We start from the raw sequence: 1,153,433 nt of genomic DNA, 5'->3' as shown, positions 1-1,153,433 counted from the left end.
TTTATCATATCCTACATTTGCACACTTTAAAGACTTGTGAACTTATATTCTCTCAAAATAATTTTGCAGTTTTTCACAAACACAAAAGGGGAGATGTTTTTTAATGAAGAAATTGCATTCTTAATCTGTATGTGAACATGATAAATCTCCAGTTACAAATCAATTACTACCCACATTCACACTAATGAGGGTTATGTTAGGGACAAAGGAGAGTGTTAGAGAGTACCCAACAAAGGATAATAAGCCAGGGAAAATTTCTTAGAGGAAGTGAGGTCTCAGATGAGACCTGACAAAATGAGTGAGAGTTAGCTTTCCAAAGAGAGAAGGAGTTAATTTTATATTAGGGGACATCATTGAATGTTCCTAGGAATAGACAGTACTTAAGGTGTATGGATGTGAGAGCTGGATTGTGAAGAAAGCTGAGCGCCGAAGAATTGATGCTTTTGAACTGTGGTGTTGGAGAAGACTCTTGAGAATCCCTTGGACTGCAAGGAGATCCAACCAGTCCATTCTAAAGGAGATAACTCCTGGGTGTTCATTGGAAGGACTGATGTTAAAGCTGAAACTGCAATACTTTGGCCACCTCATGCTAAGAGTTGACTCATTGGAAAAGACCCTGATGCTGGGAGGGATTGGGGGCAGGAGGAGAAGGGGACGACAGAGGATGAGATGGCTGGATAGCATTACCGACTCAATGGACATGGGTTTGAGTGAACTCCGGGAGTTGGTGATGGACAGGGAGGCCTGGTGTGCTGTGATTCATGGGGTCGCAAAGAATCGGACATGACTGAGTGACTGAACTGAACTGAACTGAACTGAAGGATGGCTAGAGAGCCAAAGAGGACGTAAACAGCAGGAAATACCAGAATCTATCAAGGTGACCTTCGCATAGGTTCAAGGTAATATTGAGAAACATGTATGTGTGTGTGTGTGAGAGAGAGAGAGAAAACTGAAGAATTAGGCTTGCTGTTCCAGGAATGCACCCCAAAGGAACATACAATGTTTTTAGCTAAATGCCTCCTCATTGCCTTGGAGAGTCCAGCAGGACAATATACCCGCCAGTCCCTGGGGCTTTGCTGAGTCTATGGAACTACCCAGTGACCCTCTTCCTCCATCTCAATAGTCCATATTACATGTTTATAACCTCCCTGAAAACGTGGTGTCCTTGATCCCAGAGGGACACAAAAGGCAAGGTGGCAGCATTTGTTTTCTTATAAGCCATGCTGTGTGGGGCCACCCAAGACGGACGCGTCATGGTGGAGAGGTCTCACAGAATGTGGTCCACTGGAGAAGGGAATGGCAGACCACTTCAGTATTCTTGCCTTGAGAACCCCATGAACAGTATGAAAAGGCAAAATGATAGGATACTGAAAGAGGAACTCCCCAGGTCAGTAGGTGCCCAATATGTTACTGGAGATCAGTGGAGAAATAACTCCATAAAGAACGAAGGGATGGAGCCAAGGTGAAAACAACACCCAGTTGTGGATGGGACTGGTGATAGAAGGAAGGTTTGATGCTGTAAAGAGCAATATTGCCTAGGAACCTGGAATATTAGGTCCACGAATCAAGGCAAATTGGACGTGGTCAAACAGGAGATGGCAAGACTGAACATTGACATTTTAGGAATCAGCGAACTAAGATGGACTGGGATGGGGGAATTTAACTCAGATGACCATTATATCTACTACTGTGGGCAAGAATCCATTAGAAGAAGTGGAGTAGCCATCACAGTCAACAAAAGAGTCCGAAATGCAGTACTTGTATGCAATCTTAAAAATGACAGAATGATCTCTGTTCATTTCCAAGGCAAACCATTCAATATCACGGTAATCCAAGTCTATGCCCCGATCAGTAATACTGAATAACCTGAAGTTGAGCAGTTCTATGAAGACCTACAAGACCTTCTAGAACTAAAACCCCCAAAAGATGTCTTTTTCATTATAGGGGACTGGAATGCAAAAGTAGGAAATCAAGAAACACCTGGAGTAACAGGCAGATTTGGCCTTGGAGCACAGAATGAAGCAGGGCAAAGGCTAATATTTAGAGTTCTGCCAAGAGAATGTACTGGTCATAGCAAACACCCTCTTCCAACAACACAAGAGAAGACTCTACACATGGACATCACCAGATGGTCAACACTGAAATCAGATTGATTATATTCTTTGCAGCCAAAGATGGAGAAGCTCTATACAGTCAGCAAAAATAAGATGGGGAGCTGACTGTGGCTCAGATCATGAACTCCTTATTGCCAAATTCAGACTGAAATTGAAGAAAGTGGGGAAAACCACTAGACCATTCAGATATGACCTAATTCAAATCCCTTATGACTATACAGTGGAAGTGAGAAATAGATTTAAGGGACTAGATCTGATAGAGTGCCTGATGAACTATGGATGGAGGTTCATGACATTATACAGGAGACAGGAATCAAGACCATCCCCATGGAAAAGAAATACAAAAAAGCAAAATGGCTGTCTGAGGAGGCCTTAAAAATAGCTGTGAAAAGAAGAGAAGTGAAAAGCAATGGAGAAAAGGAAAGATACACCCATCTGAATGCAGAGTTCCAAAGAATAGCAAGGAGAGATAAGAAAGCCTTCCTCAGCGATCAATGCAAAGAAATAGAGGAAAACAACAGAATGGGAAAGACTAGAGATCTCTTCAAGAAAATTAGAGATACCAAGAGAACATTTCATGCAAAGATGGGTTCAATAAAGGACAGAAATGATATGGACCTAACAGAAGCAGAAGATATTAAGAAGAGATGGCAAGAATACACAGAAGAACTGTACAAAAAAGATCTTCATGACCCAGATAATCATGATGGTGTGATCACTCACACTAATTTAGAGCCAGACATCCTGGAATATGAAGTCAAGTGGGCCTTAGGAAGCATCACTACGAACAAAGCTAGTGGAGGTGATGGAATTCCAGTTGAGCTATTTCAAATCCTGAAAGATGATGCTGTGAAAATGCTGCAGTCAAAATGCCAGCAAATTTGGAAAACTCATCAGTGGCCACAGGACTGGAAAAGGTCAGTTTTCATTCCAATCCCAAAGAAAGGCAATGCCAAAGAATGCTCAAACTACTGCACAATTGCACTCATCTCACATGCTGGTAAAGTAATGCTCAAAATTCTCCTAGCCAGGCTTCAGCAATACGTGAACCGTGAACTTCCAGATGTTCAAGCTGGTTTTAGAAAATGCAGAGGAACCAGAGATCAAATTGCCAACATCCGCTGGATCATGTAAAAAGCAAGAGAGTTCCAGAAAAACATCTATTTATGCTTTATTGACTATGCCAAAGCCTTTGACTGTGTGGATCACAAGAAACTGTGGAAAATTCTTCAAGAGATGGGAATACCAGACCACCTGACCTGCCTCTTGAGAAACCTGTATGTAGGTCAGGAAGCAACAGTTAGAACTGGACATGGAACAACAGACTGGCTCCAAATAGGAAAAGGAGTCCGTCAAGGCTGTATATTGTCACCCTTCTTATTTAACTTATATGCAGGGTACGTCATGAGAAACACTGGGCTGGAAGAAGCACAAGCTGGAATCAAGATTAACAGAAGAAATATCAATAACCTCAGATATTCCACCCTTACGGCAGAAAGGGAAGAGGAGCTAAAAAGCCTCTTGATGAAAGTGAAAGAGGAGAGTGAAGAAGTTGGCCTAAAACTCAACATTCAGAAAACTAAGATCATGGCATCTTGTCCCATCCCTTCATGGCAAATTGATGGGGAAACAGTGGAAACAGTGACAGGCTTTATTTTCTTGGGCTCCAAGATCACTGCAGATGGTGACTGCAGCCATGAAATTAAAAGACTCTTGCTCCTTGGAAGGAAAGTTATGACCAACCTAGACAGCATATTAAAAAGCAGAGACATTACTTTGCCAACAAAGGTCTATCTAGCCAAGGCTATGGTTTTTCCAGTAGTCATGTATGGATGTGAGAATTGGACTATAAAAACCTGAGCGCCGAGGAATTGATGCTTTTGAACTGTGGTGTTGGAGAAGACTCTTGAGAGTCCCTTGGACTGCAAGGAGATCCAACCTGTCCATCTTAAAGGAGATCAGTCCTGGGTGTTCATTGGAAGGACTGATGTTGAACCTGAAACTCCAATACTTTGGCCACCTGATGTGAAGAGCGGACTCATTTGAAAGGACCCTGATGCTGGGAAAGATTGAGGGCAGGAGGAGAAGGGGACAACAAAGGATGAGATGGTTGGATGGCGTCACCGACTGAATGGACATGGGTTTGGATAGACTCTGGCAGTTGGTGTACGACAGGGAAGCCTGGCAAGCTGTGGTTCATGGGATCACAAGGAGTTGGACACGACTGAGTGACTGTACTGAACTGAAAATATGGATAAGACATCATATTGGGCAGTGTTGTTGTGAGGAGTAAAGAAAATGAGGTGTTTGCAAAGTTGCTAGCTCAGCCCTGGTATGTGTAAGTATTAAACAAGGTGACCCCCCCTACCCCAGCCCTACAAAACAGGGATGTTCCTCAAATTTTTATTAAAAAATTATATTTTTACAGTTTGTTAAGATGTTCACCAGTTACATAAACTTATTGAGAACTTTTTACAAAATTATTATGGAAAAATAAGCATATGGTAATGCAAATAGAAAAATAGAATGAATTTCATTTATCCATGATCTAACTTTGCAGTTATCAACTCAGTTCAATCTCATTACATCTACATAGCCAGCTATTCTCCCAAGTTTTCACTCTGAGACTAACTCAGAAATCTTATTATTTCATCTGCAAGTATTTCCATATCTATCTTTAAAAATAAGGACTCAAAAAATAGTCATCATACCACCATAATACCTTAAAATATTAACACTAATTCTTTCAGTTTGGTTCAGTTCAGTCACTTAGTCGTGTCTGACTCTTTGCGACCCCATGAATTGCAGAATGCCAGCCCTCTAGCATTATCAAATATCCAGTCAAGTTTAAATAGCCAAAACTCTCATAAATATATTTCACAGTTTGATTCAGGATCCAAATATATATTCTAAAAGAATAAATTAACATTTTGGTGCTAGCTATGTACTGAGACTGCTACAAATTCTGACTCTTATATATTGAATTTTTCAAAAGTACAGTAATAATATTTGTATCAGAATGAAATTTTGTGTTCAGTCATTTGGGCAGCATTTTTAAGTGTCTTTTCTTTGGTAATTCAATACCTTTTTTTTTTTTTTTTTCTAACTCACCTCTGCCACTAAATAAAGGTTTGACCTTGGGCCATTCACTCAACCTATCCAAATCTCAGTTTCTATAATTTTAAAAAGAAACTGTTGAACTAGGATTGATTATTCAGCATGCTTTTCTTCCAAGCCTGCCAGGTTGAAGGCAGGACAGCCCAGGGGGAGGAGAGTTCAGACATCCAGCAGATCTGGACTGGAGCCCTGCCACATACAGGCCATGTGAGCTGGGATAAGTTTAACCTCTCTCTGCCTCAGTTTCTAAATCTGTGAAGTACAGTTGATAGTTACCCAGACTAATGATGGAGTGGTATGGGGAAGGTGGATAAAATGAGAATTTAGGGGTACAGTGCTTGGCACAGAGTAACCCCACAATAAATAGTAAGTGTAGTTAGACTCTCAAGAGTTTGGGGCAGGGTTAAGAGGATGAGGCTGGAAGGAAAGGGAGTGGTTAGAGTGGTATTGTCTAATATAGTACCTATTGGCTACACAAGGCTATAAGCACTTGAAATGTGAGTAGGCCAAATTGAGATGTGTTATTAGTAAAATTCACCCTGGGATTTTAAGATGTACTATGAACAAGCAAGAAATACCACAATAATAACTTCTAATACTTACTATATGTTGAAATTTTATGTTGGATATATTGGGTTAAATAAAATATTATCAAAATTAGTTTTTCTTTCTTTACTTTTATGAAAGTGGTTCATAGAGAAATTTAGATGACATACATGTGGCTTGCAATATAAATATCTCTTTATAGATTATATATTACTTATTTATAGAAATTTATTGGACAGAATTAGGTTAATCAAATGACCCTCTCCCTTAAGCCCCCACAACTTGTTGATTCTATTTCTTCACTGGCCCTCACATTTGTCTTCTCCATCTCCACTGCTGGTCAAGAGTATTAAAAACCCCTTTATTTTATTCTTTGCATTTGTAATCAAGATATAATTGGCATATAACATTGTGTTAGTTTAAGGTGCACAGAAAGTTGATCTGATATGTTTATATACTGCAGTATGATTACCACCAGCACATTAGCTAACACCTCTATCATGTCACAAAGTTAGTATTTCTTTCAATGCTTTCCTTACTTAATAGCCGCTCTCCAGTCCACACTGTGCTCAGTTGCTAAGTCATGTCTGACTCTTTGTGACCCCATGGACTGTGTAGCCCACCAGGCACCTCTGTCCATGGGATTTCCCAAGCAAGAATACTGGAGTGGGTTGCCATTTCCAGTCTACTATTCTTAAATCTTTCACTTCAGAGACACTGGAAATTTTATCAAAGCATAAAATTCCCTTCATGATCTTTTTTTAAAATTTATTTATTTTAATTGGAGGCTAATTACTTTACAATATTGTAGTGGTTTTTGCCATACATTGACATGAATCAGCCATGGGTGTACATGTATTCTGCATCCTCTTTAAACTCTCTGACCACCTCTGCCCCCCACCACCCAGCACATCTTTGCAAGTACTTCTTTTGCCTTGAGCAGAACCCTGACCTCCACCCCAGCGTAATGGTTAAGAGTTAGCAAAACTTGAATCGCAGCTCTGCAATTTACTGACAAGCTTTGAAAAACTAACTAGACTTCTTTGAGCCTCATTGTTCTTCTCTCTAATAATAATAGACTTGGACTAAATGAATAGACTTATCTTTCTGAATTTGTAGGAGGATTAAATGAGATAATGCAGGCATGAGATAATCCATGTGTGCTGCTCAGTTGCTTCAGTCAGTTGCTTGTCCAGCTCTTTGCAACCTAATGGACTGTAGCCCACCTCTGTCCGTGGGATTCTCCAGGCAAGAATACTGGAGTGGGTTGCCATTCCCTCCTCCAGGGAATCTTCCCAACCCAGGAATCAAACCCCATGTCTTTTGCGTCTCCTGCATTGGCAGGTGGGTTCTTTACCACTAGCGCCACCTGGAAAGCTTGAGATAATGCATAGACGGTGCCAAGTACACAGTTTTTTTGTTTTTTGTTTTTTTTAAGTCCCTTAGTCGTGTCCGACTCTTTGAGACCCTGTGGACTGTATAGTCCATGGAATTCTCCAGACCAGAATACTGGAGTGGGTAGCCTTTCCCTTCTCCAAGGGATCTTCTCGAACCAGGGATCGAACCCAGGTCTCCCGCATTGCAGGCGGATTCTTTACCAGCTGAGTCACAAGGTAAGCCTGAGAATACTGGAGTGGGAGGCCTATCCCTTCTCCAGGGGGTCTTCTGGACCCAGGAATCGAACCAGGGTCTCCTACATTACAGGCGGATTTTTTACCAACTGAGCTATGAGGGAAGTACACAGTTAACCTATAGTGAATGTTAGTGTTGAATGTTTACCCCTGGAAAAATGTTCCTTGTCACCCCACCCTCCACAAACCCCTGTGTCTCCCTCGGATTTCCATAGCACTCTGTGTGTGTATGCGTGCTAAGTTGCTTCAGTTGTGTCAGACTCTTTGCAACACTTTAGACTGTAGCCTGTCAGCCGCCTCTGTCCATGGGATTCTCTAGGCAAGAATTCTGGAATGAGTTGGATGCCCTCCTCCAGGGGATCCTCCTGACCCAGGGGTTGAACTCAGATTTCCGGCATTCAGGTGGTTTCTTTACTGCTGAGCCACAAGGGAAACCCCATAGCGCTGTGTACACTCCTCAGTGCCAGCTTTTCTGTCTGTATTATAGCCATCCCCCAGTCTTGCCTCTAGATAAGTAGTCTTCAAAGCTTGGTCTTAGAAGCAGCACTGCTAGCATCCCCTGGAAACTTGTTAGAAATGCAAATTCCTGGAGCCCACCCTAGAACTACTGAATAAAAAAGTCTGGGGGTGGGGCCCAGAAATCTGTTTTAACAGGGCCTCAATGTGAGTTCTGATATTCATACATTTGATGAACACTGCTACACTGGGTATTTATGCCTGGGACCACATTCAATTCATCTTGCAATGCCACCCAGCCCAGTGACTATTTGTCAAATGAAAAAAATGGATGAATGAATCCTGATGACAGTGTGGGGCCATTGAAGGATAGCCAGTATAGGAATGTCATGGTCTGATTGCCTTTTAGAAAGTTACTTTTGTAGGCTGTATAGAGAAAAGATTATGGGCAGAAATTACTAGAGGCAACAGAATTTGTTTATAGGAAAATTATGATTTGAAAATCTAGATTTATTATGCAGGCAGGAAAAATAGTTATTTACAAAAAGAGTGCCTTGTTTTTCAGTATATTCCATACAAAACAGTTTTAAAATGTGTATTATACCATTCTATTGATAAGTAGTGTTTTGTAAATTTGTTGGGGAAAGTAGGTATATCTATATGTTATAAATTTGTCAATAAATGTGTTCTCTCACAAATTATGATTTCATTAAGAAGTAGTTCCAGATATCTTACACATTTTTAGCATTTGTGGGTTTTCAAAGTGTGAAGCACAATCCTCTGTTTGGATTATGAAAGCAAAATTCTATAGCAAATAAGTATATTTAAAAATTAAAATGTTACTTAAATTTCAGTATTAACATAGAAATAAGAAAAGTTTCATGTTTGACTATGTATTAGTATAGAGATTACATATTATTTCTTTTTTGGATGGAAATTGAGTAAACAATCATCTAGAAATATTTCAACTAGAGGTTATTAATGCTCAAATTAAAAGAAAAGCAAACTTATATTAATGTATAGAATAAAGAGCAAAGCAAATCCAAAGATATATGACCTTTCAGAAAATTCTAAGACTGCAGAAGCCCCAAAGTTGCTCCCTATCATAATACTCATATTCCATCAGCAGATCCTCATCCCAACAACTGGGCAGGAATTGATCCAACTTAAATGTGGGAATAGTATCTGGACCTTCAACTCAGGTGAAGCTTTCATATTTTCTCTTGACCTCTAAGTCATCTTCTCTACAAATGAGACAAAGTAGAGACATCCATCACTTTGCCAACAAGGGTCCATATAGTCAGAGATACGGTTTTCCCATTAATCATGTGCCAGTGTGAGAGCTAGACCATAAAGAAGGCTGAGCACCAAAGAACTGATGCTTTTGAACAGTGGTGCTGAAGAATACTCTTGAGAGTTCCTTGGTCTGCAAGAAGATCAAACCAGTCAATCCTAAAGGAAATCAGTCCTGAATATTCACTGGAAGGACTGATCCTGAAGCTCCAATACTTTACCCACCTGATGCAAAAAGCTCACTCATTAGAAAAGACCCTGATGCTGGGAAAGATTGAGGGCAAGAAGAGAAGAGGGCAAGAGAGGATGAAATGGTTGGATGGCATCACTGACTCAATGGACATAAGTTTGAGCAAACTCAAGGAGAAAGTGAAGGACAGGGAAGCCTGCTGAAGTCCATGGAGTCACAAAGTGTCACACATGACTTAGTGAATGAATACACACAAAAGAAGGGTCATGAAGGAAGAAAGAACAGGAGACAAAGAATGGGAAATATTGAAGAGCAAAGGGAGGTTGAGAACAATGGGCAGAAAGAGAAGGGATTTGATGAGCAAAGGGAAGTCTACAGGCAAAGGGTATGAGAGGCCAAGAATGACATGGGGTGGGGAGAGAGAGAGGTAGGGTTCTGAAGGTCTCAAAACCCTGGAGTCTCATATGAACCCTGGGTTTCATGTGGCCCTCTTAGGCCCAAGAAGTCACCTAGTTTTAGTAGTTGAAATAAGTGAGTTGTTAGTAAATCTATAAATTTAATCAATTCAGCCGGTTGGTTGTGATGGGCTCTATGCTACTCTCTCTTCTTGCCTCTACAGGAGGGCTCCTTCTGTACCCAGCCAATTAAAAGACTCGGTCAAGTTGGTGGATCGGTTATTCAGAGAAAAGAGCCATCCTAAAGTGTTAAAGTGTTGAGTAAACAAGATGACTTCTTAAAATATTCCAAAGGAAAAGAACACACCAAAAAAATCCCATATGAAATGCTAACATTTTTACTATATTCACAAGAATATATTTTAAAAGATCAATAATGAGGTCCTCTAAACATTTTCAATTGTTCATTGGCTTTTCAAATGTTTATTCATATGAGCTGCCTATTTATATACCTTGTCCCTTTTTCATTGGTTTGTCTGTCTCTTTTATATTCAAATGTGTTTAAATATTGCAGATATCAATCCTTTGCCCATGATATATGTTGCAAATGTTTTCTCCTGTTATAGTTCTTGACATTTAAACCTTAAATCCACCTGAAGTTTATTTTGGTGTTTCATACAAGACTGCAATCTAATGAGATTTTTTTTTTTTTTTAATCTAGAAGTTAGACAATTTTCACAACACTATTTGTTGAATAATCCATCTGTTCCTCATTCATCTGCAGTGCTTCCTTCTTAACTCTCACAGGTGGTAAAATCCTTCTCAGGACCATCTATTGTGTTTTAGCCAATTGCTCTGTAAATTCTAGCACAGGAATTTAACTATTGTTGTATAATTTTTTTGTTTATACTTTAAAAAATTTCTTAGCCTTTCTTGTATTTTCCTATCATGGCAGCTGAGATTTAGAATCATTTCATCAGGTAAAAACATAAATATTGACACATTATTGTAAAACATAAATTTTGTAAAATTTATGTAATTACGTAAAAACATAAATATTGTTGTGGTAGATGATGGATAGGTAGTGTGGGTTTATGTACTGCATTAATCCTTGGGGCAGATATGTACTACACCAGCTTCTCTAGTCGGCAACACTTCTATTGTGTAGTTTGAAGTCCTTCCACCCCATAGGTCTCCAGGCGAAACAAGGCTAGCCAATGTGATCTAGCAGTCATTCATTGTCTTTTGCTTGTCAGACTCCTTACCAACAACAATGTGAAAAGCCCAGGCTCTTGGAGCTCACCCCTGTGTTCTCTGCAGGTTGTTTGGCAGAACCTTCTCATATGTGCCATCCTTTTCTACACTGTGTACTACGTGGTTCTGGGCATGTGCTGTGTGATGCTCGGGTAAGTATAACGTCACCTTCAAACAATTCAAAAGTTCGGATCCAACACGAAAGAAGTTCACATAGAACACTCAACGTGTCTTTATAGAATAAAGGGTGCAGATTTTTTCCCATGGTATATTTTCTTCGTCTTTTTTTTAAAGTGAAAGTAAGCAAACGTGTCACCTTTGAAAATGATACAAGTAGCAATCATGAAATGAATAGAACCAGGCAGGATTGTTCCTCTTATGAGGATGATCATAGAAAGAAAGTGAAGTTATTACTCCCTGGGCTGGTGTTGCATCAGAGATCAGAGGGCATTTGAACTAGAAGGGAATTTAGATATAATCTACATCCAATTTAAATATTTTCTGTTACATACTGGAAATAATTTTAGACTGAGAGTCAGGAGATCTGCATTCCAGCCCAGGTTCTCACTAACTTCCTGAATCATCCTGACTAAGCCAGAGAGCTTCTCTTCCTTCAGTTATCTTCGTTTGTCAAGTGAAGGTAATAATCCAAAAGAGAGTTATCATGAGAACCAAGTAATACATGTATTTTTAAAGATATTTTTAAGTGTGAGGCTTTTTTTTTTTTAGGTAATTTTTCTTTGTCTTGTTACGGTTGGATTTTATCTTTACAGATTTGCTTGCCAATACATTGATTTCCTTGAAATACATTATGTATAGCTACAAAGGATTTCCTAGAAATTGATTGTTTATACAATTGAATTTTATTGTGTAAGCAGGGAATTGGGACTTTTCAATTTCAGTGTGCAAATCAATGCCCAGAAATGATTATATTGACTTTTGCAGTGGGAATGATGCTATAAAGCTTGCTTGCAGGCAAGCCCCCTGAGGAGGAGTCTGGTACGTTCACACACAGTTTCAGCTATTGCCTGGAACTTGAGGTGGTGAGGCAGTGCCTAGAGCACTGAAGGTCTTAGAATAGTCAGAGTTCTGTGAGCATGGGATTCCAAGGGTTTGTAATGTGAATCAAAGGTGAGGAATTTGAAGTAACTTAAAGCCCCAGGAGGCAGGTAATTGATTGACCAGTTGCACACAACTACAAACTTGGGCATGGTAGGAGATGCAGAGTTTATAGTCAGATTTAATTTTCTTTCTTTCTTTTTTTTTTTCATTTTAAATCATTTTACTTTTGTATTGATATACAGTTGGTTTACAGTGTTGTGTTAGTTTCTGGTGTATAACAAAGTGATTCAGATTTTTTTTCCCATATAGATAATTACAAGATATTGAATATAGTTCCCTGTGCTATACAGTAGGTCCTTGTTGTTTATTTTATATGTAGTAGCATGTATCTGTTAATCCCAAGCTCCTAATTTATCCCTCTCCAACCCTTTCCCCTTTAGTAACTGTAACTTTGTCTTCTATGTCTACTATGAAAATGTAGACTCATCTTATGTCTAATGTGAATGTAGACTCAGATTTTAGAACAGGAAGGGACCTCAGAGATTAATTGCTTCAATGTACAGGTAAGAAATGAAAGCTCAGAGAGGTTAAGCAACTGCCCAAGTTCACAGTTAACAGCATCATCAGAATTAGAGCTGGGCTCCGTTGCTTCCCAGCATATGCCCTCATCACAGTATGAGGTTTTGCACCCACATTTGATGGAAGGGACCTCCAAGACTACAGCTGAGACCTCAAATACAATGAAGTCCACTTGGAGAACAGACTTCATTGGACAAAGAAGACAGTGTGGATAAAGAATGTATTTGGCTTCCATTCAAGTCAACCAGTTTTCAAATGTGCCACAAAGTGATAAAAGCTGACTTGTCCTTGTATGGGAACACTTGAGGTGCAAAATGTTAATGTGCAACCTTATGAAGTACCTCCTCCAGAGTAAACTATTTTCATTTGTAACATCCTCAGGGTGTATGAGTTGGATGTCCTGGCACCATTTGATTTCAAAACAAATCCTTCATGGCTCAACACAAATTATAAAGGTAACTGGCTTTAGTTTCCAATCTTTGTTAATTAGTGAACTAAATGCCTCCAAAAATCAAAATAGTTTTTGTTTTAGAAAAATTTTAAAAATATCAAGCCTTCTTCTCAGCCATCTGTATCCTATATCTGACTCCCAAAATGTGGAAAAGTGCCATCAATTTTTTTTTAAATGACTATTGCTAAAAGATGGAATAGGATGAAATAAGAGGATAGTTTTCCTAAATGAATTTTTATTTTAGTGATATTATGGATAAAATTTTGTGCATTAAATATTTTTCAAAGAAAAGGCAGAAAAATGGCTTAATGGAATGATGTAGAAAGATATTTGTGACATATGAAATGGAAAATAAAGACTACAAAAGAGTTTTTATAGTATAATTATTCATTTTTGTAGAATAGAGTAAAATACATCATGTCAGTGGTAAGAAATCTGGAAAATTATGCAACAAACTGTTATCTCCCAGCTGGAATGACAGAGGACTTTCATTTTCTGCTTTGTACATTTCTGCTTAGTTTGATTTTTTTCCTTCCCAAAAATAGTGTATAACTTGTTGCAAAGGAAAAATGATAAGAAAGAATATAGTAGGCAAATTTTTTTATCTCTTTTAAACTTACTATTTTTGTTGAAATAATTATTCTTAACATTCTGTTAAATTTCTTCCCACATTAAAAAAAATGAATTGTGGATTCTTCAAACAATCCAGTTCTTTAGAAAACCACTGGACATCTTTTTTTGGAACGAATATGCAAATATACAAAAATTGCCTGAAGCCAAATGTGACTTGTATAGGAAACTTGGTCAGCTAGAACTACTGAATTTAAAAGATTCAGAACAGCCTCTTCAAATGGGTAACCTTTTTTCGTGCCATTATTGATTCAATTTGGGATAGACAAAGATATCTTAGGACAAGAAACTTTCATTCAAATGAGATACAAGTTCTAACATTCTATCTTAACTTCCACTTCACACATTTCCCTGTTGAAGATTGAATTAACTTTTTCTTCCAAGCTGACCCACAAATGATAAAGAAATAGTCACAAGCAAGAGTTATATATGGGTTGTGTGTTTGGGGTAGAGAAAGAGATTTAAAGTCCAACTGTTATTTAATTCTTGCGTTTGAGATGGTTAGTGATAGATAGGACAATGACACAGGCTTATTGGAGAAAGCTGTGTTTTGACATAGCAGAGATTAGTGAAAATCCTCAGAATGCCACGCACAGTCAACATTGTTCTCTCAAAAAACAACTAACATTTGTACAAAGATATCAATAAACCCTTAGCCTATTAGATCTTTAGTTTGGGGCTTGGAGAGATAAGTGTCATAACTCTTGAAAGTTATTGCTTTGAGAATCCAGACTTGTTTAATCTCAGAGATAAAATGTAAGAGTAATCTCAGAGCCTTGAGCATGTATTGAGGGTCAGGCTCTTGTCTGTTTCAACAGTTTTGTTACCTAGGAGATCAGGCTTAGCAAGGACACTGAAAAGTGTGAGCTCAATTGAGACATTTGACTACTAACATCTTTCCCTTGCATCATAGAGATTGGATTATAACTGTTTTCGTTTTAAAATAAAATCCTCTCAACAGTTTTTGAGATAGATATGATAGTAATCCATTTCCCAATTTATCAAGGAATAATTAGACTGACCTAGACGTTATAATCCTACTCAAGGTCATAGCACTCTTAAGCTATAAGGTGAGACTAGAACACTGGTATCCTGACTTCAAATTTTGTATGACTTCCTTTAAATCATGCTGTCTCATATCATAGACAAAGCACAATCCTCCTCTATCAATATATGTAAATACAGTTTGTTCAAGACTGAAATCACTGTCTCTAAGCAGCTGCAAGTTAACTTGTAAAATCTGTAAATACTGATAAAAGAAGCATTTCTTTTTCCTTATAGTAACATGGAGGCTCCGTGAGCCACTAGTGAAGGCAGAAATGGAGATGTGATGGGAAATCTAATGGCAATACGATACCACTGTATAGCTCCTTCTACAGCCTTGAATCCTGGAGATCAGGACTTGCTATAATTGTAATTCCATACAATAGAAAAGGAGCTAGTAGGAGTTCTCCATTCAATTTCAGAAATCTGTTGAGTTGAATGAAGTAGAATTGAAGAGGAATAAGTGTGAGGTCTTTTGAAAGGCTAGCACCTGAGACTTGCTTACTTATTTCATGTCTTGCTGACCCACTAGGCAAGGGCTGGCATGTCTGTTAATAAATTACTTCTGCACAATAACAGATCATGTGACTATTGTAATTTTAGCTTTGAAAGTAAAAAAAAGTAAAATAGCCTGACTGGACTGATCAATTCGTTAATTATTTATATGAGCATACCTATCATTTTCTGTGTTTTAAAAGAAAGGTAACTTTTATGGAAATTGATATCATTACAAAGGAACCTTGGTGGTATGTCACATGTATTTTCATTTTAAAGTTTGATGAATCTCATCTTTGGAACCACCACAATTTAAGATCTATATCAAGGAAAAAGGCAAAGGTTGACTCTTCACATATTCAAGGCTTTTAGAGATTTATGGTACTGACCTAGGAATAACTAGCTGTTTATGTATGTTCAGGGAAAGCACTCTGAAAAGGCATTCTGGAGTTAGAAATGTACCTCCATCCACACAAGTCATTTATGAGACATTCTTTCATCCATGGTTATCCATTATGTTTCCCAGATGACTATCTGAACATACCCTTTTATTACAAAGACACAAAGGAACTCATTTCCAAGTTAGGCAATAACTGGTACTAAAGAAACATTATTGTTCAATAAACTATTAACATTTTTTTTTTCTGAAAATCCAGAGCTGAATTTTTCATTAGTTTTTAATATATCTTCAAATGAGATTTGAAATCTAGTTACAGATTTGTTACATTGTAACTTTTCTTTATTGTATTTTACCTTCTAAAATGTTAAATATAAAGAATATAAAACAGAAATTATGTACTGTTATTTCTCTATAAGTCCAACAATTATTAAGAGATGGAATATTTTTAAAGTTCTTATTCAAATTTGAGGAATGTTAAGAGATGGAATGTTAAAAGTTTCTTACAAAAATTTTTTTTGCAGAATAAGTTGTGGTGGTCCTGTTACTCATTGTGTTTTAGAATTATTAATTGCTCTAATTCCCAATAATTCTATTCTTCCTTTTATTTGCAGTTCTTTTAGTCTCAACAGAAGTCACCTACTTTGTTTGTGGATTACTTTTCGTTCTGGTAGTGGAAGAGTGGGTTTGGGATTATGGTATTTCAGTAACTATCCTTCATGTTGCCATCACTTCAACTGGTAAGCAAACTAAAATAAAGGAAACAAAATGTATTCAATCTGGATATTGTACCTAAATCGATACATAAGAGTAAAACTTTGTTGTATGCATAGTGTCCTCTGATGGAGAAATAATAAAAACTGATGATAAAAGTTCTTCATCACCTCCCTCACTCCTTCTCCCCCATCAAGTTCCTCTACCATTTCCTCAGAGAGGTTTTGATTAGATACATTGTCCAATTCAAAACTGTATTGAAATGTTCAGTTCAGTTCAGTTGCTCAGTTGCTGGCACCGACTCTCTGCGACCCCATGAATTGCAGCACACTAGGCCTCCCTGTCCATCACCAGCTCCCGGAGTTCACTCAAACTCATATCCATCGAGTCGGTGATGCCATCCAGCCATCTCATCCTCTGTCGTCCCCTTCTTCTCCTGCCTTCAATCTTTCCCAGCATCAGAGTCTTTTCCAATGAGTCAACTCTTCGCATGAGGTGGCCAAAGTACTGGAGTTTTAGCTTCAGCATCAGTCCTTCCAATGAACACCCAGGACTGATCTCCTTTAGGATGGACTGGTTGGACTTCCTTGCAGTCCAGGGAACTCTCAAGAGTCTTCTCCAACACCACAGTTCAAAAGCATCAATTCTTCGGCACTCAGATTTCTTCACAGTCCAGCTCTCACATCCATACATGACCAGTGGAACAACCATAGCCTTGACTAGATGGACCTTTGTTGGCAAAGTAATATCTCTGCTTTTTAATATGCTATCTAGGTTGGTCATTGGAGAAGGCAATGGCACCCCACTCCAGTACTCTTGCCTGGAAAATCCCACTGACAGAGGAGGCTGGTAGGCTGCAGTCCATGGGGTCTCTGGGAGTCGGACACGACTGAGCGACATCACTTTCACTTTTCACTTTCATGCATTGGAGAAGGAAATGGCAAGCCACTCCAGTGTTCTTGCCTGGAGAATCCCAGGGATGGGGGAGCCTGGTGGGCTGCAGTCTATGGGGTCACACAGAGTCGGACACGACTGAAGCGACTTAGCAGCAGCAGCAGGTTGGTCATAACTTTCCTTCCAGGCAGTAAGTGTCTTTTAATTTTATGGCTGCAATCACCACCTGCAGTGATTTTGGAGCCCCCCAAAATGAAGTCTGACACTGTTTCCACTATTTCCCCATCTATCTGCCATGAAGTGATGGGACCAGATGCCATGATCTTAGTTTTCTGAATGTTGAGCTTTAAGCCAACTTTTCCACTCTCCTCTTTCACTTTCATCAAGAGGCTTTTTAGTTCCTCTTCACTTTCTGCCATAAGGGTGGTGTCATCTGCATATCTGAGGTTATTGATATTTCTCCTGGCAATCTTGATTCCAGCTTGTGCTTCTTCCAGCCCAGTATTTCTCATGATGTACTCTGCATATAAATTAAATAAGCGGGGTGACAATATACAGCCTTGACGAACTCCTTTTCCTATTTGGAACCAGTCTGTTGTTCCATGTCCAGTTCTAACTGTTGCTTCCTGACCTACATACAGGTTTCTCAAGAGGCAGGTCAGGTGGTCTGGTATTCCCATCTCTTTCAGAACTTTCCACAGTTTTTTGTGATCCACACAGTCAAAGGCTTTGGCTTAGTCAATAAAGCAGAAATAGATGTTTTTCTGGAACTCTCTCGCTTTTTCCATGATCCAGTGAATGTTGGCAATTTGATCTCTGGTTCCTCTGCCTTTTCTAAAACCAGCTTGAACATCTGGAAATTCACGGTTCACGTATTGCTGAAGCCTAGCTAGGAGAATTTTGAGCATTACCTTACTAGCGTGTGAGATGAGTGCAATTGTGCAGTAGTTTGAGCACTCTTTGGCATTGCCTTTCTTTGGGATTGGAATGAAAACTCCCCTTTTCCAGTCCTGTGGCCACTGCTGAGTTTTCCAAATTTGCTGGCATATTGAGTGCAGCACTTTCACAGCATCATCTTTTAGGATTTGAAATAGTTCAACTGGAATTCCATCACCTCCACCAGCTTTGTTTGTAGTGATGCTTTCTAAGGCCCACTTGACTTCACATTCCAGGATGTCTGGCTCTAGGTGAGGGATCACACCATCGTGATTATCTGGGTTGTGAAAATCTTTTTTGTACAGTTCTCCTGTGTATTTTTGCCACCTCTTCTTAATATCTTCTGCTTCTGTTAGGTTTGCACCGTTTCTGTCCTTTATCGAGCCCATCTTTGCATGAAATGTTCCTGTGGTATCTCTAATTTTCTTGAAGTGATCTCTAGTCTTTCCCATTCTGTTGTTTTCCTCTATTTCTTTGCATTGATCACTGGGGAAGGCTTTCTTATCTCTCCTTGCTATTCTTTAGAACTCTGCATTCAAATGGGTGTATCTTTACTTTTCTCGTTTGCTTTTCACTTCTCTTCTTTTCACAGCTATTTGTAAGGCCTCCTCAGACAGCCATTTGGCTTTTTTGCATTTCTTTTTCATGGGGATGGTCTTTATCCCTGTCTCCTGTGCAATGTCATGAACCTCCATCCATAGTTCATCAGACACTCTATCTATCAGATCTAGTCCCTTAAATCTACTTCTCACTTCCACTGTATAATCATAAGGGATTTGATTTAGGTCATATCTGAATGGTCTAGTGGTTTTCCCTACTTTCTGCACTTTAAGTTTGAATTTGGCAATAAGGAGTTCATGATCTGAGCCACAGTCAGCTCCCAGTCTTGTTTTTGCTGACTGTATAGAGCTTCTCCATCTTTGGCTGCAAAGAATATAATCAATCTGATTTCAGTGTTGACCATCTGGTGATGCCCATGTGTAGAGTCTTCTCTTGTGTTGTTGGAAGAGGGTATTGAAATGTAGCAGTTTCCTATTATCTCCCATTCAACTTTTTATCAGTTGCTCCCATTCAACTTGTTATCAGTTGTAAAGGGTTTGCCGCTGTTAGAATTCTTTCTCTCCAAATCCTTTCTTGAAGCAGATATTGGCCAAAGACTGGGAGCTAGGGCCTGAGGAAATCTGTACTTGCAGGCTTGCAAACTTCCTAATGATTATTTTAACAAAATTATGACTTCCCTTGTGGCTCAAGGATAAAGAATCTGCTTGCCAATGCAGGAGACACAGGTTCAGTCCCTAGGTAGGGAAGATCTCCTGGAGGAGGAAATGGCAACCTGCTCCAATATTCTTGCCTAGGAAATCCCAAGGGCATAGGAGCCTGGTGGGCTACAGCCCACGGGGTCTCAAGAGTCAAACACAACTTATCGACGAAACCACTACCACCATCAGGTTCTAAGACTAAAGGGTTTTTATTTCTACCTGTGAGCTTTGGAGTTTGAATAAAACAGATTCAAATTCCAGTCCTAACTTTCTGTCAGATGTTTGTCTGAGGCAAGATATAACATCATTTATATTGTTAGACATAATTGCCTCATCTACAAATAGGGTGGTATCTTGTGAAGCTTGTGTGAGAGAAGTCGTCTGACATGGTGTTTGGCCTATAATTACTGAGTAAAGGTAATTTTATCCATTCCTTCATCCATTTATTCAAGGTTTACTCTTCCCTTATAACTTTTTATTTCTTACTGCCTTCCATTATTAAAGAGAAACACATTAGTAAAAGCATGAGTGGTAATCAACCACAAGTTATAATTCAATGTTATTATTATTTATTAACTACTTATGTTTAGTTGCTCAGTCATGACTGACTCTTTGTGGTCCCATCAACTGTAGTCCACCAGGCTCTTCTGTCCATGGAATTTCCCAGGCAAGAATACTGGAGTGGGTTGCCATTTCCTTCTCCAAGTTATCTTCCTGGCCCAGGGATCAAACCCACGCATCCTTCATTGAAGGTGGATTATTTACCACTGAGCTACATAAATGATTCTCAACTCTAATTACATGAGAATAACCAGTTTTGATGTGAAGTTATCCTCACTGAAATCCCTCAAACTCTTGCCTAAATCCAGAAGAAAAGATGCACTGAAGGATGCTTGACTCCATGCTCCTGATTTAACTGGTCTTCATATTGAAGGAAGAGAGCACTGAAATTCCCACAGGTCCCAAGAGGACTTAGGAGTTAACTCTTGTTTTCTCTGGAAACCATGGGCTGTCCTCTTGCTGCAGGAAATTCTGTTTAACTACTATGTAACTGCTTAAATATCACTCATATTTTCAGTGCTCTGATCTATCGATGGGTATAATCAGTCTCCGACTTACGAACGCACAATTTCAAAATGAATTGCTATGTCTCAGCCTCAGTGCTATTAGAAAATGCCAGTACATCAATCTCCTAGCATCAGTTTCCTCAGATACAAACTCTTTTAGTAACTTGGAGGACCCGTGAAGCCCATCTCAAATTCTCTATTTTATTTTGGGGCTTAAGTATTCCTGGAAGACAGTCATAGGATATTTGCAATAAAGATTTTGGAGCATACGGTGGCTCAGTCTTCAGGGTCTCAGCCTTCAGACAATAGGTTTTCTGGATCCAGAAAAGTTACAAGTTAATCATCCAACACATGGCACATAGAAAACACTTTAAAAATATTGCTCAATAGATCTTTCAGCGGAAAGTCACCCAGAACTCCAGAGAGCCAGGCACTGAGGATTCAAAACAGTTTTAGGATCATTTCTGCTGCATATTACTTCAAGTCGACTGTATGAATTTGACCTGAGAATCTGACAGATCATGACATCATTCCTAGGAGAGGAGTTTCAAATACTTGACTTAACAAATGACCTTTTTAGACAATGACTTAAGTACCACTTTGGTGCTACTTGATTTCATGAATATAGACAAGATTTCTCTTTGTTATGAAGATATGATTTGACCAAACAAGTATTTCTTCATGATTGTATTTCAAAAATGAACAAGGCCTTTTTCTTTTCTATTGCAGTTATGCTGGAATTCCCCTTGACATCACATTGGTGGGCTGCTTTAGGTATATATATAGAGAGAGAGATTAGATATAGATATATATTATATACATATATATTATACATATATATGATACTTATTTAATATAAATATATATTTATAAATAAACTAGTGGCATAAAAATATTTTTATGGGGGTCAGATAATTGGACCAGAAGATTACTCAATGGTTTTATCATTCTAAAATTATAGAGGATAAAACATTGGATATATATTTGTGACATATTCTTTTAGTTATCTTTCTCCATGAATGATAATATAGTCTTTATAGTAGTACAGAAGAAGGAAAACTATTTTATCTCATTAATTTTTTTATCCACCAATTGAACAACTGAATTCATCAGTCACATATGTAGTAAGAAAATTAGCCAAGTAAAAGTAGACTTCTCTAAAGCTTTTTCTTTAAGCCAGACACTGGCCTCAAAATATTTTTAGATTTTCTCTTTTCAGTAAGCTTGGCAATAGTTGTTATCTAATTATTGTCATGTTTATCAATGAGAAATGGAAATGCAGCACTTTACCACATTCTTTCTCCTAAAGTTATCTACTTTTAGTACCAGTATTATTTATATTATTTACTAACCCTCTTCCCTCAAGTTTAATTCTCTGCTTACCTTGCATATCCATAATTCTCCAATATTGTTTAGTGCATACAGAAAACACTTGTAGAAAGTAGATGTTTTATTTTGCATAAACCTTCCCAAGATGTCAATTTTTAATAAATCAGAAAATATGATACCGAAAGAAATACTTTAATGAGCCCAAGTGGAAATCATCTTGTCTCTATGGAAAATAAGAACTTCTCTCTGGGGATTTTATTCACAATACTATAAAATTCATTGAGGCCTAGCCAACTTAGTCACATATCAAATGCAACCCTGATGACAAGGAAAGTCAACTTTGGCATAATGAAAGAACTAATAGAATTTGCTAAAATAATTGGGTAATGATTTCAGTTTCAATAATCAAGTTTGGATTCCTCAGAGGACAGTTGCCCAATGATGTCCAAGGTAGCCTTCTTTGGTTTTTCTTTGCATTAACAATTTAAAAGTAAGAGAATAGTGGCTAAACATCTTGGCAATTCTATCCTGTGGTCTCACACTGGATGTGTGTCTTTGTGTGGGGAAGTTGTGTGGTGCTGCCAGGCCTCTGATTCACAAAGGGCTCTTACCTCAGGGACTTTTACTTTTCATGGGAGTTATGGAGTTACTGCCTTGCAAGGAACAACAGATTTATGGAAGCCCTGTAAGGCTAGATTCATATTTTAAAACAAACAAGAATCATCAGGCCAATGAAATCAGAGCTAAAGGCATTTTCATAAAACCAAATAGCTCAGGTAAGTGGAATTCTTGTGTTCAAAATCTTTTCTATACTCAAAAATAGTTTCCACATTAGTAAGCACATTTTTCTTTTACAATTAGAGGGGGGAAATACCTTATAAAGAATATTTTAAAATAGCAACAACACAAACAAATTGCAGGTCACATGAACTAAAAGAATTGAGAACTGTAAATTCCTTGGCATGTGCTTTGACTCTGTTGTCTTTGAATTTCTGAGTTTTAAGAGCTCCTTACCATTAATTTGACAGAACCACGCACCTATTCCCTGAAGGAAGTTTTGAATTTCAATAATTTACCAGCGCAGAATACATACCTACTCTCTTTTAGCTGAATCTATAAACTCCTCTATTGCAAATGCTGTGTCAGTTTCAGGAACATTATTTTAGTCATGATGATTGTTCTTATTCATAATCTCACCAATGAATTATTCATTATTAGTAGTTAACCAAAACTTCCTTTCATTACTTGCAGGATTCGGCTTAATTTCAATGATATGTGGAGGCCAGACTTTAGCATACTGTTTGTTCAAAGATAATTTTATCTATCCAGATCTGGATGATTTCTAACAGAACAGCCAATTCTTTGTTATTACATACATGGTATCCAGGCTAGATTGTATTTTTTCTTCATACCTATATTCAAGGTTGAATTTATTCTAGATACTTTTTAACTGTAAAAAGACTAGATGCTTCTTAACTGTAAAAAGAAACAAGAGAAATTAATGGAGAGCAAAAGAATCCTAGTAAAGAATTCATGAGCAAAATATGCAAAGTCATAAATACAGTGTTTCCTAAAGTATATTCCATAGAACCCTAGTTCCAAACAATGTTAATGATGCCTTGTAAAGAAAAGTTGCATGTTTAAGTATTTTAGTAAAGCAGATTTATTTATTTTGGGCCTCTTAGACTCTTTAACATGCTATTGTGAACACAGTATCACTAAGTAGTAGTTGATAACCTCATGTGCTGTTTCTCAAACATATTCGACCAGAGACACAGTTGAGAAAATGCTGATATGTCATGTGGAAACTATAACACAGAAAAAGGCAGATTTGAAATTACTGCAAATCCCTGTAACCAGAATTAGATTTTTATTATTGTCCCACAGTATCTGTTAGAGTATTTCTTATGAGAATATTGCCTTTTAAAAAATGTTAGTGCCTACATCTTTCTTTAGATTATGGTGTTTTAACATAATACTTCTCAAAATGTAATGTGTATTTGAATCACCTGGAGATTTTGGTTTAGAAGGGCTGGAGTGGAGCATGAAATTCTGTATTCCTAACAATTACTGGGAAATGCCTGTGCTGCCGGTCCACGGACCCCACTTTAAGAAGTAAGGTCTCAGCGGTTTGAACGATGTATTTTTTAAGGTTGTCTAGCTCTGTACTGTCATCCTATGGTTTTTATATCATGGTTATTCAATAAATGCTTGTTGAATTGTATTAAAACTGAGCTGAGTTAAATTTATATATCTAAAATGTATATGTTTAAGACATTTATATGTCAAATATTTCCCACTTTTTAGTACAACTAAAGATGTCCATATACAAAAGAAATGCACAGCATGGTTACAGTTAAAATGTAAGCATGGTTACAATTAAAATGTAAGCATAGGGAAAATGATAGGAAAGTGACAACTCTCGTTGTCCCCCAACCCCCACCCCCAACACACACACTCCCACAAAGACATCTTGGGAAACAATTAGAAGCTATCTCTAGAATTTTTTCCGATGGATCTTTTTATCCTAAAAGTCTATTTCTTCCTTAAAGACACGCATTCAACCTCTAAGAAATGTCATGCTAATTGTATATATTCCAGATAACGTTCCAAAAACTGCTTTGTGTTGACCAGTCATTTGTTAAATAATTTAAGCTTCTTGTGCACATGTAAGTATGAAAATAATGATAGTATCCCTTTCTTCTGTCTCACATTTACTGACTCACACAAATTTTCGTTTTCCATCCATTATTCCCATTCTTCCTATTAATTTCCTTCAAAATGTTTGGTTATAGAAGTATCAAAATCTGTGACTCATTTAAATCAGTCAAGGGGCTGTAAATTTCATCCTTAAAGTAAGGTAGGATACAGTAGCTAGGAAAGGGTAAGCGTTATGATCTTTGATTCCTTGGTTAAAACCCCGCTGACAGCACAGAGAAAACTGTATTGTCAGTGATACATAAAACTGAATCTTGCTCTGTGAAAAATGCAAATATCGAACAAACCATAAATACACTGATGAAAAAGACTGCCCCTATATTAACTCACACTTGGAAGAAATTTACAGAAACATTAAAGCTGCCTAAGTAAATTTGATAATTAAAAAAGATTTGGTTGATTAAGTACTTTTTAATATAATGAGAATTGTTACACTAGTAAATTAGAATAAGAATCTCTCTAGACTCAGAGGACCTTAAAATCTTGTCATTCTGTAGTATAGCTTAATTAGCATGTTTATTTCTAGGATTAGGAACCCATCTGCTCAGGTAATTACCATTATGTTAATCTTTCTCTTTTTTTTTATCCTGATCACAAGTTTCTTCTTTTTTGGGTTTTCTTCTTTTACTCAGTAAAATAATTATTATTGTCTATTAGATGACACTACCAAATACACAAAAATTTTAAATACAATTGGGATGCATATTTTAGTTTAAAAATACTATACATCTGACATATCAACTATATATTCACTTTGGTTTTTATTGCTATATATATATATATAATTTAATTTTATATATTTTTTTTCTCAAAGGTCAAGAGTCATGCCCATTTAATTTACTTTTCTGGTATTCCATATAGAATCATAAGTTGGTAGAATCCTATCCTATATTTTGATGCATACTTTTCAGGCAAGATTGATACTATGTTCATAGTTCAAAGAATGATAATATTTTTGTATTATGTATAACCATTTCCTAAATATACTTTGAAGTTATACCCCACAGTGTTTTATTATAAATTAATTTTCACATTTTAAAATAACATTTTACTTAAAACAATTATTTCTTAAGTGAATGAACGTATCTTTACTTGTGTTGATTGTGATCCTAAAATATATATGAGGACTATTTTCACATTGTAGTCTAAAGATTAAACTTTCTATCTAAAATGTTATGGGTTTTGCTCAACTGATTTACCTTACTAGCTGAATTGATAAATTCGAAAGTTGTTTGGTATCCCTCTAAAGCTGCAGAGATCATCCTATAGAAGTGAGAAGATGTATACTTTGTGACAGAGGATTTTATAGCAAATCTTAAGGAAAAAATAAATGCACTTCCTAAAGTTTTTGCTTTATAAACTTTGTATACCTCAATCGCCAGGTAAAATAATATATAACAAAAGCATACATAGATCCTTTTAGTAAAAATTGTCAGGAAAAGGAGAAAATGCAACTTGGTTCACATGAAGATAATATGTTCTATAGATTTCTACTGCAGAAAAGGTCTCATAAAATATGTAAAAAATTTGAGAGTATTCCACGTTTTGAATAGAGGACAATAAAGTATGATGCCTCACTTACCTTAGCTCCTCCTTTTCAATTTGCCTTTATTCTTTCTAAATTTTCCCGATGGTTTAGTAAAATGGTCTCTAAGCAAATCATTTTTAAAAACAGAATTAATTACCATCTGACTTTCTTCTTGGTGAAGAATATTCACCCTGCCACATATGCTCAATACTTCAAACAGGAAGGAACTGAAAATATTATCCAATAACTTAAATGACAGCTGCACAAAATATCAGCTTATTAATCTAGCCCATATTCATGAAGCTGGTATCATATTTGATCATCACAATAATATATTTAACTGTGTTCTTAATGGCTGTATATATCTCTATAATATAAATACAATACAACTTATTTAGCCATTTCCTTTTAACTGATGCTTACATTTTGTATAATTTATTCTCATGTGAAGTAGATAGACATTAGACAGCTCCTCGAATTCTCAGATAAAATGGATCACCAGAAGTGAAATTATTAGACCATATGGCATGAATATCTTTTAATTATTGAAAAATATTTCTAAATTGCTATTTACAATGTTTGAACCAATGTGTTCACCCAACAAAAGTATGAGTACCAATTTTACCATACCCCTCTCACATTAAGAACTGTCATTTTTACACTATTAACATGCATCTAATAAAATGATAATTTTACAATGCATATCAACTCCTAGGCACTAGGGATGTGCAAGTATCACGTAGGTAAAGCATCATACCTGGTAGTTGTTAATCTTTAAACAGCTTTGTTGGGTAGATGGTAGGGCATTAAAGGAGAACTTTAAGCTATTTGAAGGCAGGGATATGGTTTTGTTCAATGCTATATAACCAGCTCCTAGAACAGTGTCTGGGTTGTGTCATGCATATCAGAGGCACAATTAAATGGGGAGGAAAAGCAAATACATTTTTTTCTTGCTTCAGAGCTGTTGGCTACTGCTGCTGCTGCTGCTAAGTCACTTCAGTCGTGTCCGACTCTGTGCAACCCCATAGACGGCAGCCCACCAGGCTCCCCCGTCCCTGGGATTCTCAAGGCAAGAACACTGGAGTGGGTTGACATTTCCTTCTCTAACGCATGAAAGTGAGAAATGAAAGTGAAGTCTCTCAGTCGTGTCCGACTCTGAGCGACCCCATGGACTGTAGCCTACCAGGCTCCTCCGTCCATGGGATTCTCCAGGCAAGAGTACTGGAGTGGGGGTGCCATTGCCTTCTCCACACTTTGTCTCTATACAACCTCTAAAAACACTGTATGTTCCCAGCAAATCAGATTCTGACTGCAGCTAATATATACTAGTAATATAAACAAAGTTCTTATCATTGGGACTTCCCTGATGATCCAGTGGTTAAGATTTTGCCTTCCAATGGAGGGAGGTGCAGGTTCGATCCCTGGTCAGGGAGCTGAGATCCCACATGCCTCAGGGCCAAAAAAGCAAAACATAAAATAGAACCAGTATTGTAGCAAATTCAATACAATCTTTAAAAATGGTCCATATTTAAAAAAAACTATTAAAATATAGTTATCATTGCCTGAAGGAATACCATTCTTTGTTTCCCAATTATGTCACTTCAGGGTATCACCTTAACCTATCCCAATGACTTTCCAAAATATTTACCTCACCAAAAGAAATCTAGTCTCTTCTCAGCACCAAATTTTGCTACTGAAATGGAAATTCTTTTTTTGTGTGTTCCGGAGTATCTCTATCCAACAGAACTTTCTGCAGGGTGGAAGTGTTCCATTTATCGGTACTGTCCTGTTCAGTAGCCACTAGCTACCTGTGCCTACTGTACTCTTGAAGGGTAGATACCATGACTGAGGAACTGAATTTTAATTTAATTTTAATTAGTTTAAATTTAAAACCAGTGGCTACTGTATTAGACAAGATGGGAGTATCTCCTCATTTATGAAGGAAAAAATGGTTTCACCTGCAGGTGTTTTAACTCAACCCATTAGGCTGAGTTTGAGGCTGAGTTACTTAGGGCAAAAAAGATCCATCTTTAAGGAAAGGGAAAAGTGCATAGAAAACCCAGAGATTGTTATGCCAGCTATGATGCATAAAGACCGTGTGTACATTGTCTAGTAATGTACAAGGTGGGGCTTCCCTTGTGGCTCAGCTGGTAAAGATCCACCTGCAATGTGAGAGACCTGGGCTCAATTCCTAGGTTGGGAAGATCCATTGGAGAAGGGAAAGGCTACCCATTCCAGTATTCTGGCCTGGAGAATTCCATGGATTGTACAGTCCATGGAATTAATTTAAGGGCTTCCCTGATATCTCAGTTGGTAAGGAATCCACCTGCAATGCAGGAGACCCCAGTTCAATTCCTGGGTCAGGAAGATGCCCTGGAGAAGGGATAGGCTGCCCACTACAGTATTTTTGGGTTTTCCTTGTGGCTCAGCTGGTAAAGAATCCACCTGCAATGCGGGAGACCTGGGTTTCATCTCTGGGTTGGGAAGATCTCCTGGAGAAGGGAAAGGCTACCTACTCCAGTATTTTGGCCTGGAGAATTCCATGGACTGTATAATCCATGGGGTCACAAAGAGTCGGACACAACTGAGCGACTCTCACTTTCACTTGTACAATGTGTTGGTATCTGGAGAAGGGAATGCAGCCCACTCCAGTATTCTTGCCTGGAGAATCCCATGGACAGAGGAGACTGGTGTGCTACAGACGGTGGTATCACAAAGAGTCTGACACAACTGAGCGACTAACAAATAACAAATAAGCTAATTGGCAAACACCGAGGCAACTAGTGGCATGACAGATTATATTGCAGATACTACATTTTGGGGACTTGTCAAAGGTGCTTTGAGATTAGAAAATTTCCAATTGAAAGTGCATATGACAATACTAAATGTTGTTAAGGATGAAGAGAAAAGAGATTGTTCAAACACTGCTGATAGGAATTCAGCAGGTACAGCCTCTTTGGAAGTATCTATGACGTATGCCTGTGGAAGATACAGGAGCCCCACATGTCAACTTCCACATGGGTACCCTAGAGAAACTCCTGCAGGAGGACAAAATGTGAACTGCAGCATTGTTTATAATAAGTTAAATTGGAGAAACATAAATGTCCATCAATGAGCATTGATTTTTTAAAAATTATTATTAGGTAAAATACTATGTAGCACTTTAAAGAAACTAATAGGAATTTAATAAGTGAACATGATAGATCTCAAAAATGTTTGTGAAAATAATAAAAGTACATGTTGATTCTCTTGTGTAGATTTTTAACGTGCACACAAATATTGCTGCATATTATGTATGGGTGCATATATATATGGCAGGAATGGTGCTGTGATTCATATCAAATTCTTGATACCAATTGCCTGGACATATGGTTATAGTGTCTAGAAGTGGAATACAAAGAGAAAGATCAGTTTAAGTGTTCAGCATGTTGATTTTGAGCCAAAGGCAGGATCTTCAAGTGGAAATATCCCTTTGGAAATCGGCTAACATGTTTGTGAAGCTAAAGTTAATGACTGATCAAACTATCATAATAAAAAGACAATTTGCAGATGTCTATCATAATGTGAGAACTTAAAGAAGTTATCAAGTCATTGAAGATTATAATTCTTAGGTTTTTCAGTTCCAAATGTAGAAAACATCATAATATAAATACGATAAATTATATATATTTTAAACATAAACATCATAATATAAATACGATAAATTATATATATTTTAAACATAGCTGAGATTTATTTTCTGAAATGTAATCATCATCACACAATTCTTTATTGCTGTGAAGATTAATGAGCTGTTGACTGATGTACTTTTTTCTATGAAGTCAGTCTCAAACACACTTCCAATTTTATAGGACATTTTTGTATAATAAGGAGTTGTAATAATTTTTAAACTCAGCTGTTTTTCATACTACTTATAAAATACAAACAATCTGATTTGGTAATTATATGGAAGTTGAACTCACTATGTCATTTTTCTTTTTACTGAGAAAGTGGTGCAAAGTTTTGATTTTGTCATTTGGACTGATAATGTAAATTCATTTCATAGTTATTTTTAAAAAGTTATTTATTTTCAATTGAAGGATAATTGCTTTACAGTATTGTGTTGTTTTCCACCAACCATCAACATGAATCAGCCATAGTTTTACCTTTACTAACTGATGTGTTTCCTACAAATGAGTCCTGCTAGTCACAAGGGAAATGGTCTCTGAGAAATACTGAACTAACACATAATGGATGCTCAAAAACAATTTTTTGAATTGAGTGAATGAATGGTCACTTGTATAAAACTACTAGAAAAATAAATCCAAGACCGTATTAATGGTAATTCAATTCTATAATATTTCTGTATGAATAACTGAGTATCAGTGGCGTTGTAGATGCTCAGTGAGTACTGAATGAATAAATGAATAGATACACTATGATTATAGTTTTCACAAAAGTTCAGTTAATGATTTTTTGCCTACTTCTTTACTACCAAATGAAGCACGTCAGATACATAAAGCACTATACAAATTATATCAGTGAGAACTTTTGATTGAAAATGACAGAAACTGATCTTAAGAATAAAGACATTTATTAATTTATGTGTTTGAAAAATCCAAGATAATGTGACTTCAAGTGAGATATGAAATGACAGCTCAAGATTTTGTTTGTTTCTTTCTATTTTCCAATCTGTCTCCTTGTTTAGGTTCATTCTTGGCAGGTCTCCCCTTAGGTGTTTCTTGTTTGATTGTTCATATTCCTTGTTAGATCCAGTGGGAAAGAACAAGGATGTTTCTTTCCCAGAAGCCTCCAGTCTTATTAGCTCACTCTGGGTCCTGAGCCAGTCACTGTGGCCAGGGCAATGGGATGCACTGATTGGCTAAAGGCAATCTGAGCACTTCCTGTCTAGAGGGTAGGAGGGTGGGAAGAGAGTGTCAGCTTCTCTTGAAACTCACAAGCTACCTGAAGGAAGCAGAACACAAGAATGAAATTCTGTCAGTAAGAAGTCAAGACTGCAAATGTGTACTCTACCTATTAAAAGGAGCCACCATTTGTACAGATAAAGAAAACATAAATGAAATAGTGAATGGACAATATGGTATACAAAACAACACTATACATTGGTAATAATTGTTTAATTATATAATACACAAAAATAATAGAGGAACAGAGAAAGTACAAAAGAAACAAAAATTTATTGTGGCTTTGTATCATCGGAAAATTCCCCAACTATTTAGCAACTGTTCCAGGTCCTATGCTGGGCTGTCTCACTTCTTATGAAGTCACTGCCCTCCCTGACCTTAAGATGCACATAACACCCATCTATATTCGCCAAAAAAATAAGATTAACAAGTAAACATGTCAACTGTGTGTCATGAATGTATATCACAAAATTAGTAAAATTTAAAATTGTAAGCTTTAAATCTTAACTTATGCTCTTTGCTTTATCTGGAATATTTACTTCAGCACATTTTCAGTAAAATCCTATTCCTTATTTGAAACTAAAGGATAATTTTTATGAAATCTTATGTATCTATCCTTTTCCCAATACAGGCTGATTTATTTACCCAATCTGCCCCACATTTTGTTTTTACCTGTGTGCTGTGCTTAGTCACTCAGTCCTGTCCAAGTCTTTGTGATCCCATGATCTGAAGCCCACCAGGCTCCTCTGTCCATGGGGTTTCTCCAGGCAAGACTACTGGAGTGGGTTGCCATGCCCTCCTCTAGGGGATCTTCCCAACCCAGGGATTGAACCCAGGTCTCCCCCATTGCAGGTGGATTCTTTACTGTCAGAGCCACCAGGGAAGCCCATGAATACTGGAGTGGGTAGTCTATCCCTTCTCCAGGGGATCTTCCTGACCCAGGAAACAAACCAGGGTCTCCTGCATTGCAAGAGGATTCTTTACCAGCTGAGCTACCAGGGAAGCCCTTGTTCTTATCTAAATTGTAATAATTAGCATATAACTAGGGATGTGCCATTTGTAAAGCATTTTCAAATCCATAAACTCAATTGATTGCACAACTTCCTGGGAAGGACATATTATAACTATTTCATTTTATGCTAGAGAGCTGAAAATCACTATCTAAGCTTCAGATATCACACGTCCCCAATGCTCCACTGTTAACATGTTACAGAGCACTGAAAATGAAGGAAAATATTGTAATAGTTTATGAAGCAAGCATAACAATAGTCTTGATAAAGACAGTACAAAAAGAGAAAATTGCAACCCAATGTCACTTATGAGTACTGATTCAAAGTTGTAAATATTAGCAAAAGCAATCTATTCCACTTTTTATAAAATACAGTATGACCAAGTAAGATTTATTTCCAGAATGCAAGGTTATTTCAAAAATAGAAAAATTCAGCTCCTTTGCCACCCCATCGACTGTAGCCCACCAGGCTCCTCTGCTTATAGGATATCCCAGGCAAGAATACTGGAGTGGGTTGCCATTTCCTATTCTGGGGGATCTTCCTGACCCAGGGATCAAATCCATGTCTCTTTCATCTCCTTCATTGGCAGGCAGATTCGTTACCACTGTGCTGCCTGGGAAGCCCTCATTACTATATTATGTCATGTTAGAAACTGTAAGGAGAAAAATTGTATACATGATTATCTCCATAAGTGCTGGAAAATGTCCTTGAAAAAGATCAGCATCCCTTCCTAATAAAAACACTTATGATTATAATAACTGGTACTTTCTTAACAAGACAATATTATGTTCCTTAGTTCTAAAGCCAATATCTTACTTAATGGCAAGGCACTAAAGCAAAGTCAACCATCATTTCCATTACCATCAACACTGTACTGGCAATGTCAACCAAGCAATTAAACAGAAGAAACTAGAGGCATAATCAGAGGAAAAGAATAAATAGAATTATCTCTAGGTGCAGATGTTATGATCTTATACCTGGAAAACCCTAGAGAATCAACAATAACTCAATCAGAGAAGTTACTATTGTAGCAGGCCATAAAACTAACATAGGAATTGATGGCAGTTACTTACAAAATGATAACAGAGAACACAATGGTATAGAAAACCCCATCTGTATTAGCAGCAAAGAAGATAAAGGCTTGGCCATAATGACCAAGTAGGGAGACCCTGAGCTCACCTCCTCCTCTCAGGCACACCAAAACTGCAACTATTTACAGAGTGACTATTGATGAGAACAACCTGAAGACTAGCAGAGAACGTCTTCTACAGCTAAAGATATAAAGAAGGAACTTCAATGACATGGGTATGAGGGGCAGAGACGTATACCAAGTCAAGACCCATATCCCCAGATGGCTGACCCAAAATGGAAGGATAATTACAATCGCAGAGTTTCTCCCCAAGGAACAAGGAGTCTTAGCCTCACATCAAGTTCCCCACCCTGGGAGTCCTGCACTGGAAAGGTGAACCCCCAGAACATTTGGCTTTGAAGGCCAGAGGGGCTTACTTTCAGGAGAACCAGAGAGGTGTAAGAAATGGAGACTCCACTTTTAAAGGACTCACACAATCATCTCACGCTTTCTAAGACCTAGGGCAGATGCGATAATTTAGGGGGAGGCTGGGTTAGACCCACTTGCTGATATTGGAGACCTTCTTGGAGAGGCCAGAGGCAACTGGAGCTCACCCTGGGGACAGAAACAATGGTGGCAGCCATTTTGGGGGAGCTTGTTCTGCTACAAGAACACTGATGCTGGTAAGCGTAATTTTGGAATCCTCCTTCTAGCTTATTAGCACCAGGTTCTGGCCCTGCCCACCAGCCAGTCAGCAGCAGTTTGGGAATGTGCCAGGCCAAGCAGCCAGCTGGACGGGGACACAGCCCACCTATCAGCAGACCAGCTGCCTATTATTTCCTGAGCCCACAACCATCCCAGGACATGCCCCCCCCCCCCAACCATAGGGCCCAGGACTCAGTCCCACTTACTTGTGGGCTGACATTAGCCCTGGGATCCTGCTGCCAGTGTTTGGGATCCAACCCTAGCCACAATCAGGCTGAAGCCAGCTCCTGGAATTCCAGAGCTTACAGCCAGAGACCCCAGGACTCAGATCCCCTCACCTGTAGGCTGACACTGGGCCTAGGACCCAGCTTCACCCAACAGTGCGTGGGCACCAGTTCTGGAGCCATAGAGACCCACAACCAGCCATTTTTCTATAAGTCTGATATGTCAAAATAGAGAAAAGTTATTTAAAAATAGAGAGAGAGAGATGGAGAATCAGAGGATTTAAGCGACTTTTCCAAAGTCATATGAAAGAGGCCAAGAAGCTGTCTAGGGCTCAAACTCCTGCTGTTTTCACCACACCTCCCTCTCCCTGTGACTGCATTTTGCATTCGCTGAGTTGGACAGGACTGAGTGACTTCACTTTCACTTTTCACTCTCATGCATTGGAGAAGGAAATGGCAACCCACTCCAGTGTTCTTGCCTGGAGAATCCCAGGGACGGGGGAGCCTGGTGGGCTGCCGTCTATGGGGTCACACAGAGTCAGACACGACTGAAGCGACTTAGCAGCAGCAGCAGCAGCAGTATGTTAGCAGAGGCAATGATTCCTAGAGAATTTGCTTGAACACTTGTATGAGTCATACTGGGATTCTAAGGTAAGCAGCACAGGAGCCAGTAGAGTGGCCTGCACGAGAGACACTGTCTTGGCAGCATGCCTTGGCCTCTAAGAACTTGTATAGCTGTCCAAGGTATGATGTCTATTAAGAACAATGGGCTTCCATGGTGGCTTAGATGGTAAAGAATCTGCCTACAGTGTAGGAGACCAGGGTTCAATCCCTGGGTCCAGAAGATCTCCTGGAGAAAGGAGTAGCTACCCACTCCTGTATTCTTGCCTGGAGAATTCTGTGAACAGAGGAGCATGGTAGACTACAGTCCATGGAATTGCAAAGAGTCAGACATGACTGAGTGACTTACAAGGAGCAGTTAGGACTGTCAGGCTTTTCTCTAAGAACTCTGATCTGCTAGATACAAGTTCCCACCTCTGATCAGGAGCAATAGCCACTCATGGTCATCATGGTGTCTGTGGCTTGATTAAAGAGGAGTCCCAGAAAATGGTTTGGGGTAGAATGACATGGTTCATTTTTAGGTCTGGAGGAATAGCAAAGACCGACAGGTTGGCAAGCAGTTCAGGCTAGGTCCCCATGCTATTTGGGAACTGGAATACAAATCAAGAACCCTAGGCTGGGGAAGGTGTCTCCCTTCTGTGCTTTCTGTATAATTTCTTATAACTGTACTTGTCACATTGTATCACAGGAGGCGATGAAGCTGCTTGTCATGAACACTAGATTCAAGCAACTTACAGGCAAAGTTTGTGTCATTCACTGGACAAAAATTTATTGAGACCTGTACTGTGCCAGGCATTGCTTTAGGTGTAGGAATAATACATCAGCGAACTGTTTTCAGACAAATATCTGCATCCTTATTAAATGTACTTTCAACCTCACCTATTTATCACCTAGACTAGTGCCTGGAACATAGTAAGTGTTGAGCAATAAACAAGATGTTCAGTTATAATGAACAGTTGTGGTGATTAGCACCATGGGCCTTTAAGGACCTGTGGATCTCAACTCAGACATCCTGGAAACCAGACATAGGTCAAAAGACTAATTCCAGTCCCCATTCTGGAGGTGACCCAGTTTCTGGGTCTGATATACTATACTTGTAACTGTCTCTGAATCTGGAAGCTGAGTGTCTAGAGGATGAAATTTTTACCACCAGTAATCAGGCAGAGTCCAAGAAAAAGGAATTGAGAGACAGTACTCAATACATAACAGGCTTGCTGTGGTTTACAGAATTGAGTGTGAGAAACAGTAGGGGGTTTTCAAAAACATGTAGTCAATCCTTTTCTGCTCCAGCCCCTCTCCATTACTTTCTTTTACTTTTCCTTGCAATAGTGACTGTGTTCATTTCAATCAAACCCACGACAGGGAACTCACAATTTACTAACAAGAGCATTCTATCCTGGGAAACTGTCATCATTAACAAGTTCTTCCTGAAGTCAAGCCAAACTTGATCTTTCTCTAGTTTCCTCATTGGTCCTGTTTCTGACATTTGAGACAACTTGAGATTTCTAATTGCTCTTTCTTATAATTTAGATATCAGAAAATCATTCTCTAATAGCTGAAGATGAGACTAAATTTTCTTGATGAAAACTTAAGTGCACCCATCCGTTCTCCTTTCCTTCTATTGCAATGCAGCAAGTTTTCTTTCCCACCTCTGCAGTTCATTCTTCCACTTATGCTCTGAATTTTACTCCTTCTCCCTGGGAATCAGTTCCCAGTTACTTTTCACCCTATTCAGGTCACACTTCTGCCCCCATCACACTCTTGAAACTATCCTAGAGAAACTTGAGCCCTCCTTCAGTGGAATACTCAAGAGACATTTTTAGCAATGATTTTATTTCAGCCCTCCACGGGGCATGGCCTGGCAGGGGCCCTACCAACCACTCCCTTATACTTGGCAGCCTTGCCTGTTCCTTCCCCAACAGTTCTTCATCAGTGTCATGGTGGGCACCTCTTCTGTTATTCCTTGAATAAGTACTGACTTCCTTGTGGTCCTGTCCTAAACGCTTATCCCACTCTACATTCTCTGCCTGGGGGATTTTGTTCACACACCTCACTGCTTTATACCTAAATATAAGCTAATAACCACAATGGTGTGATCACCCACCTAGAGCCAGACATCCTAGAATGCAAAGTCAAGTGGGCCTTAGGAAGCAATCACTATGTACAAAGTTCATGGAAGTGATGGAATTCCAGTTGAGCCATTTCAAATCCTAAAAGATGATGCTGTGCAACTGCTGCACTCAATATGCCAGCCAATTTGGAAAACTCAGCAGTGGCCACAGGACTGGAAAAGGTCAGTTTTCATTCCAATCCCAAAGAAAGACAATGCCAAAGAATGTTCAAAGTACAGCACAAATGCACTCACCTCCCATGCTAACAAAGTAATAATGCTCAAAATTCTCCTAGCCAGGCTTCAACAGTACATGAACTGTGAACTTCCAGATGTTCAAGCTGATTTTAGAAAAGGCAGAGGAACCAGAGATCAAATTGCCAACATCCGCTGGATCATCGAAAAAGCAAGAGAGTTCCAGAAAAACATCTATTTCTGCTTTATTGACTATGCCAAAGCCTTTGACTGTGTGGATCACAACAAACTGTGGAAAATTCTGGAAGAGATGGGACTACCAGACCACCTTACCTGCCTCCTGAGAAATCTGTATGTAGGTCAAGAAGCAATAGTTAGAATCGGACATGGAACAACAGACTGTTTCCAAATTGGGAAAGGAGTACATCAAGGCTATGTATTGTCACCCTGCTTATTTAACTTATATTCAGAGTACATCATATGAAATGCTGGGCTGGATGAAGCACAAGCTGGAATCAAGATGGCCAGGAGAAATATCAATAACCTCAGATACGCAGATGACACCACCCTTATGGCAGAAAGCGAAGAAGAACTAAAGAACCTCTTGATGAAAGTGAAAGAAGAGAGTGAAGAAGTTGGCTTAAAGCTCAACATTCAGAAAATGAAGATCATGGCATCTGGTCCCATCACTTAATGGAAAATAGATGGGGAAACAATGGAAACAGTGAGAGACTTTATTTTCTTGGGCTCAAAAATCACTGCAGATGGTGACTGCAGCCATGAAATTAAAAGATGCTTGCTCCTTGGAAGAAAAGCTATGTCCAACCTAGACAGCATATTAAAAAGCAGAGACATTACTTTGCCAACAAAGGTCCATATAGTCAAAGCTATGGTTTTTCCAGTAGTCATGTATGGATGTAAGAGTTGGACTGTAAAGAAAGCTGAGCACTGAAGAATTGATGCTTTTGAACTGTGGTGTTGGAGAAGACTAAGAGTCCGTTGGACTGCAAGGAGATCAAACTAGTCAATCCTAAAAGCAATCAGTCTTGAATATTCATTGGAAGGACTGATGCTAAAGCTGAAACTCCAATACTTTGGCCACCTCATGCGAAGAACTGACTCATTGGAAAAGACCCTGATGCTGAGAAAGGTTGAGGGCAGGAGGAGAAGGGGATGACAGAGGATAAGACGGCTGGATGGCATCACTGATTTGATGGACATAAGTTTGAACAAGCTCTGGGAGCTGGTGATGGACAGGGAAGCCTGGTGTGCTGCAGTCCATGGGGTCACAAAGAGTTGGATACGAGTGTGTGACTGAACTGACTGATAAACTAATAGATCATAAATCTCTATCTCTATTCCAGATCACTTTCTGGGGCTCCATAACTATTTATGCACCTATTTTTTAGACCTCTCCATGGGCTTCCAGGTGGCTCACCAATAAAGAATCCGCCTACCTAGCAGGAGATGCAGGACATACAGGTTCAATTCCTGGGTTGGGAAGATCTCCTGTAATAAGAAATGGCAACCAACTCCAGTATTCTTGCCTGAAAAAATTCCCATGGAATTTTTGATTGATTTCTGCAATAGCCTCCAGTGTAACTTCTCATTAGTCCTCCACTTTCTGTACAGAGCAGTTGTTCTAAATGTGAGTGGGGCTCCATTCCAGACCTACTGGGGTGTCTCTGGCTGGACAGGAGAATAAAGAGGAAATGCCTTGCAGGAATACCAAGACCCCTTAAGAACTTCAACCTCATTTCCTTCCATTTTTTCATTGTATTTTGTGCTTTATCCATGCTAGTTTCCCAAATATACCCTCATCTATCTCTACTAGGTCTTTAGAAATCACGTTCTTTCTACCAGAGTGACTGTCAACATGCCACACCTCTTATCTTTACCCCACTCCTTCTTAGGCAGCTGCGCAGGCTCATTCTTACTCTGCTTAATCTCAGCTTGGATGTTCCCTCAGGAAGATTTCTATTATGCCTTTATCAGACCACTGACAATATCCCTTCTGTGCATCCACACAGCTCCCTAGTCTTTTCCCATCAAAGCATTTGTCACATTCTATTGGAATTGGCTATTTTCCTTACTATCCTGTAGCCTGTGGAGGGTAGGAATAAGTCTGCCTAGTTTATTGCTGTGTCCTGGAGTCTAGTACAGTAGCGACCTTAAATAGATACCAATAATCACTTACTATTTGAAAAATACATTTTTAAAAATTTTTATTTTATTTTTAAACTTTACATAATTGTATTAGTTTTGCCAAATATCAAAATGAATCCGCCACAGGTATACATGTGTTCCCCATCCTGAACCCTCTTCCCTCCTCCCTCCCCATACCATCCCTCTGGGTTGTCCCAGTGCACTAGCCCCAAGCATCCAGTATCGTGCATCGAACCTGGACTGGCAAGATCCAATTTATGAACACATTCTCAAATCACAGAGGAAAGCTTATTTAGCTTTCTAAAGGAGTAGTTTTCAGTTTACTTCTTGGAACGCTGATGGTTCCACAAAGATGCTTTCAGGACTGACAGTGGGAGGACAGGGTGGGTCCTGGCTAGCTCCACTTTTTACTGCTTTGTGTACCAAAGGATTTTTGGCTTTCTAAAGCTGTGCTCTCATATATTCCAATACAGCGTATCTGCCCAAACAGCTGAATCCTCATTTGGGATATATGGTTGATGTATTAGTTTTCTCTTACTGCTGTAACAAATTACCACATACTTAGTTGTTTAAAACAACACAAATTCAGTATCTTGGTTCTGGAGGTGAGAAGTCTGAGACGAGTCTCACTGGACATCTCTGGGGGGAGGGCCTTGTCCAGTCTATCATAGGTGGACTTCCTCTAAACGGGTATGCACACATGCGTCTTCTGGATTGTAAATTGTTATGAAAGTCTTCATCTTTCAAAAATGATCAAAGAAAGTCATAGGCCCTGCTATAACATAAGTCACATCTCTAGTTAATTTAATTAAAAAAATCTATATATCAAATAACTTATATATATATATATATATATATATATTTTTTTTTTTTTTTCAGGACCATATCCAAATACATCCATACCACTAAAGTAAATTAGTGTAAACTTTTGGGAGGGTAATTTTGGCAAAATGTATCAAAGTGGAAAACACCTGCATGCTTCAACTGAGAAATTCTACTGTTATTCTACTTACTATTACAGACATAATAGTAGGATAAAAAACTGCAAAAGAAGATCAGTTTTATGACTCATAGTACATTTATATGATAAGACATGACACAGTTATTATAAAGACTGAGGGTGATAGATAGGTGTGCATAGAGAAAGACACACAAGATAAATTAAATGATGAAAGAGCAAAATGGGGTGCAAAGTCTGATATGCCTGTGTAGTTTCAGAAAGGACCGTATGTATGCTGGCTCCCAACCTAATTTGGGGGCAGAACACAAGAAAAACCATTAATAGAGGTCGGGGGTAGGGAATAACAGACACAAGAAAAGAAGGCTCTTCAATTTATGCTTCTCCACCATCTAAATTTTCTAAAGTGGGTATGTCCTGCTTTATTTTATAAAAGAAGGCCCTCTGTGTGCTCAGTCGTGTCTGATTCTTTGGGACCCCATAGACTGTAGTCCACCAGCCTCCCTGTCTATGGGATTCTCCAGGCAAGAGTACTGGAGTGAGTTGCTGTTTCCTTCTCCAATAAAAGAAAGTCAGAAGCAGTTAATAACAATAAATGAGAATAACAGTGGAATCAGTAATAATGTTGACAAACTTGCCCATGTACTTCACACAGTTATATGCACAGTACATAGATAATTTTATTCTCAGTATGCGACTTAAACCAGTGCTCTCAACCGTTGTCGCCATTTTCGCTTTCTTGCTTATATTTGTTCATGTTAAAATAAAAATCCTATGAAGTATTATCATATATGTTTTAATACAAGTAAAAACTTTCTCAAATGTCAAAACTTAAAGTATCCTTTCCTCTAACATGTTGGACATCTAAACAGAAGTCACTGTATCACAAAGACCCAGATTTTTGAGGCTTAATATGTTCAAAATGTGAAAAATAAGTGAAAATTTTTAATGAGAAGCATTACTCAAAATGATAGCTTGGATAAACACTTATAAGGAGGATAATATAAAAAAATAAATGAGGGGAGAAATGTAAACAGGAAGAACAGAAAAAGAATGAGAAGCAAATTTAAGATTGTACTAACACCAGTGATTTACAGCTTTAAGGAAATGCTTTATAAGAGTAATCTAGGCTATCATTTCTGACAGCTGTAATTTTTTTCCATTATATGCACTAAAGAAATAGTCTATTTCCATTACAGATAGAATGAGACTGAGGTATTTTTCAATGAGAAGATGATGCAGGTAAGTCACATAGAGCATCCTTTATTCAATTGCCTCCATACACTAGCACCATTATCATTTTTTAGGGAAAATAATAACAAATAAGCAACTCATCATCACTCTAGATTTTCATATAATCAAAAATAATTTGCTGAAACCTTTTCCAGGTGAAATTTTTAACTATCTCTGCCAGTTCTATACGATGTTTCATGAAGGTTTCAGTGTGAGCCAGTGACTTAGAGATCATTTTACTTACATGTGCCCTTCCTTTCTGATTTCTTCTACCACAGCTGAGTCTCTTAGGTTAATTTGGTTGCTTTGTTGCTTTCCAAACCATCCCAGTGGGGTTTTCAGGGTGGTTGTCAGGTAGTTCTCTGGAATCCCTTGGTTAAATTAAGTCTGCTGCTGCTGCTGTCGCTTCAGTCGTGTCTGACTCTGTGTGATCCCATAGACGGCAACCCACCAGGCTCCCCCGTCCCTGGGATTCTCCAGGCAAGAACACTGGAGTGGCTTACCATTTCCTTCTCCAATGCATGAAAGTGAAAAGTGAAAGTGAAGTCGCTCAGTCATGTCTGACCCTCAGCAACCCCACGGACTGCGACCTCCCAGGCTCCTCCATCTGTGGGATTTTCCAGGCAAGAGTACTGGAGTGAGGTGCCATTGCCTTCTCCAAAATTAAGTCTACAGGTGGTTAAGTTAATGGGTTCTGATTTAACAAGTTTTGACCAGTCTCAAGTCCATGGTTAATTACTAAATGGTCTGTGGGAAGAATACAAACGGAGACCCACATACCACATAAGCCAACACTTAAACAGTAAAATCTATCAAACTGTTATATAAAATGTTTACCCCCATCTTGACAAAGATATCTTAATAACAATAAAATTTGTACACACTGTGTAAAACAAGGTTTTATGTACCTGAAGAGAACAAGATTTCAAGAAAATGTGATTTTATTATTGTTGTACAAGTTCGGGTGATTTGTTGATTGAGGTGGTGATGTTTGAGTAAGTAATACAATGGAGACAGTCCATAATTATACATCATTGTATAATTATTCCATACAAGTTATTTCTCATGGCTTTATTTCAGGAAGCAAAATGCCAATTAGGTTGTTAAAATCAGGATTTTCTTATAATTTGTGTTCTATTAACAATAATGTCAAACTGAGTCACTGTAGGTCCTAAACTACTTTTAATTAGTGTAAATTTGGAGAAACTACCCAGCTGAAAAATAGCAAAACAGTTTATAAAATTTGCAATACACATACTTGGGAATGAAACAAAAATTACAAAATTTAAACATTATTAAAGAAAATTTTCGGAGAAGGCGATGGCACCCCACTCCAGTACTCTTGCCTGGAAAATCCCATGGATGGAGGAGGCTGGTAGGCTGCAGTCCATGGAGTCGTGAAGAGTCAGACACGACTGAGTGACTTCACTTTCACTTTTCACTTTCGTGCATTGGAGAAGGAAATGACAACCCACTCCAGTGTTCTTGCCTGGAGAATCCCAGGGACAGGGGAGCCTGGTGGGCTGTCGTCTGTGGGTTCACACAGAGTCGGACACGACAGAAGCGACTTAGCAGCAGCAAAGAAAATTTTATGAAATATTTTATTTTCATCATGTTACTTATGCAATAATATTCATCATCTCTTATAGTAATATTTTCATTAAATCTTCATTTATTGCTGGGATTTGATTTGTTTAAAGTGAATCTAATAAAATAATTTCATTTCATTTTCAGTGTTTTGGTCAGTAATTAAATCCTTATTTAATAAAATATTTATAATATCCTGTTTGTAAATTTTATGTGGGTTATGGCCAATAAAATCTCACTTTTATTATTTTGAGTTTTAAAAAACTTAAGCAAGTTGCCTCTTTGAACCTTTCCTATTTCTTGATGCTTTTCACCTTTTTCTCCCTAAGCTCTACTTTAGTATTTTCTATTTCCAGCATACTAGAAATATGAATTCATTCTCACTAACCTAAAGGACTAAGAAATAAAATGTCATTATATTCAAATTAAACTCAGTTTGACCTTTTTCATTAAAAGTGGAAATGAAAATTTTATCTACATATTTTCAAAAATGTTATGTTCTAAAATATTCAAAATGGTATATAAAGTAAAATACAATAAAAAATTATAATGATTGATTAAAATTTTAACATAAAATTATTTAAACTAGCCTGAAATTATTTACTTGGGGGCAAGTTAATAAAATCTCATTAAATACTTTCACAAAAACCAAACTATTTGCAATTGCAGATTTTAATGTTCATCTAGTCATTACAAAATTTAATTATTCTTTACTCATATTCTGTCTAGATTTATGTATATGGAGATATAGATATGTAAGCAAAAATATGTGAGGGTGATACTGACTGTTTAATACTACAAAATGCTCCCTGGGTGCCACATACAATAGTGAATGTAGAAGAAGAGGAGAGTGGGAACATGGATGCTTGATACCACTGGGAAGACAATTTCATTCTGCCAGAGTCTAATGCAATCATCTTATATGAGAGGAAGGATTTGACAATAGGTTAATTTGCTTTTTCTGTTTTCTACCTGCTTCCACATGGAGAATCCTCCCTGCACTCAGAAGCAGTGTCAGCGACACAACCCCCAAACCCTGACAGCATTCAGTGGCGGCCAGCATTTGTCTAGAGGAGACAGGGAGAGAAATGTGCAGTGTTTCTCCGAGGACGAAGTGTTACTTCCGAGAGCAGATGTTTAGGATTGTGGGTTCTGCCATATCAGCACCAAGCGCCATACAGATGGCAAGTTGATAGAACACTGGAGACCTACACGCTCGTTCACAGAAGTCTGTGATACTTGTGGCCCTCTGAAGTGCCAGGGCCAGGACAGGGGCCTTTCTGGCCCAAGTCCTGGGGGATGTCGGGACCCTGCCATCACTATCCCAAGGACTGCTGTCCCCAGAAATACGCCACTCATCACACAGAGTGTTTAGGACCAGAGATGATGACATGGGTAGCTCTTCCAAGTGAGAAGAGCTTGACTGGGTTTTTGTGTGAAATGGAAACCCACTCCAGTGTTCTTGCCTGGAGAATCCCAGGGACGGCAGAGCCTGGTGGGCTGCCGTCTATGGGGTCGCACAGAGTCGAACACGACTGAAGCGACTTAGCAGTAGCAGCAGCAGACAAACCAGAAACCTTGCTTTTTCTATTACAATAGCAGTCTGTCTGCCATTTCCTGCTGAGAGACCTCAGACAAGTTAATAATCCTCCAGGTCTTGGTTTCTTCAGCTATAACATGGGTTCAGTAAAACTACATCCTAGAGTTTTATGAAGATTAGATTAGTTGATGAATAATCAATTGCTTGTTGCCTGATTTTTTTGCTGTTGTTCTAAGTGGTTTGTGGCCCCATGGACTGTAGCCTACCAGGCTCCTCTGTCCATGGGATTTCCCAGGCAAGAATACTGGAGTGGGTTTCCATTTCCTACTCTGGAGATCTTCCCAACCCAGGGATTGAACCCACATCTCCTGTGTTTCCTGCACTGGCAGGCGGGTTCTTTACTGCTGAGCCTGCCTGATAAATACCTATTTTTCTTATTCCTGATATAAAATGTATCCCTCCACTCTCCACCCCACTGTTCAATTAATAGGCTCCATCAGCTCTCCCTGAAACACCCTCGGGTAAGAAAAACAGATGGGTTGTTCTCTAAAGAAAGAAATTTTATGCCCCCCAAAATCACTGTTTCTCCCAAACTCTGTAGGAAACAGTGACTGAACTGCCATTCTATGTAAATCCTAGAGAAACCCAGCTTTCCCTCCCTGCTTGCACCCACACTGCCCCCTCGCTGCTTGACAAACTCCTTCAGTTCTGTAGGTTTAAATTCCTGGACACAACCTGATCTAGGCCCTCAACTCTACCCAACAATCCAGTATTATCTCACGTGTTGGCCCAGTGACTATTTCAGGTCTTACCTGCCTCAGTCAAATCTTTCACATCTCCTCATTCTTAGCAGATAACTGTGCTTCTTATTTCACAGTGAAAATAAATTCATATGATAGGAATTCTCTCAACCAGCCTATAAAGTCAATTCCACCTTACCCATCAACATCACCACCTTCTCTCTTCCTAAGTTTATTCTCCTACTCTGCTCCTGACTACATTTCCCCCAATGTCTTGTAGATTCCCCATGATAAATTATTAGACTTTGCTACTTCAGTTTCTCTCTTTTCACTAGGTCCTTTTCATCAGTATTTAATTATACTCATGCCTCTCTTTTCTTAGAACAAAAACCTGAAAAGGGAAAAAGAAATGTTCCCTAAACCCATCCCCTGGTAATTTCTATGTGATCTCTCTCTTTCAACAAATTCTACTTTTGAATGAGTTGTCACCATTTATTAATTCAATTTCTCCAACTCCCACACATTCCCCTAAGCCATTTCCACAAAGTTTCACTTCCCCAAAACTGCTCTCACCAACATTTTCAAGGTCAGCCAGTTTTTCAAGGTGTTGATTGACCTTGGGCAACGTTTATATTGCTGACTCCTTTTTGCTTCTGGAAACACTGTCTTATGACTGCCATGGCTTTTCCTTTCCTTTTTTTTCCCCCCCTCTATCTACTCAACAGTTTCTTCTTTGTCTCTCCTGCCAGCTCCTCATCTACTCATAGGCTTGTAAGGCTTTCTCTATTGACCCCTCACACTCTCACACTCTCCCATGACAACCTTATCCATGTCCATTCACAAGACAGGACACTGTCAGGGCAACCCAGACCATCTTAGGAAGGGAAACTACTGGCTCACATAAGTGGGGAATTCAGAGAATGAAACTTGGCTCTGTCCAAGAAGGTGACTAATCATAGTAAGAATCTGTCCTGATTTACACAATGTTGTCTTCATCCACAGCCAGACTCCCTGAATAGACAAGAGAGCCACAGGCAGCTCCAGACTTTCCTGGCTCAGAAGTCTAGAAGGAAAGAAATTAATATTCATTTATATCCATTTCCACTTTTTCTAAAAGGGTTCTGATAAACTCACCTCAGTTTACATGCTCTTCCTGAACCAAAGCGCTGTGGCCATAGTGAAAGGCTACTTAGAGGGCCAGTCTGGGTCCTGACCTTGCAGTAGGAGTAGGGCAGAGTGAGTGCCAACCAACACACATGCGTATCCTCACAAGAACTCTGAGGAGGGGAAAGAGTTATTGGGCAAGAAAACACAATACATATCCATGGCCTTCTTTATCACTTTTTGTCAATTTTTTGTCTATTTCTAACTTAACTATGGGTCTTGAGCTCTAGAAGATCATATAAATAACTTTTCAGCCCTACCTCTTTTGGGGAAATGTATAGGGGCTTCCCTGGTGGCTTAGACAATAAAGAATCCACCTGCAGTGCAGGAGACCCAGGTTTGATCCCTGGGTTGGGAAGATCCCCTGGAGAAGGGAATAGTAACCCACTCCAGTATTCTTGCCTGGAGGATCCCATGGACAGAGGAGCCTGGTGAGCTACAGTCCAAAGGGTCATAAAGAGTTAGACATGACTGAGTGACTAAGCATGTACATAAGCAAATTAAATGAGACAATTCTAAAAATGAACTCAGGACTCCCTTGGCAGTCCAGCGGTTAAGACTTCATGCTTCCAATATAGGGGGCATGGGTTGGACACCCGGTTGGGAAACTAAGATCCCACATGCTATGCTGTTAAGTCGCTTCAGTCATGTCCGACTCTGTGTGACCCCATAGACGGCAGCCCACCAGGCTCCCCCGTCCCTGGGATTCTCCAGGCAAGAACACTGGAGTGGTGCCGGGGTCCAGCCCCGGCTGATCCAGGGTATTCGAAGGGGAGAGGGCTTCGGCGACTATTTAAATATTCATCAAAGATATAAAGAGTAATAGAATGAGGATAGCTCAGTAGGAAAATTCATTGGAGAAAAGAGGCTGAATAGCTTGGTTTACGCGGGAGACCAATAAAACTTCAAGACAAGAAGCTTGCACCACTTACGTAGGCCGCAGCCGTCCTTCCGTTCTCCCGAAGGAGAGGAGACACTGAGGCCTCCCCGGTTGGATCTTAGAAGCCCAAGCATAATTAGTAAGCATGGCGGGTTCCGCGCTCCAGATGGAGACTCAGCCAGAGTGAGAGAGAGAGCGACATGGGGAGACCAGTCTTTCGAGGAACTGATCCCAATTCTTTATTTTCCAGAGTCTGTTTTTATACACTGAGATGTTATACAAAAGTCACGCGGGGACAGCAGTCCTGACTTTTATTAAAGTCAGGTGCTTCATACGAAGGTATACAGAGGTCTTAAGGGTGTTACATCATCTTCTGGCCAGGTGGGGCCTGCTGACAATTTATGACCCTCTCCTTGTGACAGTGGTCAGTCAACCAGAACAATTTTTTCTCCAAGGGTGATTATTCTTAAAACAGCCACCCAAATAAAGTTACATTCCTATAGGGTGAGGGTGTAGGGGGTTTTAGTTAAGGAAAGAATTTACTTAGCCTAAGGTCTAACGTGATTTATATCAAAGGTTAATACTTATTTCTTCTATATATTCATTAATGTGTATAAGGGCAGGGGATGTGGAGACTTAGCAACAAACATTGGCTCAACAAATGAAAAACCCTTCACCAATACAATTTCTAATCAGCCCATTATACTTATACTAATAGTTTTCTAACTTTTCTAAGGAACCTGTTTTTAGAAGGTTTAAAGCATCTCGTGCCTCTCACGGTTGGGAGGCTGTGAGCAATCACATGTGGCTGGACAAGCCTGTCAGGCAGGCTAGAGAACCTTCAGAGGAGTTTGTAGGTTGAAACACTCCTATCACGCCCAGGAATTATTATTAACTGGAGCTCTAAGTTAACTCCTTCTCCGAAAGAGGTGGTGGGAGACAGCCCCCCGTAAAGTCAGAGGTGTAGGGGAGAGCACAAAGTAGTAAAGTAGGCAGGCTCTGGTTATGAGGGTAGATGCTCGAGAATTTCCAGGGGTACTCCTGAGGCTTGATCCCGCCTTTGCGTATGTCGAGGCTCCTTCCTCATGACCTTTGTCATGGGCGGAGTGCCTCACGCCGGCCCCCAACAGAGTGGGTTGCCATTTCCTTCTCCAGTGCATGAAAGTGAAAAGTGAAAGTGAAGTCGCTCAGTCGTGTCCGACTCCTAGCAACCCCATGGACTGCAGCCTACCAGGCTCCTCTGTCCATGGGATTTTCCAGGCAAGAGTACTGGAGTGGGGTGCCATTGCCTTCTCCGCACATGCCATGAAGCATGACCAATAAATAAAGTGAACTCAGTATTTTCTCCCCTAAAACTTGCTCCGCCCCCTTGATTCTCTCCTTCAGCAAATGGCACCACCATCTATCCACTAGCTTGAGCTAAATACCTAGTGATCATTCTGGATGCCTCATGCTCTCCAACTGGACATCTACATCTAAGTTATTTTCAGATCCTGTGACTTCATAGTTTATCTGTTGAAATCATATCAAAGCATCTTTTCTGATCACAATGCCAGAAATCAATTAAATATTTCCATCTGTCTAGTTCTTTTAATTTCCTCTACCATGATCCTAATTCAAGACATCATCATTTTTGCATAGACTTCAAAAAAGTTTTCTAAATGATATGCCATTGTTGCCTCCTTTTTATCTCTTCTTTTTAAATTAAAAAAAATGTTGAGGTTATACATGTATATAAAGTAGCAAAAGATTTCACAAAATTTGTTAAGAAAAACAACACCGGTCTCCTACTCATCCTTCCTTCATTTCCCTAGAGGGAGCAATCATCAGCAATTTTAGCTGATAATTTAGGTGCTTGTGCTGAGATGCTAGGTTGTGTCTGACTCTTTGGAACCCCACGGACTGTAGCCTGTGAGGCTTTCTGTCCATGGGATTCTTCAGTACTAGAGTGAGTTGCCATTTCCTCCTCCAGGGGGTCTTCCTGACCCAGGGTTTGAACCTGCATCACCTGCATTGGCAGGCAGATTCTTTACCACTGAGCCACCAGGGAAGCCCAGGTATTTAGCTAATAAATAATAAGCTGTATTATTATATTTTCTCAATTTTAAGCATTTTCTATTGACCTTCCACTAGGAAGGGTGAGGACTTAACTCCCTTTCCTTCTCTCTATGTGTGTGTGTGTGTCAACCATCCTTTTCCCAATAGAGTGGTATCATAATTTTGGCTTGATATGTTGGATTGGCATTCAATGTTATACCTTATTAAAACTATATAAAACTATTCACAGTTGAAGATATTAATGATAGACTTTTTTTCTTTCTTCCTATTTAATATATTTCTCTCCTAAGTGGCTTCTTGCTGTTTTTCTTTCTTTTTTTTTTTTTGTCTATATCTTTCATATTAGAGGGCCTTCTGAAATGCCTGTTAATATCTACTTGTCTGTGCATACTGTAGAGGGAGGGGTGATTGGAAGCTCTGGGTCCATGAGTAAGGTATGTTAACGGTGAGATTCATCACCAGGTGATCTAACTGGGCCAGTTAATTGTGGAACCTCTGATGTTGGTATTTCTAGGACTTTCCCTGGGCCTCAGAAATTTCCTAAAGAAAACCATTCCACTTTCCTGCCTTAGGAAGAAAGGAAATCGAGAAAAGAAGTCGAGCCAGAGCTGGGACTGGACCACTGCTAAATTCTGCATGGGCCTGAAGGTGATCCATTTAAGGCTGGGGTGGGTCAGAATCCCTGATCCAGATGACCACTCTGGGCGAACCCAAGATGGGGCTGGTGGCTTACGAGAGTGCTGATCTGGAGGTTGGGAGACTAAGGCTCCATCCAGTTTTGCTTGTGCCATGAAAGATGAGGATGGGGGTGGGGGGCACCTGTTCTTATTCGGTCCTATTCAAGTGATTGCAAGCCCTACCTTTTAAGGAAAGTTCCTAGGTTTTATACTAAATGATCTTCATTGGTTTTGAAAAATGGCTTTCAGAATCCTAGGAATGGAGAATAAAATCTGCAAGCTTCAGTACCCAGTCCGCTTACGTCTTCTAATTGGCCCATTTTTCAGAGGTCACACCTTCTTCCAGATTTCCATGCCTGGGTATGGGAACAAGCCTGCTGTCTTTTCCTGTGTGGGGAAGAAACAGTTGCCCAGCTATGTGGAACGTAGCAGTGCATTTGATGACTTCTTACACAGATGTTAGACTAGTCCTTCAGTTTACTGAATGAACAAATGCCAATTGTGGTTAAGGAAAGTATAATAGAGGGCTAGCCTGAACTTGGAGGAGTAACCCTAAGGAGAACATAATAAATCAATACAAGGTTATGACACAAAAATATAAAGGTGTGCCAAAGTTCTGAGTCCGGAGAGATGAAACTGATTGAGAAACACAGGGACAAAATTACAGGATGCATGGCAAGTTTGTTAGATGGGGAGACAGAATGTGTTGAAACTCAAGATGCAGAATGGGTTAGTTAAGTATTTGCATTCTGCTGCAAAAAGGGTCATACATCTAATTTGGATGGGTGTGTGATAGTTACAGATTGTGTCTATAGCTGGTTTTACATTTTGAGTTTTTAATAAATTATAGTACTAGATCATTTTTAGTTAAAATGTTACACTATTCATAGTTTTTTTTTGAAATGTGTATTTTTCTATTACAAACAAGAGGAACACATCTGGAAAGTATTTATGAAGGAAGATATGTGCTCCTGGAAACAGATACTAATAATGCATTTTAGTGAGAACTCAGGGACATCTGTATCTGAAATGACTCATGGGGCTTCCTTTCCTATATGTTACAACTCCACTGCAGATTCAAACCCCAGACAGGGAAAGGCTAGTTAGTGTGGATTTCAGTGCACACCTCAATAACTATAACAATGGCAGTAGTAGTAGTAGTATAGTAGGGCTTTCTAGGCAGCACTAGTGATAAAGAACTCGCCTGCCAATGCAGAAGAGGTAAGAGACACGGATTGGATCCCAGGGTCGGGACGATCCCCTGGAGAAGGGCATGGCAACCCACTCTAGTATTCATGCCTGGAGAATCCCATGGACAGAGGCACCTGGAGGTCTACAGTTCATGGGATCGCACAGAGTTGGACAGGACTGAAGCAACTTCGCACAGCACATAGTAGTAGCAATAGTGATAGTAATCATTTGAGTGCGTGTGTTCAGTTGTGTTAATAGTAATCATAATATGTACCCTACTGCTCCATACAAGGATTCACACCTAAAAAGGTAGCATCGATAAAATGTGTATGGGAAAACAAAGTGCTACAACTGTGTCTTCTTTTGGATGGGAATTCTCTTAATTCCTACTAGAAACTCAGAGCCATCTCAAGTCAGTGTTTCTGTGCTTTATTTGCAAGTCATATGCTAGGTCATAGTTCTCAAGGGCCTGAAGGAAATGTGCTCCAAATATCTTCGTGAAATCCATTCTCCTTCCCTGTTGTTACACATGAATTTAGATGGGAAGAAATGGTAACTTGAAGGACACTCTGGGGTACCAGAAAACTCTCAGCTGTGGGTGCAGGGCAATTCTGGACATAGGACCACAGGTCACCTCAGTTTGAGGACAATTTGTCTTTGGAATCATAACAATAAAGTATCAGTTGCTGTTATACTCTATTACTTTATCATGACTATCTAATGCCTGTTTACTGTTTAGCACATGATGCTTAATAGTTATCTCATTTCACCTACTTTAGAGAAGTGTATTTAAACATCTGTTAATGAATAGAGATATGTGCTAATCTTGTAAGTGTTCAATATATCAGTTATAATACATATCATTTCAGCCAAACAAAAATCATAGAAAAGAAATCAGATTACATATTTTTTTAAGAAAGGGAAAAGGCCAGGTCATGATAATAAGGGCCGGTAAACTATCTCCCTTTTTTACTTTAGCTTCAGTTGTTGTCATGTTTTTAAGTTCTACTCATTTAAAAGTTACACCAATTTTATTAATAAATGCCTTTATGACTGATGGCAATACAAATGGGTGCCATTTTTCTAACCATCAAGAAGGTAATATATAACAAGATCTTAAAAATACATTTATATCATCTCACCAAAGAATCCTACACCTGAATTATATATCTTTCTTTTATGTTCATAGAAGTGTTCAGTGGTATCCGTGTGTAAAAATCAGCAATGTATAATAAATGCATTAAAAACAAAATTCAGTAGAACCTAATTATTTTTATTAATAAAATTGATATAATAAATTGTACTCATTTAAAAATTACATCAATTTTATTAATAAAAATAATTAGGTTCTACTGAATTTTATGTTTTTAATGCATATAAATTTCTGATTTTTACACATAGACACCGCTGAACACTTCTAAGAAAATAGGAGAAAGACGTATAGTCAGGAGTAGCATTCTTTTGTCAGGTGATATAAATGTATTTTTAAGATCTTGTTACATATTACCGTCTTGATGGTTAGGAAAATGGCACCCATTTATATTACCATCAGCCATAAAAGCATTTACCCTTTTCCTTGCAGCCCTGCCAACACTGAGGTAAATCATTTTTATGTCTTTAAGAACTGATGAACAGCAAACATCCAGAACCATTAATTTTCATACTAGACCTTCAAATTTCTATGCCAGTTATCTTGTTAGAATTAAGATCTTGTAATGAAGGATTTTGCCTGAGAAGAATTCAAGTTATTTACACAATCATATTACTCTGACCATTTCTGTATTCAGTTTTCTTTAAAAGAAACCAGTTGCAAAAATCCTAGATTGCTACATTGTTTATTAACCTAGGGTTTTAGTCTTTTCACATGAACCATTTTTTGGCCATGTCGTATAATTTTGTCCTGATTTGAAGCTATTAAAATACCTTCAAAATTAATACCAAAATATTTTAAAAGAGTTTGTAAAGCTGTGGACAAATTAATGTGGTTTAATATCATCTTAAAAAAGAAAAGGTTTTCTGAAAATAGGACAGTAAATGAAAAGCTTTTCAATGCAAAATTACAGAAATTATAAATGAAAGACAGCAAACATCATTTTGATATACACAGCTACACTCACAAGAAAGTGGGGGAAGTCTCCAGAGGACAAAAGGAAAGAAAGGAAACTGAATGAAAAAAGAATGTCTTTCAAAGAGGGGTTTGTGAATCCTAATGAACCAGAGGCCTGGAAATTAACTGAGCGTAAATCCATGCTGAAATAGCATGTAGGGAATTGAGCCTACAAAAAGATAGGCAGTTAGAAATTATTTACACATATAGAAAAGGTAAACTAAAAGTTACCTGTCCCTAACATAGGAAGGTGACAAGGAAAACTTTTGGTCTCAACCAAGGCTTTTGTTGAAAAAAGTTAATAACTGTTGTAAATTTATGATCATAGACCTGATCACACAATTTTGAGGTTTGAATTGACATCATCATTGTAAGTCTGCGAACTCCATACCAGTAAATTAACATAAATATGGACCTGCTGCTGCTGCTGTTGCTAAGTCGCTTCAGTCGTGTCCGACTCTGTGCGACCCCATGGACGGCAGCCCACCAGGTTCTTCTATCCCTAGGATTCTCTAGGCAAGAATACTGGAGTGGGTTGCCATTTCCTTCTCCAATGCGTGAAAGTGAAAAATCCTAGGATACCTTAAATCAAATTACATAGGATTATCACACATAAATCCTGGGAAGATAAGCTCACATTCTAAAGTTCTAAGGCATACATGGAAAAAAATGTACCATGAAAAAGATCAGCAGAGAAAAAAAGGTATGGTTGGACCCTACCTCCAAGAACAAGATGATCAGACACAACAATAAAATAAACATGTTAAATAATTAAAGTATATAAACTAAACAAACAAGAACATAAGAAACATATGTTACTATGAAAATTGCCAAGCAAATTTTAAAAAGAAAAAAGAAATTTGTAGAAAAGAAATACATCCACTAGAATTTAAGTTACTGAATATGGTGGTTGGTGATTTAGTTGCTAAGTTGTGTCTGACTCTTTGTGACCCCATGGACTGTAGCCTGCTAGGCTCTTCTATCCATGGGGATTCTCCAGGCAAGAGTACTGGAGTAGATTGCCATTTCCTTCTCCAAAAGAAATATAGTCACTAGAATTTAACAATTATTGAATATGTTAAACTTAAGATTATATGAATATTGAAAGAGTGTTAATGAATTGGTAGATTTTACTGAGAAAACTATGGGCAATAAATAATGTGAAAAAGAAATGAACCGACATGAAGGATAGAATGAAAAGGTTCAACATAAGTGTAACTGGTACACCATGAGAAGACATTAGGAGAATAGAAGAGAGGCAAATTTTGTAAATGATATGAACATAGAAGAGGGCGTCCCAGGTGGCACTAGTGGTAAAGAACTGCCTTCCAATGCAAGAGCCACATAAGACGTGGGTTCGATCCCGAGATCAGGAAGATCCCTGGAGAAGGAAATGGAAACTTCAGTATTCTTGGCTGGAGAATACCATGAAGATCCTGGTGTGCTACAGTCCATGGGGTCACAAAGAGTTGGACATGACTGAAGCAACTGAGCATGCATCATAAGCATAGAACTCTTCAGAATTTAATAAAGTTAGGAATCTAAGATTCAAAGCTACATGCTTAAACTACTGAATCTCAGAAATAAAAAGGAGATATTAAGCAATGAGGCACAAAACAATACAGACTGATAAGTGGCATTTGTTGCTGCTGTTCAGTCGCTGTTATGTCCGACTCTTCGAGACCCCATGGACTGCAGCACTCCAGGTTTCCCCATACTTTACCATCTCTGGGAGTTTGCGCAAATTCACGTCCATTGAGTTGGTGATACCATGCAAGCATTTCATCCTCTGTCACCCCCTTCTCCTCCTGCCCTCAGTCTCTCCTAGCAGTGGGGTCTTTTCCAGTGCGTCGGCTCTTCACATCAGGTGGCCAAAGTATTGGAGCTTCCAATGAATATTCAGGGTTGATTTCCTTTAGGATTGACTGGTTAGATCTCCTTGCTGTCCAAGGGACTTTCAAGAGTCTTCTCCATCACCACAGTTCAAAAGCATCAATTCTTCAGTGCTCAGCCTTCTTTATGGTCCAACTCTCACCATAAATAGCATCAATAGCTGCGAGAAGACAATGAAATAATGTAGTTATAATATTCATAAGAAAATAACTGAGAGTCTAGATATTATATCCAGATAAGCTATCATTCAAATACGAGACCAACTTAAAGGGTTATTTGGATAACAATGAGTAAATTTAGTTAAATGTTGCTGAATGAACTATTAAGGGAAGTATCGCTATTTCAGGGAGAAGAGTAATTGCAGAAAGGAAGGAGAGGCAAGAAGGAAAAAAAACCATTTTACATATTGGTAAATCTTAAAAAAGTTGAATATAAAAAAGAATAAGAAATATGATGGCCAATTCATAGCTATAAAACCAAGGTGATATGAAAATACTGGGTAATATTAGCATGTAAGATAGGTGGATTGTTGTAGTTAGATCATTCTTCAGAAGGAGGAAAGAATAAGTTTTTAGAGTACTTTTAATATTTACTTTAAATTCACACAAGAAGTTCATTCTACTTACTGACAAACACATGGAGTCAAACTGCCATCAAGGTGGCATTTTCCACCCTGCCCCTCCTTTATAGTCCATCCTTTCCCATACTCCTAACCACGGGCAACCTCCGCTCTGTTCACCATCTCTGTAGTTTAGCCCCTTCCAGACTGCCATATAAATGGAATCACAGAGAAGGTACCCTATTTTATATGTAACATACAAAACAGATTCATCCACATTGTTGCACACATTACTATTCCAGTCTTTGATTCCTAAGTAGTAGTTTTGATAATTCCAACATCTGGTTGATTCAGGCTTGGCATCTGTTGATTAGCTTTTAAGTTGTGGTCATATTTTTCTGGTAATTTTTTGTAAATTCAAATGTACCATGGGCATTTTGAATATTATGTTGTGAGACTCTGGATCCTGTTAAAATCCCGTGGAGAATGTTGACTGATGTTAGCAATCAGTCACCATTCAGACTGAAAGTTCTATCTTGCAATCTGTGGGCTGTGGTTCCATCGTCAGCTCAGTTTTCAAAGCTCTGCTAAGCTGTGTGTGTCTGCCCTGCACATGCACCCTTTGTGTGCCAGTCTGGGAACTGGGTACTGTTTTATATCATAATTCAGTTCCCAAAACTTCTGCTGTGCTTCTTTTAGTCTGTTCTGTACATGCACAGGTCAGGTGTAAGCTTGATTTGCATCAGGTCACACATAATTTAGGAGTCCTCTTCTCCAGATCCCTCAGTTCAGGATTTCTCCCATTTTCTCAGGTTAAGGTCCTCTTCTCTCAGTTCCTTTCACCAGAAAAGATGGTTCTACCAGGCTCTACCATGACAATCACGTTTATTTTTTTGTCCTTCAATCTACTCTTGGAATTAAACATATTTCCTAATATTGACCTCTGTTAAATTCAGCATGTTAATATTTTCTTTTAATATTTTCTCTCTCATTACGCACACACAAATTGCTATGGATTGAAATTGCACCCTCAAAATTCATATGTGTAAGCATCAGCTCTCCTATGATGGTATTTGAAGACGAGGCCTTTGGAAGTAATTAGGTTTAGATGAGGTCATGAGGGTGGAGCCCTCATGATGAGATTAGTGCCCTTTATAAGAAGAGACACCAGAGAACTTGCTCCCTTTATGATGTGAGAATACAGTGAGAAGGGGGCTATCTGCAAACTAGGATGAGAGCCCTCACCAAGACCTGATCCCATTGACAGCCTGGTCTCTGCTCCCAGCCTCCTGTTGGTTAGGCCGTTCTGTCTATGATATTTTGGTATGGCAGCTTGAGCTGACTAATGTACACATCCTGTTGGTTCTGTTTCTATGGATACAGATGCCTTCGTTCTTTATCTCTGAAACAATTTAAATTACATTGACATTCTCGGTACTAGGAAAATTTGAAAAAAGTCATCCACAAAACAACTTTTTATTTGAGGTTTCTCTGATTGCTTCCTGTGTTTCTTATGAGGTTGCTCATCTGTTTAGGTTTTATATCTCTTCTGGGGTCAATCATTTTTAAATTTCTGTAAAATCATCTATTTTACTCAGTTTTTCAAATTTGTTTGCATAGTACCGTAAAACATACAGGCATGCCTGCTCAGTTGTGTCCGGCTCTTTGCAACACTACGGACTTGTAGCCCACCAGGCTCCTATATCCACAGAATTTTCCAGGCAACAATACTGGAGTGGGTTGCCACTTCCTCCTCCAGGAAATTTTCCTGATCCAGGGATCAAACCCGTGATATGTACTGTATTGTAAAATATTGTCATATAATATCTTATGCTTTCTTTTCAATTGTGGTTATTCCTGTCATTACTCTTCAGTGAGTGTGTCACACTGTGATTTCAACTTGCATCTCTGCTCCTGCTCTTCATATCTCTGGTTTATCCCAGATGACATTTTCAAACTTTAATGATATTACTGTCCTTCCTCCAAGGCTATTGGTATTCTGTTTGCTGTTGTTTAATAATTTTTGCCTTTTCAATTAAGTTTTGTACCTGTGCTCCTACCCCATATATTTCTTTAGAAATTTCCTTTACTTCATTTTTCTCTCCCCATTTTTTTCATGTATTTTCTTGTTTCTTGGCACATTAGCTACCAATGTGTTTATTAAAGGTGAATGATCATCTTTTTAGCAGCCTATATATCAATTTAATAAAACAAGGTAACTGAAACTGTGAGGGCTGACATTGATCCTCTATCTAAGCACTTAACATATTCAGATTAGTTAACACTATTTTATAGCTAATATTAATCAATGTTATTATTACAGAACATTCAACATATTCCTAAATAAAAGGTATTTAAAACTGAGTAAACATTTTAATTATCTCAGAATAGAGTATCTTAGTGTAGCAGAGACCGCTAACTTTCAGTATCTATTCTTCCTTGTTTTTGATAGTTAAAAATCCTGGCTAGTTCGCGGCTACATGTCCCACTTTACCTTGCAGAAAGCTGTGACTACATGACCATGTTCCAGTCAATGGGTCTCACTGCAAGCACAACCTCAACGCCATTTCCTTCAGAGGGAATCACCCTCTGCTTTCACTCTCTTCTCTGTGGGCTGGAACTGGGAGGTGCTGCCCAAGGCAAAATTGGCACAGAGCATCTTTACCAAAATTTTAAAACATGGCTGCTCCAGGAAAATAAAGATGTCCTTGCTTTGCCACTGGATTTGATAAAAAGCAGTCACTTTGGACAGATGATTCACACCTTTGGACAAACTCATGACCAAAACTGCAGTTTCTTCCTCTTGTCCCTAACCAATGCTAGAGGAGAATTTGGGCTAAATTTTTGCCAGTGAGCGGTCTTCTACTGTGGGGCAAGATGACATCCCAAGTAATGGCCAAGGGACAAGAAAGCAGAAACCTGAGCTCCTTTTCAAAAGACTTTATGAAGCAGAGCCCATCTCACAGGTGTAGCATGAGAAAGAAATTGATTTCTTTTTGGGGGTCTCATTGTTGTAGTAGCTAAGTCTATATTTTAACTATACTTTGATTTCTATCCTACACAAAGCATTGACTTGATACTTGATATTGACTAAATAAATTCATCTCTTTATTCAACTCCCAAACTCATTCAGTGCAGATATCTTCGACAGGAGATGAAATTCAGTTTTTAAGTCAGAATGTCACAGAAGTGGATCTTGTTGACGCATACTGAAGCACACAACTTCTGTATATATAAGTTGTTCTTATTTTTTCTATTTTACTAAAATCTGTGAAATGGGCATCTTTCAGCTTACTAGTCTATTTGCTTTTTTCCCTCAATATATTTCTGAGTAGAATATTCTTCCTCTCAAAAGAAGGGGGATTTTTTTTTTTTTTTAATCCTAGTGATTCATGGAGGATTTTGTCAGTCAACCTCAAGCAAACTTTCAAGGAACTAAAATAAGTTCATTTTTAGAAAATAGTGACTCTACAGATATCCAGTGTGTCTACTGCCACTAAGGTAATTTTCCTTCTTTGTGTAAATGATGACAATAACAGAAATAACTCCCTTCATGCCAAATAAACTTGGCATACCTAGGGCTTGTCAGACCAAGTGAGCCTTTCAGTGCAGGATGCAATATTTATGTAATGTAGTACCACATTTTGATAAATGTTTACTAAATACATAACATGTGCCAAAGTCTATGCCATGCATAAATATAAAGAGTTTCCTTACCTTTGAAACCCTTGCATATCATCTGCTAGTGGAAGAGACAAATGAGTCAAGAGATAATTTTAATATAAAGTAGTGATTTTGACAAAAACACAGTGCCAGTCAGTTATTAATGTATTGATTCTCAACTCCAAATCCATCGTTCTTTGCCTGTTTGTGATACTGAAATATTTCTTTCCAGATGGCATGATATTAAAGTTGGTCAACAGAGGGCGCTGGAGGGACACTGCAGGAGGTGGGGCTGCCTCTTCCCGGTTCCTGTGTGCCTTCTTTCTCCTGCAGTGTTGGGCTAACACGCAGGACATCCAGTGGAGTTCACCTTCAGTGACTTTCAGCAGCACTCCTGTAAAGTCTTTTCAGCCCCAATAGAATTTCCAGCAGTAATGGCAGCAGTACCTCCCAACGCAGTTTGTAGGTGAGTTCTGGAGTCATCCTAGCTGAGTTTACTGGCATCTCATCATCTCCAGGCAGCAGCTTCTGGAGTGTTCTATAGTCTCTCCAGCTACCTACACATCTGCAAGTTCATTTTACATCCTCACGGCTGGATTTAGCTGGGTTCTGTGGGTGCCCAGAGAGTTCAATACCTCTTGCTGATGACTTCCTGGCAATTTTCTGGTAAGTCCAGCCAGTGTCCAACTAGCTGCGCAGCCAGTTCAACAGCAGCTTCCCCAGGTAGCCTCCCAGCAGGTACCCCAGCAGGCAGTGTCCTACCAGCTAGCCTCAGCCTACTAGCATCACTGCAGAAGCCTTCTAGCTCGGGAGTCCCAGCCCCCACTGTTCATGACCTCAGCTTGCTGAGGATAGACCAGTGCTGGCCTGGGCACTCAGGAAACCTCTCCATTACCCACTGGGCAGCCATTACCTCACAGAGAAATGAGTCACAGTCTTGGGAAGAGTCTCCTTCCTTGGATACTTCTTCAGCCTTGGGGTATTCTTTAGAACTCTTGTGATCCCTTTTCACTAGTTTTCTCTGACAACAGTGAATAGTTCTTCATATTAAGCTTTCCCTTTACAAATTACTCTGGGGTTTCCATCTCCTTGCCGGGCTCTAACTTATAAACACTGTATTATATCTTACCCATAATTATTGACTCTAAATTAACAATGATACATAACAATTGTTGTTGATACTGAATAAATTCCATCTTTCCTGGAGAAATATCTGGCAGTCTATTTGTTTTAGGTCAACTCATCTTACCTAAAAATGAATGTTGAGGAAATCATGTATCAAGCAAGAGAAAATTATTTTCCCAGTCAAGAATTGAAGTACATTATAAATTTAACTCAAAAGTTTGATAATCCACTATTTGTGGGGCTTAAGTTTGAGGAAAATGGAGTGTTAAACAGCCAATGCTCAACACTGGACTCTGAAGTTATAGAATAGAACTTCTGTGTGGAAGTGCACAGGCCCACAGGAGTGAGACTAAGTTAATTCTTTTTAAAATTATTAAAAATTTAAAAAATATGAATCACGGAATAGCATATTTCCAAGAGCAAGTTCTCATGGAATTGAGGAGGGCATTATCCTTCTTATTTTATAAGGAGTTTATTGTTTAGTCGATAAGTTGTGTCTCTTTTGTGACCACATGGACTGTAGCCCGTCAGGCTCCTCTGTCCATGGGATTTCCCCGGAAAGAATACTGGATTGGCTTGCCATTTCCATATCCAAGGGATCTTCCCGACCCCAACCCAGGGATCAAACCTGCATCTCCTGCATTGGCAGGTGGATTCTTTACCATTAAGACACTGGGGAAGCCTGAGCTACCTGGGTAAGGAGTTACTAACACAAAAGTTTGAGGTCACACATTGTAGAATTCAGCTCAGTAACATGACAAATCTCCACATGGACTCTATAACAAGAAACATACAGTGAAACACAAAGATGAACCAATTCCTGCCTTTAAGGAGGTTATCATTCAGTAAGGAAGAGACTTTTGTATATGACATGGGCATCCCTGGTGGCTCAGACAGTAAAGGATCCACCTGCAATGCAGGAGACCTGGGTTCGATCCCTAGGTTGGGAAGATCCCCTGGAGGAGGGCATAGCAACCCACTCCAGTATTCTTCCCTGGAGAATCCCATGGGGTAGCAAAGAGTCAGACACAACCGAGCGACTAACCACAGCACAAGTATATGGCAAATAGAACTAAGGAGAAAGTGCAGGAGGAAGGCAGAGTGGACTGCGGGACAGCAAAGGATATGGTCAGAGCAAGCAGTCCAGCTCAGCCAGAATATAAAATGCATGGCTGAGTGTGACAGAAAGTACTCACAGGCTATGCTAAGACACTGAGTTAATTCTTAATCATTTTAACATTTTGAATAAGAAATTGAAACAAGCTTATTTCAGGAGGCTTTTGACCACAAGGAAACCCAATTTAAAGTGACTTTAGGGACTTCTCTGGTGTCCAGCAGTTAAGACATGGTACTTCCACTGCAGGAGGAAGGATTCGATTCCTGGTCGGGGAGCTAAGATCTCACATGCCACGTGTGGCAAAAAAAAATACTGTAGAAAAAAACTAAAAATAATTTTTTTAAATAATTAAAAACAATACAGTGAATTTAAACATATTTCACTAGCTCACATTCCAATAGGTGAGGTAAAGGTAGGCATTGGGTAAATAGGTCAGTTCAATGATCCTCACTAAAGACCCACGTTTTCCATCTCCACTCTTCACTTTGTACAGTGTTGCCTTCTTTACAACTCTGAGCTTCTCCAGGTGGAATCTTTCTGCTTCCTTTTAGGCTCCTCTATCTTAGCAAGGCTCAGGGTTCTGAAAGAGTGGTTGCAGTCTCCACTGGTGAAGATCTGATGAACTCTGACACCTGACAACATGGACTTCAAACCTGGTTCCACGTATAGTTCCATTTCTTGAGCTCTCAAAGCCTTGGTTTCATCATCAGAGATGATAATATTCTATCCATATCCATGATCAATTAATGTTTGTGCCTGTTTTCTTTTGTTCCTCAGCAAACATATTATTATACAATGTAAGTTCAAAATATAAAATTGTGGTAAGTACTATTAAAAGATGCTTCATGTGACAACGCAATGCGATCTTTGTCAAGAATTTAGCTGTGCCCGGAAGAGCATAAAGTGCCAAAGAAACGATGGCTATGATTTTGTCACCAAAACAAATTCTTGGCTCAGGTGTTTTGGATACCCCGGGTAACCTTTGAGAACCAGCTTTACTGAAATTAATGAATAGCAAAAATTTGTAGGAGATTAATATGGATGATGGTATAAGGACTCTTTGCTATGAAATAAAATGAGTGGGTCCAGAGGGCCCATGGTAAGAGAATAATTGCTTCCTCTTCTGTTTCTATTTGGGATCAAGAAGCAGGGATTTGTTGTTGTTCAGTCTCTCAGTCGTGTCCGATTCTTTGCAACCCCTTGGACTGCAGCACACCAGGCTCCCCTGTCCTTCATTATCTCCTGGAGTTTGCTCAAACTCATGTCCACTGAGTCAATGATGCCATCCAACCATCTCATCCTCTGTTGCCGCCTTCTCCACCTGCCCTCAATCTTTCCCAGCATCAGGGTATTTTCCAGTGAGTTGATTCTTTGCATCAGGTGGCCAAAGCAGGGATTAAATATACAACACTACCCTGATTATTTGTGTCTATCAGGTCTGCACAAAAAGTTCTGTGTCTTCCCTCCCAGTTATGAAATATTTGATTTGGTTACCCTGAAATTTTAAGAGCTCTTTCAAATCCTGAAAGATGATGCTGTGAAAGTGCTGCACTCAATATGCCAGCAAATTTGGAAAACTCAGCAGTGGCCACAGGACTGGAAAAGGTCAGTTTTCATTCCAATCCCAAAGAAAGGCAATGCCAAAGAATGCTCAAACTACCGCACAACTGCACTCATCTCACATGCTAGTAAAGTAATGCTCAAAATTCTCCAAGCCAGGCTTCAGCAATACAGGAACCGTGAACTTCCTGATGTTCAAGGGGTTTTAGAAAAGGCAGAGGAACCAGAAATCAAATTGCCAACATCTGGTGGATCATGGACAAAGCAAGAGAGTTCCAGAAAAACATCTATTTCTGCTTTATTGACTATGCCAAAGCCTTTGACTGTGTGGATCACAATGAACTGTAGAAAATTCTGAAAGAGATGGGAATACCAGACCACCTGATCTGCCTCTTGAGAAACCTGTATGCAGGTCAGGAAGCAACAGTTTGAACTGGACATGGAACAACAGACTGGTTCCAAAGAGGAAAAGGAGTACGTCAAGGCTCTATATTGTCACCCTGCTTATTTAACTTATATGCAGAGTACATCATGAGAAATGCTGGACTGGAAGAAGCACAAGCTGGAATCAAGATTGCTGGGAGAAATATCAATAACCTCAGATAAGCAGATGACACCACCCTTATGGCAGAAAGTGAAGAGGAACTAAAAAGCCTCTTGATGAAAGTGAAAGTGGAGAGTGAAAAAGTTGGCTTAAAGCTCAACATTCAGAAAACGAAGATCATGGCATCTGGTCCCATCACTTCATGGCAAATAGATGGGGAAACAGTGGAAACAGTGTCAGACTTTATTTTTGGGGGCTCCAAAATCACTGCAGATGGTGACTGCAGCCATGAAATTAAAAGCCGCTTACTCCTCGGAAGGTAAGTTATGACCAACCTAGATAGCATATTCAAAAGCAGAGACATTACTTTGCCAACAAAGGTCCGGCTAGTCAAGGCTATGGTTTTTCCTGTGAGAGTTGGACTGTGAAGAAGGCTGAGCACTGAAGAATTGATGCTTTTGAACTGTGGTGTTGGAGAAGACTCTTGAGAGTCCCTTGGACTGCAAGGAGATCCAACCAGTCCATTCTGAAGGAGATCAGCCCTGGGATTTCTTTGGAAGGAATGATGCTGAAGCTGAAACTCCAGAACTTTGGCCACCTGATGCGAAGAGTTGGCTCACTGGAAAAGACTCTGATGCTGGGAGGGATTGGGGGCAGGAGGAGAAGGGGACGACAGAGGATGAGATGGCTGGATGGCATCACTGACTCGATGGACGTGAATCTGAGTGAACTCTGGGAGTTGGTGATAGCCAGGGAGGTCTGGCGTGCTGCGATTCATGGGGTCACAAAGACGTCGGACACGACTGAGCGACTGAACTGAACTAGAATCACTTCTAGAAAATGTCCCTAAATTAACTCTACCAATTTTCTAATTGGTCACCACAATTACGACTCCCACCTGTGCCGTAATCTAAACTGAAAACAAGTGAAGACCAGTAATTGTGGAGATGTTTACAATTGTATAGATAGAAACAGCCAGTGCTGTCCTTAATCTTAAGGACTTCACAGCTGACGGTAGGTAGGGCCTGATTTAGTTAAAGACAATCCAGAAAGTGTGAGATAAAAATATGCTTTGGAGAGGTGGGAGTGGGGGAAGTAGAGGGTGGGGCATGAGGGGGCTGAGTGGGGGGTCAGGGGGTTGGAGGGGTGAAGGAGTTGGAGGTTTGGGGTGAGGGGGTTGAAGGGGTGAGGGGTTAGGACTCTAGAGTCCAACAGCACCTGAGTCTTAAAGGCAGTGTGGAAAGTAGTCAGAGAATGGAGGACTAGGAAAACAGAGGAAGAGAAGGAGAGAGAGAGATGGAGAAGAGAGACAGATATGGCAGGAGGGGTGGGGTGTGGGGGGAGGGGGTAGAATTTTCCTGACCTAAAGGACTGCATCAATAGGTCAAGTCTGCACCAAGGATTCAAGAAACATCTGAATCCCAGCTCAGCCCTATTCCCTGTCCAGACTCCCACAGGCCCAGCTTTCAGGTTTTAGCTCCACTTCAGCCATGAAATCCTCTTGGAGTCACTCTCCACCCTCCACTGGCTAGTCTACTAGCCAGAACTGATTGGCTAGTAATTTTTCAAAATTAAATAATGGTGTGATCTGCAAACATGGAGAGTCAATGTCCTTGATATCAATAGTATCAGAGAGAACATGCTCTGGATTTGACTCCTCTTGGCCTGAAAGAGAGGAAAATAGAACACCCAGCCACACAAAAGGAAAATCCTAGTTAAAGGCCAATTTGCTTATGCATTTGGACACTTATGACAAAAATTAATGTCATTGGGCTAAAAACGCAAAGCTGAGGTCGAGTTGGAATAAAAGTCACACCAAATTCAAGAACTTCAGCCTTCCTGAAAGTGCCATTTACAGAACTACCAAACCCGCAGTTCATTGTCACACACATGCATTAATGAGCATTTGCCAATCACCAAGCCCAGGTAAAAGGATTCACGAATAAGCAACATTCCCTGCTTTCACTGAGCTTGCCATCTGAAAGACTGAAATTTCAAAATGTTATAATACGTGTTAACATTTAAATTTAAAAACTGCACATTTATAAAACGCTTGTTTTTAAAGTAATTATCTGTAGGCAGATTTCACTTGTGTAGAGATTAATTCATAGCACAGCTGTCTAGATTTTCAAACATAGGCAATTCCACACCTAATCCTTGAGATAATCAGTGATTTGCTAGGATTAAAACCCCTTCACTTCCTAGACCACGTACTTGACCCCAGAGGCAACCTAACGTGCTGGAAGAGCGTGAAAGACTAAACATCACTGATAGCATCCAAACATCTCCATCAACCTACCAATCAAAAGTATGTGCTAAGTGCAGTGCAGTGTGTTCATCTGCCCACCCCAACCCCCTCCCTCCTACCTCCCATACCCCCAACCTACCTCCCTTCCCCCCAACGCCCCCCCCCCCTGGATTTGGCTCATTTTGGCAAAGAACATCTTAGGAGACCCTCCACTCCCTCCCTCCCACCCTCAATTTGGCTTATCTTGGCAAAGAACATTTTAGGAGGCCTCCCTCCCTTCCTCCCGTCTTTCTTTCTTTCTTTCAAAGGAGGATGGGGAGGAGTTCATCTCCCTATTCGAGAAATTACCTCCACTAAATCTCACTCTTGGCCCACCTCTTGGTTCTCAGATCAGGCAAAAAGTCACCGCGTGCAAGACCCTCGTCGGAGGCGAGCACGCTCCATAGATGGGGCCGCTCCGCCCTCGCAGCCGGCTTTGGCTCACACGGAGCTCGGAGAGGAGAAGGGCTCCTGCGGCAGCTGATCCTGGTTCCTGGAAAGCTGACCTTTCCTGCCCAGTAACGTGCGGCTGCCGGAGCCTCAGCTGCAGCCGCTCTGCGAGCCCCGCAGCGCAGTCTCGTGCTCCTTGTCCTCGCGCCCGCGCTTCAGCCCGAGGCTCGTAGCAGCTGCCGGGTGATCCAGCGGAAATGACAAGCCGCGGTTCCCGGTGACAGGAGAGTGCGAGCCGCTGCTCTTCCGAGCCAGAGACAGGAGGTGTGTCGGGGAAGCAGCGCCCTGAGAAGGTTCTCGCCGCGGCGGCTCAAGCTCGTCGCTGTCTCTTCACTTCCTGTCACTCGGGCGTTCCGCGCTCTTGACCTGGGAAAGATGGTTATAATAGTAACAAAACTGGTGCACTGCCTTCATCTCAGGTAAGGAGAGCGGCTTTGCGTGCTTTTCTCTGCTCTGTGCATGTGGTAACTCCGAAACCCACACTGGGAAAGGTCTTTTACCTGCTAAAGTTTGTTTTTTAACGAAGACTGAGAAAAAAGAGTTTTTGTGTGATTTTAAAAATCCTTTCGGGTTGAGGTTAAAAGTAAGCTTTAGTGTTTCTTTCTTGATCTCTGTTTTTCTTGACCCCGTCCCTGACCTGCTTGGTAAAATTTCAGCTTCTGTTTGCAAGATGAGGTTAAGGTACTGTTTTTTTTTTTCCTTTTTAAAGATTTCTGGGATATTCTAGGGGAGCTACTTTCCATATAGACAAACGGATATTTTAATTGGTAGTCTTTTCAGGATGGTTATGATTTCAATTACAGCTAAGAGAGGATAATTAATAATATTAAAGTTGAACATCAGTTTTGAGCAGCATTGAACTTAAGTTGCCTAGAGGACATGTGCATACTGTATGCAGTTACCTGGTTATTTGTGAAAACAAAACAAGTGGTGGGGGTTACTCTTGAGAAATAGGAGCCCACAGATTTAAAGAAAAAAAATTAGCACTCCTTCTGTCCTTTGGGTGTTGATCGAGAGAGCGTCTCCACAGCATTGTCAGTTCAAAACTAAAGAAACACTGTCAAAGTGTAGTTTTGTGGTTGCAAATTAACATTGTTGATGAAAACTGTGGAGTCAACATCTTTAGCTGACTCTTCATATAAAGAAAAAAATAGAGGAGGTTTTCAAATATAAACCAAGAGCATTCAAATAACTGTATTTGACTGCTACCAAACAAAAACCAACATGTAATATTAACTACAGTTTCAGTTACTATTAATTTGGTTGGAGGTTTTGCGAGAAAGCACTTTTCCTACTAAATCCCAAATTAGTAAGTGAGTAGGAGAAGGCAATGGCAACCCACTCCAGTACTCTTGCCTGGAAAATCCCATGGGCAGAGGAGCCTGGTAGGCTGCAGTCCTTGGGGTCGCGAAGAGTCGGGCATGACTGAACAACTTTATTTTCACTTTTTACTCTCATGCATTGGAGAAGGAAATGGCAACCCACTCCAGTGTTCTTGCCTGGAGAATCCCAGGGACGGGGGAGCCTGGTGGGCTGCCATCTATGGGGTCTCACAGTCAGACACGACTGAAGCAACTTAGCAGCAGCAGCTAGGTCTACAAGTATTGCTTAACACTTAGCAATTATAATCAAATGGGATAGAAAAATGTCTTCTTTATAGTCTAATATTAGGTTTCTTTGTTTCCTGCCTAATCGTATCTTTTTAAATAAGCCTTATTGATAATGGTTCATTTAAAATGGTAACTATGTGCTATTTCTCTGAGATATCCTTTGATGTCTTTTTCTTATCAAAACTAAAACCCTCAAATTACAAATCTTGCAGTAATAAAGAGGAAAAGACAAGTAAATGCTTAATATTGAGTAGTAAGTGCTTGACTGAAAAAAAAAGTCTCTGGATAGATTGTTGCTTATAAAGTCTTTTTTAATACAGTTCAGTGTTTGTGATGCGTTCTCTTGTGGACCCATTGAACTATGAACAAGTAAACAGACTCTAGGAAGAAAGAGTGAGGATTCAAGCTTGTGCAGAGCTAAAATGTTGTTGTGTTCAGTCATGTCTAACTCTTTGCTGCCCCCATGGACTCCCACCAGACTCCTTTGACCATGGAATTTTCCAAGCAAGCATGCTGGAGTGGGTTGCCACTTCCTACTCCAGGTATTCCTGAGCCAGGGATCAAACCCTCATCTCTTACGTCTCCTGCTTTGAAAGTGGATTCATTCCCCAAACTCCACCTGGGAAGCCCTAAATGTTTATTTCTATCTTATTCTGGAGGGATTGGAAGCCAGCTCCATTCACTCAAAAGACTTGGTTCTACAGAAGGAACAGAGTTCTTTAAAGTCTCATTATTAGTCTGGGAGCTGAGAGAAATCCATTCCTTCCTCCTGTTTTGATGTAAAGATCCCAGCTCCATACATTTTTAGCACCCCAAGTTGTGAGCTCTCAGCTGACCTGTTCCAAGACAAAAGCTACCTGGGAACACTAACGGTAATACTCTGATCTCTTATCTTTAGCTATTCATGTCAGCTGAGTTCGCAGATCCCCAGCCCAGGAGACCCTCAGTGGAATTAACTTAAGCATCATGTTTATAGCTCCCAAGGACCTATGGTTTTACTGAGGAAAAACTGTCTCTAAGGCCTGCCTCTGTTCTTGGTCTCTATCACTGGAATAGTTTCTGGGAGGTTCCCCCAACCCCCCATTATCAGCAATGATCATTCTGGTTCTAGTTAGGTATTAAGTTTGTTCTAATGCTAAGAACTCCAATCAGCAGTTGCCTGAATGATACCGTAACAATTGATTAATCTGAAGAAGAAAACAAAGTCATTCCATCATTTGGGTTTTGAGAGACAGACAGTTCTGTTTCTTTCTCTGCTGCTTTCTCCTCTTGTCCAATCAGGTGCAAAGTGAAGACGGTGCTGCAGCCTCTGTTGCTGTCCTGTCCCAGCCTTGCTGGTGTCTCTTCCACGTGAGATCGAAAAAATAAAATGTAATTTTTGGACTGCCTTACAGTGGTTGAAGACAATGCTTGAAATATAAATTTCATTTGCCCTTTTAACATTGAATAGTACTAGAACTTCAGTCCCAGTGTGTACGTTTTCCTTGTCTTTTCCTTTATTGAGGAAGAACTTTTATCTGCCCCTTTATTTCTACCTTGAATTTTGAGGTAGATTCAGCCTGGTGGGCTGCCGTCTATGGGGTCGCACAGAGTCAGACACAACTGAAGTGACTTAGCAGCAGCAACTTAGTGTTTGGGGCTTTCCCAGGTAGCTCAGTGGTAAAGAATCTGCCTGCTAAGCAGGACACTTGGGTTCAATTCCTGCATCGGGAAGATCCCCCGGAGAAGGAAATGGCCCCACTCCAGTATTCTTGCCTGGGAAATCCAATGGACAGAAGAGCCTGGTGGGCTACAGTCCATAGGGTCGCAAAATGTCAGACACAACTCCATGACTAAATAGCAGCAGCAACTACTGTTTAGGATTCGAACAAGGCTCAGCTGTGGTTACTGTTTCCCAAGTGGCTCAGTAGTGAAGAATGCTGCCAATGCAGGAGCCACAGGAGATGGGAGTTTGATCCCTGGGTCAGGAAGATGCACTGGAGGAGGAAATGATAACCCCCTCCAGTATTCTTGCCTGAGGAAGTCCCTTGGACAGAGCACTCTGGCAGGCTACAGTAGGTGGAGTTTCAGAGTCGGACACGACTGAGCATGCACACAGCTATTGTTTTGTTCATTCTTAAAACCTAGATCAGTATATGCTGCTACTGCTAAGTCGCTTCAGTCATGTCCAACTCTGTGTGACCCCAGAGATGCCAGCCCACCAGGTTCCCCCGTCCCTGGGATTCTCCAGGTGAGAACACTGGAGTGGGTTGCCATTTCCTTCTCCAATGCATTAAAGTGAAAAGTGAAAGTGAAGTCACTCAGTCATGTCCGACTCCTAGGGACCCCATGGACTGCAGGCCACCAGGCTCCTCCATCCATGGGATTTGCCAGGCAAGAGTACTAGAGTGGGTTGCCATTGCCTTCTCCAGATCAGTATATACCCCCAAGTATTTTTTTTATAGAGGGACTGCATGTATTTTAATAATATTATATGGAACATTTTCATCTATCCCTCATCAGATTTTTTTTGTAGCAGTCTGAAAAGAGCTAATCAACTATCTTGTACAGCCTGAAAGATGTTCATCCTTGTCCCTGGTTGCTTTTGATTTAATAAATGAATTTTCCTTTAATTAGGCTGACTCTTAGCTTTGGTTTTAACAACTTAAGGCAAGGAACATTGTACCTATACAGAACTAGAAATACTCAAACATTAACTGCAGTCTGGGCAAGAAGCCAGCAATATCAAACTAGTTCTAGGGTTGATATACTCGTGTCCAAAAAACCCAGGGAGTCTGTCATCTTCAAGGGCATAGTTAGTTTTTAGCCCAGCCAGCAATTTTCACCTTGTCATTTCTAGAAATTCAACCTGGGAATATAGATACATCCTAAGGCTTTAGGATAGTATTGTTTCTCTGTGACATTCTTCTCTGTGGAATAGTTCAGCAACGTGGGTGGGGGAGGTGGGGAGTAGGGAATGGGGAAGTGGAGGTCATGCTGATGTCTTTTGGAAGGTTCAAGCCTAGTTGGCATCTGAATATCTGTGTTTCTTGGAACAGATCATCAATTTTTCATTCCCTCCTCCTCCATCTTTTTTTTTTAAACTATTTTAAAAATGTACTTGTTTTTGGCTGTGCTGGGTCTTTCTTGTGTGCAGACTTTGTCCAGTTGTGGTGCATGGTCTTCTTATTGCAGTGGCTTCTCTTGCTGCGGCTTTAGGGCATGTGGGCTTCAGTAGTTGTGGTGTGAAGTTTAGTTGCTCTGCATGTGGAATCTTCCCGGACCAGGGACTGAACTGGTGTCCCTTGCATTGCAAAGCAGATTCTCAACCATTGGACCACCAGGGAAACCCACCTCCTTCTACATTTTTAAAGTTGCGTATATCATTATGTTTGAATATCTTGCTTATATCAATTTTAAAAGAGTTGTAAGCCATTGCAGAGTTAACCTGATGAATCTCTTAGAAACCTTCAATTCTAAAAAGTCACCTGGTAAAAGCATTCAAAAAAAGAGTCCAAACTAAATGCCCATTCTCTGCTTCTACTACCATTTATCACACAAATGGGCAGTGATGATGGCAGGGCATGCTGAGAAGAAAATGCACAGTCTTAATCACTTCCTCAGGCTCATTATAAACTTATTAAAAATATTAGTACTTGTTTGCATTGTATTTTCACACCAAGTGTTTTCATGTAGGTTCAGTTCAGTTCAGTCACTCAGTCGTGTCTGACTCTTTGAGACCCCATAAATCCCAGCACGCCAGGCCTCCTTGTCCATCACCAACTCCCAGAGTTCACTGAGACTCACATCCATTGAGCCGGTGATGCCATCCAGCCATCTCATCCTCTGTCATCCCCTTTTCCTCCTGCCCCAATCCCTCCCAGCATCAGAGTTTTTTCCAATGAGTCAACTCTTTGCATGAGGTGGCCAAAGTACTGGAGTTTCAGCTTCAGCATTAGTCCTTCCAAAGAACACCCAGGACTGATCTCCTTCAGAATGGACTGGTTGGATCTCCTTGCAGTCCAAGGGACTCTCAAGTCTTCTCCAACACCACAGTTCAAAAGCATCAATTCTTCGGCGCTCAGCCTTCTTCACAGTCCAACTCTCACATCCATACGTGACCACTGGAAAACCCATAGCCTTGACTAGCCGGACCTTTGTTGGCAAAGTAATGTCTCTGCTTTTGAATATGCTATCTAGGTTGGTCATAACTTTCCTTCCAAGGAGTAAGCGGCTTTTAATTTCATGGCTGCAGTCACCATCTGCAGTGATTTTGGAGCCCCCAAAAATAAAGTCTGACACTGTTTCCACTGTTTCCCCATCTATTTGCCATGAAGTGGTGGGACCAGATGCCATGATCTTCGTTTTCTGAATGTTGAGCTTTAAGCCAACTTTTTCACTCTCCTCTTTCACCTTCATCAAGAGGCTTTTGAGTTCCTCTTCACTTTCTGCCATAAGGGTGGTGTCATCTGAATATCTGAGGTTATTGATATTTCTCCTGGCCGTCTTGATTCCAACTTGTGCTTCTTCCAGTCCACCGTTTCTCATGATGTACTCTGCATATAAGTTAAATAAGCAGGGTGACAATATAGAGCCTTGACGTACTCCTTTTCCTATTTGGAACCAACATGCCAGCAAATTTGGAAAACTCAGCAGTGGCCACAGGACTGGAAAAGGTCAGTTTTCATTCCAGTCCCAAAGAAAGGCAATGCCAAAGAATGCTCAAACTACCACACAATTGCACTCATCTCACACGCTAGGAAAGTAATGCTCAAAATTCTCCAAGCCAGGCTTCAGCAATACGTGAACCGTGAACTTCCAGATGTTCAAGCTGGTTTTAGAAAAGGCAGAGGAACCAGAGATCAAATTGCCAACATCCGCTGGATCATCGAAAAAGCAAGAGAGTTCCAGAAAAACATCTATTTCTGCTTTATTGACTATGCCAAAGCCTTTGACTATGTGGATCACGATGAACTGTGGAAAATTCTGAAAGAGATGGGAACACCAGACCACCTGACCTGCCTCTTGAGAAACCTATATGCAGGTCAGGAGGCAACAGTTGGAACTGGACATGGAACAACAGACTGGTTCCAAATAGGAAAAGTCTGTATATTGTCATGTAGGTTACTGTATTAAATAAACATTTGATGCCTACACTTCCCTATCTTTCCCCAAATGCCTGAAATTCAGCATAGACCCAAGAGACTGAGCTTTATCTTTGTGTTCCAAGCTTGCTGGTCTAGCTGTCACTCCTGACACTGTCTGTTTGGTAGGAAGGGGAGAATCTCTTTGTGTTCTTTCTTTTCCATCTGATAGAAAGTAATGTCTATACAAGTTTGGAAAAGCCTCTCAGATCTTTCCCTCCCATCCATTCTGCTGGTTACTATTTTGGTTCAGTCAGTTCCTTCCATTTTTCACTGGCTCTGTTGAGCATTCTGTAGTACTCCACTCCTTGGTCTTCTGTTTGTGCTACAGCCAGAGTGATCTGTTTGGGCTCTCAAAAAATTTAGGTGCCTGACCACGGTGGTTTCCAGATGACATGATACAGTGCCACACATCCAGATCATCTGTGAATTTCTCAGACGTACAAGGTACATCTCAATTCGCCTTCATTTTCTAAATTTCTCTCCTTCCTTTTCTCGCTGTTTTACCCCATGATCTACCTGTGTTGATCTTTTGTTTCTTTAATATATTAATCTTGCGCCTGTATCTCCTGTGTCTTCTACTGTGATATCTTTCTCCATCTTCTCCAAATAGTGTATTTTATTCATTCCTGGAGATCCAGACCGAATTTGTCTGTTTCTTAGCTTCTCCTGAAACAACCTGATTAATATTAAAGCAGTTGCTTCCCTGGTGGGCTATAGTCCATGGGGTTGCAAAGAGTCAGATACGACTGAGTGACTAACATTTTCAATTTTTCTTTTTTTCTGTAGTCACTAAAATCATCGGTAGTTTATTCACTTCATGTTAATACTTAATATTGATTGTGTGCCTTTTGCTTGCCAGATACTGCATTTAGTTCCTGAAGATACAGGAATGAAAATACGCGGACTTGCTCTCTCCATGAATGTCTAGTGGCAAGACACCTCCAAAGTGAGAGACTCCACAGGGCCAAAGCAGGATGCTGTTTGGGGTCATTATTTACTATTGTTATTACAGAATTTGGTCCTTCTTTAGACTAGGCTTCTTTCTTCAGCCCTGTGGGTCCACTTAGGCAACTAGTCTACATAATCCTGAAACCGTAGGCCTAGGTCTGTGAATTAAAGGGCCAGAGAGTGTGACTTATTGGAATAGAACCATCATTATTGGAACAAAAATATAGTATCAGATGTCTAACTGGCATTTTTTACTTTTTAAGGTTGCTCAACCAATAGTCCTAACAGATCTCTTTTCTCATTCCCTGCATATATTGTTTTTATTTTATTTGTTTTAGATAGACTTCCTTTTAGAGTACTGTTGGGTTCATAGCAAAATTGAGATGATGATACAACCATTTATCACATACCTAGCCTTCCCCATTATCAACATCTTCCACCAGAATGATAACATTTGTTACAACTGATGAACCTACAGTGATACCTCATAATCACCCAGAGTTCATACTTTACAACAAAGTTCACTCTTGGTGTTATACTTTCTATGGGTTTGGATAAACGTATAATAACACACAGGCTTCCCAGATGGCTCGGTGGTAAAGAATCTGCTGTCAATTCAGGAGACATGGTTTGATTCCTGAGTCTAGAAGCTCCCCTGGAGAAGGAAATGGCAACCCACTGAGGTATTCTTGCCTGGAGAATTCTGTGGACAGAGGAGCCTGGTGGGCCACAATCCGTGGGGTCACAGAGTTGGACGTGACTTAGCGGCTGAGCACGCACAGCACATGATGACATGTATCTGTCATCGATATCATACGAGTATTTTCACTGCCCTAAAAGCACTCTGTGCTCTGCTTATTCATCCCTTTCTTCCCTTCCCTACCCCCAACCCCTGGGAACCACTGATGTTTTTATTGTTTGCAGAGTTTTGCCTTTTGCAGAATGTAATCGAGTTGGAATAACGCAGTATGTAGTCTATTCAGATTGGCTTCATTTAGTAACATGCATTTATTTTCCCATTGTCTTTTCATGACCTTCTAGCTCATTCTTTTTAGTGATGAATAATATTCCATTGTCTGTGGCTATACCACAGTGCATTCTTTCTAATTATTTTTGTTTTTTTCTTCTGTTGGACTTGGGTCTTTAGGGGGTCAAGGCTTTGTTTGGTTCCAGGCACATTTATAGTATGCACATAATTAATGGTTGTTGTGTGAATAAGTCATAGGTGAATATATGAGACATGTAATTTTTCTTTTTCTTGTAGTCTGTCCTTCACCTGGAAGCAGCTTCCAGACTGGATAAGTTTGTGCTTGTGGGAGAGTGTGCATTTTATTTTGGTTTTTCTCTATTAGCCTGCCATCACTTCTTAAACACAATGGTCAGTAAAGTACAGCTCTTGAGCTAAATCTGCCCTGATACTCATTTTCATAAATAAAGTTTTAATGGTACACAACCATGCCCATTCATTTGTGTAATGTGACTGGAAGACTTGAGTGATTGAGAGAGAGACCATATGATCACTTGTGCTAAATATTTACTTAGCCTTTACAGCAAAAGATTTCTGACCCCTGCTCTAAGTGGGGAAGAAGCTAGAGTCTGAGATCAGGGTGGCAGAAGTGATTGCTTGAGGGGACTTTTCCAAAGTATCAGCTGTTAGATCCTTCAGTTCAGTTCAGTTCAGTAGCTCAGTCATGTCTGATTCTTTGCAACCCCAGGGACTGCAGCATGCCAGGCCTCTCTGTCCATCACCAACTCCCAGAGTTTACTCAGATTCGTGTCCATTGAGTCGGTGATGCCATCCAACCATCTCATCCTCTGTCATCCCATTCTCCTCCTGCCCTCAATCTTTCCCAGCATCGGGGTCTTTTAAAATGAGTCAGTTCTTCACATCAGGTGACCAAAGTATTGGAGTTTCAGCTTCAACATCAGTCCTTCCAATGAATATTCAGGACTGGTTGGATCTGCTTGCAGTCCAAGGGATTCTCAAGAGTCTTCTCCAACACCACAGTTCAAAAGCATCAATTCTTCGCTGCTCAGCTTTCTTTATGGTCCAACTCTCACATCCATACATGACTACTGGAAAAACCATAGCCTTGACTAGAGGGACCTTTGTTGGCAAAGTAACATCTCTGCTTTTTAATATATTGTCTAGGGTGGTCATAACTTTTCTCCCAAGGAGTAAGCATCTTTTAATTTCATGGCTGCAATCACCATCTGCAGTGATTGTGGAGCCCCCAAAAATAAAGTCTGCCACTATTTCCACTGTTTCTCCACCTATTTGCCACGACGTGATGGGACCATGTTAGATACGTATATGGAATAATATGTTTCTGAGATTTATTTTGATTAGTGTTGCAGGTAGAAACCATAAAAACAGATCTGGTGAAAGATCTGGTAGCTTTGTTTTACTAATCACAAGACAGACGCTTTTGACCCAAGCTGATTTTAAAACTTTAACATGAATCAGAATCACCTGGAGGGCTTGTTCGAACGCAGAGTGTTTTCCCTCCCCTGAGTGAACTCCTAATTCAGTAGCCTTGGGTGATGCTCCAGAAGCTGCATTGAGACAGGTTCCTGGATGCTGCTGATGCTGTTGATCTGGGGACTACACTTTCAGACCCATTAGTTCAGAGCTGTGATTCTGAGCCTCAGTTGCATCTCAGAACCATCTAGGGAGTTTAAATTTTTTTTTTTTTTAAATAAAACATACTTGGCCTCACCCCAAACTTACAAATCAATCCCCAGAGTTTGTCTGTATTTTAAAAAGAGTAATTCTGAAGAATAATCATCTTGCTTTTAGAACTGTCATATGGGCTTTGCTGGCTAAGATGTACATGAGCTGTTTTGATGACAACAAACTTTGTTTACAGTAAATTCTAAAAAATTACATCCAGATATCATTCCTTTCTTAGTTTTAAGTAAAACTAAACTGGAATACTGTATGTATATTACATTTGTCAGTGGACTGCAGAAAAATTATAGTCTAAAAAGTGCACTCAATTCAGCAGAGTTCCTTTTTTCTTACTAACTTTGGGAAGTATTTGTAAATTTTGTTTTTTCACTGTGTAAAATTAGTTGCAATTCTATACTTGATAATTTCCCTTAAAATGAGTGAGGGTAACCAACAAGGACCCACTATGTAGCACAGGGAACTGTTCTCAATATTTTGTAATAACCTAGAAGGGAAAATCAGAGATACCAAAGAAAATCAGAGATACCAAAGGAACATTTCATGCAAAGATGAGCTCGATAAAGGACAGAAATGGTGTGGACCTAACAGAAGCAGAAGATATTAAGAAGAGATGGCAAGAATACACAGAAGAACTGTACAAAAAAGATCTCCACGACCCAGATAATCACGATGGTGTGATCACTGACCTAGAGCCAGACATCCTGGAATGTGAAGTCAAGTGGGCCTTAGAAAGCATCACTATGAACAAAGCTAGTGGAGGTGATGGAATTCCAGTTGAGCTATTCCAAATCCTGAAAGATGATGCTGTAAAAGTGCTGCACTCATATGCCAGCAAATTTGGAAAACTCAGCAGTGGCCACAGAACTGGAAAAGGTCAGTTTTCACTACAATCCCAAAGAAAGGCAATGCCAAAGAATGCTCAAACTACCACACAATTGCACTCATCTCACACGCTAGTAAAATAATGCCCCAAATTCTCCAAGCCAGGCTTCAACAATATGTGAACCATGAACTTCCTGATGTTCAAGCTGGTTTTAGAAAAGGCAGAGGAACCAGAGATCAAATTGCCAACATCCGCTGGATCATGGAAAAAGCAAGAGAGTTCCAGAAAAACATCTATTTCTGCTTTATCGACTATGCCAAAGCCTTTGACTGTGTGGATCACAATAAAATGTGGAAAATTCTGAAAGAGATGGGAATACCAGACCACCTGATCTGCCTCTTGAGAAATTTGTATGCAGGTCAGGAAGCAACAGTTAGAACTGGACATGGAACAACAGACTGGTTCCAAATAGGAAAAGGAGTACGTCAAGGCTGTATATTGTCACCCTGTTTATTTAACTTATATGCAGAGTACATCATGAGAAACGGTGGACTGGAAGAAACACAAGCTGGAATCAAGATTGCCGGGAGAAATATCAATCACCTCAGATATGCAGATGACACCACCCTTATGGCAGAAAGTGAAGAGGAACTAAAAAGCCTTTTGATGACAGTGAAAGTGGAGAGTGGAAAAGTTGGCTTAAAGCTCAACATTCAGAAAACGAAGATCATGGCATCCGGTCCCACCACTTCATGGCAAATAGATGGGGAAACAGTGAAAACAGTGTCAGACTTTATTTTTCTGGGCTCCAAAATCACTGCAGATGGTGACTGCAGCCATGAAATTAAAAGACGCTTACTCCTTAGAAGGAAAGTTATGACCAACCTAGATAGCATATTCAAAAGCAGAGACATTACTTTGCCAACAAAGGTCCGGCTAGTCAAGGCTATGGTTTTTCCAGTGGTCATGTATGGATGTGAGAGTTGGACTGTGAAGAAGGCTGAGCGCCGAAGAATTGATGCTTTTGAACTGTGGTGTTGGAGAAGACTCTTGAGAGTCCCTTGGACTGCAAGGAGATCCAACCAGTCCATTCTGAAGGAGATCAGCCCTGGGATTTCTTTGGAAGAAATGATGCTAAAGCTGAGACTCCAGTACTTTGGCCACCTCATGTGAAGAGTTGACTCATTGGAAAAGACTCTGATTCTGGGAGGGATTGGGGGCAGGAAGAGAAGGGGACGACAGAGGATGAGATGGCTGGATGGTATCACCAACTCCATGGACGTGAATCTGAGTGAACTCTGGGAGTTGGTGATGGACAGAGAGGCCTGGCATGCTGCGATTCATGGGGTCGCGAAGAGTCGGACACGACTGAGCGAGTGATCTGATCTGATAAGGGAAAAGAGTCTGAAAGAGTTTATCTGTATAGCTACTACCTGTCTGTCTATCTGAATCACTTTGCTGTACACCTGAAAGTAACACAACATTGTAAATTAGCTATACTTCAGTACTGGGTTGGAGAGTCATGAACAGCTCACATTCTGCCATCCTTCCATGGTTTCACTGTAGCAGGTTTAAATGTTCAAGTGCTTTCTAAAAATGGCTGGAAATAGCCCAAGAGGTCTTCTTTCTGGCTTTTCCTCCTCTCTTTTCAGAGAGAAAACATCCCTTACCATCTGGGTAGGTATATTTTTAAACAAAATAAAATCCTGTTGCTCTGTACATGCTTTTGTTTAGAGATTTTGTTTCCCCTCTACTGCCATTTCTGCATACTATATCGCTGTATTCATTTTAATTTCGTTGATTGCTATTTGTAATGTTCGGAAGCTGAGTATTATGTCAGAATACAAATAAGGCAAAACAACCATGAAATAGTAAATGTCTAAGAAACAATTATTTGGCACTTTGGCTGCTAATGTAGTTGCCTCAACAATCAGGAGCCACACAAAGAACTCCTAAGCCCTGTGTTTAGGAAGGGTGAGCATTACAGTCATGTTTTTGGTCTGCAGTTTAAAAAAATTTTTTCTTTGACCTTAAAAGGGTAGGAATAAATACAAAGATTTGAGTTTATGGATCCCCAAATTCATACAACAAAATAGCCATCAACTTCAACTACATAATTTTGCATATGGAATCATGATGATTACTAACATGAAGTGTCAGAATATGAGTTTGACAGATAGCTTTATAAAAATCATGTACTAACGTATAGAAGAACTAATTTGTTAAAGGAATTTGAATTTGAAGTCAGCTGTCTTGAGTGAAAATTCTCACTTTTTTTTTTTTTTTGCATTTCATTAGGAGATGGATGCGGAGAAGGCAATGGCACCCCACTCCAGTACTCTTGCCTGGAAAACCCCATGGATGGAGGAGCCTGGTAGGCTGCAGTCCACGGGGTCGCTAAGTCAGACATGACTGAGCAACTTCACTTTCACTTTTCACTTTCACGCACTGGAGAAGGCAGTGGCAACACACTCCAGTGTTCTTGCCTGGAGAATCCCAGGGACAGGGGAGCCTGGTGGGCTGTTGTCTGTGGGGTCGCACAGAGTCAGACACGACTGAAGTGACTTAGCAGCAGGAGATGGATGAGGAAGTACTTAGGAGCTATTGTGAGTTGCATAGAAATGAAGAACTTTTATACTTTCCTTTTCATGAAGCCATGGAAGTCACTTGCTTACGCCTAAGTCAGCTCTACAAAGGGGGCTTTTATTTGTAAGGACTCATAGTTACAGCTTCTAGAAGGCAGTAGCACCCAGGAAAACCCCAAAGTAATAAAAGATGTTAATCCATTACTCTGTGTTGTTCTTATTTGAGCATGATCATTGGAAGAGTCAGGGCTAGTTATTCAACTAGAAAAATTGATTGAAGTAGAGACTCTTTCTTAACTTTTTGAATTTCATTTTTCAAGTGGGAATGTTCTAGATTTCTCTTTTATACATAAGCAGGGCCAGTGTTGTGAGCATTTTTGTCTTGCTCATAGGAATGTTGTGTAGGTCAGTGGGTTTCCAAAATGAACATGCTTTGCCCACGCTCAGATGGGCCTTGTGCTGGTTTAATGCTCTGCCGTTACTGTCTTGAAGCGCTTAATAAATATTTTCTGAACAAGGGGCCCCGTGTTTTTATTTTGCACTGGATCCCATAACTAACACAGTCAGTCCTGGCAACAGGAATGGGATCTTATTCATCTTTTGTTTCCCTGCAAATTTTCAGCATTGAATGAATGAGTGCCTCCTTTATTCCGAGAACAAAACAAAATAGTTTTGTTGCTTCCTGCATTGCTGATAGGAATATGGTTTAGATGAATGGGTTCCCAAAGTGAATCTACTACAGATATGGTGAGGTGGATGGTTGAGTGGTGGGTAAAAGTGGCAGTGAATACAATTCTTTAAACTTTTAATGAACACAGATTCTCTTCATCTTCCTGGATCAAAATTCCCTGAGAATAAAGGCCAGGAATCTATGCCTTTAAAAAACTCCTCAGGTCCTCTCATACATGGCAAGGACTGCGATCTTATCTCAGGGAGCTCTGCAAGGCAAGGCCTGTAGGTCTGAATTTAACTGTGGATGTGAGTTTCTGGCTTGTCAAGACTGTCAAGAAAAAGACCTGTTTCAAGGACATCAAGTATAATTTGGAGGACAGTGGGGTTTAACCAGGCTAAGAATTAGCATAACACTCCCAAGCCCAAGATGATCCTGTGTGATAGCTATGGGGCTATCATTTGTCCCATCACTTATACACTCATTGGAAGGAGTATGAGAATCTATGAGGTTTATGCTCCCAAAGCATGAGGTGAAGGTTGGCATTACAAACCATGCTGTAGCATAAAGCACCAGCCTGCTACAGCCTGCTGGAAAGGTGAGATGTATTTCTAAGTAGTGGGCAGAGAGGTAAATAAGACTACTAACAGGGATAAAAATTATCCAGAAATAGAAAGTAATTTTTCAACTACCTGCATGATTTACTTTTATTACTTTTATTCAGTTCAGTTCAGTCACTAAGTTGTGTATGACTTTTTGCAGCCCCATGAACTGCAGCATGCCAGGCCTCCCTGGCCATCACCAACTCCTGGAGCCTACCCAAACTCATGTCCATTGAGTTGGTATGCTATTCAACCATCTCATCCTCTGTCATCCCCTTCTCCTCCTGCCCTTAATCTTTCCCAGCATCAGGGTCTTTTCAAATGAGTCAGCTCTTCGCATCAGGTGACCAAAGTATTGGAGTTTCAGCTTCGGCATCAGTCCTTCCAATGAACACCCAGGACTGATCTCCTTTAGGATGGACTGGTTGGATCTGCTTGCAGTCCAAGGGACTCTCAAGAGTCTTCTACAACACCACAGTTCAAAAGCATCAATTCTTCAGTGTTCAGTTTTCTTTATAGTCCAACTTTCAAATCCATACATGACCACTGGAAAAACCATAACCTTGACTAGACAGACCTTTGTTGACAAAGTAATGTCTCAGCTTTTTAATATGCTGTCTGCTGCTGCTGCTAAGTCACTTCACTTGTGCCCGACTCTGTGCGACCCCATAGATGGCAGCCCACCAGGCTCCCACATCCCTGGGAGTCTCCAGGCAAGAACACTGGAGTGGGTTGCCATTTCTTTCTCCAATGCATGAAAGTGAAAAGTGAAACTGAGGTCGCTGTCTAGGTTGGTCATAACTTTCCTTCCAAGGAGTAAGTGTCTTTTAATTTCATGGCTGCAGTCACCATCTGCAGTGATTTGGAGCCCCCCAAAATAAAGTCTGACACTGTTTCCACTGTTTCCCCATCTATTTCCCATGAAGTGGTGGGACCAGATGCCATGATCTTCGCTTTCTGAATGTTGAGCTTTAAGCCAACTTCTTCACTCTCCTCTTTCACTTTCATCAAGAGGCTTTTGAGTTCCTCTTCACTTTCTGTCATAAGGGTGGTGTCATCTGCATATCTGAGGTTATTGATATTTCTCCTGGCAATCTTGATTCCCACTTGTGCTTCATCCAGTCCAGCATTTCTCATGATGTACTCTGCATATAAGTTAAATAAGCAGGGTGACAATATACAGCCTTGACGTACTCCTTTTCCTATTTGGAACCAGTCTGTTGTTCCATGTCCAGTTCTAACTGTTGCTTCCTGACCTGCATATAGGTTTCTCAAGAGGCAGGTCAGGTGGTCTGGTTTTCCTATTTATTTTAGAATTTGCCACAGTTCATTGTGATCCACACAGTCAAAGGCTTTGGCTTAGTCAATAAAGCAGAAATCGATGTTTTTCTGGAACTCTCTTGCTTTTTCCATGATCCAGCAGATGTTGGCAATTTGATCTCTGGTTCCTCTGCCTTTTCTAAAACCAGCTTAAACATCAGGAAGTTCATGGTTCACATATTGCTGAAGCCTGGCTTGGAGAATTTTGGGCATTACTTTCCTAGCGTGTGAGATGAGTGCAATTGTCTGGCGGTTTGAGCATTCTTTGGCATTGCCTTTCTTTGGGATTGGAATGAAAACTGACCTTTTCCAGTCCTGTGGCCATTGCTGAGTTTTCCAAATTTGCTGGCCTGTTGAGTGCAGCACTTTCACGGCATCATCTTTTAGGATGTGAAATAGCTCAACTGGGGTTCCATCACCTCCACTAGCTTTGTTTGTACTGATTCTTCCTAAAGATCACTTGACTCACATTCTAGGTGAGTGATCACACCATCGTGATTATCTTGGTCATGAAGCTCTTTTTTGTACAATTCTTCTGTGTATTCTTGCCACCTCTTCTTAATATCTTCTGCTTCTGTCAGGTCCCTACCATTTCTGTCCTTTATTGAGCCCATCTTTGCATGAAATGTTCCCTTGGTACTTCTAATTTTCTTGAAGAGATTTCCAGTCTCTCCCATTCTATTGCTTTCCTCTATTTCTTTGCATTGATCTTATTACTTAGTAAATATATTTTCTCAGCATCTATTATGTGTCAGATACTATGTCAGGCACTAGGCTGCAGAGGTGACAAAAAGGGTTAATCCTTGATGTCCTGGAACCTGACTTCTGATGGAGTGAGAGAGACCTTTGCTAAACATGTCAGAGTTATGAGTGCTGTGAAGAGAATGTGATAGTGTGTGTGAATGGTTATGGACCCCACAGTGGGTGAGCAGGGATATCAACTTCTCTTCCTTCCATACCAAATGTAGTTGCTACGCTAATGTGTTAACTTGTCAAGAACTCGGTTCCCTTAGCCTTAGGAACCAAGGTGGAATTTGCCTTCTTGGCCAGGCCATTGAACAGTTCAGTTGTAGAGAATGATTTTGGAGCATTTAGAATGACTTTAGTGCTATTATGTCCGTACTATAATAGCAAGTAGCTCCTTTCCAGTTGTTGGATGTGTTAATTGAATGCTAACACTGAGAGGTTAAACTAACATTATTGTCTTCGTTTTCCTAATAAATACGTCCGGCTGGCTTGAGCAAGATAAAAACAAAATACTAAGCAGGTGATGTTTTTTGTCTGCTAATTCTTAGGTTGACTTTTGGCAGATTTCCCCCTTATTTTATATTTACTGAAATACAGAAATCAAGACTGGCTAATGAGTAAATGGTAAAAGTGATGACATTTTTAATGTTAAATATTTCATTATAATAAGCTAAGAGAAGAATGTGTAGAATTAAACAAGTGAGTTTTATAACGTATGGAGCATAGGGAAAGAAATCAGGCGGAATTGTTTTTATTGTCTAAACTAAAACAAATACTTCTATGAAAAAGGATTTTCCCAAAAGTTGGCATTTTTAGGCAATATGTATTAGAAACACTTAAAATACAGATGCTTTCCTAGTTCTTTCTGATTAAGAAAATCAACTGTTATATCTTTTTTGAAAATTTAGGTTTATTTAATTTATTTAAATATCAATTAGTAGTTCTATAAATGTTATTAGTACTTAGATCAAATAGATGACCTTTATTTTGCTTTAAACTACAGCTAATATTTAAACAGATAAATTATATAGTACTTGCTATTTGCCAAGTACATATATCAACACATTTAATCCCCACAAAAGAAAAACCCCAGTGAGATAGATATTATCATGATCCCTATATGACAGACATTGAAACTTCACAGAGAAGTCAAGTGGGAAGTCTGAGGTCCCTGGGCTCTGTGTGGAGAAGCTAGGGTTTGAGCCCTACCTACTGGGACTGGAGTCACTACTCTTACCCTTCACATGGTACACGCATCACAGGAGAGTTGCTAGTAAGTAGAAAGCAAGAGACTCCAGTTACTGTACAAATCTGTATTTGTTTGGCACAAATAGGTGCTGATCCAACCAAGAATTGTTGTTCAGTAGCTAAGTTGTGTCTGACTCTATGTGATCCCATGGACTGCAGCATTCCAGGCTTCCCTGTCCTACACCATCTCCTGGAGTTTGCTCAAATTCACATGCATTGAGTCGGTGATGCCATCGAACCATCTCATCCTCTGTTTCCCCTTTCTCCTCCTGCCTTCATCTTTCCCAGCATCAGGATCTTTTCCAATGATGTGTATGTCTGAGTTCTTTTTTGTCCACCTGAAACTATCATAACATTGTTGACTGGCTATCAGTTCAGTTCAGTTCAGTCGCTCGGTTGTGTCCGACTCTTTGAGACCCCATGAATTGCAGCATGCCAGGCCTCCCTGTCCATCACCAACTCCTGGAGTTCACTCAGACTCATGTCCATCAAGTCAGTGATGCCATCCAGCCATCTCATCCTCTGTCATCCCCTTCTCCTCCTGCCTTCAATCTTTCCCAGCATCAGAGTCTTTTCCAGTGAGTCAACTCTTCGCATGAGGTGGCCAAAGTACTGGAGTTTCAGCTTCAGCATCATTCCTTCCAAAGAAATCCCAGGGCTGATCTCCTTCAGAATGTACTGGTTGGATCTCCTTGCAGTCCAAGGGACTCTCAAGAGTCTTCTCCAACACCACAGTTCAAAGCATCAATTCTTCGGCACTCAGCCGCCTTCACAGTCCAACTCTCACATCCATACATGACCACAGGAAAAACCATAGTCTTGACTAGACAGACCTTTGTTGGTGAAGTAATGTCTCTGCTTTTGAATATGCTATCTAGGTTGGTCATAACTTTCCTTCCAAGGAGTAAGTGTCTTTTAATTTCATGGCTGCAGTCACCATCTGCAGTGATTTTGGAGCCCAGAAAAATAAAGTCTGACATTGTTTCCACTGTTTCCCCATCTATTTCCCATGAAGTGGTGGGACCGGATGCCATGATCTTTGTTTTCTGAATGTTGAGCTTTAAGCCAACTTTTTCACTCTCCTCTTTCACTTTCATCAAGAGGCTTTTTAGTTCCTCTTCACTTTCTGCCATAAGGGTGGTGTCATCTGCATATCTGAGGTGATTGATATTTCTCCCGGCAATCTTGATTCCAGCTTGTGTTTCTTCCAGTCCAGTGTTTCTCATGATGTACTCTGCATATAAGTTAAATAAGCAGGGTGACAATATACAGCCTTGACGAACTCCTTTTCCTATTTGGAACCAGTCTGTTGTTCCATGTCCAGTTTGAACTGTTGCTTCCTGACCTGCATACAGATTTCTCAAGAGGCAGATCAGGTGGTCTGGTATTCCCATCTCTTTCAGAATTTTCCACATTTTATTGTGATCCACACAGTCAAAGGCTTTGGCATAGTCAATAAAGCAGAAATCAATGTTTTTCTGGAACTCTCTTGCTTTTTCTATGATCCAGCAGATGTTGGCAATTTGATCTCTGGTTCCTCTGCCTTTTCTAAAACCAGCTTGAACATCAGAAAGTTCATGGTTCACATATTGCTGAAGCCTGGCTTGGAGAATTTTGAGCTCCAATACAAAATAATAAGTTTTAAAAACTGAGAGTGTTCAGATCAGGTGGTCTAAAATACTGAAAACTCTAGAACTTAAAACAAATATTTTCACTTCATGAATCTTGTTCGTAAATCTAGGGTAAATCTAGCATCAGGGTCTTTTCCAATGAGTCAGCTCTTCGCATCAGGTGGCCAAAGTATTGGAGCTGCAGTTTCAGCATCAGTCCTTCCAGTGAATATTCAGGACTGATTGCCTTTAGGATGGACTGGTTGGATCTCCTTGCAGTCAACCAAGTATTGGCTCCTGAGAATTCCATTGTATAAGAATGTTTAACACAGTATTAAAACTGGCTGCCATCAATTGACTGCTTACATGGATCATAAACAATAATAATGGGGACCTTACATATTTATTTTCCTAAAAAAAAAAAATAACATCCATCTGAGATACAGTGATGATGATACATATTATGATGCCCGTTTTATAGGTGATGGAACAGAGTCTGAGTGAAGTATGCAGAAAGAAAGAAAGAAAAGTGAAGTCACGTCCAACTCTTGGCGACCCCATGGACTGTAGCCCACCACGCTCCTCCGTCCATGGAATTTTCCAGGCAAAAGTACTGGAGTGGATTACCATTTCCTTCTCAAGGGGGTCTTCCTGACTCAGGAATCGAACCCAGGTCTCCCGCATTGTGGACAGATGTGGGCAGATCTGGGAGATGTGGGCAGATGTGGGCAGATCTGAGCCACCAGGGTAGCCCCGAGTGAAATACGTAACTTTCTCCAAATCACAGCTATTTGTCTGACTTTAAAGCCACTGTATACTTAAGTTTCTGTAATGAATATTGGGGATACCTTAGTTCTATGTCCTTAATACTGTTAGTAAATGATGATGATTATGAGCAGTAAGGGGCTTCCCTTGTGGCTCAGCTGGTAAAGTATTCACCTGCAGTGTGGGAGACCTGGGTTCGATCCCTGGGTTGGGAAGATCCCCTGGAGAAGGGAAAGGCCACCCACTCCAGTATACTGGCCTGGAGAATTTCATGAGCTGTATAGTCCGTGGGGTCACAAAGAGTCGGACACAACTGAGCAACTTTCACACATGAACAGTAAATAATGTCAGCAGGGTGTTATGGAGAACATCCCCCCCACTATTCCAGAATAATAGATAATCCCATATATAAGGAAATACATTAATTATCTGTGCTTCACCTGCCGAAAGTAGTGATTCTGCTTCATATGAAAAGTGAGGCCAGGCCTTTGGACTGGATGATCTCTTTCCAGAATAAGCCTTTCATCTTTCCAGCCAGGATACGAATTTAGCTAAATATTCCTTGAAGTAACACTAGATGGCGCATGAGAACAAAAGAGTTGGAAGCCATTTATAGGATGCATGAAACCCTTACTTTGAATTAGAATAGAATTTATTTTCTGAAGTGAATCATTGATTTCAGGCAACTGATACCTAACCTAAGGAACACTGGACTTGATATCCTGCTGATATAAAACTCTACCTTGTCTCCAATTTGGAGTAGAACCAGGATAAATCTAAGCGCAAAGCCAATTCTTTATTTTCAGCAGAACATTAACCAAACAGATGTCCTGGCATCATTTCTATAAAGTAATTCTGGCCCTACCACAGAAAAATTAAACTGAATATCTGAAAGAGATGATATAGCCATGGAATATTCCTAGGAGCTATATAAAATTAATTTCTATGCTTTCTTGGACATTGCAATATGTGTTATCAGTAATGTGTGTTTGTGACATTATTCAATGCACAAAAAAAAAATAGCCAAAAAGGGTGCACATTTATTTTTTAGAAGTATTTGTCTTTAGGTCATGAAACTTCCGTAGTTTGGGGCTCTATTAACTCTGTTTGTTTGTATCTTCAACTATTCAATTTTTTTTTTTTTTCATTTCTTTTTTGATCATCTGTGCTTTGAGGAATTACAGAGCCTAGTGAGACAGAGTAAAGCAAAAGGTAGAAAACAAAGGAAAGAAATTACAAGAGTGGAGATAAAGGATGAAGTATTCAGATGAGAAGCTCTAATGCAACCCAGGGCAATGTAAGTTAATATCATTTTCTGAACGTTTCTGAAAAATAATAAATAATGGTGGGTAGATTAGTTTAAGCCCTGTACTTTCAAATTAAAACCAAAAGTAAACAGGCCACGCTAGCCTATGTTAATGTTTAAAAACAGCTTTTCAGGAGAGAAGAAAAATAGCATTCTTAAGGAAATGCCTCATGAGTGTTTTGCTCTTCACAACTATATAAACTATTCGAAGCTAGCCAGTTGATGTAAAGACAGGTCACTTGTTTTGAAACAAGTCAAAGAGTTAGTTTATTGTGTGCTTACGGTGTGCTCAACATTCACTTGTTTGTGTTATCTCTTTTAATTTTCCCAACAGTTTTGTCAGGGAAAGGGTTCATTTATTACCCTTATTTTATGGATGAAAAAACTGAGACTTAAGGGAGTAAAGTAATAAGCTTAGGGTCCTGTGACTACTGATGGGAGGAGCCTGGTCTAATTCTTTGAACCGTGTTAGTATGGTCTTCCCTTGAGAAAAGTGTGGCATGAAAGCCAGACCTATGCCATATGGTGAATTCATTGAAATATTCTTTAGATATCTTCTCAGTGTTCTCTTCTTTCTCAGTCATACTCCAGGGTCCTCACCTGCTTGCCGCTCTTCCTCACCTCCCATCTCTTCCTCAGAGAGATTGAAGTAGCATGTCTGCCTGTGTGTGTGCTAAGTTGCTTCAGTCGTGTTCAGCTCTTTGCAACCCTATGGGCTGCAGCCCACCAGGTTCCTCTGTCCATGGGATTCTCCCAGCAAGAATACTGGAGTGGGTTGCCATGCCCTCATCCAGTGAATCTTTCTGACCTAGGGATTGAACCTGTGTCTCTTATGTCTCCTGCGTTGGCCAGCAGAGTCTTTACCACTCACGCCATCTGGTAAGTTACCATGAAAGTGACGTGAAAGTGTAAGTCACTCAGTGGTGTCTGACTCTTTGCCATCCCATGGACTGTAGCCTTCCAGGCTCCTCTGTCCATGGAATTTTCCAGGCAAGAACAGTGGAGTATGTTGCTAGTCCCCTCTCCAGGGAATATTCCTGACTCAGGAATTGAATCCAGGTCTCCAGCATTGCAGGCAGATTCTTTACCATCTGAGCCACTAGGGAAGCCATAGGTTACTTTAAAAAAAAAAAAAAAAAAAGCTGTTTCACCAGTGGTTGTGATCCCTTATAGGTAACATGATGCTTGAATTCAGATTCTACTGTTACTAAGCCAGATAGTGTGAAAAACAATTTTTTTTTTTTTTTATATTTAGTGGCTGCTTTCTTAGATTTAAACACAGTTCATTTTATTCAGCTCCACAGTTGTATACAACTCTCATGTATTGGCGATTAACTTAATCTTGATTAATTTTGAGAGGATGACAGAAATATAAAAAATCTCAGGAAGGAAAATATATTTTGCTTAGGCTCCCAGATCACCCATGGTATGGCAGCAGGGGCATGCCCACCAACATGCTAGACTTGTGTCTAAGAAAGTTATCCATGAAATTAAAGTTTTTTAGTAATTTAGGGGCTGAATGAGTAGAAAATTATAATGAAATATGTAATTTTGGCACAAGCTCAAAAGAGCCTCGGAGAACAGGATGTGGTTCATTGTATGCTAAATCTGCTTTGTGATGAGCTAGGTGAAATCGAGCAAGTCTCTTAACCTCTGTAGTCTCAGAACCTCATCTATAAGAGGTGAGGTGGGGGGTTTGATGTGCTTAATATTTTGCTAAGCTTTAACTGTCTAGGATTTTTTTTTTTTTAGGCTCCACACCTGAAGAGAGTAATCAAAAGTAGGGCATGCAATTTTAATCAAAGCCAAAAATTATTTCAGGACAGTGTTGTTATAATTAATATTCAAAAGTTCTTAGAGATCCTTAGATGAAAGCTCAAAAGGAAAGACGATCATGGCTTAACCAATTCAATGAGTAATTAATTGCAGATGACTAATGCTCTTCTTCGCCCTTCAGGGGCACAGGAATAGGATAAGCAATAAAAGTGACTCAAATTCTTCCTGGCATGCTGAAAAGAGCCGAAGGAAATTTCTGATGTGATTTAGCTTTCGTAGTCTTCTATCCTTGTTAATTATTGTGAAATAGAATCTGCTTAATATCTAACAGTCCTTCTAACCTCATTTGTAATTCTGAACAGTCTAATAACATCCTTTGTCAACAGTGTCAAATAACCACAAATTTCATTTCACAGAGAATTTGGTAGTACTCCATCTCTCCTACTTCCTCAGTTCTTTATTTATTGCGTCTGTATGATCTCACTTTTATGTGGAATCTAAAAAAGATGGAACTCATAGAAACAGACCATATTGGTGGTTGCTAGAGGCAAGGGAAATGGGTGAGGGGGGCTCAAAAGGTACACATTTCCGGGTATAAGTTTAAAAAGTCCTAGAGCTGTAGTGTGCAGCCTGATACTTAATACTGTATTGTATATCTTAAAGTTGCCAACACAGTAGGTCTTAAAGGTTCTCATCTTAAGAAAAAATTTAAAAAACTATAATAATGTGAGGCAGTGGATGCTATTCTTAACTAATTGTGGTGATCATTTACTGTGTGTGTGTGTATGTGTATATATATATCAAATAATTGTTGTATTCCTCTAATATAACACATGTCAGTTCCATCTCAATAAAATTGGGGAAGAATTAGCGCAAATGTTTGCTCAGTCTTATAACAATGTGATCTTCTCTTTCTAATGGAATGGTGTTGGATAATGACCAACTTCTTAGTGCCAGTAAAAGTTTAGAGAAGCATCGTCATAGACTGGGTGAGTGGGTCCAAAGTGGAAACTAGAATGAGAGGGGATAGTTAGACTGGAAGAGGTCTTAGAAGTTATTTGTTCATTCTTATTTCTTTTTATGTATAAGGAGACTAAGACCAGAGAAGTTAGGCATTTGTTTATGGTCACATGACAGGTTCGTGGTAGAGCCAGAACAACAGCCTGGGATTCCTGACACACAAGTTGATAGGTCCACTTCCACGCCATGGTGTCTGTCTTTGCAGTAACTAGATATAGAGAAGAAAATTGGAAAGCAGATCATTTGCAAACTAGGTGATATCATGTTTCATTACTGCTTTCCAAACCATGAGATTTAAAGATCTGGTTTTGTGCATCACAGTGTGTATAGCACCTGAATAATTATTGCTTTTAAGAGAAAAGATGTATGGAATTAACCATATTTTCTTCCTCATGAAAAAGAATTGTGTTTTTGGTTAGATTTAGAATACTTGATCTTAACATTAATATTAAATATAGTAATAACTTCTAGTGATGTATTTGTGTGGTGTATGTGTGTTTGTGTATAAGTGAAAGTGAAACCAAGTGAATAATTAAGACAGCATGAGGACAGCCATGAAGTGAGACAGGCTGGATCAGTGTCAGGACTCTTGCATAAGCCAGGGGCACCAGCGCTGAGAGGCACTCCCGATTTCTAACTCCAGGTGACTTTTGATAAAATGGAAAGTGGCTTCATTATAGTCTGGTATGAACTATAGGACTTCATGAGGAAGGTATCTTCTTGGTCACCATTCTTGAGTAGATGGAATGAGTTTTTGCAGTGGACTTGTAAGTTGGTGTCAGTCTGCAATAGTGTTAAGAATGCTCTGTTTTTATTTCTCAAATCATCCTGGGGACATTAATAGATAGACTGTTCTAGATCCCAACCAAGGTGACGGAACCACTGCAAGGTACACAAAATTTTATGGAATCCACTCTAAAGGTACATTTTAATTAACTGAGCTATTAGCAAAAATGGAGGGTTGGAAAGTTCATGTCGTTGTCTTGGACATGTTGTACCTGCTTTCACCTGGAATCCAGGGGGCTTTAGATGTGTCTGAATTCCAGTTTTACCACTTATTCTCCATATAGAAACACAGACAAGTTCAGTAACTCCTTTAGGCCTGAATTGCTCCTCCCTTGGAGCAGGAACTTGCAACCCACTCCAATATTCTTGCCTGGAGAATTTCATGGACAGAAGAGCCTGGTGGGCTACAGTCCATGGGGTGACAAAGAGTCAGACATGACTGAGCAATTAACACACACACACACACACACGAGTTAGATATTAGGTAAAGTACTTGAGGTACACCATAAATGTAAACCCATCTAATAAATAATTGAATTAGTAGAGAAGAAAGAATAGACTGTGTAGAGGGTGGCCTTTTTTCTTTTTTTTAGCAGTACTGAAATCTAAGGAATCAGATTTATTGGAAAAGGGAAAATGCTAGAAAAAAGTTTTCAAGAATATGTGACTGTTCACTTCTCAAGATCTTCAGAGAATTTGCTGGAACATAGTAAGAAGAGCTGGGTTCTTCACTTGTTCTTCAGTCATTCAGTCTTGTCCGACTCTTTGTGACCCCATAGACTGCAGCACACCAGGCTTCTCTGTCCTTCACCATCTCCCAGAGCTTGCTCAAGTACACTGAGTCGGTGATGCCATCCAACCATCTCATCCTCTGTCATCCCCTCCTCCTCCTGCCTTCAATCTTTCCCAACATCAGGGCCATTTCCCATGGGTCAGCTCTTTGCATCAGGTGTCCAAATTATTGGAGCTCAACACCAGCCCTTCCAATGAATATTCAGGGTTGATTTCCTTTAGGATGGACTGGTTGGATCTCCTTGCAGTCCAAGGGACTCTCAAGAGTCTTCTCCAACACCACAGTTCAAAAGCATCAACTCTTCAGCGCTCAGCTTTCATTATGGTCCAACTCTCACAGCCATACATGACTACTAGAATAACCATAGCTTTGACTAGATGCAAAGTAACATCTCTGCTTTTTAATATGCTGTCTAGGTTTGGCATAGCTTTTCTTCCAAGGAGCAAGTATCTTTTAATTTCATGGCTGTAATCACCATCTGCAGTGATTTTGGAGCCGAAGAAAATAAAGTCTGTCACTGTTTCCATTGTTTCCCCATCTATTTGCCATGAAGTGATTGGATCAGATGCCATGATCTTCATTTTTTGAATGTTGAGTTTTAAGCCAGTTTTTTTCACTCTCATCTTCACCTTCATCAAGAGGCTCTTCACTTTCTGCCGTAAGGGTGGTGTCATCTGCATATCTGAGGTTATTGGAATTTCTCCCAACAGTCTTGATTCCAGCTTCTGCTTCAATCCAGCCCAGCATTTTGCATGATGTACTCTACATAGAAGTTAAATAAGCAGGTGACAATATACACTGGAGAAGGATATGGCAAACCACTTCAGTATTCTTGCCTTGAGAACCCCATGAACAGTATGAAAAGGCCAAAAGATAGGACACTGAAAGATGAACTCCTTAGGTCAGTATGCACCCAATATGCTACTGGAGATCAGTGGAGAAATAACTCCAGAAAGAATGAAGAGATGGAGCTAAAGCAACAACAACACTCAGTTGTGGATGTGACTGGTGATGGAAGTAAAGTCTGATGCTGTAAAGAGCAATATTGCATAGGAACCTGGAATGTTAGGTCCATGAATCAAGGCAAATTGAAAGTGGTCAAACAGGAGATGGCAAGAGTGAACGTCGACATTTTAGGAATCAGCGAACTAAAATGGACTGGAATGGGAAAATTTAACTCAGATGACCATTATATCTACCACTGTGGGCAAGAATCCCTTAGAAGAAATGTAGTAGCCCTCAGAGTCAACAAAAAAGTCTGAAATGCAGTACTTGGATGCAATCCCAAAAGTGACAGAATGATCTGTTGTTTCCAAGGCAAGCCATTCAATATCACAGTAATCCAAGTGTATGCTCTGACCAGTAATGCTGAAAAAGCTGAAGTTGAATAGTTCTATGAAGACCTACCTAGAACTAACACCAAAAAAAGATGTCCTTTTCATCATAGGGGACTGTAATGCAAAATTGGAAGTCAAGAAACACCTGGAGTAACAGGCAAATTTGGCCTTGGTGTACAGAATGAAGCAGGGCAAAAGCTAACAGAATTTTGCCAAGTAAACACACTTGTCATAGCGAACACCCTCTTCCAACAACACAAGAGAAGACTCTACACTTGGACATCACCAGATAGTCAATACCAAAATCAGGTTGATTATGTTCTTTGCAGCCAAAGATGGAGAAGCTCTATACAGTCAGCAAAAACAAGACCAGAAGCTTCCTGGCACAGACCATGAACTCCTTATTGCCAAATTCAGCCTTAAATTGAAGAAAGTAAGAAAAACCACTAGACCATTCAGGTATGACCTAAATCAAATTCCTCATGATTATACAGTGGAAGTGAGAAATAGATTCAAGGAATTAAATCTGATAGACCGAGTGCCCGAAGAACTATGGATGGAGGTTTGTGACATTGTACAGGAGTCAGGGATCAAGACCATCCCCAAGAAAAAGAAATGCAAAAAAGCAAAATGGTTGTCTGAGGAAACCTTACAAATAGCTGTGAAAAGAAGTGAAAGGCAAAGGAGAAAAGGAAAGATATACCCATTTGAATGCAGAGTTCCAAAGAATAGCAAGTAGATAAGAAAGCTTTCCTCAGTGATCAATCCAAAGAAATAGAGGAAAACATTAGAATGGGAAAACTAGATATCTCTTCAAGAGAATTAGAGATACCAAGGGAACATTTCATACAAAGATAGGCTCAATAAAGGACGGAAATGGTATGGACCTAACAGAAGCAGAAGATATTAAGAAGAGGTAGCAAAAATACACAGAAAACTATACAAAAAAGATCTTAACAACCCAGATAATCACAATTGTGTGAACACTCACCCAGAGCCAGATATCCTGGAATGCAAAGTCAAGTGGGCCTTACGAAGCATCACTATGAACAAAGCTAGTGGAGGTGATGGAATTCCAGTTGAGCTATTTCAAATCCTGAAAGATGATGCTGTGAAAGTGCTGCACTCAATATGCCAGCAAATTTGGAAAACTCAGCAGGAGCCGCAGGACTGGAAAAAGTCAGTTTTCATTCCAATCCCAAAGAAAGGCAATGCCGAAGAATGTTCAAAGTACAGCACACTTGCACTCACCTTCCACGCTAGCAAAGTAATGCCCCAAATTCTCCAGGCCAGGCTTCAACAGTACATGAACCATGAAATTCCAGATGTTCAGGGTGGATTTAGAAAAGGCAGAGGAACCAGAGATCAAATTGCCAACATCCATTGAATCATCAAAAAAGCATGAGAGTTCCAGAAAAACATCTATTTCTGCTTTATTGACTATGACAAAACCTTTGTGTGTATCACAGCAAACTGTGGAAATTCTTAAAGAGATGGGAATACTAGATCACCTGACCTGTCTCCTGAGAAATCTGTATGTGGGTCAAGAAGCAACAGTTAGAACTGGACATGGGACAACAGACTGGTTCCATATCGGGGAAGGAGTACGTCAAGGCTGTATATTGTCACTCTGCTTATTTAACTTATATGTAGAATACATCATGTGAAATACTGAGCTGGATGAAGCACAAGCTGGAATCAAGATGGCTGGGAGAAATATCAATAACCTCATATATGCAGAAGACACCACACTTATGGCAGAATATGAAGAAGAACTAAAGAGCCTCTTGATGAAAGTCAAAGAGGAGAGTGAAAGAGTTGGCTTAAAGCTCAACAATCAGAAAACTAAGATCATGGCATCTGGTCCCATCACTTCATGGCAAATAGATGGGGAAACAGTGGCAACAGTGACAGACTTTATTTTGGGGGGATTTTGGACTTTATTTTTTGGGGCTCCAAAATCCCTGCAGATGGTGACTACAGCCATGAAATTAAAAGACACTTGCTCCTTGGAAGAAAAGTTATGAGAAACCTAGACAGCATATTAAAAAGCAGACACATTACTTGGCCAACAGAAGTCCATCTTGTCAAAGCTATGGTTTTTCCAGTAGTCATGTAGCGATGTGATAGTTGGACTAAAAAGAAAGTTGAGCACTGAAGAATTGATGCCTTTGAACTGTGGTGTTGGAGAAGACTTTTGAGAGTCCCTTGGACTGCAGGGAGATCCAACCAGTCCATCCTAAAGGAAATCAGTGCTGAATATTCATTGGAAGGACTGATGCTGAAGCTGAAACTCCAGTACTTTGGCCACCTGATGCAAAGAACTGACTCATTTGAAAAGACTCTGATGCTGGGAAAGATTGAAGGTAGGAGGAGAAGGGGACTCAGAGGATAAGATGGTTGGGTGGCATCACCAACTCGATGGGCATGAGTTTGAGTAAACTCCGGGAGTTGACAGGGAAGCCTGGTGTGCTGAAGTCCATGGGGTCGCAAAGTATCGAACACGACTGAGCAACTGAACTGAACTGACAATATAAAGCCTTAACATACTCCTTTCCCAATTTGAAACCAGTCTGTTTTTTCATGTCTGGTTTTAACTGTTGCTCCTTGACCTGCATACAGGTTTCTCAGGAGGCAGGTAAGGTGATCTGTTATTCCATCCTCTTGAAGAATTTTCCACACAGTCAAAGGCTTTTGCATAGTTGACAAAGCAGAAGTAGACGTTTCTCTGGTATTCTCTTGGTTTTTTTGTGATCCAGTGTATGTTGGCAGTTTGATCTCTGGTTTCAAGCTTAGTCACTCAGTTGTGTCTGACTATTTGTGACCCCTTGGGCTGCAACCTGCCAGGCTCCTCTGTTCATAGGATTCTCCAGGCAAGAATACTGGAGTGGATTGCCATTTCCTCCTCCAGGGGATCATCCTGACTCAGGGATCGAACCTGAGTTTCCTGTGTCTCCTGCATTGCAGGCAGATTCCTTGCCTACTGAGCCATCAGGGAAGTCTCAGGTTCCAGATCTTGTTGAAGTATTAGTTTGCAATATAGCAGAGTAATTATTTCTTTTTAAAGAATTTGTTCCCCATGAAGTTCTTCCTGTTAAGCAGTCTTCAAAAAAAAAAAAAAAAAAAATCAAGATTTCCTTAGGATTTTTTCCCTTGTACGGTTGAGACTATATCATTGTAATTTAAAGTCTCCTAACCCTTGCAATTAACATCTGATCTGATGCTCCCTATCTATTGCGAAGCCAAAGGCTAATTCATTGCACATACAAATAAACTATACCCTGTGACAAACACTGCTTGAATGAAGCACTGGCCCAGAGATAAGTATTGAAAGTCCTCCGGTAGGCAGACTGACTTGGAATTATAAGTAGACCTATGGGGTGCTGATATATAAAAAGTAATTCTAACTTTCTATTAAAATAATGCAAACAAATATGGAGAAGAAAATGTAGAGTGAAGGTCAAGTATTGCCAGCTGAGAGTTTAAGAGGTTTGAAATCAGCAGATCATTTGGCTCCTTGAAGAATGGAACTTTTGATTATAGAAATTGGGTGGGACATGGGTGGTTCATTGCAGTCTCTCCTCTCTGGTTAAGACCAGATCACCAAGGATCAGAAGTAATTTTCCTACTATGTGTAGTCATTGATTTTTCCTTAAAATTAGTCCCATGGTCTCTTTTTAATAGTAAAAAAAAAAAAAAAAAAAATCCAAAATGAAAAAAAAAAGTTGAATTTTTATAGTTATGTAAAATCCTGCTCACTGTAAAATACTCAAATATAAAAGAAACATATGAAAACTAAAATTGCTTCAAAATAACCACCACCGTTTTTTCAATGAGCATCCTTTCATGATTCTCTTTATCCATGATGTTATTTGCTGTGTAACTTTTTTTCTCAGGTACAGTCATTTCTTCCCTCACCTCTGCCCCAGGCCATAACTGCTTTCGAAACAAAATGACATGAAAACAGGAAACTCATATTTATAACCTGTGCACCTTTCCATGTCTGTCTTTGTGCTTATATATAAAAACATATGGGCATAAAGTATTTTGAGGTGTATTCTTTTATAAAAGATAAAAATCTTGTAATCCTAGAGCTAGAAACCTCTGTGGAGATAAGCATAAAATGCTAGATTTTTATACATTTCCTATTTGCACCCAGTTCAACAGCATTTTTCTTGGAAGGTTGCATTTATAAAATATTCCCAAGGCATTCCATTTAATTTTCATAGACACAATTCTTTTTGAACTCGTATTTTATTAGTTTGAATGGTACGTAATTAAATTACTTAATGAAGATAATAGGACCAATTAGACTGAATAGCTTCCTAATTCTTAGTAAACATATATAATTCAAATGGTGAGAGAAGAGCTCCCGTAGCCCAGACAGAAGCCTACAGGTTTCAAACACTCAGTTTTTACCAGTGGATTATATGCAGGGCTGGGAGAACTATTCTCCCAGCAAGTTTGATTTTTGCTGAATGGCACCCCACTCCAGTGCTCTTGCTTGGAAAATCCCATGGATGGAGGAGCCTGGTAGGCTGCAGTCCATGGGGTCGCAAAGAGTTGGACACGACTGAGCGACTTCACTTTCACTTTTCACTTTCATGCATTGGAGAAGAAAATGGCAACCCACTCCAGTGTTCTTGCCTGGAGAATCCCAGGGATGGCGGAGCCTGGCAGGCTGCCGTCTGTGGGGTCGCACAGAGTCGGACACGACTGAAGCGACTTAGCAGCAGCAGCATAGAGACCATACATTGCTGTTGTGTCTCCCTCCATCACCCTCACCCCTGTGATATTATCCAGAGATTGTTTTAAATTTGTGATTATATGAGCAAGGTTGGTTGAGAACAACCAAACACACTTACTTGGCATACTTTAAATAATATACAATGTTCTTTAAATAACATAATAATCTGATATCAGGAAGCAATTTCTCCTCACTTATGTTTTGATGATAAACTTTATTCAGTGGATCATATATTATAGCTCTGTTTAATCTCTTGCGTGCTTCATAATTTGCTAACAAGATCCAATCTTTACTTTGGTGTATGTCACTTTCTGAATCAGAGTCTGTATGATCTAGTCTGTGTCTTTGGATGTGGCAAATGGATCTCTTCTCCTACCTGCCAAATTACCTTGAAGCATTACTGTAGAGTAACTTCTTATTTTGTAGATTATCCAGTCTAGAAATTACAATCAGAGTGGCAGGCTTGGGGTGTCGATGTCCAAATTTAGGTCAGCTAGAAGGTAGACTGGTTGGTATCTAAATCTGGCATGTCAGAAGTCAAGTTTGGAGGAATTGGGCTGGGAAGAAGCTGGGACATTGTCAACTCCAAGAAATCAACAGAGCAGTGAGTCAGAAATTCGAGTTTAGTATCCTGTAGAAGGTAGTCATGGGCCCAAGCAGAGAAAACTGCCCAGTGAGAAGGCTGGAAGATCATTTTAATGAGTCCATGTGTCAGAATTTAAACACTCAACCTTAGTAGTAGACCAGGTTGCAGTGAAAGAATGACATTTTGTGCTTAATTCATTTGGGGGAAATTATGCCTTCATAATCAACAACAGGGCATGGCAAGTCATGCAGAATTGTTTAAATAGATTTTACTTTGTACTCCTGTCCTTAGTCATTTAGTTACCAGCAAAATTTATCTATTTGGTTCAAATCTTTAGAGGAGTAGGAAGCAAGAAACGGAAGTGAGAGGTGTATTGATGTTCAGTTAATGTCTGTGCGGCTCAGCTGTTTAGTAATTGCTCAGTGGGGTGAAGAAGCAGCAGCTGATGGCTGCTTGGCTCTACTCACTCACTCTAGATGAACTGGTTTCTTGTAATTTATGATCCTGGATTAACCATCTACAAAAAGTACAGGAAAAAAAAAAAAAAAAGATCCATTGACTTGCTGCAGCCTATAACAGATTGTGGTGTAAAGATTAAAAGTACAAAAATTCCAGGCCTTAGTTTCAATAAAAGCAAAGTGATAGAAAGTACTAAATTTATTGACTCTTGCCAGTAAATGGATAATACTTTTTTCTTTATATTTTCACATTTTATTAACAAAAAGAGCAGCTATTAGATATGAACAAAGAAAAAAATATAGGATGATGTTTTGTGTTTGTTTTAGAAAGTTATTAATGCTGTTTACCTGCTATGCTGTAACTGTTTCTAGAAATGTGTCTTTTCTATTTTAAATGAAAGTGTTAGTTGTTCAATCATGTCCAACTCTTTGCAACCCTGTGGACTGTAGCCTGCCAGGCTCCTCTGTCCATAGAATTCTCCAGGAAAGAATACTGGAGTGGGTTGCCATTCCCTTCTCCAGGGGATCGTCCATACCCAGGGATCAAACCGGGATCTCCCACATTGCAGGCAGATTCTTTACTGTTTGAGCCACCAGGGAAGCCCTTTTCTGTTTTAGATGTCAATATCTTCTTCATTAATTATTTTTCATCCTAGTTACATGTCACTTTATTTATAAAGGAAACCTGGAAAACCTTAGTTAAGTCCATTTAAAAAATGCTTTTTTAAAAAAAGGGTAACAAAATAAAAGTACCAGAATGTACTGATCTGTGTATTTTTAAGTCATGTGAATGATGGATCAAGTTTAAATGTAGTTGATTTTTCTGCATATCTTATAAATACTAGAGCTTTTGATTGAGGATCTAGAAAAAAAGAAGCAGCTTGCCTATAAAGTTACAACTACAGATTATTCTAAAACAAACCAGAGATATTGTCCCCTTTGAAGAAAATTTATGGGGAGTAAATGCCTTAGGGATCTGTTATTACAAGCATCTCTCATGGATCAAAGTCCTCCAGGAACCCCTCTACTGGGGTATCTTTTGGAATAGGCTTATGAGCCACATAAAAATCTTTCTCACAGACAGTTCTTATGTGGTATTTGAATGTTTTATTGTAAAACCAGTTAACTAACTTTATAGTCACTTGTGAACTGTAAGCTGTCCCTTGCAATTTAAGTGGTAATAATGGGGGTGTCATTTGCATCAATGCTTCTCTATTTTCTCTAATTAAGGGGCTCTTTGTGTTTTAATTTCATAATAAAAACGTGTCTTTTATAATTTTTTTCACTTGTTTACTTTTTTTTTTACTGTCAGTTTTCAGTTTCAGCTCAGCACATTTTAAAATTGCTGGTTTATTCAAGGAAATTGGTTAAAAAAGATTATAGTATTATATTATTCTACTATGCCCCCCAACCCCAGAAAAGAAAGAAAAAACCTTCTAAATATTTGTTTCCATTTGCTTTTTAAAATTGTGGCAAAATATGTATCAATTCAGTTCAATCGCTTAGTCATGTCCAACTCTTTGAGACCCCATGGACTGTAAAATTTATCATTTTAGTCATTTTTAAGTTTACAATTCAGGGACTTTAAATCTGTTTGTTTTTTCACCTGGTAACAAATGGAGAAATCTGGAGTCATTCAGAAATACACTTTTATTAATAATTCTAACACCACAAATTTGTGGATAAAATAAGAAAATGGGTATCTTAATTTAATGGCTTTTCTGTTTTGGTTCATCTTCCTGTTGTTGTTGAGTCGCTCAGTAGCATCCCACTCTTTGTGATCCTGTGAACTGTAGCCCAACAGGCTCCTCTGTCCATGGGATTTCTCAGGTAAGAATACTGGATAGGGGTGCCATTCCCTTCTCCAAGGGATTTTGCCCACCAAGGGATTGAACCTAGGCCTCCCGCGTTGCAGGCAGTTTCTTTACTATTGAGCCACCTTATTCATTCATTTCATCATTATTTGTTAAGACTCTCCCTTCCACCAGTCTACCTTCATAAAAGACCCAAAAGAAAAACCCTCTAGAGATCTCACTTAGACCTGTATGTAGGGAGCCACAGAAGAAGACAATTATAATATACTGAGGGAATGTCTAGAATGAAGAAGATTGGAATGTAAATGGAAGCCCTGGAGGCAGGTGTCCCCAAGTTTCTCCAGCAGAGCATGTTTTACTCAACATAAAGGATAGGTAGGCACTGACTACGTAAAGGATAACTAGGGAGGCCAAAGGACAGTGGGGTATTTATGCTGAGGAGATGGCATGTTCCAAGATGTGGAGCGTGTGAGCCACCAGGTGTCTGTGAGGATGGCGGTGCCCTTGCTGTGGTGGCAGACAGGTGTGTCTGTGGAAGAACGTAGAGGTGGGGTTATAGTGTTGATGGAGACCCTCCTGAAGGGCCCTGATCAGCTATCTTCTGGTGTTTCCAAAGACTGGTCTTATATTCAGTTTTTCTTAGTTGTTCCTTGAGCAGAGAGTGGGAGGAAAGGGAAATGAAAAACAAGGTTTTGTGTTTTCTGTGGTAAGACTTCTGAGAGAGTTACTTTACTGTGCAAAGTCTTATTTTCCTAGGGTGAGAAATGGCATGGCCTGTTTCCTGCATTGAGTTGGTGATGCCATCCAACCACCTTATCCTCTGTCGTCCCCTTCTCCTCCTGCCCTCAATCTTTCCCAGCATCAGGGTCTTCTCAAATGAGTGAGCTCTTCTCATCAGGTGGTCAAAGTATTGGAGTTTCAGCTTCAACATCAGTTCCACCAATGAACATCCAGACTGATCTCCTTTAGGATGGACTGGTTGGATCTCCTTGTAGTCCAAGGGACTCTCAAGAGTCTTCTCCAACACCACAGTTCAAAAGCATCAATTTTTTGGCACTCAGCTTCCTTTATAGTCCAACTCTCACATCCATACATGACCACTGGAAAAACCACAACCTTGACTAGATGGACCTTTGTTGGCAAAGTAATGTCTCTGCTTTTTAATATGCTATCTAGGTTAGTCATAACTTTCCTTCCAAGGAGTAAGCGTCTTTTAATTTCATGGCTACGATCATCATCTGCAGTGATTTTGGAGTCCAAAAAATTAAAGTCAGCCATTGTTTCTACTGTTTCCCCATCTATTTCCCATGAAGTGATGGGACTAGATGCCATGATCTTAGTTTTCTGAATGTTGAGCTTTAAGCCAACTTTTTCACTCTCCTCTTTCACTTTCATCAAGAGGCTCTTTAGTTCTTCACTTTCTGCCATAAGGGTGGTGTCATCTGCATATCTGAGGTTACTGATATTTCTCCCGGCCACCTTGATTCCAGCTTGTGCTTCATCCAGCCCAGCGTTTCTCATGATGTACTCTGCATAGAAGTTAAATAAACAGAGTGACAATATACAGCCTTGACATACTCCTTTTCCTATTTGGAACCAGTCTGTTGTTCCATGTCCAGTTCAAACTGTTGCTTCCTGACCTGCATATAGCTTTCTCAAGAGGCAGGTCAAGTAGTCAGGTATTCCCATCTCTTTCAGAATTTTCCTCAGTTTATTGTGATCCACACAGTCGAAGGCTTTGGCACAGTCAATAAAGCAGAAATAGATGGTTTTCTGGAACTCTCTTGTTTTTACCATGATCCAGCGGATGTTGGCAGTTTGATCTCTGGTTCCTCAGCCTTTTCTAAAACCAGCTTGAACATCAGGAAGTTCATGGTTCACATATTGCTGAAGCCTGGAGAATTTTGGAGAATTAGAGAATTGTGAACATTACTTTCCTAGCGTGTGAGATGAGTGCAATTGTGCAGTAGTTTGAGCATTCTTTGGCATTGCCTTTCTTTGGGATTGGAATGAAAACTGCCCTTTTCCAGTCCTGTGGCCACTGCTGAGTTTTCCAAATTTGCTGGCCTACTGAGTGCAGCACTTTCACAGCATCATCTTTCAGGATTTGAAATAGCTCAACTGGAATTCCACCACCTCCACTAGCTTTTTTTGTAGTTTCCTACATATACTGATAGAACAACTGACTTCTCCCCCACCCTTCAGTGGGAAATGTTGCTATAATCTGTAGCAACCCATTAGAATACTTTGTTATTTAAACTGAATCTGTTTCCACCTCACTTTCTCTGTAAGTCTATGGATCCTTTATGTGTGACCATTTCTAAAACCAGACTAAAATCAGGGACTGGTGCTGAAGCTGAAGCTTCAATACTTTGGCCATCTGATATGAAGAGCTGACTCATTGGAAAAACCCTGATGCTGGGAAAGATTGAGGGCAGGAGAAGAAGGTTGCAACAGAGGATGAAATGGTTGGATGGCATCACTGACTCAGTGGATGTAAGTTTGAGCAAACTCTGGGAGATAGTAAAGGACAGAGAAGCCTGGTGTGCTGCAGTTCATGGGGTCAGAAAGAGTCGGACAAGACTGAATGAGTAAGAAAATAAGGGATCCTCAAGGCTAAAGAGCCCCATAAGACTTACTTATGTTTTTAAATGTGATTGAAATGTAGTTTATAATTATTGCATAGATCCATATTCCTTTTATTTCTTGAACCATCAATAAAACATATCTCAGTTGAGTTTCTTGTTGTTCATTTTGTTTTTCAAATGAAAGATGAATTGATTAGAATGGAATATTTTCAATGTTAAAGGGATCCTGGAATTTATGTTTAGAAACTCCTTGTTAAAACTTGGACACAGCTCAATAATAGAACAAATAATTTATTTGGCCAATATAAAAAGAAAATATTCTCTGTGGTTGGATTATAGATAATTATTTTTTGTGCTTATTGGAGTTTCTGTCTTCTACAATGGACACTTACTGCATGTGTATTAATAAAGACATCTGCTAAGTCACTTCTGTCGTGTTCGATGGAACTCACCAGGTTCTTCTGTCCATGAGATTTCCCAGGCAAGAATACTGGGGTGGGTTCCCATTTCCTACTCCAGTGGATCTTCCTGTCTCAGGGATCAAACCTGTGTCTCTTAGTCTCCTGCACTGGCAAGCAGGTTCTTTACCACTAGCACCACTAGACATGAGACTGGGTAATAAAAACTGAAAGTCAACAAGTAGTGTTTCTGTTGGAGAAGGCAATGGCACCCACTCCAGTACTCTTGCCTGGCAAATCCCATGGAGGAGCCTGGTAGGCTACAGTCCATGGGGTCACAAAGAGTCGGACACAACTGAGCGACTTCCCTTTCACTTTTCACTTTCATGCATTGGAGAAGGAAATGGCAACCCACTCCAGTGTTCTTGCCTGGAGAATCCCAGGGACAGGGGAGCCTGGTGGTCACACAGAGTTGGACACGACTGAAGTGACTTAGCAGCAGCAGCAGTGTTTCTGTAAGGTTGCCATTCAAATTATGTCAATTAGCCATATAGTTTACTCTAGCCAAAAGAAGATTGCAATTGCAACATGTTATTCACTTTGCTCTTTATCTCAGTGTTTCATTTACTGCTTTATCTTCAGTACATGGCAGTAGACTGTTTAACTAAAATGCTGGTTTTTTTCCTTTAACTTTTTGAGGCATAATTGACCTATGGCAAAATGTAAACTTGTTAAGTTCACTGTTTGAATGTATACTCATGTATACACCTGTGTACCCATCAATCTGGATTAAGATAAACTATATACCCATCATCCCAGAAAGTTCTTCCGTGCTCTTTTTAGATCCTGCTCCCATAGTCCCAATATTCTGACTTCTATTACCATACATTATTTTTGTCTGTTTAAAATGAAATACATGTGTGCTTTTGTGTCTGGCTGATTTTTTGTATGTGATTTTTTTCATAATGTGTTTTTTTTTGAGATTCACCTGTATTGGCTCATGTATCAAAAGCTAATTTTTCTTTTTTTCTTAACTGTTGATTATGGAAATACCACACTTTGTCCATTTTTCTGTAAATGGGCATTTGATGGTTTCCAGGTTTTGGCTGATATAAATAAAATGAAGGGTCTCAGCTAGGTTTAGATTATTCAAGACAGAGTAAGGTAATAAAAAGGAAATATCAGAGGCAAAACTTTTCTCATTCACTCTGCTGATTTCTCAAGGACAAATATAATTTTAGAGGATAAAGTTTTTCAGATACAAAGTGAATTATATAGTCTCAACAAATATTTTTTGAGAAATTATTTTCATACTGCATGAAAGCTTTATACAAATTTATGTATAGTAATGTAGATACGGCTAGTATACCAAACACCCATAATGTAAAAGGCATGATGAATATGATAAGAGAAACATATTCCATTAAGGATTTAGAGAAGGAAAGAGTCATATTTCTTAACAAAATGGTTATATCATTTACTAAGACAGTAAAGTTCAGTGAAAATGCTCTTGGGGAATAGCAAGATGATTATTAATTTGTTATGAAATAGAGTGAGAAAGGGGCTTCCTTCATGGCTCAATGGTAAAGAATCTGCCTGCCAATGCAAGAAGTATAGGTTGAATTCCTGGGTTGGAAGACTCCATGGAGGAGAAAATGGCAACCCACTCCAGTGTTCTTGCCTGCAAAATCCTATGGACACAGGAGCCTGGTGGGCTACAGTCCATGGGGTCACAAAGATTTGGACACAACTTAGTGACTGAACAGTAACAACAGAATGAGAAAGAGCAAAAGTAACAAGGGGAGAAGAAAACATGAGAAGGAAACAGGAGATAGTAAGCTGGAAGTGAGAACAGCATCCTAGCACTTTCTGAAATGCAGGTGGATCTCTGATTTGACAGTCTGAAGCAGAGGTTCTTAGTATATGGTCCGGAAACATGAACACTTTAATGGGTGGAGTTTAGTGTGTCTTTGAACGTGGGCAGAAAAAAGTGACTAACTTATTTTCATTAATATCTCACTGAAATTGAATGATTCTTTTAATTAAGAATGTAGGCAATAAATTACAGTAGTGTTAGAAGAACCTGTTACTTTGTCACCAATAGATATGGAAGATATTTTCATATCATATAACCATTGTTGAAAATACTTGGGAAAGCTCTTTGTGCTAAACATTGCTTTTAAATTATGGAGGTTGTAGGAACCATCATTAGATACTGCTATTGAATGTACTGGTAAAGAAACAATTGTTAAAACATCACAATTGTTTGTAACATTTTGATAACTATATTTTGAAGAAGTTGATTTCCTTTGTTATCCTGTTTATTTTATGTATATTTTAAAATGTTATCCTAATACAATGTCCAGAGATTTTACCAGACTGACAAAGAAGTACAAGGGCACAAAGTTTAAGTCCCAGCCAGCCTTCCACTGTTGAGTATAAACTCAATTGAAATGTGTTCACAAGTGAAACAGGAGACATACAAGAATATTTGTAGGCCTTATTTGTATGGATAAAAATTGAAAACAGCCCTAACTTTTATTTATAGTAGAGTGGATAAATTATGTTTCTCCATAAAATGAAACACTACCTATCAATGAAAATGAATAAATTACACTTATCTGAACAATGTGGATGAAACTTGTGAGCATAAATTATAAGGAAAGAATGCTAGGCAGTAGAGAGTATGTATTATGTGAATTTATATTCACATAAAATTCAGAAATAAGGTAAAGCTGAGCCACAGTTTTAAGAATGTGTATTTAGGTGGTCATTCTACCCAAAAAAGCAATGAATTATCATTATATAGATTCAGGAAGTAGGGATTGGTGATTGAGAAGGAAAGGGTGCAAGATTTCTGAGGGCTAGCAGCATCCTGTTTCTTAACTGCTTACTTGAATGTTTGCACTGTGATAAATCATGTGCATGCTAAGTAACTTCAGTCATGTTTGATTCTTTGTGACCGCATGAACTGTAGACTGCCAGGCTTCTCTGTCCGTGGGATTCCTCAGGCAAGAGTACTGGAGTGGGTTGCCATTTCCTTCTCCAGGGGATCTTCCTGACCCAGGGATCAAACCTGAGTCCCTTATGTCTCTTGCATCGGCAGGTGGGTTTCTTAACACTAGCGCCACCTGTGCCATGCTTAGTCACTCAGTCATGTCTGACTATTTGCGACCCTATGGATTGTAGCCCACCAGGCTCTTCTGTCCATGGGGATTCTCCAGGCAAGAATACTGGAGTGGGTTGCCATGCCCTCCTCCAAGGGATCTTCCCAACCCAGGGATCAAACTGGGGTCTCATGCACTGCAGGCGGATTCTTTACCAGCTGAGTTACCCAGGACCCCAGGAAGCCCTAAATCGTAGAGGTATGGAGTTTTGTTTTGTATATTTTTCTTTGTGTGTGTTGTATTTGACTTGTTACAGGAACTGGAGTATTTAGTAGATATGATCAATTCATACTCTGTAAAGTCAACTGAAACTGTTTTACTGGCACATTTTTAGGGACCAGTGACACAGAAATAGGAAGTTCTTAAAAGTTTGTCTGATTAACACAATATCTCCTGGGCAGGCCAACATGACAAGCTAGGCCAAAAGGCTTGTCAACAAAAACAAGGGGTGCTGGAAGATGCATTAGGTTTGGTATGTCTCTTGCATGGAAAAGGACTAGCCAACCTCCATGACCCCACATGGTAAGACTCTTGGCCTCCTGAATATCATTTGGATAGAAATTGCCATTTCCTATGCATCTATCTGCTCCACCTGCTCTGCTCCAGCCTCTCTTCCCTCCCTCCTTTGATTCTTTAGATATGTTAATAGGATTATAAACTTGTCCCACTGGCAGGGTCCCGCTGTCTTGAGAGCTGATCTGTCCTTTCGGTTCCTGTGGATCGGCAGACTGAAGACTGCTTGTTGCTGTCATTTTTAGAAGTCCTTTGAGGCACTTTTCTGTAATCTCCACAGACTAACAGCATGGGCACATGGAGTTAAGATGTTGAAGGAATGCCCAATAAAGATAGATATCCAACAGGTAGCCAGAAATGCAAGGCTGGCATATTAAAAATGGAGAGAAACTGAGACTAGAAATCAAGACTGCACATCATCTCTATAGATGTGATGATTTAGTTTGTAGAGTGATGATTTAGTTTTTAGAGTAGAATGGCTGCAACATGGGTTTTCTATCAATGTCTATAACTTTGTAAAATCACAATCTTAGTTTTGTAGGAAAATAATTAAAATTGCCATCTAAAACTTCTTATGACAATGTTACCATGAAAATGTTTGTTGGCTGCAGATGTTTCAAAACACTGTTCATTCAGTTCACTTCAGTCGCTCAGTCGTGTCTGACTCTTTTCGATCCCATGAATTGCAGCACGCCAGGCCTCCCTGTCCATCACCAACTCCCAGAGTTCACTCAAACTCACATCCATCGAGTCGGTGATGCCCTCCAGCCATCTCATCCTCTGTCATCCCCTTCTCCTTCTGCTCCCAATCCCTCCCAGCATCAGGGTCTTTTCCAATGAGTCAACTCTTTGCATGAGGTGGCCACAGTATTGGAGTTTCAGCTTCAGCATCAGTCCTTCCAAAGAACACCCAGGATTGACTCCTTTAGAATGGACTGGTTGGATCTCCTTGCAGTCCAGGGGACTCTCAAGAGTCTTCTCCAACACCACATCACAATTCAAAAGCATCAATTCTTCAGTGCCCAGCTTTCTTCACAGTCCAATTCTCACATCCATACATGACCACTGTTCATTAGCACTGTTAAATTATAGTCTAAACCATTTCACATCACTAAAATTATTTTAGTGTTTAGAGGACTCAGAATTTGACTAGTTTTCTTTTGAAAGACACTGCCCTGAATATAGGTGGGAAAATAATCAAAGGTACACAAAGTATAATTTTAGAATTTTATTATAAAAGTTAAATTCTGAGTCTACTTTTGGCCCTATTCCACCATTAGGATTATATCAAAATACTGCTAAAATGTATATGTATTCAACACTGAATGAGTGAGTTTGAGATCTGTATTTTCATTCATATATTCTTTTCCTCTGCAAATCTCCATTTTAGTCTTGAACAATGCCAGAAAAATTCATGTATTACAGACCATAATTTTGAGATATATATTTTCATTCACATATTCTCTTTTTCTTCAAATCTCCATCTTATTCTTGAGCAGTGCCAAAATAATCCATGCATTATAGACAGTCAGTCTCTGAGTAATCACATTCATTCTAGTTCTGTCATCTGCTGCTGCTAAGTCACTTCAGTCGTGTCCGACTCTTTGTGACCCCATAGACAGCAGCCCACCAGGCTCCCCCATCCCTGGGATTCTCCAGGCAAGAACATTGGAGTGGGTTGCCATTTCCTTCTCCAGTGCATGAAAGTGAAAAGTGAAAGTGAAGTCGCTCAGCCATGTCCAACTCTTAGCAACCCCATGGACTGTAGCCTACCAGGCTCCTCCATCCGTGGGATTTGCCAGGCAAGAATACTGGAGTGGGGTGCCATTGCCTTCTCTGAGTTCTGTCATCTAGAGCAATGCAAAATTCATTCTCTGTTAAATAAACTTTCAAATATTTGAAATTATGTAATTTGAGCTATAAGCATATTTAGTGGTCCTCCCAACTCTTTTTGTACGTGACCGAAGAATGATGCACTGAGATGACATTTTACCTAAAGTCATATTCCCAGGTGGTGGCAGCAGTTGGTGTCAGAACCCTAGCCTATACAGTAGAGGCTGGGCTGCTTGCTGTCTCTTAAGTGGAAGCCATTGTAGCAGATTGAGTAAGATGTTAGGCTTTGGATGTAAGACAGACCTTCAGAATGGTTTTACCTACCCCATTTGTCAACTAATGATCCTCGGGGAGTATTTCCAATCTTTGTCTATAAAAGGTATTACTTACCTCATATGGTGGTAGGTAAAGATTAAATGAGATAATGCACATAAATTATTTAGCACAATGCCTGGTGTATAATACAGATCCAGTACATGCCATTATCATTTTTTAGTTTTATTGGGATGAAATTGACATATAGCATTGTGTAAACTTAAGGTTACAGCATAATGACTGCTATTATTATTTCCGAATGTTTTTGTCCTTCTGAGGACAAGCATCCCTATTTCCTTCTATTTTTTTCTCATATGATATATATTTTGGAGTTTCATACCATCCTGAATCTCTCTAGATGCACATTTTTCTTGAAATGTGATATTAGAGCTTAAAACAAATAGTTTATTTAGCTCAGGGACACAGCATGATGTATCTATCTTTAAGCTACTAGCAATGATTATAAAGTATTTTAGGACAATGAAAATTATAACTCACTTGTAAAATTCTCTGTGGATTCACCTACATTTCACAGTGTATGCTCTTCCTTTCTCCACTTACATTTTTCTTTTTCTTTTCAGAGCTCTCATAAAGGAAAACAGGCACATCATTCTATGGTAAAAAAAAAAAAAAGAAAGAAAGAAAGAAAGAAAGAAAAAAGCATTGTGCTATATAGGCATTAATGTCCTGATAAATGAAATAAAAAGAATCAAAGAAAAATTCTGTCAAATTTTTAGATCTACTCATGGGTGACTATTAGCCATGATTTTGTGTCTTTCTCATTCTGGACGGGCTGATTTCCAGGTCTGTTTATCTCATTATTCACACATAACTTAGTGTCAATATTTTATTTGATTTGTGGTAAATAGTAGTTGTATCTTCCAATTATAGCTGTTTGAGATGAATGTGAGATGTGGTTATTAAATAATAATGGTGATTCCTCCTAAAACTTCTAGGTAAAACTTCATCTGAGGATAATGATTTTGTGTCAGTGTTAATTCCACAGGGTGTACAGAGTGGATTCTAATTCTCATTTCTTTCCAGTTGGCTACAGAATGTAAAAGTGCCCTTTGAATTTCCCTCAGAAACTGATGATCATTCTAACTTGATGAACCGTGTGCATCCTATAGATGGAAGTTCACGAGCCTCCTCAGGGTATAGGGGCTGAGATGTCGAGTTAGTCACTCTCCTCACCTGCGGAATTGGTGTTTTGTGCCAGGCCTCTTTTGGAAGCTGAGCATCCAGCGTAAAAGAGGAGTTAGTTCACAGGTGGATGTGTCTGAAAGTAACTCAGAGCCTCCAAGCAGCCTCACTTGGAATAAGCCTGCTCTGTAGTCATCTCTGCTAAAGGTTCTGTTCCCAATAACCTGAACTTCAACTTCCTTAAGTGATATAGATGAGTATTTTTCATGCTTGTTGTATCATTTTTTGTTATTTTCAGAAGCAACATGATGGTAGTAGTTGAGAACTGTACTAATGGTTAGAGAACAGGTTCCACTTGTGGCTACTTGACTGTGCAACATCTGATAAGTTACCTGACCTTTCTGTTCCTTGTATAGCCTGGTCTTTATGCATCTGAGCTGTGGAGCCAAGCACGTGGATTTGAACACCACCAGTTCAGTCACTTAAGAGATCAGTGTGATTTTAGGCAAATTGTTTACCCTTGTGTATGTATAACAGGCAGATTTAGTGATCCTAGTTATCTCATACCATTATATGAAGATTAAGCACTTTACATATATTAACGAACTTAGAACAGTGTCTGGTACAAGGTTATCACTCAAACACCAGCCATTGTTCTTTTCAATGGTGGTGCCTCTTAGAGACCAGAGAAAGGGGCTCTGAGTATTGAGGCTTGCTTTTATGTTGGTGTCTGGCCAACTAGATTGTGAGCTTCTTGATACCAGGATCTGGCTGGTCTGTGCCACATGGGCATGCAGTACACCATGAAGAGATGGTGCGCTGGTGAGTGTTTCCTAAAGGACTGAAATTCGGTCGTGCTGGATCTTTGTTGTTGCGAGTGGGCTTTCTCTAGTTGCTGAAGCAGGGGCTACTCTTTGTTGTGGTGCACAGGCCTCTCATGTTGGCTTCTCTGGTTGCAGAGCATGGACCCCAGGGAGCATGGGCTTCACTAGCTGCGGCTCTAGAGCACAGGCTCAGTGGTTGTGGCGTACAGGCTTAGTTGTTCTGTGGCATGTGGGATCTTCCACTATCAGGGATTGAACCCATGTCTCCTACATTGGCAGGTGGATTCTTTGCCACTGAGCCACCAGAGAAGCCCTGAAATTTTACTGTAAATGCATTATTTTTTCTGATCACCTGAAATTGCTTTTATTGATGACTCTTACAGTATTCTCATTCTTGTTAATCATTGGTGCCCTTCCTGCCAAATTTATGTATTTATGTGTCTTGTCTCTGCTTAACTTGTGAACTGTCACGAAAGCTTTGTGACTCCCCGTGGTGAGTTGTAGCTCTGTTCTTAAGCCTCTTCTCTGCAGGGTAAGATTACTTGGAAAGGACTTCCCTGGTAGAACAGTCGATAAGACTCTACCTGTGAATGCAGGGGACATGGGTAATCCCTGGTCAGGGAAGATTCTACATGCTGCAGAGCAACTAAGCCTGTGCACCACAACTACTGAGCTTGTGCTCTGCAATGAAAGAAGCCACCACAATGAGAAGCCTGGGCACCACGATGAAGAGTAGCCCCTACTTGCCGCAATTAGAGAAAGCCGTGTGCAGCAGTGGAGACCCAGAATAACCAAAAATAAATAAATAAATAAAGATTGAGAGCTTCCCAGATGGTGTTAATGGTAAAGAACCCACCTGCCAATGCAGGAGACATAAGAGAGGGAGCTCAATTCCTGTGTCGGGAAGATCCCCTAGAGAAGGAAATGGCAACCCACTCCAGTATTCTTGTCTGAAGAATCCCATATGGAGCTTGGCAGGCTACAGTCCATGGGGTCGCAAAGAGTTGGATACGACTGAGAGCGACTGAACAGCAACAGGAAGATGAAACATAACAGGAGAACCGTTGAATTAAGATACCTATTTTCTTATTTTAACGAGTTGGACACTCCTGAAGCAACTTAGCACAAATAAAGATTATTCAGACACGGTTGAGAAGAATCATGGTTAATTAAAAGAATGTACATTGATGAAAAAAAGCTGATCTCTGGGTGAGCACTGGTTTTGAATTCATGGTGGCTTTTTGGTTGTGGAGCCTGAAGCCACTTAAAATGGTGTTATTCATACTTAGGCCAATCAATCATTTGGAGCTGATTACATGTAATAGTGTATCTGAAGACCTAACACAGTACCTGGAAAACAATAGAGACATTAAATACTCACTCTCTTCTGGTTTCGAAGATAATCTGATGTCACCCAAACTTGCTTTACTCATAATAGAGAATTCATTTGTTTCCATTTGTCCTGGGTTCCCAGGCTGCCTTTGCTGCAGAGAGAGGATTTTTGTCTTTTTAGCCAGCAGGTGGCAACCAAATTAAAGCTAAAAGTTCACCTCATTTTGATAACTGGTAAGAATATTGCCTCTCTGAATTAATGCTTGATGGAAGTGACTTGTGGATGGAAAACATTTGGCTCTGGAGTCACTCCTAGTGAAGGCATTTTTAACACGAGGCCCCAGACCTAGAAGAACCGTTTTCTTAAGGCTGCTTTTGATTTGAGTACCAAAGGACGATGGTCATCCATCTTCCCAGAGACTTGTCAGAGAAATCATTCTGATTTATGCAATATTGTGTTGAAAATAATCTATTCACTTGATTTGTCAGTTTAAAAAACAGAGTATAAAAGCGAAGTCATCAATTATAAAATAGAACAGCTGCAAAAATTCTATTTCATTTTATTTTTAATCTGGTTTTATGTGAATTTTGGAGGATTTGCCCATTGCGAATTTGTGTGATATATATATTTTTAAACAAAGCACAACTTTCGACTAAAAAGACATAAAAAGGTATAAGCAGGATAGAACCGTTGGTAAATCATATCTTTGCACCTTAGTTTGTTTTGTTTTACCTATAAAGCGTGAGTAAAATTGTCATCACATACTGTTGGAAGAATTAAAGTAGAGGATGTAGGAAAAACACTTAGTACCATTTATTATGCCATGCACCCTACTATCAGGAATTCCTTGGCACTTCGGTGGTTAGGACTTAGGGGTCCTGGTTTGATTCTTAGTCAGGGAACTAAGATCCTGCAAGCCACATGGCCAAAAAAAAAATTATGTAGATGATTTGTATCATTGTCACAGAATCACTAAAAGTAAGAGATCTGAGGCCCTGTGATCTAACTAACCTTTCCTTTGCTGGTGGTTGTGGTTTAGTCACTCAGTTGTGCCAGATTCTTTGTGACCCCATGGACTGCAATCTGCCAGGCTTCTCTGTCCATGGAATTTTTCAGGAAAGAATACTGAAGTGGGTTGTCATTTCCTTCTCTAAGGGATCTTCCAGACCCAGGGATTGAACCCGGGTCTCCTGCATTTCTGTATACGGTGAGGAAACCGAGCTATAGAAAAGGTACTGTGCACAAAGGCACAGTTAATTAAGCGTCAACATCTGTTCTGGAAACCAGATCTCCTGAAGCCACGGTTCTTTTCTGACACCAATACTGGGGTGAGTCATTAGCTCACTCCACCTGGACATGGATGCTGTGGAGCATGGCTGTCCATGCTAAGGGACAGCTATTTTTTTCTCAGGACTGTCAGCATGGTAGTGGGTGTGGCAGACCTGTCTTTAAGAGGCAGGGTCGAGATCAAAGCACTGTCATGTGATGCATGCCTCTGATATCCTTTGAGATAAAGTCTAAACAGTAAGATAAACCTCTACTACCAGCTTCCTTTTCCAAAGCAAGTTCCTGCTGTGTCCCCTTTCTCTCAACAGGAAGACCAGACCTACTGGCCATTGTCCTTGATCCATGTTCAGCATCCTGGGATTGTCAGGAATGGCTCAGTGTCACCACCGCCAGCTGTGTTCCAAGAGAAAGAATTCGCAACCCTCATGGCTAAAGCTGCTGATCTGTGGCTCCCCTTAAGGGTCTTCAGTTTCCTATGAAAGGCCTTTGAAGTGCTAGACAGAGGGGCAAACATCCCCCACCCTTATTTGGCTTGCTGCTTGCCACTCTTAGCCCTCTAGTATCTGTAGAGGTCAGGGATTTGGGGACACTGGGCCTTGAATCAGGTGGGAGCTGTTCCCATCATATCCATATAACCTGCCACTGTGGCAAATGTGGTCCATCACACTGTCAGGGACGTTCACAACGTGATGTGCCATAGACAGATCACGTTGCAGCCAGAGGGACCTCAAGTTCCCATGTGCTGTGCGGCCCGTCATTTTATAAATCAGAAAACCTAGCAGAACTTCACTGGGCCTGGCATCCCTCATGACTACAATGGCTTTCTTTTGTGCCAGTCCTTATACCTGGCAAAGATAATACTTTGGTCATCTTAATTCTACTTGGAAATGTTCAAAGCCCAACCAAAACTTAAATTATGGTGCTTTAAGGCTGGATGCAAGGGGTTTAAGTACTTTGCCATGAGCTAGTATGTATTCTATGAAAAGTGAAAGTGTTAAGTTACTCAGTCGCATCCAGCTCTTTGCGACCCTATGGACTGTAGCCCGCCAGGCTCCCCAGTCCATGGAATTCTCCAGGCAAAATACTGAAGTGGGTACATGTATATGTATGGCTGAATCCCTTCACTGTTGACCTGAAACTATCACAATGTTGTAAATTGGCTATGAAGTGAAGTGAAGTGACTCAGTCGTGTCCGACTCTTTGCAACCCCATGGACTGTAGCCCACCAGGCTCCTTGGTCCATGAGATTTTCCAGGCATGAATACTGGAGTGGGTTGCCATTCCCTTCTCCAGGGGATCTTCCCGACCCAGGTATCAAACCCAGGTCTCCCGCATTGTAATCAGACGCTTTACCGTCTGAGCTACCAGGGAAGCCCCCAAATTGGCTATACCCAATACAAAAGAAAAAACAAAAAAAGAATACTGGAACAGGTTGCCATTTCCTCCTCCAGGGGATCTTCCCAACCCAGGGATTGAACCTACATTCTCTTATGTCTCCTGCATTGTCAGGCAGGTTCTTTACCACTAGCACCACCTGGATCTTTATGTATCCTATGCTGGACTTATTTCTTCCTTTTCAGACACTTTTTCCCATTTCAGGGCTCTCCCTCATTCAAGTCTTTGTTAAATTGTCCTGAGACTATTCACATCAAAACTCACAACAGGACCACAGGGGAGCAAGTAAAAGAAAATCAGAAACCTGCAGGGATGTTACAGGTGTAAGTAGAAGAAAGATCTGAGTGGGTAGCATGCAGCTGGCTTCTCAGAGATGCTCAACTTACAATAGCAAGTGGACTGCTGGCCCTGGTCCTTATAGACCTGAGGAAAGGATCCTGACCATTGGAATGTTTTCAGGCCAGATTCATGAGGCACCAATGAATAAAGGATGTTTCTGGCTCTGGAATAATTTGAAGTAGCTAAGTTAATAACATCTCTAATGTCTAGGATTTATAAAGCAAAGGTCTTCTAAAATTAGATACTTGTAATTTATAATTAGGCTTAATTATAGTTGTTGATTAGTGATGCCAGTGGTAGTTTAATGCTGTGCTGTGGGGAGAATTACAGACTTTGTGCTCTTCTCTTGGTGCGTTTTTCTCATGCATATCCTGATGCTCCATAAAATAAAGGCAGGTTGAAAAATTGGTCAATTCTAGTGTGATAGTGATTCTGGTTTCTTTAGGAAAGGGGAGGTAAAAGAATAGAGTGAAAACGATATTTTTCCTTCCTATTTCAGAATGCATAGTTGACATTGCTTCTCAGGTGATATAGGGCTGTATTAACAATGACTGATTCAGTGGAGTAGCTTATTCTTACCACAATGTTTATCTTATCAGCCAAGAAACTAGTCTAGCAGAGATTCGAATCTACTGCATTTTTTGATTATGCTGTTCTTAGTGTGTTTACTGACCTACCCACCCTCACCTGTAGGGAAGGACTCTTGAAGCTTTCGCTTGTGTCCTTGGCCAGACCCAGTGGCTTTAACATGGATACTTCAGCATATTCAGTCAATAAATACTGAAGAGTGACTATGTCCAGACATTATATTCAGAGTATAGAGACCTTAAGGACCATATAATCCTACAAAGTCCTCGTGTGTGTGTGTGTGTGTGTGTGTGTGTGTGTGTGTGTGTGTTGGGAGTTGGGGGATGAATTATCAGAAATAACTTCAGTATAACAAGTTGAGATGTAGAATAGAGGACCAGGCCTGGGCTTTCCTGATGGCTCAGATGGTAAAGAATACGCCTACAGTGCGATAGGCCTGGGTTGGGAAGATGATGTGGAGGAGGCCATGGCAACCCAATCCAGTATGCTTGTCTGGAGAATCCCCATGGATAGAGGAGCCTGGTGGGCTATAGTCCATGGGGTTGCAAAGAGTCGGATACGACTGAGCAACTAACACTTTCATTTTCTACTTTTTCATATACTATGGGAACATGTTGTTGGTGGAGTGATCACACGTTGGCGTGTTCATACTTCAGTAATTCAGCCTTTCTTTAGAATGAATGTCCAAGGGAGATCTAAGTTAATGCCTAGAATATCATTGTGAGACATAAAGTCTCTCACTCTTTAAAGTGCTAGGCAAAGTACATGTCTTAGCAGTGTACTTTTAGCTAAAATGCCTGGAGGGTGGGGAGGGAAACAGCCTCACATCCCTCTTATCATGTGGCAGGATACAGAGAGAGAAAGAAAGTGAGCAAGTATGGCATATGCTTTGCTACACAGCTGACTGTGGTCAGCGGGGATTTACTTGTTGGCACCAAGTATTATCTTGGTGGAAGATTAAGTCACCTTTGGAACAATCCTTTATGAACCTAGAATTTGTTATAATGAGATTCCAGTGAGTTCAAGTTATAACTTGAACACATACAAGGGCTGAGAAATATTAGTAGCTTACCTTTTCCCTTGAAAGAATAAGACATGCTCACTACAGAAGTGTGCAGAGCATTTGTATGGTTAATTTATAGGAACATGGTGTTTCTCTGTCAAATGAAAATAAATGTGAAATTGTATGTTTAATCATAAAACATAATAGTGTTCAGAGGACTAGAGCTCTGGTACTGTGCTCAGCTGCTAGTAATTTTTGCTCCAAGTTTCCATTAAGGACACAACAGAGCTCAAACTGAACACAAATCTGCTTGAAATTGGAACTTCAAACTGCACCATAGTATTCCTTTTGGCAAATGGCATATGCAATATGCCTTAGTAAAAAGACTGTATGATTGATTTAAAGTCAGGAGATGTGAGTTCAAATGTGAGCCCTGGCGGTCCTCTTTCTTGTAAATTGCTTACTCTTTCTAACTAATCTTTCAGTTCCCTCATTTGTCAGAAAGAGACAAAGAAATGAGGATTGATTGAGAAGAAGTAAAATAGCACAGAGTAACATGTAATTGGCATCTACTAAATTCACTTATTTTTAATGGGGGAAACCTAAGAATTTGGGCCCAATAGCTTTTAGTAAGTTCTTTATTTCATTCTTATATATCAATTTATTACCATCAGCTACTATAGTGCCTGGCACTAGTAAGTGCAAGGCAAAAGTATTTGCCAAATGAATAAATTGATGAATGGCCAAGGAATTTATTCTCATAGAAAAATAAACCAACGAACTCACAATAATTATGCCATGAATGATATTTTCAGATCAAATCTGGTGACCTTCACATTAATTCAGGAAATGAACAGTTAAGAATTCCACAACTATCAAAAGGTATTTAGTTAGATTAAAAAGAAAACAAATCTTGCCATTTGCAACAGCATGGATGGACCTGGAAAGTATTATACTTAGTGAAATAAATCAGACAGAAAAAAATACTGTGTTATCATTTATATGTGAAATCTAAAAAAAGCTAAATACAGTGAAACAGAAATAGGCTACAGATACAGAGAACAAAATAGTGGGGCCAGAGGAGAGTGGGGATGGAGAGAAGGGTAAAATAGGTGAAGGGGATTAAGAGGAGAAAACTACTAGTTATAAAATAAGTGCATCAGCCATTAAAAAGAATACATTTGAATCAGTTCTAATGAGGTGGATGAAACTGGAGCCTATTATACAGAGTGAAGTAAGCCAGAAGGAAAAACATAAATACAGTATACTAACGCATATATATGGAATTTAGAAAGATGGTAACAATAACCCGGTGTACGAAACAGCAAAAGAGACACTGATGTATAGAACAGTCTTATGGACTCTGTGGGAGAGGGAGAGGGTGGGAAGATTTGGGAGAATGGCAATGAAACATGTAAAATATCATGTAGCAAACGAGTTGCCAGTCCAGGTTCCATGCATGATGCTGGATGCTTGGGGCTGGTGCACTGGGACGGCCCAGAGGGATGGTATGGGGAGGGAGGAGGGAGGAGGGTTCGGGATGGGGAACACATGTATACCTGTGGCAGATTCATTTTGATATTTGGCAAAACTAATACAATTATGTAAAGTTTAAAAATAAAATAAAATTAGAGAAAAAAATAAAAAAAATAAAATAATAAAATAAAATAAGTGCATCACAAGACTAATGTACAGCATAGGAAAAATAGCCAATATTTTATCATAACTTTGTGTAATTTATCAAAATGTTGGATCACTGTGTTATATACCTGAAACTAATGTTGTAAGTCAGCTCTACTTCAGTTAAAGGGAGCTAGGAATTTTCTTGTATTAATTAATTTAAAGCTTGCTTTATCAATTAATAGAACAGGTAATTTGCTTTGATGTTAAGAAAGGAATGACTGTATTTCTACCTGAAATCTTTTATTGTTCACTGATTGGTGCAAAGAACAGAAATCTGAAAGGAAGTACGCCATGTCCAGTTCCCAGGCGGTCCAGTGGTTAGGACTCCGTGCTTTTACTTTGGTGGCCCAGGTTCAATCTCTGGTCTGGGAACTAAGATTTGCAAGCTGCATGATGTGGCCAAAAAAAAATGAGTAAGCCTGTGTCTTTGCCAAGTTAGCCAGGGCACATCAGGTGGTTTCTAGGACTTGGTAGGAAGTGTATAGTCTTGTGTACTCCTAGAGAACATGGAATCTCATTCCAACAGGACTGGCTCATGACAATGCTGGGGTGTGCGGGTCAACCAAGAGATGATTCCAGGAGCCCAGAAACCAAGCCAAGAATGTGATGGGTGACATGTCACCAGGAGGTGACATGCAAAGTCTGGACAACTCTAGGCCGGGCAGGGGCAGGTTCCAGTTAAACTGTGCCCGCTTGTAAGGACTTCCGTGCTACTCTGAAAGGCCACAGCCTTCTTTTTAAAGGTGAAGAAGGATAAACAGATAACCAAATGAAGAAATCTAGAATAGGGACTTTCATCTTACAGATGGGAGCTTTGCATTTGAAGCCAGTCATTTCTAAGAGAGACAGGTAATTATGGGAAGAACTGAGTAGCAGTGCTTTGTGCCCTCTCTGCAGTCTTCCCTCATGCCCAGAGCACGCACTTGATTGATATTGTTGTTGTTAACATTGTTGTTTTCTAGTAACATGTTTGGCAGCTTGATTCTTGTTTTTTGATAACATGGTCTTGAGGGTTGAGGCAGTGCTAAATACACAGTAATTAAATGAATGTGTAATTTATTGACTGAATAAATGTATCAGTATCATGTATTGAGGGCTACCCTGGTGGCTCAGTGGTAAAGAATCCACCTACCACTGCAGGAGACAAGGGTTCGATCCTCGAATCAGGAAGATCCCCTGGAGAAGGAAATGGCAGCCTACTCCAGTATTCCTCCCTGGGAAATCCCATGGACAGAGGAGCCTGAAGGGCTATATAGTCCATGGGGGTCACAAATGGAGTCGGACACGACTTAGTGATTAAACAGCAATCATGTATTGAAGTTTTGAAATACTTGGCAAATCTTAACAGGAATCAAATTTCTGACTTTTTGGTGAAATTAAAAAATTGGTTCTACTTGGTCATCCTATTTCTGTATTTTCTCTAAGATGCATATTTGTTTCATTCACATTTGAATATCACTGAAACTCTGATGCAGCTTACAGTTGGTGCTTTCTGTAATATAAGCAGTATTTTTCTTTACTAATGGTTTGCAAATAATGAATGGCAAGTCTAAAACGGGATATGTTTCTTAGATTGGGTAAGCTATAAAAATAATATATAAGCTCACCTTGATAATGCATGTGTTGCCATGGGTATAGGATAGAATGATGGAAAGAGCATGGATTTTATATCAAAAGGATTTTATTGTGAATCCTGGTTCTGCCTTTTTTTGAAACTCTGAGCAAAGAGCTTGCCCTGTCATTAGTCTTTGAGCCACAGTGCTCTTATCTATGTGATGGGAATAAAGCATTCATATTAGGGATCTGTGCTAAATAGATAATTTAATTACCAAAATAAATTATTATTTTATAAATTTAAAATTATTAATAATAAAATAATTTATTTTGCTCATTTTAAAATTTATTAATAATAAATAATTTAATTAGCAAATTCAGCAAATTCCTCCTTTTTTCTCTCAGCCTCCTTCACCAGCTTATGTGTGCTTTAGACCAGCCCTGTCAGGTAGGAACATGTAACTTCCATTTTACTGGTTCAGAGAGACAGGCTTAGCAGCACAGGTGAGTTAAGAGAGAGACCTCCCTGGAGTGTTGATTTTCCCATCCCCCAGTGCTCCATTCGACTTCTCACAGGTATCTGTCGACTTTGGTGAGAGCTTAGCTAGTTTTTTGTGGATAAGTTTCCTTAGGCAGCCTGTGTAACAATTTTACACAATACCTTAACAACAATATCACACACTATATCCTTTCTGGAAAGGATTTTAGCTCTTGCCCTCATCCTGTAAACAAGGATGGGCCTCTATTTAAAGAGGAGGAAAGGGAAGAAGGAAAAGGATATTGTATCACCTGGCCTAGCAATTTCTGAGCCAGATGTTTTCCTCATCTCATTGTTCACCAGAAAATTGGTTCAAGATGGTATAAACCACATGTTCAAAAATACTGTGATTCATAAATCAATTCACACTATTCTTTTATTTGCATAGAGCAAACCCATGAGGTGAGACTAAAATTAAAGATCAGCACTAGGACCTTGGGGCTTAGTGCAAAACCCAAAACAACTTATCAGGATTCTACTGTGATAGACCAATAGACTAATAGCCAATGGATATTAGACCTTCAGGCCTTAAAGATCCAGGGTGGAATCACTGGTAGATGCTGTGGAAATTGCTTTTATGTTTTTTCAGTTTGGCCTGAAAATTTTCAATTATAAGGTTTTTTTTTTTTAATTTAGCCTCAGCATTTTTTTCTATTTGGTAATCACATTTTTTAAATTAAAGCTGCAAATGAATCAAATAACAAGGAAATTGACTTGGTTTAATAATAAAACTTTACCAAAATTAAATGAAAATGATGTGCTTTTCATTTGGAATGGCAATCAAGTTTCTGAGTGAGCCTAACCCACTTCAGCAAGGGCTAGCTCTGTGATTAGGGACGAAGCACTGATGCATGTTAAAGCGTTAGTGCCCCATAGATGGCAGATTAAGAGAAAAAATATTTGAAAGGGCCTAGCAAGTACCTGAAACTTGATAGTTGCTCAGAAAATTCACCTTTTCCATCTTTCTTCTTCATCTTTTAAGTTAGGCTGCAATGCAAGCAAGACTCTTTTTTAAAAAAATTCATTTTATTTTTTTGCTGCACTGCAGAGCATGTGGGATCTTAGTTCTCTGATCAAACCTGAGTCTCCTGTATTGGAAGCTGGGAGTCTTAACCCGTGGACCACCAGGGAAGTCCTATTCTCTTCCGTTTTAATCCGTCACTCTTGATTGAAAACTTGCATTGTCTGGGGACCTCTCTGGTGGCCCAGTGGATAAGATTCTGCCTGCCGATGCAGGGAACACTGGTTTGATCCCTGTTTCAGGAAGATTCCACATGCCGTGGGGCAAACCCTGTGCACCACCACTACTGAAGTCCACGCACCTAGAGCCCATACTCTACAACAGGAGAAGCCACCACGATGAGAAAGCCCACATGCAGCAATAAAGACCCATCGCACCCTAAAATAAATAGATAAAAATGAAAAACTCTCATTGTCTGAAATAGTTTTGAAGTTTAACAGATCTAAGTGGACTTCCAGGGTAAAAATGAAGCATCTTTAAGAAACGGGTAAATGCTCCTCCTCACCAATGAGGCAGGCACAAGAATAAACCCTTTGGGTGACCAGTTCTCTTGTGGGAGAGCTGGGTTGAGACCCAAAGCTTTTCCTCACCTACTAGTTGTCCCTGGGTGTTTCATAACCGTGTGTTGCATGAGGCCTTCCTGCTGTGGGGAAATGTCAGCTGTCCTCTAAAACAACTTTGTGTTTAACCATTTGTGTCTAAAATCTGATCTCCATTCGTCTAGGTTAGAACCCCTTTCTTTTCTGTTCCCATTTCCAAATATTTACCGGTTCCTAGAGTCTACTGCTGCCGTCTGTGCATTGCCCCTGATGTAGGTGGCATGGATTGAGAACGAACGTGAAGGACAGACAGGTCTGCCCCTGTTGTCATACTACTGCACTCTCCAAACTGATAAGCTCTACTGTAATGACCCACTGGATCTCTTTCCATCTTTTTCCTCTCATCATGCTATTTACAGCTATCATAACGTCCTTCATTCTAGTAGAGGTGATTATGTTATTCTTTCAATAACCTTTGATTATCCCCCATTGCCTATGGAATGTGGACTGTTTGCAAGGTACTGGAAGTCCCTAAACATCTGGTAGGCATTTATATACTTTTATGTTTAATCTTCCTCTCCTGTCTCCCTTTCCAGTGATGCTTTACAGTGATTTGGCTGTGAACACACCTTGACTTTGTATAAGCAGTTATCCAGAACCTTTGCCTTTGCTTCTTTTGTTCTCTTTCCTTGTAAAAAGCCATGCTTTGCCCACCCTAATTGGAGCCCTTATAGGCTGTTATGACTTGATGTATGTTAATAGCATTTTCTTTGATTGTAAAATAATCAATGTTTAAGGCAGAAAGCTTGGGGAAAGTACACGTGCACAGTAATGGTGCCTTCTTCCTCCCAACCTTAATGGATTTAGCATTTGGGTATACTTTTGTTTATTTTTTTATTTACTGTACAATGCTTGAAATTGTAAATACATACACATTTGTCCACCCTACCTAAAAGAGAAGTGGAACTGGGTTGGGTCTGACTCCTTTAGCTTATCTATCTGAAGGGGGCCAGTGGCTATGCAGTATAACGCTGCATGTGACTTCAGTGGTGAAACCATGGGCTGTTGGAGAACTATATTTCTTTTAGAGGCAGTCCCAGTAGTCTTCCTCAAAATGCTCCAGCAGGCCATTGCTGGTGTCTAGTAACTGTTCTTGGGACATTTGAGGAGTCTCTGTTGGGCTTGTTTTGTGCCTCTAGTTCATATCTGCTCTGGACTGACACCTTTGAAAAAGTCTTTTAACCTGTTTGATGATGCCTCTGGTTTCTTTTGACTACCTTGTAATATCTGAATGCTTACAATAGACTGTGTGGCTGTCTCTCTCGAAAGAAAAGCCCTAGAGGGTTCTGCCCATTTCACTTTGTTTTCTCTAAGTGATGTATTTACTTGTTCATCACAGCTTTATTTTGATGATCGTTGCAAGTATTACTTTTGAGAGGGGCAGACTGGCAGGAAGGAGAATTCTGATACATGTCTCAGTTTTGTTATAAAAAATAAAAAATTATAAATGTTATAAAAAATGTGGCTCTGCTGCCTTGATTTGAATACCTGATAACTACAGTAGTATAAATTTCCCAGAACATCACAGAGTGTGATTTAAATTCAAGACTTTGAAGGTTATATTCACTTTCTGGAAAAAAAAAATTAAAAATTAAGAGGACAAGGCAATGTGATATAAAGTGTGTTTGGAAACTGAAAGAATAATCTACTGTTGTCATACTCTCTGCTTTTCTTCTGTCATTCCTGCTTTTCTTTTGTCATGCCACTTTGTGATAAAAGCTGTTCTTTATGAATATATCTAGTTTACAGTGTTTGTGGATATTGGATGTATATGTAAAATGTATTGTGACATGCTTGGAAGGATGATGACTGGAATAAATTTTATTATATTTATTGTTACTTATTAATCTTTACCTGCAGGAATGTGACATATCTAATATTAAACACATAATTTCATTATTGGGAAAGAAAAAATATATATCTTACAGACTAAAGAAAAATGCAAAACTGAAATAGAGTTAGCAGGAAGATAGGTTGATAATGGAAAATAATGTATTTTTTCCTTTATGTAGTGTAATTCAAATTCTTTAACCCTTTGAATTGTAGAGAACCTTATGGATTTTGGGAAGGGTATGGAGGGGGAATAGAAATTTTAAAGACATTGTTTAGGAGTGATTCACAAGAACCAGATGTCCGTTCTTATAATCGACATTTTGATCCAGGAACTGTGTGTTGAGGCAATCCTTGAACCTGAGCAGCTTACACTGTAAGGAAGTACATATTCTGGAGGCAGGATATGGTGTTTTCCTCAACTGTTACGAGTCCTGACTCTGTAACCATCTGCCTGCCAGCTTTTGTCTAACCTTTTATTCCTTAGTAGCTGCTTCTGTAACGGAAGTAGTTTGGAATAGGTATAGTTAATCTCTGCTGCTGCTGCTGCTAAGTCGCTTCAGTCGTGTCCGACTCTGTGTGACCCCATAGACGGCAGCCCACCAGGCTCCCCCATCCCTGGGATTCTCCAGGCAAGAACACTGGAGAGGGTTGCCATTTCCTTCTCCAATGCATGAAAGTGAAAAGTGAAAGTGAAGTCACTCAGTTGTGCCCGACTCTTAGCCACCCCATGGACTGCAGCCTACCAGGCTCCTCCATCCATGGGATTTTCCAGGCAAAAGTACTGGAGTGGGTTGCCATTGCCTTCTCTATAGTTAACCTCTGGCCAACCTCAAAACAGACTCATTTTGAGTCTGCTTTAAAATTTCAGAAAGCCAAAATCCTCATGATTATAGCTATGTTCTTTGAGCCTTTGTAACAAGCCAGCTAGCCAAATTATTAAATAGAATGAAGGCAAATAGCTTTTTAAGATATCTTCAGAGCAATATTTCAGGAGCACAGACAATTTTAGGGCTAGGATATTATGTGAGGAAAACTTTCTCAATTAACATTTGGGTGGAAATCCTTTTTAGTAATGCGTAGAGCAATGGTTCTTCATCCTTTTTGGAAGCTTATTGAGAATTCTAATAGCATATGGGTGCTGGTTCAAAACAAAATTATTATAAACAATTATGCTAAAATTTTTTTAAATAATTTTTTATTTCATTGGACATGTATTCTTTCACAGTGAAATAAATTTCCAATGAAATAAGTAAATTATAACCAATGAAGAAAAGTCATAATGTCCAATAAAGCTTATATATTATACCATAATTTTGCAAAGACAGAATATTTCAATGATTATACATTATAGTAAATGTAAAACAAATCAAGTTAGTAGTTTATTTTTTTAAATAAAAGTATTGTCACCATAAAAAACTTATTTTAAGGTAGCTTTAAAAATGTTAAAATCTGTTTCTTAAAATTGAGGGAATATGGTATAAATGTTTTTTAAATAAAAAACTATGGCTCACTTATTTGAAAAAAACATTATTCCCTAAAAGCAAAAACAAAATCCCAACTGGTCAAACAATACAAAGCAAATTCTTCCCCAAATAAATTTTAATACAAAGACTGCTTTTCTACCAAGTAATGCATATATTTTTTTATATATAATTCCTTTGATTTTTATTTTGATAACAATTCCTGAAAACACTAGTTCTCAAAACCATGTAGTAGAAGTGTAGAAAATTTAAATTCATATGACTTGCTCTGCTGCACAGGCTTATGGCAAGACTGGCCCATCGAGAATCCTAGGAGACCTTCAGTTGAAGTCCTGTTAGGAAGTTAAGAGCTGTTACTCTCATTCATCTGAGTAGAAGCAAACTTGAAAAAGAGTTCTCCTGAGATGTTTGCTTGCTGGGAAATTGAGAGGTAGTTGTCTTTCTCTATATTAGCAATCAATTATGGCATTCAGAAATTTGTCTAGTATTTCAGTTTCTGACCTCTGTGAACATGATGGCTGCTGGGCCAAAGCAACTCTGCTTGTTCTACAACTTGAAAAGATTTACTCATTCAACTGACCAGAAATAATTACTTTTCAATGAGCTAAACTCCCTGATTAAATTCCTCTGTGAGATTATCTTGAAGGTTTCCCTTTTCTCTTTAAAAAATAGAACACAAAACAAAACAAATCTTCTCCATGAAATAGTCGAAACATAGCTGACATTCTTTAGAAAACTAATGAAGTCCTGTGTATCAAAGGGAAGCTAATATTTTTCTAATATTTATTGACACCGCCTTTTTGAAAAGTTAGTGGTCAGAGTCTGTGGTCTGATGATGTTGACAATTTGCATGGTTCTAGAATAGTTTTTGCTGCCAGTGTTTGTATGTGTAGAGAGCCCTGATCCATGATTACATATGAGTCTAATTTCTTCATACCAGAAAGCAAAACCAGAGGTATTGCCCTACATTCTAGGTGCTCCTTCTATAAGCTGATTAATAAGACTTATTTTCCCCCAGTAAAATTATTTTATACCATTTTGGAAACATTTCTTTCTTTCTTTCTTTTTGAACTTTTTATTTTGTACTGTGATATAGCCAGTTAACAATGTTATAATTTCAGGTGAACATTGAAGGGACTCAGCCGTACGTATACATATCCACTATTCCCAAACCCTCCTCTCATCCAGGCTGCCACGTAACATGGAGCAGAGTTCCGTGTGGTGTGCAATATGTCCTTGTTTGTTATACATTTTAAATACAGCAGTGTGTACATGACCATCCCCAATTCCCTAAATATCCCTTCCCCACTTAGTTCAGTTTCTAAGTCTGTGAGTCTCTTTCTATTTTGTAAGTAAGTTCGTTTGTGTCATTTCTTCTTAGATTCCACATAAAAGGGACGCCATACAATATTTCTCCTTATCTGTCTGATTTACTTCACTCAGCATGACAATCTGTAGATCCATCTGTGTTACTGCCGATGGCTTTATTTCTTTCTTTTGAATGGCTGCATAATATTCCATTGTATAAATATACTGCATCTTCTTTATCCATTCCTCTGTTGATAGACATTTAGGTTGTTCCCATGTCTTGGCTACTGTACACAGTGCTTCAATGAACATTGGGGTATCTGTATCCTTTTGGATCATGTTTTTCTCCAGATACATGCCCAGGAATGGGATTGCAGGGTCATATGATAGCTCTGTTTTTAGTTTTTTAAGGAACCTCTATACTGTTCTCCATAGTGGTTGCACCAGTTTACTTTCCCACCAACACTGCAGGAGGTTCCCTTCTCTTTGGAGACATTTCTAACCTTAGAGATTTCCCAAAGTGCTTATAAAATAGAAATTCTTCTTTGATAGTATCTTCACAGTTTTAGCAAGTATTTTGGCCAATAAAAATAGTATCACTACTCTAGGACCTCTCTAAAACTTTGATAAATAAAATGAAAACTTAGTTATTTTATTTAAAATAAAAACTAAGCTTTAATAGAACTATAGTGCTTTCCTTCAATATTCAGCTTTCCAAATCTTTCCCAATCATCATGGCTTCCTTTACTCGACAAGGAGATAAGCATTTACTTGACAAGGAGATAAACATTCTTTGCAGTCTACTTCAGAACGAGGCTTTTGTACTAGGACAAACCTAAGTACTGCTATACTTTTAGATATTTCAAGTTGAATCTTTGTTCATAAGCAAAATACTACTTTTCCAGAAAGTACCTACCTCCAAAATATACTTCAGTCTCCCTGACTTGGTGCTTTTAAATGCAAGTGTTTTGCAACACAGGTTCCAATGTATTTAGCAATGAAGAGAAAACCAGAGGAGAGTTTAAAATCAGTGCTTTTACTTATAGCAGGTAATTTCCAGTTTAGACTAGTTTTGGCAGGAGGTGGAGTTTGTGTCTTTGTTGCTGAATTCTGTCCAACTCTTTGCACTCCATGGACTGTAGCCTCCCAGGCTCCTCTGTCCATGCAATTTCCCAGGCAAGGATGCTAGAGTGGGTTGCCATTTCCTTCTTCAGGGACTCTTCCCAAATCAGGGATTGAACCCACATCTCCTACTTTGGCAGGAGGATTCTTTACCATTGAGCCACCTGGGAAGCCCTGGAGGTGGATTTACCATGAAACTAAGTGAAGTTAACCCACCAGTCTTGCTCTTGCTAAGCCCCTTCCAAAGCCCCATATCTAAGAAATTCTATATGTTTTAGAGTCCCTTGGACTGCAAGGAGATCCAACCAGTCCATCCTAAAGAAAATTGGTCCTAAATATTCATTGGAAGGACTCATGCCGAAGCTGAAACTCCAGTACTTTGACCACCTGATGTGAAGAACTGACTCATTTGAAAAGACCCTGATGCTGGGAAAGATTGAAGGCAGGAGGAGAAGGGGATGGCAAAGGATGAGATGGTTGGATAGCATCACTGACTCAATGGACATGAGTTTGAGTAAGCTCCAGGAGTTGGTGATCGACAGGGAGGCCTGGCATGCTGCATTCCATGGGGTTGCAAAGAGTCGGACATGACTGAGCAACTGAAGTGAACTTAGGGTCCATAAACCTAGATCTGTCTTTTCCTGGTGTTTTAAAAAACTTTTTTTTAATTAGAAGAAAAGGATGTTTATAATCATAATGGCCAGAGGACTTGCCCTTCAGTTCTATGAGCAGAAACAATTTTAGATATGATGACATAATAATGATGACCTTGTACAGTAGGATGTACACTATGCCACACTCCCCTAGTAATTTGACATAAAAGAAAAATTCCAGAAAAAAAAAAACAAAACAGGAAACAAAACTAATGTGTTTAAGGCTAACTGAATGTTCCTCTCCATAGCACTTCCTTTACATCAGTGTTTAGCACTTTAGATGTGCTATAGATTATTTTACCTCATTAATTATCCACATAGACTTTTTCATAAACAAAATAGTCAGTCACAGCAGAACAGCTGTGATCTTTATAATGTTTAAGAGCTCAGGTTCGATGGTTCTATAAACTCAGTCTTACATGTCCTGGTTCTGCCATCTACTAATGGAGTGACCTCACATTCTTCTTCTCAAAGTGGGAAGAATTCTAATGTTGATTTCTCAGACTTGTGCCAATTAAATGAGAGACTTATGTGTACACCATGTCTAGCAAAAAACAAGTGCTCAAACATGAGGTATTGTTATTTATTAAATGAGAGCTATGTGTACACCATGTTTAGCAAAAAACAAGTGCTCAAACATGAGGTATTGTTATTTATTGGTAGTAAACTATTTATCTTCTTGGTGTCCAAAGTCACTGGTGATGGTGACTGCAGCTATGAAATTGAAAGACGCTTGCTCCTTGGAAGAAAAGCTATGACAAACCTAGACGGCGTATTAAAAAGCAGAGACATCACTTTGCTAACAAAGGTCTGTATAGTCAAAGCTATGGTTTTTCCAGTAGTCATGTACGGATGTGCAAGTTGAACCTTAAAGAAGGCTGAGTGCCAAAAAACTGATGCTTTTCAACTGTGGTGCTGGAGAAGACTCAAGAGTCCCTTGGACTGCAAGGAGATCAAGCCAGTCAATCCTACAGGAAACCAACCCTGAATATTCATTGGAAGGACTGATGCTGAAACTCCAATACTCTGACCACCCGATGCGAAGAGCTGACTCACTGGAAAAGACCCTGATGCTAGGAGAGACTGAGGGCAGGACAAGGAGGAGGCGACAGAGGATGAGATGGCTGGATGGCATCACCCACTCAATGGACATGAATTTGAGCAAACTCCGGGAGATGGTGCAGGACAGGGAAGGCCAGGCGCGCTGCAGTCCATGGTGTCGCAGAGTCAGATACGACTTAGTGACTGAACAACAGCATCACTTATTGGTAGTAAGCTTTTAGCTGTAGGATTTTTTTCCAGGTGTTTATCAGGGAACCTAAAGTAGCCTCTGGCAAAAGCAGTTAGAAATCATCCCAGGCATGACTAGTATTTTTTCCCTGGAGGAATCCTTAAGAAAATACCTTTGAGAATATTGAGAACTTTTTAGAGCTGTCCAGAGAGAGAGAAAAGGCTTTTTCCTTGTTACTCCAATGACAGAATTAGTAATAATAAAGGCAGTTTTCAAGGGAGTAGGTTTCGATTCTGTGTGTGGAAAAATTTTCAATCACAGCTCGTCAGTGAGAACTGGCTCACTTGCAAACTCACAGAATTATTCATACAAAAGCTTGATAAGACATAAGGCGGGAGATATTCGAACACTCCCTCTTCATTAGTTAATTCTGTTGTAGGAATCTAGCTAGGTTTTATCACCTATGTAAAACTTTAACTTCAGTTGATGATTAAGTTATCCAAGTTCTTGTTATATTATTAGAAACTGAGTTTAGCTTTACCTATTGAAAGGTCAGTTTTCACATCACCCTGTGTTATTTATTGTTACTTATTGATAGTAAACTCTATTTTGGGGGGCTTCAAAATCACTGCAGATGGTGACTGCAGCCATGAAATTAAAAGACGCTTGCTCCTTGGAAGAAGAGCTGTGACAAACCTAGACAGTGTATTAAAAAGCAGAGACATCACTTTGCTAACAAAGGTCCGCATAGCCAAAGGTATGTTTTTTCCGATAATCATGTACGGATTTGAGAGTTAGACCATAAAGAAGGCTTCCAATTATCTTACAGTGTTTGTTTGAATATAAACATTCTCCTTAGTTAATTCCATTTAAAATGACAGAAACCAATTAAGGAAAAATTATATAAATATGTTGATCTGTTGCAGTTTTGGTACCTTGCAAATATAACTCCATACTATTAACGAGGCTCCTAAATCAGAATATGAAAACCTGTTAATAAATTCCTTGATACTACTAGCATTGAAGCTAAGAATTTTATTCATTATTTTTGAACATGACTGTCAAATTATCTCAGGCTGCAGTACTATCTCCACCCTATTTTTCACAACTGATTAGGGTACATAAATTACAGCTTCCTTTTTCCTCCATAAGTCATCTAGTACATCCCATTTGAAGGGAATGAATGAAATGAATGTTTCAACCATCTTGATGTTGTTAATTACTTTGTGAGATATTTCATGACAGGCAAGACTTTGGCATGCAATCAATAGCTTGGAATAGTAACATCTTCAAGGATGTTAGGTTCTTAGCATTTATTTAAAAGTGGTTAAAGAAGAGAGTAAAATAATACTTTTTTTTTTTTTCCTCCATAAAATGTGTCTCTATGAGGAAGGGTATGAGGGACAGACTAGCTAATTCTTGGTAGGCTTTTAGGTGTTAAAAAGCCTTTCAAGAGAGCATCTTGGTAGTAAGATTTGCTTCTGTGATGGTCATAAGAAAATTCTGAAAACTGTTCTTCATCTGTTTGAGCCTATATTTGAAGTTAAACACACCAGGGCACAAGCTGTCTCCCTATTACAGGAAACATTCTCAGATCAGTAACAACAGGACTTATTAGGAGGAAAAGAAAAGGAGTCCAGAAGATTTTCATGTACCTGAAAGTTCACTTAAGAGGATTCAAATTTTATGTACCCAAACTATGTAAATCAATTTGTACCACGTTTTATTTTATGCCTCACAAAAGTTAAGAAACTTGGCTACTGTGAACCCAAATGTTATTTTGGCTTGCTCAGTGGCAAAGAATCTGTCTCCAAGCAGGAGATACAGGAGATGAGAGTTTGATCCCTGAGTTGGAAAGATTGCCTGGATGAGGAAATGGCAACCCACTCCAGCCTTCTTGCCTGGAAAGTCCCATGGATAGAGGAGGCTGGCGGGTGATAGTCCATGGGGTGACAAAGAGTCAGTCTGGACTGGATGACTGAGCACACACATACCCTATGAACCCAAGTTTTATTTTGAGCTAGTAGTTATGTTTTGATTTACATATTGTGATTTGCTTGTTATTAAACAAATGGAGAGCCTATAATTAGATAAAGATATAGCTTAATCATCATTTTGGTTAAAACCAGACAAAAGGTCCCTTTATCATAAATGGTCTCATGAGAGTTGGTAGTGTTCAGGGCTCTCAGTGGGCATGTGTTACACTGACAGACTGAGGAGACAGTGAAAGAAGAAGGAAAAATAGAAAAATATGTTAAAAAAAAAAAAAGTCCAGGGAAGGATGGGAAAGAAAGGATGGAGTAATAGAAAAATAGAGAAGCAAACTTTCAAACTGTGGTACTGGAGAAGACTCCTGAGAAACCCTTGAACAGCAAGGAATCAAACCAGTCAATCCTAAAGGAAATCAACTGTGAATATTCATTAGAAAGAGTGATGCTGAAGTTCCAATACTCTGGCCACCTGATGGCAAGAGCCAACTCATTGGAAAAGACCCTGATGCTGGGAAAGATTGAAGGCGGGAGGAGAAGTAGGTAACAGAAGATGAAATGGTTGGTTGGTATCACCGACTCAACGGACATGAGTTTGAGCAAACTCTGGGAGATAGTGAAGGACAGGCAAGCCTAGTGTGCCTCAGTCCATGCTGGGGTTACAAAGAGTCGAACATAACTGAGAGACTGAACAATAGGAATGCATGTGTGCTAAGTCTCTTCAGTCATGTCCAACTCTTTGAGACCTTATGGACTGTAGTCCACTGGGCCCCTCTGTTCATGGGATTCTCCAGGGTTGCCGTGTCCTCCTCCAGGGGATCTTCTAGACCCAGGGATTGAACCCACATCTCTTATGTCTCCTGCATTGGGCAGGAGGGTTCTTTACCACTAGCACCATCTAGGAAGCCCTCTAGAATATATGGCCTACCAATAATGCATAAAGTAGGGATTCCTGGATTTTTCTTGCATCTCAGAGCAGCTACATAAGAAAGAAGGGTGAATGTGGAAACACTACTCATTTTTCCACGTAAAGAATTAAAAGGAACTCATACAATCAATTTCCCTTTTGCCTTCCTGTATTTTTCTTGCCTGAACTAGTAAACATTGCATCATAGGTTCATACCACTATGAGGATCATTTGTCTAATTTACCAATTTTAACAACAACAACAACAAAAACTAGTGTACTTTCTAAGGGCATACTGAATTCATTCAGTTCTTTACTGGTCAGCAGTCACTGCTGCTGCTGCTGCTGCTGCTAAGTCGCTTCAGTCGTGTCCGACTCTGTGTGACCCCGTAGACGGCAGCCCACCAAGCTCCCCTGTCCCTGGGATTCTCCAGGCAAGAACATTGGAGTGGGTTGCTACTTCCTGCTCCAATGCATGAAAGTGAAAAGTGAAAGTGAAGTCGCTCAGTCGTGTCCGACTCTTCGAGACCCCATGGACCGTGGCCCACCAGGCTCCTCCGTCCATGGGATTTTCCAAGCAAGAGTACTGGAGTGGGGTGCCATTGCCTTCTCCACGTCTTTCCATGGCTTCTGCCAGACACCACTCTCTCTGGTCCCACTGTCATTCCTTTCTGTCCTTCTATATCTAACTTAATCCTTCCACACAGTGGGTCTTTAGCAGTCACTAAAGACCCACTATGTGGAAGGATTAAGTTAGATATAGAAGGGACAGAAGGAATGACAGTGGGACCAGAGAGACTGGTGTCTAGCAGAAGCCATGGCAAGACTTGTGTGAGTAAAGGAGCAAGAACATACAGTACTCTTCTCAAAAGTTTGAAACTGGTTCTGGCAAACAGTGGTTCCAGTGGGGAACCAGTGGAAGTTTTAAAGTGTGGAGCAACATCATTAGGGCTTGTGCTTGGGTGTGATAATGATGTGCCAGATAATTCTGAGGAGGAAGCAAGACAATAGGTAGAGCCTATTGGAGGCATTTGTGCAAAGATTGACCAACTAGTTATGGAGAGAGGGGAGGGAGAAACCTATAATAAACTTTTTTTGGAAGACTTATAAGTGGGAGTTCACAGTAGTTACCAAAGAGGCTTTAAAAAATAATAAAAAAAAATTTGGTATTTTAAGATGTGTAAGTATGAATAAAGTACTTATTTCTCATGATCATTTTACATAATAAAAAGTATAAACAGTATTTTTATGGAATGATGAAACTGACAACTTATTTATAAGAAAGTTTGAATACAAATACTAATAGACATGAAAATGAACAACAAAAGCCACTTCAATTCAGGCTACTAGATATATAGAAGAGAATAGAATTTTTTTTTTAGAGGAGAAAGGACAGAAAAATCTTACATTTTTAATAACTTTTTCATTTGTTTCCTTATCTACAGGACAAAAACAGGATAGTGGTTAAAAAGAATGGATTTTAGCCTAGAATTCTGTGCAAATCTAGCTCTGGCATGGAACAATTGTTATCTTAGTTGTTGTATACTCGCTCAGTTGTGTCCAGCTCTTTGCCGCCCCATGGACCCCAGGCTCCTCTCTGTCCATGGAATTTCCCAGGCAAGAATACTGAGGTGGGTGCCATTTCTTTCTCTGGGGGATCTTCCTGACCCAGTGATTCTACTTGTGTCTCCTGCATTGGCAGGCAGATTCTTTACCACTGAGCCACCAGGGAAGCAGGGGCCAACTAGTGGAGAGCCAAGGTACTTAATCAGCCCTTCAGCCTCACTTTCCTGCAGATACCCGTGTTATAAGATGTGTATGTGTGTGAGAGAAAGAGGGGGAGGAGGGAGAGAGAGAATTTAACTGAATTGAATGAGATAGTACATGTACAACACCTGTCACAGAGAGCGCCTTGCATATATTAGGTGCTCAACAAATAATAAGTACTTTTTTTTTTAATTCTCAACAATGCCATTTAACACTTTTGGTAGATGCAGCTCTTTTTGGTACTGAAGGGTATTTTATTAAAAGCAAAAGGTAAGCTTGGCGTTACATTTTATGTGAAATAAGGTGACATTTCCGGTGCGAACATTTTTAACCAGACACAAGAGGTAGCCTCTCTTGTTTGCTGGGCAGGTTCATTGGGTTTTGCTATGGTTAATTTTAACGCTGACGTTCAGGGGTTAAGAAAAGCCCTTACTCGTGTTACATGAAGTAGCAGAAATTATCAGATGGAAACAGGAATTAAGAAAGGAAAAAAAAAAAAGGCTCTGCGGCAATTCATTGTTTCCTAACCAAGAAAACTTGTGCTTACAAAAATGAGAGGCGGCTACAACCTGGCAGTTTAATCGGATCAGAATAACTTAGGGGAGGGGGCAACAAGTAACCCCTACATCCCCACCCTTTAACCTAGGCCTTTCGGACTGGGTTGGTCCCGGGTTGGGACCATGGCTCTGAGTCTCTGGTCTCTCCATTGGAGAGGCGCGGTCCCGCGCCGAGAGGCCCCGCCCCTCCCGTGTGAATCGCCGACCTCGGTGGGCGGAGCCGGCGGATGCTAATGAGTCGAGTTGCCGGGCGAGCCAAGAACTTCATTCCCTCCTCTGTGTCAGGATCGCAGAAATTATGCCCCTTCTCTCACCATGAGCTGGCTCTCCAATTCCCAGGCAGTTGTGCTCACTGCCTACCACCCCAGCGGCAAGGACCAGGCCCTGGGGGGGAGCCATGGCAAGGGCGGGGAGGAAGCCGCCTCGAGGTAAGCCTGGGCACTCGAAAGCCAGAGAACAAAACAAAACGCTCTTACCTGCTCCTCAGGGAAGAAAGTGACAGGGAAGTTGGTGTGGGTAGAAAGTAAGCTACAGCCGCAGGTCGCGCCTAACCTCGTGCAGCAGCTGAAATGTTTGGGGCTTTCTGTACTTTACATCTCACCTAGTTTGAGTCGGAAACCGCCTCTACGATGACTGGTGAAGACGGATAGGAAGGAACTGGGGCGATGGCTGTCAGGCTTCTCGCTCAGCAGGTGCATTTGCAAATGCTGAAAGATCAAATAACTATATTTGAAACACTTCCTGTGAGATGGAATTCTTGAATGGGCCCAAGGCCCAGCCACTGAAACTGCTGCTTGGGAACAGTGCCAACAAGCAGGAGGGCTGTTCATTGTACAATCTGTTGTTGTTACAGTATGTTTTTTTCCCCCCTCTCTTTTGGCTGAAAGCAAACTTCTTAGGCAGAAAGCCCAAGACACTGGCCTGTGGCAGTATGTTTCTCATTCTTTGGTGTATGTAGATTTGTTGTTGTTGTTATTGGGGGGAGCTTTCAGAAAGGTTTATGTCAGGAAGTAGTACTCTGCTACCAGAGTGACCTGTGGTTAATGTTAACTCACTTTATAGGTAGAGGGGGCAAATATTCTATAGACCACTGAGGTGCAAAGAGTACCTTTCTCTCTGTGTACTTTGCTCTGTTTTTTCAAGTTTTTTTTTTTCCCCCTTACCTTTCCTTAATGACCTTCTCACTAGCTGAACATTTTTACCTCCGTATTAGATATAAATTGTAAATATTGGCCCAGAAGCTTGCAAACAGCAAATGCTAACCTAATAGGGTAGGACACTAATTATCAGTAAGCACATTTCCTCCTTGATGTTTAATGTGATAATAAAACCTTCTTTGTTCTTTTGTGACTTATGCTTAGGCCTTAAGCTGGAATAATGCCTTCTTTCATTTGTTTTAAAATCCCCAGATATGGGGGAGGGGAATAAAAATCAAAGGAATGGCTGTAATACTCTGCCTTAGATTCCCAGGCTGAAAAAATCCTAGAATTTTTCCTTACATAGCAACCACCATATGTATTCTGTTGAATTAATTCATTTCCAAAGATAAAAGGGATTTGCTGCTTGTACTTTGGGTGTGTTATTTTATTTTCTGTCTTTTTAAGTATTTTGTCTGAGAGCTCGTAACATGTTTTCAACCATTTTTTTTTTTTTTTTTGTAGTGCACTAAGGGAATAGTTACCTTTCAGCAGTAAGCAGACAGCAATGCCAACCCCTTATTGTCCATAACTTCGACTCCGCTTGACAGTCCAAATTGCCAGAATTGTGCAGACTTAGCACATTCTCCAGAGACTTTACTCTGGAATGGCCTGAGGATGTCAGCTGAATTTTGGATCCTGAGTGAAAAGAACCTTAGGGACATTGAGGCCTGACCTCTCACTTTTATTGCCTTGACTCAAACCCCAGGAATTAGGCTTTTTTGCAAGGTCTTTTCTAGGGCTTTGCGTATTGAGATACGGAGACTTTATCCTGTGTTTGGAGCTTAGCTGCCTGTTGTGGGTGACCTATACTCAAGTGACCTATACTTGAATGGGTTGTGGGACAAAAGAGAGGAAAGGATGGGTCATTCTCAGCCTTGTCACTCAGTTGTGTCCGAATTCTGAGACACCATGGACTGTAGCCTGCCAGGCTCCTCTGTCCATGGGATTCTCCAGGTAAGAATACTGGAGTGGGTTGCCATTTCCTTCTCCAGGGGATCTTCCCAACCCAAGGATGGAACCTGCAGCTCCTGCTTTGGTAGGTGGATTTTTTACCACTCAGCCACCAGGGAACCCCCCATTTTCAGCTTAGGTTAGAGCAAAGTCAAGAGGCTGCAGGGTGGGCAGCTGCTCAGAGTGACTGCCCTCCATGGGGTGGCAGCACCAGATCTGTTTTTCAGGTCCCCCCTCCCCACCACTGGCTGCCATATTGCTTGCCCATACTGGCGCCAGTTCCCACCACTGAATCAGAGTCCTCTGCTGGAGAAGATGGGAGCCTTTGTTTTAGGGCTGGGAGGAAAGGCGAGAAAAGGGACAGTCCTTTTTTGCTTTTACCCTTAAGCACATTAACTAATTTATCAGATAAGCTCAGTGTTTCTTTGGGAGGCACCTTCTTTAGTTTGGAAGGGTTGAGATATTGCAGTTGGGGTAGGTGGAGGGAGGAGGGATTTGAAGAAGGAATGGCATCAGGAGTGATCCCTTAAAGGTGATGGTGAGGGAGAGGCAGTACACGGGGCTTTGGGGCTGGGGTGCTCAGCTTGTACTTTAAGCATTGGCAAGCTGCCCCAAGGTGCAAGGTAGATGCCTATTTTAAAAAGCACTTCAAAAATCAAACCAAACCAAAATAAAGCAAAACCTCTGAAAAAGAGACAGAAGTTAGACTCTGTGTCCACCTATTTAACATTTGTTGAAGGCAGCACAGAAGTCTAATTTGGCTTTTTGTAAGACTTTGTCTCTTCTAAATAATATGCACTTTGATGAACTACTTATTCAAAAGTTCAATTAGATGAACTCATTATATGCCATTTGATAAGTATAGAGGATTATGTATATGATTTTGGATATTTATAGAAAGTGAGTTTTAGACCTATATTACCAAATCCTTTTTTTTTTTTTTCAATTGTTCTTTTAGTCTTTGGGAAAGCTGGAATAGTAAGGAGCTAATTTTGTAAGTTGTCTGTTAGTCTAAAATTCCCTCCATTCCATTCCATTATCCCTCTTTATCGGGACATAGTCATTGTTTATTTGATTAAGGAATTCTTGCTACTCTTTGTTTTTGCTGTGTGTGTGTGCTCAGTCCTGTCTGACTCTTTGCGACCCCATGGGCTGTAGTCTGCCAGACTCCTCTGTCCGTGGAATTTCCCAGACAAGAATACTGGAGTGGGTTGCCATTTCCTACTCCAGAGGATCTTCCCGACCCAGGGATCGAACCCACATCTCTTGTGTCTCCTGCATTGGCAGGTGATTCTTTACCGCTGCGCTACCTGAGAAGCCCAGTCCTGGTTAGTCTTTCAAATAGTTACAGAATCCTGCTTTCAAGTTTTTTTGTTATGTTTCTTCTTGAAAACATTAGGATTTGAAGAAATATGCTAATGCTAGTTCTGACTGAGTTGTACATAGTCAAATGTTTCCAGAGGAAACCACTTTTTATGAGTAGCTATATTTATAAGACTTTATTTACTTGTTAATTTTCAAGTAGGTTTTTTAATGTTTACTTTTGCAAAGCAGTTTTTCAAAAAATACTGCATTTTGGCTATCCTTACTATTCTGCCTTGACTTTCCTGTCATTTTAAGAAGAGCTGTTTGTTTTATTTGCTTCCTATCAGTTTTTGCTGATATTTGATAAATATTAACGTCAGTAGTATTTTTCTTCTTACTGAACCTCTGACTCTAGTTATCTAGTTATCATATGAGATATTTTTATGTCTTCCATGAGTACATATGTGGTGTTCATCATGAAAGATTTTGTTTTGCTGAAGCCATTTGCCACTGGTTTTGGGCAGAGGCAGAACCAGGAGGCACGAGGTCACAGTGACATAAACCCTGAAACTCTGGGTGTGGGGCCAGGCTGCATGGGGTCGAATCCCAATTCTGCCAGTCATTAGCAGCTTGGCCTTAGAAGGATTCTTTAACTGTCTTGTAAATTGAACTTCATGGTAGTACTCACTTCACAGGGAGGATTACGTGGGAAGATCTGTGTAAAGCCCATAGAACAGGGAAGAGTTTATGGCTAGCCTCTGCTTTTTTTCACAGTAGATACAGAAAAATAACTTATTGAGCTTTGTGGTGTACAATATATTCTTTTTCATTTCAGAAGTATTTTTACAAATAATATTTTGTCATGTGTTAAGAAACATGGCCATGATCCATATGCTTAACTAAAAATGACATAACCAGCAATTAATGATGTAAAAGTTCAGGCCTTGGAAGTTTAAAAGACCCTGGAGATGTCCTTTTGATCCAAAGCAACATTTACAATTTGAACTAGTGACAGCCACTTATAACAGGCCCTGCCTTGGGGCATTGATGGGCCATGCTGAGGTCTGCAAACATTGACTTTTATGGCAGGCTGGAATGTGGGTGGGTCCTCTTTTGGCAGCTGGACTAATTGCTGCCTCCATGCTTCTGTCCTCCTCCTTTAAGAATTACTGCTTCCGGTGTGCCAAATTAAAGAGGGCTGCCACCTTCTTATGTCTTTCAAGTTGAATTTGTAACATTAGAAAAAAAGTACGCTACCACAGATAGAGTTCTTTCCTTTTGAATTTATGTATTATTTGAAATTATATATTTTTGGTGACAGAAGGAATGGTGAAGAGTTTTTATAATGAAATTATGTAATATGAGGACCATTTTCCTTGACCTTGGAGTTTAAGGGTGATTTGTCTTTCTGATTTTGCAGGAGTTAGTGACCAAATGCATTTTTAACCTGCCCATACGGATAATTGTTTTCTAGATCAATCTAGTCCTCATTTCCTGGTGTAAGAGTGCTTTCTAAAAACTGATTTTCTTTACTGTGTCATTTAAAAGTCCTACTAGTAATTTTCTCTTGAGTTGTTAAAAGACACAGCCAGTATTCTAACTAGACAAGTCTTACCTTCATTTAGAATTGTGTGGTATTTGCCTTCTAACCATCCTCATCTGTGAGGTCTCTGATTTTTGTGGGCCTCTTTAAAATATCTTCATGGGACTTAATTAGGTATATGTCTTTTAAGTATAAGGATTTATAAATCTCAAGAACCCCACCTTTTTTTTTTTAAAAAAAAAAAAAAGCAAAACGAAAGGAACCTGCTGAAAACTTTCCTCAACTTCAATGGCACACTTAGGTTTTTCACTGTTTACCCTCATTTCTCTTCTGAGTGAGGCTAGTGCTTTGCAAGGTTTATGGTTGCTCTTTTAAGTTCTTAGTATTTGTCATGTTTTTGAGAGTGTTGTAGCAAAACAAACTCACAAAGACTGATGCATTTAACAGTGCTCGTGATGGCTTCTGGATTGCCTGGCAATTAGACCTAAAGAGTTTTTAATAATTGGCCCACCAAAATGAATTACTTTTTTCTCTTGTTTTAAAATTCCTCATTATCTGTACACCTGAGTATCATTTACAGCTTAGAAAAAGGACCCGGCATCCTAGAGGCCTAGGCTACACTTGTGCCAAGCAGAAGTTCCCAGTGTCCCATGGTTGTGGATCTGTAAGGTCTCACATTCTTTGGCAGCCTCTGCTCTCCTACATCTTGTCTGAATGCTACCCAGAAGTCCAGAGAAGCCTCTCTACTTGTTACCCCGTGGTGGCCCTGTGAGAAAGCTTGCAACAGCAGAAACTTGAGGCCTCCAGGCTGTGGCTTCGGTGGTGGTGCGGTGGAGGGTGGGCATGGGAAGGGTTAGCAGCGTGGCCTCCAAGCTTGGTTTGGGGAAGAAGGTGTCCTAGACCAGGTGTGATGCCAGTCCCTTCCTGAACTCTCCCCTCTGGGTGATTTCTTTCCTGACCTAAACCTTTCATTTCATACAAATACTCCAAGATAAAATGGCTTGTTGTCAAAGTTTTAGTCAGTACTGATATTTAATGTCTTTGTTTTACTTTTGATAAGAGGAGATAGAAAGTAAGAAGTTTTCTTACAGGAGGAGACTGGGCTTTCCCAGTCTATTCGGTGAAGAACCCACCCTCAATGCAGGAGATGCAGAAGACAATAGTTAGATCCCTGGGTTGGGAAGATCCCTGGAGGAGGAAATGGCAACTCACTGTCTTCTTGCTTGAAAACTCCCATAAGTAGAGGAGCCTAGCAGGCTATAGTCCATGGGGTCTTAAGAGAGTCCGAGGCGACTGAGCACAAAGCATAGATAGGGACAAGTCAAGGTGTTGGGTGGATTAGGGCAGAGGGAGCAGACGGGATGATGTGTGGATAATTCTGAAGACACATTGTTTTGACTTCTGCATTTGTTGCTGGGAGCTGGCCAAGTTTATCCCCTTTTTTGAAAGAAGTAAACAGAAACCATGGAGATCTGCATGGTCAGTTACTACATCTGGAGTCGTTACTCAAGTCCACCAAACATCTGAATTTTTGTGTTGGGAAAAAAAATGGTGACATGTCACCCCTTTGACACATGCTCTTTCGGTAGTCACTTTTGCAAAGAACACTTGTGTCTCCAGGGAAAATGAGGTTTATTGCAGGCATCTGGGTCATAAGGAAAAGACCATGTCGTCTTCCCTCAGGACTGGTCACATGATAAGTTGCTCTCTTTTGGGGACTCTATTCTTTTCTGTCCACTGGCTGTATAATCATATTTTGAGCTTGAGCTTGTCTCTTAATGGATGCCCCACTTGTGTAGCCCTCTAAGATCTTACACCTCATAGCATATGAGCTAATTTCAAATTTTTGAACAGGGATCAGTTTTGCCCAGTTAATTTTTTTGAGCTGTCTGGGGAAGCCCATGATTTGACCATCTGGGGTCTTTTTAGAGAAGCAGATTCTGTCAATGGGGCAGCTTCCCTCCAAAGATAACTTGGCATCTTTCGTAAGCTGTTTAGAATTTGATTTCATTCCTCGTCTATGAAATGAGTGTGTTAAAGTTCTGCTTCACAAGGTTAATTATAAAGATCAACTGTGTAGCTTTTGAAAGCATTCAAAAAAATGTACACATCAGGCATATAATTGCTGAATCATTTTCAATACTCTAACTTTTCCCAGGACAGTTCATTTAACCAGAATTGTCATACTGAACTTTTTGCTTTAATTTGCACTTTCCTTTTTTGCTGTGTATTAAATTAAAATGTACGTTCCTTGATTATGGAGGTCTTGCCTCATTTTGTCTCTTTACTTGGGTTTAGCAGAGGGCTTGACCTACTCTAGGCAGGTAATAAAAATTTGAATGAGTATAAGAGGGAGTAGGGTGTAGTGATTACATGCAAAGACTTTGAGACTAGACTGTCTCGGTCAGAGTCCTGGTTCTGTCATTTAATAGCTGTGTGATCTTGGGCAAGTTATTTAATGTCATAGAGCCTCAGTTTTTTCTTTTCCTTCTTCAAACTGGGCATGCTGCTGCTGCTAAGTTGCTTCAGTCGTGTCCGACTCTGTGTGACCCCATAGACCATCAGGCAGCCCACCAAGCTCCGCCGTCCCTGGGATTCTCCAGGCAAGAACACTGGAGTGGGTTGCCATTTCCTTCTCCAGTGCGTGAAAGTGAAGTCTCTCAGTCATATGCAACTCTTCGCAACCCCATGGACTGCAGCCTACCAGGCTCCTCCGTCCATGGGATTTTCCAGACAAGAGTACTGGAGTGGGGTGCCATCGCCTTCTCCAGCAAACTGGGCATATTAATACATAATTCAAGAGTTATGAGGTTTGAATGAGTTAGTATATGTAACATTCTTAAGAGTGTTTGTTCTAAAGCACAGTGACCGTCTGTGATGATACAGGGGACAGAGGAGCCTGGCAGCTACATCCTTGGGGTCGCAAAGAGTCAGACATGAGTGAAGGACTAACACTTTTACTTTCAGTCACAGATGTTGGTGAATTAATCTGGAAATACTGCTAGAAAGCATCGTTGAAGCTGAGTTGTAAGTGGTTTGGGAAAAGAATGTTTGCTTTAATACATATGCAGTATAATTTCTTAATTTGAGAAATAGTGTTTTGGAATAAGTTTAAGATATTTATAAAGATATCTCAAATTATATTAATTTTAAGAAATACTAAGAATACCTATCTTAAAAAAGGGCTTAATGGGTACTGAACCCTTGTTAGGCCCACTGTTTTAAACAACTTTCTGTAGTTTGGGTGGATATAAATTTCTAAATCATTTGTTACTCTTAATAATGTGGAAAATCATCTCATGTAGAGCAAGGAACAGTTATTTGCTGCTGCTGCTGCTAAGTCGCTTCAGTCGTGTCCGACTCTGTGCGACCCCATAGACGGCAGCCAACCAGGCTCCCCCGTCCCTGGGATTCTCCAGGCAAGAACACTGGAGTGGGTTGCCATTTCCTTCTCCAATGCATGAAAGTGAAAAGTGAAAGTGAAGTCGCTTAGTCCTGCCCAACTCCCAGCGACCCCATGGACTGCAGCCCACCAGGCTCCTCCGTCCATGGGATTTGCCAGGCAAGAGTACTGGAGTGGGGTGCCATTGCCTTCTCCAAAGACCAAACTGACTTTAGCTTATTTGAATACTTGTAGGTACAAGCCCCAATATATCACCATAGCTAAAATATTTGAAGACAGGATAATGTTTACACTTTTCCCCCTTAAAATGTACCTGTGTACTTTCTGAACAACTCTTGATCTTATAACCGAGCAGTGATATTTCATGGAGCAGAGCTAAAGTGAAGGTGTGATATCCGCAGCCACGATCCTCACACAGTTACCCCTGAGCTGCATCCCGTTTCCCATTTAATGCACACACTTAAAGACTATCTATTGATTTTTCTCTTCCTCTGTATCATACATAATACATTCCTTTAAATGCTTACTGTGCACTGGGCCTCGCCTAGGAAACTCTGTCCCCTTAGCCAGTTCTCCGCATATCCCTCTCATACCTGCCTTTCAAGTTGCTATTAACTTGGTAGCTCTTGCTTATGAGTGGCTTACCGAGTAGGCTGTTCTGCCTCCACCTCTAAGAGACTGGGGACTTTAGTGGTGGGATGGGGGAACCTGGAGGAAGGAAAGAGACGGAGCTGGAGAGAGGAGAGAGGTGTAATCCACTGAGTTATGCAGAAGCCATTTTCCATAGGCAGGAAAGTAGCATCACAGATGGTAATCAAATCCCACAGAGCTCCAGTTGTGCCATTTTCTGGCTTAATAGAGTTCTTTTCGCCAGTTGGAAAACTCTAAGCACCATATATTTGTGGCATTGTTGCTATGGGAGAATGTGTCCTGAGTTCCCAATAACATGTTTCAAACCTAAGTAAAATCTTCGAGTAAGTTGGGGATGATGTTCTTTGCTGCCTTTTAGGACCTCTGTTAGTTGAGACGTGAAAGAGATGTTTTTTTCTGCTGCCTTTAGTTTTGTCTTTCTCTAGTACACTCCAATACTCTTGCCTGGAAAATCCTATGGACGGAGGAACCTGGTGGGCTGCAGTCCATGGGGTTGCTAGGAGTCGGACACAACTGAGCAAATTCACTTTCACTTTTCACTTTCATGCACTGGAGAAGGAAATGGCAGCCCACTCCAGTGTTCTTGCCTGGAGAATCCCAGGGACGGCGGAGCCTGGTTGGCTGCCGTCTATGGGGTCACACAGAGTCAGACACGACTGAAGCGACTTAGCAGCAGCAGCAGCAGTACAGTGCACTTCTCAAGGCAAACGGGAGCGCTGCATACCCTGATGTGTCTTTCCACAGGTCCTCATCTTTCCACAGGTCCTGAACATGTGCCTGTCCTACATTAGGGAGCAGGCACTAGCCAAAATTTGTCATTTATTTGGAAGATTTAGAAATGTGGAAACTGATATATGTTGTGTCTCTAGTTGAATCAGATTACAACTGTAAAATGTAATTAACTTAAAATGGGAAATGCTTTAATAGCATGCTGCTGTGAAAGTGAAGCTGTGTAGAAAATTAATGGAATCCACACTAGCAAGAATTTTTCAAGTTCGGTGGTTTGGCTCTAGAGATCTGGTTTATCTCTGAATGCTAATGTCTCTCAGGTATCATCTATATATTTTGAAAAAATAGTAAGATTTATTGTTGATGAGCAGCATAAAACTGAAATCCTACCTAGAATAAGATTTGGATAATTCAGAAAGGCATTAAAAATATATAAATGTAGAATGTCTTAAAATTTTAATTATTCAAAAAATCTTAATATGTATTTTAATAAACAATTGTGAAGATCTTTGCTGAGTATATATAAGCCTAAAATAAAATGAATATAAGAATTCCTACTCTGAGGGAGCTTGCAATATACTTTGGACAGATTCTGAAACAACGTTTTCAGTATCATATTTAGGAAGCCATGTGTGGTTCTCTTTTTTGAAGTATAAAACTTCACAAAAATTTGTTATTGAGTAATTAAGATTTGGTTTGAGTAGGAAAAGGTGAGTTGGGAACTGAAAGTTGAAAGGAACTTTGTCTATTTATAGGTGGTATAGAAACATGTAACTCGATCAACTTATTCTATAATTAATGTTTAGACTAGAGTTACTAAGTGAGTGTCTTTTCATTTCTTTCCAAATAATGCTGTCAAAGCTATGGTCCATCATCTGATAGAAGTTATTTAGGTCACAGTAGAAGTAAGTTTGTATGATGTCTTTTTTTTTTTTTTTTTAAGTAAAGCATGGATTGTTAAAATGGGGATATATATGCTTTAATATCTCCAGGCTAAAATGTTTTTAATTATAGCATTTTTGAATCATTCTGGAATATAGTATAATTACATAATGTCATCAGACTGGATATATTTAGGTAAATGTATAAGTGTATTAATCCTTCATTGTTAGTTGCTCAGTCATGTCTGACTCTCTGCGACCCCATAGACTGTAGCCTGACAGGCTCCTCTATCCGTGGAATTTTCCAGGCAGGAATGGGTAGCCAGCCATTCCCTTATCCAGGGGATCTTCCTGACCCAGGGATTGAACCTGGGTCTCCTGTGTTGCAGGCAGATTCTTTACTGTCTGAACCATCAGGGAAGCCCTATTAATCCTTTGCTCCCCATTTTTTAGAAAAAGGTTTATATACTTAAGAATCAATAGTGCCTGGCAGATTATATAATAAGTGAAGCAGATGATTGGAAAATGCAGGCAGAAAAATGTATGTTTAATTAGAAAATGTTAGCTAGAATTTTAAAAATGCTGAGTAAGCCCCTTAAAATCCAGTCTGCAGTTTGGATCTGACCCAGGTACCGCTGTATGTGACCCCTATCCTGACGGTCAAGGTGGTGGTTTCAGTCGTCTGTTGCTTTGTAATATACTATCCAAAACTTAGTGACTTATCAGTTTTCTCTCTTGATTCTGGAGGATCACAATCAAGTTCTTTCTTGGGATCCATCAAGCAAGGTGGGCTGAGGCATGTGGGTCATCAGAGGCTTCTTTGTGCACAGCTTTGACCTGCACTGCTGGGTCTTCTTTCTCTTTTGCAGCTTCTCTGAATGGCTGGCTTGGACTTCCTCACTGCATGGCAGAATCAGAGGAGTCAGACTTCCCACACTCTTGTTGGCTTACCCCAGAATGAGCATTCTAACATGTCTTAGGTAGAACCTGCCAGGCTTCTTACGCCTAGCCTCAGAAGTTACTCAATGCCGCTAGCCCATATTCTGTGGGCCAATGAATCATAGCCCATCTGGAATTTAAGAGCATGGAGGAACAGGCTTCACCTCCTCTCAGTGAAGGAGAGGCTTACTCAGCTGGGTAACAAGGTCATCTTTGGCAATAAGTGGCTCAGTTATCATTCCAGTCTCTCTGCATCTCCTACCTGCCTTTTCTGGCCTTAGGCCAACTGCTCTTGTAGACAGAAACCTCTGTTCCCTGGAGCTTGACTTTATTTTCCACCAGTACGTGCACATCCTATGTACACTTACCATTCTGGCCTTGCTTTATTAGGTAAATTTATGTTGGAAAATTTTTTCTACGCATCAAGAGCATAAATGCCTTAAGCTTAGGCCTAATTTTTCTTTATCCTAAGCACTAGATGGATTCAGTACCCTGTATATCCTAGGAATTTAACTGTATTTGTGCATTGACTGATATTTTATATTTTGGAAAGACTGAGTATTATGTTTGCAAAAAATTTAATATAGAGACCTTTCTCCTTTCCACCAAAAAAAAAAAAAAAAGATTCTCAAAAACGTTTTTCACAAAAGGTTCTAAATTTGATTTTAGGCACAAGTGGATTTGAATTTGGAAAGAATAATCCTAAGAAATGAGATCTTCCTTGTGAAGAACATGTTCCCTCTATTTGATAGCAGCAGAGTTGCCAAAGGCCCTTGTTTGTTTATATCCAGTGATATTTACTCTAAGGGACTATTGGATACAGATGTAGTGTTTTGGAGTACATAATATTTTTGAGATCACATAGTACATATGGAAAACATCCCAGAAGCTGTATAAAAATTAATTGTCAGTATTTGAATTGCTTGCTTTTTCTCCTCCCAGAACATTAGTTAAATTTAGCAGTCGTCCAGTAATTCTTATCACTGCTTGTCAGAATACCTAAATAGCATCACTGTAGAATTTCCTTTCTTTCTTGTTCAGAAATGTTGCTTTACTATACTAATTATTACACCGTATGTGCCTCTCACCACACTTCCTTCAGTGTCTTAGTCGCTCAGTCATGTCTGACTCTGCGATCCCACAGACTGTAGCCCTCTAGGCTCCTCTGTCCATGGGATTCTCCAGGCAAGAATACTGGAGTGGGTTGCCACTTCCTTCTCCAAGGTGTCCTTCAAAGCAAAGAAGAAAATAAGTGGCTAGAACACCCTCTGAAATCTGGAGGGCAGAGGGTGTTTTTTCCTTATATAGGGGAAATTTTTTAAAACAGTCCTTGGAGATTAGAATATGTATGAAACTGAACTGAAACATTTGCTCAGTCATGTCCGACTCTTTGCAACCCTGTGGACTATAGCCACCAGGCTCCTCTGTCCATGAAATTCTGTAGGCAAGAATACTGGAGTGGGATCCTTCTCCAGGGATTGAACCTGAGTCTCCTGCATTGCAGGCAGATTCTTTACTGTCTGAGCCACCAAGGAAGCATTTTTTAAAAAATACTTTGTATCCCCAGCTTAGAGCTGCCACTGTTTTGTGAGAACTTGCTGCATACATTTTAGTTATTTGTCTATAGCAATGATGGTAATGTTTTATCAGCTCACTTAGTTCCTAAGATTTTAGGGTCATTGGAGAAATACATCATTTTTCCTGTCCCAATACCTGGAGATGGAAATGCCAACCCACTCCAGTAATCTTGCCTGGGAAATCCCATAGACTGAGGAGCCTGGCTACAGTCAGGAGTCCTCAGGCTACAGTCAGGAGTCCTCAGGCTACAGTCGATGGGGTTTCGAAGAATCAGATATGACTTAGTGGCTCAGCACGCATGCATACTATCAATTGGAATCATATCATCTCTGTTTTGCAGGCAAAGAAAAGAGACTAACCCCTTTTGAGCTTAGTTGGTAGCCTGAATCTTGGAAGCCAAGGCCAGGCTATGTGTCCTTAAAATGAAAGGCTTATTCTAATAGGTTTTTTATACATTTCAGGAAAAACCATTACTTTGTTAATTTGCTTAAAACAAAATTCCTTCAATAAATAAGTCAAAGTGATAGATTTCTTTTTTCCAAATTGCGTTGAATATTATCACTAGGTGTTCCGTTAAGAAAGAAGCAAGCATTTTGTGGTCTAATACTTAGGTGTAAGTCAAGTTTATGCAAGATGCCTTATAGCATATATTTTAGGTAGTATTGTGAATTTCTAAAAAACAAACAAAACTGGTAGCAAGAATCACATTCTAAATTTATTGCACTGAGGAGACTTCAAAAAAAAAAAAAAAAAAGCTGCTTGTTACCAATGTTCCAGGGAACACAATTAGTAAAATCCCCAAATATTATTGTTTCTTTATAAGTGGAAACATATTGAAAAATTGTATAGTTTAGAGTTAGGAACATATTTTGGGCTTTATTTGTTGTGGTGGTAGTATTGGTAGTAGTATAATGGATTTTTAAAAATTATCTTCTGTGGCCACTGTTTTATCAATAAAAGTATGCCCTTTTAAAGCTCCTCTTGGTGAACATATTTCCACAGTAAGAATGTTTATTGCTTTTTTAATACCCAAGCTTTATAGCAGGCACATCTTTTAATACAATATTTTTAGCTCGTGTTTTTCTAGGGAAAATTTATATGTATGCCTCCAAACCCAATAATGACATATTAAACCCAAATGTGGGGGAAATAGCTCAAGTTACATTTTTAGTATAACATGGATATCTGGAAAACCACACTCATTGTCAGCCAAGAGGTCATATGCCATGTCACCAGCTAGAAACAGCACTTAGTCTTACTAATAGTTTGGTCTTCAGTAAACAGCATTTTAGATTCAACGTGATAGTCTGTTAGTTATGTGTGGGAGTTTTGCTGTGTGTGGGTTGAGGGTCCGGGGTAGATGTGTTACACGTTTTCTCTATTTGAAAGAAGAGGACAATGTTAGTGGTTTTTTTTTTTTGTTTTTTTTTTTTAAGGTAAGGATTGCTGCCACTACTTTAGAGGGGTTAACAACCCAAGCACTCAGGTGATATCACTCCTAATTTACGCAAGGAGAAATAGAGGCAGGGAGCAGCAAACCTCACTTGAGGGCCCAGAGCCAAGTTTGGCAGGACTAGGGTTTGAACCCAGGCAATCTGCTGTCAGGGTCTTCACTGTGCTGTTCCTAGAAATGATTAGTTTCTAACTTTTGTAAACTGAATATGGCTTCTGGAAGTATATGCAAAGCAAGTTAATTACAACAGAACGTTTGGTTGTCTGGTGGTGTGTGTGTTTATAATAAAAACTCTTGTTCTCTTTGGTGTTAAGAGAAGCTTATGTGAATCTGAATTCTCAGCAATTCACTTGGTAGTAAAATAGGCACTTTGGAAGATAACCTGAGCTACTTTCAAAACCCCGTGATACCATTTACTGCAATGAAGTAGTAAATAGCTTTAGTAAATTCTACCATTTAAGCAAGTAGTTTTGTGTGGCCTTCCTTGAGGTGTCTCCTGGCCTCTTGTGGTCAGCTCTTCACGTAACTGGGACAAATTGTATCACAGAGGAAAAGAAAAACAAATATTTATTGAGTACACTCTGTGTTCAGAGCCCTTTAAAATGGACTTTATTTAATCTTCATAAATTGAGAATAACCGTACACATCCAAAGACAGAGAAAGTTCCCATAAATACATGAAATAACTGGTTTCAGATCGTACACCTTGTATATAGATCAGTTCTGATTGGAACCTTGGTCATTTTCATTCTACTAACTGATGTAGAATAAGGGCCATTATTGTTTTTCTCTCTTCCAAGCACATGTGTGTGAATGACACTGGAGACTCAATTCAAAGGGCAAGATGTCTTCTGTGGCAGACCCAGATCTGGGTCTTTCAGAGCAGCCGTCTGAGCGTACCATGCTGTGGTGGGGGCTGTGGGAGCCGTGGTGAAGTGAGGTTCCTGTAGGTAAAGTAGAGGAGAAAGCCCCAGGCAGGGGCCTCTCTTCTTTCTCCATCAGTAGGTCTTTGTAAACTGGAAACTGTCTTCAAAGGCATTGAAAATCTCCCCTAACCAGCATGATACACTAATACGATATGTATTTAAAATACTGCCATCATCACCACTGTCCTTGCCATTAGGTGGTTGTATTTTTCAATAAAGCTTCAATAATCAGTTTCCTTAGTCCTAGCAAAATAGGACAGTAAGACAACTGTGAAGCTATATCATCTCTGTCTTCCCCAGCCATCTAGTTGGTCTCAATACCCTTTCTATTGCCTGAGAACTTCCCTCTGAAATCCAAATGAACTGTTCTCTTCAGCTGTGAAAGTGTGGGCATGTCGCAGTTGCTACTGAGCATCTCCTTGTCACCTATTAAAGTCATCCAAACACTTCACAGGGATGTGAAAATCTTGGCCTACCACAGACCCGAAAATCTCAAAATAAAATGACCTATTTGGTGTGTCAAAAGCGCTTTTGATTAAATTACTGAAAATATTTAAGAAGGTGGTAAGTGAGGATGGGCTGACTGAACAGCATATACTTAGAATTATCTTCTAGCCATAGCGATTTTTCACAGCAAATATCAATAGATTTTCTTAGCTTATAACTACTTACCAAGTGATCAACTCTACCACAGATCTTTCTGGAGCTTCCTCACTTTTAGGCAAAGTAATTTGAAACTGGTCCGAAAGCCAGACGTTGGGGATTACCTTATTCTTGGTCCTAAACCTAGACCTGTCTTATAAATAGTTGAATTGCAGGCCAAGCTGTCCCTGTGTGACATGTTCCCGTAAATGTCCTGCTGCCACAAACTGCTAATCTTGGCCAAAATAGAATTCTCTGTCTGCCCAGAGCTGTCCTGCTTTCCGAGGATGCCATCCCTGTGCTGCTTTGCCACACAGGAAGGCGTGCAGACATCACCCAGAAAAATCTACTTGTCTCCCAAGATTCTCTGCCCTTTTAAGCTACTTGACTTGATATCCTTTCTCTGGACCCAGGCACGTGGTTTGCATGGAGCGATCTTCCCAAGCAGCCAAGTCTACAGTCCCAGTGCAGGAAGGACAAGGAGTGGGGAAGGAAGATATGAACCCTGTGCTGCCGGGTTACCCACGGGTGATGGGATGGTCTTGATAAAGGAGCCTGCTCAGGCAGGCTTAGCTCCATGGACAGTCTGCCTCTTTGGGGAGAAGGAAGGATGGGAGGACATGTTTTGCAAAAAATTAAATGTTTCACAATGTAAACGTTTAACAAAGAAGGCCCAGGCTTCGTCGTCTCAGGCCAGTGCTTCCATAGATCTCAGTCAAGGGAACGATGTGGTCCCTGGGCTTCAGGATCAAGAACAGAAAAATGGGCCTGGGCCTGGAGGAAGAGGAGAGCAGTGATGGAAGTAAGGGACAATTGGACAGTTGCTCCAGTCGCCTTACCGAGGTGTTGGCAATGTCAGTACGGAGGCAGCCTGGGGAAGCAAGGTGGCCTATTGTTGTTCAGTTGCTAAGTCAGGTCTGACTCTGTGTGACCCCATGAACTGCAGCACACCAGGCTTCCCTGTCCTTCACTATCTCCCGGAGTTTGCTCAAACTCATGTCTATTGAGTCAGTGATGCCATCCAACCATTTCATCCTCTGTCACCCCCTTTTCCTCTTGCCCTCAATTTTCCCCCAGCTCCAGGGTCTTTTCCAATGAGTCAAGAGCCCAGAAGGCACTGTGGGCCTTCTTCCTGTGACCAGGAGAGGAGCATGATCACTAGAGCTCCTGGACGTGGGAAGGTGTGTATGCAGTCTCTCAGCAGCCTTTTGGGAACCAGAGACCATTTCCTTGCACCGTTGTGATGGGGTAGTTCACATCCCCTCAATTATGCTTCCTGAGGAGGTGGCCAGGGAAGCACCTCTTCAGGCATACCTTTTATTTTTTAACTAATAGTACTGAAATTTTAAAATATCTCTAATAAAATTGTGTTCTGTGAAACCTTTGCCAGTGAATTTTAAAGCTTGGGGGAGAATTGGCATTTAGATTTCCACCTGAAATGCTGATAATCCAAGTATTTTGAAGACATGCTCGAAAGAATGAATTTCATTAGGAAGAACTAGCTTCCTAAGCAAAATGTGCAAGTGGACAAAATTCATTGCAGGTTAGATTGATCTTTCCATGGAGATGGCTGAAGCAAACAAAGGGTCTGCCCGACTCAGTGTCTTCTCCTCCCTCTCCCCACCCCATCCTTGACATCTTGCTCTTTAAAAGGAGCTCCTCAGGGTTCTAAGGGCCCCGTGTTGAAAAGGTGTGGTGGAAGACTGTGTCATCCTTTATTGAGGGCTGAGTGAGGGAAAGTTTTGGTGTATTTGTGTTGCAAGTGACCATTTCTGGGTTAGTCACTCCTTCATCCCTGCCCCACAGACCTGCTGCTTCTTCCCCCATCTCATTGTTATTAATGAACTAAATGAAGAATCGAACAACCTGTTAAATTGCGAGGATTTTGTGTGCTGCTATAACATGCCTTATGTTGCTCATCAAAGAACAGCTTAAATTGAGCCCCCATCTATAAATGACCAAGATATAATGCACTGTTAAACTGTCTTCATGTACCACTAGCATCTTTTTTTAATCACTCAAGTAGTTTGTATTGCATAAATGATGATCTATAGATTCCAGAATTATACTTGTGAGTAACGTAAACAACTATTTCTTTACTATCTGAATTGTCATCTTATTATATTTAGAACATAAATATTTTTATACTCAGACAATTTTATGTGTTGTATGTAATGACAGATGATTTGAGCTGAGGTTAAAATCTACCACTTTTGCTAAATCCATGTCATATATTTAAGAGTTTTCCATTTTAAGTATAGCATTTATAGTAATATATCTGATAAGCATGTATTCAGTTCAGCTGTGATTTTATGCATTTTTACATTGCATGTATAGGAAGGTAATATTAGTACTATATGAATTAGCCATTTGATTAATTTTTACTTAAAATGTCCATATAAATAATTCCATATACACATATGGGTTTACATGGGCAGGAAATTTGTGTTGGTTTTGTGATTAATAAAATGTTATTAATTTATCTCTTTAGCCAAAGCAATCTGGTATGTTTGCTTGTTATTAGCATTAGAGTAATAATTTAAATTTATGTAATTCTTTTAAAAACAAATTAACTAGGTCCCTTTTAAAATTGAATGGCAACTTGGCTTAAATGGTCAAACCTGTGTAGTTTCAGAATTCAGAATGAAGATTTGAAGGCTGGGATGACAGGAGTGAGCAAGGTAGAGAAATACTTGTTTTTCCAGCAATGCTGTTTTCTCAGATCCTCATGAAAAGCAAATGGAAAAATGTATGCTTTTTCCAAGCGATGAGAAAGAGAAATAGAAAAAGATTTATGTACATTCACACTTGCAATGATTTTTGAAGTTAATCCAAAAGGACATCTTAATGCAAAATCATATGCAAGTGGATTATCATTCCTATATCTTTCATGGAAAGTACTCTGGTGACGTTTTCAAATGCAAAAACAATAGCTGCACCTCTGTCCTTCCTGAGGGGTGCGAGTGGGGCGGCGGAGGTGGGACGGGGTGGGGAGTTCCCATCTACATCTGAGAGGAGAATTATTGCCTTTCACTGTCAGGTTTCTCCCAGTCTTTCGTGCTAGAGATAAATTTGTTCTTAAGCTGCTGATGAAGCCTCAGAGGCCTGGCTGGGGGGCCATCACTGGTGATAACACGCTATTAATTCCTCTAGAAATTTAAAATTAGCCCCCTTGGTTGTGTTTGTTCAATAAATTCCAGACAAAGAAGAGTAACAACAAAACATTTTTGGATGTTGAAGAATTAACTTAGAATCTTTCTCTTCTTGACCTTGTGACATTGAGATCCTTAGGAGATAGGAAGAAAATTGAGATTTTTATATTAGCCAGTACTCAGATGGAGCATACTTAGAATCAGTTTGCTGAGTCTCCAGAAGATGGAATTATTGTCACTAGTAGCAGCTCAATTTGTTTTTATTACCCAGTGTAGCAGCTGCCAGTGTTGAGACATCTTTAAAAACAAACACCAAAAAACTGTACTATGTAAACTCTGCTATGAAGTTTGTTGAACAGAAACTGTGTTCTCTCCTCTGCTGGGTAAACTGTACTATTCCGAGATAAACCCCTGTAAGGGGTTTTCAAGTTTCTGCTGAGGACACTGAGCTGTGTCACATGTTGCAGTCACTAGAGAAAGTTACAATCGCTTTAATATAGGTTAAAACAAATAAACGAACCAATAACCCTGCTCCGAATGTCTGCAGAGGAAGGACATCTTCTTTTTGACTAAGGATGGGAGAGCACTTCTTAGTCAAAGTGCTTAGTGAGGAGAGCACTCTGCTCACTCCCTGCAAGGAGCCAAGGGAACTCTGGGTAAGCCTCTGGCACTTGTCAACTTCCCTAACAAGGTTTCATCTTGTTGGAGTGATTGGATAGGATTCGGCTTTAGGGGAAGAAGGGAGATATATTTTGAGGAGAGGGAGGTTCAGATGGGGGTTGATTCTGTGAGGATTCTCATTTCGTTAAAGGACAGGCCGCTTGACGAGAGGCGGAAGGAAAGGCAAGAAGGGGAGGTTGAGGTCACTCTGTGGCAAGCTTTAAAGGTCAGCCTTGACTGAGGAGTTGGGAGTTCTTTCAGCTGCATGTAATCTGCCCCCTTTTCAGAATAGCTGACAGCTCCATCATAGACCCTTGGGTCCCCTGATTTGGGACTGGGGTGATGGAATAGTGCTGTGGGGAGAAGAGGGAGCTCTGGCTTAGGAGACAGCATGGTTTCGTATGTTGGACCCAAGGCTTACTAGTTATGTGACCTTAGGCAAGTTACTGAACCTTTCTGTGTTTCAGTGGTGGTATGAGGATTAAATGTGGTAAACCACGTAAAGCACACAGGAGCACTGCAAATAATTGGAAAAAAAAAAAAAAGTTTGGTTGCTACTGAACCTCTTATGCCATCTTAGACAGTCTCCTTCCCTTTCTGTCCCATTAGGAGCTTAGCTCTGACTCTTTGTGACCTCATGGACTGTAGCCCGCCGGGCTCCTCTGTCCATGGGATTCTCCAGGCAAGAACACTGGAGTGGGTTGCCATGCCCTCCTCCAGGGGATCTTCCCAACCCAGGGATCAAACCCAGGTCTCCCACATTGCAGGCGGATTCTTTACCATTGGGCCTCGAGGGAGGCCTGTGAATGAGTCCAGAGATAGACAAAGTACGATGAAGAGATGGGGAGATGGTCAACAGAGGTAAGGTGTAGGGAAGAGGAAAGTATGGGCTTTTGTGTGAAATATGAGTAATTACCTGTAGGTTTATTTCTATAGTGAAGTCTGACTTCCTCGAACAAAAGTTCTTGCCCATCTCTTTCCCATATTCAGAAAAGAGAAGGAAAGAAACAGGCTCAGGCTCTAGCTGCTTTGGTAGGCTTTGAGCCTGAGCTTGAGTGTCCCCATAAGTCCTACTTGGTCCCTGAGGAGAGGAAAGAAGTAACAGCTTATCAGCCCCAGGCAGTCAAAAAACACTGTGTGGGATAAGGTTCAGCTAATTATCTTCTCCGATGGCTCAGCAGTAAAGAATTCACCTACAATGCAGGAGACACAGGTTTGATCCTTGGGTCGGAAAGATCTCTTGGAGTTGGAAATGGCTACCCAGTCCAGTGTTCTTGCCTGCGAAATCCCCAGGTCAGAGGAACCTGGTGGGCTACAGTCCATGGGGTCACAAAGAGTCGGACGTGACTTAACAGCATTAAGTCATGTGACTAAACAACAGCAACAAGCTCTGTCAGTAGGTCTTCAGACCTCTAGTATTTTCAGAAATAACATTTGTGTTGTCTGTCGTTTGCAGTAACTTGGACCGTTGGAAACTGTGGTTGTTTCTGAGACCCATGAACCAGAATTGCGAGTCCTAAAGACACAATCGGAGAAGGCAATGGCACCCCACTCCAGTACTCTTGCCTGGAAAATCCCATGGACGGAGGAGCCTGGTGGGCTACAGTCCATGGGGTCGCAAAGAGTCAGACACGACTGAGCGACTTCACTTTCACTTTTCACTTTCATGCATTGGAGAAGGAAATGGCAACCCACTCCTTGCCTGGAGAATCCCAGGGACGGGTGAGCCTAGTGGGCTGGTGTCTCTGGGGTTGCACAGAGTCGGACATGACTGAAGCGCCTTAGCAGCAGCAGCAGCAAAGACACAATGTGTAGAAGCCAGGCTCTGACAAGAGCAGGGAATACCTGCCCAGTGCCTGCAGCTGATAGTCCTGAAGTGATGAGTCTCTGTGCTTATAAAGAATAGTTTTTTAGGGAGACAATTTAGTGAAAGTTGACATGGTGACTGCCTTGACTTCTGAGAGAAATGTAAATCTGGAGAAACCACAAGTCTGTATAAATACTTCTGTGGTTGCAATTCTGAGGACTGTGGAAACTCTTAGCCCGTTTCCAGGTGTTTGGTTTTCTTAATATCCTAGGAAAGAGACTCATCTTGGAAGACACTTAGCTCCCTGTGAGGAGCCAAGGGAACTCTGGGTAAGCCTTTGGCACTTGTCAACTTACCTAACAGGGAACCTTTGGCCTGGCATCTTATTGGCAGAGAAGCTACTGTCATTGGCCAGATTTGGAGATGGGGTGGGCTTTCTAGGGCTCCCTAATAATCATACATAGAGTGCTCAGGGAGCCTCATGTGAATGGCTGAGAAGAGATAAGCTCACTAAGACATGGACAAGCCAGCCTGCAGAGGGCAAGTGTAAATGACGGAGCCAACCACAAGTAGTGGGGTTGGCTCTGATGGGAGTTGGTATTTCAGTTTGTGCTTGCATTTAGTATACAAATGGACAGTCCTGCTGGGGAAGATTCATTATCTCGAGAGGTGACTTAAAGAAGTACTGAGTTGCATTCTCGGAGGCTGCATTGCTCCACAGGAGAGTTAGTTATTAGAGCTTTTTGCAAAAATATATTTACTTAATTTTTCTTTAGCACAGACTTCTTTTTTTAACAGTGAGCCAACTTGTTTCTTGATTTTGAAAGTTGTTGCCAACACACTGGATTATTGAGTAAAGATGTTTCCTTGGTTTCCTAGGAGAGGGATTGAGCAGGGCAGAGCATGACACAGAAGGAAAACATCCAGGCTTCTCAATTTTGGGGTGTTATTATTTTTGAGGAACTCTAGTATCCGCTCTGTTAATCTTTGAATGTAGGTCAGGAGGGAATAAGAGGAAGTGAGAAGGAAAAAAGCAACTTTGTATTTTTTAATATGGCAGAACGGTATCAAATGATCACCAGCATGATTAGCACAGTTTATGGTTGTGTTTAAGTATGGTGTTTGAGAAGGCTGAGCTTTTTCAACAGTATTTATTATAAATAAAAAAATAATAGTACCCTGTATTTGCCTAGTGCTGTTCTGCTGCTTTACAATATCCTATATGTGAATTTTAACTCCTCTAATACTTCACAAGGGATTGGGGGCAGGAGGAGAAGGGGACGACAGAGGATGAGATGGCTGGACGGCATCACTGACTTGATGGACGTGAGTCTGAGTGAACTCCGGGAGCTGGTGATGGACAGGGAGGCCTGGCGTGCTGCAATTCATGGGGTCGCAAAGAGTCGGACACAACTGAGTGAATGAACTGAACTGAACTGAACTGATACTTCACAATACTGAGGATAGGTATAATTTTGTTTCTATTTTATGATGGAAGAAACTGAGGCTCAGAAACATGCTCCAGATGACATGCTAGGAAGGCGCTAGAACAGAGCTGGGTGTCCAGAGTTTGTTCCCTTAGTGGCCGCCCTGTGTCCACTGTCCACAGCCTGAGTTAGAGAATGCAGACTGTTAGCTAGTTCCTTGCACATTGGATTTGTCCAGTTTACTTTGAAAGTAGCCATTCCACTTCTCTAAGACAATAAGGTACCTTATTTAATACTAGAAAATCTTCATATGTATATCCTCTATACTTTTAAGAAGTACTTTTTACAGACCTTAGTGAAAAATTCCTTGCAATAGTAGTTCCTGGCATTGGGAGGCTTTGGGTTGAATATTGGGCTGATATTTCTTGGCTTTCATGATTAACTTTAGCTGAAGTGAGACCAATCTTTGTGCTTCTGATACATGTTAAATGTGAATAGCCCCCAGATGGCAGACCAGGACGATGCATGTTGACTTCAATGGGTATGTGAACCCTAATTTGGAGTTCCCTTGGCGTGCTAAAGTCTCCGTAATTCTTAAAGTAGGTGGACGTTTTGTGTGTGTTGCCTGTGGGTTAATGAAGCCTGCAAACTAACACAGCATGCTAACATGCTCAATTATGAAATCCCCCAAATTTTACCAACAAAATAGCATTCTCCTTAGAGGAAATTTGAAAAAATAAATTAAGAGTGCAAAGAAGGAAATAAAGGTCACATCTACTACTACTCCAGAGCCAGCCACTATTGAAATCTACTTTCCCTCTATTTTTTCCCCCCCTTACACACACATTCCTAGACATGCTCTCTTACAGCAATAGTGTGGGTCATTAATGTGTTGTTATTCTCTGAGATAAAATTTAACCAAGGTGTGGAACACAGGATATTTTGCACATGCATTTTTTGCTGGAGAAGCCACAGCTATGTAACTATTTATAGTGTTTCTTAGCTATCTCATGCATCATTTCCTCTCTTACTTCCTCGGTGTCACTGGCAGTGCTACTGCTGGCCTGTCTGCTCTCCACTCGTGACATCTGAGTCATCGTTGACAGCGCTGTCCCCAGGCTTCCTCACGGAGTCTGTTACTGAGCTTGGTTATTTTTCTTCTCCTTGACATTTCTCAGATCTGTACTTTTTCAACTGCTGCCCTACCATCAGCCATCTCCTGCTATCCAGTGTCTGTTTCTGAGCCTTGAGCTTCTTCTGTGTTCAATCCACACTTTAAAAAGTAATTTTCTCTTAAGTGTTTTCTCAGCATCCTAATCTTAGCAGGACTCCCCCCATGGCGATACCACCTCTCTATGACCTTCTGGTTGTCTCTGCATTGGTTTCAGAGTCTCCATGCATCCTCTATCACCTCATCCACTTCATGCCAGGCAAAGACACACCTTAGGCCTTTCTTACTGCATTGTTCAAGGTGAACTGGTCTGGCCCTACTGAAAATTGTGAAGTAAGCAAAGTCTTTGCCATTTCCATCCTGTATCCTCCATAATATATATTTAACCACAAGGGTTCTTCTTCCCTCCTATTTGGCATTTGGAGTTCACACTTCCAGTCAGATGTGAAAGGATCTGAAAGGATCGCATATTGTTTTATGTGATCAAATGTCTTTAATGAGATAAAGTTGGTACAAGTAGATATAGTTTCTATTTTTTTTTAAATTGCTCTTAGTTGGCTAATAAAAAGTTACAACTCTGTATTGATACTCTCCACCCCAAATTAAAAAGAATTTTTTTCCCCTAATATGTAAGTCTGGGAATAACTACTTAAAGCTGTAGCAGTGAAAAAGAGAAGTAGCAGGAGGAGGAGAGATAAAGAATAGGACAGCCAGTAAGAGATAGTAATATTAGCAAGCTGTGTCCTTTGATAAGAGTGCATTATTATGAGTATGTTTTTCTTTGATAAAAATGTGTGCTAATTTAGGGAAAAAATACTTTCTTCTTTTGTTTTATTCTGTAGTCCCTTCTTCTTAGCTACAGATGGAAAGAATATTAACCATAATATTCTATGGTATTGTATCCGTCGTAGAATAATAAACGTGAAAGTACTGAGCCTGTTATTTTCTTTATCCTTGAATCTCAACATCTAGTTAGTGCCTGGCATGCTCTGCATAGTCAACAAATGATTGCTGATTAAACGATAGTGTTTAGGAACAGGATGGTCTTTTTTATATTTCTAGGGTTTTAGTTTATTTTTACCCAACAAAATGAAGAATTTGACTCTATAACAGCAGTATCAGAAATCCACATTTCAAAAACTATAGAAAATGGGATCCAGTTGTTCACGAGGATATTTCATTTGCAACCCATGTTGGTGACAGCACGGAGTAGATTCCTCTGGTGCTGATACTTGGCTTTAAAGACCTCTTCTTTTGCTTTGGGGACTGAGCTAAAAAAAGAGCTAGCCTGAGACCACATGAAATGTGCTTCAGTGGCCATGTCAGTATGCTGGCCTGGCAAGGAGAGCTTGCATGGGTGGTTTTATATTCCAAGGTGTGTGTTAGTCGCTCAGTCACGCCCAACTCATTGTGAGCCCATGGACTGTAGCCCTCCAGGCTCCTCTGTCCATTTGATTTTCCAGGCAAGAATAGTGGAGTTGGGTTGCCATTTGCTTCTCCAGGGTATGTTCCCAACCTACGGATCAAACCCAGTCTCCTGCATTGCAGGCAGATTCTTTACCATCTGAGCCACAGGGGAGCCCTTATATTCTAAAGGTGGAGCTATCTCTTCTGTGTCCTAGTATGACTTCATACTCATAGACACTAATCTTGTCCTTTCCTTGCTTCAGCCAAAATTGGGGTTGTAGAGAGACCAGAGGTCTCTTCAAGAAAATTAGAGATACCAAGGGAACATTTCATACCAAGATGGGCACAAGAAAGGACAGAAATGGTATGGACCTAACAGAAGCAGAAGATATTAAGAAGAGGTGGCAAGACTACACAGAAGAACTATACAAAAAACATCTCTATGACCCAGATAACCATGATGGTGTGATCACTCATCTAGAGCCAGCCATCCTGGAATGTAAAGTCAAGTGGGCCTTAGAAAGCATCACTATGAACAAAGCTAGTGGAGGTGGTGGAATTCCAGCTGAGCTATTTCAAATCCTAAAAGATGATGCTGTGCGAGTGCTGCACTCAATAGGCCAGCAAATTTGGAAAACTCAGCAGGAGCCACAGGATTGGAAAAGGTCAGTTTTTGTTCCAGTTTCAAAGAAAGGCAATGCCAAAGAATGTTCAAACTACTGCACAATTGCACTCATCTCACACACTAACATGGCACCCCACTCCGGTACTCTTGCCTGGAAAATCCCATGGATGGAGGAGCCTGGTAGGCTGCAGTCCATGGGATCATGAAGAGTCAGACATGACTGAGCGACTTCACTTTTCAGTTTCATGCATTGGAGAAGGAAATGGCAACCCACTCCAGTGTTCTTGCCTGGAGAATCCCAGGGATGGGGGAGCCTGGTGGGCTGCCATCTATGGGATCACACAGAGTCGGACACGACTGAAGTGACTTAGTGGCAGCAGCACACACTAGCAAAGTAATGCTCAAAATTCTCCAAGCCAGGCTTCAATAGTACATGAACCATGAACTTCCAGATTTTCAAGCTAGATTTAGAAAAGGCAGAGGAACCAGAGATCAAATTGCCGACATCTGCTGGATCATCAAAAAAGCAAGAGAGTTCCAGAAAAACATCTACTTCTGCTTTATTGGCTATGCCAAAGGCTTTGACTGTGTGGATCACAATAAACTGTGGCTAATTCTCAAAGAGATGGGACTACCAGACCACCTGACCTGCCTCCTGAGAAATCTGTTTGCAGGTTAAGAATCAACAGTTATAACTGGACATGGAACAACAGACTGGTTCCAAATCAGGAACGGAGTACGTCAAGGCTGTATATTGTCACCCTGCTTATTTAACTTATATGCAGAGTACATCATGTGAAATGCTGGGCTGGATGAAGCACAAGCTAGAATCAAGATTGCCGGGAGAAGTATCAATAATCTCAGATATGCAGATGACACCACCCTTTTGGCAGAAAGCAAAGAAGAACTAAAGAGCCTCTTGGTGAAATTGAAAGAGAGTGAAAAAGTTGGCTTAAAACTCAACACTCAAAAAACTAATATCATGGTATCCGGTTGCATCATGTCATGGCAAATAGATGGGAAACAATGGAAACAGTGACAGACTAATTTTTTGGGCTCCAAAATCACTGCAGATGGTGACTGCAGCCATGAAATTAAAAGATGCTTGCTCCTTGGAAGAAAAGTTATGACTAACCTAAGCAGCATATTAAAAAGCAGAGGCATTACTTGGCCAACAGAAGTCCATCTAGTCAAAGATACGGTTTTTCCAATGGTCATGTATGGGTGTGAGAGGTGGACTATTAAGAAAGCTGAGCACCGAAGAATTGATGCTTTTGAACTGTGGTGTTGGAGAAGACTCCTGAGAGTCCCTTGAACTGCAGGGAGATCCAACCAGTCCATCCTAAAGGAAATCAGTCCTGAATATTCATTGGAAGGACTGATGCTTGAAACTGAAAACTTCGATACTTTGGCCACCTGATACAAAGAACTGACTCATTGGAAAATATCCTGATGCTGGGAAAGATTGAAGGTGGGAGGAAAAGGGGACGAGAGAGGATGACATGGTTGGATGGCATTACCGACTCAGTGGACAAGAGTTTGAGTAAGCTCCCGGAGATGGACAGGGAAGCCTTGCGTGCTGCAGTCCGTGGGGTCACAAAGAGTCAGACACGACTGAGTGACTGAACTGAACTGAGGGAGGGGGTGATAGGACTTTTGTTCAGCAAGTATGATGGGGCTGAGGCAGTATCTGCTTTCAAATACCGAATCTTTAAAATATTCTATGATTGTATAATTATGATGCATTCTGTTGGTGGAATTGTTGGATTTTACATTGAATTGGTTAAAATCATTTCTACAGGAGAATACAGGTTTTTCACTAAAGTGGAAGGAGATTGTATGGTAAGACAGTGGAGAAGAAACAACAAGTGTATTATGTAGCTGTCTGGAATATTTAATACCAAAGGCAAGCCTTGAATGAGGAAGAGGAGATAATAGATTGCCTTTCCTATGGGCTTGCTTACCATGCTCTTGGAAAACAAGAAGGTGAAATTCAGTGTTTCATGTCTTTGGATTGTGCCACAGTGCTTGCCCTGCATCAGGCAGCTTTTGACTAATATCCTGTAGATTTTAGTTTGTTATTCATTTGCCATTTGCTTTCATGTTGTATTTTAAGCCAATGTGATAATGAAATGAATTGTTTTACTATATGTATATTTATTATATATTTTAAAATAATTTTATTTATATTTGGCTATGCTGGGTCTTTGTTGGTTTGTGGGCTTTTCTCAAGTTGGGTCGAGCGGGGGCCACTCTGTGGTAGTGTGTGGGGCTTCTCACTGTGGTGGCTTCTCTTGTTGCAGAGCATGAGCTCTAGGGGAAGAGGGCTTCAGTAAATACAGCTCATGGGCTCCACAATTGTGGCCCCAGGCTCTAGAGCACAGGCTCAATAGTTGTGGTGCACAGGCTTAGTTGCTCTGTGGCATGTGGGATGTTCTTAAATCAGGGATTGAACTTGTGTCTCCTACATTGGCAGGGGGATTCTTTACCACTGAGCTGCCAGGGAAATCCTGAATTGTTTTATTTATTCTGTTTATAAAAGCAAACAATGTTAATAGCTCAAATAAAATAGAAATATATTTGTAATGGCATCATAGCATATGAGGTGCTATTTTCATTCTTCCTTGAGAGGCTAAGAATTGTATTTATACACTTGTTTCAGGTCTGGAGTGAGAAGAAAGTAGATGGAGCTTGTATGTAAGCAGTTGTTGGTTTATTTAAATTTTCTGCATTAGGATGTTTTCATTTTTAGAGGATACCCCTACATATTAACAGTATTAAGAAATACATCTGAAGAAAACAACCCAAACAAAACAAAACAAAACAGAAAATACATTAAAAAAATACTTCCGAGTAAGAATTTCAGCTAAGGCTCACTGCTTAGTGGTTATGGAAAAGTAGACATTCTCCATATCAGGGTCACTAGAGAATGAGACAAGTCAGGATTTTGATTCTACTCAAATAGCTTGGTCAGGAAAGCAGTGACTTGGCTGAGCCTCAGTTATAGTAGCAATTGCTGAAGCTCAGAAGGCAGAATGGCTCCTCAGTGATTTGACTGGAAATCTTCAGTTTCTCTATATCATCCTTCTTATCCATGCAGTTTTGGTCTTAGATTTCTTAGCATCTCTAATCAAGACTTACTTTTGTAATTAGGGAAAAGTGAGTGAGTAGAGTGACCCCAGGGCTTCCCTGGTCGCTCAGTGGTAAAGAATCTGCCTTTCAGATTGGGAAGATCCCCTGGAGAAGGAAAGGGCGACCCACTGCAGTGTTCTTGCCTGGGAAATCCCATGGACAGAGGAGTCTGGCAGGCTATAGTCCATGGGGTCACAAAGAGTCAAACACAACTGAATGACTGAGTGTGCATGTACTCACGCACGCAGAGTGACCCCAGAGTAAATGTCATGTCACTTTTCCTGTTCTAGCAATCAGAGAGGTTCCAGCTCCAGAGTTCCACCAGACCAGGCTTTAGCTTTGCCCAGGTTTGCCCCTGGTCCTGAAGACTCCTGAGAACTGGTGCCATGTTGGCCTGGCTTACTGAACTTTTTTGAGCTCTTTCTTTGCAGATTCAGTATATTGAGAAGTCAAGTCAGGGTTCCAAAATGGGTAAGTGAAAATCACAGGAGTTGTTTTGTAAGGGTATTCGAGGTTATAGCTGAGGAGGCAGAAGAGAAAGGGAAAAAGCTAATATTATTTTCAATCTGCATGGTGCTTTCTAATCTCATTTAATTAAATTCTCACCGTAAACACATAAATGTAGCCGAGGAGTAAAGCACCTTACACTTAGGAATCTGTACAGAAGCAGGTCAGTTTGTCAGACAGATGTGTTTGGAGCAGATCTGTAAATGCTCTGGTTTAGTCGAGTTTCTCCTATTGTGCGTCGCTACTTTTAGGGTTTCTTGGTAGGTGTGGTACTTTGGTGATGGCTTCGAAAGGTTTAAGTCTTAATCGCTGGAACCTCTGAATCTTAATATGTGAATTCTATTTAGAAAAAGGGTCTTTGGAGATACAGTTAAGTGAAGGATCTTGGGATGGGAGTTTATCCCAGATTATTCAGTTGGGCCCCAAAGGCAATCATAATTGTCCTTATGAAAGAGGGAGATCACACCCCCCCACACCCAATTGAAAATGGAGGCAGAGATTGGAGTCAATGAGGTCATGAGCAAAAGATGCTTGTCCCAAGCTGGAAGAGCAGGGAATGGATCCCCCAGAGGTTCTGGTGGGAGTTTGTCTCCTTTGACACCTTGGCCCCAGCAATCCTGATTTTGAGTGCCTAGTCTGCAGAATTATGAGAGAGTAAATTGCTGTTACTTTATGCCACTTTATGTAGTAATTAGCAACCACGTGAAAGAGAAGAAATACAAGTAGAAAGCAACACGGTCAGGAATCTACCATCAGATTTAGTTTTTAGAAAGAATCCCCTTTTATTACTTAGGTATAATATACAATTTGAATGCAAACCTGGTCTAGTTGGTTTTAATCCTCAGCATCAGATTAACTCTGCAAAAGCAGTGCTCTAATTGTGTCGAGTTTGCTCATCCATGTTCCCAATGTGACTGCTGCTGCTAAGTCGCTTCAGTCGTGTCTGACTCTGTGTGACCCCATAGACGGCAGCCCACCAGGTTCCCATGCCCCTGGGATTCTCCAGGCAAGAACACTGGAGTGGGTTGCCATTTCCTTCTCCAATGCATGAAAGTGAAAAGTGAAAGTGAAGTCACTTAGTCGTGTCTGACTCTTAGCGACCCCATGGACTGCAGCCCACCAGGCTCCTCTGTCCATGGGATTTTCCAGGCAAGAACACTGGAGTGGGGTGCCATTGCCTTCTCCATCCCAATGTGACTATCAATTTGGAATTCTGTTTGGCTTGTTTATAATTGTTTCCACATTGCTTGGCACATAGTAGGTTCTTAGTAAATATTTTCCAGATGAGTACGTGCTTAAGCATGAGTATCTTTCTAATTAGGGCTCCAGTCTTCTTTTCCAGCTATATCCACCGCCCCACCCCGCCCCTCCTGCCTTCTCTCTTTCATATTATCTCTCTGTTTGTGTATCTATGTGTATTCCTGTTAGGCCAAAAAACAAACAAACAAAAAAACCCCAAGTTGGGAAGATACAAATAATGAATAGTAACTATAGTTTCCCTTATGAATAATAACTGTCCAGATGACAGATGGCACTGGAATAGACTGTATAATATTAATTGAAACGTTTTGTTACATCTTTAGGAAAGAGAGGTAAATTGGGACAAACCAAGTGTATATTAAGGATTTATTTTTTAAATGTACTTCATGTTTTTAGGATGAGTATAGATAAAACCCTAATGTATCCTATGCTTGCAGCATTCTTTAGAAGCAATGAATATTCAAAACGTTGTCAGTGAGGCACTGCTCTTTTAAAGATGATAAGATGGTTTTAAAATATTGAAAAATAAACATTGAAACAAAAAATTTGTAGTAAAACAATTATATCAAGCTGAAATTAAAAATTCACTTGGTGAATTCTGAAACATTGCCCATCATCTGAAAGTAGTTTTCTGCTTGTTAATTGTTGAATTTCGTACTTAGGGCAACATCCTAAGATAATCAAGTGAACTAGATGACTGATTTTGTTTCCTCAGCTTTTATACAAAAGAAGTTAAGTTCTTAGGACTGTTTTAAAATGGATAATGGATACACATAAATCTTACATCTGGATTCAAAGTTTTAATTTAAAAAAGTTTAAAATTCCAAACCTCAGGCTATATACCAAACTAATTAAATCTCAATTCCTGGATGGGTCATAGGCATCCATGTTTTTTTTTTTTTTTAAGTTCCCAGGTGATTCCAATGTGCAGACAAGTTTGAAAACCACTGTAATATACTATTATCACACCAAAGATAATTATAGTCTAGTATATGATCCATATTAAGGTTTTCACAGAGTTTCCCTGGCTAACTTTTATATCTTGTTTTATTTCTAAACTATGTATTTATTGGTTGTAATGTCTCTGCAAGGACAAGGATTTTTGCCTGTTCTGTTCACTGTATCCCCAGTGTCTAGAAGAGAGTCTGGGCCGAGTAGGTCATTGAGAAGTACTTGTAGGTTGTGTGAACTTAATCCATGGCTCCTGCATTTGGTGGGGGCAGGTGTGTTGGATATGACTGACTGATGTATGGCTTTGCTTGAACAAAAAAGAGTCACCCTGGATTTAGAAAAAGATTAATGGAGAACTACACCTTCCTAATCAATGATACATTTAGGTTCAAATATGTGCAGAGATGTAAAGTAAAATTTCATTATGTGATTTGTGTACACATTGCTCAGAGACCCAAAGGGGTTTACCTGTCTGGGTCCCTGAGCTTCAGTGGGACACAGTTTGAAAAAACCCCAATTTGATGGCGGCCCTCAGGATGAGTTCATACTCATATAGGCACATAATCACCTTTTTTTTTTTTTTTTGGTACCAATGGGTTTAATTATACTTTGTGAAAGCCTGAAGCAAACATGGATGGGTCCCTGGGCTTCAGTGGGACACAGTTTGAAAAAATGGCACTCAATACATAAGTTTCATTTATTTATTAATTTTTTCTCAGAAAAAACTTTTTAATATTTCACCATGAAAAATAACATTTTCTAGATTTTTTTGGTATGTGTGTGTGTGTTAGTTGCTCAGTCGTGACCAACTCTTTGCGACTCTGTGGACTGTAGACCACCAGTCTCCTCTGTCCATGGAATTCTCTAGGCAAAAATACTGGAGTGGGTTGCCATTCCTTTCCCCAGGGGATTTTCCTGACCTAGGGATTGAACCTGAGTCTCATGCATTGCAGGCAGATTCTAGGAGTTCATTTCTTGCTGAATATTAAAAAACATTGTGATTGTATGCCCAATTGTGTCAAAAGTTTTTGTACAATATATACAATGGAATATTAGCTGTGAGAAAGAATGAAACTGTGCCATTTACACAAGTTATATTTTTGACGTTTCAGCTATTCTGTCTTGCATCCCTCTTTCCTTTCACATATTAAGATTACTTAATAGCTTTGATGGTAGTAGTATTAATGTGTGGGGAAGTTTAAATTCTGGCTGATGATAAGAGTGGTAAAATTTGAGAGCCTAGGTTTTTGCAAGAATAAGGGAATCAGTGGTAACAAAATTCTGAGAAATATTTTAATCAGTGTTATTATGTCTGCCGTTGAATATTCCCCAAGCATCAACGTTCAATTTTAGGACAGCTCCAGGAGTTTAACAGATAGCACACCAAAGTCTCATCTAACCAAGAGGTAGAATCTAACTGGCTTGAAAATGGTGCCTTATTTCTTTCAGAGCCAGAATTCTAAGTTTTCATGCTTCGTGAAAGTAAGAGTTCTCAAGCTGCTTAAAACTAGCTACTCATAATCATCAGCAAGTATGGTTTTTATGAACAACAACAACAAAAATCTGTGAAGACTACGTCAACAAAAGTAATTTTTTATTTAAATTTGACCTTTGGCGCTAGGTCCCTGGCACTGTTTATTTGCAGTTTTAGATCAGGCCTTGTGATTTGCTTATTTAGGTTCAATAATATAAAAATTCAGTGGTGTTATTATCCCCAAATATCCTTTTTTCCTCTTTTTTTTTTTTTTTTTTGAAAAATGTATAAGCAACTCATTTTTTTTTTTTTTCAGATTAAATCACTGATTCTTAGGTCACTGTCAAGGATAATACTTTCCCCTTGTAATCACAGATTTTTGTGGTTGAGGAAATCCAAGTGTCCTTTGGTCTGAACTCTTTCTTTTACAGTGTGAGGAGATGGAAATCAGGAGAGGTAAACCCACAGCTAGTTGGTGATGGAACCAAGAACAGAGTCACTGAGGGGTGTTTAGTGGCTGTTGAAGGTTTCTCACATCCAGCTGGTGGTGGGAAGAACAGAGCCTGTGATCCCTGATGAACTTTGTTAAGGGCCTGCTGCAAGAGTATTATTGCAACAATCCAATGTTGAAGTTCTACGAAGTGCAGTATTTATATATGGCTGAGTAGAATGTTTTCATTCCATCTTCATGAACAAGGATGGAAAAGGGATGTTTTCAGCCTGAGTTCTAACTAGCGATGCTAAGGACATGGAAGCTCATAAACCATGCAGTGTGCGTGGCACTCACACCTTTCTTAGACAGTGAGTGGTTGGTTTTGGAGTGTGATGGCTTCAGGTAGCTGTGAAGATTCAGTGATTAATACCTTTAGCTGTATTTAAAGGATTACTGAGTGATGAAAATGCTAGTGGTGGTGTTTGACCTGTTGCCCCCTCTGTAGCCCTTGGGGGCATTTAACCTTTTAGGAGTGGTCAGAACACAAAAGCAGCAGTCCTTACCACTTTCTCTTGGAAGAAGACATTGACTTTGTTTGCCATAGATTTATTGCTTTCCCCTTTAACCCAGAACACTGACCAACTGCATCAGATGTGAAGAAGCTTGGCCACACCTGCTCTCCCCATTCTCTCCCACTTTTCTCGCCCATCTGCAGCGTCTTCTAGAAGATAGCCAGATAAGAATCAGAGTCGAGCACTTGATGTGCTAGGTCAAGAGCCCAAACCCAGCGACTCTAAGCAGGGTTTTTTCAGTGCATCGGCTTTACACTTTCTGCAGAAATAACAGCTGGCATTTAAAATGATCCCTGGCCACTTATTAGTCAGTCCTTCCACAGGACACAGTTGTGCCTTCAGTTGTCAGAGTGGGATGGAGTAGGGCGGGGTGAGGTGGCTCTTGGTTGAAGTTGGAGTGGGTGTTGGTCTGGAATTGAGGGCTGTTTGATTGGCAGCACAGGTAGGCGAGGGACAGAGGGAGGAGACTTGGTGACACACCTCATCCAAGGAGCAAGGGGTGGGGAAGAGCAATTAAGCCTCTGTTTCTTTTCTGAAATACCTTCTCATATCTCTTATGGCTGGGAACCAAGGCTATTTGCTTGGTCATAGATTCTTTTCTGAGAAGTAGGGCAGAAGGCAGGTGGCTATGCTGTAAGAGATGTTCCAGAGAGAAATACCAATCTTTTTAGATGTCTGTGTAAATACTTGTATGGATTTTCTAGATTATAGCACCAGATTGTGAAAGTCCCTCAGTCATGTCCCAGTCTTTGTGACCCCATGGAATTCTCCAGACCAGAGTACTGGAGTGGGTAGCCGCTCCCTTCTCCAGGGGATCTTCCCAACTCAGGGATCGAACCCAGGTGTCCCGCATTGCAGGCAGATTCTTCACCAGCTGAGCCACAAGGAAAGCCCTAGCACCAATATGGGTATGCCAAATCTCATACTATGAATAGTATTCTCGTAGTATTAATAGATATGGAAAGTGAGTTCCAGCGAATGTATCTGGTTAATGTTAAACTGAACTAACCTTCATCTTGTCACCCAGCCTCTTATCAAGAAGCAATAAAGTGAAGGCGTAAACTACCCGATTAAGCCGAAGCTGGCTTGTCCGGCATCCAGATCCAGCTCTCCAACCTATGATGTAACCTTGTCAAGTTACTTAACCACTCTGTCCCTCTGTTTCTCAACTGACAAATCAGTAGATAAAGTTGTTATGAGGAGTAAATGCAAAAGCACCTGTGCAAGTGTTATTTAAATGATATCCTGACTGATGGTGATGGCTCAGTGAGTACAAGCTACTGGTATCATTGTGATTGTTATTCTTTCTGGGCTATTTTACTCTTTTACTAGCATTTTGTCAACATTTTAAAAATGAAAGGTAGAAGCAACACCTTATGAAAATAAAACTACTTATAGATTCAGTTGGCCAAACAATATGTGATAGTGAGCTGATGTTATAAACAAAAGAAATTCATAGTTTGGCTCTTAGTGAAGTCGCTCAGTATTGTCTGACTCTTTGCGACTCCATGAACTGTAGCCTACCAGGTTCCTCCGTCCGTGGGATTTTCCAGGCAAGAATACTGGAGTGGGTTGCCATTGGCTCTTAGGTAATATATATAATGTTGTTGTTCAGTCACTAAGTTGTGTCTGACTCTTTGCAACCCCACTGACTGCAGCACACCAGGCTCCTCTGTCCTTCACTATCTCCCAGAGTTTGCTGAAATTCTTGTCCATGGGGTTGATGATGCCATCCAACCATCTCATCCTCTGCTGCCCTCTTCTCTTTTTTCCTTCAATCTCTCCCAGCATCAGGGTCTTTTCCAATGAGTCAGCTGTTTGCATTAAGTGGTCAAGTATTGGAGCTTCAGCATCAGTTCTTTCAGTGAATATTTAGGGTTGATTTCCTTTAGGATTGACTGGTTTGATCTCCTTGCTGTCCAAGGGACTCTCAAGAGCCTTTTCCAGCACCACAGTTCAAAAGCACCAGTTCTTTGGCATTAAGCCTTCTTTATGGTCCAACTCTCACATCCATACATGACCACTGGAAAAACCATGGCCTTAGCTATATAGACCTTTGTTGGCAAAGTGATGTCTTTCCTTTTTAATACTCTGTCTAGGTTTATCATAGTCTTCCCTCCAAGGAGCAGGTGTCTTTTAATTTTGTGGCTGAGTCACTGCTTGCAGTGATTTTGGAGCCCAAGAAAATAAAATCTGTCACTGCTTCCGCTTTTTCCCCTCCACTTGCCATGATGTGATGGGACCGGATGCCATGATCGTTGTTTTTGAATGTTGAATTTTAAGCCAACTTTTACACTTCCCTCTTTCACCCTCATCAAGAGGCTCTTTAGTTCCTCTCACTTTCTGCCATTAGGGTAGTATCATCTGCATAACTGAGGTTGTTGCTGTTTCTCTGGACTATCTTGATTCCAGCTTGTGCTTCATCCAGCCCGGCATTTCACATGATGTACTCTGCTTCTAAATTAAATAAACAGGATAAATACATATGTTTAAGGAAGCATATTTTCTTCATTTAGTCATGTTATAGAAAGATGTCAATATATTTTTTGTAATTTCCTAGGATCATAAATAGTAAAAACTTAAACAGATACTGTGTTTGCATTCTTTACTCCCTGATTCACACGGAAGAAAGTAGGCCAGAGATAGAAATGCCATCTTCAAGATTAGATAGTTAATTATGCAGGCAGGCAGGCAGTCTCTGCCCCCTCTCTTTTAAGTTACAGACATGTGTTACAGATCTTCTTGTGTGTCAGCTACCTAGCTAACATCTTACACTTGTTTCCTTCAATGTTGGATGGTTGTATTAATGAGAATTTTACTGAACAATTTTCATGGAGATAAAAATAGCTAATTGAAATTTTTAGATAGTTTATAAAATACTTAACTTATATCTCCTTAATGATGAAGGCGAGATTAAAAGCTTGAGGCAGAGTTGGGAACTAGCTAAAAACAGATTGATGACTAACAGCTTTCTCAAAGAGGAAGCTTTGTGTGTGTATGTGTGTGTGTGAAGTTACTCTATGGGACTAGAGAGTAAGAAAATGAAATATGAGCCAGTATTTTTGAAACCTTTCCCAATTTTGTCATTCAGTTGAGTGGCTTTGGGAGAATATCCACTTTTCTTTTCCACATTTTGATTGTGTTTAAAATAGAGCATAAAATAACTTCAAAGGAGAGAGTTTCTTCAGAGGATGGAAACATCAGATTTTCAAGGCTAGTGAAGTGCATTCAGTACAGTAATGTGTACCTGCGGGTGTGAAAGGAGGTGGTTCTTTTGGATATTGACTTTGGTCTCTTCAGATACCATTAAAAAGAGAGATAACATTAAAAAGAGTCAACTGGTGGTATATTAATGTAAAAGAAGCCGATGGTAAAAATAACCTTATGAAAAGAATAGAAATAATCTAATCTGGTGATTTAACACATTAGTCACCTCACAGTGGATTCATCACCTAAATGATTGAGGACTGAGAAATTGCAAGAAGACAGCATGAGCTTAAAGAGTATGTGAATCATTGCTGACTAATTAACAATAGTTGAGGCATGCAAGGCACTCTTTAGAAGTTTAGGAAATGATTTCAGACTGAATATTATAATTTTACTTTGTCCTTTTATATAGTCATAAAATAAAAACGAAAACCACTTGTGAAGTAAACCTGGTTTGAAACGGAAATAGGCTATAAAAGTTAAAAAGCTTCATTTGAGATGATTATTTTGTGGCCCCATTTAGGAATTTTTGGCAAGATTGTGTTGCCTAGAAAGCAAACTGGAGATGGTTATTAACTGAAATAAACCTGAAATGAACAAGCAAAATAGGAACTGAATATTTTTATTAAATTTCCATTTAGTGTGAAAATACATTGCAAATAAAACATTTCCATTTTTACGTACTGAATGAATGACAATATGAAGGATAGTAGAATTATCCTAACAAATATACAAAAGTGTCGGAGAAGGCAATGGCACCCCACTCCAGTACTCTTGCCTGGAAAATCCCATGGACGGAGGAGCCTGGTAGGCTGCAGACGATGGGGTCGCGAAGAGTCGGACACAACTGAGCGACTTCACCTTCACTTTTCACTTTCATACATTGGAGAGGGAAATGGCAACCCACTCCAGTGTTCTTGCCTGGAGAATTCCAGGGACGGGGAAGCCTGGTGGGCTGCCGTCTCTGGGGTCGAACAGAGTCGGACACGACTGAAGCGACTTAGCAGCAGCAGCATACAAAAGTGTGTTTTTTAAGAGGAGGTTTTTTTGTTTTTTCTTTTCTTTCTTTCTGGTTTTTTTTTTTTTTTAACAGATTTTTTGGAAACACCTGTAAATATTAGCAAATGAACTCACAGAGCAGCAAGGGGGAGACCTCAGTTGTAGCCTTGTTTGTAACGAGTTATATGCCCAGAGACTGTTTCTTTGCTTCCCTGAATCTCAGTTCCTTCATGTGTAAAGTAAAATGATTTGGCTAGGTCATCTAAAAATTGCTTTCATTTCTGTTTAATGATTTGAGAATTCAGAGATCAACATGGGCCAGGAACTTGAAAGCTTTGTTGAGGATTTTAACAGGAGCCAGATTTTGGAGGAAGGATAAAAATTACTTTTTTAAAATGAGGTCAGTCTGCTTGGACCTATAGCATGAACAGAGATCTCATTGGAAGGGGGCATCCTCATAATTTATTGTCCAATCATTATAAAAGCAGAATATGTGGATTGAATCAGGGATTGACTCAGCAGATTTGGAACAGCCATTGAAAGAACTTCTTAAGTAGCTGGAAGAAACTACATTGAATAGAATTATAATGAAATAACACAGGTCTGCTTAGATATGAAACTTAACACACCTACACTTCTGTGCAGCAAGGATTAAGTAAAAAGCTGACAGAGGGGCAGTAAACCAAGATTTAGCAGACGTATGATGGGCAGTGCCAAGGGAGCAGCGTGGGAAGCATTCTGGATGCTGAGAGAATGAGGTGTGGGGAGGGAGGGACTGGATAATGGGCTGGTTGGGAACTGGAAGGTCCCAAAGACAGTCAGGATGTTGGTTATGGTTCAAGAAGGGGAACCCAAAGCATGTTTCTTGTGATGTGAGTTATTAAGGCTCGGGCTGTTAATAGGGCTTGATGTGCAATGGGAACAAGTCAGCATACACGATTAGGGAAGAATACAGGAGGTGTGGGGTCAGCGTGACACAGGTGTTTCAGTTTTAAGGGGGATGATGATTGCAGAGGGCGGGACTGAAAAATCTGATCTAGGAGTAGGGATGGGGGCGGGGGGTGTGTGGATTATAAGTCTCATTCTGAAACCAGCTGTGTCACTGTCAGTAACCTGCTGGGAGTGTAATCACTTCACCTCTCAGGGCCTCTGTGTTCTCAAAGCCAGAATGAGGCGAACAGTGGAACTGTGTCAGTACTTCTCAGTGGGGGCAGTATTGCTCTCCAGAGGGCGTTCTGGAAATTCGTGGGAGTGTTTTATGTTATTTCATTGTTTGCCAGGTAGGTTCCAGTTGTGTCAGACATCCTGCAGTTTTAGGACAGTCCTGCCAAACAAAGAATTATGTGGTGTCCTTCGTGTCTTTAGAATGACCCAGTGGGCATTCCTGACGGATGTCATAGAAACGTCTCCTCTCTGCTTATCTTAACTCAAGCTTTTAATTCCATGTACCACCTGTCCCTTTGTTCTCTTGTTTTCGGTTTTTCTTACGAGGCATGTTTTCTGATCTTGTTTTTCTCCAAATCTAAAGTCACTTATTAGAAGTAACAAGTAGAAGTAAGCAGTTGACCACTTCCTTGTATCTTATAGTGTCTGAGCATTAATCCGCTTATTGAAATGCATAATTTTGAAAATTATTTTCCTTTGTTCCTCAATATTATGATAAAGGTCATAGGCAGACACACGCATCTTAAAATGGTGTAGAGATAAATGATCAGAATTTCACTTCAGGATAATTAGTGGTGGAGATGATAAAATATTAGGTTAAGGGCAGGTCTGTTAAGGTCAAGAACCGCTTCCCTAAATGATTCCCCAGGTTTTTCACTCCTGACATCTCTAAAATACAACAGCTCCACTTGAAGAGGTAGTTTTCTGAGGTGGGATGTGTTAAAAACTGACAGCATCAGGTTGGGAATCGGTGGAAATCAGCCACTTCTTGTGAATTGCATGAAAGCCCGAGAAGCTGAAATCTCCGAGGGAAAGGCCCATGATGGGTCCTTGCCGGGGAGTGTGGATGCAGGCAGACGGGAGGGTGTGCTGTCCATGAAGTCCGCAGAGGAGGGCAGCTGTGAGGAGGGCAGGGGCGATTACCACTGTTTTTTTGCAGCTGCATCTGGGTGATCCTCTTTTTGATGGAAAGTAGGTGGTAGCAGAGGCTTTTCAAACGATTTAGCTACCCACCAGTGTGTCCCTCTCTTCTGGAAGCTTATTTTGGTTTTAAATTATGACGCAGTGCCATCACCCATCATTTGTGTGAAAGTCCTCTCTCAGAGTACAAGAAAAAAGCGGTCCATGATATGTGACCTTTCTTTTTATTCCAATAGGCACACTGTTGCCCCTTCAGTTTCTAATTGGAGAGTAGTTTTATCTTCTACTTGTTAGTTTATCTAATATTTAAAGCATATTGAAAATATGAAAACTGAAGTGATTACAGCCACCTGCCATATGAAAAAGTGTGAATGTCAAAATAATAAGACATCCTTTTAAAATAGAATATGAGATTTGTTAGATGTGGTGGTGGTGGTGCTGGTAGTTTAGTTGCTAAGTCATGTCTGACTCTTTGAGACCCGAAGGAATGTAACCTGCCAGGCTCCTCTGTCCATGGCATTTCCCAGACAAGAATACTGGAGTGGGTTGCCATTTCCTTCTCCAATTTTAGGCTTACTTCCTATTTTGTTGTTGTTAAGTTGGTTTTTAGACCAGAAAAAGTTTGAACTTGACCTCCAATATTAATGCTCACTGTGATCACAAGTGAAATTCTGAGGGCATATTTTGGAGTTAAATCAAAGGGGACTTGTCATAAAAACTGTCTTTGTTTTGGTCTAGAAAATGGTGCTTTATTGGAGACATTATTGCTTGAGCTTCCCTGGTGGCTCAGATGGTAAAGAATCTGCCTGCCAATGCAGGAGAACCAGGTTCTATCCCTGGGTCAAGAAGATCCCTTGGAGAAGGGAATGGAAACCCATTCCAGTATTCTTGCCTAGAAAATTCCATTGGCAGAGGAGCCTGGCAGGCTGCAGTTCACAGGGTCGCAAAGAGTCAGACATGACTGAGTGACTTCCACACTTGATTATTGCTTCAGGAGAAAAATTAGACAAGTTTGAAAGAGGTTAAACCAAGTGAAAATCAAGTTGTATTTGGAGTTCATAATGGGGCTTGAGACCCTAAAATTTTAATGAGATGTTGAATACATTTGGCAAGACTTTTATAATATCTGTTGCCTCTAGAAAAGGTAGTTAATATCAAAAGGCACACATTAAAAAGCCTCATAAATCTCCTATAAAACCAGTGCCTGAAGATAGTTACGTTAACATTGGGTAAATATTACTTTGGTTTTTTCTCCCCGTTGCTGTTTATAAAATGCCGGTTAAACATAAAGATGAGTGGATGGAGCATTGAGTATCTGGAGAGGGAAGGACTGGGCCCTGCTCTCCAGGAGCCAACAGCTGATACTATAGCCCTGTGTGTGAGTGCTTTCTTTCTCTGGACTTGAGACATTCACAGTGTTGTTTTTGTTGTTCTTGATGGACTCATAATCCTCCTTTCTTGAATATCTACTATGGATTAATAGTATTTGGCCCTTTCTGTAAATTGTTTCCAGTCCTCGTAATAGCCCTGCAAGGTACGTGTTGTTATTTCATTTTACAGATATGGAAAGGGATGTTCAAAGAGATTAGGTAGTTTGGCTAAGGCTCCATGTGCAATGAGTGGCAGGGTTTAGACTCCAAAGCCTTCCTTTGTTCCGGAAGCTCTGGACTCTCAGGACAGGGATCCCATCAGAAGCAAGGATTGCATCATTTGCTGGTGGGCACTGGGGAGGGTCGGGAGGGCGTAAAGTTGGGGAGGACTATGCAGGAGAGGTTCTTGGGGCAGGAAAGGGACCTGGGTAGAGCTGGGCTTGGCAAGTCAATACTGTTTGCATAGGTTGGGTTCTTGATTACAGAAGTGGGCCTGAAGGAAATGGACTTGAGGCCTGATGGGGAAAGTAGCTGGGGCCAAGCTCCAAGTGTCTTGAATGGCAAACTGAAGGTCCTGGGGACCTAATGAACCAGGCCACTCTGGTACTGACTGACTTTATGGTTTACAAAGAGAGGTAACAGAGAATTTGGAGATGATGAAACTGGCTGGATTCACAGAACATTTTGCATATTTATTGGGGGAGTATTTGGATAAACTGATGATTGGGAACTAGTGTTTAAAGATGATGCTACATTTACACTGCACGCATGATCTGCATTGCAGTGATAACCTTCAACAGAAAAGGTGATTCTGAAATAAATGAGCACTGAAAACAGTGGGCTTGACATCATGTCCTGGCTTGGGAAGCATGATTCTCTCTGTTTCTAGGAAAAGACTTTGAATGTGGGAAAATGAATAGAAGCAAGACCAAATAACCTTGTCACATGATGACAATTCCATAAGGAAGGAAGGTAGTGACGAGGGAACTTTAAATATCTGTGGTATCTGCAAGTTGCAGACTTGCTTGAATACCCAGGGTGTGTTGGAAGCACATTGGAGAAGCGAGATGGGCACTATTTTGAGCCTCTTTTCTCGTATTTTGTTTTTTACTTCTTTTTGATAGATGTACATGCCCTTCCTTTTTCTTGATGAAAAAGATACCTCCAATGTTTCCTCCTCTGACTTTTCCATTGTTGCATTGTCTGACCATGCTCCTCTCCCTTCTTGTTTCCAACTCTTCCACACATGCACTTTTCTGACTGCCTGTTAACCTTCCTCCTCTTGGCCGAAAGCCCAGGTAGCATTATCAGCTCCCTGCTTTGCCAGGAGCCTGCTGGGAACCACTAAGGTTCTTGTCAGTTTCTCTTTGCCCTTCACATATGTATTGCCTTCTGGCTTGGCAGTTTCTGACTAGGGGATAATAGCCCTTAGCATAGACACTTTGGATCTCAGTAAATGTTTCCTGAAGGAGTTCATTACTCATTGGGAGAAGATAACTCTTCATGGGAGAACTTCCTCTTTAGGTATCTAATATATATATTATATGCCTGATAAATCTCTCAGTCACGTCTGACTCTTTGTGACCCCATGGACTGTAGCCCACGAGGGTTATCTGTCCATGGGATTCTTTGGGCAAGAATACCAGACTGGGTTGCCATTTCCTTCTCCAGATTTTATATATATATATTTCTTTTTCTGTAGATTTGGTAGATTCCTGACTCAAAATTGTAGGTTTATAATTAGTTTAAATTTACAAGTACTCTGTATAGTACTCTGTATGTCTTATTAAAGACATATTAAGACTTTTGTCTTAATATTAATTAAGACATATTAATGGCCTGTGTAGGAGTTGTAGTTCAAGTCTGTCTATCCCTGAGCAGTATTAAGAGATATCGCAGTTCTAAAAATGTCACCATGGTTTTCGACAACATTGAGCAATCGTGCCCTTAAGATGGGGATGTTATTCAAAGGTGGGGGGTGGGAACCTACTTTTTTTTTTTTTTTGGTAAATTTGGGGCAGTGTGGGATTCCCCAATTTTTGAAGTAGGATAGTGTTTCTTTTTTAATCTGAAAATGAGTAAAAATGATTATATAAAATAATTTGTACATGTTTCAATATTTTGTGAAATTTGTTGACACTGGTAACTGTCCCCATTTTATATGAGAGTCTGTATTTGTTTTTCTTAAGAAAGGCATATTTGTAGATGAATTAGATATTTGACCCCCAATATAAAAACTATGCATCATCCCAGCTTTAAAGGAAGAGGTATTAAGCATTGGCATAGAACAGGAAACAGGCTTCTAACAGGAGAGAAAAGGATGGTGCTCCCTGTCAAGAAGGAATTATAACCTCATTTGTGGGTTGAGATATACACACATAAAATGATTAGTGAACCAAGCAGGGTTATTTATAACCATATATACACTTGTTTTTAATCTGTAGCGTGTGTATGCTCCAAAGGATTTGTGTCTGTTTGTATATGAGTATGTATAGTTAGGGTGTGTAAATCAATTTGTAATGAGGTGCCTTGTAAGAGAATTAGCGGGAAAAGGGAGGAAGCAGGCTTTGGAGTTGGGGAGAAGATTTCCCAGTGCAGGGAGCCTCCAGGAGGGAAGAAGCATGAACAAACTGGTAGATGCTCCAAAGGATATTTGTACAGGCAACCCTCGAACAACATGGGTTTGAATTGGGTCCAGCCATGAAATTAAAAGACGCTTACTCCTTGGAAGGAAAGTTATGATCAACCTAGATAGCATATTCAAAAGCAGAGACATTACTTTGCCAACAAAGGTCCGTCTAGTCAAGGCTATGGTTTTTCCAGTAGTCATGTAAGGATGTGAGAGTTGGAATGTGAAGAAAGCTGAGCGCCGAAGAATTGATGCTTTTGAACTGTGGTGTTGGAGAAGACTCTTGAGAGTCCCTTGGACTGCAAGGAGATCCAACCAGTCCATTCTGAAGGAGATCAGCCCTGGGATTTCTTTGGAAGGAATAATGCTAAAGCTGAAACTCCAGTACTTTGGCCACCTCATGCAAAGAGTTGACTCATTGGAAAAGACTCTGATGCTGGGAGGGATTTGGGGCAGGAGGAGAAGGGGACGACAGAGGATGAGATGGCTGGATGGCATCACTGACTCGATGGACGTGAGTCTGAGTGAACTCTGGGAGTTGGTGATGGACAGGGAGGCCTGGCGTGCTGTGATTCATGGGGTCGCAAAGAGTCGGACACGACTGAGTGACTGAACTGAACTGAACTGATATATTTAATTCAATGGTAAATACTGCCCGGTCTGCAGTTGGTTGAATCTGAGGAAACAGATCCGTGGATACGGAGGAACCACAGATGTGGAGGGCTGACTATAAGTTAGATGCTGACCTTTTGTTGCACAGGGGTCGGAGGCTTGGCACCCCTAACCCCGCTGTAGTAATAGTGGGGCTGTAGTAAAACACCTGTCACTCTCGGCTGCTGGCATCTGAGCTCCTGTCTGGTTTGGGAAACTCTTTACTGCCTGAGCTTTGCTGGGGGACACAGCCCTCCTCCACTGAACAGTAGGGCAGTGCCTAGTGCTGCAGGGCTCGGTGCTGTGAGCTGTGTGGTCCGCTCCTGTGCAGTGTCCCTGGGCCACTCCGCAGCACGACTGGGGGCATTACACTCGGCTGTCAGACACTTCGGGAGCCACCCACTGGGTGACGTTTAATAACATTCTCTCCTGTGTAGTCAGAGCTGATGTATAATTTGCTATTGGAAGCCCTGATAGAAATACACACATATCATCAGGCACCTTTCTTTGTGCCAAGAGAATTTCAGGTGTTTTATGGACATTGGGGTCTCACACAACTCAGGATGGAGATTATGTTGGTCCCCAATTATAGCTGAAAAACTTGAGATTCAGAGAGGCTAAGTAACTTGACTAAGATCACACGGGCAATAAGCAGAGAGCTGGAGTGTGATCCAGGCTTTCCTACACAGAGACTGTGGTCTTAACTTCTGTGCTCTGGCTCCCACCCTCTGAGGAATGCAGATGATTACCATTAACTTCCTGTACAGATGGTTGGATGGCATCACCGACTCAATGGACATCAGTTCAGTTCAGTTCAGTCTCTCAGTCGTGTCCGACTCTTTGTGACCCTATGAATCGCAGCACGCCAGGCTTCACTGTCCATTACCAACTCCTGATGAGTTGGAGCAAACTTCGGGAGTTAGTGAAGGACGGGGAGGCCTGGTGTGCTGCAGTCCATGGGGTCACAATGAGTCGGACACTACTTAGCGACTGAACAAAAACAACAATATATTTTGGAGTACTTTGTTATGAAAAGATTTTCCTCAAAGCACAGTTGAGGAAGGGTTTGCCTGTCTTACCTGAGTATCAAAAATAGGATTTGACAGATATGGGTTGTCATTGGTTAGAATGCTGGATAGAGGTAAGGTTTTTCTCACCCCTGGTCTGCTTTGCTTTGAGATACTTGGGACTGATATCAAGGCAGACAGGAGATCCTGAAGACCATACACAAGTTTTTTAGGAGGGACATGGTGAGGGAGAGGGTAGGGAGGAAAGCAGCTTATCACAAAGATTCTGTCAGGAGTCCTGCTTGTCACATCATTTAATTTTTATGACACCTGGGTATTCTGCCTGGAGCAAACTATACCCAGGGGGCTACATGGCTAAACCATCCCTATTCCCCACTTCTTTGGGGAGTCTTGTCAGATCTTCTCCTCCCATCTGTAATCATTTGACCTCTCCTCCCTCATCCTCCTAACCCACTTAATTTATTTCCATAGCCCTTCGTATCACCTGATGGATTACACAAATTTTTATTTTCTCTCTCCTCAACATTAGAATGTAGGCTTCATGAGAACAGGGTCTTTGTTTTGCTAACTCGTGGATGTTCAGGATTTAGAAGGTACCTGAGAGTGTAAGTACATAGAAAGTACTCACACTGAGGCTCTCAGAGTTTTATGTAACTGGCCTAAAATTTCATGGAAATTGATGGAACCACATTTAAATTCTAGTCTATGTGACTTCTAAAATCCCTCCTTTGCTAAAGACCTTTGCTAATCTGGGAAAATTCCTGTATTTGTACATGATTGAGGAAAGAGACAGCACACAGGTTTTTTTAGTTAGCAAAAAAATCTTAAGTAGCCAGCCAGCTTCCCTGTTTTACAAATGAGGAAATGACTGTGATCCATTGAGAATAGGTGAAACGATCAAAGTAATTCCTATTTACTGATGGAGAAAGGACCAGAATCAGGATACCCAGTCTCCCAGTTCAGTCCTAGCCCTCTGTACCCTTCTGCAATCACTTTTTTCTTTATAAAGTGAGCCCGATTTTGATGCAGCATTCAGGTATCGGTCATAGGTGACGGGTGTGAAATCGTGGGTCCTGTTATTTTAATGCCATAATATTAATGCAGTAAAGCAGAGACTGCAAACCACATGCCCACAGGGACCAGCAGATAGCATAACAGTCAAGCTGCCGGTGGGAACTCTGGCAAACTGCCTGCCCAGAGAAACATGTTACAAGAGAAAAAGGTGGTAAACCAATCAAACTGTTTGAAATACCCTGCTGGCCAAACGAAACATTTCTGTCAGCCAGATCTTGCCTGCAGGCTTCCAGTTTGTGACTGCTAAAGTTTTAGTGTTAATAGCTCTTTTCTTTCCAAAGGAGTAAGTTTCAGTAAGTGGGGCTGTGTAGGAGAATATGCAAAGTGGTGTCACTGTGGTTTCTTGTTCTTTAGCCCAAGGATCAGTGGGTTGGGCTGTCAAAGTTCACAGAGGGAAAATAATTATCAATAAAAGGAGTATTTATTGCCCATCTTTATTACCCTGCTGATAAAGTTGAAGAGTAATGTGTTTTCTCTGTCATAATACCATCTGTCCTTATGCAAAGTACTTGGTTATGCTGTTTACTGACTGAGAATCAGGAAATCTTCTTGACGATTTGGCAGGACTGTGTACCTGTATTTACTGTACCTCTATGTCACTGGGCAAATCACCTGGTTTTCTACTCTGCTATATTCATGTTTGAATAAACAAGGGCTGGATTTTATAAGGCCTAGGGAAACAAAGAATTCTGAGGATTTCATGCAGGACTTAAACCCAGCTCTTTATCTTTGGCTCTAAAACAAACCAACAATGATGACAAAAAACCAGTGTTGTCAGAGAGAAGAGAGGCAGAGAAGACTTGGATGGTTTGTGTTTATCACTTATGTCTTTAAGCATGTTGATAATAGCTGGGGATTTGCTGCGGTCCCTCTCACGTGCCAGCTGGGAAGCTGAGGCAGGTTGAGAATGATTTGCTTAATGATCTGTAGGGTCATTTCTGCTCCAGACTCCATCGTAACTTGAATGACTATTTCTAAGGACAGGTTGCAAAGGCTTCTGCCGTGTAGAGCATGGATTCTGGAGCCACATGGAATAGATTGCATGCTGGCTTTCCTTCTCATTTTGATTTATTTCTTCAATCCTCAGTTTCCTCATCCTTAAAATGGGGATGATAATAATGGCAACTATCTCATAGTCTTGCTGTTGGGATCATTTTTCTGGCAAATTATTAAATACTCCTATTTTTTTTTCTCCTTTTATTTTTGTCGTGTAGCAACCATGTGGCATAGATAATGAAAATAAAATTTTATTAACATTTACATTTGAAACACAGCATATGAATTTCCCCCCTTTCCCAGCAGATTTAGGGCTTTTAAATTTCTTGGTAGGAACTGAGATGTGTTGGAATTAAAAACTGGCAAGGTTATTTGAACCTTGATGTGAGGGACAGTGTGGGTGTGAACTCTCAGTGTTTGATTCGTACCAACTGATTACAGCACAGAAGTAAGGACGGATGACTCTTGTGAGATGGGTGTGAGCTGTAGGACCCGATGTTAACAGAAGAGCTAACTTTTGGACATGTGGCTGGGTAGACGTGCCTGGAACCCCTTACACAGTGAAATGGAAAGCCCACTTGCACATGTGGATTTGGTATCCATCTCAAAGATCATCTGATGCCACTTTGCAGTGAAGGGAAGAGTGTATTACAGAAGATGATATTTCGGTAGCTTTCATGGGCTACTGTGAAGGGCCTCTGCACTGGGAGAACAAAGATGTCTCTCCAGATCCATACTGGAGTCTAATTAAGGCAGGAGGATGACAATAGACAAATTGCCTCCACTTGAAAAGGAGAGTGCGGGTTCACACTGAGTTTTTGTTCCAGGAGCCAAGAAGCAGGCGCTTCATACTGGGCTGCACTGGCTACTGAAGGAGCATCCAGTCCTTACCTTCTGCACTTTCATCTTCTGCCATATTTGTATTCAGATGCACAGTCTCCCACATAAAAGCCCAGCTTGTATTCCCAGCTTTGCTTCTGTGACCTGCAGTAAAACCAAATTTAAAAAGTATATATGGTAAGGCTTTTACATGGAATGGTAATTATGCACACTGATTTTTAATGGCTTGGCATCTAGCAAGACGCCTTCAGAGGGCCTTCTGCCTCAGGGAGCAGCAGTCTGCACGGGGCTCTCTCCTGGTTGCAGGCCTGGGTGTGCTGATCCTGTCTGTGGCAACAGTGGGCAGGGCAGTGACGTCAGCGTTGCCTGGGAAACAGAGTACACAGAAGATTCACTTGGTGGACTTGAAACCAGCTCTAAACAGCTGTTTGATTCCGAACGAAACTTCAGCAGAGTTGTTTGCTACATGAGCTGATGGGATGAGGTGGCGGGGATGGGCCGAGAGCGGGCAACAGAACATTCTTCATACTGTTGTCAGGGAGTCTTTGGAGGCAACAAATGAACCTCACCTCCCCACATAGCCAGTCGCAGCTGGAAATCTTGGAAGAGAGTATCTTGTTCTCAAGCCCCCATATTACGTAGCCGCGTGGTGCATAGAGGGCAGATGCCAGCCTGAGGTGAAGCCAACCTAGCATCCAGGCCTTCTGATTCTGCCCCAGGCTCTCGGTCCTTCTCCAGCAAGCAATGGCCCCAAAGGTTCCAGTGAATTCTCCCTCCACTCACATCACATTTGTTTTTCAACCAATTTGTTGCTCAACAAACATCTCTGAATATTAAGGAACATTAATGTGTGTGTATCTTAATCATAAATAGAAGTTCTTTATAGCTTGAATGCAGGTTCACCTTTGTGGTTCTTTCACTGTTTTAAAGTTTTGTTTCCTTTTTCTCTTCTTCCTCTTCTTCTTGTTCAGTTTTTATTTAATGTACTTAGCAAGAGAGAACCACTGTGTACCTACCTTCATGCTGATTCTTTAATTAGAAACATACAGTGCCCCCCTCACCACATGGGCTTGTCTATCCTGTTTAAAGTTCTTTGTTTTCAGGGAATAAGCTCTCTTGCACTCCTGTAGTTTTAACTCTCATCTATATGCTGATGACTTCTAAAATTATCCTGCCTTCAGTCAGTGCCTCTTTTAGGAGCTCCTAATCTAGATTTTCAAATCCTTGCAGCAATTCTTCTCTAATTTGAATGTCTGTAAAAGTCACCTGGGAATCTTGGTAAAATGCACACTGGGGTTCACACTGGGGTACGGTTTGAGATTGTGCTTTTCTGACAAACTTGATGCTAGTGCTGCTAGTCCTGGAAACACACTTCATACCCCAAGGGTCATTAATTTAAGGCACAGAGGTAAAGACAAATGGATCTTGGATAAGATGGGTATGAGCTGTAGGTATATGATGTCACCCAAGGGTCTCTAACTCAAATGTAGCAGGTCCAAAGTGAACCCATCACCTTCTCTGTCCAACCTGTTCCGTGTTCTACATTCTCACTCCCAGTTAACGACGTTATCTGTTTGCCTGGCCAAGAACACACTGGAATCATTTTGCTTTCTTCTGTGTCCACCATCCTGTTCATCTAACTGGTCACCAAGGTCATCTGAGTCTACCTGAGAGAAGCTTCCTGAATTTGGCCTTTCACTTTTGTTTCTAGCAGTGCTCTCTGGGTTCAGATCCTTATCTCTCAGAAATCCCCTTATTTCAGAGCATCACAGCTCCAGGCTGTCTCAATATTTTTCTTAAAAGTATGTTTCTTAAGCATTAATTTGGACTGACATTTGCTTGTTTAAAGACCTTCCTCTGTCACATTCCAGGTGTCTCAGTATGATAGTCAAGGTTCAGTACAGTTTGCCTGTGGCCCTTTCTCCCCGCCAATGCCTAACACCATCCCCTCGCCTCCCAACTGGTTCACTTCCCTGGAAGCCAGTATAGTCTGTCTATATCAATCCAGTCACAGTTCCCCAAGCTCACAGTGTGTCTTTGCTTTTATGGTGGCCACTGCCTTGAATGCCTTTCTCATCACGCTGTACCTAGCAGAATATTGCTCAGGCTGCACACTCCAGCTCATATCGCTCTTCTCTGAACTCCTTGACCAAGTCTCTTCCTTAAAGCTTGTGACTTCTGATCTCTGCTCCCATGGCAGTCACCACTTGCACTATTGTTTTGGAGTTCATTGCATGGGTCTTTGTTGCCTACCAAATTCTAGGCTTGCCTTGTCTGAAATACACCTACATCCCATCAGTTAGCATAGTGTGGAATAAAGTAGGTTTTCCCTAAGTGTTTGCTGAGTCATTGAAAAAGCAAATATTCTGTAGTCAGACAGACATGAAATTTTGCATGTTAGGAACAGAAGAAAATTATTTCACTTGTATATATTCAGGTGTATGAGGAAAACCTGCCTACCGCCTCATCCTTTCTGCAGCTGCGCTGTCCATACAATAGCCACCAGCTATCTGTGGTGACTGAGCACATGAAATGTGGTTGGTCCAAACTGTGCTGGGATACAGGCATAAGTTACAGGATTTTGAAGATTCAAAATGAGAAAATAAAAGCAAAAGATTTCATTAACAATGTTTATGTTAATTACACATTGCAGTAATACTTTGGGTATATTGGGCTAAAGTACACCATCAAAATTAATTTTATCTATTTGTTTTTTGTTTTTTAATGTGACCACTAAAATTTTTTAAATTACTACTGTGGCTTGCCTTTTATTTCAATTAGACAGCACTACTATAAAATAACAACTTATTGTCACATTCAGAACAACTCAGGTTTCCTGCCACTCCCTCCCTCTAATTGTGCTTTTTAATATTCTGTCAGGTATTTAATGTTTAGGGTTAAGTTTTCAATTATGAGTTGTTGATTTAAAAAAATTAAATCATTTATATGAAAATACTACCACTGAATTCAGTTTTCCCATTTGTAGTGTCTTTTGAGATGTGTCTTTTCACATTTTTTTTGAATTGAATTGAAAAGTGTCTTTTCAATTCTTAATGAACTACCAAACTAAATCTCAGTAACTTTACTATACGTCAGCTATCAAGAAAAACTCAGAATGTTTATTTCTTTATTTACCATGATATATGGAGTAGTAAGAAATAGAAAATTAGAAAGTTTACTATAAAATTTGTGCTGTAAATTTTAAATTTTAAATTAAAATCCACATCTTTAACCTATTTTGCTGGTTTAAAATCACATACATTCCTTACCATCATAAAAATCTTCTGCTTCATTATTCAGTGTTTAAACCTTAAGGATTCTATAAAAGATTTTTTTCTATTTACCTTGAGATGTCTAAAGCACTTGTTTTTCTAATTTTCTATAGCCATAGGATCCTTTTCCAGTACATTCTTAAATAGATTGCCAGGGAACTTATTTATCAAAGTTTCTGTAGTTGAGGGGGAGGAATAAGTGGGGAACACAGAGAGGTTCATTTCCATCACCTTATTTTCTCCTTCCTTAAAAAATGCAACTCTGGGAGTTCCCTGGTGACCTAGTGGTTAGGCTTTGGTGCTTTCACTTAGGTTCAATCCCTGGTCAGGGAATTGAGATCTCACAAATTGCTCAGTGTGGGTAGATGGGTTGTGGGGTGGGGGGAGCAACTGTAAGGCAAAGTGACTGGTTCAGACTTTATACATGAAAACATCAATGTGAACAGATTAGACTTATATAATTTTTAGATTTAGAAAAGACTTGAGGTATTCTTTATTTTTCTTTTTTTTTTTAAATTTATTTCTTGTTAATTGAAGGATAGAATTGAGGTATTCTTGTTGTAGGGTGAATTTTATGTCATGCTTGCTTATACAGTGAACGGTAAGGGCTGGAGAAAGGCTGATTTCTTCTGACTTCCAGTAGAATCTTTTTTCCCCATACACTTTCCTGTACTAATAGCCTTAAAAGTATTCTTTCCTGGGACATTAGTATGGACAAACAATGATGACAGTACTTGAGATGGGAGGATGGGGTAGTAAGCTGTTGGAGATAAAGTGAGGACATTTATACCATGACTTATAGAGTACTAGCCCAAAGTGAGGATGGGGTGACTGCTTAGGAGGTAGTCAGTAAAATGTCAGTCTCTCTTCCCTCTGTACTCACTCCATAGCTTCTTGCAATTCACTGATTAGGGTTGAAAATGGCACAATGAATTATGCAAAAGCTATTTCTGCAGCAGGAGCTGTCTTGCAGCCTAATGCACAGATGGAAAGATCCTCTTTTAATCATTGTTCCCACAACACTTGGAAGCTTTTTGAGGAATAAGCACTCAGAAGTGGAAGTGAATGGCCTTCAACAGTAAATGAGTTCCTTCTGCAGAGAGGAACTGAAATGTATTTATATGCAGATGGTTGCCCTGTGTTTGAATGCTCATCCATGTCATCTAAGATTCAAGCCAAACATCTCTTGAAATGCTTGGATTTGAGATGGTTCTACTGGAGGAATTACTTCTGCCCGGCTGGCCCAACATTATTATTTTTCTTCAGAAATGGCGACAAGTATTTAAATGCCAATTCATGAAGATATGCAAATTACATCTTTTTCTGATCTTTAGTTACTACTGAAGAGACTGAATTAGTTAGCATCTCCTTACTTTTATTAGCATAATATTAATGCAAATCATTAGCAAGGGCTTTTTAAGAAGGAAAGCAGAACCATCCATGGAAAGCAATTCAAAGCAGTGTTTATGTCCTCAGTTAGGAAGGAGAAACATTTATGACTACATTTCTTACTTTGGTATCTGTGCCAAGGACCACCCAACTGGGCCTTTTTTGGTACTTGCTTCTAAAATCAGCAACACCTTGGAGGTTTCGCTTGCAGATCAAGAATCAGTTGGGAAAAGGCCCAAAGGTTATATGCAGGTACAAAGGTTATATGCTGGTATCTGTATCATGATTCAGATACCACTAAGAATGTGATATCTAAGAGATTGCTTTTTAAAATATGGGAGGAAAAGGTAAATGAACGTTATGCATTGAACAATTCAAGGTATAGTAAAAGACGGTCTTAAAACTATTCCCAGCAAAGGGGTTAATATAAAGAGGACACTGATTAATTCTTTATTTGCTTGGAGGAAATGGGCTTAAATTGGAGGGAAGTAAAGTTGAATCAAATAACAGGAAGACACTGTTGGCTCTGGGGAGAGCTTTATAAAATTAGAATGAGGTAGAGCAAGAGCCTGGAATCTCCCTTCTTATTGCCTCTTGTTGGGATACAAGCATTTTGTATACTCCCCTGCATCTGTGTCTGCCTCTAACTGGACTGAGCTCTGCAGCACCTGCTGTCTGCACTGCTCATTTGCATGGAGTCAGTGTTCCCTGGACTATTATTTTCCTATGTGTTTTATCTATTCTAATATCATGTAAACTCTTAGGGATCAGAGGTGAGGTCCTGTACTACTTTGGACTTCAACTTGTATATATGCATGCCAAATTGCTTCAGTCGTGTCCAACTCTTTGTGACCCTATGGACTATAGCCCCCCAGGCTCCTCTGTGGAGGAGGGGTTCTTGTGGGGTTCTCTGTGCAAGAATACTGGAATGGGTTGCCATATCCTTCTCCAGGGGATCTTCCTGACCCAGGGATTGAGCCCATGTCTCTTATGTCTCCTACATTGGTAGGTGGGTTCTTTACCACTAGCACCACCTGGGAAACCCTCAACTTGTATAGTACCTTGCAGCTAATGAGGAGCCAGTGTTTGTTGAATGAATGTGTGAATAATCACAAGTTGGTTATTTGTTGGTATCAAGTGAGAACTCAAGTGCTATAGCATCATTCCACCAAAACATTGAAGTGTTAACCTAATTCCAATTCCACTGTTCTTTCCAGTGTCCACTTCATTACTGAATGGAAAATATAGTTAATTATGTAGATTAAGTAGGCTTCTCTGGTGGCACAGTGTTAAAGAACCCGCCTGCCAATATAGGAGACATTAGAGACTCGGGTTCGATCCCTGGGTGGGGAAGATTCCCTGAAGGAGGAAATGGCAACCCACTCTAGTATTCTTGCCTGGAAAATTCCATGGATAGAGGAGCATGGCAGGCTACAATTCACGAGGTTGCACGGAATTGGACCCAGCTAAAGTAACTTAGCAGGCACGCAATAGCATAATGAAGACCAAAGATTGAATATAGGCATTCTTCAGTGAAATTTTCTATTCACAAATCTATTGGATTAAGAAATTTACACTCCTGTATTAGATTGGTTGGCATATGCTTAGAGTTTCACAAGTATTTCTAGTAAGAGCTGTGTATTTAGTTTATAGAAGCATCTTCAGCAAATAACTTAAGTCCTTTATGAGGTGAGGACACTTAATAGTTGGCCCTCAAACATCTAAGTTGAAAAAGAACTAGAAAAATTCTGAGTCTTGGATGTTTACTGTGCAGTGTCTGATGGCCTAGATCTTTCTAACTTACTCTGACAAGATAGTAAAGGAAGTTTATCTTTGATCCCTGGCTACCATGACCTTGGTGCCCTGCATAAATACCACCTTCTGCCTTAGGGGCACGACATCCTTTTATCTTTTCCTTGTAGGACTTATTCAGATTCTGTTCTGTCTCAAGAGGCTCATTCTCTAGTCAGTCACCCTCTTGCTAATCTCTTCAGCAGTGTTGGCTTCCTGAAATGACAGTTCTTTCTTCCACCTCTCTTTCCTGGCAAGAAAGGGCATGGGTGGCACATCTGGCTAGGACGTGAATTCCTGGGAGCCTTGGCCTGTGCAGAATGTGGGATTCATTCGAGAGGGCAACTCAGCAGATGACCTTTGGGAAAGAGATATCACTCAGTCTGGATTATTTCTTTGTAGGGACTGGGCAGAAAGGAGAATCCATGTATGGAGTAGTGGGGTCAGCAGTAGAGAGCAAGAGGAATGGCAGTGGGAGACTGGAGTCCTTGAGCTGGACCTTGATTTATCATCAGCTTTTTATAGAATAGGACTTCCCTGGTGGCTCAGATGGTAAAGCGTCTGTCTACAATGGGGGAGATCTGGGTTCAATCCCTGGGTTGGGAAGATCCCCTGGAGAAGGAAATGTCAATCCACTCCAGTACTATTGCCTGGAAAACCCCATGGATAGAGGAGCCTGGTAGGCTACAGTCCATGGGGTCACAAAGAGTCGGACATGACTGAGCGACTTCACTTTCACTTTTTATAGAATGCCAGCAGCCTTGGCCATAGCTAGGGAGGGAACTCTTGTGAATTTCTTAGCTAGTTTCAAAGTCCCACAAGAAATGGCATTTTGGAACCAGATGCCATATTACTTTTGATGAAGTGGGAATATTGCTGCCCCATGTAAGTAACAGGTTGACAGTAGGCTTGCATAAGCATGATGATGAGCTGGAGACACTCAGACTTCCTAAGAGGACCAGGAGAGGAATTCAACCAGGACAGGTGCATAAACTTAAATCCAGCTTGGAGGATTTAATCCTCCCAGAATTTGATGTGGCAGAATTTGATTTGATTTAGTTTTCCCAGAATTTGATTTTACCAGAGCTCTGTGTGCCCATAACTGTGCTGGATGATATGGGAATTACATTAGTTAGGTTTTCGTTTTCTTTTTTTAATTTATTCATTTATTTTTGGCTGTGCTGGGTCTTTGTTGCTGCGTGTGGGTTTTCCCTAGTTGCCGTGAGCAGGGGCTGCTCTCTGGTTGTGGTGCATGGGCCTCTCATGCTGTGGTTTCTCTTGTTGCAGACCCAGGCTCTAGGGCGTGGGCTCAGTGGTTGTGGTACACGGGCTTCATTACCCAGCGCCATGTGGAATCTCCCTGATCAGGGGTTGAATCCACGTCCTCTGCATTGGTACGTGGATTCTTAACCAGTGGACCACCAGGGAAGTCCTAGTTATGCTTTCTTATTTGTAGTTTTTCTTTCCCTTCTTCAGTTCAGTTCAATTCAGTCGCTCAGTCGTGTCCGACTCTTTGCGACCCCATGAATCGCAGCATGCCAGGCCTCCCTGTCCATCACCAACTCCTGGAGTTCACTCAGACTCATGTCCATCGAGTCAGTGATGCTATCCAGCCATCTCATCCTCTGTCGTCCCCTTCTCCTCCTGCCCCCAATCCCTCCCAGCATCAGAGTCTTTTCCAATGAGTCAGCTCTTCACATGAGGTGGCCAAAGTACTGGAGTTTCAGCTTTAGCATCATTCCTTCCAAAGAAATCCCAGGGCTGATCTCCTTCAGAATGGACTGGTTCCCATAATTTTTCCCATAAATCCCTTGCCCATTCCTCAGGGTCAGCTTAGGTCTCTCTGTCTTTTGGACCTTGTTCCTGTCCTCTAAACAGAGCTCAGCGACGTTGACTAAAAACATTTGTTTTTGTGAGATTTTTGGTTTGTTCTGTTTTTTCCTTCAAAAATTAGGTTTAAAGCCCCCACCCCCAGGCAGCATTTTACTATTAGAAATTGCCTTTAGTTTCCATGTTTTATTTTATATTTCATGTCTTTTTGAGGCTACTTGCGTTCATATCTGTCTTATATTGACTCAGCTCAGATTCTGAAGCATACTAAGAAAAAAGTGGTCTCAGACAATCTCATTGAAAAAGGAAAAAAAAATCCTGTAATATTCAAATAGTCTACTTTGTAACTGACTTCTGAAAACATATAGTGGAAAATGTTACAGATGAATTATTTCTAAGCTTGGCTAAATTATTTTAAGAGCTGGAAATTATTTCTTCACCACCCCCTTCCATCTCCTCGGTACAGCTGACTTTTAGTACCTGGCTTATGAAAATACTTCCTGGCCTTCAGAACTTACCGGTGGAACATTATAGTCTTCGAAGGTCATTTGGAGCTATCCATAAAATTACACTTTGCAGGCTAAGTGAAGCAGCTTTTTTTTTCCTACCCAGGTATTTGCCACACAGTTACTGCTGTTTTAAATTGTTCTGCTATTACTACTCACCAGCATTACTTTGAAATGATGTAGAAATATGTGTCTTCTCCCTTTTTATTGTGAAACATAAACACAGACATCCTTCCACTTTGAACATTTTTTTCAGTGTTTGTCTATAGCAGTCCTTATGCTGACTGATGGAAGCTTGGTTTTATGCCACTGTGGCCCCACTGAGATAAATGATTTCCCAACCGTATTGTAACAAACAATCCCAAAGGACTGAAAAGAGTTTAATAATAGTGCCCCCATCTTTTCCACAGTATATGCCTGTGCATTTGGCTTTGATTATTATCAAAAGGGTTTTTTTTTTTTTTTAATCAAATCTTGCCTTATGTCCATTGGCATAGGAAAATTGATGTTAATACGTATATAAAGTCTTAAAGAAAGGCGAGAGAGTGGCCCATAGAAGTAAGTGAAACCATCGTCCAATAGTATTCTAAAGTATTAGTGTTCATAGTTTCGTGTTACATCAACAAATATTTTTTTAGCACCTATGTGATGGTGCGGGCTTCCCAGGTGGCTCATGGTAAAGAATCCACCTGCCAGTGAAGGAGATGCAGGTTTGATCCCAGGGTCAGGAAGACCCCCTGGAGAAGGAAATAGCAACCCACTCAGGTATTCTTGGAAAATACCATGGGCAGAAGAGCCTGGCGGGCTACAGTCGATGGGGTCACAAAAGAGTCAAACGTAACTAGGTGAGTAAAACGGCAACACTGTATGATGGTAGGCTTTATGAATCAATAGCAGCTTACTTTATGAATTGGAAAGAGAGATCAGAAAATTGTAATTTGTCAGTCTGTAGTCAGTCAATGCCCAGAATGAGTGTCCTGGCCAATAGTTAAACATCTATCCTGTATCCTAGATCTTGAAGTATATTAAGTTTTATATGTGAGAGAGTTGCACATTGGTGAAAATTTATCCATTTGCATTAATGTATTTTTAAGGCATGTGGTTAACTGTAATGTTGAGATCCTAAGGTAATGGAGGGCATGACAGGGGACTTTTGAATGAGGAGTTCAAGCATATTAGAGAAGATGGGAAGACTTTTGGCCTTTTACCTCTGAAAACATGTTGAGAACTTGATAGACTCCTCAGAAAGAAATAAGCACAGCTTTGAAACCCAAAAGGCAAAAATTTGATTTTTCAAGAGCAATAAAAAATAGGTATAAGCTTGATGACAGTTTTGGGTGCTGATTTGAAGCCTCATAACTTTTGTGAGAAAAGAATCAGGCATTAGACAGTTGTGAGAAAACCAGACTCCGGCTCAGGAAAGAGTAGCCTATGGAGCCTAGGGTCCTGTGTGAGTGGGCTTCAGGCAAATCTAGGAGGACTGTGGCGAACGGTGCTGGGGAGAGGGAGGGGTCCCAGGATGGGCTGTGGAGGTACCCTAAATTGTTGATCTGATTTGCAGAAATGGTTATTTGGGCAGAGGTTGAAGTGGAGGTGAGCGCATAGTGGCAGTTAGAGAGGAAGTGAAATTCTGAGGCAGGAAAGGGGAACCGCAGCAGGGCCTGGAGCGTGTTAGGGACGATGCTGAAGCAGAGGTCATGAACCAGAGGTCCTTTCTGAGAGCTGTCTGGGCTGCTGGTTCGGTGAGGAACTGGAAAACGCCACCTTTGCCTAGCATCAGTATCATTGCTAATCTCTCTGACAATGCAGACTTGAGCAGGCTGGTTGAACAGACATCTCTGATAAGGTGCCCAACACATTGCAGGCATTCAACAAATATTTTATTTGTTTTAGCAATTAAGTTGACAGGATGGAACCAGGGAATGTGTGCTTAAAAAACAGTATGCCAGTGCTTGTTTGTGACTTAATATTAAGTACAGTCTGATAGGAAAATAGCTGTTTTGTATGTTCCATATAAAGAAGCCTAATTTCAAATTAAGCACTCAAGAGTTATAGAGGCATAGAACAATCACCTATTAATTACCTTTTAGGGTTTCCTGATGACTAATTTTTTTTATTGTCTACTTTTCATGTACCTGTTTTATTCCTTTGTAGTTTTGTGCAATTAAATAAGAAACACCTTAGAAATTAAAAGGAGGATGTTGTTTCATAGGCAACGATAATTCAGTAATTAATAATCAAACAATTCCCAAGCATCTGCTATGGTAAATGGATGGCTAAACCCAGGGACACCCAGATGAAAAAACAACAGCAGCAAAAAAAAAAAAAACAAAAACAGAAAGAACTTTGTAGATACTTGCCCCAAGGAACACACAGTGTAGTGGTAGAAATACAAGTGTGGGTAACACAGTCTGAGTTGTGGTCAGGGCTGGGGGGAGACTGAAGGAGCAAGGAAATCTTTGCTCTTTCTTTATTCCAACCCCCATGGAGGAAGGTGCCAAGATATGACAGCTGGAAAACAGATCCAACTGGAGGGCCACCAAATGCTGAGTGGCTGCTGGTGTTGCACCTCCAGATGTTTCACAACTAACCAGAACAAGGAAAGGCCAGAGTTCTGGATTCAAGCTGTGTCAGGTGCGTCCCAGTGTCCAGTAGAGACACATCCTGGTGATGGAGAATTGAGATTGAGGGGAGTGCATATGCAAACTCAGTCCCGTGTGCTTTGAACCAGTCTTCTAAGATCTTGACATTTCACGTTAAAGTCCCACTTCAGATCTCTCTAACCTCGTCTTGGAAAATGACTTTGATTTTAAGATCCTTGGCTCCCATTTGGCTACTTTTTGAGTCGTGTCTCCAGTTGAGGAAGGAAAAACTGCCTCTTGAGAGAGATTGGGGGAGCTCAGAACAAAGAGGATCTCACATCTACTGAGAAGAAGCCCTCGAAAATAGGAAAGTCCTTTGCCTGGTGGTTGGTGTTATCCTGTGATTTCCCTTTTACATAACCTGTGCCTCTACTTAAAAGGGAAGGGAGTTTTTCCAGCTTACTCTGGTTGCCTCATGATGCTTCCACATGCCTTTCTGTGTTGTACCTTTCCTCCTTTCTTTCTACTAGACCTGGTGGTTGTGGCTGCCGCCTATAGCCTTTATTCTGTTAGTGATATTCACATATGGGTTGGTTCTACCACAGTGTTTTTGTAAAAGTGATAAAGCCAAGTTTTCAAAGCTTTCTCACAGCAACCTTACTAATGTGCTTCTCTTCCCAGCTTGACTTGGGCAGTGTTGGGTAAATGGTGCGTCATCAGTTCATTTGTGCATTGTTTTGCTGTGTGTCAAAGTTGGGTGGACGCTCTGTGATGACTATAGCAGTGTGCTATGCAGATGTTAAGTGATTTTTATTTTTTAAGAAAAAGCTGAAAGAAATAATGAGTAAATTTTATCTCCACCCCTCCACCCCATGGGCTTGCCTGATGGTTAAAAATCTGCCTGCAATGCAAAAGACCTGGATTCAATCCCTGGGTCAGGAAGATCCCCTGGAGAAGGGAATGGCAACCCACTCCAGTATTCTTGCCGGAGAACCCCATGGACAGAGTGGGTCCTACAGTCCATGGTGTCACAAAGAGTTGGACTCAACTGAGTGATTAACACTAGGATTAACACAACTACTACTGCTTCCCTCCCCCCACTCCCCCAAATGAAAGGGTTAAAATGTGCAAAGGATAAAAGTAAGCTTACTTGGATTGTGAAAATTAGTGTGTTTCTAAAACTGTAGCAGTTGGGTTGGGAAGAAGATGTAAGCAACTTTTCTCCTGCGCTCTGAAGGCTGCCTGGGAGTGGGGAAAGAAAGGCCAGAGAGGGATTGCTTCCTAATCAACTTCTTCCTGCCTTAAGGCATTGTCAGTGTTCTTTCTTCCTGGTGTCAGAGCCACTAATAATAATTACTGCTTTCAACTAAACAATAGTAGGCATTCAGTTCACAGGGAAAAAGAAATGACATGGGTCATTCATAGGCTGCAGTTCTTCCTAGTCACTCAAATTCAATGTAGTCTGATGGACAAGGCCATTATGGAGTATTAATAGCTTTACTATCTCAGATGGCAGTGATTACTTTAAAATCACTGATAAAATGAAAGAGAAAAATCTACACATCAGAAGCACTTTCCCTGCCCCCGCCCCCCGACCCAGCCTAGAGGTAATGTAGATCCAGAGTGAATGTTTAAAACATTTTAAACATCTTTGAAACAAAGTTTAAAAATATATATATATATTTGAAGTCGTGTCCTAGCATGGCATAAATCACATTTTAGAAAATGCATTGGAAAAGGTTTCTCATGCATTTGATGTTATGATGGTATGATTTGATTGTTAAATGTATTTTTCTCTAGATAAGTATAGTGGTCATTCAAAAACATTAATTATAGGCTGTGTCAACAAGATCACTTTTGGTTTTGCTATGTGCAAAACTCACAAAGACTGGAACGTTGGATGTGAAAAAAAGTAAATTCTACCCTTTCCAGTCTATTTGGTATAATGACTGCAGAAGAAATGAGGACACCAGTTTTGGTTCCACTATCACTTTGCTGAGATTTTGAAGAAGATTTAGCCCTGGCAACTCATTACCTCATCTAGAAAATGATGGGATAGGTACACTTCAATAAATATGGCTTTATCTAAAATATACTTGGTCGTTATGGTTGATAAGTCGTGATCTCAATAAGAACTTTTTTTTTGGCACCTTAAAAACAGAACAAAAACAAAACAAAACAAAAATAGCCTTATCCTCATATCTCTCAATCCAGTCCCTTCTTTTCCTGTTGGAAGTGAAAGTAGAATAAGAAGCATACAAGAGAGTATACTTCTTTTAGAAAGGATCTTGTAAGAATATAAAACCAAATCATAGCATCAAAGGACTTCAAGAAAGCAGACTTTGAGCCATAAAAATACTTCTAGAAGGAGCAGGATTGAGAGACAGACTGGATGTGAAGTTTAGCAGTATGACTGTTGATGGGGTGGAGTGTACAAAGTAGAGATTGGATCATGTAGTTAAATATGAGTGCAAAGAAGTGTCCTAGTTCTAAATAAATGCCTTGAGATGATTATAGGAAGAGGTACAGATGGCTAAGGAGCATTAAAGAAAATACCCATATTTCAAATACACTGGCCAAAAGGGGAAGCTTAGAGTTTCTACCCATTGTGCATGATGGATAAAAGTGGATGATGGAAGACACTGGTGAGGCAGGGGTTTTTAAATATGCTTTAATTTTTTGTCATTGTAGTATGAATTAAATATGGATATATCATTGGAATAAGTCCCAGTTTTGATGAAAGGCCGTAAAACTAAACTAAAATAAACAAAGAAGTAGGTCAGGAGTCACTAGGAAAGCATGTCTATTTCTTTCAGTAAGGCTTTCTGGAACATTGCCCACAGAATTGAAAAGTGCTTTCTCAGATCCATTAGGTGTTTTTGAGAAATCCTGGAGCAGCGGTTTTCAAAGTGTGGCCATGGAACCCGAGGCTCTTGAGACCCTTCAAAGGGTCTAGGGGATCAGAACTGTTTTCATAATAACCTAAGCTGTTAACTGGCCTTGTTCATTCTGATGCTCTCCTGAGAATACAGTGGTGTTTCCCAGAAACTACATGACTTAGAGTATCGCAAAAGAGTAGATGCAGAGGGAGATGGGAGAATCCATATGTCTTCTATTAAACTAAACATTAAAACAGTTTCAAAAATGTAAAACAGTGCTACTTATCTATTTTTTTAGAAAAAATATAGGGCTTCTCCCTACTTCTCCCCCAATGTTATTTATGATGTTTTCTTAAATAACATCTTAAATATTATTTCTTATTAAATTAGTATTTAAAGTTTTTTTAAGTTTTAAGATCTAATAGTGTACATATCAATGAATATAATATATCTCAAAAACTCTTTGGAAGCCCTTGAAAATTAGGAAGTGTGTAAAAGAATCCTGAGACCAGAGGTTAAAGAATGACCGTCCTTAGAGGATAAGCAATTTCTCTGAACCTTAGAAGAGGGCAAAGGTGACTTTATTAAACTGTGGGAGAGGCAGTTATCTGTAGTTAGCAGTTACACCAATGTTAGCAATGATACTAACTTGAGTGCCTTCTCCTTGGTTACCTCTAAGGTCGTTCCTCAGTAGAAATTCTTATTTGATGTTGTTTTGTTTAGTTGCTAGGTCATATCCAACGCATTTGTGACCCCGTGGACTGTAGCCTGCCAGGCTCCTCTGTCCATGGGATTTTCCAGGCAAGAAGGCTGGAATGGATTGCCATTTCCTTCTCCAGGGGATCTTTCCCATCCAGGAAGCGAACCCACATTGCCTGCATTGGCAGGCGGATTCTTTACTGCTGAGCCACCAGGGAAGCTCTTATTGGATGACTTCCAACAAAGTCGTCAAGGCTATTGGCATTCTTTCCATTTTATAGATAGCAGCAAGTTAGAATCAGAGGAGTGATTTCCTCCAGGGATCATGAAAGAAAGTTAAGTAAAGCTGGAATCATTTGGTGCTTAGGACTCCCAGTCCTGTATGTTTCCCCGTCAGTTCACTGACTGCAGTGGTACCAGGATGAATCATGAGTGTTCTTCTAGCGGACCACAGGGAAGTGCATGGTAAAGTCTGCCTCCTTCTGGAGGACAACTTCTGTCAAATCAGTTTAAGATTTCTACTACAAAATAAATAACAGGTATCGCTAATACCCTGAATGATGTCAGTACATTTGAAATTCACTCACCGAGTAGAAAAAAATAAGAAATTACAGAAAAATGGGAGAAAATACACCTAGGGAAAATACAAGGAAACAGATCCCCTATTTTTATCAACACAGCATGAGGACATGCTGCAAGAAGATAACACACCATGAAGGCCCGGGGGACAGAGGGGGCCTGTAAAGTTGAGTATTTGCTAGTATGTTAGTGCCCAGGGAAAAAGAGCCCAAGTGATAATACTGTGATGTAATGCCTTGTCCAGCAGACTAAGAAGCAGCTTCTTTTAGAGGAGTGGCTAGTTCTGTAGTTCTAGTTGTAAAAAGGTGAGAAGTGGGGGAGTTGGGGAAGAGTGTTCATGGGCTATTTAGCACTTGGGATTCTGGGTGGGAGTGAGGAAGAATGCAAAGAGAATTAGCATTGGCAGTGAGTCAGGTGGAGGTAATTGGTAGTTGCCTGTGGTGGGGCAAACTGTGTGTTTCTCTGATTTGAGCACCATGTGTTGGCTGGGATCTTTGGGAAATACAGAATATCTCTGCTCCATACTTCATTATGTCTAGCAGATGTTGCTTTTATGTGTTTGAGTTCAATTTGCAGAATGAACATGGTGTCATAAAAGCATACTCCTAAAAACAGAAGAGAGGAAACCAGTTAACTGGCCTGTTACCAGGACAGTTTTAAGAAGGGACAGGCTTTTAGCTGTGGCCTGTCTGAACTACAAAAGTGAGAATAATCTAAGAAGAAAACCAGTGACATGACATGTTTATTGATGTAAACTGTAAATAAAGAATGTTTGGTCACATTTTTAGAAAAAAATGTAAAATATTCAGCAGCTAATTAAGGAGGGGACTTACACTGGATGGTTGCCTTCTTCCTATACTCCATCCTCTAATATTTAAAAAAGAAATTGTTTTCTTGCAAAATTTGCCAGTGATCCAAAATAAAATAAAATAAAATAAAATCTTCCCTTTCCATGACTCAGTATCTTCAGGTTATTACAACAAACCTTTTCAGCTTTTGAATCTTAATAGAGTCAAAATATTGAGTTGGTTCATCAGCACTAAATGATTAGATTTTTGCTTTATGCATGTTTTAAAAGCAGGCCTTGATATAGAAGGTTTATTTACGTAACAGTGCTATTGCTCAATGCCCTTGCATTTTTCTGCACATGCTATCTTAATGGAAATTTACTGGAAAATTCTTGCCAGAATAAACACATTCTTTCAGGAGCAAAAGGCTTAATGTACTTTTCGTTCAACGGCACCTCTTTCCTGTGAGCAGATAAAACATATTATTTGGCATTAGTCATTATACTTCACACATTCCACAGTTCTCATCGTGGGGCTAAGGTTGTAGAAAATAGCAATATAGTAGACAACCTTAAAATGAGAGGTAAAACAAAAGCAAGGAAGGGTATCCATATATCTGACATGAAATCAAAAGTGAATTTGGCAGATACTCTATAAAATTAGTTTGAGCTAGTCCTGATAAAGCAGGATTAAGGATTATGAACCAAAGATCAGTTGAGCTGGTGATCACAGAAATAAAAAGTATAGTTTACTTTTCATTTCTAAGAGAAAGAGAGCATTTTCATTTGCATTTTAATTTAAGAATCAGAAGTGTAAACCCTAAATGGAGGACACTGATGGTATCATGGCCACTGGGTTAGAGAAGGGACCAGAGTGGGATATAAGGATGTAAACAGGAGCTGGGGCGGGGAGGGAGAAACTGTCTCTGAATTAAGGGCTGGGGAGGCAAACAGTGCACAATGGAGACTAGAGGAAAGAGATTCGCACAAACACGTCTAGACGTCCTCCTGTTGGCCCTCATCTAACACTGACCCCCCATCACCACCCCAGGACTGCTACTGGAGCGAGATGATAGGAATTGTTGCATTAATAAAATGTGTAATCAAGACAGAGAGAACCATTTTTACAGGGATAAAACTGGCCAATTAGCATATTACAGTTAAGTCAGTTATATTGCGTTTATTTGCAGCAATAGGTAATTAACTTCTTTGACTTTTTCTGAGAAGTCAGTTGGAATTAAACTACGGGGTAGATTCCACCAGAGTTTAGTGACCTTCTTCCTTATGCCATATTAAATCCTACTATTTTAAATAATTATAGGAGAGGCCAGTTTCAATGTGAAAATGTTCAAAGACAATTAAAGAATTTTGTTTTATTGCATTTCTTTTTATTTTCTCTATGTGCAGTAAGTAAACCAGTCTAGCAAGAGTGTATCACTTCCTAATGTCCTCTTGGGAGATTAAAAAAGCGATTTGAAATTAGAATAACAAAATACTCATTCACCAATTATTATCTCTACTCAAATTATAATTCTAAAAAATTATTGAATATAAAGGGGAAAAACATAGCTAAAAAATTTCCTCCTTGAAGTAATAAGGCTTTTCCTCTTCTATCTCAATATAAACAATCTTGAAACAATTCAGTATTTCTCTTCTATATGGGTTTTTATTATTAGGCCTTTTAATTCAATTTTCGTAGTAGGTAGGATATGATTTATAAATAAAAAATATAGTTGAAGTTATTAAAAAAACCCACCCTATTCATGTATCCTTTTATCATAAATTATAAGCTAAATGGTTTAAGAGGTAATTCTCAACGTATTCAAAATTGCCAATAAATGCATTTTACCACGTTTTAAAATATATGTAAGTAATAGGTACATTTATAAATGTAAAGATTAAATGTTGCTTTCTAAAATAGGATGTAACAGTAAACTTAATATATTATCCTTCTATTTATGTTTTGGTTCCAAAAAATGAAAATTCAAGTGGTACCTCATTCATTGTTTGCAGATATTTGCTATGTAAAGGTTGACTGAGTTTAATTTATAATTATCAATGATAAATATGAAATACTGTGTAAAATTCAATCCCAATTTTATTAACCTTTAATCAGTTGCTTTCTAAGAACAAATTTTCAGGTTTAAAGGAGCTTTAACATAATTTAAGTGAAATGGAAATGTAAAAATATTTATCACATAGCTATTTGTTCATTGTCAAAGTTTTCTGTAGAGGATAAAACTTTTCATTCTACAAACATGTTATAATCAGTAGCCTCTCAAGGCAAACAGTTTCAAAGCAAACATCTCTTTGGTTTTGTTAAGGAGAACTTGAGTTTCCAAGTTCTCCAGCTTAGTATTATGATATTGTAGAAATAATACTACTTCCTCATGTACTAAAATGAACCATGTTTTCTTTTGACTTTACAGTAGAAGATATGGCCAGTATACTATGAACCAGGAAGTCACCAAAGTTACAGAAAGACCTCCATTTGATCGATCAGGTTCCCAGGATTCTTTGGATGAACTATCTATGGAAGCTTATTGGACTGAACTAGAAAATATCAAGAAATCTCATGAAAACAGACAAGATGATCAAGAGGTGGTGGTTGTCAAAGAGCCTGATGGTAATGATGAAATTAATAAAACTTTTTCTTAGTTTATTTTGTATGTATTGATGGGAAATGAATACATAGGAAGAAAGAAATTAAAATGAGGAAAACCAGAAAAAAAAATGGTAGTTGCCTTTCAACTTAAAAATGACTTAATTGTGGCAGATTATAGATGCAGCCGCCAAATATAAATGATATAAGTAAATTCACTGAGTTTTGGATATGGCTAGACTCTTATTGGCTAAGCTGTATCATAGACTCTTAGGGCTGGATCTTTGAAATCATCTAACATCTCTTTAAATTCCATCTGTGGTATCCTAGCCCCGTGGTTGTTTGGCCTCAAGTGAGTAGAGATGCTAATGATGTTGGTGTTTTTCCATTGTTCAGCTTGAGCTGTTTTGATGTTCTTTATTTTATTGATTTACAATCTGTTCCACACTACCTTTGACTCACTATTGTCAGTCTACTTTCTGGAAGAGTAGAACAAACCTGCTCTGTTGTTTGTATGACAGCTTTTCAAATGATTGAGGATAGTTATCTTGTTACTAGACAAATAACTTTTTTCTAGAAGGAAAAAGATTCACATAAATCAGTCCTTGGTGGTGGATTGCAGACCTATCCTAGTCTTGGTTATCTTATCTTTCAAACTGTTGTCTTTTAGATTGGCAACAGTGCCAGCTAAGCTTAGGGTGGAGATTTTGACAGTGAAAGTGGAAGATGGTATTAGCATTTTTAGCCTCCCTATTTACTTCTCATATTTGGTTCATAATTGCTGTCATCTCTATCTGCGTTTCCCACAGTCCCCATTATTGTACTTGATATTCTGGCCCATTATTGTACTTGATATTCTGGAAGAAGCATGGAAAAATTTACTTTTTTCCCTCCTCTTAAATTTCATGCTTTTTAAAAAACAATCAACATTAAGTTCAAGTAGACACTAGGTTTCTCGTGTATAACTCTGGTATCTATTATATTAGCTTGCTTTCCATGCCTTGTGCTGACCATAAGTTTGTAAGTATATCTTTGGTGTACAGGCTGATACAGATTCCAAAAAAGAGCCACGGTCAGTACCTTGGGTACCACAGCTAGCAGTGACCTGTTTTTCAACAGAAGACTTCTTAATGATGCTAAATGACTTAGCATCAAGTTGTTTAGTACTAAAATCTGCATAGGTTTTTCTCCTTTGCTATAACATTGCTTGGAAAAAAAAAAAAAGCAACCATTAATACTTCAGATATGGAGATGACACCACCCTTATGGCAGAAAGTGAAGAGGAACTAAAAGGCCTCTTGATGAAAGTGAAAGTGGAGAGTGAAAAAGTTGGCTTAAAACTCAATATTCAGAAAACGAAGATCATGGCATCTGGTCCCATCACTTCATGGGAAATAGATGGGAAAACAGTGGAAACAGTGTCAGACTTTATTTTTCTGGGCTCCAGAATCACTGCAGATGGTGATTGCAGACATGAAATTAAAAGACACTTACTCCTTGGAAGGAAAGTTATGACCAACCTAGATAGCATATTCAAAAGCAGAGACATTACTTTGCCAACAAAGGTCCGTCTAGTCAAGGCTATGGTTTTTCCAGTAGTCATGTATGGATGTGAGAGTTGGACTGTAAAGAAAGCTGAGCGCCAAAGAATTGATACTTTTGAACTGTGGTATTGGAGAAGACTCTTGAGAGTCCCTTGGACTGCAAGGAGATCCAACCAGTCCATTCTAAAGGAGATCAGTCCTGGGTGTTCATTGGAAGGAATGATGCTAAAGCTGAAACTCCAGTACTTTGGCCACCTCATGCGAAGAGTTGACTCATTGGAAAAGACTCTGATTCTGGGAGGGATTGGGGGCAGGAGGAGAAGGGGGCAACAGAGGTTAAGATGGCTGGATGGCGTCACCGACTTGATGGATGTTAGTTTGAGTGAACTCCGGGAGTTGGTGATGGACAGGGAGGCCTGGCGTGCTGCTCTTCATGGGGTCAGAAAGAGTCAGACACGACTGAGCGGCTGATCTGAACTGAACACTTGAAAGAGGAAAGTTGGAGATTTTCCTTAATTTAACATTGATTTGTAAAAGAAAATGATAGCCAGCTCATCCTTTTATTTGGGTTCTCTTTCATTTTACTCTCATACTTTCTCACTTTACCAATCCAGTTGAGCTTATTTGGAATAATAGTATCTTTCAACCTTTCTGATCAATGTTTCAAGATGGCAGCAGCATACTGGTGGCCTGCTGAGTAAGGAGAAAGCATTCTGTGGAAAGAAGCACTCAAGCCTGGTACATAGCCATGTGTCAGCTATGTCATAACTCTTCAAGGCTAAAGTGGATTCATGAAATGTTGCTCATGATGTGATTATCAAGAATTGGGAGTGTTTCTACACACCCATCCCTTTTCTTTGACTTTAAATAGTTTGAATTTTACCTCTACTTTTTACTGGAACAAGCTGCTCTGTACTGTAATCTTGTTTACTTCCCTTATGGCAGTATCAGCTTTTTCTGACCATTTATACTGAATTCTACTTTAATATCTTTAATAATCATGGTGAGTTTTTATTTCAGTGAACAGTTTTTGTTGCCTGGCAGGCAGAATGCCCTGCACTGCCTTATGTTTCTTGAAGTCAAGGTTATTGATACTTTATTTCTGCCCTCATGGAGTCTAGATAGTAGAGAAGCTATAGACAAGCACACTGGTCAGTGCTCCGTCTTGTGCTGCGGGCTATAATGGAGCTCTGCAAAGTTCTTTGCATGTGACATGCTCACATTTGGTTATGAGGCAACCACGGCAGCTGTGCTTTAGTTTACAGATGAGAAAACAGAGTCAGCTTGAGGCTAAGTGACTTGACCAAAGTGACATGGCCATCAAGGTGCAGGAATGGAGTATGGACAGATCTTTTGTGTCCCAAGTCCTTGGTTTTCTGATGTCCACTATAAATGTGGAGCTTGGAGTAAATCTGTTCTAGTTGTCATTCAGTTTTTCTACAATCATCAATAAATTTTTTTTTGGCCATGCCTCACAGCAAGTGGGATCTTAGTTCCCTGACCAGGAACTGAACCCTCACCCTCTGCAGTAGGAGCCTAGACTATCGGGAAAGTCTTGAATTGTCAACAGATCTAACACAATATTTGCTTTACTATTTACTCCCTTACAGTGTTTTGAGTTGATTCAGTTGTGTAATTAGTTTCCTATAATCTACTTGGTTTTTTTCTGAAAACAGTTTGCTTTTTAAAAAAAATTTGTAAAGAAAGAAAAACAGGACTCTGGTATGCTGACTAGGGGGTTAAAAAATTAATTTGAAATTGATTAGTTCCTGATGTCCAGATGCTTTTTACTTCTTTGCCACACTGTCAGCTACAGAGAGCAGAGAAAATAAGCCTTTCCATCAATTAGGGTTGGACTCTGGGATAGTGCTGAATGTAAGCCAAGAAACAGGGCTTTAATGGCCATCCCCAGCATTGACTTCCTTCTATAACTTGATGGAAGTAAGTTATCTTTTCATTGCTTGCTCATCTCTGGAAAGGGAACAGTATTATCTTCCCCTAGTTAATCTGCAGGGAAGTTATAGAGGTTAATCACATGTGAAGTCATTTAAAAATTTTAATTGAGTATATATGAAATGGATCTAAAATTTGATATCTTTATGGCTGGAGTTTATGGCAGTGCTCCAAGTTTCAGATAATGATTCTTAGCACTGTGGTTGGGTTATGGTACAAGAGTTTTAGTAAGAGTTTTTAAAACAGTTTTTAAAAATGTGGAAGTTCTCATATTTTGTGATTTAAATACCATTTTTTCTCTACTGTCTCAGAAGGAGAATTGGAAGAAGAGTGGCTTAAGGAGGCCGGTTTGTCTAATCTCTTTGGAGAGACTGCTGGAGATCCCCAAGAGAGCATGGTGTTTTTATCAACACTGACCCGGACGCAGGCGGCAGCTGTTCAGAAACGAGTAGAGACTGTCTCCCAGACCTTGAGGAAAAAAAACAAACAGTACCAGGTTCCTGACGTCAGAGACATATTTGCTCAACAGACAGGGTCAAAAGAAAAGGAGGTAGGTTTTCTTTTTCAGTAACGTAGAGGAATAATGGCTTAGACTCAGCTGAACTCGTCCAGTTAAATTCATATCATTAAAAACTTAATGGGCATGTATATGTAAGGCCACCATAGCTTACTTGGTAAAGAATCCTCCTTCAATGCAGGAGACCCTGGTTCAATTCCTGGGTCGAGAAGATCCTCTGGAGAAAGGATAGGATACCCACTCCAGTATTCTTGGGCTTCCCTGGTGACTCAGCTGGTAAAGAATCTGCCTTCAATGCTGGAGACCTGGGTTTGATCCCTGGGTTGGGAAGATCCCCTGGAGAAGGGAAAGACTACCCACTCCAGTATTCTGGCCCGGAGAATTCCATGGACTATATAGTTGGTGGAGGTCGCACAGAGTTGGACACGACTGAGTGGAGAAGGCAATGGCACCCCACTCCAGTACTCTTGCCAGGAAAATCCCATGGACGGAGGAGCCTGGTGGGCTGCAGTCCATGGGGTCGCGAAGAATGGGACTCGACTGAGCGACTTCCCTTTCACTTTTCACTTTCATGCATTGGAGAAGGAAATGGCAACCCACTCCAGTGTTCTTGCCTGGAGAATCCCAGGGACAGGGGAGCCTGGTGGGCTGCCGTCTATGGGGTCGCACAGAGTCGGACATGACTGAAGCGACTTAGCAGCAGCAGCAGAGCGACTTTCACTTTTCATATGTAAGGCACTGAAGCTCCATGCTGGCCATGATCAAGAGGGATTCAATCCCTGTCCTTCTAGAAGTTACCTGCTGATGGGGCAGAAAATGAAACAAGCTAAAATTCTCTGTGGCAGTCCCTGCACTCAGTGTCCTTGGAGCTTTGGGAGTGCCCCAACCCCCTGGACAATGTGACTGCTAGTTGTTACAGTCAGAGGCAGGAGGTTCTTTTTTCCACATTTACTCTTGTAGGAAAATTTGCTTTTTTTTAAGACTCACGTGGGGATGAATGGAGGTGGAATGCAAGGAACCTAATTGCAGCTGAATTATAAAACAGGAACCCTGAACATGAAATAACTTCCCCTTTGTGTCTGGTGCCTAGCATGTAGAGGATTGGAATAGGTATTTGCCACGATGATGAATTTATTAGTGGAAGCTATTGGAGTCTGGTGGAGACTCGGGCTGATGGCTATTTAAGATAGCATGGTACCAGTCAGAGACCTGAATGGCCTAGAACAGTGCTACTCAGGATAGCCATTTGGTAGGTTGTTTGTGGAGTGCCCATGAGGACCTAAAGAGCTTGCCCAAAATGAAAATTAATATCTGCTCCCAGCAAGAAACAGTCATGCTACCAAGAGAAAAAAAAGGTCAGCTGAACTTAATGGTGTTCTTAGGGTCAAAGTTGGTTGACACATTGAACTGTTCTCAGATGACAGTTAGCATAGCTCTGGTCTAGAAGATCCAGTTGAGTGGATGAAGTAAGAGCAAATAGAACAGATCTTAAATGAGGATTGTAATGATGATAATAGCAATTATTATAGCAGTAGCCACCACCACTGAACACTGTGCTGACTACTTTCCATGCCTTATTTCATTTCATCCTTAGAGCTTGTCCTATGAGTGAGGTTTCATCATTTCTGTTCTACCGCCGAGGCTCATAGACTTTAAGTAACTTGCTCAATGGTCCCATAGATAGTAAACCCAAATTTGTCAGACTCTAAATATGTGCTTTTAACCACTGTACATCCTACTACATTTGGGTTTGCATCTATAATTCTGATATTAAGTAATCCCAGTAAATACATGAGATTGTATTTACACTATAATAAAGGGTAACAAAAATCTTTTTTAAAAATTTGGGAATAAGAAGACATATTTAAGGTATCTTTCTGTCATATAGAGGTTTTTTGGCTTTTTGTAAACATTTCATTCTTCTAAGAAATCCTGCATAGTTGCAGATTGCTACTCTGTTTGTATGGTCAATTGTAGATCAAATCCAGTCCATTTTATGGGAGTTTTGGGGTCACAGGATTGCTCCAGACAGATCTGTTGCTGCTGTGAGGCAGTTACACACTTGCGTGCCACCCATTCGTTATTTGGAAGGACTAGACTGCTTTTTTACAGCAGTAGAAAAATGAATAATAAGGAAATCCAGTATTATTGGCATTTCCTTCCCAATTAAAGAGCCCTCCCTGAGGGAGTTAAGAGGAAGCCAAAAGCGGGAGGGGACAGAGAACTGAGCCTCAGCAAACCATATTCTGTGGGATTCCTGCCAGTCTTGAAGAGGATGTTGCTTCTCAGTGCTAGAAGCAACATTTTTCAGCGAATCCTTGCTACTGTCTGAATCACATGGTTTGAATTCAAGGTAATTGGTGGATTGTATCGGCTGATGGAGTCAATAAGCGAGAAACAGCACAAGTAAATTAAAATAGTGTTAACTTACGCTTTCTGCCTTTAATTGAAATATGACCACCCGTTAGAAATATGTCTTCCAACCCTCAAGTAAACAGGGGCCAGCCATCTTTACATGCATTTCTTCTATTCTCTAGTAAATGCAGTATGCCCTCCATATCCCTGGCTTCTGCACCTGTGGATAGGGAGGGCTGACTGTGCTCTGCCATTCTTTATAAGGGACCGGAGCATCTCCAGTGTTGGTATTCATGGGGTGGGGGTGTCCTTTAACCAGTCTCCCACAGATACTGAGCGATGACTGTCCATATTCAGCTCTTCCATGTTAAATGCTTCCTCACGAAGCCCTTGCTGACACTAGGAAATAAAATACAGCAATGAATACCATCTGCACTGTCATCTTCAATTGCTTAGGAAAACAGTTTCAACCACATGCTCCAAATATGTGTTCATATGTAAGATTAGAGTTACTGTGCTCACTGTGCCATGGAGGCCCAGCCTTCTGCAGGCTGGGGGTGGAGGGAGGAAGGTGGTATTGCTCTGCCTGGGGGGACTTAGTATCTCTTTGTGACTGATACTCACTGTGTGCTACCCTGCATAATCCAAGGAGAGCACCTCCAGTGCCTGCCCTGCTGCTCTCCTCGCTCTTAGATTGCAGGTGGAGAGGGGAGTCCTTCTCTGCTAACAGTTGAGCCCCGACGTGTGGGGAGGGGAGGACAGAGGCTCCCTTCTTTTGTATTGAAATGAAAGTCCACTAGAATGAGTATTTTAAAAACAATTCATTCAGGTAGACCTTTCTGTATGATTGACCGAGGCTCCCCTTCCGGATTCCTCCTGGAGCCTTACTTGGAAAGGTGGGGGTACTGCCTGGACACACTGGTGAGAGGAGCCAGCTGCATTTTACTGTGTCCATAAGCCCTTGGAGGGCTTCATTTCTTTGGGTGTCACTGTCCCAACCCCTTGAAAGAGGAGTTCCTTTGACTACCTAAGCTCTTATTACCTGCTTGGCAAATTAGTTTTAATTTCTCTCACATTTATTACTAGCTTTTAAAAAAAGAAGTATTCTGTTTTCTACCTATATATAATTTTATTTTATAAACATGTCACTGAGAGAGAATTCACATACCATCTAGTTAACCCATTTAAAGTTTAAAATACAGAGGTTTTTAGTGTAGTCATGTATATGCAACCATCACCACAGTCATCTTAGCACATGTTCATCATCTCCAAAAGAAACCCCATACCCAGAGCAGTCATTCCTTGTTTTCCCCTCCTTACCCCTAGGCAACCACTAATCTTTGTCTCTGTGACTTGCCTGTTCTGAAGATTTCGTAGACGTGGAATCACACAGTATGTGGTCCTTGTGACTTTCACTTCATATCATGTTTACAAGGTTCATCCATGTTGTCCCATGTATCTGTACTTTCTTTACTTTTGTTTCTTTTCATTGTCAAATAACATTCCATTGTGTGGATGGCTCACATTTTATTTATCTACTCATTTGTTAATGGATATTAACTTTTTGAGATGTTATCTTAATGGTGTTCCTGATGGTAGGGATACTTGATATGGCCTGTATTTCCACAGAGCTTAGTAGTATGTCTTGTATGTTGTGGGTGATCATGTATTTGTTGGCTGGTTGCTTGTTAATTATAACCATAGTCCTTTTATTTCCGTGGTATAAGTCTGAATACATTTCTTGTGCTCTACAGGTTAGTAATAGAGTTATTTACAATACCATTTCTCTGGTTGTGAGTGGGAAATGACTAAATGGCCCATTTTCTATCTTTAGGCTCCAGATGGCACAGAATCACAATCAGTCGGAACAGATGAAAACAAATACCGAGGAAAAGATGGTAAGTTGGACCCGTTCTCTTGTATTTTCTCATTATTAGTATAACAAATAGATAAGACCATTTAAAACATTCATCTTCAATTCTAGTAAGCAAATTCAATTAAAATACTCTCATATCCAAGTAGATAATTACATAAGTCTGAGCATATAGTTGGCTTTTGAGTTTTTAAAAATACTTGTCTATATCTATTCTAACATCTCTATACATAGTTTTCTTGAATGCTTACCATGTGCCAGGTGCTATGCAGAGACATTTACCTAATTTAATATACTCATGAATGCTCTGTAGTAAATATTATTCTTAACCCATTCGACAGATCAGAGAAGTAAGGTTTTGAGATATAAAGTCACTTCCCCAAGGCCATACAGCTAGTAAGGGGAGCCAGTGAATTTGGAACTTGGTTTTCAAATCTTAAGTTCTTAGCTCATAAATGGATTGCTTTTAAGAAAGCTTAAAAAGACATTTTGAATTAAGATCTGGGGTTGGGGGCAGAAGTTGATTCTAATTCTCCATTTCATTGCTTTTTCTGTATGTTATTTCAGAAATGGATTAGAAATTCAAAGCATGGATGAAAACAAATAGTAAGGATTTATTAGTACTTACCAAGAAAGAATTTAAAGCTATTTCATGGATTTACAAAAAGGAAAAATGTTCTAAATTAAGGTCATAGGTTAATCCTTAATGTGTTGCTACTTAGATAATATAACAAAGGTGGTCAGTGGCTGCCTGCGTCCCAGTTGGGACTTTGCTTTTGTTTATGTTCTTAATACCCAGCACCTGGGGTGTTCATGGCATTATCAGTGTCATGTTTGGATTGGAAGTAGTGAAGGAAGAGTGTCAGGTAGACTGCGGAGGCCTGGGAAGTGTTCCCAACCTTTCTATAAAAATCAGAGTTTTGTCCAAAATTACTGTTGTTGTTCATTTGCCAAGTCATGTCCACCTCTTTGTGGCCCCATGGACTGCAGCACCCCAGGCTCCTCTGTCCTTCATTATCTCCCAGAGCTAGCTCAGATTTTTACCCATTGAGTCAGTGATGCTATCTAATCATCTTGTCCTCTGTTGCCTCCTTCTCCTCCTGCCTTCAATCTTTGCCAGCATCAGGGTCTTTTCCCATAAGTTGGCTCTTTACATCAGGTGGCCAGAGTATTGGAGCTTCAGCATCAGCCCTTCCAAAGAATATTCAGGGTTGATTTTCTTTAGGATTGACTGGTTTGATCTCCTTGCAGTCCAAGGGACTCTCAAGAGTCTTCTCCAGCACCATAGTTTGAAAGCATCAGTTCTTCGGCACGCAGCCTTCTCTATGATCCAACTCTCACATGTGCTCATGACTACCGGAAAAACCATAGCTTTGACTAGATGGACCTTTGTTGGCAAAGTGATGTCTCTGCTTTTTAATACACTGTCTAGGTTTGTCATAGCTCTCCTTCCAAAGAGCAAGCATCTTTTAATTTCATGGCTACAAAGTCACCATTTGCAGTGACTTTGGAGGCCAAGAAAAGAAAATTTGTCACTTTGGGACATTTTGGAGTCTTGGAGCATCTAATATCTTTATCTTTCCTTCCATGCTTTTATCTCAAAACTTCTCTCCTGTACCCCTGCCTTCAAATAGATACATACACATAATATGTGTGTGTGTGTGTGTGTATGTTCATATGTATATATGTGTGTGCATGTGTGTGTATAGACACATGAGTCTATATATTTATATTTGTATTCATAAAAGCACCTGCTTTTTACTATTCTGTGGAAATTTCTTCAGTTACATAAGTATATCAGATTAAAATGATTGGGTGTTTCCCCAGGCCTGTGTGCCTGCTGACACTGGAATGGCAGGCGTTGGAATAGCCCTTGCTGGCTGGGTAGAGAACTGGGTTGTCAAGAGAGACAGATGAACCTTTTGTGCCAGTGTCAATATGTTTTGGGCTTTGGAGAAGAGCGACTGGCAATTGCTAAATGAATACTGAGGAAAACATTGTCCTTTCTTGGTGTTTTCCTCCTTTGCTGGAGATGCTGATATAGCCTATGTAAACAGAAGTTCTGGAAGGCAGGCTCATTGTAGCAGCTTTTTCCAGCCTAGCTTGCGGCAGCCAAGTGGAATGTGACAAGCTTGCTGCCTGATTTACATCTGCTTTTGCTGGAATACTATGAAGTGGGCAGAGAGCCTCCAGTGAGAATAATAAGATAATGTGTATGACGCCATCCAAGTCACTGAGGATTTACTACTGCACCTGTTCTGGGCAATACCGTGCTCTTTTGCTAGCCAGTGAATTCCCCAGTGTTATGCAAATGTTGAAAGGTTCTGAATGAAATGCTCGGAAAATATTGTCTGGAGTTCAAAAGTGGAGCTCTTTCCACTTGAAATATGAAAGCCTGAGCTACATAGTCTATTTTAAATGTTTTCTCTACACTTGGGCTTTTATGCATGTTCTATAAAGTTACTTATTCTAAATGAAAATTATAACATTTTAATGTTGCCAGGGTTGTTGCATTTCAAATTCATTAATCTACTGCTAAGTATTAATCTTCTCACCAAATTGTACAGTATGTATTTGAAAGACCAATGTTCAATACATACATTTAGAAGTGTTAATAATGCCCATGAAAGTTAAAACTTTCATGTAATATATATTTTCTTTTTTTGAGTTCCATGGAGGAAGCAAAATTATTTTTTAAAATAAAGACGTGGATTATTTTGGACAGTTGAAAAACTTTGAGTTTTTGAAAATATTTGTAACTTGGTGCTATTGTCCACTTTAAAAACCAAAGGAGAAAATAGATTAAAACTGTATTATTTACACTTCAGGGCTTAAAGAGCCAAAAGGTTTATCTCAGCTTTCTCTATTAATGTTTCTCCTTGAGAAAGTGAAAGTGAAGTCACTCAGTCGTGTCCGACTCTTTGCAACCCCATGGACTGTAGCCTACCAGGCTCCTCCGTCCATGGGATTCTGCAGGCAAGAATACTGGAGTGGGTTGCCATTTCCTTCTCCAGGGGATCTTCCCGACCCAGGGATCAAACCCAGGTCTCCCACACTGCAGACAGATGCTTTACCCTCTGAGCCACCAGGGAGAGTAAATGATTAATTCATAAATACTTTTATTAGCGAATTAACCATCCATTTCTTAGATCATCCTGAAACTCTTTTTCTTGCTATCTGCCTTAACTGGAGTTATCATTTAATCCTTAATCCTTCTCTATATTGTACTTGTTGTTTTTGCTAATATTTGGAGGAAATTCATATGTTTTAAATGTATTCTAACTTAATTATAATTTTTCTCCTCAGTTTTGAGTTCAGCACAGAACATTTATTTGTGTGTGGTGGGGGAGGTTGTGTTTATTGTAGCTCTGATGTGGGGCTGTTAAGAACAGGGAGTCCATTTAAAATGCTTGTTCGTAAACACTCAGGTTTTGGAAAGGTAGCTTCTAATTTAAGAAAATGGCTAATCAGTTTTTTCCTCTCAGAATGGTTTCCTAGGAAACCAACATACATATTCACAGTAAAACATAAAGTAGTGTAAACCAGTGGGAAAATAAAACTCAAATTGTGCTTTGATATTTAATTTAATACTTTAAAAATTAATCAGAGGTCTAGTTATCCTTAGTTTTAAACAAAATTGTCACAGGCTGTTGAAAAAGCATAATGTAGCATAGTTAGGAACAGATAAATACAATCAGAGCTCCAAATTTACTCTTATTTTTAGACTTGACATAGGTCAGTTCTTTCTTTCTTTCTTAACTGTGAGATGTGACCAGGGCCAGCTATATAATTTGCGAGGCTCAGTGCAAACTGAAAATGTAGAGCTTCTCATTCAAATTTCAAGAAGGCAACAGCAGAGCATTAAGCCCAGTGTGGGGCCCGTACCAAGCACTTCGAAAGTCCTACACCCATGAAGCCTGCCCTGCTTATTGAGTGGGAGTGAAAAAGGCTAGATTTAGATTTATTCTTATTTTCTTTTGAGTAAAATAATTTTTGTGTTTGTTTTTTATTTAAATGACTACAAATATAGAAAATATATAGAAGGTAATACAGATATGTTTTCTGAAGGCATCAGACTTTTAATAGTAAATGTGTATATATAACATATTTATTAAATTAAAAAATTACCTTCCATCACCTTGTTGTGTTAGTATAATGCATTTGATTGTAGCGCATAAGCTTACTGATGTAATCTAGAGCCGCTCACCATGAATTAAAGGTCACAGTGAGAAAATGACAATAATCCTGTCGTTGATGCCAGATGTTTTTCTAGTGTGAGTTGTGTTAAAACCAAAAATTTATCAAATAGCCAAATTTAGAAGTATTTTCTTCCAAGCTTAAACCTGATGTTTTTCAGCAAGGAAATTTTCAAATGTTAATCCCCCCCTCCCCCAGAGGATTAACAGCAAATAAAGCAAGAAAAAAATGTTAAATTTATTATAAACTGTTGATGTAAATACCTGGAACTCATTTGACTAGATTTATAGTTGTAAGAACTGTTATAATCCCTGTAATAATCTGATTCCTGAACCAGGTACGTCCAGAACTGACTCCCACGGTGAACATTCTTGGTGCTGGAATTTTTGCTTTGATTGGTAGATAGCATTCCAGAAAGGACATGCAGGGCATGAAAGAAATCTTATTCAGGAATCTGTTCCACTGTGAGGAAATTAAATGGTATATCATAGTTTTAAAAACCTTTGTTCAGTCATCTCCAACTCTGTGTGACCCTGTGGACTCTACCCTGCCAGGCTCCTCTGTCCATGGGATTCTCCAGGCAAGAATACTGGAGTGGGTTGCCATCTCCTTCTCCAGGGCATCTTCCCAACCCAGGACTTGAATCTAGGTCTCCTGCATTGTCAGGTAGATTCTTTAGCGTCTGAGCCACCAGGGTTGTAAGAGAGTAAAACTAACCTCCTTCTCTTCTCATTTCTGAGTATAAAGTAAAACAATCATTAAGTGTACTAAATTTTAATCTCCCAGTATAATATAAAACAACAATTAAGTTTTAGTAAGTTGTTATGAGTTTTTCATTCAGAGCTTGAGATCATCCAGGAATGTTTTAGAATTGGATTCAATCTAAGAACTGTGACCTCAGAGAAAGATTCCACAATTCAGCTCTGGCTTTCTGGTTACCACCTTGCCTCCTCTGTCCCCCATGTGCCATTGTTAGGATTCCTTGAGTATATGTTTTACTATGAAAAGAAGGGTTAATTATTTTATTGCTTACAGTAAGTAGTACTTTTCCTAAAGGTTTATATAGTTGATGTGTTAGAAGTTTTTTTTTTTTTTTTAAAGAAGTAACCAAAGCCCAGGAATTAAGTCTTCTATTTTGTTCCCAGACCAGGCATCTCACCTAGGTGTTGGTGGAAAGGAGCTGACCCCACTGGTGCCTGAGGAGGCACCTGCCTCTGAAACAGACATCAACCTGGAGGTATCATTTGCAGAGCAAGCTGTCAGTCAGAAAGAGAGCTCCAGAGAGAAGATCCAGAGGAGCAGAGGTGATGATGCCACGTTACTGGTACGTAGTACACTATTCAGATGTCACTATCAGATTACATTTTTCATCAGCTGTTTATTTTGAAAAATTTAAGTCCCTAGAAAAGTTGAAAGAGTAGTATAGAATACATCCCTAGAGCCTCCCTGTAGATCCCATTCACCAGTTATAACATTATACAGCTTTTACTCTTTCTTGGGCTTCCCGGGTAGCTCAAACGGTAAAGAATCTGCCTGCATTGCGGGAGACCTGGGTTCGATCCCTGGGTCAGGAAGATCCCCTGGAGAAGGGGATGACAACCCACTCCAGTATTCTTGCCTGGAGAATTCCGTGGACAGAGGAGCCTGGCGGGCTGCAGTCCATGGGGTTGCAAAGAGTCAGACATGACTGAGCAACTAACACTTTCACTTTTCACTACTCTCTTTCTGTATCTGTCTATGTATAGGTTGTGCCGTATACACTCACTTTTTTTTTTAAGCCTAACAAGGCCATATTAAACAAAACAGGTATAATGCTTAAGAACTTGAACATTAAAACAATTATATTTTAATATATGACCATATTAGAAATTTCCCAGTTGTCATAATATTGTCCTAATGGTCTCTCCCTCGCTCTACCTGGGATTCAAACAAGGGTTATGTGTTGCGTTTGATGTCATATCTTTTTGGTTTCTTAAATTTAGATTAGAGCCTCTGATTTTTCTGTATATTTTAAAGACTCCAAATCAAATTTCTGATTTTGTCTGTTTTTGATGACTGAATTCAAGTTGAATAGTTTTGGCAAACCTAGATGCCTAGATTGTTTATGCCTCCCATCGCATCATCAGAAGAGGTGTGTGATGTCAGATAGCCCTCTTATTTCTGTCCTCATTATAAAAATACCTTTTCCTATTGGTAACTGATGCTAATTTGTGATCCTTGAAACCGAATGCATAGCCTATCTGCCAGTAAAACCTATCATCCAGTGGCTTTACCGTGCATTTGTGATCCTTACCTGAAAAAACAGACTAGTGTTAGAGAAGTGGTGATTTTTCTAATTTTATTATTCCTTCTATATTGACTAGCTGGCAATCTTCTGCGATAGTTGCTTTTCCTCCCTTTTCTCTTTTTATTTTTGAATGTCACTGTGCAGAAGCTTCCATTTTTCATTCAGTGTTTTATAAATCGTTACTGTTTTTCTTTGACGTTTAAGTTTACCCAAGTTTGACAAAAGGCAGCCCTTCAAGCTGGTTCCTATGCCATTTGAACATGTACTCCTTGTTTCACTCCTTTGCTTTCTGGTACAAGATGTTCTATGCTCACCTTGTACTTTTCTCCCCTCAGATTAGGAAGAATCTATTTCTTCAAGGAACCCTTGTTTTTTCAGAAGCATATTGTATTTAGAAACCAACCTCTGTATACTGAGTGTTCTCATTGATACCAAATGTCTTATATTTTTTAAAAATACACTTACTTATTTTGTAAGATTTCACATACATAAAAGCTAATAGGGATAGTATAATGAACCCCCCACCAAGCCCCAACATTCGTTAACCCATGACTAGTTCTGTCCTATGCACACCCCCAAGCAGTTCCCTACAAGATAAAAGGTTATTTTTAAATTCATATTGCTATTATTGTACCTATTTAAAATGCTAACAATTATTAATTTCAAATATCTAAATATTAAATTTCATATTGTATTGCAAATTTCATGATTTTTTTTTTTACAGTTTGTTTGAATCAGAATCCAGATAAGGTTCATGCGTTGCAGTTGGTTGAGTTGGTTGAAAGTGCTTTTCAAGCGGCTTTAATCCCTCCCTTCCTTCCTCCTCCTGGCAGTGTGTCTCTGTCTCTGCCTCCCTCTGTCTCTTCATTAAGTTCTTTTCCCCTATCCTTTTTTACTTCTTTCCTCCCATTCTCCTTCTCTCAGAATTTGTTTGTTGAAGAAGCCTGCTTATTAAGTTTCTAATTCTGTTCCCATGTCCTTCTCTTTTTTGTAGATTGGTTAACTCTAGATTTATCAGATTCATGCTCTTTTTTTTTTTGGTCAAGATTACTTCTTGTGATCATGTAGCAAGAGATACAAAATTCTGTCTTTCTTGTTTGTGAAATTAGCAGCAGCTGCTGATCAGTACTTATATCCATTTATTAATGGTTATAAAATCATGTTCTAAAAATTCATTTATTAATTTGAATATCTCTCTTAAAAACTTTCTCAAGGGTTACTTCTTACTTTCATTTACCAGTTTTCTTTTTTTCTTCTTTTCTTAGATTCCCTAGTACCTTTCATTAATGACCAACTAGTGTTGTTTTAATTTTCTTGTAAAAATAATACCTTAACTCATGTATGACATGACTCTAGAGATAATTTCTCGTGTGTTTTAGCATGTTTTTTGTTCCAGACATGTTGTTGTTCTTGTTGTTCAGTTGCAAAATTGTGTCCAGCTCTTTGTGACCTCGTGGACTGTAGCACACCAGGCTCCTCTGTCCTCCTCTGTTAGCTCAAATTCATGTGCACTGAGTCGGTGATACCATCTAACCATCTCCTCCTGTGCTTCCCCTTCTTTCATCTTCAATCTTTACTGGCATGTCAGGGTCTTTTCCAGTGAGTCAGCTCTTCACATGAGGTGGTCAAAGTATTGAAGCTTATCAGTCCTTCCAATGAATATTCAGGGTTGATTTCTTTTAGGACTGACTGGTTTGAACTCCTTGCAGTCCAAGGGTCTCAGGAATCTTCTCTTGCACCACAGTTTGAAAGCACCGACTCTTCGGTGCTCAGCCTTCTTTATAGTCCAACTCTCACATCCGTACATGACAAAACCCATAGCTTTGACTATATGGATCTTTGTTGGCAAAGTGTTATCTCTGCTTTTTAATGTGCTATGTAGGGCTTTTCCTAGCTTTCCTTCTGAGGAGCAAGTGCCTTTTAATTTCATGGCTGCAGTCACTGTCCACAGTGATTTTGGAGCCAAGGAAAGAAAATCTGTTATTGCTTCCACTTTTTCCGCATCTATTTTGCCATGAAGTGGTGGGGCTGGATGCCATGATCTTAGTTTTGTTTTGTTTTTAATGTGGTTGTCTGAGGGGGCTTAACAAATAGCTGAGGAAAGAAGACAAGCAAAAGGCACAGGATAAAGGGAAAGATCTACCCAACTGAATGCAGAGTTCCAGAGAATAGCAAGGAGAAATAAAAAGGCCTTCTTTAATGAACAATGCAAAGAAATAGAAGAAAACAGTAGAATGGACAAGACTAGAGATCTCTTCAAGAAAATTGGAGATATAAAGGGAACATTTCATGCAAGGATGGGCATGATAAAGAACAGCAATGATAAGGGGCTAGCAGAAGAGGAACTATATAAGAAATGTCTTAATGACCTTGATAACCATGATGATGCCATCACTTACCTAGAGCCAGACATCCTGGAGTTGAAGTCAGGTAAGCCTTAGGAAGCATTATTATGGACAGAATTAGTGGAGGTGACAGAATTCCAGCTGAGCTATTTAAAATTTTAAAAGATGATGCTGTTAAAGTGCTATACTCAATATGTTAACAAATGTGTCATAACAGTACTGGAAAAAGGCAGTTTTCATTCCAATCCCAAAGAAGGGCAATGCCAAAGAATGTTCTAACTATCATACAATTGTACTCATTTCGCATGCTAGAAAAGTAATGCTCAAATTCCTTCTAGCTTGGCTTTAGCAGCATGTGAACTGAGAACTCCTAGATATACAAGCTAGGAACAGGTAGAGGAATCAGAGATCAAATTGCCAACATTTGTTGAATCATAGAAAAAACAAGAATATTCTAGAAAAGCGTCTACTTCTGTTTCATTGACTAAGAGATGGGAATACCAGAACACCTTACCTGTCTCCTGAAAAACCTGTATGCGGGTCAAGAGGCAACAATTAGAATTGAACATGGAACAACTGACTGGTTCCAAATTGGGAAAAGAGGATGACAAGGCTGTATATTATCATCCTGCTTATTTAGCATCTATGCAGAGTTCAACATGTGAAATGCCAGGCTGGATGAATCAAAAGGTAGCATCAAGATTGCTGGGAGGAAGATCAACAACCTCAGATATGCAGATGATACCACTCTAATGGCAGAAAGTGAAGAGGAACTAATGAGCCTCTTGATGGGGGGGGGGGGGGTGGTGAAAAGAGAAGAGAGAAAAAGCTTGCTTGAAACTCAACATTCAAAAACCTAAGATCATGGCATCTAGTCCCGTCACTTCATAGATCCAAACCTAGAATTATCTATTTCCTCAAGAAACACTGATTCTACTTAGTAGAAATATACTTTTGTTACTGTGTTCAGGATACTAGGAACGTTCCCTTCTCTGAGTTGATTATTGTTAAAGCCTTTACAAAAGACAGAAGTACATCTGTATCTTCTTTCTTCCATGCTGAGAATAGTGGTTCTGAGGATACAGCAGATAATATAATTAGAATATCACATAATTACTTGTGTGTTTATCCTTTATTACTGCACAGCATTCTCAGAATAGAAATAGTAACACTGCTATCAACAATATGATAACCAAAAAATAGTTTAAACTTGTTTTCTTTTCCTCAGTTGGCTGTATCCTTAGGGTTTTATCCCAAAAGGACTGTAATAATCAAATTAGTCTGCTTCAGGTTGTTTAGGATAGTTATTCTCCATATGGTTATGCCACTCACTGCATACCCAGTTGGTTAATTTCATTTTCTATTGAATGTTTAGGGATTGCTTTGTTGAAACTTAATTGTGTTTTATAAACATGTGAATTATCTAAGTGGTCCAAAGGTCATAATTAAAAACAAGGTGTATTAGAAGTCTCACTTCCATTCTTGAGCCATCACCCTCTTCTCTCCCTCCCCTTTACAGGTTAATTTACATTACAGGTCAATTTCTTTTTATTTTAATTTTATGGTTTATCCTTCCATTCTTAGATAGATACACTCTTGATTATTTACTTAGACTTGGCAGTATGTCCTGGAGATCACTCCATAGTAGCATAGAAAAATATCTTTCATTCTTTTTTATTTATATGTTGTGCCATGTTATGAAGCTCTATCACAATTTATTCAGCCAGTCATCTGACAATGGGCTTCTAGGTTGTTTCCAGGCTTTATCAAAAATTTTTAAGGATCTATTTTCATGCCTAGTGGGAAAAGTAAAGGAGTATGCGTCATGTGGCCTAAAGAGATAAATCAGGCTCCCAGCCCATCCTTAGCAAAAGTATCTTTTACAAGTAATAGTCTTCTCCATTGCAGGGGGCGTGAGTTTGATCACTGATCTGGGAACTAAGTTCCCACATGCCACACTGTGTGACAGATAAGTAAATGACAGTGATGGTCTTCTATATCTCAACAGATGGAAGGGAGGTTAAGTGAAAGTAGTCTAATTAAACAAGATGAAGACACTGTTGACTTTTAAGTTGTTGATTCAAACAGTGGAATATAAAAGGAATTCATTTCTACTTCAGAAACTTAAAGACAAAACTTCCTCTCTCACTTTATTCTCTGCCTAACAAACTGATTTTTGCTCATCTACTTTCTAGATTTTATTCATGTTTTGCCTCAAGCTTAAAGTGACCTTCCCATTTCTACCCCTCTGTTGTTCTCTGTTTATCATCCTTAACCCATCCTTTGGGGTCTAGCTCATATCTAGCTTTACTGTTAGCGCTATCCTGTTTTCAAACTTACAGTAATAAAATGTATAAAATCGTTTTTTAAACTGTTAAGATGCCATGCTTTTAATAATTATTGTCAGTGTACCCATGAATTTATTTATGTATATATGCATCAGTTTATCTATACAACCATTTACTTATTTGTATATCTTCTGGAAAGCATACTGTAAGCTTTCTACAAGTCATAAACATGGTTGGTGAGGTAAATATTTATATTCCTCACTCTGAGGTGAGAGTCTAAGCAGATAAAACCTTAATTTCCATTTCTACTCCATGGTCTTCTGCTTCTGTGAATAAGCAGTGTGTTTTATGTAATACATTGTTCTTCGTTGACCTCATTTTGTATTTGCTTCTTTTTTTTTACGGCATTGAGCAGTCTTTGTTAATTCTTTATGATCTCTCAGCAGATTCAAATTTCTCCTCTTAAATTTGGAGATCAGGTTTTATAACTCTAATGTGTGTTAGGATGAAAATTTAGCTTATTACATATTGTGTTTTGTGTACCCATAATATCTTAGAAAGTATGCTGTATAATTACTTTGCTCATTTATCAAGTGATCTCTATGAAATAGATATTATGATTCTCCTTTCATAGAGAGATTAGGAGGTGCATGGTAAGTCTTGGCTTCACTGCCTAATCTTTTGAAGCTGGAATTTTTTCTGGAAGATCCTGATGACATGTGCCCTAAAGGTATATGTTCATTTAACTTAGACGTGTCCTTGTTTTGATGCTACTGACAACTTCAGGATAGCTTGGGAGGTTACATGAATAAGATTCTGGTATGTTGAGTTCATCTCTACTGTAGAAATAAGTAAAGGAGAAATAGCACTCCTTTATCCTATCTTGGCAGACTAAAAACAATAAGAGTTTATTTAGAAATTTTTAAGATCATAGTATTGAAATGATAACTATGGTGAAGCCTGTATTAGTTCTTGTCTTTATTCAGTGTATTTTGGATTCTTACTGAATTATGTTTAATTCAAGTAAATTCATGTTTTATGGCAACTTTGCTTGTCTTGTAACCAAGCTTTATGCATACTGGAGGCCACAGGCTTGCGTGGAGGCCCAAGTTGGGAGTTTGCTAGAAAATGAAACTTTGGAGGAAGCAGAAGGACAGTAAAAGAAATGTTAGTTTGGGATAGAGTAAGGAGAATGAGAACCTAAGACAGACACACGTTTGTGTACAAATGTGTGAGATAGCTGTAGGATCATGATCTTGAATTGTCAAGAAAAGTTTAAATTATTATTCCTTGCCATTAAAAACTCTTTTTAAAAACTGTAAATTTGAAAGTTTCCTAAAATTTCATTTATCTAGAAACGTTCTAGGTTCTCTAGGTTGACAGTGAGTGAAATACTTTAATAAAATCACATTTTACACATGGAAAAATCTTAGGTAAGAAATGAATTTCCTAGCAGGTGATAAGAAGTCATCTGTGGAAATTGACCAAGTAAGAGTAGATTCTCTTGCTTTCAGAGTTGAGGCTAGAGTGACTTGATGAGTGAAAAAGTCAAGTATGTCATTACTGGTAAGGTTTCTAACGGGCCCCTCATATTTCAAAGCTTACAGAAGAGGGTGCACCCAGGGAGAGTTGCCTGATTAATTTATGGTGACACGTGGGAGCCAATGACCTTATATGTTTTGAAAAATTTTATTTCACTCCCCTTTTAAAAGCACATTTTTCAAAAGGTAAAGAGCTTTCCTTTTGCTGAAATTGCACTGCCTTCTCTTAGCCAACGAACTGAACCATCCAGTCTATTAACTAAACAAAAATGACATGAAACTTCATAAATATTTAAAACTCCTGCTATGAATTAAACATTGGGATAAAGAACTAACTCCTTTCATTAAGTACATTGTTAAATAAATAAATAAATAAAGCTCATGACATATTGCTTGGTAAATCAAATGTTTGAACGAATAATATTTCAGGTTTCTTTAAACATTTACCTTGGGTAATGCTTTAAATAATTATATTACATGTATTTGGCTTATTAGACCAGATGCAACTGATTTTAATGAAGCATGTAGGACTTTTTTTTTTCTTTTTTAAAATAAATGATTGGTAAATAGTATTGGTTCAGTCCTTCAGAAAACAAAGCAATTAGCAGAACTCTGGACCAGGCGAGAAGAAAATGAGGATAGTTTTGTGTGATTTGAAAATGAAGCTCAGTACAAATCACAGGAAATTGGGGGAGCATCAAGCCAGTGACCCCACCCCTCACTGAGCTTGATTCTGTGCTTTTCTCCCTGTTGGGTGTGTGTCTTCATTCATTGTATACACTGAGACAGAACACCTGCAGTGTGTCAGGGCTGTGGGGCAGTGGGCATACAGAGGTGATTAAGACATGGTTTCTGTCCTTGAGGGTTTCATGTCCTACATCATACATCAATACTGATCAACCTAGATTCTTCCCTGCCTATTGCGGGGCATGAGGAAAGTGGAGCAGAACAGAATGACTACTGAATTTAGGATTTAAAAGATCTGAATTTGACTCCTTATGTCACTGGCTGTGTGGACATTGGCTCAGACAGTAAAGAATCTGCCTGCAGTGCTGAAGACCTGGGTTTGATCCCTGGCTTAGGAAGACCTCCTGGGGAAGAGAATAGCAACCCACTCCAGTATTCTTGCCTGGGAAATCCCATGGACAGAGGAGCCTGGAGGGCTGCAGACTATGGGGTTTAACAGAGTCAGAACAACTAAGCAACTAACACTTTGACTTCACTTTAGTCTCTTAATGAGCCTCAGTTTCCCCATGTAGAATATGCTGTAATAATACTTGTCTTATTGGAACTTTTGCAGGATAAAACGAAAAACTATTTATCAGAATGAGTATTACCATTTTTGTCTTACCTTGCAGTAATAGTTAAAAGAAAAACTGTGATACCTGTCTGCATGTTCTCAACTCCTATGCACTGTACTATTGACCTTGGAAATTATGCTGAAAGTTCACTAAGGCTGAATATGAATAATATCTTTTCATAATAATATGAAAAGGATACTGTTGTTCTTTTAATGTTTTTATGGGGAAACTGTATCACAAAAATAGAAGAATTATCTCTTTTCTCCTATAGTGGACTCTCTTGAGAATATAGCAGATTCTAAAGGTTCTGTCAAAGGTTCTACAATGAACTATAGAAGATTCTCTCTTGGAGTTGAGTTTGCTTGAAAGGAATTAGCTGCTAAATTGCCAAAAGTTGTAGGTTTTAGGAAATGTTCTAGGATGGTAACTCTCAAACATTTTGGTCCTGTAACCCCTACAGACTCTTGAAAAAATTATTGAGGACTTCACAAAGCTTTTGTCTAATCAGTCAGGACAGATATTGGTGTTGAGGAGAATAACTGCCACACCTTGCAGTGCTTTGGTGAAAGCTCAGATGCATGGCCTTCTGGCCAGGAATTGTGATTCGTATTGTTGGAGCATTCACTGTCTCCCTGTAGGTTGCAGCTCTGTTTGCTCTGGCTGGCCTAAGAAAGAAGGCATAAACAGATTTCTACGGAAGCTATGATTCCTTGGAAGACTCTGAGGAGATGAAGAAGGCTGGTACAAAGTGATTTTGGAATGTAAAGAATTTCTTTGGATTGAGTTCTGTGGAAGTTGGTCACTGACTGTGCTCTTGAGCTCTGAAATATAAATAAGTAGTCTAAGGAATAGTTTCTCTTGATGATTAATTAAAAGTACTGTCTGTGTAGTGGGGAGGAGCATGGGGTGCTTTTCTTTATGTCAGTTATATCTATGGATATTTACCATGATATAAATTAAAATAGAAAAATTTAAACTATTAATCCATTTAAAATTTATTATTATGGTAAGCATAAATAACATTTTTATGAAAAAGTTGTATTTTCTAAAACAAATTGCAGTCAGATTCTTTACCATCTGAGCCACCAAGGAAGCCCATATTATAAATGAAAATTGAAAAAAATTTAAACCATTAATCCATTTAAAATATAATATTATGGGGAACATAAATAATATCTTCATTAAAAATAGTCATTTTTCCAAAGCAAATTTTTGTTTGTTTTTATTTATTTATTTAATTTAATTGGAGGCTAATTACTTTACAATATTGTAGTGGTTTTTGCCATACATTAACATGAACCAGCCATGGGTGTACATGTGTCCCTCGTCCTGAACCCCCCTCCCACCTCCCTCCCCTTCCCATCCCTCAGAGTTGTCCCAGTGCACTGACTTTGCATGCCCTGTTTCACGCCTCAGACTTGGACTGGTGATCTGTTTCACATATGGTAATACACACGTTTCAATGTTGTTCTCTCAAATCATCTCACCCTTGCTTCTCCCACAGACTCCAAAAGTCTGTTCTTTATATCTGTGTCACTTTTGCTGTCTTGCCTATAGGGTCATCATTACCATCTTTCTAAATTCCATATATATGCGTTAATATACTGTATTGGTGTTTTACGTTTTCACAACTCTCTGATGTCTGGCTTGAGTTGATGTCATTTGGATTCTCATATTTGCTTCTGTGTTCAGTCTGTTGGCAATACCACATTTCTTATAAAAACTCTGAAAAACTCCACTGTACACCATAAGAGAATAAGAGTGAAAAAGGCAGATAATGTCTTAGTGTTATTAAAATAGTGTTGACCTCTTCAGTCAGTTCAGTTGCTCAGTCGTGTCCAACTCTTTGCCACCCCATGGACTGCAGCACACCAGGCCTCGCTGTCCATCACCAATGCCCGGAGTTTACTCAAACTCATGTCCATTGAGTCGGTGATGCCATCCAACCATCTCATCCTCTGTCATCCCCTTCTCCTCCCGCCTTCAATCTTTCCCAGCATCAGGGTCTTTTCCAATGAGTCAGTTCTTCACATCGGGTGGCCAAAGTATTGGAGTTTCAGCTTCAGCATCAGTCCTTCCAATGAATATTAAGGGCTGATTTCCTTTGGGACTGACCGATTTGATTTCCTTGCAGTCCAAGGGACTCTCAAGAGTCTTTTCCAACACCAGAGTTCAAAAGCATCAGTTCTTCTGCACTCAGCTTTCTTTATAGTCCAACTCTCACATCTATACATGACTACTGGAAAAACCATAACTTTGACTAGATGGACCTTTGTTGGCAAAGTAATGTCTCTGCTTTTTACTATGCTGTCTAGGTTGGTCATAGCTTTTCTTCCAAGGAGCAAGCGTCTTTTAATTTCATGGCTGCAATCACCATCTGCAGTGATTTTGGAGTCCAAGAAAATAAAGTCTCTCACTCTTTCCATTGTTTCCCCATCTACTTGCCATGAAGGGATGGGACTGGATGCCATGATCTTTGTTTTCTGAATGTTGAATTTTAAGCCCACTTTTTCACTCTCCTCTTTCACTTTCATCAAGAGGCTCTTTAGTTCTCCTTTGCTTTCTGCCATAAGGGTACTGTCATCTACGTATCTGAGGTTATTGGTATTTCTCCCGGCAATCTTGATTCCAGCTTGTGCTTCGTCCAGCCCTGCATTTCCCCTGATGTACTCTGCTTATAAGTTAAATAAGCAGAGTGACAATATACAGCCCTGACCTACTCCTTTCCTGATTTGGAACCAGTCTGTTTTTCCATGTCTGGTTCTAACTGTTGTTTCTTGAACTGCATATAGATTTGTCCGGAGGCAGGTCAGGTGGTCTGGTATTCCCATCTCTTGAAGAATTTTCCAGTTTGTTGTGATCTACACAGTCAAAGGCTTTGGCATAATCAATGAAGCAAAAGTAGATGTTTTCTAGTATTCTCTTGCTTTTTCAATGATCCAACAGATATTGGCAATTTGATCTCTGGTTCCTCTGCCTTTTCTAAATCCAGCTTGAACATCTGGAGGTGGAAGTTGACCTCTTTAGATTCCTTGAAAAGAGTATTGGGTACCTATATGGCTCCCTGGACCTCACTTTGAAAACTGCTATTTTAGGATATGGTTTTTGCATGTCCATTTTATAAAAAGCATTGGTTAAAGAATTGCCAGAAGTCATACACAGCGAATTAGCAGTTAGATGACTGATACATGGTGGCTCTAAAGTCCCTGCTTTTGGTTTCCCCTCTGCTCTCCCCTTCTCTCCAGTGCTGCACAGTCCTTTTGTACCTGCCTTATTTGGGTATCATATATCTGAATATATAATATTATCTATATCAATACAATGCCATACTATATATATATATATGACAATTAATAATAGTGTAGATAAAATGTTCCTGGCACGCACTAGTGGTTACTCCTACTCTTCTCTCACCTCCTGTGTCTTCCTCCTCACAGTTTGTCTTGACTTGTACTTTTTCTTGGTTCTTAAAGGTCAGTTAACTTGTTTGTTTGTTTTCTCCTTTTGTTTCACTGTCTCTTTTGTCCTCTTGGCCGCTGATGTTCACACTCCTAGTACATGGTCTGGTTCTGCTGTCTGTCATACTTCACATATTAACTCCCTGCAGGTTTGGGATCATCATTAAGACAGGATTGCTCTTCATTCTGGCTGGAGAAATTCTTCCATGGCTTTCATTGTCACCACTCTGAGAATGAATTCTTTTCACAGTTATAATTTTGTCATCTTTCATTAAAAAGGGGTTAGGTCTTGTAAACCTTTACTGCATTAATGATGTTTATTTTAGACTTACAGAGTGCCAAAAGACAAAACAGGCACCACCAGGATTGGTGACCTAGCGCCCCAGGACATGAAGAAAGTTTGCCATTTAGCCCTAATTGAGCTGACTGCCCTCTATGATGTCTTGGGTATCGAACTGAAACAACAGAAAGCTGTGAAAATCAAAACAAGAGGTAATTTTGAAACAAAAACCAGTTGGATTTACTCCTGAGCTAGTAAGAATGAGCTTGGCTTTTTAGAAGTATCCTTTGTGGGGTGTGGGAAATGCATACATAACAAATTGCCTATAATCCGCACATGAATACATCTAAAGTTAGGATTCTAAAATCTTTGTAATTTGATAAATCTGTCTCCTATATTATAGAAGATAAAGGCATAATCAAATATTTAATTGCCATGGAAAAAAAAAGGAAATTCTTATCAAGGATTCTTAAATGCTCTCTCCTTTGAAAGCTGTATTTAAAACAACATTTGGTACATATACTTATTTCTAAGACTGGATCTTGACAACTGACATTAATATGGTTAATTCTCATCGATTATTTTTGCTTTATTTATTTGATAGCAAATGCACAGGCAGTTAGTAGTATGTCCCTTTGTTCATTTACAATCTACTTTTAACTGTTTTGCAAAAAATATTCTTCCTTCTTTGAAGACAATAATGTGATTTTGGCATATAATATCTCTAAATTGTGCATCTCTTGTGTATGCATAGTTTTTTTTTTTTCTTTGTAATCAGCTTGCTTTCCCCATTATATGAATAGGCTGTTTTGTTTTTTTTTTAATAATATGATAGAAAACAAACACCTCCTCAGTTCTTGTTTTTTTCCCAAGATTTTATTCATCTGAAAATCCAGTTAATTTTCTGTTGATAAAGCTATACTATTTAGGAATCTCTGACATCTCATTTAACTTTAAAGATATCTCTTAAAGAAAAACCAAGAATAGGGATTATTGAGTTGCTATGGTAACGTTAGCAAAGACAAGTATTCACCTGATGTAAGTTTTAGAGGCAATTTCTCTGTAGGACTGAAGTGTACCTTCCCTCAAGTCCTCTCTGCCATGCTGGGCCCCAGAAGACCCCGTTCTGTGTTTAGTTCCTTTGAGTGAGTATTTTAGCTTAAGGCTTGTGATGGTGAATTTCTGAGTCAAACAGTTCTGGTTTTCCACAGGTCCATTATGGATAAAGACTTCAGATGCTTTTTCAAAAGCTCATCACAAAGTCTTCTCCAGATAAAAAATAAAATTTTAATTTAAATAATTGTGAAAAAAAAAAGTTGTGACTCACTGTTAAAGACTTTCAGAGTGACTTAGAGAGGCCTTTTTAATTTTATCTCAGAATTGCCTCCTACCAGACAGAGAAATATTAAGCCATTCTCATTAAAAGTAACACTATTAATAAAATAGATTTTCTTTCCACCTTTTTTATATTTTTGTATCTTATCTAAGATATTTATGTTATAAAGTAGAATTTGATATGCTTAAAGATTATGCTTTTCTTAATTCCTAAACTAAAAGTTATTTACTAGGTTACTGACATTATTCTGAATGTCACAGTTTCCAATGTCTGTTTTCATATCACGGGATAATCCCCCTTTTCTTGTTCACAGATGATTTATATCTCCCTGATGATGTGTGTTACACTTTTTTGTTGTAACTGTTCACTCAGTGATGGGTGTGGGGTAGGAGGTGCTGGATAGAAGCTATACTTACATCAGACTGAAAGCATATAATTTTAATTTAGAAAAATTATAAATTATTACCTGTCATGTCTTCTGGAGTTGTTCCCAAATATATAAAAAAACAAATTTAAATTCACAAAGACCAAGTATCTACTGTGTTCTCTAAAGAAGAACATTTGTAGAGCAAGCTCATAATCTTGGCTGATTTTCCAAAAAGCAAATATTTACACTTTGCTATATTATAGAATGTTGCATGTCAGTTAAATATGAAAGAGATGAGTGATATTTGCTTTAAGTGAGAACTTTTAATTTGATTACATTTAGTAAATTATTTGCATATTTTGCCTATTCCCCTAGCACTCTATTTCTCTTTTGTAACAGTTATACTTTTCTAATTATTTTGGTGATGATCTGTAATCATTAGTTCAGTTGTCTTTGCTTGCTAGATTGCTCTATAAGGTGGAGCCAGAATTTTCCAATTAAGTTGTGTTTACCTAATTGGTAGGCAATGTCACCCACTTAGATGCTTGATATAGTTGTCTGATTGAATGACAATATCGGGAATCTGGTGCCTTAACATTTTTGCATTGATATTTCATAGGTTGATGAAAGTGAAGAGATTTCGTTGTTGTTTTTGCAGATTCTGGCCTTTTTTGTGTCCCATTGACAGTATTGTTAGAACAAGATCAGAAGAAAGTACCAGGAACTCGAATACCCTTGATATTTCAAAAAGTAAGTAGGCTCAAATGGGTCAGCATGGAGACAGCATACTTGAGATAATGGTGTTTTGTTTTTGTTTTTGCATTCATACTATTATAATATAGTTCTCCAATTGATATGCTCTTTTATTTTATGCTTTGGTTTTTCTATTCAGAAAACAGATTTGTTTCAAGGACTCATAATTTTTATTTCATGGTGATGCTTTCAGTGTTATTTCTTGTAACTGTGATTACCTGGCATCATTTTCCTGTCTTATATTAGCTGGCTTTGTATAATTGAGATTTCAATTCTATAATACATAAGAGTGGGGACTGCTGGTAAATTTCTAGGGAATTGAATCCTCATGAATATTTTATGCCTGTATGTATTTTCCAAGCTTTCCTATTTACAGTGAGGATGTCCAATTTAATTTACTAGTGCCTTCTCCCAAAGTAGGCAAAGAAACCATAAAGTAGAATTAGAAAATGATTGCTAAACTATAAAGTCACTTGTGTAGCCAACACTCAATTATTCATAAGGGGATTATCTATGACAATATAAAAGTTTCAGTCTAACCTCTGAGCCATCATTGTTCAGAAACACAGATTACATTGGATAAAAGACAGGGAATACCCCCGAGGAAGGCTAGTCACATCAGTTGTGGGCTACCCAAGACGCAGATTTTGCAACAGCTCAGGCATCTCAGTTTCTGAAAATTCATGGGTAGCAAGAATGGCAGTAGTAATGTTCTCAGTTGTTTGGCTCAACAAAGCCATTTAATTCTTAAGCTTAATCTACTTTGCACCAATTCTTCCATTATTCTAAGCCAGTCATTTACTATCTTACCTATTAGTACTAAGCTCTGATTTCTTCATTCCTCATAATCACCATTACATCCAAACCTGTGTCTCAGTGTTTCTCCTGGTGGACTGTGTTGTAGACAGCTTGTTCTACTCACCAGCTTCCTCTCGTCATTGCCTGCAGAACCTGTGTCTGTGTGGATAGTTCGTGATGTCTGTGATAACCAGAGAGATGCTTATGAATGGAGACCATAGATTCAAGTTCTTTTAATGGCAGTAAATGGTGTGAGTTACTTATGCGGATGGACAAAGCATGGATCTCAGTAGAACCCTTTCCCAGTATATTGGGGCTATTCAGAGAAACAGCACCAATAGGAGATTTCTCTTTCTCTCTCTCTTTGGGAGAGAGATGCTCAATAAATATTATTAAGTAAATGAAGGAATGACTGTGTGTTGGGGAGGAGGAGAGAGAAAGAGATACATGCAGCCACACACACACACACACACACACACACACAAACACACACACACGCTTTCCTTCATTCACTTATTCAATAATATTTATTGAGCATCTGTCTCTCTCTCGGGGTCAGGGGGAGAGAGAGATTTATTATATGTTAAAGAATTAGCTTCTGCAATTGTGGGGCCTGTCAAGTCTGAATTATGTACAGCAAGCTGGAAACACAGGCAAGGGTTAACATTTCAGGGTCGAGTCCAAATTCTGCAGGCGGAAACTCCTGTGGGGTTTCTGTGTTGCAGTCTTGAGGCAGAATTGTGCTGCTTTGGGGAACCTCAGTCTGGGTTCTTACAGCCTTCAGCTGACTGGATGAGGCCCACTCACATTATGGAAAGTAGTGCTTTACTCAAAGTCTACAGGTTACATGTTAATCGCATCTAAAAAACACCTTCACAGCAACATCTAGACTGGTGTTTGACTAAATAGCTGGGTACTCTAGCCCAGCTCAGTTGACACATCAGATTCACTATCACATCAGCTAAGAGCAAGCGTTGGTCCCAACAGAAGTCAGTGTTGCCTCCTGGTCAGACTCAGGATTGCATCCAGTACCCTATCATTTTCTCTTGACATTGTTTTCGTATTTAGTTAGTTTACATTTTTGGTCTCTTCAGACTTTTTAGAGACTCAGACTACCCACCAGTTTGAAATCTTTGGATAAGAGCCTTAAAGATTTGGGGTTCATATATTAAATAAAAGAGAATATATAGAGCTTTCTGTTAGATAACACTCATCTGTTTGTATCCCCTCTGAATGATAAGCAAAAAAAATCACCGTGATCTATTCCGAAAAGTATTTTTTTATCAGCTGACAATGCAATTAGGTATTCCCTTAATTTTATTGAAATGAAAGAATTGAAAACCACTGATTTGCGAAAATTTTTATTATCAGTCTTAACAGATTATATTTTCTCAGTTATTGAGAAATATACCTTAAAGAGACTTTAACAAAGCTTATCTAATATCTATAAATTGTATCTGGTTCCCCATGCCACTCCACCTCCCCGCCACCCCACACCTTAGAAACACACTGTTGAAACCATATTCCCAAAAGCACTGGAGAAATAGAAATATTCTTAACTTTTATCTATGGCAAAATTCTGGCAAATTAGTAAATCATATTTTCATAATAAAGTATTATTTGTATTTTAACAATGACAATAGAATGTAGCTAAAATATGTTATTCTCAAAGTGAGAAATAATGAGAATAATGACAGTGTATATATACATTCTCTGTTGAATGCTAGTATTCAGCATTAGAGAATAATAAAAAACATTAAAACATAAAAATGTAAAAATTATTCTTGTTCAGTTATTTAGAAATCATCAGAATTGCCTGTGTATTCAATAAAAGCAAAATTCGTCTTACTGCTAAAAACTAATTTGATCCAGCTACTGGCATGCAATTTTATTTTTTGTTAATAGAATATTTTAAACATTTTATAAGATGAAATAAAACAAATTGCTTGTATGTTGAATAAATGTTACATGGTATTATTTGATATATTTAATTTTAAATACTTTATTGAATAATGTTCATCTAATCTAAAATAATTCATTTAAAGATTTTTTTCCCCATGAGTTTTTATCCAGTGTAACTTGAAAAATGTCTCAAAAATCATTCCAGTTGAATTTTTGAAATTCAGTGCTTCTATTTTCAGTCAATAATAACTACTTGGGAGACTATTCTTTGCTTTGTTCTTACCTGACTAAGTCAAAATTAGTACAGACTTTGGCCATAATCCAGGGATATAAGAGGTGGGGTCATGGAGGATATTTGTGCCCTCTTCCAGTGTCTATGTGCTATAATAAATCGTACTTGAGAACATCTAGATAAAGGTCAAAAGACGTCATTCATGATGCAATGCTTTGCTCCTAATAGACATTTTTATAAGCATGGGGAAAATAGTAAGCTTTATGTTATTTATAAAGCCTTGGTAAATCATTAAGGAGGTTTCTCTGAAAAAAAAAAAATTAAAATTTTATACTGTTTTGGCAGTCTGGAAGATGTTGTGCCTCAGGGTATGCAGAGGGTATTATAGTAAGTTTGGGCCTGAGAGAAAAGTAGGTTTGTCTTTTAGAAGAAGGCTATTGTGAAAGGAGGGGAATGGATGGTAAGGAAAGCCTATATGATGCTAGCAATTCCTTATATTTAAATTGAGAACAAGGAAATTGATTTTTTGAAATAGTCAGTGAAAAGTGAAAGTCACTCAGTAATGCAACCCCATGGACTGTAGTCCGCCACGCTCCTCGGTCCATGGAATTTTCCAGGCAAGAATACTGGAGTGGGTTGTCAGTCCCTTTTCCAGGGGATCTTCCCAATCCAGGGATCAAACCCAGGTCTCCCACAATGCAGATGGATTTTTTACCATCTGAGCCACCAGGGAAGCCCTTAAAATAATCAAGTGTGAAAGTTGCTCAGTTGTGTCTGACTCTCTGCGACCTCATGGACTATACAGTCCGTGGAATTCTCCAGGCCAGAATACTGGAGTGGGTAGCCTTTCCCTTCTCCAGGGGATCTTCCCAACCTAGGGAGTGAACCCAGGTCTCCCACATTGCAGGTGGATTCTTTACCAGCTGAGTCACAGGGAAGCTAAAATAGTCAAGTACCCCTCTAAAAATCCTTTGTGTACTGCCCAGGGAATGCATATTCCAATTGAAAGTCTCTGCCAAGAAACTAACCACTTCCGAGCTTCCAGTGTTATGTCATTGAAATTTCTCCATTTTCTTATTCTTGTGGGTTTCTGTCTTATTAAAACAAACAAAAAAACTTAGAGATCTGTGTGTATTCATCAGGTATGATTTAGAAACCCCGTACCAAAACTGTTTTTTTAATTTAAGTTTATCACCAAAAGCTTAAAGCCTAAAAATGAATATTTGGAAGCAGTTTTTTTTTTTCCTTCGTATCATAAACAATTTTTTCTTTGAACAAACTGAAAAGGAGGTGTAAATATGCAAATACTGTAATTTCATAAGATGTATTTGATTGCAGAATGTATGTTTGTGAAAAAGCAGAAGAAATGGATCATCTTAGTTACTTTTAAACAGTGAACATGGGTCAGTCTCTATTCGGGATATTGCAGGTGCTCTGTGAAGCTATATACTTTTGTTCCAAAGGACCCAACTTTTTCCAAATTACAACCAAAGTTTTGGGATATATTGGCTTAAAGATGAGTAGTGATTGTGCCACAGCATTCAAAACTTAGTGAAATCCAGTTAACATGTCACTGTATTCAATTTTTATTTATTTATGTATGAAGGAGATGTTAACTTTGAGACTGTACCTATTAAAATGCCAAAATCAGAATGTCCTTCTGTTTATACACAGCTGATTTCTCGCATTGAAGAGGGAGGTTTGGAAACCGAAGGTCTCTTAAGAATCCCTGGAGTTGCTGTTCGAATCAAGGTGATTTCTTGGTTCTACTCATGAAAATAACTGTTTAATTAAACTTTTTGCATCTGCAAAGCTCAGTTGTCCTCCCCACTCTTTCTTCCCATTTTAGAAGATGAAAAAACACAAAAACATCTTAACATTCAGTTTATATTAGCTTCTCTACAGTCTCTTATGATTGTAAATTTTGACTTTTTTTTTTTCAAAATCACCCTATTACCAGTAACAATACTGTAATAAGTAAAGAGGCAAATGATTTTACTCTCCAACTGTGCAGATATAAAATAGGAACAAAAGTAAACAAGCAGAAGACAAGAGCAGTTCTGTCCTGCTGATGGAAAGAGAACATGATGAGTCAAAATACTAAGAAGGGACTGCTGACAGTCTGCATGAGTAACAGCGTGAGATTTATTTCTTTTTCTTTTTTAAAGGGCAGGATGGTAAACTCCACCAGGTGGGCAGAGTAGGGGACTTGACATTAGTCTCCGTACATTATCAGTCGTAGTGAGCTGGCAAAATGAGATTGTCTTAACCGCTCCTGGCTGTCCCAGTTCCTTGGCTCACTGGATCCAAGGGTAGCCTGAGTCTGGCTTGTGAAAGAGTCAAGGGGATTCCCAGGCTTTCCAGTTGGAACCCCCTTTCTCACTCCCCTTCTTTCTTCTTTCTCAAGATGATATTTCCTTCCCACTTTCCTAGGATACTGTGTGTCCTCCTCCTTTCTCTGTTCCTGACTCCTGCTTTGGGGAATCCAGTATCCAATGAATGCTTGGTCTAAGTAGAATTACCCTGCAGATGATGTAGATGGAATGTGCCTCTCCAGGGATTTGCATTTAATGGGGACTTCATACTTGGAATTGTAGTTCTATCTGGAAAACTTATCTAGGGAATTTTTTGATTATCAGTCATTAAAAACCTCCTTAACCCTTATCCTCCAAATTCAGCTCTAGCTCTAAAAAGATAACACAAGTCACTGGCCACATCCAATAGTTTGTCTTCCTGAATTTGTAAATCCAAGAAAAAATAGGATAAAGGGAAGAGATATTCCCTGTTCATCTCCTAAAGATGTATTCTGTATGAGCTCTTTAGAGCTAGATCAGGAAGAAATGACTCTTGGTTGGTGTACACTCTCCTAGCCAGTTGTGGCCTTGGCAATGCCAGGTCTGTGCAAAGATTCCACAGTTTGCATCACTTGCTGATTTTGATAAGCTTCTTCAGTTTAAAGCACTAGTTTCGGCTTACATGGCTCTTACCACATTGTGATCTCAGTTTAATCGGATTTGAGTAACCTGATAAATCATGAGAAACGCTGGGCTGGATGAAGCACAGTCTGGAATCAAGATTACCAGTAGAAATATCAATAACCTCAGATATTCAGATGACACCACCCTTATGGCAGAAAGTGAAGAGGAACTAAAGAGCCTCTTGATGAAAGTGAAAGAGGAGAGTGAAAAAATTGGCTTAAAGCTCAACATTCAGAAAACTAAGATCATGGCATCTGGTCCCATCACTTCATGGCAAATAGATGGGGAAACGGTGGAAACAATGTCAGACTTTATTTTTTGGGGCTCCAAAATCACTGCCGATGGTGACTGCAGCCATGAAATTAAAAGACACACTCCTTGGAAGGAAAGTTATGACCAACCTGCTGCTGCTGCTGCTGCTAAGTCGCTTCAGTCATGTCCGACTGTGTGTGACTCCATTTATGGCAACCTAGACAGCATAGGTCCGTCTAGTCAAGGCTATGGTTTTTCCTGTGGTCATATATGGATGTGAGAGTTGGACTCTGAAGAAAGCTGAGCGCCGAAGAATTGATGCTTTTGAACTGTGATGTTGGAGAAGACTCTTGAGAGTTCCTTGGACTGCAAGCAGATCCAACCAGTCCATCCTAAAGGAGATCAGTCCTGAGTGTTCATTGGAAGGACTGATGGTGAAGCTAAAATTCCGATACTGTGGCCACCTGATGCGGAAAGCTGACCCATTTGAAAAGACCCTGATGCTGGGAAAGATTGAAGGTGGGAGAAGAAGGGGATGGCATAGGATGAGATGGTTGGATAGCATCACCGACTCAATGGGGATGAGTTTGGATAAACTCCGGGAGTTGGTGATGGACAGGGAGGCCTGGCATGCTGCAGTCCAGGGAGCTGCAAAGAGTTGGACACGATTAAGCGACTCACTTCATTTGCTGACACTTGTGGCAGTTTCCAGAGAAGGCAATGGCACCCCACTCCAGTACTCTTGCCTGGAAAATCCCATGAATGGAGGAGCCTGGTAGGCTGCAGTCCATGGGGTCGCTAAGAGTCGGGCACAACTGAGAGACTTCACTTTCACTTTTCACTTTCATGCATCGGAGAAGGAAATGGCAACCCACTCCAGTGTTCTTGCCTGGAGAATCCCAGGGATGGGGAGCCTGGTGGGCTGCCGTCTATGGGGTCGCACAGAGTCGGACACGACTGAAGCGACTTAGCAGTAGCAGCAGTAGCAGTGGCAGTTTCACCACTAGTCAGTCAGAGACAGTGTGTGTGATTGGGAGATGAGTCCTGTCGAGAAATACATTCTCTAACAGAGAAAGGGTCCCTCAGAAGCCAGTTACATGACTCCATTCTACCCATCTTAGCAAGAAGACTGGTTTCCACATCACTGTTCATGTCCCACATTAGCAAAAGGTGATGGCCAACTCAGGAGAGTCATAAACATGTTTACTTTAGTACACAAAGTTAAGTCGCTCAGTCATGTCTGACTCTTTGCTACCCCGTGGACTGTAGCCCACCAGGCTTCTCCATCCATGGGATTCTCCAGGCAAGAATACTGGAGTGGGTTGCCATTTCCTTCTCCAGGGGATCTTCCCGACCCAGGGATCGAACCCAGGTCTCCTACCTTGCAGGCAGACGCTTTAACCTCTGAGCCACCAGGGAAGCCTTAGTTCACAAAGATGGATGTAATGTGGATTTCACATTTTGGCCAGATCGCTGGCAGAGGAGTATATTCAACTATATGTAACTTCTTAGAAGTCAATGAAGTAGATTCAGCTGGCTCAACACAGCCTTTTATCACAGACTGAATGATACGGCACCTGGTCTCTGTTTTGTACATAATGTAAAGATGACATGCAAAATTTAGGGTTGTCATCCCTTCCCCACCAAATTTCTTGGACTCTCCCTCCCATTCCATCCCCTTCTCCTCCTCCTCTCTTTTCCCTCTTCTTCGTTCTCTCGCCCCCTTTCTCCCTCTTCCGCAGGCCTTCTTTCCTTCCCTCCCTTCCTCCCCATCTCCTTCCCCTCTCCTTTCTTTCATCCCTCTCTCCTCTCACCTTTCTTTCCCCCCATTTCTAGGTTTGCCTTTGTGTATTTCACCAATTACAAAAAATAAGTAGGGTAGAGGATGGAATTGTGTTGGGAAGAGAAAGTGTAATAAATTTACCTTATAGGAAAAACAACATTTCTTGGGAGAACAGTTTCAAATATTAGAAGGGAGTGACAGAAACTTGGAAGGGTTTCTAACATAATCGGATTTATGCCACAGTAAAAAAGCATATAGAAAATAGTAATTATGAAACAAAACTGATTTATTATTAATAATTTGCCTGGCAGATTTTGTGGAGTCCTTGAGGTAAATGAATTAGGTACTTCTAATTCCACAAGGACTCCAGCTGTTTTTTGCAGCTGGCAGCAGGATGGCTGGGTCACTGACAGCCTACACGTTTAAGATGGGGTATTTTTCGTACCTCATTTGCTTTGGAATTTGGTTTTCCATTTTCCAGAGGTGACTAATCAGAGGTGGCCCTTTGCTTTAGGTCCATAGATTGATTAAGTATTTTGTTACATAATGTACACTTCTAAATAAAGCACAGACTTTTTCTTTAAATAATTTTTTAAAAGTTGGTGAAAAATTATAGTATCTAAGTAAAGCCCCCAAGTGTAAAGTCTGTTTTAACTGTTCTTTTATTTCAGCCTCTACTGCTTAAGGTTTTTTGCCTATCCTGGAAAATGTGTAAAGTCTTGGAATTCTAGACCTTATCTATCATTTTCATTGATGAATTACGCTTGAGGTAGGAGAAGGAATATTTTTCTGAGTAATAGAGAAGTGTTGGCCTTTAGTAGTTTCAGATGTCTTTTCAAAAAAGTAACATCTTGAGACTTCCCTGGTGGCCTGGTGGTTAAGAACCAGCCTTGCAGTGCAGAGGACGCAGGTTGGGGAACTAAGATCCCCCATGTCGTGGGCAGCTAAGCTTGCCAGCCACAGCTAGAGAGCCTCCACACCGCAACGAAAGACCCTATGCAACCAAATTAATAAATAAATATTAAAACAAATAATAAAAAGCCACAAAAGGGTAGTATCTCTTCTGAAGTGGGAAGTATATCAGTCTCAGCAAGGAAAAATAAATCAACTTACTGGTAGCTTTTTTTTTTCCCCCTTTCTCTCTTCTGCCTTTCAGAATCTTTGCCAAGAACTAGAAGCAAAGTTCTATGAAGGGACTTTTAATTGGGAAAGTGTCAAGCAGCATGATGCCGCCAGCCTGCTGAAGCTCTTTATCCGGGAGCTGCCCCAGCCACTGCTCAGTGTAGAATATCTCAAAGCTTTCCAGGCTGTCCAGAGTAAGTGCCACCCCTCTTTGAAGCAATCGTTGAGTCAGTGCCATCCATATTAATTGCTTTAATGACATTTTGCTTTGTGAAGAATATAACCAGATATATTTGGGTAGACACACTGACTCATTGATGTCAGTGAGTAAAAAAATACCACTCGTTTTCTTTTCCTTTATAAATATACATCTAGGAGTAAATAGATAACAGATCTATCTGTATCTCTTCAGGTGCGGATTAATTACGTGCCCTTTAAGCAATAGTGTATGTATTTTATATTAAAAGCTGGAAACGTCACATTTATTTTTTAATAGAATGAATCACGTAAGCTCTCTGATACATTTTTCTTGCCAAGTGTTAAAAGCAACACTTACTGGAGAAGCTGTGGATTAACAGTTATCATAAAAGCACAAGGAGATGTGACAGAGTCTGTGATTATTTCCTGAAAAATTAGCTTCTGAAATTGTCATGCAGAAACATGGAGCAAATCATTTGACTGCTTCATTGGTCGGGGGGCAACAGATTTCTTATGTCTTTCCATTTTGTGGTCTTGGGCAGGCTCCAAATTAACGTCTTGAATAGTTCTCAATTCCTTTCCAGTGAACAGAGAGATCTGATGAGGTTCATGTACTGGCATAATTATCCCTTTTAGTCATAGAGACCATCAAAAAAGGGAAAATGCTGTCACCACATTCTAGTGACCAAGCCAGACTTTAAGTTCCAAATTGGGACACTTTTGAGAGTGAAAGAGAAGCACTGTTAATGATTATGCTGCACTGACTGCAGTGTCAACCAGAACTTTTCCAGGCTGTTCTTTTTTTTAATTGAAGTATATTGGCATATAATATTATAGTAGTTTCACATGTACAATATTTGTTATTTGCATGCATTGCAAAGTGATCATCATAATGTCTACTTAACATCTGTAACCGTTCATAATTATAGAAAAATGTTTTCTTGTAATGAGAACTTTAAAGATCTACTCTTAGTAACTTTAAAGTATGTAATAGAGTAGTAGTAACTATAGTTGCCACGCATAGTCTGATGCATAGTCACTCAGTTGTGTCTTACTCTTTGCTACGCTATGGACTGTGGTCCACCAGACTCCTCTGTCCAAGGGATTCTCCAGGCAACAAGGAGTGGATTGCCATGCCCTCCTCCAGGGGCTCTTCCTGACCCAGGGAACAAACCCGTGTCTCCTGCGGCCCCTGCATCGGCCGGTGAATGCTTTTACCACTGAGCCACCTGGAAAGCCGTAGCTGCCATGCTTGCATTATTTCCCTGAGACTGACTTATTTTGTAATTGGAAGTTTGTACTTTTTGTCTGCCTTTAGCCATTTCCCCTCCTGACCCCAAAACCTATGGTGGTTCACATTGTTCCACTAACCTGTTCTCTGTATATATGTGAGCTGTTTTTGTTTTAGATTCTATATATAAGTGAGATCATAAGATATTTGTCTTTCTCCATCTTATTTCACTTAGCATAATGCAGTCAAGGTTCATCCATGTTGTTGAAAATGGCCAGATTTTTTTTATGACTGAATATTATTCCATTATGTTCCAAGCTATTCTTAAAGCATGTCGTATTGAGATGTTTCCCATGGCTTATCTCATTTAAGGATAGGGATATCATAAATGATATCACCATATCGTTTATTCAGAATTTTTAGGGAAGTATTGAAATTGTCATTTAAAATATTTTTTTAATGGTTAAGTTGTGCTATTTTGCATATATAGTCCTTAGATATGGATTGAAGGACCAAATTTATCCCCGAGAAGTAAAAGCAAGAATGATTCCAGATATCCACGAGTATTACTTATTGGGGTGGGGGTACTGAAAATAGGAAATATCAATAATAATAATGTACCTCTTCAACTCTCTCATTGCTGATTGGTTTTCTTATTCTTTCCACAAATATTTATCGAGCACTTTTTGTGTTCCAGGCTTTGTTTTACATATTCCTGTTGGAATTGATAGGCTTTTAACTATGGACATCACATAATTTGTTCACTCACCATGAAAAGAAGCTTCACCGTTACAGGTGCACTCTGACACTGTATTATAAAAGGTCCAATCTCCTCTGCTTTTTAATTGGGGAATAATTATCATGCAGAAGTTAAAATTATTTCCAAAGCACTGTTGTGTGTCTGCAAACATAAGGCTGCCGTCATACGCTCACAGTTGGAAGTGAGCATTCCGAGAAAGAGAAAGCTCTACTTTAACAGCTGCTTCTCCTGATCTCCCCCACACACACTCTCAACAAGGCTTACTGCTCACTCATTGTGTCTCACATTTCACAGTGATGTTTATGCCAAATAACTTTTTTCTTGCAAAACAGAAAAAGAAAGTAAAGAGAAGTATTTGGTAAAGGCAAGCATTCAGATGTATTTAATCTGTCTGCAGATCTTCCAACCAGAAAGCAACAACTACAGGCTTTGAACCTTCTTGTCATCCTCCTGCCTGATGCAAACAGAGACACACTCAAGGTCAGCTGGTTTCATTTACGCTAAATATCCCTCAGAACTACGAGTCATTTTTCATTATTTGTGGCAAAACAAAATAATGTTATTGTGGAAATGTTAGTAGTTGTCTATAAAGTGAAGACCTATTTTTAAGGAGAGATGATGAAAGTCGTTAACTCTTTATTAATTTATTACCCAGGTTAGTCATGTTAATAGTATCATTAGGTTTTTTAAATTTTTTTGGTCTTTTTTTCAACTGTAACATTTCTTCTACAGGTGATTGAGGTTCATTTGTTAATAAAAACATGAATGTATTTTTTTTTTCTATTATTCCTGTATTTTCCAGTTTTATTTAGTGAGCATGTACTAGTAAGGTAAAAATTGAATGTTTAAAAAGGAACTCCTAAAGTTCACCAAATATAGCCCATTGCTGCCTAAAGATGTTACATGTGTTTGTAGTTCCAAGCAGTAGAGTTTGAAATAAGTCATAATGATGAACTTGAAATGTTTGATTAGTCAAAAGATACACCAACTCAAGTTCTAGTCATTTCTCTAAGGGCTTACCCTGAGTTTCTGATCTATATCATCATTTCACAGTGATTTGGTCTGATAGTCATATGATTAAATACCATTTATTATGTATCATCAGCGGCTTTCATAATAATCAGTGGATTGTTCCACATTGATTAGTTTTCCTTAATGGTAAAAAATTTTAGAGTAGTTAAAAAAGGTTTAATTATAAACTCTTAGAAAAAAAATTTTTAATATAATTTAGAAAGCACATCTACCTTATGTTTTACTGTTACCTTAAAAAGTAAGTTTTTTTAATACAAATAAAAGTTTTTTTTCTACAAGTAAGGGTGCAGCCCTTGCCCATTTACCCCCTATAGTTCCTTATATTTAAAATGAAAAAGAAGCACGTCAAAAAATTTCCTGTCGAGAAAACAAAACCACCAGTTGGTAAACCTTGGAAATGTTTTTCTGTACCTCATTAAGACTCCTTGAACTGAAACCAGGTGAGCAAATTCCCTGCCCTTGGAATAAATGTCAATACTCAACTTTTCTGCCTGAAGCAGTTGATGAGGATTGCTGGAATAAAACGTTACATCGCCGCAAGAGAACTTCCAATGAGTTGTTCCCTTTACTAAGTCAGAAAATAATCTTTCGCTTCACTGATTAACTTTGTGAGTAGCTGAGAATAGGTTTGGTTTGGTTTTGGAGACAGAGGCCAGCTCCAGGAAGGGTTGTATTCAAGCATCATGTGACCAAGGCTGCTGTGTATGGGTGGGTAGACTGTGGCTAAAATGGGGACGTCGGGTCCAGGACGAGGTGGGGACTGATTTTCAGTCTGTGCTCTGCCTTGTCATAGTTCATCAACTACCCAGAAAGAGGAATTTAGTCCATCTTTTTTTTCATTCACATAAAGGTGCCTATCTGTGTGATGGCCCTGTGAACGGCCAGTATAAAATGGAAATAGAAAGACACATGAGGTACTTAAAATATGCCTACTTTCAAAAGAGTTCAACTAGCAGTGGAGGAAACACTTATTCCAATATGGTTACTATTGGGCAAGGTTGGCCCAGAACTCATTCTTGGATTTTGCCTTTAAACCCCAGGCACATTCTTTTAAGACAAAATCTGTTTAAGAGTGTTTTTTTTGTTTTTTTTTTGTTTTTTTTCCTTCAATTTTAGTTTTACTTTTAGGACATAAAGTTACTGGAGTACAATTGTATAAGTAAGTGGGAAATACTTTCTTGGGGTAAAAAATTGGAAATTGCCAAACAGTTTTACTAATTTACTTAAGCTTTAGTAGTTTAATTAGCCAGATCTGATAAAGGTTTCACCAACATGTCTAATACCAGAAATGCTGAAACAAGTATAGCATGCATACAAAAGAATAAACCATTTAAATGTAGTTCTCTAAAAGAGAAGGGAAACTTCATCACAATATGATTTCAGGAAGCTCAATGCAAACTTCCTCAATTTTTCCAATTTTGCCACTCTTTCTATTGCCATTTGGAGGGATAGGATCATATACATGACTTGTATAGCCAATTTGTACAGCACATCTAAGGGTTTGGAGGGACCATATTAAACCCTATATCCTAGTTTAAATCTAAGACAACAGATGTCTTTAGGGAACTTGTTGACCAGGATTTTTTTTTTAACCTTGGATTATGTGCATTTGGACTAGTGATCAAACCTACCTTTGACTTGGAGGAATAACAAAGACTAATGTTAACAGTGGGGAATCCATGTTAATGTTATTATTGACAAGCATTTATCTTTTTTGTAGTTTCAGCAAATTCATTGTATATATTTTGTTGCTTAATCTTGGCAGGCTAGGAAATTAGTATTCCCATTTTATGAATAAGAAGACTTTAAGGAACGGGATGTCAAAAGGTTTACCCTAAGATCACACAGAGCTGATTAGTAACTAACTGTAATGAGACTCAAACTGAGTTTTCAGAGAGTGGGCCCAGTGACATTTATATAACACCAGACTGGTGATAGATACTTTTTTTTTTCGGCCGTACTCTGCCACATGTGGGATCTTAGTTCTCTGACTAGGGATCGAACCTATACCCCCTGCATTGGAAGTGTGGAGTCTTAAACACTGGACCCAGGGAAGTCCTGGTGATAGATACTTTTAAGAAAAGGGAGCTCTTATAGATCAGATATAGTGACAATACATCCGAAGATGACGTTCTTTCAGCAAAGCCTAGGCTAACATTTTATTAATTTTATGTCTATACACATAACATTCTAATATCCTAATAGTAGTATTTTGATTAACTTTATTGCATTATGCACACTACCTTTAAGTGGTTTATTACCTAAACTCTGTAATTTATGCTTGTAAAGTAAGACACTGTTCCCTGAATAATTATTCTGGTCTCTGGAACAAAATTAAATATTTTTTCCAAACCTTACCAATTAATCTTTTGTCCTCATTTGAGACGGTATTGTTTCTACATAAGCTTATTCTTGGATTACAGTTTAACTTTCTGAGCACTGGATCAAAAATTAGATACATGAATCTCATTGTTAGATAGTAAGGCTATGACTTTAGTTTGTTTCAAACTTTGAGGGTCTATATAACAGCTAAACTGGATTCAGGATCAAGCTTTTAGAGCTTATAGGAATTTTTTTTCCCTAAAAATTTTGTGAGAGAAGAACAGTTTTTTGTTGTTGTTGTTTTTCCATTTTGGCATAGTTTATTTGGCCTTTTTTACGTAGGAATTTTAGGCTAAATATGAAAACATGCTTCTTTTAATAGTTAAGAGTTCAGAAACAAAGCCAATAGATAGGTAATTAAGTTACTTCGCCCCCATTTGCTCACTCTATGACATCGCGTAAATTACATCCATTCTCTTAGATTCTGTTTTCTCATCTGTATGATGGAAGTCGTTACAGCTTCGATTTCCAATCAGGATTAAGTGAAATGATGTCTACGAAGTTCTTAAAACAATGCCTTGCTCATAGATATCATTGACTATCTGTGCAGTTATTGTTGTTAATGGTTTAGACCAAAACTGATGTGCAGAAGAACTGGAAGCTTTCTGTCCTGGCAGAAGGGTGGTCTAAGCTGCCTGTGGTTGTTGTGTAGGAGGGGCTTGGAGGAGACTTAAGTATTGGCGATAGAGATGGGAAGTGGGTGGCATCAAACTGAGCATAAACTAGCTTGGTCTGGTGAAAAGCTTCTTTTCATTTTTTTTTTTTTTTTTTTTAATTCTCTTCTTTTTGTCTCTAGCTATTCCCCTTCCTCCCCATCAGAGTAGATTTCATGTCAGCCAGCTACTGAATCCCTTAAAACAAATGCAACTGAGATTGAATGAATCCTTTTAAGGTTTTTCTTTTCTTTTTTTAAAATTTTAATTCCTAAAGTACAGCACTTCCTGCAAAGTGAATATCTGTTTGATATTTTAACTATTTTTCAGTGCTCCATGGCTTGGTAGGCATGCAGTTTGATGCTTCTCCATTCCTCTCTCCACTGGCAGCTCAGATGTGTGTCTCTTGCATCATTCCCCAGGGCCATAGTCCTTAGCAGACACACAGCTCCACCTCAGGGTGTGTTAACCAATGGAGCAGCTTTGAGGACAGGGCCCGCTGGATGTGGCCAGCTGACTATGGTTATGTTCAACTTAGTTATTTTCTTTTAAGTAAATAAAAATCTCATGTGCTACAGTGCTTTAATCTCTTATCTTCATGTATGACACAGATCTCAAAGAGCCATTTCTGTTTCAGGCCCTGCTTGAATTTCTCCAAAGAGTCGTAGACAATAAAGAGAAAAATAAGATGACAGTCATGAATGTCGCAATGGTCATGGCCCCAAATCTCTTCATGTATCACACATTGGGTTTGAAGTCTGGTGAACAGCGAGAATTTGTAATGGCAGCCGGGATAGCTAATATCATGCACTTACTGATTAGGTATCAAAAACTCCTGTGGACAGTAAGTATATATTTCCAAGCTCTGTTAATGTGATAATATCTAGATCTTGAAGTCTTTATTATTTTTATATTGTTATAGTCTCTGCAAAAAAGTAACCAATATAGGTGATTTCAAATGCAGTTAAAAAAAACTAATGTTTTAAATCTCATTTCTTAAAATGCCAACATGATTTTATTGTTTCAATTTGGTAACTTCTAAAATATATTATTTTTGCTAATGGAATTTCTGAGGATTATTTTTTCCTGGATTATTGTTAGGCATCCATCAGCTCTTGGGGAGTTTTTCTTTCTCTTCTGACAGGAGAGGCTAGCTGGTTAGCTTTTAGAAGAGGTCTATAGGTTAAAGAGGCAAGGTTATAGATAGGGAAACCCTAAAGGGGCCAGCCATTGAGGTGGTGACCCCTAATGCCAGTTACCTCAGGCATTCCCTTCTCCATGGGTCTCCCCAACCCAGGGACCAAACCCCGGTCTCCTGCATTGCAGGTAGATTCTTTACCATCTGAGCCAGCAGGGAAGCCCCCACACAAAGGGGCCAACTGTTGAGGTCAGTTACCTCAGGCAGTCTCCAGTCTTGGCATAGGAAATGGCCACTATGTCCTTGAACTTCACCGAGCCTCTCTTTGAACCTTACGCAGTGGGTGGTAACTTGTATCACCTGAAGCCTCTGAACGCATGGTGAGTAATATGATCCATTTTTTCCCCACAGATTTAATGAATTGCATAGTCTTATCAAATAGATAAAACTTTTACTTCTCTCCAAATATAAGAAATAAAGATAATTATTTCAATAGTTGAAAATGTTGCCTCTTCTTTTTCCTCCCCAAACTTGATTTCATTTCTTCATAGATTCCCAAGTTTATTGTCAACCAAGTGAGGAAGCAAAACACTGAAAATCAAAGAAAAGATAAAAAAGCCATGAAGAAATTGCTGAAGAAAATGGCTTATGATCGAGAAAAATATGAAAAGCAAGATAAGAGTGCAAATGATGTAAGAAACAATTTGAAGATATATGTATTTATGCAGATTGCAGTGCTGTTTTTAATATCATGTATACATCAAAGAGTTTAAAATGTTTTATAGTATGACTTTCTACACACTTGCTAAGCTCTGGTACTGTTTATACGTTAAAGGCGTTAATAAGGGTAACTATGCTCATTAGTATTAATAATAAGTAGGGATAGTTGCACAGGTCTTGGTCGCTCAGCCTGTGAGTTTGTTGATAAAGAACAAAGGAAAATAACAAGAAAGGAATGTCTCATCACACACCCACCCTCACTCACCCACGTGTACACACACAGATGACATGGAGTAGCAGTTGTCCACCAGTTGTAATGTTTAGTGGCTAAAGAGTCTCTTGTGTGAACCACTGATCTTTTCTTCACTTTTCTTATCTGTAAAATGGGGAAAAATAACTAACCCTGAAAAACAAATAGGTAAGTATTAGTGTTGTGCCTAAAATCCTCCCTGGACTTCAGTGAGTCTTCAAAGGGTCTTAATGGGGTCATAAGAATTTGGAAAGAGTTACGTTGGAACACAGAAAATTAAAATATTTTTAAAAGGGATATCTAAATATTAGTAATCATAATCTTCTGTAAGAATATCTTAAGAACTGGGCTAAAATAATGAAATGTCCATGAAAACACATTTAGAAGTGAGTTATGAAAGCTCTAACTTAAGAACATGAAAAGCAAGGGTTTCTATTGTTCTATTTATGGTGAAGACACCCTTCCACCACCAGCCCCACCATTGAGGTTCCTCAGTTACATGCTGACATCTTGTGGAATAATATGGAAGTGCACTTACCAGCCTTTGTCTGATTTTCCTGCTTTGGCCTACTTAGGGATCCAGTAATCACACAAAAAAATGTTTTTTCTCCTTTATTGATTTATAGCTCTCATTCTTAAAAAATAGCATTTTATTGACATTAAACTTTTTTGGGTAAATTTGTAGTATCTTAAAAATGTAAAATTTAATAAATGGGAGTTGTACATAGTGTGGTATTTTTTGAGAAATGATACAGGTTAGAAAGGATTTTTAAGATATCATTCTTATTTAACTTAGAATGCTTTGTTACTTCTAAGGACATCATGAGTACGTGAATTTTTTTTTTGTGGTCTTGCTTATTCACATTAATTTAGGTGACTTTATACTCTTGTTTTACTAATATTTAATGAGACAGTTACAATGTCATACTCTGAGGAACAGTTTAAGAAAACTGTTGTGCTGTACCTTTTTAATAAGTCTTTTAGACAGAAATTAAAATGTTAATTTTTTGGAGATGAAATATTTAAATGATTTGGTCATTTATAGAAAAATAGCATTGGATTTCTTTTAGTGTGAAGTGTGAAAGTGTTAGTCACTCAGTCATGTCCAACTCTTTGAGATCCCATGGATTATAGCCTGCCAGGCTCCTCTGTCCATGGAATTCTCCAGGCAAGAATACTGGAGTGGGTAACCGTTCCTTCTCCAGGAGATCTTCCCAACCCAGGGATCGAACCTGGGTCTCCTGAATTGTAGGCGGATTCTTTTCTGGCTGAGCCACCAGGGAACACCTTTGGGTTAAATAGATAAGAGCTGGTCTGGGAATTGTGTCTGTACTAGTTAAAAGCTATATTGTCAGTTTAAGGCATGGGATTAAGCCTGGATTTAACTCTCAGTTAAATCATGCATTAGCTGTCACTTAATCTTTGAGTTTTGATTTTGATTTTCTCTTTTGAGATTCAGCAATTCTTCTGACAAAATACTAGTAAATGCTTCCTTGGTGCCAAGTCCACACTCCCTGTTAGGTCTTCATGGGGAGATGGGGCTGGTGCTCTCCCACAGAAAGCAAGGATGCAGGAGGGTGGAGCTCAGAGATGCTAGAACTGTGTGATGGAGCCTGACCAGAGGACTCTGGGCCACAGCAGGAAGTGGACATCAGAGAGGCAGAGTGGTCATCCATGGGTGATCGTGGCCCACAGTGGAGGTCATTTAGCTTGTCGTTTTGGTTGAAACAATTTTATCAATTGCCAGAATTTTTTTTTTCAAGCTACTATCATTTTATTAAGGAGAAAAAATATTGGGCAACAATTACAGAACAACAAAGTACAAGATAATGTCAAGTACTGTGGTTATGTGGTGAGTCACCAATTCGTTTTCTACCTAAGTCCCATCAGTTGCCAGCATTTTAAAACATTTTAACCTTAAAGTCTGGACATCCATCTTAACTGGACATATTGGAAGTGGGAGTACCCTCACGTTTCCTTGCCCTAGGGGGAATCTGTTTCCGGCAGAGTAGCAATTGCCTGGATCTGAGTAGCAGCTATTCACTTGGGTGGAACATGTGTGTGTTGGTCACTCAGTCATGTTCGACTCTTTAAAACCCCATGGACTGGAGCCTGCCAGGCTCCTCTGTCCATGGAATTCTCCGGGCAAGAATACTGGAGTGAGTAGCCATTCTCTTCTCCAGGGGATCTTCCCAACCCAGGGACCTAACCTGGGTCTTATGCATTGCAGGCAGATTCTTTACCATCTGAGACACCAGGAACACAGGCCATCTATGTTTCCATAAACTAACCCCCTTGCCCACTCCAGATTTTTCATGTTGGTTTGTGTTTCTTGACTCTCCACCCAAATCATTTGAATGAAACTGCCTGAGATGTTTTATTTGTTAAACAGTTCTTGGATGCGTGCCTGTTATGTGCCAGACACTGTTCTAGGCACTCAAAATACATTCTATGAACAAAACAGATAAAGCTTGCTGCTCTTATACAGCTTAAATTTTAAAATTAAAATAAAATTAATACATTATATAGTATGTTAGTATGTGGTTGCTGCTGCTGCTAAGTCACTTCAGTTGTGTCCGACTCTGTGTGACTCCATAGACGGCAGCCCACCAGGCTCCCCGGTCCCTGGGATTCTCCAGGCAAGAATACTGGAGTGGGTTGCCATTTCCTTCTCCAATGCATGAAAGTGAAAAATGAAAGCGAAGTCGCTCAGTCGTGTCTGACTCTTGGAGACCCCATGGACTGCAGCCTACCAGACTCCTCCGTCCATGGGATTTTCCAGGCAAGAGTACTGGAGTGGGGTGCCATTGCCTTCTCCGAGTATGTGGTTAAATGCACCTAAAATAATAATAAAAATAGTAGGGCAGAAAAAGAGGAATCGGGAGAGGGGAGTGTCTTGCAGTGTTAAGTTGGGTGGTCTGGGGATGATGTGCAGGAGGGCAGGGAACTAAGCTGGGTCTGTATTTTAGGCAGCACTTTCCAGGTGGAGGGAATAGACTGCACGAAAGCCTTAAGGCACTTGGGGACTGGCAAGAAGTGATTGTGATTGGAGTGGAGCCAGCAAGGAGGACAATGTGTGTAATGAAGTCAGTGGGACAGTGGGACCAGATTATGCAGGGCCTTGTAGGCCATTGTTAGGAATCTGGGTTTGCCCTGGGTGAAGCATGATCATTTCAGGCTTTTGAAGAAAGGCTTGAAAATCTATATTTTAAAATGATCCCTTGGTCTGTTGTTTTGAAAACAGACTCTAGGAGAGTGAAGATAGAATAGGGAGACCTTCTAAGAGGTTCATGTCATAATCTGAGTGACAGACCAGGAGATTGAGGGGTGGTAAAATTCTGGATATTTTTTGAAGTTAGACCATTGGGATTTTTATTTAATTTTTTTTTTTTCTTTTTTTGGCCACACCACACATCATGCAGGACCTTAGTTCCTTAACCAAAGATCAAACCTATGTGCCTTGCCGTAGAAGCGCAGAGTCCTAACCACTGACTGCCAGGGAGTCCTGCCATTGGGATCTCTTGATGCTGAAATGATGAGTTGTAAAAAAAAAAAAAAAGAAAGAAAAAAGTCCAGAATGATTCAGAAGTTTTTGGCCTAAGAAATTGAAGAATGGGATTGACACTTAGAGAAGAACACAATTTCAATTTAGGGTCTGTTGAGTAGAAGGTGCGTGTTGGATATCTAAGTGAGGATGACTGAAGGTGTTTGGAGGGAAAATTAAGTCATCCTGGCCAGTAAGGTGCATGGAGGGCAGGGACAGAAAGAAGGCGGAAATGGGGCTCCAGGGGGAGCCAGGCTTCTATTGTGTATATGGTGGGGAACTGCTGAAAGTTGTGACCACCTCCCCAGGAGGTAACATGATTGTATTTGCATTTTAGAGCAGTTGTTATGCTTGGCAGGTGAAGGATATTGTGAGAAAAGGTTAGGTAGGAGATGTCAGCTAAGTTCATTGTTAATTGGAGTATATATAAATAAATTGGTCAAATCTCTCTGGAGAGCATGTGTCAAAATCCTCAAAATCATGCAAATAATTATGCTTAAGTTCATTGCCATTTTCTTTGTATGGGTCAAAATTAGAAATAATCCAAAAGGAGACAGGTGGTCAGTTAAATATGTTATGACGTATCTATCTAATGAAATACCATGAACGTGGAAAAGTGTGTATATGACATTGGAAGATATTTGTAATATGTTGAAGGAAGAAATTACAAATCAGTGAGTTGTTTATTGCTATATTTGTAAGGGATAATAATTATCCTTATTTTGAATGCTTATCAGAGGTCAGGTATGCTGCTAAACATGTTACCCACATTTTGTTTAGTATTCCTTGCAGTTTGCTACTGCTGTTTAGTTGGAGTTTACTCTTAAAATAGTCTCATTTTTTTTTTTTTTTTTTTTTTACAGATCAGGAAAGTGAGGCTTAGCAATCGTAAATAATTTACTTAAGGTTATCTAGATAGGAAGTTGTGGAGCTGGAATTTGAAACCAAGTCTATAGGACTTTAAATCCAGGTCTCTTTACCTGTCTCACCCACAGAGCACAGAAAAATTCTGAGAAGGATATATATATATATATATGTATGTATGTATATATGTATGTATCCCAAATCCTGGGCTTAGGTGTAGTAATAAAATGAACATGTTTTACTGCCATTATTACATATGTTTAATATATAGCTTTAAAAACAGGCTTGGGCTGAGCTAAGCCCCAGCTTTGGGAATGAAAAGAGTGTTGACTGTGAGCCTGTAAGACCCTTATCAGTGAGATGGTAAAACTGATTGGATGTGAGGAATGTAGAAGAAGAAGGAATCTAGAATGACTTGCTGATTTTACCTTGGGAGACTTTGTCATCAAGATAAAACATCCGACAAAAGGAAGAGACTTCGGGGTAGTCCGTTTTTGGCGTTTGGGGTTGACATGCCTATGTAAAAGTTGTCTACATGGGCCTGAAGCTCAGGGGGGTGGACAGAGCTGGAGGCATGCATTTGGGACCAACACAGAGACTGTACTTGAAGCCATAGAGTGATTCTTTTTACACAAGTGGGTACATGGGGTAAGAAATGAAAAAGAAAAAAAAAAAAAAGCAAAAATGCAAATATTTAAATAGTGGGCCATGGAAAAGGAACTGGTAGAAGAGGCCAGGAAGTAATAGGAAGGAACAGAAAGTTGAAGATTGTGTTGTAGCTGCCCTGGGGAGAAGAGTAGGGTAATGGAGTTTGGTCCTAGTACCAAATGCTACAGAGAGGTTGAGTAAAGTTGGATAAGAGATCCTCTGGATTTTGCATTTGAAAGGTTAGTTGTGACTTTTCCCCAATGAGAATTCATCAAGCTAATATTTTTTTTTAACACCCTCTGAATGCTAACTGTATATAACAAGGTATTCCTGTTATTAAGACATGCTGGACTAGGTGGATTAATAGTTTAAACCAGAATGTAAGGGACACACTCAATCTATTTAACAAGCAATGTTTATAATGGCTGCAGCATAGTAATTGTTTGATACAAATGTGAATTTCCAAGTACTAATGAGACTTACCTATTAATTACAACAGGAGGAAACACTTGGTGAAAAATAACATAATTATCAACCACTTGAAAAGAACCATTTTCTGATTACCTTCAACTTGAGTTAGGATTGATATCATACACACACACACAGAGACACGCACACGCACATATATATATAAACACGCTGCATCAAACACCAGAGGTCATATGTCTTGATATAGCCCTAGCTTTGCCATTAATGAGATGTTAATGGCAAATCACTTTCTCTCTCTCTGGGTCTCAATTTCTTCTATAAAATGAGAGTAAGAACAGCTTAATGGTGCTTAGCCAGAAGTATGCAGTAGGGGCCTCTGTAGGATTATTTTTTTTTTAAGTAAATAGCAAAAAATCATGACTAGGCCACTTCCTGGACCCTGTGAATCAGAATCTCTCAGCACAGGGCATACACATGTGTCTTGTATTAAAAACTGTCAGGGTAATTTTCCCCCATTTGGTGTACATGTGTTTGTGTGCATATAAATTTAATTTTATTTTGGAATTTCTCTAACGTACACAAAAATAGAATAGTATGTGAACTTCCATAAACCTATTACCAACCATCAAACACATTTTTATATCTTGTTTCATCTTGTCTTCCACACCATTTTTCCTTTTAGTATTTTTAGGGAAATCATAGAGCTTTCATCATTTCACCTATAATTACCTCATTTTGCATCTCTGTTTAAAAAGGATCTTGGGCAGCTTTGATGAGCATTTGGTTATGAACTGCTGAATCACACAGGCTTCAAGTCCATTGTGGACTTAGATCTGTGTGATTTTTCTTCCATCAGTCCAGTATACCTCTAAAAGTAAAAGGAAACTGCATTTATGAGAGAGCATGAGCAGAGAGCAGTGCTCTGTGAGGTTCTGTGAAATAAGGCAAGCTGCTCATTCCATCTGCCATCATTATAGAGGAAACAAACATTTTCTTCCCTGAGGTTGAATTTCAGTGTTAACTCAGGATGATCTGCTGGTCACACCCTTAATTAACAGTTGAGGAACTTGAGCTTTAGAGAGTTTACATGACTTGCTAAAAGTTCCAAAATGATCTTGTGACATTTTTGGGGTTTTGGACATGAAAAAGAAATCTGGTACTCTCATCTTCTGCCATTTCAGAAGAATCCTGGAGTTGGCAGCAGTGTGGTGTAGACTCTGGGTCATTTGTGGCTGAGGTTGTGTGTCTAGTCACAACTCTGTTTAGAATGCCATCTGTGGTTTCTCATAACAGCTCAGACCCAGAGCATTGTCACAGGTATTGTTTCAAGCATGTGCTTTGGGTCTAGAAATAGTGTCTGGCTCTACTTGGGGACACATATGGAAAATCAAATCACAATATCAAGCATAAAATCTTATTTCTTTCAGATGTTCTCTAATTTTTTATAGTGCCTAAAAAATACCATATTAAAAGTAAAAAATATCAGAATTTATTTCATTGTCAATTAAGTGCTTATTAATGATAAAACTTATTTCAGACCTTTAAAATTCTCTGTGTCTGTAAGGTGGATAAAAGTTTAAGCATTTGGGTTACAAAACCACAATTAAAATCAAACTGTTCAAGATAACAGAGAATGATTTTTGTATCTCCACCTCCAAACAAACTAAAGTGATGAACATGCCATTTTAGTTGAAGATACCCTGCTAAAATGTCCTTGTTAAATTTTCCAAAATACGTATTATATTTGGCTTTTTTTTTTGAGAAAGCTGTATTTCCAATTTGCCCCTTTGAAGACAGAGGTGTGGTTTTTTGTTTGTTTTTGTTTTTTTTGGGTGGGGGGTAGTATTAAAAGATGTCAGCTTTACATTTAAATTATCTTTTAATTTAAAAAAGGAAATCAATGTTTCTTCTAAGGGTCTGACATTAAATTTCTAATCTCTAGGGTATAAAAATATAAGCAACAGAGTATTTGTCTGCACCTTTTGAAAAAAATGATAAAATCATTGTTTATTTTATCAAATAGTAAGAAATAAGATCCTGTTTTTAAAAATATACTTGACTTCAATATGTAGAACATGTGAGGACCATATGAGATTATTTTCTCTATTTTAACAGTCTTTGCATACGTAAGAAATTAACTAGCATTTTGTAAGTTGTGAAATCCTTTGTGACTAATTTTTAATCACGTTAGTCAAATAATGCTCTTTCCCAGTCTTTTTGTACATTATAAAACTTCAGCTCACAAGCACAGCAAAAGAATTCTAAGAAGTAAGAGACAGAGTCAGTTGCTGCTGCTGCTGCTGCTAAGTCGCTTCAGTCATGTCCGACTCTGTGCGACCCCAGAGACAGCAGCCCACCAGGCTCCCCCGTCCCTGGGATTCTTCAGGCAATAACACTGGAGTGGGTTGCCATTTCCTTCTCCAATGCACGAAAGTGAAAAGTGAAAGTGAAGTCGCTCAGTCTTGTCGGACTCTTCGAGACCCAGTGGACTGCAGCCTACCAGGCTCCTCTGTCCATGGGATTCTCTAGGCAAGAGTACTGGAGTGGGTTGCCATTGCCTTCTCCAATCAACAGCCATGTTGTGTCTATTCAAAGCTTGGCAGCTCAGTGTAATTAGTATACTAACATCATTAGTATTTGACACACCATGATTTTGGAGCTTGATAGTAATTGTCATACACTATTTAAATGAGAACTTTGACATCATTTACTGTTTGTCATCTTTAGTAAATACCATTTTTCTATCCTTGTCAAGATACCAGGGAAAACTTTCCAGAAACAACTTTCAAATGCTTCGTCTTTAACTATTACATGTATCAGTTAAGCTAATTTCTCCTCCAACAGTAAAGAGCAGAATAGATTCAAATTGAGTGAGGCTCACAGTCTTTTTATTGTAGTGTAGTGAGAATTTGGATGAGATGTATTACCATGGAAATAAATACTCTTTTCTCTTCCTCCCTCCCATGAACACACACACACACACACACACACACACACACACACAGGGAAAGTGTAGGAAATGTTTAATTTCATACCCGTAAGCAACCTATACACAAGCTGCTCCCCATATACTGGCAAAAGCCAAAATACAGCAATTACCTGACTTTTCACATACACTTGAGAACTCTCAAGTGCCTTCAGATGCTGGTACCTGGGCCTCTTCCTTATAAACTAACAATCAAAGAGAGTCTGGATGCCCATGAGAGGTGTGGTGTTGTCTGTCGGGTACAACTCCTCACACCATCCTGATCTCACTGTTGTGTTTTGCAAGAAAGCTTGGCCATACTCTCCACAGTATGATCCCTGAACTCATTTGGGAAGTGTAGCCATGGTCCTATTATTAGGGGTCTTCAGCTGTTCATGAGATGCCTTGAGGGGAAAGTGACTGCATCCTCTGTTCTCTTTCCCTCCCTGTCTTTTCTCAGTAGCAAGGGGAATAGTAGTATCATATGGTAGATAGAGGCAACTTAACTTTTTTATTTTAGACAATATTCCTAAGACTATGTTTTGCTAGTAAGGAAAGTGCTCATTGCTATAGTTTTATTCTGGAGAAATTTTACTTTTATTAGCATATGATTTTGAGTGAGACTTTTTCTATACTATGTGCATGCAGGATCTTAATTTCCTGACATGGGATCAAACCCATGCTCCCTGAATTGAGAGCATAAAGTTTTAAGCGCTGGCCCCACAAGGGAAGTCCGTAGTGAAAAATATTTTTGAGTGACTCATTTAATCAATAAACTTTGAAAGATGGCTACAGATGTGACTCAGATATGTGGCATGTAACTAGAATGCAAGTGTCATAAATTAGGATCTCCATTATAAAAGAGATTCAGTGGGAATTTCAATGGAAAGAGGAATTTCCTTTTGATTCTGTTAAGTCAGAAACCATCTATGGAGTGTTCCACGGGGTTTGAGGTACGTGAGCTTGGCCTTGAAAAATGGATGGATACCAGGGAATATTTCAGAAGGGGAGGAAAATGTACATAAATACAGGAAAGCGTGGGTATTTTCAGCAAATTTTGACTGTCATTTTTTTTATCCAAAGAATGGAATGTGCCACAAGGAATAGTGGGGAGAGGCAGGGAGCAGAGGAAGGTTGCTACATGCCTGAACTCTCTATAGCAAATTTATTATTTTTCTGGGTCATTTTGATTTTATAACTCATTTATTGTAGGACCTTCTATATTTAAAAACTTAATCATATCATCTTACTTCACTTTAAATGTTAGTATAGGTTTTCCTGCCCTTTTTGATAATCTAGGATTGTAGAAGATATAATTATGGAAATAATTTCTATGACTATGACTTTCACCAAAGAAACCCTCTTTGTCAGGATAGTTGGCACTATGACTTTAGAAGAATTTCCTAACTTTTAAATCAGGGTAAACTGGATGTTGATCTGCAAACCCGAACCTGCTATTTAGGACCCTCCTATAGTATGGTAATAATAGACTAACAGAAACCAAAATACCAATATTTTTTTCACTGGGTAGACAAGGTAGATTGGATTTTATGAACATAGACTCAGTACTGTTGCTATTACAATTATCACTCCAACATTCAAGTTATCAGGCCAAGCTTATTGTTTGTCACGTCCTATGAGGAAACAGCTGAGGCCAGGCCAGCAGGCAGAATCACCATAGCAGGATAGAAGCTAGAGATGAACCCCAAGGGAGAAGTGCATATAGCATAATCCTTGAGTTACAAGGTGCTTCATTGATTGAATAACTGCTTTGGAAAAGGATGACAACAGTAGCACATGAAATGCCCCAGTCATTGTAAGAACCTGCTCATTTTCCAAAATATTACAGATGAAAATGTGTCTTAGAATCAAGGAAAACGGCAAATTAGCCTTGTAAGTTAGAGGTGAGGTGGAGGTCAGAGACTAGGCTAAACTACAAGCCTCAGAAGCTGGAAGTCAAGAAACCAAGGCAAGGGTCCAGGCTGGATGGGAGAAATTGAGCAGGAGTTGAGGGGTCAGGGCACAGGCTAGGATCAGGGATGCATTGAGCACAGTATCCCCAGGGAGAGGACTCAGGCCAGGGTGCTAGGAATGCAGTCCATCCCCAGCTGGATGGCCAGTGGGCAGCCCCACGTGATTTGTCTTTGTGTGGCTTGGAGGGGCATGCCCCCTATAGGGCTTCACTGAGTGGTCAGATGAGGACGCAGGCTGTCTCTACAGGTGAAGTAGGTGTTTGGGATTCATCTGGGGGAACAATACCATTGTCGTCATACACAGCCCTTTGCTCCTTTGATAGTCCTGTGCGGTGAAGTAGGTGTTTGGGATTCGTCTGGGGGAACAATACCATTGTCGTCATACACAACCCTTTGCTCCTTTGATAGTCCTGTGCAGTATCACTTTTCTTTGTTATTCCCATACTACATTTCAGATGTCACTGAGAAGCAGTCTTATATCTTTTGAGGACACCTATTTTTTTTATGCAACCTGATCTAAAAATGATCTTATTTTTGTTACATGTTGAAAAGCATCACATTAATTCCATGTATGGTATATTTATACTTTATTAAAAAAAATTCAACACCATATACATTAAAAAATGATGCTGTGAGCACAAAATTATTATGCACCAAAGGACTTGTGTCTTATTTCTTTACTGGCTAAGTAAATAAATTTGCTAAACGTCAGTAGTACAGTGTGGTACTCAGTAGATGCTTAGTACGTTCTGGTTGAATTAAACAGGGTATTTGTAGTGTTTAAAGTGCTATGTTTAAACATAATTTGTGCATGCTGTCTGGTCTAAGGTCTGTTCAAGAGCATATGGTTATAAATAATAAGTTAGTATTTATTTTAGCAGAACCATTAGGACTTAATTAAGTCTAATATTTTGAATGCCATAGTTGATGTTTTGATATTATAATCCTCAAAATCTTTCTTTGATAGCCTCCCAAATACATAAAATGTTCTTAACATCTGTGGGCACAGGATTTAGAATGAGTCATCTCAGGTTCAAAGTGTGCAGTCCCAGTGTGTGCTTATCAACCGAGTGAGGTACTGACACAATACAAATGTATTGGAAAAGTATGCTTCATTTATTTTAATACTCTCAGGGACAAAATTTTTGTGAAGTTTTGTGAATGTGCAGGAAGATTTTTTTTTTTTAATGCATACATTGCAATAGCCCGCAAAGTAACTTCATTCTGATTCAATTTCATAAATTGCTACATGAAGAAGCACCCTCCAGTAGATAATACTCAGAAATCAGCACTTAATATGGCAGTAATGGTTATTGCTGTCATTCTTTACATCTTTAAAAATAATTAAGCATTACTGCACAGGCATTATAAAGTTCCCCTATCACCATTAAGAGGATATTTGAGGTTTGATGTAATTTAGTAAATTACATTATACAGTAGTTAAGGTTTTTATGTAGTGAAGTAAAATGCATAGTAGTTAAGCACACTTACCGTATAATGCATTGTACAGAGTTACACGTTCCAGCTGCTGCCAGCTTTGTTCCAGTGTCATGATTGCTTTGCAGGCTGACGTTCCTCAGGGAGTGATTCGAGTACAAGCTCCCCATCTTTCGAAAGTTTCCATGGCAATACAGCTAACTGAAGAACTCAAAGCCAGTGATGTACTTGCCAGATTTCTCAGCCAAGAAAGGTAGAGGCCTGTTTTGTTTTAATTATTGCATGGTATCACTCACTTGCTCTCTCTCCCTCCCTGCTTTTTTTCTTTTTTTTCTAAACGATGGCTGGTGTGAAGGACTTAAAATGTTAGCAGAAGAGAAAAGGAGACTTAAAAATAATACTGTTGGAATGAGTCAAGTTCATTGCGTGTAGTTTGTGTTCAAGTTGAGCGTGTTGCAGGCAGGCGGTCTGAGCATTCCTTCACTCTGTCTGCAGTGGACTTGGCACATGACACTACTCAGTAATCTTTCCAGAATATGGTGATTGGAGGTTAATTACTATGTGTAGTCTGTTAGGAAAATCACTAATTAGGATACAGTGGGATTAAAACAAAAGATACAACTTTTTCAATGAAATATAATGAATACAAAGAAACGCTTAAATTTTAAGACAGAAGGTATAAAGAATTCAGAGGGAACAGATGGCCAAAGGAGTTCTGAAGTCACAGGTCAAAGCACACCCTCCTCAGTAGAGACCACCACGTCTTCCCCTCTGTTATGGGGCTGATGAGGCAGGAGGAGTCTTTTGAAAGCCATTGGCATCCCTTTTAAGCTGGAGAATAATTGCTTTACAATGTTGTATTGGTTTCTACCATACAACAAACAATGTGAATCAGCCGTAAGTATACATATGTCCCCTCCCTCTTGAACCTCCCTCACACCTTCCCAATACACACTTTTTGAGACATGTTTGAGATATCTTTTCTTGAATTTTGGAGGTTCAAACAGGGTATGGATATTTCAGTGTTCAAATTCTTATTTTTAGCTAAAATTATATTTTAATGCTTTCCTTTCTCATTTCCACTTATTGAAATAAATAAATCTAACTTTTTTTTTTAAAGTCAGAGACCTCAGAGGCATTAGCTGTTTAGCTTCTTTATACTGATTTCATCTCCAATAGAATTTAATCTCTTCATTCTTTCATTCAAGTTTTCTGTCAAAATTTCTCCAGTTTTAATACAGAACTGCATGTATTTAATATGTCTCTGCTCTGTCTATGGCCCTCTGCTAGATGTTGAAAAGGGTATAAAAAATATCTTAAAGTGTCTTCCCTTGTGGTTTGTAAATTGGAAGAAGACATGAGCCTGTGTAGTTAACAGATGGTGATGAAATAAAAGAGAGGCTTATTGGTAATTCTGGGCTTAAACTTCCCTCTCAACCACACTCTGAGGGAAGTACTATCATTACCTCCATTTTACTGATAAGGAAACTTGAGACTTTCAAGGTCACTTGTCACCTGGGTGGTGGAGCTAAATTCTAAATCTGGGGTTTGTCCCCAAAGGAAGTCCTTTAACCCCTCTGTTTAACCCCAAGAGATCATCATGGATCTGGGGACCACTGATGTAGAGTCTGGGAGTAGATGGACTTTGAGGGGATTAATTCCTGGACCAGTTGGAATTGGTGTGTGTGGGGGGGAAGGTTCTGGGAGCAGTTGGAGTTTCTTGGATGTCTTTGCTCCCTAAAAGGTCTCTCTGCCTCGAGGAAATCAATCCACTTCCTCTCTATTCCCTGAGCTGACCAAGTAGATGCCATTCTTCCCATTGGGAATGGCTTCCCATCCTCTCCCAAAGTGTGTACCTGAAGATCTGGCCAGACTTCAGATATAAGCAGCTCTTCCAGGCTAGACATAGTTTAATTTATGCAGTGTTTAGTTGCAGGACCCAGATGCTCAATTTAATCTGCAGTTGTGCTCCTCTGCTTGTAGGTAATACAAGGTGTGACTCTGAAGTTGTATGATACACTCCACTGTGACTTTTATAGTTAGGGTAGAGTAGGATAATGGTAGACATATTCTTATAAGAAAGTACCAGTTTTGTGACAATTGCCCTTTGTCTGTTTGGATTTACTGTTTGTGGTGCTTTTATTAAGCAAACATGTGCTACCCACTAAAGCAGAATCCTTTCTTCTACCACCTCTCCTCCCCTCCTGCTCCACCCAAAGAGAGGTCTAGCAAACTTCTTAGTCCATTTGCCTTTTCTCCTCCCAGTGCTCAGCCCTTTCTTTTATGCTTGGGGATGCTGGAACCAGATAATACGGATCCAAATACTAGATTTTCCTGTTATATGTTAGGCTAGTTTTTATCATCTCTGTAAGTCTCAGGCTCTTCATTGTAAAAGTGGACCCACGTTATAGCCGTGTGATAATTAAATAGGAAAATGACCATGAAGTACATAGTATTATCTGTCTGGGCCATCTAATAAGTGATGTTTTCAATAAATATTTATATGTATCTTTTCTTCCGTGACTTTGCTCTCCTTCTTTGCCTTCCACTTGTACAGGGACAGTGGGAAACCCCACTTCCCTCCATCCTTTTCCTCCCCTGCTTTCTCTACTGAAGCCAAGAACACACAAATGACATAAAATAAATGTGCAATAAATTATACATTCATTCGCCAGTCTTTGGTAATAGCTGTTGCCTTTTCTTTAATTATGGATTTATTGATTAGTGTTAAGTGAAAGGTAATGTATACCAGAAAATCTAGTTTAGGTTTCTTTAAAGTAAAATAAGAATATAAATATTGGAGAGGCAATCTGAGAACAATAACCTGACTAGATTTTTTTCCGTCTCCCAAAACATTCCATTTGGTTTTCGTAAAAATAATGGCTCTCATTATAGTTTATCAGGTTATATGCTGTACTAAAAATGAAAATGTAATTATTAAATTATTTAGTTTCAAAAATAAGCATACCCCAGTTTGGAAGCAAAGTGAGTTGTCTCTTGGTCAGGATATGGCTCAACAGGGAGGATGGTAAGCGCGAGAACTCCCATAGCCCTGAGTGGTCAGGGTGCTGTGGACAGCAGAGTAGATGGAGCTGGGTAACTCGAGGGGCCACTGAATGGTTGATTAGGAGAGCTTCTGCTGCATCACATCTTTCTGCTGGTTTGGGTAAAAGTCAGCCCTGGTTTTCTCTTGTCAGTTCCGGGGAGTTTGTCCTCCGGTCCTCGGTCAGTGGTTCACAAACCCTTCTGTGCATCAGAGTCTACCAGAGAGTACTTAAAAACCAGATTCTAGGGCTTGACCTAGGCGTATTAAATCAGATTTTTGGTAAGTTTTCCAGATAATAGAGATGTTTGTAAAGCACTTTATGTTGCCACTGTTAAACCTAATGTTCTGGAGACTTTACTCTTCGAAGAGAGTAAACCTGTAGATGCATTCTACTTGTAAAGTCATCGTAATGAGTGTTTGGTTCTATTTTGAGAGCATTTACCTCCCATATTGGGACAGTTAGCACAGGGAGGCTTATGAACTGCGCTGTATTCTTTATATTCATCTTGTACACTATTAGAGTGATCAGCACAGCAAACCTGTGAGAAATACTGTTGAATAAATGCAATGTGCAAACATTTCTTCTTAGAGTTTCATGAGGACCTTTTTGGCCCCTATGCAAAATAGATGACCATATTAATGATTTTATGGACAGCTAAAATGTTACTTTTCTTTTTAACTTTACAAATTTAGGTACTGATTTATTATTTCACCTTTGGATGTACGATTCCATTTGTTTATTTTAATTTACAGGTGTGACATTTTTATTACTGTTCAACACATTTAACAGATGGGAAAATACAAACGTGTAGATAATTACAGTATGTCTAAGTTATGAATTTTCCATACAAGCTAGAATTCCCCAAGCACATTAAAGTGATTTACTTGCAAGCTGTCTGATGATGCAACTAATCAGTTTGTTTTCTCCCTGCTAGTGGAGTTGCCCAGACTCTCAAGAATGGGGAAGTTTTTTTGTATGAAATTGGAGGAAATATTGGTAAGCACATTTTTTTTTTAATCTTTTATTCCATATGCTTATTTGACATTGCCAGTGGTTGTTTTTTATATCTTTGGGAGAGAAAAGGAAATTTGAAGTAAAATATAACACTCTGTAGACAGTTGATGAGTACTATAGTTGATGAGATTTTTTTTTTTTTTTAATGGTCTGGCCTTTCTGTTCTGGTTCTTTTAGAGCTCCTTCTATGTGGACCTTGAGCCAAAGGCAAGTTCCCTAAAATAGAAATAACTTCTAAAATGGTTAATGAATTTTTTCAAAACCTCTTTCTTTTTTATATGCTGATAGGTAGTAGTAGTGAAAGTCACTCAGTCATGTCCAACTCTTGTGACCCCATGGACTGTAGCCCGCCACGTTCCTCTCTCCATGGAATTCTCCAGGCAAGAATACTGGAGTGGGTTGCCATTTCCTTCTCCAGGGGATCTTCCTGACCCAGGAATCGAACCCAAGTCTCCTGCATTGCAGGCAGGTTCTTTACCAACTGAGCTATGAGGGAAGCCCTTTTATATACTGAAAGCACATCTTAATAAAGGGAGTGAGCTTATTTAAGACCGAGTTGATACTTTTATTATGGTATAGTATTGGGTATTTTTTAGTGAATGCAGAAGTTATTTTGCCATTGTTGATTGCCTGCTACATAAAACACATATGTATACATACATACATTGGTACCTTATCAAATAGAAATAGGATAAATGGATTAGTTTTGACCATGTCTCATATTTTATTTGCCCACTTATAACTATCAATGGGTTGTACTCATCTTCTTATTAAAATTTAAAGTAAACCTTCCTTCTTTTTTTGATCCTTAAAATGGTAAGAGTAAAATTGTCAACAAATAAATTCAAAATAGTCATTGAAAATACCTTATGATAAGTTTTGTAGAATTCTTTTCTAGGACTTAAAAAATTTTAGTAAATATTGAAACTTGAATTTAAGAATATCAAGTTTCCTTCAAAAATTTAAATAAGTCACAATTCCACTAGAAATCTGGATTGTTAACTGTGTTAATCAAGTATTAGTATATTTATTTTATTGTGCATTTTGCTATTAGATATTGGGAATTAAGCATGGTTTCTTACTTAATAAAGGCAAATAAACTTTTAAAGAACCATTTAAAAGCCCATCACAGACAGTATTTTCAACTTCCTAACTTCATTTGAAAACCTGTGCATTTGGAGAAGGACTACTCAATTAATTTTTCCATTATTGGCCCAAGCCTTATAATATTATGAGAGGTGGGAAAAAATGATACCTATTTCAAAGTGTAAGACTCCAGAGTTAAACCACGAAGCTTAAATTTAAAATTGCCTCTCTATCTCCCCAGTCACTGTATCACACTGATATAACATCTCTTTCCTAGGGGAACGCTGCCTCGATGACAACACTTACATGAAGGACTTATATCAACTCAACCCCAATGCTGAGTGGGTTATAAAGTCAAAGCCATCATAGAAGATTTATGCTGAAGATAGCCAGCCATAAGGACTCCCTTAATCATACTTGCTGGGTCAAGAGTGTAAATAAAATAAATGGTGGGACTCTTATTATTCACATATACCCTATTCTTGAATAGTGACACACTGAGCCTTAAAAAGTTCTAGATTTGTGCTGCTGCCAGATTATGTTAATTATTATTATTCATATTAGAAAACATCTCTGGAGTGAGAAGAAAGGAGCTAAATTAGCTTGTAGGCTATTTTCATCCACTCCGTGGAATGTGTCCAGATGCGACATCCCTTTTTAATATGAAAATATACTCTCTTCCCCCTCTTTTTCTGTTCTAAAATGATGTATACAGTAATAATGTGCATTTTCACCTTTCTCTCCTCCTGACACCTGCCTTCCCCCAGATGGGTTTGTTTTTCAGCCGGAAAGGTAACCAGGATCAGGTATGGCAAGATGTGAAGACAGTACCTCTGGAAACAGACTGAGTTCAGCAATATTTCTGTCTCTGTCGTACATTAATATTCATCTCTTTGAGTCATTTGTTCAGACAGTGGCCTCCCACTTCTTAGTGCTGTATCACATGAAGAGACTTGCATTTTGTTTCAGTTCAGCTCACGTATGTGCTCAGAACTGTATCTACTATCAAGAAAACAGACCTGTCAGAAACTGCCAATTCTTACTGCACTGTTTAAGACTTACGTATTCAGAATAAATAAAATATATCCATGTGGAATAACTGGATTATGGATAATGAGAGAGTGGAAGATCACTTCGTGTATGCTGTAGTCTCCTAAATGAAATTTAAAAAGTCATATAGCTGGCTTTACCTATTGTCGTATTAGCAGTACAAATACTGTAACTGGCTTTACCTGTTGTCATATTAGCAGTACAAATACGTGCAATAGTGTGATCCAGTCGTTGAGAATGTATTCTGCTGAAAGAGGGATCTTTTTTTCTTTTTTTTTTACTTATAAATGAGTCGCAGGAAGAATTATTCTTCTGAGTATGACACCATCATATGAACAAGCTTTTGTTTGTGTACTTATTTTAATCAGAGCAAATTTACTACAATGCTGTGGAAAGACCATTCCCAGAAATTTTCATGCACAAACCATTATAATAAGAGATGAGCCTCCATACTGTAAACAAGAGGAATGAAGTGAGAGAGAAATGTTCCATATTTTATACGTTTAGAGTGTAGTGAATAAAAGTGATGTACATGAATGTTGCACAAACTGTGTTTATGATACTTTTCAGTAGGACTTTAGGATAGGAAACATTGCACATTCTCAGAAGCTCTTGATGTCACTCTAATTAGGAGGGGAAAATGCTGCTAATGAGAACAGTCAGAAATTTTTAATTAAGAGCAGCCTGTGGATATGATCACTTAAATACCTTTGTGATGATTTGTGCCATTGCTTTTTTATTTAAAAATTTTTTTATAATTAAATACATTTTTCTAAATTATCTTTTCTTGGAATTTATTACATTTAACCTGATGTGTTCATGAGTATAATAATGGGCTATTCTTGTTTTTGTTAAAAGCCACTTCTACTCTTTTATTTCTCCTATTTACTGCTCCTGTGTTGTTTTTAAAGTGGGAAGACACATGGAAGGTATAAACTTGCTTCCTTCCTTAGGTTTTTCCTTAGGAAATTTCTATTCTTTCAGTTCAGTTCAGTCGCTCAGTCGTGTCCAACTCTTTGCGACCCCATGAATCACAGCACACCAGGCCTCCCTGTCCATCACCAACTCCCGGAGTTCATTCAGACTCATGTCCATCGAGTTGATGATGCCATCCAGCCATCTCATCCTCTGTCATCCCCTTCTCCTCCTGCCCGCAATCCCTCCCAGCATGAGGGTCTTTTCTGATGAGTCAACTCTTCGCATGAGGTGGCCAAAGTATTGGAGTTTCAGCTTCAGTATCAGTCCTTCCAATGAACACCCAGGACTGATCTCTTTTAGGGTGGACTGATTGAATCTCCTTGCAGTCCAAGGGACTCTCAAGAGTCTTCTCCAACACCACAGTTCAAAAGCATCAATTCTTCGGTGCTCAGCTTTCTTCACAGTCCAACTCTCACATCCATACATGACCACTGGAAAAACCATAGCCTTGACTAGACGGACTTTTAGGGTTTTTCAAAACACGTTGTATTATTCTCTTTCTGATTTTTGACAGTGTAAACCCATACAGCGTATTAAAAAGCAAAGACATCACTTTGTTGACAAAGATTCTTACAATCAAAGCTATCGTTTTTCCAGTAATCACGTACGGATGTGGGAGTTGGTCCATAAGAAGACTGAGTGTCACAGAATTGATGCTGTTGAACTGTGGTGCTGAAGGAGACTCTTGAGAGTCCATTGGACTGCAAGATCAAACCAGTCAGTCCTAAAGGAAATCAACCCTGAATATTCATTGGAAGGGCTGATGTGGAAGCTGAAGCTCCAATACTTTGGCTACTTGATGCAAAGAGCTGATTCATTGGAAAAGACCCTGATGCTGGGGAAGATTGAAGGCAAAAGGAGAAGTGAGTAGCAGAGAATGAGATAGTTAGATAGCTTCACTGACTCAGTGGACATGAATTTGAGCAAATTCCAGGAGATAGTGGCGGACAAGGTAGCAGAGCCTGGTATGATATAGTCCATGAGGTTGCAAAAGAGTCAGATATGACTTAGCAACTGAACACCACCACCAACAAATATTAATTTCTCAGTGAAGTGTTTATTAACCTTTTTGTTTAATGAAGACAATATAAAAGGAAAATCAAGTGCTTAGAATGTAAGTTAGGAGTGAATAGATGATTTAAATAAATGGCTTCCTAGAGCATATGTCAGCCAATCATCATCACAAATACTACTCATGGCAGGAGACAGAAGAGGCTTTTGATAATGAAGAAGTACCAGCTATTGGCAAATAAACATGAAAATGCCATTTTATTTTTTGAGCCCTTCTTAGAATTCATGACCTGTGTTCACTGACACTGAACAGTACTGCATTTAAATAACCAAGAAGATGTCTATCTACCCTTATAAAGAGGAGAAACTTTATAATGTATAGCCTCAGGGACTTCCCTCGTGGTCTAGTGGTTAAGACTTTGCACTTCCAGTGCAGAGGTCACAGTTTCAATCCCTGGCCAGGGAACTAAGACCTCCCCCCTCCAAAAAATAAGTATAGTGTATAACCTCAAATATAACTGCTCTGGCATGATCTCAAATGCTTTTTCTGTAATATTTTTCTAGTGAATTTTAAATCTCAAGTTAGGTTTTCTTTTTTTTTTTTTTAAGTCTTTCTTGAATTTGTTACAATATTTCTTCTGTTTTATGTGTTGGTTTTTTGGCCCCAAGGCATGTGGGATCTTAGCTGCCCAACCAGGGATTGAACCCACACCCCCTGCATTGGAAGGCAGACTCTTAACTACTGCACCACAGAAAATTCCTTAGGTTAGCTTTTATGTGTGTAAGGGGAAATTAAAACAACAGATGTATTTACTTTGCATCTCAAATATAACTCTTAAGTTACTGGTGAAAATTTGCTATTGTTTGTAGAAAACTAGTTGACCTGTTAATATTTTGGAGATGTTTCCTCTTCTCTGAAGAGGGTTATTATGATTCTTTACAATTGAACAATATTTACTTACTCCTGCTATAGAATTCAGACTAAACTCCTGGCTAGCACTCTTTAGGAAAAGCAATTTATTTTACTGACTTGATGGGATTTTTCATTCCTATCTTTTCCTACTTTTCAAGTTAGACTGGATTGTACTTTTTACCTCATTGTCCTGATTTCTCACCTATTGATCAGTAGGTGGCACTCTTGGTCAGGAATTCCTTTGCAGCTCAGCTACTGGAAGTTTTGAAAGTGAACCTGAGTTCATGGTAAGAGGTTAAGACTCAGTGCCAGGTATCTGCAAGACAATTAGGTAAGAACAGCATAGATCTCTTGAATCACTGTGAAAAGTGTAAATAGTGATTAGTGCCAGGGTTTTTATGTTCAGTCTGTTAGTCTGCTTTTATCCTTGTTGAGTGGAGGGGTGGGGTGGTTTCTGAGCCACAGTTAAATATTTTGTCAATGTCGTTTCAAGCGGAAGGATCATAATAAGAGGAAGACAATGAACCGGGAAATTCTAAAGAAGGACATAATGTCCTCTGTCTTTAGTATATATGTGCTTGTTTCTTCATTCAACAATACTCAGGTATTTACTGAGTCTCTACATATATGTGCCAGGCAGGGTCTACCCTTGACGTACATCAGTGAGGAGAAGAGCTCTGCTCTCGAGGTGCTTCCATTCTAATGAAAGGAGACAAATGAATTAATAAATACAGTCAGCCCTCCAAATCCAGAGGTTCTGTGGGTCAAAAATATTTGGGAAAAAAAAGAATCCAGAAAGTTTCGAAAAGCAAAACTTGAAAATTTGCCATGCTCTGGCAGCTATTGATATTTACATAGCATTACATTGTAGAAGGTATTATGTGTTGTAGAGACAACTCAATATATGGGAGACTATACATAGGTTATATGCAAATACTGCACTGTTTTATATAATGTATAATACTTGACCATTTATGAATTTTGCTATCTTCCAGAGTCCTGGAACCTGTCCTCTGCTGATCAAAGGGGTGATTATAAATAAAATTATATAGTATGTTGAAAGGTTGTAAGTATAATAGAGACAGAAAAATGAAGAACAGGGTAAATATGACAGTTAATGGAAGAATAGGCTCATTCCAACAGTAAACAGGGGGGTCTCACTGAACGTTTAAAAACTGAGCAAAGACTTAAAATATGTGAAGAACTTGCCACATGGATATCTGGCAGAAAGCATTCCAGACAGGGAATAACCAGGACAAAGGTCCAAAGGCAGAAATGTGCCTAATTGACCAAAGATTAGCAAGGATGCCATCATGGCTGGAATGTAATGAGAGCCCCTGAAAATAATGAAGAGAGCACTGGGGTAGGCTGGGGACTGAGACCTTGGAGGGCCTTATATTAGGGTGACCATAATTCATTCAAATCAAAATATTTTTGAGAGTGAATCAGGGCACTGTTATAGTGAGGGCAGTAGCTGTGGAGTGAGGAGAAGTGATCAGATTCTGTATATATTTGTGTAGGTAGAGCCTAAAGTGTTTCTAGTATGAGAGTGCATTTTCAATCAAGAATAAGCACAGTATTTTTGATGTGAGCAACAGGAAGAATGCAGTTTCCGACAACATCAATAGGGAAGGTGAAGTCAGGCATTTCGAGGGAGGAAGGATTCAGGAGTCCATTGTGGATGTGTTGAATGTGAGATGCCTTTTGGACATCCAAGTGGCAATGTCAAGTAGGCAGTTATCTGTGCCGAAGTTCAGGAGAGAGGTCTGGGTTGGAGTTACTGGCTTGTAAATGGGACTGAACCATGAACTTGCATGAGATTGCCAAGGGAATGAGTGTGCATGTAGTAGACAAAATCACCAAGAGGTGAGCCTTGGAGCTACCCAACATTAGAGGTGAGAAAAAGGAGAAGGAACCAGGAAAAAGACTGAAAAGAAGGAACCATTGAATTATCAAGAGATTATGACATGCCTGATCACATGGACCATAGCCTTGTCTAACTCAATACTATGAGCCATGCTGTGTAGGGCCACCCAAGACGGACGGGTCATAGTGGAGACTTCTGACAAAATGTGGTACACTAGAGAAGGGAATAGCAAACCACTTCAGTATTCTTGCCTTGAGAACCCCATGAACAGTATGAAAAAGCAAAAAGATAGGACACTGAAAGATGAACTCCCCAGGTCAGTAGGTGCCCAATATGCTACTGGAGACCAGTGGAGAAATAACTCCAGAAAGAATGAAGGGATGGAGCCAAAGCAAAAACACCAGCTAGTTGTGGATATGACTGGTAATAGAAGCAAGGTCCGATGCTGTAAAGAGCAAAATTGCATAGGAACCTGGAATGTTAGGTCCATGAATCAAGGCAAATTGGAAGTGGTCAAATAGGAGATGGCAAGAGCAAACAGCAGAAGCTAGTGGAGGTGATGGGATTCCAGTTGAGCTATTTCATATCTTGAAAGATGATGCTGTGAAAGTGCTGCACTCAATATGCCAGCAGTGGCCACAGGATTGGAAAGGTCAGTTTTCATTCCAATCCTGAAGAAAGGCAATGCCAAAGATGTTCAAACTACCATACAATTGCACTCATTTCACACACTAGTGAAGTAATGCTCAAAATTCTCCAAGCGAGGCTTCAACAGTATGTGAAGCATGAACTTCCAGATGTTCAAGCTGGATTTGGAAAAGGCAGAGGAACCAGAGATCAAACTGCCAACATCTGTTGGATCATCGAAAAAGCACAAGAGTTCCAGAAAAATATCTGCTTTATTGGCTATGCCAAAGCCTTTGACTATGTGGACCACAACAAACTGTGGAAAATTCTGAAAGATATGGGAATACCAGACCACCTGACCTGCCTCTTGAGAAATCTGTTTGCAGGTCAAGAATCAACAGTTAGAACTAGACATGGAACAACAGACTGGTTCCAAATCAGGAAAGGAGTATATCAAGGCTATATATTTTCACCCTGCTTATTTAACTTATATGCAGAGTACAGCATGCGAAATGCTGGGCTGGATGAAGCACAAGCTGGAATCAAGATTGCCAGGAGAAATTCCAATAACCTCAGATATGCAGATGACACCTCCCTTATGGCAGAAAGCGAAGAAGAACTAAAGAGCCTGTTGATGAGAGTGAAAAAGTTGGCTTAAAACTCAACATTCAGAAAACTAAGATCACGGCCTCTGGTCCCATCATTTCATGGCAAATAGATGGGGAAACAATGGAAACAGTGAGAGACTTTATTTTTTGGGGCTCCAAAATCACTGTAGTTGGTGACTTCAGCCATGAAATTAAAAGACACTTGCTCCTTGGAAGAACAGTGATGACCCACCTAGACAGCATATTAAAAAACAGAGACAACTTTGCCAACAAAGTCCATCTAGTCAAAGTGATGGTTTTTCCAGTAGTCATGTACGGATGTGAGAGTTGGACTATAAAGAAAGCTGAGCACTGAAAAATTGGTGCTTTTGAACTGTGGTGTTGGAGAAGACTCTTGAGAGTCCCTTGGACTGCAAGGAGATCCAACCAGTCCATCCTAAAGGAAAGCAGTCCTGAATATTCTTTGGAAGGACTGATGCTGAAGCTGAAACTCCAATACTTTGGCCACCTGATGTGAAGAACGGACTCATTTGAAAACACCCTGATGCTGGGAAAGATTGAAGGTGGGAAAAGAAGGGGACGACAGAGGATGAGATGGTTGGATGTCATCACTGACTTGATGGACATGATTTTGAGTAAGCTCTGGGAGTTGGTGATGGACAGGGAAGCCTGGCGTGCTGCAGTCCATGGGGTCTCAAAGAGTCAGACATGACTGAGCTCTGAAATGAAAACTGAAGAGAGAGCAGGAGGGAATTCCCTGATGGTTCTCAGTGGTTAGGGAATTCCTAGTGGTTGGTCTTCCTGGTTTGAGAAGATCCCCTGGAGGAGGGCATGGCAACCCACTCCAGTATTCTTGCCTGTAGAATCCCCATGGAGAGGGGAGCCTGGCAGGCTATGGTCCAGGGACTTATAAACAGTTGGACACGACTGAGCAACTAAGCACAGGACTCAGTGCTTTCAATCTCTGGTCTCGGAACTAAGATCTTCGCAAGTGGTGTGGTGTGGCAAAAAAAAAAAAAAAAAACAGTAGCAGTAACTCTTCCTCAGGGCATATGGAGCACTGTAAAGAGCACAGAAATAATTCCAGAACATCTTTTCCTTACTTCAAGTGAGGTCAGCTTAACTTTAAAAAACAAACTGACATAAGGGACAGAGTTCTCTCCCTGCATCTCAGGCCAGGAGGCCCAGGAAGAAAGCAAACTCTTATTTGGTTTATTTTCTGTATTTGGTTCCTTTTTCACTTCTAGGATGGTCATGGGCATCTTCAGTTGGCAATCACTGGTCTAGCAGACAGAGGTCCCACTACATTCTCTTTACTTTTCTGAGTCTTTGATTTCTCAAATTTCATATTTAATAAATATAGCAATAAGAATTTCCATTCCAGTTAGTCTCATATCTTAAAATCTGGATTTGGCATTTAGGGTTTTTTTTTGGTGGGGAGGGGGTGCTTTTGTTGTTGTTGCTTGTTTTTTGTTTTTCTCTACTTCTGTCCTAAAGTATTGCATGGCATAACTTGGATCTGCTAGAAAGGGTTTCATGTGAAACACTAGAACCCACTTCCCTCCATGTAATTTTTTTTTTTTTTAATTCTTTAAGACTTAAGACGTCTTTGAGAGGTTCCATTGGCTTTTTTTACACATACCTGCATACTGTGTAAGAGAACCAGGTTGTTTGCAAGAAAAGCTTCTTCTATGGTCTTTCCCACTAAAGCCAAGGCACTCTGGCTTTGTCACAAGCTAGCTTTTTTACCTTGAGATTTCACGTCTTGATTTCCTAACCAAAGCAGCTCAGGTAAGCTTTCAAACAAGCAGTTCCACTCTGCTGTCCTTACTGCTCTTGATGTTCACCCCTCATTGCCCTGAGGCAGCTCAGTTCTGTCTTCTGTTGCATCTCCTTTACAAAATGACAGTTTTCATGTCATCTCTGCCTAAGTCATGATCCCCTCCAGCCAGGGCCAAAGTGAACAAGGAATTTCCCAGGAAGGGAATTTCCTAAGGAGAGTTATGAAGAATGGCACAATTCTGAACAGTTAAAATGTTCTTTTTTTCACCTGACAGCAGCCTTGTTACAAGTTCTTTTTTTTTTTTTTTTTTTAAGGGAAGTGATGTCATCATTACTTGTGGCTTTAAAATACTCATTTCTGTGGGAAAAGTCTTGGTGCATCTTGCTTTTGATTGCTGTGTCACACACTTTGTATTCAGCAATTCTAAGAACTCTACTGAGAAAGAGAAGAACTAACCATGGAGAGATTGTGTATCACTTTTGTCCAGGAATCTTGAGACACATTCTATGAACATGCTTCATTCATCCTCATTCTTGTCTTCATATTGAGAGGGAAGGAATTCACACCCTTCATCATTAAGAAATTAGACATAGTAGATAATGCCTTAAAGCATACTATGAATTCAATGAAGATGTTATTATGATAAGGAATACTTTAAAGCTTTATAAGGAAATGTAACTATGTTTCTCTTTCTTCTTCTTTCCTTTGCTTTCCAAGCATTTTAGTGCTTGCTCTTACTGCACCATGGTTTTTATTGTGGTGACTTTGACTGTGTGGACCACAATAAACTGTGGAAAATTCTGAAAGAGATGGGAATACCAGACCACCTGATCTGCCTATTGAGAAATCTGTATGCAGGTCAGGAAGCAACAGTTAGAACTGGACATGGAACAACAGACTGGTTACAAATAGGAAAAGGAGTACGTCAAGGCTGTATATTGTCATCCTGCTTATTAAACTTAAATGCAGAGTACATCATGAGAAACGCTGGACTGGAAGAAACACAAGCTGGAATCAAGATTGCCGGGAGAAATATCAATAACCTCAGATATGCAGATGACACCACCCTTATGAGAAAGTGAAGAGGAACTCAAAAGCCTCTTGATGAAAGTGAAAGTGGAGAGTGAAAAAGTTGGCTTAAAGCTCAACATTCAGAAAACGAAGATCATGACATCCGGTCCCATCACTTCATGGGAAATAGATGGGGAAACAGTGGAAACAGTGTCAGACTATATTTTTCTGGGCTCCAAAATCACTGCAGATGGTGACTGAAGCCATGAAATTAAAAGCCACTTACTCCTTGGAAGTAAAGTTATGACCAACCTAGATAGCATATTCAAAAGCAGAGACATTACTTTGCCAACAAAGGTCCATCTAGTCAAGGCTATGGTTTTTCCTGTGGTCATGTATGGATGTGAGAGTTGGACTGTGAAGAAGGCTGAGCGCCGAAGAATTGATGCTTTTGAACTGTGGTGTTGGAGAAGAATCTTGAGAGTCCCTTGGACTGCAAGGAGATCCACCCAGTGCATTCTGAAGGAGATCAGCCCTGGGATTTCTTTGGAAGGAATGATGCTAAAGCTGAAACTCCAGTAATTTGGCCACCTGATGCGAAGAGTTGACTCATTGGTAAAGACTCTGATGCTGGGAGAGATTGGGGGCAGGATGAGAAGGGGACGACAGAGGATGAGATGGCTGGATGGCATCACTGACTCAATGGACGTGAGTCTAAGTGAACTCCGGGAGTTGGTGATGGACAGGGAGGCCTGGCGTGCTGCGATTCATGGGGTTGCAAAGAGTCGGACACGACTGAGCCACTGAACTGAACAGAAAAACTAATCATAGGATATGATACATTTCCAAAGGAGATTAGATTTGCGGGTAGCATTAATACAGGCTGGTGTTAGGGGAGGTAGTCTCAGAAAATGACTCTCTGATTTGAGGGAGGCAGAAATGGATGCTACTAAATACTTTATTTGTAGATAAAATATACTGGGGGGCATAGAGAAAAGGGTATCTAAGCTGAAAGCTCAATTAGGATACCAGAGATTGATCCAGGCTTGAAGGGATAAGATTCAGAGTTAGCCCTATGGCAATGACAGTGGATGAGAATAGGTTATATTGATGTTCAGAGTTGGGGTCAAGAGGACTTGCTGATTCCATCGGATGGGGAGGAGAGAGGTCTCCAAAAGATCCTTAGGAGCAGACGGTGGTGCTTTATATTGAGTCCTAGAACAAGGTAAGTACTGATTTGGGATGAAGGTGTTGGGACAAGAAAGAGGTGTGTATTATGGGTGTGGAAGGGAGAGAAAATGAAATACTAAGGTGTGTAATGAGTCTAAACACATTTAAAAGGTGTACATTTAGAAAGTGTGCACGAAGGTGAGAGTAAAACCATAGGAATATACAGTCCCTGAGGGTATAGGGACAAGAGAAGGCTGCTTTGGGGTATATCTCCCACTTAAAGGATCTTGAAGGAAGAGCATTTAAACCATAGTAGTAGTGTCAGAGGGGGAGAGTCATTGACATCAGGGAATGCAGCTGGTCTAGTAAGGAGGGAATGGTCAACTATGTCGAATAATTGAGAGAAGTAAACCAGATGGATTCATAGAGACCAAATTGTTGTTGTTTAATTGCTAAGTCCTGTCTGATTCTTTTGTGACCCCATGGACTATAGCCCACCAGGCTCCTCTCTCCATGGGATTTCCCAGGCAAGAATACTGGAGTGGGTTGCCATTTCCTTCTCCAGGGGATCTTCCCTGACCAAGGGATCGAACTGGCACCTTCCACGTTGCAGGTGGTAGATTCTTTACCACTGCCACCAGGGAAACCCTGAGACCAAGACTGGATGTAAATAGGACTTGGAAGCTGGCTTCCCTGGAAGCTCAGTCAGTAAAGAATCCACCAGCAATGCAGGAGACACCAGTTCAATCAATGGGTCAGGAAAGATCCCATGGAGAAGGAAATGGCAACCCACTCCAGTGTTCTTGCCTGGGGAATCCCATGGCCAGAGGAGCCTGGCGGGCTATAGTCTTTGGGGTCACAGGAGTCAGACATGACTTAACAAATAAATCATCACTACCACCAGTACTTGGAAGCTGCTGAATTTAGCTGGGACAGTTGAGGCAAGGGGGAAATGGAAGACATTTTATCAAAGTGTTCTTTTTCTTTCATATTTTATAGAGAAAACTTGATCGTAAAATAGTTTTCACTAAAATTTTCTAATATCTGATATTATCTATATTTCTATACTTAGTTCAAGAGCTTCTTGATTCTTGTTATCTAAAATATTACTCAAAAATAACTGAATGACTTTTGAAGAAAACTGAAAGAGACTAAATGAAAGAGGAGAGTGAAAAAGTTGGCTTAAAGCTCAACATTCAGAAAACTAAGATTATGGCATCCAGTCCCATCACTTCATGGCAAATAGATGGGGAAACAGTGGAAAGAGTGGCTGACTTTATTTTTCTGGGCTTCCAAATCACTGCAGATGGTGACTGCAGCCATGAAATTAAAAGACGCTTACTTCTTGGAAGGAAAGTTATGACCAACCTAGACAGTATATTAAAAAGCAGAGACATTACTTTGTCAACAAAGATCTGTCTAGTCAAGGCTATGGTTTTTCCAGTGGTCATGTATGGATGTGAGAATTGGACTGTAAAGAAAGCTGAGCACCAAAGAATTGATGCTTTTGAACTGTTGTGTTGGAGAAGACTCTTGAGAGTCCCTTGGACTGCAAGGAGATCCAACCAGTCCATTCCAAAGGAGATCAGTCCTGGGTGTTCATTGGAAGGACTGATGTTGAAGCTGAAACTCCAACACTTTGGCCACCTGATGTGAAGAGCTGACTCATTGGAAAACACCCTGATGCTGGGAAAGATTGAAGGCAGGAGGAGAAGGGGATGACAGAGGATGAGATGGTTGGATGGCATCACTGACTCAATGGACCTGTGTTTGAGTGGACTCTGAGAGTTGGTGATGGACAGGGAGGTCTGGCATGCTATGGTTCATGGGGTTGCAAAAAGTTGGACACGACTGAGCAACTGAACTGAACTGAATGAGACTAAAGAACTGTACACAGAAAATCACACTGATGAAAGAAATCAAAGATGACATAAACAGATGGTGAGATATTCCATTTTCCTAGGTAGGAATACTCAACATTGTGAAAATGACTATACTACGAAATTCAATGTAAAGATTCAATGCGACCCCTATCAAATTACCAATGGTATTTTTCACAGAAGTAGAACAAAAAATTTCACAATTCATATGGAAACACAAAAGACCCCAAATAGCCAAAGCAGTCTTGAGAAAGAAGAATGGAGCTGGAGGAATCAACCTTCCTGACTTCAAATTATACTACAAAGTGACAGTCATCAAGGCAGTGTGGTACTGACACAAAAACAGAAATATAGACCTGTAGAACAAGATAGAAAGTCCAGAAATAAACCCATGCACCTATGGGTACCTTATTTTTGACAAAGAAGGCAAAAATATTCAATGGGGCAAAGACAGCCTCTTCAATAAATGGTGCTGGGAAAACTGGACAGCTACATGTAAAAGAATGAAATTAGAACACTTCCTAACACCACACACCAAGATAAACTCAAAATGTATTAAAGACCTAAATGTAAGACCAGAGACTATAAAACTCTTAAAGGAAAACATAGGCAGAACACTTGATGACATAAACCAAAGAAAGATCCTCCATGACCCACCTCCTTGAGTAATGGAAATAAAAACAAAAGTAAACAAGTGGGACCTGATTGAATGTAAAAGCTTTTGCACAGCAAAGGAAACTAAGCAAGGTGAAAAGACAGCCCTCAGAATGGGAGAAAATAATAGCAAGTGAAACAACTGACAAGGGATTCATTTCCAAAATAGAAAAGCAGCTCATACAACTCAATACCAAAAAAACAACCCAATCAAAAAGTGGGAAAAAGACCTAAACAGACATTTCTCCAAAGATATACAGATGGCTAACAAACACATGAAAAGATGCTTAACATCACTCATTATTAGAGAAATGCAAATCAAAACTACAATGAGATATATCACCTCACACTGGTCAGAATGGACATCATCAAAAAGTCTACAAACAATAAATGCTGGAGAGGGTGCGGAGAAAAGGGAATGCTCTTGCACTGTTGGGTGGGAATGCAAACTGATACAGCCACTATGGAAGACGGTATGGAGATTCCTTAAAAAATGAGGAATAAAACCGCCATATGACCCAGCAATCCCACTCCTAGGCATATACTCTGAAGAAACCAAAATTGAAAAAGAAACATGTATCCCATTGTTCACTGAAGCACTATTTACAATAGCTAGAACATGGAAGCAACCTAGATGTCCATCGACAGATGAGTGGATAAAGAAGTTGTACATAGGCACAATGGAATATTACTCCATAATATTCCATATGGAGCCATAAAATGGAACACATTTGAGTCAGTTCTGATATGGTGGATGAACCTAGAACCTATTAAATAGAGTGAAGTGAGTCAGAAAGAGAAAGAAATATTGTATTCTAACACATATGTACGGAATCTAGAAGAATGGTACTGAAGAACTTCTTTACAGGGCAGCAGTGGAGAAACAGACATAGAGAATAGACTTACGGACATGGGGAGAGGGGAGGAGAGGGTGAGACGTATGGAAAGAGTAACATGGAAACTTATATTACCATATGTAAAACAGATAGCCAATGGGAATTTGCTATATGGCTCAGGAAACTCAAATGGGTTCTATCAATCTAGAGAGGTGGGATGGGCAGGAAATGCGAAGGAGGTTCAAAAGGGAAGGGATATATGTATACCTATTCATGTTGAGATTTGACAGAAAACAACAAAATTCTGTAAAGCAATTATCCTTCAATAAACAAATTTTAAAAAGGAAAAGAAATACTACAGCTGAATAGAATTAGTAGTTAAAAACTTTAGAACACTATATGTTCAAAAAGTTAAATAAAAAGAAAAAAGAAAACTGAATGAATGATGAAAAATTCCCCAGGGACTTTGCCAGTCCTTGAGAGAGATTATTAATTTTGTTTAATTTTGATGATTTTTAAATTTAAGATTCTTTCCCAAGTTTAAAATCATATGGTGTTAAAGTAAGTGTGTGTGTAATATCGTGTTAAAGAGGCTGATAACACTGATACAGTAAAGCTTGTTCCGCATCAGCAGCTCTGTCAAAAATACCCTTGGTTTGGAGTCTCTTCCTGCCTTTCTGCATTGCAATGTATAATAAGAGTCATTGCTCTCCCCACTATAATGTATCTAGCAAAAGCTGGGGAATATATATTAGATAAAGTGGAAAATACAATGCTATGTAAGACAAGATTTAGGACAAGTGATATAAGATTTGTTTCTAAATTTTGATTATGGAGAGGTAAACAGCATGTACTGAAATGCTTGTAATTCTCCAAGTTTTTTTATTCACATTCTTCTAAGATAATTTTTACAAACTGTATTTGTTTGAAATACTATGAAATTTAAAATATCTTGCATATTTTAATTAAAATGCAAAATTTTTCATAAGTATAAATAATTGCAAAGGACATTATAATACTTTAAAATGTTTCAAGAGGAATTTTGATACCATAGTGACTTGATACCCTGTTATCTATTTTACCTGTGGCGGATTCATTTCGATATTTGGCAAAACTAATACAATATTGTAAAGTTTAAAAAAAAAAAAAAAAAGAACTGCTTAAAAAGTCTACATTAATGGTAAGATACTTTAAAGTGTTCTGTGTTTTCTTTGAACCTCTATTTCCATTGTACTTTCTCCTTACAAATTTATCCTAAAGTAATCTAGTCAATGATACAGATTAATCCATTTCTCTGAAACATAAAATTATATATACTGAAGTTATAGCTGATCCAACAACAAAAATATATCATAAAATTTGATAATAAATACAAAGTTTGTTTTATTGAAAGTGGGGCTCTTAATGAGAAAAGGAGTTTTAGCTTTTTCTCAGCTTAATTATCTATGTATAGGTATTGCTTATTCCTAATAAATTTAGCATCTTCTATTTTTCATATATATATATATATATGCACTGAGAAGCTTGTTTACATACAAATATAAATTGGAATTTAAAAATTAGTTGTAATAGTGATAGTTTTTTAACTCCTTTAAAAGTTTGTGGAAAAGTGTTAGTTGCTTAGTCCAACTCTTTGCAACACTATAGACTATAACCCCGCAGATTCCTCTGTCCATGGAATTCTCTAGGCAAGAATACTGGAGTGGGTAGCCACTCCCTTTCCCAGGGATATCTCATGCCAAAAATCATAATGGTCTATTAATAGATTATTTCTAATGATCTACCAACTAATAGGTCCTTCTTTACATTTATTGAAAGCAAATAATTTGAAATAATCTGACTTTTATATGGATTTGTCACCCAACTGTTTTGGTAATTCATTTTGTCAGTTTCTAAGATGTATCCCAGAAAAATTATTACTGACTCAAAGAGTGTAAGAATATTTAAAACTTTCATTGGACGTATTGTCAAAGTTAAGATGAAGAGGCATTTGGGTAGAGGTAAACTTATATATGTATTTGAGATGTAAAAGTGGTTTCTCAAACTTTTATACCAAATGTATGTAAGTATAAGATTCTTGTAAGTGTAATTTTGATGTAACTGTTAGTCATTTGGCTAGGAAACTGCATGTGAAGGCAATAAATAAAGAGTAAGAAAAATAAACCTATACAGGTAGAGGAATTCAGTGACTAAGATTCCAGAGATCTTACGGTTGGTGAATAAAAATTAAAGGAAAAAAAAGCACCTTTCAGTCCCAGGACAACATACACTGAGCCTAGAAGGATCTTTTGGCATCTGACCTCAGACTCTAAGACAAACTTGCAAATCTCTGAATGGGTGCAAAGGTAGCAGGTACTTTTAAAGGATAATAATACAAAGTCAAGGATTTGAGGGAAGCATTAAATTCAAATTGAAGACATAAAATATATTACTAAAGATGAACCTATATTAGAAGCTTGGTTAGACGTTTTGTAGGTTATTCAAAGGAGACGAAGACCCTGTGACCTGTTGTGACTAAAAAGGTACTAAGCATTTAGACTTACCAAAAGAGATATTAAAAAACAAGAGACAACACCCTGTGGAGTGTTGGTAAACAACCCGCATGAGAAGTCTGCATACAAGTAAGTGAGGTAAGTTATGTGAATACACTCTTTAAGGTGTACCCATCATTTTATGAACATTAGTTATGATGACGGCAGGGGTGATAATGCTGTTTTAATGGAACCAGAGCAAGTCCAGAGTAAGACTTGCCATGATGGCCTATGGGATGCTGTCAGCTGGAAAAGATTATGATTCTTCAATGTGAATGTGAAGACTGAGAGGTGAAATCATAAGTCATAGATCTGAACATGAAGTGAGCATCAAACTGTTCCAGTAGGTAATGTGTCTAAGAATGAGATTGTCTGTACCTTGAGAATAGAGTCCTTTTTCATCTGGTATCTGCAGTGTTTAATATTGTAATTCACATATGGTAGGTGCCCACTGAATGTTGGTTATTGTTGACCTAAAAAAACCCAATAGACTGCCAGTTGTTTCTCCAGCAAAAATGGGTTTTATTTGGGATCAACAAAGCATTGTAATTCAGATCCCATATGCCGCAACTAAAGCTCCTGTGTGCTGCAACAAAGATAAAAAATCAAATATTGCATGTAAGGTATCTAAAACTAGCCATAGCCAAATAAATAAATGAATATCTTAAAAAAAATGTAATTCAGGATTTTCAATCCTGGTGAACCCCAAACGAGTTCCCTATGAAAATAGAGAGGACAACTCTTTTTTTAAAGAGGCGAAAGAATAAGTTGAGACGGTTACAGCAAAGAGTCCATTGAGGAACTGAGATTTGGAAGTACAGTGGCTTTTTTTTGGCTACGTTTTGACAGTTTCTCATTAGCTGAGCTCTTGCCAGCAGGAACAGGAAGTCTTCTTGTTGGGCTCTGCTATTGCCCTCAGGTGTGAGAGCTCCCCTTCTGGTGGCCTAGTGTGTATGTGTGCCATGTCGCTTCAGTCATGTCCCAACTCTTTGTGACCTTGTGGACTGTAGCCTGCCAGGCTCCTCTGTCCATGGGATTCTCTAGGCAAGAGTGTTGTAGGAAGGAGGACCCCTTCCAGGGCCCCAAGAGTGGGCTTTTGTCTAATAGTCGGAAAAGAATTGTCCGAGGAGCCATGTGCTGGCAAAGCAAGAGACTTCATTGGAAGGGGCGCCTGGGCAGAGAGCAGCGGAGTAAGGAAACCAGGAGAGCTACTCTGTCTTGTGGCGCACGGTCGTGGCTTTTATGGTGATGGGAATAGTTTCCAGGTTGTCTCTGGCCAATCATTCTGACGCGAGGTCCTTCCTGGTAGGTCATGCATTGCTCAGCCAAGATGGATGCCAGCAAGAAGGATCCTGGGAGGTGGTCAGACACGTGGTGTCTCCCTTTGACCTTTCCTAAATGCTTCTGGTAGGTGGTGTCTTAAAGGAGATCTCCTGAGATGTCCCTAAGTGGGGTCAGCAGGTGGCCATGCAAAGCCTGTCATGCTTAGTACCTGCAGGCCCTGATCACAAGCAAATGATCACTCATGACTACTTGCCTTTCTGTGACAATGTGCATGAGGCTTAATTGCTTTGTCAACTGTTAATTCAGCAATATAGTTGTGATATTGTGATTTATGGTAAGAAAATATGAATTTTGTCTTCATTTCCATTTCCAGCACAGAGCTCCTAAAAACCTTGAAATTCCCTAATAATGAGAGGAATAAATGTATCTTTTGTTATGTTAATGAGGTGATTTGGAACTCAGCAAGGGATGGGGCTGGTTGCCAGGGGAAGCAATGGTAATTAGTGATTGGGAACTTTCAGTGCCACCCCAAACCTCTTCATTTGCCTATCCTGGATCTGAGCTTACACTGTGGTTTTGGAAAATTGTATTATCTTTCTTTTTTTTTTTCTTGATCATATGTAACTTACAAACTCTGGCCATCCAAATCCACTGGAGGGCTCAGCAACATGGGCTGTCTTGGGAATATCTGAGATTGTCTTCAGAGTTGTATTTATCGACAAGAGCAGTCTTGTTATTTTTAAGTGTTTTTTTTTCATACTCTGACAATGCCTTCTGGAGAAGGCTGCAAACAGCTTTTTACTACTTTTCGTGTAAAGAGGGTTAATGTGCCTGTGCTTTTGCTTTGAGGGCAGCTGCAGCCCAGAGAGCAGTGTTCTCATTTATTCCTGCGGATAGTGAACCTGGCATTCCAGATGGGCTTCTCCTGGTGCAGCAACACTGTCATTCTCTCTCCCCTTGGCTCCTGCCTACTCTTCCTTAGCCTGCTCTTGGCCTGCTTATTGCTCACCCAGGTCAATCCTTGCTTGAGTCATAGGCGAATATGTCTTTGGTAAAGATGACTTGGTATTGACCCTCATGTTCCCTGTGCTGTTTCCTTGCTGGCCTCTTCCCTGTTTGTTTCCCTCACCTTTCAGGATGCTATTTGCAATTCCTTGAAAGATATTGGACTGATAAACATATAAGAAAAAAAAGGCTACAACAATTAATAATAACAATAACAAACATTTGGGCACTTAATTTGTACCATGAACTGTGTTAGCACTTTGTAAACCTTTCCTCATTAAATTCTTAAGACTTGTGTGTGAGATATTTCTGTAATTATTTCGACTTTCAGAAAGAGTAGCCTAGACTCAGAGTTAAAATAACTTTCCCAATTGTAAACCTAGTAAGTGACAGAGCCAGGACTTGAACCCAGTAGTCTTGCCTAAGTCCGTGGTTCTATACACAATACTATTAAGACTCATTGCTTGGTGACACAAAGAAAGTATTTCTGAGAACCCTCAACATTGTTCATTTTCATAATATTTAGTCTTTGGCAGCCAAAATTCCCAGTGGTGATCTTGTTTCTCCTTGTTTCGCTATTATTGAAATCTGAGATCCAATTCTCTCTGAGCTCATGGTCATCTCTTACTTCTTTTACCAGGAGGTATTTACAGAGATGTTTTCTTTACCTAGTCTGACAGTGCAGAGGTCAGGTCCTTGTCCCAGTGTGATTATGTCATTGTTTATGTCAATGTTTTATTGGTTTTGAAACACCTTGTGTTAGATGTAATCGAAACCTTATTTCCTTTTAAGAAGCATTTTTGTAATTTTGTGTTGGCACTGGATAGTTAAAATCCAATTCAGAGTTACAATGCCAGTAGCCAGTACAGTTTATATGCTTAACACAGTACTTTATGTGTATTCTCATTGATTCAGTGCAATAGCCAGATGAGGCTGATAATATGAGCTTCATGTTACAGAGAAGAAACTAAGAGTCAGTAGCAAGCTACTACTTATTCTACTTAAAGTAGAATATTCCTAAAATAATGAAGTGGGCATTTCGTGGCACTTACAGTCACCAAGAAGTCTACACCTATTTTACTGTATTTCCTAGGTTTATCTCCAACTGAAAATAATGGAAAACTAACGTTTCTTAGGTTAAGTTGAAAGACAGTGGAAGAAGATAAGGGTAGTGTCAGGTGAGTGTAATCTTCTCGGTTCTGTCTTGTCTCAACAAAAATTTGAAGTGATAGACATTAAAGCCCTCGGAGTGTCACAGCTTTTGGACAGACCATGTTACAGCTCTCGGGTGTCAAACAGACTGTGTTATAGCTCTTAGATCAGTGTTGCAGCTGCATGTTACAACTCAGTTTTATTTAGAAAATAGCAGGAAAATACATCCTCGAGGCGTGAGGGCACGCCAACCCAAAGATGTGAAGAGAAGAGAGAGCCCTGGCCCTTTGGCTCCTGTTTTTACATGCTTTTTCCTCCCCCTTGGGCCTGCCCTATGTAAATTGGGCTAGCCAGGAGTACTGTTTGCTCTACTTGAGGTCCTCACTCCGGTCCTTGGACCTTCCTTTGCTCTATTTTTGTGGGCTTTTCCCTTCCTTGTCTTTTCGCCACCGCAATTCTGGACTCCTGTTTCCTATTCTAACTACCTAATAGTAGCAATCAAAATTTCCATAAAAATTTGTTCTATTGTAAGAAACAGGAAACCTAATCTTAAGCCTTAGATCTAATATTTGGGAGAACACTAACTTAGACATTAGAAAACAGCCTAATCACAATTATTGATTTGACCATATTGACCAAATCATTGAGTCTTACTTTTGTTATCTATAAAATGAGGATAATAAGCCTATGTCAGTGAGTCAACCAGTTCAACAAACATCTCCTGGGCAAGCAGTGTGTGCTAGCCTTTGGGGAGGCAGAGCAGTCTCTGCCTACAAGGACGTCAAGATGGATTGAATGATAGGATTGCTGTAAAGAGTAAATAGTAGTATTACTATTTTAGTATTATAAGATAGTAGTATTTGTGTCAATGAGCCTTCATTAAGCACTGAATGTGATAGATCATGTTTAGAACATAATGTTCAACCTTTATACAAGATCTTTTTTCTAATTTCTCTTCTTAAATGTTTGTGTTTCTAAGCATGACTTCCTTGAAAACAAAGACTTTCTAAAAAGCAATTACAGTTTCACACCCACATCATGCCCTTTTATTCATTAGCTCTCTCTATTTTTCTATTATTTTGAAAATGCCAAGGTTGAAGAAGAGAAACTGTCAGGAGGAAGCTCTAGGCAAGCATCGCAGCTGTCACATACACAGTAGCAGAAATTCACAGACAAAATGCAACTCTGAGTTTATTTTGAAGGTAGAACAAATAGGATTTTCTGATGGGTTGGCTGTGAAGTATGAGGGAATTACAAGATTCACTGATGGATGGTTCCAAAGATTTTGGCTTGAGAATGCAGAAGGATATGTTTGCCATCATTTAAGATGGGGAAGACTTCAGGAAGAGAAGGCTGGGAATGGAGAGTAGTAGATATCGTATGTTTTACTGTGGGTTATGTTACATTTGAGATATCTATTGGCTTCCAAGAGGAGATATTAGTTAGGCAGTTAAGAAAAGTGCATCTGAAGTTCAGGAGAGAGGTCTGGGTTGGAGGGTAAACTTGAGAGTCGTCACCATCTTTAGAGGCAGGAGACTGCATGTGATCGTAGAAAGTACGAGCATAAAATTCATATTTAAAAAAGATGAGAGCCAGAAACACAGCCCATGCACTTCAGCTTTTAAGAAGTCAAGGAAAATGGAGCCAGGAGATAGCAGGGAAACACAGAGAGTGTGGCATCTAAAAGCAAAGTGAAAAAAAAAAACAACAAAAAACCAGCTAAGTAAAAAAATTGTATCAGGTAGGAGGGAATAACCAGTTATATCACTGTATCAGATTTTATTGTTGTTCAGTTGCTAAGTTATGTCTGACTCTTTGCAACACCATGAACTGCAGCACACCAGGCTTCCCTGTCCTTCACTATCTCCTTCAGTTTGCTCATACTCATGTCCATTGAGTCAATGATGCCATCCAACAATCTTGTCATTTGTTGCCCACTCCTCCTCTTGCCCTCAATTTTTCCCAGTGTCAGGATCTTTTCAAATGAGTCAGCTCTTTGCATAGGTGGCCAAATTATGGGAGCTTCAGCTTCAGCACCAGCCCTTCCAATGAATATTCAGGGTAGATTTCCTTTAGGATTGACTAGTTTGATCTCCTTGCAGTCCAAGGGACTCTCAAGAGTCTTCTCCAGCACCACAGTTCAAAAGCATCAGTTCTTTAGCACTCAGCCTTCTTTATGGTCTAACTCTCATATCCATACATGACTACTGGAAAAACCATACTTTTGACTATATGAACCTTTGCTAGCAAAGTGATGTCTCTGCTTTTTAATACATTGTCTAGGTTTGTCATAGGTATTCTTCCAAGGAACAAGCGTCTTTTAATTTCATGGCTAAAGTCACCATCTGTATTGATTTTGGAACCCAAGAGAATGAAATAAATGTAACACTGTTTCCACGTTTTCCTCATCTATTTGCCATGGGGTGATAGGACCAGATGCCATGGTCTTCGTTTTTTGAGTGTTGAGTTTCAGGTGGAACCTAGCAAATGTTAACAAGGAAGAGGACAACTGACAGATGATCACTGAATTTAGCAACATGGCTATCCTTGGTGATCAGGGGGAGTGGATTTGATAGAATGGCAGGGAAAAGGTAGGGTTGAAGAAGGTTTAAGAGAGATGGGGAAGAGAATTGGGAAAAAAAATATGAAAACACTTTCAGAGAGTTTTGCTTATAAAGAAGAGCAGAGACATGGGTTAATGGCCGATAGGAGATGTGGGGTCAAGGGAAGGTTGTTTTTCTTTCCTTTTTATAGAAGGAAACAAGGGACTGGCTTTTGAGAGGTATATGGCTGTGCACGTGGGGTTCCTTTGCAGTACTAGGAGAGACCTCAAAGGATGTTGAGTGCTGACACTGGCAACTGTAGGTGGTGGTGGTAGGACCCTGAGAAGTTCTTTCCTGGATGCTTCCATTTTCCCAGTGGAAAGTAGAAATCAAGATTATCAGCTGAGAATGAGGCTGTATTGGGGGTTTAGGAGGTGAGTAGGTGTAAAAAAAGTCATTCAGGGGAGTAGAGAGTGAATGGACTGGGAAATACAGTATGATCAGAAAGTAGAATGGGGATTGCCAGGGGCTGGGGAAAAGGGGGAAATGGGGAATTATTATTTAATGGGAACAGATATTAGGTCAGCTGAACCAAAGTCTGTGAAGTTGTGATAGGAGAGAGTAGATTTTTGAGAAGATAGGGCAAGAATCAACCAGACCTCAGGAAGAAATGCCTCTTTGATCAGAGGCTGTGATTCTGGTGAGCTGCTCTATCTGTTCCAACCACATTCCATTCTCCATGCTGGAGAAAGGTCATTTGTTGAGAGGATATTGAGTGGCTGCTTTGTGCAACTCTCCCAGGAAGGGGATGGGATTAGACAAGCCAACTGAACAAATCTGTCCAGAGGCTTTTGTGGAAATGGAGTCTTGGGGGTAGAAAACTGAATGATTCACGGGAGGAGGACCATATACCCGTCCACTGGAAATCTGAGCATGAATGAGATTATTCAGAGGGCCAAAAAATTGGGGAATAACCAACCTTCATTTTTTAAGTGAATTGACATGAGGAACCAAGGCAGAACCTCCTCTGTCCTTACCTTCCTCAGCTGCAGCTGCTTCCTCCTGTTCTGTGCCCCTGTATCAGGCCACAGCACCTCCTCCCTCTCAGTCCTAGCCTGTGCCTTTTGCTTCAGGTACGATCATCCCCTCTGTGAGACTATTATAGTCCTTCTGCAACTCCACAGGCTCTTGTGTGTGTCCTCTGTAAATGGTGTATTTGGCAATTATGTCAGGTTGGACCCTGTACTTTGGGCCTGTGCACTGTCAAAACTGAACCTCAGTATAATATCAGTACTGACTTCAGGAACTGGATTTTCTACCATACTCTTATGAAGGGACAGCTTCTCAAATATACAAATGTGACTTTGCACCTTTTGCAGAATACTTGTGGAATAGAATCTGGCCATGAATACATAATTTTTTTCGTATTTTATGCTCAGATTTTAATTTTTCAGATGAATCACTTGCTGAGATTAAAGTAACATACAACTAGAGGGATACCTGGAGCCTGTTTCTATTGGGGCCAAGAGATTAAAGGTCAGTAGAAAAATCAGATCAAAAAATAGCTAGTGCTTATTTCAGATCCTCTAACTTTAATGTCTAACTTGCCTATAGATCACTACAGTGCACTAGACTAGTCTTAGAGTACATTTCTTTTATTTACAGTCATCATGGGAAGTCAATTTGTCACTGCTCTGGTCATGCACTGGAAAATTATTTAATGAACACTGATTTTCTGTGTGTCATAGTGGAGACGGATTATAGTGTCAAAATCAAGCCACTGTGGTTGTGATTCTGTCCAGTGCATTCAGGAATTCCTGATTGACCTTCACATGATGAACAAATTCTTGCTGTTTCTCATCATGATTTTCCAAGATTTTCACTAACTTGGCAGTTTGCAGTATTGATCAAGTCAGAGTTGTATTCAACTATTTGCTGCAAAATATCAACTTGTGAATTTTTTTTTAAAAGGTCAGGTTATGGCTATTACCACAGTACAATTTGTGTAGAAATTAAAGTGGTGCTTCTTATTCACATTCCTTAGAGGTGTCTAAGATGGGCAGGGATTTGGGAAAACTCTGGGAGTGAGGGAGGGGGAGCCTTTAGAGGGATAGTGTTTGGTAGATTTAAGCCAATATCCCCATATGCAGAGAGCAGCCAGTGGGGGTGAGGATGTTGTTAGGAAGATGGGAGAAAAGTCAGGGATGAAGCAACTCTTCTGGATGTGCAGCACTGACAAACTCTTTCTCTTTCTTCCCACTGAGAAGCTGTGTCAGGGGTTCATCCAACAGGAGACAGAAAGCACACCAAAAAATGGAGGAAGCTTAACATAAAGAATTCAGAGAAGACAATGGCAACCCACTCCAGTACTCTTGCCTGGAAAATCCCATGGACAGAGGAGCCTGGTAGGCTGCAGTCCATGGGGTCGCTAAGTCGGACACGACTGAGTAGCTTCACTTTCACTTTTCGCTTGCATGCATTGGAGAAGGAAATGGCAACCCACTCCACTGTTCTTGCCTGGAGGATCCCAGGGACAGGGGAGCCTGGTGGGCTGCTGTCTGTGGGGTCACACAGAGTTGGACATGACTGAAGTGACTTAGCAACATAAAGAATTACCAGGAATGAGCCATTTTGGGAATGAACCATTGGCTAATTCAAGCCACGAGAATGCTAACAAACTCAAGAACAGTGAATATAGAAGAAGCCGTCAGCCCAGGTGCTGAGATGGACCTCCTCAGGAGATGCAGAGCCTCAGAACTCTGCAGGCTGTGGGGTGCTGGGGATGCTGTTAAAGGGAGATGCCAGGCCCATCAACAGTTCACAGAAAGGTGCTGGAAAGTGGCCCTCCCTTAGGAAACTCCTGGAGGTCAGGGCTTAGTGTGCTGAGAAGCCAGTCTCTGAGATGATGGCTGAGATGCACCACCTTGGACCCTCGGCTGTGATATCTCCTGGACAGGAGATGCTGGGGAACTGTGTAGACAGAGGCCACATGCTGCTGGCTGCTAGGCCTTGCTGAAAAAAAAATCACTCACTCTGCAGGAGCTTAACAAAGCTGAACATAGTGGGCCAGGCTGAGAAACCTCTTCTTCCTCCAGCATCTCTCCCCTGATAGTGTTGAACACTGGGACAGCTATCAGTGGAGAGGGGTGCATAGAATTCAGCTCCACTATTGCAGAATGGAAAGAAGAGTGACTTTGGAGCCAAGAGGTAATAAATTGATAATATACCTCACTCTAGATGTCTCCCCACCACTTCTCATTCCCTGAATGAGGGTGACCCTATGCTCTTTGCTTTCTGGGGGAATTCTATTTAAACTAAAACACCTGCTGCAAGGTGCCCTCTTTTGTGCTTAAAGCCTATAGTATGAGATTCAAAGTCTCTCAAGGGAGAAAAAGACTTAGTACACAGCATAACATGCCTTGCACATAAAACAATTCCAGCTCTGTGCCAAGTGTCATTACTTTGGACAAGTCTTCACAACAATACCTAGAGATTGATCTGAGGCTCTGGTAGAGAACAGCAAGAAAGCAATTTAGAAAAGCAATAATAAAATGGATGGTGGCGGCCAAAGTCTATTTACAGGGAATTACCTTAAATATATTTGCCATTTTAGTTTTCTGGAGTGTTTCCTTTGTAATTACATGGAAATCTCTAAGGAGCTCTAGTTTCTTTATCAGCTCCTTCAAATCACATCTATAGACCACAAGGCAAATAAGTTATTTAGGTCAACATAGTTTTTATATTTATTTTCTGTGTATATTTCTTAACACAAAAGAAAAGGCACTTTGTCTGAACACAGAAAAGCTGAAATCTAGTCTTTTTAATAGGATTCTCAGCAATTGAAATCAAATCAGAACCTATACTTCACCTACTTGGGGAAGAGATTACTACTTCAGCAGATTTGAGTACATTTGCTGGTTTGTCGTTTTCTGAGCTAAAGGTTCCCCCTCTATGCACCCTGCTCCAACATACTCGTGCTCACAAAGCAGTACAGCTAGAGCCTATCCCTTCTCCAGCGGGTCTTCCCAATCCAGGAATCGAATTGGGGTCTCCTGCATTGCATTGCAGGCTTCCCTATCAGGGAAGCCCTGAGTAGTAACTACCCCAATAAGACATTTGCACAAGCAGACTGCATAGTTCAGACTCAGAAAGGATAACAAGGAGGCAATCAGAGCTGGAGATGGTAGTTCCACGTGAACTGGGATTCTCTGATCTACCCACAATGATTGACTTGTCTACCCTCCTTACTTTTATGACTCCTGGACAGTCATGAAGAAGATAATCCACAATGAAAGCAGAAGAAGCACTTCTTTGTTTAGTTAGCCATTTGGCTAGCACCTTTCAAACATGAAATTGGACCCATAAGGGAGCTGTTCAAAATTATCAGTGCATGGCATTGGACAAATGGTAGTCTTTTGCATCTAACAACATGGTAAATTAGATGCTATATATATTTTACCAAGAAAGCAATCAAAATGTAGGCAGCTAAAAAAAGAAAAAAGGATCGTGATGATTTCCAGGCAGTTCATAATGGCAACTTTTCTGGACTTTGTGATGTTTGTGGTCTTGTCAGCATTTTTCACTCTGCAATGATTTCTTATTCTAAATATTCACTTTATTAAAAGAAAGTATGGATTAAACACCACCAGGAAACTAAGAAACAGATCTTCCTTATATGAATAAATGAATATAAAATGAAAGTTTGGAATGACAGAGGTTTTGGAGACATTGAAGGGACATAAACAAGAGTGAAGATAATCAAAAGAGAAGTTTGGTAGGTTTTACATCCATTTTTGATTTGGGGCAATTATATAAAGGGGAATATAACAAATTCTAGAATTTAAATATACACACAGGAAACCTGTGTGTATCATTTGGAGAAAAAAGTTGAATGAAAGAATCACGTCTTAAGCATCCATTAAACTCATCTCTAGGGAGATAATTCATTTAATAGATACTATCATCTCAGATATCCAACTGGATAACAGTATCCTTCAAGAACTTTTCAGAGATAAGTAATCTGTTATTATATCTCTTATCATGTATTATTTTGCTAGGAATTAAAGTGTGCTGATATTTAAAAGCTCATTGCTATAAGACTTTTGTAATATTATTATTGCTATGATCATTTGGCAGAGAATGACAGGACTGTTTAAAGATTAATAACTAATTAGTTGCCTGGTACAACATTCCCAGGCTGATACTGACCAAAGCCCATTGCTGTTACACAACTGATCACAACATTGTTAGTTGACTATACTGCAATATAAAATAAAAAGTTAAACAAGTAAGTTTAAAATAAACAAAATTGGACATTTGTACAATAGACCATCATGTTTTGTTCCCCTAGACTCCAGCCTGAAACAGGAAGAATTTTCCGCCTTAGAAAGTGCTTCTCTCTGATCCTTAACTTTTCCATAATTGTTTGCTTTCCCTAGCTACCTCTAATTTTTGTTGTTTTGCTAGAGTCCTGCTGTGCTATCGTTACATGTGCCATGAAACTTGATCACTTAGCAGAGTTGGTTATAGCATGTTCAGTACCAGGAGAGGAGGCAGAATCAGAAATGTGTTGAACCAGCTTCCACTACCGCATAAACTGCTCCCGCAAAGGGAGTTAGACTCATTGGGAACCTGTAATAATCCAGGCCACCAGGGTACTACTTCATAAATTACTATTTCTTCATGGTAAGCTTTTCTTTTGGTTGCAATTTCCGGGGCTGCTAGTGGTGACTGCTTGCAGTATCCAAAAAAGAGAGAAAGTGGGGCAATGATAGGGAAATAATAGAAGCAGGATCCAGAGCTTGAAATAGTTTTAGGACAGCATAGTTTGCTGACTGTAAAATATGGTCTACTGAGTGGAGTAATGTTGGATCTTTTATCCATCCATCCATCTGTTCACCCAGATGGCAGAATAAATAGTCTAAAAAAAACCTTGGACATTGTGGAGGGAAAGTTGTAAGATTAAATGTAAAAAGGGATACACACACACACACACACACACATACATATATATATATAGAGAGAGAGAGCGCGCGAGAGTGCTTCTGTGGTGGCTCAGATAGTGAAGAATCTGCCTACCTACAATGCAGGAGACCTGTGTTTGATACCTGGGTGGGGAAGATCCCACAGAGAAGGGAATGGCTACCCACTTTAGTAGTCTTGCCTGAAAAATTCTCCTTGGAAGGAAGCTATGAAAAACGTGCAAAGCATATTAAAAAGTAAAGACATCACTTCACCAACAAAGGTCTATATAGTCAAAGCTAGGTTTTTGCCAGTAGTAATGTACAGATGTGAGAGTTGGGTCATAAAAAAGACTGAGCACTGAAGAATTGATGCTTTTCAATTGTGGTGCCGGAGAAGACTATTGAGAGTTCCTTGGACTGAAAGGAGATCAAACCAGTCAGGAATTGAACCTGTGTCTTTCTTCTCCTCCTCTGGCAAGCTAATTTTTTACCACTAATTCCACCTGGAAAGTGGTTGGAGTCATGTTTTCCCTGATGATGTTTGATTTACATTAGGTTATTTGGTTCTGAAAACCATATTTAAGAGAGGCACTGTACACTGGAATTCTCAAACTGAAATCAGTCAGAAATTTGTTGGGATGTGATACTGGGAGTTGCTGGTAGCTATCTTTCCAGTTTATGAAGATACTTTTCTGCAACATGAAAGACTGAAGCTGATAAATACAGAGATAGATACGGTTAGTCTTTGAAGTACATTCGCCAGGAATCCACACTGTTAAAGCTGGTTGCTTAGCATTTCAATTATTCTCAAAATCTTCATCAGAGAGATTATTAGTTTAAGGGACATTAGAAGCATTTCTTGGTGAAATGAGTCCTGCTCAAGATAGATGTTTGGTTAGAAACATTGTATAAGTTCAAGGTGTAAAAATCCAGGTATCTCAGAAGACTTCTACAGTTACTTGAGTGCTTGATAGCATCATTGGCCCTGTGATCCTACAGTTCGTGGGGGATCCACTCCTGAACTGACTCTAAGTCTAGGTAGTTCTTCCATGAGGATATTATTTTTATATTGGAGCAAGGTTCTCATGCAAGGTGCTATAAGGCAAAGACCACAGCATGAAATTATTGTTGTACTTGGTGCTGATAAACGTGTGCCTTCTCTTTTTCAGGAGCCTGGTGAGCAGCATTTGGCTCATGACTTGCTTGCTTTGTGATACACTGTCTGTTATCGAGGTCATACCCGTGTGGCATATGTATGTTTTTTGTGGTATCAGCTGCTACCTACTTCAAGCTACAGGAAGATAGCATTTACCTCCCAAATCTGCCATTTGCTGAATGAGCAAATTGACCCACATCTTTTTGCAACAATGGGACGGGGTTTTAATACCATTAATACGGTGTATAAATGTATTAATACATTTATACATGTTGAGGTTGTAGGCCTCCTCCATGGCAGAGTGCCAGACCTGGGCTCTAGTCATAAAGGTAAATGGGAAACTGCCCCATAGGGATGACTTCCTAAACCAGGGCACCTAAGAGTCTCATCATGATAAGCAATCAATCAGAAACTAAAAAACACACAAGGCGCTCTACCACCCTGAGATTATTGGGAGCATTAATCATAAATTGGGAGCATTCCCAATGCTCCCTGGAACATAAATCGGTAGTGTTCATTTCAAGGAATTATATATATTTAGAATAAAAATATAAGTATCTTTAACATGCTTACAGATTGAGAGGCAGAAGTCAAATACATAAGACCAGAATTGGATATTATTTTTAATTACAGGAAGGTGAAATGAACAACAAAATAAAAATTTCAGAAATAAGTCATTGAAATGAAAAATGAGCAGATGGGATACATGGTAGACTAACTTCATTGAAAAGGAAATTCGTGAAATGCAAAATACAACCTGAAGGAAACAGAATACAGTGGGAAAGAGATAAAGAAATGGGGAAGGTATAGAGACAGATTTACAATGAAATGAAAATTCATTGTAAATGAAATAATGATACTTATGTCTAGGCCCTTCTCTTGCCCCTTCGAGCAATATGCCTCTCCTCAGTAATGTGTTCATTTTATTATAAGTTTAAGTAAAATTTGAAAAAGTGGGATTTGAAAAAAATTTATTTAGGTTGTGCTGGGTCCTCGTTGCTGCCCAGGGTCTTTCTCTAGGTGAGTGGGGGCTGCTCTTCGTGCAATGTGTGGGCTTCTCATTGTGGTGGATTGTCTTGTTACAGAGCAAAGGCTCTTGGGGCTCAGGCTTCTGTAGTTGAGGTGTGGTGGCTCAGTGGATGTGGTGCACAGACTTCATGCTCCATAGCATGTGCAATTGTCCTGGCATGTCCCTTGCATTGGCAGGAAGACTCTTATCCACTGTATCACTGGGGAAGTCCGAAAAAGTCTGATTTTAAACTGCAGTTGGTTAATACCGCTATGTCTTTCCATTCCAATCAGACCTCTGTCACACTTTCCTCATATTGGGTAGTTGTGTACATTTTTGGGAAAGTTGACTTGGGAATATTTGGTTTGTGTTTGATGGGATACACGTGTAGTTTGCAGTAACCTCTCTTTGTAGCTGAGTTACTGCAGGCATCCCTCATTTCAGGATTACTTCTACCACCAATGTGACAAAATATCTAGCATCGTGTCCCTGAAAACCAGAACAGAGATGATCTTATGATAGGAAAATACCCTCTAGCCCGTGGCACTGAAACAGTAAGGACGATGAAGAAGAAACAGACTTGCTATATGTAGAGTCAGGAGGTGGTCTTCCAGTTCACATATGAAGGAAATGTGCTAGCCATGTTTCCCATGTATGACAACAATCCTAAACACAGATATTACTAATGATGAGTTGTGGCTCTAAAAGGAACCTTTTTAAAAGCAAATAAGAAACAAACTAGAGAACAACAAACCAAAATATCCTTCTATTCCTTCACCTGGAAAAGATATTACATAATTATTGTCATAAAACAATGTGCAACCAAAAATGAGGGATAATTATTACAGAGATATTCTAGCAGTTCACATACAAATTATATTTTTCTAGAGCTTATTGGATTTGTAGTATTTGATTTAGAATTTGTGTGATTTTTTATTATAAATATTCAATTTGTGTTTAATTTTCTATTCATACTTTGTATTATTTTTTTCTTAAAGACTCCCAGATTGTGCAAATTTCAGGTTCCCCAAACTTGGAAGTATGAAAGATGGGTTGAGCTGTGGAAGATAAAAAGAGAAATTCCAATTTAAGTAGGATTCAAGTGGAGAGAATAGGAGAATTTGGAATAGGCGGTATTTAAAGAGATACATTAGAGAATTTGCTTGAATTGCAAGAAAACTAGTTTTAGATTAAAAAGTACATTAAGTTCTGAACAGCACAAAAAAACAAAATCTTCACCTAAGTACATTACAGCGAAACTACAGAATATCTTAAAAACTTTTAGAGAAAACAGAAAGAAAGATGTCAATAAGAATAAAAATAGACTTCCCGTCAGTGATAACTGATAAAGGAGGACAATGAAATTGTGTCCTCAAAGTGCTGAGGGAAAATGTTAACATAGAATTCTATACCCCAAACTGTCATTCAGTATTAAGAAACAAAAACATTTCCAGATATTAAATATTAAGAAGTCTACTTTCACTGAAGTACTTAAATAATATTCCTCAGCAAGAAAACCAGACAAAAGAATCCAGAAGAATCCAGAGGTGAAAGCCACGAAGAAGTGTAAACAAAGAAAAGTTTTTAAACTGTAAGTATCTATTTAAGAAAACAAATCAAAACAGCAGCAACCTATTTTGGTGATTTTAAAAGCAAGGTGGAAAGAAAACACTATACAAAAGTAACTGAAAAAGTGGAAAGGATGAAGATTGAACAGTCCAAGTTCTTCCAGACTATTCTTTTTTCTAAATCAACTTTAGACCTTGAATTGAATTTTTTAAGGTTAAAGAGTTAACCTTACATTTTAAAAATAAGATAAATTAAATTGTATAACTGCACAACCAGGAGGAAATAAGAGAATTATTTATTCAACATAATGCAGGACAAAAGGAGGGAGAGACACAAAGCCAAAGCCTGAGGGTCTGGTAACTATTATTATTTTTATTTATAATTGAGACAAATGAGGCTCAAATTGTTCAAATGATTTATCTAAAATCAGACACCTAAGTGGTAGGAACCAAACTCTCATCTTCTGCCCTTTAGGTAGATTATGGTTCTACTAAGTTTTAATGTCTCTCCTTCACTTCTGAGTCTGTAATATCTGACACATATTAGTTATATTTGAATACTTCCAAAATTGCCCCCAGAGTAAATGTTGCCGTCAAATATTTCCTTTCCACTCTGTCATCTCATCTCACACTTGCTGGTTTTGGTTGACACAGCCTTCTGAATGCTGCCCACGAAGCAGGAACTTCACCAATTGTCCTGTACCCTAACCTGCGCCCTGTATCCACTCTCATTTCCTGACCTTAGGAAATTACCGTACTATTGACGTGAAACAAGAAGGAATTGAAATGATGTAAGGTAAGGCCTTTACTTATAAAGTCCATTTTATTTATGGTTTCTGGATTTATCCAAAGACATTTTTGTTGGATTTTGTGGTCCTCTTAGAGTTTAGAAGTTAACTGCCAAGTGTTCTTTCCCGTAGAAGCTCAGCTTGGAAAATGGTGTCAGTGGCCTTTCTGCTTTTTGCAGCAGCCTTATCTTAAATGGCCCTGCTCAGCGTTGTGTGTGTGGTGTGTGGGGGAGAGGGGAGAGATGGCAAGGAGGTTGCGGTTAGCTGTGCTTGCAGTTTATTCAACTTGATCCTTGTGTCTGCTAGATTCTATTACATTACCTACATTTTTATCTTGTATTTTGATGTTTTATCTTGTTTGCTTTTATTCTACTCAGTTGTGTATATAAAAGAGTGGCTGGAGAGTGATTTAACTGAATTACTTAAGCTCTAGAAACTTGGAAGCATTCTGTGTGTGCGTGCTGAGTCGTGTCTGACTCTGCAATTCCGTGGACTGTAGCCCACCAGGCTCCTCTGTCCATAGGATTTTCCCAGCAAAAATACTGGAGTTGGTTTACCATTTCCTTCTCCAGGGGATCTTCCCAACCCAGGGATCGAATCTGAGTCTTCTGCATTGACAGGCAGATTCTTTACCACTGTGCCACCTGGGAAGCCTGTCTCTCTGAGATACAGTGCCTTTTTTGGAGTCATAAAAGCTTGTTTAATGAACCGGTATCTTTTATCAGAATTGTGTTGGCACACATGTGTTCAAATAGTTGAATGTTCTTTCACTTCTTTGGTGTGAGGCAAAATTATATGCAAATCATTGGGCTGACACAAAATACTCACTTTACAGAAAAGTAAGAAATATTTAATATCCATAAAAGCTCTCTTTAATTCTTGTTTTCCATTCACTGTTCAAACCACTTCTTCCTTCACCAGTCTTCAGAAACAGCTCTTGTTGAGGTCATCACGTTGTCTAAAAGTAAAAGTGAAGTTGCTCAGTCATGTCCAACTCTTTGTAACCCCATGGACTGCAGCCTGCCAGGCTCCTCCATCCATGGGATTTTCCAGGCAAGGATACTGGAGCGGGTTGCCATTTCCTTTTCCAGGGGATCTTCCCAACCTAGGGATTAAACCTGGTTCTCCCGCACTGCAGGCAGACTCTTTACCATCTGAGCCACCAGGGAAGCCCATGTTGTCTACCTAAAGACTATCTTCTGTCTTTCAAAAAACACATTCAACAGTAGCTGCATCTTGAAGCATTCTTTTGTCTTTTTGACATCACATTTTTTTAACTAAAAAAAAAAAAAAAAACTGGGGGCTGCTCCATGCAACTTGTGGGATTTTAGTTCCCCAACCTGGAGTTGAACCCAGGCCCTCGGCAGTGAGAGCACGGTATCCTAACCACTGGACTGCTGGGGAGTTTCCTCTGACATCACGTTTTCCTGAAATCTTTTTCTGTTCCTTCTCATTCTGCTTTGTTGACATCACCTCCTCCATGTCCAACCTATAAATGTGGTGGTTCAAGCCCGGGCCTGAGTCTCTCTGTTTCTCTTTCTTTCTCTTCTCTCTCCTTAGGAGATTTTACTATTTTTTTTTTTAAGTGTCAGATTCACACCTCTAACTGCCAACCTGACATAATCATGTGCTGTTTCATATCTCAAATTCAGTTTGTTCAAAAAGGAGCATAGTTATGTCCCTCACTAATTAAAGATACTATTAGCCACTTATACATCTCTATCTCATGTTTCTTACTGGCAGAACCCAAATTTTATTTTAATGGACAATTTTTAGAGCAACTTCAGGTTTATAGAAAAACTGGAAGAGATGGGGGATTCCATCCATTTTATTCAACATAGGGTCTCCAGCACCTAGCCAATGTGTTCCACAGAGGAGGCACTCAGTAACAGGTTCTGGATGAGAGGAGTGATAAGCTTTTCTTTTTCTTATTTTTAATAGCTATGTCTATTGATCTTAAACTGGCATTCATCAAGATTAGATTTTTTTTTTTTTTAAAGGGTGACATAGTGGAAAAGCAGGGAAATGGAAAGCAATCTGAGTAAGAGAAAAGGGAAAGTGTGGAAGAGCCATTTAATAATTTGTCACACTATGAATCTAACTACCTCATTTTTAGAATGTTTGATCTAGAAATCATAAATGAAGGTCAATATACAAGTTTGACCATTTTTATTCCATTTGACTGGGAAAACAATCTACTTTAATTCAGTAGAGATGGCTGTGGGTCCAGTGACCATATCCACTTGTATGTGTTCTCCAAACATTCGCTCATAATGAGAAAGAGGTCACGGGATTACTATTTACCCTTGAGACAGGTTTTTAATATCTGTCTTATGCTCTGGGAGTTGGTGATGGACAGGGAAGCCTGGCGTGCTGCTGTCCATGGGGTCACAAAGAGTCAGACACTGAACTTATTGCCATGAGAAAAGTACTTTATTAATCTTTCAGAAATACATTAGAATGAATCAATTATAGATCTTCCATTAAGATAATTAGATTTTTTTTCATATTTGCACTATGTAGATGGCAATAAACATAAACCAAACATTTTGAGAGTTACAGAGTCATTTAGATTTATTAGGCAGGTGAAGTTCTTTAAAGGCAGGGAGAAAAAGAATTTTAAAACATTTAATCAATGACTAAATAGTTTTTGGTTGTGGCGATAAAACTTTCAAAGCAAGTACTTTGTTTAGAAATTCATTTATTATCTGATTTTTTGATGGATTCTAAGAGACATTGTAAAATTCTCTTTGGGAATATCAAAAATGCTGTAGTTTCAACATGCCAATTCATTTTTTTTCAATGTCTGTTGTTACATACTTTATGAAAATATGATACTGTCATTCATCAGATCACTTTCTATAGGAGTCCAGGTTTCAGATCTCCCTGTTTGGATTAGCTTTTCTTTACTGGAAGTCCCTTAAGGCCAAATTCAAGTCTGGGATACAGTGATTTATGGTAAGAAATATAATACATATTTGGTCTTTGTCCATTTCTGGCACAGAGATTCTAAATCCCTTGGAATCTCTCAGTTGTGAGAGCAATAAAAAAGGGTCTTTTGTTAATGAGATGACTTTGGAGGGGGTTGAGGATGGGGAGCAGCTTGGGATAGAGATTGGGGCAGGTTCCTGGAGAAACTCCAGTCTCCCGTCTAAGTATAACCGTCCAACCCTGAGTAGCTTCTGAGATCAGACGAGATAGGGCATGTTCAGGGTGGTATGACCGTAGATGAAACTTCAGTCTCATAGCCACCGTCCTTGCCTGAGACTGAGTCACTAGCCAATGGCCAGCGATTTAATCAGTCATGACTACGTAATGAAGCCTCTATTAAAAATGTAAAATGATGGGGTTCATGGGGATTCAGAGCTTCCAAGTTGGTGAAGCCTAGGAGATTTGGGGAGTGTGGCATGTTCAGAGATCATGGAGGCTTCATAACTCTTATCCCACCCATTGTCCTATGTATCTCTTCCATCTGTCTGTCCCTGAATTATATCCTCTTATAATAAACTGATAATCTAGTAAGTAAAATATTTGAGTTCTGTGAGTTGCTCTAGCAAATTAATTGAACCCAAGGAAGAGGTGGTTGGAACCTCTGAGTCATAGGTTAGGGCCTGGATTTGCGACTGGCATTTTACGGGGGCAGGAGTAGTCTTGTATGGCTGAGCGTTTAACCTGTGGGATTTGACATTATTTCCAGGTAGACAGAATTGATTCAGTTGTAGGACACCCAGCTGGTGATATGGAGGAAAACCCCACACTCTGGAATTGGGTGCTGAGTTGGTGATCAGAAGTTGGATCAAAGTCAGAATTTCACCAGGGTCTCAAAACCTCTCATAGTGGCCCCACAGCGCCCCTTCTCCCCTTAATTTCTATGTACTCTAAAGTTAGCACTGACTTTGGCTTGTTTTGTCTCGCTGCTATGCTCTGGCCAGTCTTTTGAGTTTCTATGAGTCAACATTCCTCTTCTCTGGGACCACCTCCACCTCTCTGCCGCTGGGGAGGGTTATACAGGTATATTTGTTCTATCCGATTCTTCCCACAACCACTTATACTTACAAATACTTATGATTTGATCATAAGTATTCAACACTGGATTCATGCTCAGCCAATCATACTTTCTGTTTAGGAAATTTAAAATTTGGATCAAGAACAGCTAGTCCTTCCTGTGGGAGTCCTTGAAAATGACTTCTGTAATCAGAATTTGTCTGTTTATAGGCAGCCACTGCAAGGTATCCCATCTGGAGAGAGGTAAGAATGAAGCAACCACATAGTGGGGAGTAGAGATGAGCACAGAATAGCTGATGAGGAACCTGAGGGTTTTTAGTCCCTGACTGCACATACTTATGAGGGGTCAGATTTCTGTTCCTTTCCTGGGTTCAATGAATATTATATTCTGATAACATACACCCTTGTGTTGATTTGGCTGGTTTGATGGATATACTTACGCACTGAAGAAACTTGGATAAGATATATGCTTCTCATCTCAACAGTGCCTGCATATTTTAGGCGTTGAAAATATTTGTGGAAAGATCAGGAATGATAACTTTTATTCTCTCTTCTCAGTGAGAACACCCCCAGGCTCACAATAACTACATTTCAACTCAAATTTAATTCTGCAAGTTCTATTTTTTTTAAGTAATATAAGAAAAATAATAATCTAGGACTTTGCTCAAAAAGTATTAAACCTAATGTGAATATTTTCAATTTAAAATTGATAGCTCCAAGACTTCCTGGCTGGGTGACTTCGGACAAGTCACTTAATTATTTTAAGCCTCTTTTGTTTTTTTTTTTTAATACCTAAAATGGGGATGATGACAGCCCCGCCATGAGGGGCTGTTGAGAAAATTAATTTGGAGACTGTGTTGTGCCCAGCACGTAGTTGGCATGTCTGTTAGAACTGATTGTTGCAAGTGAGAGAAAACTCTGATAGTTGGCTAAACAACAGAAAACTATCCTCCTATATGCACAATTGCACTCATCTCACACGCTAGTAAAGTAATGCTCAAAATTCTCCAAGCCAGGCTTCAGCAATATGTGAACCATGAACTTCCTGATGTTCAAATTGGTTTTAGAAAAGGCAGAGGAACTAGAGATCAAATTGCCAACATCTGCTGGATCATGGAAAAAGCAAGAGAGTTCCAGAAAAACATCTATTTCTGCTTTATTGACTATGCCAAAGCCTTTGACTATGTGGATCACAATAAACTGTGGAAAATTCTGAAAGAGATGGGAATACCAGACCACCTGACCTGCCTCTTGAGAAACCTATATGCAGGTCAGGAAGCAACAGTTAGAACTGGACATGGAACAAAAGACTGATTCCAAATAGGAAAAGGAGTACGTCAAGGCTGTATACTGTCACCCTGCTTATTTAACTTATATGCAGAGTACATCATGAGAAACGCTGGACTGGAAGAGGCACAAGCTGGAATCAAGATTGCTGGGAGAAATATCAATAACCTCAGATATTCAGATGGCACCACCCTTATGGCAGAAAGTGAAGAGGAACTCAAAAGCCTCTTGATGAAGGTGAAAGTGGAGAGTGAAAAAGTTGGCTTAAAGATCAACATTCAGAAAACGAAGATCATGGCATCCGGTCTCATCACTTCATGGGAAATAGATGGGGAAACAGTGGAAACAGTGTCAGACTTTATTTTTCTGGGCTCCAAAATCACTGCAGATGGTGACTGTAGCCATGAAATTGAAAGACGCTTACTCCTTGGAGGGAAAGTTATGACCAACCTAGATAGCATATTCAAAAGCAGAGACATTACTTTGCCAACAAAGGTCCATCTAGTCAAGGCTGTGGTTTTTCCTTGGTCATGTATGGATGTGAGAGTTGGACTGTGAAGAAGGCTGAGCGCTGAAGAATTGATGCTTTTGAACTGTGGTGTTGGAGAAGACTCTTGAGAGTCCCTTGGACTGCAAGGAGATCCAACCAGTCCATTCTGAAGGAGATCAGCCCTGGGTGTTCTTTGGAAGGAATGATGCTAAAGCTGAAACTCCAGTACTTTGGCCACCTCATGCGAAGAGTTGACTCATTAGAAAAGACTCTGATGCTGGGAGGGATTGAGGGCAGGAGGAGAAGGGGACGACAGAGGATGAGATGGCTGGATGGCATCACTGACTCGATGGACGTGAGTCTGAGTGAACTCCGGGAGTTGGTGATGGACAGGGAGGCCTGGCGTGCTGCGATTCATGGGGTCGCAAAGAGTTGGACACGACTGAGCAACTGATCTGATCTGATCTGATATGTAGTTGAAAAGACAAGAGTTATGACAGCCTTCAGATGAGGTTTTACTCACTGACAATATGGTTTCTCCATTCTGTTTTTTGCAATATCAACCTCATCCTTAAATTCTGCCCTGTGGTCTCTCAGCAGATCTGGGCTCTCCCTATGTGGTAGCAAATTGGATGCAAGAGTCCCAGCTGTCACAGCCTTATGCCTCAGCTCAGCAGAGAGGTGTATGTTTTCAAATGGGCCAATTCATTCCTGCTGGATTTCCTTATTACCCCAGTCAACATAGGGAGGAGAATGGGATGGGATTAACTGATGAATTGCCCCAAACCAGCACCCATTTCTTCAGTAGGGATCATGGGAAGGATAGGTCCCCAGAAGTGAAGGGGATAGATTTGATACAGATGTCTTCTTCAACCCAATACATTCAGCAATTGTACCTTCAGAAAATTTAAAAAGCCTATACAATAGACTATATTATCTTCCCCAATATTTTATTACATACGAGCTCTCACCGTTGTATAACTTTCACTAGTTTGTACTTCAATGTGGTTTTTTAGAAAGGGATACTAAGAAATATTCTTAATTGAAGGTTGATCTGAACAACTTATTATTTGGCCTTTTTAAAAATTTCAATAGGTTTTTACTTTTCAGATTTTCTAAGGAAATGGGACTTTTGCAATGTTTTAATTCAAAAAAAATAACTCTTCATCTTAATGTAATGGATCCTAATGTCTTTGGTCCCTGTAAAATTTTCCTGTTCAATTATTCCTTCAAGAGCTTTGTTCTCCCATGAACCTTACTTTTTTTTACCACATCTTTTCAGAGATGAACTTATGGGTACAATTGAACCTCTTGGCATCTGGTAGAAGCAAAGAATCACATCTGGGAAGCTATTTATTAAGCTTCACGTTTAAATATGTTCTAATGCAGTTTAAGAATTCAGTTTAATAGTGTACATTACATTGGCTTATACCAGTATTTTTAGATTAGCAATTTTTACAAATTTGTTATTCTAATCTTCCTGAAAACAATTCCTTAATTATCCCCATTCTTCTTTCCCCATTTTATTCTCTCATTTTATTATTTCCAATAATCACTACTTAAAAAATTTAAACTTGTAACCTACAGAAATAGCTACATTTTATATATGTTAATACCATATACAGGCTTCCCTGGTGGCTCAGATGGTAAAGAATCCGCCTGCAAAACGGGAGACCTGGGTTCCATCCCTAGGTCGGGAAGACGCCCTGGAGGAGGGCATGGCAACCCACTCCAGTATTCTTGCCTGGAGAATCCCCATGGACAGAGGAGCCTGGTGGGCTATGCAGTTCATGGGATCACAAAGAGTTGGACATGACTGAGTGACTAAGCACAATACAATATACTTTACATTATGACCCAGCATATATACATACACACATATATAAAACAAGTTTTACAAAACAACACTTACCTGTACAATTCAACTGGATGTTGTCAGTTCTGTTTTGTTCTATTCCATTCAACTTTATTATGTAAGTTGCTCCTTTATAATCCTGTAATTTGACCTCATGATCCACTGATGTGTCTCAATAATATAACTTGAAAATTATTGCTAAAGTGGTACTTCCACACTAGGAGTTTTTTAGCCCCAGGGTTTTATGATTGAACTCAAGAGTTTTGTCTTTGCTAAAGCAAAATAGCAAATATTTCTGTTTCCACTTAAAAGGACATTATACAAAATAAAATGATTATTAAAACATTTCCCTTAACTACATAGTTGAAAGCCCACTAGCGCACATCAAGGGACAGTACACGACAGTAAATAAAAACCAGATAAATATTATCATGATTCAGCTGTTCAGTTGGTTTACTACCCAACAGAGCAATTCTGGGTACCTTGATGTTTTGAGTTTTATGCAATTAATTTCTGCAAATCTGCATCATGAGATGTATAATTTAATTCATCTGATAAAAATTTTTATATGATACATAATTATCTCTAACACATTAGAAACCAATTTATAAGTGAAAATAAATTGTTAAATTATATCATTTACTTTTTATTTACTGGGACTAACCTATTTACAGGAGCAATGAGTTATTTTTGAGAAGTGCCTATGTGTAGTGGTGTAAAAATTCCTCTTTTGAATTGTCATTAAGAAATAATAAAAAATATCAAACTGAACCAAGTGATATTTTAAGCCACAAAAATATAAGAACTGCAGATATCAGATCACAGTTTTGACCCATTTTTGATGCTATAACACATTACTAAAATCTCGAAGTATTAGTGTGCATTCTGTATACTGAGACCAAACAGAAGGTACTTATCAACCGATTTTCTGTTACTTATATATTTATTTTCTGTTCACTGGGTTATATTTTTTTAGAGTCTACATATATATCATATAGTGTTTGTCTTCCTCCGACTTATTTCACTTTAGCAAAATACCATCCAAGTCCATCCATGCTGTTACAAATCACAAAACTTCCTTCTTTTTTGTGGCTGAGCCGTATTCCATCGTATGTGTCTGGACACACAGGTACTACGTCTTCTTGATCCATTCATCTGTTGATGGACATTTAGGTTGCTTCCATATCTTGGCAACCGTAAATAAAGCTGCTATGAATGTTGGGGCGATTGTACCTTTTTGAATTAGTGTGTTTTTTTTTTTTTCACATATATACCCAGGAGTGGAATTACTGGGTCATATGATAGTTCTGTTTTTGTTTTTTTTTGAGAAAATTCCATGCTGTTTCCCACAGTGGCTGCGCTATTCCTACCATCAGGGTGCAGGAGTTTCCTTTTCTCCACATCCCTGCCACCATTTGTTACTTCACAAGAAATGTAGCAATGGAGACGGGGTTACAGAATTAAGAAAATTCAATCATACATGAACAAATTGTGTAACCTGGATTTTACTTTTTAATTAAGCTGGGCAGTTTAGCTGGTTCCTCTTTCTCCCCTGCTACAGTATAGTTTTCAAAAGGTTAGATGTTTATGACCCTCGGGCAAATATAATGTGAACCCATGTCAAAGATTTCATTTAACTCATTAATTAATGAGAACACCAGTAAGATACTAAAACTGGTCTACAGAACATTTGAGAATCTACAAACACCCACATACACAAAGCAATATAAGATTTTTCAGTTAGATACAAAATTGTTACCTTTGGGGTTATCTCTTCCACCAAAGAAATTATTTATGTCTCTACTAGACAAACATTTACAAAAAACTTTGATCCGATAAAGCTGTAAAATAGCTCAGTCAAAAGAAAACCAACCCCAGTTTTGCACCGAAAGAACACTTTACAATTTCTTTTGCCTATTTTCAAGTTCTGAATAATTTTTCTGACATATATTAATATTTTTAATGTTGTACTGTCCATAATCCTCTGTACTTACTCCTTAGTGATTTTAGTTGGTCTTGCAGTTATAAATTATATAAACATTTTGATGACTTCCACATATCAGAATCTCCTTCTTATCATCTCCACTGCCACCACCTCTTTCATCATTAGGTATGTCAGTGCAGGAGTGAGCTTTAGGAAGATAACTTTCCCAAATAAAGCAGAGCTTTGATTTGTTCAAGGGTAAAGGAATAGTTCTCTAAATCTGAATAGACAAACTGGCTCTCCAAAAAACCTATTCTCCTGAAAAGTTCAGTAATTTATTGAGTAGAACATTATTTCTTTGATTTATATAATTATAAATTAGCTACATAGCTATATAATTACTGTGTAGCTAATCCTAATATTCCCAAAGAATGTATAACCCAACTTCCTCTATTGAAGTATGCTGTGATATTTTGTTTGTTCGATACGAGTTTTCAAAATGTATTTTATTTTTGGCTGTGCTGGGTCTTCGTTGCTGTGCACGGGCTTTCTCTAGCTGTGGTGAGCAGAGGCTTACTCTCTACTTGCGGCACAGGGCTTCCATTGCGATGGCGTCTTTAGTTGTGGGGCACAGGCTCTAGCTGCATGGGCTTCAGTAGTTGTGGTGAGGGGACCATTAGTTGTAGCTCATGGGCCCTAGAGTGTGCAGGCTTCAGTAATTGTGGTGCACGTGCTTTGCTCCTCCGTGGCATATGGCATCTTCCAGGACCAGGGATCAAACCCGTGTCCCCTGCATTGCCAGGCAAATTCTTATCTACTGTACCACCAGAGAAATCTGTGAATATTCTTTTATTTTTTTCAGTCTTAATTTTTTTTCTGTTGATAATAGTCACTGTTCAAAATAATTGATTTTTCTGATGCACATGTCATTCTTCAGGGAACCTGAAATGTACTGATGCTTTAGCTGTGTATGTATATATGTGCGTATATAGAAAGGCTCTGTGATAGCTTGCTAGGACTACCATAGCAAAGTACCACAGACTGGGTGGCTTAAACAACAGATAGTAATTTTCTCACAATCCTAGAACATAGAAGTCTGAGTTGAAGATGTCAGCAAAGCTGTTTCCTCCCTAGAGGTCTCTCCCCTTGGCTTGTAGATGGCCCTCTTCTCTCTGTGTCTTCACAGGGTCTTCCCTCTATTCCCATCTGGGTCCTATTTTCTTCTTCTTAAGGATGTCAGTCATGTTAGATCATGGCCCACCCATTTGACTTCATTTTACCTTAATTCCCTCTTAAAAGAACCTATTTCCAAATACAGTCATATTCGGAGGAGCTGGGGGTTAGAACTTCAACATATGAATTTTGAAGGGAGATCATTCTTGCCACACTTTCACTTCAGTAATGGGCACAAATGTCATGTTCACTTAGAAAATGGGCACGAGTGCCAAACAGTGAGGAGTCACCACCTTGTGTGTCAAACATTCCAAAATAATGGAATTCAGGGCCCAGCCTGGGGCACCCCTTACCTTCATGTGCCCTTGGGTCTGAGGCATCCGCCAATGCCAGTCCAGCAAATGAGTACAGTACCCAGGTCTGTATCCTTCTCTCTTGACTCAACACAGATGACAAGATTGAAAATCAGATAAAAAAGTTGCTTCAGTAACAAGTCCTGTCCTTTGTAAGTGGTGGTGGAAAAGAAGACAGCACTCTGTACTTGCTAAAACTGACTATTGTGTTTTGTTTTCACATTAATTGTAGATACCAATTTTCTATACAAAATAACTCAGTAAACAATGCACATAAAATCCAGAGACTTTTCAATTTGTGAAAGTAGTCTTTTTCTCTGTTGTTAAGAGGAAAATCTAGAAGAGTTGTGTAGTTGAAGACAATAGGCGAAATCAAAAAAGAAAATAGTTATGATTTTTAAAGCCACTAATTGAAGCTTTAAGTGTCTTCCAGTGTTCTGGTGATTTGGGGCTGAAATCTTCTCTGTTCCTTGCTTTCCTTTGTCAGTGGTGTTCACCATGGCAACTTCAATAAAACTCCCCTCACAAATGTTTTTCTTCTAAAGTGCAAAGCACCTTTTTAAAGAAGTCTGACAACCCGGTAGGAATGGGTGTTTGGAAAAGAAATCAAATGAAAAGTATTCTGCTTTCTTCATGATTGCTGTAGGTGGCAGGAGGTGAGGACATTTTTAAGGGTATAAAGTTGGGTGAAAAATATATTTTATCTTGTTTTGGAATAAAAATTGTATTTTGAGGTAGAAAATTAGTTTAAAATATGGTAGAGAAACTTGTCCCTTTCTTAACATTTCCTTATTTCTCATCTTAGTATTTGGACTAGCTTTGTACACACCAATTCATGAGCCACTTTGGAATGTGGATTTGTGTGGACAAATTTATCCAATACCTGATCCCTGGCGTTGCAGGAGACCCAGGTTTGATCCCTGGGTGGGTAAGATTTCCGGGAGAAGGGAGTGGCTGCCCACTCCAGTATTCTTGCCTGAAGAATTCCATAGACAGAAGAGCCTGGAGGCCTACAGTCCATGGGGTCACAAAGAGTAGAACACAACCAAGTGACTAACATTTTCACTTTTTCACTTGATTCAGTGTAAGTTCTTTGGGTCCTGATGGATTTTCTTGGGACTACTTTGGGAAACGTAACTAATGTGGGATTCTGAGCACACCATTAAGTCTCCCAGGGTTCCTTCCAGTCCCTCCCCATAAAATATGGAGGCAGTAGAAGCCCAGGAGTTCTCAGCCTTAGAATCACATTAGAAACAAGTGGAGATGTTTCAAAACTGCCAGTGTTAGGGTCTTACCCAGAGATTATCATTTAAGATCTAGGTAATACTCAGGTGTAAGTTTTGTTTTAAACAGATTTTTTTTTCCAATTTATTTTTTTGGTTGCACTGGGTCTTCATTGCTGTGAGTGGGTTTTTTCTAGTTGCGGTGAGTGGGGGCTACTCTTTGTTGCAATGCACAGGCTTCTCATTGCAGTGGCTTCTTTTGTGCAGAGCACATGGGTTTCAGTAGTTGAGGCATGTGGGCTCAATAGTTGTGGTGCACAAGCTTAGCTGCTCCGTGGCATGTGGAATCTTCCAGTACTAGGAATAGAACCCGTGTCCTCTGCATTGGCAGGCAGATTCTTATCCACTGTACCATCAAGGAAGTTGAAGTACCCATTGCAGTTTTAATGTTTATAGCTAGAGTTAAGAATTGCTGTATTTATTGATCTCAAAGGATCCTTCTAATTCCCATTTCTAAGGCACTTACCTACAAGTTGACTCCAGCCGGGCTTGACTCCAGTAGAACTGCCAATTAAGTACCTTTGCTTTCAAATTTATGTATCTTTTGTTTCAAGATTCAAGAAAGGCATTGGCTGTTAATACAGTAGCCTAGCATCTTTATTCCTGCTTATCCACTGATAATCCAGAATCAGCCTGAAATCATGTCAGTGTTCAGTAAAGAAGTAATATCTTCACTTTCAAAGCACATTGGTTTTCAAATAATTTTATTGCTTAGAGGTTGATCGAAGGCATTAACTAGAGTTGGTGTTTTTAAAAATTGTTTATTCTCGGCTGTGCTGGGTCTGTGATGTGGTCTACAGGTTCTTCGTTGCCATGTGCAGGCTTTCCCTACTTGCAGCAGAGGGGACTATTCTCTAGTGGTGCCCAGGCTTCTCATTGTGGTGGCTTTTCCTGTTGCAGAGCATGGGCTGTAGATGCTCAGGCTTGGTTGCCCTGGGGCATGTGGGATCTTAGTTTCTGAACCAGGAATCAAACCCATCATCTCCCCTGAATTGGCAGGTGGATTCTCAACCATTGGACCACCAGAGCAGTCTCTATATTCAGTATTATATATTTTTATGTGTGTGTGAAAATGGCCAACACAAAGTTAGTAGCAGGTTTCTCAAATGACTCCACAACTCTTTGTTGGCATAGTCGATAACTTTTCTCTTTAGAACAGTGGTTTTCAATCCTGATGGCACTTCAGAATTGCCTGAGAAGCTTCTGAAAAATCCTCATGCTCAAGGCTATCAGAATCGCTAGACCAGGTACCAATTCTCTGAAAGCTTGACTGATAATTCCAAAATAGAGCTAGGGCTGAGAATTGCTCTAGAATGAAGTTGTGTGGACAAATTGTGTCAAGCAACCAGCGAGTGATGAAATGCTAAGCGTGTGTTAGTCATCTCCTTGATTAGAAACAGCACCTCCTATTCCCCTGTGGATAACATTGTCAAAGAGGATTATTCTTCCTTTGCTAAAATTACCATTGTGTGGAAAACCTATTCTTTTAAATGTTCAGCATTATTAGACTACAACTATTTCCCCTGGTGGCTCAGAGGGTAAAGAATCTGCCTACAATGCCTGAGACCTGAGTTCGATCCCTGGGTCAGGAAGATACCCTGGAGAAGGAAATGGCAACCCACTCCAGTATTCTTGCCTGGAAAAATCCCATGGATGAAGGAGCCTGGCAGGCTACAGTCCATGGGGTTGCAAAGAGACGCAACTGAGCAATTTCATCTCTGTTTCTATTGAAGATAGCAAATGAAATATTTCCTTAAGTTGAGTAAAATCTAGGCCTGTCTTCTCATAAATCCCTTTGAAGATGATTGAAATAGTAAGAAAAAGACAGAACACAGAAATTTTTGTAGGAAATTAATTTGTGAGGTTAAATTGCAACTCAAAAAAGACTCAATGATGTATGCCTTTTAAGTGTCTGGTTTATTGTTTGCTCATAAGTAAAATGCATTTTCCCATTATTCCTCTGTAATTGTATAGATGGTGATAATCACTGGAAACCTAAAGAGCCGAGAGCCTCAATACTATAGGATCAAATGTGTGCTTAATTGTCATTCTGGAGCTTGGTTCTGGTGTCTCCCTAAAGCCTATAAATCATCATCAAACAAGAAAATCAAGTAATTAAGCTCTCTGGCCTGAATCTGATCTATACTTTCTACCTTCGCATAAAAAGGTATTCATTCACATGGCTAGTTAAACTCTCTAACAATGAACCTGGATCAGGGAAATTATTTGCTAATGCTTTTACAAACACAGGTAGTAGGGAGCTGATCCCCTCCCAATCACACACGCCAAATCCACTGCTGTTTTTAGTGACTTCTACAGAAAGCTAAAGCTGACATATGTGGGAAAAGCATGATAAAGGTATTAATTTGTGGTTGTTGGTCAGTTGCTAAGTTGTGTCCAACTCTTTGTAACCCCATGGACTATAGCCCACCAGGCTCCTCTGTCCATGGATTTCCCAGGCAAGAATACTGGAGTGGGTTGCCATTTCTTTCTCCAGGGGATCTTCCCAACATAAGGATTGAACCCAGGTCTCCTGCATTGGCAGGTGGATTCTTTACCACTGAGCCACCAGGGACATTCAAAATAGAATTAAAAAAAAAAAATTCATTGCCTTCACAAATTACATCTGAGCTCTTCTCAAGATGACTCCAGGGCATGTTGCAAATACAGCAAGTTATGATCAGTTGCCTTTTATCCTCAAAATCACACAAAACAAGCAATTATTTAGAATGCAATAAATGGTTTAATAGTTATGGACTTGAGAAAGAACTTGAATTAAAATTCAGTCTGGGATCTGAATTAGCACCGCTGGAATATAGAAAGCATTCAACATGCATGCACAAATTAGTTTTGATAGCATATGTAAGTAAAATGTATTTGCTTTACTTGATAATGGTTGTTTTGGAGGACCCTTCTTGGAGTTGAACTTATCTGTATTAGTTGGCTGGGCATGATACAGGTTGAACGCCCCTTAGTTCCAGGGCCTTGGCAAAATTCACCTCCAGTGGCTTTCCTGTGCCTTTGGTAAGCTTCAGGGATCGGATGCAACCTCGGAAAGGAATGTTTGTTGTCAGGCCAAACTGGTTGAGGCCATCTGAAAAATGAAGCAGAGAGAGCTCAATTTTGAAATGCAGCTACTATGATAAGAGTGGAGTTTCCCCGGTGGCACTAGTGGTAAAGAACCTGCCTGCCAATGCAGGAGACATAAAAGACTTGGGTTCAAGCCCTGGGTCAGGAAGGTCCCCTGGAAGACGGCATTGACAACCCAGTCCAGTATTCTTATCTGGACAAGTCCATGGACAGAGGAGCCTGGTAGGCTACAGTCCATGGGGTCACAAAAAGTAGGACACAACTAAAGCGACTTAGCACATATTAAGAGCATATATAAGTCAGCTGTTAGCTTAAGGTGCAATGAGAATGTTATGTGGTTTTGTTCTTAGCTTCGCTAACAGTTAAACTGGTAGCAAAACATTAACTTTTTTTAATAGCTATGTATTATGAAACACAGTGTGTTTGCTCAGTCTTGTCCGACTCTTTGAGACCCCATGGACTGTAGCCCGTCAGGCTCCTCTGTCTGTGGAATTTCTCCAGAACACTAGAGTGGGTTGCCGTTTCCTCCTCTAGGGGATATTCCCAATCCAGGGATAGAACTCATGGCAGGAGGGTTCTTTACCACTAGCGCCACCTGGGAAGCCCTTGAAATATGGGGACATCTACAATTAATGATGCATTTGAAGACATCAAACAAAAAATTTGGTTTTGAAGGAATAAGTTGGAGTGACTTAAAATTATTAAATTTTATTTAATGAACTAAAGTAACTGATGAAATAGTTTAAATATTGAATTAGGATGTGGACTTTTAATAGTCACTTTATTATTTCTATTATACAAATAAATCCCCAAAGGTTAAGTTGGTTATGAGTGCACACAAAATCTTCCTCTTATTAAGGAGACAGTCCCTTCTTTTAGCAGGGCTTCTAAGTGCTAACTAAAACCCCATTTCGTAGACTGTAAATGAAGAAGTATATTACCTCTTTCATAATACTGTGGAGTTTATCCTTACTGAATCAGAAGGAGATATTTCCTTTCTTCCCCTCCAAAAAAAAAAAATATTATTTTTTTTGGTGGCACCACATGACATATGGGATCTTAGTTCCCCAACTGGGCAGGGATCAAACCTGTGCCTTCTGTAATGCAAGTGTGGAGTCCTAACCACTGAACTGCCAGAGAAGTCCCAGAAGGTGATATCTTCAAAAAGCCAGGAGCAACTTTGGAAAGAGGAGCTCAGAATTGGTCCCCATGACTTCTATATCTTTCCTTCATCAACTGGTGCTGAATATACATTTTGGCTGGTTTGTTAAGGAGAGGAGCTCTATATAACGGGACAAAGTTTCCTCTTGCCAAAATACTGAAAGACCATTCCAGGAGTCTGTGTTATTACAGTATTTTATTAAGAGGCTCTTGGCTTATTTCTCATCAAGTTGAGCACTCTTGTTTATGGGCACTTTAGGTAACTCTGGTTCAAATGTTATATTTAATGTGCTGGAGAGGTAGTTTTGAATGCAGATTTATTGCTTGGGTTTCTTTGTAATATAAACTCTATAATAGCCTAAGGGGGAAATTAGCTATGTTTAACCCAATGATTTCCAGAACTTAAGGAAATAAGTTCCATAATATTTTATGATTCCTCTGGTATATTAATTTTTAAAAAATCAGAACACCGTTTCTGGCCCTGATTGCTGTTAAATGTCTCATACTGTTCATAAGCCAAATTCATTTCCTCTAGCCTCCACTTCCCACAAATGAAAGTTTGGAGGCTATCATGAGAAGTCCAGTCCCATGTGGTTTATATAAGGAAAATGCTCATTTTACATGCTGGAAATGTCAGATAAGGTGTTATTTATTGGAGCAGATTCTAAAGTTGGGATGCATGTAGACTTAAGTACACATTCTTGGACATACTTATAGAATATAAATGTGTTCAAAACCACTAATGAAATAGAGCAAAGAAATTCTTGCGAGGGTAGGCAACACTTACCGGGGAACCCGCCAACAAACACAGGGTCATTTGTATCAGCAGATGTAGATGCTCGGTTTGGGCTCTGGGCTTCCACCTGGTTCCCATCGACTGTCAGCTCGATGCGGTGTTTGATCTTGTTGGCTGTGACTTTATGCCACTGCCCATCACACAAGTGCCCTGGGACCCCAGCATCATAGATGGCTGTGAATCGACCGGCGCCATTGTCCACATGAAACATGAGCTAGAAAGCAGGACATTGAACGGTCACAGATGGTGTCATTAGAAGGGTAGCATGGTGATTCAAAAGTAAAAGTCATCAGCTGCAATAGTTTGACTTCAATGTAACTCAGGCATATTAACTTAAAATACAAATTTAATGACCAGGAGTCACAAATTATGCTGTTTGCTTGTGGATATTGGTGGGAGCAATAGGCAAGATGTGTGAAGCAGACAATAACTCAGCTTTCTGAAAATGTGAAATACAATTTGAGGCCAGGCAACAAAAAAGATATGGTATACATAGGGGAAAATCCCACCGCAGATCTCTTTAGAGGGTGGGTGTTCTTAGGAAGATGATTTATAAATTAATTTGAAAGGATTTTTTTTAAGATTTTCATATTTTAATTGTATATTTTTTCCTTCACAGAATCTATTTTATATACAGGATTGAGACTTACGTAAATTACATTTTGGAGCAAGATCCATGTTGTAGGTACCAAAGACTTTGAGCCAGAAGGCCAGTTAAATTCCTAACAATTAAGAACTTAGACTGGAGTTCTTGTCTAAATGAGAAAAATCTGTTTTTAGTAACATGGAATGGTCCCTGAAACTTGAGAGGACAGAATTCTTTTGAAGCTGATGTAGAAAAGAAACATAACTGAAACATTAAAAACAGTCAATTTGGCAAAACATTTGACAAGGTAAAAGAAAAGAAACAAGGGCTTTAAAAACAAGATTAAAAGTACAAGTAAATAGGTAAAAAGTTTGTCAACTATACAGTGATGTAGATATCAGTTAAGATTTTACTATATTCAGTGGAATGTGTAGTAATGGAATTCTGCATACAAAAAGAGCTTGGTGAGAAATCCATGTGGATCATGATGGAACCTGATACCCTGACGAGCTGAAGGGAACCATGGTTCTATAATAAGCACGTGAAGAAGTAAGGCTTACTCCCACAAGATGCAGTGAAACTGTGTTTTGAAAATCTGGCAAAACTATTACGTGTTGCTTATTTTTCCCCCGTTTTGTCTCTGTGCTCCTGCATCTTTTTGTTTAACTGCCTTTGAGGGTGGTTTGAAGACTGAGAGGAAGGAGGGAAGAAGCAAAGAAAAGCATATTTCAGATAAATATGTGTTTTTTCCTCTTGGGAAGTGAAATGTGAACATGGATGAAGTATGATTCCTGCTGAGGAATCAAATAGGAAACTTGTGAAATTTCTCATTTTGCCTTCCTCTCTTCACCTAAGTGCTGCAGCACAAAGTCCATGTAAACTAGTCATATCACAGCAGGTTGCTGGTCACAGGCAGGCAGGGAAAGAAAGGAATTTACAATTAGATTATCCATGGTGAGCAAACTGACACAAACTGTGGAAAACTCCTAAAAGACAGGAATACCATACCATCTGACCTGCCTCCTGAGTGTTTCACTGACTAAGCTAAAACCTTTGACTATGTGGATCATAAGAAATTGTGGAAAACTGTTAAAGAGATGGGAATACCAGACCATTTTACCTGTCTCCAGAGAAACCTGTATGCAGATCAAGAATCAGTTAGAAACTTGTATGGAACAACTGACTGGTTCTAGATTGAGAAAGGAGTATGACAAGGCTGTTTACTGTCACTCTATTTAACTTACACGCAGAACACCTCATGAGAAATGTCAGGCTGAGTGAGTTACATGCTGGAATCAAGATTGTCAGGAGAAATTTCAACAACCCCAGATATGCAGATGATACTATGCTAATGGCAGAAAGGGAAGAGGAATTAAAGAGCCTCTTGATGGTGAAGAAGAGTGGAAAAGCTGGCTTAAAACTAAGTATTAAAAAAAAAAAATCAACTAAGATCATGGCATCTGGTCCCATTACTTCATGGCATTACTTTCCTGCTATTTGGCAGGAAAGCTATGACAAACCTAGACAGTGTGTTAAAAAGCCAAGACATCACTTTTCCAGTAGTCATCTATGAATGTGACAGCTGGACCAAAAAGAAGGCGGAGCACCACAGAATTGATGCTTTTGAACTGTGGTGTTGGAGAAGACTCCTGAGAGTCCCTTGGACAGCAAGGAGATCAAACCAGTCAATCTTACAGGAAATCAACTCTGAATATTCATTGGAAGGACTGATGCTGAAGCTCCAATACTTTGGCCACCTGATGCAAAAGGAAAAGACCCTGATGCTGGGAAAGACTACAAGCAGAAGGAGAGGAAGGTGACAGAGGATGAGATGGTTGTGACAGCATCACCAATGCAATGGACATGAACTTGAGCAAACTCTGAGAGATCGTGAGGGACAGGGAATCCTGGTGTGTTGCAGTCCATGGGGTCGTGAAGACACAACTTTGTGACTGAACAACCACAACACAGAATAAGTATGTTGAAAACATAAAACACTTGAGGTAATCCAGAAGGATGAAAAGAATAAAATTAGCCTTCTCTCAACAAAGAACAGAACAATGCTTCAAAACAGAGATTTCTACTTGTAAACAACAATACCATGAAGAGGCAGAAATATGCAGATGTGATGCTCACCTTTTCATCAATCATTTCAATACCCATTCCATCCATTTTTTGGCTGCTGATTCCCAGAAGAACTCCAGTGGTTCTAGTTGTGCGGAATTCAAATTCTACCAGAAGGTCCAATCCCACTTTGAATCCATCAACTGTAAAATGAAGATTAAAAAAAGATGTTGTGTATTCGAGTTTCAGTTCAGTCGCTCAGTCGTCTCTGACTCTTTGCGACCCCATGAAAATGCAGCATGCCAGGCCTCCCTTAGGAATTGTTAATTCAAATTCATATAGTGCATTGGTCTTACTAGCTTTCAATTCATGTGTTAGACAACTATACATTCTAGACTTTCACATGGCCGACACCTCATACTTTTTTTCTTGGCTGCCTTCCTTCCTAGACTATAAATTCTGTGAGGGCAAAGACTTTGTCTATAATGTTCACCATTTTATTCCTATGCTTAAAGTATCTGGCACAGAGTGGAGGTTTAATATGTATTTGTTGAATCAGTGAATGCATATGCACTCAGATTGACTCAGAAAATCTCAGAGCCAGGTGTGACTGATTGATAGAAATATTGCTATTGGATGAAATCATGCATTTCAATGGTTTTTCTGGAAAGTTTTACTACAGCATTCTAAATAGTTCCACAACGATCTGAAAAGGCTCAAATATCCCCAAACATTTTATTTATAAAGAAAGCAACTGCAATTTTGAAGGAGAAGATTCTGGGACATAAATAGGCTTTTCTAGTTTATCAAGTTAAGCCATTTCTCTATAATTTTCCATATTTGATTCATTGGTTTATTTCATCTTTTAGCAAGTATTTAAGACATGCTTCTTAGAAACAAAGTGATTCATTAAGATCAGGCTAGACTATATCACCTGCATGAAATATTAGGGAAAAACTCATGAAGTTTTTTTCCAGGTCTCATATTTATTAAGCAAAAAATAAAGGCTATGTGTAACCACAGCTATCTTCAGTGAAGGGAGGCACCTGTATTTCATATATGAAATACTTTTTTTTCCTACTGAGAAATTTGATGGATTTGGATGAATAAAAGTGGATTTAGAACAAATTTTGAGAATAAAAGGTAGAAGAAGCTGAATTGTTCTGAAAAACAGAATAATTTCATTTCTGTTCTAGAAAAGAAGAAATAAGGAAACGAGAAGAGTGACTTGAAGCAGTTCAGCAGAGGACAGGGGGAGTGAAGAAGCCATAAAACCCCCAGATACTGGCAACTGGAGAGCTTTTAAGGACAAAGATGTCAAGGCTTTAAATTGAACTTGTATGTTTTCCAGTGATGTAACCTCCTCTGACCACCCAAGTCTTACACAGCTTGTATTACACTATGTGTTGAGGTGATGGCAGGAGTTATTAGAAACTAGGGATGTGGCAAATTTTCCAGTCCAGCCTGATCTGGAATCCAAAGAGCCCACACAAGATGGCAAGTCAATCTGTGGATGTTAACTGCAGAGTCTGAAGCTGAATCTAATCTGACCAAGCTAATGCCAGATATCTGAATTTGCAGAAAACTTGAGAAAAGTTTTGGGCTTTCACAGAACATGGAACTTGGGGTTTAACGTAACCTCCAACATTTCAATATTAAACTCATCCTGTGTTTCTCTGTTTTCTGCTCTGCAGAGGGGAAGTTTCCCACTTATTGGAGAGCTCTGCTCTTATATCTCTAACCTTTGCATGTATCTTCAACTCATCTTTTAAACCCAACCTCAAATGTCAATTCCTCCATAAAACCTTTCCTGATTTTCCCAACACAACTGAATCATTTTTTAAAATATCCCCAGAACCTTGCTTGTATGTGTTCTACAGTTTCTAGTTATTTTTTTTTAACTTGTTTTCTTATGATTTCTGAGCATGAAGAATCTTAATCATATATTCTTGAAAGAAGAAATGACATCTTAATTACTTCTGTTCCCATGTTAACTGCTACATATTACGTACTCTTTTTTTTCCTAGCAAACAAATGCATGTTCCTATGGTAACTATAGGACTGAATGCATCTCAAAGTATGTTAATATCAGATTTTTTTGTTATTATGTACAAGTTATTTCATATTTTTCTTTCCAAATTGTATATTCACTGACAGGGATCCAAATCTGGACTAGAAATGCTCACTGGAAAGAGGGAGATACTAAAAAAAAGGGAAAGGTTTCTTTCCCTGTGTGTAAGGGGAGAACAAGAAATGGAACCATGCAAGGAATTGAAGAGAGAAAGAGAGAAAAATACTATCTCATCTCCAGAAAGAAAGGCAGATTGGGGAAACTGAAAAGTAAATAATTATATAATAGAAACATATGACCCTTTTTGTAAAATTACATTTTTTTTGTTATTGATTTCCAGGGAAGGAGATAGAATAAACTCTCCAAATAGCCTTTTATTTATTCTGTTAGTTTTTGTTAGAATCAGATGCATTAATCTTTAAGAGGCATTTTTAAAAATTACTCCTACAAGTTTTTATTTCTGGTTTAAATAAAGGATGCTAGTTTAGGAACCCAGGGACTTTTATCTTCCCACACAAACCAGAAGTCAACATTTGCACCTAGTTAATATTCAACAGGAAGGAGATGGAAGCACCTCACCTGCTTTGGCAAAACCTGTTCCATCAAAATATGTCCCTTTCTGAGCATTTGCGAAACACGTCCCAACTTGGTAGCTGGAGGTTGGCTGTTCAAGATCAGCAGGCGCTTCCACCATGTGAAGATTTCTAATGCAGCCGTCAATGCTATAGGTCACCTAAATGTTCAGGTCACAAGAAACACACACCAGGTTTTAGCAGAAGTTTGCCTTTATGTGGAATATAATCACTGGTAGGGTGCTCTGTGTTAGAAATCATCAGCCGATTGACCTGAGGCATCCCCCTGACTCCCCGGGTCGGCCCTGTCACCCAAGGCTTCAGGGCATGGCTGCAGAGAATCCCACATCCTGCTTCTCAACTAAGCTGCACCTAGCTGGGGGATATGACTGTTTTGATATTCTAAAATATTGCACACTATATCCCTAGTGGGACCCCTGGTTCGATAAAGGTCTGGGCCCCCTCTGGATATTGTAACTTGTAATTGGTATCTTTCTATTTCATGTTTCGAGTGACAGTTTATTAACCTTTACTATATATACATATTTTTTTCATAGTCTGTGTTCAAATTCTACTTGAAAATATAATTAGGTTTGGATCAGTGCTTCTTCCTTATGAAAATCTACTGAAAGCAGTCAACACTTTCCTAAGAAAATGCACATATACATGAAACTTGAAAGTTTGCATGAAACGTTCAAAGTTTAGGGACTCTAGAAATAAATCAGCCATACTCTGCTTCATTATAGTTCATGTGGGTTAAGGGAGGCAAGTTAACCACTCTTGCCACTCTCATTCAGAAGAGAGTGTTCAGAAAATCTCATTTTGATTAGCCTGGGTATCATAGCCAGTAGCTATGAAAGGAAAGGAATACTGATCATCCACAAGGCGGGTTAAACGCTGAGAACTGTAACCATCATGAACAACCGTCTTTGATGAAGAACAACCACGTCATCACATGTTCTAATCTGAGCAAAGAAATGAACCACACGTGTGTGTAGTGCATTTTTAAAAAACACTAATCCCTTTTTTAAAGAAAAGAATGCTTTCCAAAGCAAACCAGGATACGTGGTCTGAGAAAAATTTATTGTGAATATTGATTTACAAAAACTGAGAACTTTAAATTCTGAACCCAGTATTGAACAAGATAGATACAGTATCTCTCAGTATTTGCTAAATCTCTATTCCTGAAAGAGTACCATCAATATTATTATTATCATCTTTTTTGTTGTCTTAGTACCTTCTAGATACTTGGTATTCTTCTGAGCACTTTTAATATACTACCTCATTTAATCTTTCCAGAGACCTTGTTTGTTTGGTATTATTATTATACTATTTTACATAAAAGGGGACTTTGTCAAAGAAAAATTAAGTAACTTGCTCAAGAGCACACAGCTACTTAAACAGTTAAGCACATAATCAAACCGAGGGAGTTTGGCTCCAGGGTCCACACTGTTTTTTAATATTGTCTCTCATAGATCTATCTAGAAAAATTGTCACTTCTCAGGAAAGATGACTTTCTATTCATCTATAATTGGGTCAATGTGACCTAGTAATTCAAAATACATTCATGACTCAGGCATCTATTTAGGCAACAAATTAAACAAATCAGACACTTACTGGACCGATTCTTCGAGTAGTGTAGTTAATGGGTAGCCCACCAACATACAGCATTCCCACAACATCCAGAATATCAGCTTTCTTAGGACTGATTGTTCTATTGGAGGCATCATCTACATAAATAGTTCCTTCTTGCTTAACTCGCAAAATCTTAATCTACCAAAAGAAGAGGAGTCATTCATTTCAATCACAGATAATTTCAGATATGCAGAGTATAAGACATAAGAACTTTCAGGCTATTCCTTAGGAAAAAATGAAGTAATTTGCTGAATGCCTAATATGTGCTAAACCCATAATAATAAGTGCAATTAAGAATATCTCAAAGTCTGTGTTTTCCATTAGTACCATCTCCAAAAGAGTACATAGTCTTTCTGGGCGAGTTTTAGATTGAAGACTCTTCCACAGTTGCTGGGTGAGCATATGCATCAAGAGGTATGCTTGCTGTAAGGAAACCTGCCAGTGGAGAGCCCTGTCAAGAATTAAGTGGGCTGCAAAATTCATGTCCAATTTCAAAAGTGCATTAGTTTGATTGAGCAAAGTCTGGTCTCCCCAGCACAATTTCAGATACGCTACATCCCTCTGCTTAATAGGCACTTCTCGTGCAGAATTGGAGGAAGGGCAGTGTGTCCAAGTTGCACTGATGTTTCTGCAGCAGCTGATTAGTCGGGAGAAAGATGGAAAGCTGACTGGGGCTGAAATTATAGCAGTGAAGTGACTTATCTTCTGGGGCAGAGTGAAGCAAATGGTGTGAAGACTAGCTTGAGCATAAAATCCCTGAGTCTGAATTTAGGAAAAGGAGTATGTCCATGGGGTCGCTAAGAGTCAGACATGACTGAGCGACTTCACTTTCACTTTTCCCTTTCATGCATTGGAGAAGGAAATGGCAACCCACTCCGGTGTTCTTGCCTGGAGAATCCCAGGGACGGGGGAGCCTGGTGGGCTGCCGTCTATGGGGTCGCACAGAGTCGGACACGACTGAAGCGACTTAGCCGCAGTAGCAGCAGCAACCTTGTGAAATGCTGGAGGACAACAATGGTTTAAAAACAAATCTACATCAGGATTAGAGTAATTGAAGACCTTATTTTATACTTATCTATGCTGGCTTCGGAAATGATTTTTAAAAAACCCTCAAGGATAAAACCCCTCCTTCATTTGGCTACTTAGAGTATTTAAACTATCTTTCTTAATCCCAGCCTCATTGTGGCCTGACAATATGTCTCTTTCTCAAGTATCATATTTATTATTCTATTAGCCAGAGATTAGAATAAACCGTAATAGAGCTCCTGCATAAAATATTTGCTAGTCATAAGCTCCCTAGAAAATTTCTTATTTTTAGATAACAAATTAGTTGACTTTGAGTTTATATCATTTTTTTCCAGGTTCCTTAGCTTTCTATATATGACAAGTTCAAGGATGTTAATATGTAAATTCCAATAGCTAATAATATCTTACTCTAAAAATTTAATTGGTCCACCTAGGGAAGCTTTTCTTAATAGGCTACAACAGGTGCAGAGACAAATTCTGAGTGAGTTTTGTTTTAATCAGGCAGTATATTATCTACTTGCAGTCATGCCAAAGAGGACAGTAAGCTGGCAAATGAGCCTTCTGTGCCCATAACAGTACCAGCTTCTGGGTGTAAGGCCAACATTTAAAAAGTTGTTCCAAATGACTGTTGGTGGAAATGATACCCTAGAGGACTTTAAACACAGTGTAGCAGATTCTTAGACTCTTAGTGTGCTCAGACCTGTAGTGGGTGGGAGAGCAGGAGAAGGGAGCTTTAAGGCCCATTTTAGTGTTGCCAGCTTTAGAGTTGGTCAAATATTATTTCATAAAAGAGAGGCCATTTTGGCCCCTTAAAAATGGGAAAATAGAATTTCAGAATAAATATTATTCCTTTACATTGAATACATAAGCTTCATGATCAACACATTCCATTGTCCCATAATAATACTTGCATGCATGCCTGCTCAGTCCTGTCTGACTCTTTGTGACCCCATGGACTATAGCCCACCAGGCTCCTCTGTCCATGGAATTTTCCAGGCAAGAATACTGGATTGGGTTGCCATTTCCTTCTCTAAGTGGTAATACTTAGCGTATTGGGAATGTCTTCAATTGCCTGGCCCTAGTTTGTGGACAGATGTTTGGGAACCACAGCTGTATAACAATGATGGAATCTTGTGGTACCATGATGAGGCACACAAGTGTTCAACTATAAACCTATCCAGGTCTGACCCCATTTTCCTAGGTTGGGCAGTTGTATATGGCACTTGCTGTATTTTTAGCCCCTGCCACATTTCAGTAGCCCCAGAGTCAGTGTCTGCACTGCAAAACAGTCCTGGGGCCAGGGGCACGCTGATGGTTGCCCCCCAGTAACCCCGTTGTAGGGCACTGCTGACATCCTGGGACTATTACCTTGTGCCACTGGCCATCATTGATTTTGGTGGGGATCATAGTGCTGGTGTCACCACTTCCCAAGTCATAACTGAAGTAGGGCAATCCGTTTTTCAGCTGAACTGTAGCAAAATCAGCGTGGTTGATCCGTGCCATGTAGAAGAGCAAGCCTGATTCAGCTTCAGTTCGCACTTCGAATTCAATGGTGAGACTGTGAAATAAAAGTATGCAAAATAAAACAGGAAGAAGAGCGTTCTTACCCCAGCATAGGGCGGCATCGGGTCACGGTGCCTTTTCATAAAGGATGCACACATGCTTAGTCACTCAGTCCTGTCCAACTCTTTGCAACTCCATGGACTGTAAGCCACCAGGCTTCTCTGTCCATGGGATTCTCCAGGCAAGAATACTGGAGTGGGTAGCCATTCCCTTCTCCAGGGGATTTTTCCAATTCAGGGCTCAAACCCTAGTCTCCTGCATTGCAGGCAGATTCTTTACCAGCTGAGCCACCAGGGAAGCCATTTCATAGAATATAGCAAAACCTTTTCAGAGGTGAGGACTTTCCAGGTCTGCTGAGTTTCTAAACTGGGCTTCTCGGGATCAGATAAATATATTTCTATTCTTTACTGCACTCAGTGAATTAAAAAAATCTCACCTCATATATTAATAAATCTAGTTAATTAAACTTGAGTAAACAAACACTTAGTACTTCCATTTATCAGTTCTTATCTAATATCTCAGAATAAATCATACCGGTTTTTAACTTTGGTGTCATCGAATGCAATTGCAATGTGACTATTTCTCGAAAGCCCAAACTGTTTGCTCCCTATCAGGAGAGCTGGTTCTGATTCTGCTGCACAAGGACCCTGTAAAATACCAAGGAGAGAAGAAGCAGAGATTATGGACTCCACTCTTTAAAATGTAATGCTGCTGTCTAATGGTTTCTTATATTTCAGTTTCATGTTCTCACATAATCTCGCTTAAGTTTCTGAGAAATAAAAGCGGTTTCTGATTCATCTCTGTAATCTACTGCATAGGAGGTACTTCCTATTAAATGTTCCATAAATGTGAAACCGTTTTCTTATACTGTACCCTTGAGTTGCCAAAGGCATGTGCTCAAAAATATGCATTGATTAATTCATGTTTCCACCATCCTTTAAAGTGTTACTTGCTCAGTTGTGTCCAACTCTTTGTGACCCCATGGATTGTAGCCTGCCAGGCTAATCTGTCCATGGAATTCATGGAATTATCCAGGCAAGAATATTGGAGTGGGTTGCCATTTCTTTCTTCTTTAAGGAAAACTATTATTTATACTTCTGAGAAAACTGGAATTTCCTTCTCACTTCTACTTCACTTATGAAGAGTTATCTGCTTAGAAGATTGAACAGGGAAAGTGACAAGCTAGCCGCTGCCGGGTTATGAGTGGAAAAATATGTTCTTTCTTCCCCTCCCCGTTTCTGTCTCCCACTGTCTTACTTTTTCTTGAAAATTATCAGTGCTAGAAGATTTCTGTGAATTTAGACTTTCAAGTTGGTGTTTCTCAACTTGCAAGTCAGCCATTCAGTCCCTTAGCTTGTTGCTAGGCAACCCAGCACAGTTTTTAATGTAACCCACCATATACCATTTCAACTGCCACTGTTCAAAGATCAGCTTCCTAGGGTGCTTACAAGGGAGACCTCGCTGCAGGGCTAGCTTAAGAGGCCGGCTACTTGTGCAGTCACTGAGCTTAATGCCCTGCTGTCATCATTTTGAAGTTCTTAATAATTTTTGAACAAGGTGCCTAGCATTTTCACTTGGCTCTGAGCTCTGTCAATTATAAAGCCGGACCTGGCTGGGTGGACCTTACTTGGCTACAGTAACCCTCAGCTCAATAGATAATCAAGGCTTCTCAAGTTACCAAAGCCACCTTTCCCTGGTCTCTATTTTCACAAAATAATTCCAAGTACAAGCTGCTTAAGAAGTCTTTTAGAACACGAAGTACACAAGAAAATAAATAACCCGCATGCTCTCAACAGCACATCTGTTTTTAAAGATCTTCACTTAATAGCACTGGATGGGCCACTGCCCCAGTGCATGCTGAGTCAGCAGAGATTCTCAAAGAGCCCAAGGTGGGCTCTGGATACAGAAAGCTTTTCCCAGAGACTGTACCTTGGAGATGAGTCATCAGTGCACAGGAAATTTTTCCTTGATGAGGAAAAGCCTTGCCCTCTTTTCTCTTGAGCTTAGTCAAATGGAGCACTCTGCTACAGCAGGTAAAAGGCTTTAAGTGTTTTAAAATGCTGTAAAATTGGCCTTTATGGAAGTATTTCCCCGACCTAGCTTCCCAGGAGATGGTCAGTTACAAAGAACAGACTGTGGCTCAAATTCACACAGATATGCAAAAACTCAGCGGGCAGAACAGAAAAATGCTATCTATTCATGCAGCTGACTGGGCCTCTCTTGGAATCAGCACATGGCACATTTCTTATTACACTGCCTGCAAAAAAGAGCCCACATGGAAAGATCTTGGTAGCTTAATGTCTCAGCCTTCAATGATGCTCTTAATAGAACTGGATCATTTATCAGCCTCTCAATATTTTCTGTAGAGACGACTATCACAACGTACGTAAGTAGCCTGCAGTCCTCCTCAGAAATCTTGAAGAGAATCTGACCTGCTGGGAATCCATCAAGTGGAAGGATTTAGCTAAAGCATCTCTAAACCCTCAACTCTGAAAACCGAGGTCTTTAAAAGGTCACTTTATGTGGAGGAATTAGGGAACTATAATGTGTAGCCCTAAGGGCTTCCCTCATAGCTCAGTTGGTAAAGAATCCACCTGCAATGCAGGAGACCCCGGTTCAATCCCTGGGTCGTGAAGATCCCCTAGAGAAGGGATAGGCTACGCACTCCAGTACCACCTTCTTTTATAAAATTGGCAGTTGAAAGAGGACAGAGAAGTACCAGTGTAAGAGAATTTTCTGTGTATCTGCTTTAGGATTTAAACGCGAAGACAATTCTGCAACAGTCTCTAGTCTGGTAATGTTTCTGCTGCAAGCCTCAACGCCTCCTCTCACTTGGTTAAGGGAGATGGGATGGACTGTGTCTAAACTGCTTTCCTGCGGGCAGATCTGAACCCAGGCCTGACGTTCCCAGAAGGTTACCTGTCCTATCTCCTCTTTCTCCTCCCTCAAACCCCTTGGAGGGCAGAGTGCTCACCTGGCCACTCAAGCGGCTCTTTTCCTTCCAACCACATTTTGAAGAGGCACCACCTGAGATGGGATAGAAAGTGCCCAAGGTTTGCACAAGACTAAAATGATTTTGTCATTAAAGACATTTTCAACCCTGCTTCCCAAAGAAATTGAAGCTAAGGGTCTTCTAGTGAGATAATTTTAAGTAACTTTTAAAGAATAGTTGTTGCAAGATGAATTGTTTTCCTTCAAGCCAGTGTGAACTCGAGGGGAGGCATCATCTTTATGGACGTGACTTGTGTTATTTTGGAAAAACTGATCTCTGAAATGTGTTAAAACAATGATACAAATATCAGGGGATCATCAATCTCAGCATGTTACAATCCTGCCACCTTGTGGTGACTCTTTAAAGTACACATGGGGAAAATAGGAAGGGATAGGATGTGCTTGCTCCATGTACATCTCTGCTTGGCAGGTGACAAGATGTACGCAGACAGGACTTGGGTGGGGAGTCTAAACATGGCCATGCACCTGTTGGGAGCGGCAATGCGGTTGGAGAGGACTCTGAAGGAAGCTGTGCTTCCCGTAGCCACGTTTAGGCAAGTGGATAGAGCCTCGGATTGGCAATGGAGCTTAACATTTTCACCTTCATCCTGTTACTCAATTAATTTCAGATCAGAATAAAGCAGGGGTCACTTCCAACTGCTGACTTTTGGGTGACATTTAGAAATGTGTTATTGGATTCAGAATGACATATGATTGGTGGATAAACGTTGCTTGACTTTAGATTGGTGCAGAGTAGAGACTTTAATTGTATTGACCAAAACTGGCATCTCTGTTCTTCAAAGCACCAAATGATGAATGATTTAAAAATTGCATAATCGAAGTACAGTCTGCAAAAATACTGATTCACTATGCTGTGTACCTGAAAATGATGTAATATTGTAAATCAACTATACTTTAATAAAAATTAATTCAAAAAGTAGCATCATTTTCTTCTTTCATGAGTCAAAAATTCTAAACAAATGAGGGCTAAAATGACTTCTTCAAAGTCGGATGCATCTTTGTGATGCTCTTCTTTTGGCATGAATACTAAGCAGAAGATAATTTTTATGGTACAGACTTTAATATTCTGAAATATAAAACCCCTGTTCAAGTTTTTTACTGAGAAACTGAGTTATGTTAACTCTCTGAATATAAGCTCTTTTGGTAAACAGTGGGCATTTGCAGTTCCATTTACACACTAATGTCTAAAGAGTAATTCTTTGTGGTATGGAAAATGTATGTTTCCCCTTTAAATACATATCAGTATCCACTCGATTTATTGGCCAGGACTGTACTTAGCTTTTAAAGTCATAGCATTAAATCTGCAGGAGGAATAGCTTTCTTTTGCTCTATTCTTTTCTACTTCTTTTTCACATCTCCCCCAAGAGCCCTGAACTGCAGGGACTCCTCATGGCTATTTATCCACTCCTCTTAGTATTTGCATTTTAGACTTTGAAATTCAAAGTTCAACATTCCAATAAACTTCAAGTTTAAACAAACAAAAAAGAACAACCATGCAGCCAGTGCATTGTATATAAATTCACACAGGCTACATTGGTTGGAAAGACTTGGTATAAACAGCATATATACCTGCAGGGAACTTGTCACATTTTGATAATTTTCTGTAGTACTAGAAGTCCACACTCTTATCTACTCTTATCCTTGGCTGTCCTCCCTGAGAAACATCCACAAATAGAAGATGCAGAAATGTTTTGTTGTTGTTTTTTATCCAGTGCTAAACAGGCTAAAGAATAAGAGAGCAGTATGAAGAGAAGATCAGAGAAGGCAATGGCACCCCACTCCAGTACTCTTGCCTGGAAAATCCCATGGACGGAGGAGCCTGGTAGGCTGCAGTCCATGGAGTCGCGAAGAGTGGGACATGACTGAGCGACTTCACTTTCACTTTTCACTTTCCTGCATTGGAGAAGGAAATGGCAACCCACTCCAGTGTTTTTGCCTGGAGAACCCCAGGGACGGGGGAGCCTGGTGGGCTGCTGTCTATGGGGTCGCACAGAGTCGGACACGACTAAAGTGACTTAGCAGCAGCAGCAGCATGAAGAGAAGATAGCTACCACACTATCAAATGAGATATTATGTGGGAGAAAAACATGCGCTCTGATCTATGATGTTCTGGCATGTATTAATAATAGGATTGACATAATCCATTTCACAGGGCAGGGCTTTCTCAAAATACTCTTAAATTGCCCTGGAGGACAGTGAACATTGTCCTTCTGCTGTAAGTTGCTGGTAGGGACAGGTGTGACGTTGTAAAGAAGGAAATGAAGGCAACAGAATAGGAGAGGATGCTGTCAACTGTGCTGGAACAAATAAGGGACACGTAGATGGGTAGTTGCCACTTCTGGAATTAACGCATAAGTCTTAACTCTTAAATAAATTCCTAAAATTCTGAATTTTGATTTAAAAAGAGAAAATGGTGAGAATTGAAACTGATAGGAGACTTGAGAGATAATAACCATATCATGTTGGAGTTTGTTTAAAAACAGAATGCTCACCCCCTTTCCCTAACCCTTGCTCTCACCTTAGAAGTGTGAAAGGTTAAAGTAACTAGTTTTCTTAGAAGAAGGTTGGAGTGTTACTGTGAGCAGGTACTTTGCACACAGTGTATAATCTAGGCCATAATAATCCTTGTTATGCCAAGAGAATCCACTGGTCATAGCAAATACTCTTTTTCAACAACACAACAGACAACTTTACACATGGACATCAATCATCAAATGGTCAATACTGAAATCAGATTGACTACATTCTTTGTAGCTGAAGTTGGAGAAGCTGTATACAGTCAGCAAAAACAAGACCAGGAGCTGAATGTGGGTCAGACCATCAGCTTCTTATAGCAAAATTCAGGCTTACATTAAAGAAAGTGGGGAAAAACCACTACGCTGGCCAGGTATAATTAAAATCCCTATGGATACACAGTGGAGGTGACAAGTAGATTCAAGGGATTAGAGCTAGTACACAGAATCCCTGAAGAACTATGGACAGGGGTCTGTAATATTGTACAGGAGGCAGTGAACAAAACCATCCCAAATAAAAAGAAAAGCAAGAAGGCAAAGGGGTTGGTTGTCTGAGGAGGTTTCACAAGTAGCTTAAGAAAGAAGAGAAGCAAAAAGCAAAGGCAAAGGGAAAGGCACACCCGACTAAACACAGAGCTCCAGAGGACAGCAGGGAGAGACAAGAAGGCCTTCCTGTGTGAACAATGCAAAGACATAGAGGGAAACAGAAGGGGAAAAGATTGGAGATCTCTTCAAGAAAATGAGAACTATCAAAGGAAACTTTCATCCCAAGATGGGCACAATAAAGGACAGAAACTGTAAAAAACCTAACAGAAGTAGAAGAGATCAAGGAGAGATGGAAAGAATACACAGAAGAACTGAACAAAAAAGATCTTAATGACCTGGATAACCACGATGGTGTGGTCACTCACCCTGAGCCAGGAATTCTGGAGTGGAAGGCAAGTGGGCCTTAGGAAGCACTGCTGTCAATAAAGCTAGTGGAGGTGACGGAATTCCAGCAGAACTATTTAAAATCCTAAAAGACGATGCTATCAAAGTGCTGCATTTATGTCAATTATATCAGCAAATTTGGAAAATCCAGCAGTGGCCACAGGACTGGAAAAGGTCAATCCTTATCCCAGTTCCCAAGAAGGGCAGTACTAAAGAGTGTTCAAACTACTGGACAATTGCATTTATCTCCCATGCCAGCAAGGTTATGCTCAAAATCCTGCATGCTAGGCTTCAGTATTACATGAACCAAGAACTTCCATACGTCTAATCTGGGTTTAGAAAAGGCAGAGGAACCAGAGATCAAATTGCCAACATTTGCTTGATCATAGAGAAAGCAAGGGAATTCCAGGAAAACATCTACCTCTGATTCACTGACTACACTAAAGCTTTTGACCTTGTGGATAAACAAACTGTGGAAAACTCTTAATGAGACGGGAATATCAGACCATCTTACCTGTCTCCTGAGAAACCTGTATGCCTATCAAGAAGCGATGGTTAGAACCTCATATGGCTGTTTATTGTCACTGATTTATTTAAATTATATGCAGAGCATGTCATGGGAAAGGCAGGGTTGGATGAGTTACAAGCTGGAATCAAGATTGCCTGGAGAAATATCAACAACTTCAGATATGTGGATGATATCACTCTAATGGCAGAAAGTGAAGAGGAACTAAGGAACCTCTTGATGAGGGTAAAGGAAGAGAGTGAAAAATCCAGATTAAAATTAAATATTAAAGAAACTAAGATCATGGCATCCGATCACATCACTTCATGGCAAATAGAAGGGGGAAAGTTGGAAACAGTGACAGATTTCCTCTTCTTGGGCTAAAATCACTGCAGATGGTGACTGCAGCCATGAAATCAAAAGACATTTGCTCCTTGGAAGAAAAGTTATGACAAACCTAGACAGCATATTAAAAAGCAGAGACATTACTGACCAGTCAAAGCTATGGTTTTTCCAGTAGTCATGTATGGATGCGAGAGTTGGACCATAAGGAAAGCTGAGCACGGAAGACTGATGCTTTTGAACTGTGGAGTTGGAGAAGACTCTTGAGAGTCCCTTGGACTGCAAGGAGATCAAATCAGGAAATCAACCCTGAATACTCATTGGAAGGGCTGATGCTGAAGCTGAAGTTCCAATACCTTGGCCACTTGATGCAAAGACTCATTGGAAAATGCCCTGATGCTGGGAAAGACTGAAGACAGAAGGAGAAGCAGGCAACAGAGGATGAGATGGTTGGATGGCATCACCGATTCAATGGACATGAACTTGGGCAAACTCCGGGAGATGGTGACAGATAGGGAAAGCTGGTGTGCTGCAGTACATGGGGTCATGAAGAGTCGGACACAACTTGGCAACTGAACAACAATAACAACAATCCTCAGAGTAAACATTATCCTCTTTTTCAGTAGAGTTTCTTCCATTTAGAGAAGACAAGGCAGTTACTCAGTGAGCCCCCTGAGTTCACTGAGTAAAGGCAGGTGGGCTTCAGCAGATGGGCAGGCAGACCTCTGTCATGGATCACTTGGATTGAAGACCTGGTTTGTTTCCTCAGTGACTCTCAATGTGGTTGAGCTGAGAGGGGCTCACACAGCATGTGTCTCTTCCCCAGTGAGGAAATCAGCTATATAACTGGTGGTTGTGGAGAAATAAATGCAGAAAAAACATTTCTTTCCAATTCATCTTTTAAAACATTTATGAAAACAAAACACACTTAAGAATATTTTTTGAAATGATGAAAATCATCTCTGGACCATATCCATCGTCTGCTGTTAGCATCTGATGCATTTTTCGAAAAGGTTTTTCTTATGTGTTTTTCTAACTATTGATACAGATACAATGATGCAGAATACAGAGTCTTATATCCTGTTTTCCCCACTTAACATAATGTCAAAAGTATGTCATTTTATATTGTTTCGATTGAACGATTTTAAGTACAAGAGTATGGTGACATATTAAAACTTGCATTTTATGGATCTGTTTTCACACTTCCAGGTACCACTAACCTGCATGGAGATTAACAGTGTACCCTGCCATGCTTCTAATTTTCCATCTTGGAAGGTAGCCAGCTGTGTTTGCAGTCCATACTTGGCATTTATCCTGACTGACCTCCTTGCATATTTGGTTACTGTGCTATTTATGGTAATGTCTACTTTCTCAAATACGTCTCTCAGTTTCTGTTTCTCTAGTAGGCTCTTAATACATATTTGAAATAAATATCATAAAATAAATGATGATATCTTACCCATCTTTGCATTTTGTAGGCTCTTAGTAAATATTTGTCATAAAACATAGCCTTTAAAAAGTAGATACTTCTCTCCACACACACACACAAATAATGAATGAAAATGAAAGAAATCAAATTAAAAAGAGGAAATATGTATGGTTCCATGATTTGAAACTCCGAAAATATGGTACAACCCAACAGCGATGAAAGATTCTAAAATACACAAATTTGACCACATGGTTGTAAGTATTACAATGTGCAAGTCTGATGTTCTGTGAGTCTTTCTACACCAACCCACAGGACTGTTACTCAACCTCTCTTTTACTTTTGTCTTCTCTATCAAGTGGATTGCTCTTTTTTGTAGAAGTTAAATACACTGCTGAGAGAAAACTGGAATTAGAACAGAAGGTTATAAGAAAATTTAAATGAGTTAAAATCTCCAGTCCAGATGCAAAAGGATCTTTGTTTTCAGAAAAAGGAGGCAAATATGATCTCTAGAAACCACAGAAGGATATGCTTGAGATCTCCTAAAAAGTTGTATTTTAGAAACACAACTAAGAAAGGTGATCACTAAAAAGAGAAAAAGAAGGGCAACTGGTAGGTCCAGCAGAGTTATTCACCAATAAACCAGAACAATTCAATGTTTACTGGCTGAGGGACCCGACTCAAGAGAATTTCAAAGGCCCTCAAGCTTTTGGTTGACCAAATACAGTACTAACGAGGAACTGATGGCATGACACATCTGCTTAAAACATTAAAACCTTCTCAGGTGTATTAGTAGAATATGACGACAGACCAGTGGAAGGAGGCACTCTGCTGTCCTCTGAACTGTGTACTCCAGTTTCAGTAGTATGGTCTGTTCTAGGTGCCATATTTTGAAAAGATATTTCAAGTATAAGAATATTACTGGTGGAAATAACAAAATTAGAAATTAAGAAAAATGCTTGAGATAATGGAATATTTAGCCTGGGAAAGGAGAGCACAGCTGTTTTCAAATGCTTGAAGGGATGTTAGAGAAGATAAAAACTTAATGTGTTTGGCTGCAGAAACACAATCATTACATGGAGGTTATAAGGATGTGGTTTTACGTCATTATAACCAATGGCTTTCCTACAACTAGAGCCTGCCCTATTACACTGGAAGAGCCTTGTCAATGGAATGTTCAAGCAAAGTTTTTAAGTCCACATCAAGTATATAAAAAGATTCATGTATTAAGATGGCAATTGGACCAGCTGGTCTCTAGGGCTTCTGCTTTTTATAATTCTAAGTTAGTTGTTCAGAATTTAGGATCCACTTTCCTATAGAATCCAAATGGATATCTGCATCCAGTGTCTAAAAAGCTCATTTTACCCACAGTGTTTTTAATTCTTTAATTGACTTGAGACCAAGGAACAGATAGGAAGGATAACAGTTCAGAGAGCGGTGTATGAGGGAAAAGGGGTGGGGATCATTCACCTTCCCTTTGCTGGGATAAGTCTAGCATAAAGCCATATTATGGAAGCACTAAGGAAACATTCTAAAATACGTGTGGCAGATCTCAGTATGTCTTAGGAGAAAAACATCTCCTTGAACTAATCCCCAAATGACTGATAGCCTTTCACTTGCTAGCTGTGCTGTGTGATCACAGGTATTTTCTTCTGTGAAATGGGGCTAATAATACTTCCAACAATATAAATAAACAAGAAATGATTAACAACTTGTGGAAATCAAATGAAATAATGGATATACTATGCCTGGCAGAGTACTGGACACATACTAGTTACTTAGTAAATGCAGAGAATTCGCACAGTATCTGGGGCTTCCCTGGTGGCTCGGTGGTAAAGGACCCACCTGTCAATGCAGGAGACAAGGGCTCAATCCCTGGTATGGTAAGATCCCACATGCTGCAGGACAATTCAGCCCATGAGTCACAAGTACTGAACCTGTGCTCCAGAGCCCAGGAATCACAACTACTGAGCCCATGTGCTGCAATAACCGAAGCCTGAATGCTCTGGAGCCCGCGCTCTACAACTGCAGAAGCCACCGCAGTAAGAAACTCATGTACTGCAACTAGGGAGTAGCCCCCTTTCACTGCAGCTAGAGAAAAGCCCACAAGAAAGAATCTTCCTACAGTATCTATGCGTGCATACCTTTTCTACTTTTCAAAGAACTTCCACATATATTATCTCATTTGATTCTTATAATAATCCCATCATTAGGCAATGTAGGTATAATATCCACATTTTACAGAGGAGGAAAAAATGATGATTGGAATAAATGGCCGGTTTGGCTTCTCATTTAATAAATATTTCTAGTGACAATGAGCACACCACTCAGCAGAACAACTAATTCCATCATGAAAACTAACGAAAAGAACAAAATGTTGGAGAGTTCCAAAATCTGCACTCAAGGTAACACGTTCCACCTGTCAACTGGCAAATATTATAAGTACGGTGCGTGCGCTGTCAAGAGCAGTGTGAGATCTTTGGTGGTGAGAATGAAAATGTGTGTAACCTTTGGAAAAAGCAATTCCTGTATACGTGTTGAGAATCTTGGCTATATTCTTCACTTGGCCTCATAATTACCCATCGAAGAATCTGTTTTTAGAACATCTTTAGAAACAATGAGAAAGTCTGATGTACAGAAGTGCTGATTAGAATACAGTTTCTTGTAGTGAAAACCTCGAAATGCTCTAAATGGTAACCGCTCAGTGAGCAAGACATAGAACAAGCTGTAAAGGCAGTGTCACCGTGATAAGGAATCAGATTGTACAACCAGACCCACCAGATTAAAATTCCTATCCTTCCACTTACTGACTGTGTTTGGGTTTATTATTTAGGCTAACTGATTCTTAATTAACTCAGCTAAAAATGGGGTGATGGTGTGTGTGTGTGTGTGTGTGTGTATATATATATATATATATTTTAGACAGCTGTTAGAAAAATTACTTATAATATTGGATAGAACCTGTTTAAAAGCTGTCACTATGATCATTACTATATGGTAATTATGCCATTTATTAAATGTTGAGTATAATGCTACGTGTTTAACAAACATCTTTTAAAAAACTCTATACTCACTGTACAGATGAGTTAACTGAGGGGAACAGATTGGCTAAGTAGCTTTTCCAATTCATACAGATGTGCTGGGATTTGAACCCAGGCAGTCTGACTCTGGACCCACGGTCTAATCAAGGATATACTTACTACCTTCCATTCTATGAAGTATTTTTTTATGTCTCTCTTACACAAACATACACATACATATACATCATATTAGACACACACATTGGCAAGATGTTTAGAAACAGTTTTACCTATGTACAACTGGTTTTTAAAAACAGAATACCAAGTTGTATACATGATATGAGATCTACTATGTAAAATTCAAATAAAAGGGGCTGAAAATTGATATGATTATCTCTGGGTGGTGCTAGTATAGGTGGATTTTATTCTTGATTCCGCAGACATTTCTGTGCTAACTTTTCAACTGAAAACATGTGCCACTTTATAAACAAGAAGATTAAAGGAGACCATAAATATAAATGAAAGTAATTCAAGGAAGACGTAAGGAGAATAGGCTTTCATAGACAGGTGACCCTTCCTCTAATTCTAGCAGTAGAGTATACTAGATATCCTGAGTAACCTTCTTTCAGAAAGTGACTACAAACACAGGGGTAAAATGAGAAAGCAATGGGATGTAAACACCTACGTGTGTCAGAAACGGGGTGGGTGCAGGAACCACTGGGGTGGGAACCAGCTCTGGCTGGGTAACTGTTTCAGCTGTAACTGCTCCATCTTCCTCCTCAGGGGGTTTCTGATGGGCACAGCGACCAATGTCTGCGTTTTTGAAGGATACAGGCTGTGCGAAGTCCATAGGGCTAAGGGAACATAATAAAAATTCAATACTTTCTCTTAATTTTCATTGTCCTGCTTCCCTACCGTTACATCACATTTCCCCTTTCCCCTTTAAAAGGTCTCAGTGCAATTAAAAATTTGACTTGAAGATCTTCATTGTTTCCCCTCTCCCCCACCCCATGGTTTTGGATAATGTAGATGCAATAGCAATCCTCCTATGGGGGAAAAAAAAAAAAAAGAGTAACAAGGAGATTGACTTACACAGAGTTTATAACAAGGTTCCATATACAGCCTTCAAAGGGAGGAATATTTCTGAGTGGGGAAGGTTGAAATTCAGGTGGAGCGCCCCCAATGAAAAGCTTTTTAACTTCTATTGCCTGTTCCATGGTCAGATTTTGCATATGCTTTCTGTCTTCATCCACTTGAACAGTGAACATGCTGATAAAATATTGAAAGTAAACAAGTGTAAAACACACAGTGTCCTATACAACCAGAAAGCAAACTCTCCTGCCACCACGCACCCCTTCTTCCAGTAGCTTTTAAGAGAGCCAAATCTGATGACTAGGAACTTGTCACTTAGCAAATGATATTGTTTCTTGCCCCTCTGCCTCCCTTGTTAGCTCTCCTAGAGAGTTTCTTGAAACAAGGTAGTGGTGTAGCTACAGCATTAGCCTCTGGTGGTGTTGACTACAGTGGTCCTACATGTGAGCCGGTGGAGTGGAGGCTTCTGTATGGGGTTGTAGTGTCTAATCGTATGAGGCTCAGTCGGTTTAGCACAGCGGTTTAGCACAGCATGGGGTCACGTTTTGTTTGGCTCTTTATTTCTTGGTTTGTGCCAGCTATTATCTTCTTGCTAGGGGACAAACTGTACTCCTGAGAGCTTAGATTGTAGGAATCAACAGCAAACGCTTACAGGATGTTTTATAAAGAATGTAGCTGCTGGCTTTTGAATGGAAGAGGCAGGCTAGAACGCCAGGCTAATTGTTCTCTGCAATGATTTTCTTTAGTGGCTGTTTCATTAACGTCCCTAATTTGCCTATGAGAGATAACTTACACATTACTAATTGAGAACCTCATGCTACTTATTCACTCTGTGGATCCTGGGGAAGAGAATCAGGAGGCAAAGAATTCTGCTGATGAAAATGACCAAAGGCATTTTCTCTTTTGTTCTAGAAGCAGGTTTTAAAACTTCAGTCCCAATAGTCAGCATGGGGCTCTTAGTCTTAAGTGTTAGTCAATAGCCCGAGGATCATGAATGGGGATTACTACAAACTAATTCACATCTGGAGAGAAAATCTGAAATATTTAGTCAGCAAACTCAGTTCTAAAATGTTATGTTACTTGATTTTATAAAGAAGAAAAACCACACATAGAGTTAGAAACAATAAATCAGGGCAAAGATGCTCTGAAATGGCACTGAACAACTGGCCCACGCTGGGACAATTCAAATGTAAGAGAATAGAACAAAGACCAGATATTGTTGTGGCTTAAAATGTCAGAAACATCTTTCTAACAAATATCTTTTAAAAAACTCTATATTCACTGTACAGATGAGTTAACTGAGGGGAACAGATTGGCTAAGTAGCTTTCCCAATTCATACAGATGTGCTGGGATTTGAACCCAGGCAGTCTGACTCTGGACAGATGCTCTTATCAAGGATATACTTACTACCTTCCATTCTATGAAGCATTTTTTATGTCTCTTTATTGCTCAGGTGGTATGGAGGGAGCAGATTGGATTTAGTTTCAAAGGCAAAATAGGGGGAACAATATATTGATGTTTTGCCAGACTCTGGAAAATTGTGTTGGCAAAATTCAAGAGTTCAACCTTATTGCTAAGAATGTGGGTGGTTTTATGAGACTTTTAGAAAACCACTCACTTCTGGGTATGTGGGACTCATTGAGAAGTACCCCTCATACTCCCTTTTTTTTTTTTCCATTTGCTAAAAGTAATCTCCTATATGCCAGTGTTACTTAGACTTTGAATGAAGGGTTTAAGCCATTATTAAATACTGTCCAAGGACAGCAAATCTCTGCTTTTGATTAGAATTTTTAAAGATCCAGAGGCTCTCCTCTTTCTCACGTGGACTCTCTCTAGTCTGGTTCTGCCCCTAAAGACCACAACAATGGCCCTTTCTTACTGGATCACAGGGTGGAGATGTAGAGTGAGCATGAACTTTCAGAAGAAAGAGTCTGGACTTAAGCACTAGTATGAACTACCTGCCAATGCGGGAGACATAAGAGACACAGGTTCCGTCCCTGGGAAGATCTCCTGGAGGAGGAAATGCAACCCACTCCAGTATTCTTGCCTAGAGAATCCTCATGAACAGAGGAGCCTGGCAGGCGACAGTCCATAGAGTCACAGAGTCGGACACAACTGAAGCGACTTAGCATGCATGAAAGCTTACTAGCTGTGTGACCTTGGGTTAGTTATTTAATCTTGCTCAGTCTCATTCGATTCTTTTATAAAAGGAGGATAAGAACCCCTACTCTGAACCACGGAAACCATTAATGAAGGCATTGCACTGAGGTTGTATTCCTTAATAAGGACACTGTTAAAGGACTACAGTTGAATCCAGTTTGTATTTTACAACCTAGGAGCACCAAATCTAGGTCATTTATTTAGCACTTTGTAAAGAGAGAAGCCACTGGGCTTCCCTGGTGGCTCAGATGGTAAAGCGTCTGCCGACAATGCGGGAGACCTGGGTTCGATCCCTGGGCTAGGAAGATCCCCTGGAGAAGGAAATGGCAACCCACTCCAGTACTCTTACGTGGAAAATCCCATGGATGGAGGAGCCTGGTAGGCTACAGTCCACAGGGTCGCAAAGAGTTGGACATGACTGAGCGACTTCACTTCACTTCAAAGAGGGATATTACATGTCCTTTATGATTCTGGTGTGTTTTTTAAAAAGGATTTATTCGAAAATTCTTCACTGTGGGCCCACTATGCCCAAAAAGCATTATAAGAATCATTACAATACTATTAATATTGTGATATGTCAGCTATATTTCCTTAAAATTTCAATAGTTGAATCTTAAAGTTTTATAATATTTTATTACTTATATTCAATTTATTTGTATGAAATATTGATCTAAGATTTTTTTTTCAAATCACTATCAAATGAACTGCATACATGGTAAAAGATATTAAGAGAAGTGCCCTGAAATTTACAATTTACATGAAAAGCAAAACCTGAAATTTTTAAATTGAACATATTTTGGATGGTTAGAAAGAAATAATTGGGTTGCAGTATTCAAATCTTGGTCCCATTCTGGAAACCTCAAATTACTCCTGAAATATTTGCTCCAACTTTGTGGTCTTTAGCCTAATTCTGTCCCTGTGTGAAGAATGCTTTCATGGAGAATACCTATGTGCCTAAGCTTCTACTCCAGGCTCTTAGGGTTTACTGTTTTTATCCAGTTAGAACTACTGGCCATTTAGGTGGACTTCAGGAGGAAGATCAGAGGGCCAAGCAGTTATAAAAGGCAGAGGATCACTGGAGTACTAGGGAATTAGACACCAAAGTAAAGGAGGTGAAGTCTTTGCGGAGGGAGGAGTAGAGAAGGAAAGAAAATGAGAAAGGAAGCGTAAAGAGAGTAAATACTGAAAAGCTTGCCTCTCAATTTGATAAAAATCTACTAATTTTATGAGGCAGTATTGTTTGAGGAAAGGAAACAATTGACATCTACAGTCTAAATAGTATTGGAAGAAAGCAAGTATTTCCAAGTTAACAAGAGTCTCATCATCAACATCAAGTAATACAAACCTCTGAGGTCACAGAGGTGAGAATAAATACCTAGCAAGCACAGATGAGGTGTTAAAGTCAAGTATATCTGGGCTTAAATCCTGCCTGTTATTTACTAGCTATGTGATTTGGGGTAAATTAGTTAATATTTCCTCATCTGCGATGAAAGGATATGAATACATATCTCATATATATTTAGAATAACTAAAGGACATAATTTTTGTAGTATTTGACACAGGGCATGCCATAAAATGGATATGAAGCATTAAACTATGTTTCTAGGTGATGTTCTTCGGGTCATTAGTGATCTCCGGTTAATCAGTTAATTGAAGCACTTGCTTAAGGGATAGGTAATAATTGTTTTTTTGACCTCAGAGTGCTGAATGAGACATTATGGTGGCAGATGAGCTCTTGCTTTGCCACAGAGTGTAGTGACAACACAATATGTCTAATACATTATCCTTTAATTAATAGAGAATGGCACAACAGTTTGTTTATATGGCCAATTAACTGAATGACCAGTTTTCAGGAATGTACTATACCGAGCATAATCAAATAAAGGTTGGATGGATGGCCAACAGCTGTGAAGCTGGCATACTAAAATACCCTTCTTGAAGAGACACCTGTGAAAAGGACATCTTAGAATAACATCAAAATGCACTTGGGAATGTCAGAATCCTTTCCCTACAAAATAACATATTTTGAATGATTTTTTGGCCAACTATATTTCTCAGATCTGCATTTGCTTCTTGAAATTATTTAAAAACCTTAAAAAGTTTTTCCTACAATGAGAAGGACTAACATTTGGCAAAGGACCTGAAGTAAAGTCTAGAAGACTTGCAAAATCAGTATTCTAGAGCATTCCTTAAGGTTCAAATGAGAACATTCAGTTTGCATTTCTCTTCAGAGACCCTGACGTCAATATGTGCCTAGAAGATTAGTAAATGTTCTTAGTTTGTCCAAATATTGATCCCTCATTTGTCTTAATCATGGTTTCTAAACATTTCAGTTAGTAGATACTCCGTAATTGACTGAGCATTAATTCAGCCCAAAAGATAATGCTCTATATAACAGAAAAATGCAAAGCAAGGAAAGTTTCTTTACTTACAAGACATTGTTATTACTTATTTAAACTATTGTCCACACAAGAGGATGATTAGAAAATGGTCGACTTTAAGTAAAGAATAACATTTACTTGCTTGAACTTTTGCTATGCCTTCATACTGTTATATTCAAAAGTACTGTCTATGTTTTGAGGTTTCATCAAGCTTGATTTCCAGTTCTTTTCTATGTTTTCGGTCTAGATGGATCGTTGGCTTGGAGGTCTGAAGTCTCTGGGCTTCTGTTTTTCTCTAATTGTCTTTCTAAACTCACTGTGCTTGTGTGCTTGGTTGCTCAGTCATGTCTGACTCTTTGTGACCCATGAACTATTGCCTACCAGGCTCCTCTGTCCATGAGATTTTTCAGGCAAGAATACAGGAGTGGGTTGCCATTTTCTTCTCCAGGGGATCTTACCCTCCCAGTGATAGAATGTGCATCTCCTGTGTCTCCTGCTTTGCAGGTGGATTCTTTACCTGCTGAACCATCAGGGAATCCCCTTATCCGAGCTGTCATACACTTTGATGGAAAAAAAAAATCAAATAACAAATGACTTCCTCAATAAAGTAAGTATAAAGTACTTCAGCATTCTGAAAAAATAAGACATCGGCTCATAACACTAACAGCCAATTCCCTGACTCAGGGCTGGGAAGCAAGTGCTCTGGTGGATCAGCAGAGAGGCAGCCTCTGTGCCCTGATGGCAAGACAGCAGCCTCTGCCCTCTCTCAACTCTGGCCCCTCACAGAGCTGTGGTGCAGGGACCCTGCACACCTTGGCAGGGGCCAGGTGTGAGGCCCGCACAGAGCAGGGCTCCGTGGGTCCTGCAGCTGCTGCCCTGCTCTGTATTTGTGACAGATTTCTAAGCAGCAGCCATAACTGCCTTGGAATCCGAATGAAATGGCAGCTGCCAAAGGCTGCGGGCCCCAGCTGAGCTGCTCTGCGCCGTTTCACCACCCACATATGCCTTATTTGAGAAGAGAGTATTTGAGAGGTGCAGAGGGAGAGATTTTTCTTAGCTATGGCTTCAGAAGATGCATTTGGTTTTCCAGAGGTGAAGAGGAGAGCTGCTCAGCAGAAAAAACGTTAAGAATAAAACTCCTAAGGGTCAAGGTAAATGAAGTTCCCAAAGTATGAAATATAAAGAAGATAAAATTAAGCTACTTGACACTTCAGCAATGTGTCGTCTGTCCATACACACAAAGGTCCAGTTAAGGACTAAGGCGAGCAAAAGTTCGTGTTAGTTACGACAGTACAGTCAGTCGCCAGAACTGTTGTTACCCTCTAGTTCTCTCTACATGAACAGAATGCTCTCTCCCGTCGTGAAACAGACTTGGCTCCGGTTTGACGACAATTTTCCTCATTGTGCGCGCCCCTGTGGAGAGATGCACTTCCAGCCGGCCCTTGTTCAGGAAGATCGCATAATAGACCTGCAACAGCAAATGGTTATTGAAGACGAAAGGAGTCTCATCTACGACTTAGCTTAGTTACCTGAAAGAACGGCAGATTCATCTGCTCTGTGAGCTTACCTGAGAAGTTAAGACTCAATATTTTCTTACAGAGTATTTAAAGCAGCTGGAAATAGCTTTACAATCACTTACCATTTCTGCTTGTTAGGTGATGTGGAAAGGGAGATAGTAAGAGAGCCATCTCTGCAAAGCAGATTTGCGATGCTGAAAGGAACAGCTGTGCTCGCATTGGGCTTCTAATTCACAAAACCCATCAGGAAACAAAGGGGGTTAATAAAACCCCTCTCCCTTGCATTCACAGATGGACAGCTAGCTTCTGGAAATCAGGTCTCACTCCCGCCTCAGGGCATTTTGAGTGTTTAGATTTCAATTCCTTCTCTAGGCTGGTGGAATGGATTGTTATCACCAACACCTAACTTGTCTCCCACATTTAAAAAGAAGGCAGACAATTTTTCATCCATAAACACGACTGCTTTCTTCTTGCCACTGTTACTATAGCAACAGTGTAGTTTTTTGAGATCAGTTTGTGAACCCCAGGGAACCTGAATGCAGTCCTCATCCCCAAAGCTGACACCACTGCGTGCTCCTTTTCAAGTGGAGCACGGGGCCCCCTGCCACACACGATCACTCGGTCCTCCGAGAGTCACCACAAGGCGGTGGAGATGGTTTCAGTCAAACATCACAATGTCTCCAACAGTTTGCAAAATCAGCAGTGTTGCTGCGTGTCCCATGCAAAATGCCCAGAGGACCTGGATCAGTGTCGCCATCCATCAGAAAGGGGCAACTGCCATGTAAGCACTCAATTAAAGTTGTTTTTTAAGCTGATTGAGGTCTCAAATCCCGTTAGCAGAACATAATCACAAATGACCCTGTGAGTATCAAAACTGGTAGCTTTGAAAAATAAAGTATGTCATTTAACCAGTTTGATTCTACAACAGAAATGAATTATTTATTTAATATTGTTTCCTCTTTCAGACAGCAATAACAGTGAGATTTTAAAACAGATATTAAAAAAAATAAAACATATTCATTAAAATGTTGAAGCATTAACATGTTATTTCTAATTTGTACTATAGCACTTAATATTTTCTCATTTTAATTGTTTTAATGAAAAAGTTTTATTTTAAGAACTATCCTGACAACTGATGATTCAAGCCTATTCATGTGGTTCTGATGAGGAGAAATCTGAAACTGAGAGGTGGTATTTAGTTACTTGACTGTGATCCAGGGCACAGATATCCTTTAGTGAAAATCTATCTCAGAATGTTTGATCTGGTCCTTTTATTATAATAACTGGCTTATTATTTAAATTTATTTAATAAATTTTTTGTATTTTGGATTAAAAGGCAAAGACTTTAGGAGAACATTTATTTTTATCATACTTATTCCATACTTGTTATGCACAATATAAAATGAGATAGAACATTACTTCTTCTCCCTCTAATTTAAAAAAATGTTTTTTTTTCCTTCCCAAAGAAATTCTTTTCTTCCTTAAGGTCATAGGTTATCCTTTTACATTTTCTTCTAAACATTTTAAAGTTTTTTACTTTCATATTTAAGACTTTAATTCACTGGGAATTAATTTTCTGTTTAACATGAAATAGAAATTACTTCATTTTTTTGTCTAAATGGATAATGAATTGCCCCAGAATCATTCACTGAAAGGTTCACTTTTTTCACTGATGATGTGCAATGCTACCTACTGCCAAATGTCATTTCCATCTATACTTGGCTCTCTCTCTTATGTTCCACTGACACAGAGTTATCCATGTATTAATGCTACACAACCATGATTCAAAACTGCTAGAACAGTCTTCCAACTTATTCTATTTCATAACTTTCTTGGACTTTTGATATTAATTTTAGAATTTGTTCTGATTTACAAAAAGATAAGGTGATATTTTCATTGAAGGCAAAGCTACATATCATTTTATGGAGAATTGGAATATTTTTAACACTGAGTCTTTCCATTAACATAATGACTTTATTAAGTAGTCTGTTATACATTTTCAATAAATTTTATAATTTTTCCAGTATAGGTCTTATGTTTGTTTCATTTCTTGTTAAATTATATATTTTTTCTTGTACTATATTTATTTATTCTTTTTTTATTGCATCGGCTAAGACCAGTATGAAAGAAAAGTGTAAGTGAAGTCGCTCAGTCGTGTCTGACTCTTTGCGACCCCATAGACTGTAGCCTACCAGGCTCCTCTGTCCGTGGGATTTTCCAGGCAATAGTACTGGAGTGGATTGCCATTTCCTTCTCCAGGGGATCTTCCCAACCCAGGGCTCGAACCCAGGTCTCCCACATTGTAGACAGACGCTTTACTGTCTGAGCCACCAGGGAAGTTCAGTATAGCAATAATATTTATCTTTTCTTGGGCTTGATTTTATAGGAAATGTTTATGTTTTCCTATCATTCTCTTTTTAATTTACTAAGTCTTTTGTTATTGTTATTTTTGATCAGGAATGGGTGTTTAGTTTAGTTACAAGTGTTCTCTATGTCTATCAAGATGATTATATGATTTTCAGACTTTCTAATATCAAACCACCTTTGTGTTCTGTAGACAATGCAAGTTACTCATGGTTGCACATTTTTGGATTTTATTTGAAAGTACAGGTGAATGACATGAGGTACTGACCCTCCACACAGTCAAAAAACAGAGCATAACTTATAGTTGGCCCTCCCTTTATTCAGTTCCTCCATATCAGATATTCTGCATCCTCAGTTTCAATCAACCTTGGACCATGTAATACCGTTGTATTTACCACTGAAGAAAAAATTCACATACAAGTGGACCTGTGTGATTAAACTCATATTTTCAAGTGTCAACTGTATTTTGTTATTTTCTTTTTTTGGTGGAGGGGAGAAAAGAATATTATTACATCAGATCAGATCAGATCAGATCAGTCGCTCAGTCATGTCCGACTCTTTGCGACCCCAGAATGGCAGCACACCAGGCCTCCCTGTCCATAGCCAATTCCCGGAGCTCACTGAGACCCACATCCATTGAGTCAGTGATGCCATCCAGCCATCTCATCCTCTGTCGTCCCCTTCTCCTCCTGTCCCCAATCCCTCCCAGCATCAGAGTCTTTTCCAATGAGTCAACTCTTCACATGAGGTGGCCAAAGTACTGGAGTTTCAGCTTTAGCATCATTCCTTCCAAAGAACACCCAGGGCTGATCTCCTTCAGAATGGACTGGTTGGATCTCCTTGCAGTCCAAGGGACTCTCAAGAGTCTTCTCCAACACCACAGGTCAAAAGCATCAATTCTTCGGCGCTCAGCCTTCTTCACAGTCCAACTCTCACATCCATACATGACCAAGGAAAAACCATAGCCTTGACTAGACGAACCTTTGCTGGCAAAGTAATGTCTCTGCTTTTGAATATGCTATCTAGGTTGGTCATAACTTTCCTTCTAAGGAGTAAGTGTCTTTTAATTTCAAGGCTGCAGTTACTATCTGCAGTGATTTGGGAGCCCAGAAAAATAAAGTCTGACACTGTTTCCACTGTTTCCCCATCTATTTCCCATGAAGTGATGGGACCAGATGCCATGATCTTCGTTTTCTGAATATTGAGCTTTAACCCAACTTTTTCACTCTCCACTTTCACTTTCATCAAGAGGCTTTTGAGTTCCTCTTCACTTTCTGCCATAAGGGTGGTATCATCTGCATATCTGAAGTTATTGGTATTTCTCCCAGCAATCTTGATTCCAGCTTGTGCCTCTTCCAGTCCAGCGTTTCTCATGATGTACTCTGCATATAAGTTAAATAAACAGGGTGATAATATACAGCCTTGACGTACTCCTTTTCCTATTTGGAACCAGTCTGTTGTTCCATGTCCAGTTCTAACTGTTGCTTCCTGACCTGCATACAGATTTCTCAAGAGGCAGATCAGGTGGTCTGGTATTCCCATCTCTTTCAGAATTTTCCACAGTTTATTGTGATCCACACAGTCAAAGGCTTTGGCATAGTCAATAAAGCAGAAATAGATATTTTTCTGGAACTCTCTTGCTTTTTCCATGATCCAGCAGATGTTGGCAATTTGATCTCTGGTTCCTCTGCCTTTTCTAAAACCAGCTTGAACATCAGGAAGTTCACGGTTCACATATTGCTGAAGCCTGGCTTGGAGAATTTTGAGCATTACTTTACTAGCGTGTGAGATGACAGCAATTGTGTGGTAGTTTGAGCATTCTTTGGCATTGCCTTTCCTTGAGAAGGCAATGGCACCCCACTCCAGTACTCTCGCCTGGAGAATCCCATGGATGGAGGAGCCTGGTGGGCTGCAGTTCATGGGGTCTCTAAGAGTCGGACACGACTGAGCGACTTCACTTCACTTTTCTTTGGGATTGGAATGAAAACTGACCTTTTCCAGTCCTGTGGCCACTGCTGAGTTTTCCAAATTTGCTGGCATATTGAGTGCAGTACTTTCACAGCATCATCTTTCAGGATTTGGAATAGCTCAACTGGAATTCTATCACTTCCACTAGCTTTGTTCGTAGTGATGCTTTCTAAGGCCCACTTGACTTCACATTCCAGGATGTCTGGCTCTAGGTCAGTGATCACACCATCGTGATTATCTGCGTCGTGAAGATCTTTTTTTGTACAGTTCTTCTGTGTATTCTTGCCATCTGTTCTTAATATCTTCTGCTTCTGTTAGGTCTATACCATTTCTGTCCTTTATAGAGCCCATCTTTGCATGAAATGTTCCTTTGGTATCTCTGATTTTCTTGAAGAGATCTCTAGTCTTTCCCATTCTGTTGTTTTCCTCTATTTCTTTGCATTGATTGCTAAAGAAGGCTTTCTTATTATTACCTACTATTATTAAATAGTGGTTTAAATTATTAAACTTTAAATGATAAAAGTGATTTTAATAATCCTATAATCACAAACAATACAGCCTGATTTACAGGGATGCATGCATATTTATAAAGGATATGTTTACAAAGTACTCTAAGCTTTGGCCATGGCAGATTAGGTAATTCCTAAGAATCCTTTCACTGAGAAAAACTAGATTAAAAGGAAAAAAAATGTGTTATCTTTAAAAGTATGGTTGAAAGTATTGGAGGAATATCCATGCAGTAAAGACTTATGGTGCCTAGATGTGGACAACTAAGAGCTAGCTTTTAACAGAATTGAATGGGTGCTGCTGCTGCTACTGCTGCTAAGTCACTTCAGTCGTGTCCAACTCTGTGTGACCCCATAGACGGCAGTCCACCAGGCTCCTCCGTCCCTGGGATTCTCCAGGCAAGAACACTGGAGTGGGTTGCCACTTCCTCCTCCAATGCATGAAAGTGAAAAGTGAAAGTGAAGTTGCTCAGTCGTGCCCGACCCTCAGTGACCCCATGAACTGCAGCCTACCAGGGTCCTCTGTCCATGGGATTTTCCAGGCAAGAGTACTGGAGCGTGGTGCCATTGCCTTCTCCGAATTGAATGGCTAGATGGTAGGAAAACAGAAGTTCACAAAGCAGACTCTGTGTAGGCTTTATTTTGATGTCACTATCGTGACACTGCATTGGTTGTGTTTTCTTTGTCTTCTATCCAGTCCATTCTTTGCTTTCTTGGTGTCCAGAGAAGGCGGAGCAGTTAGGCGCCAACAGACTGCATCATGTTAGCTGGTGAAACCGATCCAAAGGGAATTTAAATTTAAGGGTCCCCCATCTGGATATCTACAGAGTTGGCAGGAAACTGGACTTAGAAGAGAATATTAATACAATTTGAATATATTTTACGCGTTCTCTCTTTATATGTTCAAACTCATATGATACATGGATGTAAATACAAGTGCACCCACACCTAGAATTGACCAACAGAAAAATCCTTGGGGAGATAATTGTCCTAAAAAGATGATAATAGAAATAAATGATACAAATTTTAAAAATACAAAGACAATTTATAAATCCTAAATGCCTCTCCTGAGTCTCTTTGTAAAATAATTGTTTTACATAAATATTAGGGAAAATGCATTATTAATTAGGTGTTGTACTTTCAATTATTATTTTATTTTTGTTGTATTAATTAGGTGTTGTAATTACCTGTCCAGTTTGCCGTCGTTTTCTCCTAGGCGGAATGGGTGTCCCTCCACTTCCCAAGAGAATGATCCCAGACTCATTCTTGGTGCTGAAGGACAGATTGATTTCTGTTCCAACATCAATAGGCACAGGAGACAGCTCTACAAAACCAGGCTTGGGGAAGCTAACTGTGTAAACGTTCTTCAGGTAAAAGGAAAGAAGGGAAGAAAGCATTAGAAATGAATGAACCCTTAGTTTCTCCATCTCACTCACCCTTCTCAATGCATTCAAAGTTACTATGAAATATATTGTCATGCATGACAACTCAGAATGCATGAAAACTCAGTTATGCTTAAGAGCAACTGAAGAAATATTATCCCAAACTGTAATATTTAAGTTAAAATAAAACTTTGGGGTTCTTCTTTTATTCTAGAACTTTTGATTTGAAATATAAAAGACCATTACTGATTATCACTAATAGGTAACATTTTCTTCTGATTTAAATCTATCTTGCTAAATCTTCCTTGAAAACACTCTCATTGATCCCTTGAATCCTTTTACCAACTAATTGCTTATGTTTTATAGCTAAGTCTGACCATGGTCTCTGTCTGCATTCTTTCTCAGTGATGAGTTGAGGGTAAAGATGTTCATTGTTACTAAATGTATAAAGACACTCTGGAGGAATGTTTAAAAAATCAGATACAATTTAAATTTTAAAAATAAATCAAATATTTCCTAGTTTAATTTTCTTAAAATGAAAACAGTATCAGTCTTTGCTGATAAAATTGAAACAGTAACATTGTAGACAGTAACAAAGTACAAAAAGTAAGAGTGTAAAAATCAATCCCATCCCAAAGCTGCATAGAAGCATAGAACTTTCTATCCATATAATCCATTCATTCATGGATTCCTGCAGCCATGCAGTCATTCACTTGTTTTATCTTTTACAATCTTGCTGCTTTCCTCTCTCCTCCTCTCTGTATTCATACTGAATCATGACAGGTACGTTCATTTCTAACTTCTTTTTCTCACTTAATATGTGGGGGTATCTCTGTCAGTAAATTTAGATTTCAATCTCACTTTTAGTAGCAGGTCATTCCATTGTAGGAATGTGCAAGGATTTATTTAAGCAACCCCCTGTAGTTGGGCATTTATAGTGCTTAAAATGTTCATTTGAAAAGTCCTGGATTTTGCTGGAGTGAAAACAAGGAATCTTTTAATGCAGGATATTTTCCCCTGCAGTGTTCCAGGCCAAGTTAAGTGACATAAATGTTGTAAAATGTATAATCTGTTTTTGATTCCAATTTTCAAATCATAGAGTCTTGGATAGTTCAAATAAAACTACTGTGCAGACTTTTTAATATTTATCAAATATTTCAATTTCTGCTTCATATTTTAGTTGCAAATAATTCCTGGTTACTGAAAAGTACCTTTACAGAATCATCATTTCCTCGTATACAGGCTATTCATTTTCTGGACAGTTTTCCATTCTCATGTATATATCTTTTGCATGTGGATGAGAGTCAGGCTTTGGAAGATTAAAACTCTGAGCAAAAAGAGGTCAATATGGATTCTTAGATATTAAATTCTGTATATACTTTCCTTTTTCCTATTCCCAAGCTTCTCAGGGTGGGTGTCTATGGCTACTTGCGAGTCAGAGACTGTAACTAGACACAGTGAAGACCCCATAAGTCCTGTTCCAGTCTTTAAACCTCATAGCTCGGTGGTGATTTTCTCTCTTTTCCCAAATCCCTTCGTCTCCCATCACAATGCTTTAAAATAATTTTAACTGGAGGAAGCAGCTAAAATGAATAGTTTGGTAATACCAGGATAATTAAAAATTTGTAAGTAGGATATATTTATAGACTTCCCTGGTGGCTCAGATGGTAAAGCGTCTGCCTACAATGTGGGAGACCTGGGTTGGATCCCTGGGTTGGGAAGATCCTCTGGAGAAGGAAATGGCAACCCACTCCAGTACTCTTGCCTGGAAAATCACATGGATGGAAGAGCCTGATAGGCTACAGTCCGTGGGGTTGCAAAGAGTCGGACACGGCTAAGCGACTTCACCTTACCTTACCTATGATATATTTACCATTTTATTTTTATTTATGTTTAAAAAATTATTTATTTATTTATTTTTGGCTGCTCTGGCTCTTTGTTGCTGCGTGCACGCTTTCTCTAGTTGCAGTGAGCTGAGGCTACTCTCGAGTTGCTGTGTGTGGGCTTCTCATTGTAGTGGCTTCTCTTATTGTGGGGCATGTGCTCTAGGGCACAGGTTCAGTAGTTGTGGCCCATGGGCTTATGCTCTGAAGCATGTGGGACCTTCCTGGACCAGGGATGGAACCTGTGTCCCCTGCATTGGCAGGCAGATTCTCAACCACTGGACCACCATGGAAGTCTGGCATTTTCTTGTTAAAAACAAACTCATTACTTTTAGAATTCCAGATGGTGACTGCAGTGATGAAATTAAAAGATGCTTGCTCCTTGGAAGAAAAGCTATGACTAACCTACACAGCACATTAAGAAGCAGAGACATTACTTTGCCAACAAAGGTTCATCTAGTCAAAGCTATGGTTTTTCCAGTAGTCATGTAGGGATGTGAGAGTTGGACTATAAAGAAAGCTGAGCACAGAAGAATTGATGCTTTTGAACTGTGGTGTTGGGGAAGACTCTTGAGAGTCCCTTGGACTGAAGGGAGATCTAACCAGTCCACCCTAAAGGAAATCAGTCCTGAATATTCATTGTAAGGACTGATGCTGAAGCTGAAACTCCAACACTTTGGCCATCTGATGTGAAGAACTGACTCATTTCAAAAGACCCTGGTGCTGGGAAAGATTGAAGAAAGGAGGAGAAGGGGACGACAGATGATGAGATGGTTGGATGGCATCACTAACTCGATGGACATGAGTTTGAGCAAGCTCCGGGAGTTGGTGATGGACAGGAAAGCCAGGTATGCTGCAGTCCATGGGGTTGCAAGGAGTCAGACATGACTGAGCGACTGAACTGAATTGAAAAATGTACTAATATTCAATGATTATTATCAGATTTTACTGGGTTGATCAGTAAGTTTGCTCAGGTTTTTTGTAACATTTTATGGAAAAACCTAAACAACATTTCTGGCCAATCAATATAAGAGAGAAGAGCTGTGACTTGCGTTTCTCTCTCTTATGGGTTAGTGCCTATTGAAGAGTCTGTGCAGAATAGTCAAGTGGAATCAGGGGCTGCTAGGCTGCTGCAGCAATAAAGAAAAGATACTGAAGATACTTGATAACAGGGGACTTTGCAGTCCCATCAAAGCCAAGTCTTTGCAGATGGTTCCCACTATGTGCAATTTTCAAAGAAAAGGAGGCTTGACTTCTAAGCTGTGGACAAGATGCTAAATACTAACGATCATGGTAGAAACTATTACTTGTTATTTGAGTAAGCTCCTAACACATTCCAGAAAAAAATTAAGGTTGATAATAAAGCTATATAAAAGACAGGAAGGTAAACTAAATCTAATACAGATGACATGATAATGAGGAAAAGAAAAAAGTAGTGTTGGAAAGAAGAAAGAACCAGAAAAGAGATTAATATTAAACAGTACATACTATGAAGTGGTGTACACGTGGAAAGATAGTTTGGAATCTTTTATAATACTGTTTTCCTAAGTTTAGTTGATCATGATAATTTTTAGAAGTACTTCAATCTTGCTTTATCATTCATGCAGAGCTAAGGCTAGGGTTGGGGCTTCCTGGTGGCTTGGTGGTAAAGAATCTGCCTGCCAGCACTGTTTACAATAGCCAGGACATGGAAGGAACCTAGATGTCCATTGGCAGATGAATGGATAAGAAAGCTGTGGTACATATACACAATGGAATATTACTCAGTTATTAAAAAGAATGCATTTGAATCAGTTCTAGTAAGGTAGATGAAACTGGACCCTATTATACAGAGTGAAGTAAATCAGAAAGAAAAACACTAATACACTATGCTGCTGCTGCTAAGTTGCTTCAGTCGTGTCCGACTCTGTGTGACCCCAGAGATGGCAGCCCACTAGGCTCCTCCATCCCTGGGATTCTCCAGGCAAGAACACTGGAGTGGGTTGCCATTTCCTTCTCCAGTGCATCAAAGTGAGGAGTGAAAGTGAAGTCGCTCAGTCGTGTTCGACTCTTCGCAACTCCATGGACTGCAGCGTCCCAGGCTCCTCCATCCATGGGATTTTCCAGGCAAGAGTACTGGAGTGGGATGCCATTGCCTTCTCCACCAACACAGTATATTAATGCATATATATGGAATTCAGAAAGATGGAAATGATGACCCTATATGCGAGATAGCAAAAGAGACAGAGATGTAAAGAACAGACTTTTGGACTCTGTGGGAGAAGGCGAGGGTGGGATGATTTGAGAGACTAGCATTGAAACATGTATATTATCATATGTTAAATAGACCACCAGTCCAGGTTCGATGCTTGAGACAGGGTGCTCAGGGCTAGTGCACTGGGATGACCCTTAGGGATGGCATGGGGAGGGAGGTGGGAGGGGGGTTCAGGATGGGGAACACATGTACACCCATGCCTGATTCATGTCAATGTATGGCAAAAAACCACCACAATATTGTAAAGTAATTAGCTTCCAATTTAAAAAAAAAAAAAAAAGAATCTGCTTGTCAATGCAGGAGATATGGGTTCAATTCTTGGGTCAGGAAGATCCCCTGGAGTAATGGCAGCCCACTCCAGTATTCTTGCCTGGGAAATTCCAAGGACAGAGGACCCTGTTGGGCTACAGTTCAAGGGGTCGCAAAAGAGTTGGACACGACTTAGCGACTAAAGAACAACAAGACTAGGGTCAGTAGGAATTCAAAACAGATTAACAAGGACTGGTCCCCGTAATAGACCCAAACTAAGTAAGTGAAATCTGGTATGAAGGTATTTAGGAAGCCATTAGGAAGAGACCAACCTCCAGTGAGCATCCTTTGGTAACACCAACATAATCAGGGCTGCTAAGTATATTGTACGGAGTTCTTGAAATTTCGATATCTTTGAGGCAACCAGAATATTTCTTCACATTTACTTCTGGCCTGTTGAAAAGTTAAATGGAAAATAAAAGCAATATCATTAGGACAATGGCAATATAGAGTCTGTGACTACTGGATGCAAGCCATATGGAGCAAACTGATGCACAGGCAGGCGTATGTCTCTCAAACTGTGTGCTGGTGCGCACATGGACCCAGAAAACTATGCTTCCATTAGCTACTGGTTGGATAAGGGATATTAGCACCAACTTGCATAAGCAGTTTTTATGTAGCTCTTTGTTCTCTCCTTTTAAAAGATAATCTCAACTATTGCATGTAAATACAAGGTATAGAAATTAACTGACTTCTTTTGAAGCGCTTCATATGCATAATGAAATGTGTTTGTTTTTTTCCACCCAAGAGCAGACACTTGTACAGGACAGCATAATCATACTATATAATGAAAAACATTAAACAAAATCTTGCTCAAAATTTAAAAATCTGGAAACATTTATTTTGAAAAGATAATATTTCTGCCATTGAGACTTTTGTTTTGAGGGTTTAGCTGAGAATAAGATAATGTCATATTTCTCTAAAAATTTTAGGTCAAATAAAACCTGAGAAACATTCTTTTGGATTACAGTTTCAAAAAAGATACTTTAAGTTTACAAATTGACCCTAAAGTACTTATTCTGTATTGGAGCAGTAACAAAATAAAGCAACCAAAGGACAAAACATACATTTAATTTTTCCAATAAAGTTGAAAATGGCTTCAACACCCAAAAGACACTTGAATATTTACTTTTTGCTTACTACTTCTTAAAAAAGGATAAACATGCTAGCATGCAATAAGTGCTTGATAAACACAAGTTAACAGGATGTTAACAGTGACACTTTTTTTATCTATAACAGCACTGTCCAGTATAACTTTCTGTGATGATAGAAATATTCTTTCCTGCACTGTCCAAATCAATGAGTAGCCATGAATGTCTGCTGACACTTGCAAAGTAGCTCATGCCAATGAGAACCTGGATTTTTATTGCTATTTAATTTTCTTTCTTTTTCTTTTTTTGGCGACACTGCATTGCATATAAGGATCTTAGTTCCCCAACTAGGGATCAAACTCATGCTCCCTGAAGTGGGAATGCATAATCTTAAACACTGGACAGCCAGGGAAATACCATTAAAAAAATTTTTTTTTTCTTTAACTTAAAGCTAAATAGTCACCGTGGCTAGTGGCTACCATATTGAATGGTGCAGGTCAACAGAAATAGAAAAAGTAATACTTTTTTTTAATATTAATAAGCAACTCTAGGGGCTTCCCCGGTGGCTCAGTGGTAAAGAAACCACCTGCAATGCAGAAGCTGCAGGAGACTCAGGTTTGATCCCTGGGTGGGGAAGATCCCCTGGAGGAAGGCATGGCAACCCACTCCAGTATTCTTGCCTGGAGAATCCCATGGACAAGGAGCCTGGTGGACTACAGTCCATAGGGTCACAAAGAATTGGACATGACTGAAGTGACTTAGCATGCATGCAAGCAAACAACTCTAAAAAGTGTCCAATCAATACCAAGATATTATACTTAGTAGGATAATGATGAACTCTCCTCATTGTCCCATGGTGGCAGGATTCCTTTTTTTGCCTTAATAAAAAACATATGACATGGGGACAAACCGGGAGGCCAGCAAATCAGACCCCTGGCAGTGTGTATCCGGTGATTTATCTCATGCTGGGTATTTGTTCTGTTTCTTTCTCTCTGGGACTGTTTTATTTTCTTTGATCATTTCCCACTTGTTCCCAAGGTCTCCCCCTTCTGTTCGGTCAGCTGGTTATTACAAAAACATGCCAGCTGGACAGTGAGAATCTTGCTTATATACTTCCTGTATAAAGTGAAGGAAGCCAGTGAACTTCATTCTCAGCATTCATTTGTTTCCTTGTTTGTTGAGAGGAGGTCTGATTTATCACGAGTTTCTCAGAGGTCTTATCAATAAAATAAATCACTCCTACAAGTTACACACTTCATTGTTTCAGGGAAATACAAAGAACCATTTCAAAACACAATGATTCAGCAAGCTCAACATTATGAAAATCACAGGGGATAAGTAATCACATATGGTGATCAGACTCCTAATGGTAACCATAGGCCTCTGTTTCCTCTGTTTGCCTCAGAGGCAAAATTACAAAGCTACACAGTGTCGTTCCAGAGCCTTATTAGCATATACTTTCATTGAAAGCCAGCCTTTGCCTTTTAGCCATCTCAGCAAACAGCACTTGACTGGTCCGTGATGAAACAACTTATTTTTCCCCACACTTTCAGTTCTATATAGTCTAGTTTCTGGTATTAAAAATCTAGCCTTTGCTTTAAAAATTTCTTTGATCAGCTGAGCTTCATTATGTCCTTTTGGGATATCTGGCACTGTTAGGTTTTCAAATACCAAAACACTCAGCTGGAACTCTAGCCAGATGGCACCAGCCTTGCACACATCTCTGGGGTTTGATCAGCCACGTACAAGGGCCTGATGCTTAAAACTTCCAGGCTAATACTGCCCGCCTGCAAATCGGAATTGAAATGCTCCTGAGAAGCTAGGATGACTGCAAACTTTCTCATCGTTAATGCAAACACTTGTTTTACATACAGTATTTCTAGAGGCTCCTTTTATCTGACTCTATACCTAAATTCTAAATAAACAAGGCAATAAAGAAGCAGCTTTGCCAAGAGGTGCAAGGGCCATGTAAACATGTGCATCTTTGCAGGCTTGCAAAAAGCAATCAGGCAGAGTAAGTATTTGGGAGCACAGTTGCTTGTTCAGCAGATAGTATAGTACCTGGGAGACCAGAGTCTGAGGTTCAACCCAGAAGATCACTTTGGTCCCCAGAACTAGATTTGTGCCCATAAACCTGACCAGCTGCCCTTGGCCTGTGCTGCTGCAAGTGTGCACTAGAGGGCACTGTGCGTGGGCGAAACAAGTCAAACTGCAGCTCTGTGATGGTGGGTAAGCAGCATCATTTTTGTAAGCAAAGGGCAGCATGAGAATCATCTCAGAATGCATTACTTGCTGGTGAAATGTACTATGAATAAAGCTGGATAGGTGTCACTCTGCTTCTGCATCACCGCTTTATCTAAGAAGCCACATTGACCCAACCCATGCACTCGAAGAAGGCATGCATAAATTTAAATTTTACCTTGCTTTCATACTAGGTCAAAGGGAAGAGAAAAAAATGATTTACTTACAATTGCATTTTCATTTAGTAAAACCATAAACTATAATCATAAATCTTTTAAAACAGCATTTCACAGAGATCTACAAAGGAAAGTAAAATACCACAAGAAAGGGAACCAGGCATATACCCTTGACTGTAATGAAAACAGAACCCAATGGTGACCGTCTCCCACACTATGCTCCTAGAAAATTTTTATTTTGGAATTGAATTTAAAGCACTCATGTTTATCATTTTTATTAATGGAAAATGAACAAATGTTCCTGTGCAGTAATATTCATGAGTAGCTTATAAAGAGAGCTTATTGCCTTTTTGAACTTAGCTTGAACTTAATATATATAAAATAATTCATGTCCATCACATCTTTCGCACTTTATCATAAGAAGATCTTGCCTGTGGGCAATTACAGCTACGAATGCATGGCTCCTTGAATAGTCACAAATATATGTCTCACAAATAAATGTCTAAAGATTGTTTTGAAATAATGTGTCATACCACAGAAATATTATAATTATGAAATGCTATACTGTGGAAGTAAAAAAAAAAACATTGTGGTAATAAAGACTCACTAGGTATGTAGTCTGCAAACTATTTAATAATACATAAACCCATCTCAGTTAAATTAACATATACACTTTTGTGGATAATTCCTAAAAATCACTTTATGGTAATTAAAACTACATTACCACCAGAATAGATGATGCCATCTTTGGGTAGCCTGATTTTGGCTACATTTAATTCACTCATAGAGAATTTAGTTAGTAATCTGGCAAAGTAAATCTTAGACTTGAACAATTTGCTAGATCCCCAGTATTTAAATAGTATCTGGAACATAGTAGTTGCTTATCAAACACCTGTTGAATGAATAAACAGATTTTGGAGTAATAACTATGCCACTCTTCAAATACATTGAATCTGCAATAATTTTTCTGACCAGACATTTAAAATCTAAATTCCTAACACAAATACAATATCATGTGGATGAACGCAGAGCCAGTTTATCTGCATTAAGCTTATCAAATTATACACTTGATAAACTGAACTGGTGTCTGGTTTATGAATTTAGATACAGAAAGAAACACAAACCTCAGTTTGCATGCTCAATATCATGAATGAGACTGAAGTTCTACTGCTTGTTTGAGAAATATGAAAAGAACTGACCATCGTACTTTTCAGTTATTCTGAGACCATTCCAATTGTAATGTGTCTTTTTAGTGTAGAAACACCTAGGCAGGACGTTTGTACTAGCAAACTAAACAAAATAAAATGTAAAAATCTGGTGGTCTATATTTATAGTAAATTCTTATGGTTTGGCCAAATCAATTCATCCCATCCAAATTAGATTCAATTAACTTTTATTGAGCACCAAGTATTCTACAACTTTTATTTCTTATAGGCTGTTTTGTAACAAGCAGGAGATTAATGAAATATCACATGAAATATTTTCTGACACTTTTTAATTACTTCTATTTATTTTGGAATTAATTAAACTATTAAACTAAATACATCTCCCTATCCTGCTATCTAAAAAATATATGTGAAGTTTTGAAAAATATTGACATGGGCAAGAACAACTAATACTGCTTCAGCATCAAGTACATGGGAAAGTTCCATTACACTATTATCATGCTCGTGCTTAGCCATGAAATAGGTTACACTCACAGTATCCTGGAACACTGACTAATTTTCAGAACACTCAGCAAAGTCAGTGCACCATTATCTCTGGTGAATGTACAGCAGAAAGGCAATTACATTCAACTCCAGTTTCCACCTTTAATAACTTTTATAATTCTTTTTATCTCGTGACTGACTCTAAAGGTAACAGTGATTCCCATCTACCTCTTCAATAAAGATATCAAATTAATCTATGTTTTTTAAATCCTGGTATTAACATGTAGCACAATTTTTTAGATTAGGCATTTTCTGCAACTAAAGGTTATATGATACTCCTGTTATAATTAAACTTCAGAACTCTATTGAGCATAGTGACCATTTAATTAAAACGTAATCCTTAGCCCTAAATATACATCAAATTACCTCAAGTTCCTCAGCGTTGGCAGACCACCAAAATATATTTTGTCATCTGCTTTCAAGTCAAGACCGAAGTTGTTCCCAGGAGATGAAGTTGCTATGTTCTCCTCCTGGTTAGTATCAATATCTACAATTGATATGTTGGCTGCAAAGGAAGGAGAAAGTTTCACATTTTATTTGAGCAATACCAACCACATCTATATTAGTTCTGTTTCTTCAAGATACTTTTACTTTAATTCTCAAATTAACACTATAACTATATACAGCTATTTAATAATTGCAGAAACTACAACATCAATAAAATACATTGTTATATGATCCACAAAGAAAGCATGAAAATAGTAGCCTGAACACAAACCAGTCAAGATAAAATAAAAATGTTTAGATGGACAACAGAGAACTCATTGACACAGTTTTCCATAATACAAGTAGTTAGAAAATAAAATTAATATGTAATTAATGATAAGCAAATTGCCAACATCCGTTGGATCATTGAAAAAGCAAGAGAGTTCCAGAAAAACATCTGTTTTTGCTTTATTGACTATGTCAAAGCCTTTGACTGTGTGGATCACAATAAACTGTGGAAAATTCTGAAAGAGATAGGAATACCTGACCACCTGACCTGTCTCTTGAGAAACCTATATGCAGGTCAGGAAGGAATAGTTCGAACTGGACATGGAACTGGTTCCAAATAGGAAGAGGAGTATGTCAAGGCTGTGTATTGTCACCCTGCTTATTTAACTTCTATGCAGAGTACATCATGAGAAATGCTGGGCTGGAAGAAGCACAAGCTGGAATCAAGATTGCCGGGAGAAATATCAATAACCTCAGATATGCAGATGACACCACCCTTATGGCAGAAAGTGAAGAGGAACTCAAAAGCCTCTTGATGAAAGTGAAAGTGGAGAGTGAAAAAGTTGGCTTAAAGCTCAACATTCAGAAAACGAAGATCATGGCATCTGGTCCTATCACTTCATGGGAAATAGATGGGGAAACAGTGGAAACAGTGTCAGACTTTATTTTTTTGGGCTCCAAAATCACTGCAGATGGTGACTGCAGCCATGAAATTGAAAGACGCTTACTCCTTGGAAGAAAAGTTATGATCAACCTAGATAGCATATTCAAAAGCAGAGACATTACTTTGCCAGCAAAGGTCCATCTAGTCAAGGTTATGGTTTTTCCAGTGGTCATCTATGGATGTGAGAGTTGGACTGTGAAGAAAGCTGAGCGCTGAAGAATTGATGCTTTTGAACTGTGGTGTTGGAGAAGACTCATGAGAGTCCCTTGGACTGCAAGGAGATCCAACCAGTCCATTCTAAAGGAGATCGGCCCTGGCATTTCTTTGGAAGGAATGAATCTAAAGCTGAAACTCCAGTACTTTGGCCACCTCATGTGAAGAGTTGACTCATTGGAAAAGACTCTGATGCTGGGAGGGATTGGGGGCAGGAGGAAGAGGGGACGGCAGAGGATGAGATGGCTGGATGGCATCACCGACTCGATGGACCTGAGTTTGAGTGAGCTCCAGGAGATGGTGGGAGGCCTGGCGTGCTGTGGTTCATGGGGTCGCAAAGAGTCGGACACGATTGAGCGACTAAACTGAACTGAATGATAAGATAAATATTTAACTAGAAATCAGACTGTGAATTAGAAATAAACACAATTTGTGATTCTGTCTGTACATTTCAGTATCCACAGAAGTACTTTGGCTGAGGCTCATCCCTAGAGGAATGAGGATGAGGTGGTTGTGCCTGGATGTGGAGAGATGGGAATGTTTGATTTTGCAAAATGACAGGATCCACATCCATTGTTTTTTTTTTTTTTAATTTTATTTTATTTTTAAACTTTACATAATTGTATTAGTTTTGCCAAATATCTGTTTCAAGAGAGGTACAGTTTTCATTGTTTATTGCTTTTCTCTCAGGTCTCTAAATGTACTTCCAATATGATGAGGATAAGAATTTAGAAATAGAAAGGAAAAAGGAAAAAAAGAGAGACTCTTCTCTGTTTAAACTGCTTTGTTCAGAGAGCAGATGTGAACACTTTATCTCACTGATTTTTACCCTCTTTATTCTTAAGAGTCAGTCTAGGTTCTCTCTGAATTATGTGGTATCTCACCATAATATTTGCCTAGGCCCAACCTTTAACTGCTTCATATATTTTGGATCCTTGATGCATATTGAGGCATTGGTTCATTAACAAGACAAATTTGGCCTCTAAATCTCTGCCCGATATAACATCTGAATTAGCAAGGGTCTAAAAATGGCCACTTGAACCAATGGGTTTTAAGGGCATTTCAAAGTGTTTATTCTTTGGAGCATTAGTTTCTTGGATATTGCTGGATCAAATAAATATGACAAACACTAGTTAAGCAAATTTAAACACAGATCTTAATTTTATGGCTGCTCAGATCTTGCAACATGCTAATATGAAAAGTAATGCTCCAAAAAAGGGACACAGAACAAGAAGTATTTCTCAAGTTTGTTTGACCTTGAAATATTATTATTTTCTCCCAACTCACCATTTTTTAGAAGAGTGTTCTTTGAAAAATAAAGAGAAATATCAAACTCCAAAATTCCATTGTAATCTGTAGCCCTTCCATTTCAAAAGGAAGTATCCTCAGTAAAACCAAACATAACTACCTTAAAAAATATCCAAAATAAAATACCCAAACCTATTAACACCTCAGATCCTCGAAGAATTTTATAAAGATAAACAAAAAAAATTACTTAAAAATAAGTGCCTAATTAAAAATTATTAAGCAAGTTAAGATTTAAAAAGTTAATTACTTTCTAGCACATATCAATTTCATATTTACATATCTTTTTGACCAGACTGGTGGCTAAGATAAAAAAGATTTATAAAAATGTTTCAAAACTTTTTAATACATATATATATTTTTTTAATCCAGATCAGCAAAGAAGTTTTCACATAGGGCTGTTGACTGGAATGTGAAAATAGCCTTTTTTCTATAGACCTGGTATACATTTTAATAATGTCTGTGAAAATGAGATGTCTGTTTATCATAGGCAAGTCAGTGACTGGAGGTAGTTTTCCTCCTTATCCCTGAGTGAATATATACATGTTTAGAAATCATTCTAAGAAAAACTGATTAAAAAGCAGAAACACAATTGAAGTGAAACTCACTGGTCCACTGAAGTATTAGCTTCGGTATTGAGACATAGGATGGCATATTTTTACTGATTTAAAGAAAGGGTTCTACTCTGTCCTTCATGAGTGACAGCTATGGAGTGGGTTCTGCTATGGAATGCTAACACTTGCTTTTATTCCTTGCCCTATTTCTTTCCCTTACAGAATAGCAATTAACATAAAATTTTAGAGTTGATGAGTTCAGACATCATTTATGGATAAACAGGGAATTAAGGGTTTTATTCAATACTAGACACACAGTGGGAACTTAACAAGTATTTTATAGTCAATACTGAGTTGTTATAAAGGAGTTGTTTTCACTTTGGCAGTTCTTTTCTTCTTTTAGTCCACTGAAAATCTAAATGATCAATTTTGCGTCCATATCAATGCACTTTGGGGGACATAGGGCACCTCTATTAGTGACTGTGGTTCTGCTAACTGACTCAGAAGGTGGGAGTGCTTCCTGAAAAAGACAGTTTGAACTTCAAGGGACAGTGGTTTTACAAACTAGCTGAGGATAACTTGTGTAAAACAAATAATCAGGTATCTGAAAAGGAGCAATAGCCTTACTTGAATTCCTATCTCACTACTCCATGGATTCTGACCTTGCTAAAACCCACAGTGTCCTCCCTACATCCAAACCCTATCCTTTGGTCCTTACCTTAATCCAAATCTGTGCAGTATGTGAGGTTAATATTTCCATCCTTCTAGAATTTTCCTCCTTCGACTTCCATGATACCAACTTCTCAGTTTCTCTTGCCTTTCCAACCTCATTCTCAGTCTCCTTCCCTGGAACCCTACTTTTCTGAACACTTCTGAAATGTTGACAGTCACCAGAGTGCTTTCAGTTGGCTATTTGTCAGGTTTCAGCTATCTGGGTAGCCTCAAGTTTATATTTCCTTACTATATGCTGACCACTCAGAAATAAACATACCTGGACCTGATTTTTGCCTAAAAATCCACATTCAGCAGGTGATTCATTATATACCTCCCCAGCTGATATTCTGAATTAAAATGGTTATCTTTTTACTCCCAGATCTGTATTATTTATTTTATCTGGTAACACTAAGACCCCTACCCAATCTCCTAATTAGACAGTCATCTTTTCTCCTCACCATTCTATATCTTACCAATCAACAGCCCTACTAATTTCATCTAAATAACTCTATTATCTGTTCTCTTTAAATGATTATTTATTTTATTTTTCAATGTGTTGCATGGCTTTATGAGCTTCCCTGGTGGCTCAGTAGTAAAGAATCCACCTGCCAGGATTTGATCCCTGGGTCAGGAAGATCCCCTGGAGAAGGAAATAGAAACCCACTCTACTATTCTTGTCTAGAAAATCCCAAGGACAGAGGAGCCTGGGGGCTATAGCCTGGGGGGTGGCAAAAAGCCAAACACGACTGAGTGACTGAGCACACATGCACGCATGCCTATAGGAACTCAATTCCCTGATGTGGGACTGAACCCAGCCATAGCAGTGAAAGCCTGGAATCCTAACTATTAGGCCACCAGGGAACTCACTGTTCTATTTTAAAACACTTTTATCAATGTAAAACTGACATGGTATAATTTGTCCATGTTTAAAATATACAATTTTACAAGTTTTGAGATCTCTATACATCCATGAAATGCTGCTGCTGCTGCTAAGTCGCTTCAGTCATGTCCGACTCTGTGCGACCCCATAGACGGCAGCCCACCAGGTTCCCCATCCCTGGGATTCTCCAGGCAGGAACACTGGAGTGGGTTGCCATTTCCTTCTCCAATGCATGAAAGTGAAAAGTGAAAGTGAAGTCGCTCAGTCGTGTCCGACGCTTCTCGACCCCATGGGCTGCAGCCTACCAGGCTCCTCTGTCCATGGGATTTTCCAGGCAAGAGTACTGGAGTGGGGTGCCATTGCCTTCTCCATCCATGAAATGATCACAGTCAAAAAATTGAGCATGTCAATCACTCCAGTAGTTTCCCTAAGTCTCTTTGTCATCCTTCCTTCCACTGTCCCTCCCTATGAAGCCCTATCCACAAATATCCTCTAGCTGCTTACTGTGACTATATGTTAGTCTGTGTTTTCTTTTTTTTTTTTTTTCCTAATTTTATTTTATTTTTAAACTTCACATAATTGTATTAGTTTTGCCAAATATCAAAATGAATCCGCCACAGGTATACATGTGTTCCCCATCCCGAACCCTCCTCCCTCCTCCCTCCCCATACCATCCCCCTGGGCCATCCCAGTGCACCAGCCCCAAGCATCCAGGTTCGATGCACGATGCTGGATGCTTGGGGCTAGTCTGTGTTTTCTATATATTTTTTATATAAATGTACTTTTTTGTCTGACTTCTTTTACTCAGAAAAATTATTTTGCTCTTAATCTATTTTGTGTGGATATTAATAGCTCATTATTTTCTTTTATCACTAAACAATATTCCATTGTATGGATATACACCGATTTGTATATCCATTCAACGGCTGATGAATGTTTGCACTGTTTTTTGTTTTTTTGAGTATCACAAATAAAGGTGCTATAAATTTCCTGGTACAAGTCTCTCTATGCATATATACTTTCACAAATCTTGGGTGAATATTTAGGAGTGGAATGGTTGTTTCATATGACATGTCTATATTAAACCTTTAAAGAAAGTGCCAACCTGTTTTCCAATGTGGCTGTACCATTTTTACATCCTTGTCAGCAGTGCATAAGAATTCCACTTGCTTGACATCCTTGCCAGCCCTGGGTATGTTCAGTCTTTTTAATTATAGACATTCTAGTAACCATATAGTGGTATCACACTGTGGATTCATTTTGCATTTCTCTGCTGTCAAATCCCACTGCAACTCTTATTTCAAGCCATCATTTATCTCCTGTCTGAACTATTATTGTTCTTAATTGGTCACTCTGCCTTCAGTTTAATCTTCTGAAAATTTACTTTTCTTATTTCTCCTCTCTCTGATTATTTCCTTATAGCTCCCTTTGTGGGGCCTTCCTTTACTATACTGCTTCGATATTGCTGTTTGCTCCAGGGCTTTGGATAATCTTATCCTAGATATGACTGGTTTTTCTCATCTCTATTAAGCTACAACTATTTAAAACATAATGCTTCGCAGCCATCCATCTTTCCCCTAGAACTCTGTTAATCCTCAGATACACATAATGAATTGCCTGTCAATTACATGGCTTCCTTAGGTTGCTAAAGACACTAAGAGTTCCTTTAATACAAAATGTCTAAAATAAAGCTTTTCTAAGCTTTAAAAAAGCTAATAAAGCTCTAATAAAGCTTTTCTAAAGTTCTTTTCTAAAATCTATGTTTATTCTTGCATCCAATTGCTTGGTAAATGGCACTGATATTTTTTGTTGTTGTTGTTATTTTAAGAAAAATAAAGGAATTATTAAAAAAAAAAAACTTACTCTCCCCATTGAGTATTTCATAAAGCTTCTCAATTTAAAAATGCTTAATATCTTTCAACTCCATTCTTTCCTATTCATTCTCATAGTTTCATTCTCCTTGCTCTTCCACTGGTTTTCCTACAGATTGCAATAGCATCTGAAATTGTCACCAATCTACCCTCCAAGTTGCTGCTAAAGAAACTTCACTAAAACACAAATCTGGTAGTATCACACTCTTGATTAAAACTCTTAGTAGTTCTTTCCCTATAGCTTTCAGGAAGAGTTGAAACTCCTTACAGTAAGTCCCCTACATACAAACCTTCAAGCTGTGAACTTTCAAAGATGCAAACGTGTGTATGCGTGTGCAATCACGTAAGTTAATTCATGTGTATAGTGTATGTCATGTGTGTGCATCCACTACCAGTAGTTGTGGTCTTGTGACTTTACTGTACAGTACTGTATAGAGTACAGCAGTGCAACATCTTTATTTCAAGCTCTGAACATGTGCCATCAGTGTCAGGCGTGAATGAAATTGCAGCTTGCCCTCTCCTCTGTCTCCAATTGTTGACACACTTCAACTCTACCATCTCCCACCTCTTTTCCCTCCAGTCAGTAAATCTTTGTGCCTGTTCACTTGATGCCAGCCCCTGTATGCCAGCTGCTGTACTGTACCACTGTACTTTTCAAGGTTCTGTACTGTAAGGTTAAAAATATTTTTTTTTGTATTTTTTATGTACTATTTGTGTGAAAAGTAACATAAACTAATTACAGTACAGCACCACATAGCCAACTGTGTTGGCTGGGTATCTAGGCTAACTTTTTTGTACTTACAAACAAGTTGGACTTACTAATGTGCTCTTGGAAGAGAACTTGTTTGTATGTAGGACAATTACTATAGTTCAGCTCAGGCCAGCGCTAGGTCACTTCAGTTATGTCCAACTCTTTGCGATGCTATGGACCATAATAAGCCAGCTGTCTCTGTCCATGGGATTCCCCAGGCAAGAATACTAGAGTGGAGAGAACAAGATGGCAGAGGAGTAGGTGGACATGGAGTACATCTCTCTCCAAGGATACACCAGGAATACACCTTCAGACACAATACACTCTCCAGCTGAGAGTGGACAAGAGTACCTGACCAGGGGAAAAGAATATATTAAATCATGCAAAACTTGAGATCAAGCCCTGAGCCTTTGGAGTGGGAGCACTGACTCCAAGACCCTAGACTACCAGAGAACTAATCCTAGAGAGTATCAAATTGTAAGAAATCACACAAAGGAAAACACTTGAATATAAGACCTGGTATCACCCAACCACCAATAGCACCCTGTGAAGGACGCCTCATCTAAACCACAAACAAAACAAAAATACAAACCCAATCATCATTAGACAGGATTACCAACTCACTCAGCCTTGCACATCAGAGGAAAAACAAACAAACAAAAACTCAGCACAAATCTCACCCTATACAAAGCTTACACAAACCAGTGGACCAACCTTAGGAGGGCAGAAACCAAAAGGAAGAAAGAATTCAACCTTGAAGTCTGGGAAAAGGAGACCTCAAACACAATAAGTTAAAAAAAAGTAATGAAAAGGCAGAGAGATACTACACAAACGAAGAAACAAACTAGAAACACAGAAGTCCAAATAAATGAAGAGGAAATAGGCAAACTACTTGAAAAAGAATTCAGAATAATAATAGTAAAGATGATAAAAAAAACCTTGAAAACAAAATGGAGAAAATGCAAGAATCAATTAACAAAGACCTAGAAGAATTAAAGAATTAACATACAGAGACAAACAACACAATTACTTAAATTAAAAATAGTCTAGAAGGAATCAATAGAAGAATAGCTGAAGCAGAAGAATGAATCAGTAAGCTGAAAGATAAAATGGTGGAAATAACTTCTGATGAGCAGAATAAAGTAAAAAGAATGAAAAGAACTGAGGATAGTCTCAGAGACCTCTGGGACAATATCAAATGCACCAACATTCGGATTATAGGGGTCCCAGAAGAAGAAGAGAAAAAGAAAGGATATGAGAAAATTTTTAAAGAGATTATAGTTGAAAATTTTCCCAACATGGAAAAGGAAATAGTCAATCAAGTCCAAGAGGCACAAAGAGTCCCATACAGGATAAACCCAAGGAGAAATACAACAATACACATACTAATCAAACTAACAAAGACTAAACACAAAGAAAGAATATTAAAAGCAGCAAGGGAGAAGAAACAATATACAAGGGACACCCCATATGCTTAACAGCTGATCTTTCAGCAGAAACTCTGCAGGCAAGAAGTGAATGGCAGTATATATTTAAAGTACTGAAAGAGAAAAATCTACAACCAATATAATTGTACCCGGCAAGGATCTCATTCAAAATTGATGGGAAAATAAAAAGCTATTCAGAAAAGCAAAAGTCAAGAGAATTCAGTACCACCAAACCAGCTTTACAACAAATGTTAAAGGGACTCATATAGTCAAGACATACAAAGAAGAAAAAAGATCTACAAAATCAACCCAAAACAATAAAGAAAATGGCAATAGAAACATATATATCAATAATTATTTCATATGTAAATGGATTAAATGCTCCAACCAAAAGACACAGACTGGCTGAATGGATACAAAAACAAGACCCATATATATGCTATCTACAAGAAACCCACTTCAGACCTAAAGACACATATGGACTGAAAGTGAGAGGATGGAAAAATATATTCCATGCAAACAGGAAGCAAAAGAAAGCTGGAGTAGCAGTCCTCATATCAAAATAGACCTTAAAATAAAATAAAATATCTCTTGTAACCACAAGAGATAAGGAAGGGCACTACATAATGATCAAGGGATCAATCCAAGAGGAAGACATAACAATTGTAAATACCTATGCACCCAACATAGAAGCATTTCAATACATAAGACAAACACTAACAGACATAAAAGGAGAAACTGATAGTAACACAACAATGGTAGGAGACTTTAACACCCCACCACACCAATGGACAGATCATCAAAACAGAAAATTAATGAGGAAACACAAGTCTTAAATGATACATTAGATGAGATGGATCTTATTGATATCTTCAGGACATTGCATCCAAATGCAGAAGAATACATCTTCTTCTCAAGTGCACATGGAACATTCTCCAGGATAGACCACATCTTGGGTCACAAATCAAACCTCAGTAAATTTAAGAAAATTGAATTCTTATCAAGCATATTCTCCAACCACAACACTATGAGACTAGATGTCAATTACAGGAAAAAAATTGTAAGAAACACAAATACATGGAGATTAAACAACATATTTCTAGATAACCAACAGGTTACTGAAGAAATCAAAAAACTTCTAGAAGCAAATGACAATGAAAACATGACAACTGAAAACCTGTGGGATGCAGCAAAAGCAGTTCTAAGAGGGAAGTTTATAGCAATATAATCCTACCTCAAGAAACAAGAAATACATCATATAGACAGCCTAATTTCACACCCAAAACAACTGGAAAAAGAAGAACAAAAACACCCCAAAATTACCAGAAAGAAATCATAAATATCTGAGCAGAAATAAATGAAAAAGAAATTAAGGAAACAATAGTAAAGATTAATAAAACTAAAAGCTGGTTCCTTGAGAAGATAAACAAATTGACAAACCATTAGCCAGACTCATCAAGAAAAAAAGGAAGAAGAATCAAATCAACAAAATTAGAAATGAAAAAGGAGAGGTTACAACAGACAATGCAGAAATGCAAAGGATTATAAGAGACTATTATGAACAACTATAAGGCAATAAAATGGATAACCTGGAAGAAATGGACAGATTCTTAGAAAAGTTCAATCTTTCAAGACTGAACCAGGAAGAAATAGAAATTATGAACAACCCAATTACAAGCACTGAAATTGAAGCTGTGATCAAATATCTCCCAAAAACCATGAGCCCAGGACCAGATGGCTTCATAGGAGAATTCTATCAAACATTTAGAGAAGAGCTAATGCCTTAAAAAAACTGCAGAGGAAGGAACATTTCCAAACTCATTTTACGATGCCACCATCATCCTGATACCAAAACCAGGCAAAGAGAACAGAAAAAAAGAAAACTAGAGGCCAATATCTCTGATGAACATAGATGCAAAAATCCTCAACAAAATTTTAGCAAACAGAATTCAGCAACACATCAAAAAGCTCATTCACCATGATCAAGTTGGGTTTATTCCAGGAATGCAAGGATTCTTCAATATACACAAATCAATCAATGTGATATACCATATTAACAAATTGAAAGATAAAAATCATATGATCATCTCAATAGATGTAGAAAAAGCCTTTGACAAAATTCAGCACCCATTTACAATTAAAACTCTTAAAAAAAATGGGCATAGAAGGAACCTACCTCAACATAGTAAAGGCCATATATGATAAGCCTATAGCAAACATTATTCTCGATGGTGAAAACACAGCATTCCCCCTAAGATCAGGAACAAGACCAGGGTGTTCACTTTTACCACTATTATTCAACATAGTTTTGGAAGGCCTAGCTACAGCATTCAAAGAAGAAAAAGAAGTAAAAGAATCCAGATCAGAAAAGAAATAAAGCTCTCACTGTTTGCAGATGACATGATACTGTACATAGAAAACTCTAACGATAGTACCAGAAAATTACTAGAGCTAATCAGTGAATTTAGCAAAGTTGCAGGATACAATATCAATTACAGATATCACTTGCATTTCTATATACTAACAATGAAAAATTAGAAAGAAAAATTAAGAAATCAATATCATTCACCACTGAAACAAAAAGAATTAAATATCTAGGAATAAACTTACCTAAGAAAACAAAAGAACTGTACACAAAAAAGTATAAGGCACTAATGAAAGAAATCAAAGATGGCATAAACAGATGGTGAGATATTCCATATTCCTGGGTAGGAAGAATCAATATTGTGAAAATGACTATACTACCAAATGCAATATACAGGTTCAATGTGACCTCTATCAAATTACCAATGGCATTTTTCACAGAACTAGAACAAAAATTTCACAATTCACATGGAAACACGGAAGACCCAAAAGAGCCAAAGCAGTCTTGAGAAAGAAGAAGGGAGCTGGAGAAATCAACCTTCCTGACTTCAGATTTCACTACAAAGCTACAGTAATCAAGACAGTATGGTACTGGCACAAAAACAGAAACAGAGACCAGTGGAACAAGACAGAAAGTCCAGAAATAAACCCATGCACCTATGGGTAGCTTATTTTTGACAAAGGAGGCAAGAATATACAACGGGGCAAAGACACCTCTTCAATAAATGGTGCTGGGAAAACTGGACAGCTACATGTAAAAGAATGACATTAGAACACTTCCTAACACCACACACAAAGATAAACTCAAAATGGATTAAAGACCTAAATTTAAGACCAGAAACTATAAAGCTCTTAGAGGAAAACACAGGCAGAACACTCGATGACATAAACCAAAGCAATATCTTCTATGACCCACCTCTTAGAGTAATGGAAATAAAAACAAAAGGAAACAAGTGGGACCTGATTAAACTTAAAAACTTTGCACAGCAAAGGAAACTATAAGCAAGATGAAAAGACAGCCCTCAGAATGGGAGAAAATAATAGTAAGTGAAACAACTGACAAAGGATTCATTTCCAAAATATACAAGCAGCTCATACAAGAAAAACAAACAATCCAATCAAAAAGTGGGAAAAAGATCTAAACAGATATTTCTCCAAAGAAGACATACAGATGGCTAACAGACACATGAAAAGATGCTCAACATCATTCATTATTAGAGAAATGCAAATCAAAACTAAAATGAGATATCACTTCACACCGGTCAGAATCAGTTCAGTTCAGTTCAGTCATGTCCGACTCTTTGCGACTTCATGAATTGTAACACCAGGCCTCCTTGTCCAACACCAACTGCCAGAGTCTACCCAAACCCATGTCCATCGAGTCAGTGATGTCGTCCAACCATCTCATCCTCTGTCATCCCCTTCTCCTGCCCTCAATCTTTCATCAGGGTCTTTTCAAATCAGTCAGCTCTTCGCATCAGGTGGTCAAAGTATTGGAGTTTCAGCTTCAGCATCAGTCCTTCCAATGAACACCCAGGACTGATCTCCTTTAGGATGGACTGGTTTGATCTCCTTGCCATTCAAGGGATTCTCAAGAGTCTTCTCCAACACCACGGTTCAAAAGCATCAATTCTTCGGTGCTCAGCTTTCTTTATAGTCCAACTCTCACGTTCATACATGACTACTGGAAAAAACATAGCCTTGACTGGATGGACCTTTGCTGACAAAGTAATGTCTGTGCTTTTTAATATGCTATCTAGGTTGGTCATAACTTTCCTTCCAAGGAGTAAGCATCTTTTAATTTCACGGCTGCAATCACCATCTGCAGTGATTTGGGAGCCCCCAAAAATAAAGTCAGCCACTGTGGCCATTATCAAAAATGCTGGAGAGGGTGTGGAGAAAAGGGAACACTCTTGCACTGTTGGAAGGAATGTAAACTGATACAGCCACTATGGAAAATGGTATGGTGATTCCTTAAAAAACGAAGAATAAAACTACCATATGACCCAGATAGCATCACTGACTCGATGGACGTGAGTCTCAGTGAACTTCGGGAGTTGGTGATGGACAGGGAGGCCTGGCGTGCTGCGATTCATGGGGTCGCAAAGAGTCGGACATGACTGAGCGACTGATCTGATCTGATCTGATGACCCAGAAATCTCACTCCTAGGCATTTACCCTGAGGAAACCAAAATTGAAAAAAACACATGTACCCCATTGTTCACTGTAGCACTATTTACAATAGCTAGAACATGGAAGCAACCTAGATGTCCATTGACAGATGAATGGATAAAGAAGTTGTGGTACATATACACAGTGGAATACTCAGCCATAAAAGGGAACACATTTGAGTCAGTTCTGATGAAGTGGATGAACCTAGAACCTATTACACAGAGTGAAGTGAGTCAGAAAGAGAAAGAGAAATACTGTATTCTAATACATACATACAGAATCTAGAAGAATGGTACTAAAGAACTTATTTATAGGGCAGCAATGAAGAAACAGACATAGAGAATAGACTTATGGACATGGGGAGAGGGGAGAAGAGGGTGAGACATATGCAAAGAGTAACATGGAAACTTATATTACCATATGTAAAATAGCTAGCCAATGGGAATTTGCTGTATGGTTCAGGAAACTCAAACAGGCACTCTATATCAACCTAGAGGGGTGGGATGGGGAGGGAGATGGGAGGGAGGTTCAAAAGGGAGGGGATATATGTATACCTACGGCTGATTCATGTTGAGATTTGACAGAAAACAACAAAATTCTGTAAAGCAATTATCCTTAAATAAAAAAAAAAAAAAAAAAAAGAATACTAGAGTGAATTGCCATGCCCTCCTCCAGGGGATCTTCCCGACCCAGGGATGGAACCCATGTGTCTTAATGTCTCGTGCATTGGCAGGCAGGTTCTCTCCACTAGCGCCACCTGGAAAGCCCAGTTTAGGTCATAAGGCCTTTTATAAACTGGCTTTGTTATCTCCAGCCTTATCTGACCATTCTCTGCCATGATTCATCCTCTTAGCCTATGGACTTACTTATAGTTCCCAAAGCATTTCCCAAAGTGTGTTCAGCCACATGCTGATAAGGTATGGAAGGATTTTGGTGATCAGAGAAGTTGCAGAAATGTCAGATTAGAGTTAAACTTTTTTCTGAGCTACTGTCCAGAGTCTATAAATGTGCCTTGTGCCTCTCTTGCTTGGGAAAAATGTATACAGACAGCTATTCCAATTAATTAAACAAATGCAAAACCAGTTTTTGTCCAAACTGAGGAGTTTCTCCAGAGTTTCCTGTTCCAAGGAAAAGCAGTTGGAGATGATATATGATGCTGTATTAATATTATGCTCCCTGAGACCTCCAGGATTTCACACAACGTTCAATTTTCTGAATTGTCCAAAGGAGTTTTTCACCCACAGAACTCCTCTGCTCCTGCCTGTGCATCAGGGTACTCCCTGAGGGCTGACCTCTGGATCTGACTTGAGTGTTTCTCTCTTCTGAGATTTCTAGCCTGCTGTACATATCTCCATATGGTAATTAGCTTTCTACTCTAACTGCTGATTGACTTGTCTGTCTTCCCCTTTAGACTGCAAGTTCCTTAAAGACTGGGGCTTATCACAGACTTCACTTTGTTCTTGCCTAATAATTACTGGGCTTCCCTAGTAGCTCAGCTGGTAAAGAATCCCCCCTGAAATGCAGGAGTCCCTGGTTCAATTCTTGGGTTGGGAAGTTCCCCTGGAGAAGGGAATAGGCTACCCACTCCAATATGTTTGGTCTTCCCTGGTGGCTCAGATGGGAAAGCATCTGCCTTCAATGAGGGTGACCAGGGTTGGGGAGATACCCTGGAGAAGGGAATGGCTATCCACTTCAGTATTCTTGCCTGGAGAATCCTTATGGACAGAGTAGCCTGACAGGCTACAGTCCATGACATGACTGTAGTTGTATCTGCCAAACACCTAGTAAGCACAGCACAGTACTTAACTAGGTATTTGGCAGATATGTGTTAAATGTAGGAATGAAAGACGGTGCAAGGTTATATCTAAATTTTTGTGAAATGTCACACTGGCATATTCAAAATGAATTAAGTCTAATAATATAAACAGAAGAATCAAAGTTTAATTTGCAGATACAAGCAATGCCATAGTACCCAGAATTAGGGGAATTATACTAGGATAACAATAGCAGCACACTGACACCTAATAGTCTTGGATTTCTGTCTTGGTTGTAAGATTTTAGGTATAAATGTTTGGGACCACATATAAGCTTGAGTCTACATTTTCTTTTCTCTGCTGCTGCTAAGTTGCTCCAGTTGTGTCCGACTCTGTGTGACCCCATGGACTGCAGCCTACCAGGCTCCCCCATCCCTGGGATTCTCCAGGCCAGAACACTGGAGTGGGTTGCCATTTCCTTCTCCAGTGCATGAAAGTGGAAAGTGAAAGTGAAGTCGCTCAGTCGTGTCCGACTCTTCTCGACCCCATGGACTGCAGCCTACCAGGCTCCTCCATCCGTGGGATTTTCCAGGCAAGAGTACTGGAGTGGGGTGCCATTGCCTTCTCCACCAGAACAAAATACATGAACAAATCAAATAATGTTTGGGAAGTGTTTTGAAAATGTCCTAGAACATAAAAATGTTACATCATTATTAATCAATTATTAGCTTGTCCACATACACATTTTTGGCACTTTCAAAAAGCTAAGGATTGGTAGCTGTGCTCTATTGCCTGTACAAATTCTATCTGTGGGCCATTCTAAAGGAAACATCTTGGCAAAACAGGAAGAAAAGGAAAGCATACAAGCTTTTCAAATCTACTACAGGATATAATTTTACAAGTTGTATGATAGTTTTATGCTTTCAAATTAAGCTCTCACTTTCAAAAGAAAATGACAGAGAATCATTTGGCTCTTCAATCAGTCATGTCTAACCCAAACCACCTGTAATCTAAGCCAAAGAAATGACTGTATCAATTTTTCACAGAATTTGTGAGTACCTAAAGTGACAGACAGGGTCTTCATGATTAGATACGTGGGAGCTTTGGATAGCATGATTAAGGCTCAGAGTGCATTATTACTATAAAAACTCACCTTGTTTTTGAATTCTTGACAAGGTGAATGATTTCCATTTCCCGTCATTATGGTTTTGATTGCTGACAACGGAAGCCATTCCTGAACCCAGATCATAACTGACTTTTATGTGCCCATCAGTGAGCTCTACACTCATGAAATCCTTCTATTAATAGAGGAAAAATACACCAATGATTAGATACACAGAGAAAAATATGGGTATTCACTTTGTGGGGTTTGTAACAGGGCTTTATGGTTAAATTACTGAATGTGTTGATCTGTAAGTGAAATCCATTTTTGGAAATGGAATTGGTGTTAGTATTTTATGAATGTTTGTGGGTGTGTTGTTATGGTGCAAATGGTCAAAGCCAAATTACTAGGATGTATCCTTTTACGACAGGAGTAAAAAGTGGGTTCCTTTGAAACTGTATTAAGCAAACTAAATAGGATGTTCCCAGAAAGAAGTTACAAAGAAACACTGACCTGGAAAAAATAATAAGGATGTTTAGAACCACCTTTTCACTAAGGTCTTTAGAAGAAGGCTAAGGAAGTGTGTTTTTCTGCTGCATGTTTCTATACAGAGGGAATCTTTACTGGGTGTTTCTTTTAAAGAATTATAGGGCAGTTATTCGGAAAATAAATGATAATTAAATTATATATGTAATTAAAGTTATTGATGGAAATACATAAATATTATGCACCACTCTTGGCTATGCACACTCATCCCAGACTCCTCTGAACAATAACTGATAACTGCACTGGAACCCTACAAAAAAAGAAGCAAACCATATCTTCAATTGTGAAAGATCAACCGTGCACATCTTTACCAGGTCTCGTGTGGCAAGGTACATTAGGAGAGCACTTGAAGAAAATGTCCTGAACTTGAACATGACAGTGGAGATGTTGGGGTACCAACGAATGGGGCGACTGACCAACGCATAGCCTTCTCCATCAAACTGAATGGTCCCCTCACTATCTTCCACCTGTGGACTGAAGAGAGACATTTCACATGAATCAGACGATGTCTACATGATCCATCCATTTTCAATACATCACACTCTATCTTGTGAGTCTGGGTTGTAAGCTGTTGTGAAGTGAAACTCCCTCAGTCATGTCCGAATTTTTGCGACCCCATGGGCTGTAGCCTACCATGCTCCTCCGTCTGTGGGATTCTCCAGGCAAGAATACTGGAGTGGGTTGCCATTTCCTTCTCCAGGAGATCTTCCCAACCCAGGGATTGAACCCGGGTCTCCCGCATCGCAGGCAGACACTTTACCATCTGAGCCACCAGGAAGTAGGCTGTTGTAGGGCAGGAACAATCCCAGATACATCTTCCATCCTTCCCCTCCTCTCCAGGGTCACCATCAGGCCAGGTAACCACCATCTCTCACCTGGACTTCATTAAGTGTTCAATAACTAGGTCAATGATGTTTTAAATCCTTTTGCTGAGGTGCCTAATGGATAGTTGTGTTGGTGTTTAAGTGTATCTTAGTGGTGTGAACTAGTGGGACTTTGGAACATGCTAAGAATGCATTGTTACATTTACCAAATACATAACGTAACAGGGAGTAGAGGTTGGATGAAAAGGGCGAAGGTGGTCGAAAGGTGCTAACTTACAAGTTGTAAGAAGAAAAGCCATGATGGAAAATAGACTCCTATTCTCTGAGCCCTGGATATTCAGTTGTATTTTCTGGGACATATTAGATTCAGACAATGAAGGGCTTCTCTAACTGTGTGATCTGTTGATCTGTCTTCTTCCCCAGTATGTAAGCTCTATGAAGCCGAGTAGTGCTTATGGGTCAGGCTCCATTTCAAGCACAAGCTCAGCATCCAGTGCAATACTTGGCTCATAGTAGAAGCTGGTAAATATTTGTGGAATGACAGGGATATTAGTAAATCAAATTGCCTCACAGAGAATACATGTTCAGTCAGTACTGGTTGAATAATTAATGAATATTAAGATATGTCTGGAGAAGGCAATGGCACCCCACTCCAGTACTCTTGCCTGGAAAATCCCATGGATGGAGGAGCCTGGTGGGCTGCAGTCCATGGGGTTGCTAAGAGTCAGACACGACTGAGAGACTTCACTTTCACTTTTCACTTGCGTGCATTGGAGAAGGAAATGGCAACCCACTCCAGTGTTCTTGCCTGGAGAATCCCAGGGACGGGGGAGCCTGGTGGGCTGCCATCTATGGGGTCGTGCAGAGTTGGACACGACTGAAGCGACTTAGCAGTAGCAGCAGCAAGATATGTCTTGTAAATATAGCGTTTAAAAATATTTCTTTTTCAAAAGAAAAGTTATCATCTATCTATCTTACCTAACTGATGTTAACAGCATAAGTCTTGACTGTGGAGATATTTTTAAACTTTAAATATCTGCATCTTAGTTTATATTTGAATCTGTGAAACTGGACTGTTGTATTAACTTAAGAGTAGAGAAGAGCTATTGAGAAATATAGTAATGTGAAATAACAATAACTGAGACTATTATTTGTATGAAATCTTGGATAATGAGAAAAATAATAGTGTACAACATTAATGGGCTTGCGGAAGAATAACTGTTTTGCATTTTAGACAAGTTGGCTTCCTCTCTGTTTCTGGAAAAGAGAGAAATATAAAACTCTGAAGACAAAAGGAAGGGAAGAGTCTTCTCTGTATTTGTCACAATCATGTAATTGTAAGTTATATCTAAATAGGTATAAAATCAGATTGATATATTTTTGTATACTGTAGCTTAAAGCTTAAAAGATGCTTTTTCAATATTCATGAAAAGTGTTAACTGAAAGGTTTGCAGGACTAAATCAGCTTATCAACAGTATAATTTAGTGAATAAATTTAGTGAATAAATGATGAGTTTGGTCTTCTTTCATCATTATTAAAAATCCATTAGAATCTGGAATATCATGATGTTAGAGGTAAGAAAATGTAATGTAGACTCTACTAAGTAGAAGGTCCGTGAGGGTCTCAAATACTTGGATTTTGCATTATGTACCACCATGCTATCAACAAAAACTCCAGAAAGGGTGTGGAGATCACCACTGACAGTTTCCCAAATGCTTTGGCCCAAAGCATTGTTACAACTCGAAAAGAAAAAAACATAAAATTTCACTACATGATGTCAGAATAAGCACTGGAATAAAAAAATGTCACATTTGTATAATGATGTTATTATGGCCTTAATATATTAATTTCCTCAACACATAATGGAAAAAACAGCAGAGTAGATGGCAGGTAATCTGGAGTCTGATGTGGAATCTCAGAAGTCACGTAGCACCTCATTTCTCAGTGTCTCCATTCTGAGATGAGAGGTTTAGATCAGTGAACGATTTCTAAAGCCTATTCCCACTTCAACCCTGTAACAGATTCTTCTGTTCAAGCAACAGGCAAATCTGCAAGCAGGAGTTTTGTATAAGAGCAGCAAAACATACAGTTGTAGATCAGGCTATTTTGTTTAATTCATTAATCAAAAACCAGGTAAACCTGGCTTCAAATTGGTGACTTTGAGGTTGGGGAAAAATGAATCTTTCCAATCATAGTCCATAACATTTCAACAGCTAACATTATACTAGAGTTTTCCTATTCATTTTCAATATATTTACTAGGAAGAGTGACTATTCTTTTATAATTAATAAATGATTATCTCACAGCCTCCAGAAAGAAAACCACAACCACAGAAAGCTAACCAAAATGATCACATGGATCACAGCCTTGTACAACTCAGTGAAGCTAGAGCCATGCTGTGCAGGGCCACCCAAAATGGACAGGTCATGGTGGAGAGTTCTGAAAAACATGGTCTACTGGAGACAGGAATGGCAAATCACTTCAGGATTTTTGCCTCGAGAGCTCCATGAACAGTATGAAAAGGCAAAGAGATATGAAACTGGAAGATGAGCCTCCCGGGTTGGTAGGTATCCAATATGCTACCGGGGAAGAGCAGAGAAATAGCTTTAGGATGAATGAAGAGGCTGAGCCAAAGCGGAAACAATGTCCAGTTGTGGATGTATCTGGTGGTGAAAGTAGGGTCCAATGTTTTAAGAACAATATTGCACAGGAACCTGGAATGTTAGGTCCATGAATCAAGGTAATTTGGAAGTGGTCAAACAGGAGATGGCAAGAGTGAACACTGGCATTTTAGGGATCAGTGAACTAAAATGGACAGGAATGGGAGAATTTACTTCAGATTAGGACTGTTGGCAAGAATCCCTTAGAAGTAATGGAGTAGCCCTTATGGTCAACAAAAGAGTTGGAAATATAGTACTCAGGTACAATATCAAGTAGGATAGAATGATCTCAGTTCATTTCCAAGGAAAACCATTCAACATCACAGTAATCCAAGTCTAAGCCCCAACTGCTAATGTCAAAGAAGTTGAAGCTGGGTGGTTCTATGAAGACCTATAAGACCTAGAACTAACAGCAAAAAAAAAAAAAATAAAAGAAAGAAAGAAAGAAAAAAAATGTCCTATTCATCATAGGGGATTGGAATGCAAAAGTAGGAAGTCAAGAAATACCTGGAGTAACAGGAACTTTTGGCCTTGGATTACAAAATGACACAGGGCAAAGGCTAACAGTTTTGCCAAAAGAACACACTGGTCATAGCAAATACCCTCTTCCAACAACACAAGAGACGACTCTATACGTGGACATCCCCAGTCAATACCAAAATCAGACTGATTATATTTTTTGCAGCCAAAGATGGAGAAGCCCTATACAGTCAGTAAAAAGGCCTGGAGCTGACTGTGGCGCAGATCATCACCTCCTTATGGCAAAATTCAGGCTTAAACTGAAGAAAGTAGGGAAAACCCTTAAGTCATTCATGTATGACCTAAGTCAAATTCCTTATGATTATACAGTGGAATTGACAATAGATTCAAGGGATTAGATTTGGTAGACAGAATGGACAGAGGTTTGTAACACTGTATGGGAAGCAGGGATCAAGACCATCCCCAAGAAAAAGAAATGCAAAAAGGCTAAATTGTGGTCTGAGGAGGCCTTACAAACAGCTGAGAAAAGAAGAGAAGCTATAGGCAAAGGAGAAAAGGAAAGATATACTCATTTGAATTCAGAGTTCCAAGAATAGCAAAGAGAGATAAGAAAGGCTTCCTCAATGAGCAACGCAAGGAAACGGAGGAAAACAATAGAATGGTAAAGATAAGATCTCTTCAAGACATACCAAGGGAGCATTTCATACAAAGATGGGCACAATAAAGGACAGAAATGGTGTGGAATTAACAGAAGCATAAGATATTAAGAAGAGGTGGCTAGAATACACAGAAGAACCATACAGAAAAGATCTTCATGAATCAGATAACCATGATGGTGTGATCACTCACCTAGAACCAGACATCCTGGAGTGTGAAGTCAAGTGGGCCATGGGAAGAATTACTATGAACAAAGCTACTAGAGGTGATGTAATTCCAGCCGAGCCACTTAAATCCTAAAAATGATGCTGTTAAAGTGCTGCACTCAGCATGTCAGCAAATTGGAAAACTCAGCAGTGGCCATAGGATTGGAAAAGGTCAGTTTTCCTTCCAACCCCAAAAAAGGCAGCACCAGAGAATGTTAAAACTATCACACAGTGCACTGATTTCACATGCTAGCAAGGTAATTCTCAAAACCCTTCAAGCTAGGCTTCAACAGTACTTGAACTGAGAACTTCCAGATGTTTAAGCTAGATTTAGAAAGGGCAGATGAACCAGAGATCAAATCTGTTGGATCACAGAAAAAGCAAGAGAATTCCAGAAAAACATTTCATTCTGCTTTATTGACTATGCCAAAGCCTTTGACTGTGTGGATTACAACAAACTGTAGAAAATTCTTAAAGAGACAGGAATACGGACCACCTTATCTACCTCTTGAGAAACCTGTATGCAGGTCAAGAAGCTATAGTTAGAACTGGACATGGAACAAGACTGGTTTAAAATTGGGAAAGGAGGACATGAAGGCCTGAGATCTTTGCAGAACTGATAATTAGCAATGCTATAGTCTTACATAATATGCATGGCTGAAAGGACATTTAAATGCTTTAGATGTTTGGTTGACAATACACTTTTGAAAATTCTACTTATAAATTTACCGAAGAAATGTTTAGGGAAAAGTTGGTGTTGATTTGTGAGTAGCGGAATGATAATGTAGACTTCATTGTCCTTGTATTGAAATCATTTTACAGACAACATTCTATATTAGATTTTATCAAAGATTATGAACAAAACCACTATAAACCATGAATGGATCAGACTTTCAAATTGTCTTCAATGCCAAGTTGAAAAGTTCATGATGACAAAAAAAAAAAAATAGAAAGATGAAAGTTAAAACTTTTGGGGAGAGAATATTTTGAGGCTACTTTCTTCTATAAAACTCTAGAGACATGAAGTACTCTGTGCTACATTAATGGAGAATTTAGGTTCTAGCAATGTACATGTTCTCTTTATATTAGAAATAAAAAATATAAACTCCTTAGCACCTAATTATTTTAGAGTTACTATGTGTATTGATTAAGCTTCCAGGTTTTAATTTACATTTTATAGCTTTAACTAAATATAATTAAAATTGTAGTCTCAGTTGATCAGTGGCCTTTAAGTTTTTATGCAGAGAAATCCTCTGCTGCTGCTACTGCTGCTGCTGCTGCTAAGTTGCTTCAGTCATATCCGACTCTGTGCGACCCCATAGACAGCAGCCCACGAGGCTCCCCCGTCCCTGGGATTCTCCAGGCAAGAACACTGGAGTGGGTTGCCATTTCCTTCTCCAATGCATGAAAGGGAAAAGTGAAAGTGAAGTCGCTCAGTCGTGTCTGACTCTTAGGGACCCCATGGACTGCAGTCTACCAGGCTCCTCCGTCCATGGAAAGAAATCCTCTACTTCTACTTAATTTTTTACGTGTTCTATTCAGGTTTATATAAGAATATTTATATATGTTTTATATGCTTGATAAATATTTTTGAATTTCAACATTCTAACCTCTATCTTATAATTAATGATGGTTATTATGAAACTTTCTCCTGGCCTATCTTGACCTCTGTTTTTCCTTTCCCACTTAAAATCTTCAAGTCCGATGGGTTTCCACCTGAAACACTTACAGGATGCTATGTGTCATTTCATAAATCCTGTAGGAGACAAAACCTGCAGTATGGTTCTATATTTTCTTGTAAACATAAACAGAGTGAATCCAGACTCTGAGGGGCCTTCAGTTTAATCAGTTAAGGAGAGCTTTCTTTAAGTAAAACTGAAATATGAGTATAAAAGAGCCACAGAGACCCAACACTTCCTGAACACAAAGGTAAGTTGGAGTGGAAAGAGATAGTAGTCTTAACTGATTGAGGCTAAAATACCTTGCTATTGTTATTTAGTCACTAAGTCACATCCAACTCTTTGTGACTTCATGGACTGTAGCCTGCCAGGCTCCCCTCTACATGGGATTTCCCAGACAAGAATAATGGTATGGGTTGCCATTTCCTTTTCCAGGGAATCTTCCCAACCCAGGGATCGAATCCTCATCTCATGCTTGGCAGGTGGATTCTTTACCACTGAGACACCTGGGAAGCCCTGAAATATCTTACCTTTACAAATTTTACAAAAACATATGACCATGTCAAAGTGCTAGGGTAGTTCCCAAGGCCTTGGAAAGTGCCTACGCAAACTGGGGGAGGACTTGAGGTTACTTCGCCTCCTAGTAAATCTACCTTTGAACACAATCACTTCAAACTTCTTGCTTACCATCCACATGATAATGCAACACTGCACAATAAAATTAAAGCTTTTGTGATGCACAGGCCAGACAGACGTTAGGAGAGCCCTGCTCTTAACTAACCTGACGGTGCATCCTTTGCAGTCACCTTCTATTTCTCGGAAATTCCACAATCCTATAGGTTTGCTGTCAAAGTATGCTTCTCCCATACAGCCAGTGAATGTGATAACACGTACAGCGTCAGCCTTCTGCAGAGAGAAACATATTTGTTAGAATTTCACAAAAAAACCCTTAGAGAATCCATGCTGGTGTTGTTTAGTTGCTTAAGTAACTAAGTGTTAGTTGCTCAGTCATGTCTGACCCTTTGTGACCCCATGGACTGTAGCCTGCCAGGCTCCTCTGTTCATGGGATGCTCCAGGCAAGAATACTGGAGTGGGTTGCCATTCCCTTCTCCAGGGGACCTTTCCGACCCAAGGATTGAACCTGGGGTTTAGTCATTTAGTTGCATGCAACTCTTTGAGGTCCCATGGACTGTAGCCTACCAAGCTCCTCTATGAGATTTCCCAGGCAAGAATACTGGAGTGGGTTGCCATTTTCTTCTCCAGGGGAGGTTCCCAACCCAGGGATTGAATTTGCATCTCCTGCGTTGGCAGGCGGACTCTTTACCACTGAAGTGCCAGGAAAGTCCTACAGTATTCATGAGAGTTGTTATCTGAGCAGAAGAATCTTGAGTAGTTATTATCCACTCTTTGTAAAAATCTTGGTTGTGTACATATTCATTTTTTAACCGTACAATAATATATCCTCAGATCCTGATTATTCTGTGCTATATCAGTTTATCACCATTAGTAAAATAAACACTCCATGCTTCTGACTTTAAATGAACTGCTTATTCTCTTTGAGGTTCTGTTTTCTTCTTGGTCTGTAACACAGGATTATTAGGACAATTATATAAGAGAATTAATTTATGGTTTCACATTCAATGCCTGGCACAGAGATGGTGTTTAATAAATGCTAGTGCTCCTACACCACTAAGATGATTTCTTTCCAGAGATTACGAGAAAGGGTTGTTGTTGCTGAGTTGCTAACTTGTGTCTGACTCTTTTGTCCATGGGATTTCTTAGGCAAGCATGCTGGAGTGGGTTGCCATTTCCTTCTCCATATGAGAAATGGTAGATACTGACAAAGGGAAACAAATGCTTGCATATAGATTACCCTGTGATACTGCTGTCCCGTTTTTCATTTCCTTTTATATTCAAGTAGGTTTCTAGTGCAGGAGAATGAAGGGACAGAGTCAATTTGTAAGAGAAGGGACCCTGCGGTTGTTGCTTGGGGGCATACATAGCACAGAGCCTGAGATCTAATAAGGGCAGAATAAACATTTGTTGAATGACAACCTTAGTGTCATTCTTACAGGGAAAGGTCTTTTTAAAATTTTTATTTTATATTGGAGCATACCCGTCTGCCAAAGCAGGAAAAGCAAGAGATGTGGGTTCGATTCCTGGGTTGGGAACATCCTCTGGAGAAGGGAATGGCAACCCACCCCAGTATTATCGCCTGGAGAATTTCATGGAGAGAGGAGCCTGGCAGACTACAGTCCATGGATCACAAAGAGTCAGACATGACTGAGCACATACACTATAGTTGATTAACCATGTTGTGTTAGTTTCAGATGTACAACAAGGTGATTCAGTTATATATATATACACATCTATTCCTTTTCAAATGCTTTTCCCATTTAGGTTATTGCAGAATATTCAGCTGAGTTCCCTGTGCTACACAGTAGGTCCTTGTTGGTTATCTGTTTTAAATACAGCAGTATGTCCATGTCAATTCTTGGTATATAACAGTTAAGAAGGAGGAGAATGATCCAATTCTCTCTAGAGAAACTTGCTGTAATTTAAACAACTGTTCACTTTGGCATTGATAATGTTACAATTCTACAACACTCTGCCAAAGTGAATCCACATTTATCTGAGTAACCTGAAAGGAAAAAGTGAATTGACATGTTTGGATTTTAGAACAAATATAAGAAGATAGTCATAGAGCAGTTAAACATTTGTAGTTATAATTTAGGTTAAAGTCATGAACATGTACATCTTGCTACTGCTATGATCAAGTGGGGCATTGCCATGGAGAAGAAATGTTGGTCAGACACTGACATTTACAAGTTAAGGACAGTCCTTGGGATTCTCTGTTATCTGTGGAATCTTCCCTTAATTTTCCAAAGGCTGATTATCCTACTCGTGAAGTCTACTTGCTTTTTGTTTTTCCTCTTGTATTATAAAAATTATACCTGGGATATTTCCTGCTCCTGTGAATTTTCATTAACATGTCGATATAGTTACTTGTTTCAGTTTTTGGTTCGTGTAATGGTATGGCAGGAACCTTGAAACTCTTGGTCAAAATGGTTAAGATTTTCTATAGATTGCATTTGCCTTTACTTTTTGCCCCTCATACTGGCATAAATCAGTTTTTTTATGCCTTGTGACATCTGAATAATAAGAATTATTTAAGGTGCAATTTAAGGTGTGACTACCAGATGGTAAAGAATCCTCCTACAATGTGGGACACCAGGGCTTGATCCCTGGGTTGAGAAGATCCTCTGGAGGAGGGCATGGCAACCCACTCCAGTATTCTTGCTTGGAGACTCCCATGCACAGAGGAGTCTGGTAGGCTACAGCCCATAGGGTTGCGAAGAGTCAGATATTACTGAAGTGACAACACATAGCACCATATCCTAGGCATTTGTTATAAATTTTATGCATATAATCTCACTATTCATTGTGGTAGTAAGGGATGGTAGTTAATAATAGAGATTCTTATGCCTGGTAACAAGTGTTCAGATTGCAGTTCCACCACTCACTTTCATGTAATCTTGGGTGAATCATTTAATTTATTTCTTATATAGAGTTCTTAAGTATAAAATGAGGCTTTTATCTACATTTTGGGGTTGTTATGAAAATTGTTAATTCATGTAAAATTACTTAGAACATTACTTAGCACATAGTAAGGATTATATAAATGTTATAAGAGTTTATTACTACATATTATCCTACAGTATGCAAGCAGTGTAGATATTTTTATCTTACTTTTCTAGTTGAGGAAACTGAAGCCCAAGGGGTTAAGTGACTTGCCTAAGGTCATATTTTAGCAAGTGATAGAGCAGGAAATTCAGCCCGGATTTAATTTCAAATTTTCTTTCTTTTTTTTCTTTCTGGGGGGTGTGTGTGTGTGTGTGTGTGTGTGTGCGTGCTCAGTTGCTAAGTTGTATCTGACTCCTTGCGACCTCATGGACTGTAGCCTACCAGGCTCCTCTATCTGTGGGCTTTTCCTGGCAAGAATACTGGAGTGGGTTGCCATTTCCTCCTTCAGGGGATCTTTCCAACCCAGGGAAGGAATGCATATCTCCTGTGTTTCCTACATTGCAGGCGAATATAACTCTGTGCTACCCCTGTATTTATCTTTCTGATGCTATGCTATGCTATGCTAAGTCACTTCAGTCGTGTCCGACTCTGTGTGACCCCATAGACGGTAGCCTACCAGGCTCCCCTGTCCCTGGGATTCTCCAGGCAAGAACACTGGAGTGGGTTGCCATTTCCTTCTCCAATGCATGAAAGTGAAAAGTGAAAGTGAAGTCGCTCAGTCGTGTCCGACTCTTAGTGATCCCATGGACTGCAGCCTACCAGGCTCCTCTGTCCATGGGATTTTCTAGGCAAGAGTACTGCAGTGGGGTGTATGACTGTATATTACTATGTACCATATACATTTATATGCAGCTCTAAGAAAAGAGGGTGATTTTAATGTGTAGTTATGGAATCCATTCCAATACTTTAGAATCACATCTCATACACAAAGCAAACAAAACAACCTCACTCTATATGAAGGTTGACTTCTCATAAATTTGGGGTCACCCTGGCTTTTCACATTTTCTGACTAATCTTATTCCAGGATGATTCTGACAAGCCCAGGATTACCCATTATATTTGGTTGTGCTCTTACGTCTCACCCCCAGGTCGTTTTCCAAAACCTAATTCCATCTAATCAACACGAGCTTCTCTAAAATGCAGGCACTTTACAATTTGCAATGCACAAGGACCTGTCACGAAGCAATTATGAATATTAAGTGCATTACTTGATAAGAACGAGAAGAGCAACTTGAAAACTTTAAAAATCAGATCATGATTTGAAGGCTTATGGCTCCTGTGATATTTCCCAAGGTATTCATAAATCTTTTAATTAGATGTGAATTTGAACTTTATAGCACTTCATATCAATAAATCATAAATTGATTCAGAAAATGAGGTATCATTAAAAAACACTTTGCTCTTGAAGTAACTAAAATAATATCAAAAAATTGATGCCACGGATTAGGGCAAAACAATAACTGTGTAAGTAAATACACATAGGTTTAAAAAGATTATGTTTTCAGATTGGATATTTGAGGAAGAAAATTCTTACTCAAAGTATATCCATGTTTTCATAAAAACAAATTAAGTAAAAAGCTGTCAAGCTTTTGCAGTTTTGTGTCCTGTCTTTGTTCAAAGTCATCATGCCAGGAATTATCTACAGAGATGGACGGGGAGAAGAACACTACCTTCAATTTCCCAGTCAAGCCACCAACAAACAGCATTGCATTTGCATCCACATCTAGAATAGTGTACCCAGGAGGTGATGCTGAATGGTATGTACTGGGCATAATGCTGGCTTTGGGTCCATCCAGAGCTCTCACGGAAATAGTTCCATTTCTTCCAGTTCTTCCAGGGTACGTGTTGGAATGAAATGAAAGAAAATAGAGAAAAATGAAGTATGTGTCACATTTCTGATCACTTCAGATTTAAAACATATAAAATGTAGAGACTTGTTTTGGAATTTAGCTTCAAATATTCCAGATTCATTAAACTGCAAATCAAAATCCAGAGTCTGATCTCTGCTGTATGTTTCCCATCAAATTCAACCAGGACCACTGAGCAATATACCCTGATTCTGACTGTGTCCATTGATAGGAAATGACATAGCAGCAACTAGCCGATGGAATGGCTGTTGGTTAGATGGAGAGTCTTTTCCCTTGTACTTTACAAAACAATGTGCTATTTACCTACATGGACTGTTTAAATAATGCTATATTACTTCATTTAGCATTTTGCCTAATTTAATTCAGCAAGTGAACTCTGAATAAGCCACCCTTCTGCATTATAAACTGCATAATTTCTCCTAAAAATCCCTGACTATCTCTTGGATTCAAATTTGCTGTAGTTGTTCCTGGAATTGTGCATCATTTAGTGTTTGGCAAACCATCTTATTGTGTACACTGTAACATCCAGGCTTCAGAGTTGTGCATACGAATTGCATAGAAGAACTTCACATTTAGATTCAATTAACAGAATTTCAGAAGCTATTATTATTGTAATTCACTCTTTTTTTAAACTGTTTGGTTCCCTTGTGTTGTTAAACATGAAAATCTGAACTCTTTTATGAGACGAGCAGTTATAACAAAACTTCGTCTTTTTTCTCTCCCTGCCGTCTCGTTTTGGTAAGCTTATCTTTGAGGGTGCAGCATTAACTGAAATACATGGAAAAATAGAATGAATTTATCAAAAAGAGTTCTTGTTTAACGGAATACATATCTTCTAATAGAAGAACTGTACTTTGCAAATATAAGCATTCTTAAGTCCTGTAAAGTACTTAATCCCCCCTACCATCACAAATGCAAGCATTTTATCTATTGCTGTCTCCTCCCTTTCTTTGTCTCTCTCTCTCTCACACACACAGTTTCATTTAAGATCTTAAAAGGAATTAAAGATATTTCTTCTTATTAAGTTTCTTCAAGAAACTTTTAATTGTGAAAAATTAAACATATACACACATAGAATTTCATTCTATGTATCCATAACCTAGATTCAACAATCACCAGATCTTTTAAGTCCTCTTTACCCAACTCTGATCTACTTCCCGTGGCATTTAACAAAACCTCTCAGCTGTTTTGTATTTAGTAGGCAGTTGAAAATTAGAAAAAGAAGATCAGAAACTAAGAGCAAGTATCAAGGACAAGAATGGATTCTACAAGTAATCTGCACACTGTTAGAAGTTAATTAACTAAAGCATCAAAGATAGAATTAATCAATTTCCCATTCCTTCCATTTTAAATAGTGTGGACCTGATCTTATATATTCGTGCCGGCATTTAGATAACTACACAGTAAGCCAAGGCTGCTATGTAGACTAAAAGAGGAGCTTTGCACCAAAGATAGGCACCAATAGTAGCTCCTCTTTTTATTTTATAAAAAATTGTTATTAGAGCACTGTTGCTTTACAATGTTGTGTTAGTTTCTGCTGTACAGCTAAGTTAATCAGTTATGCATATACATATATCCCCTCTTTTTTAGATTTCCTTCCCATTTAGGTCATCACAAAGCACTGAGTAGAGTTTCCTGTGCTGTCCAGTAGGTTCTCATTAATTACCTATTTTATACATAGAGTATATATGTAAAAACATCAGAGAAGGGATTGCTCTCCCAAGTACACAAATAGCCCATACAGCTCTAAATAAAAAAGACAGCTTTTATGCTCTGGATTGTATTGAATGAGGGCAAGTCTCAGTACTTCTTCAGATGACAGAAAACAACTTAACCTGAATGTTTCTACGGAACAATCAAATGAGGGGGCCAGAAAAGACTGGTCATTCTGTTCAGTATCTTGAAAGTTTGTTAGCTCCTAACACATTCTACAAAGATACCATCACAGACACTTACACATGTATACAATATAAAATATCTGTATGCAATGTAAAATACCTGTTACATACCTACACAACTACCCTCTTGAAACAGAAATAAAAATTTTCATATAATCTAGGAAACTACTTCAAAATTCTGTCAATGATCTTAATCTCTATTGAGATAGTTACCTCGATGCCTCAATACGGTACCAGTATGAGTCATCAATAGTTAAATCTGGGTACTCGACACGCCCAACTCCAGATCCAACATCCCAGAGGAAGCTTACTTTGCCTTTACGCATTTCTATAGCCAGAAAGTCAACCTAGTGCACAGAAACAGAACAATAGACATCAGATACAAGGCACCATGAACGAGGAGGCCAGCAGAGTCTTTTCAATGGGTGCCATTTATAGATCTGTGAAATAAGTAGATGCATCACAATAAAAATCCCCAAATACTATGGTTTACTATTATTTATTAAACAATAAATAACTTTATTACTGTATCTTAATAATGCAATGTCCATATATATGTATGATACAGTGCTGAGGCAAATGTGTTAATTCAACCAATTCTAGTTAGGTCTAACATTGAGACAAATGCCTTTTCTCATATTGATCCTGGAGATAAAAGCAAATTTTTGGGTTCAGAATTCATTTTCACCATGGGTGCTGATGTTTTTGAGGGGCCAGATATGACTTTTCACCCAAGGTGATCCAGAATTTCTCACCTAAATTCCAAGTAATGATTTATGCGGTAAGTGCTCTGTTGAAAAGTCATTCATTTCGGAAGGTCTCCATGCATATAAAGTCACATGGGTCAAGTGAAAGGAACTAGAAGTTTGGGGTGAGCTTGTGTAGATACAATTTCTGTTATTTCAATTTGAGTCATAAACTCAACACAAATCAGAAGAGTTTTCACTGATAAGAAATTAGTACACAATTTTCCATTTCATTTCACATGAATGTTCATTGTAATTTCTTAAAGTTTGTTTGTTTTTTTTAAAAAGCTTTATCCCTGTTAATCTTTCTTCTTGAATAGTTGGATCTGAAAATATAGTTGAAAAATAAATGTTGGTGGACTTACACATGAAAGCAGATATGCCTAAGCACTGTAAAAAGTTTTCATTTCAATTGCTTTCTAACTTGACATGTCAGAACTTTGTGAGGTAAGATTCTGAGGTTTTCAAATCTGAAAGGCTACCTTATTTAGTTTTGGGACAATGTCATTAGATTCTATACATTTTCTGCACTACCAGAATTAACCTGATGGTACACATACACAGTGGGCCAAAGAAAAGTTGAATGTTAGACTTACAAATTTGGCACTTCCAAGATAGAAAAGGAGGTTGTCTGCAACAGCCGTCTTTACATTGACAATGATATTATTGTAGCTTCCTTTCTTGATTTCTGGCTTGTATGTTCGAATGCAGTCACCTCCCGAAGACACAGATACTTTGATCTTCAAGAAAAATAGTGTACAAAGAACCAAGACTAAATCTCTCAGAAAGTTTGAAGTAGTTCCAAACAACCACAGAGCCGTCATCATCTCTTCTTTGAAGTTATTTTCCACCATCGAGTAGTATGATGCCCATATGCAGACACCATTATACTCATTAATGAGAGCCCAGAGAAACACCTTTCCACCAGCATCTTGACAATGAGCTGTTCACAGTTCCATGGCTTGCTAACACATCACTATTTTTGGAAGCATACAACTAACAAATTCTTACCTTCATACCTTACTCCTTTATGAATAGCAGAACATTCTCAAAAGATGATTTTACATGAAGCTAATGGTACAGATCTTCATTCAGGTTGTTTAATGAAATTTTACAATTCAAATTTCAGTGATTGTAGCATCACTTAAAATAGGAAATCATTTTTCTTTTAATTTTTGAGAGGAAATTACCGACCTTCTCATATTCTTACAGTTGAAAGAGCCCAACTAGATTTTGTTCTAGATGTTCTAACAATAAGAAGAATCTAATCATTTCACTCTGAACATATATTTCAGAATAAATTATATCTTTTTATTAAGCTTCCAGGAAATGGGATGGAAACAATTTCCAGTGGCTATCATCACTAATGTATTTAACAGCTCCTTTTTCTTTTGACTGGTACTTCAAAAATTACTATAAATTGCTAAGAAAGAAATTCCTATATGAATAGAGCTGACACTGTTCATACCAGTTTTTACTTACAGTTAGGGAGCCTTTCCTCAATCACAAATAACACTAGTTGATTATTCCATTTAATTTTCTTTCATTTCTGTGTACCATCAAAGGGGTGCTTTTAAGATAGCAATGTAGTTGCTTGGACTCAGAGAGAGATTCTGTTACTTTGTTAGTGTCAGTGCTCAAAGTAGGAGGTAGAGACACATATAAAATGTCTCTACACCACTGATTTAAATTCTTGGCTTCCAGAAGCCTCTTAGTCCTCACTGGGGGTGAATTTTCATTTTTTCATTCTTTATAGCACTTTCACACTTGGGAGAAGCCAAGGGGTGTGTATCACTGTTACCTCCATAAAAGGGCTGTGCAGACTCAAAGGGAGATAGCCTGGGACACCAAACCAGTCTCCTTCTTCTGGTGAGACAAGGAGGTGTCTTAAAGAGTCTAAGAAGGGATGGTGTAAGATAGCACAGGACCCCTCCCAAGGGTGACGCAGACCACACAGAGGATGTGCTGGATTCAAAATTGGTTAGATTCAAAAGAGAAAGCTAAGGAGAGACTTTTGGTTCCAAAAAATATAGCAGATCTTGGGGATATAGCAGATCTCTTGAACCTCCTACAGATCCAGTGTAAGTCATATATTTGTACTGTTTCTTCACCTAATCTGCTTTCCAAACTGCACCCCCAAGTAAAGGAAAGAGTGTGCTGAGAAGAAACAGGGGCTCACCCTAGTGGAGCTCTTTGAGAGGCCTGGGCTGGAATCATCTAGGGAGCCTGTTGCGTAGATGGCTCTGCCTGCCCTTACCTTTCCCCTAAGGATGGGACCCAGACTGCTAACTGAGGAGGCCAGTACTGAGGTCCACTCTGGTCACCAGAGTATTTGCCTTAAAGTGCTGGAGATTTTGTCTTCCTGCTTATATGATTTTCAGTTAAGAGGTTAGTTCTTTGTTTCACAAATGACAGGATTTCCCTTCTACATAAAATGCTAAGAGTACATGAATCAAAATAAGTTACAGAGAAATAGAACCAGAAAATGGATAACTTTTACTCTGAAGTTAATACTATAAAGCAGATGTGCAGTAGAGGTTGGCAAAGGGTGTTACATGATAAGTAGCAGCTATACAAAGGGTTATCCAGGGGCTTAGAGACTAAAAAAAAGGATAAAGTGAAGCAAGAAAAAGGTAATCGGGTGAAGGGCAGGTAGGGAAAATGCAGTTCTCAGATGTTTTTGATGTTCATGAAGAGGTATAGGATACAGTGAGTTTTTAGGAATTTGCAGCAACTGAACCAAAACCATCAGCAGAGAAGATCTTGTCACTGAGCAAATTTAATATCTGAAGTGGGCTGTAAGTGCCACTGACATCAAAAAAAGATCAAAGGGAAGAAATCAAGGTCTGACGGGAACTCATGATTCAAACTGAGTAACAGATTGAACTATCTCTGGCAGGAAATCATATCCAAATTTCTGATGGGGCTGGATTAGGTATCAAAAGTAACTATGTGTGTAATTTGTTTTATCTTTATTTCATAATGACTTATAGAGTTGGCCATAGAGCTTATACAGGGCTTCCCTTGTGGTTCAGTGATAAAGAATCCACCTGCAATGCAGGAGATGCAGGCAGGTTCGATCCCTGGGTTGGGAAGATCCCCCGGGGAGAAGGAAATGGCAACCCACTCCAGTATTCATGGAGTATCCAACCAACCCACTCTCAGAAATCCCATAGACAGAGGAGCCTGGTGGGTTACAGTCCATGGGGTCACAAAAGCTACGGTGCATATGACTTAGTGACTAAATAATGAGAGTAGAGGTATACTATGGCTAGTATAATCGCAGATAACTCACTTTTATTATTTGGATTAAAGTTATTTTGGTTATTTCTTTTGTTATTTCAAATAACTAATATGTGTTGTAGGGCTTTCCCAATGGCTCAGCAGGTAGAGAATCTGCCTGCAATGCAGGAGCATAGACAGAGGTTCAATCCCTGGGTCAGGAAGATCCCATGAAGGAGGAAATGGCAACCCACTCCAGTATTCTTGCCTGAAAAATCCCATGGACAGAGGAGCCTGGCAGTGCACAGGGTTATGAAGAGTTGGACACGACTGAGGGACTGGGCACACAAGCATGCATGCATATGTGTTATAAAGAACACAACATATTAATAGTAATATTCCTCAGTTACTGTTTAGAGAAGAAATGACTGGATATGGGTGAAATGCATGACTTCTTACGATGAGTTTCTGTCCTTGCTAGGGTATACTTGGTAAAAATGACAGGGGTATTACAGGACTGGAATGTTGAAAGGGGGTTCTCAAAGTGTATTAGGCAGAGCCTAGTACAGAAGCCTAATTCAACTGATGAAACTTCATCTGAGGACTGAAAGTCTGAGAGAGCAGCCATTTTAGAACTAAGGGTGTTTAACATCTCTAGGAGTTACAATTCATCTGCTTTATGGCAACTTCACTTATCGAAAATATATGGTTCTCTGAACAAAAGGCAATGGCAACCCACTCCAGTACTCTTGCCTGGAAAATCCCATGGATGGAGGAGTCTGGTAGGCTGCAGTCCATGGGGTCGCTAGGAGTCGGACACGACTGAGCGACTTCACTTTCACTCTTCACTTTCACGCATTGGAGAAGGAAATGGCAACCCACTCCAGTGTTCTTGCCTGGAGAATCCCAGGGATGGGGGAGCATGGTGGGCTGCTGTCTATGGGGTCGCACAGAGTCAGACATGACTTAAGCAACTTAGCAGCAGCAGCAGCATACCCAATGTACCAGGAACTAATATTGTAAAGTTATTTATTGCTCAACTCTTACACATTTTTACAGAAACTCTCTGGACTTTCTGTTCTCTGGCTTACAATTTTGAATATACCCTCAGTATCTGCTCAAAAATGTTGGTAACCCATTGATAGCCACTGATTTCTCCATTTAAATACCTTGTGTTTTGTTTTCCAATTATAAATGTTTCTTTTATCTATCTTAAAACAAGTAAGTCAAAGGGCAGTATCTATTTCTTTCTCTAGAAGAAATCTCTGACATATAATCCCTCTCATAAGAGGGGAGAGACTTTTGAAACACAAATATTCTCGTTACTTTTTTCTATCAATTATTATTTCTTAATTTTTTTTTTTTTTGGCTGCATCAGGGAGCATATGGGATCTTAGTTTCCTGACCAGGGATTGAACCCAAGTACTCTGTATTGGAAATACAGTCTTAACCACTGGACTGCCAGGCAAGTCCTGTATCAATTATTATTTCTAAAGTTGACCCTTAATAAGACTTCTAAACAAAAATCAGTAAGAAGTAGGTATCTCTAAGGCATTTCTCATACAACTTGTTTACCAATTCATCATCATGAACTCAATTAAACATTATTGAGAATTCCATTATTATATCTATTGGATTTTCACTGCATTCTTTCATCCAGTTAACAAGGCCATTCATTTAAAAAGAATGTCAGCCGCTCAGTTTCAGAGCCAACAAACCAAAAGAAATCTATTTAAAAATAAATACCTTCAATTTCTTGGTCATACTGAGTATGTGTTAGGGCCACATCCAGACACTCATGCCAGATTACAAATATATTTCTAAACTAGGAAAGTGTAATCTTCATTGAGTACAAAACCCACTGGAAAAAAATTTGGTTGCTTACAAATTTCTAACATCTTAAAAAAATAAGGCTCTTTGTTGTTAACTTCAGTTTCAAAAAGTAGTTGAAAATTTCCTTAAAAGGCATGGAAAATGGATTTTTTCAAGCATACTTTTATACCTTTCTTTCATTTTTTTAATGTGGAGTGAGTGGATCACAATAAACTGTGGAAAATTCTTCAAGAGATGGGAATATCAGACCACCTGACCTCCCTCTTGAGAAATCTGTATGCAGGTCAGGAAGCAACAGTTAGAACTGGACATGGAACAACAGACTGGTTCCAAATAGGAAAAGGAGTACGTCAAGGCTCTATATTGTCACCCTGCTTATTTAACTTATATGCAGAGTACATCATGAGAAACGCTGGACTGGAAGAAACACAAGCTGGAATCAAGATTGCTGGGAGAAATATCAATAACCTCAGATATGCAGATTGACACCACCCTTATGGCAGAAAGTGAAGAGGAACTCAAAAGCCTCTTGATGAAAGTGAAAGTGGAGAGTGAAAAAGTTGGCTTAAAGCTCAACATTCAGAAAACGAAGATCATGGCATCCGGTCCCATCACTTCATGGGAAATAGATGGGGAAACAATGGAAACAGTTTTTTTTGGTGGGGGGGGGGGGCTCCAAAATCATGGCAGATGGTGACTGCAGCCATGAAATTAAAAGACGCTTACTCCTTGGAAGGAAAGTTACGACCAACCTAGATAACATATTCAAAAGCAGAGACATTACTTTGCCAAAAAAGGTCCATCTAGTCAAGGCTATGGTTTTTCCTGTGGTCATGTATGGATGTGAGAGTTGGACTGTGAAGAAGGCTGAGCGCCGAAGAATTGATGCTTTTGAACTGTGGTGTTGGAGAAGACTCTTGAGAGTCCCTTGGATTGCAAGGAGATCCAACCAGTCCATCCTGAAGGAGATCAGCCCTAGGATTTCTTTGGAAGGAATGATGCTAAAGCTGAAACTCCAGTACTTTCGCCACCTCATGGGAAGAGTTGACTCATTGGAAAAGATTCTAATGCTGGGAGGGATTGGGGGCAGGAGGAGAAAGGAACGACAGAGGATGAGATGGCTGGATGGCATCACTGACTCGATGGACGTGAGTCTGAGTGAACTCCGGGAGTTGGTGATGAACAGGGAGGCCTGTCGTGCTGTGATTCATGGGGTCGAAAAGAGTCGGACACGACTGAGAGACTGAACTGAACTGAACTGAACTGAAGGGAATCCTCCTACACTGTTGGGAATGTAAAGTGGTACTGCCACTTTGGAGAACAGTAGAGAGGTTCCTTAAAAAACTAAAAATAGGTTCATCTACTTCATTAGAACAAACTAAAATGTGGTCCTTTTTATGGCTGAGTGATATCCCATTAATGATGCAGGGAGCCCAAATCTGGTGCTGTGACTACAGAGGGGTGGAATGGACCACCTAAAGGGGTGGGAGGATGGAGAGAGGTTCAAGAGGGAGGGGACATAGGTATGCCCATGAGTGATTCATGTAGGTGTATGGCAGAAACCAACACAATATTGGAAAGCAATTATCCTCCAATTTAAAAAAAACAACAACCTAAAAATAGAACTACCATATGATCCAGCAGTCTCACTCTTGGGCATATATCCAGAGAAAAACATGGTTAAAGAGGACACATGCACCCAAAGTTCATGGCAGCATTATTTACAACAGCTGAGACATGGAAGCAACCTAAATGTCCACTGACCCAGGAATGGATAACAAGAAGTGGTACACTATACAATGGAATAGTACTCAGCCATTAAAAAGAATGAAATTATGTCATTTGAATCAATATGGATGGACCTGGAGATATCATACTAAGTGAAGTAAGTAATTTTATATTTTGGGACAGGTTTTATATATTTATATGCCAGAATTTTATCTTTCTTCCCAGTGGGTGGGGATGGGATGAGGAAGCACACATAATTGATGAATATATGGGCATATTTAAAAATTCCTTTACAATGAAGAAATAATAAAAATGTCCATATCTTCCATTTGGTAACTAAATACAAAACTGTGGCTAAAAATATGATTCACAAGCTGGAATCAAGATTGTCTGGAGAAATACCAACAACCTCAGATATGCAGATAATACCACTCTTATGGAAGAAAGTGAAGAAGAACGAAATAGCTTCCTGATAAGGGTGAAAGAGGAGAGTTTAAAAACTGGCTTAAAACTCAACATTCAAACATAAGATTTTGGCATCCAGTCCCATCACTTCACGGCTAATAGAAGGGGAAAAAGTGGAAGCAGTGACATATTTTACTTTGTGGGCTCCAAAATCACTGTGGACAGTGACTGCAGCCATAAAATTAAAAGACTCTTGCTCCTTGGAAGGAAAGCTATGATACACCTAGACAGAATCTAAAAAACAGAGACATCACTTCGCTGACAAAGATCCATATAGTCAAAGCTATGGCTTTTCCAATAGTCACGTATGGATGTAAGGGTTGCATAAAGAAGACTCAGCACCTGAAGAATTGATGTTTTTGAACTGCAGTGATGGAGAAGACTCTTGAGAGTACCTTGGACTGAAAGGAGATCAAACTGATCCTAGAGGAAGTTTAATTTGGAGATGGAAGGTTTGGTTATCTACAAAGATTTCAGATTTCAGTTTAAGCACGATAACATGAAAACTGATATTCATTCTATTTATAGAAGAATCATAAGATGACTTCATTAAAGTTTGAGATTGGCATTTACAATTCTGTCTGGTTCATTAAGCTGTTATCTTCCAGAAAGTTTTGCCTCTATCCTTATAGTCTTATAACTGGGTTAATAAAGAGCAAAATTTTGAGACAAGTAAAGTGCTTCCTATAGAAATTGTATCCAAATTAATTTTTGGTTGCTTGGACTCAAACCAAAAAATATATAGAAAACAATGGTTCATCTTTGCTATTATTCCTTATAACCTTGTCTGTTCATTTTTTCTTCAACCCCATTGGTTGGCCTTTTTTGCTTTCATCAAGAATAAGGAGTTCTCATCCATGCCTTTTTAGTATACAAAAGTAAGGCTTCCATTCTTGCAATCTGTATTAACTCTATTCAAATTATAATAAAATATATCAGAACATTCATTTACAAAACAGTAAGTGATGATTATTCTTCTCAAGAAATGTCTTTTGAAATATATGGGAAAAAATCTAATCTTCCATTCCCCACCTCCCCAACAAATAGCTTCAAATTAAAGAAAAAGGACCAAAGCTCATTCAATAAGATACACTGGGGAAAGTATTCTTTCTGGGAATAATACAAACATTACAATCATTTATTAATACTGAAAACAGAAGGAACTTACAGAATTAGCTTGTTTTCTGGCTTGGTTTATCAGTTCTTTTATCTCAGAGATATTTTTCTTCAGGTTATCCTCAAGCTCCTTGATGGGTTTAAGTTTGTCTATCAGTCGATCGGCTTCTTGTTCTAGATTTTTCACAGTGGCATCTGCATCTGCAACTGCACAGAACAAGATGAGAGTATATCTCACACATGCACACATGTACACACATACCCAGACACATGCACAAACATATGTATATATACACCCAGGCACACACATATGCACACACACACATATACACACACCCAGACACACGCACATGCACACACACACACACACACATATATACACACCCAGACACATACATATGCACAAACATGCATACATACACACACACCCAGACACGTGCACATGTACAAACACACACACATGCTGCACACACAGACACACTTACACAGAAATGAACATAGCAATATGCTTAACTAGATAATTGAAAATATTTCATCTTATCCACAAGGCAAAGGCAAGGCCATGGCAGCTGAAGCAGTTTGTGGTAGCAAATGGAAATATTTTAGTTGGGACCCAAGCAGGCCAGAGGAGATGATGTTAGAGAAAGAAGGCTGACACCTTTGGCTTTGGGATTAATATGCAAGTCAGCATTAAAGATGGAGAATATGATTAGCTTAATTCAATGCTTAATTTTTAGCTTTAGTCCCCAAACTAACCTTTATAGCACAGAAATTTAGTCAAAGAATCAAGCAATTGGAAGCATCTTTAAAATGTCACCAACTCTGTCCAAGCCAGAACTGTACTTAAATCAGGGTTTCCACACAAAGTCAGTTTTTTTTTTTTCTCATTGTCTTTCTTTGTACATCTTAAAGAGAAAAGCTATTAAAACGTCTTCTGAAAAATATTTCAACGTTGAGCAACCCTCAGACTCAAGGCCTACATTATACTTTAAATCTCTCATGTTGCAGTTTATTTTTGTTTTGAAAAATAGTTGATTCTCCTGCTTTTTACATTAGGTTGAATCACATTAAACTGTCACTTTTGTAGCTAAAATTTAAAGGAGGTTGAATATTGATAAATTAGAAAGGGGTTTAACCCTAAAACAATTGAAGGTTATTACTGATCCTTAGACTTCCAGCTTGTACTTTTCATAGCAGGGGTACATGACACATGGAAAACCAATTATTCTGTCCCTAGGATGCTGGCAGTCTTATCCAAACTATGTCATTTATTATCTGACCGAGCATGTACTGTTCTGTTTTCTGTCATTGTGACTCTGATGAAAAAGTGAAACTGCTTAAGGTCCAAGGTTATTGGCCCTGATGAACTAGGAGTGATCTGAGACTGAATCTTTAGGAATAAATCAAATGAGGGCAAAGTTAGTTAAAGTTAAATCGCTCAGTCATGTCTGACTCTTTGTGACCCCGTGGACTGTAGCCCACCAGGCTCCTCCATCCATGGGATTCTCCAGGCAAGAATACTGGAGTGGGTTGCTATTTCCTTCTCCAGGGAATCTTCCCAACCCAGGGATCGAACCCAGGTCTCTCGCATTGCAGGCAGACGCTTTAACCTCTGAGGCACCAGGGAAGCCCTGGTGGAATCTTTAGGAATAAATCAAATGAGTGCAAAAGGAAATAAGTAATATTTTGAAGTATTTTGAACTCATGCTCACAAATATGAGTTATATTGTTAGCGATGTTTAAAAAGAACATAGGTCTATTATTAACCTTAACTAATAGAGTTGCTAGATCAAGAACTATTTTCTCCTGAAATGAAGGTTGTTGAGTTCAAAGCTCCTGTTACATAATTGTATAGGGAGTCAGCATAAAGATAGTTAGCCTTTCAGTTTTACACTTTAAATAAACCATTTGTCCATTTTCTCCCTTCCTTTAATTCCCCAATATTACTCTGATTTTCTTCAAATCATTCTAGAAGTGAGAAAAAGGGATTTAAACTTAGATTCATGGAAATGAAAAAATTGTTATGCAGGGACTACTTAGGCTTAGACAAGTAATAGATCCCTTTCTTTTAAAGCTCCCAGAAGTTTTTACCAAATGTTTCAGAATGGAACCTGGAAGTCCCCTTATCCCTTGCTATTTTTGCCCCTCTGTCTTCTGGAACAGTCAAAGTAATATAGAAATTATCTTCTTGAAGGTTTTTAAAAATAAATCATCTGTGATTTTGAGTCTGATATTCTCTTATGCTGTAGTATTTGGAGACTTCTCACTTTTTCCTATGATTATTTGTGTAGATTTTAAAATTATTTCTGAAGATAGATTTTGATAACAATGTTTTATTAGAAAACTACTTTAGAGTTTAAACTTTATTAGCCTGCTGCTGCTGCTGCTGCTAAGTCGCTTCAGTCATGTCCGACTCTGTGTGACCCCATAGACGGTAGCCTACCAGGCTCCCCTGTCCCTGGGATTCTCCAGGCAAGAACACTGGAGTGGGTTGCCATTTCCTTCTCCAATGCATGAAAGTGAAAAGTGAAAGTGAAGTCGCTCAGTCGTGTCCGACTCCTAGCGACCCCATGGACTGCAGCCTACCAAGCTCCATGGGATTCTCCAAGCAAGAGTACTGGAGTGGGTTGCCATTGCCTTCTCCGTTTATTAGCCTAGAGTTTTGCAAAGTCCTCTCTTATGTGCTAAATTTCTTCCCTTATCTAGTTATATCTCCTGCAGAATTTTGCCTATTTGTTCTTCATTTTCCTTTATTTAAGCAGGTCAAGCATCTAAAATATTTTATCTTTATATTTCTAAAGATACATCTCTTGAATTTATCACATCTATTATTTTCTGTCTTCTAATGTATTAACTCTTTTTCATCTTCTTTCTTTTAGTTAGTTATTCTGTCTGGTCCTTAGAGTTGATTGCCTAACTTGTTTATTTCAAAGCTTTTTAGTAATATAATTGCACTCATTTTCCACTGAGGATAGACTTGGTCATATTTCTCAGGTTTAGATATGTTCAGTTTTATTTTTATTATTTTCTACTCTGTACTTTTGTTTTTGACTTGGAATTAAAACTTTGAGGTGTTTAAGGCAGAAAATTTTTATATCTCAGTGATTGCTCATTTGGTAAGATCTAATTTTATTAATTCTATTTTAGGCTTCTCCAAGTATAATTCTCTTGAAGTTGAGAATAATTGCTTGTAAGGAGTGGGGAATGAGTTTTGGGGGAAAAGCAACAACAACAGTGTAGATTTGATGTACTTTAATTCTGCTAGAAAGAAGTCATTTGGACCTCAGTGACTGCGTTTGTATTATCAGAAGCATCATAATTCAGTTAAATCTATGGAAGAATTCAATGTTCTACTTTAATATGGATAACATATTTCACTAATGTTTCAAACATGCATTCACACACTAATTCATTTTCTCTATCTAGCATTCTTACTGTGACACTGGAAAGAAGAGCTATCCAATGTTTAAAGCCATACTAAAACATGGAAACATGCAAAGCTGAAGCTTTTTGCAATAAGCAATCAAGCATAAAAATTACTAAAAGGTATGCAAGGAAATATATACATACTGATTTCTGCAGGTAATTTCATATGGAAGCAAAACAGAAAAAATAGAAAATTCGTGAGAAAATATTTTTCATAGATATTATAAAGTAGTGACTGTCAAGAAAAATAGTACTTTTCACAATAGGTGCTAATTACAAATTCACTCCATTTTAAATCAAACAAGAGTTATCAAATAAAAATCCACAAAGCATGTCACTTAGCAGGCCACTGTTCATATTAAAAGGAGTTTTATTATCATGTTCTAATAAGATAGAAACAGACCCCGTGTAATGAGTGTTTATAGATATTAACTATTTCTTTTCATAGATGATAGAATCACAAAAGGGAGGTAAATATTACATAAGGCCACTCTCATTTGAGAATCAGTCTGAAAATGAATGAAATGATAACATAAAAGAGTGATATTTACTTTAAAACTTCTTTTCATTCTTTTTTTTTCAGGGGGGGTGTGTGGTTAGGTATTGTGATTTGGCATGCCTGTGAACCAGTTATTCAGATGGAATCTGAACCACCGGGGGACCCTAACTCTGGGTTTACACAATAAAAACTGAAAAACTATATGTCTTCTTTTTTCCTTTCCTGAAAAAATAATGAGGAGTGAAATCCTTTTCCCTAACTCTGAAGTGCACTTAGCTATGTTTGCACTTCTCCTTGCCCAGGAAGGAGTTAGGTTAGTAGTATCTATTATTTCAAAGTATCATTAGCCTTTGATCTGAGGCAAAGATGCTGAAAAATCAGGCTCCACTCCCCAGTCAAACAGTATTTGTAATCTGGATTATACAGTGTATAACATCAATAACTGTGTTTTTGTTATTACACTCTACAAATGTTTTAATTCCCAGTAAATACACTGGTTCTATATAAAGAAGGCTAATCACTTGAGACTGTAAAGTACAAAGAATCAAGCATCTCCTTTGGTACAAGCACATATGAAGATAGCATTTTATTACTTGAAAGAGTAAAACAATATTAAAAATTATAATGCTCATTACTTAATAATTTAAATTACTATATTTAGTTCTCCCACATTTTCTCAGTAAATCCATATTTAACTCAATGTAGTTTAATGCAATATATAAAAGACATGAAGAAATATTCTTGATAAACTAGGCAAATATTTTAATTTCCTGGTAATGTTTAACTAGAATCTTAAGTAATAAAAGACCAGTATTTTCCAAATTTGAATGCATTCAAGTTGATCCCATTTAGTATTCTCTTCTAACAGGTCTGCTAATTAGAGTGCTCCTTGACCTCTAGGTTCCATGGAATTTCAACAACTCTGAGGATATAATTTCCCAAGTATAACTGCATTTTCAATTATACTCAAGGATTAAAAAGTACGTGGCATCCCTATGCCAAATACCATGCAGGCTTTGAGAATTCTTAATTTCCTCTTAACGGATGAAATTTGAATAAGATAAGCTCAAGTGAGGAGCTGGGAGTCTTGTATTCCAGTTCTGGAGCCATAGGCATTCAATTCCTGGGGCCAGTCTACGAAGGGAGGGGGGCAGACTGCATCACTCTGAGGGCTCCTTCCTGCTCTAGCAGCTGAGTCTAGGATACTTTTAGAGTGTGAAGAAATAAATGCAACACTCAAAGTGATAAAGGAGATCTTACTGTTCTTCGAAGGATCTTTTACCACAGCATTTGTTTTGGCTACACTGTCTGCTAGTTGATTATAATTTTTCTTCAGGCCATCAAGGTTCTGGTGAAGATCTTTAATCTGCGCCAGTACATCTTTAGCTGTGTCGTTGGCTTGTCTTGCTTTGTCTTTAACGGCTTGCAGTTTAGCAGCTGTGTCTGTAAGCAGAAGACGGTATGAGAAACAAAACAAAGGATCTGGAGTTAGTGGCTTAATCCATGCTTGTCAAAGAGAGGCTGTGCCTGTGACCTCAGGGACTCAGGCACGAGGGAAAGGCTGAACTTTGTCTCACTCAGCTATAGCAAATGAAGTACATTTTCAGTGAAATTGAATTTTCTCAGGGACCTTTGTTATGAATACCTGATTAGCCCTTAAAATAGCAACGTGATTATTCTAAAAGTTCATTGTGGAAGGCGATATTGTGATTTGCTGCTGAACACATTAAAGAGAGAAGTTTATCCATCTGAATCATATAGCTTCATTGAAAGTAGTTTTAACATTTAATCTGCGCTTCCAGGGTTGGGGGGAGGGAACGAATGTATTTCAGTTTTGGTAGAGAGAGACTTTTTTGGATATATTAGACCATGTGTTTGTGTAAACAATTTATATTTGTTATCAGCAATGGATATTTTCTATGAACATATTTACTACTGAAGAAGTGACATGAAAATCAGTAAAGTTACTTAGGCTTTTTAATGTCAAAAAAGTAAAAAAATCATTAAGGTTTTAATAGTTCCTGTTAGGTATAGATGTGTTTCCTTCACCATAATTTTTATAAAAAATGTACATTGTACATATATTTATGTGCCTACTAATATGTTGTGGATTAGTGGTTAAGATCACAGCCCCTGAAGTTAAACTGTGAGGTTGGAATCTTACGTCTCTTTTAACAATGGCCCTCAGTGTCCCATCTAAGTTTGCCTGTTGTAAAGGGGAGATAATAATGCTGTTCACCTTGTAGGATTAGTATGAGGGTAACATACACTTGACATAAACATGCTGAATAAGCCTTGCTTAATAAATGGTAGCAACTTTTGCTACTGTTGTATCATGCTATTAAAATATAAAAATAGTATCCCCAAAACAAGAGTGCTTTCAGTAACTAATAACAAACATTAACTCCAAATAACAGGTAATGCATAACAAGATATTATAGACATGGTTCAATCTTAACATCTTAATGTTTTTGCCAAGAAAAATGTGCCGAAAGGCAGCTGGTTCTCACCTATTACTGTAGATACTGTGTACGTGCTAAATTGCTTCAGTTGTGCCCAACTCTTTCTGGCCCCATGGACTATAGTCTGTCAGGCTCCTCTGCCCATGGGATTCTCCAGGCAAGAATACTGGAGTGGGTTGCCATGTCCTCCTCCAGGGGATCTTCCTGACCCAGGGATCAAACATGAATTTTTTATGTCTCCTGCATTGGCAGGTGGGTTCTTTATCACTAGGCCACCTGGGAAGCCCTGTAGATACTGTAATAAACTTCAATTTTATAGTAATAAATCAACATTTTAGAGGAAAGTGTCTGTGTGATTTTATTCTTTCCCACCAATATAAGATTTCCTGGGCTGAAATGTGGAAGAACAATACAATAACACGATGTCTATTATTTTCTTTTTTGTAATTTATTCCTACAAATGTCAGTTAACAAATGATAAACATCATGGTGCAAATAGTTTCTCAGTTTCTCATTCTTACAAAGAATTCGTAAGTAAGAAAACCATTATCTAATAGCCTGACAATGGTACAAATATAGTGCTAGGAAATACAGGCAGAAGTTGGAACATTTTAAACAGTGCATTTCTATTAGGATAGTTTGCATTGTCTGGAGTTCTTACCATTTGGAATGGCTGCTAGCTTGTCCAAAGTGTCATTCAAAGCTCTCAGGAGATCCCCGTTTCTGATATTGGCATCGTCTAATCTGGCTGTCAAGCCATTCAGTCGGTCATCATTTTCTGTGAACAGAAAACAAAAAAGGATGAAACAATTTTAGTCATCTGTGAACTTACAGATGGATATAAAATTTCAGGTTATTTTATTTTATAAAATTAATTTTTATTGGAGCATAGTTTCTTTACAATGTTGTATTAGTTTCTGTAGTATGGCAAAGTGAATCAGTTATGTGTTCATATATATCCCCTATTTTTTGGATTTCTTTCCCATTTAGGTCACTGCAGAGTGTTGAGTAGAGTTCATTGTGCTATACAGTAGATTCTCACTAGTTATCTAATTTAGACATAGTAGTGTATATATGTCAATCCCAATCTCCCAATTCATCCCACTCCTGCTTCCTCTCTTGGAATCCATACATCTGTTATTCTTGTCTGTGTCTCTATTTTTGCCTTGCAAATGAGTTCATTTCATGCATTCATCAAAAATGAGTGCATCATTTTTCTAGATTCCACATAAAAACAATATTATACAATTTCAGGTTATTTTAATATGAAATTATTTAATATTAAGAAAATTGATTTATTTTAACTTATTGGCATCTGTATACAAATATATTTCAGATCAGATTATAAAATATATATTTATATGTCCACGTGACACACAAATAAATTCAACAATTATATTTTCTCTGGTATCTAACCTTTATTTGACTTAATTTGATGGTTTTCTATGGAGAAAAACTGAAAGATTTGGTCTTTTATTGCATTTATAATGATACCCTCTTGATATCACTCAAATGTCATTATTTTTAAAACTTTATTATCAAAATGGACACTGAATTAGTTTTTAAAAATCTCAAATAGATATGACTGTTAAGCAGAATCTCCCAACTTTACTAAACATCACAGTAATATTTGAAAAAAATAAAAATCAAAGGCATGAAAAAATAGCCTCTGGCACATTTTTGTTTTTTATAGAGAAAATAAAAGTTTACAAATTACTTTATGTAGGCTTTATATAGGTTTTTTCTTGCTACTTTAGCATGCTTTCTTTAACATTAAAATATATCATTTACTGTGGAAGTGGAAGTGATTGCTCAGTTGTGTCTGACTCTTTGCAACCTGATGGACTGTAGCCTGCCAGACTTCTCTGTCCATGGAATTCTCCAGCAAGAATACTGGAGTGAGTTGCCATTCCCTTTTCCAGGGTATCTTCCTGACCCAGGGATCGAACTTGGGTCTCGTGCATTGCGGGCATAGTCTTTACCATCTCATCCGCAGGGGATTCAGACAATGCAGTATTACTAGTATAATTTGTCCAGCTTCTCTCCACTAATTTTTTAACATGTTCAAATGTTTTTAGTTTGTATATAACATTGTATTTTATAGCAGATAAAAACCAGGAATGATACAAGAAAGATAACAATGGTGTGAAGGATGATATAGTAAATAATGTACTTGCATTTTATACCTGGTTGTGCTGGTTAATTTGTTTTCTCTGTGCAGATATTTTTGTTTTTTCATTTAAAGAAGTTAAAGAAAAAAAGTAACTTGAAATGCTGAAGACCATTATCTACCAACACCAACTGTCGCTCTCATCACTTTGCTGGTACCCAGAGTGGGCAGACCAGGAGAGACTACATCTCACTGAACAGAGCAGAGCAGTTTTGATTGGACTGTGTGTCCACCCCTTGTTGAGGTAGTGCATCTGGCTTCTTGGAGGAACAAAACAAGCCACTGGCAGCTTAGGGAACAATCTTTGTTTTTACTGGCTTCATCTGGGAAGACTAGCAAAGGGAAGGGAAGATAGATGGAAGATTCTTAACTATCAGTGTTCTGGATGTGATAAAGAGTACTGAACATATTAATTAATGATCCATTCCATTTCATATCAGGGTTTTATAGGCAGATGAATTACACCACTGTTATACCACAGTAATATAAGCACATAATATTGTTGGAGGCATCTGCTTTTAGGTTCCAAGCCAAAGACCTAATATCATGGAAAACTAAAGCATAAAATATTCCAGAAAAACATGGCTCTAAAACATCAATATGTCCATTTCAGTCACTAAGATATTATTTTCAATGCTAGTCCTTCAAAATATACTTTCCAAGTAATTAGATTTTCTCCTCTGTCAATCACAATTTATCTTTCTTTTAATACTTCTGTTATTTTCACTGTACTAAAATAAAATCTTTGAATAGGTTATGGAAAGAATACTTTTTGAAATAAAGACAATCTCACTATGACTGTGATATCTATACAAATTCCCTGAGAATAGTTAAAGGCGGTTCTTTTGATATTAATTTAGAAGTCTTAATCAATTAAGGAAATGGAACAGTACAAATTTCATTTCTTAGTTTCATGATTGGATTTGACTTTTTAAACAATGAAATACTTAAAATGTGCTGGCAAGCAAGATATTCATGTATAACTGAGAAAACCATTAATTTAAAGGGCATCACTTGGTTTATACTATTCTATGAATTCTGATAACAAATACTGGCTGAACAATCAGGCCAATTATTCAGAACAAAGACTGATTTGAGGAACATTGTTACTGTCATTCCTCAAGTTTCAAAGCAGTAATTTTGTTCCCCTGCTTTCTGTACTAGAAATTCAAAATGGGAATATTCTGAGCCTATTCTGATTTCTTTGTTTCAGGATTTGACTCTATTTTCTTCTTAGTTTATCCTTTCTTATACACTGATCATTTTTCTCTGAAGTACCTTTTGGAATTTCTCAAACCAAGTCTAAACACTTTATCACTTTGTCAGTCTAATTCTTCAGATAAACAAAAGTTGTGTGCAGAAAATAACTGCAGATTTTAAGATGGAAAACTTATACAATGTTAGCCAAGCAAACCTAGGAAAACAAATGATCCAAGGCTGCCTTTAAATGAAGATACCCGAGGCAGAGGTTTCTATAATTAAAATGAAAGAAAGAACCCATGTGGTTCAGTTTGAATGGTAACATGGACAAAAAGAGAATTATTGGTAGTTAAGATAAATCGATTCCAACTCATAATTTCTGATAAACAAGAAAAGGAGCCATATTGTAATCCACAGTGCTACCTTGCACACCTTTCTCTCCTTATTTCCTCACTTTTCATACCCATTAGCTATAGCTAAGTCACTTATGCTCTCTCCAGATCCCACACCCACTGAACCTCAAAGGCTACATATACGTGCTCTGATTTTAGCTCTCCCTTTCTCATGCACTCCCCACACATTAGAAGACAAATGTTCAGGAATGAGTTTGGCAGAGACAGGGCTCATAAACTGAGGGAAAAGAAGCAGAGCAGCCAGGCTGGACTGTGAACACGCCTGACAATGTCAGTGCCCTTTGTTCTGTAACACTGAGTGAGGTAGGTATATTCAGAATGAAAATCACTAGACACAGTTGCAAGTCACTTCCATTAATAACAGTACTAATTTACTCATGTTGACCATGTTCCTGTTACTGTGCTAAATGTATTAGCATTTAGCTTATTGGAACTGGTAATATTGAACTATGTAATAATTCAAAATAAAGCTATTACAAGTATTTCTTTGATCATTGATGATGCCTCCTTTTACATATTTTAGCCATTAGAGAAAGTAGTATAGTGCAATGAAATAATTATAGGACTAGAGTTGGAAGATGTGGGTTCAACTGTCATTTCTATCCATTTTTACATGTGTAAAATGAAGATAACTTCATATGACTGATACGAGAAATCAGTTGAAGGATGTATGAGAAAGTACTGGATTTATTATGCAGTTATTAAAAGGTTACAAAATAATTCACATTGGTTTGGTAATTCACATTGGGTTGAGAACTGCTTTGGTTATTTTTGCCAGTTTTCAGTAATGTTATTTATGATTTACTTTCTTCTGTGTTTAAAGTGAATCATCTAGAATCTAAAGTTGTTTATTTTCCTTTTATATGTTCTTAATATATGGCCCCCATTATCAACTAAATATAAGAATGATTTTATATATTTTAATGGGAATGTTCTATTTTGACTATTCAAACATATCTAATTAAGTTCCTCAAATGCAATTTTTAACTTACTCACATGAAAGTGAAAGTCACTTAGTTGTGTCTGACTCTTTCTGACCCCATGGACTATACAGTCCATGGAATTCTCCAGGCCAGAATCCTGGAGTGGATAACAAAGCACAAATAAATACCTTGAGAGACTCTCTCATTCATAAGGGTGAAGTTTGTAGAATTGTTTTTAATATTGAAGGGGTCTAGTTAAATGGAACTACTGCAAATTACCATATAGATAACATTTTGCAAACAAAATTTTCATTATCATGAAATTTGTCTTATGAGCTACTACTTAAACTCAGTATCACTTATGATTTGCTTCTTTATCAAAAAATGGAGGAATGGCTTCTCTTTTAAGATTTTTTATACAAATGTTTTACAAAGTAACAATCATGTTTCATCCTTTGTTGTTGAGGCTCCTTCTGAATTGTTGGTGTTTAGTCAACCAGTTTTGTCTGACCCTTTGCAACTCCATGGACTGTAGCACACCAGGCCTCTCTGTCCCATCTCCTGCAGTTTGTCCAAATTCATGTCCATTGCGTTGGTGATGCCATCCAGCCATCTCATCCTCTGATGCCTTCTTCTCCTTCTGCCTTCAATCTTTCCCAGCATCAGAGACTTTTCCAATCAGCTGTTCACATCAGATGACCAAAATACTGGAGTTTCAGCTTCAGCATCAGTTCTTGCAATGATTATTCAGGGTTGATTACCCTTAAGACTGACTGATTTGATCTCCTTGCTGTACAAGGGACTCTCAGGAATCTTCTCCAGCACCATAATTCGAAGGCATCAGTTCTTTGGCACTCTGCCTTCTTTACGGTACGGCTCTCACAACAGTAAGGGACCACTAGGAAGACCATAACCTTGACTATATGGACCTTTGTAGGCAGAGTAATGTCTCTGCTTGTCAACACACTGTCTAGGTTTGTTGGAACTTTCCTGCCAAGAAGCAAATGTCTTCTGATTTCATGGTTGCAGTCACCATCCACAGTGATTTTAGAGCCCAAGAAGAGGAAATTTGTCACTACTTCCATCTTCCCCCTCTATTTGCCATGTAGTAATGGGGCCAGATGTCATGATTTTTATTTTTTTCATATTTAGTTTTTAGCTGGCTCTTTAACTCTCCTCCTTCACCCTCATTGAGAGACTCTTTAGTTCCTCTTTGCTTTCTGCCATTAGAGTGGTATCATCTGCATATCTGAAGTTGTTGATGTTTCTCCTGTTTATCTTGATTCCAGCTTATAACTCATTCAGCCCAGCATCCCTTCTGAATTAGAGAGCAGGTTAACTTATGCAGTGCTTTATCCACAGTTCTGAAGCAGAGAGTTTGGAAGAGGTAAGGGATCTGTATGAGGTGAAAACCTTGATTTTGACCTTTCTGGTAATGAGAGATTCCTGCAATGCTCATCCATTCACTCATTTATCAAACATTTGTTAGGGCCGTGAATGGTAATGTGTCACCTCTACACCATGGCAAAAAGCCAGTGTTTTTATCCAGCAGTGCTTAAAAACATCATCTTTGGAACCACATTAACTTGGGCTAGTTAAAGTGCTGGCGCTACTATATGTATGCAGTGTATTCAAACAGAATTTCTTTGACTTAAATGATTATGTTGCAGAATCAGATGGTAAAGAATATGCCTGCAATGCAGGAGACCTGGGTTCGATATCTGGGTCAAGAAGATTCCCCTGGAGAAAGGAATGGCTACCCACTCCAGTATTCTTGTCTAGATAGTCCCATGGACAGAGGAGCCTGGTGGGGTACAGTCCATGGGTTGCAGAGTTGGACATGACTGAGCAACTAACACTTTCACTTACATACAAAAATGGTCAACTTTACCACATTTTATAATATGTGATTACTCTATGGATGCGAGCTCAGTCACTTAGTCATGTTCAACTCTTTGTGACTGCATGGACTGTAGCCCACCAGGGTCCTCTGTTCATAGAATTTCCCAGGCAAGACTATTGGAGTGGGTTGCCATTTCCTTCCTGACCCAGGGATCAAACCTGCGTCTCCTATGTCTCCTGCATTGGCAGTTGGAGTCTTTACCACTGAGCCACCTGGGAAGCCCTTGATTACTCTATACAATTTATTAATTTTATTATATAATGTTTTTGCCTTTGAATGTTTTAAGAACATAAGAGGTAAAATTTATCTCAAGTCACTTTACTGTAATTTTTCATCTACTTACATGAACCTGGCCTCAAGTCAACCCCACCATTGAGTGCAGGATCCCAACACTCATACTGAAGGAAGAGCAGCTAAGTAAGGAAGAAAGTTGGGTGAAATCCAGAATCCCATTCTTGTTGCTGGCCTCCTTTCAATTGATTTGATGAGGTTGCTCCACCCAGTCTTTCCACACTGGGGCACACCTACCCCTCTTCCATTACATTTTTCCTATGCTTACCTTTTCTCAGTTGCTGTCACAAGTTTGGGATGTGTCTTATCTCTGATTTCCTCTTTTGCCCAGACATATCCCTTACATGTACCATGCAAGGGAACCTCTAAGATCAGTAAATAGGGCCTGTGTTTATAGGAAGGCATGTTACTGGGAAACTTTGTCCTGATTAAAAAGTGCCAAATCAATTCTTGTTTGCCTTGGGCACAGTGCTTGCTAGGCCCTCAATAACCATTTGCTGCAACTGAACATGTTCTTCCTCCCACTACCAGATTATAGCTGAAGCCTGAGGAGAGGAGAGAAGGGGGATTTGTCTGGCAACATGTCTACCGGGCTTCCCTGGTGCCTCAGACCTTAAAGTGTCTGCCTGAAATGTGGAAGACCTGGGTTCAGTCCCTGGGTCAGGAAGATCCCCTGGGGAAGGAAATGGCAGCCCACTCCAGTACTCTTGCCTCGAAAATCCCATGGACGGAGGAATCTGGTTGACTACAGTCCATGGGGTTGCAAAGAGTCAGACACCACTGAGTGACTTCGCTTTCACTATCATCTCCAAAGTCTTAAGATATCAGGATAGAGGACAGTCCTCTCTTCAGCCAGTTGAATGAGAAACCAAAATAACCAGACATCAAAAACTCCATGTGGTTCCTCTAGGACAAGCTCCAAAGCCTGAGTATGGGTTTACAGGCTCCTTCTGTTTTGGCCAGCAAGGTATTCTAAAAAAAATGTAATTTAAATACCTTTAAGTGAGACAAGTACTCTCTGGTTCTAACAGATTCTGTCCTTTCGTGTTTGGCCCTTATTTTGCCACTTCTCATTTAAACTCTGAATCCGAGTCCAACTCTATTTTAATTTCTCAATTTTCTCTGTTCACACACCAAAGGAGGAACTAAAACTCTGCATGAGGAATCAGCAATTCATACAGGAAAATATTAGCTTGTTCTCGGGCTACAATAGGCTAGGGGATCCAGGGTTGGCTTTATCCATTTAATCCAAAATTATTTTTTGTCAATGGAATGGTTTGTTTGTCTTCCACTTGCCTACTTTTGGGATTCTGGCAAATGGTAGTATGCAAATTATGCAAAAAATACATATAATATAATATAAATATTATACTATATATTATGTGTGTGTGTGTGTGAGTCACTCAGTCATGTCCGACTCTTTGCGACCCCATGAACTGTAGCCCGCCAGGCTCCTTTGTCCATGGGATTCTCCAGGTAAGACTACTGGATTGGGTTGCCATTTCTTTCTCCAAATATATATTATATACATATATATATACACACACATACATACTGGGACTTCTCTGGTAGCTCAGTCAGTAAAGAATCTGTCTGCAGTGCAGAAGACCCGGGTTCGATCCCTAGGTTGGGAAGATCCCTTGGAGAAGGAAATGGCAGTCCACTCTAGTATTCTTGCCTGGAGAATCTAATGGTCAGAAGAGCCTGAAGGGCTACAGTCCATGGGTTGCAAGAGTTGTATACGACTTAGTGACTAAACCACTATATATATATGTATAATATTTTGGCGTCCTATGTGGCTTGTGGGTTTGGTGGCCTGATCAGGTATTGAATCCCCACCCTTGGCAATGAAAGTATGGAGTCCTTACCACTGGACCACCAGGGAATTTCCAACAGGAGTCTATTTTTAATAATATAAAAATACTTTTATTTATTTATTATTGGGAGAGAGGAATAGCTACTTTATTCAGAAAGCCAGCAGACTGAGAAGATTAGTGTCCTGCAAATTTTAATTCCTAAATCATACTTCAGTTTAATATCACTACAATATTCCTGTTTATTCTGTTTGTATCTAATCTGAAATAACAACACAGACTCTTAACAGGTTAGTAATTGCAAGTGTGTTGTATTCATGATCGCAAAGCCATTTTGATACACTTGTCTGGTCTTAATGACTCAGCATCTGGAAGCTCATGGTACAGAAGGAAAATATGGATTAATTTGATTAAAATTAATTTTGGGGGTAATTCTGGCGCTGTTCTGTGTTTTGGACAACATCATATGTCATAGAGTTCATTGATTCCATATCCTTGGGCTTGAGAATAGATCTTTTTATTCAATGTGCATGTCATTCATTTTATAGAGATGTTATCTATTTGTTCCTAAGTAATTAAATAATTTCACTTATTTGAGGAAAGTTGAAAAGTAGGGTTAAATGAAGAGGCAAATAAAATTTAAAAGTTACTCTATATAAGATAAGGTATATAATTGTAGAATTTTAGTATTTCCACACTTCTAATATATCATCCTCAACTTCAATCCTTGCCCTGTACACATTTCATGAGAGCCTCACCTGGCTATTTTTTTTTTTTTTTGACAAAATCCTTTGTCAATCTGCAAAGTAGTATTAATTCACCCAGTGGCATCAATTTATCTTCTAGCTTTTTTGGTCATCAATTTGTATCAAGCCCCATATCCATCAACAAAACAATTTTTATCTCCAGGGACATTCAATCAATTTGATACAGACTGGTCTCAAATGGCAAATGTGCAGAAGGGCAAATTTCCTTTTAATAAATGTATACTCAAAACTTAAAAGGCAAAACAAACTGCTGCTGGCAAGTTCTGGTTCTCTGAAGGCAAGGACAGCATAAGGATGGCAGGGAGCAGCTCTAAGTTATTCATGACTAAAGCTCATGGACTAACTGTATTGTACTGACTAGAACCAAGTAACACATTAGAAATATGGAGGGTATACTGCCTCACCATTTTTATTCCTTCTAACTCCAGGCACCATAGAGAGAGAAATGACTAAATCTCTATTTTAATAGCTTCTGTCAAGTATTTTGCTCTGTAGGGCCTATTTCAGCAGTTCCTGGTGGTAATATATGGCATTTCCCTGATTAAGAGCCGTTTTATAACGTGTGTAATTGGCCACAAATCAGGGGAATGTCATAATGTAGCAGGAAAACATTCCCATCTCCGTCAGAGCCTTGGCTTGGATTTCTGGAGGAATTATTACTTGAGTAGTTTGTGGGTTTTCATTACTTTAAATAATGTACTACCTGAAGTACAAAAAAGGGCATTTAAACTAATGAACCTTTCTGTCACCTAACCCTGGCTACCATACCTGTCCTTAGATTTCTTTTTCCCTTGGAGAAAAAACTCTTAAAACATGAGACTCTTTTTTCATTTTCATAACACCAATGTTTGTGGGGAAACAGAGTCAAGGACAGGGCTGGGAGCAGGGTGAGGAGACTCAGGCATTCACCTCAGGTGTGAAATTCAAAGGGGCCCCCCAAAACTCAGTGTTCAAGATAAAACATTTTCATGCAGTATTTTTTTTAAATCACATTTAATTCAAAAAAGATCAATATGAGCAAAATATTAAAAATTTTAAATAGGAACAGAATCTAACTCGGCACTTGTGTGGCTGAACCTTTCTCACCTCACCCTGATGTCAGCTCTGGGCAAGCGCACTGGAGAGAAAGGCGTGATGACCAAGTAATGAGATAACCCAACTTGCCAAATTAGGAAAACCGGATTGACTCTACAGCTATTTTTCAGGTTGTAACAAATACAGTTTCCTGCATAGGATTATACATATAAGGGGTCATATTTTACTTATGATACACAATCCCAAAGCATTTACTGTCAGAGTACTATCTATAATGGAGACAAACCATGTAATTCCATACCAGCCTCTATTGGAAATAAAAGACTATTCATTGAGAGCACTGGCAAATATAAATGATAAAAATCTCTTTTCTTTCTAAAGTTAGTAAAGACCAACATTATTCCTTTATTTTAAAAATATGCTTATTTCCTGAATTGAGATAGTCACTGTGATACTATACACCAAAATACAAAGCTAAAAAGAAGATCCTGCTACTGTCCTCTAGAACATGGATGCTAAGTCCATGGCTCTGATGATTTGACAAGTCTATGAGAACGGGGTGCACAGAGAGGAGGCATGTAATTCAGATGGGGTGCCAGGCCTCCTGGAGATGATACATTTGGACTAAATCTTGAGGGCCTGGTAGAAGGTAGTTGGTTGGAAAAAAGGGATGATGAGGAGTTCCAAAGAGAAGAATGAACACTGCAGAATGTGGAGGTTTGAAATGGCAGCAAGTTTTCAGAGAACATGAATATGTCAGTAAGGGTGGGGAGCTGGATGCAAGCCAGCAAAGGGGAAGGAATGAGACCAAAGACAGAAATAGGAGGCAATTACATGAGAACAGGAGATATTTGAATGAAATAATAAATATAATAACTTATCTAGAATGTGGGCTGTATTGAATTTTTAATGCAAAACCCATACGATATCAAGACACATATTTTGTGCACTTTGATCTTTGAATTAGGAATAAAATACACAAAAATGTATTTAAGAGGCAAAAGCTTTTTGAGACATGTGGCCCACAAAATCGAAAGCTGCACAAAGACATTTATACTGTATCTGCCTTATTCATTCATTTGTGACCATAATTTCTAAAGTCAAAAAAGGTGGCATTTGATGCTCTGTAAAATTTACCATACTTTAAAAATTAAAAGTTCCTATACTTAAGATACAGATGAAACGATGTTACAGAAATTAGGTTTAAAAATTCTGAAGTAATGCTCAGTACAAAATGACATGTGAAGGCAAAATACAGTAAAACTGATTAGATAGTAAAAATAATCATAAACCATGGCACAACAATTACATTTTTCCAATAATCTGATAAAATGTCCTACTAATTACAGCTACAATTGCACTGAAAATAATAATAAAAAGAGATCGCACTAACCTTTTACATCATTTGCTAACTTCTTGGCTTCATTAAGAATCCCAAAGCTTTTCTGAAGAGAACCTTTGGCACCTTCCTTTAATGAACCCTGAGGACCTGCTGCCTGTGGGCAGAAAAAGAAGTGTCACATTTCTAAAGTCAAAGAACAAAGAAGTAGAGCTTTCTTGCAGGCAGTTGGTACACTGTTTACCTTTAGGAAAGCATTCTGAACTACGTATGCAGAATAATACATTATCAGCACATATTTGTGATTAAAGTGAGGAGATGAGAAGAAAGTCTAGAAGAGAACCCTTGGGAATCCCAACATTTATTTAAAGGCAGGTACAGAAAGAAAGGTGATTGAGATTCCAGAAAGGGCAAAGAGAACCTAGGAGAGCACGATATCATGGAAATCAAGAGTTACAGAAGTGGCTCAGAGTATGATGACTGGCAGTGTTGCAACGTTGTAACTAGTCAGTATTATCAAGTGCTGTCAAATGGTCAAGCAAATTAAGAACTAAGCACATCCTTGACTTTATCCCTAGGCACATTTTATTCAAGCTGTGGGGTAAGTGGAGGAAGCATTTCCTGTCCCTTAGGTATTGAAATGAGGAAGAACAGTGATCCTTTTCTGAAGGCATCTCCAAGTCTTAGGGCAAAATAAAACCTTCTAAATGACAGTCTCTGAGCCACAATCATCTCCTAGCAAAGATGGATTTGTTGAGGCTTGAACTAAGAGAGGTAACACAAAGATAATAGAGTGATATGGGAAAAGGATTGCTTAAAATAAATGTTTAGTTATCCATTTTAATAATGTTTGCACTTCAAGAATCATTACATACCAAAAGATAAATCAAATGGGATCTTACAAGTTTAGATCTTGTGAATTCTACATTGGAAGAGTATTTCAGAGTGTAAGAAAACCTAGAGAATACTAAATACTTACTGTTGAAGTTATAAATCTGAACTCAGGTTAGCCTAGACATAATACTATTCAACTACATTTCCAGTGCTTTAACAGCATTTTTTATCATACTATTTGAACATTAAACTAGGAAAGATTACAGATTGCTACTGTTGTGGTAAAATTTACTTTAAGGTGTTATTCCAACAGCTTTCACTTAAATAATCTATTGCTTATAAAACAGATTGATTAAATAATACTATGATATCTACAAAAGGACATATTGGAAACATCTACATAAATAAAAAGAATCTGTGCATTTATATCTAGCCTTTGCAAAAAGAGCTGCCTGACAACTCTGACAAATTATGCTGTGGGAAATGGACACTTTCTTCAACTGAGAATACAGAAATGCTTGGTCCTATGGTGTCTGTGGGGAATTAGATACAGTAACGTCATTGAAGTGTTATTTATTTTGAAAAAAAGGTAAGAGTGTCAATATCAATGGCACAAATCCAATGTACCTTACTCAAAAAAATAAGGCTCTATTACCCACTCAGCTTCTATACTTGTTCCAAATTTATATGCCATTCTTACTCCTGGTTACAGATTTCCTGAATCAAAACAGATTAGAGAAAGGAAATTACAAAGAAAGAAGAATGAGGATTCTCTAAATAAGCACATGAAAGCAGCCAAAGTGCCAACTGACAAACTGACAATGAGGAAAGAAAACCAACTTGGAGAATTTTAAAATCTCAGCAATCCAAATCTATTTGGATAAGGATGAAACAGGTTTCCGTAGATGTCAATATTGACAGTGATGATCCTGAGCCATCAGGATAACACGGCTGATTCATAATACGAGATCGAGCTAGACAAAGCAAGCAAGCAAGGGAGCAAGCTTTCCCCAGAGTCTTAAGGTATGAATTCCTTTCTACAGGAACATGGTCTGGTGAGAATCTAACAACCAACATTTTACAGCTGATCTTGGATATGCAAAGGAGGCAAGCGGGTAAAGGAAGGAGAGAGAGTTGACTTGCTGTGCATAAGAAAATTAATGAAATGAGGTGAGAGAAAAAAGAAGGGCCAGACAACATGGAAAAAAACTTAAGTCCGAGCTGTGGAAATTCGGAGGGACTAGGAAGAGTGATGGGCAATGTTCTTTTTTTTCTACTTTCTTACACTTTGCAACAGTTTTAGTGAGGTATAAGTAAACTTACCATATTTAAATTTTACAATTTGATAAGCTTTGATATTTATACACCCATGAAACCGTCAAACAATTGAGGTAGAGAACATACCCATCATTTCTTTTCATACCCTCCCTTCCACTCCTTGTCCTTCTGTATCTCCACATAAGCACTACTCTGGTTTCCAACACTTTTAGTCTGTATTTTATGGACTTTTATATAATAGAATCATCCAGTATGTAGTACTCTTTTTTTCTTGTTTGGCTTCTTTCATTCAGTGTAATTATTTTGACATTTATCCATGTTGTGTGTGTATCAAAATGTGATCTCTTTTTTATTTACATAGATAAGTGTGTGTGTTCAGTTGCTCAGTCATGTCCAACTCTTTGTGACCCCATGGCCTGTAGCCTGCCAGGCTCCTCTGTCCATGGAATTTTTTCCAGGCAAGAATACTGGAGTTGGTTGCCATCTCCCACTCTAGGGGTTCTTCCCGACCCAGGGTTCGAGCTGGCATATCTTGCATTTCCCACATTGGCAGGTGGATTCTTTACCACTGTGCCACCTGGGAAGTCCCACATGGACATGCCCCAATCTATTTATTCATTCACTTCTTGATGGACATTTGGATTATATCAGTTTTGGCTATTCTAAATAGAGTCGCTATTAACATTTGTATACAAATCTTTGTATGAACATATGATGATTCCTCTTGGAATGAAAGACCTCCAAGTGGTGTGGCTAGACTATCTGGTGGATATATGTTTACGCTTTTAAAAAACAATCAACATGTTTTCCAAATTACTTGTACTATTTTAAATTTACACTAGCAGTGGGTAAGACAAATGTAACTATATCCTTGTCACTACTTGATATAGTTGGTCTTTTAAGATTTTAGACATTCTAATGATGTGTACAACATTTGGATTTTAATTTGCATTTTCCTTGCAACTAATTATGCTGAGTGTTTTTTCATGTGCTTTTCACCATCTTCCTTGGCTGCGCCTGTTAAAACTTTTTGTACAAGTTTTTATTGGGTTATTTGTTCTTAGTGAGTTTTGAAAGACATTTACATATAATATGGATACAAATCCTTCATGAGACATGTAATTTGCAAATACATTCTTCTAATTTGTAGATAATCTTAATAAATGGTTGGATTCTATGTTTTAACATTGTCAGAATTTTTCCATCTAGGTTTATGAGGGATATTGGTCTGTAATTTTCTTTTTTTTTCATAATGTCTTTGGTTTGCATCATAGTAACACTGGCATCATGGAATGACTGGGACAATTTCCTCCTCTTCAATTCTCTGAAGAATTTATTCAGTTCAGTTCAGTCACGCAGTTGTGTCCCACTCTTTGCGACCCCATGAATCACAGCACGCCAGGCCTCCCTGTCCATCACCATCTCCCGGAGTTCACTCAAACTCATGTCCATCGAGTCGGTGATGCCATCCAGCCATCTCATCCTCTGTTGTCCCCTACTCCTCCTGCCCCCAATCCCTCCCAGCATCAGAGTCTTTTCTAATGAGTCAACTCTTCGCATAAGGTGGCCAAAGTACTGGAGTTTCAGCTTTAGCATCATTCCTTCCAAAGAACACCCGGGACTGATCTCCTTTAGAATGGACTGGTTGGATCTCCTTGCAGTCCAAGGGACTCTCAAGAGTCTTCTCCAACACCACAGTTCTTTGGCACTCAGCCTTCTTCACAGTCCAACTCTCACATCCATACATGACCACTGGAAAAACCATAGCCTTGACTAGATGGACCTTTGTTGGCAAGTAATGTCTCTGCTTTTCAATATAATATCTAGGTTGATCATAACTTTTCTTCCAAGGAGTAAGCACCTTTTAATTTCAGGCTGCAATCACTATCTGCCATGATTTTGGAGCCCCCAAAAATAAAGTCTGACACTGTTTCCACTCTTTCCCCATCTATTTCCCATGAAGTGATGGGACCAGATGCCATGATCTTCGTTTTCTGAATGCTGAGCTTTAAGCCAACTTTTTCACTCTCCTCTTTTCAGTTTCATCAAGAGGCTTTTTAGTTCCTCTTCACTTTCTGCCATAAGGGTGGTGTCATCTGCATATCTGAGGTGATTGATATTTCTCCCGGCAATCTTGATTCCAGCTTGTGCTTCTTCCAGTCCAGCATTTCGCATATAAGTTAAATAAGCAGGGTGACAATATACAGCATTGACGTACCCCTTTTCCTGTTTGGAACCAGTCTGTTGTTCCATGTCCAGTTCTAACTGTTGCTTCCTGACCTGCATATAGGTTTCTCAAGAGGCAGGTCAGGTGGTCTGGTGTTCCCATCTCTTTCAGAATTTTCCACAGTTCATTGTGATTCACACAGTCAAAGGCTTTGGCACAGTCAATAAAGCAGAAATAGATGTTTTTCTGGAACTCTCTTGCTTTTTCGATGATCCAGAGGATGTTGGCAATTTGATTTCTGGTTCCTCTGCCTTTTCTAAAACCAGCTTGAACATCAGGAAGTTCACGGTTCACGTATTGCTGAAGCCTGGCTTGGAGAATTTTGAGCATTACTTTTCTAGCGTGTGAGATGAGTGCAATTGTGTGGTAGTTTGAGCATTCTTTGGCATTGCCTTTCTTTGGGATTGGAATGAAAACTGACCTGTATCAGTCCTGTGGCCACTGCTGAGTTTTCCAAATATGCTGGCATATTGAATGCAGCACTTTCACAGCATCATCTTTCAGGATTTGGAATAGCTCAACTGGAATTCCATCACCTCCACTAGCTTTGTTCGTAGTGATGCTTTCTAAGGCCCACTTGACTTCACATTCCAGGATGTCTGCTCTAGTTGAGTGATCACACCATCATGATTATCTTGGTCATGAAGATCTTTTTTGTACAGTTCTTCTGTGTATTCTTGCCATCTGTTCTTAATATCTTCTGCTTCTGTTAGGTCCATACCATTTCTGTCCTTTATCGAGCCCATCTTTGCATGAAATGTTCCCTTGGTATATCTAATTTTCTTGAAGAGATCTCTAGTCTTTCCCATTCTGTTGTTTTTCTCTATCTTTGCATTGATCACTGAGGAAGGCTTTCTTATCTCCTCTTGCTATTCTTTGGAACTCTGCATTCAGATGCTTATATCTTTCCTTTTCTCCTCTGCTTTTCACTTCTCTTCTTTTCACAGCTATTTGTAAGGCCTCTCCAGACAGCCATTTTGCTTTTTTGCATTTCTTTTCCATGGGGATAGTCTTGATCCCTGTCTCCTGTACAATGTCATGAACCTCAGTCCATAGTTCATCAGGCACTCTAGGTATCAGATCTAGTCCCTTAAATCTATTTCTAACTTCTACTGTATAATCATAAGGGATTTGATTTAGGTCATACCTGAATGGTCTAGTGGTTTTCCCTACTTTCTTCAATTTAAGTCTGAATTTGGCAATAAGGAGCTCATGGTCTGAGCCATAGTCAGCTCCCGATCTTGTTTTTGCTGACTGTATAGAGCTTCTCCATCTTTGGCTGCAAAGAATATAATCAATCTGATTTCGGTGTTGACCATCTGGTGATTTCCATGTGTAGAGTCTTCTCTTGTGTTGTTGGAAGAGGGTGCTTTCTATGACCAGTGCATTCTCTTGGCAAAACTCTATTGTGTTTGTCCTGCTTCATTCTGTATTCCAAGGCCAAATTTGCCTGTTATCCCAGGTGTTTCTTGACTTCCTATTTCTGCATTCCAGTCCCCTATAATGAAAAGGACATCTTTTTTGGGTGTTAGTTCTAAAAGGTCTTGTAGGTCTTCATAGAACCATTCAACTTCAGCTTCTTCAGTGTTACTGGTTGGGGCATAGACTTGGATTACTGTGATATTGAATGGTTTGCCTTGCAAACGAACAGAGATCATTTTGTTGTTTTTGAGATTGCATCCAAGTACTCCATTTTGGACTCTTGTTGACCATGATGGCTACTCCATTTCTTCTAAGGGCTTCCTGCCTACAGTACTAGATATAATGGTCATCTGAGTTAAATTCACCCATTCCAGTCCATTTTAGTTCGCTGATTCCTAGAATGTCGACGTTCACTCTAGCCATCTCTTGTTTGACCACTTCCAATTTGCCTTGATTCATGGACCTGATTCCAAGTTCCTATGCAATATTGCTCTTTACAGCATCGGACCTTGCTTCTATCACCAATCACATCCACAACTGGGTATTGTTTTTGCTTTGGCTCCATCCCTTCATTCTTCTTGGAGTTATTTCTCCAGTGATCTCCAGTAGCATATTGGGCACCTACTGACCTGGGGAGTTTCTTTTTCAGTATCCTATCATTTTGCCTTTTCATACTGTTCATGATAAGCGCAGGGGGCTGCGATGAAGCACAAGCACGGTGAGAGAAGCTACCACATGTCCGAGGTCAGGGGCAGCGGCCAAGAGTGCCAGGTTGTGACAGCGCATAAGCACGGCCGAGAGGACCTACCCCATGTCTGAGGTCAGGGGTGGCGGCCGAGAGGAGCTACCCCACGTCCAAGGAGCAGTGCCTGCGCAGGCACAGGAGGGCTGAGAGGAGCTACTCCATGTCCAAGGTCAGGAGGGGCGGCGGTGAGGAGATACCCCTCTTCCAAAGTAAGGAGTAGCGGCTGCGCTTTGCTGGAGCAGCCGTGAAGAGATACCGCATGTCAAAGGTAAGAGAAACCCAAGTAAGATGGTAGGTGTTGTGAGAGGGCATCAGAGGGCAGACACACTGAAAGCACAATCACAGAAAACTAGTCAATCTAATCACACTAGGACCACAGCCTTGTCTAACTCACTGAAACTAAGCCATGCCCTGTGGGGCCACCCAAGACGGGCAGGTCATGGTGGAGAGGTCTGACAGAATATGGTCCACTGGAGAAGGGAATGGCAAACCACTTCATTATTCTTGCCTTGAGAACCCCATGCACAGTATGAAGAATTTATTACTTCTTTCTTAAATGTTTGGTAGATTCACCAGTGAAATCATTTGCAACTGAATTGTGTGTGGTGTTTGTGTGTGTGCGTGCGCACGTGCATCTGCACATGTATGTAAGCGTTTTAGAACACAAATTTAATTGTTTAATAAGAATAGGGCAAAGAATCACTCCAAAACAGTAAAGAGCTGATGGCATACAGCAACATACCAACAGTCCAGGTTTAAAAGACAAGTCTGCCATAGGATGACAGAATGGAAGACACTAACATGGTATGCAAGAAGAGAACGGTTTCAATTTGTTGGAATCTGGAGAGTTCCTTTTCCAACACTGCTTAGTAAGTCACTGAAGCACATCAACAATATCAGGGCTGTTGATGAAGCAGCATTTTCCAAGCTAATTATACTTCATACATATTTATAAGCACCACATCTGAGTTTCTGAGCCGTTGTCTACAGCATGTGAAATATAAATGAGGTTCTTAGAGTTGCAAGATATTTTGTTTCCTGCTTTTTAGAGATTGTATTTTTATAAATAAGTTCTTCTCTGTCTGTGTATATATACATATATGTATATATAAATTATCTAAAATCTTTTATTGTGTCACACAAAATAGGATCTAATAGTATATGTAGGTTGCTACATGTTTTGTTAGCTAATAAATCATTTATGGAAAATGTGAGATAATCTAAATCATTAGAGAAGGAAAAATACAAGAAAAAATAAAATGATAAAGTCTACAAAGATTTAACAGAGGCTTGGTATTTAATTGGCTTTTAATACATGTTAGTTTTCTTCTTTCTGCTATTTGTTAAATATTCATAGTGACTTGTTAAGGCATCATGTCATTGATTAATAGACGAATGAATCGACTGATTTACCCAATAAAAGTTTATAGCTCATCCAAGGAGAAGGAAATAACAACCCACTCCAGTACTCTTGCCTGGAAAATCTCATGGATGGAGGAGCCTGGTAGGCTGCAGTCCATGGGGTCGCGAAGAGTCGGACAACTGAACGACTTCACTTTCACTTTTCACTTTCATGCATTGGAGAAGGAAATGGTAACTCACTCCAGTATTCTTGCCTGGAGAATCCCAGGGACAGAGGAGCCTGGTGGGCTGCTGTCTCTGGGGTCACACAGAGTCAGATATGACTGAAGCGACTTAGCAGCAGCAGCAGCAGCTCCTTCAAGCACTGGAGTAATCTCGGATATTCAAAGACGGAATGACTCTGTCTTCTCTAACAGAAGTGCAGTGAAGTGGTGCAGTGCAGTGGAAAAATTCCTTACACAGAAAATGATTACTGCCACAATGGAGCATGGAAATATCTAGGTGTTTGTTGTCAGAGGAGGCTCACTTAGGGGAAGAAAATGTGAAGGTGAGACCTGCAGTTAAGTTGATCGGGATGGTAAACCAACACGTGACTGATTTATTATTTAAATCAGCAAATTTAAAAGTTATTGTTTATATTTCTTTTAATTCTTATTATTCTTCTAAGCGGCCTTCAAATAACTTCATTAGAGAGAAATTTTCTGAATTCATTAAAAAAGTTGGCACTAAGGAGAGATGTATAATCGTTGTTTGTCTTTGTTTTCTAAAGAAAGTACTAGCTGAAAATTCATCAGCATGGTTTATAACTTATTTTGTTATGAAATAATTTATTTTAGAAGACAAGTCTTGCACATTTCCAAAGGGGATAATTTGTCAAGATACTATGTGACTTAGATGATTATAAACTTAAAATCTTTTTAATAAAGAAAGCTGTCCAAAATGTGCAGAGGTGTATGTAAGGACTGGTAAACTTAAAATCTCTTTACTAAAGAAAGCTGTCCAAAATGTGCAGAGGTGTATGTAAGGACCGGTAAACTTAAAATCTCTTTAATAAAGAAAGCTGTCCAAAATGTGCAGAGGTGTATGTAAGGACCGGTAAACTTAAAATCTCTTTAATAAAGAAAGCTTTCCAAAATGTGCAGAGGTGTATGTAAGGACCGGTAACTAGCCACAACGTGTTTATGTAAAATACATGTCGAGAAATTTATATTTGGGCATGTTAGACTGTTGCTAAAAATTGGGGAGGAATTTCTTACTACAATAAAATAAGTTCTTAGAAAAAATGATGGTCTAGTCCTGTATACATTTTAAAAGGTATAACTTTTGAGAATATTGAAAAAAATGTATGTGATGTTAATTAGATATATTAAGCTATAAAAACAGTTATGCAAAACCATTTGTACAAAAACCATTTGTACAGGAAACAATATGGACAGATAAACAACATTATAAAAGTGATTATTTGTGGTTAGTGAGATTATACACATTTTAGATTTTCTTTCTTTTGCTTGTCTGTATTTCCTATTTTTGTATAATGAATATGAACTGCTTTTGTCATAAAAGATCACTTTCAATTTTAAAATAAGAAAATCACTGTGTATTGATTTTAAATGTGTTTCAAAATAACCTATATTTCAAAAATCTCTAGGATACTAAAATGAAACACTAAATCAAAAATGAGTTTGGAAACAACCCAAAGGAATGACTCTGGTCAGAAATCTGGTGAAAGGCTGTAGATCCTGGCATCGCATAACATCCTAAGATGGGACAGGGGTTAGATGAGCCTCTGGAGGATGGAAAGCAACTGAGAAAGGAGACCAAATGATGGAATAGAAAATCTCCAAAACTTACTCATAAGAATTTAGAATTCATGACTGCGAATTTGCAGCTCGATAACACTGAGAAACACAATCAAGAGAGGATTTAAAAGTATATTCAGGCTTCTCTGGTCATCTAGTGGTTAAGAATCCACCTGCCAATGCAGGGGAAACGAGTTAGATCCCTTGTCTGGGAAGATCCCACATGCAGGGGGGCAATTAAGCCTGTGGGCCACAACTACTGAAGCCTTGTATGCCTAGAGCATGCCCGGAGCCCTTGCTCTGCAACAGTGAAGAGTATCCCCCTGTTCTCAGCAACTAGAGAAAGGCTGCAGCAATGAAGACCCAGCACAGTCAAAACCAACTATATAAATCTTAAAAAAAAAAAAAAAAAAAAGTATATAGAGTAAACCTGGCTTAAAACTCAACATTCAAAAAACTAAGATCATGGCATCCAGTCCCATCACTTCACGGTAAAGAAATGGGGAAAAAAGTGGAAACAGTGATAGATTTTATTTTCCTGGGCTCCAAAAATCACTGCAGACAGTGAGTGACTGCAGCAATGAAATCAAAAGACGCTTACTCCTTCGAAAAAAGCTATGACCAACCTAGACAGAGCATGAAAAGGCAGACACATGACTGTGCCTACAAAGATCCATATAGTCAAAGGTATGGTTTTTCCAGTAGTCATGTGTGGATGTGAGAGTTACCATAAAGAAGGCTGAGCACTGAAGAATTGATGCTTTTGAACGATGGTGTTGGAGAAGACTCTTGAGAGTCCCTCGGACTGCAAGGAGTTCAAACCAGTCAATCCTAAAGGAATTCCACCTTGAATATTCACTGCAAGGACTACTGCTGAATCTGAAGCTCCAATACTTTTGCCAGCTGATGCAAAGAGCCAACTCAATGGAAAAGACCCTGATGCTGGGGAAGATTGAGGGCAGGAGGAGAAGGGGGTGACAGAGGATGAGATGGCTGGATGGCATCACCAATTCAATGGATATGAGTTTGAGCAAATTCCGGGGAAGAGTGAAGAACAGGGAAGCCTGGCATACTGCAGTTCCTGGGGTTGCCAAGAGTCAGACATGACTGAGAGACCAAAAATCAACATGTATAGTAACCAAGTGAAAACAGGTTTTCACCAATCACAGCATGAGAACCATTGCTCCAGCACCTCTGGGCACCACTGACTTGTTGCCATGAGGTAGGGACCAGACAAACTATTGAGGGTAGCATCGGTGGGCACCATGAGGAGTCTTGATTCTGAGTAAAGACAATGGTGAAGTGTCTATTGATTTAGAGAACATCCTTAGACGGGTTATGCCTTTCTTTCCATTTAATGTCCAGAATCAAACTCAACATGGCAATTTCACTTCTTGATTAGTCCTATATTTATTCTTGTATTTATTCCTGTTGGTGGAACTCTCAAGTAGCAGGTCTGAGCGCACTGTTGTCTTGAATAAAATTAGTTTAAATTTACATTGCATTATAGCATCACCCCAAAGAATTTCTGTGTTGCTGACTAATCAAACTCTTTGATTTCATTTCTAACAATTTATGCCCTAAATTTTCAAATATGTCAAATTCTGGGTAATAAAACAGAAGCTTGTTTCTCTGCTTCCAATAGATTCTTTAAAGTTATTTACTCAAATGAGTATATCATGTTAGCTGGCTTAAGGAATACCATTTTCACACACAGATTTAATATTTTTCTGTGTAACTTAGATCCTCACTGACTTTTTCATATTTGCTCTTGCACGAATCAGTTCTTAGATAAGTTGCTGAATTGCTTATGGAGAAAAAATGCTCACCAGCTTTATTGACAGATTCAATTGTCAAACCTATTATGGATTATACTATTTTTTCCATTAACACTACACTGGTATAGAATTTAAATTCCAATGATTATAGATATTAATAAGAAGTCAAAATTACTGTTTGAATAACTTCTAAGTAATGGCTGACAGAATAAAATACAAGGTATATGTGAGTTAAAGTTTAAAACTTGACTGACACTATATTTTATCGGGCCTTTTGATTGCAATGTGTATTCTGCTAATATTTGCAGTTCTTTATGTAGGAAATAAAAACTCAAAAATGACCTTGCAAGTATTCTTTATGTATTTTGGTTCATCCAATTACACAAAGCAAATATTAAATAAGACAGACTGAAGAGAAGATATGACCACATTTCTAAACAAATACTCATTAGAAATACCTTAATGTTTAATCATACTATTGCAAAATTCACAGTATTTGATTATATGATTTATTGACCAGTAGCAATGGTATCAAAAGAATCTAGCTACATAAGGATTTAAAAACTAATAAAAAAGAAGAGATTATTAGGAATAATACTACTATTAAAAGAAAGAATAATAAAAATAAAAAGAAAATCAAAAAGTATAATAAAGGAAAAGCATAAATAATGTAGTAAAAGTTGGAAAGTATCATTTTTACTAACATCACAAATAATAAAAACTTAAATGATAATTTATGGTTTGAGGACAGGCCAGAATTCTATTTATTTATTCCTATGTGTTTCATAATGCCTCTATATATTAAGTACAATAAATATGTGGCTTAAAAAAAGGTTTAAAAACAAAGAAAAAATTGAAAATGTGGACATGCTTAATACCTCACGTTAATAAACAGTTCAGAAGTTACCTATTACAAGCACCACAATTGCATCAAAGAAGGATAATTGGAGGCTTAATATTAAATGAGGTTAAAAAATAAATTTTAAGTTTTGGGGATTATTAACTACTGGCATTAAGCCAAGAGAGAGATCAGAAGAAAATGTGCAGTTCTTAAAAAGCTATACTTTAGCTGACACAGCTCAGTACATGGACAATATGCATCCAATTTGGAGACAGATCTTCTAATTCTCAAATTGTGACCTTCTATCTTCTTCCTACATCCTGATTAGGAAACTTCAGCACACCCCTTGAACTTAATTCTAATCACTAAAAAAAAAACTATCTTACAAGACAACTACATTCAAATAAACATTCATAGATGATTTCAATCTAAGTAGGGAAATACATATTTCCTTTGAAATTTTCTTCTCTATTCAACTTTCCTGTTCCTTGTGGCAGTATAAATACCTCATCTATTCTGAAAATCTGGAGCATCCTAGCCTTTCTGGACGCCTAGCATCAGTGTTTGGAGATGGGAGGAAACAACTGACATTTAGTGATCAGCTACTGAATACCAAGTATTACCTACACGAAAATCACAGAATCTAGTGAAAGTGAAATTCTCACAGAGTTATTAGTGTTTCTGTCCTCATGAGGGCTATTTTTAGCTTAACTTTTAATTCTGGAGACATTCTTCTCTGGGAAAAGGAAGTAGGAGTTAAACAGAACACCATGGTCACCAAGAACTGAAGGCACAGAGCAGAAAGCAAGCAGAGATTCAGCATCTTTTAAAGCTGACGCTCCAGCTGTGCACTCAGTGTCTGACCCAAAGTCTTTTTTCTCTAGATTACTTGAAGATATTGTTTTCTTTCTCTTTGACTTCCATAGTCTAACAACGATCTTTCCAGGTATAGATTTAATTTTATTTATCGTGAAGTGTGTGTGCTTAGTCTCTCAGTCGTGTCTGACTCTTTGTGACCCCATAGTCTGTAGCCCATCAGGATCCTCTGTCCATGGGGATTCTCCAGGCAAGAATACTGGAGTGGGTTGCTATGCCCTCCTCCAGAGGATCTTCCCAACCCAGGGATCAAACCCAGGTCTCCGGCATTGCAGGCAGATTCTTTACTGTCTGAGCCACCAGGGAAGCTCATTTATCGTGAAGGGCTTTCTTTGAGCAATTCTCTCTCACCAGGCCTTGAAAATTTTCAGTATCTCTTTTACTGTTACTACTTCCCTCTTTTCACTCTTATCAATTTCTGAACCCCTAATAGATTTACATTGATTTTTACAAGGTATATTTCTTGTCTTTTACACTTCTTTTATATTTTACCATGCTTGTTGCATTCTGGGTAATGTATTCAACTCTTTCAATTAATTCATTCTCTTTCTCCTTTGTTTAGCTTTCCCATTCAATTTTTAATTATACTTACTGTATATTTTTTATTTTTAGAAATTTTATTTGCTTCTATTATACATTTCCATAATCTTCTGTAGTTTTTCTTTTTATCACTCTTTTCTATTCTTTTTTAACATTGCAATAATTTTAAACACTTTTATTGTATATCCTCTTTCAGATTTTTTAATAACTTCAGGATCATGTTACATACTTTGCCTGCCTACCTTCTTTCCTAGTTGATTATTTACAGTTTACACAAACAGACCACTCCTCTGTGTCCTTCTAGATATTCTAAGGGTTGAAAGAACCAATTCCTCTCCCCTCCTCTGTTAAAATTTTAGCTTGGAAAGTCTTGTACCATGCAAACTTCAATCCATATATAAAAGTATATGGTATAATTTGGACTCCAACCCATAGGCTTGTGGTTTTAACAGCTTATGAGAGACGTTTTTCACAACTGGGGCATGAAAAGAAACAAGATTCCTTGGCATGTTCTGGTCTAGAGGGAGTGTTCATTGATGAGAAAACTGTTTGGAAGTCTCACAATTCTGCATACTTTCAATTAGTCAAAAGAAACTCCTTCGTTTATAGGTTTAGGATGATGTTTGTGATGCTTTCTCTCCCTGCTTGGGCTTTTAAAATCCAGTCTCTAGACATATGATATATATTTATGTTCCAAATTCACTGAGTCAATAAGGTGCCAGCTTTAGGATGTGCTATTATGTTTCTCTTGTTTTTATTTTCAGATTACCCTTTTGTTTCCTCTTTCCAAAATAAAGTGTGTGTTAAATTTGGGGAGTTAGAGTTTATCTAACATTTCTGTGAATTTCTCACATTAGGAGGAATCTGAATTAACTCAGGCTGCTATGTTATCAGAGCTCCCTGACGTTCCTTTCTAGTATCCTTATTTTCTTTTTTTTTTTTTATTTTTTAGCTTTACAATATTTTATTGGTTTTGCCATATATCAACATGAATCTGCCACAGGTATACACGTGTTCCCCATCCTGAACCCTCCTCCCTCATTCCTCCCCATACCATCCCTCTGGGTCGTCCCAGTGCACCAGCCCCAAGCATCCAGTATTGTGCATCAAACCTGGACTGGCGATTCGTTTCATATACGATATTATACATGTTTCAATGCCATTCTCCCAAATCATCCCACCCTCTCCCTCTCCCAGAGTCCAAAAGACTGTTCTATACATCAGTGTCTCTCTTGCTGTCTCGCATACAGGGTTATTGTTACCATCTTTCTAAATTCCATATATATGCGTTAGTATACTGTATTGGTGTTTTTCTTTCTGGCTTACTTCACTCTGTATAATAGGCTCCAGTTTCATCCACCTCATTAGAACTGATTCAAATGTATTCTTTTTAATGGCTGAGTAATACTCCATTGTGTATATGTACCACAGCTTGCTTATCCATTCATCTGCTGATGGACATCTAGGTTGCTTCCATGTCCTGGCTATTATAAACAGTGCTGCGATGAACATTGGGGTACACGTGTCTCTTTCCCTTCTGGTTTCCTCAGTGTGTATGCCCAGCAGTGGGATTGCTGGGTCATAAGGCAGTTCTATTTCCAGTTTTTTAAGGATTCTCCACACTGTTCTCCATAGTGGCTGTACTAGTTTGCATTCCCACCAACAGTGTAAGAGGGTTCCCTTTTCTCCACACCCTCTCCAGCATTTATTGCTTGTAGACTTTTGGATCGCAGCCATTCTGACTGGCGTGAAATGGTACCTCATAGTGGTTTTGATTTGCATTTCTCTGATAATGAGTGATGTTGAGCATCTTTTCATGTGTTTGTTAGCCATCTGTATGTCTTCTTTGGAGAAATGTCTATTTAGTTCTTTGGCCCATTGTTTTGATTGGGTTGTTTATTTTTCTGGAATTGAGCTGTAGGAGTTGCTCGTATATTTTTGAGATTAGTTGTTTGTCAGTTGCTTCATTTGCTATTATTTTCTCCCATTCTGAAGGCTGTCTTTTCACCTTGCTTATAGTTTCCTTTGTTGTGCAGAAGCTTTTAAGTTTAATTAGGTCCCATTTGTTTATTTTTGCTTTTATTTCCAATATTCTGGGAGGTGGGTCATAGAGGATCCTGCTGTGATGTATGTCAGAGAGTGTTTTGCCTATGTTCTATTTTAGGAGTTGTATCCTTATTTTCTAACAGGATTTTTCTCTCCATTGACATGCTACATAAGAGTAAATTTACAAAAATCCAAATTATTCTCTAGACTCTTGACCCAAAAGGAAGAAAAAACTCCTTGTGAAGTTTCTATGGATTTTTACTCTCCTTATATTAAGGAATTAATAGTGGGAAGTCACTTTACAACAGCAGTTCGCGTATTGATTTGGAACAGGTGTCTCAGGCTTTAAACCTACTTAATTTTAGGTATATTTTTCTCTTGGATAATTTTTCCAGATCCCGCCCCTACTGTTTAATTCCTATAAAGTCTACATAACACTTACACAGCACTTTTCTTTAGTAGGTCAGTTCAGTCTCTCAGTCAGGTCTGACTCTTTGCAACCCCATGAACTGCAGCATGTCAGGCCTCCCTGTCCATCATCAACTCCCGGAGTTGACCCAAACCCATGTCCATTGAGTCGGTGATGCCATCCAACCATCTCATCCTCTGTTGTCCCCTTCTCTTCCTGCTCTCAATCTTTCCCAGCATCAGGGTCTTTTCAAATGAGTTAGTTCTTCACATCAGGTGGCCAGAGTATTGGAGTTTCAACTTCAGCATCAGTCCTTCCAGTGAATATTCAGGACTGATTTCCTTTAGGATCCACTGGTTGGATCTCCTTGCAGTCCAAGAGACTCTCAAGAGTCTTCTCTAACACCACAGTTCAAAAGCATCAATTCTTTGGCGCTCAGCTTTCTTTATAGTCCAACTCTTACATCCATACACGACCACTGGAAAAACCATAGCCTTGACTAGATGGACCTTTGCTGGCAAAGTAATGTCTCTGCTTTTGAATATGCTGTCTAGGTTGGTCATAACTTTCCTTCCAAGGAGTAAGCGTCTTTTAATTTCATGGCTGCAATCACCAGTTGGTTCTTTACTAACTGTCTCACTATTATTTTTTTATGAAAAAAAGAATTATCCCCACCTTCTTCTGTATTTTACCTTATTTTCTCCTATATATGTTTGGGAAATATCATGCTGCAGATATTTAGACTCATGGCTCCCAGGAATGATGCATAATTGCATTGACTGACAGAACATGGATTTGGAGAATAAAGAGGAAGACCATATTGTGCACTGGAGTTGAAAGACAGTATAAATTCTCAATTTCTAATGCTGATTCTTAAAGAAGATCAGACTAAACACGGAGACTGAGACTATTAATAACTGAGAAAGAGGATTCTGGATTAGAGAGTGTGTATGTGAAAGAGAGGGAGAGAGCTTTAGATGATAACAGTGATTGTAGTGTAAAGAAGAGGGTACAGAAGAAAAAAAAAAGAAATCTTAAGGTGTGGACTGCCTATGTTTTCTACACTCAAGTGTATGTCACAGAACACATTCCATTCACTCTGAGAAAAAGAGAAAGGGAGGAAGGAAATTAAGAAGGGAAGGAGGGCAACATTTCAGTGTTGATAGAGATTGTGTGGTTATTATGTGATGACTCTTCATAATCTTAATGAACAAGAACACTAGAATCCATTCTACATTAGCCTTCTGTTTTGTCGTTGTTGCTTGCTGTTTGGATATACCAGATTCAAGTGTACATCCTCTAAGAACTCCCCAGTGGTAAAGAGCAGAGGGTCTTATTTCCCAGGGCCACTAAAACCATGACTATTGTCATCCCAAGGCTCCAGCAGCATATAAAATCTATTCTTCATCTACTTCTAAAATTGGATCTAGTTGATAATACAGGTTTTAAGTTTTCCTATGATCTGGAAATGTTTTTAAAGATTTAATTCTCTGTTGTTTTAGAGTCTGAGGACTTTTTATAGCATCAAAGCAATTGAGATTAGAAAAAAATGACTGGATCTTCATATTCTATTTTTGAAAGAGTGATATATTTCCCTTCTCTTTTTCCTTGTGCCCACCAATGAGAAGTACAAAATGAGATGTTATCTTTGAGACTGTGTGTAGGGAAAACAATAATTTTATACCAATAATACAATAATAGTAATTTTCCCACCGAACACTAATAGAAAATTGGAAGTGTGAAAGTGTTAGTCACTCAGTTGTGTCTGACTCTGCGATCCCATAGACTGTAGCCAATCAGGCTCCTGATTCATGGAATTCCTGTTCATGGAATTCTGCAGGCAAGACTACTGTGAGTTGCCATTCCCTTCTCCAGGGGATCTTCCTGTCCCAGGGATGGATCTGGGTCTCTTGACTGTATGCAGATTCTTTACCATCTGAGTCATAAGGGAAGCCCATTAGAAAAGTAGTAGTGTTTATTTCTTCATAAAGTTTATGTTCCTATGACCAAGCTAGACAGTGTGTTGAAAAGCAGAGACATCACTCTGCCTAAAAGGTCTGTATAGTCAAGGCTATGGTTTTCCCAGTATGGTTGTGAGAGGCTGACTGTAAAGAAGGCAGAGTGTTAAAGAATTGATGCCTTCAAACTGTGGTGCTGGAGAAGACTCCTGAGAGGTCCCTGGACAGCCAGGAGATCAACCAGTCAACCTTAAGGGAAATCAACCCTTAATACTCATTGGAAGGACAGATGCTGAAGCTGAAGTTCCAGTATTTTGGTCACCTGATGTGAACACCTGACTCACTAGGAAAGTTCCTGATGCTGGGAAGGATTGAAGGCAGAAGAAGAGGGCATCAGAGGATGAGATGGCTGGATGGCAACACCAATGTAATGAACATGTAAAATATCATGTATGAAACGAGATGCCAGTCCAGGTTCAATGCACGATATTGGATGCTTGGGGCTGGTGCACTGGGACGACCCAGAGGGATGGTATGGGGAGGGAGGAGGGAGGAGGGTTCAGGATGGGGAACACATGTATACCTGTGGTGGATTCATTTTGATATTTGGCAAAAAAAGAAAAAAAAAAAAAGAAAAGGTAAAGAGAGATTCTACTCAGAGTCTTTGGGGGGCGTGGGTCATGGCTCTTTAGACATCTTGATTTTAGGCTCTAGCCTCTGGAACTGTGAGGGAATAAATATCTGTCATTTAAAAAAAAAAAAAAAAGAACTTGGGCAAAATTCGGGAGATGGTGAGGGACAGGGAGGCCTGGCATCCTGCAGTCCATGGGGTTGCAAAGAGTCAGACATGACTGGGCGACTGAACAACAACATGTTCCTAAAATAACATTTCATTTTGAGATTTAAATAAATTAAATATGCAAGATAAGAGGTTGTTGCTGTTTACATAGCAACTATACTATAATATTTAGTTGTTTATAGACTCCACCTGCTCACTATTTAATTAAAATAAAGGATCACCTTTCTTCTCACTCATATTTTCCTTTCAATTACATTGTTGATTATGTGTGCATTACAAATAGGTAGACTTAAGTAGATATTTAAAAGTGAAGTGGCTTTAAAAATGTTGTCAATTATGCTTTAAGATTATTTCACCATTCATTTGGGGTTTTTTTTCCCCTATGTTATTTTCAATGCTTTTTTTCCTTCTCATATTATCTCACATCCATTTTCTTCACAGTAATAATTGGTTGTTTTATTGCTTGTCTAACAGGTCTTTTTTCCTCCTTGTATAAATTTGTCCTTTGCTTCTTTGTACTTTGTTTCTAATTCATTAAAGACATTCTTCCTTCTTTGTAGGCCTAGATTCAAATGACTCTTTCATACATAAATAATAAACTTAATCTTACTCTTCCATGTTTATCTATAGCTGTAGCAATAATACCAGCTCTTACATTTATGAAATGCTAGTTATATCTATGTAATTGCTCAATTTAATGGCAAATATATTTCCTTTCTAGTACAATAGGAACTACATTATAATGAATTATTAAAATTAAAACTTTATTTATTCTGTTCCTGAAACACAGTCTAACAATCTTTCCGACCAAATCAGTCTTCTGTGTGTTTGCTGATAGCCATTTAATAAATCAGTGATCCTCTTTAGCCTTAGAAATTTTTCAGACATTTAATTATTTTTACAGCTTATGGGGACGGAATAACAAGAACAAGTGGACATGCTGTATGCATTAAAACTTCTCCTAGCTCTATGTTTGAGTTTGGCTAGCCTATCAGGTATAAACATCAGTGCTGAGGAAAAGTGAATATTTCATGTTGGCATGAAAATGAGTCTCGTAAGTGTGAAGTGAGAGAATCAATTCTTAGGCAGGTTGATAAGAAGGCTGGGGTCCCTAAGGCAGCAAAAGGGGCCTGGGGCTCTCAAATTGGAGATAGAGGTCTGGAATTCTCAAGGAGGAGGAAAGGACAAACACCTTTTTTTCCCTCTACATTCCTTAGTCTTAGTCACATAAAATGTTTTTTTTTCTTTAAGCCTGGAACTGATGACCCCACAACAAACAACTCAGTTTAAACTCTGTACTAAGGATTATATAACAACAGTGTATCATCCTTGAGGACAGTTTCTCCTTCCAGAAAGAAAAGTGAAGTTGCTCAGTCGTATCCGACTCTTTGCAACCCCATGGACTGTAGCCTACCAGGCTCCTCTGTCCATGGTATTTTCCAGGCAAGAATACTGGAGTGGGTTGCCATTTCCTTCTTCAAATCCTGTTATCCTAAAATTTAAATTGTGGGAGTGGGTCTGGTAAAATTGTTACAACCTTGAGGCATTCTTCTGACTTATTGTAATGACTAATTAAAAAAGTATATAACTCCTTTGCTAACACTAGTGAGGGGGGCACTCTCTGTCCCCTTCTGATGTCTATGTCAGAAGCTTTCTCTGGCCCTTTTTCACTTTAATAAAACTCTGCTACACAAAAGCTCTTGAGTGATCAAGCCTGGTCCCTGGTCCCGAAGCTAAATCTTCAGAGATCAAGAATCAGACACTGTTCACCATAAGTTATCATCTTGGGGGCTTTCCAGGATCTTCAGGATAAGGTAAGAACACTCAGAGCTCTAGCCTCTCTGCTTTCTCAATATACACATTTTCTGCTTTACTTTACTAACTTTACGGTGTGCTGTGTGAATGAATGACATGTCCTGCACGATGCAAGCATTGAGCCCTGCTCTGTGGTTTTGCGGTGCCTCATAATGACTGAAGGCAGCCCCCAAAAGGGGAGCCTTGTCTCTGTCAATGCCAAGAGACACCCAAGGTCCCTGCAAGGGGAGCGACCAGAAATGGGCAAAGTGCGTGAACTGAACTTTCCTTTCTTGGTCAGCTTTTCCTGGTCTCTTTGACCATTTCATAATTGCATGGGAAATTAGAAGTACTAGCCTAATCTTTTGGATCATAGACTTTCAAGGGACTAGTGATCCATGCTGTTACTACGTACTTTTACTTAGACCCCAAGTAAGAAAGCGCCTAGCCTTGCTAGGAGCCGAAAGTTACTAGAAGTACGTACGGAGTGAGGTGGAACCCTAGGAACATCTCTCACGCTAGAAGTTACTCTCTTGGCTGCCTGTCTCAGGGGCCAGAAACCTGAAAGTGAGTCTTTGTCATGGCTGTGCCTCCTGTCTATATGGATAGAAGCACTGCTGGTGACCATGAGGTTTTTGAGGACACAGATCGGGAATTGCAGAATCTGGTTAGATTGGAAATGCAATGGGCTTCTTCCTTTGGTAGTGCTAGCTCTTAGTGGACCAGAAGAGGCTCTCTGATGGCTTTTGTCTCAACTGTTTAGATATTCCTTTTGTGGAATCTGTAGAAATGAGCTGGAACGATTGACGCTAATTGCTAGAGAACAAAAATCACTTTTTCCTCGTTGGCCAACCCTCCACCACCTCTTTTGCTATCACGTATACTGGTGTGGTGACACTCAGGAGGGACATCTTGGTTGTTATTTGTCTCTTTATGACTCACCCATTCTAATGCAGTCAGGACCATACTCAGGAATGTGCACAGGCACACGTAAGATGGATGCTTCTCCTAGTAGTCCTAGCTTGGGAAACATTCTGGGAAATTACTCTGGCAAATCAAACAAAGGTCTCGGTGGTATGGAACTAAATCAATCTGGGATGCCATCAGGTCTACCCCTGGTGCATGTCCACCCCGCCTTGGTGGTAGAACTGGGAGGGACGAGTAAGACGCCTGTGTCGGTAAGGGACTGACTAAGTCTGACCAGGAAAAGAAAGCTTTGGTGGAGAGTCTGCTACACTCCCATCTAAAGCAGGGAAGGACACTTCTGATGGAAAAAAGCCAAGGCTGTGGATGCTGCTTCTTTCTCTCTTACAGATGGGGGAGCTAGCAGTTCCAGAACTACTTCTTTAAAATGTATTTTAACAAAAGGTGGGACAAGCTTGATTCCCAGAATTTAAAAAGACATACCTGATCTTCTTCTGTGATACTGAATGGCCACAGTATCCTTTGGAAGATGAGAAATACTGACATGTTAAAGGGTCTCTCAATTATGATACTGTTTTACAACTAGACCGGTTCCATAGAAAATAAGGGAAATGGGTAGAAGTGCCTTATGTGTTGTTCTTTATCTCTCTGTGAGACATGCCAGACTTATGTCCTAACAGTGCAGATTTGTGTAGGAAAGCTTCAGCTGCTTCCTGTTCTCTTATTTTGCCCCTTTATCCCTTTATCTGGGGCTCCCTACTGAACAGGCTGAGAGTTAGGGTACCCTTCCAGGAGGGGCTGCCTCAGTGTCGGTAGAAATTCAATAGCTCCCATCCTAATTACATCTGAGGAGCCCTGGGTATTAATAACTGTGGAAGGCCAAGCAGTCAATTTCTTTTGGACACTGGGGCAATTTTCTCTGTGCTCACTGAAGCCCCTGGCTCACTTTCCTCCCAATCGACTACCAAAATGGACTGTCTGGATGAGTGAGTGAAGTCCCTTAGTCATGTCCAATTCTTTGCGACCCCATGGACTGTAGCCTACCAGGTTCCTCCATCCATGGGATTTTCCAGGCAGGAGTACTGGAGTGGGTTGCCATTTCCTTCTCCAGGAGATCTTCCCAACCCAGGGATTGAACCCGGATCTCTCACATTGTAGGCAGATGCTTTACCGTCAGAGCCACCAGGGAAGTCATCCTTTAAGTGGAAACTGGGACTCTGTGCTGTTTTCTCGTGAGTTTCTAATTGTGCCAGAGTCTCCCTCACCCCTTCTGGGGAAGGATATACTGAACAAGGTCCAGGCCTCTGTTTTCATGAATATGGAACCAGCTCTTTTTAATGGAACAAAATGTAAATCCTAGAGTGTGGGCCGGAGAAGGCAATGGCACCCCACTCTAGTACTCTTGCCTGGAAAATCCCATGGACGGAGGAGCCTGGAAGGCTGCAGTCCATGGGGTTGCTAAGAGTCGGACACGACTGAGCGACTTCACTTTCACTTTTTACTTTCATGTGCTGGAGAAGGAAATAGCGACCCACTCCAGTGTTCTTGCCTGGAGAATCCCAGGGATGGGGGAGCCTGGTGGGCTGCCGTCCATGGGGTCGCACAGAGTAGGACACGACTGAAGTGACTTAGCAGCAGAGTGTGGACAGATGGAAAAACTGGGTTGAGCACAAAATGCTGTTGCTGTCGTTATCAAGCTCAATGGCCTCACCTATTTTCATATCAAAAGCAGTATTAACTAAAGCCCGAGGTTAATGAATGGACAAAATCTTACTGTACTGACTTCTCCTGATGTGAGTGGGATCTTGAACTCTAAAGTTCAGAGCAACAATGCTCCATCTTTAAAGCTGCTGTAACTCAAGGGGAGTCAAAAGCTCTAGGAATAGAGTATAACTTACACTCTTCCTGGAGACCCCAATCTTCAGAAAAAGTTGAAAAGGCTAATGACATTATTAAAAGACACCTGTGTAAGCCAACTCAGGAAATACAAGACAGTTGGTTTAAAGTTCTACCCATAGTTTTAATGAGGGCTCAAACCGCCCCTAAGAAGAAGGGACTGTCTCTATGATAGGCTGTTTTTGTACACAGATATTCCCATAGAGCCTTAAAATTAACTATGTGACTCAGCTTTTTGCTTTTCAACAGACATTACCAGGAGGTTAACTCCTGACCCAGACTTTGAGTCAAACTAGCCGCTGTTTGAGCCAGGAACCAAGATGGGACTGAGAATCCAGGTGGGCTTGCTTCTGTTGACTCCAAAAGTCCTGAGTTTGACCATTTGACCCTCAAGACAGCGCCTTCCTGTTCTGGACTCATTCCTATGCTGCATTCCACAATTGGTCTAATTGCTGGGTCTGCAGAGCACTCCCCTTCTCATCAAGTGAAGACATCCCACAGTGAGTTTCTCCACTTCATGGAAAGGACTTTCTTCAACTCTGAGAATACTTTCACCAACAACAATCATATGTGACACTTCTTGATCTGATGACATCTAAAAATCTAAAGATGGAGTGATGTAACTATGGACATAATGTAACTTTTAATTTTGATTATGTTTTAACTTGGTTTAATGACTATTTTGCTGCACATAAGAAGGTAATTGGGTCTAGATCTGGTAGTTTTCTACCTGATGTTTATCAAATATGAGATGAGGTCATATGGCTAACTCCTAAAAAGGGATGCCTACTATCTAACGCTCCCATATGCTGGGAAAAAATAGAGCCATCCCCAGAAGTTAGCCAAGAACTTAGTTATAATGATTGGAAACAACTTGGATTTTTGCCTCAAGAAATATAAATTACAATCATTCCTGTGTTTTCCAATCCCAGTTTAGGTCCTCCTTTTGCCTGGGCAGGAACAGGTTGGGACTAGATCCCTCAGTCACGCTGGTTTACTCCAAATGGGACCTACTAGATATGTGGCTCACACTTACGGGCATGGCTTCCCCCTGGCTGGATAGGAAGATGCACCCTAGATCTAACTTTTACTCATGGCTTCATATTTTCAGAGCTTCCAGAGAAGCCTAATCTGCCACACCTTAAAACTCGTTGGGCAAGATCTGTATTTCACTGGTGTGATTGTCTGGCTACAATATTCGTTCCCTCTCTGGGAACTACAGATTAGATGTCCTCTCTGGGAACTACAAATTAGATGTTATGAGTTGATGCTCTGAGTAACTTTCAGCCATTAATGCTGAACAAATAAATACAAATTAGAAAGGTGGTTTTACAAAACATATTGGCCTTAGATATTCTAACAGCTGCACAAGGAGGAACTTGTGCCATTATTCATACCCAACGTTGTACATATATACCAGATATGAGTACTAATGTTACTCACTTTACTAAACACATGAACAAGACGATTCAGGCTATGGATTCCCCTGAAGCCTCAGTCACCTCACTTTGGGAAATGTTAACTAGCTCCCCAGGGTGGAAAACTATCTTAAACATAATAATTCTAATTGTTCTGTTTTTACTGTTTGATCCCTTCATCTGTAACTGTGTAACTGGATTTGTTTCTAACCGTTTTAAAGCTTTTAAGTTACAAATGGTTGTCCAGGCTCCAAGGAGCCCCACAACCTCCTCCAACTATTACTTGGGGTCCTTGGATCAGAGACCCTGAAAATGAGGGTTAGGAGAATAAGTTGCCTCAACAATTTAGGGACCACACCCCTCAACAGCAGGAAGTGATTATGGAATGAAAACAATGCCCCTTTCCCTTGGCAACATAATTTTCCTAAAAGAAAAGTAGGGGGTGGGGGAAATGAGAGAGTCAATTCCTAGGCAGGTTGATAAGAAGTCTGGAGTCCCTGAGGATGAGAAAGGGATCTGGGGCTCTGGAAGTCAAGACAGGGGTCTGGAACTCTCAAGGAGGAGGAAAGGACAAATACCTTTTTTTCCCTCTACATTCCTTAGTCTTAGTCCCATAAAGTTTTTTCTTTAAGCTTGGAACTGATGATTACACAACAAACAACTCAGTTTAAACTCTGTACTAAGGATTATATAACAACAATGTATCCTCCTTGAGGACAGTTTCTCCTTCCTGAAAACCTTCTGACTAATCCTGATATCTTTAGAATGTATATTATGGGATCTGGTCTGATAGGATCTTTCTATTGTTAAGTTCTAATCATGCTATCCTAAAATGTAAATTGTGGGAGTGGGTCTGGTAAAATTGTTACAACCTTGAGGCATTCTTCTGATTTATTGTAATAACTAATTAAAAAAGTATATAACTCCCTTGTTAACACTAGTGAGGGGGGCACTCTCCGTCCCCTTCTGATGTCTATGTCAGAAGCTTTCTCTGGCCCTTTTTCACTTTAATGAAACTCTGCTACACAAAAGCTCTTGAGTGATCAAGGCTGGTCCCTGGTCCCTGGAAGCTAAATCTTCTTCAGAGATCAAGAATCCGACACCTTTCACCATAAGCTGTCAGAAGTGATGGTAGCAAATTTGGGTGAAAATAAACAGCTCTTTACCATAAAATGCACAAAGTTTATAAAAATAAAGCAGTGATAATATTGAGATTTTTTACAAAATGTTGTAAACAGGCATGAAAAATGTCAATTAGAGTGACGTGCATTCACTCACGCAGGCCTATGATTTGTCAGGCACTGTCCTAGATGCTGAAAATGGCCATCCAATAAGACTTAGGTCAGATGAAAATGGTGAAATTGAAGATTAGGATCTTCAAATAGATATGAAAAATGGTTCATTTTGAAAGGATAACTGAACATAGGTAAGTTTTTGTAATAATTATGTCATGACTTTGAATAAGAAATAAACAAAACACACGGTATTAGTAAAGTCATCCCAGAGAAACCAAACAGTAGTAATTGCTGATGGAATATGATGTTTTCACTATGACCATAAAATAACCGTCTAAGTATGTGGCAAATACCTCTACTATCTCTGAAATCGAAGAAAGCATTTGTGCTAAATACCAAAGCAAATACTGATTTGTTTCTTCAACACCCATTATTTCTGCATATGTCATTCACAGTCAAATGTCCAGGAAGGGTTCTTTTCTCCTGAAGTTCTGATGTATTTGGAGGATTTTGTGTGAAGCCAAAGGAATAAGTGATGGTTCTGAACATTTTAACTAACTGTGTGATTCCTGTGAAATGAAAGCTGACCTAAAATGTATCGCCAAGGTTTACCAAACATAACCTGTTTACAAAATGTTGCTCTACATGTAAAGGAAAAAAATTTGTCACTGTTGAAGATACTCAGATAATGTGCTATACCTAGAACCCCCAAACTCTAAAATATTAATTGAAAATTTACTTTGAACAATGACAGAAGCCAAAAGTAGCTTTGAAGGTAAATATTTCAACTGATAAAAATAGTATAATAGTTTAGAAGTATATGATTTGGCATGTTTTGTAAAATGTGCACCTTATTATTAAACTTTATATAGAATTAAATTATGTGACTATAAGCAATGGTGTTAATATCCAAAGCACTTTCTTATTGAAGACATATGGAATAATTGTTATAAATTTTCCTCTTCAGAGTCTTATGTTTGGCTATTTTCCTTTATGAGTTGGTTGCTGCTGCTGCTAAGTTGCTTCAGTCACGTCTGACTCTGTGCGACCCCATAGACGGCAGCCCACCAGGCTCCCCCGTCCCTGGGATTCTCCAGGCAAGAACACTGGAGTGGGTTGCCATTTCCTTCTCCAATGCATGAAAGTGAAAAGTGAAAGTGAAGTCGCTCAGTCATGTCCGACTCTTAGCGACCCCATGGACTACAGCCCACCAGGCCTTCCGTCCATGGGATTTTCCAGGCAAGAGTACTGGAGTGGGGTGCCATTGCCTTCTCCTTATGAGTTGGTGGCACAAACCTATTTGTCATCTGGGATAATAATACAACTCTTATTAGTGGTGGAAAGTAGTATGTAACTGAGAAGAGTTCTGCTATGATTACAGCACATTGAGAATTTATTTTGGATAAAATTTAAAAGGAGCCTTTGAAAATAATTTAAAACTAATATTCTAATTTGCCAGGATTTTCCAGAGCTTATTTAAGTTTGAGAAATTTAGTTTAGAAACTTACTTGAAAAGGTTCACCTCAGTACATAGCACTATTTGTTTCTTACCAGTTCTGTGGCTTCGTGTGCAAGAACTTTGGCTTCTTTGGCAATTTTCTCAGCTTCGTCAATATAGTCCTTAATGTTGCTGTAAGCGTTGAAGGCTGCAGTGGCATTGAAGGAGATGTTTTTAGCCTCATCAAGGATTCTGAAGGGATTATCCAAAAAGAGAATATCAGAGTAGTTGGTACTCAAATGAAGAATATTTGAAGAACTTACTTATAACAAATAAGGCTTCCAAATGATCATGGCCAATATAATAATGATAATCCCAAATCATAGTGAGGTATCTACTAATTGTATTATATTGTAGCTTTCAGTTTAAACTCATATTCCTAAATAACCAAGCTAGAACTGTTATAATAAAATGAATTATATATGAATTTTTCCCAGGGTCTTCAAACATTAATATTTTCCTTTGTATCAAGAATATTAAGTTTTGAAACAAAACCTTTCACATGGAGTATATTAAATCCAGATTTACTTATGAAAATTATTCTTGGGGTTAATACACCTATTTTATTATGACAATCCCCAAATTGTAGGGGAAGCAAACCAGTTATATTGAGAAGGCTGTTTACCAGTCAAACACACCTCACTAGTGGCCCATCTCCCCATGGAAACATATAAGAATAACAGTTATAATAAGCTATTATTTCACAGGGCAGTACTGAAATAGTAGTGCCTTCATGGAGTTTGAAAGGGAAAAAAAAAAAGACTTAAAGGCTATGTATGGAATCACCAGTTTTCATTCCAATCCAAAAGAAGGCAATGCCAAAGAATGTTCAAACTACTGCACAACTGCACTCATCTCACACAATAGCAAAGGCATGCTCAAATTCTCCAAGCCAGGCTTCAACAGTATGCGAACTGTGAACTTCCAGATGTTCAAGCTGGATTTAGAAAAGGCAGAGGAACCAGAGATCAAATTGCCAACATCCATTGGATCATTGAAAAAGCAAGAGAATTCCAGAAAAACATCTACTTCTGCTTTATTGACTATGCCAAAGCCTTTGACTGTGTGGATCACAACAAACTGTGGAAAATTCTTGAAAGAGATGGGAAGCCAGACCACCTGACCTGCCTCCTGAGAAATTTGTATGCAGGTCAAGAAGCAACAGTTAGAACTGGACATGGAACAACAGACTCGTTCCAAATCAGGAAAGGAGAGCATCAAGGCTGTATACTGTCATCCTGCTTATTTAACTTATATGCAGGGTACTTCATGAGAAATGCTGGGGTGGATAAAGCACAAGCTGGAATCAAGATTGCCAGGAGAAATATCAATAACCTCAGATATGCAGATGACACCACACTTACGGCAGAAAGCGAAGAAGAACTAAAGAGCCTCTTGATGAAAGAGAAAGAGGAGAGTAAAAAAGTTGGCTTAAAATTCAACATTCAGAAAACTAAGGTCATGGCATTTGGTCCCATCACTTCATGGCAAATAGATGGGAAAACAGCAGGAACAGTGAGAGACTTCATTTTGGGGGGCTTCAAAATCACTGCAGATGGTGACTGCAGCCATGAAATTAAAAGATGCTTGCTCCTTGGAAGAAAAGCTATGACCAACCTAGACAGCATATTAAAAAGCAGAGACATTACTTTGCCAACAAAGGTCCATCTATGGTTTTTCCAGTAGTCATGTATGGATGTGAGAGTTGGACTATAAAGAAGGCTGAGCACTGAAGAATTGATGCTTTTGAACTGTGGTGTTGGAGAAGACTCTTGAGAGTCCCTTGGACTGCAAGGAGATCCAACCAGTTCATCCTAAAGGCAATCAGTCCTGAATATTCATTGGAAGGACTGATGCTGAAAGTGAAACTCCAATACTTTGGCCACCTGATGTGAAGAACTGACTCATTTGAAAAGACCCTGATGCTGGGAAAGATTGAAGGAGGGAGGAGACAGGTTTAACAGAGGATGAGATGGTTGGATGGCATCACTGACTCAATGGACAGGAATTTGAGTAAACTCCAGGAGTTGGTAATGGACAGGGAGGCCTGGCGTGTTGCAGTCCATGGGGTTGCAGAGAGTCTGACAAGACTGAGCAACTGAACTGAACTGAACCAATGCAACCACGTTTTCAAAAGCCAGCCCTTTAACAATAAATAGTTTGATTTCATTAAAATTATAAAACTGAAATTTGGAGCAGAATGTGTGTTTATATATTACTATTTAAAATGCTAATAAGAGCACTGCTGTGCTCTCTAATAAAGAACAAAATATTTTTTCTAAGTGTAGCCTAAGGCAATGTTCGCTCCTCACCATGCAATATTTGAATTCACTTTTAACTCAGACTTTTGATGCTGCTCCAGTAGAGCTTTGTCTACACCCTTCTAATTAGGCTTTTCCACAGAAAGGCCATGCAGTTTGTATGTTAATAATTACAAAAATCAAGATTTGAAAGCAACTCTCAACCATTTCTGTTAGTCAAAACTTTTGGACAAGTGTCAAGATACATAGACATTTCCAACCACAAATGACATACCCATCAAGGACAGCAGATGAATCATTTAACTGAGCTGCATGGCTCTCAGCCTGGGACACCTTCTCAGCCAGCTTCCTGTCCTTTATTTTTTGGGAGAGGTCATCTATTTTATCTTTCAGATCCTTGGACATGGGTGGCAATTTAGTTTGAATGTCTTCAACGTACTGATATGTAGAGAAAAGAAGGCATTTTAAATAAGCGAATCCAGCTTCCTCTAATTTATTAACGTCTCTTGGAGATATAATTACACATGCTTAGGTTTTTAGAACACTTAAAATTTACTAACCTAGCAAAAAAAAAAAAAAGAATAGAGAATAAAAGCTATTATTCAATGAAAGAGATTAGAAAATATGTGAAGGGAATTTATACCAAGAAGAACCTAACAATCTTTTTTAAAAAAAAATGCTACTTCATAGGTCTAAATGCATAAATGATAGTCATTAGGATCTTTTAGACTATTTGCACTTCTATTACCATATGTCATCATATATTAGCATCTACTGAATGAGACAGCATGTTGAAAGTCTGTTTGTAGCTTTACATTTCTCGTTTAACTAACGTTATATGAATACTGAAGCAGATTGTAAGTTCTGTACTAGGAATGACAAATGCCCTTCATCACTGTGAAAGAAAATACAGGTCAGTGTGAGTGTGCGAGTACCTCCATTACTGAGAGAATAACGTGAAGTTCTAATTGTTACCAATGGGTGGGCATGGTCACAATAGAATGAGACAAAAACAACTTTACACTCAAAAGAAAGTAACAATATTTGCTTATACTACTGAATTTCTCACTGGTTCCTATTCAAGAGCACTTGCATCATTATCATCGTTTAACTTTGGGTTTCATAAAATACTCACGACTATAACTGAGTTGATTTCATCTACAAGACGACTGGCTTCATCGAGTATGTCATTGCCTTCTTTTAAAGTGTTCTCAGTTTGTCGTTTGCCACTTTCTATAGCCTCCTTCTTTTTCTGTAAGACAGCATAAACAAAACATCAAAATGTCCTTTTGGGAAAACCCTATCTAGCCCTGTATTCCTGGCTTTCCTGAGCTGTCTGATCAAGGCTTTGCAATCAAGATATGTCATGTTGACTATGAGATTACATGAGAATGATAAAAACTACCCAGCCAACCCTTTGAGCCTTACTTTATTTTAAATATCTGTACAGGTGCTTTCTTTCTCCTATTGTGAGAAAGTCATACAAGAGAATGGTGGCTGATGTGATGGTAGCTGAGGAATGAAAAAAAGATTTTTAAAGCAAGATGGACATCCATTTTAACTGAAATGTAAGTGCTGAATATGTATTACCAAGCGTGTGGAAGTATGCTGAATTACATTGGAACTACACATTAAATTCCAGAATCTGTGTCCAAATGAATATTTTGTGAGCACAAATGTGAGCAGATTTATTCTATGGGAGTTCTATAAAAACTGGAAGAAGTGAGATTTTAAAAGGAACTGAGGGGATGTACTTTTCAAAAAAAAAAAGAGAAACTCTCACATGGAAGAATAAACTTAATGGACTGTTTCATAAAAAGAGAGCAGACTCTAATTTTTCTTTGAAACTGATAGCTTGTCTTGAAACCACATGAAACTCATTCCTAGTCTAGAAGAGTAAAATCAACGGGAAAGAAATGGTGCTATTTCTCCATTTGGAGTATACTTTTGCCTTCTTTTTCTTTCTGTTTCTGACTCATTCTTTCAATCATCTTTTTCTACCTGTGGATTTAACTGCATCGATTATAAATTTAAGCCTTGCCATCTATGCCTTTTGAGATAAATAATAATGCTTGTTTATATATTCATTTAAATTTCAATATGGGCCAGGTAGTTTATAAGCTTTTCTCACTTAATTCTACATTAGCTCTATAGGTCCTGTGTTTATCATCTTTTAACTGAATAGAAAATTCTACAAGTGAAGTGATTTACCAAGGTCACACAGTGTAGTTAAGATGTGAATCCCAGTCTACCTAAGGATGGGCTTCCCCGGTGGCTCAGTGGTAAAGAATCTGCCTGCCAACTTAGGAGACATGGGTTCGATCTCTGGTGGGTTAAGATGCCCTGGAGTAGGTAGGAAACGGTTTACTCCAGTATTCTTGCCTGGGAAATCCCATTGACAGAGGACCTGGCAGGCTACAGTCCATGGGGTGGCAAAAGAGTCAGACAGGATGTAGCAACTAAACAACAACCACAGCTACCTAAGGATAGAGTCTGGGTCTTCAGCTGTGACAGCACGGACTTTCCAATTGTGGAAACCACATTTATTTGCACTGGGACAGTGCTAATTTCACACCCTGCTTTCTCTACCTCTTCACCAATCACTTCAATTTGCTGCCGGTATACACATCTTATTTCTGCCTCTGAGCCTTTCCTTCACCATTTTCCCTTCCCCAATTCCCTGCCTTGGAGGAAACCTCCTTCATTTAGCCTCATATAAAATGTATATTCCCTCAGTACTCAAAATATGGCCCAGCGACCAGCAGAATCGGCATCACCTGGAAGCTTCTTAGAAATGCACAATCTTAGTGCCTTTTTGGGAACTACCAACTTGGAATCTGTATTTAACAAGAATCCCAGGTGACTGATATACACAATAAAATTTGAGAGAAATTGGCTTGGAATACAGCCTAGCACACAGTAAACACGACAGAATTGTCAACTATTATAATTACCTTATTTTCTTTTTCCTAGCACTCATTTATCTGAATTATATTTATAGAGTGGCCATAAATGATAGAAACATAAATAATCATATTTTATTTTTTATATAGCTTGAATCATCTTGATTGGTTCTTCTAAGAGCTGCTAAAAGTACAAGTTATTTAATGACAATGATTAATACCAATTCATTACAACGTGCATGCATAAGTATGGGATGAAATGTATAGTCTCTTGAGCCTACTGGCCTAGTCTTTCTTGTACCTAGTGGACGAAGGGTAACATTGAATTCATCAAGCAATATGCTGAGAACATATTACTTATTATGTATATTAGCCCATGCTCCAGTTTATGATCATATTATATACTTATTTATTGGTTTAGTGACTTTCTTACTATAATATAAATTTCTTTAAACAATCTTTGTATCACTCTATCTCCAGTACCTAGACGAGTTTCCTCAATAAATAGTTTTGTTTGCACTTGTGACTTCTGTTTCATTCAACTACTCCTCACCCCGGCTAAATCAGAGAAATTTCAATTTCCCTTCATGAACAACAAATAGAGAGGTAGTGCTGATGGTTATAAGTCATATCTTATTTTTCAAGTTCTGACATTCTTTTCCACAACTATGAATTCTAGCCCTTAGCTTTTATAGAAACCGATTTAAAGTTGACCACGGGCAGACAGACACTCAGGAAACTTTCTTCAGCATGGTTTGTTTGTATTTATGAATCAAGGTAACTTAAAATGCTGTATCGATAGAAGGGAGATTATTTCCACCCATATGTGAGGTGAAGAGCTCCATTCATCTTGTTTTCAATTAAGCAGTGAATTAGAATCTTTCTGGGCTTCCCTGGTAGCTCAGCTGGTAAAGAATCCATTATAAAAGCTCTATTTGAGTTATTTTAGGGAACCCATTGTTCTGCAAAGATCACAATGTGTTTTTAATCACACTGAAGCAGGAATGATCTAGGGATTAAGGCAATTTCAGTGGTGGCTAACTTCAGATTAGACACTAATGAAATCTAGTTTTACATCAAGGAAAGATGGATCTATCTGGAGCGCCTAAATATTGATCAAAGTATTGATATAACATTTATTTGTGTTTGCTTTATGATACTTTATTCACTGAGAGAGAACATTTCTATTCTGTCTTTGTGCCCAACACTGTTCTCAGTCCTGGAGATACAGCAGGCCAGAAAACACGTTGTTCATGGCTTGGCTGGAGGGTAAAAATGAATAAGTTAATGTGTAACATATTTTTAACAATGAGTGCTATAAAAATAAATAAAGAGAGGGAATAGATAGAAAAGGATGTAGGATATAAAATACTTAAGATAGGAAGCTTTGAGCATTTGAGGAGCAAAAACAGGGTTTGTGATTAGAGAGAATTTTTCTCCCAGGCTTCCCTGGTGGCTCAGATGGTAGAGTCTGCCGGCAGTGTGGGAGACCTGGGTTTGATCCCTGGGTTGGGAAGATCCCCTGGAGAAGGAAATGGCAACCCACTCCAGGATTCTTGCCTAGAGAATCCCATGGATGGAGGACCCTGGCAGTCTACAGTCTATGGGGTTGCAAAGAGCTGGACACAGCAGAGCAACTTCACAAGCAAATTCTCCCAGTATATACCACAAGTATATTGTTAAGTGACTCTCATTAGACAACAAAGTTGTTATATTTCTACTTTTAACTTCTAATTAGATCTTAATTCATTCCAGAGCTTTGTAAGTTCAAAACTTTTTGTTTTTGCTGGGGTTTTTTGAGGGGTGGATTAAGAAGCTACAAAAGCTATCTCCCCGTCTATTTTTATCTAGCAACTCATTCTTTACTTCTCGCAAAATCCTTCCTGTTTCAGGTTATAATGGTACCTTTGGGGACAGAATGCTCAATACACGTTACTTTGCTGAATTGAATTGCTCATCTTTTTTGCCCCTCAGCCCACAGTCTCCTTCACCTTTTTTCCATCGCTGGAAATGGCCTTCTAGCCCTGTGCTGTTCTAGAAGGTTGCTTTCAAAGTCTTCTATGAACTGGGCCATTTCCAGAGCCATCTTCTGCTACAGATTTTTATGAAGCTTACAAATGATTGTTACTGCTCCATTTGACACTTCCTGAGATCATACTTTGGGAGCTCTGTGTTTCTGCTCATGCAGTCCCATCATTTCTATCAGCTTCTGTGATGCCCTCATTTTAGTGTTTGATTCTCTCAGCTCGTACTAATCACAGTGCATCATGTCTGACTCTTTGAGACCCCATGGACTGTGACCCAGGTTCCACTGTCCATGGGATTCTCCAGGCAAGAATACTGGAGTAGGTTGCATTCCTTTCTCCAGTATATCTTTCCGACCCAGGGATCGAACCCAAGTCTCTGGCACTGCAGGCAGATTCTTTACCATCTGAGCTATAGGGAAGCCCAGTGAAAGGTTAGAATGCCTGAATTTTTAGGAATTTGTAAGTTCTCTGAGGCCAGGAATCATTTCTATTTAGTCTCAAACACCCTGGTTACCAACAGCACCTTGATAATGGTAGGCATCTAATTGTATATTATTCCTGCCTGCTTTCCTAGCCTTAATATTTTCATAATAATTTCATAATATTTTCATAATATTTTCAATACAAAACCAATATTTGAGTTTATATGAACCACTCAGAAAGTCCCCAAAATAAAATTTTAACCCATGACTCCAATATTTCAATTGCTTCTAATACAGGACAAAACCAAATTCCTTAGCTCAGTCTCAGAATGCAGTTCTCTTATAACTCAAGTTCTGGACCCCCTGCCTTTGTTGGCTTTCTGTCCACTCACTAGTTCACAAGCAGTCTTTCTAGTCCTATCACATCACTGACATTTCTCCAAGGGTCTTCCCTTTTTCCCCTCTGTGTGTTTGCATTTATTTTCCTATTTCTGGAATGTTCTTCCTCTTCTACTTTGACCAATTAGAGCTTATGCTTCATGACTCAGCACATGTGTCTGGTCCATGAAAGTGAAAGTGAAGTTGCTCAGTCGGGTCCAACTCTTTGGGACCCCATGGACTGTAGCCTATCAGGCTCCAAGCCCTTCCTAAATCCAGTGTGATTTTGATGCCCTTCCTTCACAAACCTCCAACAGAACTTCTGTAGGGCACAGATTAGTTAAATTGAGTGGATCTCGCACTAAGTACAAGTCACTGGAAGTCATCAGAGATGGTGTTTTATTCATGATATAAACATCAGTGACTTTCAAGCTTAAGGCTGCATCTGTATCATTAGAAAGTGAAAGTGAAGTCGCTCAGTCGTGTCCGACTCTTTGTGAACCCGGTGGACTGTTTAGCCCACCAGGCTCCTCTGTCCACGGTATCTCCAGGCAAGAATACTGGAGTGGGGTGCCATTTCCTTCTCCAGGGGAATCTTCCTGACCCAGGGATCGAACCCAGGTCTCCCGCATTGCAGGCAGACGCTTTAACCTCTGAGCCACCAGGGAAGCCTCATCTGTATCATTGGTGGGATTTGAAAAACACAGGTGCTGGGCTCCAACTCCAAGTTTCTGAGTTGATAGATTTGGGGGGACCTGAGAACCTATATTATTAACAAGCGCCTAGGTGATGCTAATGCTGCTGTTCCAAGCATCACACCATGAGCGTATCAGTGTTTGATACACTCAGTTTTTGTTTAGTACCTTCCTTGAACTTAGTAGGGGCTTGATAAATGTTTTTACACAGTAAAAATTAAATGCTTATTTTCTTATAAAAAAATGCCTTGGGTCTTAATTGCATCACCTTTTTGTGGGCACAGTCTCAGTAAAGTCATTTATTTAAATTACAACTAATTACTCAATCTAATGGATACAACCTATCAACTCTTCTTAAACCTATCGCAAATTGCATTAACACAGGGAATGTTCTAGAATATGGATTCTGGACCACACCTCAGACCAGGTAACTCGGTTTCTGGGTGGATGCTCAGGGCACCCCTCTCTTTAGTAAAATATCCAGGTGATTCTTTATTGGCCAGTCTAGTATCAACCTTGGCAATCAACCTTAATCAGCCTTGGCAAGCAGCTTTAAATAAGCTGTGTCTTACTCATGTTAATGTAGTCACTTTATCTATTTACTCTAGTAAGTTTTAAACAAGCCTTTCGTTAAGCATGGAATATAAAATGAAAATACAAAAAGGACCACTTACACTTAAATACTGACTACATAAGCTCCAGGCATCTCCAGAGGTACCCAAGAATGATGGCTCTTGGTTTTAAACATCACTAAAATGAAGGAATAGCTAAAAGCACCATTTACTGTGCCACTATAACTCTTCTTGAAATACTTCCCAAATGCTTATTATACTTTCCACATAGGTAATTTTAATTTCTTAAACTGATGCCATAAAATGGAGCGGTGTACCTCCGGGTAAGTTACATCACTGGTGTGTCACTGAGGAAGATGAATCATGCAGGAGCCTGTGATAGAAAGGCGGTCCAGCAGCCTGCTTAACAAGACGGTGCTTTTTCTTTAATACTGCCAGCATGTCAGTAGACTCCAAATTGGTTAAGATTAGATACATCAGTGAGTCTCCTCAATCCTCCATCAAAATGACAAGGCTAAGTCCCAGGAGAGGGACCCAGAAAAAAAAAAAATTCTTTTAAAAATTAATTCATCCTGTTACTTCTTAATCCAAAGGAAAATGGAGAAAAATGAATAGACAAAACATGCAGACTTTTTCTTTATTCAACTGTCATTCCACAAACAGTTTTGAGAGCATAACAAATGCCACAGAGTACTCAGAGCTGAAGATAAAATTTTATGTTAGAAGAGAAAAAGGTCTGCCACTGTCTTCAGATCTATTGGGGTCAAATATTTGAAAAGAACAATGGTAAGTTTGTTTCTGTCGAGGAAGTTATTTTTTTAAATGCCAAGTACAGGTCTGTGCTTCCCAGATGGTGCTAGTGGTAAAGAACCCTCCTGCCAATGCAGGAGACATGAGATGTGGGTTTGACCCCTGGGTCAGGAAGATCCCCTGGAATAGGAAATGGGAACCCACCCCAGTATTCTTACCTGGAGAATCCCATGGACAGAGGAGCCTGGCGGGCTACAGTCCATAGGATCACACAGAGTAGGATACAACTGAAGTGACTTCATACACACACACACACACACACAGGTTTGTGCCAGTATAAGTACTGAAGTCACTCCTTAAATATTAAGAAATAAATGAGAGAGAAAGAGAGGAATGAGCGAAGGAAGGAAGGGAAGAGAGAAGGAAGGGAGGAAAGAAGGGAGGGAGGGAGAGAGGAAGAAATGACTGGAAGGATCTGTTTTAGTTCCAGCTTCATTAGTGCTCTAAAAAAGGCAGAAACTGCCTATCATTTCTTTTTTTAAAATTAATTTATTTTAATTGGACAATATTGTGATGATTCTTGCCATACATAGACATGAGGAGAGAACTATCTCTTGGCTGAGGAAAAGGACAGAAAAGAACTCAGACTTGAACTGATTATAAAGTATCATTTTCATAGACCCTGTTGCAAAGAAGAAGAGAAACTAAATGTTCCCAAGTTCTGGTCTCTTAGCTGTCTCTTTTATGCTCACATTTCCTTGTGGCTATCAGAAGATAATGCAATGAAGGAGACCTGGGTTTGATCTGTGGGTCAGGAAGATCCCCTGGAGAAAGGAATGGCTACCCACTCCAGTATTCTTGCCTGGAGAATTCCTTGGACAGAGGAGCCTGGTGGGCTACAGTCCATGGGGGTTGCAAAGAGTCAGACACAACTGAGTGACTAACACTTTTACTTTCACTACACTTTCCATTAGAAAATTCTTGACACTTTTGTGACTTATGGCAGCCCATGTCTAAACCATGGCTCATGGGTTATGTTGGGTAGATTGTAAAATCAAGGTAGTGGTATTTGAAGAAACCCTAGACATACTCTAGTATAATGCACGCACTGTCCAGTTGAGAGACTGGTGCTTTGGGACTTTGACTTGCTCAGGCTTGTATTCTAGTTAGTGGCACAGTTATCATTAAGACCAAGGACCCCTGACTTCCAACAAAGATCTCATTCCACTGTATCACACTGTTCTTAAAATTTTTAAATAGTGTAAGTTATCTAAATTTTACTTGATTATATGGGCAGTGATGATTAATTTAAAAAACAAAGGAAGGATCATTCTCTGTCCTGCTTCTTACAAGTCTTCTTTCAGAGTTGTCAAACTTGATCTCATAAACACGTATCAACTTACATCCACTTGACTTACCTGGCCATGGTCAGACCCCTACACCACGCTCCCAGATTCAGATGAAAGAACTCTAGGACTCACCTCCAAAGCCGTCATATTTTTCTGGTTTTCTGCAGATAAGAGATTAGCTTCTCTGATTTTATCTGTGGCTTCTCTCAGTAGGTCCCAAGCATCATCAACCTTGCTTTCATAGTCTGCCAGTTTCTCCCGGAGATCCTTCTCCATTTCCTCGTTTTTCCCCCGGGACTCTCCAAACAACTTCTTCACTTTCTTCAGAAGGCCTTCTGCAGCTCTGTAAACACCCCACCCCAACAAGAGACAATAAGCCCCTGTCACTGCCTCAGTGTTACAAAGAGATACTAACATTAGAAGTATGGAAAAACATGACAATATTTAAAGCAGACTGTGTGCTAAATCAAGTTGAAAACTGATAGCTGAAAAGTGGCAAGAACATTTAAAATTAAAGCACAAAAAATCACACACTGTACTTTTATTAATAACATAACATTATCATTTGGAAAGGAACTCATGCTATTCTCAAAATCTGGCTGATGAAATCAGTTTTATCATGTATATTATATACCAAAAATAAAATATGATTAACCATGAGATATTTTTTCTGTTTCTTTGAATACAAGATGTGAATATTGATATATTTGGTTAGAAACAATATAATGCCATACTGTTGACATGCTAGTATAATTTTGATCTACTTTTCTTTTCCTTTGAACTGAGTTCTAGGAGTTTCCTGGTTTCAACTTAATGGTTTTTCTAAAGTGATACTGTTTGAGCCCTTTAAGAAAGGCTAAATACTTGAAAAACAGTAGTTCTCAAACTAGCAGGCATGATAATCCCCTGAAGCACTTGTCAAACGGATTGCTGGGCCCCATCCCAAAAGTTTCTAATTGAGTAGGTCTAGGATGGGGTTGAATAATTTGTTTTTCTAACAAGTTTTCAGGTGTTGCTAATGTTGCTAGTTTAGTAGATTTTATTTGATTATTAATAACACCATCACTTTGTAGTTAACTGTACATGTAAAAATGTACTTTTTATTGAGTATACAACCATTGGCATTCATTGGCATTAGTAAAATCACTATCATTATTCATAACCTCAAATCCTCAACCTTTATTTCATAGTATTAGTACGTATTATTTGACACTTCTATTCAATATTTCCCAAGATGACAAAATGTACAGGATGACTTGCTAAATTCATAACTTTATTTATCCAAAAATATTTTCATTAAAACAAAATCAACAGTTTTAAAGCCCCTAATACAGGAAATTAATAAAGCAAGCCCACTAGCCTAATTGAAGAAGTGTGCATCCTAAGTCACTGCTGCTGCTAAGTCCCTTCAGTCGTGTCTGACTCTGTGCGACCCCATAGACGGCAGCCCAACAGGCCCCGCCGTCCCTGGGATTCTCCAGGCAAGAACACTGGAGTGGGTTGCCATTTCCTCCTCCAATGCATAAAAGTGAAAAATGAAAGTGAAGTTGCTCAGTTGTGTCCGACCCTCAGCGACCCCATGGACTGCAGCCTACCAGGCTCCTCCATCCATGGGATTTTCTAGGCAAGAGTACTGGAGTGGGATGCCATTGCCTTAGTATCTAATTCTGTGACCCTATGGGCTACTGTGGGAGAAGGCAATGGCACCCCACTCCAGTACTCTTGCCTAGAAAATCTCATGGACGGAGGAGCCTGGAAGGCTGCAGTCCATGGGGTCACTGAGGGTCGGACACGACTGAGCGACTTCACTTTCACTTTTCACTTTCATGCATTGGAGGAGGAAATGGCAACCCACTCCAGTGTTCTTGCCTGGAGAATCCCAGGGACGGGGGAGCCTGGTGGGCTGCCGTCTATGGGGTCGCACAGAGTCGGACACGACTGAAGGGACTTAGCAGCAGCAGCAGCAGCACGGGCTACTGTAGCCCACCAGGCTACCTGGGATCTCCAGGTAAAACACTGGAGTGTGTTGCCATTCCCTTCTCCATGGACCTTTTCGACATAGGGATCAAACCCACATTTCTTATGTATCCTGCATTGGCAGGTGGGTTCTTTACCACTAGTGCCACCTGGAAAGCCCAACTGCAGAAGGGACAGCACCAAAAGAAAAAAGATAATTTACTTGATTATTTATATATAGGAATAAACATGCCTTTGATCCACTTCAGAGCAAGATAAATTATAACTAAGTAGATGAAAAATAGAGAGCATAAAAAAAAGTATCTCCTACTGATACGTGTGATGGAAAATTTAGAAAACTCAAACCAACAATTTAGAAAGTTCAGTTTATCAAATGAAAAAATAATAGAGCTTCTACTCACACCAACTCATCTTCAGCAACTTCCTTTTGTGTGTCTAGATTTTTCCTCCTCAGTTCTGTCATCATCTGATCAATCTCATTCTGAAGCTCTTGCAAATTTCTCTCAAAGGCCTTGTCTTTAGTTCCTAGAGTTTCATTTAGTTTTACAGCTTTTTCATTTACAGCTGCAGGGGGTAAAACAAATTTTGCAAATTAGCAAACAAAATGCTGCATGTAAAAGTGGCAGCCAGCATCTGCTCTTCTCAACCATCTCCAAGAGAAACGCTGTTTGTCAAGAGTGTTCCTGCTGAGAAAGAGAGGCAGTTGCTACACCAATCCATAAGAAACAAGGAAACGTGGCATATTTCTCCATATTATGTTGCTTTTAGGGGGACACAGTAATTAAAACACAGTGTTTCTACTTTTTAAGTGGCTCAAACTCTCTTCAGGTAAGACAGTAAAAAATGTGACATGTAGCATTAATACTTGGAAGCTGGAAATACAAAGTCTGCATTGCTGATAAGGCACAACCAGTTGCAATTTTAAAACCTGGAGTAGAGAAACACTATCTGTGATGATATCTCTGAAAATGAAACTGCCCTTGCACTTCCACACAGTTCTGTGTCGATTCGTGCAAAGGAAAGAGGAAAGGGGCCCCAGCCTAGGGACGGTATTATACGTTAGGGCTCAAAGATACCTTTCAGCAATAACAGCCATCCTGTGAATCTGTGTTTATTATGCACTAAATGGGGTTTTAAACGGTGCTCTTTGGAATCTTAGGATTCTCCAGGCACTTCAGGTATTCTACAAATGATGTCTATTCTGCCAAGAATCTATTTTATAGGTTGATGTTCTGGGCAAGATTTCATTTGAAAAAAGAATTTTCTGTCAAATAAAAGTTTGAAAAATTGGTGCATTGAAACATGTACACAGTACTACCTTAGTTTTAGACCAACTTTTCCTGAAGTGTGTTCTAAGTGTGTTCTATGGAGCATTAATTTAGCAAATTGAAGACAGTTTTTTTTTTTTTTTTTTAACTCTTTGGTCTGCTGAGCCCTTATGCCTATAATAGTCCCAAAGACAATCCCCAGAATAAAGGCTATGGGCTGACCAAGAGACCATGTTCTATCATTCAAGACTGTATCCTAAGACCTCTTTAAGATCTACAGAATTTTCAAATCTCTTTTCTATTCTTGGAGAAACTTTTCTGATTAACACTGGTCAGAGTTTGTCAAAGATGGTATGAACAGACCTTCTGAAACAAGTACACATAGTTAGGCCAGGAGACCAGCGGCAGGAGTGCCGGGTTAGCACTGTGGTTCTGAGATGTGGTCCTCAAATGAACAACGTCAGATCCATCACCTGGGATCATCGGAAATGCAGATTCTCAGGTCCCATCACTGATCTATTGGGTCAAAAATTCTAGGGTGCGGTCCAACAATTTGTGTTTTCACAAGCGCTCCAGGAATTTTTGATGCACCTAGAGTTTGAGTATCTTAGGTTAGTGGCAGAAACTGAGTTTCAGTCTCTACTTCTACCCTTTCCAAAATGCATCTTTCTAATTCTTTTTTAATGATAAATGTCTTTGATTAAAACGTTGCTGCAATTAGCCTGTTATTTCTGATAGTCATAGTTTAAAATCTATCGAACAATCTGAATCAGGTGTTTTAAAGAACAAATATGGCCAGTCTTAGCCCTGCGGTAGAAATCATTGCTCAGGAGCTATTCCTAGAAGTTAATGAGGGTGCCTCTTTCTGGCTGTCTGCTTCATAGTCATCCCTTGATGTATGACAAAGAACCTTCTCAAGATTCTACCACTGTGATTAGTAAGACATCACCCTGGACATGTAATTTTTAAGGAATCATGGTGACCATGGACTATTGATTAGAATGCACCTTGGTCCAACAGACTATGTGGGAGTCATGCCAGAATGTTGGGTGATTAAATGTAAGAACGTTCCCATTTTTAGATTTCAAGAAAGATGGTAGTAGACATCATTCTACCAATAATACAGCCCCATCGTATGGTCTGAGTGCACACCTATATGTACAATTGATTTTAATCACTTGTAGCATGTAAGTAACCACTGACATTCTTTGCATTCACATTATTTCCTTAAGTGAAATGGAAAATTCCCCCTTTCTAAACCTGATAAGGCTGTATGTTTTTTTCATTATTCAATGAACATATAAATGAGTTTTGCTTAAAGATGTTTTTGGAAATTTGATTGAATTTAGGTCCTGGTCCTAGGTGTTATCAGGAAGCACAGAATGTGAGATACAATTACACTATTTCTCTTGAAGTCTAATCTCAAAGTTAAATTTCTACAGAGAAGAATGTGGTGCAAAAAGAATGATGGAGAAAAGGAAAATATGGATTATATAATTTCTTTTAAATTAAAGCAATGTGCAAGCAACCAGAAGAAATCATTAGGGTACACAAATACTGCTTTAGCAAAATGATGCTATATTAAGAAAGCAAGTATTATTTTTATAGATGTCTACTTGCTCCATTACTCCTATATATGGAATTTGGAACTTTTACGAGGACTTTTACATTTAAGATAAATGTGTTATGTAGTGTCTATTATTCCAAGATATTCACTATCACTTCAGTGTATTTTCAACGGTATTAAAAATACTTGCAATATAAGCACATCTTTCAATTTCATTATCTTTTCTACCTTATTACAAACGGAATGTAGGTTAAAATATCTTTAAAACAAGATAAAGATAAAAGGAGATGGGGCAAAGATAAAAATGTTAATGTATTTCAGGCAAAGAGTGACTAGACAGAAAGGCATGCTGTAATGTCCAGTGGATCCTAAAGCTAGTGTTAAGCATCTTCGTGGCCAAATCATCAGGATCAAAAGAGGTACTTAAGAGGTATACAGTACCTGTAACATACAAGCCAAATAAATTAGTTCCTCAGGAGAAACAAAGCTATTTTTCATGCTGAACCTGAGAAAAATAACCTGTAACGGGTAAGTTTATCATGAATGGCTAATACTATTGTGACCTGAGGAACAGGAAAGAAAGCTGTCCAGCATTTCTTAAGTCCTATTACATATCAGAACATATGCTACTGGTTTTATATACCCTCACTCATTAATTCTAATAGTGTGTGGAATAAAATGTAGTTTATTCATTTTATTGATTGAGTCAGAAGTGAGCACAAAGTAGACTTTATAAGAGATAAGAATGCCTTAGATTAATAGAAGTTGATTTCTATATAGACTTATAATGGAATATAGGATGAGTAAAGTATTTCATCTATCTAAAAAGAAAACTGAAATAAACGAATGTCATGCTGAAGTATTCACTTTTCCCACAGCAATTTATTACCACTAATAAAAACTGAAAATACTGATGATTATCCACTGTTGTTATGGTTTCTAGAGGGAAAAAAGGTATAGGTATGTTGTATATAACACACTTAAAGCTTTTAGTGAGTTTTCTTCTTTTTAAATCCCCTAAATGTCCAAGCTTGTTTTATATATATATATATATATATATATATATAATATTTTTATAAATATAAAAATATTATATATATTTGTTTTATATAAATAAATATAAATATATATATTTATAAATATACATAAATATATATATAAATATATAGCATAAATGATTTAGCTTAACTCTGACATACACAAATTTGAATTTTCACGAAATTTTAACAGCTGGATTCTGTTTTATAAAGAGCTGTGATTATCATTTTTGTTATCATCTTTATTAGGACCTGCTGGAAGAAGAGAGTAATGGTCACATTGTCTTCAGGTACAGGATCACAGCCATCCACATGGCATGTTACAGGAACTAGGAAAAGGTATCCCATTTGGACAGACACAATAAAATCCCCTAACTGATAGACAAATTTAGGGAGTGGAAGACATCTTCCATGACACATAACCCTTTTCTTTGATAGACTGGATGGTGAGCCAAGCCGGGGTTAAATACTGTCTCCACTCTGCCCCCTGCTGGTGTATCTGTGGTATGCACAAACTGGGAGATAGAGGGCGCAGCCTAGAGAGGTAGGCAGTGCTGATACTGGAGTCTATGGAAAACATGTATTATTAGGATTTATTCTTACATAGCAGTGTTCGATTGAAACAATGAAGATGAGATCCCAGAATAGGCTGCTTAATGTTTGAGATAAAATGGAAGCAAAAGGAAAGCTCCTAGAGTACTAACATCTTCAGGTATTCAGATAGAGCGAACCCTCTCTGTCTGCAATGGGATTTTTTTCTTCTTTTTTTTTTTTTTGGTGGGGGGTGGGGGGTGGGAACACATGCAAATAAAAATGTTAATGGAAAATGAAATCCAGGAAATCACAACAACTTCCTCTAGTTGAGGAGAAACCACGTTAACGAGTTAACTCGTTTTGGTAGGAGTAATTTCTGTTCCAGATCCTGACATGTTTGCCCTGAGATGGCACCTCAGATTAAAACTCTGGAGTTTCTTGCTGTGGGGGATCATTGGAAGTTCCTGCCTCTTCTTAGCCTGTGATTCCTAAGAATGACTTGTCAGGATCTTGAAAGCCTTCAAAGTTCTCATGTCCTGATTTATTTGGCTATATTAGAAAGCAAAATGTCTAAAATGTATAACATTGTGGAGGAATTAAATTGTGTTATTTCTCAAAGGAAAAAAACACATTTTTTCCTATTTTCCTCAACATGTATGGATGTTTATGATATATTAATAGATATTTAAGAACTACTGTTGTTTTGTTTTTGAGGGATTTTTTTTTGTACTATCTCTTTTCTTTGAGTTGCTTAATTTGAGTTTTTGCCCCAAAATGGCTTCCACTTTGATTCTCAAATCAGATTGGTGGATGCCAACAGCTAACTCCTAGAGAATTGTGGACTAAATGCAGTACAGCTTCTGGTAAGGTAGTACATCCAAATCCCAAGCAACAGATGTTCATTAAAAACCAGAACCAAGTATTTAAAAGTCATTTTGAGAAATTAAAGTACTGCTGTAAGGTACTGAGCAGAATGATTAATTTTTTTTTAAAAATCAAGAATCTTTTAAATAGTTTTGAATACAAAAACAACACCATAGCAGAGGAGAAGTTGCCCATTAACTGATTTAATCATATTTGATCACAATATTCCTCAAGAATCAGAGCATTCCCAAAGGAAAGCATTCAATGTATTGCTGGTATGCACTCATAATTCCTAATTCACTGACTGTTGTTACAAATCGAACACTGAAAGCCATAGATTCTCAACTGATAATGCCCTAGGATATCTTGATTAAAATACTTTTTAGAAACGCAACCCTCAAATTTAGAAAGGCCAGCTCTTATTAGAGAAATTCCAGTCTTCCTTGGTCCTTCCTTTTCTATTTTCCTGTTGGGAGAAACAGTGATTCAGTCACGACTGTTCCGATACCTTCTGCGTCCTGGGCCAAGGCCTTAATGAATGCTCCCACGGAGTCTGCTCTCACGTTAGTCCTCTCAGCATCCTGCCCAGTTTGCTCGCCATCTGCTGTCACCTTGGTAGCCTAATGATCAAATCCGGGAAAAGCATAATTAATAGAGATGATGAGGCTACAGCTAGATAAGCTCCCACTGGCTGCAGTTTCTTTCAAATATTACTTTGAGCCAAAGGCAATCGATGAATTATTGATCAGATGTACTGGAAATGATGCCCTGTGCTCAAGTATACAATTAAACTTTATTACTTCTTCCATTAAATGGAAATCAGAGAGCTGTATTTGGTCTTTTTAAAACCCTCGTTATATGCAATGGCCCAGAAGAAGTAATAAAGCGGAATTATTTCTGAAATATCTTTAAGGTGCTATTGCCAAAGTCTTTAATGGATGCTTCAGTCTCCACATGTTTCAGTTTTGTCCATATTTTATTTACTGAAAAGTGTGGAACGGAGCAACGATCTCTTGAAAGAGGCACAGATAGTCTGTCTCAATAAGCTTGATCCTATAGATTTGGTTCCGATCAATATATTAATTAAACAAACAAAGAGAGGGAATGCTTAACTACTAAGTAGTGAATGCTTGTTTTAGAACACTCTAAAGATCTAGTAAAATGTTAAAGAAGAATAAATGCTAACTTTCCCACATGACATCACCAAAAAAAGATTCTGGTAATCACAGGACCATATATTACTGTCAACAAAATAAAACAGAACCCTACAACAGCCCCACCTCCCAAAGAATGTCCTCATACAGTTCCACCCTTATCCACACTGAAAATACCATTTAACACAATGGAATCCATTTAATGTGTTCATGGTTAAGATAAACCATATGGAGTAAAATAAAAATGGCAAGTATAACATTAAAAGTTTCAGATGCTACAAGATTTAGAGCACCTTGTCATAGTTTTACACTTCATTTTTCTATGTGTATGCATATGCTAATAAGTGTGACTTCCTATTTTAAAAAAATAGGGATAATCTAACTATAGATAATAAATCAAAGAATCACAAACTGATTCAATATAATTTGAATAAGACCCAAGTTGGCAGGGTATTAATACTCCACAATCTTGTACCAGAGTGCTTGCATTTTAGACATGCCCAGAGAATCTAAATTGTTTTATACATAAATAGATTTTAAATAGGACTTAAAATAGAACTAAATGTCTGGCCAGCATAGAACGTGGCAGGAGGCGCTGCAGGAATTAGAGTGCATTTTATGGTTTCCCAGGGCAGTAAGAGGTTTAATTCATGAAAGTTTTCAACATTTTAAATAAAAGGTAGACTATAAAGTTCAACTCTTGTCATCTAATTTCTTAACCTCCAAGTATTATCATCACAAATAAAAGAATGAAAGGGTAAGAATCCAATGAAAGTTTTAAAAATTCCTCTTCATATTAATAGTTTTAGTATATATACAAAATGATTTGGAGGGTGTTAATATATTAGAATGCTCTGGATTAATTCTTCCAAAACATTAATATTGACATTATTTTAACTTTTAGATCTGAGGTTGAGTCAAGAAACTCTTTACACATACACACCACACAAATGTACACTCACACAATTTTTAAAATGTTGCTTTTGAAAAAAAAAGTTGCTTTTGTATTCCTAAGGTCAGCTGCTTAAGATGTTGGCCGTCTAAACTGCTTTAGATCTTTGCCTAGTCTGGATTTTACTGTATTCTGTAATATCACTACTATTTTCACATATCACAGAACACTATTATAATAACAGATTTGATCTACATTATGATCATTTTTCAATATCGTAAGAATTAATATATCACTAGCACTTGTATCTCTTATTACACAGAAAGTGTACATTATAATTTGAACTAAAACTTATTTTTTGCTTCATCAATATCTTATTTATATTACCCAAAGGTAATAATTCTCGTAAATATTGATACCATAGAGTTTTCCAACTCTTCTATGTGCAAAGCATCTAATTTTTTGAAAATAAATGTATACTGATAACACTTTTTAAAATTCTGGATGATCAAGACAGTATTCATTGCCTTGACTTCTTATCAAATTAATTTATAAAAATATGTAAGAATCAACACTGACAAACTAATTACCAATTTGAATCAGTTCTAATGAGGTGGATAAAACTGGAGCCTATTATACAGAGTGAAGTAAGCCAGAAGGAAAAACACCAATACAGTATACTAACGCATATATATGGAATTTAGAAAGATGGTAACTATAACCCTGTATACGAGACAGCAAAAGAGACACTGATGTATAGAACAGGCTTATGGACTCTGTGGGAGAGGGAGAGGGTGGGAAGATTTGGGAGAATGGCATTGAAACATGTGAAATGTCATGTCTGAAACGAGATGCCAGTCCAGGTTCAATGCTGGATGCTTGGGGCTGGTGCACTGGGACGACCCAGAGGGATGGTATGGGGAGGGAGGAGGGAGGAGGGTTCAGGATGGGGAACACATGAGAAATAAAGGAATAAAAAATTAAAATAAAATAAAATAAAATGTCAAGAATTGTACATAACCCATGATCAGAAGTAAGTAAAAAATGTTATCACTAAGACCATGCAACCAGCTTCACTGGCTTCCTCTTATGTGTAATATGCCATACTCTTGCTTTCCTCTGGCCTTCTTGTATTCTACTGTCTTTACTTGGAATGAACTTCTGCTCAACACTTTTAGTGGCTGGATCCTTGTCATCCATCAGCTTTCAGTGTAATAAGTATCTCTTCTTGGTGTGCTCATCCCCAGGGCACCTGGGGTAGGTTCCTCCACTTCCTGTAGAAGAATATTGCCTTCATAGCACCGTGCGTTTTAGAATTACTGCTTATGCATTGACATCTCTACGCATTGGCTTCCTCTCTAAAGGGTAAGCTCTACGGGGACAAAAACTTGGTCTGTCTGTTCATTGCTTGATATCCAGCTTCTAGTATGATGCCTCACCGATAGAAAGTATAAATGAATGCTGTCAAATATATGACTAAGCAATGATTTCCTAACTAATCTTACCAATCTTATTGGCATTCTTATTGCCCACTTTTCTAGGAACATTCCCAGAAAAAGCTTTGTTCATACAATTGCTCCCTAATTCCCATCTCAAAATAAATCCAGACCCCAAGATCATTCTGTTCCAACCTCATCTTCCCTGTGAAGACATCCTTGATGATTTTGACCTATACTCTCTTTTCTTAGATTTTCAAAAACAGCCATCATTACCACTATTCATGACTGCTGTGGGTAATTATTTTGTTAGGTATTTTGTTATATCTGTTGAATTTCAATCCTTGGAGACGAGGGCTATGTCTTATTAACTTTTATTTCTCTGAGAGCCAGGCACAGTGCCTGGCAAATTGTAAGGGGTCAAAGATGTTGGGTGATTGACTGATGTAATGATAATCAAACAAACGATCCCTTTGAAGTTCTAAAGCCTGCTGGAGGAAAAAAAAAATCTTTCCATATGCCTTCCTGATACCATTCAAACTGGCCATATGCCTGGTGTCATGCTTGCTAATGAATATGGAGGGGTGGGTGCTTTTTTCTGGACATTTTTCAGCACCTCATAGGATGCTGCTGCTGAAGAGCTACTGCTGAGTACTTAGGAGGAGAGCCAAGCTTGAGAGCCTGTGGTCACAACGACACTGCATTCTAGTCACTGGCCTCCTGGTAATTCAAAACTACTGCAATTAGGTGACTGCACACCAAATACCATGCTTGTGAAGGTAAAGCTTGGAGATGGGCAGAAATCTTTATGGCCAGCACAGTAGGAAGAAGACAGGCTTCCCTCTTGGCTGTATTTCAGGAGAGGAGGGGATTTGAGATTCCTGGCACCAAAAGGCACTGACTTATGGCATCTAAGAGGTGGGTTCCACAGCCTGCTTCAGCTGTACCCACGTTGATACGCATGTTCAGAAGGGCTGACAGTACTCTTTTGCATGTCGTTTACTCTTCCTGCCTTTAGAGATCCATAGAGGGCGTACGTGCTAGGTTGCTTTAGCCGTATCTAACTTTGTGCTACGCTATGGACTATAGCCCAAAAGGCTCCTCTGTCCATGGGATTCTCCAGGCAAGAATACTGGAGTGGGCTGCCATGCCCTCCTTCAGGGGATCTTCCTGACCCAGGTATCGAACCCACATCTCTTATGTCTCCTGCATTGGCAGGCAGGTTCTTTACCACTAGTGCCACCTGGGAAGCCTCCCACTAGAAGGCATGATCCCTATTTTCACACTGGTGAGGACGAAGGTTATGAAGAGGTTAAGTGACTTATCTGAACTCACACATACGCAGGGAACTGGGGATGAGACATACATTTTCTGTCTCATAGCCGTGTATTCTGTCAGTATCAAACACTGACTTCTGTTTGGCTAACATCCAGGAGGACAGAGAAGACACATGAAGCAGTTAAGTATTCTGGGTGGGAGGAGGGACATGGCTCCAGCTTTTGCAATACTTTAAGTGCATAAGTTTTGTGTGTTTAGTCACTCAGCTGTGTGTGACTGTGTCGGTGTGTGTCTGTGTCTGACTCTGCAACCCCACGGACTGTAGCCCACCAGGCTCCTCTGTCCAGGGGATTCTCTAGACAAGAGTACTGGAGTGGGTTGCAATTTCCTACTCCAGGGGATCTTCCCGACCCAGGAATCGAACCTGTGTCTCTTACGTCTCCTGCATTGGCTGGCGTGTTCTTTACTACTAGTGCCACCTGGGAGGCTTTAGGCTTTAGTAAATTAACATATTTGAAAAATCCATATCAGAACACCATGTAGATACACTTTTAAAAATCATGTTTCATTACCCAGTAATTAAGTTGAAGAGTCACCTTGTCAAAACCCACCCAGGAGAGACTCCATAAAGGGAGCCAATGACAAATATATTACCATCTATGGGTAGTGGTGCTAGACTGTAAAAGTGGAATTCACAAAAATCAGTTTCCTCCAGGACAGGCCATTGATAATGTAACAGATGAATGCTAACTACCACATGATAGGAGCTATCTGCCCGATTCCGTTTGGCTCTTCTTGCATTTTATTAAATTATCATTCCCATCCCTTAGTCAGCTTCCTCCTTACTCACTATTATCTTGTTCCCGAGTATCTGACAAATGTCTTCTCATTTACCCTAATATGTACAATCTTCCTTTCATTCTCTACATTAGACTTTCTTATTTTTACATTCTCTTACCTCTGTTCTACAATTTTTCCAGTGTTCCTTTGTAAATGATGCCTTATACACTACTTTGCAAGTATTTCTCTTTCCTTTGATTATCTTTTTACATTTAAGTTCACTCAAGTAGGTATTTTTTCCTTTTTCTTCTATTTTCTTTATGGTTGTTTCGTGTGTGTTTTTTTTTTAGAGTATTTATATCCAGGCAGCACGCATTACCATTAGACACACATTCATTTACTTCTGAACAATGTAGCTGTTACTTCTTGCTTTAGCTCAAGCAGTTCTCACTGTGCCTCTTGAAACCTGCACATAATTTTCTTGGTTGGATATTACTAGTGTCTTTCATTTTCTGCCTTCTTTATGTTAAAACTAGAATCTAATGGAGCAAATCTAACTACTGAACAGACAACATTGCTTAGTTGCCGTCCTCCTTTGCATTTCCAGGCTTACACAGTTTCCTGCTGAAATTAAATTTCAGATCTAATCATTTACATGATATTCTCAAGGGTCATCTTCAGATACTACTGGTTCTGTATATCCAAGGGTCAGTGAAGTGCCAGGACAAGCTACTAGGAGAGACAGTGCCCAAGGACAGAGACGGTCAACTGACCCTGGGGAAAAATAAGTCAGTTCTATGTGAAATTTCTCCTTAAATATTTCAGGTGTCAGTTTTGAAAGTTCCAAATAAGTATGATTTGTTATACGTTATCTCTCTCTCTCTCTCTCTTAAATATAATAGTAGAAATGAAAAAACATTGGCAACTTAAACTTTTTGGAGCTGGCGGGGTACAGAGTTATTTGTTTAATGATCATGGAAATAAATTTATAATCACGAACTGAAGAAAAAGCACAGTGGTATAACACAGTTATAAGAGGAATCCCATCACACCTGGAATATCACAGAAGGCTCACTGTAGACTTGGATGAGCTGAGGTTTAGTTCAAGGTTAAAGAAAACATAGCTTCCCTGGTGGCTTAGAGGTAAAGAACCTGCCTGCCAAAGCAGGAGAAGCAGGTTCGATTCCTGGGTTGGATAGATCCTCTGGAGAAGGAAATGGCAACCCACTCCAAATATTCTTGCCTGGGAAATCGCATGGACAGAGGAGCCTGGCAGGCTACAGTCCATGGGGTCTCAGAGTTGGACATGACTTAAAGATTAAACAACAAAAGAAAACCCGTGCAGAAAAGCTCTGTGGTAGAATGAAATGTCTGAGAATAAGATAAAGGCAGAGAGAGGAGAGTGTGTTAAGAAGGAATATAGGGTCAAAAGTGGCAATTGCAGTAGGAAGTTCAAGTAAAATAAAGCTTCCGCTGGATTTAGTGACCAGCTTGCCATTGATTACCTTGTCAAAACAGTTTTGGGAGCAAGCTGGGAGTGGAACTCTAGACTACAGGAAGTGAGGAGATAAAGCAGAGCTGTCTCCAAGTCTTTCAAAAAACTTGGCTGTGAAATGAAAGATGGAGGTCAGGACAGTAGCAATAGAGGTACATACAGTTATCATCAAAAAGCATCTCAATATTCCATACTGATCATAGTGTCTGACGTTATGAATATGTTACACATGATTCCCATATTCAAGCAACTTACATTCCAAGTGGGAAATAAAATGATAATAAATTAAAATACATTTAAAAGATATATAACTATACAATATTTGCTTATATAATATTTGTACATTATATACAATAAGTGCTTAACATATTAATTTTGGGAAGGAACATTATTTTCTTTAGCAATGGCTTCCCTCGTAGCTCAGTGGGTAAAGAATCTGCCTGAATGGCAGAAGACCTGGGTTCAATTCCTGGGTCAGGAAGATCCCCTGGAGAAGGAAATGGCAACCAACTCCAGTATTCTTGCCTGAAGAATCCCATGGACAGAGGAACTGGGCAGGCTACAGTCCATGGGAGGTCGCAAGAGTCGGACATGACTTAATGACTAAACCCCCCACCTGCCATTAGAGAACTTAATTGCATTATGAAAAAGATAAGCACAAAATATATAAGCACCTGAGGGAGAGAGGGCAGCTTATACCAGCTATGCAGGAGGACCAGACTCGCCAGATATTTTAACAATTAAAGTGTATTAATCATAAAGCGACTGGTCAGATAACAAAGCAGAGAGAAGGACTGTCAAAAAGATTGACTATACCAGTGAAAGCACTTTCCATAGGACAGGGAGCTGTAAGCACCACATGACTCTAGGCTGACAATAGTTTTCTATCTTGACTGGCATCAGAATCATCTGGAAGCTCATGAAAGTCCCGGTGTTCATACTATTGTTGTTTAGTCAGTAAGTCATATCTGACTCTTTGAAATCACATGGACAGTAACCCACCAGGCTCCTCTGTCTATGGGATTTCCCAGGCAAGAATACTGGAGTGGGTTGCCCTTTCCTTCTCCAGGGGATCTTCCCAACCCAGGAATCGAACCTGCATCTCCTGCATTGCAGGTGGAGCCTTTTACTGCTGAGCCCCTTTATATTGTGCATCGGACTGATTACATCACATTTGGGAGTGAGACTGGCATCAGGTAATTCCAAGATGCAGTTCTAGTTTAAGGCACTGTCTCCTCTAACCCAGCCATAGATACTAGGAAGTCATGGCCCCTGTACTTCTCATATTCTGATCTCAACTGCTGAATCATTCATGGCTGTGAGATAAAGGTATTGGTAGATTCAGCTGTTGGGAAGATCCCCTGCAGGAGGGCATGGCAACCCCCTCCAGTATTTTTGCCTGGAGAATCCCCATGGATAGAGGAGCCTGGTGGGCTACAGTGTCCATAGGGTCACAAAGAGTTGGACACAACTAAGCAGTTAAGCACAACACAGGCATACACATTGGACATTTACATCATTTAGTCTTCTAGTTATGATTCCACGGGTATCAATACAACTTTTAATTATCGTGCAGCTTGACCACAGGAAAGGAAAGAATTGATCATTTTGACTTGAATATTGAAGGTCTCCATGATTTTCTGGTGGGGACAAGGTTAATTCATAAGTGAGGATTTCCTTTTTATTTCTTCCCCATCCTCACTTCATCACGGAGATATTTACTTACAGAAGTCTTATTTGTAGGCTTTTCAAGTTACAAAATGTGAAGAATGGGTGGATAAAAATGGTATTGAAGTGTGGAAATGGGGAAAAAGAATACTTTCCAGTGGAGAAATCTGGCAAACATGACCTCAGCCAGGTGATCAAGATAAACACCAATAGTAATAAGACATACTGATTACATAGGTTCTTAATATGACATGATAAAATGATACATTATCTCTGTGGTCTTTCCCACACAGACCCATATCTCTATTCTAATCATGAGAAAAGCGTAAGGCAAACACCCCAGTGGAGGGACATCATACAAAATACATGAACTTGTCAAAACTGTCAAAATTATCAACAAACCAGAAAAGTCTAAGAAGCTGTCACAGTCTAGAGGACACAGTCTAAGACGACATGATGATTAAATGTAATGTAGTGTCCTGAATAGGATCCTGAAATATACAAAGACATTAAAAGTGAAGAAATCTGAATAAAGTAGACTCTTTAGTTAATAATAATAATCAATCAATATTAGTTCATTGGTTGTGAAAGATGCATCATACTAAGATATTAACAGTAGAGGAAACTGGGTATGGAGTATATGGGAAATCTCTGTACTATCTTTGCAATAACTTTTCTGTAAATCTAAAACTGTTTTAAAATAAAAATTTTGTTTTAAAATAGTATTAGAATTAACTCAAATTGGATAATAGATCTAAATATAAAATGCAAATTATAAAACTCCCAGATAACATAGTATAAAATTTAGATAACTTTAGGTATGGTGATGACATTTTAGATATTACCAAAACAATCAGTCAAAGAAATAACTGATAACCTGGGGTTCATTAAAATTAAAAACTTTTCACTGTGATGAATATTGTCCAGAGAATGATGAGGCAAGTCCCAGACTGTTATCTTATAAAAGACTGTTGTCCAAAATACACAAGGAACACTTAATGATGACAAACCTTGATTAAAAATTTAGAAAATCATGTCTTAGTCATTTAAGTGAAGTGTTAGTCGCTTAGTCGTGTCCAACTCTTTGCGACTCCATGGATTGTAGCCCACCAGGCTTCCCTGTCCATGGAATTCTCCAGGCAGGAATACTGGAGGGTTATCTATTCCCTTCTCTAGGGGATTTTCCCAACCCAGGGATTGAACCTGGGTTTCCCACATTGCAAGCAGACTGTTTACCAACTGAACCACCAGGGAAGCCCAGATGGTAGAGTCTGCTGCTATAACAAAATACCTCACATTAGGTGGCTTGTAAATGACAGAAGTTTTTTTTCTCACAGTCCTAGAGATCAAGAAATACAAAATAACATCTCATAGGTAGTGTCTTTTCACTTTGTGCTTACAAGGTCAGGAAAGGGCAAAGGATCTTATTGGGGCCCCTTTTATATGGGACTAATTGCAGCCAGAGATGGAGGAGCTCTATACAGTCAGCAAAAACAAGACCAGGAGCTGACTGTGGCTCAGATCATGAACTCCTTATTGCCAAATTCAGACTTAAATTGAAGAAAGTAGGGGAAACCACTAGACCATTCAGGTATGACCTAAATCAAATCCCTTATGATAACACAGTGGAAGTGAGAAATATATTTAAGGGACTAGATCTGATAGAGTGCCTGAAGAACTATGGATGGAGGTTCATGACATTGTATAGAAGACAGGGATCAAGACCATCCCCATGGAAAAGAAATGCAAAAAAGCAAAATGGCTGTCTGAGAAGGCCTTACAAAAGGCTGTGAAAAGAAGAAAAGTGAAAAGCAAAGGAGAAAAGGAAATATATTCCCATTTGAATGCAGAGTTCCAAAGAATAGCAAGGAGAGATAGAAAGCCTTTCTCAGCAATCAATGCAAAGAAATAGAGGAAAACAACAGATGGGAAAGACTAGAGATCTCTTCAAGAAAATTAGAGATACCAAGGGAACATTTCATGCAAAGATGGGCTCGATAAAGGACAGAAATGATATGGACCTAACAGAAGATATTAAGAAGAGGTGGCAAGAATACATAGAAGAACTATACGAAAAAGATCTTCACCACCCTGATAATCACGATGGTGTGATCACTAACCTAGAGCCAGACATGTGAAGTCAAGTGGGTCTTAGAAAGCATCACTATAAACAAAGTTAGTGGAGGTGATGGAATTCCAGTTGAGCTATTTCAAATCCTGAAAGATGATGCTGTGAAAGTGCTGCATTCAATATGCCAGCAAATTTGGAAAACTCAGCAGTGGCCAGAGGACTGGAAAAGGTCAGTTTTCATTCCAATCCCAAAGAAAGGCAATGCCAAAGAATGCTCAAACTACTGCACAGTTGCACTCATCTCACATGCTACTAAAGTAACACACAAAATTCTCCAAGCCAGGCTTCAGTAATACGTGAACCATGAACTTCCAGATGTTCAAGCTGGTTTTAGAAAAGGCAGAGGAACCAGAGATCAAATTGCCAACATCCGCTGGATCATCAAAAAAACAAGAGAGTTCCAGAAAAACATCTATTTCTGCATTATCGACTATGCCAAACCCTTTGACTGTGTGGATCACAGTGAACTGTGGAAAATTCTGAAAGAGATGGGAATACCAGACCACCTGACCTGCCTCTTGAGAAACCTATATGCAGGTCAGGAGGCAACAGTTAGAACTGGACATGGAACAACAGACTGTTTCCAAATAGGAAAAGGAGTACGTCAAGACTGTATATTGTCACCCTGCTTATTTAACTTCTATGCAGAGTACATCATGAGAAACGTTGGGCTGGAAGAAGCACAAGCTGGAATCAAGATTGCCAGGAGAAATATCAATCACCTCAGATATGCAGATGACACTACTCTTATGGCAGAAAGTGAAGAGGAACTAAAAAGCCTCTTGATGAAGGTGAAAGAGGAGAGTGAAAAAGCTGGCTTAAAGCTCAACATTCAGAAAACGAAGATCATGGCATCTGGTCCCATCACTTCATGGGAAATAGATGGAGAAACAGTGGAAACAGTGTCAGACTTTATTGTTTTGGGCTCCAAAATCACTGCATATGGTGATTGCAGCCAGGAAATTAAAAGATGCTTACTCCTTGGAAGGACAGTTATGACCAACCTAGATAGCATATTAAAAAGCAGAGGTATTACTTTGCCAACAAAGGTCCGTCTAGTCAAGGCTATGGTTTTTCCAGTGGTCATGTATGGATGTGAGAGTTGGACTGTGAAGAAAGTTGAGCACCAAAGAATTGATGCTTTTGAACTGTGGTGCTGGAGACTCTTGAGAGTCCCTTGGACTGCAAGGAGATCCAACCAGTCCATTCTAAAGGAGATCAGTCCTGGGTGTTCATTGGAAGGACTGATGCTGAGGCCGAAACTCCAATACTTTGGCCACCTTATGTGAAGAGTTGAGTCATTGGAAAAGACTCTGATGCTGGGAGGGATTGGGGGCAGGAGGAGAAGGGGACAACAGAGGATGAGATGGCTGGATGGCATCACTGACTTGATGCACATGGGTCTGTGTGAACTCCGGGAGTTGGTGATGGACAGGGAGGCCTGGTGAGCTGGGATTCATGGGGTCGCAAAGAGTTGGACACGACTGAGTGACTGAACTGAACTGAATTCCCTTCATGAAGGCTCTGCCTTAGTGACCTATTTCCTTCCAACAGCCTCACTTCCTAATATCATTACTTTGAGGCGGGGGAGGTTTAGGATTTCAACATAGGAATTGTGGAGAGGATACATGCATTCAACCTACAGCAAGACCTGAATAGACATCACACCAAAGAAGCTATACAGATGGCAAGTAAGCATGTAAAAGTGCTCAACATCGTCTGTCCTTAGGGAATTGTAAATTAATATAAGCTGAGATACTACTATACACCTGCTGTTGTTGTTGTTTAGTTGCGAAGTAGTGTCTGACTCTTGGGCAGACTGTGGCTCGCCAGGCTTCCCTGTCTTTCACTGTTTCTGGGAATACGCTCTAACTCATGTCCATTGCGTTGGTGATGGTATCCCACCATCCTTTGACAATCCCTTCTCTCCTGCCCTCAGACTTTCCCAGCATACACCTATTAGAATGGCCAAAATTCAAAACACTGACACCACCAAATGCTGGTGAGGATGCAGAGCAATAGGAACTCTTACTCATTGCTGCTGGGAAATGCAAAATGGTATAGCCACTCTGGAAGACAGTTTGGTGATTTCTTGCAAAACTAAACATACTCTTACCATATGATACAGCAATTGCATTCTTTGGTTTTTACACAAATAAATTGAAAACATATATTTGGATGCTAATAGCAGCTTTACTCAAATATTGCCAAAGCTTAGAAGCAACCAAGGTGTCCTTCAGTAGGTGAATGGATAAATAAACTTGGTACATCCAGAAAATGGAACACTACTCACCACTAAAAAGAAATGAGCTATCAAGACACCAAAAGACATGAATGAAACTTCAATGTATACTACTAAATGAAAGAAATCAATCTGGAAAGGTTACATACTGTATAATTCTAACTATATGATATACAGAGACAGTAAAAAGAGCAGTGGTTGCCAGGGGTTAAGGAGGACGGAGAGGTGAAAAGGCAGAGCATGGGGGACTTTTAGAGCCATAAAAGTACTCTAAATGACACTATAAAGGTGGAGACATGTCATTAAACATTTGTCAATATCTATAGATTGTACAACACCAAGAGTGAACCCTAAAACTATGATTTTGAGTGATAATGATTTGTCAGTGTAGATTTATCTGTTGTAACAAATGTATCACTCTGTGGGGGGAAGTTGATCATGTGGGAGGCTATTTGTATCTTGGGGCAGGGGAGCATATGGGAAATCTCAGTATTTTCCAGTCAATTTTGCTTTACACTACTCAAAAATACTAAGTCCATTTTAAGAAATTTAGTATGGGAGAGGCTTCTGGGAAGATGAAAGGATGTAGGTTAAGAAATAACAAAGGAATAGTAATAATAAAGGCTCAGATCATTTGGCTGTAATCAGCTCAATGACAGCAACAACATTTGCTTATACCTCTTTTCCCAGTGTCTGTCATTCTGTTATAGTATCCAGAACATATTCAATCCTTAGGAAGAATTAATTAAATGAATTAGTGAATGAAATGCCACTGTTCCATGGAATTTTCCCCTAATAACCCTTAACAAGACTAAATTAATCCATTTATGTGTACTTCTGTTACATTCTTTTATTTCATGCTGTATTACATATTTATTTGCACTTGTCTCCACACTTAAATGCTTATGTACACACACACACGAGACTACAAGCTCCTTGAAGACAGACTGGGCCTCGTTTTTATCTGTCACCTGCCAACACTTAGCTTGGGCTTTGTATGTGGGGAACATTCGTGTGTGCCTGTTGACCGAGATTACTTTCGCATGATCCGCTTAAAAGTTCTTATTAATGTATTCACAGAACAAACATAAAATTGCAAAATATTAAATTGATATGAGATAAATGGACTCACTAATCTAATATCTAAGTACGTTTGTCAAGAAATTTTGTATTTGTACATTCCACATCACTGGGAAGAAATCCTGAAAAAGTGTTTAGTAGGCTGTTTGTAACCTGAGGGCCATTGTTCAGCATCATGTGCTGAGAATTCCATTTGATTTCCCTGTGGAAATTCTAATAAGCCAGCAGCAGGTTAGGTGGAAATGGCATTGCAACTGTTAGAATCCATAAGCTAGGTCCTCCTGAGGTCCTTGAATACAGCCATTCATAAGTCATTTTGGTATTATGGCCTGAGGGATTTCTTCTTTAAAAAACGGACTAGATAATCTGCAAGAACCTTCTAGCTCCAATATTTTTTGTCATTTAAAGTTCTTTGAGAATCAAACTGGACCCCTAAATTCCAGGCCAGTTTTCCAGTTCATGCATTTTTCTGGCCACAAGATGGCGAACTTTATGCTGTTTTCTTCATTCTCTACAAGGGAAAAGAACCTTAACCTTCCTGCAGTTTTGAAAATTTAAAACTCCCAACATCTTAAAAAGTCTGATAAACACAACATGGATTTGCATTCTGACTCTAAAAAGTGTCTTAAGTGCTTTGGATTTTCTTGATAAAGATTTCCTCTTTTGGGGGGCAATACAGATTTAGACTGTATTTCTATTAATATACAAATACAAATATCCCATGATAAAATCAAAGAGACTACAAGTATTTTCATCTGCTTATCTTTTTCCTTATGTAGTCAGAGACAGGGATTTGGGAATCCAGAATCTATGGAAGCTAGTGGATAGAGTTCGCAAAATATACTGTCATCCTGATATTTCTAAACATTGGCCTTGATACTTCCCAAGTCTGAATCCCAGTCTTTTCTTGTGGTACTGGGTTCTCAGATTTTATCTGAGGCAGAAGTAGCAAGTCAAAAACACATCGATTTCATGCACCAAATTTGGATTTAGGAAGAACAAGATTTGCATTTCAGAAATTTGAAGTAATTTTCCTTAATTATATATAATCTGTCTGCTTTAAGAAGAAGCATGATTTTGCCAACTTACCCTGGTCAGAAGTTCATTCATTTCTGTCACCAGCATGTTCAGATTGCCTTCTGCCAACTGAATGAGCCTCTCTGGGGCCCGCTGAGGTGAGAGCAAATTCTGAAAGAGATTTCATTCCATACGATTTTGAGTAAATGGTCTTGCAGTGATCATAGGTTGAACATTTAACAGAACACATTTTTCCTTTATATACAAAGAACTTAGCCTTCTCACCTTCAAAGAAGAGAGGAACTATTTCAACTGGGCACTTACACACAAAGCACTGTGCAGAATAACCTGGCAAATAACACAAACTGCTGCGGTCTAAGACATTACTACGTGCCAGGTCTTTTTGTTTTGCGTTGTTTCATTTAGTTCTTACAACAGCTCTGTGAGATAAAAATGCTACTTCATTTTGTAGGCAGAAAACTGTGGCTTGAAGAGACCTAAAAGCATATACAAGATCGCATAGCCAGTAAGAAGCAGAGTCAAGATGAGCCGTGTCTGAATCTTTAAGGCCCCTATATTAGTCACCGAGATACAGTTTATAGGCTTCTCACTTCTTTCTTTGAGGACAGGAGCCCTGACAGAGGACCTGGCTGGGCGCTAACTAACTGCATGGTGTCAGTGTTGTAGGAGCTGGCCTGGTACTCACAGCTGGTACATTTTCCCTCCTACTGAACATTATCAATCTCACAACACTAACAGTAGATGGGATCACTCTGTGACAGTGATGAATGAAACAAAAAATGAGACCACTCCATAATCTTGTCTAAACGCAGATAAAATCATGGTCTCTGTGCAGATCACAAAAATACCCTGAATCCCATTTTCTGGCTAATATGAGTGACCACTGCTTCCTCACTAACTGTAGCTTTAACTTCTCTTTTTCTTCCTTCCTTCTAGATAAGATTCATTAGAATACTTAATTACAGAATTATTTCCACTTCCTATGAGCACCCAATCCAATACAAACCTCTGTTTCCTTGAAACTGCTCCCCAATTCCTTAGCATAAACCCCAATACTCTGAGTGATTCTTAATGCCCTGTTACTGAGACACACCCAAACCCCACATGCTGTGCAGTGTCCTTTGTGGCATCAAGTTAGTGAATCCAGCTTTGTTCTATCACATGTGTGTTCCAGGTCATCTGTGACTGGAACCCAGGGAGCGCTGACACAGTTAAAGGAACCAAACAAAGGGTATATCTAACTTGCTTAATGATTTATAATATTAAAATGAGATTCCAGATATTAAACAATGGAAGAGGAACACAGAACCAAGAAAGACTGGAATTTAAGGAAAATCAAATAATTCTCACCAACACCCAGCCATAAGGAAACAGGTAATTGAACCCTCTGGCTTGGTTGAGGTCTACAGATTGGAATGTCTTTCAGAGGGCCCTTCAGAAATTCATTCATTGCATAAGTTATTACTTTAAATTTTTTTATGTCCCACTGAAGCATTTGCTTCTCTAGCTCAATTTTCTGTCTTTGTGTTCTTCCCATATATAACAACTGGTCAGCAGTTTCTTTATTAGAACTCTTTGTATTCCTGAATGCTAGGCCTCTAAAGTAAACTCAGATTCCTCTGCCTGGCTTTCAAAGTTGTCCTTCATACCACCCAGCCTCACTAAAGCCTCCAGTCTTATCTTTCACTAGCAGATCTGACTTCTAATGTCTCCAAGACAGATCTTGCTCATTCACACTTCTGCCTCTGTGCACATGGCTCTCGTAGATTCAGAGGCAAGAGTATGTATGGATGGGCTGGGCGTCAGAGAGATCTCACCAATGGTGGACTGAGCTGTTTCCCCTCTGAGCTGTGTAAAGGGGGTGTCATTGTCTCAGGCCGTACAGTTACACTGACTCTTTTCAGATCTCAGCTCTGTACCTAGCAACCATGTGACCTTTTGCTGCACTTGAAACTTCTCTATGACTCAGTGTCCCTGTTTGACTATGTGAGAAAGATGTAGATAATACATTACTCCTTTCCTACTTCTTGGATTTTTGGCAGTCTATGTGTGATAATTCATGTAAGACTTTAGTCAATTGCCTAGCACAGATATACTCATCAATACATGCTACCTATTCTTGCTATCATTATGATTAGTTTCTTCTTCTAGTAAATAGGGATAATAATACTTACTTTAAAAGCTGTGGTCTGAATTAAAGAATGTATTTCCTAGAAGAGTGTCTGCCAGTGCCTAATGAATAAATCTTAGACTTTCTCCTCCAGTCTTACCAATAATTCTCTGCCTGTTGAAATTGTTTCTATCTTTCAAGTTCTAAAACAAACTACACTTTCATTAATGATATATTTTCCCTGCTTACTCTGGATCTTATCTATTTCTCCGATCTTGACTACTACTGTATGTCAAATGCCTATAAAGCTCATGGTAATAGTTTTGCTAATTGTTTAATTATTTTTTTAAACCATTTAGACCCTAACCTTCCTAAAGGTAGTACTGCATGCATTAGGGGTTGTGAAACCCTCAGAGAACCAAGTACAATACTGGGCATTCCAGACTTTCGATAGTATATAAGTTGTTACCTTTCATCTTTTTTTTTAAATCAGATGAAACAACCTCAATTTCCTTAACATTTCTGCCTTATCTCATTAACTACTGAAAGTAGTTAGTGTCTTAGAATGGGGTTTCCTCTGCAACAAAAATAGTTCCTGTTGAAGTACTTTCAAATATCTCCTCATTCTCCAGTACAAAATTTTCACCTTGTGTTTTCATTTTGATAGTACACTTAAATGTTAATGAAAGCATTTCTGGAACCTTGGTTGGGAACCTGAGAGATTCACACAACCACCAGATCTCAGCACCTACATTTGCATGCCTGTTTGATCACAGGGCAGACTGAGCATATAAATCATGCAAACTTGTCAAATGATGCCAAATGTCACTTCAGGTCCTCTCACAAGGAATTCTCTAGTTCAAATTGTGGAAAGGTAGAATTGAGTTACCACATGTCACATGCTGATGAAAGAACCTGCGTGGAAGTAGTCAGTATCATACTCTTGTTGTAAGTAGCAATTTGCATTCAGCAAAAATCATGTTACTTTATATTAATGTTTTTAATTTGAATTTCATTGGTTTTTAAGACTTTTGAAAGAATTAATTTGTTTTGATTTTATAGAGCTATTAAGTATAAGGAGTTCATATCTGATTTTATGTTTGCACATATTTAACGAACATAATAAAATTGATTTAGGCCAAACACTGAGGGTACATGAGCCTCTTTTCCCTTAAGACCAATCAGTAAATTGTAGTTCTCAAGTTTGAAAAACATTGGTTTAGAAAGCCTCTGAATTTCTCTAACAGTAGCCTGCCTTAATTTGGGACAGTGGGAAGTGCATTTACCAATTAGGGCAATTCCCCCTGGGGAAGCTTCTGTCATCTTTTATCCCAACTTTTGCTGTTACTGCTCCAACCTACCTTGAGTTCCTGAGTCATATTTTCAAGGCCATACAGAATTTTATATGGAGCGGGCAGTGGGCCAGTGAGGTTGATGCTTGTGGCCATCTGCTCCAGGCGAGCCAAGTCACCGAGAAGAAGGCCGGTGCATTCATCTCCACAAACTGTGAAAGGGAAATGGCAAAGAATATTGACTTCTGCTAAGCATCCCAGACAGATGTGCAAAGATTTCAGCTATGAAATATTTTATGGGCTAAGTATCCTTCTGAGAAAGATGATGTTTCTCATCTCAGATAATTAACACTTTTAAAAGATGAAAACAACAACAAAAGAGCAGACATGTGTGTCACCCAGAACCTGAGATGTGGATGATGATATAAACTGAGGAACCAGAGAAGAGGAGCCAATGGATTTTGAGAGGAAATGAGTACATTGCCTAAGTATTAAAGAAGATGTAAGACCTGGAATACAGCATTTATAAATACCCCAGAAATGCCACCTGATCCGTGTACAGAAAATCCGTAACTGGGAATAAAATATGCTTTGGAATCTAAAAATGTATAGATTGGTCCCTTAGATAGAGCTGTGGAGAATCTGTAGGAATTGGGTCTCCACATACTTCATGTGTTAAATATGCAAAAACTGTATGACTCTTTAGCTTAACTTCTATTGATAAGGAGTTTTTTTAACAAGTCAAAAGAACTTTTCTCTTTAAAATTTGTGGTTTTATTTCCCCTCCTGATGAAATCTATTTATTTACTTACTTATTCACTTACTTACTTAGGTATTTGCCAACTACTCCTCTTTAGTCACTCAGTGCATTATCACTCATGACTGGATGCAGTCCCACAGATTTCTACTTTGATGATTAACCTAACCCTGTCTTGTGGATAAATAACTGCCGAAAGTCAGGAAAATGTTATTCTTGAAGTAGCAAAGAGTGCTAGTGTTCACCTATGTATTTTTTCAATGATTAGAAACAGGGACTATTCAAAGTTGGTATGGGTGGAAGGGGTCTGGATGGTAGTAGAAAGAAAAAAAAAGTTTCTTCACTACTATCACACTAACTCATAAATAGTGCAATTTCTAAAATTAAAATATGTTGATTCTTTTGGAGACTATAAAATGTACCTATTCAGTTTGGATTTTTAGTTCAATTTTTTTTTTCACTCTTTGCCTATCAGAGAAATGAGGTGTAGCTTCTCCATGCCAAGAAGCATGTGCTACCATATGTATGATATGTATCCATGTATTGAGAGAGTCAGTTCTTAGGTAGGTTGATAAGAAGTCCAGGGTCCCTGAGGAGAAAGGGGTCTGGGGATCTTGAGGAGGAGAAAATGACAAATGTTTTTTTCTTTAAGCCCAGAGCTGATGATTATATAACAAAACAACTCATCTTGCTCAAGGACGTTTTTCCTTAAACTTTGTACCAGTGATTATATAACAACAATGTAGCCTGCTTGAGGACATTTTTTCCTTCTTGAGAATCTTCTGACTAATCCTGTCATCTTAAAATGTAAATTGTGGGAATGGGTCTGGGAAGATCTTTCTATTGTTAGTTCTAATCCTGTTATCTTAAATTGTATATTGTTGGAGTGGGTCTGGTAAGACCCTTACAATCCTGAGACATTCTTTTGATTTACTGTAATAATCAACTGAAAAAGTATATAGTTCTCTTGCTAAGACTAGCAAGTGGGGCACTCTCCATACCCCTTTTGATGTCTATGTCAGAAGCTTTCTCTGTCCCTTTTTATACTTTAATAAAACTCTGTCTATACAAAAGATCTTGAGTGATCAAGCCTGATCCCTGATCCTGAAGCTAGATCTTCTTTGGAGATCACGAATCTGACATTGTTCACCATAAGCGATCAGCATATAGATACAATTTCTAGCTTACATTCTGCATATGGAGGTATCAAAACTACACACATGTTAAAAGAGAGGAAAATACATACCATGAAAAATACTGAGATCTGGAGCTGCTTTGCCTCATGCCCCAAACTGGCAAGGATTCAATTAGTTCTCTAAACTAAACCCCCTTGAGCTGCCCAATGGAGAGAAAACCATTAACTGATGCTTGTAAACAAAGAAGTGGTACAGAGAGTGATTTTTTGATAGGATGGCAGTTAGACATGAGTCACAATATCCCTTCACAGGGACTAAACTGCCCTAGCAGGGCTATAATGTATCAGCTCTTTGCAGGTGACGCCGGTAAATGTGGAGCGTCACCTGCAGGGTGCTCTAAGCTCCTGGTGCCTGGCAAGCTGAGTGAACACAGAGGCTTTGGAAGCAAGAAGTGAGGTCTGACAAACTAGAGCTGGATCTCTTTCTCTTCTACCCAGAATGAGAGAGGATTTGCTTTAAATGGAAACTAAGTAAAAGGAAGAGAAGGCTGTGGCCTCAAGCCCTCAGCTCAATGGTAAGTGCTTGAGAAGTTTCAACAGGCCTGTAAACGAGAACCAATCATGGAACACAGTTAGGTACCAAATTGACTCTGTCTGAACACCAAGACCCAGTTTAGTCCTCAAACTTGAATGGGTTTCAGAGGCAGCTGAAGGGCTTTCTTAAATCACAGAAGGCTGGGCCATACCCCTAGCATTTCTGATTTGAGAGGTGATTGAATGGTCTGGTTTCTGATTCTCTGACTAAGCATGTGTTTTCTAACAAGCTTCCAGGTGAATATTAATTCTTTGGTCTTGGGCACCACACGTTGGATAACTACTTGTATCACATCACCTGGGAGCTTATTAGGATCTTGGGCCCCATCCCAGATCCAGTGAATCAGAATCTGCATTTCAGAAAGATTCCCATGTGATCTCTGCATGTTAATGTTTGAGATGGATTGCTGTGGGTCAGTGGCTCTCCATCTTGCTGCATATTCGAATCGTGGCCATTTACAAAAATACAGATGTCTAGTGTTTCCCCTAGCCACCTCCAGAGACTCTGATTTGATGGGTTTGTGGTAAGGCCCAGGCATCAGTACATTTAAAAGATACCAGATGATTCTATCCTATAGCAGAGTTTAGAACCACTGGGCCAGATGACAAACTACAGATTCTCTATCCTAAAGGGAGATAGGGTTTGGAAGAAAGAGGTCATTTTACTTGCTGTCACCTCTGTCGAGAACACTTCTTTCTTCATCTTCACCTATGTGACTCCTGGAGAATCAGGGCCAGGGCTCAAGTGTTACTTCCTTGGAGGAGTCAGCCCTGATGACTCTGAAATTACTGTCCTCACACATCACTATTGTATTCCCTTTGTCTTATTATCTTAACACTCATGCATGTATAAGCTATCTTTTCATTTTAGGCATTTTTATATTGTTTCTCTATCACCAGAGAAGGGACCTTAATCAGCTTCGGTCACAGTGCCTAAGAAAGTGTCTTGCACATAGTAAGCAATCAACAAATATTTGTTTACTACTATCTTTGTGAAAGGAGGGAAAAAATATTTTGGAGAAGATCACAGAGTTATCACCATTTTAAAAGTCCCATTCAACCTCTAGTGAACATGTATTTTGGGCAGATGTTCTCAGGATAGAAGCAAGCAGGGTGCTCTTTTTCACTTTCAAGATCTTGAAAGATACTTGATAATATGACATTTCACTATGCTTTTTAGGGTAGGGTGTTCTTCAGAATACATTGCTAGTTCTTTCTCTAACTTATTTAGAATTTATAACCTACCCATTGCTAAGAGGAATTGAGTCAGCTCATTGATAATGGTATGGCTTGAGGCTCCTCACTGATGGTTCCAGAAACTTCCAGGGGAAAGTTTTCTCAGTAATTTCAGTTTTTACTTCATACAAGCATAAATCAGGGGCTGGAATGCAGAACTAGATCTGATTTACTATAAAACACTTCAGACTAAATTGGTGAACTAGAATGCCAAGAGGCATGATAAATACGGATTTTTCTCTCATTTATTCTACCCCCTGTCCATCTGTTTTGGTTCCTCATCTTCCGTTGTTGAAATGAAAATGTATTTAATTGCTCTTTCAAGGACTCATAATTCCATTTTATGTCTCTGTGTCCAAAGGTCTATTATTACACTATGTCTTATGCTCTCTGTATTTGCTTTTGGGGGAACAAAGTACAAGCACATTTCCATAAGTGAAGGCTAAGTTTTATAGTATGCTCCAAGTAATATACTAACACATATCCAAATGGGTCAGAAAGACTTATGAATACGACAGCTATGGGGTTTTTTCAAAGCTTCTGTACAAGTCTAGTTCATGCAGTTATAAGACAAACACATGGGGAAACATGCCCTTTACATAATGGTTTGCTAATTTTATCCTGACACAAAATATTTAACTTACACCACAAGCTACTTTCATTTGTCCTCAAAAAGTCTGAAATGTCTGGCAACAAACACTGGAAATGGGATGCAAATTAAAACCACATTTAATTCAGTATGATAGGGAAGATCTGAAGTGTGTATAGAGACAAGGAATATTCACATTACATAAACACTGTTCTTTGATAAGGGTGCAGTAACTACTCATAACACCTATCATATAATCAAGATTCCCAAGGAACCTCTCCAAACCATTCTCCTGTTAAGCAATAGAGATAAGTTATAAAATGAGACTCTGCCTGAAATGCATGGGAGCAAAAAGCAAATATTTTAAGACTATGATTATATTTTACATGACTAAATGTTTCTGAGGCTTTGCCTATGAAAGTGTCAGGATAAATTTGTGTCTAATATTAACAAATGCAGTACTAAATTCAGATTGTTATAGCTGGGCACATGTAAGGGGCAAATCATGCAGCTGAAATTACAGATCGTTCCGTTAGCAATTAGTACAAAATATTGCATTTCTACTAGAGTCCCCCACGCATAATAAGCACTGGCTTACTGTCACAAAAAATTCACCCACTACATCCAAACCAAATAATCTGAAGCTGAAATGAGAGTACTGCATATTTTTAAAAAGGCCAAACCTATTAACCAATTTTAGGTAAAGATACACAAACTGTCCACTCGAAGCAAATAGGGATAAAATGAGTAAATACACATTTCTAACAAAAGAAAAAAGCTGTGTGTTAATGTGTGTTTTAATTTAGTTCTTCTACATTAAGGCCATTGCTTGTCTGTTATATATGGATTAAAAATTTTTTTAAATTTATTTATTTGGCTGTGCTGGGTCTTAGTTGCAGCACATGGGATCTTTCAGTTGCAGCATGTAGCTTTGTGCACGTGGGAGCTAGTTCCCTGACCAGGGACTGAACTCAGGCCCCCTGACTTGGGAGCAAGGAGTCTTAGACCCTGGACCACCAGGAAAGTTTCTGGGTATGGATTTTATGTTTCTCTCTTTCCTTTTCAAGAAGAAAGTTTTATATTAGCATTTATTTGAGACTTATTAAATGAATTCAGTTATTCTATATTATTTACAGATAAATATCTTCTAAAATAAGACTGTGGCTTCAAATCCATTAAAAAGGCTTTTTCTTTTGCCTGTTAGTTCTTTGAATAGAGGGAAAGATTTTCTGTAGATTTTGGATGAGGCTGATAATTTATTCATGTGACAAGTTGTGAGGTATATAAATATTAAATAAAATTATGTACATAAATATATATTTAAAATAAGTTCAATATGGTTCTTGGGCTTCCCTGATAGTTCAGTTGGCAAAGAATCTGCCTGCAATGCAGGAGACCCCAGTTCAATTCCTGGGTTGGTAAGATCTGCTGGAGAAGGGATAGGCTGCCCACTCCAGTATTCTTGGGCTTCCTTTGTGGCTCAGCTGGTAAAGAATCCACCTGCAATGCAGAAGACCTGGGTTCGATCCCTGGGTTGGGAAGATCCCCTGGAGAAGGTAACAGCTACCCACTCCAGTATTCTGGCCTGGAGAATTCCATGGGCTGTATAGTTCATGGGGTCACAAAGAGTCAGACATGACTGAGTGACTTTCACTTTCCATATGGTTCAAGTATGGTGTATCTCTTCAAAAAACAAAGGGAAGCTTTGAAACTATTACACGTAATAATGGGACAATAGCTTTTATCTACACAACATTCATTATATGGCAGACAATATGTTGTGTCTTGACTTTATTATCTCATCCAACGTTCACAGAAATTCTATGGAGTACTCTTAATGCCCTAATTTTAAAGATGAGGAAAATAGCTACAGTCACAGTGTTTACAAATCCATAAATAATGTATTTGAAGGACTTAAAGAGAAGAGAAAATATAAGGTGATTATAAAAGGGGTTTTCTGTGACTTGAAGAGCCTAGAATTAATTATTAAAAAACCCAGAATTTAGCATATCTCATCAGAAATGGAGGAGCTGCACAAAATATCATGCTTTTGAAAAAAATAGTCAAATGATAACCATGATGATAAGAATGGCTAGAATTTTTTATGCTTAGACTTGTCACCTAATGCACAAGGATTTTATGGATAGTGAAATGAGACTTAGAAAAGTTAACAAATCAAATGTCACACAACTTTCATGTGGCCAGCCAGAATTCAAAGCCTCTATAAACACTTCATAATAGCATGCTTCCTTGCGTTAGGAGATGGTGTGTTTCAGAGATACCATAAAATAGGAGAAGGTGACTAGACTATCTCATTTATAAGACTTCTAACTTTAATGAATTGTGATCAATTTTCCTTCAAGGTTAATCAACTTCCTTGATCTTTCAGAGTGAAAAATTGTAATCAAATAGCATTTACTCACAAAGTCTGACTGAAAATTAAATAGTGATCCACCTCTTCTGTATGACAGTTCAACAACACAACTCCTTAATCTATTAATGGAATGGCTTTTGCAACATGATACACAAACTACTGAGACTTGACAGCCAGTAAGAAAATCATCTGGAATCAATGATAGTTGCTGTTCTACATTTTTAGCCTGAACGTAGGTCAAGGACACTGGCAACGAGAAACTCAAAACATGTTTCTCAAACAAAATAGGTGTGAAAAAGGTGAAAGGAGTGTGAACAGAAATTACTTTTATAGCTACTCTGATGCCTGGATTTGAATAACATGCCCTGGTTTAATTACAGAAAACTATAGTAGACATGTATGTGTGTGATCGGTCATGTTCCACTCTTTGCAACCCCATGGACTGTAGCCCACCAGGCTCCTCTGTCCACGGAATTTCCCAGACAAGAATAATAGAGTGGGTTGCCATTTCCTACTCTAGGGGACCTTCCCAACCCAGGGATCAAACCCATGTCTCTTGTTTTTCCTGCATTGGCAGGCAGATTCTTTGCCACTGTGCCATACTGGTCTTTGAATAGGAATTAGGACTTGGGGATTAAATAGAGACAGATGGAGGATGGTATTTAAAAGGCTAGGATGGAGGGTGATCACAAGTCTAACAAACAAAACCTCATTCATTAAATAGCAAATGAAGGTCAACTGACAGTTTTTCATCATCTTTCATTATAGAAAGTCTCATTTTCTTTACAGTGATCAACCACTTCCACTATTTTGTCCCTGCTCTCATATATATGGAACATATATACTAACTGGTATTACTAATCATCTTTGAGTATAAAAGTACTGCAGTGTTCTAGTGATAATATATGAAGGCCTCTGCATTACTGTGATAGATTCTTGCTAACAGCTGGCTATTAAAAGTAATAGTATAAATAAAATAACTAAAACAAAGACCTACTGTATAGCACAGGGAATTATACTCAACAATAAACTGTAAGGGAAAATATAAAAAAGATTCATATTTTATATGTATTTTATACATATATATATATAAACTGAATCATGGGCTTCCATGGTGGCTCAGTAGTAAAGAATCTGCCTGCAAAGCAGGAGATGCAGGTTTAATCCCTGGGTTGGGAAGATCCCCTGGAGAAGGAAATGGCAACCCACTCTAGTATTCTTGCCTGGGAAATCCCATGGACAGAGGAGCCTGGTGGACTACAGTCTGTGGGGTCTCAAAAGCGCTGGATATGACTTAGTGTCTAAACAACAACAATAAACTGAAGCATTGTGCTGGACACCTGAAACTACCTTGACATTATAAATCAACAACACTTCAATAAAATAAAGACAATAATCTATATAAAGACATCACTTTGCCAACAAAGGTCTGTCTAGTCAAAGCTAGGGTTTTTCCAGTAGTCATGTATGGATGTGAGAGCTGGACCATAAAGAAGACTGAGTGCCAAAGAATTGAATCTTTCAAACTGTGATGTTGGAGAAGACCCTTGAGAGTCTCTTGGACTGCAAGGAGATCAACCAGTCAGTCCTAAAGGAGATTAGCCCTGAATATTCTTTGGAAGTACTGATGCTGAAGCTGAAGTTCCAATACTTTGGCCACCTGATGCCAAGAGCCAATTCATTGGAAAAGACCCTGATGTCAGTCAAGATTGAAGGCAGGAGGAGAAGGGGAAGACAGATGACCAGATGGTTGGATGGCATCACCGACTCAACAGACAGGAGTTGAGCAAGCTCTGTGAGTTGGTGAAGGACAGGGAAGTCTGGTGTGCTGCTGTCCATGGGGTCGCAAAGAGTCTGACACAACTGAATGACTAAACAACAACAAGACTAAGGTAGGAAAAGACTTCAAACCTTGGGTTTTACCAAGTGTCTGGAAAGTGCATATTTTACAGAGTTAGTGTGTTATAATATTTAGCTAGGCTTACCTTATGAGGTAAAAACAGTTCATGATTGCTTTTGCAATGTTAGTTTTACTTAACTTTCACTTTCAATATAGTTCAAGTATGGTGTATCTCTTTAAAAAACAACGGGAAGCTTTGAAACTACTATATGTAATAATGGGACAATAGCTTTTATCTATACAACATCCATTATATGGCAGACAATATGTTGTGTCTTGACTTCATTATCTCATCCAACGTTCACAGAAATTCTATTCTATGAAGTGAATACTCTTAATGTCCTAATTTTAAAGATGAGAAAAATAGCTACAGTCACAGTGTTTTGCTTAAGCATCATCTTAAATTTTATATTTTAGATAATTTGTAACTATAAATAAGTGCTGATATATTCCTAATGTTTCATACATATTGAATATAAATAGAAAGCATGAATTTGATATTTATAAAATATTTCAGGCACTCTTTATGGAATGACATCTTGCCAACAGCTACTAATTTTAATTTCTGTTCTTTAAGAGAGTAATGTATTTTACTACACCACTCATAATCTATTTTCAATATCACATGAGTTGCTCAGTGTTAACTACTAGTCTAGACTCTTGTGACCCCATGGACTGTAGTCCACCAGGCTTCTCTGTCCATGGAATTCCCTAGGCAAGATTGCTGGACTGGGTTGCCATTCCCTTCTTCAGGGGATCTTCCCATCCCAGGGACTGAACCTGATCTCCTGCATTACAGATTCTTTACCACCTCAGCCACCAGGGGAGCCCCAAATAGGACATAAACAGATCTAAATGTTGTGTTTTCCAATATAAAACTTTACTATTAAATAAACAATGGTTTTCTTGCTCAGTCTCAAGTTTCAGAAAGGCAGGTGGTTGGTCTCATTTTATAAAATGACACGTAAATTACGAATGAGGCTGAAAAAAGAGGTTGGATTTGTATTAACCTAACTCACTAAGGTGGAGAAGGCAATGGCACCCCACTCCAGTACTCTTGCCTGGAAAATCCCAAGGACAGAGGAGCCTGGTAGGCTGCAGTCCATGGGGTCACTAGGAGTCATACACGACTGAGCAACTTCACTTTGACTTTTCACTTTCACACATTGGAGAAGGAAGTGGCAACCCACTTCAGTGTTCTTGCCTGGAGAATCCCAGGGACAGGGGAGCCTGGTGGGCTGTCGTCTATGGGGTGGCACAGAGTCGGACACGACTGAAGTGACTTAGCAGCAGCAACAGCAACTCACTAAGGGGAGGCTCTCATTTGGGAAGTCCAATAAGATCTATTCAGGACTCAGTGTCTAAAAGGAAGAACACACTGCAGAGCTATCTCCAATTAGTCTCATTAGGAAAAAAATACAAAGAAGAAATCTGAGTGCCAGTTAATGTGTCTTTTCACCTGCATGTAGGGACTGCAAGGACTTCACTTGGCAATCTCTGATGAATAAGAATCTACCATAACTACCACAATGTTTTAAATCTTAGAGAGTCTCAATGGTTAGCAGAGGAAAAAAAATGTATGTACCTACTGCTGCTGCTGCTGCTGCTGCAGCTGCTGCCGCGTCACTTCGGTCATGTCCAACTCTGTGCGACCCCATAGATGACAGCCCACCAGGCTCTGCCATCCCTGGGATTCTCCAGGCAAGAACACTGGAGTGGGTTGCCATTTCCTTCTCCAATGCATGAAAGTGAAAAGTGAAAATGAAGTTGCTCAGTCGTGTCCGACTCTTAGTGACCCCGTGGACTGCAGCCCACCAGGCTCCTCCTCCATCCATGGAATTTTCCAGGCAAGAGTACTGGAGTGGGGTTGCATTGCCTTCTCCGATGTACCTATTGACTTTACATATATTAAATTTTTTTTCATTTTATTTTTTTAGCCCATCTTATCTTTATTCTTTCTTGAGGGAACATGGGCTTTAAGCCCAGAAGAAGTAAATGAATCAGATCAGATCAGATCAGATCAGTCACTCAGTCGTGTCCGACTCTTTGCGACCCCATGAATCGCAGCACGCCAGGCCTCCCTGTCCATCACCAACTCCCAGAGTTCACTCAGACTCACGTCCATCGAGTCAGTGATGCCATCCAGCCATCTCATCCTCTGTCGTCCCCTTCTCCTCCTGCCCCCAATCCCTCCCAGCATCAGAGTCTTTTCCGAGTCAATTCTTCACATGAGGTGGCCAAAGTACTGGAGTTTCAGCTTTAGCATCATTCCTTCCAAAGAAATCCCAGGGCTGATCTCCTTCAGAATGGACCGGTTGGATCTCCTTGCAGTCCAAGGGACTCTCAAGAGTCTTCTCCAACACCACAGTTCAAAAGCATCAATTCTTCGGCACTCAGCCTTCTTCACAGTTCAACTCTCACATCCATACATGACCACAGGAAAAACCATAGCCTTGACTAGACGAACCTTTGTTGGCAAAGTAATGTCTCTGCTTTTGAATATGCTATCTAGGTTGGTCATAACTTTCCTTCCAAGGAGTAAGCGTCTTTTAATTTCATGAATAATGAATTGAATTAACTAATGTTGACTATATTGGGGAAACCAGGTTTGCTCTTTGTGTTTCAGATTAACAGTCAGAGGAGAGGTTAAGAAAGTAATATTTGCAAGACAGACCTATGTTCAAACCACAACTCTGTTGAATAGTCAGGGTGAACCTTGGAGAAGTGACTTAAATCATCTAAACTCAGGTTTTAAAAAATTACACTGATGTTAAAAAATAACATGTGGGGATGTTGCAAAAATTAAGTGCTTACCGTCATTTCTGATAAATGGTAGTCTTTCGATATGGGTGAATTGCTAAAGAATTGAACCATGTAGGGTGAAAGGGGCTTTAGGGGATGCCTGAGATTGAAGACAGACACAATGGTTAGGTATGCCTGAGTATTAGTTGGCTTGTGGGGTTGATAATGTTGGTAGGTTGAATTTGGATAATTATGAGAAATTCTGGTATCTCCTAATAAGGGCACAGATTATTTGTGTAAATTCTTCATGATAGTAATGAAATGTCCCTATATAAAATAGCTGTGTCCTACAAGAAATTCACTACTATATTTTGGATCCAATAAAACCCTACCTTTCTTGTAGTTGTTTAGTTAGTAAGTCATGTCTGACTCTTTTGTGACCCCATGGACTGTAGCCTGCCAGGCTCCTCTGTTGGATTTCCCAGGCAGGAATACTGGAGTGGATTGCAATTTCCTTCTCCAGGGACTCTTTCTGACCTAGGAATCGAACCTATGACTTCTACATTGGCAGGTGGATTCTTTACCACTGAGTCATCAGAAAATTCTGAAACCCTAGCTTGCTCACTGGCAATTATCTGTGCCAGCTACAAGTTTTTTTTTTTTTTGGAAAAGTAGGTAGTCAAGGAAAGCTCTTTCATGATTTCTGCATTTTCTCTGACTTCTTTACAGCATAATTTAAAATTATTCGCTAAATAAATTAAGAGCATAAACTATACAGGGAATATATAAATTATTTCCAACAATATGCAGTTCACCTGAGATACTACAATGATCATGTGTAGGTCATGCCTAGGTAATTTATTTGTTAAGAGCATAAGCAATAGTTAGAACCAGACATGGAACAACAGACTGATTCCAAATTGGGAAAGGAGTACATCAAGTCTGTATGTTGTCACCCTGCTTAAATTTAACTTACATGCAGAGTACATCAGGTGAAATGCCAGGCTGGATGAAGCACAAGCTGGAATCAAGATTGCTGGGAGAAATGTCAATAACGTCAGATATGCATATGACACCACACTTATGGCAGAAAGCAAAGAAGAACTAAAGAGCCTCTTGAAAGTGAAAGAGGACAGTGAAAAAGTTGGTTTAAAACTCAACATCAAAAAACTAAGATTATGACATATAATCTTGCCATCACTTCATGGCAAATAGATGGGGAAACAATGGAAATAGTGACAGACTTTCTTTTCTTGGGCTCCAAAATCACTACAGATGGTGACTGCAGCCATGAAATGAGAAGATGCTTACTCCTTGGAAGCAAAGCTATGACAAACCTAGACAGTGTATTCAAAAGCAAAGACATTATTATTCTGACAAAGGTCTGTCTAGTCAAAGCTATGGTTTTTCCAGTAGTCATGTATGGATGTGAGAGTTGGATCATAAGGAAAGCTCAGTACCAAAGAATTGATGTTTCTCAAATATGGTGTTGGAGAAGACTCCTGAGAGTCCCTTGGACTGCAAGGAGATCCAACCAGTCAATCCTAAGGGAAATCAGTCCTGAATATTCATTGGAAGGACTGATGCTGAAGCTGAAACTCCAATACTTTGGCCACCTGATGCGAAGATCTGACTCACTGGAAAGATTCTGATGCTGGGAAAGACTGAAGGTGGGAGGAGAAGGGGATGACACAGGATGAGATGGCTTGATGGCCTCACTGACTCCATGGACATGAGTTTCAGGAAGCTCTTGGAGTTGGTGAAGGACAGGGAATCCTGAAATGCTGCAGTCCATGGGGACACAGAGTCGGACATGACTGAGCGACTGAACTCACTGACTGACTGAAGAGCATAAACTCTACAGAGAGTACATAAATTCTTTCTACCCATATGTGGCTCACCTGAGATACTGCAATGATCATTTCCTGGTACATTTTTTAAAAAAAATATACACATCCAGGATGTGGGCCAAATTAAACTGTATTTTCTAAAGAATCAGCCAAAGAGAGAAGAACTAACTGTACGATACATGCTACTAATGATTTGAGTTTTAACTTATTTCTATCAAATGTGACAAACATCTTAATTTTATAGTCAGCACAGATTAACAGCACTATTTTATCTCTTTTCTTCATTGAAGTAACATGGTCTCCGGGCTCTGAAGAACGTTTTGTTTGTATCAGAGGACACTTTCCTTACTACATAAATATTCTCTTGCCAGAACCAAGCTACTTCATCCACTCTCACTCATGAGCATTATAAAATTCTACTATAGTCATATGTGACAAAACAGGACCAGCAGATCAATGTACGAGGTGAATCCATTCTTTGGTTTCTTGCTCTAAGTTAGCTTAAGGATTTAGAAAGAAGGAAAGGAAGAAGTAAAACTATCACTATTCGCAGATGATATGATGCTTTATATAGAAAATCCTAAAGACACTGGCAAAAAACTATTTGAACTCATTAATGAATTCAGTAAAGTGGCAGGATACAAAATTAATATCCAGAAATCTGTTGTGTTTCTGTACCCTAAAGACAAACTATGAGAAGAGAAATTAAGAAAATAATCCCATTTACAAATGCATCAAAAAGAATAAATCTAAAGAGATAAAAGGCTTCTACTTGTAAAAATATATGATATTGATTAAAAAAAATTGAAGACAGCACAAAAAATGGAAAGATATACTGTGCTTATGGATTGGAAGGATAAATATTGCTTAAATGACCATACTAGGCAAGGCAATTTACAGATTCAGTGCAATCCTTATCAAAATACAATGACATTTTCCACAGAATTAGAACAAATAATTATAAAATTTGTATGGAAAAACAAAAGACTCCAAAGGGCCAATACAATTTTGTGAAAGACCAGAGCTGGAGGGATCATGCTCCCTGACTTTAGACTATACTACAGAGCTACATTTATCAAAAGAATATGGTACTGGTACAAAAACATACATAGAAATCAATACAACAAGATAGAAAGCAAACAAACCATTAACTCATAGAAAAAGAAATCAGATTTTTCTGATCTCACCCCTAGAAAATTAATTAATTTAAAATTCAAGGTCTGTTAGATTAACATTTAGGTTATGAATATATATTATTTAGTTGAATATCTCTATGTTAATAGTTAACTTTAATAACAATATTAAAACCAGTTGTATTATACTGGAAGTCCATGCAATTATCATTAAAATATGCCATTTTACTTAAGAAAAGTGAATATGTATATACCAATAACTATGATAATGTAAATGTATATTACATATTACACTTCATCTCCTCCCATCAAACTTGACATTTATTTTTATTTTAAATGCAATATGAAATACACAGAAAAGAAGTTTAAAAATTATATTCCCAAATATACCCAGTCTTTACCTTTTGGCAGATCTAAAAAGCCAGGCTTAGTTTTGAGGTAACTTATAAAATTAGAGCACAAACAAAAATTCTAGTGAAAATGTTACTAAGCTTCAGACACACACAAGATGTTAAAACCAGAAATACAAGCATATGTAAATACACTAAAATATGTAAATATTGAAATAAAAAGCACTTAAATAATTTCTACTTATATTTGTTAGAAAGAATTAAGACCAATATTGTAAATTTCCTCAAGGAAAAGAATATATCACAGTATAATGGTCCTCCCTATATTTATGAATAACCTTTTTAGATTATATAAGATCTAAGAATTATATTTAATACTGATAGTCAATGTACACTCAGGATGGCATTATTGAATCCAGAAGCAGTTACTAAAACAAAGGGAAACATGCGAGTAGAAACCCTTGAGTTCATTGTCACTGCTTCCAGGTTCTGTAGTGCAAGGGAAAGTTAAGAAGAAGGATGCCCATGGATTTCTGTAAACTCAGAAAAGCCAGTTGTACTTCAAGGGTTATAGTGCCTGTCCATTTGATTACAAATTCAAGAGGATTCTAAAAGAAATTTAACAAACCCAGACCTTTAATCTGTCACAAAGGCAATGTCAGCTTTAGGTCAAACTGCAAACTCTTAGATGGGCAAAATAAAATAGAATCTGCCTCCGGAAACTTTGCTGTAGGTCTTCAATGAACTGACTAAGCATGCTGAGGATTTTCTCAGCTGTTTTTGGCTCAGCAGGATGGAGACAAAACAGCAGGCAAACAGCAGAAGGTGGACAGAAAGTGTCAGGGAGAATGAAGAGTAGCAGTAGCTATTGAAAAACAAGGGAAACACTAGCTATTGAAAAATAAGGGAAAAAAAAAATCAGTCTTTCTCACTGGAAATGAGATAGAAATGGAACCAAGCCCCCAGAACCAATAATCAAGTTAGTATACGTACAAACACACTCCATGCCCTCGCGCGCATGCCCCTGTTCACAGCCGTCACACTTCGGCCCCGTGGCTCCAGGTCGGCACGTGCAGATCCCCATGACAGGGTCACAGGGGACAGGCAGTGAGCCATGGGGGTCACACTCACATTCTTGGCAGGAGCCTCCAGGGCTGCTTGGGCTGCCGGCATAGCCAGGGGCACACCTGAATTTAAACAATGACAATGCAAAGGAGATTAGTAGTAAGTCATGTCTCGAAATTGTTGTTGTTGTGTGTGTGTTGTTGTGAAGGAAACAAAATTGATAGCAAAAGTCAATAGATCAGGGGTTAAAAAACTTTCCTGCAAAGAGCTAGATAGTAAACATTGCAGGCTTTGTAGGTCAAGAGGCAAAATCAAACTCATGCAGTGAAAGAGAAAGAAATTTTCAAACATTTTTGGCTAAAGGAATTCAAATCAGAATATTAATCAAGTATAAATGGTTTTATAATAATCTACTAATGGAAAACTGATATAATAATGAGAAGAATGGGGTTCTTGTCAAGGTATCAAATTTACATGCATGGGTACAAAGTCACTTCAGTCATGTCCAACTCTGTGTGACCCCATGGACTGTAGACCACCAGGCTCCTCTGTCCATGGAATTCTTCAGGCAAGAATACTGGAGTGGGTTGTTGTTTCCTTCTCCACAAATTTACATAACTGGGGCTAAATGTTTAGTATTCTCTATTAGCTAAGTCTGCCTGTAACAAGCATTCGCAGCTTGGGTGCCATACAGAAACAGGCAATGGGCCCACTACTACTCTAAATTACAAAAAAATTTTTTGAAGTCTTCATTTTTAAATTAGAAATGAATAAAAATTTACATTGATTTCTGGGCTTACCTAGATGCATTCATTTTAGGGGTCAAAATGACCAAATAATTCAAATTATTAACTTTACTAATGAGAAAAAGGAAGCAAGTGGCAATAAATGGCTTCATTTTCTATTTAATTCTTTCCTTTTGATCACATCTTTCTCAAGATAGATTTTTTATTGTCTCTCTCTGGAAGTGGATTATTTGATATAAATAAAATATGTAACACCAACTTCAGAAATTCTACTGGAAATCCAACTGAATGAACCCCAAATGCCAACTGTTTGTCAATCTTCTAGCCTTCAGTGAAACAATTCACTTAAGTATATATTGGTTATGTTACTGTAAGTTTGTGTGCTAAGTTGCTTCAGTTGTGTCCGACTATTTGAGACCCCATGGACTGTAGCCCACCAGATTCCTCTGTGCATGGGATTCTCCAGGCAAGAATACTGGAGTGGGTTGCCATGCCCTTCTCCAGGGGATCTTCCTGACCCAGCGATCAAACCCACATCTCTTAAGGCTCCTGCACTGGCAGGCGGGGTCTTTGCCACCAGCACCACCTGGGAAGCCCAAGTAAGTTGGGTAACTTTTAAGAGATGCTGACAAGACTATATGCTCTGATTTACCAGCGATGGTCCCAGATTGCCTATTGTCCTGGCGTAAGTGTTAAAAACAGAGTCTCTCAGTTTCCTGGATAACACAATAAATTATATATATATGTAGTTCAGCCTAAATATAATCAACAGCTAGCAAAGTAATGCTCAAAATTCTCTAAGCCAGGCAACAGTACATGTTGCCTGGCTTGTACTCCAGGCAACAATACTCCAATCAACAGTACATGAACTGTGAACTTCCAGATGTTCAAGCTGGATTTAGAAAAGGCAGAGGAACCAGAGATCAAATTGTCATCTGTTGGATCATCAAAAAAGCAAGAGAGTTCCAGAAAAGCATCTACTTCTGCTTTATTGACTATGCCACAGCCTTTGACTGTGTGGATCACAACAAACTGTGAAAAATTCTTCAAGAGATGGGAATACCAGACCACCTGACCTGCCTCCTGAGAAATCTGTATGCAGGTCAAGAAGCAACAGTTAGAACTGGACATGGAACAACAGACTGGTTCCAAATTGGGAAGGGAGTATGTCAAGGCTGTATATTGTTACCCTGCTTATTTAACTTATATGAAGAGTAAATCATGGGAAATGCTGGACTGGATGAATCACAAGCTGGAATCAGGATTGCTGGGAGAAATGTCAATAACCTCAGATATGAAGATGACACCTCCCTTATGGCAGAAAGTAAAGAAGAACTAAAGAGCTTCTTGATGAAAGTGAAAGAGGAGAATGAAACAGTTGGCTGAAAACTGAACATTCAGAAAGTTTAGATCATGGCATCTGGTCCCATCACTTCGTGGAAAATAGATGAGGAAATAGTAGAAACAGTGACAGACTTTAATTTTTTGGCTCCAAAATCACTGCAGATGGTGACTGCAGCCATGAAATTAAAAGATGCTTGCTCCTTGGAAGAAAAGTTATGACCAACCTAGACAGCATATTGAAAAGCAGAGACATTACCAACAAAGGTCTGTCTAGTCAAAGCTATGGTTTTGCCAGTGGTCATGTATGGATGTGAGAGTTGGCCTATAAAGAAAGCTGAGTGCTGAAGAATTGATGCTTTTAAACTGTGGTGTTGGAGAAGACTCTTGAGAGTCCCTTGGACTGCAAGGAGATCCAACTAGTTCATCCTAAAGGAAATCGGTCCTGAATATTCACTGGAAGGACTGATGCTGCAGCTGAAACTCCAATACTTTGGCCACCTGATGCAAAGACTCATTGGAAAAGACCCTGATGCTGGGAAAGATTGAAGGCAGGAGGAGAAAGGGACAACAGAGGATGAGATGGCTGGATGGCATCACCGACTAAATGGGTATGAGTTTGTGTAAACTCCGGGAGTTGGTGTTGGACAGGGAGGCCTGGCTTGCTGCAGTCTGCAGGGTTACAAAGAGTTGGACACAACTGAGTGACTGAACTGAACTGAAGGATGTTTGTTCAAGAGGCAAACAGAGAAGGAAGACAAGAGACAGTAGGAGATTTAATCCAAAAGTTGTAAACACTAGCCAAATAATCCTGGACCATCTTTAGTGGCCTAGAACTGTAGAAATTTGCACAGCTGACTGTGAATGTTAATTCTTCCTGTGCTGGTTAGAAAAAGCAAAGTGAGAAGAAAATTATCTGTAACATTAGGTTTTTATGCATTTATCATTTTAATATTTTATTTCCAATGTTCTATTACAAATGCTCAATAAAGTATCATTAAATAAGTCCACTTAAATTGTTTCTTAACATTTGCTGGTGAAAGAATTCCATTCCAAACAGGTTCAGATCGATTAAATGTTCAAAGAGTTTATTATAAGAGTAACAGAGATAAAGCATGGGTAGTGGTTTCTATGATACAGGGACACTCAAGACATTTAAGCAGCTTTAGACCTGATGAGTTTGGGCAGGTCATAAGGTGATTTAAATCATTTAAGATGCTCTCAGAAGTGAAACAAATTTATTTGGAAGGTTACAATAAAAATTTAAGCAAGACCTTTAGTTTAATTTAGCTGAATAAAAGTAATTTTTCAGGGAAATACAGCCTGATCATTTATATGTTAGAAATGATGAATGTGGAGTGATAACAACATTTGAGAACTGCAAAAACTATTCAAGCCATTCCCATTTGATAGCATATAACCCTGCTCATCTCTATGCTATACAAACTGTTAACTCTTATTGATTAAACATTTATGGATAATAAACATATAAATTTTCTATAATCACTCTAGCTAAGGACAATAATTGTCACTTCAGCATACCCTTCCAATCTCTTCTATATACGTGCTTTTATAGATAGTGGAAACTCCAATTTATAAATGTAGCTATAGTATCAAACTTTTTTCATAAATTATGCCAGATAATCCTCTTGGTGTCCAGGGATGCTTTTAGTTGTCCTCCTGCTGGTGTTTACTGGGGCATGAAATGGATATTAGGCTAAGCATGAATACTACAGCACATTGGTGGACATGAAAAAAATATATATATATTCAAATTATGTATATATCTCCACAAAAAATAGCAATATTTTGGATTTTGCCTGCTTTTAGTTATTTCATTGCTACTAATTTCTGTGCATGAAAATTGTGAATGTTTTATATATATACTATATATATATATGCAAGTAGTGAATATTTTTTGTGTTTAGAGTTACATAATTATTGAGAAATATATTTTGCAAACTTATAGAAACTGCACTGGACTTTATAAACATATGTTTAACTATTTAGTTATCTATTTACTTCCATGGGCTTCCCAGGTAGCTCAGCTGGTAAAGAATTCTCCTGCAATGCAGGAGACCCCGCTTCGATTCCTGGGTTGGGAAGTTCCCCTAGAGAAGGGATAGGCTACACATTCCAGTATTCTTGGGCTTCCCCGGTGTCTCAGATGGTAAAGAAACCACCTGCAATGTGGGAGACCTGGATTTGATCCTGGGGTTGGGAAGACCCCCTGAAGGAGGGCGCAGCAACCCTCTCCAGTGTTCTTGCCTGGAGAATTCCCATGGACAGAGGAGGCTGGCAGGCTATACGGTTCATGGGGTGGTAAAGAGTCAGACACAACTGAGCTGCTAAGCACATTTATTTCCATTATTAACATATCATTGCTGGTTATAGTAAAAGAAGATTCTTAAATGGTTGATGATAAAATTAATATTGGTTTATATTTGCAAAGAGATTCATAATTTAAGAAAGCTCATAGAAGAATTCAGCCAAGGACTGGATAAAGCAAGAAATGGAGAAGAAAGGATTCAAGCAATGGTGTGATTCCAGGTAAGTCTTAGCCCAATCCAGGGAAAGGTCTGGAGTATAAATAACATCTCAAGATTTGTTTAACTTTGGGGGAAAGGAGCTGGACTTTTGTACTCACACTGATGAGTTACTGGACCACTAGACAAAGGGGTTGGGGTAAATCTCGGGCCTTTTTGCCTCTCCTATGGGAGAGGAGACTATGTGGGTTCTCAGATAGGGTATCCTCTACATACCTGATCTTCACAATGTCATTGTAAAGTAGGTACAACATGAAAAAAAAAAAAAGAACTATTCTGATATTATACACAACAAAAGTGGGGCCCAGAAAAGTCTGCGGAGCTCAGTTATGTCCACGATTCTTTATAAAACTTTATATTGCTATCAATTATGCTACAATTGTCATGTGTTTAAAGTTAATAGCTAATATTAGTTGCTCTTTGTTACTTTATGAATAATACAGCCTACTAAAATGGTGGTGATAAATTTGAGTATCCAAGATAGTACTGACCTTATAGAAAATAATGAATCCAGAAAATGTAAATTACACTCTTCCTAGACAGTCAGTCTAGAACTTTCTTTTTTTTCCCCCACTTAACCTTTATTTCTTTTCTTTTTTAAAAATAAATTTATTTTAAATGGAGGCTAATTACTTTATAATATTGTGGTGGTTTTTATCATACATTGACATGAATCAGCCACAGGTATACATGTATCCCCCCATCCTGAACCTCCCTCCCACCTCCCTCCCCATCCCATCCCTCTGGGTTGTCCCAGTGCACTGGTTTCGAGTGCCCTGTTTCATGCATCAAACTTGGACTGGTGATCTATTTCACATATGGTAATATACATGTTTCAATGCTATTCTCTCAAATCATCCCACCCTCGCCTTCTCCCAGAGTCCAAAAGTCTGTTCTTTATATGTGTCTTTTCTGCTGTCTCGTATATAGGGTCGTCGTTACCGTCTCTCTAAATTCCATATAGATGTGTTAATATCCTGTATTGATGTTTTTACGATTTACTTCACTGTGTATAATAGGCTCCAGTTTCATCCACCTCATTAGAACTGACTCAAATGAGTTCTTCTTAATAGCTGAGTAATATTACATTGTGTATATGTACCACAACTTTCTTATCAATTCGTCTGCAGATGGACATCTAGGTTGCTTCCATGTCCTAGCTGTTGTAAACAGTGCTGTGATGAACATTGGGGTACATGCGTCTCTTTCAATTCTGGTTTCCTCAGTGTATATGCCCAGCAGTGGGACTGCTGGGTCGTATGGCAGTTCTATTTCCAGTTTTTTAAGAAATCTCCACACTGTTCTCCACACTGGCTGTCTTAGTTTACATTCCCAACAACAGTGTAAGAAGGTTCCCTTTTCTCCACATCCACTCCAGCATTTATTGTTTGTAGACTTCTGGGTAGCAGCCAGTCTGACTGGTGTGGGATGGTACCTTACTGTGGTTTTGATTTGCATTTCTCTGATAATGAGTGATGTTGAGCATCTTGTCATGTGTTTGTTAGCCAACTGTATGTCTTCTTTGGAGAAATGTCTCTTTAGTCCTTTGGCCCAGTTTTTGATTGGGTTATTTATTTTTCTGGTATTGAGCTGCATGAGCTGCTTGTATATTTTTGAGATTAATTCTTTATCAGTTGCTTCATTTGCTATTATTTTCTCCCATTCTGGAAGCTGTCTTTTCACCTTGCTTATAGTTTCTTTCACTGTGCACAAGTTTTTAAGTCTAATAAGGTTCCATCTGTTTATTTTTGCTTTTATTTCCATTACTCTGGGAGGTGGGTCATAGAGGACCTTGCTGTAATTTATGTCAGATGTAATTTATGTATTTTATGTTCTGCCTATATTTTCCCCTAGGAATTTTATAGTTTCTAGTCTTACATTTAGATTTTTAATCCATTTTGAGTTTATTTTTGTGTGCAGTGTCAGAAAATATTCTAGATTCATTTGTTTACAGGTGGTTGACCAGTTTTTCCAGCACTGCTTGTTAAACGGATTGTCTTTTCTCCATTGTATATTTTTGCCTCCTTTATCAAAGACAAGATGTCTTTGACACCTAGGTGTGTGAATTTATCTCTGGGCTTTCTAGTTTGTTCCACTGGCCTATATTTCTGTCTTTGTGCCGGTACCATACTGTTTGGAAGACTGCAGCTTTGTAGTATAGTCTGAATCAGGCAGGTTGATTCCTCTAGTTCCATTCTTCTTTCTCAAGATTGCTTTGGTGATTCGAGGTTTTTTTGTATTTCCATACAAATTGTGAAATTATTTGTTCTAGTTCTATGAAAAATACCATTGGTAGCTTGATGGGGATTCCACTGAATCTACAGATTGCTTTGGGTAGTATGCTCATTTTCACTATATCAATTCTTCTGATCCATGAACATGGTATATTTCTCCATCTATTTGTGTCATCTTTGATTTCTTTCATCAGTGTTTTATAGCTTTCTATATATAGGTCTTTTGTTTCTTTAGGTAAATTTATTCCTAAGTATTTTATTCTTTTCATTGCAATGGTGAATGAGATTGTTTCCTTAAATTCTCTTTCTGCTTTCTCATTGTTAGTGTATAGGAATGTATGGGACTTCTGTGTATTCATTTTATATCCTGCAAATTTACTATATTCATTGATTAGCTCTAGTAATTTTCTGGTGGTGTATTTAGGGTTTTCTATGTAGAGGATCACGTCATCTGCAAACAGTGAGAGTTTTACTTCTTTTCCAATCTGGATTCCTTTTATTTCTTTTTCTGCTCTGATTGCTGTGGCTAAAACTTCCAAAGCTATGTTGAATAGTAGTGGTGAAAGTGGGCATCCTTATCTTGTTCCTGACTTTAGGGGAAATGTTTTCAATTTTTTGCCATTAAGGATAATGTTTGCTGTGCATTTATCATGTATAGCTTTTATTATGTTGAGGTATGTTGCTTCTATGCTTGCTTTCTGGAGAGTTTTTATCATAAATTGGTGTTGAATTTTGTCAAAGGCTTTCTCTGCATCTATTGAGATAATCATATAGTTTTTATCTTTCAATTTGTCAGTGTGGTGTATACATTGATTTGTAAAGAAGAATCCTTGCATCTCTGGGATTAAGCCCACTTGGTCATGATGTATGATCTTTTTAATATGTTGTTGGATTCTGTTTGCTAGAATTTTGTTGAGGATTTTTGCATCTATGTTCATCAGTGATATTGGCCTGTAGTTTTCTTTTTCTGTGGCACCTTTGTCTGGTTTTGGTATTAGGGTGATGATGGCCTCATAAAATGAGTTTGGGAGTTTACCCTCCTCTGCAATTTTCTGGAAGAGTTTGAGTAGGATTGGTGTTAGCTCTTCTCTGAATTTCTGGTAGAATTCACCTGTGACGTCATCTTGTCCTGGGCTTTTGTTTGTTGGAAGTTTTTTGATTACAGTTTCAATTTCCATGCTTATGATGAATCTGTTAAGATTTTATGTTTCTTCCTGGTTCAGTTTTGGAAGGTTATACTTTTCTAAGAATTCTTCCATTTCTTCCAAGTTGTCCATTTTATTGGCACATCGTTGCTGATAGTAGTCTCAAGATCCTTTGTATTTCTGTGTTGTCTTCTGTGATTTCTCCATTTTCATTTCTAATTTTGTTGATTTGATTCTTCTCCCTTTTTCTCTTGATGAATCTGGCTAATGGTTTGTCTATTTTATATGTCTTCTCAAAGAACCAGTTTTTAGTTTTCTTGATTCTTGCTATAGTCTCCTTTGTTTCTTTTTCATGTATTTCTGCTGTGATTTTTATGATTTCTTTCCTTCTACTAACCCTGGGTTTCTTCATTTCTCCTTTTTCTGGTTGCTTTAGGTGTAAAGTTAGGTTATTTATTTGATTTTTCCCTTGCTTATTGAGGTAAGCTTGTATTGCTATGAACCTTTCTCTTAGCACTGCTTTTACTGAATCCCATAGGTTTGGGGTTGTCATGTTTTCATTTTCATTTGTTTCTATGCATATTTTGATTTCTTTTTGTGATTTGTGAGTTATTCAGAAGTGTGTTGTTTAGCCTCCATCTGTTTATATTTTTAATAGTATTTTTTCCTGTAGTTGACATCTAATCTTACTGTATTGTGATGAGAAATGATACTTGAAATGATTTCAATTTTTTTGAATTTACCAAGGCTAGATTTATGCATCAGGATGTGATTTATCCTGGAGAGTGTTCTATGCGCACTTGAGAAAAAGATGAAATTCTTTGTTTTTGGGTGAAATGTCCTATAGATATCAATTAGGTCTAACTGGTATCATTTAAAGCTTGTGTTTCCTTGCTAATTTTCTGTTTGGTTGACCTATCCATAGGTGTGAGTAGGGTATTAAAGTTTGCCACTATAATTTGTTACTGTTAATTTCCCCTTTCACATTTGTTAACATTTGCCTTACATATCAAGGTACTCCTATGCTGGGTGCATATATATTTATAATTGTTATATCTTCTTCTTGGATTGATCCTTTGATCATTATGTAGTGTCCTTCTTTGTCTCTTTTCACGGCCTTTATTTCAAAGTTAATTTTATCTGAAATGAGTATTTCTACTCTTGTTTTCTTTTGGTCTCTATTTGCATGAAATATCAATTTCCAGCCCTTCACTTTCAGTCTGTATGTGTCCCATGGTTTGAGGTGGTCTATTGTATAGGGGTCTTATTTTTGTATCCATTCAGCCAGTCTTTGTCTTTTGGTTGGGGCATTCAACCCATTTACATTTAAGGTAATTATTGGTAAGTATGATCACATTGCCATGTACTTTGTTGTTTTGGGTTTGAGTTTATAAATCTTTTCTGTGCTTCCTGTCTAGAGAAGATCCTTTAGCATGTGTTGAAGAGCTGGTTTGGTGGTGCTGAATTCTCTCAGCTTCTGCTTGTCTATAAAGCTTTTGATTTCTCCTTCATATCTGAATGAGATCCTTACTAAGTACAGTAATCTGGGCTATAGGCTATTTTCTTTCATCGCTTTAAGTATGTCCTGCCATTCCCTTATGGCCTGAAGAGTTTCTATTGAAAGATCAGCTGTTATCCTAATGGGGATCCCCTTGTGTATAATTTGTTGCCTTTCCCATGCTGCTTTTAATATTTGCTCTTTGTGTTTGATATTTGTTATTTTGATTAAGATGTGTCTTGGGGTGTTTTGCCTTGGGTTTCTCCTGTTTGGGACTCTCTGGTTTCTTGGACTTGGGTGGCTATTTCCTACCCCATTTTAGGGAAGGTTTCAACTATTATCTCCTCAACCATTTTCTCATGCTCTTTCTTTTTGTCTTCTTCTGGAACACCTATGATTCATTTGTTAGGGTGTTTAACATTGTCCCAGAGGTCTCTGAGGTTGTTTTCATTTCTTTTAACGTTTTTTTCTTTTTTTGTCTCTGCTTCATTTATTTCCACCATTTTATCTTTCACCTCACTTATCCTTTTTTCTGCCTCATTTATTCTACTGTTGGTTCCCTCCAGAGTGCTTTTGATATCAGTTATTACATTATTCATTATTGATTGACTCTTCTTTATTTCTTCTAGGTCCTTGCTAAACATTTCCTGCATCTTCTCAATCCTTGTCTCTAGTCTATTTATCTGTAACTCCATTTTGTTTTCAAGATTTTGGATCATCTGTACTATCGTTATTCTGAATTCTTTTTCAGGAAGACTCCCTATATCCTCTTCTTTAGTTTGATTTGGTGGGCATTTATCATATTCCTTTACCTGCTAAATATTTCTCTGCCTTTTAATTTTGTTTAGATTGCTGTGTTTGGGGTGCCATTTTGTAGCCTGGAAGTTTGTGGTTTCTCTTTATTGTGGAGACTGATCCCTGTGGGTTGGGTTGGACTAGGGGCTTGTCAAGGTTTTCTGGTCAGGGGATCTTAAGTCTTTGTTCTGATGGGTGGAGCCCTTCTCTCTGGAGTGCAATGAAGTGTCCAGTAGTGAGTTGGGTGTCTATGGGTTTGGCATGGTTTTGAAAGCCTGTCTTTTAATGCACAGGGCTTTGCTGGAGAATTATTGTCGTTAGTGTTCCTGCTTTGCTGGAGAATTATTGTCATTATGTCTTGCACTGGAACTTGTTGGCTCTTGGGTGGAGCTTGGTTTCAGTGTAGGTATCGAGATTTTTGGGTGAGCTCTTTTCTATTAATTTTCCCTGGAATCAGGAGTTCTTTGATGTAGAACTGTGTTTCTTAACTTGCTATTTGTATTACAGTTAGCATTCCATTTAATAATTACAGTTCAGTTCAGTTCAGTCACTCAGTCATGGCCAACTCTTTCCCATGGATTGCAGCATGCCAGGCCTCCCTGTCCATCATCAACTCCCTGAATTTACTCAAACTCATGCCCATTGAATCGGTGATGCCATCCAGCCATCTCATCCTCTGTCATCCCCTTCTCCTCCTGCCTTCAATCTTTCCCAGCACTGGGGTCTTTTCCAATGAGTCAGCTCTTTGCATCAGGTGGCCAAAGTACTAGAGTTTCAGCTTCAACATCAGTCCTTCCAATGAACATCCAGGACTGATCTCCTTTAGGATGGACTGATTGGATCTCCTTGCAGTCCAAGGGACTCCCAAAGTTCTACTCCAACAACACAGTTCAAAAGAATCAATTCTTCAGTGCTCAGTTTTGTTAATAGTCCAACTCTCACATCCATTCATGACTACTGGAAAAACCACAGTTTTGACTAGATGGACCTTTGTTGGCAAAATAATGTCTCTTCTTTTTAATATGCTGTCTAGGTTGATCATAACTTTTCTTCCAAGGAGTAAGCATCTTTTAATTTCATGGCTGCAATCATCATCTGGAGTGATTTGGAGCCAAAAAATATAAAGTCTACCACTGTTTCCACTGTTTCCTCATCTATTTTACATGAAGTGATGGGATCAGAGGCCATGGTCTTTGTTTTCTGAATGTTGAGCTTTAAGCCAACTTTTTCACTCTCCTCTTTCACTTTCATCAAGAGGCTCTTTAGTTCTTCACTTTCTGCCATAAGGGTGGTGTCATCTGCATATCTGAGGTTATTGATATTTCTCCTGGCAATCTTGATTCCAGCTTGTGCTTCTTCCAGCCCAGCGTTTCTCATGATGTACTCTGCATAGAAGTTAAATAAGTAGGGTGACAATATACAGCCTTGATGTACTCCTTTTCCTATTTGGAACCAGTCTGTTGTTCCATGTCCAGTTCTAACTGTTGCTTCCTGACCTGCATGCAGGTTTCTCAAGAGGCAGGTCAGGTGGTCTGGTATTCCCATCTCTTTCAGAATTTTCCACAGTTTATTGTTATCCACAGTCAAAGGCTTTGGCATAGTCAATAAAGCAGAGATAGATGTTTTTCAGGAACTCTCTTGTATTTTCAGTGATTCAGTGGATGTTGGCAATTTGATCTCTTGTTCCTCTGCCTTTTCTAAAATCAGCTTGGGCATCTGGAAGTTCACAGTTCATGTATTGTTGAAGCCTAGCTTGGATAATTTTGAGCATTACTTTACTAGTGTGTGAGATGAGTGCAATAGTGTGATAGTTTGAGCATTCTTTGGCATTGCCTTTCTTTGGGATTGGAATGAAAACTGACCTTTTCCAGTCTTGTTGCCACTGCTGAGTTTTCCAAATTTGCTGGCATATTGAGTGCAGCACTTTCAAAGCATCAATCTTTAGGATTTGATAACTCAACTGATAACTACATACACACATTATTAGAATTTGTAAAAATATGGCGAGAGGAAGCCTTTAAATAATATTTTTTGTATATATGTTGAAAAGGAGAACCAATTAACACTTTAATATTTGGACTGTGCTAATTAAGAATGCTTGATACAATTTATATTCTGAACTTTGTATATAATTGGTGATGTAGTGCCAGAGTTCTCAGAATAGTAACATGCATGTAGTAAGTGCCCACCAGTATTTCCCAATGAACTAGAATTAGAATTATGTATCACCAGGCTTTTGTTATTGTTAACTACACATAACATTTTGAAATTGATTTATTTGTTCTTGTAAAATGCTCTTTTTCTCCCTTCCAATCTATATTAGGGTGTGTATGTATATATATATGTGCTAAAATATAAACTTTCTTTGGGTAAACTCTAAAGATAGAAAAATACTTTTGAAAGCTTATAAACTATGAGAGAACATGAAAATGACATTGTAAAAATAATGAATACTTTTCTACTATGATCCTTTGTTATACGATCTCTATGCATCATTGCCCTCTATGTCTCATAACTGTTCGTACCTTTCACAGTACTTTCCTTCATATCCCCGTGGGCAAGCTGTGCAGCGGTAATCATCCAGGCCTTCCATGATACAAGATGGGCTGAAACTGAATCAGAAAAGAAATAAAGATTGAAAAAGTCATTTGACTTATTTATTTTTATAAATTTAAGCAATGCTATCTAATATCTAGATGATTGGAACTGTTTTTTGATGGTTACAAATGTCATATTTGTAATTATAAGTTCCTATTCAAGGGTATGGAGAAGGCAATGGCATCCCACTCTGGTACTCTTGCCTGGAAAATCCCATGGACGGAGGAGCCTGGTAGGCTGCAGTCCATGGGGTTGCTAAGAGTCAGACATGACTGAGCGACTTCACTTTCACTTTTCACTTTCATGCATTGGAGAGGGAAATGGCAACCCACTCCAGTATTCTTGCCTGGAGAATCACAGGGACGGGGGAGCCTGGTGGGCTGCTGTCTATGGGGTCGCACAGAGTTGGACACGACTGAAGCGACTTAGCAGCAGCAGCATTCAAGGGTAATGGGCTTCCCTGGTGCCTCTGTGGTAAAGATTCTGCCTGCAAAAAGATGTGAGTTTGATCCCTGGGTCAGGAAGATCCTCTAGAGAAGGAAATGGCAACTCACTCCAGTATTCTTGTCTGGAAAAACCCCTTGAACAGAGGGGCTTGGCAGGCTATAGTCCATGGGGTTGCAATGAGTCAGATACGACTTAATGATTGAACAACAACATTCAAGGGTAGGATATCACAACTAAATATTACTAATAATAGTTAACAAATAAAGTAGGTTGTTTCTTGATGAATTAACAATGCATGACACTGACCATGTTAGAACTGTGAAGTTTTAATAATTATATGACAGTCATGAAAATATCAAACATCCAGAAAAAGGGTGCTATTTTTCATGAATTAAAATAAAAACATGATGAGAATTCCTGCATATTTGTCAGACAGTAGAATAAGTATTACTGAATATCTTTCAGGTTAAAAAAAATGGGGACACAAAAGCAATTTAATTTTTTTATTACTTATCCCAAATTGCCATTGGCATTTCAATGCATTAAGTGTGAATAGATGTTTCACTTAAAATAAAGACTGTCTTTTGTAATTTACATATGGATTTCAAACTACGTTTTACTTTAAATACAAAATAATGTGATCTAGTGTAAGGAAATAAGACAGGAAATCTTTCTGTATGAAAATTAGTAAGATGTTCTAACAATTTCTAACAATTTCCGGTTTCCCTATTTCTGTTAATGACTACCATTGGAGCACAATTTGGCTACAAAGCCCTGGCTTCAACTCCTGCCTTGCCTAAACCTGTCATATCTAATTAGTTATCAGTTCTATAGAGTCACATTCAACAATCTATCTTCTTGTGTTTTCCTCACATCCATCCTTTTGTCTCTATTTTTGTTGCTATTACCTTTTTTCAGGTTCTAATTATCTTTTGCCTAAACTAGTGCAATAGCTTTTTAATTAGTCTCTTTGCTTTTCTTATTTTCCTGTTTCAGTTCATTATGCTCAATTCCATCATAATAGTCTTCCTAAATTGTGGCTCTGATCACATTAATCTTTTAAATAAAAATTTGTAGTGTTTCCTCATTACATAGAAAATTAAACAGCAATTTCTTAGACTGGTATTCAAGGATTTCTACAGTATGGCCTCCATTCTATTATTCATTCATCTGTAATTATAAAATTCTATTTGAACCCATGCTCCAAACTCTTACTGGTTCTTAAAAGTGATTTGTGCTTCCTGCTTCTAAGCTTTTACTCTATAAATTTTCTACTATCTCTGCCAGTAAAAACTCTTCAGTCTGTTGTAAATTTAATAATTTAAATAAACTTAAAATTTATTATGCATGCTCAGTTGTGTCTTTTTGTGACCTCATGAACTGTAGCCTGCCAGGCTCCTCTGTCCATGGGATTCTCCAGGTAAGAATACTGGAGTGGGTTGCCATTTCCTCCTCCAGGGAATCTTCCCTGAACCAGTACCTCCTGTGGCTCCTTCATTGGCAGGTGGATTCTTTATCACTGAGCCACCTAGGAAGCCAAAACTTTATTATTAATATTATTAATTTTTTAATATATTCTTTAAGTTTCCAAAATCAAGTGTGGTACTTTGTGCCTTCAAATTTCCTTTAAATCTAAGTTGACCTCTCTGAAGACACCCATTTAACTGTGAGCCTCTCCAAGAGATGTTCTGCTTCTTTTTTATATATCCTGTAGCTTTTGTTATAGTTCACTCTACAGTAAATTATCAATTAATTATTAATTCCCATTTTAATAAACCATAAATTAAATACCTTTCTCTTGTTCAGCTCAGTTCATCAGAGGTAGATTAGGGAAAGGAGGATGAAAATAATATATTTCACACACCAACCACTTTTGCTCAATGAATTATAAGATCATGCATTTTATCCTCATCAATATCCCATTTATCTAAAAATTCACATTTGATATCCTATGCAAGACATATGTTCTGTTCAACCAAAAATGGATTCTTGTAGAGGAAAGGGAGATAATCACATGAAAATGTTTTCAAAATGTAAACAAAGCCAAAGATGGGGGGAAAAAAAAAAACGGAATAGGTAGAACTATCTCTTCATCTGAGTTGCTTTATGGTTCTTATACACTAAAGATAAGGTGTCTAGGATTCTAATTCTGAACAAAGTGCCCTACATTCCTTCAAAAGCAAATTCTTAGAGAAAAAAAAATTACCCTACCGTGTAGAGATTGAATTCTATAAATCATTTAAAAGAAAGTGCAGATTGTCTTAGCAAAAAGGTAAGTGAAAACACCTAGGGGTTTTCATCAATACATAAACCAATGCAGAATGTTCTGACAGCACTGAAATAAAATATGCCTGCATTTGCTTCCCCTTATGGCTGTGTTTCCATGGTACCAAGCTTGGATTATCTTAACAGAAAGAGGGCCTTGATTCTGGGAGATACTGACTTCTTTTGGAGCATAACAATAAGTCATCTTGCTGGAACCACATTATTTTTCAATTATCTGCCTGATAATTCTTATCAGTCATGAACTAAACACAGAAAATGAATGGAAACAGCTATAAAATTTATATACTATGCATCAAACAATCCCTCATAGCTGAAGTTATTGCAGAATTATATGAAAACACTAGGTCTTTCTAAAAACTTATAAGATTATACACATTTGTACATAAATTATTTATTTCATAAATATATGTTAACATTGGTATTTACATTTTAATTAATAAGCATTATTTACTTGGGACAGAGTTTTAAAGGAAAAAGGAACCATAGAGTATTAAGTGCTCACTTTTGTCATGTTTTTATATTGTTTAAAAAATCTATCTTAAATTGAGATTTTTGTCTACATGAAAAAAATAGCTAAATCACAGAAAAGTCCATGTGCTACACAGATGGTGTTACTGATTGGGAAATATGGTAATATTTCTCAGTCTTACTTGTTGCTGGAAGAAATTAGAGGACAAGCACATTGCTGACAGTCATTTGGCAATCCCTTGACAATGCCATAATAACCAAGAGCACATCGTTCACAGAAGTCACCAGCAGTATGATGTTGACAATTCTGCAAAGGAAGAGGAGTTTGTTTTGAAAGTAATGACAGAATGTAATTTATCATAGAGCTCCCCACCTATGAGTTTGTGTGCTCCTGTGAACACACACACACATACACACACCCCATTGACAGAACTCAGTTATTAACCCTACATCTATTTTAAAATTTATTTATTTTTAATTGAAGGATAATTGCTTTACAGAATTCTGTTGCTTTCCGTCAAACCTTAACATGAGTCAGTCATAGGTGTACATATGTCCCCTTCCTCTTGAACCTCCCTCCCATCTCCTTCCCCTCTAGATTGTTAAAGAGCCCCTGTTTGCATTCCCTGAGACATACAGCAAATTCCCATTGGCTATCTATTTTACATATGGTAATGTAAGTTTCCATGTTACTCTCTCTATACATCTCACCCTCCCTTCCCCTCTCCCTATGTCCATAAGTCTGTTCTGTATGTTTGTTTGTCTACTGCTGCCTTGCAAACAAATTCATCAGAGCCATTTTTCTAGATTCCACATATATGTGTTAGTATACGATATTTATTTTTCTCTCTCTGACTTACTTCACTCTGTATAATAGGCTCTACGTTCATCCACCTCATTAGACTGACTCAAATGCGTTCCTTTTTATGGCTGAGTAATATTTCTTTGTTAATATGTACATATTTTTAAAAGAAGCTCTTTCATTTTGAGAAGTTAATGCTGGGCTGTTGTAGCGATAATGGCAAGAGTTTCTGTTCTCTTTTCCTTACATCAGCCTCTCTGAATTAATTTTCCTCTTATTCTAATCTGGGGAATAGACTTCACAAATTTCTAAAATTTATTGTATCATCTGGCTGTTTATGTTTCTTCTCTACAAGGTGTTAAAAAAGTGCTAAAAATCCTAAGGTCTTGGTGCCTGACCATCAGTGGGCTTTTTGAAACTAAACCAAGGTGGAAAGCATAAATATCTTAAGAGAAAACAATTATTAAAAAAAAAAAAAAAGAAAAGTCAGCCTTGTTTCCAGATTAAGAATGTTATTCATCTAATTCTTGCCAAGTGTTGACTGTTCTTTATAGACAGAGAGGACCCAATCTGAAACCAGGGGTCTCAAGTCAGTATTTTCTTTTAATGTTTGCATAATAAGAGGTATTTGGGTAACACGTTTTAACACATTTCCAAAAGAAAATGAGAACAGTTTTGGAATATTGTTTCACCACAAACAATAACTTAAGTCACTTCCTCTGACTCTTTTTGAGAGTTTATGCTATTCTCTGGGGTGAAACCATGGCCCTTCTGAGTCAGATCAGCTCCTAAAGGGGTGACACCCGCCCTGCCCAGCGCAGTGCGTTAGCAAGGGATTGAAGCCCTCCCAAAGCACACACTGATGGATTCTGGGAGGGTGGGCTCCAGTTGCCCCCAGCTGCCTTGGGTGATGTCTTCCTGGGGAGGGGGGGTGCATTTTATTCTTTTATTCTCAGTATCTCTCTCTCTTTTTGGAGGTGCTTAAGCAGAAGCATTAACTTCTCTGGAAAGGGGAGAGCTGGGAAGAGCTCTTCCATCCCTTATCCTGATGTTCGGCTCCAGGCTCTACAGAAAATTCTGGGGTCCCCCAACCTCACCCTTCAGCATCTAGTAATCTCCTAGAGAGATGGGCAGGCTGGAGCTATGGCCTTGGAGGCCACAAAGCCTTATTACAAGTGTCTTCCTCAAATCATAGATTCATTTATACCTTCAGGCAAAATAATCCCCGTTATGCGCCCCTCTCTGGTGCGGCATTCTTTGTGCCTAACTACCAGCCTTCGAGGGCCTGGCCTTCCCCGCCCGCGGAGGTCTCTGCCAGCTCTTCCCTTGCTGGGCTGTGGTTGGAGGGGACTGGTGGGGCAGTATTGGCCTTCTCCAGGATCCAGTGAATTTTGGAACCCTGTCTATTGTTTCATTTTTTGGTGTTATGTTGAAAATACATTGTGTTACAAATAAGATTTTATAATTCGCTGTTAAATTGATCTACTTTTCTAACAGGATACAAATATCAAATCTTCTAATTCTCCAACTCTCTCTCAACAGATGTTAGCTTCTTATTTTCAGGGAAAAGGAAGTCCTCATTTGGTGTTCCCTCATCTTCCTGCCAAACAACAGACCATCTTTTCTGCTTCACTTTCCTTCCTGTCAATGTTTAGTTCTGTCCACAAGAAGTAGTGCATTGTTCTTTGTCTAAAGCTGCTCTCCTCCTAAACTCTCATTTAGAAAAAAGGCCTTCTTTGTCTCCTATTACCTCCAGCATCTGCATTTTCTCCTTCTTTGATGGCTTACTTCCACTGACAGTTGAGATTGGTTAAGCCTTTCATGTTAAAAAAAAAAAAAAAAATCTCTGGGATCTCATGTTTCTGGACAACTTCCATCTTATCTTTGATAGGTTTATTAAAAACACTATTCACATTGCTAGTCTCTACTTCCTCATCTCTTTTTCACCTCTTCATTTTTTAATGAAGGCTTTAAACATACATATATTCTTTTTCAGATTCTTTTCTACTATAGGATATTACAAGATATTGAGTATAGTTTCCTGTGCTATACAGTAGGTCCATGCTGTTTATTTTATTTTATATATAGTAGCATGTATATATTAACCCTAAACTCCTAATTTACTTCCCCTCTGACCCCAAATAGGCTTCTGATTTCACCACTGGAACATACGTCCAGGCTCATAAATATGATCTTTCTTGCTAAATCAAAATTTACTGACAAGAATCTGTCTTCATGATATATGAACCATCTGCAGCAGCTGATATTCCTTGCCATCATTAGGTTGACATTTTCTCTTTCTACAACAGTACATGAACCAAGAACTTCCAAATGTACAAGCTGGATTTAAAAGAGGCAGAGGAACCAGTGAAGAGGAACTAGAGTCTCTTGATGAAGGTGAAAGAGGAGAATGAAAAAGCTGGCTTAAAACTCAACATTCAAAAAACTAAGATCATGGCATCTGGATGGGGGCATCCGTCATGGCAAATAGATGGGGGAAAAAGTGAAGATAGTGACAGACTTTATTTTCTTGGGCTCCAAAATCACTGTGAATGGTGACTGCAGCAATGAAATTAAAAGATGCTTGCTCCTAGGAAAACAGCTATGACAAATCTTGACAGCATATTAAAAAAGTAGAGATATCATTTTGCTGACAAAGGTCCACATTGTCAAAGCTATGGTTTTTCCAGTAGTCATGTACAGCTGTGAGAGGTGAACCATAAAGAAGGCTGAAAGCCGAAGAATTGATGCTTTTGAACTGTGGTTTTGGAGAGGACTCTTGAGAGTCCCCTGGACTGCAAAGAGATCCAACCAGTCAATCTTAAAGGAAATCAACCCTGAATATTCATTGGAAGGACAGATGCTGAAGCTCCAATACTTGGCCAATTGATGCAAAGAGCTCACTCATTGGAAAAAGCTCTAATGCTGGGAAAGATTAAGGGCAAAAGGAAAAAGGGATGATTAGAGGATGAGATGGTTGGATGGCATCACTGACTCAATGGACATGAGTTTGAGCAAGCTCTGGGAAATAGTGAAGGGCAGGAAGCCTGGTGTGCTTCAGTGCATGGGGTTACAGATTTGGACATGACTTAGTGACTGAACAATAAAATGGTTTCTCTAATAGTACAGTGTACTGAGTGATTTCCTCCCTCTGTGGCTACTCTTTTTTATCTTCCTTCATGGATTTTTTTCTTCTTTCTGTTGAGTAAGATTGGTCCTTTCTAACTTTGGCTCTCATTTCTTTTCTTTCTCTTTCCTACATTTTCTACCTTTGTCATTTCAACCATTACTAGAACTTCAGCTATCAGAGCATCCCAGGTGGTGCCAGTGGTAAAGAACCCACCTGCCAATTCAAGAGACATAAGGGAAGCAAGTTCCATCCCTGAGTCGGGAAGATCCCCTGGAAGAGGAAATGGCAACCTGCTGGAGTACTCTTGCTGGAGAATCTCATGGACAGAGGAGCCTGGTGGGCTACAGTCCATGGGGTCACAAACAGTCAGACATGACTGATGTGACAGCACATAGCATAGCATAGCAGCTATCATCTATCTTTCCCAAAGTCTAAATTTTATATATTCTGCCTAATATCAATCTCTAATGAGTTCCATACTTAAGTTTCTAATTGCTTCTTAGATAGATCTTCTTGTATAACACAAAAGTATTTGAATGAGAAACCTCAAAAATTAAGCTCATCTCTTTCAAAATCTCCTAATACTCCTGTATTTCCCATTTAATTTGGGGTCACTATCATCTCTCTGGCATAGCAAGAAAGACCTTTATAATTCAGCCTCTGCTTACTCCTCCAGTCTTCCATCTAGCCACTGTAACCTTCACACTGTATGCTAAAGCTATATAGGACTATCTGAAATTCTCAAATTATGCAGTGCCTCCTCTTACCTCTGGGAGTTTTCATATGCAAATATCTTGTTCTGGGATGTTTTTCCTCCTCTTACTTGACTAACACGTATTCATTCAGCTCTCATTTTCACTGTCTCTTTCTCTGATAAACATTCCCTGATGCCTGAAGTCTGGGCTAAATTCTCCTTGCTCAACACAGTGGCTGAAATATGTTGACATTCAATGACTATTTTGAATGAAATGACTGCATAAATGAATGTACTTTCTAGGTATTATAGATGAAAACTGGTTAGGCTTCTTAAGATGAAAAGGTCAAGTTTCAAGTCTAAAGAATTTACAGTAAGGTGGCTAGCAGGGAAAGAGGATTTGTCGTATTTGGATACTGATTTAAGTACCATAATCCTCTCTTTTTCAATCATCCAAAGGAATCACTTGTATTTTAGCAAGAAAATAGCGATTTCATATTTAACAGTAGCATAGTGAGAGATAATGGTTCCAAGATAAAATAATTATCTGTGAATTCCAGTCTCAAATCATTCAGCAAGTTGCCAAATGATGAAAGAGTGTTAACTGGGGAGTGCTTTAAGAACATACTTTATAGTTATAGAAATGAGCAGATGCCCCAAAATACATGGTATCTTAAACAATAATTGTTAACATTTGCCTTTGTAAAAAATAAAAAAAAAACAACCTGCATAATAAATTATTTATGTAACCTACTGTAACACTGATAAGTGAGTCAACACAAAAAATAATGCTGATCATTACTAAAAATACAGATAGTTAAAAAATATGGCTTGCTTCTTTTATACCTACAACTCTGTGTAATTTCTATGCAGAGAAAGCAAATATTTGAACTTTCTCTGGACAGTCAATCTTTCACAGGGTTGCTGACATACTAAACTTGGTTAACTGAATTAAATGCCCCACTTAGCCCCACAAACACAGCACACAAATCATGATGCTATTTTTGAAACTTTTGACATCAATCTTTCATATGACTTTCCTGTTTCCTTTGAAATAGAGGACATAATATTTTTCTTATACAGAAATTAATCTTTAGAAAAAAGTTTTATGTGTTAGATGCCTAAAGAGAAGTTTAATAATCTGGAGATTAATGTATGCCAGTATCATTTCAATAGTAGATTACAATATATAGCATTCGTTTTTGTTTTTTGTACATGGGAAAACGGGGTATTCATTCCTTCCACTAAATCAAATGAATATTGTATTAATATTTGGTATCTTTGAACTAAGGTGAGAAGTTACTATTTTTCTTTATAGGGATGCCTCTTCACACTCCTTGACATATTATTAAATGCATGGATTCTCAAAGGCAGCCCTTTTCATCTTGTATAACCATAAGCTACATAGTTTTTCCTTATGCCGAATGAAAGCTTGTTTCACTCTAATTTTCAGTTAGTAACCCAAGTTCTGCCTTCCGAAGCTATGCAGATTAAATCCTCCCTGGTGGCTCAGAAGGTAAAGACTGCCTGTGGTGCAAGAGACCTGGGTTTGATCCCTGGGTTGGGAAGATTCCCTGGAGAAGACAATGGCTACCCATTCCAGTATTCTTGCCTGAAGAATTCCATGGACAGAGGAGCCTGATGGGCTACAGTCCATGGGGTCACAGAGTCGGATAGGACTGAGTGACTAACACTTTTACTTTCACAAAGCTTTTCCTTGTGCTGATTGAAAATGTTTCACTCTAATTTCAATTAGGGACCCAAGCTCTGCCTCCTGAAGCTATGCAGATTAAGTCTAATTTCCATTTCTCAGGGAAAGTCTTCAAATATCTTAAGTACATTATTACTTCCTAAATCTTTTTCTCAAGCTAAACAGTTAACAACCCTGATTAGTCAGAATTTCTCTTAAAATAGAGATTCTAAATCTCACCAAATATATTTAACATACTTCCATCCTTGATCTTGATCTTATACAAGTGAATCTATATAGTAAAATAAGAACTCCTATTTCATAGAAATTGCTATTATGTGTCATTCCCTCTGTTTTTTACCTTAAACACTAGTATATAAATTCCTAGAGGGCAATACCCACACATTCCTTATCTTTATATTCCCAGAACCCACCACTATGCCTGAACATTGTAATACTTATTAAAAAATGCCTCAAGAATGAATAAACAAGTGAGCCTAAGTTCAAAACCTACTCTATTAATTTAACCTTGTTAATTGTGGCTCATAATTCTACCTGCCAGGCTCTTTTTGATTATTGACAGCATCCAACACTTTACATCATCTGAATATTTGATAGATTTCATTCAAATCACTGAAAAAGATTTTGAACATGACGGGGTCAAACACAAATCCTATGCCTCATCAATGGAGACATCTCTAGAGCTTATTCTAGGTTATGCTGTTTAGCAGCTTCTACATCCACTGAACCTGTTAACTGATCACTATTTGGCCTATATTTTCAGCCCTGTTTGTGAGCATATAATGAAATCTTCTATCAAATGCCCATCTGAACAAACCAGAGTTTGAACCATAGATCTGACTCTTAGGCTTATGACTTAAGCAAATTATTTAATTTCTCTCAGCATCATTTTATCAGCTGTATTAGAAGGAATAATCCTTTCTCATCAATTTATTGTAAGAATAAATGAGAAAAGATTATCTACAGTGGCAAGCCCTGGTTCTGGTACATACATAAAGTTGGACACATAGTAGCTGTTAATCTTTTTTACTAAGTTTGACACATCATTTATTACATTCTATGATGAATGTGAAATTATACTGAGAATCATGGGACCATGGTCTCAGATGTTATATACATCGTAACTCAAGCAATTAGCCTGATACGTCTTATTTTAAGGGAACCTATTCTGATAGCTAATAAACATTATGTTTCACTGGAGATCAAACTCAATCTGTTTCTTACATTCTACTTTCCTTTTTAAAACCTGGTATGACACTTTATTGTTCTCCATCCTGTGACAAATTTCATATTTTCATGATTTTGCAAATTTTTTTCATATACAGCTCTTAATCACATTGCAGATTCTATTAATACACTGGGGTAAAATTCACCTGGACCTTCAAAATCACACTCATTCCATCAGCTAAAAGTATGATTACTCTCACCCATAATCAGCAAGTATTATTTTGTACTAGATTTGAAACCTGATTCTAATACTTTTTACTGAAGGCTCTGTAAGTTACTTAAAATTTTTTAGGATTAATTTTCAGAGTTGTAATAAAATACTAATAATTTCTACCTTGGTAAGATAGATTAAATAAGATAAGGTTTATTTTAAAAAGACTTAAACACAGTAGATTCTAGTTATGAGTTTACTGAAGATGGAACTAATTGCTTAACCATGGAGACTGAGTGTTACAGACAACACAGCAGGTCAATAATAGAGATTTACTTTATCCTTTCATTTTAAAATAAGAATTGTGATAGAGTAAAAATAATATTTTCACAACTTGTTTAGTCTTGAAAAAGTTATTTGTGCCACCTGAGATTTCAATATTCCCATGTAAAGTGTTGGAGAAATAATATTGACTATGTAAGTCACTCAGTCATGTCCTACTTTTTGTGATCTTATGGACTATAGCCTGCCAGGCTCTCTGTGGGATTTCCCAAGCAAGAATACTGGAGTGGGTTGTCATTCCTCCTCCAGGGGATCTTTCCAACCCAGGGATCGAACCAGTGTTTCTTATGGTTCCTGGGTTCTTTACCACTAGTGGCACCTGGGAAGCCCAATATTGACTATAGGTTTAGTGAAAATTCAATGAGAATATATATGTGTATAAAAATACAAAGCTTTAGATGTGTTATATAAACTCTTAAAACTGACTATCTTATCTATTTTTATGATTGCGTGCGTGTGTGTGTATGTGTGTGTGTGTGTATGGATCAGTATTAAATCACCTACCTCTTCTCCCCCTTCTGGCATGAGGTTCAATATTTTGTAGGTTTTACTATTTCATTTTGAAGAAAGTTTTCCTTAAGAGGCAATGGTAACTTAGATATTGGTAATAACATGCCTATGTGTAGGATTTATTAGCATCTACGAAGAAGCAACAGCTCTCTTGTGTCATTAATAATTATTAAGAGGGTAGTTATAAAGTGATGTGTTTTATTTTACAGGTGAAATGTTTAGCTTGTGAAATTTTCTACAGTATTTTTCTACTCTTTATTTCTGAAGAAAGGAATAAAGGAAAAGAAAAAACAAGATAAGAGAAAATCTGGCACAGCATTAGATATAGCAATGCTTTTTACAATAATTTTTGATTAATTATCATCTGGTTCTTAGACTATAAATGGTGGATAATATGTATGGTAATTAACATCTTTATTATCATTAATCATCATAGCCATAACTTCTACTATAGAGCTTATCATGTGCCAAGTAATGTTCTAAGCCTTTTACCTAGCATTTCATTGAATCCATAGAAAAACTCTATGATTCAGTACTATTATTATCTTCATTTTATAAATGAGGAAATTAAGACGCCATTGAGGTTAAATAAGTTGACTAAGCTTACACAGCCCATAATGGATGAAGCCAGAATTTGAATCAAGGCAGTCCGACCACAGAGTCATGTTTATAACCACCATGCCAACATAGAGGGTATTGCATTGTGTAGTGGATATGATATTTAACTGGGAAACACAGTAAAAATAGTAAAGAAATCTGTATGCTTCAGTTGCTTCAGATATAGCATTGGAGTAATCATAGTTATTTCCTATTTGTCTCATGAAGTGTTTCAAAGATGAGCAAAGTTGCCTAACCTCAAAAGTTGTAAGCTCCCTGATGGAAAATATAAAAATTCAGACCACAATAATTTATACTAGCTGTGTATGTCTGATGCATTTATGTATTTATTTTTATTTCACATAGGGATATCTCAGAAAATGGAGCTTACAGTAAGAATTGTTGGCCCAAAAGTGGTTATAATAATCAGTTGGTCAAAAGAGTACAGACGGTATAAATACAACAACTTTTATCTGAAATAAAAATGAAATTAAACTGTATCTTTTATGAGGACTTCTAAATTATTCATTGTTGTTCAGTTGCTAAGTTGTGTCTGATTCTTGGTGATCCTGCAAACTGCAGGACATCAGGCTTCCTTGTCCTTGACCATCTTCTGGAGTTTGCTCAAACTCATGTCCATTGAGTCAGTGAAGCTAGCCAACTATCTTATCCTCTGCCGCCCACCTTCTCCTCCTGCCCTCAATTTTTCCCAGCATCATATGGAGTGACATTACTATTATAATTTACAGTGAAGATAGCATAAGAAAGAAAAATGCATTTAATTCTCACTTAAGAATGTATGTTAACCACCTCTGAAATTATCTGTTGAATTTTACTGGCCAGAAAGTTGGGAAAAAACATTACCCTTAAACCAAATGACAATTATTTCAAGAATTCAAGGATGGTTAGTATCTACACCTCCGCTCCAGTCCTCACAAATAAGCATATTATAAATTTCCATATTCTGTCTTGATTGAAAGAAGACAGTCTTTAAGAAGTCAGGAATAAAAAGTTGTCTTAATAGGATGAAAAATATTTACGTTAAACTAATCGCCAGAATTGTACTTTGTGATAAAAGATGAGTCATTCTTATTAAAATCATGAATAAGATAGGAAGCTGACCACCCTTCTATATAACATTTTTTGAGACTTAAAGCAAAACTATGAAAGTATTATATGAGAGATAGCTCTGGCAAGGAAGACACATATATAGTTTTTTGAAAATATTGTAAATATAAAAATAACTGAATCAACTAAGAAATGTCTAGAGCTAGAAAGAAAGTAGTTGAATGTTAAAAAACATGTAAAAAATCTATTTTGTCAATATTTACCAGTAATGACCAGTTAATAAATACATTGAAATAAAAAATATAATGCTTACCATTAATAAGAAAATGTAAGATACGTGGCAATAATTTTAACATAAGAAATGCATAGCCCATATAGGTAATACTAAAAAAACTATGAAGCATAAAATGTTTGAAAGTAAAGAGTATCATATTCTTAAGGTTTAGGGAGGATAATTCAATAGTGTAAAGACGATGATTGTTTATGAACCGCTTAATACACTTCAAATAAAAATTCTAGTGCTATTTTTTGGGGAAGAGAGGAAATAGTGAATCAAAATGTCATTTGAAAGAATATATAAGTACAATAAGCTAAGAAAATTAGAAAAAGAAGTGTAGCAAACAGCCTTGCTTTACTAGAATTTATAATTTACCATAAAATGAAGGTAATCAGGGCATTATAATAGGAACTAAAATGTAAGGAGAAAAGAATAGATGCTCTTTAAAACATATCTTAACACAAGTAAAAGAAATAAGTATATATTCAGACACCATGATGTGTCAAGGAGAAAAGGAAATATTATTAAGTAAATATTTCTTTAAAGTAACATATTTGAAGAAAAATTATCTCCCCAATTATAATAAATTCTGGAAAGATTAAAAAGTTGGATCTAAAATGTAATCATAGAAATAATGGTAAATACTATGCAATCTCAGTATAGATATTGAAAGTCATTGCCTGGGGGAGATCACCATGAGAATGAATATTGTTAGAGAAGCAAATTGCTCCAAGGATTCAGTCCTAGGAATATCAATGTATTGATTTCAGGTAATGAGGAGAAAACAGAAAAGAAAACTATCAAAGAGCAGACTTTACCAAGAAAATCCCGAGAATACCATGTCCAGAAAATTAAACTGAACAAAAGCTTCAAGAGGAATGGGTGACTCAGAGCAGCAAACACTGCTAATAAATCAAATACAATGAAGACCTGAACACTAACTGTTCAGGTCAGTAAATGAGTAGTAATAAGAAAAATGAACATTACAAAGCAGCGATAATAAAGAAGGCTCATGGATATTATGTTAAGTCACTTCAGTCGTGTTCGACTCTGTGTGACCCCATAGACAGCAGCCCACCAGGCTCCCCCATCCCTGGAATTCTCCAGGCAAGAATACTGGAGTGGGTTGCCATTTCCTTCTCCAATGCAGGAAAGTGAAAAGTGAAAGTGAAGTCGCTCAGTCGTGTCCGACTCCCAGCAACCCCATGGACTGCAGCTCATCAGGCTCCTCCATCCATGGGACTTTCCAGGCAAGAGTACTGGAGTGGGGTGCCATTGCCTTCTCCACATGGATATTAAGCTGGTTAGAAAGTGAGGGCATGGGAGTCACAAGGAACGTTAAAAGATGTGAATGTCAATGATGAGACTAAAAATGTTGACACTGAAGTATTAAGAAATGAAAAGTGAAGTCGCTCAGTCATGTTCAACTCTTTGCAACTCCATGGACTACATAGTCCACGGAATTTTCCAGGGCAGGATAATGGAATGGGTAGCCATTTCCAGTCAAAGGAGAGGATGGTTTACCTTGAGACTATAGAAGCTCTCAGTTCCTGATAATGACAAGCTCTCGGAAAGGCTCGTGGAGTGAGGACAAGACACTAAAGTTAAGGGTGTGGAGGAGTTCATTTTATGGGCATCAGAATCAGTAGGAATTATGACAGAAGTGGTGCTACAGTGAATGGCAATGATGCAAATGAAAAATCTTCCAGGAATGTGGTAGGTGACCTGAGGGTTAGAATGTGGCTTCAACAAGCAGGTACAGTGGGCAAATGAATGGAGACGTGAGATTCAAAGCTGGGGGTTGTTACAGAAGAGAAAAGGGTGATATGAAAGTGGCCCCACCTTCAGGCTCAGGGGAATGAAGAGTGTGAGAAAAAACAGTGGCTTTCACTTGAGAGCATGGCTGGGGAGCAATGTGTTGGGAAATCGCGTTTCACTTTGAGCAAATGAAGAGGAAATCAAGGGAAGAGGGAGATTATGTAGGGATTTTGCTGATTTCTGGTCATGAGTTCCACAAGGCTCCATGGGGGTTTCAGAAGACTAGAAGAGGTGGTGAAGGAATTCAGCAGAGATACCCAGAGCTGTGTGGGATTAGATTTTGGGGGCCCCAAGTGGTGACATGTAAAACTTGAATTTCTCCACAGTCCTGATTGCTCCAGGGATGAGAAAATGGGGTTTTAGCAGGAATATCACAAAAATAAAAAAATTAAAAAAAGAGCAATTAAAAATTCTTTAAAAAGTTAAATTATGGGATATCAAATCAAAGAGTATAAAGATTGTAAAGACTAGCAACATAATATGCTCATGATATATACATTTTTAAAAAAAATTCAGGACATAAAACTACACCTATGGTATCATATAAATCTTCTTTATAAGCAAATACATAAAATTGGTGGGAAACACATAAAATATTAAATATCTATCTTGAATTTTTGATGACTTTTTTCCTTAATACTTTTCTATAATTAATTTCTTACAAAGAGTTTATTTTTAATTATAATCAGAAAAAAACCCCCTTGTGATTCTGCTGCTGCTAAGTCGCTTCAGTCGTGTCTGACTCTGTGCGACCCCATAGACGGCAGGCAGCCCACCAGGCTCCCCCGTCCCTGGGATTCTCCAGGCAAGAACACTGGAGTGGGTTGCCATTTCCTTTTCCAATGTATGAAAGTGAAAAGTGAAAGTGAAGTCGTTCAGTCGTGTCTGACTCTTCACGACCCCATGGACTGCAGCCTACCAGGCTCCTCCGTCCATGGGATTTTCCAGACAGGAGTACTGGAGTGGGGTGCCATTGCCTTCTCCGATTCTGGTACTTGTCTAAGATGCTGTTGGTATTAATATACTATTTCTTGATATGAGCAGTGATTTTTCCAGTTATAATTTTTAAATTATTTTTTAAAATGCATAGCAGTCCATGGGGTTGCACAGAGTCGGACACGACTGAGGTGACTTAGCAGCAGCAGCACGATGTCTTTTCTTCAAATATTTCTTACACACACACACTCACACATATATGTATACAATTAAGTTCCCTGCAGGTTAGCTGATCTCTGCACTCAGTTTATCAATATGTGTAAGGAGAAATGAGAACATGGGCTTTATTCAAGAAAGGCTCAGGTGAATACCTGGCATATGGAGGTTTCAGGGTCACACAGGTTGCTATGTCCATGACACTGACAAGGAACACAGGTTCCCAGGGTTGCTCCAGGGGTTCGGCCACCCGGCTCAGAACGCAGTCGATAAAATCCTGGCGTGCATGTCTGAAAGAAAAAGGGGCCAATTAGGAGAGCCAACTTGGAAAGCTTTCTTTAGCAAAACTTGGGTTCTTCACTAGTAAAAAAGAAAGATATTTTTCATCTCATCAGTGGGAAAGGCAACACCACTTACAAACAGTGAATGTCACTTTTGATTTCTAATGTGTATTTCTGCCTGGTCCATCAAGTATACAGGCAGCATCTGTGTTATCAGATGTTAGCAAAGGAAAGTTGTCATTTGCAAATACCACTCAGCCTGAGCAAACTTCACATAGTCTTTTTTCTTGAGGAAGAAGTTTGTTTTTAAATAAAATTGTCATATGGCCTAAAGAGAGAATCCCAGTGTCCTTGACAACCTAAAAGCTGTCTCTACTGTGCTTGATGGGTAGCTAGCAAATGTCCAATGAGACTCAGCAAAAAAATTAAATAATAAAAAGTATTGCAGTTGCATTATTTATATAGGTATAATTTAAAGACTATAAAAGTAAGAAATTCAAAATAATAAGAGCTTTACATGTCTTGGGAATATCAGGCCACCAATAAAATGTATCTTTTCTTGATGTAGTTTTTTTCATCTTGCAATAAAAATCTGAGGGCAAACAGGAAACTGCTAACAAAGCTGACATATGCAAAATCAAGGCTTCCATCTTCATTCGGGTGTATTATGTAAATTTATCAAGAAACATCACTGGCTCCTTGGAAGAAAGCCCATCGCTCTGAAGAGGAAATGAGAACAGTCCTGTGTTTTGGGCTCAGATCTCTTATTATGCAAAGCTGCTGCATTTATCAGCCATTGTTGATTTATGAGTAAGAGGTAGGAGCTAGTTTTTCAGATTCCACTAAAGATTATGAAGGGATGTTATCCATGTCAACTTTTTCCCACAGGATACCTTGCTCCCACTGATGAGAGAAGTGACTGCTGAATAAGCAGGGGAAAATATTAAATTAAGAACTTCTTTATGCCTTTGCATTCTTTTGGTTCTGGATCAAAAGAACCAAACCAGGGTGGAGTAGGCAGAGGTTCCTTAGAAAAAGAAAACGATCTATCATCTGCACTCTCTTGTTTGTTTTGATTTGGATAATGTGAGAGTACTTCAATTAAGCACTTAAGATTCTCTCTGCTTTTATCTTGGCCTGTAGGAAATTCTAATGAGATATAATAATGTCCTGGATGTGAGCAAGCTGATAGAACCAGGAACAGTATTCAAAATATTTGGAGTCCTATTTATCTTATAGTGGGAGAATCAGATACTTGAATAAGTTTATTCATATTATTCAAAATCAAGGTTCGTTTTTGCTATTGTTACCAAGTAAGGTCTGGAAATTATGGCTCAGGAATTCATTTAAGCATAATTGAGGCAACAATCTAAGGTGTATTTAAAAAGGTTACACAGCGTAGGTTGTTCCAACTCTGGTGCATGCTGACTGTAGAATAAAATTGGATTTTTTTGGTATAGATTTCATCCTTGGATACCCATATACTTACTGTTATTTTACTGGTATATTTTCTTGGGGGGGTGTCTTTAAAGATCACACAAACTTAGAGTTCCTAGCTCTATTTTTTAAATCAAACAGAAGTTTAAAACAGGTCTTACAAGAAGAATAACATTAAGAGATGGTCATTTTCATTGAGGAGTCATATGCAATTCAATGTTATGGACTGAAATCTAAAGGAGCCCTGGCAGGTGAAATTTACTGTAATATACCCAATTTCTCTTATTGCTATGGCTCTTCTCTGGAAAGAGCAGGACAAAGTAGAAAAGCACTCCAGGGGGAGTACAAGTCTGGGCTTCAACTCAAGCTCTATGTGGAAGCTTCTAGGCCTGTCTCTGTGATTCTCAACCCTGGCTGCACACAGAATCGTCTGAGGAGCTTTAAATACTGATACCTGGCTCTGCCCCCAGAGATTCTCATGTAATTGGTGGAAAGCTGGGCCAGTGTTGGTTGTAAAACTCACAGGAGGGTCTAATAAGCAGCCAGGATTGAGAATTACTGGCACGTTCCTCGCTCTCTGCTGGAAATGTGTGTCTTTGAAGGGCATACAGACTCTGGCACTGTGACATCAATGAATATAGAAACCTTGATTTTCCAAGTTTGTTTTGCCTGAGGGATACAGGCAAATCACTTGGTGTCATTGAGATGTGGTTTCCTCATCCCACAAATGAGCATATGTATTAACTCAGTTGTTTTCTGAAGTTTCTACAGTTCTAACACTCCAGATTAATTGTGTGTCTTTACAGATCAAATTTCTAAGAGTTAGCAAAAAAAAAAAAAAAAAGACTACTCCACAATACAAGAGAAATTTAAAACACTTTGTAAAGGAATGTAAATGCATTTATTCCTCTTTAATCTCCTACTCTTGTGGATCTTATTTGTACTTTTTTAATCTGTTTTTCACATTGCCGAGGACGCTTTTTAAAATCAGATGTTTTTCTTCTCAGTCAACTAGGGCAAAATTCATGAGAATCATTATGTTTGAGTTGAGAACAAAAGAGGAAAGATAATAGCTACTTTTTAAAGTCCTGTTTAAAAATCCATTCTGGAACAAAATTAAAAAATTATTGAAAGGCAAGTAAATAAACATGGTCCTAATCTTATCCCTTTTTTTCTTAACTCAAACTTTTCCCAAATTCTCTTCTTCTCTTGTGCAGAAATTATTCAGAGCTCAATTTTCTTCTGCTCTCCTTCCATGTTTGTCTTCATAATATGGTATTCCATCAAAATGTTAGAACTGAACTGTACAAAAATGTGGGAGGGAGGAGAAAAGGGAATGTGAGACAAAGGAAGTAGAAAGCCAACATGCTCCAGGTGTGAGGTTACACAACACCCCTCTGTCCTCCTCAGAGTTTAATAAAAATAGACACTTCTGCTGTTGCTAGTAAAAAACACTCTCTCGTATCTTTACATGGGTTTTACAATCAGACAATCCTGGGTTTATTTCCTGTTCTACCACTTACTACAGATGACTTGTACAGATTTTAAATACTATGGACTGAAGTTTCCTCACCTGGAATGTAAGGGTGTTGCAGAACTTAGTGGCTGACTAGTAATGTATCTGGGGCTTCCCAGGTGGCACTAGTGGTAAAGAACCTGCCTGCCAATGCAGCAGACATAAGAGACGTTGGTTTGATCCTTGGGTTGGGAAGATCCCCTGGAGAAGGACCTGACAACCTACTCCAGTATTCTTGTCTGGAGAATCCAATGGACAGAGAAGCCTAGCCTATGGACTCTATAGTCCATAGAGTCACAAAAAGTTGGACATGACTGAAGTGACTTAGCGTGCATGCACACATTCATGTATCTAGGTTTTTTGAGCCAGGTTTAAATAGCTGTTCACTGTCTTCTAACTGTGTGATAAAAGGCAGGTTTCCTAACCTGCCTGGGCTTTCATTTCCTCACCCATAAAATGAGAATCACAATACACTCAATGTTGGTGTCAGTATATTAGGGAATGCACATAACGTTGTGAAGGATACAGTAAGCTCTCAATAAATGGTCAGTTGTGTGTGTGTGTTTTAACAGGGTTGCTGTGAGGATTAAATGAGATGATGTGTGTGTGCAGTGCTTGATTTTTAATAAATCAATGAGTTGTTTCTATTCCAGATAACTTTTTAGTCATTGAGAATATACTAAAAAAAAAAAAAAAAAGCCAATGGTGATTGTTCTTTACTGCATTGAGAAACACACTTACAACGTATGCCACTTACCCTACCATGTTCCTTAATATTTAATGAATATGAAGAGTCTTTGGGTCTTCCATGTACAATGAAAATGGTAAAGGACATCCCCAGAAGCATGCATGTATAAGAAAAAAAGTCTGTCTTACTATTTTGTCTTTTGAGTGTTATGAGCTGGTAATAGGTATACATTGAGTATTTAAAAAACGTATTTTTGGCAGTCACCTGACAGTTTGTGAGAGGTGATCCAGTATATACTAACCATTTAGCCATGAGTCAGAAGCACTATTAAAACATGGTGGAAGGGGAAAGATGATTAAATGAACAAAACATCACCAAGAGATTATCTGTGAATATCTGATTTCCATGGTCTTATTGCAGAGAACCACATATTCAACAACGAATAGTTTCAGTTTCTGCATACACCCTAACCTGAGATTAGGTCAGTTGAGAAAACAATGTTAACTGAGGTAATAGTGAGGAGCAGCTTAGGTAAAGTATGGTAATCTAAATGGCTCCCACAACAGCAAAAGTGATAAGGAAATTGTGTTTTTTATTTGATATCTATCTAAAGGTAACCCAGTCTCTACTTCTAATGATAAATTATAAAAAGTAATCATTTCTAGAACTGACATTTTCAATGAACAGGGCTATAGTATTATAATCCTACAGGTAATAGACAATGCTAGGTCCTCACAACTGGCTGTATGGTAACTAACACTTAATTTTGTTTATTTGCAACCACATTTCTGTATAAAAACATGAAATGAGTAGCTTGTAAATGCATATGTCTCTAGAATACCTTACATTTGGTGAAAATATTGTAAAGGAATTGCTTTGTGTATTCACGACCCAAAGCATATGTTACTAGAATGGGATGTATTATTTTAAACCTGTCCTTAGTTCTTGCTTTGATGATGAGATTTTATGCCTGAGTAATTACACTTTAGAATCAAGATGAATTATAAACAAGATGCATAATGGATTAGAGGCAATGGGTTGTGGAGAAAACCTCAGGTACCTTATTATAAGAGATTGGTCTTTATTCTCTAATCTTGCCACTAAAGATATTACTTTAATTATTGTCTGTCCATAGGAGTTTAAGTGAAATTCACAGGACATAGGTGAAGCCACCAATGCAGATCATAGTTTGTATGTATGTCTAGTTTTTCTTGATTTTTTTCATATAATATTTGCTTTATTTGTGCTAATTTATATTTTCATATAATGATGGAAATTTACTACAATTAATAGGAAAGTACATTTTAGAATATACTATTTAAAAGCTTGTTGATTATAATAAGATGAGTTTTAACATTTAAAATCTGGAATGGAAGGTGTGTGCATGTGTGTGTGTGTGAAAGTAGATTGCATTAAAATCATTTGCTTCTTTGCTAATATTTTTCTTTATAAGGGAAGAGTATTCTTTTAAATAAATGCAGAAAACATAGCTGTAGTGAGTTTCTTTTCGAGATATCTAAAGGTCAATCTTGATTACTTACTCAATATGTTGTATAGAAAAATAATATCATAGAACCAGAGAATGTTGGAACTACAAAACCCAACCTGTAATTTTATAGATTGGCTAACTATATAATAACTAAGGCCGATAGCAATTAAGGGATTGACCAAGGTCACACAGTGAGACAGCAGTGCAGGCCAACATTCCTTGGGATAAATAAAATTCCACCTTTTGTCTAGAAAAATCTCAAATTCTTTCTTTTATCTTTTTTCATGCTCATTGTAAAGGTAGCATATTCTGTATGTGCCTTTTTTACTCTCTCATTTTTTCACATCTCCACTGTGTGTACATATGGATATTTCACACATATTGGGTTGTGATTTTAAGTACAATATACATACTTATTGTGCTAAGTCACTCAGTTGCGTCTAACTATTTGTGACCCTATGGTCTGTAGCCCAGCAGGCTCCTCTGTCCATGGTTTTTTCCAGGAAAGAATACTGGAGCAGGTTGCCATTTGCTATTCCAGGGATATAGTTACTGGTGTATGTGCAAAAGTATACATGTGTATGAAGAAGTTATGACAATAAGGAGATGGATTATTTGTTCATTCAAATAAATATTGCCATTCAGAGCAGTCACAGAGCTAAAAATTTATTCCAAAAATATTTCACAGATATTTACAGTTATTCTTATGAAATGGTTTTATGACTATGTGAAATTCATATGATGATAGCTAAGTTGAATGGCACTTCAATTTACAATGGAGATTTTATATTTATATTTTCATTTACATTAATCCACATGATGATTGTACAAGTTAAAAAAAAAAACCCAAAGTCCAATAACAAAAAGCAAATGCCCTGTTCATCTGGAGGAGTTAGGCAGGATTCACCCAAACCAAATGCCTTTCTATTTTCATCATACCATGCCACCTCTCAGGAGAGTCATGTTCATTGTTTTAAAGTTGTATTTCACCTGCCTTGCAAACCATACTTAATAGAACTTCTCAAATCCTATTTACAAAAGCTATACAAAATTATAGTCCTTCCTCATTATCTGCCAGGAGATTAGTTCCAGGAGTCTCCATTGATCCTGAAATCTGACTCGGCTCTCTCATATCCATGGATTCAGCATTAGTGGATTTAAGCAACCACAGATGGAATTTTTGATTGCAGTTGGTTGGATCCATGGAATGGAAACTGGTGGAGGGCCCACTGTATATTTACTGAAAAAATTCATACATAAGTGGATCCAGGCAGTTCTAAGTTGTTCAAGGGTCCACTATATTTATAAATAAATACACAGATGTATAACTATTTATTCCAGTAATAATACCATTAACCACATTAACTAATAATGACTCCACCAGGCACTGTGATAAGTGCTTAAGTTCTAGTTCATTTAGTCTTTCTGTGATTCTTGGGCAGTAGATGCGAGAGATGTTAAAAATATCTAACTGGTGTGTGGGGGGGCCATCAACCAATCTAAGAGGAAAGAATTTGTGCTGTAGAGCTGGAGCAAGCTGTGGAGGCCCTTCCTGGGCCAGCCAGTTGCTGCACTGAGGGGTCTGAAGGAGAGGGACCGGGTGTGGTGGCAGTTACTCAGGGTCTTAGGGATTTACCAGCTGAAGCCAAAGCAGGTTTATAAGCTGCACAAGACCTCAGTCTTAGTATACAATGAAGTAGAGATTCAAACCCAGGCCAGGTTGTCAACAATTTCACCTTTCCCTAGATCATACCCTGAATCTGCCTGCAATGCAGGAGTACCCAGGAGACCCGAGTTTGATTCCTTGGTCGGGAAGATCCCCCTGGAGAAGGAGATGGCAACCCACTACAGTGTTCTTGCCTGGAGAATTCCATGAACAGAGGAGCCTGGCAGGCTACAGTTTAGCCTTGTGCAGCTTATAAACCTGCTTTGGCTTCAGCTGGTAAATCCCCAAGACCCTAGTAACTGCCTGCACACTCGGTCCCTCTCCCTCAGACCCCTCAGTGCAGCAACTGGCTGGCCTGGGAGGGGCCTCCATGGCTTGCTCCAGCTCTACAGCACAAATTCTTTCTTCTTAGATTGGTTTATAGGGTTGCAAAGAGTTGGACGTGACTGAAGTGACTTCAGTTCAGTCACAGTGTGCCAGACTTCCCTGTCCTTCACCAACTCCAAGAGCTTCCTCAAACTCATGTCCATCAAGTTGGTGCTACCATCCAGCCATCTCATCCTCTGTCATCCCCTTCTCCTCCTGCCTTCAATCTTTCCCAGCATCAGAGTCTTTTCCAAGGAGTCAGTTCTTTGCATCAGGTGGCCAAAGTACTGGAGTTTCAGCTTCAGCATCAGTCCTTCTAATGAATATTCAGAACTGATTTCCTTTAGGATTGACTGGTTGCATCTCCTTGCAGTCCAAGGGACTCTCAAGAGTCTTCTCCAGTACCACAGTTCAAAAGCATCAATTCTTCAGCACTCAGCTTTCTTTGTAGTCCAACTCTCGCATCCATACACGACTACTGGAAAAACTGTAGCTTTGACTAGATGGACCTTTGTTGGCAAAGTAATGTCTCTGCTTTTTAAAATGTTGTCTAGGTTGGTGATAGCTTTTCTTCCAAGGAGCAAGAGTCTTTTAATTTCATGGAAGTGACTTAGTACAGCACTATTAAGATTTAATATTTTTAACAGTTAAATTGGTTCAGTTGGTAAAGAATTGGCCTACAATGCAGGAGAGCCAGGTTCCATCTCTGAGTCAGGAAGACCCTCTGGAGAGGACATGGCAGCCCACTCCAGTATTCTTGCCTGGGAAATCTCATGGACAGAGGAGCCTGGTGGGCTATAGTCCATTGGCAGAGTTGAACACGACTTAGCAGCTAAACCACCACCACAAAGTAAAGATCTAGAAAATTCACCAGTTCTGAAGATAGTCAAAGGAATACCTCAGAAAGTAACAAATGCAGTTTTAAAAATATAATGACTGAAGGAGAGTGGCACTGCTGGAACAGTGCCAGTTATATGTCCTTTTGAGAAGCCTATATTAAAGGGAAAAGTCTGATATTTATTGCCTAAGTTCTGACATACTGTATTTTAAAACAATCTCACAAATTCTCTCAAATCCCAATTAATCTTATCTCATAATCACTGAAGTTTCAATGTCTCTAACTGTTCATAAAAAAGTGCCAAGAAAACAGATCAGATGCAGTAAGTGGGCCTTAAGAAAACATTATTTCCCGTTTCATATTTTTACAAATCTTTTAATTTTTATTAAATATTTCCCTTGAGTCATGAGTCCTACTTCTAGCAAACAATAACATCATCTTCTTCTTACTGCAATCACATACTATGAGTGGAAGGTCAAATAAAGTAGGTTGAAGGTATGCTTGAAAGTAAAACCGATTGCATTAAAGGTGGTCCTGGGAGTATTTCCATTCAACTGGTTAAGTAAGTCGGGCTTAAGCAGGTTAGTTGGAGCCAGCTTACCTCACAGGACAAGCCAGAATAGCCTGGGGGACAATCACATTTTTCTATCAAGTGAGCTGGAGGAGTCACTGCTGTGATGCGTCCTGGTTCAGCTACCTCCATTGAGATTTCAGAAATCCTGGAAACAGTGAGCAAATACTTAGATGGCAGTACCAGTAAATTAAGCTTACCTAGCAAATACTCAATCCTGCAAGAAGGGTCTTCCCAAGGTTTTGTTAACAACCACAAACTCATTCTATTGTTTTGGAGCTGCTAAATTTTAGGGGCTCCATGTTCCACATCTTACTCCTGCATTTTTGCTTCCTCAAAGGGTGAGATTCCACATTAGCAAAATATTCACATAAATCATAAAGTGTTTGGGAAATTAGATGTCTGATGTCCTGTTGAGAAGTTATTATAAAGAGTTTTCCCTCCGCTTCTAAAAATGTGAGTGGCTTCAGGTAGACATGGCCAATTAATTAGATATTTTCATTCTTTCAAAGAGACAACTCAAGGTCATTCTCTGTTGGCAAATCTCCTGTCATTACTAGTGAAATTGCTTTTACTTTGCAACTGGTCCCAATTTCTTGCTCTTGAATCTCTGAACATTCTTTCAAGAACTTTAGAAAACCACCTAGAAAACAATGCTTGAGCATATTACAGTAATATTGATCTCTTTCTGAAGATAAAGAACCTCTCAAAGTAGTCTTTCCTTCAACTAACTTAATCCACATTTCCTATTGGTGGAAAGGTCCTTGTAATTGAAAAAAATTATTCACAGTGAAAATACTGATACCTTTTGCAGTAATTTGAAATTATACATTAAAAATATATGCAGTCCATAAACTCAGACTATTTCATGACTGACTAACTGGTAACATGAAATGTTCTGCAAATAAACTTTTAAATGAGACAATGAATAGTTTTGCTTCAATAAAAGGCACCTCTAAAAGCTTAAGGAACTTGAATCATAAACTTTATAACAAGCATAGGTAGGTTTTATTGGTACTGAATTATGAATGCACATTCTGATTTGACTCCTATTGTAATCTGGGATCTGAAGACCAGCCAGCCTTTATGAAACACATGTTCAGTTAAAATTCAGATTTCATTCTCCTCTTCTTGTAGATGCACAGCATTTGTGATATGTAAATAAGCCACTCCCCTCCTTTAAGGAGGACTCTGCATTCTCTGGAGTAAGAAGGTAACCTGGTGTTTGTTGAGAAATCATCTCTGCTGTTATCTCACGGTATTCTATAACCTGAGGAGTTACTAGCATCATCTTCCCTTCTCTGGCACATACACACACACAACAGACTAGTGAGTATTTAAAAATCAAATGGAACCTGAATGGTGTTAGCAATAGACATTTCTGCAACACGTTATCTTTTTTTTCCCCTGGGGAATGAGAGACTGACTGTTTTGCCTGAATCAGGGAATTAGCCAAATTCAGACTTCTATGTAAATGAATACTAAAAAACAAAGTTGTTAAGATCTTCAAATAAATTTTTGTAGGAGAGTACAAAAGCAAAGAAAAAAGGAAATTTCAGCGTTAACATGTACAAAGTTGGAATCTCAAACCACATGTATAAAAAACTCTTTGCTTCTGAGACTTTCTAAATTTGTAACTGAATAAAGAAGTGGGGTTCTGTCTTAACTATGTTGAGAGGAAGACTCAAACATATTTCTGATCTTTGTCAAAATTCTTTGTCTTACAAAATCAAGTGCTGATCCACTGTTTATTTGTTTTTATCGTTACTAGGTGTTCACTCTAGTTTTTATTGACTCTAGAAAAAGTGAAGTATTTACTTATTTTAGTGTTTTTTAAAAAGGAAATCCTAAGCCAAAGGATATTATCTAGTGAGGTATATGAAATAAAGTGATAAGAGAAAGGGACTTATGGGAAAAAGCAGTCTTAAGGTGCAGAAAGGTGGGATCAGTGTGAGAGGTGAAAAAAGCATTATGAAAAATGCAGGACAACATCATTTCTAACAGATCTACTAACAAAATATTCTGTGTGCTGGCAAACTTTTTTTTACTAAAGCAGGGAACAATTTTCAAAATAACATTTGCACACTCACAAGGTTACTTGCTTTCTTCTACGACATGTGAACCTGTTTGGCTTCTGTCACCTAATTTATATTTGATATTCTAAAATAATTAACAATATAATTGACAAGATATTTTGGTTCATGCTTTTTAAAATTATTTCATGGAAAGAATCTCCTGCTTGGGATTGACATATACACATTTTTATATTTAAAATATCAATAGATAACCAACAAAGATCTACGATTAAAAAAAAGAATCTCCTGTCAGAAATAAGAAATATGAAAAAGAAATCAAAGCAATACAGACTTGAAAGTGAATTTTGGTCCTTGATTTGGTCTCTACTTCTGGTATAATCAAAAGAGCAATATGGATCTTCTGCAATAAAGAAAGGATTTTCTGCCACATGCTTAATAATGGAAACATTTGAAACATGGTATTTTTAGATTCATTGATTTGTCAATGAGAGGGTTCATAATTTTCTCTTGCTTTCCTGCACTGATCTACTATTTTGTTACATAAGATTATTTTTAAACATCTATTGATTTCATATTCTTATAATAGAGACACTAACACGCCAGAGAAACTGAGACTATGTGTATAATCTCAACTTTCTGCCTCCACAGTAAACATTTAGCTACATCTGTACAGTTCCTCATTCTATCTCATTAGATAAGTTTTCGTTATACTTGAGGCACATGACCTCAAGTAAACGTGTACTCACGATGTTGAAGTACCACAACTTCTCCATTATTTATTTTCTCTTTATTCTATCATTTTTATGTATATCTTGCTGCTAATTCTTCCCCCTCCCCTGTCCCATGGTATATAAACATGCTTACTTGTCTCTCAGATTAAACAATCAGCCCTTGACCTTTGACATTACCTCTTTCTTCCCTTTTACAATTTTATTCACAGAAAACAATAGTCTCCACTCATAATATTAGATTCATTGTGTCCCATTCATTCCTCAAAACTTTGAGGCTCTTACTGCCCTAGAACTTCACTAAAACTGGTATTGTAATTGTTACTGGTGATTCTAACTTTCAAAGAGCTTCATTTTAATTGTCCTCTTTGGGTCATTAAAAGACCATACCCACACCTTTATAGTATTCTCATCCTTTGGCTTTCATGACAGTCATTTTTGCTCTTCTTCTGTGTACTTTCTTATTAAATGTGATCCCCAGTCTTTTCACATCATAAGGCAGAGGGAAGATGGCTATATCATATTACACATTGGAGTGAACAGGTGCGAGTGGCAGAGGGAAGATGGCTATATCGTATTACACACTGGAGTGTGTAATGCATATGGTTGGAAGAGACAGGACCAACTTGGCCCTGCCCAGTTCCCCTGAGGGTTGAAGGAGGACACTTTCTCAGCAATCTCACAACATATTTATAGCCCAGCAGCAAACTCTCTCTACCTTGCAGGACATCTTCTCCTGAATTTTTGCTTAGCATCTGAAATTCACCATGTTGAGGATCAGTTCAATATCTGCCCCCTTAATCTTGCTTCTGGTTCTGTGTCTCTTGTTGGGGAAATGGTGGTGATAACTCACACCAGGTGACCTGGATGTCATTCTTGACTAGTCTTCTATCATCACACTAGCAACCCAACTTCTAAATCTTTCTTGTCTGACATCTCACTGATCTTTCTTATAGACTCGAGAAGAAGAAACTAACTTGGATATTTATTATAGTTTACCTGCTTTGTCTCATGATATTTCCATATGTAGCCTTGATAAGAATATAATGGATATCATATAGTACATCCAGGAAGTCTTCACGGGTCACAGTTCTGCTGATTCGAGGATCATCACCATAATATTTCCATTCTTTCTGTTAACGAGAAAAGAAACCACTGTGAAGAAACTCAGTGCAAATGCATTGGCAACATGGCACCCAACACCTAACCACCTTACCTCTGTCATTTCAATTTCATGCCTAGTCAATTGGCCAATCAGAGGAGCAGCCATATGCCTGATGATAATCCTTGCATGAGCAGGAGTTCCACCTCGAATGATAACTTGTGGGTTGTATGTAGAGAAACCTGTCTCTTCCCTAGCCTCAAAATAGATGGTGTACCTGAGTTTACCGCCATAGGCCATCAACTGACAAAATAAAATGAGAAATGATGAGTTAGATAAATCTCCGAATAGCCTTATTCTAAAAACATGTTTCATTTTGCTCTCATGTGACTTCAACATTCTTGTCCTTACCTTCTTTCCTTCAAATTGTTCTGGAAGTTTCCAATAAAAAGGTTCCAAATGGAGCTCTTGTCTCACCAGATCCATGTGTGCAACGATCTCCGGATGCTGAAAAATGATGCCTTTTGTAGTTGTGTGCTGCAGGGCCTCATCCACCAGTGGCAGGATGGTCTGCTCAGGCTTCAGCGTTACCTGTGTGGGGTAAAAACACAGCAGGGTGTTAAGTGTAAGTCTTTGGAGGCCTCCTCTAAAAGGACTGTGTGTCTATCTGTGGCCCTGTCCCCATATGATGAAGTGTTCTCATGAGAAACATAACTCATGGGCAATGAAGACAGGAGAGGCGATAAACCCTTTGGACTTGTTTGCCTAGGGAAATCTACAACATCTGTGCAACTGGTCTTTCACACTAACAAAAAGCAGAGTTGAAAAGTAGGAAGGGTTAAAGGAAAATTAAGGTTAAAAATGAACATTTTTCCATCCTAACGAGTGACAATTCTCTAAGGCTGGTTGGAATAAATGAGCAACCAGTTCAGATTTTCACTACATGAGCACACATCTACTTTCTTGCTCTAATGCTCTCACTCTGCAGAAGGCAGCTTCTTCCCATCCCCAGACATAACATTTCCCTTATAATGTTTTCCTTGCTCACTTGGCATCTATTTCCTTATCCACAGTAAATGAATACTTTTAAAGAAAGAATAAAAAAGGTGTCTACTCCAATCATCTAATGGCACATGGCCCCTCTACCAGTTCTAAATGAGCACAGGGGAAAAGGTTACTTAAACGTTTTGCCATTTCCTCCTGCCCCTTGATGCCTGGCTAAAAGACACCAGCAGGAACTAACGTTATACCATTACATGGCTCAGCAGGTCCTTACTCACCCACGTACGGATCAGTCCTTTTGCTTCAGAGCACTGAGTAGTGGCGCCAAAGCAATAGCAGCTGTTGCAGCCAAGTGGGTTCTTGGCCTCAAGTCCGAATTTGCCAGGCCGGCACCTGTCACAGTGGATCCCTTCCACATTCACCTGAAGAAAGAGGAGAGTTCTTCAGAGTCCATATGGGGAAGTTGTGAGAGAAATAAACTCAAGAATAAATAACAGGAGAATGTTTTAAAGAAAATGAAACAAAAAATAAATAAAAGAACACTGAATATTAAATTCACATCTCAAATAGCAGAGTAGGTAATCTCTTTGTTAGCATGTCATTGGTCTAAAAAAACACTTTATTTATAACTACATACATTATTAAGAATATTGCATATTATTTTCTTTTACATTTAAGCAGCACATTTCCTACTATTCCACTGTGAGGATTATGAAAGAGTCATTAGAATTTTGAAAGTGAAATGAAATTCCACTGATTCCCAGACTTTGATGTGATGCAAAGTTGTGAAAAGCAAGAAAGATGTTAAAATATAGATTCATATAGTTATTTTGGAATGCTGAATATACACACATATAGCATGTATTAAATATAATATATAACCATAATATGTAATAATGCACCATCATACTTTTTGTTTTGTCTAGGACTTTTAATGGCAGAAGCTTCCATTTTCCTAAATTCTCAAGACTCTTCACAACCCCTCCAGATTTCACATTCCTGTTTCCTTGGACCCTCTTTGCATAGACTTTTCTTGAAAATATACTAATGCTTCTGACCCAGTCTTTACTGCATTTATCCTGGGATTGATTTTCCAGAAATATCTTAGGGGGAAAAAATCCTTCTTATCATTTTTAATCAACTGTTTTTCTACATCATTTAGCAGTATTAATGAGGGCTGGAATTTGCATACAGTCACTGTTTGTAATGTCAGTGTTTATACTTGAAGAAATTTTACTGAACTTCCACAGCAGTAAACATATTTTTCAGTGTACAGTGATTGTGGGTTAATTTGAAGAGTAATTTTTTTTAAAAATAAACTTTATCATTTAGCTGTGGTTTTCTCTAGTGATGCTTAAGAGAACTGACTTCTTTTCCCTTCCAGATTATTCTTGTTTAAGAAAAGTAAATACGTAAAGAGAAACTAAACTTTACTTTCGAAAATACATCATTCATTTGAGCTAGGGAAAAAAAAAATTGGGTTCTGGTTGAAAATAAGTTCTTAAAAAGCAGTGCTTATCTGTATATCAGGAAAAGTCTCTGCGTCTGGCAATGAATTTTCGTATGTCCTTCTTTTCAGCTTAATGATGCAGGAATAAATAACTGAAGTTAAAACAGCAATGCACATAGAACTGAGTAAGGTATTTTTTTCCTTCCTAAATTTCAGCAGCGCATACCTTACAAGTACACTGCCCAGTCTGATCGATGCAGGAGCATTTTTTAGTCTCTAAATCACAGGTTGAGTCATCAGTCCCTGACAGGAAGCAGTCACAGGGACTGCAGTGAGGGTAGTTCCAGTGACCTCGAGTGCACTCTGTACATTTTGCACCAGAGAATTTTGGATGACACTTGCACTGGCCCATGTTTAGATCGCACTGGAAATCCAAGGAGCCTACTGAGCTGCAGTTACAAGCCTACAGAGGAGATGAAAATAGCAACAATTAATACCATTTCACAAGCAATATCTTTAAATTTTAATTCTAATGCTTCTATGCTTCCATTAAGTACATATTAATCATGTGTCTGTTATATGCTTTGTACTGTTCTAGCTGAGTCGCTTGGGAAACACTGGTGAACATAATGCTAAAATTGCTTCCTGCACTTACTAAAATATATGAGTGTCCAGAAACCATAAAGCTATTGAATAAGAAAGAAACTGCATTTTCTCTCTTTGTGGTGAGGAGGAGTTAGGTATAGATTTTCTTCAAACACCTCTTGTTTCAAAGAGTGAACTTCTGACAAAGCCATTTTACCTTATCATTTCCTTTTTACAGCATTTAGTGTTTAGAGACATATATTACAGTTTAATCAAGGGAAAGAATATATAAATATAACACAATGGAATAAGCATGATATAATAGGCGAAGTGCAAAATCCTATGAGAGTATACAAAAAGTACCAAACCAGATGTGGGGAAGCCAGGAAGAATTTAGAGGAAAAATGATACTAGGGTTTTTTTTTAGAGTTAAGTTTTGCAGACAGGCCCAATTTGAAGTGTCTTGCCAGTAACCTTTTTTTCTTCTTCCTAGATATACTATATATATATATATATCTAGTATATATATATATAGATATTCCTAGATATATTCTCATAATTTATATAATATGATATCTTGCTAGAAATTTATACAAGTTTGAGTCTTTTAAAAAATTAATTTACTGGAATATGGTGAACTCTTTCAGTTTGAGAATACAATTGTTTTTTAATTCAGTACTATTTCTTCAACTTTGTTTTTGATTTTTACTTCTGTTCTAATTTATCAATTTTCTTCTTCAGAATCACCTGTAATTCTTGAAGTACATAATTTCTATCTGTCAAATCTATAATTTACTAATGTCTTCTGTAGTCATCTCCCTATTTGCCTCTCACATTTGTTCTCCATTTTGTCCTTGCTATCCTAACACAGTGAAAATTCTGTTGTATGTATATAACATCAATGCTTATTTTAATTAATTACAGTATTGCATTTTTAGCTTCTTTTCAATAATTTTTTTGTTTCATCTCAGCAGCAATTTTCAATTTGCTGCTCATCCACATATCTCGTCTTCTATTCCTTAAGGCTTTCTGCTTCTGATTTAGAGCTCAAAGCTCCTTGAATTTAAATGAAAATTTAAGTGAATTACTAAAATGTTATTTAAGATCTTAGAATACATCATTTTCAGAGATCAGCTGTGCCAAGGATCTCTCTGCTGTCTCTGAGCTCTAAACTCACTCCTCTTTGCCTTGTTTTATGACATTACAGTTAGACCTCTACGGACATTTCCCCCTGGCCAGTACCAGAATGTTAAACTTAGTCTTTAGAGGGTCCAGGAGAGACCCAAATAAGGCCATGGTCATGGAAAGACATTTCTCTTCTGGGTTGTGGTTCTTCTTTACTATCATCATCACTATTATTTACTTATTTAGCATGGGAGCCCGGAGGCCCATAAAGAATCCCAAGCTGTGCCATCAGGCCACTCTCTCCCCTGCTGTTTAGGTCTGCACTCAAGCACTGACCATGACAGGCTGCTTCTCAGTAGCTCCAGCAAGCCTGCATCCTCCAGTAATGATGGGCAGTGTCTATAGGCCAGCACTTGCCCATAAACTCTGGCAAGTTATTTATTATCGTTGTTGTTGTTGCTGTTGTACCACCAGCAGGCTGTGTAGCCCTGTGGTTGCCACAGTCTCTTCAAAGATGTCTGAACCCAAGTATTGTTGGGAGTGGAGAACGGGGGAAGACCTTGCTTCCTTTACAGTCCACCCCCTTACCCTTGGGGCTTCCCTGATAGCTCAGGTAAACAACCTGCTTGCAGTGCAGGAGACTCGGGTTTGATCCTCAGGTCAGGAAGATTCCCCTGAAGGGAATGGCTACTCACTCCAGTATTCTTGCCTGGAGAATCCCAGGGACAGAGGATCCTGGCGGGTCCAAGGGGTCACAAAGGGTAGGATACAACTGAGTGCCTAACACTTTCATTTTCCCCTCAGCCTGGAAGTAGTAGCTACTCTTTTGGATCTTCCACTGAAGTAGCTTCAGTAGATCTTCCTGAAGTAGCTACCACTTCAGGATCTTTCATATCCGTTTTTTATCCTTTTTGTAACTAACTTTTATCAGTTAACAATTCTTTATATTCTACTTTCCCTGTTTATTCCCTGGTGGTTCAGATGGTAAAGCGTCTGCCTGCAATGCAGGAGACCTGGGTTCGATCCCTGGGTTGGGAAGATCCCCTGGAGAAGGAAATGGCAACCCAATCCAGTACTCTTGCCTGGAAAATCCCATGGACAGAGGAGCCTGGTAAGCTATGGTCCACGGGGTCGCAAAGAGTCGGACACAACTGAACGACTTCACTTTCTTTCTTTCTTTCCCTGTTTAAGTTTCCCTGGTGTGGTTTCTGTCTCCCTAGAGGGTATCACCTCTCTCTGTGTCTGAGTTTACCACCATCAGGGTTTGTACTTAGTCTATGACCTGACTCTTTTCGGTGCTTTCCTATTAATCTTCCTCCTCAGAACTACAGCTCTATGGAAGACTCATACACATAGTGACTTGCCAGATTTCCAGATCCAAGTCTGGCTGGATCTCACTTGGCATTTCTCACACTTTCATTGCTCAGCTCAATTCTTACATTCACCACTACTAAAGCAATTCCTGCTTCTGCTCCTGCCAAGAACTGAGTTATGGGACACCTCTTTCCAGGTTGTGATGTACAATCACCAGAGTCCCATCTATTATCTCTTTCCTGTCCAAATGTTTGGTAAAATATCTTCTCAGATTCTGATGTTAAAATATCACCTGGCCTTATTTTTGGTATCTTTATGATTCAGTATTTTTCTGTCTTCACTGTTCTCCAGTAAAAAGGCCTGCAGTATGGGATGCTGCTAAAAGTTATGTTAAACTCAAAGGACTAAAAGTGATTATTTATTACACTACAAACATTGCCATAGTTTCAAAAGCATAGAACAAAGCACTTCATCACGCCAAGTAACTTGTTCTTATAGAACATCAGATGTAGAATGAGAATTCAAAATAAGGATGACTGACTTATCCACTTAAGTAATTTTTCCTTACTTATTTAAACAAAATTGGCCATAATCAGAAATATAAATCTATGGTATGCTATGGAAACTATAATCACGTAATAAATTTTAAAAATGTCTTATGATATATTTAAAATAAATGTATTAGATTTTATTAACTAAAATAACTTTCTTGAGACTTAAAAAAATTATGAAATGTCTATTTCTCAATTTATTACATAAAAGGAAAGCATTAATTCTTAAAAACCAGTCAAAAAATTGGGACATTTTCAAATTGGGAAGTTTATTCAGGAAGTTATAGTAGAGAATAAATGAGACTATTAACCATATGTTTAGATGACACTGCAGCCAACATGAAACTTAAATCATAATTAGCTGTAATGTTTGTTTAGCAATAGAGGATTTATGCACTGTTCCCCTGCTAGTGAAAGATGGCAGGCTTTATATTCTACTTCAGTAAAGGCTCAAATGATGTGTGTGCTCACACCTCAGCACAGAGAAATTATCCATGACACAAGGAAAGCTATAAATCTCAAAAAATCACTGTTCATTTATAGTCAAAAAAGATTTTAAATAGTAGAATACATCCTCATAAATAATTGTGAGGGCTCTATAAATTGTTTATAATTGTTCATAATGATTAAGTGTCTAGCTATTCAGAAATTTAGATTTGTAACAGTGGTTCAAAGTAATTAAAAAATTTCAATCAACTTCAGTCAACATAGTATTTACTCAATGATCAGTAAATGTAATGATAGAAAACATATAAATATTTTAAAAAAACTTGGCCTAGGGTCTTCCCTGGTAGTCCAGTGGTTAAGAGTCCACTTTGCAATGCATGGGGCGCAGGTTAGATTCCCTGGTCCAGAAGATCCCGACATGCCATGGAGTGACTAAGCCTATGCACTGAAACTACTGAGCCTGCATTCTACAGCCCTTGAGTGGCAACTACTGAGCTCAGGTATAGCAACTGCTGAAGCCTGTGCACCTTAGAGCCCATGTTCCACAAGAGAAGCCACTGCAATGAGAAATCTGCATTCCACAATGAGTGAGCAGCCCTCCCTTGCTGCAACTGGAGAAAGCCCGCCCACAGCAACGAAGACCCAGCACAGCCGAAAATAGCTAAAATAACGTAAATAAATAAAATTATTGAAAAAACCTTACTTGGTCTGCATTCATCCATCATCTGTTGCAAAGCAAAACCTGGCAGTCATCCCTTAGCCTTCGCTTTCTTATTCCTTAAATAAATGAATTCAGCCATATCTTATTCAGTCATAAGAGTTGTAACTTAACCTTCCTTCTAAACACTAGTGGATAATTGAGGCCAAGCTGCTATGGGGCTTCCCTGGTAGCTCAGTGGTAAAGTATCTGCCTGCAGTGCAGGAGCCACAGGATACACAGGTTTGATCCCTGGGTTGGGAAGATCTCCTGAAGGAGGGCATGGCAACCCACTCTAATGTTCTTGCCTGGAGAATCCCATGGACAGAGAGGCCTTGCAGGCTACAGTTTATGGGGTCCCAAAGAGTGGGACATGAATGACTTAGCACACACACACAAGCTTCTATCAACTCTCACCAACATTTTTGCAACTGCCTTATAAGCAACCTTCTGCCCTGAAGCTGTATAAATTTCTCTAAATGTGAGTCTGGCCATATCACTTACTATGGTTCACTCATGGAAAAAATGGGGGAATTTTGTAAGCTAAAGGTTGTTTAAATGACTTCAGAATCCTCTCAACTAGCTCCCCAAAACTGATATCTAGGTAAAATTTTGGGGGAATTCTTGTGGATTTTTAAAAAATTCATTCTTAATTTCCTTGTACTTTGGAGATATATTAACATTTCATTGTGTGTAGGTATGAAGTTAGAGATGTTTCTAGTTTTATTTTATAATTTTTGGGTCTTTGTCTTCCTTTTTTGAAAGTATCATGGATTAAGCTATATAAATGTGTACTTGCTTTACTCATCTTTCCTATAAGTAAAATGTAAGATAATGATCGATTCTGCAATCATGCTATAGCAATAGATCTGTATCGTTTCGTAATACTGACTCTTGAAATGCCCAACTACAGAGTTCTACCAAAATAGAAATCCTTAAATGACATTATGAGATGAAATAAAGCAATTCACTCACCTTACAACCAGTGGTGATGCTGTGGCCCCAGGTACGAGGTGCACATTTAGAACATTTCTCTCCAATGGTATTGGGTGGGCAAATGCATCGACCAGTCTTTGGGTCACAGTTATTACCCAGATGGGAACAGTCACAAGCTTCACAGGTGAAAGGATTAAAAAAGAAAAAAAAAATGATATAAAGTGTTGAATTTTTTGTTTGTGGGTTTCTCTGTGATTTATGCTGTTTTATTTTCCATACTATAGTTAAAGATCCTTGAAAATGACAACTCACTTCGTTCATTTTTCATATCATAGTACCGTATAATTCCCCAGGAGGAGGGCATGGCAACCCACTCCAGTATTTTGGCCTGGAGAATCCCATGGACAGAAGAGCCTGGGCTATGGTCTACAGGGTTGCAAGGAGTCAGACACGACTGAAGCGACTGAGCACACATGCACACAAGCATAGTATACACCAGAGTGGTTATTCAGTAAATATATACTGAGTTTCACTAATAGCTTAAAAATGTCAAACATTTTTAGCTTTTTGATTAAGGATAAAAGGAACTGATATATCAGATTTCCTGTTAACTGTATTCCCTTATATCTAAATACTATAAGGTTAATTGTTTTTAGATTTAAGTTCATAACTAAACATAACTATGGGCTTCCCTCATAGCTCAGTTGGTAAAGAATCTGCCTGCAGGAGATCAGGGTTCAATCCCTGTGTCAGGAAGATCCCCTGGAGAAGGAAGTGGCAACACACTCCAGCATTTTGGCCTGGAGAATTCCATGGACAGAGGAGTCCATGGAGTCGCAAGAGTCAGATACAACTTAGTGACTAAACCACCACCAAGTTCATAACTAATTTTCATGATCTATAGATTAATATTTCCTTCCTGTGAAGAGTGAAAACATCCGTGTCCATTACACGTTCTCAAAGAATGCAAACATAAGATCTGAAGAAAAACAAAAAGATTTGACAGATCTTCAAAGCCATCCAAGACAAGGAAGGCATCCAAGGCCACTTTTAGCTACAGTTGACTCAGTTGCTGAGTACTTTTTACTGCACCATTTCAAATCAAAGAAGTGAAAGAAAGAAAAATGCCATCAAATACTCAGATTCAAATAGAAGACTAATGTTATAAGAAATCTTTTAGTTAGTTACATGATGATTAAATCCTTTAAAAATACATTTAGGATATTTAAGTTCACTTTTCAAGGGGTCACACTTATCATTGCTCACAGGATCCTACCCCAGCTGTGGAAAATGTTTAGCACAACACTTGACATAAATGTTAGCCATTGTTTATTATTATTATTATTATTGTTGTGCTGATTTTAAGCCAAAGGACTTACTTTATGTGTACCACTTACTAAGAAAAAAATGCTTCACAATATGCTTAAATTTATGGGCTAAACAATGTCTTGGGACAGTTTGGATCATTACTTGCAAATAGAAATTAACCATTCAGTTAGGGAGTTTGAGATGGACATGTATACACCTCTATATTTAAAATGATACTTTATGGCCATTCAGTTCAGTTTCTCAGTCACATCTGACTCTGTGACCCCATAGACTGCAGCACGCCAAGCTTTTTTGTCCATCACCAACTCGCAGAGCTTACTCAGACTCATGTCCATTGAGTGGGTGATGCCATCCAACCATCTCATCCTCTGTCGTCCCCTTCTCCTCCCGCCTTTAATCTTCCCCAGCATCAGGGTCTTTTCAAATGAGTAAGTTCTTCCCATCAGGTGGCAAAAGTATTGGAGTTTCAGCTTCAGCATCAGTCCTTCAATGAATACTCAGGACTGATTTCCTTTAGGATGGACTGGTTGGGTCTCCGTACAGTCCAAGAGACTCTCAAGAGTTTCCTCCAACACCACAGTTCAAAAGCATCAATTCTTGGTGCTCAGCTTTCTTTATAGTCCAACTCTCATATCCATACGTGACTACTGAAAAATTCATAGCTTTGACTAGACAGACCTTTTTGGCAATGTAATGTCTCTGATTTTTAATATGCTCTCTAGGTTGGACACAGCTTTTCTTCCAAAGAACAAGCGTCTTAAAATTCATGGCTGCAGTCACCATCTGCCATGATTTTGGAACCCAAAATTTAAGTCTGTCTGTTTCCATTCTCTCCCCATCTATTTGCCATGAAGTGATGGGACCAGATGCTATGATCTTAGTTTTCTAAATGCTGAGTTTTCAGCCAACTTTTTCACTCTCATCTTTCACTTTCATCAAGAGGCTCTTTAGTTCTTCTTTGCTTTCTGCCATAGGGTGGTGTCATCTGCCTATCTGAGGTTATTGATATTTCTCCTGGCAAGCTTGATTCCAGCTTGTACTTCATCCAGCCCAGCATTTCACATGATGTACAAAAGTATAAAAGTTATACTGTGTAAAAGTTAAATAAGCAGGGTGACAATATACAGCCTTGACATACTCCTTGCCCAATTTGGAATCAGTCTGTTGTTCCATGTCCAGTTCTAACTGTTGCTTCCTGACCTGCATATAGATTTCTTAGGAAGCAGGTCAGGTGGTCTGGCATTCCCATCTCTTTAAGAATTTTCCATAGTTTGTTGTGATCCACACAGTCAAAGGCTTTGATGTAGTCATAAAGCAGAGGTAGATGCTTTTCTGGAACTCTCTTGCTTTTTCGATGACCCAGAGGATGTTGGCAGTTTGATCTCTGGTTCCTCTGCCTTTTCTAAATCCAGTTTGAACATCTGGATGTTTATGGTTCAAGCACTGTTGAAGACTGACTTGGATAATTTTAGGCATTACTTTGCTAGTGTGTGAGATGAGTCCAGTTGTGGAGTAGTTTGAGCATTCCTTGGTATTGCCTTTCTTTGAAGTTGGAATGAAAACTGACCTTTTCCAGTCCTGTGGCCACTGCTGAGTTTTCCAAATTTGCTGACATATTGAGTGCAGCACTTTCATAGGATCATCTTTTAGGATTTAAAATAGCTCAACTGGAATTCCATCACCTCCACTAGCTTTGTTCATAGTGATGCTTCCTAAGGCCCACTTGACTTCACATTCCAGGATGTCTGGCTCTAGGTGAGTGATCACATCATCGTGGTTATCTCGGTCATGAAGATCTTTTTTGTATTGTTTTTTGTATACTCTTGCCACCTCTTCTTAATATCTTCTGTTTCTGTTAGGTCCATACCATTTCTGTCCTTTATTGTGCCCATCTTTGCATGAAATATTCCCTTGGTATCTCTAATTTTCTTGAAGAGATCTCTAGTCTTTCCCATTCTATTGTTTTCCTCTATTTCTTTGCATTGATCTCTGAGGAAGGCTTTCTTATCTCTCCTTGCTATTGTTTGGAACCCTGCATTCAAATGGGTATATCTTTCTTTTCTCCTTTGCCTTTAGCTTCTCTTCTTTTCTCAGCTATTTGTAAGGCATCCTCAGACAACCATTTTACCTTTTTTCATTTCTTTTTCTTGGAGATGGTCTTGATCCCTGCCTCATGTACAATGTCATGAACCTCAATCCATAGTTCTTCAGCCACTCTCACATCTAATTCCTTGAATCTATTTCTCACTTCCACTGTATAATTGTAAGGGATTTGATTTTAGTCATACATGAATGGTCTAGTGGTTTTTCCCTACTTTCTTCAATTTAAGTCTGAATTTGGCAATAAGGAGTTCATGATCTGAGCCACAGTCAGTTCTCAGTCTTGTTTTTGCTGACTGTATAGAGCTTCTCCATCTTAGGCTGCAAAGTATATAATCTATCCGATTTCAGTATTGACCATCAAGTGATGTCCATGTGTAGAGTCTTCTCTTGTGTTGTTGGAAGAGGGTGTTTGTTATGAGCAATGAGTTCTCTTGGCAAAACTCCGTTAGCCTTTGCCTGCTTCATTTTGTATTCCAAGGACAAATTTGCCTGTTAATCCAGGTATCTCTTGACTTCATACTTTTTCATTCCACTCCCCTATAATGAAAAGGACATCTTTTTTGGGTGTTAGTGGTAGAAGGTCTTGCAGGTATTCATAGAACTGTTCAGCTTCAGCTTCTTCAGCACTACTGGTTGGGGCATAGACTTGGATTACTGTGATATTGAATGGTTTGCCTTGGAAATGAACAGAGATTATTTTGTCTTTTTTGAGATTGCATCCAGGTACTGCATTTCAAACTCTTTTGTTGACTATGACGGCTACTCCACTTCTTCTAAAGGACTCTTGCCCACAGTAGTAGACGGCCATTAAGTCACCTAATTCTTACAAAACCCAAGTGAGGCAGATACTATTATTTCCCTAATTTAATAGATGAAATTTGCAGGGTACAGTGAGGTGAGGTCACTCAGTCAAGGTCATATAATAATTGTTGGTGGTGTGCAGTGATAAGTTGCTTCAGTCATGTCTGACTCTTTGAGACTCTATGGACCGACCATAGCCCACCAGACTCTTCTGTCCATGGGATTCTCCTGGCAAGAATACTCGAGTGGGTTGCCACGCCCTCCTCCAGGGGATCTTCCTGACCCAGCGATTGAACCCACATCTCTAAAGTGGGAGAGCCACTAAACAAATCCAGGCTCTTTGGTGAGAGTCATGTTTTCAACCATAATGCTACCCTGCTGTTTTATGCTTAAGAAATTTTTTTTTTCTGTTCTGCTTCTTTGGCTTAGAATGCTACTAGGTTTGCATTTCTAAAATGTTATCATCATTTCATCATTTTAAAATAATGTTTTTGATATTTATAATTTCTGGTAGTGGATATATTTGAATTTGTAGCACTTTTTCTTCAATTAATATTAAGTAAAAATGCTAGTGAGAGTTGTTTTTATAAAGAATAGAGTACATTTTAAAATGCAGCCTTATATACTTTTTAGTAACTACAGATATTGTCTTAGAGATTATACATAGATTCTTAGAAGATCTATAATAATAATATTCAGAATAATTTATAATGGCTTAATTTATGATAAAAACTGTTCATCAGAAGTAGTTGAGAATATCTTTAGGGTATTGGCTTTTAATATTATTCTTCCCACCCCTAACATAATTTTCTTTAGTAGTCAATAATCATGTCTTAAAATCTTGTCATGTATTTATCATGTTCTGAAAGCGTACGAGTATCATCAATGTTGTACTACTGAGTTTAGTAAATGAGAGTAATACTCTACCAAGTGATTATTGGAATAGAGGTCGATTCCAACTTAGTAGTATAAAATCAAGGCAAATGCTCAAACTTTACTTTCATCTGTACTGTTAATTCCTATTTTCTTAATTCAGGATCTGTAGGAAGGCTGTGGCTAGACACATAAGAACCCTGCTTGAGGGAGCCAGCGTTAGCAACCCCAGCTTACATTTTCTCTGGAACTAACAAACATCTACAGCCAATCTATTTTGCTCTCAGAACATCACAGTTTTCAAGGCACCTGAAAGTGGATGAAAACATTTTTTTTTTTTTTTACCGTACCAGAAAAAGATATTAACTTCCCTGATTGTTGTACCAATTTTGCAACAGGAAAAGGGAAAGTTGAACTATATTAGCTTGGGAGTAAAGTTTAAACCAAGGTAACATTGGCACCAGAAAAATTGAACATCTCTTTGAGGCTGCAGTACCCTTTGAGTGACTGGCTGGACAGAGGTCACAGACGGAGGGAGACAGCAGAACTGGGATCTGCTGATGGATTTTTATTGCAGGCACAGCTATTTACAGGGCAGTGTTTCAGATTACAATGTATTTCCTTTAACTTATTAAAAACATATGTCAAGCATTAGGTTAAGCATTTTTTTGTATTATATGTTTGCCTGTTGTCCTGGTGTATTTCATTTAATCTCTGGCAACCTTGTAGAACAAACTGCTATAGAAGCCTAAATACCAAACCAGGTAATAAATGCATTGAGCTTAGTCTCATTTACAGACCTGTGCATCCGCCTTCTTGGAAGTTGAAATAGCCGTGGGCACAGCGATCACATTTCTTTCCTGTTACTCCTGGCTGGCACCAACATTGACCACTCTCTTCACAGTCAAATGATTTGGACCCAAAGGAATTGCAGTTGCAGGGGATACACCCCCTTGCTGATTGGAGGCCAAAGGTTTCAGGCTGGCATAGAAGCAGAATGAGAAAAATTAGATTTAAATCAATTAATTCACAATGGCACTAGATGCACTGCAAGATCAGGTGGGAACAGAGGAGCCTGTGGGTTATAATGGTTCTTCAGTGATGTTATGACAATTGGACTATAATTTAATCTAGTGGACTTTTTCTACAATGTCCAAGAGAAAACTGCAATTACTCTGAAATTTCATTGAGATTATTGGTGGAATTAGGGTGTTATGATTCAGTCTGTGATATTTTCACCAGCCTTTCCCTATATGTCTCAAGATTCTAATGGCAATGTGGAAATAAGTGAGGATGGCAATTCTATTTAAAGAAAATTTTGGTTTCATTTCTAATAATCAGAATTGATTATTTTCAGACATTTTAAAGTCCTTTTACTGGTAAAAATGCTTTCAATATTATTGGGCAGCAGCCTAAAGTTAAAATAAATCTTTTTTCTCTTATATTGGGTCTAATTTTTGTCATATATCCATGAATACTTCAAATCATCATTATGGGGCTCACATGATAAATGTAACTCTTTGGTTATGCCTATACTGACAAAATAATTGGTGTAACTAACATCTAGTTTCTTGGGTTTCATCCTAACAATCAAAGTTGATTTGTGAGAACACATATCAGAGCACCAAATTAGGTAGATGAAGGGAAACTTCCATCTCTGATGAGTTATTCATATGCATATCCCTTATCTATTTGTAACAAATGACCTTCCATGGCCCAGCATCACTAGCTTTGGCTGACTTTCTGGAAATGCGTGTTAGCAGACCTAGAATGACTACATTAGAAAATGCTGATGGATTAAAAATCATTCCTAGCAGAAAAGTGAAAAGCACATATCCTACTTAAAGTATGTCAGGGCTGTCTTTCAAGCAGAAGTTTGTCACATTATTATGATATTTTAATCTGGAAAATTAGTCTCAGTAATTACTTCTTTGTTAAACTAATTCTTATTTTGGAAAATTAGACTTAATAATTACTTCTTGGTAAAAATAAATCTTGCTATTTAATGTGAGCTACCCAAAGAGTAATGATTAAGCCTCATTATGTATTTTTGTCATTATTGTTAACAATATTAAAAATAAGTCCTATAAAACCAAATCATACTGAAAATTAGTCTCTTAAAATGATTGTTGCTAAGAATAGTTTTCTTTTTAAATCTAAAATGGGTTGATTATGGTTGATAATAATTTTAATCTTTACATTTGTTCTTCCTTTTATTTTTAGTTCATTTGTTTTTATGAAATAAATAAAATAAATAGCTCTTTATTTTATTTTAGTTCTTGATATTATTTTTAGTTCTAATTCAGATTCACTGTATAATTAAAGAAATTGTGTGACACTTGTAACAAATGACGTTACTTGATTTTGAAATTAATTATAGGAAAAAAGAAAACATGTAATATTTTTATTCATAAAAAGCAATTCAGTGTACAATTCTAAATACCAGGCCTAGAGAAATCGTCAGAAATTGAGAAAATGCATGCATGCTTATTACAGTATTATTTATCATAATAATGAGCAACCATAGAGGTACTTAAATGTTCAATGTTAGAGAAAAAGCTGAATAAAGTAAATTATGAGGCATTCATGTTATAAAATATATAAAATCATTAAAATCCTGTTTTGAAGCAATTTTAATGATATGAATATGGGTAGAATATAGCATTAAGTAAAATCTCAAAAAGCAGAATACAAAATTACATACACATTATGATTCTAATTACATACCCACAAAGGCACACATACCACTCAGATACAAACAAATAGAAACTTATATACATAGAAAAAAAGACTAGAGCATTACATAGTAACACTTTTTTAAAAAAGTAATATTTTGCATTTGTTTTTATTTCCTAAATTTTCTTGACTTAGAATGTGCATTGTAGGGATAGTACTTTATCTTTATCTTTACCTACTAAGTTTGCTTTACTTAGCATATCTATCTATACAAATATCCTTAATGGATAGACCAATAAAATAACTTTCAAATTACTACTTATTTTAAAAATTCCAAAGTTTATTATGTAAATAAATATATGAGAAGTAATGTCTCTATCATACTTTTCTAATATTTACCTAGTGTGGTTTTAAAACCTGAAAGTCAAAGTGGCTCAGTTGTGTCCGATTCTTTGTGACCCCATGGACTATACAGCCCATGGAATTCTCCAGGCCAGGATACTGGAATGGGTAGCTGTTCCCTTCTCCAGGGGGTCTTCCCAACCCAGAGATTGAACCCAGGTCTCCCGCATTGCAGGTAGATTCTTTAACAGCTGAGCCACCAGGGAAGCCCAAGAATACTGGAGTGGGTGGCCTATCCCTTCTCCAGTGGATCTTCCCAACCCAGGAATTGAACCAGGTTCTCCTGCATTGCAGGCAGATTCTTTACCAACTGAGCTACAGTTATACCAAAACAAATATCACCAAATTTCAGTAATAAAATTTTAATAAATTGTTCAAAAATTTATCTCACAGTCCAGGGAAAACGCTGCAGTAAACAAATTTTAAAGAACATTCTTAGTAATTGAGATTAATGAGGTAAAACATATGGAGAAGCAAGTGCCTGCCTAGTCTCAGTGGGAAGTTTGATGAGCTCATATAATTTATTTTCATTTGGGATAATAATAAAAACTAGCACTTACATATTGTTCTTGCCAAGCAACATTTCTAAAGCCCTTTACAAATATGAACTCATTTAAATTCTTAAGACAATCCCGAAAGATAGTTATTATCATCAACTTTTTAGAGTGGTGAAACTGAGGCACAGAAGGGTCACATAATTTGTTCAGCAGCTAGCCAGTTGTGGAGTCAGGATTCCAAATCAGCCAGGCTGGCTTCAGAGTCTGTGCTCTTAGCTGTCACATATACTGTATCAGAAGAAAAGTGGTCTCAGAACAAAACACCACTCCATACATCAGGGCTGTAGGATATGTAGGAAGAGGGTGTGAATAAGGGTTAATAATTCTGCTGAATTTATGTTTTGGAGACATTTTTGCATGCTCATGCTCAGTCATATATGACTCTTTGCAACCCCATGGACTGCAGCCCACTAGGCTCCTCTGTCCATGGAACTTTTCAGGCAAGAATATTGGAGTCGATTGCGAGTTCCTCCACCAGGGAATCTTCCTGAACCAGGGATTGAAGCCACATCTCCTGAGTCTCCTGCATTGACAGGAGGATTCTTTAACACTTAAGCCACGTGGGAAAGCCCATTTTGGAGACATAGTGATCAGTTATGGTCCCTTTCTTTTACTCTAAATGTATGCATTTATTTCTGAAAAATATAATCTCTTTTAAAGATTTCTCCACTTAATAACAATAATAATAGTGTTTTATACACTCCTCTCACGACAACCTGGAGACAGCCATAGCGGTGCCTGGGAAGACCTCCCTGCAAGAGAGCCTGCGGTGGGAGTGTCACTAATTGACAAGCCCCAGCTTCCATTCTCTTGAATCTAGTGAATCATTCTAAGTCACACTTCTTCTAGTCAATTACTGGTACACTGAAGTACTCGAATCTTCCTGCTCCATCCAAGACTCCTCCAATGGGTAAGTTTTGCTTGGGCACTCCCAACTGGCCTGGCCAAGAATTTGAGATTTGGGCAGAATTCATTCAGTGAGTCTTTTCTATCCATAGTTTTTTCCCTCTCTCCTCCCACAGGGACAGACCCAACATTTCAGCACAAGTCTCCCTGCACATGATGCTCCATCCCCATTCCCCTTCACTGGAGTCTCCTCCAGTAAATCTCTTGGCATTTGCTCCTTGGAGGATCTGAGCCAACACACAAACTCTATGATGTAGTTCCTACTATGGATGAAGAAGCTGAATTACAAAAAGATATAAGAAACAGTTTTATGGTGGACCAGAAGTGTTGCAGCTGGGATTTGACCTCAGGCAGTCTGATATCAAAACCAGTTCTTTTCAAATGTCAATAAAGAGGCAAGAAATAAAACTATAAATTTGTTCTTCTGCCTTCCTCCCTCATCTTCCTCCCTTTCCCATCCCCCTTCCTCCTTCTTTTACCTCTTCCTTTCCTACTCCTTCTCCATCTCCTTCTTCTATTCCCTACCCTTAGTTCTCACCTAAGCTCTGATTCTCCACTGACAAGTCCTGTGTCCTGGTACTCAGCATCTTGGCCTCAGTCCTATTCCTCTCTCCCTGATCCTCTCTTCCTCTCTCTCCCTTCCCAAATTCCTTCCTTCCACCATTTGCTTTGTCTTGCCCCGTGAGAAGGAGGATCAAACTTTTATAGTAGAAGACATGCTACCTTCTTTTGTGCATGTTGTAGATTTCCAGTGTGTGAAAATGTGTGTCTTGTGTTTGTTGTATACATGGACAAAATTATAATGTGGTAATGTAACAGTCACTAGCTATGATGAAAGGTCAGTCAAAGGTCAGATCAGTGGGCTGGATTTTCTTAGGCAAGTCACTTTCTTTGTCAGATTTCCCTTCATTCATTTGTTTGTTCCCTTCATTTGCTCTAAAATGATGCCTGGGGTTCTTTCCCCTTTTAAGATGTTAGTTTGCTACAGACACATTTTTCTTTGTTTTCTACATATCAATGATCACTTGAAACTTTTGTGACCCTATGAACTTGAACGAGCTTTAAATAAACGTTATCAGTAGCTATTTTTTAAAGGCAAGACTTCAATCAGGAATTGCCAAGTTTTCGCATTTGCAATTCACACACTTAGCAACCATTATGTAGTAAAATGGCACCAGGACAGGTCAGCAGCAGCACACGGAACACAGCACGCTGAGGCAAGAGCCATGCAGCACCTCTCGAATTACCGGAGCCGCAGGCCGATAGGCTCCCCGAGGGCATCCGCTGGAGCCGCTGGCGCCCCACCTCTGGGGAGACCCCAGCACCCACTGCGCTCTCTGTGGCTGTTCCTCCTGTCGGTGCACCTGCCTGCTGAGGTTGCATCGTTTCCCTACGAAGCCTGATTTACAGACACATCTTCCTGTAATATCACACCACGGTGTCACAGAGCCCATGGGACTGCATCCACAGGACACACAGATTCGCTTCTTTGGGTCCCACCACATAGTGGGCTTTAAAAGCCAATGGAAAAATAAAAACAAAAAAAGAGAGCATACATGTTATTCAAGAGATAGAGGCAAATAATATTTTTAAACCTCCTACAGAATGGCCAATTTGGCATCTGAGAAATGCTTGGTTCTGCTTAACAGTGTTTATCATGAGAAATTACCTATTTATGTGAAAGAAATAGTGCAAATCCATGTACTCTCATGGAGGAATCTCAAGGTGCTCAGCATACTGAAGGCAGGGTAACGTATCCAGGAAAAGAGAGCAACGTATTTTGATTTTTGTTTCATTTTAGCAAAATGGTATCCAAGAAATCCTTTGATTTGCTTCTATACTGAAAAATTTTGTTGAGCAGAATGCTCACTGGAACTTTAAATGATGGAACTAGAACAAAGTGCTTGATAAAAGCAAAGGGTATGACATTTTTTTCTCCTGCCAAAAACATAAAGGCAAAGGAAAGAGTATGTGACTCACCATGACAGGGATTAAATTTGTATGTGGTTTCAGAAACACCTAAATTAAATACTACATAAATTCACTACCAAGGAAATGTGTCAATAGGTTGAGGGTCAAATGCTAGTGTATGGCAAATGTTGTTCTATTTTCTTTTTAATTTCAATGATCACAGTAATTTTACATGTAGAATGAGATATTCTTGAACTTGTCTTTTAATATACTCGGGTATAGGTCATTTCTGAAAGCCAATGACAAGTTTGAAGGAAGAAGTAATTCACCGGTCAGCTCCAACTTCTTACCTTACACTCATCACACCGACGTCCCTGCACGTTAGGTTTGCATTCACACTGTCCCGTCTGAGCGTGGCAAACCTCAGAGAAGGAGCCGTTGGCATTACAGTGACAAGCTGCAAAGAGAGGAGAGATCTGTGGTTGGGAAATGTATTCTAATAGTCTTCAGAGGTTTATTAAATAATGGAACACTGGTCATAAAGTTTTAGAATAGAATGCTTTCTGATTGCTAAGTGTTCTTGTTCTGTTAGGCATTATATCATCTGATCTTTACAACAACTCTGTAAGCTGTAGAGATGAATTATGAAAGCAAAAGCACAGTTCCTGGCACATCATATGTTGTAAAAATATTATTGTCACCATTATTATTCCAGTTGTAAGAATGAAGACACTGAAATTCAAAGTCAGACAAGGCCACACGATTAGTAAGTGAATTAGCAGATTTCAGGTAAAATGTTCTTTCCATCACTCCTCCAGCTGTTTTGCCTCTTCACAGATGCATTTGGGGTAACACAGAAAATACTATAATCTCCATATAAGTAATACTGACTCTAGAGCATACTGACTCTAGAGCTGACATAATTTTGAGAAATTATCAAAATTAATACCATCCATGGAATAATATTAATGCTACCATTAATGAAGCAACATTATCATTTCCAAATGATTATTTACTATATGCCAGTTTTTGTGTTAATTTCAAAATATGAGCTTAAGATGAAACATAAAATAAACGTATAAATCTGAAAAATATTTAAGATTAGAAAAGTATATAAGTCATAAGAAATAAAGTAGACATGTTTCCAAAGAGGAGATCAAAGTGACAAACAGGCCGTGAAAAGATGTTCAACATCCTAGTCATTAGGGAATTGTAAGTCAAAACCACAATGAGCTACCTTACATCTGTTAAAATGGCTGCCATCAAGAAGACAAGAGACAGTAAGTGCTGGTGAGAATGTGGTGAAAAAGGGAGCCCTTATACATCACTGGTGGGAACGTAAATGGGTCTGACCACTATGGAAAAAAATACAGATGTTCCTCAAAAAACTAAAAGTAGAACTACTATACACATTCCAGTGATCTCATTTCAGGATGTATACATAAAGGAAATGTAAACAGTATTTTGAACGGACATATGCCCTTTCATGTTTATTGCAACATTATTCACAATAGCCAAGACATGGAAACAACCCAAATGCTCATCAATAGATAAGTGGATAAAAAGATGTGGTGTATACACAATGGAGGGGTTCCCAGGTGGCTCAGTGGTAAAGAATGCACCAGTTAATTCAGGAGAGACAGGAGACATAGGTATAATCCCTAAGTCAGGAAGATCCCCTGGAGAAGGAAATGGCAATCCACTTTAGTAGTCTAGCCTAGAAAAAATCTCATGGACACAGGAACCTGGTGGGCTATAGTTAAAAAGAGTCATGTGTGCGTGTACACACACACACACACACACAGGAATATTATTCAGCCATGAAAAAGGAGGCTATCCTGCTATTTGGATAAGCCTTGAGCATATTAGTCTAAGTAAGATAAATCAGAAAGAGAAAGGTAAGTATTACGTGATATCACTTATATATGGAATCTGAATAAGTCAAACTCATAAAAAACAATGTGAAATGATGGTTACCATTGGATGGGGGGCTGGAGGAGTAAAATTGATGTTAAGGGTACAAACTTGCAGCAAGTAGTAAGTAAGAGATAGTGATCTAATGCACAGCTATAATGAACATAGACAAAAATATTGTACTATAATTATGTAACAGGGTAAATATTGCTACAATGGCAACCACATTACAATGTATAAATTTATCAAAAAGGTTGTACACCTTAAATTTACAAAAACATATTGAATAAAATGTATATAAGACAAAATTTTTTCAAAAGTGTTAGCAGTATAGCATTATAACTTTTAAAAAGCACATTTGTTTTACAACTTATATACTATCTCCAACAATAGAAAATGTATTTGATTTCAGTAATCTTTTATCATTTTCTGTTATGAAGCTGTCTGACATTATTCTGAAACATATAATAAATCAGTCTATAAATTAAGAGACTTTTTCACAAACAGAATGGCAATTAATGGTTCACTCTGTACTCTGCAAGTGTATTTTTAACAGTACATATAATTGCACTGATACCAGAATAAAAATGTGAGTGGGAGATGACACAGGCATATAGATTATTCATAGATAGTTTTGGTAAATTTTGTACAATATTTCTTATCTCTGAATACTTCAATTTGAGTACAACTTATAAATACATTATAAATAGCTACTCCATCAGCCTATGCTATTTTTCTATTCCTCTGACTGGAGGTGCTACTTAGTTTTACTGCTTTCTTAAAAATTGCTTGATTATTCTTCCAGTAGCTTGGCCTTCAGTGTCTGCTAACCTGATTCTAGTTGGGTGGTCATTAAAAAACTGTCCCCAGCCAGTTATCTTCCTCAGGTGGTAGCCTAAGGATAGTCTATGGCTTCCCTGGTGGTTCAGATGGTACAGAATTGGCCTGAAATGCAGGAGACCTCGGTTCAATCACTGGGCTTGAAAGATCCTCTGGGGGAGGGCACGGCAACGCATTCCAGTATTCATGCCTGGAGAATCCCCATGGACAGAGGAGCCAGGTGGGCTACAGTCCATGGGGTGATAAAGAGTCGGACATGACTGGGTAACTAAGCACAGCATGGTGTATAGCTGGCATGTAAGAAGAGCCTGAAGGATATATTTTCTTTAAATATCCATTTAATTTGACTACTAGAATTATTACAGAAAGAAAAATGAAGTTGCTCAGTTGTGTTCAACTCTACGACTCCATGGACTGTAGTCCCTCAGGCTCCTCTGTCCATGGGGATTCTCTAGGCAAGAATACTAGAGTGGGTTGCCATACCCTCCTCCAGGGGATCTTCTTGACCCAAGGATCAAACTCAGGTCTCCTGAATTGCAGGCAGATTCTTTACTATCTGAGATACCAGAGTAATCCTGAGAATTATTATATATACTTCTAATTTCTTTACATGTTTTATATATATATATATAATATATATCAATTTAAAAAATAAATACCTTATAATTTAAAAGTCACTTTTTTATTAGAGTGGGGAACACAATGATTAAATTTACTATAAAGTCATTTAAAAAATAAAGCAATAAAGCCAGTGCTCTGGGACAACCTAGAGGGATAGGGTGGGGAGGGGGGTTCAGGATGGGGGGACACATGTATACCTATGGCCAATTCATGTTGATGAATAGCAAAAACCACCACATACTGTAAAGTAATTATCCTCCAATTAAAATACTTTAAAAAAATAAAGAAATGAAGAATTTTAGTGCAATTTTAAAATAAAATGTATGACACAAACAATATATGTAAATTTAAAGGGCAAATTGGAAGAGATGTACTTTTTATGAACAGATCCAGGGGCAACTAAAATAATAGTTTATTATGAATTTTATTTTTGTAAACGTTTACTAATTATGCATAGAGGAGCTATTATTTCTATGAAACGTCATAAAATAGATAATAAATAAGTTTCTGATATTTTTATATGCCGCTGCTGCTGGTAAATTGCTTCAGTCGTGTCCAACTCTGTGCGACCCATAGACAGCAGCCCACCAGGCTCCCCCGTTCCCGGGATTCTCCAGGCAAGAACACTGGAGTGGGTTGCCATTTCCTTCTTCAATGCAGGAAAGTGAAAAGTGAAAGTGAAGTCGCTCAATCTAAAGAGCATTAAGAACATAATCATGTCTATACTTCATGGCAAGTGATAAAAAAATTGGTGACAATTCAAAAATGCTTTTATACTATATTCTTCTCTGTGTTCTTAAGACTTCATGCTGCAGATTCTGAATTCACCACAATAAAGAGTGGAACTGTCTCTTCTACTCTGTAGAAGAGGTTATTGGAAGATAGAAAAGGAGGTCATTCAGTGAATAACACAGCTCTAGAATTGGTGAGCCATAAATATTCAAAATTACTGTCAGCATCTCTACAAAGGAGCCAACAGGTAAGAATACCCTAGGCAGCTCACTAGACAGTTTCATGTGTTAGATCCTTTAATTCCCATAGAAAATTAAAATGCTTTATGTAAATGAGGAAACTGAATCTCAGTGAGCTCAAATGTCTTGCCCAGAGTCACATTGGTAGAAAGTATAGATCCTAGATGATATGCTTGAACTGGAGAGTTTCTTGAGTGCCTAATGATTTTATACAGATGCCATAAACCCAGTGTTTAAAGGTGCTTCTGAGCCTGTTGGGAGTTTTGCTGAAAAAACTTGACAATTTACAGGTAATATTAATAGCTGTTGACTATTGCAGAGACTGGTTTGTTTTTGATTCAACAAATTGTCATGTTTAAATGACAAAACGTTGGCCCTCATCTTCCAAACCTGTGAGGAGAAAGACACATTTCTTCTTGAAGTGGGGGACTTAGCAGGTCATTGGTATTTATAGCAAAGATACTAACAGGCACAACATTGCCAGTGATTTCTGTAAAGTTACAGGTCCTGGGACCTAACTCAATGGCTAGAAGAATCCCTTCTTATATAATGAAGTCAGCAGAAGTGAATTGTTAAGCTGGTATCATAATCTGCTCTTCCTGAGGATTATCACAGTAGGTGAAGTCGATTATGGCAGTGTTCAGCTCTGAGCTGGTCTAACAAGGATGCTCCGTCTGTTTGACTCTCCACAATGAGATCTCTCTTGCATGTTACCACTAATATTCTATGCAATACCAAATAATATAGTTGAGAAATTCAAGACAAGGGTAGGAATGTACTGACTAATATGAATAAAGTCCTACAATAGCTATTCTGTGGAAGTAAAATACAGAAATGGCATTCTATGAGTAGTCTTAAGCTGATGGTTAATCATTCAACAATTACAAATGCTGGTGTGTAAGAACACTGGCAGTATATTTCACCTATTGTGAAACACAAGAATGTAAAGTTTACATATGAAAGCATAACAGATTAAAACCTACTGACAGATACTAATGAAATAATATGGCCAGATCAATGTATTTCAAGAAAGTGATTAGAATTGAGATCAACAATAAGGATACATAGGGCCTAATTTTCAAATTCTTCTTTCCTGTCATAGACAAAAATTTACTTAAAAGTCTTTATCCCATGTGTAAACAGAAATATGTGTATCATTTGAAAAACAATGATACTTCAATAATGCAGCAATTTTGAGAGGATTTAATCTATTAGAACAAAGGAAATGTATTAGAATATTCAGACTCTGTGTATAGGCTGGATATCTATCTTACATGTATTACAGGTAATTTCCTACTCCAATCCCCACTCAAGAACTCATCAGCTACTTTGAGGAGCAATGCATCAATTCTGTCAGGGGCATCAATAGTTCACGACTTACGCTGACAGTTCTTTGCATCAACCGCGTCTCCAAAATATCCATCAGCACAGAGCTCACAGTACCGGCCTGTTGTACCTGGCTTACATATCAGACAGGAGCCAGACAAGCTGTCACAGCTGCCAGGAATGGAGAAGTCAAGGTTGTCATTGCACTGGCATGGCTGACACGATCCTCCAGGTACAGAAGGTTGTCCAAAATAGCCTTCCGCACACCTAAGGTGAAAAATTTCATCAGTGAGTATTTGGGAGGAACCTATGAAACCCACTGGGGGCAATGTTTATGTATTTATTTTATTCTGTTTCTCTCCCAGGATGTTTTCCCTTTAAGTGCTCCTTTTTTTCAAATGCAAGATGATTAAAAGAATGTTTTCTCTGTTACTGCAGTGTAGATACAAGATGAAATCCTGCCAGCTTCACTAGTAATTAGATTTCAGCCAGAGGGGGGAAAAAAAAACACCTTGTCACTGGAACTGAAGATGAGACCAAAGCATAATAAGAGATCTGCTGTTGGCACTCCGAAGGGATCCAGGTCCACGTTGGAAAGCCTTTGTAGTACAACACATCATATGTATCTACTCCAATTGGTTGTTTTCTGTACAAATATGTAAGGTTCACATTTTTTTTGTTGTTGTTGCAGCAAGAGCTTGTTATGAGGAAGTAGGCTAACAAGGAAGTACAGTAGTAAGAATTCAGAATGTATTAAGTAGAAAATCAAAAGAGCCTCATTATTTGTGTGGGGCTATATCTCTGCATAGGCTTTTATATATTTGCATATACATACAGAAACAGATTTCCATTGAAGAGTCTTTACCAAGGAGAAGCAGGCATGCTGCATATTACAGTAAAATGCCATAACGTGAGGCTTAATTGTCCCCACATCTCTCATTAGCAAACTCTAGTTCTTTTTTTTTTTAAGGACTAAATACTACTTTACATATTTACTGGAAAAATAAAAATTCATTTATTTAGGAGGCATGGGAGAGATTGTTTTAAATTTTGTATCAGATTTCCCTTTAACCATGTGTTCTGTTTTAAAATGTTACTTAATGTTACAGATGCACAGATACACCTTTATAGGAAGCACTTATTTGTAATCTACTCTGTCTTCTCTTTCAGTTACATTTGCTCATGCTGCATATTAAGCTTTACTTGCCAAAGGAGACATGAAACAGTGCATCTGAACTTTTATGGTCAAGCTACTAGCTCCGTTATCTGTGCCATCCTAGCAAAACAGAAAGTCCTTTACAGCAAGGGTCAGAATTGAAGGGGAATAAAAACAATGTGGGAGAATATATTTCAATAATACTGTGTTTCAATAATACTGTGTTTATGCTCACTTACAGATATAAAAGTCACTGTGTAGAGAAAAATCCTCTCTACTATAGAAACAGGAGTGGTTTAAATCTAGTATATCATATAAGAACACTTTAATAATATGATTGTGGGAGAAAGTTATTAATTTTATAAGTAAGATACATTGATAATTCAAAGTGTTCTAGAAAATTTACAGGTGCCATAAGCCTGTAGAAGATTTATCATAATTTTAATAAGATTACTAGTTTTAACAAAACATTTTATGAATTGTGAAAGTCACGATACAAATATTGCTTGGAAGAATACTGCCACCTCCAAATACAATTGCTTATTAATTCTCTATTGTAAAATATGAACTAATATTTCAGTGCATAAAATCCACCCCCCCCAATCCCTTAAGGAGTGGTATTCAGTAAAGATAACAAGAAAATCCTTTTAAATTTTAACCCAATTCTTCTTGCCTTACTTGATATTCAGAGCTCATGATCACATCTACATATATTCACATCTCATTTTGTTTACCATTAAGAGAGTGACTTTGCTCCACTAGAATAGCAATATACAATGATCATTATCACAGACAACAAAACCCCATTATTTTCAGCTCACTTTTCTGACTTGCTGCCCTCAGGAGAGATGGCATTATATAACAAGATCTAGAAATTTTTTTAAACAGACACCAATTAATCAGTCTGAAATTCTCCCACAACAATAATTTTAAAAACCAACTCAATCCACAAGAAAATAACTACAATTAAATAGAATCACTGGAGGAACATCTGTCTTTTTGTTGTAGGACATGTAAGGAGACTTACTGAATATACATGATACATCATTTCATATGCCACTTCACTGAAAATGAGCATTCAGATTTTATTACGCGCGCGTGTGTGTGTGCATGTTTATACATAGAATAGTATTCTTAAGAGATTTACAGAAATGTTTCAACAGAAATTAAAAAGTAGAGCCAGTGTCATCAGCATTTAGCTCACTTTTTTTTTTCTCTATGATCTTTTTAATTCCTCTTGATGCTCTGACAGTCATCTTTTTTTGACCATCAAAACACTGTCTCCTTCATTTTCTGTATTTTCTCCTCTTGTCCAGACCATAAAAGCCTAGAATCTTAGCAAAGTGCCATGATGAATACCCAATTCCTTCACCCCTGGTTCTCTTCTTTTACTTTTGTTTAAAACATTCCCTAGTCAGAGGAAGGCAGTAATATCTCAAAGTATGAGTGCTCTGACCCCAAGCAAAAGTTTCTGAAAACTGTAACCAGTGCCTTACATGTGACAGACTATCTGTTCACATTTTGTCATATTTTGCTTTGCCATCCTCTTGGTCACGAGTTTTCTCCATTCCCTCAATTCAAGCAGCAAGGCCACCTGGGCTACGTGACTGAGTAAAGGGTTCTGACGGGAAGGAAAGCAGAAAGATCAGAATCTTCTGGACTTGGGTTTTAAAAATCACCATTTCTATGAATGTGGCAACTCTTTCTGCAATGCATGCCCAAACAGGAAAGGGATGGAGTTAGAAAGGCAAATGGAGGAGAAAGGATGAGAGCGGAAATGTTGGTGGGCCCCGGTGTACAAAGTAAACAGCAGTATGTGTCCTGTGTTCCCACAAATGATAGGAAAGTAGTGGAGAGAGTTACTGGACCTGAGGGGAGAGGTAATCAGGTGGACAGTAAACAGAAAGAGGTCAGCAGAAATGCGCTTAGATGAATTACTCAGGACAGACTGACCCCACTATATGCCCATTGCCCAAAATCCAGTCTATCTCTCTCTCTTTCTCTCTCTCTCTCTCTCACACACACACACACACACACACACACACACACTCGCAAGCATTCAAGCCTCTTGGTACTAAGTAAGCTTGTTAGACTTTGGTTCTAACCAAAGCTAGAGGTGGAAAGTAGGAGAGAAGAGAAAAAAACATTAAAACAAATTTTTAAAATTTGAACATAAGTGACATATAACATTGGGTTTAAGTTTAAAGGATACTTGACTAAGATTATATGTCCAAGCTCTCACAGTTCTTACATATAAAGAATTTGATCTCAAAGTAGAAATTAAACTGAGATAAAAATATAAAGTTATAATTCCCATCTATCTGAGCTATAGTCTGAGATACATTCTAGCTATATAATAAAACTAGGGGATTTATGGTCACCCAAGATTAGAAAATGCTGAGTTAAACTAACTGAAGAGATGTTTTTCACTCCAGGACTGGTCAGAACTTTTGACAAGCTAATAGATGCTTCCCAGACTTCCATGATCATAGAACTCTATTCCAAGAACATCTATAGCTTTTGAAACACAGCTTCAGTTTTTCAAGCTGATTTTGTGTAAATGATGTGCATAACTGATTACTCTAATCACTCCCAGAATAGTTTTGATTACAAAATTTTCAGTGCAACCCACATCTCTTTCCTTCCCTGACCCTTATTCTCTCTCACATCTACTTCAGCTGGCACATCTGCCAAAATGTTTCTAATTGTTTGGATCCCCCAGATGGCTCAGAGCTCAAGAATCCACCTGTCAATACAGGAGAATCAGGAGACACAGGTTTGATCCCTAAGTCCCCTGGGTCAGGAAGATCCCCTGGAGTAGGAATTGGCAACCCACTCTAGTATCCTTGCCGGAAAAATTCCACGGACAGAGGAGCCTGGTGCACTACAGTCCATGGGTCAGAAAGAGTCGGATACGACTGAGCACGCAATGCACACAAATATACTTTTTGGCTCATACAGAGGAATGATAGACTAAACATTCCTGGAAGGCCCTGATCCAAATTTTGGCTACAAAAATATAATATCACATATTTCATATAATAATAGTTTAAGATTATATTTGAAAAACTTGAGTTAGAGGCAAGATATGTCATATGATAAGCTGCCTATGCATGTTTCTACCTTCTTTTGAATCAAATTAATAGACTTTAGAAAGGAAATCATCCTTTCTTTCAAGCATCTCTTTCCTAGGTGAATTTTATTATTCAGACTAGAATGTTCTCCAGAATACAATCAACTATTCTCACTCACATTAAAAATGTGAGCTGCTTGAGGGCAAGGATGGTAGGGTACATCTGCTTATAACCTGTGTTTAGTTTAGCCCTGTGCTCAGCACATAATAGCTGATAAACAAATGTTTATTAAATAAAATGTAGGCGTTTAAATTGTAGGTGGCTCAGAAACCACTGTCTAACATGTAGAAAATACATATTATGGAGCAGAGCGGTACAAATACATCAGAGACTAAGCTCACCTAGATTGGTGGATTAAATGGCCTTGTATGACAGCACAGCTGTCATTTTCCAGTTGCTAAAAAAAAAAAAAAAGTTGCCTGTAGTGAGCCAGAGTGGTTAGGCATTTGATGTAAATCTGTCCAGGCAATGGTATGCTCTGCTATTACAGTAAGTAATATGCATGTGCTGCTGCTGGTAAGTCGCTTTAGTCGTGTCCGACTCTGTGCGACCCCATAGACGGCAGCCCACCAGGCTTCCCCGTCCCTGGGATTCTCCAGGCAAGAACACTGGAGTGGGCTGCCATGCATGTGCCCTCCTTTAAATAAAAAAAATAAGCACAATCAAAGACTTTCAGTTTCTCGATTAAAATTGAATCCTCTTTATTTCAGCTCTGTTCCTCCATTACAAATTTACAAATGCTGCCGTAGTCACAAACAGTACTTGTTGCTGCTCAGAGCTGTCATTGGCACTTTGTCCACAGACTGCTAGCTGCTGGCTGAATTCTCTCTGGGTGATTGGCCCTTGCTTCATTAACTTTATGCAGTCTGGTTGAAACAGACCTGATGGCTGCCAAGAGGACAGGAAAGGACAGGCAGAAACAGCCTTCTGCGGTGTTCACCTTGGTGATGCTGGGTGAAAGCAGGTCATTTCCTCTACCCCTCCCTCTAGTTCCTCCCCTGCCTAATCTCTAGCAATGGCAGCAAAAGGGACTGTTTTCAATGCTACAACCAGAGAGTTGTGTTGGTCAACAATATCATGGGAGAAATTTGTTCCATTTTCAGTAAACCTGAAATACGGAAGAAACTTTTCCTTGGAAAGATTTTAGGAGAAAAAATAATCACTCAAGTTACAGAAAATAATATCCTGGATCCAATGCAAAACAATCTAGTAAAATCAACAGGAATTAAAATATTGACTTAGAAACAATTAGATGGGCATATAAATCATGATAATAATTACATTTGGTTTCAATTTTCAAATATATTTAAGGTGAATTATGGATCACTTGCTGAACTATGAACTACACACTTAAGCTACATTTTAAGGACAAAAAGCTAATTATGAAAAATAAATGTTGCCAATGTAGACAGCAAGATAAATCTTAAAGTGCATGACTTTCCACTTGAGCAATACTTTCTAGAAAGATTGCAGGTTAATGCTTAACCTTTAAGATTAAAACATTAATCAAACATTCTCTGAATGAATGGAGATTTATGGAGCAATTTCTAGAGAATAAATAAACTATAAGAATATAATGCATTTGTTTGACAAGTGTGGTAAGAAACTTTATTTCAACTCACCAAGTGTGGTGGCTTTTCTGGGGCAGTGCAAAAGATGATGATGCCTGTGGTTTTATAACTCCCAAGGTGGAAATCACAGTGAAAGACAGTTGAGTACATGCTTACCTCTCACAGCGTTGTCCTGAGTACCCAACAGGGCATTCATCACAGATCAAGCCAAGACTTCGGTCCATATGGCATGTCGGGCTAAAGCTATGTTGATGCCATTGGAGAACAACAGGGACAAGGAAGAAACACATACACAAAGTCATTAGTAGAATGTTTTCATTTCTCTTCTTTCAATATTGCTGTGACAAAAGGGTACGGGGTAGTCATTCTCATCTCACAGATGGAGATTAGGGTCTGGGAAGTCAAGGGTGAAATGATACGCCTATTTCTTCAGATGTGAATACAGTCCAGTGGAAAAGTGTCCCTGTAACATGTTAGTAATTGATATTTGAGTGTTCTGTGTCCCCAAACATCAGGAACAAATGGGCTCCTACAGCTGCTCTTGAGGGATTCCTCAGGCCTGCCAGCGTGAGGCACACCGCCCATGACAAAGGTCATGAGGAAGGAGGCTCGACATACACAAAGGCGGGATCGAGCCTCAGGAGTCTCCCTGGAAATCCTCGAGCATCTGCCCCCATAACCAGAGCCTGCCTACTTTACTACTTTGTGCTCTTACCTACACCTCTGACTTTACGGGGGGCTGTCCCCCACCACCTCTTTCAGAGAAGGAGTTAACTTAGAGCTCCAGTTAATAATAATTCCTGGGCGTGACAGGAGTGTTTTAACCTACAAACTCCTCTGAAGTTTCTCTAGCCTGCCTGACAGGCTTGTCCGGCCACATGTGATTGCTCACAGCCTCCCAACTGTGAGAGGCACGAGATGCTTTAAACCTTCTAAAAACAGGTTTTTTAGAGAAGTTAGAAAACTATTAGTATAAGTATAATGGGCTGATTAGAAATTGTATTGGTGAAGGGTTTTTCATTTGTTGAGCCAATGTTTGTTGCTAAGTCTCCACATCCCCTGCCCTTACACACATTAATGAATATATAGAAGAAATAAGTATTAACCTTTGATACTAATCACGTTAGACCTTAGGCTAAGTAAATTCTTTCCTTAATTAAAACCCACTACACCTTCACCCTATAGGAATGTAACTTTATCTGGTACCTTCAGAAGGTGGAATCTTTTTTAAGAATAATCACCCCTGGAGAAATAAGTGTCCTGGTTGACTGACCGCTGTCACAAGGAGAGGGTCATAAATTGTCAGCAGGCCCCCTGGCCAGAAGATGATGTAACACCCCTAAGACCTCTGTATACATTTGTATGAAGCACCTGACTTTGATAAAAGTCAGGAATGCTGACCCCACGTGGCTTTTGCATAACATCTCAGTGTATAAAAGTAGACCATGGAAAACAAAGAATTGGGATCAGTTTCTCGAAATACTGGTCTGCCCATGTCACACTCTCTCTTAAACTCTGGCTGAGTCTCCATCTGGAGCACGGAACCCACCAAGCTTACTAATTTTGCCTGGGCTTCTAAGATCCAACCGGGGAGGCCTCAGTGTCTCCTCTCCTTTGGGAGAACAGAAGGACACCTGCGGCCTATGTAAGTGGTGCAAACTTCTTGTCTTGAAGTTTTACTGGTCTCCTGTGTAAACCAAGCTACTCAGCCTCTTTTCTCCACTGAATTTTCCTACTGAGCTATCTTCATTCTATTACTCTTTACATCTCTAATTAATATCTAATTGAAGCTATTGTATCCTGATCCTCGCCGACGCCGTCCCCGCTTCGAACTCCCTGGATCAGCTGGTGCTGGACCTCGGCAAGGCCTGGCAGAACATAGTCTTACATGTTTTCTCTCCAGCCAAATCCTGATGAATTTGAAGCAACCCAAAGGAACCTGTTATAGATTTTGGAAAACTCGGAATGTGGTCATGGAAGCAGTGATAGTGGTGGTGGTGGTGATGGGGTTCCTCTGCCCAGTACTGCTGTCATGGGTGGCTGGGTGCGTGCGTGCATGTGTGTTCAGGCCACTGCCCATGTGTACTCATGGGTCAGCTGTTTACACAGATGGAACTCTTGGAAAAGCTTTCAGATAAGATCAAGCATATTCTGCCTAAATTTCTAACAAATTCAAACAAACTAGAACCATGTTGCCATTTCATATTTCTGCTATGTTCCAAAGTTTGCCTCTCTGCATGTATTTCTATTTGGGGTCTGAAATAACAGAGTTGAATACCAAGTCAGGAATCAGCAGTGTGATTATGTGCTAGCTTTAGCCTTCACCAACATGCTCAACTCTGGCCATATTTCTTTGTCTTGTGATACCTTTCATGCATAGACCCTTACCCCGAGAGTGACACAATGGCTCTCTGAAGAGCCATCAACTGTTTTGAATTCTGTGAGTTCTGCTACTTAACCATTTTAAAAGGATATGCCCCCAATTAATCTTTCTCCCATCATGCTTTCCCTAAGTAGATTTATTTTCTGTTATATATGACAGGACAATTCAGTATAATCTTGCTTGATGGTTAAATGAATTAAAGAAAGAACAACAAATTTAACTGCAAGTCTTGAATTCATTTTACTCTTGACAGTTTCATGACTTTGAAATACTTTCTTAACTTTTGTGCAGGTCAGATCACGGGTACTATTTTTTAATATTATCCCTGTGGCTTAACTCATGGTAGTCCTGTAAAGATTTAATAATTTCTTTATTTTTAATTGAACTATACTTGATTTAAAATATTGTTTTAATTTTGGGTATACAGCAAAATGACTCAGTTCTATGTATATATCTTTCAGATTATTCTCTATTATAGGTTATAAGAAGATATTGAAGAGTTCCCTGTGTTATACAGTAAGTCCTTGTTGCCTATCTATTTTATGTATAGTAGTTTGTGTCCGTTAATCCCATATTACTAACTTATCCCTCCCCTACTCACTTTCCCTTTCGGTAACCATAAATTTGTTTTTTACATCTGTGAGTCTATTTTTATTCTATATATACATTCACTTGTATTATTTTTTTGGATTCCACATGTAAGTGATATAATACTTGTCTTTCTTTCTCTGACTTACTTCATTTAGTATGATATTCTCTAGGTCTATCTATGGTGCTGAAAATGGCAGTATTTCATTCTTTTTGTAGCTGAGAAATATATATATATATATATATATATATATATATACACACATATACACACACATGCACCGTGTGTGTGAGTATGCATGCTCAATTGTGTTCGACTCTTTGTAACCGTAAGGACTGCAGTCTGTCAGGCTTCTCTGTTTATGGAATTTTCTGGGCAAGAATACTGGAAAAGGTTGCTATTTCCTACTCCAGGGGATCTTCCCAACCCAGAGATTGAACCCATGTCTCCTGCATTGTCAGGCGGATTCTTTACCACTGAGCCACCTGGGAAGCCCATCTTCTTAAACCAATTGTCTGTTGATGTGCACTTGGGTCATTTCTATGTCTTGGCTGTTGCAAATAGTGCTGCTATAACATTAGGGTACGTGTATCTTTTCAGATTAAGAGTTTTTGTTTTTTTCTGGATATATGTCCAAGAGTAGAATTGCTGGACCACATGGTAGCTCTATTTTCAGTTTTTTAAGGAACCTCCATGCTATTTTCTGTAGTGGATGCACCAATTTAGATTCCCACCAGCAGTGTAAGAAGATTCCCCCTTTTCTCTAAACCTTCTCCAGCATTTATTATTTGTAGACTTTTTGATGATAGTCATTCCGACCAGTGTGAAGCAATAATTCACTGTGGTTTTACTTTTCATTTCTCTAATAATTAGCAATGAACATCTTTTCAGGTGCCTACTGGTCACCTGTATGTCTTCTTCAGAGAAATGTCTATTTAGACCTGCCCATTTTTTGATTGGGTTATTTTTAAAGATTTAATAATTCTTACTTGTTGATAGTAGCAAGCTATTAGAACCAAGTAGTTTTATCATTAAAACAAAACAAAATCCCACAGAAGTATCATCACAGATGCAGAAAATAAACTTCTGATTACCACGGTGTAAGGGAGGGGGGATAAATTGGAACATTAGGGTTACATATACATACTGCTGTATATAAATTCTACAACATGGATCTATGTGTGCTCAGCTGTGTCCGACTCTTTGTGGGTCCATGAACTATAGCCTGCCAGGCTCCTCTGTCCGTGGAATTTTCCAGGCAAGACTACTGGAATGGATTGCCATGCCCTCCTCCAGAGGATCTTCCCGAACCAGGGATAGAACCCATATTTCTTGCATCCCTTGCATCAGCAGGTGGATTCTTTACCACTAGAGCCACCTGGGAACAAGAACCTACTGTATAGCACAGGGAATTCTATTCAGTACTCTGTAAAGGCCTACATGGGAAATAAATCTTTAAAAAAAGAGTGGATATATTAATATGCATAACTGATTCACTTTGCTGTACACCCAAAACCAACACAACAGTATAAATCAACCACAGCCCAATAAAAATTAATATTTTTTTTTTCAATTCAGTGAAGCATTTTACATGAATCTGTTGAGGTAAATGGGGAAAATTCTGGTCCGATACATATTGAGTATACATATCTTACTCAAATTAAAGATGTCACATTAAGGTGGCTACTACAAGCAGAAGAACAAGCCATCCTCAGCCTGCGATCTATGAGAGGAGACCCATCTTTCAGAGTGTAGCCTGTGGGAGCACACCAAGGGGAGCACACCAAGGGTGGTTTTCTTGGCAAGAGTATGACTGCATTGAAGAGAAGAGGCACATGTAAAAATGGAAAGAAACATTTTTTTTTAATTTCTCACTCCATGATTTACTATTGTTTTCAGACATAAAAGGAAGACTGGATTTTGACAAACCTCTAGAATGCATGTATGCCTTCTTTTAAAATTGGCATTATTTAATCGCCTTATCATCTACAGAGAAAGTAATTCTTAACTAAAAAAAACCCCTAGGGTCCCCACCCATGTGGGACTATGATGACTGAAAGGAAACCACGCTCTCCTGTCCAAAGATGGTGAAGGAATAGGACAGGGAGACCACTTTCTCCCCCACAAATTCATCAAAAGATCATTTGAATGCCGAGCAACTTCCACAAAACAACTCCTGAATGCTGGCGGAGGACACCAGGCAACCAGAAAGGAAGCCCATTCTGTTTGAAAGGATGTAGGACAAAATATAAAGACAAAAAGAGAGACAAAAGAGTTATAGACTGAGACCCGTCCTCAGGAGGGAGTCATGAAAGGAAGATAAGTTTCCAAACAGTAGGAAACCCTCTCACAGGAGGGTCTGAGGGGGTTTTTGGAATCTCAGAGAGCAACATAACCAAGAGAAAACAAACAAACAAAAAAACACACACAGAATATGCTCCTAACCACAACTGCCAGCAAAGTAGCTCAGAAGCTCGTATCCGCCACCAGCAAGCGGGGGCTGGACGAGGAGGGGTGGGCTGTGTAATCGATGCTTAGGGTAAGGACTGGGTCTGAATGCCCTGAGGACAATCTGAGGGAGCTAATGTGAGACAGCAACTCAAACTGTGAGATCACCAGAGAGAGAAAAAAAGAGATCTTTCCCGAAAAAGGCTCTAAGGTGCAGCCTGGCCTGCTCACAGAACAAAGGAGTGCGTGAATACCAAAAGAGAGCTAGCCAGCACTGTACAGGCCTCTCCCAGAGGCAGAGAGGTAGGTGTGTGACAGCCAGAGCCAGAAGGCAAGGGGCAATCTTGGCTCCAGAGACCGGCATCCTCCACCAAACTGTGAGCAGGCTCCCAGTTGCTAACCACATCTTCCTGGGATCCTGGACAGTTGCCATTTCCCAGGAAGGTCACAGCCTGAGATCAACTCCTCAGAGGAGACACACAGCACACCTGAGACGGTGCCTTCATGGCACTCCTGGGAAACTGAGCAACTGGGGCCAGGGAGGTGATTAAGATGCACAGCCCACTTGGGACAGTGCACTCGCCAAGCGCCTGGTCACCTGAGCTGCTCAGACCTGGGAAGGGCATAAAACACACACTCAGCTGAGTCTATGCCCTTGTGGAGGACCTGAGAACCTGAGCATCTTAGACCTGGGTAATGTATGAAATGCAGGGTTCACTTTGGACAGTGCCCCTGCAGAACATTCTGGAGCCTGAGCAGTGTAGACCCAGGAAGAACACACCACCTTGAGCTGGGGCAAACCCAGTGTGGTCTATATACTGTGAGCACTCCCTACACACACCAGAGATATTTATTTGCAGGGTCCATCCCTCACCACAACACAACTGAACAAGTGAGCCTAAATAAATGACCACATTTGCCCCCTGTGTCAGGGTGGAAATTAGACACTGAAGAGACTTGCAAACAGAGGAAGCCAAAATAAACGAAGAGGGAACTGCTCTGGAAGTTACAGGTGCAACAGATTAACACCCTGTAGTTAACATTGACTAAGCATTGGAGGGGGCCTATAGACCTTGAGAACAAGTGAAAGCTGGAACAAGGAACTATCTGAAACTGAATTGACCCCACACTGCCCACAAAAGCTCCAGAGAAATTCCTAGATATATTTTTACTATTATCACTTTAAAATTTTTCTTATAATTTAAGTTCATTATCATTCCTTTAATTTTTATTTTTATAACCTATTACCTTGCAAAAAAAGACCCTATTTTAAAGCAAATTTCATATATATATTTTTCATAATTTTTGTGATTGATTTTGTTTTATATTTTTAATATTGTTTTTTTTTTTTTTTTTGAGAGTCTAACTTCTATTCTAGATTTTTAATCTTTGTTTTTGGTATTTGTTATCAATTTTGTACCTTTAAGAATCTAATCTTCAGTATCCATTTTCACTTAGGGGTGTGATTACTGGCTTGATTGCTCTCTCCCCTTTTGACTCTCCCTTTTCTCTCCCAGGTCACCTCTATCTCCTCCCTCCCTCTTCTCTTCTCTACTTAACTCTGTGAATCTATCTCTCTGGGTGTTCTGGGCTGTGGGGAACACTTAGGAAACTGATTACTGGCTAGATTAGTCTCTCCTGTTTTGACTCACCCTCTGTTCCTCCTGGTCACCTCCATCTCCGTCCTCCCTCTTCTCTTTCTATGTAACTCTGTGAATCTCTCTGGGTGTTCCAGACTGTGGAAAGCCCTTAGGAAATCGATTACTGGCTAGATGGCTCTCTCCCCTTTTAACTTCCCCTCTTCTCCTGGTCACTTCTGTCTCCCTCCTCACTCTTCTCTTCTCCATGTAATTCTGTGAACATCTCTGGGTGTCCCTCGCTGTGGAGAATTGTTTCACCATTAACCTAGATGTTTTATGATTTGTGCTGTATGGATGGAGAAGTCTTGAGGCTACTGTAAGAATAAGACCGAAAGCCAGAGGCAGGAGGCTTAACTCCAGAACTTGAGAACATCAGAGAACTCCCAGTTCCAGGTAACATTAATAAGACATGAGCTCAACCAAAGGCCTCCATACCTACACTGAAACCAAGCTCCATCCAAGAACCAACAAAATCCAGAGCAAGACCACCATGCTAATTCTCCAGCAAAGCAGGAACACAGCCCTGAGCATTAAAAGACAGGCTTTCCAAAGCCATGCCAAACCCATAGATACCCCAAAACTCACTACTGGACACTTCACTGCACTTCTTAAAGAAGAGATCTAGCTCCACCCACCAGAATACAAACGCAAGCTCCCCTAACCAAGAAACCTTGACAACCACTAGTCCAACCCCACCCACAGGGAGCAAGCCCCACAATAAAGAGGAACCAAGAACTTTCAGAGGACCGAAGAATTGATGCTTTTGAACTGTGGTGTTGGAGAAGACTCTTGAGAGTCCCTTGGACTGCAAGGAGATCCAACCAGTCCATTCTGAAGGAGATCAGCCCTGGGATTTCTTTGGAAGGAATGATGCTGAAGCTGAAACTCCAGTACTTTGGTCACCTCATGCAAAGAGTTGACTCATTGGAAAAGACTCTGATGCTAGGAGGGATTGGGGGCGGGAGGAGAAGGGGACGACAGAGGATGAGATGGCTGGATGGCATCATTGACTCAATGGACGTGAGTCTGAGTGAACTCTGGGAGTTGGTGATGGACAGGGAGGCTTGGCATGCTGCAATTCATGGGGGTCGCAAAGAGTTGGACACGACTGAGCGACTGAACTGAAATGAACTGAACTGAAGAACTTTCAGCCTACAGAGAGGGCACTCCAAACACAGCAATCTAAACAAAAGGAAAAGGCAGAGAAATATTTAGCAGGTGAAGGAACATGATAAATGCCCAGTAAACCAAACAAAAGAGGAGGAGACAGGGAGTCTTGCTGAAAAAGAATTCAAAATAATGATAGTACAGATGATCCAAAATCTTGAAAACAAAATGGAGTTACAGATAAATAGACTAGAGACAGGGATTGAGAAGATGCAAGAAATGTTTAACAAGGACCTTGAAGAAATAAAGGAGGGTCAATCAATAATGAATAATGTAATAACTGATATCAAAAGCACCCTGGAGGGAATAAACAGTAGAATAACTGAGGCAGAAGAGAGGATAAGTGAGGTGGAAGATAGAATGTTAGAAACAAAGGAAGCAGAGGGGGAAAAAGAAAAAAGAATTAAAAGAAATGAAAACAACCTCAGAGACCTCTGGGACAATGTTAAATACCCCAACGTTCAAATAATAGGAGTCCCAGAAGAAGAAGACAAAAAGAAAGGGGAGGAGAAAATACTTGAGGAGATAATAATTGAATACTTTCCTAAAATGAGGAAGGAAATAGCCACCCAAGTCCAAGAAACCCAGAGAGTCCCAAACAGGGTAAAGCCAAGTCAAAACACCCCAAGACACATATTAATCAAACTAACAAATATCAAACACAAAGAGCAAATATGAAAAGCACCAGGGGAAAAGCAACAAATTATACACAAGGGGATTCCCCATAAGGATAACAGTGATCTTTCAATAGAAACTCTTCAGGCCAGAAGGGAATGGCAAGACATACTTAAAGTGGTAAAAGAGAAAAACCTACAACCCAGATTACTGTACTTAAGGATCTCATTCAGATATGAAGGAGAAATCAAAAGCTTTATAGACAAGCAAAAGTTGAGAGAATTCAGCACCACCAAACCAGCTCTTCAACACAGATCTTCTCTAGACAGGAAACACAGAAAAAGTTTATAAACTCGAAACTAAAACAACAAAGCATATGGCAATGTGTTCATACTTACCAATAATTACCTTAAATGTAAATGGGTTTAATGCCCCAACCAAAAGACAAAGACTGGCTGAATGTATACAAAAACAAGACCCCTATATATGCTGTCTACAGGAGACCCACCTCAAACCTAGGGACACATACAGAGTGAAAGTGAAGGGCTGGAAAAAGATATTTCATGCACATGGAGACCAAAAGACAGCAGGGGTAGCAATACTCATATCAGATAAAATAGACTTTGAAATAAAGACCATGAAAAGAGACAAAGAAGGACATACCTATGAAAAGATCAATGAAACAGAAAATTAGCAAGGGTACACAAGCTTTAAATGAAACAATGGACCAGTTAGACCTAATTGATAGCTATAGGACATTTCATCCCAAAACAACAATTTTACCTTTTTCTCAAGTACACACGGAACATTCTCCAGGATAGATCACATCCTGGACCATAAATCTAGCCTTGGTAAATTAAAAAAGGTTGAAATCATTTCAAGTATTTTTTTGATCACAATGCAGTAAGATTAGATGTCAACTACAGGAAAAAAAAAAACTATTAAAAATACAAACAGATGGAGGCTAAGCAACATGCTTCTGAATAACCAACAAATCATGGAAGAAATCAAAAAGTAAATAAAAATATACATAGAAATAAATGAAAATGAAAACACGACAACCAAAAACCTATGGGATTCAGTAAAAGCAGTTCTAAGAGGAAGGTTCATAGCAATACAAGCTTACCTCAAGAAAACAAGAGAAAAATAAAATGAATGACCTAACTTTACACCTAAAGCAACTAGAAAAAGAAGAAATAAAGAAACCCAGGGTTAGTACAAGGAAAGAAATAATGAAAATTAGAGCAGAAATAAATGAAAAGGAAACAAAGGAGACTATAGCAAGAATCAAGAAAACTAAAAGCTGGTTCTTTGAGAAGATAAATAAAACAGACAAACCATTAGACAGAGTCATCACAAAATAAAGGGAGAAGAATCAAATCAACAAAATTAGAAATGAAAATGGAGAAATCACAAAAGAACACAGAAATACAAAGGATCATAAGAGACTACTATCAGCAACTATATGCCAATAAAATGGACAACTTGGAAGAAATGGACAAATTCTTAGAAAAGTATAGTCTTCCAAAATGGAACCAGGAAGAATTTAAAATTTTAAAAGACCCATCGCAAGCATGGAAATAGAAACTGGAAACAAAAATCTTCGAACAAACAAAGTCGAGGACCAGATGGCTTCACAGGTGAATTCTACTAAAAATTTAGAGAAGAGCTAAAACCAATCCTGGAGAAGGCAATGGCAACCTACTCCAGTACTCTTGCCTGGAAAATTCCATGGACAGAGGAGCCTGGTAGGCTGCAGTCCATGAGGTCGCTAGGAGTCGGACACGATTGAGCGACTTCACTTTCGCTTTTCACTTTCATGCATTGGAGAAGGAAATGGCAACCCACTCCAGTATTCTTGCCTGGAGGATCCCAGGTATGGGGGAGCCTGGTGGGCTGCCATCTATGGGGTCGCACAGAGTTGGACATGACTGAAGCAACTTAGCAGCAGCAGCAGCAGCAACACCAATCCTACTCAAACTCTTTCAGAAAACTGCAGAGGAAGGTAAACTCCCAAACTCATTCTATGAGGCCGCCATCACCCTAATACCAAAACCTGACAAAGATGCCACAAAAAAAGGAAACTACAGGCCAATATCACTAATGAACAGAGATGCAAAAATCCTCAACAAAATTCTAGCAAACAGAATCCAACAACATATTAAAAAGATCATACATCATGACCAAGTGGGCTTTATCCCAGGGATACAAAGATTCTTCAATATTTGCAAATTAATCAGTGTGATACACCACATTAACAAATTGAAAGATAAAACCCATATGATTATCTCAATAGATGCCTTTGACAAAATTATGATAAAAACTTTCCATAAAGCAGGTATAGAAGGAATATACCTCAACATATTAAAAGCCATATATGATAAACCCACAGCAAACATTATTCTCAATGGCAAAAAATTGAAAGCATTTCCCCTAAAGTCAGGAACAAGACAAGGATGCCCACTCTCACTACTACTATTCACATAGTTTTGGAAGTTTTAGCCACAGCAATCAGAGAAAATAAAGAAATAAAAGAAATCCAAGTTGGAAAAGAAGTAAAACTCTCACTGTTTGCAGATGACATGATCCTCTACATAGAAAACCCTAAAGACAACACCAGAAAATTACTAAAGCTCATCAATGAATATAGTAAAGTTTCAGGATATAAAATTAATACACAGAAATCCCATGCATTTCCATACACTAAGAATGAGAAAACAGAAAGAGAAAGGAAGGAAATAATCCCATTCACCATTGCAACGAAAAGAATAAAATACTTAGGAATAAATCTACCTAAAGAAACAAAAGACCTATATATAGAAAACTATAAAACACTGATGAAAGAAATCAAAGATGACACAAATTGATGGAGAAATATACCATGTTCATAGATTGGAAGAATCAATATAGTGAAAATGAGTATACTACCGAAAGCAATTTATAGATTCAATGCAATCCCTATCAAGCTACCAATGGTATTTTTCAAAGAACTAGAACAGATAATTTCACAATTTTTATGGAAATACAAAAAAACCTCGAACAGCCAAGCAATCTTGAGAAAGAAAAATGGAACTAGAGGAATCAACCTGCTTGACCTCAGAGTATACTGCAAAGCTACAGTCATCAAGACAGTATGGTACTGGCACAAAGACAGAAATACAGGTCAATGGATCAAAATAGAAAGCCCAGAGATAAATCCATGCACCTATGGACACCTTATCTTTGATAAAGGAGGCAAAAATATACAATGGAGAAAAGACAATCTCTTTAACAAGTGACGCTGGGAAAATGGTCAACCACCTGTAAAAGAATGAAACTAGAACACTAACACCATACACAAAAAATAAACTCAAAATGGATTAAAAGTCTAAATATAAGACCAGAAACTATAATACACCTAGAGGAAAACATTGGCAGTACACTCTCTGACATGAATCACAGCATGATCCTCTATGACCCACCTCCCAGAGTAATGGAAATAGAAGCTAAAATAAACAAATGGGCTTAAGTAAAAGAATTAATCTCAAAAATATACAAGCAGCTCCTGCAGCTCAATACCAGAAAAATAAACGACTGAATCAAAAAAATGGGCCAAAGAACTAAATAGACATTTCTCCAAAGAAGACATACAGATGGCTAACAAACACACGAAAAGATGTTCAGAATCACTCATTATCAGAGAAACACAAATCGAAACCACAGTGAGGTACCATCTCACATGAGTCGGAATGGCTGCTATCAAAAAGTCTAGAAACAATAAATGCTGGAGAGCGTGTGGAGAAAAGGGAACCCTTTTACACTGTTGGTGGGAATGCAAACTAGTATAGCCAGTATGGTGAACAGTGTAGAGATTCCTTTAAAAACTGGAAACAGAACTGCCATACAACCCAGCAATCACACTGCTGGGCATACACACTGAGGGAACCAGAAATGAAAGAGACATGTGTATCCCAATGTTCATTGCAGCACTGTTTACAATAGCTAGGACATGGAAACAACCTAGCTGTCCATTGACAGATGAATGGGTAAGAAAATTGTGGTACATACACACAATGAAATATTACTCAGCTATTAAAAAGAAAGCATTTGAATCAGTTCTAACAAGGTAGATGAAACTGGAGCCTATTATACACAGTGAAGTAAGGCAGAAAGAAAAACACCAATACAGTATATTAAGGCATATATATATGGAATTCCAGTTGAGCTATTTCAAATCCTGAAAGATGATGCTGTGAAAGTGCTCCACTCAATATGCCAGCAAATTTGGAAAACTCAGCAGTGGCCACAGGACTGGAAAAGGTCAGTTCTCATTCCAATCCCAAAGAAAGGCAATGCCAAAGAATGCTCAAACTACCTCACAATTGTACTCATCTCACACCCTAGTAAAGTAATGCTCAAAATTCTCCAAGCCAGGCTTCAGCAATACGTGAACTGTGAACTTCCAGATATTCAAGCTTGTTTTAGAAAAGGCAGAGGAACCAGAGGCCAAATTGCCAACATCCGCTGGATCATGGAAAAAGCAAGAGAGTTCCAGAAAAACATCTATTTCTGCTTTATTGACTATGCCAAAGCCTTTGACTGTGTGGATCACAATAATCTGTGGAAAATTCTGAAAGAGATGGGAATACCAGACCACCTGACCTGCCTCCTGAGAAACTTGTATGCAGGTCAGGAAGCAACAGACTGGTTAGAATGACAGAAGTAATGTAAAATGCACTCACTGACAAAAAACAATGCTTTTTCAGAAAAAATTAAATAAAAATATATCAGACTTGACTAGCTCTTTACATTTTTAGCAAGCTTTTATGAATAATTCTATCAAATTTTCACAAAATCCTATGAGTTGGTTGGGTGGGCATAATTTTTCTTGTCCCAAGTCATATGCTAATTTCCAGGAGAATTTAGCACGGAATCCAAAACTTTTTTTCTAACTTGATGTTCTCTTTTCCCTATCTGTTGCTGTTTAGTGACAAGGTCGTGTCCGTCTGACTCTTTGTGACCCCATGGACAGCAGCATGCCAGGCTTCCCTGTCCTTCACACCTTCTTAATTCAGAATTAAGTAAATTTAAACTTTGACTGAAGTGACTTAGCGCACAAACTTCTAGTGGTGTAACTACTTGACACAATGAGTCTAAATAAAAGCTCCTCATAAAATATGTTTGTATTTGTGCTTCAATACCCTTTAAACAATGTAAACAGGTTCATTCCCTTGCTGCTGCAACTGTAGTTATAACTATGGAGAAGATGGTATTCAGCCACAAACATAAAATTAGAATAAGAAATAAACATGTACATCAAGAAATGTCTCTAGAATTTGGATTGGCAAATGCAGCAACTTGACACTGATTTTGGCAAATATGTGAAGCTAACTGTTCTATGAAAGAAAGAGGTAACTGGAAGATCTTTGCTAACTTCAAGAAATTCCAAGATTATGTCATCTAACTGTAATTGGCCAGCTTCAGACCAGCAGAGGCACTGTTCTGCTTCCTGGCTTAGTCACTCCACAGAAGACACAAGCGATCAAGAATAGCAGGCATTTTTCACAAACAGGGAGCAAGAGAAGCTGTTGCCAGAATAAATAGTAAGGATCTACACAAAGAAACAGTCTTTTTAAATGACTGAATGTAGATTTTTATATTTATGTTGATCCATTTATAAGTTGTGTATATATGTACATATAAATTAATATGTATGTGAACATATGTGTGTATTTACATATGTCAAGGTACAAACACAGATACAATCCAATTTGTTCCAGAAAGTATTTAATTCTATCAAAATATGTACATTAAGATACAATGATGCAATAAAAGAGAAAAAAAACTAAAAATTAACATAAAACTTAAGGGTATATTTAGAGTACAGAATTCATATTATAAAAATGCATTTATATGGATGGGTATATGTATATCTCACACGCTAGTAAAGTAATGCTCAAAATTCTCCAAGCCAGGCTTCAGCAATATGCGAACCGTGAACTTCCTGATGTTCAAGCTGGTTTTAGAAAAGGCAGAGGAACCAGAGATCAAATTGCCAACATCTGCTGGATCATGGAAAAAGCAAGAGAGTTCCAGAAAAACATCTATTTCTGCTTTATTGACTATGCCAAAGCCTTTGACTGTGTGGATCACAATAAACTGTGGAAAATTCTGAAAGAGATGGGAATACCAGACCACCTGACCTGCCTCTTGAGAAACCTGTATGCAGGTCAGGAAGCAACAGTTAGAACTGGACATGGACCAACAGACTGGTTCCAAATAGGAAAAGGAGTTCGTCAAGGCTTTATATCGTCACCCTGCTTATTTAACTTACATGCAGAGTACATCATGAGAAACGCTGGACTGGAAGAAACACAAGCTGGAATCAAGATTGCTGGGAGAAATATCAATCACCTCAGATGTGCAGATGATACCACCCTTATGGCAGAAAGTGAAGAGGAACTAAAAAGCCTCTTGATGAAAGTGAAAGTGGAGAGGGAAAAAGTTGGCTTAAAGCTCAACATTGAGAAAACGAAGATCATGGCATCCACCACTTCATGGGAAATAGATAGGGAAACAGTGGAAACAGTGTCAGACTTTATTTTTCTGGGCTACAAAATCACTACAGATGGTGACTACAGCCATGAAAGTAAAAGACACTTACTCCTTGGAAGGAAAGTTATGACCAACCTAGACAGCATATTAAAAAGCAGAGACATTACTTTGGCAACAAAGGTTTGTCTAGTCAAGGCTATGGTTTTTCCTGTGGTCATGTATGGATGTGAGAGTTGGACTGTGAAGAAGGCTGAGCACCAAAGAATTGATGCTTTTGAACTGTGGTGTTGGAGAAGACTCTTGAGAGTGCCTTGGACTGCAAGGAGATCCAACCAGTCCATTCTGAAGGAGATCAGCCCTGGGATTTCTTTGGAAGGAATGATGCTAAAGCTGAAACTCCAGTACTTTGGCCACCTCATGCGAAGAGTTGACTCATTGGAAAAGACTCCGATGCTGGGAGGGATTGGGGGCAAGAGGAGAAGGGGACAACAGAGGATGAGATGGCTAGATGGCATCACTGACTTGATGGATGTGAGTCTGAGTGAACTCCGGGAGTTGGTGATGGATAGGGAGGCCTGGCGTGCTGTGATTCATGGGGTTGCAAAGAGTCGGACACAACTGAGTGACTGATCTGATCTGATATGTATATACTGTACAATATTTTCATTTCATAGTGGCAGATCAACATGTGGCTTTGAACTTTCTTACAGCCAATGCAAGAGGGAACCCAGAAACCTCCTGGTTCCTGTGATGTGATAGGAAGTAATGAATTCTTTCATTACTAGCACAAAGTTTTCAACATTGAGGGTTAGACAATCAGGACATGTTCTATGTTTGCATGTACAATAGTGGAGCAGTACTCCTTCTAACTAATTGTTATCTGGAACTCTTGCTCAGGGGAAGAAAGATAAAATGGGAAAAGATGCTGCACTGTGTCAGTGATTGAGGAAACTAGGGTAAGATGTTGAGATTGTCCATGCATAACTGCTGAAGGAGTGGAAGACCAAGAAGAAGAGGAGAGGAATGAAGGGAAAACTCATCTTACTTACTGTGGTTTGGGCCACATGAATTTTTGAAATTTGTCCATAGGCTTTTCCTTATTGCAGTTTAATTACCTCTGTTCTACTTATTCTCATGAGACTCATTAAGCAAACATATTTCTTTAATTGTCTTCAAATAGTGTGAAATCTGATGGAATATCCATAATTGGATTTTGTAATTAGAATTGCATATTTTCTGTGTCTCTCTAAACATGAGCTTCCCATTCAGCAAAAGTGGAACATGATCTGAGTAAAGTCTGCATGCTGATAAAGTATGAAAGCAAATAGCTAGCATAGTGTCACAAAGTTTTAGTTATAATTTAAGAACAGTTTAAAAATTTTGCCAACATATGTTGGTTTGTTTAATGCTGAAGGCATTTAGTTACTCATTTCAGTGGGAAGTGTTAGCTGCTCAGTCGTGTCCAGCTCTTTCCGACACCATAGACACCACCAGGCTCCTCTATCCATGGAATTCTCCAGACAAGAATACTGGAGTGGGTTGCCATTCCCTTCTCCAGGGGATCTTTCTGAGTGAAGGATAGAATCCAGGTTTCCTGCATTGTAGGCAGATTCTTTACTGTCTGAGCCAAAAAGGAAGCCCTAGTTACTTATTAGGTATTAATAATTAAACCTGTAGCTTTTCATTCTGCTTCAGTCTCTTAAGTTTGAGTTAGCATAGCTATCACCAAACAGCAGTCGTTTTTTACAATGGACATTCACAGTTTTTCTGACATTAAGTTCTATTAAATTTTTTTCCTCTCTTCAATGTCTCTATAATTGTTTCTATTTCTATAGCCCCACTGGAAGAAGCACAGAGAGGTGAATCAGAATATATGGATTCTAATATTTGTTCTGCCATAAGCAAGCTATGATCGTGATCAAGGCATTTAATTTCTCTGGAGTTTACTGTTTTCCTTCTGATAGATGGGACCAGTAAGATACCTGATAATCTCATATGTGGACACAAAACAATATGTGGCAAATTGTCTAAAATGGCTAACATTCTAAAATTTCTGAATAATGTTGCTGAATTGAACATTTCCTTAACTTTCCTTTCATCTTGGAATAAGTACCAACTTTAACAACTATTGGGGAAAACCACTAGACCATTGAGGTATGACCTAAAACAAATCCCTTCTCATTATACAGTGGAAGTGAGAAACAGATTTAAGGGACTAGATCTGATAGACAGAGTGCCTGATGAACTATGGACAGAGGTTCGTGACATTGTACTGGAGACAGGGATCAAGACCATCCCCAAGAAAAGGAATGCAAAAAAGCAAAATGGCTGTCTGATGAGGCCTTAAAAATAGCTGTGAAAATCAGAGAAGCGAAAAGCAAAGGAGAAAAGGAAAGATATAAGGATCTGAATGCAGAGTTCCAAAGAATAGCAAGGAGAGATATGAAAGCCTTCCTCAGCAGTCAACGCAAAGAAATAGAGGAAAACAATAGAATGGGAAAGACTAGAGATCTCTTCAAGAAAATTAGAGATACCAAGGGAACATTTCATGCAAAGATGGGCTCAATAGAGGACAGAAATGGTATGGACCTAACAGAAGCAGAAGATATTAAGAAGAGGTGGCAAGAATACACAGAAGAACTGTACAAAAAAGATCTTCACAACCCAGATAATCACAATGGTGCAATCACTCACCTAGAGCCAGACATCCTGGAATGTGAAATTAAGTGGGCCTTACGAAGCATCACTATGAACAAAGCTGGTGGAGGTGATGGAATTCCAGTGGAGCTATTTCAAATCCTGAAAGATGATGCTGTGAAAGTGCTGCACTCAATATGCCAGCCAATGTGGAAAACTCAGCAGTGGCCATAGGACTGGAAAAAGTCAGTTTTCATTCCAATCCCAAAGAAAGGCAATGACAAAGAATGCTCAAACTATTGCACAATTGCACCCATCTCACACCCTAGTAAAGTAATGCTTAAAATTCTCCAAGTGAACTTCCAGACGTTCAAGCTGGTGTTAGAAAAGGCAGAGGAACCAGAGATCAAATTGCCAACATCCGCTGGATCATGGAAAAAGCAAGAGAGTTCCAGAAAAACATCTATTTCTGCTTTATTGACTATGCCAAAGCCTTTGACTGTGTGGATCACAATAATCTGTGGAAAATTCTGAAAGAGATGGGAATACCAGACCACCTGACCTGCCTCTTGAGAAACCTATATGCAGGTCAGGAAACAACAGTTAGAACTGGATATGAAACAACAGACTGGTTCCAAATAGGAAAAGGAGTACGTCAAGGCTGTATATTGTCACCCTGCTTATTTAACTTATATGCAGAGTACATCATGACAAATGCTGGGCTGGAAGAAGCACAAGCTGGAATCAAGATTGCCAGGAAAAATATCAATAACCTCAGATATGCAGATGATACCACCCTTATGGCAGAAAGTGAAGAGGAACTAAAGAGCCTCTTGAAGAAAGTGAAAGTGGAGAGTGAAAAAGTTGGCTTAAAGCTCAACATTCAGAATACTAAGATCATGGTATCTGGTCCCATCACTTCATTGGAAATAGATGGGGAAACAGTGGAAACAATGCAAGACTTTATTTTTTGGGGCTTCAAAATCACTGCAGATGGTGATTGTAGCCATGAAATTAAAAGAGGCTTACTCCTTGGAAGGAACGTTATGACCAACCTAGACAACATATTCAAAAGCAGAGACACTACTTTGCCAACAAAGGTCCATCTAGTCAAGGCTATGGTTTTTCTAGTAGTCATGTATGGATGTGAGAGTTGGACTATAAAGAAAGCTGAGCACTGAAGAATTGATGCTTTTGAACTGTGGTGTTGGAGAAGACTCTTGAGATTCCTCTGGATGCAAGGAGACCCAACCAGTCCATCCTAAAGATCAGTCCTGGGTGTTCATTGGAAGGGCTGATGTTGAAGCTGAAACTCCAGTACTTTGGCCACCTGATGCGAAGAGCTGACTCATTCGAAAAGACTGAGGGCAGGAGGAGAAGGAGACGACAGAGGATGAGATGGTTGGATGGCGTCGCCAACTCACTGGACATGGGTTTGGGTGAACTCCAGGAGTTACTGATGGACAGGGAGGCCTGGTGTGCTGTGGTTCATGGGGTCGCAAAGAGTCAGACATGACTAAGCGACTGAAGTGAACTGAACTTAACAACCATAAGTGAATGTGGCCTCTAGGTTGAGCCCAAAAGTCCACTATAAAAGTGGTCAATTCTTTCAAAAATTTAAAGGTTAGTACTTCTGATGCACACACAAAGTATTATTCACAATGAGCCTACTCTCTGTTCAGCTTTGTGCCAAGAATATCTCTAATTTTATTATATAACACACATATCCTAAGAGTTCAAGGACTGTGATGTGTCTGTTTCTTATCATATTTAATCTATAAGTTATGTGATGCCAGAATTAAAAGAATATAAACATTTGAAATGTTTACAATTTTATTTGCTTCTCTAGAGATAAATTTCACTACCTAGTTACAATCTATAGCTGGAATATATACATCACCAAGATGAGATAGCTAAGCAAACAGTGGATACTGTAAATAGTTGATAAAGTGATATATACATATAATTTAAATATTATATGCTTGTCTGTATTCATACATCATAATAATTTTACCAATCGATCTCTATCTCCCTACACATTTGATTTATTTTGCAACATTATCTAAGAAATTTGGAGCCAAAATGCTGTGATCTATAAGATTTATGACCAGGGATTAAATAGATAAATCACAAGGCAAAACCATCACTAAGCCTTACACTTCTAGATGAAGGTTGCAGCAACCTTTAGTTGAATTTTTTTTTCCTAAATAGTCTGCGAACATTCAAATCACATCTCCTGGATAATATGTGACTAGTCAATTTATTCTGAGTTTCTAACTCAGATTATCAGAATAATGACTTTTCAAAAACATTTTTAAAAGGAGAGTTTCTCTAAGTCATTAAATATCCCATTATTTAGTGAATACAAATTCAGGTTATTAGATTAAAATTACATTTTGTCTCATCACAGTTGTGCAGCTGAATTATGTTAACTTTCAAAATTGTAGTAAACTTAAAAAACCTAATACCTCTAAACATAAATTTTTAAACAAAGTGAATTGTCACTGTTCCTTCTTTTTACTTAAACAAAAATGCCACCTATCTATTGTAGTTGATTTTCAATATTTATTGTGAGTTTCAGGTGTACAGAAAAGTGATTCAGGTTTTTTGCAGATTATATTCCACTCTAGGTTATTATAAGTATTGGGTATAATACCCTCTACAAATGCTACATTTAAAGCTGGCATTTAAAATAGGTTTTTGCACTCTACTGCCAATTCTACTTGTAAGGATAAAATTATAACCTAATAATTTAACAATTGTGTAATGTAAATGAAAACACCTTAAATGAAAGGATCTTTAAATATTTCATTACTGTTATTATTGAGCTTTCCTTAAAGAGTCAAGATCTGCACAATATATCAAACCGGAATACCATACTTAGGAACATTTTATCACTGGATACTAGAACCTCAATTCTTTTTATCACTGACAGATGATGGATGGTGTTTAATGCTTGCTGACTTTTTTCTTTCAGGAGCACAATTAGAATCCATTTTAAAGTAGAAGCACAGTGAACAGAGAAGGATGGGTCATGAATGCCTATAATTATCCAAGCAAAGTTCTGTCCCTAATGGCTCATCCATATTTATAATAATACCAGTACAATTTGAGGATAAATTCATAAGGTCTATATATTCACTCGATTATATAATTCTGCAAATGTTTTAGGCTAGGATTCATGTGGTACTATGAATGGCCAGCTCTGCTGGACTGACAGTTATGCTAATGCCATAGATATTTTGGTTGCGCAGGAGTGCAATGCAGATGAGTAACCAGATGCCATCCCTTTGTTTTTCTTAAAGTTTTGTGTAAATTGGATGGTTTTGGAGAATTCCACTGAAGTGAGTGAGTCAGTTCTCCATCGCTTGATCTAACCCTTCACAAGTACACCAGAGAGCAAGATTTGTGTCATGGATGTCCAACATACTCATTATTTTCCAGATTTCCTTTTAGCCTTCTTCCTCTTCTCTGACATCCCTGGTTGCCAAAAGATCTTCAGTTTGGTAACCATCCAGGCACATGCCCTAAATTCTGAAAATATTCTGATCACTAATATATATTACCCCATTCCCCATTTAAGTCTCTTAATGTTATTGCTTAAAATGCAGTGTTTTTTAAAGAAGCCCTTAATGTAAGACTGTATGTAATATAAAGACCCCTTAATGCAGGGGAATGCAAAGCACATGGACTTTAAACAAAATTTCAACTCTGATACTTTAATTTATGGCTGAGTAAATTACTTAATAAATGATCAGTCTCAGTATTAGGCTCACCATGTTCAATCATGGTTTTAGGTGCTTGGTGCACTTCAATTTATGTAGTTCTCATAACAACCCTCTGAGAAGGTCCTAATTATGACAAGAGAATTGAGACACAGAGAATGTAAGTTACTTTCCCAGAGTCATGGCTAGAAAGAATGAAATTCAGCATTTAAATCAAGGAGTTCCAGTTCCAAAAATTGGCACTATAATGCTCTTTTCCCACTTGAAAACTCCTTTCTTCATATTTAATGAAAGCAGACTACTACATTCTAGGTATAGGGTCAGGTATTATATTTGGCATTATTTAACCTTCAGAAACACTTTAATAAGTGGGTGTAAAATAATGCCAAGTATAATGCCTGACCCTATGCCTAGAATGTAGTAGTCTGCTTTCATTAGATCTTAGTTCTTCTTTTCCTCTCCAATGACTAAGATGGAAATTCTGATGGAGGGATGCTGTCAGGGAAGAGTAAAAAGATTTCCTGTGCGCTAAAGTGCAGGAAGCGTAATTCCTAAGATAACTTTTAAATTCAATGACAGAATTAATCTCAAAATCTTTAACTTCTGGTATTCATGGACCCTAGCAGTAAAAGACCATTTTTATTAGGAATATCTTAGATAAGACCACAAAATATGACCAGCTTGGTAACACCTTCACATTAAAAAGTTGTAACTTTTTAACCTGTAACATGTAATCATCATGAAAAATTTTTGCTCTTCAAGGATTACTACAGCATTCAGAAATAGATGAAAATTACATACAAAAATATGAATTTTATTAAGCACTAAGCTAACATTTAAGAAAATTTTTTAAAATTTGATTTAAAACTATAGTTACTTACAATGTTTACTAATAAAAAGTATTGATTATTATTATAATTAATATGCTTAATTAAAATAAAACAAGATTTTTGGTTTTAGGGTATTGCTTACATATTTGCTTATGGGATGGTTACCCCTGAGGGGAAAGTGAATTACAGCATCTGAAATAATGTGTTCCCCTAAAAGGTAAAGGGAAGATCAGACAAAATATATACTTTAAAAAGTCTGCTATACAAAGTTATTGTTTCAGATGAACAAGTAGAAAATTTTTCAAAAAACAAAGATAGCCAGATGAATAGAAAAATTGTATGAAGTTTGCATTAAACTTTTCATGATGTGTTTTATGCAAACTAAAGTGCTATCATCGATATTTCAATATTTTATAATTTATAATACCATTAAACTATTTCAATAAGATAAAAATATATATACAATATGATATATGATAATATGATAAATCATGCAATAACTAAGGGATAAAACTGTTGCTTAAAGGTCAACTAGATTTATTTCTTATTTTACCTTTTTGAGGGATTTATGAGTTGCCTAAGATTTACAGTGTGTGACTGGGATCCAAATAAGCAGCATTTTATTAGTAGTATTTTTTAATATAGTATGAAGGGGGGTGTGTGTGTGTGTGTGTATCTGTGGGTATGTGTCTGCTGCTGTTGCTGCTGCTAAGTCGCTTCAGTTGTGTCCGACTCTGTGCGACCCCATAGACGGCAGCCCACTAGGCTCCTCTGTCCATGGGATTCTCCAGGCAAGAACATTGGAGTGGGTTGCCATTTCCTTCTCCAATGCATGAAAGTGAAAAGTGAAAGTGAAGTCGCTCAGTCGTGCCCGACTCAGCCTAGTTACAGCCAAAGTAGAAGCACCAGAAGTACACGTATCAAATACATACACCTAAAGGCATGTAGCTAAGAGCTGATCAACATGCAGAAGCACAAAGCCCAGGTTCCATCACATTTTGAATTGTGTATCAATGGTTGTGGAAAAGTAGCTGTTCCCATAATGAAATACAAACTATACAAAACATATTTAAAGAAAATGGCAGCAGAGAGGTTCAAGAAGGTACACTTCTTTCGTGGTCCACCAGCGTTCACGAGACAGCTGCACACACAGCCAGGCTCTTTGTGGGGTCGGCATTCTCTGCTTCCCCTTCAAGAAGCTGCTTTCGACTTGTGGAAGGCTGGGCTAAGTTTGTAAAATATATGTCTGTTCTTTGGAGTTGGTTTAGAAATTCTATTTGAGTTCTCTCTCTTAGATACTAACTCCCCAAAACTAGAGCTAAAAATATTAAAATTTTCATGGAATAAACAGCCATAGCTTTAAATATTTTATATTTAGAAAAATTCATATTATCTTCCTGATAAATTTATGCACATCTTTATTATTTATTTATGTGTGACAAGAGAAAGGGTAAATTCTATATCAAAAATACACTTGCAGAACCAGATTCCCAACTCTGGAAAGAGGTAAGTTTGTTACTCACTTATTGGATGGGCTATTGAGTGGACAGGCACAGGGCTGACAGTCGTCAGAGGTTCCTTTAGTAGGATCACCATAGAAACCAGGAAGACATTTATCGCAATATGGTCCATCAGTGTGATCCTTACAATTCTGAGGAAGAAGTGCACATCAGAGTTTATTATTCCAGTCTCTAGCATCAATGCATTACCAAAAATAGGTCTACAGAATCATTAGTCTGTTCCCTGCCAGGAAGAGTAATTTCCCACATAAAATGGTCAATTTTACAGCTGTGAAATAGCATTGAAAGTTAATTTAATATCTAGCTTATAAACTGCATGCTACGTTCAGCATATGCATACTTAACAAAAAGATGACTGAAATTCACTATAAAGCTTTTTCATTATGTAAATCATATTTTCTTTTTTGTTGTTTTTTATTTTTTTTCTTAAAGAAATATGTGTGAGTATGTGTAGTAACATACATTTAGACTCTACAGAGACTAAATGACATATATTTAATGGAAATTGTACCTGATTTAGGTAAAAATTAATTGTTCAACTTAAAACTGCTGATTTAATGAGAACTGTGGCTAATCACACAAATCCTCTGAGACTATAGCCTTCCTACATCTGAGATTAATCTGGACCTCAGTATGCTCTGATGATGTGGACAATGCACTAATGTATTACAGTTGTGAGGGCCTTGCTTGACTCATGATTAAAAGATGGGAAGACTGAGAAATTTTTAAATGTATACTGCTGCTGCTACTGCTAAGTCGCTTCAGTCGTGTCCAACTCTGTGCGACCCCATAGACGGCAGCCCACCAGGCTCCCCCGTCCCTGGGATTCTCCAGGCAAGAACACTGGAGTGGGTTGCCATTTCCTTCTCCAAGGCATGAAAGTGAAAAGTGAAAGTGAAGTCGCTCAGTCGTGTCCGACTTTTAGTGACCCCATGGACTGCAGCCTACCAGGCTCCTCCGTCCATGGGGTTTTCCAGGCAAGAGTACTGGAGTGGGGTGCCATCACCTTCTCTGAAATGTATACTAATAAATACTAAAACCACAAGGCATGTAACAGTTTCCCACAGACATTGGTTTTTAAAATAAAACAGCATTTTCCATCAATTAGTATTTTCTGGAACCATGTACTTTTTAAAAATAAAGAAAATCAAAATAAAATAATTTATATCTTGATTTCTTCATATAAATTAAAGTAGATTTATCAACTTAGTGTTCACAAAATTCATCAAGACTGGTAAAGGTGAACAATCAATTAATGAATGAAATTGTCTATAAAGTTTTCAATAGCACAATTTGATCAATTTATATGATGTTTTGGCATTGTGTAGACATAAGTTCTTCAAACTCCTATAATACAATAAAATGTATATAATGCCTATTAAATATCATACAACATAGATTTATTGTGACTGAAATATATTTTTAATCTTACAAGCATATAACATTCTATTTTTTCTCATTTCAAAAGAGTTCATCAGAGTTTGGAGTATAAAACCTTTAATTTTATCATTAATAACCAGATATGTAGAGGAAATAGCTAACAGCCAAAATATAAATTCATTTTAAGCATAAAGTAAAAATTTATTAAACTTGATGACCAATGGGAGAGCCAATTTGATTTAATTAAAGTTCTGAGTTATTCTAGCATATTAAAAGTTCTTTTAAAATTATATTTAATAAATATATTTAATTTAAAACCACGTAAATAACATTTCAGAAAACAGTCAAATTCCTTGGGGAGAGGGACAGATTACTGAATAGAAGATATTAAATGAAAATCCAGTGATTTAACTCTGAACCAATTGCTTACATTCTGTAAAATGTGAGAGCTGAAGCCCATAATATATGCAGCTTTCAAGTTCTGAAATCCTATGACAGTTTGAACTACAAGTGAATAGGTGATACTTTACTATCTGTTAATACTTGAAAACAGGTTTTTCCTTAAAGTATTTAAAATTCTCAAATTTATTTATCAACCTTCTATCAAAGTAGCAAAGATGTTAACTTTATTATCAACACTTGTCTAAATAACAGCACATCTAGTAGGAAGTTGCCAGGCATGGATCAATCTGATGAAACGCTTTCCTCTTTAATTTCATCTTCATATTTGTTCCTTTCAGTTTTCAAGTTTAACTAAAGTTGGCTCTTACTAAAAAAAGTTGAATGTTTGTTGCAATATTCTTTGTATATTGTTTTACTGATACAATCAAAATTGTATCTTCAAAGATTTAGGGGCTTTAAAAAACAAGATAATAAAACCGACTATGTTTTAACCATGTTGAAAATGGTTTTTCTAAAACTCAACTGAAAATCTTATACAACCCAGAGACCCTGCTTTGCTTTACTAATTTGGAAGAAAAATAACATATTTCTTGCATTTCCTAATGTCATATGTCACTGAATGGAAATTTTAAAATTAATCTTAAAACTCAACTGTTTTTGTAATTGAAACCATAAAACAGTAATAGGAAAAAATACAATGGAAACTCAAACTGAAAAAAAGATGAAAGGTTCACTCTGATGGGCTGGTGAATTTTATAGGTATCCTGCTCCAAAGTGCTCTCCAAATGTCTGTTCACATCACTTATCACAGGAACGATGACAAGGAGCAAGCATGCAATCTTCCCATGTGACTTGACTGTTTCTTGCTGCTAAGTCACTTCAGTCATGTCCGACTCTGTGCGACCCCATAGACATCAGCCCACCAGGCTTAGGTCACTTCAGAAGTACTGCAAGTCAAACTGATCTTTCAATATAGGTCCACACTATAAAAGAGGTCTGGATTTTGGTCTGATATCAAAAAATATTTCAATTTATTTCTAATTAGATTTCAAAGCCAAACTAACTAAAATGTAGCTTATCTGGAAAAGTTTCAAAAATTTTCTGTTTAATGCTAGGAGGGCAAGCATAAATAATTTCTTAAAAAGAAGCTAAAATGCAGAACAACTGAATGGTAAGATTGCTTTTGATGTGCAGCACTTAAATATTTTTATCTTTGTGGATCATGTTGGAATTAATATGCTCAAAATGGGACAGCAGCATTTAGTTATCAGTATCATTTCAAATAGAGCATTTGGAAGTCTCCATAAAATATCTTACATTATTATCTATTTATCAGCTACAATGGAAAATTCAGAAAACACACCAGATTAAGGTCTTTAAGGTCAATCATTAAGTTCTCTGTTGCTTCCCTAAGCTCCCTTGCTTATTTGAAGTATTCTCCTATCTCCTTGTCCATGAAACAAATTCAATAAACTACAGTTCATTAGTAGAAGGCCTCAGATAATCACTGATTCCCCTTACTTCTTCCCCCCAAAATTATACTGGATGAAACTATCCTACTCTAAAACAATGGGCTTTCATTCTTAGAAATATCCTATAACCAAATGGACTAACAGCATCATTTTAGACTTAATCTTAATGAATGCAGCATGAAATATTGGTATTGGAAGCATTATGAGTCTGTTGTCATGAAATATTAATTTCTGTCTTTTTAGGTTTAAGTAAAACAGTTATGACCAACCTGCTAAATCACTTCAGTCGTGTCCGACTCTGTGCGACCCCATAGATGGCAGCCCACCAGGCTCTGCCGTCCCTGGGATTCTCCAGGCAAGAACACTGGAGTGGGTTGCCATTTCCTTCTCCAATGACCAACCTAGATAGCATATTAAAAAAAAAAAAGTAATGTCTCTGCTTTTTAATATGCTATCTAGGTTTTTAATATGCTATCTTTTTAATGACCAACCTAGATAGCACATTAAAAAGCAGAGACATTACTTTGGCAACAAAGGTCTGTCTAGTCAAGGCTATGGTTTTTCCTGTGGTCATGTATGGATGTGAGAGTTGGACTGTGAAGAAGGCTGAGCGCCGAAGAATTGATGCTTTTGAACTGTGGTGTTGGAGAAGACTCTTGAGAGTCCCTTAGACTGCAAGGAGATCCAACTAGTCCATTCTAAAGGAGATCAGCCCTGGGATTTCTTTGGAAGGACTGATGCTAAAGCTGAAAGTCCAGTACTTTGGCCACCTCATGTGAAGAGTTGACTCATTGGAAAAGACTCTGATGCTGGGAGGGATTGGGGGCAGGAGGAAATTGGGATGAGATGGCTGGATGGAATCACCGACTTGATGGACATGAGTTTGAGTGAACTCCGGGAGATGGTGATGGACAGGGAGGCCTGGCGTGCTGTGATTCATGGGGTCGCAAAGAGTCGGACATGACTGAGCTACTGAACTGAACTGAACTGAACTGAAAACAAATCTATATCTGTTTTGGGCTGAATATTTGTTTAAAGGTAACTCAGTATTTTTCCCAAGGTACATTTTAAAAGACTTATTGTATAATTAAAATGAAAATCACTTAGTCTTTCTGTTCATAACAATGCCATTTGAAAAATCTACTGATCCACAAATTAAGGCTATCATGCTTTATCCTGCAATGCAATTAAACAAAATCTGCTATACAGAAAACAGAAAGAGCATCAATAAAACTAAATGTCAAATCACATTGAAACAAAAGCCCTGAATTTTCATTTTGGATTTTTCCCAGAAGCTTTTAAATGGAAGAAAAAGGGTAGGGGAGGGGGAAGAATGAGCAAGAGAGAGAGAGAACATTAAGAAATACAGATAACAGAGGCTGCCTTAAATTCTACAGGGAAATGAGAATATGATATCCTCCTAAATTGGCACCATTTCAAATTGTGTTTCTGCAAGATTAATGAAATGAGAAGTGTTGTTTCAAGCTTCATGTCATGTCAGACAATATAAAACTAACATGCCCTTGAGTTAATCAGAATGGTCTATTCAGCGTAATCTCCAGTCCAAAAGCTTCTTAGCAGGATGGAAAGTGCTTCACCCTCTGTAGAGCTTTTTTTCTGGTTATAGTATTGACTTAATAGAAGGAGTAAGCAGCTCTGGTGACTATGTATTGCACATATTTATTATTTTTAATTTACACACAATGTTTTGAATTTAGTTCAATGCTGAAATTTTCCAAAAAAAAAGAACGTAGTATGCCCTCATTTTCAAAGTGAAAAAAAGTGTAATTATGCCTATTACAGAGCTTATATTTTATACTTTTCATATTATGGGGTTACAAATCATTTCCTGTTACAGAAATGCAGTCATTTTTGGGGTAGAATTACATAAGAGATTGAAACCATATATATTTGTGGCAGATATGTATCACAGTCATTAGTTATGTTTTATTATGATATATCTGATCTTAATTCAATCCTTAGACTTATGTGAGTAAACACTTTCTAATGCTTGTCAGTCAGGAAGACCACATATGAAAGAACCTTCTCAGCTTCCAACTCAGTTCAATATAAAGATCACCGTCAAATCCCTTCTTGACTCAAGTGTTTAAGGTCCCAAAGGTAGTAATTGAGTTGCAGGGCTTATTGAGCTGATTTCAGCCTTGTCAATCAGCAACCCCAATGGAGAAAGCACTTACCAGGCATTCTCCGGTGGTATCATCACAGGATTCCGCGTGACCAAAGCACTGACAGGGTTCACAGAGGCCACCAAAAATAGTGCCGTTAACTCGTCTGTGCCTAGGCCAACAAGACTGAAAGGAAAATACGGTCTCAAGTTAGTCTCAGGGATTTTTTTTAAAGCTTACTTTTGTCTTTAGCAGATAAACATATTTAGGTAGCAAACCCAGCAGATACGCATGTCAAAGCGTTGCCATTATGGAAATATGGCTACCAGAGCTATTCCTCCTGACATGGGGGCTTTGTACTGACCTTAGTGTTATTGGCAGGTATGAGATTAGAGGAAGCATTAACTTGATGACTCTTCTGAAATAGCAAAATAAAGCAGAGATATAAAGAATTGAATCACGACAGTCTCAAAGTAAAAAGCACAGACAAGAAAACAGAAGAAAAAGTATTGAAAAAAAGCAGCCGACATAAATGGGCTCTTCAGAACCTTAGCCTACTAGAGCATTTAATGTCCTGTCCAAGGAGTGTAGATCCTCTGGAATGTCTTCCCTTTCTCACACGCAAACTGCCCTTAACTCCGTCACTTCCAGAAAATCTTTGCAATTGTCTGGAAAAAAGGTAGCACTCATCTTACATTTGATCACCTACATGGCTGACTTGTGCACATATATAATTTATAGTTCTCATTCTCAACTTCCTCCACCCTATTTTACCTTCTCAAATTTACACAAAATAGTTTATGATTTATTTACCATACATTCCTTAGATATTTTATTTTATGGTTTTATTCTACTAGAACTCTAGTTATATCCATCATTCCTTTTTAAAGTGTAAAACACTTTCTCATACAAGAATAGAATTCTGATTCGAAAAAGGATATTTGGGTCACAGAGCATCTGTGTGTCAGGGCTGGCTTTCAGTTCACTGTCATGTTTAAGCATCCCTTCTGCAGGGGTCACTCTCAGCTGGACAGGGTACAAAACAAAGGGGGAAACACTGCTGCCCTGCAGGAGCGTATGATCTCCCTCAAGTTAAAACTGCATTTTGTGGGTTATTTACTATATTTCTGGATGGTTAACTACAACTCAGTATATCACGAAAAGGCCTTTTTTTCCTAGCTGAGAGTGGAAACAAGAGAGAAACCACTGAGGTAATAAAGAATATAGAATTGTGCTGTGTATTGTTGGAAATGTTCCTTCTGCCTCAGGATATGAGGATTCTTAAATTTGAACATCAATAGCAAAGACATAAAAAAAGGATGATCTGATACTTGATATCCTAAAGGAAAACAAAAGCAACTTTCTTCTTAATTTGGGCAGTATAGAAAAGAAGGTGTCAAATTTTCTAACCCTTTCTAATAATTTTTACTCATTAAAAATGTTGTCACCCTAGACTCATTACAGAATAGATTTTGTAATGTAATATATATTTCTAAAAACTGGTGAAGCTATATATTCAGAAGCGAGTAGAAATTAAGGGTGTTGCTAATAGGGAGATAATTGACTTACTGTTCTGAGGAAAAATATTCATAGAATTGTCATTAATAAGATATATATTATATACAGGTATACATATATAATATATAAGGTGGGTGTGTGTGTATATATATATATACACACATATATATCTGCAAATATATTACTTATCCTACATCCTCTTTAAATTTCCCAACTCTTAGACCTCTTTCTTAGCCAGTGATTTCATCTCATTAGTCACAGAGAATACTGAAGGCAGTGGAAACGATCTTTCCACTACCAAGTACACAAGCACAAGCCCATATTTCCGTTAGTCATATTTCCCTCTGGAACAATGGGGATGAGGCATGCAGAATTCCTCATACTCTCAAAGGATTATCACCGCACTTGTAATTGTTTTCCCAATATACCCACTCAGTGCTGCATCAATAATAGCTTTCCTTTCCGTTAGATCATTACTATCAACTCGAAAATATGACTTGTATCTCTGTAAAAAATTAGCTAACAGGAAAAAAGACAAAAATACTCTCTTAATATCCCATAACTTTCAGTTACCTACCTATTTTTTCTTTTAGGTAAGTCTGCTCTAAAATATCTTTTCTTTCTACTTCCCTTCAATGGTTCACTCCATCCTAATCTGTCTTGTGCCATAATCACTGGGTTAAAACTGCTCTTGTCCATGCCACCGAATTCCAGGGAACCAAATCAAATGAACAATTCTACAGTTAACATTTTATTTGATCTCTCATCAAGCTATGGTTTAGCTGATTCCTATCTCCCTCAAAAGCCCTCTTCTCACAGCTTTCATGATGCCACAGTTCCAGGTTGCTGCCCCTCTCTTTGCTGTCTCCTCTGCTTCAACTCGCTTCTCATGGTCAGGAGCTCTTGGGGGCTTAGTCATTTTCTCTTTTTTCCTCCACACTTGCTCCAAGGTAACTTTATTCAGCTGTCTAGTTGATGATTTCTTCCAAATACATATCTCTAGACCAGACAGATATTCTGAGGTCAAGACCTACATATTCTAACTGGACATTGACAATATACTTCATAGCTCTTTCAAACCTAATATTTCTAAGATGGATTGTTGATTTTATCATCCCCACCACAGGTGTTCCTTCCCTCAGTTTTCCTCAGCTAAGTAAACAGCACCACATTCAACTGCTCCAACTTGACATCTGACTTATTCTCAAAATCATTATTACTTTCAATGTTCCCGTGGCATGTCTATCAGTAAGACTGATTGGTTCTACTACCAAAATCTATTTAAAATAAACAACATGTCTTTTCACATCCTCTGCCATTATCCTAACAAACCTCTATCATCATTACATTCTAACAAAATAGCATATTAACCATTTTACTTCCTGCCATCCCTGCCATGTACAGTATGTTCTACACACTGTAGTTATAGTGACTTTAAAAAAAAAAATTAACTCAGATCATGGTATCATATCAAATGGCAACCTACTCCAGTCTTCTTGCCTGGAAAAATTCATGGACAGAGGAGCCTGTTGGCCTAGTTCATGGGGCTGCAGAGAGTCAGACATGACTGGGCAGCAGGAGCAGAAAAGTTTTCTTTCCATTGCATTTAGAATAATACTACAAATTTTTAATCATGCAAAGCTCTGAGTGGTTTGGCTCCTCCAGGCATGTCTCGTGCTATGCTCCCCTTGCTTATTAAGCTCCAGCCACACATGCCTTCTTTCAGGTCCTTGCAGATCCCAAACTGTGTTTCACTTCCTCACTGGTTCCCTTTACCTAAGAAGACCCTAGAGCTCAGTTTAGTCATATAGTCCCTTCTATCTCATCTTCCTACACTTGTTCTCAGAGCCTCTATCAAGGCCCCCTGCTTATTGTCTTCATGGAATTTATCATATTTATTTAAATTTTCTTTCTGGCATACAGTCTAGTCTACCATCAAATGTAATGTCCTTGAAGGTCATAGACTGTATGTGTATAGTTCATCACATTACCATCCATATCAAGAGTTTTGATCATCTTAAAAACTACATGAGGTAGTTAATATTTCCACCATTTAGAATAGGAAGCTGAGATTTTAATTAAAACACTTTTTTAGTACCTAATTTTGCTTTCACTTCCTCATCCGTCCCACTTGTTAAGTGAAATGAACTATGACAATTCTAGGAAAGAATGAAAATATTTGAAAAATAAAATGTGTAGGGATTTATAAAAAGTATAAATGATTAAAAAATTCTGGATCAACATTTATGGCCCCCCAAAAAACAGAAAAGAATGATTTATCATGGAATCATATAATCTGTTTTAGGCAAGCTAGAATTAAAATGTTAATACTTAGGCCACCTGATGTGAAGAGCCAGCTCACTGGAAAAGACCCTGATGCTGGGAAAAATTGAGGGCAAGAGGAGAAGGGGGCGACAGAGGCTGAGATGGTTGGATGGCATCACGGACTCAATAGACATGAATCAGCAAACTCCAGGAGACAGTGAGGGGAAGCCTGGTGAGCTGCAGTCGCAAAATGACAGATATAACTTAGGGGCTGAACAACAACAACAATGGTGTTTGGAGTTTACTCAGCTTTTAAAGGATTTGGAAATATCAGTGGTAACAAAACTAGAATGTCTGCCCTTTCAAACTCAGTAAAAAAGCAAATGAAATCAGGAAAAGATATGGATAGATAATAGTGAGCTAAGGGACAGGAAGCTTCAATAAAGAAAAGAAAGGATTATTAGAGAGTAGAAGAAATGAAGAAGCCTGAGAGAAACTCCAGAGTTTCAGAGTTCCTTGTCTTCTGATTCGATTAATTTCTTTTATGGATTCCAAGGTAACTATATTTATCCATTATTGTGTGAGAAGCACAGGAAGCTTTTCTTATCCTTCTGTTTCTTTGTTCTGACTCCTCCACACCCACTTGCTTCTCTCTTCCTACCTAATTGTTACCATTATTTAGTTTCCAAGTTGGGATTTTTCCACCTCAGAACATTTTCTGTGACATCTCTCTCCACTGGAACCGATCACATCTTTGAAAGATTATTGCACTCATGTTCTGTACCATTTATTGGTGCCTTAATTCTATAGGGCTGTGATCCCATTTATCATAAGTATGTGTTCTGTCTTACTAAACAGACTGTTAGCTCCTTAAGAACAAGGACTGTGATGTAATCTTGATAATCCCTCTCAGCATCTAGGGCAGAATTTACCAAAGATTCTCAATAAATATTTTGGTGAAAGAAAAGAAGAAACAAAATGCATCAGATCAGATCAGTCGCTCAGTCATGTCCGACTCTTTGCGATCCCATGAATCGCAGCACGCCAGGCCTCCCTGTCCATCACCAACTCCTGGAGTTCACTGAGACTCAAAATGCATAGCCAATGAAATAATTCTAATACAGACAATTTTAGATTCAATGGGCATTTGAAATTTGTACAGAAGATGATGAAGAGTACTGAGAATCATCAATGTGGGAATAAGTGTGAAAGTAAGAATATAATAAGAGTAGTTTATTTCAGTTGAAATAAGAACTTAGAGGTTCAAAGAGAGCTTTCTGGTTTGAAATACAGACTGCTAGGTTCTTAATCAAAGAATATGCTTTATCAAATACAACATAAATTTTACATGTGAAATCAAATTTGGGTTGACAGAGCTAATTCATTTCCATTATTATTTCTGTATTCTCTGTATGAATTTTAAAAAAGTGATGGCGAATTACATTTAGTTTTATTTTTAGATAGGTGAATCCAAGCTCAGTTAAAGAAAACACGTCTGACATGAATATGACTCTAAGCCCTGTGTATCCTCTGGAAGCATGCATTATTTTAAAGTACAAGAGAACTGAAAAGCAAGACCTAGGGTATTTCTGTAAATGGTTTAATGGATTAGTGGGCTGAAGTGGAACATCTTGGTACACTCAGATGATTCCTTAAAGGCACCATTTTTAAAGAATTTAAGCTCCTATTTATATGCAAGCCATGCCCTCTATCAGGGAAATGGCACTTATATTTTTTGAGCAGATTTCAAGTAAAATCAATTTTCAAACTACCTAAAACATACATAAAAGTAAATAAAAATTATTACCTTAGAAGGACACATTGCAATATTAAGTAAGGAACATTAATCTAGAATACTGAGACAACAATAAATATCTCAAACTTTAGGCGCTAAACAAATCAAAGACCTGTAGAAAACTTTCCGAATCAAGGTATTTCTTCCATATATTATGTTCTTGACATTTTAAAGACTGAGTCCTTCAGATGATTGTGAATTGGTTGTATTCTTAGGAATAAAGTAGAGAAAGAATGTAGTACATAGGATTAAAACATGGAGAAAGTGAAAAAGAAAAGAAACGGTGCTAAATTCCTCTCTGGTTTCCACCTGAGAAGGAGAAATATATTGAAATAGTATTCCACCATCATTCATCCCATTTTATCAACAGATTAAAGAGAAACCAAAAACTTCCAAAAGAATCAGATTTTTAGCTATTATGTCATAAGGAAAAATATGATTTCAAGATGACATCATATGAGTAACACTCTGACAGTCATGACTTTTGGCAGACATTGAAGTTCTTCAAGTAATAAGACGCTATCATTTGTGCAATCCTTGATGAAAAAACTAAATTCATTTTAGAATCATTTAATAGTTAATGCTGAAAGAACTTAGAATGTACTGAAGCTATATTCTTGCAAACTTACTTCACAGGAGGAGCCAGTATACCCTGGCGGACATTGACAAACTTCCACGGCTGTTGCAAAGCTTCCGTCAGGAGAAATGGGGACTGCAGATTCAAGGTTAACAGAGCTCAGCCTGAGCAGAAGGAAAAAGAGATGGTAAATAAGTAAACAAGCTCCTAGGTGTTACATCTCTTGAGGAACAGTATATATATGAATATAACTTGAAGTTCTGGTCATTCATCATATTAGGCAAAGTCAGCCCAGTTAAAAGTGCTCATAACCAGTACCACAATCAAATGCTTAAAAAGATATATGACCATTTTTGCTCATTTCTTGGTTTTTGGCTATATGTTTTCCCTATTTTTTATTTTTTTGAGTTAGTTTAAAACCATAGTTGAAGGAATTTTTAAAACAGGAAATATTCATATTACTGGTTTATTTTTCATAATTAATCTAGAAAAGCAGAGGGACACAATATTCAGTCCCATATTTTAAATTCAAACAAAAATAGAAGCAAAGGAAAATAAAAACGTAAATTATTTTTGTTGCCTTTTCTCAGAAATAAATCTGCATTTTAATAGGTAAAAGTGAAACTTAATAAAATCTTGTTATATTAGTTAGATCTATTTTCCTAAATTGTTTTAGGCCTAAATTAAATTCACTGCTTTCTGTATTTATGAGTTTAATTTTATTGGTACTTCTGTACAGATCTGGTGATTTTAACAGAGAGATTTGGTATCACTCGTTATTTTGAGAAACAGTTGATTTGGCCAAATTGAAACTGCCATTACATAAAATGGTATATATGTATGCTGTATGTATGTATTTCTTCCAAAATATGCAACCAATATACATTCACAATTTAAATAAATGTCATCAATGTCTTATTGGCTTTTCATTTTTTTTTTTTTAAAGGAAATACAAAATCTTCATTATTAAGAACACAAGCTCAAGAGCCAGAGAGATCAAGATCCACATGCTGTCTCTGACATTTACCAGTCCCATAGCCTGGGAGAAATGACTTAACATCTCTAGGTCTCAGTTGTCATCTATGTGTCAGAGATAATATAAGAGTGCATACATAATGAATTGATTAAAGGATTAAATGAAAGAATGAATGTAAAGTTGTTGATGTAGTACCTAACTCATGTATGTGGTTATAAAATGCTAGGTATTTTATTAATATACATTAACTGTTGAAATAGGATCAAAATACAAAAAAATAAAATTTCTATGACCTAAACTAGATTTTTGTCATTTTAATGTATTAAAATAAATTTTAAATCAACTCTAAAAGCATAAAATTAAATAACTGATATTGATTCATAGATAATTATTACTTTATAAAATAATTGATAGATCTCCATAACATCTAATATGCCATTATTTAACTATAAAAAAGATACAGTGACTCTTGCTAGGACATGCATTTTTAGTTGCTTCCATAAGAGTGGTGGTAGATTTTTATTGATTGGTGATTCACAATTACCGAAGACCTTGCCAGTTTGAGAATCTATGTTGTAATCAAGCCAGAGAACAAAGTTAATAGGCTCATTGAATATAACTTCAAAAGTGATCATCTTTAAGCTATAAGTTTTCTGGCAACAAGTTTATAAAATCTCTACTTTCATCCTGATTTTCCTAACCCTAGAAGCTTGATAGGGGCTTCCCTGGTGGTTCAGGTGGTAAAGAACGTGCCTGCAATGAGGGAGACCCGGGTTTGATCCCTGGAAGGGATCCTCTGGAGATCTTACCAGTCCCATAGCGTGGAAGAAATGACTTAATATCTCTAGGCCTCAATACTGTCATCCGTGTAACAGAGATAATACAAGAGTCCATACATAATGAATTGATTAAAGGATTAAATAAAATAATGAATGTAAAATTCTTGATGTAGTACCTAATTCATGTATGTGGTCATAAAATGCTAGGCATTTTATTAACATACATTGACTGTTGAATCAAAATGACTACATGAATAATCTACAGGAAGATCCCCTGGAAAAGGAAATGATGACCCACTTCAAGTATTCTTGCCTGGAGAATTCCATGGACAGAGGAGCCTGTGGGCTACAGTCCATGGAGTCATAAAGAGTTGGACATGACTGAGCCAGTAACAACAACAACAAGACTTGATAATACCTTGGAACATGTTTAAGTTCATACATAATTGAGAAGTAGAAAAGGAAAATCATCTTGAAATCGTAGAAAACAGACATCTGGATGGGAATGCTGTAGGTGCTGGGTGCTAGCTAGCATTCTCTAAAGACAAGCAAATTATATTTACCTACAGATTGACTCATTCGACACCATTTTTTGGATGCTTTCTTCTCTGGGGGCACAGTTTAGAAAGCTTGGCAGAAGGTTCTAAACTGGCAAGCATTAAAAATCACTGTTTTACAGCATTTGGGTTACATAGAGATTTAAATAAATTTTCAGTCATTTTTCTCCCACCAAATAAACTTGTGTATAAAGTGTCACTGGCACTATTTTTTAATTGAGATGAATTCCACATAACATAATCACTTTCAGTTCAGTTCAGTTGCTCAGTCGTGTCCGACTCTTTGCGACCCCATGAATCACAGCACACCAGGCCTCCCTGTCCATCACCAACTCCCAGAGTTCACTCAGACTCACGTCCATCGAGTCAGTGATGCCATCCAGCCATCTCATCCTCTGTCGTCCCCTTTTCCTCCTGCCCCCAATCCCTCCCAGCATCAGAGTCTTTTCCAATGAGTCAACTCTTCGCATGAGGTGGCCAAAGTACTGGAGTTTCAGCTTTAGCATCATTCCTTCCAAAGAAATCCCAGGGCTGATCTCCTTCAGAATGGACTGGTTGGATCTCCTTGCAGTCCAAGGGACTCTCAAGAGTCTTCTCCAACACCACAGTTCAAAAGCATCAATTCTTCAGTGCTCAGCCTTCTTCACAGTCCAACTCTCACATCCATACATGACCACTGGAAAAACCATAGCCTTGACTAGACAGACCTTTGTTGGCAAAGTAATGTCTTTGCTTTTGAATATGCTATCTAGGTTGGTCATAACTTTCCTTCCAAGGAGTAAGCGTCTTTTAATTTCACGGCTGCAGTCACCATCTTTAAGGTGTCATTTAATACATTTATAATGTTGTACAACCACCATCTCTGGTTCTAGACATTTTCATTAGCTCTCCCTTTCCCCTCTACAATAAAACCCTGTGTCTATCATGCAGTCACACTCTATTCTATTCCACCATTTCCTCAATTCCTGTCAACCATGAATCTGCTTCTGTCTCCATGGATTTACCTATTCTGGATATTTCATACAAATGGACATATATAATATATGACTTTTTGTGTCTGACTTCTCTCTGTTAGCATAGTGTTTTCAAGGTTCATCTATGTTGTAGCACATATCAATATTTCATTTATTTTTATGGTAGTGATATTCTAAAGTTGCTCAGTCTTTAGCATGCATAAATACTTTCTTAATTTTTTGTTTATTAATCTTATATTGATTGTCCTGGGACTATATCTATATGTATAGATATAGTCTGACTCATTGTGACGCCATGGACTGTAGCCTACCAGGCTCCTCTTGTCCATGAGATTTTCCAGGCAAGAGTACTGGAGTGGATTGCCATTTCCTTCTCCAGGGGATCTTCCCAACCCAGGGGTCAAACCTGTATCTCCCGCATTGCAGGCAGACACTTACTGTCTGAACCACGAGGGAAGCCCAATATTCTATTACTGTGGTATGAATATACCACATTTTTTTGTCCATTCATCTGTTGATGGATGTTTGGCTATTATTACTCTTTGACTATTGTAAATATACTGCTATAAACATTTGTGTATAAGTCTTTTTGAGTACCCATTTTTAATTCTTTGGGGTCTATAAACAGGAGTGGAATTTATAAATGTGGCAATTCTTAATACAACATAAGGTTTGCAAGAGTTACTAAAATAAAGATACTACTTATTTATGTTAACATGAGTTTATAAGCTAGTTCTTAAGAAAAGAGATTCTGATGTGTCATCTCTAAACCTAGCCTGATCACCTCAGTACACACTCAACACATTTTTATTGGATGGATGAATCTATGGATGGATAGAAGGATAGATGACGAGTGGGTAGACAAAGAGACAGATGGATAAATGGATGGATACAAGACTAAAAACACATGATAAATGAAAAAATAAATGGATAGAGGAATGGAATTAAATTATATTACGAGTAGTGAGTAACATACTCCAAACCAATGCACTGAAGTTTAACATCTATATTTAGATGAATAAAATAAGAGAAATGAAAGAAAAATTACTTCTTTGATCTAATAAAAAAGATAAATTGAAAACTGTTAGTATTAGGACTTGAGATCAAAGGCCAGAACTCATCTGAATTTATTGTGACATCTAATTGCCTGCAACTAATGGACTGTCGCATGACAAACTTATATTTCTGATCACTTTAATTTCAGAATTAGATGATTTCATGTTTATTATACTAGTTGAATACCAAACCACCTGAACTGCCTCTTTAGAAACCTATATGCAGGTCAGAAAGCAAGAGTTAGAACTGAACATGGAACAACAGACTGGTTCCAAATAGGAGAAGGAGTACGTCAAGGCTCTATATTGTCACCCTGCTTATTTAACTTACATGCGGAGTACATCATGAGAAACCCTGGGCTGGAAGAAGCACAAGCTGGAATCAAGATTGGTGGGAGAAATATAAATAACCTCAGATATGCAGATGACACCACCCTTATGGCAGAAAGTGAAGAGGAGCTAAAAAGCCTCTTGATGAAAGTGAAAGAGGAGAGTGAAAAAGTTGGCTTAAAGCTCAACATTCAGAAAATGAAGATCATGGCATCTGGTCCCATCACTTCATGGGGGATGGGGAAGGAGTGGAAACAGTGTCAGACTTTATTTTTCTGGGCTCCAAAATCACTGCAAATGGTGATTACAGCCAGGAAATTAAAAGATGCTTACTCCTTGGAAGGAAAGTTGTGGCCAACCTAGATAGCATATTAAAAAGCAGAGACATTACTTTGCCAACAAAGGTCCATCTAGTCAAGGCTATGGTTTTTCCAGTGGCCATGTATGGATGTGAGACTTGGACTGTGAAGAAAGCTGAGCACCGAAGAATTGATACTTTTGAACTGTGGTGTTAGAGAAGACTCTTGAGAGTCCCTTGGACTGCAAGGAGATCCAACCAGTCCATACTAAAGGAGACCAGTCCTGGGTGTTCATTGGAAGGAATGATGCTAAAGCTGAAACTCCAGGACTTTGGCCACCTGATGCGAAGAGTTGACTCATTGGAAAAGACTCTGATGCTGGGAGGGATTGGGGGCAGGTGGAGAAGGGGACAACAGAAGATGAGATGGCTGGATGGGATCACTGACTCGATGGACGTGAGTTTGAGTGAACTCCGGGAGTCGGTGATGGACAGGGAGGCCTGGTGTGCTGTGATTCATGGGGTCGCAAAGAGTGGGACAAGACTGAGCAACTGAACTGAACTGAATTGATACTAGTTGATAGTGAAAGGACAGGGAAGCCTTGCATGCTGCAGTTCATGGAGGCACAGAGTCAGACACGACTTAGTGGCTGAACAACAATACTAGTTGATTGGGCTTTCGAGGTGATGCAAAGAACCTGCCTCACAATGCCAGAGACAAATAGAAGATTCCCTGGAGGAGGGCCTGCCAAAGCACTCCAGTATTCTTGCCTGGATAATCCCATGGACAGAGGAGCCTGCTTGGCTACAGTCCATGGGATCTCAAAGAAGACACAATAGAAGAGACTTAGCATGCATGCATACTAGTTGATTATCATATAAAAGACTATCACAGCTTACTAACCAGGAGCCTGGTCAACTGTATATAGATATAGTCCCAGAACAATCAATATAAGATTAATAAACAAAAAATTAAGAAAGAGTATTCATGCATGCTAAATTGAACTATTTTGAATCCTAAAAGATGATGCTGTGAAAGTGCTGCACTCAATTCAGTTCAGTTCAGTTGCTCAGTCGTGTCCGACTCTTTGTGATCCCATGAACCACAGCATGCCAGGCCTCCCTGTCCATCACCAACTGCCAGAGTCCACCCAAACCCATGTCTATTGAGTCAGTGATGACATCCGACCATCTGATCCTCTGCCGTCCCCTTCTCATGCCCTCAATCTTTCCCAGCATCAGGGTCTTTTCAAATGAGTCAGCTCTTTGCATCAGTTGGCCAAAGGGTGGAGTTTCAGCTTCAACATCAGTCCTTCCAATAAACACCCAGGTCTGAACTCCTTTAGGATGGACTGGTTGGATTTCCTTGCAGTCCAAGGGACTCTCAAGAGTCTTCTCTAACACCACAGTTAAAATGCATCAATTCTTCGGCGCTCAGCTTTCTTCAGAGTCCAACTCTAACATCCATACATGACTACTGGAAAAACCATAGCCTTGGCTAGACAGACCTTTGTTGTCAAAGTAATATCTCTGCTTTTTAATATGCTGTCTAGGTTGGTCATTAACTTTCCTTCTAAGGAGTAAGCGTCTTTTAATTTCATTGCTGTAATCACCATCTGCAGTGATTTTGGAGCCCAGAAAAATAAAGTCAGCCACTGCATATGCCAGAAAATTTGGAAAATTCAGCAGTGGCCACAGGACTGGAAAAGGTCAGTTTTCATTCCAATCCCAAAGAAAGGTAATGCCAAAGAATGCTCAAACTACTGCACAATTGCACTCATCTCACACACTAAGAAAATAATGCTCAAAATTCTCCAAGCCAGGCTTCAACAGTTTGTGAATCATGAACTCCCAGATATCAAGATGGATTTAGAAAAGGTAGAGGAACCAGAGATCAAAATTGCCAAGATCCATTGGATCATTGAAAAAGCGAGAGAATTCCAGAAAAACATTTACTTTTGCTTTAACTATTCCAAAGCCTTTGACTGTGTGGATCACAACAAACTGGAAAATTCTTCAAGAGATGGGAATACCAGACCACCTGACCTGCCTCCTGAGAAACCTGTACGCAGGTCAGGAAGCAATAGTTAGAACTGGACATGGAACAACAGACTGATTCCAAATAGGAAAAGAAGTATGTCAAGGCTGTATATGGTCACCCTGATTATTTAACTTCTATGCAGAGTATATCATGAGAAACGCTGGGCTGGAAGAAGCACAAGCTGGAATCAAGATTGCTGGGAGAAATATCAGTAACCTCAAATATGCAAATGATACCACACTTACGGCAGAAAGCAAAGAAGAACTAAAGAGCCTCTTGATGAAAGTGAAAGAGGAGAGTGAAAATGTTGACTTAAAACTCAGCATTCAGAAAATGAAGATCATGGCATCTGGTCCCATCACTTCATGGCAAATAGATGGGGAAACAATGGAAACAGTGAGAGACCTTATTTTGGGGGGCTCTAATTTCACTGCAGATGGTGACTGTAGCCATGAAATTCAAAGACACTTGCTCCTTGGGAGAAAAGTTATGACCAACCTAGGCAGCATACTAAGAAGCAGAGACATCACTTTACCAATAAAGTGGTGCCATCCGTCTTGTCAAAGCATTGGTTTTTCCAGTAGTCACGTATGGATGTGAGAGTTGGACTATAAAGAAAGCTGAGTGCCAAAGAATTGATGCTTTTGAACTGTGGTTTTGGAAAAGACTCTTGAGAGTCCCTTGGAGAGCAAGGAGATCCAAGTAGTCCATTCGAAAGGAAATCAGTCCTGAATATTCAGTGGAAGGACTGATGCTGAAGATGAAACTCTAATACTTTGACCACCTGATGTGAAGATCTGATTCATTTGAAAAGACCCTGATGCTGGGAAAGATTGAATGTGGGAGGAGAAGGGGACGACAGAGGATGAGATGGTTAGATGGCATCACTGACTCAACGGACATAAGTTTGAGTAAGCTCTGGGAGTTGGTGATGGACAGGTCAGCCTGGCATGCTGCAGTCCATGGGGTCGCAAAGAGTCAGACATGACTGAGCAACTGAAATGAACTGAACTGAAGTTGCTTCAGTCATGTCCGACTCTTTGCGATCCTATGGACTGTAGTATCCAAGGAGAAGGAAAAGGCAACCCACGCCAGTATTCTTGCCTGGGAAATCTCATGGACAGAGAAGCCTGGCGGACTAAATGGGGTCACAGAGTTGGACACTTCAGTCGAAGCAACTAAGCGTGGACTGTAGTATAGCAACATTTTAAAATAGAAAGAAAGTAAATGACTACATTAAGAAACAATTTAAAATGGAACAAAACAAAAATATTTTCAATGAGCCACCAACTTTCATTTGTCTTTGAAACAACAGATGTTCCTCTCCTTAATCTATGTAACCATTTTGAGCTATGAGAAATTTCAGCACTCAAACATCTTTCCCAGCAATATTCCACATTAGTATTCACTGAGCAGTCCCAATGTTCATTAGGTTCTGATATTTGTTAAATGGGATTTTAATGTTTTGAACAGTTTTTAGTGTTACTCTTGAAGAAGTCTGCGGTTTATTCTTTTTCCCCTTCCAATATGGTCATTTTCTTTTCTTGATACAGGCTGTATTCATTAAAATACATAATGCTGGTAGTAATAAAGTATTGTTGGAGATGCACAAACTGTCAAAGATTTGTCAAATGTTCTAGCTGGTTCTTTCTAGTTATTATGAAAGGGAAATACAGATAAGATGATGGATGAAGAGCAAAGGCATAATTATACAAGCTATTATTGAAAATATTGGAATCATATAAGAAACATTGCCCTGGTACTGACTTAAAGAGTACTCTGTATATTTTTTACTATATTTTCAACCAGAGTTAGATATATCATGCTTCACAAAAAAAGGAAAAAATCCAAATTATTCTTTAAACAACAGGACATTTGATCTTAACTCTTTTAAATAATTTTTTTAATTCACTTTTTTTAAATATAGAAGACCTCCATTTAATTCTACTAAATAAATGTTACTTTCAGTTTGTTACCATAGATAAAGATTTTATTGTTGTTCAGGGGCTTTGTTCTATTTCATTTTTGATGCAACACAAGACGATGACTTAGAATTTCCTTTAGCCTCTGTCTTGTGAAAGTTCCACAAAGTGCTACTCAATTAAAGAAGTCTAATCAATTTTTTATCTCATACCTAAAAAGCCTTTGACTTTCTGGATCATAATAAACTGTGGAAAATTCTGAAAGAGATGGGAATACCAGACCACCTGACCTGCCTCTTGAGAAATCTGTATGCAAGTCAGGAAGCAACAGTTAGAACTGGACATGGAACAACAGACTGGTTCCAAATAGGAAAAGGAGTACTCAAGGCTCTATATTGTCATCCTGCTTATTTAATGTATATGCAGAGTACATCATGAGAAACACTGGACTGGAAGAAGCACAAGCTGGAATCAAGATTGCCGGAAGAAATATCAATAACCTCAGATATGCAGATGACACCACCCTTATGGCAGAAAGTGAAGAGGAACTAAAATGCCTCTTGATGAAAGTAAAAGAGGAGAGTGAAAAAGTTGGCTTAAAGCTCAACATTCAGAAAACGAAGATCATGGCATCTGGTCCCATCACTTCATGGGAAATAGATGGGGAAACAGTGTCAGACTTTATCTTTTTGGGCTCCAAAATCACTGCAGATGGTGACTGCAGCCATGAAATTAAAAGACGCTTACTCCTTGGAAGAAAAGTTATGACCAACCTGGATAGCATATTGAAAAGCAGAGATATTACTTTGCCAACAAAGGTCCGTCTCGTCAAGGCTATGGTTTTTCCAGTGGTCATGTATGGATGTGAGACTTGGACTGTGAAGAAAGCTGAACACCGAAGAATTGATGCTTTTGAACTGTGGTGTTGGAGAAGACTCTTGAGAGTCCTTTGGACTGCAAGGAGATCCAACCAGTCCATCCTATAGGAGATCAATCCTGGGTGTTCTTTGGAAGGAATGGATGCTAAAGTTGAAACTCCAGTACTTTGGCCACCTCATGCGAAGAGTTGACTCATTGGAAAAGACTCTGATGCTGGGAGGGATTGGGGGAGGAGGAAAAGGGGACGACAGAGGATGAGATAGCTGGATGGCATCACTGACTTGATGGACCTGAGTCTGAGTGAACTCTGGCAGTTGGTGATGGACAGGGAGGCCTGGCATGCTGCGATTCATGGGGTCGCAAAGAGTCAAACATGACTGAGCGACTGAACGTAACTGAAAAAGGCAACAGAATCATTTACAAACTCAGTGAGTGTCTGAGTGAGCTATCTTGGCATGAGCTAGACATTTCCCCCAAACACTGTCAGTCCTGTGCCAACTAAGGGAAATAACGAACAGAATCTACTACTGTTGCAAACCATTCATCAAAAATATACTAAATGCTAATATGAGAATTCATATTTCTTTCTACTTAGTCCTACCAATATTCATTGCGCTGACTTCCACTGCGCTCTTTATTATATACCACAAACATACGTCTGACTTGGATAATGGACTATACGTTGTTTGAATTCACTGATCATTTATCCATCTTTGTATCTTCTTTCTTTAGCCTAGAACTACCGCATCATAATAATTACTAGATGGTGACTGCAGCAATAAGATTAAAAGATGCTTACTCCTTGGAAGGAAGGTTATGACCAACCTGGATAGCATATTCAAAAGCAGAGACATTACTTTGCCAAGAAAGGCCCGTCTGGTCAAGGCTATGGTTTTTCCTGTGGTCATGTGTGGATGTGAGAGTTGGACTGTGAAGAAGGCTGAGCGCCAAAGAATTGATGCTTTTGAACTGTGGTGTTGGAGTAGACTCTTGAGAGTCCCTTAGACTGCAAGGAGATCCAACCAGTCCATTCTGAAGGAGATCAGCCCTGGGATTTCTTTGGAAGGAATGATGCTGAAGCTGAAACTTCAGTACTTTGGCCACCTCATGTGAAGAGTTGACTTATTGGAAAAGACTCTGATGTTGGGAGGGATTGGGGGCAAGAGGAGAAGGGGACAACAGAGGATGAGATAGCTGGATGGCATCACTGACTCGATGGACGTGAGTCTGAGTGAACTCTGGGAGTTGGTGATGGACAGGGAGGCCTGGCATACTGGGATTCATGGGGTCACAAAGAGTCAGACATGACTGAGCGGCGCTATATCTGGGAGTAAGTTTCCAGGACTGAGCGACTGAACTGAACTGAAGTGTGCATTATAATAATTAAAACTTCTGTGCATTATAATGGGAACTTGAGACATATCTCCCTTAAGTAGCAAGGAAACTGGGCTTCCCTGACAGCTTAGTGGTGAAGAATATGCCTGTCAATACAGGAGACACAGATACGATCTCTTGGTCTGGGTAGATCCCACATTCTGTGGAGCAACTAGGTCTGTGTGACACAACTATTGAGCCTGTGCTCTAAAGTCCAAGAACCACTACTACTGAGCTCACATGCCGCAGCTACTGAAATTAGTGCTCCCTAGAGCCTGTGCTCCATAACGAGAGAAGACACCTCAATGAGAAGCCCATGCACTGCAACTAGGGAGTAGCCCTGCTCTCTGCAACTAGACAAAAGCCAGCGCAGCAACGAAAGCCCAGCACAGCCAAAATAAATAAATAAAATTATATTAAAAAAAATCAATGAAACCAATGCAGTAATCATGTTTCTGCCCACATTTACAAAGGAGGAACCCGAAGCTCAGAGAAGTGCCTTGTCTATATAATACTGTCTGCAAATATTGTGCAGCCACAGACTGAAATTAAAAACCAATGGTTAGCTTGTTGCCCAACATTGTCTCCCACTGTATGCTAGACAGAAGGTCAGATGTCTCAGATACATCATTTTCTCACTGAGCATTCAATCTTGAAAGTTAGGTATGTTTCTGCCATTTTACAAAAGAGGAAGCTAAGATTCAAATACACAGGAAAGGCACTCAGGAAATGCTGGCAGACTGAATAAACCCAATATTACAGACTAGATTTGGGAGGTAGTGAAAGGCAATGGGGGAAAAAAACACATGTTGGTATAAAACTGGCTGAACCTCTTCCCAAGAGCAAGTTATAGAAGTCCTTTTAAGATCGTTAGAGACCTCATTGTAATAATTTCTTCAAATGTGATTACCTGGATTATTATTTTCATAAGGTAGAAGTTTACTATCAGCACTATTTCTATAATCATCAAAACACTCCTTTGTTTATATGGATTTTTCTAGATTATTTATTGGATAATTTATTAAATAAATTCTGTGTAATGTTTTTGATACCAGAAAAAAAAAAAAACCACTCTTAAAAGTCATGTGAAAATGTCTAGCCTAGGAGAAATGTCTTTTCAAACAATAAAGATAAATGGGTTTATCACAATAAAGTCACAATGGGCTCAGTTATGCTGGGCTAACAAACAACTGAATTCTCAGTGGCTTAACAGAAAACAAAAGTTTACTCATGGAAAATCCTCTACGGTTCTGGGTAACCTTTCAGGGCAGCTGACCTCCATGTGCTGTCAATATTTCAGACTGTTTTTATGTTCTGGTAACTGTGTAAGCTCCATAGAGTCTCCTACAGGTAATTCAATGCTTTTCTAGGGTTGGGAGTGGGGATAATAGAACAGGAATAATACATCACTTCAGCTCACATTTCATTGGCCAAACCAAGACCTATGATAACATCTACCCTCAAAGGAAATGCAATATTTCAAAGGAAGGAGATTAAAATTTGATGAACTGTACTAATGTCTACTATAGGGTATAAAGTCTTCCCTGGTGGCTCAGATGATAAAGAATCTGCCTGCAATGCAAGAGATCTGGTTCAATCCCTGGGTCGGGAAGATCCCCTGGAGAAGGAAATGGCTGCCCACTCCAGTATTCTTGATTGGAGAATTTCGTGGACAGAGAAACCAGGTGGTTTGCAGTCCACGGGGTCGCAAAGAGTCAGACACGACTGAGCAACTAACACTTTCACTTTCACAGGCGATAAGAAAAATATCAAGTTAAATATCAAGGATTGCTTTTGAAACTAAGGTTTGGAGAATTTAAAGGAGAAAGATTCACAGTTAAGTTGATTTCTCTTACATTCTTAAAGGAAATTTTTATCTTCATTTATTAATGAGTACAATGAGAAGAAAATCAATTAATTTTATCACATGGGCTCCTCAGCACTGTAGAAAAGAATGACAGCAAAAATGGTCTCAATTTTGAAACACCAGTCCATTCGTTATTCTAGATATCTTCAAGTCTTAATGGTACTTAATGGAGAAAATGGTACTTCCTAGAATATGCAGGTCAGATGGAAATGCTTCAGATTTGTGTGTTAACTGGCCAAAAGCAAAGCATTTTTGCTTTAATTCCATTCTCATAGTGACTGTTTGACATTGACAAGCAATTGTCCTCCTCATTTTACAGATGAGGTGACTGAAATCCAAAGAGATCTAAAACAACACTATGTTCACAACTATTAAACAGCTAATTTGAAAACAGAAGTCAAAATTCTAACCTGCTGCCCCATTTTCCTTCCACTATTCAATTTCAGTTCCTCTGTATAGGGAGGAACATAAACCCATTTGCTGAGAGAACTACCATGGAAGTAAATCCTCCTTAAATAATTCTAAACATGAATTTCTGTTGTGATAGCTTCAATTTACTTGTGCTTACACACAAGCCGTATACCAAGTTGGAAGCCTACTGTGCAAGACAAGTTGAAATCAATTCAAGTGATGTTTTACAAATAGGACTCAATCCACTCACAGATCAGAGATAAATAAAATATAACAAGCTTACTGACTCAAGATTCATGCTGGCTTGTGGCTCACCTGAAGTGGGTAGGAGTTTCACATACAATATGGCTTTAACTTCTCGAACTACAGAGCCTTGTGTGATGTAGGCTGCAGAGAGCACCACCCACATGAATTAGTTCCTGTGTCGGATCCCATAGCCATGCTCTGTGAACGCGTTGCTCACGTATGGGAAAAGCTCAGAAGGCTCAAATGAAACTAGAGATTTTAAGATAAGCAGACACTAAAATTATCTCCCATGAATCAGGGAGAAATGCTTTGGATTAACTAGTCTGAGAAGCAAGGCTGGCAAAAATAAACCCCTCAGCCACTTTTTGTCAATTTGCTTGTCATTTATTTTGAAATCCAGAGGACTCATCTCTTTGTACTCTTTAAACATCATGACAGTCTCTATTTACTAAATGTGAAAAAACATAATTAATTCCGAAGTGCTGCTTCTCATCTTCACAGCGTTTTAACCCAGCTTCTAGTAGCATTGACTATGCAAAAGAGGTACATTGTTTGGCAGTGGTTCTGTTTCTGAATCTGCGATTCTCTCCTTAGGGAGATGGTAATGATGATTACGCTTAGTTGAAATACTACAAGTGAAAGACAAACTAGACAGCACAAGCAGATGAAGGGGGGTGGTGGAGCTTCAGCAATTAAAAGACCCTCTTGTAGATAAACCAGCATTGGAGACACTGCTGTGCTGATGGGTATGCCAAGCTGTCGGTTTGGGGTCACATTTGATCATCTAATTTAAGCTGCTTTAGGACAAAATTGGGCTTGTCAGGCGGCACTAGTGGCAAAAAGCTTGCCTGCTAATGCAGGAAACATAAGAGATGCTGGGTTTGATCCCTGGGTCTGGAAGATCCCCTGGGGGAGGGCATGGCAACCCACTCTAGTATCCTTGCTTGAGAATCCCATGGACACAGGAGGCTGGCGGGCTATAGTCCACAGGGTTGCACAGAGTCAGACACAACTGAAGCGACTTAGAATGCACACACGCAGGAAAAAATTGCCATGAAATTTGTAAGTAATTTTTTTTTAATGGAAAGAAGCCTTTAGGGTGCCTCTTATGGACATGTTTAGCTCAAGTTGGGGAGTTCTCTCTTTAAGGAGACAAAACAGAGAGTAGAAAGGAATAATCCCTTGAAAGTGTTTAAGGTAATGAGCACTTTACATAATTATCACATATAATTTTCACAATGACCCTGAAAGGTAGGCACTATTATCTCCACTTCACATTTGAAGAAATCCAGTTGCCATAAGGACCAACCACTTGCCAAAGGTCACACATATAATAAGCAATAGAGCTAATTGAATTCTTAGTCTTACTTTCCTTGATATCATGCAGCCATTATAGTATTACAGTGCTTCACAAAAAAACTTGTGGTTATTCAAATGGAGGTGCTTATATCTCTCATTATCAACCATATACTATTAAGTCAGAATCTACTGAATGAATTAATGGAAGAAAATATTTTACAAACCACTTTCTGAATATGGGTATCCTGGAATTATATCACTTTACTTTTCCACTATTTGAGTCATCAAAAAGGAGACTGTGCTTTCCAGTATAGCATTTCTCAGTATAGGGATCATTTTTATTGCATGTTCTGGCAGAACTGAGAATCATCAATACTGAAAAAGGACTAAGACAGATTCATCCTGGGTAGGTAAAATTTTAAAGATCAATAGAAACACTTTTCAGAAAACCAGTGCTCCATTAACTATTATTTGAAGATGGAAAACCTTAGGAGAAGGCAATGGCAACCTACTCCAGTACTCTTGCCTGGAGAATCCCAAGGACAGGGGAGCCTGGTGGGCTGCTGTCTATGGGGTTGCACAGAGTCGGACACGACTGAGGCGACTTAGCAGCAGCAGGGATCTTCAGTCACTTAGCACTTGCACGTCCGCCCCAAGGCAAATGTGTAAGAGCTGGAGATGCAATTCCTGAGTTTACCTGAAGATGGCATCCATCCCAAGGCTGTATGTGATTTGTATGAGAATTCTCTGCAAATTCACAAGCACTGTCATAAACTCCTTTCTACTGACTGGGAAATTTGTGCCATGTGTGGTAAATGATTCTTCTTTAAGTGACAACACATTAATATGTTCTTCAGATGGTTGCAGATACACCTCCTCTTGGGCTGAGCTGATTCTCAAGTCTTTTCCCTAAAGGGGAAAAGAGAGTATAAAGGATAAAACTGTGAAAAAAGGGATTCTCCTCTTTGTAGGTTATCATCAGTAGGTTTTTTATTTCAGGTTAGCTTTCCCTGTCAGGATATTTCTAGTATGTATAAAAGGCAGAGAGAAAACAATTTAAATATTAGCCTTAACTCGATGTACCACTAAGTATAAGTTTCTTGGTTATGCATGACTCTTATTCCTCTATTTACTAAAATAATTAGTACTTGGTAAGTCTAGATATATATGATTACAAATACGTCAATTTTATAGAAGTGTGCAAAACTGAATATTTCAGATATACTATTTTATGGTGAATGTGGATTGTATAGGAAAATGGGGAAGAAAAGTTAAAACAGTGTATGAAGCTTTCGTTTTAAAGGACTCTTCAATCTGGGGGAAAAAAAAAACAAGGAAAAATTCAACAGTTTCATGATTACAATCTGATAATGGCATTATTATCATTTGGGTTAACCTTTTATCTTAGTTCACTCATATTAATAATATACAGCTTCTCCACATTTTACATTTAGAGAACCCCTTTTATCTCAAAGGAATTCCATGACATACTTCTATTTTCATACACACACACATATGTAATGATATATATCACTCAGATCACCTCACCTAATACTGGAAACATTCATTTTGGGGGAAGACTTTTTGTTAAGTTGATTCTCATGCATGAACATTTCAAGACCAAAACAACAACAGAGCCCCATGCTAACTCAGCATAGATCCCTTTGGACCCATAAATATGCATGAAATGTGTGCCTTTGTGTGAGCAGAGGAGAAGAAAGGAAGAATATGAGAAAGGAAGGCAGCTTTTATGTGATAACTTTCTAGCCTTTGGGAACTGCCTGTGTCCCTCCAAATGCTCAAAGCAGTTTCTCCTATATTTTTCTTAGTTAAATTAAGAGAGTTTTGAAGTCAGGATTCAACTGTACCTAAATAGATAAGATTCCCTTTTTCCATTGACTTTTACCTAATATAAACAAAGGTATAAACAAGAAAATCTACTTGGAAGCAAGGAGAGATGGCAAAACTACAACTATATAAATCAGCCATTTGCTCAAACACTTTTAGTATCCTTATATTCTGGGGGACATGGTCATTAGGTTTTAAATTTAAATTTCAAGTCTGCTCTAAAAATTCCCTTTACTATTGGAACCCAAGACCTATGTTCAGTCTTTTAGATATGTCTCAGAGTGAATGGCAGAAAAAAATTCCCAAATCACAATATTTTTCTCTAGTAGTATATAAATGAATGTTAAACTAGTTAGGTAAGGAATAACCTCAGATTACATGAGTGTAAAGCAGTTAAACATAAATGACACTTCCCATACTCTACCTCTAAGATAACCATAAGCTGGAGTGTGTGTTCTGCATCTTCGTTTGCTTCTTCAAGGTCATATGATACGGTAAACATCAACTGTCCTCCAGCTGCTGTGAGCTACAAGAGAGAAGATACGTCATCATTACAGGACAGGAGATGGGCTATTCAACTGTGCTTTGCTTATTATTTTTAAATTATTTTATTGTTCTATAGGGCAGGATTTGGAAGAAACAGAAATCATGAGCATGCAGATTGAGAATGATAGACATTTCTTTAGGAGTAACCTTTATACGAACCTTACCTATCAATGGCAAGCCTGACACACATCATATAAATTCATGTATTCTTTTTCCTGGTGTTGCAGGCTTGCTGAAATAGGTTAATTTCCAGGGAACCAAACACAGCCCCTCCTGTCATTTTTCCTAGTGTGTAGCTTGAGCTTTACAATTCCCAAACAGAGAAGGATCTTTTTTAAAACTGAGAGATTTCTACTCATCACTGAGGGTCACTCACTTTCTGTGGGTCTGAATGCTTTCAGCAAAGCATCACTCCATTTCACAGGCACTTTACCTAGACTATAAGCTATGCTCAGAATGTTGTTGGTCAAAGAAAAAGAAATAAAGCAGCAAATTTTACATCATGAAAAAAATTAATCAAAATTCCAAAAGAAGATACACTTTCCCTTGGGCAATCAAATATGCTTAGTGTGAATGAATGCTGTTATCCTTTTTCATTAAACAAAATTCTTTCCTTCCAACATGCATGCTGAACCCCATACAATGTATGCTTGAGGTTTACATTTGCTGACATTGACAGTAACCTTGTACAAAGGATTAAAAAAAAAAAAAAAAAATAGGAAAGCAAGATCATTTACAGGACAGGAATCAACATTGGAACTTGAATGACAGATGATGCAAATGCTGCAGTGCTTTTCTAAAAAGTTCCACCCCAGCATTGTAAATAGACACTCATAAAACAAAGCTGATCATTTGTATTCTGCTGTTTTCTCCATAATGACAAGCAGAGACCTAGCTTCGCAGCCCTGGGCTCTCTACGGCCTCTCATGGCAGACCCTGACCACAAACCAACTCCTGGTGATGCTCTGGGTGGAGGAGGAGGAACCCAGATTCCTTTTAGAGTTGTTCCATTGGGAATGGAACACAGCTCACCATGACTGATTAAACAAAGTTTTTAAATCACAGCTTCTCAATGTCTTCTAAGAGTTCATTACAGGGAGCTTTATAAGGAACTAAAATTCAGAAAACTTTTATTCCTCTGCTCCACTGAAAAATAGCCCTGTTATCATGTCTTTTCATATCTAAAATAAAAAATATCTGCCTGGACTATAGCACTTGGCATTACTGTAAGTAATGAGGGGTGAATCTATGTAAAAGGTTTTTGGTTCTATTAAGATAAGCTTCCAAAACATGCTTGTTCAAAAATCAACCAGACATTTTCTTAATGATGGGAGTCCAGAAAGGCAGCAGCAAAGGATGTTTCATATATTTCAAAGAGAACTTAATTATTCAGAATTTCCTAAATTAATAAAAATATTTAATAGGAGGTAGGGACTGAGTTTGGAAAGGACATAGATCTATAATGTCACAAACTCTTGAGCTTCTAAATGTATTTTGATTATTAAAATTTAAATTACATGCTATCATCCTTCTAGAACAGGTTTCCTTAAAAAAAGAAAAAAATCAAGGTAAATTAATTCTTAATTTCCTTAAATAAATTTAAGAAACTTAGAATTAAAGGTAACTCCCATTTTGCCAAAGAAAAGAGCCAAAACGTAATTTGAACATCCCAGATATTGAGACTCAAGATGAAAAGAAAAATGTTTGATTTGTTACAATATTTGATTTGTCAAAGTATTTTCCATACCTACTTATAATAAAGTCATATTATATATGAGGTAATATGAGAGAGTAATGAGGGTGGAAATGGGGGAAAAACAACAAATAACTACATAGAAAAAGAGAGGAGCCTTTTATAGTTATATACAACACAAACAATGGAGCGGAAGTCAACCTGTTCACCTGAGGGCTTATAGCAGTAGTAATACTAATGAGAAATTGCTTTCTCATTCACATTTCATAAAACAACTTTTTTTCTATACTCTTTCATGCACCTCTAGGACTGGTTTTTCAATCATCCATGGGGTCGCTGAGGGTCGGACATGACTGAGCGACTTCACTTTCACTTTTCATTTTCTTGCATTGGAGAAGGAAATGGCAACCCACTCCAGTGTTCTTGCCGGGAGAATCCCAGGGACAGGGCATCCTGGTGGGTGGCCGTCTCTGGGGTCACAAAGAGTCAGACACAACTGAAGTGACTTAGCAGCAGCAGCAAAGGAGATCAGTCCTGAGTGTTCTTTGGAAGGACTGATGCTGAAGCTGAAACTCCAATACTTTGGCCACCTCATGTGAAGAGCTGACTCACTGGAAAAGACTCTGATACTAGGAAGGAGGAGAAGGGGACAACAGAGGATGAGATGGCTGGATGGCATGACCGACTCGATGGGCCTGAGTTCGAGTGAACTCCGGGAGTTGGTGATGGACAGGGAGGCCTGGCATGCTGTGATTCATGAGGTCGCAGAGAGTTGGACATGACTGAGCGACTGAACTGAACTGAACTGTTTTCATAAGTGAATCCTTTTTGCTTCCATCTAGGTTGTGAAATGGCACCCCACTCCAGTACTCTTGCCTGAAAAAATCCCATGATGGAGTAGCCTGGTAGGCTGCAGTCCATGGGGTTGCTAAGAGTCGGAAACAACTGAGCGACTTCACTTTCACTTTTCACTTTCATGCATTGGAGAAGGAAATGGCAACCCACTCCAGTATTCTTGCCTGGAGAATCCCAGGGATGGGGGAGCCTGGTGGGCTGCCGTCTATGGGGTCGCACAGAGTCAGACACGACTGAAGCGACTTAGCAGTAGCAGCAGCAGGTTGTGAAATAACAGTCAATTTTAAATAGATGCATGATACTGTTACCAGATGTTTTTCCCTCAAGCTAAAAGTGTTCATTTCCATAATATTAAAATCACTGTCTATTTCGTTCACCCTAAGGTATATACTGATGATATATCTCTATATAATTACTTAGTCAAGTACTTATTTAAGTAATTTTTTAAAAAAGGTTGTTTTAATATCATCCTTTAATTGAGAAACTGCATCTCCTAGGAATGGAGCTTCCTGGGAAGCTTAGTGGCAAAGAACCTTCCTGCAATACAGGAGACTTGTGTCGATCCCTGGGTCAGGAAGATACCCTGTTGGAAGAAATGGCAACCCACTTCAGTATTCTTGCTGGGAAAATCCCATGGACAGAGAAGCCTGGTGGGCTACAGTCCATGGAGGTGGCAAAGAGTCTGACATATTGGATGACTGAGCATACCTCCTAGGGTTAATTATTTATTCTCTGCTGAAGATGAAGCTCCAATACTTTGGCCACCTGATGCGAAGAGCTGACTCATTAGAAAAGACCCTGATGCTGGGAAAGATTGAGGGCAGGAGGAGAAAAGGACGACAGAGGATGAGACGGTTGAATGTCAGCACTGACTTGATGGACAAGAGTTTGAGCAAGTTCTGGGAGATGCTGAAGGAGAGGGAAGGCTGACATGCTGCAGTCCATGGGTTGCAAACAGTTGGCCATGACTGAGCAACTGAACAACAAAACTCCTTTGCTTCTATTTATCTATCAACTGCATCAAATAATCTCTTTATAAGAAATGAAACCAAGAATTTCTTGGTATTGTTTCCAGCTAATGTGTCTTCCCCAGAGGGTACACATCTCTGGAGAGAGTCTTTGTAATAAGTCAGTTATTTGTTGTTCAGTCACTCAGTCGTGTCTGACTCTTTGTGACCCCGTGGACTGCAGCACACAAGGCTTCCCTGTGCTTCACCATATCCTGGAGTATAGCTCAAGTTCATGTCCATCAAGTCTGTGCTGGCATCCAACCATCTCATCCTCTGTCGTCCCCTTCTTCTCCTGCCTTCAATCTTTCACAGAATCAGGGTCTTTTCCAATGAGTCAGCTCTTTGCATCCAGTGGCCAAAGTATTGGCGCTTCAGGCTTAGCATCAGTTCCTCCAAAGAATATTCAGGCCTGATTTCCTTTAGGATTGACTGGTTCGAACTCCTTGCAGTCCTGGAACTCTCAGGAGTCTTCTCCAACACCACAGTTCAAAAGCATCAATTCTTTGGTGCTCAGCTTTCTTTACGGTCCAACTCTCACATTCATACATAACTACTGAAAAAAAACATAGCTTTGATTAGATGTATCTTTGTTGGCAAAGTAATGTCTCTGCTTCTTAATAGGCTGTCTATGCTTGTCATAGTTTCTCTTCCAAGGAGCAAGTGTCTTTTAATTTCATGGCTTCAGTCACCATCTGCAGTGATTTTGGACCCCAATAAAATAAAGCTATAAACACTTCCTTTCTATGGAATATTTGTTTTCTGGGGAACAAGCTGTGGAAACACTTGGAATATAAGTTGTCCTTTCATAGATAGCTTTGGATGAAGGCTTCTCTGTCACTTCTCCATCTATATTGCGCTCCATAGTCCAAATGCTATATTGACTTGGCTCCTTCACCTGCTTGCTTCTCCACTCTCCAATAATTCCTTCAGTGTCCCAGTCTTCACTATCTCCTTCAAATCAAATGTGCACAGAGCTGCAAGTCATCAATTGACTTTATTGTCCCTGCTAGATATTATCTCTGGACATTTGTTAGTTTTGCTATCAAACTCTGAGGTATGGGGTATTACCACCTCATTTTCTGTACTTCTACTCATCCAACCTTACTTATTTGATCTACTTCAGCCTGCTTTCCACACTTAGAACTTCACTAACAGTATGTCTTGAAAGGTCACTTATCAGCTCTATCTAGCAACCACAAATGGGCTTTTGTCCAGTTCCATGTGATGTATAATAATTCTTGAGATTCTTGACTCTTTGGTTTCCTACTGCATTAAACTTTTCTGATACTTCTTTCCCTGGAGTATGACAGAGGTACCTCTGTCTCCATTATAAATATATTTTCTTTTATTCTATACTCAGTATTTGGATGTTTCTAAGATTCTTACCCTTTTTTGATTATCCTTTCTTACTGACTTTCCATTCCTCTCTCATGGATTGAACTGTGTTCAGCCCTGGTTTCTCAATCTGTATCTTCTATCCCATCCCATGTTCCTAGATGAATTTGGTCATGGTGCCATAACAAAGGTCCAGAAACTGGATAAACAACAGAAACCTGATATCAAGGCGTCAGCTGGGAGAACCCCCGTCACCTGCCCACTTGCATCTATCACTAGCATTCGGTATTAATAAATCTACTTCTTGCCCATCCAAAAAAAGAAAAGATGTCAGCAAGGCTGGTTTCTTCTTAGGCCCCTCACCATGGCTTGTAGATGGTCATCTTTTTCCTGTGTTCTCCCACGGTCTTCCTTCTGTGTGTGTTTGTCTCCTGATTTCCTCTGCTCATAAGGAAAAGTCATGGTGTATTAGGGACCACATTAAGTGCCCCGTTTTAGCTTAGTCAGAATAAAAGATCCTTTCTTCAAATTCAGTCTCATTTTGAGGTTCTGGGAGTTAGGACTTCAAACATGTGAATTTGAGGGGGACAGTTCAGCCTGTAACATTTCTGTACTGAAGGACTGTTTAATAACAAACACTCAGAATACCCAAAGTTTATTATCTGGCTCTTCCCAGGAAACAAACAAGTATTTTGCCAACTTCCATGTCACATGAGTCAAGCCATTGCTTCGTTTCTCTGCTGTAAAGTGGAAACTATAGATACTACATAATATTGCTTTCACTCTATTATTTGAATCAGATCAGTGCCTCCATCCTATTCCTTGAGATGCTTCTTGTCTAATTTTCTGTTCCCATTGCTATATCATACTCACTAGGTCCTCATCAAGCATTTGAATTCCATTCTCTGACTTTAGTTTTTTTGTTGGGGAAAGTTTTATCAACAATTACTTCTGCTGTTGCACTTCCTTAATGAAGAACCTGCAGTGGCCCTGAGATCTATAGTGTCATTCAAGTTTCCATGCAGTTTCAATACTCTGTAGGCTCTATCTAGCTCCCTGTTCACTAGCTCTGGGCACAGATGCCCCAGAGCACTGCAGTAAACTCACAAAGGCACAGTGGGATGCTGTAAACCTTTGAAGGAAACAAAGAAACACTATGTATCTATTGGACCCCACACAAACAACTAGCTCTGGGTAGTTCACAATTTTATCAGATAGTATTCCATATTCCTCTAGAGGATATTCTCAAAATTTTGAGCTATGTTTTTATTTACTTGCATTTTCAGTCACGTCATATCTTTGTTAAGGAACTTTTTCAGTGAATGTTGTGATTAAACACCAAGTGTTGTACAAAAATTAATGTGTAACAGAAAATAAGGGCAGCAGGGTCTTATCTGATTCTAGGTTTTGAAAATTTGAATATTACTCATCAAGCAAGATCCCATTAGTAAGTAACTATAGTAATTTATGAAGAAAATAAATTATATTGTTTAGATTTATGTGAATTATTTTTTAATGATTGCTAAGTTGCCAAATTACAAAGTTTTTTGTTGTTGTTCAGCCCTAACTACTGTGGCACATTTCAGTTGATCTATCTAGGTTGGTCATGACTTTCCTTCCAAGGAGTAAGCATCTTTTAATTTAATGGCTGCAATCACCATCTACAGTGATTTTGGAGCCCTAAAAAATAAAGTCTGACAAGGAAAGTTATGACCAACCTAGATAGCATATTCAAAAGCAGAGACATTACTTTGCCAACAAAGGTCCGTCTAGTCAAGGCTATGGTTTTTCCAGTGGTCATGTATGGATGTGAGAGTTAGACTGTGAAGAAAGCTGAGCACTGAAGAATTGATGCTTTTGAACTGTGGTGTTGGAGAAGACTCTTGAGAGTCCTTTGGACTGCAAGGAGATCCAACCAGTCCATTCTAAAGGAGATCAGTCCTGGGTGTTCTTTGGAAGGACTGATGCTAAAGTGGAAACTCCAATACTTTGGCCACTTTATGCGAAGAGTTGACTCATTGGAAAAGACCCTGATGCTGGAAGGGATTGCAGGCAGGAGGAGAAGGGGGAGTTGGTGATGGACAGGGAGGCCTGACGTGCTACAGTCCACGGGGTCGCAAAGAGTCACAACTGAGCGACTGAACTAAAGAGAAGCAAATGTTGAAAAAGTTTTGGAATTCCCAATCCAGCCTTTTCTTGTATCCATTCTGCTACCTATATTTGCTTAAGGTAATTTTTCTGCTGAAACTCTCATTCTTACAGCTCTCTGACCATTGAAATGCCTCTTTTCTTTCTTTGCCTGGATGATGCCCCACTGGACAGAAGACTAGGAAAAAGAAGCTCTTTTAGTGATGCTCTTAAAATCTACTGAGAAGTCAGCAGCAACCACAACTGGTAAAAGAGCTAAAGGATTAAACACACACACACACACACAAACAGAACTCTGTATAAACCAACTCTTCCCATAGCAACGAAGAATTCTAACAATACATCACACACATTGTTAAGTTATGCTTACTGTGCATAACTTCAGCTCCCCACAATTTTGGACTTTGTAGACTTAATTGTCAGTTTTATATTTGACATTTTCATATTAGTTCATCTTGGGGACAATGTTGATTTCTCTAATTTTATGAAGTGCTCCATGTACAGAGAATAGAAGATTTCATTTTCTCTGGCTATTAAAAACCAAATTGTCATCATCTATTGGCTAGAGATATTTGCTTTCCCACAGGTAGAAATAAGTGCGATTCCAGTTTGCTTTAGGGCAATTGTTATCTTTACTGGATGGATTAGACTATATTTACCAGAGATGAAAACTTTATCCCTCTTCAATAGAAAGAGAAAGTGAATTTAATGGAGATATTTCATTCCGTAGGAGTCCCCAAAGACCTAGTCTTTTACGTTTCCCCTTAATTATGCTTCTTGGTGGCTTAGAGGGTAAAGAATATGATTGCAATGCAGGAGACCCCAGTTCAATCCCTCCCTAGGTGGGGAAGATCCCCTGGAGAAGGGAATGGCTACCCACTTCAGTATACTTACCTGGAAAATTCTGTGGACAGAGGAGTCTGGTGGACCACAGTCCATGGGGTTGCTGAGTGTTGGACACGACCGAGCAACTAACATTTTCACTTTTTCACTTATCTATTAAGTAAAATTCTCTTTGGGGAGATTTAGTTATCAAGTTGCAAAGGCACTGCAAGACAAAGGAGCAGCGCCCATCCCTTCCTGGAGATGGTTCTTAAGCCCTTCACTCTCCTGATTCTCAATTTCACCCCATTAAGAATAGAGCAACACAAGTAGCTGTTTCCCACGAGTACCTGTCTTAATTCTACCTTCAGGGGAAAGAAACAGCTTGATTGCAAGTAACATTATAGTTACTATGCAATATATAACCTCATGTCACACATAATAATGTAGTGTGCAGGCAGCACATTGCATTAAAGATTTAATGAGGCAGGAAAGTTTTCCCTCATGAGTGGAAAAGGCTGAAGTTAATTCATAAAGCTAAGCTTTATGAAAGTATTTTGTATTAAGTTTTGTGTGTTCTCTTTTCCCCCAATCCAGGAAATATGAATGAATTGAGGGGTGAAGAATGGATGCTCTATGGAGGACAATCTATCTGCAAGGAAATTTTTTTTCAGAAAAATAAACCTGGAATATTTGGTTCTCTGATATTAGAACATCATAATTCTTACTTCACGAAGTGGGGCGTAAAACCCAATATTTGCTTTTCTTACCACAGCAAATATTTCAGGAGGAACATACTAAAATCAAAGGAGGGAGAGGCTTTGTAATATTGAGCAAGATAAATGAAACATACCTGTCAATTTCAATTTAGTATCACAAAGTGGGCAGGTGATTTATCTTTCTAGATTCCAAGCCCCAGAGTTTTAAACTCGGAAAAGGGGCCTCCCATTTAAGTGTTATTACTTCATTCATTCACAGAGATCTCTTTCAAAACAGAAGTGTCCCACTTCAGGACTTGTTCTGTTCTTGCTTAATACATTTAGAACATTGCAATAAGAGCGCATTCTCTCCTTTCAAAGTACAATAATTATTAGAATAGAACAGATGCAAGATGATGCTGAATTAGAAAACAGACAGAATTTACATGGGAGATCATAAAGTCATATCATCTTTAATGCATAGAAAGTGGACTTGGAGTGCTGGGTGTCAGTTGGAGATAATGCATTCTAGAAATATTGCTTTGGAAGGGAAGAACCTTCTTTATGTATTCCAAGAGACACATAGGAAAAAAAAAATTCTTGAGGAATTTTACTTTCTGCCTGCCTTATTTCTCCCTTTCTTTTTTTTCTTTTTTCCCATCTCTGCTGCTTTTCCTGCCCTCTTTTCTCACTTTATAATCTCCCCCTACCCATCTCCCTCTCATCTTTCTTCTGATTTTTTTTTTTTTACTTTTAGACTTGGTCACTTTCAACCTGATAAGATAATTTTGCATTCCTTTGTACTTGGTATCATCTAAAGTTCATACATTAAGTAAGACAGAGAAAGATTAACATCATGTGATATTGCTTATATGTGGAATCTAAGAAAAAAATGGTACAAATGACCTATTTACAAAACAGAAATAGGGTCACAGATGTAGAAAACAAACTTAGGGTTATCTGGGAGTAAGGGGGGTGTAAATTGTGAGATTGGGATTGACATATACATGCTACTACATATAAAATAGATAACAAGAACCTACTATATAGCACAGAGAGCTCTATTCAGTACTCTGTAATGACCTATATGGGAACAGAATCTAAAAAAGAGTAGATATATGTATACGTATTGATGCTGCGAGGGATTGGGGGCAAGAGGAGAAGGGGACGACAGAGGATGAGATGGATGGATGGCATCACTGACTTGATGGACGTGAGTCTGAGTGAACTCTGGGAGTTGGTGACGGACAGGGAGGCCTGGCGTGCTGCGATTCATGGGGTCGCAAAGAGTCGGACATGACTGAGCGACTGATCTGATCTGATCTGATAATGGATTCACTTTGCTGTACAGCAGAAACTAGCGCAGCATTATAAACCAACTATATGCCACCAAAAATTAACTCAAAAATAAAATAAATTAAAAAATAAAGTTCATATGTATCCAAAGCAGTGACAAAAATCATGAATGTGACAGGGCCAAGGACAGAGTTTTGTGGCAGCCACAAGAGACACTCCCTCGGTGTGCGTGTGTGCTCATTCACTCAGTCATGTCCAACTTTTTATGACCCCATGGACTGCAGCCTGCTAGGCTCCTCTGCCCAATATAGGATTCACAGGCAAGAATACAGGAGTGGGTAGCCTATCCCTTCTCCAGGGGATTTTCCTGACTCAGGAATCGAACCCAGGTCTCCCACATTGCAGGTAGATTCTTTACCATCTGAGCCACAAAGGAAGCCCGTCCCTCAGTGTAACACTCACTAATTGACCAATCAGTCTCCCTGCAGCACAGTCCTTCAACTCTGTATGGAACTACCTAAACTCATTTATTCTTCCTAACTTTCACCATGCTTTCCAAATTCTCACAACCCACCTCCTAGCCAATATTCATATACAATGTTTCCTATTAACACTGCCGAGAGATAATCTTTACAGTGTTCTCATTGGCAGAGGAAAGACAAAGTAATCGTGAACGATACATCCTGAGGAATTAAGAAGTCAATATGAGATTCCCATATGAACTTTTGTTTAATTATTTATTCACTTGAATAATGCCTACCTATCTTCAGCATAAGCTTTCTGTCTCTTGTATAACAAGGCCCAATTATATTTTCCCTATATTCAGTTATGATTCAAAGCAAAAGGAATTATAAGAGTTTGATCAGGTAAGAATATTTCTGGTTGCAACTGAAAAGCAGACACTTAGTGGTTTTCCCAGAACAAGAACACCAAAAGTTGAAGGATCAAAAAAATTTATTTTTGGCTGCACTGCATGGCATGCAGGATCTTAGTTCTCTGACCAGGGAGAGAATCGGTGCTGCCTGCAGTGGAAACGCAGAGTCTTAACTACTGCATCACCAGGGAAGTCCCCCAGGTCAAATTTCTAAATACTACAATTAAATGGGTTAAATTTTTCCTACTTAATATATTTTGACAAACACCTAGATCCATTGAGTACACTTAAAAATATAAACATCTCATGAATAAATTCACTAAACATTACATAGAAGATGAAGAGCTTAGAAGTACAACTTCCCAAACATAAATTAGCATTTAGTGTTTTCTCTAAGTTCTCTAACTTAAGAGAACTACTTGCTACCATGTGATATGCAGTGATCAAGAACTGAGTTGAAATAGTACAGTCTCAACAGATGTGAGTGTATGGTAGCAGCCAATTCTCCAAACTATTTTTTGTTATCAGGCCCAGACTCAAAAATAGGATGTTTGCAACAGCTGTTTGTCTTCTGTTTACTTATTATGTTTGGATGGAAGCTTCTATTAGTACTCCTGCTGTGGGTTGGATTAATTTATAAGTAAATATTCAGTACAAAAAATACATGTAATACATAATTAAACATTGATCTAATCAAATAAACCATAAATTATGGTTTTATATAAACATAAGTTTCTTATTGACTAGAGCTTAATTTTTTCCTTTAAAGTTCTCTGCCAAGGAAATAGAAAACTGTTTCCTCATGATATGCAACATTGATGTGATTAAAATAACAGAACCCATTTTAATCCAAGTTCCATTAAGTTAAAGAGAAACATACTTACTCTTTTCACATAAAAGACGAATGAAAATAAAACATACAATCATTGTGGAAAATTTATGAAAACACTGTAAAAAGGAGTTATCAACATTGCTATTTCCTATGTGAATGAGAATTTTAGTTAATCTTTCTCTTACTGCTTAAGTATTTTGCCTTATAAGTATATTCATTACTTTGGATAGTATATGACTACTATATAATCTTTTCCCTTCTTATTGCAAAAATAGCAACAATTGTAATAAACAGAGCCTTCCTTTTGCTCATAGACAATTCTAACATTTTGTATAGTTAGCAACACTATTGTTGTAAGTGCTGTGTGTTTAAATAAGTTCAATTAATTTTAGGTTATATTATTTAAAAAGAGGTTATTTTGAGATAGTCGTCAATTTACTTCCCCAAAAGCAGAAGCCAGAACACATCTTGGAATACTACTTTGATTTGAGGCTAAATAGATCTACCACTATCTCCTTTTCTTTCTTCTTTCATTCACGATCTCTGCAGGTGATTCTTTATTACCAGCAGAAGCTGATTATAAATTTTAGAAGAAAAGATTCCCAAATGTGCAGTGGAAACTAAGTCACACCCCAGAGAAGAATCAACAGGCTAATAAAAAACTTTTAAGTATCTTCTTCCAAAAAGACCAGATAAAGGGCTGTGTTAGTTATCTGACATGTCTATTAATACAGGAGTCAGTTGTGAATCACACAAAAGATCAAACCCATTCCTTGAGATTTTCCATATCTTATTTTGGATTCTGGTTCTGCCTTTAAATTGCTCTATGGCCTTTGGGAAAGTTATTTATGCCTTCAGAGTCTCAGTTAATTTTCACTTAAATGAGCTGAATTACACCTACCTCAGAATTTTGTTCTGAGGATGAAATAAGAAAATTCACATTAAATTCCTCATCTAGTACTTAGCACATAATATATTTTAATAAATGTTAAATGTTATACTGTTTTAATATCTTTTCAAAATTAAATATACACACACTTCACACTAAAAAACCTAATAATATTTATTTCATGATTTTACATGCACTTTAAAATTTGAGGATTTTCCTAATAATATTTATTTCACTATTTTACATGCATTTTAAAATCTGAGGATTTTTGGAAGAGTCACAGTGATGGCAGGATTCAGGTCTTATTCACGTTTTAATGTTTCCCTCTGGTATTCTGCATAAGTATCTCACAGACAGTAGATGGTACATAAATATCTGTGAATTTTAATCAAATTCTATGTCATATATCATTTCAATGTTTTATAGATGGAGAAGTTATAAAAAAAACTTGGAAAATTTGTACTACTCCATGAGATAACTTTCAGTTGTTATTAAAGTAGGTCTTTAGTGGTCTATTATCTCAATCAGTCCTAAAAAACAAACCAAACTAGATATGCCTATTTGAGCTTTTTAATGATTTGAGCTTACCATAGGAATGTACTGTACTGCTGACTAGCAAATTATATGTGCATTTGTTTTAAAATAAGGAACCTTTAGCATTGGGAAGTTTGATCTGCAGTTGAAGGGAAAAATCAATATTTAAGTCATTTAGACATTTACACACATGAAGCAACCATATGCCATTACTTCTCATTAGCTTCTATATGCTAGGATAATAGTGCAATCTCCAGTGCCCACAAATACATATTTTATAAGCCACAAACACATTTTCAATATGCTCTGATATATTGGCAAACAATGTACTCTCTGTATTAAGAAGATACCAAACATACAGATTAAAGGAAGCAATGATCCAGCTGTGATCATAGCCAGTCAGAGCACATTCTTGACATCACCGTTTAAGAGAGTAGTTGACAAATTAGAGTTCATTCAAAGAGGAATGACTGGGATGTTGATGGCTCTAAAAGCTGAGCAAAAGGTTTAGAAAGGTAATGGGAGTGTTTGACCTTATAAGAAAATACTAGGGAAAACATGATTGTTTTCACAAATGGTTGAAGGTCTGGTGTGTACAACAGGTAGAAAACTTGCTGTTTGTAGCATGGAACTTGAGCCTACATAAGGAAGTGAGGGGAAGGAGTACTGCTTGGTTATGTGTACAAATTAACTTATAATATCTAGAAACTTATAATATCTATATAAGATATTATATAGATATAATATAATATAATAACTTATAATATCTAGAAAATGAAATGAACTACCTTAGTGAAATAGGATGATCTACCTTGCAGGGTATTCATAGCCCTGAAATGTGAATAGAGGTCCATCCATTGGGGAAGATGGAGGAGAAATGCCTCCACTTCTGAAAGGTTAGCTTAGATCTGAAATCACTAGGCAACTTGCAATTCTACCATGCTGTTTTTCAGCTACTTTATTATTAATAATAGTTGGGGTGATTAAATACCAGGGTAAGTAAGCCTTTGCAATTTCTATGTAGAATACAGAATACTACCAGCTTTATGTGCATCTGCTTTGTGCACTGTGACTTTAGAGATACAGAATTAATAAGAGAGCAGCATATTTTGTTATGAGAAAACTGCTTGTATACATAGTATCGGAGAGATAGAAAGGAATAGTGGGGGAAAAGATCTGGAGCTAGACTTCTGAGGGAGAACTAGCCCTGCCACTTATTAACTGAGTATGGTGGTGGTGGTGGTTTGGTCGCTAAATCATATCCAACTCTTGTGACCCCATGGACTATAGTCCACCAAGCTCCTCTGTCAATTGGATTCTCCAGGCAAGATACTGGAGTGGCTTGCCATTTCCTTCTCCAGTTAACTGAGTATGACTAGAGTTAACTACTTAATCTCTCTGTCTCAAATCTTCATCTGAAACATGGACATGATAAAATAGTAAATGCCTCACAGAGTTGTGTAAGAATTCCACTGAATAGTTAAGGACAGTACATGACATTTCACAAGTGATGAATAAAGATTAGCTGATATTCTTGTTCTTGTTGCTATTATGTAAATAATACCCAAAAGTTTGTAACCATCCAGAGCAACACATGGATACCACCAGACAGCCAACACTGAAATCAGATTGATTATATTCTTTGCAGCCAAAGATGGAGAAGCTCTATACAGTCATCAAAAACAAGACCGAGAGCTGACTGTGGCTCAGATCATGAACTCCTTATTGCCAAATTCAGACTTACATTGAAGAAAGTAGGGAAAACCACTAGACCATTCATGTATGACCTAAATTAAATCCCTTGCAATTATACAGTGGAATTGAGAAATAGATTTAAAGGACTAGATCTGATAGAGTGCCTGATGAATTATGGATGGAGGTTTGAGACATTGTACAGGAGGCAGTGATCAAGACACTCCCCAAGAAAAATAAATGCAAAAAGGCAAAATGGCTGTCTGAGAAGGCCTTACAAATAGCTGTGGAAAGAAGAGAAGTGAAAAGCACAAAAGGGAAAATGAAAGATATACCCATTTGAATGCAGAGTTCCAAAGAATAGCAAGGAAAGATAAGAAAGCCTTCTTCAGTGATCAGTGAAAAGAAATAGAGGAAAACAATAGAATGGGAAAGATTAGAGATCTCTTCAAGAAAATTAGAGATACCAAGGGAATATTTCATGCAAAGATGGGATCAATAAAGGACAGAGATGGTATGGACCTAACAGAAGCAGAAGATATTAAGAAGAGGTGGCAAGAATACACAGAAGAACTGTACAAAAAAGGACTTCATGTCCCAGATAATCACGATGGTGTGATCACTCACCTAGAGTCAGACATCCTGGAATTAAAGTGAAGTGGGCCTTAGGAAGTATCACTACAAACAAAACTAGTGGAGGTGATGGAATTCCAGTTGAGCTATTTCAAATCCTAAAAGATGATGCTGTGAAACTGCTGCACTCAATATGCCAGCAAATTTGGAAAACTCAGCAGTGGCCACACACTGGAAAAGCTCAGTTTTCATTCCAATCCCAAAGAAAGGCAATGCCAACAAATGCTCAAACTACCATACAATTGCACTCATCTCATATGCTAGTAAAGGAATGCTCAAAATTCTCCAAGCCAGGCTTCAACAGTACGTGAACCGTGACTTCCAGATGTTCAAGCTGGTTTTAAAAAAAGCAGAGGAACCAAAGATCAAATTGCCAACATCTTCTGGATCATCAAAAAAGCAAGAGAGTTCCAGAAAAACATCTATTTCTGCTTTACGGACTATGCCAAAGCCTTTAACTGTGTGGATCACAATAAACTATGGAAACTTCTGAAAGAGATGGGAATAACAGACCACCTGACCTGCCTCTTGAGAAACCTGTATGCAGGTCAGGAAGCAACAGTTAGAACTGGACATGGAACAACAGACTGGTTCCAAATAGGAAAAGGAGTATGTCAAGGCTGTATATTGTCACCATGCTTATTTAACTTATATGCAGAGTACATCATGAGAAATGCTGGGCTGGAAGAAGCACAAGCTGGAATCAAGATCGCCGGGAGAAATATCAATAACCTCAGATATGCAGATGACACCACCCTTATGGCAGAAGCTAAAGAGCCTCTTGATGAAAGTGAAAGAGGTGAAGAAGGTGGCTTAAAGCTCAACATTCAGAAAACTAACATCATGGCATCCAGTCCCTTCACTTCATTGCAAATAGATAGGGAAACAGTGGAAACAGTGGCTGAGTTTAGTTTTTTGGGCTCCAAAATCACTGCAGATGAGACTGCAGTTATGAAATTAAAAGACGCTTACTCCTTGGAAGGCTTGCCTGGAAAATCCCATGGATGGAGGAGCCTGGTAGGCTGCAGTCCATGGTGTCGCAAAGAGTCAGACACGACTGAGCGACTTCACTTTCACTTTTCACTTGGAAATGGCAACCCACTCCAGTGTTCTTGCCTGGAGAATCCCAGGGCTGGGGGAGCCTGGTGGGCTGCCGTCTATGGGGTTGCACAGAGTCGGATATGACTGAAGCAACTTAGCAGCAGCAGCAGCAGCAGACAGCATATTAAAAAGCAGAGACATTACTTTGCCAACAAAGGTCCATCTAGTCAAGGCTATGGTTTTTCCAGTAGTCATGTATGGATGTGAAAGCTGGACTCTAAAGAAAGCTGAGTGCCAAAGAAATGATGCTTTTGAACTGTGGTGTTGGAGAAGACTCTTGAGAGTCCCTTGGACTGCAAGGAGATCCAACCAGTTCATCCTAAAGGCAATCATTCCTGGGTGTTCATTGGAAGGACTGATGTTGAAGCTGAAACTCCAATACTTTGGCCACCTGATGTGAAGAAAGGACTCATTTGAAGAGACCCTGATGCTGGGAAAGATTGAAGGCAGGAGGAGAAGGGGACAACAGAGAATGAGATGGTTGGATGGCATCACCGACTCAATGGAGATGAATCTGAGTAGATTCCAGGAGTTGGTGATGGACAGAGAGGCCTGGCATACTGTGGTCCACGGGTTACAAAGTCAGACACGACTGAGCAACTGAACTGAACTGAACTAAGAACAACATTCTCTGACTACCGCATCACTGCAAGAAATTAGTATGATCTGGATATTTTTAAGTTTGAAAACAAACATTTGCCACGTTTTTAAGCAAGATCCCATGTTGCCCTTTAGATGCTAGGTCATGTACTACCCTTTTGTGACCCCATGGACTATAGCTTGCTAGGTTCCTCTGTCCATGAGATTTCCCAGGCAACAATACAGGAGTGGACTGCCATTTCCTTCACCAGAGGATCTTCCCGACCCAGCGACTAAACCCACGTCTCCTGTATTGGCTGGCAAATTCTTTACCACTCAGCTGCCTCAGAAGCCCTGTGCAAGACATACAGAACATAAAATTATGGTAGGTCTCAAAAATTAAGAGACTCAATTACTAAGCCTTATATAATTAAGCAAATATTTATATGAAACTTTAGAATTTCAGTAACACTCTGGCACCATTCTGTTTACTCTTGAAAAATCTTGTATTGTTGTTGTTATTTATCTCATTTTAAAAATAACTTTTTAATTGGAGGAAAGTTGCTTTACAATTTGCATTGGTTTCTGCTGTACAACAATACAACTATAATTATACGTATATAACCTCCTGCTTGAACCTCCCTCCTCCTGCTCCCCTTCCTTCACATCATCACAGAGCACAGGCTGGGCTCCCTGTGTTATATAGCAACTACTCACCAGCTATTTATTTTACACATGGTAGTGTTCATTTCTCCATTCAACCTAGTCCCTCAACCCACCTCCCCCCCAACAGAGTGAAGTCAGAAAGAGAAAAACAGATACTGTATATTGTTGTTATTATATGATATACAGTGGGAAATTAAGGCTCCAAGAGGTTAACCTATTCAAAGTCATACTTTAGTGATACTGAGATGCAGCCTTGATTTATGCTTACCTTTTTCAATTTGAGACTCTACCTCTCCCCCCTCTCTCTCTCTTTCTCACACACTCACACACACACACACACACACACACACACACACACTCAGTGTGCATGGTATATATAATACAAAGATCTTTTGCTCCAGAATAAGACTGACCCACTCTCCAATCTTAGTCCATACATTTACTGTGTGACTTTGGACAGATTAATTCTGTAGGATACATAGTGTTATGTCCCAAAGAGAATGAAACTACCTAACTTGAAGGGTTTTTATAAAGAATTCATGCAAGAAACTATGTAAATCCTATTCTTAGTATTCTATATCAGACATATTGAATTTATTCAAACAGAGTCTCATTTTCTCTAATAATTATTCTGGAAGTTAAGCAAGTTTAAAATAAGTTTGTTAGTGTTAGTCGCTCAGTCGTGCCCGACTCTTTGCGACCCCATGGACTGCAGCCCACCAGGATCCTGTGTCCACTGGAGTCTAAATGCTTGTGTAGGAGAGAAAAGATTATTTTTCTTAAAGATGAACATATATTGTTTTCATTAATAATGAGAAGAAAATAAAGCAAAACTTTTTCTAAAATAGCATTTTTCACTGATTGAATATCCAAATGTTTAATAACATATTCTATTAGTGAAGAGCTTAGGGAAACAAGCACTTTATGCGTTGGTGGTATATGTCTACAATCTATGGGATCAATTTGTTACAGCAAAAGTACAAATGCATATACAACTTGATATGCAATTTTACCTCTGGAAATTAATCCAACAGTTATACTTGCACATGTAAGATATAGCTAAGCATATGATTATTCCTTGTAACAATGTTTGTACTAGAAAAAATATCAAAAATGGACTCATGTCCATCAATAGTGATCATTAATAAACAGAGTAATAATGATAATAATGGAGATGGCAAATACTCTGCAATGTGGCTTTACATATATTAACTAATTTAATTCTCAAAATAGCATTCATACTGCCATATGAGATAGGCATATTGTGATCATTGGTACATTTATTTTAAAGATGAGAAAAAACGAAGCACTGAGTGATTACATAAATTCCTCAAGATTATAAAGTTGGTAGGTGGTAAAACCAGGATTTGAATCGCATGATCTGGCACTAGAGTGAAAATTTAACCTCTTATGATTGCTGAACAAATTTGCATGCATCTGTTCAAAAAAATAAAACTAACTAAAAATTATATATATATAAGTATGTACCTGTATATTTCTATACATGGAGGAGAAAAATCTTTATTTATTAATATAGAATTATCTTTATTATGTTAAATAAAACTATAATGTGCTTTTATAATAGGTATGTCATACTACCACTTGTAAAAAATGAGAAAAATTATGTATCTATGCATTTATAACATATATACATAAAAAGAAATGTAGAAATAGGGAAGATAAGCGTTACCCCAAAATACACGGTAGTTACTATTTTGACACTATTTATTCTTAATTTATTGGATGACATAACTAACAGTATCATCATCACTAGCTGGAGTACCTGATAGAGGTCAAATATTCGTGATTTAAGTACCTGCAAGATGGCTGTGGTAACCCAGTAGGAAGTGTGTTTTATTAAGACTGCTTTGAAAATGTATTTAGAGGGGTTTCTGGAAGTGTAACACTGAAAAAATACAAAGGAAAGAAGTCAGGAGTCTTGAGTGTTAGCTAGCCCTGCTCCAACCAGATGTACAATTTAAAAACATTTGTTTCTGAGGAACAAAACCACATTCTGAATATGGAAGCAAGAAGAGCTGACATAATGTGTCAGCTCATGAGTATTTCACAGAAGTATGACTTCACAAATATTTATCTGAAAGAGCTTTAGAATCATTTTTCCTGTGCAAATGTTAATGGTTTTCCTATTTTACTGTATTATTTTGAGATTTCTATGAAGTAATAGTTATTAGTATATTTTGGAGACCTCACATATGTAACACTTTTATTATTTGATACTTTCAGTTCTAAAATTCTGACTTAAAATGACCAGGGAAATCTGATATATCAGACTTCTTGCTTCAATAGTGAAAGCCTCTAATCTGCAGAAATGATTGCATTCAAGTAAACATAATCACACAATATTTTAGATCTGCTTGCCCTCATTTCTTTTTGTTTTTAGTAGATAAATCATTAAACTACTCCCACCTGAATCCACAAATTTCATCACACATATATCGAAAGTATGTCAAACTATGGACTCCTTAACTCAAAACAAAACCAAAAAAACTCCAGAAGGCAAGGAAACACAATAGCCAAAATTTCAAAATAAAGCTTAGTATTCCTTGTAAGCTATAGAAGAAAGTTTGTGATTTTTCTACAAGTTCCCCAGTTCCCATAAACTGTAGGTACCCTTTTATAACAAAGGGAGTACAAACAGTGTTCCTTATTATTTTCTAAGAAAACAGAGTTCCTGCCATACAAAGGCAGACAGACCCTCAGGATACTCCAAAATTTCTGCTCAGAGTTCAAAGGGGGCATAAAAGCAGTCCCATCAATCACAACATGAAACACACACTTTCTCACACTCTCACAGGGGTGCAAATATTTATGCAGCTTTGGACACTCATTTTCCTCACACAAATTCACATCAGCACAGCAACTGTATACTGTTTTGGGTGAGGGGCAACATTTATGCAGTCTTTGAACTTCAGCACACTGCATTGAATTTTGTAATATTTTCTTTTTTTATATATATGTATACTGTTTCTAAAGGTTTCAACATCTCTGTTCTTTCTTCTCAATCATAACTGAACATCCCTCCCACACAGACCAGCTGTTTCTCTACTCTGAAGAAGGCAAGTGATTTAACATCATAAATACCAAATTGCATCTCAAGGTCAGAGTCAAAAGCTTTTATGTCTCATTAATTTTTAGGCTCCTCATCAGTTTTTCTCAGTGAACCACCATTTATATCATGGTATGCAGAAAAGCATGGGACTTGTATTATCAGTTAAAACAGAAGGCTATCTCCAGCTACTAATGACTAATATAAAACATTTCCAATTAAACGTATAGCACCCCATATACTTTGTAAATGGCAACACCAAAACTTCATAAGCTTTCTGGTCCATTTAACAGCAACTTCTATTCCCCCTGAGGGAGAAGAAGAAAAACACCTCTTTGAATTAATCTATCCCTGAACTACTGAGACATAAAAATGCAGACCTTTCTCTCCTAAATCAGATCATTTAGGCCACTCATGTAATTCTTGAAAGGGACAGATTTAATTTTAAAATATTATATGTTTCTTAGAAATTTACTAAAAGTAGGTAAAAAGAAAAGCTATATGCATCACTGTCTGATCTTCAGCGCTCATTTATCCAATTATGAGTAAGCAGAAGTTTGATAACACGAAGAATCTCCCATCACTTAAGTCTGCAGCAGTATTTCTGAAAGGAATCACATATGAAGAAGTTGATGGAAAATCTTACTGATCTCATTTATTCCTCACCAACAAAAAGACTTGATATGTCTTTTAGCCCTCAAACACTTATTTTATCATAAAAATGGGCCAGAGAAGATATGTGATCTGCCCAAGACCAAAGTGTAAATAATGGCAGCGATGCTGGCTTTTAGTTTCAGTTCTGTGTCTCCACAGGTATTCAGAGACACAATCACTTATTTTTAAACCTTTAATAAGACTTATTTGCTAAATGTTTACATTTCTCTCCTTATCTTTCAAAAACTGTCATGTATTAAAGTCTATTATTACTACAATTGTTGGCTTACATATCAATTAAAAAGTATCAAGGAGCATAGGGTGAGTCTTCCTCAAACACAAGAAGAAATTCCTAAAACTATCGGCATAGTTTTAATTATAACAAAGCAAGCCTGGGGTAAACTAATAGTGTGTATGGTTTCATATCTATAAGACAACATTTAGAGCATTTCTAACTATCAAGTAATTATAAGAAAATATACTAACCATTTATTTAAAATTGTAAATTTAAAAATCAAATAATTAACATAAAATAAGAAATTTCACTATTTCTAAAAATGTTATCAAATCTGACAGTATACTTTAAACACATTAAGTTCAAAAATGAGAGGAAAAAGAACATCCAGGCAAAGCATTTCTTATGCAAGGTAATTAACATAATTTTTTAATAAATTAATGCCATAATAAACATTTTTAGAATTACATTACATTTAGTTAATGAGAATTGAAGAAATGTTAATGTGTATCATAATCATCAGGACAGCACATTCATCATTTCATTAACTTTTTCTATCTTATTTTATACATCTGACATTCAAGGAAATCTGATCATTTTTCTGAAGTAAATAAAATTACATTACAATTTTAGTTATTATTGGGTAATTCAATAAATCTATTTTTACATATGGCTTGGCCCTATGCAAAAGTTAGTGAAACTCTAAGGATATAGCAAACAAGAATCATGTATTTCTATTTTGGTACGATTTATAAAATGAGAATCCTTTTTAATATCAAGGTAGGAGGGTAGAAAAGCCTGATAGCTTTGTCAAGGATGAAAAAGGTAGAGTGAAGTAAAGCTTGCTCATTTGGAGGGGTGCTCATTATGTACAGCACATGAAGGAAAACAGAAGAGCACCCAGGGTCTTTGAGTCATCCTTGTAAAGCTCAGTGGTTCCTCACCATGACTTGAATAAAGTAAAACAAAACAATCCCAAACTCTGGATACTCTAGGAGCATAATAATTCAGAAGAATCCATTATCTTTTTTTCTTTTTGGTCCACAAACTCTGTTCATTATATTAGGTATACTGAAATACCTAATGCTTATATTCTTCCAGTTCAATTGGTTCTAAGTTTCCCAGACAATGGAATTTTCTTGCTTGTCAATCAAGTCAATGTGGGCAGTCAATTGTGAATATAAAACATACTCAGCTGAGTCAGTACATTCTTGTAAAGCCTAGAATTATGAATTTTTTTTTTAATATTTAGGAGATGTGTTTAAAATTTTACTTCCAGATTTTAAATCATATATTTTATCTAAAATAAACTAGAATAAGTTAAGATGGGCTTCCCTGGTGGCTCAGACAGTAAAGCATCTGTCTGCAATGCAGGAGACCCGGGTTCGATCCCTGGGTTGGGAAGATCCACTGGAGAAGGAAATGGCAGCCCACTCCAGTATTCTTGCCTGGAAAATCCCATGGACGGTGGAGCCTGGTAGGCCACCTTCTACAAGGTCGCAAAGAGTAGGACACGACTGAGCGACTTCACTTTCACTTTTCAAGTTAAGATTAATTTAATTTACTGCATTTCATTCACTCAAACACACAGGACACAATTTGCTGTAGGTAACTTTAGAGATGAATTCACTTGAGTACATTGACTGGTTTTTCTTTTATTTATATAATTCATAAAGACACAGAGTCAATGATCAGTTTCATGCCTCCTAGTAAATGCCTAGGTGACTTAACACTTGAATGCTTAAAACACATTCCATGTAACTAATTTTCTATATAGCATGAAAGTATATACATAGTTAATAATGAGCAGATTAACTGACTTCTTCACATCAATATGATTTAATTTTAAAAAATGCAGTTTTGATTTCTCAACTGTTCATAAACACACCCTCTCAAACATTTTGCTGCTTTAATAAAACATACTTATTCAATTCAAACTATATTCATGTTAATGGATTTCTAATCACAAAAATAGCTCAAATACAACATGTGTACAGAGCAGAAATACCATTACTGCATTATTTTTTCAATTTATCTCCCATTTTTGCTACACTTTGAATATCCTTACTCTGCGATATAAGTTAAAACACAAAAGTCAGCAAGCGGTGCCCTCTGAGAAGCTTTTACATAAAAACAAACACATTGGTAGAATTATGATGATGAATGATTCATCTTTTGAGTTTTCACCTATATGTGTGTATACATCATCTAAAATGGCTGAATATTTGGACCTTAATTACTTCAGGCTTTTCTAATGATAAAGATAGCCTTTTTTATATAAGCTTCATATTCCCAGGCCTCACGAACCTATGGATAGAAATGAGGTCTCACTGACATTGGTGTTCAATAAAGATAATCTTAGGCCTCTTTTCTTTTCAAAGGAAATCTGTTCTAGACCCTTATTATGACATCTCTTCTTTATGTGGCTGCTGGTGCCCATAGCAGAAACCTAGATTCATGCAAAGCTGCTGTTAACTCTCTGGATATCAAACCTGCTCTTGGTCAGATTTGGATAAAATGGGCTTTTCCTCTGCTCTGTTTCACAATTTGTCTCATAACATTTTTCACAAGAAAGTATTTTCCTTATTTTCAGTCCTCCACCTTTTTCTCTATTGTAATGAGGATCCAAACACCATTTTCTCATGGCCCTCCAAGAAGGTGAGAGGAGAAAAAGGGACTAAAACTGTGACATCTTTGCTACTGATTTTTTTCATCCCGTTATTTCTTCCTGTTTTTTTGCACAAAATTACTTCCACCCCCTTCTGTCTAAAAATACAAGCAACCTTATATATTATGTTAGTTTCCAATTGCTGTCATAACAAACTTAGCAGCTGGAAGCAACACAAAATTATCATCTCACAGTTCTCTAGGTGAGAATTCCAATATGGGCCTCACTGAGCTAAAATGGCTAAATCATGGTGTCAGCCAGACTGTATTCATTTCTGGAGGTTCTAGGGGAGAATCTACATCCTTGCTCATCAGTACTGGCGAATTCAGTTCTTGCAGTTATAGGACTAAGGTCCCTATTTCTTTACTAGAGGTTAACAAAACCCATTCTCGGTTTCTAGACGTTATCTACATTCCTTGGCCCACTCACCCATCCTTATTCAAAGCCAGCAATAAGGGACAGGATCTCATTCATGCTTAGAATATCTCCTTCCTCCTCCTCTATTGTCACATCAATCTGACCTCCTTTTTTGCCTTCTTCTTCTACTTCTAAGACCTCATGTGATTAAACTGGGCCCACCTAGAAAATTCAGGATAATCTCCCCATCTCAAAGTCCTTAAATTTAATCACATTTGCAAAGAACTTTTTGCCACATGAAGTACATTTCATAGGTTTCGGGGATTAGAATGAGGACATATTTGACGGGGTCATTTTTGGCCTATTACACATATCAGTCAATATAAAGAAATTCCTGAGGGGTCACTGGTCACCAGCTCTGCAAACAGACTGAGAATTCCAATTTGGAATCAAGCACTGTAATACTGAAATAATAAAAATAAAACATAGGGGAGGGGAGATATGGAGAAAGGAAAAGGAACTTGCAATTATAGATTTCATTCTAAGATACAGAATGGCTGCACAATTTTCAAGGAGCAATAGGAGCTAACAGATTAAATCATAACACCCAGAAAAGGAAGGCTTACACTGCAAATTCTGACAGGTTTCTAACATGGGACAGGAGCCCTAGCAGACACAGCTATAATAAGATACATATACTTTCCCTATGCATCTAATGACATTTTGCTGAGTTTCAAGCAGGAATAAGCTGAGATCTCCTTCGAATATAAATCATGTCAAAAGTAAGACTTAACTCCAAAATAAATTTAGTAAAACTTAAAGTGACTTTTCTAAGCCTAGCACACATAGACACAAATTAGGACCATACTATACATAAACGGTGTGATGACAATATTCTGCCAAATGAGGAAATGTCTTTTTTAAATAGACAGCTATATTTTTCATGTTATTCAGCTTAAAAAGAAAGAACATTGTAGAATGCAGTTTCAGTCAAGGGTACCTTAGTGACCACTATTATTTTTATACCATTTTTCTGCAATGCATTTGGAAGTCTCTATATATATACTGTTGATATAGTGATGGCAGGCAGAACACATGTATTCATTTAAAAGTAAATGTCACTAATATCTAATGGAATGCTACTCCGGCGGCTGAACATTTTCTTTAAGTAGTTGAATCATTTTATGTTTAAGATGCTCTAAACACTCTGGAGGGCATGGGCTCCCATTGGCTGGCCTTTTGTTAAAAAACTTTAAGCTCTCCATTTTAATCACCAATGTAAAAAAGAAAGAGGAAGGAAGTACATGAGCAGTCTGAGGGAAAAAAAAGACAAAGGGTAAAGTGTGTTTATTCCTGGAAAAAAGAGTGTACTCTCCAATGCTGCTTTATCAGCCTGAAATTATTCAGTGTCAACATATATGAATGAAAAGTGAGCTACTGTACATAACTTTGCAAACCATTCCTCCATCCCCCAAGTAATAAGCACATTTTAAAATCATTTGCTATATAATAAGAATAATGATAACATACTTCAGAGGATTATGTGAAGATAAAATAAGATAATGTAGGTAAAACAATTGGCACTATGCAATATACACATGTGAACACAATGAATTTCAGATATGACTACTTAATAAACTCCAGCTATTACTATTATTAGTATATATATTGAATAAGACAATTGCTTAAATATTTGGTAAACATTCTTGCATATATAATTTCCAAACATCTACCTGCATTTTCCTTGATGCCATATTTTGTACTGGATACAACAAATAGATGATGGGCTTGGTTTCTGTATGGCTACCCAGTCCAGTATTCTTGCCTGGAGAATTCCATGGATAGAAGAACCTGGGTAGGCTATAGTTCATGGGGTCACAAAGAGTTAGACACAACTGAGTGACTGACACTTTCTTTCACTTACTCCAAAGTAGCTTTGTTTTGAGGGGGCATGTAGGGGGAAAAAAAAATTTTTTTTAAAAAGAAGAAAAGTGAATGAGGTTAGAAAACTGTTTACAATCACTTACTGTTCCTTTGATTTTGGTGAAAAGATACTGATATTTAGTGTCTGGGGGGATCAAGGATACTAAATATTTTATATTGCCTTATGCTTGCTTGCTAAGTCGCTTCAATCGTGTCTGACTCTGTGCGACCCCATAGACGGCAGCCCACCAGGCTCCCCCATCCCTGGGATTCTCCAGGCAAGAACACTGGAGTGGGTTGCCATTTCCTTCTCCAATGCATGAAAGTGAAAAGTGAAAGTGAAGTCGCTCAGTCGTGCCCGACTCTTCGAGACCCCATGGACTGCAGCCCACCAGACTTCTCCATCCATGGGATTTTCCAGGCAAGAGTATACCATGCTGCCACTGCCACTGCTGCCAAGTCACTTCAGTTGTGTCCGACTCTGTGCGACCCCATAGACAGAAGCCCACCAGGCTCCTCTGTCCCTGGGATTCTCCGGGCAAGAATACTGGAGTGGGTTGCCATTTCCTTCTCCAATATTGCCTTATACAGTCCTGTAAAACTAAGGTTTATTTATTTTAGATTTTGTCTTACCTAAAACACCAACAATATTTTAGAAGGAGGGGAAAATGAGAAAGTGTATGGCCTGAGACCTTTCTATCACCATCTTGAACTCCGTGGTCAAAATTTTTAATCTCTCCATTGCCCTTCTCTAGTTTCACTGTATTCTCTTGGCTAATTCCACCTTAGGTAAACCCAACTCTCCATCTTTGTATCTGCAACTGTTGAGCAGGACTTATCTGAAGAAACACACACCACCTTGTTGACTGAACATGCCTCAAATTTATGATCACTAAACTCATGTGACTCTTTGCTACTGCCTGGTCCATTTTCCTTGGTTGCTATTTCATATTTTCTCCTTTCTTCTCAAAAATCCAAACTCCTCCTCCCATATCTTCATGCTCATTTTTCTAAGAATATGAAGGCCAACAGATGAAAACTTCAGTCCTTCCAGAACCACTTCAATTCATATCCAAGCATATACGTATGTCTTCATTTTCTTCCTAGAAAGAGAAGTCTATGCTTGCTGTCTCCAAATCCTTTCTCCTCATTCTCTCATAAATCCATCCAAGTCAATTTTTCATACCTATCACTGTATGTAAAGTTCATTTCCAAGGTCACCAGTAGCACCCATTGCTAAATCCAATGGTTAATTTTCATTCTGTACCTTATTTGACCCATCAGTAGTATTTGATAGAGTTGTGCACTCTTAATTAACTCAATCGGCTTTCAATACTCCTCCCTCCTAGTTTTCTATCTTTAAGGCCAGTCCTTGTTAGTTATTATTATTATTATTATTTTTTTTTTTGGTTTCTCCTCACTTTACTAAAGCTTCCCTGGTGGCTCAGATGGTAAAGAGTCTGCCTGCAATGCAGGAGACCTGGGTTCAATCCTGGGTCGGGAAGATCTCCTGGAGAAAGAAATGACAACCTGCTCCAGTGTTCTTTCTTGGAGAATCCCATGGACAGAAGAGTCTGGCAAGCCCAGGTCCATAGGGTCACAAAGGGCCAGACATGACTGAACAACACTTCACTTCACTTCACTAACATTTAAGCTGTGGGGTGCCCAAGCTCAATCCTCGGCCCTTTTCTCTTACCTCTCCTTTCTCATCTTCTTGGTTATCATATCTAGTTTCCGGGCTTAAATAACATCCATACAGAAGATTAAAACATTTTAAAAATTAAGTCCAGATGCCCTTCCTTCCCTACAGACATACAAACACACACACTGAACTGTATATGACATGTATAACAATTATCACCGTAATATTTCTCCTTAGATATCTCAAAAGGCTTTTCTAACTTAAAAGGACCAGCTAGACTGAGCTACTATACTAATCTTCCTCACTGAAGTAAATGGTAACTTTATTCTTTCAGCTGTTCAGACTCATAACTTTGAAGTCATTCTTGATTCCCTTTTTCTAAAATGTTCCACAAATAAACTGCCAGCATATCTTTTTGTCTTTACCTTCAAAAGGTATCCATAATCAAATGAATCAAATTACTCTTCATTACTCCATTGCTACCACTCTGGTCCAGGCCATCATATCTACTGACACACTGATTGCAAAGCCTCTGGTCTCCCTATTTCTGTCCTTGTCCTTTTCATTCTGTTTTCAATATAACAATCACATTGACCCTTCAACAATCACATTTAAAGATACATCAGATAATTACACTTTAGTGTTCAAAGCACTCCAACAGCTTCCCACTTAATTGTGAGAAAAATTCAAAGACGTTATAATGACCTAAAGTCCTGAAATAGTATCCTTATCCCCATCTACTTTTATATTCACTCTTACTCACCCCATTCTGAATATGTTTTAACATTCCAGATTTAGTCATGTTTTAGGGCATCTGTAATTGCTTTTCTCTTTTCCTAAGACCATCTTTCCCAAGATATCCACATAGCTTGCTCCCGTATCATCTTCAGTTCTTTGACTAAATATTCTACCTAAAATTATACCACCATCTATACCTACCATTGCTCTTCCTACCCCTTCCTCGCTCTATTTTTCTCTTCAGCATTTATAATTTCCTAACATATTGTTCGGAGAAGGCGATGGCGCCCCACTGCAGTATTCTTGCTTGGAAAATCCCATGGATGGAGGAGCCTGGTGGGCTGCAGTCCATGGGGTCGCGAAGAGTCAGACACTACTGAGAGACTTCACTTTCACTTTTCACTTTCATGCATTGGAGAAGGAAATGGCAACCCACTCCAGACTCTGAAGTGTCTATTTTGAACACCTAGATCTTGACACTTAATAGTATAATTAAGATGAATCAGTTCAGTCGCTCAGTCCTGTCCTACTCTTTCAACCCCATGGACTACAGCTCACCAGGTTTCCCTGTCCGTCACCAAGTCCTGGGCTTACCAAACTCATGTCCATTTAGTGTGTGATGCCAATCAACCATCTCATCCACTGTCATCCCCTTCTCCTCCGGCCTTCAATCTTTCCCAGAAACAGGGTCTTTTTAAATGAGTCAGCTCTTCGCATCAGGTGGCCAAAATATTGGAGCTTCAGCTCAGTATCAGCCCTTCCAATGAATATTCAGGACTGATTTTGTTTAGGATGGACTGGTTGGATCTCCTTGCTGTCCAAGGGACTCTCCAGAGTCTTCTCCAACACCACAGTTTAAAACCATCAATTCTTCGGTGCTCAGATATCTATATAATCCAACTCTCACATCCATGCATAACTACTGGGAAAAACATAGCTTTGACTAGATGGAAATTATTGGCAAAATAATGTCTCTGCTTTTTAATATGCTGTATGGGTTGGTTATAACTTTTCTTTCAAGGAGCAATTTTTTTTTAAATTTCATGGTTGCAGTCACCATCTACAGTGATTTTGGGGCCCCCCAAAATAAAGTGTATCACTGTTTCCACTGTTTCCCCATCTATTTCTCATGAAGTGATGGGACTGGATGCCATGATATTAGTTTTCTGAATGCTGAGTTTTAAGCCAACTTTTTCACTCTCCACTTTCACTTTCATCAAGAGGCTGTTTAGTTCTTCTTCGCTTTCTGCCATAAGGGTGGTGTCATCTGCATATCTGAGGTTATTGATATTTCTCCCGGCAAGCTTGATTCCAGCTTGTGCTTCATCCAGTCTAGCATTTCTCATGATGTACCCTGCATAAGTTAAATAAGCAGGGTTACAATATACAGCATTGATGTTCTCCTTTCCCAATTTGGAACCAGTTTGTTTTTCCACGTCCCGTTCTAACTGTTGCTTCTTGACCTGCAAACAGATTTCTCAAGAGGTAGGTCAGAAGGTCTTGTATTCTATTCTCTTGAAGAATTTTTCACAGTTTGTTGTGATAATAGTCACATAGTCAATAAAGCAGAAGTAGGTGTTTTTCTGGAACTCTCTCACTTTTTTGATGATCCAACGGGCGTTGGCAATTTTGATCTCTGGTTCCTCTACCTTTCTAAATCCAGCTTGAACATCTGGAAGTTCACGGTTCATGTACTGTGGAAGTCTGGCTTGGAGAATTTTGAGCATTACTTTACTAGCATGTGAGATGAGTGCAATTGTGTATTAGTTTGAGCATTCTTTGGCATTGCCTTTCTTTGGGATTGGAATGAAAACTGACCTTTTCCAGTCCTGTGGCCACTGCTGAGTTTTCCAAATTTGCTGACATGTTGAGTGCAGCACTTGCACAGCATCATTTTTCAGGATTTGAAATAGCTCAACTGGAATTCCATCACTTCCACTAGCTTTGTTCATAGTGATGCTTCGTAAGGCCCACTTGACTTCACATTCCAGGATGTCTTACTCTAGGTGAGTGTTCACACCATCATGATTATCTGGGTCATGAAGATCTTTTTTTTTGGTACAGTTCCTCTGTGTATTCTAACTAACTCTTCTTAATATCTTCTGCTTCTGTTAGGTCCGTACCATTTCTGTCCTTTATTGTGCCCATGTTTGCATGAAATGTTCCCTTGGTTTCTCTAATTTTCTTGAAGAGATCTCTAGTCTTCCCATTCTACTGTTTTCCTCTATTTCTTTGCACTGATCACTGAGGAAGACTTTCTTATCTCTCCTTGTTATTCTTTGGAACTCTGCATTCAAATGGGTATATCTTTCCTTTTCTCCTTAGCCTTTCACTTCTCTTCTTTTCACAGCTATTTGTAAGGCCTCCTCAGACAATCATTTTGCCTTTTTGCATTTCTTTTTTTGGGGAATGTCTTGATCACTGCCTCCTGTACAATGTCAGGAACCTCTGTCCGTAGTTCTTCAGGCACTTTATCATACCTAATTCCTTGAATCTATTTGTCACTTCCACTGTGTAATTATAAGTGATTTGATTTAGGTCATACCTTGATGATCTAGTGGTTTTCCCTACTTCCTTCAATTTAAGTCTGAATTTGGCATTAAGGAGTTCATGATCTGAGCTATAGTCAGCTCCTGGTCTTGTTTTTGCTGACTGTATAGAGCTTCTCCATCTTTGGCTGCAAAGAATATAATCAACCTGTTTTCGGTATTGATCATCTGGTGATGTCCATGTGTAGAGTCTTCTCTCATGTTGTTGGAAGAGGGTGTTTTCTATGACCAGTACATTCTCTTGGCAAAATTCTATTAACCTTTGCTCTGCTTCATTCTGTACTCTAAGGCCAAATTTGCCTGTTGCTCCAGGTATTTCTGACTTCCTACCTTGCATTCCAGTCCCCTATAATGAAAAGGACATCTTTTTTGGGTGTTAGTTCAAGAAGGTCTTGTAGGTCTTCAGTATACCTGTGGCAGATTCATTTTGATATTTGGCAAAACTAATACAATTATGTAAAGTTTAAAAATAAAATAAAATTTAAAAAAATAATAAAAAATAAAAATAAGTGGGGAAAAAAAAAAGAAGAACTGTTGAACTTCAGCTTCTTCAGCATTACTGGTCGGGGCATATACTTGGATCACTGTGATATTGAATGGTTTGCCTTGGAAACGAACAGAGATCATTCTGTTGTTTTTGAGATTGCAGCCGAGTACTGCATTTCAGACTCTTTTGTTGACTATGAGGGCTACTCCATTTCATCTAAGGGATTCTTGCCCACAATAGTAGATATAATGGTCATCTGAGTTAAATTCACCCATTCCAGTCCATTTTAGTTTGCTGATTCCTAAAATCTCAATGTTCACTCTTGCCATCTCCTGTTTGACCACTTCCAGTTTGCCTTGATTCATGGGCCTAACATTCCAGGTTCCTATGCAATACTGCTTTTTACAGCATCAGAGTTTACTTCCATCATGTCACATCCACAACTGGGTGTTGTTATTGCTTTGGCTCCGTATCTTAATTCTTTCTGGAGTTATTTCTCCACTGATCTCCAGTAGAATACTGGGCACCTATTGACCTAAGGAGTTCATCTTTCAGTGTCCTAATCTTTTTGTCTTTTCATACTGTTCATGGGGTTCTCAAGGCAAGAATACTGAAGTCGTCTGCCATTCCCTTCTCAAGTGGACCATGTTTTGTCAGAACTCTCCACCATGACCTGTTCATCTTGGTTGGCCCTACATGGCATGGCTCATAGTTTCATGGAGTTAGACAAGGCTGTGGTCCATGTGATCAGACTGGTTAGTTTTCTGTGATTGTGGTTTTCATTCTGTCTGCCTTCTGATGGAGAAGGATAAGAGACTTATGGAAGCTTCCTGATGAGAGAGACTGACTGAGGGGGAAATTGGGTCTTGTTCGTGATACGGCAGTGGCCTGCTGCAGGGTTGGGGGCACTGAGTGCATAAGTTTGTGCCTGGGACCTTTTGAAGCAGGTCACCATTATCTTCATTACCTCCACCATAGTTTAGCCTCAGGTCAAATAAAAGGGAGGGAACATAGCCCCACCCATCAACAGAAAGATGAATAGAAGAATCCAAGATAATCATCTGAAGAATGAAGGCCACAGATGGAAGGGTATTAATTATACATGGAAGATATGCTTGATCTATTCCATAGATTTTTCTTAGGGCTGGATTTACTGCACTACGCAGTTACCTACAGTAGGGGGTTGCCAGAACTGGGTTTACAATTTTAGCAACAAATATGCTATTTTAGCATTAATATACACATATATGGGCTTCCCAGGCATAGTGGTTAAGAATCTGCATGCCAATGCAGGAGACTCAAGAGACATGGACTTGAACAGGAAAGTTCCCTGGAAGAGGAAATGGCAACTCACTCCAATATTCTTGCCTGGAAAATTCCATGGGCAGAGGAGCCTGGTACAGTCCATAGGGTCTCAAAGAGTTGGACACAACTGAGCACATCACACATACACACATATATGAGAGTACACATATATATACAGCTCTGATGATCAGGGACACCCAAGATGGACAGGTCATGGTGGAGAGTTCTGACAAAACGTGGTCCATAGCTTCATTGAGTTACACAAGGCTATGATCCATGTGATCATTTTGGTTAGCATTCTATGTTTGTGGTTTTTGTCCATAGCCTCCAGAACAAAAACTACATTCACTAAGAAAAAGAAATGCAAGAAGGCAAAATGGTTGTCTGAGGAGGCCTTACAAATAGTTGAGAAAATAAGAGACATGAAAATCAAAGGAGAAAGGGAACGATATACCCAACTGAATTCAGAGTTCCAGAGAATAGCAAGGAGAGATAAGAAAACCTTCTGAAGTGAACAATGCAAAGAAATAGAGGAAACAACAGAATGGGAAAGATTAGAGATCTCTTCAAGAAAATTGGAGATATGTAGGGAACATTTCATGCAAAGATGGGCATAATAAAGGACAAAAAGGGCAAGGACTTAACAGAAGCAGAAGAGATTAAGAAGAGGTGGCAAGTATACATAGGAAAACTATACAAACAAGGTCTTAATGACCCAGATAATGGTGTGGTCACTAACCTAGAACCAGGCATCCTCAAGTGTGAAGTCAAGTGGGCCTTCCTTAGGAAGCATTAATACAAAGTTAATGGAGGTGATGGAATTCCACCTGAGCTATTTCAAATCCTAAAAGATAATGCTGTTAAAGTGCTGCACTCAAAACACCAGCAAATTTGGAAAACTCAACAATGGCTATGGGACCAGAAAAAGTTTTCATTCCAGTCCCAAAGGAAGACAATGCCAAAGAATATTCAAACTACTGTACAACTGAGCACATTTCACATGCTACCAAGCTAATGCTAAAATCCTTCAAGCTAGGCTTCACTAGTACATGAAATAAGAAATTCCAGATGTAAATGCTAGGTTTAGAAAAGGCAGAGGAACAGAGATCAAACTGTCAATATCCATTGGATCATAGAAAATGCAAGGAATTCCAGAAAAACATCTACTTCTGCTTCACTGACTACACAAAGCCTTTGTGTGGATCACAACAAACTGTGGAAAATTCTTCAAGAGATGGGAATACCAGACCACCTGACCTGACCTGAGAAATCTGTATGCAGGTCAAGAAGCAACAGTTAAAACTGGACATAGGACAATGCACTGGTTCCAAAATGGGAAAGGAGTATGTCAAGGCTCTATAATGTCACCCTGTTTATTTAACTTATATGCAGAGTACATCATGCAAAATGCTGGGCTGGATGAAGCACAAGTTGGAATCAAGATTGCCAGAGAAATATCAATAACCTCATATATGCAGATGACACCACCCTTATAGCAGAAAGCGAAGAGGAACTAAAGAGCCACTTGATGAAGGTGAAAGAGGAGAATCAAAGAGCTGGCTTAAAACTCAACATTCAAAAAACCAAGATCATGGCAAGAAGTGATCATCACCAAGAAGTGTTATAGTCCCATCACTTCATGGCAAATAGCTGGGGGGGAAGTGTCAACAGTGACAGATTTTACGTTCATGGGCTCCAAAATCACTGCTGACGGTGGCTGCAATCATGAAATTAAAAGACACTTGCTCCTAGGAAGAAAAGCTATGAGAAACCTAGACAGCATATTAAAAAGAAGAGTTTAGTTTGCTGAACCAGTCAATCCTAAAGGAAATTAACCCTGAATATTCATTGGAAGGACTGATGCTGAAGGTGAAGCTCCAATACTTTGCCCACCTGATGTGAAGAGCTGACTCACTGGTAAAGACCCTGATGCTGGGAAAGACAGAAGCAAAAGGAGAACAGGATGATAGTGGATGAGATGGTTGGATGGCATCACTGACTCAATGGACATGAATTTGAGCAAAGTCTGGGAGCCAGTGAAGGACATGGAAGCCTGGCATGCTGCAGCCCATGGGATTGCAAATAGTCAGACATGACTTAGTGACTGAACAACAACAAATATAGAGAAAGATGAGTACATACATGCTCACATGTATCTATATACTCATTCCATATATTTATTTTAAATAATATGCTATGGCATATTGTATATTTATATAAGAACAAAGATAAGGATTTAAAAGTATGAGAAAAAAATAAATAGTACATTAAAATATTTAGGCTATCATTGTAGGGTATCATAAATTTGAGCCAGAAAAAGACAAAATTTCTGGACAACTGTTTTCAAAATTGTTTCTCTATAATAACAGCTGATTTTGAAAAAACAATTTCTTACTCATTGATAAACTTTTTTCATGTTTGATGTTGTCTTTACTTTTACTTTATTTAATGATTGTCAAAAGCTCTTACATAAAGTAATAGTAAACATTAGTATTGTCTTATTCTTCGCTTCTGTGTGCATTGTCAATACTATCTTTACTGTAACTCTTTTAAGGGATATAGTACACACATGCATTTTTTTGGGTGAGTTTATATTAGTTAAAAAGCTAGGTAATATAACTCATAAAACAGCTTAGCTGAGCAAAATTAAAGTATAATATTTCGTGTCCGTTGGGCTTCCCTGGTAGCTCAGCTGGTAAAGAATCCACCTGCAATGCAGGAGACCCCGGTTCAATTCTTGGATCAGGAATATCCCCTGGAGAAGGAATAGGCTACCCACTCCAGTATTCTTGAGCTTCCCTTCTGGCTTGGATGGTAAAGAATCTGCTGGCACTGTGTGAGACCTGGGTTTGATCCCTGGGCCAGGAGGACCCCGTAGAGGAGGGCATGGCAACTCACTCCAGTATCCTTGCCTAGAGAATCCCCATGAGCAGGGGAGCCTGGTGGGCTACAGTCCATGGGGACGCAGAGATGACACAACTGAGCGACTAAGCACAGCACGACAATATGTCAGTTAATGAACAAGCTGCTTTACCACTATAATGCTCTGACCTTAAATGCTAATTTTTCTCTCAGAACACCTTGAGCATGGCACCCAGCCAAGTGTATGGGCTAGTGTCAATTCATACACTGAACATTAGAAAAGTCTTTATTTTTTCTTAATTCATAAATAAAATATGAATATATAAGTCCTAATGTTCCTCCCACATAAACATCTATAGATGGAACACCTCCTAAGTTTTTGAAGGCTACTGATTTAGAGTGACCTTATCACCCATATATTTTGACAAGCTTTAAGCCACTACATTTAGGGCATTCTTTTTAACCTAACTCATGAAAACTAGCAAACTGCCAAAAATGCTTGAAGGAATAATTGGCAAATCTCTACTATACACAAGTACTTTAATGACTATGCCACTATTAAAGTATATATCAGTTTAAGGCCTTATACATAAATATTTAATTATAAATGACACTGCTATTTAATTAAAATGATTAATTTTAAATATGTATCTAAATTTAAGCATCTATAAATTAAAACATTATATTTCCACAGTATTTTATTCAACATAAAATTCAAAAATGAACACTAAGATATTTAAAAATATAAATTCATCTTTTCTTCAATTTGGTTCTGTAGTTGAATCACTGTAATGCTCTCATTTATTTTATCTGTGGCTAGATGACAATTTTATAATGGCAAGGATCTCTTCATCACGATAAATTTTCAAAAAGTACAGAATTATAATAGGCATTTAATGAATGTTACTGAAAGATTGAAAAATCATTATTTTAACTTGCAGCCTATCGCTATTTTATAATGTGAAGGTAGTTCACGTCTAATCAGTTTTTTTTTTTCCCCTAGAATTTTAACAACTAAATATCCTTTAGCCAGTTTCTAAGAAATGCTTTAAAATTTGCACTAGTATGTTTAATGTATATCAAGCAACTTTAACTCAGATTTATTCAGTTCAATTGAATACAGTTAACAGTGTTGAATTGGAGTAGGAAATGGCAACCCACTCCAGCATTCTTGCCTGGAGAATCCCATGGAAAGAGGAGCCTGGCAGGCTACAGTCAATGGGGTCAGAAAGAGTTGGACATGACTGAATACACATGCACACACATGGCTTTAGCTTTAAGGCAGCCTGAAGAGAGTCACTTTAAGATGAATAAAATACTGCTCCTCCCTTGAAGAAGTTTAAAGTTGGGAGGAGGGAAAACATCATACAAATGATACATTTTCATGATACAGTAAGACATTTCAATTGGAATGTCTTAATCATACTATCGATTATATGAGTGCACTTGTATTTTTGATATATTAAGGGTTCATTGCCATGCCATCTGTGGTAATAGCAAGACTGTTTTTAATGTCATCTGCAGTAATGAATTTGGGGATATTATCTGTCTAGATGTAGTTTACACTGTACACTTCAGTGGTTTAAGCCTTGATTCATCACTCATAGGTTTCGCGCTTACATGAGACTATGTTGTGAACTCTATGGCAAAAAAAAAAAAAAAAATTGATGTTTCTAATATTGAAGGGGAAAAAACTATGAATTTTGGTGATGTGACCCAAGAGCTTTTGGCTCTAGAATTGTGGTTGGCATACAAGTGACAATTATCTTCTGCTCTGTACATTTCTAAGAAGAGAGAAAGATACTTCTTGACTTTATTAGGTTTACACAGAAATTTCTAGAACACAAACTACTGGCTATTGGTCCAAGTTTATTTTTCTCAAGGGACTTTTAGAAACATTTTGCAAAATGTGACAAGATTTCTTTATATCTGAGCTTGGAACCAATTCTTCAAGTTATAGAGGCTGAACTGCCCAAAGTTCATAAATAAGAAGCTGTCTTTGTTTGTGAATGACAGTCTAGAATAGATTACATCCTGGAGTTTTCAGAAACTCTGACATTTGTTTAAACTTGTCTTCATTTTTTTCTCTATGAAAAATATTCAAAAGGGTATCAACCAGATCTTTTAACAATCTTATTTCAAAGCAAGAAACATTTCATGTTTTAATATGAACAAAGTGTTTTAAAAGAGGAAAGATTTGAATTTATTTACAAGTTAGTAACTGATGAACTTCATGGAAAATCCAATGGAAACATTTATAGGAGAAAAATTGTTGAGGTAAACTAAGATGTAGTTCTCCATATTACTACGGTGGTCTTCTCAAAGGTAGTCTGTTAGCATTCTTTGCTCTAGCGTAAAGGGAAGGCTGAAATCAACTCCAAGAGTACATTGCTGAAAAGATTTCTAAAACTGATCCAATGATTTGCTACTCACATGCATTCACATAACTAACATTATTACAAGCCTAATAGACATAAACTGAGTACAAAAGCCAGATATTGGGACTTATATATGAAAAGAAGTAACTTATTGATTTAAGATTCTAAAAACATGTATTTTATATTCAAAACACACTCTTTCTATTTATCTGCATTTTAAGCATAATTATACAGCTGATTTTCCTGATCCAAAATCTAATTTCAAAACAAAGGCCTTAACCCATGTTTAGGATACAGTATGTGTTTCCAATAACTACAATTTATCTCAAGTATTCTCAATAACTTTAAAGTTTTTATAATTTTGCAACAAAAATCATGCATAATAAATATAATATTAAGAATGGTACTTTATATTGTTATTTTATTATTTATTGAGTTAATAAGGCTTAATAATTTTAAGTTTTATTAATATTGTATTAATAAAATACAATCATAATTTCCATTAAGAAGGAAAATGGATCTCCTATGTCCCTCCATGATTCAATACTAACTGGCATTTATCATGATAAATACCTGTGGTGGTAATATAATTATATAATCCCAAGAAAATGTCTTTTGTATTTCAGCCATCCATTAATACCTACTTGTAACATAGCATTATTCATTACACATTCTAGAAAAGCAAAAGACTACTTATTGCAAAGCTACCTCAAGGCTATTTAGGTAATCATGTGTCTCCCTCCTCATTTCAAGGAACATCATTTTAATTATAGAAATTATTTAATATTTATACAATGTGCCAGAATGTGCTCTAAAATATGAGCCCTAAAATATGAAAGGCATGTATTGCCCTAAAGGATATTTTCCTATCCTCAAATTCACAAAGAAGAACCATTTTCATAAAATATAAACAATAAAGTTTCCATCTCTACAATGGTGTTTATTCCTAGACTGTAACTATAGGTTACCATAGCTGTATAACCAGAGACTGCATTTCCTAGGTGATTTGTAGCTAACCATCATTTGTAAAACAGAATTTGCTTTCTAACTCATGATTTCTATCATTTAGTGAGCTCATTTTTGCCTGCACAGTAGGGCACAGACAACCAGTACTGTCCCTGTTCATATTGAATCAGTAGGAAGCAATTTTTTAGTAGTCACTGATCCTATAAGTTTGCATATTGAATCAAGTAATTTTTTATGGGACTATCAAGGAAAACCAAAGGGGTAAATAATAATCCAGTTCGTATTACATACCAGATGTTTTATGTATTATTAAATGAAATCATCTTAATTCTATGAGGCAGCATTTGCAATCTCCATTTTATAACTAAAGTAATGAAGCACATGAAGTGAAAGAATTTTTTCTAAAATCTCACAGCTAGTAAATGCTATGTTTAAAAAACAAAATCATGTCTGTTTGCCTCCATACTTTTTGATTTTATATTGGGTTGGCCAAAAGTTTGTTCAGCTTTTCCCATACCATCTTACAGAAAAAATCCCGAGCAAACTTCTCTAGCCAATCCAATGCTACATAGCCTTGAGTAGTATATATGAGCTGGGTATCCTAGCATTCTCCAGAAATACAGCATTGTGGCATGCAACAGCAAAGCAGTATTTCCAGTTACTTCTTACTGATGAAAAGAAAAGGACTTATGGTTATGGGGGAGTGGTCTAAATCAGAAGCTTTGATACTGGGTTATATTTGCTGCTAGTATACTGTAAACAATTCTTTATGACTCTATTGGGAATAAAAATCTCTAATTTGAATAATCCCTTGGGGCTCTATTCAGTCTTTAATTCCTGGAAGATAACATATGAGAAACTCTAGATAATCTGAAGTTTGGTAATGAGTTTTTAGATATAGTATCAAAAGCATGGAAGAAAAACAAATAAATTGGACTTATTAAAATGAAAAATGATCTGCTCTGCAAAAGACACTGTCAAGAGAATGAGAGGACAGTCACAGTTTGAGACAAAATATTTTCAAAAGATGAATCCAATAGAGAACTTTTCTACAAAACACACAAAGAATGTTTAAACCTTAACAATAAAAAAATCAACAATCCAGCTTAAAAAATGGTCAAAACTAAACAGACTGCTCACCAGAGATTTTACTGATAGCAAAGAAACATAAAATGATGCTCAGCATCATACATCATTAGAGAATCATGAATTTAAAAAATGAGACACCACTATACACCTATTACCATTCTAGTGTTCTTGCCTGAGAAATCCCATGGACAGCGGAGCCTAGTGGGCCACAGTCCATGGGGTTTCAAAAGAGCTGGACAAAAATTAGTAACTAAATAACAACACATCCGTTAGGACACCTAATATTCACAACCTGACAACCAAATACTGGCAACTATGTCGAGTAACAGGAACACTCATTTATTGGTGGTGGGAATGCAAAATGATACAACTATGTTGAAAAGCCACTGGCAGTTACTTATGAAACTAAACATTCTCTTACCATAACCTAAAGAGGTTGAAAACTTAAGCCCATAAAACATTCTATGCCCACAGGAAGACCTGTCTTTGAATATCTGCAGCAGCTTTATTCATTTTTGCCTAAACTTGGAAACAACCATGGAGTAGGAAGTAGCAACCCACTCTAGTACTCTTGCCTGGAAAACTATGGACAGAGGAGGCTGGTGGGCCACAGTCTATGGGGTTGCAAAGAGTTGGACACAATTGAGCAACTGAACAGGCATAGAAACAACAAAGATAAAGGTGAATGGATAATTAAACTGCACTCAGAACAGATCACATCAGATCAGTCACTCAGTCGTGTCCGACTCTTTGCGACCCCATGAATCGCAGCACGCCAGGCCTCCCTGTCCATCACCAACTCCCACAGTTCACTTAGACTCACGTCCATCGAGTCAGTGATGCCATCCAGCCATCTCATCCTCTGTCATCCCCTTCTCCTATTGCCCCCAATCCCTCCCAGCATCAGAGTCTTTTCCAATGAGTCAACTCTTCACATGAGGTGGCCAAAGTACTGGAGTTTCAGCTTTAGCATCAGTCCTTCCAAAGAAATCCCAGGGCTGATCTTCAGAATGGACTGGTTGGATCTCCTTGCAGTCCAAGGGACTCTCAAGAGTCTTCTCCAACACCACAGTTCAAAAGCATCAATTCTTTGGCGCTCAGCCTTCTTCACAGTCCAACTCTCACATCCATACATGACCACTGGAAAAACTATAGCCTTGACTAGAGGAACCTTTGTTGGCAAAGTAATGTCTCTGCTTTTGAATATGCTATCTAGGTTGGTCATAACTTTCCTTCCAAGGAGTAAGCGTCTTTTAATTTCATGGCTGCAATCACCATCTGCAGTGATTTTGGAGCCCAGAAAAATAAAGTCTGACACTGTTTCCACTGTTTCCCCATCTATTTCCCATGAAGTGATGGGACCGGATGCCATGATCTTCGTTTTCTGAATGTTGAGCTTTAAGCCAACTTTTTCACTCTCCACTTTCACTTTCATCAAGAGGCATTTTAGTTCCTCTTCACTTTCTACCATAAGGGTGGTGTCATCTGCATATCTGAGGTGATTGATATTTCTCCTGGCAATCTTGATTCCAGCTTGTGTTTCTTCCAGTCCAGCGTTTCTCATGATGTACTCTGCATATGAGTTAAATAAACAGGGTGACAATATACAGCCTTGACATACTCCTTTTCCTATTTGGAACCAGTCTGTTGTTCCATGTCCAGTTCTAACTGTTGCTTCCTGACCTGCATACAAATTTCTCAAGAGGCAGGTCAGGTGGTCTGGTATTCCCATCTCTTTCAGAATTTTCCACAGTTTATTGTGATCCACCCAGTCAAAGGCTTTGGCATAGTCAATAAAGCAGAAATAGATGTTTTTCTGGAACTTTCTTGCTTTTTCGATGATCCAGAGGATGTCGGCAATTTGATCTCTGGTTCCTCTGCCTTTTCTAAAACCAGCTTGAACATCAGGAAGTTCACGGTTTACATATTGTTGAAGCCTGGCTTGGAGAATTTTGAGCATTACTTAACTAGCGTGTGAGATGAGTGCAATTGTGTGGTAGTTTGAGCATTCTTTGGCATTGCCTTTCTTTGGGATTGGAATGAAAACTGACCTTTTCCAGTCCTGTGGCCACTGCTAAGTTTTCCAAATTTGCTGGCATATTGAGTGCAGCACTTTCACAGCATCATCTTTCAGGATTTAGAATAGCTCAACTGGAATTCCATCACCTCCACTAGCTTTGTTCGTAGTGATGCTTTCTAAGGCCCACTTGACTTCACATTCCAGGATGTCTGGCTCTAGGTGAGTGACCACACCATCGTGATTATCTGGGTCGTGAAGATCTTTTTTGTACAGTTCTTCTGTGTATTCTTGCCATCTCTTCTTAATATCTTCTGCTTCTGTTAGGTCCATACCATTTCTGTCCTTTATGGAGCCCATCTTTGCATGAAATGTTCCTTTGGTATCTCCGATTTTCTTTAAGAGATCTCTAGTCTTTCCCATTCTGTTGTTTTCCTCTATTTCTTTGCATTGATCGCTGAGGAAGGCTTTCTTATCTCTTCTTGCTATTCTTTGGAACTCTGCATTCAGATGTTTATATCTTTCCTTTTCTCCTTTGCTTTTCGCTTCTCTTCTTTTCACAGCTATTTGTAAGGCCTCCCCAGACAGCCATTTTGCTTTTTTGCATTTCTTTTCCATGGGGATGGTCTTGATCCCTGTCTCCTGTAAACTGCAGTATATACCCCAAATAGAATATTTCTCAGTGCTAAAAAGCAATGAACCACCAATGTATCAAAAGACATGAATAAATCTTAAATGCATTCTATTAATTGAAATAAACCCACCAGGAAAGACTATATACTTATGATTCCAACTACATAACACTCTAAAGAGAAAACTATGGAGACACTAAGAAAATGGCCTATTTCATATTTGCTACATCTTCTAAAAATATATAGACTATGAAAATAACACATATATTGTAAAATATGTGCTTCCAAAGCAACACCAAGTCTACTTAAATGAACAGAAAGACAGACAACAGACCTAGAACATCACAAGAAACATTTAAAATGCTTTTAAATGCATACACCTCTCTCCAAAAGTTCTGGAATCCAGCAGACTAAATAGTACCGAGTCAAACATTTACATTAAAAGCTGCAGCTGACCAAATATTATTGTATCTATTAATTTTTTTATCTTGAAAGACAGCTGCTTTGTAAGTGAAAGCAAATTAAACTTAGTTAACAAACTTAATTTGATGGCATGAACTCTAAACTGATGTTTCAAAACAGTGTCATGATTTCAACTCAGCTTGACTGTAAAATATATAACCTGCTCTTATTTAACCATGTGCTGCAGAGAAAAATGGAAAGAGATCTTCAGGGAAAGTCAGGGAATCATAACTCTAACATCAGCCTGGTCTCTGGAGAAGCTGTATACCTTTGTTCAAGTGACTTAAACTCTCACAGTCTTGTCTTCCCCATCCCATTCCATGTATTCTCAGCATGCAAAACAGATAAAGACACCCTGGTCAAAGAGGGAAGGGGGCTCCCTGCCTGTCCATCTTGCCTCCTGTCCCAGCAGAGGAAGACCACACAGAACACAGTGCAAAAGCCGTTTGATAGAATATGGCTCAAATGATTTCCAGTTCTGAAATTCTTTGTTTCTCTGTAAACATTCACAACATCATAACTTCTTACTGATCCACAGAGAACAAGACTTTTACTCAAACAATGCTGCTCAGACTCATAAAATCTGCGGGCTAGAAAAGAATTTGGCAGATGATTTAGGTCATCTGTCTGGCTCTGAATGGATTTGGCCTTAAATGATCCCAGAATTATTTTTTTAAATATTTATAAAATCCAGCAGGAACTTCCAAAGAAGCTCCAACCAAGTTCTTTTTTTTATGGGTTAAAAAAAAAATTTTTTTTTTAATTTAGGACAATTCCACATATATTTCCTCTCGTTCATCTTCTATAGAAACAGAAATAATAACAATTCACACAGAGCATCTATTTATTTATTTGACAGGGGATTATTAAGCTCCTAAACAACTTTAAGCAATGTCCTAGAAGTACAAAGGTGAACAGAATCCAGTTGCATCCAGGAACTCACAGTTTAAGGGGGAAGGTTTCTGAATGCTGGGTGGTGGGAAGTCTCAGGGGAAGATCACAGAGGAAGACCTAACTCAACCTGTTCTGGGAGATGGGGTCAGAAAAGTTTCCTACAGAAGTCAATACTTGAACTGCATTTTGAAGGACGAACATAAGTTAGTCACTCAAGAAACTGGTTCAAGAGAACATCAGACAAAAGGAAACTGAGACGTGAAAGTCTGAGGGAGCATGGAATACATACGGACAGTTGAATGTCCATGGAGTTCGGTCCTGAGTACAAGTCCAGAATGGTCTCAGAGACCTCTCATATTCTTAAGACACAGGGTTTTCAATGGAGTGCCAAGGCAATAAAATTTGAGTTTTATAAAGATCTTCTTTCATCAGGTATGTGAATAAAGCATTAGAATGCAGAGGCTGGAGGCAGAATGTTAAATGACTTTTTCTGTAATTTAAGTAAGAAATGATGTGAGCTCAACACTGGCTATTCAGTGCCTTAAATCATTTTAGTTGCTTTGCTGTGATAACGTCCCACGTTTTCTATGACTGGGCATATGTATCATCAAGGTATCTGGATATGGACAATAGTTCGGCTGAGAAACATTTATTTTTTCAATTGGTATCAAGTAGCCTCTTCGGAGAAGGCAATGGCACTCCACTCCAGTACTCTTGCCTGGAAAATCCCAAGGACAGAGGAACCTGGTAGGCTGCAGTCCATGGGGTCGCTAAGAGTCAGACATGACTGAGCGACTTCACTTTCACTTTTCACTTTCATGCACTGGAGAAGGAAATGGCAACCCACTCCAGTGCTCTTGCCTGGAGAATCCCAGGGACAGGGGAGCCTGGTGGGCTGCCGTCTGTGGGGTCGCACAGAGTTGGACACGACTGCAGTGACTTAGCAGCAGCAGCAGCAGCCTCTTTATCATACTTTGCACAGTTATTATTTCATTGTTAGTAGTCAGGTGAATGTATGATTCTGTTTGGTGTTAAATCATAAAATTTTTAAATCTGTAAGAGACTTTCCTCATTCATTTGGTCTGTTTGTATTCATGCTAAGTCTTTTCCAAAACCTTGGTATTTTTGGGGGAAACTACAAAGGCTATGGAAAACAATGCACACAGAGCTCCTGTCCTTGTCACCCAGTATAACCAGAACCCCCCTGCCAGTTATTGTAACCAGCACCATTCCCATCTCCCCTGGTAACCAGCACAAGCCCTGTCACCCACTTGGATGATTTTTCTTGATTTTGTGTGTTCTAATAAAAGATTTTGCTTGTAAAACAGGTTCTGTTATTAAAACTATAATCTCCTCCTAACTTCACCAATATAAATTTTAAACACAATGAAGTTGAGGATCTTGCTTGTGTTTCAGTTCAGTTCAGTTCAGTCGCTCAGTCGTGTCCGACTCTTTGCAACCCCATGGACTGCAGCGCTCCAGGACTCCCTGTCCATCGCCAACTCCTGGAGTTTACTCCAACTCACGTCCATTGAGTCGGTGAGCTCAAATAGCAAAACTGTTCATACACATTCAGGAAGAGTTGGAAACTTTGCTAGGATCTGAAACTGTCCCTAATCCCCAAGTTGCATTCTCGTCTTGCTGAATATCCTCATTCCAGATAACAATGGCAGTGCATTTTAGACTTTCCGTTAAGAAAACAGCTTCTTTCCAAGATTCATTTTCTTCCCATATGTGTTTTTGTGTATGTTGTGTAATGTGTGTGTGTGTGTGTATCTGTTTGTAATGAGATAGATATATAGATTTGGATTTACACAGTTTGTGGTAGCTAACAACATATTATTTGAGGGTTCCCTGGCAAAGGCAAAACTATGACTATCAGGTAAAAAAGTCAACTTTGAAATTCAGATTAAAACATGCTGTGGGACTTTTGAATTTTTAAAATTTTTTTAAGCTTTGGGAAGTTTAGTCTTAGGAACCATGTAAGGATACTTATTTGATCATTGGTAATTTTAAAAAATAATCACACAAGAGTGACTCAAAATTTTATAAGTAAACAATCACTTGGGGAAGGCTGCCTAAAAATGTAGATTTCCACATATTTCCCCCAGATCTCCTGACTGACTGAATCCAAGATAGAGGCCAAAAATATCCATTTTCAATAAAGACTCCAGATGACTCTGATGTGGGTCTGAGTGCCACACTTGAGAGACTGCTGTAACTCTATCTAACTAGATTTTAAAAGAAAGAGCTGATCTAAATGGTTTTGCTGAACTGCTTAACCTGGCTTGTCTCTTTTAAGTAAAATTATTGCACCACATAAGTCAGGGACATGCAAACAAACCCAATCCCTGCTAAATCTTACAGGATCAAGTGGTCGTGGGGTTCATTCCCAGCATAGTTTATATTTTCTTTAGTCTAAATATCTTTCACCAAACACAAAGTTCATGTGTTTGGCACAACAGAAAGTTATTTCTTTTTCCAAACACTTATTCTATCCTTCATCCTCCAAAAATTTGTTAGACAGTGAGATCCATTAAATTGCTGTGTTGTTTCCTGTGTAAAGTTTCAAGTTTCTCAAGAGCAGAATTAAGATTAGATGTTAACATAATCAAATTTTATCACTATACTTGTTTTGAAAGAAAAATCAAAATAAAGCATTTTGACTCTTATTTTAAAAGTCACATCTTAATTTAAAACTTTGCTATAAGAAAAACACCTCCACTAATTTTTTTTTTCCTGTGATGATAAGTAAAAATAAGCTTAATGCAGTAAACAGTCTTGGAGACCTTCAATGGCTTGCCAAAACTTCTTTCAGTTCCAGTTCCATTTCATTATAAAGGACTTATTTCAGGAACACTGAGGCTGATAATCATGTCAAACTCAGCCCCAGAAGAAAACTGGAAAACAAAAAGGCATTTTACTCAAAGACCAAACCACTTCTTGATAGAGCTGGGCTAAAAGAAGTATGTCCCCATAGATAGTTATTTTCTAACCTATGAAATACCCTACAAATGAAATACATATGAACAGATTCTTCTTTTCTGCCCTGTTCCTTCCTTCTTCCCTTTCTTCTTTCTTTCCTTCCTTCCTTCCCTTTCTTCATGGGTAGCCTTTCTAAAATTTCAATGGAATTATGGCTGACCTCAAAATAGGCCCAGATGGAATTAAAAATAATAGTTATGGCTGATTCATGCTGATGTATGGCAGAAACCAACACAATATTGTAAGGCAATCATCCTTCAATTAAAAGGAAATTTAAAAAATAATAGCTAACACTGAGTGCTTATTTTTTATCAAGAAGTATCTTAAGTGCTATATATGTATTAAATCCTCAAAATGATTCTGTTGAAATGTGCACTAGTATCATCTCCACTTTAAACATGAGGAAACAGTGGCAAAAGAAAACTAAGTAACTTTACTGTGATCTCACAGCTATTGTCTGTAAGAACTAAAGTCAACGTAATTCCCTATTCCTATGGTAAGGTTTGGAATGAGTATAATTTCCTATTCTTATTTTAAAAAATTCTGCAAACAAGCTCTGAGAAAACCTTACCTGTCTCAACTAGCTTACTTATATACTATCAACATGCTCTTCAACACTTCAAGACTCTTGTGACACATCCAAAGCTATGGTACAAAGTCTGCCCAATTACCTGCAATGCAAGATTTGCTTTGAAATCATCCAACCTTTCCACTAAAACCCATGAGTATCCTCCTCCCTTGAACTGTGAGTAGATCTAACCAGTCAGTCCCAAAGGAAATCAACCTTGAATATTCACTGGAAAGACTGATGCTGAAGCTGAAGCTCCAGTACTTTGGCCACCTGATGCAAAGAGCCAACTTATTGGTTAAGACACTGATGCTGGGAAAGATTGAGACCAGGAGGAGAAGGGGGTGACAGAGGATGACATGGTTGGATAGCATTACTGAGTCAATGGACATGAGTTTGAGCAAACTCTGGGAGATAGTAGAAGACAGAGGAGCCTGGCATGCTGCAGTTTATGGGGTCACAAAGAGTTGGCCATGACTTAGCGACTGAACAACAATGACAATCCTCCTCTGATCTTTCCTCTTTTGAGATACTACTAGGACTTTGTCAAGGTGGTTGATGTTTTCCCTTGTTGCAGTAACTTCATAAACTTAGTTTTGCTTAATAGGGTTTTTTCAGGCCCATATTTGAGAAGTTGGCAACTTACATCTGCTTAATAATGAACAGGAATTAGAAGACTGTATTTTGTTATAAACATAACAAATAACCTGTTGTCCTCTAATTCTCCTCAATCCAGAGATATTACTATAGCAGAATCAGGAAACTGATTATGAAGTTTCAGTAACTACTTAAAAAAAGAACTTCTGACATTTCCTTAATGTGGGAATATAAAAACTAAAGTATTTGTGCATGTGTGATTCTGAAAAACAGAAGTCTTTACAAAAGTTCTCTACAAATAAAAGAAGTTTCTGAGTAGTTTCCCTAATTCACATCAAACACAAATTGTGAGGTTTACTAAGACTAAATTAATTAATTTAAAATCTTGTCTGTATACTACAAACATATTTATTGTAAAAATATATTTTTTTGCTGAAATTTTACTCCACCAGGAGACCAAGACTGGCAATTTAAACACTGAAAACAACAAACAAAAACTAAAAACAAAAAAACACCTAGTTATCTCAAAATGATGCAGCCTTCTTCCTGTTAAAGGAGACGTCATATAGTAACTATTTCAGGTGTGAACACACAGTGTGCAAGGAGGTCCCGTTTCTTTGGAAATAGCTGTAAATATATTCATAGGCGTAAAACAATCATCTGTGTCTAGCCATGCATGCCGTCTGCTCCCGGGGCTGTCACTGCTGTCGATCTGAAGTTGAGAGGTAATGGCCTCATGATTCAGGGAAACTGCTGAAGTGTGTACTCAGGCTTCAGTTGAAGAGATGGGTTCATTTATCATCATAATAAGCTATTACCATCGAGAGGTCACAACTCATTGAAGAGACAGTCAGTCTAATTGGCTCAATTCCGTCAGTGTTCGACGTGCCTCAAGGAGATAAGCACTCTTTCACAGGTAATTTTCAATCACCCAACAAACTACCTGTTTAATAATTCATCACATTTCAGATCGGGGTCTTATCACATAGCTCCTTTTTCCATGTGGCAAATGTTGAATTTTAACTACTTGGAGTCTCAGACCCGAGTAATAGAGGGAGAACTTCAGAAAAAATAAGGTGAGAGGGTGTCTACTCAACTACTACTGTTGGAAGTCATGGGAAGACCGCAGTCCTAGAAGTGTAAGCTTTATGCTTCCCCAGCAGGCCCTGCTGATATTAACAGAATTTGTTGAAACTATCTGGAAAGATAAGAGTGTTATTGGAATCCTTGTGATTAATTAAGCATGACAACCAAATTTTAGTTTAGAGAATTGCGGCATATCTTGAGTGATCCTCATCAAAACAATAATCTTCACAATGAAGTCTAGACTAGAAAATTAATAGTTTATAATAGAGCAAAACAGAAATATTATTCTACATAAAACATCTTTTTAAAACTTATTTTCAAGTGGAGGATAACTGCTTTACAATGTTGGATTGGTTTTTGCCATATACTTAAAATACCTTATTTTATGACTTTAACAATATTATGTTCTTGAGTGGGGCAGCAGACAGTCTCTGAGACAAGTTCACCTCCAATCAAATGCTGGCTATGACTTTAAACAGCTAGGCTACCTTATAATTACATGCAGATTCTTTTTTTCCACTATTTTTTTTATACACAAATGGTGGTCATATACACTGTTCTAACCATATACCTCAGATCATTCCACATTATTGTAGTGTTTGTGTGTATGTACCAAAATGCATTTAATCAGTCTATCAGTAACAATTTTGTGTTTATCACAAACATTTGTGAATGAATAACTGCATTTCACACTTTATGTCTCCCTATAGGAAAAATTTCCAGAAGAGAAATATATGAACACATGTGCATTTGTAACTTTGGTAAAAATTTCTAAGTTAGTTTTCTTAGATTGCATTAATACATATCCCCACTACCAATATTATAAGGATCTTTGTCCTTTTAAAATCACAGTAATAGCGTATTATCCAGGCTTTCATGGTGGCTCAACAGTCAAGAATCTGCCTGCCAGTGCAGGAGACACACAGGTTCATTCCCTGGTTGGGAAAGATGCCACGAAGCAGCTAAGCCCACACATCTCAGTTGTTAAGCCTGTGCTCTAGAGCCCAGGAATTTCAACTACTGAACCCCCATGCCATAGAGTCTATTCGCTGCAACAAGAGAAGCCAAGGCAATGAGAAGCCCGCGCACTGCAACTAGAGAATAGCCGGCGCTTGCCGCTAGAGGAAGCCTGTGCAGCAATGAGGACCCAGCACAGCCAAAAATAAATAAATAATTTTTAAAATAGCATGCTATCCATTTTACCATCTTGTTGTCTCTTCTAAGGTAAATGACAGTTTCTCAGTATAGTTGTATTATGAGTCAGGTTGTACATGGTTTCTTATACCTAAGAGCCATTTGTATTGTTTCTATGAACTGTTCATTCATATGTGTCGCCCATTTCTTTGTTCAAGTGTTGGTCTTTGTTATCAATTTCTATAATTTCTTTAGCTATGAGATTAGGCTTTTGTTTGCAACAAATTAAAACAAAATGAAAATCTTTGAAAATAATTGATATTTTGCTTGATTTGTTTACTAAGGCTGCCACAACAAAACCATAAGCTACACGTCTCAAAAAACAGAAATCCATTGTCTCACAGCTCTAAAGGATACAAGTCCAAAACCGAAGGAGCAGAGTTGGCTCCTCCTGAAGGCTGTGGGAAAAGGATCTGTTTCAGATCTCTCTCTTTGGCTTGCAGATGGCTGTCTTCATGTTCACATGGCATTCTCCTTGTATGAGTATCTGTCTCCAGGTTTTCCCTTTTTATAAAGATATAAATTATATTGGGGCTTCCCTGGTGACTGAGTGGTAAAGAATCTGCTTGCCAATACAGGGGACACAAGTTTGATCCCTGGGTCAGGAAGATCCCCTGGAGAAGGAAATGACAACCCATTCCAGCGGGAAATCCCATGGACAGAGGAGCCTAGGGGGCTGCAGCCCATGGGGTCGCAAAAGAGTAGTACACGACTTAGCACCTAAGCAACAGTCGTATTGAGTTTGGGTCGACTTTACTGTCCTTATTTTAACTTGCTACACTATAGCCGCAAGGTATAATGCTGCTTATAACGCCAATGAAGTTTACTTCCCTAATCAGTTATTGATGGGCAGAAATCTTAAATCCCTTTAAATACTTCTGTAAGGCAGAAATAGTTACTTATCACATCATTTGCTTAGAAAGATGTGACATGATGCTCATTTGCTTTATTTTGGTATCTTCAAGATAAAGTACAAAACACTCAGTAGGTTTCTCCAAAAGCTAGATGACAATTTTTTCACATTTTCACAAACTGCTGTTTAAGAGTCATATAATTGACTTACTTTCTAAAGTTAACCCTCTGTGATTGTCCATTTTTATTTTTAATGCTATCTTATTCTTGATGAAAGTGAAAGTGGAGAGTGAAAAAGTTGGCTTAAAGCTCAACATTCAGAAAATGAAGATCATGGCATCTGGTCCCACCACTTCATGGGAAATAGATGGGGAAACAGTGGAAACAGTGTCAGACTTTATTTTTGGGGGCTCCAAAATCACTGCAGATGGTGACTGCAGCCATGAAATTAAAAGACGCTTACTCCTTGGAAGGAAAGTTATGACCAACCTAGAAAAGCAGAGACATTACTTTGTCAACAAAGGTTCGTCTAGTCAAGGCTATGGTTTTTCCTGTGGTCATGTACGGATGTGAGAGTTGGACTGGGAAGAAGGCTGAGCGCTGAAGAATTGATGCTTTTGAACTGTGGTGTTGGAGAAGACTCTTGAGAGTCCCTTGGACTGCAAGGAGATCCAACCAGTCCATTCTGAAGATCAGCCCTGGGATTTCTTTGGAAGGAATGATGCTAAAGTTGAAACTCCAGTACTTTGGCCACCTCATGCGAAGAGTTGACTCATTGGAAAAGACTCCGATGCTGGGAGGGGTTGGAGGCAGGAGGAGAAGGGGACGACAGAGGATGAGATGGCTGGATGGCATCACTGTCTCGATGGACATGAGTCTGAGTGAACTCTGGGAGTTGGTGATGGACAGGGAGGCCTGGTGTGCTGCGATTCATGGGGTATCAAAGAGTCGGACACGACTAAGCGACTGATCTGATCTAATCTGATCTATCTTTACCACCACCAGATGCTCAATCAGATAGAAATAATAAGCAAGGCACAAAGTGTTCTCTAACAAATGTGCTTTATTGATATAAAGATTTACCTCTCATATAAACTGCTGCACCATACAACTACAGAAGTTCTCAAAGCAATTGGCATTTATTGAACAGCTTCTGTGTGCTAAAGGCATTTTTGAGGGCTTTGCACAACTCTGAGGAGGTGCTAGAACTCTCAATTTGCAGATATTGAAAGTGTCAACTAAATAATGGGATGTGTTCAAGATTACAGAAATAATAAGGAAGAGATGCAGCATTTGAATCAGATCTGTGAAAAGCATAAGGATCAAAACACTGAAATAACTGACCAGAGTTTCCCTTGCATAAATAACAGCTTTGAGTAAAGAGTAGAATGGTGGGGAAGGATGGGACACAGATATGCATAGAAAAATAAAGGAAGAAATAAAGTATTCCTTTGCATGCATGCTAAGTTGCTTCAGTCAGGTCCAACTCTTTGTGACTTTATCGAGTGTAACCCACCAGGCTTCTCTGTCCATGGAATTCTCCAGGCAAGAATACCGGAGTGGGTTGCCATGTCCTCCTCCAGCTGATCTTCCCAACTCTGGGGTTGAACCCAAGTCTCTTATGTTTCTTGCATTGGCAGGCAGTTTCTTTACCACTATCACCACCGGGGATGCCCAATATATTTATTCCTTTGCTAATCCATAATCAAGATGTCGGTAGGACTGGTCTCAGAGGACTGTGAAATAAGGAGCTGCTCCAGGCCTTTCTCCTTGGCTTACAGAAGCCCCTCTTCATTCATATCTGTGTCCCATCCATTCCCACCATCTTGTGCTTCTCCCACTACCATCAACAATTAAACACTATATATACACTGGATTAAATACGAAAACTCAGTACATAAAACACTCTCTGGCCATGATAGGCTCAGAGGTTAAAGCATCTGCCTGCAATGCGGGAGACCCAGGTTTGATCCCGAGGTTGGGAAGATCCCCTGGAGAAGGAAATGGCAACCCACTCCAATATTCTTGCCTGGAGAATCCCGTGGAGGGAGGAGTCTGGTAGGCTACAGTCCACGGGGTTGCAAAGAGTCAGACATGACTGAGCTACTTCACTTTCACTTTTCACTTTCTCAATGCACTTTACCTTGGAAACAACACCCAGGCAACAACCTTGACAGCTGTTAAGCCTCAATTCCTCTGGTTCTTTTTTTTCTCTCAGGGATCAAAGTTCTACAACATCTGCTGTAAAGTGTCTAAAAACTTGTTTCACATTTTTTCTCAAATTATCTTGTTGTCTAAGAAAGTTTTGTTCAATCATGGCCAGAAGTAAAAATTCTGCGCTTTATAGTATGATTTTTGAAAGCTGTAGCCTTTGTTTCAACTAGAGTTTATTTTATGTCTAATATGAGGTAGGGATACAGGTATGGTCATTTTTTTTCTTTTTAGATACTCAGTGGTACCAATAACATTTACTATATGCTCTATTCTATTGTCTTTGATCTGCAATTTCTATTTTATTAATAATCAAGTATCCATATATGCATGGGATATTTCTGGGCTATTTTTTCAACTCCACTGATCATTTTTAATCTTTTTTCACACCAATAGCACTTTGTCTCAATCATTATTTCTTTTTTAAAAATGAGTCCTAAGTCTTTTTATCAGGTAAGTTTTGATTCAAACCCCATCTCTTTCTTTCTTTAGGATTTCCTTTTCTTATTTGAAAAGCTCTTTGCTTTCCTATATAGATTCTATCCTTAGTATTTTGTTACTTGTTACTATTGTAAAGGACTTATTTTTTAATATTTATTTATTTCTATTTTATTTCTTTTTAGCCGCACTGGGTCTTCCTTACTGTGAGTGGGCCTTCTCCACTCTTCTTTCTGGCTGTGGTGCTCAGGCTTCTCCCTGCTGTGGCTTGTCTTACAGTGTAGCACGGGGCTCTAGGGTAACCAGCTTTAGTAGCTGCTGCACGTGGACTCAATGGTTGTGATTCAGGGGCTTAGTTGCCCTGTGGAATGTGGGATCTTCCTGGACCAGGGATGAAACCAGTGTCCTCTACAATGTGAGATGGATCCTTAACCACTAGACTACCAGGAAAGCCCAGGACTTATTTTTAAAGGGCTGTTTTAATTGGTGTTTGCTGATGTAAAGAAACACAATTGACTTGTAAAATGAAATATTTCCTGACATACCAGTGGGCAAGAAATGTCACAGCCATCAGTGATTTTGGGCCTCCAAACGTGAATGAGGGCTCCCAAAAGGGAACACAATAGCTTTGACCCAGCAAATGCTGCCACCCCTGCAATGATGGCAAAGGAGCTCAGAGGAATGCAGGAAGCAACTATCCTCTGCCATGCCTCCTGGTGAACAAGGAATTAAGGTTGTAAACAATCAAGAAATAGGAAGTGGTCTTAGATAGCTGCATTACATATGAAAGGAAAGAATTCAGCGAGCCCAGAGGCTTGTAAATTCCCATAGAATAATGCTAAGTTCCTTAGCTTAATATCTGGTTTTCTTTATTTAACAATAATCTTTGGTGTTCAGACTGCCTGCCCTCTTTGTTGCGAAGTTGTATATGGCCTGACTCCTTCTCTCTGGCCTTCTACAGCAGTTTAAGAAGAAGTGGCAAGAATACACAGGAGAACTACACAAAAAGGTCTTAATGACCTGGATAACCACAATGGTGTGGTCACTCACCAAGAGCCAGACATCCTGGAAGTCTGGCTTCCAGTGAAGTCAAGTGGGCCATAGGAAACATTACTATGAACAAACCTAGTGGTCATGGAATTCCAACTGAACTATTTCAAATCCTAAAAGATATGACACTGTTAAAGTGCAACATTCAATATGCCAGCAAATTTGGAAAACTCAGCAGTGACCAAAGAACTGGAAAAGATCAGTTTTCTTTCCAATCCCAAAGAAGAAAAATGGCAAAGAATGTTCAAACTACTGCACAACTGTGCTCATTTCACATGTTAGCAAGGTAATGTTCAAAATCCTTCAAGCTAGGCTTCAACAATACGTGAACTGAGAACTTCCAGATGTTCAAGCTGGATTTAGAAAAGGCAGAGGAACCAGAGATTAAATTGCAAACACCCATTGGATCATAGAAAAAGCAAGAGAATTCCAGAAAAATATCAACTTCTGCTTCACTGACAATGCTAAAGCCTTTGACTGTGTGGATCACAACAAACTGTGGAAAATTCTTCAAGAGATGCGAGTACCAAACCACCTTACCTGTCTCCTGAGAAACCTGTATGCAGGTCAAGAAGCAACAGTTTGAATTGGGCATGGGACAATGGACTGGTTCAAAATTGTGAAAGGACTAAGACAAGGCTGTATATTGTCACCCTGCTTACTTAATTTATGTGCAGATTACATCATGTGAAATACCAGGCTGGATGAATCACAAGCTGGAATCAAGACTGCAGGAAGATTTGTCAACAACCTCAGATATCCAGATGATTTCACTCTAATGACAGAAAGTAAAGAGAGACTAGAGAGCCTCTTGATGAAGGTGAAAGAGGACAGTGAAAAAGCTGGCTTAAAATTCAACATTCAAAAAATGAAGATTGTGGCATCCAGTCCTATCACTTCATGCCAAATAGTTGGGGGAAAAGTGGAAATAGTGTCAGATTTTACTTTCTCGGGCTCCAAAATCACTGTGGATGATGACTGCAGCTATGTAATTAAAAGATGCTTGCTCCTTGGAAGAAAAGCTATGACAAACCTAGACAGTGTATTGAAAAGCAGAGATATCACTTTGCCAACAAATGTCTGTAGAGTCAAAACTATGGTTTTTCCAGTAGTCATGCATGGATGTGAGAGACGGATCACAAATCAGGCTGAGTGCCAAAGAATTGATGCTTTTGAACTGTGGTGCTGGAGAAGACTCAAGAGTCCCTTGGACTGCAAGGACATCAAACCATCAACTCTAAAGGAGATCAACCCTGAATATTCATTGCAAGGACTGATGCTAAAGCTGAAGCTCCAATACTTTTGCCACCTGATACAAAGAGCCAACTCATTGGAAAAGACTCTGATGCTGGGAAAGATTGAAGGTAGGAGGAAAACGGGGCAACAGAGGATGAGATGATTGGATGGCATCACTAACTCAGTGGACATGAGTTTAAGCTAACTCAGAGAGATGGTGAACAGGGAAACCTGGCATGCTGCAGTTCATAGTGTTGCAAAGAGCAGAACATGACTTATCCACTGAACAGCAACTGAGATGCTGCCTCCGGGGCTCAGAGTCGTTAACATTCCCACCAAATAAAATAACTCTCTACTTTCTGGTTGTGACTAACTTTTTAGTCAACAGGCTTTTACATATTAACTTTGTATATAGTTCCCTTCTTGATTCACCTATTAATAATTTATCTTCTGAGTTCATAATCATATCAAGCAGATAATCATATCATCTATAAATGCAATTTTATTTCTTCCCTTTTAACTTCTGTATCTTTTAACTTCTTTTTTTAAATCTTAATGCACTGTCCAAATCTGCTAGTACCATGTTAAATAAAAGTGGTCAGAGTGAAAACTGTTTGTGATCTTAAAGCATTCTTTCCATATTTTATAATAAAGTAGATATGTTATTTGTTTTTGTGTAGCTATTCTTCATCAAATGAAGAAGCACCTTTCCAATCTTAGTTTACACATTTTTTAAAACATCATGAATCATCATTAAATTTTATCTATTTTTTCTGCATCTATTGAAACAGTTTCTCTCCTTTATTTAATCAATACTGTCAATTACACTGTCTTTTTCTATTAAATCAACACTGAACTCCTATGATAAAAGCTAATTTTACCATTTTCATACATTATGGATTCTGATTACTCATGGTTTGGTTAGGATACTTGCATCGATTTTCATGAGTGAGTTTGGGCAGAAATTTCCTTTTTCACGCCTCCCTGATATTAAGTAACATAAAATTACTTGAGGAGTAGTCATTATTTTGTTCTCTGTAAAGCTGTGTAAGATTGAAAAAAGTTTTTAAGGTTCAAAATTTGATTTAACAAATTAAACATAAATAAATAAAACCATTGTTTTCCTTATGGAAATAATTTTTTGGCTACTGCTTCAATTGCTTTAATGTTCATATGATTTTTAACATTTTCCCCCTCAGTCAGTTTTATTAATTTTTATTATTCTAGAAATTTTATTGTGAGTCCTCATAGTTGGGCTAACTTTGCAGAGTAGACATTATCAGAACTACATGTAATAAATGAGTTCTTATGATTTTTGTTTGTTTTTTCATAAACATTTGCCCCTAACAATATATCTGGTTTATTCTTGACAACAGATAGTCTTCTGGTATTAGTCTATTGCCAAATCATTTTAATATGATCCGATTTATGGAATAAAAATTCAATCACAGTTTGTTTATCTTATTTACCTTTATAGCCATGCCATTCTCCACATATATAATACATTCTTAATTAATCCATTTACTCTGAGACTTAATTTGGAGGACATTAAGGATGAGGGAGAGAGTCTGACCTTTACTTTGAATAATTTTGCGGAATATAAAGTAAAGACATCAGAAATATAAATTATGTTGCTAAAAGGAGAGCAACTCATGCTTATTAGTGAGGTTTTAATTTTTTACTAAGATGGAAATCATCTTTCAATTCTAACTTAAATCTCAACTCCAGTCATTTCTGAGAAATCTAATCAAAACTATTCTGTTGTTGTTGTTAAAAAGGTAGCATTGATCACAAAATATTTGTAAAGTTCCTTTCATTTGACAAGAACTACTCTGTCATATAAATCTCAAATATCAATCTCCTTCAAATCCACAGCTTTAATTAGGGATGTTAGAAGTAGAACTGTAAGTCAAGCAAGCACAGCAAAGAAATACCAGAGATTACTTTTAAAACCTGATGCTATTTTGTCAGCTGTTCATAATATGCAGCTTATGCTATACTATAGGTATTCTTGGCAACTACAACGAAACAATTTAAAAGCTCCTCTAAGCTACAAACAGAAAAAGATAGTATACATGTTGTAGAAAATAAGCATTGTTTTATAAAGACCAAATCACAGAAGATTAATTTAATAGCACCCAGAGACAGATTTGCAAACCTTACTGGTAATGGGGGAACAATCGATAGGCCAAGTCAGATTCTCAGGGCTCTTTACAAACAGGAAGAGAACTGGTTTTGGAGGCTGCACTATCTAATTCAGATCACTAGGGTAACCAAAAAGAAATAACTATTTCGATGTTCCAATAGCACTTAGTTTACTAAAGCAGTAAATTATTCCAACTCTGAAACACCCAAACTGTTTCTCAAAGCTGTGGCCTGTAGCAAGTCAGCAGGACTCTGTGCTCTAGCACTTTACATTCATGCCTGGTTCCATGCTTACACGAATGCCCTAAAACCAAGCATTAACCTCTGTCAAGTATTTGGAGAAAATAAGATGCTGCCAAGTAGAGCCCTGTGGGTGCCTGACTTAATTTTCTTTGAATGTCTACAGTGGAAGGGGCAGGGAATTAACACTCAACTGTGAACACTGTGCTGAATGCTCACACATTTATGGGAAAAAAACATTTTCCAGGTTGCTGTTGAGGGATTAACTCTTAGTTGAGATTATAACCCAGTGGGGCTCCATGGGACCTTCTCCGGAGAGAGTCCTTCCCCATGTCATCTGCTGGTCTTTTATTCCTAGAAAAGTTGTAGTCTCCCAGGCCTCCTGAGTCATAAAAGCCTGGCTCAAGAATTACTAATAAAGTCCAGAACAACAACAACAAAAGAAATTAATGCTTGAAGGAATTGAACATGTAGTGACAAAAATAGCAGTTGGTCCAGGAGAACTGGTAAGAATTTAAACAATAAACCTTAAATATGACAGCCATAGAATATTTAGCTCCTCCCTAAAGCACCTGGACAACAGTACACTAAGGCACATTGCCTGAGTTGTTTTACAGATGCTAAAACCTCCATCAAATCGAAGAAGCTAACTACTTGATGACCATGAGCACACAGCCTCCTACTGAAACCTGAGGACTGATAATGTTAACCCCTGTAACACTGCCCTGTTATCTCACCATCAACCAATCAGAAAACTGTGCACAAGCTGATCACATACCATGTGACATATCCCCCCCTCACCCCCATCACTTTGCCTCTAAAAGTGCTTTGAGGAGTTTGGGTCCTTTGAGCATCACAGGCTGCCTCACTCTCTTTGCTTGGCCCTTTTCAGCTCGAAACTCCGATGTTTCAGTTCATTTGGCCTCACTGTGGGTTCAGCACACAAACTTGCCATAGACAACAAGATTATGGAAATTTTTTAAATGAGTAGTATAAAAATATGCTAACTTTTCCAGGCCTCATCTACTATCTACATACACAACTATATCCACCTTTGTATTCCTCATTATTCCAAAGAGGGACTGTAGTCAATAAAAATGTTCCTTAATATGAAAAGTATTCCTTTGCTAAACTGGCTAGTGCTCTTGAATTTAATTATGACCAGGCAGGTTTCTACGTTAGCAAAGTGTATGTCAAGTGAGAGCAGTTTTATTATTTGGGGTTAGGTTACCAAAACACAGGAAGATTGGCATGTGGCACCTTCATTAAAATAAAATATGTACAATACATCTCCCATCTGTTATAAGTGAATTTATCACCAAGGAACTTAGAAAATGTTTGAAAATTGGTTATACAAATATTTAGGAAAAGCTAATAGCATCTCATAAATACTTTTTTCAACTTAGAAATTAATACTAAAAAGGCAAAGGAAGGATTGTATATCCAGAGCTTCCTGGTCATGGATGCAAATCAAATTCAGTATCTAAGCAGATATACTAGTTTCTTGACATACTGTTTCTGTCAGATTTTGGCAATGGCTCTGAGTCCAACAGCAATTACTGGGAAAGAATTTAGCCTCAACTATTTAGAAAAGTGACTTTACTAGATTTACAAATAAGGCCCTACAATTTTCCATTTCCTTAGCAAGATATTATATCAACCAAGCTAAGCATGTCATCATGACTGTAATTTACGTGATGTGACATGACAGTTAAGATGTACTGCGGTAATTTGTGAGAGCTTGCAGTATTATTGTAGTATCAAAAATTTATATGGTTCAGTTATTAAAGCAAATTGTTTCATTCATACTGAGATGTCTGACAGTAAACCACCGAGGGCTTCCACATTACATTAAAAAATGTCTTCCATATTCAAACAATTTGCACACCCTGTTACCAGTATTTTGCTCACTGAATGGAAACTGAAGCACAGGCAAACACAGCTTTTTGATGTGAACATGATCTTTGCAGGATATGAAGTACTTCATTGTGGGTGGTTACAAGGAGCAGTCTAGACAGGATAAGGAAAGTTATCTTTGGGAACCAACTCTACGAACAGGATGTCCAAATGCTTTGCTCTGATGCTATTTCATATCCCATTTGCTTGCCTTCCGTCAGTTTGATTTTCAGCCAACAGAAAGAAAAAGCATATGGGCAAAGAAGAAATGATGGAAAATATGGCAAATATTCTATTTTAAAAAACTACCTATAAGTAAACTTCCCTGTGGTAAGAAAAGTAAGACCTCTGAAACTCATCCAATTTTGACCCATGGTTCTTCTCTAAATTCCTCAGAGCAGTTGGAAAAAAAGACAGCTTCTGGTTTTTTTGTTTGTTTTGTTTTTTGGCAATTTTAAGCTACAGACATTCAAGTCCTATGTGCTATTTTATTCTTGTCAGGTATTCAGGAATTCCTAAATAGAATAGGATAGAATGACCTCTTGTTGGAAAGGGCTTTGAAGTAACAGTTTAATTAGATTTTTATTACAGCTGGGAAATTTTATGCAACAGTCTCTTTAAAAATACATATTCATTGAAAAATGTGTTTTACTCATTTACACATTTTTCATAATGATATTTAGAGGCCTGTAAAAATAAGAAACAGGCCAAAAGTTACGTTTTCAATCAGATAAAACTACTAGTTTCCATTCATATGAACTAGCAAGATTTTCTGTCTTAATGCTCACACACCACTAATTATTAAAATATTTTTATTTTTCATGAAGATTTTTTCCAAAGTAAGCTATATTCTTATAGTTGAAAACTAGTCTTAAATAGCATCAATTTGCTAAAGGATTTTTCTGGGACTGTCACAATTTCTGGTGTGATCAGGTCATTTAATTATGAGCTGACAAGATATTAAGTTCCACAGATCAATCAAGTATTCTCATTTAGATTTTCAATATCAAATTTTGTTTCCAATGAATTGTTAAGCAAAATAAAATAAAATGATAAAAGCCAAGGAACCTATCCAATTAGAGTTAATTCACAACAGAGGGGAAGAAAGAAGTACCTTCATCTCTGAAAGTGCTACATTTGTTTATCTGTGTGTGTGTTTTTATATGTGTGTCAGTGGGCTTGAAAACATGTGCTTTCAATCTGGCTGTTCTTTTATAGTAGTTCTCTTCCTGAGCTCCAGGAAATATGGTGTTTATTATAAGCTTCATGGCAAGTATTAAATTAGTTATGTAATAAATTTCATTTCCAATTAACATTCCGACAAGGTAGAGAAAGTAGCTCTCCTGAATACCAGTTTTGAAATGAAATAGAAACAGATGAGAAAGACTTCAGTAAGTATTGCACCACAGACAGTTCTAGAGAAACAGCTATTTCAAGTAAACATGACACTGCTTCTTCCAATATCTACAATCTGTTTTGCAAAAAAAAAAAAAATCTAAAGGTTTCATTGGTTTATTTTTTCTTCCAAAATGTTAACACAGGATAGCAACTATATAGAACTGTGACGTGGGGATGCAACCACCCATGGGGCAGGGTGGAAAAGTCCAACTTAATCTGATTTAGTTGGTTCCAGGCACTGGCGACCCACTCCAGTACTCTTGCCTGGAAAATCCCATGGATGAAGGAGCCTGGTAGGCTGCAGTCCATGGGGTCGCTAAGAGTCGGACACGACTGAGCGACTTCACTTTCACTTTTCACTTTCATGCATTGGAGACGGAAATGGCAACCCACTCCAGTGTTCTTGCCTGGAGAATCCCAGGGACGGGGGAGCCTGGTGGGCTGCCATCTATGGGGTTGCACAGAGTCGGACACGACTGATGCAACTTAGCAGCAGCAGTAGCAGCAATCCAATCAGTATATATTTGATCTCATCTTCCTTTAAAGAAAGACTATATAAAACCCATTCTCCTTATTGATCAATTGAAGCAAGAAGCTAGCACTGTATGGACTCACCTTGTTTCCTAGGTAAGGCGCTGGTGCACTCCAGAAGTAGCTCTGGGGCAGGGCTTGGCGGGCCTCCACGCTGCTGATGCTGATCTGCTGAGGTGGGTCTAAGTCATCCAGCTGGGGGGCCACTCGAATATGGCCGGAAATGTCAGTCAGATACCAGCCACTCATGTCTTGTATCTTAAAGAAAACATACAATCATTGTCACTTAGGAAAAGAACCCAGACACTTCTCTTTCCTATTTCTGTAGTGTTCATATTTTGAAAATTGAAAACACAAAAACTATGATCGTTTAGGAAAATATAAAAGTTGTGTATATCATTAAACATCTCATATGTTCTCACCATTATTTTTTTTCTTGATGTTTCTAGGAGTTTGGATGATATTATAGTATAAACTGTTTTTATTAATCCAGTGTGATTTTTAAAAATTATGATTTCAAATACTACTTTCTTAAAAAGTCATTTAAAATCACACATAATTTTGTATAAATTATCAAATAGTTGAAGTTTGAATTTCACATTTTTCACTCCATTAGTGCTTTCCTGTTTCTTATGGAAACAATTATTTCAAAAGGTATTATATATACATTTGAAAATAAGAGGAAGAAAAGAGATAAGATATAAAAGGTAGATTTTCATTTACTAGTTTCTTCCTTTTCATATATTTAAATTTCAACTTGAGGCTCCAGGATAGTTGAAAACACCAGCTCCCAATACTGTTCCTATTCCTTCCCATGGGGTCAGAAGTGCTATAAGAACTCCTAGTCTTGATCCTTTGCCCAGAAAAGGAAAGAACATTTAAGAAGGAATTAGGGAAAGATGACTTGCTTTGACATGTTTATTCTCCAGCTATGTGTGGCACACAGCAACAATTCTAAATTTAAACCATCCTACTTAGAGCAGAGTGAAAAAGTTGGCTTAAAGCTCAACATTCAGAAAACTAAGATCATGGCATCTGGTCCCATCACTTCATGGGAAATAGATGGGGAAACAGTGGAAACAGTGTCAGACTTTATTTTTCTGGGCTCCAAAATCACTGCAGATGGTGATTGCAGCCATGAAATTAAAAGATGCTTACTCCTTGGAAGGAAAGTTATGACCAACCTAGATGGCATATTCAAAAGCAGAGACATTACTTTGCCAACAAAGGTCCATCTAGTCAAGGCTATAGTTTTTCCAGTGGTCATGTATGGATGTGAGAGTTCGACTGTGAAGAAGGCTGAGCGCTGAAGAATTGATGCTTTTGAACTGTGGTGTTAGAGAAGACTCTTGAGAGTCCCTTGGACTGTAAGGAGATCCAACCAGTCCATTCTGAAGGAGATCAGTCCTGGGTGTTCTTTGGAAGGAATGATGCTAAAGCTGAAACTCCAGTACTTTGGCCACCTCATGCCAAGAGTTGACTCATTGGAAAAGACTCTGATGCTGGGAGGGATTGGGGGCAGGAGGAGAAGGGGACAACAGAGGATGAGATGGCTTGATGGCATCACTGACTCGATGGACTTGAGTTTGAGTGAACTTCGGGAGTTGGTGATGGACAGGGAGGCCTGGCGTGCTGCAGTTCATGGGGTCACAAAGAGTCGGACATGACTGAGCGACTGAACCGAACCGACCTAGTCAGGACATAACACTGGATACAGAGGTTTGCAGCTACCAGGGACCCACTAGTCATGTGTGAGCTGCTTGGCATTGTGGGTAATGGGTAGCAGAATGGTAATGGTGATCACATATGGGTGAAATATTTTAAAAATTTCTTCATGTAGAGGTCATTTGATTCTATATCTTCTAAAGCTGTGGAACTGCTGGGACTGCCTTTGTCGAGAGAGAGTCAGTGAAAGTTTATCGGACAGAAAAGCAGCAAGATACATGCTACTTCTCTTCCCTTTCCAACATCATTCATCAGACCTCCAAGGACAGCCCAGTGAGATTCATAGAAAGTTCTTTCCAGAAAAACTCCTGAAATGCAACTATCAGTGAACCTAGTTTCTGAAGTACAAGGCTGAATGCTACTTCTGCTCCTCTGCTAACCATAAAACTTTTGTACATTAATGGAACAGTCTAGAGGGTGAAGTTAGACTAGCTGTTCATTTGCTGTTGGTTCTATGAAATCTGTTCCACAATCAATATTTGATAAAGTACACACAGGTTCATTTAGGTATGAAGAGTACAATCAGAAACTACTCATAATATTTCAGACTTAAAAGCAACACAAGTAGAGAAAATTTTCATAGCTGTATTAAGGATTAGTTAGCTGATTAAAGCTGAAAGGCAGCAGTGTTTGGAATTCAGTTTTATTAAAAGAGTGATCTTTGTAAAGTCCAACTCTAATCACAACACCCCCTGTTACAATCCTTCAGTTACATACTCTCCAAGGATAAGAGCTCAACTTCTTAGTAAACTCAACCATGTATGTCTAGTTTCTCATCCCCTCTGTAGGCTTCTCCTCCTTTCTCCAGCCTGTTTCCTTGTATTTTGTACTACTAAGTGCTGCCACAAAAACTATTTGAAATTTCCTGAAGGTCCTCTTTCATAAGGAGGAAAACTGCTGTCTGTGAAGGGATGAAAAATCAATGAGTGTATGATAGGCAAAGGAGGTAGGAGGAAAACATGTTTATGTTTATGGTAGAGGAAGAATATCCCAGGGCTTCCCTGGTGGTTCAGTGGTAAAGAATCTGCCTGCAATGCAGGAGACCTAGGCTTAATCCCTGGTTGGGAAGATCCTCTGGAGAATGAAATGGCAGCCCACTCCACTATTCTTCCCTTGGACAGAGGACCCTGGCAGGCAACAGTCCACGGAGTAAGCAACAAAAGTTGGATTAAACCACCATCACCACCACTAAACATGTAATAACTTGAACTTTTTCAAATCAATTAAGAATGAAGATATTATTCAAATTTAGTTTCTCCTTTTAACAAAGAAAGAGCTATGGTAACAACAAATCACAACTAAAGACTGGTGGGTAATAGGTATTATGTACATAGCTGTTAAAGGAGTTTCTCTTAATGTGTATACCAAAAATACTGGTGAATGCAATTCATAATCCTCCCTATGGCAATCAGATGTATTCTCTGTTGAACTGTCTGCCCTTGAGGCAAAAGCAGCATTAATTCCATCATTGCTTCACATACTAATCATGGACACTGAAAAGGCTGCTGCTACTGCTAAGTCACTTCAGTCGTGTCCGACTCTGTGTGACCCCATAGACGGCAGCCCACCAGGCTCCCCTGTCCCTGGGATTCTCCAGGCAAGAACACTGGAGTGGGTTGCCATTTCCTTCTCCAATACATGAAAGTGAAAACTGAAAGTGAAGTCGCTTAGTCATGTCCGACCCTCAGCAACCCCATGGACTGCAGCCTACCAGGCTCCTCTGTCCATGGGATTTTCCAGGCAAGAGTACTGGAGTGGGGTGCCATTGTTGACTTATTATAAGAAGTTCTAGTTTACACACTGGTACAAAACCTTAAAGGCTTTGGTCAAAGAGACAGCTAGTATTTGAAAGAAAATTCCATCACTTCTCCAAGATTAGTTTAAGTAGAAACTCACTACAAGAAAAAAAAGTTAATTTCTTACAGAAGGACAATAGCAAGAAGCCCCATGGAGCACCACACAGAATTCAAAGGCTATTTATTGCTTACGTTGCCATAGGTCCAGTAGGAGCTTTGACATCTGTTTGAAACTCCTGAACAGAAGCACTCATCACAACCTTTATGATTATCCTCTTGCAAATTGAAGAACCCAAATTTGCAGCGGCTACAGTCTCCTCCTTCAACATTTTCCTATAAACAGAGAAGTAGGTTATTAACACAGGTGCCCTTCAAAATAGAACAATGTCCCTATTTCTGCTTAAGAAAAATATAAGCTGTATATTCTTCATGTTACCTCTCAACTTTATTTAATGTATAATCATATTTTTTAAAATCTCAAAAACTTCTTATTAACTATATGCTGTCCTAACCACACTAATAGGAAATAATGCTTGATTATTATCAAACAGTAGTCTAATCTACTGCACCAAGTTACAATTTGATCTTCATCTTTGTCCAGAGTGGAGTACCTGTCATGATAAATCCAGCAATGACTTAGACATTTGGTTCAGTGTTTAACCATCTATGTTGTTGAACTGCTTCCTCTTAGAACACATGATACATGATAAAATAAAAGATATTAAGCTGATACATAGAGGTAGAGTAGAACATTGATATTATACAGATGGTAAAATATTTTTCACACCACATATGAAAAGTACAAATCCTTGAAGCAAGCCTAAGAATGAGACAGGTAGAGAAACTGTGCAAATAGTCACACTTTTTCCCTGATGAGATACAGTAGGAAAGAAAGAAAGTTTTCCCAAGTTACTTTTCACAGTGTTTCCTTTAACACACTGGCATAGTCAGTTAATCATAGAGTAACATTATGGGGAAACAATTATTCTCATTTGGTGACTGCTCTCTAGATTGGCTTCATTAATCCTAGACCCAGTATACTGAAAAATTATTTGTTTATATGTGGAACTCAAGCCAGAGAAAGTTTACTATATGATGAAAGACTGGGAAGGCTATAATCTCTCAGTTAAAGAATGGTTAATCTTGACTAATGTCTTCCATATGAAATTTCCCTGCTTTTTAGGAGATAGATTCATAGTAGTCCCGACGTATGAATTTGCCCCACATTTTCCCTCTTCCTTGAATTCTCTTATTACTTCAATTCTGAAATTTTCCTTTTCCTTAGAAAACTAGCTTCTTTCTCAAATGTGTTCCCAGAGCCTCTGTCATTCTTCTATTATAACCACAGAAAAGTACCACTGTGTCTTCTAAGATCATTCACTCCAGCCATACCATAATCTATTCAGATGTAGAACCCTGTCTTACCTGCCTTTGTTATACCCCAAAAGTGGAAGTGTTTCTGGTACAACACTGAATACTAGCTTAATAAAGCTGTATTAAGTTTAAATAAATCTCTTGGTGGTCATATTTTTCACATGCAGTGAAGTGCTGTGCACCTAGAAGATGTTTCATAAAAACATGTTTGAATAAAGACTGGGCAGAAGATAGGACAATAAAAATGTGAGCATATAGGGGGAAAGATAGAAGAAGAACAACAGCATGAAAAATAGAGAAATTTATAAAAATAAACAAAGATATTCTCCTGATATCCAAGAGAATAATATATTTGAAATTAAGTTTGGGGCTTGATTTCTATGTGTTACTTACCACCTCAACCATTTCTACATTGCCAGGAGCCTAAACAAAAGAGTGTCTCTAGACATGTTTCACATGTCAAACTTCAGCCTCCCAATATGCACATAAATTTAATTATTGCACTGATATTCCTGCTAGTATTCTTGCTATTTCTAAGGTAAATTTCAGATATTTTCAGATGATAGATGTCAACAAAACTAATCAAACTAATTTCAGACCTAAGATGGCAAATATATCCCCAAAATCCTGAACCTGAGAGCATCTTCAGAAGAGGACACAGGCAGGAAAGATGAAACATATCAATAATGATAATTTAGCTTATCCCATTAAGGATATAGTACAGCTGTTCTGTACACTGTGTTCTTATGTGCTTGGTCTAATTTTCTTTCATTTACTCTAATTTGAAAGCTTGTAATACCACTTTTCTGAGATTCATACTGAGCCTAACAATTAGAAACTTTCAGACATTTGTTACATTTTTGTTAGTTAGTTTAGCCTAGCAATATGACCTTGAAAAGTAATGATTAAATAATTACAATATTCAATTTAATAAACCAAAGTATCACATTATGGTAGAAATACTAGGTACTATAAAGATGAGTGAGTCAAGATCTCTGTCTTTAAAAGCCAACATCTAGAGTTGAGTAAGAAGATACATTTACAATCAACATAATGCAAGGTAGAACATGAAAAGAAGATATTAGAAACAAATTATAAGAACACAGAGGATAAAGGGCTGGTTTCTGCTATGAAGCCTTGAAGAGGCTTTATGACAAGAGTGAAATTTGACCTAAGCCTTCGAACATGGTTTAAAAACTCATCATGATGGAGGGGATAGAAGAGAGACCTCGTTAGCAAAAATAATAGGAATAAATAATCCAAAGCTTAGAAGTTTCATTCAGTAATCTTTAAAAAACTATATTGAATATTTCCCTTATGCTAGGATCCTAATCTTGTGCTTGGTTTCCAGGGCCCCTAACTTCATATAATAAACCTTTAAGAAATCAGATCTTATCACATAGGAATTGATGAAAAGTCATTAAAAGGTATTCAGTAGGAGATAAATCAACACAACTATACTTGAGATGTTTAACCTGGCAATAGTAAGTAAAGTATCCACAACATGAGACACTAGAACAAAGAAACTTTTCAATATCATAAGGTGCAGTAAAGGATTAATTCAAGGATCTTAGAGTATTCAAACCCACATTCTAAATTGAAAAAACTGTCCTTTGACCAGCTCCTGGGACATACCCACTAAACCCTTGGAATATCCTGCCTGATAAGAATGTCTTTGTATAACCGAAACCAGGAGTCATATGAGATATTTTATGCTAATAATATGACTTATGGTAAATGCCTAGTTTTGTTTATGTAGGGTCCTTGTCATTATGTATCAGTTTGATCTAGGGGTAGTTGAGACTGAGTAGACAAAGTCACGGAGAAGGCAATGGCAACCCACTACAGTCTCTTGTCTGGCAAATCCCATGGACGGAGGAGCCTGGTAGGCTGCAGTCCATGGGGTCACTAGGAGTCGGACATGACTGAGCGACTTCATTTTCACATTTTTACTTTCATTCATTGGAGAAGGAAATGGCAACCCACTCCAGTGTTCTTGCCTGGAGAATCCCAGGGATGGGGAAGCCTGGCGGGCTGCCGTCTCTGGGGTCGCACAGAGTTGGACATGACTGAAGCGACTTAGCAGCAGTAGCAGCAGCAGTCAGTCATATGAGTACTCCATATCTATTTAATTTGACCTCCAACACAAACCTTGAACACTAAGACTTCAGTGAGTTTTCCTAGTTGATAATAACTCATATGTGTTTTAAAACAGTGTTGTTAGGAGAATTAACCACTCTCTGTATGACTCTACTGGGAGAGGATAACTGGAAGTTTGTGCTTGGTCTCTCCTTGATTCTCTCCTATGCACCTGTTGTTGCATACAAAAGGATATAGGATTTTGACCTGTATCATTCTCACTTTATCTTTTTTATTTTTTTGTCTGCACTGTGCACAGCTGGGATCTTAGTTTCCCAACCAGGGATTGAACCTGTGCCCCCTGAATTGAAAGTGTGGAGTCTTAACCACTGGACCACTAATCCCCTTTTTTACTTTAATAAACCATGACTATAACAGCTTTTCAAAGTTATGAATCTTTCTAGTGAATCATTCAAAATGAGTGTGGTCTTTACCAATACAAAATGGTAAGGATAGTAGGATATCTACACCTATAAAAACAGGTTAACCAACTGTTAGTTTTACTTTGTTTATTGCAACAAATCTTGAGGCAAAATACTTTAGATCCTGCTACAGTTTTTAATCTGTATACTAATTCACTTCAGTGAATCCTACCACTCAATTCACTTCAACTCGCTGGAAAACAATTATCAGCTCTAAGTCTGCATGTACCTTATATAATATTGCATAGTACCCCAGCTTGAAACCACAACTTTAAGTTTCTAGACTTCTTCATTTTTAGTCCTGAGTCTATACCATACTTTTCCTTTATTGAGTGTAGTTCCTAATCGATTGAGTTAGAATCACTCAATAGAAAAGTCCTTGGTTCTGATTTTTCTCAACCTCTACTACAGTTGAATATTAAGTCAATACTAAATATGGTAAATATCACTTCAGTTGAGTCGTTCAGTCATGTCAGACTCTTTGCGACCCCATGGACTGCAGCACACCAGGTTTCCCTGTCCTTTACCAACTCCCAGAATTGTTAAAAATCATGTCCATTGACTCTGTGATGCCACCCAAACATCTCATTCTCTGTTGTTCCCTTCTCCTCCTGCCTTCAATCTATCCTAGCATCAGGATCTTTTCCAGTGAGTCAGTTCTCCACATCACATGGCCAAAGTACTGGAGTTTCAGCTTTAGCATCATTCCTTCCAAAGAAATCCCAGGGCTGATCTCCTTCAGAATGGACTGGTTGGATCTCCTTGCAGTTCAGGGGACTCTCAAGAGTCTTCTCCAACACCACAGTTCAAAAGCAACAATTCTTTGGTGCTCAGCTTTCTTTATGGTCCAACTTGCACATCCATACATGACTACTAGAAAAAACCATAGCTTTGACTAGAAGGACTTTTGTCAGCAAAGTAATGTCTCTGCTTTTAATATTGCTGTCTAGGCTCGTCATAGCTTTTCTTCCAAGGAGCAAGCATCTTTTAATTTCATGGCTGCAGTCACCATCTGCAGTGATTTTGGAGCCCAAGAAAATAAAATCTTTCACTGTTGCCATTGTTTCCCCATCTATTTCCCATGAAGTGATGGGACCAAATGCCATGATCTTAATTTTCTGAATACTGAGTTTTAAGCCGGCTTTTTCACTCTATACTTTCACTTTCATCAAGAGGCTCTTTAGTTCCTCTTCACTTTCTGCCATAAGGGTGGTGTCATCTGCATATCTGAGGTTATTGATATTTCTCCCAGAAATCTTGATTTCAGCTTGTGCTTCATCCAGTCTGGCATTTCGCATGACGTACTATGCATATAAGTTAAATAAACAGGGTGACAATGTACAGCCTTGCCATACTCCTTTCCCAATTTGGAATCAGTCCATGGTTCCATGTCTGGTTCTAACTGTTGCTTCTTGACCTGCACACAGATTTCTCAGGAGGCAGATCAGGTGGTCTGGTATTCCCATCTCTTTAAGAATTTTTCAGTTTGTTGTTATCCACACAGTCAAGGCTTTGGCGTAGTCAATAAGCAGAAGTAAATGCTTTTCTGGAAATCTCTTGCTTTTTCTATGATCCAATGGATGTTGGCAATTTGATCCATTGGTGGACATAATAATTCTTATATGTGCATTCTTATGGACTGGTTAAAGAGCCTCTTGATGCCGCTAAGAAAATAATGAATCAGGGAGAACTTCTTTTTAGCTCCTCACTAGCACTCTGCTTTCTGATATGTATAGACTTAATTATTACATCAGATTCTACTTCCTTTTTAGCTTTCTAATCTCCCTTAAGAGAGTGCATATCTAAGTAATTTCTTATTTAAGGACTCCAGAATTTTCTTTAAAAAGATACTAGTTTTAAAACAGTGCTTACTAGAGGACATTACAGTTTGATATTTAATATATTTTAGAGTGGCACAATTCAGACATAGAAGCATGGTGCTCCAGGACTTTTATTATACCTCACAGAGACAGAGGTTCTCCACTTCTTAGTAGTTTTCTAATACACATGATCTTGGAAGCTTGGGTCTCAATTCTTTTTATGTGTTCCCAGGTACACAATTGCTTTTTCAAAATTTCTCTAGGAGTAATTAACAACTATCATCCATGAAGGAATCCCTGATTGTATTCCTAATTCATTTTCAACTTGAGAATGAACTATCTGCTTTATGGGTAGGTTCTTTGAGCGTTTTAATTTCCTTTGCTATCAATATTAAATTATTAATAAATGATCTGTATATCACTTCTCACTGTTCCTTTATTCTCTGTTATTATTCACTCATTCATCAGATCATAGCTGACATACTACATACAAGGCATTATATGAAATGCCAAAGAGAATATAAAAAATGTCCTCAAGAGAATTACAGCAAAGGAAGTAAGAACATGGACCAGTAAATATAATATAAAGCACAAGGGAATTACTGTCTTAAGAGGGGTACTGAGTACATGCTCTGGATCTGACACTAGATTTATGAACAAAGTTTTCCAGCCTACTGAAGGAAAAATAAGACAGAAAAGCCACAAGGTTGAAAGAAAAAAATGTAATATATCCCAAGGTTTGCATCATCAGATTAAAATGGGCCGCTGCAGCACTGTTCTCTTTAATTAGAATGTTTACAGATGTAAGAATGTCTATGTAGTTTTTTTTTTAAGTCAATCAATCAATCCAAACAATAAAACCATCATTTATGTCCTTTTTTTGCCACTTATATTATTGAGATATTCAAGGACAAATACCTTATCTTCTTATGTGTCACCATCCAACTCAGTCTCTAAAGCATGAATGTGAAAATAACTGATCTTAAATACTTGATAATGATGGTAAGAGTCTATGACTTTTAGCCCAAATACTAATTTAGTCATTATGAGATTTCTCTCTTTTAGCTCTCTATACTGATCAACTTTAAAAAGCGTTATTAGCATATAATTTAATAAAAATGTTAAAAGTCTTTTTAATTGTTTATCTAAACAAAATGGGGTCCAATATAGTCTCTTGGCATTTTAAATGTGCAGCTCTCATCAGTCCAGTAATTTTAATATTTTATTTATTTAGAGTTCAATAGTATTCTAATTTCCAAATTTAATGGTGATTTTTTTACACATAGGCCTATGAACTAGGTAATTTCCAAAATGCTCCACATTTAATTTTCAGAGTGCTCCAGACTTTCACTCTAGAGACTAACATTTCCTCATATCATCTTATTTTCCTAAAAGCAAATATTCTAGCTTTTTCATTTCTAAAGCATTATTCCAGTTGGTTATATTAACAAAAATTAAACAGGAACTAATAATAGTCATTTATTTTTTCACTGTCAAAAATTAATCCACATAGCATGTATTTTTATTCTCTTACATATTTTGATAATAAAAAGTGTCACTTCAGACCCGTGGTTCTCAACCTAGTTTTCATTATCTTGTCCCTAAGGAACCTCTTAGTCATTTTGTTCTACTCATCACCACAATGAAATTTTAATTCTACAGATATAATGTATGTGTTAATGCACTGCGTGAATGTTTGCCTTATACATAAAATGGATATATTTTTGCCCCTCAAGAACAAATTTTCATCTCCTTAGGGAGAAATATGTGTTTTACATACATATTTCTGTTGAACATATTTAGCTGAGTATCTAATTAGGTATTTTGTGACCTACCCTACAAAAAGTATGTAATAATTGTCCCTTTTTATTTAGTACTCTTTTTTCCTAAAAATAAAGTTGAATTAAAAAAATATGACTAGATCCTTTTTTCTTGAAGTTAGAGACTGTTGGGTTGACATCAGTTTTGTTTTTGCTATAGTTTCCTCAGCACAGTTTCTCTCTAGAGAAGTAGAGTCATAATAGTTTCCCTGTATTCTTTCTCATGAAGTTACCTTCTTACAAATTAGGGACAACTTCAACAGTATATGTTTATCTGTGATTGTTAGCCAACTGGGAATTCTACTGATGAAGCTACCAGGAATATCTCCAGTGACATTTAAGTTATTTTTTTGGTGATAATTTCTTCAGAAAAATTTGCAGCCATGACTGTTGGTTGGGTGTTTGTAGTCAATTAAAGCTTTCCCTCTGTTATGGCCTTCATTCTAATGCATCCTAGTATTAAAAGAAGTTAACAAAAGAATGATAATTAGATAATTAGCACTATTTGTTGAGTGTATACTCTTTAAATACACTGTTCTAAAGCTAAGTAATACTTGATGGGTTAGAAAAAGAGATGAAAATCAGTTCTCAATTTTTTACAATCTTAACTTTTAATATAAAAAAATAATTAACATAATAGTTTTGAACTGTAACTGTCACAGAAGACAAATTATGGCATAGACTTTTTATGCTAAAAATTTTACATTTGTAATTTAGATTTGGGATCAAATATATAAATTGAATGCCTTTTGTAAAAATGCTCTGGGTTTGAACCTAACAAGAAAGTAAGATAAACATTCCTGTACATAAATGGAAAAGAGGTGGGAAATCCAGGCCAATAAAGATCCTAGCATACACTTTAAAAATCCCATTGGGGAAAAGAATGGAAACTTATCTCGACTTATAAAAATATATAAACAAGAGATAAACCAGCAGGCATTTATGATTATACTTTATATTTTGTACAGGGTTTCAATGTTACAATTACAACTATAGAGAATTAGGCAAGAAAGATGCAATATCATTTTATGGATTAAGAAATATGAATCAGTTTAAGCAACTGTCAAAGCTTCACACTTCTTTTTAGTTTTCTCCTTTCCTTCTTTTTGTGTACGAGCCACTGTGCTATCTTATTTTTTAATGATGAAGAAAATACACAGAATTGATGTCATCACAGAGGTGTAATAGATGTTAAATGGATTGCAAATTGTGAAAAGATAATCAAGAAAAACGATGACAAGTGACTATGGTAGAAGAATAGCTTTCACTGGGGGATAATGGATAGTTTAATGAGAAATGGAACTGAGCCTTGAAAACTGCCTAGGTAAGCAAGGGGAAAAGGTCAGAGTGAGGTTTTCCAAGCAATCTGAATAGAATCTGTAAAATTCCAGAGTTAAAAAGAGCTTGGTGACTCAAGAAATTTAAGCGAGGCTAGAAGACAGAGGCTGAAACTCAAGAATATTCTGGAGAGGTAAATCATGGTCAGATCACATCATTTTGTGTGCCAGTAAGAAGGTAATGAAAAGTGAAGTCAAAAAAAAAAAGCAAAACAAGATAAAAATATAGACTTTGATTTCCAGTCTTTTACTTCACTATTTGTCTATTATGACTTCGATAAAAATAAAAGCACGTTTCTACCTAGATCAAGGTCCATTTATATTATTTATCAGAGCCTGCAATTCAATTCACTTTGAATAGAGAATATGATACTAAACTTCAAAAGAGCCAAATATTAGCATGTAGTACTTAAAACAAATGCCAAGAGTCAGAAGAGCATTTAAATTTAATTGCCTTGTCATATATCTGAAATTAGCTTGTCTCTTGTAATTTACCAGAAGAGACATTTTAAACATTTTAATAATACATAAAATTAGTAAATATTTTTGTGTCTTGAGTTGCATTGCTTTCATATTTTGAAATATAATTAGGATGGTGTTCAGTAATATTATCTAAACAAGGATATAACAGAAAATCTTATGTGTAGACATTACAGTAGTTGATATTATATTAAGCTAAAAATTGCTTTTATATCTTTTTAAATTAGGAAATCCTTTTTTTCCCCTCAATTAGAGAAACTTTAAATCTAGAATTACTTCAAAGCATTAGAAAAGTACATATGATAACTATCCATTACCCACAACCTAGAAGTTAAAAATATGAATATTTTCCCCTGTGTGTTTCAGCTATGTTCAGTCGCTCAGTTGTGTCCAACTCTTTGTGACCACATGGACTACAGCCTCCCAGGCTCATCTGTCCATGAGATTTTCCAGGCCAGTCCGTATGTACCCCTAAAAGCTAATGATTATTATTGGTAGTTAAAGAGAGCAAGTTTTTTTTTTTTTTTATCCCAAGCATAAGATCAGCTATTACTTATTCTAGGAACTCTAGAATAGTTTAAAACTAGAAAATCAGACAATAAAAAAAAAAAAAGTATAGATGAATGTCCCATCCACCCCTCCCAAAACTGATAAGTTAAATATCTGAAATGGGATCAAAGTGGTGGAACAGGACATGGAGCTCATCACAAACTCATCAAAAATATATCTACATGCAGAACAATTCTCACAAGAAAACTAATGGGAAACCAGGAGAAGATCTCTTATACAACCAAAACTGTAAGAAGGACCTCCACATATTCAGATAGAATGGGGGAAAAAAGGCATCATGTCAGGACCTGCTCCCCTTGGAGAGATCTGGAAGAAAGAGAAGGGCCACACTTGTGGCTCTCACCTTGGAGAGAAAGCAGATTGATTCACTCTGTGCATCTCAGTCCTGGGGTCCTGCATGGAGGATACAAGCCCCCTTGCCTGCTGGAAAATCTGCTAAGACAGATAGGCTGTGGAAACCTTGACTCTACTGGTGAGGAGCATTGACTTGCTAACAGTTAGAGCAGAGAGAGGTTTGCAATGGTGGCTGCCACTTTGCTGCACTTCCCAGTCTGAAGGGGTGAATGCCGCAGCTCCACTCAACAGCCTGGTGCAAGAATAAGGCAACGATTCAATCTAGACAGACCAGGGCACCTGGGCTGTGATCTGGGTAGAGCTGAGATGATCACTGTCAATGCATGCACCAGTTAGTGCCATAGGAACACACGGTGGCCAATTGCTAAATCTGGGCAGAGAGGCTCTGGGCAGGAATATTCAGTGACTGGTTTTCCAGCAAGAATACATGAGCTCTGCTCCCTCCACACCACAGCTTAGCACTAGATCTGGAGTAGACAGGTCCCAGAAGAAGTCTACCACAGAGGCAGCCCAGATCCTAGGCAGCAGCACAGCTAACTCATTTCCTGCAGTTACAATTCCCCAACCCCAGCCCTACAATCACCCCAATAGCAAAACCAGGTAAAGATACCACAAAAAGAAAGTTACAGGCAAATATCACTGATGAACATAGACACAAAAAATGCTCAATAAAAAAATCATAAGAGAATACTATGAATAGTTGTGAAAGTGTTAAGTCACTCAGTCATGTCTGACTGCAGCTCCATGGACTATAGCCCACCAGGTTCCCCTGTCTATGGAATTCTCCAGGCAAGAATACTGGAGTGGGTTGTCACTTCCTTCTCCAGTTTGAACAGTTTTATGCTAACAAATTGTACAAATGGAAAAGTTTTTGAAACATATAGCTTGTCAAAACTGAGTCAAGAAGAAAGAGTTAACTTGAACAGAACATCACTAGAAGTAGAATAGAATCTGTAAAAACAAACAAACAAACAAAAAATCCTCTCTCCAAACAAGCGTTCAGAATTGGACAGCCTCATTGAGAAATCCTACCAAATTGTACAATAAAGAATTTATCCTTCTCAAACTGTTCCAAAAAGTTGAAGAGGAGTAAACACTTCCAAATTTATTCTATGAAGCCACCATCACCCTGACACCAAAACCAGACAAAGATACTACAAAAAAAGAAAATTGCAGACCACTTTCTCTGAGGAATGTGGATGCAAATATAGTCAACAAAACATCAAATGAAATCCAACAAGAGCCCAAGTTAAGTAATATACTTCTGAAAGAATAAGAGGCAGGCTAGGACATGAGAGACGAAGCAGATTTGGGGAGGGGAAGACACTAGGAGAGGAGGAGGATGCTTTGAGCCTTGTCTTGCTGAAATTAGTACACGTCATATCAGTGTATTTAAATTTCTAAAATTTCTATTTGTGTATTCATAGTTTTTTTTATGTTTTACATCTTTACATAAATGATAACGGCATTTGTTTTGTTCACTTCACCTGAAATTTATCAGTGTTTTTACATGTAAGATCTATTTCACTCACTTGTTTCTTGTATCAGATTATATGAATATATCACAATTTATTTTTCTTATCTATGGATATTTAGATTTTTCCTGATTTACATAATAACAAGCAGGAATGTGCTGAATATCTTTCATATGCTTCTTTATACATGTAGCATAAGATTCTTTAGGGTAAAAGTCTAGATACTGAGTTGCTGGCTGACAGGTTTTAAATACCTTTAATGATAATACTAGATAATGCCATATTGGCCTAAGTTTTGATACTACTTCACCCGAATTTTTTAAAATATTTATTTATTTATTTGGGTGTATTGGGTCTAAAACTAATAGAGTTTTGCCATGAAAATGCACTGGTCATAACAAACATCCTCTTCCAACAACACAAGAGAAGACTCTATACACGGACATCACCAGATGGTCAACACCGAAATCAGATTGATTATATTCTTTGCAGCCAAAGATGGAGAAGCTCTATACAGTCAGCAAAAACAAGACCAGGAGCTGACTGTGGCTCAGACCATGAACTCCTTATTGCAAATTCAGACTTAAATTGAAGAAAGTAGAGAAAACAACAAGACCATTCAGGTATGACCTAAATCAAATCCCTTATGATTATACGGTGGAAGTGAGAAATAGATTTAAGGGCCTAGATCTAATAGACAGAGTACCTGATGAACTATGGAATGAGGTTCGTGACATTGTACAGGAGACAGGGATCAAGACCATCCCCATGGAAAAGAAATGCAAAAAAGCAAAATGGCTGTCTGGGGAGGCCTTACAAATAGCTGTGAAAGGAAGAGAAGCGAAAAGCAAGGAGAAAGGGAAGATATAAACATCTGAATGCAGAATTCCAAAGAATAGCAAGAAGAGATAAGAAAGCCTTCTTCAGTGATCAATGCAAAGAAATAGAGGAAAACAACAGAATGGAAAAGACTAGGGATCTCTTCAAGAAAATCAGAGATACCAAAGGAACATTTCATGCAAAGATGGGCTCCATAAAGGACAGAAATGGTATGGACCTAACAGAAGCAGAAGATATTAAGAAGAGATGGCAAGAATACACAGAAGAACTGTACAAAAAACATCTTCATGACCCAGATAATCATGATGGTGTGATTACTGACTTAGAGCCAGACATCCTGGAATGTGAAGTCAAGTGGGCCTTACGAAGCATCACTACGAACAAAGCTAGTGGAGGTGATAGAATTCCAGTTGAGCTATTCCAAATCCTGAAAGATGATGCTGTGAAAGTGCTGCACTCAATATGCCAGCAAATTTGGAAAACTCAGCAGTGGCTACAGGACTAGAAAAGGTCAGTTTTCATTCCAATCCCAAAGAAAGGCAATGCCAAAGAATGCTCAAACTACCTCACAATTGCATTCATCTCACACGCTAGTAAAGTAATGCTCAAAATTCTCCAAGCCAGGCTTCAGCAATATGTGAACCGTGAACTTCCTGATGTTCAAGCTGGTTTTAGAAAGGGCAGAGGAACCAGAGATCAAATTGCCAACATCTGCTGGATCATGGAAAAAGCAAGAGAGTTCCAGAAAATACATCTATTTCTGCTTTATTGACTATGCCAAAGCCTTTGACTGTGTGGATCACAATAAACTGTGGAAAATTCTGAAAGAGATGGGAATACCAGACCACCTGATCTCTTGAGAAACCTGTATGCAGGTCAGGAAGCAACAGTTAGAACTGGACATGGAACAAAAGACTGATTCCAAATAGGAAAAGGAGTACGTCAAGGCTGTATACTGTCACCCTGCTTATTTAACTTATATGCAGAGTACATCATGAGAAACGCTGGGCTGGAAGAAACACAAGCTGGAATCAAGATTGCCGGGAGAAATATCAATAACCTCAAATATGCAGATGACACCACCCTTATGGCAGAAAGTGAAGAGGAATTCAAAAGCCTCTTGATGAAAGTGAAAAAGTTGGCTTAAAGCTCAACATTCAGAAAACGAAGATCATGGCATCCGGCCCCATCACTTCATGGGAAATAGATGGAGAAACAGTGGAAACAGTATCAGACTTTATTTTTCTGGGCTCCAAAATCACTGCAGATAGTACTGCAGCCATGAAATTAAAAGATGCTTACTCCTTGGAAGGAAAGTTATGACCAACCTAGATAGCATATTCAAAAGCAGAGACATTACTTTGCCAACAAAGGTTCCTCTAGTCAAGGCTATGGTTTTTCCTGTGGTCATGTATGGATGTGAGAGTTGGACTGGGAAGAAGGCTGAGCGCCGGAGAATTGATGCTTTTGAACTGTGGTGTTGGAGAAGACTCTTGAGAGTCCCTTGGACTGCAAGGAGATCCAACCAGTCCATTCTGAAGATCAGCCCTGGGATTTCTTTGGAAGGAATGATGCTAAAGTTGAAACTCCAGTACTTTTGCCACCTCATGTGAAGAGTTGACTCATTGGAAAAGACTCTGATGCTGGGAGGGATTGGGGGCAAGAGGAGAAGGGGACGACAGAGGATGAGATGGCTGGATGGCATCACTGACTTGATGGATGTGAGTCTGAGTGAAGTCTGGGAGTTGGTGATGGACAGGGAGGCCTTGTGTGCTGCGATTCATGGGGTCTCAAAGAGTCGGACACGACTGAGCGCCTGATCTGATCTAGGTCTAAGTTGTGCCATGTGGGACCTTCGTCATCTTCACTGCAGCATGTGGGACCTAGTTCCTTGCTGTGCTATGCTTAGTTGGTCAGTGGTGTCAGACTCCTAGTGACCCCATGGACTCCTGGCCGCAAGGCTCCTCTGCCCATATGGATTGTCCATGCAAGAATACCGGAGTGGGTTGCCATGCCCTCCTCACAGAATAAATCTGGGCCCCCTGCATTGGGAGTGCGGAGTCTTAGACACTGGACCACCAGGGAAGTCTAATTCATTCTAATAAGAGCAATGGTGAACACTTTTATTTCCCCCAGATTTTTACCAGCACTTAAAATTAGCAGCTATCTCCCCATTTTAAATATTACTTTATGATCTTCAATAATCTTTTTAAAATACCTCTACTTGAGAACATTTATTCCTAAATACCACATCGTTTTGTTGCCATTCTAAATATTATTACATTTCCTATTTGGCTATTGCTGGTGTACAGAAATGCTACTGGTTTCCATAAGCTGATTTTTACAGTCTTCAACCCACTGAAACTCTTCTGGGTTCAATATTCGTTGACTAAAGTACATATGCCACTGAGGAGCTTTTTCAGTAAAGTTGAACTGCTGGTGGTGAACATTCACAATAAACTGATATTTGTCTCTGGTTTTAATATTTTTCCTTGACTGGTGGGCAGGGATTCTACTATAAACCCTGGTGGTGGACTTTTTTTTATCTTCTTCAAACTGAGCATATATAATCTTCTTTAATTCTTTATAATAATTTACTCCATTATTTCTTGAATACTGTTTCTCCCCAGTTTCATCTAATATCTTCTTTGGCCACTTCTGCTAAACTTATGTTGAATATTATTATTCTACCAACCATGCCACTTGGCATTTCATGTTTTTATTTACCCTCCCTATGACAATGTATAAGTATTTTACTCCATTTTGTATTTTTGATCCTCTATCCAACAGTTTCTAAACTCTTTTTCAACCCATTCACTGAATTTTAAATTTCAGTGACTATATCTGATTTTTTTGTTCATTTCTAGAAATAAATTACATTAACTTTTCTCCAAACCTGCTTGTTCTTCTAATATAGTACTCTATTTTTTCATTTTTCCCCCTATTTTTCTTTCTTTGTGCTTTTATCTTCTCATATTTTTATGACTATTCATTTTTTACATATTTTATTTCTGTGATTTACATTATTAAAATTTTTAAATATTTTTGTGTGTACAATTTTTTCAGGTTATCTGATTCTTTCTTGTTTTTAGTTTATGAATATTCTGACTTTTCTGACTTCCAATTTCCTCTTGCAGTTATTTTCCTATTGCGCAGCATACTACTTTATGGTGAGTTCACTGTCAGTTAAGGCTATACTTTCTCCCTGTGGAAATACTATTTGCTTGACATGTTGAAGAATTCTAGCACATAAAGGGAGATTAAAACTGACCCCCTTCCCATGTGGCACACAGATTTGGGGTTTTGACAGTGCACTAATTTTTACCTACCTAGAGCCCCAAAAGAAAGAGAATGTTTTCTGGTTGACATGCCTAGCCTCTGGGTGTAATTTTCTAGTGCCTGCTTGTTGACTGCTAGGGAGCATTTCTAGAGTCCAAGTTTAAATGTATTCAGTTCCTGTTTCCCTCAGTGGCTCCAAATCTTAGTGTCAAGGTTTAGAGAAGCCATTAAAACTCTGAACTTGAACCCCTATCTCAGCATTAAGACCAGCCTCCTATCTCCAATGCCATGACCTTAGTTGTATAGTTTTGTTTGAGTTTATGGGCTTCTTTGCTGGCTCAGATGGTAAAGAATCTGCCTGAAATGCAAGAGACCTGGGTGCAATGGCTGGATAAGGAAGATCCCCTGGATAAGGAAATGGCTACCCACTTCAGTGTTCTTGCCTGGATAACTCCCCATGGACAGAGGAGCCTAGCTGCTATAGTCACAAAGAGTCAAACACCGCTGAGTGACTAGCGCTTTCTCTTCACTCCACGTGCTTAAGTGAAGGAAATGGCAATCCGCTCCAGTATTTGCCATGGGAAATCCCACTGACAGAGGAGGCTGATGGTCTACAGTCCATGGGGTCACAAAGAATCAGTCACAACTTAGCGACTAAACAGCACCATGCTTAACTCAGATTTCCTTCTTTGGTCTGATATCTAGGAAATTCCCTTTCCTGAATCTACATGACTGCAAATTTCTTTGCTCCATTTTATCCAGAATACCTGTATGCAAAATGGAAGATATGGGAATAAGGTGTCCACTTTTCTCAGTACTGCATTTAAATAGAAAGTTAGTCATTCACAATTTACACTAGAAATAAATTTAGGCCCAAGACTTTACAACAAGGTGATTTCTTAAAATGTTCACAAACTTATTGTATTTTTTTAATGAAAAATTTGGAAAACTAATATATATTACAGAAAAAAAGAATAAATGTGCAAATGTTTACTGGTTAATACACATTTTGGAGATGAATGCTTTTATAGATAGCATCTTATTTGAGTTTAAGTCTATACTTAGCTTCTAAATAACATTTCATGTGTTAAACAGCATTCTGGTCCATGTTGTTTTGAGTAATCAGCTGACAATCCTATGTCAAATGATGTTTTTGTGAAACATGCATAAAATTCAACACTTCTAAAATTATTTAGATATCTAATGAAATTTGCTCTCTGTACACTTTTATCCTATAAAGCATTCTAGTTTAGAAGAGCTTATAGTCATCTATTTAAAATATCACATAGTTGAAGGGAACTCTTTTAATAATGCTACTACTTACTTAATTTTTCATTCTCTTTTATGATTTCTTAATGACTGTTTATTGTTGTATTCTAATTGTCTATGTAGAGCTTCAAGTGTCTTTGTAAGAGGCATTTTTCTTATTAGGATTGGAATCATTCTCTGAGGCAGGCAGAGACCAGCCAGTGGCTTGAGCAATTCTCCCTTGGAGCTCTGCTAATGACGACAACTCTCCTGTTCTAGCCTTTCTGATATATTTATCAAAGAAGATGAATGGGGCCTGCCTCCTTCATTCATTTGTTACTCTTTCTTTGCAAATACCAGGCATCTTCCCTCTATGAATAGTATGTGTATGACAACATTCCTTTTTTTTCCAGTTTTATTTCCTATACTCCAAAGACTCAGAAGGTTTCTCTTTCACTTTAAGTTCAGCTGTGCCTGTCCTTTATTTGAGCAAGTGATAAAGCTAAGAGATTTCCGTGGAGTTTTGGGAAAGGAATAAAGCACATACAGGAAATATATTTTGTAAATATTAGAGATGCTTCTAGGATTACTCCAAAAGATATACACCACAAGAGAGGTGGTGTCCATTAGCAAGTTATCACTCACAGACCACTCTGGTATTGATCTACAAGTAAGTCTTCATCTCAGATATTATTTGACTAAAAGGTACTAGATGTAGTTAATTTACTATTTTTCAACACATGGCAACTCTTTACCATGGACTGCAGACTTTCTTCATGTTTATGTAGACAGGAGTTTTATTGTTTCAGTGTTCCAAGATAGGTATCTAAATAGCCCTGGATATAACACATATTTAATTCTATAACTATTACAATATTTAGCTTCTTGTCCCAACAAATGTATTCTCAACATGGATACTAATGTTTACTTATTTTATGGTTTAATGTTTGTATACATATGCACACTTAACAACTATAAGTATATAATTTATAGTTGTCTAGATAAGACTGCTTCACTAAAAGCTCAGATGGTAAAGTATCCGCCTGCAATGCAAGAGACCTGGGTTCAATCCCTGGGTTGGGGAGATTCCCGTGGAGCCTGGAGGAAGGCATGGCAACCCACTCCAGTATTCTTGTCTGGAGAATCCCCATGGACAAAGGAGCCTGGAGGGCTACAGTCCATGGGGTTACAAAGAGTCAGACACAAGTGAAAAAGCAGCAGTGGCAGATAAGACTAATGAATTAATAAAGGAAATATTCTTAATAAAGTTTCATCTATGCTTTTTCTTTAAAAAAGTAACATTTATTTTTATATTTGTGTGGGATTCTAACTTTTTCAATTCAGTGTTTATTCTCTCAGCTAATATAGCTAACGTTGTCTGATCTGAATGTTTGGAACTGATTACTGTAAAGTAAACCAGTTTTATGGAGAAGGAAATGGTAACCCACTCCAGTATTCTTGCCTGGAGAATCCCGTGGAGAGGGAAGCCTGGTGGGCTGCTGTCCATGGGGTCACACAGTCAGGTACAACTGAAGCAATGCATGCATGCATGCAAACCAGTTTTATAATTTCAAATTTGTACTTGCTTCTATGTTTCCTCCTTCTGTAAGCTGCAGGTACAGTGTGTCCCTTGGTGATAGCATGATGTCCTATTATCTCAGTGTGTACAATAAATAAGGTTGCATTTCTGAAAGTACTCTTGGGAGGAATTACTGAGCATGTAATCAATTCCACTGGGGTTTCTCACATTTTTTCTGTAATTAAATAGAAGATTTTGAACATGGTATTTTCAGACCTATCTGGGTTCAAACTTCAGAAGATTATTGAAAAATCTAGAATGAAACCTTTGAGAGAATTCTTTTCAGAATTAGATAAGATATGAAGCTAAAGTAGATTTGACTGTACAGTAGTTTTAAAGAGTTGCTAGCTTTAGAGTTGTATATTTGAAAATTAACAGACTAGATAGGTAAGGGGACAAATGTGTTTCTGTTATAAAATAACACATTCTTAAGATGACTTCTGTATTTGTAAGTTTTTAGACAAAAGGCATGTGTCTTGCTGAACCAAACCTGATTCTAAAGACACTTACAGGAGTGTTACCATAGAATAGAGACTGGATATTTACAGAAGCTCCAATCGCTCGATGTGCACAAACATAAGAGAGAAACTAAGGAAAATAACCTTTGCTCTAAACAATGGGGCATTATTTGAGTAAACAAGGTACCTTGCAGTTACAGGGTCCAAAACAAGGGTCCTCATTTGTGCTCCCTGCACCACTGCAGTTGCAAGGTTTGCAGTCTGGGTAGCCAATGTAACCTCTGGCACAGCGATCACAGCTCACCCCTCTGAAGCCAGGTTTACAATGACAGGATCCAGGTGCCAGACCTAATAAAAGATGAAACACATATCAGTATCTTCAAATTAACTCATAAACCTTCTGAGACTATCACAAGATGGAAAAGTGGTTTGGGGGTAAAAATATACTACTTTAAAACAAAAACATAATAACAATCATCTAAGTAAAACAAAGAAAAAGACTAAGGGTATTCAAACTAAATGTCCATCAACAAATGAATGGATAAAGAAGATACGACATATATATACTATGGAATAATACTCAGCCATAACAAAGAATGAAATAATGCCATTTGCAGCAACATGGATGGATCTAGGGATTAACATACTAAGTAAAGTAATAAGTCAGAAAGAGACAGGTACCATATGGTATCACCTACATGTAGCTTCTAAAATGTGACACAGATGAACTGAGCTACCAAGCAGAAACAGACTCACAGACACAGAGAAAGGATCTGTGATTGCCAAAGACGAGAGGATTGTGGGAAGGATGAATTAGCAGATGCGAACTATTTATATAGAGAATGGATAGGTCCTATTGTACAGCACAGAGAGCTACATTCAATGGGATGTAGAAAAACTGAAGCCAAACTTTTAGGCTTAAATACTTCCATTATTAAAAAATGTAAACAAATTGAAACTTAATTCGTGTAATTATAAAAAATGTAAAACAAAATGAATACCATAGGAAGCAAGGGATACTTGAAACATAAACAAAAAGAAATGAAAAGGAAGCAAATAAAAAGGAAACTTAGCAAGGCTAATTAAGGATATCAAAGGAAAACAGATGATGAAAGAATTCCCACAAAATATTTCAGTACTGGTTAATTTTTACAGTATTCTCAATGTTCGAAACTCGTATTTAACATATAAAAAAACGAACAGGAATGTAATGAAGCTCATGAATACATGACATCAAAATCTAACAGAGATAACCCAAAATAAACATGGCCGACTCTTTTGCAACCCCATGAACTATAGCTCCTTTATCCATGGAATTTCCCAGGAGTTAATGCAACTGATGACTTGAAGTGGAAGCCGATGCTCATTTACCATTCCAGAAATCCCAGGGCCCTCTACTAAATCACTTCTGCCTGGTTGATAGTACATCTCTTTAAAACACAGTTTACTGAACATTTTAAGCCCAGTGTTGAGATCTACTGCTCAGAAGAAAAAAAAAGTTTCAAAATATTACTGAACATTTTGATGATGAACCTGGTCATCCAAGAGCTCCAATGGAGATGTCCAGTGAGATTCACATTGTTTCCAAACCTGTTAACACATCTATTCTGCAGCCCATGGATCAAGAAGTAATTCTGATTTTCAAGTCCTATTATTAATATATATCTAAGGCTACAGCTGCCTTAGATAGTGATTCCATTGATGGATCTGGGCAAAGTCAATTAAAAACCTTCTAGAAAGGAGTCACCATTCTAAATGCAATTAAGAACATTACAGGTTAATGGTGTTAGGTAAAAGGAGTCCAGAATGCCGGTGGCTAAAAAGCAAGGGAAAAGCCCGCTAAATTAGAACAAAGGAAGGTCGGAGGACTGGAGTGAGGACCTCAGGTAAAACAAACAGCCCTCCTGGCTAGCCCAATTTACATAGGGCAGGCCCAGGGGGAGGAGAAAAAAACATAAAAAGAGGAGCCAAAATTCGGTTGGTGGGGCCTCTCTTCTCTTCGTGTCTTTTGGGTTGGCATGCCCTCACACCTCGAGGATGTATTTTCCTTTACTTTCTAAATAAAACTGAGCTGTAACATGGAGCTGTAACAGTGGTCCATCCGAGAGCTGTAATGCTGGTCTGTCCGTTGCTTCAAATTTTTGTTTCAACGAGACAGAACCGAGGAAATTACAAACTCCTCTGACATCTATGGTGCCGTTTCTTGGATTTAACTGGCTGAAACAACCTTGGCTTGCCACCCCCACCCCCAAACCTGCAAGGAGGCGACCAAGCACAGCAGGGGCCCAACTCGGGGAAAGCTCCTGTGGTGGAAGCTGAATGAGAAGACAACCCAGTGCAGGGGAAGTGACAAGAAGCCTGGCATGCTGGAAACCAGGACAGTGAAAAACAAACTCAGCAGAAAGCTCACACAGCTCAGTCTGATTCCAGAAGACCTCTGGTTAAGGAAGGAGGGCCTCGCTCCTATGGCTGAAAGGATATATGCCTAACAAAATCTTAATTTCTTTACAATCTCTTGTTTCCTTGAACCCCACAAGAACAGGCGAGCAGCAGTGGGTGCAACTGAGGGACTCTGGAGAGGCTACTCCCCAGTGTGTTCTGAAGGCTTCACTAACCTCTGCGCTTTAGTAGCTGTTACTCAAGCGGGTGGGGAGGTTCTTCTGTCCTTAATTTTATTTGTGCCAAGGATCAGGCCAATGAAAACTGTGAGCACCCATCAGGTATTTAGCAGGTTTTCAGGCAGGTTATGAAGGATTCCTTGGCATGTTTTTCCCACTGCCTTTTCCTCCCATCCTCAGCTCCTCTCTCCCAGGACTTGAGCCCCGCCAAATCCCATGGTGCCTGGCTTCAGGACCTAATGAAGCTCAGGCTTTGATGTCTCATTGCAAAAAATTCAGTTAGAGACACAGGGATAGGTAAGAAGTGGATTTGTTAGTATTCAGAGAGAAGCACACTCCACAAAGGGTGTGGGCCATCACAAAGGAGAGTGCAGTGGCCATAGAATGTGGTGTGGCTAAAGCTGGGTGAATTCACATGCTAATGAATGGGAGGATCATTTCAACAATTAGGGAACCACTCACTCCTCTGTCTTTTGACAGTGCCTTGGAACTGTCCTGGCACCTCTGGGTGTGTCATTCAGCTTGCAGATTGGGGATCAGGGTTTAGTTGAATTTGACTTGTCATCTTGGACTCCTTTGATTTTAATCAGTTTATATATGCCCTTGGGCTCTGTCATTTCTTTCAAAAGTTGTGCCCTGCTCCCTTCCCTCCTGTTTCATGCTCTTTTCCTGAGCCCCGTCTGGGCCCACAATGTTGCCTCTACAATCTTCTGGAGGGAAACCAGAAAATAGCTGGCCCTTGGGAGGGAAATATTGTATAATATCCAATCCCCCTAGACTTTATTTTTGGGGGCTCCAAAATCACTGCAGATGGTGATTGCAGCCATGAATTTAAAAGACGTTTACTCCTTGGAAGGAAAGTTATGACCAACCTAGATAGTATATTGAAAAGCAGAGACATTACTTTGCCAACAAAGGTTAGTCTAGTCAAGGCTATGGTTTTTCCAGTGGTCATGTATGGATGTGAGAGTTGGACTATGAAGAAAGCCGAGTGCTGAAGAATTGATGCTTTTGAACTGTGGTGCTGGAGAGGACTCCTGAGAGGCCCTTACTGCAAGGAGATCCAACCAGTCCATTCTAAAGGAGATCAGCCCTGGGTGTTCTTTGGAAGGAATGATGCTAAATCTGAAACTCCAGTACTTTGGCCACCTCATGCGAAGAGTTGACTCATTGGAAGGGACTCTGATGCTGGGAGGAATTAGGGGCAGGAGGAGAAGGGGACGACAGAGGATGAGATGGCTGGATGGCATCACCGACTCGATGGATGTGAGTTTGAGTGAACTCCAGGAGTTTGTGATGGACAGGGAGGCCTGGAGTGCTGCGATTCATGGGGTTGCAAAGAGTCGGACACAACTGAGCGACTGAACTGAACTGAACTGAATGCCTCTAACAGGACCAGATAACCCATTCCTTTGTTGTTACTTTTGTTATTACCTAAAGTGGGTCTATGACGATGAAATATTTACCATTGCTAAGTCACTTCAGTCGTGTCCAACTCTGTGCGACCCCGTAGATGGCAGCCCACCAGGCTCCCCCGTCCCTGGGATTCTCCAGGCAAGAACGCTGGAGTGGGTTGCCACTTCCTTCTCCAATGCATGAAAGTAAAAAGTGAAAGCGAAGTGGCTCAGTTGTGTCTGACTCCTTGCGACCCCATGGACTGCAGCCCACCAGGCTCCTTCATCCATGGGATTTTCCAGGCAAGAGTACTGGAGTGGGGTGCCATTGCCTTCTCCGTGTTTACCATTGGAGTCACCCTAATCTACTCTTATGGACGACTAGGAGAGGAAATCAGTGACTTACATTCCCTTAGAGCAGTAAGAGGATAAGTCTTATGGCTGCTTCACCAGGTTCACAGTCTTAGGGCACAGGCTTGGCCTGCTTTACATCATGATATCTATTCCCATCTGCGTGAACAAACTGGCAATGAGTTAAAACTACAATCCCTTAATCTTACCCAGTACTGGTCACACTGGAGACCTTAGGGACACCCAGCTCTAGTCTGGGCGTCCCAGGAGGTCGCTCTGCCTCGACCTGACTAGGGATCTGGTCCTCTAAATGTTGTCACGCTTCAACTTGCTCAGGGATCTGCCAGTCCAGGGGTCCCAGGAGGTTGAGATCCCTTGACCTGCCCAGGGACCCAATTCTCTGGAGGCCAACCTGCCTCGACCTGCCTGAGGATTTGTTTTCCAGGAGGCTATCATGGCTCAGCTTGCCTGGGGATCTGCACCCTGATCCGGGGACACCCGGCTCTCAGGTTGCAACAGTACTGGGTAGAATAAGCTTCAGAAAGACTCACCCCTAAGGAAGTCCACCCATGGAGAGGGAGGCAAAGGCCCAGGAAAGGGAGAAAAGGAAAGGGATAAGGCATGCCAAGGTGCTGGCCACCCTCCAGGGAAGCCCTATGGCAAACCCTGAGTCCCTGAAGGACAAGGAACGAGGCAAATGCTTAATCTGTAGACAGGCGGGGCATTGGGCCAAAGAGTGTCCAAACCATGACAAGTCTCCTAAAATGGTTTGCTACAAGTGCCATCAATTGGAACATTGGGCGGCAATGTCCCTGTGGGCAACTTGCTCTCGGGAGCCAAGAGCCTCAAGGGCAAACACCAAGCCTTCCCTCACAATGGTTCAACAGGACTGAAATGGCCCACTCCAGCCAACCTGCCTGTCACAGATAACCAGCATGGGGCTGGAGCCAAGGGTGCAACTGGATGTGGCAGGTAGGTCCAAGAACTCCTTGGTTGACACAGGGGCTACCTGCTCTGTCCTGACCTCCTACTCCGGAACCTTCTCCTCCCAAACCTGTACCATTGTGGGTGCTACAGGAAAAACAATTACTAAAAGATTCACCTGAGCACTTCTTTGTTGCTGGGATGGACAAATATTTTCCCACCAGTTTCTGGTAGTCCCTGAGAGTCCTACTCCCTTATTGGGAAGAGATATACTCACTAAACTGGGGACCACCCTTGTGATGGGAAGCTTTTCAGCCTCTAGAGCCCTAAAGCTTCTGGTTACTACTGAAGAACCCATTACACCCTCTCCAATAGAGAGGAACCAAAAACTATGGGAGGACAAAATTAACCCCCAGGTGTGGGACCAGGGGACTCCTGAATGAGCCCACCAAGGTGAACCAGTCATCATTGTCCTCTGAGATCCCACTCAGTTTCCTAACCAGAAACAATATCCCCTCAGAAGAGAAGCTCAGGAAGGACTACAACTTCTAATAAATAAATTCCTTTCCTGTGGGCTATTGGTCCCCACCAATTCGCTGTGTAACACCCCAATCCTCCCTGTAAAGAAAAAGGATGGAACCTGTCAAATAGTTCAAGATCTCCAAATCATAAATGAAGCTGTAGTCCCCCTCCATCCCACAACCCAATCCCTATGTAATCTTAGGAGAAATCCCACCCAGTGCCAAGTGGTTTACAGTCTTGGATCTCAAAGATGCATTCTTTTGCATACTACTGGCTAAAGAACACCAATATCATTCTGCCTTCAAGTGGGAGGCCCCAGGAGAAAAACACCAACAGATGACTTGGACAGTATTACCTCAGGGGTTCAGAGAGAGCGCTTACCTGTTTGGGCAGGCTCTTAGCCATGATCTCCTAGATCTGGACCTGGGACCTAACGGGAAAATGCTACAATACATAGATGACCTACTAATCTGCTTTCCAGATGAGAAAAATGCCCAACAACATGCAATTCAGGTTCTAAATTTTTTGGCAGAGAGGAGATATAAAGTCTCCCATGCTAAGGCACAGATGGTTGAGACAAAGGTCACTTACCTGGGAGATTACACTTGGGTCCAGGAGGCTATCCTCTGATCGGGTACAAGGAATCCTTCAGTTGCCCTCTCCTGACTTGAAAAGAATTGCGAGCTTTTCTAAGGCTAATTGGACACTGTAGAATCTGAATACCCAGCTATGGTCTAATTGCCCAGTCCTTATATGAAAACTTGAAGGGACAGGATGATTCAATCCCACTGACGTGGGGGACTCCTCAAAGAAGGCAGTCAGTTCAGTTCAGTCGCTCAGTCGTGTCTGACTCTTTGCGACCCCAGGAACTGCACCATGCCAGGTTTCCCCGTCCATCACCAACTTTCGGAGTCCACCCAAACCCATGTCCATTGTGTCGGGGATGCCATTCAACCATCTCATCCTCTGTCGTCCCCTTTTCCTCCTTCCCCCAATCTTTCCCAGCATCAGGGTCTTTCAAATGAGTCAGCTCTCTGCATCAGGTGGCCAAAGTATTGGACTTTCAGCTTCAACAACAGTCCCTCCAACACCCAGGACTGATCTCCTTTAGGATGGACTGGCTGGATCTCCTTGAAGTCCAAAAGACTCTCAGGAGTCTTCTCCAACACCACAGTTCAAAAGCATCAATTCTTCAGCGCTCAGCTTTCTTTAGAGTCCAGCTCTCACATCCATATATGGCTACTGGAAAAACTAGAGCCTTGACTAGATGGACCTTTGTTGGCAAAGTAATGTCTCTGCTTTTGAATATGCTGTTTAGGTTGGTCATAACTTTCCTTCCAAGGACCAAGCGTCTTTTTATTTAATGGCTGCAATCACCATCCACAGTGATTTTGGAGCCCAGAAAAATAAAATCAGCCACTGTTTCCACTGTTTCCCCATCTACTTGCCATGAAGTGACGGGACCGGATGCCATGATCTTAGTTTTCTGAACGTTGAGCTTTAGCCAACTTTTTCACTCTCTTTCACTTTCATTAAAAGGCTCTTTAGTTCTCCTTGACTTTCTGCCATAAGTGTTGTATCATCTCCATATCTGAGGTTATTGATATTTCTCCCGGCAATCTTGATTCCAGCTTGTGCTTCTTCCAGCCCAATGTTTCTCATGATGTACTCTGCATAGAAGTTAAATAAGCAGGGTGACAGTATACAGCCTTGAAGTACTCCTCTTCCTATTTGGAACCAGTCTGTTGTTCCATGTCCAGTTCTAACTGTTGCTTCCTGACCTGCATACAGATTTCTCAAGAGGCAGATCAGGTGGTCTGGTATTCCCATCTCTTTCAGAATTTTCCACAGTTTATTGTGATCCACACAGTCAAAGGTTTGGCATAGTCAATCAAGCAGAAATAGATGTTTTTCTGGAACCCTCTTGCTCTTTTGACGATCCAGCGGATGTTGGCAATTTGATCTCTGGTTCCTCTGCCTTTTTTAAAACCAGCTTGAACATCTGGAAGTTAACAGTTCACATACTGCTGAAGCCTGGCTTGGAGAATTTTGTGCATTACTTTATTAGTGTGAGAGATGAGTGCAATTGTGACGTAGTTTGAGCATTATTTTATATTACCTTTCTTTGGGATTGGAATGAAAACTGACCTTTTCCAGTCCTGTGGCCACTGCTGAGTTTTCCAAATTTGCTGATATATTGAGTGCAACACTTTCACAGCATCACCTTTTAGGATTTGAAATAGCTCAACTGGAAATCCAAAACAAGCCTTAACTAAAGCATCTGCCTTGAGGTTGCCAGACCCAGAAAAAGCATTCCAACTTTACGTCCACAAAAAAGAAGGAATAGCCTTGGGGAGTGTTAACTCAAAGTATGGGACCTGAGCCCCAGACTGTAGCTTATTTTCCAAGAGGCTAGACCCAACCGCCCAAGGCTGGCCTCCCTGCCTTCAAATCTTGCAGCTATTGCAATCCTGATAGAAGATGCTTTATAACTCTCTTTTGGGGGGCAAACTAACTGTTTTTACCCACCACAAGTGAAACAACTCCTAAATGGGAGAGGCCATTTATGAATGTCTGATCAAAGAATCCTCAGATATCAAGTAGTGCTGATGGAAAATCTAGGCCTCACTATATCCCCTTGTGAGATTCTTAATTCAGCCACCCTCCTGCCTACCCCCAAGGGCTCTCTCCTCTTTCATTCTTGCCTAGAAACCTTGGACTGCTGGACAAAATGCCGAGAGGGATTGTCAGAAGATCCTCTTACCAATCCTGAGAAAATCTGGCACACTGATGGAAGCAGCTTTGTCTTGGATAGAAAAAGAAGAGCCGGGTATGCAGCAGTCTCCAATTTTGAGGCCATAGAGGCTAAACCTTTGCCACCAGGTACTTCAGCCCAATTAGCTGAGCTCATAGCCCTGACTCAAGCTTTAGAGCTGGGAAAAGGAAAAAGAGTAGCCATTTACACTGACTCCAAGTATGCCTTTCTGGTGCTTCATGCACATGCTGCTATTTGGAAAGAAAGAGGCCACTTGACCACCCAAGAGTCCCCAATCAAATATGGTGACCAAATCCTTAGTCTCTTGGAGGCAGTTCATCTGCCAGCTGAGGTTTCAGTCTCCCACTGTAAAGGACACCAAAAAGGGAGCATGGAAGTGGCACGAGGTAACCAAGCAGCCAATCAGGAAGCTAAGCGAACAGCATTACAGAACCATGATCTAATATAGGGGTTGCCACCTTAGTTCCACAAACTAATTTTCCAGAAACTCCTTCATATACTGAAGGTGAGACTCTTAAAGCTAAGAGTGAGGACTTTCAAGAAGATCGCATGGGGTGGTTCCAAAAGGAGGGATTCCTTTTTCTGCCTGGAAACTTCCAATGGAAGTTGGTTAACTCCTTACATGCCACCACTCATTTAGGGGAAAAGGCCCTCCAAAGATTACTAGAAAAGTCCTTCAAAGGAACAGGCCTCCAAGCGACTATAAGATAAGTGGTTTCCTCTTGTACCACTTGCCAATTAATGCCCAAGGAGCTCAAAGACCCCAGCTGGCCCAGCCTGTCCCACGACGTGGGACCTACCCAGGAGAGAACTGGCAGATGGACTTCACCCAGATTCCAGTTTCTCAAGGGTATAAATACCTCTGAGTCATGATAGATACACTCACAGGATGGAGTGAAAGCTTTCCCACCTGGACTGAGATGGCTGAGGGGGTGGTAAAAACAACAACAACAACAAACTGCTCCATGAATTCATTCTGAGATTTGGTCTGTCCAGGTCATTACAAAATGACAATGGGACATCATTTACTTCTAAGGTCACCCAAGGGGTCTCTAAAGCATTGGGCATTACTCATTACCTCCATTGTGCCTGGAGGCCTCAGTCTTCAGAAAAAGTAGAAGGAGCCAACCAATTCTTAAAATCAGAAATAAAAAAGATAAACCAGGAGACCTCCCTGGGATGGAAGGAGGCTTTCCCAATAGCTCTCCTCTGCACCTGTATTGCCCCTAAGGAACAGGTTGGTCTTAGTTTTTATGAGATGCTATATGGGAGACCTTTTGTTTATGTCAATGACCTCCTCCTAGATCCAGAGGCTCAGATCCTCCAGTCTTATACCATGGCCATTGGGCAATTCCAACAGGATATACACTTATGCGGTGTCAACCAGAACCCCAAAGATTCAATAGAGTCACCATTATATGCTCCAGGGACTCAAGACCTAATTAAAGTCTGGAAAGATGGGTCCCCAAAGGCTTAACCCCAGGCTACATGGAAGGGCCCCTACCCTGTAATATTTTCTACCCCAATAGCAGTTAAGGTACTAGGACATAACTCCTGGGTTGACTATTCATGAGTCAAGCCATGGAAGAAAATGGAAGAGGACACTCAATACACCTGTGAGCCCCTGGGAGATCTCAGGTACCTATTCAGAACTACAAATGAGTGCCATTCTAATGAACACTCCCAAAATTAAGTTTCTGGGGTTAATATTTCTCAGGGAAGCTCTAAAGAGCCAACACAGCTTTGCAGGGGTTGTACTGCAAAACAGACAGGAGATAGATCTCCTGATCCCTGAACAAGGAGGGACTTGAGCCATCTTGAATGAGACGTTTGATTCTGGGTAAATACATCCAGCTAAATTAAAGAAAGTCTCACAGTCCTCAAGAGAAACATTCAGACCCTACAGGATCTCAAAGAATGAACTGGAGAGTTCTTGGGGTGGCTACAATCTTTCTTTGGGGGATTCTCCTGGTGAGGGGGGATTTGGAGTTGGCTAATGCCCCTACCTTGTTATCACCATATTGATGCGGCTTATGATTGCCCCATGTATTATCAATTGTCTAACCCATTTTGTCTCTGCCCAGGTCAACAAGCTACAACATGCAGTGCCAGTTCAACAAGGATTATAAAACAATAGCTGACCATGGAAAACATCACTCACCCTTAAATGGACACCACTACAAGGACTCTGAGACTTGAGACTCGCAAGAGGGTGAGGCCCAATGCCCCTTGCCATCCCAGTTCATCAGGAAGTAGCCAGAGAGACCTCGATGCCTCTATTCCCAAAGAATTAGGCCTCCCATCTCTTGAGCAGGTAATGCTAGGTAGTTAGAATAGGAAAATGGAGTCCAGAGTGGCAGTGGCTAAAAGACAACTAAGGAAAAAGCCCAAAAAATTAGCACAAAGGAGGGTCCAAGCACCAGAGTGAGGAACCCTGGTAAAACAAACAGCACTCCTGGCTAGCCCAATTTACATACGGCAAGCCCAGGGGGAGGAGAAAAAACATAAAAAGAGGAGCCAAAATTGGGCTGGGGGGCCTCTCTTCTCTTCGTATTTTTTGGGTCAGCATGCCCTCACGCCTCAAGGATGTATTTTCCTTTACTTTCTAAATAAAACTGAGCTGTAACTTGGAGCTATAACAGTGCTCCATTCAAGAGCTGTACACTGATCCATCTGAGAGCTGTAATGCTGGTCTGTCCATCAAATTTTTATTGCAACGAGACAGAACTGAGGAAACTACAAACTCCCCCAACAACGGGAAGAGGTCAAAGTATCAACATTAACAGAAGTTGAGAAGAAATTTATTCCAGCCTTTATGGATAACTACGGAGGATTCAACTTCTGTTGCAGAAAGTCACTGCAGATATGGTGGAAACAGCAAAAGAAGTAGAGCCTGAAAACAGGACTTAATTGCCACAATATGATGATAAATTTTAACAAATGCAAAGTTGCCTCTCCTGGATAAGGAAAGAAAGTGATTCCTTGGGATAGATTCTACTCCTGGTGAATATGTAGTGAAGACTATTGAACTGACAACAAATATTATGTAAACTTAGTTGATAAACTTAGTTGATATTAAGAAAAGGTGGCAAGAATGCACAGAAGAACTGTACAAAAAAGATCTTCATGACCAAGATAACCACAAAGATGTGACCACTCACCTAGAGCCAGACATCCTGGAATGTGAAGTCAAGTGGGCCTTACGAAGCATCACTATGAACAAAGCTAGTGGAGGTGATGGAATTCCAGTTGAGCTATTCCAAATCCTGAAAGATGATGCTGTGAAAGTGCTGCACTCAATATGCCAGCAAATTTGGAAAACTCAGCAGTGGCCACAGGACTGGAAAAGGTCAATTTTCATTCCAATCCCAAAGAAAGGCAATGCCTTTCTTCGGGAATGCTCAAACTACTGCACAATTGCACTCATCTCACACACTAGCAAATTAATGCTCAAAATTCTCCAAGCCAGGCTTCAGTAATACGTGAACCGTGAACTTCCAGATGTTCAAGCTGGTTTTAGAAAAGGCAGAGGAACCAGAGATCAAATTGCCAACATCTGCTGTTTCATGGAAAAAGCAAGAGAGTTCCAGAAAAACATCTATTCCTGCTTTATTGACTATGCCAAAACCTTTGACTGTATGGATCACAATAAACTGTGGAAAATTCTGAAAGAGACCACCTGACTTGCCTCTTGAGAAATCTGTATGTAGTCAGGAAGTAACAGAACTGGACATGGAACAACAAATAGGAAAAGGAGTACACCGAGGCTGTATATTGTCACCCTGCTTATTTAACTTCTATGCAGAGCACATTATGAGAAACGCTGGGCTGGAAGAAGCACAAGCTGGAATCAAGATTGCCAGGAGAAATATCAATAACCTCAGATATGCAGATGACACCACCCTTATGGCAGAAAGCAAAGAAGAACTAAAGACCCTCTTAATGAAAGTGAAAAAGGAGAGTGAAAATGTTGGCTTAAAGCTCAACATTAAGAAAACAAAGATCATGGCATCCAGTCCCATCACTTCATGGCAAATAGATGGGGAAACAGTGGAAACAGTGCCAGACTTTATTTTTTGGGGCTCCAAAATCACTGCAGATGCTGATTACAGCCATGAAATAAAAAGATGCTTACTCCTTGAAAGAAAATTTATGACCAACCTAGACAGCATATTAAAAAGCAGAGACATTACTTTGCCAACAAAGATCCATGTAGTCAAGGCTATGGTTTTTCCAGTAGTCATGTATGGATGTGAGAGTTGGACTATAAAGAAAGCTGAGCACTGAAGAATTGATGCTTCTGAACTGTGGTATTGGATAAGACTCTTGAGAGTCCCTTAGACTGAAAGGAGATCCAACCAGTCCATCCTAAAGGAAATCAGTCCTGAATGTTTATTGGAAGGACTGATGCTGAAGCTGAAACTCCAATATTTTGGCCACCTGATATGAAGATTCAAAAGCAGAGACATTACTTTGCCAACAAAGGTTCGTCTAGTCAAGGCTATGGTTTTTCCAGTGGTCATGTATGGATGTGAGAGTTGGACTGGGAAGAAGGCTGAGCACCAAAGAATTGATGCTTTTGAACTGTGGTGCTGGAGAAGACTCTTGAGAGTCCCTTGCACTGCAAGGAGATCCAACCAGTCCATTCTGAAGGAGATCAGCCCTGGGATTTCTTTGGAAGGAATGATGCTAAAGCTGAAACTCCAGTACTTTGGCCACCTGATGCGAAGAGTTGACTCATTGGAAAAGACTCTGATGCTGGGAGGGGTTGGGGGCAGGAGGAGAAGGGGACGACAGAGGATGAGATGGCTGGATGTCATCACTGACTCGATGGACGTGAGTCTGAGTCAACTTTGGGAGTTGGTGATGGACAGGGAGGCCTGGCATGCTGCTATTCACGGGGTCACAAAGAGTCGGACACGACTGAGCGACTGATCTGATCTGATGTGAAGAACTGACTCATTTGAAAAGACCCTGATGCTGGGAAAGATTGAGGGCAGGAGGAGAAAGGGATGACAGAGGATGATATGGTTGGATGGCATCACTGACTCAGTGGACATGAGTTTGGGTAAACTCCAGGAGCTGGTGATGGACAGGGAGGCCTTGCATACTGCAGTCCATGGAGTCACGAAGAGCTGGACATGACTGAGCGACTGAACTGACTGAATTGATCTGATAAAGCAGCCACAGGGTTTGAGAAGACTGACTCCAATTTTGAAAGATGTCTTATTGTGGATAAAATGCTATCAAACAGCATTACATGCTACAGAGAAATTGTTTTTGAAAGGATGTCAGTCAATGTAGCAAACATCATTATTTAGTTATAGTAAGAAATTGCCACAGCCATCCCAACTTTCAGCAACCACCACCCTGTAGCCATTGACCTAAAGGCAAGATCCTCCATCAGCAAAAAATTGCAGCTCACTACAGGATCAGATAATGGTTAGCATTTTTTAGCAAGAAAGTCTTTTTGAATTAAGGTATTGTATTTTTAGACATAATGCTATTACACACTTAATAGATTACCATATAATGTAAACATAACTTTAATATGCACTGGATAACCAAAAATTACTGGAACTTGCTTTATTACAGTGGTCTGGAACTGAACTTGTAATATCTCTGAGTTATGTCTGCATTGTTGAACATCAATAAATTTATTTTCTTAATCAGACATAGAAGTCAAATGAAAAAGACATCTGTTCACTTCAATAAAGGCCACAGAAACACTCCCCTCAATTAATATTTATTTCTGATATTAAAATCTCCAGACCTCAAGACTAAACAGAGAAATAACTTTGTGATAAAAAATGTCTATTTCAATGTTTGTTTCTGAAAGTACTACTACAAACTAAATGTCTTGTTCAGAACACTTGACTGTGCAGGTTGAAATTGGCAGACAGATATATATATATATATATATATATATATATATATAATGATTGTGCTGTTATGAAGCAGAGAAATCCCTTGGAAGAAGAAACTATAATTATTTTCTAGAGTAGTAAGCCATTTCTTAAACCAGTGCCTTTCCTGCTGCTGCTGCTGCTAAGTCGCTTCAGTCGTGTCCGACTCTGTGTGACCCCATAGACAGCAGCCCACCAGGCTCCGCCGTCCCTGGGATTCTGCAGGCAAGAACACTGGAGTGGCTTGCCATTTCCTTCTCCAGTGCATCAAAGTGAAAAGTGAAAGTGAAGTCACTCAGTCGTGTCCGACTCTTCGAGACCCCATGGACTGCAGCCTACCAGGCTCCTCTGCCCTTGGGATTTTCCAGGCAAGAGTACTGGTTGGGTTGCCATTGCCTTTTCCGAGTGTCTTTCCTCAAGTTGATTAATTCTGATTAAGTAGTCTAGAGTGTGGAGCATGGTTTTATTGAACAAAAGACAAATTCTAGATACTACTCAAGGTAGGATGACATATCAGAGAACTTTACATATAAACTCAAGACTCCTGAAAGGGTAAACTAGGAAATACACATGTGTGCATACACACACACACACACACTCACACACACACATACACACACACACACAGTTAGGAAAAACACAGAAAACAAGGCCCAGATAAACACTTACCAAAAAATCAAACTGCAGAATCAAATAGATAGCAGAGAGTACTACTAACATATACAAATTGTAAAATAAACATACATATTTCCTCTCTTATCTGTAGTTTCACTTTTCATGGTTTCAGTTAACCTGTGATCAACCCCAGTTGAAAAATATCAAATGGAAAATTCCAGAAATAAACAATTCATTACTTTTGCATTCTGAGTAAGTGATGAAATGTTGCATCATCCCACTCTGTCCTGCCCAGGACATGAGCCATCGCTTTTTCCAGTAGATCCCATCCCACTGATCACTTAGAAAGCCATCTTGTTTCTCAGATTGGCTGTCAAGGTATTGCCGTGCTTGTGTTCAAGTAATCCTTGAGATGATGGATGTTCACTAAACTTATTGTGGTAAGCATGAAAGTCAAATCATCATGTTGAATATTTTAAACTTACACAGCGAAAGTGAAAGTCGCTCAGTTGTGTCCAATTCTTTGCGACCCCATGGACTATACAGTCCATGGAATTCTTCAGACCAGAATACTGGAGTGGGTAGTCTTTCCCTTCTCCAGGGGAACTTCCCAACCCAGGGATCAAACCCAGGTCTCCCGTTGCAGGTGGATTCTTTACCAACTGAGCCGCAAGGGAAGCCCAAGCTTACACAGTGCTGTATGTCAATTATATTGCAATAAAACTGGAAGAATTGAAAGAAATAAGAGCTAAAGAAATAAATAATTTTCTTATTTTGGAGTAGATAAGAATTTGAAGATTATAAAGTGAAGTGAATTCGCTCAGTTGTGTCCGACTCTTTGTGACCCCATGGACTGTAGTCTACCAGGCTTCTCTGTCCATGGGATTTTCCAGGCAAGAGTACTGGAGTGGATTGCCATTTCCTTCTCCAGGGAAGATTATAAAGGCACATAAGAAATTCAATAAAAAAATTAATATGTATTGTGATTTTAACATAATGTCATTATTATAGCTAAAGTGAGTTTTCTGAATTTTGGTACTGCTGCTGCTAAGTCACTTCAGTTGTGTCCGACTCTGTGTGACCCCATAGACGGCAGCCCACCAGGCTCCCCCGTCCCTGGGATTCTGCAGGCAAGAACACTGGAGTGGGTTGCCATTTCCTTCTCCAATGCATGAAAGTGAAAAGGGAAAGTCAAGTCACTCAGTCATGTCCGACCCTCAGCAACCCCATAGACTGCAGCCTACCAGGCTCCTCCATCCGTGGGATTTTTCAGGCAAGAGTACTGGAGTGGGGTGCCATTGCCTTCTCCAATTTTGGTACATTACTCTATAAAAAATTTTAAATTGTGATTACATTTGGAAATGAGACTAGGGTTGAATAGGTTAAAGAGGACAGTATTTGCTATCTACTTTATTCCGTTTGTACTGTTAAAATTTTAGTTGACCATGTGTTGTTTTCCTAGTAACTGAAAAATCACTGTATTGTACAACTGTAACATATATAATATTGTACATCAACTATACCTCAATTTGAAAAAAAAGAATTTAGATCTCAGAGGGAAAAATAAATGAAAAATATTTTATATACAAAGATCTTCATCATATATTCGTTAAAATATACAAAATTTGGAAACAATCTTAATATCTTTCAGAGTTGAGGACTGTTATTTAGGAGCTAAAACCAAATTTCAGAGAAATATGAACAGATATGGGGAAAAAGTCACCATCTAAAGTTAACACACAAATGTTAATAATAGTATTTGAGTTACCACTGCACTGAATGCCCATTTTTCTACTTTTCTACATTTTTTAAATCACTTTTTCAACAGCAGAATACTTACTGTTTAAACTCAGGGAATAAAATTAAATTATCTTAAAAATAATGTGATTTAGTTATTATCATAAAGAGATAAGGAACCATAAAATAAAAAATGATACCAATAATTCACCAGTAGGATTTTTAAATAATCATTTTTTAATCTTTTAAGATTTAAGAGTCTAAGGCCTAAATACATAATCATATAGCTTTGTAAAGAAAGCAGGTAAGTTAAACTGTCAAAGAAATGTTGCCAGCCTTTTAACTCAAAAGTCTTTGGGGGAAAAGCCTATACAATAGCCATGATTTATTTTAGTCTTCGCACAGGATAGAAGAACCCAGTCTTCTAAATATAAAGAAACAGTTCCAGATATATTCTATGAATTTTCTACATAACCTTGGCAAGCAACTTTCCTGGAAGTAGCTTGTAAACATTTTTACATCCAGGAGTTATTTTGGCATTTGATTCCTTAATGTTTGGAGTTCACCATGAATTTCAATCGTCAAAGCAGGTATTAGCTTAAATTAATGTCGGCCTCTTTTCCTTCATGAACTCATTCCTACTGCCTTTTATAGTGCTTTATGCACACTTCTTGTTTTCTATATTATTAACTACATCTCAGTCTGTGATCTCATCTATTCGCTCTTCCTTTGTAGCACACACATCCCTCAAGGATCACTGTCATTTCACCCCAGAAACCATACCAGCTACAAAGTAATCTAATAAATAACAAAACATCAAAAGGTTCATACACCACAGATCTATAATTGACTAGAAGGTTTATGTGTGTGTGTATATGTGTATATATATATATATATATATACACACACATACACGGAGGTATGTAAATATATGCATATACATGTATAACTAATGTAAAACAATTCAACTCTTTTTGCTTTTAAGGTATAATTAAACATAAACATAATTATTGAGATGTAAGAGTTGGATATGACTGAGCAACTAACATTTTTTCACTTTCAATCAGAACAATGGCCCTCCACCAAATTCTCACCTCGTCGAGCATGTTTTTCATCCTTGACACAGACTTCATTTAAGGAACCAACTGGATCACAGTGGCATGGCTGGCATGGTCTTGGATAATTTGGAGATACCTAACAAAAATATTAAATTGCTTTAAGTCAACTGTAATAAAAACACTAATACTTTTTGATCCAGTAAGCCTTAGAGGTCATTTTAATGATATATAGTAAAACATTATATTGATAAAATGATAATATAAGAAAATTCTTTATTTTCCCAATTTAATGATATGCAATAAGAAACTATATTGAGAAAATAATAACATAAGAAAATGTCTTTACTATATTTTCAAAATTGCTAGAATCCATTTCTTCTAAGTGGACATATAGAAGTAAAGAGAATAATATAATAAACTCCTATGTAACTGTTACCTAGATTCAATGATTACCAGGATTTTACCACATAACTTTCATCATGCTTTATTCTTTGCTAAAATTTTAAAGAAAATCCCAAATAGTTTTTTAATCTCTACATATTTTAGAATGTACCTCTTTCTTTTATAATCACAATTATCATCATAGAAACAAAATATCAATGTTTGCTTATATAGAAAATGTAAGAGAAATACACATTCCATGATAAAATCTTCCTTACTTTTTTGTTTTATTACAATGTAGTTCAAATTTGGTAATTTTCCCCCAAATTTTTAATGTTCAAAACCTTTTTCACATTGATCACAATATAACTAATTAAATTTGGTGCTTGAGAAAAGGTAATCTTAAATATCGATGTTAAAATTTTGATTTTCTCAGGAGTGAGCATAATCTGGGGTGAGGAATGTAGATTCTATAATTAGGAAGCCTTGAGCTCACATTCCATTGTGGACACTTACTGGCTATGCAGTCTTCTGCACCTTACTTTCTGGTAATATGAGATTAATAATAGCAATCATAGTGATGTTATTAAATTAAAATTAAGAGGAATAACAGAAACTATCTCATAAGATTTCTCACATATATAAAATAATACATGTAGCTTTTAACATTAGAATATTTTAATTAAATAAACCTAGACTGTGCCAATGTACCATACATAAAACATTTATTTTCTAGATGTAATAGGATAAGAATAAAAAAGCAACTAAATTTGTTTGCCTAGGAAATACTAAAATACTGCTGAATATACATATAATTATGTATATAAGCTATTTCCTATAAAATATTGCTTTTTTTTTTTTGATGTGGACCATCTTTAAAGTCTTTTTAAAATTTGTTATAGTATTACTTCTGTTTCATGTTTTGGTTTTTTGGCCAGAAGCCATGTGGAATCCTAGTTCCCTGATCAGGGATTGAACTTGCAACCCCTGCAGGGCCAGGCGGCAAAGTCTTAACCACTGAACCACCAGGGAAGTCCCCAAATACAGTTTACATATATATATATATATATATATATATATGTCTAGATTTAATTTATAATGAAAACTTGATTGTTAATAAGTCAAAGTATCATAAGCAGAAAAATATTTACATGTCTGATAGAATTTAATCTTCTAAGTCCATAGATCTGTTTCAAAATCATTATTTAACACTCATTCATTTACTTTCTATTGTGAAGAAAGGATCATGCAAAGCCCAGATAGGTAAGGCCTGCTTTCTGAGTTAAAGAAGCTTACTGGAAAAGCAGACTTGAAAGATATTGATTAAATAGAATGTGCCGAGTGATAAAATAGACACAGAGAAGAGAGTTCTGGAGCAGAAGAGGAAGTAGTAAGAACATAATGAAGACAAGCAACGTTTCACAGAAAAAGTAACTTTTAGACTAGAGCTTGAGGTGAGTAGCAATTTGAGGGCAGAACTGGGAGAAGGACTTTCTAACCAAGAGAAAACCGCAACACCAAAAAAAAAAAAAAAAACAAAAACAACAAAACACCTCTTTGGGGATATATAGCAATAAATTTCTTTAGGATAAATTCTTAGCTTTTATGAATATGATTTATGATTCCAATGATGAGCTTGAGTAAACCAAAACCTCTTAATTTATTATCCTTCCTTACAGTAATTGGGAAAATCTGCTTGAATCAGATTGCTGATCAGGAGAACTTCCAGCGAACCCTCCTACACTGTTGGTGGGAATGTAAATTGGTACAACCACTATGGAGAACAGTATGGAGGTTCCTTAAAAAACTAAAATTAGAGCTACCAGATGACCCTGAAATCCCACTCCTGGGCATACATCCAGAGAAAAACATGATCCGAAAGGATACATGCACCCCTTATTGCAGGATCACTAACAAGAGCCAAGACATGGAAGCAACCTAAATTTCCATCAACAGAGGAATGGATAAAGAAAATCTGGTACATATATACAATGGAATATTACTCAATTATTAAAAAGATTGAAATAATGCCATTTGCAGCAACATGGACCTAGAGAATGTCATACTGAATGAAGTAAGTCTGACAGAAGAATAAGAAACGTTGTATGACATCCCTTATATGTGGAATCTAAAAAGAAATGATACAAAGGAAACCTTCTAACATAAGATATTCTATAAATATATCTATTTTATGCTTTATTTTTAATTTTACTAAAATAATAAGATTACTAATTCTCAAAGTAAACATGGCCATAAGCATATATATATACATATATGTTTTAATTGTTAAATATATGTACTTAGTAGATATACCTAAAATTAGATTTTAGGGCAATAATTTTTAATAATGCAGATATATGTTTTTAAGATATAAAATTTACAGTGTACAAAAATTTTATTTCTATATCTTCATAAAAACATAAGGAATTTTCACCCAAATACTAAACACTTGAAATAGATGAATTTTTAGCACAAAATATAGCATACATATTTTTATGTGCTAAAGTATAAAATTCTAGATTCAGATTCACTTAATAAGTTGTATTAAAAACTTGATCAAGCTTCCAGTTTTAATAATGGCAGAGTGTCTTTAATAGGTCCAACACATCCTAAAATGACAATGATGAATTCTGGACAAATATAAAAAATCAAATATTTGAGGGCTTGGAAGAATAATCAAGAGCATGCATAAATTAGAAGGATTTGAGATTTGAAAGAAAAAACACACTAGATAAGATTCATGTTCTTATAAGGGTAACAACAAAATCTACATATCAATACCCCTCCATTCTTAACTGATTCCTTAATTGCACATTAATTCTGGGGACTCCAAGGGGTCCACCCGAAGCAACAGCAGGAAAGCCGAATGACCTGAATAGACTTTCTAGTCTACATGATATAATCTAAATAGAAATTAGTTTATCAACCAAGAAAGGTTAGATACATACCTTTAGTTTTCTATTAATCTGCTCTAGAGAAGTATAAAAGCAAGCCTCCAGTTTCATAGTGATTAGTCAGTAAGCGGACTACAAACTGAAACAAAATCCAAAAATCTTCAGAAGAAGATAACAGAATCGTTTGTCACTACAATGTATCAACCAAAATTTCCTGTGTTAATCATGAATTACTAGACATGAGGAGAAAAACTAAGGCATGGTCCTTATTCAAGAAAAAAAAACAGGTCAACAAAAACAGTGAGGTGCCCCAAGTATTAATAGACAAAGACTTGTATAGGTCTCTAGATATGCTGAAGAGCATAAAGGTTTATAATGAGTGAATACATGATTTTTTTTCAGCAGAGTGGAGGAAACTATAAAAAAAACATAAGTAGTCTATAAAGCTGAAAAATTAACTGGATATGCTTAGCAACAGATAACTGATGGCATGCAGAAAAGTAGTATAGCTGATTACAGATAAATAGAAATTATCCAATCTGAAGCACAAAGAAAGAAAAAAAAATTATTACAGCCTCAGTAACCTATAGGCACAGTCCAGCAACCTAGACTGTATGTAGCTGGAGTCACAAAAGGATGAGAGCACAGTTCAAAAAAAAATATGTAAGGAGATAATGGCCTAAAATGTCCAAAATGCAGCAATCTCAATTTATAACTACAAGAAGTTTAGTAACCAAGAATATAAGCACAAAGAAAGCCACATTTAGACAAACATGGTCTAACCAAGATTGGAAAACTTTTTCTGTAAAATTAGAGAGTAACATTGTAGGTTTTGTAAGTCACCTAAGGTCTGTTTCTTCTTCTACTCCCCTTCCTCACCTCCTCCTCTTCCTCCTAGCTTTTGATCCATCTTATTCTTGCTCTTCTTCTTAATTGGGGTTTTCTTTTTCTTCTCGCTCCATCTCCTTTCCCTTTCCCTTCATTTCCTCCTCCCCTCCTCCTCCTCCTCCCTCTCTTTTTAAAATAAGTATTTACAAATATAAAGAAAAAAATTTTTGTTTTTTGCAGGCCATACAAATATAGGCCATGGGTCAAATTTTATCTAGGGGCCATAATTTACCAATACATGGTTAGTTTGCTAAAAGATAAATATAAAGAGTATATCTTGAAATCAGTTAGAGAAGATAGACATCTTACATACAGAAGAACAAAAATACAAATGATGGCTGCCTTCTCATAAGAATAAATGAAATCCAAAAAAGACCATAATACATTGAGTACAGGGCTATAACAAGTTCCCTCCCAGTTCTGTCTACTTATTTAGCTGCACTGTGTTTCTTAGTGATTACATCTATAAAAATGAAAACAAAATATAAAGTTTCCATTTTAATAATAAGTAATATTCATACATGGGACTTTCCTGGTTGCTCAGATGGTAAAGAATCTGCCTGCAATGTGGGAGACCTGGCTTTGATCCCTGTGTCAGGAAGATCCCCTGGAGAAGAGAATGGCAACCTACTCCAGTATGCTTGCCTGGATAACTCCATGGACAGAGGAGCCTGGAGGGATATAGTCCATGGGCTCGCAAAGAGTTGGACACAACTGAGTGACTAACACTAACCACTGGATTACTTAATAAAGCCCAAATACTTAGAAGCTAAACAACAGACAACAAATCACAATGTGAATAAAAACTTATTTTAAATAAATTGTAATGATGTGCATAAAGTATTTCTGAAGTCATGGGAACCAGCTAGTCGTGTAGACAGTGTGCTGTTAGCACAAGATGGAAAAACAAACCCATGGAATAGAACTGGGGCTCCAGATGTTAACCCAAATGATCGACTTATTTTCAAAAAATGGCTCAAAACAATTTGAAAGAGAAAAAAAGTGTTTTTCAAAAAATGGTGCTGGAACAACAGGTGAAGCATGTAGATCTCAATCATTACTTCACACAAAGATTTACTTGAGATGGGCTACAGCCCTAAAACAAAATTATGACTTTTCTAGAATTAAAAAGAAAAATTTTGAAGAAACACTTCACAAGAGAGGATACAGAATAGCCAGCAGGCACTTAGAAATTTAGTCCAAAAAAAACTGCTGTAAATTCATAAAAGATGTGCTGTAGCACTCAGCATTGACAGGACTGACTTAGTGGCTGCCTAGTACTGACCTGCCAGACCCACTACACCCACATCCACTAGGAGGACTACTTCAAAAAGATAGTCCAGACCAAATGTTAGAGATGGAAGAAGTAGAACTCACACATATTTCTGGTGAACATGTAAAATAGTATCATTAACTTGATGAAACATTGGCAGTATCTTATAAAGTCAAACATACATCTATTCTATGAAACTATTATACTCCTAGACACTTATGCAAGGTTAATAACACATGACCACAAAAAGACTCTTATAAAATTGATTTGCAGGAACTAACCAAAAACTGGAAATGACCCAAATATATAGGAGAATGGATTTAAAATTAAGATACATTCATGCAGAGGGCTACTCCTTAGCATTTTTTAAAAAAGAAATACAATTGGTGTGTACAACATGGGTAAATTTAAACCTGTTACATTGAGTGAAAGGAAGACCAAAAATTTTGTGAACTTACGATTTCATTTTTAGAAAATTCACTAAGAGGCAAAACTAATTTATGCTACAAAAATCAGAACAAAGTTTGCCTGGGGGTAAGGATTGACTGGAATGAGTCACCATGGGACTTTCTGGAGAGATGGAAATATTTTATATCACATCCTCAATGATTTATATCAGCTTCTATTATGAAATATTTCTAGTCACCTTTGAGATTTGAAGTCCAACTATTTAAAGAAGCAATCACAATTATTTTTCCCTGTAATACACCTCAGTCTGAAAAATCCAAAATAATACTTCATGAAAGAAAAAGCATACGTTACCCCTTTGGGTCTGAAGAAACCATCAATGCATGTCTCACAGTTTATACCAGCAGTGTTTCGAGTACAGTTAATACACACACCCCCTCCAATGTACTTTCCATGTATATTTAAACTCCTATTTCTTCTGGCAACATTTTCATCATAATAGCATTCTTCAGCTTTCCCATGACAATTGCAGGCTGCATTAGGGAAAAATAAATTCATAAACTTTCAGATATATATAAAAATAATTTTTGTTACATAAGAGATTTCTATACCATATGGTAAATTATATTACATTATATGTATATACATACAAAGCCAATATGCCTAGAAAGTACATGAATCTATTAGATAAATTAATAAATATATATTAATGGAACTTAAAACATATAAATTAAACAATGAAATTGCCAATATTTGACTGATTTTTATCTTACAAAACTGATATTTCATATAATTCAACCTATAGCTTCCTATTACAACAAACAGATTATTATTGAAGTATGACACTGAATAATTAACATTTGCATAATCTGTGATGAATAATTACTATATGTGAATCTCTGTATTAGATCCTATGGGTAAAGAAGGATGTTTAGTGTATGTACATTTGATCTTTGAATATCACAGGGATTAAGGGTGTCAACCCTTTGCACAATTTAAAACTGGAGTATAACTTTGCAGTCAGCCCTTCCCGTTCTTGGTTTCTCATTCCCCAGTTCGACCAACTGAAGATTGTGTAGCACTGCAGCTCTGTTGTCTGCATTTAGGGAAAAAAAACCACCTATAACTTGTAAAGCAGGCTTAGATATAATACAGTCAGTAAAGAATCTACCTGCAATGCAGGAGACCTGGGTTCAATCCCTATGTCAGGCAAATCCCCTGTAGAAGGAAACAGCAACCCTCTCCAGTATTCTTGCCTGGAAAATCCAAGGGACAGAGAGGCCTGGCAGGCTACAGTCCACAGGGTTGCAAGAGTCGGACACGACTTACCAACTAAACCATAACTTGTAAAAAGTCACGAGATCAGAATTGTAAGCCAGACTCTGAAGTTAGGCTCCAGAGTCTTAGGGTCAATCTCTATCACAATCCCTTCAAGTTATCTAATAAGAGAGAAAAGATGTGCAATTAGTGCAAAGTAATCAGAGAAGGCAATGGCAACCCACTCCAGTACTCTTGCTTGGAGAATCCCACGGGCGGAGGAGCCTGGTAGGCTGCAGTCCATGGGGTCACTGAGAGTCGGACACGACTGAGCGACTTCACTTTCACTTTTCACTTCCATGCATTGGAGAAGGCAATGGCAACCCACTCCAGTGTTCTTGCCTGGAGAATCCCAGGGACGGGGGAGCCTGTTGGGCTGCTGTCTATGGGGTCGCACAGAGTCGGACACGACTGAAGCGACTTAGCAGCAGCAGCAGCAGCAATCAGGACAAGAGGAGAGCTTTGTTCAGTGATGAGATTATGCTATTTTGTGCCAGTCGTGGATTTGGGTATCCTCTTTTCATTCATGTCCAACTCTTTGTGACCCTATGGACCATAGCCCGAGAGGCTCCTCTGTCCATGGGATTCTTCAGGCAAGAATACTGGAGTGGGTGGCCGTGTCCTCCTCCAGGGGATCTTCCCAACCCAGAGAGTGAACCTGGGTCTCTTAATGTCCCCTTCATTGGCAGATGGATTTTTTACCACTAGTGTCACCTGGAAAGCCCATAAATATCAGTAGCAGGTCACAAAAGAGTCGGACTCCACTTAGTGATTAAACAACTAAGGACAAGGCTTATAAGAGGTCCTACAGAGAAATCGAGTACATCTACAGATTAAATTCCTGCAAGTACAATTTCTAGTCAGGGGCTAGAATTTTAATTTTAATTAACTTGAAAATTTTCTCTCTAAAAATTCTATATTGGATTACTTTCCCTCCAACAGACATATTAAAACTGATCCCCTACAGCCTCACCTACACTGTGTATTATCAACATTTTTAATTCAGCTCCTAGACATAGTATACATTTAAACATATGTTGAGTGAATGAAAGAACACCTTGGTAAGTTTTTAAAAAGTACTTTTATTGTTTTAATGGATACTTCTTTAATCATAAATAAGTGTGACAATTTTTTATATGGTTATGTCATAGTTTTTTCCTGAGAAATGCCTGTTTCAATCTTTGCTCATTTTTAACAGTTTTTTAAAAAAAATTTCTTATTGCTATGACTCTTAATACAGTAAAGATATATTCCCCCTTGTCCAGTTTGTTGCAAATAGCTTCTTCAGTTTGTTGGCTTTGATTTAGGATATAGCACTGTTGCTGTATTAATGGAGAGTTTTCAAACTTTATTCTAGGGAAGTATATAATCACAAATATAAATCACTAGGCATGATATGCAGTTTTATATCTTTAGGACAATGTACAAGAATTCTTAAAAATCTACTGTAAAAATATATTGCAAGTAACCGTCAAGATTTCTGCTACCAGTATAACTAGAGAGAAACACAGAGGAATACAAATTTATTCTCACATTATTTAGAACTTGTATTGCTGACTGTACTTATAACCATGAGCTAAGGCAGGTAAAGACTGATGTTTGAGAAGCATACACTCCACATATGAGGGCCCTCTGCCTACAGCTCTGGCTGCTGTTTAAAGGTCCTGGACCTGCACATCTTCCATCTAAAGCCTCAGAGGACACAGAGAGTACCTACTCACAAACAACCATTTTACACTCTGCCATCAGCAGTTTGTTATTTCACTGAATGTTCATGACACATGATAGAAACTGTCTGTTAGTACAGGCTTAGCAATGGAATACATACCCTTTGCACTTTATAGATACATCCTGCCTCAAATAAGCTAGACTGATAAAATCCAAATTAAATTCAAGTGAATTAGAAGGAAATTATTCATTTTATCTTTCTTTGTAGGAGAGATGGGAGGTTGGGCTTCCCTGGTGGATCAGTGGTAAAGAATTTGCCTCCCAATGCAGAAGACACGGGTTCAATCCTTGGATTGGGAAGATCCCCTAGAGAAGGAAATGGCAACCAACTCCAGTATTCTTGCCTGGAAAATCCCATGGTTAGAAGAACCTAGCGGGCTACAGACCATGGGGTCACACAGAGTTATACACAACTTAATACAATCATTGTAGGTTGTGACTAAACAACAATTCATTTTATAGAGGGATTTGTCATGTTGCAAAAAGATGTTTCTAAATCTTCAGAGGTGACTGGAACACCATTCAGCTTGGAAGCTAAAATTTTCATATAAACTCTTATGAATATATATATATATCACCGAAAGCACTAGGTATACAAGGTTTTATGGTTAAAAACCCTATCTTTATTTTATAGATTTTTTTTTCAGTTTGTAAATCCAACCTCCCATCTCTCCCACAAAGAAAGATAAAATTGTTTTATAATAACAGTATTTTTAAAAATGTATAGAGCGGCAAGTAGAAATTTCCTTCTGTGTTGCTCTGTCTATCCCTACGGCTAATAATCCTAATAATTGATCCATCCTTTCCATTTCTTTGTTTAAACAGATATATATTAGTGGAGAGTGGTAAAGGGTTTTGCAGATCCACTTAACATTGCATTATGATAACTGTGTGATAGAAAGTCAGAGACAACGGGAGGAATCCCTACCCGCAAATGATACTCCCACCTGTAACTGCTGATATTCCTCAAGCAGAAGAGAAATTTATTAAATTTAAGGAAATCTGAGAAGAGATATTCATGGTGTCATTCAACTCAAACTCAGCCTTAGGAATGAAAGTCTGCTCTCATTTGGCAGAAGTTGTGGAGATCCTGAGGGATCATCAGGAATGGAGTTGGGAGTAGAGGGAGAAAAACGAAAGGTCGGGCATCTGATGCTGTTAAGGTTTACCCCTTTACACCACTACGTAGTGGGGCCCCATTCCTCCAGATACTTCTCAGAACAATGACTGATTTCTAACCCAAAATATCTTCACAAGCACACAGACACAAATCAAAAAGCAAAAGAGGTAAGGGCAGAAAACGAAGAGACTCAAGACACTGTAGTATATGCAGAATCTTAGGCTTAAAAGATAACGTATAGTTAGGAAATAATTTATGATTAAATTCTTTTATAATTCAATAATTTTAAGGACCTATCATGTCTGATACATGATACACAACAAATACATTTTATTCAATTCATATATAAAGTTGGCATTAGTTTAAAATGTCTGCCAAGCCTGTTTTGGAGGCCATAGACACCTCTTGAACTGAAAAAATGTGATTGGGACTGATTTGCTAAAATATTAATATTTGAATTCAATTGAATCGGGCTTTCTGACTAGTTGGGATTTATAGTTCCGCAGAAGTTTTTGTTTTTAGGTCTCATCTTGGCCTGAATAGATCTCCAGAAACACAGGTTTCTTTAGAATCCCTGTCACCATTACGGGACAGATGGCAATACTAGGCTACATATGACAATATCAGTCATCTGTTATGTTTCTTGGGTATTTCCCTTCAGGAAAAACTGGACATATGGGTTGTTTTCAAAAATGACAACATTCAATATTAAAGTATAAAAGAGTGCTTGTTGGCACATGTTTACATAGCCCGTTGTTTTTATGATTTCTCACTACTGGCTCTTTTTTGGTTGTCACTGTCTAATAATTACTATAGCACCAGTTCAGTTCAGTTCAGTTCAGTCATTCAGTCATGTCTAACTCTTTACGACCCCATGAATCACAGCACGTCAGGCCTCCCTGTCCATCACCAACTTCCGGAGTTTATTCAAACTCATGTCAATCGAGTCGGTGATACCATCCAGCCATCTTATCCTCTGCTGCCCCCTTCTCCTCCTGCCCCCAATCCCTCCTAGCATCAGGGTCTTTTCAAATGAGTCAACTCTTCGCATGAGGTGGCCAAAGTACTGGAGTTTCAGCTTTAGCATCATTCCTTCCAAAGAACACACAGGACTGATCTCCTTCAGAATGGACTGGTTGGATCTCCTTGCAGTCCAAGGGACTCTCAAGAGTCTTCTCCAACACCACAGTTTAAAAGCATCAATTCTTCAGCACTAGGTTTTCTTCACAGTCCAACTCTCACATCCATATATGACCACTGGAAAAACCATAGCCTTGACTAGACGAACCTTTGTTGGCAAAGTAATGTCTCTGCTTTTGAATATGCTATCTAGGTTGGTCATAACTTTCCTTCCAAGGAGTAAGCGTCTTTTAATTTCATGGCTGCAGTCACCATCGGCAGTGATTCTGGAGCCCAAAAAAATAAAGTCTGACACTGTTTCCCCATCTATTTCCCATGAAATGATGGGACCTGATCCCATGATCTTTGTTTTCTGAATGCTGGGCTTTAAGCCAACTTTTTCACTCTCCTCTTTCACTTTCAACAAGAGGCTTTCTAGTTCCTCTTCACTCTCTGCCATAAGGGTGGTGTCATCTGCATATCTGAGGTTATTGATATTTCCCCTGGCAATCTTGAGTCCAGCTTGTGCTTCTTCTAGCCCAGCATTTCTCATGATGTACTCTGCATAGGAGTTAAATAAGCAGGGTGACCGTATACAGCCTTGATGTACTCCTTTTCCTATTTGGAACCAGTCTGTTGTTCTATGTGCAGTTCTAACTGTTGCTTCCTGACCTGCATACAAATTTCTCAAGAGGCAGATCAGGTGGTCTGGTATTCCCATGTCTTAAAGGATTTTCCACAGTTTATTGTGATCCACACAGTCAAAGGCTTTGGCAGAGTCAATAAAGCAGAAATAGATGTTTTTCTGGAACTCTTGCTTTTTCGATGATCCAGTAGATGTTGGCAATTTGGTCTCTGGCTCCTCTGCCTTTTCTAAAACCAGCTTGAACATCTGGAAGTTCACGGTTCACGTACTGCTGAAGCCTGGCTTGGAGAATTTTGAGCATTACTTTACTAGTGTGTGAGATGAGTGCAATTGTGCGGTAGTTTGAGCATTCTTTGGCATTGCCTTTCTTTGGGATTGGAATGAAAACTGACCTTTTCCTGTCCTATGGCCACTGCTGAGTTTTCCAAATTTGCTGGCATATTGAGTGCAGCACTTTCACAGCATCATCTTTTAGGATGTGAAATAGCTCAAATGGGATTCCATCACCTCCACTAGCTTTGTTCATAGTGATGCTTTCTAAGGCCCACTTGACTTCACATTCCAGGATGTCTGGCTCTAGGTCAGTGATCACACCATCGTGATTATCTGGGTCATGAAGATCTTTTTTGTACAGTTCTTCTGTGTATTCTTGCCACCTCTTCTTAATATCTTCTGCTTCTGTTAGGTCTATACCACTTCTGTCCTTTATCAAGCCATCTTTGCATGAAATATTCCCTTGGTATCTCTAATTTTCTTGAAGAGATCTCTAGTCTTTCCCATTCTGTTGTTTTCCTCTATTTCTTTGCATTGATTGCTGAGGAAGGATTTCTTATTTCTCCTTGCTCTTCTTTGGAACTCTGCATTCAGAATCTTATATCTTTCCTTTTCTCCTTTGCTTTTCACTTCTCTTCTTTTCACAGCTATTTGTAAGGCCTCCCCAGATAGCCATTTGCTTTTTTGCATTTCTTTTTCTTGGGGATGGTCTTGATCCCTGTCTCCCGTATAATGTCAAGAACCTCTGTCCATAGTTCATCAGGCACTCTGTGATTGTCACTGATACCATTTCTAATATTAGCATTTTATATTATTATTAATGTGAAATGACACATTGAAAATATTAATGGATTACTAAAATAGATATTCTTTCTCCACTCATTTGATTTCTTGCCCTCTCCCAGTTACCTTCTCTCCTATTCTTCACAACTACTGTCCCCATACCCTACCCTTTACTAAGTATAACTAATGAATCAGGGGCCTTCTTCTTCCCAGATAATAAAATGAGTCTAAGCTTTAGGGTATGATCTCTCCCCTCTGGTTTTCTCCATTTATTAGATGACAGGTATTCAAAAGCTATTTACTAGGGGAGGAACTATATAAAAGGAGAACAGGCAGAGAACCTGCAGCTATACTGGTTTGATAAGCATTTTATAAACATACCTGTTTAGAAGGGTAATCTCTATATCCAGTAGGTTTTACTGTATGTTTATTTACATTTCTCTCTCCCTCTCTCTATGTGTGTGTGTGTGTGTGTGTACTATTACTAAAATAGTAATAGTTTATTACTATTAGTTTAAAATGTCTTCCAAGCCTGTGTTGGAGGCCATATGTACCTCTTGAACTGAAAAAAAAATGTGATTGGGTGCTTCACTAAATGTGATTTGCTAAAATGGTAATATTTGAATTTAGTTAAATGGGGCTTTCTGGCTAGTTGTTTGGATTTATAGTTTAGCAGAAGTTCATATAGGGGCTTACCTGGTGGCTTAGACAGTAAAGAATCTGCCTGCAATTCAGGAGACCTGGGTTCAATCCCTGGGTTAGAAAGATCACCAGGAAAAGAAAATGGTAACCCACTCCAGTATTCTTACCTGGGAAATCCCATGGACAGAGGAGTCTGGTGGGCTACAGTTCCTGGGGCCACAAAAGAGTTGGACATGACTGAGAGACTAACACTTTCAGAAGTTCATATATGTTATGCTATAAACTTTAGATTCACACCTGATAACAGTAAGTGTATATTATGCTTTTATCTACATCTCATAATTCTCTCAGAGAAGGCAATGGCAGCCCACTCTAGTACTCTTGCCTGGCAAATCCCATGGACTGAGGAGCCTGGTAGGCTGCATTCTCACATAGTGGTAAATTCATAAGTATTTTGTAAATATTTGTCAAAAAAATAAAATCTTGAAAACTTTAAAACAGGAGAGTAAAAGAGCTTACAGCTACTGTCTTGGATGAAATGCATATGAATTTGACATACGAGTTCACCTGAAATCAGCATGTGTTTACACCACCTGTGCCCCAGGAAAGGAAGACTTACACATGGTGTTTGACTGTCTGGAACATACCTTCACATTCACTTTTGGTCAGAAAAGTGCCTGCTCTCCAAGGTTTCTGATGGAATCCAGGACAGCACTGGTCACAGCTATCACCACACGTGTTATGCTCACATTCACAGCGGGATTTCTAGTAAAAAAAGAAAAAAAGTTGGGGGCAGGGTGGGGAAGCATATTTCAGCATTCTTTGGAACCATAAATGAGGGGTTTCTCCTGAAAGGTAGAATGAAGACAAGAGAAAACATGGAGCCTCTGAACCAAAATCTAAAACTCCTGTCAGTCTGGGAAGGAAGAGGTTCCAGCAGCGGGAGTGATGAACATATTTGATCACCAGCTTTGGGAGGGAGGTTCAGGCTGGTACTGGAATCACTGGGCTCAGATGAGCAGAGAATGAAGGCCCAATCAGGAGTGGTCTTGAAGACTAGAATCACTTCTCTAATTCCTGAGATCCACAGGTTTTCTGGGTTGGATGTATCCATTTTAAGGTTTCCATCAAAGTACTATTAACATTGGAAGGACTGATGCTGAAGTGGAAGCTCCAATACTTTGGCCACCTGATCCGAAGAGCTGACTCATTAGAAAAGACCCTGATGCTGGGAAAGATTGAGGGCAGGAGGAGAAGCGGGTGACAGAGGACAAGATGGTTGGATGGCATCACTGACTCAATGCACATGAGTTTGAGCAAGCTCTGGGAGTTGTTGATGGACAAAGAAGCCTGGTGTGCTGCAGTGCATGGTGTTGCAAAGAGTTGGGCACGACTGAACGACTGAAGTGAACTGACTATTAGCATTTAGCATAGGAAGAGGGGAGAGAGTAGATGGCAAGGCATGGAGAGGCAGGGATAGAGGAGAAATCTAATACTCCAAGCCTGAATCTCCTGTCTGCAAGTGTTTTGAGTACAGTCTTATTTCACTGCATGGAACCGTCCTTCCAAGGCTGCTGTGCAGGTTCTCAAATCTTGGGAAATACTGCTCCTCAGTACATCTGATAGATAGTGCCCACACCCTGCAGAAAGCAGGACCACAACCTTGTGAAGAAAACTATTCCAGGGATTTGAATCTTCCATAGGAAGTAATACTATGATGCATTACTCAGAAAACTAGCTTTGAAAGAAATATCATTTGTATTACAGTTGTCGTAGGAAAAAGTGTTTACCTAGGTAGCTACATTCACTGATCTTACTATCCAAAATATTTCTGCCATACATAAAGTAGATGATTCTGTATTTCACCAGATTGTTTATGCCTGAGAAAAACAGATGCTCATTCATCTTCTTTGCTTAGGTTATGTTCACTTAATACATTGTCATTAATGAAAAATGCAACCTAAAACCATTCCAGCATTTTCTGACCTCGCGATTTCAAGCTCTCTTGAATACTCTCTTTTACTCTACTCCTTACTGCCCCATCTTACCTTGGTCTCTGGTTCCATGGTCATTTATATTTACTTCCAGGTACATTTTTCATTTGTTTGCATTAATATTTTTTGATGAAAATTCATAAAAGAAAGAGGTTGATTGATGACAGGCATTCTCTAAAGCTAAATCATACAGCAGGCTGTCATAGCTAGAGAGGTTTCAAAATAGATAGACTGGTTTGGAGCCTTTTTGGGAAAAAACTAATCTGTTTTCTGATACTGTAATGGCGCCCTTCAAAGTCTATCATCCTAACTGCCAGCTCTATTTCACCCTGGCATGGCTTTCTGTTACGCCGTCTAAGTGGGGATCTGACACCCATTCACAGCGTCCCTGTCAGCAAAGCTTCTCATGAAGCATTTTACAGTTCAGAGCTTCATTTTACCTAAGCAGCCTAAAAATATACATACATTTGTCACTGGATCAAGTGGACAAGCCCTGGCATGACCGTAGCAGATGCACATCCCTCCGACCGAAATATCCTTGACCGAGTAGTAATACTGCAAAAAGCAATCCAGAGAGAAATCCTGTTAAGACTACTGCAAGGTGGAAGGAGCATTCAGTTAAAAACTTGGCTTTATGCTTCTACCCTTAGTTGGAAGCTCTAGAACAACTGAAGGCTCACAAGAGTATCCAGTAACTCCTCACATTGAAACAATGTTCCAGGGGCAGAATGCCTCTATAGTTCATGTTAGGTGGGCATTTTAGAAATTTATTTCCCACAACAATACAAAGTGCTGCACAGTACAGAAACTCCATGCTGGAGCATTTATTATCAAAAGCAAATTGTTACGGGGTCGGGGGAAGCAAGGACAATAATTCTTCATAAAAGTTGAAAGACAGAAAACGTCTTTTATTATCATTTTAGGAATGCCAGCGTTCACGAATCATACGCAGACTGTTCTACTTAATGAATTTGAAAAGAATCAACAAATGTAAGGGAAAGGGTGCTCATGATGACACATTTCTTAAGCATATCAAGAAGCACATGAAAAGTAATTAACTACAAGATTGGTTTAATATAATGCAAGACATAAACTAGATGTGCAGAACACTATTTCTTCATTATTATGTTAAAATGTTCATGCAATTACCTTTCTGTTTAGGTTAACATAGGACTGCCTCAAATTATTTTCATCTACCTAGCTATTTTTGAAAGGTTACTCATAATTTATACAACTGAACAATTAAAAAATTTTAACTAATTTGTATATCACAAGTTATAGTTAGTTGTGAAAGTACTTCATATTATCTTGTGGAATCTAAATAGTCATCACAGTGGTAGATAGTTCTATTATTCCAATTATTTACACTAAACACACACACACATATTTAGTGAGAATAAATAGATAGATACAAATCTGAGTTCTCTGACCACAAATTCTCTTTTCTAATTTACTTCTTTTTTAAACATTTTTTCTTTTTGTTTTTGCTGTTTACATACAGTATCTTTTATAATATTTTGTGTTACTTTATCTTACTTGATACACTTACACCTCACACTATTGTAACTTGCAAGGAAGTTTATATTTCATTTAGACGTTAAACTCTGCGTTTCACTAACTTCATCACCTAATAATACAGATAAAACAGGCATAGTTGCTCAGAATGCTGATACAGAAGTTTTGTGGATGTTTTTAAAACTGCTTTAAATATAAATGTGTAATGCTTCATTTCTAAGTCATGAAGAAGAGTTAAAATTCAATATCCTATTTTTATACATTTAAATTTATATGTAGGGTTTACAGAACTTGAGTACTTCCAAAAACATAATTAATGTTGAACTTTACTGCACTATTTTAAAGGTTCATATACAATGAAGTTATAAATAATAGATGTGCACCCCAACACCCTCTCTGCCTTCAGCAAAAGATGATAAAAGGAACACGTTTACTTCCATTGATTTTTTTCTTTGATAGATATACTGTCAGGAAAGATTAAATTTCACTTCAAAATTATTCAGTCTTCCTTGGTGTGTATTTTTAAGTCATGCCAAAATTATAATTAAAAGTGATTTTTTAATAAGTGAGGAATCTAAACTTTGCTGTAAAATAATGATTACTTTTGCAGAAGACAATTTACAATAGACTGAAATATAATACAAGGCAAAATTATTTCAGGTTTGGAAAGGGCACTAAAACATCCAACATGTGTTCTATGAGGACATAAGACTTTAAAAGTTATTTTGTAATGATGGAGAAGTTAGGTGTGAGGAAGTTAAGCAATGAGAAAATGTATGAGGAGTCCTCACATATTTGTGAAAAGCACTGCCCTTCAATATTCAGTCTGTAGGCTCAGCACTTTGCTACCTGGTGGCAACAGTTGAACCCCAGTAGGGTCATTGTGGAACAATGTTTTGTCTCACAATCTCAGTTTCTCCCTACAATCCTCTTTTCTCCTTTGCTTCTAGTCACACAGTAGATATTCTGTTTGCATGTATTTGATTTATGGATTTACTACTGAACTGAGTCTCTAGCTAATACTGTCTTGGTTGCATACATGCATAAAAGGGAGATGACATAAACCAGAGAACCTGGCGGGACATGGGAATAGGAGGAAGCATAGTTATGACTCATAGCAACCTGAGCTATAAAGAAAGCTGAGCGCCGAAGAATTGATGCTTTTGAACTGTGGTGTTGGAGAAGACTCTTGAGAGTCCCTTGGACTTCAAGGAGATCCAACCAGTCCATCCTAAAGGAGATCAGTCCTGGGTGTTCATTGGAAGGACTGATAATGAGGCTGAAACTCTGATACTTTGGCTACCTCATGCAAAGAGTTGACTCATTTGAAAAGACCCTGATGCTGGAAAAGATTGAGGGCAGGAGAAGAAGGGGACGACAGAAGATGAGATGGTTGGATGACATCACAGACTCAATGGTCATGGGTTTGGGTGGACTCCGGGAGTTGGTGATGGACGGGGAGGCCTGGTGTGCTGTGGTTCATGAGGTCACAAAGAGTCAGACATGACTGAGCGACTGAACTGAACTGCCTGAACCTGGGCAGATCATCTATGTCATAATCTCTCAAATTTCTGTTTGAAAACAACACCTTTACTAGCTTCTGTTTCCACTGATATGTTGAAAGGATGCTATAATCATTATTTTTCCTGATATTCAATTCATAAAGGAAAATAAAAGTGTATACAATCAGTTTTTTCCCTAGTATCTGTATTCTTTTGAACTAGAAATGCATTGTGATTCATTAAAGAAGCATGAAGCTAAATTATTTATTTAGATAAAATGGTCCATGGACCAGTGGCATCCATATCACCTGCAAAATTGTTAGAATTACTGTTTTTCAGTTCTGTCCTAGATCTACTGAATTCAAATCTGCATTTCCACAACATCACCAGTTGATTCCATGCATATTAAAGTTTATCAGGATGTGATGTGGTGTGAGTGTCTGCCCGTGTGTGTATATGTACTGAGTCATGATATAAAATGTATTTCTTAGTGTGGGTTACAAGCCCACAAGGCCAATTATAATAGTTGTACAGATAACCCAAAGTGTAGAAAAACTAACTTTGTCCTCAAAATCAAGAGAATACACTAGGCAGTATGAGCTCCACTGTACCAAGAGGAAACTAAAGTTTAGAAATGTTAAAAAGTTTGATATTTTTTACACATCTAATAAGTGGCCCAGAGGCTGGATTTAAACAAAGGAAGGTCCATGAAATTTTAAAGTCTTTCATTCCTCCACTGAAAACTATTTTTTTAAAACTATTTAACAGACAATTATGGAGAAGGAAATGCCACCCCACTCCAGTATTCTTGCCTGGGAAATCCCATGGACAGAGGAGCCTGGCGGGCTACAGTCCGCAGGGTCGCAAAGAGTCAGACACGACTGAGGGAGGAGCAGGCGCTCCCCAGAGGCCCCAGAGGTTTTGATGGCACAGCCAAGGACTGTGGCTGAGGACTCCCAGCTCCCAAGCCTCTCTCAGCAGATAGGAGCATGGAAAACTAGAATCTAAATTATGCCTGATGGCTTTCCTGGAGGCTCAGTGGTAAAGAATCCCCAGCCTGGGAAGACGCCACGCGGCAGAGCAGCTGAGCCCATGCATCACGGCCACTGGGCCAGTGCTCTAGCGCCTGGAAGCCGCAACTACTGAGGTCTGTGGGCACCAGAGCCCATGTTCTGGAACAAGAGGAGCCACCACGGTGAGAAGTCTACGCCCCGCTGCTAGAGAGTAGCCCTCGCTCCCGGCAACTAGAGAAAAACCCACATAGCATGAAGACCCTGCACAACCATAAATGAATCACATCATTAAAAAATTTTTTAAAGTAAAACTATTTAACAGGCAATTAAAACAATAGGCCCAATATTATTCACAGATTCCAATATGATTCCTCATAACTTACTCTTCGTGTGACGATGGGGTCAATTTCTCTTGGGTCTTTGTGAGCGAACATCATCAAATCGGCATTCAAGGTGCGGATTCTCTGAAACCTCAGGCGAATATAACGAGCAGAGGTAAATTCTAGCAGTTCAGGAGAAGGATCATCAGCACTCGGTCTCCCATTGATCAAAGAAATATGAATCTACACAATTTGGGAAATAATTTAACAATTAAGTTACCAAGATTTACATATCTGGTTTTATTTAACTTTTCTTAGACAAATAGTTAAGCTCCCCTTCTCTCAGTTAGGCAGATACAGGTTCATATTTACTAGAATGCAGTGAAGTAATTGAGGAATATGATGAATGTACATGTACCTGCAATTTATTTGTTTCTATTTCAGGCATTTTCTATATACTGCAATTAATTATGTTTCTATGTTCCAAGTCAGTGCATCTACTTGAACTTCCTAGGATTTCCAAAAATTCTTAAATCAGTCATTCTTTTTCTGAAAATTATTGCAGCCAAAAATTATTTAAGATTCTGGCATATATTCCCATATATTTTCTGGTGGGAAACCAGAAAACAAAATATCAGACAAAAACAAGAAATCATCAGGAACTCAAATTTATTTTTATTCTGAGCTTGAAAGTATCTAATTATATTGTCTTAAAATGTATAAAGAGAGTAAAAATTGACACATTACCAGAAAAATTATGCAAATCTCCAATCACAGTGAGACATTTCCATAAGGTGGCTTTTGTTATTTCTTTTTTAGAAAATGATAGCTTAAGAAGGCAAAATTTACCAAGGCTATAACACATTCTACGAAAAATATGCTGTTTGAAAATATATTAAAATTTGAGTAGAATGGAATATTCTTTAGGAAAATAATTTTGCAAAATTGACACCAGAAGAAATCAAATCTAACCATGCCATTTTCCATAAAAAATCAGAGAAATGATTATCCTTCAAAGGTGAATTGAGGCCCACATGCTCTCACAGGGATTTCGAGAGCAGAAAATTCTAATGGGGGTTGGGGGGAGGTAAACGGTTACATAAAATAAGAAGTACTTCTATCACATATAAAGGAATTATTTTTCTAATGCCTAAAGAACTTCTATAAATCAACAAGAAAAAATACTGATGACATAACACAGAAATATAACTATTTAAAGAAACAGAAATAGAAATGGCTATTAAACTTCTGATAAGATAGTGAACCTCATTTATAACAGAACTCTTAATTAAATCCACTCTAAAAGCTTTCTCCATTTTTTCAAGTTGTCGAATCCTAAAATATTAATAATACTCCCTGATGACAAGACTAAAAGGGGTACAACAATTATTACACATTTACAGGTTGAATGTAAAATGGTATAAGTCCTTATAAAGGTGAATTTAGCAATAACTGTCAAAATTACAAATGCACAGAGTTTTTTACTTAGAAATTCCACTTCTGGGAAATTACACTACACAGATGTTTTATTAGTATATGTGTGTGTGTGTATACAATTAACATGTAATTAATGATATGCAAAAATGCACCGCATTTCTAAAATATTTTTTGATAATAGCAAAAGACTGGAAAGAACCTAATATCCATCAATAAGAGATGGGTTAAATAAATTATACATCTATATAGTGAATTATGTGTACCACACAAAAGAATGAGGAAATTCTCAAAATACAGGTAGGAAAAAGTACGTTCAATTTTTTGTACTTTGTAAAAGCATTCTTACCTATGCAATAAACCAAATCAAATCAAAACTGTTAAAGAAATTGAAATTGAGTGGTGGGTTTTGGGCTGAACACATGCACATACTGTGTATATGCACAAACAGGAGGCTAAAGAGACAGGATTACAAGAAGAAAGGAGCCCTGTGCTAGGCTGGGAGCTATTCAGAAACATGACAGTCTGTAAGTCACTGGAAACTGTGACTTGAGGTCACCCACTGGAATTTTCATCCACTTTTGCAAGATGATATATCATGTGTGTTAAATACATTTTTTTGACAGGAGAAGCAATATGTGTTTCCATTCCTAACATTCTGCATCTAGATAATCCCCGAGAGCATTTTACAAACTGACTGCCAATAAACTACTGAGTCACTAGAGGAATAAACACAGCAAACTCTGAGATGAGAAACTAATTCTGATGTCACAAAGGATAGACTCAAAATGCCTCATGATAAAAATATGAAATGTCCCAGCTAATTGACTCTACTTTGAATACTTAATAAAAAATAAATTCACTTAATCAACATTTGAGGATGATAAAATTCAAGGTCTCCTAAAATAATGAATCTCGAAATGCTGAATGTCCTCCCTCTGACACTGAACATTTGAAGAGTAACATAGATCTTGTATATTTCACAGTTCTGGCATCTAGCAGGTGAGCCAGAAGTGTATTTAAAGTCAAGTTGTCTCTACTACTTAAGACGGTATCCATTAAATGTTAAAGAATGAATAAATAGATGTATACAGCAGCTAAAATGAGTTCCCCTTAGAGGTTAATTTTGGCACCCAAAAAATCACCAGTGTCCTTGAATTCACACTTAAATTTGTCTTAGCAAGATCTTCCTTGACTGCTTCTAAAAAAGCCATTTGAAAAAAAGGAAATCAGAACATGTCCAGGATTAATGTTTCTAAAAACTATTAAGGCTTATTTGGTGTTAATGCTACAGTGAACTGCACTTGTTCCGTACATAGAATTAATAAGTCCCTCATTTAAACATAAAGGAACTTTAAAAAAATGATGCACATGTTCAAATTTAGGTTTGAACACCTAAATTTGAACACCTAAATCATATCATACACCATATGATAGCTACAGAAAGGATTCAGCAAAAGAACACTTCTCCTCACAGCTTTTGTATTTTCATCAGGCTACTCTGCCAAGAGATCTTGTGAGAATAGTTAGTTCCAAGCTGTTTCTGAGACAGAAAACCAGACAGCTGTTTGGCCATGTTGCTTGCAGCTTACTTCCATTTTTTTCCTTTTCCGTTTTTTTTTTAAACTCTCCTTCAAAATGAATCATAATATTGGATAGGCTATTTCCACTGGCACTTGGCTGTGTAATTCCAAGTCCACTGGAGTTTAGCATGCTTCCTGATTTCCTGTGGGGTGACAACTGGAGAGTGTCTATCTTCAAAAAGATGAAAAGTATCATTCCTCAAGACTACCACTGTCTTGCTGCGAAGCCATGGGAAGTCTGTGTCAGTCTAGTGTCTTCTGAAATGATTTCCATTACAGACATGTCGGTGGATGTATGTTCAAGCTGTCAAAGGAATTCATTCCAACTGAAAATATCAGCCTGATTAAACAATTGGTTTTAGATTTAAAAGTTACTCTTCTCTGAAATTAGTTTTTGTAGATAAAAAGAAAAAAAGAAACGTCTCTTTTTATGACCAAATGACCAAATTAATATGCTCTACCCATCGAAACCATCATCTTTTTTTAGTATAAGGATACCATATAAATCACATTTACTTGCAGATGGCTAAGATTTGGGGGCCTCTATGGGTATTTTTACCTTAATGATTAGAATTTAACTAAAAATGATTTATGAAGCAAGTAATACAATTTTTAATCTAGGTAATTATGTTCATATTATTATTATTATATTTTTCTATTATATTACTACATCTGCTTTAGATTACTGGCAGAGCTACACTCCTAATACCCCTCCCAATGATACAAGTTTGTTGAGTAAACGGATACGTGAAAGAATGAAGGCTACTTAAGGATCATTAATAATGGTAAGAATCTTTGAAATGAGAAATGGAAGTAGATGAAACTGACAACTTGATGAACATTTTGAAATCCCCTTTGATTCATCAATTTCTAGGTGTGCCAAAGAAACAGGTACAACAGTTTGAGAGTAAGGTGACATCAGGAGATACAACAAGAATTTTCATATGTGTCAGATGAGCTCAACTATCTATAGGTATGGTTAAAGAATGTGTATATAAACGAGTGGCTAAGCCTTGAGGAACCTCTTAGATCTAATCATAATTTATATATTAGTTCAGAGAAGGAGAATAAGATCACAATAAAAACTCTGAAAAATGAACTCAATCACTTGTATTTTATCCAGTGGGAGGGAAAAAAGAAAGCAAGCGTATCTTTGGAGACAGGGAGTGAGCGATATGAAGGTTAAGAAAAGGTGACGGCGTGTCACTGTGTTTCCAGCACAAAGCAAACAAAGGCTCTGACTCGGGCTCTAGGTGGTCAACAGAAACCCCCAAATGATCAACTTTCAGCCTCCATCATACTTGATCTAATAGCAGCATTTGAAACAATTGATTGCTCCACTGATTTCCAGGACACCACACTGTCTTTTTTTTCCTCTTACATCTTCAGCTACTCTTCTCGATCCCGCTCAAGACTTACTACATTTTCTCCTCCCTAACTTTCTAAAATTGGAATACCACAGTGCCCAGTCCTTGGCCTTGTCTTCTGTTCGATCCACACTTACCCACATAGTGATCTCAGCAAAGCTTGCAGATTTAAATGTCACCTATACTGATGCCTGCCACACTTAACATCTCCAGGCTTGACCCCTCCTCTTGAGGTCCAGATGCAGAATCCAACTGCCTTCTTAATCCCTTTAAGTGACTGTCTAATAGGTACCTCAAACTTGTATCTCAAATTGAGTTCTATTCTTCATCTCCCAGTGTTTCCAATCTCATTAAATAATTTTATCCTTTCAACTACCCTGGACTCACAACTTGGAGTCATGCTTGCCTGCTTTTGTTTTCCTTCTTACAACTAGTTTTTCTGCAAATCTTGTTGACTTTACCTTCAAAACATACCCAGCATTCAAACACTTCTCACCATCTCCCCTAAAGCCACCTTGGTCCAGGCTTTCATCACCTTGAACTTGTGTACTACAATAATGATCTGAACAGGTCACCCTGCTACTGCTCTTAGCTCCTTAGGAGTTTTTTGGCAACATAGCAGATGTTTTTCTGTTTGCTTTTGTTTTTTCTTTTCCTAAGTTTTTGGTAAATGTTTCCATCAATTCATTCTCTGTATTTCTTAAAAACAAAAACCACAAGTTTAACATTAATAATTTAAAATACTGTAAACCAAACAAAGCCAGCTCTTACTCACACTGCAAGTTGGTCTATGATTTCTTTCCTTCTGTTTGCCAGATGATCTTCAATAACTTCTACAAAGAAATTCCTCTTCAATAGGTTCATGCAAAAGCTAAAAGCTGGTCATTAACTTTATGAAAATGGTGTAAACCATAGCAAAAGAGGTCTATTCTCATCTCAAGCCTCATGCCATAACCACATTCATCACCATCAAACTGCCCAAAAGTCATTATTTCCTGAATGAGAACAAAAGCTTTTATTCTCTCCTCATCATTTGGTGCCTCAAAAATGGGCTTTCAAATTGTGTTGAGGTCTGCATCTGTTTCAGGGAGCTCTCTAAATATGCCTTATAAACTATAACCCTGGTCATGTCATGCTTTTCTGTAAGACTTTCCAGTGGTTCTCTATTTTACTGTCAATAAAAGCCAAATTTTTACAATGAACTGAGAGATCCTATACTATCTGCAATGTCAGCGCCCCATCCCTACCCACTAAAACTGCCGAAGAAGAAAACAATGATTTTCTAGAGCTCTTTTCCTACTTTATCCCTCAACCACACTGCTCCCACCAGGCTGCCAATTTTGTTTGGGCATGCCAGATAGGATCTTACCTCAGGGCTTTTAAACTTGGGTCCCTTGCCTGGAATGTTATTCTCCCAGATATTGCAATGCTCACTTTCTCATTTCAAATCTTGCTTTAGTTCAGTTCAGTTCAGTCAAAAGCTCAGTCGTGTCCGACTCTTTGTGACCCCATGAATCACAGTACACCAGGCCTCCCTGTCCATCACCAACTCCTGGAGTTCACTCAGACTCACATCCATCAAGTCAGTGATGCCATCCAGCCATCTCATCCTCTGCCATCCCCTTCTCCTCCTGCCCCCAATCCCTCCCAGCATCAGAGTCTTTTCCAATGAGTCAATTCTTCGCATGAGGTGGCCAAAGTCCTGGAGTTTCAGCTTTAGCATCATTCCTTCCAAAGAAATCCCAGGGCTGATCTCCTTGATTAGGCCTTTTCAGTGAGTCCTTCCAAGACTATCTAATTCCAATGCAAACTTCATCCTGGCACTTACTATTCTCCTCTACCTGCTTCATCTTTCTCCACACTACATTTCCTCTTAACACACCATGAATATGATTTACCTCTTTGTTGATTATTTCTCTCTACTCTCTAGAGTACAAGTCCCAAGCATTTCAAGATTTTTAATCTACTTTGTTAACTGATATATCCCCAGAAAACAGTACAGCACCTTAAAAATATAAGTGCTAAGTAAAAATATTTGGATAAAGAAACATAAATTCTAAATATTTAACTGGCCTCCTACTTGAAGATCAATTTCATAGAGTAATCAATTTTTCTGTTTTTATATGAGTAAATCTTTGAGTACGGTATTTCCATAGTATGAAATTAAAATCAGTAATCCTTTATATCATTTTCTATCAAAGCATTTTAAGTTGATTTAGAGATAATTAGGAATTAACAGCTTTGATCTTACAATTTACTTACATCAAGGTCTACTATATTTGCTATTATTAGTTAAACATTAGTTAACTTTAAGTTTTATTTCAACAGGCTATTTTCAGCCGAGAAAGACACACATGTCCTAAGATATTGTATTTCAATGTAAGGACTATTCAACTTAATTTTAGCACAAGAAAAGTAAATCTATCCATTGATATTCTATTTCATAGTCCAAACTATAAATTGGTATGCTGTTAGTTACACTAGAGTCCATGAAAACACAACAGTATATTTAAACTATAGATTCTTTAAACCCTATGAATATGCAATAGCTATCAGTAAAGTTAATTAACAGTTACATACTACCTTGTCTTTAGAAGGAAATTTTATTACTAAATGTATTATCTTTATGGGTTATCATTATGTTTACTATATATAACTAGTTATTGAAAAATAAACTTTCTTATCTCATCAGAAAAATTTCAGTGTGGTTTGTTTTCAAAACTCTTCCAAATCAATGCAATACTTTTAAAGTCTTAAAAATATGAAAATATATGAATATATGAAAATTAATGCATGGGTAATAAAAATACACTGGATAAACAATACAATTTACAAAATGTCATGCATAAAACCAGTTAATAAAATATTTAAACATTTCAGACTAGAGATTTCTCTATCAAGAATCATTAGGTTCTTGGGGCTTCTCTGGTGGCTCAGTGGTAAAGAATCCACCTGCCAATACCACTGACATGGGTTGGATTCCTTATCAAGGAAGATCCTACATGCTATGGAGCAACTAAGCCTGTGGACCACATCTACTGAGCCTGTGCTCTAGAGCCTGGAAACCACAATTACTGAACCCACATGCTGCAACTACTGAAGCCCAAGAGCCTTAAAGCCTATGCTCTGCAACAAGAGAAGCCACCCCAATGAGAAGTCTGCAGGTTGCAGCTGGAGAGTAGCCCCTGTTCACTACAACTAGAGAAAAAAACCCGTGCAGCAACAAAGGCCCAGGACAGCCAAAAGTAAATAAATAATATTTTGAAAGAATCTTTAGGATCTTAGTGAGAAAATGGGGTATTATAACCATTTTTCAAGCCATTATTTCCAGTTCTATCAGGCACAGTTTATTGAAGTCCTTTTTTCATTTTCTTTTCCCCATATTTTATTTCCTCCAACTGATGGTTGTTGTTTTATTGTAATTTTTATTCACCCAAATACTGTTCATTTGTATATCCAGAAAATGAAATTCTCTGAAGGCCTAACACACATGCTTACAAAACTTTATCTCTGGTATACCTCTTCATACTTCAATATTTCTAACTCATTCATTTAGTCAGTCAGTCTCTCATTCATTCAGAAATATTTATTAGATGCTTACTATTAATACATTCCAGGCCACTGAATTATTTTCACTTTCCCTTCTGTGTCATAAATCTCTCTCATTTATGAGCCTTTGTCAAACATGTTTTATGTCTCCCTACTGCTCTCGTTAGCACAGATGTACTTTACACATCCTTCTGGTCTCAGCTAAGATGTCAATTCTCTTTCTTCCAGGCATAGTTCCATGGCTGTCTAGGACTCTTCCTATGAATTCTCCAAGCTCCGCTATTATCACTGCCCATTTACTTTATTCTGTCTGCCAAGAATAGGAACTTTGTCTTATTTACAGTACAGTTTTACTGATTAAACGAATGAATAGTGTATAATAGATTCAATAATTTGAATGAGTAATCATCAGTGCCTAAATATTACAGATTGTGATAGAATTTCCAATGAATTAACTCTTCAAACATTCACAACTGTTGCATTGTGTATATTATTTAAATTTTGACTTTGTATATATTTCACTGATTTTTTAAATTGGATTTATTGGATTTACATCAAGAATTTTAGTACATATTTTATTTGCCATACTTCAATAAATCTCACTATGGGTATAATAATTCAAGTATCTAAAAAACATTATATATGGATTCCTGTAATCCCAACATTTGGATGAATCACAAAAAATATTATTTAAGTCACTAATAGAGACTTTTTTATATAATATATATATATATATATATATATATATCAGGTATAATAATGTAATATACCTGTATATCCTTAGGTACCTCAATATTCCTACTTATCAGAATTGGAAAGATTTTCTTTTCATGTACAATGTACTGAATTATTTTGAAAAGTCCTTAATAAATATCACACTATCATTAGAAGTTTATAAGCCCAACAAAAACAACTACACTTCCAAGGTTGATGACTACTCTGGTGTTTGAAAAGTAATAGTTTAATATATAAAATGTTGAAGACTGTGCATGATATTAACTCCATTAACTAACTTATTCCAAGAATACAAGGATGCCCATCAGCAGATGAATGGATAAGAAAGCTGTGGTACATATACACAATGGAGTATTACTCAGCCATTAAAAAGAATACATTTGAATCAGTTCTAATGAGGTGGATGAAACCGGAGCCTATTATACAGAGTGAAGTAAGCCAGAAAGAAAAACACCAATACAGTATACTAACACATATATATGGAATTTAGAAAGATGGTAACAATAACCCTGTGTATGAGACAGCAAAAGAGACACTGATGTATAGATCAGTCTTATGGAATCTGTGGGAGAGGGAGAGGGTGGGGAGATTTGGGAGAATGGCATTGAAACATGTATAATATCATGTATGAAACGAGTTGCCAGTCCAGGTTTGATGCACGATACTGGATGCTTGGGGCTGGTGCACTGGGACGACCCAGAGGAAGGGTATGGGGAGGGAGGAGGGAGGAGGGTTCAGGATGGGGAACACAGGTATACCTGTGGCGGATTCATTTCGATATTTGGCAAAACTAATACAATATTATAAAGTTTTAAAAAAAAATACAAGGAAATGTCAGCTTAATGAGCTATTTAAGAAATATGACTGTATCACTGACAAATGTACCCTGAGCTAAGTCTTAACAGTCTTTCACTAACCCATAAACTATTTGCTTTTTGACACCTACTTGGTTCCAATTCCAGCTTGTGCTGGAAGCCAGAAGAAATATCAATAACCTCAGATATGCAGAAGACACCACCCTATGACAGAAAGCAAAGAACTAAAGAGCCTCTTGATGAAGGTGAAAGAGGAGAATGAAAAGGTTGGCTTAAAGCTCAACATTCAAAAAACTAAGATCATGGCATCTGGTCCCATTACTTCATGGCAAATAGATGGAGAAACAGTGGTTGACTTTATTTTTGGGGGCTCCAAAATCACTACAGATGGTGACTGCAGCCATGAAATTAAAAGATGCTTACTCCTTGGAAGGAAAGCTATGACCAACCTAGATAGCATATTAAAAAGTAGAGACATTACTTTGCCAACAAAGGTCCATCCAATCAAGGCTATAGTTTTCCAGTAGTCATGTATGGATGTGAGAGTTGGACTACAAAGAAAGCTGAGCACAGAAGAATTGATGCTTTTGAACTGTGGTGTTGGAGAAGACTCTTGAGAGAGTCCCTTGGACTGCAAGGAGATCCAACCAGTCCATCCTCAAGGAGATCGATCCTGAGTGTTCATTGGTAGGACTGATGCTAAAGCTGAAGCTCCAATACTTTGGTCATCTGATTTGAAGAACTGACTCATTTGAAAAGACTCTAATGCTGGGCAAAACTGAAGGTGGGAGGAGAAGGGGACAACACAGGATGAGATGGTTGGATGGCATCATCAGCTCAATGGACATGAGTTTGTGTAAACTCTGGGAGTTGGTGATGGACAGGTAAGTCTGCTGTGCTGCAGTGCATGAGGTTGCAAAGAATTGGACACAACTGAGCGACTGAACTGAACTGCTTCCAGTTGCCCCTGAGACTTAAACTGCTTTCCTTCTCTTCTTTGGAATTACAATTCTTGAAATTGTTATTTCTGGATGAAAGCTTTTCCTTTCTATCCAAGAAATATTTATTCAGATTCATCACTGCCAAAGCAATGGTTGTTAACAAACTGCAGTAGATTAAGAAAATTAGTTTTCTTCAATGTATTGGTCATCTTGTTTTTATTTTTCTCCTATCCTAGTGAAATTAGTTAAAACACTGTGCTCTAAAGGTTGTATAGCTTCTCTCTTGGTCAAAGAAAAGCACCTCTCTCTGTCTCTCAGCCTCTCTGTCTCTCTCTATATCTCTATATCTCTCTCTGTATCAAGAGTTATTTAGAGTTATTTGTTTTTATACCAATACCAGAGTTCATGTGGTAGTAGTTTCTAACTTGGAGAAGGCGATGGCACCCCACTCCAGTACTCTTGCCTGGAAAATCCCATGGACGGAGGAGCCTGGTAGGCTGCAGTCCATGGGGTCTCTGAGGGTCGGACACGACTGAGCGACTTCACTTTCACTTTTCACTTTCCTGCATTGGAGAAGGAAATGGCAACCCACTCCAGTGTTCTTGCCTGGAGAATCCCAGGGACGGGAGGGCCTAGTGGGCTGCCGTCTATGGGGTCGCACAGAGTTGGACACGACTGAAGCGACTTAGCAGCAGCAGCAGCAGCAGTTTTTAACTCCTATGGAATTAACATATAGAAGGGCTAAGTGGTTTGGAAAGATAAAAAATAGAAGCAAATTCTTAGTTTAGGAGTTCCAATTTTCTCAAAGTTTCAAAATTGGTATAGTCCTTCCTTCAAAAAGCTTCTGATGGTCTTCTTGCTTTGTTCAAGTCAAAACAATCCAGCAAAGCATTTAATTCTAAGTACTTTGATCTTAGATTAGTTACATCTGGAACATGTCCAGATGGGTGACATGTAATCCATCATAATTGAATAAAATACCCCATTGGTCATGATGTATAAAAGAAACAATGACACTTAAGATCCTGAAGCTTTGAAAAAAAGGAAATAATTACTAAATGTAGATATCATCTTTTTTTTTTCCTCTAAAAGAACTTTGACTCACATGAGCTCATTTTACATTTATTTTAAAATTAATAAATATTTTCAAATAATAACTTATATAAGTACTCCAAATTGCACACTTTTCATTTATCATTTGTGTTTTTCTTCCTCCAGTTAAAGTATACAATATTAGCACGGACAAAAGAAAAATTGTCAAAATGAGTTTCCTCAGTCTGTTTTGGGAATATCTCATTTAAATTGTATCAAATGCAGATGTCATTACTAAATCTTTGTGCTGTCAAACTAAGACTTTACAGGGATAGAGACATCATCTGAAATTCACAGCAAGGAAAGAATCTAAGAGGAGTAGCTTCAGAGAAGAGCATGAGGGGAAAACACAAGAAGAAAAATTTTGACTCTCCTCAAACATTTTCATTGCTCCAAATTTTGTTCTGGGTGTGCCTCAACCAAAGATAGACTGAGAGAATAAATCATTAGGCATCTATTCCCACCTCATAGCTATTTAAGAAATTGCTCTGGAATATCCAGGAGCTTACATATGAAAACAATAGTGGTTATATTGTGTATTTACTGGATACCAGACACTCTAGTAGGTTTCCCAGATGGTGCTAGCTGTAAAGAACCCACCTGCCAATGGAGGAGATAAAAGAGACATGGGTTCAATCCCTGGGTCAGAAGATCCCCTGGAAGAGGGCATGGCCACCCACTCCAGTATTCTTGCCTTGAGAATCCCATGGACAGAGGAGCCGGGCGGGCTACAGTCCATGGGGTTGCAAAGAGTCAGATACAACTGAAGTGATTTAAACACTCAGAGAGTTTTGCAGGTGATCTGTGTGTACTAACTGATAGAGTATTAACTCACTTAATGCTGACAACAATCTCATGAGATTGGTGTTATTATGATCTCTTTTTTTAAGAGAAAACCGACATTGAAATGTTAACAAGCACGGCTAAGCTCATATAGCCAAGATGTGTTCTGATTCTAGTCCAACCTCATTAGCTGAGTTCCTCAGCTCACCATTTCACTATCTCACAGAGTAGGAGTTTAATAAGCATTTGTTGAATGAATAACAGCTGGTTATCCAGGCACTATTTAAAGACTTGCCACAACATTAAGCTTACCACTGGTGACACAATCTTCTCCATGCACTCCTTCCATTATTTATTTGTCTCATTTCCATTCCAAACCTGTCTGTGACTAACACTGGTATTTTAACTTCATTTTCTCTCTATTATCCTGCTCCTCCTCCTCTGGAATTATCTAGCTTGTTCACTTTCCCTAGCTCTTGATTTTGTTTCATGAAGTTGCACCAAGTTTATCCTACAAGTTTTATCCATTCTAGAGTTCTTTGGGTAAGTGGTTTACCCCAGGTCACCACTCAGGACCCATCCCCAGGTCAGATGATGTCCAGGCTCCTGCAAAGGGGCAAGAATGAAGTAAAATAAAGCACAGAGGATCACTAAACAGAGGGACAGTCCCAGACCTGGGATCCAGATCAGGTCTCCTGGCATTGATCCACAGCAGTAGAGAACCTTCTGGTAAATGGAAGCAAAGCTCTACATTAATAAAACCAGAATCAAAGCCTGTCAAGAACTGAAGGCTAAAGTATTAATTGTTCTTCAAAGAAACAACACCTAAGGTCTTAACATCATAATAAATGAAATTGATTATGACAGGTTTAGTATAAGCATCTTTGTAAATAAAAACCACCTATTGGTATGCAAAAGAAATTAATTTATACTTCATGGCAATTTCTACTATGTAGGGAGTACTAAAATCTCAAGTTATAGAGAGAAGGGGAAAATAATATGTTAATATCAAAACTAAATATCTGTGAAATTGACATGCTATTCCTTACTGTGGAGGACTATTAGAGACAGTTCCAAATATAAAAAAAACAACTCAGAGTACAATGACCTACATTAGTGGGACAGAACAATCAGTACACTTGAAAGACATATAATAACAGCACAAAGGAAACTTAAGCAACATTTTCCTGTTTTGTTTTCAGTCCCTGTGTGGGAACACTTGCTTAAAATTAAAATAAAATCTTGGAGCAAGAGGTCTAGATACAAAGCCAGATCCTGCGTCATCAGATTGGAACAAAACCTAGATGTGTACTTGAAAAAGAAATGCAGCCTCTCATTCTTTCTCTGGCTCAAGGGTTCCTCAAAGAAATGTGTATGTGTATGTTGCAAGTATATAAATGAAGTCTGTAAAGATACATTACTTCATTTTTTTTTTTCTGCTTACATAGAAGAGCATGTGGGGATGGTCACTGGCAATTTCAATTAATTTAATGTTCAGAAAGTTTCGATGTCAAACCACAAGATGTCAGAGACTTTAAAGGACAGAAACATACTAATACTTAGGGATGGGACTGAACATAGCACAAGGTCTTCAAGATCGAGCACGCCTCCTAGGTTAGCCCTGTCTAACATCCCTAACCTTTGTGTATGCAAATTAGTCTCCTAGTATAGAGTGACTGCCTACACACACCACCCTCTCACCAGTGCAAAGACAGGCTCATTCTCTGAATGTTCTTTCCTTTTGCCACCTTTCTCTCTTTTTTTTTGCCTTCACATCATTAATTTTTTGATGTCTTCTTAATAGCTTTGCTTATTCTCTGCTCATCTTCCATGCTTCTTATTCTTGCTCTGCTTCATTTTATTTCATCTTTACAGAGAAACTGTCCATCTACAGTTGAGCACGTTTCTATGCTTTCAAGTGAAGTCACATGTTCTATTATTTTAAATATGGCCTATAGCCTTAGCTTTGTGAGAAGAAACTACAGATTTCACCTCTCCAATCCTAAGATTTTTCATTACACAAAGAGTAAAATAATTAACAAAATAAGATGTTTTTCCTTACAGAGCAAAATTCTATACTTAGATTACAGAAGGATTTTTATTTCAGTGGAAGTGTAAATCTGAGTATCATTGAGTTTGACTATAAGACTACAAAGATGTTGTGTATATATATATATATGCTTTTTAAATTTAGGGGTAATAATATTTCTGGTGCTTTGTATGAATGAATGTGTGGACATGTGTTGTGTGTGTTCAGTTAATTACAGTTGAAGATCATATATGTTGAGGCAGACTGCCAGGTTCAAAGTCTGACTCTGTCACTTACTACTTATGTGAATTTAAGCAATTGACTTTATTGCTCTCTGCCTCAGTTTCCCCTGTAAAAGGCACGTAATAATAATAATATCTACTTATTATGTTGTTTGCTAGATTCAAGAAGATAATTCATGCAACCTGATTGGAAAATGCCTGGCACACAGGAAAAATTATTGTTAGTTGTTGTTACTTTCAAAAGAGTACGGAAAATAACACAAATGGTTGTGTCTCTGCTAAGCAGGATGTGCTGCACCCTTTGCAGTAGTTACCTATCAGCAATCTGCATGCGGGCTAAGTCGCTTCAATCATGTCTAACTCTTTGCAAACCCATGGACTGTATGTAGCTCACAAGGCTCCTCTGTCTATGGATTCTTCAAGCAAGAATACTGGAGTGGGTTGCCATGCCCTCCTCCAGGGGATCTTCCCCACTCAGGGATGGAACCAGCATGTCTTATGTCCCCTGCATTGGCAAGCTGTTTCTTTACCACTAGCACCACCTGGGAATAGTCTCAGACAAAGGAGGTAGTAGAGACAAAGTTCCCACTCACAATGGAGAGGTGATTCTGGAAGTGCTGAAAATATTGAACTTCAGTGGGAAGTTCAAGTGCATCAAGAAGAAAGAGCAGGACCTCTGACTGTGTTTTGCCTCCTAGTTCATCACCAATTTCAGATAAGCAATTAAGAGAAAGAATGATCACAGGACTTTGTAGTTTCTACACCCTCCAGCTCAGTGCTGGGACTGCCACTTTGGGGATGGCATATACGCCCATCCTCTGATGTGACAGCTTTGGGGTCTGAGGACAGAGCACGTAACCAAGTGCCAACACAATGGCTATGGGAAGAGGAGGCTGCAGAATTACCAACATCTGAGCAGTAGTTTTTGAGAAGAGCAGGATGAAAAGGAAGAGGATCTGATATAGGAAGAGACTCTATAAATGTGCCATCATACTTAAAATTGTGTTGGAGTCACCAGGTTTGCAACACAGTACTGTGATGTACACAGATGACTAGATATCATTTGAAAATATCAAGGTGCTAAGGCAGTGTTTCATTGACGAGGTTTGATGTTAATTTTACACTCTTTATTGAACAACAAATATGATCCATGTCAACAGTAGCTTAAGTTCATGTTCTTACCATTATTCTGTATAGAACTGGATCGTGATCATTTATTTACTAGGTTTGTAAGATGTTGGCTCTGCGCACCGCTGACATCTGCATAGCACCAACAGATCTCTAGTCCCTTCAAAGAAACAGAATGTACCAAGGGACCTCTCCTCCCACACAACCGGAAGAGGAGGTTTTCTGCAGATTTACCGAGTACACAGTGTTCTTGTTCCTTTGCTGGACTCACACTAATAACTGACTACAGGAAGCTGCAGGGCCTTGCCCTAAAAGAAGCTCAAATGCAGCTTGTGCTGTTGGTTAGCTGGGGGTGGAGGGAGCGGTGGGGTGGAGGGAAGGGTGCTAAAATTCAGGGACTCAGTTTCTGCAGGAACCCACACATAATGACGAATATTCAGAGACATTAACACTTGATTGAAGGTCATTGATCATTATCCTAAGTTATTTCCTTAAAGTGGATTTTGTTTGCAACACTCCCTTTTCTCTTTCCTCTGACAAACACAGCATGAATGAAAGGTAAAGGGAATAAAACATTTAATCAATCATCTAGGGGCCAGGGCTGAATTGCTTTCTGTTACACATTTGCTGCCAAGTTCACAGAATCAGGTTTGTTTTCAATTATTTGTAATATGCTTTCCCAGAAGAATTTATAATAGGCTGTTTAGGCACTGTTCCCTTTTCTATTAATGACAAAAATACAACTGTTCCTCCTTAGCAAAAGAGAAAAGGAGTTAAATTAGGAAAATTGTTATAAATGTCGCTGTTGGGCTTAAGAATTTTTTTGGTTTGTTTTCTTTCTAAACTGGCTCCAATGAGAAATGGCAACCAGACTATTTCATTTGTTCTTTCCTCTTATTATGTATATTTCCAAAATAAAAAGTTAACATTAAATCTCTTTTTCGAGATAGTTTATAATAATGATCCCTAAGATACCTAATGATATCTAACATGATACCTAATGACACCTAATGATACCTAAGATACCTAATGATATCTAACATGATTATTATGTTATGTCGCTTTTGTGAACTTGGTTCCTTGAAATAAAAGAACACTGTAAGTCTGGTGAATATTCACAAGACCAGAATGCAATGTTTCCAGTCTCTCCATTCCAAAATTACCTTTTCTCTCATCACAGACTTCTATCTTTTCTCTAGGTTTTCCATGTCCCACCACTATCAGCATCCCTGCCATCTTCAGTATCTCTAAGTTTGATGAGATGCTTATTAAAACATAGACTCATTAATAGGAGATGTCATTCCTTATTACATGACTAGTTATGGCAGCCTTTTGAGAGACACAAAGAAGAGTTTCTGAAATCTTATCTATAGGCATCCCCGTTAGGCTGATTACCTAATGTGGAAAGATGACATTTAGACTTCTCTTATCCAGTCATCACACTCCATAGCCCAGGCCCAGAGAACACAAAGGCCATGCTTCGAAGAACAGCTTTATTCACAATGAAATAGAACTAGTTTTCAAAAAACTCAGGCCTATGACTGGCATTAGTATGGGCTGTTGTTTATTTATAGATTTTTCTGAAAATCTGATCAATATTCATTCCTTCTTTCCTAACAATTCACCTTCTCTCCCCTTCTTTTTCTTCTCTATCATAATTGAGCTCTTCACTGGTTTATCTCATGACCTGTCCATCTTCCAGTAATTCACTATAGCAGAAGTAGCCTTTCCTCTCAACTGCCACATCTATACCTCAGCTTCTTTAAAGTCCCTTTAACTGGGACTCAAAAGTATGTCATATTTTAAATAAAAATTACCCTCAATTTTAAATCACCACCTTGTATTTACCAGAATCTCTTTCTTCACAATTGTAAATCCCTATTTCCTTCCTGTAGTCCACTTAGGAAAAATGGCATTGACAAAGAGAAAACATTCTCTTATAAACATCATCATGAATTATATAAATCATCAGTTTATAATCTCTACAGATGTGCACATATACCACCAGCAATGCCATTCGTCCTTTAAATAAAAATACAGTATGTATGTAGGTCAACAAACTAGTGAAAACTTTTTTTTTAAAGAAGCATTACAGAGTTTATACACCCAAATGAATGTTGCTCTTCCAAAATAATTATTTTCAGCGTTCTATTTATAACAATAGTGTCTTTTCCTTAATCATTTTAACACTCCTTGCAGTTTTCTCTATTCCTGAAGTTTTTCTTTAAGTGGTAGGAGGACGACTACTTCAAAAACAAAGGTTATTGGGGAAAAGAAAAGTGAATCACAAAAATTAAAGGTCAGGATAGAAATAAAAAATTCAAATTGGAAATAGAGAAAGATACAGTTAGCAAAGCCTGCCTACATTTTCCCTCCACTACCCAGAATTACAGAACTCCTTACAGTTTTAGTATTCTTAAAGAATCAACAACAGAAAGCCTTCGGGAAATATTAAACATTTAAGAAAGAAACTGGCAAGCAAAGAGAATTTACTTGAGACATCTTTTCACTTGTCAAATCAAATACTTGTTAGCCCATTGAAAACAAATAATCATTTATGATGGAAAGGGGTTTGCTATGTCAATGTCACTCATTTAAAAATAGAGTTAAAAGAAGAAAACCTGACAAAAATATACACTATGCTTGAATCTTAAATGTAATATATAATCCTGTCTGCTGTTTTCAGTCATTAATGTCATTAAAATATAATGAGTTAAATTAATTTCAACACATTATCATTTTAGTGTATAGTCTCATTTTATAAAATAATTTCCCCTATCTTTACACATCATTGGATGAATGATGTTAATATTATTTTTCTCTTTAACTTTGAGAAGCAGAAGAATAATTATGGGTCATCTAAAATGTCCTTCCAGCTTCTGGAATAGGTTGTGTTTGTATTTCAATGAACATCTGTTTGACAAACTGAAGTGCTAATTATGATTTATCATTTCCATGACACAAAATATCAAGACGGTAATAAACATTGATGACTAACTATATGTTTCTGTTTCACCCAGATGTTTGGCATCACAGAAGATACCAACTTAGTTTTACCAATTTTTTTTAATTCTGGCACTTTATGGTGGAGGACAAACTAATATGAATGATGTGATGGGTGCTTTATTTTTTTCTTAATGTGTAAAATTTGACTGGCAAGGCTTTGAAGATAGAGAAATGAAACTGCACTTAAAAATAAATGTCTTTCAAAGTTTTACCAATACAGCCAAGAGCTAGATCAAAATTACTTAAATTATTTATATCATAACAGTTTTTCAAAGCAAGTCTCTAAATTCAGAGTTCACCCTTTATATCTTATTTCAAGAATGTACCATTGTGATACATGATTGAATATATGATATATAAGATTTGATATAACAATTTGGAATGTGGAGATTGAAGGACATAAAATCAGTATATGCTAGTTTGCTTTTGTTTAATATATAATAACATTTGGGCTTCCTATACCTTTCTGGAAAACCCTAATCAAGTTCTCCTTTATGAGCCTGGAGCCCCTTCCCCTGATATTTTTTTAAATAACAAATAACATTTAGTTTTCTTAGGAATCAAATGAAATTATCAAATAGTCCATTGCTTATTATATAAATCACACCAAGGTCTGAGTGCACATTTCCCAAAAGATTATTTTCACATCCTGCAACAAAGAGAATATGTAATGCTTGCAATGTTCCTGTGAGAAATTTTTCTGTCCAAAACTGTGTGTTTGCTCTTTGATTTTGTTAGTTCTACCTCATCTCTTTGACCTCTAAAGGTGGAAATGCCTCAGGGCTCAGTCCTAGGGCTATTTTTCTTCTTGGTTTTCATGTACTTCCTGGGTGATCTCATGCAGTCTTCCAGCTTTAAATTCTCAAATTCATATATTTCAGCAGTATTTATCAACTGAACTCTAGAATACTATATGCCACCTATTCAACCTCACCATAATGTCTAATAGACATTTCAAGTTTAACATATCCAAAATTGAACTCCTGTTTTTGCCCATCAAAACTTGCTATACTCACAGTCCTCTCCAACAAGTTTAATGCAACTCAATCCTTCCAGTCAATCCAGCCAAAAACTGTAGACTCATTCTTTACTCATCTCATTCTCAGACACCTAATGGAAAACTCATCTGCAAATCCTCCTGGCAGATGCAATTGGTCAGGAAATCCTATTGGCACTACTTTAAAAATACAATTCTTAGCACCTTTTGCTCCTGCCACCATGCTCTAAATCACTATCATTAACCCCTGAAGTACTGCAAATGTCTCTTAACTGCTCTCCTGCTTCTACCCTCCCCACCTATGTGCTAACCAACCCAAGACAGCCAGGGAGAGGGGCAGAAACACAGGAAAGGGGAAGGACTGTTGAAGTGTATTGGGTTTCTTTTTTGAGGTGTTGAGAATGTTCTACAAATAGATTGTGATGATGGTGGCACAATTTGATGAAGATACTAAATATAACTGACATGTACACTTTCAATTTCTGAATTTTGTGGTATGTGAATTATATCTAAATAAACTGTTAAGGTAAGATTTTCCTATTTTACTTTACCTATAAGATAACAAGCTTCCTGGATGCTGGCAGAACCCACCAGACTCCAACAATGGGAAAAGGGTCTTTATCACTCTGAGTACAGGAGGTATCACGAGCATCAGCATATTTGAGGCCAGTTCCTGAGCCTCACTTTGCCACACAGAGAGATATAATGAGAACCAGCTGATACTAGAGCTCCAGCAGGTTCTATTACAGATGAAGAATTCTGAGCAGAAAGAACCCAAATCTTTTACTCTGGAGGGAGATACCACTTACATCTTCCACAGCTGTAAGCAAACCTGCCCTTGATGTCACAGGGGGACGCTATCACTATTTTCTAGGAATGTTCACTCTATATATAGTCTTGAAAAGACAGTCCCAAACAAAGATCAATGCTTCTGGTATCAAAATTTATAACCAGTTTATCAAGGTGTGTCATCTGAATTTAGGTGTAAGCTTCAAATCTCCACTATTAACCAAAATATAACTATTATTTCAAGAAAACATCACAGGAATTAGGTTTTAAGTTGTAATAATTTTTAAATGGGTATTGATAAACTAATTTTATCATTTAATTTTACCTCAGAGGGCTTCCCTTGTGGCTCAGACAGTAAAGAATCTGCCTGCAAGGAAGGAGACCAGGGTTCGATCCCTGGGTCAGGAAGATCCCCCAGAGAAGGAAATGGCAATCCACTCCAGTGTTCTTGCCTGGAGAATTCGATGGACTGAGGAGCCTGGGAGCCTACAGTCCATGGGGTCACAAAGAGTTGGACATGACTGATCAACTAACATTTTCACTTTCACCATGTTCCTCATCTTTGCTGATGAGGAAACAGGCTCAGAGTGGTTAAATAACCTTCCCAAGAGTAAACAAGCTAGAAGTGACAGAATTAGGACAGTCCAACTGTGAGTTTGTGTTGTGGAGCTGTGCAGGTAAGCTGGGGCAGGCAACCCGAGTGGAATGTACTTGCCACAGACGCCTCCTCTGCACAACTCCTGTCCCACAAACCCATACATTGTTCAATCCCCACAAAAACACAATTGCAAAATGTTCACATAAGCACCATTTACAAAAATCAGGTTGTAGACTTCATATGTCATCCTGCTTTCCAATGTTCTGTCTAGTGCTATTAGGCCTCCCAAAGATTTCCAAAGGCATGAAGCAAAAAATAGCATGAAGGCATTCTGAGTCCCATTTCTTTGAATTATCACTTTGAGCCACAAGTATCAATAAGGCTGTGTTTCCAATAATGAGCACATTTTCCTAGTGAAGTGCCCCAGAATGAAATTCTGTTGTCTGTATCGGTGCAATCTCAGGAAGGAACATTTGACAAATAGGGAAGCAATTCTGATACAAGATTTTTTTCAATATCACATTATAAATGGTGACTGTATAAATGTGATGAAAAGAAAAATATACATTTCCTTCAATATTCTGTTAACCATTTAAAATTCTCATCTGATATTATAAAAGTATTACATAGAGTTAAACCTAAAGTTTTCATAGGACATTGAGCAGGATACTCAAGTAGAGATTAATTGGTATAGGAAACTTATTAAGTTCTGTTTCTAAGTTTTAACGAAAGACTAAAATAACATTTAGTAATCTTTATTTTCATGTTAACAGTTAACCATAATTTTCAAATAAACATAGTAATTGGTAATAATCATAAATTTGATTTTTTTCATACTGCTTTAAGCAGTGAAGCAGCAAATAAGATAACTTCCCTTTATCTCAACTGAAGCGATTACCTCAGAAAGATTTGAGATTTAGGTAACATAAATCTTTAATAGCTCAATGCCTCAGAAAATTAACCCTGGTAAATTTTAATTATAATTTCAAAATATATTATTTACAATTTGCTACTGCCTTCTAATTTCTTTGCTCCACAGCCTTTTCTATAGTTTTTAGGGGCTCCAGATACAATTTTCTTAAAATTGATTTACACTGGTTTTTAGAAGGTTTAATCATGGCAATCCACTCCAGTACTATTGCCTGGAAAATCCCATGGACAAAGAAGCCTGGTAGGCTACAGTTCAGGGGGTCGCAAAGAGTCGGACACGACTGAGTGACTTCACTTCACTTCAATCAGGAACTTCACTAACAAGATGATTTCATTTTTCTAAAGCATACTATTTCTAGAATCGAAGTTATTTGCTAGCACCTCCTTCCTGAGTTTTCAGCTTTTACTCCAGGTGTCATGAGGCTCTACAGGTCTAATGTGAAAAGTTTAGGAAGAACTTTGGAATAGCAGACACACTGCTGAAAACACATAGAAGATAATGCTAGACAGAGCTGGGATGAAAAGTCATTACAGGAATGACTCATGCTAAATTAAAATATCCAGAGTAAGTAAAAATATATGGAAAACAATAGTATCAAGGAGGTTTGTAATAAAAAACTGAAATTGTATTTGCAGGAGAGTCTGAGGTCTTCAAAAAGATACCAAATATTTTTATTAAATTGGTAAATCTCCCAATTTAACAGCCTAGTTGACAAACTTCCCCAAACAGAACAAGCACCGTGAAGAGGCTGAGTCATTTGTTTTTATAAGCGCTCTGTAAGTAATTATTTCTGAAATCCCAGGCCCACCATCGGTGAGGGACAATGGGGAAGGAGGGTTTCGTTTTGCGCTCAGCAGGGGCCTCTAGGCTCATATGTATTCCCATCCACTATTACTACACCACAGTTTGCGCAATTTCACTTCAGATGCTGTTAATAATTTCAGCATTCAAAAAGTCTCCTTGAAAAGTCCAGCTAAAGGAGCATACTGATTCACGTGGCTTAAAAATATCCTTGCAGTTCAAAAGCTATTTTTTTATTAAAGGCAATAAGGCAGCAGCATGAGAAGACATTAGGTACATTTGGATTCTTCTAGAGTGTTCACTTCCACATTTCCCTGTATTCTGCCTTTGTTCTAAGTCACAGCAAATACAATAGCCAAAGACAATGGAGATTGCTGAGGATACTAATTTACTTGAAGAAGATTTCTCAATCAGTTGGAAAAGACATGCTAAAAAGCCTTAGAAAGACCACTTGATGGAGGATAAATAAGTCTTTAAACAAAACAACACTAGGAGACAAAAGTAATCTGTGGAGAAAGGTCTGACTTGTAATGTCATATAACTCATATCTAAAATTCATGTACAGTAATCATTATCTTTTAATAAACTTTTTCACTTTTCTTGATTTAATCTGAAATATCATTAACATTATTATTTACAAAATAATTACACATTTTTAGTCAGTATGATTCTCATAAAATCTTGTCAGTTCAAAATTTTATTAGTCTAATATCACAAACTGGAATCAAGATTGCCAGGAGAAATATCAATAACCTCAGATATGCAGATGACACCACTCTTATGGCAGAAAGTGAAGAGGAACTCAAAAGCTTCTTGATGAAAGTGAAAGTGGAGAGTGAAAAAGTTGGCTTAAAGCTCAACATTCAGAAAACAAAGATCATGGCATCCGGTCCCACCACTTCATGGGAAATAGATGGGGAAACAATGGAAACAGTGTCAGACTTTATTTTTCTGGGCTCCAAAATGACTGCAGATGGTGACTGCAGCCATGAAATTAAAAGATGCTTACTCCTTGGAAGAAAAGTTATGACCAACCTAGATAGCATGTTCAAAAGCAGAGACGTTACTTTGCCAACAAAGGTCCATCTAGTCAAGGCTATGGTTTTTCCTGTGGTCATGTATGGATGTGAGAGTTGGACTGGGAAGAAGGCTGAGTGCCGAAGAATTGATGCTTTTGAACTGTGGTGTTGGAGAAGGCTCTTGAGAGTCCCTTGGACTGCAAGGAGATCCAACCAGTCCATTCTGAAGGAGATCAGCCCCGGGATTTCTTTGGAAGGAATGATGCTGAAGCTGAAACTCCAGTACTTTGGCCACCTCATGCAAAGAGTTGACTCATTGAAAAAGACTGATGCTGGGAGGGATTGGGGGCAGGAGGAGAAGGGGATGACAGAGGATGAGATGGCTGGATGGCATCACTGACTTGATGGACATGAGTTTAGGTGAACTCTGGGAGTTGGTGATGGACAGGGAGGCCTGGTGTGCTGCGATTCATGGGGTTGCAAAGAGTCGGACACGACTGAGCGACTGATCTGATCTGAATATCAATTTTTATGTGTGATGCTGTTTTGAAGAACAAAACCTATTGTTTTATTTAAGTTTGACTTTTTTTTTCATTTTTTGGAAAATAAACTTTTAAAACTTAGAAAATGCTAGCCCATTTACAGATTTTTGCTAATTGGGTTCAGAAATCCCAAAACATTAAAACTTAATTTTGAGCTTTACATTACCATGTCAATAATGTCTCACTTATAAAGAGACTCTTGAGAAAAAAGGAGAAAAGGGAGAGAATGAAATTTTGGGTATTTAAATAAATTCTTTTGATTACTTTGAATGAACAAAAATATGTATCTGAAGAACTCAGGCTAGTACATCCTGAAATCTGCTCTGACAACTTAAAACAGACTTTTGACATATTTGATTTTCCTGTGGATCTGGAAGTTTCTGGTTACAAACAGAATACTTTTAAAATACAATTTCCAGTACTTGTATACTAATGTCATAAAGTTTTTTAAGTTGATTGCATCATAGATATAATTAGAACTAATATAAGTGATAATTTATAATAATTTATAACTTCTTTTTCCCCTAGAAATATCTTTTTATTGTTTATTCACTCAATTCTGAGCCAGTGCATATAAAAATAAAAATGTGTATATCCTTTGTCTAGTGATTCATCTTATCAGATTTACTTACAGATATATTTATGGACAAATATAACCATACTTGTACAAGATGTCCATTACCGCATTATTTATAATCATTAAAAGTTGGAAATAAAGAACCATTAATGAGGATATAATTAAATAAATTGTAGGGCTCCTATTTTCCAGTGAAGTACTACATCACAATTAAAATAAACAATGTAAATTCACCAATGCTGAAATGGAAAAAAAAAAACAACTGTCTATAGCATTGTGAGTGAAAAAATAAACCATAAATAACATGTAGAGGATAATCCCATTTGTGGAAAAAAAAAATACAAGTGGTTCAGACAGTAAAGACTCCACCTGCAATGTCAGAGACCTGGGTTCGATCCCTGGGTCGGGAAGATCCCCTGGAGGAGGGCATGGCAACCGACTCCAGCATTCTTGCCTGGAGAATCCCATGGACAGAGGAGGCTGGTGGGCTACAATCCACGGGGTGGCAAAGAGTCGGACACGACTGAGCGACTAAACACAGCAATACATCTTCTACACATTTCCGTACGTGCATTGCACGTGATATCTAGGAGAATACACACCAAACTGTTCACAGTGGTTAGTAGTGGACAGAGCAGGGGGAGAGGGAGGACTCTCCCCCTCGTCCTGGCCTATTGATCATAGTGCAGTTCTCCTCACATAATTCCGTTCTATAATTTTGTACTGTGTTTTTTTTTTTCAATTGGCATTTAAAAAACACTAAAACAAAACTTGATGCATGCTATAAAACGTTTTGCCTCTTTAAAGAAATTTTTAGACTGGACCCCTCACGCCTAAGCATTACGATAAGGAGCATATCAGCGGCTCTACTAGTCCTGCTTCTCTTGTTCCATTCTTGGGGGAAGTAGTTCAAAATGATAACATGCTTTCCACAGTTTTGCAAAGTTTCTCATCAGCTTTCGATTCTTAGAGAGATTCTGACTCTATACTCTCTCAGCATATATTCCAGTCTATTAAAGCTTCCTCAAAGACAGAATCAGAGTAGTTAAGAACAAATTTACAATGATGAAATTCCAACTTTAAATACCATGAAATTGGCCTACAGATAAGCTGCTTGTCTTTTTAACTGAACTAAAATAACTTGGTACAGCTTGTACATTACTTGGATGCATGCCTTTCACCTACGGTAATTATTGTGAATGTTGTACCCTTTAGATTGCTTTGTGTGTGTTAGTTGTTCAGTCGTGTCTTTGTGACCCCATGGACTGTAGCTTTGTCAGGCTGCTCTGTCCATGGCAATGAATTCTCCAAGCAAGAATACTGGAATGGGTTGCCATTCTAGTACAGCTTGTAGATTACTTGCAGGCATGCCTTTCACCTACTGTAAGAATGTTTGAATGCTGTGCACTTGTAGATTGCTTTAGAATCCACAACGGTATGCATATACACTATTTTGTCACAACGAAGTTTGAGAGTAGAAAGAGCAGGAATCTTTATCCAATTTACGGATAAGAAAATTGAGCTTTTAAGAAGGCACATCAAAGGCCCCAGAAAAAGTAAAGACTAGGAGATTAAAGAGACCATGAGTGGTAGAACTGGAAATTAAACAGTGTTTATATTTAGCTTCTACTTCAAATCCAATGCACTGTCAATTAGACCACAACCATTTTCACAAGACGAGCACTCTTTTTGAGCCTGAGGCCATGCAATAAGTTGATCCATTCATTTGGCTATTTCAGGATACATTTCTTGCTTTCTTCATTTCAACCTGCTGATAATACAATTCTGTTCATAAACAGATACTAGCCAGGGAGTTACAGTGATGTTCTTTAATTGTTAAGGCAAGAAAAATTTAGCTATTTCTCCCTTTATCAGTCACTGATCATGTCCACACACTATAAGAGTCTAAAGTCTCTCTTTTGTCCAGTCTACATGCTAATACAGATTCACAGATAGTTAGGTTAAGTTCATGACTATGGTTAAGCACCCAGGCTGTCACATCATCCTGGGTTCCAATCCTGGCTCTGTCCTTTATAAGCAGTATAAGCTTGGACAAGGTGATGCTGTCCATCGGTTTCCTCATTCATAAAGTGGGAATGACAACAACGTCTATGGCATTGGCATGAGGTTACTAAGGAAGCTTTATGAGTCAAGAGATGCAAAGCACCTAGAATGGTATCTGGCATGTGCCAAGTAATCAGTAAACATTAGCAACTCTCACTCAAAATGTAATCCTTGGGGAAATATATTGGTTCTAACCACAGGCCACCTGACAACGCACTTCTGGGTAATAGGAGGCTGGCTCTCACTTGGCTAGGAGTTCCTTCTTTATGTTAACCACCGAGAAGACTACCCAGAACAACATTCATTAAGAACATGGATGCTTACATCTCTGTCAAGTAATTCAACCCTGAAGCTTTGCTTGTGCATTTGACATTTGAGAGTGACATCAAGATGAACACAGCACCCATCAGTCCCCAGAATTCCTTCCTGGGTTAAGTTAGATTGTCAGAGAGTTATAAGGGCCTCACCAATGGCTCAGTGGGTAAAGAATCTGTCTGCAGTGGAGGAGACACAGGAGATGTGGGCTTGATTCCTGGGTTGGGAAGATCCCCTGGAGAAGGAAATGTCAACCCACTCCAGGGAAATGTCAGAGGAGCCTGGTGGGTTAGAGTCCATGGGGTCACAAACAGTAGGACACAGCTGAGCACAAGCACACATGTCAGAAAGCTATGAAATTGAATCATATTAATTTAATTCTTCAGAGACACATATATGATAATTGAGTGAAAAATTTAAGACTATCTTCTTACCTTTCTTATGTGGAAGAAATAAAAAGTAATAGTACTAGTTATGCTTGAAGATCTTGCACTTTCTGCTATCTGAAGTCTTTACATAAGGATTGCATTAAAATGTTCTCTGAGAATTCATTGCCAAGAAAATGTTCTTCTTGAAAATTTGGAAGCTGTCCTTTGTCAGACAAGGAAACTCTACAATTTAACATTTTTCTCTTTTTTTGCCCTAATTATCTGAAAATTCTGAATTAAGAGTTCAACTGCAATAACTAATTCCAGATGAATAGTAAACATGCCCTTGAAATTTGTGTTGTCTAATTAAGTTTTCTCTCTTTTTGTCAGTTTAAAGTGGTGTTGTGTTATGTAGGCCATAACACAACAAACTTTTCTTGGAAATAAGCAGAGGTATTAGAAGGGATATGGCTTTAAAAATAATGGTAATATATTCATTTATTTCATCATCTCTTCTTTCATTCACTCATCTTTATTACCTAGTATTATTGTGTACCAACCCTACTAAGTATCTGGGAAAGAATGAAAAATTAAGTCTGTAAACCCATAGCATAGGAGCATAATGAAGGAAATATAGAAGAAAAGCATTGGTTTTTCAGATCAATGTGTGAAACCCATGTTCTTAAAATCATTTCTCTGAACCTCTGTTAACTCATGCTCATTTAAAAACTGCCTTCTGTGAATGTAAAATGAAGCTGCTAATTTTTTAACAAAGAGATCAAAAAATCTTACAACGAAATGAATGAAAAAGATTTTACATTAATTGCTTTGGTTCTACACATATCCCAACAGCACTGATGAGACTTTGTAACTCCTCAGGGCTATCTATGTTCAGAACCATCAGTACATTCTTTTAACTAAGTCAAGATTACAAAATTTCATCTTTGCAAGTGAATATTTAGGGGTAGGGGAATGAAGAAATGTCATTTAGAGTGAAGAGTGGATAATGAAGTCATCAATATAAAAATAATAGACTCCAATAAGAGTTCTAAAACCTTTCAAACAACATTTAACTCATGATTATGAATGTAAAACTCTTTTATACCTCACAGTACAATAGATAGTAAATTAATAGATTTTATTTTGGTATGTGAATCCTAAAGATTGCTTACAAATTCAATTTCCTTTGCAAGCACACATCATCACCTGTGCTACAGAAGCTCAGAAAGAAGTGTTCTCTGATTTCCTCAATAATGCCTTTACCTAGCTTGATTCCTTCCTTTTCTTTCCATTCAAATAGCAATTTTTTAAAAAGATTCCATCACAGTTCTCAAAAACCTGTACAAATTGCCAAACTGCTGATTAAACACATAAAAGCCCTAGGAGGTCAGAAAAAGAAATTCTAAGTTGCACTCCATAATACACACAACTAAATGGTAATATTAATAACAGTTGCCACCTATTAAGTCCCCACCTTGATCCAGATAATTTATATAAATTGTCTAATTTAATATGATCAACATTAGAAGACATGTATTTATACTTCTCCCTTTTGAGATAAGGAAACTGAAGTTCAAAGAGTTACCCAAGGTTACAGAGCTCTTGGCCACCAAACCAAAATTCCCAAACCAAGCCTGATTTCAAAGCCCATGTGTTCAAGGACACCACCTGTTACCTTTCAAAACTCTCCTCCTCTACAGTTCTCAACCATTTCTGCCATGGGAAAAGCTGGTAGGAGAGACAGTCAACTGGCAGGACTTTGTATTAAACATGCTTTGTGTTTCCTCAGGAATTTTAGAGGCTGTTACACTCACTTAACCATGTCTTTTTGAAATGAATAAACAGCAGCTGGGAAAATAACATTTCTTACAGAAGTATTCTATATGCAGCAGATAAGTGAAAAAAAAAAAAACCTCTCAATTCCAGATGTGAACATAAAATTATCCAGATGCTACAAAATTATCATCCAGAGCACTAGAGGCAAAAGAAAACCAAAGTGGAAATTAATTTCAAAAGAGAAATCAAGGTGAAGATACCAATTTTATTTTTTGCTAAGTTACAGGAGACTGGGTATTTCTCTGCTTTTTAGAAATTATTCTCTTAAATGATAGAATCAGGCTGCAAAATTAAGTTTCCTAATGAGTAATTAATGCACAGTCTTCAAGATAATATTCTGGGGTCTCTGTAGCATTTTGCTTAGGTGTTACTTTCAGATAGAAAAAGTATAGGTCTCTTAGGTACCCGCAGGAGATATGAGACACAAAATAAAAACTGTCATACAAATATATTTTATCTATTCTGGTGGCTTATACAGTAAAGAATATGCCTGCAATGTGGGAGACCTCGGTTTGATCCCTGGGTTGGGAAGATCCCCTGGAGAAGGGAATGGCTACCCAATCCAGAATTCTTGCCTGAAGAATTCCATGGCTACAGTCCATGAGATCACAAAGAGTCGGACATGACTGAGTGACCAACATTAATATTCTATGTGAATGCTTAAATTCAAATTAAGAATTAGTTCTTGATTTCCCTGGGAGTTCAGTGTCACTTTAGCACATAAATGAATGACACATGTAAATACTAAAAAATTCTAAACTGTTACTTTCCTGTTACACATTTGAAAGTTATCGGGTTTATTGGTCGAGATAAGTTGAACTAGATAAGTCAAGTTCCACATTCTACTCCCAGGCACGAATAAATCAATTTGGCTGTTTGCATGGAAGACTTTATACATATGTCTACATGATGTAAACTATGGAATGGGAAAATGCAAAAAGGAATAAGTCATATTTCCCTCCCTCGTGGAATTTAATAGCTTTTAGCAATGCTTGGACAACAGCAGTATCCATCATTTACTTAATGACCTATGGCAGTGGGAAAAGATTTTATGTTAAATGATGGAATATAAAATATGGAGATACCTTTTAAAAGCAAATACAGAAAACATCTTTTACCTCATTTCATTCTTGTTATCTGATTTAAAAACAAACAGATGAAAAAATGGTATTTTCATTCCTATCTCTAGAAACATCCTTTTGTAGTTTTCCTATAGGGAATTGAATACGTGGTAACCATATCACTGAGCACCAAGAAGAATTTCATTGAGTTTTGAGTCTTTGCTTGTTCTTTAACCTTCCCATCTTCTAATAGGATGACTTGTTTACTTCTGTTTCTGCAGCTGTTGAGTTCTGGACAGAGTCATAGTGATGTTATTTTTCAAAATAACCCCAAATCCTCATTCCAGACCACAATATCAAAGTATTGTTTGGTTTGGCATACATTTTACTGATTGCTCTTGACCTAATTATTTATATCTTTTCGACTGATTTGCATTTACCTTATGCTTTATGCATTTCCTCTTTTTAAAGGATGAATATCCTATTTGTCATTATTTGATCTACCTCCAATTTTAGACTCTAAAGTGCCTGGGGATACTGTTTCTCTTATTATTTTAAAACAACTCTTAGTATATTTTAAGCTGATATCAGCATCTCTCCACATTCTGCCTCTGTTTCCTCTTTTGATAAAGATTCATTTGGCTGAAAAATCACCTGTGCTATTTTCAGAAATGAAAGTGAGGCACCAACTGTGCTGTTTTTCCACTGATAGAGATAAAATGCCCCGAACCATCTCTCCTCGCAGTACTAACGCAGAGCCTTAATCAGGGCCAGGCTGAGGGTGCCTGATATCCTGGGCTCCCCTCCCCTCAGGACCATGAAGACACTAATGAGCCTTCGCCAATTTCAGCCGAATGGCTCTGCGGGTAAGAAGATGGGTATAAAGCATTGCATTCCCTGGATACCATTTCCCCTCATTTTGCTACTGCCTTAATGATCTGGCTTCTTGAGAACACTGTTCATGATCCTCAGTCCAAGTTTAGATATTCGTTAGGTGGTCACAGAGAAGTGCTTTTATTTGTCTGTTTGCTTGTATTTAACATTATCTGTGTTAGCACTTCAGTACACATCAGATGCCTGGAACTAACTAGAAGAGACTTTGTCACAGCACCTAGACAGCACAATATAAGTGCTGACAAATGGGTTACAATGGTCTCTGAAATCTACGAGGGGCACTGGTTCCAGGACTACCTACCAAAATCTGCAGATGCTCTGTCAGTTCAGTTCAGTCGCTGAGTCGTGTCCGACTCTTTGAGACCCCATGGACTGCAGCATGCCAGGCCTCCCTGTCCATCAGCAACTCCTGGAGTTTGCTCAACCTCATGTCCATCAGGTCAGTGATGCCATCCAACCATCTCATCCTCTGTCATCCCCTTCTCCTCCCGCCTTCAATTGTTCCCAGTATCAGAATTTTTTCCAGTGAGTCAGTTCTTCGCATCAGGGGACCAACGTATTAGAACTTTAGCTTCAGCATTAGTCCTTCCACTGAATACTCAGGACTGATTTCCTTTAGGATGGACTGGTTGGATCTCCTTGCAGTCCAAGGGACTCTCAAGAGTCTTCTCCAACACCACAATTCAAAAGCATCAATTTTTCGGCGTTCAGCATTCTTTATGTGAGAGTCCAGTTCTCACATCCATACATGACTACTGGAAAAACCACAGCTTTGACTAGATGGACCTTTGTCAGCAAAGTAACATCTCTGCTTTTTAATATGTTGTCTAGGTTGGTCATAGCTTTTCTTCCAAAGAGCAAGCGTCTTTTAATTTCATGGCTGCAAATCACAATCTTCAGTGATTTTGGAGCCTAAGAAAATAAAGTCTGTCACTGTTTCCATTCTTTCTCCATCTATTTGCCATAGAGTGATGGGGGGACAGGATGCCATGATCTTAGCATCTTAGCAGATACTCAAGTCCCTTATAAAATGACACAGGATAGTTGGAACCCAGTGTATATGGAACACTAAGGGTAGTATTTTGATTTTGGCTTTTCTTCCTTCAGTTGTATTAGTTCTATCTTCCTCACTTCTCTCAAGAAAAATGTAGATGCTTTCCTTAGTGTAGAGCCCTGCTATCAAGGGGTACATGGATATTTTACCAAGTGCACTGCTTCATTTCTGGCAGTAACTTGGAGATTAATTACTCTGTACTTGTTTCAGGAAATTATACAAATGTTACCTCCTGATGAAAAGGCTGATCAGAACACAGAAAAAATGGACTCAGATATCACAACTGGAGTAAAAGGTCCCTCATGTTAAAGGGTAAACTCCACAGTACATGAGTCTTATTGGAAAAGAATTATGAAACAGCATACATTTTATAAAAGTAAAATGCTTTCATTCCTTAGGCTGATAAACATCCTTTTCTTTTTATTTTTAACAAGCACCTAGCCATAATTATTGTACAGGAAAGAATTCTGCTGCCCTAAACTCTGTTTCTGTGATACGTTTCTGCAAGGCAGATGTTTGGGTTTTTTTTCTGGGTATAACTTTAAAATTGAATTTTCTCATTCTGAAACTGTTTTACAGTTCAATATAGACAGTCTCTCTACTCAATTTATTCAGATATTCCATAGCTGAAGTAATCATGGTGAGTCAAAGCAACTGCTATGAGCATAACCCTGTCTCCATCACCCCCCCCCCCGCCCCACACTTCCTATGTGGCACCATTCATTCCCTAGAGTGACAGGTCACTGACATTCATTCTCATTCTTCTTCCCCCACCTGCTCTGTAACCAAGATTTTTTCTGTGCTACATATGCCTTTACCACCCTGATTTATTGAATCTCTTATCTTACCCCCTCAAATATGTCTTTTATCCCCCAAACCTAAGAGACTTTTTGTAACATATTTGGTGATCAGTGTTTGTTAATTGGAAAAAAAAAAAAATAACCAACAGCTAAATGTTAAGGACTAGTCACAAGCTATATATACCTGCAACATTCATTCATAATATCAAATCATTTGGTGGTTGAAACTGTAACCTGGCCATATTTTTCATGTCCTATCATTTTGGGTAATGCATTGGCTTTGTAGTGATTTATGTGTAACCTGCTCTACTGCAGCTAATTCAATACCAAATTTTATCTTTATAAGATAAATGGATGCAACATAAGGAGGAAGAACAAAATGTTTTTTCATCCACTGACAAAAAGAACAAATGTAGAGATAAGAAAGTAAAATGGAATCATTGCTATGACTCCCCCGCACAACATAATCTTTAAGAATTGTCATCAATAATCTTACGATAAGGGTAGTTCATATTGAAGGGAATAGTGGTAGTTTGGGGCAAAGTAATGTCCAACTCCTGTGACCCCATGGACTGTTATCCCACCAGGCTCCTCTGTCCATGGGATTTCCCAGGCAAGAATACTGGAGTGGGTTGCCATGTCCTTCTTCGGGTATCTTTCTGACCCAGGGATTGAACTCTTATCTCCTACACTGCAGGCAGATTCTTTACTAACTGAGCCATCATGGAGGCTCTGAAGAGAATAGTGGGTAACTGCTATAAGACAGATGCCAGGTTTAAAAATATCTGAAATGCCTCTGAGAAGGTGGTAGCTCTCACTCCTGATACAACTAACATCGACTCGCATGATTATGCTGCACATATATGGGCACTGGAATGTGTTTGTGTAGAAACACAGATATACACAACCATGCTTTACATTCTATGAGCCAAAGCTCCTCAGCCCCCAAACCTATTCCTAGTAACCAATATATTTCATCTCCCACATGGCTCCCCATGGTACTGATGTAACACTTCATTATTCATATCAGAGTGCTATTTACTGTTCTCCTCCTCACTCAAAATCAAGAAACAATGCACTATGGTTCATTTTAGCTTGCTGCTGCTGCTGCTAAGTCGCTTCAGTCGTGTCCGACTCTGCGTGACCCCAGAGACGGCAGCCTACCAGGATTCCCCGTCCCTGGGATTCTCCAGGCAAGAACACTGAAGTGGGCTGCCATTTCCTCCTCCAATGCAGCAAAGTGAAAAGTAAAAGTGAAGTCGCTCAGTCATGTCCGACTCTAGTGACCCCATGGACTGTAGCCTACCAGGCTCCTCCATCCATGGGATTTTCCAGGCAAGAGTACTGGAGTGGGGTGCCATTGCCTTCATTTTAGCTTACTATTTACCAAATAACTAACACACTTAAAAAAAAACTTCACAAAAAAACTAATATAAGTTACTATAAATTATTGTTTCAGTGAAGGGATGTGATTTCCTTTTAATGCTTTTGCTAAAATAATGTGTTCAACTGAGGTTATGTTGAGGACAGTTTAAATCTCTGCAAATATTTCAATTCATGCTTTAGTGTACATTAGTTAAAACCATATGAAACTGCATATTTATTGTCTAAAACCAGTCAAATATTGGCAATTTCATATGGCTCAATCTAAAAGTAAGCTTGCTTTTATAAGGCACTTATCTGCTGAATAAGAAAATAAATAATTATTATTGAATGAACCTGAAGAACAAATTTATACAAGAGGAATATAATTTTCTAACTTGTAATCTTGCCAGGGTTGCCATTCTCCATTGCAAAATGAATATCATAAGATTTTTGCTACCCATGATTAGGATTTAAATTGTATGTCTAATGTGATTCACAGGTAGCAAAATTCAGCAGTTATTCATTTAGGTATTTCCAATGAAAATATTTGACTGCCATCAGTCCATCACAGTGCAAAACAGTACACATTCTCAGGCTAAAATGCTTTGCAGTAGATTTTTCTCTAGTTTCATTTCATAGCAGGGAACCTGGTAAAACGGCTCCTGATATCTTTTTAAGTTTGCTTGTAAAGTATTATCATAACGATTCACTCCTGGGTTACTTGTCTCAAGGACTTTTGATGATAGCCCTGGTATTGAAATAGTCTCCCTAAGGATCAGAAGTTTATTTTAATAGTTTCAAGACCCTTTGTTGTATTTTCAAGTATACTTCTGCAATAAAGATAACAGCATATTATCTTTACTATGTGAAAGCAATTAACTGACCCACTCAGGTCTTCAGATTTTTCCCAGTAGAGATGGTGCATGGCACTTAAATACCACACAATGTCACACAGCCCTGGGGACAAATGGTAAATAAACACACATTTAGAAGGTAGCTGATTGGGACCAAAGGGTTCGGTTTATGAAGTAGAAAGATTATGAGATTTGCCATCAGAAAATTTGAACCAGACCTAGATCAGAGATTAATGTTGAACTTTTATCATCATGTGACCACACAAGTTATTTAACTTCCATCAATAAAAATGATAAAATTTTGACTTCAAGTGTCTTCAAGGCTTTGGTAAAGTTCAGATGGAAGAGTGTATGACAAGCACTTTGTAACTGATGAAGCACCATACCCAAAATGGTCATTGCCAACATTATTGATAACAATAACAACAGTACCCACAAATCCTCTTCCTTCCCGTGGGATTTACATTTTAACTGAAAGACTCCCTACCTTGGTAAAGTGAAAAAAAAAATGATGACAACATTAAGTCTAGTATGACCTGCCATTCTATTATGGAATATTTGCTCAGGACTTCAGACTTGATTTTAAAAGCCCCAAGATAAGTTTCAATGGTTTCAGATACTTCTTATAATGTCCTGTATATTTAATAGCTCTTTTTCCTCTTTATGTACACAACAAAACAAATTTCTGTTTCATAATTTTATAATTTCAATGTGCTTTAGAATTGGAATTCAAAATACTAACAATATAATTTCCAGTATAGAGAACTTTAACATAGTACAACAAGTGGAATTTGGGTTACCCAGCTTCCTTGAAATTCCTCTACAAGGTGCTCACAAAACTTAAAACTTATGCACATGTGTCTACAATATTTATGTGGGAAAAAATTATTAAATGTATAAGCTGCATCAACATGCCAGTGTGCTTGCTGCTGCTGCTAAGTCGCTTCAGTCGTGTCCGACTCTGTGCAACCCCATAGATGGCAGCCCACTAGGCTCCTCTGTCCCTGGGATTCTCCAGGCAAGAATACTGGCGTGGGTTGCCATTTCCATCTCCAATGCATGAAAGTGAAAAGTGAAACTGAAAGTTGCTCAGTTGTGCCTGACTCTCAGCGACCCCATGGACTGCAGCCTACCAGGCTACTCTGTCCATGGGATTTTCCAGGCAAGAGTACTGGAGTGGGTTGCCATTGCCTTCTCTGGCCAGTGTGCTTGGTCGTGTCCAACTCTTAGCAACACTTTGGACTGTAGCCCACCAGGCTTCTCTGTCCCTGGGGTTTTCCAGGCAAGAATACTGGAGCATGTTGCCATTTCCTCCTCCACAGGATCTTCTTGACCCAGGGATCAAACTTTTGTCTTCTGCATTGCAGGCAGATTCTTTACCCGCTGAGCCATTGGGGAAGCCCTGACTCATCAGGGAATTAAATTTTATTTTGCCCTTTGCAGATTTCCTTATATAACAGTGATATTAGTACTGATTGACCAGACATCTCACCACTGGGGGAGAGGGGCCTTAAGCCAATGTTAGCTACTGAGCAGGAGTATTTACTATCCTATTATATAGATTACAAGGAGGCATTACCGTCTTCACTATAGTCATAATGAAGGCTTCCCTGGTGGCTCACATAGTAAAGAATCTGCCTGCAATGCAGAAGATCTAGGTTAGATCCCTGAGTCAGGAAGATCCCCTGGTGAAGGGAATGGCTACCTACTCCAGTACCTGCCTGCAATGAAGGAGACTCAGATTTGATCCCTGAATCAGGAAGATCCCCTAAAGAAGGGAATGGCTACCTATTCCAGCATTCTTGCCTGGAGGATTCCATGGACAGAGGAACCTAGGGGGCTACAGTCCATGGAGTCACAAAGAGTCAGACACAACTGAGCAATTAACACTTTATAGTCATGTGAACTAGCTGGGGCACACACTGGATTATTGACTCATCTGTCCAAGCTCCCTGGTTAATCAGTGGCAGAGCTATATCTGAGAGTGTCTTTGTGTCTTCTACCATAACCCTGAACTTTCCTACCCAGCCTAACATGAGCCTATTCTGTTCCATTTTAGTGAATCGTGGAAGATCCTATTTTACAACAATGAGATAATCAGGTCTTAAAAATTGGTGTTATCTCCTCAAGATTTGGGGGATAAATGGATAAATGTATATGCATGGTTGAGTCCCTTTGTTCACCTGAAACTAACAACATTGCTAGTAGGCTATATATCCCAATACAAAATAAAGAGTTTTTTAAAAATTGGTGTTATCTCATCAAGATTCCAGTCTTGTTTGAGTTCTCTGGGCTTTGATTTTTCAACAACACGGTATTAATTTAACAAGGATTTACTGATATTTTCTAGGCACCGAATTGTTGGCAGGAGTCTATAAACTGACTAATAGAAAGGTGGAATACAATCTTTTAATTTCATCATAATGTCAAAGGCATGTTTTTGAAATATAGTACAGTTACCTAAAATGAGTTGTGTTTGTAATTCCAAAACATTTCAAGTGCTCTGTATATTTCAACTGGAGTTGAAATATGCAGCGAGGTTTTAAAGGAAGCCATGTAAACCCATTGTAATGAGGCACTTTCACATTGCTGCTCCAGGTACTAATTGACTTCATGTTGGTTAATGCAAGAACTATTTTTAGAGGAAGGAAGTCTGAAACCCCCAATCATTATTTCCCCAAATCTCTATTCATAACCAACATAAATTAGTGACACCCTGTGACTTCTCCGTAAGGAAACAACTCCAAGGGTAATTGAGAAAGGTTGATTCTTCATTTCCATTCCTGCAGTTCCACAAAAACTCATCCATGCAATCATCCCATACCTTGAACAATATCACATCAAAGAATCTCACAAAAAGTTTTTTTACACAGTGTTGGGTTTGTTTCTTCATTCTCCAGTATTTGCAATTCTCAGGATCACCATAATGTCAGGTGATGAAAACAGGGGAAAAAATATTTTGTCTGTATATATAAAACTCTGTCACATATGAAATCAAAATAATATCAAAGCTCTACACACAGTTTACAGGGAAAAAATGTTATCTTCAAGAATTAATGATGGTTTCTCTAGGGAATTTCTATACAAGCCTGCCATCCTTCAAAAGCAGAATCAAAGTGAATCTAAGTTCCAATTGAGTTGCAGTCCTAAGAGATGCGAAGAATTGTGGTAAAAATGAGAGGAAATCATATATAAATAACTTAAAGGTGTCTGTATGAGGAAGCTGAAGCAAAAATTACTATGGTAACCATGAATATTTAGTTATCAGTCTAGTGACAATCCAAATAAATTAAAAGTAATAATCCCAGTCACAGAAAAAGGAGCATCATATAACAGAAACACATTCACTACAATTTTAATTCTAGGAACCCTAAAGTAGTATCATCTCTTCAGCCCCATTCTTGTCAGTATTATCAATGTGATTATCCTCTCCCAGATGCTCCTTCAATCATCTATAACTGAGGGACAGCTCAATGCTGATTTATTCAACTCAAACCCACCCACGGATTCAGTGTACCAAAGCCAATGATGTTTCCTGTTGGAAAATATCAGTCTCTTTCCTCAGTTAGAAGGAGTTAGCATGTCTGGAGAAGGCAATGGCACCCCACTCCAGTACTCTTGTCTGGAAAATCCCATGGATTGAGGAGCCTGGTGGGCTACAGTCCGTGGGGTCGCAAAGAGTTGGACACAACTGAGTGACTTCACTTTCACTTTTCACTTTGATGCATTGGAGAAGGAAATGGCAACCCACTCCAGTGTTCTTGCCTTGAGAATCCCAGGGACGGGGGAGCCTGGTGGGCAGCCGTCTATGAGGTCGCAGAGTCGGACATGACTGAAGCAACTTAGCAGCAGCAGCAGCAGCATGTCTGATACTCTTTCTCTAAATAATTAATGATCTATTATCTCCAGGATTTGGGAAAGCTAGAAATATCTGAACAATGAGCTAAGGCAAGGAGCATCAAAGTCTCCAGGAGTACTTATTTAACATATACATAGAGCTTCCTGAGCCTTTCCCAAACTACTGAATTAAAAACCCTGGTCCCAGAAATAGCTCTTTCAAATAGCCCCAATAATTCAGGATGCATCAGAGACACAGGTTCTATCCCTGGGTCGGAGAGGTCCCCTAGAGGAGTGCATAGCAATCCACTCCAGTATTCTTGCCTGGTGGAGAAGGAAACGGCAACCCACTCCAGTATTCTTGCCTAGAGAATCCTGTGGACAGAGGAGCCTGGTGAGCTGCTGTCCACTGGGTCGCACAGAGTTGGACACGACTGAAGCGACTTAGCATTCATGAATGAATTGGAGAAGGAAATGGCAACCCACCCCAGTATTCTTGCCTGGAGAATCCCAGGGACGGAGGAGCCTGGTGGGCTGCCATCTATGGGGTCACACTGCGTCAGACATGACTTAAACAACTTAACAGCCGCCGCAGCAGCAGCATTCTTGCCTGGAGAATTCCATGGACAGAGGAGCCAGGTGGGCTACAGTCCATAGGGCAGCAAACAGACAGACATGACTGAAGCAACTTAGCACACACGCAGGGGTGATTTCACACAGTGGCGCCTTCAAGTGGCAGTTCTTGTTAGCAGTTCTTAATAGCACCCAGGGGCAAGCGCTTTCAGCAGAGGCAGCACTTAGGCAGATAGCAGCTCTGGACGGAGCTGACACCCTATGGCACTGCTGGTGATGTCTGTCCATGCAGCTGTACCCACCACAGTTTTTCTCTTTGGCTGGCCTCAAAGTGATGGAGGCCTGCTGCCATCTGTTACTTTACACCACACAACTCCTACTCTGGAGCTCAGGACCATTTTCACAAAGCAAGGCAAGCAGGGTTCCTGCTGAGCCCTCTCTTGGTACTGATAGACACCAAACTGGCTTTCTCAAATGAAGCTCTCGGAAGGCTTTTGCTCAAAGTCTCTTTCAGTTTACAGTCCAGATAACAATATACTGGGTCTACCATTGTCTTCATTGCCTTGTATTATTTTTTTCTGCCAGCCCTGAGGTGTGATGATCTCACAGCTCAGTGAATTCCCTTTCTCCCTTTGGGTGCAAGCCCAGGATGGTACCTGAAGGGCTACGCTCTCCTTGGAGGCAGGTGAACCCAGTCATCCAGGCTATGTGCCCTGGACTACCTTTCCAGTGAATCCACATGATCAACATTTGTTGATCTCTTGCAGGCAATGTGAGGTAGAAGGCAGAGAACGGACCAAGCTAGAGGGTGGGGGCAGAACAGTGGGGGTGGCTGGAGCAAAAAACAATACTGAAGAAATAAGCAGAGATGCTGCTGCTAAGACTCAAGAGGCCATAAGGAAAGACTAAATAGCCTTCAGTGATAATATGGACAAAGGATAGTATTGAAGTTTGGATATAGATGCTGAAGTCAAAGCTATGATATCCTATAGTATATTGACGAGGAATTCGCCCAAAGTATTGTTCGGCTCTAAAATGATGTCCTTTCCACCTGAAACACGATATACTGGAATGTTCTAAATGTTTTGGCACATGTCTCCAAAATTCTGCAGACAAATGACAATGTAATAAACATTAGACTCAACAGATCTGATGTTAGTCACAGAAGACTATTTTCTATTAACTTTATGTACCTATAACATAAACATTATTGCTTAGTGTGCTATAATTGATGTATGTTTATTTCTTAATGCCTTATTCACAGTGTGGTGAAGTCAAGTGAAAGTCTCTCATCATGTCTGACTCTTTGCGACCCCAAGGACTATACAGTTCATGGAATTCTCCAGGCCAGAATACTGGATGGGTAGCCTTTCCCTTCTTCAGGAGATCTTCCCAACCCAGGTCTCCAAAGTCTTAAAAATACTCTGCTGTTATTTCTCTTATTCTCTGACTTAAATTCATATTTCAAGAGTATTTTCAAGATCTGGAAGCAAATGATCATTTGATGCTTAGTCAAGAACATACATTTCAAATCATGGTAAATATCTAGATAGTGTTGTCTAAAATAAAATCTTATCTAGAAAACAGTAAGACTAATAAACCAATAAAAAGGAAATAGGAGATGTGGATATAAAAATAAATAGGAATGATGAAATGAGGAAGTTGTTTCACCTCTGTGATATTTTTCCCCCAAACCCAGAAGCCCAGTATAATCATTAAAAAACATCAGGCAAACTAAAAATGAGTAATATGCTACCAAAAAATCTGACCAGTACTCTTAAAACTGATCAGACTTGGGACTCTCTGGTGGTCCAGTGTCTACAACTCCATGCTCCCAATGCAGGGCACCTGGTTTTAATCCCTAGTCAGGGAACTAGACCCCACAGTCTACAATTTAGAGTTCACCTGCCGTACCTAAAGATTCCACAGGCTACAGAGAAGACATAGTGCAGTCAAATAAATAAAAACATTACAACAAAGAGCAATTTCAAAAAGTGATCAAGGTCAAGGGAAACAAAAGAAGATTAAGACTGTCATGGATTAGAGGAGACTGAGACACAATGATGCAATAAATGTAACGTTCTATTCCAAACTGGATCCCAGGAGAGAAAAAAAAATCATTAATGATAATCTGAATGAAATCTGAACAAATCTGTGGTTTAGGTAATAGAGTATCAATAATAATTGTAATTTATACTTTATAAATAATAATTTCTTAGTTTGACAAATGAATGTAGATTATGTAAGATATTATCCTTAGTGGGAGCTAGGTAAAAGGGACACAGGGATTCTCTGTCCTCTTCTTATATTTATGTACATTTAAAATAATAACAAGCCTACAATTCAAACCAAATAAAAATACCCTTCAATAATGGAGTGAATTCTGTTATATGTCTAAAGCATATTGGCAATAAATTTGCAATTGTCTTCAAAACTTTGGAGATACTAAGAAATTTTGTATGTTTCTCTGTACTCTGAGAATTCATCTTTCCAGCATGCTTCCTTTGACTCACCCAGAACTTTACCACTTTCTGTAAACAATTCTGTTGTGGCATTTATACTATCATTTTGCATTTACTCATTTATATGTTTGTTTTTCTTACTTGAATGTCACTTCTCTGGGAAGTTTTGAATATAAGCACCTAATAATTAGATTTCAGATGGTACCTAAATATGAACGCTTTTAAAACTAAAAATTAATGATACTAAGATTTATTTCACAATCACTTGTCTGGGAAATATTGGAGACAAGCATCCAAAAAATGTAAAATATTCCCAGTGCTATATTGTAGGTGATATCCGAAACTGTACTACTTTAGAACTGAAAGATGCCTTAGGATAATTTATATATCAAAATAATTCATATATTAAAGAAATTCAAACTCACAGATTAACTGACCTGTTCAATGTCCCATAAGAACTAGTAGCAGAAGCAGAACCCAGTCTTCTAATCCCATTCTTCTACATCACCATATCTCAGGATTAGCAATCTTTCTACTTTAATGGATACAGCACGTCAATATTTCTTCTAAATCATTTCTGAGTTTAGCAATTACCAAGGCTTTTAAAAAATCAACCTTCAGTCTTTATTAGAGTATGAAAGAAACACTAATGTAGGACTCAGGGGATCTGGATTCTTATCTCAACTTTGTCACCAGTTGATCTGCCTGTCTTGGGAGACCATCCCCTACCTTCGCTGAACCTGTCCATTCCAAAAAGTACCATGTTTCACAGACTAAGATATAAAATAAAACAGATATTCCAGGAGAGGTCTGGATTTCATTTATATTTTTAAATACTATCAATCTACTTCAAATACTTTGAATTATTTTCCATTCCTCACCTCATTCACTTTCCAATGAGAGAGAAATAGACTTTAAAAAGCATGTCACAGAGACAGTTGAATAAGTTGTTCTTAAAAGTCAACAGTAATGATTAGTTTATAGTCAGTGTCTAAAACAGTGTAGCCAGTTAAACACAAACAAATAGAATATCTGTTCCACACTGGTAAGTTGACAAAGTCTAAAGAATGGAGAACCACCATCTATGTAGTGTTAGCATGCTTTGGGCTATGCATGCAACTTGTGTGTTACATATCTGGCTACATTTTATATTGTTAAACAAATTTCTGAATTGGCTCATTTTTTAAAGATAAAGAATAGCTTTATAAATATTACATAATTATTAGTCCTGGGTAAATACTGGATCCAAGAAAAAAATTATACGAATTCAACTCAAATATATTCTCCTTGCCCTCCCTCCCTACTCCCATATCCTCAGGCCAGTCTGGCCAGTACTTGGATGTCTCTGGGCACAAAGCAGGTTGAATAGCTGTTTGACTCACTGCTTTTGACTCATTGTTTAGCAGATTGAGATCTCTGCTGAGAGCACCATTTGGAATTTTCTTCACCCAAAACTGATATTTTTGAACATGAAATTGAAATATAGTGAGACACTGGGAGACATTCATAGAATAATAGTGCCAAAAGAGAGTGCGATCAATATATGTCAAAAATCTAACTTACTCCTGGAAGTGTTCAAAGAAATAGTCTCAGATTGGTTGAGATGGGCATGATAGTGCATGAATATGGATTTTATGAAAATATAAATATAAAAAATGATACTAGCTTCAAGCATGTGAACTGGTGAGGAGAGAATATTAGCCATGAGTATAAACAGAAATGGACATAAGAAAGTAGAACAAAAAGAGCTAGACTTTATATACTGAAGGGAGACTGATTAGGGAAATAAAACTAGGGATCCAAGAGTCACTAGGTCTAGGTTTGGGTATTTGAGAGGGGGCTACCACCACCACCCGGAGAAGGCAATGGCACCCCACTCCAGTACTCTTGCCTGGAAAATCCCATGGACGGAGGAGCCTGGTAGGCTGCAGTCCACGGGGTCGCTAAGAGTCAGACATGATTGAGTGACTTCCCTTTCACTTTTCACTTTCGTGCACTGGAGAAGGAAATGGCAACCCACTCCAGTGTTCTTGCCTGGAGAATCCCAGGGACAGGGGAGCCTGGTAGGCTTCCGTCTATGGGGTCGCACAGAGTCGGACACGACTGAAGCGACTTAGCAGCAGCAGCAACCACCACCAGCACCACCACCACCAATCTCAATGGTTATCGTTATTATAACAGTAACAAAAATAGTTAATGCTTACAAAGCGATAGTACATATGTTTGTCAGTACTATTATAATGTTTTAAACATTTTCATTTAATCTTGACAATCATAAGAAATAAGACTACTGTTATTGCTTCTGGTTTATGGGAGATGAAACGGAGGCACAGACAACTTAAGGCACTGATTCAAGATCACACAGTTGGTAAAGGTGAAGTTATGGTTTGAATCTGTGGCTGAAAACAATGAATCAATTTAAAATCTTAACCACAGGAAAAAAAAAGATGCTATGGAGAAGTTGAACAGATTTAAATTAAGCATATAATAAACAAAACTTGAACACAGGAAAGAAAGTCCACTGCAGCCCTATGCGGCAACAGTAGAAAAACACATAAAAACTAACAAAATTTCATTCTCTTTAGGTCTCTCATGTGAATTATGTCTTCCAGAATTTATCTCTTTTGTCCCTATCTTCAGACTTAGAGCACACACACAGATTTAAGGTTTCTTCTAAGGTCTCAATCCTTCAATAATTAGCAAGCCTCACTGTCAGAAAAGTTTCTTTAAAATTAATCACTGACTTTCCAACTTAAACCCATTTCCTTTCTCTGATCTTTATTGGACACACAAGATACATACTAGATGAAGGCAGTTAAAATTCTCATACCCTTCAGTCTTTTCTTTTTATTTAATAAGTTATTTTAAATGTACTTCTGCTAAATCCTATTTTAAAATCTCCCTGACATCAGTGACTGATATATTCAAGTCTTTCTGACAGGCCTATTTTGCCATCTTAAATGTATTGAGGGTGAATTTTCTCATCTTACCTCTCCATTTTCTAAGGGGTGTATCTTGGAATAAAACGAAGTGCAGATGACCTCATCATCTTTGGCATATGACGGTGGTCCAGTACGGGGATAAATATTGTAGAGGGTTAGGCACTCTGTGTCCGTCACAGCATGATACTGCCAGGGCTTGTAAACAACATTATCCAGTGAGCGTTCCAAAATCCAGTTTCCAGGTCGAGGGGAGTTAGCTGCTTTCACAATCACATACGCAATCTGGAACACCTGGGGAAGTGTGACAACAGCAACATGTAACTCTGAATTCCAACGTTTCTCACTGCTGCTGCTGCTGCTGCTGCTAAGTCGCTTCAGTCATGTCTGAATCTGTGCGCCCCCACAGACGGCAGCCCACCAGGCTCCCCCATCCCTGGGACTCTCCAGGCAAGAACACTGGAGAGGGTTGCCATTTCCTTCTCCAGGCATGAAAGTAAAAAGTGAAAGTGAAGTCGCTCAGTCGTGTCCGACTCTTTGCAACCCCATGGACTGCATATCAAATATAAGGCCTAAGGCTATAATAATTTTATTTCGGATATTATTCCATAACCCTATTATATTCTCTGGACTTCCCAGGTGGCTCAGTGGTAATGAATCCACCTGCCAATGCAGAAGACACAGTTTGATCCCTGGGTCAGGAAGATTCCGTGGAGAAGGAAATGGCACCCCACTCCAGTATTCTTACCTGGGAAGTCCCATAGATAGAGGAGCCTGGCATGCTGTAGTCCATAGGTTCCAAAGAGTCGGAAACTACTTAGCAACTAAACAACAAGAAAATTGTATTCTCTATATTTTTACAGTTACATGTCCATATTTAATACCTTTTTACTAAAATGATATGTTCCATCTTGACACTCATGACTTTCAAAGAAATGGGTTAAAATTGGATTTTAGTTCTCCAACAACTCATTAACATCATTTCATCTACTTTTTGAAGTTCCATTGTAATCACAATCACTTACAGTATTTGGTACATACCAATTTACTCACATTACTCTATTGGAGATTATGAGTTAGAAATTCCATGTGTGAATAGTGCTTGATAGTTTAGAAAACAGTTACTTGTATCACCTAATCCTCAGACAAGTACCATTTACATAGCGTTACTGTGGTACAGGAAAAAACAAAAAGAAAACATAGCACTTTGAAGGCACAGTCCTGTATTTAAATTGTGATCCCAACATTCATGCGACTTACTTCGTCAACTCTCACTCCCGTTTCTGTTAATTAGGGTCAATAGTAAGAACACTAAGTATACAACTGAGAGACAGTTTAGACTAAATGAAATAATGTATGCAAAGTACCTAGCAAAGGACTTGGCTGTAACTACTCAGTAAGTGACAATTCCTCCACATTCCCTAATAGAAAATAATGGAGACAAAATTCTAGTATACTCAGCAGCTGTTTGAAACTGGAATAGAGTAAATGAAGGGTTTCTGTACCTCCTGTATAAGAGGTAAATATGTATTAAAGAAAAGGAAAATAAAGGCAGCAAGTTACTACAAGTCAACAGAGTGACCACTGAATGGAATATGGCAATCCTCTGCTTTCAAATCTATTTGAACACATACAAAATAAATATTCTAGATGTTTTGTGATGGTACATATGTGCATCTTTACCAATCCAATCCAAAAGTCCAAAAGAACAATGCATAAACATTACTGAGTGACATTTTTTGCGATGTCCTGGGTAGATAGATAAATACAAGGTAGTTTATATAGCCCCACCATCTATGAGTTAATAATATATTGCAAAAATGAGATATATGAAAGGTACACTAGTAAAAAAGCAATAGTATATGTCTTTCCTGGGTCGGGACGATTCCCTGGAGAAAGAAATGGCAACCCACTCTAGTATTCTTGCCTGGAGAATTCCATGGACAGAGGAGCCTGGCAGGCTACATTCCATGGGATCACAAAGAGTCAGACACAACTGAGCAATTTGCTTTCAAGGTATAGTCCCACCATCTATGAGTTGATAATAAATTGCAATAATGAGATACATTAAAAGTATGCTAGTAAGAAAGCAATAGTATATGGTCTTTTTAGTACATTCAGTGAGATGGGGGAGTTTGCCAACCCTAAATTCTGGCTGATTGAGGTCACTGAAAAGATACAATGGAGGACAAACCTGTTAAAAGATGGTTAATGGGTCTGTTTAGGGGGGAGATTGAAAGTAATATTCTGAAAATATACCTTATCTGCTTCATAGTTTTGACATGAGAATTTCAGGAATACATGCACACTGTTTATGACAAACTCTAAGGGACTGAATTTAAAAATATGAAAAGTTGGTATTTAAGATGAAAGAGGTGACTCGGATGCTGGTCTTCTGAGACCCTTACTAGAACATGAGCATTTTTATCTGTGTGCACTGAGGGGAAAATCATGAGCCATTTAATGAGCAAAAGTAGGGATACCATTTGCTTCTTAGGCACAGTTAAGGAAATACTGGTAGTTAAAATACTGAAATACTTCTGTACTTGGTAAATAACTGCTGTCCAAGCCTCCCAAATGCCTTCACTTTCCAGAGAACATCTGGGTAACCTAGGGATTGCAAGGAACAGCCAAGATACCTTATCTGATTAGTCTGGGCTTTGACCATTCTATTTTATGTATTATCACTCCGTATGGGAAATATTATGAATTTTTATTTACAAAGGTATACAGATAACTATAGACAGACATGTATATATATGTATGAATTTGTAATTACTGGAATACACTTAGACATTTTGGAGAAGGGCAGACATGGACATATTTAAGATGTGACCTATGGGGTTTGGGGATAAGGAGTCAAGGAGAAAAAAAGAGCTTTAAAATTCTACTATCCTGCTATACTAATTGCATTAACATAAATGTCTCAGTTTTTAATAAAATTATTTTTAAAGTAAGGAAATATTTTTAAAAATAAATATCAAAGGAAGGACAAGAGTGGGAGTAAGATGGAACATACTCTATCAATCATGTGCCCGCATGCGTGCTCAGACCCTCAGCCATGTCTGACTCTTTGCAAGCCCGTGGGCTGTAACCCACCAGGCTCCTCTGTCCGTGGGATTTCCCAGGCGAGAATACTGAAGCAGGTTGTCATTTCCTCATCCAGGGAATCTTCCCAACCCAGACCCAGGGATGGAACTCCTGTCTCCTGCATTGCAGGCGGCTTCTTTGCCACTGTACCAGCTGGGAAGCCCCCAGTACAGGTTATGTGGGCAGAAAAGAGATGTACAGAAGCCAACCAAACATAATCTAGAGTATTTGCTATTTCTGCATTTTTAGGTGCTATTCAATAGGGATTATTTCTCTTAGACACTCTGTATTCAATAAATACACATGGAACCTCTTTAAAATGAATTCACTAAAAGACAAACCCTACTGAGTAATCTGATGGAACACAGAAAGGTAGTTATTTCTATGAAAATCTGATACACTTTGCTCCTAATTTCTGCTAATTCTAAATTATTCATGACAAAAATCTGTAAACTGGTAAAGAATATAAATAACTAAATTGTGAGCTCCTAAAGGGCAGAGGTGCTATAATCTTTAGTAAAATTCTTTTGAAATAATGTATATTTTATATTTATTAGTTTTTTTTAAATTTTATTTTATTTTTAAACTTTACAATATTGTATTAGTTTTGCCAAATATCAAAATGAATCCGCCACAGGTATACCTGTGTTCCCCATCCTGAACCCTCCTCCCTCCTCCCTCCCCATACCCTCCCTCTGGGTCGTCCCAGTGCACCAGCCCCAAGCATCCAGTATCGTGCATCGAACCTGGACTGGCAACTCGTTTCATACATGATATTATACATGTTTCAATGCTATTCTCCCAAATCTCCCCACCCTCTCCCCCTCCCACAGAGTTCATAAGACTGATCTATACATCAGTGTCTCTTTTGCTGTCTCGTACACAGGGTTATTGTTACCATCTTTCTAAATTCCATATATATGCGTTAGTATACTGTATTGGTATTTTTCTTACTGGCTTACTTCACTCTGTATAATAGGTTCTAGTTTCATCCATCTCATTAGAACTGATTCAAATGTATTCTTTTTAATGGCTGAATAATACTCCATTTTATTAGTTTTAATTGAATAATCAAAACAGTGTACATGTTTCCATATGACTTCTTACTAGATTAATACTATTCTTTCTGTTTGTTCGAACTTGAATTCCAGTAAACCAGCATATTTTGTCACTTGCAGGAACTAAGACATACATTTCTTGCATGTTCATTCAATTAATATCTCTATGAGTTGAGAAAATTTCTTAAACTATTTTACCCTCTGTTCCATAGTGTATCTTTTTCAAAGTAAGAACCATGGAAGAGATAATAAAGTACTATGTGCTCTTTGGAAAAAAGAATCTCTATAAATGTTTTAAATTAGCAAATTTCCATCCAGAAAAAGAAAAAGTGCACAGTTTTTTTTTAGTGGAAAACCAAAAGAGAAATATCAAAGCATAATTACAGATTGCAGGTACAAATAAGAAAAATAAAGACACACTGATGTATGGATAAAGAACTTTGTTTAGAAACAACTCAGCAAGCAAATATAGGAAAAGGCCAAATTGTCTTGGAGCTACAACATGGATTTATGACTTCAGAGCTTCTGTGTTGGCTCTAAAAAAGAAGTTGTACTAGAAACCGCACAGACTCTTTCTATAATTCAATATAACAGCCAGCATTAAGTGACATGGAAAAGCAGTCATTGCCTTCAAGAATATTAAAGTCACCTCATTTCAAAATAATATCCTTCTTTCATTTATTTTCTATGGATTCTTTCACATTTCATGCAAAATTAATTAAATTAGTTGGCATGTAGTATTCTGAATAAACTTTTTAAAATCTGGTAGACAGCATTATTGAAAAACACAATGAATAGAAGTATTCTTTGACTGTGTCAGAAAAAGACTGTAAAAATTCTAACTATATTTCTAAGTATGCCAAATTTTTAATGATTTCAACAGAATAATTCTCTAGTGTACCTATGTTACTTTAATTAATTCTGCCTTGTGTTTTCAGCATAAAGACTCTTCAAAATCACTAGTTATAAAATCTTATTTCCAGGTGGAAAAAAAAAGTCTGTATGAGATGCAGCAAGGCAAGCAAATACCTTATGATAAGCATAAAAATACTAAGACGGCTAGGCTCTAGGAATCATAGATCTCAATACACTATATCCAATTTTTTTGTTGTAGGAGGGTACTTTTTACATACTGGTGGCTAAAAAATTCCAAATAACTTTTGAAATAAGGCCAAATGTTTGACAGTTTACAGTAACATAGAGAACTTTCTATTTCACATTTCATTTGTGCATCACATAATAAAATATCATGAAATCACAATCATATGTCACGAATGTAGCATTAAATTAGATGTTCCTGAAGGCGATGGCACCCCACTCCAGTACTCTTGCCTGGAAAATCCATGGACGGAGGAGCCTGGTAGGCTGCAGTTCATGGGTCGCTAAGAGTCAGACACGACTGAGCGACTTCACTTTCACTTTTCACTTTCATGCATTGAAGAAGGAAATGGCAACCCACTCCAGTGTTCTTGCCTGGAGAATCCCAGGGACGGGGGAGCCTGGTGGGCTGCCGTCTATGGGGTCGCACAGAGTCAGACACGACTAAGCAACTTTTTCACTTTCACTCTCTGTGGAAGATGGTACTTCATCTTTCTCACAGAACTTAACCTGAATTACTCTCTTCCATTTCTATTTCCTAATTTGTCAAGAGAAAAACACATGGCCTTCTAACTTCTGCCACTGATAAGCTCCACCTTTATCCCTCTAATGCTGTCTCTCTGTGAACTCCCTATAGCAAATAGCTGTCCACATAACAAAACTGCTTAATTGTGAAAGAGGCTCTGCAATATTCTAATGCCTGCTCTTGCCAGTGTTATGAATTTAAACATTTCCACAAACTCGATGCCATCTCTAAAATGTTTTGGACACTTCTGTGTATTATTAATTCTAGCATTATGTACGTCAGATACTCATTCATTTATACAGGTATGTTGGTGTTCAGAAAGCAATGAGAACTATACAATATCGAACCAAAAAGGATCCTTGGAATCAAGAGTTTCAAGCTTTGTACCCACTAGAATAATCTGGAAAGCTTTACAGAAACACACACACGTCTCTGTGTTTGAGTTGATAGTTCATATAATTAGCTGATCTTTCAACTGAGACCTAAAAGAAAGATAAGTAAATTAAAAAAATAATAATAACAACAAAGAGGATGAGGTAGGTTCATTATTTTTTTCTGGAAGGTCCATAGGAGTCAGCTGTAGAGGGAGAGCAGAGATCATGGCCTAAAGTACTGAGAGTGGCTGTTGCCCTGGGTCAAGACCAGCAGAAACTCACGAAAGCAGGTCTGGCCAGAAGCAGGGGTGAGAAGTGGGGCTGAATGCAGGAAATTCATCTAAAGTCTGAGTTTAATAGAGGCTTCACTCAAAGACCCACCCTACCAAAACACATGTAACCAAATTCTTTTGTTGTTGTTTAGCTTCTAAGTCCTGTCCAACTCTTTGTAACCCCATGGACTATAGACTGCCAGACTCCTCTGTCCATGGGGTTTCCCAGGGAAGAATACTGGAATGGGGTGCCTTTTACTTCTCCAGGGATCAAACCTGTGTCTCCTGCATTGGCAGAGCAACCAGGGAAGCCCTAACCAAATTCTTGTGTGTGTGTGTGGGGGGGGGGGGGTGCATGCTTAATCATGTTTGACTCTCTGTGACCCCACCAGGCTCCGATTTCTATGAAATTTTCCAGGCAAGAAAACTGGAGTGAGTTGCTATTTCTTACTTCAAGGGATCTTCCCAACCCAGGGATAGAACCCTTGTCTCCTATGTATTTTGCATTGGTGGGCACATTCTTTACCATTGTGCCATCTGGGAAGCTTAACCAAATTTTTACTTCCCAGCAAAAATTTCTAAGCAATCACAGGAAACAAGTGGCTCACTATAATCTTAAAAATTACCTGAAGAAATCACTATACAGATTTTGAAAATACTATTATGGACCTATTGGATCAAGGTTAAACAATAGATGTGAGAGTTGGACTATAAAGAAAGCTGAGCACCGAAGAATTGATGCTTTTGAACTGTGGTGTTGGAGAAGAATCTTGAGAGTCCCTTAGACTGCAAGGGGATCCAACCATTCCATCCTAAAGGAAATCAGTCCTGAATATTCATTGGAATGCTGAAGCTGAAACTCCAATACTTTAGCCACCTGATGTGAAGAACTGACTCATTTGAAAAGACCCTGATGCTGGGAAAGACTGAAGGCAGGAGGAGAAGGGGACGACAGAGGATGAGATGGTTGGATGGCATCACCTACTTAATGGACATGAGTTTGAGTAAACTCCGGGAGTTGGTAATGGACAGGGAGGCCTTGCGTACTGCAGTCCATGGGGTCGCAAGGAGTTGGACATGACTGAACCAATGAACTGAACTAAACAATAGAAGCTTTTAAATGATGCTTTAAGTTTAAAACTTAAAGCAGTTAACCTACAAATGACTTCAATTATTACTTTTTGGGTGAGTTTTATGTCCCTTGCAAATTTACACTTACTTCAATAAACCTAGGATTGGTGGGGAGTCCATATGGGATAACCTCCTTGTCTGCCTGTCCCTTCAAATTTACTGACAATAATTTCAAAGACTGAAATGATTTGTAATTGTCACTCAGTTGTAATGTACAGGGCAATTACATTTCCCCTCTCCTCAGTGTACACTACAGTTGCTGAGTGTGAATTTAATGAGTTGTAGGTAAGCAAATGTGCCATTTCACCTCAGGGTAAGTGGCTCCTCTGTTTTCAGAGAAACAGAAATACTTTGCCCTCAATTAAAACAGACTTTTTTATACTCACATTAAGCTCATATAAAGTTTATACATATGAAAATGAATCACTCTATCATTATCTAATTTCTAAGAAATAATAATCTAACTGGATGACTAAAGATAATCTTCTGAAGATAAAATGTTCATTTGCTGAATTTGTTTTTTGAGAAGAGTTTTAATCAATGCCTAACTATCCATGGGAAAGTATTTGAAGGACAGTTCCACTTCATTATGTAATAAAGAAAATCTCAACCTCTCGTTCTCAAAAATAACATGAGTTACTTTTCAGCTCTAAGTTAATATACAAATCTAAATCAATACAATTTTTATTATTAGTCCCTAGAACTGGATAAGTTTATTGTAAAGCTGATTTGAAAAAATTAACAAGTAAGAATAGCCAAGAGAACCTAATAAGAAAGAGCAATGGATGCAGGAATATATTATTAAATGAAAAAAAATCAACCTGTAGAAAACTCAATTATACAGGATGTTGCAGTTTACTAAAAGGACCTTTTTTGAAATGATGAATCTGTGATGACCACTAACTGTCAAAATGGCCACTAACGTTTCCAAAAGAGAGACACCTGGATATTTTCTGCAATGTAATGGAAGGATACAGCACCATCTATAAAGTAATTTGCCAAAAATGTGAACCCAAATCAGAGTGAGTCTCTACATTTAACTATCAGTTTACAGGAAATAAGGTATCTAAGGACCATGAAAACAGCACCACAGGGATACAATTAACAAAATTCAGGATGTGAGAATCTTTACTACCCAAACAGTATGGCTTCTTCAAAAAATAAATTGCAAGACAATAAAAAATAATGAGGTTATAGATCAAGAGACCTTAAGAGAGATATCAAATAAATGCAGTATGTGACTTCAGGTACATCCTGATTCAATCAACTGTTTAAAGCTTGAGAGGCAAATGTGATGTATTTTAATACTGACTGAATATTTGTTATTATTAAAGAAGAATAATAGTATTTTTAGGTATGACAATGATTTTGTTTACTAAAGAGCTGTAAAGTTCAGTGATATATACTGAATTATAGAGGATGTAGAGGATGTAATATGCATGGGATTTGCTTCCAAATAAGGTGGCTCGGACGGTAAAGAGACTGCCTAAAATGCTGGAGACCCGGGTTCTATCCCTGGGTCAGGAAGATCCCCTGGAGAAGGAAATGGCAACCCACTCCAGTACTCTTGCCTGGAAAATCCCATGGACAGAGGAGCCTGTTAGGCTACAGTCCATGGGGTCACAAAGAGTCAGAAATGACTGGGTGACTTCACTTCACTCACTTAATCTGGTGAGTGGGATGGGGTATGGATAAACATAGAATTGAAACAGGAAGGGCCATGATTTAATTTTTACAGGTGGGTATCAGTTATGTGGGTCTAGAGTATTCTACTCTATACTTCTGTGTATGTTGGGAAATTATCATAATCAGAGCTTTTAAAAAGATTACTAATACATTTCATTTTAATAAACAAATGACTCTCTTACATAATGATTTTACACTATTGGTAATTCAGTGCTTGCTCTTAAAAAGTAAATATTTGTTTGTAACAGTAAAATAGGTTTACTGTCTTGATAAATGATTAATTCTGATTCATACTGCAACTACATTGCATTCAGAGCTTAAGAAATGTATCTTAATTCTTTCAAATTAATTATCAAGTCTAAAGGGCATTGCTGGCCCCAAATTTTAGTCCTGTCTTAGAAAACCAGGAACACGAATAAATAGAATCCAAATTGCAATGAGCAAAGTCCTCCCTTGGCTTATTAATGCATTTAGTGCTCCATGCTTCATTAAGTTGCTATCATTTTTAACAATGTCAGCTGCAGGTAAAACTCAGACAAGCGTTTTCCTTCTCTTCAGCACTGCCCTTGACATCTATTCTCTCCTCACATATTTCTCTCTCATCTGAAACAATCCATGGTTTCAAAAGATTGACCTGCCTCCTGTGAACAAGTCATTGGCACAGCATGGCTTTCACACCAGCCACTGGTAAAAGAGCAGGTAGGCTGAGTCCCCCATAGAACATGACAGTCCTTTCAATGAAGCCATCACAGAACACAATATTGGTGTGAATCACAGACAATCAGAAATGTGACAGTTTAAAGCCTCCCTTCTAAAAATTATTCACCCTGGAGAAATACCCAGCATTGCCTTTGTTTTTGTGCTTCTATAGTTACCAGGGTAAGAAGAACCTAGCCTTCTTCAATTTATGACAGTGCAGACATGAATGAATCACTCTAGTTCAAAGCATTTGGGGAATAATAGCAAAGATTTGTAGTAATGAGAGGAGTTGGACATATAATGTTAACAGCAGAGAATAACAAATCAAAGACAGATGAAGCTTTCTGATCTTGGCTCATGAATTCTTTCAACAGATCAGAGTCACTTAACACTTATTCAATTTTAGCTATTACAAATGAAATAGCATCAGCTATTTTCATGCTTATATACTGCCCAGCTTCCTTGTCCTTCTCTAGGGACTTTCGTAAGAGTAGTCTGTAACCTCCACTGTTTATCACCTTAGCACCTCTTCTCTATTTAACCCTCTACAGCGCATGCACCACTCAACACCCTACTTGAATTATTTTCAACAGAGTTACCTGGTGAGAAAATACATGTTTTGTTTCTCCAACCTCATCTTCTTTGAAATCTCTATAGCCTTTGACTATACTGCTCTCCCCCATCTGAAATTCCCTTTATCTTTGGAAAAATGATATTTATTTGTAATTCAGGGATTTTTTTTAAAAAAAGAAAAACATGTTTTCCTAAGATGACATTTTTCCCAAAATGGAAAGTAAACAATAGGAGAGGAGAGCAAGAAGACAAAATAATATTCAGAAGAGAGCACTGTGGGGGGTGTGCCTGCTGTGGGTTATTTTCATTTGAATTTATTTCATTAAGCTGTATCCCAGTATTCTATATCCTAATAATCTTTTCTTGGGAAAAGTAGCATTATATTTAGTGCCTTGCTTTCGCCAAGCACGTCAGCCTGCACAAGTTTGTCTCTGCTAACAAGATTTCTATCAGACAGGTAGGAACTGATTAGAAATTGAAATGAGAGAGTTAATGCTAATCTGTGTAGTACAAAGAATAATGACCCCTCGACAATGTCTATATCTTAATCCTTGGAACTTTGTATACATTATCTTACATGTCAGAGGGACTTTTGTAGATATGATTTAGTTAAAGACCTTGAGATGTAATGATAATGCTGAATTGTATAAGTGAGCCCGAAATTATCACAAGGATCCTTAAAAATAAATGAGGGAAGTGAAAGAGGTGGGCAGAGTGATGGAACATGGCCCCATCCCATGTCTGGTTTTGAAGACGAAGGAAGGGAACACAAGCCAAGGAATACAGGCAATCTTCAGAAGTTGGAAAAATCAAGGACATGAATTTCTTTCTAGAACCTTCAAAAGGGAATATGACCTTGCCCACACCTGACCTTAGGACAATGAGACTCATGTCAGACTTCTAACCTATTATAAATATATAAGATAATAAATTTGTGTTAAGCCACTAAATCTGTGGCAACCTGTTATGACAGCAATGGAAAACCAGTACATTAGGTAACTTGTTCCATTTCACATGACTAGTAAATTATGGATGAATTTTAGACATCTAGTTTTTGTACAATAATAAATTTTGCTTTTGTACAATAATACATTCCATGTCTATGACTATTTCAAGTAATTCCTTCACACAGATATTTCCCATATATCAATTTTTTAAAATATAAATTTATTTATTTTAATTGGAGGCTAATTACTTTACAATATTGTATTGATTTTGCCATACATCAACATGAATCGCCATGGGTATACATGTGTTCCCCATCCTGAACACCCCTCCCATATATCAATTTCTAATCTAACCACATTCTCATGTCCCATTTTATATTTCTAAAAAATTAACATCTTTGATAACAACTTAATTTTGCTTTGTAAAAAATTAATTTTGCCCTTGTTTTAACATCAAAACTAAGATATAGGCTGCTAACAGTAGAAACTGTAGAATATTTTACAGATGTCTTTTAATGCCTTACACATAATAGATTATAAATTATTTTTAAAATTCAACAGAATAGGTGATCAAAAATGGAATGCCACCTCTGAAATAATTTAAGGAACCACAAGAGTGATTTCTACAAGCACCTGAAGAGTGAACTTATCTAGCACCATTCAATATTAATAAGTACAAATGACATAATCTTCATCATTCCCAATTTCCTTGGGAACTGCTACCAAGATAACAGTCTTATATATGTCTAACTCACATATTTTCCCTCTGAAATGAAAATCTGCAAAAAAGAGAATTCTGTTGAGGTTTGTCAAGCGGCCTTTACCCCAGATTTTAAACAGGTGACTTAACTTGCCAGTGAAGCATGAAGTGTAAATGAAATGAAAATGAGAGATCGGCAGAGCCTGGTATCCTTTTCCCTAAGATTTTAAAATAAGGATAGATGCCACTCATTTAACTGTATGGACATTTTCTATAGACTGAATGCCAACAGTTATGACAAATATGTATGAAAGGGTACCATTCCAAGAGGACACAGACAAAGTTCTTACAAAATCCACCCTGCAAATTCTTTGCTCTTTTTATCCTGCCTCAGTTCAGTTCAATTCAGTCACTCAGTCATGTCCGACTCTTTGCGACCCCATGAATCGCAGCACACCAGGCCTCCCTGTCCATCACCAACTCCCAGAGTTCACCCAAACTCATGTCCATCGAGTCAGTCATTCCATCCAGCCATCTCATCCTCTGTCGTCCCCTTCTCCTCATGCCCCCAATCCCTCCCAGCATCAGAGTCTTTTCCAGTGAGTCAACTCTTCACATGAGGTGGCCAAAGTAGTGGAGTTTCAGCTTCAGCATCAGTCCTTCCAGTGAACACCCAGGACTGATATCCTTTAGGATGGACTGGTTGAACCTCCTTGCAGTCCAAGGGACTCTCAAGAGTCTTCTCCAACACCACAGTTCAAAAGCATCAATTCTTTGGCACTCAGCTTTCTTCCTGGTCCAACTCTCACTTCCATACATGACCACTGGAAAAACCATAGCCTTGACTAGATGGACCTTTGTTGGCTAAGTAATGTCTCTGCTTTTGAATATGCTATCTAGGTTGGTCATAACTTTGCTTCCAAGGAGTAAGCGTCTTTTAATTTCATGCCTGCAGTCACCATCTGCAATGATTTTGGAGCCCCCAAAAATAAAGTCTGACACTGTTTCCACTGTTTCCCCATCTATTTCCTATGAAGTGATGGGACCAGATGCCATGATCTTAGTTTTCCGAACGTTGAGCTTTAAGCCAACCTTTTCACTCTCCTCTTTCACTTTCATCAAGAGGCTTTTTAGTTCGTCACTTTCTGCCATTAGGGTAGTGTCATCTGAATATCTGAGGTTATTGATATTTCTCCTGGCAATCTTGGTTAGATAGCTCTTGATTTTTAGTTGGTTAGATATGTACCAAGTCATCATAGAACTTTGGTGTGTCAAGGCAAAAATGATTTATGAAGTGCTGAGCTGGATTTCCAAAGCTCTGAAAGAATCCATGGGGCCCAGTTAACACTTTGGGAATTCCACTGTCTTCTCTATGCTGCCTTCACAAACCTGTTTTACTCCATCATCAAGTTTGACTGCTCATTGATTTTTCCAAAACTTTCCATGCATAACTAATTAATTGGTTGCACCAAAGTAGAAAGTTGTTTTTTTTTTTTTTTTAAACTCTCACCCCCTAGAGGAAAATCAAGTCTAATCAAATTACGACTCAGCACAGGAGGGAGGTAAAAAAAGTTTAAAAAGTGACATAGAACAATTTTTTGACACTGAAATTCATCCAATTAAGCAGATTATGAATGTCACAAAAAGTCATGGTTATAGTTGTCCTGAAAAAGAGCAAATGGCTTTGGACATTTTCTGTAATACTACATGTCCTGCTGTGAACATTCTATCAGCCCTGAACATGATTAATTTATATAAAAGCCTTCACTAGAAAAAGCCTACACACATTTCCATTTAAAGCATGGCAAAATGTCATTGTACTCTGATACTGAAATTGCTATCCAATAGAACATTTAATCACAATGTCTAGAAACAAATTGTAAAGAACAATATATCTCAGAGAAACAGAAGTAGTATTTCATCAATATGGAATCAAACTCTATCTCATTTATGATACCCAAGGCATAAAACAGAATCCATACAGCTTCTTACACAGTTTGACTGACTACAATTATTCAACGTCAAATGATAAAACTACAAAATCATCAAGAGTAAAATCTGACACTATAAACTGAATCTGTCTAAACAGCAGAGAATGGATGAGAGCAGAACATCCATACAATTCTACCATAAGCATATATGGGATAGAAACACTGTGAATAGAAACACTATAAACAGCACTTTAATGAAGTGCTTCATTACTAAGCCAAGATTCCATTAAACCTAAACATACTGTGGACTTGGAGAAGGAAATGGCAACCCACTCCAGTATTCCTTCTTGGAGAATTCCATGGACAGAGCAGACTGGCAGGCTACAGTCCATGGGGTCTCAGAGTCAGACACAACTGAGCAACTATTACACTTTACTATGCTAAGTCGCTTCAGTCGTGTCTGACTCTGTGCGACCCATAGACAGCATCCCATCAGGCTCCCCCGTCCCTGGGATTCTCCAGGCAAGAACACTGGAGTGGGTTGCCATTTCCTTCTCCATTGCATGAAAGTGAAAAGTGATAGTGAAGTCGCTCAGTCAGTTCCGACTCTTAGCAACCCCATGGACTGCAGCCCACCAGGCTCCTCCGTCCATGGGATTTTCCAGGCAAGAGTACTGGAGTGGAGTGCCATCGCCTTCTCCATACTCTACTATGGATTACTGCAAAATAACTGCAGCTATTAGCAAAGCATTATAAGAGGTGTGAAGACTGAGGAACTTTTTTCTTTTCCAGGCTTCATGTCTACAGTGAGTATAAATACGGTATTACAAATAGTGACCATGAACAGCAGGAAGTAAATACAGTTACTTATTGAATGAAGATTTTACCATACTGTGTGTGTGAAGGAGACCTTTTCCCATTGTTTGCCTTTTCAGCATAGCACACTATCAAGTATCAAGAAGTGAAAGAAATGAAGAATAGCTGTATAAGCACTAACAATTTTTAGTCTAATCCTTTGTGTGTCTAGGTCACTTTAATATAATAGTACAAACCAAACGAAGGTCATGATTTGAATTGTATATATTATTGACATGGACAACCCTTTAAAAATACATCAAGTGCTTAAAGAACACAACATACTGGAATAACTTAAGGTAAATTTTTGCGGACTAAACATAAATGAAATTATTTAAATATAAACAGAATACATTTCAATGTCCACATTCTCAGTAATCTATTTAGAGGCTTAAAAGAATATATTCAAATGAGAACAGGGATGACTTGATTAAGAAGGATGGGAAAGACAGTTGTACCTGGAGTCAAATTCACTTGCGCTAGTGTTACTCTCCCTTTTTCGTTCCAAGATTCCTATTATGGATTCTAAAATTCTGTACTTCCATACATATTTTAAAGGCTCACATACTGATATATAAATTAGTTCACTGATTCATTTATTCTACAAATATCATGAAGACAAACATTATTTGTTGTGTCAGCCCTTAACCTAAGAGTTGAAATACAGCAATGAGGATAGCAAAATTGTTGTCTCATGGGGATTACATGGGGATTCTCTGGTGGCTCAGAAAAACAGACAACACACCAGGAGTGTGCTGGAGCCAGCCTGCACTGACTTTCAAAAGTCAATTTTGGTAAAGATGTGGAGCAAAGGGAACTCTTGTACTCTGTTGGTGGAAATATAAATCGGATAAACAACATGGAGATTCCTCAAAAATTAAAAACACATCTAGCATATGATCTAGCAATTCCATATCTGAGTATATACCCAAAGGAACTGAAAACAGAGTAATGAAGAGATATATGCACTCCTGTCTTTACTGCAGAATTATTCACAATAATCAAAATATGGAAACAACCTAAGTGCCCACTGATGGATAAATACATAAAGAAGAGATTTTATACATATATACATACATACACATAACACACAATAGACTGTTATTTCTCCATGAGAAGGAAGGACGTCCTGCCATTTGCAACAACATGGATGACCTTGAGTACTACATTATGCTAACTTAGAAAAGTCACACAGAGAAAGACAAGCACTATATGATATCACTTATATATAGAATCTAAAAGAGCCAAACTAGTAAAAACAGAAAGTTAAATGGTGGTTACTAGGGGATGGGGAGTAAAGGAATAGGACAGATGTGGTTTAAGGTACAAACTTCCATCGTGTGGCAAATTAAGTCTTACAGATCGAACGTACAATATGGTGAACACAGACAATACAGCATTATAATCAACAAACTTACAAAGAAACCATAATTATTACAACCACTCAAAATAAATGATAGTTATATAGTATGATAGAGATATTAATTATTGCCATAATGGCACTCATATCATTAAATATACATGTATGAAATTAACATGTACATATCAAATTTACACAATGTTGTCTGTCAAACATACTTCAATTTTTTTTAAAGCCATTTGTGTTTATCTCTTCCTAATTCCTCGTTTAGTGAAATCATGTTGGTAGCTTGAAATCAGTCCCGATGTGAATATTTACACCATGAACACTGGCCAACACTACAAATCAAGGCTTTTTTGTTCCCCCAGAGAATCAACTGTTCAACATCTGCCAGGACTCCACTGCAACAGACAAGATAAATGAATCAATAATGCAATTTTAGGTAGGGATTTCTATAAATAGATGATGATCAGAGAAAAATTTTGAATTGAGCAGAAACCAGGGACATGACAGATGAAGCCACATCAAGATCTGACAAAAGAGCATATAAGGCAAAGGAAATAGGACATATAAAGAGCCTGATGCAGAAATGAACTTGATTTATCTCAAGAAGGCCAATGTGGCTAGACTAAAATAGCAGCAACAGATCCTTGTCAGCTATGATGTTGGAGAAGCACACAAGAGCCTGGTCGTGCAGGTTCTACAGGATGTGGCAAGAAGTGTGGATTCTGTTTTCTCTAAGTCAGAAAATCATTGTAGAATTTTGAGCAATGAGACGATAACATCCAACATATATTTTTAAAAGATTACTGTGACTGCTGCTTGGTGAGGAGGTTATAAATAGGGAATGGGAAGGCAGGCAGACTAGTTAGGGGACTGGTCTAGTAGTCCAAGTGAGAGATTATGGTGTCTTAGGTTAGGGTGGTAGTGGTACAGATGAGAAGTGGCCAAACTCAGGATACATTTTGCAATATTTTCCATATATTGATTATTGTGAATAATACTGGTTGAGTTTTCAGAACATGGATAAGGGGGATGAAGGAAAAGGGATAATCAAAAATAATTCCAAAGGTTTTGTTTGTATTTATTTATTTGCCTGAAAAAAACAGGATTAAAGTGGGTGCTATTCCTGAGAAGGTATATGCTTGGAGAAAGTAAATTACCAAGATCTCTGTTTCGAACTATAAAATATGTGGTGTTCCACTAGAGATCCAAGTGGAGTCACTGGTTGAGACCAAGACAGAGTAGTGTTAAATGGGTTACTGCCACCTGGAAAATTTCATATCCTTCTTGTGCCTCATTTTTTTCATATGGACAATGGAAATAATAGTGCATTTCCATCACAAAATTGTGAAAATTACAAAGTCCAATACACATAAAGTTTTACAGCAGTGTTCAGATCAGAGTACATACTCGTTAAATATTAGGTAGCCATACTTTCACCCATTTCCTAGCCAAAACATAGAACGTGTATGTATTCTATGCATGTATTCAGGGGCTTCCCTGGTGGCTCAGATGGTAAAGAATCTGCCTGCAATGCAGGAGACCCAGGTTTGATCCTTGGTTCAAAGATCCCCTGGAGAAGGAAATGGCTACCCACTCCAGTTATTCTTACCTGGACAGAGGAGCCTGACAGGCTACAGTCCATGTGATCACAAAGACTCAGACACAACTGAGTGACTAACATTTTCACTTTTTGTTTTACTATTATAAGAAATAAAAAATGAAGAAAAGAGATTATAAATAATGCAAAGGTAGAAAACACTTTTAAACTGATTTACTATTGAGATTTATTACCTATTTTGAAAGGTCATATTGTTTTCTCCCATGATACTGCAGCTACCATAAAGTCTATGGTTTTCCTGTGATCTGGCTAGGTGTTCTGTCACAATAATATTACTCCTGTACTCCACTGAATCCACAGCTTCTAAGAAGTCTGGAAAAAGGTAGTCTATGAGACTATATATTTGCTATTTAATTTTTAAATAACTAGATTGTCAAGAATATATAATTGAGGAAGATGCCCATAATGTAATATCCAGTTAAAAAAAACATAATTGAAAAGAAGATAAAACTTATCTACAGTAGGCTACCAATTTAAAATGTATATGTAACTTTTACATATATGTGCACATGTGTGGGTATATGTGTGAGTATGTACATGTGTGTAGAAGAGAACTGAAAGAAAATAAAACTGAATGTTATTGCTATTAACTTTTCTTATTAATAAAGTAGAATATATACATCAAGAAGTTAGTTCATGAGGAAAAAAATCTATAAGTATAGCCAAGCTTGCTATGAAACCTAGGTAAAAAATCCTAATATGCACAAGAGAGAAACAATCAACAGGAAAGTAGAGATGGAAAAAAGAAAATGTTTCAAGAATAAAATTTTATTTTATTTTATTTTTAATTTTTTTAAATTTTATTTTATTTTTAAACTTTACAAATTGTATTAGTTTTGCCAAATATCAAAATGAATCCGCCACAGGTATACATGTGTTCCCCATCCTGAACCCTCCTCCCTCCTCCCTCCCCATACCATCCTTCTGGGTCGTCCCAGTGCACTAGCCCCAAGCATCCAGTATTGTGCATGGAACCTGGACTGGCAACTCGTTTCATAGATGATATTATACATGTTTCAATGCCAAGGAATAAAATTTTAAATTGCTCATTTAAACCATACTGGAAATAGTAAAATGAAATGATTTTGAAGAGATAAAGATGTTTGATGAAGTATATTTTTATGTTGTCATGTAGTTTAAAAATTAATCTGGAGTGCAGAGTTTTAATGAAAATCAAAAGAATTAAAGATAGTCAATACAGTCAGTATTCAGATTAAAAAAAGCTATTCCTAGGAAACTAAAAATAGATTCATTTAGAAAGGATTGTATATGAGTCCTATTTTTTACAATTTAATATATCATCTACTTTGTGTTCCCAAAACAGAATTCTGACATTATATAATCAGTAGATATGAATGTTTAACTATTTCTTGTTGAAATCGAACTTTTTTTGGAAACTTGAGAGTAGGTACCTACTACAGAAGTCATACATGATATCCATGGGCATTTAAGACACTTAGATTACTGAAAATCAGTGTTAAATCTAACAAGCTGGATTAGCAATTTATGTTATTCCCGAGCAAGGAATAATTTATATAATCTTATTATAAAGGAGTGATAGACGGTAATGACATAGCAACACAAAGAAGAAAGCTCAGAGACAGAAAGTTAAAGTCACTCAGTCGTGTCCAACTCTTTGCAACCCATGGACTTCAGTCCATGGGATTCTCCAGGCCAGAATACTGGAGTGGGTAGCCTTTCCCTTCTCCAGTGGATCTTCCCAACCCAGAAATCGAACCCAGGTCTCCTGCGTTGCAGGCAGATTCTTTACCAGCTGAGCCACAAGGGAAGCCTGAGAATACTGGAGTGGATAGCCTATCCCTTCTCCAGCAAAGCTTCTCAACCCAGGAACCGAACTGGGGTCTCCTGCATTGCAGGAAGATTCTTTAGCAACTGAGTTATCAGAAAAACAGAAGGATTCAGCAAAGCCATCAGTTTACTCATCAGCTATTTACTAGGCAACTATTATTGTCAGTCACCAATATCCACAGATCCTAGAGAGTATTAGCACAGTTATAAACCAAGAAAAGCAGGTCAGGTTATGGTAAGAACAATGTTATTGCACATTAGAGTAAATAACCACAGAAGGTTATTTATTTAAAATTTTGCAAATAAGTTCAGTAATTTAAAAATTGATTTATTAAATGTCTAAACTGTGGAACCTGTTCAGTTATGTAAAATGGTATTACTTTGCCACCATGGTGAATAAACAATTATGTCAACAGAAAAAAAAAAAAAAGAAAGAAAGAAAATTTGTAAAGGAATTACGAAAAACTCTTACATATTTCTATATTTAAATAGTATCATATGCAATTATGACTTTTAACCCAATCATTCAGTATACATTTCATTTCAAGTATAAAATATTATTTTGTCAAAGGTTGTTGTTGTTCACTCAGTCATATCCAATTCTTTGTAACCCCATGGACTGCAGCACACCAAGCTTCCTTGCTCTTCATCAACTCTCGGGGCTTGCTCAAACTCATGTCCATTGAATCCGTAATGCCATCCAACTATCTCATCCTCTCTTGCTCCCTTGTCCTCCTGTGCTCAATCTTTCCTAGCATGAGGGTCTTTTTCAATGAGTCAGCTCTTTGCATCAGGTGGCCAAAGTATGGGAGTTTCAGCCTCAGTCCTTCCAATGAATATTCAGGACTGATCTCCTTTAGGATGGCCTGGTTGTATCTCCTTGCAGTCCATGGGACTCTCAAGAGTCTTCTACAACACCACAGTTCAAAAGCATCAATTCTTCAGCACTCAACCTTCTTTATGCTCCAACTCCCACATCCACACATGACTACTGCAATAACCATAGCTTTGACTAGAAGGACCTCTGTTGGCAAAGTAATGTCTTTGCTTTTTAATACACTCTCTATGTTTGTCATAGCTTTTCTACTAAGGAGCAAGCATCTTTTAATTTCATGGGTGCAGTCACCACCTGCAGTGATTTTGGAGCCCAAGAAAATAAAGTCTGTCACTGTTTCCATTGTTTCCCCATCTATTTGCCATGAAGTGACAGGAAACAGATGCCATGATCTTCGTTTTTTGAATGTTGAGTTTTAAGCCAGCTTTTTCACTCTCGTCTTCCACCTTCATCAAGAGGCTCTTTAGTTTCTCTTTGCCTTCTACCACAAGGGTGGTTTCATCTGCATATCTGAAGTTATTGATATTTCTCCTAGCAATCTTGATTCCAGCTTATGCTTCATCCAGCCCAGCGCTTCTCATGATGTACTCTGCATATAAGTAAATAAGCAGGGTGACAATATACAACCTTGAGGTACTCCTTTCTCAATTTGGAACTGGTCTGTTCTTCCATGTCTGGTTCTAAGTGTTGCTTCTTGACCTGCACACAGGTGTCACAGGAGGCAGGTAAGGTGGTCTGGTATTAAACACTATCTCTTTAAGCATTTTCCACAGATTGTTGGGATTTGTCAAAGGTATCACCATGTTTTTAGAAATATTTTGATTGATATGCATGACTTTTCAAAACCCCAGCTATTTTATATGCAGGTCAAAAAAGTTTATAATAGATCATTGTTTCCTAGCAAGTTGTTTTAGCACATTAACCTTCATTTTCTATATTTAACAATGATACAACAAAGCATGTCATTTTTTTCTGTTTAAAAAATTATACTTACTTTATGTACCTTCAGAGATACTTTTTATATAAAATTCAGAGTATGGAATTCTATTTAATGTAAGTACTGTGCTATGTGCTTAGTCGCTTCAGTTCAGTTCAGTTCAGTTCAGTCACTCAGTTGTGTCCGACTCTTTGTGACCCCATGAATCGCAGCACGCCAGGCCTCCCTGTCCATCACCAACTCCCGGAGTTCACTCAGACTCACGTCCATCAAGTCAGTGATGCCATCCAGCCATCTCATCCTCTGTCGTCCCCTTCTCCTCCTGCCCACAATCCCTCCCAGCATCTGAGGTGGCCAAAGTACTGGAGTTTCAGCTTTAGCATCATTCCTTCCAAAGAAATCCCAGGGCTGATCTCCTTCAGAATGGACTGGTTGGATCTCCTTGCAGTCCAAGGGACTCTCAAGAGTCTTCTCCAACACCACAGCTCAAAAGCATCAGTTCTTCGGCACTCAGCTTTCTTCACCATCCAACTCTCACATCCATACATGACCACTGGAAAAACCATAGCCTTGACTAGACGGATCTTTGTTAAGTAATGTCTCTGCTTTTCAATATGCTATCTAGGTTGGTCATAACTTTTCTTCCAAGGATTAAGCATCTTTTAATTTCATGGCTGCAGTCACCATCTGCAGAGTATGGAATTCTATTTAATGTAAGTACTGTGCTATGTGCTTAGTCACTTAGTCATGTCCAACTCTTTGCGACCCCATGGACTGAAGCCCATCAGGCACCTCTATCCATGGGGTTTTCCAGGCAAGAATACTGGAATGGGTTGCCATACCCTCCTCCAGGGGATCTTCCCAACCTAGGGATTGCACCCAGGTCTCCAGGCATTGCAGGCAGATTAGTTTACTCTCTGAGCCACCAGGGAAGCCCTGGTGTAAGTAAGCACTAAGAACTTTAAAAGCTATGCTGATAGGCAAATATTCAGGCAGGCTTTCATTGTGATTACAGGAGAGAAGTTTAAAAGCCCTTCCTTAGGAAAATCAATGAATAACACTAAAAATGAAGAAATAAGGATTTAAACTTCTAGAAGTCATTTTAACCAAACTGAATCAATGATAATCTTTTTCAAATCTTCTAGCACAGCGTTTAGTCTATTACAGTTTTAACTGCCCAAAGAACATATAGAGGTCCATGAATTTTGCAGGATTCCTTAAATGAAACATATTTAAATAGAGCAATGAATAGCATTTAATAATGCAATAACTGCCATACACGTGCCATTATACATGCAAATGTATATGGTATACAGAGAAGTTCTATGCTCTTAATTACCCTAAGATTCAGGTAAGGAATTAAGTTACATGAATGTCTACTGGGAGTAAAGAGGGCAGGCTCTGAAAGCAGAACTGGGTTTGGACTCTGGCTCTATTCTTGCCAATTGTGAAATTTTGATCAAGCTACTAAATCTCTCATCTGTAATAGTGTCTTATAAAGTTGAAGATGACCCATGTAAAACATTTTGCCCCATGTCTTGGACAAAACAGGTTTGCAAAAAGTACCAGTAGTAACTCCCTAGATAAAAATGCCTCTGCTGTATTTCTAAACACAGGTACTCTACATATTATATTATAAAAAGCATAATTTATACAAATAAATTATGATAAGCAAAACAGTTCATTTCCTAACTGACTCAGATTTATCATAGGCCTCTTATTGATGACACATTTCAGCAACATGAAATTTTATCTGTCTTTTTTCTGTCATTTTTCAAGAGTCTCAAATTTTACATGGGCACTCTTTATAGCTATTCTTTCCAACAGCATATGGTCTAAAATTTATCTCTCTCTCTGAATTATCACAAGAAAGATTAAAAACTGTGAAAGAAAATCTGAACCATTATCACTTCACATCATTGGGATGGCAACTCTAGAGAAAAATGCAGAAAATAACAAGGGTTGGCAAGGGTATGCAAAATGAGAAACTTCATGTACTGTTGGGAATATAAATTGGTGTAGCTGCTATGGAAAACTAGGATGGCTCCTCAAAAAGTTAAAAACAGAATTAGCACATGATCTAGTAATTCCACTTCTGGGTATATACTCAAAAAAGAAACAAAAGCATGGATTCAAAAAGATTTTTGTACATCTATGTTATATCAGCCTTATTAGCAATAGCCAAAAGAAGGAAGCAACCAAAGTCTTTATGAACAGATGAATGGACAGACAAGCAAATTGTGGTCTATACATACAATGGATTTTTTCCAGCCTTAAAAGGATGAAAATTCTGACATGCTACAACATTCTGGCATGGATGGCCCTCGAGGACATTATGCTATATGAAATAAACCAGTCCAAAAGGCAAATATTGTATATTTCCACTTACATGACGTACCTAGAATTGTCACATTCATTGAAACAGAAAGTAGAACAGTGGTTGCCAGGAAATAAACTAGCCCAAAAGACAAATACTGTATAATTCCACTTATATGAATCAGTTCAGTTCAGTCGCTCAGTCGTGTCCGACTCTGCGACCACATGAACCACAGTACGCCAGGCCTCCCTGTCCATCACCAACTCCTGGAGTTCATCCAAACTCATGTCCATTGAGTTGGTGATGCCATCCAGCCATCTCGTCTTCTGTCGTCCCCTTCTCCTCCTGCCCCCAATCCCTCCCAACATTAGGGTCTTTTCCAATGAGTCAACTCTTCGCATGAGGTGGCCGAAGTATTGGAGTTTCAGCTTCAGCATCAGTCCTTCCAATGAACACCCAAGACTGATTTCCTTTAGGATGGACTGGTTGGATCTCCTTGCAGTCCAAGGGACTCTCAAGAGTCTTCTCCAATACCACAGTTCAAAAGCATCAATTCTTCTGTGCTCAGCTTTCTTTATAGTCCAACTCTCACATCCATATATGACCACTGGAAAAACCATAGCCTTGACTAGACAGACCTTTGTTGGCAAAGTAATGCCTCTGCTTTTCAATATGCTGACTATGAATAGTTAAATTTATAAAGACAGAAAGTAGAAGAGTGGTTGCCAGGGCTGGAACTGGCAGTGTTACTATTTAATGGGTACAAAGTTTCCTGAGTATATTCTAAAAGCAGTAAAAAATATCTTGTTTAATGTCTTACTCCATTTCCTAATTTATTTTATAAAGAGTACTATACTTCTAGAATCATTAAATAAATCATTCTTAACACTGATGGATGGAAAAGCTTATCATCTGAAATGAATTAACTGAGGAAAGTGGCAGTGATGATGATGATGAAGCAAACATGGAAACTGTATTTATGTATTATTACTGAGAAGATGACATATTCCATCTCTCAAATGCAAGATTTTATTATAGAAACAGTCAATACTATGAGGGCAGATTGCTATAAATTAAGTATTTACTGTGCATTTGGAAGATTATTCATCTGTGCTTCCCCACCTGGCTTGTTAAATTAATATAATCATAATGACCCAATGCAGAGAGGCAACTGCTCATTAAGGTTTGGGACTGATTTCCTTGGTTATAGTACATTACGGTGCTGATTTTTCTTTTAGTTGAGTTCATTGTTTCAGCTAATTTGAGATTAATCTACCATGACCTTCCAACAGCAAACTTGGCTGAAATATCGCATTAAAATATTTGTAAAAACAAAGAAAACTGAAATATTTTGACAGGACATGTATTACTTTTAATATTTAGACACAAGCTAGCTAATAAATAAAGGATGCTGTAATCTATTTTTTCTGTACTGTCTTATTAGCTATCACCTTAATTTGAAAATTAGACAATCAACACATGTGTGTTTAAATAAACTGAACATTGATAGGTGTTGCTGTGGTGAAAGTTTTCAAATTAAATCTTGGTGTTTGGAGCCATTCGACTTTTATTAAATCTAATAAAAAAATGCTGTCACTCACTGAAATTTAATATGGGATTTTTTCTCCCTATATTCTGGTATTTCCAATACCTGAGTGGTTGAACTCATCCCTCTTAGCAGCTACATTGCCACAGTTGACCATTGCCTCTTTCTTGATAGACTTTATCTTGGCTTCTCTGACTTCTGTCTTGGCTTCTCTGACTTTCTCTCCTCCCTACTCTGCTCACCACTGAATTTGAAGTGCCTAGGATTCATTTCCAGTTCCTCCTTTTAACTCTGTACTTTCTTTTTAGGTGATCTTAAATAGGGCCTTACTATTAAATACAGTGTTCATAATTTCAATCATGCCTTTAATGTTTCCACTGGATGGTTAATATGCTTTTCAAACATAACACATTAAAACAGAGCCCTTATTTCCTACCTACCATCCCTATCCTGTTACTCTTTAAGTCTATAACTGTCTCAGTAAGTTATATTTCTTCAGGCTAATGTCCTAGGAGTCAACATCTTTGCCCCTCTCCTTTCTCCACTGCACCATTAGATCTAGTCACATCATCCTCCACAGTAAATCCCAAGCTACCACTTCCATCCATCTGTGATCCTACCACTACAGTCCAAGTCACCATCACCTCTTGGCTAGAACATTTCAATGGTTTCCTACCTGTCACTGAGTTTTCACTGCTATTTCACTATAAACATTCTCCATTTAGCAGGCATAATAATATTTTTAACAAAATCAATGAAATCATAGTACCTCTTTCTTAAATCCCACTGTGCTTCTCTCATTACACTTAGAATTAAATCTACCTCCTTATCGTGATGGACAACTCTCTCCTACCGTAAGTAGACCTGGATACTTCCCAGATATCATTTCATATAACTTCTGCTATTCATCACCATGCTCTAGCCACACTGACTTTCTTTTCATTCCTCAGCCTATCAAGTTTATCCCTTCATGGTATAAACTTTACTTGGCATTTTTCATGATTGACACTTTGTTATGTAATTCTTACCTCAAATATCACTTTTTAAAATAATGCATAGATAGACCATACAAATAAATCAGCCACTTGTGTTGCTATCACATTGTCCTGTTTTGTTTTTTCCATGGCATTTTCACTACTGTCAACTATTTACTTAATTTTCCATGTCCCTTCCATCTTCCTAACAACCCCTACAACTGGAATATAAAATCTTGGAAAACAAGAATCTCTGTCTCCTTCATAATCAGACTTTCAGGCTTAACAAGTACCCATCATGTAGTACTCAATAAATATTTTTCAAGTGTATTACTGTTAAATTATTTTCTTTATGTATTATTTAGGCCAGATGCCATGGGGGCATGGTGCTTCCTACCTAGGATCACACACCTACTTTGATTAGGATTGCTTCAGATGATAATTTTATGCCTCTAAGATTTTTCAGGATGATCCCTGTTTTAAATATGCTTTCTTGCTTTTTTCATAATCCATCATAATATTCCAATAATTAGTATATTTAAATATTGAAGCAATAATTGAAACTGCCCCTTAAATTGACCCAAAAACCCTGAAAAATTATTATCAGATAATATTATCTGGTTTTTAACTATAAACAAAACAAATACATATTTTCTTTCTAATAGAAAAACTGTAAGAGCTGAATAAAATACTAAAAACAGCTGTTTTAAGGCATCACAGAGTAAACAGAGCAGCCAGACTTGATTAAAGAGACACAAATCAAGATGAGCTGGGCATTTTCCTCTACATCTTCAAAGCTCTACAAAGTTACATCCTAGAGCTTGCCTCAGTCTCACAGGATGAAAAGATGAACACCGAAGATCAAGGTTATGAAGTCAGCTAGCATGTGAAGAGCCATGAGCCATAGAGAAATAAACCTCACATTCTGCTCAGCTTTTGTCTTCAAGAGATTTGACAAGTTAAGTGGTAAAGGAGCCAGAAGATAAACACCATGCAAAAACTAACTCACAAGAGGTAACTCACAAGAGCTAAGCAGATCTTTGGTAAGTTTCACAGAGCTGAGAAGACAAAAGTTAAAGCTCAGAGTCTGCCAATAAAAAAAGAAAAACCTTTCAGTTATGAACCCTGGAAGTTCTACCCATAGAAATAAGGGAAAATCAGAAATAGCCATCAGAATTCCTGATCAAGCCACAAAAATCTAAATAGCTGATTCAATCAAGGCAATCTGATCCTACTCCAACTCTTTCCAGAATGAAAATAAAGTCATTTAAGAGAATTTTTAGAAAATTTCAGACACAATATATATTACTTAAAATTAAAAAAAAAACTACCAATCTTTCCATGAACCAGTTAACCAAGAAGGGAGAAAAAGAAAACAGAAACACACTCACACATGTTTCAAATGTTAGTAATCAGAAATGTAATTAAAAATAACTATAATTAATGTGTTCCAGATGACTAAATGAAAAAGTAGTCTGGAATCTATTTTTAAAGTGTCAAATGGAAACTCTAGAACTGGAAAATAGATTTATTGAAATTAAGAATTCAGTAAATGCATTTAATAGAAGATGAGATCAAACAAAAGAAAGCATTAATATACTGAAAAAATAGGACACCAGAATATGTATAAAGAAAGCCTGAGAGAGAGAAAAGAAGAAAATCAAGACAAGTATAAAATATATAATGCACATTAGGAAAAATTTAACATATGTGTATCTGAAGTCCCAGAAATAGAAGAGAAAAAGTGGACAGGAACACCAATTGAGGAAATACTGGCTGGGAGATGAACAAACCAGAGAAATACATCAACCATAGAATCTAGAAGGTTTTGAATCCCAACCAGTTTATTTATACAAATGAAATCATTCCTAAACACACTGTAGTAAAACTTGTAAAACAAAAGACAAAGACATAAAACCTTCAAAGTAAAAAAAAAAGACACCTTCCTTTCAAAGAAGAAGCAATGAGACGCTTACTGACTTCACCATATAAATTATCAAAGTCAGGCAATGATGATACAAAATTGTAAAAGTGTTGGCAAAAACTTCTAAATTATAATTTTATTCCTAATGAAATATATAAATCAAAATTAAAGGGAAAATAAACACTTTTGGGAAAAAAATTGAGAGAATCTGTCACCAGCACATCATCAAAAAGTAAAAAGAGGAAAATGACCTTATACAAAAGTATACTAACAAAAGAATTAACAAAGAGCAACAGAAAAAGTTAAACACGTTTTTAAAATTAAATGAATATGGCTTATTTATGATAGTGTAATGACTACTTCTGGAGCTTAATATATACATAGGATTAAACACACCAGAACTATAGGTCACAATCTAACTGGAGTGAGGGAAAATGGGGGGTGAGTGGAGAGTATAGAGTTAAAATGTCATAAGGTCTTTTGCCTTGTCTGGGAAGTGGTAAAAGTACCAATTTATAGCAAGTTCTGAAATCAAAAATGCATGCTGTAATATTTATGGTAATTAATGCAAGTAATAAAAGATTGCATTGGATCTTTTATTAATAATTTATAATAATTTTTAATAATAATTTAATGAAAGAAGAAATAGAGTAAATGGGAAAAAATCTTCAATATCTAAAAAAACTAAAGTCAGATGGAAAAATATGACAAAAATAAGACAAACAGAAAACAAATGGGAATATGGCATTTTGAACCCAAATATTAACAGTGATTGATATTAAATGCAAACAATTAAATACCCAATTTAAAGGCAGTGACCACTAGACTAGTTAAATAAACAATTCAGCTACATACTGCTTACAACAGACACTTCTTAAATATAAAGACCCCAGAGTAAACCAAAAAATCTATTTTGTGTAAACACTAACAAAGGAAGCTAGTGAAACTCCAAAAGTAAACCTTACACATGGTAACATATATGTTTCAATCCTACACTCTCAAATGGAAGATTTACTCTTGTAGCTTCACTAGCTTCCTTTTTGTTAGTGTTTACATAATATAGTTTTTTGGGTTCATTCTGTGGTCTTTATATTGAAGGCATATATGTTGTGAGTAGTACGTAGTTGAATTGTTTGTTTATCCAGGGAGGTTGCTGTATAACACAGGGAGGTCAACCCAGTGCACTGCGACGACCTAGAGGGATGGGAATGGGTGGGGGTAAAGGGAGGTTCAAGAGGGAGGGGACATAATTTCTTCAAGTTGCATGCCAAGTGAACTTTATAGGTAGCCTTCAAATACCCCAACAATCAAGCTGTTTTTGAACTGTTGAACCAGCTTTACTTTTGCTTTTTTAAGTCACGCTCATTACAATTCTAGCCCATTTGTTCTCTGTGCTGTTCTTAGTCACTTAGTTGTGTCCAGCTCTTTGTGACCCCATGGACTTTAATCCGCCAGGCTCCTCTGTCCATGGGGATTCTCCAGGCTAGAATACTGGAGTGTGTTGCCATTCCCTTCTCCAGGGGATCTTCCCAACCCAGGGATCAAACCCAGGTTTCCCCCATTGCAGGAGAATTCTTTACCATCTGAGCCATCAGGGAAGCCCATGTTTACTAAAGTGGGTAGCCTATCCCTTTCCCACAGGATCTTCCAGACCCAGGAATTGAACCAGGGTCTCCTGCATTATAGGTGGATTCTTTACCAGCTGAGTTACCAGGGAAGCCTATTTGTTCTCTGCTCAGAATCATTACCAGTGTAGAAGGCCAGGAAGTATTACTTACTATCAACTACTGTGTGGTAGCATACTGGCTACTTGCCTATATTACATCACTTCATTCTTATAACAGTCTTCTTCAGAAAGAAGTGGTGCTATTAATTCTATTTTCCATATGAGCAAATTGAGGAGCATAAAAGTAGGACAATTTACCAAATGAAGATGAACTTACAAGTGATAGATCAGGAAACAGAAGTGGGCAAAATTATATCTACTCCTTCCTAGCCTCATACTCATCCTTCTTGCCATTTTTGTATTTTTAAGATTCAGGATCATACTGAAAACAAGTATGATCTACAAATTAAAACACACATGCTATCACATAACTTAAATATATAGTTAAATATGCAGTCAACTTCTAGGAAAAAACCTCTAATTGATATGTGCATATGGTGCAAGAACGGAGAAGGCAATGGCACCCCACTCCAGTACTTTTGCCTAGAAAATCCCATGGACAGAGGAGCCTGGTAGGCTGCAGACCATGGGGTCCCTAGAGTCGGACATGACTGAGCGACTTCACTTTCACTTTTCACTTCCATGCATTGGAGAAGGCAATGGCAACCCACTCCAGTGTTCTTGCCTGGAGAATCCCAGGGACGGGAAGCCTGATGGGTTGCCGTCTATGGGGTCGCACAGAGTCGGACATGACTAAAGCAATGCAGCAGCAGCAGCAGCAGCAGCATGGTGCAAGGAGATCCAACCAGTCCATTCTGAAGGAGATCAGCCCTGGGATTTCTTTGGAAGGAATGATGCTAAAGCTGAAACTCCAGTACTTTGGCCACCTCATGAGAAGAGTTGACTCATTGGAAAAGACTCTGATGCTGGGAGAGATTGGGGGCAAGAGGAAAAGGGGACGACAAAGGACGAGATGGCTGGATGGCATCACTGACTGGATGGACGTGAGTCTGAGTGAACTCCGGGAGTTGGTGATGGACAGGGAGGCCTGGCGTGCTGCGGTTCACGGGGTCGCAGAGAGTCGGACCGACTGAGCCACTGACCTGACTGACTGATGGTGTATAACTGGGCTTCACTGGTGGCTCAGATAGCAAAGAATCCACCTGCATTGCAGAGACCTGGGTTCTATCCCTTGCTTGGGAAGATTCCCTGTAGAAGGGCATGGCAACCTACTCCAGTATTCCTGCCTGGAGAATTCCATGGACAGAGGAGCTTGCTGGGCTACAGTCCATGGGATCGCAGGGTCGGACATGACTGAATGACTAACCACAGTATATAATGTATAACTATATATAATTATTATAGTAAGTGAAAACTAGACTCCAAGAATATAGCAGGAGAATACACAATAATCCACCAACATGAGGAAATAGTTGTATTTCATGTGTGGAAGTCATCAGACAGTTGTGAAATATTGCCCACGTTCAGTCTATTTTAGGCAGTCCTGTTCAGACTTTTCATAACAGAATCAGTATGATTTAAAATTTTTAACAGATAGTTTCCCACAGATATTTAACAGATGTTTTCATCATGTATTATTATCTCTATTTTTAAATAAACAATTCTCTAAGTTACGCCCTGGCTTCAAGAATCATTTCCCAGGGCAGTCATCTTGACACTATTTGAAAGAGGACCTGCATCTCCTAAAAATTTACATTTTCATGATGTTGCAAGAATTTATTTATTAGCTATTTACATCAAAACACAAAATATCCTTTGTCTAGAATCTTGTTTAAACAGCACTCTGATGGCATTTTCCCCCTTATATACATTTTCCACTAGAAAATTTTAAAATATCAATTAAAAAATTACAGTTCTAGACTTCTGTGTTACAAAGGAAGACTTAAAATTTATTAAAAATTAAAATCTGCTTTACCCAAATAAAGCTATAAATGTGGTAAAGTCACACAGATTATGGCAAATATGACTGACATTTAGAACATGTTTAGTAAAAGGATTAGTAAGAAAACTTACTTCATGCTGTTTAACCTGAGACTTAAAGGAAAAAGCATACATTTAAAAATGCACAGCATGTTTTATCATAAGAAACACGGTGAGAATATTTCTTCAAGTATCAGCTTTAATAAAATTCTTACACTATGAGTTGATGTTTTAACTGTTTATTCATTCAATCATTTAGTCATTTAATATAAATCTATAAAATATAATATAAATATATAGAATATCTCTTATATGTTGAGTACTACTCCAAGGGTTTAGAATGTGGCAATTCAAAAACAAAAAAGAAAAAAGTATCTCCACTCTCATGAAAATTTTAAAAGGCGAGATAAACAACATTCAACATAAATACAGATGGTCCTAGACTTCCTATGCTTCACTTCAGACTTTGGATTTGGAACTTTTCCAGCCTTGAGATAAGTGGAATGATGCTCTCTTATGATGCTGAACAGGGCCATGAACAGCAAGTCACAAGTCACAGGATCAGGAGAGTAAGAAACTGATACACTTAGTAACCACACTCTGAACGCACACAACCATTCTGTTCTTCATTTTCAGTACAGCATTCAATAAATTACTGGTGAAATATTTAACACTTTATTATAAGGAATGCCTGTGTTAGGTGATTTTTTCAGTGTGTGTTCTGAGCATGTTTAAGGCAGGCTCAGCTGAGCTATGATGTTTGGTAAGTTAGGTGTGTTAAATGCATTTTCAGCCTATAATATTTTCAATTTGTTATTGGTTTATTGGAATGCGATCTCATAAGTTGAGGAAAAGCTATAAAAAAAATATGCAGTAAGTTAGGCAGCCAAGTTAGTAAGTTAGATAGCCATTATTTCATAGCAAATACATAGGGAAAAAGTAGAAACAGTGGCATATTTTATTTTACTGGGCTCCAAAATCACCATGGATGGTGACTGCAGCCACTAAACTAAAAGATGCTTGCTCCTTGGAAGAAAAGCTATGACAAAACAAGAGGGTGTATTAAAAAGCTGAGACAGCACCTTGCCAACAAAGGCACATATAGTCAAAGATACGGTTTTTCTAGTAGTCATGTACAGATTAAGCATTAGACCACAAAGAACGCTGAGTACCAAAGAATTGATGCTTACAAACTGTGGTGCTGGAGAAGACTCTTGAGAGTTCCTTGGACAGCAAGGAGATCAAACCAGTCAATCCTAAAGGAAATCAATGCTGGATATTCATTGAAAGCTGAGGCTCCAATACTTTGGCCACTTGATGTGAAGAACCGACCAACTGGAAAAAATCCTAATGCTGGGAAAGATTGAGGGCAAGAGGAGAAGGGGGCAACAGAGGATGAGATGGTTGGATGGCAGCACCGACTCAATGGACATGAGTTTGAGCAGACTCTGGGAGACAGTGAAGGAAAGGGAAGCCTGATGTGCTGCAGTCCTTGGGGTCATAAAGAGTTGGACATGACTGAGCAAATGAACAAGATAGCCATGAATTTTATGCAGAAAAATAAAGCAGGGAAATGAGTTAGTAAGTAGGGAGGGGTTTGCAAGTTTAAGTAAGATTATCAAGGAAATTCCTGCAAAGAACAGGATATTTGAGTAAAAATCCAAAGGAAATAGGGAAACAGACTATATGAAAAGAGAGGAAAATGATTCCAGACAGAAGAAACAGCAAGTGCAAAGGATTTCAAGAGCCAGTAAAGTAGCCAGTGGAGTAACTGGAAAGGGGAGATTGAGACCAGAGATGAAAGCAGGTAAGGTAAAGAGCTTATAAATCCATGTGGGTAATTGTGCTTTTTCCATCAAGTACCATTAAAGCTTTTGTGAAAGGAGTGATCTGATCTGATTTTGTAAGATCTGATCTGATTTTGTGCTAAGATCAATGTGAGTGCAGTGTTGAAAGTAAAGTGAAGGGGAGACAACCAGAACTAATGTTCTGCATAAGACAGTAAAGCTGGTAGTCACCTTTATTAGTGATTTAAAAGAAAGAAAAGAAATATAGCACTATGTCGTGTCTGACTCCTGTGATCCCATGAACGGTAGCCTGCCAGGCTCCTCTGTCCATGGGATTCTCCAGGCAAGAATACTGGAGTGGGTTGCCATTTCCTCTCCAGGGGAACTTCCCAACCCAGGAATTGAACCCAGGTCTCCCACATTGCAGGGAGATGCTTTACCAACTGAGCTACACAGGAAAGCAGTGATTAACAGGTCAGCACAAATTTATTTAGAGAGAGAATAGGCTTTGTAATTAACCACATATCCTACTTGTAACATGAATCAATGATCTTAAAAAAACACTAAAGTAAGGAACTGTGAGTTTAATTATATTCTGCTATACTAAACAAGACGTGTCATATAGGAAATTTTGAATGTGTAGATTATAATCTCCACTATAGTTATATATTCATCAATTTAGCAGTGACACAAATAATACCAAGAAAAAAATTCAGTGATTTGAAGAGCAATCATGAACCATACTTTCATCACATCTGCTGAATTCCTGACAGATGCTGAGTGCCATGAGGGGTAGAAACAGTCTGTGAACGCTGTCCTCAAGAATGTGCAGTCTAGCAGGTCTCCAAGAGACAGATCAAATAGACTTTGTTGAAGAGAATCATATTCAAACGGGACTATGTAAATCTTGCCTGACTTTTTAATATATCACATGTGTGTCTTCCTTATTTATAGATGTGTGTATGCTCAGTCACGCCTGCCTCTTTGAGATCCCATGGACTGTAGCCTGCCAGGTTCCTCTGTCCATGGAATTTTCCAGGCCAGAATACTGGAGTGGGTTGCCATTTCCTACTTCAGGAGATCTTCTCAGCCCAGGGATTGAACTCGCTTCTCCTCCATCTCTTGCATTGGTAGGAAGATTCTTTACCACTGAGCCATCTAAGAAGCCCTTTAATTTATATAAAGGGATATTAAATGCACAAATATCATTTACAACCCCTTTCTACCTGTTAACTGTACCTATCCTATGCTTTTCATGCTTTATTATTACATAAGGGATTAATTACATTAACAGTTCAAGAAAAAATGGTTCTATGTAATTCACAAGAGTCCCTGATGGTTTTGTGGTAAAGAATCTGAATGCCAATGCAGGAGACATGGGTTCAGTCTCTGAGGCAGGAAGGTCCCCTGGAGAAGGAAATGGCAACCCACTCCAGTATTATTGTCTGGGAAATCCCATGGATAGTGAAGCCTGGTAGGCCACAGTCATGGGGTCGCAAAAGAGTCAGACATGACTGAGTGACTAAACAACAACAGCATACTATTCACACAGATTTCAAAACTATAGTAATATTTATACAGAAATATTAATTCAATCTCCTCTAAAGCATAGCTGTCTTTTTAAACTGTTAACCAGTCTCACTAGATATGGTTCTATAAGGTCAATGAATAAAACATTCAGGTCAATAAGATATAGAGTTGACCTCTGCAGTTGGAAGACAATTTTTCTTGACAAATGTATTTTTAGTTTTGGGGGATAAATCAGGAAGAGAAGGGAATTACTTATTGAAATAATGGAGATTCCCACATAACTAATTCTGTGGCATACCTGGATTATATAGGAATGAATATGAATCTGGTTTTTAAAGGTCTTTTAAAAAGCTGCCCCTCTGTGTTTTAACCTACTTGCCAATCAACTCTCTTCCTAAACAAACCAAAGGGCAGGTCTAAGAAACTGGCCAGATTTTAAAAAGAAACAAAATGAGATCAGATATTCTAACACATATTATAGTGAAAATCTGGTTGGATAGACATCTTATTAATCTTTGCCATTATACTGGGGATTTTTTTTTCAAGTTTATGCTGATACTAGGTTGTTTACAATAACTGTAATTGTCAGATGGAATTTAGTTGTTACATTGCTATTATCCTTATTTCAATTTCTTGCCATGATGTTATAATATTTATTTTGCTAATCTAGAACTCGGGGTACCAGCATGATTAAATTATTTGCTCAATATATGATGTGAGTAAATAGTAGAATTGGGAAAAATTAATAATTCCATAATAATAAAAACCTAAATTTGTAAAATAAGTACCTACTTTCTTCTCAGTAAGTATTATATTTTTTTTCTAATACTTACCTTGAATGTTAAAATACCAGAGAAATTCCCCAGTATAATCTGTAATGATGCAATCAAGGAAATGTAGTGGTGACTGCTATTTAAAATAGCAATTTATTAAAAGTATTTCACAGAGAAGCCAACTATATATCAATGACAAAAAAAAAAATAAAACTGGCGCTTGTTGAAATTCATGCATTTCAAAATAAAAAGGAGAACTAATAAATGGTCAAACCTCTTGCCGAATCAATGGCAAATAAACATTTAGTGATATTTACCTATTCATTATAAAACTGATGCCCTTGTCTCCTAGCTGAATAATAGCCATATAATGATGAATAACCTCTTAATCCTTCATGCTGTAGGTGAAAAAGACTGAAGTTATGCTATTTTGAAGACATGCTGAAGTGTAGTAGAAAATGAGATGTTTTATGACAAAAGAGATGTTGGCTGTACTTTCCCATATAACTGAGAGGATAATCTGGTATTTCTTGAACCCAAACAATGTATGGACCCCTTGACACTATATACCAAAAATTTTCCCTAAATTAGGTCTTCAGATGCCAATTTAGTAAATACTGGCATAGTTTGGAGTCCGAATTCAGACAACTCAGGATGAAATTCCAGTCCTACCTGTAACAGACTTTATTAAAAGGCCAAGTCACTTAACTTTTTAAAGTCTCAGCATTCTTCAACTATTAAAAGGGATAATAATACTAGCTACTTTATAGGCTAATTGTGAGAAACAAATGAAGTAATAAAGATGTCCACATTTTCTATGTTGCCAATGCATTATAATATGCCTTCCTGCAGCTTTGCTCCTTAATTGAATAGGTTCTAAGAACCTATTCAGTTTGTTACTCAAAGCCTGACGCCAAACAAGAGGTCTAAAGCCCTTTCCTGTCTGTGGAATTCCTGTATAAAATCTGGTAACAAAACCTGTTTAGCTTTTTATATCATTAAATCATTGCCTAAATTAAAACCTTGAGACAAGCAGAAATAAGGATTTATTTTATTTTGTAAATTGTTTTCCCCTTCTCTTGAACACATGATGCGTTGATTTACAGGCGGTAAGAAGGGCTGAAGTGAATAAGGACATGGGTGGGTGCCATCTGGGGTTATGAGACCATATGAGGACACATCTCTATACCACTTCCACCAGGTGTATTTCAGACAGGTAAATCGATCTTATAAACATATTTCTGCCACTTGTTATGAAGACTGAACCATAAAAGATGTCTGAGTATTCGCTCAACTTAAGGCCATTAAACGAAAGAGATAAATGAAAGAATAGGAAAACAAGTCCACAATACCTCTTGAGATACCATGTGGGAATGTATGAGGGGAGATGCAAAGAAAATGGGAAAATCGAAATAACTTTGTTGAAAAAATGGGTTTTCAGATGCACACTTTGACCTGTCAAATTAATAATGGTCAGTATATTGAATAAAAATGATTTAGTAAAAACTTGTGACTGCATCATTCAGTTATAAATTAGAAGGAAAAAATGCTACTCTTTTTAATAACAAATACAGGCATACTTTGGAGATGCTGCAGGTTCAATTCCAGACCACTGCAATAAGGTGAATATTTCAATGAAGTGAGTCATATGAATTTTTTTGGTTTCCTAGTGCATATAAAAGTTTACACTATATTGAAGCCTATTAAGTGAGCAACAATACTGTGTCTAAAAAAAAAAACAACCATATCTCAATTTTAAAATACTTTATTGCTAAAAAAATGCTAAATATATCTGATCCTTCAGCGAGTCACCATCTTTTTGCTGATATTGAGTCTCGATTGGAAGTTAATGGCTGCTGAATATCAAGGTAGTGGTTGCTGAAGGTTGGGGTGGTTGTGGCAATTTCTTAAAATAAGACAACACTGCTGCATTGATTTACTCTTCCTTTCATGAACAATTTCTCTGTAGCATGCAATGCTATTTGATAGCATTTCACTCAAATGCTTTCAAAACTGGAGGCAATCCTTTCAAACACTGCTGCTACTTTGTCAACTAAGATATGTAATATTCTAATTCCTTCTTTTGTCATGTCAACACTCCTTACAACATTGTCACCAGGAGTAGATTCCATGTCAGGGAACCAGTTTCCTTGGTCATCCATAAAAAGCAACTCCCCATCTGTTAATCATGAGGTTGCAGGAATTCAATCATATCTGAAGCTCCATTTCTAATTCCAGTTCTCTTGCTATTTCAACCTCATCTGTAGTTACTTTCTCTAGTAAAGTCTTGAACTGCTCCAAGTCATCCATTAGGGTTAAAATCAACTTCTTCCAAACTCCTATCAATGTTGATATTTTGAGCTCTTCCTATGCATCACTAATTTCTTAATGTCATCTAACATGTTGAATCCTTTCCAAAATTTTCAATTTATTTTGCCCTGATACATCAGAAGAATCACTATCTATGACAGCTGTAGTCTTACAAAATATATTTCTTAAATAATAATACATAGAAGTTGAAATGATTCCTTGATCCATGGGCTGCATAATGGATCTTGTGTTAGCAAGCATGAAAACCACATAAATCTTACTGTACATGTCTATCAGAGCTCTTGGGTGACTAGATGTGTTGTCAATGAGCAGTAATATTATGAAAGAATCTTTTTTTTTTCTAGCAATAGTTCTCAACAGTAGGCTTAAAATATTCAGTAAACCACCTTGAAAACAGCTTGCAATCATCTAGGCCTTGTTGTTCCATTTATAGAGCACAGGCATAGTATTAATAGATTAAACATGATTCACATGGGCCCTGGGATTTCTGGAATGGTAAATGGGCATTGGCCTTACCTTCAAGTCACTGGCTACATTAGCCCTTACAGGCTAAGAGAAAGCCAGCCTGTCCTTTAAAGATTTTAAAGCCATGTATTGACTTCTTGTCTCTAGCTATAAAAGTCCTAGATGGCATCTTCTTCCAATAGAAGACTATTGAAAATCTGTTGGCCCTATTTTCATGATTATCCTCTGCATAACTTGCTGCAGCTTGCATCTCATCTATATCAGCATTTGCTGCTTTATCTGACACTTACATGTTATGGATATGCCTTCTTTCTTTAAACCTCATAAATCATTCTCTACTGGCTTCACAGCTTTGTTCTGCAGCTTCCTCACTTCTCTCAGCCTCTGTACAATTGAACAGAGCTAGGGCAGTGTTGGAGAAGACTCTTGAGAGTCCCTGGGACTGCAAGGAGATCCAACCAGTCCATCCTAAAGGAGATCAGTCCTGGGAGTTTATTGGAAGGACTGATGCTGAAGCTGAAACTCCAGTACTTTGGCCACCTCATGTGAAGAGTTGACTCATTGGAAAAGACCCTGATGCTGGGAGAATTTGGGGGCACGAGGAGAAGGGGACGACAGAGGATGAGATGGCTGGATGGCATCACTGACTCGATGGACATGAGTTTGGGTAAAATCCGGGAGTTGGTGATGGACAGGGAGGCCTGGCGTGCTGCAATTCATGTGGTTGCAAAGAGTCAGACACGACTGAGCGACTGAACTGAATTGAGGGCCTAGCTCTGGATTAGGCTTTGGCTTAAGGGAAGGCTGGTCTCCCACATAGAAGGCAGATTCTTTACCATCTGAGCCACCAGGACGCCCTATAAAGAAGAGGCAGGGTAATGTATGAAGTTCTAGTGACTGCTCATGTGGGTTTAGTGACAGAGGTATGTAAATGTGTGTCAGTGTGGGGAGAATCAGAGCAGTATGAGTTCTGGAATATGCTAGTGAGTGTCAGAATATGCTAGTGAGTGTCAGAATATTGTATAGATAGTGTGTTCCTGAGTGCCTGAGATTTGTTGAGGTTCCAGGCAATGGCGCCCCACTCCAGTACTCTTGCCTGGAAAATCCCATGGACGGAGGAGCCTGGTGGGCTGCAGTCCATGGGGTCGCACAGAGTCGGACACGACTGAAGTGACTTAGCAGCATAGCTAGTTTGATCTTCTGTCAAGATCAATAAAATGTTCACAGTTCAGCAATAATGCTACCTTGCTTCCTAATCATTTGTGTATTCATTGCAGTGGCACTTTTAGTTTCCTTTAAAAACTTATCCTTTGCATTCAAAACTTGACTAACTGTTGCAAGAGGACTAGCCTTCTGCCTATCTTGGCTTTTGACATGCCTTTCTCATTAAGCTTATTTAATTCTAGCTTTTGATTACAAAGTGAGAGATATGCAACTGTTCCTTTCATTTGAACACTCAGAAGCTATTGCAAGGTTATTAACTGCAGGGTTAGTAATTTCAATGTTTTATGTCTCAGGCAATAGAAAGGCCCAAAGAGAGGAAGAGAGATGAGGAAATGACTGATTAGTGAGCAGTCAGAACACATGCAACAGTTACTAAATTCATCTTCTTATATACGACCATGGTTCATGGACCCCAAAAAGTTGTAATAGACCTTGCTGGTCCGCCCCCTCCACCTGACCCGGCTCATCTCACGAGGTCTGGGTGAAGAGGTTTCTCCCCCTACTTGCATCACCAGGTTGGCATCTTTGGGGAGCTGTGGCTTTGGCACCTGGAACACAACGCCCCTTGCCACTGTGTCATGTGCTCTGTCGTACCCTCTGCCTCTGGGGTAACGAGCATCCCTGCTGTGGCCACCTTACCTAGGGTGAGTCCCACGGAAGGAAGGCTGCTGGCTTCCTTTGCCTTCATATCCTCTGCCCTAAGGTACCAGAGCCCAGGCCTCCATGTATGGCTCGGGCAGAGCGTCAGCCACGTTGTAAGCACCTCTACAAGCAGCCACATTTGGGGAAATGGAATGGAGGAAAGGACACTGAATGAGAAGTCTCATCATCAGGGCTGCAGTCTTAACTTGGCACAAGCCAGGGGTGCAAGGGTATTTCTTCCTCCACCTGAGTCACAGAATGAAGATGATGCAGAGGAAGGCCACAGCTGACTCTTACAATCACGTTGCAAGAGTGAGAAAAAAATCCTTTGTGAGATCAAGCCCTGAGCCTTTGGAGTGGGAGCACTGACTCCAAGACCCTAGACTACCAGAGAACTAACCCTACGGAGTATCAAAGAGTGAGAACTCACACAAAGGAAACCACTTGAATACAAGACCTGGCATCACCCAACCACCCTGTGCAGGACGCCTCTAAACAAGCTCACTGCAGGTGGGTTCCTTACCACTAGGGCCATCTGGGAAACCCTTACTCATTTTCTACTCATCCAAAAAAACAGCTGTAATAGCAACATCAAAGCTCACCGATCACAGATTACATATCAAATATAATGATAATGGAAAAGTTTGGAATACTGAAAGAATTACCAAAATATGACACAGAGACATGAGGTGAACAGGTACAGTTGGGAAAATGGTGCCAAGAGATTTGTTGGCCACAGAGTTGTCACAATCCTCCAGTTTTTAAAAAAAGAAAAAAAAAATGAAATGCCTGTGAAACACAATAAAATGAATCACAATCAAATGAGCTCTGCCTGTTAACATTACTGTGGTTGAGCTCAAAGAATAGTATACATAATTTGACCAAATTATATTAATAGTTGAGTGTCTTGCTCCATGTGTGATCTAAAAGCATAGGTGGAGAGTAAACCTGAGCAATGAAACATCACTATTTATTGATTCTCTATCCCAGGAGATGACCCAAGACAATAGACAGCAGCCTCATTCCTGACTGGAAAGTGAGACGGCAACTTTTAGTGACCATATGACAGGGGACGACTGCTGTGACTGGCAAAGGACGAAGCTGTCTTTATCCAGAGAGGGATGAAGTCTGTTTTGAGGCTAGGATTTTAAGGGAATTCATGTACAAGATTTCATTAAAGTATAATTCATCAGTGTAGTAGTTTGCCTGCCTTCCCTGATTGTACTCTGAGACTTCCTGACAAATACTATTAACTCGAAGATGCTATTCAGTTGCCCATATGAGTAGAAAATGAGTAAGGGCTTCCCAGATGGTGCTAGAGGCAAAGAATCCACCTGCAATGCAAGAAGATCCCCTTGAGGAGGGCATGGCAACCCACTCCCTTATTCTTGCCTGGAGAATCCCAAGGATAGAGAAGCGTGGCGGGCTACAGTCCATGGGGTTGCAGAGTCTGATACAACTGAAGCAACTTAACATGATGAGTAGAAATAAATCCACACCTGTGGGCAATTGCTATAGTACTGAGTCCCTGCCACTACCCTGCTGCTCAGGTCAAAATGAGTTCCAGATAGGTGGAAAGAGTGTCTGCCTTGAGGCCCACCAAATAGCTCTTTGCAATTCTTGAATCTGGGGACCCTGGCCATAATGGGTCCTGAACCTAAGGGGGACAGTTTGTACTCCTGTTGATGATGAACAGCATCCATTAGGGAGATGCCTGGTGCCCATCTGGCCTCCTGAGAACGTAACTAACTCCCAATGGCTGGTGCGTTCCTCCACTGTGACCACACGTGAAAACACAACCTCTACAGTGTACAGTGTCTGTCATCAGCTATTTTAACTACATCTTCTCCACTAACCCCAAACTCCTCTGCTGCTCTGCGTCCACAGTGTCAGGGAGGACTGGCTGAGAGTCTTTCCTGTGCTGACTGCAGAGAGTGAGGGAGGAATAGGCTGACTTAAAGAAGTCATCTAGGCTCAATATTTCCAGTCTCAGCCTTCAGTCAATCAAAGAAAATTTGTATTTGGAATAACAGTAAAATATAGGAACATTCTTCCAGATTCCATCCTATTTGCAACCCTAGATAATTTGGGCGTATGGTTATTCTTGACTAAACATTTCGACCTGAGCTGAATATGGTGAACAGAAAGGAGAAAGAAATTAAGCATAGAAGGCACCTAGACCTGTGTGCCACAAACACACAAATTCTAACATCAACTTTTATACATCTACAACGCTTGTTACCTCATTTACTGGCCCAAGTTTAAGAATCAACTGCCACAGCTTGTTTAAGTCTCAGTAACGAGAGGCAATTTACTCAAGAGCCTTGTTATCCAAGAACCTTTTAGTATACACACCATGAACAGAGTAGTAGCACTCTATTATTTTAAAAGTTAAAACATGAGAATTCCCTGGTGGTCCAGTGGTTAGGACTCCACACTTCCATTGCTGAGGGTGCAGGTTTCATCACTGGTTGGGGAACTAAGATTCTACAAGACATGTGGTGTGATCAACAAAAATCAAACTTAAATTTTTGTAAAATTTTGTTGATCAATATTCTTATCATTAATCCTCATTAGTTATAGGGTTAATTAGTCAGCTCCTAATTCAGTTTTAAATTCCTCATGTGAATTCGTTTTAATGTGCTTTAGAAAATAAATGCCAAATATTTTTAAATAACAATATACTAAATGAATAAGTCCTTTTGTCACTGTGTCAAAAAAATAATGGAGGGTAATGAAAGAGTATCCTTTCACCCAAGAATTAGTAAGTATACAAAATAGTAAATACAAATACAATTTCAAAGAAGAAAATGATAAAATCAATAAATAAAAAGAGGCACTATACCTGCTGTAAATCCAGTGTAATTGTAACATAATGGTATTCAATTCCATTCTTAATACTGGGACTCTGCCACCAAGTGTTCTTGCCATCAATAGCATTTGTAATCGGGTGCCTCTCTATTGAATCAGCAGCAACATATAAAAGAAGAAAAGATCATATAAAGAATTTATAGCTGTTTTAACAAGCAAAAAGCAAAACTAAGTTAAAACTATAACCATATGAATGTCAAACATTAAAATAATAGAAACAGAGAGCAATTTGTATCTCTAAAAGAACTGGCTTAATGCAGACTTTTTTCACAGCACTCTGCAAAGTAGTATGAAATGGTTAAACACTTAAACTATATGAGAAGATGCTGTTCAGCACTCTGGCTATCAACTAAAATGGGCAACTTTAAAGATAACTACAGAAATTAAGTGTGAAAAATAATATTGAAATCTAATTGATGTGTCAGTCATTCACAGAAGCAAAAACTCTACTGTTTGAGCTGGCTCTAGTATGCCATCAACTTTGTGAACAGAAACATAAAATCCTGAATTGTGGTTGAAAGGTACTTGAAGATTTGCCCTTCTGACACATACATTATTACCAAGACTTGGGCAATTCAATATGTATCTGGTTTTAATATAAAATGCTGTCAAATCCATCCTATGAGGCTTTTTGCAGTCAGTCCTCAATCTGCCAACTTTGTATTTAAACCATTATTTAAAAATAAAATGAAAGATACTCCAAATCTCCCATTCAGGATGGTACCCATTCATCCCCATAATCACTAACAGTGGGGTTCTGGACAATAAAGACAAGGATAGGATGGCACATGAACCTCCATCCTACCGATAAAGCATGGATCTTCCCTTGCCTTTACTCCAAATAGATGAGAATGGGACCCATTGTGAGAATTAAAGCAAGACTGGAGACAGAAAAGAGGAGGTGTGGATAACTGTTGCCACCTCCCTTGACAGTCCTTTCTTACAGTTCCTTCCTTCTTATAATCCTCAAAACTCACGGATTCCTTGTCTTCTCCCACTTAGTTGCATGCATCTTGCAACAGCAACCACTGCCTCTGGAATGCCAAAATTCTTGTTCCTGTTTGGTTTACAGTCATTCGTTCTTGTCTGTATCTGTGCTACTTATTTCCCAAGTAATACAAGTTCTGCTCCTAATCCGTCCCAGCTCAGGAATAGGTGAGGATGGCCCGAGTGAAAGGCTGTTGAGGATGTTCCTATTTCTATTCCCAGGGCTGCAGTAAGAGTTAACTCCCTAACATTGCACTTGGAAGTCAGCCTATTTGCGTGCAGAAATGTAAACAGGGAAGAGGTTAGCTTTCCTGCTGCTCTCTGGTAAATGTGGATTAATTATTTGGAGCGTCAGTCCTGAGAACTTTTATAACACTAATCCTTTGGAAGGCTGTCTCAAATGAATGGCTTAAGAATATTCTTTTATTAGAACATAATCTTTTTTTGCAAATTGAAGGAATATTTCAAATAATGAACAAACCATATTACTATGAGGAACAATCATGGACTCAATCTGTGGACATAATGCAGTAATATAGCCAGGTGTTTTAAAGATACTGGTGATGAAAGCATGTGAGATTTGAACCATGAAGCTCTGGAGAATGAGAAACTGGATAGTCCACCTGGATCCACCATTTAGCATTTAACTGCCCATGGACAAGTCACTTAAACTGTGTCATTATTGAAGTGAGGATAATAAAACTCTATTCATGGTACAAGTTCCCAAAATCTTAACTTTCAGAAAAAGTAAAAAAATATATATATATGTGAAAGAGATTTGTGGAATTGATATGACTCCAAAATATATACCAATTGTGGAGTTACATCACAATTTGTGGTATAACTCGAATCGGAGTTACAGCTCTTTATTTCTCCAAGTAATAGTAGCATCCAGACTAGTGTTGCTACTATTGCTATTTAAGATATCATCACCTGTTTCATAAAATGGAGGATGTTTAAAAACAACAATTTTGCCATGGACCAGTAAAAATATTTTGGATGGGAACTCTCAACTCACAGAGCTACCAGAAGAACATTATAGTCATTAATATTCTAACCACGATTATGTATATGTGAAAAGTGAAAGTCATTTAGTTGTATCTGACTCTTTGCAACCCCAAGGACTGTAGCTCACCAGGCTCCTTTGTCCATTGAATTCTCCAGGAAATATTGGAGCATATACATAGAATGAATTATATATATGTTCAAAATATGCAGGATTCTGAATCTTTACTGGAGATAAATTATATTTAATAAAAATTTTTAAAATAAAAACCAATCAGGCCTCAATGCAAAAGAAATCTGAGGGTAAAATAAAATAAAATCATCTTTCAAAAAGTTTATAAAAACAGAATATTTATTAAATTTGCCAATTTCAGACTGCGAACAGTTTTATTATACATTAATTTTATTAACGTAGTCTGCTATAAATTCTTTAACTGAAAGTAAAAGGTTTTTATCTTTGATTTACTTATGGTAATATGAGTTTACAGGACAAGACAAAAATAATCTATATTGGTAAATTATTTAATTCAAATGAACAGCTTGATGGACTTTGTTTTCTACCATGTCTTATTATAACAGCAGTCCACTGAGATGAGAGACCTTATCTCATTAATGAAAAGCAAAATTGCTGAATAAGTTTAATAATTTAGCACTAGTTAACTTATTCTGCTGAAGACAGGGAAAGTGTTAGGTCTTTATAATAACAACAAATAGCTGAAGATAACCAAATATCAAATGGTGGTATGAGTGGGTACTGAAATCGGCACATTAGAAATCAGAACCATAAATGAAATATTACTCCATTGCTTCTGAAGAAAAATAAATATCACAGCATATGTTCCTTAAACATCCTCCAGAACCTTCTTTCCAGATTGTGGGTTTAACATGTGATAGAAAAATACGCACACAATCACATTTCCAAACCGCACTTGTGGCTTGTAGGTAATTGTGAGAGGAGCTATCTAATTGGAAATTTTGAAATCTACCACCTCAGGTTAAATTGATATGAAAATTAGTCATGAAAAGGAAGACTGGGAGATGAATCAACAATTAACCATAATCCCTATTATGAAAGTTTAATCATAATTAATTTGCAAGTACTGATTAATTGTTGGCATATTCCCCTCATTTAAAAAGAGATAGAAACTTATAACATTCTCATAGTTACTCAAGTCAATCCAAAGGCTAACTGCAACTGAAAATTGGCAAGGGAATCGTTGATGAAGTAAAACTCAAACTGCTATTTTAATTGGAAAGCACAATCCATTAATAGCCAGGAGGTTCAAATTTCCCTTTCTTTGTGTGGTAATTAAGTACAGACCTTCCAGATTCATTCTAGCTGTTCAGTCAATTTGTGGAATTTTATCATCTGTTGCTCCAACTTTTACTAAACTATATCCATGTGGATTACTGCTATTTTTTTAAATTCTTGTGGGCTAGTATTCTTTCTAAATTTCTGATTCCAAAAACATTATTTTGAAATGTAATGAAGCATTACATTTCATTCAAAATTAATCACATGAAATAAATTTAGGCTGTGATAAGTTTTAAAAACTTACCACAAGTAAATAAAATGGGAAATGGGAAATGTAACTCATATTTGTCTTGCTTTGCTAAAACACTTATTCACTCTTTGTCTTGCCAAAATATAGATGTCTTCCACTGAGAAACAAGAGATCCTGAATATGGAATTCTGAAGAGCAGAGTGACATTCACTCAAGGACTTAACTTGGTGAATACATCTCACTCATTTTCCTAACAAAACGTCTACTCAATTATGGTCTACCTGAATCTTTGTACCTTCCTTCCATCTGTATCTGTATACACATTTCCTTCAGTTTCTCCTTTTCTGGAATGCCTTTCCCTCTAATCACAGGTAATTCAAGTTTTTAAACCCTTTCTGAGTCTGTCAACCTTCCTGGAACTCTTTTGCTACCTCAGGTCCCACTGATGTTTTCTTTCTTCAAAATTCTTTATCATTGATGACATGTACCCTAAGGTATAGACCTGAATTTACTCCCTTGAATATTTGTTAAATTGCCTTTTATACCCAAATGCTGTTTATCCTGACATTGTACTTATAGACAGGAACTATAAATACTTATATTTATATACATACATGTATAGATGGTCCTACATATATACACATACATGTATATATGCACACATACAAATACACATATATATGATTTTACAAACTTTAACTCTCTCTCTGCCCGACCCATCCTCAAAAACCCTCAACCACCCCTATTATCCCCTCCCAATCATTTCCTGTCTCCAGGCTTTCTCACATTCAATGAAATCAAGGCCACCGATTCTTGCACCTTCTTCCCATGAAGCTTCATCTTCTTCCCTAATGAACCTACAATTCATAGTCCATCAGTTTATTTATTTTCTAGCCTTTACCTCAATTTTCTTGTCCTGATGTTTCCCCTTACTCTGACCTCAGCTTTGGCCCATACTATTCTATACAAGAATAGCAAATAGATAGGATGTGTTCTAATATTCCCCCTCCTACACCAATAACAATCTACATCTGAGAAAATAATGAGAGTCATTTAAAAGGTAAGAAAGGTTTCTGAAGCTTGGCATCTTTGGTTTCTTAACTGTTTCTTAAAAACATTCTGCGATATATAAGACCAGCTTCATATTCACAAAAGTCCCAGTTCTTCAAACATAACAATATTAAAGTTTTCAGCATCTCTAAACTGTATAATAGAGACAGGACTATGCAATATTCCCTTTAACCAGCTCCAAGAAAGAATGCAGGGTACCTCCCAGCTTTCTTTCAAGTTAAAAAATATAAATTCTGAGAAAAAAGCTTTTTCACTTTATAAGCATCTCAACTTTAAAACAAAAGAGAGGGAAAACTAATTTTTAAAATAATATAATTGTGAAACTGTATCTCTATTGTAGTTTGCCTCACTGATAGTAAGTATTCACTGCACTAATATCTCCAATATTTGATGATTTCTCAATATATGTCTACAAATCAACTCCCATGTCTAGAATTATCTCACACTATTTTCCCTTTATCCATATAAATGCCTTACTTAGTGAACCTAATTTCTTATAGTTCTCTGAATATATCATGCTGTTTCCTGTCTTCAAATTTCTGTATGCTTTATATATATATATATAAATTTCCCCCTTTTCAACTTACTAACCCTTATTTTCTAAGCATATGGGTCATTTTTCCCCCAGGAGTCCTTAGATGTTCCCTTCGCACTCAGTTTACTTTTCTGTCTCCCCTATTTCCCTTCCTATGTCTTTAAGTCAAGGGCTATGTATGAGTCAACACTCTGCTTCAGAACAATGCATTACCAGGAGCCTGTCTTCAAACGCTTGCTGAATAAATGCATGAATGGGTCTTAGATATTAGTGTGGTTTCTAGAGGCCAACCAAGAGGCCTTTGTATGACACTTCTCCTTAAAACACTGTTCCTGTGGTATTTAAGCACACAGACTGGTTCCAGCCCTCTGACACTTTCATTTGCAGCCATTTCTAACTACTTGTAGTTCTCCCAGCAAGTATGTTTTCTATTTTATTCTGAGCCCCTCCTCCTGGCGTTCCTCCTCTTCCCTCTGTCTCTTTACATTCTCAGCTCATATTTGCCCTTGGGTCTCAGTTCAGATGCCCTTCCGGCAAGCCTCCAGCTATACCTGGACCGAATCATCCGTGACTCTTCTCCTTCTCCCTGAAGTCCCTATGCTCATTCTTTCCTTGATACCTACCACACTCTACAGCAATAAGCTGCTTCTTGCCACTTCTTCAACTGAGCCAGAGACCACATCTTATTCCTTCTGTATTCCTAGTACAGTACCTGGACATAGTGACTACTGACCTACTAAAGCCTTTATTAATAACCACACCCTCACATACTTTTCTGCAGGCAGTAAAGTCAATGACTGCAACAGGTCTTCAGCTAGAAAACTCTCCACAAGCACCATACCCACTACACATAGGGAATTCTAATGTTTGTCAAGAGACAGAGAAGGGCTGTAAAGCTCACAATAGAAGAAAGGATCTAGAAATTGAGAAGACAAGCCCTTTCACTTTAATGCACTTTGGCCTCAACATTCTCAGTGATATCTTCCACCCAATTCCATACAAGTTAATCCTAAATACATACGGTATGGATTGCTGCTGTTTTGATTGCAGATCCGACATTGAGGGTTCCTCACTGGCTGCCCGGGAACATGCTCTACCAATTTGCAATACATTTCGGGTCCTTTCTCTCCACATGTTGCATTTGTGGTGATGAGGGCACTGGAAGCAAGATTCAGGACAGCAGGGAATAAACCTGAAAAAGATGAACAAATGAAGGTGTGTGGGATGATTTTATTGCATTTTAAAATGAAATTAAGATAGGATGCTTTCCAAAGCATTAAATGAAAATAGAATAATCAGTGATAATTAATATCTGACTTAATTAAGTATACTACATAAATAGCATGTGTTATCAAACTAGCATTTTTTTTCCTGAGTCTTAAGTATGAATTCTAAAACTATCTTCTTAATTTTTAACCTCTACTACATAATTAGAAAGTCCTGTCTCTAAAACACACTTTTAAAAAGTCTGCTCATGTTATTGGCACAAGTCTTACTGAAATTTCCATCCTGCATTTCAGCTGTTTTGTGAAAGTTGTCAGGTTACAATTTTTAAAATAATTAGCTCATCCCGGAACATACTCTATCTACCTTTATACACTAAATTCTCTATGCTAGTAAATAATATGTGATTAAATAAACAAGGTTTCTCTTCTGTCTTTCACCGCTATTTTGCGTCTGTTTATTTTACTTTAGTCGCTCAGTCATGTCTGACTCATTTGCAATTGCATGGACTGTAGCCCGCCAGGCTCCTCTGTCTATGGGATTCCCTAGGCAAGAATACTGGAGAGGGTTGCCATTTCCTACTCCAGTTTTGCATCTAGCTGTACAATTATTATTTTATAAAATATATGTTGAGCACACACTACACCAGATACCATAAAAGATTTGAGAATGAAAAAAAAAAAAAGATTTGAGAATGAAAATACCATTAAGATGGGCTTACTGTGGGAAGTGATCCTGAACTGTATCTTGGAGAAAAAAATAGAAATGTATTTGGTATAGAAAATGAAGGGAAAAAAACAAACATGCCAGGCAGAGGGAATATTATATGAGTATAGACTTTATTCTGAAAGCTTACGTGGATGCTGAGTGATTGACAGAGGACTGAGTTTGTAACTGTTCTAATCTATTAGATTATGTGTAGATTATATTATGTCTATATAAGTTATGACAAACCTAGACAGCATATTAAAAAGCAGAGACATTACTTTGCCAACAGAGATCTGTATAGTCAAAGCTATGGTTATTCCAGTAGTCATGTGTATGGATGTGAGAGCTGGACCATAAAGAGGGCTGAGCACCAAAGAACTGATGCTTTCAAACTGTGGTGTTGGAGGAGACTCTTAAGAGTAATGTGGACAGTAAGGAGATCAAACCAGTCAAGCCTAAAGGAAATCAATCCTGAATATTCATTGGAGGGACTTAATGCTAAGACTGAAGCTCCAATACTTTGGCCACCCGATGCAAAGAACTGAGTCATTGGAAAAGACCCTGATGCTGGAAAAGATTGAAGGCAGGAAGAGAAGGGGAGGACAGACGACAAGATGGTTGGATGGCATCACCAACTCAATGCACATGCGTTTGAGCAAACTCCAGGAGATACTGAAGAACAGGGAAGCCTGGTGTGTTGCAGTCCATGGGGTCTCAAAGAGTTGGACACGACTGAGCAACTGAACAGCAAGCTTCTACAAACAAAACAACTTTATTTACATACAATTCTTCTCAGGCAGGAGCCAATACCTCTAAAATTCCCCCAGAATACTGTCAGTTTCACTTTGTGATATTTGTCTCCCTCACTTCTGACTAGTCCTGACCTTGACCCTGACTTTGGATTCCATTTTGAAGGTATGGGTGAGACTCTCCATGCCCTGCTTTGGTGCAAGCCCTGTGGGACTAATGCTGAAGCTGAAACTCCAATACTTTGGCCACCTGATGCGAAGAACTGACTCATTTGAAAAGACCCTAATGCTGGGAAAGACTGAAGGCAGGAGGAGAAGGGGAAGACAGACGATGAGATGGCTGGATGGCATCACTGACTCAATGGACATGACTTTGAGTAAACTCTGGGAGTTGGTGATGGACAGGGAGGCCTGGCGTGCTGCAGTCCATGGGGTCACAAAGAGTCAGACATGACTGAGTGACTGAACTGAACTGTGGGGCTTAATTGGAGTTGGTTAGGCCTGGAGTTTTTCAGATCTGAGGAATCATGGGAGGAAGACAAAAGGAGAAGATGACTGGTGAAAATTATTTTTCTATATATTGTTATGTTCCAAAATATAGAACTGAATTATATCCTAAATTTCTCACATATTAAATATATAAATGTGAGCAAAATTACATGGTTATGAAAGGATTATGGGTATAAACGTAACATTGATTAAGAAGCTATTTCATATTCCTTAAATAATATGATTTAATCCCCGCTAACCCCATGTGTACTTTTTATTAGTCCCACTTTATAAGTGAAGAAAATGCAGCTCAAAGAAGACAAACAATATGCACCGTTATGAATTAGCAAGACCAATAACTAAGATTTGAATTTAGCTCTTTAACTCAGACCGCTAATTCTCATTGGGGCTTAAAGAAGAGCCAAAACCTGGTTCTCAGCAGAGCTTATCAATTTACATACTTATTAAAAGAAATAACTTATCCAGCCTCCACCCCTTTGTTGTTTCAGAGTTTTCCAATCATAAACTAAAGACATCAATAAAATTTACATTTACTATCTTTCAGTTCTTTCCATTGATTTGTTTCTGTTACACTTATTGATCATGTACTTGAAATTAACCTCTTCATAATTTACTTGCCTTGCTTTGTGGTCAAGGAACAGTGGCCTTTTGAAATTTTATTAGTTACTTTGTTGTTTATTTTTAAAAATCAGTAAAGTGTACTGGTCAAGGAAAGTCCCCAGTTAGTTGCTAATGACCAATTTGAAGAGTCAGTCGATATCTGAGCTTTTATTGAATCTTCAGCAGGTCATATTATAGAATGCAGCCCACTTCATTATAAGTTAAATCTGTTAGACTGTACCTATTTATTTCCATTCAAAAGCAGCAGAGTAATATTTACTGCTATATGCAATATGGGTTACTTAAAGATTATATAAACATTTCAAGTGTAAATGAACTACAAGTAGATGGTGAACCTTTATAGAGTATCGACTTACAACCTCAATTCAAACTGAGGTCATGTAATGTTAATGACATAAAAGCCAGTCATCATTACCCACACAATTATGACTGACATTTTTCTTCTGAATAGTATCTAGACTACGTAAATTTAGATGGATTTGTAGCTTTAAAAACCAAGTCTAAACAGAAAACAAATAATATTTATTTTCACTATGCTTTATATTTCATTAGAGATTAGAATATGTACACCAGAGAATAAAAAACATACTCTGTTCTGTAATATATACATTTAGTAAATAATCTAGAAAAAGGCTAAGTTTATGTAATGTGAAAAATAGAAATTCTGCTATCATATGGTAAACAGTTATAAATGTGCCAAATTTTCACTGTTTTTATTTGAATGTTTTTAGATTACATTTGCTTGCTCAAACACTGTGCTATATTCATGGAATTTTGTATGATCTTGATGATCTGACTTAAAATCCCACATTTTGGTTTCAAATGGCAGAGACATCTTTAAAACCTGCATATAGAGATTCTACTTTATTAATGTGGAGTTGTTACTGTTGTGTCACTCACTGTCTGACTCTTTTGCAACCCCTCAGACAGTAGCCTGCCAGGTTCCTCTGTCCATGGGATTTTCCAGGCAAGAATTCTGGAGTGGGTTGCCATATCCTTCTCCAGGGGATCTTCTAGACCCAGGGATGAAACCTGCATCTCCTGCATTACAGACGGATTCTTTACTGCTAAGCTACAAGGGAAGCCCAATCGTGGAGTAGCTACTATTAAACTGTTCACAGATAACAGCTATGAATTCTAAACAAAATACATGTTTTAAAATTTCATACTTGAAGACACTGAAGAGTAACACAAAATAGATAAGTAAACCAGGAGGGATGTACATGCTTAGAAGGAAGATAATGGATGTCTCAGACTGCGCATGCAAGGTGACTAAAACTCAAACCCACATTTCACTGTCTTTTTTTAACTTTACTGTCTTGAAGAACCAGAAACAGAACTAAGGACAATTACAGCTGCTATAAAGTGAGGAAGAAATACTAGAAAAAAGAAAGCCACAAGAACCTCAAAATATGCGTACAAATTTTTCCCAAGTCTCTTATCAATACCAGATATACATATATGCCTTAGGCAGGCTCCAAGTTCACTGGTTGGGAATAAATGAACAAATGATTAGAACACGTGATCATAGTTGCTGCATTCCATAGGCATGCCTAAAGTTTGGAGATGGAGTCCAGATAAGTAACTAATATAACACAAAACTAAAAGACTGATGACTGTTCTTCAAAAGAACATAACAGAATCCAGAATTTTCTACCAAGGACTGTTTATAACATTCAGAATGCAATTGTGTAAAAGAGATATTAGATGGACATAAAATGAAACAAAATGCCACCCATACTTAGAAGAAAAGCAGTGAATGGAAAACAACACTGATATCAACCAGATGTTGAAATCAGTATACAAACAATTTTAATCAGCTTTCATTCTTTTATGATCACAGACATACACACACAAATGCTTATAATAAAAAATAAAGTCACTAGAAACTACAAAAATACCAAATATACATTCTAAAACTGAAAAATGCAATATCTAGAATAAAAAATCATTACATGAGATCAGCAAAAAATGTCAGACTCAAATAACTAAACTTGAATATAATTTAACAGATTTTTCCCAACTTGTTTAAATATATATATTAATGTTAAGAAAAATTGTAATGTTGCATATGTGCATGCTCAGTTGTGCAGTTGTATCACATTCTTTGCGACCCTGTGGGAGGTACAGTGTAAGACATGACAATTAGAGCAAAGCAATGGTGGGTGGAGGGATCACAATAAATGGACACACAAATCAGTAAGGCTCTTCTGCTTTACATTAAGCAGTACATTATTTAAATGACTGACAGTACCAAATGTTTAAATGTTTTGGGGTTCAACTGGAATTCCACTCCATTGTTGTTTAGAAAACAGGCCTTTTTAAGTAAATCTAAACCTAGATCTTCCTCATGACCCCCAAATCCCACTCCTAAGAAAATACTCAGGAGAAATAATGGTATATGACCATGAAAAGCCCTATACAAGAATGCCCATAAAAGCTTTCATCATAATAGCCAAATAGAAAAACAACTCACGTTTCCATCCATGGGAGAATTCATACAGAAACTGTGGTATACAATGGAATATTATTCAGCATTAAAAAGGATCAAACTATTGATATATGCCACAAGATGAATCCCAAAAGCATTATGCCAAATAAAAGACAAAACAGTTTACAAAACAGTTCATATGTTGTTATTCATTTATGTGATCTTTTAGAACAGGCAAACATATTGTGAAAATAAAACAGAATTTAAAAAATGGCTGACGTTATGGGGATAGGCTAGGAAAAAGCATAAAAGAAATCTCTGGGCTTATGGTAATATTCTTAAGTTTGTATTATACAGATATATATATATTTTAAAACTCTGTGTTAAAACTGATGAACGAATGTTGCACTCACTTGTGCATTTTACTGTGTGTAACTTCTACCATGAAAAAGTAAACCAATATTAAACTTAATTTATGATATTCATGATGAAGTGCTTGGCACAAAGTGTGCAACAGATCAAAGTATAAAGATGGATACTTACATATGAATGGACAAAAGTATGGTAAAGCATATACAGAGAGATACTAATTTTAGATCTAGAGGCTAAGTATATGGATATTTATTGTATGATTCTTACAACTTTTCTACATGGGGAAAAGTTTTCTTAAAATTTGGCAATATATAAAAATACTATATATACACACACATATAAGTATATATCTGTGAATAACCATATATACACATATACATATATATATACATTTCTGTATATAAGATTTATGTCATTATTTGGGTTTTACAAGTTATCAATACCAGTAACAATAAAATTTCAATTTGACATTACTCAAATCAAATATGGAAAATCTGGTTAGACAGTGTAAAGGGAAATAGTCTTTTCAGTTTTGCTCAGAATCAGAAAAACTGAGTGAAAGAAAGCACTGGATTAGCCAAACACTAGAATGTCTCTCCAAGACACTTCAGTTCAGTTCAGTAGAGTCGCTCAGTCGTGTCCGACTCTTTGCAACCCCATGAATCGCAGCATGCCAGGCCTCCCTGTCCATCACAAACTCCTGGAGTTCACTCAGACTTACATCCATCGAGTCAGTGATGCCATCCAGCCATCTCATCCTCTGTTGTCCCCTTCTCCTCCTGCCCCCAATCCCTCCCAGCATCAGAGTCTTTTCCAATGAGTCAGCTCTTCTCATGAGGTGGCCACAGTACTGGAGTTTCAGCTTTAGCATCATTCCCTCCAAAGAAATCCCAGGGCTGATCTCCTTCAGAATGGACTGGTTGGATCTCCTTGCAGTTCAAGGGACTCTCAAGAGTTTCTCCAACACCACAGTTCAAAAGCATCAATTCTTCAGCGCTCAGCCTTCTTCATAGTCCATTTCTCACATCCATACATGACTGCTGGAAAAACCATAGCCTTGACTAGATGGACCTTTGTTGGCAAAGTAATGTCTCTGCTTTTGAATATGCTATCTAGGTTGGTCATAACTTTCCTTCCAAGGAGTAAGAATCTTTTAATTTCATGGCTGCGGTCATCATCTGCAGTGATTTTGGAGCCCAAAAAATAAAGTCTGACACTGTTTCCACTGTTTCCCCATCTATTTCCCATGAAGTGATGGGACCAGATGCCATGATCTTAGTTTTCTGAATGTTGAGCTTTAAGCCAGCTTTTTCACTCTCCTCTTTCACTTTCATCAAGAGGCTTCTTAGTTCCTCTTCACTTTCTGCATTAAGGGTGGTGTCATCTGCATATCTGAGGTTATTGATATTTCTCCTGGCAATCTTGATTCCAGCTTGTGCTTCTTTCAGTCTGTGATGTACTTTCTCATGATGTACTCTGCATAGAAGTTAAATAAGCAGGGTGACAATGTACAGCCTTGATGTACTCCTTTTCCTATTTGGAACCAGTCTGTTGTTCCATGTCCAGTTCTAACTGTTGCTTCCTGACCTGCATACAGATTTCTCAAGTGGCAGATCAGGTGGTCTGGTATTCCCATCTCTTTCAGAATTTTCCACAGTTTATTGTGATCCACACAGTCAAAGGCTTTGGCATAGTCAATAAAGCAGAAATAGATGTTTTTCTGGAACTCTCTTGCTTTTTCCATGATCCAGCGGATGTTGGCAATTTGGTCTCTGGTTCCTCTGCCTTTTCTAAAACCAGCTTGAACATCTGGAAGTTCACGGTTCACGTATTGCTGAAGCCTGGCTTGGAGAATTTTGAGCATTACTTTACTAGCGTGTGAGATGAGTGCAATTGTGCAGTAGTTTGAGCATTCCCAAAGAAAGGCATTGCCTTTCTTTGGGATTGGAATGAAAACTGACCTTTTCTAGTCCTGTGGCCACTGCTGAGTTTTCCAAATTTGCTGGCATATTGAGTGCAGCACTTTCACAGCATCATCTTTCAGGATTTGAAATAGCTCAACTGGAATTCCATCACCTCCACTAGCTTTGTTCGTACTGATGCTTTCTAAGGCCCACTTGACTTCACATTCCAGTTGTCTGGCTCTAGATCCAAGACACTTACTGGCTGGCAATTAACAGGTTAATTTATTTTCCTTATATAGCTTTCCAGTCCTTCCACTTTTTATTTCATAAAAATGAAGAACTTTGACTTAGCATCATATTTAATATGTATGTGTAGTCTTTTGAAGAACTACAAGTGAGTCAGAGAGAAATGCATTTAACATATCAGTAAGTGACCTATTGTGTGGCACAACTCAGATTCATTCCTTAGGATTTAGGCAATGTTTCTTTAGGTGATGATCTAGAATGCTGTTATCCAGTAGGAAAAAGAAGCCTATTTCAAATGTGAATTTTACAAATGAGGAAAATAATTCCCAGAAACTAAGTCACACAGCTGATTTTCAAACACAATTATTGCAAACCCAAATAAGTTAGAACTAATTTCAGCATTAAAGATCCACCCTGTCTCATTCCCCTTCCTGATCTAAATGAAAATCCTTTTCTCCTATGTCATTCCTGAGATTTGCATCATCTAGTTCTCCTTTTCTCTTCTATATGCACACCACAAGCCAACTTCCATCACAGTTTTACAAGTCCATAATCTATTTCAAATTTTCCATTTTAAGAAAGCACTCCTTCAACCTTCTTATTGTAATTGAAGTCTTGATTTCCTCTGACAGTCACACTTCCGTAGATCTCCCTGTGGATCCCTAGAATTGCAGGGAGAGGAAAAACAGTCTCCTTCTGACTTCTAAATGCTACTTATAAATTTGTTCCTCTCACTGTCACTCATAACTTTTTAAAAAGTGAAATCATCCAACTTTTCCAAGTGCTCATCCCTGTTGACTGACTTCATGAAGACCATCAACAAAAACACTGATAACTGATTCACAATAATCTTTATCCTCCAAATCTGCCATTCTTACTAAATAAGTGAATAAAATAATGAAATGCTTTTGCATAGAAACCAGAAAATATTACTATGGTAGTTTAAGGATAAATATGCCTTACTGCTAATCTTAATTCTAAGATTTCTGCTGCTGCTGCTGCTAAGTTGCTTCAGTCGTGTCCGACTCTGTGCGACCCCGTCTGGCAGCCCACCAGGTTCCCCCGCCCCTGGGATTCTCCAGGCAAGAACACTGGAGTAGGTTGCCATTTCCTTCTCCAGTGCATGGAAGTGAAAAGTGAAAGTGAAGTTGCTCAGTCGTGTCCAACTCTCAGCGACCCCATGGACTGCAGCCTACCAGGCTCTTCCATCCATGGGATTTTCCAGTCAAGAGTACTGGAGTGGGGTGCCATTGCCTACTCCGAAGATTTCTGCTTCCAATGAATTATTTTGTCTCCAGCTTAATGTTATGTCCAGAGTACTGGCATCTTACTGTTTACAGATATATCAGATGTTTTGAAAATTCTTTGTCATGACATTATGTTGTCCATCCTACATAGAATGTTTTCCTTTTTTGCATACATGGTCATCTGCTCATTTTGCATGACCCTGCTCAAATATCCACTTTTCTGTGAAAGTGTTTCCTGACTTTCCAACACAGGATTTGTTATTTCCTTCCTGGTATCTACATAGTACTTAGTTTATATTTTACTATAACCCTTATCACACTGAAATTTTTAATATCTTTTACAATGGATCTCTAATATATAACATTACTGAGTACAGGGATAGCACTAGTAGCATATAATAGCACTCAAATTTAAATTTATTGAATGAGAATAAATTCATGTGCTTGTACACTTGTACAATTTTTCTGGAGAGAAATCTGGCAAATAAAACTAATAAACTAATCAGATCCTTGATTTAGTAAAAATACAGAACTCTGTTTTAAATAATTCAAGAAACCCAAGCTATTTTAAAAATGCAATAGACCTCTATCGCTGCTTATTTGTCCAACACCCAACCTCCATTTCTGTTCTTAGCTAACTGGCATTGTATTCAGTACAAAAGGTATGAAGTACCCTACCATTTGCCAAGGATATGGAAGTCAAGGAGATCTTTCTTTTCCCCTCCCTCTAACAGTTTGGGCAATTTGTGCATGTGATTTTGGCCTTGGGCTCCAACTCTGGAGCACCTGACACATAGAGCTGGGGAGAAAAGGAAAATAAGATCAAATAGTGCAAAGAAAATAGAACCAGTACGAGTAGGAAAGGAAGTGATGACAGGAATGTCTACAAAGGGACCTGACTAGACTTTTCAAGCAGTGAAAAGGAGGAATCACATTGATATTCATCATCTCCTAAGCCTGGTTTTCAAATCCTTCCAGCAATTGTGCCAGTTCTGTGATAGATTTCAAATACATTTCTGCTTAAGTTAAATAGTTTTGGTGATTTCTGTTGCTTGTGATCACGAAGTCAGAGGGATATAAATTTCATATATTAGAGAACAAATTGCCAACATCCGCTGGATCATCAAAAAAGCAAGAGATTCCATAAAAACATCTATTTCTGCTATACTGACTATGCCAAAGCCTTTGACTGTGTGGATCACAATAAACTGTGGAAAATTCTTCAAGAGATGGGAATTCCAGACCACCTGAACTACCTCTTGAGAAACCTATACACAGGTCAGGAAGCAACAGTTAGAACTGGACATGGAACAACAGACTGGTTCCAAATAGGAAAAGGAGTACATCAAGGCTGTACATTGTCACCCTGCTTATTTAACTTCTATGCAGAGTATATCATGAGAAACGCTGGGCTGGAAGAAGCACAAGCTGGTATCAAGATTGCCAGGAGAAATATCAATAACCTCAGATATGCAGATGACACCACCTTTACGGCAGAAAGTGAAGAGGAACTAAGAAGCCTCTTGATGAAAGTGAAAGAGAGTGAAAAAGTTGGCTTAAAGCTCAACATTCAGAAAACTAAGATCATGGCATCTGGTCCCATCACTTCATGGGAAATAGATGGGGAAACAGTGTCAGACTTTATTTTTGGGGGCTCCAAAATCACTGCAGATGGTGACTGCAGCCATGAAATTAAAAGATGCTTACTCCTTGGAAGGAAAGTTATGACCAACCTAGATAGCATATTCAAAAGCAGAGACATTACTTTGCCAACAAAAGTCCGTCTAGTCAAGGCTATGGTTTTTCCAGCAGTCATGTATGGATGTGAGAGTTGGACTGTGAAGAAAGCTGAGTGCCGAAGAACTGATGCTTTTGAACTGGAGAAGACTCTTGAGAGTCCCATGGACTGCAAGGAGATCCAACCAGTCCATTCTAAAGGAGATCAGTCCTGGGTGTTCACTGGAAGGACTGATGCTGAAGCTGAAACTCCACTACTTTGGCCACCTCATGTGAAGAGTTGACTCATTGGAAAAGACTCTGATGCTGGGAGGGATTGGGGGCAAGAGGAGAAGGGGTCAACAGAGGATGAAATGGCTGGATGGCATCACCGACTCGATGGATGTGAGTTTGAGTGAACTCCGGGAGTTGGTGATGGACAGGGAGGCTTGGCGTGCTTCGATTCATAGGGTCGCAAAGAGTTAGGGTCGCAAAGAGTTGGACACGACTGAGTGACTGAACTGAACTGAAGTCTCCACACACACACACACACACACACACACACACACACACACATACAGTGAAGATAGGAAGATTGAGAAAACAACTTTATTAAAATAACAGTATGGATAAATACCGGAGAAGGCAATGGCACCCCACTCCAGTACTCTTGGCTGGAGAATCCCATGGACAGAGGAGCCTGGTAGGTTGCAGTCCATGGGGTCGCTGGGAGTCGGACACGACTGAGCGACTTCCCTTTCACATTTCACTTTCATGCATTGCAGAAGGAAATGGCAACCCACTCCAGTGTTCTTGCCAGGAGAATCCCAGGGACGGGGAAGCCTGGTGGGCTGCCGTCTATGGGGTCGCACAGAGTCGGACACGACTGAAGCGACTTAGCAGCAGCATGGATAAATACATATACATAAATATAGTTACTTCATCCAAACATCCTTAGGATTAAGTATGAAACAATAGTAGTGAAAACAATCAACTTTTACAGAAAGACCCAAGGCTGATTCACGATCATCTCCAAGAGTGGCCACAGCGTCACTTTAAGTGTTTCCTGGTGAAAGTTTCCTTCCAGGTTGTTTTGTTTCCAACATGCTCTTTGTTTTGATTATCTTTGTGTGAAGTTTGGTAAACCAGCATTTTAAAATGACAGTGATCTAATACATATCTTAAAATCTTCCTAATGTAGTTTGGCTAAAAGAAATCCTAAACACATTTTCTAGTTTTCATCAGTTTAAACTAAATGAATATTGTCAAGTAGCTGTCTTCACTGCCTGTGCCTAGCATATTACAATATTTTTTAATTAACATTCATAGATATTGATAAACATATTTATATATTGATATATGTATTTTAATTTCAAATGTTTCTTGTCAACATCTACAGTCCAGCTCATAACAGCCATCATTAATGTAATTGATTACAGACAGTACCTAAGGTTTGCTATGGGAAAGTCATCCAATCAATGAATTCTCTCCAATATATTCAATTTATAAATAACTTTAAAAAAATCATCACATAGTGTTTACAACAACACAATACACATTTCTCCTTCTCTCTCCTCCCCTGTCATCCTAGTCTTGGTTCACAAATTTCTCTTGCTTGCTTATGCTAAGCATCTCTCTCCTCTCAAAAGAATAAGAGAAAACTGTCTGTTTGAATGTTTCTAACTTTCCATTTCAGTCTCTAGGTCTGTGAAGCATTTTTTAAAAATTTCATGCAGGCAAACAGAGATGTTTGCAAGTAATTCAGCATTTGAAAGACAAAAGAGAACCTGCCAATTTAAAATGTTCTAAGACTTGTCAAGGGAAAAAGGAAGATACTTGACGGAAATCCTGAGCTATGTGGGTGTGTAGGATCAGATTGGTATAAAACAAAAATGGGACAAAACAAAGTGTTGCTGAAGAGAATGACTTCCAGCTGTGCACTGCAGGAAGCAACTTAATGCTCTTGATCCATGATGCAGATGAAGAGTTTTATAGAAGTAGAAAATCAGTCCAATTTGAATTAATAGCCATCTAGACAAAACAATGTTTGTAAGCTGGAGGAAAAAAGAATGCTAAATCCAGTTGTTCAGAATTAAAAAAAAGAGAAAATAAGGGCACTTATTCTAGTCCTACCCAGCCTTTCAAATGTGTCTTAGTTCTCCACTTTTCAGCTTGGGTCTCCAAAAATAAATGGATATTCTTGGAGGCTTAAGGGTTGGTTTAGTCTCCTTTCTACTTTTTTAATCAGAAAAAGTACATTTTCTACTTAGCTCATGTTAAAAATTGTTTACTTTGTTCATTCTAAGCAGATTAAGATGAACATTTAAGTATTTTGAATATCACAGGAAACAAAATAAACCAGATGCAAACACACATACTCCAATGGGTCTTTAGCAAGTTTTGCTTTTAGAATATCAACTCTGTGTACAGATATTCTGGCTAAAATAAGGACTCCACTAGCCATAGTGAACTCAAGTGCCATCTTAGCCTCTTAACTCAACCAAGCGCTATAGGATTTTATTGAATTTCAGACAAAGGATAATCATTGACCTTACTAAGGTAGGAATACATCATCAATTTTCAGTAATCTAAAACAATATACATAAGAAAATAACTGCCACTATGACATGGATTTCTGTTAAGAACACTAACAGATACATTAGGGAGGACATGACATTTCTACCACAATGACTCAAAGTACGGCATTTGTACTCAAAGTTTCTCAAACGCCTCCAAATATATTTTTTAAACCAAATCTCTGACTACTGTATGCACAGTAAATTGAAGTTGACCACATTGCATCTCATCAATAAAGACTTCTTGAAATGGATAAATTCATTGAGTTCAGTTCAGTTGCACAGTCATGTCCGACTCTTAACGAACCCATGTACTGCAGCATGCCAGGCCTCCCTGTCCATCACCAACTCCCGGAGTTTACCCAAACGCATGTCCATTGAGTCAGTAATGTCATCCCATTTCATCCTCTGTCGTCCCCTTCTTATCCTTCCTTTACTCTTTCCCAGCATCAGGGTCTTTTCAAATGAGTCCATTCTTGACATCAGGTGGTCAAAAATTGGATTTCCAGCTTCAGCATCAGTCCTTCCAATGAATATTCAGGACTAATTTCCTTTAGGATGGACTGGGTGGATCTCCTTGCAGTCCAAGGGACTCTCAAGAGTCATCTCCAACACCACAGCTCAAAAGCATCAATTCTTTGATGCTCAGCTTTCTTTATAGTCCAACTCTCACATCCATATATGACTACTAGAAAAACCATAGCTTTGACTAGATGATCTTTGCTCAGCAAAATATCATCTGTAGGGCTAGATTGAATAGATTCTTTATCTAACTTTAAATTTATATCCCCAAAATACAGGTCCCCACTATTGGCATTTCAATTATTTTTTGAGGACGTGGTGGACACTGCCCTGGCCACAGAATTTCTAGTCCTTTCAATCTGCATAGAAATCTCACCCTTTATCCATTTAAAATTAGTATCCATAAACTGCTTTAATTTTTTTTATGCTCCACTTGTAGAAAAATCTGGAATCATCCTAGAGGTTTTCAAAATCACATGATAAAAATAATTATTATACCTAGGGCATTTATTTAGTATATACTAACATAAGGGTACCCAAAATATTCACTGAGGGGGTGGCAGCTGGGGAGAAATAGACTGTTTCCCTGCTTCCTCCAACCTCACTTCATCAATATCAGCAGAGCATATGTTCATTATCTCCTCTCTTCTCTCCTGCCTGGCTTCCAAAACCAAGCCTATAAACTAGATGTCTCTTTGGCAGGCCTGTCTGCAAATTCAAAATGAGAAGTAAAAACGGTAAAGGAGAAGAAATGCAAAAAACACTTTTAAGTCACTGAAAATTAAATTTAGAGCCTTAAATTGGCAATTACCCAAGCAGAGGTGTGGGATGGTATGGGGAGGGAGGACGGAGGAGGGTTCAGGATGGGGAACACATGTATACCTGTGGCGGATTCATTTTGATATTTGGCAAAACTAATACAATTATGTAAAGTTTAAAAATAAAATAAAATTAAAAAAAAGATAGAATAGACTTCAGTAAATCTGGAAATAACGTGGGGGGAGTGAAAGACAGAGAGGAAGGAAGAAAGGAAGGAAGGAAGGAAAGGAGGGAGGGTAGAGGGAAGAAAGGGAGGAAGAAAGAAAGGAGGGACAATGACCATGTTATAAATGAGAAAGGGGACATAACTACAGACCAGGAGATTTAAAAAAAAATTTTTTTTAATGTGACAGTATCTATTTCAGTATATTTGGAAATATATATTCTAATCCATTTACAAGCCTAGAAAAATTGAATTATTTTTATGAAAAGTAAAGTATTGAATGTTTATTCATATTTACCTATATTCTATGCATTAAGTAAAAATTTAATCAAGAATATATTAGGAATTTAAATGGGCTAATGAGCAAAGAAAAGACAAAGAAACAAAAGAAAAAAATGTATCTCCAAAAAAATGATTTGATCTATGTAGTTGCTAAAGGTACATTGATAAATTATTGTATTGTTAGAGTGCCATCTTTATCAAATGAAATATATAATTTCACTACACCAAATAAAATACTTTGACTTAAAAAAAAAAAACAAAACAAATTTTAAAACCTCTGTGTCTGCTGTTGACAATCCAAAGTATAAAAGTGTAACAAATCTCTAAATTAATTGCTATGCAAAGAGCATGAGCTTGTATTTATGTCCCTCAAACAAAAATATCAGAAGAGACTCATGTAAGCTTTGATGCACATAATGACAGTAGGAAAGATGCTGTTCCCCATGGGTCCAGCTCTTTAAGAACTGCTACACAATTTCTTATTTCTAATGATGAAACAGATAGTTTAAAAAAAAAAAATTGTTCTACATTGTGCTTCCTTTGGCTTAGAAGATCTAGCCAAAAGAAAAAGTCATATTCATTTACTTTGCTCTTTTTTCATTTGTCTTTATCAGTAAGTATTAGAATTCCTCAGGGCTTGATCTTAAATCCTGTTCTTACTTCATTCTCATCCTCAAATAATCTCCAAATAATCCCCAGTAATCTCATCTACTTCTAAGATATTTACATATCATCTGCATAGTCAATAATACCAAAGTTATATCACCAGGCCAGATACGTTTTAAAGTTCCAGGTTTAATTTTCCAAATACCATATTGACACCTCCACTTAGATGTCTCTCACTAGCATCTCAAATTTAATTCACCCAAAGAAGAGCGTGTGATTTCCAGGGTCTAAGCACCACCACCATCCCCCTAATAGCCATCCTGAGTTAGCTATTCCTGAGTTCTCACTAGCTCAATACATTTTATTTTACTCATTCAGTGTCTCATACAGAAAGCTAGGAGTCATTGTTGATGCATTCCATCACCAAACACCATTCTAACTCCAAAATTAATCTCAGACCCATATGTTTCTCCCTAGTGTCAGTACCAAGCCACAGGCATTTTTAACGTCTGGACTTTTGCAATAGCTTCTTAAATGGCTTCTTAAATAGCTCTTGATTACCCTTTGCCTTTCTTCAATCTATTTCAATGAGATGGATTTTCCTACAATGCAAATCTGATCAAGTCACTCCTCTTAAAATCTTTCATGGGAATACCATTGCATTTAGGTTAAAAATTTTAATTATCCTATTTTATGTAATATTCTTTCATCATATTCAAAGAGTATTGCCTTCAGTCGGCTTCTAAAACAAGGCTCTGCTTTTTCTTTCCTCAGGATTTTGCCTAGAAATCCCTGTGCCTTAATTCTCCTCCACTTTTCATACCTTCCTACCTTTCACAAATCTTTCTTCCTTATACCTTAAAGTTTCTGATATCTTTCCTAACAGTTTCTAAACAACTCCCCATTATAATTCCTAATTATGCTGTGTTTTTCCCATGTGTAATTTTACATAATGATTATTTACCCAAGGTCTATCTCCCTTGCTGGAACTGAAGCTCCATGATGGAAGAAACAAGTTCCTTTGTTTACTCTGTGCCACTGCCATCTCTGAGCCCAGCCATGGCTGGACACACAAAGGTGCTCAAAACATTCTAGAAGGAGACTCATCTTAGAACTTAGGGTATAGTCACATTCTGAAGAAGTGGAGAACTTCATTTGGTCAAAATACAAAAGAATAAAACATGGAAAAAGCAAAACACAACAAAAATAACATACAAAAAATGGATACCTCTCTTTTAATGTTTTAGTGACTTCACAAGATACATAATGTTAGCATCCAGGGCTAAAGCCATTATTTTCATAAAGTTCGTTGAGTTAACTGTCTTCTTAAATCCATGTCCCTAAGCTCTGGGTAGGTTCTTATTTTCTGTCTCGGAAAATAAACAAACTGTCTTTTGTGTTTTGTGTGAGCCACTGTGAATTCTCTCTGGGATTCAATTGGTTTGGTTGATAAATCAGAAGTTAGATTTATTGAATGATGTATTTCCCAATCCATGATGTATTTCCCAGTCCATGTCCATCCTCTTCCAAAAGTCTCCCTACAAAAATAAACCCTTTAGAAGAATATAAATGTTCTAATAAGTACAAAGTTATGCTCTTTGCTGAAACTTTATGCTGTCTCCTCCCTTCCAAATTATACAGGCTCTTAGCCTGATCCATAGGGTGAAGATTTAGAATGAGAGTTGCATGAAAAAACACTTCACAGCTGACTTAAGCATCTAATTCAGTTTTATGCTTTAAAAGCAAATTCTATGCAGTTTCAGTATATCTATGGAAATACTTGTTTTATAGACGATTTTTTTTTCCAAAGTAAGATTTGACAGTGTTTATAGCAAAACACTTTGTTCTCCAGCAGCTGTTTGAACACACACATAAATATGCAAAAAAACCCACAAATATTCTGTTTGCTCTTGTAAATACTTGAAGTGAAAAAAATCAGCATTTTACAGTCTTTTAGCATAGTGTTGCTAATAATACTTCATTTACCAAGCGTATATAAACTCAGATATAATGAGGTTTTTTCAATTTTGCTTTTGCCTTTCTACCAGCATTCTTTGACCACTAAACTCTACGTTCCTTGAGGGCCGAGACCATGATTCACAAAACTTTTTATTCTTAGAGACAACTGGTAAAAGTGACATCAAACAAATGCTCAGTTAAGATTCAAATATTAAAGAATCTCATTAATGAATGACATTTGTGAATTGATTTCATCATATCAGTTCTAATTTCTCTTTTAAAATTTTGAAGTATATTTGTTCTAGTTTGATCTAAAACAAAAACAAAACCAAGAACCGTGAACTTTCCTTTGTTGCATAGTACTGTTGCATTGTACTGTTAATGTCTGTTTGAGTAATGCAATTCATTGATCATAATAAAAGCGTGGCACTGCAGTGGACACTGGGGTACATGGGTCTCTTTCAATTATGGTTTTCTCAGGGTATGTGCCCAGTAGTGGATTACTGAGTAATATGGTAGTTCTATTCCTAGGTTTTGAAGAAATCTCCATACTGTTCTCCATAGTGGCTGTATCAATTTACATTCCCACAAGCAACAAAAATAAATAAAATTTTTAAAAAGTGTAGCACTGAATTTTATAAAATATTTTCTCTTAACTCTCACCATAAAATTATAAAATAGATAGCATAGGTATTATTTGCTTGAATATATAGATAAAATAATAGAACATGAGTAATGATAGACCATTTCCTAAATATAGAACTTGTATTTTTCAAATCCAATCCCGATTTCTCTTTGACTACATGTAACATATTCATTGAATTTCTCCAACTGTCCAGGCACTCAACGAGGCAGCTAATTTAAGAATGAACTACAAGGCAGCCCTCTCACTTTCACAGAGCTTCAGACTAGTACAAGAGAATTATATAATAGAATTTTTGTATAAGTTATGTTAGAAACATTTTCACCTTGGAAACAATAAGTGAAGGACTGGAGAAGTGGGTGACAGCAGGTAGCATGAAGAGAATTTCAGAGATCCTCAAAATAAGTCTGGCCAGAGGTCAAGAGGTCAAGCCTAGAGGGTGTCCCAAGGTAAATGTGGATACAAGCCCAGAGAAATCAGTCAGTTAACCTTCACCTTAGACAAGTGGGCAAGGACTTGAAATCTGAGTTTGGCGATGAAGCTATTAAAGCTACGGCTCCTAGAGAAGCCCATCTGATTCTGAGCCAGCTACTTTCAAAGGGAAAAACCGTATTTTTTGCTCTAGACGGAGCCTTTCCAATGGGTAAAGGCAAGAAAGCTCTACAATTAGTTGCTCTAGAAATCTGAGGAAAAAGTAACCATCCCATTCCTAAAAATCCACTTACCTTTTTCACAATTTGAAAATTTCTGAAAAGCTACTGTCGAAATATGATCCAAAATAGCTTATCTTGCAGGTTATAAACATTTTTAAAACTTGCCTTTGATCTTGCGTGGGCTTTTCCTCAGTTTTTCTCACAATTATGTGGAAGCATGTCTTGTTTCTTCAGTTATTAGTAGACATTAAGACATCATCCTCACCAACTTTATGTTCTTTAATAACTTCACTTCAGTCACCTTTAAATGTTTTAATTCTCTTTAGAGTCTGCCCCTGCCCCCAAATAAATACCATTATATGTATTTCAAAGATCTTTAAAAAGTATTTTATTGTCACTAGAATCCATGAGTTTGGGTCACAGAGAAGAGAGGAATAGGATTCTGTATAATTTGCCGCAGTTACTGACTATCCACATTGAAACTTACTCAGTTCTCAATCTTGTTTGGCAGTCAAGTGACCAAGAGATGTTAATGGAGTCTAGGATATACACTACTGGCCATGAACAGGAACATTGCTATCAGCATCCAGGGATGATGCATCTTTGGTTTATCATTCTTACTATAAGTATGATATCCCAAATGAGACATTCTTGCTTGAAAGATATTACAGAAGTTGTCTGTGTGACTGTTATCTAATTAAATATTCCTAATCAGTCTTGCTTTTCAAGAGTATCATTCTCCTAAAGTTCCATCCACTTCTGAATTTTTATATGCCATCACACATGATGTACCCTTATTTATACTCTCTAGTATTTTAATTGCATGGTAGTTAGAGCTCTTCATTGCTGATGTATAATGAGCTCTCACATCACTATGGTATCACAAGCTATTTTTTTCTCCACACTTGCACACACAGTAATTTATCCTTCATCTTGTTTTAGTGTCATGAGATTTTTGCTTCCAAAGTAAATTGCTCTTCAGTTTTATATAAGAAACTTATGATTTCTGTCTGCCCATTTCTCTAACTTCTCTCCTTGTATCTTTAATATTTTTAATCTATTTTTGCACTATTGATTAATAATACACATCATCTAAAACCATATCTAGATAATGTCTTGAATCATTTAGAAGTGATACATACATATATATATACATATATGTATGTATATGTATCACTGGATTCAGTCATGTCAAGACAGCCAAGGGTTGGTCATTTTTGGTGATTTTTTCTTGTTCATACTGAATCTCATCATTGCCACCAGACTGGCTTATGGCCAGAAGTTACTGGTCAGAGTAAAATATTCCAAAAGGTAATTATTTTACTTAAAATATTAATGATAAAGAGTTAGCAATACAAAGAGATTAAATGCAGACACATATAAAAGATTAAACTTAAGGCTTCAAGATTTATTAAAAACTCAAGAAGGTTAACTTATTGAATGAAATGTTTTCAGTATATAGATTTATTCACTCACAAAACTGTAAACATTAACTGGTCCCAAACATGTAGAAACAAGAGATTTAAACACTTTCAGAATACTATATATTTGCTTGGCTATAACAAACATGCCCAGTAAAATGTTATTCTTTAGAGATGTATACTTTGTCAATCTTGTGAGGAATGAAGTAGGCTTGTAAATCATGTTCATGAAACTGATAGATGGATTTAGGGATTTAAGATTTCTAGACATTTATAATAATAGTTGCTTACTGCCTCCATCATTCTGAACCAAACTGAAAACTTGTTTAATAACATAAGTGCTTAATGTAATGCAGGACCCAAGAAAATATTCAAAAAAACAGTCAATAAATAAATCAAGTAATGTATGAATTCAACCTAAAAGGCTGGTTTCCAATATGAATTAGATAAACTTACATCTGAGAGATTAAGCGAATTAGATAAACTTACATCTGAGAGATTAAGCTTACAATTTGATTTTAACTGTATGTCTGTATTCACACTGTTTTAGAGTGATCTAAGACAAAGTCTTCTCTTTATCTTTAAATCATCAGGTCTTATACTTATTTTTCAAAATATAAGCAAAATTTACATTATCCTCCATCTGCGCTGATGCAAACTAAATCCAATTTTTGTTAAAAGCAGAGACTATAATAATGTGTTACATTCCTGTGCATTATTGTTAAAATAACCTTCATAGAAGTCCACTTTATTCAAGTTCTTGCTCAACTTCGGATCCTCTAATAACTCTCACTTGACTCTAAAATTAAATATAATTGTTTCATCTAGGTATTTAAAGTATTCCATAATCTTGCTCTAATCCACTTTCTCTACCTAAATTTTTCTAAAATTTTCTATTATTCTCAATGGAAATTTCATGCTCAAGTAATTTCTGTATCTTACTCTGAAAACACTATCTCATTACCCACTTGCCTAGGTTGTATTAATTTCCCTACCTGACTTATTCTCCATGGGTCTAAGTTTAACATTTCCTTCAAAATCTTGATTAAAAAAATATATAAATTCTTTCTCAATCTTTTGGAATTAAAAAAGAAACAATTTTTACCATATAATTTATCATTTTAATAAATGTTCTTTATTTTATACTTTTTGTGAAAATATACTTACAAAATCAGACAAAAAATTTTACATACTTGTTTTAAATCACCAGAATGCCTAGCATATAGGTACAGTGCTCAAAAGTTCTTATTAAGTTCTCCTTCATTCACTTACAGTATACAAACATACTTATCACACACATGTGTGTATGAGTCTGCAGGTATATCTCTCCACATATTAAAACCTGTAAGTTACTGGGTAAAAGTTTCTACAAATAAACTGGTTATTACATATGGTTTCTAACATATTCATTCATTCATTCACTCAGCAAATATTTATAGAGGTCTTGTATACAAGACAAGACTGGCCTTGGCCTAAAGCATTGTGGAATTATTCATTTCTATAACTTAGTGTCTCTCTAGAGCCTTACTCACAATTAAAACAAACTCAATAAGAAGATAAGCGCTCTGTAAAAGAGCTTGTTTATTTTTCACAGCTATTTATGACATTCTCCTTAATATAAGGGTTAGTGCCATACAAAAGATATATATTGTCCTACTCACAATTAAAATAAACTCAATCAATAAGAGGATAAGTGCTCTGTTAAAGAGCTTGTTTAAAGTGGAATAGGGAAAAAAAAAAAAACCTGTATTTCACTCCCCCCACACCTTGTACAGTCAACCATCAGTAAATATTCCTTTAACAGTTGAAAAAAAAAATAAAGAGCTTGTTTATTTTTCACAGCTATTTATGGCATTCTTCTTAATATAAGGGTTAGTGCCAGGCAAAAGATATATATTGCTTTTATTTTTTAATATTGAATACTAGTTTTATGTTGTCTTATAATGAAAACTACCTGGAATTTTCCACTTTGAAAATGTTCAATTTTAGCTATGGCTGAATAGAGAAAGTAGGGCCTGAGCAGATGGCTGTCAAAACACCAGTGACTACATACCATGGCTGAGAACTTGCACACAAAAATATGCAACTTGGTACACTGTAGACTTTTTCCATGTAAATGCCAAGGGACATCTGGCTTGAAAACTGCAAAATCAATTTGATGCTATTCTATATTTGCTCTGTCTTCCACGAATATTAAATTATATCAGCATCTGCCAGAATCCCTGACAGGAAAGGCTGTGTCCCCAGAACCATTTCAAGTCCTAGCGCTTTCCTTTCCAATATCAGAAAACAGCTGGAAGCTGAAACCTGTCTCACATGAAGCGTATCGCTTACCTGAATGGAGTTACTTGGGAAACAGAATTTTGACATCTGAAAGAATTACTACATATCTATTCACAAAATACTAATTGCTTCTAAACAGCTTTATTTTTGGATTTCTTTTTAAATTTGTCAACACTGTACTCATCTTTGCCGTTAGATTCAATTTTAGTGCACATTTATGCAACTGTCTTAATGCAAATTCTGCCACTGGACACACTTGCACCATCAAGTTGCAAATAGCCCAGGTAAAAGTTATATCACTTAGCAGAGAAACCAATATTCTACAAACTCAGTTGCTGTAGTGTGAATGCATTTAATTGTCATAGGTACATTTTATACCTAGTCAAAATACTTATTTCCTTCTGCGTGATAGAAAGATAATCCAATACCATGATTTTAATTTCCCACAACCTTCCATTCTATTCCAAATTTTATTACATAAACATCACAAATACATCGTAGATAAGACAGCCTAGAAAGAAAGAAAGTGAAGAGCATTTTGCTGATGAGATAAATTAATATTCAAACTAAAACGTAAGTTTGAATTGATGGATAAATTTGACACACAAATGATATATAGACAGTTGGTAAACTTGGACATGTGACTGTGTGTACAGGTATGTGTATAGTAAATATATCTATGACTGAATATGCACTCCCCTTTAAGAGTAGCAAAATCAGAAAATGATTCTGAGATGAAAAAGAGCAAGTACTTTGTTCCACTAAAAAGAAATCACTGCAAATTTTCTTGTGAGTCCATAAAGTAGTCAGAACGTTTCAAATGTAATTTTGTTAAATGAGCAAAAGTTGTACATGGCACCCTCTCTCCACCCTGACCACAGAGCTCACATTCTAACATCACTGCTGCTCAGCGGCTATGAAATTTCCCATTTCCCATTTAAAATGCATGAATTTGCACATCATATTGAAAGAAGCAAAAATGGTTTCCATGATTTAAATTTTTTCAATTTAATTTTAATTTTGATATGGTTCATCTCTTTACTCCATGGACCCTTCTTCTTAAATATGATTTCTCCTTGACCTACTAACAAAGCTACTGATGAAAAGAGTAACCGTGGCTATATTAAAGCTAAATGTGATATTTCTACCTTTATAAAAGAACAATAACTATTGTCAGATCACTATTTTTAAAAAAAGCTTAAAAAAACCAAAATTTATGATTTAATCATTTAAGTTTTTAAATGGTAGCATTGTCTGACTACATATTCTTTTAAATGTGAAGAAAATGTATATGAATATTTGCACTTTTCTTAGAAATTTCAAGTCAATTTCAAGTCAAACCATAGCCTTGACTAGATGGACCTTTGTTGACAAAGTAATGTCTCTGCTTTTTAATATGCTGTCTAGGTTGGTCACAGGGAGAAGGCAATGGCACCCCACTCCAGTACTCTTGCCTGGAAAATCCCATGGACGGAGGAGCCTGGTAGGCTGCAGTCCATGGGGTCACTAAGAGTCAGACAAGACTCAGCAACTTCACTTTCACTTTTCACTTTCATGCATTGGAGGAGGAAATGGCAACCCACTCCAGTGTTCTTGCCTGGAGAATCCCAGGGACTGCGGGACCTGGTGGGCTGCCATCTATGGGGTCGCACAGAGTTGGACACGACTGAAGCAACTTAGCAGCAGCAGCAGCAGCATAACTTTCCTTCCAAGGAGTAAGCGTCTTTTAATTTCATGTCTGCAATCACCATCTGCAGCAATCTTGGAGCCCAGAAAAATTAAGTCAGCTCAATAAAGGACAGAAATGGTAGGGACCTAACAGAAGCAGAAGATATGAAAAAGAGGTGGCTTTGCAAAGTTTTATTTAAATACGGAAAATCAACAAGCCAAGAATTAAGCAAATATCCAGAACAAACCATCTAACCCACTAAACAACAGCCAAGCAGCAGTGAGACTACTTTGATTCTACCACCCATAATTCCCTGTGGGAGAGGATTTTACTGGAGTGGCTGAGTTTTCACTGCTGCCTTTCTTTCTAATATTATTTCAAACACTGAGGGAACTCTCCAATGGAGGAAATTTCCTAGAACCTTGAAGTTCATAAAGTTGCCTGACAAGCCTTATGGCCTACTTTTGGTCCATGGCCTACTTAAAATCATATTTTAGAGGAGTATTTTTCTTTTGGAAATAGAGGTAAGTAGCATCCCAAATTAGTCCCTATCTTTTTGTAAAACCTGCAGTCTCTAAAGAAATGACATATATTTAAGTGGAGGAACACAGCAAGCTCTTCTGGCTTTCTTCCCTTTGGCTATTTACCAGCCTCTTGTTTCCTGATCCACAAGTTCTTATCAGGGCAGGACACACTTCCAATTACAAAAAAGTCACTTCCAGCTTCCTCCTGGGATAATAACACCTGTTCTTGCCTGAGCTATTCAAAAGGATGCTCAGGGCATTCTTTCTCTCACCTTTTCTCTCCCAAACTGCTGCTAATTCTATGGCTACAGAACTAAATATACTATATGTATCTGTGTGTCCGTGTGTGTAGCAAATGGAAGAAAAAGGACAAAACAACAGGAGAGAGTATCTTAGCACCTGAACATCGATGCTGAGGGGATGCAAGGGGCATGCCGCCCTGCTCTATATTCTATTGCTTTGTCCAAGTACAAGCGCCATGGGTGTGTTCAGTTTGCAAAAGATACACTTATAACACGTGTGCTTTTCTGAAAGTATATTACAATAACTTGAATAACCAGTTTATAAACTCAAGACAGAAAGAGAAAACACCACAGAAAGCCAGCCAAAAGATAAGCACTGACGGTGACAGGAAGGCTGGGAACCACAGGTCCCATGTCAAAAGCTGCTGGTGTTCCAGTGGGACTCCCATTTCACCCCTTAATACCAAGTAGCACTTGAACATTTTTATTTCCAGAATTATGTGCATTTACTGTATAATTTTAAGAAATAAGCTATGTTACATATAGCATGCATCTAATTCTCGGTTTATAATTTACTTGAAATCAATGAAAATGCAATTTCAGAATAATTTGCCTTTGTTAATTTTTGTATGAAGAAAAGTCAACATAAAAGAGCAGTCAACTTATAGATAAAATATTTTGGAATAAGTGATAAATGTGCTAAACAACTCAATATTTTGTTCAGTGCATGAGATACTATAATTTAGCAACCAAGGCTCCACATCATTAAGTGGATTATAGTTCAAAAACCGGGATATTTTGCAAACACTAAGATTTAAGCCTACTACACACTGAAGTTTGAATCCAAAAGGGAGAAACTTCAAAGAGTTACTGGGGGATTCAAGTTATGAAATGTTCTTCGATGAATCAGTTATGTGAAATAAAAGTTATTCATAAGATCTGATTCTACTAAGAAGTGTAATTGGACAAAAATAATTAAAACATTTCTCTATAGGTGAACACTTCTCCTTGCAGCCAAGGAACAGCTGTGGCTCCAAATAACTGTAGCTACTTTTCCCCCAGGAAAAAGAATGAAGGTTACCTCCTGGGGAAATGACGCAATCCGAGAGGAAAACAATCATATTCTTGCATTTGACACTGCCCCCTGCAGAAGAACTGATACCCTGTTTAATCACCCTGATGTCCTGCCCTCATAGCCCAGGGCCTCAGCCCTCTCAATCAGCTCCTCAAGCAGATCATCTTACAGCAAAATATTAATAAGGAATAAAGATATGCAGATTTTTAGTAAAGAGTACTTCATAGAAAAGAAGAACCAAGATTAAGCAGGAAAAAAATTGGAAGACAGATGGATTATACAAAGGACTGATAATACTACTTTTTTTTTTAAAAAAAGAAACATCTAATTAATATTCTTGGAGAGATTTGAGAGGAGAAAAAGAATAAGGTGAAAAAGGAATATTACAATTATTTCTAAAATAAAGTTTCAATACAACTTTTGAGGACAGATATGAATGCACTGCCTATAAAAGAAAAGCAAAAGAAAAATAGATTAAAAATAGGAGAAAGATGAAATAGAAAATCAATACAAAAAGGTAAAGTTTGAAGAAAAGAAACATCAAAAAGATACAATGAAGAAACTAGATGGAAGAAATTCTATTAAGAAAAAACGGATAAATTACCCAAACTTGAAATTTTATATAATACAATGATTTACACTTTATTAGAAGGACTCAGAAAGTTTAGTGTCCATGTAACATTTCTTCAGAAACTATTTGAAGATGTACTCCAGCAAAGAGAAAATAAACCAAGAAAGAGGAAAGTGTGAATTCCTAGATAAAGTGGATTCAATAAAGGAAAACATTACAGTACACTAGGGAGTAATGAATTCCAGTTCAGGCAAAATACAGAGGACTCTGGGCAAGCAGATCTAAAGAAAAGTAGGAATATTTAGAAACAAACTAATGTATTACATATTTTTGAGAGATGGAACAATATAACTGAAAATAGTATAAGAAGTAGAAGAATTAGAAACCCAGGAAACACAAACAAATAAAAAATAACTCTCAAGATCAGGTATGTAAATAGAATTATAGATATTTTTAAACTGAACCATATTTACATCATAAAAGCTATTTAAGATATGTCATAAAAAGATACGAAATAAAATAATGAGGTAACTGTGGATGGTAAATGCAGCCATGAAATTAAAAGATGCTTGCTCCTTGGGAGAAAAGCTGTGACAAACATGGTGTATTAAAAAGAGAGTCATCACTTTGCCAACCAAGTCAAAACTATGTATGGATGGGAGAGTTGGACCATAAAGAAGGCTGAGTGCCAAAGAATTGATGCTTTTGAATTGTGGTGCTGGGGAAGACTCTTGACAGTCCCTTGGAGAGCAAGGAGATCAAACCAGTCAGTCTTAAAGGAAATCAACTCTGAATATTCATTGGAAAGACTGAAGCTGAAGCTCCAGTACTTTGGCCACCTGATGCGAAGAGAAGACTCATTAGGAAAGACCCTAATGCTGGGAAAGACTGAAGGCAAAAGAAGGGGGCAGCAGAGGATGAGATGGTTAGACAGTATTACTGACTCAGTGGACATGAATTGGAGCCAACTCTGGGAGAGAGTAGCTTCCTTTGTAGCTCAGTGGGTAAAGAATCTGCCTGCAATGAAGGAGACCCGAGTTTGATCCCCGGGTCAGAAAGATTCCCTAGAGAAGGACATGACAACCTACTCCAGTATTCTTGCCTGCGGAACCCCATGGACAGAGGACCTTGGAGGGCTACAGCCCGTGGGGTCACAAGAGTTGGACATGACTTATCAACGAAACCACCACCGGGAGATAGTGAAGGACGAGGAAGCCTGGCTAACTACAGTCCATGGGATGGCAGAGTCAGCAACAACTTAGTGACTAAACAACAAAAGGGTCAGAAAGATGGTGTGTAAGAAAGCTAAGTTGTAACTTATAAAAACAGAATATCAATTGATAAGATATAAAGTTGACAAATTGAAAAATATGAAGAGAAGTTTATAAAAAATATAGGACAAAATAATAGAAAAATTTTTTAAGATTAGGACATGATTTAGCTACTGAACAATAATAACAACAATTATGCTTCTTAAAGCTACATAAAAGATCATTATGTGCTTTCTTTGAGTAGGTCCTTTTGTAAAATAATTATTGCTTCCTAAAAGAAATTGTGTTAGTCAGTGTGACACTATTATTTCACAATCAACTCTAACTTGAAATAACAAAAACACTTTACAGTATCCAACACACTCATTCATTCTTGATCCAAGGCAAATAGATGTGGCAAAGAAATATTCTCAATCTTTTTTTTTTTTTCATGCAAAGTAGACAGGAACATCCCTCTAAATTTTCAAATCATGCAATGGAAAAAGATGTTATCGGTTAATAAAACTGCTAGTTTCAAGATATTAGGTATTTCTGTGCATGTATTATATCTATAAGATCTAAGGTAAGATAATTGCATTTGCTTTTCTCATCCCTTAATGCTAACTTTTTAAATGAATTTTTAAAGATCCAGAAGGGTAACTATCCAAGGATGGCATTCTTCTTTAAAAATGGTCAATTTTCTCTTTCAACGATTAAGGAAATAATGGTTTTAGGAAAACCACTTGACAAAATTGGAAAACAGAAAAAAAAAAAAATCCTTGCTTAAATTAACTCTCTCTAGAAATATAGTATCATGTATATTATCAACTTAGTGCCAGCACTAAGTTCCTGGCACATGACTGGTAGAAAATAGCAGCTTAGTACCAACTTTATCTTATATGCAGAGTACATCATGAGAAACACTGGGCTGGATGAAGCACAAGCTGGAATCAAGATTGCCAGGAGAAATATCAATAACCTCAGATATGCATATGATACCACCCTTATGGCAGAAAGTGAAGAACAACTAAAGAGCCTCTAGATGAAAGTGAGAGGAGAGGGAAAAAGTTGGCTTAAAGCTCAACATTCAGAAAACTAATATCATGGCATCCGGTCCCATCACTTCATGGCAAATAGATGGGGAAACAGTGGAAACAGTGGCTGACTTTATTTTTCTGGGCTCCAAAATCACTGCAGATGATGATTGCAGCCATGAAATTAAAAGATGCTTACTCCTTGGAAGGAAACTTATGACCAACCTAGACAGCATATTAAAAAGAAGAGACATTACTTTGCCAACAAAGGTCTGTCTAGTCAAGGCTATGGTTTTTCCAGTGGTCATGCATGGATGTGAGCATTGGATTGTGAAGAAAGCTGAGCACAGAATTGATGCTTTTGAACTGTGGTGTTGGAGAAGACTCTTGAGAGTCCCTTGGACTGCAAGGAGATCCAACCAGTCCATCCTACAGGAGATCAGTCCTGGGTGTTCTTTGGAAGGACTAATGTTAAAGCTGAAATTCCAATACTTTGGTCACCTTATGCGAAGAGCTGACTCATTTGAAAAGACCGTGATGCTGGGAAAGATTGAGGGCAGGAGGAGAAGGGGACAACAGAGGATGAGATGGTTGGATGGCATCACCAACTCGACGGACATGGGTTTGGGTGAACTCTGGGAGTTGGTGATGGACAGGGAGGCCTGGCGTGCTGCAGTTCATGGGGTCGCAAAAAGTCGAACACAACTGAACGACTGAACTGAACTGCACTGAGCACATTTATCATCCTCCTACATAATGCACCCCAAGGGATTATGAATGTATTTTTAGTAATACATTATACATTTGAATAATAAAATTTTCTTAGACTTTATGTTAAGAAAAACATACTTACTTACTCCTTGGAAGGAAAGTTATGACCAACCTAGATAGCATATTCAAAAGCAGAGACATTACTTTGCCAACAAAGGTTCGTCTAGTCAAGGCTATGGTTTTTCCAGCAGTCATGTATGGATGTGAGAGTTGGACTGTGAAGAAGGCTGAGCGCTGAAGAATTGATGCTTTTGAACTGTGGTGTTGGAGAAGACTCTTGAGAGTCCCTTGGACTGCAAGGAGATGCAACCAGTCCATTCTGAAGGAGATCAGCCCTGGGATTTCTTTGGAAGGAATGATGCTAAAGCTGAAACTCCACTACTTTGGCCACCTCATGCGAAGAGTTGACTCATTGGAAAAGACTCTGATGCTGGGAGGGATTGGGGGCAAGAGGAGAAGGGGACGACAGAGGATGAGACGGCTGGATGGCATCACTGACTCGATGGACATGAGTCTGAGTGAACTCTGGGAGTTGGTGATGGACAGGGAGGCCTGGCGTGCTGTGATTCATGGGGTCGAAAAGAGTCGGACACGACTGAGCGACTGGTCTGATCTGATCTGATGTTACCAAGTTCAGTTGCCAGATGCCAGGCATGTTTACACAGATCTTCTACTTTTCATAATGTACTTTCTGAACATTAGGTGACAAATCTATAGATTCACATATATATACTCACTGATGAAATCAACAGTACTCTTATGTACAAAATTTTCTAACTGGAATGCCACAATAGGAACATTTATTATATGAAAATCATAGTGCCTCACATAGAGTAGGAGCAAAATAAAATGTTTTAGTTAAAATTTAGTGAATTGTTGAACTTAATGAAAATTGAGATAAATTTAACAGATTCTGAGTTATAAACTTTTAAACTAATATTAAATCATGTTACATTTGTTTAAAGTACTTGATGATATAAGAAAAAAAACAGTTTTTACTTTAATTTTCAGTGATTAAAAAATGTAACTAAGTTCTATTTTGTGATCCATCAGAAAATCTAAATGGGGTTGGTGAATTGCTTATTTACACATATACACCTACTATATATACCTACTGTATACCAACTTGTACATAATTGAATTATCTCTAATGAAAAGAAAAATGAAAATTTTTTTTATATCCTGAATTTTTTTTCTTTTTAAAGCATTGTTAAAACTGGTACATGCTACATTCCAACATTCCAGTGAGAGTCAGCTCATTGGAAAAGACCCTGATGCTGGGAAAGATCGAGGATAGGAAGAAAAGGGAATGATAGAGGATGAGATGATTGGATGGCATCACCAATTCAATGGACTTGAGTTTGAGCAATCTCCAGAGATAGTGAAGGACAGGGAACTTTGGTGTGCTGCAATCCATGGGGTCGTAAATAGTCAGACATGACTTAATGACTGAACAACAACAACAACATACCAACATACTATATATTATAAATGCTATGCATTTTATATATTTATATATATTCTCAGTCATGTCTGACTCTTTGCAATACCATGGACTAGAGACCACCAGGCTCCTCTGTCCATGTAATTCTCCAGACAAGAATACTGGAGTGGGTAGCTGTCTCCTTTTCCAGGGCAACTTCCCAACCCAGGGATTGAACCTGGATCCCCTGCATTTCAGGAAGATTCTTACTGTCTGAGCCACCAGAGAAGCCCATTATACATGTATAAACATTATACATGTACAGATGTGTTATCTTTGCATAATCTAAATGCAAAATCTTAATGTGTTATCATACTAATATTATCAGTATACTATCATAAGTAAAAACCTAAATAACCATTATTTAGGCCAAGACAGACTATTTCCCACGAGTCTACCCTCTCAATTCCTGTATTCACCCTCCTTAAATGCAACTACTCTTCTGATTTCTAACATGATAGCTCAGTTGTATTTTTTTTAATGTTGCATAAGTAGATTCATGCAGTATATAACCTTTTATGTCTAATTTATTTTGCTCAACATTATGTTCAAGGATTCACCCTTGCTGTCAAGTATAGTTTCATTTCTACTGCTTTATAGTATACCTTCCAAGGAAAGTTATGACCAACCTAGATAGCATATTAAAAACCACAGACATTACTTTGCTAACAAAGGTCTAGTCAGTTCAGTTCAGTCGCTCAGCTGTGTCTGACTCTGCGAACCCATGAACAGCAGCACACCAGGCCTCCCTGTCCATCACCAACTTCCGGACTTAACACAAACTCATGTATTGAGTCAGTGATGCCATCTAACCATCTCATCCTCTGTCGTCCCCTTCTCCTCCTGCCTTCAATCTTTCCCAAAAGCAGGGTCTTTTCAAATGAGTTAGCTCTTCACATCAGGTGGCCAAAATATTGGAGTTTCAGCTTCAACATAAGTCCTTCCAATAAACACCCAGGACTGAATCTCCTTTAGGATGGACTGGTTGGATCTCCTTGCAGTCCAAGAGACTCTCAAGAGTCTTCTCCAACACCAGTTCAAAAGCATCAATTCTTTGGCGCTCAGCTTTCTTCACAGTCCAACTCTCACATCCATACATGACTACTAGAAAAACCATAGCCTTGACTAGACAGACCTTTGTTGGCAAAGTAATGTCTCTTCTTTTTAATATGCTGTCTAGGTTGGTCATAACTTTCCTTCCAAGAAGTAAGCGTCTTTTAATTTCATGGATCAATCCATGAAATTGCAATCATTGCAGTCACCATCTGCAGTGGTTTTGGAGGCCCAAAAAATAAAGTCAGCCACCATTTCCACTGTTTCTGCCTCTATTTGCCATGAAGTGATGGGACCGGATGCCATGATCTTAGTTTTCTGAACGTTGAGCTTTAAGCCAACTTTTTCACTCTCTGCTTTCAATTTCATCAAGAGGCTCTTTAATTCTTCTTCGCTTTTTGCCATAAGGTGGTGTCATCTGCATATCTGAGGTTATTGATATTTCTCCCGGCAATCTTGATTCCAGCTTGTGCTTTGTCCAGTCCTGTGTTTCTCATGATATACTCTGCATATAAGTTAAATAAGCAGGGTGACAATATACAGCCTTGATGTACTCCTTTTCCTATTTGGAACCAGTCTATTGTTCCATGTCCAGTTCTAACTGTTGCTTCCTGACCTGAATACAGGTTTCTCAAGAGAAACCTGATGAACCATGGACAGAGGTTTGTGACATTGTACAGGAGACAGGGAGCAAGACCATGCCCAAGAAAAAGAAATGCAAAAAAGCAAAATGGCTGTCTGAGGAAGCCTTACAAATATCTGTGAAAAGAAGAAAAGTGAAAAGCAAAGGAGAAAAGGAAATATATATCCATTTGAATGCAGAGTTCCAAAGAATAGCAAGGAGAGATAAGAAAGCCTTTCTTAGCAATCAGTGCAAAGAAATAGAGGAAAACAACAGAATGGGAAAGACTAGGGATCTCTTCAAGAAAATTAGAGATACCAAGGGAACATTTCATGCAAAGATGGGCTCGATAAAGGACAGAAATGGTATGGACCTAACAGAAGCAGAAGATATTAAGAAGAGGTGGCAAGAATACACAGAAGAACTATACAAAAAAGATCTTCACGACCCAGATAATCATGATGATGTGATCACTCACTTAGAGCCAGACATCCTGGAATGTGAAGTCAAGTGGGCCTTAGAAAGCAGCACTACGAACAAAGCTAGTGGAGGTAATGGAATTCCAGTTGAGCTATTTCAAATCCTGAAAAATGATCCTGTGAAAGTGCTGCACTCAATATGCCAGCAAATTTGGAAAACTCAGCAGTGGCCACAGGACTGGAAAAGGTCAGTTTTCATTCCAATCCCAAAGAAAGGCAATGCCAAAGAATGCTCAAACTACCACACAATTGCACTCATCTCACACACTAGTAAAGTAATGCTCAAAATTCTCCAAGCCAGGCTTCAACAATATGTGATCCATGAAATTCCAGATATTCAAGCTGGTTTTAGACAAGGCATAGCAACCAGATATCAAATTGCAAACATTTGCTGGATAATCAGAAAAGCATGAGAGTTCCAGAAAAGCATCTATTTCTGCTTTATTGACTACGCCATAGCCTTTGACTATGTGGATCACAATAAACTGTGGAAAATTCTAAAAGAGATGGGAATACCAGACCACCGCGCCGAAGAATTGATGCTTTTGAACTGTGGTGTTGGAGAAGACTCTTGAGAGTCCCTTGGACTGCAAGGAGATCCAACCAGTCCATTCTGAAAAGATCAGCCCTATGATTTCTTTGGAAGGAATGATGCTAAAGCTGCAACTCCACTACTTTGGCCACCTCATGCGAAGAGTTGACTCATTGGAAAAGACTCTGATGCTGGGAGGGATTGGGGGCGAGAGGAGAAGAGGACGACAGAGGATGAGATGGCTGGATGGCATCACTGACTCGATGGACATGAGTCTCAGTAAACTCCGTGAGTTGGTGATGGACAGGGAGGCCTGGCATGCTGCGATTCATGGGGTCGCAAAGAATCAGACACGACTGAGAGACTGATCTGATCTGATCTAACCTGTCTAGTCAAAGCTATTGTTTTTCCAGTAGTCATGTATGGATGTGAGAGTTAGACTATAAAGAAAGCTGAGCACTGAAGAATTGATGCTTTTGAACTGTGGTGTTGGAGAAGTCTCTTGAGAGTCCTTGGACAGCAACGAGATGCAACCAGTCCATCCTAAAGGAAATCAGTCCTGCATATTCATTGGAGGACTGATACTGAAGTTGAAATTCAAATACTTTAGCCACCTGATATGAAGAACAGACTCATTTGAAAGACCCTGATGCTGGGAAAGATTGAAGCTGTGGGGAGAAGGGGATGACAGAGGACGAGATAGTTGGATGGTATCACTGACTCAATGGACATGAGTTTGAGTAATCTCCGGGAGTTGGTGATGGACAGGGAGACCTGGTGTGCTGAAGTCCATAGGGTTGCAAAGAGTCAGACATACCTGAGCAACTGAACTGAACTGAATAGGTTCCTTACATGTGTGTGAGTGAAAGTCGCTCAATTATGTCTGACTTTTTGCCACCCCATGGACTATAGTCCATGGAATTCTCCCAGCTAGAATAACTGGATTGAGTAGCCTTTCTTCTCCAGGGGATCTTCCAAATCCAGGAATCAAACCCAGGTCTCCCATATTGCAGGCAGATTCTTTACCAGCTGAGCCACAAGAGAAGCACTCCTTACATAATTATGCCAAAAATATTTATCCACACTAATATTAACATCATTGGTTAGTTCTAGCATTAGACGTTATTAACAGCGCTGTTATAAGCATCTTGGAATGCATGTTTGGAGTACACATTTCTCTTGATTACTTGCCTACATGTTGAATTATAGCTTCGCAGAGTATTATTTATTACCTTCAATAAATAATGCCAGTGAGTTTTCAAAAATGGTTTATACTACATACCTGCTTACATGTTTTTAAAATGTTTTTATGTCTAATCTGAATCTTAGAGAAATTTTGGCTCTGTTTGGTATTCAGACAATGGTTCTTGGTCTATTATACATAGTAATTTAAAATTTTACTTGGTTTTATTGTTACCCATCATCGTAGATGATAGTTTAAACTGTTCTTCAGCTAGACAGAAGATTCTGTGGAATTCAGCATTTAAGCCACAGAAGGTAAAAAAAAGTTTTTCTGTCAAATATTGTATTCTATGCAGATGACAGGACCTGGTTCTTCTAAACAAACAAAGAAAATCTCCTGCTGATTGAAGTACAGACAAGAGTGGTGGTTTTTCTCAGTTGGAAGCAAGCTTATATATTGTACATCTAGTTCCCACTGTCTTCAGTCCAAATTTCCACTACAGTCAAAAGCTAGAATACAAAATACAAATGGTGGTTTTTAAAATGCATACTATTGCAAAAATAAGCAAACCCAAGATGCATAAATAACTCACAAGATAAAAAGCTATATTTTTGTGCATCATTTCCATTTTCTTGTGCAGACTACATAAAAAATATCTTTTGATTAGGAACAATGAGGAAAGCATATTTATTTAAAGAAATACCTTCCTTTCATAGTCATACAAGAATTTTAAAAACTAGAACAAGTTTAAAATTCTGAGTGTTAGGGTATTAAATTTCTTAATAAAGTTAGAGTTGACAAGAATATGTCAATAAAAATATTTATCAAAGATAGTGTGTTTCATATTATACATTTAAACTGTTTGGTACTTTTCATGGTGAAATACTTGTGAACAATATTACACTAAACAAAATACATTTTTAAAAGTATCTTTACAATCCATCATAAAGATAAACTGTAGGGAGAAGCAAAAGTGGCTGAGATGCTGCGTGTTTCCTTTTCTTTAGGGGTTCACAAGCCTCCTCCCCCTTTCTGCCTCTCATTTGTCACCAATGTTTCATACATTTACACATGACATTCATGATCTCATAGTAAAGACAACGACAATCCTGATCAGCCTAAACTTACATACACGTTTTTAAGGGAAAGGGGGGAAACTCTGTGAAGATTTGATATGCTTAATTAAGATAACTTCTTCTTAATATCTGTACTTGACCTGTGTCTCCAAATAAGATTTTATGCAGTTTTTAACCTCCAAATTGGTATCATTTAGTTACTATGTTTACATTTTTAATGATAAATGATCTATACTGAGTTCAATCTCAGACAAGAGTGTTCTCAGCTATTTTGAAAAGCATTAATCAGTTACCTTGGAGTAAATTCTATTTAATTTATCATTTAAGAGTTCCCTTAGTTATTATTTCAAAGCATTAAGGCTTGATAATTCTTCCTGACAGAACATAATACCTGATATATTCATTATTGGTTAGACTCCAATGACAATGTTGAATGCTTATTATTTCATACTGGAGACAGAAATGGGAAACCCACTCCAATATCCTGCCTGGAGAATTCCATGGACAAAGGAGCCTGGTGGGCTATAGTCCAAGGAGTCAAAAACAGTCAGACATGACTCAGCACACACACACACACACAGTATCCTTATGTCCTTACTCATTCATATTTATGTTATCTGCTTATTAGCTAGATTTTATATTCCTTGTTTTAAATATGGGAATTTAAATAATTCTGCCATAGCCATATATCTAGAAAGTGTGCACAGGATGAATGGTGTATTTCTTCTGCTTTGTACTCAGAAAACATAACTTCAGGGAATCTTAGTAACACTAATGAGCCATCTGAAGGCAGATTTTATATGACTTCTGATGCAGCTGAAATCTAGATGATGTAATGATGAAAAACTTGAAGTTGGAATGATTAAATGTGGTTTCTGGTACTCAATAAGTTGAAACAATAAACATTTGTGCATGAATGAATAATGAACCAAAAGATGTAGAATCTAAAACCAAACCTGCCCACTGAGATAGTAAAAGTGCAGAGGGGACACCCCTCGCTCCTGATTTCGCTAGGTAGTGCAGAAAACGTGCAAAGTACACAGGATACAAAGTGAAGTGAAACTGAAAACCCTTCAGTCGTGTCTGACTCTTTGCGACCCCAAGGACTATACAGTCCATGGAATTCTCCAGGCCAGAATACTGGAGCGGATAGCCTTTCCCTTCTCCAGGGGATCTTCCCAACCCAGGGATCAAACCCAGGTCTCCCGCATTCCAGGCTGATTCTTCACCAGCTGACCCACAAGGGAAGCCCTGGTTACAAAGTAAGAGGACCAGAAAAGACATAGCTGAGGGATCCGTATCATCTTTCTCGTCAAGCACGCTAGACTCCTTCCTCCTCTGACTTAGTTTCCAATGTTGGTCTTGCCTCATACCCCTTCAAGAAATAAGAAGCAATGAGACGGTCCTCCCATGTTCATACCACTGTTGCTACAGAGGAAAAAATACTCTTTTATCAAACACCAACCTCTCCACATGTGGTCTGTAAAGTCTGTATTACAGCCTCTCCCACTTTCTCAAGGCAATCTTGCTATTTTGATGTCTAAAAGATGCCTCAAATTCAACTCTTTATTCCCCCACCTTTCTTCCCTAAAATCTTACTCTCCTCCCAATCTTTCCCAGCACATTCAATGGCATCCTTATTTGTGTAATTGCTCAAGATGAAAGTCAGGATCTATCCTTGATTTTCCTTTCCTAACTACCTTAATTAAACTTTATCCTTTTCCTCTTATCAGTTCAGTTCAGTTGCTCAGTCATGTCCGACTCTTTGCGACCCCATAAATCGCAGCATGCCAGGCCTCCCTGTCCATCACCAACTCCCAGAGTTCACCCAAACTCATGTCCATCGAGTCAGTGATGTCATTCAGCCATCTCATCCTCTGTTGTCCCCTTCTCCTCCTGCCCCCAATACCTCCCAGCATCAGGGTCTTTTCCAATGAGTCAACTCTTCGCATGAGGTGGCCAAAGTAATGGAGTTTCAGCTTTAGCATCAGTCCTTCCAATGAACACCCAGGACTGGTCTCCTTTAGGATGGACTGGTTTGGATCTCCTTGCAGTCCAAGGGACTCACAAGAGTCTTCTCCAGCACCACAGTTCAAAAGCATCAATTCTTTGGCACTCAGCTTTCTTCACAGTCCAACTCTCACATCCATACATGACCACTGGAAAAACCATAGCCTTGACTAGATGGACCTTTTTTGGCAAAGTAATATCTCTGCTTTTGAATATGCTATCTAGGTTGGTCATAACTTTCCTTCTAAGGAATAAGCGTCTTTTAATTTCATGGCTGCAGTCACCATCTGCAGTGATTTTGGAGCCCCCCAAAATAAAGTCTGACACTGTTTCCACTGTTTCCCCATCTATTTGTCATGAAGTGATGGGATCAGATGCCATGATATTAGTTTTCTGAATGTTGAGCTTTAAGCCAACTGTTTCACTCTCCTCTTTCACTTTCATCAAGAGGCTTTTTAGTTCTTCTTGTTCTGCCATAAGGGTGGTGTCATCTGCATATCTGAGATTATTGATATTTCTCCCAGCAATCTTGATTCCAGCTTGTGCTTCTTCCAGCCCAGTGTTTCTCATGATGTACTCTGCATATAAGTTAAATAAGCAGGGTGACAGTATACAGCCTTCCTCTTATCACCTACATCCAATTCAGCAGTAAGTATTGTTTATTCTGCCTGCTAAAGTATTCCATACACATCTGTTTTTTCTCATTACCATGAAATCCACCCTATATAAGCCACCCTCACATCTGGGTTCCTTCAGTGTCCTAACTGGTCTCCTTACGTCAGCTTTTGCATCCTAATAATAAGTTCTCCATATGGTAGCAATAGAAATATTTCTAAAATATGTCAGAAATAATACACATCTCTACTTATAATCTATTTAGAATAAAATGCAAATGTCTCTCCTGGCTTACAAAGCCCTATGTACTCTAGCCCTCTTCACTTCTCTGGACATTTCTTTCTAGAACAGGAACATTCTATTTCTCTAACCCATACCTTCAATGCTCCAGTCATAACAGCTTTCTACTGGCTCCTATAATTTGCAACTGTGGATTATTTTACTAGGTCTTCCCTGATCACCTTAAAAACTATTTGGTCATTTGTTATCCTATCAGTCTACATATTTAAAAACTTAATAAAACTAAGAACATACAAACAGGTTGAAAGACTACTGATATTTGGACATACTTGGCTTCATTTTTAAAAGTGAGTTTCATACCATAGTCTGATAGCTATAGATAATACTTCAAGAAGAGATGGAAATTTGTAATACGATTATGTTGAAGGAGAAGGGGACATTACAGCACCTTCCTACTTAAGGTAAACATTTTATATTTTATTACATATGAGTGGTGCATTTGTCACTGACTCTATATAAAGCCTTTAAAATCTATATCCCAAAGACAAAAACATAATTAGTTTTTGAGCCAAGCACAGCAGGTTTGAAAATGATCTTCTTTCCATTGTGCTTTAATTAATTTAATAAACTAAAATACATAACTAGCATTGTTAATGGAACATTATTTATTCTTTATGAACCATCACCTTGATGAACCAGGAAAAAAAAATACAGTATTAGTCTTGTCCTTCAGTGAGAACGCATCATTTTCACAGAATCTTTTCACTAAAACAAAAACACATTATCATTAATGAAATTGAAATAATTTTGAGAGACATGTAAAAATGATAGCTATTTCCAGTGAATATCTAATAAGAAGGAAGTATTCCAAAAATGAACAAAATATTATTAATATCCAAAATAAGTATGCATTTTATCTATAGGAAAATGGATAAATTTTTTTCTTCATAAATAATTATAACAATTTTAATCATTTTAATTCCAAATTATAGCAGTTTTAAGGAAACAACTTAAGGGGGACAATAGTACTGGAAACGAGTTATTTGCTGAGATAGTTTTAAATAAATTAACAGTTCATAATGTTACTGTATTTAAATCAGAGCTATAACTATACTAATAGTGAATGAGTTACAAAAATCAGTAAATTTATCATCTACATTCTGTGTTTGAGAATTTCAAATAAGAGCAAAATGTAGGTAAAGAAATTTTAAATGTCGCCTACCGAGAAATAAAAAAACCCACATTACCTAAGAGTTGTGGATGGCTGAGTTTTGAACTACAATATTATCTTTGCTTTGCAGAAAGACAAGGTACAGTATGGTATTGCATGAAATGACTAAAATTAACCTTGAAAGTCCATAGTTGGGTCCTGGGTTGGAGGAAGTAAATGGAGAACATAAGCCATAGTCTAGGAGCTTAGTACTGCCTTGCCCTTGTTCAATAAATTTTCTGTATTCAACAACATTAAACCTACTCACTTTTACAACTTTTGCATGTTAGATAAAATTTACAGGAAAAAAAAAAAACAAACAGAATGATAAAAGAGCCTCAGTACATTTAGAATTCTATCTACTCATTATCCCCTTCCCTTTACCATTTAAAATCAATTACCAGGCACATGTTTAAAACAAACAAACAAAAAAAACTACCAAAAATAGTTTTGTAAATGAACCAGATTTAAAGCTTTCCTCCTAACCCTGAAAGTCCTGAAGTAAATGGTAGGAAAAACAGGTGTTCTCAGAACAGATTTCAAGAGTATATCTTCGTGAAGGTCTTTTCTTTGCTCAGTCTTGATACCAGGCATATTACTGCCACCTCTGATGCTCAGAAAGACACAGAGATGGATGAACCACCTGGGCAGAGAATAAGAGCAACTTCTCTCTGTTGCTGCTGCTGCTGCTAAGTTGCATCAGTCGTGTCCGACTGTGTGCGACCCCATAGACAGAAGCCCACCAGGCTCCTCTGTCCCTGGGATTCTCCAGGCAAGAACACTGGAGTGGGTTGCCATTTCCTTCTCTCTGTTAAGTGGCTGCTGCTGCTAAGTTGCTTCAGTCGTATCCGACTCTGTGTGACCCCAGAGACGGCAGCCCACCAGGCTCCCCCGTCCCTGGGATTCTCCAGGCAAGAACACTGGAGTGGGTTGCCATTTCCTTCTCCAATGCATGAAAGTGAAAAGTGAAAGTGAAGTCGCTCAGTCATGTCCGACTCTTAGCGACCCCATGGACTGCAGCCCACCAGGCTCCTCCATCCATGGATTTTCCAGGCAAGAGTACTGGAGTGGGGTGCCATTGCCTTCGCTGCTGTTAAGTGGAGCCTAACCTAATTACATAAATACTTGAAAAGACATAAGAGACAACTCACAGTAATTTCATAAATGTGCAAAGATGTAGGGGTGGGCTAAGGCTTCCAAACAGAACAATCAGATCTCTTTTCTTGACAGGAGGAGCTAGTGGAGCACTTCTTAACACCAGTTACCAAAAGAGCAGAGACCTGATTTTATAAACGACTGGTGACTGCCAAGTTTGCCACCAAAATGATGTATGTGTTTAATTTGTTACTCCTAGGAAAGTAGTCCTGGATGTCTGACCTTAGAAGTTGAAGGGTCTATTAGTGAAGGATGAAAAGAAAGAGAAGGAGGGGTAAGAAGAAAAGGGAGTGGGTTTGCAAAGTAAAATGGATGAGGTGGGCTATTGTCCACACAGATAAATGGAATTAGGAATAAATCTGCTTTTCTCATGAATAAAATTTGAATATGAAAAAACAAACATGAATTTTTGGCATATGGATATACATGTATGCAGAGATAAAGTCATAGACTAGGAAACAAATACATTAAATAAAAAGTCATATGACACTTGCTTTAGCTCTAAACCATTCACCTTCCCAGCAGAACTACTAAAACATCTTTCCAAAGTTTTGAGACTCTACCTTAGGGAAAACACATATTTAGAGAACCAGGAATGATGGATTGCATAAAATATGTATCACCATGAAAAATAATAAAGAAACTACATTTGTCTCCTCCAACTTCACCCGTGAATGTTTTTTCCTATTTTGCCTTAATGTGAGATGTCATAATATACTAGGAAGGGAGAAGTCAATGCCACATTATGACCTTAGAGTCATTTTTACCTATTTGAAATAGGAGAAAGGTATGTTGAATTTAAATAGATCATGAAAGTTTTTAAATCCCTTCTCTCTTTTTTTTTTTCTTTTTTTCACTTTTTTCTTTTTTTCTTTCTTTTTTTTTCTTTAATAGAAAATTATTTAATTAGTATACATGTGTTCCCCATCCTGAACCCTCCTCCCTCCTCCCTCTCCACACCATCCCTCTGGGTCGTCCCAGTGCACCAGCCCCAAGCATCCAGCATCGTGCATTGAACCTGGACTGGCATCTCGTTTCATACATGACATTTCACATGTTTCAATGCCATTCTCCCAAATCTTCCCACCCTCTCCCTCTCCCACAGAGTCCATAAGACTGTTCTATACATCAGTGTCTCTTTTGCTGTCTCGTATACAGGGTTATCGTTACCATCTTTCTAAATTCCATATATATGCGTTAGTATACTGTATTGGTGTTTTTCCTTCTGGCTTACTTCACTCTGTATAATAGGCTCCAGTTTCATCCACCTCATTAGAACTGATTCAAATGTATTCTTTTTAATGGCTGAGTAATACTCCATTGTGTATATGTACCACCGCTTTCTTATCCATTCATCTGCTGATGGACATCTAGGTTGCTTCCATGTCCTGGCTATTATAAACAGTGCTGCGATGAACATTGGGGTACACGTGTCTCTTTCCCTTCTGGTTTCCTCAGTGTGTATGCCCAGCAGTGGGATTGCTGGATCATAAGGCAGTTCTATTTCCAGTTTTTTAAGGAATCTCCACACTGTTCTCCATAGTGGCTGTACTAGTTTGCATTCCCACCAACAGTGTAAGAGGGTTCCCTTTTCTCCACACCCTCTCCAGCATTTATTATTTGTAGACTTTTGGATTGCAGCCATTCTGACTGGTGTGAAATGGTACCTCATAGTGGTTTTGATTTGCATTTCTCTGATAATGAGTGATGTTGAGCATCTTTTCATGTGTTTGTTAGCCATCTGTATGTCTTCTTTGGAGAAATGTCTATTTAGATCTTTGGCCCATTTTTTGATTGGGTCATTTATTTTTCTGGAGTTGAGCTGTAGGAGTTGCTTGTATATTTTTGAGATTAGTTGTTTGTCGGTTGCTTCATTTGCTATTATTTTCTCCCATTCTGAAGGCTGTCTTTTCACCTTGCTAATAGTTTCCTTTGATGTGCAGAAGCTTTTAAGTTTAATTAGGTCCCATTTGTTTATTTTTACTTTTATTTCCAATATTCTGGGAGGTGGATCATAGAGGATCCTGCTGTGATGTATGTCAGAGAGTGTTTTGCCTATGTTCTCCTCTAGGAGTTTTATAGTTTCTGGTCTTACGTTGAGATCTTTAATCCATTTTGAGTTTATTTGTGTATATGGTGTTAGAAAGTGTTCTAGTTTCATTCTTTTACAAGTGGTTGACCAGATTTCCCAGCACCACTTGTTAAAGAGATTGTCTTTAATCCATTGTATATTCTTGCCTCCTTTGTCAAAGATAAGGTGTCCATATGTGCGTGGATTTATCTCTGGGCTTTCTATTTTGTTCCATTGATCTATATTTCTGTCTTTGTGCCAGTACCATACTGTCTTGATAACTGTGGCTTTGTAGTAGAGCCTGAAGTCAGGTAGGTTGATTCCTCCAGTTCCATTTTTCTTTCTCAAGATCGCTTTGGCTATTCGAGGTTTTTTGTATTTCCATACAAATTGTGAAATTATTTGTTCTAGCTCTGTGAAGAATACTGTTGGTAGCTTGATAGGGATTGCATTGAATCTATAAATTGCTTTGGGTAGTATACTCATTTTCACTATACTGATTCTTCCAATCCATGAACATGGTATATTTCTCCATCTATTAGTGTCCTCTTTGATTTCTTTCACCAGTGTTTTATAGTTTTCTATATATAGGTCTTTAGTTTATTTAGGTAGATATATTCCTAAGTATTTTGTTCTTTTCGTTGCAATGGTGAATGGAATTGTTTCCTTAATTTCTCTTTCTGTTTTCTCATTATTAGTGTATAGGAATGCAAGGGATTTCTGTGTGTTGATTTTATATCCTGCAACTTTACTATAATCATTGATTAGTTCTAGTAATTTTCTGGTGGAGTCTTTAGGGTTTTCTATGTAGAGGATCATGTCATCTGCAAATAGTGAGAGTTTTACTTCTTCTTTTCCAATTTGGATTCCTTTTATTTCTTTTTCTGCTCTGATTGCTGTGGCCAAAACTTCCAAAACTATGTTGAATAGTAATGGTGAAAGTGGGCACCCTTGTCTTGTTCCTGACTTTAGAGGAAATGCTTTCAATTTTTCACCATTGAGGATAATGTTTGCTGTGGGTTTGTCATATATAGCTTTTATTATGTTGAGGTATGTTCCTTCTATTCCTGCTTTCTGGAGAGTTTTTATCATAAATGGGTGTTGAATTTTGTCAAAGGCTTTCTCTGCATCTATTGAGATAATCATATGGTTTTTGTTTTTCAATTTGTTAATGTGGTGTATTACATTGATTGATTTGCGGATATTGAAGAATCCTTGCATCCCTGGGATAAAGCCCACTTGGTCATGGTGTATGATCTTTTTAATGTGTTGTTGGATTCTGATTGCTAGAATTTTGTTAAGGGTTTTTGCATCTATGTTCATCAGTGATATTGGCCTGTAGTTTTCTTTTTTTGTGGCATCTTTGTCAGGTTTTGGTATTAGGGTGATGGTGGCCTCATAGAATGAGTTTGAAAGTTTACCTTCCTCTGCAATTTTCTGGAAGAGTTTGAGCAGGATAGGTGTTAGCTCTTCTCTAAATTTTTGGTAGAATTCAGCTGTGAAGCCGTCTGGACCTGGGCTTTTGTTTGCTGGAAGATTTTTGATTACAGTTTCAATTTCCGTGCTTGTGATGGGTCTGTTAAGGTTTTCTATTTCTTCCTGGTCGAGTTTTGGAAAGTTGTACTTTTCTAAGAATTTGTCCATTTCTTCCTTGTTGTCCATTTTATTGGCATATAATTGTTGATAATAGTCTCTTATGATCCTTTGTATTTCTGTGTTGTCTGTTGTGATCTCTCCATTTTCGTTTCTAATTTTATTGATTTGATTTTTCTCCCTTTGTTTCTTGATGACTCTGGCTAATGGTTTGTCAATTTTATTTATCCTTTCAAAGAACCTGCTTTTGGCTTTGTTGATTTTTGCTATGGTCTCTTTTGTTTCTTTTGCATTTATTTCTGCTCTAATTTTTAAGATTTCTTTCCTTCTACTAACCCTGGGGTTCTTCATTTCTTCCTTTTCTAGTTGCTTTAGGTGTAGAGTTAGGTTATTTATTTGACTTTTTTCTTGTTTCTTGAGGTGTGCCTGTATTGCTATGAACTTTCCCCTTAGGGCTGCTTTTACCGTGTCCCACAGGTTTTGGGTTGTTGTGTTTTCATTTTCATTCGTTTCTATGCAAATTTTGATTTCTTTTTTGATTTCTTCTGTGATTTGTTGGTTATTCAGCAGCGTGTTGTTCAGCCTCCATATGTTGGAATTTTTAATAGTTTTTCTCCTGTAATTGAGATCTAATCTTACTGCATTGTGGTCAGAAAAGATGCTTGGAATGATTTCTATTTTTTTGAATTTACCAAGGCTAGCTTTATGGCCCAGGATGTGATCTATCCTGGAGAAGGTTCCATGTGCGCTTGAGAAAAAGGTGAAATTCATTGTTTTGGGATGAAATGTCCTATAGCTATCAATTAGGTCTAACTGGTCTATTGTATCGTTTAAAGTTTGTGTTTCCTTGTTAATTTTCTGTTTAGTTGATCTATCCATAGGTGTAAGTGGGGGTATTAAAGTTTCCCACTATTATTGTGTTATTGTTAATTTCTCCTTTCATACTTGTTAGCATTTGTCTTACGTACTGTGGTGCTCCCGTGTTGGGTGCATATATATTTATAATTGTTATATCTTCTTCTTGGATTGATCCTTTGATCATTATGTAGTGACCTTCTTTGTCTCTTTTCACAGCCTTTGTTTTAAAGTCTATTTTATCTGATATGAGTATTGCTACTCCTGCTTTCTTTTGGTCCCTATTTGCATGGAAAATCTTTTTCCAGCCCTTCACTTTCAGTCTGTATGTGTCCCCTGTTTTGAGGTGGGTCTCCTGTAGACAACATATGTAGGGGTCTTGTTTTTGTATCCATTCAGCCAATCTTTGTCTTTTGGTTGGGGCATTCAACCCATTTACGTTTAAGGTAATTACTGATAAGTATGATCCCGTTGCCATTTACTTTATTGTTTGGGGTTCGAATTTATACACCATTTTTGTGTTTCCTGTCTAGAGAATATCCTTTAGTATTTGTTGGAGAGCTGGTTTGGTGGTGCAGAATTCTCTCAGCTTTTGCTTGTCTGAGAAGCTTTTGATTTCTCCTTCATACTTGAATGAAATCCTTGCTGGGTACAATAATCTGGGCTGTAGGTTATTTTCTTTCATCATTTTAAGTATGTCTTGCCATTCCCTCCTGGCTTGAAGAGTTTCTATTGAAAGATCAGCTGTTATCCTTATGGGAATTCCCTTGTGTGTTATTTGTTGTTTTTCCCTTGCTGCTTTTAATATTTGTTCTTTGTGTTTGATCTTTGTTAATTTGATTAATATGTGTCTTGGGGTGTTTCGCCTTGGGTTTATCCTGTTTGGGATTCTCTGGGTTTCTTGGACTTGGGTGATTATTTCCTTCCCCAGTTTAGGGAAGTTTTCAACTATTATCTCAAGTATTTTCTCATGGTCTTTCTTTTTGTCTTCTTCTTCTGGAACCCCTATGATTTGAATGTTGTAGCGTTTAATATTGTCCTGGAGGTCTCTGAGATTGTCCTCATTTCTTTTAATTCGTTTTTCTTTTATTTTCTCTGATTCATTTATTTCTACCATTCTATCTTCTAATTCACTAATCCTATCTTCTGCCTCTGTTATTCTACTATTTGTTGCCTCCAGAGTGTTTTTAATTTCATTTATTGCATTATTCATTATATATTGACTCTTTTTTATTTCTTCTAGGTCCTTGTTAAACCTTTCTTGCATCTTCTCAATCCTTGTCTCCAGGCTATTTATCTGTGATTCCATTTTAGTTTCAAGATTTTGGATCAATTTCACTATCATTATTCGGAATTCTTTATCAGGTAGATTCCCTATCTCTTCCTCTTTTGTTTGGTTTGGTGGGCATTTATCCTGTTCCTTTATCTGCTGGATATTCCTCTGTCTCTTCATCTTGTTTAAATTGCTGAGTTTGGGGTGTCCTTTCTGTATTCTGGCAGTTTGTGGAGTTCTCTTTATTGTGGCTTTTCCTTGCTGTGTGTGGGTTTGTACAGGTGGCTTGTCAAGGTTTCCTGGTTAGGGAAGCTTGTGTCGGTGTTCTGATGGGTGGAGCTGTATTTCTTCTCTTTGTTCAGTCGCGCTGTGGGGAGGGAGGGAGGGATGCTGCAAACAAATAACACTGGCGTGTGCTCGTAGTGCCTCAGCCACACTGGGTCTGCCCCCGCTCACGGCGCGTGTAGCCTCCCTGCCCACACTGCTCGGGCTCTAGGTTGTTCCGCCGGGAACAATCCGAGGCTGGCCCTGGGTTGCATGTACCTCCCAGGTCCAAGCCACTCAGGTTCAGGCACTCGGGTAGTCCTCAGAGGCGCAGACTCAGTTGGGCCTGAGTTTTGTGCTCTTCCCAGGTCCGAGCAGCTCAAGTGATGAGGTGTTTGGCGAGCGCCAATGCTCCAACTTATCGCCTCCCCGCCACTCGGTTATCTGGGTGTAAAACCGGCGCACCTTCTCAGGCAGATGTTAACCATCCAGACCCCCAAGAAGTTTTAGTTAGCAAAGAAGCCTGCTTACAGTTTTATAGATAATGTCTCTCTGGGGCTGCGATTGCCCCCTTCCTGCTCTGGCTGCCTGTCACCGGAGGGGGAAGGTCTGCAGCCGGCTATCTCTGTTCAGTCCTTTGTTCCGTGCGTGGGCCTGGCGGTCTTAGGTTAGGGCTGGCTTTTCGCGTGGTAGATATCCCATAGTCTGGTTTGCTAGCCCAAATTATTTCGCTCAGATAGTGCTCAGGGTATTCAGGCCAGATTCTTACTCTAAGCGATGCAGCCCGCGCTGCGCCTCCCTGCCCAGCCCCCACTTGCTAATGGCGAGTGCAGGCGTCTGCGCTGCTTCTCTGCTGGGGGAGTTACCGTAGGACTCGCAATCTTCGAGTTTTAATTGTTTATTTATTTTTTCTTCCTGTTATGTTGCCCTCTGTGCTTCCAAAGCTCGGCACAGATTCGGCATTGAGAAGGTTTCCTGGTGTTTGGAAACTTCTCTCTTTTTAAGACTCCCTTCCCGGGACGGAACTCCGTCCCTCCCTCTTTTGTCTCTTTTTTTGTCTTTTATATTTTTTCCTACCTCCTTTCGAAGAGTTGGATTGCTTTTCTGGGTGCCTGATGTCCTCTGCCGGCATTCAGAAGTTGTTTTGTGGAATTTACTCGACGTTTAAATGCTCTTTTGATGAATTTGTGGGGGAGAAAGTGTTCTCCCCGTCCTACTCCTCCTCCATCTTGGCTCCTCCCCCTCCCTTCTCTCTTGAGAGAATTTTCTAGATTAGTGAAAATTGATTTCCTCAAATCCACTATGTATGTGAGCATTTGCCATATAAAAATTCTAATTATCAGAGCTGTATCCTCCATTTCACCTGAACCAAAAAGAAAAAAAAAAAAAAAAGAAATTAAAAGAATATTGTACCTTTCCCATATTTTCAGGAGTGTTTGATAGGGATACTTTCAATGTTGCTATATTTCTGGGCGAAAATTGTTCTGGCTTTAGTACATGTATGGTTGGTCATTACCCAGATTTAGAAAATATAATTTGGCCCCAAGATATATGCAGGTTCATTAGCATTCACCATTTAGAATTAACATCTTTGATCATAAAATGATGTTTAAACCTTTTAAACAAACCAATTCAGTAACCAGTTTAAATCTGATTTATTATTGTTGCCACATTGTTCCTTACAAAGAAACTTGCAATAATCCCCAACAGCTGCTGGCCAACAGGTGCAGCCGAATAACATTGAAACACTGAGCCATAATCTAGAATCAATTTTGTCTCCTTCACTGCTACAATCAAGCAAGCAGAACAACTGGAGCATTTTTAATCTTACCTTAATATCCTTTAAAAACAGAGGTGGGGAACAGGACCCCACCGTATAATCAAGAAAGCATACTCCCTGTCATTGATAATTGTTCTCCAGAGCCATGCATTTTATGAGTTACATATAAAACTTAGAGGGAAGGTCATTTTCTGAAATCAGAACACAGCTGGAAGGCAGTAAGAATCACACTGTATATGTAAAAAACTCAGTGCCTGAGATATCATATTCAAGGGTTTAAATTTTAAGAAGTGCTCATTTGCAATCTGTGAACATATATTAAGGCAATTTAAACTATTTTTGTCCTCTGGCCCCGAATCTACATTCATATCTTTTCCTTCTAACTGCTTCTACCTTTTTGAAAATGGACATTTGAGAAGCCACTAAAGGTCAAATATTTAATTAATGACTCTGCTTTTCAACAAATTTCTTCATTTTTCTAAAGACTCATTTTAATGTCTATCTCCAGCCTGGGTTTCTGGAGTAAGTACATTGTGACTTTTAAAAATAATTATCCCAATTAGAGGAAATTGTGGAATGTTAGTCAAAATTTGGGGGACTCTATTATTGAGTTTTTGTGATTCTCAGCAAGACTTGGTGACTCAGTTTTTACTATCTATGACACAAAAGTAACAGCAGCATGCTTTATCTTCTGCAATTGTGGTCCCCTTAAAAATTTGTGTGAACTGAAATTTGAAAAATAAAATTACAAGCTCTGAATACAGTAAGGGGAAAAAGTCAATATTAAAAAACCTCAAGATGAATCCTTCTGACAAGTGAAGAATCCTTTTATACCCTAATTTTAAAAATAAATTCCATTTTTAGTGTTTAAAAACTTTCACTATCTCCAAAGTGCTTGGAAGCCAAAAGGGAGAATTCCTAATACTTCAGAGATTTTGGTCTGGGTAGGAAGATAGTTAACTTATTTCTACATTGACTCAAGTATTTTATAAGCAATTTTTATACTAAATGAGTCTTTATTTTACTAAAGAGTTAACATCTATACTCTTCAAAGACATCCAAGGGAGAAGATACACCACCAGGTGAGATTTCAATGGCATGTCTTTCTTAATTAATTGTAGTTGGTAGATACTGGTATGTTTAATAAGAATTAAGTTATTCTCCTATAGGAAGTTGTTTTACAGTAGAAGTGATAAAATCAGCCATCTCTGTTTAGGTCTTTGGGTTACGCATGCCAAAAGAAAACTCTCAGACCACACTGCAGTAAGCACTCTACATTCTGGGTACAATGTGTATTTGTAGTCCCTACAGTGTTTTCCAGAAGATTAAGTTGATTCTGTGTGAATCATTTGGAAAATTCCTACAAGTGATTCTATCCAAATGTAATTGTTCCCTGACAAAGATCCTGGCAATATACAGACCTTGACTCTATCACTATTTAGGGAACATTTTAAAGGTAGGGGAAAAAAATGAAAAGATTAGCTATCTTTGAATGTTTTGTCAGCATTCCTTTACTTGTGGAAACAGAAATTTTTTTTTTTTTTTTTTTTGTATCTAGGTTTAACAAAAAGCAAGAATTTAGTGCTTTGTGAGGAGACTCCATATAGTATGAATTAAAGCAACATCTAGGATTCTAATAGACCTAGGATCAAATACAAGCAAAACTTACAGTTCTCATGGATATAACAGGACTATTTCCATTCTCCCAAAGTTATGATGAAATTGGATGATAGATGTCAACTCTTATGTGACTTTGTACTCAATTTTCAGTACTGGAAGAAAAAGAACATCTTTTACCTTTACTAACTTGGAATGTTTTTTTAAAGGTTGGCAGCCTTATATTACCTTATATCCTAAAGGAGTAATCTTACGATCAAAAAGATGGACAGCAACACTTACGTCAGTGAAGGCATGCAGGGTTTCTGCAAGCTCTGCCACAAAGATTAATACCAGCCTCTAAGGCAACATCAGCATCCCATTGCGCAGTTAATGACAGTATGTGCATGAACAAAATAAGCATGTTGTCACCATCTTCCATGATTTCAGTCCGTTGTATACATTGGTTCCTTTCTTTCAAACAGTACAGCTACTAAAACAGTAAGGCAAGTTTCTAGAGGATCTATTTCATTAGGTTTAAAATTGCCCATAAAATCTGACAATTTGTGTCAGCGATGCTGCTGGGAAGCCAATAAAGCCAGCGCACCATGGCAGGTTGCATGAAACGCCAGCAGTATCTCCATCATCTGATGAATCAACTGCACCCCAAAGACAAACTAATCAACACAGACCATTTTACTGACAATACTCTCGTGTTCCCGTATTTCAGAAAGGCAATTTAGGTATACTTAATGTGTAGCAGCTCTTAGGGAAAAAATGGCAGCCTAAAATGGAGAAAGCTGGTTGTTAATGTTTTTAATGTATTCCTCCACCAGAAAAGCTCTGGCCAAAGAGATTCCTTTCACTAAATCTCCATTAGTGGACAGAATGTTAGACTAGTTTTCATGTGTGATTTACATATATATGGCAACACTTTGATAATCCTGTTTGAGTCCACATCTCTTAATCAAATAGTGGTGATCAGATATTTCATTAGGAAAAATGGTTGTATTTTCAATAGATTCCAATGCTACAGGGAAATTATGTTTTGAAAGCAATTGAGTAAGTTTCATGTATAGCATCTAGAATCCCCAGTTCACTTAACAGTTAGGAACCTACTGCATACCAGGCATGCAATCTATTTGCCCAACACTGTGAAGAAGGCTGAGCGCTGAAGAATTGATGCTTTTGAAATGTGGTGTTGGAGAAGACTCTTGAGAGTCCCTTGGACTGCAAGGAGATCCAACCAGTCCATTCTGAAGGAGATCAGCCCTGGGATTTCTTTTGAAGGAATGATGCTAAAGCTGAAACTCCAGTACTTTGGTCACCTCATGCAAAGAATTGACTCACTGGAAAAGACTCTGATGCTGGGAGGGATTGGGGGCAGGAGGAGAAGGGGACGACAGAGGATGAGATGGCTGGATGGCATCATCGACTCGATGGACCTGAGTTTGAGTGAACTCCAGTAGTTGGTGATGGACAGGGAGGCCTGGCGTGCTGCAGTTCACGGGGTTGCAAAGAGTCGGACACAACTGAGCGACTGAACTGAACTGAACTGATGCAATGCTCAGAGGACACAAAGATGACAGGCACAGTCTCTGTTTTCCAGGATGTCATCTACAGTAAAGGAAACATCAGCAATGGTACCAAGAGTTGCTTAGGATCGTCATACTTCGCATTTCCCCAGTATTCTCTCTGAGCTTCCCTAAAACCATCTCAAGTAAATATGATCTAAATAAAACACTGCTCTGCCAATGTATCTTAGAGACAAGTCTCCTTGGCCCCCTTCTACCAGATTACTTCCCCTAAGCCCTCTGCAGATCCACTTAAGCCCATGATGGGAAACAGACATAAACTTTCAGTGGCAATATCGTGGGATAAATGACATAACTATGAAGACCACTGTAGCCCAGAGTGATGACTAGTACGGGATTAGGATGTCAGGGGATAATTTCAGGAAATTCTTAAAGGGTGAGGACACATTACCCATGTAAATAAGAGGAAATTTAGGAGAAGGGAGGCAGAAGGGGCAGCCTTTGAGAAGGTATACGCAAGTTGACTGTACAATAACTACAAAGGGCTCAGCATTACAAGAGCTCAATGTGTCAATGGGAGGCGTGTCAAAGATTAGCTTGGGCTGATGAACAAAGGACCAGATTATAGAGGGGATGCATGTCTTATTAAAAGTCCAAATATAAATTTTATATTGAAGATCATGATACCCACAGAATACTAAGCAAGAGAGATATTTTAATGGGAGAAGGAAGAAAGGGTGGCGGGTAACTAACTTAAGAGGCTGTACAGAAATCAAAGGAAGAAATATATTTAGATTCTGAATGAAGGTACTGACTGTAGGAATGGAAAGCAGCAGATGGATTTTAGAAAGACGTTAGAGGCAATACCCACAGCATTTGGTGGCTGAGTGGGTGGCAGCTGTATAAACCAGCTCCCTGGTGTGGCTTGTGGTGTGGATAATGGGTGAATGGGGCCATTCATCTAGATCAGGAATACAGAAGAAGAAATAAGAGATCACAATACCCAGGTGGCACAGTAGTAAAGAATCTGCCTGCCAATGCAGGAGACAAGAAACATGAGTTCTATTCCTGAGTTGGGAAGATCCTGTAGAGTAGGAAATGGCAACAAGCTCAAGTATTCTTGCCTGGAAAATTCCATGGATAGAGGAGCCTCGTGGGCTATCGTCCATGGGGTTGCAAAGAGTCAGAACACAACTGAGTGACTGAGCACACATATGTTTATATATACTCTTTCCCTTCATTGAGGCATCTTTGGGTCAATCTGTAAAACTTTAGAATGACTGGAAATCTTATCCAGAATGAAACTATTGCAACTATTCCTTCAAGAACAATTTATTAGTCTCTGTGTATTTAGCAGAGGAGCTGGAATTAAAATTGTATAGTTACTATTACTGGAAATATTTTAAAGTAATGAGAAATTAGCAAGGTATCGATTACCCCAAAATGTGGTAAAATAGCAGTATTAAAATGTGAAAAAAAGTAAGTTTTCTTTATATTGTTATTATGTAGAAAACAATAGATAACGTTAGTAAATCATTTTTTTTTTTAATTTCAAGGCTGAGCTATTTGAGTGGGCTAAGAATGAGGCAGTCACTATCCACTCCTCCAAGAAAAATGTGTGAGATGTATATCTTTAAAAATTAATGAAGAAGGAAGAAAACAAAGAAAGAAGGATGGGGAGAGGAAAATGAAGGAGAATTTAAACTCAATGCATTATACAATTCTAATCAACATGAACACAGTGGCCAACATTAACACTGAATAAACTCTGGGAAAGAAACTAGTATTTTTACACACAAAAAACCCAATAAATACATGACTTACAGAAGTTTTTATCCAAAATAAGACACATTAAATAGAATTTTATTTCCATTACTTTTTGTCTTTCCAAAATAAATTTATGAAAATCCAGCAGATATTTTATAGAAGTTTGTAATGTTATTGAGGAATTTGATAATCCCTTAAGGTTTTACTTGAAAATTTGGATCACATAAATCGAAATCAAGATGAAATTACGTCAATAAGCACTAATTATGAGTATGTCCCAAAACGCATTTAGTGGGAAATGTGTTAAATTTCAAATAATAGATTATGAACTGTCAAAGATATTAATAGTATTTATAATTTGACAATAATTAGAATGTGTCAAAACATGAGCATATACTGTAACAGGATATAAAAAATTTAGAAATAAAGCTAGAAAATAAGAAAAGTACATTGTTCTTAATTTTCAAATTAAAATAAAAATAAGAAAAACAAGAAACTCAGTCTATAATTTAGTCAATTAATGTGGGTCAAACTGTATTTACTGAAAAGACAGTATGTCAGGTTCTAAGGATTCAACAGTCCACAGAACAAACATGATCCCTGCTCTCACAGAATGCCTCATGCTAAATTGTTCAGAAATACATATGGGTGTAAATCAGTGAGTACTGAGACATGAGTTTATTTGACTGAAAATGACCATCATCATCATACCCCTGGTTTGGAAACTGATTTTTCTAAAAGATATTTCAAGACCTAGCAGTAGTTTACAAGTCCATCTTGTTCCTCTTTACTGCTACTACCAAAGCAATGTTCTCTTTCCCTCCACAAATCTCACTTTTATTTGAATCTTCTATAATCAAGCTATCCCACATAGTACGTCCCCCATTTGCTTTCAAAAAACCACCCTTTCAGGCCTTTCAAAGATATCGCTTTCGGTTCACCTTTCTTCCCGCCTCTGCTGCAAAATCTACACATGTGACTCACCCAGTATTCAGGTCCCTGACTTCCTCGAACCGAGAAAGTTTTACTAAGTTTTACTATTATCCATCTCTGGTACCCATTTCTCAGGGCTCCTCCCTAGACCTGGCGTTCACCACACCACCCCATCCTTCCAGCTCACTCACTCTTGTACCCCATTACAACAAGTCCTTCCTTTCTCTTCTCCACCTCCTCCTTCCTGCCATCATCCCTCCTGTGGCTTAATGATTCCAAGATCCATCATTAAAATCACTGCATTACGGACCTCCCCGCTTCTACTTCTCTTCTAAGAAATCTACTTTATTCACTTACTTAAAACTCATGGAAAATTCTGAACATCTTTTTATAGGTATGGACTCTCAAATAGCCAGCTTGTGTCTACAGTTCCAATCTTGACCCATATTATTCTTCGCCTCACTTATTAATACTTTGGCCACACTGGCCATTTCTGGAACCCATCAAACCCTTTCTTACTATTATGCCTATCCACTTTTTCATCATTATGTCTTATGAGCTTATCTCCCTAACTCTTGAATTGCTAGCCTCTTTCTCACTCTCTTTTGTGTCAGTTGCAATGTCACCTCTACACATAGTCTTCTCCAACCATTTCATCTAAAATAACTTGACACAATGACTTTCTATTACACTGCTTTATTTCCTTCATAGCACATACTGAATATATAGCTATATTGTTTAACTACTAACTGGCTATCTCCTGCACTTGACTTGAAAATTCCATAAAGACAAGGGCCTTATTTTGTTCACTTTAATACTACATATTAACCTTAAGTCACTCACTCAGTCGTGTCCGACTCTTTGCGACCCCGTGAACTGGAGCCCACCAGGCTCCTCTGTCCATGGGATTCTCCAGGCAAGAATACTGGAGTGGGTTGCCATTTCCCTCTCCAGGGGATCTTCCTGACCCAGGGATCGAACCCAGGTCTCCCACATTGCAGGCAGATGCTTTAACCTCTGAGCCACCAGGGAAGCCTTAACAGATATTAAATTCATATACAATTAACAGAATGAATAAAAGAGAAGATGAGGGTAAGGTTTTATTACAGACCTGTCAAAAATCTAAAACTAGTAAAAAAAAAATAAAGGGAGGGGGAAGGAAATTGGATAAAGGCAATCAAAATGTAATAAAAACTTCCAGTTATAAGCTAAGTACTAGGAATGTAAGCAACATGAAAAATATAATTAACAAGGCATTATATTAAATGTAAAAGCTGTTGGTTCTCTTCACATACAAATTTTTTTATTTAACGTTTTATCTCATGGATATTCACTAAACTTGTTATTATAATCATTTCATGATGTATGTGAGTCAAATTATTATGCTGTACACCTTAAACTTATACAGTGCTTTATATCAATTAAATCTCAATATAACTGGAAGAAAAATAAGTGAACAAGTAAACAATGATTTAGAAAGAAAAACTAAAAATAGTTTAAAAAGAGTTCAATATTTATTTACCCATAAATACCCCCCCAAAGTTAGTATACACACCAAGTCTACTAATTATGCTTTTATTTTGGTTGCTATAAAGAAGAAATTAAGCCATATAAATGTAATTTTATGCAAAAACTGGTTATAACAGATATAAAATTTCACTAATAAAAAAGGGAAACATCAATCAAATGGGGGTTGTTTCATAACATATAATAAGGAAGCAATATATAAATTTAATTTTTGGAAAATTATAGATAGAAATCAGAAATTCACCTATAAGAGAATCAGATTTAAATTATTAAATAACAAAGATATGCTAAAGCATATTTCCATAAAATGCTGAGATTCACAAATATTAAGTAACTGAATATATCATTTATGAGTCACAAATATAAAAAAACATGAGATTTCTTTATTAAATACTAGATTCTTACCAACACCTCTCAAACTTATCCTACAGAAGTCTTATTCAACTACTCAGGTAAATACAATATCATGCTAAGTATAATACAAGTATGTTAAATACATATGTCATCTGACATATGACATATGATATCTATGAGAATTTTCACTCACAAAATGATTTCTATTTGCTCTCTATATAATTCAATATGATAAACATTTACATGCTCATTTCCTCTGCCAAAAAACTATTCCTATAATGATAATTTTTAAGTATCTTTAAATTTCTACAGGGTAGAAGATTATACTATATACATTATCAGAATTTGTATAAGTGTTATCAATAAAAGTAACCTTGGAAAAATATACAGTAGAACCTACATTCAATTTAATCTTCAGTTTCAAAGATAGAACTACATAGGTTCAATCAAATGGGAATAATACAAATCAATAAACAAAAAGTACTCAATTAAACACTGATTCAAACTACCATAAGGAACTCAAAGTGTTACAGACTCTAAATAGCTCAGATTCAACCCTTTAGTATTCCTTTATAGCATTCATATTAGAAACTCCGGCCTACAGTCCTGGAATGGTTCCATAACCTTGGTGTGATACAATAAAAACATCTTCATTCACAAATCTGGGCCATTCAACTAGTGGGAAACTGACTAAACTAATAAAATAACGAGTATCCCAAATCCTGGGAGTTCTTCAGAGAAAAATCTTTCATATTACTTGCTTTTCTCACTTGTATTTCTCACAGTTATAGGTATGTAGGAGAAGGTAATGGCACCCCACTCCAATACTCTTGCCTGGAAAATCCCATGGACGGAGGAGCCTGGTGGGCTGCAGTGCATGGGGTCGCTAAGAGTCGGACACGACTGAGCGACTTCACTTTCACTTTTCACTTTCATGCATTGGAGAAGGAAATGGCAACCCACTCCAGTGTTCTTGCCTGGAGAATCCCAGAGACAGGGGAGCCTGATGGGCTGCCGTCTATGGGGTCGCACAGAGTTGGACACGACCTGTGACTTAGCAGCAGCAGCAGCAGTCATACCACAAAGATTCCTAATCTATCTTTTTGATTGGGACCATCAATTTTCAGCAGTTTCAGCTATCACAATCCATTATCCATCATTCATTAAAGCTTTAATGTCATAAATATGTAATTCTCTGGTTCATAGCATTGACATAGCATTAACCCTTAAAATCTGATTCATAAAACTGTTACATTTCTCAAGCACAATATTCCTGCTAGAAATTATGCTATCAGTATATTAAATGCCAAAGAATACTGTTCAAAAAATCCAAGTTGATTAGTTTTGGATTTAATTCAAATATCCACAATTTGGACCTTTAATATCTCACTGGATTTAAACATTCTATTAATTTTTCTTCTGAATCTGTAAATCACATTAATTAAACGAAAGGAGCTCGTAGAATACAGAGACGGCTCCTTTCTTTCATAGATTTCTTGTTTAAGAATCTCTCTCCCATGTATGCACAGACACAGACACATTACACACACACAAAGACACATTGTAAAGTTTATGGGTTTTTTTTATTATTATTCTGCATCAAAAAAGTCCACATATTTTCTTTCATGTAGCCAGGAGACTCAACCATAACAATGTGTATATTAGGACTATGTTAATTTTCAAAACCAAAGAGAGGGGAGCAAGGATGCAAGTAAGTACATCTCAGGATACAAGTCCTGAGAAACTCACAGGAAAGAGAATAGAAATGCACAGCTAGCCCGTAATGATGTAATATATTCTCAATATAATATATTAACATATAAAATCTAACATATATAAGTAAATTTGAGTGCAAATTCCCCATCCTCTTTTGAGTTGCCTAGTAACATGTAGGCACCCAGAACTACTGTCAAGACAATGTTACTGAAATTTGTGAGAAGTAACCATTCATTGTTAAGTCAGGAACTATCTACATTAAATCTAAATTCTTGGTGGATAGTCTTTCAGGTTTCTGCTGCTAGTAATGTTTTCATATGGAAAAGAGAGTGCTTTTTCATTTTCTTTTCAGCTTCCCAGTCAAGATGTTTTTGGCATGATCGATATATGTGCATAAAAATGTTGCTGTTGTCATTTAAAATAAATAATCCATGGCTCTCACTGCTGGGGTTAAGTGATTTCATCCACAGAAAGATTTTGTAATGCATCTCAGGGATGGTTCTCATTGACAGAGAAATCAAATAGTACCAGTGATGTATCTGGCATATGAAACCCAAACTATCTTTACTTAAGACAAAACATTATGCTATCCTAAATGAAATATCCATTCTCCTTTTGGATAGCCCTATATATAACTGAAAGTTGGACCTTACTATGACATTGTCTCAACTTTAGTTACAGGTTTTTCTTCACAGCAGTAGATTCAATGAGGTAATGTACATGAAGTACCTACAACAAAATCGTCAATTAAAAGTGAAGACAAAAAGGACAAAGGCCATGAGGAAACACTGAAATGTTACTGTACAAAATATACAGTTGGTTTCTTCCTACCCTAACCTAGCCAGGCAAGAATTATATTCATCATTCTCTTCACTAAACATAAATGTAATTGGATGCTGTAAAATATAGCCATTTTATTTACATTTAAATGTGAAAGCATGATGTGTGTGTATATGCATATATTGTTGTCACGTAGCTGCTCAGTCGTGTCTGACTCTTTGTGACTCCCTGGACTGTAGTCTGCCAGGCTCCTTCGTTTGTGGGATTTCCAAGGCAAGAATACTGGATTAGGTTGCCATTTGATTCTCCAGGGGATCTTCCCAACCCAGGGCACAAACCTGCCATCTCCTGCATTGCAGGTGGATTCTTTACTACTGAGCCACCGGGGAAACCCCATGCATGTGTGTGGTTCTCCTTAAATGCCATTTCCTGGGTCTCATATACAGATACCCTAAGATTTTTATCAAAGATGATAAGTACTTGAATGCTTTGTAGTTGCAAACTATTTCTAATTTGCAAGTTTACTAATTTAATGGAGAGCTACATTCCAACTACTAAAATAATCTGATCACAGAATAAGAAATGTCTAACTCCAGTAGCTCAGTGGGTAAAGAATCTGCCTGTGATTCAGGAGACTGGGGTTCAATTCCTGGGTGGGAAAGATACCCTGGAGAAGGAAATGGCAACCCACTCCAGTCTTCTTGCCTGGAGAATTCCATGGACAGATTCAGACACAACTTAGCGACTAAACCACCACCATTAACTTTAGTAAAACCGTAACATTCTTGAGGGGTATATCTTGAGATCACAAATCTCATAACACATAAAACGTTAAATAATTAATAGTTGAACTTTTTCAGTATCACTTCCTGCTATAAAACAAAGTTTTTATTACTTTTTAAAAGTTAATATAAGCTGCCAATTACTTCACAACCACACTGCAATATTGATATTGGGTAGTCAGCTGGTCTCACTTACAGGTTCTTAGTGACTAAAGTCAGAGCACAAATTACTGTCCTAGAAAATTTCAAACTGTTTTACGTACCATGGCAATTTCTCACAAATATCTGAAACTAAAAGATTTACAACTGTAAAGGATAAATCTATAAATGCCAAGGCTCTATCACTGTATTAAAACTTTTTAAGTTGATTATGTCGATTGTTCTATACTATAAGCTATAACATCAGATCAGATCAGATCAGTTGCTCAGTCGTGTCCGACTCTTTGCAACCCCATGAATTGCAGCACGACAGGCCTCCCTGTCCATCACCAACTCCCGGAGTTCACTCAGACTCACGTCCATTGAGTCAGTGATGCCATCCAGTCATCTCATCCTCTGTCATCCCCTTCTCCTCCTGTCCCCAATCCCTCCCAGCATCAGAGTCTTTTCCAATGAATCAACTCTTTGCATGAGGTGGCCAAAGTAGTGGAGTTTCAGCTTTAGCATCATTTCTTCCAAAGAAATCCCAGGGCTGATCTCCTTCAGAATGGACTGGTTGCATCTCCTTGCAGTCCAAGGGACTCTCAAGAGTCTTCTCCAACACCACAGTTCAAAAGCATCAATTCTTTGGCGCTCAGCCTTCTTCACAGTCCAACTCTCACATCCATACATGACCACAGGAAAAACCATAGCCTTGACTAGACAAACCTTTGTTGGCTAAGTAATGTCTCTGCTTTTGAACATGCTATCTACAGGGTTAAATAATTCACAAATAAATGTGCTCTGGACATAAAACACAGTGGCAAATTTATGCTGTGATTAAAATAATATGGACATAAAAGAATATTACAGACTATGAATGAATTTCTCAAGTTAATACTCAAGTAAGCCTAATTCCAGGATTTTGCATTCATTGGAAATTAAACACATATCAAGAGTACATAGGAAATACTTATGAAAATTAAGACTTAAATGGTCAATTTGCTCAAATATTTCACTACTTAATTATAAATGTAATTCCAATATCATTTTATTTTGTCCTAAAATAAATTTCATTGCCAACCATAAGATTCTCCTTTTGAAAGGCCTCTTAAAGAAGTTAGCAACTGTCACAGACTTTTGTACCTAACCACACAAAAAGAGTTTTTTAAAATCACGCCTTTTGCTTCACTAATATAAGAACCAGATTGCTTTATTTTCTTAAATTTTTTGTGAACAATTCTAAAATGAATTGTATGTAATGATACAAACATGACTGTATTTGACTTTGAAAAAATTGCACAGCAAATATGAAGATGTTTTTGCTTCCATAATAGATTGTAGCATTTTCATCCATTTAAATTTTGGGGAGTACTATAGCAATACTGTTTCACATTTCAGGACAGCAGAAGGAAAAAGGACTGTGTCAATTAATACAAATTTCTATTTGCAAACCAGTAATCATTATTGGTGGGGAGGGGGGGAGCAGAAGGAAGCAAACCTAGGAGAATAAAATAAGCTTCCCAGCAGGATGCTGCTCTCATAAAAAAAAAAGATTTTCCCCTTGTATGGGACAGATTGTACAATAGCCCAGATGTCAAGAATTTACTCTGTGAATCAAAATTCAACCTAAATGATCATCTCTATATTTATACTTGTTTAAACTGATTAAATCACAACCTTCTACCCAATAATAAAGAAACACATTGAAACTGTTCTTTTTATAATGATTACAAAGCATTTTTAACACCTATATTCTTAGCTCTGTAGAGTAATTCTTTCCATCTTTAAATATTGGAACACATGCTAATTAAAATATCCTCTTTATGCTTATACAGGAGTATACAATATTGTGTGATTTATGCACTGGCAGGCCTTCACTTACAGCTCAATTAAAAACTATTTTTAGCTATTTGTTTTAGGTAGCAAACATACAACACAATGAAAGCATTTTAGACTAAAGCATTCAACAATGAACTCTCTGATTAAGCAAGATAAATAAGAGTGAAAGTGGCCTGCTTGAAAACAAAACATAAATACAAACTAGTCTTTTCCATGTACTTGGCTTAAGGCAAACTGATAAATATTTAATACCTCACCACAAAGAAGCCCACTTATTCCCAAACACAAAGCTCTAGTGGGTGTTATTACCTCTATCTGTAGACCCAGAGCTTCCATTAGCAGAATCTATTATAATAGGAAGTTGAAGCACAGAACAACTTAGGAGCTTGGGCAGCCAGCCAGGCTCTAAATGCATATTCATATTTGAAGATGTATGTTTTCATTGTTGGATACACATTTCTGAGATGTTTCACATGCATTTCATTTGTTGTTGGTTCATTCCTATGAGTTACAATAAAATGTTCCCCCATTAAACCATAAATAATCAATAATTGCACCCTTCAGGGAACCAATAGGAAATACAAAAGAGAATTTTTTTTTTTTCCAAAACAGCACAGGCTGAGGAGGAGCTGAAAACTAAAAAAAGCTACCTACATATTTTATACTGTGGAAGCCTGATTAAAAACTCCTCAGAAACGGTTATATAAGATATCCTGGCTGGTGCTATGACTTTGACCTTGGTAATATTTTAGCAGGGACCATAATAAATAGAAAGCATTTTAAAATAATAAATATTTATAAGAACTTTGCGTTCTATTCAGCAAACTATCAAGAAAGCTGGCTTTATAAATATCAATGAAGTTGATGTGAGGTGAAACATATATATATATGAAATATATATAATATATAAATATATGTATTATATAATATATTTATATATTATATAATATATATATTAAACATATATATATATATATATGATAAAAGTCACTCAGCCGTGTCTGACTCTTTGTGACTCCATGGACTATACAATCCATGGAATTCTCCAGGCGAGAGTACTGGAGTGGGTAGCGTTTCCCTTCTCCAGGGGATTGTCCCAACCCAGGGATCAAACCCAGGTCTCCCACATTGCAGGCAGATTCTTTACCAGCTGAGCCACAAGGGAAACAAATGAAATATAGTTAAGTTATACTGTATAAGCCCTTACTATGTGCCAGGTCCTTGTATGTATTATCTGTAATCCTTAGGACAGAACTGTGAGGCAGAGAGTTCATAGAAAGAGAACCTGAGGCATGAGAGGAAAGTGTATTGCTTTCTAGTAGCCCAGCTAAGAAAGATACACCACAAATTTTAACACAGATTCAAAGGTCTATGCCTACATAACCTATTCAGGCAAATGGAATGCTATTTTGTAAACTGACATTTTATAATTTGAGCATATATGAGCATCATAATGATTTTCATTCACTCAAAAAAAAAAAAAAACTAAAATTCACATGATCTTTCTCTGCATTACTCCATTCTCATAATTTATATTTATTTTTACAATTCTTAAATTAAGAACAAATGTTTCACATGTATATTCTTAACTACAGTTCAATTGGACTAAACTAAAATGGACTGGAATGGGTGAATTTAACTCAGATGACAAAGTAATGCTCAAAATTCTCCAAGCGAACCATGAACTTCCAGATGTTCAAGCTGGATTTAGAAAAGGCACAGGAACCAGAGATCAAATTGCCAACACCCGCTGGATCATCAAAAAACAAGAGAGTTCCAGAAAAACATCTATTTCTGCTTTACTGATTATGCCAAAGCCTTTAACTGTGTGGATCACAACACAGTTGTGATCTGTGAAAAATCTGTGAACTGTGAAAAATTCTTCAAGAGATGGGAATACCAGACCACCTGACCTGCCTCTTAAGAAATCTGTATGCAGGTCAGGAAGCAACAGTTAGAACTGGACATGGAACAACAGACTGGTTCCAAATCGGGAAAGGAGTATGTCAAGGCTGTATATTGTCACCCTGCTTATTTAACTTGTATGCAGAATGTAGCATGAGAAGCACTGGGCTGGATGAAGCACAAAGTGGAATCAAGATTGCCAGGAGAAATATCAATAACCTCAGATATGCAGATGACACCACCCTTATGGCAGAAAGTGAAGAGGAACTAAAGAGCCTCTTGATGACAGTGAAAGAGGAGAGTGAAAAAGTTGGCTTAAAACTCAACATTCAGAAAACAAAGATCATGGCATCCAGTCCCATCACTTCATGGGAAATAGACGAGGAAACCGTGGAAACAGACAGACTTCAAAGCGACAGATTTATTTTTGGAGGCTAAAAAAATCACTACAGATGGTGACTGCAGCCATGAAACTAAAAGATGCTTGCTCCTTGGAAGAAAAGTTATGACCAACCTAGAGAGCATATACAAAGCAGAGACATTATTTTACCAACAAACATCTGTCTAGTCAAAGCTTCAGTTTTTCCAGTAGTCATGTATGGATGTGAGAGTTGGACTAGAAAGAAAGCTGAGCGCCGAAGAATTGATGCTTTTGAACTGTGGTGTTGGAGAAGACTCTTGAGAGTCCCTTGGACTGCAAGGAGATCCAACCAGCCCATCCTAAAGGATATCAGTCCTGAGTGTTCATTGGAAGGACTGATGTTGAAGCTGAAACTCCAATACTTTGGCCACCTGATGTGAAGAACTGACTCATTTGAAAAGACCCTGATGCTGGGAAAGATTGAGGGTGGGAGAAGAAGAGGGACAACAGAGGATGAGATGGTTGGATGGCATCACCTACTCAATGGACACGAGTTTGATCAAGCTCCAGGAGTTGTTGATGGACAGGGAAGCCTTGCATACTGCAGTCCATGGGTTCGCAAAGAGTCGGACATGACTGAGCAACTGCACTAAACTGAACAATTCAATTGTTAGAATTTTGATGGACCCTATTTCAGCCATTTAAATAAATAAAAACACATATAAAGTATCAACAACCTGTTTAACTAAATACTACAGAATTCAAGAAGCCAGACTCAAACATAGTCACAATGTCTTCTATATAATCATTATTCAGCAGGCTTCATCCATACGTCACCAGTACCGCCATTCTTTATAAAATGCTTTTGTGTGTATGAAGACAACACTTTCTGCTCTAGAAACTAAATATGTATTACTTTATAAAATAATTTTATCTTATTTTTTCATTTAATTGTCTAGGAAAGGATAATTTAATTTTAATTCTATATCCTATTAATTTGAACTGAATCTAATAGACATTATTTAGCCAAATATTTAGACACTTTTAGTCATTATTTAGCCAAAAATATTTAGACATTATTCAGACAAATTTAGCCTAAAGAAATCTCTGAGTTTTCTAAATCAAATGCTTCAGTTTTCATTTATTTGGCTCATCTCAGATGAAATTTATTCTCCATTAATATAAAAAATAAATGTGGAGAAGCAAATTTCTCTTAGTCTTGTGATTTCAGAAATTTAAAGAAAAATTTCTAATTGAGTTTAAATTCTGATAACATGTGAAGATACCAATCCTACTTAATTGTCCAGGCTCTTCAGGCTTAGGCTCAGTATTCAACGCTTAGGTATTCAGGCCTCTCGAGCCCTTCTTGTGCCCACAGCAGCAGATGTCATGTATGTTATTCTAACGCCTTAGTCTTAGGCTGGCCTGCTGCTGCTGCTGCTAAGTCGCTTCAGTCGTGTCTGACTCTGTGCAACCCCATAGACGGCAGCCCACCAGGCTCCCCCATCCCTGGGATTCTCCAGGCAAGAACACTGGAGTGGGTTGCCATTTCCTTCTCCAATGCATGCAGATTTCATTTAATAACTAAAGCTTCTTTAGTAAAACATTTATCCATGAGTAATCTTTACTTCATGTGTTTTATTTTTTATTGAAAAAATGCATCTGATGGGGAAAATAAAATGTTACTTGACCAGGATCACAGTTTCATGCCTATGCATGGGTTTGGCATTAGCAAGCCTATTGTGTTACACAAGTGAACATTTTATTTTTTCCCCACTAAATCTGCATTGGGCATGCCCCCTCTTAAAACTCCTTCACGGGTCCTTTCATGGTGCACTCTCTAAATTGACTAACATTTCAAGTGTTAATTACCAGATCAAATGTTGAGCAGAACTTGCACAAATTAAAAGTAACAAAGAAAATGAAGCTATGACTAAAAAACAAGGCCCTACTGTCACAACACAGGGAACTGTTTTCAATAGACCATGAAAAACCATAATGGAAAAGAATATGAAAAATAATATGTGTGTGTGTGTATACAGTTATATATAGAGACAGCATATTAAAAAGCGGAGACATTTCTTTGCCAAAAAAGGTCTGTCTAGTCAAGGCTATGGTTTTTTCAGTAGTCATGTATGGATGTGAGAGTTGGACTATAGAGAATTATGTATCATTGTGAGAGTTGGACTATAAAGAAATCTAAGCACTGAAGAATTGATGCTTTTGAACTATGGTATTGAAGAAGACTCTTGAGAGTCCCTTGGACTGCAAGGAGATCCAAGCAGTCCATCCTAAAGGAAATCAGTCCTGAATATTTATTGGAAGGACTGATGCTGAAGCTGAAACTCCAATACTTTGGCCACCTGATGCGAAGAACTGACTCATTTGAAAAGACCCTGATGCTGGGAAAGATTGAAGGCAGGAGGAGAAGGGGACGACAGAGGATGAGATGGTTAGATGGCATCACTGACTCAATGGACATGAGTTTGAGTAAACTCCAGAAGTTGTTGCTGGACAGGGAGGCTTGGCGTGCTGCAGTCCATGGGGTCCCAAAGAGCTGGACACGACTGAGTGACTGAACTGAACTGATATATACATGTAAAAATGGTGACATTTTTTTCTGAAAGAAGAGGGTGAATTGATGTGAATGTACCTATTTAGGCGAGTACTCAACTTAAGTGTGTACTCTGGTTAAGTAAATTTTGATCTTCATCAAAGCAGCAGTTCAGTTCACTTCAGTTGCTCAGTCGTGTCTGACTCTTTGGGACCCCATGAACCGCATCACACCAGGCCTCCCTGTCCATCACCAATTTCCAGAGTCCACCAAAACCCATGTCCATCAAAGCAGCAAGAGACCAATTTAAGAGTCTCATTCTTCATTCAAAAAACATTAAGTAATCAGTCCATTGACCAGCATGCAGAGCAGCCTGCTTTGTTTCTTCTCTCCTTCAGACTGAGCCCCATCAGGGACCCAAACTCTAAGGGGATGTTTATCACAGTTGCAGGCTGAATTAACCCCCAGCTACTATAAAGAAGTTAACAGACCACCCACCAGGAGGGTGATGTATCCAAAGGTCTCCCTTTAATTTAGGAGAGAAGATTCTTCCACTGAACACTTTGAACAACTATAACATTAAACCACTTCACAAATTGTCTACAGGGTTATAGTGTCTTTTCACTCGTAAGTAGGGTCATTTCTAAGAATGAGAGCTGGTGCTACTGGCAGGTGTGTTAGGTTATCAAGCTTATTCAAGCATGGTCCCGGGCAAACAAGGACATGAGTCATACTACTTATAAGGCACTAAATTGGTTTTGATTTGTTGAAATGAACTTTTTTCTTCCCCTAAACCCAAACACACACACACACTCATGTACGTACATTTGCAGACTGTCAATTTCAAAAACTGATTCAACCATGGTAGTTATATGAATCTGTGAAATTACTAAGCCTTTCTTTCTTTCTTTTTTTTTTTTTTTACTAAGCCTTTCTTATCCCAGTTTGCCTATCTGTCAAATGGGGTTAATAATGCCCTCTATATGACAGAGTTCTGTGATAATTATAATTATATAATTTTTAATTCAGGAAAAGTGTTTGGCATGTAAGTTTTAAAAGTAACACATATTTATTTTAATCAAACATGTATTACTTTTAGAATGCACAAGTAATAATTAAACTTTATTTATTTAATTATTGTTCAACATGGACTTTGGTCTTTTGAGGCGGCACTAGAGATTATCATAACATCCAGGACAGTGGTGATCCTAAAATCACTGGTCAGTAATAGACATTACCTTGTCTGTGCCCATCAAAAGACTTTTGGAAAATTCCAGATAGTTAAAAAAAAAAGTCTCAGTTGCTTTACATTTTAAAAACTGCATGCTGAGTATCTACTATGATAAGGTATTCTATCATATATTTGATAATATCACTCCATTCAATTGTCACATACAATTGGCACTTGCCATTTACCTCTATAAGAATTAAATTACAAGCTGCTGCAGCTGCTGATCTTCAACACCCCCTGAAAGGAGTTCAGGGTGGAGATCAGGAAGGAGGCCCTCTGTGCTCTGAGGAAAACTGGTAGAACAAGTCTTCAGACAATCAAGATATTTTCAGGAGAAGATGTTATAAGCCCAATTCTTGCTTGTATCTCCTCATATCTAGAAAAGCACTAAAATTCTTCATGGTGATGTCCGTTTTTTATGACTAGCAGTAGTCTTCATGAGACTAACAGCTGCTGCTGCTGCTAAGTCGCTTCAGTCATGTCCGACTCTGCATGACCCCATAGATGGCAACCCACCAGGCTCCCTCGTCCCTGGGATTCTCAAGGCAAGAATATTGGAGTGGGTTGCCATTTCCTTCTCCAATGCATGAAAGTGAAAAGTGAAAGGGAAGTCGCTCAGTTGTGTCCGACTCTTAGTGAGCCCATGGACTGCAGCCTACCAGGCTCCTCCATCCATGGGAGTTTCCAGGCAAGAGTACTGGAGTCGGGTGCCTTTGCCTTCTCCGAGACTAATAGCAACCTTCTGCAAAAATGTGTGTACTTCCCATTCACCAAAAGCACGTATATACTGACCTTCCCACTTGCCTCTCTGGAGCAGTTTCTCAGAGCTATCTGAAATGCTATCCCCTGGGGTACAGTCCTCATTTGTCCCAAATAAAACTTAACTCACAACTCTCACACTGTACTTTTTTTTTTTTTCCTTCAGTCAGCACAATCTTCACCACATATCTATGGGGCAAATGAAAAAAGATAACTAACCCGTCTAAGGTCTAAAACATCATTGACTGGCCAGGAATTGAACCTGGGTCTTCTAACTTGAGGTTATTCCTTTTAAATTGAGTTTTCCCTTTTTTCTCTTCCCTCACCATCAGACATACTCTGAGAATCTTTGGAACATCGAGTTTAGACACACGACTTGTTAGATAATCTGCAAGAGAAAGTACACTATCACATACTGATCTTGACCTTGGAAAATGGTCCTACACACATAGAAAGGAATTTGACAGTATCTAATTTATATCCACATTTATCCTTTGACTAGTCACATTTTTAGGAATCTAACTAAATAGATACTGAAAAACAGATGAGAGAGACATACACTAAACAACTGCTTGCAGTCTACTTGTAGGAGCAGAAGACTGGAAAACATACCCTTAAGTGGACTCTGTATAACTATTCTGAGATAACCCCCCAAACTGGAAAGATAATCTAAAGCTAAAGAAAACGGTTACACATCAGGGAGGGAACAAACAAGATGGATGGAGAGAGATGGAGTCTAGATTTCTCTGACTTTGGAATTATTAAAATGTTTATGAAATAAAACTTTAAAAATTGTAATGCCTTAAAGAAAAAAAATCACATAAATGAAGCTGTGATTATAGAGTTGGTACTTTCACTTTTCACTTTCATGCATTGGAGAAGGAAATGGCAACCCACTCCAGTGTTCTTGCCTGGAGAATCCCAGGGATGGCAGAGCCTGGTGGGCTGCCATCTATGGGGTCACACAGAGTCGGACACGACTGAAGTGACTTAGCAGCAGCGGCAGCTTAACTATAAAAGAATTTTTTCAAGTGAATCTTTTTTTTTAAAATTTACTTTGACTGTAAATGCCTAGTTACATGTTTAAAAAATACAAAATAATGACTAGGAATTAAAAAAAAAATAATTTTAGTAACTATGTTGTATAATATTAGTATTATTGTATATTGTATATTATTGTATAATATTAGTATTATTCTGAAACCACATATACAGACAGAGAACATGACAGAGCAAATAAGTTATTAGGAATGAAAATTTTCAGTAGATGAGAAAATAAATACAATATAAAATATAAAAGGTTAAACACAGCCTCATAATCCTAAATGGACATACCAGCATGAACTCATGATGGATTTTCTCTATCAAAAAATACATATTTCCCACATGGTCCACTACAAGACCTGAAATCTACCAACATATTAACAGTGAATCGCCCTCCAGGCCCAGAATGTGTGTGTGCGCATGCCCAGTCACTCAGTTGTGTCCAAGTCTTTGCAACACCTTGGACTACAGCCCACAAGGCTCTTCTGTCCATGGCATTCTCCAGGCAAGAATACACTGTTGTGGATGCCATTTCCTACTCCAGGGGATCTTCCTGACCCAGGGATCAAATCCCCATCTTTTGTGTCTCCTGCACTGGCAGGTGGGTTCTTTACCACTGCACCACATGGGGAGGTCCATAGGCCTAGAAGTGGCCTCTAAACATCATTCCCTAAGGACCAGAGTTATTCGTGAAATGACTGTTTCCAAGAGTAGGGCAGGAAATCAGTAAGACAATTCTGCAGCATTTTCAGATGCCAGAAAGTACGGAAAACAGCAAAGGAAATTGAGCTTAAAAGACTAAAAAGCTAAGTCAAAGACATTCCCACTAGACAGGAAGTGAAGGTGCTCAGTAGCATTCGACTCTTTGCGACCCCATGGACTGTAGCCCACCAGGCTCCTCCATCCGTGGGATTTTTCAGGCAAGAATACTGGAGTGGGTTTCCATTTCCTTCTCCAGGAGATCTTCCCAACCCAGGGATTGAACCTGGGTCTCCTGCATTGTAGGCAGATGCTTTACTGTCTGAGCCACCAGGGAAGTCCCACTAGACAAGGGAGGGGCAATTTAAACATTGAAAAGGATAATTACAATAAACTGAAAGACATCGAATATGTTTAAAATCCATGAGTTCAAAAAGATATGTGGAATCTAAAAACAAGGGTACAGATGAACATATTTACAAGACAGAAATGGAGTTACAGATGCAGAAAACAAACTTATGGTTACCAGGGGGTTGACATATATACAGTACTGAATATAAAATAGATAGCCAGTAAGGGTTGCCTTAGTAGTAAAGAACCCATATGTCAATTCAGGTAGACATCAGAGACACGGGTTCAATCCCTAGGTCGAGAAGATCCCCTGGAGGAGGGCATGGCAACCCACTCCAGTAGTCTTGCCTAGAGAATCCCATGGACAGAGGAGCCTACTGGGTTACCATCCATAGGGTGGCAAAAAGTCAGACACAATTGAAGCGACTTAGCACACATGCATGCAAGGACCTATGTATAGCACAGGGAACTCCACTCAATACTCTGTAATGGTCTATATGAGAAAAAGAGAATATATATGTGTATATATATAACTGATCACTTTGCTGTACATCTAAAACTATAAATAACACAACATTGTAAATCAACTATGATCCAATAAAAATTTTCAAAAAATACATAAAACAAACTGCCCACCATTTAAGGTTATTAATGAACCAACTAAATGATTTTTCCAGAAACTTGGAAAATAAAGAGAAAATATCAAGTATTTAATCAGTTTTCCTGTGTGAACTCCACCTGGGTTTCAAAAAATAGTTATTGATGAAAAGTTTGTTTTTTTTTAATATAAGTATTCCAGCAAATTAAAAGGAACATTAAAAAGGAACATTAGATTATCACTGACTACTCATGATACAAAATAATTATTGTTTACTTTTTAGTGTGTAATGATATTGGGATTATATTTTTAAAAATAACCCTTGTTTCTTAGGATTCTTACAGATTATAGACATTACATATTTTCAGATTATAGATTATATATGATATGTTACTCAGGATTTCTTTCAAGAGAATCCAGCAAGGAAAGAGGATAGTCAGTAAGGTTTCAGACTGAAAAAAAACTAGTTGATGAGTAGTACTTATTTAAGTGACTAATATTTACTTATATGAATCGACCTACAATGCAGGAGACTAGGGGTTCAATCCCTGGGTCAGGAACATTCCTTGGAGAAGGGAATGGCTACCCACTCCAGTATTCTTGCCTGGAGAATTCCATAGACAGAGGAGTCTGGTGGGATACAGTCCATGGGGTCACTAAGACTCGGGCATGACTAAGTGACTAACACAATGTATACTTGGGGAGCTCTGTATATACATTCATTATTTTTAATGTTTGAAATTTTCCGTGATAAAACATCTTTTAAATATTGGAGGATTAAATCAGCTTATCCAGTGGGCTACAAAAAGTGGGATACAAAAAGCAAAAAGTGAAGTTTTGCTTTGCTTTTGTGTGCCATTTGTTGATATTTCAAGATCTTAAGAGTCAAAATTTCTTATTAAAGTCAATTCCCTTCCCCAAAACCACCCAGTGTTTTTGTCTTTATTTTCACCTCATTTTCCAATACAACATCTACCCCTTCCCCAACATCAAAAGGCCAGAATTTTGCCATAAGCACGGAATAGTTTAAAATTGCTCAGTGGTTTGAAGTGTTCAGGCTGGTAACTGCACTATAAGCCTTGACTAATCCATATTATAAAACAGGGCCCTTCAAAAGAGCCTGGGAAGCTATCAGTTTCTCCTCAATCTGCACAAGCAACTGTCTGACCCACTTTTCTTCAGAGAGACCCATTCCACATTCAGGACCATGCATGTCATGGATATAAATCTAAAAGGAATGAAGCGGGCTATGAACAAGAGTTTTTTAAAAGCTGTACTTACAAGACACTACATTATGATTTATATCAAATGAATAAAAAGTGATACAGTCTTTGAATGCATAATAAAAATCATGAATTTCAGACCTACTAATTAATTTGTAGAAGATCGACACAGAAGAGCAAGAAAATGATGGTTTCCAGTAAAGTTTTGAAATATTCATGAACCTTTATTTTCCATCCCGATTCAATTCAGTCAAGTGATGCCCAAGGTGTATATAGGCAACTTATGTTGTTTTGTAATACAAACACAGCCCAGGCACTCCCCCAGAAAACTAAGGAATCGAATAAAATGTAACTAAGCCATGTCTGCCGTCATCTAAAGTGACTATGAAGATTAAATTACCAAGAAATTCAGAGGGAAACCAGCAAGTTTCATGAGAAATGTCTTTCTCATTGCAAAAACATCATTAACTTTTTCATCTCTACAAAGGTACTTTGTTTCTTCCATAGAAAAATGCTTTTCACCATGAGAAATTTGTAATTTGATCCTGCAGAATTTGTAAGGCACAGCATTTTTCCTTTAGAGGTATCCAGAAAGTTGAAAGATGGCCATGTTTTAAACAGAGAAAATGAAAAGCCTGGAGAAAAGGAAAGGAGGAGAGTTCACATCCAGACACCTGTTTATAATGATCTTCATGTTTAAACACATATGAATATGTCCTCAAGGACAGAGGTAAGTTTTTAAACATCTGGCAGGAATGAGGAAGCATTACTCAAACAGCTTATACTGATACATAATAACTATAGCACAGCAAGAGCCTGAGCAGCTGATGAACAGAAAAAGATCATGTCAGACTAAATATGAGAATTTGCTAGTAGTTCTGAATTGTCCCAGCATCACAGCAGGAAAGAAATAAAACAAAACAGAACCATGTGTTTGTTGAACCATATCTGGAGCATGGGGAAATGAGAAGGACTGAGAAGAAAGGAAAAGGTGGAACTTGCAAGGATAACCACAATACACAAAATGCAAGTAGTCGTGGCATGTGTCTATTATATTAATTCATTGTATACTTTTTCTATATTAGCGCTGGATATAAAATGATTAATAGAGGACAATGTTTAATAGGGTCTGATTACCCTAATTTTCAGTTTAATGAAGGAAAAATAACTGTCAGTGGTACATATTAAATAAATGTCACAATTAATATTTGTATTCTGTGCACAAAATACTTACCTGTGTACTTGACCCAACCCAAATCCCTGAAATTCAATTTCTTACATAATTGGCAAGTGCAACCATTTGTCTCCACTCCCTCTGCTCATTGCAGACCATTATCATTTCTTGTCTGGTCCACTGCAATATTTTCCTAAGCCCTTTTCTTGCCTCCCCATTGCCTTGACCTTCAAAGTATCCTTCAAAACTCATTTTTTAAAACTCAGCTCTGAAGCTGTTGCTCCCCAAGTTAGAGTCCATCAATAAATTTCCATCACCAGATAATAAAATCCAAGCTTCTTAGCATCATGCTCTTCCATCTTCCTCACCATCCTCTCCTTCTATCATTCTTTCACAATAAAGTGATTACTGACCACACTGCCTGCCTATGCATATTAAAGTACTCCCACTTCCTCAAACCTGCAAACATTCACTTTTTCATTCTCTAGGAAAAGCACATGAATTTGCAGCGACTTCACTTTCACTTTTCACTTTCATGCATTGGAGAAGGAAATGGCAACCCACTCCAGTGTTCTTGCCTGGAGAATCCCAGGGACGGGGGAGCCTGGTGGGCTTGCCGTCTATGGGGTCGCACAGAGTCGGACACGACTGAAGTGACTCAGCAGCAGCAGCAGCAGAGTCAGCAGCATCTGACAGACCAATGGGAAAATGCTCAATCCATTAATAATCCAAAAGGTAAACAAAGACCACAATGATATAACATTTTCACTGATAAAACTGACGAAAATTAAACTGTATGCAACATTCTACTTCTTGACATATTCACTCAATACTATATTTTTGAGAATGATACATAACAGAAACAGAAGATATTAAGAAGAGGTGGCAAGAATACACAGAATATACAAAAGAGGTCTTGAGGACCTGGATAACCATGATGGTGTAATCACTCAACTAGAGCCAGACATCCTAAATGTGAAGTCAAGTGGGCCTTGCTGCTGCTGCTGCTGTTAAGTTGCTTCAGTCGTGTCCGACTCTGTGCGACCCCATAGACGGCAGCCCACCAGGCTCCCCTGTCCCTGGGATTCTCCAGGCAAGAACACTGGAGTGGGTTGCCATTTCCTTCTACAAGGAAAGTGAAAAGTGAAAGTGAAGTCGCTCAGTCGTATCCGACTCTTAGCGACCCCATGGACTGCCACCTACCAGGCTCCTCCATCCATGGGATTTTCCAGGCAAGAGTACTGGAGTGGGGGGCCATTGCCTTCTCTGAAGTGGGCCTTAGGAAGCATTAATATGGAAAAAGCTAGTGGGGTGACGGATTCCAGGTGAGCTATTTGAAATACTAAAAGATGATGCTGAAAATTGCTGCACTCAATATGCCAGCACATTTGGAAAACTCAGCAGTGGCCACAGGACTGGAAAAGATCAGTATTCATTTCAGTCCCAAAGAAGGACAATGCCAAAGCATGATCAAGCTACTGAATAACTGCACTCAGTTCACAAGCTAGCAAGGTCATCTCAAAATCCTTCAAGTTAGGTTTCAACAGTACATGAACCAAGAACTTCTAGAGGCACAAGCTGGATTTAGAAAAGGCAGAGGAACCAGAGATCAAATTGCCAACATCCACTGGATCATAGTAAAAGCAAGGGAATTCCAGGAAAATATCTACTTCTGCTTCATTGACTACTCTAAAGCCTTTGACCATGTGGATTACAACAAACTGTGGAAAATTCTTAAAGAGATGGGAATACCAAACCACTTAACCTGCCTCCTGAGAAATCTATATGCAGGTCAAGAAGCAACAGTTAGAACCAGACATGGAACAATGGACTAGTTTAAAATTGAGAAAGGAGTACATCAAGGCTGTATACTGTCACCCTGCTTATTTAACTTATATGCAGAATATATCATGTGAATGCTGGACTGGATGAAACACAACTGGAATCAAGATTGCTGGGAGAAATATCAATAATCTCAGATACGCAGTTGACACCACCCTCATAGCAGAAAGCAAAGAGGAATTAAAGAGCCTCTTGATTAAAGTGAAAGAGGAGAGTGAAAAAGCTGGCTTAAAACTCAACATTCAAAAAACTAAGATCACAGCATCCAGTCCAATCATTTCATGGCAAATAGATGGGGAGACAATGGGAACAGTGACAGACTTTATTTCCTTGGTCTCCAAAATCACTGCGGATGGTGACTACAGGCATGAATTAAGCCTCTTGCTCTTTGGCAGAAAAGTTACAACAAACCTAGACAGCATATTAAAAAGCAGACATTACTTTGCCAACAAAGGTCTGTATAGTCAAAGCTAATGTTTTTCCAGTAGTCACGTACAGATCTGAGAATTGGACCATAAACAAAGCTGAGTGCCAAAGAACTAATGCTTTCAAAATGTAGTGCTGGAGAAGACTCTTGAGAGTCCTGTGGACAGCACGATCAATCCAATCAATCCAAAAGGAAATCAACCCTGAATATTCATTGGAAGGACTCATGCCGAAGCTGAAGCTTCAGTACTTTGTCCACCTGATGCAAAGAACTGACTCACTGGAAATGACTCTGATGTTGGGAAAGACTGAGGGCAGGAGGAGAAGGGGGTGACAGAGGTTGAGATGGTTAAATGGCATCACTGACTCAATGGCCATGAGTCTGAGCAAGCTCCAGGAGATAGTGAAGGTCAGGGAAGCCTGGAGTGCTACAGTCCGTGGGGTCGCAAAGAATGGGACACGACTGAGCGACTGAAAAACAACAACATATGTGCATAATATTGAAATAAAATTGTAAATGGTATCTTGTGCAATGTACAAAATCATTTTAAAAACTGTAAAAATGTAAATGTGCAATATTTACTATGTTTACATAATATATATGTAAATGTATTTTTAGTCCAATGGAAAATCTCCACAAACTCATGATGGGGCTTTCGTGTAAGGGAGGCAGAAAAGGAGTCGGATTTAGGATAGAGATAGAGGTTAGTTGAGTTTTGATTCTTTTGTAAGAAAAAGAGAAACATGACATGTCAAGACTTCTTATTTCTAAGAAGAATGTATTTCTTTTTTCTGTATTATTAAATTTTCTCAGCATAAAAAATGAATAAACAAAGAAAACACAGTTAATATCCTCAAAGAGCAAGGCAGTGAAGAACACAATCAAGGAAAAGCACAATTCTGAAAATGTGTGACTAATGCTAGGCTAGAGGGCTAGACGGAGCTGTGATAACAGAGAAGGTAGCTATCTAATTGACCAAGGATTACAGGACAGCTTCCAGACGAGTCACTACATATTTAAATATAAGATGAATACAAGTTGAAGAACTGGGAGCTGGGGGTTGTGTTTCTGCACTGAAGGCCGTACCAACAGCATTTACAAAGGAAAGGCTGCAGGAAAGAACAGGATATTTCAGAGGAACCAGAAGTCATTTTTAGTGTCTTAGGTTCAGATAGTGTGTAGACAGATAAAGAGAGTTGAGGCTAGAAAAGCAAACAAGGATGAGATCCTGAAAGGAAATATATCCAACTCTCAGGAATCTGAACTGTATCCTGACAAATGAAGAGCAGCCAAAGCCATTTAATCAGAGGAAAGATAAAACTAGGTATAGATGATAGAAAGACCACTGCAGGGAGACTGAACATGACTTGCACTGGCAGAGAAACAACAGGGCAAAGGGAGGGGAATCAAGACGTATTTAGGAACTGAAAACTACAGAACTAAGTTACACGCGACTGGATGGGGCGGAAAGAAAGGAAAGAGACGCCAGACTCTGGCTTAGGCATCTGAATGAATGAGATTTCCTTCACCAAACATGGGATATGGGAAAGAGTATGTAGCTTGGGGTTTGGGGAAAGTGTTGATCACGACTGTAAACTGGAAGAATAAGAACTAAGACTATCTGAATACTATCTTTTATCCAATCCTACATTTGTTCAATGATTGGTATCCCAGATTTATTTTCACATTATTAGTTCTGGTCCAAAGAAATCTTAAGATATACACATTAAAATTAAATCTGCTTTTGTTGTTGTTGAAAGTCCTCAAGCAGCAAGAAAAAAAAGTATCTACTCCAACTTTCTAAAACAGACACACAGTTCACTATTTGCGGAGGAAACATCAGAATAACAATCATGATATTTCAGCTGGTAGAAATATTTTTATATAAAAGTTTCATTATCTCTCTGGCACCATGGAAAAATAAGCTTACTTATTTATAGATGTGAAATTCTTTTAACAGATATGTGGACAGCTTGATAAACACAAATTTCCTAAACTTAACCTAATATGACCCATTATTCCATGAGAAATGTCCCTCAAAAAAAAAAGTGAATGGACTTTTTTGGTTACAAAGAAAATGCAATACCAAAGAGAACCTCTTTAATCAATATGAAAGTCTAGAACCTGGCATGTTATTCACGTACTTGAAGTATTGTCCTTTCAAGTAGGCTACAGTGCAGGAAGTCTGTGGATCTACAGGTCAAACAACAAAACATTTTAAAACATACAACAAATGTTACTGTGTACGACACCAATTTAGGAAAGAAAAATAACCATTTTCCCTTGCACTATTCTAATATATGACATCAAAAATGACTCTTTGATATCAATTCATAAAATTCATAAAACATCTCCCCTAATAGCAGACAGAGTTTTCACTGTTTTGTTCCATAACAGCAGCAACAGCCTGTATTTATTAGGACCAGCCATGACTCTAAAAATCCAATTCATTTCCTCTTTGAAACTCTTCCTATCATTTTATTATCATATCAGTTACATTGATAGTTTTTGCAAGCCATGACTGAGCTTCTCTATCCCTTATGATCTGAACATGTGTTTGTTTTCTAGGGCATTCCATATCCAAAATAAAACCCCCACAGTTATAAAAGTAATCCTCCACATATCTACATGTTAATATTTAGACCTTTCAACTATCTCTGTAGAGATTATCTGTGTGGTAGAAAAAGTGGTGCTCTCCAAATATCCCATCTGCTCTTCCATGTCACTCAGATACCTTGAATTAGCTGAGGTCATGTGATGGGATTCTGGCCAGTGACCTACAGGTATAAGTGATATTATCATCCTGGCCAAGAAAGGAGGACATGCGTGGGACCCTCCAAGTGTCCCTACATCAGTCAAGGGGTCCAGCAACTGTCCATTCAGTGGAGCACCCATTAATTTCAGTCCTAATGTGCCCATACTGGGCAGAGCTCCTCTTTCTACCTCCCTAGTAATCTAAGTTGGACCAGTAAAGAGAAAGAGACAGAGATAAAACCCTTGCTGTATTCAGCGACTAAAATTGAGGGATTGCTTATTATAGAAGAATAATCTTGATTAACATGAACAAATAGAGCAAACTCCCTAAGGTCAAATGTGCCACCATCTCAACTGTTTCCCTTGTTATCATGGGAAAAGGGGATATTTAAAAAAATTAACCTCAATTCCTTCTAAAAAACATCTGTTTTGAAGAGAAACTATAGGGCTATAATTTTCGATAGTGACTTTACATCTACTTTGAGGATAATATTACACAGAACTCCTATTTCTGAAGACTTTGATGACAAGAAAGGGCACATTATCTTACATGATCTATTATCAAAGGGCTAAACTAGATAAATAGTTTCATCCACTTAATGGCTATTTTTTGAGCCCCTTATTGTGCCAGGCACTGTTTTAATACACCACATAGAGGAAACTGAGCAAAATCAACTACAGCCCCTGCTCTTATGTTATTCCCTATCAAGCTAAAGAGATAAGCATTAATAAACCAGTTGTACAGGCAACTATAAAACTGTGTCATGTCCTAGAGTCTTGTTTGCCAAATATTCCCAGCTTTAAACATTCTGGACATATGGATAGTAAGGCTGTATATCCTGGCTCACTATGGGTATGTAGGGGCCATTTAACTAGTTCTGGCCAATGCATTGTGAGAAGCAATATGAGTCACTTCCTGGCTAAGCGTTTAATTGCTCCAGAGTCAGCTCTGTCTTTCACTGTGGCCACCTGCAACACTGAGATGATAACAGCTCCACTAGTGACTAAGATTAAGAGAGCCCCGTGCTGACTATAGTGAACATATATTGTGAGGGACAAAAAAAAAAAAAGTTGGTTGCTTACAGCCACTGAGATTTTAGGGTTGTTTCTTTTTGCAGCATAACCTAGGCCATGCTGAGTAATAAATGTCTTCTCTACATTGTGCCCAGTGTTATAACTCCAAAATATCTTTATTATACTATGTGATTTTGACAAGCATTTTATGAACTGGACACGAGCATAAAAAGTTTTGTGAAATTACTCTAAAAAGTTAGTACTATAAGGGTAACTCAAACTCACTTTTTAAAAGTCTTTTTAGTTTTACCAGACTTCATCTGAACACTACATCCTTCTCTACAGCATGAGCACTAAACTCAATATTTTTCAAGTACAGAGTCTGCTATCTATGGAGACCATGGGTGCTGTATAACAGACAAGCTGGAGCACAGCCTGGTAACATAGTTTGTTCTTGTGAGAGGCAAGTTAATGCATGCTTTGAACAAGTTCACCTCCCAACTGATTTTGGCTTTTCAAGAAAACTTTTTAACATTTTCTTAGTATTCATTCCCTCTAGTAATCCAGTTTCTGGCATTTCACTTTGTCTCTTATAGATGAATCAGGTTGCCACTTTCTTCTTGCGAGATGAGTTCAAAGGAAAATCAAAGGAGCCCAGCTTTTTTTTCTTAACCCAATTTTCCACATATAAAGTGCATCTATGCTTGCTGACTATGCACTATTAATGTCCTCCCAAATATCCCTGGGCCACTTCCAGTGGAGAAACTTGGAAATAAGGCGGGAACTTTACCCAGTTGGGGAGTATGCAAGATACCACACTTGAAGTTTTATTGAAACACAGCCACAGAACTCACACACCTGTTGTCTATGGCTGCTTCTCCCTTACAAGAACAAAGTTGAATAACTGCAACAATGTTTATTATCTGACCCTCCACAAAGCAAGCTTGTCTACTGGGACCTAAATGGTCAACATTATTTAATTAGGATAATGAAAGAAATCCTTAACGTAATCTTTAAAACGTCTCTCTTTAAACACTCTCTTCCCCGAGACACTGCTTCCCTAGATTCTACTCACACTCAAGAATCACTTTCTCAGAGAAGTGACTCATGACTGTTGCCTGTCCTGAAGATCATATTCTTTGATGACACACTCTGGAGAACCTCAATTCTCATCTTATCTCATGTTGAATTATACTGCTGTTAGCTTGAGTACTTGGGTATAGCCTGTTTCTCCCACAGGCTACAAAGGTCTTTAAAGAAAGAAGAGGTCTGCTTTTAGTTCAATGTCTGGACTTAAGACACAGAGAAGGTGTTCCGAAAAGTAACTGCTGAAAGAATACTTGGATTCTTGGGATACACAGACTTATTTGAAGTTTCAACTATCTACAAGCAATTACAATAATCTATTACAAATATTCACTGGAAGTTCCTCTCAGGCCCTACTCTGAATCTCAAAATTGTTTGGTTAATGTGTGAGTTCATTAGCTAGTCAGTGAAGCTGCTGGTACCCAGGACACTTTTTCTACTGCAGACTTGCTACTCCATACTCATCTTCTCTCACAGAGTAAAACAGGAAATAATTTTTAATGGGTTCTTTTTAAAAGAGAAGTTCCCCTTAGAAGAAAGTCAACTGGTAGTGGTAAAGCTTCTTAACTAGAATAGATACATGTGGGATTTATGCAAAAGTAAAACATTGGTTTTACAGTATTTCCACTCTGGAGGGGGAGTAAATAAAACATATTCTCTGAGGCAAACAAGAAAAAATTTTTAAAGTCTTGAAATTGTTTCAATATGTTTGCCTCTGCTATAAGACTATTTATCTAAATAATGATAAAACTATAGAGAGGTTGAAAATAAATTAATTGTGAGAAGTGAGGACATAGTCAGAAAATGATTGTCCCAACGGACACCTAAATCAGGTGAAATGCAAAGTATACGTAATCACTCCTCTGAAACAACAGAAGCTGAAAGTAATATTGAAGCCAGTGAACCATTGACTATTATAAGTATTAATAAAATTTAGTTCACATAGTTCGAGGATCTTTCTCTCTCAAAAAAAGAAAAAATAAATAAGAAGAGAGGCTGAAACGTGATCATGTAGACTTGTGAAGTTTTTTGCACAAAAACTGATCATACAGGAAAGGGTTATAGGCCAAAAAAGGCATTCATCACAGATATCACCAGAATAAAATACATCTTTGAACATATCCAAAGAGGAGAAATAACCAAATTATGTCTTCTATTTTGTAGCACGTAGTAGTTTTGATCTATTATACTGGGAATCCCAGTTTGGGGTTCTAGAAATAATAACTTAAGTCTATATATTGGCACTGGATCACAGGCTACTGTATGGATTAGTTTCATAAGATATATTGGAAGAATATCTTGCAATACAACCATGAACCTAAAACTTAGAATTTCTTGGGATTCATGTGTACCAAAATGACATTTACAGATGTGAAGGCCCCGCAACACATTTCTCATGAATGCTAACAGCATTCACATTACACATTCTTCATCAGTGAGATACTGCTGTAAAATAGCCTGAAATATGGAAGTAAAGTAATTTCCTTTGTTATGATGCTTCTCTCAAAGGGAAAGATCAAGATGCAGACTGTATCCTCAAGCAAAGCATCTTCCTCTTCCATGTTTATGTCTTTCACAGTGCTCCTATCACGACTTCTATCACCCTACTAATTATTCCTGGACAACATCTCCCATTCCCCTAGGCTCCAATGACTAGATGTTGAAATTTCCCAAATCATTATCACCTGAGCTTTGACTTTGTTCAACTAACACTTAAATACTTGCCTGTGAGTATCTATCAGGCACTGGAAATAAAAAGGAAAAAAATTCCAAGTGGAAACTCTGTTTCCTCTTGAAATCTTTCTGTGTTTTTTTTTTTTTTAAACCAACGTAGACATCTGAGTGTCATGCCTAACCCCTTCTTCCTCATATTCTACATCTAATCAGTTACCAAGTTTCTTTGAGTCAAACTACTAAAAAACAATCTGCCAGTCCATCCATGCCTGCCCATCTCCTTCGTCACCATCATAGTTTGGGTCACTATCACCAATTCCTTCAATTACCTCAAGAACCTCTTAATGGATTGTCCCATCCTGACCCCTCTGACTCATTTTCCTCACCACCATCAGAGGGATTTCCTGAATCTCTTTATCAAGAGTTTTATAAAGTAGTTCATGATCAGATTGTTCCATGTAATTCCACTTCTTTCCCTCTGATCCCTGCTCCTCCTCCATCTCCATCATTGTCCCCACACTTAAATTTCAACCATTCCAAACTACTTTCTGTTCTGGGAAAAGTTAGACACTTTCTCACCAAGGGCTCTCCTCACAAGATAAAGTGCTAAATGATCTGCCTGAAACATTCTGTCCCATCCTCCCATCCCCAACCTCACTGCAAATTCTGCTTACTTGAAATTCTGTTCATCCTTAAAAATCTCAGATTAGTTGTACTTCCTCTGGGAAATCTTCTCTAACTCTTCTAAAAACATATTATTCTCCTGTCATATGGTTCTACAACATCTTGTTTCATTTATGGCTGTACTTTGCTCACCATATGCTGTTTACTTTAAAAATTGTTTCTCAATAGATTGCATCATGGAGCAGACAGAATTCCTATTTGATTAATTTTTATAGTCTAAGTTAATAAGAAAAAGATTTAGCCCATAGAGTGACTTGATAAATATATAGTGTGAATGAACAGATAGATGGATGGATGGATGGAATGGATCAATGGATGAATAAATGAATCAGTGAATCCATAGCTTCATTTCTAGTAGGTCTAATTGACTTACTTTGCAAATATTTATCTGAAAATCAATGATGTCCAGCACAACGCTTCTCAAACATTTCTGCATTAATACTACTGGCAGAAGAGTCTATGAATTAGTACCTCAGAAAATTTATTAAGTTGGAGGGTTATCTGAAAATTGCATATGAGTGTAGAATTATATACCATAATATGTTTGAACATAGCTTAATATAAACATTTTTATACTTTTCTTACCCCATGCATGCATGCTAATTCGCTTCAGTCATGTCTGACTCTGCGACCTTATGGAAGGTAGACCTCCAGGCTCCTCTGCCCATGGGACTCTCCAGGCAAGAATACTGGAGTGGGTTGCCCTGCCCTCCTCCGGGGGATCTTCCCCACTCAGGGACAGAATTCACAGTTCTTACATCTCCTGCATTGGCAGGGTCCTTTCCCACTAGTGCCACCTGGGAAGCCCCAACCCTATGCTTCAAGGGTCCTTTGTCTCAGAGACCCTTTCAGCTCTTGCCATTTGAAGCTTCTTTCAAGGGTCAAAAAGGCCGTTTCCATTCTTCCTCCATCCAAACCTCCTTTCTCCCTCCTTCAGCTTCTAATTCCCAAGAAGCAACGCAGCAAACTCTTATAATTAATACTATCTAGAGACAATTAAGCAAATATTAAACCATTTAGCTAGAGAAACATATAGTGAGATGGAGGATTTTAAAATCATGCCATAAATACTGTTGTGCTTTCAATATTTGTAGTCACCAGAATAGTTTTTAAAGTTGTTCTAAAAGAAAGAAAAAGGCACAAAATACTGTATTTCAAATTAGGCTTCTATTTTTTTAAATAACTTCATTGTTAGTTTTGACTCAAGAATTATAAAGTTCTGCTGAGAGAAGAAAAATTATAAAAATGTCAAGCTCTATTATTATCAGTGTCCTTCTCTGTACCGCTATGTCTTTGAGCCAAAGAAGAGGTAGGAGCACTGCACAATAAAGAAATCATGAATCCTGCTCTCAAATGAGCTCTAATGTCCTGGGCTCATTAGCACATGAGCCAAGCTATTAAGAGATCTGTAATGTCTTACAAGGACTTTGATTTAGGATTGCCCCACATAAAAATGACTTCAGCTATTAGGGCAGCGATTGTTGAATCACCAGTATTAATTTTTTTTCTACTGCCATATAGTCACTTACTAGTAACCACCTTTAAATTAATAAGCTAGTTGATTACATTGTATCCATTATTTTTCTATGTATTCTCAACTCCTGTACTCAGTTGAAATTTTGTATTTCAACAGTGAAAGTATATTAATACTAAAGAGATCATTAAAAAAGACACAGAGACATAGACAAGAGGCACAGAGATCATTTGGAATCAGAGCTATTCTCGAAGTATCACTAAAATCATCTCATTATTAATATTTTTACCTTTGCAATGAATTTTATGGATGCTCTAGCATATCAATAAACCATTCTTGTCAATGTAATTTTATCTAATTCAGCATAAAGATTTACTTTTCAATGATGAGGTGAGGAAAGTACCCTATGACACAAAATTTAAGAAGGCAGATGCCCAAGGCATCTCATCCACCTCACCTTGGTCAGAGTCTTTGCCAATAAAGCCCCAGAAAGAATCAACAGAGGCTCCAAATACCCAGTATTGAAAGAATAAAGTTTTTATTCACTTTATTGAAAGAATAAAGTTTTTATTCACTTTAAGTAATAAATGGCATTCATTGAACATTTACTATGTACCAGGCATTCTCTCAGAGAAGGCACTGGCAACCCACTCCAGTACTCTTGCCTGGAGAATCCCAGGGACAGGGGAGCCTGGTGGGCTGCTGTCTATGGGGTCATACAGAGTCAGACACGACTGAAGCAACTTAGCAGCAGCAGCAGGCATTCTCTTGAATGCTTCACATGGATTACTGCTTTAATACAACAAACTGGAGGCAGACATAATAACCCACACATTACAGATGGAATCTGAGGTTCAGCATAGTTCAGTAACTCACCTAAAGTTATTTGTACAGCAAGAGCTAAGCCAGGGTTTAAGTAAAATGCTCTTAATCAATAAGCCATTCAATCTACAAGGAAGGGAATGATATGGATCTTTTACAAAGTAAATTTTTTTTAAAACTCTCATTTCATCAGAATGCATAAGGGAACAGCAACTAATGTTTAATATAGTATTATAGTATTATCAGTTAGAAGCCTTGACAAACCTGCATTAATGGATACTGCCCAGCAGGCTGGACTCATTGCTTACACCTAATACTCTATGTTCCCAACATGAATTTCCCCAGCATGGGAAATTCCGTTGATGCCATGCCCAGAACACTTAGCCAGGCCTGAGAACTCCTCTCCTAGCTGCAGCCAGGGTTGGCTGCTAATGGCATAACGCTGTGCCCATTCCAGAGACCTGCCCTCTGTGGGCGAGAGTCACCTGGCCTGTGACACCCAGAGAGGTACATCACTTGCATTAACCCCATCCCCTAGTTTGTACCCAGCGGCTGACTGACATGGAATATAGAACCCTGACACCCCATTCCTTGATGCAATTCTCTCCCCAGATCACACCGTGGAACAGGCTGAGGCTGAGTGTCCTATGAACACTCATTTATTTTCCTATCCATAATATAATTATACAGCTGACCTTTGAACAACAGCACAGTTAGGGGCACCAGAAATCCATGTATAACTTTACAGCTGTCCCTCCATAGCCACAGTTCCTAGCTATCTTCAGTGCTGCACCTGTGGATTCAACCAGCCAAGGATCGTGCACTACGATACGACTGATCCTTGAAAATGGGTGTGAGCAGTGAGGACTTTCTTTTTCAGCAGTAAATACTACAGTACACACAGTCCACGGGTTGACTGAATCCAGTGATGCAGAGGACCCTCAGATAAGGAGCACTAACTGTAAGTTATATGTGGATTTTCAACTGTTTTGGAGATCTGTACCCCTAACCCCACCAACTCATTGTTCAAGGATCAACAATAGCATGTCAGTCAGTTCAGTTCAGTCGCTCAGTCGTATCCGACTCTTTGCGACCCCATGAATCGCAGCACGCCAGGCCTCCCTGTCCATCACCAACTCCCGGAGTTCACTCAGACTCACGTCCATTGAGTCAGTGATGCCATCCAGCCATCTCATCCTCTGTCGTCCCCTTCTCCTCCTGCCCCCAATCCCTCCCAGCATCAGAGTCTTTTCTAATGTCAACTCTTCGCATGAGGTGGCCAAAGTATTGGATGTACTTATTGAAAAAAATAGGAGTATAAGTGGACCAGCACAGCTCAAATGCATGTCGTTCAAGAGTCAACTGTACACTTTCTTAAGGGTAGGTAACCTGCTTCACTTATACCTACAACAACTCTAAGTACATAAAATATGTTAATAAGTGCCTGCTAAAATATAATGTGTTGAATTTTAGGTTAACAATAGAAGTATCATGTTAAATCTTATATACAGGAAACAAAATGCTGTAAAATGTTTTCTCCATACAAGAAAGTTAAATATTTTTTTCGTTTAGTCTTCACTATGCTTTTCCAGTACCAAGTGAAGGAGGGCAAAGCTCCTCCTGATTACAAAAGCCTTGGCTACCCAAACTGTCCTGAGTCAACGGGAAGACTAGAAGACAGGATACCACTGCTAGGAAATGACAGGAGTAATCTGGACTCCTATTCAGACCTTTCCACACAGTCATTAATAAAACAGCCCTTCAGCAAATGAATCCTGCTTCAAGTGACATGCAAAAGAAAGCTAGCACCTCTCACAAGCGACACTTTAGCTACCTGTTTTCATAGTTGTAGGCTTGTGTGTGATCAGTCGCTCAATCACGTCTGACTCTTTGTGACCCCACTGACTGTAGTGTACCAGGCTCCTCTGTCCATGGAACTTCCCGGGAAAGAATACATGAGTGGATTGCCATTTCCTCCCCCAGGGGATCTTTCTGACCAAGGAATCGGACCCAAATCTCGTGTGTCTCCTGCTTTGGCAGGTGAATTCTTTACCACTGAGCCACCTGGCTACAGTCATTCTAAATTAAAACTTAATTCATTTCACCAAAAGATAGCTAACTAGTATAGATAAAATCACATGGAATGACCAACTTAGTGATGACAATTATCATTAATCATCCATCATATTTTAAGAACAAGTATCCTAACAAGTAAAGAGAAATAAATTATCAGAATAAGACAGAATATGATTTCTGAATTTTCTATCATGAATGAAATTTTATTTGTTAATGTTCAGGAATGAATTTTAGAGAAAAGCTGTTTGAGTAATTTTTAATATACTATTTTTCTTAATTAAAGTGTGTTTATATCAGTTGAACCTTTGAACCTTATCCAATTTCAGTTATAACCCCTAAATAAGCCATCTTCTTAACTGTACCCACAGGCGGTTGGTAAAATCAAATGCAGCTGCAAAAACTCATACAGACTCTTAACACTGGTAGGTCATGCAATATAGAAGAGAACTATTTAAAGTGACAGTATATTTGAAGGCACTTCACACTTTAATTTCGACCTTTACTTCCTGAATTCAAACTCTATGATAGTCTATCCAGAAGGAACATTTTAAAAATACCTTGTAGCATAATGAAAGTCACCAAAAGTTTGCATTCTTTCAAGTACTGATTATTAAACAAAACAAAAAGACTTGTGACTAAAATATGATGTGGGACTAGAAGATTATTTCAGTTTTCCTAAGAATTAAACTTGGTAATTTGCAATCATAATACTACCAGTGATTTGCAGCTTATAACTTATACCTTTTAAAGAAAATGGCATCATACTTTTTCCCAAAAAAACAGATTCTTTATTTCACTCAAGGTATTTAATTCTGAAATAAAAATTATTTCTAGTAATTCTCTATCCAGATTCTCAATGTTTATTATCTCTTTCTGGACCTCAAAATAACTGCATACCAGTTGTAATTGTATTTGGTGTTGATCTTCATCCAGCTTTAGACCTGAGCCCACCTCTGTGGCAACACCAATGTGATACCTTCCACTTACAGAGCACTTGTGATTTTCCTTGTCTATATAAATAATAACATTATTGCAATGGCTTCTGTAAGCAGAATGTTAATTTTCATTAAAATAAAAAATAGTAACCCAAGTATTCAAAACTACACAGTAAGCTGTAATAACTAAAATATATTCAATGAACTGGTTTTAGAAATTGGAACACCAGTGATAAACTAAGATTTCAAAAGTTCTGTTAAATTGCACAATTAGGATTATTTTTAAAAGTTATTGCATATTGTAGAGACCAAAGACAAAGTTTTTTTTTTTTTTAATAAATAAAAGATTTCCCTTTGTCATTTTCCTTATAGTTGCATTAACCCTGTTCAACTAGGTTTACCTCTAGCTCAGTCAGTAAAGGAGTCAATGCAGGAGACCTGGGTTTGATCCCTGGGTCGGGAAGATCCCTGGAGAAAGAAATGGCAACCCACTCCAGCATTCTTGCCTGGAGAATCCCATGGACAGAGGAGCCTAGCAGGCTAGTCTATGAGGTTGCAAAAGTTGGACACGACTGTGCGACTAAGCACACCCAGCATTGTTCAACTGTCCAAGGTGTGAGCCAGAACTAACAGTTGTAGTTGATCCCAAATTTTGTCTGCTCAGTTATCTTGGCCTGTAACAAATGACAACAATGAAGGAAGAAGTCCTAGTGGTCTCCTTCAGAATGGGAATAACAGAAACTGAACTTGGCAAAGTCTCCCATGGAGTCTTTGACTACAAATATTGCCTACTTCTCGGAGAAGGCAATAGCAACCCACTCCAGTACTCTTGCCTAGGAAATCCCATGGACAGAGGAGCCTGGTAGGCTACACAGTCCATGCGGTCTCGAAGAGTAGGACATGACTAAGCAACTTCACTTTCACTTTTCACTTTCATGCATTGGAGAAGGAAATGGCAACCCACTCCAGTGTTCTTGCCTGGAGAATCCCAGGGATGGGAGCCTGGTGGGCTGCCGTCTGTGGGGTCGCACAGAGTCGGACATGACTGACATGACTTAGCAGCAGCAGCAGCAGCATTGCCTGCTTCCAACTCTTTTGTCTCCCTATAACATGATTTCCAGAGAATACTTGTTTAACACAGTATTAAACAAGTGCAGTTTCAAAACCTTCTATTGGTTTCCCATGTACTTATAACAAGACTCAAAGCCCCACCATTTAAAAAACCCTACAATATCGATCTGACCCCTGTACGTCTTATGATTCTACCTCTTAACCACCCTTGCCCTGACTCTTAGTATTATAGCTTTTATGGCTTTGTTTCTGTTCATCCCACATGAGACATTCTTTCACATCTTAGGATCTCTGAATCTTCTGTTCATGCAAAACCACCTGCACCTTAGATTTCTCATAGCTGGAAAGTCCTTTAATTGAGCTTCAGCTAATCTATTGCCTCTTTTAGCAAAGCCTTTCTTGACCACCCAAACTGACTCTCACTCCATGAACTATCACAACACCTGTGTTATTTTCTTCCCACTCCTTGTCACTACAAAATTATTTTGTGGATTGATTGTGTCCTTGCTCTTTGACTTGTTCCCTGGTCCCTCTCCATTCAAAAATGAAAACATAACAAAACCAAAGATTTGTCCATTTCTCTTTTCCCACTGCTTAGAACAGTGTCTGGCACATAAGCTCAAAAGTATTTACTGAACAATGAATGAGCTAGTGAATGAATGAATATGCTTTATATCCCAATATGCTTATTCATACATATTCACCCAGAGTAGGCAGGTAAGTCTGGGACATTCAGTTCAGTTCAGTAGCTCAGTCGTGTTCAACTCTTTGCAATCCCATGATTCACAGCACACCAGGCCTCCCTGTCCATCACCAACTAACAGAGTTCACTCAAATTCTCATCCATAGAGTTGGTGATGCCATCCAGCCATCTCACCCTCTGTTATCCCCTTCTCCTCCTGCCCCCAATCCCTCCCAGCATCAGAGTCTTTTCCAATGAGTCAACTCTTAGCATCAGGTGGCCAAAGTACTGGAGTTTCAGCTTTAGCATCATTCCTTCCAAAGAACACCCAGGGCTGATCTCCTTCAGAATGGACTGGTTGGATCTCCTTGCAGTCCAAGGGACTCTCAAGAGTCTTTTCCAACACCACTGTTCAAAAGCATCAATTCTTCGGCACTCAGCTTTCTTCACAGTCCAACTCTAACATCCATACATAATCACTGGAAAAACCATAGCCTAGACTAGACAGATCTTTGTTGGCAAAGTAATGTCTCTGCTTTTCAATATGTTATCTAGGTTGGTCATAACTTTCCTTCCAAGGAGTAAGTGTCATTTAATTTCATGGCTGCAGTCACCATCTGCAGTGATTTTGGAGCCCCAAAAAATAAAGTCTGACACTGTTTCCACTGTTTCCCCATCTATTTCCCATGAAGTGATGGGACTAGATGCCATGATCTTCATTTTCTGAATGTTGAGCTTCAACCCAACTTTTTCACTCTCCTCTTTCACTTTCATCAAGAGGCTTTTGAGTTCCTCTTCACTTTCTGCCATAAGGGTGGTGTCATCTGCATATCTGAGGTTATTGATATTTCTCCCGACAATCTTGATTCCAGCTTGGGATATTAGGGCAGCTATAACTTCATTTCAGTTATTGTAAAGACCTCCCAGGGTAGTCAGCAAGGAAGCTGCTCACCAGACTGAAGGAAAAGCCCTTCCTATCTTCACAATTTGGGCTGGAGGAAAACAATGCAGGAACAAGCTCTGCAATCTTATCCTTAAGCAATGCTAGACCCAAGGCTGAGACTCTTAAAGCTCTTTGGAGACTGAGTAACTTAGAAACAACCTGAGGTGCAAAGTTCAGACTCCAATTTGCATCATCCACTGAGCAGTAATATGTTTGCTTTCCTGGGTAGAGAATCGAGTCTTCCTCCTTGAAACCTCTGCAAACCTTGTGCTCTTGACTGGCAGGGATTCCCCTACATTCTTGAGCATGAGAGAGAGTTTTTCTAAATGCCTAGCAAATACATTCATCAGACATTGCTCAGTATAGATTCTTCTGGTCTCCTCAGCACAGTACCAGACACAGGTACATGGTCACATGTACCATGAAAACTAGTCATGTATGTCTCCAAGTTTGACTTATAGCAAGTGGGTATTCATGCAAAGCACCGGAGGTCAATCTAATAGAGCCCATACAGATATCTGGCTCAATCAATGAATATAAAAATGGATATTGACTGTTATTTGTGTTGTTATTTGATAACTTTAAAAACAATTCTTTTCAAGATTGATTTCATTAATATTTCTCTTTTTATTACTGTTTGATCATGTATGTTCTGAGGAATGGTAGAGAGCTTCAATCTATGCTCATTAACATTCACAAAAATCCCACTGGGCACGCATGGTAAGGAAAGCTTTCCTCATGCTGCTGTCTATCTCAGTGCAAAGAGCCTAACCCTCAAAGCTCTGCAGCATCAAGAGTGAATGGAGGCTGCTGACTCCTAGCTACATCCCTGGTCCCTATTTCCAGTGACCTTATGTAGGTTTCTCTAAAAATCTGCATAAAGTTTGGGAGCACATTTTCCCACCTACACTCGAGTTAGTCATTGAAATTTGGCTCTTCACTAGCTTGTGTAATGAGGAAGAATTTTGCCCGTGAAATGTGTTTCATGCAATGCTTCTACAATGAAATTTAATTAATCAGTTCTAGATTCAAAACAGAAGGACAGTTTCCCTGTGTACTGTACTTTCATTATTCCAAGTACCTTATTTGCCAAACTGATCTTTGCTCTTTCAAAAGAGCACAGAATTAACCATTTGATAAAGAAAAGCTCATTTCTCAGCACATTGACCTACTTTTTCCTTAATTTATCTCCTTTTTAAAATGTGAGTGAATAGATACTTTTTATGAATATTTAGCATTGAGACAACAATTGAACCATTAATCAAAATAATAAGGATTTTTCCATCTATTCAGCTAACTGCAGCCTTTAAATACAATGCCTTTCTTAAAAAGAGTTGGCACATTCTCTGAGGCCTTGCCCAAGGAAATCCCTTGAGTTCAAATTAGTTTTCTTTTATTTTCAGTCTTTGTTCTCATGCATTGTTTTAGTTTATGTATCTGAATTGAATGGCCTGTGTGCTAACCAGAAACAACACAAGAGACCTCCAGAAGTTGTCCGTGAAAGGTAAAAATTACAGAGGAGACCTGTATTTTCTAAAAAGAATTTAACTCAGATATTCAGTTGCTCTTAAACAAGTGTCTAATGTCTAAACTTATACAACTGGCCTTGAATAGTTTGGGGGTAAAGAGCAAAGGGGAACTGACCCCCACCCAGTAAAATATCTGCCTACTGCTGTCTCTGCCTCAGAAACAAAAGAATTGATAAATGACTCCCAGAGGCAGGAAACTGAAACAGTTTGAACAGAACCATGACTCAAACTCTACTTGTTTGGATTCTACATATTGGGATCTCTAATTGAAAACCTTTTACTACACTTAAAGAGACTTAAAATGAAAATATAGGTACTAAAATCCATGTACAAGTGAATCCATACAGTTCAAGTCCATGTTGTTCAAGGGTCAGCTGTACTAATAGAGAATATGACAGTCACCTTCTAAAATCTATGAACAATTTCTGATCATTATTTAGCAAAAAAGCAAATCAAAACATTTGTATTTCAGACACCAGGTTGAACCCAATGTGAAGTCCTGGCCTTAAGTAATAATGCCATTGCTACTGTTTGTTTGTATGCAAATATGTACATTCAGAAACCTATACACTTTAAATAACTTCTCATTTCCTTTAGAGAACTCAGCCCCTCTGAGCTGAAAGAATAAATGAATGATTCAAATAAATAAGAATGAAGATAGGAGTAAAATAAAATTTGACACATCCCAACTTTCTTTCACAGCGTTATCTATTTAATTAATTCATATTTCAAATAATTAAATAAATAGAATAGTTTGGCTGATGACATTATTAAATCTGATTCATATCACGAGGAAAATTTTCCTCAAAATATAACAGAGTTTGTGTTTTCCAAAATATAAACTAATTTTATCAAATTTGCACAAGAGAAAAATAAAATGATACTGGTACAGCCGTATGACACCCAAATGTCAAACACAGCAAAATATCTCACTCAAAGCAAGAGATCACTGCCCTGCCTGCTTTATTTTTCTAATATATGGTCCACTCAGTACTTCTAAAAAAGTATATAAACTCTTCTTTCCAACTGTTATGTACAAAATATATATATATGTATATACTTGGAGTAAGATTAATAAATCCTTTAAAGTATATATATATTTTTTCATGATTTAAAGGACCTTAACAATGCCCTAGTCAATGCAGTTACTTGTGCTGTTGCTGAATCTCACTTTATGATCCTCTCATATAAATTGTTCATGAGGGGACTTCCTCTTATAGGCTCTTGAAACAAGAATGTATCTTGTACATTTATGTTACGGGTTTATGATGATAGATTGTTCTTGCCACAGAACTGGAAACTACCAAGCCAGTTTATAAAATCTGTTGATAAAAATAGTGCTCACACTAAAGCAGACTCATTTACCAAGCAACCCAAGCCTTCTCAACAAATATTCAATTTCCCAAATAAAATTAGAAATGTTCTGCTACATGAGAATATGTGTAATAAGAGCAAACATGTTTTTAATTTTTATTTTTCTTATTAAACTTAAATGAAGATGACTCTGATGAAGCAGCATGTTTTTTGAATTTCAGGTGATACACCTGTGACTCAAGGTTGTATTTTTTCACCATAATTGAAAGAGACATAAGGTTTATCCTACAAAGTGCTGTTTGAATGCCAATGTTCATCTACTCAGATTCAAATCTGTTCTTTAATATTTGCTTCAGTGTACTGATATTTGAAAGTAGATATTCTAAACACTGTAGAAATTCTGTCCATGATGAAGAAAACTGGAGCTAAATACGATGACAGCAGAGTACTCTGCAGTCCCTTGTCCTATAAAATTATGCCAACATTCACTATGGAAGAGGTGAATTGTACTTGACAACATATTCCCAGGCACTGTGTAATGAACCTTCAAACTTCAATTAGAACCTATCAGAAAGAAAAACAAACACAATTTCACAAAATGCTGCCTTCGTAGGAAAAACAAGTCAGTTGGAAAATACAGCAAGTTCAACATCATTGGCTACTCATCAAACATTCCTTTTCCATGTTGGGTATCACATAAATGTAGATTCTCTGAATAACAGGAGAGATCGTTCCCATTTTAGAAACACAGGGCATTCAACTCACTTGATACACTTTCAGTCAACAACAATTCTACACTCCAGTCTTTAATGATTGTTCTTTCCCACTGCTTACATCAGAAGATAGACTGTGTTTTTAAGTGCATTGAATGGCACTGTTAGTAAGAGGTGATCAGCATATTCAAAACTCAAAGGGAAAAACCACAACCTTCTGGGATACCACACATGCAGCATATAAAACATCTACATGTTGGTTTAAATTAACTTAGAAGGAGAACGTTGAAGGCAAATTTCTCATCAAGTAGGTTACATTCTTCAGGGACTTTGATTCTGACTATTCAGATGATGAATTTCCCAGTACTTCACATGGATAACATTTCAATAAATATTTTCTCAGCTAAAATGAAATGGTTTGTCTGTTTTTAACCTCTCTCCTTGCCAGTGTTTATTAGTAATTTGCAGGATTTGGCCACGGGAAAAGCATACATGAAAGGACTAAAGTGAAGAGTCTAGTTAGCTTATAAGCTGGGATAACAGGGCTGTCTTTGCTAAAGAATTAAACAGATGAATAGAGTGTTTGGTTGTTTTCAGGTTTCACTGAGGTTCTTTTGATGAAAGTTTTCCTTTGATGTAACATTTTTAGGTCTTTTAAAAGTAAACAAAGCACTTGGTGAAAAATACTCAGTGAATTTTACATAACATAGGATCTAAAGATAACCATATGTGAAAGATCTCAGTCATATGAGAGACTATTTTAATTACATTTCGATAACTGGAAGTAATAACTGCCTTTGGAGAAGGCAATGGCACCCCACTCCAGTACTCTTGCCTGGAAAATCCCATGGACGGAGGAGCCTGGTAGGCTGCAGTCCATGAGGTCGCTAGGAGTCGGACACGACTGAGCGACTTCACTTTTTTCACTTTCATGCATTGGAGAAGGAAATGGCAACCCACTCCAGTGTTCTTGCCTGGAGAATCCCAGGGACAGAGGAGCCTAGTGGGCTGCCGTCTGTGGGGTTGCACAGAGTCGGACATGACTGAAGCGACTTAGCAGCAGCAGCAGCAGGGTAAGAAACAAGATTTTGTAAAAAAAAAAAAAAAAAAAATAGTACTTATCACCCCAGAATTTTCTACATATATTTTTATAGTAATAATGTGGCCATATGATATTATTTATTTGTATACTTTCAATAATGTGTACCAACAATTTTATCCCTAGGATGCAAGCCAGTTTGACAGCAAGAGTCATATCATAATATCAAAAAGAGAAGAGAGGCAAAAACACAGAAAGGGAGGGAAAATGGAAAGAAAGGGACCTTATAGATCATCTAGTCCTACAGTTATCTGTGGTCATACATCAGGGACTAAATACATCAGCTGGTGAAAGAGCTATCCCTGAAATGGCCAGCTATTTCTCAGGCCAATATTTTTCCCCTAACAGAATGATGTTTCTTAAAAAATATATTAAAAACACTAAAATAATTAGCATAATCTCTCATCATTAGTTTGCTTTATTAGGTAGGAAGGAAACTATGGGTACTTGTTGCTCTTTCATTAATAAGGAAGGTAGATGACAAACTTTCTTTTTGCCATTCCAGAAGATTCAGTTGTTAAAGAAAGGGAGCCATTAAACTTGACATAGGGTTAACTGATTCTCTCTGCCATTGGCTACATACATACATACAGAACTCTTTAAGTTAAATCTAGATATAATTTGTATTTATAGAACTCTTTAAGACCAAGAGGTCCACATCACATGGATGATGAAGTCCTGGACTAAGTTACTCAGGGTTCTTTGTCTTTACAATCATGGACTAAAAAGAAATTTTACTTTGTTGTTTAATAACTTAAAACCACTACCTAACTTCTTTTTTTTTCACTACCTAAGTTCTAATGAAAACTTTAATGTAGTTATACTAAATTTTCATTGCCCTTGTCTCCATGTAGATGAAGAAAAACTCGACATCTTCCTCACCACAGTCGCACAACTGAAAAATCTGTGAAGTCATCATATACTTCTCTGTATTAATGAAATGCACAGAGAATTAAGCAGTGTAACACTATCTGTACATAACTTGATTGAAAACATAGGGTTCAGAATCACAGACTCTCACAAGTAACAGGATAGGAAAAAAAAAAAACATATTCTATCTGTGCTTCACATTAAAAACCCATACCTGGGAGTTTAGTTAAAGATGGTCACAAACACATTCAAATCCTACATAACCTACAAAACCTTCTAAAGTAAGAGGCTTCCTTGGTGGCTCAGACAGTAAGGAATCTGCCTGCAATGCAGGAGACCCACATTTGATCCCAGGGTCAGGAAGATCCCCTGGAGAAGGGGATGGCAATCCACTCCAGTATTCTTGCCTGGGAAATCCCATGGACAGAGGAGGCTGGTGGGCTACAGTCCATGGGGTCGCAAAGAGTCAGACACAGCTGAGCAACACACACACACCCTACAAGACCTCCTAAAGTAAGAGGTAAAGTAATAATAATAATAATAATAATAAAAGATATACAGCCACTTTAAGATAACTAGACAGAAGAAAACAGCAGAGGAGAAATTCATAGAGAATGAAATAGAGTGGATTGAGTGAATGGTCCTAACTCAGAGCAGAGACAGCTGGGGTCAGGATGTGTCTGCCAGGACAGGGAGACAGAAAGAAGAATAGCTTGATCCCTAAAAGTCTCTGAAACGTGAAGCATCAAATAATTTATAAGACAACAGTATGAAATGAGGTTTCAAATCTGTCTTTAAAAACTAGCCAGTATTCATCGCAGCACTGTTTATGATAGCCAGGACATGGAAGCAACCTAGATACCCATCAGCAGATGAATGGATAAGAAAGCTGTGGTACATATACACAATGGAGTATTACTCAGCCATTAAAAAGAATACATGTGAATCAGTTCTAATGAGATGGATAAAACTGGAACCTATTATACAGAGTGAAGTAAGCCAGAAAGAAAAACACCAATACAGTATACTAACACATATATATGGAATTTAGAAAGATGGTAGCAATAACCCTGTGTACGAGACAGCAAAAGAGACACCGATGTATAGATCAGTCTTATGGACTCTGTGGGAGAGGGAGAGGGTGGGGAGATTTGGGAGAATAGCATTGAAACATGTATAATATCATGTATGAAACGAGTCACCAGTCCAGGTTCGATGCACGATACTGGATGCTTGGGGCTGGTGCACTGGGACGACCCAAAGGGAGGGTAGGGGAGGGAGGAGGGAGGAGGGTTCAGGATGGGGAATGCAGGTATAACTGTGGCGGATTCATTTCGATATTTGGCAAAACTAATACAATATTGTAAAGTTTAAAAATAAAATAAAATTAAAAAAAAAAATACATAAATAAAAAAAAAGAAAAACAAACAAACAAACAAACAAAAAAAACTAGCCAGGCCACCAGGTGCTCTCACCAACCCCATAAAGTCTAGCTACCACCCCATTGCTGACCCAGCAGGATATAGGGGATTTAGTCCCCAGAAACATTAAAACAGGAAAGTCTCAATTCCCCACATAGTGGAGGATAGGGATGAAGGTAGAATGTATGTTAAAAAAAAAAAAAAAAAGGAAGAATCAACACACTGAATAGTATGATTGTGATCATCCTAACCCTTAGTCCTTACTCAATTCCCAACAGGAATGCTAGCAGATAAAAGTGGGGGGAAAAAAATGGTTGAAAACAAAAGAGCCTTCAGATGAGGAATTTTATGTGTGTTCAGTCACTTCAGTCACTTTAGTGGTATCTGACTCCTTGCGACCCTATGGACTGTAGCCCATCAGGCTCGTCTGTCCATGGGACTCTCCAGGCAAAAATATTGGAGTGGGTTTCCATGCCTTCCTCCAGGGCACCCTCCCAGCCCAGGGATCAAAAATTGTGTCTCTTGCATTACAGGCAAATTCCTTACCCACTTGGCCACCTGGGAAGCCCAAGGAATTTTGGAGCCTCCCAATTAAATTACATCTTGATCATACTTTAGTGAGTTAACAAGATTTTCTGACGCCCACAGATCTAACAATTTTGTGTCTCAAATATTTTTGGACAGTCACAGTTCCCCAGACATTTTACATCTACCAAAGACAAGAAACAAAACAGAGAAGAGAAAAGGAACTCAGAAAACAAAGCAAAAGGAAAAAAACTGTAAAAACTCTTCAGTACCATCAGAAATCTAGGAAAATACATTTTGTGCATGAAACAAGAACAGGATGATATATTAACTTTTAAAAGGGCAAAGTACAATTGATTTATTAAAAATAAAAGGTATAAAAAATAATCTTGTAAGAGAAAGATGAGGAAGTCTCTCAAGTAGTAAAAAAAAAAAAAAAAAAGTAAAAAGAAATAAAAATATTAGAGAAAAGATAGAAATTTAGAGGACCAATCCAATATCCAACTATGAGATCCATAAGATAGATAATACATTAAATAATTAATAATAAAAATTAAAATCCAAGAATAAAAGGTATGAGTTTCCAGTGTCAAAACATTCATACCTATCACCATCAAATTGCAGAATAATGGGATCCATAAATAATCTTAAGACTTACAGAAGAAAAAATATGATCACAAATATGGAATGGGGAAAACTGGCAAGTCCTCAGCTTCAATGTGGAAAACCAGAAAATCATTCATTCAACAAATATCCTTTTCATTCCTACATGCACCAGACATGTTGCCAGGTATTCAGGAGTACATCTTAGTCACTCAGTCGTGTCCACTCTTTGTGACCCCATGGACTGTAGCCCTCCAGGCTCCTCTGTCCATGGGGATTCTCCAGGCAAGAGTACTGGAGGGGGTTGCCATGCCTTCCCCCAGGGGATCTTCCCAACCCAGGGATCGAACCCAGGTCTGCACTGAAGGAGGATTCTTTACCGTCTGAGCCACCTAGGGAAGCATATGAATACAAGAGTGGGCAACCTATCCCTTCTCCAGGGGATCTTCCTGACCCAGGAATCAAACTGGGATCTCCTGCATTGCAGGTGGATTATTTACCAGCTGAAATACCAGGGAAGCCCTTAGGGTAAGTATAGGTGATAACAAATGTACAAAATGTATATTTGTAAATAGAAATATTACAACATATGCTAAAGGCTGCTGCTGCTGCTCCTAAGTCGCTTCAGTCGTGTCCGACTTTGTGCGACCCCATAGACAGCAGCCCACCAGGCTCCCCCATCCCTGGGATTCTCCAGGCAAGAACACTGGAGCAGCTTGCCATTTCCTTCTCCAATGCATGAAAGTGAAAAGGGAAAGTGAAGTCGCTCAGTCCTGTCCGACTCTCCGTGACCCCGCGGACCACAGCCTACCAGGCTCGCCTGCCCATGGGATTTTCCAGGCAAGAGTACTGGAGTGGGGTGCCATCGCCTTCTCTGATGCTAAAGGCTAGCAGACATTATTTTTGACTGGTGGGATTACTTATTTCTGCTTTTATGAATTTTCCAAATTTTAATGTAAATATGCAATATTTTGTCACCAAGAAAAGGAAAACATGCTAATTTTTAAAAGCAATAAATAGATTAGCAATAGGAAACAGAAAAGGGAAATAGAGAACCAACTCAAGATGAACTGAATTATCATCTGTATGAGCCAAGAGGGTTTTCAAGTGAAACCTTATATTTGCAGATGACACAGCTTTTCTTGATAGCCAAATACAAAGAGAAAAACATATTTCAGGGAAAACTCTCAATAAAATAGGCAGAAAATTGGTATGAAATAGTACACCCTAGGAAGAATACTTCAAACTTTACTTAATAAAAACTGAGCTCTGAGTTCTCAGGGACTTCATGCACACAGTGTCAAGTGCCGCTCAAAGATAACACATCTAAGCCACTGAGACAGCCAATAAGATCAATGAAACACCAGGCATCCTCAAGAAGGATAATACAAACCAAAGGGAAACTATTATTCTACATATATTGCCCCAAAAAGTGCCCCTCACACATCTGTAAGTAACCACAAATTTGAGAGGACACTGACCTAATGGAAGGCTCAGAAAAAAAGACAAAAGCAATGATTACAATCCAGGGGTTGCTACAGAACAGATTTAGAAGACAATTAATGATGTAAATACAAAAGACACAAACAGTGTATCAAACTCCAGCTGCATACAGGCATGCTTCAAATTTTTTACTTTGTAGATACTGATTTTTGTTGTTTTGCTTTTTTTTTTTTTTTAACAAATTGAAGGTTTGTAGCAACTCTGCTTCATTGGCAAAAGTCTATTGGTGCCACTTTTCCAACAGCATTTGCTCACTTGATTTTTGTGCCACATTTTCATAATTTTCATAATATTTCAAACTTTTTCATTATTACTTACTTTATGTGTTATGGTGATTGTGATCAGGGATCCTTGATGCTACTAGTGTAAAAAAAACTCACTTAAGGCTCAGGTGATGGCTAAGATTTTTTAGCAGTAAAGCATTTTAAATCATGCTGATTATTTTTTTAGGCATAATGCTATTGCATGCTTAGTAGATTACAGTATAAACATAACTTTTATATGAACTGAGAAACAGAAAACTGTGTGACTTGCTTTATTGTGATGCTTGCTTTACTGAAGTGGTCTGGAACTGAACCCACCATATGTCCAAGGTGTACTTGAAAAATCCCTTAAACTGTGGGGCAGGTAAACTACAGGAAAAAAAAGGAATTCTAAGCATAAATCTCTAGGATTTGGTGGTTTATAAACTGACACTAACTAAAAATCGCTTCAAATGGTTGCCAATGGGGGGAGTGGGTAACAGAAATGGGTGGGCTAAGGGCTAAATCGCTTCAGTCTTGTCCAACTCTTTGCAACCCCATGGGCTATAGCCCACCAGGCTCCTCTGTCCACAGGATTTTCCAGCCAAGAACACTGGAGTGGGTTGCCATTTCCTTCTCCAGGGGATCTTCCTGACCCAGGGATCGAACCCATGTCTTTTATGTCTCCTTCATTGGCAGGCAGGTTCTTTACAACTAGTACCACCTGGGAAGCCAAAAAGTGGGTGAAGAGGTCAAAAAGTACAAGCTTCCAGCTATAAAATAATAAGTCTTAGAGATGTAATGTACAGCATGATGACTACAGTTGACAATACTGTATGGAATATTTTCTTCTTTTTGTTTGTTTTTTTTGTTTTGTTTTCTTTTTTTTTTTTTTCCTTTTTTTGGTATGGAATATTTTAAAGTTGCTAAGAGACTAGATCTAAGGATTTTATCACAAGAAAAAAAAATTATAACTGTATAATGTGAAGGATGTTAACTAGATATAATTTGTGGTGATCATTTCTCAATGTATACAAATATCAAATCATAAATATCAAATCATAAACCTGAAACTGACATAATTTTACTTGTCAATTATACCTCAATTAAAAAAAATTATGACAACAAAGAAAAAAATATGTGCTCGAGAACAGTACTGGAATCCAAATACCTTTATATCTAACCAGCAATTAGCCTGGTGCATTGTCCATAATAGACACTCTCTGGATTCCCCCAGTTGTCCAGTGGATAAGAATCCACCTGCCAATTTAGGGGACACAGGTTCTATCCCTCATCCAGGAAGATTCCACATCCAAGCCCATGCACAACAACTCCTGGGCCAAGTGCAGTAAATACTAAAGCCCCACGCCTGGAGCCCATGCTCCACGACAAGAGAAACCACCACAGTGAGAAGCCCACACACCGCAACTACAGACTAGCTCCTGATCTTCACAACTGGAGAAAGCCCAGGAAGCAATGAAGACCCAGTGCGGCCAAAAATAAAATTAAAAAATAATAATTACTCAATAACTTGAATGAACATTTGGGAAAACATTCCTAATTTGATGAGATAGACACTATGAAGGCAAATCATTTCTCTTCCTGCAAAGTCTTTTGGTGTCACAATCAAAAACAGAAGAGAGGCCTCCATCAAAATGTTATCTTCTGAATGAAAGTATAACCTTTCACTTATGGGAGAATTGCACTGTTTTGCTCTTTCCATGCAGTGTGTCCTATAGAGCACTTTAGTTTGAATTTCTCTTCACTCCACATACACTCAGTCATATATAAAATTCATTCACACCATCATTCAATTTCAGTGTCCCTTACTTTTCAAAAAAGTTCTATCTGTGGTCTTCCAAAACAATAGAATTTGAGAAGTGAACATGAATTTGTATGGCATGGCAAATAAAATGAAAGCAGTAGATGATAATATCAAAATGGGCCATGATATCTTTACAAACAGTAAAAATGCACTGATATTTTAAAAAGCAATAATTATAAGGTGAAAAAAATTACCAGACATACTTTCAATTCTATGTAATAAAAATATCGTATAACTTTAATCTGTTTACTATATATGAGTTTCTCTTTATTTTCTTTCACTAAATAAACTTTTCACCTATCCATCCTATTCAAATAACATAGATCAGTACATACAAGGTATATAAAAATTTTCAGCACTATGTTTCACCTTCATTCTCAGCTTCATAATAAGTATCAAAAATTTATTAGCAATCCATAAACAGAATAACTATGGGAAGCTGCATTATCTGAGTGCTTCTCAAACTTTTTTTTTCAAAATTTCCCTCAAGGTAAAAAATAAATTGGATATACCCTGGGGTCTGGTGGCTTAACCCCAATTTGACAGTAACAACTCTGAAATTTTTTTGGAAGAGTCTGACTGGACCTTGCAAAAATTCAAATAAACTCTGGTCTACTCTTATATAATGTGTTTTCTTTCTTTTTTTTTTTTTTAAATACTTCCAGGAGGAAATAGTTTATTGTAGAATGCAGTGTTTTCTTTTTTTGTTGTTGTTAAATTTTTTATTCCTTTATTTCTCATGTGTTCCCCATCCTGAACCCTCCTCCCTCCCCATACCATCCCTCTGGGTCGTCCCAGTGCACCAGCCCCAAGCATCCAGCATCGTGCATTGAACCTGGACTGGCATCTCGTTTCATACATGACATTTCACATGTTTCAATGCCATTCTCCCAAATCTTCCCACCCTCTCCCTCTCCCACAGAGTCCCTAAGACTGATCTATACATCGGTGTCTGTTTTGCTGTCTCGTATACAGGGTTATCGTTACCATCTTTCTAAATTCCATATATATGCGTTAGTATACTGTATTGGTGTTTTTCCTTCTGGCTTACTTCACTCTGTATAATAGGCTCCAGTTTCATCCACCTCATTAGAACTGATTCAAATGTATTCTTTTTAATGGCTGAGTAATACTCCATTGTGTATATGTACCACCGCTTTCTTATCCATTCATCTGCTGATGGACATCTAGGTTGCTTTCATGTCCTGGCTATTATAAACAGTGCTGCAATGAACATTGGGGTACACGTGTCTCTTTCCCTTCTGGTTTCCTCAGTGTGTATGCCCAGCAGTGGGATTGCTGGATCATAAGGCAGTTCTATTTCCAGTTTTTTAAGGAATCTCCACACTGTTCTCCATAGTGGCTGTACTAGTTTGCATTCCCACCAACAGTGTAAGAGGGTTCCCTTTTCTCCACACCCTCTCCAGCATTTATTATTTGTAGACTTTTGGATCGCAGCCATTCTGACTGGTGTGAAATGGTACCTCATAGTGGTTTTGATTTGCATTTCTCTGATAATGAGTGATGTTGAGCATCTTTTCATGTGTTTGTTAGCCATCTGTATGTCTTCTTTGGAGAAATGTCTATTTAGTTCTTTGGCCCATTTTTTGATTGGGTCATTTATTTTTCTGGAGTTGAGCTGTAGGAGTTGCTTGTATATTTTTGAGATTAGTTGTTTGTCAGTTGCTTCATTTGCTATTATTTTCTCCCATTCTGAAGGCTGTCTTTTCACCTTGCTAATAGTTTCCTTTGATGTGCAGAAGCTTTTAAGTTTAATTAGGTCCCATTTGTTTATTTTTGCTTTTATTTCCAATATTCTGGGAGGTGGGTCATAGAGGATCCTGCTGTGATGTATGTCAGAGAGTGTTTTGCCTATGTTCTCCTCTAGGAGTTTTATAGTTTCTGGTCTTACGTTGAGATTTTTAATCCATTTTGAGTTTATTTTTGTATATGGTGTTAGAAAGTGTTCTAGTTTCATTCTTTTACAGGTGGTTGACCAGATTTCCCAGCACCACTTGTTAAAGAGATTGTCTTTAATCCATTGTATATTCTTGCCTCCTTTGTCAAAGATAAGGTGTCCATATGTGTGTGGATTTATCTCTGGGCTTTCTATTTTGTTCCATTGATCTATATTTCTGTCTTTGTGCCAGTACCATAATGTGTTTTCTTTAAATAAAAATATTATTTAAAATTGCCCTTGAAAAAAATCGATGGCCCAAAAAGCTGTGCCACATTACTGTTGTGGCTTTATGAACTCAAGGCATATCACTGAGTCATGGGTATCTTTCATTCCTCTCCACATTGCAAATTGAATTTTTTTCTCTAAAAGTGATAGTGAAATTTGTGATAATATAAGAATTATTAACTCAAATGAATACATATATTTTATTCAGATGAGCTTTTATTTTTTCCTTTTTGCCCCAAATATTTTTCATTGAATTTTTTACACACTAGAGTTTATTTACATATACTTATCAACCACACCACTTACTCTCATATGAGAAATATAAGCATTTTAAATGTTTCTGAAATGATTAGTCAATGGCTCTATTTAATGTTAAAACTTTGTATGGGTAGCTCTATTTTTGCCCCTCCTTAGATAAAACTTGACAAAGAAGATAAATCAGTAGATGACAGATTTATTTATTTTAACAAAAATCAAATATAGAAATCCAAACTGGATACAAATGCTCATAATTGGAATAGTAGAAGTCATATATACTAGATGGATAAATCATAAGCTGGAATCAAGATGTGGGGAGAAATATCAACAATCTCAAATATGCAAAATATACCACGCTAATGGCAGAAAGTGAAGAGGGACTAAAGAGCCTCCTGATGAAAGTGAAAAAGGAGAGTGAAAAAAGCTCGCTTAAAACTCAACATTCAAAAAACTATGATCATGGCATCTGGTCCCATCACTTCATAGCAAACAGAAGGAGAAATAGTGGAAGTAGTGATGTTTTATTTTCTTATATTCCAAAATCACTGCAAACAGTGACTGCAGCCATGAAATTAAGACACATGCTCTTTGGAAGGAAAGCTATGACAAACCTAGACAGCATATTAAAAAGTGGAAACATCACTTTGCTAACAAAGGTCCATCTAATCACAGCTATGCTTTCTCCAGTAGTCATGTACTGATGAGAGAGTTGGACCATAAAGAAGGCTGACCAGCAAAGAAATAATGCTTTTGAGTTGCGGTGCTAGAGAAGACTCTTGAGAGTCCCTTGGACTGCAAGGAGAAGAAACTAGTCAATCTTAAAGGAAATCAACCCTGAATATTAATTGGAAGGATTGATGCTGAAGCTGAAGCTCCAGTATTTTGGCCACCTGATGCAAAGAGCTAACTCATTGGAAAAGACCCTGATGCTGGGAAAGACTGAAGGTAAAAGGAGAAGAAAGCAACAGAGGATGAGATGGTTAGGTAGCATTCAATGGACATGAATTTGAGCAAACTCTGGGAGATGATGGAGGACACAGAAGCCTGGCACGCTGCAGTGCATGGGGGAACAAAAAGTTGAACTCACCTTAGTGACTGAACAACAAAAGTAACATAAGAATGAAACTATTAAATGTGGCTTTTTCTATGCATTTTACTCTATTGTTAATGTATTTCCAATTTTGAGTGCTTTCACATTTTTTTTTTTTTTAGTTCTGATAAAGCTAAAACTTGTCATTTCTCTAACTCAGTTACTGTGGTCCAATAGTCTAGTGGTTAAGTAACCAAGATTACACCACCTTTTTATATGTGCCCAAACCCTAGATCTGCCACTTAATAGCTGTGTGGCCTCACTCCAGTTATTTAACCTCTATCTCTATGACTTCATTTGTAATAGGAATAACAACATTTCTTATCACAGTTAGTGAGAACATTAATAAATCATCTGTAAACACAAGATTTACCACTACCTTAGAATAATTGCATTAATAATCAGATTGAACTTTTTATCTTTCTAAAGACAGTAGTTCCTGTAAGTGTGGAAAAAATATTGTGTGAAGCTTTTCAATAATTTTTCTTTGTATATTGCTTTTATAATGCAACCTTGGAATAAATAAAACATCAAAATACACTCAAACAACTTAATCAAGTTAGAATTGTTTTAGCTCTATTAGATATAATCAACAAATAAAAATGGCATATATTTAAAATATACAACTTGATTTTTTTTTTTTATAATATGTGCTTGTGTATATTAATCGCTCAGTTGTGTACAACTCTTTGTGACCCCATGAACTGTAGCCAGCCAGGCTCCTCTGTCCACAGAATTCTCCAGGCAAGAATACTGGAGTTGGGTGCCATTCTCTGTATTATAAAATTGTCTTTGTGGAACACCAGGTTAAGGTAGACTCTACATGTTATTACTTACAATTGCATGTGAATCTGAGCTGTGCTTAGTCACTCATCCATGTCCGCTCTTTGTGACCTCATGGACTGTAGCCCTCCAGGCTCCTCTGTCCATGGGAATTCTCCAGGCAAGAATACTGGAATAGGTTGCCATGCCCTCCTCCAGGGGATCTCCCAACCCAGGGACTGAACCCAGGTCTCCCGCACTGCAGGCAGATTCTTTACTGTCTGAACCACCAAGGAAGCCCATGAATACTACAGTGGGTAGCCTATCCCTTCTCCAGGGGACATTCCTGAATCAGGAATCACATGTGAATCTACAATTCTCCAAGTAAAATTTTCTATTAAAAAACTGAAAGAAATATATACTTGGACATTTTCACTATATTCCTGCACTGTTATCAGGAAGGGAACTGAGATATATATTAGAAACACAATGCAGTTTGGGCATTTGGATTCAATAAGGTCTTTTATGAAATAGTCACATATTACTGAAGTATAAACACATCCAAAATTAAGCTCCTCGTCTGATCTTATAATATGAATGAAGATTTTTCCATCTAAAATTCACAGCTAGTGACTGAGAGCAGATGCCTTGTAGCTAGCACAACTTGAGTTAGAATACGGACCCCATCAATGATATCTGTGACCTTGGGCAAGGTCCTCACCATGACTTTTCTCTGAATTCTATGCCCAGTTGGTCATCCCATCACTTCATTTTCCCAGCAATCTGTGCTTAGCTCTAGCAGCACTCAGGATCCTGTTTCCAATTCAGTGTTCTCTTTTACCAATCTCGCCCACTAGGATTGGGTTCAGTCACTAAGCTGTGTCTGACTCTTTGGGACCCCATGGACTGCAGCACACCAGGCTTCCCTGTTCACTATCTCCCAAAGTTTGCTCAGGTTCATGTCCATTGAGTTGGTGATGCTATCTAACCATCTCAATTCCTCTGTTGCCCTTTTCTCCTTTTGCCTTCAATCTTTCCCAGCATCAGGATCTTTTCCAATGAGTTGGCTCTTCATATTAGGTGGCCAAAGTATTAGAGCTTCAGCACCAGCATCAGTTCTTCCAATGAATACAGAGTTGATTTTCTTTAGGACTGACTTGTTTGATTTCCCTGCTGTCCAAGGGACTCTCAAGAATCTTCTCCAGCACAATTTGAAAGCATCAATTCTTTGGCACTCAGCCTTTTTATATGGCCCAACTCTCACATTCACACATGACTACTGGATAAACCATAGCTTTGATTATAGGGACCTTTGTTGGCAAAGTGATGTCTTTGCTTTTTGATATGCTGTCAGGGTTTGCCATAACTTTACTTTCATTAGGAGTTTCCTTCCACTGGCATTATGCCTCATTTATGTTTTACTAAATAACTTTATCATTTATTATTTCCCTGTGAAGAGAAATTCTTACTTTTAGTACTTTCCTTGCTTCCATCTGTTTCTTACAGGTTTATCTAGCTCATAAATCATAATCTTCTTCTGACACACTGAAGGATGCTTATTAATACTGCTGAAATTTAAATTAATGTGGAGAGTACTTAGAACAATAAAGAAAATTAAGCTGGAACATGCACAGACTCATCTCATGCAGTCTAGTGTTTCATGGTAGAATACTTCTCTGCTTTAAACCAAAGGATTGTGTGAAAAAGCTCTTAAATAGATCCCCTTATGTGATTTTATAATTTTCTTCATTCAAATGTGTTATATTTGGCAATGTACTTAAGAACAACAGAGCTTTGCTGTGTAGATTTATCTCATATGACAGGTCAGCACTGAGAGTAAAAATTAAATCAAGGAATTGGTAATGTAAAATGAAAACAAACCCCCCTTTCATAAAAACAACTATATGTGTTTAAGAAATATTAAAATCAAATATGATGACTGTTAGTAATCTTTTGCTGATACAGATAGTCCTTTAAAAGAGCTATAAAAACCAGAATCTTCTTTCACTCAGACACAAAGAATTTCCAGAGTTTGCAATTTCTTCCTGAAATAATATAGTATAAAAAAACACAGCCTAATTTAAATATTCATGTCTTCACTTTATTCAATGGTATGCTACTGTGGCTACAGATATTATATTTTAATGTTCCATGATGTTACTTCCTGTTTGTAACAGCTAAAATAAGAGCCACCTTCAAGAGTAATATTATGTCATCATTATGAGGTTCATATTTTCTTCTTTGAAAAATGTGTTCTGCTCCTAAAAATTACAACACACTTATACTCAAAATAAGCATCTTTTTTTAACACGCAGACTACATTTTTAGAAATTAGGAGATATTCCACTTGTCTAGGAGAAGGAAATGGCAACCCACTCCAGTGTTCTTGCCTGGAGAATCCCAGGGACGGGGAAGCCTGGTAGGCTGCCGTCTACGGGGTCGCACAGAGTCGGACACGACTGAAGCGACTTAGCAGCAGCAGCAGCAGCAGTAGGAGACAAACTTCAGGGGTCAAGTCTACCTTCAAAGTATCTTGATCTAACATTCCATAGAACTAAAGCATAAGAGATGAAACATGGAATTTAGCACAACAATAACAAAAAATCTGCAGGGTATAATTTGGTCCCCGAACTTTTTAAAGATCAAGAATAATCAGCTGTAATTCAACATTTAAAGGATATTGCCAAAAAAATATACCCAAAATAATGAAAATGTAGGTTTGTCATTTTGACTAGAAACATCTAAGAAATGAACTTCTTTTAAAACTGCCTTCAGAAAAGGGTGGGAACAAATTTATCTTCTTTAAACAGCATACTCCAAATCGTCTTTTTATCAGTTTGGAAGAGAACAAAGAAATATTCAACAAAACAATCATAGTAGCTCAATAAGCTAATATCATGCTCTCTTTCCCTCTTCTCCCTGACCCTCACACACACAGTGCATACACATATACTGACACACACACACGCACACACACACATCCATATGCATACACATTCATACACACTAGCATACATACTACAGACAAACTGTTGTGTTTTTCCTAACAAGAGGCATATTTAGAGGTTGGGAAATGGATCATATGGGCTGTCAATTATGTTAGAATTCAGGAGGCATTAAATATTAAAGGGTGTTCTCATATTTTATAAAAACTATGTTTTTCTTCCTTAAATATAAGCTCTACTTGTGAAATTCATCCTATGTAAATGCTAGTTTCTTTGTCAGAAGAAAATATTACGGGGCCTTTTTTTTATTGCTTTTACATAAAATTCAGAATAATAGGTTTTCACACAAAATTAAAGAAACAGGGTGATCTTTTGGAAGGAGTACTGATTCCAATCCCAGTTGATATTGACTAGCTATGAAATACATATCAGGCACTTTCACCTATCTGATGCTCAGGGAAATATGACCTAAGCTGGCCAAGTATCTTGGCCCTTGTGAACAGATGGTTGGACACAGGATCTATGTAAGCCCATCCAGAGCCCGTAAGCAGAAAGACTTTCTCTTTCTAAGATTTAAAGTGCTGAAGATCACCTATCCCTGTAACTTAGGCACCCTGTGAAGAGAGCCTGAATGAAATTAAAAACAACAAAAAGGAAAGCTGTGAAGAGAAGAGAGAGAGGAGAGTCCCAGTGAGGTGACTGTAAACCCTAGTCAACATGTGGTTAAATCAGGTCTCCTTTGCTCTCTCTGGACAAAATACCAAGAGTTGTCAACAGAGACCAAATTGTGATTTCTGTCTCCTGGAAGTGAAGACTAATCAGAGAAACTACCTATATTATAAATCTTATATAAGTCTAGAAATGAATAATCTAAGACAGTAAACTGAAGGTATCTGAGTATGTTAAATACTATTACTACTATTAATATAAAGTAATTTTTTCACAAAGGATGTGCCCTGACTTTGCATTAAATTCAACACCTATTTGGGCTCCAAAATCACTGCAGATGGTGACTGAAGCCATGAAGTTAAAAGACGCTTACTCCTTGGAAGGAAAGTTATGACCAACCTAGATAGCATATTCAAAAGCAGAGACATTACTTTGCCAACAAAGGTCCATCTAGTCAAGGCTATGGTTTTTCCTATGGTCATGTATGGATGTGAGAGTTGGACTGTGAAGAAAACTGAGCACCGAAGAATTGATGCTTTTGAAGTGTGGTGTTGGAGAAGACTCTTGAGAGTCCCTTGGACTGCAAGGAGATCCAACCAGTCCATTCTGAAGGAGATCAGCCCTGGGATTTCTTTGGAGGGAACGATGCTAAAACTGAAACTCCAGTACTTTGGCCACCTCATGCAAAGAGTTGACTCATTGGAAAAGACTCTGATGCTTGGAGGGTTTGGGGGCATGAGGAGAAGGGGATGACAGAGGATGAGATGGCTGGATGGCATCACTGACTCGATGGATGTGAGTCTGAGTGAACTCCGGGAGTTAGTGATGGACAGGGAGGCCTGGCATGCTGTGATTCATGGGGTCGCAAAGAGTCGGACACGACTGATCAACTGAACTGAACTGAACGAACACAGGATAGCTACCTAACCAAGGGCTGATGAGCAAAATGAATAAACAAAGTTGATGAGTTTGCATTTTGAAAAGCTATCTGTGGTATAATGTTTTATTTTCCAGCTCAATATAATAGCAAATAATTTAACAAGCCATAGAAGGTGAAGACCACTAAATTAGTATACAATGTTCTTGAAGTAGAGGGGTCATACAAATTATAATTTTATTTTCCTTGGCTGAAGAAGGAAATGGCAACCCACTCCAGTATTCTTGCCTGGAAAATACCCTGGACAGAGGAGCCTGGCAGGCTACAGTCCATGGGGTCTCAAAGAGTTGGACATGACTAAGCTACTTTGCTTTTCCTTGTTTAAACAGCAAATCTCTCATTCTTCTTAAATAGTTTAATTTTTGTACCCAATGAGACATATTTATCAAATATTCATTTGATAAATATGTCTCATTGATATTTATTGATATATATATATTGATATTCATTGATATTCATTTATCAAATGAATATTTATCAATGAATTACCAATAGGAAAATCTCAACTTTCAGCAGTTTACAACCTGAGAATTAAAACTAGGCAATGTCAAAATTTGGTAACTTGTAAAGCAAAGAAAAAAAAGAAAAAAAAAATATATATATATCAGAGAAGGCAATGGCACCCCACTCCAGTACACTTGCCTGGAAAATCCCATGGATGGAGGAGCCTGGTGGGCTGCAGTCCATGGGGTCGCTAGGAGTAGGACACGACTGAGCGATTTCACTTTCTCTTTTCACTTTCATGCATTGGAGAAGGAAATGGCAACCCACTCCAGTGTTCTTGCCTGGATAATCCCAGGGACGGGGGGCCTGGTGTGCTGCCATCTCTGGGGTCACACAGAGTCGGACACGACTGAAGTGACTTAGCATAGCATAGCATATATATATATATATATATTTATATGTATATAAATATATATATAAATATTATATATATATTTATTTATATATGTGTGTGTGTGTGTATATATATATACATTTCCATTCTATTGTCACCGAATTCTCTTAAATCCACAATCATAGAATAAATAAATAGAACCTATATATATTCAATATTATAAAGAAAATATTCAGTGTTTTAGTACAAATGTTAACAGAATTACCAATAGGAAAATCTCAACTTTCAGCAGTTTACAACCTGAGAATTAAAACTAGGCAATGTCAAAATTTGGTAACTTGTAAAGCAAAGAAAAAAAAAATATATATATATTTATTTATATATATATGTGTGTGTATATATATACACACACACACACATAATTATTCAAACTTTTCCATTCTATTGTCACTGAATTCTCTTAAATCCACAATCATAGAATAAATAAATAGAACCTATAAATATTCAATATTATAAAGAAAATATTCAGCGTTTGAGTACTGGAATGTTGTAGTATTGTTTTTTTAATCTTGATATATTTGGTTTCTATTACTATATAGTAATTACCAAAAGCCTCATGACTTAAAACAATACGCATCTAGTATCACAAGATTTCTGTGAGACAGAAGTTGACATTGTTTAGCTTGGTCCTCTGCTCAGTGTCTCACAAACCTGCAATCCAGGTCTTGACCCAGCTGGAGTTTCTTACTGCTTATCAATCATGGGCTGTTCTTAGGTCCCTGAGGCCTCTCCAAAGTTCCCCATTATGTGACCCTCTTACAACCTGGCTATTTGCTTCTCCAAGGCCAGCACAGAAATCTTTCTGACCTCTAGGTGCTCTTTTAAGCATTCGTTTGATCAAGTCAAGCCCTTTAAGGATAATCCCTCCTTTGATTAATTCAAAGTAACCTAATTAGAGATCTGAATTATGTCTGAAATTGCCTTTTCTTCTTTGTCATAAGATGGGACTTGATCATGAAATTGATATCCCATCATATTCGCAGGTGCCACTCACACTCAAAAGGAAGTAATTATATAGCACATGTAACCCCCGGGTGCTCATCATAACAAATAACCTAATTGCCCCAAAATATGATTGTGTACAAACAGAATCCTCAGACATCCAGACCAATCATTTAAAAGATTTAAATTTCAACTCCAAATATTAAATCTGTTTTTCACTATTGAAATTGACACTCAAGTTTGGGGCTTCCCTCATAGATCAGTTGGTAAAGAATCCACCTGCAATGCAGGAGACCCTGGTACAATTCCTGGGTCAGGAAGATCTGCTGGAAAAGGGATAGGTTACCCACTCCAGTATTCTTGGGCTTCCCTTGTGGCTCAGCTGGTAAAGAATCTTCCTGCAATGTGGGAGACCTGGGTTCGAACCCCAGGTTGGGAAGATCCCCTGTAGAAGGGAAAGGCTACCCACTCCAGTATTATGGTCCAGAGAATTCTATCAACAATACAATCCATGGGGTCACAAAGAGACGACTAAGCGACCTTCACTTTCATTTTACCTTACCTTTCTCCTATGGGAAATGAGTTGGGATTTGAGTTCCAGATATTGTAAAAACTCTTTTTGGTTTTTGACATACCTATCACTGGTTATTAGCACATGGATGCTATGACAGATAGAAGGAGAAATGAAATTAGAACAGCAGCTCTGCTCCACCTGCTGCTGAATTGGTGCGACCTGGATCAAATGGATTAGCAGGCAAGCTGGTTGGTCAGTCTGATGGTAGTGATGCTGATTAAAAATTTCAGAAGTGAAAAGCTTGCTGTAACAAATGCATCTTACTGACATCAAGTTTTTCGTAGATTGAGGCATTTAAAATTCAAACAGGTGGTCATTAGAAGGAAAAAGCACAATTACATCTACTAAAAAGCACTTTTAATAATTTGTTTTTATCCCATGAGTGTTTGTTGAGAGTATTCCTAGCTTCACCACAAATACATTATAATGAGTAAACATTATAAAGTCATACCTCCTCCCTAAAGTTTTCAATGAAAGATACAGGTTTAAAAGGATTTTTTAAGGCTGAGTCATCTCGCAGTTAATAAAAATTTGTAAGTAAATGAGGCACACCTGGCTGCTCACAGCTGCGCAGGGCAGGAGCGGAGCGGCCGAGAGGAGATGCCCAACGTCCAAGGTCAGGAAGCAGCAGCTGCGCTTTGCTGGAGCAGCCGTGAAGAGATACCCCACGACCAAGGTAAGAGAAACCCAAGTCAGATGGTAGGTGCCAAGAGAGGGCATCAGAGGGCAGACAGACTGAAAACCACAATCACAGACTACTAGCCAATTTGATCACATGGACCACAGCCTTGTCTAACTCAATGAAACTAAGCCATGCCATGTGTGGGTCCACCCAAGATGGCCAGGTCATGGTGGAGAGGTCGGACAGAATGTGGTCCACTGGATGCAATCTCAAAAATGACAGAATGATCTCTGTTCGTTTCCAAGGCAAACCATTCAATATCATGGTAATCCAACTCCATGACCCAACCAGTAACACAGAAAAAGTAGAAGTTGAATGGTTCTATGAAGACCTACAAGACCTTCTAGAACTAACACTCAAAAAAGATGTCCTTTTCATTATAGGGGACTGGAATTCAAAAGTAGGAAGTCAAGAAACACCTGGAGAACAGGCAAATTTGGCCTTGGAGTACAGAATGAAGCAGGCCAAAGGCTAATACAGTTTTGCCGAGAGAACGCACTGGTCATAGCAAACACCCTTTGCCAACAATACAAGAGAAGGTTCTACACATGGACATCACCAGATGGCCAACACAGAAATCAGATTGATTATATTCTTGGCAGCCAAGATGGAGAAGTTCTATACAGTCAGAAAAACCAAGATCAGAAGCTGACTGTGGCTCAGATCATGAACTCCTTATTGCCAAATTCAGACTTCAACTGAAGAAAGTGGGGAAAACCACTAGACCATTCAGATATGACCTAAATCAAATCCCTTATGATTATACAGTGGAAGTGAGAAATAGATTTAAGGGACTAAATCTAATAGACAGAGTGCCTGATGAACTATGGACAGAGCTTTGTGACATTGTACAGGAGACAGGGATCAAGACCATTCCCAAGAAAAACAAACGCAAAAAAGCAAAATGGCTGTCTGAAGAGGCCTTACAAATAGCTGTGAAAAGAAGAAAAGTGAAAAGCAAAGGAGAAAAGGAAAGATATAAGCATCTGAATGCAGAGTTCCAAAGAATAGCAAGGAGAGATAAGATAGTCTTCCTCAGTGATCAATTCAAAAATAGAGGAAAACAATAGAATGGGAAAGACTAGAGAGCTCTTCAAGAAAATTAGAGATACCAAGGGAACATTTCATGCAAAGATGGGCTCAATAAAGGACAGAAATGGTATGGACCTAACAGAGGCAGAAGATATTAAGAAGAGGTGGCAAGAATACACAGAAGAACTGTACAAAAAAGACCTTCACGACCCAGATAATCACAATGATGTGATCACTCACCTAGAGCCAGACATCCTGGAATGTGAAGTCAAGTGGGCCTTAGGAAGCATCACTACGAACAAAGCTAGTGGAGGGGATGGAACTCCAGTTGAGGTATTTCAAATCCCGAAAGATGATACTGTGAAAGTGCTGCACTCAATATGCCAGCAAATTTGGAAAATTCAGCAGTGGACACAGGACTGGAGAAGGTCAGTTTTCATTCCAATCGCAAAGAAAGGCAATGCCAAAGAATGCTCAACTACCACACAATTGCACTCAATCTCACATGCTAGTAAAGTAATGCTCAAAATTCTCCAAGCCAGGCTTCAGCAATATGCGAACTGTGAACTTCCGGATGTTCAAGCTGGGTTTAGAAAAAGCAGAGATCAAATACCAACATCTTCTGGATCATCGAAAAATCAAGAGAGTTCCAGAAAAACATAAATTTCTGCTTTATTGACTATGCCAAAGCCTCTGACTGTGTGGATCACAAAAAACTGTGGAAATTTCTGACAGAGATGGGAATACCTGACCTCCTCTTGAGAAACCTGTATGCAGGTCAGGAAGCAACAGTTAGAACTGGACATGGAACAGACTGGTTCCAAATAGGAAAAGGAGTATGTCAAGGCTGTATATTGTCACCCTGCTTATTTCACTTATATGCAGAGTACATCATGAAAAACACTGGGCTGGAAGAAGCACAAGCTGGAATCAAGATTGCCGGGAGAAATATCAATAACCTCAGATAAGCAGATGACACCACTCTTATGGCAGAAAGGGAAGAACTAAAGAGCCTCTTGATGAAAGTGAAAGAGGAGAGTGAAAAAGTTGGCTTAAAGCTCAACATTCAGAAAACTAAGATCATGGCATCCAGTCCTGTCACTTCATGGCAAATAGATGGGAAAACAGTGACTGAATTTATTTTGGGGGGGTTCTAAAATCATTGAAGATGGTGACTGCAGCCATGAAATTAAAAGATGCTTACTCTTTGGAAGCAAAGTTATAACCAACATAGACAGCATATTCAAAAGCAGAGACATTACTTTGCCAACAAAGGTCCATCTAGTCAAGACTATGATTTTTCCAGTAGTCATGTATGGATGTGAGAGTTGGACCATAAAGTAAGCTGAGTGCCAAAGAATTGATGCTTTTGAACTGTGGTGTTGGAGAAGACTCTTGAGAGTCTCTTGGATTGCAAGGAGATCCAACCAGTCCATCCTAAAGGAGATCAGTCCTGGGTATTCATTGGAAGGACTGATGCTAAAGCTGAAATTCCAATACTTTGGCCACCTCATGCAAAGAGCTGATTATAAAAGACCCTGATGCTGGGAAAAATTGAGGGCAGGAGGAGAAGGGGAGGGCAGAGGATGAGATGGTTGGATGACATCACCGACTCAATGGACATGAATTTGGGTAAACTCTTGGAGTTGGTGATGGACAGGGAGGCCTGTCATGCTGCAAGTCATGGAGTCGAAAAGAGTCGGACACGACTGAGGGACTGAACTGAACTATGAATACACTCTTCTTACTGCATATGTGCTCAATCACTCAGTCCTGTCTGATTCTTTGAGACTCTGTGGACTGTAGCTCACCAGGCTCCTCTTTCCATGGGACTCTCCACAAGAATACTTGAGTGGGTTGTCACGTCCTCCTCCCGGGGATCCTTTACCACTGCAGGTGGATTCCTTATAATTGGACCCACTGGGGAAACCCCTACTTTCTCCCGAATGTTTGAAGACAACTAGTATACCTTTCCAGAGCCTCATCTGATATATGATCATTATTGGCCATCTTCCCTGGCATTACTCAAACAACCCTTCATTTCCACATCTACATGCCTCCTAAGAGTTATGGTATCTGAAGTTTATGTCCTCCGGATTTAATTCAGGAAACAAAAGATAGATCAGAGCTATCATGTTCCTTATTTTAAACCAAACTTGGGGGTACCTGTAACGATTTTGGTAACCATGCAAATTACTGGAGATGATGATTATTTAATCTGGGTAGGGTCCCTTGAAAGTGCATCTTCAAACCACTCAGGTGAGCCATAAGCCACTATTTGAGAAAATTTCTCTCTTGAAATTATGTAAGATTCCATTAGCTACTGTGTAATCCTATTAGAGGACTGACACCTAATGAACTTCCTGTTCACTAAATCCCCTAAGATTGTAAATATGAGATACCAGGCAATATGAAACTATCAGTTTGAGGGACAAATCACAAAGGCTTTGACATAGTACTACAGAAGTGCCTCATGATAGATGTCTCACTCTAACCTTTGATGATCTTCTGAGATCTTGATTTCATCATATTACATATATACCTAATGAACTTGTCACATAAATATATTTTATAAGTGGCCCCTCTAAATCTTTATTAAATTGTGGCTCTTTCTTCACAAGGGCCTCCTACCCAAAGAGCCTCTCATTTGACATATGGTACTCTCACAAGGTAGGTATGTTTCTCCTCTTACCTATACCATAGAACTGTTTTCATCTACATTATTCATGAGAAGTATTGGGTGATTTCTTTTTAATGTTATTTCCACTAATTTTCTCTGAGAAGCAAGTGAGTAAACAAAAACTTAATGAAACTCTCATTGTTTCCTAGTCCTAGGGAAAATGTAATTTGCACAAGCCCACATTGAAAACCATAGTTATTTCCAGGACGTAGAAATTGCTCAAGACACATTCTCTGATTACCCTGAAATGAAAACTAGATGTCTTAAAAATAGTTTGTGTTTTAAAAAAATGCTAGAGTATGTAGAAATTCAGGACAATGAGAGCCCAACCAAGGAGCATGCACACATGGCAGTCTTCCTAATCAAGTGTAGAATCCAGCCAGTAAGGACACTGCCCACAGGTCTCTGTATGTCTTTCAGCCAACCTTGCAGTCAGTCCTGCCACCTCAAGTGGGTCCCCTATGAAAAATATTTGGGCTTAATTGCAACCAAGGCAGTTACCAATGGAACTGGTATTTGTTCAATATGCTCCATAATACACAGTATAAAAATGTGATTTTTTATTTTTTTAATATAAATTTATTTATTTTAATTGCAGGCTAATTACTTTACAATATTTTATTGGTTTTCATCAATATGAATCTGCCACGGGTGTACATGTGTTCCCCATCTTGAACCCCACTCCCACCTCCCTCCCCCGTACCATCCCTCTGGGTCATCCCAGTGCACCAGCCCCAAGCATCCTGTATCCTGCATCAAACCTGGATTGGCAATCGTCTCATATATGATATTATACATGTTTCAATGCCATTCTCCCAAATCATCCCACCCTCTCCCTCTCCCACAGAGTCCAAAAGACTGTTCTATACATCTGTGTCTCTTTTGCTGTCTCACATACAGGGTTGTCATTTTTTAAAAAATGTTATCCAAATAATACTGCTGCTGCTAAGTCACTTCAGTCATGTCCGACTCTGTGCGACCCCATTGATTGCAGCCTACTAGGCTGCTCCGTCCATGGGGTTTTCCAGGCAAGAGTACTGGAGTGGGTTGCCATTGCCTTCTCCACCAAATAATACTACATGTTAACAATTCCATTGACATATCTCCATTAACTAAGATGACCCCATGGACTGTAGCCTGCCAGGCTCCTCTGTCCATGGGATTCCCCAGGCAAGAATACAGGAGTGTGTAGCCATTTCCTACTACAGGCGATCTTTCCAACCCAGGATCTAATCCATGTCTCCTACATTGGCAGGTGGAATCTTTATCACTGCACCACCTGGGAAGCCCAAGCTTTTAAAAAATTCTATAAATGATCAACTAGATGGTCTAATCTACAGAATTCTACAGACACCATTTTTTTTTTAATTCCACAGAAGCATCAACTAGAAGAAAACTGCCATCACTGCGTGGAAAAATAGAAGAAGTCTGCCATTCTCAGTATATACAACTGAAAGATAAATATTTTAATCTCCATGATAACAGTGTTCAGACACACACACAGGAAAAAAAAAAAACAAACTTTTAGAACCCATTTAAATAAGTCAATGCATAGCTTTAAAAATTTAATAAAAAGGAGAATAATTTATTCAATGTTTCTGGCTGTTGTTCATCTTTTATTACTTTTTTCCTTTAAACTGAGCTGAAAGTAAAGGATTTCTTTAGACTTCAGAGAAGTTTCAATAAGCAGTAACTTAAATGACAATAGACTAGACATTTTTAAACGATACTGTAGACACATGTTATTTTAAAAGCACTTGAGTGAAAATCTTTGTTGATAAATATTTTTTTCAAGTTTCTCCTCAAAGAACTCTATAAAACTCAAAGGGGAAACATAATATATGGGATGGGTGAATAACTACAAAAGTTATGGCTATGAACAAAGCTTAATGTCCAAAATGAAACTTGAATAAGTGAAGCTGTGAAAGTAGAAGTCAAGGGAAGGTCATAGTATTTGTGTTTCAGTTGTTTGGCTTGCTCTTAACCATACATCTTGGAGTTGTTTTCCGAGCTTGTTTTAACGTGATTGTTTTTTCTGCTCTTTTGTGGTGGAGAACTTTAAACGCAGCTAAGTTTGGACAGTGTTCTCCAGAGATGATCTTTTCAAGCTAAGATTAACAGAGGCCAAGAATGTCCCCCTTTATCTTCTACCTCTTAATTGCTCAGTGACAGAGGTATATATAGGTTGTGTGATGACCCCTAGCTACACGGTGCATTTGAAAAATCCCCATCAGTAGATTATAGCATACTGAGCACAGAGCATAAGACTAGCATCCACATGAGAATATGTTTGCGTTTAATGGTATATCTTGATGATGAAACTCACTATCGTGTTTCTCACTTATATATTTATCATTTGATTACTTTTCATTTAGTTCTGAGCTGATTTGTTTGTTCATAATGTCATTTATTTTTTGTTGTTTTATATCTTATAAACCATATTTTGAAAATTGCTTAAAACAAAGAGACCCAAAAAATTAGTGAAATACAAAGCCTAATTTTACAGTAAAGAGAACTAAACTAAATGAGGATGCAGACAATACTCATGAAAAGAATGACTTATTTACTTAATTTGATTTACTGATTCATTCATTCAACAAACCTCCTCCCTCTTCCTGATCCGTCTTTCAAAAGCTTTCAGATTAATCTCCTAACACAAATTTTGATTGTGTACTTTACTATTCAAGAGCTTATAATAAGTCTCTCCCACCTCATTCTACTTTTCTCAATTTCCCTAGCATCTAATATTAAATGGCTGGAAATGAGTAGACATTAAGTCAGTATTTGTGGAAAGTTTAAAAAAAATTCATTCCATCTAAATTTCTCTTCCTGACTGAAAATTTTTCCACTTACGTGCTTTACTTCAAGCCTTATTTTCCACCATCCCCAAAGAAAACCTTCTTTCAGGCAACTTATCTTAAAAGCCCCAGTCTTAATTCCATGCCATTGCTCTTGACGTCTTCCTCTATGGAATATATTGTTCTGCATCTTGGTAATTATTATACAGCTCTCATTAAGATTTAAAATAACATTCTGAATATCTAACATACTCCCTGTGTTTTCCATGGCTTCTAGGTCATATTTAAGGACATGGCACACTTTTAGGTTTAGCCATGGAGGTAAAATATTTAGCACAAAATTGTGATACATTCTTAATGCATTATCTGTTTATTACCTCATTCAATGTTGATTCATTCCAACAAATATTTGTTGGGTGAATACCAGTGCCAAACAATGTGCTAAGCACTAGAGAGAGAGATGGTAAGGAAAACAGAAATAGTTCTTTCCCTCTTGTAACTTATAATAGAGAAAGAAGGGACAGTGATAAACTCATTCAAAAAGATGAACAATGACACGTGTAGACCCATGGCTGATTCATGTTGATGTACAGCAGAAACCAACACAACATTGTAAAGCAATTATCCTCCAATTAAAAATAAATAAATTTTAAAAGAAAAAAGTCAACAATCAAAATCTATGAAAAGTGCAAAGAAGGAAAATCATAGGAAAAAAACAGCACCCCTAATAAGGGAATATAATCTAGTTGGGAGGAAGAAGGCAATCTAAAGAGACCTTTACAAGGAAGTCTGAAAAATAAGTAAGTTAGGTGAGAGTGATCTTCTGAAGCAGTAAGAAGGCTCATAGATAAGGACTTTTTAACTCAGAGAGAACAGAACATATTTAAGAGATCAAAAGAGTCTAGTATGAACAAGCATAACTTGAAAAATAATGTCAAAACCCACTACGGCAAGAATGGTGGAGACTTTTTCGGTGTGTCTTACAGCAGTAAAGGTAGATCAATGTAAGTTTAAAACAGAGGAGTGACAAACAACTCTGGCTACTGTGAAGACAACAGATTGAAGTTGGCAAGAATGGGGGGTCTTTTTATAGAGGACAATGATGGGGGCTTGCTCAGAGCCTTTAGAGAAAACCAGAAAGGGCAGTTGCAACTGCATAGGAGAGACACTTGTTCCTCAGATGAGGTGTGCTTGAGTTAATTATCTTACTAGAAGTAGGAGTTGGTCACTAAGATAAGGGAGGGGTGCATATTTTTGTCTCTGTTGCTGCTGCTGCTGCTAAGTCGCTTCAGTCATGTCCGACTCTATGTGACCCCACAGACGGCAGCCCACCAGGCTCCCCCGTCCCTGGGATTCTCCAGGCAAGAACACTGGAGTGGGTTGCCATTTCCTTCTCCAATGCATGAAAGTGCAAAGTGAAAGTGAAGTCACTCAGTCGTGTCTGACTCCCAGTGACCCCATGGACTGCAGCCCACCAGGCTCCTCCATCCATGGGATTTGTCAGGCAAGAGTACTGGAGTGGGTTGCCATTGCCTTCTCCATTTTAGTCTCTATTCAACCAGATAGATCATTTCTTTCTTTTGACCTTCCTGCTCCTCTCTCCTTTGGATTATGACACTACACTTTGGACTCTGCTTTCCTACTGGTAACCATGATAACCATCTGTTCTTTCATCTCTAAGTAGACTTCCTGGATACTGAAATCTTTTCTGACTCCCTCCAGAACAATTGGGGATTTAACCTTTGTTTATTCAATGTGTTTAAGTTTTGTACTGTCTCAGATACTCTTCTAATTAGATGAATTAGAAGCGGTTGCAAATCTTATAAAACTCAAAGTCAAGTGAAGAAGGTATTATAATTAGATTCATGCTTGCACTCAATACTTATGTATTGAATAGCTACCATGTACCAAGCCTATGGATACAGAAGTAAAATAAGACAGTACCTGATTTGGGCTTCTTTCCTGCCATAAGGACGATATATTGTAACAGATTGTGATAAGGGCTGTTATGGAGACAGGAACAAAAAAGAAAACTGTTAAATATCAAAAGGATAGAAGAGTGTCCGTTTTCATGAAAAAGCAACACTTTTGTTGAGTCATAAAAGAGGAAAGAGTTTCCCAAAAATAACTGTGGTGGAAGGCCTTTCTAGACCAGGTAATGAGCATGGGGTCGAGAAGAGTCGAACAGGACTGAGCGACTTCACTTTCACTTTTCACTTTCATGCATTGGAGAAGGAAATGGCAACCCACTCCTGTGTTCTTGCCTGGAGAATCCCAGGGACGGGGGAGCCTGGTGGGCTGACGTCTATGGGGTGGCAAAGAGTCGGACATGACTGAAGCGACTTAGTAGTAGTAGTAGAAGTAGTAATGAGCATGTGAAAGATCTGAATGGAAAATGAAAAGTTAAAAGTTGCAGAAACTTTGGTTTTTAGAAAAAATAAATAAATAACTGTGGACTTAGGGTAGGGTAGAGGATTGCTCAAAAAAAAAAAAAAAAAAAAAAGGCTAACAGCAGCAAGATGAGTTCAAAGTCTGTAGTGAAAGTACAAGGAGAAAATACTGAAGTCTGGACTGTAAAGATGTAACAAGCTGTGCAGATGGAGAGAAAAGAGTAGGGTCATTCTAGGTTTCTGAATCGGGCACTAGGGGTCATTAACTGAGAGTAAGACCACCGGACATGGAAAGCTTTAGGAGCCAAGCTGACAGAATTCTAGTCTTTGTGCTGGCTCTTCTCTTGCTCATTCTCAATTGTTGGTATTCCCAGGGACTTCCTTGTGGTACCTTATAAAGCACCAACAGATGTTTACAAATAAAGAAACAAACAAAAGCAAACAAAACACAAATAAATAGGAGGAGGAATACTTCTGAAAATGACATATTCTGCCAAGTTTGAGTTGTAAATTTTAACGCCCAGTGCCTTAGTCCTTTCTTATTTCCATGGAATTCAGGCACTAAACTCATACTTCTCTGGGGAGGCAGATGAGGTGGTGAAGTGCTCAGATTCCTGGGCTAAATAAAAAAAACCTGAGGTTTGCATACCAGCTCCTCCATATGCTAACTAACCTAACCTTTCCAAGTGTTTCTGCAACACAAACACAGGACAACAGAACTTTCTTCGTATAAATGTGGTGGAGATCACGTGAAATAACCCATGCACACAGTGCCCAGCACTGTAAGGGGCTAATTAAGCATTAGTTGTAAGGAATAATAATGAACACTATATATTGTGTGCTGTTCCAACTACTTTCTTCCTACTAGTTCATTTGATTCCCATAACAACTCAATGAGATAGGTATTCATATTATCATTACAATCATCCCCATTTAAACAGGTAAAGGAATTGAGGCACAGAGTTCTAGTGACTGGATTAATCTTACACAGTTTGCAGATGCTGAAGCCATCATTTGAACATACTTTAGAGTCAGAAATATTAACTCCAAGAGATCCTAAAGTTCCCACACAGTTCTAAGGAGATTCTTGCTTGTTCCCATAAGCTTTGCTCACGTGCTCACCTACAGACACCTGGCCTCTATGAAGGATTTCTCTCCTATATGATTCATGCTCCATACTGATTTCTCATTTTTCTCAGTTCTTTCCACTTATAGGCTGTACAGTACAATTTGGAATTTAGTCATTTACTTCTACATCTCTCTGTAATATACGTGAATCTTGTCTTGAACATAAGCCCTTAAGGCAGGGATTATATCCCATACTTGGTATTCTCTCTATTGATAGCTTAAGGTCTGAGTATCAGTAAGCTCTCAGTGAATACTTGTTGAGTGATTGACTGTCAGGCTCCAAGGCATCATTTCTGGAAGAAACAACTAGAGAGATTTGCATAAGGCCTGGTCATTCATACTAAAGATTTCACATTAACAAATATGCAGTCAATGACAAAGAGCTCCACTTGTGAAAATATCACCAAAGCATTCATAGAGAAGAGACAAAGCTCTTGTAATCTGTGATGAAGAATGACTTAATCTTGTTCTTGTGTCTAATTACTGTGAAGATTACTTTTACCGTCTAATATAGAGGCATATTTAAGGATGATTTTATGGAATAAAATTTTTTAGATTTTTATCTTTTAATAATTACAATTAGGGCAATGTATCAATAGAAGACTGTTCATTGGCATAGGTCATTATAGTACTCAGAAAAAAATATTGATGTATTTAAAGTATTTAAAGTTGAGGAAAAAAATTAATGAGCAACTGCTGTTTTTTAAAACAAAGTAATAGATCTAAAATGAATAATAACAGATTTTACAGTAACCATCCAAGTGCACTATTTAGAAAGTAACAGCTTGAAAATAATAGTCCTCTGCAATAATTGGTATGCTCAAATTGTTTAAAAACCAGAGTCATAAAAAAAATGCTTAAAAGTCAAATAAGTCAGGTAAAAGAGTAATGTCAAAGCAGATCTTAGAAAAAAAATAAATTTTAAGAAGATCATTTGAAAGGCAATGACTAGCATGGGATTTATATTTTTCTAACTTATGAAATAGTCATTGTAGCGCTTGTCTCATTTTTGCCAATACCACAAAGTTTTTTTACAGCAAAGTAGAAGTTTTAAAATGTAACTGTAATCTATTTATTCATATATTCAATTTTAAGATATTTACTGGTATCATGCAAGAGACTCTGCAATAATATGGAAGTGATAGAAGACCATTTCCAGCCTGAAAATAACTAGAAACCTACTAAGTACAAAGTCCCATAGCTATAATGGAGATTCAAAGTCCTTCAGGAAACAAGGGAGTTATCGCTTCTTCTTTTTGTACAAGAGTCCAGAAAAGCCCTCACAGCAGTGATGGCATTTGCATTGTTACTTAAGAATCGGTAGCACTTGGACAGCACTAGATGGGAATGGCATCCTGGATCAGAGAAACAGAAAAGCAAATGACGTAGAAAGTGTTCAGTGTGTGTGGCATGTAGAAAAGCAGCAGGGTTGTTTAAAAGGAAGTTAAGACACATATGTGAGGTGAAGACAACAAGAAATACTGAAAGATTTTAGCAAGAATTTATATAATTAGACATATTTTAGAAAGATAATTTGTCAGTGATAGAGAATAAGTGGAAGGGGAAGAGAAACTGCAAAATCAGTTAAGGTATCCTCTCTCCCAGGACAGGTTGCTGCTGCTGCTGCTGCGAAGTCGCTTTAGTCATGTCCGACTCTGTGCGACCCCAGAGACCGCAGCCCACCAGGGCTGGGATTCTCCAGGCAAGAACACTGGAGTGGGCCTCAGGACAGGTTAGGATATTGTATAACCAGAGATTCCCAAATTTCAGTGGATTAAATTAACAGAGACTTATTCCTTGCTCCTGCTCCATGTGATGTGGGGGCCCATGGAGTTGGGGGTGGGTAGCACTTTCACTTTTCACTTTCACGCACTGGAGAAGGAAATGGCAACCCACTCTCGTACTCTTGCCTAGAGAATCCCAGGGACAGGAGCCTGGTGGGTTTGCACAGAGTCGGTTCGCACAGAATCGGACACCACTGATGTGACTTAGCAGCAGCAGCAGCAGCATTCATCCATATCTTCTCCACTCACATATCCATTTGTAAGATCATTTGTCTCTATAGTGTGGTGAACTGTGCACTGGATTTTAAAGGACTCAGTCTAGGAGTAACACATGCCCCTTCAGTTCACATTGCATATGGCTATGCCTACTTTCAGGGGATGGACAAATACAATCCTACTATGAATCCAGGAGAATGGGAAATATCCATGAACAGTACCAGTGACTGTATCAAGAGGCGACTGCAACAATACACATAAAAGGTAATAAGGATGTAGGCAGTGGCAATCAAAAGAAGAAGAGTAAAATTAGAACTAGAATCAAGGCCTTGCTAACTAATAGAGGAGGAAAGAAAGGGATCTAGAATGACTCTAAGGGCTTAAACCTAGAAGACTAATTGTGTCTTTAGCAGAAATTAGGAAGTAAGAAGAGTTGATCTGAGGGTTGGGGAGTGGTGTAGAGGATGGAGAACTGCAAACAGAGAATGCTTAGTTATTAAGTTTAGACTCCATGAAGTTATAAGCCCTGCCAGGGATATGTAAATAAGGATATCCAAAGGACAGTTGAAAATTAGGAACTGAAGTTGAAAGAAGAGTTCAAATGTGGAAATAAGGATTTTATATTCAATGACATAGAAGTAATGTGTAATGTTTAAATCTATGGGCTCAGATGAGGCTATAAATTTTGCTTTGTTAGACTGACCTTACCACATTCTTGAGCCAATAGAGAATGTTGATCTTATTTTACTGGCTTCATAGTCCCAGAGAGAATAAACTACCAATGATAAAAAAAAATAATAATAATGCAGACAGGAAAAATTTGTAGGTGTTCTGGAGGAAAATACACTTCTATTTTAAGTAATAAAATTGGTAAGAGTTATGAATTTCAAATCCTTCAGGAGTCTTTCTTTAATATAATCTTACAGCTTTTATATCTCATTCCTAGAAGGTCATCATGCAAATAAAAATGAAGGCTGCTAATCTCCACTGGGATAATTAATAAGCACACACTTAAGATAATCCTCTGGATGGCACTGTAACAGTTTTGCACTTTTTAAAATTAGGCTTCCCTTTCCTTTTTCCTTAGCATGTACTCCTACTGCTAAGTCACTTCAGTTGTGTCTGAGTGACCCCATAGATGGCAGCCCATCAGGCTCTGTCATCCCTGGGATTTTCCAGGCAAGAACACTGGAGTGGGTTGCCATTTCCTTCTCCAGTGCATGAAAGTGAGAAGTGAAAGGGAAGTCGCTCAGTTGTGTCTGACTCTTCGCGACCCCATGGACTGAAGCCTACCAGGGTCCTCCATCCATGGGATTTTCCAGGCAAGAGTACTGGAGTGGGTTGCCATTGTCTTCTCCATTAGCATGTACAGGCATAAGCTTTTAGTAGAGAAGTAACAAGGTAAATCCTTTATAAAGAATTTCAAGCAAATTTCCTGAACACAGCTTCCAGCTCAATATTTTACTTGTCTGTGCAGGTAAATATGAAGCAATCCATTACTCAGTCAATACACATTCAATTACTCTCATAGTGAAGTCAAATATATACAATGAAACACTCTGGGGAAGATTTCTCAAATTGATTTTACGATCTGTTATTGGATTATTTAAATCAAGTTAGTAGGCCAAAGTTAGTATTAAAATGAAGAAGATAGAGTTAAAATACTAGAGTGCACTGACTTTAATAAGTCTAAGTATTGCTTGAAGACACATTATGACCTTTTCATTGTGTATGTGTGTGTATGTGTGCATCTGTTAGAGAGAACTGGTCATAATTTAATTTTTTTTTTTTTTTTACCAGAAAAGAGTTTAAAAACCACTACTCTACTGGAGTGAGGACAAAGGAGAAAGACTGCTATGTTAATCAGGAAATGCTTTGGTCACCTTATTAGTTACAGGAAAATATCACCTATGGCTAACACTTCAACAGCCATAGAATATTCTCAGTCCTTTAAAATCCACCAGGTCTTTGTGTCTGCAGCTTTTAACTTCACCATTTTCTGCTTGGTTGATGATTTATACCCAAACTATACCTTAGAGAATGAATGTATTCAAACTGGATGTCAACCTTAATCAGATTCAGCATATACATACTTCATTCTCCATTTCATCTTTGTTAGCAGAGCTTAAGTGTACTGGGATTTGTTTCACAATCTTACCAATAATACTACATTATTTCTGTTGAATACTAAACCACCTTATTGACCCTGAAATTTACTACTATACTAAATATTTCTAATTGCCAGAGTAGTCTCTATCTACTTCAAAAGGAGTGAAAGGTTCAGAAGAAAGGTCAAATTTCCCAAACTTAGAAAAAGATTATCAATTTTTAAAATGAGCATAAATATTCAAAATATTATCTGTAATATATTTTATTAATCCAGACAATATTAGAATCAAAAAAGGATTAGATATGGAATATCTCACTGTTCTATTTTTAGTTTTTTTAGAAACTGCCATACTTTTTTCCCAAACTAGCTGCACCATTTTATAGTCCTATCAACAGTATACAAAGGTCCTAATGTCTCTACATCCTCACCAACACTTTTTTAAGATAGCCATTCTAATGTGTGTGAGGTTACATTTGAATTTTTACAAGCAAAATATATTCCTATTTGACTTTTGCAAGCACATATCTTAATTTTGCTGAGAGACATAAGCATATATATTTTGTAAAAGGCTTTTTAATGTTAACTCATTAAATGAGTTTCTTCCCTAAAACAGATGTATTCCTATAAAGAGTAATTGCAACCACCTTGATATGAAAGGGTGGTTTGGCTTGTGGTGGAGTCAGATAAAGCATCTACATGCTGGATAATAACCCATTGGAATACACTGCACCTACAAATCTAGGGGGGAGTTAAGGGAACCCTAGACTTCTGTGCATTGAGATCTTACAATAATCTAACAGAGGAGTGTAAAATTTGTATGAGTCTAAGAAGAGTGCTGGGTAAAGCTTCAGTTTGTTATATAAGGGAATTTTTTCCTGAAATTCCGATAACTGATCATTCAATTGATAGACAAAATAATACACATAAAACATCAGGATGTTTCTTTCACCCTAAAAATTTTTAGTGGATGCCTCCTCTTCCCCCTTACTTCTTGTCCTTTTTCTTCTTTATTTTCACTTCTCATCTCCTCCTCCTCCCTTCCTCCTCTTCCTCCATCATAAACATTTCAAACATATTAAAATTGAACATTAATGAATATTACATGAGGAATGATTTTAGATGGAAAAGAATGTTTATCAATGTTGTCAGTAGTCCTAGCATAGACAAATATAAAACTGATGGCAATGGAAGGATGTGTAATAGTTGTATGTATGTGAAAAGAAGCTTTTAAAAGATTCTTACTAGGATAAAAAGAAAGAAACCAAAGTTAAGGAGTAACTGGAATCTTTGAGAAGATAATGTGATATTCATAGATGTTGAAAACTATTTTCCTTTGCCATTATGATTAAACAGAGATAATTTTTCTCACCAAATATTCCTTGTGACCCCTACACTTTCCAGCCCCTTGCAGTTATGAAGGGCATATGACTATTTATTGATAATAAAATGTGGATCAGAGAAATATGTATGACTTCTTAGCTGAAGCACTGACGAATTAGAATTCTGGTTCCCCTGTCCCCCATCCTCTCTGAACCATTCCCTGAGTTAGACATGTCACAAGAGGAGGAGCACAGGGACCCTGAGTCGTTGGATGGACCTGTCTTGGGTATTGCATGACTGAGAACTAAACCTCTGTCATGTTCAGCTATTACAATTTGGGGGTTGTTCCTATAGCATGGCCTGACCTTAATCAGACTACTATGCGGAAACTGGTTATTTAAAGAATTAGCAGTGGGATTGAGAGCAATAAGAAAGCATAGAACATAATTTAAGTCCTAAATAAGTATACCTCTCATCATTCTACCATTTCTCTCTCCATCTTTTCCATGTCAAATATATTGGATATACTTTTCTTTTTAAAATAGCTGTATTAGTTTCCTAGTGCTATCATAACAAATTACCACAAACTAGGTGGCTTAAAACAATAAAAATTGTGTCTCTTGTGGTTCTTGAGGCTAGAAATCTGAAATCAAGGTAGAGGAATCTATTCCATGCCTCTTTCCTAGCTATGGGTGGTGGCTAACAATCTTTGGCATTGGTTATCTTGTAGGTGCCTAACTCCAATCTCTATCTCCATCTTCACATGGCCTTCTCCTGGTATCTCGGTGCCTCTCATCCTCCTCTGATAATGGCACCAATCATACAGGATTAGGGCTCACCCTAACCCGGTATGCTTCTCATCTCAGTTTATTACATCTGCAAAGCCCCTAATTCCAAATACAGTCACATTCCCAGGGACTGGGGGTTAAAGCTTCAACATTTATTTTTGGAAGATACAATTGAACCCACAAGAATAGTTTGCAAACCATAGCTTTCAACAATAGCTTACAAACAGCTTCCCACTTTCATTTTCTGGAAGTGAATGCTATAAATTGGATTTAAACAGCTCTTACTTGTAGTCACCATTTCATAAATTGTTTTGTTTTTGTTTGACATAACTGTTACCAACTTTTAAAAGGAGAAATTATCAGAGTTCCATACTTCCTCAAATTCAAACATAATTACTTCTCTGCACTTACTGAAAATTATGTTACTATATATGATACTCTAATAAGTCTGCATGCTGCAGGCAAAATATCATGGGTTTCAGGCTTTTTAAGTGCCCCTGCTAAAATAAGTGGGAGCAGCAGGGCAAAGACAGGATCAGATGATCAGAAGTGGAATATAGGTGTCCCTCCAAATGGTCAGTTCAAAGCCTCTCAGTTTTTTTCATTTGTTTTTCTCTTGATATTCAAGACTTGGTCCTTCTCCTGGCCTCCCTTTCTCTTATTCTGCCTTGTTATAGTGGATGGTCTCTCAAATCTCTCTCATAACATAGAGAGTCAGGAGCAAATGTCAAAGTACGAAGGCTCCCTAAAATTGCTTTTGTCTCATAAATTCATTAAGCACATATAAGTATATTTTTAGTAGCATCTATCACCCACCACCACACCACGACCATGATACAGTAAGCACTTATTAAACCTATGGGGTCACACAGAGTCAGACACCACTGAAGCGACTTAGCAGCAGCAGCAGCAGCAGCAGCAGCAGCAGCAAACCTGGGAAGGACTGATGTTGAAGCTGAAACTCCAATACTTTGGCCACCTGATGCTAAGAGCTGACTCACTGGAAAAGATCCCCATGCTGGGAAAGATTGAGGGCAGGAGGAGAAGGGGGTGACAGAGGATGAGATGGTTGGATGGCATCATCGACTTGATGGACATGGATTTGGGTAGACTCCGGGAGTTGGTGATGGACAGGGAGGACTGGTGTGCCACAGTTCACGGGGTCACAAAGAGTCGGACACAACTGAGCAACTGAACTGAATTGAAACCTGGGAGATACAGTAGTGAATAAACTGAGAGCTTTGTCATGCCAGAACTAACACTCTGAAAGGAAGCACAGAAATCAGATACAAACCTGGTTTAATGGGAAGAAGATTTGACTTGGGAGTACAGAGCAAGTATGAATACAGAAAACCAGGGAATCCAAGTAGGTCTAGACCATGGGAGGAGGAGCCTGGTAGGCTGCAGTCCATGGGGTCGCAAAGAGTCAGACACGACTGAGCAACTTGACTTTTTACTTTCATGCACTGGAGAAGGAAATGGCAACCCACTCCAGTGTTCCTGCCTGGAGAATCCCAGGGACGGGGAAGCCTGGTGGGCTGCCGTCTCTGGGGTCACACACAGTTGGACACAACTGAAGCAACTTAGCAGCAGAAGCAGCAGAAATCAGGATGTGCTTCTAGTGGTCAGTATATAAATGCAGTTGTGACGAATTGCCACGAATTAGGCTAACAGAGGGGTATTGTAGGCAGCAATACCATCATGGGCCCACATTCAGAACTGAGAGAGGGCATGACTTGTTCTATAAATCCAGTGGAGTATAGGATGGCCACAGCTCAAATTATAATCTAAAAAGTAGTGAGAGATGAGACTGGAGAGAGATGCAGAGGCCATAAGGCACCTTATAAATAAGGTGATCATATAATTCATCATCCAAACCAGACCATGTGTGAGACTAAAAGGGTCACCTTTAATAATTAAGCTGGGGCAGGAGGATGAACCAGGGCTGTCAGAGACTAACTGGGATGTGTGGCTACATGACTTATAAACCACATTAACTGAGCTTGGATTTTATACTAAGGTCAATCAGATGCCATCACAGAATTTTATACAGAGAAGTGGCTCAATATTCAATATATTTGATAAATCTTACTCTAGCTGAAGTATAACAAACAAATGAGCGAGAGTAAAATGAGAAGCAGGAAGATGCATTAAAACATTGCTGTGATACATCTAGTTAGGAGGTGACGGTGCCCTGAATCATTGTAATAACTGGGAGTCCTGTAAGAAAACTGATGAAGTGATATTAGGCTGAAGCACATGAAGTTGCTGCACTCACCATTTTTAATGTATGAAAGTGGCAGTTTCATAAGTTTCAACTAATAGATTTGCAGGAAATCAGATAGATTGGACTTCTTCGGTGAGTGTGAACTAGACAAATTAACAATTTGAGCACATGTATACCTGTGATGGATTCATTTTGATATTTGGCAAAACTAATACAATTATGTAAAGTTTAAAAATAAAATTTAAAAAATAAATAAATAAAAAAAATAAAAAAAAAAAAAAGAAACATTAATACCTTCTGGTTTTTCTCCCATGTGACCAATACTGGCTGAATCTTAGACTATAAGGGGCATCCTTTTACTGGGAGGAGTCAGAGTCTAGTGGCACGAAGAGGAAAAGAACAAATAAAGAGCTCAAATCTGGTTTCTGCGTAGAAAAGGTCAGAATTCAGGTGAGAATTAGTGGAGTAGTGTTGAAAGCAAATGACATTTTCTCTTCCCTGAACAAGTTCCTCCACAACCCATCACCACCATCCCTCGGGCTAGATCAGCCCCTAAACCACTGAGGATAAAATAATTGGCAGAGGTGAGAAAAAAAGTCAAACATATGGATGTTCCACATCAAATTTAGGAATTAAAAGGGCAGACCCTAGTGTCAGATTACCTTCTGTCACTTTATAAGTTATTTAACCTTATGCCCCAAATTTCTCTTCTACAAAATTAAAAGAATACTACCTACATCATTACACTGTTTTGAGAATTAAATGAGTTAATATGCTTTCATCACTTTCAATAGTATATGGCAAATTTTAATCACTGTACAATTGTTAGATGATTGCAATAGTAATAGTAGCAGTATGAGTAGTATTATTAGGATCAATGATACCGACAACACCCAGACAACAGGAGAACAGTTGATTGCATACGCAGACAAGCAGGGAACCAATCTAAACAACAATCCCTGAGTGCTCCACGGTTCTCAAAGCAGGAAGGAGAAAACTCTCAACACTCTCATGGGCCAATCACTGAAGAAACAGAGGGGAGTTAGTTCATTTGCTAGAGATGACCAGAGTGCAGTGCAAAGTGACCAGCTTAGGAGAAAACCATGTGCCAGATGAGATGTGTGGTTGAAGCAAATAGTGAAGTTACTTTAAGAGAAGGCATTCCTTATTCCTCAGCAATAAAAAGGAACACCTTTGAATGAGTTCTAATGAGGTGGATGAACCTAGAGCCTATTATACAGAGTGAAGTAAGTCAGAAGAGAAAGATCTATATCATACACTAATACATATGTACGGAATCTAGAAAGATGGTACCGAAGAATTTGCAGAGCAGCAATGAAGAAACAGGCATAGAGAACAGACTTACAGACACAGGGAGAGTAACATGGAAACTTACATTACCATATGTAAAATAGATACCCAATGAGAATTTGATGTATGTTTCAGGGAACTCAAACAGGGGCTTTGCATCAACCTAGAGGGCACAACTGAGTGACTTCATTTTCACTTTTCACTTTCATGCATTGGAGAAGGAAATGGCAACCCACTCTAGTGTTCTTGCCTGGAGAATCCCAGGGACGGGGGAGACTGGTGGACTGCCGTCTATAGGGTAGCACAGAATCGGACACGACTGAAGTGACGCAGCAGCAGCAGCAGCAGCAGACGGTGTGATAGGGAAGGAGACGGGAGGGAGGTTCCAGAGGGAGGGGACATATGTATACCTATGCCTGGTTCATGCTGAGGTTTGACATAAAACAACAAAATTCCTCAAAGCAATTATCCTTAAATTAAAAAATAAATAAATTTGAAAAAAAAAAAGAGAGAGAAGGCATTCCCAAGCTCCACAAGTTGAGGCAATCACAATATACTCTATATGTTGATAAATGTAATCAGGATCCAAAATGCACAGCTCTCCGTTCTGACTCCCTGGATGCTATATATGGTCACCCAGATCTTATATCAGGAGAAATATCAGAAGGCTGACTCTTGTAAAGACTCAGTTTTAAACTGAAAAGTGACCCCTCCCCCAAAAGTACTAGCTTGGATTGAAATTATCTAAAAACACCTAAACTAAATTGCTTAGCCTAAGCACCCTGAAAGCTCAGAGCTACAAATAAATTCTATACTAGAAACATGAAATGTATTCATACATTTTTTGCACAACACTATGAAGATTATTCCTGTTACAAGGAAAAACTGGGTATAATGGGGAGGATGAAGAAAGTGAACATTAGGAAGACTACAAGGTTTCCAGCTGGACAAAAGCTTGGTTGACAGTGCTTTTCTAGTGCTTGGTGGAGGACAGCTGGAAGAGGAGTAGAAGATGATCAGTGTGCAAATTCAACTTCCAACATTCCTCTGTTTCTTTTCATTAACTCCTACCTCTCTTCAGATAACTCAGCATTATGTAGCTTTTTATAGTTTCAAACACAATCAGATTGGAATGCAAATCTATGTACCTTCATTCTAGTAAGCTGCTTTAGATCCTAAAGTGTATGTTTCCAATATTTCTAAAACCAAGTACAGGATTCTTACTTCACTAAACTGAATCATAAGTTTAGAAAATATACAGTAATGATGCTAGTTAGGTAAACATCATCAATCTTGGGAAATCACTTTTGTTCCCAACCTTTCATTCGTAAGAAAATAACAAAACTCACCTTTCTGTCACACTAGGTTGACTCATACCACTCTATAACAATGAGGTTAAATGAAAGGGAATAAAGAGGACAGATAAGGGATATTAAGATGAAAGGAAGACAGATCTAAGGATGTCTAAAACAGAGAGAAAAATAGATGTAAGAAAATGAAATAAATTCACGACTGTACACATTCAGTAAATGGGTTGTAGTGAAATTAAAATTCCAGGGGTAAAAACTAGTGCTAATGTCAACCTCTTATTTTCCTCACCTCCAAAACTAAACACAAAATCATAAACCCTGAAGCAAGCAAGAGGAGCTTCTTTTTACCATTGAGGTTAACAGGCCTTATATAAAGCAAATAAAATTTAATTTAGCTTTTGCAGCATGGAAAAGGAGGAAGATGAAAGCAAAATAAAAGACAAAATGAAGTTTTAAATTGTGAACATAGAATAAAACCTTAAATAGCTAAGAAAACAAGGTAAATTATACTTCTCTATATAAAATTACAATGCTTCAAAGCTTTGATTAATTTCTAGTTTGGAAAGATGAAAATTTTTCTCCTTTTTGCTTATAGTTTCTAACTATAGTGAGTAAGTAATAAGCATACATTACTTTTATTATCAGGTTTTTTATTTTTAAGAGGGAGATTCAGTTTCACGTACTATTGTGGAAGGGGGAGGACAAGGAGAGGCAATGAAATATCAAGATATAGAGGAAATGGAAAGAAATCCAACACAGGAATGAAAGAGAACAAGAATGAAGTGGGTTGAGCTGGAGAAGGGGGGGGGAAATAGACATAAATGTAAAGATAATGGGATACGGGGAGGAGTGCTCAACACTCCTCACCTGTCTTAAACCTAATGCTTAAAACTTTCTACTTCCCAAATCTCCACCCCTTCAGATCCACTTATCACTGACACAGTGACTTACTCAAATCATTTCTTTTAAAACAGAGAAAAGATCCAGCTTAAGAACCAACACGTTTCCAATTTTACTTGATCAATCAGATGGGAAAGAAGTTGGGTGGGAAGACTTTGCATCACCTCCAGCCCTAAGTCATGGGCTGGCCTCACAGCCTCTGTTGACAGGATACAACAGCTTCTCAGAGTTGTGTGATGCCCCTAAACTTCTCAATGTTCACACTATTGGAGTAACCCCACCCTATAAGGGATGGATCTTGGAGCTGTATGCAACCAGATTCTAACATAAAAAGCAGTCGTTGAATAAAGACAAAGTAATCACAAGGAAAGAAGAATTAAAGTGCTGGTTATTTTACTGAAGCATGATCATAGTGATGAGACTTTTTAGATTATATTGCTCGATTGCCATGCCCAGTTATAAGAGCATTGCATACACTGTTTCACAAGTAGTCATGTAACTACTGAGTTATCCATATATCAGAAACTCAGTGATTCATATACCAACTAATTCAGTTGTTAAAATTGATATCAACACTTAGCACTCTTTCTGATCATTGCATTTATTTTGGAGTGCCTTACAGACTCAATGAACAGAGCATGAATTAACAGAATTGAAGTCTTTCAAAAAATTTTCCAAGGACTTTGAGAATTTTGGTCTCCATTCTCATATCTCAACTAGCCAAACACACTTTTTAGTTACCTGGCTATTATTCTGCCCAGCTAGGGTGATGAAATTACTATTGGAATTTGCCAGAAGCAGCAGGACTATCATCACCCAGGGAGATGGATGGTGACAATCCAGCAGCAAAAAATGGCACAGCAGTTAGATTACAAATAACAGCAAGCAAAAAGTAGATAATCAGGTATTAGGTACACATGCAATTAAATGCTTCGATTTCATCAAAATTATATTCAAACACTTGAAAAAAACAGTGACATTAATTATATTATACACCTTATTTTAGAAGTAAAGAACAGGGAAGTTCTCTCTCATCACACGTACTTGATGGACTATGGCTAAATGATTGAATTTACAATATTTACCCACAAGGAACAATTATAGTTTTCACTACAAATAAAGACTTGGGTTTTATATTGTGGCCTCGGAGGTCCGTTTTTAAAACTGCAAATAACTGGCATACTATCCGCTTACATAAACATCACTCCATATTGAGAGACAATTCTTGTCAGACAATGTATTTCACACTGTTTAAGTAATACTCCCATTGAGTGGAGTTATATAAGACACTGCCAAGTTTACCTGCTGAGAAACACACTTCAATAGTTCTCACACAGCATGAAGGCATTTATTGTTATTTAAATACAGAAGAAAAGAAAAGGTTCTGATGTTTTTGACATTATAACTGGCTTGTGGTAAACTGCTGTTAAGAAGTATTCAGTGGGTTGTACTTATCCTACACAATTGGAAAGTATCTCTCATGCTGTTCCACAAAGTAGTAAGGGGAACAGAAAGGGTTTCAGTAAAATGTCTTCTGTAGCTCCTTACCTTGTGCTCCCATAACTCTTCAAAGTCAACCACAGACTACTCTGAAAAACAGATTAGCAATTAAAAGGGGAAAATATTTATATGAGTATGTATGCATGTGTAATCATTTTCCTAAGAAAATAACTACACTTTTCCATTATCCTTTCTTTCATTTGTCATGTGTCTAAATAGAATGCTTATGTTTTGACAGAGGAAAATATATATTGATTTTCAGCTGTTGGCCAAATATTGAATATATAGCAATGGCACTCAGGCAAAGTTCCATGTGAAGCAAAGTATTTTGAATTAGATCAACTTTTTCCCATCTCAACCTTATCTCTATCACTTAATAGGGTCAAGTAACAAACCGCTCCAAGTAGAACTACTCACAGATGGATCTAGCCATTTAAGTGTTCTTGTATGCATGCCGCCTGCTAAGTCATGTCCAACTCTGTGACTCTGTGGACCGTAGCCCGCCAGGCTCCTCTGTCCATGGGATTTCCCAGGCAAGAATACTGGAGTGTGTTGCCAATTCCTTCTCTGGGGGATCTTCACCACCCAGGGATCAAACCCACATCTTTTGCATTGGTAGGTGAGTTCTTTACCACTGAGCCACCAGGGAAGCCCTTAAATATTTTTACTATTACACAAAATCAATAATGTATATGAAGTATAAAAACATTTGGGGGGAAATGTTTTTATTACTGTTAACAGAAGAGAAACAAATTCAAAAGTACCATATATTATGAATATCCTGTTGAATTTGGAAATCTGTAAAATACTAAACTATAAGAATATCCTACCAAATTTAAGAACAGATTTTAGATACTAAAAATTAAAACATACTTAGATTCAATAGTAATGGACTCAACAATGACTAATTCATGATCAATTATCAGTCTGTTTTAAAGAATATGCTATCTTAACCCTAAGGCTCAGGTAAAGGAATTCTCTTAAGCCTCTTTTGTGGCTTCCCTGGTGGCTCAGATGGTAAAGAATCTGCCTGTATTGCAGGAAACCCAGGTTCAATCCCTGGGTCAGGAAGACCCCCTGGAGAAGGGAATGACTATCCATTCCAGTATTCTTGCCTGGAGAATTCTCATGCACAGAGGATTCTGGTGGGCTGCTGCCCATGGGGTTCCAAAAAGTCAGATGCAAAACAGGTCAAGAAGCAACAGTCAGAACCAGACATGGAACAACAGACTGGTTCCAAACTGGGAAAGGACTTCATCAAGGCTGTATATTGTCACCCTGCTTATTTAACTTATATGCAGAGTACATCATGCAAAATGCCATCCTGGATGAATCACAAGCTGGAATCCAGATTGCTGGGAGAAATATCAACAACCTCAGTTATGCAGATGATACCACTTTAATGGCAAAAAATGAAGAGGAACTAAACAGCCTCTTGATGAAGGTGAAAGAGGAGAGAGAAAAAGCTGGCTTAAAATCCAACATTCAAAATACGAAGATTATGGCATCCAGTCTCATCACTTAATGGCTAACAGAAGGAAAAAAAGTGTATAAAGTGACAGATTTCATTTTCTTGGGCTCCAAAATCACTGCAGACAGTGACTACAATGATGAAATTAAAAGATGCTTGCTCCTTGGAAGGAAAGCTATAACTAACTTAGATAGCATACTAAAAAGCAGAGAAATCACTTTGCTGACAAATGCCCATATAGTCAAAGCTATGGTTTTTTCCAGTAGTCATGTATGGATGTGAGAGTTGGACCATAAAGAAGGCTTAACACAGAAGAATTGATACTTTTGAACTGTGGTGTTAGAGAAGACTCTTGAGAGTCCCTTGAACTGCAAGGAGACCCAACCAGTCCATCCTTAATGAAATCAGGCCTAAATATTCACTGGAAGGATTGATGCTAAAGCTGAAGCTCCAATATTTGGCCACCTGATGCAAAAAGCCAAATTCATTGGAAAAAACCGTGATGCTGGGAAAGGCTGAGGGCAAGATGAGAGGTGGGCAACAGAGGATGAGATGGTTGGATGGCATCAGCGATTCAATGGACACAAGTTTGAGCAAAGTCAGGAAGATAGTGAAGAACAGGGAAGCCTGGCGTGCTTGGGGTTGCAATCATGACTCCAAGGAGTCGTGAAGAGTTGGACATGACTTAGCAACCATACAATAACTAGATGCTTCTAAATAGAGGTGTCCATGAAAGCTGACTTTGTTACCTAGCTAGGTGGTACATCTTTAAAGCCAAAACAAATAAAATAAAAATAAAGCAAGTTCTTGTTTTTGAAGTGAGCATAGCTATTTCAAAATTAGACACACTCGAGACCAGACTAGGATGTACAGGGCCCAGAAGCTATGGTGAATTGAAGCAAGCATTACATACTTATGTTATGGACGATTACATAGCTAAATTTAAAAGGTCAGCTCTTAGCATTAGTAGTACTTCTTTGTCACTCACTTCACGTTTGATAAGTTCAACATTTACCTTTCTAATAAACACACACATAGTTTCTAAAGTGTAAAATCAAAAGCACCTAAAGGCTCCTTAAATAGCATTTATCTCCCTATTTACACCAAGAAGGCAATGAGCATAAACCATTGGTTTGAAGTATCTAACGTAACGTGCCCCAAACACGTGGCTTTTGGGAACTGTGACAGTTAAACAACTGAAAAAAAAATGAGCTATATAGACCCGTTTTCTAAATAAAAATAGGTTGCTTTTTTTTCTATTTTTTCCATGACTATTAAGGTTGGAAATTATTTGGGCTAGCAACCTTGAGAAAAGAAAGGATGAGGAAGCTAGTTTTCCTCTTCTAATTTCGTTTCCCATTTTCCCACAATATCTTTTTAATTTTTCTAGTTTTGTTCCAGGTTTGCCATATATCCATACCAACAGCCGAAGAGCACAGCTGCATTTAACAGCATCCACACTTACTCTCAAAGGATACCTAAAACTTTGGCTGTGATATTAAAAACATATATAGTCTACAGAACAGATAAATTTTCCCTTTTTTCTGCACACAGATCTCAATTATAAACTCATTTAATTTAGATTAACTATGTGCTGAGGTAATTCCACCACATAAAAATATGTTTATACCTGGTATATTCTGACTCTATTTTATTGTTAATAAGCATGCCTAGTCTTCTATGAGAGCTTAACTCTGATTGCTTTATTATTGCAGCTTTAAAATACACCGTATGCTGCAATAAACTACAAGTACACAATTTTTAAAGGAATTTTCTATTAAAATACCTCTAGTTAATAGCAGTAAGTGAAAAACCATATTATTAAAGGCATCTAAACAGCTGGGATAAAGAAACAGCTTAGGTTCCTGCAGTTGTTTATTCAGTGTAAAAAGAAGCCTGAGTAGAGTAAAACTGATCTTTTTTTTTTCTTCATAAGAATGTGTCATTTAAAGAAAAAGTACACCAGTAAAATAAACTACTGTAACAAGTGGTTAAATCAATGACGGCATGTCTTTTTCTTTGGCTAGAGTAATCAAATTTGAAAAGGTACTCAAAATGTGAAATTTCAAAGTTTAAGTCTCCAGCCACTTAGAAATGCTGACATAGTGATGACCTTTCTCACACCTCCCAGATATTATCAAAGCCAGCAACTGGTATCTCTGCATTTCATTTCAATAACACAGAAGGAGACCTCACTGTTCATTTTTATAATCTCTCCAAGTGAGTACATTTTCACAATTTCACTTTGAGCTTCTCTTTCTCTCATCACAAACTAACCTCTTTCCTTAGAAGATGATGCCTAAATTTCATCCTTTGTTCTCTGCTCCACAACACTGTAACTTGCCCCTCTGCTCAGTCACACCCCATGACCTACCCTTCCCTCTCCTGAACTGCTCCTTTCCCAATCTGCCCATTCAAATTCTTCTCTTCTGTTGCTGCTGCTACTGCTAAGTCGCTTCAGTTGTGTCCGACTCTGTGCGACCCCAGAGACGGCAGCCCACCAGGCTCCCCTGTCCCTGGGATTCTCCAGGCAAGAACACTGGAGTGGGTTGCCATTTCCTTCTCCAATGCATGAAAGTGAAAAGTGAAAGTGAAGTCGCTCAGTTGTGTCCAACTCCCAGTGACCCCATGGACTGCAGCCCACCAGGCTCCTCCGTCCATGGGATTCTCCAGGCAAGAGTACTGGAGTGGGGTGCCACTGCTCTCTTCTGTTAGGCCAGCCAAATTCCTTCTCTGTGAAGCTGTCTCTACTCTTATGAGCTGAAAATCTTTGTTTCACTAAGAATTTTTAAGCATTTTAAATAGTTTTAGTAAATCCCTTTCCACATACATAGTGCCTGTATTAATATTATTGTATAATTGTATTGTATACATTTACTTTTTTTCTCTACTTAGACAATTCTTAGAGGGAAAGATTATGTCTCTCTCATCTTACAGTATAGGAAACTTACAGTACATGTTCAATACACTCTTGTTCAATGAATAAACTGGGATTCTTCTTCTCCCATTAATATTATTATGGCTTTACACATGATCATAGTACATGCAAAATAGATAAGATGAACAATAAACTACTTTAAAAGTCAAACAAAGAATATTTATTCTGCTTTATCTGCCTATAAAATTTTAAGTCTTAAATTTATCACAAAGACTTAAAGAATAAGATCCCCCAAAATAAGGCAAGATTTTAACCCTTGTGTTTTTTTAATTTTCTTTAAAAAAGAGAAAAGAGAGAAAAATGATCAATTGTCATGTCATTCCTTATCTCAAAATTTAGCTTAACAAACATTTATGTTGCTTTATGTAAGTAAACATCACTAGAATAAGACCATGTCTTTGTTTTGGAAAAGTAAAGCAATATAATCACTCTGGAAAACAAGTTTCCCACTTCTTATAAGATTAAATGTATACTGACCATGTAACCCAGAATTCTACTCCTAGATAAATATGAGAAATGAAAACATGTGCCTGTAGAAAGACTTGTATGTGACTCAAATATAGCAGGGGCTTCCCAGGTGGTATTGTTGGTAAAGAACTCGCCTGCCATTGCAGGAGACATAAGAGATGCGGGTTGGATCCCTGGGTTGGGAAGATGCCCCTGGAGGAGAGCGTGGCAACCCAATCTAGTATTTTTGCCTGGAGAATCCCATGAACAGAGGAGCCTGGTGGGCTACAGTCCAAAGGGTCACAAAGAGTCGGACACGCCTGAAGTGACTGAGCATGCATGCATGCGTATATAGCAAATTTATTCATAATAGCTAAAAACTGAAATCTAAAAGTTGTCAACAGGTTTTAAATCTTAAACTGATATATACTGATACACTGTAAATGCTTAGGAATTAAAAGGACCAAATAGTGATGAACACCAAAAATGTGGATGACTTTTATAGACATTGGGCTGAACAAAGGAAGGCAGACACAAAAAAGAACATAGTTGGTGATTCACATAAAGGAAATTCTAGAACAGGTGAAACTAAGCAGATAAGTGGGAGGAGATGCAAAAGAACAAGCAGGACCTTTCTGAAAAAGTGGAATGTTCTACTTCTTGACTAGGATGGTGGTTACACAGGTGTGTACATTTGTCAATTGTCACCCAAAAGGTATAGTTATGTGTGAATTTTATTTTCTATGTAAATTATACTGCAAAAAAAATTTTTGTTAAAAAAAGAGATTGTGGCTGTGTATCATACTGTAAATATTTTACAGTCATATGAATTTCATTTTCTCAGCCTCATTCTCTAGAATGGTAACCATAATACCAGTCCTCAGGGATCTCAGAAATAGTAGAAACAAAGAGAATACAAAGTCTGATATATAATTGGTACTAACCCTTCTGTAGAACAGGAAAATAGTTAAAGCTTATGAAAGTTAAATGGAAAAGGGTTTAAACTCAACATACAAACTATATTTTCCAAAGAAATCTCATTACACACATCTACATAAATGTGTTTAATGTAGATAATTATCAAAATACATCACCAGAAAACAGCAGTGTTTTAACTGACAGATGTCATTTAGGCCAGGGTTCTAAATAATGGTTATGATGAAGGTTGGTTCTAGAAATAGAGCCTCTTTATCTGGCTTAACAGTTGTATTGTAGGAAGCCATGACCAGAACACATGACCACTGGAAGCGATATGGTTTCTAAAACTATATAACATCATTCAGATGAGTACCTGTTGATCAATTTCCAATTAACATTATAAAATAGTTGATTATTTCATTTAGCTCATTAATTCAATCATCAATTAAATCTGCATACAAGCAAAAGAAAAACATGCATATCTTGGGAAAGAGATGTTATTCTGTTAACTCACACACACACACACACCACCCCCCCACAAGGCTAAACTTACACAGCTGTTTTTTTCTAACTAAATTAACAATGCTTATTATATTCTGGATTCCAGATGCAGAACAACATGTTTCATGTTAACAGGCCTCCTTTCTGACCTGGCAATAATGCTAAGGAACTCAGCTAGAATTCTGGCCTCCAGACACTCTTATCTTGGGAGATAGAGACAAAGGAATACAATTCTCTGAATTACTTTATGGTGAAATTTTAAGTGCTCAATAAAATGTTGTCAAGGGCATCTCTTTCTGTGCAAAGAAATAGAGGAAAACAGTGGTACGAGAAAGATTAGAAATTGCTTCAAGAAAGTTGGAGACATCAAGGGAACATTTCATGCAAGGATGGTCATGACAAAGGACAGAAATAAGAAGGACCTAACAAAAGCAGAAGAAATTAAGAAGAGGTGGCAAGAATACACAGAATAATGATACAAAAAGGCCTTAATGAACCAGATAACCATGATGGTGTGGTCACTCACCTAGAACCAGACAACCTGGAGTGTAAAGTCAAGTGGGCATTAGGAAGCATTAATATGGTCAAAGCTAGTGGAGGTGGTGGAATTCCAGCTGAGCTATTAAAATCCTAAAAGATGATGCTGTTAAAAGTGCTGCACTCAATACGCTAGCAAATTTGGAAAACTTAGCAGTGACTACAGGATTGGAAAACAGTTTTCATTCCACTCCTAAAGAAGGGCAATGCCAAAGAATGTTCAAAATACTGTACAGTTGTACTCATTTCACATGCTGGCAAGGATATGTCCAAAATCCTTCAAGCCAGGTTTCAGCAGTACATGAACTAAGAAATTCCAGTTGTACAAGCTGGGTTTAGATAAGGCAGAGGAACCAGAGATCAAATTGTCAACATTTGCTGGATCACAGAGAAAGGAAAGGGATTACAGAAAACATTTACTTCTTTCTCATTGACTATGCTAAAGCTTTGAATGTGTGGATCACCACAAACTGTGGAAAATTCTTGAAGAGATGGGAATACCAGACTACCTTTCCTGTCTCTTAAGACCTGTATGCAGATCAAGAGACAACAGTTAGAACCAGACCTGAACAACAGACTGGTTCAAAATTGGGAAAGGAGTATGACAAGGCTGTACACTGTCACTCTGCTTATTTAACTTATATGGGGCTTCCCTCCTAGTTCAGGTGGTAAAGAATCTGCCTGCAATGCAGGAGACACAGGTTCAATTCCTGGGTTGGGAAGAAGCCCTGGAGAAGGAAATGGCAACCCACTCCATTCTTGCCTGGAGAATCCTATGGATAGAGGAACCTGGCAGGCTACAGTCCATGGGGTCGCAAGAGCTGGACACAACTCAGTGACTAAACCACCACCACCACCATGCAGAGTACATCATGTGAAATGCCAGGCTAGATGAATCACAAGCTGGAATCAAGTTTTCCAGGAGAAATATCAACAACCTCAGATATACAGATGGGAGAAAGTGAAGAGGAACTATCTTCCCTCCTGATGAGGGTGAAAGAGGAGAGTGAAAAAGCTGGCTTCAAACTCAACATTCAAAACAGTAAGATCATGGCATCTGGTCCCATGACTTCATGGCAAATAGAAGGGGAAAAAGTGGAAGCAGTGGGGAAAAAATGGGAAAAAGTGAACAGGTTTTATTTTCCTGAGCTCCAAAATCACTGCAGACAGCAACTGCAGCCATGAAATTAAAAGACACTTGCTCCTTGGAAAGAAAGATATGACAAACATAGATAGTGTATTCAAAGCAGAAACATCACTTTGCTGACAAAGGTCTGCATAGTCAGTGATGTGGTTTTTCCAGTAGTCATGTACAGATGTGAGAGCTGAACCATAAAGAATTGGTTTTGAGCACCAAAGAATTGATGCTTTTGAACTGTGGTGCTGGAGAAGACACTTGAGAGTCCCTTGGACTGCAAGGAGATCAAACCAGTCAATCCTAAGGGAAATCAACCTTGAATATTCTTTTGAAGGATGGGTGCTGAAGCACCAATAATCTGGCCACCTGATGTGAAGAGTCTACCCATTGGAAAAAACTCTGATTCTGGGAAAGATTAAGGGAACGAGGAAATGTGGGTGCAGAGGATGAGATGGTTGGATGGCATCTCTGACTCAATGGACATGACTTTGAGCAAACTCTGGAAGGTAATGAAGGGCAGGGAAGCCTGGTGTGTTGCAGTCCATTGGGTAGCAAAGAGTCAGACATGACTTAGTGACTGAACAACAACAAGGGCATCTCTAGTCCAAATCTGTTACCATAAGTTACAACTGGATACATCCAAACCAAGCTGGAAAACTAAGACTATGGGTGGCATAATGATTAAATATAAATCTCTCTCTCAAGGTGGTTACTAACACTCCCCTCAGAAAGAGCATAAAGAAGAGGTGTGGGAAAGTTTAAAAACAGCTGTAGAAGGTGATCTTTACCTATGTGTGCTTAGTTCACTTGTGTCCAACTCTACGACCCTATGGAGTGTAGCCTGCCAGCCTCCTCTTCCATGGATTCTCCAGGCAAGAATACTAGCGTGGGTTTCCATGCCCTCCTCCAGAGGATCTTCCCAAACCAGAGATTGAACCCAGGTCTCCGGCATTGCAGGCAGATTCTTTACTGTCTGAGCCACCAGGGAAACCCAAGAACACTGGAATGGGTAGCCTACCCCTTCTCCAGGGGATCTTCCCGATCCAGGAATCAAACTAGTCTCTCCTGCATTGCAGGCGGATTCTTTACCAGCTGAGTTACCAGGGAAGTCCTAGTTGAATTTAAAATGTCCTTGACCTGGTTGAATTTAAAATGTTCCTCCCCTCAAACTGGACTGAGTTGATGTGTCCCAGGCCTTGGTCATCCCTGGGTCCCCTTGAGGAAATCGTTCTAGAATTAATGGCTTTAGACTGTTCTAAGGGCAATTTCCCCTTTGAGTCTAACACTCCTTACCAAAAAAAAAAAAAAGGGTTATCTACAACTGGATACCTACATCTGAGATTATTATCTACAGTAACAGATAAGGAGGTCTCAACACCAGGCCTCCTAAAACCAAAGTCCATTGTCTTTGTCGTCTTCTGTGTCACCTTAGCCCACCCATTCTTCTGCCTCCACAGCAGTAGCTCTGCTTTCAAATCCCTGAAACAGATCTCCAGATAAAAGAGTCTATTCTCACTAAGATCTCTCCCCTGAGCTTGAAACAAAAGAAATATTTTAATTTCACTCTTTAGAAGAGAAAGGCTTTCTCAGCACTATGTAAAACACTTCATTTTCTACAAGAACTTTCATAATAAAATATAGAATAAAAGACAGTTAACAAGAGAAAGCTACAATTACAGCTTAAGATCCACAAAGACTTTATAAAGACCTACTGTTAGAGAAAACTCCCACAAATATATTTATAATCCATAAGTTTTATCTAATTTTTACCCGATAGTCACAAAATACACCAAGAAATATTTCAATTGGTTTTAGAAAGGAAAAAAAACAAAAACAAAACCATGAAATTAAGCAATGGAGTTTAACAGAATTCTTCTATACAACAAGTATGTAAATCAAGAGTAGTTTCTTTGAAACAGAATTGAAAACACACATAATGCATTTTAACGCAGAGTGTACAAAGACACTAAGATCTGTAATCCTGCTAAATGTCAACAATACTGTAACCCACTTATTGTGGAGTCACACATAATGAAATTCCATTTATAGTGAAGTAGAATGGAAATTTAAAATTATGTCAATGGAATGTAATGCATAAAATATAATTCCAGTAATGTTCATGTCTTATTAGAAAGAAATCTTAGTGAAATGATGACTTCACTATAAGTCTCCAATGTCTCTCAAAGGGGATATTCAAAATAACATTAGATTTTAAAATCAATATTTTACTCAGTGAATTATAATAAATTCAGTTTATAATTCCTTAATAATATGAAACTATACACAAGTCTATTGGAAAGATAAAAAGGCATGTATATTAATATGAAACAATTTGACATATGTATTCTAAGCTGTATCTGATACTTATGAATAGAATGTTAAAAAATCAATTAAATAATACAATTAAGTGACAGAAGAAGTAAAAATTATCTTAAACACACAGAAAAAATGATGAATTTTTCTCTCTGGAAAAGATGAGAAACCATCATTTTTTTGACTGAATCAAAAAAACGTTTTTATAGATTATCTATAGAGTCAGTGTTTAACCCTACCCTCCCTCAACTGTTACAAAGCCTCAGTTTTTATATTAGCTTTCTCCATTTAAAAATTGATACTTTCCATATCAGAGAGAAGATTTATATAAAACTGAAATACATGTCTGGGATTTAGAAAGTCTGGGATTCTATTTCTATTCATTCTTACTTTTATCAAGTTAAATCATTCATTTTAAGTACTGACACCCATGTTACTCCAAATCTAGGAATACACTGCTATAAACAAGACTCAAAAGTTTTGTGTGGAGGCACAGACATGGTGGTGAAAAAATAAAACATCCTAGATACCAGATGCTACACAAATGTAAAGCATATGAGAGCAGCACGGTGGAACAGGATGCTGTAATTAAGTCCACCAGAAAGAATTTGATTTTCTCTACTAGTCAGTTCAGTTCAGTTCAGTTCCTCAGTTGTGTCTGATACTTTGTGACCCCATGTACTGCAGCGTGCCAGGCCTCCCTGTCCACCGCCAATTCCCGAAGTTTACCCAAACTCATATCCATTGAGTTGGTGATGCCATCCAACCGTATCATCATCCTCTGCCATCCCCTTTCCTCATGCCTTCAATCTTACCCAGCATCAGAGTCTTTTCAAATGAGTTAGTTCTTCGCATTAGGTGGCCAAAGTATTGGAGTTATAGTTTCAGCATCAGTCCTTCCAATGAATATTCAGATTGATTTCCTTTAGGATGGACTGGTTGGATCTCCTTGCAGTCTACAGCATTCTCAAGAGTCTTCTCCAACACCACAGTTCACAACCATCAATTCTTTGGCACTCAGATTTCTTTACATTCCAACTTTCACATCCATACATGATTACTGGAAAAACCATAGTCTTGACTAGACTGACCTTTGTTGGCAGAGTAATGTCTCTGCTTTTTAATATGCTGTCTAGGTTGGTCAAAACTTTTCTTCCAAGGAGCAGGCATCTTTGAATTTCCTGGCTGCAGTCACCATCTGCAGTGATTTTGGAGCCCAAAAAAATAGTCTGTCAGAGTTTTCTCTGTTTCCCCATCTATTTGCCAGGAAGTGATGGGACCAGATGCCATGATCTCAGTTTACTGAATGTTGAGTTTTAAGCCACCCTTTTCACTCCCCTCTTCCACTTTCATCGAGAGGCTCCTTAGTTTTTCTTTCAGTTCAGTTCAGTTCAGTTCAGTCGCTCAGTCGTGTCCGACTCTTTGCAACCCCATGAATTGCAGGACGACAGGCCTCCCTGTCCATCACCAACTCCCAGAGTTCATTCAAACTCATGTCCATCGAGTCGGTGATGCCATCCAGCCATCTCATCCCCTGTCATCCCCTTCTCCTCCTGCCCACAATCCCTCCCAGCATCAGAGTCTTTTCCAATGAGTCAGCTCTTCCCATGAGGTGGCCGAAGTACTGGAGTTTCAGCTTTAGCATCAGTCCTTCCAAAGAAATCCCAGGGCTGATCTCCTTCAGAATGGACTGGTTGGATCTCCTTGCAGTCCAAGGGACTCTCAAGAGTCTTCTCCAACACCACAGTTCAAAAGCATCAATTCTTCAGCGCTCAGCCTTCTTCACAGTCCAACTCTCACATCCATACATGACCACAGGAAAAACCATAGCCTTGACTAGACGGACCTTTGTTGGCAAAGAAATGTCTCTGCTTTTCAATATGTTATCTAGGTTGGTCATAACTTTCCTTCCAAGGAGTAAGCATCTTTTAATTTCATGGCTGCAGTCACCATCTGCAGTGATTTTGGAGCCCAGAAAAATAAAGTCTGACACTGTTTCCACTGTTTCCCCATCTATTTCCCATGAAGTGATGGGACCGATGCCATGATCTTCATTTTCTGAATGTTGCCTTTGCCTGTGTGGATCACAATAAACTGTGGAAAATTCTGAAAGACATGGGAATACCAGACCACCTGACCTGCCTCTTGAGAAATCTGTATGCAGGTCAGGAAGCAACAGTTAGAACTGGACATGGAACAACAGACTGGTTCCAAATAGGAAAAGGAGTACGTCAAGGCTGTATATTGTCACCCTGCTTATTTAACTTATATGCAGAGTACATCGTGAGAAACGCTGGACTGGAAGAAGCACAAGCTGGAATCAAGATTGCTGGGAGAAATATCAATAACCTCAGATATGCAGATGATGCCACCCTTATGGCAGAAAGTGAAGAGGAACTAAAGAGCCTCTTGATGAAAGTGAAAGTGGAGAGTGAAAAAGATGGCTCTGCCATCATACCAAATGTTCCCTTGGTATGTCTAATCTTCTGGAAGAGATCTCTAGTCTTTCTCATTCTGTTGTTTTCCTCTGTTTCTTTGCATTGATTGCTGAGGAAGGCTTTCTTATCTCTCCTTGCTATTCTTTGGAACTCTGCATTCAAATGGGAATATCTTTCCTTTTCTCCTTTGCTTTTCACTTCTCTTCTTTTCACAGCTATTTGTACGGCCTCCATAGACAGCTATTTTGCTTTTTTGCATTTCTTTTCCATGGGGATGGTCTTGATCCCTGTCTCCTGTACAATGTCACGAACCTCCGTCCATAGTTCATCAGGCACTCTACCTATCAAATCTAGTCCCTTAAATCTATTTCTCACTTCCACTGTATAGTCATAAGGGGTTTGATTTAGGTCATACATGAATGGTCTAGTGCTTTTCCCTATTTTCTTCAACTTAAGTCTGAATTTGGCAATAAGGAGGTCATGGTCTGAGCCACAGTCAGCCCCCAGTCTTGTTTTTGCTGACTGTATAGAGCTTCTCCATATTTGGGTGCAAAGAATATAATCAATCTGATTTTGGTGTTGACCATCTGGTGAAGTCCATGTGTAGAGTCTTCTCTTGTGTTGTTTGAAGAGGGTGTTTGCTATGACCAGTGTGTTCTCTTGGCAAAATCAAACTATGGTGGAGGTAATGAAGATAATGGCGACCTCTTTCAAAAGGCCCCAAGCATGCACTGCTGTACTCAGTGCCCCCAACCTGCAGCAGGCCACCCCCGACCCATGCCTCCACCAGAAACTCCTGAACACTCATGGGCAAGTCTGGGTCAGTCTCTCGTGGGATCATTGCTCCTTTCTCCTGGGTCCTGGAACACACAAGGTTCTGTTTGTGCCCACCAAGAGTTTGTTTCCCAGTCCTGTGTAAATTCTGGCAACTCTATGGTGGGGTTAATGGCAACCTCCTCCAAGAGGGTTTGTGCCATACCCAGGTCTGCTGCACCCAGAGCCCATGCCCCTGTGGCAGTCCACCGCTCACCCATACCTCTCTATAGAAATCATGATAACCATGTTATGTGCTTACTTAAATTTAATTTTTAGGATCTGCTCTGTTAAATTTATACTAATTGCTGAACAGAAATTTTAAAAGTGTTTAATATTCATTCCCAGTTACAGTGAAATATTTAACTTGAAAGAAATTTGCCAGTATGCTAATAATTCTATAGTTTTGGGGAAAAAATAGTTGAGTGCAGAGTATTTTTATTATCTGATTTATATTGTCATTTCAATCACTTTACTGTTTCTTTATCTATGAATAATACACACCAAGAGAATAAAGATTGGAGTAGCATGTCAGTTTTCTATTTCCTTTAAGTAAATTTTCAATTGAAAATATTGCCATGGCCTAATGAGTTCTTGTAGACTAGGGCTTCATCTGGTATTAAAAGGAAGAAAACATAGCTAATTGCAACAGAAGTTCCTACTCCTCCCTCTCACCCTCTCAGCTCATAAACACAGAAATCAATCAAGAAACCTAAGAAAAATTTATATATATAATAGGATGAATATTTTTACACTATACATAATGATAAGTGGGGCTAAAGTTACAGAAGTGATAGAGGTGTATTCACACCTGAGGACCTGGAGGAAATGAGCTTTTAACTCCATCTTAAAAATACAAGAGAAAGAAGCATGTTCAAAAGTAGGGCATGCTGAAGAAAAGAAAGATTTCTTGATGGCTCAAAGAGCTCAGTAAAGGCATAGAGGGTGAGGATTACCTTTTTGGAAAAAAATGGGTGAAAACAGATTAATTTAGAAAAGGTAAAAAGGAAAATCCTTTCCAAATGATGAGCTTAGAAAATGTTGATGGGTTAGGGACAAAACTGGTGGAGAACCTGAAATATTAGTGTCTAATATATATTTTAAATGATAGCTGGTAAACATTTTAATCTTATGCATTATAATCCTCATCCAAAAGAGACCCCACACACAGAAAAGTCCTGAGTAAACAAAGAAATATGCATTCCTCATCCAAAGCTTAAAAATTGCTCAGCTCTTATGGGAATATCCTAAGAAAGAAAGTATGCCTCAAAAGCATAAAAAGCATTCTAAATTATTTTTTTTATCACATTAGTGGCATCGATAACAACACCTCATAATTGCACATATTGTGTTTCAGTATTTTTTGAAAGGTATATCTTATAAAAATACTCATTCTGTCACCCTGCTTTTTAACTTATATGCAGAGTACATCATGAGACATGCTGGGCTGGAAGAAGCACAAGCTGGAATCAAGATTGCTGGGAGAAATATCAATAACCTCAGATATGCAGATGACACCACCCTTATGGCAGAAAGTGAAGAGGAACTAAAAATCCTCTTGATGAAGGTGAAAGAGGAGAGTGAAAAAGTTGACTTAAAACTCAACATTCAGAAAACGAAGATCATGGCATCTGGTCCCACCACTTCATGGGAAAGTGTTTCCACTTCAGTGGAAACAGTGTCAGACCTTATTTTTCTGGGCTCCAAAATCACTGCAGATGGTGACTGCAGCCATGAAATTAAAAGATGCTTACTCCTTGAAAGGAAAGTTATGACCAACCTAGATAGCATATTCAAAAGCAGAAACATTACTTTGTCAACAAAGGTCCGTCTAGTCAAGGCTATGGTTTTTCCAGTGGTCATGTATGGATGTGAGAGTTGGACTGTGAAGAAGGCTGAGCGCCGAAGAATTGATGCTTTTGAACTGTGGTGTTGGAGAAGACTCTTGAGAGTCCCTTGGACTGCAAGGAGATCCAACCAGTCCATCCTCAAGGAGATCAGTCCTGAGTGTTCATTGGTAGGACTGATGCTAAAGCTGAAACTCCAGTACTTTGGCCACCTCATGCGAAGAGTTGACTCATTGGAAAAGACTCTGATGCTGGGAGGGATTGGGGGCAGGAGGAGAAGGGGACGACAGAGGATGAGATGACTGGATGGCATCACCGACTTGATGGACATGAGTTTGAGTGAACTCCGGGAGTTGGTGATGGACAGGGAGGCCTGTCGTGCTGCGATTCATGGGATTGCAAAAAGTCGGACACGACTGAGCGACTGAACTGAACTGAACAATAAAAAGATTAGGAAATATAGTACATGTACAGCAATTTTTAAAGGCAGTTCTTTTAGTCTGCCCAAAAAGGGTAGCTTCATTTTACAATTTTTATTGTGTGCCTACCATATGCCAGTCTAAAGACAAGAAATAGAGCAGTAAATTTTAAAAGTCCTATTATTATGAAACTTACCATATTAATTTCTAACCATTACACAGCTGAAGATCTTGAAAGAGTAACTAGTTAATTATGTGCCCTTCTAGCTTTTTGAAATAACAATAGCTCTTGAAGTTTGTACAAGATTGGATTCATCATTCAATTTATTACATAAATGAAAATCATAAACAGGTTAGACTCATTATATACATGAGCCAACTTTGACCTTAATCTATGGACTCCTGGATGAATATGGAAACTTAGGATAGGTTTGCTTTCTCAGAACATCTTAGGTAGCACATACTAGGAAGCCTGTGGATAAAATCTGCCCTTGAAAGTTGATTGGAAAATACTTTGTAAAAACTTGAGAAAGATCATAAAGAAAATAAAAAGTATTTTGAAGAATTTTTCAACGTATCATTTCTACATACAGAGTGTATCAGTAACTATTTGCAAAACCAATGAATATAGGATGTGCATTTTAAATATTTCCTTTCCATACCAATTTACTTTTTCTGTGTTACTTGGAGGTATGTGGCAAAAAATAAATAAGTAAATAAAAATAAAAGGAGGATGTGCCAAGGTTTTCAATACAGGAGAACTAAGAATATTAAGAGTCACAAGGGAAAAAAATCAAGGAAAGGGGTGAAGAAAAACTTTATATTGCAATGATGCCTTTGACCAAACCTATCATTTATCATAATACAGAGTAGTATTATTAACAATACTATTTGTATGGCATATTTTATTTAACCCTTACAACAACCCCATGAGATAGAGCTGAACGTTATGTTCTCAATCTTCTTTATTAGATGGCAATTGAATTTCAGAATAGTTAAATGAATCTAAAGTATTGTTTAAGGTCGCAGTTTTAGCAAGGACTAGAGGCAAAACTTGTATCCTGGAGTCCCAATTACAAATCCAGTGATTTTTTTCCAATTTACCACAGTGAAAAATTAACTAGTTGTACATTACATGTTAAACGTGATTGAAACTTTTTAAATAGGGAAGGAGACTATAGCAAGTCTGTTGTTTAGTCGCTAAGTTGTGTCCGATTCTTTATGGCCCCCTGAATCATAGACTGCCAGCTCCTCTGTATGTGGGATTTCCCAGGCAAAAATACCAGAACGGGTTACCATTTCTTTCTCCAAGGGATCTTCCCGACCCAGGGATCCAACCCGGGTCTCTTGCGTTGCAGGCGGGTTCTTTACGGCCAAGTCCTAGGAAGTGTTTTGTCTGATTTTTTTTCTTTCTTCAAAATCTGATGTCCCCAAGTTAAAAAAAAAAAGCAGGTTTTCCTAGAGATCTGTTTGGGTTACATGGTTTCCTGAGGTAGTTTTTGTTTATTTGTTTCAGAAATTTACCATTAGACTTACTGCACAGGCAGACAAACTAAACCTTCTCCCTATTCAGACTGTTTTTTCACTTTAGTGAATAGAGACAGTCCAAATAAAGAGAGTCTATGTTGAGAGCTTTTTAACAATCCAATTAGACTTTTCATTGAAGACCATCCTAAAATTAATTCCCATTGTGTGTCAAACGTGCTGAATTGTCAGCTCTACCCAAGAAGATGTTAATGAAGACAGATGCTTCATAGGTTGAAAATAATAACTAATCTTTATGAAGCACTTGTCACGTGCCATACATTGAGCTCTTTAAAAAGTAATTTATCAATCCCTAATAAATTCAAGTCAAAAAAGGAGAAATTCCTTTTATTTTTTTTAATTTTTTTATTATTATTTTTTTTTACTTTACAATATTGTATTGGTTTTGCCATATATCAACATGCATTCACCACGGGTGTACACGTGTTCCCCATCCTGAACCCCCCTCCCACCTCCCTACATGTATAATATCATAGAAACAAATCGCCAGTCCAGGTTTGATGCAGGATACAGGAAGCTTGGGGCTGGTACACTGGGATGACCCAGAGGGAATGGTATGGAGAAATTCCTTTTAAAAATTTATTATATCATAATTGAAATATAAAGAGCCACGAAGTACTACTAAAATTTCCATTCTGTTGCCTGCTTAAATAAGTTCTCATATTGGGCTACTAGCATAATCATTAGCTAATTGTAGGACTTTGTGTTCCTTCCTATCTCTATTATTGACTTGGGTGACCTTGATAGAATTCTTCAACTGCTCTGCAGTGACATAAATAGTTTGTCATCTATAATCTCTTAGGGTCTACTTGTAGAATATTTTGCTCTTCTATAGCAAAATGTCCTGGTGGTCTAGTGGCTATGATTCGGTCCTTTCACCACTGGGGCCCCAGCACGAGTCACTGGTCAGCGAAGGTGTGTTTCTTGGGGCTTCCCTGGTGGCTCAGATGGTGAAGAATCCAGATGGTAAAGAATCCATCTGCAGTGTGGGAAAACTGGGTTGGACCCTCGGGTTGGGAAGATCCCCTAGAGAAGGGAACGGCTACCCACTCCAGTATTCTCACCTGGAGAATTCCACGGACTGAGGAGCCTGGCAGGCTACAGTCCATAGGGTTGCAAAGAGTTGGACACGACTGAGTGACTTTCACAAAGCAAAACGGGTGTTATATGCACTGAAAATATTATTTTGAGCTTTGTGATCAGGTAATAAAAGAAAGAAGAAACTGGCTAACATTTACTGATTAACTGCCAAGTATTTTCACAAATGAGGATGAGGATGGCATCACCAACTCAATGGACATAAAGTTGGGTGAATTCCAGGAGGTGGTAAGGGACATGGAGGACTGGTATGCTGCAGTCCATGGGATCACAAACAGTTGGACATGAATTAGTGACTTAACAATAAAAACAATTTTCACAAATATTATCTAGCGTAATTCTATTTTACGAATGGAAAATTTAAACTCTGTTGACTCAGGTTTTTGGTCTCAGTAAGAAAAATGGCAACATGGCTATGAATCCAATTCCTTCCATCTCCCAAGTCTATACTTTTTCTGCTAATCCAAGTTATCTCCAAAGCAGAGGAATATATATGGAAATTGAAGACATAAAGAAATATATGTTGTAAAGAACAGACTTGTGGTTGCTAAGAAGTGTTCGAGAGGGATGGAGTGAGAGTTTGGGATTAGCAGATGCAAACTAGTATATACAGAATGGATAAACAACAAGGTCCTAGTGTGTAACACAGGGAGCTATATTCAATGGCCTGTGATAAACCATAATGGAAAAGAATATAAAAAGAATGTATACATGTGTATATAACTGAACCACTTTGCTGTACAACAGAAATTAACCCAACATTGTAAATCAACTATACCTTAAAAAAAAAAAAGTGTATGTTAATAAGAGTCTTTTTTATAACAAGCTATGAAGTTCACAATAGTGAAATACTACAACATAAATTCCAATTAAAATTGAATTCATACATTTGTGTTTTCAAGTATATGAGCAAATACTTTCATCAACAGCCTCAGCTGAATTTGGTACACCATGGGGCTGGAGGAAAAAAAAGGCTGCTTCAAGCTAGAGACACCAAGACAACTTTTAGGCTTAATTCATTTTTCTTGAGGCACTTTGAAAATTCACATTTATTGAGTCCCTAATAGATGCACCATGCTTTATATTCATTGTTTTATATACTCCTCACAATAAACCAATGAGATGAAGTAGCTACCTGAAATGACAATTGCACTACTTTGTGTTCTCCTTCACACTTTGAGCCTCATTAGGTAATTGAAAAAGGCATAGCAGGCAATAAGCTAGACAATTGGGGCAGCTACTACAGGCTTTTGAAAAAATATATTTGATGTGGCAAATTCGACTAACCTTATTTCCTCTTTAGAATAGGACCTTATATGTTACAAGCAACTTAAAAAGAATTACACTTTAGAGTTTTAACAGTATAGCTACCAGACTGAAAACTATAAATGATCCCATTTACAGCTTATTCTGTGGTCTATAAGCATTTATCAAGGCAACTAGGTTTTTTTGGAAATTCAGAATCTTGGAAATTTTTAGATTCCTTTATTCTATATTTTTGCTTATAAAACTGAAAATCTAATGATTAAACAATCAAATAATATATTAAATATATTAAGTACTGTGAGAGCATTAAACTGTAAAGGGTACATAGATACACATACAAATCCTCTCAAACTCTAGGATGTTTGCACAATTTTCTGTCTTAACTGAGAGGTTTGGCTTCAAACAGAACTCCTTAAATCTTTTTATGAAGATGCCAGGTTCTGCACTTTTCAGAAGGAATTTTGAGATTAACTCTGCTCTTATTCTTACGTATATCATTTGATTCTTGCTCTTTTCATTCACAGACATATACAGTAACTATTTTTTAAAGAATCTGTTATAAAGACAATTGCTTCTAGCCTACTGAAGTAATTTCTGTAAGGTGACTTACAGAAATAATCAATTAATTCTTTATTATAGTCTGCTGCTGCTGCTGCTGCTGCTGCTAAGTCGCTTCAGTCGTGTCTGACTCTGTGCGACCCCATAGATGGCAGCCCATGTTGTCTGTCCTCTGTCCCTGGGATTCTCCAGGCAAGAATACCGGAGTGGGTTATAGTCTAGCACCCAATAATCCAAATCCTAAAAATTTAAAGACTAAAATTTGATGGCTACTTTGAAATTTATGCATAGCTTTGAGTATTATGCATGTGTATTTCTGCATACTTTTAAGTAGTGTGTGTGTTTAAATGAAAATGAGTTTTGAAGACTATATGTTTTATTTTTCTTGTTCTTCCATAAGACCTAGTGAATCTTCAATTTAAAACTAGACTACTAACATAATTCAGAAATAATATGATTTTTAAGGTATTTTATAAAGGATCAGAAAGGATCTAAAGCTCCAAAAGAGATGACAACTTAGGGTCCACAAAACCAGGAAAAGGAACATATTCTAATTTCTAGAACTAACAGTGGAACATGTGTTTGTCCTTGACAAATTTCTCCTTCTCTAAAATGAGGATAATTATATTAACCTGTTGGAAACTTTTGCTGTGTAAATGAATGCATTAACACTCACAATGCACTAGATACTATTAAACCAATCTAAAGCATCTGGCACGCAGACCTAGTTGAACAAAGAGCCTTGGGAAATCGCACAGCCCAGTAGTCAATTGAGAAGACCGTAAGAGGAGAGATGTCGTTAACTTCCTACAAGGTGCCTCTACCAAGAGCCAGACATGAAATAGCTGCTCAGGTGTTCATCATTCAGAATTTACACAGATTAACTTGCTATTTGTACTAGATTAGGCCTGCTACAGAAAGCCAGCATTATGAGTAATAAACCACTAATAGACTAGCCTCTACAATCTTCTTCTAAATGTCACGTGCCAAACAGGATAAAGCTCCCATATTAAAATCCACATTCAAGATGACTGGAAAAATACTATATTTTTATTCATATTAACATCTTTGGCAGGCAATACCCTAGCTTTAACTCTCAATGTAATTTTAGATTATGTCTCAAAACTATCTTTATATGATAATTATCCGTGACTTTTAATAAAATGAAATATGTAGGTGAAGTTTATCCTTTCATACTTTCTAAGAAGTTAAATTTGTTAGAATCATCTCTTTGAAAACCATATTGTATTCAGAATCAGGATATTAAAGGAAAAAGAAAGGGAGGGAGGAAGGGGATGAGGGAAGGAAAGAAGCAGAGGTAGGGAGAAAGGGAAGGGAGGGAGGAGGGAAGAAGGAAGACAGAGATGGTTTGTTTTAAATGATAAAATTAGGTCAGCCCAAAATTGAGTTACTTTATTCCAAAGATTACTGCAAGACTTACAGAGATCCTTAAAGAAGTTATAAAAATCGAAGCAGAGCATCGAGTGCTTCTAACTGTAAAAAGGTTGATAACATTTCAAAGTTCCTTTCATAAAAGAAGTCATCAGATCAATACATCACTGTGTCATTTTTAATAATAGTACCTAAACTTTAGCTCTGATACTGAAATGAATGATAAAAAAAAAAAAAGAGAACTCTAAGGTACATACATATCCATGTGGGATTATAGAGAATTTTTGTAACAAGTACATTAGCTAAAAATGCTCCAAGAAACCTAAGGCATATTTCTAGGAACACTGGGACAAAATAAAAGGATATGTAGAAGTTCCTTGAACTTGGGCAGTTTTGAGCTATTCATATTCTTTAATAGTAGAATGGAAGTGAGATGCCAAAAGCAAAAAAAAAAAAAAAAAAGTTTTACAAAGATGCCTCTGAGCCTCCTGATGTTAAGACTGTTGAAGTGTAATACTCTGGAATGGATTCTCTTAAACATGCCCTACAAATGAAAGGTTAGGGGCAGGAGATGAATTTAAAATAATCCTACGTTTATCCTGTGTCTACCCCAATGGATTAGAGCTTGCTTGAGATGAAAAATATTAATTTATTCAATTCATTCATTTTATTCTGCTTAAAACTCTTCAGTATCATCCACCTGAGTTAGACTAAAAAGCAAAATCTTTACAGTGATCAAGCCCACATTACTTCTCTAGCCCTTTAATTGTGCTTTAGACCTTTGTAAGCCTGTTCCCTGTGCTCAGAGTACTCTTCCAGCTGATATCTGTATTAATCATTCCCAAAACCTCAGCAAGTGTTCACTCAAGGGTGACCTCAGTGAGGTCAACCTTTATCCCTTTATCACTATTTAAAAATAGAAACCATCCTTCATTCTTAGAACTCCTGACTCCTTTTTGTTGTATTTGTCCAGAAATCCATCACTGGCTACATTCTACACAATATAGGTATTCATGATATTACTTATTCATTATATTTCCATCATATTTGTCTCAACTAGAATATAAACTCCATAAGAGCAGGGATATGTTGAGTTTGTTGTTGTTGTTGGGTGGGGGGAGCTCTCTTTTGCTCACTGAATACAATCATTCTTTAACCACATTCCAATACACATAGGCCCAACCCACCAATTTCTTGCAGAAATTCTGGCCTTGGAATTCAGTTTTACCCATGGGTTCAGCCCAGAATCCATCTTCTTTCTGGCTGCCTGGTATACACTGAGCCTGGCATGAGTCTTGGAGAATCATGTGCCTATCTAACGCTGTCCTTCTCTAAGCCCCACCTTCTTTTCCCATTCACCTCAGTTGGCTTCTGCCTTAGTTCCTGCTTAGCTACCCATTTCAAAGTTGTGACTAAGACTCCTAAACTCCAGTCTTCCAGATTAGAAACTAGACAATTTGGCCACTGTCAATGTTTTCTTCCTCATCTTTTCCACAGGGTCTCCACGTGCTAAATAAGGACGTAAAGCATATTGGACAGATGACCTGGAGTCACCTATTTTATTTAAGTACTCTCTTGGAAACTCTTCCAGACATGTTCTACCCACAGGATAAAATCCTACTGGACAGCTAATGCTGGCTGGACTCAGGTGTGCATTTGATAAATCCTTTGGACTCTATAAGGACAGATAACCACCCCACTAATCTTGTTATGCACAGGGTAAACAGAAATTAGTATTCCCTGTTCTGGACCCACGAGGCCTTGATTCCTCCTCTTCCATTGTGGCCCACCATTGTAGTTCCAAAATTCTGAAGTAGATTATGAAAGGAGATGTCAGAGCCCGTATAAAGCTTAAATGAATTTCTTTTTATCGGTCACTGCTAAATCTATGTGGACTAGAAGAAAGAACAATGATTCATTCTCAGCAGTCCACATTGAAAAGTCTAGCACATTAGTCATTTCCATGAATAATCAGTATTTATTAAATATATGAATAGAAAAAAGAGTGGCAATGATCTACTTAAGGAAACTTTTTTGAGTAGCAGCTATTACAGTATAACTGAAAGGAATAAAAAGTCCAAATTCTACTACTTCAGAAATTCTTTTTATTTAACTAAAACCCACCCATGGGGGAAAAAAATCCATGTTTTTCTTACAGCAATCATATCTGGGTAGAACTCTTGGGGTATCTATTTGAGTTGTTAAATAATTACATCTAAAGAAGGTGAAAAGTGTAGTCATTACAGTGAGGTGAAATCTCATCTTTTAGGAGCTACAGTAACTGAGGTGAATTAAGAAACAATTGGACAAAACAAACAAATGCAACCTAATTAAACTTAAAAGATTTTGCACAGCAAAGGGAAACCATAAATAAGACAAAAAGACAACCCTCAGAATGGGAGAAAATACTTGCAAACCAAGCATCTGACAAAGGATTAATCTCCAAATATACAAGCAGCTAAATATAAAAAGAAAAAAACCTAATCCAAAAATGGGTGGAAGGCCTAAATAGACATTTCTCCAAAGGAGACATATAGATGGCCAACAAATCCATGAAAAAATGTTCAACATCACTAATTGTTAGAGAAAAGCATATCAAAACTACAATGAGATATCACCTCATATCAGCCAGATGGGTCATCATCAAAACATCTACAAACTATAGATGCTGAAAAGGATGTGGAAAAAGGGAAACCCTCCTGCACTGTTAGTGGGAATGTCAGTCAGTTCAGTTGCTCAGTAGCATCTGACTCTTTGCGACCCCATGAACTGCAGCACACCAGGTCTCCCTGTCCATCACCAACTCCTGGAGTTTACTCAAACTCATGTCCATTGAGTCTGTGATGCCATCCAGCCATCTCATCCTCTGTCGTCCCCTTCTCTTCCTGCCCCCAATCCCTCTCAGCATCAGGGTTTTTTCCAATGAGTCAACTCTTCCCGTGAGGTGGCCAAAGTATTGGAATTTCAGCTTCAGCATCAGTCCTTCCAAAGAACACCCAGGGCTGATCTCCTTTAGAATGGACTGGTTGGATCCCTTGCAGTCCAAGGGACTCTCAAGAGTCTTCTCCAACACCACAGTTCAAAAGCATCAATTCTTTAGCACTCAGCTTTCTTCACAGTCCAACTCTCACATCCATACATGACCACTGGAAAAACCATAGCCTTGACTAGACAGACCTTTGTTGGCAAAGTAATGTCTCTGCTTTTCAATATGCTATCTAGGTTGGTCATAACTTTCCTTCCAAGGAGTAAGCATCTTTTAATTTCATGGCTGCAGTCACCATCTGCAGTGATTTCAGAGCCCCAAAAAATAAAGTCTGACACTGTTTCCGCTGTTTCCCCATCTATTTGATACAAATACTATTAAGAACAGTATGGAGGTTCCTTAAATCACTAAAAATAAAACTACCATATGAGCCAGCAATCCCCACTACTGGGTATATACTCTGAGAAAACCACAATTCAAAAAGACACACGTACCCCAATGTTCACTGCAGCACTATTTACAAAAGCCAGGACATAAAAGCAACATAAATGTCCATCAACAGATGAACAGATAAAGAAGATGTGAAACATATATACAATGAAATATTATTTAGCCATGAAAAGGAAAGAAACTGGGTCATCTCTAGTGATGTGGATGGACCTAGAGTCTGTCAAACTGAATTAAATAAGTCAAAAAGAGAAAAACAAAGATTGTATATTAACTCGTATGCATGGAATATAGAAAGATGGTATAGACGAGCCTGTTTGCAAGCCAGGAATAGAGACACAGACAAAGAGAACAAATATGTGGACACAGGTGGGAAGGGAAAGAAGGTGAGATGAACAAGGAGAGTATGACTGAGATATATACACTGCTGCTGCTGCTGCTAAGTCACTTCAGTCGTGTCCAACTCTGTGTGACCCCATAGACGTCAGCCCATGAGGCTCCCCCGTCCCTGGGATTCTCCAGGCAAGAACACTGGAGTGGGTTGCCATTTCCTTCTCCAATTCAGGAAAGTGAAAAGTGAGAGCGAAGTCACCCAGTCGTGTCCAACTCTTCGCGACCCCATGGACTGCAGCCTACCAGGCTCCTCCATCCATGGGATTTTCCAGGCGAGAGTACTGGAGTGGGGTGCCATTGCCACACTACCATGTGTAAAATAGATAACTAGTAGGAAGCTGCTATATAGCACAGGGAGCTTAGCTCGGTGTTCTGAGATGACCTAGAGGGGTGGGATGTGGGGCGTGAGAGGGATGTTCAAGGGAGGGGGGATGTATGTATACATATAGCTGATTCACTTCACTATACAGTAAAAATTGACACAACACTGTAAAGCAATAATACTCCACATAAAAAATTAAAATAAAAAAATAAGAGACCCAGCCAATATATTATAAAAAGAGTATGATGTGTATTAATAAGTATTAACCAGAATTATAACCAAAACTTATTCAAACTTTTGCAAGAAAGGTCCTATATCTTTCTCATGTGCATATTACAGTGTACCTAGAATAAGATCCTATTTGTTTACACAATAAAATATTAAATATAAAAAATTTAAAAAGAGACAGAATTGGCAAAGCATGTGCAAGGTTTTCATAATCCCAAGAAACTCTTGATACAGATTCAGTTCATTACTTTGCAGGAAATCTTAAAAAAAAATTTAGGACTAAGATATATCAGCAATTTGCATACACCAATAAGTGAGATTTTAAGAATATATAAAGTATGTTATTTAAATAAACTCTAACACATCCATAATATAACAGTCAATGGTGAATATGTTCATATTCTTACTCATACACTTTATATGTTATAAATCATTTTTACCAAACTAGTAGGCCAATATGTAGTGAACAAGCCAACAAGTTACAAATGTAACAAAAGGAAATACCATAAAAAAAAAATCAATTACAGCTTTACAGCCACAATAAATCCCCTGAAAAGTTCTCAGGTAATTTATAAAGTGTTCTCACATTTTATAGCACAGGATGTTTTAGAACTGTGCAATTTATGGTGATGTGGAAATTATATATTAAATTTTTAAGTATTCTTGCCAAACATGAGTGACAATCATCTCAAAGATGTTTTTATTTTAAATCTCAGAAGACATCTAAAAACACATTTATATTCACTGAATATTTTCTTGACATTTTTTAAGAATTCAGAAGTTCAAATACAAGTATGCATTCTCAAAACAATAGAATGTAATACTAGAATCTTGGACTTGGTTAAGGACTGGAGACTTGAATCTTAACTTCCTTTCTGCAGAGGCATTCCTTCCTAAATCATCTCTGACATGTTGCACATTTGATCACTGCATGGACATTTCCAGAAGCTGGGTGTTCCAGCACAACCCAATTATTTCTGAACAGCTCAGAACAGGGAAGGGAGAGGAGGGAGGAGAGGTTTCCTCTCATTTTATTTAACTTAAACCTTCCTCTTTGTCACACTCTTCTATGCATTTAAATTCAGGCTTTAGAAAGAATATTTTAGTCTCTCTTCCAAATAACAACCCTTCCAAAAATTCAAGGATATCTCATGATTTCCTAAGTCTTTCTTTCTCCAAATTAACAGTCTTTACTTGGAATAATCCTCCTTTAAAAATCTTTTCAGACTTCTAACCTTTCTGCTCTTCCTCCTCTCGATTTGCATCCATTTGTCAATGCTGCACTCAAATGTGTACTAAACCAACCAGCCAACCTGCTTCTAAGTTTTTTATGAGTTAACTATTCTGTCACCATATCGCACTGTATGTTCATATTGAATGGGCTGCAGTTCAGACTGCCTTTCTCATCCTGTCTTTGTACTCATTCCTGTTCATATAAAGTACACAACAAATGTTTAAAGAGGGCAACATGAAACTACTTAACATCTGGATACAAATAACAAAACCAAGTTCATGTAGGTTGTGTTCATGGATCAGCCTATAGAGACCTTTATAGATTCCTGAATCTGATAGTCATCAGCTTAGCCATCTGAATCAGTTTTGGAACACCGGCAGTTGTCATAAACTTGGATGTTATATTTTCCATCAAGCCATTACCAAGACAAATGAGCATAAGGAAACCTCTGTCACAGCCCTAAAGACTTCTTCCTGGATCGATCTTGATCTACTATGCAGTAGTCTTTGGAAATTATTTTCACTCAGTTGCAATTTACCTACTATTACATTTCCATTTCCACACATTATTTACACAAATATCAGGATAAGATCTTATCTACTGCCTTGCTGAAATACAGACCCACTTTGTATCATTTTCCTATTCTGTCAATCTTAAATTTAGTTAAGGAATTTCCTTAGAATATCTTTCCTGCTGAGTCAATACTATTGATACCACAATTCACTGTGTTCTAGAAACTATACAAGATTTCAAAGAAAAAAAACAACAAAAAAAATCTGATTAAGTTTCTAACTTAGTTACAATGTCTAAAAATGTTTCCTCATGTCAACATTCTTAGTAAACTAGTACCATACTATAAGGGAAGACAGAACTCATTCTAAATTAATTCTTGGCCAGGAAGGTCAGTGCTAGTATAATTGAAAAGAGAAAATTGATGATAGCCAAGAGAACACCTCTTCAATCAAACTCATATCCAATAATCTTCACTGAGACCTTGCTTTAACAGAACTGTATTGAAAAGGAAACATGGCCTCAAAAAATTAAATGGAAAAAAAAAAAACTTTTGTACTATAAAATGGGACCTTGAACATAAAACAATACTAGAAGTGCTCTTAGTTGTTAAGAATTAAGTTATTATCAGTTGCATGAACTTAAGTCACAGCTACTCCAAGCCTTAAGTTTTAAATGTGTCTAACAATAAATAATGACTGGAGGTAAAATAATCTCACATATATAAGGTATTTTAAAAATATAAAGCACTATACAAATTTAAGGCATTATGAATATATATTTTATGTAAACTTTAATATTAACAAGCTTTAACCATTTATCCATGAGCCAGTCTCTAAATATATTGCAAATAATCTATAAAACACACAATAACTGATGCTAGAATGCAAAATATAGCAGTGTATAGTGAACGCTATGGTATAGTTAGAATTCCTTATTGTGCATAATGTTCAAATGATGTCTCAACAAATGGCAGTATAATTTCTCCATTCTGAATTCATTTCATCTTGTGCCTGGACCATAGAAATCAGAGTTAATTTTACCTCAAATAAAACTGGGGAGAGGGAGGAGACAGGAGGGAGAATAAGAGAAAAAAGGGGGGGGGGCATGCCATGGAAAACTGTCAGGAACCCACTTGATCCCTACTCTGCATGCTTTGAGCTTCAAGTAAACAGAGAGTTGATGATCTTGGTATCTTTACTCCCAGCTGCCTAAGAGTATTAAAGTATTATGTTTTGTTAAAACATCACATAACTGAGTAAAGTTAATATTTAAAGGTAGTATTTTTTAAATCAGCTGCCAAAGATACTCTCAAAATCATTCTCATAAGTTCTATTAATTAAGCCACATTGACCCCATTTGACTTCTCAGAAAAGCAAAAGCCAAAATAGAAGGGAAAAAAATGTTATATAGTGAATGTAAGGTCATTTTTATTCTAGGAATTTTAATCAGGGGGTTATTATTATAGCTAGGAGCTTAGAGTACATTTTTTTTCTCCCTTTAAAATAAAGTAGCAATGCTAGAAATGCTAGATTGCAAGCAGAAAAACTATCAGAACTGTTGACATAGCTTATTCCAGTTAACTAAAAGAGGGATAAGTATTCTTTAAAATTCTGGCAGATTCGGTCTCATCAAAACTTTCAAAAGCTACTAATCTCCAGATTTTGTACTCTTAGGGTAAACATTTTGATGTTTGAAACCAAACCTTAAATATTTCTCAAACTTTTTTTTTACTTTGATACATGTTTTCCAACTTACAGAAAAGTCTGCTCAAATGTTGTATTATAAATTATTGTGTTAAATGCTGCACGTGCACTTCTTTTAAAATTCATGACCATAAACTAACCCTGCAAAGTCTCCCCAGAGTTTCAGAAATCATATGCAAACATTAAGGCGCTCTGAGGAGAGTTATTTGTGTCACGTTAAGTATAACTGTTTCCCAAAGTCAGGCGAAGAGTGTTATCTGGGCACTGTGGTCTTAATTAAAACACAAATGACATAGAGGTTTCATCTGTGTTTAAGCAAGGGGAGGCATTTCACTATAATAAAATAGCATACCCAAAATAGGATGTCGGTAAATAAAAGATGAGTCTGGGGGCACCACTGCCAAGAAAGAAAATCCACATACTTAACGACTTACCGACTGAACAACAAAAAACGCCTTTACACGCCCTGTTCAAAGAGTTAGAAACAAAAGTCTCTAAAAATAAAGATGTATCAGCTGCCCTCCATAAAGCTCCAAGACGAGCCACAGCTTGGGAAATCTTTCTCTGCGGGGATGGAAACGGATTTGGGGAAACTTTTTAAAGTTTTTTAATTGGTTGAAAGTTTGCCTCTTAGAAAAACTTAGGAAACTAATTTGCAGGATGTTCAGTGATAGCAAGTAGACACAGAAACGCATGGAAGATGAAAACGCTCCGTTTTCTTTGGGGGGAGGTAGGCAGACGGTGGGTGAACTCAGGGAGCTAAAAGTGAACTTGCATCAGACTTAGACCCTCTCGCCCCAAAGCGCGCTCCCCAAAGGCAAAGCAAGAAAGCGGTCCCTCTCCAGCAAGCGTAGGACGAAGGGACCAGAGAAGGTCCGCGGGCCCCAGCAGAGCGTGTGACCTGGAGCCCGTGCCTCGACTGTACCTCTTTGCTGATGCGCGGGTGGCTGCCACCGATGCTGCTGCTGCTGCTGCCGCTCCGGGCGCTGCGCCTGGCCGCCCCCGAGGCCTCCGCTGAGCAGCAGGACCAGGAGCACCCCGAAGGCTCGGGGCATTGCGGTAGTCCCCAGAGCGGATTCACTTTTCGGGAGCTGGAGTCGCTGCCGCCCGGTCTCCTGGCCCGGGCTAGTAAGCTGAATGTGCAGCAGCTGCTGGCTAAAGGAAGGAGCCAGCCCCCACCCACCCCGGCTCGGTCGCAGCCGGAGTGTTGGGGGAGAAAGAAGACACTCCCCCACCCGCCCCTTTCCCTGGCCCTCGCCCCACAGACGTCCCGGCCCAGGCCCTTAAAGGGTCCTCGGTGAAAGAGGCCTTTTGCTACAGCCTAGGTCCTTCACTGCGAGAAAAGATTGGCTTCATCTGTTAGTTGAACTTCAAGATGAAGGAAGTCATTGATAAGAGACCACTTTGTGACCTGTAAAATCCCTCCACGTGGAAAGCATTCAATTTTGTGGGAAATCAGCACAGCTAGGATCTTTAGCGAAGCTCAGAAGATAGACCTCCTGAGAAAGGCCTGGCAAAGCTGTGCGAGAGCACTGCGTATCCAGGTGATCCACGCTGGGGATAAGTCTGTCCCAAAGGTCCAGATGACTGCCAGGGTACTAGGAGGCAGAAGGTGAACCGGATGAGGCAGTGAGGCCAGGAGACTTACGGCTGGCTAGGCAGCAAGAGGCGGGGCGGGGGGAGGGGATCGCAAAATAAAACAAGCCCCCTTTATCCACTGCGATGTCTATGACGAATGTGAAGGTAAAAATTAAGGTTTTCCATTCAGTCAGGTAACATGCATTCAAAGAGGATAAAAGGTCTTTTCGTTTCCCTTCAGATTCAAAATGTCTTGCTTCCAGTCCCCATTTCTTCCCTGTAACTCAGCAGAATTATCTGCAAGGTTTTCTGCCACCCCGTGTTCAGATGACAGTTCCTTACTAGTTTTTTGTTTGTGTGTGTGTGTGTGTGTGTGTGTGTGTGTGTGTGTGTTATGGTCTGTGGCTCTCATAAGATTTGGAACAGCTCTTTACTGGAGTTTTATGAGACGTCCAGGGTGTTTTTTGGTGGAGCCAGTGAGGAGGGGGACTACTGGCGTCAGTACACAGTGAGGTTAGAGCGTTATGGGTGGGTCAGTCCCTCGCCCCAGCCCAGGCATCTCTGTAAGGGCCACTGGACATTCATTTCGATAAAAACCCTCACGTTATATTTGCAGCCTAATTTAAGTCTATTTTGCACACAAGCAAAAGTTTTTGCATCATTTTTTTTCCCTCGGATGTATCTACTATATAAATCGAGGAAAGAATATATGTGTTTTTTAACCTTATCAAGATTTGTTTATTCCAGAAAAATCTCATAACTGAAAACACCTCTGCTGGTGGTATTGACACCAGTACAATATCTACACCCTATCTGTCACGTTGACATTGACTCCGAGTAGGCTCAGGCTTCTGTTTCATTTTGCCTGCTAGTTTTACCCAAGCATTTACACATTGAACTACATGTTGTTTTATACAGATAACTTCTTCCTCTTTATTTTATAGTTGATTTTATATTTTTTTAAATATTATGAAGTTAAGTGATAATATCTATGGATTTCCTGTCAATAAAATAAAGGAGATATTGTTCCTAATAGGATTGATTGAGACCCCTTAGCCAAATGTGCTTCCCAGGTGGCGCTAGTGGTAAAGAGCCAGCCTGCCAATGCAGGAGACATAAGAGACACAGGTTTGATCCCTCGGTTGGGAAGATCCCCTGAAGGAGGGCATGACGGCCCACTCTAGTATTCCTGCCTGGAGAATCCCATGGAAGAGGAACCTGGAAGGCTACAGCCCATCATGCTGCACAAAGTCAGACATGCCTAAAGCGACTACGCATGCATTGGCCAAATGGTGCCGAAGTGAATGGATATCCTTCAATGTTACCCATGTTTCCAAGTTTTATTAATATTAGTACTAGGAAAATTTTAAATCATTTTTTTCTTTATTGTAGAAGCAAAATGGAAAATGGCCCAAACCTTGAGAATAAGACTGATCTCATCTCTCAACTTGTTTGTCAACACAGGGATAAAAGAAATACAAAATGATTTAACCAAAATTAAGATAAAAAAGTATTATCAGAGCTATATATTTTTCAGATAGACCTCACTGAGATACAATTTACACAAAATAAATACATCCACTTGGTATGTTTCACAATGTAAGCATCCATTTGACTGAGGTGTTAACCCCTGTACTGAGACAAGTTTGTGATGCTATAACTGCTTAGGAGCAATTCTTAATTCTAAATTCCATGTATTAAGCCTTTTCTTTTATGCTTAATTGTTTTTTTTACCCCAAATTTGTGAATATTCTTCTGTTTATCCATAGAAATTTTATAACCTTGGGTTTATGATTTACTGGTGTTTGCTGTAAAGGCCTTAGGTAAGAGCTTTTTTTCTTTTTTAATGTAGATATCCATTCATTTTAGTACCATTTGTTGAGAGAATTATTATCTTCTCATCTGATTACCTTGGCCCTTTTTCCAGAAGTCAGTTGAAAATATGTGGGTCTACTTTTGGACTCTGTTTTCATATATCCAAATATATATATACATACATATGTATATAAATAAATTTGATAGTTTGCCAATATCATAGTCTGTATTACTATAAGTCTGTAGACTTATAGTAACCTCAAAGTTAAGTAATGTGAATCCTACAATTTTGTTTTACAGATGAAACTCTTTTTTTCTACTCTAGGTCCTTTGCATTTCCATACAATTATTGAGCTGGTACAAAAGTAACTGTGGCTTTGGACTCTGAATTTTAAATCACCATCACTAGGCTGAAACACATCTTTATTAATCAAAGTAGGAACCATTACAATCAACACATTTTTGTCAACGAGAAATAAGTTTATTTCTGGAGCATAACAATCCATCCTTGAGATTCAGTGAACTCATGGAAAGCATTTTCTGCCTCCTGCTGGTTGTGAAAGCATTTTTCCTGCAAAAAGCTGTTGAGATCTTGAAGAAGTGGCAGTTGGTTGGCGAGAGGTCAGGTGAATATGGTGGATGAGGCAAAACTTTGTAGTGTAATTCAGTCAACTTCCGAAACACTGGTTGTACAACAGTGTGCAGTCGGTCCTTGTGGAGAAGACTTGGGTCCTTTCTGTGGACCAATGCTTGCTGGAGGTGTTAGCTTTTGGTGCTTCTCATCAATTTGCTGAGCATACTTCTCAGATGTAATGATTTTGCCGGGATTCACAAAGCCGTAGTGGATCAGACCAGCAGAAGACCACCAAACAGTGATCATGACATTATTTGGTACAAGTTTGGGAAGTGCTTTGGAGCTTCTTCTCAGTCCAACCACTGAACTGGTCATTGCCAATAGTTGCATAAAATCCACGTTTCATCATATGTCAGAGTCCAATCAAGAAATGGTTCATTGTTGTGTAGAATAAGAGAATACTTCAAAATGATGGTGTTTTTGTTTTGTTTTGTTTTTTTTGGTCAGATCACAAGGCACCCACTTACTGAGCTTTTTCACTTTTCCAATTTTCTCCAAATACCTAACCCTCACAGAATGGTCGGTGTTCAGTTCTTCGGCAACTTCTTCTAATGCAGTTTTAAGAGGATCAGCTTCGATGATTGCTCTCAATTGGTTGTTGTCCCCTTCTGATGGCTGGCCACTACGTTAATCATTTTCAGGGCTCTTGTCTCCTTTGCAAAACTTCTTCAACCACCACTGCACTGTACATTTGTTAGCAGTTCCTGAGCCAGATCTTTTGTTGATGTTGCAAGTTATCTCCACTGCTTTACAACCCATTTTGAGCTCTAATAAGAACATCCTTTGAATTTTCTTTTTGTCTAACATCATTTCCATAGTCTAAAATAAATATAAAATACACAGCAAGTAATAAGTCATTAGCAAAAACTCATTAAGCAAGAAATGCACTTTGTGTTTGCACTGTTCTCAGTCACTCAGTTGTGTCTGATTCTTTGCAACCCCGTTTGCAACCCCGTGGACTGCAGCCCTCCAGACTCCTCTGTCCATGGGGACTCTCCAAGCAAGAATACTGGAGTAGGGTGCCATGCCCTCCTTCAGGAGATCTTTCCAACCAGGAATCAAACCCAGGTCTCCCACTTTGCAGGTGGATTCTTTACCGTCTGAGCCACCAGGGAAGCCCAAGAATACTGGAGTAGGTAGCCTAAATCTTCTGAAAGGGAACTTGCTGACCCAGGAATAGAACTGGGGTCTCAGGCATTGCAGGTGGATTCTTTATCAGTTGAGCTACCAGGGAAGCCCGTTTAATTTATTTCAATACCAAATGGCAAAGTTCAACAATGCAAAACCACAATTACTTTTGCACCAACCTAATATTAACGTCGGAGAAGGCAATGGCAACCCACTCCAGTACTCTTGCCTGGAGAATCCCAAGGACGCAGGAGCCTGGTAGGGTGCAGTCCGTGGGGTCGCTAAGAGTCAGACACGACTGAACGACTTCACTTTCACTTTGCACCTTCATGTATTGGAGAAGGAAATGGCAACCCACTCCAGTACTCTTGCCTGGAGAATCCCATGGATGCAGGAGCCCGGTGGGCTGCCATCTACGGGGTCGCACAGAGTCGGACACGACTGAAGCGACTTAGCAGCGGCAGCAGCAATATTAACATCAGCTTTTCAATTTCTACCCCCCAAAAATAGTGTAGTAGGGAGTTTGATTGCAATTGGATTGAATATACAGATAAATATGTGAGGAAATTGATATTTTAGCAGTACCATGCCTTCTAATCCACAAAAATATGTTTCCGTTTATTCACATCTTCATTATATAATATAGTAAGTATTATAAGGAGTCCTTTGTAGTTTTTTTTTTTAACTTCACAATATTGTATTGGTTTTGCCATATATCAACATGAATCCATCACAGGTATACACGTGTTCCCCATCCTGAACCCTCCTCCCACCTCCCTCCCTGTACCATCCCTCTGGGTCGTCCCAGTGCACCAGCCCCAAGCATCCAGTATCGTGCATTGAACCTGGACTGGCGACTCGTTTCATATATGATATTATACATGTTTCAATGCCATTCTCCCAAATCATCCCACCCTCTTCCTCTTCCACAGAGTCCAAAAGACTGTTCTTTACATCTGTGTCTCTTTTGCTATCTTGTATACAGGGTTATTGTTACCATCTTTCTAAATTCCATATATATACGTTAGTATACTGTATTGGTGTTTTTCTTTCTGGCTTACTTCACTCTGTATAACAGGCTCCCATTTCATCCACCTCATTAGAACTGATTCAAATGTATTCTTTTTAATGGCTGAGTAATACTCCATTGTGTATACGTACCACCGCTTTCTTATCCATTCATCTGCTGATGGGCATCTAGGTTGCTTCCATGTCCTGGCTATTATAAACAGTGCTGCAATGAACATTGGGGTACATGTGTCTCTTTCAATTCTGGTTTCCTCAGTGTGTATGCCCAGCAGTGGGATTGCTGGGTCATAAAGCAGTTCTATTTCCAGTTTTTTAAGGAATCTCCACACTGTTCTCCATGTGGCTGTACTAGTTTGCATTCCCACCAACAGTGTAAGAGGGTTCCCTTTTCTCCACACCCTCTCCAGCATTTATTGCTTGTAGACTTTTGGATCGCAGCCATTCTGACTGGCGTGAAATAGTACCTCATAGTGGTTTTGATTTGCATTTCTCTGATAATGAGTGATGTTGAGCATCTTTTCATGTGTTTGTTAGCCATCTGTATGTCTTCTTTGAAGAAATGTCTATTTAGTTCTTTGGCCCATTTTTTGATTGGGTCTTTTATTTTTCTGTAATTGAGCTATAGGAGTTGCTTGTATATTTTTGAGATTAGTTGTTTGTCAGTTGCTTCACTTGCTATTTATTATTTTCTCCCATTCTGAAGGCTGTCTTTTCACCTTGCTTATAGTTTCCTTTGTTGTGCAAAGGAAACTATAAGGAAAGTTACAAAGGAAGCTTTTAAGTTTAATTAGGTCCCATTTGTTTATTTTTGCTTTTATTTACAATATTCTGGGAGGTGGGTCATAGAGGATCCTGCTGTGATGTATGTCGGAGACTGTTTTGTCTATGTTCTCCTCTAGGAGTTTTATAGTTTCTGGTCTTACATTTAGATCTTTAATCCATTTTGAGTTTATTTTTGTGTATGGTGTTAGAAAGTGTTCTAGTTTCATTCTTTTACAAGTGGTTGACCAGTTTTCCCAGCACCACTTGTTAAAGAGATTGTCTTTAATCCATTGTATATTCTTGCCTCCTTTGTCAAAGATAAGGTGTCCATAGGTGTGTGAATTTATACTACCCAAAGCAATTTGTAGTTTTTAATTTATATGTTTTTTTTTTTTTTGAGTTTCATCCTTTTTTTTTTCTTTTTTTTTAAATTTTATTTTATTTTTAAACTTTACATAATTGTATTAGTTTTGCCAAATATCAAAATGAATCTGCCACAGGTATACTTTGTAAACTTTACCTCTTAATGTTTCATGACATTGGATAGTATCATAAACAGTATTTTAAAATTTAATTTTCATACTAACAGTAATACAAATGATTTTGGTTATATATACATTGGATCTAGCAAAATTATTAAAATGTCTTCAAGTAGCTTATATGTAGGATGTGTTAGTATACCTCATGTACAAGATCATGCCATTTACAAATAAAAGTATTTGACTTCTTCCTTTTCAATTTATATGACTTTCATATTTTTCCCTTGCCATATTCCAGGAAATATGTGACCTCCAATGAAAAAGTTGAATAAAGTAGTGAGAGTAGACATTTTCACCTTATTTCTGATCAGAAGGGAAGTCACTCATTCAGCATTATAGTGATGGTTATTGGTTTTTAGGCTTTCCCTTGTGGCTCAGCTGGTAAAGAATTTGTTGGCGATGCGAGAGACCCAGGTTCGATCCCTGGGTTGGTAAGATCCCCTGGAGAAGGGACAGGCTACCGAATCCAGTATTCTGGCCTGGAGAATTCCATGGACTGTATAGTCCATGGGGTTGCAAAGAGCTGGGCACGACTAAGCGACTTTCACTTTCACTTTCTATTGGTTTTCAAGAGGTGCTTGTTCTAAAGTTGATGAAGTTCCACTCCTGCTGGAAGTTTTTGTGACAAAAGTGTATCCAAGTGGGGCAATGCTTTTTCTTCATCTATTTAAATAAATATACATATTCTCTATTTGGTTATTATCTCTCTATTTGGTGAATTACAGTAACTGAGTTTTCAGTGTTAATCAAACTCACAGTCCTGGCATTAAATCTCAATTTGCCATGGTAGATTATCTCTATTATCCCTAATTATAGATTATCCCTATTATATGTTGCCAATTTTTATTTACTAAATATTTCAATAAGTATTTTTATGTCTATGTTCATGAGGGCTATTAGTTTATTGTAATTTTCTTGTAGAATTTATATCTAGTTTTGGCATCAGAGTAATGCTGGCCTTATATAATTAGTTGGATTATGGTCCTTCCTGAATGTGTTTGCATAGAATTTATACAATTTCTTCCCTTAGTGTTTTATTGAGCATACTAGTGAAATCATCTGGGCCCACAGTTTGGGGATTTTTTTGGAATATTTTGTTACATATTTTATGTTTTAAGTAGATATAGAATGATTCAAATTTTTTGTGTGACTCAAATTTATTTCTTGTATCAGTTTTGATAATTTGTATCTTTCAAGGAAAGTATCTTTTTGGCTGAGTTGTCAAGCTTATTGGCATAAAGTTCTCAATATTCTTATTATTCTTTTAATGTCTATGGCATCTGTAGTAAATGATATTTTCCCCCAATATTGGTAATTTGGTATCCTCTATTTTTTAAAAAAAATCAGCCTTTTTTAGAGTATTATTAATTTCATTCATTTTTTCAAAGAATCAACTTTTGGTTTCATTTATTTATTTATTTTCAATTTTCTGTTTCATTGGTTTCCCCTTGTATCTTTAAATTTTCCTTCCTTCTACTTATTTTAGTTTATTTCACTGTTCTTCTTAGCATCTTCTGGTAGAAGCTTAGATCACTGACTATAGACATTTCTTTTTACATGCGTGTGTGCATGCTCAATCATGTCTGACTCTCCAATCCCAGGGACTGCAGCCCACTAGGATCCTCTGTCCATGCAATTTTCCAGGCAAGAATACTGGAGTAGGGTGTTATTTCCTACTCCAAGGGATCTTCCTGACCCAGGGATTGAACCTGCGTCTCTTGCACCTCCTGCATCGGCAGGTGGATTCTTTACCACTGGCACCACCTGGGAAGCCCTCTTAAATGTGTACATGTGTCCTAAGTCACTTCAGTGTGTCCAACTCTTTGCGACCCTATGACCTGCAGCCAACCAGGCTCCTCTGTCCATGGGATTCTCCAGGCAAGAATACTGGAGTGGGTTGCCATGCCCTCCTCCTCTTCTTATATAATGAATCACTATTATAACCTTATGTTAATATTTATTAAAAGACTTTAAAGTTCAGCATATTTTCTAAGCAGAGCCTGAGCTACAACTAACAAATTTGGAATTAAAAAAAATTTAATTCCAAATCTTTTTTTTTTTTGATTGAAAAATTCAATTCAAAATCTTATTTAAAATTTCTTCTGATTTCTTCTTTGGCATATGTGTTATTTTGAAGTGTGTTGTTGCTGTGGTCTCAATGTCTGTACCTCCCCAAGATACAGACATATGTGTTATACATTGACATTCTAAAGCCTACAATGATGGTATTAGGTGGTGAGGCCCTTGGGACATGATGTGGCCATGAGGATGGTGATTCATGAATAGGGTTAGTACTCAAAATAGACTTGAAAGTTTCCTTGTTCCCTTCCACCATACGAGGACACAACAAATAGACTTGGACACAGGTCCTCACCAGATACCAAATTTTCTGGCATATTACTTAATCTTGTGCTTTTCAGTCTCCAAAACTGAGAGATAAATGTCTATTCTTTATAAGCTACTCAGTCTGATATTTTGCTATAGCAGCTAGAAATGGATTAAGACACTTAATATCCAGTTTTTTGAGGTCTTTTTAGATATTTTATTGTCATTAATTTCTAGCTTCAATCTCTTATGGTCAGAGAATACATTTAAATACTTTAAAATTTATTAGGACCTGTTCTTTATTCTAGCACACAGTCTAAGTGAATGTTCCATATTCAGTTGAGGAAAATGACGTTCTGCTGTTCCGAGTTGGAGAGTTCTATAAAGGTTAATGGAGAAGGCAATGGCAAGCCACTCCAGTACTCTTGCCTAGAAAATCCCATGGATGGAGGAGCCTGGTGGGCTACAGTCCATGGGGTCACCACGAGTCAGTCGCGACTGAGCGACTTCACTTTCACTTTTCACTTTCACGCAATGGAGAAGGAAATGGCAACCTACTCCAGTGTTCTTGCCTGGAGAATCCCAGGGACGGCAGAGCATGGTGGGCTGCTGTCTATGGGGTGGCACAGAGTCGGATACGACTAAAGCGACTTAGCAGCAGCATAAAGGTTAATTAAATTAAATTGGTTGATAGAGTGGTTCTTTATGCATATTCATTTGTTGTTTATTTGTTCTATCAATTATTAAGAGATAAATATTTAAATCTCCATGGTAATTAATGGTATTTCTATTTAACCTTTCCAGTCTAAAATTAGTTATCTATTGTTTCATAACAAATTACCCCCACATTTAGAAGCATAAAAAATAAACATTTATTACCTCAAAGTTTTTGTGGATCAGGAATTCAGAACCCATTTTTTGGGTGTTTTCTTCACTTGGGTAGGTCTCTTATGGAACTGCAGTCAAGACATTAGTCAGGGCTATAGGCTGACTATAGCGTATATCCTATGGTACCACAGGCTATGGTACCTACCTTATAGCCTATGGTAAAGAATCCTCCTCCCAATGCAGGAGACATGGATCGATCCCTCCTCCCTGGAGGAGGCAAATTGCTCCAGTATTCTTGTCGGGAAAATTCCATGGACAAAAGGAACCTGGAAGGCTACAGTCCAGAGAATTGCAACTGAGCAACTGAGCATGCATACATGCATAGTCACCAGCAGGCTATAATGGGACTGAAGGATCCACTTCTAAAGTGGTTTTTGGCAGGAGGCTTTAGCTCTTGCCTCATGTGATGTAAACTACTTCCCCTCAAGCATGTGATCTGAGAGGGAGAAAGGAAGGAGGAATCTACAGTACTATTTATTATCTAGTTCCAGAAGTTACATACCATCTCTTTTGTGGAATTTTAATCATTAGAAGCAGGATAAGATCATACTCAAGGAATAAAGAATTAACCTCTACCCGTTGAAGGAAGAATATTAAAAAATTGTGGGTATGTTTTAAAATGACCACAATCCTGTAAGATTCTGCTTTGTATATGAAGCAGTATTATCAGTGTATACACATTAGTATTATTATGTCTTCTTCAAAATCTAATATTTTATTACTATGAAATGCCTCTATCTCTAGTGATATTTTTCATCTATAATCCATTTTCCTATTGTTCATATCAGTTCAGTTCAGTCACTCAGTCGTGTCTTTGCAACCACATGGACTGCAGCGTGCCAGGCCTCCCTGTCCAAGGCCAACTCCTGAAGTTTACTCAAACTCATGTCCATTGAGTCAGTGATGCCATCGACTCAATGAGGTGAGTCAATGAGATGAGCCATCTCATCCTCTGGAGTCCCCTTCTCCTTCTGCCTTCAATCTTTCCCAGCATTAGGGTCTTTTCTAATGAGTCAGTTCTTTGCATCAGGTGGCCAAAGTATCGGAGTTTCAGCTTCAGCATCAGTCCTTCCAATGAGTATTCAGGACTGATTTCCTTTAGGATGGACTGGTTAGCTCTCCTTGCAGTCTAAGGGACTCTCAAGATGAGTCTTCAACACCACAGTTCAAAAGCATCACTTCTTTGGTGCTCAGCTTTCTCTATAGTCCAAGTCCCACATCTGTACATGACTACTGGAAAAACCATAGCTTTGACTAGACAGACCTTTGTTGGCAAAGTAATGTCTCTGCTTTTGAATATGCTGTCTAGGTTGGTCATAACTTTTCTTCCAAGAAGCAAACATCTTTTAATTTCATGGCTGAAGTCACCATCTGCAGTGATTTTAGAGCCCAGAAAAATAAAGTCTGTCATTGTTTCCACTGTTTCCCCATTTATTTGCCATGAAGTAATGGGACCAGATGTCATGATCTTAGTTTTCTGAATGTTGAACTTTAAGCCAACTTTTTCACTCTCCTCTTTCACTTTCATCAAAAGGCTCTTTAGTTCTTCACTTTCTGCCATAAGGGTGGTGTCATCTGCATATCTGAGGTTATTGATATTTCTCCTGGCAATCTGGATTCAGGTCATCAGATTGTTCATATATCTACTCCATATTTCTGATAATTAATGTTTGCTTGACATGTTTTTTCTATCCTATACTTTTCAATCTGAATGTTCATATATAGAATGTATCTCTTACAGCCAATATTAAACTGAATCTTGCTTTTTCATCTAGATTGATAACTATTGCCTTCTTACTGGGGTGTTGATATGTCCACTGTCTAATGCAGTGACCACTTACCACATATAGCTATTTAAACTAAAACAAATTACAATAAAGACATAAAAAATTCAGATCTTCAGTCAACCTAGCCACAGTTGAAATGTTCAAAAACCATTTGTGGACAGTATAGGTGACATATGGACAAGGAACATTTCCTTTATAACTGAAAGTTCTATCATGCAGTTCTTCTTTAGACAGTTTACACTTAATATAATTGATATGATTGGGTTAAATAAACCAGCTTTTTGTGTTTTGTATTTTCTCCATATATTCTTTATTCTTTATTTTGTCTTTTTCTTTCTTTTGGAATTATTTATTTTTTAGTATTCTATTTACATCTGCACCATTGTACATATATATTATACATCATATATACATAAATATCTTGTACATATATACATTGATATAAATAAGTTATACATCATAACACATTATAAATGATAGTCTACATATATGTACATACATTCTGTGTATATATAAATGGCATGCAATATGCAACTCTTAGATGGTGATGATAAGTCTACAATTATTCTTTTCTTTGTTTCTCTTTATTCTGGTTGATTTTAAGATTATTATGTAATCCTTGGTGTGGTAAATTTTATTATTGCAAGCATGCATGCTCAGTTGTGTCTAACTCTTTGCAACCCTGTGTACTGTAACCTGCCAGGCTCTTCTGTCCATGGAATTTTCCAGGCAAGAATACTGGAATGGATTGTTATTTCCTTCTCCAGGGGATCTTCCCAACCCAGGGATCAAACTCATGTCTCTTACATCTCCTGCATTGGCAGGTGGATTCTTTGCCACTGTGCCAGCTGGGAGTATAACTTAAAATGGATTTCTTTGGTGTTTATATTGCTTAGGAATCATTAAGCTTCTTGAAAATGTGAGCTCAGAGTTTTCATAAAATTTTGGAAAATTTAAGCAATTTCTTCTATAATCTTTTATGTCCGTTCCCACCATCACCCCTGCCTGCCTCTACATCTGAGATCAAGTCTGATTCTGTTCATTTTTTAAAAATTATTTTTTCTAGCTCTGTGAAAAATACCATTGGTAGCTTGATAGGGATTGCATTGAATCTATAAATTGTTTTGGGTAGTATTCTCATTTTTACTATATTGATTCTTCCTATCCATGAACACGGTATATTTCTCCATCTATTAGTGTCCTCTTTGATTTCTTTCTCCAGTGTTTTATAGTTTTCTATATATAGGTCTTTTGTTTCTTTAGGTAGATATATTCCTAAGTATTTTTTTCTTTTCGTTGCAATGGTGAATGGAATTGTTTCCTTAATTTCTCTTTCTATTTTCTCACTATAAGTGTATAGGAATGCAAGGGATTTCTGTGTACTGATTTTATATCCTGCAACTTTACTATATTCATTGATTAGTTCTAGTAATTTTCTGGCGGAGTCTTTAGGGTTTTCTATGTAATGGATCATGTCATCTGCAAACAGTGAGAGTTTTACTTCTTCTTTTCAAATTTGGATTCCTTTTATTTATTTTTCTTCTCTGATTGCTGTTGCCAAAACTTCCAAAACTGTGTTGAATAGTAGTGGTGAGAATGGGCACCTTTGTCTTGTTCCTGACTTTAGGGGAAATGCTTTCAATTTTTCACCATTGAGGATAATGTTTGCTGTGGGTTTGTCATATGTAGCTTTTATTATGTTGAGGTATGCTCCTTCTATTCCTGTATTCTGGAGGGTTCTTATCATAAATGGATGTTGAATTTTGTCAAAGGCTTTCTCTGCATCTATTGAGATAATCATATGGTTTTTATTTTTCAATTTGTTAATGTGGTGTATTACATTGATAGATTTGCAGATATTGAAGAATCCTTGCATCCCTAGGATAAAGCCCACTTGGTCATGATGTATGATCTTTTTAATATGTTGTTGGATTCTCTTTGCTAGAATTTTGTTAAGGATTTTTGCATCTATGTTCATCAGTGATATTGGCCTATAGTTTTCTTTTTTTGTGGCATCTTTGTCAGGTTTTATTGTCATCAGTATTAGGGTGATGGTGGCCTCATGGAAATACAAAAAACCTCAAATAGCCAAAGCAATCTTGAGAAAGAAGAATGGAACTGGAGGAATCAACCTGCCTGACTTCAGTCTTTACTACAAAGCCACAGTCATCAAGACAGTATGGTACTGGCACAAAAACAGAAATACAGATCAATGGAACAAAATAGAAAGCCCAGAGATAAATCCATGCACCTATGGACACCTTATCTTCGACAAAGGAGGCAAGAATATACAATGGAGAAAAGACAATCTCTTTAACAAGTGGTGCTGGGAAAGCTGGTCAACCACTTATAAAAGAATAAAACTAGAGCACTTTCTAACACCATACACAAAAATAAACTCAAAATGGGTTAAAGATCTAAATGTAAGACCAGAAACTATAAAACTCCTAAAGGAAAACATAGGCAAAACATTCTCTGACATACATCACAGCAGGATCCTCTATGACCCACCTCCCAGAATATTGGAAATGAAAGAAAAAATAAACAAATGGGACCTAATTAAAATTAAAAGCTTGTGCACAACAAAGGAAACTATAAGCAAGGTGAAAAGACAGCCTTCAGAATGGGAGAAAATAATAGCAAATGAAGCAACTGACAAAGAATTAATCTCAAAAATGTACAAGCAACTCCTACAGCTCAATTCCAGAAAAATAAACAACCCAATCAAAAAATGAGCCAAAGAACTAAATAGACATTTCTCCAAAGAAGACATACAGATGGCTAACAAACACAAGAAAAGATGCTCAACATCACTCACTGTGAGAGAAATGCAAATCAAAGCCACAACGAGGTACCATTTCACACCAGTCAGAATGGCTGTGATCCAAAAGTCTATAAGCAATAAATGCTGGAGAGGGTGTGGAGAAAAGGGAACCCTCTTACACTGTTGGTGGGAATGCAAACTAGTACAGCCACTATGGAGAACAGTGTGGAGATTCCTTAAAAAACTGGAAATAGAACTGCCTTATGACCCAGCAATCCCACTGCTGGGCATACACACTGAGGAAACCAGAATTGAAAGAGACACATGTACCCCAATGTTCATTGCAGCACTGTTTACAATAGCCAGGACATGGAAGCAACCTAGATGTCCATCAGCAGACGAATGGATAAGAAAGGTGTGGTACATATACACAATGGAGTATTACTTAGCCATTAAAAAGAATACATTTGAATCAGTTCTAATGAGGTGGATGAAACTGGAGCCTATTATACAGAGTGAAGTAAGCCAGAAAGGAAAACACCAATACAGTATAATAATGCATATATATGGAATTTAGAAAGATGGTAATGATAACCCTTTATGCGAGACAGCAAAAGAGACACAGATGTATAGAACAGTCTTTTGGACTCTGTGGGAGATGGAGAGAGTGGGATTATTTGGGAGAATGGCATTGAAACATGTATATCATCATATGTGAAATGAATCACCAATCCAGGTTCAATGCATGAGACAGAGTGCTCGGGGCTGGTACACTGGGATGACCCAGAGGGATGGGATGGGGAGGGAGGTGGGAGGGGGGTTCAGGATGGGGAACACATGTACACCCGTGGCAGATTCATGTCAATGTATGGCAAAACCAATACAATATTGTAAAGTAAAAAATTTTAAAAATAAAATTATTTTTTCTCTTTGATTACTATCTATTGTTGTATCTATGTGTCTTTGTTTGGGCTGCTATAACAAGTTATCATACATTTAGTGCCTTATACAGCATAAATTTATTTCTCAGAGTTCTAGAGGCTAGAAAGTTCAAGATCAAGAGGTTGGCAGATTCTGTGTAAGGTGAGAGTTGACTTCTTGGTCCATAGACCATACGACATATGGGTAATTGAGCTCTCAGGGGTCTCTCTTAGAAAAGCACTAATTTCACTCATGAGGTCTCTATTCTCATGACTTAGTCACCTCCCAAAGGCACCACCTCCAAATTCCATTACATTAGCAATTAGGTTTTATCATATGACTTTTTGGAAGGACATAAACATTCAGTCTCTAGCACTATGGGTTATCTTTTCTTTGTAACATATGTTTTCAAGCCCCTTTACATTACATTTTTTTATGTTTTATATTGCATTTGCATTTTTTTAGTTAGATTCTGTAAGTTTTAATTTTATGATTTCCTTTTCTATTGTTCTTGTATTCATATTTAATTTCTAATGCTTTGAAAATGTTTACAGTGGAGATTTTTAAGTTCTTATCTGCTTACTCAAACATCACTGCTATTTCTGGTTGTTTCTATTACTGTACTTTTTTTTTTTTACTACGACGGATTATATATTTCTACTTCTTTGTGTGTCCATTAATTACTGACTGATTGTTAAAATGATGAAGTATTAAAATTTTATGTTGTTGAGTGTCTGGACTTTGATTTCTTCGTTTCAAATATTATGTTTTTTGTTTTGTATATTAGTCACTTCTTGGCCTTTTGGCTAAGATTAGGTGTTTTGTGGATCACCATAATCCTTTCAGTGTTAGTTGTTAAGATTTTTTTTAAGGGTATAAATGCAGTAGACTTCACTTTAGGTCTAGTTTGCTGCTGCTAAGTGGCTTCAGTCGTGTCCGACTCTGTGCGACCCCACAGACGGCAGCCCACCAGGCTCTGCTGTACCTGGGATTCTCCAGGCAAGAACACTGGAGTGGGTTGCCATTGCCTTCTCCATTGTGTGAAAGTGAAAAGTGAAAGTGAGGTCGCTCAGTCGTGTCCGACTCGTAGCGACCCCATGGACTGTAGCCCACCAGGCTCCTCCATCCATGGGATTTTCTAGGCAAGAGTACTGGAGTGGCTTGCCATTGCCTTTCCGTTAGGTCTAGTTTAGCTCTTCTATTAATGCATGACTCCTCTAAGGTAGGTGTAGGATTATAGAACTGTAATACCTCTTCACTGTAACTGGCTGGAAATGACAGTTACAGCCAGTAGATTGACAGTCTTCCAATCTTGTATGTTCAACTTCAAATTTATATACACGGTTCCTCTGTATCTGGAATTCTTCATGTGATTTCATAGAATTTCAAATTTCCTGGAAAAACTTGATATTCAGTAAAAAATAAAAGTGGACCAACAAATAGATTCCTGGAGGTTTATACCTCAAAATCATTCTTCGCCAGTACTCTGCTTTGCAAGTTTAAGTTGCCTCCCCAAACTCTGATATTTATCTTGCAACTCAGTGGACTGCTGTGCTTTGCTAGGGTTTTCTCTGCCTGACCTACAGTTCATAAACTGTCTCCAGCAGAAAGCTGGTTCAATCACTGGCACCAACTAGTGTGTTTCATCTTTCTCAAGACATTCTTTTTCTCAAGGTACTATTTTCTAGTGTCTTAAAATAGCATGTTTCCATTTTCCCCAGTTGTTCATATTTTCCCTAGTTGTTTATATATAGGAAATTCAGTACCTATTAGTTCCTCATGGCTAGGAGTAAATGTCTCAAAGTTACAGTTTAAAAAAAAAAGACTGGATATTTAATACAAATAATGATAATCCATCCTAATGACTTAAGAAATGCAATGAGCAGAACAATTTTGAGGATCACAGCCTCATACTAGTCTATTACTTCTTAGCATTTGATAATATGATCTTTGAATTGGCTCACAAGGTTTAAAATTTTTTCAAACTATACTTAATAGCTTCTCACAAACTCTAAGAAAACCGGAGAAGATCACGAAAATAATTGGGAAAATAATTTCAGCTAAGAAAGTTAACATTTCTTACAAATCTATAAAATTATGTCAGATTATTTATTGAATTTATCCATTTTATAAATAATGAGGAAGTCATAGCACTACTTATTAATAAGCTAAGGACTCTCAAAATGTATTCTCTAAATCATTAATCACTAAATCTTTTATTGGCAATGAATGTGGGAACATTTTATCCTACAAAGTAGTATTAAAGGTCAGAAAATTAAAGAGTTGATTTAAAAGGTAGGAAACTTTTTTTTGAAAAAGTATGTTTTATCTATCTACAGTTGGGTCCGACTGTACATGGATTTTTAAAAATACTAAATATTCTGGTGCTGCACGACACACAACTGGTTGAATCTGAGAATGCAGACTGCAGATATGGAGGAACCATGCATGTAAAGAAAACATCAACATGGAGGGTTAGTTATAGGTATACATGGATTTTTTAAACTGAATAGAGAGGGTTGAAACCCTCACTCCCACATTGTTCAAAGGTCAATGTAATTTAAAAGACTAACTTAAAAAGAAAAATGTATAAGTTAGAACAGCATAGATCTGAAAGGAACAAATTATAATTCAAGACAAAATTGTTAAAACACTCTGAAAACAGAAAAACTTAGAAATACTATTTTAATATTTTACTTAGGAGGAATTAATTAAATCATGCCATTAAACTGGATGGAAATAGGGGCTTCCCTGGTGACTCAGTGGTAATGAGTCTACCTGCCAACACAGGAGACACCGGGTTCAATCCCTGATCCTAGAGATCCCACTTACCTTGGGGCAGCTGGGCCCATGTGGCACAATTATGCCTGGGAACCACAAGTACTGAGACCACATGCAACAGCTGCTGAAGCCCAGGCACCTTGGAGCCCGTGCTTAGCAGTGATAAGGCCACTGTAATAAGAAGCCTACGCACCACAATTAGAGAGTGGCCACCACTCTCTGCAACTGGAGAAAAGCCTGTGCAGCAGCAAGGACTCCACACAGCCAAGAATAAATAAATAAAATTAATTTTCTAAACCTGCATGGAAATAAATGTAGTAATAAAAAAGTTTCCAAAATATTATAGGACCAGTACAATACAGAAAACTAAGTCAGTTACATGGCCAATACAAAAGCTTCATGTCAATTATGTATGCTTTTTAAATTATTTTTGAAGCAAATATATTAAAATGTAAATTTTCATTAATTGCCACACATAAACATGTAATCTGCGGAAGAAAGAATGGCATAAGAGAAATTAACCCCACAGGCTAATCACAAAGTACAATTATATTTTGTGTAATTTCTATAGCTCTATCTAGAAAATGATACTGTTTAATTGTTAAAATTCTAAAATATGAAAAAAATAAAATTTTAAAATAGCAAATAAAAGAAACATTAAAAATAGAAAAAAATTTTAAAATCTATGAAAAACTTGTCAAAAACATCTATGGAGAAAGGATAAATATAATCTAGACAAATTCATGGGCTTTTTAAATTCCAAAACTATGGAGAATCAGGTTTTTTCAATGAATAATTTGAGACCGAATATGAATTATAATATTTTGACCTAGTACTGTACATTCAATTCTACTTAAAACTTCATTTAAAGGAGACTGAAAGTAGTTCTAGGGCTTCCCTGGTGGTTCAGTGGTAAAGGATCTGCCTGCCGACACAGGAGACAGGGGTTCAATCCTTGGTCCAGGAAGATCCCACATGCTTTGGAGCAAAAGCCCAAGCACCACAACTACTGAGCCTGTGCCCTAGAGCCGAGGAACTGCAACCACTGAGCCCACAGGATGCAACTATACTCTCTAGAACCCACACTCTAGAACCTGTGCACCACAACAAGAGAAGCCGCCACAATGAGAACCCCACTCACTGCAATGAAGAGTAGCGCCAGCTTGCTGCAACTAGAGAAAAGGCCATGTAGCCATGAAGACCCTGCGCAGCCAAAATAAATAAATACTTTTTAAAAATATAGTTTTAGTTTTTTGAGAAGCCTACATACTGTTTTCCACAATGGCTGTACCAACTTACATTCCCTGCAACAAGGTACAAGGGTTCCCTTCTCTTCACATACTTATAAATATTTGTAATTTGTAGTCTTTTTGATGATAGCCATTCTTATAGGTGTGTGGTGAGATCTCATTTTGGTTTTCATTTGCATCTCCCTGATGATTAGTGCTGTTGAGCATCTTTTTTATTTCCCATGCCTGTTGGTCACCTGCATTTCCTCTTTGGAAACAATGTCAGTTCTTTTATTTTTTAATGAGGTTTTTTTTTTGATGTTGAGTTTTACAAGCTGTTTATATATGTTAGATATTAATACCTGATTGGTCATGGCATTTGCAAATATTTTCTCCCATTCAGTATGTTGTCTTTTTGTATTGCTGATGGTTTTCTTTGCTGTACAAAAGCCTTTAAATTTAATTAAATCCCATTTATTATTTTTTGGTTTTATTTCCATTATTCTAGGAGATGGACCAAAAAAAACTGCTGTGATCTATGTCAAAGAGTATTCTGTGCATGTTTTCCTCTGTTTTATAGTATCCAATCTTGCATTTGGGTCTTTAATCCATTTTTGCTTCTTTTCATAGGCTGAAGAAATTGATGTCTATCTTGTACTTATGAAAATAAAGATTTTAAATTGGGAAGTAACATGATCAGATCTCTGTTTTAATTTAATTTAATTTAATTCTATCAGTGTAGAGGATTGATTAGAACAGCTGAGTAAGGAAAGTGGAAACAAATGACCCTAATAAGAAAGTATTGTATTCCTCAGTCATCCATTCTTTATAGAGACCCTGCTATGACTAGAATAGACACTGTGGCTACTACAGAAAACATAGCATTTACATTCCAATGAAGAAACAAATGATAAATTAGTTAAAAAGGTTTAAATGAGTCATTAACGATTTGTTTTAACACTGTGAAGGAAATAAACAGGGTACAACATCTATAAAGTGAAGGCTCTTTAAATAGGGTGTCAGGAGAGCTGCTCTGAGTAGGTGACACTTAAGCTGACCTGACAGAGCACAGAACTCCGATGAATGCAAGGTCATTAGGGAGAAGAGAAAATATTTTGGAGATGTTTGAGCAAGTGCATTAAAAAGATTGTTAGCCAACCGGATATGGGGTTTTAAGGATTATTCTAAAGTTTCAGGTTGAAGCAACTGGCTATCTGGCAGTGTTAATACTGAGATAGGAAATACAGGAGGACTGTCAGATGTGAGTTAGAACTGTTGAGGTAACTGCTATTGGAGATGCCAGTTGGTTATTTTTAGTTCTTTTATCATATTTCACAGTCCTCCCATGAACAGTTCACATATTCAAGGGAACAGATTTCTCTATGACATTGAGGAATGGGTATGAAGGGAATAAGTAGAAGACATAGCTAGCCTAGAAACAAATATAAGTGTACAAAATAATTAAGAATAAATATTTGCACTAAGTGTTCCACTAGAAAACAGACTCTGAAGGAAACATATTTTTGCTAACATTTTATTGGGAAATACAATCCCAGGGAAGCATGAACACTGGGAAAATGGAATAAGGTAGAGGTGTGTGTGTGTGTGTGTGTGTGTGTGTGTGTGTGTGTGTAAGTGTGACAACTCAGTTGTCTCTGACTCTTTGCAATCCCATGGACTATAACCCACCAGGCACCTCTGTCCATGGGGGTTATCTAGGCAAGAATACTGGAGTGGGTTGCCCTTCTCCAGAAGATGCCCTTCTCCAAGGGATCTTCCTAACTCAGGGATCAAAACCTGGTCTCCCACACTGGAGGCAGATTCTTTACCATCTAAACCACCAGTGAAGGCCTAGTAGAGGATGAGATAGGACAAAATAAGGCAGAGTGTTATGGATTGGGATACAGCTTTATGTAAACTGACGCCTGGGTCATGTACGACATCTTTAGAAAGATCACATAAAGCTACTCTGCCTTTATTTTATTTTTTATTTTTTTGGCTTTTAATTTTATTTTATTTTTAAACTTTACATAATTGTATCAGTTTTGCCAAATATCAAAATGATTCCGCCACAGGTATACATGTGTTCCTTTAAAAGGAGGGAGAAGAAAGAAGAATTTATCCACTCACTCCCATACCCCTTCAGTCAAAGTTCCATCTTTTATGAATTAGCCCCTTACACTTCCAAGCTGCACATGTGTGGTGCTTAGTGAAATGGAGAGCTGCAACCCATATCTTGAAAATCAGTGACAACGTGGAACATAGAAACAGGAAGTAAGAGGAAGCTGTATCCAGGTATTAAAGGGAGATCAGGAGCAGCAGGCACAGTAGGAATATCAGTCTAAAGCAGAAGCAGCTGCCGCAGCAGCAACCTGGCTCTAGGCCAGTAAGACACAGCAAGTCACTACTGTAAGTAGAAAGCAAGGCAGGTGAGCAGGCCTGGGGTGGTGTATAAACTGAAGCCAAGGCACAGAGAAGATGGTGAGAGGCAGAAGCAGGGGTAGACAAAGAGGTCTACCCTCTTTGACACATAGGAGGAGATAAGGCCAGATCATTTTAACCTTAAAAACACTGGTTTCACTCTTAGTAAAAAGGGCAGCTATTGGTATACTGCTTTTTGAAAAGATGTCTCTGCTAGGTTGTGTTGAAAATAGCCTCTCAGAAGCAAGTGTATACGTAAGACAATCAGGGAAGCAGAAATCCAGAACTTGTGATGGTGTTTTGAACCAGAGGAGTAGCTTGGGTAGAGAGCAGTGACAGGTTTGGACATATTTTAAATGTAGAGCCCACAGGATTTCCTTGCTTCACACTTCTCAAAAACTCAAATTTCCAGTAGATTAAGAAGCTAGCTTTTAAAACTGTTAAAACTAAAATTAAAAAAAGCATTAGAAGGAAATACAGTCAAAAATAGGGAAGATAACTTTTTAAAATTCAAAATTCATAAACAGATCAACATTAAAATAAATAAAATGAACAGACAAGCAATAGTCAAGTAGAAAATATGTGTAATACATAAGATATTAGAGTTTAGTACTTCAGTTCAGTTCAGTGGCTCAGTCGTGTCCGACTCTTTGCGACCCCATGAATCGCAGCATGCCAGGCCTCCCTGTCCATCACCAACTCCCAGAGTTCACCCAGACTCACGTCCATTGAGTCAGTGATGCCATCCAGCCGTCTCATCCTCTGCCATCCTCTTCTCCTGCCCACAATCTCTCCTAGCATCAGAGTCTTTTCCAATGAGTCAACTCTTTGCATGAGGTGGCCAAAGTACTGGAGTTTCAGCTTTAGCATCATTCCTTCCAAAGAAATCCCAGGGCTGATCTCCTTCAGAATGGACTGGTTGGATCTCCTTGCAGTCCAAGGGACTCTCAAGAGTCTTCTCCAACACCACAGTCAAAAGCATCAATTCTTCAGCACTCAGCCTTCTTCACAGTCCAACTCTCACATCCATATATGACCACAGGAAAAACCATAGCCTTGACTAGACGAACCTTTGTTGGCAAAGTAATGTCTCTGCTTTTGAATATGCTATCTAGGTTTGTCATAACTTTCCTTCCAAGGAGTAAGCATCTTTTATAGCCTTATAAATTCAACAGGAAAAAGGCAAACAATTCAACAGAAAAGTGGGCAAAATATACATGAAGAATATTCACATAAAAATGAAACAATAGCAATATATATACAAAAAAGCGCTCAACCTTGTTGGTTAGCAGGGAAAAAAACAAATTAAAACATGAAATGTAGGTTTTTATCCATCAAGTTGAAAAAAAAGAAACATTGAAACATTCACGGGTTGGACAAACATGATAATGGGGTGTTCATATACTGTCCAGGGAAGTATATAATTGGCCAATGCATTGAAAAGCACATACTGATAAAATACATTAAAATGTAAAATACCTATCATCTCAACCCAGCAAGTCTACTGAATAGCTATTCTAGAGAAATATTCTCATATCACAAAAAAGGGTATGCAAGATACTCAGTATATTATTGAAAAATAAGTTTCACAAATTTTCACCAACAAAGACTAGATAAACCTCTGAGGCATACATACATACCAGGTAAAAGAATAAAGTATATCCATAGGTCCTGACATGGAAAAATATCCAATATATAACTTACCCAAAAAAGGAAATTTCCAAAAAACACATAACATTTGCATGATAAAAGGATGTGATGACTATCTGAGTAGAAATTTTCTGAGTCCACACAGTTGTGAGGTTAGATAGGGAAAAATAAAGTAATTATTAATTATGGTATTAAAATAACCTATTTGAATAGCTTAATTATTTGTTCCTAAGCCTAAGTGAGGAGAAAGCAATGGCACCCCACTCCAGTACTCTTGCCTGGAAAATCCCACGGACAGAGGAGCCTGGTAGGCTGCAGTCCATGGGGTCGCTGGGAGTGGGAAACGACTGAGCGACTTCACTTTCACTTTTCACTTTCATGCATTGGAGAAGGAAATAGCAACCCACTCCAGTGTTCTTGCCTGGAGAATCCCAGGGACAGGGGAGCCTGGTGGGCTGCAGTCTATGGGGTCGCACAGAGTCAGACACGACTGAAGCGACTTAGCAGCAAGCCTAAGTGAATTATATATTCCTACATGTCATACTGCATTATTTGTCAGTCTCTTATTATCAGATATTACTTCAAATAATACAATAAAAATACAGTGCAAGTCAATTATAATGTAAAAATTAAAATCATACAAAAAATATAGAATGCCATGAAATCAATAAAAGTGACTTCGGGAACTACACAAGTCACAGAGCAGACCATTTGATCAGTCCAGTTAGCAATTAAAGAAAAGAAAATGAAGCATGGGAACAAGAAAAATGCTTTAAACAACATTGTTTTAAAATCAAAATGTTTAGCAAACAGAGCTTGCATATTTTAGCAAAAACTACCTGCTTTAGAACCCTGTTGCAAAAGTCAGACATGAAGCAAATTACTTCATATTGTGTTTTTATATAATTTTGTCAGAAAAAAATTACAGCAAAACACTCTAGATACATACTTTGGGAATGCCAAGAAATAAACCAATTAAAATGATATCCCTGCCAATATAGAGGAACTGTGGCTCCCGAGGCATGCCAGATACAGAGAAACTGAAGATGTAATCGACCAGATTTTGGAAATAACTACAACAGGAGGTCTGAAAAACAAAAAGGTCATTTTCATCTCATCAGTCTTAGATGAAGAGATCAAGCCCTGAGCCTTTGGAGTGGGACCACTGACTCCAAGACCATAGACTACCAGAGAACTAACCATAGGGAGTATCAAATAGTGAGAATTCACACAAAAGAAACCACTTGAACACAAGACCTGGCATCACCCAACCACCAGTAGCACCCTGTGCAGGATGCCTCATTTAAACAACAAACAAAATGAAAATACAAACCCAATCATCAGCAGGATTACCACCTCACTCAGCCTTGCCCATCAGAGTGGGGAATAAAACAACTCAGCTCAAATCTCACCCTATATGAAGCTTACACAAACCACTGGACCAACCTTACGAGAGCAGAAACCAAAAGAAAGACAGAATACAAACTTGAAGCCTGGGAAAAGAAGATCTCAAATACAATAAGTTTTTTTTAAAAAATGAAAAGGCAGAGAAATACTACACAAATGAAGGGACAAACTAGAAACACAGAAGTCCAAATAAGAAGAGGAAATAGGCAAACTACCTGAAAAGTAATTCAGAATAATGATAGTAAAGATGATCAAAAACCTTGAAAACAAAATGGAGAAAATATAATAATCAATTAACAAAGGTCTAGAAGAATTAAAGAATAAACATACAGAGATAAACAACACAATTACTGAAATTAAAATACTCTAGAAGGAATCAATAGTAGGATATCTGAAACATAAGAATGAATCAGTGAGCTGAAAGATAAAATGGTGGAAATAACTTCTGAAGAGCCGAATAAAGTAAAAAGAATGAAAATAACTGAGGACAGTCTCAGAGACTTCTGGGACCATATCAAATGAACCAACATTCAAATTATAGGGGTCCCAGAAGAAGAAGATAAAAAGGAAGGATATGAGATAATTTTAGAAGAGATTATAGTTGAAAATTTCCCCAACATGGAAAAGGAAATGGTCAATCAGGTCCAAGAGGCACAAAGAGTCCCATACAGTATAAACCTAAGGAGAAACACGCCAAGACACATACTAATCAAACTGACAAAGACTAAACACAAAGAATAAATATTAAAAGCAGCAAGGGAAAAGAAACAAGTAAAATACAAGGGAAAACCCCTTTCGTTTAACAGCTGATCTTTCAGCAGAGACTCTGAAGGTCAGAAGGGAAAGGCAAGATATATTTAAAGTACTGAAAGGGAAAAATCTACAACCAAAATTATTGTACTCAGAAAGGATCTCATTCAAAATTGATGGAGAAATAAAAAGCTTTTCAGACAAGCAAAAGTTAAGCGAATTCAGTACCATCAAACCAGCTATACTAAAGGGACTTATATGGTCAAGAAATACAAGAGAAGAAAAAAAGATCTAAAAAAATCAACCCCAAACAATTAAGAAAATGGCAATAGGAACATATATATCAATAAATATTTTAATCGTAAATGGATTAAATGCTCCAACTGAAAGACAGACTGACTGAACGGATACAAAAACAAGACCCATATATATGCTGTCTACAAGAAACCCACTTCAGACCTAAAGACGAATATAAACTGAAAGTGAGAGGATGGAAAAATATATTCCGTGCAAATGGGAAGGAAAAGAAAGCTGGAGTAGCAATCCTCATATCAGACACAATAGACCTTAAAGAATATTACAAGAGATAAGAAAGGACACTACATAATTATCAAGGGATCAATCCAAGAGGAAGACATAACAATTGTAAATATCTTGGCACCCAACATAGGAGCACCTCAATACAGAAGACAAACACTATTAGACATAAAAGGAGAAATTGACAATAACACAATAATAATAGAAGACTTTAACACCCCACTCACACCAATGGACAGATCATCAAAAGAGGAAATTAATAAGGAAACACAAGTCTTAAATGATACATTAGATGAGATGGATCTCAGTGATATCTTCAGGATATTCCATCCAAATGCAGGAGAATACATATTCTTCTCAAGTGCACACGGAACGTTCTCCAGGATAGACCACATCCTGGGTCACAAATCAAACCTCAGTAAATTTAAGAAAATTGAAGTTGTATCAAGCATCTTCTCTGACCACAATGCTATGAGACTAGATATCAATTACAAAAAAAAAAAGTAAAAAACACAAACACATGGAGATTAAACAATACATTTCTAAATAAACAACAAGTTACTGAAGAAATCAAAAGAGAAATTAAAAAATTTCTAGAAACAAATGACAATTGAAAACACAACAACTCAAAATCTATGGGATGTGGCAAAAGCAGTTCTAAGAGGGAAGTTTGTAGGAATACAACCCTACCTCAAGAAACAAGAAAAACATTGAATAGATAACCTAACTTTACAGCTAAAACAACTGGAAAAAGAAGAACAAAAACACCCCAAAATTAGTAGAAGGAAATAAATCATAAAGATGAGAGCAGAAATAAATGAAAAGAAATGAAATAAGCAGTAGTAAAGATTAATAAAACTAAAAGCTGGTTCTTTGAGAAGATAAACAAAATTGACAAACCTTTAGCCAGACTCACCAAGAAAAAAAGAAGAATCAAATCAACAAAATTAGAAATGAAGAAGGAGAGGTTACAACAGACAATGCAGAAATACAAAGGATTAAAAGAGTCTATTATGAACAACTATATGGCAATAACATGGATAACATGAAAGAAATGGACAGATTCTTTGAAAAGTTCAATCTTCCAAGACTGAACCAGGAAGAAATAGAAATTATGAATAACTCAATTACAAGCACTGAAATTGAAGCCGTGATCAAAAATCTCTCAAAAAACAAAAGCCCAGGACCAGATAGCTTCACAGAATTCTATCAAGCATTTAGAGAAGAGCTAATGCCTATCCTTCTAAAACTTTTTCAAAAATTTGCAGAGGAAGGAACACTTCCAAACTCATTCTATGAGCCCACCATCACCCTGGTACCCAAACCAGACAAAGATAACCCAAAAAGAAAACTACAGGCCAGTTATCACTGATGAACATAGATGCAAAAATCCTCAACAAAATTTTAGGAAACAGAGTTCAGCAACTCATCAAAAACTCATACACCATGATCAAGTTGAGTTTATTTCAGGGATGCAAGGATTCTTCAATATTTTCAAATCAATCAATGTGATACACTATATTAATAAGTTGAAAGATAAAAACCATATGATAACCTCAATAGATGCAGAAAAAGCCTTTGACAAAATTCAGCACCCATTTATGAATAAAACTCTTTAAAAAATGGGCATAGAAGGAACTTACTTCAATATAGTAAAAACCGTATAGGATAAGCCTACAGCAAACATTATTCACAATGGTGAAAAACTGAAAGCATTTCCCCTAAGATCAGGAATAAGACAAATGTGTCCACTTTCCCACCTATTATTCAACACAGTCCTGGAAGTCCTAGCTACAGCAGTCAGAAAAGAAAAAGAAATAAAAGGAATCCAGATTGGAAAAGAAGTAAAACTCTCACCGTTTGCAGATGACATGATACTGTACATAGAAAACCCCAAAGATAGTATCATAAAATTACTAGAGCTAACCAGTGAATTTAGCAAAGTTGCAAGATACAATATCAATACACAGAAATCACTTGCATTTCTATATACTAACAATGAAAAATCAGAAAGAGAAATGAAATGAAGCAATCAATCCCATTCACCATTGCAACAAAAAGAATTAAATATCTCGGAATAAACTTACCTAAGGACTGGAAAAGGTCACTTTTCATTCCAATCCCAAAGAAAGGCAATGCCAAAGAATGCTCAAACTACTGCACAATTGCACTCATCTCATCTCACACGCTAGTAAAGTAATGCTCAAAATTCTCCAAGCCAGGCTTCAGCAATACATGAACTGTGAACTTCCAGATGTTCAAGCTGGTTTTAGAAAAGGCGGAGGAACCAGAGATCAAATTGCCAACATCTGCTGGATCATCGAAAAAGTGAGAGAGTTCCAGAAAAACATCTATTTCTGCTTTATTGACTATGCCAAAGCCTTTGACTGTGTGAATCACAATAAACTGGAAAATTCTGAAAGAGATGGGAATACCAGACCACCTGACCTGCCTCTTGAGAAATCTGTATGCAGGTTAGGAAGCAACAGTTAGAACTGGACATGGAACAACAGACTGGTTCCAAATAGGAAAAGGAGTACGTCAAGGCTGTATATTGTCACCCTGCTTATTTAACTTACATGCAGAGTACATCTTGAGAAACGCTGGGCTGGAAGAAGCACAAGCTGGAATCAAGAGTGCCAGGAGAAATATCCATAACCTCAGATATGCAGATGACAACACCCTTATGGCAGAAAGTGAAGACGAACTAAAAAGCCTCTTATGAAAGTGAAAGAGGAGAGTGAAAAAGTTGGCTTAAAGCTCAACATTCAGAAAACTAAGATCATGGCATTTGGCCCCATCACTTCATGGGAAATAGATGGTGAAACAGTGGAAACAGTGTCAGACTTTATTTTTGGGGGCTCCAAAATCACTGCAGATGGTGACTGCAGCCATGAAATTAAAAGATGCTTACTCCTTGTGGCTTCCCTGGTGGCTCAGAGGTTAAAGCCTCTGTTTCCAATGCAGGAGACCTGGGTTCGATCCTTGGGTTGGGAAGATCCCCTGGAGAAGGAAATGGCAATCCACTCCAGTATTCTTGTCTGGAGAATCACATAGACGGAGGAGCCTGGTGGACTACAGTCTACAGGGTCGCAAAGAGTAGGACACCACTGAGCGACCTCACTTCACTACTCCTTGGAAGGAAAGTTATGACCAACCTAGATAGCATATCAAAAGCAGAGACATTAATTTGCCAACAAAGGTCCGTCTAGTCAACGCTGTGGTTTTTCCATTGGTCATGTATGGATGTGAGAGATGGACTGTGAAGAAAGCTGAGCACCAAAGAATTGATGCTTTTGAACTGCGGTGTTGGAGAAGACTCTGGAGAGTCCTTTGGACTGAAAGGAGATCCAACCAGTTCATTCTAAAGGAGATCAGTCCTGGGTGTTCATTGGAAGGACTGATGCTGAAGCTGAAACTCCAGTACTTTGGCCACCTCATGCGAAGAGTTGACTCATTGGAAAAGACTCTGATGCTGGGAGGGATTGGGGGTAGGAGGAGAAGGGGACAACAGAGGATGAGATGGTTGGATGGCATCACCGAGTTGATGGACATGAGTTTGAGTGGACTCTGGGAGTTGGTGATGGACAGGGAGGCCTGGAGTGCTGTGATTCATGGAGTCGCAAAGAGTCTGACGTGACTGAGTGACTGAACTGAACTGAACTGAAGGAGACAAAAGAACTGTACAGAACTGTACAGAAAATTACAAGACATTGATGAAAGAAATAAAAGATGACATAAACAGATGGAGAGAGATTCCATGTTCCTGGGTAGGAAGAATCAATATCATGAAAATGACTATACTAACAAATGTAATCTACAGATTCAATGTGATCCCTATCAAATTATTAGTGACAGTTTTCACAGAACTAGAACAAAAAGTTTCACAGTTCATATGGAAAGACAAAAGATCCCAAATAGCCAAAGCAGTCTTGAGAAAGAAGAATGGAGCTGGAGGAATCAACCTTCCTGACTTCAGATTATACTACAAAGCTACAGTCATCAAGACAATATGGCACTGGCACAAAAACAGAAATATAGACCAATGAAACAAGATAGAAAGCCCAGAAATAAACCCATGCACTTGTGGATACCTTATTTTTGACAAAGGAGGCAAGAATATACAATGGGGCAAAGACAGCTTCTTCAATAAATGGTTCTGGGAAAACTGGACAGCTACATGTAGAAGAATGAAATTAGAACACTTCCTAACACCATACACAAAGGTAAACTCAAAATGGATTGAAGACCTAAATGTAAGACCAGAAAGTATAAAATTCTTAGAGGAAAACATAGGCAGAATCCTCGAGGACATAAATCAAAGCAGGATCCTCAATGACCCACCTCCTAGAGTAATGGAAATAAAAACAAGTAAACAAGTGGGACCCGATTAAACTTAAAAGCTTTTGCACAGCACAGGAAACTATAAGCAAGGTGAAAAGACAACCCTCAGAATAGGAAAAAATAATAGCAAGTGAAACAAGTGACAAAGGATTCATTTCCAAAATACACAAGCAGCTCATATAACTCAATACTAGAAAAACAAACAACCCAATCAAAAAGTGGGAAAAAGGCCTATACAGACATTTCCCCAAAGAAGATATACAGAGGGCTAACAAACACATGAAAAGATGCTCAACATCACTCATTATTAGAGAAATGCAAATCAAAACTACAATGAAATATCTCCTCACACCAGTCAGAATGGTCATCATCAAAAAGTCTACAAACAATAAATGCTGGAGATGGTGTGGAGAAAAGGCAATACTCTTGCACCATTGATGGGAATGTAAATTCATACAGGCACTATAGAAGATGGTATGGAGAGTTGTTAAAAAACTAAGAATAAAACCACCATATGACCCAGCAACCCCACTCTGAGGCATATACCCTGAGGAAACCAAATTGAAAAAGACACATGTATCCCATTGTTCACTGCAGCACTATTTACAATAGCTAGAACATGGAAGCAACCTAGATGTCCATCGACAGATGAATGGATAAAGAAGTTGTGGTACATATACACAATGGAATATTACTCAACCATAAAAAGGAACACATTTGAGTCAGTTCTAATGAAGTGGATGAATCTAGAGCTTATTATAAAGAGTGAAGGAAGTCAGAAAGAGAAAGAGAAATATCGTATTCTAACACATATATACAGAATCTAGAAAAATGGTACTGAAGAATTTATTTACAGGGCAGCAATGGTGAAAATGGAGAAGGCAATGGCACCCCACTCCAGTACTCTTGCCTGGAAAATCCCATGGATAGAGGAGCCTGGAAGGCTGTAGTGCATGGGGTCGCTGAGGGTTGGACACGACTGAGCGACTTTACTTTCACTTTTCACTTTCATGCATTGGAGAAGGAAATGGCAACCCACTCCAGTGTTCTTGCCTGGAGAATCCCAGGGACGGGGAAGCCTGGTGGGCTGCCGTCTATGGGGTTGCACAGAGTCAGACATGACTGAAGTGACTTAGCACAATGGTGAAAAAGACATAGAGAATAGACTTACAGACATGGGGAGAGGGGAGGGGAGCGGAAGATGTATGCAAAGAGTAACATGGAAACTTATATTACTATATGTAAAATAGATAGCCAATGGAAATTTTCTGTATGGCTTAGGAAACTCAAAAAGGGGCTCTGTATCAATCTAGAGGGGTGGAATGGGGAAGGAGTTGGGAGGGAGCTTCAAAAGGGAGGGGATATTTGTATCAGATCAGATCAGATCAGATCAGTCGCTCAGTCATGTCCGACTCTTTGCGACCCCATGAATCACAGCACGCCAGGCCTCCCTGTCCATCACCAACTCCCAGAGTTCACCCAGACTCACGTCCATCGAGTCAGTGATGCCATCGAGTCATCTCATTCTCTGTTGTCCCTTTCTCCTCCTGCCCCCAATCCCTTCCAGCATCAGAGTCTTTTTCAGTGAGTCAACTCTTCACATGAGGTGGCCAAAGTACTGGAGTTTCAGCTTTAGCATCATTCCTTCCAAAGAAATCCCAGGGCTGATCTCCTTTAGAATGGACTGGTTGCATCTCCTTGCAGTCCAAGGGACTCTCAAGAGTCTTCTCCAACACCACAATTCAAAAGCATCAATTCTTCGGCGCTCAGCCTTCTTCACAGTCCAACTCTCACATCCATACATGACCACTGGAAAAACCGTAGCCTTGACTAGACGAACCTTTGTTGGCAAAGTAATGTCTCTGCTTTTCAATATGCTATCTAGGTTGGTCATAACTTTCCTTCCAAGGAGTAAGTGTCTTTTAATTTCATGGCTGCAGTCACCATCTGCAGTGATTTTGGAGCCCAGAAAAATAAAGTCTGACAATGTTTCCACTGTTTCCCCATCTATTTCCCATGAAGTGATGGGACCGGATGCCATGATCTTCGTTTTCTGAATGTTGAGCTTTAAGCCAACTTTCTCACTCTCCACTTTCACTTTCATCAAGAGGCTTTTTAGTTCCTCTTCACTTTCTGCCATAAGAGTGGTATCATCTGCATATCTGAGGTTATTGATATTTCTCCCGGCAATCTTGATTCCAGCTTGTGCTTCTTCCAGTCCAGTGTTAAACTATGGCTTATTCATTTTGAGGTTTGACAGAAAACAACAAAATTCTGTAAAGTGATTATACTTCAATTAAAAAATAAATTAATTTAAAAAACAAAATAAAATTAATGATCCAAAAAAATTATATCCCTTATTTTAATAAAATTAATAAAAATATTTATTCTTTAATTTTTATCTTATTTTCAAGATAAAATGCAAATAAAACTTTTCCCCTCCATTTACAATGAAATGTCCTTTTTCTTTAAAGAATTTATATTGAATGATATCTTGTACAAATTGTATTCAATCAATAGATAACATGTCCCAAATATCTTGGTGCTGCTTTAAACTTTGATAACTTCAGATGCATAAACTTTACAAACTTACCCCAAAAAACTCATTTGAAAGTTTATTTATTTACATTTCCTATATATGCATTTAATTTTGCAGAAGGCAAGTCAGAGTGATGAGATATGGAGGGTGGGGAGTGACGGGGAATGAGAATTTTGATCATATATCACGGGTGATCAGATAGCATGGGTAGGGGAAATGTTTCTAAACTGACTCAGGAAGATTATTGCTAAAACTTGACTCTAAAAGGATGGTGACTAAAGCCCAAGGTTGAGGCACAGTCCAGAAAAGACCTCAGAAACACCTGACTACAGTTTGGTCAAGGAGAGTGTCTTTGTCACTCTGAAGTTTTTTAGGGGAAAAAAGAAACGTTTGCAATTAGTCAAACAAAATTTTAATTTAAAGATACAGAGTTTCCAGGTTCAGCTCTGGCACAGCAGAACAGGAGTCATCCACATCCCTCTAGCTTCCTGGAACTTAGCTGACATCCAGAGCACCTTCATTGCCATCAGATGACGTGCACTGAGGCCTCATGGGCAAGATCATCAAGGCCTTTGAGCAAGAAGGATTCTGTATTGTGGCCATGATGTTCTTTCAGGTCTCTGATGAACACTTTGAGCAGCAATATGTTGCTCTGAAAGACCGCTCATTCTTCCCAGGGCTAGAGAAGTGCATGGACTCAAGATCAGTTGTGGCCATGGTCTGGAAGGGCCTGGATATGGTTAAGTCAGGGAAGGCTGATGTTTGGGGAGACAACCTGGCAGACTCTAAGTTGGGCACCATTCTCAGGACCTCTGCACTCAAGTTGGCAGGAACATCATTTGTGGTAGTAATTCAGTAGAAAGTCCTGAAAAAGAAACCAGCCTACGGTTTAAGCTGGAAGAATTGGTTGATGACATGTCTTGTGCTTATGACTGGATCCATGAAAAAGAAGTGGACAAAGCAGCAGCCTCCTGGGCACCACTTGATGTGTCCCTGGATACAGCTCTTCTTAGATGCAGTAGGATTGATCATTCTTCTTTAAAGCTAGTTTACCAATAAAACCTTTGGAAACTGGAGGGAAAAAAAAGAACTATGGAACACTTTAGCAATAGGGAAACAGATCAATTTAAGTTTATTTTCAGATTTATAAATATACATGAACAGACAAAGAAAGGATAGCACCCAGAACTGATTATCAGTTGAGAAAAAGAAATTAAATTAGGTTATGACTGCATAGCTTACATAAAAATAAATACCATAGGAATTCAAATTACAACAAAACAAAATCACTTAAAAAGTATAAATGAAAATATCAGAGATTATGTAGATAATACGGGGCTTGAAAGTTCTTTCTAAACAAATCACAAAGCTCAGAACCACAAGAGAAAAATTACTTGAACTCATAAAAATGTAAGAAGCCACATGCAAAGTTAAACTATAGGTCAAAGACTGTGAGAAATTGTTTTCAAATCATTCATGGGTACATGGCTTATGTATATTTTTTTAAGTTTCTATGAACCACTGACAAGAAAGTAAACAATCCAATATAAAAGTAGGCAAAGAACATCAACAAATAACTCATAAGAAGATTCAGTTTTTTAAAGATATAAAAATTGTTCAACCAGTTATCTCAGAAATCTAAATGAAAACAGTAAAATATTTTTCCACTCTAAGTCAAATAAATTGATCACAAAATTTAAAGGTTAATTCAATTTAGTGCTGGTAAAAATAATAATAGCATAACAGACTTTCTCATATTCTTTGTTCATGAATCTTATTATTCTTTTGAGGAACAGTTTGACAGGATCCACACATGTGAAACATACATTGCCTTTGGCCCAATTATTCCACTTGCAGAAATGTATGTTTCACAAACAGTCTGTTTTACCTCAGCCCTTGTTTCTCTAATGTGAATTACTCATATTTGATTCATAAGGGAGAAGATGCAAAACACAGAAGCTGTGTAGATTTATACATTATTTTTCCAGGCAAAGGAAGCAGAGAAAGCAAGAGAAAAATACAATCTTCAGCAGAAAAGGGAAAAGCCCTTAGCTGGGCTGATACAGTAGTACCAGGACTCCAATCAGCTTTATTTTAGAAAATAAAGTAAGTGCCTGAGCCCAGGCCTCCCCCTGATGGCTCACCCTCCGCCTCATGTCGCTTTCATCTTTGGCAATTTGTATTGCTGCCTTCGTGGCATACACCCAGTTTACAGCTCCAGTTAATCTGTATGCTTTCAGCACCACCAGCCCTACACTTATCGATATTGTTATTTAGTGATTTTGCACATTTTTAATCTCCACTGTGCAGCCACCAGGCACAAAAAGCTCTCTTGCCCAGACCATCCACATGATCTCCCTAAGTATCAATTTGGTTTTGTGGTGCTCTAGTTTCAAATGTGCAGAGGTACTGAATAGTCTGCCACAACTCTATGTTATGTTCTGGTATTTTAATTGCACTGTTTTGAAGAACATGTGATATTTTAGGTTCTCATACATAGCATTAAGAAGAAAGCCTATTCTTGCACAAGTGAGCAGGAGTGATTGCAATGGTACATAATTGGAAACCTAGTCTATCCCTTTGGGAATGGTTAGATAAATTATGATCTGTCTTTTCTATAGAATCCCATATCATTATCAAAATGAGGCATGGAAATTTCACCAAGATATATCGTTTACAATGTCTCTAAGCAATATGTATTTTTACATTAAAATCAGGAATATAAAACTCTATCTACAAGTACCAGATTATTCTCAATGGTTATATATAAGGATGCAAATTTTATTAGTGAAGAGTTTTCAAGTTTTAGTAAATATATTTTTATATGATTTAAAGCTTTTTTAAAACAATATGCATATATTCATGGATAATTTTGTAGTGATCTTAAATAACCTACTTTAAATTCAAATACTAAAAGTCTACAAGAAAATTTTTAGCTCTTAGGAGAGAAAAGGATAGAAATGAACAAAAGATGAAAAAGGACAAATAACCTTTCTTAATAAATTTCATGTTTATCTCAAAAATCATAAATAAAATGAGAATACAAGCACAAACTTTAAAATATATACAACAGATACAGCTGATATAAGTCAGTATCTCCTTAACTTAGGAACATAAAAAAACATCTGTTTTTCTGAAAATATAGATGCCAGCTCCATCCTCATATCTTCCAGTTCAATCTGGCAAAGAGGAACAGAAAAGTTGGGAAGAATAACATGGTGTTGTACAGCCACTAATCCACAGAAGTGAGCAAGGTGTGGGAGTGGTTAAAAGAGGCATAGATGGTTAGGGTTTGAAGAATGGCAAGCTTTTCCTTGCCTAAACCCAGAATCAATTCAAAGTTATACAAGGAAGTCAGGCAGAGGGGTAGTGGGAAATCAGTATAACATATAACATGACAGTACTGTTGGAGAATGTAGCTTAATTGTGTAGCCACAAATTCTCAAGCCCCAGCTCAGAGGTAGTTAGATACTTATGCACCTATTGACAGTCAACTCTGGGGAACTACAAGCACCCCATGGAGCCCACCCAAATAAAACTTTGTTGTGGGGCTGAGAACCTGAGCAGGCAGACAAACACCAAGAGCAAAAGCCCGAAGCTTCACATGCTTGAATCCCACTCACCAATTCATCAACCAGATAGTTCACTCCACCTCCCATGGAGAAGAGAGAATGAGGAGACAAAGAACAGGAATGTCAAACCACATCTCTCACTGGAGAAGAACAAGGCAAGTAAAAGGAAGGCCACACCTTCTCACAGAGACTAGGAGAAAAAGCGGAGATTTAAATATGTAATTACCATCTCTCTTCTTAAGAGAAGAGATGAAATATTTCAAAGAATAATTAACTCACAGTTACAAATATAAATTATAAAGCATACTATAAAACAGTTTCTACTATTTTAGAGGAAATTTGTTCCTTTCAGATTTTTTAATGTAAATTCTCTAGCAGATAAACTTGAAAATCTTATATGATATATAAAATGCATCATTAACCTTGACTTACAGAGTTTTAAGAATACAGAATGATCCTTGAATCAGCACTCCTCTGAGGAGAAAAAATAGGATTTAAATTTATATGTTAATGTCTAATAATGTTCTTTAGGATCAATGTCTTACCAACCTATTTGCCCCACATTGTATCATAGTTTAACTGAGAACAAAATATTTCCATGATCTACCTGAAGGCAAAAATTATAAAAAGGAACATATGAAGAATAACAAAGTACTCATAGGTTCATTATAACTAGTGTAGTACTACAGAAATTTTCCACTAAAAGAACACATCAAAAGAGGTATTCAGAAAGAAAATGATTTGACAGACTCTCTTAATTTTAAATCACTGAGCAAAATGCCCTTACAAAATTCTAACACTCTGTTCTTGTCAGGACACATAGTCTCAAAACACTCAGAGTAATTTGGGAAAGGCTAGAAGAGATGTTCACGATAAAAGATCAATTTTAACTTTCTCACTTCTCATTTGATCTTTTCTACCCCTTCCACTCTAGAGAAATGACCAACTTACAATTAAAATTCTTCTCTTCTTACACATTTTTAATGCCGGCCTACAATAAATTTGTCAAGACCTCTTTTTGCTGTATTTGTGACAAGTACTGGAAAAGATATCGACCCTATCAGTGAGGAGATTACACCTCCCCACTGTGTTGAACTCAGGCTTGCCGTGTGACTTGTTTTGGCCTGTGAAGTGGGAAAATGTGATATTTGTCATTCTGTGCTTCATTATCCTTCTCCTCCACTCTGTCATGAGGACTAGCAATGCTCCAAGTAAGCCAGGAACATCAGCCTGGGTTTTAGAGTGACATGTAGTGCAAGTAAGACATAAATATTTACTGTTGTAAGACCCTGAAAGTTTGGAATTGTTGTTGACTGCATTAGACTATACCTATCCCTATAGGTCCCGGAGAAGGCAATGGCACCCCACTCCAGTACTCTTGCCTGGAAAATCCCATGGATGGTGGAGCCTGGAAGGCTGCGGTCCATGGGGTTGCTGAGGATTGGACACGACTGAGCGACTTCACTTTCACTTTTCACTTTCATGCATTGGAGAAGGAAATGGCAACCCACTCCAGTGTTCTTGCCTGGAGAATCCCAGGGACGGGGGAGCCTGGTGGGCTGCTGTCTATCGGGTCGCACAGAGTCGGACACGACTGAAGCGACTTAGCAGCAGCAGCAGCATCCCTATAGGTACCAAGAATCATCCAAGAGAAGGGAGGAAAAAGGCCTTCAGTATACTTTCCTCTGCTGTATTAAAAGTAAATAAAAATCACTCTTTAAAATTCATCTTTAAGTGCTTGACTGATTATATGAGAAAATGATCATTTGGTCTAGACAATAAACTATGGAAAATTCTTAAAGAGATGGGAATACCAGACCACCTGACTTGCCTCTTGAGAAACCTATATGCAGGTCAGGAAGAAACAGAACTAGACATGGAACAACAGACTGGTTCCAAATAGGAAAAGGAGTACGTCAAGGCTGTATATTGTCACCCTGCTTATTTAACTTCTATGCAGAGTACATCATGAGAAACGCTGGGCTGGAAGAAGCACAAGCTGGAATCAAGATTGCCGGGAGAAATATCAATAACCTCAGAAATGGCGGATGACATCACCCTTATAGCAGAAAGTGAAGAGGAACTAAAAAGCCTCTTGATGAAAGTGAAAGAGGAGAGTAAAAAGTTTGGCTTAAAGCTCAACATACAGAAAACGAAGATCATGGCATCCGGTCCCATCACTTCATGGGAAATAGATGGGGAAACAGTGGAAACAGTGTCAGACTTTATTTTTCTGGGCTCCAAAATCACTGCAGATGGTGACTGCAGCCATGAAATTAAAAGACGCTTACTCCTTGGAAGGAAAGTTATGACCAACCTAGATAGCATACTGAAAAGTAGAGACATTACTTTGCCAACAAAGGTCCATCTAGTCAAGGCTACGGTTTTTCCAGTGGTCATGTATGGATGTGAGAGTTGGACTGTGAAGAAGGCTGAGCCAAAGAATTGATGCTTTTGAACTGTGGTGTTGGAGAAGACTTGAGAGTTCCTTGGACTGCAAGGAGATCCAACCAGTCCATTCTAAAGGAGATCAGCCCTGGGATTTCTTTGGAAGGAAAGATGCTAAAGCTGAAACTCCAGTACTTTGGCCATCTCATGCGAAGAGTTGACTCATTGGAAAAGACTCTGATGCTGGGAAGGATTGGGGGCAGGAGGAAAAGGGGACGACAGAGGATGAGATGGCTGGATGGCATCACCGACTCGATGGACGTGAGTCTGAGTGAACTCCGGGAGTTGGTGATGGACAGGGAGGCCTGGTGTGCTGCAATTCATGGGGTTGCAAAAAGTTGGACACGATTGAGCGACTGAACTGAACTGAAAATGGTCATTTGGTCTAGACTATAGACTTAATCCCTTACCATCTTTATTTCTATAAAAACTTATAACTTCCTACTAAATACAGAAATTTATTTTAGTACTACCTTTAAAAAAAATTGTCATCTGATAACTGACCTGGAGTGAAAAGAAGACAAAATAATACCAACTTTTTCCCATTAGGAGGAAATTGCATTATTCTCTAATTTCTGAGTCAAACAAACATCTATTTATTCTTACTGTGAATAAGCATAGTTTAAATTAATAAGAGAATGAATGATAATGGTGCTTTTAGAAAATTATGTAATTTTCAAATGAGAAACACTAATCTTAACACTTTCTTGGGCAAAGAAGGTTATGCTACTAAAGAGACCTTGAAACTTTCAATTAAAATAACACTGTTAAAAAGGCTTCTACCACCTTTATTTGAATGGTATCTCTGATGCCAGAGAAAAGCTGCCAAATGTGTCTAGAATTGATTAATAAGGAGAATAATTGCTTCCTACTAATTTTAATCTTTTTACAGCTTTGCCTCTCATGGGATAAACATGAGGACTATGTGGCTTTATCATCAAATCTGAATCTAACCATTCCTCTGCCAGCAGCCAATGAGGTGCAAACACAAATTAAACTAGATTGAGGATTATATTGCTTGGCTGTTTGAAAATTTATATTACTTGCAAAGCATGCAGGCAAAGAGCAGCAGATGGGCAGTACAGAGCAAAATTTTCTTTCTGGATATTGCCCATCTGTTCTCCTTTTTTGCGTTTCTACTTCAAACTATTCTAGACGTCCTAATTTTCCTTTCTTTCACTCCTTCTTGTTTTTTTAATAGTTTAATAAATTAGTTACTCAAATTTTCAGTGATCAAACAAGTAACACAGAGTTGATTTTCAACATAAGCAATAATAATAATTACTAATTTATATTGTGGTCATACTATATTCCAGTGAGCCTCCTAAAGTTTTTAAATGTCTTACCATTTTGTCTTAACTACTAAGGAGATTTTACAGATAAGGAAATTGAAGAATAAAAAGTTCAAAACAATTATCCAGTTCACAGTGCTAGGAAATGATAGAATAGAATTTCAAGGCTGTTTTAAAATATCAAACCTTGCAAGAAATAAAACACTTTTTTGCTCTAAAATTTAATGTACTATTAACATTTAAATTTTGTTTTTATAATCAAACTTAAAAAACATTTTATTTAATTCCTCTCAAATCCATCAGAAAATACAAACAAAATACTTCATATATTTCAAATATTGTAGGATGTTTTAAGTTATGAGATTTTAAGTATCAAACCACTGAATTTCAGATTTGGAATGGACAAGAAACATCATTTTATTTAGTGCTTCCCAAAAATCTTTGTGCAATGGAATCTTTTCTTTAAATAAAGTATGAAATGAAAATCAAACAGTGAGAACCAGTAAAGTTAATCTAATGTGTAAAACCAGATCAAAGTACCTGAATACAATCAGGAGTTGGGCAGAATAAGTTACCATTGGAGGAAAGAGGGATGGGATTTGGAGTCCTGCCCCTTCAACCGTTCTCTATCTTTGTCCCTCTTTTCCCCTCTTTTGGACATCTAGGGCATCATCCATTCCTGAATAAAACTAACAACTCTCTAATGATGATATCTGCCTAATGAGAAGATAATGTTTATAAGTCTTGGTTTTACTAGAACTCAATTTATAAATCACCTCAAAATGTAACCACCTACCTTTACTCACTGTCTCCAGACTCAGAAGCCAATCTTGTGCCACAAAAGGAATCTCCAGAGGAACTTTAAGTTTTTTTAAGGGATCTATGTATTTAGAAATGGAGAAAAGAAGGACCTATAGAAAGCAGAACAGCTTTGTGGGACCAACCTTGGGAGCAGACATACAGATGGAACAGCCTACCAACACGGTGTTTCATAAACCTGAATTGAATGCTTTCCCACTTTTGTGTGCCAATACAATGGCATAAATATTAATATAAATTAATTTTTAAAAATTGATAGTTTTGAAACATGGATCCCGTTAGATTATGTATTAAGGCTGGGTCAGTGCTACACTTTAATAATTACGTTAACAACCTAAGTACAGACAAGGAAGTAGAAGTACAAAAAGATCAATAATCAAGATGGGAAATTTTGCTTTGTCTTAGTTTTGTTTTTAAACCCAAAGAAAGGAGAAATCTCTTCTTTCTTCTACTGCATTTCATGGCTATCTTTTCATGGGATCTAAAATCTACATCATACTATTGTACTATATATACTCTACAGTCTAATAGGACTAAATTAGCTTTTGTGGACTGACCTAGTAACCAACCTGATTAAGAATAAAATATGCTTTTATTTAGGAATAATCCAAGGTCCAAATAACCAACTTATATATTGGGGTTGTCTTTGTGTACATCACACACACACCACATGGGCTTCCCTGGTGGCTCAGACGGTAAAGAATCGGCCTGCAATGTGGGAGACCTGGGTTCGATCCCTAGATTGGGAAGATCCCCTGGAGGAGGGCATGGCAACCCACTCCAGTATTCTTGCTTAGAGAATCCCCAAGGACAGAGGAGCCTGGTGGGCTACAGTCCATGCAGTTGCAAAGAGTAGAACATGACCGAGCAACTAAGCACAGCACACACACACACACACACACACATACACACACACACACACACATACACACACACACACGGTGACTGTGATTAGTCAAGCTTTCAAATCTAAAGAAAACTTAAGGACATGGATCTTATTCTTGGCATAAACATTTGCAATCTTGTCCCCAGTCCGTGTTGATTCTCTCACACACATTCTATCACAATATAGCTAGAGAGGACCTGGAACATCTGGACTAACCATAGAACAGAATATTATTTTCCTATATATCAATGACATCATTCTAAAAGGACCACATAAACAATAGGAGGCAGCTACATCAGAAGTCGTGATAATACAAATGAGCTCCCAAAAGGGAGAAGGAACTATAAAAATTCAGGGTTCTACTATATTAGTGAAATTTGGGGGACATGAAAGTAGATCCTTTTGAAAAAAAAAGAAAGTAGATCCTTTTGAAAGGACAGGACAAATCATTGTATCTTAGACCTCCCAACATTAAAAACGAAGCATGGTACTTGCTGGGCTTTCTGTGGTTCTTTCAAGTCTTTGATAATGGTACTGATACCCACCAGGGAGAAGATATTGGTTTCAAGTTAATATCTTGCTTGGAAAGGAAAGCTCCAGGGCATTTAATTTGGCTCTCCTCCCTACCTATAAGGACATAGTAACTTATATTTCATGGTTCAGATGGGTAAATAGAAAGTGTTACTACTTATGAAATATATGTTTTTCAAACATACACTTGAGATGTGGTAAAATAAACATGGGGTGATGAGGCAGAGTTTATTGGTTGGTAACATCCATTCCCCACATCATCCTTGCTAACAGCCTCACTCTAACTCTAACTCAGGGGAGCAAAGTGCTCAGTCCAACTGAATGCCGCACAACAAACCTTCCCTGTTCTTCCTATACTTTTTTATTATCAGGGTGGACACATACAACACAACCCTAGAAATGATCTCTTAACAGAGTGTGTTAGATTGATGTTATTTCTTAGAAGATTGTTTCCTAAAAGAGCAATAGGCATAAGATTAGCCTTTTTCCCTTACTTTGACCTTGCCTTGAACATGAATGCAGAGGCAGGAATTGCAGGGGTTGTCCTTTGACATGAGGGAATGTCAAAGGGAAACAGAGCTATAGCCTCTGATATCATGGAACTGTCCCACTCACTGACATCTGTCACCTCCACACCTCCTAGGATAACTGCAACATGAATGCTTGATTATCTAAACTATACTAGTTGGATTTTCTATTATCTGCAGGCATACATAATCTTAATGAATACAGACGGATTTATCTCAGCCTAATGGAAGGTATGCATGGGTCAGAACTCTATTTATCAATTAACTTCCTTAAGTCTTAACTCTTCACAGTGGCTCATCAGCATACTTAGTCCCCTAAAACCAGTGTTCATTCAGGCTATCATCCATTCCTGATTCCTGTGGGAATTTCTCTTTCCACAGGGCACAGTTATCCTGGTTAATGGTATCCTGTGTATTGTGCTATTACTAAGAGGTCCTCCTTCTGCAGATCTCACCTCCCTTAATCCAGGGACTGAGAACCTGTAAATAGACTCAGGTCTTATGAGTTCAAATCAGGCCTCTGTTTTTCAGACCCAGAGTTGTTGGTATATATAAATCAAGTAGGGCTTTAAAGAACTGTTCTTCTTTTTCAGTGCTAGAAATTCCATGGTCAGTTGGCCACCTCAAAACAACAACAAAAGCACCACCACAACACCTGTGTTCATGACCAATCCGTTTCTTAGTTCCACTGCCTTTTATGGTAACCAGCCCTGTTTGCCTCTGCAAAGATGTGAGAATTGGACCACAGAGAAAGCTGGGTGCCAAAGAATCGATGCTTATGAACTATGGTGCTGTACAAGACTCTTGAGAGTCCCTTGGACAGCAAGGAGATCAAACTAGTCAGTCCTAAAGAAAATCAACCCTGAATATTCATTAGAAGACTGATGCTGAAGCTGCAATAGTTTGGCCACCTGATGTGAAGAGTTGACTCACTGGAAAAGACCCTGATGCTGGGAAAGATTTAGGGCAGGAGGAGAAGGGGACAACAGAGCTTGAGATGGTTGGCTGGCATCACCAACTCAAGGGCATGAGTGTGAGCAAACTTTGGGAGATAATGAAGGATAGGGAAGCATGGTGTGGTGCAGTTCATTGGGTCACAAAGAGTCAGTCAGGTGACTGAACAATGAACAATAACAAAAGATGATAGAGTTCCTTTTTTCTTTTAACACAGACCTAAAGATTCTCTTATTTACAGTCTGTGCCTTAAGTCAAGAATTTTGAAACTCTCTCTTTTTTTTTTTTTTTTGAGATGTCCATGCATTTAGGGAAAAAAATCTCTCATACTCACTGAATTGCCCTTCATACTTGACTATAACAGCCACTGGTCCCTCACAGCTTTGCTTTGAGTTATAGCAGATGACCCCAGGGGATAATTTAATTAGTGGCTCAGGTATCATATGCCATTGGCTATCAGAGTTCTACCCTTTAATATTTGCTAAAATTTTTCTGCCTTTAGGTCAGTTAACAAATCTCAAACTTGTCAACATGCATGTGTTCAGGAGCTCTTTTCCCACCCCATCCCCTATTTCCCTTAAGCTTGTTGACTGCAAGCATTTCTGGTCCTAATTTTGTATTAGTCAGGGATCTTCACTGAGAGCAGCAAACACTGACACTGGCTGATTCAAGATAAAAGAATGTTTTGAAAGAAATGCCGAGGGGGCTGGAGAGCCAGATTCAGAGGCCACAAATCCAGAGAAGCAACCAAATCGTACCCCAGAAACTGACCACTTCTTGTGGTGCTATTATCATTGCTGAACATTCAAAGCCACAGAAAACACACCACTGACAATTCTTGAAGCCATTGTCAGGACCCCTGCCACTGCCCTGGACATCGGTTGTTGCTGCTACAGTTGTCTTGGTCTTCTACAGAATGATTCACTTCTGTGTATATTTCTTTGCATCCTTATCTCATAATTTAAAATACTGGCTACATGCATTTGGTTCCCAAGGCTAAGTACAAAGGAGGCTAGACATGCAAGCATCATAAATACTTGCCATATAAGACAGTAGACTGTCTCTCTTCCTAAGGGTTTTTATATGGGTAATTCACTATGCATAGGAAGATTGTATGATAGACAAACAAGCAGAAAGGCAAACATTCAATATAAATTGTTAACATTTAACAAGTTATTATCATTGCCATATGCTGTTATGAACTTTCTACATGTTTATTTTGTTCTTACTCCATTTTGGAGAGTAAATTAAAGTACAATGAGTTTAAATAGCTTCTCTGAAGTCACAGCTAATAAGTAACAGGAAAAAAAAATCCATTATCCATTTCAGGTCTATCTAATGCTAAATTCATCCTCTTACCTGTTATGGACTCTGTTTAAAACTGCATGATTAACTTCTCACAAGGTCCAAAAATATATAGTAATTTTGACATATGATATTGCTTAGTTTTTGGAGAAAATTGATAAAGAGATAAAGAAATGTCATATGAAAGAAGAAGAATATAAGATTGTGATTGAATTTAAAACCCAACTCATTAGATTAAGACTTTTGCCATGGGCCTAAAATTTCTTAGGATTCTGAAATTGGGTCAGAAGTCCCTAGTTACAAAATTAGACTTTACTTTAGAATATATTGTAAACCTCTGAGCAGACCTCAGCAGACATTTTTTTCTACTTTAGGACAATGACTCAATATTCTGCTTTCTGGAAAACATCAGCAGAGACAATAAAGAAAGTGATATTGCCAGAGGTACTTTTCTCTTTACTGGACAACTAAATAGCAAAACAATAGATTCTGACATTGATAATAGCTATATGGTATAAAGCAACACTTTCACAACAATTTTTCAATGTAATATTTTCTTTGTTTATGAGTATTTTTATATTTTAGGTTGATAGTACTTATATGTATTTTGAGGTAGCTTAATCAAAGGGTTAGAATAAAAAGACTGATATAAGGTTATCAATTTGTGTTATTTGTCATAATGGTCTTAGTCCTGCTCAATATAGGACATGAAACATTATAGGTTTAATTGTTATTAATTGAAGAATGCTAATACTTTGGCTTATCACTGGTTATCTATCCACAACTAGTCTTACCTGGTTTTCCGAGCCTCTTTTCCATTCCGCTCAAGCTTGAAGTTTTCTTGTCCCTTTATCTCAACAGTTAATTTCCTCTTATAGTTTATTAAAACAAGAAAGAGCATCTAACACGAACTCTCAACATTCATCTCCATTTCAATTTTCACCTTTTTCTTATTTTTGTTCTTATTCTTATTCTCCCTTCCCCTCCCTCCTTTCTCCTCCCCCAATTGACAGAATAAGAAACAGGCACAGAGTGGATAAGTAACTTATCTAAGGTCAGGCTGCCAAGGTAGAACTAGAATTTTATCTCAAGTGGTCTGACAGCTGGGTCAAGAATCTTTGCCACTTCACATATTAACTCCAATTTTTCTGGGAATGGTTTGAAAGATAAATTATAAGTGGAAGCCCAACAGCAATGGATCTCTAAAGAGGCAATATGAAAGGATCAGACAAAAGATGATGCAATTCTTTGACTAGTATAAAAAGAGTTTGGATGAATAGCTGAGACAAACTTTTGAGGTAAAAAGGATATAAACTTCAGGAACAACTAAATTAAAGATATGAAGTAGAGGGTAGAGTTAAGAACAATTCCAAATTTTCTTACATGGATATCCATGTCAGAGATATTACTGAGATACTGAATTTGAAAAAATATGTTTGCACCCATATAAAAACAGTGAGTTATTTTAATTAATCCATGCATCCTACTAACAGTGGCAATCAGAATCTCAGCATTCAAAAATAAAAAGGTGAGAGAGAGATTGGTGGTCATGGTGATGATGCTGAGTTTCAATCTACTGAATGAGTGATCATTACTTTTACTCCCCTTATACTTAAACCAGTTCTGGAACTAAGTTCAAGGAGGTACTTAATGTGAGAGAAGAAAAACTGCAGAACCTGAAGATCAGTCCAATTCTGACATCTAGTTCAATACTCTAATAATATCATTAAAGATATATGTCTTTTAGCAGTTACATAGAAAACAGGATCCATTTTACTTCAATGTCTGTTGTTCCAGACAAGTTCTTGGTTCAATGCCTGAAATTAACATTATAAGATATTTGACAAAACTAATACAATTATGTAAAGTTTAAAAATAAAATAAAATTAGAAAAAAAAAAAAAGAAAAACAAAGAATATATTGGAGGCTATTGCATAGCCTTTTATATACTTGAAATTTATACTATGAAATTTTTTCTCCTAAGCTGCAGTACATATATACAATGGAATATTTGCTGTTGTTGTTGTAGTCACTAAATCATCTTCACCTCTTATCCAACCCCATGGTCTGTAGCCCACCAGGCTCCTCTGTCCATGGGATTCTCCAGAAAGAATACGGGATTGGGTTGCCATTTTCTTCTCCAGGGGATCTTCCCAACCCAAGGTCTCCTGCATTGTCAAGCATACCTCTGAGCACATGGGGAGCCCCACAATAGAATTAAAAGGCATGAAATATGCCATCTGCAGTGACATGGATGGCCATAGAGACTGTCATACAGAGTCAAGTAAGTCAGACAAAGACAAATATATGATATTGCTTACATATGGAGTCTTAAAAAATGGTACAAATGAACATATTTACAAAACAGAAATGAGTTACAGATGTAAAAAACAAACATGGCTCAGTTCAATTCAGTTCAGCCGCCGAGTCATGTCTGACTCTTTGCAACCCCATGAACTGCTGCAGCATGCCAAGCTTCCCGGTCTAACACCAATTCCCGGAGCTTGCTCAAACTCATGTCCATTGAGTTGGTGATACCATCCAGCCATCTCATTCTCTGTCGTCCACTTCTCCTGCCTTCAAACTTTCCTAGCATCAGGGTCTTTTCTAATGAGTGGCCAGAGTATGGGAGCTTCAGCTTCAGCATCAGTCCTTCCAATGAATATTGAGAACTGATTTCCTTAAGGATGGACTGTTGGATCTTCTTTCAGTCCAAAGGACTCTCAAGAGTCTTCTCCAACGCCACAGCTCAAAAGCATCAACTCTTCAGAGATCAGGTTTCTTTATAGTACAACTCTCACATCCATACATGATTACTGGAAAAACCATAGCCTTGACTAGACGGACCTTTGTTGACAAAGTAATGTCTCTGCTTTTTAATGTGCTGCCTAGGTTGGTCATAGCTTTTCTTCCAAGGAGCAAGCATCTTTTAATTTCATGGCTGGAGTCACCAACTGCAGTGGTTTTGGAGCCAAGGAAAATAAATCTGTCACTTTTTCCATTGTTTCCCCATCTATTTTCCATGAAGTGATGGGACTGGAGGCCATGATTTTAGTTTTCTGAATGTTGAGTTTTAAGCCAACATTTTCACTCTTTTTTCATTTTCATCAAGAGGCTCTTTAGTTCTTCTTCACTTTATGCCATAAGGGTGGTGTCATCTGCATATCTGAGGTTATTGATGTTTCTCCCAGAAATCTTGATTTCAGATTGTGCTTCATCCAGCCTGGCATTTCACATGATGTACATTGCATATAAGTTAAATAAGCACAGTGGCAATACAGAGCCTCAATGTATTCCTTTTCTTATTTGGAACCAGTTTGTTGTTCCATATCTTGTTCTAACTGTTGCTTCTTAATCTGCATACAGATTTCTCAAGAGGTAGGTCAGCTGGTATTCCCATCTCTTTGAGAATCTTCCACAGTTTGTTGTGATACACACAGTCAAAGGCTTTGGCATAGTTAATAAAGCAGAAATAGATGTTTTTCTGGAACTCTCTTGCTTTTTCTATGATCCAATGCATGTTGGCAATTTGATCTCTGGTTCCCTTGCCTTTTCTAAAACAAGCTTGAACACCTGGAAGTTCTTGGTTCACGTACTGTTGAAGCCTGGCTTGGAAAAATTTGAGCAGTACTTTACTAGCATGTGAGATGAGTACAATTTTGTGGTAGTTTGAGCATTCTTTGGCATTGCCTTTCTTTGGGATTGGAATGAAAACTGACCTTTTCCAGTCCTGTGGCCACTGCTGAGTTTTCCAAATTTGCTGACATATTGAGTGCAACACTTTTACAGCATCATCTTTTAGAATTTGAAATAGATCAACTGGGATTCCATCAGCCCCACTAGCTTTGTTCAGCATCATCTTTTAGAATTTGAAATAGATCAACTGGGATTCCATCAGCCCCACTAACTTTGTTCGTAGTGATGCCTCCTAAGGCCTACATGACTTTGCACTCCATGGTGTCTGGCTTTAGGTGAGTGATCACACCATCATGGTTATCTGCATTATAAAGATCTTTTTAGTATAGTTCTTCTGTTTATTCTTGCCACCTGTTCTTATTATCTTCTGCTTCTGTTAGGTCCATACCATTTCAGTCCTTTATTGTGCCCATCTTTTCATGAAATATTTCTGTGGTATCTCTAATTTTCTTAAAGAGATCTCTAGTCTTTCCCATTCTATTGTTTTCCTCTATTTCTTTCCATTGATCACTGAGGAAGTCTTTCTTATCTCTCTTTGCTATTCTTTGGAACTCTGCATTCAAATGGGTATATCTTTCCTTTTCTCCTCTGTTTTTGGCTTCTCTTCTATGCACAGTTCTTTGTAAGGCCTCCTCAGACAACCATTTTGCCTTTTTGCATTTCTTTTTCTAGAGGATGGTCTTGATCCCTGCCTTCTGTACAATGTCACAAACCTCCATCCATAGTTCTTCAGGCACTCTGTGTATCAGATCTAATCCCTTGAATGTATTTGTCACTTCCATATACAATCGTTAGGGATTTAATTTAGGTCATACATGAATGGTCTAATGGTTTCCCCTACTTTCTTCAATTTAAGTCTGAATTTTGCAATAAGGAGTAAATGCAAACATGGTTTCCAAGGGGGAAAGCAAGGGAGGCATAAATTGAGAGACTGGGATTGACATATACACACACTATATATAAAATAGATAACATTTAATAAGAACCTACTGTTCTTATTGCACAAAGAACTCTAGTCAATACTCTATAATGGCCTATATGGGAATAGAATCTAAAAAAGAGTGAATATATTTATATGATAACTGATTCACTTTGCTGTTCAGAAGAAATTACTACAATGTATAGACCAATAAAAATCAATTTTTTTTTTTACTTTTTTAAAATTTTATTTTATTTTTAAACTTTACATAATTGTATTAGTTTTGCCAAATATCAAAATGAATCTGCCACAGGTATACATGTGTTCCCCATCCTGAACCCTCCTCCCTCCTCCCTCCCCATACCATCCCTCTGGGTCGTCCCAGTGCACTAGCCCCAAGCATCCAGTATCGTGTACCAAACCTGGACTGGCAACTCGTTTCTTACATGATATTTTACATGTTTCAATGTCATTCTCCCAAATCTTCCCACCCTCTCCCTCTCCCACAGAGTCCATAAGACTGTTCTATACATCAGTGTCTCTTTTGCTGTCTCGTACACCGGGTTATTGTTACCATCTTTCTAAATTCCATATATATGCGTTAGTATACTGTATTTATGTTTTTCCTTCTGGCTTACTTCACTCTGTATAATAGGTTCCAGTTTCATCCACCTCATTAGAACTGATTCAAATGTATTCTTTTTAATGGCTGAGTAATACTCCATTGTGTACATGTACCACAGCTTTCTTATCCATTTGTCTGCTGATGGATGTCTAGGTTGCTTCCATGTCCTGGCTATTATAAACAGTGCTGCGATGAACTTTGGGGTACACGTGTCTCTTTCCCTTCTGGTTTCCTCAGTGTGTATGCCCAGCAGTGGGATTGCTGGATCATAAGGCAGTTCTATTTCCAGTTTTTTAAGGAATCTCCACACTGTTCTCCATAGTGGCTGTACTAGTTTGCATTCCCACCAACAGTGTAAGAGGGTTCCCTTTTCTCCACACTCTCTCCAGCATTTATTATTTGTAGACTTTTGGATCGCAGCCATTCTGACTGGTGTGAAATGGTACCTCATAGTGGTTTTGATTTGCATTTCTCTGATAATGAGTGATGTTGAGCATCTTTTCATGTGTTTGTTAGCCATCTGTATGTCTTCTTTGGAGAAATGTCTATTTAGTTCTTTGGCCCATTTTTTGATTGGGTCGTTTATTTTTCTGGAGTTGAGCTGTAGGAATTGCTTGTATATTTTTGAGATTAGTTGTTTGTCAGTTGCTTCATTTGCTATTATTTTCTCCCATTCTGAAGGCTGTCTTTTCACCTTGCTAATAGTTTCCTTTGATGTGCAGAAGCTTTTAAGGTTAATTAGGTCCCATTTGTTTATTTTTGCTTTTATTTCCAATATTCTGGGAGGTGGGTCATAGAGGATCCTGCTGTGATGTATGTCGGAGAGTGTTTTGCCTATGTTCTCCTCTAGGAGTTTTATAGTTTCTGGTCTTACCTTTAGATCTTTAATCCATTTTGAGTTTATTTTTGTGTATGGTGTTAGAAACTGGTCTAGTTTCATTCTTTTACAAGTGGTTGACCAGATTTCCCAGCACCACTTGTTAAAGAGATTGTCTTTAATCCATTGTATATTCTTGCCTCCTTTGTCAAAGATAAGGTGTCCATATGTGCATGGATTTATCTCTGGGCTTTCTATTTTATTCCATTGATCTATATTTCTGTCTTTGTGCCAGTACCATACTGTCTTGATAACTGTGGCTTTGTAGTAGAGCCTGAAGTCAGGTAGGTTGATTCCTCCAGTTCCATTCTTCTTTCTCAAGATCGCTTTGGCTATTTGAGGTTTTTTGTTTTTCCATACAAATTGTGAAATTATTTGTTCTAGCTCTGTGAAGAATACTGTTGGTAGCTTGATAGGGGTTGCGTTGAATCTATAAATTGCTTTGGGTAGTATACTCATTTTCACTATATTGATTCTTTCAATCCATGAACATGGTATATTTCTCCATTTATTAGTGTCCTCTTTGATTTCTTTCACCAGTGTTTTTTAGTTTTCTATATATAGGTCTTTAGTTTCTTTAGGTAGATATATTCCTAAGTATTTTATTCTTTCCGTTGCAATGGTGAATGGAATTGTTTCCTTAATTTCTCTTTCTGTTTTCTCATTATTAGTGTATAGGAATGCAAGGGATTTCTGTGTGTTGATTTTATATCCTGCAACTTTACTATAGTCATTGATTATTTCTAGTAATTTTCTGGTGGAATCTTTAGGGTTTTCTATGTAGAGGATCATGTCATCTGCAAATAGTGAGAGTTTAAAGTATAACATAAATATTCTACTTAAAATCATCCAAAAACATCAGAACAGTGACAATGGTAGAAAAGTCATTTATGCCAACCCATCAAAGACATTCCATGTCTTTCTCATAAATAAACACTTCTGAAATCTATTGACTTTAAGCAATCTGAGGAATTATTTTCTCAAGGTTTCCAAATGTAATGCTAGCTTCCCACATTATAAAAAAGACCTCTGAGTATTCTTTTATGGACTGAATTCTTCATACTTCAAGTGACCAAACTAATCTCTAAACTTAAAGTAAGTAACTGACTATCATCATTACAACTAAAGTTGGAAGTAGCTACAATGAAAACAAAGTAGGGTGGAAACAACTCTCGAAATATACACTGTAAATACAATATGCCACTCTTTGCCTTGAGATTTACTAATCATCTTTCTTTGTTCATTTGATTGTTTAGTTTCCTAAGATCACAGAGCTAAGAAATGGGCTACAGTTACTATTCACCCCTTACTAGTATGAAATAATCTTGACAGCAGTAGCAATACTTTTAAATATCACTGGATTATGATTCCTTCTATCTAGGAATAGCACTCAACATCCTCACTAGTTGCCAACCTCCTATGTCATCTGACATATTTACTCACAAATAATTTTCAGGTTAGTCCAGCATTTCTCTGAAGTTTGCTATCTACCACTATCTCTAAGTGGTCCCCTTCACTTTGCTTCTGCTGTCTGCCCTTCATGAAAATATTATTTCAGGTTAAGTGTAGCTTATCTTGTTGCTTACAAAGCTACAAAGCTACTAGAGAACAAAATGATACTTCATTAACTTTCATCTTCACTGTGTCTGCTTCATACTGTTTTTCTCTGGGGGAAAAAAAATGAACAAGTAGAATGTGTCTCTTTTGACACATTGTACACCAAAGCACTGAACTGCTTTGCCAGAGCCTCCCTTGGTTCAGGGAATGTTTCATAAAGAGTCCATAGGTCTATCTCTGCACTGCTTCACACTTCCACCCCAACCAAGTACAAACCACCACCACCAAGTCCTTTTTCCTTCATGTAAATAAACTTGTGAATGTCCTGACTGAGCAGTAACTCTTTTAATATATGGTACACAGTATTTTGACTACTGGGTTATTGTTGGTTGGGCCTGCTTTTGTGAAGGATTTTAAGAAATATTAGAACCATAATTTTCTGGAAAATGTTAAGCATGCTTTGGCCTGAAGATAAGTACACTATGGAGCTGTCCTTCCTGGAAATCTTTTCCCTGCTAAACAGTGTTTCATATATCCCTAATCCTTCTAATTCTTTCCTTCAAGACAGTCATATACAAACCTATGTTTATTTGTTCTGTGTAGTTGTTATATGTGGTTTAGAATGTATTTTTTAAAAATGATGAATTTTGACTCTAAAGCCTAAAAGGTCTGGAGAAAATCCTTATATCTTATTCATTTTAACTATAAACAGAATTGCCTTTTCAGTCCCTAGAGAACTTAAAATATCTGTCAACTTTTAACAGAAACCACACTGAACTTGTACTGCAATATTTACCTAGTGTTCTCAAGCTTGTCTAACTGTAGCTTTGCCTCAGCTCACCCAGAGTAATTTGCTAAAACCAAAAAGATAAAAAAGAACATTAACTCTTTCTTCCATTTTCAGACACAGTTGTCAATTCTGGAAGTCAATTTGAAATAAGGCAGTGTGGTTATTGTTGGCATCAGAGAAATGGCAGAGAGAAAATAATCTGCAACTTTGGTGTGTACTATGCTCTAGCATTTTTAAATCATTCATTATTTAACCAGATTTAAGGAGGAGAAACGGGGGACAAAAGATGAGATGGCTGGATGGCATCATTGACTCAATGGACATCAGTTTGAGCAAACTCCAGGACATAGTGAAGGGACACCTGATGTGCTGCAGTCCACATCAGTTGCAGAGTAGGATGCGACTGAATGACTATGACTGAACAACAACAAATAAATGCAATATTTCTCATGCTTCCACATGAAAAAGTGTCTGAGCTGCACATGATGAAACCACATGACAAGTATTTTCCAGATGCCACCAAGTTACCAGGAGGTGTATTTTCAAAACAAGAGTTCAATTCTCATAACTGACAATGCTCTTGGCAGGGACACATTATCCATTACTCAAAGGCCCAGATGAGGTTCTTGGAATCTCCAGATCCATAAACTTCAACAAAATCCACATAGAAGAATAAATAAAATTTTGGGGAATAGAGATTCTATTTAAGAAAAAAATTAAGGAACTACTGTAATATCTGTAGATAGTTTCTTTATATGTGCTTTTTATTTCAACATGTAATTTAAAATGTGTAGCTATATTTACCAAATCTCCAAGATAGCTTTTACGATTTTTGTCATTATTTGCTAACTTTGATGAAAGTGCCTGCAGTGGATTTGCTGGTCACCTGTTAAAAGAGATGGCAAGAATACACAGAAGAACTATACAAAAATGATCTTCACGACCCAGATAATCACTATGGTATGATGACTCACCTAGAGCCAGACATCCTGGAATGTGAAGTCAAGTGGGCCTTAGAAAGCCTCACTATGAACAAAGCTAGTGGAGGTGATGGAATTCCAGTTGAGCTATTTCAAATCCTAAAAGATGATGTTGTGAAAGTGCTGCACTCAATATGCTAGCAAATTTGGAAAACTCAGCAGTATGCACAGGACTGGAAAAAGTCAGTTTTCATTCCAATACCAAAGAAAGGCAATGCCAAAGAAGGCTCAAACTATGGCACAACTGCCTTCATCTCACACGCTAGTAAAGTAATACTCAAAATTCTACAAGCCAGGCTTCAAAAGTCCATCAACTGAGAACTTCCAGATGTTCAAGCTGGTTTTAGAAAAGGCAAGGGAACCAGCGATCAAATTGCCAACATCAGTTGGATTATCAAAAAAACAAGGGAGTTCCAGAAAAACATCTATTTCTGCTTTATTGACTACGCCAGAGCCTTTGACTGTTTGGATCACAATAAACTGTAAAAATTCTGAAAGAGATGGGAATACCAGACCATCTGACCTGCCTCTTGAGAAATCTGTATGCAGGTCAGGAAGCAACAGTTAGAACTGGACATGGAAAAACAGAATAGTTACAAATAGGGAAAGAAATACGTCAAGGCTATATATTGTCATCCTGTTTATTTAACTTATATGTAGAGTACATCATGAGAAACGCTGGGCTGGATGAAGCATAAGCTGGAATCAAGATTGCTGGGAGAAATATCAATAACCTCAGATATGCAGATGAAACGACCTTTATGGCAGAAAGTGAAGAAGAACTAAAGAGCCTCTTGATGAAAGTGAAAGATAAGGGTGAAAAAGTTGGCTTAAAGCTCAACATTCAGAAAACTAAGATCATGGCATCCAGTCCTATCACTTCACGGCAAATAGATGGGGAAACACTGGAAACACTGACAGACTTAATTTTTTTGGACTCCAAAATCACTGCAGATGGTGACTGAAATTAAAAAGCCATGAAATTAAACGATGCTTACTCCTTAGAAGAAAAGTTGTGATCAACCTAGACAGCATATTAAAAAGCAGAGACATTACTTTGCAAACAAAGGTCCGTCTAGTCAAAGCTATGGTTTTTCCTATAGTCATGTATGGATGTAAGAGTTGGACTATTAAGAAAGCTGAGCACCGAAGAAGTGATGCTTTTGAACTGTGGTGTTGGAGAAGACTCTTGAGAATCCCTTGGGTTGAAAGAAGATCCAACCAGTCCACCCAAAAGGAAATCAGTCCTGAATATTGATTGGAAGGACTGATGTTGAAGGTGAAACTGCAATACTTTGGCCATCTGATGTGAAGAGCTGACTCATTTGAAAAGACCCTGATGCTGGGAAAGATTGAAGGCAGGAGGAGAAGGGGATGACAGAGGATGAGATGGTTGGATGGTATCACCAACTCAATGGACATGAGTTTGAGTAAACTCTGGGAGTTGGTAATGGTCAGGGAGGGCTTGCACGCTCCAGTCAATGGAGATGCAAAGAGTCAGACACGACTGAGTGACTGAACTGAACTGAACTGTTAAATGTGTTAAGTCTCTCAGGTATGTCTGACTCTTTGAGACCCTGTGGACTATAGCCTGCCAGGCTCCTCTGTCCATGGAATTCTCCAGGCAAGAATACTGGAGTGGGTTGCTATTCCCTTCTCCAGGGATACTTCCCGACCCAGGGACTGAACACTTGTATTCTGCATTGCAGGCTGATTCTTTAATGTCTGAGCCACCCAGGAAGCCCCTTGCTGGTTACCTAGTCAGCTTCTATTGGCTCCTTTATCCTTCCTAAAAGTGTTATTAATTTTGGTTTGGGTATCTACCATTTCACCATACAGCTCATGTGTTCTGGGGAAAGTTAAATTTCACAGGGCAGCATTTGATTTATCTAAGCCAATCAGCAGATTTCTGTTCTCTTGCACAGTGACTGGTTCAGCTCTACGTGACCTTAGTCAATCCAACTAGAAACTAAATTTTTTAAAGTAAATTTTAGGACTCTGGCTTAGAACCCTATCAAAGAAACATTTCTATTTCTGGAGAACAGATGTTTACAAAGATTGGAAGCATTGGAGCTATGTTATTAATATGAGGAAAACTTGAACACAAACTTGACAATGCAGGGAAAAATGGGGAAAAATTGAGGTCTTTAAATATATCTTTAAGTTGCTGAATCAAAATAAACTCAGCATGTTTCCAGATTTATATATTTATGAAAGCCAACGTATCCTCTTTAATATTTATGTCACATTCACTGGGTTGTTTTTTTTGGGGGGAGGGGGGTTATATGAAAGATAAAAATACATTATTGTATTTGCAGGTTTGATTCCTGGGTCAAGAAGATCTCCTGGAGAAGGGAATGGCTACCCACTCTAGTATTCTTGCCTAGAGAATTCCATGGACAGAGAAGCCTGGTGAGCTACAGTCCATGGGGTCATATAGAGTCGGACATGACTGAGTGGCTAACACACACATAAACACATACACACACACAGAGCATAGTACAGACAAGACAAGATATATTAGCTATTAAAATGAATTGCTGAGCTCTAGAGATTTCTTTCCCTGGAGGTTATACTTTTAAAATATGGCATTAGGCACAAACAGCTTTACTTCTCTGCCATTTTTATAGATAAAAGATAAAATATCAATTACCTTATCTACTTATTTCCACTTTTTAATATTTCTGCAAATGGAAATAGTAATAATTTCTTTTAAATTTACAGTAGAGCTGTTGAAAGCTCACACGAGTTTTCCCTTACCTTGGAGATTACATGTACCACCTGTTTGACTAATGATGAAGAGAGCAGATGGAGATGTTAATATGTTAAAAACTTATAGAATTTGATTAGAGGCAACTCCTAAGGATTTTTTTTCTCCAAAATCTCACCCAAATTACTAACTTACTGTGTCCTTTGAAAAAAAAGATGAACTTCTTAATATTAAAACATTATTTCTCAAAACTCATCAATAATGATTTATTTTTAGAGATCAGTAATTACAAGAGATAAACATCAAATTTTTTAAATATTTAATTTACTCTTATCCTTAGGAATATCATACATTAAATTGGGTAAACATGTCATATTTTAAAGTATGAGAATGTTGTATATTATATCATGATTGATAATATTAAATTATATAAACATCAAGCAGTTTGAGACTTATATACACTTAAATCTTATAACATTTAGATATTTTAAATGTTTATAATTTGAACTCTTTGGACTAAAAACAATAATAATAAAATAGTTTCATTAATACCAAACCATAAGTAATAAAAACATAAAAAAAACTTTAAAAAAATAAATAAAAACAATAATAACTTAAATTTTTAAATAGGTAATTAATCAGGAATACATTCTCATGTATTCCTTATAATAATTCTTGGAGGTTATTAGTCCTTATTTACAAATTAAGAAGCTAAGGGTTATAGAAGTTAAATAACTTGGTTAAGGTAAATGACTAGCAAATAGAGAGCCACAGCTCAAATCCATGGATTCCAACTTCAAGACTATGGGATTAATAACCACATGTTTCTCCCCAGTACATCAGAACTTTTTCAATTTAAAATTTAGCAAAATAAGAGGCTTCCAGTTCAAGACTGCAGAGTAGAAGGATGAGTTCTCATCTTCTGCAAGAGCACCAAAATCACAACTAGCTGTTGAACAACCACTGACAGGAGAATGATGGAACCCACCAAAAAAGATACCCTGAAGACAAAGAAGAAGCTGCAGCAATACAGTAGGAATATGACCTTGGGGGCCAGCAGGATTTGATTATAGGACTTTCAGAGGACTGGGGGAAACAGAGACTCCAGTCTTGAGGGCACAAACAAAATCTTGCATGCACCAAGATCCAGAGGGAAGGAGCAGTGAGCCCACAGCAGACTGAACCAATACTACCTGCTGGTGTTGGAAAGTCACCTGTGGAGGTGTGGATTGGCAGGGGCTCACCAGAGGGATGGAGGCACTGGCAGCAGCAGTCCCAGAAGGTCCCCCTTGACATAAGCACTCTTGGAGTTTGCCATTAACCCTATCATAGAGCCTGGTAAACCCCAGGGTTGGATGCTCTCAGATCAAACAGTTAGCAGGAAGGGAACATAACCCCACTCATCAGCAAATAGATGGATTAGAGCTTTACTGAGCAAGGCCCTGCCCACAAGAGCAAGACCCAGTTTTTCCCACCACCAGGCCCTCCTATCAGGAAGCTTACACAAGCCTCTCAGCCTTCTTCATCAGCAGCCAGACAGAAGAAGCTAGAAGAACCACAATCCCACAGTGGCTAGAACAAAAACCACATTACAGAAAGTTCATCAGGATGAAAAACCAGGAAGTTATATCTCAGATGAATGGACAAGATAAAACACCAGTAAAACAACTAAATGAAGTGGAGATAGGCAACCATCCAGAAAAAGAATCCAGAATAATGATAGTGAAGATGATCCAGATTCTTGGGAAAACAATGGAGAAGATCCAAGAAATGTTTACCAAAGATTCAGAAGAATTAAAGAATAAACAGAGATAAATAGTACACTAGAAGGAATCCATAGCAGAATAACTGAGGCAGAAGAACAGAATAGATAAATGACCTAGGGAACAGAATGCTGGAAATCACAGAACAGGATATAGAAAAAAGAATGAAAAAAAAAAATGAAGAGAGCCTAAAGAGACCTCTGGGACAGCAGACATTAAATGCACCAATGTTCACATTATAGGGGTCCCAGAGGAGAAGAAAGAGAAAGGATCTGAAAAATATTTAAAGAGATAATACCTGAAAACTTCCCTAATATGGTAAAGGGAAATAGTCAACCAAGTCTAGAAAGCACATAAAGTCCTAGGCAAGATAAACCTAAGCAGGAACACACCAAGACACATAGTAATAAAACTGATAAAAATTAAAGACAAAGATAAAATATAAAAAGCAGCAAGGGAAAACAACAAATAACATAAAAAGGAACTCCCATCAGGCTATCAGCTGATTTCTCAACAGAAACTCTAGAAGTCAGAAGGGACTGGCATGATATATTTAAAGTGATGAAAAGGAAGAACTTAAAACCAAAAATACTCTACCCATCTACTCATTCAGTTTGATGGAGAAATAAAACTTTCCAGACAAGCAAAATTAAGAGAGTTCAGCACCACCAAACCAGCTTTACAACAAATGCTAAAGGAACTTCTCTAGGCAGAAAACACAAGAGAAGGAAAAGAACTACAGAAAATAAACCCAAAACAAGAAAATGGTAATAGGATCATACATATCAATAATTACCTTGAATGTAAATGGATTAAATGTACCAACCAAACGACACAGACTGGCTGGGTGGAGGAAAACATGTGCATGTATACACTTCCACTTTCTCTGCTTGACCCCCCATATTTTATGTAATTATTTTATACTGTAGGTTAATCATGTTCCCATTATGGCTTGTAACTGTAATTATCATTTATTTTTTGCCTGGCTATATTGATTGTGATAACTGATAAACATCTTTCACTATTGTTATTATGCAACCATTACTTACTTAATACCATTGTATCATGACTGGTCACAGAAAAATAATATAATTCTATATCACCAAAACTACTATTTACTAGAAAAACCTATAATCACTTTTTAAAATCCAGATACACATCAGAATTATCTTGGAATTTTTTTGAAAAATACAAATGCCCAAGAATTGCTTTTTTCCCCCCAAAGCTCCAGACATGTTTCTAATGAGCAGCCATGTTTAAAAAAGACTGAACAATGATCTTTTACTTTTATCTAGTTTGCTTGACTTTTTCTATTTCATACTCAGTGTTCCCATTTCATTGGGTTTATATTTTCCAACTTCTCCATCACTTCATTTTTTTCTAATGTTCTTTCTATAGCCTTTATCAAGCAGAGTAGAAAAGCTTTTGTATACATACATATAAACACATATATTTAACATATATGCAGAGTACATGATGTGAAACACCGGGCTGGATGAAGCACAAGCTGGAATCAAGACTCCCAGGAGAAATATCAATAACCTCAGATACGTAAACCACCTTTATGGCAGAAAGCGAAGAGAACTAAAGAGCCTCTTGATGAAGGTAAAAGAAGAGAGTGAAAAAGCTGGCTTAAAACTCAACATTCAAAAAACAAAGATGGGCATCTGGTCCCATTACTTCATGGCAAAAATGGGTAACAATGGAAACAGTGACAGACTTTATTTCCTTGGGCTCCAAAATCACTACAGATGGTGACTGCAGCCATGAAATTAAAAGACGCTTGCTCCTTGGAAGAAAAGCTATGACCAAACTAGATGGCATATTAAAAAGCAGAGACATTACTTTGTCAGCAAAGGTCCATTTAGTCAAAACTTTTTTTCCAGTAGGCATGTATAGATGTGAGAGTTGGACCATAAAGAAGGCTGGGAACTGAAGAATTGATGCTTTTGAACTATGGTGTCGGAGAACACTCTTGAGAGTCCCTTGAACAGCAGGAGATCAAATCAGTCAATCCTAAAGGAAATCAATCCTGAATAGTCATTGGAAGGACTGTGCTGAAGCTGAAGCTCCAATACTTTGGCTACCTGATGCAAAGAGCTGACTCATTAGAAAAGACCCCGATGCAGGGAAAGATTGAAGGCAGGAGGAGAGGGGAACAACAGAGGATGAGATAGTTGGATGGCATCACCGATTCAATGGACATGAGTTTGAGCAAACTCTGGGAGATAGTAAAGGACAGGAAGCCCAGTGTGCTGTGGTCCATAGGGTCGCAAAGAGTCGAACACCACTGAGTGACTGAACAACAACAATATTAACACCATGTATAATATATATATATATTTTAGAAAACATGAATTTCTGCCTAACTAAAAAATTTATGACATTTTTATTCCACTTGTTTGACTTATGAATAGAATGCTTGACTTCTAATTTTAAAAAAATGGATATTCAACAAGCAACAAAGGTTTACTCTATAGCACAGTAAACTATAGTCAATATCTTGTAATGACCTATAATGGAAGATAATCTCAAAAATAATATATGTGTATGTGTATAATTGAATCATCTTGCCTTGTACCTGAAAAATTATGTCAACTATACTTCAATTATATATATATATAAAGAAAAAAAATAAAGTAAAATAATTTTTTAATTACTACAAATATATAAGAGACACATGATAGGCAATTAAAGAACAGAATTAAATCTAAAAATTTAAAAAGATAATTATTTTCAGTAGTGATGTATTTTGTGCAAATGACACATAAGGAAATAAAGAGTTACAAGGTTTGTATGTTCACATAGAAGTTAGAAATATTTGTCTGAGGGGATGAGATTTTAGAAACTATTTAAGGGATGAACTTTCTTGTTAATCATAATATACTGCATTATAGAAAGCCAAAAATCTATGCAGAGATGGGAATAAAGTGATCAGATAAAAGATTTATTATTTATAAGTATTCCAATTATTTTGATAAATGATGTGATTTGATAAATGATTTATATTTTTAAAACTATTTATAGTTTTTGCTGTTTTGTGTTCATAAACACTTGGTGATTTCCTATCATTCTATCAAGATTCACAGATTCATCTACTTTATCACTTAATACATTTCATGCTCACATAGTGTCCTAAAAATACTATCCAATTATGTTGAGTCCAAGTACCACCCAGTCACCTTGGCAGTTTCTGAAATTGTACAACTATTTCCAAAGATAGAAAGACTTTGTCATCCTAGGGATACTGCCAAGACCTAGCCTTCAAAGCCTTCTCAAAGAAATATATTTCAATAGGGCATATCTGCTGCATGGATTGAAAAAATGTCGTACATCAGCTATGGAATTAACATGATTGAATACAAGCTTAGAAAAAACAACTAGGCCCCAATTAAATGAACTGGCCAATTGATAAAAATTGATTTTTTTATAAAATGTAAGTTTGTGACACCCAGTGATCTTTCTCTCTGCCTGAGCCTCCACTTTTGATAAATTACTTAGCTCATGATTGTTCACTATTCTTTATAGCTCTCTGATTATTTGTATATGTTACTTAGTCTTCTCCATAATTTGATTTTAAATGCAAAAATATAAACTCTATTTCATAACAACAGTGCTTGACATACAAATATTCTTGCTTGTAGATAATGTGTCAGAATGACTCTACTAACCATAATCTAAGGCCTTCAGAAGCCTCTGTGACGGTGATTTGCTATTTTCCTTGGACCTCTTCTCTTTCCTATCTTTTCTTCTCTTTCTCTGCTAAACACAGTAGACTACATCACTCAAGTTACCTCACTGTTTGACTTCTTGTAGCATTTGGACAAAGGAAAGCACCATCAAAATAGACAGCAGGAGAGAAATTAAGACATTTTATTCTAACCACTTCTTTGGAGAAGGCAATGGCAACCCACTGTAGTACTCTTGCCTGGAAAATCCCATGGATGGAGGAGCCTGGTGGGCTGCAGTCCATGGGGTCGCTAAGAGTCGGACATAACTGAGCGACCTCACTTTCACTTTTCATGTTCATGCATTGGAGAAGGAAATGGCAACCCACTCCAGTGTTCTTGCCTGGAGAATGTCAGGGACGGGGGAGCCTGCTGGGCTGCCGTCTATGGGGTCGCACAGAGTCGGGCATGACTGAAGCGACTTAGCAGCAACAGCAGCATTCTAACCACTTCTTTACCTCCTTACTTTGGGCCCTGCTTCTGTCAGTAGCTCTCTCTCCCCCTTGTCCCCAACATCAATACCTCCCTGTCCCTTCCTTCATGATGTCTCTTCCAGCAGGCTCCAGCACCAGGAATTCCTTACTTGCACCCTTCAGATCTAGGGATGGTAATGGTTAGGCTCTGATAATCTTAATATAACTTGTTTGCTTCTTCAACCTTGCCTACCCCTGGCTAAGTAGAACTTTTTAGGTGAACCTCATTTTTAGTCATTTGGGGTGAAATTGTTTCCTGATACAACCATTTGGTTACCAAAACAGTTCTCCTCAAATATTGCAATGGATAGCTTTATTTCCTTCTGCTGTTGGACTTTCACTTTTCAATGGCCTCCTAGACCACAGATCCATTGAGGTGCATATCTGTCCTTATTCGATGCTATATTTTAAGCTCTCAGAAAATACCTGAGCACGAAGTCCAGTAAATGCTTGTTGAACAATGGATGGAAGTTTCAACTAAAAGATCAAGAAATAAAACATTTGCTTCTGTGATTAAAACTATCCTTATTTTACCACTTGCATGAAGAAAATCTGAATTATTAGTACAAATTAGAATTAGATAGTTTATGTTTGAATTATACAGTAGTTTAACTTCATTATAGATTGAATAGACTTTTTGAGTTCTTCTAGGAAATTAATCCTCAGCCAAAATAATTGTTTCTTAAAGACTATGCATAACAATTTGCAAAGAGACAAATTTACAACTAAACATGTAGAAACAACCTTTTGAAATTGAAGACAAATAAGCTTTCTTTATTCCTTTTGCTTCTACCATAGTCCTGGAAATACAGCCTCTTAATATTTCATTATAGAGGGGCTGACTGTGGGGAAAACAAAAGATGATGTCTTAGATACAATTTTAAAGTTGTATTGTCAAAGTTATGTTTTCTTGTAACAACTGTAAGCATCTTTTATGAAATGAAATATTTCCACTTAAAATTCATATTTTGAATTCCCAATCCCTAGTACCTCAGAATGTAACCATATTAGGTGACAGGCATTCAAAAAAGTGGTTTCATTGAAATGAGGTTGACAGGGTGGTACCCTTATCCAACATGATCAATGTCTTTATAAGAAGAGAAAAATACCAGGAATGCTCAGGTACTGAGAAAAGGCCAAGTGAAGACACAGAGACAGAAAGGCCATCTGCAAGCCAAAGGAGAGATTCCACAAAACAACCAACCTTCAGTTCAGTTCAGTTCAGTCACTCAGTCCTGTCTGACTCTCTGCGACCCCATGAATCACAGTACGCCAGGCCTCCCTGTCCATTACCAACTCCCGGAGTTCACTCAAACTCACGTCCATCGAGTCAGTGATGCCATCCAGCCATCTCATCCTCTGTTGTCCCTTTCTCCTCCTGCCCCCAATCCCTTCCAGCATCAGAGTCTTTTCCAATGAGTTAACTCTTCGCATGAGATGGCCAAAGTACTGGAGTTTCAGCTTTAGCATCATTCCTTCCAAAGAAATCCCAGGGCTGATCTCCTTCAGAATAGACTGGTTGGATCTCCTTGCAGTCCAAGGGACTCTCAAGAGTCTTCTCCAACACCACAGTTCAAAAGCATCAATTCTTCGGCGCTCAGCCTTCTTCACAGTCCAACACTCACATCCATACATGACCACAGGAAAAACCGTAGCCTTGACTAGACGGACCTTTGTTGGCAAAGTAATGTCTCTGCTTTTGAATATGCTATCTAGGTTGGCCATAACTTTCCTTCCAAGTAGTAAGTGTCTTTTAATTTCATGGCTGCAGTCACCATCTGCAGTGATTTTGGAGCCCCCCAAAAAATAAAGTCTGACACTGTTTCCACTGTTTCCCCATCTATTTCCCATGAAGAGATGGGACCAGATGCCATGATCTTCGTTTTCTGAATGTTGAGTTTTAAGCCAACTTTTTCACTCTCCTCTTTCACCTTCATCAAGAGGCTTTTTAGTTCCTCTTCACTTTCTGCCATAAGAGTGGTGTCATCTGCATATCTGAGGTTATTGATATTTCTCCCAGCAATCTTGATTCAAGCTTGTGCTTTATCCAGCCCAGCGTTTCTCATGATGTACTCTGCATATAATTTAAATAAGCAGGGTGACAACATACAGCCTTGACGTACTCCTTTTCCTATTTGGAACCAGTTTGTAGTTCCATGTCCAGTTCTAACTGTTGCTTCCTGACCTGCATATAGGTTTCTCAAGAGGCAGGTCAGGTGGTCTGGTATTCCCATCTCTTTCAGAATTTTCCACAGTTTATTGTGATCCACACAGTCAAAGGCTTTGGCATAGTCAATAAAGCAGAAATAGATGTTTTTCTGGAACACACCTTAATCTTGAACTTCTAGCCTCCAGAACTGTGAGAAACAATTTTCTGGTGTTAAAGCTCTGATATTTTGTTATGGCAGCCCTCAGCAAATTAGTGTCTTAATCCACTACAATAAGATTTTCATGGCTACCTGGCTTTTTAGATTCACTGAGGTGGCTTTAGGTAGGATCCAGCAAAGTTTATCTTAAATCAGTTATTAAAGAAAATACTGTTTCACAAGTCGCCAGTCCAGGTTCGATGCAAGATACTGGATGCTTGGGGCTGGTGCACTGGGACGACCCAGAGGGAGAGTATGGGGAGGGAGGAGGGAGGAGGGTTCAGGGTGGGGAACACAGGTATACCTGTGGCGGATTCATTTCGATATTTGGCAAAACTAATACAATATTGTAAAGTTTAAAAATAAAATAAAAAAAAAAGAAAATACTGTTTCATTCCCTATGAAAAAAATTTAAGTGAAGCAAAAACCATGTGGATACATGAAACTGCAAGTAGAATTTAAACACTGACAATTACTTTGCAACATAAAGTAAGCCATGAACACTCAGGATAATTCCCTCCAGTAAAGAAAATGTAGCTTCTCTACTTTTTATTCCCAGATTTTACCATATAGTAGGTACTCAGATTTTTATAGAATGGTTGAATTGATAACTGAATAAATTCATATTATATTTCACAGAAGTAGTTCTTAAAGTGTGGTCCCTGAGCCATCAGCTTCAATGTCACCTAAGAACTTCTTAGAAAAGGCATAATCCTGAATCTAACTCTAGACTTACTGAGAGTCTAGAAACTCCTGGGACCCTGCGATCTGAGTTTTAAAAGCCTTCAAGTGATTCTGATGCAGACTAAAGTTTGAGAACCACTGCTTGTCACCACGTAAATCTAAGTGTCTCAACAATAAATGGATTTTGAAAATGTGTGTGGGGAGAAAGCATTCCTTATAAACAAACTGAATTATTTCTTCTACATATTATTTTAATAACAATTGATGCTTATTAAAATGGAAAGTGTTTTATTAATTATTTGAATGCCAAATCTTGTAAATAACTACTCATTAATATTAAATATTGACAGTATATTAATAAATTATAAGTTCTTAAACATCTAAATTTGAAGTAACATTTAAAATATTTATGATGCTCTTTCAAAAAATACACAAGGCAATACATCACACCTAAACAGTGGACCATTAGTAGCATTTGTCAACATTAGTACTAGTCCTAGTTCATCCAATATTACTCACGTAACAATTACATGAAAGGAGAGACTTAAACAACTATCACAATATTGTAAAGCAATTATCCTCCAATTAAAATAATTAATTTAAAAAATAAGTCCCTAATGTTTTCATGTAATCTATAATTTGATGGATGGTTTTCAACAAATTAAGAACTTTTATAAATCTTCAAATTTAATAGTATAAAGGAATTACCTGTAACAAAGATTTTGTTTTTTTCACTATTCTTTATTTTCTTCATCTCTAAATGACAGAAATTAGGAGCAATGATTTTTAACTAACTTAGATTTGTCAAAAGAAATACATTAAATCCACTTCCACAGGAACACTTCTAAGAATCTTTCACATATGTAAACAGCCTCCCTGTGATCAAGTTTCACTATTAATTTTTCAGACTAAGAATGTTTTCATTTCATAATCTAGTGTTTAAAAGGAGCTGAAGAAGAAAATTCTCTTACTCACAGAACTTACAGCCAGTGAAAAATCCACTATATAATCTGCTTGTAGTCCTAATAAATTACATTAAGTAGCAAATATCATATTTACCTCAATGGTAAAATGTTTTAAACTTGTTTGCTCTTAAATTATAGCATTTTTACTCATTTATGTTACAAAAGGGTACTGTATTTTTGTAACATAGAGTGAAAATTGAGAATTTTCATGTGGCTTGTTAAGGTCACTGTTATCACTGAGTAATTACTAGCCCCAGGTTTGACCCTTAGTTAACCAGCCAGGCTTGTGAACAAGAAGACTGTGATTACTTGGAGTCTAGTGGAGTATTTGGTAACTACAGTAAAATTTTAAAGTAATGATGAAGGAAAATAATATTCCAAGATCCCTTTAACAAGTGCATGTAATATGAACATTAAAATTTTGATTTATGACAAGTAGAAATAAAAATCTACACAGTAGAGCTAATACTTTTGTGACTTGATACTTATATTCAATGTGAATGAAATGCTAAATTCTATTAAACATTAGGGAATATAAAGACATCTTTTTTCTTAACCCATGTCACAGAATCCTTGAATTCTATGGATCTGGGTGGGACCCATAGGTCAAAAACTCTGGTGTGGAGGAATAGTATATAATACAGTGAAGTTATCATCAGTCAAAGGCAAAGTGTGGGAAATTCCACAGGGTATATGATTTAGTTGCTTCTGTTTTTAATTAAAAAAAAAACAAATATAACAGATTTTTTTAAGCTTAAGGGGCATTCAAACAAATGTAAAGTTAAGATTGTAATTCAAACAAACCAGTTATAAAATGCATTTGGAAACTGTCAAGTAAAAATGAACACGGACAGGGTATTAGATTGAGTTTATTTTGCTAAGTATAACAATGATATTGTGATCAGGTTTTAAAATTCTTATATATATACACTGAAACTACAGTGGATGAAAATTATATGTTACCTTGGCATTGCTTTAAAAGACACAAAGGAAAAAAAGAAGGTATTGATGAAATAGGAGTAGCAGCATATTGGTGGTTTTTAAAGCTGGATCCGTGGGGTTCTATAACATCACCAATTATAATTTTGTGGATTTTAGGATTTTTTAATAAATTGATGCCTAAAATTGAAAATTTGGCAGAAGCCCTTAAGATGAAAGAAACTGAATCTAACTTGATAGGAAATTAAGTTCTTAGAGGAGATACATAGGGTACCTCCTTCCACACCTCACATCCACTAGACCCATCTTTTACTGTAGCTGTTGTTGCAGCCACCAGGTGTGCAGAGGTTCACTCTTACATCTTACTTCAGCTGGTCCTCATCTCTCTCATGTACTGTTAGGATGATCCTCTGCTGTCCCTCAGCTGGGTTGTCAGTAAGAATCCATTCAGCCATTCTGAGACACAGGCAAACCTGACAGTGTAAGGGAGTTAATACCCCAAGGGCACTCCTTGACTAGTGAGAGACTGGGGCTGGTGAAAGTTACCCCCTTTTCCATTCCTTCAGGAGACAATTCTACAGCCTCCTCCTTTAAAGGGACTTAGGCCTAGTATCTTACAGTGATCATCTTAACTATCCTTGGATTATCTGTTTCACTCTGTCCATTGCCCCATCCTTGTTCCCTAGAATGATTTAGCAAAACAAGCTACTTGGACATAAGTTCTTGCCCTAAGCTCTGCTTCATGGGGAACTTAAGAGAGTAAAAGGGAAATTAGATTATAAATCATGGTGAATTTTCTAAGCATTAAACAAACCAGTTAAAATATTCTGTCAATTGAGTGTCCTGAGAAGTCATCTCTGAAATAAAGGGCTTTGCTGAACTAAATACCTGTAAAAGACAAAGCTGGATGAGGTAGAATCTTGCAGAGAAAGACTTGAGATCACAATAATGAAAATCTGACATTTATGAAAAGAAGAGGATGCTATAAGATAAAGACTGGGCAAGGAGATCTAACAATTACTCCTTATAATAGTCCTGTAGGAGCTTTTCAGTGGTAGTGGAAACAATCACCACAGTAAAAGATTATAAGAGCTTTCAGAGAATGGGAAACTGAAAACATAAGTAAATGGACCAGCAGAGTGCCAGGGCCTCTCTAACAACGTTGGGTGAGGACTTAACAGACTGATGTCTCTGTTACTCTTGCTCTAGACTTAGCTTGACCTGGAGGCTGGTATACAATTTCTGAGGACAGACGAAGAAACGCAAAGAAAGTAACAACAAATTCTCAGCACCAAAGTATTTCTCACAGGCTGTTATCTTTCTTTCAAAAGGTCTCTTTACTGGCCTCTTTGAATCCATAAGCAGGAAGTCAGCTATTACTGGGAGAAATACCAATAACCTCAGATATGCAGATAACACCACCCTTATGGCAGAAGGTGAAGAAGAACTAAAGAGCCTCTTGATGAAAGTGAAAGAGGAGAGTGGAAAAAGTTGGCTTAAGGCTCAGCATTAAAAAAATTAAGATCATGGCATCCAGTCCCATCACTTCATGGCAAATAGATGGGGAAACAGTGGCTGACTTTATTTTGGGGGGCTCCAAAATCACTGCAGATGGTAACTGCAGCCATGAAATTAAAAGACACTTACTCCTTGGAAGGAAAGTTATGACCAACCTAGACAACATATTAAAAAGCAGAGACATTATTTTGCCAACAAAGGTCCATCTCGTCAAGGCTATGGTTTTTCCAGTAGTCATGTATGGATGTAAGAGTTGGACTATAAAGAAAGCTGAGCACCAAAGAATTGATGCTTTTAAACTGTAGTGTTGGAGAAGATTCTTGAGAGTCCCTTGGACTGCAAGGAGATCCAACCAGTCCATCCTAAAGGAAATCAGTCCTGAATATTCATTGGAAGGACTGATGTTGAAGCTGAAACTCCAATACTTTGGCCACCTGATGCGAAGAGCTGACTCATTTGAAAAGACCCTGATGCTGGGAAAGATTGAAGGCAGGAAGAGAAGGGGATGAGAGAGGATGAGATGGTTGGATGGCATCACTGACTCAATGGAGATGAGTTTGAATAGACTCCAGGAGTTGGTGATGGACAGGGAGGCCTGGCATGCTGTGGTCCATGGGTTGTGAAGAGTTGGACATGACTGAGTGACTAAACTGAGTTGAACAGCTATTGGAAAGATGATGTGATTGCACATTAGCAAGAGGGATCAATCCAAACTATTGAAGAGTTAATTGTAGCATGTGCAAGTGCTACACAAAAAAGTCTAGACGTAAACTTGACATTTGTGCTTCCCTGGTGACCCAATGGTAAAGAACACACCTGCCAATGCAGGAGATGTGGGTTCAATCCCTGGGTCTGGACGATTCCTTGAAGAAAGAAAATGGCAGCCTGCTCCAGTATTCTTGCCTGGGAAGTCCCATGCATAGAGAATCCTGAAGGGTAACAGGTCATGGGGTTGCAAAAGAGTTGGACACAACTTAGCAACTAAAACAATAGCAAAACTTCACATCATCATTTTTGTCATTGCGAAAAAACAACAATCAAAACCAGTACTATAGGGACTTCCCTGGTGGTCCAGTGGTTTGAAATCCACCTTGCAATGCAGGGGATACGGGTTGAGGAACCACATGTCCCTGAGCAACTAAGTCTAAGCAGCACAACCAGAGAGTCCCTGTTGCCTCAACAAAAGATTCCACACGACACAACAAAGTTTCCACATGCCACAACTAAGACTTGATGTGCTTAGTTGCTCAGTCATGTCTGACTCTTTGCAAACCCCATGGACTGTAGCCTGCCAGGCTCCTCTGTCCATGGGGATTCTCCAGGCAGGAACACTGGAGTGGGTTGCCATGCCATCCTCCAGGGAATCTTCCCAACCCAGGGATTGAACCCAGGTCTCCCACATTGCAGGCAGACTTTACCATCTGAGCTACCAGGGAAGCCCTTAAAGACTCAATGCAGCCAAATAAATAAATAAATATTTTAAAAATGAAAAAAAAAAAAAACAATACCTGTCGATCATATTCAATCTTTTTCTTTTTAGAGTTCTGCTTCACTTTATCATATTTAATCAACTTTAAATAGCACTTAAGAAGCGTATAACTGCACATTGGTCACTCTTAAATTGATCTCACCAAGTATTTCCAAGCAGTCTTTCTAGTATTAATTTCTAACCCTCTTCAATTTCAAGATAAGAATCAGTTGAAAGGTATTGAGGTAGCAGAGCTGAGACATTAGACCTGAAGCGCAGTGGCAGTGCCCATGGGAAAGGTTTCATTTGCTCACAGCTCTCCATGGTTTTTGAGAGACTGTTTTTTCATCTTTGAGAAAGCTTATAACTGGAGAAGAGGACCCTTAGGCAACTTCTCTTGGGAATAACAATCACAGATATTCTTAGAGAAAAAAAATGACTGTCTTTCGTTCTCTGTCACAACTCAGAGAGAAAACTTCCCTTATGATCAGTAGAAGTAAAAACACAACTGTCTGAACAACAAATGCAGAAAATACATCATCTTGCCTTTCCTAATTTTCTCAGTTACTCATTAGGAAAACACTACCATAATTCAGTTAATCAAATTGCCAATTAACTGTATATATGATTCTCATTTGCTATTTAGAATACCTTAGAAATTTACTGTTCAGACAGCTCTGTAATAAGAATATTGAGAAGGTTAACAATTTTATATAGTCTAAATTTATTATACTGATTTTTTGTGCAATATTGATATTTTTCATGTGTCCCTGTGTTCTTGTTTATTTTTTTATCTTTGTAGAGCATAGAAGAAATGTTCAACCAAACACTATTCCATCTTGTATTTATTTAACAGCAAAATCCATGGGTATCTGATAACCAGTTGACAAACCCAGAGACACTGGAGATGTCTATACTTAGTTTTCATTTATATATAACAGAGCAAAATACAACAACTATTTATGGTTATTGCTTCACCAATTCTGAGAATAAATTTGTAAAGTCATGTGTGCATGGTGTAACTCTTCCATTTTTGTTGTGTTTAATAATATACCCAGAACATTCCAGTGATTAGGGGACTGCCATATCACCTTACCTCATGATGTGCAATATCTCTTATTCAGTGATATGCAACACATTTTTTCCATGCTTACCTCATGTCATTTTATAATCATGAAGATCCCAGAGATGCAGAGCTAAGCAAATCCTTGATGGCAGAAGGAAAATAGTGGAATGACAAAAGGAAATTCATAAAGATGTCTGACAGGGCAGAGGAGTGAAGAGGTGCTTCCTAACACTGTATACTCTACTAACCATTCCCTATTAGGAAAGATTCCAGTTTGTATTGTCCAGAGACTCAAGAATCCTTCATCCATCCATATGAAGCCTCTTTTTAAGTCAGTAAGCACAAGCACTTAATGAACATCTGCTATGTTCCTACCTTGGAGTTTGCACTATGTGGGATTCAAATACACAACAAGGCTTGACCAGCAAGGAGCTTACAATCTATCTGTGATGCTATAGCTAAGATACAAAAAATCATTAAGGTCTAATGAGTGGCACTCGTCTAAAGGAAATAGTAGACTGAATCCAAATAAACTCAATAGGGCTGGGGTTATCTACATGGACTAGGTAGAGTCTGTGATGGGGCTTAAGTGTTAGCCACGATGTTGCAAAACTAAAGGAAAAACAATTCCAGGCACTGGAAATAAACATATATCTGCCCTGATTGAGGATTAGGTTAATGTTAGGTATCCTAATAGAGATAATCCTCAAATTTCTAATGGTTATTGGAGAGAATGTGGGTAAACATTTTGGGACACAGGGAAAAGAGAAATAAAAACTGTCTATACAAAAGAAAAAGATCAAACACTAAACGAGAGGTTCACTGTACAGAGCAGTGAGAGGCAAATAAATACTTGAGATGATGGAGGTAGTCTGTGATATAGGGCAGAGGAGACAAAGACAACCAATATTTATGCATGACTTCTATGCCCAAACAATGTAATAATGGCCTTATTAAACTACAGTGAAATTGGTATCAATGGTTTTATTATATTATCCTCTAGACATCCCTGATGGCATCCCTAAATATTGTCTTAATATTGCACAGTCAACCAAGATCAGGTTATAATTTTGGACGAGTCTCCCTAAAGACTAAGTGATAATAGAAGAGAATTCCTGAACAATAAATAACTTATATACTGCAAAACAGAGTAGTCCAAGCCCTAGGAGTAGTTTACCCTGGCCTGCCTCTGCATGTTCTTCTCTCAAAACTCTCCTGGCACCTCCAAGCCTCAGAAATCTCTCTGCCATTATTGAGGTACCATTTAGACCCTGTCTAAAGCAGACTTAACAAAGTGTTGAAACTTATTTCCTTCAGGAAAGAAATTTGTTTTTCATCCATTATCTCCATTTTTCTCCATCTTCATTTTGCTTTCATTATCTCAGTAAATATCTGTACCAAATCCTCCACAGTCTGATTCATCTAATGTGATGACTGCTGTCTACCATTCCAGGCTCTTCAAACTGTAGAGACTTCATCTCCTCCTACAAGATTGGAAGCCACTACTGACTGTTGACCATTAAGACAATCAAGGTATGTTGTTTGCCTGTCTTCTCTAAAGAATCAATCTCTATCGCAAAATTTAACCTAACTCCCCAAGGAAGATTTAATTTTTTTAATTTTTTAAAAAAGTTCTGAGTACTAGTTTATGCCAATCTTTATTCCAGGAACTGGAAATACAGTGTCAAACAAAACAGGTAAGGTCTCTCTGCTCTTACAAATTGAGCATCCGTTCTGAGAATTTGAGACATTAGAGCTTTTTCATCAATACTTCACGTATATACCAAGCACACCTCTCCAAACTACATGGCAATGTACTTTTTTGTTTCCATGTCTCTTTCTCATTATATTATAAGCAGTTTAATAGCAAGTACCAGGACTGTTACCTAAGGGTCTCTGGTGCCTAGCAAAGCACCCAGAACACAGTTTTGCTATTCAACATCCAAGCGAGCATGGCCATCAGTCAAAGTTGGTGGAATCACATTTAATAAATCTAACTTTTCACATATCAAAGATATGTGGAAAGGATACATTTCCTCTGGAAATGCTTCAAGGATTATATATATCATAAACCATTTGATAAATATTTTCTTAATTTTTATTTATTGATTAACTTCAATTCTGCCCTCCTTCTCAAGTGTTGTTCATAAACACACTGAGTTTTTGTCCGGAGGGGAGTAGTTGGTGTTTGGTTTTTACTTTTGCATTGTTTTGCCCACTATCTAACACATCTGTCCTCTTTCTCTGGAAACTGGGAAATGGCTGAGAGAGAACAAAGAACCTCACTAATCCTAAAACATGTTCATTCTGTATCTTTTTTACTTTTCACTGTAAGTCAACAGTTTCCGTTTACCTCTCTTCTAAGCTTTGGAAAGTTCTGTTTCTTATACATTCTTAACTTTTGAAAGAAAAAAATAACTTGCATTTAGCGAGTTCTGTCTCCATCAGTTTTCTGTAACTTAAGCTGTCACTTCAGCTCCCAAGTCAAAAATGTTCTGTGGGGAAGATTAAAGTAGCTTCTGCTCATCATCTTTTCTCTCACACAGGTCAGGGCCAAATATATTATGCAAAATACATATATTGCAGGACATTATTTTTCTGGAGCAACACAACTGATATCATTTTGTATTCTTTCTCATCAATTTACTAAATTTATATTGCAATATATGTTTACTATTTTTTATATTCCGGTTCATGATTATGACATAATTCCTTAACTAAAAATAAGCACTTTCTGTGTAATATCTCTTCTACTTTCTTTTTTTGCAACTTTTTCCACAATTTTATTTGTCTTTTAACTTTGAATTATGACACAGAGATGTTTAAACATTCATGCAGTATTTTCAAATTTTTTAATATTTTTCATTTATGGCTTTTGAGTTTTGTGGTCTTCTCTGCAAGTCCTTTTCAACCACACACTTATTTCATCTATCTTGTAAACCTTTACAGTTTAATCTTTAATTTTTTTGCTAATTTAAACTGTTTTGGGCAAGGAATAAAATAGAAATTCCAAATTTTTTTCAAATAATTATCAAGACGTTTAACTTTATTGACACCCTTTTCCCATCACTAATTTCACCAACCACACATCATTAAAAGAAAATCCTTTTCATGGACTTTATATCCATTGATTTGTCTGAATATAATTTTCTCTCTAATATTAAATTATTTCCATTATTGTACATTGTCCCAATATCCATGGAATTTTTTAAAAGAAAAATGGGTACAGGTTGATAAAAATCAGTTCTATCAAATATTAAAACTTTTATGAAGCAACATGAAAATAATATGAAAAGAAACATATATCCAGAAATTAATGAACATAAGTTCAAAAAATTCATATTGAAACTTCATACCCTTTTTACTTTCCAAGGTCTCAAATGAGTCTTATCTCCTTCTCAAAAAGCATCCTCTTGTTGCTTAGACATCTCACTATACCTTCTAGTTTCTCACAATTGCTCCTACAGTATTTAATCCAAACTATCAAACATTTAGTATTAGAACCATCTTGTGCCAGTCAAAATGCAGCTGTCCTGGTTAAATTCTCCAATTATTAGACTAGGTAACAATTTGAAGTACTAATTTGCATTCCAGATCCATTTGTAATTTTCACCAGTAAAACTTGGGCAAATCAATCTGACTTGTCACTATCATATGGTTGTCTTCATTGCACACTAGCTTTAAATTTCATTTTAACTTTGAAGCAACTTCATTTATTTACTCTGAATATCAAATATAGTATTCCTTTACATGACATAAATATAATTTCATATCCTCTCCTTTACCCAGCCAAGTATTGCTGGTTCTTTTATTTCTGCAATGTAACCTGAACACTTTCCTAATTTCTTATTTTAAAATATTTCAGGGATGTCAATCCTCTCAAAAAACATATTAAAGAATCATGAAGAAAGTAGTTGTTTGTTACTTTAAATGGGGAGAAGCTGGGCTGCAAATAAAATTGTACACTTTTTATACAAGTAAGTCAGTTTTTGGTCTGAGAAATGAGCCCAGGGAATTTGTCTTCTATATTAGCAAATCAGTAAATAGACTAATTTTTATTTTCATTTAAGATAAATCATAAGACTAGAAGAGACTAGTTTCAGCCATCACCTAGACAGAATTCTATAAATGCTAAGCCAAAATAAAGGTTGATTTCACAAATTTTTATAGAATTTTTTTGTAATATGATTTCTTGACTTTTTTCTTTTTTGAAATTTAAAGTCATAGAACTGTAACTGTGTCTCAAATTAGAAGCCAGACTAACCAAGAGAAATGGCATGGAGTTCTTCTGGAATAGAACTACAGGCAGAGTCATTGTGATATTCATAAACGCTTTTTTGAGCATGCTCTCTAGGTCCAAAGTTATCTTGGTCTTAATAGCATTAACACTTGTTTTAAAATCCAGAGTTACAACAGTTATCAACAGGAGGAAAAGTCTGATAAACATTACTCACGGCAATGCAAACTCTAATCAGTGTTATATTGGTTAAAAAATATTTCCATAGTGCAAGCCCTTTCATGATTTCTATATATTAATTTTTATTTATTATAATAATAAATTCATTCATATTTAATGTTTAAAGTTTGATTTTATGAAGTTTTAAATTTTATAATATAAGCAAAAAGCATTTCTAATAACAAGATTCAAAACTATTAGTGAGGTTCAAATGTATATACATTTTTCAACATAATTCCATAATTTTAATATAACAGTTTAATTTAACATCATATAAAGCATAACTTAAAATATTATATGCAAGAAACTCCTCAGTCTGTCCATGTTTTAATTTTCATTAGCATCGCCAGTTTTCTTTCCCTGTTTTGTACAGACAACACAGTAACATCCTTACATTAACCATAATTTGGTGTAGTTAAGAAAGGTCCAAAAATCATTCTGCATGTAGAGACATAAAAGACTAGAAATCAGCCCTGGGAGAAGGTTAAGGTGAAAAGAGCTGCTATTAAGCTAAATTCTATTCCCCCCAAAGAGAGACTTAACTGGACTACTGGACCCCTTTTCCTTCCCTCAATTTTCTATTGGTACTTTCAACTATTAAATAGGTCCAGACGGCTTCACAGCTGAATTCTACCAAAAACTTAGAGAAGAGCTAACACCGATCCTACTCAAACTCTTCCAGAATATTGTAGAGGAAGGTAAACTTTCAAAATCATTCTATGAGGCCACCATCACCCTATTACCAAAACCTGACAAAGATGCCACAAACAAAGAAAACTACAGGCCAATATCACTGATGAACATAGATGCAAAAATCCTAAACAAAATCCTAGCAAAGAGAATCCAACAACACATTAAAAATATCATACACCATGACCAAGTGGGCTTTATCCCAGGGATGCAAGGATTCTTCAATATCCGCAAATCAATCAATGTAATACACCACATTAACAAATTGAAAGATAAAAACCATATGATTATCTCAATAGATGCAGAGAAAGCCTTTGACAAAATTCAACATCCATTTATGATAAAAACTCCAGAAAGCAGGAATAGAAGGAACATACCTCAACATAATAAAAGCTATATATGACAAACCCACAGCAAACATTATCTTCAATGGTGAAAAATTGAAAGCATTTCCCCTAAAGTCAGGAATAAGACAAGGGTGCCCACTTTCACCATTACTATTGAACATAGTTTTGGAAGTTTTGGCCACAGCAATCAGAGCAGAAAATAAATAAAAGGAATCCAAATTGGAAAAGAAAAAGTAAAACTCTCACTGTTTGCAGATGACATGATCCTCTACAAAGAAAACCCTAAAGACTCCACCAGAAAATTACTAGAACTAATCAATGAATATAGTAAAGTTGCAAGATATAAAATCAACACACAGAAATCCCTTGCATTCCCATACACTAATAATGAGAAAATAGAAAGAGAAATTAAAGAAACAATTCCATTCACCATTGCAATGAAAAGAAAAAAATACTTAGGAATATATCTACCTAAAGAAACTAAAGACCTATATATAGAAAACTATAAAACACTGGTCAAAGAAATCAAAGAAGACACTAATAAATGGAAAAATATACCATGTTCATGGATTGGAAGAATCAATATACTGAAAATCAGTATACTACCCAAAGCAATTTATAGATTCAATGCAATCCCTATCAAGCTACCAATGGTATTCTTCACAGAGCTAGAACAAATAATTTCACAATTTGTATGGAAATACAAAAAACCTCGAATAGCCAAAGCAATCTTGAGAAAGAAGAATGGAACTGGAGGAATCAACCTACCTGACTTCAGGCTCTACTACAAAGCCACAGTCATCAAGACAGTATGGTACTGGCACAAAGACAGAAATATAGATCAATGGAACAAAATAGAAAGCCCAGAGATAAATCCATGCACCTATGGACACCTTATTTTTGACAAAGGAGGCAAGAATATACAATGGATTAAAGACAATCTCTTTAACAAGTGGTGCTGGGAAAACTGGTCAACCACTTGTAAAAGAATGAAACTAGAACACTTTCTAACACCATACACAAAAATAAACTCAAAATGGATTAAAGATCTCAACGTAAGACCAGAAACTATAAAACTCCTAGAGGAGAACATAGGCAAAACACTCTCTGACATACATCACAGCAGGATCCTCTATGATCCACCTCCCAGAATATTGGAAATAAAAGCAAAAATAAACAAATGGGACCTAACTAAACTTAAAAGCTTCTGCACAACAAAGGAAACTATAAGCAAGGTGAAAAGACAGCCTTCAGAATGGGAGAAAATAATAGCAAATGAAGCAACTGACAAACAACTAATCTCAAAAATATACAAGTAACTCCTATAGCTCAATTCCAGAAAAATAAATGATCCAATCAAAAAATGGGCCAAAGAACTAAATAGACATTTCTCCAAAGAAGACATACAGATGGCTAACAAACACATGAAAAGATGCTCAACATCACTCATTATCAGAGAAGTGCAAATCAAAACCACTATGAGATACCATTTCACACCAGTCAGAATGGCTGTGATCCAAAAGTCTACAAGCAATAAATGCTGGAAAGGGTGTGGAGAAAAGGGAACCTTCTTACACTGTTGGTGGGAATGCAAGCTAGTACAGCCACTATGGAGAACAGTGTGGAGATTCCTTAAAAAACTGGAAATAGAACTGCCTTATGATCCAGCAATCCCACTGCTGGGCATACACACTGAGGAAACCAGAAGGGAAAGAGACACGTGTACCCCAATGTTCATCGCAGCACTGTTTATAATAGCCAGGACATGGAAGCAACCTAGATGTCCATCAGCAGATGAATGGATAAGAAAGCGGTGGTACATATACACAATGGAGTATCACTCAGCCATTAAAAAGAATATATTTGAATCAGTTCTAATGAGGTGGATGAAACTGGAGCCCATTATACAGAGTGAAGTAAGCCAGAAAGAAAAACACCAATACTTAGTATACTAAGGCATATATATGGCATTTAGAAAGATGGTAACAATAACCCTGTATACGAGACAGCAAAAGAGACACTGATGTAGAGAACAGTCTTTTGGACTCTGTGGGAGAGGGAGAGGGTAGGATGATTTGGGGGAATGGCATTGAAACATGTATAATATCATATATGAAATGAGTCATCAGTCCAGGTTCGATGCATGATACTGGATGCTTGGGGCTGGTGCACTGGGACGACTCGGGGGGATGGTATGGGGAGGGAGGAGGGAGGAGGGTTCAGGATGGGGAACACAGGTATACCTGTGGCGGATTCATTTTGATGTATGGCAAAACCAATACAATATTGTAAAGTTAAAAAATAAAATTAAATTAAATTAAAAATAAATAAATAAATAGACTTATCTCAGATCCACAATACACAGGACCAAAAACTGACCACAAACTCAAGAAAAATGACCAAAGAAATGTTTCCCTTTAATGTATAGGACGATTAAATCTGTAAATGATTAATTCACACTATTAGCTTTTCACCATTTGGGGGAAACACAAAATCACAGAATGCTATTTTGACTGCCATAATACCAAGAATGATTTTCAGCATTGTATTCCCATAAAAATTTTTCATGACATTAATATGTTGCCACATTATGTTGAGTACAAGAGATGTAAAAATGAGCTACGTCTAATCCTTTACCTCATAAAATACATGTTCATTCAATAACTCATCCCCTTCCCCAAATCTCATGCCTATCCCTGCCTCTCTATTCTCACTGTGGAATCTCTAGTACACAGTTTATAATACCTCTAAAATATTAGGAGCACGTTTCTGTGAGGCTGAGCGTTATGGTATTAAGAACATGATCTTTGAAAGCAGAAGACTTAGATTCAAATATTAACATTAACAACCCATGAAATACATGTTTTTGAAGAAGTTACTTCAACTCTCTGGTCTTAAGTTTATCATTTGTAATATATGAACATTAACACCTGTATCAAAGTGTTTTTGCAGGGAGTAAATGAGATAACAGTTGTGCAAGTCTTCTGGGAAATTATCAAGTCTAAATAAGCCTTTATATCCTATCCTCCACTGGCACTGAGAAAATGATATAAACATATTTTGTAAACTGTAAATTAATCTAGCAATTTTAATTTTATTTTGAATCCATCAAGCATATTGCAGATAGACTAATCTCTTTAAATTTGTTTTAATACACAATATGCCTCAAAACCTTGACCAAGGTTCCATTATTTTTTCTAAGGTAATCTAGATCCACCACCTGAATTTCAAGGTCACCAAAAGTTGTTCACATTGTCCCAACCCAATAATTTCCCAAGTACTTCTTGAGGTCTACTGTAATTCCTAAATCTTCTCAGGACAATTTGGACAGCCATGAACATTCTCTCCTTTCTAGGCTGTGGGGCTCATTTCTAGATACTGGACTTCCCTGGTGGCTCAGACGGTAAAGCATCTGTCTACAATGCGGGAGATCCGGGTTCGATTCCTGGGTTGGGAATATCTCTTGGAGAAGGAAACAGCAATCCACTCCAGTATTATTGCCTGGAAAATCCCATGGACAGAGGAGCCTGGTAGGCTGCAGTCCATGGTGTCACAAAGAGTCGGACACGACTGAGCGGCTTCACATTCACGTTAGCCTCTAGAACTATAAGACAATACATTCCATTCTTTAAGCCACCCAGTCTGTAATGCTTTGTTAGGACATTTTAGCAAACTTACATATGTCATTTTTGAATCTTTGTTAATATTCCCATAAAAGCAGATAAAATACTCAGAGTTGCAAAATCAAACACTGAGAAACATCTCTACATCAATACTAAGTAACAAGTTATCCCCACAAAGCTTAAAATGCTACTAAGTGATGATACCCTGAGAACAAAACCCAGATCGTCTTGTCTGGTGATTGTGCAGGAGGAAGTAGAGGAAAAGCCCAGGGATTTTTTAGAGACATAAGACCTAGAGAACCCACAAATTGTCAAGTTCTGAAAAGCTTGGGAAGGAAATATGGGGACATTAACTGATTTGGGAAAGGATTTGACAGGTTCCAATTTGGGTGTACAATGTAGGAAAACATGGTAAGATCATTATGGTATGGAGTAGCCCGAATCCTCCTAACCCTAAAAAACAAACAAAACAATCAAAGCTCCTTCCAAAATCTGCTAGAGAGTAGAATAGAAAATAGGGCCAGGGCAAAGAAAGAAAAAGATCATCTCACCTTGGAGAGGGGAAATCGACATAAAATCTTAAGAGAATAGAAAGACATTTTTCCAACACTCCACTACACTAACAGAAGAAGGAGGTATAGAACCATGAAGCTAGGAAGTACAATCTTACCCACTTTTCTCTCCTAAGAAAACTAACCTCAAGCACCCACAATGAAAAGAACTGCAGTCAAATCATAGATAAAATTATTGTAGCAAAACTTAAACTAAGGAGAAAGTTTATGTCTCCACAGACAATGAAGATACACAAGAGAGTCCCACAAAAGTTACCTAATCAATAAAAATTAGTCCAAAGAAGTTAAGAAATTGTTACAAATTATATATTAATAGCTTAAGAATTACACAAGCTCATAAATGTGGTGAATAGAAAAAATTACGATATGATAGATTGCTGAAAAAACTTAGAAAGAATTCTAAATAAAAGAAAAAAAATCACTCCCAAAATGATGACTAAACCAGAGGGGACACACACACACGAGCATGAATAATGGCTTAAGAGAAAGAAAACATATAGAGGAGTTAATGTTTAAACAGCAAAATAAAACAGAAACAAAAGAGAATTAAAAAGAAAATGATAAAGATCACTGGAAGATAGGCAAGATCCAACATATGAAAACTCTGGCAATAAAACAGAATACTAAACCCACAATTCAAAAACACTCTTTGAAAAAAAAGAAAGGCTGAAAGTACATATTGCAAGGCATATTGTATATTTGGATTAATGACCCAGAATGGCACCCCACTCCAGCACTCTTGCCTGGAAAATCCCATAGACAGAGGAGCCTGGTGGGCCGAAGTCCATGGGGTCGCTAAGAGTCGGACACGACTGAGCAACTTCCCTTTCACTTTTCACTTTCATGCATTGGAGAAGGAAATGGCAACCCACTCCAGTGTTCTTGCCTGGAGAATCCCAGGGACGGGGGAGCCTCATGGGCTGCCGTCTGTGGGGTCGCACAGAGTCGGACACGACTGAAGCGACTTAGCAGCAGCAGCAGCAGCAGGATATATTCAGTCATAATTGGGAAAATAAAGGAATTTTTAAGAAAATAGAAAAACTGAGGTGGGGGGGCAGTAGTTTGAACATTTAGGCAAAAACATCAAGATATCTTAAGCAAAGAAAATTAGATTGCGGTTAGACTTTCTGACAACAGTACTTTATGCCAGAAGATAACTGAAGAAACCAATTTGAAAAACACGATGAAAGGAAATGTAAGCCAGTAATTTTTATATTCAGGCAAATTGCCATACATACACACAAGTATACTATATACACAAGCTGAAAAGCATCCAACTATTAGGAGCATCAAGAACCCAGAGAATTACTTCCATGAGCATTCTGAAGGAACCAATTAAAATAAAAGTTTCAGGCAACCTAAGTAAATTGGGAGCCATCAGCAAGATGTTCTGGAAGAAGTTGTAAGGATATATTTATCTGAAGAACTAAAACTAAATGATGGTTATAAAGAAAATAGTATAGTCACAATAACTATATCCTCTAAAAGTATAGATACATTATAATTATTTTATACTGAATTAGGGAGTAAAAACTGAGACTAAATGAGGTAGTCCAACAGATGGCAGCTCAAAATAATTTGAACCTAATTCTAAGCTTCTGCATATAAATTCCAGTCTAAAGGTAGTACTGCAGATAGAGAAGCAAATTACATGATACCACAGGAAGAAACGTAACAAATTCAGAATTCCTCAGGACACTTGACTCAGGTTTTTCGACAAGTCAGCAGCATGAAAAACTATAGGAGGACCATTCAACACTGTTGTTTAGTCACAAAGTTGTGTCCGACTCTTTTGCGACCTCATGGACTGTAGCCCACCAGGCTCCTCTGTCCATGGGATTTCCCCATAGAAATAATCTAAAAAACATAATAACATAGTGAGTATTCCTTGCGTGGATCTTAACTCAAACTCAACTGCAAAGAGATATTTTTTGAATTTGGGAACATTTGAATATGAAAAGGATGCATGTGTGTGCTTCATCACTCAGCCATGTCCGATTCTTTGCGACCCCATGGATAGTAGCCTGCCAGGCTCCACTGTCCATGGGAATTCTCCAGGCAAGGATACTGGAGTTGGTTGCCATGCCCTTCTCCAGGGGATGTTCCCACCCAGGGATCAAACCCAGGTCTCACACATTGCAGGCAGATTCTTTACCATCTGAGCAACCAGGCAAGCAAAAGAATACTGGAGTGGGTAGCCTATCCCTTCTCCGGGGGAACTTCCCGACCCAGGAATCACACCAGGGTCTCCTGAATTGCAGGTGGATTCTTTACCAGCTGAGTTACCAGGGAAGCCCTATGAACAGGATAGTGCTGTGCTATGCTTAGTCGCTCAGCCGTGTTCAACTTTTAGTGACCCTGTGGACTGCAGCTTGCCAGGCTCCTCTGTCCATGGGGATTCTCTAGGCAACAATACTGGAGAGGGTTGTCATGCCCTCCTCCAGGGGATCTTCCCAACCCAGAGATCAAACCAGGTCTCCTGTATTGCAAGCAAATTCTGACTCACCAGGGAATTAGATCATAATAAAAATTATAATTATGTAAGATGTGATAATGGCACTGTGGTTATGTAAGAAAATGCCTCCCCTTTTTGGAGATGCACACTGATGTATTTAGAGGTTAAAATGACATGAATTCTGGGATTTGGATTGAAATATTTTAGTATAAATAATTGGAGGATAGATGGAGAAAGTTGAGCAAAATATTGATGATTGGGTGATAGACCACATTTAATAATAAAAAAATTTTTTTAATGAAAAAATGGCATCCAAAAGATTTCCATGTCAACTCCCTGGAACCCAGAAGTGTTACCCTACTGAGAAAAAGAATCTTTGCAGATGTAATTGAGGCTCTTGAGATGAGATCATCTTGGATTATCCAAGTGTGCCCTACACAGACAGAGGAGAATATATAGAGAAAGAGCAAGGAAGTAATGTGGCCATAGATGCAGACATTTGTGTGATACAGCAAGTTGTGATGCAGCATTGATGTGATGCCAAGGAACGCTAGCCACCGCCAGAAGCTTGAAAAGGCAAAGAATGAAATCTTCCCTAGAAGTCTCTGGAGGAGATTTGGCCTTGCTCACAATTTGAGTTTGGACTTCTGGCCTCCAGAAGGGTGAGACAATAAAAATCTTATTGTTTAAACCACTAAATTTGTGGTAATTTGTTACAGTAGAAACAAATTTGTGGCAATTTGTTACTATGAAACAAATACACTAAATTCATTAATACTTCTAGTGTCAAGGGGGAAACCCAGCAGGGCCTAGAGTCCCCTTGTCTCTGAATGGCCCAGCAATCTTTGCTTTTCCATCTTCACAGAAGTGTCTTCTCTCCTCTGTAGCCCCAAACCACTACCTCCAACATCTTTTGTCTTCAATTGAGAATGGTATTTGGGATGAGGATTTTGTCCTTTTTGGTGAGTTACTCAGTTTTCCTGGTCTGTACTATGTATACATGTTATTAAAATTTTGTTTGTTTTTTTCCTATTAATTTATATTATGCCAATTTAATTCTTAGACCAGCCAGAGGAACCTAGAAGAGTAGAGGGAATTTTCTGCTTCCCTAGGCTAGAAAATAAATTGAGGCAACACATTTCTCACTGAGGAATACTGATATGGTTCATATACTGGATACCATGACATGTTGCTAACTTTGACTAGAGCTGGAGCAGATGGGGGATATGAGATGGGTTCAGGCATGGTGTATGTAAGGAGCCTACTGCTTAGGCTATACAAATTAGTATACCTTACATTAAAGTAGAAGTCTCAGTGGTGGCTAAAGATAGTGATGGATTTATGGAAAGTCCCAGCAGGTGAATCACAATGCAGGCAGCTAGGACGATGGAACAAAGTCAGGCCATCTACAGTGAAGAATTATATACTTTTTGAAAAACAGTTCCTGGTGGACTATTGAGCCCTGGTAAAGATGAAACACTTGACAATAGAACACCAAGTGGGCACACCTAAGGAAACTCCTATCATGAGCTGTATTCTATTGGTACTAGATCCACTTCATCATGAAGTCAGACAGACCCAGCAGCCATCATAGTAGCATGGAATTGGTACATCTGGGCTCTAACTCAAACAAACCTAAAGCACATTAATAAGACACTAGAGCAGGCATCCCATAATCCTGTATCCCCCACCATACTTGGACTAGCGCTGCTCCCTCAACTCATCCTCATGGTCATGTGAGAGGAGGAAGATCCAATACAAACAAATGAAATAACGGGAAACAGCCTGAGCTTGGTTTAAATGATTGAGATTGCTTTGCCACTGTATTTATGGATGACATAATGCAATACTGGAATTTCCTTGAAACTAATCAGGAGTAGATAGAATAGAGTAATGAAGACTGGTTGTAGATTGATAATTGTTAAAATTGTCTGATGAATATGTGGAAATTTATTATATCACTCTCATTATTTATGTTTGGCATTTTCCATAATAAACATTTTTGAAGTAAATTGGGCTTCCCTGGTGGCTCAGATGGTAAAGAATCTGTCTGGGTTTGATCCCTGGGTCGGGAAGATCCCCTAGAGGAGGGAATGGATTCCCACTCCAGTATTCTTGCCTGGAGAATTCCATGGACAGAGGAGCTTGATGGGCTATAGTCCATGGGGTAGCAAAGAGTCAGACATGACTGAGCAACTAACACTTTCTCTTATTTTCATAGACAAGAAAATAAGGAAGTCCTCAGTAACCACCACAGTATTGAATCTTCATTACAAAATATAATTTCTTGGAATGATATTCCATATTTTTCCATCACCAAGCCAATTAGCCTACCAAGAAATTTACAGTGACGAATAGCAGTGGATTGGAATGTTATGGTATTCAAAGTATTATTTTGTATGTAAGGGGCCATTTTGTGCCTATTGCATTGGCAAGATGCCGAATGCTGAACCAAACTATAAAAAGAATAATGTCTTTATATTCAAAATCAAGAGCCCACAATATATTTATTGTCCTATTTACAAAATGCTCAGTTTGCAATCCAGTTTCTTTTGCATCTTCATTGAATAAATCTCTTAATTATACAACCACATAAGTAGAATTATAGCATTTTAAAACTTAAAGTTAATCAAAAGATCATTTACTCTAACTCTTGTATTTTACAAATTTGGAAAATTTTGTATCTTATTGGTATTTTATTTATTTGTATTTTATTCCTTATTTGTATTTTACAAATAAGGAAACAGGATCTTTTGAAGTTCCCAAAATATAATAGACTGAGCTGAGACTAAAACCGAGAACTTTTGCCTCCCAACCCAGTACTTCTTCCACTACAAACTCTAAAACATAAGATAATGTCCCTTTCAAAAAAATTCATCCTGCTTGCAGCTAATATAAACTTTCCAGTGAATACTGAAGAAAGCTTTCTCACACACCTTTTTAATAACCCCATCTCCTCTGTTACCCTAATAGACAATGAGTGTTTTAAAGGAGACTTTGTATCTGATATTGTCAACCTTGATTAAGCTTGGGAATCAATTAACCTTAATTACCCCAGATCTATCACAATACCTGTTATATTATTGTAACAGGTAGTTAATAAATGCTCACTGGAGAATAAAGATGTGGCAGATCCACATGTCAACAACTGCAAAGCTTCATCTGACAGCAAAATGATTGTCACTTTTTGTCAATAAGATGACAGAGGTGATGTGATATATTTCTAAGGCATGCGTGTGTTCTCAGTCATGTCTGACTCTTTGCAATCCCACAGACTATGGCCCTTCAGACTCCTCTATCCATAGAATTCTCCAGGCAAGAATATTTAAGTGGATAGCCATTTCCTACTTCACAGGGTCTTCCCAACCCAGGGATAGAACCCAGGTCTCCCACATTGCAGGCAGATTCTTTACCTCTGAGCCACCAGGGGAGATACAGACACAAATAGGTTTGAAGCACTATAGTCAGTGTGACTCTTTTCTTTGTTTTGTGAAATGAAACAAAACGCAGTTCCAACAATTCAAGTTGGTATAAGTGGCATATAAAGTGTTTCTTGATTTATGTAAGAATCATAAAAACCCAATATACAGTTTTATTTAATCTAAGTAATGAAGAAAAATTGATATACTCTAACAAAATGTATTAAAGTTTTATAGTTCACAATTAGAATATATGCTAAAACCCCATCACTAGTTCTCCGAAATAATTTAAAATTCATTTTAGAGAGTAAAACTATTTTTTAAGTGTCAAAGAAATTTTAAAAAACTGAATAAATTCACTTTCATGCCTGAAACAATCTACAAAACAATTTTTAAAACTTAATAATTATTTCTTATAAATAAGTTCTTGTCTGTTGTATTTTATTTGTAAGGGGAATTCATTTTTTGCTTCTATGCACAGAATCTCTAATACTGTAGGAAGGTTCTTTGAATAGGAACACTTTCACTTGATTCCAATAGAAACATTTTACTGCTCTGGATAAATGAGTTACAGCAAATTAAATAGCTGATTCTTGTGTTTATGAGGGCTTCTTAGTGCACCCTTGTGGTCAAGTAATGAGTTACAAATGCAGTCTTAAAAATTCCAGAGCATAAAGCCAGATGTAAAAGAAGCAACTGTGAGTCGTCTTCTTTCAGAAAGCACCAGCCATTGTCTTATCTGGCAATTGGGGTGTGGGGAATGAAGGTTTAGTGTAAGTTTTGTTTTTTGAAAAAGAAACACAAGATAAATGATTTGAATAAGAAAGCTTAGGACAAAAAGATTATCTCAAATTAACTTTGTAAGAAGGCCATTGAAAATAATGTTGAATAATACCAACACTGAACAGTATCAGTGGATTCATTTCCTACAGTCTGCTTGTTCAAGTTCTGTGTTCTGTCGTATGAGAAATAGTGTTTGGACAATGCTTTCTAGGTTTTTCAATTTGTCAAATCTAGTCACAAGTCTTATCTACTTTTTTTTTTAGCTGAACACAAGAATGTCTTGGTCTAGATAGAAATGGATGTTTTGTTCACATCAACTGATATACCAGGTGAGATATAACAGAGTTTTTACCTTAAAAAAAAAAAAAAAAAAAAACACAAGCAAAAGAGCACTGTATTTACTTTTGAAAATAAGACAACAAAGAAAAACATTTACAGGTTGGACAGCAAGTTTGAGATTTCTGAAAAATTAACTTTCTACAAAAGTATTATATTGCATTTCTACATATATGGATATCAGAATTAAAAAAATTTGTCTGGGATATGTAAATTTATATAATAGAAAAATATAGCCTAAAGCATTTCTATTTCTCCTGATAATTTCTAAGAGACTTGTGGTTAACTCAGATAACTGTATATTAAAAACTGTATATTATATTTGCATTACATGCAAATGTAAACTAAGCAATATACAGAATATTTATATCAGTGTGTGCACACATGCTAAATCGCTTCAGTTGTGTCCAACACTCTGCGACCCTATGGACCATAGCCCACCAGGCTCCTCTGTCCGTGGGATTCTCCAGGCAAGAATTTTGGAGTGGGTTGCATGTCCTTGTTTGTAAGAGGGGCTTCCCAGGTGTCCTAGTGGTAAAGAACCCATCTGCCAATACAGGATATGCCTGAGACAAGGGTTTGATCTCTGGGTCAGGAAAATTCCCTGGACAAGGGCATGGCAATTCACGTCAGTATTCTTGCCTGGAGAATGTCACGGACAGAGAAGCCCGGAGGGCTACAGTCCATAGGGTCACATAGAGTTGGACAAGACTGAATTGACTTAGCATGCAGTGTTTGTAATAGCAAATTTGTAAACAATCAAATAGATGACTAAATTATTGTATATTCACAAAAGGCAATGATGTCAAGTAATGTATAAATGTTACACGCAAAAACACAAATGAACATAAACAATTTAAATATAAGTGGGAAAAATAAGTTCAAGAAGTTAAAATGTGGCATAACTTATTTTTATAAAATTAAAAAATGAAAACAAAACAATCTACCTGTTGAATATGTCTCCAATTCAGTTCAGTCGCTCAATCATGTCTGAATCTTTGCAACCCCATGGACTGCAGCACACCAGGCTTCACTGTCCATCACCAACCCCCAGAGCTTGCTCAAACTCATGTCCATCGAGTCAGTGATGCCATCTAACCATCTCATCCTTTGTCATCCCCTTTTCCTCCTGCCTTCAATCTTTCCGAGCATCAGGGTCTTTACAAATGAGTCGTTCTTTGCATCAGGTGGCCCAAGTATTGGAGCTTCAGCATCAGTCCTTCCAATGAATATTCAGGACTGATTTCCTTTAGGATGGACTGGTTGAATCTCCTTGCAGTCCAAGGGACTCTCAAGAGTCTTCTCTGACACCACAGTTCAAAAGCATCAATTCTTCAGTGCTCAGCTTTCTTTATATCTTAGCAATGACTAAGACATAGCTTTAAAAGCAACATAATATCCATATATGATCCAAAATAACAGCCACTGGTAGGTGGTGAGACTCAGGTTGGGGCAGAAATAGTAAAAACCACGTCATTGCATGTTCTATTTCCTGAACTGAGTGTTAGGTTAATTATTATCAGTAACACTGCCTCTCTTAAACTAAACCAATAAAAAAAAAAAAAAACTAACAAATAAGAGATGCAAGAGCTACTGAAGAGAAAGAATGGTAAAATAAAGACAAATATTAGTCTATGCAAGTCTATGCTCCTGGAATACAGACTTAGAAACACTAGGATATAAAGGAGGACAAATATTAATTAATACATAAGTTTCTACAAAGTACAGAAAACATCATAGGTATGTAGTATAGTTGAGCATTACAGATGTTCTAAAATTTTGTAGTTCATCTCTGAATCAATAATTAGCCTTCCAGTGATCTATTCACATTTAGGTACATAAGGGCAGAGACCACATGTTTGTTGTTGATCCTTATGTGCCCCCAAAATCAAGCATAGTGCTCTGCACATAGCTCTACTTAATAAATATTTTATAAACAAGTGGAATGTGATTCAAATATTAACCCAGTCTATATTTAAGCAGGCCCCAAAATTAAAAGGGAAAAATATTTTCCAAAAAATATCATTGTACACACACTTTAAAATAACTTACATGAAAAAACACCTTGAAATACATTCCAAAGTATATGACAATAATTGACAACCCAGAGTGATGGTATGGGGAGGGAGGAGGGAGGAGGGTTCGGGATGGGGAACACATGTATACCTGTGGCAGATTCACTTTGATATTTGGCAAAACTAATACAATTATGTAAAGTTTAAAAATAAAATAAAATTGGAAGAAAAAAAAAAAAATAAAGTAGAGAAATAAAAATTTTCCCTTTATTTTCATCCTTTATTATTTTAAAATTTTAAATCCCATCTTTTCTTTCTAGTCAAATAATTTCTGCTGGATGGTTTGTAATAAAACTAGGAATCCTGCCCACCAGCAGTCAAGACAAATAGCCTTTGCCTCATTAGAGAATCTGGTGCGTTATGAGAAAAAGCCAAGGCGAGAAGAAACTGGAACATGAGATAGGCCACGAAAATTGCAAACGATTTAAGAAGATGCCAGCTGGCCTGGAGGAGAAGTAGAAGAGCATTTCCTGGAATAAAATTCAATGATTATGCCAACCTAGAGTTGGGTGAAATAGGGCACTAAGCAGAAAGTCCTGGTTAAAGGCCAGACAACTTAGTAGGAAAGATGAGAAAGGGAGCAGGTGGATAAACTCCATTGCAAACTCAAGTGTTGAAAACAGCCAAACTCATAACTATTCAGTAGAAATGGAAAGATCTTGAGAATATAAATATTAGTAACTTAATTTTTTTTAGAATTAATTTAATTTGAAAAGCAAAATGTCACAGACATACAGGATTAATCTCTATTTTCAACATATCCTCCATACAGCAAATCAAAAAACAACATGCTCAAGGAAATATTTATTATGTGCCTGTTAGGTGCTAGGTACTTGAGTTAAACCTGGAGAAAGCATACTTCAAATAAAGAAATAGAGAATGACCAGAGTATAGCTAGGAGAACGGTATAAGGAGGTGTGGACATCTAACGATGCAAGACTATCTCATACATGTGAAGAATTCTGGGTAAAGTGTGGCTGCAGTATAGAGTATAAAAAGAAGAAATGGAAGATACTGGATTGAAATTATTTGGGTCAGATTTAGACAAAAGGCCTCTAAATAATATTAAGCTTTTACTAGATTTTATTTTTCATGCTAAATGCTATGAGAAGAGAAGTCGTGAAGTGTTTTAGCCAAGTTCTTAATCTACTAAGTGTTTTAGAAGAATTACATTGGTTATAGCAAAAGGAATTTATTAGAAGAGAGTGAAAGTAAAGGAAGGGAGAGATACAGAAAACATTAAAGATGTCTAGGTAAAATAGAATGGCGCTACTCCTTCTGGCCAAGAAGGTGTAGCAGGGACTGAATTTACCTTCCTAGTTGAAGCAACTAAAGAATGGAAAGGAAATATATGAAACAGCATTTCCAACATATTACACAAAGGACAGTAATTCCTGAGATATGAAGTTCAAAGAGGTGAGTTAGATCTACCACTATCGGACATGACTGAGTGACTGAACTGAACTATCCAAGCTTACTGCCTTAAAACAGTTTCCTGCATTGTACTGCAGGGGGGTAGTTACAATGCAGGAAGCTAACAGAGTCTCTGGGCAGACAAAACAGAGCTGCAAATCCAGAAAAAGCAAGGAAACAGGAGTCAAAGGAAAGCGTATCACTTAAAATAGAGCTCCACAGAGACTGAACTCCAGAGAAATATAGAGGGCTCCCCTCTAGGATGTAGACAAGTACTCACTGGTGCATTAACGTGAGTAAATAAAGGGAGAAGTTATCTAGTGCTCACCCAAACCAGAAACAGTGCTTGCTCCCACTAGCCAGATTATGGCTAGAAAAACTTCATATTTCAAGGTGCACTGTGTATTCAGAAGGGTCAGTAATGGAGTAAAATTAGGCTTAAATTAAATGGTGCACTTGTCCTGAAAATAAAAATTTAAAAACAGGACCAGAATGAATCAAACTATTTCCAAGCATTAACAACTTATTTGCATTGAGAATAAAGATCAAGAATATTTCTAGAAATACAAAAGTCTATAGCACCAAAGAAGTAAAATTTCTATTTCTTGCCATTTGATTACAAAAAAAATCAATAAGCACCCCTAAAGAAGCAGGCAATTATGTTAAGAGAAAAATCAATCAATCAACTGTAACTGACCCAGAGACCCACAACTGGAACAGATGTTAGGATGAGCAGACAGAACATGAAAACATGTTCATCATTATAATTATTTTTATATATTCAAAAGCTACAAAAATTGAACATGTTAAGTAGAGGCATATAAAAAGATACTGAGAGATCATACATCATGATCGAGTGGAATTTATCCCAGAGATGCAAGGACGGTTTAATATCTGGAAATCAATCAGTGTTATATACCACATTTATACACTGAAGAATAAAAATCCTATGACCATCTCAACAGATAAAGAAAAAGCTTTTGACACAATTCAGCATCCATTTTTGGTAAAACAAACAAACAAAAAAAAAACTCTCAACAAAGTGGGTATAGAGGGAATGTACTTCAACACAATAAAGACTATATCTGATAAGCCGATAGCTAACATACTCAACAGTGAAAAGCTGGAAGCATTTCCTCTAAGATCAGAAACAAGACAAGGATGCCCACACTCTTACCATTTTTTTGAACATAGAAATGGAAGTCCAAGCCAGAGCAATCAGACTAGAAAAATGAATAAAAGGAATCTTAATTGGAAAGAAAGAAGTACAATGGTTAATTTGCAGATGACATGATACTATACACAGAAAAAAAAGACACTTTCAAAAATCTACTAGAGCTTATCAATGAACTTGGTAAAACCGAAGGATGCAAATAAATATGCAGAAATCCATTGCATTTCTGTATAATAACAATGAACTATCAGAAAAAGAAATTAAGGAAACGTCACATTCACCATCACATCAAAAAGAATAAAATACTTACAAATAAACCTGCTTAGGGAAGTAAAAGACCTATAGTCAGAAAAATTTAAGACACAAATGAGGGAAATTAAAGATAATACAAATGGAAAGACATACCATGTTCACCTACTAGAAGAATTAAATATTGTTAAAACGACCATACATCCCAAGGCAATCTATGTATTCAATGTAATCCCTATCAAAACACCAAGGGCATTTTTCAAAGAACTAGATAAATATAATTCTAAAATTTGTTTGAAAACACAAAAGACCCTTAATATAGTCAAAACAACTTTGAGAAAGAAGAATACACCTTGAGGTATCATGTTACCTGATCAAACTAGGCTACATTAATAAAAGCAGTACGGTACTCGCACAAAAACAGACTCACAGATCAGTGGAACAGAACAGAGCACAGAAATGAACCTACACTTACACGGGCAATTAATAAAGGATGCAAGAAAATACAATGGGGCAAAGACAACATTTACAACAGTGTGGGGAAAACTGAACAGCCATATACAAAAGAATGCAACTGAACTATTCTCTCACACCATACACAAAAATAAATTCAAAATGGATTAAAGACACATGTAAGACATGAAAGCATAAAACTTCTAGAAGCAAACATAGGCCATAGTCTCTTTGACATTGGTCTTAGTAATACTTTTTTGGATAAGTCTCCTCAGGCAAGAGAAATAAAAGCAAAAATAAACAGGACTACATTAAACAGAAAAGCTTCTTTTTGCATAGTGAAGGAAACGATCACCAAAACAAAAACACCACGTACTGAACGGGAGAAGATATTTGCAAAAAATATAACTAACAAAAAGTTAATATCCAAAATGTACAAGGAACTCATACAATTCAATGTGAAAAAAGCAAACAAACTGATTTAAAAATGGGCAGAGGATCTGAATAGAAATTTTTCCAAAGAACACATATAGATAACCAACAGGCATGTAGAAAGATGCTAAAAGTCATTAATCATCTGGGAAATGCAAATCAAAACCACAATGAGATATCATCTCACACCTGTCAGAATGGCTATTATCCAAAAGACCACAAATAATACGTGTTAGCCAGGATGTTGGAGAAGGAAATGGCACCCCACCCCAGTACTCCTGCCTGGAAAATCCCATGGACAGAGGAGCCTGGTAGGTTGCAGTCCATGAGGTGGCTAAGAGTCAGACACGACTGAGTGATTTCACTTTCACTTTTCACTTTCATGCGTTGGAGAAGGAAATGGCAGCCCACTCCAGTGTTCTTGCCTAGAGAATCCCAGGGACGGGGGAGCCTGGTGGGCTGCCATCTATGGTGTCGCACAGAGTTGGACACGACTGAAGCGACTTAGCAGCAGCAGCAGTGGCAGCCACGATGTGGCGAAAAGAGAACTAACATGCACTATTGGTGGGAATGTAAGTTGTTGCAGGCAGTATGGAAAACAGTATGGAGATTACTCAAAAAATTAAAAAGATTCAACTTTCATATGGTGCAACCATTACACTCCTGGGTATTTATCCAAAGTAAACAAAAACACTAATTAGAAAGATCAGAATGGCTGTGATCCAAAAGTCTACAAGCAATAAATGCTGCAGAGGGTGTGGAGAAAAGGGAACCCTCTTACACTGTTGGTGGGAATGCAAACTAGTACAGCCACTATGGAGAACAGTGTGGAGATTCCTTAAAAAACTGGACATAGAACTGCCTTATGATCCAGCAATCCCACTGCTGGGCATACACACTGAGGAAACCAGAAGGGAAAGAGACATGTGTACCCCAATGTTCATCGCAGCACTGTTTATTATAGCCAGGACATGGAAGCAACCTAGATGCCCATCAGCAGACAAATGGATAAGAAAGCTGTGGTACATATACACAATGGAGTATTTACTCAGCCATTAAAAAGAATACATTTGAATCAGTTCTAATGAGATGGATGAAACTGGAACCTATTATACAGAGTGAAGTAAACCAGAAAGAAAAACACCAATACAATATACTAACGCATATATATGGAATTTAGAAAGATGGTAACAATAACCCTGTGTACGAGACAGCAAAAGAGACCCTGATGTATAGATCCGTCTTAAGGACTCTGTGGGAGAGGGAGAAGGTGGGGAGATTTGGGAGAATGGCATTGAAACATGTATAATATCATGTCCAGGTTCGATGCACCAGTCCACGTTCGATGCACGATACTGGATGCTTGGGGCTGGTGCACTGGGACGACCCAGAGGGAGGGTATGGGGAGGGAGGAGGGAGGAGGGTTCAGGATGGGGAGCATGGGTATACCTGTGGCGGATTCATTTCGATGTTTGGCAAAACTAATACAATATTGTAAAGTTAAAAAAAAAAAAAAAAAAAAGATGTATGGCAAAACCAATACAATATCGTAAAGTAGCCTCCAATTAAAGTAAACAATTTAAATTAAAAAATAAATAAATTAATTTAAAAAATGAAAGATGTATGCACCCCTATGTTCATAGCAGCATTTACAATAACCAAAGTATAGGAGCAACCCAAGTACTCATCAATTGATGAATGAATAAACAAGATGTGGTTATACACACACACATATACACACACACACTGGATTATTACTCAGCCACAAAAAGGAGTGAAATGTTGCCATGTGCAGCAAATGGATGACCTAGAGGGCATTATGCTAAAAAACATAAGTTAGAGAAAGACAAATACTGTATGTTTTCACCTACATGTGGAATCTTAGAAAAACCAAATGAGCAAACCCAATAAAACAAAAACAGAGTTATAGATATAGAGAACAAACAGGTGGTTACAAAGAGGGATTGGGGGAAGAGAAAAAATAGGAGACGGAGATTAGAGATACAAACTTCCAGTTGCAAAATAGATAAGTCACAGGTATGAAATGTACAGTGTGGAGAACACAGTAACTAAATAATATTTTTGGTCACATATCATAACTAGACTTATCATGGTGATCACTTTGAAATGTATGGGAAAAATCATTATGCTGTTCAAAGTGTTAATATTGATCATTCAGTCATATCCAACTCCTTGCAACCCCATGGAGTATAGCCCATCAGGCTACTCTGTTCATGGGACTCTTCAGGCAAGAATAATGGAGTAGGTAGCTATTCCCTTCTTTATGTTGTTCAAAAAAGAACTAACAAAGTGTTATAGGTCAATTACACTTCCAACATTCAAACTCGGAAACTAGGGTAAAGGTCAGATTGTGGTTACCAGAGGCCAGGGATGCGATAAGGGGTATTGGATGAAGGCAGTCAAAATGTACTGCAAACTACCAGTTACAAGATAAATAAGTACTAAGGATGTAATGTACAATATGATAAATATAATTAACATTTCTGTAAGTTGTATATGAAAGTTGTTAAGATAATAAATCCTGGGTTCTTATCACACAGCTTTTTTTGTCTTTTAATTGTTTCTATATGAGATAATAGATATTCACTAAGCTTATTGTGACAGTCATTTCATGACATATGTAAGTTAAATCATTATGTTGTATACCTTAAATTTATACAATATTGTACATCCATTATATCTCAATAAAACTGGAAAAAATTAATTAATTAAAAAGTTGCTGTGCTGTGTTCAGTCATGTCCTACTCTTTGAGACCCCATGGACTGCAGACTTCCAGACTCCTCTGTCCATGGAATTTTCCAGGCAAGGATACTGGAGCAGGTTGCCATTTTCTACTCCAGGGTATATTCCCAACCCAGGGATTGAACCCACATCTCCTGCATTGGCAGGAGGATTCTTTACCACTAAGCCACCTGGGAAACCCAATTAAAAAGTAGAGACATATAAAAATATATATATTGCAGTGTATTAAAATTAGGCAATGTGATTCCTTTAGCTTTATTCTTTATTCAAAACTGTTTGGACTATTCTATTCTATTCCTTTCCCTTTCCATATCTACTTTAAAATATATTTGTCTAACATTTTGTGCTACAGACAGCAAATACTAACAGAGGAGTTGTGCCAGGACTTTCCTTATAACATTTCTGCTGTCCTTTGGGGAGGAACAGGCCTGTTTGTAGGCTTCCCTGGTGGCTCACCTGGTAAAGAACCTGCCTGCCAATGCAGGAGATTCAAGAAACGCAGTTTCCATCCCTGGGTCTGGAAGATCCCCTGTAGCAGGAAATGGCAACCCCCTCCAGAATTCTCTCCTGGAGAATCCCAAGGAAAATGGAACCTGGTGGGCTCCAGTCCATGGGGTCACAAGAGTCGGACACGGCTTAGCAATTAAACCACTGCAATCACTAGGTAGGTTTTTAAGTCCTTTGATGTTGAAAACAGGTATCCCTTGGTATATAAAAGTCTTCCCCTCCAAAAGTTAGTGGCCTTTAAGGTAAATTTCCTCACATTTATGTCCCATTTGCACCAACAGCCAGCCATCTATCTATCTATCTATAGGGTCATGCCAGCCTCAAAAACAAAGTATTGGTTAGTGTTTTCTTCTGTTTTCTGGAAGAAATTATGTAAAACTGATCTTAATTATTCTTTAAATAATATATATATGTGTGTGTGTGTATATATATATATATATTTGTCTAAGTCTACAAAAAAGATCTTCTTGACAATTTAATAAGAATTGTGTTTAACTTATATATCAGTTTGTGGAGAATTGACATCTTTATTATGCTGAGCTTTCTAATCCATGAACATTGCTTCCCTCTAGAGTTATTTAAATCTATATTTCTTTTGTCATAGTTCTATAGTTTTTAGCATCAGTTCAGTTTAGTTCAGATCAGTCGCTCAGTCGTGTCCGACTCTTTGCGACCCCGTGAATTGCAGCACACCAGGCCTCCCTGTCCATCACCAACTCCTGGAGTTCACTCAGACTCACGTCCATCGAGTCGGTGATGCCATCCAGCCAGCTCATCCTCTGTCATCCCCTTCTCCTCCTGCCCCCAATCCTTCCCAGCATCAGAGTCTTTTCCAGTGAGTCAACTCTTCGCATAAGGTGGCCAAAGTATTGGAGTTTCAGCTTTAGCATCAGTCCTTCCAATGAACACCCAGGACAGACACATTAATGGATTTTCAAGTGCTGACTTAGCCTTGCATAGCAGGAATAAAATCCACTTGGTCATTAGACATAGCTTTTTAAATACACTGCTGTATTTGCTATTATTTTGTTGATGATTTTTGTGCCTATGTTCATGAGGAAGTAGTTCACTTTTTGTACAGTCTTCATCTGGCTTTGGTAGTAGGGTCATGTCAGCCTCAAAAACAAAGTATTGGTAAGTGTTTCCTTCTCTTTTGTTTTCTGGAAGAAATTATGTAAAACTGATCCTAATTATTCTTTAAATACTTGGTAGAATTCTCCAGAGAAACCACCAGGGAGTGTGTTTTGTAGAAGCTTTCAAATAAAAGATTGATTTTTCTAATATTTACCAAAGAATTCAGACTATCTATTTCATCTTGAGTTTTGGTGACTGGCAGTATTTGATGACTTGGTCTAGTTAACTCTCATTTGCCAATACCTATATCCTGGTTTGGGTAATGTACTTTGTAAGATGTCACTACTGACAGAAGCTGGAGGATGATTACATGGACCCCCTCTGTATTATTTTCACAACTTCTAGTGAAATAAATGAATTGAATAAAAAGAAATACATGTACTTTTAAGAAGAATTGTTAACAATTTGTTAAATTGTACAAATTAATTCAACTATTTATTACTAAGAAATTCTACCATGTGATTCTTAGTTTGTTGCTTATTTCTTTGATAGCATCCCTTTGTGGTTGAAATGGCAAAAAAATAAAAGTAGCAAAATACGTCAGTCCTCTCCAACCTTAATTTAGTAGGAAAAAAAACCTCTAAAAGCTGGTATCTGTACTCACTTCTCATAGGTAGTATACCATACAATTTTGATAGGTAAGGTTTTTCAAATTGGAAGAAGGATTTTAGGATATACTGATATTTCCGTTGATAGGGATTTATTTTCATTATAACCAGTATTACTGAGACTTAACAGACTGTGAATTTTTTAATGGAGAGATATTTAATTATGAGTCATCAACCTCTCTCCTACCTGCCTAAGCAGGAAATAAGTTCTCCTCAACTTCTTCTCCAAGATTTTTTTTCTGGAGGTGCTCAAAGAAATGTTTTGATTGTGCTTATAAACCAGTCTGTCAGCTGCAGTCACCATGTCACATTTATACTCACCTTTAGCTCTCCTTTTGGGTTTATGTAAGTTCACACTCCCTGATTGCAGAAGTTCTTGGAAAAGAGTCCCTGCTTCTAGTCAGGAAAACTCCAATTCCCCATGCTGTTGGACTCTAAAGGACTAGAAAGATGCTGTATGCAATGACGATGTAGAAATGCCTGTGAGAATAAACCCTGCTCTCCAGGGCCCCTGGGGGCACAGTATCTACACAAATAGTTCCATCAAATTCAGTTATCATCTCTTGTCTGAATACCACAGGTTCTTCAAGGAATGAAGGAAATTAAATCTCTCTACAACCTCTGTTGTCGAGTTTAATTCTCTTTTAAAGGGTAATGGGCTCAAAAGTTAAATAACCAGTTTCTCTAGCCTCTTGCTCTTCAAAAAATCTGTCTGTACCCTAACTAAAACCTTTCCCTCTTTTTCTAATTAGGAAAGGAAGATACTTCACAGATATGGACTGATATTTGTGGTAAGTAGCATTAGAGAAATGGCAACCCACTCCAGTATTCTTGCCTGGAGAATCCCAGGGACAGAGGAGCCTGGTGGGAGGCCGTCTATGGGGTCGCACAGAGTCGGACACGACTGAAGTGACTTAGCAGCAGCAGTAGCAGCAGCATTAGAGAAAAGTGTCAGCATCATCTTTGTACCATCTTAGCTAGTAAAAAGCTTCCTGTACCAAAAGGATACATGAGAAAAAGGGAAAATGTGAACAGCAACAAGCCACATCTCCCAGACATTAAATACAGTAGTAATAGATCTGGTAGAAAATTATCAGCAAACTTGGCTCATATGGTTTTATCAGAAGTGAGTATTTTGAGCCTAAGACTTAACCATTATGATGAGTCAGCAGCATTCTGGCTCTCCATCCAGTATTCATGAGGTTAAAGACTCTCTCAGTATGCCTGATATTCAAATGCCATAAGAGAAAGTCTGGAATTCTTAATTTAATGACCTATTATCCATGTTTGGCAGAACTCATCAGGCAACTGATCATTCATCCTTTGGTCAGAAACTTACCCCTGATGCAATCAGCCACAGAAAAACCTTTTAGACAGCACTATTAAATGTTCCAAGAACATAATAGATTCCTCTGCCATTGAATTCTTGGTAGTAGATGGTCATGTTCAATGTCTCAAGTATTTTCAATAAATAGAATAAGACTGTTAAGCCCATCCATTGCTGGCATAGGCTTTGGAGTACGACAAGCCAAAGTTTACCCTATGGGTGCCTGTTAACTAAAAATATAGGCCTGATATATTTTGCCATGTGAGTATTTGTTTGTGTCTCCCCTAAAGTTCTGTGTTGAAATTGTAATCCCCAATGTGATGATGTTAAGAGATACACCTTTGAGGAGTATTTAGTTCATGAGAGTGAGTCCTCAAGAATGCAGTTAGTGCCCTTATAAAAAGAGAACTGGAATCTTGCTTCTTCACTCTTTGCTCTGCACCATGTAAAAATACAAGAATATAGCCATCTACAAGCCAGTAAGTGGGCCCTCACCGACTTGGGATCTGCCAGTCCCATGATTCATAACTGTGAGAAATAAATGTTTTTGTTTAAGCCATTCAGTCTGCAGTATTTTGTTAGAGCAACCCAAATTAAGACAACAGCTCACACATGACCAGCATTTGTGAATTAGTCAGTGAATGATAAGTAGGTTGTTAATAACAAGCTACTAGTATGTGCTACTTTTTTTAAAAAAGATACCCAAGTTAAATCATAAAAATAGATCTTTTGGGAGCACTTATATCAACACGATTCAAAGCACTTGACATATATTAACTGATTCAATCTTCACAAGAAACTTATGAAGCCGTTATTATTATTATTATTATTAACACCACCTTGTAGATGATGAAACTGATAAACAAAGAGATCAAATAATTGGTCCAATTATTGATACACACAGCTGGCAAATGGCAGTTAGAATATGCTCTTGAGTTGCCTAACTGCAGACTTTGAGCTCATAACCAGTGCACTAAGCCATCTTTCAAATAAATTTGGGAATGACTGCCAAGTAGATTTCTTCAATAGAACATATGAGAGAAACCAATGAGAGAAACTATTGTGTTTAAGTTTACTGAATCTATAAGATGAGAAATAGTTTATATTTATTATTCTGCATGTATTAGACCATAAAACCTTTGTGTTTTCATAAATCATTTCACAGGATATTCTATGATTTTGCTGTAGGACATGCTGCTCAAGGTATAAAAATTCATTACATAAAAATCAGTCTCATTATCCCTTATGAACATAAAGGGGGAAGTGAGTGATTAGAACAAGATAAAGGTAAAGAGACCATAAAGAGGTCATGTGAGCAACAGTACCAGTTTGACGGTATCTCAGACTTTTCATTTGTATTTTATTGATTGTTGTGAGGTTAACATTTCATTTCTGGATATTTTTAACTATTACAATATCTCTTAGTCATAATGCTTGTCATTTTTCTTTTATTTCTTTTTCTTGTTTCTTTATGGGAATTTATCCTGTTATTAACAAAAGAAAAAGTGAAAGTGAAGTCATTCAGTTGTGTCCGACTCTTCCACACTCCTCCGTCCATCGGATTTTCCAGGCAAGAATGCTGGAATGGGTTGCCATTTCCTTCTCCAGAGGATCTTCCCAACCCAGGGATCGAACCTGGGTCTCCTGCATTATAGGCAGACGCTTTACCATCTGAGCCACCAAGGAAGTCAAAGATAAGATTAATTCTTAGTCCTAGATATTCTATAGATCTTCCTATGAAATATCACTTATTCCTAAATTTGTCAATGACATCTTTTATTGTCTATTATTAAGCACTAAATGGAAAGCTAAAGTGTACACCTCCCAGACTGCATTGTAGTCATGAATATCCAGATAACTAATTTTGATGTAATAAAATATACTTGTAAACTACTGTGTATAAAATAAATAAGCCACAAGGATATATTGTATAGCACAGGAAATATAGCCAATATTTTATAACTAAAAATGGAATATAATCTGTGAATCACTATATTGTACACCTGAAACCTATAATACTATATGTTAACCATACTGCAATAAAAATGTATAAAAAATAATAATGCTATTTTGAACTCTTGAGGTATAAACACAAGAGGCATAGTTTCAGAATACAATCTTGTGTTTAACTATCTTTAGTCTCCTTTTCTTGATCTCTTGCTCCCCCAGGAAATGCTTTCTCTCAATCACTGAACTCAGTAAAGTTTTTGTTTTCTCAGGTTGAAGGGAAACCCAAGGGAATAAAGCAAATTCAGAGTGAAAAACTATAGATCTTCTTTCTCATTGATCAAAATTGTGGCAACATTTGTGACAAATTTTTTCAATTGTTAAGATTGCTTAGGTTGTTTGTTGGTATAAAATATGCAACTAAAATCAAGCAATATTTTTAAAGCTGGAAAATACCAATATGAGGCTAACATAATTCCTAATATTAGCATGGTTTTCATTAATGTTATAAAATAAATCATATATATATTCTTTAAGAGAATATATAATTATCACTTTTAACATCTGTATAAAAATTAAGTTGATCTTTATGAATATGCAACTTCACTGAAGTCAGAGAAACTCTTACATCACTTTATTCTATCAAATAGCAATACATTATACTGCAGATGCTAACTAAGCTTAATAAATATTTGTAGGTTGAATAAATTAATGAATGATCAAAGTTAAATCTTTCTTGAGTCAAATGAACAATTTTTTTTCTTTCACATCTTCTACATTGACATAAGGTTTTTAATATTTATGTTTCTTTCTGAAAACTTAATTTCAACTGTAGCTTTCATATGTGAATTTCTCTACATATTCATTTTTAAAAGTTCATATTCTATTGGAATTTTGTTTACTTAGTTCAGTTCAGTATCTTTCAGTCTTCAAAAGTACACTTTTATTGCTATAAGACTGGACAAATCAAGTTCTCAACTCCTTATGTAGACTGCTCATCCTAAATCCTTAGATTACATTTAACACTTATACGTTTAAATTATTAACATTACTTTGAATTTGTAAAAGTTTTTTTAACTAATAGCTCAGATATAGTTCATCCATCCATCTAAAACATAGCATACAGAAAATAAAACTGTTTTAACAAGGAATGCTTTCTTCAGACAAATCTTTTCTTATCCTTCATAAAATATACTAAACAACTAAATTAAGAATAATATATAATTTACCAAAATAAGGTTCATGTGTTCATGCTCAGTCACTCAGTCGTGTCTGACTTTGCAAGCCCAGGGACTCTAGCCCACCACGTTCCTCTGTCCACGGGATTCCTCAGGCAAGAATACTGGAATGAGTTGCCATTTCCTTCTCCAGAAAATAAGGTTAAATTGTATTTTTAATAAAATAAAAAAATTCTATGGATTAATGACAAATATACAAAACCTTATATTCCTATTTTCATCATAGCATGTCACACATATCAATTACAGGAAATGAAAGATCATTAGAAGGTACTGTACTATACTAAAATCTATTTTAAACTTCATATTATTAAACTATTAGATACATTTTTAAGTAAGAACAAACATATGAATGACAGATAATAGCACAGCCAGATAGAGATAGAAGTATAATTAAGAAGTAATTTATGATACAGTTGATACTTTATCAATGAATACTTTATCAAATCAATGAATAAAAAATTTTAAACAATGCATTGAGAACTCACTCACTAATCAGGATTAAAGAAATTAAATAATTTTCTTATTCCATAGCATACAATGATTTTAAGGAGTTCTGCTTCAGACCAAGGTAGAGTAACAACTAGCTCTTTCACCATTAACAGTGAGAAAACTGGACAAAAATACATTAAACGGTGGAGATACAGGAAACAAATCAGTGAGACCCTACATTGCCCTGGATTTCTGTCTGGAAGCACAGTTCAGTTCGGTTCAGTCACTCAGTCGTGTCCGACTCTTTGCGATCCCATGAATTGCAGCACGCCAGGCCTCCCTGTCCATAACCAACTCCCGGAGTTCACCCAAATTCACGTCCATCAAGTCGGTGATGTCATCCAGCCATCTCTTCCTCTGTCGTCCCCTTCTCCTCCTGCCCGCAATCCCTCCCAGCATCAGAGTCTTTTCCAGTGAGTCAACTCTTTACATGAGGTGACCAAAGTACTGGAGTTTCAGCTTCAGCATCATTCCTTCCAAAGAAATCCCAGGGCTGATCTCCTTCAGAATGGACTGGTTGGATCTCCTTGCAGTCCAAGGGACTCTCAGGAGTCTTCTCCAACACCACAGTTCAAAAGCATCCCAGTCCACATCTAAGTTCATGGAGAATGATTTCACTGAGTTAAAGAGTGAAAAGCTGGATTGAGGGAGGTTTAGGTGGCTGGAAACTACAAAGTAATAGTCTATAGATGAGGGTGCTATACAGAAAAAGAGCTCCAGAAGTATGCACAGTGATACATTTAATTCTTTGGCTGAGTATGTGACTATTTTATATATTAAGGACTTTGAAACACTGTTGGACAAAGTTTTAAAACATCTAAAGAAATGGAAAGATAAGATGATGTTTCTGAAGATTTCAAATTGTTGAGATAATTCTACATAAATGAAATAAAGTTGTAATACAATTCCAACAAACAAGCAGGCTTTTTGCAATGATTAGTAAGTTAATTCTAAAATTATAAAGAAATATAAATGACCACGAATAGTTTCTAAAAAGGACAAAGTTCAAGAACATGTATTACTTGACTTCAAGACATATAATAAAGCTGAAGAAATCAAGACAATTTGTCAAAAATCAATTAACCATACATGTGTAGGTCTATTTTGTTCCTTTGATCCATGCTTTGATCTCTATACAAAGGTTTTTTAATGGGAAAAATGTAAATTTTTCAATAAATGGTGCTAGAAGAACTAGATATAAATATGGAAAAACATAAACCTAGAGCACACAAAAAATTTGTCTCAAAGAGGGTTATATATATAACCATCAGACCTAAAAATATAAGACAACTATTAAAAAGCATAGGACAAGAGGAAACCAGAAGGGAAAGAGACACGTGTACCCCAATGTTCATCGCAGCACTGTTTATAATAGCCAGGACATGGAAGCAACCTAGATGCCCACCAGCAGATGAATGGATAAGAAAGCTGTGGTACATATACACAATGGAGTATTACTCAGCCATTAAAAAGAATACATTTGAATCAGTTCTAATGAGATGGATGAAACTGGAACCTATTATACAGAGTGAAGTAAGCCAGAAAGAAAAACACCAATACAGTATACTAACGCATATATATGGAATTTAGAAAGTCGGTAACAATAACCCTGTGTAAGAGACAGCAAAAGAGACACTGATGTATAGATCAGTCTTATGGACTCTGTGGGAGAGGGAGAGGGTGGGGAGATTTGGGAGAATGGCATTGAAACGTGTATAATATCATGTATGAAACGAGTTGCCAGTCCAGGTTCGATGCACGATACTGGATGCTTAGGGCTGGTGCACTGGGACGACCCAGAGGGAGGGTATGGGGAGGGAGGAGGGTTCAGGATGGGGAACACAGGTATACCTGTGGCAGATTCATTTCGATGTTTGGCAAAACTAATACAATATTGTAAAGTTTAAAAATAAAATAAAATTAAAATAAATAAATAAAAAGCATAGGACAAAATGTTTGTGATTTTGGATTAGGCGAAGATAAGGGGGGAAGCATCATTCATCATAGAAAAATCAGTATTTTGGATTTCATTAAAATTCAAAACTTCTGCTCTATAAATGACACATTTAATAAAATAGAAAAAACAATCCAGAGACTGAGAAAAAATGTCCTCAATATATATATATCTAAAAACTCAATTCTATCATCAACATATAAAGAACTTTTACAACTAAATATTTAGAAGACAAAAGCACCTCCCCACCAAAATAGGCAAAGGACTTAATTAACTATCTTAAAAGACATACTCATGACCAATTACTACATGAAAAATGTTCAATGTGATTACTGATCAGACATCTTGGAGTGCAAAGTCAAGTGGGCCTTAGGTAGCATCACTACGAAGAAAGCTAGTGGAGGTGATAGAATTCCAGCTGAGCTCTTTCAAATCCTAAAAGATGATACTGTGAAATTGAAAGTGAAGTGAAAGTGAAAGTTGCTCAGTTGTGTCCGACTCTTTGTGACCCAGGGACTACACAGTCCAGGGAATTCTCCAGGCCAGAATACTGGAGTGGGTAGCCTTTCCCTTCTCCAGGGGATCTTCCCAACCCAGGGATCAAACCCAGGTCTCCCACATTGCAGGTGGATTCTTTACCAGCTGAGCCACAAGGGAAGACTGCACAAATATGGCAGAAAAATTAGAAAACTCAGCAGCGGCCACAGCCTGGAAAAGGTCAGTTTTCATTCCAATCCCAAAGAGTGTGTTAGTCATTCAGCTGTGTCTGACTCTTTGCTATCCCATGGACTGTAACCCACCAGGCTCCTCTGTCCATGGGATTTTCCAGGCAAGAATACTAGAGTGGGTTGCCATTTCCTTCAAAAATGTTCAAACTACCACACAATTGCACTTATCTCACACACTAGCAAAATCATGTTCAAAATTCTCCAAGTGAAGCTTCAACAGTACGTGAACCAAGAACTTCCAGAGGTTCAAGGTGGATTTAGAAAAGGCAGAGAAACCAGAGAACAAATTGCAAATATCCGTTGGATCACAGAAAAAGCAAGAGATTTCCAGAAAAACATCTCGGTTCAGTTCAGTTGCTCAGTCATATCTGACTGTTTGCAATCCCACAGACTGCAGCACTCCAGACTTCCCTGTCCATCACCAACTCCTGGAGCTTGTTCAAACTCATGTCCATCAAGTTGATGAGCCATCCAACCATCTCATCCTCTGTCATCCCCTTCCAGCCTTCAATCTTTCCCCGTATCAGGGTCTTTTCCAATGAGTCAGTTCTTCACATCAGGTGACCCAAGTATTGGAGCTTCATTGGAAGTATTAGTCCTTCCAATGAATATTCATGACTGATTTCCTTTAGGATTCACTGGTTTCTAAGATGGCGGAGGAATAGGACAGGGAGACCACTTTCTCCCAAAAAAATTCAACAAAAAATCATTTGAATACTGAGCAAATGCCACAGAACAACTTCTGAACGCTGGCGGGGGACACCAGGCACCAGAAAGGCCTCCCATTGTCTCCGAAAGGAGGTAGGACAAATTATAAAAGATAAAAAGAGAGACAAAAGAGTTAGGGATAGAGACCTGTCCAGGAAGGGAGTCGTGAAGGAGAAGTTTCCAAACACCAGGAGACACTCTCACCGTCGGGTCTATGGGGAGTTTTGGAATCTCAGAGGGCAACAAAACCAGGAGGAAAAAATAAATAAATAAAACCCACAGATTACAGCGCCTAATCACAACTCCCAGCGGAGAAGTAGCTCAGACGCTCACGTCCGCCACCAGCAAGCAGGGGCTGAACAGGGAGACACGGGCTGCATTGCTCAGGGTAAGAACTGGGCCTGAATGCCCTGAGGACAATCTGAGGGAGCTAACGTGAGATAGCAACCCAAACTGTGGGATAGCAAGAGAGAAAAACAAAAAAGATAGAGAGAGAGAACTTTCCTGCAAAAAGCTCTAACCTAAGGCACTGCTGGGCCGCTCACAGAACAAAGGACTGAGGGAATAGGAGAGGAGAGCTAGCCGGCTGCGGACTGGCCCATCCCCCACCAGAGGCAGAGAGGCATGTGGGTGGCAGCCAGAGCCAGCAAGGGGCAATCTTGGCCCCAGAGATGGCAACCTCTACCAAACTGTGAGCAGGCTCCCAGTTGCTAACCAAGTCTTCCTGGGATCGTGGACAGTTGACATCCCCTAGGAGGGTCACAATCAGAGATCAGCTCCCCAGAGGAGACACATGGCACACCTGAGATGATGCTCCCGCTGCGCACCCAGGAAACCGAGCGGCTGGGACCAGGGAGGTGATAAGTCACACTGCCCCACCTGGGGAGAATGCACTAACCAAGCACCTGGTCGCCTGAGCTGCTCAGACCTGGGAAGGGCACAAAACACAGGCCCAACTGAGTCTGTGCCCTTGTGGAGTATCCAAGAACCTGAACCTGAGAGGCTTAGACCTGGGAAGTGTATGCAACCCAGAGCACACTTTAGAGAGTTGCCCTGTAGAGCAACCTGGAGCCTGAGCAGTGTAGACCAGGAAAGCACACACGCCGTGAGTGGGGGCAAACCCAGTGTGGCCCAGACACTGTGAACATTCCCCACACAAGCCAGTGATATTTGTTTGCAGTGTTCCTCCCTCCCCACAGCACAACTGAACAAGTGAGCTTAAATAAGTGACCACCTCTGCCCCCTTGTGTCAGGGCAGAAATTAGGCACTGAAGAGACTTGCAAACAGAAGAAGCCAAAATAAACAGAGGGAACTGCTTGGGAAGTGACAGGTGCAACAGATTAAAACCCTGTAGTTAGCACCGACTACATTGGAAAGGGCCTATAGACCTCGAGAAGAAGTATAAGCTGGAACAAGGAACTATCTGAAACTGAACTGACCACATATTGCCCACAACAGCTCTAGAGAAATTCCTAGATATGTTTTACTATTATCATTTTTTAATTTTTTTAATTTTTAAGCCCTTTATTACCCTTTTAATTCTCATTTTTATAACCTATTATTACCTTGAAAAAAAGACTCTATTTTTAAGGAAATTTCATATATATTTTTTATAATTTTTGTGATATTGTTTTTTTTTTAATATTTTATCTTTCAGAGTCTAACCTCTACAATAAAGTTTTAATCTTTGCTTTTTGGTATTTGTTATCAACTTTGTACCTTTAAGGATCCAATCTTCAGTACCCATTTTTACTTAGGACTGTGATTACTGGCTTGATTGCCCACTCCCCCTTTTGACTCTTCTTTTTCCTCCCAGGTCACCTCTATCTCCTCCCTCCCCCTTCTCTTCTCTACCCAACGCTGTAAATCTCTTTGGGTATTCTGGGCTGTGGAGAACACTTAGGGAACTGATTACTGGTTAGATCTCTCTCTCTTTTTGACTCCCCCTCTTCTCCTCCTGGTCACCTCTATCTCCTTCCTCCCTCTTCTCTTCTCTATGTAACTCTGTGAACCTGTCTGGGTGTTTCAGCCTGCAGAGAGCGCATAGGGAATTGATTACTGGCTAGATTGCTCTCTCTCCTTTTGACTCCCCCTCTTCTCCTTCTGGTCACCTCTATCTACCTCCTCCCTCTTCTCTTCTCCATGTAACTCCATGAACCTCTCTGGGTGTCCCTCACTGTGGAGAATCTTTCCTCCATTAACTTAGATGTTTTATCATTGGTGCAGTATGGATGGAGAAGTCTTGAGGCTACTGGAAGAATAAGACTAAAAATGAGAGGCAGGAGGCTTAAATCCAAAACTTGAGAACACCAGAAAACTCCTGACTCCAAGGAACATTAATCGACAAGAGCTCATCCAAAAGCCTCCCTACACTGAAACCAAGCTCCACCCAAGAGCCAACAAGTTCCAGAGCAAGACATACCACACTAATTCTCCAGCAACACAGGAACATAGCGCTGAGCATTAATATACAGGATGCCCAAAGTTACACCAAACCCATAGACACCTCAAAACTCACTACTGGACATTTCATTGCACTCCAGAGAGAAGAGATCCAGCTCCACCCACCAGAACACCGATGCAAGCTTCCCTAACCAGGAAACCTTGACAAGTAACTTGTCCAACCCCAACCACAGGGAGGAGCCTCCACAATAAAGATGAACCACAAACTTCCAGCATACAGAAAGCCCATGCCAAACACAGAAATCTAAACAAGATGAAAAGGGAGAGATATATTCAGCAGGTAAAGGAACAAGATAAATGCCCACCAAACCAAACAAAAGAGGAAGAGATAGGGAGTCTACCTTAAAAAGAATTCAGAATAATGATAGTAAAAATGATCCAAAATCTTGAAAACAAATGGAGCTACAGATAAATAGTCCGGAGACAAGGATTGAGAAGAGTAAGAAATGTTTAACAATGACCTAGAAGAAATAAAAAAGAGTCAATCAATAATGAATAATGCAATAACTGAGATCAAAACCACTCTGGAGGGAACCAACAGTAGAATAACAGAGGCAGAAGACAGGATAAGTGAGGTGGAAGATAGAATGGTGGAAATAAATGAATCAGAGAGGGGAAAAAAAATTAAAAGCAATGAGGACAACCTCAGAGACCTCTGGGACAATCTCATATGCCCCAACATTTGAATCATAGGAGTCCCAGAAGAAGAAGACAAAAAGAAAGGCCATGAGAAAATACTTGAGGAGATAATAGTTGAAAACTTGCCTAAAATGGGGAAGGAAATAGCCACCCAAGCCCAAGAAACCCAGAGAGTCCCAAACAGGATAAACCCAAGGCGAACCCCCCCAGTTTAGTTCAGTTCAGTTCAGTCGCTCAGTCGTGTCTGACCCTTTGTGACCCCATGAATCGCAGCATGCCAGGCCTCCCTGTCCATTACCAACTCCCTGAGTTCACTCAGACTCATGTCCATCGAGTCAGTGATGCCACCCAGCCATCTCGTCCTCTGTCGTCCCCTTCTCCTCCTGCCCCCAATCCCTCCCAGCATCAGAGTCTTCTCCAATGAATCAACTCTTCGCATGAGGTGGCCAAAGTACTGGAGTTTCAGCTAGAGCATCATTCCTTCCAAAGAAATCCCAGGGCTGATCTCCTTCAGGATGGATTGGTTGGATCTCCTTGCAGTCCAAGGGACTCTCAAGAGTCTTCTCCAACACCACAGTTCAAAAGCACCAATTCTTCGGCCCTCAGCTTTCTTCACAGTCCAACTCTGACATCTATACATGACCAGTGGAAAAACCATAGCCTTGACTAGATGGAAATTCGTTGGCAAAGTAATGTCTCTGGTTTTGAATATGCTATCTAGGTTGGTCATACTTTTCTTCCAAGGAGTAAGCGTCTTTTAATTTCATGGCTACAGTCACCATCTGCAGTGATTTTGAGCCCCCAAAAATAAAGTCTGACACTGTTTCCACTGTTTCCCCATTTATTTCCCATGAACTGATGGGACCAGATGCCATGATCTTCGTTTTCTGAATGTTGAGTTTTAAGCCAACTTTTCCCACTCTTCTCTTTCACCTTCATCAAGAGGCTTTTTAGTTCCTCTTCACTTTCTGCCATAAGGGTGGTCATCTGCATATCTGAGGTCATTGATATTTCTCCCAGCAATCTTGATTCCAGCTTGTGCTTCTTCCAGCCCAGCATTTCTCATGATGTACTCTGCATATAAGTTAAATAAGCAGGGTGACAATATACAGCCTTAACATACTCCTTTTCGTATTTGGAACCAGTCTGTTGTTCCATGTCCAGTTCTAACTGTTGCTTCCTGACCTGCATACAAATTTCTCAAGAGGCAGATCAGGTGGTCTGGTATTCCCATCTCTTGAAGAATTTTCTACAGTTTATTGTGATCCACACAGTCAAAGGCTTTGGCATAGTCAATAAAGCAGAAATAGATGTTTTTCAGGAATTCTCTTGCTTTTTCCATGAAACAGCAGATGTTGGCAATTTGGTCTCTGGTTCCTCTGCCTTTTCTAAAACCAGCTTGAACATTTGGAAGTTCACAGTTCATGTATTGCTGAAGCCTGGCTTGGAGAATTTTGAGCATTACTTTACTAACGTGTGAGATGAGTGCAATTGTGCAGTAGTTTGAGCATTCTTTGGCATTGCCTTTCTTTGCGATTGGAATAAAAACTGACCTTTTCCAGTCCTGTGACCACTGCTGAGTTTTCCAAATTTGCTGGCATATTGAGTGCAGCACTTTCACAGCATCATCTTTCAGGATTTGAAATAGTTCAACTGGAATTCCATCACCTCCACTAGCTTTGTTTGTAGTGATGCGTTCTAAGGCCCATTTGACTTCACATTCCAGGATGTCTGGCTCTAGGTCAGTGATCACACCATCGTGATTATCTGGGTCGTGAAGATCTTTTTTGTACAGTTCTTCTGTGTATTCTTGCCACCTCTTCTTAATATCTTCTGCTTCTGTTAGGTCCATACCATTTCTGTCCTTTATTGAGGTCCTCTCTGCATGAAATATTCCCTTGGTATCTCTAATTTTCTTGAAGAAATTTCTAGTCTTTCCCATTCTGTTGTTTTCCTCTATTTCTTTGCATTGATCGCTGAGGAAGGCTTTCTTATCTCTTCTTGCTATTCTTTGGAACTCTGCATTCAGATGCTTATATCTTTCCTTTTCTCCTTTGCTTTTTGCTTCTCTTCTTTTCACAGCTATTTGTAAGGCCTCCCCAGACAGCCATTTTGCTTTTTTGCATTTCTTTTCCATGGGGATGGTCTTCATTCCTGTCTCCTGTATAATGTCATGAACCTCAGTCCATAGTTGATCAGGCACTCTATCAGATCTAGTCCCTTAAATCTATTTCTCACTTCCACTGTATAATCATAAGGGACTTGATTTAAGTCATACCTGAATGGTCTAGTGGTTTTCCATAGGTGGGGCTGAGAGGAGCAATCCCACCTCCAAGGAGCGGTGGCTGCACAGGTGCAGGAGGGCCTAGAGGAGCTATTCCACTTTCAAGGTCAGAAGGGGCAGCGGTGAGGAGATACCCATCATTCATGGTAAGGAGCAGCAGCTGTGCTTTGCTGGAGCAGCCGTGAAGAGATACCCCATGTCCAAGGTAAGAGAAACCCAAGTAATACGGTAGGTGTTGCAAGAGGGCATCAGAGGGCAGACACACTGTAACCATACTCACAGAAAACTAGTCAATCTAATCACACTAGGACCACAGCCTTGTCTAACTCAATGAAACTAAGCCATGCATGTGGGGCCACCCAAGATGGGCGGGCCATGGTGTAGAGGTCTGACAGAATGTGGTCCACTGGAGAAGGGAATGTCAAACCACTTCAGTATTCTTGCCTTGAGAACCCCATGAACAGTATGAAAAGGCAAAATGATAGGATACTGAAAGAGGAACTCCCCAGGTCAGTAGGTGCCCAATATGCTACTGGAGATCAGTGGAGAAATAACTCCAGAAAGAATGAAGGGATGGAGCCAAAGCAGAAACAATACCCAGTTGTAGATGTGACTGGTGATAGAAGCAAGGTCTGATGCTGTAAAGAGCAATATTGCATAGGAACGTGGAATGTCAGGTCCATGAATCAAGGCAAATTGGAAGTGGTCATACAAGAGATGGCAAGATTGAACGTCGACATTCTAGGAATCAGCGAACTAAAACGGACTGGAATGGGTGAATTTAACTCAGATGACCATTATATCTACTACTGCAGGCTGGAATCCCTCAGAAGAAATGGAGTAGCCATCATGGTCAACAAAAGAGTTCGAAATGCAGTACTTCGATGCAATCTCAAAAACAACAGAATGATCTCTGTTCGTTTCCAAGGCAAACCATTCAATATCACAGTAATCCAAGTCTATGCCCCAACCAGTAATGCTGAAGAAGCTGAAGTTGAATGGTTCTATGAAGACCTACAAGACCTTTTAGAACTAACACCCAAAAGAGATGTTCTTTTCATTATAGGGGACTGGAATGCAAAAGTAGGAAGTCAAAAACACCTGGAGTAACAGGCAAATTTGGCCTTGGAATATGGAATGAAGCAGGGCAAAGACTAATAGAATTTTGCCAAGAAAATGCACTGGTCATAGCAAACACCCTCTTCCAACAACACAAGAGAAGACTCTACACACATGGACATCACCAGATGGTCAACACCGAAATCAGATTGATTATATTCTTTGCAGCCAAAGATGGAGAAGCTCTATACAGTCAACAAAAACAAGACCAGGAGCTGACTGTGGCTCAGATCATGAACTCCTTATTGCCAAATTCAGACTCAAATTGAAGAAATTGAAACACCCCAAGACACATATTAATCAAATTAACAAAGATCAAACACAAAACAAATATTAAAAACAGCAAGGGAAAAACAACAAATAACACACAAGGGGATTCCCATAAGGATAACAGCTGATCTTTCAGTAGAAACTCTTCAGGCCAGGAGGAATGGCTGAGCACACTTAAAATGATGAAAGAGAAAAACCTACAACCCAGATTACTATACCCAGCAAGGATCTCATTCAAATATGAAGGAGAAATCAAAAGCTTTAGAGACAAGCAAAAGCTGAGAGAATTCAGCACCACCAAACCAGCTCTTCAACAAATACTAAAGGGTCTTTTCTAGACAGGAAACACAGAAAAGGTCTATAAACTCGAGCCCCAAACAACAAAGTAAAAGGCAATGGGATCATTCTTATCAATAATTACCTTAAATGTAAATGGGTTGAATGCCCCAACCAAAAGACAAAGACTGGCTGAATGGACAAAAACAAGACCCCTATATATGCTGCCTACAAGAGACCCACCTCAAAACAAGGGACACATACAGACTGAAAGTGAAGGGATGGAAAAAGATATTTCATGCAAATGGAGACCAAAATAAAGCAGGAGTAGGAATAATCATATCAGATAAAATAGACTTTGAAATAAAGGCCATGAAAATAGACAAAGAAGGACACTACATAATGATCAAAGGGTCAATCCAAGAAGAAGATATAACAATTATAAATACATATGCACTCAGCATAGGAGCACCACAATACGTAAGGCAAATGCTAACAAGTATGAAAGGGGAAATTAACAATAACACAATAATAGTGGGAGACTTTAATATCCCACTCACACCTATGGATAGATCAAGTAAACAGAAAATTAGCAAGGAAACACAAACTTTAAATGATACAACGAACCAGTTAGACCTAATTGATATCTATTGGACATTTCACACAATACAATGAATTTCACCTTTTTCTCAAGTGTACATGGAATCTTCTCCAGGATAGATCACATTTTGGGGCCATAAATCTAGCCTTGGTAAATTAAAAAAAATATTGAAATCATTCCAAGCATCTTTTCTGATCACAATGCAGTAAGATTAGATGTCAACTACAGAAGAAAAACTATTAAAAATTCCAACATATGGAAGCTAAATAACACACTTCTGAATAACCAACAAATCACAGAAGAAATCAAAAAGTAAATCAAAATATGCATAGAAACATATGAAAATGAAAATACAACAACCGAACACCTATGGGACTCAGTAAAAGCAATGCTAAGGGGAAGTTTCATAGCAATACAAGCTTACCTCAAGAAACAAGAGAAAAATCAAATAAATAACCTAACTCTACACACAAACCAACAAGAAAAGGAAGAAATGAAAAATCCCAGGGTTAGTAGAAGGAAAGATATCATAAAAATTAGGGCAGAAATAAATGAAAAAGAAACAAAGGAGACTATAGCAAAAATCAGCAAAGCTAAAAGCTGGTTCTTTGAAAAGATAAATAAAATTGACAAACCATTAGCCAGACTCATCAAGAAAAAAAGGGAAAAGAATCAAATCAACAAAATTAGAAATGAAAATGGATAAATCACAACAGACAACACAGAAATACAAAAGATCATCAGAGACTACTATCAGCAACTATATGCCAATAAAATGGACAACTTGTAAGAAATGGACAAATTCTTAGAAAGTATAACTTTCTAAAACTGAACCAGGAAGAAATAGAAAATCTTAACAGATCCATCACAAGCACAGAAATCAAAACTATAATCAGAAGTCTTCCAGCAAATAAAAGCCCAGGACCAGACAGCTCCACAGCTGAATTCTACTGAAAATTTAGAGATGACCTAACACCTATCCTACTCAAACTCTTCCAGAAAATTGCAGAGGAAGGTAAACTTCCAAACTCATTCTATGAGGCCACTATGACCCTAATACCACAACCAGACAAAGATGCCACATAAAAAGAAAACAGGCTAATATCACTGATGAACATAGATGCAAAAATCCTTAACAAAATTCTAGCGAACAGAATTCAACAATATATTAAAAATATCATACATCATGACCAAGTGGGCTTTATCCCAGGGATGCAAGAATTCTTTAATATCTACAGATCAATCAATGTACCACATTAACAAATTTAAAGATAAAACCCATGTGATGATCTCAATAGATGCAGAGAAAGCCTTTGAAAAATTCAACATCCATTTATGATAGAAAACCCTCCAAAAAGCAGGAATAGAAGAAACATACCTCAACATAATAAAAGCCATATATGATAAACCTGCAGCAAACATTATCTTCAATGGTGAAAAATTGAAAGCATTTCCCCTAAAGTCAGGAACAAGACAAGGGTGCTCACTCTCAACACTACTATTCAATATAGTTTTAGAAGTTTTAGTGACAGCAATCAGAGAAGAAAAAGAAATAAAAGAAATCCAGATTGCAAAAGAAGTAAAACTCTCAGTTTGCAGATGACATGATCCTCTACATAGAAAACCCTAAAGACTCTACCAGAAAATTACTAGAGCTAATCAATGAATATAGTAAAGTTGCAGGATATAAAATTAACACAGAGAAATCCCTTGCATTCCTATATACTAACAATGAAAAAACAGAAAGAAAAATTATGGAAACAATTCCATTCACCACTGCAATGAAAAGAATAAAATACTTAGGAATATATCTACCTAAAGAAACAAAAGACCTATACATAGAAAACTATAAAACATTGATGAAAGAAATAAAAAAATCACACAAAAACATGGAGAAATATACCATGTTCATGGATCAGAAGAATCAATATAGTGAAAATGAGTATACCACCCAGAGCAATCTATAGATTCAATGCAATCCCTATCAAGCTACCAATGGTATTTTCCAGAAAACTAAAACAAATAATTTCAAAACTTGTATGGAAATACAAAAAACCTCGAATAGCCAAAGCAATCTTGAGAAAGAAGAATGGAACTGAGGGAATCAACCTGCCTGACTTCAGACTATATTGCAAAGCTACAGTCATCAAGAAAGTATGGTACTGGAACAAACAGAAATATAGATCAATAGAACAAAATAGAAAGCCCAGAGATAAATCCATGAACATACGGACACCTTATTTTGACAAAGGAGGCAAGAATATACAATGGAGAAAAGACAATCTCTTTAACAAGTGGTGCAGGGAAAACTGGTCAACCAGGTGGTCATTCATTAATAAAAGAATGAAACTAGATCACTTTCTAGCACCATACACAAAAATAAACTCAAAATGGATTAAAGATCTAAATGTAAGACCAGAAACTATAAAACTCGTAGAGGAAAACATAGGCAAAACACACTCTGACATAAATCACAGCAGGTTCCTCTATGACCCACCTCCAAGAGTAGTGGAAACAAAAGCGCAAATAAACAAATGGGATCTAATTAAACTTAAAAGCTTTGTACAACAAAGGAAACTATCAGATCAGATCAGATCAGTCGCTCAGTCATGTCTGACTCTTTGCGACCCCATGAATCGCAGCACGCCAGGCCTCCCAGTCCATCACCAACTCCCGGAGTTCACTCAGACTCATGTCCATCGAGTCAGTGATGCCATCCAGCCATCTCACCCTCTGTTGTCCCCTTCTCCTCTTGCCCCCAATCCATCCCAGCATCAGAGTCTTTTCCAATGAGTCAACTCTTCGCATCAGGTGGCCAAAGTACTGGAGTTTCAGCTAGAGCATCATTCCTTCCAAAGAAATCCCAGGGCTGATCTCCTTCAGAATGGACTGGTTGGATCTCCTTGCAGTCCAAGGGACTCTCAAGAGTCTTCTCCAACACCACAGTTCAAAAGCATCAATTCTTCAGCACTCAGCCTTCTTCACAGTCCAACTCTCACATCCATACATGACCACAGGAAAAACCATAGCCTTGACTAGACGAACCTTTGTTGGCAAAGTAATGTCTCTGCTTTTGAATATGCTATCTAGGTTGGTCATAACTTTCCTTTTAATTTCATGGCTGCAGTCACCATCTGCAGTGATTTTGGAGCCTAGAAAAATAAAGTCTGACACTGTTTCTACTGTTTCCCCATCTATTTCCCATGAAGTGCTGGGACCGGATGCCATGATCTTCATTTTCTGAATGTTGAGCTTTAAGCCAACTTTTTCACTCTCCACTTTCACTTTCATCAAGAGGCTTTTGAGTTCCTCTTCACTTTCTGCCATAAGGGTGGTGTCATCTCCATATCTGAGGTTATTGATATTTCTCCCGGCAATCTTGATTCCATCTTGTGTTTCTTCCAGTCCAGCGTTTCTCATGATGTACTCTGCATTTGAGTTAAATAAACAGGGTGACAATATACAGCCTTGACATACTCCTTTTCCTATTTGGAACCAGTCTGTTGTTCCATGTCCAGTTCTAACTGTTGCTTCCTGACCTGCATACAAATTTCTCAAGAGGCAGGTCAGGTGGTCTGGTATTCCCATCTCCTTGAGAATTTTCCACAGTTTATCGTGATCCACACAGTCAAAGGCTTTGGCATAGTCAATAAAGCAGAAATAGATGTTTTTCTGGAACTCTCTTGCTTTTTCCATGAAACAGCGGATGTTGGCAATTTGATCTCTGGTTCCTCTGCCTTTTCTAAAACCAGCTTGAACATCAGGAAGTTCACGGTTTACATATTGCTGAAGCCTGGCTTGGAGAATTTTGAGCATTACTTTACTAGCGTGTGAGATGAGTGCAATTGTGCAGTATAAGCAAGGTGAAAAGACAGCCTTTAGAATGGGAGAAAATAATAGCAAATGAAGCAACAAAGAATTAATCTCAAAAATACACAAGCAACTCCTGCAGCTCAATTCCAGAAAAATAAACAACCCAATCAAAAAATGGGCCAAAGAACTAAACAGACATTTCTCCAAAGAAGACATACAGATGGCTAACAAACACATGAAAAGACATTCGACATCACTCATTATCATAGAAATACAAATCAAAACCACAATGAGGTATCATTTCATGCCAGTCAGAATGGCTGCTACCAAAAATTATACAAACAATAAATGCTGAAGAGGGTACAGAGAAAAAGAAACCTTCTTACACTGTTGGTGGGAATGCAAACTAGTACAGCCAGTATGGAGAACAGTGTGGAGATTCCTTAAAACACTGGAAATAGAACTGCCATATGACCCAACAATCCCACTGCTGGTGGGCATACACACCAAGGAAACCAGAATTGAAAGAGACATGTGTACCCCAATGTTCATTGCAGCACTGTTTACAATAGCCAGAACATGCAAGCAACCTAGAGGCCATTGGCAGATGAATGGATAAGAAAGCTGTGGTACATATACACAATGGAATATTACTCAGCCATTAAAAAGAATGCATTTGAATCAGTTCTAATGAGGTGGATGAAACTGGAGCCTATTATACAGAGTGAAGTAAGTCAGAAAGAGGAACACCAGTACAGTATATTAATGCATATATATGGAATTTAGAAAGATGGTAATGACCCTATATGCGAGACAGCAAAAGAAACACAGATGTACAGAACAGTCTTTTGGACTCTGTGGGAGAAGGTGACGGTGGGATGATTTGAGAGGATAGCATTGAAACATGTATATATCATATGTGAAGCAGATCACTGGAAAGGTTCAATGCATGAAACATGGTGCTCAGGGCTGGTGCACTGGGATGACCCTGGGAGATGGGATGGGGTGGGAGGGGGGAGGGGGGTTCTGGATAGGGAACACATGTTCACCCGTGGCTGATTCATGTTGATGATGGCAAAAACCACTACAATATTTTAAAGCAATTAGCCTTCAATTAAAATAAATAAATAATTTTTTTAAAAGGAGGAGGGGGGGGGGGATTCATTGGTTTGATCTCCTTGCAGTCCAATGGACTCTCAAGACTATTCTCCAAAATCATAGTTCAAAAGCATGAATTCTTTCATGGTCCAATTATCACATCCATACATCACTACACAAGCTTTGACTAGATGGACCTTTGTCAGCAAAGTAATGTCTCTGCTTTTTAATATGCTCTCTAGGCTGTTCATAGTTTTTCTTCCAAAGAGCAAGTGTCTTTTAATTTCATGACTTCAGTCACTGTCCACAGTGATTTTGGCCCAAGATTATAAAGTCTCTCACTGTTTCCATTGTTTCCCCATCTATTTGCATGAAGTGATGGGACTGGATGCCATGACCTTTGTTTTCTGAATGTTGAGTTTTAAGCTAGCTTTTTCACTTTCCTCTTTCACTTTCATTAAGAGGCTCTTTAGTTCCTCTATGCTTTCTGCCATAATATTGTGTCATCTGCATATCTGAGGTTACTGATATTGCTATCAGCAATCTTGGTTCCAGCTTGCCCAGCAATCTGGATTCCAGCTTGTGCTTCATCCAGCCTGGCAATTTGCACGACATACTCTGCATATAAGTTAAATAAACAGGATGACAATATAGAGCCTGGACATACCCCTTTCCCTATTTGGACCTAGTCCGTTGTTCCACGTTCATTTCTAACTGCTGCTTCTTGACCTGCATACAGATTTCTCAGGAGGCAGGTTTACGTGGTCTGGCATTCTCATCTCTTTCAGAATTTTCCATGGTTTGCTGTGATCCACAGAGTCAAAGGCTTTAGCATAGTCAATAAAGCAGAAATAGATGTTTTTCTGGAACTCTCTTGCTTTTTCAATGATCAATGGATGTCAGCAATTTGACTTCTGGTTCTGCCTTTTCTAAATCCCGGCTTGAACATCTGGAAGTTCTTGGTTCACATACTGTTGAAGCCTGGCTTGGAGAATTTTGAGCATTACTTTGCTATCATGTGAAATGAGTGCAATTTTGCAGTAGTTTGAGCATTCTTTGGCATTGCCTTTCTTTGGGATTGGAATGAAAACTGACCTTTTCCAGTCCTGTGGCCACTGCTGAGTTTTCCAAATTTGCTGGCAGATTGAGTGCAGCACTTTCACAGCATCATTTTTCAGGATTTGAAATAGCTCAACTGGAATTCCATCACCTCCACTAGCTTTCTTCATAGTGATGCTTCCTAAGGCCACTTAACTTCGCATTCCAGGATGTCTGGCTCTAGGTGAGTGATCACACCATTGTGATTATCTGTGTTGTGAAGATCTTTTTTGTATGGTTCTTCCGTGTATTCTTGCCACCTCTTAATATCTTCTGCTTCTGTTAGGTCCATACCATTTCTGTCCTTTATTGAGCCCATCTTTGCATGAAATGTTCCCTTGGTATCTCTAATTTTCTTGAAGAGATCTCTAGTCTTTCCCATTCTATTGTTTTCCTCTATTTCTTTGCATTGATCACTGAGGAAGGCTTTCTTATCTCTTGTTGCTATTTGGATCTTTGCATTCAGATGGGTGTGTCTTTCCTTTTTTCCTTTGTTTTTTCACTTGTCTTCTTTTCTCAGTTATTTGTAAGTCCTCCTCAGAGAAGTATTTTGCCTTTTTGCACCTCTTTTTCTAGGAGATGGTCTTGATCACTGCCTCCTTTACCATGTTACATACCTCTATCCATAGTTCTTCAGGTACTCTGCCTATCAGATCTAATCCCTTGAATTTATTTGTCACTTCTACTGTATAATTGTAAGGGATTTGATTTAGGTCATACCTGAATGGTCTAGTGGTTTTCCCTTCTTTCTTCAATTTAAGTCTGAATTTGGCAATAAGGAGTTCATGATCTGAGCCACAGTCAGCTCCCAATCTTGTTTTTTGCTGACTACATAGAGCTTCTTTATCTTTGGCTGCAAAGAATATAATCAATCTGATTTTGGTACTGACCATCTGATGATATCCATGTGTAGAGTTGTCTCTTATATTGTTGGAAGAGGGTGTTTGCTATGACCAGTGCATTCTCTTGGCAAAATTCTGTTAGCCTTTGCCCTGCTTCACTTTGTACTCCAAGGCCAAACTTGCCTGTTACTCGATGTATCTCTTGATTTCCTACTTTTGCACTCCAGTCCCCTATGATGAAAAGGACATCTTTTTTTTTTTTTTTTTGGTGCTAGTTCTAGAAGGCCTTATAGGTCCCCATAGAAAGTTCAACTTCATCTTCTTTGGCATTAGTGATTGGCGCATAGACTTAGATTACTGTGATATTGAATGGTTTGCTTGGAAATGAACAAAGATCATTCTGACATTTTTGAGATTGCACCCAAGTACTGCATTTCAGGCTCGTCTGTTGACTATGAGGGCTACTCCATTTCTTCTAAGGAGTTCTTGCCCACAGTAGTAGATATAATGGTCATTTGAATTAAATTCACCCTTTCTGGTTGATTTTAGTTCACTGATTCCTAAAATGTTGATGGTCTCTCTTGCCATCTCCTGTTTGACCACTTCTTATTTACCTTGATTCATGGACCTAACATTCCAGGTTCCTAGGCAATATTATTCTTTACAGCATTGGACTTTACTTCTATCACCAGTCACATCCACAACTGGGCAAGTTTTTTGCTTTGGCTCCATCTCTTCATCCTTCCTCAAGTTATTTCTCAACTCTTCTTCAGTAGCATAATGGGCATCTACTGACCTGGGGAGTTCATCTTTCAGTGTCATATCATTTTGTCTTTTCATACTGTTCATGGGGTTCTCATGGCAAGAAAACTGAAGTGGTTTGCCATTCCCTTCTCCAGTGCATCATATTCTATCAAGTAGAAAAACATCTACTTCTCTTTTATTCACTACGCCAAAGCCTTTGTGTGAATCACAACAAACTGTGGAAAATTCTTCAAGACCACCTTACCTGCCTCCTAAGAAATCTGCATTCAGGTCAAGAAGCAACAGTTAGAAACAGACTTGGAACAATGGACTAGTTCCAAATTGGGAAATGAATACATCAAGGCTGTATATTGTCATCCTGTTTATTTAACTTATATGCAGAGTACATCATGTGAAATGCCAGGCTGGATGAAGCATAAGCTGGAATCAAGATTGCTGGGAGAAATATCAATAACCACGGATATGCAGATGACACCACCCTTATGGCAGAAAGTAAAGAGAAACGAAAGAGTCTCTTGATGAAAATGAAAAAGGAGAGTGAAAAAGCTGGCTTAAAACTCAACATTCAGAAAACTAAGATCATGTCATCTAGTCCCATTACTTCATGGCAAATAGATAGGGAAACAATGGAAACAGTGACAGACTATTTTTTTGGGCTCCCAAATCACTGAAGATGGTGACTGCAGCCATGAAACTAAAAGACACTTGCTCCTTGGAAGAAAAGCTATGACCAACCTAGACAGCATATTTAAAAGCAGAGACATTACTTTGCCAACAACAGACTGTCTAGTCAAAGCTATGGTTTTTCCAGTAGTCATGTATGGATGTGAGAGTTGGACTATAAAGAAAGCTGAGTGCTGAAGAATTGATGCTTTTGAACTGTGGTTTTGGACAAGACTTTTGAGAGTCCCTTGGACTGCAAGGAGATCAAATCAGTCCTGAATATTCATTGGAAAGACTGATGCTGAAGCTGAAGCTCCAATACTTTGACCACCTGATGCGAAGAACTGACTCTTGGGAAAGACCCTAATGCTAGGAAAGATTGAAGGTGGGCGGGGTAGGGGATGACAGAGGATGACATCGTTGGATAGCATCACCAACTCGATGGACATGAGTTTGAGCAAGCTCCAGGAGTTGGTGATGGACAGGGAAGCCTGGAATGCTGCTGTCCATGGGGTAGCATAGAGTCAGACACGACTAAGTGACTAAACTGAACTGAATTGAAAATTCTTATTTTGAAACATGATTCTGAATGAGATGCTATTTGCAGATGGGGAATTTGGGAAATGATTGGTCATGAAAGTAAAGTCTTCATGAGTTAGATTTGTGCCCTTATTAAAGAGACCCAGGAGAGTTCACTTTTTCTCTTTCTGTTACATTCAGCAAGAACACAGTCACCTGTGAACCAGGAAGCAGGCTCTAACCAGACACTAAATCTTCCAGCATTTCGATCTTGGACTTCCTATCCTCTGGAGCTAGGAGAAGTACATGTTTGTTGTTTACTCATCTATAGTATTTTTGTTACAGTAGCTTGAACTAAGGCACACTATGCTCCCATTATTGTGGCTAAAATAAAAAGACTAGCAATACAAAGTGCTGTAAAAACGGGGAGCCCCTGGAACCCTGATACATTACTGGTAGGAATGTAAAATAATTTCACCACTTTGCAAAGCTTTGTGGCAACTTTTTTGTAAAGGTGTACACATTCAGTTCAGTTCAGTCACTCAGTTGTGTCCAACTCTTTGCAATCCCATGGACTGCAGCACGCCAGGCCTCCCTATACACATTACATTCAACTTATTAATTCCATTCATAGCTATTTACCCAGTTGAAACTGAAATATCATATGTTCACATAAAAACTTGTATGTGAAGATTCTTAGCAACTTCATTCAAAATAGTTAAAAACAGGAAGAATACAAAAAGTCCACCAGTAGATAAACAGGTAAACACATTTTGGTATATCCATATAATGCAAATACATCTCAACAAAACAATGAACCACTGACAGATACTAAAAAATATTTAGCTAGATAATTTCATACTAACAAAAGATTCAGACACAAAGAGTACATTGTATATGATTCTATGCAGGACAAATCTTATTTATAATGACAAAGTATCAGTGATTGCCTCTGGCCAAGGGAGAAGAGAATTTGTGTTTAAAGGGAGGGATTGATAAGAAAAAAAACCCAAAACTTGGAAACAGGCAAATATATGATTGTCTGTCCTTTCAATGTCCTGGTAGATCCTTTTGTAACAGGTTTGTCTAATAAGGATTTTCTAACCCCTAGGGGCATGTACCTTTGATTATAGTATTTTGCAATTCTGTAAGGGTAGGTGTTGGTGAGTATAAAACTGACAGACAGTGAAGCAGATGATTCTGTTTCTATAGCAATGCAGATAAATTTTATCCTGTAGAGAGGCAAATTATTTTCATGCCATAGAAAACCTTACATGTCCTATAGGACACTGAAATTTTTATATGTAATTTATAAATCTTAATCTAGCATTTTTTTCCCATGGCTATAAATAATTCTATCTACCTTATAGGTTTTTTTTTTTTTAAATCAGCTTTACCATTTTGTTGATTCCATTAATAATGAGTTAAACACATTTTCCATATACATCATTCTTTAAAAACAGCCTTCTCCAAAGATTCCTATTGGTTAAAACATTCAAGTTACCACCTCATTCCTGCTGCCCATTACTGTAAATGTACTTACACCGTCTCTGAACATCTTTAAGCACTGACACTTAGCTCCTGCCATTCTGGATCCCATCACCCCTAATATATCTCACTGGCAGATCTCCTGTGGTCATCAGTAATGAGTGACTAGAAGACAGTCACTACTAGGCTTTCTAAGGACACTGGTGGTTGATGCCTTATTTAAGTCAGGATCTTTTGGGTCTCTTTAGAATATATGATGAGGTAGTGCACAGATCATACATGATAAATATTTCAACACTTATACTTCCTCAGACTTTTAGATTCCTTCCTTTACATTATGCCAGGGAAGTTCCAGATACCAACCTCTTTCAGTCTAAGTTTCAATCAACAACAAAACAAATTATTAAAGCTACTTCTAGTTGTTCAAGTTAATATATAAAATCTAGAATATCTAATAAATTTACTCACTTCAAAAATTGATTCAGTCGATAGTTGGATGGCATCACCGACTCAATGAACATGAGTTTGGGTAAACTCCAGGAGTTGGTAATGGATAGGGAGACCTGATATGCTGCAATTCATGGGGTCACAGAGTTGGACACGACTGAGAGACTGAACTGAACTGAACTGAGTGCTACATTCAGTCCTCCTTGGTCTAATACTCTTAAAAAACACTCCCACATTTGTTCCTCGGGCATCTGCAACACATATGGGGAAATTTTTGCAACTTTTTGGTAAATGAGCCACCTCTTTCCTGCTCAGACTTTGCAACTGGCACTCTGAAGGATGCTGAGTAACAACCAGTTATGAGTCCACTGGCAATAAGGGTACTTGAGGGGTGGGGTAGGCAGGTCCCACCAGTGATTATAATCCCCAGAACCTATGCATATGATACCTAAGATGGCAAAAGATTTTTCAAATATGATTAAGTTAAGGATATTGAGATGATTACCCTGAATTATTCCAGTGAGTCCAATGTAATCCCAAGGTTCCTTAAAAATGGAAGAGAGAAAGGGAAAGAGAGGTCAGCATGATGGGATATGAGAAGGACTCAGCCATCATTGTTAGTTTTGAAGATGGAAGATGGGGTTCATGAATTCCAAGTAGGTAGAAAAGGCCAAGAAATGGAATGTCACCTAAACTCTCCAGAAGAGACTATAGCCCTGGAGAACTAAGATCCCTCAAGCCACATGATACAGCCAAAAAAGTAAATAAAAAATAAAATAAAGATTAAAAAAAACTGGAAACATTCCTACTTTTTGTAGCTTGGCAAGTTTTGTTTTTGTTCTTAGTTTCTTATAGAATCCCAGAATGCAGTATATTAAAAATAATATACAAAATATGTGTCATTATCAGAGAATGTTTGCATTCTGATGCATATTTTTATTGTACTTTTAAATTGTCACCTTTTTCTTAAAAATAGTTTCCTCTAGCAATAAGTTATACTGGATTTTATGAAATGTAGACATAAATATCAAAAAGCATATATCAAGAAAAAATCGGTCCGTTATACAAATTTGAAGGATTATTTTTATATACTGCTTAAAAATGTTCTACTGAGTATCTTTTTTCTAATCATACTTTCAAAGTATCAATATACTAAATAGTCCTAGAGTTCTCCTTTCTACTCTCATGATCAAAAAAAAAGACAAATCTATTCCTGCTAATTATGAAGGAGAATGAAATCTATTTCATTTTTATCATTTAAACATTTAGTACTGATTTAAAATCCAACCATGGCAGGGAGACTCCTCTATTTCTTTCATTCTAGCAAAGAGATGGTGAAGTCAGGGACTCTATGCTAAGACTGACATTTCTTTACACTAGTGGATTTTGTAGGCCACTCCCAGTCCCTGAAGCCACTTAAGTAGTCATTGTTCCTGCCTGTCAAGCAAGATAGTTGTTAGCCTCTGTGAATATTTCCCTAATAGCTCCACCAATCATTTTTATCTCTGCTGCCAACCTGAGATTTCATTAGCAAGTGTGAAAAATGCTCACAAAGTAACATGAAGAGGTACTGGACCAAGTCAGTCTTTCTGAGAAATTTTTACTTATATCTTGTGAGAACTGTTACAGTCCTAGGAAAGACTTTGGAAATCACTATATATCTAATATTATTCTTCCCTCTCAATAAAAATAGTAATGTCTATTTTCCCCAAATCATGGAGTCATCTTAGCTTTTCTTCTTCTCACATACCACACCCAAACATCAGCAAAGTGTGATGGTTCTGCTTTTGAAATGAAGTGAGAATCTCATCCCTCTACAGATCCCGCATCTGTCCAAACATCACCATTTCTCACCTGTTTTATTCTAATAGCTCCCACTGTATCTGCCTGTTTCTACATTAGTCCCACTACAGTCTATTTTTACACCACACACAGGCATGGTTTTAAACAAACACACACCAGATTATCCCCTTCCTCAACTCAAACCCTCTAGTGTATGTCCATTTTATAGAGAAAAAATTCCAAAGTCCTTATTAAGGCCCACAAAGCCCTTCATGACCTGTCTCCTGACAGTGTTAGAGCTGCATCATTCTATGCAATTCCACAAACATGCAAAGCAAGCTCCTCCCTTGAATTGTTCTTTCCTCAGATATTGCCCTGTCTCACCCTTCCACTTAATCTGTGTCTGTAACTGAAGTGTTACTACATCAGAGAGGCATTTTCTGACTAGCTAAAACAGCACCCCTGTGAATTTCTCTGTCCCTTTCTTTATTTCTCATATTAGCATGCATCACCAAACACACATACATGCATACATATGTACACATGCATATGTATGTAGACATGCGTATAAGTATGTATGTAGAGACATGTACATATATATATACAAAATTTAACCAAGCAAACTATAAAACTGTAAGATCCAAGATTATAAATTCCATGAGAGCAAAGACTTTATTTTATTGATTACTCTGTGCCCATAATAAGGCACTGATCAGACCTAAGATAACGTCTGAAACATAGTAGGCACTTAATGAACTTTTTAAATAAATGAATGAATCTTTACTAAAAGAATATAATCCAGATAAGAGTTTATACACCTACGTATTTAAGAGAAAAAGAAAGCCCAAGATGCAACAGAAAATAAGAGTATCTTTCAAAGCTCAAACATTAAGTTGAAGGACATGAATGAATTTATACAGTGAGTATGTGAATAAAACACAATGAATTATTTTGATCTGACTGGTCTGTTTCTGAATTTATGCTCCTGAAGAGTCACCCAAGAAGCAGGTAACTTAAGCAGGGGCTGACAGATCCCAGCTGTGTAACGATGCCTCTTTTCATCCACTTCTCCCTAGCACCAGAAAAGGAATATTCACCATCACTGTCTGCTGTCCTCTAATTTTATTCTCCTAGTTGTAGTACTGTCGGAACTTACGAAATTTGTGAAACTACAGTATGGAAATGCAAACCAGATTGGTTTGGATGAGTTAATCAAAATTAGTCACTAGGGCAAGAGCTCTGACATTTTTTATCCTAGATTAAAGATTCTAATGGTATGTTCTAAAGCCTAAAATAATAAGACAAAATCTGCTTAAATACTGGTAAAATTGTGTTGATAGCTTTTAGTTCATCAGGAAGCATCAAATTAAGACTAACTCGAGCAATTCATATATGAATATTTCTCTGACAAAACCTCTGCTTTACAATATTTAAGGGAAATCAGTTAAAAAAAATTGTGTCAAAGAATCCATGTGCATTTGTGAATTAAATTGATAAATCATTACTGACACTAAGATGAGATTAAGAGGAATGTAGTAAAACACGAAGTATTAAAAAGAATGGGAGATATGGGTTCCAAGTCCTCACATACTCTTTCGGATGGTGTTGGACAAAACTGACTCTCAGTTGCCATGTTAAATAATGTACTAGATACAAGTTTTTAAAGGAAGGGAAAGGATATCAAAATTATTTGTGGGATTTTATCAAACTATCCATGTCCTTCTGTAGCTTCTCAGTTCCTCATCAAGATGCTGAACTTCCACCCTTTCCAGTTATTATGTGTAGGAGCTGGCTGTTTCCATCATGTGTCTTGAGTAGGGAGAAAAATGGTGAGGACCACAGGGAAATAATTCTTTTCAACTCTAAAATCTCATTTGTTATACAGAAATAAACCACAGGTAAGTCTTCAGAATGTACAAAATTATCAAGATACTTATCCTAGAGGGATGATTATAAGGGTTCCTTTAAAAATTATCCAAAGTTGGTAGCTATCTTCCTGGTTTACACACTCCAAGTACAAGTATTTCCTTATATTCCATGTAACCATTGTTCTGCTATAATTTACAATCTCTATTATTCCATAGCGGAGAAGGCAATGGCAACCCACTCCAGTACTCTTGCCCGGCCCGGTAGGCTGCAGTCCATGGGGTCGCAAAGAGTCCGACACGACTGAGCGACTTCACTTTCACTTTTCACTTTCATGCATTGGAGAAGGAAATGACAACCCACTCCAGTGTTCTTGGCTGGAGAATCCCAGGGACGGAGGAGCCCGGAAGGCTGCAGTCCATGGGGTCGCACAGAGTCCGACACGACTGGAGTGACTTAGCAGCAGCAGCAGCATTATTCCACAGAAACAAAATACGTACTTAAAATACTAAAAAAAATTCCTCTTATTTTATTTGAAATTATTTCATAGTTCTGTTTTCCATCTTCTCTTCTAATAATAATATTCTCTGGAAGAATCAACCTTAAATCTAAATTTATAAATTTAAATAAATAAATTTAAAAGTTTCCATTAGTTCTAAATGTAAAAATTTTTCTGATTAAATGAATACCTTAGGTAGCAATTAACTCCTTTTTCATTCCAATTACATTGTATTTTATTTCCTGATTTTCTGCTTAATTTAATAATGGGAAAGTTGTGATATTCAATAAGTATATATGATCTGGAGAGGAAAAAAACTGGTGATGTGTGTAATTTTGTGCATTTAATTTTTTTTTTTTCCAGATTTAAGACTTTTATTTTTTCACACCCAGGCAAGCCTGGGAGGTTGGCCCTTCCTGCCCTCAAGACCCCTACCCTTCACAAGGAGAAGAAATGATTACTTTGACTCCAGGGCTCAGCGAGTGCCTAAGCTTTGGCAGTGGCCTTGTAATGGGTCAGAGTGCAGGCAGAAGGGTCTGTGGCACTGGTCCACCTAAAAATATGGAACACTTCACAAATTTGCGTGTCATCCTTGCACAGGAGCCAGCTAATCTTCTCTGTATCGTTCCAATTTTAGTATATGTGATGCCGAAGCGAGCACTAATATCTGTTTTTTATATTTTTATGATGTTTCACCAATTTTTTTAGAAACCAAGTCTGTAAGTGATCATTTAAAATTTTTCAAATTCAAAAATCATTCTTTAAAGTATTTTTAAGTTGTTGTCGTTGTTCAGTCACTAGGTTGTGTCTGACTCTGAAATCTCATGGCCTGCAGCATGCAAGGTTTCTCTTTCACTATCTCCCTGAGTTTGCTTAACTCACATCCATTGAGTCGGTGACGCCAACAACCATCTCATCCTCTGTCACCTCCTTCTCCCCTTGCCCTCAATCTTTCCCAGCATCAGGGTCTTTTCCAATGAGTCAGCTCTTCACATTAGGCAGCAAAGTATAGGAGCTTCAGCATCACTCCTTTCAATGAATATTCAGGGTTGATCTCCTTTAGGATTGATTGGCTTGATCTCCTTGCTCTCCCAGGGACTCTCAAGAGTCTTTTCCAGCACTACAATTCAAAAGCATCAATTCTTTGGTGCTCAGCCTTCTTTATGGTCCAAGTCTCACATCCATACAAGACTACTGGAAAAACCATAGCTTTGACTATATGGACTTTTGTCAGCAAAGTGGTATCTCTGCTTCTTAACACACTGTCTAGGTCTACCATAGCTATTCTTCCAAGAGGCAAGTGTCTTTTAATTTCATGGCTGCAGTCACTGTCCGCAGTGATTTTGGAGCCCAAGAAAATAAAATCTGTCACTGTTTCCACTTTTTCCCCATCTATTTGCCATGAAGTGATGGGACTAGATGCCATGATTTTTGTTTTTTGAATGTTGAATTTAAGCCAGAGTTTTCACTCTCCTCTTTCACCCTCATCAACAGGCTCTTTAAGTAACAACACTAAAAAAAGATTTTCAGTCATAGTTAAGACTACCAATTATAGTTAAATAATCATGAAATCTATAAGCTGATGATCCTAACAATCTGGAAGTGTTCCTTGTAACACAGGTGGCATCAGTAGCCAAATTAATGGGCTGTTTTGAAGACAACAAACTCCTTTCTTGCTTCTTAGAAATATGTTTGTTTCTGGTTTGAAATTTCCATTAATAGAATCAGTTATCTTGGATAACTGACACTCATGTCAAAAGACCACTACTACCTTGGGCACGTTATGTGAATTGAAAACTGGAGAATTAACCCATTATTATTCACACACAACACAGCTAAGTTTTGTCAATTTGCTAACTGTCATCTTGAAAAACAGGAAGAAGAGTGCTGAGGAAATTATCCTCATGAGAGAAGTGACATTCAGAGAGAAAGTCTTGGGTATAGGATATAGTACAATGAAGCTGAACTTGGAAAATCTTCAACAGTGGGGATCCGGGCATTCATCCTAGTTGTAATGTGAATAGGGTTACCAGATACAATACAAAACCTCTAGGTAAATTTGAGCAAATATTACAATTTGGAATATACTTTTGCTTTAAAATAATTCCTTGTTTATTTAAAACTGAAATTTAACTGGATGATGATTATTATTATCACCATCATTATTGTCATTGTTGCTATTGTTTGGTAAGTTGGAACCCACAGTATGAAGGCGACATAACTTTGGCTAAGTAGTTTGAGTAAAGGATCACTGTCCATTGTCCTCTCACCATTGGATTTATTCTTATTTGCAGCTACAAATAAAGGGGGGAAATCTGCAAAATTTAGGTTGCTCACAGAAATGTTTTTGCTTTTGCTTTTTCAAAATTCATCCACATTATTACACTCTTCAAACATCAACTCCTCCACTGAATGTATAGATTATACAATGAATTGCACCAAGCATGACCATGATATAAAGAATGTAAAAAAATTTCTTTCTTTAGTGAACTTATACTCTTGTAGTACAGCAAGAACAAGCACGCAAATTAGTAACAGCAGAGAACATGTTATAGATATATAAACAGAGAACTGAAAAGTACTGGAAGATTTCAGGGGAAGAAAAAAGTATTTCCAGATTGTTTGAGGCCTAGGAGTGGCTTATGTTTCCTGTCATATGACACCTTAGTTATTGTCCAACCACAAGCACCTAGAAACGCTAGGTAAAATATAGAAAACAAGCTTTTATAAGCATATTTTATCTCATCTGAGGACGAGGAAATTCCCAATTGTTGCTGAAAGAATGAATGAAAGAAGAAAGAAAAGAGAAAGCAATGACAACTTGCATAGTATGCTAAAACTTCAGGACGATTCTTCATGAAACATTTATTGATTTTCATAAACTAAAGGCTTGTATTTTAAGGTCCAGATAGAAGTAAGAGACAAGATCTTGGACAGAACTATACTTTGTACCCATGCAGATAAAAAGGTTCAGATCAGATCAGATCAGTCACTCAGTCGTGTCTGACTCTTTGCGACCCCATGAATCACAGCACGCCAGGCCTCCCTGTCCATCACCAACTCCCGGAGTTCACTCAGACTCACGTCCATCAAGTCAGTGATGCCATCCAGCCATCTCATCCTCTGTCGTCCCCTTCTCCTCCTGCCCCCAATCCCTCCCAGCATCAGAGTCTTTTCCAATGAGTCAACTCTTCGTGTGAGGTGGCCAAAGTACTGGAGTTTCAGCTTTCGCATCATTCCTTCCAAAGAAATCCCAGGGCTGATCTCCTTCAGAATGGACTGGTTGGATCTCCTTGCAGTCTAAGGGACTCTCAAGAGTCTTCTCCAACACCACAGTTCAAAAGCATCAATTCTTCGGTTCAGTAAGGGAAAAAACTGGCCTGACAGCAAACACAGACAATAGGGATAATTCTGTATATCTAAGAACAGAAGGAACGATATAAGACAGTGGAAAGAGCTTCTGCTTCTGAGTAGAATGTGGAAAAATGCAAAAATAAATATTTCTCATGGTAGCCGTAAGAAACAATGACAAATAACAAATTCTATGGAAATTTTATGGGGATATCAAAGGTTGATGGATTCATGGAAACTTTAGAAGCTAAATCCAGCAAGAAATAAACCATGCACAGAAAAGTAGTGAGTCAAGACAGCCTCCATGCCTGGGGCACTTGTCTTTTCTGGGTACAAGTGGGTAGTAAATGGGCTTGGCATGGAAAGGGTTTGCAGAAATGAGGAGAAACCAGCCTAGCTTTTTAAACTTTCACACTGGCAGAGAGGATTAAATTCTGGAAGAGCCCCAGATATAAAAAACAAATCAATGTGCCTGACAATTTCTCCCCAAACTCCCTGAATTTTGGTGAACAGTGGCAACAGAACAAGAAAATGAAACAGAGTGCAATGTTATGCCTTCTGAGGGGCAAGATTTCCAGAGTCCCCCTGGAAATAAATCCTCAGAGTCATACCTGACAAAGGCATTAAAAGAAAAAAGTTACAGAACAATATCTATCATGAATATAAGTAAACTTAATCCAGGAATATATAAAAACAATATATATTGACTGAATGGAGTTTAACACAGAAATACAAAGTTGGTTTAATATCAGAACATCTGTCAGGCTAATCCACCATATTAACAAAATAAATTACATAATCATTTCAGAAGATACGGAAAAAAATATTTGACAAAACTTAACACTCATGATAGAAATCCATACCTACTAGAAATAGAAGATCATCAGTCAAATTAAGGATACGTACAATAAATCTATAAGTACTTAAGTAAAACATCAAATGCTTTCACTTCATATATATATATATATATATAAAAAAAAAAGATGCCCACTGTCAACACTTTTACCCAAAATTTCACTGCAGTCTTCAGAGGGACGATAAGGCAAGAAAAAGACATTAACTTTGAAAAAAATAATAACAATATGAAAGCTAGAGGTAAAGCTGTGTTTATTCACAGATTGTATCATTGTATGTAGACTTAAATAATCTATAAAAACAAATGACTAGAATGAATAAATGAGTTTAGCAAGGTCATAGAATACAAAGTCAGTATTTTTTTAAAAATTAGCTTTCTCTGTATTAGCAAGAAACTACTGTGAAAGGAATCTTAAAAAAAATACCTTTTAAACTGCTATGTTTAACATGAGTAACCAACAAGGGCCTATAGTATAGCACATGGAACTCTCTTTAATGTTATGTGGCAGCCTAGAGCAGAGAGGTGTTTGGGGGAGAATGCATACACGTGTATGTATGACTGAGTCCCTCCCGCTGTTCACCTGAAACCGTCACTACATTGTTAATCGACTACACTTCAAAGTTAAAAGTTCAAAAGAAAAAAAGAAAAGAAAAATACAGTTTAAGTATTAAAAGAACACAAAATATTTGGAAAGAAATTTACAGTATAAGATATACCTGTCCCATACACTGAAAACTACAAAAGTCATTTGAGAGAAATTAAAACAAACAGAGGGATATTCTCTGTTCATGGAGGAGACTGATTCTGTGAGAGGCTGCCTGCCACAAGGCCTTTCTCGTTCATCTCTCCAGTCCTGGTGAGGAAAGAGATTCTGTTTCCCTCTCCCTGCTCCCTCCCTCACTTTCTTCAGTAGAGCTGCAGGCTATAAAACTACTTAGCTACATCTCTAAAATATAGTTGTTGCCCTCAAGTAATTTACAATATTCACAGAAGACCAAAATTTCCCTGATTTTTAGCAATGAAACATACATATTAATTTTTCCAATATTGGCCCCAAAGGCAAAATAAATTCCCTACAGGTAGGTCTTTATCTACTTTGTCTATTTAAAAAGCTCCATTGTGGACCTAGAGATGATCATATTAAGTAAAGTAAGTCAGAAAGAAAAAAACAAATATCATATGTTGTCACTTACACAATTAACTTATATTTGAATCATAAACAGACTCACAGACAAAGAAAACAAACTTACACTTACTGAACAGGAAAAGGGGGGTGGGCAAAAGGTAAATTACAAGTTTGGGATCAGCAGATAGAAACTACTGTATATAAAACAGATAAACAACAAGGTCCTACTATGTAGCTCAAGGGATTATATTCAACATCTTAAATACACCATAATGGAAAAGAATATGAAAAAGAATATATATTACAACATTGTAAATCAAATATACTTCAATAAAAAATAAAAACTGTAAAAAAAAAAAAAAACCCAGTGTGAAACAACAACAAAAAACTATATCATACAAGAAAAAAAATCAACAAGTTGGTTGCAGTCAATGATTATCATAAAGTTGAAATCAATTCATTTGCTAACAAATGAATGCTACAAACTTTTAAAAAAATGCAACTACCTTACTCAATAATAAATCAAGGGCAAAATGAACCACAATAAAAATTTAATATGTATTTGATCAGATCTAATTAGCATTTAATATGATGTCTAAAACTTTTTAATAGTGTCTTTATTGTGTCATACTGGAAGGTGCCTTTTGAACAGGAACTCAACTACAGTGAAAGAACTCAGTGCTTTATAGACACAATATTTCAGGACTAATTTATAGAGGATATTGAAAGTGAATAACCAGTGAGAGGTTTTCATTAAACCTAAATGGGTTATGAGAACTAACAGGAGGTATAAGCTCAGTATATAAGACAGAGACAGAGCAGTTTCTAAATAGCTATCTCATTTGATTCAGAGATGCAAATAAATATATCCATGGATGAAAGTAATTGTTTTAAATGTTGTTATTTGTAAATTGAAATCTAAAAAGTAGTGCTTCCATATGAAATGATTGGTAAATAAAGAGCAGAAATTTAATTTAGATTTAATATTATAAGACATTTTTACGTATTATGTTGTTACTGAATCTCACAAAATATGTTCTTCAATTCATTGTACTTAATACTGCAGTGTGTATCAAATATATGCAAACAGCCTGTGAATTTTAATTTATACTGTCAAAGTAAGTCATCTCTCTTCTCTGGAGG

General features: G+C 38.3%; 3 protein-coding genes, 2 non-coding genes and 1 pseudogene across 6 annotated transcripts; 3 read left to right on the top strand and 3 right to left on the bottom strand.

Moving 5' to 3' along the window:
- The first annotated feature begins 9,642 nt into the window (after positions 1–9,642).
- On the top strand, positions 9,643–16,716 carry TMEM244 (transmembrane protein 244). The gene is made up of 4 exons (XM_059890011.1): positions 9,643–9,732; positions 10,934–11,148; positions 13,019–13,092; positions 16,269–16,716. Exons 1-4 carry the CDS (start codon positions 9,643–9,645, stop codon positions 16,448–16,450), a joined length of 561 nt encoding a protein of 186 aa, XP_059745994.1. The 3' UTR covers positions 16,451–16,716.
- Positions 16,717–137,001: 120,285 nt separating this feature from the next.
- ARHGAP18 (Rho GTPase activating protein 18) lies at positions 137,002–270,007 on the top strand. 2 transcript variants are annotated; one of them, NM_001434920.1, is made up of 15 exons: positions 137,002–137,200; positions 205,172–205,368; positions 209,153–209,391; positions 213,548–213,611; positions 218,929–219,107; positions 231,330–231,495; positions 233,645–233,736; positions 238,346–238,423; positions 242,841–243,000; positions 245,393–245,475; positions 249,700–249,906; positions 250,752–250,892; positions 263,159–263,283; positions 267,012–267,073; positions 268,455–270,007. In NM_001434920.1, exons 1-15 carry the CDS (start codon positions 137,088–137,090, stop codon positions 268,544–268,546), a joined length of 1,998 nt encoding a protein of 665 aa, NP_001421849.1. In that variant the 5' UTR covers positions 137,002–137,087; the 3' UTR covers positions 268,547–270,007. The 2 variants fall into 2 exon arrangements, with proteins under 2 accessions (NP_001421849.1, XP_059745613.1); XM_059889630.1 differs by lacking the exon at positions 137,002–137,200 and adding an exon at positions 152,349–157,644.
- Positions 270,008–316,654: 46,647 nt separating this feature from the next.
- LAMA2 (laminin subunit alpha 2) lies at positions 316,655–1,016,384 on the bottom strand. The gene is made up of 65 exons (XM_002690220.6): positions 1,016,180–1,016,384; positions 847,093–847,263; positions 840,943–841,055; positions 797,524–797,766; positions 752,156–752,335; positions 748,208–748,297; positions 746,396–746,513; positions 738,475–738,653; positions 732,313–732,412; positions 714,563–714,723; positions 695,373–695,513; positions 691,744–691,917; positions 628,529–628,630; positions 626,954–627,165; positions 611,301–611,412; positions 605,166–605,279; positions 599,717–599,844; positions 575,782–575,868; positions 569,820–570,031; positions 564,443–564,549; positions 558,441–558,621; positions 552,574–552,710; positions 547,106–547,342; positions 545,708–545,851; positions 544,839–545,018; positions 544,542–544,730; positions 544,325–544,458; positions 540,592–540,709; positions 531,865–531,999; positions 518,413–518,537; positions 514,957–515,043; positions 502,055–502,248; positions 486,471–486,613; positions 483,051–483,149; positions 468,314–468,425; positions 462,937–463,099; positions 460,691–460,901; positions 452,598–452,714; positions 451,737–451,900; positions 449,255–449,393; positions 421,577–421,679; positions 410,329–410,445; positions 408,466–408,648; positions 406,851–406,856; positions 403,333–403,487; positions 395,513–395,656; positions 394,384–394,517; positions 392,075–392,234; positions 387,600–387,724; positions 380,623–380,785; positions 379,817–379,961; positions 363,647–363,785; positions 361,574–361,585; positions 358,336–358,456; positions 353,423–353,599; positions 347,200–347,348; positions 341,339–341,515; positions 340,932–341,100; positions 329,033–329,145; positions 328,304–328,493; positions 325,892–326,047; positions 324,282–324,435; positions 321,704–321,834; positions 318,973–319,195; positions 316,655–317,028 (listed from the first exon to the last, which is right to left on the bottom strand). The coding sequence occupies exons 1-65, from the start codon at positions 1,016,307–1,016,309 to the stop codon at positions 316,871–316,873; spliced, it is 9,387 nt and encodes a 3,128-aa protein (XP_002690266.2). The 5' UTR covers positions 1,016,310–1,016,384; the 3' UTR covers positions 316,655–316,870.
- A 10,485-nt stretch (positions 1,016,385–1,026,869) lies between these two features.
- LOC783321 (non-metastatic cells 2, protein (NM23B) expressed in pseudogene) lies at positions 1,026,870–1,050,141 on the top strand (annotated as a pseudogene).
- A 68,830-nt stretch (positions 1,050,142–1,118,971) lies between these two features.
- Positions 1,118,972–1,119,043, bottom strand: TRNAY-AUA (transfer RNA tyrosine (anticodon AUA)). The gene has a single exon. It is a non-coding gene; the product is annotated as a tRNA-Tyr (tRNA).
- A 28,469-nt stretch (positions 1,119,044–1,147,512) lies between these two features.
- On the bottom strand, positions 1,147,513–1,147,618 carry LOC112448194 (U6 spliceosomal RNA). The gene has a single exon (XR_003036582.1). It is a non-coding gene; the product is annotated as a U6 spliceosomal RNA (small nuclear RNA).
- Positions 1,147,619–1,153,433: the final 5,815 nt, after the last annotated feature.

This window comes from Bos taurus, chromosome 9 (assembly GCF_002263795.3).
Source record: "Bos taurus isolate L1 Dominette 01449 registration number 42190680 breed Hereford chromosome 9, ARS-UCD2.0, whole genome shotgun sequence".
Taxonomy (NCBI): domain Eukaryota; kingdom Metazoa; phylum Chordata; class Mammalia; order Artiodactyla; family Bovidae; genus Bos; species Bos taurus.
The sequence above is the reverse complement of the archived record's forward strand: the minus strand, read 5'-3'. Positions and strand labels throughout refer to the sequence as shown.

Coding starts and splice junctions, on each gene's coding strand:
- TMEM244 (XM_059890011.1), top strand. CDS start 9,643: ATGGGAAATATTGAAGAGCAAAGGGAGGTTGAGAACAATGGGCAGAAA. Junction 9,733..10,933: donor GGGAAGTCTACAGGCAAAGG/GTATGAGAGGCC, acceptor TCCACCCCATAG/GTCTCCAGGCGAAACAAGGC. Junction 13,093..16,268: donor GCTCAACACAAATTATAAAG/GTAACTGGCTTT, acceptor TTTTATTTGCAG/TTCTTTTAGTCTCAACAGAA.
- ARHGAP18 (XM_059889630.1), top strand. CDS start 157,421: ATGGACTGTAGCCCGCCGGGCTCCTCTGTCCATGGGATTCTCCAGGCA. Junction 209,392..213,547: donor CAGGGTCAAAAGAAAAGGAG/GTAGGTTTTCTT, acceptor TTCTATCTTTAG/GCTCCAGATGGCACAGAATC. Junction 231,496..233,644: donor TGTGAAAATCAAAACAAGAG/GTAATTTTGAAA, acceptor TTGTTTTTGCAG/ATTCTGGCCTTTTTTGTGTC.
- LAMA2 (XM_002690220.6), bottom strand. CDS start 1,016,309: ATGCCCCGAGCCTTCGGGGTGCTCCTGGTCCTGCTGCTCAGCGGAGGC. Junction 552,711..558,440: donor CCAAGAAGGCGGATGCACAG/GTCTGTAAATGA, acceptor TCACCTGTGAAG/CTTGTGACTGTTCCCATCTG. Junction 395,657..403,332: donor CCAGAAAACAAGCTAATTCT/GTAAGTTCCTTC, acceptor TTTTTCTTGAAG/ATCAAAGTATCTGTGTCTTC.